A 1153433-nucleotide genomic window follows, 5' to 3' on the forward strand; every position below is an offset into this window, starting at 1 on the left:
GCAGCCTGTCTCACCTGCACCATACCCAGCAGAGAGCCCTCAACATTTGCAACCACAGAGCCTCCCACCTCCACGACTCAGCACTGGTGGCATTTGCCTACCTAGTTTTGTCCTACGGTCAATCTTGCAGCGAGAGAGGAGCTGCAGGGTTGGTCTGACCCCACGACATGTATGGGAATAACAACAGCTAGGACACGAATGAGATACTCATCGCATTCCAAAAACAGTCTCAAGCATCTAGCATATGCCAACCACCATAATAGGATCAGAGCAACTGGTTCCCACACAGTCACGACAGGGCTGAGGGGCACCCATGATCAGACTCGTTCCTGCTGAGTCAGCATCTTAGCTCCTCCTCCTCCTCCTTCTCCCCCACCCCGCCCCGCCCCACCTTCGTGCCTTTCCATCCACTGGTGGAACTGGCCCCAGCTGCTGTCCACTCCAGCATGTCGTTCCCCAAGTGACAAAGAGGGAGAACACGTGGAATGGTCGTGCAAGCTGAAATTCTGGCCGCGACCTGCAGTCTCAGAGTGGACCCTGGGACCTTGTGTCCGCTGTAAGATAAACAGATTGCAGGGACTATAGCCTCCCTGGAAGGGCTCCCCCAGCTCCATGCCAGGGCTGGGGGAGCAGACACCAGGTCTGGGCTCATCAGGGCAAGCAGGTGAAATGGCCTTTCCACACCACATTTCAAAGAAGCCTCTGCGGAACAAACATGACTTTGCTGCATGTGGAACATGGTGGCACACAGACCCCTGAGCGAGCCCTCAGACTGGGACACTGCTGCTTCTAGATTTAATCATCTTCAAAGGCTCGATGTGGCATGTTCTCCATCTCAGACACAGTGTAAAGTTTAACACAAGTATAACTTGGCAAACGTAAGAAGTGTGAAGAAAATGCCAACGGACCCTCTTCAAGCCGGTGCCCGAGAACAGCAGATGCTTGGATGGTGGTAACACTCAGGCTGAAGGCTTTCCTAGCTGGCGATCTCTCTGATACCATCCACCCCTCAGCCCTGTGATTCCCTGCTACACACGCATACACACACACACCCTAGGCCTAGTGTGATTTGCTCTGGAAGCCATGGAAAAAATCACCACGATGTACTTATCCAAATGGGACACCTCCCAAACTGTTGGTTCTCTAGCTACTAAAACACTAACTCCCTCGCCAGAGAATCCAAGTACTTGAAAAATACTGTGCCGAATTAATGCTTTGACATACAAACGTAAGTGTTGTGGGGTTTTCACTTTCCTTAATTAAAGATCTCCATGGAGGAATAAACAAATACTTTTCTATTCAACACCATTTAGATAAGAGGTTGGGAATGCATCGCCGTTTGAGGTAAACGTCGGGAGGTGTGTGATTAACTTGAGTAATCCGAGGTCTTCCTGGGTGATCTCAAGCAAGTTTCCATGCCGCAGTTGACTTTTCCAATCTATAAAATCTTGCAGGGATATAAAGATCAGTCAAAGAATGCCTATAAAGCGCTTTGAACTCCTCGAGTTAGACATTAAATAAATACCCTGTGTTATTAGAACTCCATTGGGGCAATAGAATGTTCGAAATGGGACTTTATTATAAATACTCCCTGAAGTTTGCCAAGAATAAATTGAATGGGCAAAGCCAACATACTTGGCTGTAACTTAATCCACACTTGGCATATTTGCCCAAACTTGGCATCATGATTCATGAATAGGGAACTCCACAGTAAACATGAAAGGGTTCTATTATTTCGAGCCAACTGTTCAGCTGAATTTCCATACCATTCACTTATTTTTTTTCTATCCTTTAAATTTCTGTGGTATAGAGGAAAGCAAAAGTACAAAATATAAATAAAAGTTCCATAAGCCTGTTTGCGTTATCCTACAACTCATGCACCTGGACGTAAATTGGTATAAATATCACACAATCAACCCCCACATTGATTGACGAGGATGGATAAAAACCAAGATCCCCTTTCTTAAGTTCCCACAGCAAGAGCGACAGCAGCACAAAACTGCCTTTGCATGGTAATAACTGTGTTCTCTGGGCTGATCAGGAGAAAGCTATGTGTACAATCAAATTAGATGTATTTTAATGTCTAACATCTTACAAAGAAATCATGATTTTCCGCGAGTTGGAAGGAGGGTTAGAATTGCAAATTCAAACCTTTTGCATCGCCTGAAAGTGTGCTTTATGATTTTGGAGTCTTCTTAAAGATACACAATATGAGGCGATCACCATTACTAAGAAGCAGCGTATTCAGTCTCTTTCAGGAGATCCATCAGGGGAGATAGCGGGGTGCCCAGAAAACCCCGACCGATCTTGGAGTTTCATGAACTAATTCTGTGGGAGTCAAGTCCTGCCCGACACCGCCCTGCCCTTAGAGGCAAAATGGCAATGCAGATCCAACCTCCCCTCTTCTCTCCATGGCATTCTGAGTGGGGATGGGGCAGAGGGACTCGTTCCAGGAGGAATCAGCCCCAGAGTGATGTTCAAACCCTCATCACACCCGAGAATAAAGGTGCAGGAACAACATTCTTTCATCAAACCCAATGTCTAAATGTTTCCTCCCTCCCCTACTCACTGGAAGAAGAAAATGATTTCACGTTCATTCCATGCTGTTGGCACTTTGAGCAGCAGACCCCAGAGCCTGTGTGTCCCCATGTTTTAATTCAGCAAGTATTTTAATTCTTGCATCCACATAAGTACTCAGAGGTATGTTTCCAAATATGCTTGGCAGGGGATGGCATTCCCCCTGTAACGGATCGCAGGGGTGGCCTAGGAAAGACCTCTGGATTGAAAATACAAGTCGCATGGCTTCTGGGCAGATACATGGGGGAACATACCAGGTCCAGGAGATGAGTCCACAAAGCCACACACTCAGGGTTTCCGTCCTGAACACAAGCTTGCAGCAAATGAGAAGGCCCTCTGAATGCTCTAAGTGATCTTCAGATGGAAAATAAACGCCTGCCAGTATGGCCTTCGGCAAACTACAGAATTGGAGTCAAACAGGCAACCAACCCCACACTATATCTGCCCATCTCCCCCACGGAGCCCCCCTACACCAAACCCTGAGAGAGTGGATGGGACCCCGTGAGTCTGAGCTCTGCTTGGGGTCTGAGCGTGGGCTGGCTGAAGTCTGCAGGCCTGCACCAACTTCAAGAGAAAACAGACACAAGCGATGGAGTTTGGGACGTACCTGGCTCACCAGGAGGAGATCAGAAGGCAGTACCCTCCTGCATGAGAGGAGGTGAAAGATGTCTGCATCCCAGCCCGGGGCCTGATGACAAAGAGGGAGTCACACCCAACTCTGCTGGCCCCCAGGGTCCTGGACCCAAAGCCGCCCCAGCAGCTCATTAAACACAGCCTCACTGTGAGGACTGAAGGCAGTCTTGCACCAAGGCGCTCAGTACCGGGCTATAAGGAGCCGTGGGCACTTGTTGCCTACTTCTCTCACAAAAGATGCAGATTCCCACACCCTTGGTGGTCACACCCCCGACCCGAATATGGTGCATCATTGCATCAGGCTTCCCGGATTTGCACGAGGCAGCAGCTGCAAAACCATCTGGGAGTCCTGTCTGCTTAAGCCCATCATACCCACCAAGGTTTACCATTAAATGATCAACCCCGGTTCTTTCCCAGCACTTTGCCCTGATACAGTAAGCAATAACAGTTCCCAAATAGGAGGGGGAAATTGTTATTCGGCCTCGTTTCCCGGCGTGAACGAAGGTTTCCCGAGAGCATCCTGTCCTCCCGATGTTCCCCGGCTGCCAGAGGAAATGTAGAACATTCACTTCATTGTTCCAGCCATCCCGCCGGTGGGCTAATCTTAGCGTAAATACCGCTCATCCCCTTTTCCACATCCGTGCCCAGAAAGGTCAGAGCTGACTCGTGTCAAAGCCAAGGCCTGGCGGTCTCTAGCCCCTGTGTGAACTTCGGAGGAATGTGAGAGAATAAAATCGGGAATGTTCTTGTGGCATGGTGGGGAGAGATGAGAGAAGTTCACACCAGCGCACACGCACGCCCACATGCACCATCACATATGCACACGTTCACATTCAGGCAGACACTCACACATAGGCACACACGGTTGTGCACACCCAAGTGCTCACACACTCGTGCACACAATCAGATGCAGATGCCCACACTTGCAAGCACTCACACACATGCACACTCAGGCAAAGGCGTACCCACACATGCAAACACCAACTCCCCCTCACATGCACAGCCTAGACCACCACACGCTGATACCCCAGGGGCACTGCCCAAATCCCTGTACCAGGGACGTGGCTCTCCGAGCCTGTGGAACCCTCAGGCCACAGAGGAGGTTACCTGTGGATGCCCTTTGTCAACAACGTAGGGGTTCATTGGGCAAGAAATCATCTGCGGCAGGCCACTGGCAGGGAGGCCTGGTATCCCTGTTGTTGGAGAGCGTGACCCCAACTGAGCCCTCGGATCTCAGGACCTGGGGCCCCGCCCAGCAGAGTGCAGGACCTGCATGTACCTGCACACGTATGCCTGCGTGTGCACACACATCCACACACATGTGCCTACACACACACACACACACACACACACACACACACACACAAAGGGTTCTCAACGACAATTGTACAAGTCCCAGGCCTGGAACTTGGCCTTGGTTTGCAGAGTTTCAGCTGCATCTGGAAACTTCCTTGAGTGCCAGTCACTTGGAGGAGGTTCAAGCTCACTGATGTTCAGTGAACCTCCTTTTTTTCCTCAAAGATAAAACTTGGCAGCACAGTAAACATCTTGTACTTGTACTTTTATTATCTATGGTAGACTGACATTTCAATTTCAAACCTGCATCCTAAACTTTTAGGCAGCAGATTTTTAACATGTCCACGATGAAATGAATTCCATGGTACTGACTCTAACACGCCATCAGCTTACTCTGGGTCAAACAGCAAGACTCGCCCCAAGATGGACTGTCTCAGCCAGATCACACATTGTGTCCATGATGGTGGCTTCTCCCTCTCCTGCTGGCCCAGCTGGCAGGCCTGGGGCTCCATTCGTTGCCAGGGTCCCATTGCAGAGCCACCATCCTCGGTCCCTCCATGTCAGCCAGCGCAGGCATCAGAACCTCTGTGTCCTGCCTGGTCCCGAAGTGGGGCTCCCACAGAAAGACCAGCCAGAACACAAACCTGTCCACACTGGCCACCAAGTGTGGCCACTGCCCAGAGGCCCCACTGTGTGCAGTAGAGACCCATCTGTCCTCCACCATGCTGGCTCAGGATGACGGGTGCAAAGAGAAGGCGACCCACAGCCTTGTACTTCCGTGCTGACCGCCGCCTCTGACAGGAGCTCTGGTGGAGGGAGGCGGGGACACATGGTGCCCACAGAGGGGTTAGGAGGAGCTGTGGAGAGCAGGGGCATGTGAGTGGGTCCTAGAGAAGGAGCAAAGGTTCACACCCTGCTCACACAGGCGTGGAGATGCTCTCGTGGGATTATCTATCATAACAAACACACATGACAAGGTCTGCATTCCTTTGCTAGGATTGCTAGAACAAAGTCCCACAGACTGAAGTCCTTAAAGCAACAGAACCTCATTGTCTTTCAGCTCTGGGGGCCAGAAGTCCAGGGTCAAGGTGTCGGCCGGGCTGGTTCTCTCTGAGGCTGTGAGTCCCAGCAGTCCCAGGCTGTCCCAGGCCTCTCTCCTTGGCGTGTAGACAGCCACCATCTCCCCATGTCTTCACATGGTCCCCACTCAATGTCTACCTCTCTCTGTGTCCAAATATTCCCTGATATAAGGACGCCAGTCATTGGGTTTAGGGCCCACCTGGATAACCTCATTTTCACTGGATTACCAGGTAAAGACCCTGTCTCCAAATAAGGTCACATTCTAGGGGTTGCGATACCAACATATGAATCTGGGGAGACACCACCTAACCCATCCCAATGCCTAATGACTTGTAATGACTAATCAAATAGGGGTAAATTATAAGCCATTAAAAGGTGGTGAAGGACACTCAGGGTCGTTGTGCGTGGGCTGTGATGTGAAATGATACACAGGAGAAGAGACCTGAGAGCAGTGCGGGGGCCGGGGCCAGACATTCATCAGAGAGCCTGGCCTTGAGCTGCCGTCCAGGTGTTAATTCGTGGGGCCCCACCACAGTTCCCACTGTGCTGGACACCAGAGCTCCAGTCTCTGCCCTGCACTGTGAACAGGTGTCAGGCCTACCCAAACATTCTTCTCGGCTCTCAAGAGGCTGCAAACACCACCGGAAGTCCATGGGGCCCCGGGCACAGCAAATGCCTCAGGCCTGGTCAGGATCCCCACCTCCAGTCTGGAGAGGAGCTGGGATGGTGGATGTGGTGGGTCTCCCTGCAACCCCGGCTCCTGTGCAAGGAGATCCGGTATGTCTCCATGCTGCTGCCGGGGAGCCTGCATCCCTGGCCCAGAGACAGGACGTCCGTCCTCGGGCTGTGGAGTAGAATGTGCTGAGGGAACGGGGAGTGAAACTGATCACTCTTTCTCCAGCCTGGTGGCATCCTGTGTCACGAAAAAAATCCAGGCGCTCCAGGGGGTCGCTAGCTGGTGTGAGGGACAGGGAGTGGTGCACCTGCCTGGCGTGACAGAAGCCTGGCTGGTCAGGGGACCCCAGCCTGCTGCCCTCCGAGGATGGAACATTGACATGACTCAGGGAGGGGGACCCCAGGCTCAGATCTGCGACCCAGGCACGGAGATTGCCAGCACAGGAGCCGGGAGCACGCTGCTCAGAGGCAGTCTGAGTACCCGGCTTCAGAAGCCCTTACAAGCTGCAAAGGGAGTGACGCTGTGTACAGTGTCAGGACAGCCCTGCCGCTCCGGCGGGTCATTTGGCTTCATCTTTGGAGACAGATTGCCACTCTGTTTTGGGAAAAGTGATGAGAAAACACTCTCACTGTGCAAGGGGAAGCCGGAGTCCTCCCGGGGTAGCAGCGCTGGAGAGACCCAGGAGCCAGACTGCTGTGTGCTGGAAGAATGTCAAAGCTGCCTTTGTTGTTGGCACATTTGTAACAGGGAAGACATGGTGACAGGGGCCCCAGTGGGACCGAGGGGGTGGGGATAATGCTGTCCCTCGAAGTGCTTGAGAGTGCGGACTCCGGGAAGGGAGGGCATGGTCCGGGAGGTGGGAGGTACAACAATGGCGGGAGAGCTCAGGGCAGAGGGAGCCCGTGGGGCCCTAAAGTCCCTGCTACAGTGACTTTCCTGCATCAATCTCCCTGCTGGCCCAGTCTACAGTCAAGTTGCATGTGCCGTGACAGCACCATGTTTGCTGTGCTTTGCGTAATTAATAGAAGGTTCCTTGGAATTCCAGTAGGGACTAGGGAGAAGCCAGGTGCTCATGGGGGTGAGCCGCCTATGAGAAGCCAGTCTCAAGACGTTCAGACAGACCCTGAAGAGGCGATGAGCCCAGGCTCAGGGAGACCAGCAGCTCCCTACAAGAGATGACCAGGTCGGTCTTGAATCTTGCATCACCAGGGACCACCAGAATTGTGACCACCAGAACACAGTAGATGTCCATCTGTGACCAGAATTGGTCTGGTCCTCACACCTGACTCTGGCTCACCTGCTCACCTTCCTTTTCCACTTTGAAGACCCTTGTGATTACACCAGGGCCATCAGGATGATCTCCCTATGTTCACATCAACTAATTAGCAACCTTAATTCTCCTTTGCCACGTAACCTAACGCCTTCGCCAGTTCCAGGGATGAGGAAGGGACGTCCCTAGGGGTGGCACTTTTCACGCCCAACTCAGGCACCTCCCCGGGAAGTGACGAGATGACATGGAAGTTCTGCTTGCTGGATTTTCCTTTTAGTGAAGCTCTCTCCTGAGCAGATGTGCTCACAGCTTTTGTCAAGCCAGGACAGCCAAGGTCAGTCTTCAAGGGCACATGGGATGCAGTGGGTGCCCTTCCAAGGCCCCTTACCAGGTGTTATGACAGGGGCTCAGGGTAAGAGGAGAAGAAGAGTGCAGGCGCCTGAAGAGAGCGTGAGGGCCACCGGGAAAGCCGTGGGGAGCACCACCTTCCGGGCGCTGTGTCTGCGCAAATCATTTCACCTCCTTAAAACTTCATGTACTCAGCAGCAGAATGGAGTTGAGAATGGCCTCCTCATAGGGGTGTGGCGAGGAGAGAGAGATGGGGCACACGTGTGCCTCGCCGTCCCCTGTTTCAGGTACATTGTGCCCTCGTGAGAGCAATTTGTCTTACCGCCCAGGGCTTGCTTCCCTGCTTCCATCCTGCAGAGGAACAAACCATTCCCCATACCACTGCTCAAGATCCATCTCTTAGCTTTAAAGGAAGCGAAAAGTGGCCTTCCTTACAAAACCACCTGAGACCGGTCTTCCAGCCCTGAAGAATCTGTCCTTCTCTCTGAGATCAGCACTGCTGCGGGGAACAGACCGCTCAAGCCTGCTTCAGCCATTAGCTAGCTGTGTGACCTCAGACCACTCGCATAACGTCTCTGATCCTCTCCTATAACACCAGGCACTGGACACATCCATTCATCTTGGTCCTTACTCACTCCGTGTACAACCCGTGTGGGACCTGGTGCTTTTCCAGTTCACACCAAGGCTTGGCTTCCTTGAAGCTCAGCTGAAACCCTTGTTTCTACCCCATCCCAGATCAATATCCCGTTGCTGTGTGTGGTCAAAAACCCCCCATGATTCACCCAGAAACTACGCTCAATGATAGACAAATTAAACTGTTAAAACTTGTTCTCATTACTTAACAAAGCTTGTAGGATGCTTCAAACCCAACTGGATGAAAGCAACATTATTAATGTAAAACATTATTGTTACAGCAACACACACCGTGATGCCAAAAGTCCCGAGCCCCACCCCTGGGAAAAGAGTATTGAGCGATGCCCTTGGTATCCGGCCACCGTGCAAACAAACATCCTCCCCGGATGGTGGGACACCTGCCCAAACCAGGTGGGTACGAGAGGGAACGGGAAGCGGCTTTCCGAAGGGACAGTATTCCTGAGTCTCTGTTCCGTGACAGTCTAGGCAGGCTTGCTAAAATATCAGCCACGTGCCTCAGTGATTAGGGCTGTGGTTTGGGCAGCCTTTCAAAGACGCCCCCAGGAGACACTCCAGGCCCTTCTCAGCCCCAAGCAGGATGCTCCGTGTTTTTATTGCAGGGTGATCCAGAGTTTCTGGGAGAGTGAGTGATATCCTCTAAGCCATGCACGCACACTCATTCCCCACTTGTGTCCTAAACTTCACAGTAATGGTTTGCCTTTTCTTCTCCCCTTGCTGGCAAGCTTCATAGGTTTGGCCGTGAGAGCCAGGAGGCCGTTCCAGCGGGAGGAGAGCCAGGGAGACGGCGCTCCTGGCCTTGAAGCGTCCCGCAGGTCTGCTCCTGGAATTTCAACCCTCACTGTCCCCGCTCGTCTCCCAGCCCAGCGTGAACGCCGCTGGGGCCAAAAAATCAACGGCACAGGAACAGCATGGAGTGGGGGCTAGGGCAGAAGTAAACAAAGTGCATGGAGGAAACCTCCGGATTTTCTTCACTGTGAACTTAGGGGCTTGCATGAACCCTGCCTCAGTGAGAGCTAGTGTTCGTCCTCAGAGAGCCATATCTGACCCTGCCACAACTTCCACGTCCCTGTTCTATACCTGCCTTTGCAACCACCTCTCTTTTAATAAATGTGTGTATGCACTTCTGTGCACGGAAGACAGCCACCACATACCTGGGGTTCCCCTGCACATCTTGAGCCCCCAGGGGCCTCCTGGTCCCATCTGCTCTTGCCATGGTCATCAGCTCATTACAGCATGGGTGGGTCTAGGGTAGGAGGTGCTTCTCCTGGGCACAGTTTCTTGAGCAGCTCTGTCCCTGGAGCTGTCCACTCTGAGACTAGAAAGGGTTCTTTCACTAGGTAGACACTAGCATGTTTCAGCCTCGGCTTTAAGGATGTTCTGGGCTGGATCATTCTTTATGGGGGAGGAGGGGCAGGCTGTGCCCTGTAAGGTGTGTAGCAGCCTCATGACCTCTACCCACCAGATTCCAGCAGCACTTCCTCCCCGCAGTGACCAGTCACCCAACCAACCATGTCTGCAGACACTGCTAATGTCCCTCGGGGGAAAAAGTCACCTGATTGAGAACCACTGGGGCAGAATATTGTTTGGGATCCTTTACCTGCAAGGTCCTAACCTTAATGATTCCATGAATTTCCTACCTTTTCCCTGATCATCTGCTCAGTTCAGACTGTGAAATTACTAAGAGCATAAGACTAACTTAACCAGGACAGCAACAATGAGAACAAACAAACGTGGTATTTGGAATATCCTCGATGAATAGTACATCACCTCGATGATGGTGAAGATGAAGGGATCAAGACACCCAGTTCCCAGGCAATGCAGGAGCAAGGGGTGGTGAGCTGGGCAGAAGGGAGGCCGCAGAAACAGGGCTCCTTTGGGATGTCCTTTGGAGTCAAGCACACACAAAGCGGACAGCTTCATAAGTGAAATTCATGGAGTGTTCTTTCCACCTGGAGATGATGGTTTCCGTCCGTCCAGTCGGAGGAAGGGGGAGGAGCTAAAAGAGTCCACATTCAGATGAAACAGGTTAACTGGTGCTTAGACCTCATCAAACAAATGGCTGGCAGGCTGAAGCAAGGGACGGATTTTACAACTTGAGAGCCAGCCTTCAGACTCCTCACTGCTGCTGGCTGTAGGATGGCCAGAACTGCAGACTGGTTTAAGGATGCCCGGGAAAACCTGACCCAAGAACTCAGAGCATCTGGTTCTGGTTTGCAGAGAACTCAGAAATCCACAGGAAGAACGTCCCTGCCTCCCAGGTCTCCTGTGTCATGGAATTTCATCATCAGAGCCCTGAACGTGGGATATAAAGCCAAGGACATGATTCCTGCCCCTCGCTGCCTGAGACTTCTCAGAAACATCTTTTTAGCTTGACTTCTTCAATAGGGGTAAGATTGGTGGCTTGGATTGGAATGAGTGCTTTAAAAGAAGTTCCTACACTGTTTTTATTCCTAAAACAGATGTACCTGGACATTGTCCATGACAGCCAGCCACACAGGTGAAGGAATCAAGACTGAGTGCCAGGCCTGGCCTCCCCAACTGCTGCTCCTTGGGACTGCCTGCTGTCCCAGGAGCTCACCTGCCTCCATTTAAATGCTTGGTCTGTCTGTGCACAGACAGCAAGAAACCTCTCTGTTCCCAGAACTCAGCGGAGTCAGAGTGCGAGTGAGAGAATCCCAGCCGTGAAGGCTACTCATAACCCAGACCCCCAGTCCTAGACCGGCCGTCCCCACCCCCCGCCCCCGAGCCTCCGTGTATTCCTGAGCATCTGAGACATGACCCACTTTGCCATCAGAGTCACTAGTGGTGGAGAAAGGCTCTGCACCCAGATTGTGGTTTATTCCAGAAGAAGCAGTGGTCTAGGGACATATGCTAATAACCTCAAGGGTGGTTGGTGTGAAGAGCCCCCACTGGCGCTCTTGCCAAATGAATAATCCCACCACAGTCAATTTCCAGCGACCCACGTGAAATCAGCCAGCTCTCCCAATGGCTGAAAACTAAGCCTCCAGCCCTTGCAAGCCAGGGTGAGCAGCCTTGGGCACGACGCTCGGTCTGGGGTTCTTCTTCCCCTGCAACACCACCTCCCTTAATGCCCCAACGTATCTTATTTACTCTTGCCTCGTAAAGGCTGAAGGATTAAAAACATTTTTCAGGAAGAGAACCAGACAATCCGGCTCTGGAAAAGACAAAGGAGGGTTTGAGCAAATTCGAGTTTCTTTTTTTAACATGTATATAAAAGATATAGTTGCTGCAAAAGAGGGCAAGAAACTTTAATGCTCTCAACCACGAGCCCTAAAGAACACACGCTGTACCCAACATCAAACGCTGAAGAGGGAAAGGCGATTTTTATCTCCCAGAAGAGGGAAGGGCGATTTATGTTTCTTCAACTCTTCTCAACTAGGGAGTAGCCTGCCTCATAAAATGAGGCTAATCTTTATTATATATCAGAGTTGCTTTTACCCAGTCATTTTTTATTATGGTTGAATATTGATAGTGTCTCCAAAAACAATGGACTCTACTTCACTTGCCTTCATCAACTTATTTTACAATTTCAGATTTCTCTTTAGTAGTTTCATTGGTTGACCTGTAGTGTTGGGTCATTGCTTCCTTATTTAAAAATAACTGACCACTTCTGATGAAATGATGAACACAGGATTACAAGATACACTCCGCTAGAACTCCCCAGGGCAAGGAGAGCATCTGAGCAAATGAAGACCCCAAGATCAACCATCAGGAAGAGAAATCGCTTTATAAACAGAAAAGAAAGGCAGTAACAACCTAGAAAGGTTAGGGAGAGAACTTTACCATAACACATCAGAAAATTTCGTATAAACATCCTAAGCCACCTGAAACCCCCTTCTAACTCATGTTGCTCCTTCATGTTTATTCCAAATGACAAACAGCTGGGAAGAGTTGGGGAGAAAAACAATGGCCATTCATTCTTCAGGATTTCTGAGGAGACAAGGTGCACTATTTGATCTTGATGGCCCTTCTAGCTGGGTTAATTTGTAATCCCATCACTTAACCCAGGGCCAGGGTAGGGGGTAGGTGAGGGGCGGGCAATGGGAGATGAGAATGACTTCAGAGCTAATTGCTGGGCTCCTTCTTAAGCAAACTCACTGAGAACTCATAACTTGGAACCAGTTCAGGCCACTCTAATTTGCTAGACATTATCCATACTTTAATGTACAAAGGCAACACAAGAGCCAAAACGGCAAGGTGGTGCCAAGACTCAATCACCATTAATGTGCATATTAAAGGTCAGCAGGCTGCACAGTTCAGTTACACCGTGCGGTAATCCGTCATGTCTAGTGGAACCCAAGGACTCCTTGAAACAGCCCATAAAGCCATCTAAATTTGACTGTTTATGAAGGTTAACCCAAGAGCACTGATTACAGCCACAGAGTTGACACACATAATTAGGTTAGAAAAGCTCTCTAAGTGAAACCGTAGACAGAATCTTATAGAAACAGATGTTTATCCAACTGATGCTGTTGGGTGAGTGCCATGTGGTCCTGGCCGTGAGATGCTCGAGTCTGGAACATCCTCTTACTCTTTCACCTAATTGTAACTCAGAGGTTTCTGTTTAATGGCAGACAGTTGCTCTGCCCTGGGACCTGCCAAATGTGGCACGAGAGGTCATGCCTGCCTGCTCTCCTCTTCCCCATACCTGTTTTGCAGCCTTGGACTTAGACCAGGTGAAAGATAGACCGGCGTCTCCCACAGAAAGAACCTGGCAGAGACCGTAAAGTCCCAGGGACAAGAGAAGCAGCCATCCCGATATCAAAGCAACATGGCGATCAGTCCATAACTCCAGCCAAAATGCCACTTTCTCCCACACAATTAGAAGAGGTGCAAGTCACAGGGGAGGATCCCTAAGCTGGGGAGATGGGATAAGACAGAGGACACAAACATCAGTGGGCCTCTTATCTTCTCACCCTGGGAGGGAAAAGGAAGGGAGTGGTGACTGATAACCAAGATAGACCTGAGAGGGCAACACCTCTCTCCCACTCTCCCACCACAGGCCGAGGGGGTTTCTTTCTGCGCCAGAAGTGGGAGAATCTCTAGCCACAACTCTGCAGAGAAGAAACACTCTCCCTCACCAAGGGACACACACTGGTAACAAGAGCAACTTGACAAGCAGCACTAGTCTGTGCATGTGTCCCTGACGTCCTTGAGGAATGCAAACCCCCTTCACATTCTGATTCATTGTCTTCCTCCCCCCACAATTTCACAGATAAGAGAAGTCTAGTATATTACCATAAAGTACCACGCCATGGTTGCTCGTCCCCTTCTATCGCCAGACTCCCTCTTGTACTCGATTCCTTGTACTGGCCATCCATCAGATAATCTCCCCATTGCCACACCACCACTAATTCCTATCAGTTCTACTTCCAAAATTGCCTTAAATCTGTCCTCCTTTGCCATTCTCCTCTGTGGCACCTGCTCCAGACCTCTGCTCTGGTCTCACGCTCAGTGTCCCTCCCCCCATGCCTGCCCACTGCACTCCATTCCCCATGTGACAACCAGAATGATCCGTTTAAATCCTTATTCAATCAGGTCATCTCCCTGCCAAAACCTTTTTATGGCTTCCTACTGCCATTTGGATAACATCCAAAGCCCCTTTCATGTCTAAAAGCATGATGGAACATAATGAAAAGTAGTACAATTAGAAACGATCTTAAAGAAGCAGAAGGGCTGGATGTCTCAATACCCTGATATGAGCTTATTATAACAAGTTAACATTAAATTGAGCCTTTAAGTTTCCTAAAAGCCAGTCAAAAGTAGAACGCTTTGGGCATAATTGGCATTTTTAAAACAAAAGGTGCCATGAAAATACATCTGGAGAAAGTTCCTAATTCTAAAATGAAGGAGTTAACTCAATCTTTGTCTAATGATGGGAAATCCATTCATCACGACTGGTGTGATAACGAACCTCTCTGCAAGTCCACGGGGCACAACATTGACTAATACATGGCTCAAACAAGACACTGTTGTACATGAAAGTGCTTTGTAAACTACAAAGGGAATTAACCAATCTTAGTCTAAGCTGGGAGCTGTATTCCATTTCCACGATGGTTGTATTGCCCCTCCGCTCTCATTACTGAATGGAAGTGTTTCTGTGGGGGATAACTGAGGTCATGTGGTCAAGGTATTTTGCTTCTCAATGACCTTAAAGTGTTTGAAAGTTTGCTTATTAGTTAAAAAAAAAAAAAAGACTAGACAAAATTTGTCTCCCAAATATTGAATTTCTTAGACAAAGCTGAGGTCAGAGGAGACACTGCAGATCATAGGAGCATGAGCTGTAGGTTTTACAGGAGATGTGAAAGTGGGGCAGCATCCTTCTGTCATGAGATTTAATATGGAGATTTATGAATTTAGTTCTTTAGGAATGGCGAATCATTCATCCTTCCATCAATTCAGAAGAGACATCCAAGTAATGATCAAGTGTCTATTTATTGCTTTTGGCCGTGAACACAAATCAAGAGTATTTTCAATAGAAAATGGCCAATGGCGTAATGAACCCAAGGAAAGGATTTTGTTTCAATGTTGTTGGAAAGTGATGGTGTGAGCTCCTTAATCCAACCCTCCCTTCCTTTGCTACCTGACTCTCCTTCACCCTTCTCAGTTCCCTGTCTCCCGCATCCCGCAAGTAGCCATGAGGGTCTCTACCCCTCACCTCCCCAAAGCAGGTGCCCAAGGGCACTCTCATTAGAGACATTAGAAACTTTACAACACTGATGCACAGGGAGGTATTCTGTCCCAGGAATACCTGTGTGATCATGCAAGTCTGTCCAGTGCACATTCCAGTGAACACCTTGTTATGATGAGTGATTTTCTGCTCTACCCTGGACATCTGAATAGTGCATTAGGCAATCTGGATCTTCTATGAATCTCCTATTTTAACAGCCATCTCCTATTTTAACAGTCTATATTTAGTGCACAGGTCCTGGCCTTTGTGCATGGACTGTAGTTCCAGTGACAATCCGGATTGGAGCCCTTGTAGTGCTATTCTGGTCTACTTTGTACACTGCTCAGAGGCCGTGTCCAGTTCTCAAACCTTCTGGTATGTTTATTAAGGGCGGTTTCATGTTTGAGCGGTTAGATGTCTGCCCAGGACTTCTTAAGCAGGTTTTAAAAAATCACTTTCTGCAGTCCCCTCCCATCTGAAATTCTCCTTTCAGTCTCTAAGTTGGGAGGAGGGGTGGACACCAGCTGCCGTGAGAGAGGAAACCTAGAGTCTCCTGTTTGCTTTCATTGACACTAAAACAGTGAGGAAAGGGAATGTCTCTCCAAGTCCTCAGTGGCTGCCCAGAGTGGGGACCAGGAGTGGGTATCTGCCCTTTGCGCTCAGGCTCTGCTGACATCACCTTGGGGTGGAAGGTGGGGGGCATCCATGCTATTCGGTTGGGGCACAGGGATGTTGCCAAAAAATGTTCTGTCCTGCTGGGAAGTCTGTTTCCTGGTCTTTTGGCCAGAAAGACCAAGATTGTCTTAGTGTTTCTGTTGTCTATTTCTCCTGGCATTTCTGAATTTCAGGCTCCCCTAGCATGTAGCCTGGGATATATGGGACATGAAGAAAAATTGTTTTTAAATTAAAAAATTTTGAAACCCAGAGAATACATCAACTTGTTATTCCTCAATCCCTGAGGGTCATAGTCAATCTTTTTCTTTTTTTTCTTGTTGTTTTAAGGGTAGATCAAGAGATTCTTATGATGAAACTGTTCTGTATCTTTTTTTTTTTAATTTTATTTATTTCTTTATTTACTTACTTATTTATTTTAGAGAGAGAGCTAGCACAAATGGGGGAAGGAGCAGAAGGATCACGGAGTCTGAGATAGGACTGGATCTCCTGACCCTGAAATCATGACCTGAGTGAAAAAAACCAACAGTCCGACCCTTAACTGATTGAGCCAGCCAGGCCCCCAACTAGTCAGTCCTTTCCTTTTGATATTCAGAGTCACCTTAGGGTCAATTGTCTATTGCCTTTGTCCAGGGTTTTGCTGTGCTTAGCAGGAACAGCAGAGAGATGAGCCTACACCATCTTTTCTGGGCTCAAAAGTCTAACAAATTTTAATTTGGGAATAATTTTAGATTTATAGGAAATTTGCAAAGACAGTACAGAGAGTTCCTGTATACCTTTTTCCCAGTTTCTGCAAACATTAACATCTTACATGACCAGGGCACATTTGTCTAAACTAAGAAATTAACATTGGTGCATTACTCTCAATTAAATTCCAGGTTTTATTGGGTTTCACCAGTATTTCCACTAATACCCTTTTCCTAAATGCATTTAGTCAATCATGTCTCCTCAGTCTTCTCTGGTCTGTGATGTTCTTTCCGTACATCTTTCCTTTCTGTGATCTCATAGACTGGAAGAGTGTTGGTAGGGCATTTTGCAGGGCCCCTTAATTTGGGTTTGTCTAGTAGTTTCTCATGATGAGACTGGGGTCATGGATTTGGGGAAAGAATACATGGAGATGCAGTGAACTTATTCCATCAAAAGGGACATGGTATCAGTGTGACTTATCACTGGAGGTCCTACCCTTGATCACTTACTTAAGGTGTATCTGCAAGGCCTCTTCACTGTAGTGTTAGGACCTTTCCCTTCCATACTTTATTTTTTGGGAGCCAGCCATTATGTCTGCCCACTTGAGGGAGAGAGGATTTTCAGTTCCTCTTCTGGGAAAGGGAGTTATATATCTCTGATTTTGAATTCTTCTGCAAGGAAGATTTGTTTCTTCTCTCTCATATCTTTATTCAATTTTTTATTTATACCATCATGGAGTCATGTGTGATTACTTTACATTGTATGTTATAATCCAATATTACATTATCTATTTTGTTGCCAAAATTGTTCTAGCTTCGGGCACTGGGGCCTCTTTTGGGTCATTCTTCCTCAGTTCTAAGGGTGAAACTGAGGAGCAAAATACAAAGCTTTTGTAGGATCCCCCATAACCCCAACCACACCTCTCTCTACATATACCCTACCATTCATAATGAATACAGAAGGAGGGATCTTTGGCCATATTCAAAGTTTCCAAAACTATATTTTAAAATCAAATTTTGTTTAGTTATCTTATAACTAGAGTAAATTCTTCCCTTGGTAAACAGAAATCACTTTGAGTTTCAAATACCTCCAAACACGAGAAAGCTCACATGAAATTCCCAATACACTACACTGCTATGAGCTTTGTTGAACAGCAAGTGAAGTACTCCCCTTACACAGGTTAGATGAGAAAGAGACAGTGCACTTGGGAAATTCACTTTTAAATAAGCTACATTCATAAAACATGATCCTAGGGGGTGCTGGGTGACTCAGTGCTTAACTCAGTCAGTTAAGCAAATGACTCTTGGTTACAGCTCAGGTCATGATCTCAGGGTTATGAGATCAAGCCACACATCTGATTCCGTGCTTAGCAGTCTGCTTGGGAACCTCTCCCCCTCTCCTTCTGCCTCTCCCCCCCGTCTCTAAAATAAATAAATAAATATTTAAAGCATAAAATAAAAAATTATCCTAAGAACTAGAATTCTACTAAGCTTCCATTTGAGCACTTATATAATCACTTAACTACAGCATCAAAGTCAAACAAGACAAATGCAACATTACTTTCGAAGGGAGACAAAACTTTACTCTTTCTGGATCAATAGAAGATATTGTTAAATAGCAGTAAGAAAAACACTTTTGTACCATCTACAAATAAGATAGGATAGAAACAACTGACTAATAAGATTCACGCTTGTATAATATATATTTATAAAACACCATCCTAGAAATTGTGAATCAAATCTCCATTTGAGATGTTATATAGTTACTTAACAACAGTGAAACCAAAATAAAACAAATTTCAAAATTATGCTATTCAAAATAAAATTCTTGCCATGTTTTTGGATGATTTTAGTGGACTTGTTAACAACAGTAAAGATACTCTAATTGCACTATCTTCAAATAGAATAAAATGGAATCAAGTAATTTATGAGTCACATATAAGTAATCTCCACTTATAAAACATTATCTAAAAATAACAAAATCCTATCAAGTTTCCTTTTGGGCCAATAAAAACTAACAGCAGTTCAACTAAAAAGAAAAAAAACAAAAATTATTTTGGTAGAGAGAAAAGTGCCTTACTGTGGTTCTGGATCTTCAGACGCAGCCTCATTAAAGGTGGAGACAACTCAGAAGCCACGCATTTCTGCTTTCATGCTGTATGGACAGTGCCTGGTGTAGATCTATTTCTCTGCACCTCAGGAGAAGATATACTGGGCGAGGTGGGTTCCTAAGTGGGGAAGAACCCTAGGCATTTTTTTTTTCTTCTGGTCTACAATCTGGGGAAGAACAGAGTCCTCCTCCCAGAGGTTGCCCCCCACCCCAGGGCTCCTGGAATCTGTGCCATCTGAGAAAGGAAGATGGAGCCCAGGCCAACCACCCTCTGTTCTCTGGCAAGGTTGGATCAAAGCCAGCCCCTCCTTCTCATGTTCAGTGAACAGCTTCCATGTGGAGATAGGACAGACCTAGTGGAGGCTCTTGCCCCAGGACCTTGAACCCTGGACCCCCATCAGCCACAGCCCCAGTGTTCCTGCTTTCTCAGGTCTGCCAAATACCCCATCAGCAACAGCAGGGACAGACAGATACTTTAGAAAGCTTTAAAATTCTTCCTCAGTATTTTTGGTCTCAGATAAGAACTCTCATTTTTTAAGTTGTATGGGGGTCTCTCAGCCAAAAGAGCACTCAATGCATTATCTTGACCTTTTTCTCTTGGAAAATAAGCTGCCTTGGATAATAGCCAGTGAATCCTTAAAATTTTTCCAAAAGAACTTTGGCTTGTATTTTGTAGGTGTCATATGTTCACACCTTCATGTGTGACTGCTCTTATCATATGCCTTGGAAGACACTACTGTACCCTGACGGGGAAGCTCCCTCCAAATCAGGTAATTGGTGAACATTCTTTCTTTTCGGCAGCACAGTTCAGGAGGACACAGCCTCTGCCTTCAGACTGTGATTTTCTAACTTTCAAAGTTTTCTAATTTTCAAAGCTTTCACAGGGTAGTGACCTCTTGTGTGATCTTTAAGGACATTGATTGTTTTATCTGCTTCAGTTAATCTAATACACATTTGGTTTCTTTTTTCCTCAAGAGTTTTTGTTTTTGTTTTTGTTTTTGTTTTTAATCAGAGAGAGAGAGAGAGAGCGAGAGCGAGCACAGGCAGACAGAGTAGAAGGCAGAGTCAGAGGGAGAAGCAGGCTCCCCGCGGAGCAAGGAGCCCGATGCGGGACTCGATCCCAGGACGCTGGGATCATGACCTGAGCCGAAGGCAGCTGCTTAACCAACTGAGCCACCCAGGCGTCCCTCCTCAAGAGTTTTTATATAGGTATTTAATTTGGCCACATCAATTCATGTCTTTAGAATCCTTTGATTCACCCAAGACACAGTCAAATCCCTATTAATGGCTCGGAGGAGACTTGCTCAGTGAACCCTCCCACCTTTTTCCCTCAGTCCCAGAATCCAGCTCGGTACAAGGATTAGAACCCTGGAATCAGAGTTTTCCACAAGGTACAGCCCAGTTTCCCAAACTAGTTTCCTAGTTTCCACCCTTGCCTGCCTCAACATCCCATGACTCTGATTAACATCTCCCAAAAACAGCATTTCAGGGTACACATTGGGAATGGTAAGATGTGGTGAGATGCAACCACTGTAGATGTTTAACAAGGCATGTGAACTGATTTTGAGTGTCCTGTAGATGCTCCCAGGCTTCTTAGGAAAAGATTCCAGAGATCTTGTCTATGACAGGGAATGACTCCAGGCCTTCTTGAACCCTTTGGATCTGACTAGAACCAGGTTTCTCTGACAGGCAGTTAATGGCTTTCCACTTGTGACCTTACTTTCTCTGTGAGCCTCACAACCAGGAAGCTGAGAAGGAAACTCCAACATGACTTTGCTGGACTTCTGGTGTTAGCTGGACATGTAAAGAGCTTAGCATTCCATCCTTTCAATAAGAAAAGCAGGATGAACTGAATATTGGTTGCTTTTCTTGGACCATTCAGAGAACCAAGGTCTGGGGGAAAACCACCACCCTGACATCTGAAATAATAGGTGCCCTGAGGAGATGGAGGACCTTCAATTGACTAACTTGGAGCAGAAATTACCAGATGCCATAAGACAATAGGAACATTAAGATAGGGAATTTTGAGGAACAGCTGGACTCTGAGTGTGGGATCCTGAGTGAGAAGCTCCTGAGGGCACAATTTTAGAGACATACCCACACTTCTTCAGGTTTTTCCTCCAGGAACTCCAATCAGCTTTTACAGAAAGGATTGGGTGAATTCAAAGGGAGTAACCCTGATAGTTCTCATGGTCCTTATAGGAGGAAGGAAGGAGTGTCTAATCCAACTAAAACTTTCTCCTTACAGAACAAAGCCTTCATCTTGGGAATGACATTTCCAAATAACAGCAGTGACATCCCATCCAGTGTGTGATGCAATCCCCTCCCCCATTCCCTAAACCACCTGGTTAAGACTCCATCCACAATACTAGTAGACAATAGCTGAGTTACTGTCAGAGACAGACTCTGAGGAGAAGCACAAAGGGAGATAAGAACAATTGAGCTCAGTGATGCCAGCTCCCCAACAACACTCTTCTACGTTCAGCTCCCACAGCACATTAACTATGAGGAATTGCATAAAGCACAGGCTTCACCACTGGCTCTGCAGACCCTGACATAAATAATGACATACATCACATCAGCCACCAACTCATCATTTCTTCCAGAATCTATGGTGGATGATCACTCTTTTACCCATTGCTTCATGGATAGCAAAGTTGTCTATTTCTGTTGTCTCTTTTTGTTCCATTGATAAAACCATGCAGTATTTACAAAGAATGGATAATCAATTTTTTAGGATTTTACTTATGTATTTGAGAGAGAAAGAGTGATGGGAGAGAAAGCATGAGTGGGGAGAGAGGCAGACAGTGAGGGAGAAGCAGTCTCCCCACTGAGCAGGGGGCCCAATGTGGGGCTTTATTCCAGCACCCTAGGATCATGACCTGAGCCAAAGGCAGACACTTAACCAACTGAGCCACCAATACGCCCAAGAATGGATAATCAAAAGAGGAAATTGGCCAATGTACATGAGAGTGCATGAAATAAGTGAGAAGTAATTTGTTCAGGAAAAACTCAAGTGGAACATGAATGGATTTATAGAAGAAGTAGATGACCACAGCAATGCTGGTACTGCTGTCATGAAGGAGCTCCACATGCGAACCATGAAGTTAGTGAGGCACACGTGCAATGCACGTGAGGACAGTGGTTCCCACAAAGACGATGAGGATTTCCCAGTGTTATGGTGCTGGATCAACACCCAGAGATATGTCATGACATATAAAAGCAAAGGAGAAAATGTTGGAGGCTGATCAAAATGGCAACCTGCTAAAGCACAAAGAAGATCTCAGAACCTACAGAAGTTGTAAGTGAGAAGAAGGCAAGCACTATTCACATACTTAATAGTTTTTGACAAAGAATGAAACACTTTAATTCTCAATGTTTCTAATGTTTTACATTATGGTACTCTAAGTAACTATTAGTTTTACTATTTTTTTCATTTTCCTATATATTGGTAACCAACTATATGAGAGTTTTTAACATTTTGACAAAATAGTTTTAGAGTTCATGGAACCACCATATTTTTTACATTGATGATTGAGATCATTCCGTGTGGTCTCAGCTTCCATGATCATTTCTACAGCTCTACACAACTATACAAAGCGAGGATGCCTGTATATGAACAATCACTTTTATTTATTTATTTATTTATTTATTTATTTATTTATTTATTTTTTAAGTAGGCTGCATTCCCAGCACAGAACCCAATGCAGGGCTTGAACTCATGACCCTGAGATCAAGACCTGAGCTGAAATCAAGATTCAGACATTTAACCAACTGAACCATCCATGTACCCCTTAATTATCACTTTAAATGCAAATGGTCCAAACACAACAAATAAAAGAGACTGTCAAAGTAAATTAAAAGAAAATAAAAGGATTCAGCTTTATGCTAGCCATAAGAAACATTTTAAATATAAAAACTCAAATATAAGAGTGCCTGGGTGGCTCAGTTGGTTAAGCAAACGACTCTTGATTTTGGCTCAGATCATGAACTCAAGGTCATGAGAAGAGCCCCAAGTTCAGCTCTGCGCTCAGCAGGAAATCTGCTTGTGATTCTCTTTCTACCTCTCTCTCTGCCCTTCCCCCCCACTCATGCAGACACACATGCCTTCTCCCTCTCATTCCCTCAAATAAATAAATAAACAAATATTTTTAAAAAATACTCGGGCAGTGCTGGGTGGATCAGTTGGTTAAGCATCTCCTTTCAGCTCAAGTTATGATACCGGGGTCCTGGGATCGAGTCCTGCACCAGTCTCCCTGCTCAGCCAAGAGTCTGCTTCTGCTTCTTACTCTGCTGTTCCCCCTGCTTGTGCTCTCTCTCTCTCTCTCTCTCCCCCTCACTCTCTGTCTGTCAAATAAATAAATAGAGTCTTAAAAAGTAAATAGATAAAATAATAAGGAAAGATTCAAAAGCATTGGGTGTTAAAGAATGAAGAAAGATATACCATAGATATAATCTAGGACATGCTAGAGTAGCCACATTAGCTTCCGCAAAGCCAAATTCAAGACAAGGAAGATTATCAGGAACAAAGAGGGACACTATATAGTGATAAGTGGTCAATTCTTACGGAAGACAGCAATCCTAAGCATGTATACACATAATTAATAGGATGGAAAAATACACAAAGCAAAACCTTATCGAACTGAAAGGTGAAATTGATAAATTCACAAAGTTGGAGACTTCAACATCCTCCTCTCAGTAATCAACAGACAGAGAGGATAGAAAATAAGAAGGAAGTAAATGACCTGACCAGCACTATCAATCAACCCGGCCTAACTGACATCCAACAACATTAGAGTATACATTCCTTTCAAGAACACACAGAACTTTCACTAAGATAGACTACATTCTGGGGCATAAAGTACACCTTAACAAATTTTAAAAGATAGAAATCATACAAAGTACATTCTCAGACTATAATAAAATTAAGCTGAAAATCAGTAACAGATAGAATACTGGAAAATTCCCAAATATTTGGAAATTATACAATAGCCTTCTAAATAACTAATGAGTCAAAGAAGCCTCAAAGAAGTCATAAAAAACATTTTTGAACTAGGAGAAAATGAAAATAAAACAAAAATGTGTTTGATGCAATGAGAAATCATACTTAGAGGAAAATTTATAGCATTACATGTATATTTTAGAGAAATATATTTAAAACCATTAATCTAAATTTTCACCTTAGTAAAACAAAGGAAGAAGAATGAATTAAACCTAAATGCAGATAAAGGAAGGAAATAATAAAAATCAGAACAGAAATCAGTGAAATTTACAATAGAAAAAAACAGTGGACAAAAATAAATTTTAAAGTTCATTCTTTAGAAAGACCAATAAAGTTAATAAAACCTCTAGCCAGACTAATAAAGAAAAAAGAGAGAGAAGATACAAATTATTAATACCAAGAATTAAAGAAGGGTAAAAATAAATAGACATCGTAGATCTATGGAACAGAAGAGAGAGCTTAGAAATAGGCCCTCATGAATATGGTCAATTGATTTTCAACAAATGTGAAAAAGCAATTCAAGGAAGAAAGGATACTCTTCAGCAAATAGTGCTGGAAAAATGTAACATACATATGCAAAAAATAAGCCTTGATCTACATCTGCCACCTCATATAGAACTTAAGTCAGTGGGTCATAGACATAAACGTAACATGTAAACTATAAAGTGGTTAGAAAAAACACAGGGAAAAAAATCTGTGACCATGTGTTAGGCAAAGAGGTCTTTGTTAGGATAATGAAAGCACAATTCATAAAAGAAAAAGGGGGAAAACTGGACATCATGCAAATTCCAAAACATCTGTCTTATGGCAGAGAAAGAGAAGACAAGCCACTTACTGAGAGGAAATATTTGTGAGTCATGTAACTGAGCATGAACCTGTTTCAAGAATATATAAACAACTCTCAAAATTCAACCAAACAGTTTTTTTCTAAATGGACAAAATTTAAACAGACACTTTACCAAAGAAGATATGCAGGTGGAAAATAAACACATGAAAAGATATTCAACATCATTCCTCCTTAAGAAAATACATATTGAAGCCACAATGAGATACCACTGAATGCTTACCAGAATGATTACAATTTTTTTTGAATGGACAATATCAAGTGCTTGCATGGTTAAGGAACAAGTGGAAGTCTCACACATTGCTTGTAGGAATCAAAATCAGACAGCTTTCCAAAGCAATTTCAATTTCCAATAAAGTTAAACAGAGTCTTCCTACAACTCAACTATCCACTTTGAATTTCTTACCCAAGAGAAATGAAACATGTGTCCACAAAGAGCCAAGATGTCCTTCAACAGATGAATGGATGAAGAAGATGTGGTGATGTATACAATGGAGTATCCCTCCATCGGAAAGGATGAATACCCAACTTTTGTATCAACATGGATGGGACTGGAAGAGAGTATGCTGAGTGAAATAAGTCAAGCAGAGAGAGTCAAGTATCATATGGTTTCACCTACTTGTCGAACATAAGGAATAACATGGAGGACGTTGGGAGATGGAGAGGAGAAGTGAGTTGGGGGAAATTGGAGAGGGAGAAGAACCATGAGAGACTGTGGACTCTGAGGAACAAACTGAGGGTTTTGGAGGGACTGGTGGTGAGGGTTGGGTGAGCCTGGTGGTGGGTATTATGGAGGGCACATATTGCATGGAGCACTGGGTGTGGTGCATAAACAATGAATCTTGGAACACTGAAAAAGTAAAATTAAATTAAGGGAAAAAATGAACAAAACAAGACAAAAAAAAAAAAAACCCTGTACAAGAGTGTTTATAACAGCTTTATTTCTAATTGGCAAAAGCTGAACACATTCAAAGTTTCCCTCAGTGGGCAAATGAGTGAACAAACTGATCCACCCATACAACAGAATATTGATCCTCAATGAAAGGACCAGGCTACTGATATATACAATATATGTATCAATGAATCGCTATTGTTCTGTACTAAGTGAAAGAAGCCAGACTCAAACAACTACCCATAGCATTATTCTATGTATTTGATCTTTTGGCAAAACCTAACTAACTGTAATGGCAGAGAACAGATCAGGGTGACTATGAAGAGCAGCTGGGGGGACTTGGGGCTGGAGTGGAGCAGCTCTCTATCCTGATTGCAGTGGTGGTTCCATGATGATGCATTTGCCAAAATACTAGAATTGCACCCCAGAAAGAATGAATTGTAGTTTTTATAAATTTTTAGACAACCTTAAGAAGTCAAGGTCCACTCATTCATGCACTTGGTGTTTACTAAGTGATTATTTTATGCTGCAGATTTGGCTGAATTCTGTGCGGTGGTAAGCAAGAAAGATATGGTCTCCACTCTCTAAACTCACTGTCTAATTTATTTATGAGTTGGCAAACTACAGCCCAGGGGCCAAGTCTAGCTACCCCTTATTCTTGTAAATTAAGTTTTATTGGAACACAAGCATGTCCATTTATCTGTGTTTTGCTATGGTAGAGTTTAGCTGTTACCGGGACCTATGACTCACAAAACCTAAAACATTTACTATCTAGGCCTTTAAAGAAAATATTTGCCAACTCCTGATATAGGGGGTCTCAAAATGAATATTGACATAGTATCTTTTTGGAGCCTGTTAAACTCAAGTTCTATACAGAAAATTTCCAGTTGAGGAGGTTTGGAGCAAACCCAAACATCTACAGATTTCTAGATGATTCGAAAGCAAGTGGTTCTGGACCTCACTTGGGAAAAGCTATTTCGGAAATATGGACATGAAGAAAAGGATGGCAATTGAGTGAATCATATTTGCAGGGTTCAACTACAATTCATACATTAAACTCAAGCTTGACAGCCTGGCCCTTCTAGAAGTTGTTTCAACTATTTGAAGGTGGCACCCTCTGGGTAAAACAATATTTTGAAAACAGATGTTTCAGAAGAATTATGGACATGGGGTTATTTTACTCACCTTATCTCCCATTATGAATACATATAACTGTTCAAGAATTTGGTAATAAAACCACACATTATTTTTTGTTTCAGTCGCAGTCCTGCCCAGCCAGGGTTCATCAGCGAGACAAGACGGCCCCTCTGCAGGGAGAGCAATAGCTGTCTCCATGTGTAATCCTGGGAGCAGAGGGGTTGAGGTGGGGGGTGGGAGGCTGGGGCAAGGGTCATGGGGGTGCTGTGGGAGTGGGGAATGCATGTTGGAAGAACCAGACGCACTTTGGGAGAGGTGTGCCTACAATGCTCACTGCACAACTACCCCATTTCTAGAACTTTCCACAGTAGCTCAGTCTGCTGAAGCTCCTTGTCCCCGCTTGGCTTGCTTCACCCCTTTATCAGAACATGAAGGCCAGTTCCTAGCTGGGCCCTGGTGTCCCCACACTGTTGAAGAACATCACATAAAATGTAAGATCAAAGCAGAAGAGAGACCATCCTCAAGAAGCAGAGAATATGGGTGTGAAATTATCAACGTTCGTGAAGAGTAAACTTGTCTCTGAGTTTCCTAAAAGCAGGAGTGAAAAACTGAATAAACAAACTACAAATACTCTTTAGCAAAACACCTTGGCCATGGGTGGTAGCAAGTCATAAAATGGGGGAAGGTTCTGGAGCAGAGGTAGCATCTGTCTTTCTGGATGTGCCCATTAGCCTGTCTCCAACAGGAGCCCCAGGGGACCCGCCATTAATTGATGTCTGTTTGTTTCAAAGGACAAGTTTGGTGGTTGATTTCAGGACTCTGCAGTCAGCCCAAAGTAATGCAGTGAATTCCGTTGGCTTTAAGGCTCTAAGAATAACTATTTGAGAGCATTGCAAGATGGGAATATAATTGCTTTTATTAGTAATTAAATGACATCACGGCTGGGAAGACTTTATTTTAAGAGTGAAGCTACCCATGATGAAAGATAAAATTATTTTTGGTCTCTCATAGCATCTCCTTGATGGCTTATAATTCTGAAGTCTCAGAGAACATATGAACTATGTCCAACCTGTAAACATAAACTTTTTTAATACTACTTACTTCGCAAATATACTTCTCTTGAACTCTGCATCTGAAGCCAAGATGGCCTTCCTCTATAATTAGTAATGAATTCCTGTCTGTCTTCTTTCAATTATTTTCTTTCTGGTTATTATTTGACAAAGTAGTATGTCCAACAGGTGTCCCATCTGACCTTTCTCCTCAGATCCCATGACTGGAGCATTCCACCATGATGGATGGGGAAGGAGATGAAGGGAATGCATTTAGTGCATGCAGAAAATCAGAAGATAAATTTCAGACTGGAATGAAAAGAATCCCCATTGCTGTGAACAGGAGGGCCATAGTGAGGCTAACAGTGGTCAATCCCAACTAAAACAAGTCTTCCTATGCCCTCATAAAGGAGAAAAAACAATCAGAACTCCAGGATACTCTTCTCAATTAATAGCCATGGTAGGAGCTGACATGAAACAGAAAAGAGATAGTTATGGTTCACCTGGCCCCTTGTGAAGTCATGACTCACTTATCTCTCTAGTTTTCTTTAGAGTATTTCTTCTAGGGGCCCCTGGGTGGCTCAGTCGGTTAAGCATCTGACTTCAGCTCAGGTCGTGATCCTGGGGTCCTGGGATGGAGCCCAAGCTGGGCTCCCTGCTTAGTGGAATGTCTGCAATCCCTTTCCCTCTGCCTGTTCCCCCACCCAACTTGTGTTCTCTCACGCTCTCTCTCTCTCCCTCAAATAAATTTTAAAAAATAATTTTTTTAAAAAAAGAAGTATTTGTTCTAACTAGAACTGTCTTATCAAAAGCTGTATTAAAAGAAAATACCCTTTCAGAGAATGTCAAACGCTAAAGGCTGGGAGATAAAATAGTGACAAAATGCATGATCTCCAGGTATTATATCTGTTTTCTAGATATAATAGTCATGGTAAATTTAGGGTTTATTACCCTCAGAACAACATTCAGAACATAATAATAGCTGTAATAATGTGCTGAAAACCTTCACGCTTTCAGTCTCAGGAAGGAAACATTGACATCCCCTAATACCTAAAAGTGAATAAGAAAAATCATCAAGACTCTTCATCAAAATCCAAAATGGCTCAAGTCATCCTTAAAATCCAAATGATAAAGGATGGAGACACAGAACATATTTCAAGGAGGGGAAAAAAAGGCTCAGAGGATAGCTGTGGGACAGGGACATGTAGTCCGTGAGACATCAGGGGCCACTCGGGGCAGCCTGGGGTCCTCAAAGGCAGACATGACAGGAGGGCTGAGCTGGTTCCAGAAGGAGAAAGTCCCTGGAACCACAGGACAGTGACCCCCCCCTCAGGGAGTGGCCTAGGGGTCAGGGCGATGGACCTCAGACCAGCCAGCTGAGTCCCTTTAGCTGTGGGGGTGTGCCGAGGCAGAGAACTGAGGGCAGGATGTGACGTTCCTGGGCAGCAACCTGGAGACTGAGGCTGACAAGTGGGCATCTGCTGGGCAGAATGCAGGGCCTGGGTGGTAGGGAGGTATAGGCTCCAAGAGGAGATGGTCCAGGTGTCTGCTGAACCCTCCATCCTAGCTGCCCTCTGGCTCCCATCAAGAGTCCAGGTCTTGTGTGTGTAGCACGCTCACCAGGGTGTGTGTGTGTGTGCGTGTGCGTGTGCATGTGTGTGCACACACCCATTGTTTTCATTTCCTGGGGCTGCCATAACAAATTACTACAAATGGAGTGACTTCAAACAACGGAAATTCTCACAGTTCTGGAGGCCAGAGCGTGAGGTGAAGCTGGCAGCAGAGCCACATACATGGGCTCTGGGAGAGGGCCCCTCCTGCCTCGCCCAGCTTCTGGTGGCCCCAGGCATCCCTTGGCGTGTGGTCACCTCACTCCAGTCTGCCTTTTGGGCGTCCCTACAAGCACACTTCTCACTGCATTTAGGACTTATCAGACAAACTGATAATCTCTTCACCTCAAAGACTCTCCTTAAATTTTATATATTTTACTTAAACTCCATTTTTTTATTAAAGTAACATTCCCAGATACTTGTCATCAGGGTGTGGATGTACCTTTCAGCGGTCACCATCTAACCTGTACACCTGCTCGGTCCGTATTTTAATGAAACCTTTGGCGCTGCTTTCTCACCGATATCAACAGAAGCTACAGACTCCTGTTCAGAGGGACCGAATCTCGAAAGGTAAGGTGGAAAGACATTGCTTGGTAGGCCCAGGTGGGTCTGGAGGTGTCATTCAGGAGAGCAAGTAGCTGCAGAGACCATGGACACGTCAGGACACTGGACCCCAGGCGGGTCTCCAGTCCCCCCACGTGATCATCAGTGATCTTCCCTTGGGCTTCTCAGAGAAGGGCCCAGGTGTTTGCCTGAGATACCAGGCAGGGAGCAACTAGGAGCTTGATAAATGTTTTCCAGGGCAGCTAACTGTTTGGGCTACTGTATTCCAAAGTAATAGAATCAGAGAAAAAAAAATGAGGTCCAAAATCTCCAAGGGATTCTTAGGAAACCCGCCCATAACACTTTCAAGACTGTTTTCTCTCATATTTTGAACAATTCATCTTTGTGTTTAACACACCAAAAAAGCACGTTGCTAGGCCAGGCTTGGGCTTTTTCTTGGAATGGGCCTGATGCAAGTGAACCCCGAGGCTGATTGTGAAACAGTGCTGAGCCAGCGGTGGGTCGTGACTCAGCACTCGGAGGCAAAGCCTGCCCGGGAAGCCTGCCCTCCCCTGTCTGCAAACACACTTCTTTGAAATCAAGCCCATTTTTCATCCCCTCTGCTATTTTTCTTTAACAGTCCTACTCAGGCTCAAATGACCCCTTGGAAGGCCCAGGGCCGGCCAGCGAACATGAAAACATCCCCCCCGCCCCACTGCCCAGTGGAGGAGGTGTCACGCGTCTGGGGGAACAGCAGATGGGAGTGCAGAGCAGGGGCTCTGGGGTGGCTCAGCCTCACTCGGGAAGAATGTGCATGACCCAAGCACTGAGTCACTCCTTCACTGCTGTTTTTCCAAGCCTTAGAAACGTTTTGGAAGTCACTTACCAGCCCCTCCCCTGGAAAGAGCTCTGTTGGACGTCATTCTGGTCTGGTGGCTCTCCAACAGACACATGTGTCAGAAGACCCTGTGAACTTTCTAAAAAGTACATGCCTGCAGGCCCCACCCAGACCTGCCGGACAAGAGCCCCCAGGATCTGGAGCCAGCCACGTGTTCGGTGGTGTTGACGTTCCTTTGCTGTTCATTGTCCACAGGTAACTCCGGTGTTTGCCACGGAGCCACAAAGAGGCACCAAGTCCACTGACCCAAGGTGACCAACCACAGAGCCCAAGGATACACAACTAGCTCACGAAGACCCCAATCCCTAACTCCTCCAGTATGGACTCCTTTCACATGCCTGCGATGGCCCTTTCGGGGAGAATCAACCCCATAATGTCTGGGAATTCAGAATCCCTGCCTCATCCTGGCACATTGATCCAACCCTCCATGGAGGAAGTGAGGAAACAAGCCTGTTTGGAAAAGTGAAAAGTATGACCAGCTTACACGTGAAGGCATTTTATGAGGCAGAAACCCACCCATTGAAAAAAAGGTTGTGGCCTGGCTGGAAGGACTTGGCTACACCAGTAAAATCTTCTTCTGTAGATTCCAGGGATCTGGAGGGTGGGTTATGGGATGATAGAATAAAGCAGATCCAGAGCTGGAGCAGGAGCAGGGGAATGACCTGGTCCCCCCCAATGAGGCAGGACTATAGGGAAGGTCAGATCCAGATCATAACTTGATGTCTCCCTGTGGAAAGATGGTTTCAGCAAGACAAAAAGGAGAAGGGGTCCCCTAAATTCCAAGCAGCAGGGTTTGTTGCAGGCTCAGAAGCTGTCCAGATAGCTGCCAGAAATGAGTAGAGGCGTTTCGTGGGCTATGCCAGAGTCATGGTCTTACTTAACCTATCAATCAATGCATAGGGTACAGTGTGTATCAAGTACCAAGTCAGTTCCACAAATCAGAATGTTAAGGTAGGATTGCACACACATATGGCCTGTGACTGGCAAAATGACACTTCACTTATAAAACCAGCCTTGAACTCAAGAGCAGGGATTCTCAACTTGAGTATCTGTGAACCATCTGAAATCCCTTGCAAAATGTATGCTTGGATTTTCGTGGAGGGAGTAGGCAGAGTTTTCATCAGGTTTTGAAAGGAGTTTGTGACTCAATACATTTTAGAAGTTAAGAAACAAGGATGTGGGGACCAGTAAACTAATGGCTGAGCAGATGGCTGTGGTCATGGAGTTGATTGTAGGTAGCCAGTGCAATCAGGGAGAATGACCTTCCTGGGCTTCATCTGTTATAACCATGGGTGCTCTTTGCCAACATTATCTCATGCATCCTTATAACAGTGCTTTTAATTAGCCCTGTCCCAGAGGGATCAATAACAACCCCAAGGCTATGACATTGGCAAGTGATAAAGCTGGGATTTGAGCCCACACCTGCCTTATTCCAGAGGTCACATGCTGAAGCCAGCATCAGATGTCTTCTCACCAGTATGGCCTTGGCCGACACATCTAGTCCTTACTAGATGGACCTTACTTACAGACCAAGTGGGAACACTGTCAGAGAAGAGTGGCCACCTGGTGTGAATGCTCACAACCTCATCACTGCAAAGACCAATCAGATGTTCTTTCAGACTCACCTGTCCTCATTACCCCAGCCAGCCAAGCCCCCTGCAGCCTCCCCCTGCCAGCACTCATATTACGGGACTTCTTCGTGCTGAGGAGGCTGCTCTGTCCTCAGCCCACCTGGCCCCAGGTGGGCAGCTCTGCCATAGCTCTGCTCTGGCCAGCTCCAGCTTGTGGGGCCAAGTCACCACCTTTAGCCACCTCAGGAATCTGGGTCCCCATGTAGATCTGCATTCTGCTTCCCTTGCTCTCTGCCCAAGCCACCCAACTGGACTGACTCCTGCCTGCTGGTTCAGTCCCAGGAAGCTCCAGCTTCTCCATCTGCTGGCCTGAATTTGCACCCTGGTCTAGAGTCTTGCCACTATACACACACCCTCGCCAGCATTGACTCCACCAGACCCCGCTGCCCTCTGGACACATCATGCTTCCTTCCAGATGGAGTTCCTCCCAGAGCCTCCAGCTGGCTCTGCTGTTCTCACCAGCACCTGCAGGTTAGAAACATCATGTCCTTAAAGTTCGTGAAATGAGCTCTTCGTACAGAAATGCATCATGTTAGCAATCAAGAAATTAATGCCAAAAGCTGAATTAGGCTTTATTATTATTTTTAAGTTCATTCTAAAAACCTTGTGTCATAGGCCTACATTGTTAAAAGCCCTCCATCCTGCAGAGGAGAGAGTGGCATATCCGTGCACTGCAGGACTGCCCAGCGCACCCAGAGCTCCTTGCTGATGTCAGTAGGAAATATCGATACTGAGGTGCCCAGTGGGAATACATCTGATAGCAAATGGAAAGAATCCACTTATTTGAAATTATAGCAAAATGTTGTAATTCCACTTTCATTGGACTGCATTTTTCTTGACATTGGTTTTTTTCCATGGCTTTTCTCTGGAGGGAAGTTAGGAATATTTTCCAATATTTAATAAGGAATCATCCCCTTCTTAGAGACATCCTTGTGTTTCAAATCTGGTGTTTGTCCTCAATTGAACAGATGGGATTTTCCATTAGATCCTGTAGAGAAAACTTGGAATCCGTGTGTCTATAATGAGTCTTGAAATCCTACCTCTCCTGATAACACCGTCACTCAGCTAGGTGGTTAGCAAACACATTTATAGCCTTGAGCATGCCCCAGGCATGGTTCTAAACACTGTAAATAGTAAATCCTACATCCCTATATACAGAGGCATGGTTCCATAGAGTTAAGTCTGTGAAGATGGGGTTCTACGTGTCCTTTAAAATTTTCTAGAACTAAAATTTTCTTAATTTTATGCTATCTCAAGGAAAAAAAAAAAAGATGTGTACAATGCTATGGTGAGAAGTTAACAGGATAGGAAAGGGGGAGTGACAAGTGACAGCTAATGACTTTCTTTTGGCAGACCACAAATGAGAACATTTTGGAGTCAGAGTGGTGACATTTGCACAGCTTGGTGAATATTATAAAAATGCACACACAATTGATTTGTATAGTTGGAAAGGGTACTTTTTCTAGAATGTGAATTTTATCTCGATTTAAAAAAAAAAAAAAAACAGGATAAGAAGAGAAGGAAAACACCAGTTGCCCTCCTTTTCATGGTTCTCATTGCTCACACTCCAAACTGGCCATGAGTTCTTCCCCTCTTGTCTCAGACTCAGATGGAGAGGGAAGAAATGATAATTGAAGAAAGAGAAAAAAGAAGGTATGACAATGTTGCAAGAGTAACCAGAACGACCGTCACCTCTTGGACTTGGGGAACATTTGAGGAGAATGTGAGCATCCGGGTCCCTCTGCCTGGCCCCAAGCCCTGCCTTGCAGATTTTGCATTCAGCAGCCTTCACCAAGTCGCCGCCAAGCCGGGCTGATGGATCTGCCTGGGTGCTAGAGTTGAGGCAGTGAGGACAGGCAAGAGACAAGCAGATAAACAGAACAGTGTCCACAACCTGAGATGCATGACCTTCAGGAAGAGAAAAGTGGGGAGGGAGGAGCCCAATACAGGAGACACTGCCGAGACAGAGGCCGAGCTCAGAGTGGAAGGACCAATGGGTTCTGCTGGGGACTCAGGAAATCTTTCCAAACCAGGTGCATTTGAGCAGGGTCTTGAAGGATGATTAGAAGTCCACCAGAGGAGGACAGATGGACCCAGGCAGAGGGCGCACTGGAGAACAGGGGTCAGAAATGACGGTATAAGTAGAACATCAATGCACGATGGTGGAGGAGGTTGGAAAGGACCAGCCGAGATGGACTCGTGCACCATGCTGGGAAGGGGATCCAATTGAAGGCTTTCAGAAGGTTGGTCTGAGAATAACCACACTGGAGATGGCACAGATACTGGTCCAAGGACGAGAGAACAAGATGCCAAGGGAGAAGACTCAGTCCGGGTCACTGCTGGGACTTCTGTCTTCACGACAGGAATCCCTTTTTGGAAACGCTGAGTTCCCCATGGCCATGGAGACATCCTGAGTCATGTGTGGGACTGGAGCTCAGGTAACAGGAAAGCCTGCTCAGAAACAGTGGGGTTCAGCCTTCCTGGAGAACAGAGGCTGTGGTAAGGAGAGTGGGAAGAGGGCTCAGGACGGACCCCTGGGGGATGGAGAGAAGAGGACAGTCCACAAAGGAACTGAGAACAGGAGAAGGAACATACCCAGGCAATGAGGACAGGTAGAGAAGTGGTGGGAGGGAAGACCCTGAAAGTGGTCATCCAGAAAGGCAGAGCTCCAAGAAGGTCACATCAAATGTGATGGCGAGGTGCTCTTGTCTAGGCTGAATGCTGTCCCCAGTGCTAAGACCAGCTCTCATCCTGCGTGCTTCCAAATACACTATGACTCCTCCTAGAAAAAGAGCTCAGCCTCAACTTCCTCAGGCGAAAGGATGAGGCCCAGACAGATTCCTCACCTGTCAAACATGGGCCCTGAGCCATGGACGGACGCCGCACTCCCCCCCACCCCCACACGCTTGCTCTCTTCCTTCTGCTCACCTTGCCCAGAGTCTATGTTCTTGAGCCAAGCTTGTGCTCCTGACTCCAGCTGTGGAGGACACCCCGGAACGGAGAGCTGCCATGCCAAGTGGCTCATGGCCACAGAGAAGGCTCTTACAGATAGCATTCTTCATGGGCCTGAGCGGCCTCCCCAGCACACTCACAGAAAATGCTTTCTGGGGGCCTTTTGTGAATACAGGATTTTCTGCATCTGGCAAAGGATCTGTTGATCTAAAAAAAAAAAAAAAAAAAAAAATGAGCCATCGCATGAGAATGAGAAGTGTATGTGGTTACGTGATATGGATAATGTAGCCATCACATGCACACACGCACGCGAGCCGTGACCCTCCAGCTACTCCTTGCTAAGCTCCAGCGGCGGACTCTGCAGCTCTGGCCTGGATTCTTACTCTTCAAGGCTCCCAGGATCCCAGGCCATCTGAGCCAAAATCATTCCGTATTTAAAGCCTCATTTACTATTTGAACAAATTGGTTAGACTTCATTCTGAAGCTTTAATCAGATCCCCCACTTAAATGCATTCTTTATCTGAAGATTTCTACAAGGCTCAAATCTGCCAGAGAACTTTCCAAAATGGAGGTCTCCCGCCTGCCCTGTGGGCTCAGGAGCGATGGGTGGTTGGAAGGACCAGCACCCTTGCAGCTCCTTTCTCTGGGTGTTTGCCATGCAAAAGGGGAGGCAGCTCCAGTCCCCCTTGAGAGCCTCCACTGAACCAGCTTCTTTAGGCGAGCAGACCGTGGACACTGGTCCCTGGTTCTAGGGAGCTCCTGTGACCTGAGCATGGGTGATCAACTTCACCTAGGCTACCCCAGGAGCTCTCAAAGACTCCCAGCAGGCATGTGACATCCAGAAGATTCTGACTCAGTTCGTCTGGTGGAATTCTGGAGACCAGTTTTATTTTTAAATAAATGGCCCATTTGTCCATCCAGGTGATACTCTGATACAAGGTGTCCAGGAAAAGTGGTTGCGACCCAAGCCATGACCGCTGGCCTTGTCTGGGGCCCCAGCACCTCCTCTATCACATCAGCAAGACAGAAGGTGACATCAGGGTGCCCGTGTAAATCACAGTTTCCAGCCACCTGCCAGTCTGGGGGCTGATTCCATTACAGTGGGAATCCACACACCCCACAAAAGAGCTGACATGACTTGTCCAACACCCCCAAAGTGTTTACAATGAAATAGTAAAATAGTGAAATCATTGAAAATAATTTTCTCCTTCCTGGCTCAGAAGGTCAGCGGCCTGGTGGAAATTCCTGAGATTATGAGAAAGCTACATCCAGAAGCAAAAACCAGAAGGGGGGCCCCAGCGGCGCCATGAAGCCCCAGGCAGGTGGCAAACCACTTCCTTGGGAGCAGAGCTCTGAACAGACTGGGTGGATTCACACAACAGCTATTTTTTTCTCATTCAGTTCTGGAGGCCAGAAGTCCAAAATCAGGTGTTGGCAGGGTCATGCTCTCTAGGGTCACGGGGACAATCCTCCATGTGTCTTCTTGACCTGGGGAGGCTCCGGCCATTCCCTGGCTTGTAGCTGCCTCCCTCCTACCTCTCCACATGGTCTTCTTCTCTGCACATCCATTTGTTCTCTCCTTTTCCCATAAAGACACCAGTCCTAGGGTTTAGGGCCCACCCTCATGAGGGATAACCTCTTCTCAAGTTCCTGAAGTAATCGTGTCTGCAAACAACCTAATTTCAAATAAGGCCAGCTTCCCTGGCACCAGGGGTTGGGATACGGGTGCATTTTTTGGCAGGGTGGGGCAGAGGCACTATCCAACCAGCTGTCGGGGCGGTGCAGGGGATGACCATGCTACCCCTATTTTAGAGATGAAGACATAAGAAGAAAAGCTCAGTAGCTGATACAAGCACACATCTGGCAAGAAGCAAGCTCAGAGCAGTGGTGTGTGCGAGTGTGAGGGTGTGTGATTTCTGGAGAAAGAGAGAGATGGCTTTGATTTCTGATTCTACCCCAGAGCAAAACGGAATACCCAGAAATGGCCATGGTGTTGAGGCTTCTAGAACCGGGGTGCTTGGGTCTTAACTGTCTATCCCTAGCCATAGAGTGGCCCACGGTAGGCAGCTGCCCACCCAACCCCAGTCTGTGCCGCTGGCATGAGAGACAGCCACCGTGCCATGGAAGGACACGGTTTCAACAAACACGCTCGCTGGCTTTTCACCCTGAGTGAGCAAGGACGCTTCCCATGCTAATTAACAAAGACTCACTGGCAAGGGTCTCACCTGGGGCTCACGAGGCAGCCTTAATTTATGAGGATTGATCATAAATCCTGATTTAATGGGACTCATTCCTCAGCTTGTGGGGAATATGTCAGCTGCCATGAGCCTCAGGGGGCTCCGCGCTCCTCCTCCGGTGAGTCGAGCCGGATGCTCGGCGAGGAGGAGCCTGAATCAACCTCTGGAAAAAATTACAGAAATCCAGGAAGAGACATCTGTGATTCCAGACCATTGATCCAAGACTGAAGGAATGACAGCCGAAAACATGGCTGGGACAGGACGCTGCCTCAGCTGACGCTTGCCCCTGACTTAGAGGAAGAGGGAGGCGGCGGGGAGAGGACAATACGGAATGTTAATTAACCTGCCAAGTGGATAATCCGTCACCTGCGTTTCAGAGCCTAGCAGAGAATGGCGCGGGGACAAAGGAGAGGGGTCCCTAGAGCCGAGAGCACGTAGAAGCCGTCCCCGGGACGTAGGAACTCGAGACCTGAGAAATCAGGAGGCCAGCTAGAGGTCCAGCTCCCGACGACCCAGCTCAGCCCATCATGCCAGAAAAAAAGGCTTCCCATTTTGTGAGCTGCAGAGATGCCCCCGTGACTATGACCAACACCAACTAGGACTGTTTTTTTCCACCAGGTGGGTGGGCTCAGATTGCCATAGCAAGGGGGTCAGGGAAAGTTGGTCGGGCAGAGGGGTGTCAAATAGGACCTAGGGGTCAATGAAAGGGGTACAGTTTCTTCTGCCAAGACACCCAAGCACGAGGAAGCAAAGGGCCCAGAAACTGGTTTATAATGCATTAGAGCTAGCGTCTAATCCTACTACATGAATGTTCCAGAAATGTAAACACACTGGAATGATATTTACCTGCAACATCTAATATTGTTGGTGTGGTTGCCTATTTGTAGAGCTTCTCAGCTGGCCAACACGCAGGCCCCAGGGAACCCGCATCTGACCGGCTCCTATGGGTGTGTCCTAGGACCGTCTCTCCCGGCCCCTCACTCAGCTCCCCAACCACACACAGACAGATGACCCACAGAGTCTAATCTCCACCCCAGATCTGGCCGCACGTGTCTGACTCTGTAGATGGAGCTGATCCTCTTCTGCTTCCTGTCACCTGGAAACATGTCCCGGCGGTCTCTGGCAGGGCAAGCAGACCTACCTTCTGTCCAGCCCCAGGGAAGGGACCACCACTGCCCCTCAGGTCTCAGGCTGGCCCCGTCTCCACTTAATCCCATTTGTCTTCCCTTCTTAATGTCTTGACTCATTTGATCCTTTTCTCCCAATTGCCCTGTCCCAGCTAAGGTCCTCCCCTGCCTCTGGTGGAGCCTGAGACAATCAGCTCCTCCCTTCCCTCTCACACTGGCTTCCACCAGGGCCAGCCACGCAGCTCCCTGAGCCCCCTCCACCACCTCTCAGCCTACGCAAGGAGGCCCAAGTCCTGGCATGACCTGCCGGCCTTCCACAGTCCCACGTCTCCACCGTCTCCACCACCACATCAACACTATGCCCTAGAAATGCAAAGCCAGCCCAGTTCCGGTCCAGTGCCCACCCCTGTGCTGAGTCCCCAGGCCACACCCCTCCTCACCACGAGCCTGACCATCCTTTAAAAACCCTTTCCAACAAGGTGTCCATATAGCCTCCTCTGACAGCTCCCACCTCACAGGGTCAGTTCATTCCCGCCGCTCTCTGCCCTTCGTGCCCCTCCCCCTCTCAAGCCTGTCACGGGCCATGCCCCGCCCCACCATAGCTGTCTGCATGCCTCTGTCCCTTCCATACCACGGCTGGGAGCTCCTCGAGGGGCACCTGTCTCATACCTTTCCAAATCCCAGAGCCCACTGCTCTGCTTGTCATGGGTGTGTGGGTCACAGCCCCCGTCCCGCCTCAGAAACACGTCGTGCCGACAGTACTGACCTTAAACATGATGTGACAAGAAGGGTGTTTCAGCTCTGTAGGCTCCCTCCAAACCCCACAACCCCGGTCAAGCCATGAGAACAGACCAACCCAAAGTGACAAATGGATGAGTCACAATCCCCACCCCCCTGCCACCCAGGCAGAAGTCAACAACACGGAGACAATGTCCACGGTGAGCCTGGACTCTTGGTCTGTGGCCACGAGGGATTTCTGTACTTTGGGACGAGCTGACGATGAGGACTCTCAGGCTCAGGGTAGAGGCCATGAAGGCGCAGCCACCCTCCACCCCCTGCCCGGGCCCCACCAGTCTGCAGCCCAAAGGCACGTGGCCGGTTCAGGAGTGACTCCTGGAAAGCCACTCCCTACCTAAAATCACCCTGTGCTCCCCTCTGTCCTTAGGAAGAAACCCAGAGTCTGCGCTCAGTCTGGAAGACTGGTTGGTGTGGCCCCTCTCTGCTCCACCGTCCTCACCGCGGGCAGCCACGCTGCACCCCTTCTGCCCCTCCACCACCCCCTTCTCTGCTTCGTTGGCCTGCCCTCGCCCAGGCCCACGTGTCCTCTTGGACTCTTGAGGCTTCTTCTTGAATCCTCCTCGGAGCAGCCGCCCTGGCCCCCAGGAAACGAGCGTCCCTCCAGTGGGGGCTTCGTCACAACACCAATGGTCATCCCCAGTTATGAGGTCTTGCCTGTGGACCGCCGCGCCCATTGAACCCCGAGCCCTGGGCAGACAGGGGTCGCAGGCAGTCCAGGCAGATCCAGGGCCCAGCAGCCCCTCACTGAGAGAATGGAGGCAGGAGCCTGCCTGTGGCTCAGCGTCTCGGAGAGACCGTGTAGACTCTGATGCCCCATACACAGGGATCTGAGGCAGGTCTTCGTGAAAGCCCATTGACAGACAGCAGAGCCTCCGTCCCCGTCAATCTGCCGATAAAGACACCCCCTGGGAAGGCCATCAGGATCCCACAAGACAGCACGTTGGAGGAGCCAAGGGCCTTGTGTGGCACAGAGTAGGCTGCTCATTATCCCTCATGTTTTAAAGATATGGGCCAGCCGGCAGTGGGTGTTGTTCAAATCCCTTCCCAACCCAATTTCATTGCTGTCCCTCTCCCGCCCCCATGAGAGGGCTTCGTGTTTTATCTCCACCTGAGGCTGCCGGAAACAGTCCATTTAAAAAAAAAAAAAAATGTTAACCTTCTACTTTTCCCACACATCCTGAGTTCCAAAAAAATATCATAACAATACGTTTGGAAGCTAATGTTTCTTTTTCCGCCGTTAGAAAATACAAGGTAAATGGTAAAACTACCCCGAGGTGAAGGACGCCCCTTTGGGGACGTTGCCCGGGGAAGGCGGTGGTCAGAGGAAGGAGCACAAGAGGAAGTGGATCAGAACAGACAATAGAAGGGGAGAAAATAAAACCACGAAGATCAGCCCTCCATCCCGCCTTTGTCTTTTTTTTTTTTTTTTTTTTTTTTTTTTTTTTTTTTGTCAGAGAGATCACAAGTAGGCAGAGAGAGAAGGAGAAGCAGACTCCCCACTGAGTAGGGAGCCTGATGCTGGGCTCGATCCCAGGACCCTGAGATCATGACCTGAGCTGAAGGCAGAGGCTTAACCCACTGAGCCACCCAGACACCCCATACCTTTGCTTTTAAACTTACCCTGGTCAGGGACTCCTGGGTGGCTCAGTTGTTAAGCATCTGCCTTTGACCCAAGTCATAAGCCCAGGGTCCTGGGACCAAGTTCCACATCCCGCTCCATGCTCAGCGGGGAGCCCGCTTCTCCCTCTGCCTGCCGCTTCCCCTGCTTATATTCATTCTCTCTCCAACAAACAAATCTTTTTTTAAAAAAGAAAAATTGAAAAAAATAAACGTACCCTGGTCAAATTATAAACAGACAAAAATCCTTTCCTTCGTGATAATGATTGATAATGACGTGAAATGATGGGAAAGGCATGCTTCACTGTAGCGAAGACAAATGCTCATCAGGGAAAACAACGTGCAGAAAGGCCAAGAGACTGAGATCCCCCGAAACAATGAGCAACAGAGGCGAGGCCTTGAAGAGGGACCCCGGGGCCTGGCACCACCTTGCCCAGCAAGGAAGGTAGAGTCACACAGCAGTTTGCGCCAGAAAAGGATGCAGAAAGTGGAGAGAACAGAGCTGTGCGAGGGAGACGTGTCACGGCTCTGTGTTGGGGTGCTGGAGAGTTCGGGATGGATTGTTGGGATGTGAGGGGGCGTTGTGATAGCGATAAAGAAACATCTGGCGACCTCCCTCTCTATAAGGGTCAGAACCGCCCTGCTATGCAGTGTGAGCTGACCTGCCCATGGCACTCTGTGGGTTCATTGCCATGACCAGCCACTAATCCAAGCCAGGCCTGAACCTGTTTTTTCTGAGCAGAGTCGGGGTGCAGATCATGGGAGCAGAAGGAACATTGGGGTCCTTGCTTCTAACCCCAAGGTTAGGGAGCTCAGGGTCAGAGTCTCGGGCCCCCAAGCACACTGGGCCAGGGCCCCGCAGACAGACCCCGCTGCCTGACTTCTGAACTCAGAGGGTCAAAGAAGGAATCACTCTACTTGCTCTGCCCAGAGCCACTGGCTTAGCAAAATACCTAAGAGAGGGTTTTCACCATCAAGTCCACCACAAAGCCTATCCCAGATTCCAGAAAAACAGCTTTCTGTCAGGTCTGGGTCCCCAATGCACCACTGCCAAGCTGAAGGTCAGGCTGAGGACCCCAGCCCCTGGACTCTGGAGAAGGCAGGCAGGACCACGGGGGACATGGATACACCCAGCTCCATAGGTGGTTAGAACAAGCTCTCATTTTGGGCAAGCTCAGCAGAGCAGACCCTGATCTAGCCAGAACACCCCAACTTCTCTGTGAGGCTGAGTGTTGTAGGTCGAATGGTGGCCCCCCAAACACTGTGTCTACATGCTGTAATCAGAATGAGACCGAATTTGGGAAAGGGGTCTTTGCAGCTTCCCTGGCGCCCTGTTCCTGCAGACACTGATTCCCTTCACCTCCTGCTCGCAGGGAGACCCCCTCAGCTACACCCAGACGCTGGGGGTTTGAAGCCTCCCTACCCACTCCAGATTGGAGACTACCAACATCCCAGCCAGCCCGAGGCTGCGGGGGGTGGGGGTCCCGGGACACAAGGACATAAGGGTTCAGCACTGAACCGAGCAAGCAAACCGAGACACTCTTCACCCTCCCTGCACCATTCGTAGGAGGTCCAGACTCCCAGTGTCTGAGAGAAAGTCTGCCCAGAGAGTCACCTGCTCTGGGTCACCCAGACAACCTGATCCACAAGACATAAGCCCTCACTGGGGGTCACCCGCTGCTGTCTCCCCGGCACCCACACCCCATAACTAGCATTGGTGGCATCAAGAGGACAGAGGTAAAAAAAAAAAAAAAAAAAAAAAAGGGCAGCCAGCATTTCCTCTGCACTCATCTGGAGACTTCTGTTTTCTGGGGTCCCGCCCAACACCGTTATCTTCTTATTGACATTGGCTCTTGGTAGCCACCAGCTGCCAGTCAGCACAGGGAAAGCCCTGGACACAGCTGCTGCTCCCAATGACTTTCCCACCAATGTCCCCTGAATGTGGCATTGGGGAAAAGACCAGCACCTGCTTTGCACAATCCTGCCTCCTTCACAGGGGAGTGGGCAGACCCGCTCTAAGGGTGGAGAGTTACAGACATGTAGGTGTGGGGAGCGTACAGGGAGGGCCACACCCGGAGGGACCACAGGCCAAAGAAGGTCTGAACCATCCCTTCCTCTGATCCCAGCACTGTAAGCCTGTCCCCAGGGTGGCTTGCCTCAATTCCCATCATATGACACCAGTTCCCTCTCCTCAACAAATGAGCACACACTTCTTTTAGCCTGGCCACACCCCTCAAGCTAAGGGTTTACCTCCTTGGACCTTCCATGGAGATAGGATCTACACCTTTAGTCACCCCTTGGCCTCCAGGGTTCCTTAGCAAGGATGGACCCCAACAGTCACTTCTCCCTGGATTTGTGGCTGGAGGTCCCTGTCTTTCTGGAGAAGTGCCGTTAGCCCCTCCTAAGGCAGCTTTTGGGTCTGAACATGGAACCTCACGTTAGGCTGGAGAAACCCTTGCCCTGTGCCCCTGCTGACTGAGACCCCCAGGCCACCCTAAGGGACAAAGAGGACAGAATGGGGACTCAAAGTGCATCCAGGTAAATGCTCAAGTTCTACAGCCAGGAAAACAGAGTGAAAACTGATAGGTGCCCTTCGTGTCAAGTAGCCCAGTCACTCTACTCTCAAACGTGTCACCCCGTTGAGGAATAACTTAGGATCCTTGGCATTTGTGGGTTTCAAGGTCGAGGTTTGACCAGCCTACACAAGAAGGAATCTGTCACCTTGCCAAGCATCCATCCGCCCCTGGCAGTGGGGGCTGGTGGCCAAGGTCCTCCCTCAGCGGGCAATGGGTCTGATCTCAGGTGACTGTGGCCCCAGGGTGGCTTAGTCCCCTCCTGTCTCACAGGCTGTGGCCCTGGGGGAGCAGGCGTGGTTCCTGGGATGCTCCTGGGGAGCACAGGAGACATCAGAGCACTGGGGACAGACGTCATGTCTCGCAAGTGCAGAACATCAGCCCCACTCTCACACCCATTTTGCAGATGAGAAAGCTTGAGACTCAAAGGTGTGAAATCACTTTATCAAGTTTTATCACCCAGTAGGGTGACTTGGGTGTCCTGACTCCTATTCCAGAACTTGCTCGATGATCTAACAAATGTTCTTCCCAAGCAGATGTGAGCCAGGCCCAGGTTCCGGCGTAGGGGGGCACGACAATGAGCAAGAGGAGGGGAAGCTCCTGCCCTTGGAGGCTGCTGTCTCAGTCGGGAGGAGGGGCACTGACTGGACATGAGACAGCAGGTCGGGCAGGGGTAACAAGACATTGGGCAGGTGCAGGATATCCAGGAAGATGCCTCATCTGCAACCTGGAAGGTCTCAAACATTCCTTAAGCTGAGAGAAGCTTGCACTGACCCCCCAAAAATCTGACATAGGATTGCAAAAAGTAGAACTAATCTAAACAGCTCTCTAGCTGAAATAGGAGAATGGTGCTGTCGGTGCCCCTTCCTTGTCCTCCAGCCCATCCCTCACCCCCAGCCTCTGAGGCCCATCTGGGGAACACGACGATATGTGGACCCTAGAGGGAGATTCAGTCCCATGGCTGGGACTCTTCTCAGCTTGGGCTCTGGTTCCTCCACAGCACCCCCAACACCAGCTGCTCACTGAGAGCCTGGCCAGGCGGAACTGGAAGGCCAGTGGTGCCTGAGACCCTACACCATGCAGGCCAGCCTTCAGGTGCTGGCCAGATTCCCTAAGTGAGACCATCAGGGCTGCCCCCCTCCCACCTTTTCACCCACTCCAGGTGCTTCTGTGTTAGGAGCTGAGATCCTGGCACCCCGAGGGAAGGGGGCCACCTCCAGGGTGCTTTCCTGGAAACTGATGGTGGTGACAAATGGCCCTCAGTCTAGAAGGCTCCACTGCCCATAATGGTGAGCACCCAGGCCAGGCCACATTAGCAGGGTCCTGAGAAGGGGGACTGCCCAGACCGCCTCCCCCAGCCTCTATTCACATACTCAATACTTTCCTGCCGTGGAGACAGAGCCAGACAAGGGACAACAGGGTAGGCAGGGATGGTTTCTGAGCAATGGGGAGCAGGGTCCCTCGGGACACACAGGAAGCCTTGGATTCTGCATTCGCTGGAAGGGCCCCGAGAGCTCCCCCCGCTCTGTCTTCCCCACAGGTATCCACCACCAAGAAGAAGCCCACCCTCCCTGAGGGCCCGCCCTGCCCGCTTCTGCTCATAGGTTTGTGTAAACGTCCCTAACCCATGGGGCTGGCTTCTCTCACCTCCTCTGCCCTCCTGCCTCCAGGCTGTACTATTCAGTTCCGGCTCCTTTCTGGGCTCTCACGAAGTGCTCTCTTGAGAATGGGCGCTGAATTGGATTAAGAAGCTGGAAACAGTTACAGGGAAATCAGCATCAGGAAGCCTGGTCCCAACCGCACTGCTTTCCAGCTACAAACAAAAGGGGAGGCTGCCGTCGACAGCCCCAGGGCTAGGGAGGCAGAAAGCCAAGCAAGGCACCCGTGTCTCTGCCTGCACAGGGGATGCTCATGCCGGGCCCCCAGCTGCCTGGTTGGCCTTGTTTTCCCTGATGGGATGGGATGTCGCCCCTCTCGGTGACCCCACTCACCCAGGCTCACAGCCCACTTCCTGCCGCACACCCCCAATTCCAGCGACTGGGACCTCCACGTGGCATGATTCCGGGGCACCTTTCGTGTCATGGGGTGAATGGTGGCACCTGAGAGTGGGTCTGTATTTGCCTCCCCATGATGCCCCAACCACCCCCCACCTGGGCCCCGTAAGGGCAAGAATCTCATCTCATTCACCTTGTGCCCCAATACCTACCTGTGCTTGGCACGCAGTGGGAGCTCAGCAGGGCTCACCCTGGACCCCTGGCACCCAACATTTCTATTGTGGAACTCCTCTGACTTCTACCAGGAGCCACCAGCCCCAGGCTGCATCCTCTGAGAACTTATGGGTCTCCCTGAGGACAGAGGGCGGTGGTTGCCTTCACGCTGCACTTAAAAGCTCCGTCAGAGTCTGGGACAGTGAGCTGTGGAATAGCGTAGCAACATCCTAGGGGCACGTCAAGCCCTAGACTCCCCGTCCTGAGCTCAGCACCCACAAATCCACCACAGTCCCTCCTCACCCCCTACATACAGTAGCTAATAAGGCAAAGTCACCAAATGGAATAAAAAAAAATATATATATTAAAATAGGAACGTATCTGAGGCCAAAACCACCCAGAGGAAGTTTAAGATAAAGCTGGAGAGCATGTCCGAGGTTTCCAGTTCTGGCAGACAGAATTGCCACGGGTCAAGAAGGTTCAACTTTAGACACGAGGAGGCAACCAGCACACGGTGCCCTCATCCACCCCTGTCTCCTCCTCCCCAGCAGGCCCCCGGGTGGTTTCCAAGTTTTCAGCCTCCCACTTCTTCTCCAGAACCTGCTCCCCAACCCACACCAGGCAGGCCAGTAGCAGCCTCCAGGGCAGTATTCCCAAGGTTCCCCACATCCACGGGATGTGGAGTGACTGACTCTCAAGGCTGGGAGCTCAACCCCATGTCAAGCACATCTCTGCACAGTCCAAGATAGTGGGTGAACACCTCCTCTTGGATGCCCCTTTTGACTGGGACGTCATCACCACTAATTCACATTAGCTACTGATGACCCAGGACCTCTCTACACTGAGCCAGCCTCCGGCTTCCCGCCCTGGACCCCTTCATCTGGGAGCACACAGAATGAGTCGAACCCACGTACAGACGTACTGCCTCCAGGCTGCCCTCTCATTCCCTGACCAGTGCTGCCCATCCAGCTTGGCACGCTGGGCCTGTCCCCTGCCCTCTTCACGTCCAGCCTAGGACCCAGGGCCACCTTGCAGATGCGATCTAAACCGCACACGGCTCCAGGGAGTCCATGCCTTGACGTGATGGGCTATTTCCGTCTGGAGGCCTGGGGACATCGGAGCAGCCACTCCGATGTCCTGACTTGCTCTATATTTACCACCTGGTGCCCCCCACATCACTTTCAGATGAGCAGCTTGGAAACCAGCTCTCCCAGCTGTCCTTACCCAGCTGGGCTTTTCTGTGCCTTAGCCTAAGACTTTGAAATAACCCCTGCTGCCTATTTCTCAAGATATCCGAGTATCTTATCCTGAAGACACACGCAGACCAAACGGAGAAGCTGGCCATGTCTAAAGGAAAGACACCGCCAATCCCTCCAACTCCTGGAAATGAGATCCTCAGTACATTTGAGCAAGCTTTTGCACAGAGCCTTCTAGAAGACTGTGCAAGAAAAAGAAGCATGACAGGTTTCCTCTGACAGCTAAAAGGAGGCCTCGTGGGCCTTGAGTCAGGACCCACTTTTTTGTGGCAGGAATTTGGAGAAAAGTCTGTGTCACCTATCTGCTGATGTGAGCACCATTAGGTCACATCATGGGGGAAATCGGTTACAGCGGGGCTCTCCATGGTGGCTCTTCTCCTAATCAGACGAGGGGAGGAGAAGCCGTCTGGCGCTCACGCTGGGATGCAGAGGCAGCCCCCACGAAGCTACATTTCAGCAGTTCAGAGCACTGTGTGGTCCAGCCAGCCGGGATGTTCTGGACCCGGAGACACTTCCAGCAAACTGAACGCCCAAAACAGCCCGTGTCATGGGAGAGGGTACACAGGCGGTTGCTGGAATTTGCACCTTGTGACGCCGACAGCAGGTTGGAGGAGAGGGGAATGGGGCAGGGTCAGAGGGTACCATGTGCGTGACTTGGACCAGAAGATGCGGGCTCTGCGCCCCAGCCGGAGCAGCCTCCCACTGCGGGGCATCTCTGCAGCCAAGCACAAAGCCCACCCTGTGGAGGGTGAGCCACAGGGACAGAGAGGTGCCTCAAGGGGCCAGGGAGGGAGACCCAGGTGCCTGTCCCACACTGGGAACTGGCCGCCGCTGAGCACACAGGCTCCAGGCCAGCCCTGCACCCCACCAGGCGGAGGCGTCTGGGCCCACGAATACCCCTCAGACCGCGTTGAAAAATGGATTCGATCCTAGCTCATCGGAGACACCCGTTTCCAACCTTTCTGCCTGGCTTCCACTGCCTCAGTCACAGTTTTCCTTTCTAGTTTGATTCTCATTTGCTTTTCTGAGTATCATTTCCTACTTATTTGTATTGTTTTTAGCCCTAGCTTACAAGTAATGTAAACAGGAAGCAGGGTGAGGAACGTCTCCACACTCAGCCCCTGGGCAGCCTTCCGTCCCCCTCCTCCCAGGATAAAGCCTCCAGCACCTCCCAGGGTGGGACCCCATGACCCTGAACTGCCCTTCTAGACCCGCCATGACTCCACTCCGTGAGAGGACATGGGTCCGGCCGGGGCTCGGGCACTTCCCGTCCCTGATCCTCAGTCCCCCAGTCTCTGAGAGGGACCCAGGTTTCACCTGGTGTCCGCCTGTGAGCTCAGGGACATGGGTCAGTCCTCATGGAAGCCTCCAGCCGCAGCTGCCGGCGGCCCCTATGGCTGAACCTGCCCTCACACCGAACCATCTCCCAGCCTCATCCATGCATAGGCGCACCTGCTGGGCGCTGAGCAGCACAAGGCAGAAAGAGCATGCATTTCGGACTTGGATTCTCAAAGCAGCACACCGCCTTCGGCCGCCTCCCCTTGTGCTCTCAGGCAATACCACTGTCTGAACCCCACTCCCCATCTGTGGTTGGAGGTGCCATCTGTTCCCCCTCGCAGCAGAACGAGATCCACCTGTGAACGTCCTGCCACAAGCCCTCTCGGGCTACATGCAGGAGGGGACACCCATCTTCACAACTGGATATCTAAAACAGGCTGCTTCCCATCCCTGCTGAGGGTGCCCTCCTGGGGTAGCCGATGAGACCCCGGGGGAAAGAGCTCAACCGGATGCACAGGAAAACAGAGGACACTTCCCCGCTCTTCCTGACCAGCGATGGCCGTAACCTCCTAGGGGCTCTAGGGGCTGTTCTTGCCCAGGCCTCTGAGCTCCGGCAGTGGGTGGGTGAGGGGCACCGTGTCCCTGGGAGGAGCTGTGAGGATGTAGGGAAGTGCGAAGGTCACAAAATCCAGGCCTGAAATATAAAGGCCATAGGACTATCAGAATGAAACTACGGCTGGTCAGAAGAGAAGGGAAAGATTCAAGAGAGGCCTTGGCCTCCGTGTCGGGTAGAAGAGAGGACAGAGAGGCCAGAAGTGGGGGGTGTGGAGCCCAGAATCATCAAGTCCCCGCGAGGCAAGCAGAGGCCCATTTCATATGGCCGGGGCCAACACCTTGGCCCACCTTTGGACCTTCAGACCTCTTACCGCTCTCTCTTCTTCCTTCAGAGAAGGGGAGTGCTCCCACCAGCCTCACTTGGTCACCTCTCTGCCCATCTTCAGAGGGTCCCATCAGTCCCCTGGTAAGACCCGCGGCTGTGCTGTCCCCTGTGGCCCCCTCCACCCCACCCCTCCTGCCAGCCCCGAGGTTATTGGCGCCGCTCCAGTCTCCCGCATGACTCCCTGCCCTCTGCAGCCCCTTCCTCTGGACCCCCGCCCACCCCATCGCAGCCTCTTGGAGTGCTCCTCCGAGCTTACACCAGATCCTTCCCCCCTCAACCCTGCTCCTCTCCTGTGTCCCTGAGATGATGGCAAAGCTCTCCACCTGTCTCAGAAATCATGGTGCACAAGCAAGACCCACGTCTAGCCCTCCCTCCTTGTGATGCTTGTCAGTGGCCACCACAACCAAGAGCCACAGTAGGCGTCAACATTAGGCATGACAGTTCCCTCAGTCCAGGGGGCTGAGTGTCCCAGCACCAGAGTGCTAGGGGGCATAGGTTTCCCCGGAAGCTCTGAGGCTTGCAGGGACCATCTTCCCTCTGCGACTGTGCCCTAATCTCCTCCTCTTACAAGGACTCTAGGCAGGTTCAATCAGGACCCACACCAAAGACCTCACTGTTGTACCTTCATGACCTCATTAAGGTCAGCAAAGACACTCACATTCTAAGGTTCTGGGGGTTATGGCTTCAACATCCAAACGAAGGGGAGTCACAGTGCAGCCCAGATCATACCCTCTAAATAGACATCTCCAGAGGCCGTCCTCTCCCTCCTCCCTCTGCTGAATGGCAATCCTCCAAGCACTGCCCAACGGTGGGAGCACCGCTCTGTGGACCTCCCAACCTCCAGCCTCCCTTGTCCCTAATTCACCGGTCAAGCTGCCCCCAGCCAGTCCACTGTTTAAATACCTTTGCTACTACTCTCTCACTTGCAGGAAGCAAACACTTACAGCTCTTCCCCATCTGCCCCAGCTGCCTTTCCCCTCACCCTGCCCACCGGGTGCCCTAAATGGACACGTGACCAGACTTTGGGGCTGGGGCAGGGGCAGCCCCGGACTTCCCACTGGGCCCAAGGCTCCCCTCGTCACTTACTTCTTTTTGTTGTTGTTGTTGCTGTTTTGTTTTGTTTTGCCTTGTTTTGTTTTTAATTTATTTTTTATTTATTTTCGGCATAACAGTATTCATTATTTTTTCACCACACCCAGTGCTCCATGCAATCCGTGCCCTCTATTATACCCACCACCTGGTACCCCAACCTCCCACCCCCCGCCCCTTCAAACCCCTCAGATTGTTTTTTAGTCGCTTACTTCTTTCCTGGAAAAACCAATCGCCTCCCTTCCTTTAAAGACCCCACCAAATGCCCCTCCGCCTGAGGCCTCCTGCCCTTCCCAGGGCTGATGGTCCCCCCATGCTCGGTGCGCCCAAGGCACTTTACACAGACCTCATCCCCCATGGAGCCCAAGCGAGGCAGTTTGCAGGCTCCTCCCCCAGCAGCTTGGCCAACAGAGGCCAGGCTCAGTTCATCTTAGTGCCGGCCCACGGTGGACACCCCAGGGGCTGGGTCAGCGAATGAAGGACGGATTCAGTGAGCAGACCTGCCGCCCGGGGTCCCTCCTGTTATAGAGTAAACAGAGTCTTACACAGAGCTTATTTTGCACTAACTTGCAGGGGCCGAAAAATAAACAACTTGCTCAGAAGTCTAAGAAATCCAATCTCAAAGCCCTTCACGGGGGAGGGAACACGTGCATGTGACCGACCGCGCACTGGAATTTCAGGAGCCCCGGGTTTCACAGCACCCGCTCCTGTGGGAGCCCGAAGCCCCCACAGCCTTCTGCAGCGACAACGCTGCCATTCGTCGCTCTCAGCCTGCCTCAGGATCGGCTTCGGCTGGACGTCTCACTCCGCATTTACTTTGCAAGCAAACGTAATTAAATGTGAAGGCCTCCATCAGCTCCAGTGAATCATCGGTCTGCTGGACGAGGGAGCAGGAAAGACAGTGCGGAACACTGCTGGCCCCGCAAGGGCCCGGGTCGGCCCTTCCATCCACTGCGAGTCTGGAGTTAGAGCCGGAACGCAGGGCCATTCTGGGTCTGTCTCAGAAGCAGGAAAGCCTCCAAGAGGGGGAATGGTTTCTGAATAATAAAGAGTCTGCTGGTTGGCGTGGAATCTGTTCCTTGGTTTACGGGAAGGAATGCTTGGGGCTGAGTCTCTCGTCTTTTCCTGCAGAAAGTGGGACAGAACCCAAAGCCTTCAACCTCGCGGGCTTCTCCCCTCTGCCTGCCAAATCCCCATCCAGTATTCACTCCACGGGTTTCACCTTTTCTCTGGGTGCAGTGCAACCTTGCACAAAGCCCGTGCTCCAAAGGCGGCCCTAAGCCTCTGAAAAAGAGCAGGTGGAAGGGCCAGCCTCTCTTGGGGCCCAGTTCCCATTTCTGGCACAGGTCAGGCCCAGCCCGTCCCAGATTCCCACGGGGATTTACAGAGCCCACTCAGGGACGACGAGGACCCAGGGGCACCAGCACTGCACCTTCTCTCATAAGGAAGATTCTTTTCATGTATTCCTTCATTAAAAAAATACTTGAGGACCTACTTGGCACCAGGCACTGTATCCATAGTCTGAGGCACCAAGCGTACCCCAGTGGACAAGTCAGGCCAAACCCTGAGCTTTCTCCAGCCTTGCCACCTCCTTCCCCTTCTGATACCCACCCCAGCCCTGGTCTGCTGGTCTCCATGTGATCAGGGACTCTCTGATTCCACGGCTTCTTTCCTCCACCTCCCCCACTAGCTCAGTTTCTCCAAACACAAAGGGCCTCCAATAATGCATTCCCAACCTCACCGTCTCCTGCCTGCCAGCAAGCTGGTAACATACCACCACCCCACCCAAACCCACCGCCGGGGAAATCAGCCACGTCCTACTCCCTGTAATCCGTGACCATCCCTCGAGATGGAGGGATTCTCCCAGATTGTCTGGGTGGGCCTTCAATCTCCAGTCAAGATGGGGAGGGGATCAGGTCACGAGGGGGAAGCGCCTGGGAGTGGGACCAGTGCCCTGGTGGGCGGTGGCCCACAAGCTAGACCAGAATTGTTGCAAATAGATGTGTGATGACCACACAACTGCCGGTATTACTTATAGCCCCTGGAAGACCTCTGGTGACCTCACAGGGAGAGAGGAGACACACAGACACCCGGGGGTTGGCGGGGGGCTTCCGTGCGACAAGGGAGGCTGGCATCTCCAAGCTGACAAGCTCCAAGGGTGGCCGGCAGCCCCCAGAAGCTGAAGGACGCATGCAGGCTTCTGCCCTGCAGGTTTCAGGAACCATGGGCCCCGTGACACCTGGGTCCAGACTTCTGGCCTCCAGACTGTGGACATGTTTTCTTGTGCGAAGGTGCCCAGCCCATGCCTCACTGTTGCTGCAGCCCTCGGGGACCCACCTGTGGTCCTTCCTTCCCCCGTCCTTCCCTCCTCAGGTGGTGAAGGCGGGAACCCAGGCTACACAAGTCTTCGTCTTGTGAGCTCGGCACTCACATACCCCTCGGGAGCCGGGAGCAGCCCCAGAGCCAGCCACGTGATCTGTGGAGCCCAACGCAAAACCAGCTCACGGGTTCATTTGTCCAAAAGTGTTCTCTTTGCCTCTTCCCTCTCTCTCAACCTACCCCGGTGGGCTTTACTTGCTATTTATGTCCCTCTCACTTGGGCACAGGGATACGTGTTGGGGGACTGCAGGCTTGCACGGGCATCGGGCCCAGCCGCACGCCCACCCAGGCCTCGGCCGGGGGTGCAGCTTCGTGGAGGTGCCTGAGCCGGATGGGTGGGGAATGACCTATGACCTGTGACGGGGTGGGTGCCATCCCTGATTACACCAACCCAAGGCCACTCAGAAGGACAGGAACATCTAAGGAACCTGTTGTGAGCCCAGCTCAGCAACTTAAAACCCGTATCTCCCATTTTTGCCAGACCCTGGAGTAACTATTCCTTTTCCCAGATGAGCATGGTGAGGGCCCCAGCAGTGAAGTTACGGCAAACCCTCCCCAGAAGCTGGCATTGTCTTTCCTTAAATGCTCGGTTCCCGTGACAGCCAAGCCACCGACCAGCCCGCACAGTGATGGAAAAGAAAGTGACTTATTTCCAGAGAAGGTTTGGGGCAATTTACACCAAGAAAGATGCAATAAATCCAAAAACCACTGAAGCATAAAATAAAAGACAGCCAAGGAATAAGGTGGAGAGGCAAATATTCTCACCGGAAAACCTCGGCAGAAGGGGAAGACCCCGGTGGCTACAGAGAGCTCGGCTCCAGGGTGCTCGGCTCCCCTGCACCTCCAGGACATGAGGATCCCCCAGCCCTCGTTTTCTGGGAAAGGCCCATCCGCCAAGACAGAGAACGTTTCTCTTACGGCAGAGGCCCGGGGAGAACGTGCCGCCTGCGTATCCGTGGCATGGGCACAGAACAGTGGGATGGATTTCTAGAACTGGGGGACAGCAGTTTCCCAGAAACATGGAGAAGCTCCCGGTTTGGCCATTTCATAAAATCTAGGCCTCGGGGGGCCCTTTGGGAGGACTCGGGAGACTGCCCTGCATGTTCCTTGTCGGTGGGGACGAGATGGAGACGCCAGGAGCCATCATGGGCTGAGTGATGACCCCCGTGGACAGGGCATGCCCCTTCTCCCCACTGCTCCCAATACCTCCAGACCCCAAAACCACAATACCTCCAGACCCCAAAAATCTATTTTCAGCACACCAAATGGTTTTAAAATCCCCCCAATAATATTCCCTTCTTTGAAAAGACGGTGGGTTTTGTTGCTGTTGCAATAAGGGTGTGTTGCTGACATAATTCCTTTTTTTTTTTTTTTTTTTTTTGGCCAGGTAAAATGCAGCAGGAGGGCAGGAGATGTTCATTTGGTGGCCTTGGCAAATGCCAACCTTGGAGAGGCTCCTAGAGAAGAAAACCACCCCAGCAGATGGTGTGAAGGACTCATATATTGCAGGCAAGCGTGGAGAAGTGAAGGGACAGCTGCAGCGGGTTGGGTCAGGAGAGCCTGTGGCCTCCCTCCAGGCTTGAAGCACTCTGGGTGGCCAGAGCAAGAGACCGGCAGGCCCGGCAGGAACTGCACATACACCCGGATCCCTGACACGACCCCTCCCTGTGCCCACAGACCAGCGGGGCACCCACACACAAGCCCAGCCTCCTCGTCTGTAGATCAGACTGGAATGGTTAGAAGGTTCTGAGAATAAGCATCAGGTAGCCCACCCAGAGCTGGAAACACATCCTCTTGGCTATGCCTTCCCTCCTTGCCCAGTTCAATTTGCCTACCACCACACACCCGCCAGCACGCACCCCGCAAGGCAGACAGAGCCCTGGATACACTTTCAAGGAGGCATCGAGGCAACAAGAAGCCCTTTGCAGGTGCATCTCAGCCCAGGGTCTCCTGACTCCTTCACAGGACTGTCCCTGGTCCCTGCAGGGAGAAACTGCTGACCTCCTTAGTCTTAGCAATCAGCTCAGAAGACAAGTAAGGAACCTTGACCCACTAGAAAACGTGACTGTGGGTCTTGCTGCTTTTCCTTGAATCTCACTGTGCCATGAGCACGGGCAGAGATGGTGAAGGGCCTCACCTTATGGGCAAGGGCTGGGCAGGTCTACTTCTGACAGAGGCACATTTGGACACACAGCCCAGGTTCCGTGTCCTGTGGCGCTCCTGTGAGGACGGCAGTGCCAAGAAGAGGCTGCCCCTTTGGAGAGCTGGGACAGAGTTCCATCAGGCAAAACAAGCTCTTTCTTGCTCTACAACCCAGGGGAAGGGAGAGTTAGAAGGCCAGGGCACAGTTGTTCGGAAGTGTGGAATAAGGGGTCTCTGTGGGTTCCAGGACCCCAGGCCTCTGATCCAGGTATGGGGAGCAGAGGGCAGAGACCAGGAGGGGCGAGCAGAAGGCAGCACCCCACTTGCATCATGCTGAATAAGGCCAGCTGGAGGTCAAGAAGGAGCCCTGGGGTGAACGGCACTGAAGATTCGGGCCACCTAAGGACTTCCTGCGGGAGCCACTTGTGGACACAGCACTAAACCTCCCTGAGGGCAAGGGGAGGCACGGAGGCAACAATTGGGGTTTTTTTTTTGTTTTTGTTTTTGTTTCAATCTATGTAACTGTTCCACGAGCCTGGGAGCCTCTGGGTATGCTTCGAGAGATCTGGACCCTTCCAGGTCCCACAAAACCTTATTTGCAGACTTGCTCCATGCTGGTCTAGGTCCCTTGCAGAAAGGCGGCAGGTGAGCCATCCCTGAGTTCCTGTGCGCAAGGCCACTCACAGTTGTGAGCCCCAAAACTGTCCTTCCAAAAGATTAAAAAAATAAATAAATAAAACTGGAACTTGAGTAAAGAAAGACCATTGGCGACTTTCCTTTGAGTAAACTGCTCACCTCATCTCTATGGGGCCTCCCGTTCCAGGCCAGCCCCTTAGTACGCATGACTGAGAACCCCATGCCATGTCCAGGTGCTGGGGCCAGTGAAGAGAGGAATGGGGTTCCAGCCTGCCCCCAAGGAGCCCACAATCTAACACGGCAGGAGAACCACAGCTGGTGGCCGTCACAGTCAGACCCTGGGTTAAGTAGCAGTGAGCTCAATCCTATGTGTGTCGAAGGCCAGATATGAACACGATTAGCAGGCAACAGCCAAGCTGTCTGGTCCCCTGTCTCCGCCTCCACGTGACCCAATAGGAGGCTCCCCACAAATTTCCATCTTCCTTAGTGCTGGACCCCTTGACCTAGGTGGCTGACAAGTTTCTCCTTCAGGGCCAAGCCCAGCTGATCAGCAGAGCGACAGCGGTCACTGTGTTAGAAGGATTTGAAGCCAAGCCTGCAGGTCTCCCTGCAGGAGGGAAGCCGGGTGGGTGAGCCACGCCCACCGCCAAAGGTGGAGGAATCGTTCATCTCCCACTTTCAGATACTTCACTTCCCCAGCTCCACCCAAAAAAGAGCTCCTCTAACTCGACACCGCCATGCCCTTGAGAGCAGGTTAGCCTGATTCATCCCTCCCGACTCTCCTCTGGGTCTGAGTGTGCAAGAGAGGCCCGGGGTACTGCTCGCCCCAGACCATCAGCAAAATACATTTGGACATAATTAGTTCGCTCAAGCCGTCCACCACCAAGAAACAGGCTAGAAGGTTTGCACTGATGCCTAATTGTTGCTGACACTGAAGGTAATTAGCACGTAACGTTGAGCGGCTGGACTGGGACTCGGCTGAGCTGACGACACAAGACCAAAGCATCAGGAAAGGTTATTTCCAAAGGGCTGGTAGGTGTCACTGAACTTGCACGGCCTCTCACCTGCGTTTGAACCAAGTCCAGTACCAAAAGCTCACGATCAACTTGATGTTGTTTTATTAAAGCCTTTGTGGGACCACAGCACCAGAGGACTGCTCTGTTGAGAAACCCTAACGCTGATTCTGGGACAGAGAACACCAGCGTCTGAGGGTATACATCCCCCACTGTCCCTCCAGTGAGAGTCTCTGATTGCCGCTGGTCTGGCTCCTCTCTGCCAAAAGCACGGCTTTCCTCCTTGTCTCTTTCCTGTCAAGATGGACGTGTCCATGGAACCCTACTTTCCATGCACTGCTGTAGCTGCCAGCAGCTTGTATCTCAGTGGTCTGAAGAAAACCCCGGGACCTCGTCTTTCTAAATCTTCCCCTTTAAGACCACAGGTGGCCCATGCCTTCCACTCACATACCTTCTGGGTGCGTTCTGTTTGTAAGAACATGACATTTACTCTGGGGCACTAATTTCCAGAATAAGTGTGTATGCTAGAGGGCTAACTCTCATATTCCCGAATAACCTCAGACAGGCACCGTGAAGAGGGCAAGCTACCATGCTGTGTTCTCACATGTCATGGACCAGTAAAAGTGGGGCCACCACAGGAGAAGCCGGCCCCTCTCCCATGTGACATCGTGCATGTTAATACATAAAGCATGTGGGAAAATGCCTGCCCATAAGCGCCCTGTAAGTCCTTACCTTCACTAGCTAGCGGCAAACCTCTCTTTCTGATTCATCCTAAACCATATCCAAAAGGTAACCCAGCCCACTCTACCAGAAAGAAAAGAAGGTCTTGGAATGAAGCAGCCCCATGCTCCGAGGCTAACTGCATCACCCCAGGTACGCTGGCAGAAGCAATCAGAGGCATGCCATCTTGCAGAGTGGCCAAGAGCCTGCAGCACGATGAATGAGAAGCCCTCGTCACCCCGTGGGCACCCTGTGAGCTAGAGCTATTATCCTCAGGGGACTGGTGGCACCAAAGGAACAGGACCTTCTCCCACGGATCTTTCCCATCTGCAGTCAGGGCCCCGTTCTTGTTTAGTAACATCTCATTAAGGAGCCGTCATCGAAAACCTTCATTTTATTTCTATAATCAGCATTATATAAACAAATGGGGGAGGGGTGATGGCTTTCCTTTCCTTTGTTTTTCTCATTTTTCCATGTCTTTCTCTCTTCTAAAATATTTTATTTATTTAGAGAGAGAGAGAGAGGGAAAGTGAGAGGGAAGGCCCAGGGGCAGAGGGAGAGGGAGAAGCAGACCCCACGCAGAGCGGGGAGCCCAATTTGGGGCTTGATCCCAGGACCCGGAGATCAGGACCTGAGCTGAAGGCAGACGCTTAACCGACTGAGCCACCCAGGTGCCCCTTGGGTGCTTTTGTTATCATAAGATCTGAGCTTGTATTATATCAGCCAAAATCACACAATGCAGGCAGACCCAGCATTCTTCTCATAGGACTTGACAGAAAATGGAGATGTTCGATCATTTCAGAGTATTTCAGAAAACTAAATGCAAAATAAACAAGCCTAAGGAGAAGCACGGCCCTTGGGTTCTGTTGGACTCTCAGAGGCCTTTCATTTCTGCTAGACTTGCTAAATAATGTCAAGATCCGAAAATGTCAGTGACACCTATTACCGGAGACTATGATTTCGTTTTTAATGGTCAAAACCTGGGCTGTTATCTCCTGTTCGGCTTGCGGAAATGTCAGGAGGTGCACCCGTGAGACCCAGCCGGCCTGACGCACATCTAGGACAGGCTCGCGGTCCTGGTACTTCGGATCTCTCATCTGGAATTCATTAAGTGGTAATACTATTAAGCTCCCAGTCAAACGGAAAAAAGAACTGTATTCATTGGAAATGTGAAGGTATTTGAATGTCAGCAACCAGGCCCTACCTCTAGGGACAAGGTTTTCTTGAAAGAAGTGTTACTATGGCAACAAGTCTGTTTTCCTGGTGATTTCACCATCTCCACGTTTTTGTCACCAAACCTCACTGTCCAAAATGATGTGGAATATGTTACAATGTTTCGTGTGGATGGGGTACCTTCCCCCACCATGAGCCAGCCTCCGTTCGGGGTACCCCAGCCCCAAGGCAGGAGCAGGGCATCTCTTGGGAGGTCAGACAGGTAAATGGACGTGGCTGAGATCACCAGATGACAGCGTTGGTTCTAGAACGCTGCTCCTTGGTCTCCTAGCTCCACGTACCACCTAGGGTACCCTTCCACAACATCTGAGTCCCAGATGCCTCTGCTGCACGCCCAGCTGGACTCCCCAAAATTCACATATTGCAAACCTGATCCCCGATGGGACTGTATTTGGAGGCAAGGCTTCTAGGGAGGTCATTGAAGTTAAATGAGGTCACAAGTGCAGCCCCGGATGGGATAGGGCTGTGGCCCCATAAGCAGAGATGATCTCTCCCTCTCACCTCCCACCCCATGCCCATAAAAGAAGGGCCATGTATGGATACAAAAGTGGTCATCTACAAACCAGCCCGTGGGATTTTACCAGAAACCATGTTTGCCAGCACCTTGATCTTAGACTCCTGGCTCCCAGAACCGTGAGAGAAATAATGACTGCTTGGTAGACGAGCTGTTGTCCCTCCTCTTCCAGCCAGTGCCAGGAGGAGTGTCTCAACTCCTGGGGCTGGGAGCAGGGGAAGGAAAGAAAGTTGGTGTGGGCAGCCTGCTTTGCTCGAGTTCCTGAGAAGACACCATGAAGTGTCCAGAGTGGGTAGGAACACGGATCTGGGTCTCAGATGGCGGGTGGGGACTGGACACACAGAGCAAGGTGTCCACTGACTCACAGAGGAATTTGGAACCAACCTGTGATAAGATCTGTTGCAGGTGAATGGTACCTGCACCCCAGTCTGTCTGTGGAAGCCCTCACCCCCATGTCTCAGAAGGTAGCCACATTTGCAGATTGGGCCCTTAAGGAGGCACATAACTTAAAGCATTAAGACAAGGCCCTGTTCCAGTCTGGCTAGTGTCCTTATGAGAACTGTGGCCACACCAAAGGACGGCCAGGAATGGGGTCTCATGGAGGAAACACCAGGCAAGAACTCCACGAGAAGACAGACATCTGCACGACAAGGAGTACGATCTCCGCAGGAACCAACCCCCGCAGCACCCTAATCTCGGACTTCCCGCCTCCAGAACTGGGAGAAAGTTTCTGTCCTTGGAGCCCCATCCGTGGTACGTTGTTACAGCAGCCCTGGGCAGAGGAGCACGTACCCCACAGACAAGCAAGGGATTCTGCAGGGAGACGACGCAGGTGAGTTGGAGAAGACCAGCAAGGGGTGAGGACCACTGTAAAGATCGAGGGGAGCAGCGGGCAGCCTCCTGTCCCCCGTACCCACCGCGAGCACGCATTCCCTGGCAAGGCCATTTACCTGCTGAAAGCAGAGGCTGCTTCCAGGAGCAGGAGGGACAAAGCTAGGGCTATACTGAATGCAGTCAGGCAGAGGGCCGGCCGTGGACCCAGCAAGAGGAAAGACATTTCAGGAGGCTTGGGGTGAAGGGCAGACCGGATGGGGCAGCAGCCTCGGGGGACCAGGCATCCAGGGAAGATTTGACAATATCGTCTTCTTTTCGTTTCGGGTAAAGAGCATGTCTGCCATGTGAGAAACTCAAGACTTTTTGCAGAAGAAGGGGAAGTAGTGCGTAGCTGGGATAGGACCCATCCTACAAGATCTCACAGAAAACGTTCAGCACCCTCACCTGGGATCGTGGACGGAATTTAATATGGAGAGGACGGTGAGCAGCATTAAAGGAACAAGAAGGTATGCTGCGACACCCAAGGACGGTCATTAAACACTCAGACCCCCAAATGGAAGAGAGCAAGAAATAGTGATGCCCCCATCAGGCAAGAATGGGAACCGCGTAGGGAAGACGCCCTGCATTAGAGGGGCGCGTGGGTGGCTCCGCTTAGCCTGGAGCCTGCTTGGTACTCTCACTCTCCTTCCGCCCCTCCTCCCTGCTTTCTCTCTCTTTCTCTCTCAAATAAACAAATAAATCCTGGTGGGGGGAAAAGGAGAAATTGTGCATTAGAGGACATTTGTCTCAAAGCTACAGCATCGACACAGGGAGGGATGGAAGGAAAACCCTGATGTCTGTCTCTGCTCACCTCTGATCTCCCAGAGGCTCCTGCAGACAAAGCCATCCAAAGACCGAGGACAAAACTGCACAGCGAAGGAGCCAAGCCACAGGGGTCACACCCTGGGGCACAGAGCAGAGGGGGCCACAAACCTGGGGGATGTGATGGGTGGATCGATCATGCCTGCTTCCAAAAGATACGGTGAGGTCCTATCCCCCAGTTCCTCAAACTGTGACCACTCTAGAAATGGGCTTGCGGCAGATGTTCTTGGTTGAAATGAGGTCACACTGGAGTAAGTAGGCCCTTGTCCAGCAGGACTGGTGTCCTCAGGACAAGACAGCTGCATGGAGCCAGAAGCACAGGGAGAACACTGCGTGAAGACAGAGGATTAGAAGGATGAATCCGCAAGCCCAGAAGGTCAAGGACAGCTGCCAAGGATTGAAACGGAGAGAAAGGCAGGGGCAGAATCCCCCCGACACTCTTCAGGGAACACATGGCCCTGCTGGCACCTTGACTTTGGACTTTCAGCCTCCAGAACTTTGGAACAATAAATCTCTTTTGTTCTCCAAGGGGCAATTTGTGGTACTTGGTGAGGGCAGCCCTGGGAGACGGCTACAGGGGCACATTTGGGAAAGGGCCATGAGCAAAGCCCCTGATGGTACTCCTGGGTCAGGAGCAGAAGCTGTAAGTGAGCCTCCTGGGAAGAAGGAAGGGCAGGGCAGTTGGGGCGGGGGTGGACATTCCAAAGCAGATTAAGGGCAAGCCCTTTCTTCTCCAGGGTGGAACAGGCAAGGTCATCTGCCCAGACACAGGGCTGGGGGCTGGAGTAGGAATAGGAAGGGAGAGGGAGGTTTCTGAAGGACAGAACTGTAAGGGTCTGGGGTACCCACCTGCATTAAGAGGCATCCGTATGATTGGCCATATGTTCTTGGGATTTTTCTCCAGCAGTAACTATTCTGGGATGGGACCCAATGGGGACGTGTGTATCAACCCCAGGCTGGGGACCTTCAGTATGGACCCTGGGGAGAAGCACGACCCAGTAGGACTTTCTGTGATCCAGGAAATGTTCTTTATTTTCTTTAATTTTAATTAAATTCAATTAATTAATATAGGTATTATTAGTTTTAGAGGTAGAGCTCAGGGATTCATCAGTTGCATATAACACCAAGTGCTTGTTCCATCCCACGGGCCTCCTGAATGCCCATCCCCCAATTACCCCGTCCCCACATTCCCACCTCCCTCCCCTCCAGCAGCCCTCAGTCTGTTTCCTATGATAAAGAGTCTCTTACGGTTTGCCTCCCTCTCTGGTTTTGTCTTATTTTATTTTTCCCTCCCTTCCCCTATGCTCCTCTGTTTTATTTCTTATATTCCACATGAGTAAAATTATATGATCATTGTCTTTCTCTGACTGACTGACTTCGCTCAGCCTAACACCCTCCAGTTCCATCCACATTGTTGTGAATGCTAAGATTTCTTTTTTTGATGGCTGAGAAATCTGCCCTGTCCAGTGAGAGAGCTAGGAACCACACACGGCAACTGAATGCTTTAATACAGGCTGCCACAACCGACCAGCTGCATTTGTTTTATTCTCGTTAATGTAAATGGAAATAAAATCAGGGAGCTCTCAGCTATCAGATTGGACCCAACATGCCATAGAGCAGAAGGCAAGGAAGGGCAAGGCTGGTTTGAGACAAGGAATGCGCTCAGGTAGCTGGGACCACAAGGTCGGAGGCCTAGCTGAAGGCTCATTCAGGCAAAAGAACAGTCTGGAATCATTGGATTCTTTATTTAGCTTCTGAAGGAGGAAATCGGTGCTGGTCTAGAAGTTGGTGGGCAATGCCTTAGACATTTTTAGGGTTGACAATTGTATTGAGACATGAATCCTAGAAATTATGATTATTCTCCAGCACCATAGTTCTTTTCACCATTGACATAGGCCACTGTGTCCTCCAAGTATCCTGGGCCTCTTACGTGTGAGCAGCTTTCTGAAATGTTTAAAAGCTTCCCAGATGAGCCAAGGAGATGTGTACTAGAGAAGTTGCAGGCATGATATTTTCATGGTGCTTCACTGTACCATTGGACACTTCCCCTAGTGTTTTAAAGAAATTCCTTGGGTTGAGGGGGAGGGATAAGATGCCTTTTGATTAATTAAACCATGTAATAAGTTATTTGCCCTCTCCTGAGTCTTATTAAGTTATTCCATAAAGGAGTCCATAAAGGAACTATAATGTCTGGAGAAAAATATTTAACCACCTGGAATCATCTGCTAAATTTCTCACTGGTTTTCTTGAGGACAAAAAGCATTTTTGGAAACTTGGCAGTCCCCTTTGCTCACCACCCCCCCCCCATAAATTCTTGGATCCTTAAATGGGGGAGCCATGCTCCCAGGCATATTCCAGAAAAGCAAGCTGGGACAGGGTCTCTGGGCAGAAACCCAACCCAGACCTCCATACTCTCAATTCAGACCTCTTCCACTAGGTAGGAAATGTCACTTCCTGTGCACCACTGACCCTGAGCAATGCAAAAATAGCTTCAATTTCACTCCTCTTCTCAAAATTCCATAAACTCTCCACCAAGGTATTTGCTCAGACACCAGAGGAAAAAAGTACTGTCTTATAAACAATGATACAAAAAAATTCTAAGCGCAGAAGAAAAGTAAGTGTTGGGAAATCTATACTCGTGCCAGTAATGGAAATATGTGCTCGCTGATTGATTTGAGAACGACTGATAAACTGTCCCTTTAAGAGAGTAGGAAGCGTAGCCAAGGGGCGGGCACTCACACAGCTCTGGGGGATGGATGCTCTGTGCCCCGGGTGCCAGGGACTGGTCATCATAAATCTCCAAGTGTGAAAAGCCGCAGGGGGGTAGCCAGATGTTTACAATGATAAAATTCACAAGATGAATGAAAACTCACCTTAGCCAACATTTTTCCCCGATTGACAAAAGAGACCTGCTAACCCTTTGTGGAGGCCAGCTCTGGTCTCTGCTAGTGCCCACTCTGGGGTGCTGCTCTCAGAGCCCCACAGCTACACGCCCCCCCAACAACCCCATGCTCCCGTGCCCCCTGCACCCCCGTGTCACCCTGTGACCCCACGCCCCTGCCCCCACAGCTGCAAAGGACCCCTTTGTGGACAGCTACTTCCCTGGTCTGTGGATTTTCATACCTAACCCCTCAGTGCTCTATTTCTGCTTTCCCCCGCTTGTTCAAACATAATTGAATGAAAAAAATCATTCAGACAACCTTCATTAAATACTGTGGTTTTTATTCTAACATAGGGCTTAAACAATGTTATTTCAGGACTTCTAAAAAACAACCTTTCCCCCCCCCAAAATCTGTGAGGTTGGCCTCATGTCTTGAAAGGCTGGGTGTTATCTCAGTAAAATGAGTGTCCCCAGGCGAAGTTTTCAGAGGGAACAGTCTGGTCAACCCGTACACAGGTGACCAAAACGGCAATATTTCTCTTTAGCCAAACAGCCCATGAGGTCTCTCTTACTGAAGGAACATCCAAAGCTCGCCTTTGGCTCCTGCTGGTAAAGATCAATTTTAGCGCCAGGACGGACAGCACGGTTTACTGATTAATGGAGTCATTCTAGATAAATTGTTTGGTAGTATAGCTAACGTCTTTCATGAGCTACAGAGCTAAACAAAAGGAACTCACTCTGATTTTTGTTCTCAGCAGGAAAACGGAACCATTCAAAATAATATTTTGTGTGTCTCTTCTGAGAGTTACCTGCCAGGTGCTGGGATGGAGGTGGGCGTGGGAGGCAGCCTGAGGTCGGTTCGAAGGTTTCCCGTCTTCCATCTGGATCACACCACACTCCCAGGACGCAGGAAGGCACAGGTTCCCTCGTGACGACTGGTATCATCTGTGGATTTGGCCGGTGCTTGGCGTCCACACCCGCCGAGGCTGCTCCCCGCAGACACACTGCAGGTAATCAGAGAGAAGCCTGATTTCCCGGGGCTGTCGCTGGTGAGTCCTGGCACGGGTTATGTTGTTTGGTTTTCATTAGGGAACCTGCGGATAGTTGCTTTCAGAAACGCAGCCGCCCTGAGGCTGAATGTGGGAAGTCTTGGCCAAATTTCTGAGAGCTTTGTTGAAGTGCATAAATCAGTCTGCTGTGCCCAAATGAGTGACAGCTTTGTTCTCTCAAAGGGCACGGGTCTCATTCATTCATTCCTTATCCCCGCGGTACACTTAACTCCTCTGAATGCTGGGCACATTTGAGAACCCGGAGACGTCAAGGTGAACGGGAGTGTCTCCTGTACAATGGCTCTGCTGCCCTCCTCCCAATGCCTTTTAGGTGAAAACTACAGCACCAGTTAGAGAACCCACAAGTGAAACAAAACCCAGACCCATTCTCTTCTCAGTCAGGTGCTCCCAGGTGGGTGTGGTGCCTGACAGCAAAGGTGTTTTTGGCTGTCCCTTCTCTGCCACCCCTGAGATCACCTCAAGACGGAGCACTGAAGGCGCTGGGGGCTCAAGGACGAGTAGAGTCAACAGCTACCTTGAAAAACATGTAGGGTAAATTCTAACGAAGCTCCCTCGAAGAATTCCACCTCCTCCAGGAAGCCCTCGAGGGCCTGTGGGGCAAGCTGGAGCCCCATCGCTTTGCCTGGCTGGTGATGTGCCACAGACCGAATTAGCTGACCTCAGGGAATGCTGCCTGCTGACCACGATGTACTCAGGGCCCGGCTAAGACCGAGAGTAACATCAATTGAGTCATCATAGGTGGGGTCAAGAATTTGTTTTTTATTTTCCCCACTGTTAGCAATTTTTGGAAATATGTGAATTCCTCAAATATTCTACACGTAACCACAGGGTGGGGTTTTAAAAACTAATCGCAAGGGGCTGTTAAAATGGGAAAAGAACTTGACGTTTGAAATATAAGAACAAACCCCCTCCAGTAAATCGGTATTAAAGAGAGTGATGATACAGAAAGAATTCTTCTTTGAGGGGACCATGAAGGGTGCACAGCAATCCGTGGCGTCCAGATAAAGTTAAACCTGCCAAGTGTCCTGATGGGCGAATGGAGCTAATCCAGGATTCTTGCGATAGCCTCCGCGCCCCGCCTACAGGCGCAGGCGTTCCCAACAGCGTCCAGGCCTGCCCATCTCAGGCTTCCCCATACATCCTCCAAGCTATGTCGTGAGGAGAATGCCACACCCTGCAGCAAGAGAGCGAGAAGAGGCAGACAGGCGAGGGGGTCGGGGAGGGGCCGCTGATGGACACGTGCGAGGTGCTGGACTGTCGCAGAGCTGTCTAGATGACCTCTCACCACACACTTTGAGGTGGATACCAGAGTGGAGTCCATATCCTAGAGGAGAGGGTCAAAGCTCAGAGGGGCGGAATAAGATAGGTTTGATTCCTGAGCTCTGATGCCATCTCTGAACCAGAACATGCTAGAAAGACAGCAACAAGCAGTTGGCAGACAGAAACCGCCAGCTTTGGGGGATGGGCGGCACTTGCTTCTCAGAGCCCAGCTGTGAGCTTGGTGGTCCATTCCACAGAAATCCGAAACGAAAGCCTGACTCGTTGAGCTCCTGGCTTCAAAGACTTAAGCTGGAGGAATCCCGTGAGGACTGGTCTCCTGCGGTCATCTGGCCCACCCGAAAGCCAGGGACATTTGGAGACCCGCAGCCCAAAGTGGAGTGAAGCACACTTCATCTGGCCCGAAATCACACCACCTGACCCCCACGATTGTCATCCCCTCAGTCTTGGCCAGCTTCTCGGAGCTGCATTAAAATCCAAATGGGAGCATTTGGGCCGCATGTTCCCCAACCGAAGGAAGTGCTGCCAGAAAGAGCAGTCACTCCCTTGTCTATGGAGTCAGTGTGCTTCTGTGAGGCCACCTGTGTTGCCAGGCACCATGGGAGACCCCTGAGCTGTGGAGGTGCTGAGGCCGCCCCCCCGCAGCGAGGTCGGCTCTCCGAATAGGATTGAATGAGAAGCCACAAAGCAGAAAAACGTGCAAACATTCAGCTTGCTGACCATCGGAATGTCTGGGTGTTTTCTGGATCAAGTAACCAAAAGTAGACACTGCCCATGAATGAATAGCTCATTACAGAAATGCTTATTGAAACAAGGATCAGAAATGCAGCAAAAAGCCTGGCCCTTCTCTCTAAAGGATCTTCACCGAATAGTGCAGCCTCTGATTGGCCTCCCCGAAGAACAGTATCCAGTTTCAGACATTTCAGGATTTTACACCAAAAAATAAGCCACGTGGTTTGGGGTTTCCGCCTTCATCGCCTACCCTATCTTTCTGGCAGCAATCCAGCGTCTAAGAACAAACTTTCCATCCATATGGCGATCAATATTACTTTTCTACATTGTCAGGAAAAAGAATGAATTGCCCGTTTAGCAACCTCAGAGTAAACTTAGAAGACCAAATCCAGCTATAGGAGTGAAAGGAAGGGAAAATGAACCCCCAAATAGAAATGGATGAACTTTGCTTAGTTTTAAACCTACTTCTTCATCGGTCCTTCCTTCTGAGTAGAACCCCCAAAGGTCCAGTTAACTATCTTCAAAGACTACTCCTGGATGGCAATCTTGTTTGGCCTTTGGATAACCTCTGACTTCAGCAAATTCTGTAAAATAAACGTGTATTTCATCAGGGTATCTGCTCTTATAAATGAAGAATCAAAGACTTATGCTCAAATCCATAGCTCGGAGGGGAGGAAAGAGAAGAAAAAGAAAATTCTTTTGTAAATTGGGTTTGGGTCCCTGGCAGTGCCAGGATTTGCTCTGGGCAGCTGGGCTGGCCAGCTCAGAATGCCCTCTGGATCCCTGACACAGTCTGCGGAGACCGAGTCCATCCGGGGGCAGTCTAAGGGACTGCCTCAGAACCCGTCAGGCTTAGGTTCCATTTACCCTCTTCGGGCCAGTCCCTCGATGCATGTAATAGGGCGATAGAAACATCTCCCTCCAAAGCCCGGGTGGAGATCAGGTGATAGGCTCAGCCCAGCGTTGATCATCCACACTAGAGTTTCCTCTCCCCACCTGCTGCCACGGGTGCCCACACCCCCATCTCCAGTGGTTGCGCCCGTGGCATTCTCTGCTGGAGCTTCCAAAACACCCCAAGCTTGAGCAAAACTGCCAGAAATTCCTGCTTTTATACACTCAGAAAACAGGAGTGTTTTTCCTTTTGTTTTGTTTTGTTTTGTTTTTCAGTTGCATGGGGCTCACACTACTGGATAAGTCAAAACACACGGAGATACTTCTTGTGACTGTGCAAAGGAAAGAAAGTCCATATACAGCTTAGTATCTTGGTTTCCAGGTCTCTGAGCAACAAGCCACTGGACATTATGGGAAGGCCAAGTCCAGGGCCACCTCCTGTCAGATGAGCATCTGTGGACTCGGGTGCCCCATCTGCTCACTTCTGAAGGTTGCCACAGATCAATGTGCAGGAGACCATCCTTGAACCCACTGATCATGTCCCTGCTTCCACTGCATCTGTTATCAGCGCATTGCCTCTGTAGGCAATATCATGGAGGGCAAGCTCAGGGTACCGTTCATCCATTTGTCTGTTCAACAGCTCCACACTGAGCCAGCAGCCAAGAGCCAGGCTCTGTGCAGGGCATTGTCTGAGCAGAGACGATTTCCCGGTCCGGTCCCCCCATGTCTCACTGGGGAGACAGGGAGCGAAGGCAGACAGAACAAAGCTCGTGGGAAGCCCGAGGAAGAAGTAACGTCTGCTGGCAGCACCTGCCCTATCGCGAGGGCATACCTCTATCGGGCAGGGTGCCATGCAGCTTATACAATTCCTTGGATTTCATCCTCAAAACAAGCCCGTGAAGAAGATCCCTCCAGCATCCCCGTATTATGGTCCCAGAAATTGTAGCTCTGAGAACTTAGGTAACCTTCCCAAAGTCACACAGAGATAAGTGGGGAGTAAAACCCAGATCGACAAGAACGAAGTCAGAGTTCGTGATAATTCTCAAACCTGTTGTTTGTTTCACCTGTGACCTCTGAGTTGACAACCACACATTTCTCTGGGGGGTCTGCTCCTCAAAACCCCTGAGGCACCTTGGTGGTGGAGGGTAGGAGGTAAAAAAAAAATATATATATATATATATATATATATATATATATATGTACATATATGTGTGTGTGTGTATATATATATAGCATTATTAATAAACCCCTGAGTTTTATGTACAAGAAAGTATTGGGGGACCAAAGCACAATTGGGTGCCTTAAACAACCCTGAAACATAATTTAAGGATGAGACATGGTCACTTATTAAGCATAACTTATTCAACCGCTTTTCAGATTCTTGTGTGCAGCCAAGCTGAACCACACAAGGTTGGAAAGGGTGGCATGGAGCCCTGCCCGGCCTGGTTCTAGCTCATCTCAGGGTCCACTCGGCAGGGTGTTTCTGGTTCTACTGGAATCACCACTGCCTGGAGCTCTGTCCTACACAGAGACCACATTCGTGACTTTTGATTTGGTGGCCAGGCCCACTGCTCAAGGGCCCCTCTGTGAGGGTTTGCAACGCCTAATTGCCTTCCCGGTTACTAAGAGGTACTTTGCGGTTCCGTTCTAATCCATTGCCTTGGGCTCTTCCTAAAGTAGTTTTACATGGGTCCACATACTTCTCAGATGTCTCCCACGACTTGATTTTTCCATGTTATTTAGAGCACAGAACACATTTCCCTGGGCTGGGAGGAAATGTGCTATAAGCGTTGGCCTGAATGCTGGGCGAGCCAGGGATGAGTAGATTCACGGAGGAGACAATTTCCTCCTGCTGCTTCCCGAAGGGAGGACTGCTAATTCCGCAGTCCAGGGCAGTGACTCTTGGGGAGGATGTTCCTGCCACTCAGCACCGGGGCAAGCCCCCGTGGTAAAGTTACCTGCCCCCACAGCCATCTTCCCCAGCCCTTGAAAGGCATGACCGCTCTATCAATGTCTATCCTGAGACGACATTTTCCAGGATGCTTACCCGTGGGGTGAGGCTGACAACGGACATGGGCCACCCCTGACTTCCCTCTCCCGTTCACCTCTGGGATGCTCAGACTTACATCAAAACAAAAGAACAACTCAACTGTTGGGCTCTGTGGTCCCTAAAATGCTTCCATAGGCATAGTGAATCCAAATTCTGACCTGAAGGATGATCAGAATCACCTGGAAAAATTTTACAGAGTGTGGGTTGTAGGGTGAACCCTGGAGCCCTTAAACCAAACCAGCCGCAGGCAGACTCTGGGAATCACTTTTGTTTCAAAACCTTCCCAGTGGGAAGCCCCGTTCCCAAGCTCGAAACCCCTGCAAGGTTCAATATTAGCACTGCAGGCTAACCCAGCTCCGTGGGCCAGAAATACAAGTTCCGTAAGGATGAGGCTCCATGCACCCAACAAAGCTGAGGTTTCTTTACTCAGGGACATCTCGAGCATCAGCTTTTGCCCAAGTACAAAACCTGTCTGACCACGGGGACCTCTTTCTCAAGGAAGGCTCCGGGACTCTGCCAGGGCTGGACACCCTTGGAGAAACATCGCCAGGACACAAAGGAGCAGGCATCCGCTTCATTCGTCATCCTCAGCGTGAGTATTTGCGTCCTTGGAGCCTATGCTGCTCAGAGCTAAACTTCTCTGGAATGCGTTCCTCTAAAACCAATCCCAGTGATCTCGCTGGCTGACCTCAACCAGAACCCTTGTACTTGCTGGGTCTGTTTCTTCCCCATAAGACGGAGCTGCCTGAACCCTGTGGGCTCCCATCTGAGAAGACAGAGTCTCCCCTGTGACCATGCAGCCTGAACATTCAGGTCTGGTTCTGAAGCCAGACAACGACCAGGCACAGTCAGTGGAGACTGAGTAGCCCAGAGATGACACATGGATTGAGTCAGCCTCGAGGCCAACCAACAGTGACCACACCTAATTACTCACTGGCCACTGCTGGAATTCCATAGCCTGGTTCAGGCCGCGGGGGTGTGCTTCCTTCTCTAGCACGTGTGGCAGGCAGCTGCCCAAGACCACCAGCGCTTTCTGTTGGCCTTTAGTCACCCTCAGGGAGATGTGACCCCCTGAGGGCTAACTAGGAGGCATTTGGGGTTGCAGGAGTCTCCATGGGCAGCATCCGAAATAATGTGAAGTTTGACCCATGGTGTGACAAGTATTGGAACTGACTCCAAAGAAAACAGACAAGGAAAATGTTGAGTGCAAAGGGAGAGGGAATGGTGAGTGAGAGTCAAGGGTGCTCCCACACTCACCCTGTCTTTGACAGGAGACTTGGTCGGGTTCGGGGAAGGACTCACGAACTCATTGGATTCAGCCAGGAACAAGGAGACCACACCAGCCACTGAGGGAAAGAATGTAGCCTGGGGGACTTCATAAAAGTTTCTGAGAGCCCTGAGAAGACATTTGAGGACAATGAGGCAACCCAGCCATCAGTGTCAGGGAGGGGACACCACCTCTAGGGCCCGTGGGACCCTAGAAGAGGTGAGTTACCCGAGCCAAAAGGTCGAGGCCACCTGACAGAAGATTCCCCATGGCCAGGCCCCATGGGTGCACAGGAGGACTACAGAGGAGGGAACCACAGCAGGGACGGAGGAGAAAATTGCCCTGGTGTCTCCCTCCTGCCCCCACCCACCTGCTGGGACCACCTACCCACCCAGAGTGACCAAAAGCCTGTGGCCAGGGGTCCCCAGAGTGCAGGGCACCAGAGAGAACGAGTCTGACCCTCAGATGAAGGATGTGTCGGTTGGACAGAGATAAGGTAGGGGAACAACCAACATGTGAGACTGAGCTGAGAGCCCTGGTAGGAGTGACTGGGGGATGCCAATGCCGTGGGGACAGCAAACCCATCAGACACTCGCAGGCACTGACTTACCCCATGGGTCTGGATCAGTCAGCCCAATCAGGAGAAGAAATCAGAACGGAGAAATTTAATAGAAAGGATTATAAACAATAGCAAGGAATTACTGGCGTATCTTCCAAAACCCTCACCACAACGTTCGTGGAGAAAATTCAAATGAACACACAAAGACACGTGTATCATCTTTGACTCACTATCTTCCAAACCCAGAATGAAATCTGAAGTCCTGCATAGAGAGAAACCAATAAGAAACACATTTATTTATGCCTCGAAGTCCAGAAAGCCTCAGAAATTTGAGTGGTCAGGTGCCCAAGAGAGGGCAGGACGTGGCCCCATGGCAGGGGCCCTTGGTCACGCTTCTAGAACTTCTGTGAGTCAGGTACTAAGCACAGCCATTATTAAAACTAATTATGTAAACTTCAAAATAAATGTGTGAAAAATAAAGGTAATCAGTACTCAAAACGCATCACTTCTGGTTCTTCTGTTCCATTTCACTCCTCTCTGTGCTATTCCAGTGACTGGCAGGGTTGCCTCCCTCTGCTGGAAAGGCCACCGAAGGCATGCCACAGACCCACTCGCCTCTACTTTGCCTTTGGGGACATCACTCGGGGAGTGGGAAATCGGCCACGGTGGGAATATTTACTCCAAAAGAATCAAAGGACACTAGAAATCAGGACTTTTTCTTTCCATCAGCGAGCCAGGTAAAGAACATTTAGCCAAGACACCCCTGGGAGGCTCTAAAAACACTTCCATCTTCGACCCTCATGCCCCGCCCCTACTCCGTAGTCGGGAGACCAGCCTCCCCTCTCCACCCTGAACTAGGTGACTCCCAGGGAGAAATTGAATCAGAGTCTGGGCTCTGGAGCCTCAGGCAGAGCAGCCAGCTGTGAGAAGCTGTGGCTAGAATTGTTGCAATTAAGCCAAAGTCACGTGGCTGGGACACTCCCCCCCACCCCGCCCACTTCCCCATCCCCTTCTCTTTCTTCCCTTCTGGAATGCCCTGTCTCAGGGTTACACCTCCCAGACGGAAGGACGGAAGGATCTGGGGAAAGAGGCCAGCCTAGGAAGAGAGGCCCCGAGGCACAGATGCTCAGGTGTCTGTGGTGAAGCCTCTCGTTCTGGCCAAGTAGTCCTCCTGCGAGGTTCATGGCCACCAGGGCCCTCCTTACCACACAGCGCTCCTGGTGACTCTTTTAGCATCCGCTGTGACCCCTGAGTAGATCGCCAAACGTCAGTAGCTGCTTGAGAAAAACCCCGATGGGAAAGACAGAACCCCAAATGAGCAAACAGGAAGACAGGAGGAGAAAGGTTTAGCTGGAGCCCAGTTGACACAAGCCTCATGCATGCAGGGCTGGGCTGGGAACAAGGGGCATACCTGTCTGACTACTGGGTGCGTGGGCAGGAACACCCCTGTGGGGGCTCACTAGTATACCCTACATAACATATCCACCCAGAGCGTGAATGTGGACTGATCAGAGGACCATCTTTGCAGATATAATTAAATGTCCTCCATCCAATGACAGGTGTCCTCGTGAGAAAGGAGGAAAACCAGAGATGCAGAGAAAGGAAACCACGTGAAGCCAGAGGCCGACAGGAGTCACTTATCCCCAAGCCAGTGAAGACCTGGAGCCCCCAGACGCTGGGAGGGCAGGAAGCGATGATCCCTCAGATTCATCCAGAGGAGCCAACCCTGCCAACGCCCTGATGTCTGACTTCAGGCCTCTGTGGCCATAATCCCCCCAGTTTGTTCCACAGCAACCCTAGAAACCAGTCTTCCCATAGTCCCACAGGAAGCCGTGTGCACAGGTGGTCCTATATGGGACGGTAAATACTCAGATTCCAGATCCACGGCTGGACGGGCAGGCTGGGGGAGCCCCCACCAGCCCCTGCCTCCCCCAGTCCCAGGCTTCCATTCTCCAAAAAGGGAAGACATGCTCATCAGCGTGCCAGCCCCAGATGGCAGGGAGGGGGCATGGTGGCACATGAGAGGGTCTTTCCATTTCTTCAACTAAACTTTGAGAAGGCCCATGAGGGGCCGGGTGCACTGTTAGTGCTCCATAAATGCTCCTGTTTCATTTACTACACCCTGTCTGCTATGGGCTGGATATGGGTGCCCCCTCCCTCCACAAAAATTATATGTTGAAGCCCCAACCTCTCCCCCTTCCCCAGGTGGTTGTATTTGAAGACAGGGCCTCTAGGGAAGTAGTTAAGATTAAATGAAGTCATAAGGATGGAGCCCTGGTCCTGAGAGATGCCAAGAGCTTGCTCCCTCCGCCATGTGCTCAAAAAAGTCATGTGAGCACGTAGTGAGATGGCAGCTACCCACAAGCCAGGAGAAGCCTTGGGATGAAGCCTTCCTGGTCAGCACCAGTCCATAGTATTTTGTCCCCACAGCTCTCTCCACTGAGCGCTGATGCCCCAGGGAGGGAGTGGGGAAGCAGGAAGGAGAAGGGAAGCAGCCAATGGAGGTGAAGCCAATGGAAGGAGAATTGGGGTAACAACTAACACCCTGAGTTTGCCCTCCCAAAATAGCAGGGCTGGAGCCTGACACTCCCACATTCCCAGGCATTGGCTACGGGACATTTCCAGTCTTGGTTACAGACTCAGAGCCCCAGGGCCCAGGATGGAGTTTGAAGGTGCATGTCAAGGGCACAGACCAGGTAAGAAAGGCAAGGGCAGCTGGGCACATGGGACGCGCACTCTTCCTGACCCTCTCTTGTGGGGCCCCAAGTATGTTTTATGCGTGGCCGTGAACCAGACTCGCAGCCTAAAGACCCTGTGTGAGATGGGAGGAGAAAAGGCAATGGAAACACTGAGTTTCGACGGCAAGAGGCCCGCACTTACAAAGTGGTCTCCGTTCCCTCCACAAGCCTCGGCAAAGACCTGGCAGGCGTCTGTCACCCGCAGCAGGTGCCACCAAGCAGGACACGGAGAGAAGTCGAGCTCACAGAGAACTGCCCATTCCTTTTGGAACCAGGGCTGGAAATGTGCCTTCCAGAGCAGGTGAGAACAGAGTGCAGATTCTCCCCCAACGTTTCTCTCACCATTCCTCCGAAGTTCTTGTGCTAAAGCCTTATTTTTCCAACCTCAGGGTGGGGGGTGGCCATTAAGACCTTTAATCCCCACTTTGAAATGAGCTCCTATCACACAGGGATGAATGATGTCAGCAATCATTAACTTCTGGCCACCCCTCGGATGTCGTCACTTTTCCATAACCCATTGCTTTTAACAGTGCCCACATCCCAGTGACTCTCCCAATGGCTGCCGTCCCACGCCGTGTCCCCCAGGCCTGCCTGTTGGTGTCTGGCCGTCCTTGGGCTGGGATAGGAAGACCCTTCTTTGTAAGCGTCCCTGACTCCTTCTGTAAAGGTTCACTCCCTCCCGTCAGCTCTGAATATTTCCAGAAAAAGGCCACCAGGATCCTTCTCACCATGCTGCCCTATAACGATTTCTCTCCATCTCATCGTCCATCTCCCCTTCCAGGCTGGGAGCCTATCAAAAGGGAAAACAAAGCCCCGGCCGTCTCTGACATTTTAAAGACAAGCACAGTGCCTGGCACACGGTGGGCACTACACAAAGCTCGTCGGATCCGAGACTGAATGAACCAGTGCACGGATGGATGAATACATTAACGGAAACAAGTGTGGAATAAATTGCGGAGAAAGACATCCATCGGTGGCACAGCTGGGCCACTGACGACTTTTCATTTACACTTCAGGCTCCACACGAAATTCAAATTCTCATTACGGGACCGCATAAAACACAATCCACACTTTCAACAACGACCCTGAGAAATGCGGCGGCGGGAAAACCTTTAATGCGTTCTTCCTATTGATTACAGCGCTGCAAAAGGGAATGAAAAGATTAGCTTCAAACGCTTTCATGTGAAAGGCTAAAAGGAAGCAAATCCAGCATGGTCTCGGGGAGCCCGGGGCTCTTTCAGACGGGCGGCGGCCACCGCCACGTCGTGTTTGCGCTCGCCCCATGATAGGTTGCCGTGCCAACATACATTCTGAGTCACCCAAGCAGATTTAATGCCATTGCCACAATGACGCTCTCTTTGCTCTTTCTTCTGAAACTTGTTAAAGGGAAGATTCCGACCTACCTAGGAAATGATTTCAATCAGTTTAGTTCCGGAAATAACTGTGGAAATCCAGATCTTTCCATTCCATGGCGTTCGGCACATTGTCTTGTGACAAACGCCTGATGATTCCCGCGTGTCCCACAACACGTCGGGAGAAATGACATCTGATTGGCAGCCCTTCTGAATCTTGCATGGAAAGGCCTGAGGGAATAAGCATATGAAAAGCCAACAAAAACGAAGCTTTTGAAAAATAAAAAAAAAAATGCCAAAATTGCCCATCACTCTTCCCATCCCATACAGAGGACCACCCCCTCCTTCAGTAAGAATCCTCCCCGTGGTCATTTATCTCGGTCCTTGGGAAGCAGGGCCCTGAGGAATCTGGACAGAAGCCGTGGGTATGGCAAGGTACATCCACACACAGGTGAACAGAAACCCACTCACACCCATCCAACAAGCCCGGCAAGTGCGAGCGTGCACCAGAGGTCAGATACACATGTCTTCCCAGCTTAGGATGGGTTATAGCCCAAAAAACTGAAGAATGGTTGCGAATGCGAACTGCCTACAAGAAGTCAGTCAGTTTCCTATCATGCTTTACCCAAACTGCTATAATTCTGTATCAAGGGTTGTTGGGATCAACATTTGGTGTTGCTTGTAGGCACTGTGTATCCATGCACCATCCCGACGTAAGGAGCTGGGAGTTCTGGTCCTGGGACGTGGGGTGGGAAGGGCTTTATGACACTGGCAGATCTTCTCAAGCATTTAACCCCCCAGAAACCATCAGCCAGGAAGGACTGAAATGTCAGGGGCATGCCTCCACCCAGAGACAAGCCTGCAGTTCAAGACTGAAGTCCAAACCTCAAGGAGGGGACTCCAGGGATCTTCCTGCACTCATCAGCCCTTGCGCTCAATCCTACCAGGTGCACATCCACAGCTCCCCACGGGTCCCCAGGTTCTGAGATCCCCAGGTGGATAGAAAGTCACCTGGACCCAGGGAGAAGAAGCCCAGTGAGGCAGAATTTCCAGGTGCCTCATAAATAGGCCACATCCTCGAGCTGCTGCCTCCAGACCTCCAGAATTTCTTGTGACCCAGTAAGAGAAAACACAAGTGTCCACGGGGGTCCCATGCCAGTTTGCCCTGAGTCTACTGGGAGGACTGAAATTCATCATCCAGGGACCATCCAGATTTATTCCTTGATGGCCGTGGGATATTACATGTGGTGTTTTCAGTTGCAATACTTTTCTTCTTCACTTACAGGGACAGAGGAAGCTGTGTACACGTTGCCGCATGTGGAAAGCATTCACTAGGGACTCCCTGATGCACACTGCCATCAGGTCGCAGGGACAGAGGGAGGCGGGAGAGCAAGGAAGACTCCCCCTCTCTCCAGTGGGGATGGGGCTCCAGGTCGATTTTCTCTCCATCCCACACCATACCCTCTGCTGGAGCTCCAGTCACCCCTCCTGGGGTCCAGATACCATCATGCATGAAATTACTAACAGCTTCACTACCATCTCGCAAGGCTGGCATTTTCAAAGCTCTTCCCATCAGAAAGGATGCCAGATGAATGAACCTCAAAAGGGAGAAATGTCAGCATCGGGTTCTCTGGACAATGAACTTGAGGAGAGCCCGGAGCTACTGCCCCAGCCTTCTTCGCACTAGATCCCAACTCCTATCCAAAACCTGACACACAGCTCCTTCTCCCAACTCCACATCTACATCCACAAGGGTGGAATGGAATTCTTCTAATAAACTGATTATCCACCCCCCTAACCCCCACCCCCCAGAGTTCTGTAGCCCTTGACCTGTGTCTCCATGCTCCACCCACAATGCCACAGTCCAGAGCACCTGGGAAGGCTTTTACAGCCAGAGATCAAAGGGAGGGCTTTGGAGCCTGGATAACCGGGATGAACCAGAGCAAGTCCTCAAGCCCCAGGCAGGGCAGAGAAGAGGATTTCTAAGAGCAGAGAGAGTTTAGTCACTGTAGCATTGCTGAGACGGAGCTTGCACACCAGGGACCCCACGGAAGTCTGAAGGCAGCCGGGGTATCCTGGGGCCTGGGCGGGGGGGGGGGGGAGTTGGGGGGGAGATGGGAATCCACAGAGCAAGAAGTGCTGTATGGTTTGTCTGCAATCAGTTCAGCATCTGAGCACCCTCCCTCCACCCCTCAGGGCAAAGGGGGCAGGTGGGTGATTCTTATGGGTGAAGGGTGGTCAGAAACCAGAAGAGGGCCAGGACAGTCCACCAAGTATCCCATGACCCAAAACGGGGTTGGGGAGCAACAGGGGAGACCCTGCGATATGACGACATGGATAAGACCTGCGTAAGGACAAAGCAGGAACAGACAGTGAGGACCACGCCTTACCACCCTATATCACCACCTCCCCCAGAGCTTGCCCCAAATCCCAGGGTAACTGGGCAGGGGTGGGGAACATCTCTGAACTGACAGAGCTGGGTCCTCAGAATAGAAATTCGGTGGAATTACTTTTTACATCCCACCTGCCGCACGGCAGAGGTTACGGCTTATGCCCCACCTTGCATTTTCTACTTGGTGAGAAGGTTTCTGCCTGGACTTAGACCCCTAGGGAGCTCAGAGAAAACCACAACCCTTTCCTATTGCCACGAACACGTGTCTGGGGCAGGATTCTTGGAATGTCTGTGCCATCTACTCTTGCTTGCCCTGGCTCCCAGGATCCTGGTCTGTAGTTAAGCTATTGTCCCACTAGCTACACTACTGTTACCCCACCGGAATCCTGTCTGGAACAAGGCAAGGCGCATATGCACCTGAGACTGTGTGTGTGTATCAGGCTCATATTTAGAGTAATTTATAACCCTGGTTTGAGAACTCTCAACCGTAAGCCTTTGAAGACACAGGAGCCCTCGTGCAGCAGTTTCCATCTCAGCCCTCCTGAGAGGTTGGGCTGTTGGGAGGAGTTGAGACAAGGCGCACAAAGGTAGGGTAGCAGCCCCCAAGCTCACAGGTAAGAGCAGAGCTCCCAGCCAGGGTCCATTCTTGTCTTGGCAAATAGCTCCCATGCAAATCAATCCCATCAGAGGTGGAGGTGGTAAGGGCAGCTTAGGGTGCCGGGTCCTCCCCCCAGGTCCTGCCCAGATGCACCCACCTGCTAAGGCCTCCACCATTCTGTCTCGTGGACCCCCAGGTCATCCGTGAGGGCACAGCAGAACAGACCATTCCGACCACACTTCTTCCAAGCCTCTTGTAAAGTGGATTTCTTTGGTAATGCACAGGCTGATAATTTGCTCTTTGCTTGGCCTCAAGAAAAGGGACACTAATGGGTGTTATCTTTTAAATTAAGAATTTGTCCTGTACACAGAAAGAGTAAACAGGCCTTAAACCATAGAACCATAGCAGGGAAGCATCAAGGGGTCGTGACATGTGGCCCTGGGGACACACAAGGGCATAAACAACAAATGACCCCAGTCCTGGGCCCCAATCAGCTCTGGGCCAACAGCAGCCGAGAGAGCCATCCTACCCCAGGGTGACCTTGAAAACCACACCTACCGCAAATACGCTGCATGACAGTTTTTTTTGTCTTTTTTTTTAGAAAAACCAAAACCCTCAATATGCTCGAATATTTTTCCTTTTATGTCATTGCATCCGTTAACCCCTTGGGTTTTGCTTTTACAGTAGCGCTCTTTCCTTAAGCATATTAGGTCAAGCTGACATGCAGTATAGATTTGTACTATTCTTATCACACACGCTACCTGAATGCCAAACATGGTTTTAACATAGACACTCGGATGCCTTTTTAGGAAAAACAAATCTTTATTTAAAAAAAATAATAATAACTTACAAATTGAGAGAATTCTCCAAAATGAGACTGTTCATTTTGTGCACAGTGTTGCAGCCTGGAACAGGTCTGCCCCGTTTTGCTTTTTTAAGGTAACTTTACAAAACTATGAATATCACAAACTGTTTTTACAGAGTCTTTCCTGTTCTGTATCCCATACCAGTACAGAGCACCACACAGATAGAAAACTATCGTAAATAAAACATTTTAGCCAGGACTGGCATATTATAGATTTATATATATATATATATAAAATTTCAAAACAGCTAACAATTAATGTCATCCTTAGTCAAAACTGAAATCAAACTAGCCTTAAAACTACAACACTCTGGATACATGTCCGCGTTATAGCTCCCGTACAATATTTAAAATATATTTAAACTTTCAAATACATTTATAAGGTACACCGATAATGAGAAAATAAAGTCTTAAGATTTAAATACAAATCACCATATAAAACCTCCAGGGAACACAGAACGTCTTATTGTACAGAAGTGCAGGCTAGCCTGTCCTGCGGCAGACTTGGACACGTGATGGGCCTTGCACACGGCAGGACGCACGCACAGAGCCGTGACAGCCACCGCGACCGCCCGAGAAAAAGGGGAAGGATGCTCGGTGGCACACGCTCCCCTCTCCTCATGACTCCAGCCTCAAGCCCCAAAGCCACCTTGCTTTACTCTGGGGAACGATGCAAGCCAGTGCCGTGGAGAAAGCAACACACTTGTCCCCGAGACCCCACAGAGCGTGTCACTTGGTATTCTGCTCCAAGGCAGAGTACTCTGTTTCTGACACCCTAGAGGCATCAATGAGCTTGGTGAGGCCTGTCTTGGCCGAGTACTTGAAGATGAAGGCCTTCATCAGCTCGTACCTGTAGTTACGATTGATAAAGCTGTAGAGCACAGGATTGACACAGCAGTGCACCAGCGACAGGCACTGAGTGACGTGCAGAGCGGTGAAGAGGAAGTTCTCCAGCTGGCAGGTGAAGGGGATGTAGTGGAGGATGGAGAAGATGTCCAGGAGTACCACCACGTGGTACGGCAGCCAGCACACGAGGAAGACCACCACGTAGGAAAAGATGATCTTGCGGCTGGTCTGCCTCTCCTGGTCACTGGAAGCGGTGAGGGCACGGGCCAGCAGGCAGTAGAAGATGGCAATGATGCAGAAGGGGATAGCGAAGCCCAAGACCACAGAGACCAGCTCCATGCTAATGAGCCACTCCTTGACACTGTGCTCGGGGTAGAAGGAGCGGCAGTAGGTCTCGTTGTTAGACGCCGACGTGACGGTCTTCAAGTAGTAGGTGTCTGGCAGGGACACGCAGAAAGCCAGGAGCCACACCAGCACGCAGACAACACGGCGGACCACCTTCTTCCTGCGGCTTGAGGTGTTGGCGAAGTAGGTGATAGAGAGGTAGCGGTCCACGCTCATGCACGTGAGGAAGAAAATGCTGCCGAACAGGTTGATGGAGAAGATGAGGTGGGTGACCTTGCACGTGAGCTCTCCCATGGGCCACTGGTTATGCTGCACGAGGCTGACCACCCAGACAGGGATGGTGACCACCACCCACAGGTCGGCGATGGCCAGGTTGAGGATGTAGCAGTGTGTGTCGTAGCCAGTGGTCTTGGCCTGGATGTTCACCCAGACCACCACAGAGTTGGCGATCATGCCGATCACGAAGATGAAGATGTAGATGAAGGACAGCGTGTACAGTAGCACCCCTTTGTTGGGCATGTTGGGACACAGCACCGTGTCGACGACAATGCAGTCACTGCTGTTGCACGGCCAGCTCATGTCGGAGAAGTTCCCTGGCTCTGAGTAGTCAAAGAGGTGCAGGTCCATGGCGCTGCGGGCAGCAAGCAAACGGCCTGCGCAAAGATCAAACAGAGAGAATGCAATGGAAAAGTGGCTTCATTAGGACACACCGGAGCCCGGTCAAGGCGCTTTTTCAGCGCTCCGCATATTCGGTGGTGTCTTCCCAACAAAAGAAAAGGGAACAGCCAAGCAGAGCTCTGCACAACAAAAAACAGGCCCGGTATCTAAGTTTGCATGGTGCCTAAGCGAGAAGAGCGCCTGCTTTCTCTGTCGTTGTATGGCAGTGTTCCCCAGGCATCACCAGCCTGGCTAGACCCACAGTGTGAGATCGGCATGCTCCGGGGGCCCGAGAAACATCTGACAGCCACGGGGACACTGGCCACTCGCTCAGTCTTAGTAGAGGACAGTGGCGCCATTCTCCCCCATGTCCCAAAGGACAGCAGAGTCCACTGTTCCTAGCACTGCTGTATTATAAGTATCCTGCTCTGGTGTCCTAATGAATACGCTTGAGATTCCCTTCCCAGTGTGCATCAAAAATGGGACTTGGTGCATTTTCCCTTCTGCAGAATGCACATGGAAACCTGGGTCTTGGGCCACCTTCAGTGTGCAGCCATGAAGACCACAGGTGTGTGACACCCACAGCTTGATTACACCCCAAACCTGCAGAGATCTCGGGTTTTCAACGAAGGGCAGCCACCCAGCTGTCCAGCGCCTACTTTCCCCTTCTAAAGAAGTAGTTTATCCAACTACTTCAAGAGCAACTTGGGCCAAGACCCAGGGCACAAAAGTCACCACCTGCTGCACTTCTGGGGTGGGGGGGAGCAATTTCTCAACTTTCTTTCCTGCTGACTTGACCTAAGGCCAACACTTTGAACTGACACCGTTTTATTGTCCACAGAGATTTCAGCTCCAAAGTACCACCACAGCATCTAGAAATGATGATTTCCCCTCAAACGCCCCAGCTAGAAGAGTTCCCGGGAGGGTTTTCTACTGATGCCCCACCCATTCGAGGGCCTTGAAATCCCTGCAGGACATGGTCCTGGGTCGGCTGCCCACTGGGTGACCCTGGGAACATGGGTATCCTGCTAGGAGTGACCTCACATGGGAAGATGGTTGTCCTTCCTTTTCATGGGTCATAGCTAATGACTGACCCCAGTCGAGCTTCTGTGCTAAGTTCATCCAAAGTGGACCCCAGGTCACACAGGAAGATGGGTGATCCTGGTCCATGGGTCAGCACACAGGTGGCTACGCTAACAGTATGCAGACACGTAGCTGGGAAAAGCACCCATTCTGAGACTAGACCTTCCTGGGTAGGAATTCTGATTCCTTCCACATTGCTGTTTAACTTGACTTGCTAACCTATCTTGGGCTGCATTCTTGAGAGACCAACACCATCTCACAGAGGCACCCAAGAACAAAGGGACCCACTCCAAAATCTAGCGCATAGCAGATGCTCTGTAAGTCGCAACCCCACCCCTCCCCCATCCTTTTGGCAAAATGCACAGCCCCCCTTTTCACTCCACATTGAAACCACCTCTTACTGCCTAAGGAATACATGTCCCTTCCTGGAGGGAGACGCAGGAGTGAGCAGAGACAGGCAGCTTGATAGCTTTACCTTCAGAATAAATGAACAGCATCCCTGAGGGGTTAGACATCCCTGCTGCCTCCCAGGACCCACTCCTCAGTTTCAAAACTAACAGCAGGTGACCTCATCTTAAATCTCAGTTAGCAGAGACCACCTTCAGGCTTCTGTCCCTCTCCCGGTGATCTAAGCAGGTTCCCGTGTCCCTACTGCCGAGGGGAGAACGCTGGGCAGCCCAGGAGGAGCTGGCAGAGGCAAGGGCCACAGCCAGAGAGCCTGGTGGTCCTCGGAGCACCCCAGCAGGAAGATTCCTATGCCCTATGACCAGCAACTTGGGCCAGATCAGACAGACCACACAAGCACAGGGAGCACCCAGGGAGACTCAGCACGACCATGTTTAGGACAAAATCCTCACATTATGAGACTTTGGACCACTCTGTCCTAAGAGGCAGCTTGAGGTCCCTAAAGGACATGGGGACAAGGGGCAACAGAGAACACCTTTGAGGAGCCAGGACTCCCCAACCCACTGGACTGGCCTCAGGGTGCTGTGCTTGGAAGTCACAGAGCCCAGGGTCCAGGCAGTCCATGGGGCCATCCACGGGGCTGTCCACAGGGCCAGAAAGGAAGAAATGAGCCCCAGCCCTGGTTAGCCTGACTGGGTCCAAGTACACCCAGCTCTTTGCTCACCACAAGGAGTTAGTGACCGAGCTCAGGCCTCCTATGCCATTCATTCAGCGAACAGACCCTGGGCACTGTTCAGTGTGGACAGTCAGACCCACGCAGAGGCAGGGGTCTACGAGAAGTCCCCTGCCTCTCACCTTTTTGGAAATTACTCCACCTTTTTGGAAATTACAAGGTCAAGGTGTCGGGACCCACTCTCTCGGGCTGCCAACTGTCGCTATTCCCGGAGCTCCAGCCATGGTGGGAGAGGGCTCGGCTCCATCCTTGGTTTCCACCTCTGCCCTCTGGGCAATGAAAACCCAACTCAGCGATCAGTGGTCCTTTGAGCCAGAAGCATTTCTTGCTCGCAGGGCAAGGCTCCCCTCCAGCAGTCCTCTCCCCTCCCTTGGGGGGCCCAGTGAGACTCTTCCAGCCAGGGCTGAAGTGGAGAGCAGAGGCTCCAAAGCTCCTGGCTCGAGCATGAAAGCCAGCTGGGCCCCGATCACTTATCTCCTACCAACCATCAGCCCAGAAGCTGAAGCCCGAGGCCTGTGCCCGGACCACCACCTCCCCCAGAGGGACCCCCTGGTTCCCCTTCCTCCCAGGGCAGGAGGCCTTAGTGGTCAAGAGAAGGAAGGAGGCACAGAGAGGAGATGAAACAAATTGTGGTCCTCAAACTCCCTGCAAATCCCAACAGGGGACTAAAGAGGGAAACGGGACTCACAACAGCTTAGCCCCCTGTCCTTTTGTATTTTTCCCGCATTTGGTTTTGGAAACAATCCAGGGCTGTTTCCAGGAAAGACTATGACTTGACAAAGACAGTCTGCATGGATGCTGCATGTGGCCTGCAGCAGAAGCCTGTCTGCCTGAGCCTGGGTCCAAGAGGGCGGCTGCATCGGTCCACTTTATGCCATTCCAGCGACAGCAAGTGGCCACCACTGGAAAGAGGAATCTTCCTCAGTCACTGGCTGAGATCCTCACAAGGGCTCCTACAGAGCCATCAGTATGGCAAGCTATAGAGTGTCTACCCAGATCACAGGTTTCCAAAGGCCTGGTGACAAAGCTCACTTTGTCATGGGAAACCTCTCTTCCTGTCCTGGTGGAGGGAGGGGGTGGCCCAGTGGACCACAGGGGCCACTTTAACTCCCTGAGCATCCTGCACCAGCACTCTGGCTGCCCTCCAGCAAAAGCAGGAGATGGCCTCTGCCGGTACACAGACAGTCCCCCCACGTTCTGCATCCATCCAGAAGGATCCACACTCCCGTCTAAGTGGCCAGGCCTCTGGGCCAGGGTGCTGGTGTGTTCATCCTGAGAGGCAACAGTGGTCTGCCCCGGACCTGGAGGAGACCCTTCTTCCCAGTGGGACCAACCTCTCTCTGCTGGAATAAGCCAGCACCTCCACTCCCGCCAGCCTGGGGCCAGAGCTCAGGAACGCCTTTCAGAGTCAACACTGCCTGCCTTCCAAGGGCTCGGAGCCGCCCCCGACCAAGGCAGGCAGGAGGATGAGACCCTCTTGCAACTAAGTGGTAAGGCATCTGCCTAAAAGGTCCTGACAGAAGGAAAAAAACAGGGCTTTGAATTTTCTAACGCTTTTTGATTTTACAAGTTCACACATTTCACCTCTCTAAAGATTCCTGTGTCCCCAACTGTCCCCAACTATCCCCGCAGGTATGTTTACTGGAGGCAACTTCGATGTCCATCAGGAGAGGGATGGTTTGATCAAGTAGGGTATAGCCACTGTAGCCGTAAGAAGATGGGGGCATCTGCTTTTGTGAAGACAGAACGTTTGAGCATACCTGAAGGGAGAGGCCAGAGGCAGATACACAGACCGAGAATGACCTCAGGGACAGAAAAACCAGAGCCAAAGGAGGAGCAGCTTTATATAAATACACATGCACTGAGGCATAGCAAAAAGACCTTCAAGAAGGAGAAAGCTTTGGACAGGCAGGGTCGGGTGGAGGCCCAAGAGGGGACTGTAAATTTCACCCCATAAACTTCTGTATTATTTGAAATCTGACATCAAGAATTAAGTACATTGTGATGGAGGGATGTTTCACAAGACATGGGTGGTGTGAGTTCCATTGTGCTAGAGCCCAGACACCCAACTGAGGGCAGAGAACTGGACCTGTCCCCGTCTGCTCCCTTCTCCCCGGCACTCCCCGTGCTCTCTCTGACCCCCTCCCTACAGTAGCCACGTGCTCTGGACCTTTTCCCACCCCCGTATGCAGGGAGCATCCCACTTCCACCAGGACAGGAAGGGACATTTCCTATGGCCTACAGCGGACCCAGCATCTGGCCGTCCTCCCCACCGGCCTGCTGTCTGTCTGCAAAGGGATTCGTCCACCACCCAAATTCCCAATGGCAGAAGGCCATTGGGGAATCAATGGGAGAACTTTTCTGGGAGATGAGCCTCCCACTTCTCAGCCTCCTTATTCATCAACCGAGTATCCCCACGAGGGAACTACAGCAACTGGCAGGCAACATGTCACTGCTCCAAATGGTGGCCTGAGCTCACCCAGGGAGCTGGCAGTCAGGCCAGATTTAGACGTCCCCAAGCTTGGTCTGCACGGGGTGGCAGTCGGCCTGCAGAGAACAGGCCCTCTCTCTGGCCCAGAGTCAGTCCCTCCGTGACGGAGCCTGCCAAGTGTTCAAGCATCTGGCTGCTCTCCCCAAAACGGCCTTCAGCGTGTTTGCAAATCCCCATCACAGACCGGGAAGAGTCTTCTCGACCAAGACCAAGATCAAGGGTCTTCTCGACCCTTTAGCCGCTCCTTTCCCAGTGAAAGTGTCCCGTTTCTCCCACCCCGGCCCCAACCAGGACCCACATCTCCAGGCTGTGTCGCGCCACATTCTTCCTGCCCAAGCTCCTCACCCCAACATCTTCATCCTTGGGCCCCCACAGCCAGCCCAAGGCGGGTGTTTGGGGCACTCCCAGTCAGCAGTGATATCAGGCTCCACCAAGACCAAGGGGTCTGAGGCCATCCCAGGAGCAGGAGTCCAGAAGACACTTTTCTGCACCCTCATCAAGCCGAGACAGACATCAGCCTTTTCATGCCCCCGAATGTTTGTGGAACCTCCTCTGTGAGGAGGCTCCAAGGCTAATAGACAGGGATCACCGTGGCCCATCCCCCAAGAACTCACCAGCCAACTGACAAGGGCAAGAAGGCAGCAGGGTGGTGGTGAGTGGCCCCCAGAGCGGGAGGGTGAGGGATTTCCACTCAAGTGGCTTATGGAGGCCTTCAAGGAGAAATGGATGGGTGAGATGATCAATGAAATACCGTAAAGGGGTCACTGAATCGGGCTGAAGCCAAGCTCCCCACAAAGGAAAGCTGGTGACCAGAGTCAGAGGGAGGGGTGGGGGGAGCGGGGCAGTCAGGCTGGGCCTGCCCACGCAGGAGGCAGGAGATATTATGAGCAAGGAAGCAGCTTGCAACAGAAAAGGCTCGGGGGCAGGGGGGGGGGGTGGTCAGAGGTGACACAAACCAAGTCAAAGGCAGGGAGTTAAAGACCAGCTGTGGTGACAGGGTGCAAACAGGCTGGAGGAAGGTGCTCCTGCCCAGGCCCCAGTGGTGCAGATGAAGTTACACCCACCAGGTCGAGGCTGAGCACCAGCTTGGACAGTTAGGAGTCCTCTAGCCGCTGGGGCTCCTTAGGATCTCTGCCTCCAGGTGACCTTTTTTTGTTTTGTTTTGTTTTTTCCAGGTGACCTTTTTTTATTGGTTTTCTGCAATTTGGGATCTATGTCCTTCCAGGAGGGAATTTCTCAGAACCATTCAGTGCTGTTCAGACCAGATCACTCATCTGGCTTCTCACTGCTGCGACCTTCAGAGCAAGCCCAGGCCAGGAGAAGAGACGCGCTCATCTTGGTCTGTGGCACACAGCTGCTCTCCGCACTTTCCCCACTTCTCCAGGGGCTTCCCCCAGGGGAGGCACGCTCTGGCCTCCTTGCCAGAGTCCCACACCTTCCACGCTAGCTGGCATGCGGTTCAGGTGAGGAGAACCCACACTACATCTAAAAAATCATCAGGTGATTGTACAATATTGGGTTCAGGGTTTTGTGGGGGGCAGGGGTTGGTTTTTATGTGTGTGTTTGTTGTTGCTGTTTGTTTTTGTTGTTTTTTTTTTACCGATGCTGCATTATATCTACAGGAAAGACCAGAGAAGCTTCAGCTTCAGCAGACTCCCTGCAGCCATCTGCTAGGGCTGTCAGCAGATCGGGGACTAGTCTGTCCCCCAGTGCCAAGCAAACAGAAACAAGGCTGTCTTGAGAGCAACTTATTTTACACAAGTAGGGAACTGCTCTAATTCATTAGAAAACTCAAAAATAATAGAGAGTCAAAGAGAAAAACAAAAACTCCCTATCCTGATTCAGAAGGAGGTCACCTATCGCTAGGGCTCTCAATGTACTTCCCGTTAACGCACGGGTTGGGGCATCCTCGCCCACTTTGAAGTATTTGGGGGAGAAATCGAACCCCACGTGCAGAAACCCAATCTGGTCTATTGTGCTCAGCTGCCCACGGGAAAGCAATGCTGTGCCCAGAAAGGCAGAGCCAGAGATCTACGTCACAAAGCTGCCGGCTGGGTTAGCCCCCTGTAACCAGAGCCCTCATTCCCACCCAGCTCAGGACCTGGATGAGGCAGTGGGAGGTCAGCCAGGCTCTGGGCCAGACACAATAGGGCTCCCAGGAGAAGGCTACTCCATCTTGGCCTCTTCTCATAGAACTCAGGGATGATCCCCACAAAGGTATCTGTTACCATAAGAAAATTCAAAGATGCTGGCTATCCCGATGTACATACAGTCCTTTAGCTGTCTCTTAGCGAACGGTGGTCTAAAGCCACCTGAGTCACTTTTTAGTCCCTCCACCCTGGGAGCGCTTAGAACAAAACCGAGTCAGCTCCCAAACCTACCTGTGGTTCAGCAAAACATTCACCATAAAAATATGCAATCCCCTCATTACTTTAACAAGGAAAGCACCTACTTTTTTTTTCCCAATTCTAAATTAGTCGATCCTTAGGTTAAAAAAAAAAAAAAAATCAAATATGCCCTGCAGAAAACCATCAAGTATTCAAAATCAGATAATCCCCCCTTTTCCCTTTTCTTGTCTTCTCTCCCTCTCCTTTCTCTCTCTCTCTCTCTCTCTTGCTTGTTTGTTTTGACTTTAATAGAAAATGTGTGTCCCAGGGCTATAATTTTCTGGACTTGAAAAACACTTGATGTGAGTCAGCCTTGGGTTTCTTTCTAAACTCTACCTACATGCATGGAACTCAACTAGCAAGGCGTTCTAACACTGTTCTTGTTCCTAAAAGTAAAGCTAAGTTTTTTTAGTTCCAAATTCCTGTGTGCCTGGCAAAAGCCACTGAGAAAAATCTAAAAGCCTGAAGTCTTGGTGGTTTTTCTCCTCCGTCGTTTACTCTTAGGCTTTCTAGAATGACGGTCGGTTGGTCTCAGGTCTGAGTAACTTCAGCCAGCTCCCTCACACCTCCCCGAAAACAGGAGCCCCTCTCCCTAGATGATCGCACAAAAAGCCACTGTTCCTGATGAAGGAGGTTTTTTTTGTTTGGATTTTTTTTTTTTTTTCATCCAGAAAGCCTATACTCTGCCTATTCTGGGTCTGATTAGAAACCATAATACCTTCTCAATTCTCCCAGGACTTGCTGTGAATAAGGGAAAAACTCACCTCCAAAGTCCTGACTTAGTTAAGCCCCGGCATGCTGCCCTGGCTATACTCTCTGGAACTTTTTTAAAACTATGATTGCAATGCGTGCCCCTTTTTAAAAATGGACAGGCAGCAAAATACAGGCATTTCTCAATTTTCTTTTGCTCTTCCACACGCCCCCCCTCCTCCAATCCCCAGGAGGCTGTGCGCACATTCAAGTGTTTATGGCAGAGAAGGGGGAAAAAGAGCAAATTGTTTCCAAGCTAAAGCTCCCCTGTGCAACTTTGCTTTAGAGAAAGGCTTTGCATCTGGGGAAACTCGTGCTGATGTGAGGAAGGACAGGCAGTTTATCCATTTAAAAGCTACAGAAAGTAAAGGACAGACTGGGGCAGCCTCCACTTTCTTTTCTAGGCAAGCCTATTTGATCTCCGCATTTTCCTGGAATAAATAAAAGGACACAAAGGCAGCATCTGCGTTTAAAGAGAAAAGAAAAAGTTACCACATTGAGATTCTGCAGAATGAAGTTTCAGGGCATGTCAGCACACCAAAGAGCTTCAAAGAGCTATAAACCATGTCAGGGGACCCGCTTCCACTTCTGGAAAACCTAATGACCCTGTTGTGAGCAAGTGAATTGAGAGAGAGAGAGAGAGAGAGAGAAAAGGAAAAAGGAAAGGGAAGAAGAGAGGAGAGAAGAGAAAGGAAGAGAGACAGAAAAGAAGGAGGGAGAGAGGCAGGGAGACAGCTAGTCTGACTTTTACAACTTCTCATTCTCCCTGGAAGTTACTAGTCTTGGCTAACCACCCACCCCTGACCTCACTCCAAAGCTCTGTCAGTCACCCCTTGAATCTTTATGCTTGCTAACAGAACTGAACAAAAGTCATGCTTTACCTGAAGGGTATATTTTAAATTACAAAATCCTGGACTTGTGTGTGTGCTTTTTTGGGTTTTGTTTTTTTTTTTTTTCCTAACTGAAGTTGGACTTACCTTCCAAGAGCACAATAAATACTCAGATTAGCAAGGATGCAGTCAAAGCCACAAACACGGAGCTGAATTAACATTCGCCCTTCCAGCTTCTGGGTTTACAGGAGCCGGGAATCCCGCAAAGCCCCGAATTCCAATACATTCTGGACTCACAAAAGATTCACAGCACAGTTCCCTGCTTCACTCAAGGATGCCCCCTCCTAAAGTTCACATCGTTCTGCAATTGCTTATTTCCTGGCAAGTCCATCTATGTCCTGACTGATCTCCCCGTAAAAGAGGTCAGCCGTGGTGCCAGGCGGTTCCCTATGCCAACTGGGAGCAAGCAGAACCGACAGTCTGCATTCTTGCTGAGTCCTCCCCCTTACCCGAGCTTCAACGCCCACAGCAACAAATAAACACCGATTCCTACAGCCAGCAGGCACACACGGAGCGTCCCTTCCACCAGTGACTCAAGGAAACCTGCCTTTTTACTTGCTGCCGCAGAAAGGGGCAGCCCCCAAGTTAGCAGACAGGCTTTGCAAAGCAGCCATGCAGCCTGCAGCCCCGGCTTTCAGACACCAGACCTGCGAACTCTCAGCAACCATCAGGGCGATTCAGAAAGAGGCCTCTGAAAAAGAGCGCTTAGCTGAGAACAGAAACCCTGCCCGCCTTCCTCGCCTTCCTTTGCAGGCAGGGCTGCGGGGAGCCGTTTCCTTACCTCCGGGGCTGGGCTCGGGCTCAGGGCTCCCTGCGCGGCTGCGACGCTCACCGCCTCGGGGCTGAGCAGTTTGCAGGACTGAGCTCTCGGGCGGCGGACCCGCGTTATATACACTGCAGGAATACGCCTCTAGGTGGCAGCTGTGGAACCTGCATCGCCCTAGCTCCCGGCCCGCGCCGCCCCCCCCATACACATACGTGCAGCCGCGCGCGCGCGCGCGCGCGCACACACACACACACACACACATACACACACGCGCGCACGCGCGCTCATGCACGCACACCCCTTTCGTAAACCCCGGTCTGTCTTTTCCCGCGCAGCTCTGCACCCCACAACGCACTCTCTGGAAACCCCGGCCGCCCTTGACTTGCAAGGTCTAATGAAGCCACGAAGTCCGGACCCCACTGGGGGAACGTGTGTCAGCAGAAGAAAACCGGCAGAGAAACCCTAGAGCTTTGCAGAATCATCAAATATTTATCTGGTCTCAGGTATATCTTTAATAATCCCATTACCACCAAGAGTTCCTTTGAATGCCTCTTAGCTCAAGGGAAGACTTTGTTCCCAAGACAAATTGCTCTGACCTTCTGAACTTCGGTGTTGATTTATTTGGCCTGGGTTTTCTTTGTTAATTCCTCCAAAACAGAAGTAACAGTTTTGGTAGGAGCAATTAATCGGCGCCGTTTTATATACCCCAAGAGTGGGGGAAAGGGCTTTAGAAATAGATTGTAAGATTTTATTTGAATACTTTTATCTGTAAAGGATTCAGGCCCAAAGTCCTTGAAAATCTGAACAATTTGGTGTTCTGAAATGCCTACCCAAGACCAGGCACACATTAGGGGTATAATAAATGTCTTCTGATACAGTCTTTTTTTTTTTTTTTGAGGTGAATTTGGCAAATGCTTTATTATTACTAATTGCTATTATTACTGAAATCTACATTCTCATCCAGAAGTGTATAGCTGAAGTTCTGTCCACAAGAATGTGTTCCAAAGGCTAGTCACCTTGAATATCCTATTTAGAAAAATCGACCATGAAACAAATGACCTAAACTTTCACTTTTAAAACGCGTGCTCACTGAGCTTTTTCCCCTACACTAACGTGCCACGTTTTGGCTTTTGGCTTGCTTTCTGCTTCTCCCGGCGTTCCCCAAGGACGCATACTCGTGGAGGCGCCCGCATGTTACCACTTTCTCCCCAGCTAAAACTTTCTGAGATTCTTTTTCTACTTGCTGAAAATAACAGGAGACAGCCCAACGCCAAGCCCAGAGGGTTTGAGGGTCAAACTCTCCTGTGGCTAGAAGGTCCTGGCGCGGAGAAAGCCCTTAACAAAAGAAACACTCTTTTGAGATCAAAGCTGCCCGTTTTTCTCCCGCAGCGGAACACCAAATGCGAGCGCTAGGCGCACACCTGCTCCGCTTCCCCTCCGCCCCCCACCCCTGGCTCGCGGAGGGGGTTCTGCCCCCACGGCCCTGGCCGGGGCCCCCCACGGGTCCCCCTGTCGCTGCGCACCCGAACTCCACCTCCAGGCGCCTGGCGAGAAATCTTGCTAAAGAGAAACCGCCGGCAGCCGTGTGCGCACGCCCAGGGTTTAGGGCAAGAATGCTTTTTCACAACTTTCTGGTCCCGGTTTCTTCTTATGCGTGACCCTGTGTCTGAGCCCTATGGACAGGGACGCGCCGGCTGGAGAGCACACGCTTCGCTTTCTCTTCCCATGAACTTGACAATCTCTTCTTTGGAAAACGCGTTTCTCCCTTGGCAAGCTCGGACGCCGGGGTGAAGCGCTGGACCCCGGCTGGAATCCGCTCTGAATTAAGCCTGCTGTCTCTTAAAACACGCCTGGGCCAGAAACGTGCTACAAGATGCAGTCACCCAGGAAGAAGAAGGAACACCCGGCGTAGTTGTAAAAAAAAAAAAAAAAAAAAAAAAAAAAAATCATATTTAGGCCGTGGGGCCAGCACTCCCCACCGGGATTTCGGAGCCCAGGGGCGGCGAGCAAGGCAGACCCCGCCCCCGCCCCCGCCTCCGCCCCCGCCCCGGGTGCCAGCGCGGAGCCCTGGGGAAAATGAGAGGCCTGCGAGTACTCCTGTAAGGGGACTGGGTTGCAAAACCCCAGGCCCTCAGAAGGCTCTTGGCACATTTGCGGGGCTGCCCCAGCTTTGCGAAAGGACAGCGTCACGCACAAGGGTTAGCTTGGCAGGAATGAGTTTGGTTACCCCCACTAGGAAAGTCCGAGAAGGCAGGATTGGGCAGCTGTCGCTTGAATTGTCCCAGCTGACTCAGGACTGAGTCCTCGCTTTGTTTTCTCCCCCAGGGTGCTTAGTGGAACGCGCAGTGGTGAGGTTTTTGGCCAAGCCCACACTCCTTCCCTGTGTCCAAACTGCTCCTGGGATTCTAATTCCACAGAACAGACTTTCCCCATTGATGTGATCTGCCTGCAGACAAAACATGATAATAGAACCCTCTATTCTTGCGGGGCTCTGGCACCCCAAGTGGGCCTGCGGACTGAAACCTCACCCTACTTTAAAAGCTTTGTTGTCCTGGGCACTCTGAGTCTGGGCTCCTAGTGAGCACGGTCAGAATGGAGCCAGCATGGACTCTGGCGGCTGTAGCTGTGGCCCCTGAGACGCACAAGGGCACCATCGGCCTGAAGACATCAGGCTAACTTTGCACCACCTTGCGTCTTCACTCCAACCTCAGGAGTATCACATTCCAGATTCGAACTTATTCCCCGGGAAATAGCCGCAGCACCTAGTGCCTGGGCCCAGTGGGAGTGGTCTCGGCTAGCACTGGACATTCCTCTGAAGAGCAGACACAAGCCCCTTCTCTGGAGGAAGGACCTAGAAGTAAAGACAGAGCCCAACCCCCCAAGGAGATCGGGATCCCAGCTTGGGCTCCCTCCAGACAGGTGTAACTTGGAGCTCTAACTTACACACCATGTCTCCTTAGGCAGCTTAGCCTTTCTGATTAGGAAATTCCTATCTTTAAAATAATTATAATAGGGGCAGCTGGGTGGCTCAGTTGGTTAAGCCTCCCACTCTTGATTTTGGCTTAGATCGTGATCTCAATGAGGTCATGGGATAGAGCCTGGCACTGGGCTCAAGGCTCCATGCAAAGTCAGCGTAAGATTCTCTCTCTCCCTCCCTATCCCGCTCTCTCTCAAATAAATAAATTAATTAAATATTTTTTAAAAATAATAATTATTATAAAACCTTCTATTCTTGCCAGGTGCGTCTCAGGATTCAGTGAAAGGATGTATATCAGAGACACCTCACCGGTGCTTTCCTTGTCCCACCCTGGCCTGAGGCAAATTCCAGCGACACAGTGTGTTTTTTTAAGGACTAAAACAGGTATCTAACCCAAGGCTTGCAAGTTTTTATGAACCCTTTGGTAAAGCCTGGACAGGTTTCATAATAAGAGCGTTTAGCACTTTGCTGATCTAAGTGTTTTGCCTACATTCTTTCATTTACTCTTTATGGTGACCCAAAGCTGGCACTATTTTTGTCCCACTTTTGTAAATGAGGAAGCTAAAGCCCAGAGAGAGTGGTTAACCTGTCCAAGCTAGTGAATGGAGGGGATTCAAATCTAGATTTGTCTGACTTCACAGCACCGGCTGTCATCTGATGCCACAGAAGACATACTCTTGAAAGAAAAAAAGAAAACCCATTGCAAAATATAGATCAGGCGGTCCTAAGTTGGACTTCCTAAAAGCAGAACCCTGGATGAGAATTCGGGGCAACCCGTTTATTATAGAAGTGCTCCAGAAGAAACTAGCAAGGGAAGGAGAAAACCCAACCAAAGCTATGATCTTGGCCAGGTCTCAGCTGCAGCCTGACACCCTTCATGAGCCTCCAGAGCCTGCAGTCCACCCTGACTTCACCCCAGCCAACTGCAGACAAGGATGCTGGCTTTCATACTCGCACACCCTTCAAACCCTGGATCGGGGCTGCCTGGTGGGAAGGTGGGGAACATAGCCTCCCCCTTCCTCCTGTTCCCACTCAGAGTCAGCAAAGCAGCTCCAGGAACCTGAGGTCAGTCTCTCAAAGATACATCCCAATCACAGGCCTGGGCAGGAAACCCATGTTATGTGGACACACAGACATACAAGGAAGTCAAAGGGGTCTGGGAACATGCCACCCATACCCACTGTACTAGGTATCAATGGTACCACTTAGGTCAGTCTTGACCCAAATCAGAATACTCACTCATTAATACTCAGACCTACTTATTTCTACCTCAGGACCTTTGTACCTCACATTTTCTCTTCCTGGAGAGCTCTTCCCAATGACTGTTGTATGATTATGTCCTTCCTGTTATTCTAATGTTGTCTTCAATATTTTTTCCAGAAAAACCTTTCACTGCTCTGGTCTATTCCTATTATTCTGTCATTATCCTATATTGTTCATAGAATTTACTGCCACCCAAAATTTCCAGTTTAGTATTTGTCTTCTCCCCACCAGAGTATAAATTCCTCAAGGGTAAGAATGTTGCTATTTTGTTCACTGCTCTATCCCCATTGTCACACAGGGTGTTTGGCCCACAGTAGGAGTTCCTAAATATTAACCAAATGAATAAATTCAAAAGAATCTCACTTTTGAGTTAGGTTCTTGCCCTCCCCATATTTCACTCACCCTTTGCATCATAGAAATGGTTGAGGGGTCAGTTAGGACAGATCTCCAAAAAATGTTTTAGGAAGACTTAAAATATATATTTTGAAAATAGGGGAAAATGTGAATATATACTTCACACCAAGTTGTGACCCCCTACAAATATGAAAAGTATGCAACTTCCTTAGACATTGGAAAAATACAAATTAGAACACAGTACCATTACAACTGGACACTCCCTGAAAGGCTAACATGAAAATTAGGGATATTAACAAGGATGTAGAACCACCAGAACGCTCCCACATCAGTGCTTCTCAGACTAAAAGGTGAAGAACAAATGTGTTCTTTTTTGCGGGGGGGGGGGGGCGGTTATTGTTGGTTTCTGTTTTTCGTTGTTGTTTTTTTTTAATTGTGTTAGGTTAGTCACCCTACAGTACATCATTAGTTTTTGATGTGGTGTTCCAAGATTCATTGTTTACATATAACACCCAGTGGCCCATGCAATGCATTTTTTTCCTTTTTTTTTTTTAGATATCCTATGCAGTGCACACCAAGACATGTCCCACTGAGCGTGACTAGGGAGGAGCTCCCACCACTGTGCGTCATCATGCAAGTGTAACATATGAATTGTCTATGCAGCAGCCTGTCACACAAGGCTGCTGACCATGTTTTCGTATGTCACAGGAATCTCACATTTCTTTAAACCTTCCTGAATGGTTCCTCACTCTCGGTTTCTAACCTTACTTCTTTACAGACTAGTAGCAAACAGCTCACAGCCCACACTTTAAGGAACATGTCTGTATCTCAATGGTGGAGGTATAAACTGGTACAATCATTTTGACCGTATTTACTGAAGTCAAATGTATACATATATATGACCAAGGAATTTCATCGCAAGGTATAACTTAAAGATGTATACACTGCATCAAATGAAATACACAAGAATGTTTATAGTAGGACTATTTATAAGAACTCCCCAAACCAGAAATAACCCAACATGAGCAGAAAAGAATATAATAAATCAATATCCCTCATGAATGTTTAGATAAAGATCCTTAAAAAAAAAAAAAAAGCAAATATAGTATTATACCATGACTAGGTGGGGCTCTTTCTGGAAATGCAAGATTGGTTTAACATTTGAAAATCAATATAATTCACTAAGTTAACAAAATAAAGCATTTGCAAAATTCAAAATCAATTTGTGATGACAACCTTCAGCAATCTAAAAATAGAATGGTTTTGACTTGATTTAATTCTTCAATTTTATACAGGAATACGTATGAATTTGATGCAGGACATGTATGAAAAGTTAAAACTATCATACTTAATGGTGAAAAATTGAACACTCTACTTCCATTTTCATCACTTCTTTTCAGCAATATACTGGTGGTCTTAGCTATTGCCAATAAGGAAGATTTTTAAAAATAAAGACATATGAATTAGAAAGATGTAAAATTGCCTTTATTAGCAGCTGATATGGTTATTTACACAGAAAATCCTGAAAATCCTGAAAAATCTACAAAACAACTTCAAGAACTAAGTAGTAACTTTAGAAAGGCCTCTGAGTATCATGTCAGTATACAAAAGTCAGTTACATATCTGTATATCAGCAGCAAACAATTAGAAAACAAAATTGTAAAATTCCTTTATAACAGCACCATAAAATATCTAGGAATAAATTTAACAAAAAACACATGAGATCTCTACAACAACAGCCCTGAGAGAAAGAAGAGCAAAACAAATGGAGAGATATACCATGTTCATGGGTTGGGGGATTCAATATTGTTAATATGCAAATTCTCCCCAAATTGATCTATTGAGTCTATGTCATTCGAATCAAAATCCCAGAGGATTCTTTTGTTGAAATTGGCAAGTTAATTTTTAAATTTTTATGGAAATTCAACAGACTTCAAAATAGCTCAATCTGTCCCAGAATGGAAGAATGTTGGGAGGACTCACTTTGTGATTTCATGACTTACTATAAAGCCATGGCAAGCAATCTAGGGTAGAATTGGCATGATAGGCACATAAAGCAAGGGAACAAGATAGAGTCCAAAAAAAAGACTTGCATGCACAGGCAATTGCTGTTCGACAAAGGCACCATAGCAATTAGCAAAATTTCAGAACGATTATATTACTACTATCATAGTGGAATTCATAAAATAAATGTTGTTATAGGGGTGGGGATTAACAGAAAGGGAATTTTCTGGGATGATGGCAATGTTCTATATATTCATTGGGTCAGTGGTCACATTGGGTATATATATTGATCATGTCTTATCACCTGTATGTACACTTAAGATCTGTGCTTTTCCTGAAATTTTCCTCAATTTTTAAAAAGGTTGCCCAATGTAACCATGAAGTGACACCATTTATTTAAAGTTTCAAGGCATTCACAGAAAAGTACACATTATTTATAGAACTATGCAAAAAGCCTACCTAGAAGTAAGAAAGGCTGTACACCAACTTGGAGACAATGGTTACCTCGGAGGAGGGAGACAGAAAAAAAGAATGGAGTGTATACCCAGGAGTATCTGAGATTTCTACAGCATTTTTATTTCTTTAGGCAAAATATTCACATTTGTTGGATCTTATTGGTTGAGTGCACAGGTATACTTTACATTACTTGCTGTTCTCTGTGTTTGAAATTTTTCATTTTAGCTTTTAAATTTTAAGAAAACGGGAAAAAACTTGAATTGAAAGTTCTGAGTGAAGACTGGATTTCTCTCCACTTCGTTGTGAAGTTTGACACAGAGAAGAATGTTTTCTGATCTCTGAGTGAGTCCAGGAAACTTCTGCCAGGAAAGCATATCAAAGCATGGAGCTCCTAATGAGATACCAGGCAAGTCGGGTCAAACCTAAGCCTCATTTTTCTGAAACTTTGGCAACATTCTAAAGTACTGTGATTTCACATTCTTCAAACTTCAATATATAGATTTTAGCTTCAAAGCCTAAAAATGATTCAGCCCAAAAATATCTAACCTGAAGATAAAGAAGAAATATCTGAGTATAGCTAATAAAATTATTTCAGCTGATTTGAGTTTTTGAGATTGCAAATTTCCTATATATGAAGAGTGACACTTTTTCAATTCCACCTATGTTTGAAAATACCTCTAAAGACCTTACGACCATGGGATGTCAAAATAGCAAGGGAGACTTCCTTCCCATCTTCTTTCTTTCCTTCCTTCCTATTTTTATTTTTGTTTTTTAAAGACTTATTTATTTTAGAGAAAGAGCATGAGGGGAGGGGCAGAGGGAGAAGGAGAGACAGAATCTCAAGCAGATTCCCCACTGGGCATGGAGCCCCACGTGGGGCTCGATCCCAGGACTCTGAGATCATGACCTGAGCTGAAATCAAGAGTCAGACAAGAATAAAAACTCGTTTATTTCCCTGAACCACCTGAGAGTAAGTTATTGACATAATGCCTTATCATCCCCGCAATACTTACGTGTGCGACTCTCACAAACAGAGATATCCTCTTTCTTTATCTAAATGCAACCATCAAAATCAGGAAGTTAACACCGTTATATTCCTACCTCCAAGGGCACAGATCCCATTCGAGTTTTGCCAATTATCCCAATAATACCTTTTGCAGAGAATCGGGTGTTGCCTTTGAGCAGCTACCTCTCTTCCATTTAGTTCAGTCCGGCACACTTTCTCAGACTTCGTTTGACAATTGTAACATGGAACTGCTTGAAAATAACAACCTGGTTATTTTACGGATTATCCTTCCATCTGAGTTTTATCTGATGGTTCCTTTTGATTAGGCTCAAGTTACAAGTTTTGGGTGAGAATTTCACAGAAGTGAAGGTGTGTTTTCATTGCAGCCCGTGAAATGGTGAACAACATCAATTTGTTCCATTACAAATGGGGTTCACTCTGATCTCTTGATTCAGAACTGTCTGTCAGGCTTTTCCACTGTAGTTACTCTTTTCTATGTGATTCTGAGAGTAGATAGCTTGAATCTGTACAAATATGTCATTCTTCCTCAAACTTTCCATTTATTCATTTATTTATGTGTATCTGTACAAACTCATAGTTTCCTGTCTCGGTGAGTTATAATCCATTACTCTCAGTATTTATTCTGCAGCTCAGAATTTTCCCTGATCTGGCCAGTGAGAACTGGCATCCGTGTCCTTTTAATATACCTCCACCATTTTTTTTGGAACTTCCTTTGTTTCCTAGCACAAGATGATGACCCAGGTTCATCTTGCACTCTCCCTAACCCAGTTTGGACTCAGCCTTCTAAGGAGCCTTAGTAGACAGTGGAATTTAGAAGTCAAGATCTGGGTGCAAAATGTGCTCACAGCTAATGTTTATTCCAACTCCCTTCTCAATGACGGTCTTGGCTTCCATCATCCTTACGGCAATTCATCTGATCACTCCCCTTGTTATTACTTTCCTGTTGCTGCTGTAACAAATCACCTTTTCTTACATTTTTGGACATCATAAGCTTAAAAGCATTGTTCCAGTGGAGATTCTTCCCTTCTGGAGGCTTCAGAGAAGACACTTTCCTGCTTTTTCCAACCTCTAGAGGCCACCAGCAGGCCCTGACTTGGCCCATTTCCCACATCACTCCAATCTTGTGTCCTGTCCTCGCATCTCTTACTCCTGATTCTGATCTCCCGCCTCCCTTCTGTAGGGACCTGTGATGACATTGGACCTACTTGGATAATCCAGATAAACTCCCCGTCTCAAGATCCTTAGTTAATCACAACTTGCCATCCAGGTAATATCCATAGGTTTGGAGGAACCAAAAATGTGTTCGGGGATCAAAGATGTGGACATCTTTGGGAGAACTCGTCGTCCTTCTTCCCCGTCTGTGAATGCCCTCCTCACTCCCTTTGGGCCTCAACACCCACCACCTGTGAGAGTGCCCTGCTTATCCCATCCTGAGTCTCTCTGGCTTCCCACTGTGGGAAGGACTTAATTGCTTTAGGACTAAATTGCTTATAAAGAAAAGGGAAGAGACAGTGGGGAGCAAGGTCTTATTTTCTAGATACACTTTTTCTAAAAATCATTAATAACAAATTCCCAGAGTTACTATTTAAAATTATATCAGCTTCTACAGAAACCCTGTATCAAAGAAGTGAGACAATGACACCCTTGCCCTTTTTTTTTTCTTTTAATGTTAAGAAAGGTGGAGTTGGTGTTCTTTGTTGGTGATTGCCAGAAACCCAACTTGAACTAGTTTAGGAAAAAGAAAAAAAAATAATTTATTGGCTCCTATAACTAAACCAAGGCAAAGAGGTACTGGGCCTGGTCTCACAGATGATGGTGGACACGGGGGACTCTAGTGGCATCAGGTGCTTTCTCTCTGTCTGCCATCTCTACATCCCTCTCAACTTGGATGCATTCTCTTTGGCTATAGTCAGGCCTGGAGGCAGCTTTTGGTTTTTTAAGATCTTACCTTCATCATTGGCTGTGAAAAGAGACTTCTCTTTCCTACCGCCATTTTGAAAAGCACCATTTCTGACATAGATCAGGAGTCGCTACTTAGATCAATCCCTGTGGCCAAAAAGACAGATCACTTACAAGTGCTCTATTTTGTACAATCAGAGCACATTGGAACAGGTTTGGGGGGTGGATATGACCAAGTCTTGGATTGAGACCCAAATTCATGGAAGTACCTTCACCACCATGCTTGGTAGAATGAAAAGGCTCTGAATTGTTATAGAGGTCATAAGACGGGTAGCTTACAAAAGACAGAAGCTTTGGGGAAGAAGCAAAGCAGAAGGACCAGGTTCATATATTTGAAGAGCTTACATCATGTCAGGTGGCAGACGTGAGGTAAATCAGACCCAAAACCAGAGACAGATGGGGGCTCAGGGTGAGGAGGAGCTGTCTGACCATCCCAGGTGGTGGTAGGCACCTTGCTGTGGATGTCTCGCAAGCTTGACAACCACTCAGTGGGGATGTGAGGATTGGGATACAATATGGCTTTGAGAGTCCCTCTTCAACTTGACATTCGGTGAAACCCTGCTTTATGCTTACTGACTTAGTGCCTCTCAGCAGCAAATTCACACTTTTTACTGTTCTGTAATGGGTATGAGCCCCTTAAATGTTGTTACTGTATGCGTGGGCATGACGTGGAGTTTTGTCAATGGAGGGAGCCGCAGGGGCGTGGCTTCCTAATGTGGGTGCGTTAGTTATGGAGTTCCCAATGGACATGGCAGACAGCAACAGCCAGCAGCTTCCCACAACACCCAACATGGTTTTGTAGCAGAAACGCGGGCGGTGTTTTTGTACAAAATCTGGGTTGCCTTGTCATGAAATGTCGCCTCGAGAACTGCTCTCCCCATTGCGCTAGAGGACAGAGTTCTGATGAGTCCTGGCAGTGAGTCACCATAGCAACATCTCAGGCATCCAGGAAGCCCCGACCATACCCTGTGCTGTGAGGCCTGGGTCTCAGCAGAGGTGTGGGTCACCCCAGGGCTGCTCTTCTATCTGCCAGTCCTATCTTCCTGAGAGTTCTCTCTACTTCTTGCTGGCCATTCTCTCCTTACTTGAATATTCTGTGAGAGTTTAGAGTGCTTTACATTAAACCCTCTCCGTTCAGGCTACTGTGTGGTTTCTCTCCTGTTTGGACCCCAATGGAGGCACCTGCCTTGTTCCTCAGGATGCTTTTCCTCTCCCTCCCATTCAGAGTGTATCACCGCCTTGTGGATCCAGGGACCCCTCCTGTAGATCTGTGGGCACAGGCCTTAATCATAAATCGTATTATTTATATAGAATGTAAGGATTAATAATGCCTTGAAGGTAAGGGAATGTGTCTTAATCACTTATTTTCCCAGAAAGGGAGATGGGGCAGGTATCAGAATCACCTGGAAGCCTTTCCAAACTACGCTTTCCCACTGAAGAGGAGTCCAGCTCAGACTCCCAGCTGTGTCTTGGAGTTGCTCCTTAAGACACTGTGTCCTGTCCCTCAGAAACAAAAACAGCTTGTGAGCTTTTGTCCTGGGCCCTGTCTAGCGATGGTGCAGAGAGCAAGCGTGCAGGAATTTTCGGAACAAAGACCTACATAAACAGAATAACAATTCAGGACAAATCTCCCACAGCGACTGCAACAAGTTGAGATGAAATAATTAAAATATCTCCAAAAAGAACGCTTCTTTTTTTTTTTTTTTTTTTTCCCGGAAGGTCCTATTTTTCTGAGGCCCCTTTCCACTCCCCTTACTGTTATAGATGCTTACAAACCAAACCACCTAACGCCAGAAGCCCAGTACTGGCTCATTCAAAACAGCTCTGAATACAGGCCTCTCAGGGCCCCCATGGTGCACAGCCAGTCCCCCAGGCCTCTGACCATCAGTGTCTCATGTGCTGCCTACGGACGAGGAGTTTCCTTATCCATCTCAGATTTTCACCAGGAGCTTCTCTATCTGTGCCTTATTTCACTGGACGTGTGATTCTGTTCAGAGCAACTGGGTCATATTCCAGTTTAGCTAGTATTGTTCTTGACTGAGAGCATTCTGGAATCTGTCTTCTCTGTTCTGGCTCTTCTTCATTGGCTTCTCCAGATCCTGGACTTTTCCACCTCTAGCAGAGCTCTCTTTAAAGGATCACAAGCATAAAATGCACTAATGTCACTAGTGGCTATCTTTACATGGGGGAATACGTGGGGTGTCAATGAGCTTCATTTGCCCTTTAGATCCACACCCGGTCCTCCTCCACCTGCTCCCCACCCGGGAGGCTGAGCCAGCAGGCTGAGCCAGTGGACACATCCACAGGCTCCAGGGCACCCTGGCCTCTGGTGGGACCAGGCAGCAGATAGCAGGGGACCATCACCCTGCTCTCCACCCTCATGCCGGTGTGCCTCGCTGAGCCACCAACTCCGCGCAACCTTGTTTCTTCCTTAACGGTGGATCCAGGTGCTGTGGGACTGACACAACTTGGGTGGTTCTCTTTCAGAAAAAGAATGCAAAATTATAAATAGAAAACACCTAGGCCACTGTCAACCCCCAAGTGCAGGGGAAGAAGTATGTGCCAAAGGGAACTTGAAGTCAGAATGGGAAGAGAAATGTGTTTACCCAGTGGCCGTTAAAATGGGTTATTTCTAGGGGCGCCTGGGTGGCTCAGTGGGTTAAAGCCGCTGCCTTTGGCTCAGGTCATGATCTCAGGGTTCTGGGATCAAGTCCTGCACTGGGCTCTCTGCTCAGCAGGGAGCCTGCTTCCTCCTCTCTTCTCTGCCTGCCACTCTGCCTACTTGTGATCTCTCTCTCTCTCTCTCTATCAAATAAGTAAGTCAAAAAAAAAAAAAAATGGGTTCTTTCTACAAATGTTCCAAACGATGGGATAATGGGAGCAACCAGGAGACTCTGTCCTCTTCTGGGGCCCAGGAAGGGGCCTGGGAATAGGCTGGCAGGAGGCGTCCCTGAGTGTGCCACAACCCCCTGCTTCCGGCCCTAGGGACTGCTTGGCATTGCACAGTCTGTGTCACCTACCGTCTTGCTATGTACATGCTTTGTAGACACACATGATTCCGATTTCCCTATTCTGATAGTGTCATCACCATCCATGTTTTCTAATTATTTCTTTCATTGGGATATGTTTTCTTAATTTTTTATTTAAATTAAATTCACATCTACTGTATTATTAGTTTCAGGGGTCGAAACCAGGGATTCGTCAGTTGCATATGACACCCAGTGCTCATTCCATCACGTGCCCTCCTTAATGCCCATCCCCCAGCTGCCCCATCCCCCCACTCCCCCCCTCCAGCAACCCTCAGTTTTAAGAGTTGAGAATCTCTTACCTAATTTTTTGACAAGAGCAGACATTTACAGATTTTTTTTCCCAACTTTTTTTTTTAATTTTTTATTTTTTATAAACATATATTTTTATCCCCAGGGGTACAGGTCTGTGAATCACCAGGTTTACACATTTCACAGCACTCACCATAGCACATACCCTCCCCAATGTCCATAACCCCACCCCCCTTCTCCCAAGCCCCCTCCCCCCAGCAACCCTCAGTTTGTTTTGTGAGATTAAGAGTCACTTATGGTTTGTCTCCCTCCCAATCCCATCTTGTTTCATTGATTCTTCTCCTACCCACTTAAGCCCCATGTTGTATCACCACTTCCTCATATCAGGGAGATCATATGATAGTTGTCTTTCTCTGCTTGACTTATTTCGCTAAGCATGATACGCTCTAGTTCCATCCATGTTGTCGCAAATGGCAAGATTTCATTTCTTTTGAAGGCTGCATAGTATTCCATTGTGTATATATACCACATCTTCTTGAACCATTCATCTGTTGATGGACATCTAGGTTCTTTCCATAGTTTGGCTATTGTGGATATTGCTGCTATAAACATTCGGGTGCACGTGCCCCTTTGGATCACTACGTTTGTAGCTTTTTTCCAAACACAGCGATCCCTCCACCACCAAAACAGATATTGCTTTGGGTCCCTACAGCCCATAGCAATCACTACTCTCAAAGAATAAAACAGAGGAGGAAAAGCCTGGGAAAAACACACCAAAACTCCCAAGGTGGTTTTCTTTGGGTGGTGGGGTCAATGTTGACATTCACTTACTTCTGATTTTACTAATCTCCTCAATTGTTCACCATGGGAAATAGAAAGAAATGAACAAGACCAATGACAGGCAGGTGGGAAGAGATCCTGCCTCTCCCTGCCTCTGTCCCTCACTACCACCTCCTGCACACCCAAGGGCAAGGTCAGAGTCACCTACTAGGAAGCGCTCCCTCCCTCCTCACACCTCCTCCCGGGGTTTCACTAAGCACATACAGGTCTTAGAAGATAATCACTACTTGCTCTGGGAAATCCCCCCTGGCTCTGCCACAAAAATATAAATACTCTGAATCAGGGTATTGGGCAGGAAACCCAGCAGAAAGTCCCATCAGGGGAAGAGACCCATTTCAATTGGTAACATGGTGATAGAAAGAAGAGTTTGATAATAAGAATCAAGGACGGGCTCCGAATACTGGTACCTGAGTCCCAAGGCAGGTGAGACCCATGGCCTCCAACCCACAGCCTGGGACAGGGCAGGCTGGTACAGAGACAGAGTGAGGACAGGCCTCCCTTTGGGCTTCAGCTACAAGAATCTGAGACCCCAGGCCCAGGATCAGGCATACGTAGGTCTTGGGGTTCCATGCTCAAATACAAACCAGTGCTGGTAGATGCTGAAAATGAAGGCAAACAGCCCAAGGCACATTTTCCTGTTTGCAAATACTCCGTTTTGCCTCCTGGAAGCCATCATTCTGTGGGTTAAGGTGGGGGAGGAAGAGCAGGTGACAGTCCCAACACAATCTGTCCTGAGGTAGGGGGTCAGTTAGTACAGGCATTGGCAGGTACCTGGATCCCACTGTCTTACAGAGAGAGGGTGCTTGGGGACATAAGCTCCCAAGACAGCCCCTGAATGCCAGTCACAACAGTGTGCCAGCCACGGTGTGCCTCCGAGTTTCACGGGGAAATTTTTTCTGAGTTCCTCCTTGGGGGCCAAGAGGGCAGAAGAACACCTCCCATCCTGCAGCCATAAGGCTGGCCTCAGGAGCAGCCACCTTCAACTCAATGTCACCAGCGGGATCCCCAGACACCAGAGCAAGGGACTTCACCTGGCCAGGCAGGAAGGGCTCTGGAGTTTGAGGGGTGAAGGAGAAGCCGGGAGCTGGTCATACAGCCCCACATCAGCTTACCCAGGGTCCTCTGGGACCAGCTCTCAGGTGGAATGTGAAATGCAGCAGCGGGTGCCCCCACTCCCACCCCCATAGCAAGAGAAAGATGGGGACAGGCCAGTGCACCATGAGGGGAGCCCCTGGGGATGGAGGAGGAGGAACACAAGGTACCAGGAGTCACCCTACTGGCAGGTGCAGAGGACACTCAGAAGGGTGGCTGGGTGGGGACCCATAAAGAATTATGGGCAGCCTTATTGAGACCAACCAGAGACTGCAAAGCAGTCCAGGGGCCAGCAAAAGTGAAAGCACCCCCTTTGCTCAGCCACCTCAGGCCTGAAGAATAGGGACAGGGGTGAGAGAAGAGCCTGAGCCCAACCGAGCTAAACCCACAGGAAAAGCTTGCTCCATGGAAATTATGGGCTCAGACAAAGCCCCATCAGACAGGGAGAGAGTGGAGGCAGAAGTGTTTCAACCTTTGGAAACACCTCAACTCAATCTTACTGGATAAGAGAAGAGCTTACCTCCTTTAATTTTATTTTATTTTATTTTATTTGAGATAGAGGGAATGAGAGAGAACACAAGCATGGGGGCAGAGGGAGTGGGAGAAGGAGACTCCTTACTGAGCAGGGAGCCTGACGTGGGGCTGAATACCAGGACCCCAGGATCATGACCTGAGCTGAAGGCAGATGCTTAACTGACTGAGCCAGCCAGGGGTTCCCTCATTTTAGAGAAACAAAATTTATCATTCTGTCATGGGTTTTTAGTAACTCACTAAAGCAGTCTCAAATTCTCCCAAAGTTGAACGAAGATAACTAAGGTTCTATATTTAATTAAATGATGATAATGTTTAACCAAAAGCTGCTTAAGTTAAAGTTTTTAAGAGTAGCATAAATGTGTGGGCCCTTGTTGTTTGTTTAGGAAATATATTCCAGAATGATAAAATATGACCTCTATAGATACATGTAAATGAGCTTTTAATAAGCTACTTGGCAAGAAACTCACCCAGTGTATAAATTACAATTAAATAAATACTACACTGTGTTGATGGGAGTTTTTATTGGCTGTTATGTCAGAAAAAGCTGATGTCTGTGATTGTCTTCAATAACGCTCCCTGATCTTCGCATTCTTGCATCGCACAGGGCCCGCTTTCCAAGCTGAGCAATTGCTTCTGTCCAGAGGTTGGCAATGTCCACTCTCTGTCCTCTAGATGGATTGATTTGCTCATGAAGATGGGACAAAGGACAGAGATGAGAGGTTAGATCAGGGTCCTCCATACACACTGCCACACTCTCTGGCAGACGATTAATAAAGATGGTGAAAGGGGCACCTGGTGGATGTCTCAGTCCATTAAACATCTGACTCTTGATTTCAGCTCAGGTCATGATCTCAGTGTCATGCAATGGAGCCCCACATTGGACTTCCCACTGGGTGTGAAGCCTCCTTAAGATTCTCTCTCTTCCCTTCCCTCTGCCCCTCCCACCCATGTTCGTGTGTATGAGTGCATTTTGGCTCTCTTTTTAAAACAAAAAGGAAAAGAAAGGAAAGAAAAGATGAAGAATCTCAGTCCTTGTTAGGGAGAAAAGGATAAAAATTCATAAAAACAGTCCAGACCTTATGCACATTTGTGGCCTAATTTCTCCCACTTTTGTGGTCCAAATATATCTTGACTGAGAATTTGGTAAGAAATGGACTTTCCTGCAGCAGGCAGACTAAAGCAAACACAAATGCTCCCTGGAAGAATGCACTCTCAAGCCAGGCCTCAGATCTCCTTGAGATGAAGAGCATTGGTCTTGAGTTCACAAGCGAAATAAACCTAGAAGGGCGCCTGGGTAGCTCAGTCAGTTAAGAGTCTGACTTCAGCTCAGGTCATGATCCTGGAGTTCTGGGATTGAGCCCTGTGTTGGGCTCCAAGCTCAGTGGAGATCCTGCTTCTCCCTCTGCCCTCACCCCACTCACCTTCTCCCTCTCTCTCTCTCTCAAATAATAAATAATAAAATTTAACATGAAATTTAAAAGATAGGGGCCTTGGGTGGCTCAGTTGGTTAAGCATCTGCCTTCAGCTCAGGTGATGATCTCAGGGTCCTGGGATGCAACCCCACATTGGGCTCCCTGCTCAGCCAAGAGCCTTTTTCTCTCTCTCCCTTTGCCTGCTACTCTGCCTACTTGTGCTCTCTCTCTCTCTCTCTCTCTGTCAAATAAATAAATAAAATCTTTAAAAGTAAATAATTAGATAAATAATAAAAAATAAACTTAGAAAAATCACAAAGCTCATGAGGAAACAAGGTACCATGAACATGGAGTCAGCAGACAAGACAAATGGCAAATCCAAACCTGCGAAGACACAGACACTTGGACTTATTGGACACGGACTTGGAAATAGGAATGTGGAAAACTGCAGACATGGAAATAGGAATGAAGAAGGAAAGATAGAAAGGGCCAGTAGAAATGCCTGTTATATGTCTAATGGAAGATCCAGGACAGACAGAGGAGAAAGAGGATGACACAGTAATTGGGGGAAACAGTCCTGAATTTTCCAGAACTGATGAAAGACACAAACCCACAGGCTCAGGAAGCACAAGAACCCTCGAGCAGAATACACGTGAAACACTCAACACACGGATGCATTACAAAGACGTTTCAGAGCGCTGAAGTCAAAAGTGAAGATCATCAGAGCAACCTCAGAGAAAAGAAAGACTCTCAAAAAGCAATGGCAATCAGCCTGAAATCTGACTTGTCAGACACCAGAAGAATAGAAGCCAGAAGTCAGGGGAATACGAACTTTAACATGATGACAGACAGTAGCTGTTAATCTAGAACTGTCAACCCAGGATGATTATCTATTAAGAGTGAAAGCAGAATAGGGCACCTGGGTGGCTCAGTCAGTGAGGAGTCTGCCTTGGCCTCAGGTCATGACCTCAGGGTCCTAGGATTGAGCCCCACATCAGGCTCCCAGCTCAGTGGGGAATCTGTTTCTCCCTCTCCCTCCACCACTCCTCCCCTGCTCATGCTCTCTCTCTCTCTCTCTCTCTCTCTGGCTCCCAATCTGCACTCTCACTCTCTCAAATAAATAAATACAATCTTAAAAAAAAAAGAATAAGTACAAGTCAATAAACAAAATAAGTAAATAAGTAAAATAAAACTTGCTATACTTGCATTCAGTTCATCTGTTTATGTGTACAATTCAGTGATCTCTAATACATTTATAAAGCTTAGAAACCATCACCAAAATCAAATTTTAGAACACTTCCATCATCCCAAAAGATGTGCTTCAGTTTAAAAATTAGTTTCAAGTATTCATTTTCCAAAGACCATTTTTATGATAACGTATCACACATACATACTATCAAAAATATCTTTGGGGTTATCAAAAACTGAGATTTTTACCAAACAAACCTTTCTCAAAGGAAGAAATAAAATTATCCCAGAAAAAAAAAGTCTGATATGTAAGAAGAAAAGATGATCAAAGAAAATAAAATACTTATGGGTGAACAATTCAGATTCTGATTATGTATTTGGGGAGTTTATCCTTTTTGAATAAGGAATATACATTCTTTTCTATATACAAATGGGCTCCCTTCAGAGCATCTCTCATTTAGGGCCAGAACTTTAGTTAACTTGTATTTATATTTTTATAGTATGATTAGAAATATGTTAAAGGGGGGGAAAGTATAATTTTTTAAAAGATTTTATTTATTTATTTGACAGATAGAGATCACAAGCAGGCAGAGAGAGAGGAGGAAGCAGGATCCCCCACTGAGCAGAGCCCGATGCGGGGCTCGATCCCAGGACCCTGGAACCATGACCTGAGCCGAAGGCAGAGGCTTTAACCCGCTGAGCCACTCAGGCACCCCAAAAGTATAATATTTTTTAAGTGTCATTTTCTTGGTGTGGAGATGCTCTGGGCAATTATTTCTTTACTTACATTTTAATAGTTTTTCTGCATTTTGTAGAGTCCTCATTGCTGAGGTTGGAAATGACGAAAGGAGACATTCCATGTCGTCCACAAAAGTGTGCGCAAAGGATTTTCCATGAGGGAGGTGGAGCAACATGTCCTCACCAACCCCCAGCTTCCCATGTCCCCCCGGGCTGACCAATGTCCCCTCTTCCTTGAGTGCCTCACCCTCACTCAGGAGGGTGGCCACACTGGCAGACAGGGGTGCCCACTCCAGGGTGAACAGTGTCCATCCAGCCTTGCACTTTTCAGCTTAGATCTCAGAGGACACCCTTGTCCCCTTAAATCTAGGTTCTCACTGTGACCACCCAGCACTGATATATTTTATTAAATTTGTAGTGGAAAAGTAGCTATGTGTCAAAGTAACAAGTGGAAGAGCCTTACCTTTGCCCACAGAGACTAAGAGACAGAGAGGAGATCTGTGGCCCCTGAAGTCAAGGAGACATCCTTCCAGAATGAGCCTGACCCAGGCTGATCCCCCTTGTGGGCATGCCGGTCATCAAAGGACCCATTTTACCAAGGACTCCGTTCAGAAATATGGTCTTCATCTCACAAGTTCAACACAGTTCACCAGATACATGGTTTCTCGTGAGACCACATGAATTCTGTGTTGATTTTAAATAATAAATATAACATAAACAATAAAATGTTTCACCATTCACAAAGGGCGCCATGCGTTTTCTCCAGCCACACACGTATTGCGTCTCTGAAAAGGAAGCAAAACTCTTGTGGTCAAAGTACAGCTCCCTCCTTTGTAGTCATACTAAAAAATAATGCAGAGAACAGCTGGTCCTGAGCTTCATTTCCTTTCCCACATGCTGTAAACTCGAGGCTTTGCAGTTCTCATCACACCATGGGCTGGAGGCATGTGAAATTCACCAGGGATGGCCTGCACCATGCAAATCACTTCATAAATAAACATGACTTCTCTTTCTAGTAATCCACAAGTATTTGGCTTGGAGAACATGATGAAGTTGCCCCCAGAAGATCTATAAGATATATTCCCAGGGGTTCTTGTTTCTATCCCCAGAGAAAGGAGATCCCACGTGACATGCCATCAAATCTGCCTGTTTCAGAGCTTTCAAAAGTGGCTGTCTGGAGACCAGAGTCCATCCGGAATGCCCCCATCCCCTGCGTGCTGGTGAAGTCAAGTGTTGGTGGGGGAAGGGGAAGTAGAACCTCAGGCCCCAGTGAACTTCCTGGCCTTTGTTGGTGTGAACCACACTCAGAAGAGAAGTGTTTTGTTTCGGCTTGCCACTGATTCCTCTTACGGACAATTTGCATGGATTCCTAATATTCTGTCCATCCTGACTACCATATCTTGACCATCATTATCAAATATTTATCATATGGCTACGGCATCCTGGCTTTGGGAGTGTGGGGTGTCAAAGGTATGAAGTAGCATCTTCCTCTTTAACTATGATGCTGATGGAGGGTTCCAAGGACCTACGACAGGGGCAACATTTTAAAGTGACATCACATGGAGACACTGAGTATGGCTACAACTTCAAGATGACGCATAAAGTGGAAAACATGGCAGTTGTATTTCTGGGAAGGGTGACTGAGGGGGAAGCAGTGAACGCCCAGCATGGTGGGCATTCAGAGTTGCGAACAATACTACCCTAGCTTATGAGAGTGGCCAAGCCCCCGAAAGTCAGAGTGCTTCTTTTATATCCTTCAGTTTCAAGAAACAGAGGCTCTCTCAGCCTCACTTAAGTTTCCATCCATAAAGAATGGGTAGAAAAGACCCAGAGCATCCCCCGGAATTCAGAGGAAGCAAAGACCTGCATCCTGAGGGACTGCAGTGAACAAGAAACACGGGCCTCTGAGGTGCTAGGCTTCCCGGAGGTCCTATGTCTGTCCCCCAACCCCAGCTCTGGTGGCTTGCCACCATCTGTAGACCAGATTCCTCTTCTTTAGGGTGAAAACCAGTGGCCCTGTTCCCCTATAAATACGTCCAAATGTCTCCAATTAAAAGAAAACAAAATCCACATTGTGTCTTGTAGATTTCTGCCATAATTTCCAAGTTCCCTAAAATAATTGCCTACACTCTGCGTCTCTACTTTCTTCCAAATGCAGCCCAGGTCTCCTTCCTGAGCATCAAACCTGCATGTACCCCTTTCTTGCTATGCTTGAAATTTTTGGTTAAGCCAAAATCTCCCCCTGTAAAATCTGCTTCTCCTCTCCTGATCCCCCAGCTCAGTCTTAAGCCCATAATCCATCCAAGTGGACAACCTACACACTGGGGGTCACCTTCACATGTCCCCTTCACAGTCACCCTCTGAGCAGGCCCTCTTCCCATCCATCCGGCCTTCCCCCATGTCTCTCTTGTCTTCCCTCAGCTCTACACTCCCAGGGACAACTGCTCCAGACTTGGATCTACCCCCGGGACAGCCTCCCTACCCACAAAGGAAGCCATGGCAATGACAAAGCTCTCGTGATGGCCCATGACCCGGCTGAGTGGCCTTCAGTGACCACAACAGCAGTGAAAACCTCTCTGCATTCTGAGCCCCTCTGAATCTGTATGAATCTAGAGACCCCTCTCCCAGAGGACAAAAATCATACATGCGCTGCAGATCTGTAACCATGACATTAATGAGCATAAGCTATAGATAGAATAATTCAGTAATCCTATTTATTTTATTCGGGGGGCGGGGCACTGTGCATTCAGATTTACTCTGAAAGGCCAATTCTTGCCCTGCCCTTGGATGGAATTTAGGTCATAAAAATTTAGGACCATCACCATTCCGGTCACATCCAACCAATAATAGCTCCCAAACCCGTCCGTAATTAACATGACTGGTGTGGTGATTTAATCAAGATGTGAGATTTCATTTAAAGTGACTCCTCCTTGCCAGGCTGGGTCCAATCCTGGCTGGGCACCCACTTAGGAGGTTGGGGGCATCCCTGTCTTTCCACGCCGTGTGTATTTACCCATCCAGTCCCTGGCGATGGGGTTAGGATACACAATGCATTAATAACCCCAACGTCTTCTCTTCATCTCCAACCCCTTTTCTGCAGCTTCAGTGTGGCTGAAGAGTTAAGAGAAGTAAGACAGCTTTTGTCCTCACCAGCTCCTCCATGGTGACTGCAAATCCCCCTTTCAAAATATGGCACCCATATGGGGGTCATAGTTGAACCTGAAACAAAGAGGTTCCCTCCTTCTCCTAGGGTCCATACCACGTGAGCCCTGTCCTCCCCGATGGGAACCTGCCTCTGCCCGCACATGCTGAGCTCTGGTGAGATCCCCAAAGGCACAAGTCTCTTCCTGTGCACTTTCTCTCCCCTGTACTGGAGCAGCTTCCCTTTCCTACCCACTAGGATAACCCTACTCATCATCATATACTCCAAACAGTGCGTCATCCAGAAAGATTTCCTGATTTCTTTGTTGCTTTGGTAAAGCCTATAATCACACTAGACTGTAATTGTTTCCTTTCTCTCTCTCCCTCAAAAGACTTGTACTCCTGGAGGCCAAAAACCATCTTCTTTGTAGCTGCGGTGGTCTTCACAGGGTATTAGACAAGTCGTTTCCATTAGAGAACGGAAGCCATGGCCAAGAGCGCAAAGAGGCGGGAGCTGCTCCGAGTTTTTATAGGAATCTCTCAGAACGCGGGGGAGGAATTTCACATCAGTCGCTCGTGCACAAGTGCCCTCGCAGATCGGTACTGCTTTTCTTTCGGGTTTGTGCCGCATCTAAGAAATGTCGTATACCTTTCTCATTTACATTTTAACTCCAACTGAAATGGGACTTCTCTGGAAACACCACGATGCTGCTCAGCACAAAATCTGTGCCACTCCTTTCTAACCCGAAGTCCCCTCTGCACACTGGCTTCAAGGTTGTGCTGGGGCTAGATCCCATCAACAGCCACTCTGCAAGCTGGTGGAAACGAATACAGTGCACTCTATTAATTCAGAGTGCTCAGGCAACTCTGTCACCAGTGGTAAGACATCTGTCCCTAAGACAGCTGTCCACGGTGGTGTAAGCCTTTCTGCCCCCTTGTACAAAACCTCTGTGTGAAAACTCAGTCTCTGCTTGTCTCCCCACCAGCAGGAAGGTGGAACCCAGGGACGTGCTGCTAAATGTTTGCCCACTCTGGGGAGAAAGTCCCCCCAGAGTTGTGGCCCTGGCCAGTTTCCTTGGTGTAAACGTGTGCATCACTGCAGTTTGCAAGCTGCCAACACGAGGTTGTGGAGTATGGCCCTGGAAAGAATGAGGACAAGGACCATGAGCCAGCTGCACGGCTGCACAACACTTGCTGGGCCCTTGGTGCTCATCACCAAGAGGTGTCGTGGGCTGACCTGTCCCTCACCTGTGTCCTTGACAAGCATTAAGCCCTTGGTGGGTATGTGATCCTACTCAGTCTCACAGAAGCAAAGCCACAGATCTTCACGGGGGGTTGAGACCCAAGCAATCTCTTACTCTCAGTAAAGTATCGAGATTTTCAAGCATTGACCATAGAAAACTTAATGGACTTTTCTCTATCATAGGCGAGTCCACTGTTCTCATTCAGATGCACGTTCTGAGCAGGAGAAACCAGGAGGGGCCCTTACAGGCTGCAGAAGAGTGCTCTGAAGGCCGACAGAAGTATGTCAGCATGTCAGACATGGGATGCTTCCTGCTCCACTGGCCATGAGCTCTGAGACAGCAGCCAAAGGCTGACACCTGTGGGGATGGACATGGAACACCGGCATTTGTCTATTGTGGTGAGGTTTTTGCAGCAAAAGAGAGAGAAACCTGGAAGGTAGGAGAAGTTAAAAATGCCAAGTGTGTTTTACTGGTCAGAACTTTCAACAAAGTTTATTTTTATATCATAGAAGGAGAAACCATTTCTTGCAGGGAGGAAGGACAAAGAAGTAAGCATTCTGGAGTGACCTTCCTAAAGATGGCCAGAGTCAGTGCTTGTTACCTAGCAGCCCAAGATAACTGCAGGACAAGATGTGGGTTTCCATAAAGGTGTAGACGAAGCCATAGGTTGGCATTAATAAGGAAGTATGCCGGGAGGTTTCCACCCCATTGATCTTGCCTTGGGTTCCCCCAGAAGGCAGAGTCATCTGTGATCAGCACTTGGGCACGGGGATCTCCAGACTTACCGTAAAGCCCCAGTAACCAGGACAGGATGGCATCACTATAAAGATAGACCCAGGAAGCAATGGAGCAGAACATGCTAGAAACACACACATGCTCCATTAATTTTCAACCAAGACAGGGGAAAAGAAAGCCTTTTCAATGAAGCACTGGGGACAGGAGGAAGTTCCCCCTTACCCGCCCCTTCCTTTACACCGTACACAAAAATTAATTCGAAATTGCTCACAGGCCTAAATATCAAGACCGAGGTCTGCAGGGCTGGTCTAACCCCCAGTCATTTCTCAGAGAAGGGGAGAGAAAAACTCATGTGCCCTAGACCCCCTCCAGCATGCAGAACCCCATCCCTGCTATGTGGCTTTGCCCTGGATTTCTCAAAAGTTTTAGGGGTGCAAAGCTTGCTGTGTTTACAAGCCTCAGGTGGGGGACCCACACCCCAGGAGGACAGAGCCCACTCTCTGGCTTGAATGGATCCCTTGGACCACTCTGTCGTTATTGCCCATTGCGACAGTGTGTCATTACAGTGCGCTGCTTTATGTGGGTTATTTGCCTCAGTTCTGCTTTTCCTTTCCTGAGATGTCTAAAGCTCCTGTGCATTTGCAGAACACGCTCAATCACAGTTCATCAAAGAGGGGATTACAGCACACAAGATTTTTAGCCAGTTTCCAAGAAGTCAAATAGCAGGTGTGACAGCTCGGATATTTACTGCATCCCACAAGCAAGGCCAGTCTGATCTGTTTATGCAGCCTTTCACACCAGTAACAAGGAGAATCCCTTCAAGGAAAGCTGTTTGAGGAATTATTTTTTAAAGAACATTTTTTTTTTTTTTAGAATGCCTACTTTGAACATAAACACTTTCTTAATAGTTTTTTTTTTTTTTTTCTTTCTAGCCTGGCAACCAAAAGAGGGTGTAATTTACAAGAGCTGATTCCCTGAAAGAAGCACATTCGCTTGCTGGAAAGAACATGAATATCTATCAGTGAGAGACACGAACTTTGACAAGAAAATTATACCTTTGGGGAAAGCATGGGAAATAATAAGATGGTGGAAGGGAACATTTGGAACATAAAATTAACATGCATTTCCCCCTCCCTGCTCTTCTCCATGAAAGCTTTCTAACCCTGGATCATAGATAACAGGTGCAAAAAGACAAAAAGGTGAAATTTGGAAGTGGGGTGCATTAACAAAGCAAAACGAGGAATCCCAGCTGTTGCAAAGGATGCACTGGATGGGTCTCACCATGTTCAGGGGTGCGCAGGGGGCCCTGCCCCTTTGGAAGTCACGCTGGGATGGCCCGACTAAAGGGACTGTAAGACGTTTGGGTCATGGATCATTAAGATCCTCGTACAAATCAGAAAACTGCTTCTTGGAGAGTGCATGTACACCCGTCTGAAACCCAGCCTTCCAGACCCCTGCAAGGGGTTCAGACACTGCCCCCACATTTCCTCCTAGAGCCCAGGTCAGGAATCCTTGCACTAAGCACCACCAATGTCTTTCCCACTCCCCGCCTCCCCCCCACTCCATGACCCCTGTGGCCTCTGGCCCTTGAAGCTGAGGGGGGCTGCAGGGGCCAGAACCTTGACCCGTCCATTCCCCCCGCAGCACCCAGCAGCCTGGGCAACCACCTGATTATTTCTAGTCTGAGCATGAATCCTAGGACACTTGACACGGTGTCACACAGCTGGCTGACACTGCATGGTGAGAGATTTGGGGCAAGAGACAGAGACAGGAGTGAGGAGAGCCCCGCTTGGCAAGGCCCTGGTCTCCCCCAGCTTCTGCAGCCTCATCTGTAACAGGGATGATGGTAGCACTCACCTCCGGGGCCGCAACGAAGACAGAATGACACTATGTATATAAAGTGTCAAGCATGGGGCAAGTGTTACAAGCAGTGTTGTTTCACACTTGAACAGTGATTTGCAACCTGCAAAGTGCCTCCCTTGGAAACTCACTGTGGATCATTGATTAGTATCTGAAAATACCCGTGAAGCAGGAACAGTCAAAATTACCACTCCCACTTCACAGGTGAGAACACTAGAGTCTCAGGTTTGGAGGGCTGCCTTTCTTCACTCACAAGCCTGGTGCGTGTGTCCAGGACCAGACCACCAGGCAGAAACCCAGGACGAAAGGTCACCAAGTTACCCTAGATACTAGGCACCGGCCACCCACATGCCACCAGCAAACTTCCCAACAGCCCCAGAGGCTGCTCAGTCCTGACAGCAAAGGCCTGGCTTAGGATCAGGTCCTGGGATCCCTGCACCTAAGACCGGCTCCCAAAGGCCCCTCCTTGAACCGCCCCCCTCCCGCCCCACCCCTGAACATCCTCCTCGCTGACATTCTCCTGCAACATTGTGGCTTCCTGCAGGGGCTCGCTCTCCTCACTTTGCTTCCACTGCCCCAAGACTGCTTTGTGCCTCTGACACCTGCCTGTCGCCCAGGCACAAAGGTTGGAAGGTTCAAGGCAGTGACGCCCTCGCAGTCTCCCCTGACGATGAGGAACAGGGCAGACCACCCTTAGAGGCAGACTCCTTGCAGCTCCTAAGGGGATCCCAGTGAATGGAACCCCACAGCCCACAGTGGTGGCCAGCCTGAGGAAGTACCTTCTATAACCTTGCCCATCTTCCCCATGTCAGTACCCCTCTCCCTGCATGGCTCCCCACTACTCTGCACCCACCTCCTTCCACTGCCCCAGCTAGGGGAGCCCCCTGGCCAGTGTGCAAAACCTGCTGTCAGAAAATCCACCATGATCAGGACTTAGAAGACTGCCCTCCAGAAGGCTTGGATTCCAACACTGAGATCCCATGGCTGGCTGCTGAAGAAGCTACCTACCGCCAGTCTCTCCTTCCCCTGGGATGCCCCCACTGAGACTGGGCTTTCCTCAGTCTTGGCCAGTCCAGCTCTGGGTGACAGAAGCTCTGCTTCTCAGCACCACCCCAGGGGCTCACAGCATGGTGGTCTGATCAGCTGGTACATGTCATAGGTGACACCAGGGGGTCTCACCAAGACGTCCTGCCGAGAACCTCACTGGACTGGGTGAATGGGTCAATGCCCAGTCAGCAAAGATGATCTCCTCCCTCTGTTCCTACCACCGCTCCCTGGTACTGCTGCTTGCTCTGAGCTCCGGCTGGGCACGGTTCGGGTGCTCATACACAAGGCATGAAGCTTACGTGATCACACGGAAATAGACACTAAAGAGGTTTAAAACCACATGTGACATCATTTCAGTGGATGATAATGGCAAAAAGATGAGTTAGGGAAAGTGGGTGGGGACGGAGGAGAATTGTCAGTTTCCAATTCATTTTTAGTGGCTCCCTATCTCCACTGAAGAACAGAGCAAAATCGTTCTAAACATCTCCTCTACCTCGACTATTTACATCAGACAAGAAGACCTATGCTGCTACTACCCTCATTAAAGAGAATCACCTGTAAGTACACACTGCCAAAGAGCTTTCAAACTTTATACTGATTTATGCTCTGACCAGCTCAGTGTACCAGCGATGTGTAGCTGAGCTGGTTCTCGAGAATCCTCACCAGATCTTGTGGTCTTTCCAATCGCGGAGACTTTGGAATTGACAATATTTCTGAAAACAATAACAGTAGTTTTAATTTACATTTCTTCCAACATGTGCTGATCTTGGCCCTTTGCCCTGTGCCCTTCCAGTGTGGTCTATACCTTCGTCTTTCACCCAAGACTCACACTGATGACCAAGAAGGTACCCAGAGCTGGCAGCGCCTCCCACCGCAGGTGCCTGTCCCTCCACCTGAGAGCTCCCTCTGTGCTGGGGACAGCACGGCAGGGTGGCCCCAGCTGGCAGATAACCAGCTCCTTGCACCATGAGCCGATGGCTGTGTGGTCAGCAGTAGTGAGTCCCTGTTGCCACAGTGGAAACCGCTGGAAAATGTGCCTTTGTTGGCTTCTTTCTCTTCTCCATCTTACTTCCCCACCCCCTCATTAGAGCTTTCCAGGATCACCACCCAAATCACGCACTTGCACTCCATTCCTTGTCACAGAGTTTGCTCTGGGGAACCCAGTCTGGGACAGCATACTAAAAACATTTACTAATTGCACTCTGGACCCATGATTCCTCCGTGAGGATAGAGCAGGTGCAGCTGACAACGGAAGAAGAGTGAACGGACTCCTGTTGCAAGGAGATCAGACCAGCAGATGGAATAGAGGGACTCTGGTGCCCTGGGCTGCGAAGCCCTCCCCTGAGAGTTGCCACATCTCAGGGTCTATCTTTGTGCCTCCCGACACATCCTGGCAGCTGTGACATCTGCTTACCTTAGATGCAATGCCTCGGGCACTGAGCCTGGGAAAGGGTCAAGTGGGGACATGCAAGGAAACACCATCCCTAGGCATTCAGGAGGTGATTTTTCTGTATCACCAAATTCCTCTGGTTCTAAGAGAACAAGGGGCAGCAGGCTGCCACAGACCCTGTCCACATCTGAAATCTAGACATCTGGATGTAGCGTTTTAGGGTTTAGGAAGGGAAAGGGGTAGCTGGGGAGAGCTCTTGGACTTCAAAGAAGAGAGACAGCAACCACGAGGAAGTGCGATAAGAAGCCCCATGTAGTTAGGGAGTGGGGACAGGTGACTTCTGGCCTCAGCGGGGGGCAGCAGCTGTCCCTACCTTTTGGTTGACACTCCCCATGCAGCCAGAGCTGCAGCACAGACACCTTCCCCAAGCAGATAAGACAGGAGGTGCGGGGAATTGCCCACAGAAGCCTTTCTTCCCAGTTCTATCCTTACAAGATGTGCATATACTGGTGGAATACTAATTATATTTTCTCTTATAAAAAAAGGACTTGGCCCATCCATTTTTGATGCGTGGGTTACATGTCCTATTCAATATTGATGACCAGTCCTTATTCCATGTACTAGAAATCCTATGTTAAGAAGATTCTATTCAAAAAATTTTGAGTAATGCAGATGGCAACGTATGTATGAAATTCAGTAGGAAGCACTGGGTGAGAAATAATTTTACCTTGTTGAAAAATGACTAGTGGTTTCCACTTAGTGTATAATAATTCCCCTTCCGTAATGCAGCCTTGTGCTCTTCTTCAGGACATAGTGCAGTAGAATGTACATTGTATTTTACCTTGCATGGACTTACTTGCAGAAAGTCTTAAAGTGTGACAAAAGAGAATGGAGTGAAGGACAGAACAGATCCGTGGAGGGAAACATCTCCATGGAGAACCTGAGCTAGAGAACAAAGCCAGCTGTCCTTGGTCCTGGCAGTTTTTCTGGAACTCTGGCCCTTATAAAGTCAAGCTAACTTTGGATTCTGGATATGTCCTTGAATCTTCTTAATGAATTCTCCTCTTTCTGTGTAAGTTAGTTGGAGTGGGATTATTTGGTTTTTACCATGTGGTTCCAGTGGGAACTTTACAAGACTTCCACAAATTCAATCTTTTGTCACATGAGCCTCTAGAACATGGAAGTCTTGGGGTAAGTAAGGGCTTGACTACTCACTTGCTGCCTGGATTTTACGAAGTTATATGACCTTCATTTTCATATTTACACAATAACAATAATAAAGCTGGCTTCATTATGGGGACTAAATGAGATATGTGTGTATGTGTGCATATATAGTGCTTATCAACTATAAAATACTACAAATAGCCATTTGACATTATTTTGTCCTCAAAACAACACTGAGTGTTTTGTAAGGGAAATATTGTCACAGCTATTTCTAGGATGAGGACCTGAGTGGCGAGGAGCAGAAAAGCACAGAAACCAGTCCCACCTTAGAGCTTGGTCCACTAAAGCGTGGACAGGTCTACTGGTGGGATTAGAAGGATAATGTATACAATGAGCATGTCTGAAGGAATTGGGAGCTTTTCCTTTCTGGGAAACACACAAATAAAACAGTAGGCTGTAACATGGCCCCAGATTGCCTCATCAGACTCTTCCAGGTGGAGATCCAAGGCATTTCAAGGCACTTCTAGCCTATTCCTGGCCAGGGGGTTTAGACAACTTGTGTTTAGCACGATTACTGATATGGTTGGCTTAGAATCTGCCATTTTGTTCTGTGTTTTCTATTTTCTCCATGCTGTCTCAGTCCCCCTTCTGTTCTTGGAAGGTCTACAGACCAAGAGCAGAATGGACTCCAACACAGAGGCTCCATCACCTCAAGAAGGGAAGACCAGGAAGTGGTGATGCACCCCCAGATTTTCAGGACTCCAAGAAAACACAGAACACCAACACTGAGCCCTTTGCCACGCAAACTAAGTCTATTTGATAAAGCAAAGAGGTATTTTTCACTTTACTAAAAAGAATGATTTTAATTATTCGAACTGTGCTGTCAGTTCTGTTTTTCTGGTTGCTTGGAAAAAATATGTTATTTTGGCAAATGCTCTGAAAATCATTCTATCAAACTAAATATTCATAAAAATTCAACGAAGTGAATTATTTCTTCCTTGTAAACTGGCCAAAGACAGGCAGTCTTCGCCACAGATCAGGTGTTAGGGTGCAAATACATGACAATACTACGTTTCTCGGGTTTTGAATAAACCCAACACCGGGGATTTTAAAACTCTAGCACAGCTCGTGTCTGCGCATTGCAGAGGGTTGGTGCTTTTTCCCAGTTTGTTGCTGTGCAGTCATCAACACTCACATTTGTTAAGGACACCTAACAGACATCACCATGCTTGTGAACAGGTGATGTTGGTCCCAGAAGATGCGTGAAGAACACTCCTGTTGCACTGAGTCAGCTCAGGAGGAGACTGGAGCCTCTCGGAGAAATGCAGCAATAATTTTAAAGGAAGGCATTTGCATTGATCACAAGTACTAAATTAGTATTGCTTTCAGTAAGTAGTAACAGAAATTATTTGTGGACTTCCTAGGGCCCAGAGAGATAGGAAGGGTACTCTAGTACTCAGACTTTCTAATCACACAGAGGGCAAGAGGTGTGTCTTCACACACAGACACGGATCAATAGTACGAAGAAAGTGATGTGGGGCACCTGGGTGGCTCAGTCCATTAAGTGTCTGCCTTCTGCTCCCGTCATGATCCTGGTCCTGGGATCGATTCCCGAGTCTGGTTCCCTGCTTAGCGTGGAGTCTGCTTCTCGCTCTGCCTCTGTCCCTAGACTTGTGCGCTCGCTCTCTCTCTCTCTCTCACTTTCTCTCTATCTCAAATAAATAAATAAAATATTAAAAGAAGGAGGAGGAGGAGGAGAATAAAGTGATCCAAAGGAAAATATTATGGGTCCTAGAATCCTCTAAATTATTTGATTCAGAAGGAAACACAGCTGCCAACACAGGCTGGGGAAGAGTCTTGCCCTGTGCCACCACATGGGAGCTGAGACACCAGCGTGTGGCAGCAAGAGGACAAACTCAGACCAGCTCTGTGTGAAAGCATCCTGGACTTCGACCCCCTCAGGTCTGCAAGTCAACAAACATCCCGTTTTGCTAAGCCAATTGGAGTTGGTAAGTGGTTTTCTGCCACTTACAAGCTAAACAAAATAAACAACAGCCCTGCAGAAGTTCAGAGCGGGGAAAGATGGCAGGACTGCACAGGTAGGAGAGGTCTGTGGCAGCCGTGGGGTTCAAGGGGTCCCCTACGAATGAGGTGAGAGCGGGCAGAGGGGCCTCAGTTCTTAGCTGCGAAACTGCAAGAGATCAGAGTTGGAGTTAGAACCTAAGTCACGACGAGGACGAAAAGCACAGCAGAGGGAGTATAGTCGATCATGTCGTAGTAACGTCGTATGGGGACAGATGGGCTACACTCCGTGTGACGAGCACCTGGTCACACACACAACTGTTGGTTCACTGTGTCAGGCGCCTGAAACTCATATAATACTATACGTCAACCATACTTCAACGAAAAAAATTCTAAAAAGTAAGAGGATAAACCCCAAGAAGCCATTTCTGACCTTCCTCGGGCATGTGCCACTTTGGAAAAAGTAGTTTTGCGAAGAAGAAACAGAATTAAAATTTTGTTTTCTGGGGGAGTCTGGGCGGGCTCCGTCAGCTCAGCTCAGGTCTTGATCTCGGGATCCTGGGTTTGAGCCCCGCCTTGGGCTCCAGGCTAGGCGTGGAGCCTACTTAAAAATTATTTTTGGTTTTTTTTTTTTCTAAGAAGAAGGCATCAGTGTTGAGAAAGAAGACGACGTGGTGGTTCTTGTGCATGTTTTGGCTAATCTTTCACTGAGGAGATTAGAAAAATCCCTAGTTTGACAAACAGCCTGAAATTCTGAAACTCACTACATGAGTTCATGGTGCAAACCTAGCCTTAATCATAGCATCAGAAAACTGGACCAAGCAGGGATTTTTAGTCTCTGCTGAGACGTGGCTGGCGATTGTTATTAAAAGCGTTCTGAGTGTGTTTACATTGAAGTAAAAGGTAACCCTCTCTGAGTCCCAAGAATGAAAAAAGCTATCAATAATGCCTCTTAACCTGTTACGAGTTCACAGCAGGTCAACCTGCCACTAATAATTCCTTCATCTCCTGATTTGTGGTGTTTATCAGATGCCATGAGCAATGAGCCTTCCTGCCCTCTCCTCCAGCCCGTGCAAGCAGCTTTTCTCTCCTGATGGTACCTGAACCCCACACCACTTGCCTCTGTCAAGAGATCATCACACCCCCAGATTTTCCTGCAAGCCAGGCTTCTCTCCAGGAGTGAGGCCAGCACTAAGAACGCACGCATGTCCCCCTAAAGACCACCGCTACTACTGCGAATTTTGAAAGGATGTGTTCTGCCAGTATCTTTTTTTCCCTTTCTCACTCTTAAGCCCACGTAGTGCAAAATGATATTTTGTACCATTATGAAAACCTCCCACGCTGCGACACAGGGTGCATTTGTTTTGTTTTGTTTTAACAGGGAAGTGTCTCTGGGAAGGCAGAAATCCTGGAGAGCAGCTTCACTTTGCAGACATTGTTCCTGCTTGACCCTGGGCACTCCGTAAACGCTTCCTAAAGGAACTTGGCCACATCTGCTGCAAAGGGCCTCCCAGACAGCGGCAGCCTGCCCCACTGCCTAAAGAATGCACGCTGCCTCAGAATGGGCTGCGTTTATGGTAGATTATACCCCACTTCATTTTGGGGGGACACCGAAGTGTATGCCAAAATGAACAGAGGGCAAACTCACTAGTTAGACAGTTTCTAAACTGGCGGGGAGCCACAATAAGGTGCAGAAGACATTACAAGACTAGTGGGAATGTGTTAATTTCCTAACGGAAGCCAAGGTGCCGTTGGGACAGGAAAGGGGGTTGGGTTCACCTCTAAATGCGGAAGAGGGAGGCATCTGATAAGGGATATTTTCCTGCACACACAGGCACCTGCCCACACGCATGCGTTCAACTCCCATGAGCAGTCCTGTAACAACCCCAAACAGGACACAGATTTCGTATCGTATCACCATATTTTGAAGCTGGAAAAAATTAGCAGCCATCAGTTAAGAGTTCTACCTCTCAAGTGATGGCTGCTATTTTTTTTCTATTAGCCAAAGTGTCGTTGTTTTGTTTTTTGTTTTGTTTGTTTGTTTGTTTGTTTGTTTTCTAACCACCTGATTTAATAACCTGTGGCAGGTAGAATTCTATCAGAAGGATCCGGAGATGCCCACAACCTCGGTGGATATGCCTGGATCACTCTTTCCCCTTGAATGTGGATGGATGCACAGGTGACATCCCTTGATCGGGATACAACCTCTAAGCTTGTCCATGGTAGCACACAGCGGAGTTCCCCTGCCAGCTTTGCAGAGGTGCTCAGTGTGGCTTCTAGGATCTGAGTTCCAAAGGGGCTTGGTCCCACACCACAGGGAAATGAATTCTGTCTGCAACCTGAGTGAGCTCGTAAGAGGAGGCAGAGCTCCCGAAAGGAATGCAGCCTAGCCAGCACTCAATTCCAGCCTTGGGAGACCCTGAGCAGAGAGCCCAGCTGAGCCATGCTGGGATTTCTGACCAGCAGAAACTTCTAGACACTGAAAGGCCCTGAGTTTATGATAATAAATTGTACAACAAGGGAAAAGTAAAACAGACTCATTGTCTATGGTTTTTACCTAATTCTCCTTTTTTGCCTTGTCTTCACCTCTGACCATTTATTTTCTCTACTCACCTCAGCCTGAATTCTGCACCCATTATATTATTTATTGGTAATACAGCCCCCAAGCTCCCTCAAAAAGGGAAAAAGGCCCTTAGTTCAGCTTCTTGCTAATATATCCAGGCCTTGACACAAGCAGAAATAAAAGTAATCCCACTCGTTCCACAGCAGGTGTACAAACAGGATTTGATTTGGCTCATGATCATCCCAAATTAGCACACCAGCCAGTGTGAGAGAGCGAGGACAAGGCCTTTGGGCTAGCCTCTGACCCTGAGGAAGGCAGGAACTCTTTCAGAGCCCAGAGACATCCAGCATCCAACCCCCAGCAGGGGAATGCGGTCTCTCGATTCATTTTAGTATCACGGAGAAAGGAACCACAGAGCAGGCCGTCTCCTGTCTCACCTCCTGTCCTGCAAGCTTCATCTTCAGGCTTGCAAGACATTTTATTTCCTTCTCATCTGTCCTAAGGTCTCTACAGGGGAATATGGATAATGACTCTACACTCAAGTCAAGGATGAACACTTTGGACATTCTTTTTTTTTTTTTAAGATTTTTATTTATTTATTTGATAGACAGAGAGAGAGAGAGATCACAAGTAGGCAGAGAGGCAGGCAGAGAAAGAGGGGGAAGCAGGCTCCCCGCTGAGCAGAAAGCCCAATGTGGGGCTCCATCCCAGGACCCTGAGATCATGACCTGAGCCGAAGGCAGAGGCCTAAACCACTGAGCCACCCAGGCGCCCCCACTTTGGACATTCTGATGCCAAATCTTCCTGCACTAGGAAACTAGAGTTGGATGCATGTTTCCAGTGATTTCTCTATCTGAAGTGGAGAATTGGAAGGAATACTCATGACCACTTATAATAATAAATGGAGAAAACATTTAAAAAGTTGAATAAAATAACTGAAAATCATTTTGGCTATACATCATTCATTTAAACCTTAGATTATAATGATTTTGTAGCATAGTACCTCATGCATGACCCACCATTTTTCTGATATGAATTTCTAATCCAAGCTCTTAGTCACAGGAAGGTTATCAGTACTTTGAATGCAGATGTTGCTGTTTCTTATCAATTTTATGTTAGTGCCTGTGTCATTAAATCTAGATGTAGGCAGGGCATGAAAAGAACAGATGTTGAGAAAATAGTCCTGAAGCGAACAGTATAAGGAAGAATATCTGTCAAGGAAATGATCTAGCAGTGTTTTGGAAGAGTAAGCCTAAAAGCTAAAGGCAGTTATTTATTAAGATAAAATAATCACAGTTCTGTCTAGCCCTGATGAATTAACTACTCCAGTGCCAGTCCTCCTGCTGTAAACAACAATTGGATGAAAGCTGTGTATTAACTGTTTTTCAAGTGTTTTAAACCACAAGTTGTATGGAACCCAAGAGAAGACAAAAACAGAAGGGATGCAGTCATTTCCAGGAATGGGTTGCAGACAGACTGGGGCTGCTGTCCTGCTCCCTGTCTCTCACTTGCTCACTCTGACTGAGTCCAGCTCCGATCTGTAAGCCGCCCAATGGAAAGGGTCATGTGGGAACGAGCTGAGGGGAAGCCTCCAGACAGCAGCCTACCCAGAGCGAATTTGCCAGTCCAACAACTCATGATAAACTTAGTTCTCCCGCCAACAGCCTCCCAGTTAAGCTGAACGCCACCCACACCGACCTCGTGACCAAGACATCGGATGAGACCACGACTCAGATGAGACCATGGCCCAGATGATCCCACAAGTGTGGCCTGTCAGGAGCCTGTGGGCAGAGGCGCCCTTGTGCTGTGAGCAGATTTCAGACCCACACAGGCACCGAAAGAATAAATGTGTATTGTTGTAAGCCACGGACTTTGGGGATAATTTGTTACACAGAGACAGATAGCTAATACAGAAGACAAATGATAAAGATATTTAATAACACTAAAGGTTGCCTTTTTTACTATATTAATACAAATAATGAAACCCTAGTAAGACTAATCAAGGGAAAGAAGAGAAAACACAAATCACACACATTAAGAATGACAAAAGGAATATCATCACCGATCGCACAGATATTAAAAGGACAGTGTAGAAATATGACAACCAATTTAATATCAAAATTCCACAAGTTACATGAAATGATCAAGTGGCCTGAAGCACACAACTTACCAAAACTAAGAAGAAATGGAAAATCCAAATAATACTTTATCTATTAGAGACATTGAATTCTTTTAAAAAAAAGAAAAGAAAATTTCCCACAAAGAAAATTTCAGGTCCAGATCACTTCTAGTAAACATTTCAGAAAGAAATAATAACTACTTTATGCAAACTCTTTTAAAAGTACAGGGGAAAAGGAACACTTCCCAATTTATTTTTGGAGCATAACGTCACCATGATAGCAAAAACTTCACACAAGATATCAGAAGAAAATCGAAGACTGATAACCTTCATGAATACAGATGCAAAACCCTCAACAATATCTTATATATATACTGTTGCAGTCTGTAATCAGAATAATCCACCAAGTGGGGCTCATCCCAGATGTACGTTCAAAAATCAAACAGTGTACTTCCCCACATTAACTGAATAAAGGGGAAATCATATGATCATCCCAAAGATTCGAAAAACACTCAAGGAACTTCAACACCCCCTCGGAAAGACATCCACACTGATACGGACCCTGGAATCATGAGAAAGGTGTCACAGCAGAGCGGGGAGGAAAGGTGGTCTTCTCATGAACAGTGCTAGTAGATTTGGACGTTCATACAGAAAAAAAAAAAAAAAACAAGATTTAATGTCTATGTCATACTCCATATAAAAACTAATTCTGAATAAATTCTCAATCCAAATGTGAAAAGATAAAACAATATAGTTTCTAGAAGAGAATGTAGAAGAACATTGCGTCACCTTGAAGCAGGCAAAGAAATTCTTAAACAGGTCCAGAAAAAGCACAAATCATAAAGACATACATGGATATATTAGGTTTTTATTAGAACTGGGAGATTCCATTCTTCAGAAGACATCATTAAGACAGAGAAAAGGCAAACCATGGGGTGGGAGGAGTTATTCTCAACAAATATATGAAGCATGGATTTGTGTCAGAATACATAAATGTCTTCTAAATATCAATAAGGAAAAGAAATTCTAAAAAAAATTGACCAATGATTTTCACTGGGGTTTCACAAAAATCAAACCAAAAAAGGGATATCCAAATGGCCAAAGAGACATATGAAAAGGTTCTCAGTACCGTTACTCATCAGGGAAATGCCAATCAAAACCACAAGATGTATAATACCACAATTCCAAAGAAAAAGAAAAAGAAAATTCCAAGTATTGGTAAGCATGTGGAACAAGAAAACCTGAAAAAAATGTTGGCGCAACCACACTGGGGAGCTGTTTGGGCAATATCTGCTGAAGTTGACCATGCGTGCACCCTGCGATCCAAGGAAGAGTATGCCTGTATACTAGAATACCCATGCAAGAATTATTCATGGGGCACATGGGGGCTCAGTCAGTTAAGCATCCAGCTCTTAGTTTCAGCTCAGGTCATGATCTCACCGTCGTGGTACTGAGCCCTACATCTGGCTGTGTGCTCAGCACTGTATCTGCTTGTCCCTCTTCCTCTGTTCCACCCCACGTCACTCGCACTCGCTCTCTCTCTCTCTCTCAAATAAATCAATAAAATCTTTTGACCAAAAAAATCATTGGTGATAAGCTCAGCCTGGGAGCAATCCTACTGTCCGTAAGCAGTAGAATGGATAGAGAAACTGTAGTCTGATCATGCAGTGGAATATTACACAGCAATGAAAACAACTTCCTCTACATGAAGCCATGTGGATACATCTCACATTCCCAAGTAGATCCAAGCCTTATCCAAAAGAATACACACTGGATAACTCCATTCACTCAAAATGTATACAGGAAGTCTTCCTTTATAAGGGAAAAAGTAATCTTTGGGGTCAGACAGGCAGTGGTTGGGAGAAAGACACAGGATGGGATTAGGAAGGTCACAGAGGAGCTCCCAGGAGTCTGCTCCTCGATATCTTGATCTCTGTACTTATTACATGAGTGTTTCCAGATGGAGAAAATTCACTGAGCTGTGTGCTTAAGAGCCGCACCCTGGTCTGCACTTGCTAAAATAAAAAGTATTTTAAAGGTTGTAGCTCTTACTACGTTTATCTGCATTTCACATGTGAGGACAGCTAAAAAGTTTGAAAGAGTGTCCTTAGCTTAGAAAAGCAGATGCAAACAACTCCCGGGATGGCTTTAATATTGCATTCAGCACATGGCATCAACAGGAGGCACTGGGTATGGTTGGGACAGATGACACCATCCTGGTGCCCTGCCCAGGTACAGGGTAACACCTCTTCTCAGATGTAGTGCACTTCCAGGGAGAAGATATAAATAGACAAGGACAAGCCGAGAGACAGCCAGAAGACCGACAGAGGATGAAATGTGCATGTAAAAAGCGTACTAGCCTTCTGCCTGATTTTTTTTTTAAACGGCGATTCTATTTCTATTAAGTCTAGCAGCAAACTGCGATAAATGAAGAGATTGACTAAATATTTTCTCTTCTGTTCAAACACATCTTACTGATGCAATTGGGGCCACTGGCAATTCAAGATTCTAAATGCCTCTCATTAACGTATCACTTTGTTTTACGAACAATGCAGCTGTTATTTGCAATTAGCTTTCCACCCTGGGCACCGAGAACTATTGTTTTATTAGAAGCATTGTGAAAATCGCACAAGAGGAGGGAAACGGTTTGAGAGTCAAACAGAAACAAAACAAAACCAATTGGACAGACACGTGCTACTTATTCAGAAGGATTAGCAAAATACAGGGAGACAGTCCTTTCTGAGGCGGTTTTAAGAACAAATTTATCAATGGCCTGTGGAAATCATGTTCATTTTAAAAGACAGCAGGTGTTCAAACAATGAGAAGTGACCTCCTTTGCACCTGGGTTACAAAAGCTGCCTCAGTGTTTGTGAGAAAAAAACAGGATAATAATAATAATAATATATAAATAAAAAACATCCTGTCTTTGGCTAGTTCCTTTCTATTTTTTTCTCACACTGGACAGTCTTATTTATAGATAATAAAATAGCTTATAAGAAACCCACACACACACACTCATTTCCCAGTGGAAGTGATGTTTATTTGACGTAAAAGAGCTTTGCTATTTGTATCGTCTATTATCTTTGGAATTCCATCCAGAATATAATGCTTGGATTACTAATATCCATTTTAAATCTGTTTACTAGCATGAGCTCAACACAATCCATCCAATAAGACTCATTTCCAGTCCGATATCCTTTGCTATGTTATTGTAATAGACTGGAGAGAAGCCAAGATTCACAGTCCACGGTTTTGCTGTTTGGGCAGGCAGACTTCAGCCGTTGGAGCCGAGTTTGTAACTAATCCTATCATGAAGGCAATATCTATGCTATGAAAGCTCCACCAGGCAACCTGTATGGGACAGATCTTTGACATCTGGGATTTCTCCCAAGATCACTGAATAACCTCCAGATTAGAAAAACTGCTAATTGAGATGTGGATTTCGAGCAGACACCTTGGCAACCCCAGGGGCTTAAGGGATTAGCTGCTACATAACAGCAGGTGGGTTCTAACTTGTGCCAAGTGCCCTACATCCATTATTCATTTAATCCTTACCATCATCCTTTGAGGCAGATAGAACTGCTATAGATGATAATATGTCACCAACACTGGAGCCTGCTCAGGAGGAGTCAAGAGTCTGAATGTGTTGGGCCTTGGGACACCAAGGGTCTGCCAGTGGTACTGTCATAACGACGAGTGAATGACATGAATGCTCTATTCATTTCCAGTTACACGTGTGAATGTGACAAGCTTAGCACGTCAGCATTTGCTTTTGTGCAAAGGGAACATCGGACATAAAAGGTGGTATGTCACAGCAGAAGTTTTCATAACTAACATTTAAAAATACACCTCTTGAGCAGAATGACATTTTATACATAGAAGCATTGGGAATGTTTATTACATGGAAGGGGAGAGAAGGCCTGCAAATTCAACTTGAACCTGACTCCTTCCCCTTTTAGCTGTGTTGCCTTCACGTTCTGCAGACCTGGGGGCTTACCTGGACACCTATGGGCACAGAGTCAGAGTCTGGGGGGTTCCTGTCCCAGAGCCGGGAAGTCCCATCAAACGGCAGCGGGCTCAGTCACATCAGACAGCCTCACTGGCAGCCTCCTCACAAGCCAGGTAAACTCATCTTTGGAGGACTTGACTCCTCTATGGCATCGCTGAGGAAGTGAGAAATGTCAACAATGTTCAAGCACTGAGTTTCCAGAAACGTTTCTGGAAAACATTTCATGAACTGGATCTCCTGAACGCTAAGTACACAGTAATGTACCACCCAGGTTTCTGGCACATGGCAATTTCATACCATTCCAGGAGTCACACCGTATGCTCTGAGTGATGGGCAGTGGGGAGGGAGGGTTGTGAAAAGCCTGATTCTGCAAATGGTCGAAGCCAAGAAGAGACACTCGTGCCCCTGGACACGTGTGCTGGGCAGGAAGCCAGGGATGGGCTGTCTTCCCTCAGATACTTGCCAAGACTCACCAAGAGTGTGCTTTGTGCCAGCTCCACCTGATCTGGTAAAGGCCAAATGCCACCACCCTGAGTCGCAGGTAGAGTCCCAATTGCTGTGAGAGCAGAGGGAGAGGACTGGAACCAGGAAAAGAAAGCAGGATGGGGGGGTTGAAGGGCTCATCATGCACAAGGGGTGGTTGGGGGTCAGCCACGTCTAGACCAGGCTTTAACAGTCCAGTGCATTTGGCTGAGGAGTACAACTTGCAGTTCTTCCTTTCCATGTACCCTAAAAATGAGCTCATCCCCCCTAACTCACAGCAGCTTCCGTGTCCCGGTATCCCTTTCGAGCTGCTCTCCCGTCTCCTCTTCCTCATGGAGCTTTGCCAGCCCTCCAACGTATATGCGATTTGAAGAGTGCTGTTCAGTAACATTAACTACATTCACAATGTTGTGTGACCATCAGCACAATTTCCAAAATTTTTCTTCACCCCAACAAGAACCTCCACACCCATTCGGCAATAACGCCCCATGCCCTCCTTCCCCAGCCCCCGGTAACCTCTCAAATCCACTGCTGTCTCTATAAATTTGCCTCAAGACATAGTTCATACTAAGTGACACCACACAGTATTTGTCCTTTGTTATCTGGTCTATTTCACTCAGCCTAAGGCCTTTCTAGTCTCTTCTGTGTTGTAGCAGGGGTCGGCACGTCATTCCTTCACATGCCTGAGAGTTATTCCACAATCCACAGTATGCTCACTCCCCATTCTGTGTATCCACACCCCTGGACTCCCTGTCTTTTAGGGTCTCTGTGTCCTGTGATCACGTCAGCTCTCCTGCTCAGCCAAACCTCGGCATCTCTGGCTGGGGGGTGGGGGAGCACGTACCCCTAGCCCCAGTCTGGGATGCCAAACCTGTTCCCAGGTCAGACAGAGGCATTGATTCTCCAATGAGTGTATCCCCACACTTTTGCTCTTATGCCTCTCCCCATGTTGAGTCCATTTCCTGGAATGTTCTCCTTCTATTTCCTCAGGCCACAGCCCCACTCATTCTCAGCATGGCCAGCTCAGCTCCCATCTACTGTGCAATACGTTTCCCTTTCCCAGGGGCCCCTTGGCCCTCACAGTTCCAAACTCACAGACAACTCGATGCTGTGGCATTGGGCCACCTCTAGCCTTGCTCTCCTCTGCTCTACTCCTTGAAGACAGAATTCATATCAGAATCATCTTTTTCTATTGCACAGTGTCGAGTGCTGGGCTTTGTATAGAACCCACATCAATAAACTTTTGCCCAAATGATTTCATACGTATTAAGACTGGTGGGAAGATGGACTTCCCCCAGAGACCCGACAGTCAGATTAGGAGACTGTGCAAAAAGACATTTACATCTAAAATGGAATAAAACATCAATTACTAGGACAAAACACAGTAACTCTGAAAAAGGTACCGATCGGTTTAGAAGAAATTACTGGAAAGTCAGTTTGAATAATGATTTGGACCTCAGATGTCTAGCAGAGCACAGAGTATGGTCACTAAACAAAATGAACGTAGTATTTTCAGAGTGGCCGGTGATTCTGGGAAGAAAAGAAGATCAGGTGCTGGTCCAGCAAGCCTCACATGGATCCAGAACAGACCATTAAAATGATCTGTGAGTTCTCAGAAAAGGAAGCAGAGACAAGGGTCATTTTGGGTTCTCTAAAAAACAAGGCAGAGTAGATGAGCCTAATCTTAAATTCCGTCACTAGCCTCCTACCTGGGGACGACGCTGTCCGTACCACAGGGCCTCCTACCAGCAACGCACTTGACCAAACCCTCATCTCCCGGGATTGCTGAGACACACCGGCCAGATGGCAACGGAGTGGGGCAGGTGTCTAACTTGTCAGCTGGTGGAAATTCAGACGCACTTCCCATGCTGTGCTAGGGCTCCCTGGCTTTCTTGTAGAGAACATTCCATCTGGGAACTGGGTGGCTCAGGGAACTCAGCAGGAGACAATGGAGCAAGAAAGAGAGTTCTGGTCGACCCACCTCAGCCAACAGTGTGATGTTGATAAAGGGGAGGTTCTGTTTCATGGGGTTAAGTCAGAAGGACACTGAGGATGGCGTGACCCCGGAGACCATGATGGCAGGGGAGCCTAAGGAACTTGAGGGAGCTTGCCCTGTAATCAGAGAGACCGGGGCAGGGATGCGGGGGCTTAAAAGTTTATGAGGCTGCTCTGCTAAAAGGTTGTTCTGCTGGGACTGGAGCCTTGATGTAAAAGGGTAACAGTGGGCTCTACAGAACCAGAATGGACTTTTGAGAGGGGCCAGGTGGTCCCAATCCCTGCCGGTGTGTGGGCAGCAAAGAGGCGCTCAAAGGATAGGAATGTCCTGGGGCTTGAAGCACCTGACCCGGTTGCATGGACGGTGTCTGAGGGCTCTTGCAGACCTCCCATTCCTCCAAGAAATGAGCCTCTGATAAGGAAGCCTGAGCTCCTCTGGACGGTTATCGCCCCTATTCCTTGCAGACAGAATGCAGCGAGATCCGTCATCTTTTTCGGCCACGCCGTGGGGACACTTGTGTTTTGCTCAGAACAAACATTAGCAAATATTTGCCTGAGCGACTGCATATGGGACAAGATACATTTTCCCATAGACCTGGCAGTCTGATCATGAAGCTGTGTAAATTATCGAATATTGAGGACGAAGTCACTTTCTATCTCCCTGATTAGGCAGCATTGATTTTTTTTTTCTTAAAGGAGAAATGATTTGAGAACCACTGTTTTTAATAGCATTCATCTCACAGAATGCAATTTTTAACAGATATTAAGATAGTTTTTACTCCCAACAAAATGATAATTGTCGGAGGTATAGTCTTCAAAGTGAGATAATCAGCCGGTTTGAATGCCAACTCCACTGTCTCCTGGAGTGTGGCCTTAGACATAGCCTCCCTCGATCTCAGCTTCCACATGTGTAAAATAGGGATGAAAATATTGCCCACCTCATAATGTTAACGGGCCAGCTTTGTGTATGAATATGCATCCAGTCCCACAGAGTCCCCAGCACAGAGTAAGTAGCCAATAAGTAGATCACCTTAGCACCTGCAAAGCTCATGGGACATAATCAGAGAAATCTCTATTTGTTCTCCTGCTCTGTAGACTTTGGGAGACCTTGCTGCACTGTCTTCCCACAACTGAGCGCTTGTTCATCCTTTGAACGTGACTTACATCTTTTGATTGCTAGATTGCACCTTCAATTCATTTATTTCCTTTTTTTAAGATTTTATTTATTTATTTGACAGAGATCACAAGTAGGCAGAGAGGCAGGCAGCGAGAGAGGGGTGGAAGCAGGCTCCCCACTGAGCAGGGAGCCTGAGATTGTGGACCCTGAGATCATGACCCCAGTGGAAGGCAAAGGCTTAACCCAGTAAGCCACTCAGGAGTCCCTGATTTATTTTCTAGAAGAGCTCGAGTTATGGCTTTTCCTGAATGTCCCCTACACAACCAGCCATATTTCCTGCTTCCAGGCTGGCAGAGCCCTGTTTTGGTTCTTTTATCCACTTCTCTCTCTCTCATAATGCAGGTAAACCCTGATTTCTCTAAGGCAATAATGGTGTTCACATTTCCCAGCTGGTCTTATGCTTTCTTGAGATATCCCAGAGCGAGGTTGTAATGTCTGGCATCACTGCAGACATTTTATGACCATGAGGGAAGTCATCCAACATCTTAAGGATGATAACACCAAAAGACCAAACGACCACCAAAGAAGGATGATGTCACTGAGCCATTGGAATAACCAGTCCAAAATTGTCTCACCTCTATTCTTGGGAGATTCTAAATCCTTATTGTTCAAGCCATCAGACATTGGGTTACTTGTGTTTGAAAATATGCCAATTTATGCATGAGTGCTGTATTTCCAGAGGGCTTTCATATTTGGGAATATTAACTTCAGTGAGCAGAAATATCTTGGGTCACATTTTTCTCCAAAACCTTTGTGAATGTTGCTATCATTTCATCTGATGTTGAAAGCTACCATGCAGACATCTGAGGCCACCAGATCCCCCTACCACTTCTTCCTGAAATTCAATCACACATCCAGGAGATCTTTGGTGTTGCTTGTTCTATACCAGTTTTTCCTGGAACACAGTGAGAACTTTTGATCTGCTGATTTGGTTCTCTTCTTTAAGAGGCATTTCCTTACAGCTTTGAAAAAAAATTAATATTAGAGGACTCTTTTTTTAAGGAATATCAACTAACCCTTCTAATTGCTCAAATTATGGAGTCTTTTTCCTGCACATTCAATGCAGTTGATCCAAGCTTTTCCTGTAAGTCAGTAATCCAGGTGAATTGTGCCCTAGTCTGCTTTTTGGTCTTTCTAATTTGGTTTCTCTATTGGCAATTTTTTTTTAATTTTCATTTGGTTGTCTTAGCTGTATCATCTCCCTCTTCTCATTGTGTTGTTTTATCTTTTCTCCCAACACTTAGTCTATTAGGTTGGTGTTCTTTTTAATTTATTCTATAACATGGGACATATGTGAAGAATTTTATTTTATTTGGTTACTTTTTTTCAAGACTAAGTTCTTCAACTGTCTCACCCATGCCATAATTTTTTTAATGTTATTTTATTTGATAGAGAGAGAGTGCATGCGCGAGCTTGGATAGGGAGGGACAGAAGCAGAGGGAGAAGCAGACTCCCCATGGGAGCCCAACTTGAGGCTCAATCCCAGGACCTGAGCCGAAGGCAGATGTTTAACTGAAGGCAGATGTTTAACTGACTGAGCCACCCGGCCATCTCTCTTTTGTTCTTGTTATTTGTTTTTCCCCCCTTACCTTGTTACTAACGTCTTAGATTTGGATAATGGATTTGTTGCTTCTATCTTATTTGTATCTAACATGGGTTGCTCTTTATGAATCTTCTGTTCAAACATAATGTGAGCAAATTCTCATTGACTCCTTTCTCACTATATCTGAATGAGTTTGAAAGTTGGAAGATGGCATTTTTATCTACTTTGCTGTGACCTGGATACACACTGAGCATTAGGACTGAGTCCCTGAATGTGTGCAGGCCCTGGGCTCTGCTTTCTCCAGAGATTCTGCTCAACTTCCCGACCCTTATGAGGAGCCCACCCTGTCTCTGTGACAACCGTCCTTGGACTTTGAATCTTTGCCTCTGTACAGTGCAGAGTCCTAGAAAGTGGCAAGTCCTAGTGATTTATCCTAGCTCTGGTCAAATCCTGTGGGCAGCAGGGGCTGTTTTCTACTAACGATTATTTTGTCTCACCTGGATTTCCCCAGGTAGCTTGCTTCTGTGCGCACATTCTCATTTCACTTTGCAGATTCATGTCTTCTTTGTATCAAAAAGCATTAGTGAGAAATCTTAGTATTTTTGTCTACTTGGTTTTCTTCCCTCACGGGGATTTTTGGGCAACGGGGATGAGATTCAGATCCCATTCTCCATGGCAGACATCTGTTTCACTGAGTACAGTTTTTTGAAGTTGATGGCGCAAAGTTGTACTTAATTTTTTTTGTTTGTTTAGTTGTTCTTTTCTCTTGTTGTTGTTATTCCCTATTTTTGCTCTTCTTTTGTTCATTTCATGTGTGAGAGAGGTTCTGTCATCCAGATCACCCTGTCATTTTTATGGGGATGCCTTTCCCATGCTCTTTCAACTGTATTGGTCCTGAATGTATTCCTGTAGGAATTGCAGGTTATAAAATTTGCAAATAAATCTCAATAGTTACTAAAGATGAAGAAAGAAGGGCAGTGAAAGCAGACACTCATAGCGACCTGCTAATAACTAGCATCCACATGGCATTTTTCCATGTACAACTCTCTAGCTCCTCATTTCATTTTCATTTTGCCCCAGAAGTCCAGGACTGCTTCCACCCTGTATCACCAGAACCTAAGTCTGCGCATGCCCCGGAGAGAAGCCCAATCAAGTTCTGAACAAATGAATGACTGCTATCCCATGTTACAGATGGGAAGATGGATGCTACAATCAAGGTCCTTGACCAAGGCCACATATCAGAAGGCAGATGACAAGGGGGCAAACAGGAAAGTGGGAATAAGGCATGGAGGACGGCGAGCCGGCGGAAGGGACCCAGGCTGTACCCCGGGGATTGGTGTCCGGGAGGGTCCACAGGGAGATCAGCCCCTCATCTTGGGAGCTCCTGCCCGCGGGAAGCAGTTCCTTTCCTCAAAACGTGAATCCCGCCGCGCAGCTCCTCGGTTGCCACGGAAACCAGCCTAGAGCGCAGGCGCGCGGAGCTCAGGGGGCGTGTCCCATGCTCGCGGCGAGCCGGCACTGCGCAGGCGTAGCGTCTCGGTTGCTAGGTTCCGCCTTGCGTCCAGCCTAGGGGCTACAGGAAGGTTTCAGAACCTATCTGTGCCTACACGCTATCGCATTTTCCTGCCCAGAGTGGAGGATAGCCCCCACCCCGACCCTGTCCTCCAGAAGGACCTCTCCGTGGACGCCCGTGGCTGTGTCCCTGTGTCCCGACGCCTGCTGCCGGCCGCCCTTCGGAGAGAGACGGAAGAGCTTCCAGGCGGGCGAGGGAAAGAGAGAAAGTAGTCAGCCATGTCGAACGCGTAAGTGATGGGCGGCCGGCTTATAGACCTAGGCCGGACGTCTTCAGGCGGAGAGATGGCTTGCTCTGCTTCTCTTCCTTCTTTTCTTCTCTCCTCTCCCCTCCTTTTCATGTGTTAGTAAATGAAGACGGGCCCAGGGTAGAGTATCAGGTTCTTGTGGACAAGGAACGCCATACGCCTGGGTCTCCATCCTCCCCGTCGCACTGCCTTCTTGCCCCGTGGACATGAGGTCCCAAGAGCCCGTGGCTTATGCCCTAGCTGCTGTCATTTTGAAACAGTAGCAACTTCAAGACATTCTGTACATCGTCTGCTTTTTTGTTCGCCTTTCTCAGTTATCTGTGGATTGCTTGGTAGAAACCTAGGTTCCGTATTAAATCAAGAAGGAGCTTGAGGAAGCTTTATGGTACCACTCTGCTTTTCTCAAGGAATTGCAGTCGGGTGGTAGGGGTACCGGGAAGAGTATGTGCCCAGCCCTGAGCTGCTCGCCCAGCACTTGTTCAGCAGCGTGTTTCTGTGGTCTTCATCAGGACATTTCCGACGCGTTACAGTGCTGAGTCTGCCAGCACTGTGCTGAGTGTGTGAAATATGGCAGGGCGTGGGATCCTCACAACACCCAGTAACTCAGGACCTGTATATGGTGTTATTCCCATTGCAGAGCAGAGGAATCAGGGATGAAGAGGCTAAAGGGTTCATTCCGGGCAAGCAGAGGGTGCCCTCCCAGGCATTCCACCTCCAGCATTAGGCATGCTCTTACTAACCATGTTTATGAGTGAAGAGATGAGGGCAGAGAGATCAAGGGCTTGCAGAGATGTTGCAGTGCAGAAGATCGGGATTTCAGGTTGGGGCATATTGAGTTTGATGTGCCTTTTGGAGATCAAGTAGGGAGTTGAATATTCGAGCCTTGAGTTCAGAAGAGAGGTCTGTGTATGAAATATAAACTCAACGTGTTGGTATGTAGATGGGCTTTATTGACACAGCATGAGTATAGACAAAGAGAGAAGGGGTCATCTGGTAGAGACTGGGGAGCAGACACCAGCTAAAGTATCGAAGGTAGCATCCATGAGGGGGAAGCAAAATCGTGGTGTTTAGATGAACAGGAAATAAGGTTTCTGGGAGGAGGGAGTGACAAACTCAAACACTGCTGAGACAGGTTAGAAGAGAACCAAAGTGGGCCATCCATTTAGCAAGGTAGGTTCCCATGGTTCCCTTGACCCTTGTGGGGGATCGAGTATAAAGGTTGCTGAGAATGGGCGGGAACAGGAGGACAGTGAGCATGGCCAACTTTTTAAAGGAGTTTTGCTAAACCTGATTTAGGGAAACAGGCCAGGAGACAGATTTTTTTTTTTTTTTTTTTAAGACAGGAGGCAATGGCATGTTACTTTGCTAAAGGAAAGGGTAAGGAAGAGGAGGGAGTAGTGGGGTTGCCAGTGGGGGCATGAGCCCCAGCAGGTAGCTGGAGGTCTTGGCTTCAAGGGAGGAGTTGTTTATCACAGGGAATTGAGGAGGGAGGAGTCTGTCCGTAAATACTATTCATGCGTAGACACCTTGTGAGGTCCTGGAAAGATGGTGCAGGGCATAGACGATGGTGACAGTGAGGGGCAATAGTGATGCCACCTGATTAAATGAGATACAAAGCTGAGGGGGGGCAGTCAGACTAATTGGGAAGTGGCAGTGAGGAGCAAGGACCTTGACCCCCCCATCCCTACAGCAGTCGGATGATTCTGGCAGAAAAGGAGCCTCTCCTGTGAGGGCTTCAGGGAAGGACAGGTGGGCCTCTCCCTTAAGCAAGAAGGCCAAGGAAATATTCTGGAAATAGGACAAACAGCTACATAGTACTGGAAGAATCTGAAGATTTATCCTGTATAAAATATCTTGGGGAGAATTCCCATTTTGCAAGATTTAGATTTTTCCTTTTTTTTTAAGATTTTTATTTATCTATTTGATAGAGATCACAAGTAGGCAGAAGGCAGGCATAGAGAGAGGGGGAAGCAGGCTCCCCGCTGAGCAGAGAGCCCAATGTGGGGCTCGATCCCAGGACCCTGAGATCATAACCTGAGCTGAAGGCAGAGGCTTAAACCACTGAGCCACCCAGGCGCCCCAAGATTTAGATTTTTCATCAAAGCACGTTGTATGTCTGAATACTCTAGTCTTCCCTTCCCCCACCCACCCAGCTACAGAAATCTGCCAAGCTATGTAAATAACAGTCTGGCCATTTTCAGCTGTCATATTTCATCTTCTCCACCCACAATCCTCCTGACTTCAAAATCTGTAACACTTCTTGTCATATGCCCAAGTCTGAAATCAATCGTGTACTTAAAAAATAATATTCTAAGTAGTCCCATGGATAAAATACCACTTTTTCTTTACAAAGTGCATTTAAAATTTCGAGAACACTTTCACATCGGTTATCCCATCCCATAGTAACCCCTTCAGGTGTCCAGAGGCGTGTCCCTGTCCAGATTTTCCCCGTGAGGAGGAAGTGAAAGTGCAGGGAGGCTGTGGCTAGCCTGAGACCCACTAGGTCAGGAGACAGCTTCTGATTCTAACCTTACGGCCCTTTGCCTTTAAAACCCTCCTGGCCAGACGAAAGGGAAATAAAAATAAAAACGCATGGATACTGGGGTCTCATTCACAAGGGCCAGGAGGCAGACGCGGCCCCCATGCGGGTCAGGGGCGTGCCTGGACCGCATCAAGAAGCAGCGAGGTCCCGGTGCCGGCCTCTGCACATGCGCACTCTGCAAACATTGTGCAGGCGCCACCAACTGTGTGAGTCCATTTATGTGAAATGTCCGCGGCAGTTACAGTAATGGTGACTGGGGGCTGGGTAGACAGTGGACAGGGGCTCCTTTCGGGAAGATGAAAATGTCCTCGAGTTAGATAGAGGCGGTCGTTGTGAATATACTAAAACCCATTGATGGGTGCCCTTTGAAAGGGTAAACTTATGGAACATGAATTATATCTCAGTGATGTTCTTATTTGGAAAGAAAATAAAAAAGCAAAAAACGTCCTGCGGCATCCCAGGTCTCACGTAATGTTCCCGGGCACCAGCTCCGCAGAAAGATGCAGGGACCGTGGGGCAGCGAGGCCGGGCTGGGACTGCATGCAGGGGGCGGTGGCGGGGTGGGGGTGGGGGGTGGTTCCAGGCTGGCCAGTGGCTGCTGGCAGTGAAGAGAGTGGTGGGGCTGTGGCCAGTGGGTGCCCAGGAAAGTAGGGAACCTGGAAGGCAAGAACGCCGAGGTCAGTGTCCAGAGGACAGGGTGATGATGCTGGTGGGCCGGCTCACGTGGCTGTCTCATGCTTCCTATCACCCAATGACCGGTGCCTGGTCTCTCCAGCAACGCTCTCCAGAAAAGGACCAGGTGAGGAAGGAAGACGCTGCGGCCCAAAGGCGGGGCCTGGAAGGCTCAGGCCGCCAGGAGAATCCTCAGCCCAGAGTTCCAGGGGTGGGTCAGCTCAGCCATGGTCCTGGAGGGGTTTCTGCTTCTTTGACCCTGGGTGGAAGCCAATGAGTGCACTGAGCTAGGGCAGCAAGGCTTTCTCAGGCTGGTCTGTCCCAGAGTGGAATCTGGGCATTCCTAAATTCTGGGCGGGCTCCCTCCATCAGTGTGGGTGTGATCGCCCCTGGTGGAAACATCCTCTACCCAACATCCCTTGCTTTCAATGGGTATGGGTCTTTGTAAGGTTCAGGTCACCCCACCTGCACCTCATGGGGCAGCTTCCCTAGGGTCTTGCACAACCTTAGTGCGTACTGGTGTGCTCAGTGCTTTGAAGTCTGATAAATGCCCCTTATTTTTCATTACTGACCTCACCCCCGTATTTGGAAGTTATGACTAGATTTATTTATTTGGGAATATTTTATATTCCCAAATTCTCAGTGATGTTAAATCTGCATGTCAATCTCAAGAGTCTGCTTTCTTTTCATCTTGTCTTTCCAGCCTTCTGCCTGGTCCAATCCTCTGCAACTAGCCTTCTAGAATTTTCTTCAGTTACCTCTTGTGTGGCTCCCACCATATTCATTCTTAGATGTTTAATCAGTACTGGGAAAGGGAGTTTGTTTTTCCTTTTTCGTATTTTTCCTCTGCGTTCAGTGTTTGTGGCTTTTATCGATGGCTTTCAAATTAGCTGTCCAGCTGACTTCTTATATTTTGTTATCGAGTTCCTTGGCTATTGCAGCTGTGTCATTTACAAGGAGTTTCTTAAATCTTTTGTATGAATCCCTTTTCTGTCTGCTTCATTCTTTTTCACTCCTGTCTTTTAGATTTCTAGTGTGTCTCCTGAAAATGTTTTTGGTCTCTGGCATTCAGCGTTTTTGAAGGGCTGACAGCATCTGTTCTTTGGGGTATCTGGATGGTCTTCTTAATCAGGCATATGCCATAAATTAAATTTATTGAGAATTTTCTTGGCATCCTGTGGAAATAATCTTCAGCTTTGTACTGTTCTGTTGCTGTATTTAGCTCAGCTTGTCTCCATGCTGAACTCTCGCAGATTCCTGGGATGACCCCTCCCCGGTCAGAGGGAACCATGCTTTTGATCGGGTGCTGAGTCCTGTTTGCTAAGTGGAATTTCAGATCCCAGTTCTAAACAAAATTAGCCTATAATTTTCTTCTGTAATGTTGTCCTGACAGGTTTCGGGCACAAAACAAACCACATGGTTTGCTGTTTTATGTAACATTGGTTGGGCAGCTGGTCAGGTCAGGGGACCCCTGGGTGTGCTGCCCCCCTCCGCTGCTCCAAGTCTGGGCTTTGGTCATCTAGGAATATGTTCTGCTTCTCGGCACCCTTCCCAGCTTTACCTCCCCCAGAGCAGGTATTTGATAAGGCAGCCTTCATTGTCCACTCAGTTTCTGCCTCCACCTCCCCTGTCCTGTTTGCCTCGTTTTTTAAGGCCATCTGATGCTGGGACCAGGCAGAAGCTGCTACAGTACTGTTCTGTGGTGGGGTTGTTTCTAATAAATTGTCATTTATTCTGCAAGGAGGGGCAAGTCCTGTGCTAAGTGGAATCGAACTGCCCCTGAAAATGTTCTCGCTTCCTAAAGCCATCTGGCAGAACGTTCTTTCATTAGCAATGGTTTTAAAGATGTCCAAGTTTGGAGATAATCTGACTCTCCGGGAGGCATGCCTGGGTCTGTATTCAGTATCCAAACTCAGGTGCGGGCTGCAGGGAAAAAGTGTATTTCCAACCGCAAATCTTGGCCCATCACAACTATGCCACCTGCTTTGTCACCCTCATTTGCCTTCATCCTGAAGAATGGGGGCCACAGAGGGGCTCAGACTATGAACTCTGGACGTGGGTCAGCTTTGCTGTGCCTCAGTTGGCTCGTCTGTAACCTGCAGTGATGGAAGCACCTGCCTGAGGGGGCTGTCAGCTTTATGTGAGCTGAGGCCTGTAAAGCATTTAGGACGGTGACCAGCATTATAAACTTCTGAACTCTACGTCATCATCGTCGTCATCGTCATCATCGTTGTCATCGTCTGAACCTGAAAGACTCTTCACACACCAAGATAAGCTTCTAATTTTTGGCCAAGAAGATGAGTCTCTCATCTCTGTTCCAAGAATATAAAAATGAGACATGTAAAAAAATTATTTCTTAATGTTTTATATAAAAATTTTATTTTTAGGGGCTCCTGGGTGGCTCAGTAGGTTAAGCATCCAACTCTGGATTTTGCCTCAGGTCATGATCTCAGTGTGCTGGGGTGGAGCCCTGTGTGGGGCTCTGAGCTCAGTGGGGAGTCTTCTTGTCACCCTCTCCCACTGTCCCTCCCCTTGCTGGCACACACACTCGCTGAAATAAATCTCTCTCTTTCTCTGAAATAAATAAATAAATCTTTTTTAAAAAGCTTCTATTTGTTCTTTTAAGTTTGTATTAATTGATAACATACTACTGTGTATTTGTTATACTTAAGAGTGGGATAGTACATTTTAAAATAAAATGAAAATATTCTAAATTTAAAAACTAAAGAATCAGAAATTTTTTAATGCAAGTTGAAACTCTCTGGACCAAGAACAGCATGGGAGCACACAGCAGTGAGCAGGCACGAGGAGGAGGCCTCGTCAGGCACTGGCACAGTGCTCTGCGATCGCTGCTCCTACGGGGCCTGGCCCCAAACCAGCCTGGAGGGCTGCAGCTGGACCCCTATGAATCCAAGTGGGATTGCCCTTCCCTGCAGGACAGAGGTGGAGGGTACGTGCCTACAGCCTGCCCTGGGCTGTGGGTGATAAGACAGCAGCTTCTCAGCTAGAAGGCAAGTTAAGGAATGCATAGACACTCAGTGTATTTAAAGAACCCCCATAAATGAGTAGAAAAACAATCCAGTGGAAAAACAAGCAAAATAAATGGATAAATAATTTGAGAACAGAACTTACGCACAACCCTTATGCAGGTGGTTCATCTCATCTGCAACCAGGTGAACGGACATTCAAATATTCACATTAAATTTCTCACCCATCATCATTTTTTCTCTTTTATTTCTTTTCAGTGTTCTGCCAGAATTCATTGTTTTGCAACACACCAGGGTTCCATGCAATACGTGCCCTCCATAATACTCACCAAGCTCACCCAACCTCCCACCCTCCTCCCCTCCAAAACCCTCAGTTTGTTTCTCAGAGTCCACAGTCTCTCATAGTTTGTCTCCCCCTCCAATTTTCCCCCAACTCACTTCTCTCCATCTCCCCATGTCCCCCGTGCTATTCCTTATGCTCCACAAGTAAGTGAAACCATATGATAATTGACTCTCTTCTTGACTTATTTCACTCAGCATAATTTCCTCCAGTCCTGTCCCTGTTGATACAAAAGTTGGGTGTTTATCCTTTCTGTTGGAGGATAATACTCCATATTATATATGGGCAATAACCTCCTTATCCATTCGTCAAGATGTCCAAGAAGGGCATTTTGGCTCTTTCCACAGTTTGGCGACTATGGCCATTGCTGCTATGAACATAGGGGTACAGATGGCCCTTCTTTTCACTGTATCTGTATCTTTGGGGTAAATACCCAGTAGTGCAATTGCAGCATCATAGGGAAGCTCTATTTTTAATTTCTTGAGGAATCTCCACACTGTTTTCCAAAGTGGCTGCACCAACTTGCATTCCCACCAACAGTGTAAGAGGGTTCCCCTTTCTCCACATCCTCTCCGACACATGTTGTTTACTGTCTTGTCAATTTTGGCCATTCTAGCTGGTATAAGGTGGGATCTCAATGTGGTTTTGATTTGAATCTCCCTGATGACTAATGAATGAACAATTTTGTATGTGTCTTGTAGCCATTTGTATGTCTTCATTGGAGAAGTGCCTGTTGCTATCTTCTGCCATTTTTTTTTAAGATTTTTAAAATTTATTTATTTGACAGACAGATCACAGAGAGAGAGGAGGAAGCAGGTTCCCTGCTGAGCAGAGAGCCCGATGCGAAGCTCAATCCCAAGACTCTGGGGTCATGACCTGAGCTGAAGGCAGAGGCTTAACCCACTGAGCCACCCAGGCGCCCCTCTTCTGCCCATTTTTTGACATGATTTGACATGTGTGTGTTGAGTTTGAGGCGGTCTTTATAGATCTTGGAGATCAGCCCTTTGTCTGTACTGTCATTTGTGAATATCTTCTCCCATTCCAAGGGTTGCTCTTTGTTTTGTTGACTGTTTCCTTTGCTGTGCAGAAGCTTTTGATTCCATCATCTTGGCAAGAGTTACAATTACGTATTTTCTGGTCATGGTGGTATTCTTTTATTTTTGGTCAAGGAAGAGGTGGTGGTACAGTGCTGCATAATGGTTCCAAGCTTAGAATCCCATAGACTGGGTTCAGACACTAGGGAACAGACCACCTCCTCCCACCTCAGTGAGAGTGACGGGAGCCCTATTCATGGAGTATGGCCAGGGTCACAGCGTGTGGTCAACTGCAGGAAATGATGTTGGCCATTTCTCAGAGCATGAGTAAGGAAGGGCAGGTAGTGGGACCAGAGCAAAGGACCTAGCAGAGATGCCTGCTAATGACCTTGGGAAGATCAGTGAGGGACTCACAGTAAAACACGGTGGATTGAATGAGCAATTTTCTTCCCTGTTCTTCCTGAATCACCTCCAACATGGCAACAGGAGATGTCAAAGGCTATAAATACATGAGGGCTAAGGGAATGTTAGAGCATTTTCCAGAAGATACCATGAAAATATCGAAGGAGGGAAAGCAGGTGAGATGAGGACGAGGGGGCAGGCCTGAGAATGTGGGACCTGAGGGCCAGCAGAGGGGGAGCGAGGAAAAGCCCACCTTCCAGCAGAACCCTGCGAAGAGAGGAGGCAAGGTCTGGTCCTTCTGAGGTGGGGCTAAAGGTGGTAGGTAGACTGCAGAGAGCAGGTGCCCAGCTGCCCCTGTGCTGGCAGAAGAGGCTTGTGCAGGCAGCCTGGCCCCGAGGATGCCACACACAGCTGAGCGTGGGGTTGGGAGGTCAGGGTGACCGCAAAGAGGAAGGGAGAATCCTCACTCCTGACCCAGTGTCTCCATTCAGGCAGAGAGTGAGCCCCCTGGCCAGCACGGGAAAGACCTAATGGGTTGTGGGTTTCCCCCTCATCCCAGGGAAAGGGCCAGGTTCTTCCCCACCTTCTTCCCCCTGGGAGAAATATTAAGCCTCTTCCCAGACACACTGAACTTTCCATTAGCTTTTCATCTGGTTCTTGGATACAAAGAGAGCAAAAAATTTCCCAAAATGTCAACCAAAAAAGTCTGCCTTGGATATATTTGTCAGGGTCCAGGCTGGAAAAGGATGGCACACTCAGCAGGATGGTTAAGAAAGGGACTGGCAGAAGAAATGGGGACAGAGTCTCGAGGAACCAACAAGGGTCCTGAGGCAAGCAATGCAGAGAGGCCACACTACCTTGAACCTTTGGTAGAAAGAGGCTCCCAACCATGTGCTAACTGGCCAGGGAGCAGTGGGAGAGGACATACCTGCATCCCATTCTCCTCCCACCCTCCAGCTTCCTGTCTGCTGCTCCCACTGACTCAAATGAGGACGAGGAGCCCGCTCAGGCAGTCCTGAGTCCCAGGGCAGCCGCCTCTCACTTCTTATGTCCCTCATTACGGGTCTCAAGTTCACAGTTGTTGCTTAGAGCTGTAAGTCATTCACTCTCCATCGCAGGGACTAGTCCACTGTGAATTCACTGCAGTTTATCTGTTCATTCTTTCATTTATAAACAGTTGGGTTATCTCCTTGTTTGAACTCTTATAAAGAAACGCTATTATGTTCATCCTCGATACAGATTTACAAGAGTTTCTCTGGGGAATGATTGTTTGTTCATAGGGGCTGCCTGTGTTTGACTTTATGAGGTGTTCCAGAATTCCTTTCCAACGTGGTCATTCCACCTCATAGCCCACCAGCTGTATGTATGGACAGGTCTGTGCAAAATTCAGACTCACAGCTTCTTCGTCTCTGTAATGGGTGTAATCATGCTGGTTTTGCAGGTACAGTGAGAAATGAGTCTTATCATTGAGGTGAAAGGATTTTTAAGCTATGCATTTGATAATGGTAACAGTGGTCATGTCCGAAAATCACTTGCACCTCGAAACAAGACATAAATGGTCTGAAGGGAACTACATGCCATGTTCCTGGTTCACGTTTGTTTTGTTATTCTGGATGCCCATTTCATATGTCTCACAAAGGAATTTTCACTTATTCTCTTGTCTTCCACCAGAATGTATAACAAGATGTGGCATCAGACCCAAGACACCCTCAATTCTTTGCTTGATAAAGAGTCTCAGCACATGATGGAATCCCAAAACAATCAAATCTTCATCTTCCAAATGTTAGCCACCTTCTACATAAAATACGTGCAGATCTTCAGAAACTTGGAGGACGTTTATGACCAGATTGTCCACCCGCAGAAGCGAATACTGATCCGAAAAATCCTGGATGGAGTGATGGGTCGCCTCCTGGAACTGAAGAATGAAATGGTTGAATTGGAATTAACAGAGTTTCATTATTTTGATGACATCCTACAGGATCTAAAGTTGGCTCCTGTAAGTACTCAGCTTCTTCTCTTATCTGTTTCTTGTTGCTTTAAATCAGCCATGTAGGCCTGTAACCAATTTTCTACAGGCTTTCTAGACATCTGTGCTGGTTGTTGTATGAAAAGTTGAAGCGTTGCCCCTCGGCTGGGCCATACCCACCCGGACAAGGATTGAGTTCCTGTAGCTTTGGGTACAGACAAATCTTCACACATTCCTTGGGTCCACTGGACACTGAAGTTGTTGTCTTCCTTGTCTCTGTGGGTCTGCCCAGGTCTGTTGGCTGGAGTAAGCCAACTCTTCCATAAATATCCTGAGACACAAACCCTCCCAATTTCCAGTCCCACTGCCCCTACTTCTGTTTCCAAAGGAGATCTCCCTCTGGCCTCTGTTTCCCATCATCTTCTTCAGGATGAACAGCCAATGGGTGGCCATTTCCTTCCTCCCAGGTGCTTGTGTCTCCTCCTTTGCTTTGGGTCTTTGGAGACTCGGGGATTTTTGGCAATAGGCCTTCAAGCCTCAGACAAGAAAGAAGGGCATCCTCCCTACCTCTGAAGCCCTGGAGCCATGAGCATTCTGCCTCCCTGCTGTCCTCCCAACCTTCACCACCAGACACCCACTGCCAGACTCCTTGGATGAGTCTGCCAGCAGTCAGTGGACAGAGAGCTCACTTCAGGACCACAGTCCTGTGAGCTCAATCTTCATTTTGAAAGGAACATTTCCCTAAAATAAAATTGAAAGGAGACAGTGTTCAATCTTCTACCTGGCATTTAATGCCCCTTTCTTTTGAAAATAGTCAAGAGTCTATAAAGGTTATGTTTGTTTCTGAAATAGACTTTCCTAGCATTACTACTGCACTTCATTGGATTGGACTCTAAAGAATAACTAGAACGACTGGAAATGTTGAAGTTCCCTCCGAAACTTTAATGTTTATTGCCATTCATTTATAAAGGCGTGGATTAAAGCAATTTTTCGATCAGGTGTACTTGACTCACCCGGGTGAGTCTACCAAGAACACCTGAGGATAAACATGAAATCAAGTCATTAAATCATATCCCTAAATTGAATTAATAAATCAGTATTAAATGTGTTAACTTAATGCCAAGAATATTAAATAATATTCTCGAAGCTGGAGAATAAGAAATTTATGAAACTTCTGTGGTGGGCTCCTTCAGATTTTCTGGTTCACCTGGTTCATCTTTTCAAAGACCATGAACACTGAAAGGGGTGACAAATGACGGACATTGTCCAGGAAGCCTTCCCAGTAGGAGACTCTCAACTGTGTTTCCCACCATTTCTGGAGGATGCATGGTGAGCCATGTGATGACATGGGGGTCCAGATGGTTAGGGGGCACGTCTAATAGCAGCAGCTTGGACCCCAGGAGCTAGTTCCAGGCCAGGAAGACACGTGTGCCATCTCTGGGAGCTCCTACGTGGCTCAGCTCTGCACCCCTGTGTATGGGCCCCCGTGCCCACCACCTGCACAACACACAGCTCTCCGTATAATATGACCCCCCCAGTCCAACCACAGTTGGTCATCTCAGGGATGGGTACTGGTGGTGGCGCCAGGCAAGCCTTCCCTCTGAGATTCTGAAACAGACAGAAAGACCAGTTTCTGTCTTGGAGTCTGAACCGGGGACTCCCAGGTTTCTGAGTAGTTGGAGCCTTCGTTCTCAGATGCTCAGAAGAATGAAGAAAGCTGCTCCTGAGCATAAAAGAGGGAGAGAGACGGAACAAAACAGACTTCACCAAGAGGAGCAGAAGGAAATGCCAAGTCCTGGAGGCTTCCTCATCCCCGGACACATCCCTGCTGCTGACAGACTCTCCACTGTGCTCCTGCCCTGCGTCCGAGAAGTCATTATTGTCCCCTGTGGCCAAACTAACCAGAAGAGTGTTTCTGCAACCTGCCACATGAGGAGCCTCTCTAACAGGTCCCTGATGTCGAGAGACGTCTCAGGGAGAGAGGGAGTTTCTCTGCCACAAGGAGTGTCCTTTATCCTGCCCTTTAGAGGAGGGGAAATCCCAGGGTATCTGAGATGGACGTTTGGGGTGTCATGGACGGAGGCCACTGATATGTGTCTCCCCTCTCTTCATTCTCAAAGGCTGTATTTCCTGCCCCTCAAAATCTTAACTAGTGGACAGGGGTGAGCTGTAGCACAAAAATGTTGTCTTAAAAGTTGGGAAAGTACAGCACTTAAACATACTTGATAATAAATAAAATCTCAACATTGAATAAAAGTGGAATATTTCTCCTCTGACTGCCCTCCATTCCCAGGTCTCACTCACTCAGTGAACCCCAGGACTCACCCCAAAACTCCATTAGTCTAAAAGGTTTGGTTTTCAAAAACGGTTGCCACCTGGTATGGATACCATCTCACCAAGTCCTAAAAAAGACACCCCTTTATGTTATAATGCTTCTTCAAGGGAAGGCCTATTCAAAATCCCCCGGATGAGAAGGTGTGGAGAGTCACCCCAGAATGGGAAGAAGGGAGCTGAACATGAGGACCAGAACCTTAGCTTTGCTGAGCCAACTGGTCTACCAGAGCGCACCCAGGAGTGTCTGAGAGTCTAGGACAGTATTTCTCGATGGGGATGGCCAAGGGCCCATCCCATACCCCTGAAAAGCTCTTCTGCACTCCTGATTGTTGAACTTGGGCTGGGAAATATTTGTGTGACCTCCACGAACTGAAATATTTGGTAATATGCATAAATGAGAAACAGGAGTTTATATTGATTGCATGAAAAAACAAGTTTCCTACTAAAGCAGATGAACTTTACCAGTAATTTTTATAATTTCAGGTAATGTAGACAAAAATAAAAACATTATTAGGAAAAAAATTGTGATCACTTACATGCAAATAATGATGCTAATGATAAATTATGAAGTTGAATTCAAAGGTCTCTGCATCACAATGCTTTGCTATCTTAATTTGCATTATTACTTTAGGTAGGCTGAGATGATATTATGTTTCTTTAAAGGCCTTCATTAAGTTATCATTAGTTAATTGAGAATTAACTAATGTGAGTTCTCAAGTTTTACTGTAATGATTAAAATAAGGGCCAAGGTGATGGTTTTTCCTTGTGATTCTGTGTCTCCTTAACAGTGATGAATTCTCTTGACACCATTGGCCTCATGACCTCTTAGATCAGGATGGGAGGTAAAGTGTGTCCCTTTAGTGTACAGTCCTTACTATACAGTTTAGACAGATTTAAGTTCTGGGATTGGGACAAAAGTGACAGTTGTGACTGATTGTGACAAAATTGTGCCCTTTGGCTTATTCTTTCTCTCCTCTAGCAACAATTAGATATTCCCATTCCCAAGTATTTTTTGAAAGAGAAGCTGGAAGTCATCAAAGGAAGAGAGAAAATCCTTGCTCAGATACTAGCTGACATTGGACTAGATATTCCCGATAAGGTTTGTACATCATTTTTATAAACATCCTTCCGTAATTGATAGAACCTTTTTCTGTGCATCCTGATTGTGTGGGAGACAGATTATTTCCAGTGGAAGGAAAGCAGCACCCGCTCCTCTTGCTATTCCATATGTGTAAGAAGCTGCTTCCCTTGGAGATGTATTTTCGATGACGCACGACCATTATTTTTCAAGAACTTAGAAATAGGGATTGAAACCTAACGCTTTGTTGGTTCAGTCAGCATCTCTGAGACAGAGTAGATTTATCAGCTCAGCTTGAGTTCTCATCTCAGACCCCTAACCTAAAGTCAGAAGTGGAATGTTATCTCGTGAAATCTTTAAGTGTTAAGATAACCTACCTGTCAGTCATTACCTTCCAGACTTTTCTGCTTGGCACTTTTATACCCAACTTGTGGCAAGTCCGCTGAGCATTTCGGTGGCCCTCGCTGCCTCCTGCACATCAGTGCTCCACGGCCTTGGTTGGTCATGGCTCATGCAGGGAGGTGGCAGTTGCTATCCAAGCTGGGACTATTCCGAGTGAAGCGGGCACTGTCAGTAACTCTCCGGTGCCCAGGGCAGAGCAGCACATGAGAGCTTCCTCTAGACAGGTCCTGCTGAGTGTTGTCAGCCTGGGTCCTGGTGCCAAGGAAAATTCCAAGCGCAACCAGAAGGACAGTGGGGCAGGAACAGGATGTGCCCTGTCTGCCTGCCGCAGGACACACGGGGGTGGGCTCACGGTATCCTGCGCTCTCTCAGCTGCGGGCATGCTTCATGCTGCATAGAGGGCTCGCTCTTCTCCCTACAGCCCAGCCTGTCGAAATGGTACTCATTCAGCAGAGCCCAACTTGATGCAACATCCCTCCAGCAACCTACACCGACCCAGCTAACTCAGGACCGTCTCTCCCTCCTCCACCTCTCCCCTAACAGACTGACCCTTCCCCTACATTCCATTCCTGAAGTTGGTCCGGGGCTGTTTTGAGAGGGGTCATCTCACCGTCCTGCACCTGCTGGTGCCTTCAGTCCACACATCATTCAGAAGGAGGCACTCAGCCCTTCACCCAGCTCCCCCAAGGAATCCCCTGGCACAGAACATTGACAAACAGGGCAGAATTTACAGCGGATTTTATAGGGGAAGTGGAGGAGGGAGATGACATTGTACACACTATGGTCAAACCCTAAAAATTCCTCTTGGCCGTTTCTTTATTCTGCTGTCCCTCTTTGCTGGGGCGGGGTCAGCGGCGGGGAACCTTCTTTCTCAGCAGGCAACGCTAGCTGGCCCCACTGGGTAGAGCCGTCCATCTCCCTCCCAGCCCCGACTTCTGGTGGGCCCAACGTCGGCAACACGCCGGACTCTGGGCAACAGCCCTTGACATCTGTGTGACTTTCTTATACCCTTCAGTGCCTCGTGACACCCCATTTTCACCTCAAGCTGCTTATTTCTTGAAGACATATGCAATATACAGCCCAAAAAGAATTTTGAGAGGCAACTATTACCATCCAGTCCTACATCTCTAGTGCTTAGTATTTACTCTTGGGCCTTCCATAAATGTTCAAAAATCTTTGTCGTATTAAGTAGACCACTCAAACCCTCAGAAGTCTTCAGTAAGGGCTGTAATGATTTTCAGAGTGACCTTGTCCGGTTCACTGCCACCATGATATCCATTCTGTTCTAACCCGCTGAGTGCATTTTTGGAAATGTGAGCTCACTGCAAATTTGAGGTGACAAGATCTCACCGAAAACCGAACTCTGAGGAAATGTTACTGAAACAGCCCCTTCAAAGGGAACCAGGCTTCCACACCGAGGATCCGTGGATGCTCTTTTGGGAAAAAGGTCAGTCTTGGCTCAGATTGGCTCCACCCCTTACTAACCATGGCAGCTCAGGTCAATTCTATTTCTTCGGTCAGCCTCAGTCTTATTAACTCTTGACTGGTCAGAAGAATACCGGCTTTGGGGTTGCTTTGTGCATTTGCCAAGAGGATCTATGAAAAGCCTTTGGCTTCTGTAGGGTCTCAGGAAATGCCCCTTCCCTCTCCCTGATCCTTTCTGGACACTGTCCCCCCACCCCCACCCCCACAGACAAGAGATCATCATGGCAAATAGGGGCTTTGGGGATGAACCAGAGCACCCCACACTTGGAGCCTCAGTGTCTGGCACCATGGCCTGATAAAGGGGCCACCCTTCACTCTGACACCTTGGCAAAGATTCATCCCATGATCAGGAGTTTTCTGATTCTGAAGACCTCTCTCTTCTGCCTCTGTCCCTGTATGAGGCTTCACCCAAGCCAAGCCATATCCCCAGCTTCTCCCTCACTCCAAGGGCCATAGAGGGCCCTCTGATCCCACTCAGAGCTCTCACAGGGCTCCAGATGCCCCAGAAACCTTGCTCTTGGCTCTCCTTGGGAAACCACACAGTCCCACACCTGGCTTTGTCTCCTCCTAGACCACCTGATTCCCCCAAGGCAGCATTTTACCACCCGAGCCCTGGTGTTTCTCCAATTATAATCTTCCTATCCCATTTGGATGTTTTGAAATACAAATTTGTAAGGACTAGAAGACATTTCACATGTAAATTGAATACTTCTAAAATGATTTTAATCTTACTCATGATTACTAAATCATCCTGTAATGGATTTTGATGTCAGCATTTTACTTCATATGATTTTTAAATTCTAAGTTCTCATATTAAAGATATGCTTTTTATTTATATGTTCCTACTACTAAGTTAATAAAACATAAAAATCAATTTTGAGGTTTATTGAATTCATTTTATTGGCATTCCTGGTATAATTTCCTGCCAACCTAGAATATTATGGAACTAATTGGTATTTTGTTCAGAATGGAAGAGGAACGCTTATGGGGTTCTTAAATAGGGAACCAGGGCCCGATAACCATGGCAGGTTATCAAAATTCACATAACTGATGAGTGAAATGGTTAGTATTAAATCCCCATCAGACTCTCGATCAACAGCTTGGGAACTCTTAGCAAGGTAGTGTTAGAAGTAAGCACATGATGTATCTGGGACCAACTGAGGGAGTTAACCTGTTTAAACATCGACTTAACTTTAAATTTTTCACAGAAATATACCACAAAAAGTATCCCTCTAGAAGAGGCTGTTAAACTAATCCAGATCGCTGAGCGGGCACGGCAAGGTCGCCTAAGAGCGATGTTCATGAAACAGATCTTCCTTCAAGAATACAGAGCGAAGCAAGCCAGGATGCTTGGCGAGAAAGTCATCGACATGGGAGCCGCTGCACTGCAGATTCAGAAGGTGTGCGTGGTGCTCAGGGAGCTGGGGACAGGTGTCTTGACACAGCCAGAGACCCACCCCAGGGTCAGGGGTGAGCTCGGAAAGCCCAAGTCACAAAATCCTACCTTTAATAGAGCTGGATTTTAAATTCCAAAGATTTTTTAATCTTGCCCTGGAGAAACCATTAACTAAGCTCGGTCATGTTTTTTTAGATTTTATTATAAATTGGTATAAAATGCAGGGCATCTCATTCAAATATTTTTAAAGGTCATTGATAATTGTGGGAAAGAATGTGGCAGAAAATTCATTGAGGGCTTATATCCTCAATGTGCATTCACACATAGATGCAATCACAGAAAGGGAGCAAGGGTCCACACCTGCTGGCCGGAGCTGGTGTGTGCTGTTCATAATGCCAGTGACCGTCACTAAGAACCAGGACATCGATGTTCTCTTTAGAAGTGGGCCTGAGGTTTCGTCCCCAAATGAGCACCATCGGTTTGCACCTTATCTCGTTCCAAATGGAGGCTAAGGTCGCTTGCAGGAAAATCTAGAAGCTGGCATATGGGACAAATGAGAATGAGAAAAGAGAGAAGGGGGGGTGCCTGGGTGGCTCAGAGAGTTAAGCCTCTGCTTTCAGTGCAGGTCATGATCTCAGGGTACTGGGATCGAGCCCCACATCGGGCTCTCTGCTCAGTGAGAGTCTGCTTCCTCCTCTCTCTCTCTGCCTGCCTCTCTGCCTGCCTCTCTGCCTACTTGTGATCTCTATCAAATAAATAAATAAAATCTTTAAAAAAAAAAAAAGAAAAGGAGAGAGAGAAGGAAGTCACCAGGAGATCATAGACCCCAGCCAGAGAGTCAGGACCCCATCCCTGATGGGGTCTGAATGGGGGTGCAGGGCAGGGAATGGAGGGACCCATAACAGACTTTCCTTTCAAGTTTCAATGAAGATAGGAAGTTGTAAACAAGCATCTGAATTCAGAGCTGGGCTGTTACCAGTCTTGGACATGACCATGTTCTATTTCCCCACATTTGAGTGAAAATTTTTCTTTTAAATCTATAAAGTGCCCCCCCCCCTTAGATCTAACCTGAAATCTGGAAGTTTCTCTTGAAGAAACCCAGGTAGGGGACTGTCCCTAACCAAAATTACAAGTTAGGGGTACCTGGGTGGCTCAGTGAGTTAAGCCTCTGTCTTTGGCTCAGGTCATGATCTCGGGGTCCTGGGATAGAGCCCTGCGGCAGGCTTTCTGCTCAGCAGGGAGCCTGCTTCCTCCTCTCTCTCTCTGCTTGCCTCTCTGCCTACTTGAGATCTCTGTCAAATAAAATCTTAAAAAACACAAAATTACAAGTCATTTCTTCTCTCACAGCCTCGTCCACCATTACTGACGTAAAACATTGCACACATTTGAGATGGTCAGCATCATGATTTGATAGACATATATATTACAAAGTAATGATCACCGTAAGCATAATTAAAACATCTCACATCACATACTTACCCATTTCTATAGTGAGAACACTCAAGGCCAGCTGTCTTAGCAGCTTTCAAGGACACAACATTGTGTTGGTTACAGTCACCCTGCTGTACACAGACCCCTAGAACTCATTCATCTGAAAACTGGAAGTTTATATCTTTTGGCCACTTTCACACATTTTCCTCACCCTTCAGCCCCTGGTGATCCCGAATCTACTCTATTTCTAGAATTCGGTATTTTAGATTCCATAGCTAAGGGAGAGGATGTAGTAGTTGTCATTCTCTACAACTTTTTTCACTTTTTTGCCCTCCAAATTCATGCATGTTGTCACATATGTCAGGACTTCCTTCCTTTTTTTTGGCTGAATGATATTCTCTTTGTATATATACCACATTTATTATCCATCAACTGACCCATTGTTCGCATGTCATTGCTATTGTCAGTAATGCTGAGATTAACGTGAAGGTGTAGATTATCTCTTCAAAACAGTGATTATACCATTTATTTCTTTGATGTATTAGACAAGTAACCATTTCTTTGCTTTCAGGTTTGGCGAGGTTTTAGTCAATGCCAGAAAACCAAGAAACAGAGAGAAGAGGAGATGATATTCCTGGGGATGGTAAGTCCTCCTGCAGACAGGATATGTGTAGAGGTTTCTTTGAGATGTGTGTCTTCCTCAGCATCTGTAGCCAAGAACATGGGTTTGCCATTTGTTGCCTTGTGACAGTATTACCACCATTTACCAGCTCACACACACTCATCACCTCAGCTGCTGTAGGTCAGGGATCTGGGCTTAGCAGAATGGTCTGCTCGGGATCTTGCAAGTCTGAGGGCCGGGTGTCACTGGAGGCCCAGCAGGGCAGAATCCACTCCCAGGCTTGTGTGCATGTTGGCAGGACTTAGCTCTTCGTGGGCTGCAGATTGAAGGCCTGTTTTTTGCTAGTTGCTCACTGGAGACGGATCCCAGCTCCATGTCAGGTGGGCCTTTCCATGTGGTCACTTGCTTCACCAGAGCTAGCAAGGGAGAGAGGGGATGCCTACAATCTCATGCAATGACCACAGAAGTAGTGTGCATCACCACTGGGTGATGGGTTAGAAGCAAGTGTGATGCACACCAGGAGGTGGGGGTCATTGGGGACTGGCTTAGAGTCTCCATCTGTGCAAAGGACTTTTCTACATTATCTGCATCATCAAGCCAAAGGCCTCTGAGGAGGTCTCATTTGTCTTCTGCCTGAGCCCCTCCTGAACGTAGAGCCCCTGCTTCCCAGGCCTGCCCATTCTGTTCCGTTCTAGAAGCTTCTTCCTTTCATTTACCTGAAGGCTGCTGGCTGATGGCTGCCACAGCTTGGCTGTGGTTCTGTCCCCTGTGGCAACTCAGAACATCTCTGCTTGCCCTGTCACCTGACGAGCCTTCAAGGATTTGAAGGCAGCTCTCGAACCCTCCATGCCAGCTCTTCTCAGAGCCAATTACCACCACAGATGGTGACCAATCTGGCGAGTTTTACTTCCTGACCTGCTCACTGTCCCTGAAAGGATATTACAATTTAAAGGAAAAGAAAGCCTGTTAACAGCATTGAGTTGGTGCACTGGAATGATCTACATTATTCGGGGCTCCCTGTTCCGTGCCAGGAGAAAAACACTGCAGTGATAATGTTGGTAAACACTGTAACCGAGTCTTTGAAAATGCTGATCAGGAACCGAGCTCTGGTGAGGCTAAAGAAGAAATAAAAACACAAATACACTCTATATAACCACAGATACCAATACATTAAAAAAAAAAAACTATTAGTATCATGAGTAACCATGGTCACAAATTAGAAAATACTGAACAGAGAAGATTATCCAGGGAAGTCTAATATCGAAATAGATCAAAGAGATAAAATACCTCAATAAAACGATCACCGCAGCAAATGCTGGAAAGGTCTCGTAAGCACCGGGGTTCGTTTCAGTCTGGTGAGAGCCAGGGGCCAGGAGGACTTGGACGCACAGGACAGTTACTGGGACAGAGAGGCAGGGGGAGCTCCGCGGGGACGCAGGGGTGACCAGACAGAAGTGAGGGAGAAGGGTGGGCGGGAAGAGCCAGCACAGCAACACATTTCCAAAACAGAGGCCAACACCATCCAAAACAGAGGCCAACACCATCTTTAAGTATCTATGCTAATGAAAGAATAATAAACAGGCATGGGGATGCCCAGTCTGGGAAAGGACCCAGGGATGAGGGCTGCATGGGGACCACTCACAGGTTTAAGTGCGCACTCACCCACTGGGGACGATTTGTTTCATCACACGCTTTAAAACACACCTGTTTGCTCAGAAATCCCTACCCTTTGCAACTTCTTTGCTGAAAAAAAAAAAAGAAGAAAGTGAGCAAAGTTTACAATATATAAATATTCATATTAGGGTAGTTTTACAGTCACAGACGGGTGTCCAGAAACAGTTCACACAGTTAAAACACCCCATTGTGTATGTTCAGGAGTGATGTTTAGGGTTTCTCTGTGTGGCGCAAAGTGTGTGTGAACACATGATCCTAAATTTATGCTTTTACTTATTTTTACATTTCTCTATCTTCAACATATATCTTATGTCTAAAAAATTACAGATAAAATATGTGTTCAGAATTTTGTCAGAGGGGAAAAAAGATAGGAATCATGGTTTAAGCAATTTGTAGCGCTTTTCACTGAAACTTCATGTAAGAGACGCTGAGCTCTAGGGAACAAACTGGCTGCTGGAGGGGGCATCCCTGGGTGACCGGCATTCAGGAGGGCACGGGAAGGAATGAGCATTGGGCGTTAGACGCAACTGATGAATCACTAAATTCTTCCCCAGAAACTAACTTTTAAAAAAACTTTAAAATTAAATAATAATTCATAATACCTTTTCCCAATTCTGTGTAGTTCTTATCAAATGTGTATCTCAATAGGACAAAAATCAGGATTTAAGATTTTCCTTTCTATTTGTAAGTTAATATGCACAGAATACTGTAAGTGAAAAAAAAATGTGATCTGTACTTTTTTAACCAATGGAGGGATGTGGGTTTTGTTATATTACTCTTCTCTTCCTCTGTGGGAGTTATATTTGCTCACACTGCACTCCCACGTCTCACTGTTAGAGGAGAGAAATCGAGGGTCACCGGTGTGTGACTGAGCAGGAGCAGGGAGGCAGGCAGCTCCACTGATCTGTGATCAGTAAACACGTCCGCTGATGCTGTGTTTCCATCAGGTCTTCGGGTATGAAATATTTAGATTTTCTGTTCTGAGATTTTAGATTTAATTACATTAGAAGATCTTCTCAGTGATACTGTTAAATATAGAAAAACTGTAATCCGGTCCCACATTCAGGATGCAACCGTGTAACTTGTGTCAGTTTGATGACGGCACGTTCTAAATTACAAATGGCGTGGTCAGTACGCTTCGTCTGGGAATGTCTTATGTCTCCCTCTGGCCCCACATCCTGGACCACCCCACCTCCAGCTGTGGCCTTTGTGCACCACCTCTGTTGTCAGCACAGAATTAAAATTGTGAATTATTTTGCTCGAGGAAGGAATTCAGCTCTGGGTTCCAGACATTCGGAAGAGCATAGTCTCCCCATGAAGGGGAATGGGACCACTGCATGTGCTTAGAAAGTCTCAGTTGTGACGTCCTGCCTTTATTGTCCAAAAAACTATGGTAAATCGTACCTGAGTATGCTTTACATGATTTGAGAAACACCTTGATCTTGATCACCTACATTTTTGAGTTCCCTTTTATCTTTGGATTTAAAAGATAAGTCAACGTTTATTTTTGGAATTGAGACCGCTGGGAACCACAACCCATCCTGTACCGTGCTGTTGCTGGGTCACGCTAGGAGAGCCATGTGGGCAAGCAGTCTCTGCCTGCTGTTGCAGATTTTATCTTTATATCTATATTTACATATTTATAAATGCATATAAATATAATAAATATTATACCTGTAAATATATATTTATATATTGCATATAAATATAAATAAATATTTGCATAGTATATAAATATAAATGTGTATTTGTGTATAAATATGTATATAAATATAAATCTATATATGCTTTTTTTTTTTTTAAGTAGGCTCCAAGCCCAGTACAAAGCCTAATGCAGGGCTTGAACTCATGACCCTGAGATCAAGACCTTAGCTGAAATCCAGAGTCGGATGCTTAACTGACTGAACCACCCAGGCGCCCTGGAGATTTGTAGGATTTAACACATTCGCTGGGTGGCATATTATTTAGTCATAAAAAGAAGGAAATCCTGGGGAGTCAGTTAAGTGTCTGCCTTCGGCTCAAGTCATAATCCCAGGGTCCTGGGATCAAGCCCAACTCGGGCTACCTGCTCCTTGGGAAGTTTGCTTCTCCTTCTCCCTCTGTATCTCCCTCCTGCTTCTGCACTCTCTCTCTCTCTCTGTCAAATAAGTAAAATCTCAAGAAAAAAAAAAAGAAAGAAAGAAAGAAATCCTGCCGCATGCTATAGCAGGGGCGAACTTTGAAGACATTATGTTAAGTAAAATAAGCACTCACAAAAAGAGAAATACTGTGTGATTTCACTTATCTGAGGCACCTAGTGTCGTCAGACTCAGAAACAGAATAGAGCAGTGGCTGCCAGGGGCTGAGGGAGGGAGAGGGAGCAAATGCCGCCCAGTGGGCATGGAGTTTCAGTTTTGCAAAATTTACAAGTTTTACAGACCTGTGCCCCAACAATGTGAATACCCTTAACACTACAGAACTCTATCTTCAAAAATGGCTACAGCGATAACATTGCATTATGGCCTTTTTATCACGATTTAAAAAAATTGTTTTAATTGACCAGGACATTGAAATGTATGCTGAAGTGGTTCTATAAGAATCATGAATCACTCGTGGTCCTAAAATACAAGTTAAAAATTACATGAGATACTGCATTTCCTTGAATCCTGATGTTATCAGTTGTAAGATGCATCATGATTTTTATGTACTTTTAAAGAAAGAAAATATTGTCGAATAAGCCAAAACACAACCTTGATGGTAGGTAAGACACATCCATCCCTGATTTGAGTTACGTTTAACCAGGAAAACTAGTTTCCTATGCAAAACTATGCATCTTAGAATTGGTGAGATAGGGTAAGTTCTTTCTATCTTATAAGCAAACAAAAAAAGTTTTTTCAAATTGTAATTATTGACAAGAGTAGGAGGAGACACTCTTTCTCCTACACCATGAATTACATCAACTCGGCCTTTCTAAAAGATCCTGAGCAAGGTGCCCCAAGTTCATTAACATATTTAAATCCCTTCGCCCCCATGCTCTATTTCTGAATGAAGGAAATCATCAGAAGTAGAGATTTATGTGCATGGAAGTCTCCTTAAAAAGTGTTCTTTTTAAGAATAATTTTTAATTAAATATAAATTTAATTTAAAAATTAGATTTTTAATTTATCTTTAAAATATTAAAATTTAAATATTAATTTCAATTTAATTGATAATAATGTAAAATTATAACAATAATTAATAATATAATAATTAAATAATAAAATAAATTTAATGGCTTGATTTAATTAAAATTAAATATTGAAAAGTGTCTTTTTAATAATGAAAAATTGGGAATAAAACCCATCAGAGTAGGGATGTAAGTCCCCAACTTCTGGTGGACCTACACTGATGCCATAGTATGTCACCATGGAAAAGCATGTTCGTGACTAATTTTTTATGACACGAAAATGCTCTAAGTGAAAATTCAAGGTGTAGAATTATACATAGAATATGATTTCAACTAAATATATTCACACATCTATGCACATGCAAAAGAAAGAAAAGATACCACATTCAAATAGCGCTCTTTTTTAAATGTAGAGACTTCAGAAGATTTTTTTCTGTCTGTATTTGTATTTTCCAATATGCTTAAATTTTACTGCAATAACTGGGGGAACATATACATTTAAAATGAAAGCATATGGCTGTAGAATCATATCATTTTTTTTTCTCCTGAGATCTCCACACCATTTGGTGCCTCTGGATGGGGAGATAGACAATGACACAAATGTGTTTCTCTGTCCCATCCTTCAGGGGCACACAGACTCAAGATGTCATGATCAACACAATGGTGAACTCCACCTTTCTACTTTCAACACTAAACTAGCAGTCAGAAGATTCTATCTAAGATCATCTAAGTTTGATACAAAATTTTACATTAGTAGTTTGATTCAAAAATTTCCTTTCAGGGGCACCTGGGTGGCTCAGCAGGTTGGGCCTCTGCCTTCAAATCAGGTCATGGTCTCGGGGTCTTGGAATCGAGTCCTATATCAGGCTCTCTGCTTGGCGGGGAGCCTGCTTCCCTCTCTCTCTCTGCCTGCTTGTGATATCTCTCTCTGTCAAATAAATAAATAAAATCTTTAAAACAATTTTTCCTTTCCATTTAATTCAGCATACATTTACTGAACATCTACTATACGTAGCATTCCAGAAACCTGAGAATGGCCCAGCACTCCTTTTCATCCTGAAGTCTTAATTGCTTACAATGATAGCACACAAAGATAGAATTACACATTTATTACTGTAATTTTTTCTGTTTTACTTTGGAGTTTGCATCTCCTCAGATCAAACCAAAGAAGTCTGTATAAATTTTTCAGCATTGTAGGGTTTTAGATACTATAAAGAGACCAACTTGTCTGTTTCGTGTTAAATGTGACTTTCTTCAGTTTGCCTTTCTTTTCAAGTACATCTCCTGCTAGTGTGTGTTCTACTGAAACCTTACATCATTGAGAAATATATGGATTCAATTCTTAAAAGAATGATATCTTCTGTTCTCTGGCTGATAACCATGAAAATCCATTATCCCAACTCCAAGAAATGTTTTCAATTGAATCTATTTCCCACTCTGTCACTAATGAAGATATTGTCCACTCATTTTAAAATTTCACTTTTCCATTATTTCATTTCGTTACATCACGCCAATGAATAAACCATTGACTTATCTGTTCAAAACCGTATTTGTATGTTTTGGGAAGCTTGGCCTGTTTCCAGGTATTTAGTTACTGAAACCAGAATTAGAACAAGAGATATCATTATGCCTTCCATTCCTGACCAAACGTTTCCTTTCCCATTGTCATACAAATTTTTTTTATATTGCCGTTTTAAATATTTATATTCTAAAATCTACAGAGAAAATAAATAGCGCTCTAAAAATTCATGTGCAGTTATTTTAATTGGCAGAGCCAATGGAGTGGATCGAGTGGAAGGAAACTTAATGAATGTAATACATTTCCTTCTGTGGATCTCTTCGAAATAATTTGTCCTACGGTCATGCCCATCATATATTTTATGTTACCCTGGAGCTAGCAGTGTTTTCATTATAAGAAAGAACACTGGGGGACACTTATTAAAGAGGAGGAACTGTCACTTTGAAATGAGTCCATGAAGGCCTCAAAGCACCATAAAACCCAGCTTACCTTCAGATTCTAAAATCAAACAAGCTATATTATTATTTTGGTCATTACGGTCTTTCTGATTAACAAATAACCCAAAGTTGGAGCTTGGGCACCCACAGAATTCTCAAAAGGCAGGTCAGTGAAGGATCTCCTTGGGAAGGCGGTACTTCTGGCGCCCTCCGCAGTCATGGACTCTTTGGGAACTATTGTCAAAGCCAAAATGCATGAAGGATCAAAGTGAAGGGCCCCTCACGGTCACACTTTAGTTTCAACCGAAACCCACGTCATCATCCCACATGGTCATGTCTATCATTCATTATAGTTGGCTTCAAATGATGTTTGTTTCTAGAAATAAATTTATTCCCCAAAACACGGATTTGGATAACACCCATTATATCTGGGGTTCTGTTTTAATTTGTTTTAGTTTTATTTTAATTTCTAAAGGCAAAAGAGCTATTCCCTAAGTGTCTTTTGGGGAGGCATCCTCTTAGAAATGAGTGCAAGTCTTCAGGCACCAGCTCTGAAGGGTTTGGTCCACCATGATGATGAAGACCCAAGCATATGGCATGGCCAGCTGGGAATGGGAACCCAGCTCTACAACGGGGCACGTGGGGGAGGGGGTTAGAGCAACATACTCACCCTCCCTCTGAACCTCAGTTTCTTCTTCTGTAAGAGCAGGATGCTGCTATCTATTTCACAAAGCTATTAGAAGTGCTTCAAGAGAGTTTAGAGGTAAAGGGCCTATCCAGGAGCTTGGAATACGATATGCCTTCAGGGAATCGTGGCCAACATTGATCCTCCTGGAAAATTATAGTACAGTGTCACAGTAACTGAATCACAAAAAAGTGTGATAACTATTATCTGTAACCGAACACAGTATGTTCCAAAATAAGTCGTTGCCTAAAAGAGACATGCCACCAATTCCCAAATATAAACTCTCTTGGCCTTTGTTATTTGCTGCTCAGATTTATGAAGCTGAAATTAGTCTGTTAAAAGTAGGATCTCAAAAAGCAGTGGAGTTGGGGCAGCCCACGGGGGTCTGAGTCTAATCCGCAGCCACCTCAGATAGCTGTGGGGGGAGAATTCTGAGGATCCCAAAAGACAGCAGGTGCCACCCACACACCACCCACACTATGTGTGTTGCCCCAGAAAAAAGTTCGCAAACCCGGAAAGGCAGTGACTTTAGTACGGGGTGGGGGGGTGCATGAAGGGCTCTTAGGCTGAGCAGGGAGATCAGAGCTTGAGGGAGGACACCATTTTCTATTAAATGGGATTTTACAGTCTAGCTACTTGGGCACTTTTAGTTTGATGTTGTTACTGTTGTGATTCTGCTTTACTCTTGTCCTGGGTCCCCAGATCATCAGAAGTTACAAGAATCCTCTTCTTACCCTCCCTTTGTCACCTGATCCCAAGGTTTCTTTACCTACATCCTGGGGTAGGACATTCGTCCTCATCTATCTTAGATTAGGGCCCATTACGCAGTCTGCTAATGCAGCAGGTAAAGAGGTTAGGGCCATGAATGCTGGAGCCCTCCTGCCCGCGTTCAGATCCTGGTTCTCCTCTCTCCTAGATGGGGGAATTTGGGTGGTGACTTGACTTCTGGGTGCCGCGGTTTCCACATGCATGAAATGGAGATGGCTGTGGCACCTGACTCCTAGATAGGTGTTCATTCCTAAAGAAATTGCTATCTGTCAAGCATTTAAAATAGCCTCTGACACATTCACAGTGAGTGCCAAGGGACCGTTAGCGGTTGCTTTTCTTCAAATGGTTTAATATCATGGGTTTAGAGTTTCACATCATCCATGATTCAAAAATGCTTACAAATTGCCAATTTTTTTAAACCTATTTAAGTTAGCTAAGACCGAAAAAGTTAATGTCACCATGTTGGCAAAAAATGGAAAGACAGGCTCTGTCCTACACTGTTGCGGGGAGAGAAAATCCTCTAACATCTTTGCAGGGCAGATCAGCAATCTAACAAAATTACAATGCGTGGTTTCTAAAATGTATGGTCTATATTATCCCAAAAAAACCATTTTCAGACAAAAGTGGCTTAAGGCAGAAGAAACCTATCAATGGAGCTTAGAGGGTCAGAGCAGAGATGCCAGAAATAAACCTGGAGGGCCAAAGCCCCAGTCTGCCCTGTAGGGCTATGTGACACGGGCAAGGTCACAGGACTGTGTGACCCTCCAGTACTTCCACTTCCTTCCCTATGAAATGAAGATAAGAAAGAATGCTACCTACTTAAAAAAAAGCCATTAGGAGGAATAAATTAGTTAATATTTGTCAATCACTTAAAATTGGGCCTCCTGACCTAGAAGGGCCATCATCCAAGTGTTTATTTAAAAAAATATTTCAAGAGAGTAAGACACAAAAGTAGCCGATTCTATCTAAGGGTTCTATCACTAATCAAAAATAAACTCAACTTACCCATTCTGGCCCTGCTCCTCACTTAGCAGATCTTCAAATGACTAAATTTTTAGAAGCTAGCTTGTGGGAGTATATATATATATATATATATATATATATATATATATATAATATTAAACTATTAAAGTTTATATATGTAAAATATATATAATAATAAAATAATATATATTAAAGTTATATATATAAACTATTATATAATACATATATATGTATTATTTAATAGTTTTGCACCCACTTAAATTGTGGCATCCTAAAATAAGGACCCACCATCATCACCAGGAGCAGAGAGCCCAAGAAAATCACTGGCGGGGGCTCTGCATATGGTTTTTTCCCAGTTCTCCTGCCAGGTTCATCTTTATAAGTAGGTGTATTTGTATAAATGCAGACACATTAAATATAGATGTGTTCCTCTAAATGAAATAATGGAACAAAATGGCATATTTTCATGAACTGAGGAACACCACACGCACCATCTTGCAATGGACCAGCCGAAGAGCAGCCCCCCTCCGCAGCGTGACACATGCATTCCATGAGCAAAATTAGAGCAGGAAGCGTGTGGCGGGAGTCGGGGGCCCCCTGAGCCTGCCTCTCGCGGCTTCCTAATGAACAGCAGCACACGCTGTGTTCGGGAGACGCTGGAGCTAATTAATCTGTGCATAGATTTCCCGGGATGGCCACTTGCTTGGAATAGACGCTTCCCCTTCCCCTCCCTGCTCCAACTTGGCCACCATGAGGTATCAAAAGCCACCAAGACAATGAGCTTCTGGAGAACAATGCCAGCCTTAAATCCCTCTTCTGCAAGTGTATCTGTGACTGATAAATTGAACGGATTTTCATGTGGACAAATGTCCATTTTATCTGACTAATTTGAACAAGGATTTTTAAAGACAAAGCCCATCAAACATTAGATAAGCATTTTAAGGTAATGGACCATGGCGTCCTATTTCCCCACAAACCCAGGAAGCATCATCAGACGTCCTATTTTTACAGCAACATCAATTATTAATATGTATATTTTTGCTGACAGAGGACCTTGCTATAAACATAGGTTTCGCTATCCCGTTCTGGGTCATTAACTATGGAAAGCTTGTAAATATAATGGTTTATTCACATGGGAAGCCTTCATTAAGATGCATTATTCTACAGCTGATGTATTTCAATGTATAGTGTATTATCATGTTCTCTATTTCCCTTTAATATCCGTAATTTATTTTTAAATGAGTTGCTGTTTATGCGGTGAGTTAACAAATTTGAATTCTGTATGACCAAAGTTCCTAACGAGGAAAAGATGTTTTAGCCCAAAGGAAAAGCTGCTCATTAACATAGGACCTAAATATATTATAACCTTTAAATTCAGAAGCAAGTAGAGAAAGAAGCTACAAATGACCCCAAATGTATTTTTGTCAGAGACAGTCTATATCAAGAAACATGCATGAATACACACATATTAACGGCACAGCATGGTGTAATAGGAGAGAAACAGAACGGAAGGAATCAGGGAACCTTACTGCTAGCTTCTTCATTAATGTAGAAAGACTTGGAAGAGCCACTTAGGCACGATCCTCAGTGTCCTCATCTGTTCAATGGGATAGTCATGTCCTCATTTCTACCTCCAAAATGGATGGAACATCAGTAAGGAAATGCAGAGTAAGAATGCAGAGGACAGAGCACACGCCACTGGGGTTCTTATAAAATCTAGTGAGAGCTGAGAGATTTCTCTGCTTGTCTCGCTGGGTGCTAGGAAGCACTAGGAAGTGTTAGGAAGTTGGTAGGATGCTCCATCATGTTATAGAGCTATTGCCAAGACCCAAATCAGGGTCACCTACACATTGCTTCATTTTCAGGGGACAAAAGGGAGAAAGACCGGCTACAATGTAGTTTGTACGTGTCCATCTATGAAAGAAATCTGCTGTAAATTACCATAAAAACAATGCTGTTAGGGGTAAAGCAATACCATATGATTGATTGATAGAGTAGAGAATCAGAACATTAATGCAAGATTCCAAAACAATTTTGCACATTCATCACAGACAAAGAGATTTGGGTCATTTGTAGTAGAGAGCCATTTTAACATCTTCATGAAAACAATGAACTTTAAAATAGTTATTGCAGAGATCAGATAAAAATTCCTCCGTGATTACAAACTCCCACTTCATACAGTTAAAATGTAAACACTAGGAATAAAAAAAAAATCACCTGAAAGATATCAGAATTAGGTACTTTTTTAAATGATTAAATAAAGGAAATTTCTATTTTGGCACAAGATATATAATACAGTCATGCCTTGAGCAACTGCGTAGAGAGGGAATTTAGATCACTTGTTGTGAACGTTGTTCTTTAAAGTCATCCTGTTATTTTCATTCTAGATTCACTTCTGAAGCGGCTTTAGCATTTTTTTTTCTGCCATAAAAGTTGTATATTTTCATTATACTAAACTCAGGCAACTGGATTAGTTCTTTAGACTTTCTAATGCATATATAATTTTTTCATCTTTTTCACAGACTTCGTGTTGTTAAGTGGGTGCTATGTTCTAATGGCATCTCGATTGCAGTTTCTAGTTGAGAAATCACTCCCAGAGGGTTATAGGTAGCTCTTAGAGATTGTGTGGGGGTGTGGGGCTGTACATGCATACTTGTTGGAATTACCCATTTCATTCATTTTGAATTTATTTTAGTTTATGGTGTCAATTGAGTCTTTAAGAATATCTTTTTTCCTGCTAATTGGTTTAAATGTATGATTTTGTTAATATCCTTTGTAAATGAGGCAAAATTTTGTCCTATACTTGAATTTTGTCTTGGATTTGTTTCAGAGCGTTTGAGATGAACTTTAAAGTTCTTCTCTTATCCCTGAAATTTTCCTTGAATAGTCACTCTTAGCACTCCTGGGTTTACATGCTTAGACGTTGGTGCAGCTGACATTGTGGTGACAGTCGTCATAAGAGCAGGAAATGCACAGAAGGGTCACTCAGTGACAGGCTCTGTAGCAGGACCTCACAAAGAGGGTTCCCCTCAGTCTTCACAGTCTGCTGCTGTACCCATTAAAGAGGAGGAAACTGAGCCTCACCAGTGTCGATGCCTTTTGCAAAATCACCCAAAATTGTAAAATTGGGTGATTTTATAGAATCACCTGAGCCCCAGCTCGCACCCAGGCTGTTGTCCCAACCCCGGAGCAGCCTGGCTTTGAGTCAGATAAAGCTGGGGTTGTTTCCTGCCTCTTCCATTTTCCAGCTGTGTGAATTTGGAAAGGCTAATTAGCCTTTCTGGTTAATTTCTTTGTCTTCTACAAATGCCTGCCTGGCCGGATTATTGTAAAGATTGAAGGATTACTTCCATAGAGTGAGTGTGCACTCAGAAGCGAGGGATTCCTGCATCTTCTGTGATTTTTCTGTGAAACAGCCCCTCCTCCTCTGTCTCCTCCTCCTCTCTGCTCTCCCTCTCCGGCTCCCCTCCCCACTCCCCTTCTCCCTCTCCCCCTTCTCCTTAGTTGTCAATCTCTGCCACAACTATTCAACATTGTCCTTGGAGTGTGAAAGCAGTCACAGACAGTATGCAAATGAATCGGCTTGGCCATGATCCAATATAACTTTATTTACAAAAACATGCATGTGGGTCAGGTGTGACCTATGGGCTACAAGTTACTAAACCCTACCCTGGATAATTACCAGAATCACCTGAAGGATTTTTCCAAAACTACTAGTTTCTTCCTGCTTCCTCACTGCCAGGATGAAACTCGGAATCTGTTTTTTAAGCCCTCCAGAATTTTGAGGGGGAGGGGAGAATTTGGAAAAAATTATTCACCAGTGTATTTGAGAGTAAGTTGCCTCTTAAAAAAAAAAAAAAAAAAATTCCCCAAACAAAATGACTACTAAAAACAAGAAGAGAACAAAAATAAAATAAGAAAGAATTCTGGGAAAATAAAAAACATGCCCCCAAAGGCAAAACAATAACCCCTCCTAAAATGTTAAATAAATGCAAATAATAAATGGACATCACTGAAAACCAAATGAGTTCTGGAAGATAAAGTTCAAGAACCTCCTATAACATAGTGCAATAGATCAAGGGGAGAAGGATCATAGATGAGGAAAGTCAGAGCTGCGGGGAGATTAATCCGGTGGCCTGCCATTTTAGCTAATATTTGTTGCAGAGAGAGAAATGGGGGGGGGGGGCATAACAGAAAAGACATTTTCAGAATTGAAGACATCATTTTCTGTATTGAGTGGACCCACCAAAGGGAGACTAGGGTGAGTGAGGACCTGCCCACAGCTAGTCGGATTTCAATCAACATTCAGAACTCCGAGTATAAAGCAGAAGGGAGAAGAGCTTATCCACAAGGAACAACAGTGTCCAACAAACTGGTCCCTGCAGGCTCTGCTTCCTAGAAGTCTCCTCCAGGGAAGCTGCCACACTGCCATTCAGGTGGGAGGGGCCCAAGGCAACACCTCGGAAGGGCAAGCACTTGGAAGGTTCACCGCTGCATCTGCGGTGAAATGCATGTGCAAAATGAAAACGGAACACAAGAAAGACAGAGTAAACAGAGAAATCAGAACAACTTAGGGTTAAATTTAAATAGCATTTGCTAATTTCCATGGCGTAAATATTCCCATTGTAGCCCATTCAAGCTACTAGCAGTTGGGAAGATACACATTCTGGCATACCATTATATAGTATTTTCACCATAGAGATACAGCGGACATCAATAACATCAAGAACATAGATGATACAGTAATACCCAGCAAAATAATTAGGAAGCAATGAGTTTTGAGTATTGGGAACTTTGTATTATAATTTGCTTCAGAAGTTACTACAATTACACATTTTAGACTGACCGTATTTAACAACCAGATTGCCATATTCTAGAAAGTGTGTCATTTGGCTCTCATGAGCTATCATGGGCTGGTGGGAGCAGTGACTATGTTCTTTATTTGCTGGATGGCCCAGGCTGACTTTGAACTGCTCAGAGTTCAAATCCTTTATCCGTGAAGGAAACAGACCTTCATCTTGCTGAGGGAGGATACCAGGTACCTCTGTTCTGTACCTGTTTTCCTTCTCCAAGTCTGTTTTAGTTTGAAATTTACATCCAAACCCATGCTGGAAGGTCTAGGTTATCTGACATTGTTTGCCACTATGTTTTATGTTACTCTTCTCTTGCCAACTCCAGTTCTTTAGAAATTCTAGAGAACAAGAATTATGTCTCAAAATGATTAGGGTGGTTTTGTTTTGTTTTGTTGTTTTTTGTTTTTTGTTTTTTGTTTTAAGTAGGGCCTCCACCCAATGTGGGATTTGAACTCACGACCCTGAGATCAGGAATCATACGCTAGACCAACTTAGCCAGCCAGGCGCCCCTCAAAGTGATTTTGTATTTTCTCTTCAGATGGTAGATGACATAGACCAGCACTGAGCGTTTGATTGGTGCTTAATAGCCAGACTTCTGTTGACTTGCTAATCAGCAGATTTTGAAGTAGAACATTGTAAAAAAAAAAAAAAAAGATATAATATCAGGGTGAATGTCTGGAGTCAGCTGAGAATTTCCTACTTGGGAGGTCTTTAACAATAGAACAGATGTTTGCCGAGTCGATTTGGGGATAGTTTTTCTTGAAATCAGAGTACCCAAACTTTTCACCAGTCTTGCTTCAGGTTCTTTCTTCCTCTATATGCTTTGTTTTCCCATGAACCTAGAAGATTTGGAAACACTTTCAGGAGTTTGAACTGTATTTTCTTATTCTTTTCTTAGTTACGCCTTTTTCAAGCTAACTTCAACCCCCCAGATTCGGGAAATGGTATAAAGTGATCTCCATCTTTCCTTTCTGTAGTGGTGAATCATTTCTTCAGATTTTCCTGCCACACTTGATTCTTTCGTTCCATGTATTTCTCATAGGCCTTGATAAGACAGCATCAAAGATATTGACATACTTCGTTAACATCTGATGCCCTTCATCAGCACAATAACCTTTAAGATCACAAACCTTTTTGCTTGTGTTTTCAGGATCCACCTCCTCTGTTTAACGAAGTCAGTGCTACAATAATCCAGGCTGAGAAGGTGAGCTCCCTGAGGAATGAGACACAGGTAAAGCATGAGGAGAACTACAGGAAAGCCTTGGTTACAATCAAGAATGACCTGAAATTAATAGAGGGTCCAGACATCAAGGAGAACCTTCAAGACCAGATCCGACATTGGTTCATTGAATGCAGGTAAATGTGAGCCACACAGACATATATCCTGATGGCTCTTCTGCAGGGGTTGAGGCTGTGGGATGTTTTCAAGTACAAAAATACGTCCATATAGATTCATGGAATTTTGGGCTTCCTTTTGAGGAGTAAAATGTCAAGGCTAAGAATTCAGGAGCTAATCTTTTTATTATTATTTCTTTTCAGCGTAACAGTATTCATTGTTTTTGCACCACACCCAGTGCTCCATGCAATCTGTGCCCTCCCTAATACCCACCACTTGGTTCCCCCAACTTCCCACCCGCCCCCCACGCCTTCAAAACCCTCAGGTTGTTTTTCAGAGTCCATAGTCTTTCATGGTTCACCTCCCCTTCCAATTTCCCTCAACTCCCTTCTCCTCTCCATCTCCCCATGTCCTCCATGTTATTTGTTAGCTCCACAAATAAGTGAAGCCATATGAAAAATTTTTTTAATAAGATTGCTTTTAGTGCTGGTGCTTGCTTTTTTAAAATAAGGTCCTTATAATGGGGCACCTGGGTGGCTCAGTCAGTTAAGCATCTGACTCTTGATTTCAGCTACGGTCATGATGTTGGGGTCATGGGATTGAGCTCTGTGTTGGGCTTCACAGTGGGCATGGCCTGCTGTAGATTCCCTTTCTTCCTCTCCCTCTACCCCTCGCACCCCCACTTGCACATATATGCTCTCTTTCTCTTCCTAATATATATGTGTGTGTGCATATATATATATATATATATATATAAGATTGAAATATATATATTTATATATATAAATGTTATTTTCAATATAAAATATATTGAAAATATTCATTTAAATAAATGAACAAATAATAAGGTCCATATAATGCTCCTATAATCACATGGACTTGAACATCACAGGTGGATTTCATGGGCCAGATCTGTCTGGAAGTCAAGGAGTCCAGGCACAAGTAGATTCTGCTGTCCTGCCCTCCAGGGTCTGTCCAGCCTCTCTACTTGGGTGACCCTTGAGATTCTCAATCACAGCTCAACTCTGTCAGAATTCTCTGAGACAGCTGCTTAACCTGTGAACTAATAGGGAGGCCCTGCGCCTCCTTGAAATGGGTGGGTGGATGGGTGGGTGGGTAGCAGTTCAGGGGACAGGGCCCCAGGCCTCCCTGCAGGAAGTGTCTTCTTGATTGAAATGTTATATGCTTTAAAGGTATTAGTTTTAAGAGAAGCACACACAGCAGCACAGACACCTGTGGAACATGGAAGTCTCTACATAGTGGAACAAACACTTTGTAGAAAACCTAGTTAAAGCAGTTTTAAAATCTATTTTATTTCAAGAGGGGGAGAAAATGAGGTGAGGTTGTAGTGATCAGTCCCGGGAGTCATGGAGGACAGACTTGGCCATCTGTTTCCTTTAATGGGCACTGTGCTGCTTCCCGTTGGGTCCAAGATGCTCAGACCCTCGCTTCAGTTAGTTCATCAGAACCAGAGAATTGAGCTGTCTGCAGCAGAAAATCAAACTTCGTCTCAAAAAATGACATTACAAGATATTCATATCCATGGTAAACAGCCTAAGAGATGACCTCTGGTAACCTCACCCTTTGCTTCTCATAATGTCCTCCCCTTGAGTGGAATCTGGACCTAAAACTTTCCTTCTGAAGGAAAAGCAATGGCAGAAGGGATGGAGATGGAGTGTCACTGCCTTCTTTCCTGCCTCTCTAGCCCTCTCTCTTGCTCTGTTTCTCACTGCTCTGAGAAAAATCAGTTATGAGTTGACCAGGGGAGAGGCCCATCAGGGAAGGAAACAAAGGCCTCACTCTAGGAGCCTGGGAGACTTCTGCTCACAGCCATGGGTGACCTTGGATGTAGATTCTCCCCCAGGCGAGCCTTCAGATGAGACTGGAACCCGGCTAATGCTTGGTCTGCAGCCTGGTGGGAGATCTTGAGTTAGGGACCCCCAGCACAGCCACACCTGGTCTCTCCCCATAGAAACAGTGACCACATAAACGTTTGCTGTTTCCAACATGAAGTTCTGATGTAACGTGTTAGGCAGTGATAGATAATATGTATCAGTTACTTTTATAATGATTTAGAGACATTTCAGCCATCATAAATCCTCTTGTAGTAACTTTGTATGGGATCCCAATAATACTGAAGTTTTATAACAAACTTGATGAATGTTTGATATAGCAATTAATTGCTTTCAATTGGGGAGTTCTGTCCTTTGTTGTACAAATACAATTTTAAAATACTGATGATTTTTTAAAATTCAAAATTGCTTAAACTGCTGAGCTTTTCTTCTGGTATCTTATTTGTCAAGGATATGTTATAGCAAAATGGGACATTTTCAGTAAAAAGATACTTATAGTGAAAAGTGAATTAAGCTATTAACAGAGAGGGAGGCATATATGTCCACATACATCCTTCTTTTTCCATCACATTCCTTCCTCTCCCCATTCTGGTGGTGGTTTCATGTGTATAGGGAGTCAGAACTTACCAATCTGTACACTTCATGTGTCTATATATCAATTATACATCAATGAAGCTGTTAAAAATGTAATGGCGTTGTATCAGCAAGGATATCTGTGTTTTTAGCTCTTAAAAGGAGCATGTTTTTCTGTTATCCAAAAGTCAAAACCCAGTCTTCCCTTCGATAACCTTGTCCTTGGACTACCCACTCTCCTGCTCACAATCTAAGGAAAACTTAGCTTTGTCCATTGTAACTCAGTGTCTTCTGGTTTGAAATAGTCTCTTTCAGGTGAACTGTCTATTTTGAATATATTCGGAGTCCATTCAAATGCCTATCAGGAATGTTGGGCCACTTTTCTTCCCCTTATGGCATCTGACAACAAAGGGAGGTTAAATCCTAACTTCACCAGTTGGGGGCTGGACCAAGAGTGAATGACGTCTGAGCACATGCTGTTGTCCCTGCCTTGGCCAGTCATGCAGGCGTGAAGTTAGTTATTTGGTCCAACACAGGGTGGCCCACCTGGTCCTTGGGGGGCTTCCTTCCACAGCCTGTGATTTCTGCCACATGCCCCTAGTCACTGGGCACCCACAATCCTGGCCTCTTAATTCTGAGCACACACACCTTCACTGAGATGCCAGTTCCCTCAGAAACCCCACATCCCCCAGGAACTCCACATCCCCCAGGAGCACAGCCTCAGGGCATGAACAGGCTCCTTCAGACCCTCATCCACCAATACTGCCATCAGAACCCCACCATCTCCGTCCAGCAAGTTGCACACCCAGGAAGACAAGCACGACCCAGATGTTCCTAGATCTTCTTCAGCCATTCTGGGGTTTCAACTGGGATCTCAGCATTCACCCCCTCCTTCATCAAGACCCCTACAGGGTGAGGCTCAAGGACACCGTTGGTGTCCCCACTCATCCACCTTCTTTGGCTTCCTCCCACCCCCTTCTGCCTCACTAACTTCTTGTTCAAGTTGAGACTCTTTAGGGTCCTTGAGGAGTCTCCCTCCAGAATTCCTCCCTGTCTCGTGCTTAAGTTCTGACTAGCCCTGCGCCCACCATTCCTGCCCCTGGAAGTTTGCATAATGATTAAGAGCAGAGGCTGGAGATCGCTGTGTAGCCTTGGGCAAGTTGTGTGGCTTCTCTGGGGGTCAGTTTCCCCATCTGTGCTGTGAGGACCAGACTCGCCCCTACTCCATGGGGTTGCTAAGAAACACAGGATACTGAGACTTGTACACCAGGCCATGACTGTTTCTACTGGCCAGTAGCCACCTGCTCGCTCAAGTGCCCCTCCCCCAGTCACACGGCAAGCCCCAGGAATGAGCCTGGTGCTGAGAAGTGTGTGAATTCCATGAGTAAGCAGTTCTTCATGCAAGCCACGGTTCTGCAGCATTCCACTCTTATCCAATTACCTGATTGTGTCCAGAGGAAATATACCTGGGGCGATTTTGTACAATCATGGACATTTAGGTAGAAAGGCATAGTTTCAAAAGAATGGAGTCTTCTGATGAAATCACATAGGTTTATAATAAAATTCATTTTTACAGTGAGAAGGCTATGCCCCACGCTCCGTACCCTCAGTTACCAGGACCTTCCCTCCCCTCCTCTCAGGACTGTGGGGAATAAGTCTCCACAAATACGTCTACTATAAATGAAATGATGCTTTATGTTTTAAAGTCCAATTTACTGCTAGGCGACAAAACCAAGTTGAAAGCACTGTGTACAATTATAATCCCAAATAAGCTGAAATCTATAAAATTACATACATACACACATACATTCATACACATATTTAACTCATTAAGTGTATGGATGGAAAATTTCTGGAATGATAACACTGGAAACTGTTAGCATGGCTACATCTAGGGACTAGCGTGGTAATGTTACTTTTTATTTTATATTCTGTGCTATTGGAAGTATTTTTTAACAAATATTAGTTTCATGATAAAAAACCTCATGAAAAATATACTAAAAAGCAAAGAAAGAGAGCAATCAATTTGGGATAATTCAAAATAAATATTGAGAATTTTAAAACCCTAATTTTCAAAAAGTAGGTTAATGCAATGCTTGCATAATACTCTTGGAAATCACCCTTTGATAAAAGAATTGGGAGACATGAGGCTGGCAGGAAATGTAAGTTGTGTTCCAGAAGGTTCATGGAGGACTTGGCAGGCCCTGGTGTCGTCCTAGGAGGGGAACTTCCATTGTTCCAGGAGTTGTGGGCTCCTCTGGAGACCCAGCCCTCACTGGCTGGTCCCTTGAGAATTTTTCATCCTGATGCCACTGGCCTGATGGTTTGGAGGCTGGATTAGAGCAGCTCCCACGGGCGTGCTGGGCATCATTCACAAAAACATAAAGATTCCTCTTTTTTTAAGTGATGTAAGGTCAAGGGCAAATTTATTTTCATAATTGGGTCACACTTATCCGATTGATAAAAATCCTTTTCCTTGTTTTTTTTAAATCAAAGACAAATAAAAAGCAAATACCGTCTTTTGAAACCTGAAACATGATTAGTCCTTGGGCTAAATTCCAATAGGACACAGGATGACAACTCGGAAAAGTTGCCAGAAGTAACAATTAATATAGGCTCCCACAATTTAGAATATGTATGCTGAGCTTGTTTAATCAGTCCTTACAGCTGCCAAATTGTACTCGGATTTGTTTTGTAAGTCGATTTTTAATTTACTTTAAAGGAATCCTGGTTTGCCAACATTAAAAGTAGCACTTGCTTATGTAGAAAATGCACAAAACAGGGAAGAGTATGGAGAGGAAAATTAAAATCATTCCTGACCTCAACATGCTGAAGTTGCTACTGTAGAAGTTCTTGGTAAATTTCCTCCTTTTTTCTCTCACATATGTATTTCATTCCACTTTTATGACTTTTTAAAATTTTTCTAAAGTTAACCCTGGGTTCTCCCATGTCCTTAAAATATTTTCCAGAAGATGTTTTTTAGTGATTGCTTAACATTCTACAGCGTGGGTTTACTAGTGACTGAATTAATTACTTACTTTTTAATCTTTTGTCAAGTTGACAAAAGAAAAATGTTCTTGGTAATCTTTCCATTTACACCTGTCTTCTTATGGGGGGAGGGGCGTTTGGGGACCGTGAAACTCTTTTTTGGGTTTTGTCAGTCTGGCATCTCTTCTGTGAACCACCCTGCCCTGTATGTTTCGCTCTGTGATGTCATCTTTTTAAGTGGAGTCATTTTTCTAAGTCATCTTTTTAAGTCATCTTTCTAAAGTGGAGTCATCTATGTTACTGATACTAAAGCTGTTTGGGACATATTATTATAATAATGACTTCTCAGTTATCATTTGCCTTTGATTTTTTAGCTGACCGCTAAGAAAACTAGAAAGAGAGAGGAAGAAAGACACAGAAGGAGAGAAATCACATAGCCTTTAAGAACCCAGTGCCCACTTTCTGTGCCCTGGGAGCCTCTGAGCCCCACCCTGGCCACCTGGACCAGGAAGTCACCACACCTGCCACCTGCGGTTGCTGAGGGTGGCTAATGAGATGATGCAGATGAAACACCTGGGCCCCATCAGTTTCTCTTTGAGGTTATGAATTTCATAGGTATTTTCCTATTTTAAATGAGATTTTCTCCAAATATCATTTCCTGTTATTATCTGTTGTATATTTTACTTATATTTTTTATTATAGAGGTATAGTTGACATAAAATGTCATATCAGTTTCAGTTGTGCAACATAGGGACTCGACAAGTTGGTACATTACACAACACTCATCATGACTGTAGTCCCCACCTGTCTCCACCCGTCCCCATCTGACGTTATTGCAATACTACTGTGTTCTCCGGGCTGTGAGTTCTAATCTTATTTTTTTTTTTACTTTTATATTATATATATATATATATATATATATATATATATATATACACCATCAGCTAAGTGAACTCTCAGGTTATTTCTAATAGTCCTTTAGTTGATTCCTTTGGATTTTCTTGAATATGCAGTCATGATAAAAATGTGGCTGATTCTCTCTCCCTGTCCCTGGAGTTACTCTTCTGGCTCCTTCCCTCTGGGGAGGCTCCAGGCTGACACTTCCTCCTGTGGTGTGTTTCCCTTCACTTCACACTTTATTCACACCAGTGGCCAAGAATCTTCTGGATAATGAGGCAGTTGTGTTTCTTGGTCCTTTGTAGAGGCTAAACTATTCAGAATAGCTGTTTTTGTCAAATATTGCAATCTTGGAAACATGATTTCAGCTGGTGGGCGCTTCACTTGTTCATCGGAAGCACCAGCTCCCTCCACCCAACCTTCCATCCCTCCTCACACCCTTGGGACCCTGCTCAAAGGCGGGTGCCCGCTGCCCAAACTCACCACTGGCCTCCGTTGTAGTTAGAAACACTTGCTGACTGGATACATTTGGTGTGTATTCATCTAAAACAATAACAATAAAAATAACGGAGACTAACATTTATTGAGTGTTCATTCAGTCCCAGGAATTCCAAGTGCTTTACACATTAATTTAAACTATGCACTAATTTGCTATTGCTCCTATAACAAATGACACAAACTTAGTGGTTTCAAACCAATAGAAATTTATTTTCCCCCAGTTCTGGAAGTTGGAAATGTGTAGTCAAGGGCGGTTCCCCCACCCCCACCCCCGCACCCTCTCCCATCAGCTCTAAGGGAGAGTCTGTTTCTCACCTCTTGCAGCTTCCAGAAGCGGCTGGCATCCCTTGGCTCATGGTTGCGTCCCTTCAGTCTCCACTCTTCTATGTGTCCCTAATCTCTCTGTGCTCCTCTCTTGGGGGGGACTCCTATGATTGCTTTTAGTGACCACCCAGATAACCCAGGATAATCCCCCTGTCTCGTGATCCTGAATTTAACCCCATTTACAAAGACCCTATTTCCATGTAAGAGAACATTTACAGGCTCCAGGGGTCAGGACCCAGCGCTTCCGGGAGCCACTATTCAGCAGACCACACGGCTCAACAGCTCTGAGATACGCACTCTCCTCCTTTTCACAGTAGCATTCTCGATGAAGGACAGAACCACACAGCTTTGTTCTAGAATAGTGCTTTACTCTAGACCTGCGCTTTCCCGTCAGCCTTTCTATTTTGTCCAGCAGAGTAGCCTAAGCCACATGGGGCTTTTGAACACTTGCAAGGTAATTAGGGAGGGTCTGAATGGTTAATCTTATTTTATTCTAATAAATTTAGATTGAAGTTGAGATAGCCACAAGTCACAAGTGACTACCATGTTGGAGAGCACTATCATGGGGACAGTTGTCTTCAGAAAATATCTTGCTAAAATTGCTATGTCTCCTGGCTTGGGATCCATCATAAACTGTCATTGATGTTTCAAAATCCTTCAGTAAGCTTTATTTTAAAGTGTCATCAAGGGTCTCAGAAGAGTCCCCTCCAGCGTCTCAGGGTTATGAGAATGCTGAACCCCAGGGAGGCTGCCTGCTCACAGCCAGCCCTCAAGGGGGACTGTGGGCTCCGACCACCGAAGAACCGGCCCTCAGGCCACCTGAAAACCAGGGCTGACCACAGCCTTCGGGTCTTTGCAAATTGCAGATTGTCCTGTGACGGAGCATTGCCACTTCCTCCATATGTGGCAACTAGGCCCAAAGTGCAGCTCACCCCTCAGTACAGAGCGTAACACCCCAGATAGAGGGCTAGCTCTAGGATTGGCCCAGTGGTGCTTCTCAGATTTTAGCCAACTCCTTTTAATTCACACAGTCTTAAGGAATCTGCAAGAGATGTAAATTAAGTAGCCTTATTCCATTTTTTAAGCCAACATACAGTCCAGAGGGATGGTCAAGAGGAAAGGCTTGGGATGATTTTGGTCAGTGGGGTGGACATAGCTGGGAATGTAATGGACAGAGCCACTGTCTCTAATCTTACTGTGTGATCATATTCATGATGAACATATACTTTATAAATCAAACACACACAAGGGAGGTAGAGGTTGTGGACCCAGGCAACGTGGTTTCAACTCCCAGCTCTGGGACTTATGGGATGTGTGACCTTGAGCCAGTTACTTAACCTCTCTGGGCCTCCATTTCCTCATCTTAAAAAGAGAATCTTAATAACACCTAACTCACAGGTAGGATAAAATCGATTAGTTCATATAAAATCCTTGGAGACATATGTGTGTCACGTGTTACACCCTCCATAATTATGTCAAGCATTGAGAAAGGCCATCATTTTCTAGACACAAAATTTGCAGTTTCCATTCCCGGGTGTGGGAAATTTATAATCCCAGCTGTGAGCATCTTTTTGAAATGCTGCATTGGAAATCTCCGAAAGAGAGACTGGCTGGTGGTGGAGCAGGGAGAGGCAGGACTGTCAGGGCTGGGGGTAGGGAAAAAAGTTGAGGGGATAATAACAGGGCAGACAAACAAGAATTAGACAGCACGGAATGTGCTTCAGATCCCCAGGGCAGAGCAGTGACATGTCTACAGATCACCAGCAAATGTGCATTCTTTCTGGAAGAGGTCTTGGAATGCTTTGTTTGGGCGGCAGGAGCTTTGTTTGTTTGCTTGTTTCATTTTTAAAGTTAAGATATCATTGAAATGCAGTAAAATTTGTCCTTTTGTGCACCGTTTTGCAAGTTAAGCTTTGTCACTTTAAGGTGTGTGGACCCAAGGAGACTCTTCTCTTGCTCTCCCAGTTTATGGCAATCTGAGCTTCAGGAACTCACACTGGAGGAGATCCTAAAACTGGGGTGACCATGCTCACTGGCCAGCAGAGCCCCGGGCCATGAGCAGAAATTCGCTGAGGTTGTGTGGTTTGGATGGAAGCAGAAAGCCCATTCCCTGTTGGCATGGGAAAGTGGAGGGCTGTCCGGGTCTCGCCCCGATCTAGTCTTTAGTGGTCCCCTTCTGGATGTCCTAAACCCTCGGGGCCACACCAGCTTCCACCATGATTCATTCCTTCAGACGCGGGTCCATTTGTCTCGGCCTCTGTGGCTCTCCACTCTCCTACAGAAGAAACTGCACTAGGAGCTTCCCATGGGTGCTCTTCTGGGATCCCAGGGCTTAGAAAGTCTGCACCAGTGGCGCTCTCAGGGCCCGTGGCTCAGGAGAGGCAGGGCTGGAATTCACACTCAGGTCTCTGGATTTCAAAAACCACGATGGCCCCACACCCCTAAGTGTGTTTCCTTGCTCTGAGCCTTCCAGAAGCAGAAACCTTGTCCTGCGTGCAGTGTCATCCTGCAGGAAGAGCTAGGAGTTATGGGAGTCCACGGGGCTCATTCCATACCACCTGGAAACCCAGGGCTCTCCTTTCTGATTCCTTCTCTTTCCCCTCCTCCTAGACATCTGCACAGTGAGCATGGCAATGGTCCTGTGTAGGGAGAAGGCGGGAGAGGCACCGTGGGATTCTGGGGACCTGCCGTGCCCCAGTTATCTTAGAGATTTCAGAGTGGGTTCAGAGAAGCAAGAAGTTGGCTAAAACCTAGGTATTTACTTGCAGAACTGAAACCCGGCGGTGTGAAGACTTGCAGAAACACAAACTTCTTATAAAACCAGAACTGGTTTCAGGGCAGGGTTCAGAACTGGGGCCTCTGAGGATTTTTCAAGACGTCAAGAAGAAATCACTAGAAAGTACATGGCAGACACCGTCTGGGTAGTAGGGCCCACAGCTGGTTCTTTCCTTTATACCCCTCCCCGGAGTTTCCCGCATGAAGCAGGAATAACTTCCAGAAGGGAATATAGAAGGGAAAGGGTTGGTCACACCCAGGGAGGTGAGTGAGGAGCTCTTTATTTCAAATTCTATCATCAGCAAAACAGCACAGCTGAGGTCTAGAGAGGAGACGGGAACACATGTAGGTTGCTCAGACCAGGAGGTGAATAACATTTCTGCCATCTGTTTTGGTGGAAAGTACATCCGGGTGAGCACAGGACGTAAGAAGAGGTGGGACGAGAAATTAAGTGCGCGGCTCGACCAATCGAGGCCTGGGGGACAGATGCACCCCCTGCGTGAAATCACGTGCATTGTGCCAGCCGTCATGCTAAATCAGCCAGGGGCTCTCGAGCTCTCATGCTCTGTCCAGGTGCCAAGTCCTGTTAAAAGACAGGCCCTGAGGCTCTTTTGTGAATGCAGCAGACAGACACCCTTTCTGTGGGCTGGGGACGACTCCGGCTTATAGACCCAGCTCCCACTGCACTCTCCACTCTGCGATGCTTCTGTGTCTGTTCCGTGAGACCACAAGCTTTGGGGGTGGGGGGACAGTGATGTCTTGCTCTGGTCCTTTCCCAGCCAAGCACAGGGCCTGGGATTCAGCAGATGGAATACGTGAATCAAGCTGAGCTCAGGGGCAGGGAATACCCAAATGTCTAACTAAATATTGTCACTAATATGGGTCCAGACTGCGGGGCGGGGGGTGGGGCTCATACTGGAGGCTGCGTCAGAATTAGCTGGAAAGCCTGTTGGAACACAGGTTGCTGGACCTCATCTCCAGAAGGACTTGGGTGGGAACTGAGAGCCTGCATTTTCTTTTTTAATTTTAATCACCTCCTAGTCTTTTTACTTTATTACTGTGTGTGTGTGTGTGTGTGCGCGCGCGCGCGCGCCCTTGCGCGCCCGCGCACATGCACCCACACCACTAAAAACTCTTAAGATAGAATCTACCGTCTTAGCTAACCTTTAAGTATACAATGCGGCATTGTTAACCGTAAGCATACAGCTAGACCTACAAGAAGTGCTGGTCTATAGACCCAAACTTTGTACCCTTTGACTAATAGCCACCCCGCTCCTCCCTAACCCCTCCCCTGACAACCACCATTCAACGCTCACAGGAATTCCCTTCACCTGTGACACCAGCTGTGTGCATTTTCCACACGTGGAGCACTTTTCCTCACCACCAGCCAGGTTCCCCATAACTCAGCATAGCTTAGACCCAACCCAAAGACCACACCGGACCCCAAAGACCGAGGGCCAGGTCCTACAAGACCGCTTCTGCTGCAGATGTCTGTCACGGGTCTCGGGCTGTCCCCTTTACTTCTGATTGATTAGCTCTAAGTTGGGGTTCCCACGACTCCCGCCTTGGGTTCAATGATCTGCTAAAAGGGCTCACAGAACTCAGGGAAATGCATGTCTATAATGAAAGGAGACAGGTGACCATTGAATGGAAGAGATGCAGAGGGTGAGGTGTGGGGAAGGGGAGTCCCCCAGCCCCCAAGCGTGTTCACCAACCTGGAATATCTCCAAACCCCATGCTTTGGGGATGTTCACGGAGACTTCATCATGCAGGCATGACTGATCATTAACTCAGTTTCCATCCTTTCTCTGCTTTCTGGGGAGCAGAGAGTGGGACTGAAAGTTCCAAGCTTCGCATGGCTCCATCTTCCTCAGGGTGAGCCCCCTATTCAGCTACCCACCAGACATCGTTTCAGTGGAACAAAAGATGCTCCTATCACCCAGGGATTTACGAGCCCCTGTGTGAGGAAGTGGGGTCAAAGAATAATTACTAGAAAAAAGGATGGTCCTGGTGCTCCGATCACTCAGGAAATGACAAGGGTTTTAGGAGTCTGTGCAAGGAACTAAGGGCAGAGACATATATATATTTCTATTACTTTAGCGTGCCCCCCACACACATTGGACCTTAGTATATCCTTGTTTGAGAAATGTCTTTTCAGTTCCTTTGCCCATTTTTTAATCAGGTTTTTTTTTTTTTTATATTGGGTTTTTGGAGTTCCTCATATATTTTAGATGTCAACCCTTTGTCAGATATATAGCTCGCAAATATTTTCTCCCATTTTATCGGTTGCATTTTCATGTTGTTGACTCTTCCCTTTGCTATACAAAAGCTTTTTAGTTTAATACAATCCCACTTGTCTAGTTTTGCTTTTGTTGCCTGCGTTTTTGGTGTAGACTTTGAGTTTCTAACGAGCTCTGGGTGATGTTGAAGTCCCTGCCCTGGGACTATACTTGGAGTAGCCCTGGGCCCGAATTATGGCCACACTGGTCACCCCGTCTAGAGAAGGGAACTATGTAGGAAATCACCTGAAGGAGGGGCAGAGCACTACTGAAAAAATTAAAACCAGTATTATCCCTGGAAAGTAAAAGCCCGCAAGTCTACCGACTGAGGTCACTAACTTCGAAAGCCAGATGACTTTGGAGCCATCCACTTTCCAGTGCTTACTCACCATAACCAAGGACAGACTGAGTGTTCCTTGGATAGAGCGCCCTTTGGTTTGATTTAGCTCACTTTTACTTTCTATGTCCTATGGTGACATGTGTCAACATGTATGTGTTGTTTCAGATGGAAATCATCCTGACTTTGTGCTTCAAAAATCCGTATTTGCCACTTAACCAAGCAAGGTCAGAGAATCTTCAGAATTAACCTTCATGCCCTAACGCTGCCCTTTTCTAGAATTTGTTCTGCTGCGGTCTGTAACCGATTACTTATTTTTAAAAAGTGGCACCTAAGAAATGAGTTGAGAGCATACGCATCTGTTCTGCTAACTTACACTTTTGCTCCTACAACTACCCTCCGAGGCTTCCTGGAGTCTTGGGATAGACAAGAGAATGCCTGACTCCTTAAACGAGGAAGGGTTGGCGGGTGAACAACGCTGGGGTTCTGAAGTAGGAGTACGTGGACAGAAACTGGTGACTGCCTATTTGAATGGGAAATCTTGGCTTTCCTTCCTAGAGTGCTTTGCTCGTGCCTAGGTAACCATTTCTCTTTACAAAAAAATATTTAAGCCAGAAAAGTGAAAATAAGCTGTATATGTCATCTTCTCAACTGAAGAGTAATCAAAATAGTAAATTACGTGATCACTAATATATTGTTTCTTTTGCTCAAATAAGAATGGACAGAGGGGGACGCATGGGTGGCTTAGATGGTTAAGCGGCTGCCTTTGGCTCAGGTCGTGATCTCAGGGTCCTGGGATTGAGTCCAGCACCGGGCTCCTTGCTCAGCAGGGAGTCTGCTTCTCTCTCTGCCTCTGCCTGCCACTTTGCCTGCTTGTGCTTTCTCTCTCTCTCTCTCTCTGACAAATAAATAAATTTAAAAAAAAAAAAAAAAGAATGGGCAGGGGGTAGGGCAGGGAGCTTCCCATAGGATTCAAGCATGAGCAAAGGTATTACTTTCGAATCAAGAAGGAAGTTTCCATCTTGAGTGATAACTGCTTATAATATCCCACTAATAAGTAGAAACATCAATGAATAAATCAGATTCTGTGATGTGCCACTATGAAACTGCCTTGCTTTGCACACTCCTTTTTCCTCCTCTCCTTTGAGAAATGGTGAACCCCTCAGTTTCCCAAGGAGGGCGATGGTAATTAAGTCCATGTGCAGCCAATTGCCTTTATTGAGTGTAAGTGAATTTATAGGCAGCAAGTGACACTTCTGGAGGCTTCTGTGCAGTGGCACAAGCTGCCTTCTTTAGAACACGGGAGAAATTTATGAGCCTGCTGACATTAATGGAGGTAGCTGGATGACTTGGGGGGGTGGGCGGCCGGAAGCCCCTTCATCCATATATTTTTCATACTTGATGAAACACAGATAAATCTCTGTCCTGGGAGTCTGAAATGGTGGGACCCACTGAAGCCCAGTGTCAGACCTCAAGGGAAATATTTATCATTTTAGTAGTTCTGCTTTCTAAATCACTGCAAACTCTGGGGCTGGTCATTTTCATGTTTGTGCAAGACTTTTTGACAATATGCATAAATTTTTAATAGGCCTTCACTTTACCAAGGGTTCTGTACCTCACATTCGCTAACTGGAAGATATAATAAGGCACGGGTGTTTTTCTCCTTAAGTTTTCTCCATAAAAGCATACAAAGTCAGATGGCTACATCAAATATATTTTTCTAAGAAAGTAACATTAATCATGGAGTAGATTCTGTAAGAAACGAACATTGCCTTTCCTTTCCCACTTCCGTCACAAATAAATTATAGAGTTTCTAAAGCTGAAAGGAACTTTAGAAATGGTCTAAGAGGCACACCATACTTATTTTATAACAACTGAAGTCATAAACCTAGTTCAGCTACACCGTGTGGCTGAGGAAAGAGAAGAGGTCCTACCATGATGGAGTGCATTGCTGGGCCTCACAGCTAACGGGCACAGCAGCCTGGCTTCCTTCATTTCCAGGAAACTATCTTTGCCATGCCTCTAGCCACCAGATGCTGCTTTACTGTGTCTAAAGCTTTATTTTACGTTTTTATTACTGGAACCTCAACCGACTGTTGCTTCCTGTCACCATCAGCTCAGTCCACATGGGTCCCGAAGGTTCTGGAGTTGCTCTGGGTCGGATTCTTCGTGGGCAAGTCCCTGAAACTTGCCAAGTCCCAGTTTTCTCTGAAAACCACTGACAAAAAATAAGAGTACCTACCTTGTAGGACCGTTGGAAGCAGTACACAGACGATGGTATCAAGTTCCAGGCACGTAAGTGTTAATGACTACACTACTATGGAAGGTTCTTTACAACTCATTTCACTACTTTTACCAGATCCGGTTACCCAGAAATGACACTGCATTTTCAATGACTAGAGGTTTTCACCTATAGTGAAAGATTAGGGTACAGGGATGATTAGCAGCAGCCAACATGGGGCATGGACCTGTCAGCTGGGGGCCAAGGACATCGCCCTTTCCCGCTGGAAAGGCCATCAAACTTGAAGTAGTCTCCTCTGGTTCCATGAAATCATCAGCTTTGCCCAGCACATGCCCCATCTTGAGGCTGACTTTGGTTACATCATAGAGTGCAATCATCTGAAACAAGAGGGGGAAAAAAATCCTGGACAGGAAGAGCTGATAGAAGCTACCCCAGCGGGCTCCCTGCCCCCCTGTTCTATCCCACCTCAACAGCCGGAGTCACAGGACCCAGGCCTGCCTTCCCAAACCTTCTGTCTCCCTGGCAATCTCATCTGGGCACATGGTTTCCATCCCATCCAGGCTTCATTGACTCACAAATGTGAGTCCTCAGCCCCAAAAGACATGGAGATACAGGTATCCAGGCGACTTCCTAGGCTCCACATGTCCAGACCCTCATTCCCTCAAAGCTTCGCCCACACAGCCTTCCCCATCCCAGCAGATGGAGAACCCACCCTGCCAGTCTCTTAGCTGTGACTGGGACACCTCTCCTCTCTGCCCAACTTCTAGTCCATCAGAAAATTCCGTTGGCTTTGCCTTCAGAATATGCCCCAAACCCACCCCCTTTTCAGCCTCCATCTTCGCTGCCACTGGGTCTGGTGTATGTCACACCAGCCCCAACCTAGACTGCATGGCCTCCTAACTCATCCCTGCAATCCCCCTTGCCCCCCAAGATCTGTTTCAGCATGACAGCATTCACTGTCTACTGCTGCTAACGGATTACTCCTGCTCACAAACTTAGAGGCTGGAAACCACACCCATTGAGGGGCTCACCACCATAATGGATCAGGAGTCTGGGCTTGGCTGGAGCCTCTGTTCAGGGGCCCAACAAGGCTGCAGACAAGGTGTTCAAGCCCTGTGGCTGCCGGCAGCGCGCATTTCCTCGTGGGCCACCATTCCAAGAGCCTCAGTGCTCCCTGGACATTGGCTGGAGTCACCCCCAGGTCCTGGCCAGGTGCGCCTCCTGGTCTGGCAGCGGGCCCCATCAATGCCAGCAAGGGAGAGAATCTGGGAGCAAGGTAGCAATTAAAACCGCATAGAACAATCAGAGAACAATCAGAGAAGTGACATCCGGTCACTGTGCTTGCTGTGTTCTGTTGGTTACAAGCCAGCCACCAAGTCCCACCCACACTCAAGGGGAAGGAAACACACAGTGGCATGAACACAGGCATTGCATACAGTCTGTTCACCACAGAGAGGAAGAAACATCCTTTAAAACCCTCAGGAGGGTCATGACCCAACAGCAGCTTCCTTCGCACTCCTGGCCTCACTGTCCTGCGGCATTGACCCCGACCTGCAGCTCCCAGATGCCCAGATCAGACCACAGACACCTCCCTCCCCAGAGCAGGTGCTGTGAGGACTCCATGGGAGCCCCCGCCCCAGGAATTCTCGCTCCCAGACCTGTCCCAGCAGGATCTGGGAGAAAGGAAATTAGAGGCATGCAATTATGGTGCTGATGCCTCATTCTGTAGGATTTTTTTAAAAATCACAAGTCATGATTTTCTTGTTGTCCATTTTCAACCTGTTTGTGTTTTGACTTTTGTCTCTGGCTCAGTTGTTATTTCAAAGAGTACTTTTAGATTTCTAAGTGGCTTGAAATCAGACCGCAAGTGTTTATTCCCACAAACAAAAAATTAAGTGGTAGGAAAATTCAATATTATGTATACCCATAAAAGCAATATGATCATCTCAGCTCATTCAGAGAAACCATTTCATAGCATCAATACCTACTTCTGATTTTAAAATTTAAAAATGGAAGGGCAAGGACAAATTCCTGGCATAATGAAGTGTAGGCTGAATAAAAACAAAGACCTTTGTATCTTCTGTTTGTTGTTTTCTCCCAGTGCCTAGAACAGTGTCTGGCACATAGTAGATCCTCAATAAATAAGCTCCAAATCGGTGAATAAATAAGTAAATGAATGAATGAAACATCCAGTATTCTTTAAAACAAAAGAATGAAGAAACACTGTAGGCTTTCCCATGAAAGGAAAGGACCATATGGATGACTTTTGCCCCTAATAATAATCTGTGCCATCCTAGAAATTGTTTTCAGTAGGATAACATGAGAAAGAAATGAGAATAAATATTTTTTAAAAGTAACAAAATGTATTTTTTTAAATTGATGATAGACTAAAGATGAAAGAAAAATCTGTGAAAATTTAAGAAGTCCATAAATGTTAAAAGGAGGGAATGAAATGAGACTTGAATAAATGGCCAAATAGGCCACTTTCCTGGTTAAATGGAAAGAGGACACGACTGCTCTAGGTAATTTATAGAGAGACTGCTATTCCAATTAAAATCTAACAGGATTATTTATTGAACTTGAAAACATAATTATTGAAACCATTAGGATTAACACAGGAAGAGAAGAAGAACAGGAAGGACAAATGGCATTGTGTTTCCAAGTATATTATAAAGAAAAATAAGATAAATGTATTATACTGATATGAAAGCATAAAAACATAGATTAGTAGAGCCAAGCCGAGAGCCCAGGCATTGACAGACAGATGGAAATAAATAGTGTATGATAAGTTAAGTAAAAAGTCATGGGAATACAAACAACATAGTTGCAATAATTGGATTGATTTAACTATTAAGGTCAAAAAGGAATAGAAAGCAGGATGGAGAATTTAGCCCTCCTAGACACAGGTCACAATTTTCTAACAGAAACAAAAATATTGTCAGAGAAAATTGGACTGACAATTCACAAAGACAGACAATTCACAAAGTCTGTATAAATCTACCCCCAAAATAAGACATAAAAGGAAACCAACCAAATATGACATTTGTTTTTATTGGAATTTATTTTAGCTTATTATTTTATTTAATTATCAACATAATTCCCATATACTATAGCAAGGAGTAGAATACTAAAACAAACAGGGAAGAGCTTCTTGGCCTTCCTCCCTCCAACCCCACAGCTGTGGGTGACTCCAGCTCACCACACTGTGTCTCTGTTGACTGGTCTCCACACACCTGCAGACAGAAACACACACCCATGAGGCTCTCTTCCTCCCTCTTCCTTCTATAACACATACCGCTTCCCAGCCTGTTCTTTCTCCTTGATATTCTACCATTAACATCCCCGCTATTCCTATAGAGCAGATTCGTCTTTGCAAGGGCTGAATTTATTCATCCATACAAGTGTTTACGAAGTGCCCGCAGTGAACAGGTAAAGAAGAACAGATGAAGTCAGGTCCAGAAGCTGAGTCCCACCGCGAGGCTTTACCATGGTTATAGATCAGTTCCCCAGTGGGTGATAATTTGTGGGATTTTATTACAGATTTCATTATTTACAGTTTTTGCTAGTACAAATGGCACATCACAGAGTACCTCTGCTTTCATTTCTGTGAAGAGTCATCACAGAGGAACTGTTGGGGCAAACAACGTGGGAAGTGTTTAGAGCACACATGACAGCAATAGTAGTAGGAATCCCTTATCTAAGGGATCATTCAAACACAGTGAGTGATTGTGATGAGCAGGGGCACCCTGGGCATCCAGGCAGAAGTCCAAGCTGGAATCCAGGCTCTTCCCGTAAGGAACCATTTGCCTTAGGATAAATCACTTAAACCCTCGAGTGTCCAAATGTCCTCCTTTGCAAAATGGAGAGAAATGCTCATCTCGCAGAATTTCTTTAAGGATAAAATGAGAAGGTACCTTGGGAAAGGCATGTGTGAAAATGCGTTGTAAACATTCGTGCAACAAGCATATGAGCTGTTAGAATTTCTGCTACATTGAGTGGATCCAAGAAATGAGGAGACACACATGCACGGGGTGCGGAGCAAAGTGTCAACCTCACTAGCAGCCAAAGAAACTCAAATCCACATCTGGCTTCTGTTTTACACTCCCAACGGGTCACAACCCATCAAGGCAATATGATGAAGGCATCAGAGGAAGGAGAGAGCTAACCTATTGGCGCAACCGTTGAACGGTTCTCCAGAGAAGCTGGTTGGAGACGGGGCTTCCCCACGGGAGGAGCGGCCAGAGTCAGGGTCGGGTCTCTTTTCTCGGCTCTTCACCCAGGGCTTTCGATCAGCAGCAGCTCTCTGGAGATCTTCAGGAGAACCAACATACAGCCAGGAGGGGAGCGTGCCCCATGCCCTGGGGTAATCTCATGGATAAAATTTAGCATGAGGAAATACTTAAAAGAATATTTGTAAGATCTGTCAGTACACATTCTGTGGTTATTTCAGGTATGGAAATAATCACCCCAATGTCCTGGAACAGAAACTGAGACAACAGCTCATTGATCACATTTTCTCAACACACTGGGCTCCCGGCTGACAGATCTTTTTTCCTTTTTTCATTTCCTGGTGCGGGAAGAGGGAGCCACATGGCATGTTTGGGTGTGAATTCTCTTCTTTTGGGGGGTGACCAGGGGGCTTTTCCCAGTGCACTGCCATCACCCCTGTCCTCCCCGCTGCCATCATACTGCTTGCTCGCCAGGGGCGGGGGGTTATACCGAATTGTAACTCTTCCATTGAAGATAAGGAAACACGGGCATCCTGTGGGAAACCTCTGACTTTCCCAAACAGGTGGGTGCAGTTAGCAGGAGATGCCCAAGTGAAACGTGAACTTGGGTGACCTGAACTTGGTCAGATCAGGGCATGGGAACTCCAGACAGGCCAGGTTGGCCCGTCAGCATCCAAGACGCAGTTCTGTGCCCCAGTTCCAGCCCCTGCCTCCAGACTTTGGTGCCCTGGTGGAAACAAATTTCAGGCACAATAAGGAAAGGACAATACCATTGCCTCAGCCATCCAGATATCGGGCAAATGCTATTTGTACAAAGTGAAATATAGGCTACTTCCCACCTCCCACTGTGGAGATGGAGAGTGGGCAGGAAGGGCCACTGGTCTCTGGGGAGAATGGCAGCTTGGGTTTCATGTGCCTCAGGCTGGAGTTCCTCTTAGCCGTATCTGTAGGGCCCCAGACAGGGACTGGAAGAGAAATCACCAACCAAGGATTTGGGTGGGAGTGGGGGAGAACCAAGTGAGAATAGGTTAGGACCAAACAGTGGGATCGTTTGACACCTATGAAACCTACACGGAAGCTCAGTCAGGGGTGAGCAGGTGTGATGGGTGCAGACCTCACTTAGGATCCAAGAGGTTGGAGGCCGTTACCCTAAATAACTCTGATCATGCAGTAGAGAGTCAAGAACCAGATTGACAGAAGAAACTGGAAGGAAGGTCAGACCACCACAGCTGTCCAACTCTGGAACAACTAGAATGTATCATCCCCCAGAAGATTAATTCTCTGGCAGGGATGGGGACCTGGTGGCTCCTCAGCTTCCTTCTTTTGTACTATTCCTGGAGTAGTCCAGATTGAGCTATGCAGGTGTCATTTGTTTTTGAAAACTGTAAGACAGTCCCTAGAGTTTGATCCATAATATATTCACCTCCAATGTTGGTGTTCAAATCTTTCTAAGTACTTTTAAGGAGAAGATTCAATATACCAGCTTAAAAAAAAAAAAAAAAAGACTGTCTTTTGGAAATCATATTTAATTTAATACAAATTAAATTTTGTCCCAAAAAGCTGAATTCTTACTTTAAAATAAATGTGACCCCCATGGAATGTGCCGGTATTTGCCAGTGGGTGACTCGATGCTAAGACTCAGAAATATCTGATGAATCCAATCTTCTCAAGCTCTGTATCCGGTTCTCAAGCTTCATGTTCTCGGACAGTGTCCCCCTTTCTTGCTTCTCCTTTTCCGTCTTGCTCTATAGACTTGGTGAACCGAGGCAGACGTCCCATGCACCGTCCAGGCCATCCTTCATGCCGCCATGGGCCAAGTTCCATTTTCTGCATCGCTTGCTCTATTAGGTGGTCTGGAGCCGGTTGGAAGCCCCCACTTTTACCTTGCCTGTTGCAGCAACTGGAGGACAAATGTTGGGGTGGGTGTGGGGTGTCTGGGAAGGGCAAGCCATGCATTAACTTGGCATGTCATCATTCTGAAATGATGAAATTTCAGAATAATCAAATGCTTTTGGGATCAAGGTTCAAAGTATAATTGAGGGAAAGCCATGATTTCCATAATGATGCACAGAGACAGCATGTCTAACACAATGCTTTTGCAGAGACTGTTGTGTTAACATTTAAGGAGAGAACATCCCCGCGTCTATTAAAGGAATTTCCAAACTGCAAAGAGAAACCAGAGTAATTACCCGAAAATGTCACTGTTCTTCTCCACCCCAGATAGACCTACCTCAGCAAGGCCTTCGGCTATCAGATGGGAGGACACATATTTTATTTGGCCAAAAACTTTATTTTATGCAAGAGAGTCAGGAAAGGGGCACCTGGGTGGCTCAGTGGGCTAAAGCCTCTGCCTTAGGCTCAGGTCATGAACCCAGGGTCCTGGGATCGAGCCCCGCATCGGGCTCTCTGCTCAGCAGGAGCCTGCTTCCCCCTCTCTCTCTGCCTGCCTCTCTGCCTACTTGTGATCTCTGTCTGTCAAATAAATAAATATTTTTTAAAAGAGAGAGAGAGAGTCAGCAAAGACCTCAGATAGGATGACATGGGAGTGTGTGCTGTCTCTGCGGGCGAGCATGTCTCTGAGGAGGGAGAATCCAGGTAGACCGAGGAGAGGCTAGAAGTAGGAGAAAGGTGTTGGGAGGTCCATCCAGGGAGATGGCAGGGGACTCTTACAGAGGCCATTGCAAATGGAGGAACCATGTCATTTAATGCCCAAAACAGAACACTTAAGAAGGAAAGGGGGTGCATTGTTAATTGCATAATGAATGAGACCTGTAAGCAGGGACAGAGGATAATCTAATTATACGGACATTGGTTTCACTTTGAGCGGGAGAATTGGCAGACTTGTGAGCAGAAACAGAGAATGACAGGGCTTCTGTTTTCAAAGGATTGCTCCGGCTGCTTTGAGGAGTATGTTGGGACCTGGAGCTGTGGGGGCTTCCTATTGGGATCCAGTACTTTGTAGGAAGGCATTAGAGGTGGTGGTGGAAGGACCAGCACAAGGAGTAAGAGGTGGTCAGGCAGCAGGTGTGATCAGAAGGTGGAGCCAGCAGGGTGGGCAGATGGGTTGGACAGATATCTATGTCTGTGAAAGAGGAGAGCACGTGAGCAGGAGTCTAGGCTCTTCCCTCTAGAACAACTAGAAGAGTTCCCATTTTCTTAAACAGGGAAATGTGAGAGGAGGAGGAGGTTGGGGGGACAAAATGAGAACAAGGGTTGAGTCTGGGCCATCGGAGCCTGAAGAACTCACTGCCTTTTGGAGGGGGTACTGGGCAGGCAGCTGAATGTAGGTCTGTGGCCCAGGAGACAGACAAGCAGGAGACTGGGCATTGGGAGAGGTGAAGCCCGCAGTGCTGTTTGAAGCCACGAAACCAGATGAGACCCTGATGGGTGTGCACAGAAAAGAGCCTAAGGATGGAGTCCTGGGCCTCAACACCTACAAGTGGGAAGACGAGGAGGCCCTGGCCCAGCAGGCTAGGGAGGTGGTCAGCGGGGGCAGGAGAGCATGGAGGGAATCCAATTAGCACTTCATTTCAGAAAGAAGGGACAGTGGAGGGCTCAAATATTAATTATAGGTCGTCCAATCTAAGCTCCTCCTGTGTGAGGCAGAGGAAGGGTTGCCTAAAAAGCCAGAGGAGGGATGAGAGAGGTAGGAGGAAGCCAAGAAAGAAAACCTTCCAGAAAAGAGAATTAGGCCATATAAGAGATCCAGAGAGAGTGGAATGGAATTTGTAAAACATTCGCAGAAGTCAGCCGCAGCAAACTCATTGCCAAACTCATGGATTAGCCTCCTAGGGTGACGGTAATAAGGACCATAGCCTGGGCTATTGAAACAGTGGGAATTCCCTCCCTTCCAGGCTGGGGCTCCAAGTCCAACATCTCCATGGTGACAGCCAGGTTATTCCTTGCACGAGCTATGAGGGAAAACTGTTCCAGGCCTCTCTCCTTGGTGTATGGATAGCTGTCTTCTCCCTGTGTCCTCACACGTCCTCCCTCTGTATGTGTCTGCCCTGGGGTCCAGATTTCCCCGTTTTATAAAGACACTAGTCATACTGGATTTCAGTCCACCCTACTCCATCCAGTATGACCTCCTCTCAACTACTGCTATCCACAATGGTCTGATTTCCAAGTAAGGCCACATTCTGAGGTCCTGAGAGTTAGGACCAGTCTGGCCCATCTTGGAGAGCAATGGTTCTGTCCCCCAGTGAAGAGAGGGGACCAGCCATCTCTGTCTGATGGCATGTCCCCACTCTCCTCTGCCCAGGACACGTTTAAGCAATCAGGAACAGAGTCCTAGGGAGGGGTGGGCAGGAGAATTTTCCATCATTTTGCAATTCCAGTTGTTTGAATAAGTCAGTGTTCCCACCCTGTGTCAGCCCTACACACAGGGGCAGGATTTCCAGACAGGGACCTGGATGGGCACCAGTGGTGTCCAGACCCTGTGGGTGGTGGGCATACACCATGTCTGTGCCCAACTGAATGGACCGCTGCCACCCTGGTGATGCAGGGACTGTGAAGAAGGTGAAGACAGGAATAACATGCCTGTAGGGGGAGCGGAGTCCAGCAGAAACCAGATATATTGTCTCCACTTGTAATCTTTCCTGACACCATGTCATTGGAACTCCTCAGTTACTCCCCCAGGAGTCCCCAGATGGGCCTGTCACCTGCAGCTAATGCTGTCAGCCCCCAGCTGTTTCTGCCAGGAACATGGTGGGAGCCAAAATTATATTCTCTTCCATCGTCCCCAAGTCAAAGCTGTCTGTCTGCCCCAGCTCCCAGGGCGCTGAGCCCAGAATGCTGAACACTCCTCACCTCCCAGCTTTCCTGATGGTGATCAATGGGACAGAGCGAACATGTCCAGCTCTGAGCACCCTGACTCTGGAGAGGGAAGACACATCCTCATCTCTGCCATTGCACGCAACCAAAAATGTGAAGGTGAAACCCAGCAGCCAAGGAAACATAAAACAAAACTCAAGACCTGTGTTCTCATGGCATGCTCTACGTGACCAGGTCACGGGGACAGGGCTAAGGAGAGAAGCCCAGTCAGGGCAAACCTGGGGTGCACTTGGGATCTCCCAAAGCAGGGAAGCAACAACAGCTCTGGGGACAGAGGTCTCCTCGCTGAAGTTGGGAGACCATGGGGTGGAGTGAGCACAGGGAAGCATGTATGTGTGTGTGTGCATGTGTGCATGTGCATGTGTGTGCGTGCATAACTGTGTGTGTGTGCAAGTATGCATGCACACATATGTGTGCACATGTGGGGGAGTGAGACAAACCTATCAGGCTAAACTGTCATTTCTAGATAAGAATTTTAAATCTCTTTCAATACATATAAATATATGTCTTAAATGTGTGCCCTACAACAGTTTTTGTGTTATTTAAGGTCAAGACATCCAATTTCAGATTATCAGAAACTATTTAATGAGGCTTTAAAACTAAGTATGTTCTTTTATCTGTTAAGAATAAATATAGGGGTGTCTGAGTGGCTCAGTGGGTTAAGCTGTTGCCTTTGGCTCAGGTCATGATCCCAGGGTCCTAGGATCGAGTCCCACATTGGGCTCTTGCTCAGTGGGGAGCCTGCTTCTCTCTCTGCCTCTTCCTGCCACTCTGCCTGCTTGTGTGTGCTCTCTCTCTTTGACAAACAAATAAATAAAAATCTTTTTTAAAATTTAAAAAAAGAATAAATATAGTTAATACTATTTTTGCCAAAAAAGTACTATGAACAATGTAATATTTTTAAATCTTACTATGACAATGGATGTGTAATATCATTAAAAATTCTACTTTAGGGAACTTAAGGATATGGGATAGAGAAGCATCTTTCATGCCAGTGGGCCTCAAAAGAGAGCTGGGATAGCAATTCTCATATCAGATAAATTAGATTTTAAACTAAAGACTGGTGAATCATGACAGACTATGGACCCTGAAGTGGCGGGGGTGGTGGGAGGTTAGGGTACCAGGTGGTGGGTACTATAGAGGTACTATAGAGGGCACAGATTGCATGGAGCACTGGGTGTGGTGAAAAAATAATGAATACTGTTATGCTGAAAATTAATTATTTTTTTTAAAAAAAGACTGTAGTCAGAGATAAAGAAGGACACTGCATCATTCTTAAAGGGTCTATCCACCAGGAGATTTAACAATTGTATATATTTATGCCCCCAATACGGGAGCAGCCAACTACATAAGACAAATGTTAATCAAGATAAAGAGTCATATTGATATGAATACGTTGATAATAGGGGATCTTAACACACCACTCTCAGTAATAGACAGATCATCCAAGAGAAAATCAATAAAGAAGAGCATTGAATGACACATTGGACCAGATGGACCTCATAGATATATACAGAACACTCCACCCTAAAACGACAGAATACTCATTCTTCTTGAGTGCACATGGAACTTTCTCCAGAATAGACCACATACTGGGTCACATCAGGGCTCAATCAATACCAAAAGACTGAGATTATTCCCTGTATATTCTCAGACCACGATGCTTTGAAACTGGAACTCAACCACAAGAAAAAGTTCGGAAGGAATTCAAACACCTGGAAGCTAAAGGCCACCTTACTTAAAAATGTTTGGCTCAACCAGGAAATCAAAAAAGAACTTAAACAATTCATGGAAATCAATGAGAATGAAGACACTTTGGTCCAAAACCTATGGTATACAGCTAAAAAACTGAAAAATCCAGAATACACACAGCTCTCTTTACACCTTAAAGAACTGGAGAATCAACAACAAATTAAGCTAACCCCAAACACAAGAAGGGAAATAATAAAGATTAGAGCAGAGATCAATGAGATAGAAACTAGAGTTACAGTAGAACACATCAATGAAACTAGAAGCTGTTTTTTTTAAAGAATCAATAATATCAATAAACCATTGGCCAAACTAATCCAAAAGAGAAGAGGACCCAAATTAATAAAATAATGAATGAAAAGGGAGAGATCATGACTAACACCAAGGAAATAGGAACAATAATCAGAAATTATTATCAACGTTATAAGCTAATAAGTTAAGCAACCTAGACAAAATGGATGCATTCCTGGAAAGCTATAAACTTCCAAAAACTGAGTCAGGAAGAAATTGACAACCTGAATATACCAATATCTATTAACGAGATTGAAGCAGTGATCAAAAATCTCCCAAGAGACAAGAGCCCAGGACCTGATGGATTCCCTGGAGAATTCTACTAAACATTCAAAGAAGAAATAATACCTATTCTCCTGAAGCTGTTTCAGAAAATAAAAACAGAAGGAAAACTTCCAGACTTTTTATGAAGCCGACATTACTCTGATTCCCAAACTAGGCAAAGACCCCACCAAAAAGGAGAATTTCTGGCCAATATCCCTGATGAATATGCATGCTAAGATTCTCAACAAGATCCTAGCTAATAGGATCCAACAGTTCATTAAAAAGATTATCCACCATGACCAGGTGGGATTTATCCATGGGATGCAAGGGTGGTTCAACAGCTGCAAATCAATGTGATAGAACAAGTCAATAAGAGAAGAAAGAAGAACCACATGGTCCTCTCAATTGATGCAGAAAAAGCATTTGACAAGATACAGCATCCATTCCTGATTAAAATGATTCATAGTATAGGGATAGAGGGAATATTCCTCAACTTCATAAAATCTATCTATGAAAAACCTCAGCAAATATCATCCTCAATGGGGAAAAGCTGACAGCCTTCCCATTGAGATCAGGAACATGACAAGGATGCCCACTCCCACTACTATGTTCGACATAGTACTAGAAGTCCTAGCAACAGCAATCAGACAACAAAAAGAAATAAAAAGTATTCAATGGTATTGGTAATGAAGAAAGCAAATGCTTTGTCTTCACAGATGACATGATACTTTATATGGAAAACCCAAAGTCTCCACCCCTAAACTACTAGAACTCATACAGCAATTCAATAATGTGGCAGGATACAAAATCAGTGTATAGAAATCGGTTGCCTTCTTATACACTAACAATGAAAATACAGAAAGGGAAATTAGAGAATCGATTCCACTTACTGTAGCAACCACGAGATATCTGGGAATAAACCTAACCAAAGACGTAAAGGATCAGTACTCAAAGAACTACAGAACACTTATGAAAGAAATTGAAGAAGACACAAAAAGATGGAAGACCATTCCGTGCTCATGGATTGGAAGAATAAGCCTTGTTAAAATGTCTATACTACGTAGAGCAGTCCATACTTTCAATGCCATCCTGATCAAAATTCCACTGGCGTTTTTCAAAGAGCTGGAACAAGCAATCCTAAAATGTGTATGGAACCAGAAGAGACTCCACATTGCTAAGGAAGTGTTAAAAAAGAAAAACAAAACTGGGGGCATCACGTTGCCTGATTTCAAGCTTTAATACAAAGCTGTGATCACCAAGACAGCATGGTACTGGCAGAAAAACAGACACATGGATCAGTGGAACAGAGTAGAGGGCCCAGATATGGACCCTCAACTCTATGGCAAATAAAATTCAACAAAGCAGGAAAAAATACACAGTGGAAAAAAGACAGTCTCTTCAATAAATGGTGCTGGGGAAATTGGACAGCTACATGGAGAAGAATGAAACTCGACCATTCTCTTACACCATACACAAAGACAAACTCGAAATGAATAAGAAACCTCAATGTGAGGCAGGAATCTATCAAAATCCTAGGGGAGAACATAGGCAGTAACCTTTTCGACATCAGCCACAGCAACTTCTTTCAAGATATGTCTCCAAAGGCAAAGGAAACAAAAGCAAAAATGAACTTTTGGGACTTCATCAAGATCAAAAGCTTCTGCACAGCAAAGGAAACAGTCAACAAAACAAAGAGGCAACCCACAGAATGGGAGAAGATATTCGCAAGTGACACTACAGACAAAGGGCTGATATCCAGAATCTATAAAGAACTCCTCAAACTCAACACACACAAAACAGATAATCTTGTCAAAAAATAGGCAGAAGACATGAACAGACACTTCTCCAATAAAGACATACAAATGGCTAACAGACACATGAAAAAAATGTTCTTCATCATTAGCCATCAGGGAAATTCAAATCAAAACCATATTGAGATAACACCTTACACCAGTTAGAATGGCAAAAATTGACAAGACAGTAAACAACATGTGTTGGAGAGGATGTGGAGAAAGGGGAACCCTCTTACACGGTTGGTGGGATGCAAGTTGGTGCAGCCACTTTGGAAAACAGTGTGGAGATTCCTTGAGAAATTAAAAGCAGAGCTTCCCTATGACCCTGCAATTGCACTACTGGGTATTTAACCCAAAGATACTGATGTAGTGAAAATAAGGGCCACCTGTACCCCAATGTTCATAGCAGCAATGGCCACAGTCACCAAAATTTGGAATGAACCAAGACGCCCTTCAATGGATGAATGGATAAGGAAGATGTGGTCCGTATATACTGTGGAGTATTATGCCTCCATCAGAAAGGATGAATACCCAACTTTTGTATCAACATGGATGGGACTGGAAGAGATTATGCTGAGTGAAATAAGTCAAGAAGAGAGTCAATTATCATATGGTTTCGCTTATTTGTGGAATAACACGGAGGACATGGGGAGCTGGAGAGTAGAAGGGAGTTGGGGGAAATTGGAGGGGGAGATGAACCATGAGAGACTGTGGACTCTGAGAAACAATCTGAGGGTTTGGGAGGGAAGGAGGAGTGGGAGGTTGGGTGAGCCTGGTGGTGGGTATTATGGAGGGCACATATTGCATGGAGCCCTGGGTGTGGTGCATGAAACAATGAATGATGGAACACTAAAAAGAAATAAGATAATATTAAATGAAAAAAAAAAAGAATTCTATTTTAGAGGCGCTCAGTCATTAAGTGTCTGCCTTCAGCTCAGGTCATGATGCCAGGGTCCTGGGATCAAGTCCCACATCAGGCTCCCTGCTCAGCAGGGAGTCTGCTTCTCCCTCTCCCACTCCCCCTGCTTGTGTTTCCTCTCTCGCTGTGTCTCTCTGTCAAATAAATAAATAAATCTTTTTTTAAAATGTTAAAAAAATTTTTTTAGATATAAAAAAATTTTAAAAAGAAATCTGCTTTAAAAATGGCACATGTAAATTCTTTTGGGCTCTCGTTTATATAAGTTTCTAGGTTTGTTCTGTGTCCTCAAGAACACTCAAGCTTTAATGTGTGGAAATAAAAGATGACCATGTAAAGGTGACCATCAGGGGAATGATCAAGTGGGTGCACAGAACAGAGAATGCTAGAGCTTTTAGTCAAGGTGTATTCACAGTTCTTATCCAAGACCCATCAAGGCCAAGTGATACACAGAACAAGACAGATGGTGGTCAGGCAGTTTAATAGGCTTTGAGATTTGAGTCTTGTGGACAAGAAGTGTCTGAGGTCAACTACACATTCCAGCCATGTGATGGTGGAAGGTGAGGGTATCCAGGCAAGGGTTGACATTTTAATATCTTCAGATCACTCTTTCCCATCACTACATCCAGAATCTAGTTGGTACTAATCAGGTGTTTGTTGATTAACTATATGAAGGGAGGAAGCATGGATGGATGGATGGATGGATGGATGGTTGGATGGACAGAGGTGGATGGTAAATGAGTGCATGAGGCCACCAAAGTACCTCCAATGATGGCAACTCCATTGACAGAATTACACATTTAGTGTGTGATCTCCTCTGTCATCCTTGTCCTTACATTTCTCCACACATGCCCCCATTGTGTTCAGTTCCTTTCAAAGCAAAGCTGAGGTGCTGAGTCATGTTCCTACTGAATGAGCCCACAGGAAAGGTTCCAGAGACCTGAAATATTTTGTCCAGACAATGATGTGACTATTTTAAAAAGTTTTCAGGGTAATTCCACAGGAACAATGGGGCCCCAGAAGCAGAGCATGCTTCTCAGCATGAATCAAGCTGTGACCCCTACTTAGAATCATTGTGGTCCTCACTATTAGGCATCTGCTTTAAAAAAACAGTTTCATTTAGCAATATCCTTGAGGACACAGTAAAAAATAATTGTAGTAAGACTTGAACCTTGACTACACAGCTTTTTCATATGCTATGTAACGAAATTGGGCGTGCAGTCTTGGGAAGCTCGTGGAAATACGGTGGCCACAAGGAAGCCAACCTGTGAAGTCATCTGCCTGCAGCTGAAGCAGCCACTATCCACTGAACATCATTTTTAATCTAGAAAACAACAACAAACTTTGACTTTTGAGAGGCATTTTCTCAAAAATGAACAAAATGAGCCTGAAAGCAAAGCTCTGACCTAAGAAAAATTAAAATTTTGGAAATCTCGTAATCACCTCTGTGAGCCTGAGAGCTTCCCGTTACTTAGAGTTTTGGTTTTGAGACCAGTGGAGTTATGGATGAGTGTGATTTTGATATGAGAAGATGTGTCAAATGTGAGAACAGATTTTCTTCTCAAACTTCAACCAAAACAGAACAGGCGGCAGAATGGATACAGAAGCACGTATGAGCACATGCCTACCCTCCATCAAGCCAGACATTGAAAAGATTTCAAATTGGCAGAACAGGAACACTCTTCTCACTAATTTTTTTGTTGTTGTTTTGGAACATATACTAAAAATGTCACTTATGTGAACATATAATGAGTTTATTATTGTTATTGTTGAGTGACTTTAAAATGTGTATTTTAGAAATTTCCTGGTTTTAATATTTATTACAGTAAATATCAATAACTATAACTCATATAAACAAAAGCTCCTTGAGATATTCAAAAATTGTCAAGAATATAAAGGGCTCCAAAAGTCATAAGTTTGAGAACTTATAAGCATGGTTGTCTCCTCTAATCCTTAGATTTTCTACTTCAGTGGATTGGTGGAACTTAGAAATTGTAACTACACATGCCTCCTGAAATTCCTCAATATTAAATTGCAATGTATGCTTTTTAAAAGGTAGAAATTGTATGGTGACACACAAAAAATTACTATCTGGAACTCACACAAAATGAAGCCTTAGCCTTATGGAAACCTAAAGCTTGTCTGTGTATTTCATGCATTATTACTAAATTTATCATCTGAACAACCCCATCCTTCTGTTTAGTTTCAAAATCCTGTGTTTATCCTAAAATTTAAACAGGAAGAAGTGATTTGTGCTTCTGTCTTCATTCCTAATTCAAGCACAGAGTACCTCAATAATTTAAAAAAAGAAGGAGGAGGAGGAGGAGGAGAAAAGTACAATCTGTTCTAAAGAGAGGTGTGTCATAGATAAAATCAAAATGGATAAAAGATCTTAACCTGAGGCAGGAATCCATCAGAATCCTAGAGGAGAACATAGGCAGTAACCTCTTTGACATCAGCCACAGCAACGTCTTTCAAGATATGTCTCCAAAGGCAAAGGAAACAAAAGCAAAAATGAACTTTTGGGACTTCATCAAGATCAAAAGCTTCTGCACAGCAAAGGAAACAGTCAACAAAACAAAGAGGCAACCCACAGAATGGGAGAAGATATTCGCAAGTGACACTACAGACAAAGGGCTGATATCCAGAATCTATAAAGAACTCATCAAACTCAACACACACAAAAAACAGATAATCATGTCAAAAAATGGGCAGAAGACATGAACAGACACTTCTCCAATAAAGACATACAAATGGCTAACAGACACATGAAAAAAATGTTCTTCATCATTAGCCATCAGGGAAATTCAAATCAAAACTATATTGAGATAGCACCTTACACCAGTTAGAATGGCAAAAATTGACAAGACAGTAAACAACATGTGTTGGAGAGGATGTGGAGAAAGGGGAACCCTCTTACACGGTTGGTGGGATGCAAGTTGGTGCAGCCACTTTGGAAAACAGTGTGGAGATTCCTTGAGAAATTAAAAGCAGAGCTTCCCTATGACCCTGCAATTGCACTACTGGGTATTTAACCCAAAGATACTGATGTAGTGAAAATAAGGGCCACCTGTACCCCAATGTTCATAGCAGCAATGGCCACAGTCACCAAAATTTGGAATGAACCAAGACGCCCTTCAATGGATGAATGGATAAGGAAGATGTGGTCCGTATATACTGTGGAGTATTATGCCTCCATCAGAAAGGATGAATACCCAACTTTTGTATCAACATGGATGGGACTGGAAGAGATTATGCTGAGTGAAATAAGTCAAGAAGAGAGTCAATTATCATATGGTTTTGCTTATTTGTGGAATAACACGGAGGACATGGGGAGCTGGAGAGTAGAAGGGAGTTGGGGGAAATTGGAGGGGGAGATGAACCATGAGAGACTGTGGACTCTGAGAAACAATCTGAGAGTTTTGGAAGGAAGGAGGAGTGAGAGATTGGGTGAGCCTGGTGGTGGGTATTATGGAGGGCACATATTGCATGGAGCACTGGGTGTGGTGCATAAACAATGAATTCTGGAACACTGAAAAGAAATTTTTAAAAAATTAAAAATAGAGAGAGAGAGGTGTGTCTATTTCAGAACAACAATTACCTGGAAGAAGCCGACCTCCAGGGATATGGCCAGGTCTGCTATTCCTTTGAGGCAGAGTATCTGGCTGCAAGGGTCAGGGAGCTTCCATCCTAAGAACTGTCCCCCATTTCAGTGAGCAGAGCTAACCAGTGGGAAGTATAACAGAGAGTATGGGGTTCATTCCTACTTAATTTCCCTCTTTTTCTTCCTCAGGAACTTAACTGGCACATTTCCTGAATACCCTAATGTGGAAGAAGGAGGGTCAGCCATTATCTTTTCCAACAAGACCCCACAACAGGTACAGAGATGCTTGAGAAAGAAAACACAAATCCATTTTAACCCCATTTCTTTAAACTGTAACCTGAATGGGTTCATAGTGCTATTAGGTTTGGGTTATTTTCCTGCAAATATTTACATGGAAATATCTCAATGTTTCATCAATTGTGGACTGCTAAATGTATTTCGAAATGAAATCACTCTTCCTACTATCTTACCTTTGAAAGAGACATGACAACACACCGCGCTTACTTTCTTGGTAAGTTCTGAGCAGCTTGATTTCAAGGGCCCTTTATGTTCTGGTCCCTGCTTGCCTCCTGGTGTCATCTGCTGTCCCCTCATCCCCATCGTCCTGCCATGAGGCCCAGTGGTCCACTGGCCCACCCTCCCTGTGCCCTGTGTCACTGCACCTTCAGTGCCTTTCTGCACATCATGCTCTCTCCTCATCCCAGATTGGCCTTCTGCCCTTTGTCCCCCGCTTCACTCCTGCTCACTTGTCAAGAGTCAACTCTTTACCATATTGATGCTCTTCCAGAGAAACATCTCTGCAGATGCATTTGTGGCATGAAATTGACATGTAAGTCTGTTTTAGAAAAGCCTCAATAAGCTAGAAATAGGAAAACTGTTCTTAACCTCAGGGTATTTATCATGGAAACCAAGAGAAAGTTGGCATCGTGCTCAGCAGCAGAGCACTAGAAGCATTGCTGTTAAAAGTGAAACTCACTCATATACTCAAGCTAATATACTGGACCACATACAACTCAAATGGCAAAAAATATCATAACTGGAATTAAAATCATATGATAAAGTGGAGAAAATATTTGCAATGTAGATGATAATGGCTATCTTTCATATATAAAGAGTTCTTATGAAAGAAGAAAAATCTAAACACCTCAATAGAAAAGAAAGCAAAAAAATGTGAACTTATTTTTCAAAACTTGAAAACTCACAATCAAAGAAACTCAAATATAAAATAATATTACTATATCTCTTTTCACCTATAGGATTGGTAAAAATTTTAAATCATGATAATCACAGGAGTTGGTGAACATGTGGAAAAAGGTCACTCCCATACATTGTGGCTGGATACATAAATACATAAATTAGCATAACCTTTTTGAAGGACATGGACCAAGTATACTTCATCAGATGTTTAATGTGTCTACTCTTTGACCCATAAATGCTTTTTAAGGAATTTATAGGAAGCAAATAATAAGACAAGTTGCCATAGACCGGAGACAATAAATTTTTTTCCATAGGGGGCCAAATAGTAAATATTTGAGGCAGTGGAACACACATTCTCTGGCACAACTACTCAACTCTGCTATTCTAGCATGAAAGTGGACACAGACAAGAGGTAATTAATGGATATGGCTGTGTTCCAATAAAGCTTTATTTAGAAATTGGCCAACGGGCCAGATTTGGCCTATGCAATATGATTTGCTGACCTGTGCCATAAACAGAAACAGCTGTTTGTGGCCACACCATTTATCACACAGACGCAGAGAGCAGCTACTGTTCATAAGGAGGGAACTAGTTAGGGGGCATAAAGCATTCCACAATCAGGGTTTTTCCACCTCAGCACTACTGTCCCCACAGTCAGCCTCCCATCCCCCTGTACTCCCCCAAGGGAGCCGTTAGTGTCAGAGGGTCATGCTCTTCCCCCACCTCCTGTCAGAAGCTGACACCAGCTCCTCAGCCCTCATTCCAGCCTCTGACAGACTCCTGTCCTCCTCAGAAGTCAAGTGACCACTCTACACCCTACTGTTTGGGGGTTCATCAAGTCCTGCCTTGAGGGACTAACCTTTTCACCTAGTGTTATTTCCCTTTGTTACCTGGTGAGGTCTTGCCCCCATAGCTAAATTGTCAGGCCCAAGTCGTATCTTGAAATCCCACAGCCAGGGACCAAATGTGGTTCGTGTTAGTTTAGAAAGGTAATGATTACAGGATTAAACATATTGATGCAATGTCTACATTGTATACAAGAAACATTCAAAAGGAGGGTTCATATAGACTAAAAACAAAAGAAGATGAAGACATCTGGTTAATATGTTAAGATAAGACAAAGAAGGCCCAAAATCATGAATTGTAAAGACAGGAGAAGAAGAGTTGGGACAGGGTAGAGGTGATGGACCATAGTCCCACCACCTGCTGGGTCTGCAGTCTCAGGGGGCTCCTCCCCCATGTGCCTCCCTCCCTGGGCTGATGTAACAATTAGGTGAGGTCACCCATGAAGTGTACCTGCAGCTGGACACATGGACATCTCCACAGGAGCTCGTTTTAATCATCACCGAGCAGAGATGAAGGATGAAGAAACAGACAAAGCATAATCATTAGAGCGTGTGCATGAAGAGTCCACTTTGTATTTGTAAAAAAAAAAAAAAAATCAAGCAATACAAACACTTTCTGCAAAGCGAGCATAATCACATTGACACCAATGCTCCCAAAGAAGACCAAATACAGAGTCGCAGATGAGTCTTCCTTACAAGTGTTAATGCAATAATTCAAACTGAAATATTAGCACACCACAACCAGCAGCACATCAAGGAAGCAGAACACCACAATCAAGTGGCGTCTATTCCAGAATGCAAGAATGGCTGCTGTTGAGGATGTCTGCGAATACACTGCATCCTATAAAGAGATTCAAAATGGAAAACCCTGAGTGCATCTCTGTGGAGGCTGATGGAGCCTTTTGCAGATTCAACATCCATTCTTGATTTTAAAAAGTAAAGCAAAAAAATAAATAAATTAGAATATAGGGGTACTTCTTTAATTAGGTAAAGTAGTTCTTAGTTCAAGATCTAATATTATGCTTAATGATATGCACTAGAAACAATTCCACCAATGTCATGAAAGGCACAATCATGGTCATGAAAAGTCCACCAATGTCATGAAAGTCACAAGGATGGCCATGGAAAGTCCACCAATGTCATGTAAAGTGCAAGGATTTCCCTAGGATCTGTTGAACACCGCTGAACACGAAAAAGAATGTAGAGATATAGAAATTGGAACAGAAGAGGCAAAATGATCACTTTTCAGGTATGCCCTACACTTAGAAAAGCAAAGAGAATAAATTGAAAATTAAACAGTGTGAGAAGGAATACAGGGAGTTACAGAGAGCAAAAGCTTTGGTGTGTACAAACAGCAGCTCGATAGAAAATACTACAAAACTGTCCATTTACAACAGCACCAACAACACGAAGATAAAGCAGCCAGGAGCAAACTTAACAATAAAGGTGTGTTCTCTGTGAAGAAAAGTTTTTAAAAGTATGAGGGATGCAAATGGAAAGAGGGAAAAGCATACTGTGTCCTTGGGTAGGGATCCTCCACATTATAGTACATCACTTCTCCCAAACATCATCACACTTGTGATATGATCTAAACAAAATACCAATGGCATTATGTTTCAGGGCAGGGGCAGGCCATGCAGAAGGTGAGCAGCCTAATTCTAAACTTGAGGTGAAAGTAAATAGCCAAGAATAACCAGTAAAATTCCAAATGTAATTACACAATGTAAGGAGAAGTGAGTAGTATGGAGCCTTGCTATTAAGATCCCATTGGCTCCAGGCAAATAAATAGAAAGACACATCAATGGAAAAGAATAGAAAGTCAAGAAATATACCCAAATACATAGGCCAGTTTAGTACATAATAAAGATGGCATCACGCCTTTCTTGAGTAAGAGGGAAATTTTAACAAATGGGATTAGAATAACCAGGTTCTCGTCTGGAAAAAAGAAAATTAAATCTCCATTTCTTTATCCTTCACGCGAGAATGATTCCAGATGGACCAAAGATTTAAATGCCAAACAAAACAAAAACACAAAAGAATTCGAAGAGGCCAAGGAAGAAATGTTGGGAAAGACGTTTCTACCTCTGTTGCACAACCCAGGGGTGGTAGAAGAAAAAAAAAATGAAATTTTAAATGACACACACACAAAATTTTCTAACCTGCATGGCAAAACAGACCCCAAGTGAAGTCAAATGACAGATGACACGTAGGATAATTACTTGTAATGAGGACCATACATAAGAGATCATTTTTCTCATATATAAAGATCCCCTACAGCTCTATTTTAAAAAGATCAATAACCCAATATTTTAAAAAGCCAAAGGATATGAACAGACATTTCTCAGTAAAGAAAATGTAAATGGATTTGAAACATAATAAAGGGTGTTCAACATATAAAGAGATGATCAACCTCACATATATAACGGAAATGAAACAGACAAAATTGATAAATTGAACCTCATCAAAATTAAAAACTTTTGCACTTCAAAAGATGCCGTCAAGAAAATGCAAAGACAAAAGCATACTGGGGGAAGATATTGGAAAACAAATACCTGATAAGGGGTTTGTATCCAGGATAAACAAAAAACTCTTGCATCTCAGTAAGAAGACAATTCAATCAAAAAATGGACAAAAGTCTTGAATAGATAATTCACAAAGGATCATATATGAATAGCTAATTAGCACATGAAAAGATGCTTGACATCATTAGTCTTAGGGAAATAAAACTTAAAACTTCAGTGAGACCATTTTATTCCCACTAGGATGGCCATAATCAAGAAGATAGACAGTAACAAAATTTGAGGGTATAGAGGAAAAGGAACACTCCTGTGGTGCTGGAAGGAATGTAAAATGGTACAGCTGCTTTGGGAAATGCTTGTCCATTTCTTAAAAGTTAAATCTGAACATTCCAAATGAGCCATCAGTCCACTATTGATACTCTATCCAAGAGAAATGAAAATAGGTCCACACGAAGAAGTTTGTATGAGACTATAGGAGCATTGCTCATAATAGCCAAAAATTTGGAACAGCCTAAATATCAGGTGATGACTGGATAGGCAAACTGTGGTGTGTATGGCAATAGAATGTTATTTAGATTTCCTACAAAAAAAGGAAACACCAATCAAGATTCGCTACAACAGACTCAATTGTGATGCAGAGGGAAAGGAACCAGACCCAAGAGACCACACATTATACAGTTCCATTCACAGAAAACGTCCAAACAAAATGAATAGAGGTGGGGAGGAGATTAGCAGGGGCCTGGCAAAGAAAGAAGGAAAAGGAAAGAGACTGAGAATGGACATGAGAGGTCACCCTAGGGTGATGGAGATGTTCCAAAGCTGACTATGGTGATGGTTGCACGACTAGGTAAGTGTACTTAAAATGATTGACACGGACCCTTGGAATGGATGGACGTAGGCCATGTAAAATATGCCTCAATAAAATTATAATATATTATATTATTATAAAACAAAATGCATCTGGTCTTCAGACCTCCCAGTATGCCAAAAATATGATGGCTTACTTAATAGGGCAATAAGTGCTCTTCTCACTTTGGGAGATTTTGCTGTAGCTAAAGTACATGAGCAAAATAAATTCAGCACTGGCCATCTTAAAAAAAAAAAAAAAAAAAAAAAACCAACGACAACGGCAGACCATTTCTTCAGCCATTCAGTTGGCAAACATAACACACTGTGTCACACTGTGTCAGAGCATATGGGGAAACCGGCACCCACCCGCATGGCTGGCAGAGGTGTGAATTGGCACAGCCCGATGGAGGCAGTTGGACAGTATTACAAATATACATACATATCCTTGATCCAGCACTTCTACTTTTAGCAATTTATCCTGCCAATATGCTCATACACCTGCAAAATGGTATTTCCAGGCATTTATGTATGCAGCATTACTAGTAACAGCAGATGATTGGAAACAGCCTAATTCCATCAGCAGGGGAAGGGCCAGATCATCTACAGAACACCCGTAAAAACAGAGCAAGGAAGCTCTTTATGTACCACTAAGAAAGCTAGGGACATGAATAGGAGGAAAACATACAACAAGGACTGTGTGTACGAGACACTGACATTGGAACAAAATGACCCATCTATATTTACAGTGTGTATCTGGGTGTATATATGTACATATTTGTGTACTTTGGAAGATTTTGCTTGAGTTGAAAATCAAGAGCAAAACAATTTCAACATTGGCTAAAAAAGAGACAAATTCCAATCACACACCATTTTCAAGCGTGTGATGGGGAACATAACACAACAGTGTGTGTGTGTGTGTGTGTGTGTGTGTACACGTGTATTTGCATATAGCTATGTAAAATGTCTCTGGAAGCAGATCCTGCTGACTGGCTCACAGCATGGGAATGGAAGGTTTCCGGACTTGATCTTTTGTAAGTTTTGAATTGTGGGCCTTGTGAATGTACTTATCAAAGTATTAAATTAATAAACTGAGGAGATAGAGGAAGTAAATAGTACAATGGAGAAGGATTTACAAGAGACACTGAATTGTGTGTTCCACAAATAAGGATTCCTCCTCCTTGTAGCTGCTCAGTTTATACATCAGGTCATTTTTCAAAAACTGTCTGTACATTTTCTGAAAGCTTCCAAACTTCCAAGGACCAAAAAATGCTCATGCTTCCTAAGTGCTCCAAACATATAAGTCCTGTGCAGCCACGATTTGGCTCCATGCATTAAAGTGAGCCTGATCCCCAAGGATAACAATGCCACTTGGACAAAGGACTTTTAATTCCACCTAAAGACACGCTTTTTATCACCAAATAATGTGCACAACACATACGTCACCTCTTACGCTCGCCAGCACCATTATCCTGAGTCTCATCCCACCGAGAGCTTCATGGGAGCCTAGGGGATAAGTTGGCCTCTGGATAGTGGGAAGGGGGCACATGTCCAATGACTGTAGTGGTGGTGTGTTTTTTAAGTCCAGGTGGGACCAGAATATCCTGATTTGTTCATGGTAAACTGTCTTTTATACTCTTTAAAATGTGAACTAAACTCCTAAGAATAGCATAGGTATAAATATCAAAAACATAATACCAGAAAATAAACTTCAGCACTGTAGTAAATCATTAATAAGGCATAAAACAAGTGACTGGATCCCAGGAGGATGGTTTAGTACAACCCAGTAGAAGTGAAGGATACTAGTCCTTCTGTTTAATTGCATACCTTGCTCTCCAGAGGTAACCACTGCACTGTATTTGGTGTTTGTCATTCCCTTGTATTTATTTGTACTTTGCCTATGTGCATATATATCCCGAAACTGTAGGGTGTTATTCTTTTGTTTAACCGTGTGCATTTTGTACAATAGAATAAACTTATGTATGTTGTTCAGCATCTTGCCTCTTTTCTTTCTACGTTGTGAAATTCATCCTGGTTAGCCTCTGTTTGAATCCCAGCTCAGCACTCACCTGCTGTATGCCCTTGGCCATGAGACTGACCTCTTTGTGGCCTGTTCTCTTATCGATAAAACAGGCTGGTAACAGCTCGCATCCCTAGGCTGCATTTAGCAGTAAACGAGTTCATCTTTGTGCAGCTCTTAGAACCGTGCTTGGCTTATCATAAGACCAATGGTTGGAAATACGGACCTGATTTTAGAAAATGAAAATAGGATACTAAGTCCCAGAGATGTTACGCCACTTACCTTGGTCCCATGACCAGCAATGTGTCCTAGGGTCTACACAGCCTCGTGTCTCCCAGAAGTCGCTCTTTGGGAGACCTCAGCAAGCGGGACCTCCGCAAACATCTGTTGTATAGAATGGATTGTATCGTTTTTTACAAACCCTTACTAATTCTCCAATGATGCTAATCCGAGATGAACTGATAAGTGGGATTTTGTCACTGTAGGAAATACAAATTAAATCACAGAGGAAAGAAACCAACCCTGAGAAGAGAGGCATGATCATTTATGGGAAAGCAAAGTGACTGCAAGAGCAATTGTCAGGCAGAGTTCGGACAGGAAACTCAGGGTGTCCTGAGCTCCACTGGGGAAGAGGTGTGGGGGTGGGGCCTGGCCTCCTGGCTGCGGCAGAGATCCTGAGGAAGCCGTCACCTCCCTCATGTTCATGAGAGGGAAAGCAGTCCTTGTCTTGATCAGGCTCCATGAAATCATGATGCTTATTTTTTGTTTCTTGCCAGGTTACTGAAGATATTATTGCAAACCAAGAAGAAGAAGAGAAAAATAAAAAGAAGAAAAAGAATAAGAAGGCCAAGAAACCCAAGAAACCTAAAAAAGAAAAGGAAAAGAAGGGAGCAAAGGAAAAAAACAAGGTAAGGAATTTGGAATTTTAAAAGAAATTTTCCGGGCGCCTGGGTGGCTCAGTGGGTTAAGCCGCTGCCTTCGGCTCAGGCCATGATCTCAGGGTCCTGGGATCGAGTCCCGCGTGGGACTCTCTGCTCAACAGGGAGCCTGCTTCCATCTCTCTCTCTCTCTCTGCCTGCCTCTCCATCTACTTGTGATCTCTATCAAATAAATAAATAAAATCTTTAAAAAAATAAAAAAATAAAAGAAATTTTCCTTAAAGTGGCTTTTTTGCTTTGAACCAGTGACATGATCTCCAATCTCCTGAGACTGCAGTAGTTCATTTCCTAGGAAACCGTTCTACCAACTATTTTTCAATATTTTTTTATGTTGTTTGATCACCAGTCATCATCCTCCCTATGACTTATAATAAATACCTATTAGGATAAAGGTGGTTTCAGTGACTTTGATACTTTGTGTTATTCACATATGTTATAGCTTTGAATTTTTATTCCTCAAAATAAATGATCCGCCTGGTCTTTCCTCAAGGTAGAAACCAGGCGAGACTGCAAAGTCAAAATAATCCCTACTTTAACCAAAGTGTGTTTGTTCAAACTTTTTACTTCAGGTTGACATAGTGGATGCATTTTATTGGAAGTTTTCATTTCTTACTACCCAAAAGAAATCAGATTTCAAACAGTGTCACTTTGGGCCATTTCTCGTATTCCAGGAGGTGAGTTCATGACAGAAATAGGACAGGCTACATCATCAAGGACAAGTGATGGGATCAAGGAGTCAGAAATTGTGAGGAGGAAGGAAAGGAGGACGGTGGATACACAATGACAATACCCAAATTCCAGACCTTACAGGAAAAGAGAGTGATATTGTGGGCTTTTCATAGATTGCTTTTATGATATTGAGGTATATTCCCTCTATCTCTACCCTGTGGAGAGTTTTAATCAAGAAAGGATGCTATACCTTCTCAAATGCTTTTTCTACATCTGTTGAGAGGATTATATGGTCCTTGTCCTTTGTTTTATTTATGTGATGTATCACAATGATTGGTCTGCAAATGTTGAACCACCCTTGTATCCCAGGAATAAATCCCACTTGGTCGTGGTGAATAATCCTTCTAATGTACCATTGGATCATATTGACCAGTATCTTGGTGAGAATTTTGGCGTCCATGTTCATCAGGGATATTGGTCTGTAATTCTCCTTTTTTGGTGGGCTCTTTGTCTGCCTCACAGAACAAGTTTGGAAGTTTTTCTTCCATTTCTGTTTTTTGAAATAACTTCAGAAAAATAAGTATTATTTCTCTAAATGTTTGGTAGAATTCCCTCTGGGAAGCCATCTGGCCATGGTCTCTTGTCTGTTCGAAGATTTTTTTTTGTAAGATTTTATTTATTCTTTTTTTTTTAAGATTTTATGTATTTATTTGACAGTCAAGTAGGCAGAGAGGCAGGCAGAGAGAGAGAGGAGGAGGCAGGCTCCCCGCTGAGCAGAGAGCCTGATTCAGGGCTCAATCCCAGGACCCTGGGATCATGACCTGAACCAAAGGCAGAGGCTTTAACCCACTGAGCCCCCCAGCGACCCTTGTTGGGAAATTTTTGACAACTGCTTCAGTTTCCTTGTTGATTATGGGTCTGTTCAGGTTTTCCATTTCTTTCTGTTTCAGTTTTGGTCATTTACAAGTTTCTGGGAATGCATCCATTTCTTCCAGATTGCCTCATCTGTTGGCATATAGTTGCTCATAATATGTTCTTAAAATTATTTGTGTTTCCTTGGTGTTGGTTGTGATCTCTCTTCTTTCATTCGTGATTTTATTAATTTGGGTCTTTTCTCTTTTGTTTTTGGTAAATCTGGCTGGAAGTTTTTTGATATTGTTATTTCAAAGAACCAGCTCCTAGTTTCATTAATCTGTTCTACTGTTCTTTTCGTTTCTATTTTATTGATTTCTACTCTAATCATTATTTCTCTTTTCCTGCTTGGCGTAGGCTTTATTTGCTGTTCTTTCTCCAGGTCCTTTAGGTGTAAGCTTAGTTTGTGTATTTGAGACTTTTCTAATTTTTTAAGAAAGGCTTATATTGCTATGTGCTTCCTTCTTAGGGCCCCTTTTGTGGCATCCCAATGGTATTGAACAGTTGTGTCTTCATTTTCATTTGTTTCCATGAATTTTTTAGTTCTTCAATTTCCTTGTTGATCCATTCATTCTTTAGTAAGATGCTCTTTATCTTCCAAGTATTTGAGTTCCTTCCAAATTTCCCCTTGTGACTGAGTTCAAGTTTCAAAGCATTGTAGTCTGAAAATATGCATGGAACAATCCCAGTCTTTTGGTACTATTTGAGACCTAATTTGTGCCAGTATGTGATCTACTCTGGAGAATGTTCCATGTACACTTGAGAAGAATGTGTATTCTATTGCTTTAGGATGGAATACTCTGTATATATCTGAAGTCCATCTGGTCCAGTGTGTCATTCAAAGCCCGTGTTTCCTTGTTGATCTTCTGCTTAGATGATCTATCCATTGCTGTAAGCAAGGTGTTAAAGTCCCCTATTATTATTATTTTATTATCAATATGTTTCTTTAATTCTGTTATTAATTGGTTTATATATTTGGCTGACCCCAAGTTAGGAGCATAAATATTTATAACTGTTAGATCTTCTTGTTGAATAGACTCTTTAAGTATGATATAGTGTGTCCCTCTATATCCCTTACTAAATTCTTTGATTTAAAATCTAATATTCTGATATAAGTGTTGCTACCTCAACTTTCTTTTGATGTCCATTAACAAGATAAATGATTCTTCACCCCCTCACTTTCAATCTGGAAGTGTGTTTGGGTCTAAAATGAATCACTTATCCATCAACAGATGAATGGTAAAGATGTGGAGATATATATATATATATATATATATATATATATATATATATATGGTGGAATATTACTCAGCTATCAGAAAGGATGAACACTTACCATTTACATCAATAAGGATGGAACTAGAGAGTATTATGCTAAGCAAAATAAGTCAATCAGAGAAAGACAGTTATCATATAGTTTCACGTATATGTGGAATATGAGAAACACTGCAGAGGATCAAAGGGGAAGGGAGGGAAAACTGAATGGGAAGTCAGCAGGCAGGGAGAAAAACCATGAGAGACTCTTAACTATAGGAAACAAACTGAGGGTTGCTGGAGGGAAAAGTTAGGGGGATGAGGTCAGTGGGTGATGGGCATTGAGGAGAGCATGTGATGTGATGAGCATTGGGTGTTACAGGCAACTGATGAGTTATTGAACACTACACCTGAAACTTATGTTGTACTATAGATTGGCTAATTGAATTTAAAATTTTAAAAAATAGCCAAACTCCACATAAATGCAACATTTTGCATTTATGAAAGACAACATTTTGTTAAAAATTCCTTGCATGACTGCAGCCACCCAGCTGGAGGCAATTGACCCTTTTGCAAGGCTCATATTCTGCACCATGATCAGCAGAAATCATCCAACTGCCCCCATCTGTCTTTGTCCCTCTCCTTCACCATGTTCCATTGCTGTGAACAAAAGAAGAGAGACCTCTCACTGCTCACAACCCACTCCACTGTAGTCCCCAACTTAGTCCCCCGCCACTCAGTATTTTGTGCTGACTCCTCACCTAATTCCTCCCCAGGAATTTTTCCAAGTGTAAAGGAGCTGCTCCATGCAAAGTCACACTACCCACCCAGGCAGCTGCATCCAAGGATAGCCATGTTTGGGTACAAAGACCCAGCCCCCACACTGGGACATCTCTGAAGCATTCTCCTAGCTCCTGGGCTCCCTGTAAGGTCAGCTGACATCTCACATCCAATTGCATCAGAGCTCACTTGCATCAGCTTCTCTGTCCATTGCTGCTTCTCTCCCTCCATCCTTGTGGGTGGTGTTCCCACAGGGAACCTGCACAGCCTCCATCTGAGTGTTTCCATGGAACCCAACCCACAAGGCCACCTGTTGCCCTACTGCTCTGCTTGTGCCCCAAATCTTCTAACTTGTTGCAGAAAAAAATAAGAAGAGAGCTTACTTCTTAATTTTAAAAGCCCTCCTCTCACTCTGCAAGATAATTTTGAAGCCGTGCCAAAGAATAAGGACAATTGGAAGAATTTCAATTTTATTCTAAGCATTCTCTTCCTCTAAATATGCATTAGGGAGTTTGACACTTGCTAATTAAAAATTCACTGTTAATGAAGCTTGTTCCATAAAAATTCTGAAATTATCAGCTATACAATCTGGTCTTTGTTGAGTGAAGGTATTTTATTAACTAGCTATTAAAGAGTCATTTAATGATGAACAGTTTGAGACAAAAAGAGAAGTTTGAGTACATCAGCATTTATGAAGTAGTTGCAAATGAAGGGCAAAATCCTTCACAGTTCCTTAGAACTGAATTTATTCTTGATAGGTATATGTTTACACAGTAACAATGTGATCATAAATGGTAATCTCTAATGAAATCAATATATTTACATTATATTGCTACTCATATTTGAGGTCAGATTATCTCTTTTATTAACTTTTAAAAATCTTATTTTAGAATCAATCCCAAGGCATCTAGAAGCATTCTTGAGACAAGCTACTCAAAATCTTTGTATGAGAATTGGTATTTTGACCTGTAGAAAAAGCATCTATTATTCATCCTGGGTAAAGGGTAAGGCAGAGGAGAGAGGAAACTAGTTTTGTTCAACTTACGTAACTGACTCACCCCTACTGTTTCACTGTAGCACAGCTGTGGGATTATCCTTCAGGTTTTTTTATAAATTTGGTCATTTCTCAATTGCTAGTCCATATATACTCAGAAAACTTGGTAAAGACCTCCTATTAAAAACAAAAAACTGAGGATTATCTGAATATTTCCACTCACCTCGATAAATGAAAAATAGTCTCTTGTCAAAATATCATAGGAATACAACTTTTGTCAGTCCATAAGATGGCTACAAATGAGCCTAAGGGGCCCCAGAGGGGCTGTTGACATGCGTCTGGTGGTGGGTAAATCTGAAGGCTGGATAAGGACCAGGAACTACAGGAAGGATTCCAGGCAGTTGCTGAACCAGAGAACCAGAAGGCAACTTCAGAGCAAGGATGACAGACTCTAGGGAGAGGATGTGATATAGAGCTGGGAAAGCTTGGAACAGCCATGGTTGTTAGGGCAGAACCTGCTGGAGGAGACAAGAGTCATCCCTGGGATAGTGACGTGAGCAAACCTGAGTTGTGTGAGTTGTAGTCTAAGGTTTGTGGTTTGTGGCTATGGTTGGGATGGCCTGTGGGTGAGGGTGTAACCAAGACAAGGAAACCAGTAGGTCCAGGCTTAGACGAGAAGCAGGGTTAGTACAAGTCCATGTCTCACCAAAGGACAAGTGTGGGCCAGCAGCCATAGCCCCTCAGAAGTTTGCATCCATACACATGGGAGGATGCATTTAAAGCCAAATGTCATTCACGAGGTTGAGAGCAAAGCAAGTGAGTTCTAATCACCTCGTTGATTTTTTCTGAAAATAATGAAGAAGGAAAGGTGCATCCAGCTGGTGGTATGAACATCTGGGCTCATAGGGAGCAGCAGAGTAACACTCTTCTCTAATCACAAAGACCCATGGTCATGCTTTTATGACTTCACCTCCCACCTCAACCCCTTCCTAGGGTCACCTCCATCTGAATAAATGTGTCTTGGAGTGATCTGCCCAAAACCTCTCTCCCTCTGATCCTAGTGCAGCAGAAGAGAGCTCCCATTAGATACTCTGTTATTCAGGACTCAGGATTAGTGAGTGTCCCTATAGAATCTTAAGACACTTGAGCCTGAAGGTAACTAGAAGGAAGTTTAAAGGTGAGAATTTGTAGGCTTCAGTGTCCCTGCTTGGATTTACAATTTACTGTGGGGCTAACAGTAGGAGAAAAGAGAGGGTCGAAGTAAAATAAAATAAAGTATAGTAAAATAACTATGGGGCGCCTGGGTGGCTCAGTCAGCTGGGCATCTGACTCTTGATTTCAGCTCAGGTTATAATCTCAAGGTCACAAAATCGAGCTCCGGGTCAGGCTCTGCACTCAGGGGGAAGTCTGCTTAAGATCCTCTTTCTCCCTCTCTCACTACCCCCCTTCTCTTCCACCCAGCTCACATGCATTTTCTCTCTCTGTACAAAAATTAAAATAAAATAACAGTGGCTGGTAATCTTACATTCATTTGACCATTTCAACGAAAAACTTTGCAAGCAATTTAACATTGGAAGCATGAAGTCTTCAATTTCATGTCTAGATCCATCCAGTGACCCTGTATACTGAGATGCTGAAGGACAGAAGCTAAGAGATTAGTTTAGGGGTTTTCACCCTCAGAGCTAGTAAAGGGAATACATAAAAGCACCATATACATCTTCAAAGATGGGCTTTACAAGAGTTAATCTTTTCACCCCTAGACAAGAAAAGGAATGTCTATCTTGTACCTTATTCAAAAATTAACTCAACAAGGATTATGGACTCACATGTAAAACCATAAAACCTTCAGGTAAAAAGAGGAGGAAAAATATCTTCAGGATCTAGGGCTCTGCACACAGTTCAGCTTGACAACCAAAAGTGTCCATAGAAGTGAAAGATTGATAAATTGGACATCATTTTAATAAAAAGTTAAAAAAAATACTTTAGCTCTGGGAAGAGGATAAAAAGACAATCTACAAACTGGGAGAAAATGTTTGCAAGTTATAGATCTTGCAAAGGGACTTACATCCAGAATATATAAAGAATTCTTAAAATTCAACAGCAAAAAAAAAATTGTCTTTCTTTTGGATCTTTGGTTTGCTAACCATCTCTAAAAGTGTTAAGGATCACAGGTAAGGAGATCTGTGTTAAGACTTCGTGATAGAGGGGAATGCTAGTGTCAGGAGGACATTCTCTGCAAACCAATAGCCATCTTTACAAATGTGCTTTCAGTATCAAAGTTACACCATTAGCCTAACAAGTCAGCTATGTGGACCTCTCTTTGGCTTCAGGAGCCAGAAAAGGAGCACTGTGCAATCCATCCTTACAATCCTTTTCTCTTTGTTATTTTTCAAGCTATATGTTAAACCATTTGGAACTATTTTAAATGTATTTTACCTGACCAGAACACAGGATCATGTGAATACAGAAGAGTCCTCTACATTCTAACTTCATGCTGAATCCTGGGAAGAGCCTAGCACCCGCATACAGCACCCATTAGCTTTAAAAGTTTCTGTTTGTCCAAGGGGCTACCCAGCCTTTCTGTGATCCCAGTGCCCCTTCTCCAGCAGCCTGGCCCAAGGAGGTGCTCCAGACTGAACCACTGAGCCAACCACATTCTTATGGTATTTTAGGGGACTTCAAACAAAACTTTGTACTAATTCACAAAGATGGAGACATGAATGTTGTGAATTTCCAGAGGCTGTTATCAGGAATAAGGATGTCATCATGGAAACATCCATTCTGAGCATGTTCTGTGTCCACTGAGGGGCAGTGAGAGGGGAAGATAAGAGGAAGTGAGAAGCTGCTGATCTCCAGAGGAAACAGACACCCTTAACCTAGGAAACAGAGACCCCAAGGATAGACTGCCTGAAATTGTATGTAAAGTTTTATGTGAAAATGCATTCCTCTGAGAAGAAATTATGTGAGTTTTCTTTATGTTTCCTTCTGTCTGAAATGCTCAAAAACCACTACTTCCAGAAAGGAGCAGCACTCCAAATCCCAAAAAGGCATGAGTAACTTTTTTTTTTTTTTTTTTTTTAGTAGCTTTGATTCTTAATCTCAATGAATGGAGAGAAAAGTGTGAGCAGAGAAGTAAAATGACATTCTAAATGCAAGCTTGAAAATAGGAGGTTATGTTTGTTTTTTGCAACGAACTATCACTTTTTTTGATGCATTTTTATTTTAAAATATAGTTAATAGTAATGAGAGCTCCTGGGCCAGTTTCTACTTCTGGATCTGGAATTGATGTATAATTTCACTCCTAGTTGAGTGGGAAATGATCAGCCTCTTCCAAATCACAGTAACCCCACCCCCACCCCAAGGACACAGACCCCAAGGGAACCATTAGATTATCTGAAAGCCACTGAGTAACCAGTCTGACATTTGAACCTGCAAGCTGCTGGAGGGCGGCGGAAGGACTCAGGCTGGGAATCCGTTTTCAGAGCAAAGAAGGAACCAGAACATCAGACAACAGACCAGACTCAGGGCTTGGAGTACCCCAGGAGAGGTGACTGAAATAGGGGCACCTCAGTGAGCCTGCAGGTGGAGCTAAGTTTCTAGAACCATCCATGCCCTGGTTGGTGGACACCACACTCCCTGCTCAGACTGGCCAGCAGGGAAACTTCCCAGGGGGGTAGGCAAGTTCATAAACCAGGAAAGAGCCTGTGTGCCTTATGATAGCCCTGTCGTCAGGATGTTCACCGGGTACTGTCTCATCCAGATAGGTACGGCAGCTCTGTAATTAACAGAAATCTCATTCTTCTTCAACAGGAAGAAGATGAGGGCTGGAAAATGTCACCAAGTGTTTTCCTTCCCACGATGCAAGAAGGAAATAACGTGTACAAAGGTTAGTTTAGGAGACCATGCGGGCCCCCCGGGAGTTGCCCGGCCCACCCAGCATGACCCCTGGCCCCGCACCCACCCCGTGAGGGCCATAATTAGGCGCTCAGTAGGGAGAGGCTGAAAACACGCAGCTCATGGCCCAGACCTTCCGTCCATCTCTATTTTAAAATTCCTTCCAGACGCCTAAAGGCATAGGGTCGGTAAAAGACCAAATATGAATAGTACGAGAACACAATCGAACCCTCCATTCTGTTTTCAAACTGTAGGACGTCAGCTGAACATTCTCTTGCTGGAATGAAAGGGATCGGCCTAGATTGTTTAAATTAAGAAAATCAATACCAGATGTACAATAAGATATTCTAATCCTGTCGGACAAAGACAGGTGCCTGCAGACCGACACAGAGTTCTTTTGTCCATTGTTCAGCGTAATTAGCATAGTAGCTAGAATATGAGGGGAGCTGCAAGTGTAGGAATTAGTCTTTCAGACATTTCTATTACAGTTTACTGGAACAATTACCCAGCTCCTTTGGCTTCACTCCTCTCTCAGGATGAATCTCAACCCTGAATGAGGGGCCACGATGACCCTGGGCATTGGTCCTCTTTGGTAATTGCTAAAAAATGCAATAGGGACATGGAGTAGAATATTTCCAAACGTCAGTCACACATGGGCTTCCTCCCTGACTCTGGTCTTATCTGGACAGCACTGGTACTGTTAATCACTTAACATACTTTTTCATCGACTCATGGCTTTTACCCCCAATAAACTGAGCTTCACCCTTAGCCGCAAGATCCATGTCGTTTCAGGTCTGAGTTGCTAGTTGTATGAAAGAAAAAATCCGTGCTCCACCCGAAATTCTTTGACTTTCCACTAATGGCAAGGGTCCCACCCTGCACATGGTGCTGAACCAGGACAGGGGGGACAGGGGACATCACCAGGACTAGCCGCTGTTTTAATTGGGGAGGACGGAGGTCAAGGCAGTAACCTCACGTTATTAGATGCCCAAAGCACGCAAGCCTCTGTGTTTTCCATGTTCGTCTCATTTGATCTTCACGACAATGGCAAGAAGTGACCCAGCGACCCCTCTATTGGCAGGTACTGTTAGAACACATGCTGCCACTCAAGTCTCAAAGTCACATCTTTTTTTAACATTTTATTTAAATTCAAGTTAGTTAGCATATATTGTATTATTAATTTCGGGGACAGAGTTTAGGGATTCATTAGTTGCATATTAACACCCTTGCTCATCACATCACGTGTCCTCCTTCATACCCATCCCCCAGTGACTCCATCTCTCCGTCCACCTCCCCTCTAGCCACCCTCAGGTTGTTCTCTGTGGTTAAGAGTCTCTTATGGTTCTTCTCCTTCTCTGGTTCCGTCTTATTTTATTTTTCCTTCCTTTCCCCTATGTTCATCTGTTTTGTTTCTTAAATTCCACATGTGAGTGAGATCATGTCGTATTTGTCTTTCTCCAACTGACTTATTCTGCTCAGCATAACACCCTCTAATTCCATCCACATTACTGCCAATGGTAACATTTCATCCTGCCTGATGGCTGATTAATACTCCATCATATATCTATACTACATCTTTATCCATTTGATGGACATTGGGCTCTTTTCATAGCTTGGCTACTGTGGACCTTGCTGCTATAAACATTGGGGTACAGGGGCCTCAAATCATTATAAAGCAATCACTATCAAGACACATTCATACCCTTATGTCTTCGTCTTCATTCAACAACCTCTGTGTCCAGTGTGCCAGGTGAAAGGCAACCGTGGAGATACAAAAATGGTGCCCACCATCAACCTACTCACAACATACAGGGTGTGGCAGAGATGGATGGGACGGGCCAGGGGCACAAGTTGAGTGGCTTGTGCAAATTAGGCGGGCGGCAACAACACCCAAGGGTCAGCTAGGAGCTGCATGCATCCCATGGCAAGGTCACCGGTGTGCTGTGGATGCCACAGGAACCCAGGTGTGTTTGCAACATGACCAACTTCTTGTTCACACGCTTTGTGCCACATTTCTTTTGCTCTTTATAGACCCCTCATAGCTTCATATGCTACACATCGATCACCAACCTCCAAGGTCATTGTTTGCACCTTCTAACACATCGGGTCACTGACCCGCTCAATGTTCTGCTGAAGTCCTCTTTCAGGCAACAGTTTCCCTCAGTGTGTGGAGGGCCTAGCTCCCTCTGAAATTACTATCAGGAGAGAGTAAGGGGAAAGACAGGAAGGTGAGAGACAGCCAAGCCTTCCTCTGCCATTACAGGAAGTCAGGGGCTCCCATCTCAAATTCAAAAATCAAGAAGTAGCAGTGACATAGCTCGAAATAGAGACATAGCTCGAAAAGTTCTTGGGAAGCTAGACCACTTCACACTGGCTTCACACCCTCCTCTCGTGGGCTCCATGCTCTTCCACCAGCAAGCTAGTCGGTTCCACCTCAGAGACCTGATGTTGTCCATTCCCCTTGCCTGGAATGCTGTCCCTGCAGGCCTTCCCCAAGACCTTTGTGGGCTGTCTCCAGCCTCACCCTGTGCCCACCCTATTTTACTCACCTCCATCTACGGGGATGGGGGTGTTCCTTGCTTCCCCATGGGGGGACGTGGTCCCAGACCACAAGGCCCCCCACGGTCTGCCTACTCTGAGAACAGTGCCTGCTCCACAATCAAGCTCCATCAAGTAATGAATTAAACTTATGCATATATCAGATTTGCAGATAAATCTGAAATTATTCCTCACAATCTTAAACGAATGAATGAATGAAAACAGGAATGAATGCCATTGGGCAATTTCTCTGGAAGGCAGAATTAGACTGTTTTTTGTTATAATCCCTTCCATCTTATCAGACTCAGTCTAAAACAATGTGCCTATATTAATTTGATAAAAGCAAAAATTAACTTGGGGGAAATCTGACGTTCCCGTGGGAAACCAAGGCTTGGGACCTGCTGACCCACTCGGGAAAGCTCTTGAGACTTTCCACACCGTTTGTGTAATATGTTTCCATTATGCTGTTTGTAGAATATCTGTTTCCATTAAGGCTAAGAAAGAAAAAAAAAAAAAACAGGCAGTGGTCACTTGGGAGCAGGAAATGTGAAGGACCATTTTCCTAGTTGGGTTTGTGGCGTTTCCTGTGCTATCTGCCAGGTCTCTGGTCTTTTAAAGAAATTAAATGTCTCCATCTTAGAAATCTTTTCTCAAAAATCAAAGGTTTTCCTTTTCAAATAAGACATTAGCATTTTAATCACCCCCCTACGTGAGAAACTGCCCTGGCCAGCTTTTCACACTCTGGGGATGAAAGCTCCTGGGGCAGTTGTTAGTGCTTTGAGGACCCTGAAAAGCTTCCTGCATTTGTAAATGTCCATGAAATTCTTGAAGGGATTGAGAGGTGCCCTGTGCCGAAGTGTCATGAGAAAAGCAAAATTTCCTCGCAAAACCAGGACCATTCAAAGGGCGGTGGAGGTGAAATCAGCAAAGGCCACTAAGTTCCGCTTTATTCGTGAGACACAGTTACAACCGCAGAATGAGAATTTGCTGCGAGGTGCTTTTACATAAATAATCGCCTCGTGTTCCTTCCTGTTCAATAGTCTGTGTCCCTTTCTTTAGGAAATGCACCGCTTCCAGATTTTAGCAAGTCTGTCTAGTGAGAAAGCAAAGTAGCTACCTCGCCTCAGCAAAGCGATTTTGCTTTAAAAATATCTTAATAGAAACAGGTGAGCTTTGCTGTGGGAGATTTAATGATCGTGTAAGGGGGACATCTGGTAAACAACAGTTACTGGTAAATAGCATGTTTTAACACGTTTAAACCCTTCATAGTGTTTTCAAGGGGGAAGACCTTACAATTTCAAACATGGAAGAAAAATCATAATTGTCACACATTTTAAAGTTTTCCACAATTTAAGTTCATGTGCATTTCAGAAAAAGCACTCTGAAAGGACAGTTACCTTCAAATAAGGGACATGTAAACTACTTAGTTCTTCCGTAAGTGAACATGCACCTTACAGACCAACCACAAAATCCACCTGCTAGGGGGTTCGGGGCCAAGAATAAACTCAATTAATGACTTAAAACATGTTTTACATGAATGGGCTGACATACGCAATTTATGCAATGCAGTATTTTTCATTACCTGGCTGTAAAACACAGGATGGGCTTCTCTGGCTGGCACTCAGTCACAGGAGTGATTATTTAAAATAATAAAAATTCAGCTCCTAGCTTTCTAGCAATTTCCTGTGTGCCCACTCCTGTCAAAAGTGGCCTCCATCCCATCTGTTTTGGGTCGTCTCCTTCTTGGTCTTCATGGAGATGTGAACTCTGTTCCAAGCTGGTCACCTGCCCCTCCCAGGTGATGATATCCTCATCTCTGGGGTCATCCACAGACAGGCAGCCATCTAGGAGACAGGTGCCAAACCCAATCCCAACCCCATCATCCCTTGCCATCATCTCTGCCACAAAGACAGGGCCACCTGTCACGTGGCCACCCCAATGGGGAAAGACACATGGGTGAATAGACTTTATGAAATCTGTACCATGTTTGTCACTTAGTTCCTGTCTATTTCTTGTATGTCTACAGTAGCCACCCCAGAAGAAACTAGGTCCTTTCATCATCCTCGTTTTCCAAAATCTGTCCCCCTAGATTTGCATCACCATAGGCTGTGACCATGGCAGAGACCCTGACTAGTGCAGCAACTGGCAGAGCCCTGCCCAGCCACCACCCCCCACCCCACCCTTGATTCTCTGACAGGAAGCCGAGGGAGGCTGAGAGCCCTCGCTGGACCCAAATTCCAAATAGGCTCCTTTCTGGCCAACACTATGTTACACAGATGGCTGGGAGTGATGTGGGCCTGCCTGACCTGTGTGTGGCAATACCCTGTGGTGACCATTTCCACTTCTGGAAATTTCCATGCCAACCACCAGGAGCATTGTAGGGTCTTCAGCCTGGGGCTTCCACACTTTTGGAGAACTGGAGCTGCTTTCCAAATCCCATCTTCCTATAGTTTTCCTGTCCACAGGGTCCTGACTGATGACCTTGAGATGACACACTCACTGGTCCTCAGGTACCCTTTGCCTCCTTTTTGCTGACAAGAAAGTGTCTGCTCTGGGCACAGATGTCCTGCAGAGCCTCCTCCCCCCTCAGGAGGTAGGAATTTTCAACCAGGAGGGTGAAGACCATAAGACCAACAGCAGATAACCAGTAGGACAGAGGTTCCACCTGACCCCAAGTGTGGGCTGCATCCCTGGGCAGGTATCAGATAGCCAAAGCCCTTGGGGCAATTCTTTGTGCCCATCGGCCAAGTTTGAGTTGTGCATCAGAATCTCCTTGCTATGCTGACCTTCTCTCCAGAATCTGCAACTTTTCCTGGGTCACACCACATCTTGTCCTTTCTCTTGTCTCTGGTCTCTTTTGCTGACCCCGGACCCCTGTGACAGATTTGCAGATCTGACCCTCCCTACTCATTTGTTTGCCCAGGTATCTCTCTACATACCTTCTCCATTCTGTCTTCATGGTTGACACCGCTTGCTCTCCACAGCACCCAGACATCTGTTTCCGTCTGTTACTGTGACTGTCCCTCCCTTCTCAGTCAGCTGCTTCAGGGGGACACACTCCCGGCCACTCTCGGGATGCCCCTTCTGTGCCCATAGGGAAAGTCATGATTGAGAAACCTTTGCCCGTTCATTCACATGCTCAATGCCATCCAGCCCTGCACTGTCCCCCTTCTTCCCAAGTGGAGCCATCATCGGACAGATTGGGGGAGGCCTCTGCCCGGTCCCTGTGACCCTCCATTGCCTCCCCAACTTGAAGAGCATCATTGTCCCAAGGATGAGCTCCCAGTGGTGTAGCCAAGCTGGGTGGTGATTGCAGGTTGGGTTCTGGCAAGCTTCCATCACATTCTGAACATAGATTCTGGGAAACGTTCTCCTTTCCCAGACTGACAAGTCTCTTTTTCCATAGGACACCACCCATGTCCCAGTGCCAGGATCCAGCTGAGCTGTACCTTGGCACACATTTGGAATTCCCCCCCTGAGAAATGAGCTATAGTTCAATTTTTTCCAGTGATACAAAATTATCCTTATTTCCTCTAAGGTCATATTTGTCTAACCATCCTCTTCACTGCCAGGGCCAGGCAAAAGGGAAATGCAAAACATGTATGATTTCAAACACATCCAAAAAGTAATTTAAAAATATAGCTGTCTGGGGAAAGTCATGGGTGCTTGTATGTTCAGTGTTGTCTTTTAACAAGGGGTTGGGGTCAGTTGCTGGTGGATTCAGCTAGCAATAAAATCTTCCACATTTAGTGAATTGTTTGAAAACTGAAAGTAATATAAAACATATCACAAAAATAGTCATCTCACCTTTGTCTAATTATATAATCCCAAGATTAATGTATTTTTTGAAAGATTTTTTATTTATTTGACAGAGAGAGAGAAATCACAAGTAGGCAGAGAGGCAGGCAGAGAGAGAGTGGAGGAAGCAGGTTCCCCGAGGAGCAGACAGCCCGACGCTGGGCTTGATCCCAGGACCCTGGGATCATGACCTGAACCGAAGGCAGAGGCTTTAACCCACTGAACCACCCAGGCGCCCCTAATGTATTATTTTTTACATGGATCTTGTCGTTTACATGGGTCTCGTCGCTCTGCCATCAATAATCGCTTGAGTATTTTATTTGAACTTGTATTCCATGCAATAGAATAGAAAATTAGACTTGTGTTTTTTATTGCAATCATAGTTTCTGTTCATTCTCATGTTGAAAAAAAAAAAATCATTTTCCTTTTCCTGATCCTTCCGGACCACAGACCTGTGGAAGAATAAAGACGAGTCATGGAATTTCCCCCAGAACTATGACCCGGAACTGATCAAACAGGAGAAACGGAAGGAACTGGAGTCGGAGATCAGAGTGCAGGTAACACCACACTTTGCACAAAGACAGTCATCAGCGGCCACCGTTGGGCTTCTTTACCATTTCCCATCCACGACCGACCCAGAGCTTAAGCTATTTTTAAACTTCACAGAGAAAACACGAGACACACAAAGCCACTCAAAAGTGGTGTGTTTTGTACTCATATAGGTGGATGAGCTAATGCGACAGGAACTAAAAAACTTGAAACTGGCTGTGGACAGAGAAAAGGAGTATCCCGTCAAAGCAGGAAAGAAGAAAGGAGGTAAAAAGGTGAGGAGCAAGTAAGCATGGGAGGGATGAGGGAGACGCAGATTTGAATCACCAGCAGGAGCGCCACCTGGGGTCCCGGTGCTGAGTCCGGGTTGCTGCCTGGCACACCGGCCGACCCAGGCTGCTGCGCAGGGAAACGCCTTCCTTGGAGGGATGTGCCTTGTTCTACCATGCAGTCCTCAGGGACATGGGTTCATAAATGGGAGACATCCAACAGTCTGAGAGTGACCTGCCCCACACGTCCTCACTGCGGATTCGCATTACCCAGGTCCCGCAGATAGGATGAGGACCATCAGGGGAGCAAGTGATGTGCCCAAATGTCCGCCCCTTTCTCCCTCTGGGAAGATCTGTAAGGGCCGCCCATGGCAATGAGCAAGTTCTTTGTGAGTAATGGTTCAGATGAATTTTAAATTGCCACCAATCCATCTCACAGTGTTTTGGAGTAGCCAATTAGATCCTAATATTCAAAGTTCATTTACTGGGCCCTGTGAGAGAATAGAAAATATATAGATCCCTGCCTCCAGTTCCTGGCACAGAGCTCCCGAATCTCTTGTAAATCCTTACGTCATGATAGCACTTGGAGCATATCTGGGTGGGCTCCTGGATGGCTCTTGTCTAGGGCCCAGTCACCAGGAAGACCAAAGCATGATTATTAGAAGCTTAGAATTTTCAGCCCTACTCCTCATCCTCTAGCAAGGGGAGAAGGGCTGGAAAGGGGGTTAATAACTGATTGTGCCTGTGTGAGGAAGCCTCCATGAAATCCCGATAATGTCAGGAGGGTGAACACAGGCATGAACAAGGAGGCAGATTGCCCCAACTCCATGGGGACAGAAGCTCCTGCACTCAGGACTCTCCCAGAACTCGCCCAAAGTACCACTCTGTCTGGCTGTTGTCTGTAACCTTCACATCCTTTAATAAACTGGTAAACATGAAGTGTTTCCCTCAGTTCTGTGAAATACTGTAACAAAGTAATTGACCTCAAAGAAGGGGTCATGGGAACCTCAGGTTTACAACCACTGGGTCAGAAACACAGGTGACAACACGGACTTGTGACTGGTGCCTGACGTGGGGAATGTGGGAGTAGTCATGTGGGATGGACCTTCAGCCTGTCGGATCTGGTGCTATTTCTAAGTAGGTGGTATCAGAATGGAGTCAAATTGTAGGACAGTCAATGTTGCTTGGTGGGGGAAACCCACCCATGCACATCTGGTGTCAGAAGTGTTGTGTATGTGGTAGTCAGTGGGAGCAAAGGAGAGACACAGGAGAGACACAGGAGAGACACTTTTCCTACCCTAGACCCCTATTTCCACTTTCATTCCAGATCCAGCCCTGCCACTGGGGCCAGAATCCTCCAAGGAGAGGCCAGACTTCTCCTCTCTGGCAGTGTTAGCAGGTGGAGAGGCGATCTTTGCCCCTTTGATGGCTTTCTTATGGATCCATGGCTGATCAACCCTTCTTGCAGTTCTGTACTCTCTTAGAGCTTTTCGTATATCCAACTACATGAGTGTCTATTCAGCCAATCCCCTTAGGATGGCGCTATCCCGATCCATTTTGTATTGAGTTTAACTCTGACTTTTCGGTTCAATACCTGAGTGTCTTTGATAGCCCTCCTTGAGGATACATCACTGAAGGTTAATGAGGGTGATCTGTAGGTTATTCTCTCACACCAGTAGGTGAGGACACTTATTGATGACACCATTGACTCTATTAATGTCTGCACATCTACATGAAAACATGATGTTTTGATGATTGATCATGGTAGTTAAGCTAAACAAAATGGGAAATGAAGGGAAGAAGTGGATGTACTTCTCTGGCTGAAAATAGTCTTTCTCCTTTTACCCAGCAAGTATCATCATGCAGGCCTAACATCAGACTGGACTTCCTCACCCTCTTACATGACTGCCACCTCTCATTCCTTGTAGTCTGGTGTATGCTTGTTCCATGTCATGACTCAGGATGTCACAGGGAGGGATCACTGTGAATTTCCTTCTTGGAATTAAGCTGGTTTAACATGCAGTGGGTGTGCCTATGCACACCCCAATAGATTGATGGTAATTGTGTAACTATGGAGTTTTGAGTGTCCCAAATTCCAATCCAATAACATAAACTTTGGAGACATAATGTGGTTTATTTTGTTAACTGAAACATAATTAACTATACCAAATCCCATCCTCAGAAAGACCATTAGCAGAAGGGGAGTAGTTTACCCTATACGTAGAAGAGGAGGGAAAGAACTCAGAGGGATAGAGTTAGGCAGTATTAACCCATCATCTTCCAGAGAAAGTGACTTAATCAGAAATTTTACAGCAGCCTGAGTCTTCCTTTCAAAATACAAATCTGATCTTATCATTCCATGCTAACCCTGTTCTATGGCATTTTAATCCTCTGAGAACAAAGATGACAGTCTTCAGCCAGGCTTACAAGGGCATATCTAACCTGGCCAGTGCCTTCTTCCCCAAGCTCTTCACCCATTCTCCCTTACCAGTTACACTTTAGCACCCTGACCTTCCTCTTTATTCTCCAAACCCACTGTGCTCCTTCCCACCACAGGGCCTTTGCACATACTGTTCTCCCTCAAGAACTATCTTTACTCCCGTGCCCCTAATCCCTAGCTTTGTTAACTCCTACTCATCCCTTAGGTCTCAGTCCAAGCCTTTCTTCCTAGGGAAGCCTTCTGAGCCATCCATAGTAGGTCTGCTTTCTTTGTATATACATGGCATGTTTACTAGGTCTTCCTGATGCTTTATCAGAGTTTTAGTGTTATATTTACTAGTGAGATCATTTTATTGGTATCTTCTTTCCCGAACCTACTGGAGGACTATAAGTGCAGGCACTGTATGATTTTTTTTGCTTATTCACCATTGTACCCCTTTCTGACACAAAGCAAGTCCTTAATACATATATCAAGTAAATTAGTCAAATCTAGTTCCCATGAAGATTGATCCCTATAAGCTAAATATATGCCTCAGAATATCACATTATAGCATCAGCAGCAATTCACGATATCCAGCCACCTCCCTTGTTGATTCCTTATTCATCAAGCAACCTTCGTATGAGTTATTATATTTTCATTTTGATTTTTCTATAAGATGGAGATGTCCAGGGTCTGATTCTCTTAGCAATTGTATGTCTCATTCTAAATTCATAAATTTATATCACAGTCTATCCCACATTCTCCTGCAATTCGTAGATCCAAAATTAGGCTTGGGAGACAGACTATCTGTATTAATTTTTTTTCATTCAACAAGTATTTATTCAGCACTGTATGCCAGGTATATTTCAAGGCATTCAGAGTACAGAAGAGAACAAGACAAGTCAAAGCTTCTGTACTGGCAAAGGCAAGTTTCCAGATCTGCAGGGCTAGATCATTCTGGATGTGCTGTCGTTCCCCTGATCACATCACTGGGTGAGGTCCTACCTCTCAGAGGCCCTCTGTTTCCTAAGTTCCTCTCCTGCCATAATCACAGAAGTTTTAAGGATATAGGAGTTCTTGAAGAAGCTAGGAATTTCCTTAAGTGTAAAATCCTTGGCTGACTCTTTTTTGCATTCCCAAGTGCTAGCATTTATAGTAGGAAAGGGTAGAATGCCATATTTAAAAATAAATTAAAAATCTACTTTTAAAAGAAACAAATGAACATTCTACAACTGAAAATTCTAACAGAAATTGAAAACTCCCTGAACTGGTTAACAATAGCATGGACATGCAGAATACAGGTTGAGTTTAAAGACCAACCAAAAGGAAATCTAAACTGAAGCATAAAAAGAAGAAGAATATAAAGAACAGAAGGAGAATAAGAGACATTTGAGACATGGTCAATAGTTGCACTATATGTCTACTTGCAGTCCCCCAGAAAAGAGGAATGGGAAAGGAGCAATATATGAAAAAGTAATGTCCATGAATTTTCCCAATCAGATGAAATACATGAAGCCACAAATTCAGGAGCCTTAGTGAGGTCTAATAGGGTGAAACAAAGAAAACCACATCTCAACACATCATAGTCAAAATGCTAAAAGTCAAAGATAAAAGGCAAAATCTTACGAGTTTTTGTTTTGTTTTGGTTTGCTTTAAGACACATTTCTGGGATGCCTGGGTGGCTCAGTCGGTTAGGCCACTGCCTTCAGCTCAGGTAATGATCCCAGGATCCTGGGATCAAGTCCCATATCAGTCTCCTTGCTTGGCAGGGAGCCTGCTTCCCTTCCTCTCTCTATGCCTGCCTCTCTGCCTCCTTGTGCACTCACTTGCTCTCTCTGTCTCTGACAAATAAATAAATAAATAAAATCTTTAGAAAAAGAAAATAAAAACACATTTCCTTCAAGGAAACAAAAATAAAAATAAGAATTACTGCTGACTTTCCCAACAGAAACTATGGAGCCATAAGGCAATGAATGACTTCTTAAGAGATTGGAAAAAATTAGCTATCAACCTAGAACTCTGGACCCAGAGAAAATATCCTCCAAAAATGGAATGAAATAGAGATGCTCCTAGACAAACAAAATCTTAGAGAACTTATCAGTGGCAGATCCACAATATGAAAATAGTAAAAGGATATTTTTCAGGTTAAAGGAAAATGATCCCAAATGGAAACAAAGAAACATAAGAAGGAATGATCAGCTATTGAAAATATAAAAGACTACTTTTAGAATATTCTGTTTTTTTAAGGCAGGAATAGTAACAAAGCCTTATGTATTTATAACATAGAAATAAAATATGTGACAACAGCAATCGATAAGGTAAGTAGGGGTGAATGTACTTGTAAGGTTATTGTGTCATTTGGGGCACCATAAAGTGCTAACTTAAGGAAAACTGTAATAAGTTAGTAATATATTTTGTAATTCTCTAAATAGTACTAAAGTATATATCAAAAAGTAATAGTGAACATAAAGTGAGAAAATAAAAAATAGTTGATTGATCAGAAAGAATACAGGAAAGGAAAAGGAAAAGAAAAAAAGAACAGATTGCACAAATAGAAAAAGATATGGCAATGATAGAATTAAACTTAACTATTGGTACAGGATTAGATGCATAGATCAAAAGAAAAAAGAACACACAACCCAGAAGTAAGCCAACACGAATATTCCTGACTGACTTTTGATAGAAGTACAAAAATTCAAGGAAGAATAACCTTTATAATACATGGGGTTGGAACAATTAGATATCCCCAAACAGAAAAATGAACCTTTACCTAAGTCTCATACATTGTACAAAACTAACTCAAACCAGATCATACACTTAAACGGAAAATGTGTTATTAAAATATAGAAGAACATCTTTGGGATCTAAGACAAGGCAAAGTTCTTAGGAAAAATCACCAAAAGCAGAATTCATAGAAGGAAAATTTGGACTTGATCAAAATTAGAAACTTCTCCATGAAAGATTCTATCGAGAGCATAAGAAGACAAACTAGAGACTAGGAGAAAATATTTGCAAACAACATTATCTGAGGAAGAGCTAGTAACATAGAGCATACAAAGAACTCTCAAAACTCTGTAGTTAAAAAAAACAATTGATTAGATCTGGGAACCAAATCTGGGAGGGATGCTAACAGGGCATGCGATTGGGTGTCAAAGACCAGCACAGCCTGATGGCCTGGGCACATGGTGCTCTCATCCTTTGTAATTGAGAGCCTGCAAGAAGAGAGCCAGGATGCTCAGTGCCTGTTGGCAGTCAGGCCCCGTGCAGGCTTCACGGGGATGACCTCACTCTCTACTCGCTCAGGGACATGCCCACATAAGCAACCTGCTGTTTCCCAGGGCAAGCCCTCCATCCACTAAAATGTGGCTGTCACACGTCCAGTGTGCACAATGGACATTCCCATCCCATTCCTTGACACCATTACCAAAAACAGCTGCCCTACCGAAATCTAGAGCTTATTTGCTTACTTGTTTTTACTAAATTGTTGGCTATTTCCATTTTTTTTTTCCAGAAAAAGAAAGGGAAGAAAGGAAAAAAAGGAAAAAGAGGAAAGAAGGACAAAGACCTGACAGCGGACAGGTGAGGTGTGTTCTAGACTTTTGCTGCACATGGAGGGCTCCCCCCACCTCCAGAGCAGAGGGTAGGTCACAGCCGAAGTGTTCGGCCCCAGCCTGGGAATAGCACCCCTCTCTGCCCACCACACCTCCTCCACCCTGGGGGTGCTGGGCCGCTCTGCAGTCCTGTATAAAGAGTGGCCTCCTAGCCTGCAAAGATGCGTGCCAAAGGATGAACACTGGAGTCACCTCTGAAATCATGTGACTTTTTTTAAGTTTTAAAATTCGTGGGGTTCTTTTTTTTTTTAATATTTTATTTATTTATTGAGAGAAAGAGAGAATTCTCAAGCACAGGGAGGGGCAGAGGGAGAGAGAGAGAGAGAATCCCAAGCAGACTCTGTGCCAAGCGTGGAGCCCAATGTGGGGCTCAATCCCATGACCCTGAAATCATAATCTAAGCTGAAATCAAGAGTTGGATGTTTACCTGACCACACCACCCAAGCACCCCCAAATTTGTGGACAGTCTTAAGAAGGTGTTCAAGAAACAGCAACCTGATCCAACTTTGGAGGAGTACAGACCCTCCTGGAGGGCAGAGATGGTTCCCATTTTCTGCCCTGCCCTGGCACTTCACAAGTGCTCTTTGAAAGGAAGGATGGGGTTTTGCCTCATTGAGGGGCATTTCCATTGCTTGAGCTCCACTGGCCAAACTCTGATACTCATGAATCATTTTCAGTGCTCATTTTTAAGCTAAAATGGCCCTTCCATGCTTTAACATTGGAAATAAATAGGACCCAGGTTTTCAAATATTTTCAAGGAATGTATTAGGATCTAAAAAACAAAATAAACAAAACAAAACAGGTGCAGGAAACAAGCTAGTGGTCACCAGCTGCGGGAGCCCTGGGGAACAGGTGAAATAGGGGAAGGGGATCAAAACACAGAAACTTCTTATAAAATAAGTAAGTCATGGGGATGTAATATACAGCACAGGGAATATAGTCAATAATATTGTAATGACTTCATATTGTGACAGATGGGGACTAGACATCATGGGGATCAGTCTGTAATGTATAAAAATATTGAATCATTATGATACACATCTGAAACTGATAAGATATTGTATGTCAATTATACTTCAATTAAATAGATAAATAAGAATAAAATAAAATACAGTCTTTGGGGTGCCTGGGTGGTTCAGAGGGTTAAAGCCTCTGCCTTCAGCTCAGGTCATGATCCTGGGGTCCTGGGATCGAGTCCCGCATCGGGCTCTCTGCTCTGCGGGGAGCCTGCTTTCTCCTCTCTCTCTGCCTGCCTCTCTGCCTACCTGTGATCTCTGTCTGTCAAATAAATAAATAAAATCTTAAAAAAAAATACAGTCTCTAATAAGTGAATGTCAGAAATCATTCTGAAGGTATACCTTTCTTCCCATGGGTTTTGTTAATGGAGACCACGTATTGTGCACCTGTTCGGGGGTATTTCCTAGTCATCCCCTGGCTAGCAGGGGTACATTCCCAAACTGTGCTTGAGAGTTGTATGCATATATTGTATGTTTATATTAAATCAGTATTCTAGTTAGAAACCTACAGTTGGTACTTTCTTGCCGGTCAGATACTGTTATCCCAAATCCCATTACAATTAAAACCTCCTTAATTCGCTGCAGAATTTTAAATGCTATTAATTTAAACACTATTTTAAACATATTTGAAAGAATACAATTCCAGTCAATCAAAGACTGGGGTCATTTAATTAACATTTATCTCAATGGTATCTGGCTTAAATATAACTGGTATTCTTGATCCTACTAACCTGGATCACAGAACAAAGAACTGGTTAAATAGTTATTTTTACAATCCTTCATTCTAAAGACTAGGGTAGAACTAAAGCATAAGGCCCCTAGCAATGAAAAGGGAATAGACAAAACATCTCAAAGAATTAAACTCAATATTTGAGCTTGACCTATCTATATTCCTACAAGCCAAGCCCCAGTTAATTTCACTGGGAGTTTCATTCATTAAGTGGGATACTGTCTTGATTTTTTCCTCAATTAGTATAAATTACCAGTGTGCTGGCTGTATGCCCAAGGCTCCCTTAGGGGAGTGGTTTGGACATCTGTAAACACTATGGAAATGTATAACATCTTCCAGAAAAATCATCACACTCACTGTGTTAGACATTTTGTCTTTCGTAGTAGAATTAGTTCCCCTTTATAGATATTTCTTCTAAACTACTATGCTATTGGGTTAAAAGGAAACATCAATTCACAAAGGATTAATGATCTACTACGGCTTGCAGATGCTAACTGAATATATAATCGTGAGCCCATTGCGCTGCTATAACTGGGCAATTTCTAATTCATATCAGTGCCATCACAAAGACTAATGAAAGGGCAGGCTGTAGGAGCTATACCTGGTCTCAGATGCCCAGGAATATAATTCTTATTAATGGGAAACGTCAGACGTACACGTGGATGAGCAAAAGTATTGTTTTTAAAGCCGAGAATGTCCCCCAAATGGTAGAAAAGCTTCAAAAAATCAACTTATTTGCATACATACCAACGTGCTTAGAAATAGATCTGGTGGAAGTTCTTTGCGTATGTGGCGATTAACGGAAGTGCTGGTTTTATGTGTCTGCTCATGGAATAGATGGTCTGCTTTATCACCAGGACCATTGAGTCTCTGTATAAGGAACTGGTGGAAGAAGGGCTGCTGATCCAGGCTCTGAAAGTTAACCTCTCTGATTACATCGGTAAGGCTCACCAAAATTAACACATGTATGTCCCGCCTATGTCACTCCTTGGGTTTTGTAGTCCCAACAGCTGGAAAGAGGTTTCATTTGTGTTGTTGTCCAAAGCCAAACCTGGCCCATAGTGGCTCGTAGTAGATTTTTGTTGGACTGAATGGATTTGAATTCAGTCTGTGCCGTGAACTCACAGGTCCGGCTTTCTCCCCGAATGTGGTAAAGGCAGGGTTTTGAGCCTATTAGCCATGTTCCTGGGGGCATTCTGTCTGGCATAAGTTAAATTGAGGAAATGAAGAAGTGTTCATACTTTCAGGTTTAAACAAATGCCCCAAGGGAGCAGCCCCTGGAACTTGAACAACACACAGTTCTCACAAGAGAAATTCCCTCCAGAAAGGGTCACCACAGAAGTAGCTGGGAGGAAGGGGGGGGGGGGGACATAGGCTGTCATTATCTCCAACAAATGTTTTCTCTCAATTTTTAAAAAACAAATGATGACCTGAAAACACACTCAAAGCTTAAAACTCTTAATCCCAGCACCCCAATGCAGGTATAATGTTCGCTTTCTCACATCAGCCATGAGCCAAGACATTCTCCCACATAACCACAAAAGAATAATCACACACATTACTACAATGTTCTTACTTAATACCTAGTAAGCAATCAACTGCCCCAATTGTCCTAATAATGTTCTTTATACAATTTTGTCTTTCTGAATCCAAAATCCAGTCAAGGACCTTGGCTATGGTGTTCAAATCTGTTTAGTCGTCTTTCATACCTTTAATCTAGAACAACTTCCAACCCAACGTCTTTCCCCCCATTGACATTGTCAGAGCCCGAGCTGTCCCACAGACTGCCCTTCTCAGAAGTGGTTTGACAATTTGCTCTTAACTTGATTCAGGTTAAATGTTTCTGAAAGTAGACTATATAGCTGATGTTATGTCCTTCTCAGTATTTAACACTGGGGTCACGTGTGCCCCATCACTGGGGATGCTAAGTACCATCACTAGCTAAGGTGCTATTCCCCAGACTTCTCCACTGTTAAGCTTCACTCTCTGCTTCCTAGTTAATGAAAAACCGGGGGTTGGGGTGAATTATTCCAGGTTCTGGAGATTCCATTCCCAGCTGGCTTGAAGGTTATATCCTCCATTGAGGCTCTTTGCCTGCATCGATTCCTACTAGGGTAGCTGTGAAATGGGGGGATCTATTTCTATCATCCCTTCTATGTCTAGTAGGTGCCATTTTTCTAGAAGGAAGTGTCCTCCCCACCCTCTTTTTAATGTGCTGTGGTATGTGTGTAGAAACATGGAATCTTTCTTTTTCATAGTATTATATTACACACTGACCTAATTTTGGCCTATAGGAACAGGAAGGCATTTCCCTCTGATCAAAAAATAGTTATTTTAATGCCTTTGAAATAGATCCATAGTTCCTTAGGGCCTTGGGAGCATTTGTATTTCCTAACAGTATAAGAATTTTACCAGGACATATACTGGAATGTATATTGGGTTTCTATTTATTTAATGTGCTTCTTGTTCAACTACCAGAGAGTTTTCTCCTGGATTCCCTTGATTTAGCTCTGTTAATTCTGTTCTTATGAAAACATGACATCGTTAACAGAACACTGCTCCTTTCCTTGTGGTTGGGATCTCTGACTTCTCCTTGTCTGTCTTTTCCTTTGATATCCTGTATTTTTGCTTATCACTGAATTCCTAGTGTTTAGACGTGCCTGGCACAAGATGGAGTCTCCAAAAATAAACTGATGGATATATTTCTCATCTTCTGTTTGATTTCTCACCCATCTTGGACTTTGCATCAATCTGTCAGTTTCCAGGCAGCATCTTCATGATGCTAAGGCCAAAGTGAATGCAATCAGACCTCACATGAAAATAACCCAGTCGTGGGGTGCCTGGGTGGCTCAGTGGGCTAAAAGCCTCTGCCTCATGTCATGATCCCAGGGTCCTGGGATGGAGCCCCACATCGGACTTTCTGCTCATCAGGGAGCCTGCTTCCCCCCTACCCCCGCCTGCCTGTCTGTCTACTTGTGATCTCTCTGTGTCAAATAAATAAATAAAATCTTTTAAAAAAAAATAAAAGAAAGAAAATAAAATGACCCAGTCGAATGAATAGACATTTCTCTGAAGAAGACATCCAGATGGCCAACAGACACATGAAAAGATGTTCAACATCACTTATCATCAGGGAAATGCAAATCACAACCATGATGAGATACCACCTCACACCTGTCAGAATAGCTAAGATTAACAACACAAGAAACAACAGATGGTGATGAAGATGTGAAAAAAGGGAAACCCTTTTGCACTGTGGCTGGGAATGCAAACTGATGCAGCCACTCTGGAAAAGAGTATGAGGCTTCCTCTAAAGTTAAAAATAGAACTACCCTACAACCCAGCAATTACACTACTAGGTGTTTACCCAAAGGCTACAAAAATATAGATCTGGAGGGTCTGTATACATGCACCCTGATGTTTATAACAGCTTATCAGCATTAGCCAAACTATAGAAAGAGCCCAAGTTCCATCAACTGATGAATGGACAAAGATGTAGTCTATATACAGTGGAATATTACTCAGCCATCAAAAAGAAATTGTCATTTGCAATGACATGGATAGAGCTAGAGAGTATTATGCTAAGTGAAGTAAGTCAGAGAAGGACAAATACTGTATGATTTCACTCATACATATTTAAAAAGCAGAACAAATGAACAGATGGAAGCAGGGAGAAAAGGAAAAAGAGAGAAAGAGACTCTCAAGATACAGAACAAACTGAGGGTTGCTGGAGGAGAGGTGGGTGAAGGAAGGGCTAGATGGGAGATGGGAGAGCATTTGATGTCATAAGCGCTGGGTGTTGTATGTAAGCGAGGAATCACCAAATTCTATTCCAGAAATCAATATTGCCCTGCATTTTAATTAACTAGAACTTAAATTTAAAAATCGAAAAAAAAGAAAACGACCCAGTCTAAAACAAAATCAGTCAAACTGCCATGAGGGCGTTTCCATGTTTTCCTTATTTTTTTCCCAGTTAAGTTCCTTAGCTTGAAAGATGACAGTGGATTGCCCCAAATCCCTACATAAAAACTGGCAGAGCAGCCAGAGAGCAAAACCAGAAATCTACGGACAACATTTAAACCAAAACTAAATGACAGGGTCTCCCCTGAAATCCCAAAGTACAAGCCACTGGGGACACAGAGCAAAGGAACACCAAAATGACCAGCAGGCGTTCACAGGGAGGTAGACCAGACCAAGACAGCAGCGGCAGCCAGAACTAGGAGAGGCATGACCACCTCAGAAAAGCACACCATTGCGCTTTTAATTCATCTGGAAACGACAGAAGAGGGGGCTCTGTGACATTTAAAAAGCTACCCTGTGCCAAGCCTTCTTCTAAAAGTAGAGAAATACTGTCTCACATGAAATGAAGCAATGGAAACATCCAAGATCAAAGCCCACACAACGTTTCTATCAAAAAGAAAGAATAAGGAACAAATTAACATCACAAAAAGATGGAACCCACTCGTTCAAGCAAGCTAACATAACATACGAGAATTATAGAAGAAATGAAAGAATACATAGAATGGAAATTAGAAAAACTCAGAAATGAGTGGACAAAACTCAAGGAATATTAGAAATAAAAAGAAAAATCACTTTGGAAAATAAATTATAATGAATCAAAGAATGAGTAAATAACACCTTAAGAGAAATAAAATGTGAAAGGCAAAATGTCCCCTCTCCCACCCCTCACCTTCTGAAGGAGGCTTGTCCTTTATGTGATCCTTCTGTGCCTCAGTTTCCACAATTAGGGGAACAGTCACAGCACCCGCCTCATTAAATCACTGGAAATAGTGAGGTAGGAGATCGGGCATCCGGAACATATACCGCCATTGCTGGTGGTGGCATTCTTGCCTATGCTTTGGCAGGCTGGGGGGGTGAGGGGAGGGAGAGGGACTGCAAACCGGAGGGCTTGAGACTTCGTGGTATCTCTAGGGGCCTCCCCCACCAATCCACATTACGGAAGCATGAGTGCGGGGCCACTGCCTAAGGCCAAAATACAGAGAGAACAGACACAAATTAATATTCTGCTAAACTATCCGGCTCCACCCATGTTTCAGTCCCTGTGCCTTTGGGGGAACACTGACCTGAGGCCAGAGCTGGTGTTTCCCACACTCCCCTTGGTGTTCAGAGCCTGCTCTACAGAGGATAAAACTCATTATCTTAGATGGTATGACTTACACGTCTGCACACATGAAACCCCCAGAGCTTCGGAATAGCTGATACCTGGCACGTCGACCTAGAGCAGTTTCTCTGGCTGACCTCGTCCTGGAAGCCAGGCGGCCAGCATCCAACATACAGTTTATGAACCAGTCCGTACTCCTGACCCATCACCGTGTAACACGCGTGCCCATCCTCGCTGTTGGGAGACGGTGCGTGTACAGCCCTGTTGGAGTAAGGGTGGCAGGACATCCTTGCACTTGGCGGCGAGGGGTCGGGAGAAGCAAACACCGATCAGTAACATCTGCCCTTGGACCTCGCCCCTGGTCCCCGAGGAACGTGTTTGAGAAGTTAGGACTTATTATACAGTGCTCACCATACTCTCTTTAATGCTGTGTCGGGGGTAGAATGGAACATTAGAGGCTGATCCCATCCTTATTTCTCAAATGTTTTTTTTTAATTTCTCTCTTTTTTTTTTAACTGCTTTGATGTCCCCATGGTCTTCCATTATTTTACTCCTTCTGTACTAGTTTGCTAGGGCTGCTGGAACAGGTGTCACAAACATTCCCTCACAGTCCGGGGGCCAGAAGTCCAAAATCGAAGTGTCGGCAAGGTGGTCTCTTCTGAGAGCCTGAAGGAGAAGCTGTTGCCTTGCCCTAGCCTCTCTGCACATGCCCCTCCCGAGTCTCTCTTGCTCCGACTGCCAGCCCTCCTGCATGGCTACCCTGCTGTCCCTGCGCTCCTACGACCTCATCATTTCACCCCTTGTCCTGTCCCCTGGAGGTTTGCTGCAGCCTCTGGCGTTCTGCTAGGTCTCCTTGTCCCTGTGCCCATCTTCACACCTGTGTGCACATGGCCCTTTTTATAAAGGACACTAGTCATATTGCACTGGGACTTACCCTAATGACCTCACCTTCACTAGTCATATCTGCAACGGCCCTATTTCCAAACAAGGTCACACACTGTGATATTGGTGATCTGCCTTTCACATTAGAATTGTAAGGAAACCCAGTCTGACCAGTAAGACATTCCTTGTTCCTTTTCCATCCACTATTGTAGGCTTTCTTGCCCCTGTTCATGCTTTGTACTTAAATGCCTTTTCATCCATCGTCGCCTTCTTCCCTCTCTGGCAGAAGACCTGGGATCTGTGCGGGAAATCCTGAAGTTTCTAAGCTCTGCCTGAGCACGTGGGAAGGGTTTAGGGCATCCACACCAGGAATAGCAAAGCACAGCAGCATGCTTTCAGGATGAGTCCCAAAGCCTGGCAAGGGACTGGTGGTGTCCTTCGCTCCATCAGAAGCAACACCCACTAATTCAATTTAATATGATGTGTCTAAATGAAATCTGTTAGGTTCTAGAAAATATGGTGCATCAGGGTATTAATATGGATTTATTTAAGCAGGAAAATTGGGGTCACTTTCAGACCACCTCTAATGTCATGTTTATAGCAATAAGCACTGGATTTAATGGTGGCTACAGGATCTCTTCCTGCTCTAGTGAAGGCGAAATTAACCACTCTCCTATTTATGACCTGCTCATTAAAAAGCACGGGGATCGGAAGCCGCAATGGAAGCTTTCACTATCACTCACTCTCTCCACCAATACCCATTGTCCTTGCCAAGGACTTTTTTTTTTTTTTCACATGGAAGCTTTGAAAGCCTGCCCTCCACAACAAAACAGCAAGCATTATCTGATCTCTAATTCTAATTTTCTCAGCATTCGAAAATGCTTTAAAGCTTTTCTCAGTTCACGTACACATAAGAGCATTCTGTCGGACATATGTATAGAACATCGAAATTCTGCAAGACCCATACTTCTTATAGAAAGAAAAAGTTTTAAAAAAATGATCAAGATTCCATGACTCGGGCATTGAATATTTTCCCTTCAGATTCCGGTACAAATCAAGAGAGAACTGTCTGAGCATATAAAGGGTCCGTCCTTGTGAGAAATGGAGACAGCCAAACTAATTTTCTTGGTGACCTTATCTAAATTAGTTAGAAAATAACATTTCAGATTTATGACTAGTTACAATTAAGACCTTTGATGCCTTCTAATTAAACCTGTAAAGATTTATTTCTATATTATTCCTTTGGTAATCCTTTGAAAATGATAAAAATGTAAATGAATATGACCCGCAAAAGGAGATGTTTCTATTTATTCTAAATTAGACTCATATCCTTCCTTTCAAATGATTGTATTTTAGGTTCAGATTTACCCTGCTCCGGTACAAATTCCACATTGATCTTACATAATTTGTACTTAAAGTTTATGCCCATGTTAGATATCATCGCTTGGAATAGAAATATAAATGAAATAAAGCCTACCATAGCTTAGTCTACTCTATACGTCCTTCATTTTAAAACTTTGTTCCGCTTCGTGTATTCTAGAGTCCAAGGCCAATTTTGGAAATCCTAGGAGGTTAGTGTCCTACTCAACAGAATGTACCGTTACAGTAGCCTGGAGAGCGGAGAGTTCAGGAATGGGTGGGTCTTCTAAGGCCTTGGTCTGAGAGAAGAGGTGTTCTCCGTGTCTCCCGGCAACACCGTTGTATTTGCTCAGACATGTTGACTGTGTATTCTGTGTTAGTTTCACAGGTACCAAGATCATGCCGCTCAGACCAGCACAGTCTCCACTGACTTACCCTCTGGTTGTGTTCCCCCAGGAGAGTACAGTTACCTGGGGACCACACTTCGCCAGGTATCCATAGAACCCATGCCTTCCCTCCTGGACGTCAGACAGCTCATCGCCCTCTATGGGGTCTTGCCACTAGGTAAAGAGACCACACACCCTGTTGTGCATTTCCTTTTTTTTTTTTTTTTTTAGATTTTATTTATTTGACAGAGAGAGACACAGCAAGAGGGAACACAGGCAAGAGGAGTGGAAAAGGGAGAAGCAGGAAACCCTAGGCAGAGCTCAATCCCAGGACCCTGGGATCATGACCTGAACCAAAGGCAGACACTTAAGGACTGAGCCACCCAGGCACCCCCGTTGCACGTCTCCTAGAGGCAGCGGTGAACTGCTTGCTACATTGGCAGCATCTTCCTGTTTGATCTTTTCATGCAGACCACTCTGAGGAAGGGTAGTTCTATTGTGACCCTGATCCCAGAGAGCACAAGAAGGTCCTGCACGGGGGACATGTGTGCACCACTTCTGAGCGCCTGCTTAACATTCTGGGCTGAAGGTCCCGTCAGCAATCAAGCACCTGCGATTAAAATTAATCAAATTAGACAAAGGGCTAATGTTAGGCTTGCCTTTTACACACAGACTTCTGTTACTAGGTCCTTAACAAAGCTGGCCTTTCATGAACCAGTGAAAGTGTGTTTCATGAATCTAAAGGATTAAGGCTCTGCCAGTTTTCACTGATATCCACTCTAACTGCTAAGTGAGATGCGGTCGTGATTGTTCAGACCAACAGACCAGCGTTCTGCAGTGTGGCGACAGGTGCAGGAAGGGCGGGGCCCTCTGTCACAGAGCTCTCTGCTGCTCTCCTTCTCTCTTATCATTTTAACAACCTTTTTATGGGTATGACCTCGGTCATCTGGGCTGGGCTCTGTTGACAATTCTGAAAGAGAAATCATGCTTTATTTGCTTAACTGGCTTTAAAATAATATGAGAATAGTTTGGGCACTTACAATATTGTTCCACTTTGACTTAGACCTACAGGCCAGAAATGGTCCCTTCCTCTTTTAATTTCATGTCAGAAGTAATAAGTGCAATTGGGGGTCAACATCAATTTTATATATATGGAACATATCATATATATAAGTATATGATACTTCAGGGGTCCACAAAATAAATATGCAATATTTATGAGGCCCATGCAAATGAAACAATGAGCCCTCAACCCTCATCACAGTGAGATGGAAAACAGTCGAGCTGAAAGCCTCAAGACCTAGCATGTTGTTACGGGAACTCCTAAGACGTCCTCGACAAGGGCAGTATGTTTGATCCTTGACTCCAAGAAACAAAATGTTGGATGTCATTTCCAAGCTGGCTTAAAAGCCTCAGAAGAAGGATACTCAGGGAACATCCCACCTAAATCCTTCTCTTGTCGATGAGGAACCTGAAGTCCCTACAGGCTGCAGACCTCCCTGGGTCCCAGAGCCAACAGGCATTTCTTCTCGGGACCTGTGTGTGTGTTTGTGTGTGTGTGTGTGTATGCAAGGCACAAACCAGCCAGACAGACAAGGACATTCACAGATCTGCCTTCAGGTGCTTCCTTTAAATTTCATAAATCTAAAATCATATCCAATGACAACAGGAACTGTGTTTGCTGGCACTGTGTTCAGGTCCCAGCCAACCTAGCCACTCTGCAGAGGGCCCCAAGGACACTCTGTGTGGCCATTCTGTACCCTGGCCAGGCAGCAGAAGCATCCACTGGCCTCCAGAACCCCAAGAACCTCAACCAGGGCTCCCAGGACAAAGCATGAGCTTTCCGAGCCCACCGGGCAGATAAGGGAGCACCCAGGGTGCATCTGGTCAGCGTTCACCCGCACACGCTCCCAGAAATGTGACTGCCTCCCGGAATGTGGAGGGAGAAGAAGGAGGAAGGCAAGCCCGCCCCCTTGGCAAATCTGCAATGCCAGCTGCCTTCCAGGGACCCCTAAAGCCGGCATCAGTCTACATCCCCAGCCCCTTGCTGTCCCCCTGCTATATCACTAGCAAGAATTATCTGCCACTCCCCAGCACCCGTCTGACCTCCCTCTCCAGGCCCACAGTCACTGTGCGTCCTCACCCAGCATCTTCTCAAGGGTCCCTGTGTCTACAAGGTCCAGTTCTGCTGCTTCCAAGGCCAGTTCAGGTGCCATGCTCTCCCAGAAGTCCTGCCTGAGACCCCCATCCCCCGACCTGGGAAAAGGTTCTTCTCTGAACCCTCCGCGGCTTGCACAGATCTCAGCACTATTTGCCTCCTGTTCTGGTCACGTCTGCTCAGGTTCAGCTCCCGTCCTAGCCATAAACTCTCGACAATAAGCCCTGAGTTTTCCCCACCAGCCCCTCGCCAGGGCCATGAATGCACCAGCCCCCAATACCTGTGCTGCACGGACCACCCAGTGAATGGCGTCCCTCTCCGATTGTGAGCAACAGAATAACCTTTATCGTATTACATTACTGTGCTCCTCACTGACCACAAATAAAGCCCGTCTGTGTCATTGCATTTTTTTTAAGATTTTATTTATTTGACAGAGAGAAATCACAAGTGGACAGAGAGGCAAGCAGAGAGAGAGAGGAGGAAGCAGGCTCACTGCAGAGCAGAGAGCCCGATGTGGGACTCTATCCCAGGACCCTGAGATCATGACCTGAGCTGAAGGCAGAGGCTTAACACACTGAGCCACCCAGGTGCCCCCTGTGTCATTGCATTTTAAACAGAACTTGCTCAAAACCGGCTTCCAAGATTATGTTATGTAACCATAAAAATTATTCCTGATTATTTGATAAATTCATTGTATCTTTTCACTTACCCAAGAAGAAAAAGCACAATAATAATCGTAATTTGGATATATATATTCCAGTTCATCAAAAAGTGCCCAGTGGCTGCCCAAAGCAAAGTCACATGATAGGAGATGTTTTGATCACAGCACTTTCCAGGACTTCATATCATAATTACTTCACGCCAGTGTGCACTCCACTTGTGTTCGGGATGGCAGAAGATGCTGGAGGCCAAGTCCCGCTCGGGCTGGAGGAAATGGACAGTGTGACTGACCTCCGAGTGTCCGCGTGGTAACTCCAGGCTCTTCATCAACAGGCTGGAACCGAGGGCAGATCAAGGAAGTCTGGCCACTACACCTGCCTCTTTCGTTTCCCTTTTCTCTCCTGAGAACCACTAAGGAACATTCCCAGCCCCCCTCTCCGGCTGTGGCTTCATGTCCGCATTCCTTTTCCTAAGCTTTCAAAGACTGCAGCTAGCAGAGAAACCGCCCCCCAACCCCCGCCTGGAAAAAAAAAAAAAAAAAAACCGCCAGAGGTTAGTTATTGTAGGAATGCTCTTTAGAATGATGAGTTTGGGAAAAATTCTAGGGAAAGGGGCAGCAGGGAAGGCATGTGCAGAATAAGCAGGATGGTTCGTGGCCCCCACCTCTAGCCCTGACATACAAAATCAAAGGTGTCACCACCCAGCTCAGACCAGGGATGTGCCTCCAGTTAGAAATGCTTTGGACACATTCATCACTGTTGCAGAAAGTGGGGTCACACGCTGGAGGAACAGCCTTGAGGGATGCTCTTTCCAGTGCCACTTAGCTTCTCTGCACAATTTTAGAGCCTCTGCCTCTACGTCTTATAGGTTCTGCAACAGTGCACGAGAAGGCTCCTTTGGTGAAATCCCTGCTGCTGGCAGGGCCATCGGGGGTAGGGAAGAAAATGCTGGTCCACGCCATCTGCACCGAAACGGGAGCCAACCTCTTCAACCTGTCCGCAGCCAACATTGCGGGGAAGTACCCTGGCAAAAACGGCCTGCAGATGATGCTGCACGTGGTGGTCAAGGTACTGCTTGCATTTCTTGTTCAGATTACATGTTCAGATCCTGCTGTTAACCCCCTTACACCCATGAGCGCCGACCCTTGCAGATGATTCCCGAAGGCTGACACGCCCATCTCTCCTGTACCCCCCATCGCATCCTGCTATAAATCACTTTAACTGTGCAGCTGGCTGAGCATGCAACGGGCAGAAACAGCACCTTCCTTTACATAAATAACCCCTACTGTCCTGTCCAGATCAGCCTCCTCCCGCCGCAGGAATCCTCCCTGAAATGCCCCCACATGTCTCCGAAATCGAAAGCCACAATTTCTACCTCCAGCCCCCCTTCCTTTGGTAACAGTGTCAGCCACTTGCTAGGGCAGGGGTTGGGGGGCAGTTGTTCTTTCACACATGGCATGAGTCTCCAAGGTATGTAGTTCCTTGGGCATGTCTGCTCCTCACACAGATGATCCCAAGGAGCCTGCAGGAAGCTAAGCTGACCACAGGGGGTTCCATGCTCCATGATCTCTGGGCTGGAAGACAGGATACCCTAAAAGATCCATATACTACGCAGTCCCAAGATCTTAGAAGAGTTCATCACTTCCCTGCATCTCTGTCTTATGCCAGCAAAATGAAGCAGTAAGACCTAATGATACTGTCATCCCTAAAAGCAAAGATTCTCTGATATCATTTAGAAATGGGTAATGACGGTAATAGACAGGTGTGGATAGGTAGATGGGGAGATGATATATTCACAAATGGATTACCAAGTTTTCAAGCATTTTATAACAGAATATTCATATTTAATGTTAAAACTGGACAGATTTAATTTTTATTTCATTGAGTAACGGAAGGTTGTCTCTATGCTGTTCAATTCACTTTTAGTTGCTAGAATGCCGAATCAGCCAGCTTTTATGGCCTAGCAAGGACACCCCACATCTGGGGCACGGTGTCACCTGTGCATCAGCTCTCGGGGGGCTCTGGGGCTTATATGCAAGCAGTTGCCCATAGAAATCCTTCCTTTTCCACATGATGTTGACCCCTGGAGTGAGGCTGTGATGGCAATGGGATTTTGTTCTCTTAGCCTCATGGTCCCTACCCTTGTGGCGGGTCGGGACATTTCCCATTCTCCTTTCCCCACTGCTCACCCTGCAGGAATCCCTAGAGAGAGAATCTTGAAGACCTGGGAGGTGGGAGGGGAGGAAGGTGGGCAGGGAGTAAAGACCACCGAGCTGTTTAATAGAGCCCTCCCCTCGTAGGGACCACCTGTGTCACCTCTTTACGGGGCTGTTGCATGTTCGCAGCCGGCCCGTGAAGAGCCCATCCTCATCCCATTTACAGATAAAGACAATCGGGCTCTGACAGGTTCAGTAACTTGACCAAGGCCATGAAGAGCATGTGGCTGAGCTGGGGTTGAAACCCAGCTCCTCCTCCTCCTCTTCGTCCTCCTGCACCATTTTTATCAAGGCAAAACTTATACAAGGAGAAATGCATAGATCTTAAGGATGCATCTTAAGTGCAAGCTTTGAAAAATGTACACAACTGTGTGGGCACCATTTTCATGGGTTTTTTGGTCCTCGTTTAACTTCTTTGAAATATGTGTTCAAGTCATTTGCCTACTTTTTACTGCCTCGTTGGTCTTGTGATTTGCAAGCGTTCTTTGTATATTTTTGTTACAAGATCTTTGCCAGACGTACATATTGCAAATATTGTGTCTTGTTCTGTGACCTGCTTGTTCATTTTCTAATTTTTTTAAGTTTCAATAATTTTTTATTATATTATGAGTCACCATACAGCACATCATTAGTTTTTGATGTAGTGTCCCATGATTCATTGTTATGATTCATTGTTTGCGTACAACACCCAGTGCTCCATGCAATCCATGCCCTCCTTAATACCCACCACTGGGCTCACCCATCACCCCATCACCCTCTCCTCTAAAACCCTCAGTTTGTTAACCGAAGGGAAAAAATGAAGGGGAGGATGGAATCAGAGGGGGAGATGAACCATTTTCTAATTTTTTTGTCATTTACTTGTCCTACCTCTTAGTGCCAAAGGGTGTGGAAACCTCCCACTGTGATCATAGAATTCCAAATTTCTCCCTCTCATTCTGTCAGTTTGTACTTCACAGATGTCGAAGCACCGTTAAGAGATATGTCCACATTTTGGATTGGTGTGACCTCCTGTTTGGTTATTTTATCGTTAGGAAATGACCCTTTTTGTCTCTGGCAATACTTCTCGTCCTGAGGTCCACTTCACTGAATACTAATGGAGCTCTCTTGATAACTCTTCTATTTTCAATGTCTTTAGAGTTAAAATGCATTTCTTGTAGGCAGCATGTAGTTGAGTCTTGCTTTCTTCTTCAGCCTGACAACACAGGCCATTTAATTGAGCCTTTGCTCCATTTACACTAAATGCAGTCATCATCTGGTGGTGTTAGTTCCGCCATTTTGCCGTTTGTTCTCCGTTGCCCCATCTCTTCTTTTATTCTTCTGTTTGTCCTTTCCTGTCTTCTACTGGGTTAACTCAGTACTTTTTATTACTTTATTTGGATTCCTTTATTGTCTTTTTAGCAGTGCCTCTTTCTTCCTTTCCAGGGATTGCTCTATGGACTACAATAGTCATTTTTAACTTAGCACTGTGTATGCGCAGTTCATATTGTACTATTTTATATAAAATGAGAGAACAATATAAGCCATTTGTCATCCAGCGTCCTTCATGTTTTTATCATACATTTTACATCTAGAAATGTTATAAACACAGTAGAGTGGTACCATTTCTGCACTATTTATATTAAATAGTCATGTGTCTTTTAAAGAAATTAAATGGCGGGGGGGTGCGGTTTTATACTCATCTCCATATTTACTCTTTTTAGTGATCTTTGTTCCCTTCCACCCATCCAGGTTCCCACATGGTGTCATTTCCCCTGTAGCCGAAGGACTTCAGCATTTTTTTCAGTGCTGGTCTGGTGGCAACAAGTATTTTTTAGCTTTCTTTTGATTTATTTTTAAATGCCTTTATACCACTTCCATTTGTAAAGTCATGTTTCACTGGATATAGAATTCCAGGTTATATTTTTCTTTAAGCACTTTAAAGATGTGATTCCATCTATCTTCTTACCTCTGTATTTCTGATAAAAAGTTATCAGAAATTTGAACTGTTCATCTCGTGTGTGCATGTGTCATTATTCTCCCGACATCATAAGTATTTTTCTTTATTTTGGTTTTCCTCAGCTTGACTATGAGGTACTTGGAGTTTTTTGTTTTTTCTCTGGGCTTAAACTGCTTGTGGCTCACTGTGATAATTGAATCCATAAATACATGTTTTATACCAAATTTTGGATACTTGGGACACCACTTCCTCAAATATTCTTTCTGCCCCATTCTCGGTCCTCTCCTTTGGGTGCTCTCATCACACGTGTATTTGACTGCTTGGTGTTGTTCCACAAGTCCTTCACGTCTTGTTCTCTCTAGTTTCCACATCAGGTAATTACTGTTCGTCTGTACTCAAGTCTGTACTCTGCATTTTCTTCTACCATTGCCAATCTGATATTAAGCCTATCTTGTGGATTTCTTTTGTATTTCTGACATTTTGCTTTTCAGTTATGGAATTTAACTTTGCTTATTTTTATAGATTTTTATTTCTCTCTTGCAATTCTCCATCTATTCATTCAATATGACTATCTTTTCCTTTAAGTCAACTTAAGAGTTGCTTTACAGTTCTAGTCTGCAAATTCCAACACTGGGTCATCTTGGAGTCGCTCTCTGTTTGACTGTTTTCCTTGACTGTGGGTCCCATTTTCCTGTTTATTCATATCGTTAATTACTCTTATTTGCATATTAGACATTGTGGATGATATGTTGTTGATACTCTGGGCATGCTGAGCTTTGTTCTGACAGGCAGTTATATTACTAGCTGATCAGCTTGAGCTTTTGCAAAGGTTTTGTTTTCCAGTTTGTTATTGTGGGTCTATTTCGGTTTTGCCCTTAGTCTAAGGTGAATCTCTTAGTCCTAGAACATCATCTTCACTTTAATGAAACTTAAATAGAAAGCCTGAGGAGTTTAACAAATGCCTTTAACTTGGCAAAGGCTAAGGTGTGTGCTTAGTTCTTCTAACTTTCTGGCTGTTGCTCTCCACTGAGCTTCTCGGAATCTTCCAGCGTGCAAGCACATTTCTGAGGCTAGCCAAGGATTTGAACATGAGTTGGAATTTAAAGCCCAGTAGCCTGGCTTATGACCTCATGGGCTCACCCACCAAACCCCAAGCACTAAGTGCTTCAGAGGAAAGGTTAAAGAAACCTACCCTCTTGCTTCCCCCTGCCACCCCGAATAAACACCTAATTTTGTTGACATTGTCAAGTAACAGACAGAAGCACATAAATATTAAAATATTGGCATTTCATAAGCATCCATATATACCTGATCCTGTTCTAGCACGTCTCTGTGTAAATTAACTCATTCTGTCCTCACAACAACCTTAGGAGGGAAGCACTGTCATTATCCCCATTTTACTGATGAGGAAACTGAAGCACTGAAGAAGTTTTCCCTGGCCAGCAGTGCTGCAATGTGAGCCCACACAATCGGGGTCCAGAGCCACTGGGTGTCATCACTACACTATTCTGCCTCTGATTGAAGTAGGACTAGTTGAAGTGAGCCTCTTCTCCCTACTACTACATGGCTCCCTTGCTCCTGGTATGACCCCAGGACAGAGCCAATAGCGTGATCATGATGTGCTTTCTCTCAAGAAGTTATTGTTTCCACTGCTGAGAATTCATCTTGATATCAAGTAAGCTATCTTTGCATTTATTAGAACCATTGCATTCTGACATCATGTGGGCCCCAAAATGCTGAACATCCAATTTTCAAAATGTGGAAGAGTGTCTTTATCCACTGAGGCCCCTCCATGTCTGAGTGCCTGACACCTGCCTCATTAAGCCTCACGTTCACCGTGTGTATAACCAATAAATGAAAGACGTAAAGGTCTCCGGAGTGGGTGTCATTCAATTAGAAGCCACATGCGGTGGGCCACTGTGTCCTGGCATAATTGACAGAACCGCTATCTGCATTGCAAAAAAAAGTATTTGCTTTCAATTAACCACAGAAAAGTAGGAAGTGATGCCTGTGCCGGAAAATCAAGGGCAGGAAGCCATAGTGCATTCCTGTGTTGTGTGAACCGTGGAGCGGGCTGCGCCTGGCACGCAGCAGAATCCGGTCTTCGGCATTTGCAGGAGAAGGTGAACTATAACAGAAGGGCCTGCTACTCATCACACCTCCTTAAAAAGAATTCCTATCTCTGAATTAATCTCCAGGAAGATAAGAATGCAACTCTTAGGAAACCGCTCCTAATCACCCTTCTGGCGAGTGGCACCTCAGGCTTCACCTGGCACACTCTGCTCACCGGGAAACACCGTGGAAATAAGCCTCAGATTTGTTTCCATGGCCTACAATTCAAGTCCATTCTCTGATCATTATTTTTGGTGGGTTCCTTTGCTTTACACACAATAATGCTAATAGATTAACAGTTTGGGTAAGGGAGTTCCCTGAAGAAACAAGTTTACTATACAAATAAGCAACTATTGTCTCAAACTCCCTCTTATACTAAAAGTGTACGTGGAAAAGAATACACATCTATCTAGCGGGGAAATATTAGAAATATATCTAACAATTAAGAAATGTGATAAAAATTTAGTATTGAATACATATTTGGTAGAAAGTTATTGAGGAGGGGGGCGCCTGAGTGGCACCATTTGTTAAGCATCCAACTCTTGGTTTCAGTTCAGGTCGTGAACTCAGGGTTGTGAGATCAAGCCCTGCACTGGGATCCACGCTCCGCGTGGGCTCTGCTTAAGATTCACTCTCCCGGAACACCTCAGTGGTTCAGTCAGTTAAACATCAGCCTTCAGCTCAGGTCATGGTCCCAGAGTCTTGGGATCGAGCCCCACACTGAGCTTCTTTCTTGCAAGGAGCCTGCTTCTCCCTCATCCCTCCCTCTCTCCTTCTCCCTGCTTGTGCTCTCTCTCTCTGTGAAATAAATAATAAAATCTTTAAAAAAAAAACAAAAAGATTCACTCCTCCTCTCCCTCTGCCCTTCTCCCCTGCACTCTTGTTCTCCTTCTAAAAGAAATAAATCTTAAAAAGAAAGAAGTTATGAAAGCAAGGCACCAGCCTCCTTGGGTCTTCATGACGGTAAATCAGGATGGAAGAGCAGGAAGGATTCTCATCTCGCCTGGAGTCTGACACATGAGAAGGAGTTTTATACACACTTTCCTTTTCAACCACACCAATCCCAGATGAGGCGGGAATTAAAGTCTCCATTTTGCAGACAAGAAAAGTGAGGCTCAGAGTGCTTAATTTGACCAAAACTACAAAAGAACAAAGAGGCTGGCATCTAGACGTTAGCCCACATCTGACCCCAGAGCTGTCACCTGGCTCCCGACGGGCTGCTGGGGAAAGGAAGCCTCCGTCGTGCCCAGCCTGTGGCTGCCGTGCCCTCACAGTGAGTGACCCAAGGGCAAGGATATTCTTGGGTCGAAGTGTCAGCTGGGCACACTTCAGCATAAGAAGGTGAGGAACGGGAAGCTCCCACATGCTGTTGGCCCCCTGGTGGATTTCCATGACTTCTGGATTCCCTCTTGTCCAGCAAACTCTTCTCCTGAACTTCTAGTCCTCCCACAAGAAGGCCGAGAGGAGGCCCGCAGAGCCAGGAAGGCAGACCAGGCAGAGAACTCCTGTCTCGTGCTCCTGGTCTTGAGAGAGAGATTTTCTTCTCCCTGTGGTCCTTGAGCCCTCCCTTTCCTCCAGCGATAGCCAGACCTAGAGAGAGGATACCCCCCACACCCAGTGGTGATGGGTCTAGACCACGTGGCCCATTCTGGCCTACACATCTGGACAAAAAGAAGTTATGATGCTATTCGTGCCTTGGCATCACCCACCAGGGGCTCCTCATTGGGCTCACAGCCAACCGCCTGCGGCCACGTGCCAATAGATCTTGCCCAGATGTGCTGGTACAAACAGCTGGTCCAGGAGTCAGGTGATGGAGAGCCCAGCCAATTATGTTTCTATAGCTCATGGAAACCTATACTCCCAGTTAATAACCCAAACAGAGACATTGTGGTTGTTTGTGGGTGGTTTTTTGCAAACACACAGATGTGTAATAAATACAATAATTATGGCAGTCACCTTCACAAGATGGAATTCAATTAGGATAAAGCAAACACATACCACATCTGACCCCAAACCACAGAGCTGCTCCTGTGAAAGAAGGGAGGAGTGGGGGAGACGGGACGGACACAGAATTTAGGAGCTCTGGTGAAGCACCGGGGATGAAAATAAGAGAAGAGAGGGACTGGTGACCCCAAGTCCCAGATGGGTTTGCCGTCAGAGGCCAGCTCACTGTTCACTGTGTCATGGATATGGTTTCAGGTTGAGGAAGGGAACGCCCATGGACTTCAGAATGGGTTTTTTTGGATTGGGCGAGTGGGGGGTTGTTTTGTTTTTTCCCATCTTTTTTTAGCACAGACTTTATATTTTAGAGCACTGTTAGGTTCACAGCCAAACTGAGCGGAAGCTACAGAACATTTCCACTTGCTTATGGAGGGCTGAGTGGACTCCGCGGGGGGGGGGGCGGGCCCTGGACCGTGGGTGCCCCAAGCGTTGTCTGTGAGCAAGGATGTGCAGATATTCTGTGGGCTATAAATCACCGTAAATACCGTGTCCATCTGTTCTTGTTCCCTGGAACGCTAATGGGGGTGGGCTAGGACCAGGGTCAATCCACAGGTATTAAAGGATTGTTAACCAATTTGGAAACACCAAAAGCAGGGAAGGCCTTGGGTGTGGCTAGATTGTGCCATGGGAAGTTGAGGATGGCCGTGCGCACAGGCGTTAACCCCTTTGCTGCTCAGAGTCAGCTCAGAAGGCGGTTTCCTGTGACGCCATTAGCCCCAGTATGGCTGAGAGCGAGCTGGGGAGGAGAAGGGCTCCAAAGGGAAGTCCAGGTGATTTGTAAGCCTGGTGCCTGCCAGCATTCAGACACCTACCGCTTGAATACAGCCGAACAATCAGCAATGACGTCAATGTCTTTCTGTGGCCAGCACAAACCCGATTCCCCATATGGCGTCTGCCACAGTCTATCAACTGGACCTGTATGTTGGCTCCCTCCTGGTCCTCTCCTCTGCCTCAATTTACCTTCCTTTCCATGCAGGATCAGCCCACCTGGGCTCCTGACTCTTTAGCACACCTCTGCACTTCTTTTGAGTATCATTTATGGTTTTCCCAGCTGACACCCAGTGAAGACTTGAAGTAATTTCTGCAATCTCATAAAAGTTAATGCAAGGAAATTGAAATATTAAATATTTTTAAATAGTGGAAATACAGAACAAAATGTGCTCACATTTTCAGTACTTAAATGGAATCCAAGTGACTCCAGTCTGGGAACATGAGCCTCCCCTCTCCCCAAGTAACCCACGCCTCTCTAACTCCTCCCCAGCATGGCAGCAGCTCACGGCTGGCTGCCTCCTTGTGCCCAGCACCGCCCATTCAGACAGAGAAACTACACGTTCTATGAAGGCAGGGACCATGTCTCTCGGTCCCCAGACGCTCCTGTCTCCCAACACTGAGCCTGATACATCACAGCTTGATCTCACCACAGCAAATGGTTGGATGGATGGATGGTTGGATGGATTAATATGTGGGTAGATGTGTGGATGATACAGGGGTAGATAAATGTATGGATAGACAAAGGAAGGGTAAACAGATAGAAGGGTGGGTGAATAGATGGATGGTTGGATGGTTGAGCGGGTGGTCCTTTTCGGTTTGGTAAACTGAGACTCAACAATTGGAGGGGGAAATAAATGGTTTTTCATCAGTTTCTCTAAGGCAAGCAAAGTAGGACATTTTCAGAGAGAACTTTCAAAGCTTCCAGGAGTCTTTTGGACAAATCATATTGGTAATTCAAGCATGCCAAACACAAACAATTTTCATTGTGGAGCCATCATATGGTAACCCAAGAGAATCTCATTCTGACGGTGAATGTTTGACAGTGTTTCTTTAGAGATTGCAAAAGATCAAAGCCATCAAACTCATGTAGAAGGAGAAGTCTTTAATTGATCACTAGAGCTCCCCAAAATTTGAAAAAAAAAAAACACTCGTTGGTGGAAGTCCCATCTTCATTCCAGAACGGACAGAAAACTGAAACCCTGAAGTTAAATGTGATAGGACTAAAGAGCCCTCTACTGGCAGCTGAATCAAACTGCCCGGTGGAACTTCTAAAAAGTTCAATTATGAATTAATTACATCTAATTACCCAGGACCTCAAACTATCTGTGGGTAATTTAAATGAAGGCTTTTCATTGCTAAATGAAAATCAAAAGAGCAAGGGATACCATTTTTCATTAACAAATTGGCAAAGAGGTTTTTATTTTTAATACATTGTTAAGGAGAGGCGTGTAGAAAAACAGATCCGCTTCTCCACGGCTGGAGAGGGTGTAAGCAGAGACTCTCCAGGAAGACAGGTTGGCAATGCAGGTGAAAACGTAAACATAAACAACACAAGCCTTGAGACCCAGCAGCTACGGGTGTGGCCTCGTTCTACGGAAAGCAACCATCATGTGTCCCCCAAACTCATCGAACCACTGTTTAATTTCATAAGAAGGCAGAAACCGCCCAAAGGTTCAAAAACAGGAGGGCCAATCAATAAATTACGGGACTTCATGTTAAAATGATGTTGGAGAAATAAATTTCACACTGGGTAAGCCAGAAGGTAATGCAGGAACAGTGTGAGGAACAATCTGATTTGATTGAGGAACGATCTCATTTTGGCAAATACGCACATCGAAGACGGTCTGTAAAGACGGGAAATGTTTGATGAGTGACTTGAATGGAGGAGGCAAAGAGTGCTGTCTCTGCGTCTGAATATGTATTCTGAAAATTTTGTTAATGAATACTGCTCTTGCAATAACAATAAGAAAGAACCAAAATTCTACCAATTTCCATGTTTTCAAAGCTTAGTCTGTCCACCCTTTGTATTTCTTGCTGTCTGTTGTCTCATAGACGTGCAGCCTGCACCAGTAACCACCCATCCCTCCTGCTCCCTGGAGGAGGAGGACAGCCCTTCTCCTTCTGAGGTCATCCTCTCCTGATTCCCCTCCCATTCCGTGCCACCCCTGGTCTCCATGTACCACCCCCTTCCCTGTCTCAGTCTCTGACCATTCACATCTTAGCCCTCATCACCCAGCTTCTGTCCCTTCCATGCCCTGCCAATGCCAGCAGTGACCTCCAGAATGCCAGAGCTTCAGGGCAATGCTGGCCATGTTTGCCCATTCTGCCTGCCTGGATCTCTGACCTCCCTGGGCTCAGGGGAAAGTTCTCTCTTCTGTGCCCTTTGTTCTCTCTGGTGCTGCTCTTACCCCCTAGCCTGAGCCCTCCTGCTCCGTCGGTGTCTTCACCCCGACCCCATTCCATAGCCCACACTCGGCTTCTCCACTCTCATCCTTCACTTGTGAGTTCCTGCCATCCAGTCCCACATGCCCACCAACCACATTCCCAGTTCCCCAGGAACAGCTGTCCAGACTATCATGCCTTACACACCCGCCAGAGGGGTTTTTCTAGAACACGACTAGGATCAAAGTTCTTGATTCAAGTCCCTTACAGACCCTCCACAGCTTCCAGGATAAAAGCAAGCAAGCTCCATAGCATGGTGACAGCCTCTGTGATGCCTTTGTGACCCCATGCATCCCCACGAGGGCACACTTAGCCCTGTGCCCTGGCTCCTGTCTCCAGCATGGCCAGTACGTCCCCCTCTTCACCTCTGTGACTTTCTAGAGACCACTAGACATTCAGTCTGCTCTAAACTTTATCTGCAATCTCCATTCCTGGTGGCCTGCCTGACCCACTTTTCCATCTTTCTGTCATTAGTGGCCCTTGCTGACACCCCATTTTCCTTGGGCCCCCTCACAAGCTTCCCTCCCTGCCCACGGACAGGGCCTTGAGGGCAGGGACCCCAGCACCAAGCACCGTACCTAGCACATCAGAGCTCCTCCAGAGGCACTAATGAAGGAACATGTGAGAACAGCTCTTCTTCCACATCCAGAGCCAAAAACAGTAAAGCCAATCTATCCCTCCCACGACAACCCGTCGACTATTTGAAAACAGCTCCCTTGCTGCTTTGAGTCTTCTTTTCTCCAAGGAAAAGTCTCTTCCCTTAGATGGTTCCTGGTGGGAGAGGCTGTCCGCATGGGAGGACCCAGGTTCTGTTCTCCCTTCTCAGTCCAGAGCTAAGCGCCATCACCAGGTGTCCTCAGGCCAGCTCGCCACTGTGGAAGGTCAGGAAAATGGAAAATGCACACCCGGCAGGACAAGACAATAATGGTTTTTAGAGTTCTTCTATCTGGAATGGCAGGGGACAGAGAAGGAAATGGGTTAATGAGATGCTTTTGACCAGACATCTTGTCTACCATGGTGACATGGCAATGTGACCCCTGGTTAATAGAAGGGCCTGGGGACGTCAGGCTGAGCCAGGTCTGACTTCAGGTTCCAACATTTCTCCAGTGCTGATGAGCATGTTACCCCCCACTCAGTGACCTCGTGTATAAGGGGGGGGTGGTGCTAGGACGTGCTTGGCACAGGATGGGGCACATGGCGAGTGAGGATAGCAGTGAAGTCGTGGAGATCAAGGCTCTTTGCCCTCAATTATTCCTTGTATTGTCATTGTCAAACACTCACTGGGGAAATGTCTTCTTCATTTGATAAGTACTGAGCCCTGCCAAACCACGTCACCACCAAGGTCCTTTATGCAGCCCCGTGGGCCCCAAAGCAGGTGAATGGTCCCGTCAAAGCCATTCCTTCACAGATGCAGGTGCACGCTTACAGGAAGTACGGAATTCCCCCACCAGCCCAACGGCGCAGACAAGTTCACAGGACAATTGTGGGCGGGCCCGTTCAATGCAATGCCGTGAACAGAACAATTTTAAACCAGGTACTGGAAGTGAGACTGCTGGTCTCAAAATTGTCCCAGCTAAGAAGACTCCTGAATTTCGGGACCATTGAGGTGGCTTACTTCATTAGAGGCAGAAGGAGAAAAGTCCCACAGCAATTCTCGGTGCTCACATCTGCAATTGCCATTAAGAAAAGTGGGCTGTGGAAAAGCTGTCGCTTGCCAGGTGGACACGGGAGTGGGGAGGCCCGCTGCCCCAGCGAGCGCAAGATTTAGCCAAAGACAGGAGACGACAGTTTATGCGGAAACTGTTCCGCTGCAGCTTTCTGTTCCAAAGCTACGATTTTTCCAAGGGAGTGAAAAGAATAAGGTTTTGCCTTTGTCATTATAAAGTGTCTCTTTTCTAAGAAGCTTAAAACCCAGCATCTCATTTTCTTATTTTCTTTGGGGGCTGGAAGTAGGGAAGCTTTGGACTTAAAATAGCTTTTAGCAGAACAATGCTTCTGTAGGCCCCACCCTCTGCAGCAGGCCAGGGGCACTGTAAAGTAGAGGGGCGAGGAGCCCAAAGAATGGACAGCTGGGGAGGGGGCCCCAGGGTCTGGCTTGGGTACAGAGGGAACCCGTGGACATGGCCGTGCTTCCAGCCAACTCTGCAGCCTGCTTCTGCCACTCTCCAGCTGTGTGAACTTGGACAAGGTCCCCTTGCGTCTTTCAGCTAAGTTTCGCCATTTGTAAAATCTGGATGAGCGGAGAGGCACCTGCCTCCTAGGGCATGGCGTGAAAGAGTTGTCATGAGCGTGAAAGAGCGGCCAGGGTGTGGACTCATGCCGCGTCAGTGCTGGCCCCAACGGTGCGTGTGCTGCCATGGGTGACACATGTGGCCCCGGCCAGGCCCAGGGCTTCTCACTGACTCACCGTGAAGGTCACACCCACCACACCCCCCAGGAGCTGGGATTACAATGTGCAATTCTGGATTCTTAAACTCTGTGGCTCTGTGTCTAAAAATTAAGGCCTACCAAACAGGGGCCGGCTGGTTTGCTTCTGTCCAAAAGTGCTGATGAGCATGGGGCTGTGAAGGCTCATGGCCCAGGACTCATACTGGCCCCAGGATCAGGTTCCATGCACTCCTGTCTTTACACAGGCATGATCTGCTCACCGTGGCTCCTGATGCTGTGGGAAGAGACATGGCCACGTGCACCTCGTGACTTTCCCATCATTTACTAAATGCCCGTCTTGGTTACAACTCACGCCAGCTGCCTTAATGATGTTTTAAGATATATAAAAATAGGAGTACATAAGGCTCTATTTGCCGTGGCTGGAGACAGCTTTTATCTGGTCACGGTTTTGCACAAAGCACAGATTGTTGCAAAAATACCCAAACTTTGCTTTCGTGGGGGCGCTTTGAAGAGATTGTTCAGTGAGTGGCAATTATTCCCAGGCCCACGGTAAGTAAGGCCCAGCGCTGGCGCGAAGCCCTGCCCGCCATGGAGGGGCTCAGAGCCACCTTCCAGGCAAAACGTCGGGCACAAAAGCACAGCCGCGCAGCAGCGAACAAATGGCATCACAGGGGCCCCTTGTGCTGAAACAGCTTTTCTCACGACGAGCGCGTCTGAATGAACCTGGGAGCAGCAAGTAGGCTGTCATTAAACCTGAGGCCCAAATGCCCGTTGGTTTGCCGCAGAACACGACCGGCTGATTTCAAGCCGAACCGATTCAAGGCTCCGGGTCCTAGGGAAGAACGGACAGTGCCGGCAGGTGGTGCCCCATCCTGCTGTGCAGGAGGGGTGCGGTCCTGCCCCGGAGCCCTTCTGGGCACCCCTACCCCCGAGAGCCCTGTTGGGGAGCCATCGGGTCCTGCTGTCCATCAGGGTCCACGAGAGAAATGCATTTACAGCCAAGCCCCTTCTTCTCCTTGCAGGTGGCTCGGGAGCTCCAGCCCTCCGTGGTGTGGATAGGAGACACAGAAAAAACCTTCTACAAGAGAGTCCCCAGCGCAGAAAGGATGGTGAGGGGTTCTCGATCTTTCTCCATTTGGCCTTCTCTTTCCCCTCCCCTCAGGGGACCCTTACCAAGGACTGTCTCCACTTTTCAAGAACGTCTTCTTTAAGGGAGGAAGGGCATGAAGGGGCAGCTGTCTTTCTCTGCCCTCTACATGTCTGTACTTGAAAAACTTCAGTGGTCTGATTTTATGAGGCGTGATTAGGGGAAAACATGAAGGAAAGTATGGAAGGAAGGGGGAGGAGGAGCTTTGGACCCAAACATGGGACTCAGAGGTAAGAAACAATTCAGAGAATTTTCCTTGGTTAAAGCAAATGGTACACATAGGAGTTATTATTAGGATTTCCTATTGTTCATAATAATAAATAGCAAAGGCTTGACATTTAGGAACAAAGACCTTCGACAGGACTGCTAAGTGCCGGCGGTGGGGGCCCCCGGGGAGCGCCCTCTCAACTGCTTCCTTCCTTCCTTTCTCTCCTTCAGATGCTCCCCCTCCCCCGAACCTCCCCCCACAAATCACCAGCAAATTTCCCACAAGTTAAAAAAAATTTGCAGATACACATGATTGTTATTCCACATCAATTTGCACCAAAGCAAATAGTGGTTAACTGTGAATTTCTGATTAAATTCATAAGGATTTTAATCACTTTCAATCCTTATGTATTATACATCATTTTTAGCAGGTAGAGATGATTTGGATAAAGAATGAAAGCTCCATCTTTTCTTCCCCAAATGAGCCTTGATTGCCCTGTCATTTCAGAAACTCTTAAGAGGACTCATTCATTATTAAATCCGGGAATCTGAGATTTCACTCCCTCTGCTGGCCAAGTTGCTGCATTGACGAAAGTCCCTCCCCACCCACCCCACAGGAACACGTGAAGGCGGGCGTTACTATGAGCCCGATCAGAAATCTAAAGAGACAAAGAGACCTCCCGGGCGTGTATAATACAACGTGCCCCACACCCAACATCATCAGAAACCTTGCCTGGGGAGTAGGAGACGTGGTTTCCGGGCTCTCTGTGTTGTTCACCTGAGCTGACTGTGTGTCTGAGCAAGTAACTTAACCTCTCTGAGCATCCACTTCCTTAATGACTTAATTAACGGTTTCCAGAGAGCACAGCCTCCAGCTCAGAACTCCCCCCCCATTCTCTGCCATGCCTGCCCACAGGCTCTGGCTGCTCGTCTGCACCCCGGAGTCTGTGGGGACCAAGATGAATCCAAAATGCTCATTTGTAAGAGAGCCAGAGGAGCCCTAAGGGAAGGGCTGATGGTGGGAAATGAAATGCCTCAGGGTCAGCAGACATCTCCCACAGAGGGAGCCCTGTTGCAGGGCAGGATGCCGGCAAAGGAGAGACAAGCAGGGTGTCTCCAGGCCTCCCACCTAAACCAGCCCCACTGTTGCTGATCTCAGGAGACTCAGCCCAAGCTCTGATTCCCACAAACATAGCCACGGGCTAATGTTATTCCAGTAAGAAATGAAGGCCTTTGGTGCCAGAGTCTTTGCAGGGGACCAGTCGGACCTTTATTCTCTCCAGCTCTGCATTGCAACAGTCTGCCATCCCTCAAGGGAATTAACGGTGCTGAGGGGCATGAATCACACCCCTAGGTAATTCCTAGGACACCTGACAGGCAACAAACTGAAGTGGTCCTTGGGTTCCCAAATGTCCTGAGCCATCCCAGGTGCAGACAGAGCTGTAGGAGGCATGAATACCCCATCTGGCAGGAGAGCATGGCAGCGGGGGTGGTGGGGTGGGAATCACTGTGTGCGTCCTCCAGCTCTACATGGGAGCAGGTATCCCCACTCACCTCTAAGTCCTGGACCTGCCCCTCAGGCGGCCCCTGCTTCCTTCCTGGAGAGATGGGGCCAGGCCTGGGCCACTTCAGCTCTCTGTCCCCACACCCAGCCTCTGACTTAGGCTCTTACCAAGTCCCCCAGTCACCAGGGCTGGAGCTGTTGGAGCATTGTCCAGCTGCCTTCTGAAGCTGGCCACCAAAAGCCAAGGGCATCCACAGGTGACAGGAACCCAGGAGACATCACAACCAGCTTCTCATTGCTTACTCAACTACCCCTGGGCAAAGCCTACAGCCTTCCTTCTGCCATGGTCCATCCTTTGTCCCAAAGGCTCCACGATCCCAAAGATACTGAGGCATAGAGAAGGAAGTCCACCTGCAAAGAAATCAGGAGGCTGCCAAGCCCACCAACAAAAACTACAACAGACAGCCCGCTAGAGACTGCCACCTGGATCAGAGGCATTCCAGAATCTCCCCTTGAAAAAAAAGTCTCGCTCACCACAGTGACTCACTGCCCCCTTGATGCCTCAACATTTGGATTAAGTCTCCCAAGGTCATGAAATGTATGAGGAGCACCCCGTTTTGAGCAGCAAAGCAAGGAAGAAGCCCAGCCTGGGCACGATGGCTACTGAGCCTGGCGCAGCCTGGGAAGCTGAGCTCTCTGGGGCAGGGACCGCAGGCCCAACACCTAGGACAGCTGTGAACAAGAAGAAGAGGTTCCCAGGGGCACAACTCCTATGTCAGGGAGGCTTCCAGCAACGCTGGGAAGGAAGCGGTCTTCTCCTGTTTTACATAAGAGGACAAAGGTCTCCAACGGAGCCACAGCAGATTGGGGATAGTGCTGGCACCCAGAAACACGTTTGTCTGAACGCAAAGGACAGGCCTTTCTCCCCGTCTGGACAGTGCTCCCAGCTGGGATGCCACTGAGTGCCAGGCATTCTCCCCTCCCTAATGTTTCCGCCTACCATGTGGACACCCAGGTCCATTCTCCACATCTCCCCAGCCCACAGGCCACTCCAGACCACAGCCTGAAAACTGCCTGTGGGGTCCTCTGGTCTTAGAGACCAGGTACCCTGCTCCAGAGTTCCAGCACTCCTGCCCACACCCTCGTCCTCCCCCGTTGTCCTCAACAGCCCAGAAGGTCCTTCACCTCTAGACTTTCTCGAAGGTCTGAGCTCCCAGCATGTCCCTCCCTCCCCACCACGAGCAGCCCCCTTCTCTTCTCCTCCTCCTGCGAGCAGAGTCCTCCTCTCCACTGGGTGCAGCTCACACTGCCAGGCAGTTGTTTGTGGACGAGGGGAAGGCAGTAAAGAATGAGACCAGACAGGCTGCAGCTGCATTTTCCGCACCATTACCCTTCGTCCCCCATCTAGCAGGAGCCTTCCTGACATCACGGTAGGCCTCCGCGAGGGAAGCTCGTGCTTTGTTAGAGCCGGCTGCAGTGGGGTTTTGGGGAGCGGACTACAGAACGGCAAATGGAAATTGCCGTGTGGATGCTAAGCAATAATTTGAAACTGCCCATGGGATTGTGGCCATGCGGGGGCTGGCAGGACCGGACATAGAGGCCGTGGCCGTGGATGTTGCCAGGTGACTGTGGGGACTTTGGCTGGTGTGATGGATAGGCGCCAGGGTCTCGTGCATAATGGACAGGCCTCTGAACTGGAACAGGGGTGGCCCGGGTGCAGGGGAGTGCTGATTAAATGGACTCGCCTTTCATTTGCACCCCCTCTGAATGGGACTACACGGCACTGTCAGCAAGGGTGTCACTCCGCTGCAGCCCAGGATCAACATTTGTTATCGGAAACAGGCTAATGAAGTTCAGGGGTCCCTGCCATTTCCGGATGTGCATGTAGCAAGATCCTCTGCCTCCGAACAGGCAGCCAGCCCCACCATCACCATGGCAACCAAACTGCTGGGGATGGGCTCAGACCACACAAGCAAGTCTCTCACCACACGAAGTGCAGTCTCCAGCTTCATTGGGGCCCTGAGGTCCAGTCTCCAGCTTCATTGGGGCCCTGAGGTCCAGTCTCCAGCTTCATGGGGGCCCTGAGGTCTGTTCTCCTTCCACCAGCCTTTGGGCAGCTGCCATGTGCACCTGGCACATCCCTGTCACCCCTGCCACCTGCTTTATTCTCCATCAAGCTTCTTAAAAGACCAGTCTGTTCTCACATCCCCACTCACCCCTCAACCCATCACTATCTGTTTTTTGCTTTCCAACTCCATAGAAACTGCTCTCTGAAAGTTTTTCTTGGACATCCATTTTGCCAACAAACACTTCGGTTCCATTGCTCTTTTTGCCATGTTTGAGGTGGTTGAATTTCACCATTTTGTAAAACTCTGTCTTCCCTTAACTTCCACAACCCTGGCTTCCTAATACCCCACCAACACTTTTTTCTGTGTCTCCTCCTTCTGTGTCTTCTGTCTCCTCAAGTTTCCATCCCAGGCCCCTGGCCTATTTCTCTCACCTTGTCTTTCTTGGGCACCATCTCATGGCTTGAAAAATCACCCCCAAACCAATGACAGCCCCACCCCATCCCCAGCCCAGTGTTCTCCCCTGAGGCTCAGGTCCAAGCATCCATGGGAAACCGCCCATGGAGTCTACAAAGCCTGCCCAAACCCGCCTCCCTCATGACTGCTGCTGCTTTTGCATTTTCAAAAGGTTGGTTTTATTTAAAACAACCATGCTTCAGGGGTGCCTGGGTGGCTCAGGGGGTTAAAATAATCATGCTTCATAAGAGGGCTTTGGATTCGCACTGGTAAAATGAACCCTGAATATCACCAAACTCGCCGAGCCTCATAGATGTGCAGTGGATTATTTCCTGGCACAGGTATAGATATTCTCATGAGGTCTCTTCTTCCAGAATCTCAGCAGAGGGCTTTCTTCAGCAATATGGGGCCCAAAGGCAGTTTCTCAGAACTAGGTAAATGAAAAATTATCATTTAATATAACAGAAACTGATGGGAACTTTTTACGCAGTCATTGTGCACTCTGTTGGCAAATTGCTAGTTTCCTCCAAATTGCAAAGCCTCCAGTTTTTCTGTCTCTGTCCTTTAAACACCTTACTCTTCAGTAGAGAAGACTAGGCATTGGTTTCACCCACACGCGTATTTCAGAATAAGACACAATTATCCCTTAATAAGCACTTCATCAGACAGACACATTAGGCCATGCAATCCTCACAACACCCCAATAAGATGGGCACTGTGACTACCCCATTTCTCAGATTTAGGGACTAAGGCTCAGAGAAGTTGAGTCATCTGCTCAAGGTCACACAGCTGTTAAGAGCAGAGACAAGACTGTAACCAAATATGTCTGAATCAAAAGCTGTGCATTTAACTATTTGCCGTATCATCTGCCTATTATTATGGAGTTTCTTCCTTGGGTGTTTGTTTCTTTGTTTGCATTTAGTGGAGAGGGGAGGGAGTTTGCACATAGCCTGGCCCCCAAGTTAAGTTCAGCATCAAAGTTAACCCCAGCAAACACCCCTCCCTGTCTCAGGACAGCCCAGAGGCTGGGTCTGAGTGATGGCAGGTTTCTGCAGAGACCTGGCGTGGGGATTAAGGAGCAGCCCCTTCATGAGCAGATCCTGATTCTCATTGTCAGAGCTGTCCACTTCTAGGATTCCAGGAAGTCTCATTCCATCATCCCTCTCTTGTGCTTTCCCCTTTTAAGCTCTTCTGTTCTCCTGGGTAGAATCATGCAGGGCCATTGCTTCCTCCTGGTGGGGCTGGAGCAGGCTCTGGATTCCTGTGGGTGCAGGCGGAGATGATAGGAAGATGCCTGGTGGTCTGGCCTCAGGCCCAGCCTCCAGGATTTATTTTGCTGGAAAAATTCCTCTCTTTCTCTGCTATGTTTTACATTATAAAAAGTCTCCTCTAAACTGAATCCAACAACATAAAAAAAGGATTATACACCATGACCAAGTGGGATTTACCCTCGGTTTAACATCCAAAAATCAATTAATGTAATATACTATTATATCATTGGAAGAAAAGACAAAAACCATATCATCTCAATATGTGCAGAAAAAGCACTTGACAAAATCCAGCAACCCTTCATAATAGAAAATCAATGACATAGGGAAAAAAAAAGAACTTCCTCCACCCGATAAAGGGCAACTACAAAAAATCCACAGCTAACATCATATTGAATGGCAAAAGACTGTATGCTTTTCCCTTAACATAACCTTTTCTCCCCAGTATTATATTGGAGGGTCTCACCTGGGCAATTAGGGGGAAAAATGAAATAAAAGGTATCCACATTAGAAAAGAAGAGGTAAAACTATTTCTATTTGTAGATGGCATGACCTTATATATAGAAAATCTTAAGGAATCCACTAAAAACCATTAGGACTAATAAACAAGTTCAGCAAGTTTGCAAGACACAAGATCCATACACAAAAAGCAACTTATTTCTATACATGTGCAATGAAAAATCAAAAATTAAAATTAAGAAATAATTTATAATAACATCAAAAAATAAAATATTAGGAATAAATTTAACAAAGGAAGTACAAGATTTCAACCCTGAAAACTACATAAACGTTGAAAAAGTTAAAAGCTAGATAAATGGAAAGATATATCAATTTCATGGACTGAAAACCTTAATATTGTTAAACAGCAAGAATTCCCAAACTGACCTGCACATTCAGTGCAATTCCCATCACAGTGCCATCTGACTTACGGGAAGAAATTGACAAGCTGATCCTAAAATCCATATGGAAATTCAAGGGACCTTCAAAAGCCAAAACAATCTTGAAGAACAGAGTTGGAGTGCTGACACTTCCCAGTGTCAAAACTTACCACAAAGCTGTACCAAGCAGGACAGTGTGGTGCTGACATTAGAAGAGACATATAGATCAGCAGGATAGAATTCAGAGTCCAAAAATAAACCCTTATATTTACAATCAATTGACTTTTTGAACAAGGTGCCAAGACAATTCAATGGAGGGAGTATAGTTTTTCAAGAAATGGTGCTGGGACAATTCCATAGCCATGTGCAAAAGAATAAAGTTGGATCCCTACCTCACACAATATTCAAAAATCAAACCCTAATGCATCGAAGACCTACAAGGAAGAGCTAAAACTCTAAAACCTGTAGAAGAATATAGAAGCATAAATCTCTGTGACCTTAAAGCAATGATACCTTAGATATGACACTGAAAATATGAACAACAGAAGAAAAAAAGTTACATCTCATCAAAGCTAAAAACATTTTTTGCTGTAATGGACATCATCAAGAAAGTGGAAAGGCGACCCACAGCATGGAAGAAAGTACTTGAAAATCATTGATCTGACAAGGTACTTGTGTCTAGAACATATAAAGAACTCTTACAACTCAATAATAAAAAGACAAATGACCCGATTTTTTAAAAAGTGGACAAAAGAGTTGAAGAAGTCAAGAAATGGCTGATAAACGCATGAAAAGATGCTCAACGTCATCAGCCATCAGAAAGACACAAATTGAAATCCCAATGAGATACCCCTTTACATCTGTAAGGGTAGTTAAATTTTTTTAAAAAGGGAAAAGAAAGAGAACAGAAGAACACATAATAACAAGTGTTCATAGGATGTAGGGAGATGTAAACCTCAGCCACTTAGGAAAGAAGTCTGACATCTCCTCAAAAGGTTAAACATAAAATAACTATATGATCTAGCAACTCAATTCCTGTGTGTCTGAGCCCAAGTAAAATGTTCATAGCAGCATGATTCACAAGAGCCCAAAGGTAGAAACAACCCAGACACCCAACAACTGATGGTGGGATGCATAAAATATGGCCTATCTGGACAATGGCTGTCACGCAGCAAGTAATGAATGCTGCCACAATATGGGAGAATCCCGAAGATACTACACAAAGTGAAGGAAGCCACAGACATGCACGCACACCATATACCGGGTGATCTCATTTCTCTGAAATATCCAGAATATACAAATCTGTAAAGACACAGGGTGAAGAACTGGCTGCCTCAGTCTGGAGGAAGGGGTTAGGGTGGAAGCTTTCAGTGACTGCTACAGGGCGGTCTTTTGGGAATGATGAAAATATTCTAAAATGGACTGTGGCAACGTTTGCACAACTCTGAATATACTAAAAAAAAAACACTCAAATTATACAGTTTAAATAGATGAATCATATAGTATGTGAATTCTACCTCAATAAAGCTGATATGGATACATCATAATAATATATATCTAATAAGAAAATATGACATAACACACTACAATAATAATAAACACATACTTTATTTCTCCTTTGTAACCCTCCACTGAGAGAGGCCCTGACCCAGGAAGAGGAATGGGGGTGGGGAGGTGGGGGACACGCAAGTCCCTGGCAATCCCCTCTGAGAGGGAGGGGACCCCAGCAAAGCAGAAGGAGGAGCATGAGTCTGGGAGTCATCTTGCTCATCTACTCTGGGACTGGAGACATCACTCAGCCTCTCTGGGCCCAAGGTTTTCATGTCTGAGTGAGGGGAGGACTGTTCCCTCTGGGGGAGGTCCTGAGGACTCAGTGGGAAGTCCATGTTGTGGAGAGAGAAGTACCTGGAACCCAGTAGGCCCTCGCCAGCTCCTATTTACTAGGATTATTAAGCTGGAAGTCGCATAAACAGCCTGGACATAAGAAGTGGCAAGTGCGTGGTCGACATCGGAGAGGTCTAGCTTCCTACCTGGTCCTTGGACACCAACAGAAGTCCCCAGGTCTGCCGGGGCCAGACCTCCCCATGTTTCTGCAGCTTCCCATCAGGCTCTCCTCCTAACATCCCTGCAAGCTCCAGGCGCCTGTTCTTTCCCACCTGACCTCCCTCCTGCACCTTCTCAATCCAGATGTGGAATGGGGCCTTCTTACTGGTCAAAAGGAAGGAAAAAGAAGAATGCCAACCACCACTACAAGCAGGCACAGCCAACAGTCTAATGATGAGGAACAGTCACCCCAGGGCTGTGCAGCTCCCCTGGGGTGCCCCTGACCTCCTGAGTGCTCAGTCACACCTGACTCCCCCCTCCACTGTGCAGGACAGTTGGTGGGCCCAGCTGTGACTCCCAGCTCTGCTCAGGGCCTCCCATGGAACAGGGTATCACAGCAAGTGAGCATCCCTGTCTCAGGGACCCTGCAAACTGTCCCCAGCACTGTCACTGCACCCACCAACTATGGCCCCAATACACTACCATTCACTGTTATTCCTGAGCGCAGGTCTTATCAAACACCTGCTCTCCCCCAGGGTCACAGGCCCTTCCTGCCTGCAGGGCTGTCCCTGGGCTGGGCTGTGCAGGGACACACAGGGAAACCCGGACTGGGCAACAGGGGCCAGTCCCTGCAGGGTGGTCACAGCAAGATCAGGCCTTCTGTGCTCTGGGAAAGCCATGCACTGGCTTCTGTCACTCCTGCTCAACACTCAGATTCTAATTGGCTCAATCACCCCCAAGCCAAGTGGGACCAAAAACAGCCGAGTCTGCTCGGGGCTCCTCTGCAGAGGCTCTCTCCATCACACCAACCGTCCTCCTCCTCCCCACACTTCCTCCTCATGCGGCTAATTGAAAGCTGGTGCGTCGCCATGGCAACCTGGCCAAATCTGACCCCCATGGCCTGGAACTCATCCTCCCTGGGGTCCCTCGCATCTTGCTCCTCTCCCTCGTTAGTGTTGAGACTTTACTAAAATAATACAGGTTCAAACTCTTTCCAAACTGCTTCAGAGACAGAAGCATCACACTCTTTTGTAAGCAGGTGCTTTCCAGACAGGAGATCCAGACCTTCGGAGGCTCGCAGTCAGGGCTGGCAGCAAAGGCAGCTTTGGGGTCACCCTCAGAATGGTTCAGAGGAACGCAGATTGCCACGGCCGAGCCCCTCACTCTAGCCAGCTTCCTTCCACTGGGAAACCTGCCCAGCTTCCCATTCCGAGGGCCAAGGTGCTAAAAAGATCAGTCAGGTGCTTCCTTCTTCCTTCCCCTTTTCCAAATCCGAATGCTGGCGGTGGAGGAAAGGAAGGGACTGCAATTGGAACCACCCAGACCAGGATGAACTCTGAGAATCATGCCTGTCCGGGCTTTGAGGTTCACTCGGACAAATGCGTGCCCCGGAGCATTCCGAGAGTAAGTGTTCTTCCGTCCTGAATTTTTTTTTCTGCATGTGAGCTCATGTTCCCCTTCCCCCTCTTTCTCCCAGATGGAACCTAAACGCCTCAAAAAACAGCTTCCAAAAATCCTGAGACTTCTGAAACCGGACGACAGGATTCTGATTGTGGGGACGACACAGCGCCCTTTTGATGCTGAACTTCAATCTTTTTGCAAAGTTTACCAAAAAATTATTTTGGTTCCCAGACCAGACTATGCTTCAAGATTCGGCAAGTACCCCAGCCCTTTCCCGTGTGGGGTGGTGGAGGGTGGGCCGGGCGGTGTCAGGCATGTGGCACCAGCGCGAGATCCCCAGGAACACAGCCCTGACCGGACAGTGGTGGAGGAAGAGCCCGTGTGCTGGAGGGGGCTCCGGGACAGGGGCAGAACCTGGGCCATAAATATGAACAATCAGGTCGTGAGAGCAAACAGTGTCTGTCCTGTTACCCAGGACAGAAGGAAACTGGACAGGGATTACTATTTGGGGCCCTGAAGGTGACGAGAGTTGCAGGCTGCGGGTGCCGATTTTTCTTGCGACAGGTGCCTTGGACCCACGGTGATGGTGTCTCCCTCAGAGAGCACCTCTCTTTCCACAGGATGATTCGTTTTAGTTTCCCAGTCTCAAAGTATTCATCCAGGAGCGCGTTGTCTTACTTAAAATAACCATGAACAGTAACAACGTGCCTCTGGAGTTTTTGCCCCTTGAACAGACCATTCAAAATCTCCTTCTTTTGAAATGTATTTTTAAGTGGAACTGTCACTAAAAAAGTGATTTTGGAGGTGGTGCAATGAAGCCGTAGAGAGCCACAAGGTATGAGCCCTAAGGAGACATAATTCTGAATCCAGGCTCTGCCCGGGATGGCGGGACAACCTGGACAGCTCAGTGGACCTTCTGAGCCTCCACTGCTTGCTCCGTACAGAGGACCCCTTAGTCCCCAGGGCTGTCATGACCCTTATGTGAGGTTGGCAGCAGAACACTCAGCGTCATACCGGCCCCCTGGAGAGCCCAGGGGTGCTGCACAGGGAAGAAGCCAAGATGGCAGCCATGGTTATAGAGAAGGAGAGTGTGACCGGGCCATGAGTGGCCACCGTGTTGCAGGAGTGGTTTCTATTACCTGTGTCTGTCAAGCAAACCACCTCAGTGGCTTCAAACAACTGATTATTCCACCCCATGGTTCAGAGGGCTCACAGACTCAACTGGCAAGTTCTCCTTCATGTTCCTTAGGATGTTGCTGTCAGGGGTCTGTTTGGGCTTCATCTGAAGACTCAACAGGGCCGGACATACGTGGTTATTCACACCCACAACTGGAGTTGATGCTAGATGCTCAGCTGGGACTCACAGCCAGACAGCCTACACCTGGTCTCTCCATGTGGCTTTGCCCTGCACAGCGGTTGGGTCTCACAAGAGAGCATCCTGAGAGCAAACGTTTCAAAAGGTTCAGGCAGAAGCTGGAGAGATTCCTGTGACCCAGCCTCAGACATCACACAAAATCCCTTTCACCAAACCCCATGGGTCAAGAGCAAGTCCCAGGCCAGCCCAGATTCAAGGGCAATGGACCAAACAAGGGTCTGAATACTACAGGGCAGCTCAGGGAGGGGTCATCTTTACCTCTTGTGGTGGTGATGGCAGATTTGGTATAGAGACAGTGATGGTGGATTCAGTGTGGCAAAGGGCAGTGATGGTGGTGGCAGCCTGGTGCCAGGGAACAGGAAGGTGGTCGCATGGGCAGCAGTGGGGGCAGCAGTGTGGTATGGACAAGAAGGTGCCCCCGGTGGAGTAGGGATGGAGGTGAGTCAGCCTATGGTAGCAGTTAACATGAATAAGATAATGAAAATGACCAGGTCAGACTCGGTTTCTAGGCAGCCTTCTCCAGTCACAACAGCACCCCCAAAACCCTTTCTGCTTCATCTTAAGCTCCTGGCCCATGTTATCTGCTAGAGAACCACCAGCCACTCCATGTGTTGTACAAGCTCCTTTCTCTCTTGATAAGCTGTGATCCTGGCTTCACAAATCCATGTCATACACAAAGTACAGGAGGACGTCATTCTCAATTATTCCTCCTTCATTCTAGTGGCTTCTTCATCCCCTGGAGCCTCTGGGACATCCACTAGGTCCTTTGTAATCAGCCAGCATCAAAGGAAAAGAAAGAAGACAGGAGAGAGTATCTGCCTCACAGGAGGTTTCAGGGGCAAGACCCAGAAGGGCCAACTGTTGTTTCACTCCTGTTGCCTTGGCCAGAATGACTCCCATGGCCTCACTGGAGTTCAAGGCAGCAGGGCTGTGCAGTCCCACCAAGGAAAGGCTCGGCACGGAGCTCAGTGGATGCCAGCCATCCCCCTCTCCTCCTGGAGTCCACACAGAGCATCCCCCTCTCCCGGCTTTCTCTCTCTCATTTCTGTTGGTAGATTTCCTCTCAGGATCCCAGGGTTTGATTTTGTTTGGGGTTTTTTGTGGTAGATATGTATTTTGAGCTCTTTTAATGGAATAAGTTATGGTGTTATTAATTTGGGGGGAACAGAGCATTATTCTTGACTTTGGATTGAATAGTTTCTATTATTTGACAAAACCACAGGCCCTTTAAAAATTAAGCTATTGTTGCATAACAAGGACAGTTGTGTTGTTTTGCTAAAATGACAGGCATCCGTAAGGACACAGATCATATTACAGATTCCAACCTGAATCTCCCTGTGGCAGCATCACAGGGGAGGAAGGAGAAAGCATCCCCTCACCCGCGGGCAGATGATAAACCTGCAGGCAGGGGTTTGCTTGGGCCCAAGGCTCTGCCCACTACACCACAGGCTTCTCACATATGTCTTCCATGGTGGCTGATTTGTTCAGGTCGCCATTCTTGCTGACGTCACAATGCTGCTGTCCGGCATTTCCTCCAGTGACCTTTGAAGTTTTCATAGCCACGGTGGCTAGGACATCCGTCTTAAAGAAAGACTGTTCCTGTCTTTGCCGTGATCAAAAATGGTCTCTTCCAGCCCATAAAGCATGGGCTGCAAATCCATAACCTGGGCCTCTGCCTGGCCATCTATCTACCAGCAGCAGAGTGAGGGAGGTGTTGGGGAACATTCACCTTCCCGCGTCTCAAATCCCTCCAGGCAGGGTGGGGGAGTAACAGCTGAGAAGGAAAGGGTGGGTCAGAACGAGGAAGCACAATCCTTAAGGTTTACCAAATAGAATTCAATATCTACCTTCTTTCCCCAAATCAAGCTGTTTCCTTCAAAATGTCTGCAAAGAAAATCCACCCGCAAGGTTGATTAATGCCTCGTCTAGTCCCCAGAAGTCCCTCTGGGCCTCCTCTCCCCACATTCCTAATGCTTCCTGCTCTCGCCTCTCTTCCTGGGGGTCTGTTTCACTAATAACCCAATTTATCATAGACCTCCACCCCAGACCCAGTGTCTGGTCGGATGAGTTCAGTCCACATCTTCCGATTTTTCTAGAATTCTGGTCTTCAGAGGCCAGAAGCTCGTCCAAATCCTATTATCACTTCCTGGGCTTTTGTAAAATCACAAATAACAAATGAATTTTAAGATACTACGTCATCTCAAGAACACAGTTGGGAGCCAGGACAGAATCCATTTGGAACATCAAAAGCAGAAAAGGAGATTCAAAGACCAGGTTCTTTTCAGTCTAAAGAAGGGAAAGAGAATGCAGATCAGTCTGAAGAGGTGAGGAGTCTGTGCACTTGGTCTGGAGCCCCTCCGCTCCCTTTACCACACTCCATTCACCGATCCCACCACCCCCAACACCCTCACAGCCAGCCCCTATTCTGCTGTGCTCTCTCTCGTCCTCTCCACCTGCCCTGCCGGGCAAAGACTGGGCAGCTTGTGCTCCAGAGCTCACTGTGGGCTTCCCACATCCACGGTCCCCACCCCAGGCTGTGACTCACTCTGCTCCTCACCCCCATCCTAACCCCACCGCGGGTGGATTTTTAGAAGCAGTAGAAGCTGTTCTTTTAAAGGAAGTCTAGTTCATCATACGAGAAGTCAAAGTGATTCTCTTCCTCATTCTCTGGATCTTGAGGAGACTGTGGGCAAGTGGCCCAGCCCCCCTGTAGCGGTGGCCACTTCCACGTTTTCCCTTACTGCGCCTCCATTAACAAACGGTGAGCTTCGGGGGGAAATCAATGATGTGTGTATTATGAGGACCCTTGGCCAAAACTCCACTTAAGCATCAAGTACCATACATTTTAAAGAATCAACAGTGTGTTCCCACATACTTGCTAAACCAGAGTAATTATAGTTTTTTGCTCTGCTTCTAAAGAATCTTTACTTACAGAGAGACCTCTTGTGTTGGGAGGCTGGGTGGCTGTGACTGTTGCAGCTTAGCAGAGAGGCAGGAATGGGAGCTGGGTATTGGTTTCTGGGAGCCCTCACCCTTCCTGTTTGCTTACCCACTGGTTCACGTCCACACCATTGGGAAGAAGTTTGCCTGGATGCCCAGGTCAGAAGCTCTCAGAGTTCCCAGCCTGGGAAAATAATTGGGTCCTCAGCTGGGGGAACTGTGCCCTGTGCTTCAGCATTAAGCATGCTCTCTTCTCAGCTTCCAGAGTCACCATGCAGACCTGGACATACTGTTTTTCAGGGTTATAAGTCTGGGCTGGGGCACATTAGATCCCAAGGGATAATGCTGCCTGGTCATTTTTCTTATTTTTCCCATGGATTATATTTTCTAATTTCTGATTCAACCTCAGTTATGTCTAGGCTGTACAGATATATTCTTAGACATGTTCTGTATTTATGCTTTAATGAGAATTGGGAAATTTGATACAAAATGGAATTACTAATGATAATTTACAAGAACAACAGTGACACAGCTACAAGAAAGTAAGCTGCCCGCCGTATGCTAGGTCAATGCTCTTCCGATCCCTTTCTCTGCCTTCTTGTATTTATTTGTCACAGCAGCCTGAGGAACAGATCTTTCTACTCACATTTTATAGGGAACCCTAAGAGGAATTCAAGCTCAAACACACCCACCAAGAAAGTAACAGAGTAGATGTGGGGGGTTAGATGTGTCCGTTTGGTGGCCCACGTGGCCCTTGATACATAACCTTACACATAGACATAGTATGGCCCAGAGTAATATGCCTGCCAGCAACTCGGCTCACCACAAGGCCAAGGACCACCACCCCCATCACTCTGGTGGAGGTGGATTGTTAAAATGACTCATGACCCAAAATCTCACTCTGTGATGTGGCTCATAGACACATGGAGGTCATCCTATTCCTTTTCATTTTATCAAGTATTTGTGGATCAATGTATTTGGATGAGCTAGTCATTTAACAAATTCAACAGTGCCAGATTATATAGTAATGGTCATTTAAAAAAAAAAAAAACTGTTTCAAATATCCCTCGAAGAAGGTCAAAATGCTTGAGAAACATTTGACCAGATCCTCCCAGCACTCCAGCACTGAGAACAGCTAGGAGACAGGCGGCCTTGGCAAAGTCTCACCTTTCTTACTGTCTAGATACAATGAAACAAGCCACTGTGACTCTCACGTACTTCCCTCTCTGTGCAATGCCTGCAATTCCCTGAGTTTAATATTATTACAAATGCTGTGTGAGAGTCCGTTCTCTCTCTTAAGTTCAGTAATTCCAAAATTCATTTTCACAACATCCCTGTGTTCTAAGAGAAATCTCTCTGTCATCCCAGGTCCCACTAACCCGGAGAACCACTGAGCACCCACCCATGGGATTTCAGTAGACCGCTGCCTATTTACAATTACTGGGGGGCAAGGGGAGAATAAGGGTCAAATGGCACCTGAAGGGAACTGAGCCCAGTGATGATGAATGGAAATTAGAATCTGAATTCCAATCCCACATATAAAAATAATGCACAAAATATTTACAAGTTTAAAAAAAGGTCAAAGTCCTACTCAAAAATAATTTGCAAAATATAATTTTGCAGAGTATTTGAGAACTTTGCAGAGATCCCATATGTACCCTATCTGAATTTCCAATCTTGAAAGATTTTGAACATCTCTGAAGATACCACACTAAAACTATATTGAATGTGGTTTCATTTTTTTTTCTTGTTTTGTGGGTCTAGGACCTCAGGGCCAACAATATGCAGGTCTTAGGGTTGAAATCATTCAGAGGGAAAAAAGTGTTCAGTTCTGTGGCTTTCTGATCATTTGAATTACAATTAAACTGGAGTATTCCCCCTGCACATTGCTTTCTTGATGACCTGCAGCTTTGTACCAAGAATGAGACAATATTGCTTTCCCTGTGGTGACCCTTGTTCTCTGTGTCTTTTCCACCATCTTGGATGCAACAGTTTTGTGGAAACAGATCATTCAACGCAACGGAGGCATCATTACCAATGCCTTGAATATAAGTTGCCTGGCAAAGATCACCGACGGTTTCACCCAGGGACACATAGTCGAGGTGGTTAAAGGCGTGCTCACAGACCGCAGAATCCGGCAGCAAAATTACAAACCACTCATGGCAGCAGAGTTTATCGCAATGCTAACCAGCATGAGTCCCGTGTACCAGGAAGAAGAGGAGAGCTTTAAGGTACACAGAACACCTATGTGGTCAGTTCTTCGCCACAGACACTTGTCACATAACCTCCTCCCTCTGGTTCCTGAATTTCATGAATTTGTCATATACAATGAATTTTGGAAACCTGAAATTTTATATCACAAATTCGTGCCAGCCTTGCTGGTAAAACATGTCTTCCAAGATTTAGGAAACTGCAGAATTAAATAGTAGTTTTGAGGGGTGCCTGGGTGGCTCAGTGGGTTAAACCTCTGCCTTCAACTCAGGTCATGATCCCAGAGTCCTGGGATCGAGCCCCACATCGGGCTCTCTGCTCAGCAGGAAGCCTGCTTCCCCCAACCCTCTGCCTGCCTCTCTGCCTACTTGTGATCTCTGTCTGTCAAATAAATAAATAAAATATTTAAAATAAATAAATAGTAGTTTTGAAACCACTGGATTCAAACACACACACAAGCACACACATACACACACACACACACACACACACACACCATACATACATGTATGCACACCTTCCCCTTGGGTCACTGGATTTTACTTCATATTTCATGTCATGGAACAAGTTGTGCAGAAAGAAAACCATTCTCTAAATAGTGCATTTCAAGCCCATGATGGTTTTGTCCCAGATTTGCTGTGGCATGCTTCATTTTTCAGTGCATTTGCAATAGGGAATCACAAGAGGACTCACCAAAATTTGATTTTCTAATTTTTTTATTATAATCTGTGATGTTCAGAGAATTTTTTAGATCTAGAGGAAACTGAGAACCAGCTCTTCCAAATCCCTCTTTTACAGGAGGAAAAGAAGTTGCAGAAAGCTATGTGCCTTATTCAAGCAAATCACCATGAAAACCTAGATGCCCAGGCCAACAGGCACACCTCACACTCCTTTTAATCAAAATGAATACGACGGTGTTCACTTTCTGGACCTGGAGGCAGTTTCCTTGTCCAACTGAGAAAACAAGAGGAAAATTATATCCATGCAATTATACCCACCACAACATTGGCCATGCAATCATCAGGAAAAGTATCAGAATTCTCATCTAAGCCTTGTGCATCTGGAAGCCTGCTTAAGATTAGGAAAATTTCCCGCTGCAATATATCACTTTCCACCAACTCTAAAAACCATGTTTCCCTCCTGCTTTGCTGCTGATGTTTCAGTACAAGTTGGAAAAGAGTCACAATACTGATCTCCCACAAAAATTAGCATAAGAACTGACAAACTTTTCTACAAAGGGCCAGAGAGCAAATATTTTCTGCTTTGAGAGCTCTGCAGTCTCTGTTACAACTATTCAATGTTGTATCATAGTACAAAAGCATTCATACGCAGTATGTAAATGAATGGGCATGGCTGTGTTCTGATAAAACTTTATTTGCAAAAACAGCCAGCAGGCCAGATATGGACCATCAGCTATAGTTTTGCTTAAAAGGGTCTAGGAAAACAGCAAAGAAATATTTCCAACTCCAAGCTGGAGTTTTTGCCAAGGATTTGAATTAATGTTCTTGTTAACTATTTAAGCCTTGTTAGAATTAATTGCAAATATTTACCCTCTTCTTGTTATATAACCTATTCTTTTCCTATTTTTTTTTTCTTTTGTAAAATAATCATTTTCCTACTCATTCTGAGGAGCTGGGTTTGGGGTAGTAAAACCCATGCTTTCTCTTAGCTGGGTTTTTAACTTTCCGAAGTGATTTGTGTAAGTTTTTCTGTTCTAGGTACTGGAGGTCCAGTAACTAACTGATCACACTATTCAAGAGAAGGAAATGCTACCATGGTATAATCTGAGATGAGAACACACATGCTTCTCACTTCCATTCTTGGCCTATTTGATTACTTTATTCTTTTTTTTTTTTTTTAAGCAAACTAAATCATTTTTCCACCATCACTGCCAGTCCCCTCCCCCATCAATTTCTGCTTCTTATGTAGCTGAGGAGCTTGGTACAGCACTCGGCCCCAAATAGATGTTCAATAAACATTTTTAGTGGCAAATTTATAGAGCAGATGGATAGATGGGCTGACACTTGATGCTGGTGAATAATGTGATACTGTGGCTGAAGTTGCTTGTGCTCATTCCAATCATTTCTTCTCTGAGAAATTGGACCTAACTGTGCTTCTGACAATGTGCAGACTAGGATCTTGCAGATTCTCCAAATACATAGTACCCTGCTTCATGGACATGATGGAGAAAATATTTAAGGATAATGATGGTAAAAATCATAATGATGTTAGCTAATACTTATTGACTACTTCTCTGCCAGGTGCTGTTGTAACTCATTTAGACCTTATAATCTTCCATTTTACAAATGGAAACAGAGACAGGTATGGCAGGCAGAATAATGGCCCTCCAATGATGTCTACATCCCAGTCCCTAGAATCTATAAATATGTTTGGTCACATGGCAAAAGGAGTTAAGGTTACAGATGGAGTAAATGTGTTAATCCACTGAACCTAAAATAGATTATCCTTATTTATACTGGTGAGTCCAACATAACGATAAAAAGTAGAAGAGGGAATCAGAAGAGAGAACCAGAAAGTTAGCAACATGGGAAGGACCCATTTGTACCCCAAGTAGCCCCGTGTTGCTAGCTTGAAGGTGGAGGGGCCACAAGCCAGGAGAGCTGGTGGTCTCAGGAAAGTGTAAAAGATGAGGGAGTGGATTGTCCTCTGGAGTTCCAGAAAGGATGACAGCATGCAGACACCAAGATTTTAGCCCAGTGATATCCATTTTGGACTTTCAAACTTCAGGACCAAAGAACAATGAATGGTTTTGGGGTTTTTTTTTACGTTGGTAATTTGCTACAGCAGGAAAAACAGTGGGAGGCAAAGTGACTTCTCCTAGTCACACAGCTAAAAGCGAACAGAGCTGAAATTCAAGCCATCCTCCTAAGGCAATTTTATTACCCATATTTTATACTGTGTCTCAATAAATTAGGAGTTCATCATCTTACATTGAAAACAGAGCCAAAGGGAAAAGAAAGATGAGAATAATCCCCAAGTGCCAGAAACAAAGATAAATCCCAAACACTGGGACAACCATGTGCCTGGCCTGCAGCATAGAGAAAAGTCAAGACTAGGAAACAAGAAAGAGATTAGGGCCATAGAGGATGAAGAGGCAATACCTGCTGCTGTTGTGAATAGTTCTGTGGTATGTCAACATCACCAAGGAGCATTAACTTCAAAGCATCACTACAAGATGTGCTTCTGCATCTGGCTTTAGAGGACTGTTGAAGCAGTACCAAGGGACAGACAAATAATGAGAAAGATAAAGAAAAAAACAGAGCCTCCTACTCAAAAGGAACCTGAAAATAAAAACTCCAAAACATGTTAGGAAATCGAGTGCCTAGTACAGCCTGACAAAGATGTTTAAATTAATATAATTCATTCAGATGTTGGAAGAAATAAATGAAGGTGTCCTTTCCAATAGAGATGTACACTAAGTGTTGAAACATTCCATTCCAGAAATGGAATAAGAAGAAATAATTATGGGAAAAATCACAAAAGAAAGCTTAGAAATAAAAAATACAATAATTTGAAATAGCAAAAATAAAAGCAGTATGAACTCTAGACTAGGCATTGTCAAAGAGCAAATTTATGGACTGGAGGATACTCCCTCTGGAGACAGTACAGAAAAACCAAAAAGATAAAATCCATAAACTGCAATTAAGAACCTTTGAAGACATTGACACCTAACTTATGGAAGCTCTAGAAGAAAATAATAAAAGAAATGTCAAAGGAGCAATTATTTGAAGAAAGATTTGCTGAAAATTTTCTTGAATTAAAGACATGCGTTCTTAGATTAAAAATGAACTTTAAGTGACCAGCAGAAAAAAATTTTAAAAATCCACACAAACATATATTACTGTGAATCTTTGAATAAGATAACAAGCTAGTCTTCAAACATGCCAGATGGCCTACAAAGAAACAATGGGGAGGTCCTGCAGTTTTTTGACAGAGATCTGTTCCAGAAGACAACACAATCATTTCTGCAAGGTGCTGAGGAACAGTAACTGTGTGCCTAACATTTATCCCCAGCTAAACTAGCACCCAAGAGACAGGAGACAATAAAGACACTTTAAGACTTAAAAAGACTGAGCTAGCCTTCCACTCAGAGCAATTTAGAAATACCAGTAAAACTAAAGAAGCTCAGGGCAACTGGGTGGCTCAGTGGGCTAAAGCCTCTGCCTTCCACTCAGGTCATGATCCTAGCATCCTGGGATTGAGCCCCACTTTGGGCTCTCTGCTCAGCAGGGAGCCTGCTTCTCCCTCTCTCTCTGCCTGCCTCTCTGACTACTTGTGATCTCTGTCTGTCAAATAAATAAATAAAATCTTAAAAAAAAAAAACCTGAAGAAGCTCATGTCCTACCCCACCCCCAGGAATTCCATTTCTATGTATATGTCATAGAGAAGTTTCCTCTAAGTATACAAGGAGATACATACAAATTCCTAACAAAAAGTTGGAAATGGCCTATATGTCCATTAATAGGAGAATTGATAAACAACTTGTAGTGCAGTCATTCAGTGAAATATTTTACTACTATAAAGTTTATAAACTAAAATGTTTCTCAGCTTTCAAATGAAAAGTGAAGGTTGAGGAAAATGCATTCACAGGGCCAGTTGGAACCACGAGGTGCTCTGTTGGTATATCAGCTCCAGTATTTCTGCCATGTTTTCAAAAGTCCCCCTCCCAGTGTTTGTGTGGCCTCCCATGGCTCCCACTTGGCCACCAATCCAACTTCTGATGCCCACGTGTGAACCACAGAGGGTCATTCACATTACCAAGAAAGCCCATGCCCTCAGGACAGAATAGGATCCCCAGAAAGACAGGTAATGTTGAAAGGAAGAACCTGCTCATTAGATGTGGACTGTGATTCTCTCAAACTGTTAACTCCTTGAGGTGGAAATTTCAAGTTGTGTCAAAATACGGGTTGGAAAACTCCCTGAAAAAAGAATTTGTGTTAAATATACATTAAATGTCCAAAGTTTGATGGCTGCTTGCCCCTTCCTTCTTAGCAAGCTTTTCTTTATTTTTAAGAATATTCCAGTGAATGCATGCCATTTTTTAAAATTTTATTTTTTCAGTGTTCCAAGATTCATTGTTTATGCACCACACCCAGTGCTCCATGCAATACATGCCCTCCTTAATACCCACCACCAATCTCACCTAATTCCCCACCCCCCCTCCCCTCCAAAACACTCAGTTTGTTTCTCAGTATCCACAGTCTCTCATGGTTTGTCTCACCTTCCAATTTTTGCCCAGTTCACTTTTCCTTTCTTTCTCCTGAATATGTGCCATTTTGATATTTTCCTAAACATCTGTTCTGTTTCAGGACTGGTATGCCAAAACCCCCATGGGTAAAAAGCGAGCTTTGGCACTAATGGGAGGGAACACTGAAAAAGAAAAGGACAAAGGGAAAAAGAAGGAGAAGAAGGGAAAAAAGGAGAAGAAGAAAAAGTAATGCCCTTCTGAGGAACCATCCTTGAGTGTCTCAGGGATGGAGGTGGACCTGACCTGCCGGGGAGAAGGCTCACCATTGCCTGTCTGAAGAAGACCCTGGCCGATGCCCCGAGCTCATCTGCCCCTGCGTTCACTCACGTCTGTAGGAGGCTGCACACCAAGTGTGATGTCCATCACAATTGTTTCTAGAGCTCTTGTTTCTCAGTTTGTGTGAAATTTGTGTGTAATCGAAATCCACTCTACACACAGTCTTTCCACTTCATCAGTACTAGTTGACAAATTTACAATATGATAGTTAGAAAATACTCTAATTTGACAACTATAAGTAATTTGAGTCTGTCACCAGCACTCCGGCTTTTTATTAATCCATATATACTGTGTATGATCTTACACATATTTTAATACATTAATTCTTTGCTCTATTAATCTATTTCGTATAATGGAATAAAAACTGTTGTCTTTGAACTGACTCAGTAATTTGGTTGTTGGAGCCAAAAAAGATGTTTAAAATTGGTGAGTTTAGGGGCACCTGGGTGGCCTTGTCAGTTGAGCATCCAACACTTGATCTCAGTTCAGGTTCTGACCTCAGGTTTGTGAGTTCAAGCCCCATGGTTGGCTCCACACTGGGCGTAATGAATGACTGACTTTGAAGATGGAGGAACCTAAGTCCAGGGTCACACAGTGGACATATGGGACAGCGGGACTAAAATCATCCTCCCTCCCAGACTGGTGCTCTTGAGAAGTGCAGGAACATGAGCAGGCCAATGGCTAGAGGAAAAGTACTACATAAACATAGGGTAGATGTGGAAATGAGGAAGCCTGAATGAAGAAGCAAGAAACGTTAAATAAGAACAAAACTAAAGAACAGAAAAATAATGGTCAAAAGATAAATTTAAATTTTATATGAAGATGAAAGTTTGTTTGGTGGAAGATGGTAAGTAACCTGTTTCTAAGTTGCAGTGGGAATGCCGGCAGAAGAAGCAGACTGCATTTATTTGAAATTTAATTTATTTAAAGATGTATTTATTCATTTTAGAGAGAAAGCAAGTTGGCACAAGCAGGGAGAGGGGGAGAGGGAGAATCTCAAGCAGACTCCACACTGAGCTCAGAGCCTGACATGGGGCTGATCCCACGACCTTGAGATCATGACCTGAGCTGAAACCAAGACTCAGAGACTACAGCACCTAGTTGCCCTAGACTTTAACTGAATTTCATCTGGAATTTAGGAATACCCTATCTGAAAGTTTTGGTCATAGCATAGAAACTTGGAAAATCTCCTTCTCTAAAGACCAAGCTATCTCTCTAAGTTTTTCCTGGTTCCTAGTAGGTTACCTCTTCAGTGCCCTGTATTTCTGGGAGTCTTCTGGTCCCCAGCACGTCCCCCCTGCCACAGTTGGTGTCTGCATGGGAGACAGGCCCAGATTAGGACAGAGACAGCCACAGGTCTGTGTGTTGGGGATTGCTTTGTATACACCATAAGGCAGTCTCCTGAGTCTGCATTCATAAATGACCTCGGCTTTCCAACTGGCCTGCTGCAGATTTGCCTCCTCTTCCAGAAGGAACTGTGGTTTCCACAGATGGCTGGCCTGCCCCACACTACCCACTTCAGACTGCATCTGGCCAAGGCCCGAAGTGGCTTGACAGATGGGCAGACTTTCCACCCCAACCTCAGAGAGCAGTTCAACTTCCATGTGTCCTAGACAGTGGCACCAAGACCCTTCGTGTCACCTAGCATGGGAACCAGATTATTGGCTATGAACCAGATTGTTGGTTATGACCCAAGAAGGGACTTGAAGGCTCTAGCATTTGAAGCTCATTACAAGAGTAGGATCTGTCTGCACCATCACAAAGGGAAAATCATGAGAACGGTAAAGAAATAGTGCTAACATTTTATGAGTAGACAAGACCACAAACTTGATCTTTGACGACAAGCCCATTTGTCCAGAACTCCTGCAAATTTGTGTTGATAAGGCTTAATAAACAATAGTTAAATGGCAAAAGTGTAACACATACACATGCGTTCCAGCAGCCCCTGTCCAGGAGAACAGTCCACAAGGATCAAAATAGGGGTCCAGGTCTGCACTCTCCCACAGCAGTAGCCAACAGTCTCACACAGCTACAAAACACTCAAAATGTAGCTGGTCCAACTGAGGAACCGGATTTCTTCTCTCACGCTGATTTAAAACATGGCTAGGGTGATTACGTATTCAACAGTCCAGCTTTAGAATAATTGGTAAGGATAGCCTGACTACCTCCCCGGTGTCCCCTGCTCTTCCTCATGGCATACTCACACTGAGATGGGATCTTTTGTGGTCACACGGTCTCCTCCCAAACTATGGCCTCCTGCCTCTCACAGCGCTAGATTTTCCCTTGATTTCCCCATGGCTTGATCCAGGCAGCTCCACCTCCAGGTTCCCAAGAACAAGGCTATCTCCCACCCCAGCAAGGTCCGCCCCACTCATAGAAGCCCCCCGCTCTGCACAAGTGGCCCCCCGTGGGAGCCTGGCATGCCATAGCCCAGCACAGATGGTATCCACACCACGCCTCCTGCTTCGGATGCGAGGCAAGAAATGTGTACATGTGTGTGGTATGCTCACGCCTACGTATACCGCACTGTTTTTACCCACACAATTATGTATCACAGATATATTGTTTTACACCCCCCCCCCGCTCCTTTCACTGAATAATATACCTTGGGTATTGTTTTATATCTGCACATGCAGAGTGGCTTCATTTTATGTCAGTTACATACTGCCCCGCTTTATGGACACAGCAAAATTTAGATGGATGAATAGATCAAATATAACAATTATTTATTTATACAGCATTACCAGTCTCCGATAGACATTTAGATTATATCCACCCTTTTGCTGTTCCATCAGTACCTAATGAATACATTTATACATTCTTCTTTCTCGGTGTGTATGGGAGAAGAAAATCCATAGGATAAATTTTTAGAAGCAATATTACCAAACCAAATTACCTGCACGTTTAAATTTGAGTAGCTCTCGCCAGATTGCCCTCGGAAGAGGTGCCCAGGGGTGCCTGGGTGGCTCAGTTGGTTAAGCGTCTACCTTCAGCTCAGGTCACGATCAAGCCCCATGTCAGGCTCCCTGTTCAGCAGGGACCTGCTTCTCCCTCTGCTTCTGTCCCGCCCCATGCTTGTGTTTGTTCTCTCTCTCTCTCTCTCTCTCTCTTTCTCTCTCTCAAATAAATAAAATCGAAAGGAAGGAATGGAGGGAGGGAGGGGAGAGGGGAGGGAAGAAGGGAGAAAGATCAAAAGAAAAAGAAAAAGGTACCCAGCGCACCTGTCCCGCAGGAGAGTGCCAATTATGTTATCATCCATGGGGCAGGTTCCAAAACTGGGCACCTGCCCAGTGGATAACAAGCTATGACCCTGCCAGTGGTCAGTGTAAAACTCCCAAGTTTCTGGGAAAGGTGATGCAGCAATAAGCAACCTCCTATTTCTAACCAACAGAGACATGGGAGAAATGACGTGAGGAAAGAGAAATAGGAGGTGTGTGCAGTGGAGGGCGGAGGGGCTGGCAGAAAGAAGAGCCGTAGGCTCTTCTAGGGAGTTCTGCTGGGGCCTGAGCTATTCCTGGGCCATTATGTGACATTTAGCTCCTCTTGAGCGTGTTCTTAAGTGAAGGGGACAGTAATTAATGTCATTAACCCTCATTACAGGAGCGTTCTATGGAATAGGATCTGATTAAAGTGGAATGAAATCTCTTGGTGGCTCTGCACTCAGCCTGCCCCGATGAAGGAGCAGGTTTCAGGTTCAGAAGCCTGATTACACGACGTTCCCTAAAAGGCGTCCCCAAGACCATTGGGGCTTACACAAACACCTCCATCTGGAACTAGCAAGTTTAGAACCCTCTCATGCTGTTTGGAGGCTCTTAAGCCCACGTCCACATGGAACACAAGGGCAGTCATGGAGGTAGGCGTCACAGGGCTATTTTACAAAAGTGACACTATTTTCAGCCACTAATGACACTAGGGGACCCAAACCTCTGAGAGAAGTGGCTTCCGATGTCCTTGAAAGTCCAGACTTGAAGAGATGCATGGGGTGATGCTAACAACAGCGGAGGAAATAAGAGACGCTGGACTTGGAACGAAGCGAGCAGCCACCTGGGCAGTGAGATTTGGAAAACCAAAAGGACCTTGGCCTGGAGCAGTGGCTCCCAGCCCCCAAAATCCCTCCATTAGAATCACCTGTGGATGCACAGTCCTGGAACAATTCCGTTTCATTAGAATTCACAGCCGCAGCAAAGCGCTTCTTTGCTCAACTTCCAAGTCTTGCACTAAGCACCTGCTATGTGCAGCACCGGGATACAACCCGAATGAGCTGCTTTGCAGTTGAGTGGGGGAAGAGACTGAGTAAAATGGGTGTGCAATGAACGTGCAAGGCCAGATCGCACAATGCAGGTGCATGACCAAGAACCGGGGCACACCTCCGGGATCAGGCTTCATCCCTGCAGGGACCCCTCTCGGATGGAGAATCTGAGACTCCAGGTGGAAGTGGCAGGTCTGTCTGATGCTTTAACTCTTCCCAGCTGCTTTCCCTCTGTGGCTATGTAATTACCTAAGACAGTGTGTTTCGGGGTCTTGGCACATAGGATGCACTCATTAGGGTTTGCTGCTCTGTAGCTGTTCAGGAGTCAGCTTCTCCCAATGAACTTTGGGGAGGGAAATGGGAGTCCAGGGGTCGGGGTGGGGGGGTGCATTCTGGCCTCCCCCACACTCTGATTTGTTGTCAGATTGCCATCTTCTTGCCTGAAGCAACAAGCCTAGTTCCTCCATGTGGCAGCCAGGCCCAGTCCCACTCCTTCTTTCGGCCTAGGGATTACAGTCTTAGAAGTCAGATCCCTGCAGTTAATTCTAGTGGTTTAAAGCAAAGACCCTGGCAGACCCCACGGCAAGGGCAGAGTCTCATCCCAGCTCTCTACTGGCCATGCACTCTCCGAGTTCCCCGTGGGCATGCATTCAGTTTCTGCCTCACTGGGCTGCTGGGAGAGGAAACCCAGCTGTGCCTGATGCACCTGCCAGGGGCCCGGGCACCACCTGTGTTCTCAGTGAATATCACCTGCTTTTTGGTTGCTTCAGATGCCCCAGATAGAGCCCACCCAGCAGAGCAGGTGCTCTAACGGAGGTCTCTCTCTACCTTCGTGAGATGATAGTGCCGTGCTGTGACAAAAGAGAGCTAGGGAAGGGAAACCCCTACCTTCTCAGGGCCAGTGTGAAATAAAGGGTCAGGTGAGAAGCCTGGAACTCTCTGTAGCGTCCCCCCACTACCCTCCATCTCCAAGCCTTTCATGCAACCTTGTTTTCCTTATTGGGGGCTAGTTTGGGGGTCCGGTAGACCTCCGTGCTTTGCCTCCTGGATACCCCAGCTCCATCTCCAGAGTCCTTGGCCAGCCTTGCTTTATCCAACCTTTCCTCAGGCTCCCCTCAGCCTGCCGGGGAAGGGGTGTGGCTTCTTGGGAAGCAGCACAGGCTGGGCTGGGCTGGGTTGTGTCCAAATTCACAAACAAGCTGAGTGACCTTGGACCAAGCCAGCCACACACATACTTACATATACACAGCACATGTACACACTACATGCAAACACACGACACACAAACACACACAGCTCATGACACACAGACATTTGAACATAAACACACATAGAGACATAAACACACATATCAACACATACACACAAATATGCACATACTCCCCACAAACCACATACAGATCCCCATGCACATGCACATACACACTACACACACACCTCCCACAAGCACGCATTTCCTCCACTGGGCTGAGGGCACCACACCTCCCAGATCCTCACGCTTCACCCTGGGCTGCAGCAGGGACCGGAAGCAGCAAATGGGGAGCTCCCCAGGCAGGTGGTACTGGCCCCAGAGGGGTGGGGGTGGTGAGCTTACACCGAGTGAGTCTGCCATGAAAACATCCGCTTCCTACTCTTCACAACAGGAAAGGCTGAGCAGACCTCCCACAGCTCCCACTCAGCTGCACCTGGAGCAGGGAGCGACAGTAAGGTTCCGTGGCTACAGGCATGGTCGGTCACCTGCCGGAAGGGCACCTCCACCAAAAACCAGAACCAGTCATCCCCACTTCACCAGCAGGGCTCAGAGAGGTTAATAGTCTTCCCAAAGTCACAGAGCTCCTCCCCAATACCACAAGACCAAGGTTGAGACTCAGAGAAGTAGGATGGTAACTGAATACAGGGTGATCTGGGACCCATCCTGTGGGCCCCTGGGTGCCATGTGTGTTTCCTTATACATAAAAGACTGGGATTGGGAGGGAGACAAACCATAAGTGACTCTTAATCTCACAAAACAAACTGAGGGTTGCCGGGGGGAGGGGGTTTGGGAGAAGGGGGTGGGATTATGGACATTGGGGAGGGTATGTGATTTGGTGAGTGCTGTGAAGTGTGTAAACCTGGTGATTCACAGACCTGTACCCCTGGGGATAAAAATATATGTTTATAAAAAATAAAAAATTAAAAAAAAATAAAAATAAAAATAAAAATATCTGGTTGAACCAGAACTTGAAAGAAAAAAAAAAAAAAAAAAAGACAAGGGTGAGCTCCATAAGAGATAAGGATCCTTCTAGCTCTAAGTTCCTACTGCCCTTAGGACAGAAGCAGCCCAGAGACAGAGATCTGTAAAACCTTCACCTGTGAGAGTCATCAGGGACACCTGAGATAAAAGACCCATGGCCCAGTTCACCACACCTCCTCCAGATGCATCCTGAGAAGGCACCCAAAATATCACAGCACAATGTCCTTGGCATATATACAGTAAACATCACCAGAGTGCCAAGGTTTTTATCCTAAGAGATGCAAGACCCAGTGCTTATGAATTAGGTAAACAGTTAGAGCTCAGAGCTGCTTGCCCCAGAGCATCCTCAGGTGTAGAAAGCCGTCTTGATCTCCCCATGCCACTCCACAACCTTCCCAAACATGGTGTGGCCAGCCCTTTGGGTCATCCCCCCTCTGGAGTGGGTATCATGGCACCAAACAGTGGCTTTACCTTCCTTATCCCTGCTCACTGTCAAGGTTGCTCACCTTCTCATATGTTTAGGAACCCATCGGGATCTACTCTTTTGTGCAATGCCTGATAAGTCTCTTGCCTGTTTCTCTGCTGAGTTGTCTATCTTTTCTTTAACCAGCTTTAGAGTTCTTTCTATGTTCTGGAAAGAAGCTGTTTGCAGGTACGTGGGCTGCAAATATCATCTTCCACTCTCCATTAACCCTTTCACTGCCTTCATGGGGTCTTGATGAACAGTTCTTAATGTGAATGTAATTAAACGTATCAATTTTTTCTTTGTGGTTACACATTTTTGTGTCCTATGCAACAGCTAGTTGATTCTATGTGTTCTATGCAATAGCTAGTTGATTCTTTGTGTCTTATGCAACAGCTAGTTGATTCTTCGCATACTTTGCTACAGTCTTTCTGTCCATTTATGTCTCATTGCCACCATATTATAATTTACTTGTTCTGACACACGTGTAGTAACTCACATTTTGAGAGTTAAACCAGCCTTTCATTGTCAAGTAAAAGGTTGCATTTGAAGTGTGTTTTTATAATAATTGTATTATCTTTGTTAATATTTCGCATAGAATATTTCCAGCTATGTTCTTAAATAAAACTGCTCTATAATTTTCTTCTCTCACAATGTTCTTGTTGCCTTTTCATATCAAGACCTCTTTAAATCAGTAGGAAAGAATTCTTTCTTTTTCTATCTGTAAGAATTTGTGCAAAATTACCTTTATATCTTCTTTAAAAAGTTTTGGTAGCATTACAGGCAAATTGAGTTTCCTTGTGGGAAGGATTTCAGTTTCCAACTTAACTTCTTAAAGTATTATAAAGCAATTCAGAATCTATTTCTTCTTGTGTCAGTCTGGTAAGTTGTATATTTTAAGGAATTCACTTAATTTATCTAAACATTCACATTTATTGGCAGAGAGTTGTTCCCAGTGCCCTCCAACAATACTTAAGTCTGTAGGACCTGATGTAGAAAACTGATGTTGGTTATTTATGCCTTTTCTCCTTTTCCTTGGCTTTTCTCTTCAGGACTTCATCATTTCCAAGGAGTCAGCTTCTGTAATGTTTTAATTATACTAATTTTTGAGTTTATCTTTACCACTTCTTCCTTTCCACACTTCTTAGGGGTTAATTTGCTCTTCTTTTTCTAATTAAGACAACTATCTCATTGATTTTTAGCTTCCTTTAAATATAAACTTGTAGAGCTACAAATTTCCCTCTGAAAATCTCCCTTGGTATTTGCCATGTTAAAAAAAAAAAACAGCTCCAAGGATGAACTATGATCAGGGTGATGCATTTTAGGGTGCCTGCACATACACAAAGAATGAGATAAGCAGGGGCCTCCAGGAAGTGGGGTACACAAATGCTTATTTTCCCATTTACTGCATACCACAGTTAATTAACTAATGCATTTGCAGTTAATTAACTAATGCATTTGCAATTAGTATAAAATATTTTTTAAAACACTAGGATAAGCAAGTGTAAATTAAAATAAATGAGATCAAAATCTAAAACTGGAGGCTCGGACCTCTATCTTGCTCTGTGTGAAAGCAGGCTAGAAAGAAAATGCCATACATTTAGAAGATTTAATAAAGCAGATTCTATACCATCTCTACCCTGTTGTCAACTTTAGTTACAATTTTTGTGCTAAAAACCTTATCTCTGTGTATGTCCTTAGGGAGCTCACCTGGAATCCTATGGTATGTTTTTAAAAAGCAGATAACAGGGACGTCTGGGTGGCACAGCTGGTTCAGCATTAGACCCTTGGTTTCTGCTCAGGTCTGACACAGGGTCTTAGGATCAAGCCCCACATCGAGCCCCATACAGGGCTCTAAGCTCAGTGGGGAGTCTGCTTGGTTATTCTCTCTCTCCCTCTCCCTTTGCCCCTCCTCCCACACTCTCTCTTGCTCCGAAATAAATTAATTAATCTCTTAAAATAAATAAAAATCAGATCCCAGTGAACAACACAAAATGTGAGTTTTAAGGAATTGACTGATAATGAAAAATAAAATGGGAAATAAGCATGCTTTACCCAGCTACTTAGAGGCCCAGGAAGAAAGGGGGCAGAAGCACCTTACAATATCCACAGAGTAGAAATTCTAGAAGAGAAGAAATAGACACCGAGAGGCTACATAGTTTACTGGTGACCCTCACCTGCATCCCCACTGTCCCCTCCAGACCTGGCTTGGCATTATGTCGTGCCCTAAGACCTGTGGTTGGGTGTCCAAGCATGAGTTGGCCTCCAAGAAGAGACCCGGGGAGCCAAAGCGGATCATCAGTAACCATCCCCATACACACATCTCCACCCACCTGCCAGCCCTGCAGTCCCGCTGGTCTTCCTCACACCTTTTCTCCTCTGTGCTCTCTTGACTCTCAGTCCAGTAGCCTTATATCAGCTAAATTGTGGCCACTGTCACCTGACACAGCAGCCCTTGGGCCTCGAGGACCCCTAGAAAAGTGGGAATATTGGATCGAAGCAGAACCAACTCAGTCCTGGTCTGGAGAAATGTGAATGACGTGGGGGAGACGGAGAACAAGCCATCCCTGACAAGACGGCTGGGAGGGAGGGCCAGCCGGGAGGCCGGTGCAAGGCACCCGCTCTGAGCGCTCCAACCTGGGACAGGGAGAAACTGAGGAGCAACACTTCACCCTAGGTAGGAAGTAGCATGGGCCACTTCCAACCCATCCTCCGTGGGATGTGGCGCTTTCCCCTCCCCCCAGCCAGGCTCCAGTGTTTATGAGGCTCAGAGGGTGGGGAGCTCTCATTATGCTGCAGTCTGACAGCTCCAGGCCTGTGCAGAAGCTGATACCAGCCCAACACCTAGATCTCCCCGCGGTACACAGCGGGTAGGGGTAGGGGACGATGCTCAGCAGCCCAGACCCACAGGAGGCCTGAGGGACTCCCAGGGCCCTCTGAACACAGTACATCATCCTTACAGGTGAGTCAGTGCTTAATTAAACATCCAAAAAAAGGATGACATCCTCCTTCTTGAAAGGCAGATTTTACTCCACATGGGAATTAATTGATCCCGCATGAATTCTGCAACTGGTAGATCAGCTGATGGGGACGTTACCTTTATATAAAACAGTCAGTCTCCCACTTCAAAGTGTTCTATAAGGTAAATGCAATTACATCCTCCCCAACAAGACATCCAAAATACCCACGTTTAGCTTTTGTGTGTGTATTTATTCTAAGCACAATGCCCACGTCCTGTGACATTAGTATTTCTCCTCACATCATTGAAAATATGAGTACCTTGGAACTAGTTGGAACAAATTATAATGCACCCAGCCAGGGCCTTTTGTTACACAGCTCTTCAAAGGGGGGTTTGCATGCACCTCTGAAAGCTGTGGGTCCACTGGAGTTCATTTGAGAACACTCTTACCCAAGTCGGCCTTGCAAATTATTTCTGCCCTATGCAGAGTTTTTATGTTCCTCGTGGCATCAAGTGACTTTGGATCTTGCATAATACATATGCACACATACACAAGGGGAGGATTATGGTACCATCAGATGAAATAATGCTTATGGAAATGAGGAAAATGAAATGACTGAGGTTTTGTGTTTGGCCCTGGAGTGTGGGGATGTCATGGTCAGTGGGTGGAGAACTTCAGGACTGTCAGGGCACAGTTTGCTCCTCGAGAGGCTGGCCTATGCCATCTTCCAAATGCTCACAATCTGAATATGGACTCCATTTGGTCTTGGTGAAGCCTATCCCTCGTTTCTATCCTCTTTCCAGGAAGGGAAGGAATGATAGGTCTTCTTGAGCTCAAATGATACAGAGATGACCCCAGGAAGACAGGATTCTACTGCTACTTCGGGCCTGGCTTCCTAGGCTGGGCTCTCCACCCAGGCCCTCAGTCCTGTGAGGAAGATAACCCAGGCTCTTTCCCACCAATCACAGATTAACCTGGAACAGCCACCCCTGCACTGGCAGCACCAGAAAGCTGACCACCCCTGCAGAGATGGGACCACCTCTTCTCACTCACGTGGCTCCCCAGTGACCAAGGACATCCAATGTTGTCTCTATGCAGAGACAATGGGCATGCCAGTCACCTGCCTCAAGGTCTCCATGCTTGAGGAAAATGGAAATGTTCTCATTTCTCAACCAGCACACTGAGAGGTTGAGGAAGAGGTAGACCAGTTGGTCACCAGCCCAAGGGCCCAGTTGAAGGGGACACTGAAGCAATACTGTGATCACAGTGCCCTCAAGTGGAGATCTGTAAGCACTGCCCTAGCTCAAGGGACAAGAGGCTTGCACTAACCAGCCGCCTCCTTTATCCCTCCCCACTCCTCGAATGGTGCTCTACCTTCCCACAAGCAGTTATGACTGGTGCAGCATAGGGTAGAGAGGGGATGCCAGAGATGGGTGCTCAGAGTGGTTCTTCTTGGGATAGATGAAGCAGGAAATCCTTAGCACCAAGAATCCAGGATGAGATGAATCATCTTAATGTCCTCTCTTGAGTCCTGAACACCCTAAGGGACCACATGATACATGTAGGCAGTACTGCATGCCCAAGGCAGGAGGAGGACAAGACTCACCTCTGAAAACCAACACTTCTGATGGTCAAGGTCAGTCCCCCATCTCCATAAAGATGGGCCACTTTAACCCACTGAGCCACTCAGGCGGCCCTAAGATGGGCCACTTTATTAGAGGGGCATGTCTCATAATGGTGGAGAGAATGGGGTGCCGGTTGAGACGGGACTATGCTGTGAAGAAGGGGGTATTGCTATTTCACCATCTATGATAATTTACACACAGAGTCACAGTCACAATTAGTTAAGTTAATATCTCCCAATATTTCAAGAGATGAATATTAACAAGACAGGTTTAATATTCAAACAGATTTAGAAGGAATACAGAAGAAAAGAAAACTTGGCATCTGCTCCTTCTCCTCTCTCCTTATCAGACCTAGGATTGGATGGGACTTCTTCAGAACCAAATAACTGTGTTCGCCCATGATTTTCTTTTTGTCTGGGCCATTAGATTGGAATATGACCCATGCATTTACCTTCTCACACCACTGTCACTGCCAAATGCAGACACGTGTGCACACATCTCAGCTGACATATATAATTTGGAAGTGCTAAATCCTAGTGATTTCCATCAGGTATGGAGGGAAGAGCTAAGGCACCTATAACAGGAACATTTGTCAGAGCCTTCCTCCAGGTTGCCTTGATGAATCCCTACAAAATGGAGGTTGTCTTGGTGATAAGAAGGAAGCCAAACCAGGAGAGTGGAAAAGATATTAGTACACTGGGGCCAATAAAACCTTCTTAAAAGTCAGCTACTTGGAGACACATTGGGGACCCCACAGTGCTTTCACCCACAGTGCGACACCCAGTGTCATGCTGGCATTATTAGGACAATAAACTCTCCTGAGATTTCTACCCGCACATCATCCCTGGAGCCCAGGGACTGCCTTCTGTGAAGGGAGACCTGGTGGGTGCTGGCAGCTGAAACTAGAGGCTGGTGTCTTATGGCTGCCTCCAGGGTGCCTTAGGGTGGCTGGAGGTCAACAAAGTGTCCTCAGATCCTCCCCACCAGATCCCATCTCTTCCTAGCATCCCTGGGATTTTAGGGAACACAGATAGTAAGGTGGGGAGAAGGTCCACTGCACAAAACAGATGCCTGTTAAGAAGGAAGGGTTCGTAGTGGACTGTGTTTATGCAATAGGAAGCAGACCCCCAGGGAGGGGAAGAGAAGGGAAGGATGGGGGTCATCAAAGTCACCCAAAAGGTAGAGGAGGAATGATCCAGGTTGGTCTTAAGGGACTTGCACAACATCAGTGCATGAGAGGGTTCCCAGCGTAACCCAGTGCAGCTGCTGTCTGTACATGGTCACTGGCAGCCAGGGCCTCCCACAATGGCCTGCACCATTGCGTTTCGGAACAGAACCTCTTCATGCTGAATGCGCACTTGAGTTTCCTGTGAATCTGGTAGATATGCAGATTCTTTACCTGCAGGTCAGGAATGGGGTCCGAGATTCTGCATCTATGATGAACTCTCAGATGATGCCGATACAATTTGTCTCCAAAAACGATATTAGAAATACATCATCTGAAAAACAATCTGAGGGTTTTGAAGGGGTGGGGGTGGGAGGTTGGGGGAACGAGGTGGTGGGTATCAGAGAGGGCACGGATTGCATGGAGCACTGGGTATGGTGCTAAAACAATGAATACTGTTACGCTGAAAAAAATTTTTTTAAAAAATGCAAAAAAAAAAAAAGAAAGAAAGAAATACATCATCTCGGGCTCCACCCCAGACCTAGTAAATCAAAATCTGCAATTTTTTACATCCCAGGTGACTCAAAGGCACATGAAGTTTTCAGTGTTAGTAGATAATGCCAAACAGTTTTCCAAAGTGGTGATTCAAATTTACACTTGACCAGCAAAGTATCTGAGTTTCGTGTGCTCCCTACTCTTACCTCCACTAGGATTGTGTGTGTGTGTGTGTGTGTTGTTGTTGTTGTTGTTGTTGTCATTGTTTTGAGCCATTCTGATGCCTTGCTATTTGCCATATTCTTTTTTTTATTTTTTTAACCTTGTTTTCATCCATCTGGGCTGTTACAACAAAGATACCATAGATTCGTGGCTTATAAACAACACCCTTATGAACTAAGGCCCCATCTCCCAATACCATCACTCTGCAGGGGGGGGGGCAGGTGTAGATTTCAACATAGGAATTCTGGGGGGGACACAGACTTACAGTCTATGGCCAACCCCAGTTGGTAGATTATTATAAACAACTTCACCAAGAACACGAAACGATCTCCAAGGTTCTCCAAGATCTTCTTCTGCATTAATTGAGGCCATCACAGGGCCTTCTAAGTAAGTGGACAAAAGGGCTCCAGCCCCTGCAGGACTGATAAATACACAGCCCTCAGAAACCTCTGCTCTGGCTCCAAGTCTGTTTATGGACAGTTTCCCCGCTTTGCAGAGAACAACAGTAAGGACAACACCCACTCTACCGTCTCATATTCTTTCTCTAATGTATTCTCCACCTTATGTGTCCCCCTTCTGCAATCTCTCTTTTGCTCAGGTAACCAGATACGTGTTAGAGCTTTGACTGCAAACACAACTGCATGGCTCCACTTTCAAATTAAAATTTGAACACATGCTTGCAGACAGTTGTGTTTTTCTCTTTCTCCCTAAACATCTGCAAATCTCATAGAGAAAAGATCCAGTTCATAGAAGGTTTGCCCATTGGTACAACCTCCCAGAAGTGTTTCCTCATCTACTAAGTCAAATGCTGATGCTGACCAGGCTTGTCCCAGGTCCTTGGTGACTTTACAGGCACCATGAGCATCAGGATGGGTGGGGACCACCCTTGGATGGACCAAATGTCCATCCTTAAAGGAGTAAATGAAGTCTGGCAGCTCAGCCCTCTCTTTTTATTAGCCTTTCTACTTTGAGATAATTGTAGATTCACGTGTACTTGTGATAAACAATAGACAGATCCTGTACAACCTCCACCAGGTCTCCCCCGGTGGTAACGTCCTGTAAAATGACAGTACAATGCACCAAGTCACAACAAGAACACTGACAAAGGCACGTTCTACTGTTCTGATTCAGATTTCTCCAGCTTCACTTGTAGTTGTGTGTGTGTGTGTGGTTCTATGCAATTTTTTTCATATCCATGTTGCTGCACCCATCACCACACTCAGGTTTTGGTGTGAACATACGTTTTCACTTCTCTGGAATAAACACCCCAGGAATGACACCTCTGGGTCTGTGGAAATGTCATGTTTAGTTTTATAGGAAATTGTCATTCTGTTTCCCAGAGGGGCTGCAGCGTATTAAATTCTCAGCAGCGATGGCCCAGGGATCCAGCTTCTCTGCAGCCCCGCCAGCATTTGATGTTGTCACTATTTCTTACTTGAGCCCTCCTGATACACGAGCAGCGATATCGCATGGTCATTATAATTTGCCTTTCCCTGATGGCTAACGATGTTGAACCTCTTTTGCTGGGCTGATTGGCCATCTGCATCTCCTCTTCAGGGAAATGTCTGTTCGCGTCTTTTGCCCACTTTCCCTCCTTTTAACTAAATTTAATTAACTAAAAAACTCAGTGCTGCTTTTAGAGGAATAGAAATCACGCATCTCTGCCGGGGGTGAGGGGCGGAAACAGGAGATGTGCATCCTCAAACATTCACAGAAAGACCAGCAGAAACAGCCTTTAGAATAAGCTACACTTATTGGAAAACTATTGTCAAGAAGAGCATCCAGACACACAGGCCAAAACCTCAGCTGTTTCTGCCAGATTTCTGAAGGCTCTGAAAGACTATTTCTATACAAAGCTCTTCAACAGATTAATGTCTGTACTTATCTGTAGGGGGGTGGGTGTGTGCATAACATGACTAATGTGTCTTGGTGGCTCCATTAGGATGTGGTCCTAATCCTAATACCCAGCGCTGACTCCAACACACGGTGCTATCAGCAGCTATTAAGACTCTATTTTGCTAGAAATGGACATTCAGGAATTCCTGGCTTACAATTTCCCAGACCACACTCATCTCTTCTCTGCTCTGTTGCAGCATTTTGGAAGACACCTGGGTGTTTGAGAAAGTAAACAGATTGGAATTTCTTTGAGAGAAGCCCCAGCTCCAGGGAGAGGAACTTCTGCAGCTGCTCTGAGCAGGGGTAAGAGCCCACAGTGAGAAGAAGGAACAAGACAGGCTCCTGGCATGTCCACACCCGTGTTCACAATATTCAGGAGATACTCATGGTATTCATGAGAGTTGAGTGATGGAAGTAACCCAAGTGTCCACCAACAGATAAGTGGATAAACAAAATGCAGTCTATCTATACAGTGGAATATTACTCAGACTTACAAAGGAAGGAAATTCTGTCCCGTGCTACAATATGGATGAGGCTTGGGGACCTTATACTAAGTGAAATAAGCAATCACAAACAAGCAAATACGATTCCACTCATATAAGATCCTAGCACAGTGAAAGTCACATAGACAGAAAGTAGGGAGGTGGTCATCAGGGACTGGGGATGGGGGGAAGAGGGAGCTAGGGTTTACTGGGTACAGAGCTTCTGTCTAGGAGGATGTAAGAAGTTCTGGAAAGGGATGGTGGAGAGGGTTGCAGAACAGTGAGAATATACTGAAACCCACTGAACCATACACTTCAAATTAGTTAAAATGGCAAATTTTATACTATGTATATTTTACCATATTTTTTAAATGGGCTATTTCCTTTCAGACATACTTTAATCTGCTCTTCTTGGTCACAGCCTTATGTCGATTCCCCAAACCTCCAGGAAAGAGCGAAGTGTAACAATCTGGCAACCACATCTCATTACCTTGCAAAGCAAAGACTATCGTCCTATTTGCCAGCACCTGGGTCCAGCTCCACTTGGCAACACTCCTCTGGACTCCGGAGCAGCAAGAAAAGCTGGCTTTGGAGCAGGGATTTGACAGAAATCCAGGGCTTATTGCCAGAGTAGATGTTCACTGATTGTTTTATCTTAACCAGACCTGGTGGACACTGTGTTGGGGGGTGTGAAGTAGGAACCTTGCTCAGACATCAAGGGGATTCCAGACCACATTGGACCCTAGAGATGATTTCAACCAAGCCCACCTGGGGAAGCAGACCACATATCATACCAGGAAGGGACGGACCCAGGCCACCACCCCATGTCCTACAGCCAAACTTGGATATTTTGGGCTGTTTGATACACCGTCCTCCCCAACCCCAGCGAGGTTGTCACTAAAGTCCAAGAACCCTGGGAGGACAGCGCCTGAACATCTAACCCATGGCCGCCCAGGGATAAGGGATAAGTACGGAGCACTTTCGTGCACATGAGCTATGAGCTAAGTAGATACCCTCTCCCCTGCAAGGAAGGGGAGAGGCTCCCATGCTCCCAAAGGTTCCGATACACCCACTGTACACAGACGGTGCCACCTTCATGCCTCACTGAACAATGTTCACAGAATCATAAAGGAACATTCACTTTGCCCTTGTCATGGGCCAGCGCTGTTCACACGTATCAGAACCAGAAAGCACTACATTCCTCCCATTTTACGGAGGAGATAACGAAGGCACAGAAAAATCAGTTAACTGCCCAAGGCACATGGCTGGTAAACTGTGAACCTGGACTGGCTCCAAAGACTAAGATGGCAAGGGGGTTCGGCCCCGTCTCAAGCTGACTGATTTAAATCCCAGGTCCTTGGGGTTCCAGCTTTATAGCCAACCCCACTCCTCCCTCAGACAGACAGACAGCATCCTGCTGGCTGTGCCCCATCACCACCCCAAAAGCCTCTCCTGCCAGGCTTTGGTGCTGAACGTTCTGAGCCTGGGTGTTAGACGCCGTCGGCCAGTAACTCGCCAGTTAGAAGACTGACCGCTGGCCACTGCTGCCCCCTGCTGGGAAGCCTGGGCTCAGCAGCCACGTCCCTGCAGCTGTGGGCAGGTGGCCGGGTGGCCAGGGATAGAGGGTCATCTGTCCCCACTGTTGGCCCAAGGCCTGCCAGGAAATGGGTGAAGGAGCTGTGAATGGATCACAAAGCACCCTGAAGACATCCTCCCCGGCTGCCTACTGAGGCCTGCCCCCCTCAGGGACCCTGGACAGGAACTCTCATTCATCCTAGGGAAGGGTTTCCACCCCACGTCTCCTCCATCTTCCACATCTACCCAGACCCCCAGTTCCTGCCCTCTCCTCCACTGCAAATGCTCCGGTCCACGCCATCGACTCCCCTCTGAAATGCTGCAGTGAGTTCCCACCTGCGTGCTGGGTTCTACCCTCGGTCCCTACAGCCGGCCCTGCGCTCAGCTGGGAGGCAGGGAGTCGCCGCCCTGCGCCAGACGTTCCAGGCACCTCCCATCCCTCTCAGCAAAGCAGTCCACAGCCTTACAATGACCATCAAGCCCTTCCGGGACTTAGTCTCCATTCTGTCTCTCCCGACCCTGCTCCTCGCACACACCTGGCATGTTCCTTGCTCAGGGACCTTCGCACCTGCTGTTCCGCTGGCCTGGGACGCTCTCCCCTCCGCTGTCTGCAAGGCTCTCTCTCCCCCCACACTCCCTCTGCATTGCTCAATGTCACTTCATCAGAGGAGCTCTCCTAACCACCCACAGCAAACAGAAACCATCCTCGACACCCATGCTTCCTGCCCTGTGATTTTCCTCCAGGACACTCTGCACCTGTGGTCTCCCGGACGGTGGACACTCAGCGAGGGTTGGGACCTTGCTGCTTTGGTTGGTGGCTATGGCCCCATGCCCAGGGCTGGGCCAGAGGATCACTGGTGGAATTAATGAATTGATCAGTCAGTCCTGATCATTTCTTTACCCTCCACCTTGGCCCTGCTGCTACCCCAGTGTCCCGACCACAAAGCCCTCCCCTCCCTCTCTCCAAACCATGCTCTGCTCACTCACACCTCCTCCAGGAAGTCCTCAGAATAGATCCAAAAATCACATGAACCTTTCTTCCTATGAATTCCTTCACTTACATATCTCTTCCCACTTTCCCTTTGGCATAGTCCACGAAAAACATTCTCTAGATTTAGGACTAGTTGTCTAACTGTCCTGCCAACATGTTGTAAAACCCAGGGAGGAGAAACTGTGTGGTTTTATGGTCCCCACCCTCTTCAAGGGTCAGGAACAGAGAAGGCATTGAGCGCAGACTCTTGCAAGCTGACAACTCTTTATTTTGTGCTGACCTTGACCTCCACACGTGAGTGGTCCCAAACTCAGAGGTGATGGACTCCCACTCAGGGAGAGCTATCCTCAGCAACCAGTGGTCCAGATCCCTGCAACCCCAGATCATCTGGCAAGACACCCAGGGAGAGAGCGCCCTCTTCTTTCCCGGCACACACTTCTCCCCACAGTGGTAGAACCGGTGAGACAATGGAATTCCCACTGCATGACGGATTAACCCTCTGGCCCATCAGTCTGCTGGGAAAAGCAACAAATGGGCAGAGCCGCAAGTTCTTGCATGCACCTTTATATGAAACCGGTGTCTCCTCCGTTCTGTGTTCGCTCTCTGATCCCACCCAACTTTCCCTTCAGGGAGTCATAAGCATCCATAGAAGTTCAATGGTGCTGCTCATCGAACCCCACCCCCCATCCCCCCACCCCCGCCACGCTGGGTGTGGACGTCCCCTCCCTGATGGAAAGATGTCCTAGATGAGCTTCACTGGTGCCTGAAAATTCTTCTTGATGATCCTGGGCTTCTAATTTCCTCTGGACATGGAGACCCCAGACCCTTCTGTACCACACTCTGGCCGGACTGTGCCATGCTCTCCTCCAGCACCCTCGCCAGCTGCAGATGTCAGAGGAGTGGAGAGAGAGGGCCGCTAAGAACACAGTCCACATCCTGGAATGGCAACCTTTCAGAGAAGGTCGAAATCAGCCAGGATGGCAAAGGGTGAGCCCAATTTAGAAGATTAAGATACCTGGGGAATGGCTGTAAACCTTCAGGACTCTATGGTGGGAAGTACAGATAATTCTGGATTGTTGACGTGTGCTCACTTCCCCTCTGCCCTCCTCCCCTCTCGCCACCAACGGAGAGGGGGCTTCAAGCCAGAATACATTTGAATGGCAAAATAATTTATGCTTAATTAGGGTGCTGGATTTAAAATTAGAAGTTTAAATGCATAATCACATGGATTGTTTAATCTCATTGTTTTGCCACTCATTAGCTACTCTTTTTAGATGTCTCTGACACCGGGGCCTGCCCCCTCTTCCGAGGCTCCCCTTCCTCTCCTTCTTACAAACTATGCCAAATTAACCTGCCCAAAGCCCCACTCTGGTCATTTAAATACTTAAAGAGCTGCTCATTAACAGCCAATCCTTGGCACTTAAGACCCTGCATGCTGACCGGTGTCCTTTTCCTGTGACACCATACCCACACACACTTCCACCCCTGCCGGCCTGGTCTACACACCTAGTCGTCCCTCCACATCCCTTTGCTCACTCTCCTCCTGCACAGATCTGGCTATCTACCAAAAGCCTCCCCGTTTCATAGGAATCCATTCAAATGCCACCTGCCTGTAGGTTCTGATGATTACAGCAAGAAGTCATCTCCCCACCATTACCGGTCAGGCTAATCAAGTTCCATATCATGCCTTCTATCTAGCTGGTCCCAGAACCAGCATCCTTGCTCTACAAGCCTTTCTGTAGCCTAAAATAGGGGTTCCCTGAGCCACTGATTTTGGACTAAAGATTACTGAAAGAGAGATCATGTCTCTCCTTAACCCATCCTGACAGATGAGAGAAGCATAAGACGTGACGAGCTCAAGCAGTCTACTTCCTTCCCTGGTGCAGCCACTTTGGAAAACAGTGTGGAGTTTCCTTAAGAAATTAAAAATAGAGCTTCCCTATGACCCTGCAATTGCACTACTGGGTATTTACCCCAAAGATACAGATGGAGTGAAAAGAAGGGCCATCTGTACCCCAATGCTCATGGCAGCAATGGCCTCGGTCGCCAAACTGTGGAAAGAACCAAGATGCTCTTCAACGGACAAATGGATAAGGAAGATGTGGTCCATATACACTATGGAGTATTATGCCTCCATCAGAAAGGACGAGTACCCAACTTTTGTATCTACATGGACGGGACTGGAAGAGATTATGCTGAGTGAAATAAGTCAAGCAGAGAGAGTCAATTATCATATAGTTTCACTTATTTGTGGAGCATAAGAAATAACACAGAGGATATGGGGAGATGGAGAGGAGAAGGGAGTTGAGGGAAATTGGAGGGGGAGATGAACCATGAGAAACTATGGACTCTGAAAAAACTATCTGAGGGTTTTGAAGAGGCGGGGGGGTGGGAAGGTGGGTGAGCCCGGCGGCGGGTATTATGGAGGGCATGTATTTCATGGAGCCCTGGGTGTGGTGCATAAACAATGAATTCTGGAACACTGAAAAGAAATTTTAAAAATTAAAAATTAAAAAAAAAAAACTAAAAGACAACCTAAAAAAAAAAAAATCACGGGCAATGCCAACCACCAACTTTGTCTTTGCAACTGATCAACCTCTTCCATAACCCCAGCCGATAATTTCTAATTTCCACTGCTGTGTCCACACTCCCTCCCCCATCTCTCGTCCCTCTCTCCGGCACAGACGCTCTTCATTCACCCAAAGACAAGACACCATTAGATCTCCTCCCATAAAAATCCGGACTCTGGGCACAAACCCACTCGTCTCTGGGGCATCTATCCTATCCTCCTCCCCCGCATCAGGAATTTCCTGCCGTTCTGCAGCAGAGTCTTACAGCACTCCCGTCACCGGCCCCAACTCAGGCCCCTTACCAGCCCCTCCGCTCTGTCCCCAGTCCTGACTCATTCTGGTCACTTACTTTCCCTTCCCAGAGAATTTTCAATATTCCTTTCTATATAAGGTATTATCTGTTAGAATATAAAATGCTCAAATCTCTGCATCTCACAATTACAGGTCCATCCCTGGGAAGGTTAATTTTATGTGTCAGCTGGTTTGGGCCCAGATATCTGGTGAAATATCACTCCCGGCTGTGTCTCTGATGTTGTTTTCAGACAAGATCAGCACTGGAATCCAAAGACTGGGCAAAGACTGCGCTCCACAGTGTGGGTGGGCTTCACCCACTCCATCGAAGACCCCATAAAGCACAAAGGCTCTAAAGGGAGAAGGTATTGTCTCTGCCGGAGTGCTGAGCTGGGATGTTGACCTTCCCCCACCATCAATCTGGAATTTGCCACAATGGTTCTCCTGGCTTTGGGGCCTTCAAACAGACTGTAAACACCCCACCAGCCTTCCTGGGTCTCCAGTTTGCCAACACAGATTGTGGGTCTTTTCAGTCTCCATAATCATGCAAGTCAATGCAAGCCAAATCCCTGTACCAAATCTAGAGGGCTAGTGGGATGACTGGAATGTGTCATGGTATGAGGCTAGGTGCCCTCAAGCTTCCATCTTGAAAAGTAGATGGACTGGCCTGTGGGTCTTTCTATTTGGGGTCCAGGGGCCAGAGGTCTTCTCCCCTGAGCAGGACTTGGTGGTAGCATTTTCCTTTTGTCTTCTGTTGATCAACCCCCTTCTAACTGACTCCTTCTTGGATGTATGGATTCATCCAGTCATTTCAGAGCTGAATCTTGTTAACCAGAAAACCATTCTCCCTTTTTACATTTTTATATAAACTCTATTGTGTGTTCTCTTCTGAAGGAAATAGATCCTCATTATACAAAAAAAAAAAAAAAAGGAATTAAGTGAGCAGAATAAAATACGTTCTTTAACTAAATGTGTGTTTTTGTAAATATTGGTCCGCCATGTGCATTGTTTTGAAACAAGATTTTCACTAACAATAAACTGTGAAAAAATTTCCATGCCATTGAATATTCTACCACCATAGCATTGTTCTGGCTCTGTACAATGCCACTGAATCAAGTGCCATAATTTACTCAGCCAATTCCCTATTGCTGGATATTTGGGTTGTTTCCAGTTTGCAGAGATTCACCAAGTAGACCCTCCCAAAGAGAAATCCCACTGCAGAAATGCTTGCAATCCTCCCAGTGACAGTATTTCAGCTTCAACAATTTTGAGATCTAATATCCACTAAGGACCCTTTCTCCACCATTTCCCCCACTCCGTTGGTCTGTTAATTCCCACACTGCCCCATGCTTCCTTTTTTTTTTTTTTTAAGATTTTATTTATTTATTTGGCAGAGACACAGCGAGAGAGGGAACACAGCAGAGGGAGTAGGAGAGGGAGAAGCAGGCCTCCTGTGGAGCAGGGAGCCTGATGTGGGGCTCAATCCCAGGACCCCCGGACCATGACCTGAGCCAAAAGCAGACGTTTAAGGACTGAGCCACCCAGGCGCCCCTGCCCCACACTTCTAATCACTGTCCCTGTGTACCTTCTGAGGAAGTTCTTGTCTTTCCCTTGCTCCTCAAAGTGTCCTAAACTAGCACACGTGTGTATTCTTTCCTCTAAAAAAAAAAAAAAAGGCTTTTTCAGCATGATTACGAAAGTAATCATTTCATTGCGGAAAACAGAAAATACAGATGAAAATCTAAAATGCTCATTTAAAGAGAACCACTGTTAGTATTTGAAATCTGTCCTTTCACTCTTTCCCTAAGCATAATATCATAAAGACTTTACCAAAAGTAGAATCACACTATACATTCTGACCTCCAGAAATTTTATACCCACCAGAAGTGTTTATAAATGCTCCTTTTCTTATAGTCACCTCAACACACAAATAAACGTTTTTGAAACTTTGTCAGTTTAATATCTTGTTTTAATTGGCATTGTTCTGAATGTTTGTGAAGTTTAACATTACTTTAAGCAATTTGTTGGCATGTTAACTTATTTTTTGTGAAAAATCCATAAATATTCTTTACCCTTTTTTTGCCATTGGAGATTTGGAGTTGTGCTTATTGACTACTAAGAAGTCATTTACATACGAAGGATTGATCATCTTTCATATTTTTCACAAGTGCTCTGCCTATTTGCTTTTAGGGCTTTTGATATTTGAAAGCTTAAACTTGTTTGGGCAAATCTGTCTTCTTTCAGATTCTGCCCTTATTTTAATATTTAGAGAGATCTTTTTCATCCCCAAGTAATGGAAGTATGCATCTATAGTCTCCTTTAATGGTTAGATGGTTTTATTTTCCTTATTTAAATTTTAGGAGCACCTGGGTGGCCCAATCAGTAAAGCGTCTGCCTTTGGCTCAGGTCATGATCCTGGGGTCCTGGGATCAAGCTCCACACTGGGTTCCCTGCTCAGCTGGGATTCTGCTTCTCCCTCTTCTCCCTGTTCATGCTCTCTCTCTCTCTCTCTCTCTCTAGGCCTCTCTCTCTCAAACAAATAAATAAAATCTTTTTTAAAATAAATAAATAAAGTTTTAAATTATCTGGGATTTCTTTTGGTGTATAATATGACAAATTTGATATTTTATTTTTATCCAATTATCTCAGCTCTATTTATTGAAACCTTTCCTTGCCAGTGACTTAAATGCCTGATTTCATATTCTAAACCTTTCCGGTATTCTCTTCCATTGATCTTCCTTCCTTCTTCTGCCACAACCACGCTTTACAAATCACTGTAGCTTCTTGGACATTGGAGTAAATTTATTTTTCCAGGATTCCCTCCTCCATACCTTGCCCAATTTTCTAACTTTGCCAGAATATATAAATAAGCTATTTTTTAATGTTTTTATTTTTAATTTTTTTTATTTCTTTTCAGTGTTCCAGAATTCATTGTTTATGCACCACACCCAGTGCTGCATGCAATCCGTGCCCTCCTTAATACCCACCACCAGACTCACCCAACCTCCCACCCCCCACCCCTTCAAAACCCTCAGATTATTAATTTTTTCATTTGGGGAGGGAAATTGGCCAGCTTACTGAACATTTTTGGAAGTTCAAATGAATATATTTGTCAGTTGGTTCACTTGGGTTTTCCAAAGAGCTGCATCATGTGCAGATAATAATTGATCATTCTGATTTATCTAAAGATACTTATTGCTCTTATTTCTTTTTCTGTTCATCACACTGGCTAAAATGTCACGAGGAGTACAGAATACCAAGGTCCCCTTGGCTTCATGCTTCCACATGCAAAACTTGATCTTCTATCTCGCTCCTGGCCGCCCTCTCATCTCCTGTCTTTTCCCTTGGGAACGCTTTATTATATCTTTAGGAAAAAGATGGCTCTATGGCTCAGCCCTTTCTGGATTCTCTATGGGTCTGCCCATCTGAGAGGGTTCGCTCTGATCTCTCTGCTTCCTGGGAAGGGTCAGTCCTAGTCGGGTGTGGGTGGGGAAAGGAGTGTCAGAGCTGCCAGTGACTGTGCATCTCGCCTAATTCATGGATTGCTAGCCAGCTTCTCTGGCTTCAGATCTGAAGCCACCTTCTTCAGTTGGCTTTATCGTAATGAGGCTGACATTTTGAGCTGCATCTGTTTGATGCCTCCTTTCGATTGATCCCAAACTGAGACAGGGAAGAAGGGATGATAGTGAGCTTTCCTGTTTTGTTCTTGATCTTAGTAAAAAATATCTCTGTTTCGGCTTTAAATATGAGGTTAGTTGTTACTTTTAGAAAGATAACTTCTATCATGTAAGAGAACATCCTTTAATTCTAGCTTACTGGATGTTTTAATAAGAAATAAGAAATAAATATGTGGTACCTGGCTGTCTCAGTCAATAGAGCATGTGACTCTTGATGTCAGGGTCCTGACTTCAAGCCCAACACTGGGAGTACAGATTACTTAAAATAAATAAATAAATAAAGGGATTTTTTTTTTAAAGAAATGGGTGTTAGATGCCATTGAATGTTATTTTAGCATCTAGTGAGATAACTATATTGTTTCTCTTTTGACATATTGTGAGATAAAACATACTAGTAGGTTTTTTAAAGTTAAATTTTGCAATCCTACAATAAACACTACGTGGTCACGTGTATTATTCTTTCATCAGACTGGTGGATTTGATTTGTCAATATTTTACATGGCATTTTTATAAATGTATTTGTAATTGATGTTGGTCTACCTCTGTAATTGATGTTGGTCTACCTCTGTTTGTTGTTTCTACCTATGTTTGTTGTGTTTTATTGGAGCCTTTTATGAATATTTCTTTGGCAGAATTTTTTAGTTTCATCAACAAAATTGATGTACTTTGGTTTTCTGCCTTTTCCTTATTTCATTTTTATTTCTTTTCATTTTCCTGAAAAATCATTCATTTCATTAAGACTTTCAGATGAGTCGGGGAACCTGGGTGGTGGCTCAGTGGGCTGAGTCTCTGCCTTCGGCCCAGGTCATGATCTCAGGGTCCTGGGATTGAGCCCCACATCAGGCTCTCTGCTCAGCAGGGAGCCTGCTTTCCCCCTCTCCCTGCCTGCCTCTCTGCCTGCTTGTGATCTCTCTCTCTCTCTGTCAAATAAATAAAATCTTTTTTAAAAATGTGAAAAATACCACTAAAAAAAAAAGACTTTTAGATGAGTTAAAATATATTTTTCCTGAAGATTGAAAACTATGTCCTTTATTTAGAGATAGATTTTTTTCCCTAAGATTATGTATTTGTGCTTGTTCACTTATTATTTTATTAATCTTGCTAGAGGTTTTTTTAATATATTTTCTTTTCAAAATATTGTTGAGTTCTTAAATTATCTTGACTATTTTTCTATCTCCTCCTTCTATCTAAATCTATTAGTCCTACATTCTTGCTTTCTTGGTTTTACCTTTATATTGCTGTTTAGGTGAATGCCTAGTTCCTCTATTTCCCTTCTTTCTTGTTTCATAATAAAGACACTGAAGGCTGGGATGCCTGGGTGGCTCAGGGGGTTAAAGCCTCTGCATTCAGCTCAGGTCATGATCCCAGGGTCCTGGGATCAAGCCCCGCATTGGGCTCTCTGCTTGGCAGGGAGCCTGCTTCCTCCTCTCTCTCTGCCTCCCACTCTTCCTACTTGTGATCTCTGTCTGTCAAATAAATAAATAAAATCTTAAAAAAAAAAACACACACACACACACACTGAAGGCTATGAATGTTCTTCTGAGGATGGCTTTGGCCACCTCTGGTAAATTTTGCTATACCTTGCCCTTGTTGTCATTCCTCTGAAACAATTTCTTATCATTGATTTATCTTATAACATCTAAGCTCCTCATTTAAAAAAATGTTTTGTTTGTTTTTAATACCCAAGTGCTTTGATGATCTTTGTTTGTCCAAAAGATATTGATAAGTTCTCAATTTATATATTTGTGGTCAGAGAATATAAATACATTTCTCTGGAAATTTATTAATACTTTCCACATGGCTTTGAATATAAACAAATATCTGTGTATCAATAAACATTGCAGGGACATTTGGAAAGACTATGCTTGTCCATTTGCATACTGCAAAATGCAACATGTATTTATTTGTTATGTAATAGTGGACCACCCCAGGACATTGGGCAGTGTTCTACTGGTTACTGTCCAGTCTCATCTTGGATCAGAAGTGTTTATCTTCACACCACAATTCCTTCACAAGTCTCTTCTCCACTTTTCCACTAGGCTGCCTACCTTTTTCTAATTGATTTACAGGGGCTCTCTTTTCAGTAGGATTTTGAGCATTCAGACTACTTAAAGTGAGTTTCCCACAAGTGATAAGTCAATAAGAGGGAGAGGAAAAAACTGGACAATCTTGGAAACACCAAATATCATCCAAACCAGATGTTGATTAGCTGACAAGTTGACCTTTGAAACACTATGTCTAGAAGATCAACTAAGGAACCCCTCAGCCCTGAATCAGTCCCCATGGAGCTTCCGGGTATTTGTAATGGAAAGTCCAGTTCTTCATCTGTCCTGGGATGGGGGGGGGGGGTTGGATACTGTCAACCATACTCCACCTCTCCTGGGCCATTAATATTTTGGTTTCAAAATATGAAGAAACTCTCAAAAAAAAGCTCTTCAGAATATTTCTGTCTTGTATCTATTTCAGCTGCCTTTTTCTTTGAAACATTCTATAACTATCTTTTTTATATTATGAAGTACAAGATGCATACAGAAAAGTTCACACAGAGACAACATAACGGTCCGATGAATTATCCCAAACACCCCTGTAACCATCAAGCAGTTCAAGAAGTAAATTACTGCCTGAAATTCCTCTATGTCCCCTCCTGCTCACTACCTCCTCTTTCTCTTGAAAAAGTCATCAGTGTCTTGACTTCCATCCCTACAGTTTACTTTTGCCTGTTTTTAAATTTTAGGCAAATTGTGTCCTATGGCATTTATTCTTTTGTGTCTGGCAGCTTCATTTATTCAACATTGTATTTGTGAGAGTCAAGCCCTTATCGCAAGTAACTGCGGTATATTCCTCCTCGTTACTCTATCTTTACCCCCTGTGGGAATATACCACAGTTTATCTATCCATTCTACTGTTGATGACATTTGGATTGTTCCTAGTTTGAAATGGCCAATATGGGACCCCTTTCTGAAACACACATGACTGTCCTGCTGAGAAGCCAATGGGTCCCCTGCCTGCATCAGAAATAGAATGTGACATGAGATGCTGGTGTTCTGGACACACGTGATTCTCAGGGCCCCTTTCTGAACCTGCTGAGGAGGCAAGATCAGTCCCATACTCATCCCAGGGCTCCGCTCTGCATTTCCTTTCAGTCATGCCCACAGTGAGCTGGTCAGCCCTTTCTCAATCTTGCTTGCTCTATTCCTCAGAGGAATTGCTCAGAATTTTTGTCATGGTGATGCAGTCTGCTCTAAGTTCAACCACGGACATACATTTTCTCCATTTTTCTCCTTTTCCTTTATTGCTAAGATTATCTGAATTAGGAGGAGTTAAAATTTGAAAGCAGATTGCTGCCCTCAAACTGTTCGTCTGCACCCCCAAAGTGACTGCACTGTCTGCTTTCCATCATGTTGATTTCCACGTTTACTTTTCAGAAGGCAAACTCCTCACCTCCCATCATCGTGCTTGATGGATGCATCACTGTCATTCGGTCAATGGCAGTGATACACGTAATTAGCTGTTAATACTCTTAAGAAGCCATGACCCTGGTGGTCCAGTCTCAACGGAACACCATCCAGCAACCAAAGATTCCTTCTTTCTTTATCCACTTCCTACATACGCGACAGTTGCTCATAGACCTTTTTCTCCCAAAGTTCCCCAAATACTCTCAGTGCATGCCTTGCCCTTGTGTCTTTCTCCTTCCTCCCACTGTTTCCTCATCTTTTCTCACAAGACTCCATCTCAAAAAAGACAAAATAACAGAAAGGAAGGATGAGGAAGCAACAGACTACAGGAGAGCAGAGTGGGATCTTCAGGGAGGAATCAGACAGCTGAGAAGCTCGACCTGGAGTTTTAAAGGGCACACTTAGACTGTACTTATTTGCATCTTGTCTTTGCCACTTAGCAGTAGTCTGACTTTGTCACTTAGCAGCTTTGCCACTTAGAAAGCAAATTGTTTCACTTACTCAGTTTCTCCCTCTGCCCAGTGGCAATAATGATAGCACCACTTTGCAAGATTGTTACCAGGAGAAAACGAGTTTATGTATGCAATGCCTTTAGAAGAGTGCCTGGTTTGTGTCACAAACCATATAATCAGTACATAGTATATCATATCTTGTGCTCCCAGCACATGGAGAAGAGCCTGCCATACACTAGGACTCAAAACGTATTCATTGAATGAAACTCATTTGTTATTTTGTCTTTGAGGGCTTCATTAATGGAAATGTCTGCGTCTCCAGTTGTACAACTCCATCCTTGTGCCATCACAAATCATCCCCCAATAGAAGAAAAAAAAGAAAAAGAAAAACCTTGCAAAAGTTGTAAATGGCTTTCATCACATTTCATTTGTGCCCACATCCCATCGCGTTGTTTCAAGCCTCCAAAAATACAAAGGGAATGAAAGGGGCTTCTGTTTTCTCCTTGCACAAAGAGCTGCCCATAAAGACCACATCACAATGCCACTTCACAAAGTGGCTCCCCATGGCCTAGGAGATTGATGGGCAAGTCAGTCCAGCCACACAACGGTAAATACATTCTACACAAATGTCCTGGTTGAAACCATCAGGCCTGAAAGCCTATGAGAGACCCATTAAAAAGGGATTTAGAGGAAACTTCAGCCAAATTAAAAAGCTTCTGACCACAGGGAGAAGCATCTGTGTCCTGGAGCAGGGAAATGGTAGACTCTGGAAACCGGGCTGCAGGATCCAGAGAGAGGACAGAATGGTGAGAGAGAGGGAGTACGGCCTGGGAAGGGAACCCCAGGACAACCCTGAGCTGGGAAGGCCCATGGCTGGATTCAAAGGTGAGGTATGCGCCACTGGGGCCTCCTAGTGGGAACCTATAGGTCAAAGGAGTAGTTCTCTAGAACCTCAGGAAATAGCAGGGGCATTTCAGGCTCAAAGAAGAAATCAGAAATGGATTCACTTCATGGTCACTTCAAGTTAATCTGGATATGCCCAGGGCTTGCCCCTTACCCTGAGGTCACAATGGGGCCTGAGTATTTGGGACTGGCCATTTCTCCCACACCATGACCCTCTGTTGGCAACTGACTCGCACTGATGGTGCCAAAACTAAATTAGAACCACACTGTACTCTTTTATTCAATAAGCTTTGTTATTTTGCCCCAAAATAATTCAAAACCAAAAATACTGATTCATTTTTTTTTAAAAGCTCTGTGTCTGGCAGTGTCTGAAGGCATGCCAGTGGGCTCTGCACAGCTCCATCAACTTCTGTACCAGACTGACCTAATTTGGATGCAAGCTCAAATGACATAAAAAAATAAAACCCTCTAGATAATGTTTGTGCTTTTCTGTGAGGATCTGTGTTATTAGTTCTCAACTAAACACATTTGTAAACAAATTGACATAAGTCACATACAATATATCACTGAAAATATGTGAATTATGGTACCCTCTGATGATTATTTAAACATTAAGGTAGAACAGTGAAACAACCTTTATCTCATTCAGAGAAAGCCAGTATCTGTCTACCGTTGATTGCTTAAATACGTTCTGCACCTTTCAAGGACAATCACTGAAGGAGATAGTCATATATAAGATTTCCAAGAAGTTGGGGGGAGTGTTAATGCTGGGCTCTCCTTTCTCTTCAAATAATAGTCAGGTTGCTGGGCACTGAGGCAGGGTGGACAGTAGAGGGGGTGGTTCACATAGGCTAATCAAAAAAAGGAAAGATAAAGAAATAGAGATTAAAAGATTTCACACTGAAATAAAGAAATTCATGTTGCCTTAAATATAATTTGTGTTAGTTACATTTCAATTCCTAATTTATACATAGCAGGGTTGATAAAGAATTACATTATAACAAAATTAGCCAGAATAATTAGCATAGTATATGTGCTACTGATTAAACACCCAGCAGATAGCTTGGTAATTAAGATCAGTGAGTGCCATATTTTGAGGCTTTGTCATCTTATTATCTGCCTAACAAGTGCTTCATCTTTACCTCCCTTCTGATTTGAAGTTTGATAGCAATCTCAATAATTCTCGGGTTTTTTCTTCAAATTACCTTACCAAATTCCGATAATTTTCCTTTGGCCACTACCCTCCCTCTCTTTGCATTTACACAAATGGTGCTTGTGTTGTTATGTTTCTTTCTAAACATAAGGTATTTGATACTGCCAAGCATTTGGACCTGGAAATTCAGGTTCAAAAATCTCTCCTGTCAAAATTCACAATTCTTTGGCCAAAGGAAGAATCAAAGGGCAACTACCCTCTCAACAAGTTGGTCAGACATCTGAACTGAAGACTGATCCATTGAGTTAAGATCTCAAAAACCCATTTCCAGGCCACCTGGTGGCTCAGTGGGTTAAGCCTCTGCCTTTGGCTCAGGTCATGATCTCAGGGTCCTGGGATTGAGCCCCACATCAGACTCTGCTTGGCAGGGAGCCTACTTCCCCTTCTCTCTCTGCCTGCCTCTCTGCCTACTTGCGATCTCTCTCTGTCAAATGAATAAACAAAAGTCTTTAATAAACAAAAAATTTTTTTAAACCCATTTCCAAGATTCCCAGAATGTCTCCAGCAAGGTCCATTTTCAGTTCCTGTGACACTGGAAGGCAGTCCCTTAAGGGGTACTGGCCACTTGCTCATTGATGACCCCAGCCCACCATGCCACTGCTCCTTCCTCAAAGACTCTGGGGTTGGCTGCTGTCCAAGCAACATATAGTAGGATTTTATCATGGAAGGCAAGAGTTCAAGGGCCAGAGACCAGAAGGCTTGGGGAGATCATCCACATTATTTACGACATTCTTGTGCTGCATCTCTAGACTAAACCAGGACATTGCCATGATTTTAAAGGTAGACTGAATACATCAACCAGAAACACTATGAGGTGCAAGTCAACAAAAACTCGTGAATAGTGCTTAAGGAATAAAGACAGGAAGTCTGGTGGTTGGCGGCCCAGAGCTAAAGCAAAGGTCCAGAAATGCCATTGAGAAGCCATCTCTTCCCCTCCTTCTATTCCATTCTCCTCAGTATGTTGATCCTTCACTCTTGACTGTCACCTCATGGCTATAATATGGTTGCCACATCTCCACACATCATGTCAATGTTCAAGGAAGGAAGGAAAGTGGACCACTGGGTAATACTTCCCCTTTCAATCAGTTTCACGAAAAGATCTCACTTTTGCTGAAAGAGGGCATTGCTCAACAGTACCTATGAGAGTTCTCTTTTAAAATTCTATCCCCTTATCTTCTTCCTCCACTTACCAACATGTCTACTGCCCCATCCCTAGAATAATCTTAACCAGAGACCTTCAGGAAGCTTGATTCCCATGGCCCTGTGAAGAAAAGGGCTGCCAGCCAGTGGCCCTCCCCAGCAGCTGAAACGCGAGCTGGGTTTGTTCTATTTAAAGCAACGCCCACAGTGCCCTGCGCACCACAGCTGCTACCTTTGGACTCCGTTGGGAAGTTTGGTCGATGCACAAACAGCATGACGATGTCCAACTCTGATCGCCTTCCGGATTACCCGCTCCACTCGGATTTAGTGAGGAGATTAAAGTCTGCCCTGGACGCCAAGGATGAGGAGAGGGTGAGCCACTTGATCTGCACGGAAGTGAGGCACGTGGACGCCATCATAGAACTGGACAATGATGACTGGATGAAGGACCCCGCGGCTCAGCTGCCCGTTGGCGCGCTCGTAGGTAACCAGCGTGTGTCTGACATCAAATTTCCCATCATGGGGGGTGGGCTGTTCCTGGAGGTGGAAGGGTGAATGGGTGAAAACGGCACATGCTGGAGGTTTGTCCGTCTGGTTCTTGTTTATATATACGTACACACTTGGCTGCATGCACCGTGTGTGTTGCTATGCAACCCCCAGTACCTGCTACAAACAATTTAAACAGAGGACAAGCACTCCTGGGGCCCCTGGCCTCCCACACACCTGTTTCCATTTCTCCACTTTTTCTGCATGTGTAGATTTCCCCCCTCCCTTATAGCCATGTCCGCGATGTAATTTTGTGTTCTGCTCTGTTGAGTTAATATATCTAAAGTATTTTCCATGACGTTACATAGTCTTACTAATTTCAGTCACCTATTGAGGTGATTAATCACAAAATACTTAAACCGAATGCCAACAAGAAAGGAATATTTGTTTACATTTTTACTACCATAATTAACGCCATAATTAGCATCTTTATCAGCCTTCGTATGGTGGGTTTTTTTTTTTCCTATTCAGGTAATATCCTTTTTTAATAATTTTTTTATTGTGTTATGTTAGTCACCATACATCATTAGAGTTTGATGTAGTGTTCCATGATTCATTGTTTACCTGTAACATGTCAAGTTATAGTCTTAAAATAAATTCCTAGGAGCAGAATTACAAGGACAAGAAAACAAGGACAGAAAAGTTAACAAACTGCCTTCTAAAAGGGTTTCTATTTCCTCCAACAGTGCGAGCGTGTGCCTCACCATATCCTGAACATTGCTGGTGGTGAATATTAATCCTTGAGCCAGCAACGGAAAAAGCATGCACTGGCCCTTGTCCTCTGCCTGCCCACCATCCTTCTGGTATAGCTCAGGACAAAGTCTTAGCCACAGGGCTTTCTTTTTCTTTGTAGACCTGTACACATGGGATGTGTCTATTCAGGGAGGCAATCTCTTCCCACTTCTTTTTTTTTTTTTTTTTTTTGTCATTTTACAGAACTTCTTTGTATAAAAAATGGAACTATTTGCCTTGGTGCAATATTTCCTTTCTTTTTTTATTGTGTCATGTGAGTCACCGTACAGTACGTCATGAGTTTTTGATGTAGTGTTCCATAATTCATTGTTTACGTATGACACCCAGCCCAGTGCTCCATGCAATCTGTGCCCTTCTTAATACCCACCACGGGGCTCACCCATCATTCTACCCCTCTCCCCTCAAAAATCCTCAGTTTGTTTCTCAAAGTCCACAGTCTCATGGTTTGTCTCCCCTTGGATTCCCCCACTTCAGTTTTCCCTTCATTCTCCTAATGTCCTCCATGCTATTCCTTATGCTGCACACACGAGGGCTGTGTTCTAGCTTGTCAGAGGTGCTTGGCCCCTACAAGGTGTACAGGGGGCTCTTGTCAACCCACTAGACTGAGTCCTGTCATCCACGCCTGCATGCACACACATGTATACCTGCGCACGTGCATGCGCACACACACACACACACACACACTCACACATATACACATGCTCCCACAAGCAGAAAATATATCAAAAAGGAGTGTGCACGGGACATTGGTGCTAGCCAGTGGGGCTTTCATGTGATGAAGAGGGAGAACCAGATCAGTCTGGATGGGGGTGACAATCCCTCTGCTCCCTCACGGCATGGGTGTACCCCCTTGGCTGCCTTTCACTGGGGAGTTAAGCAAGCTGCATTAGGCTATAGGGAGAAAGCATCTCCCGCTTCTTCTTTTCCTTGGTTTTCCTAGTATCTGTGGCCATGATCAGGGTGAGGGTCCAGGAGCCACAAGCCCAAAGAACAACACACCTCTGTTCTGATCTTAGCTTCACATAGACAGGCACTGCAGTCTCACCAAGCCAGTACCGGGGATGCTGCCCAGTGCAGGAGATTGCCCTGGCGTATGAGGAGGGAACTTAGCCATCATAAACTGCAGTTTCGCCTGGAGCACTGAGCTCTATGTTTTGCTTTTGCCACCCTCCCTACCTCACCCTGCCTGCCCTGTGCCCGTCTATGAAGCTGACCTTCTGAACTGCATCACCTGCCTCATGCACTCTGACCCCTGTTGGATGCAGCAGATGGCTTCATCCTTGTGCCAAAAGCTCAGCTCCTGGCTGACAGCTCTCACCTCCCATCTTGCCCCTTCAGACACAGGGACGAGGGCTCCCCCTTTGTCTGTGCCACGCCTGGTTGCCTCCCTGAACCCCGCCTACATTTGTTACACCCCATGGTCATGCCCTCTGTCTTCTGCTAAGCTTAAAAGCAAGTCCCCCCTCGACATCCCCTTTTACAAAGCCATCAATGCTGGTTGGGGATGGGTGTATTTGGAATCCGCAATTTAAAATATCATTCTTTTCACATTCCTAATTGCCCTGCCCCACCTTCACTGTCCCCCAACCACCACAACTCTGCTGGACCCTTGAAAGCAGTGACATTTGTTTTAAGAGAGTTTCATTCCTTCCCACGATGAACCCATTACATCCTAAATCATATATGTATATACTTCTCCCTGCTGAAGTGCACCATTTAGAAAGGCAAGAACAATTCATTGCTGATGACATGTTTTAAGGGCTTGGGTTCCTTCAGGGTTGTTTTCATTTCAGGGTGATCATACCCTGAATGATTAAGGCACATCTTGTTACCAGTGACTCTATTATAGGGAAAGAGGGCTGGCCTTGAATCCAAGGCAGAGCGTGCAGTGTGCTCGGTCTTGTGTTCTGGGCATGCTGCTCTGGACATAATGTGAAAACAGTATTTGAAGGAAACAAGAAAGGGAAGGAGAGCCTAATTAGAAGGTGACCAAAAACAGTTTCTAGGTGAGAGATGACAAGAGTCTCAACCAAGAGAGCAGGATAAATACAAAGGTCAGTGACAAAGATGAGAACTGCATGGGTGGGCCCATGGGAAGGTCTTGGTGACAAGTAGAGGCTGGTGCTACCAGTGGAGACCAAAAACAGAGGGACCTAATTGTGACAGTGTGCTGAGCCCCTACTGTGTGCCTGGCAACAGGGAGAGTGGAGAACATAAACAAGAGTGATATGAGGGGGGCGCCTGGGTGGCTCAGTGGATTAAGCTGCTGCCTTCGGCTTGGGTCATGATCTCAGGGTCTTGGGATCGAGTCCCGCATCGGGCTCTCTGCTCAGCAGGGAGCCTGCTACCCTCTCTCTCTCTCTCTGCCTGCCTCTCCATCTACTTGTGATTTCTCTCTGTCAGATAAATAAATAAAATCTTTAAAAAAAAAAAAAAAGAGTGATATGAGGGATGACTCCCAGGCTCACAGCCCAGGCACATCAGCCCCGAGCGGTCACCAGGGGGCTGGAGAAGCTCCCGCCGTGGAGTGGGATATTCAAGAAGGGAACTTGGGCTCTGCCACCAATGAGCTGTGTGACCTTAGGAACGTCTCTTTCCCTTTCTGGGCCAGTGACATGAGATTCAATGAGGGCTTCCCAAACAGAGGTCCATGATGGAATGAACTTGGGAGATGCTTCTGCAGAATCATGCGCTTGGAGTTTGGCACGATGGTATATTAAAGGCTTGGTGTGGTTTCGTCACCAGGGGAATTGGTAGTTTGTAGGTGCTTCCTGGGAAACGCCGGCTTGCATCAATGTTGAGGTCCCATCATCTCTGTGCTTCTCTGAGGCGATGATCCCAAAGATTCATTGTCACAGCCTGCAGTGAAGCATGAGTTCCTTTTTGCGGATTTGTGAGAGCAAATGAGCTCTTTCTCAAAGCAACTTTGAGTCCTTGAGGACTATCCTTGTCAGGAACAAGAGCTGTTTGGATTTAAATATACATGTGAGGTCTTTAGAATGCTTGAAGAGTGGTTAGAACTTACAGCAATATGCTGAAATACAGCTCATACTGGAAATGGATACTGTGAAGAACTTATTCTCCTCCGGGGAAGAAATATGAAGATGGGGTATGGGGCTGGGCCAGCGAGGACCAGCACCTGGAATGCCTACTTAGGCCAGGAGAGGAAAGAGCCAAGATGCATGTTGGCAAATGCATTTAGGGGAGAGGAGGAAAGTTTCCATCCCAAGAACAACCCTGGTTACAGGTTTTTGAGTCTAGTTCCAAAGACAACGATCTGCAAAAATAAGAAAAAGAAAAGTAACCATTCTCTCTCATGTGCTTGTCACTATGAACACACAAGGACCTTATCTGTCAGTGAACTCCCCATGTTCATTGCACTAGGAACTTACTATTCAACCAAAGGGAACACAAAACAATAATAATAATTTATTCCAATGTATCATGTTAGCATCACAATAAAAGCATGAGAAAAGGAGGCACCAGCTGAGAAAATGGTGGGAGGAGCTTTTTCTGGAGAAGTCTCCCCAGGTGTAGATGCCCCCCACCTTGATGAGGGCTGAGGTCAGAGGAACTTGAAATTTTAGCCCTAACAGATCAGGGGACAAAGTGCAGCATGTGCCTTCCATACACAGTTGGCAGACAGGCAGGGGAACGGTCATTGGCTGGGATTTCCCTAAAGACACTATTCACATGTCCCCTGCAAGGATGGACTGGGATGGACCAGGAATGGGGCATTCCCCCCTCCCGTGTGTGTGTGTGTGTGTGTGTGTGAGAGAGAGAGAGAGAGAGAGAGGGAGAGGGAGAGAAGGTGAACAGGACCAAGCACATAGCTGTCCAATAATCAACTCCCCCATCTATGCCATCCACCCCATTCCAATAGGAACCTCCCCACCAGGGCTGCACCCAAATTCTGAGGCACGTGAGGACCTCCTCTGCTCACCTAGGCCACTCCTTCCTTCCAGAGCCTGCTCAGCAGATGGCCTCCACTAGAGGACCATCCCTGGTCACCTGGCCCACAGACTCTCCTCCTCCATAAAGACACAATGGCCTCAGTCTCCATTAGTTACGGAAACACATGGCCTTGCTGGGCTAATTGCTATACCCACCAGATATTTAAAACTTAAAAACAACTCCTTGAAGGTGAGAACCTTACTGAACACATATTGGTACCCAGAGCCTAGCACAAGGTCTTTGCTCTGAGAAGGAGCTCAAAGTCTGTGTGTGCTGCCTAGCACAGATAGTCTAAGCTCTTTTGCTGACATGATGGATTGCCTTCCCATGGATACTACTGGGGTTAGCCTTTCTGTAAAGAAATATTTAATTCTATTTTTGGATAATATTTTAATATTAGTGATGATTGCATCGTTTGTCCTCGCATCCTTCAATGCCTATCAGTTCACTAACCACCAAGAACATGGAAAGGGAGAAAGGATGGCTGGGGGAGGGGTGGCGAGACCCTTCTTGCCCCCAAATGCATCAACTGTACAATTTGGTAACTGGTGTAATCAAACTACTTAAGAAACAACTGATTACTAATTGCTATTATTAAGGATGTCAGCATTCCATGATTTTGCTGCTGATATATTATATACAAGTCAAGATGCTACTTGAATTCTTGATTGAAACAGAAAACTAGAGACATTATGTTGTGTTTGGGGTAATGGTATTTAAGCATCTGGAGGCAAGTTAAAGAAATACTAATTGGGTTTTTATTAAGAGATCGTACCCAGCAGCATGTATACACTTGGGGAGTGATTGTGGGGAATGTGTGATAGGCATATGCATACACATCAAAGTGGGGTCTGTTTGTGCAGTGCAACTTCTCACCCAGCCAACACCCCGGTAGACTTGACACTGAGGCCACCATCACTTTGGGCCACATCTGCCACCCCTTCCCTGTGCATAGAGGAGAACATCACCCAGGACAAACCCAACAGTCAAATGTCAGTGAAATGAGCACAGCCCCTCCCTTGTAGGAGTCATATTTGAACTAATGACAGAATCATGTATGTTGCTGGGGGCTCTGAGAATGGTGTACTGGGGACGGCAAGAAACTAACAGTGAGATGACCCAGTTCTTCCCTTGGCTCTACCACTGCCTCCGTGGCCTTGAACTTGTCAGTCCATCTCTCTGAACCTTAATATCCTCACTTTAAAAACATGGGGTTGGTTGGCTCATCTCTCAGGGTCTTTATAAATTGTGCTAAGGTTTTGAGACCAATGACTTGTGTTTGTGGAGGCCATTAACAAAACCCTGTTGCCTTCAGAATTCTGGAACATCCAAACAGAGCCCTGTGTAGACCCCGCCCCACATGCAAAGGAATGGCTAACTCCACAACAATGGGAGAAAGAAGGTATCTCCTGGAGGGTGGTGTAGACTGATTTATGAACTTGAATGCACCAAATAAGCAGTGGCTTGGCACAAGGCCAGTCTGTTCTAATCTTTAAGGAGAATACATCCCCAAACCAGAACATGTTAGAACTGGAACCAACCCTAAGTGGAGGCAAAGAGAGAGGACTTACAGGTATCAAGGAACTTCATTAAGTCCCTATTCCCCAAGAGCTATTGCCTTTCCTGCTTACCCAGCTGAGGAAAATGGGGCTCAAAGAGGGTATGTTACACCCCTGAGGCCTCACAGCTGGTGGAAAGTATAAATCCAACACTCTTCCCAGAATTCCATGATACCTGTAGTTCACACATCTTACAGCTGCATTTTACAGATGGAGACACTGAGGCTCACATTTGTTCCTCCATTGGTCAACAGCCAGTTAGCAGCATTGTATAAACAAGGTATGTTTCCTAAGTTTTAGTGAAGGGCTCTTGATACGCACCCAGACACATTTTTCAGGAAGATCCATGAACAAATTTCCCCCAATGAAGCTGCATACAGCCCTTTTACTTTACCTTACACACATACTCGTGCCCACACACATCAATAGCATGGAGTCTCTGGCTTCAAATAATTCAAGTAAGAGTATTAAGAAAAAACATGGATGAATAAATGGGGTCCATGGCTGCCGAATAAAACAGAAATGGAAAGCAGGAGGTCAGCAGTGACAGGGAAGGATAGAGAGGGAAGCTCTCCACCATCTCGGCTGCACACCCTGAGCAGACGATGTGGGGGCAGGGAGACCCTGCTCGAAGCAAAATGAAATTAAACCTTTCTAAGTACTTATAAATCAGCACCTAATGACACTATCCCACCACCAGCCGGAGCATTGCTCTTATTACTTTGATTCACAAGCCAGGAAAAGATCCGGAATTATGCACAAATTATTGTCCCATCTTCTTAATTAACACTGATTGCAAAATTCTTGCTAAAGTCCTTGCTAACAGACTCAATTATGCGCTGCCTGAATTGATTCACCCAGATCAAGTGGAATTTATTAGAAATACACTTTCCTACAATAACATCAGATTATCTTTGAATATAGTTAAATTATTTAGGAATAAAATGGCTCTAGCCTTTGCTTTAGATACAGAAAAATATCTCCCACCACCTAGAATAAAGATATTTCTTTGCTTTCAACCAGATACACACCCTAGGCTCTCTTCTTCCCCAGAAGCAGGTTGAGTCACTGTGATGAGATGAGATGCATGCCTTAGAGCTAATGGTCCAGCTTCAGATCATATGGGGCAGGAAGAAAAATCCTAAGGGTCACGTCTCAGCTCCCCCCAGTATGAATTGTCACTGCCTGTGGAACACGGTGAAATTGCAATTAGACTAAATCAGGATATTTTCAGAATCAAAATTGAGAAACAGGCTAATAAAGAAATAATGTATGCTGATGACATACTTCTATTAGCATCACTCCCAAGCACACTGGAGAGTTTTGAAAGAACAAAAAGAAATGAGGATGATAGCAAAGAGGCTTTTCTCCTTCCCAGGAGGATGGCAGTTCCTGCAATGGTGAGCTCTGTTCAGGAAAAACATTCCTAAGGCACTAATTGGAAGTGGCAAATGACTACCTGTAGCTTGGCTCTACTTCTCCATCTCATTGCCCATTATCTTCCAATACTGAATTCAGCAACTGGATATGAACGGGGACTGGGTTTGTCCTATTCACCATATTCTGGCACACAGTAGGTACATAATAAATATTAACAGGCCACATAACATATGGGGGACACTAAAACTCTCTTGGGCTGGTCCTTGATAGATGGCTGTGATCAAAAGCAAGGGAATCCAAATAGAGGGAGTAGATTGAGAAAAAGTGAAGCATGCTGGGGCACAACACCCTGTGCAATGAAGAGGGACCTGCCTGGAAATGAGGCTGTGTAATTCAGAGTAGGGGGAGAAAAGTTGAGGCAAGTAAGTTGGGATAGATAGCACAACATGAGACCACAAATTCTAGATGAGGGTTTACACTTATCTTGGAAAGGCAGTGAGGATCCATTCAGCAATGGAATGAGATCTTCTAATAGGAAGGATGGCAGTGGAGAGACTGGAACCAAGGAGGTGCTTCCTTCTCTATTAATTGAGTCCTTAAGGCAATACAGCTCACCCACCGCTCTTGAAGTTAGAGTTGGCTTTGTTGTAGGCAATAATGGGCTTAACAGAAGAGGGTCTATGAATTTGAAAATAGATCAACGGAAAGTATCCAACCTGAAGAACAGCAAGTAAAATGATAGAAAAGAAAATGAACAGAGACTGTGGGACAATTTAGAAGATCTAATATAGCCAAATGGAGTCCAAGAAAGAGAGAAGGAAGATAATGGAACAGAAGAAATATTTTAAGAAATAGATTCCAATCATGTCCCAAATTTGATGAAAGACATAAATTTACAGATTCAAGAAGTTCAGCAAACCAGAAGAGAGATATAAGTGAGGAAAATATGTCAAATGTGTGCCAGGGTACCTGGATGCTCTGCTGAGTGTTGTTGAGTTGAGCTTGCCTTGAGAAGAGAGAGCAGGTTCACTCAAGTGAGGAGTGGGAAAGGCACACAGAGAGAAGGATGCAATGACTGTTTCCTATTTGAAGGTGCTTGTCTCTCCCCTTCCCACAAACCTGCAGTGGCTCCCTACTGCCTACAGCAAAGGTCAACAAATTATTATCCCAGTCCTGGCTGCCAGTTTTTACAAGTAAGGTTTGATTGGCCAAGCTCATTCATTTACATATTATCAATGACTACTTTCATTCTATCATGGCAGAGCTGAAGTTGCCTCAGGGGCCATACGACTTACAAACCTAAAATGTTTGCTTTCTGGCACTTTGCAGAAAAAGTCTAGTGACCTCTGTCCAATACCTTCTAGTTCAAATTTTATAGCAAGTGTTCAAGGGCCTGAAAGATGTGCCAGGAGCTAACTTACCCGTAAGCACTTCTGCCAGCATCCTTTTACCAGCCCTGTACCCCGGTGAGTGATGGAAAATAGCACTAGTCAGAGCACAGTGAGAGGCAGATGACACTCTGCCAAGTGTTTGCCGTGGAAATTGACAGTAAGCTTTTAAAAATATTGACAGCAACTTAACAATTAATATGACAGTGTGTGATTACTGGACTTTTTTCTATTATATTTTTTCTTGTAATTACTTTTAATTGTACTTTTAAAAAGAATCAACCCATGGCAAATTGAGACAAAAAAAAAAAAAAATCCCAGGTGCTTAACTAGTTGCTTAACTAGATGGTTAAAACCATCCCCTAGAGGATCCTGGGTGGCTCAGCCAATGAAGTGCCTGCCTTTGGCTCAGGTCATGATCCTGGGGGCCTGGGATCGAACCCACATCAGGCTCCTTGATCAGCAGGAAGCCTGCTTCTCCCCTGCCTGCTGTCCCCCCTGCTAGTGCTTGCTCTCTGTCTCTCTCACTCACTCGCTCTCTCTGTGTCAAATAAATCAATAAAATCTTTTGAAAAAAATACCCCAATGACACTATCAATCCCTTACACCCTTCTTGGCTCTTGAGCAGGCCATCTCTCTGCTCTCCTGTCTTCACCTGCTCTAACAACACACACCCACCCCCCCAACCTTCTAGGTGGTCCAAGAGACTCTGGGGCTCACAGTCTGATGCTGAGTAGAGTTTGCCTCACAGGATATTTGCAGGGCATGAACACCTGTGAAGAGAGGGAGAAAATCAGACTGGCAGAGGAGAAGTTGATCTGTGACACAGAAGGCACAGTGCCATGTGTAGCCAACCCTAGGGGAGCTCTGGAGCAGAGTCCCTTCTCACAGTTTTCCCACATCTGGTCAAGATGTCAGGACCTCTCCACACACCAAAGTGGTTATGGGATCTGGCTGCCTTGAGAGGTGTATTCTGGAGTAAGGCAGCTCTCTAGAGCTGAGACAAACCCTGAAGGAGTTGCATCAGGGTAACAAGTCCTCCCTAAGAGTAGGGTCTGGGTGACCCCTCTCCATGTCCACCAAAGGTCTAGTCCCTGCCACTCACTTATGTTCTGACCCCCTGGGCCTGCTGGATGCTGCTTTTCTTTACTACCCACAACCCTTCCTTTGCCTGACCCCCCTTCCAGACGGCACTCATGGCCCCATGCAATGCAGTTCTGAGGCTACACCTTGCCTCTTGCTCAGCCAAAAATAATAGGGTACAGTTGCTCATCCTCACTATAGGTTAAGGAAAGGAAACAGACACCCTCCCAGGGACATGAGCTAGCCTTGTACCTCAACCTCCTCTGTGCTTTGCTCAGATGCCTCCTGTGGAGAAAGTCTGTCCCATCCCTACTTCCCATCACTATAATGCTCTGTTTGTTGCATTCTCCCCATCAGACCCACACCTGTCATTGGCAGTGATCTCATCCCGCTCACTAGTTACTGGTTGCCTCATCTATCTCTTCACAAAGTGCAACACTTCCTACAGGCAAGGGCTTCTACTCTTTGCCTCTGTAGGCTGCTAGGCTGCTAGCACCTGGAAAATCCTCCATATGTATCAGCTCAACATAGAATATTTCCAAATTGCACAGAAATGTACCCTTCTACCTGCAAATTAAGAAGCATCAGTTTTGTCGAAGTTTTCCAAAATATGACTTTAAAAAAAAATCTTATTTTAACTTGCCTCTGAAATTAGTAAAATTATATATTATATATGTCTGTAATAGTCATTTTCATTTCTTTTAATGCTTTTTTCCTATCTTTCTATTGGAAGCCCAAAGTTCTCATTTTTTACCAACTAAAAAATGAGTGAAGCCAACTTTAAATCCATCAGACAAAACTGGCCCACTCTGCTCCATGCCGAGCTGCAAAGCACCCAAGCAAGCCCACCAGGAGCCCCCTTCTTCAACCGCAGGATCAGCCAAGTTCTCGTATCTAGAAGGGATATGAAGGGTGACAGGACATAACGATCAGATCAAAGCAACTTCAAGAGAGAAGTATTTCGCTCTCAGTGTGAGATTCATAAAAAACAATCAGTCTTAGCATGCAATTTGTCTCAAGAGGCAGGAGCTGCAATTTTATCATGTAATTAAATCCCCATGACAGTCGTAAAGAAACGTTGTCACCTTTATCAGGGAAAGCTTCGATAATATGTTTTCCAGCAACGTCCCCTGAGTCTATAAATGTCCTTCCAGGGCTATTTACTCTTGGCTGTGCGTGTTCAGGATCTGGCGGCCTGTTTCACACTCTACCACAGTGGATATGCAGCCCTCAAGGGCACCTTTGGTTCGGAGCTTCCAAAAAAGCTCTCTTGGGCTCTAGATGAAAGCAGCACTTGACCTTTGGATAAGATTGCATTCATAATGAGAAGGGACTCTGTTGTTTTGCATGATCCGAGTTGGGCTGGGTAGCCATGTCGGCAAAATAGGTTAGCGAGGTGTTCCCACCGCAAACCGCCACCCCCCCTCCATATTGTGTTCTTCCACATGATGGGAATGAGATTTCTTAATAATGTGAAATCAGTACAGACAATTTAAGTCATTATTAATAGATACACTTGATCTGAGGAAGTAAAATGTTTTAATGTTTTGTTAAATGAGGTGTGCTGTGCTAACACTGTTATTCAGAGAAAAGGTTGAGATATTTTAACATTTTTTATATTAATGTCTGTGTGACTAACTCTGGTACATGGGTGAATGTGTCCTGGAGCTCTTGAAAGCAGAGCCTTATACACCCGCCTACCTTATAATTCTAAAAATTTTTATTATTATTATTTGAAAAAGCTACTGGGAGTGGGGATGAAGGAGGAGTGGCCCTTAGAAATTAAATGGGACAGAGGGGACCAAAACAAGATAAAATGATTTACGGTGAAAGTGGATTCACAGTAAGACCTTAGCTCTTGGCCAAGTGGTAGTAATGTGAACATCTAGGGTCTGATCGAATTTCATACACGGCCATTTAGAGAAACGATTCGTGTAGGAAGTATGAACTGACCAGGCTAACAATACATATTCACATATTTGAGAAAGTGCTCAGAATCTCACAACGTCCGCCTGGGGAATGACTTGCTGTCTTAACTTAACCATTTACTTGGACATTTGACCCCAGAAGGAAGCAGACATTTGTCCAATGGCCCAGGAAAGAATCCACACATTTGGCTTTCTCCAAGAATACAAAGAAATGGCAGGGAGCGAAAATCTACTTCGTGGCCTGAACACATGGAAAGTCTCTGTCCTGGAGAAAAAACAGTCTGACCCTGTAATAAAACTCACATTTCAAGCTCAACTATATTTTTCCACTGAGTACTAGCAGAGCTCATCCTCAGACACTTCTGAGCAAAAGAAAATCATTCATCAGTTCAATGGCAGAATACAAAGATCCTGACATCACTTGAGAATAAGAACTACCATTCATTCAAACGGTACCATTTGTATATCTCATAATTTTAAGGCAGATTTTTACTTTTTCATCTTATCGGATCCCGAGACCAAAACTCCCTCTCATGAGCTACCGGCCCTTCAGTTTTTGTGTGGATAAAACGTGTTTATAATTCAAATCCAAAATATAGTCTTTGCAAAATTATATTCAAGTCCAGTTAACTACATGGGCAATTACTAGAGAGATTTAGTCCATTCACTGAGTTGTCCAGATAGAAGCTGGGTATCCACCCCATTTGGATTTTTGTCCTTCTTTTCCCAAGATTACTCCAATAAAAGGCCGCCACAGTCAAATCTGTGTAGTACTCTGAAATGGTCCACAGATACAAATGAAGTTCTTCCATCAGATAAGTACCATTTGATAGTTCCTCTGAAGAACCAAAACTATTAAGCATGCTGATTTGGAGAAGGTTCTTTTCATCAGAGTCCCCCTCTTTCAAGAAGGACACGGTATTTGTTCAGAAGAATTTCCTGGACCAGATCTCTGGAGGAGAAGCTGGAACTGACAGGAACCCCAATTAAGGGGAAAGGAGGGGAGGAGGGACTTCAGTGGCTGCAACAGAGACAGGAAGTGCAGATGGAGAAGAGAGGTGGGGTAAGACTGCACATGGTGCCGGACCCTTCATAACTTCAGGATAGTCGCCAAACTCCCTACATGATGTTGGTAGTGGATGTTAAGCAAACAAACCAGACAAAAAAAACTCAAAAGCCAATGCTGTGCCCCAGTGTGGGGGCAGGGCAGAGCATACACAGTCTGAGCAGACAGGAAAGTCAGGAAAAACATGAGGAGGCAAAGCAGAGGTGCTGCCAGGGTCCCAGGAAGGAAGGGAACTCAAACTGACCCTGACTGACACAAGTTACTCTGGACCAAAATGCTCTCTGAATGATTTAAAATACTGTCAGATAATCTGCAGTGTTTATGTCACCTAGCACCATTAACCTCTGACCCTAAAATCAAGAAAAAGAAAATTCTGGTACCACAAATGGGAGCCCCCAGCAGCAGGAACCGGTCTCAGCCACGTGACCCAGAGGACAATGGGATCCTATGTGGGTGAGGCTTTAAGGTCACCTTGGGGCATCAATGGAATCAGCCCATTGCTCTGGCCTGTTGAGATCTTTGGCGATTGTGGTTGTCATGATCCATGTCACTCATCAATTGGATATCCACCTTTCCATATGCCATGTAAATCATCCATAAGCGTATTGCACAGGATCAGAGGAAAACCTTGTCTACACATTAGAAGTCCCTGTGGTGGTGGGGGTGGGGGGTATCTAACAGACCTGATGCCCAGGCTGCATTGCCCATCCTGTGACACCAGGACCTGTCAGGTGAGATCCAGACATCCATATCTTTTTAACGCTCCCCAGGTGGTTCCGTTTGACAGCCAAGATTTGAACCCCTGCTCTGCACATGCCATGTGTATTACTTCTCAAGCTGGAGTTTTTAGCAAGACTTTCCTAAAAGAAGACCCATATTTTTTTTCCACTTTCTCAAAGGTTTCCAGGAAACTTTCCACTGCAGGTGGAACTATACCCCATGCCTACATCCCGTCTACATATTAATGAATGACTCCATGTCACAAAGGAAAATTCTTTTATCCACCATGACTTGTTCCTAGGGACCTACAAAGCTCCAAGTATCCCCACTCTCTTTTCTAAATGTTCCCAAACCATCCTTTTCATCCTTTTTAGGGATTTTGCCCAGCACTGATGTCAATTCAGACTTTGAAGGATCAAATTCTTTACTTATTTGAAAACTAAAACTCTGGTCGTTCTGGTCCTTCTGTTTTATCATAATTCTTCAAGGATTTTAATAATTGCTCAGCAGCATCATATACAAATTCACTCTTGGAATAAGTTGTTTTCATATGGACGGAAATAGGCAGAGAAGATAAGGTTTGAGTTGTATCTTAAAGCTTACACATTGGCTCTGACTCAGCTGAGAAGGGCGAAGACAATAAAAATAAAATTAAAATGGCCCAACCCAAGCAAGGTATGGATAGAAAGAACTGTTGTACAATGGGCAAGAAGGAGCCCAGTGTTGGATCAGGGATCAGTGCTGTTCACCTGTCACCAAAGGACATCATTCAGCTGGTGGGAAGGAGGACTAAAAAACTCCTCTATGTTAGGGTCCTGTGGTCACTGCTCTTTCTTGTGTGATCCTTGGGGGCAGGATTCTTGTATTTTTTGTCTCTCTATCCCCCAAACCTAACCACACACCCTAGAGCATAATATCCCATGAATGCTTCTTGAATGAATAGTGGAACGACTAGATTTGTTTTTAAGTGTTTGTAGAGTTTTTTTTATTTTGTTTTTTAATGTAATAACCACATATGGCTATTGCTGCTCTTTTAAAAAAACAAAAACAAAAACAAGACGCCTCCGTCATGCTCCTGAAGTAATCTACATGTCCTACTTATAAAACCAATGCTGTCTTCTGTGGGCTATTTTTAAAGCTCACAAAGAACCATGTCTGTTTCTGGACTGCTACTCTCTACCTGCTGAAATCAAGCTTGGATATTTAGGGTGCCGTTGACAAATATAATGCATGGAAAGCTAAATTTATCGCAGAACACAGGCCAGAATGGCTCTTATGCCAGGACGCACCTCCAATTTTCCCACCCCTTCTAAAAATAACCCATGACAAAATACATCAGGAACAAAGGAATTCTCTGGTTTAAAGTGAAGTCCGAGTTGGATCATATTGTAGTTGTGTATATTATAGTTTTTTATGAATAAGTCCTTCTGAAATGAATCAAATCACAATTAGTCTGAGAAAAATAACATGGCAAAATGGCTAAGCTTATAGAAATGAAAAATCCAAAGAACAAATAGAGTAACTGCCTAGTATATGAATGAAGTGTGGAGAGTGGTTGGCTTTATGCTAGTGTACAGCTGACACAGGATATGGTCTATGTAGTGTTGCCTTTTGTCATTTTCTGTATGCACAAGCCTCTTATGTCTGATGGAGGCTGTGAGTTCCTTGCAAATGTGGTTATATTCTTTACCACTACCCTGTCCATAGCAACGAGCAGTGTTTCAGGCACACAGGAGCAGTCTTGAAAAAAATCTCAGTTCTTCCACTGATGACACTGATTCTCTCTTTGCCACTGCTGATGGAGACAAGGGAGGTAAAGTTTAGAACATGTGAAATGACATTCTAAAGGACCCTCATGGATCCATTTTCATGGATTGGGAGAAAAAATATTGTTAAAAATGTCCATACCACCCAAAGCAATTTATAGATTGAATGCAATTCCTATACCAACATTATTTACAGAACTAAAAAAAAAAAAAAAATAGCCAAAGCAGTCTTAAAAAGAAGAACAAAGCTGAAGTGAAGGTATCACAATCCCAGATTTCAAGATACACTAAAAAACTGTAGTAATCAAAACAGTAGGGTGGTGGCACAAAAATAGACACATAGTTCAATAGGATGAAATAGAGTCCAAAAATAAACCCATGCTTGTATGGTTGATTGATCTATTAATATCCAGTGGGAAAGAGACATTCTCTACCAAAAGGTGCTGGTAAAACTGGAAGCAACATGCAGAAGAAGGAAAATGGACCATCTTCTTATACCATACACAAAAATAAACTCAGAATGAAATAAAGACCTAAATGTGCCAGGCCCCTGAGATCATGACCTGAGCCGAAGGCAGTGGCTTAACCCACTGAGCCACCCAGGTGCCCCTACCCCTTTATATTTGAATACCTCTCCTATCTTTGTTCCCTGGCAACCTTAATGCAGTCTGTCCATTTCTGTAGTTTTGTCAATTTTTTTTTATCATGGAAGAAATACATGTGAACTGCTGGCAGTGATAGAAATACATAAAGATTAGAGGAATTAAATAAACACTTGGAACTACTCAGAAAAAAAAAAAAAGACCTAAATGTGAGACCTGAACCATAAAATTCCTAGAAGAAAACATAAGCAATAATTTCTCTGATATCAACCGTAGAAACATTTTCCTAGATATGTCTCTTTTGGCAAGGGAAACCAAAGCAAGATTAAACTATTGAGATTACACCGAAATAAAAAGCTTCTGCACAGCAAAGGAAATCATCAACAAATGAAAGGGCAGCCTACTGAAATGGAGAAGATATTTGCAAATGATATATCCGATGAGGGGTAAATATCCAAAATATATAAAGAACTTCTATAACTCAACACCAAAATGACAATAATAATAATCCAATTAAAAATGAGCAGAGGACCTGAATAGACTTTTTTTCAAAGAAGACATACAGATGGCCACCAAAAACATGAAAAGATGCTCAACAAGTATGCTTGCCATGATGAGCACTGAGAAATTTATAGAATTATTGAATCATTCTATTGTACCCTGGAAACTAATATAATGCCATGTGCTAATTATAGTGGAATATGAAAATAAAGAGACTCCAGGAAGCATTCAATAGACAGTCCTATGAAATTTGGTGAAGCATTTTGACATGTGGGGAAAGGTAGGGTGTACACTGAATCTCACAGATCTGAGGCAGAACCCCTAGCCCCAGCATCTGAGTCCCTGTCCTTGGCCAGCCATGGGGCTAGTTTACCACCTAAATTCCCTAAGGGAAAAAGGTAGCAGATGGCCAAGAACAAGAGGAATTTCAGAGCACTTGAGCAAATTTCAAAGAAATCAATCCATTTGTTCTTTTGCCGTCTCCACTGAGGACCAGTTGAGGACCACAGTGACAACACTGTGCTAAGTACTAAGAAACCTTGTGCAGATGAAGAAACAGATGCTCATGGTCCAGTGGGGGGCAGAGACAAGAGCAGCAATCAACAGTGAGCCAGGTACCATGGACAGAGTGCCAGAACAGACAACAGGACTAGCTACGGAAGTGAAGGGAATCTAAGCTGAGCATTGAAGAATGGGGCCAGCCAGCTGACAAGGGGACCACCAGAATGCCAGGTACAGGGGACAGCATGTACATACATTTGGAGGCCTGACACACCATACACCACCAGAGGACTACCAATCCCTGTGCTAAAATGTGTCATGGTCAACGGCAGCAGTGAGGGCTAGGTAGGAAGTCCCTGTGCTCACAGTCAGGTGTTCGGGTGCTGACCATCTCAGGATCGAGAAGCCTTGAGCAAGTTACCTGGACCTTGGAGTCCTGGTTTCCTCTTCTGCAAATGTCATCAAGGCTGCCCACCTATGGGGTCCCCGACAGAAAGCTACTTGCTGGGGATATTTGGGTGGAAAGAGCCTCCTCCTGCAATTCACCCTGAGCCCTGAGAGCTAAACTCCGTGGATCCTTCGGCACCATCTGTACTGAGCCTCGGCCCAGACATCAGACAATCACAGTGAGGATCATTAACCTGCAGCCCCTTGGCAGCTGGCTCAGGCTGTGACCAAGTCTCTCCTGCCTGCACACTGTGTGTCACCAATGAGAGCCCTTCAGCTATGGGGACACCATCAACACTGTTTATCTGCCTGCATGAAAGCATCACAGTGACCAGACAGATGAGCACATCTCCCTCTTCCCAGCAACCCCACAGCCCTCTTCAGCAGAGGAGATCTGAGTTCTACCACGTGAGGGAAACTCCAGGCCTTGGGTCAGTCCATGCATGTGCATTTATGCCTGCAAATCAGCTCTATAACCAGGGTAGAACCATATCTGTATTAAATGATAAATGCAGGTGATTTGGCCTTCACCCTTTACCTCTTCTAAGGAAGATCAAGGGTACTCTGCTGGGCCTGCTGTTGTTGTGGAAAGTCTTGGTGAATTACTGTTCAAAACAAAGAGCCAACACAGACAGCCTGCTGAGGCTGGGGGGCGGCAGAGGGCGTGCTTAGAAGAACAGAAGGAGTCAAGGGGCGCTTTGAGGTACAAAGATCAAGAGACAGGAACACGGGGGAAGAGGGTGCTTAAGAAGTTTGGCTCTGACCAAGCCTGTGCTTTCCCTACGACCCCGATTCCTTGAGTTCAAGTCTTTCTTCCTGTCATCTCTGTCATTTCTTTGACTGCAACGCCATAGAGCAACAGGATCCCACGGGGGTGTGTCTGATCCCATGGATGCGCGTACAACACTGGAGCCGCATGAATGGTGGCTGTTGTTCTTTCCCCTCCCTCAGCATCTCTGTGCATCAGTGTCCCAGGCACGTGCTCCACCATGTCTCCTTTGGCCCATCCAAGCAGCACCCTCCCTGAGCCTCCGTCCGCCCTCTAGCCTCTCTTTTGTCATCACTGACACGGACATGGCAAAGAATGCTATAGCCCAACCAAGGTGGCCCATTCCAACTTCCTAGTGGGAGAAAAACAAGAAAAAAAGATGTAAGAATGTGTATTACCCATATTATGAGAAAAAAATTATTTTATTAATTTTTAGACAATAAAATAAAGCCCTGCACTAAACTGTAGCAAATAACTAGTAAGTTGCTAATAAAAAGCTGTTCCCATTTGTTTCGGAAACAGAGATTGTGGCATTTCTATGGGCCTTTGGGGATGAGTTCTCAACAACTGAAAGAAATTCACAAGCCACCAGGAACCCAAGATGATGCCTTTGGGAATCCGTGGTCTGCCCTATGGAGCCTCCCACCCAGGGACACTTAGAGACAGCCTGGTCATTTGCAGCATCCAGCTGGGACTCCTTATACATGCTCAGGGCTCCACAGCCCTCAGAACACACGTCTGCCCACCCTTATCCACAGCAGCAAAGAAAGCGATAGGCCAACAAAAAGACGATACCCTACAGAGCAGGAAAAGGAGCCCTACCCAAAAGAGCAGGAAAAGGAGCCCTGCCCATCGTCGGGTGCCTGCCCTCCTGTGGAGAGCTGTTTTGGAGATAAACAGATGTATCTGTCTCTGGAAGTCAAATCTATATAATCACAAGGGGGTGGCTGAGCACTCAGGCATGTCAGTGGTCACACGACGCTGGTCATATCAAGTAACCATGATCACATCGGAGCCCACAGGAGTTATAAATACACCAGCACCGAGCCCTGTCTGGATGACAATTGAGTAATGACAATAGAAATAGCTCACGCTCCATAAGACCATCTTTCGCCTTCCTGGAGAGCTTTTCTGAAACCAAGGGCATTTCAATGGAGAGATGGCCAGAGCCAGTTAGAAAACTTCAAATCTTTCACAAGATGGAAAGAGAGCCTCAAGCGAGAGCTGGGTCCCCAGTGCTTCAGTACCATGCTGCCTTGGTCACGGGAGATCTGAGTCGTCTGCAGCAACTCATGAACCGCTCCTTCCACGATGCCAACGTGGTGTTTGAGATCAAGAAGGATGAGATGGAGTGGCAGGTGACATCCCCAGCCACATTTGGACTGTCAGGTACGCTTTCTCCTTTAAAGCTCAGCTGTGTACGTTTAAGGAGCTACTAACTCTCCTCCAGATGAGGAACTCTGGGGTACAGACTGCTCACTTTGGTGCTGCATTTAACACACACGAGCAAGGGACATCTATAAATGAAATTTGGTCAGCACAATGTCTTAGATGATGAGATGGGACAAATCAAATTGGAAAGGCCAAAATGTGTGAGAAGTACCCATCTGGTGCTGGAAGGTGCCTCTCGTCTTTAAAAGACAGCCTTGGTTTCGGAGCTGATCTGCCAGTGCCTGGGTCTGGCAGCCGGGGAAGCAGGTCCCCTGGCATGCAGCTCTGCTCCAGGTCCTTCTATGAACCTGTGAACACCACAGCTACAGTGGGGTGGCTGGGGCACAGCCAGCATCAACAAAGGGAGAGCCCTCAGCAGGTGCTTCTCCCAGAACCCAGGGGAGCCTGAGAATAGGGGAGGGAGAGAAAGAAATCAGAGGTCCCTAAGTCATATATCTGAGGGCATTCTTGCAGCCTGAACACCACAATGTGCAAGAGACTCCCCCAAGGAGAGAAACACCCTCCATTTACCCACCCGGTCTGAGGAGACTTGCTGACCAGCAGGCTTCAGCCAGGGTATTCTCAGCTGGCACTCTGCATTGAGCATCCTTCCCCTCCTGCCCCAGGGTCTCCAGACACAAGACATTTACCAAAAGGGTTCATGTGTTGGAAGCCACTGCAGCACAGCCAGACCAAAAGGATGTGAGACTCTGTGGTCACTGGGTCAATGGCCACTGTCCCATGTCCCATGTCCCATGTGCTTTACTTGCGGGTTCAGGCAGGCAAAGAATGCAAAAGATCAGCTTCCAAAGAACAGAGTACCATTCCGTTTATTCCCCACCCAGGGAGAAGGAAATAAACCCCAAACTGTCAAAGGGCTAAGCAGCTCGGTACAAACAGAGGTGGCATGGGCTTTAGGGAAGACAAAGGCAGCTGCAGTCTGGGTCACACCACCCCCCAGCTCAGGGGGTCCTGGAATCCTTCCGGGCCTCCCCTCCTTCATCTGCCCCAGACAGGGGCAACGCATTCCTCCCAGGAGCTGGGTGGTGATTCGGCCAAGAATGCCAACTGCTTGCACACTCAATCAATGTCTTTTTTTTTTTTTTTAAATCCCATGCCTCCCAGTCCTGGACACACCCACCCACCCCCAAATGTTGCAATTTCAAATAAGCATTACTGTTAATCCATGGTCTGAATCTAAGGGCTCCTTCCTTTTCTCTGCCTTACTCTTTCCACCCCGTGAGTTCTGCTGGTTTTCTACAGCACACCGGAACCACAGAAACTTAGGGCATCCCAGCCACCAAGGCGATAAACTGTTGCAGTGGAAGGGGCTGCCCTGAGAGCCAGGGCTGGTCTCTGGCCTCATGTGGACTGCAAAGAGAGGGTGGGTGGCCCTGGGGACGGCTGCACTCCCTGCTCTTTTCCGATTACCCACTCCGCTTTCCCCGAAGCTCACCCAAGCCTCAGAAATGACCAAACATGGCTTGGGAACAGCGCCCTCTCTCATATGAGGACTTGCTGATGGCCAGTTACTGCTCCCCATGAAGGGGGTCATGGGCAAGGGGGTAACACTAGCCGCTCACAGTGCTTGTCCCCCAGCACCTCAGTGCACCCAGGATGGAACGCAATCCAAGGAGAGTGTTGGCTTGAGGAGGGATGAACTACCTGGGGAGAAACCTATGTCCTTGTTCCTCCTGGTGCCAGAACCGGGACCAGGGAGTGGGAGTGGAGATCACAGGCACCGGATGCAAGCTTTCTGATCTAAACAGCGGCCTCAGAAGTCAGGTTTTCCTGAAGGCCTTGTGGAAGATTATCACCATCTCCCAGGACCTGGACAGGGGTGCTGACCCGACACTGAGCCCAAAGGTCCACCCGAGACCCATTCCATCAGTCCACAGGAAGTCCCAGGAATCCAGGGTGAGTGAGCAGGGCTGCCAGGGTGGGCAGAGTTGGTCTGGGAGAATGGAGTACCCCCTTCCTAGACGCCCACCAACCCACCCAGTGAGTAGACTTCCTAGCTCAGGAAAATTAGTACAATCAAAACCAGGAGCTGGCCTCTGGCCACTATCACCCACTGCCAAGACAATAGGCCCCACATCCCCCGGTGAGTGGGCAACAGCCCGCAGGCTGGGCCTTGGGGACCCAGAGCAGGCTGGAACTCCGCACTACATACAGGTAGGTAATTATGAGTGGTCTTTCAAAACCGGCTCAGCATGGGTCCCAGGAAGGAGGTGGCCTCTGAAAAGGGTCTCCTCTGCAGCTCATTACAGCCATGATATCGATTCTTCCATCATTATCAGAAGGCATCCCTGCCATGTGAAATCCTGTCCCTTGAAGTGCATTCACCGGGGACCGCTTCCCCCATTTCCACGAGCGCTCCTGGCCGCTAACAACCTTCCACGGGCCTTTTGAAAGCCCAAAGTTTTCAGACAAGTACAATGTATAGCACCCGCTTCATTCATCCACCAAGAAAGAGCAACCCTATACACACGCACACACACACACACAACCCTAAAGAGCGCAAAGAAACAAACCAGAATTGTGCTGAATGTGGACACCACATCAAAGGGAGCCTCTGAAACCCAGCACTTCCAAGAGGACTAAACTTTGTAAGGCCTTTCCTTGAGCAACCTTGGCTCGGCAGGTCAGTTTGTTCTGTCTGCTGTCTTCTCCTGTTAATGACAAAGGGATAAGTTTGGGGTTCGGTGAGAGAGAGCTGGATTCCAGAAAAATCCACAGCTCACTCTCCTGCTTCAAGCTGTCCCAAATTCAGAGCCTGGAAAATGTGAATTCCTGGCTTACAGCCTCCCACCAGCCACCCACTGGGTCAGCCCTTCACTCCTCAAATCCTAGCCCAGGCCCCCGGCTCCCCGTATTTGGCAAGACCCTCTTGCTTCTCGATACCCTCCATTCCTTCTGGCTCGGTTGTGGCCCTATCCGTCTCTATTTTATTCCACCTTCCTCGGCATCACCTCTCCTGGGCCTCGAGACTCTCCTTCCAACTTTCCTGCGTTGGTTTTCCCTCAAGAGTTCTCTCTGCCCCCGTCTGCCTTTGTCTTCCCACCTCCGTTTCCCTAGGGTAGGAGATAGCCACCCCATCCCAGCTCTCTGGGTCTTTATATGCCCCTCTTTGGTCTATATGTATCTTTCTTTATCTACACGCCCTCGTGGTGGCTAATTCTAAGAGATGGTTCCACCCTCCATCGTCCTTAGTGGACACTGCCCCCCTCTCCGCTCCCTCATTCACTTTACTTCTCCTCTCCCACAGGCCTCTGGACCCTAGAGTACAAGCGCGAGCTCACCACCCCGCTGTGCATCGCGGCGGCCCGCGGCCACACCGCCTGCGTGCGCCACCTGCTCAGCCGCCGTGCAGACCCCGACGCCAGCCCGGGCGGCCAGGGAGCCCTGCACGAGGCCTGCCTGGGAGGCCACACGGCCTGCGTCCAGCTGCTGCTGCAGCACGGCGCCGACCCCGACCTGCTCAGCGCCGAGGGCCTGACGCCCCTGCACCTCTGCCGCACCGCCGCCTCGCTCGGGTAAGGACGCGCGGCCGGGCAGGGCCCCAGACCGCGGCCGCAGACCTGGAGCCGACCTGGGCCGGGCTTCCAGAAGCCCGCCACGTCCCTCCGCCCCCGGCCCCGCCTCCGAGCTCCCGCCGCCCCTAGACCGGGTCCCCCCACCTAGCCTCAGCCCATGCTCCATGACCCCGGCACACCCCGCGTCCTCAACCAACCTGGAATTGGGACCCGGGCCGCTGTAACCGCTCCGGGGCCCAGCTAGCCACCCCCACCTCCGGACTCCGCCCCCAGACCCTCTGCCCCCTTCCCCCACACCGCAGCAGAACCCAGCTGGTCCCGGGCCGGGCCACCGGCCTCAGACACCCCCTGCGCTCTGACCCCAGACCGCGGCCCGCCCTTGGTCCCTACCCTTGCCCCCACCACCCTACCCAGACCCTGAACCCCAGACCCCAGACCCCTCACCGACCTGAGCTCCTACCCCAGCCCTGCCTCGCGACTCAGACGGAACCCCCAAGACCCCAGACCCAGACCCTGCCACGCCCCAGAGAGTACTGGATTCTCTCCTCCGGGCCCAGGGCCCGGGACCCCGGACCCCGATCCCCCGGCCCCCGGTCCCCGGCCCCCGGGCGGGTATAATTAGCGCTTGATTGCGAGCGCGAGGCGGGAGGCCCCACACCGAGGTAATGAGCGCCGTGATCACAGGCCTGCAGACGCCGGCGCTGAAGAATGCTAAAAGGCCACTGGCGGGGTTGGAAGCTGAAAAATTAGGGTTTTTAATGATAATTTTATGCAGAATAATTGTCACAGTGTGACACAAATGGTTAGCTCCTCGGGCGGGGCTTCGGAGTCCCACAGGAAGCCGAGCTGTGCTCGGCATTTGCAGGGGCACCGCCGCCCGGAGCTCACCGCCCGCCCAGGCGCCGGGGTTCGGCGAGTCCCGCAGCTGCCCGTCGGGCCCCGCGGCTGAGGCTGCAGGGTGTCCGTCCCCGCGGGGCCCGCGAGGGCCCGGGAGAGGCGGCGGGGGGCCACAGCGTCGGAGCGCAGGAATTAGGCTTGGGTTTCTCAGCTTGCATTTTGTCATCTTGACACTTCTTTAGTCAAAACGTTCTCATCCCTGCCCTCGGGCTTCTCATTTCTTCTCTCATTTCTTCTCTCGCCGAGGTGAGGATTGAATAAAATCACCGCGGTCAGAGCAGGCGCGGAGGGCTATGACCGAAGCAGGGGCACCACCTCCCAGGATCACTGGAGAGGAGAACAGGGACTCAGAGAGGCACAAGGACCGCCGGGTCTTCCGAGCGGCTGAAGGAAGCCATATTCCAACAACACATTTTTTTAAGTAGCTTGACTCAGGTGTGGTCAGCATACAGTAAACTGCGATAAATGTGCCATCTGCCACATGCGGACCTACATATGCATCCGTGGAACCGTCCCCACAATCAAGATAGCGCACGCACCCGTCGCCATCCCAAGGTTCCCTGTCCCCTGCGATCTCTTCCATCGCCCCCACTGATCTGCTTTCGGTCACTATAATTTAGTCTGAATTTGCCAGACTTTTGTATTTTGTCCCATCTCTTTCATGCGACGTAATTACCTCGAGATTCATCATGCGGTTTCACGGATCCATGATTCACTCCTGTTCCTAGCTCAGTTGGTGTTCCACGGTATGGGAACACCACCATGTGTTTATCCATTCCTACACTGAAAGACACTGGATTGCTTCCAGTCTGGGGCTATTACAAATACAGCCGCTATGAACACTTGTGTGTCAGCCTTTGTACAGGCGCATGCTTTCCTTTCTTCTGGCTGTAGACTTGGGATTCGAAGGTCTGGCCCCTCTGCTATGATGTGATTAAAAGGTAACCTTTTAAGAAACGGCCAAACTGGTTTCCAAAGTGGCTGTGCCACGTTGCATTCCCACCAACGGTGTCCTGGTTGTTTCACACTCTCACTGGTCCTTGGTATGGTCACCCTTTAATTGTAGACATCCTAAAAGGTGTGTCTAAGTATACTATTAGTTTTGATTTGGAATTCCCTAATGACAAGTGATCTGAGCATCTTTTCATGTGCCTATTTGAGTTCCATAGATCTGCTTTAATGAGGCACCTGCTGACCCCTTGTGCCCATGTTTTTAAATTAGGTTGTCTTCTTAAATTTTGAGATTTCTTTGTATATGCTGGCTGCAAGTTCCTCACCAGACATGTAATTGGTTAATCTTATCTTCTGATCCATGGGTTATATTTTCTTCTCTTAAAATTGTGTTTTGAAGAACAGCAGTTCACAATGTTGGTGGAATCCAGCTTATCAATTTTTTTCTTTTAGGGATTATTTTAGGTTATTATATATATATTTAAAAAAAAAAAAAAAAAAACCTTTGCCTAACCCAGGGTCACAAACATTTCCTCTTGCATTTTCCTCTACAAATGTAACGATTGTATATTTTACACTTAAGTCCACAACCCATGTTTAGTTAATTTCTGGATATGGTGTGAGGTATGGGTCGAAGCTTTTTTCTCTGCATGTGGATGTCCAATTGTTCCAGCACCATTCGGCAAAAAGCCTTTCCTTTCTCCACTGAACTGCCTTTGTACTTTCATCTAAAAGCAACTGACTATACATAGGTGTGGGTTTCTTTCTGGACTCTCTTGTCACGTGCACACAGGACAGGATGAGGTCTGACTGTTTCAGTTGGTAAAGACCTAAAGAGTCACCCTTAAATTCAGACCATTTATCACTTAATAGAAACAGTGAAGAGAGGAATAGCCAAAAGTGCCAGCGCCTCCTCCTACATATCAGGAGGGACAACACCTAAAGGAAAGGAGGCAGATAATTAGCAGTCTGAGTTATAGGATATCCGTTTGCTGAAGAGCCAACTGTAGACTTCAGCTGAATGGTGCTATAGTCTAAAGCTTTGTTCTCAGGAGGCAAGGCAGGAAGTCCCAAAACTCGCCAGAACCCAAAAGATAATGAAAAACTCTCATGATAGTGAAGCACGTGGACACTGGCCCTACAGCAGCACTTTAAAGCTTCCCATCCATAAAGATCACTGAGTGTCCTGCCAAGACTTACATCAGCAGTGGGTCAAGACTTCTGCTTCCATGGCTGTATGGATACATGCAAGGTTCCCAGGGCTTCACAGCGGAGCCTTTCTTATATTCATATTATATTTCATTGATCTACTTGTCAGTGTCAACACCAATACCCCATTGTATTGAATATTATAGCTCTAGAAGATCTTGAAGTCACATAGTAGAAGTTCTTAGGCACTGTTCATTTTCAGAGTTGTTTGGCTACCCTAGCTCTTTGCATTTCCATACAAATTTTATTTTATTTTATTTAAGTTATTTATTTATTTGACAGAGTGAGAGCGGGAACACAGCAGGGGGAGTAGGAGAGGGAGAAACAGGCTCTCCCCACCTGATCCCCACGGCACCCCCAACCCCCCTGCCCCACCCCAAAGCCCCCCCAACCCCCAGGCCCCCAAGCAGAGAGCCGGATATGGAGCTCTTCCCAGGACCCTGGGATCATGACCTGAGCCCAAGGCAGATGCTTAACGGCTGAGCACCCAGGTGCCTGTCCATATAAATTTTAAAACTAGTTTGTCAATTTGTATAAAAAAGGCTTCAGGGTTTTCACTGGGATTGTTATGAATCTATGGATCAATCTATGAATTTGGGGAGAATTGATATAACAAACATAATAAATCTTCCCATTTCCTTCTCTAAGATTTTATTTATTCATTCATTTATTATTTTATTTATTTATTTATTTGACAGACAGAAATCACAAGTAGGCAGAGAGGCAGGCAGAGAAGGGGTGGGGGGAAGCAGGCTCCCCGCTGAGCAGAGAGCCCATGCAAGGCTTGATCCCAGGACCCTAAGATCATGACCTGAGGCTCAACCCACTGAGCCACCCAGGTGCCCCAAGCTCTCCATTTCTTTAGTTCTTTAATTTCTCTCTGCTGTTTCTTAGTTTTCAGCATATGCCACATTTTTGTCAGATTTCTCCTTAAATTTTTTTTTATTTTTTGGTGCTTCATAAATATTATTTTTTAATTTAAATTTTTATCATACATAGCTATCATATAAAAATAATAATTTGTTTTTTGTATATTGATCTTCTATCTTGCAACCTTGCTAAACTCACTAATTGTTCTTGTAACTCATTGGAAATTCCATAAGATTTTTATGTGGGCAGCCATGTGATCTTTGAATGAACAGAGCTTTATTTCTTTTTCTGTTGATGCATTTTATTCCTTTTTCTGGTTTTATAGCATTGTCTAAAACCTCCAGTGCAATGATGAATAGAAGTGGTAAAGAGCAGAAAATTTTTCTTATTCCTGATCTTAGAGGAAAGCATTAAGTCTTTCCCTATTAAGTATGATATTAGATGTTGAATTTTGTAGATGAACCTTTTCAGATAACAGAGTTCCCTTCTATTCCTAGCTTTCTGAGCATTTTTATTATGAATGGATATTGGATTTTTTTAATGCCTTTTCTGCACATTTAGAGATGATTATATGGTGTGTTTTTTCAGTCTGTTAATAGGATGATTAACAATGATTGTTTTCCAAATGTTAAACCAACCTTGCCTTCTTGAGATAAACTACACTCAATCATGAGTGTTATCCTTTTTAATAAATTCTTTGGTTTGATCAAATGGAAAAAAAACTTAATCTGTATCTATGTTCATGAAAGATATTTGTCTGTAATTTTCTTTTCTGGTAATCTGTTTATCTGGTCTTTGTGTCAGAGTGATGCTGGCCTCAAAAATGAGTTGAAAAGTGTCTCTTCCTTATCTTTTTTCTTAAAAAGCTTGATATAAAATTGTTACTTCTTTCTTAAATGTTTAATGGAATTCATCAGTGAAGTTACCTGGGCCTGAGTTTTTTCTTTGTACGTTTTCTTTCTTTTTTTTTTTTTTAAGATTTTACTTATTTATTTGAGAGACAGGCAGTGAGAGAGAGCATGAGCAAGGAGAAGGTCAGAGGGAGAAGCAGACTCCCTGTGTAGCTGGGAGCCCAATGTGGGACTCGATCCTGAGACTCCAGGACCATGACCTGAGCAGAAAGCTGTCGTCCAACCAACTGAGCCACCCAGGCATCCCTGTACGTTTTCTTTTTAACTATTAATTCAATTTGTCTTATAGCTATAGTGTTACTCAAAATATTTCTTTCCTTTTGAGTGAGCTTTGATAGCTTGTATATTTCAAGAGATTTAGCCCTTTCGTCAACATTGCTGAATTTATTGGCATAAGTTGTTCCTTACTATCCTCTTAATCTATAGAAGCTATAGTAATAGCATCACTCTCATTAATGATATTGGAATTCATTATATTGTTTCTTTTATTTTCCACCCTGATCAGTCTTGCTTTTGATTTCATTGGTTGGTAAGTTGGTTTTACTGTTTTCTATTTCACTAACTTTTCCTATGGTCTTTATTACCCTCCATTCTTTAATTATCTTGAATTTCATTTGCTCTCCTTTTTTTAATTGCTGAAAATAGAAACTAATGTCATTGATGTGACAATTTTTTTTAAATTTTCTAATATAGGCTTTTGGTGCTATCCATGTCCCCATATGTATTACTTTAGCTAAATCCCACGAATTTTAATATCATATTTTCACTTTCAATTAGTCTTAAATTCTTTCTAATTTCTCTTCTTTTTTCTTTGAATCATAATTATTTAGAAGTGTGTTATTTGGTTTTCAATTATTTGGGTATTTTCCAGATATCTATAGTATTGATTTCTAATTTAATTCCATGTTATTAAAGAACTTACTTTGTATCACTTTAGTACTTTTAAATTTGAGTCTTCTTTTATTATCCAAAATATATTTGGTCTTAGCAAATGTTCCAGGTACACCAGAAAGGAATTTGTATTCCGCAGTTTGTGAGGAAGTATTCTATAAATGTCAACTGAGTCAAGTTTCTGAATAGTATTAAGTCTTCCATATCCTTACTGATATTCTGCTCCTTTCTTTTATATGGAATAAAGAGGTGTTGATATGGAAAAAGGTGAAGATATGGAAAAAGAGGTGTTGAAATCTCTGACTACAACCATGGATTTGTCTATTTCTCTCTACAGTTCTATCAGCTTTTGCTTCAAATCTTTTGAAACTTTGTTATTAGGTTCACGGATATTTAGCAGTTATGTCCTCTTAAAGAAATGACCTCTATCATTATGAAAAGATACCTTTTTTTTAAGATTTTATTTAAATTCAAGTTAGTTAACATATAGTGTATTATTGGGTTCAGCGGTAATATGTAGTGATTCATCAGTTGCATATGGCATGTAATATTCTTTGCTCTAAAATCTACTTAGTCCTGGGGTTCCTGGGAGGCTCTGTGGGTTAAGCATCCAACTCATCAGCTCAGTTATGATCTCAGCACTGTGAAATCAAGCCCCATGTCGGGTCCTGCCCTTGGTGTGGACTCTGCTTGAGATTCTCTCTCCTTCTCCCTTTGTCCCTCCCCACCCTGTGCTCTCTCACTTTCTCCCTCTCAAATAAATAACCTTTTAAAAATAAAATAAAGCAACTAAAAAATAAAGTCTACTTAGTTTCATATTAAAATATCTAGTTTGATGTTAATATAGATTGCTTCTGAACAGTGTTTTCATTAGTATATCTTTTAACATCTGCATTAGTTCTCTACTGCTCCATAACAGATCACCACAGGGGCACCTGAGTGGTTCAAACATTTAAGCCCCCAACTCTTGATTTCAGCTCAGGTCTTAATCTCAAGGTCATGAGGTCAAGCCCCATGCTGGGCTTGGATACTAATTAAAAAAAAAAAATCGGGACCTGGGTGGCTCAGTGGGTTAAGCCTCTGCCTTCGGCTCAGGTCATGATCTCAGGGTCCTGGGATCGAGTCCCGCATCGGGGCTCTCTGCTCAGCAGGGAGCCTACTTCCCTCTCACTTTCTCTGCCTGCCTCTCTGCCTACTTGTGATCTCTGTCAAATAAATAAATAAAATCTTTTTTTAAAAAATCACCACAAACTTAAAAACAACTTGAAACAATACACATTTATTATCTCAAAATTTCTATGGGTGAAAAGTTTGGGAATGGCTGTGCTGGGTTCTGTACTTCACAGTCACAAGACTCCAGTCAAGATGTCATCAAGGCCCAGGGTCTCATCTGGAGAATCAACTGGACAAGAATCTGTTGCCAAACTCATAAGGTCATCAGCAGAATTCAGTTCCTCAGGGACTGTAGAATGAAGGCCTCGGGGGTCTTTTTAAAGCTTTATTTATTTATTTTAGAGAATGGTTGGGGTGGGGGATTAAGGGAGAGGGAGAAAGAAATTTAAGCAGATTCCACACTGAGCAAGGAGCCTAACACCAGGCTCCATCTCATAATCCCCATCGCAACCTGAGAAAAAAACAAAAGTCCAGTGCTTAACCGACTGTGCACCCCCAGGCGCCCCTGAAGGTCTTAGTTTCTTGCTGAGAGTTGATTGGAGGCCAAACTCAGGTTGTGTCTTTATTTTTAAAGTGGATTTCTTACAGGCAGCTTATAGTTGGATCTTTCTTTAAATCTGGTCTGATAGTCTCTGCCTTTTAATTGGATGCTTAAATCATTTACATCTAATGTGATTTTGACATGGCTAGGTTCAAATCAAACATCTTGCTATTTTTTTCTATCCATTCTTTGTTCCCTTTATCTTCTTTTTTTCTACCTTCTTCCGTATTAATTGAGGATTTGGGGGGTGGGGGCACCTGAGTGGCTCAGTGAGTTAAGCATCTTTTTCTCAGGTCATCATCGTGGGGTCCTGGGATGGAGTCCCACATTGGACTCCCTGCTTAGTGTGGAGTCTGCTTCTCCCTCTGCCTTCTGTCTCTCTTTCCTGCTCATGCTCTCTCTCTTTCTCTCTCTCAAATAAATAAATAAATAAATAAATATTGAAATAATAGGAAAAAAGTGTTTATGCTTACCCAGAGAGTTCCTATTTCCAGTTTCCTTCATCCTTTTGTATAGATCAAAGGTTTCATCTGGTATCATTTTCTTTCTGCCTGAAGGACTTTTTAAAAATATTTTTTGAGGGAAGATATGCTGGTGATGAATCATTTCAGTGTCTGTGTGTTTGAAAACATCTTTATTTCACCTGAGTGTTTGAAAGATACTTTCTTAGGTAATGAATTCTGATTTGGCAGAGTTCTTTTCCTTCAGTGTTTTAGACAGCTCCATTATCTTTAAACTTGCATTTTTCAATGAGAAATCTGTCTTCTTTATCTTTATTCTTCTGTAATAATGTCCTTTTCCCTAGCTTGAATCTTTTCTCCTTATCACTGATTTAAGAAATTTGATAATAATGTGTTTTGATGTTTATGTTTCTTATCCTTAAGATTCAGTGACTTTCTTGGATCTATGGGCTTATACTTTTCATCAAATTTGGAAAAATTTTGTCAATTATTTCTTTACATTTTTTCTATATGATCTCCTCCTCCCTTTCAGGGACTCCAATTACAGGTATGTGACACCATTTGAGATTGCACAGCTTACCCATGCTTTGTTCACTTTTTTCTTCTGTACTTATCTTTTGTTCTAAAATACATGATCTACCATTATTCCCATCCAGTGTATTTTTCATCTCAGTCATGGTTTTCAACTTTAGAAGTCCAGTGTTAGGTTTCTTTTATTATCTTCCCCCACATTTAATTAATATGCTTTGTCCTTCTTCTAGCTTCTCAAATATATGGTAACCATTGTAGTAACTGTTTTACCTATCTACTAAGTCTATCATCTAGGTCAGTTTTAATTGACTGAGTTTTTTTTTCCTTTCTTTCCTTTCCTTTTTTTTTTCCCCCTTTTATTTCACTGGGTGCTGGATATTTTTGTATCTCTATCAATATTCTTGATCTCTGCTCTGGAATGTAAAGTTACTTGGAAATACTTTATAACATTTTGGGGTCTTGACCACAGCAGTATTTAGTCTAAGGTTAATTTTTCCCCACTACTGAGACAACACCCTGCTAAGCACTCCAATCCACGCCCCATTATTTATGAGATTTTATGCTCTGGTTGTTGAGAACAGGCACTATTCCTGAACCCATACATGCTATGGGCACAATTTCCTCTAACCCTTTCGGGGAGGGGTGCTATTTCCCCAGTCATGAGCAGTTCCCTCACACACATACACTAACCAGTAATCGAACGCATTTTCAAGGGGACCCTCTACAAAGTTTTTTTCTCTGTGAAGACACCCCTGCCCAGTACTTTGCCTTGCAAATGCCACCTGCCTTGGCCTCCCCAGACTCCTAGATCCCACTCCTCAATTCAGAGAGTCCCTTGCTCTCTGCCTAGGATCTCTTCACGGAGATCCTAGGAGCCCAGAGGTCCTTTGAGAGGTCAAGCAGTTCAGTGTTTGCCAGTCATGTTGGTAAGTTCAGACCTTGTCATCCATTTCTGTCCTCAGCTGTAGGCATTCTCCATTTGCTAGTTCAACTTTAGGGGAAGCTGGGTGAGAGGCATTTGGAAATTATCTGTGCTACCTTTGCAACTCTTTTATAAATCTAAAATAGTTTTAAACTAAAAAGAGTTTTTAAAACCAAGTTGGCTTCACACCCTGGGCTCCAACCTCCCATTTTACAATATTAGAAAAATACTGCTCTTTACTAAGAAAGGAGATAGAAACACCTACTCAGAGTACAAATTATTGTGAATCCCTTCAACAGCTCTTCCAATAAGCCAACAAGCTCACATTTGGATATCGTAAAGAGCTGAGATGTATGCAGACCACCAGAGCACTGTGTGATAGAAACTAATTTCCTGGCTTGAGCTGGTTTTTTAGGAATCATACAGGTCCAGAACATGGTTTAATAAGGACTTTTTAAAATGCTTTTGAATTAATGGGGAGATTTTTAAATCTCCTTTCTTTTGTCTTCATTTCTCCTCCTTTTCTTCTTCTCATTTGTCTTCTGCCTCTACGTGTCTCTCAATGTGAATCTTTCCCCCTGGTGCTTTCATTTGACAGTCTTGACTTATTTAAATCCTGGTTAGTGGGGGAACGTTTGAGATAAGTGATGAATATCCCAGAAGTTCAGGCTGAACTATGCAACAGCTGACTTAGAATCCCTTCAATATCCATGATTATAATGGGAAATGCTGGTGGATTCCATTGAACACCTCTACAATAACATAGCCAACTACCTTGAAGGATAAAAAGGTAGTAGATGTCAGAAAGGGCTTGGGGTTTCGACCACAGCTTTTCAGCTCTAAAGAGTTCCCCTAAAGTTAGACTCCGAGGAGGTCTGTCTTCAGGTAGTATAAACATATTATCACTTTGACAAGAAAGAGCTACTTTCTCCAGAATCTTTTATACATAGTAGATTTTAGGTCATCCTTAATTTTTTTACCTTACAGGAGAGAGGGGGTCGTTGACCTACATACAGAGCCATTTCATTTTCTTACTCTTGATGACAATGGTCTCCACACCTAGGGACCCACTTCTGCTCCAACCCCTTTTAGTCAGCAATTCACCATGGGTGCAAGACTTTAAAACCTTTGAGTCTCTGAGTTCCTGGGATTAAAAAAGAAAAATTATCTGTGCTTCCTTCCAACCAGCAAGCTTCAGAATTCAGAATTCAACACACAAAAAGGGATATCGAAGCTTTAATCTAGGAGCCTTTTGAAGAGATTTTCCCAAAAAGAAAAGTTCCAGTAAAGTTACTCTCTTCACGTTAGTAGCCTGCATGTCAGCCTCGCCCTATTTATTATCAGGCTCTTCTCCTTGACCCTTTTTAAAATTCTGAAATAATTAAAATGAGAAAAAGAATTAGTAGAGTCCTGATTCTTTTTTGCATGTAAAGTTATCTGGACTTAAATGGAAGTGAGGAGGACTCTCTTCCTTCATGAACATACTAGTAAAAAGCATGCATGTTAACTTTTTTTGTCCCAGCTGGATTAATTTGACTTAATAAAATATAATTCATAAGCCAGAATTAGACCTCTGAAAGTAGCTAATTACCTTAAAAATCACTGAAGAAAATCACTGGACAATGCTTTTCTGGTTCAGACCAGACAGGCTGAAATCCAAGCAGAGAGAAAGACGGTATTAGGTTTCCTGAGGCAAGAAAGGCACTCTCTGGTCAGGTTCAAGCATGGATAACTGTTGAAAGTCCCCACACCAACCCCAACGTTTCCACCAAATAACAGAAGAGTTACTTGCCTAAGGAGCCAGGCTCTCGGGCACTGATACATAATCCAGAAAACTGTCCACACCTTCCACATCCTAAATGAATGAGTTATTTTTTTTGAGGGGAGAAAACATGGCCTGATCCAACAGGTGTTTGAGGCATCAGAAGGGTATTAAAGAGCAAGGTGTCAGGGAGGGGCTGGCCCTGTCAGGTGATTTGATTATTTGCAGAACTTCACACATTCCTGAGCACTTGCAAGGGTCTTAATTCCCATAGTCCTCTAGCAGACCAGCAAGGCATGGTTATCCCCAGTCTGCAGATCAGGAAACTGAGCCTCTTCAAGGACCCATGTTTTGCTAGTAAGGTGGCACATGGTAGAAATTCCCAAAAGCCAAGTATTGTAAGATAGGCCAATGCTGAAAGATCACCTCTCCCTTGTTCACCTAAGTTCTTTTCAAAAAACTCTGTATCTAGTCACCACCTTTCAGACATGAACTATCCCAGGTTTACACCCCTTCCCACCAACCCTGGATGGCCTCTCAGGCAGATTTGTCAGCTTTCTGGTCACTTGCCAAGTCCTATTTGAACATCTATAACTCATCATCAGGAAGGAAAAGAGGTAATGCAGCCAAATCAAACCTTTACCCTCAGGGCACAAGCCTTGATCAGACACTTCCAGAAAGTTATATAAATGTCCAATAAGTCAGTGAAAAGGTGCTCAACATCATTAGCCATCTGGGAAATGCAAATTGAGGCCACGAGGAAAAATTCACTCTTTCACACCCATTAGAATGGCTAAGATCAAAAACACTGAGAAATAATGAACATCAGGAAAAATTCAGAACAACCACAGCTCATGTACACTGTTGTTGGGAGTGTGTAATAATGTAATCACTTCCAAAAATGTTGGCCATTTATATACATTAAATATATATTAAATATCAACTACACACCTGCCAGCAATTCTACTTCTAGATATTTCCCCAAGAGAAATCAGAAAATATGCCCTCAAGAAGACTAACACAAAGATGTTTATAGCAGGGCGTTGATTAGGCATCTGCCTTCAGCTCAGGTTATGATCCCAAGGTCCTGGGATCAAGTCCTGCATTGGGCTCCCTGCTCTGTGGGGAGCCTGCTTCCCCCCTCCCTCTGCTACTCCCCCTGCTCATGCTCTCTCTCAAATAGATAAATTAAGTCTTTAAAAAATAAATGTTCATAGCAGCTTTATTCATAATAGACAAAAAAAAAAAAAACAGAAAAACTCAAATGTCCATACTCTCAATAGAAGAAGGAATTTGAAAAGTGTGGCATATCCATACAATTAAATATGACTCTGAAATAAAAATGAATGTGACTCATGCATGCAACAATAGGGATGAACGCCGCAGACATTACACCGAGCAAAAGACGTCAGACACCAAAAAGGAGAAAATTCTAGAAAAGACAAAACTAAATCATGAGAGAAATCAGAAGAGTGGTTGTCTATGGGGGTGATGACTGACACATAACAAACACAAGGGAATTTCTTGGGTGATAGAAACATTTGACATCTTGATTTGGATGTTACTTACACAAGTGTATTCCTTTGTCAAAATTTATACAACAGTAATCTTAAGACCAGTGCATTCCTCTGTCTGCAAAATTTCCCTCACCTTAAAAATACATACATACATGCATTCAAGCATGCATACATACATAAAACTTTTCTCTCATCCAATTCAAAGCCCCCCCCCACCTTATCCCTACACCTGCTTTAAAAGGGAGTCAAGTCTTGCTTTCTTCTTTTTTTCATTCTTCATTTTGCTCATCATTCTGATGATTCTGGGTCTTCCTCTTCATCCAGTGTATTGGGAGGAGAAAGGGGTTGTCTATTTCTTGTTGAGGAAGGGACACTAGTGAAGCTTCTAGAAAGTCAGGTACTACTTCAGGGGCAAGCGAAGCAGAATTCTCAGTTTGTTCCTTAAATTATTTCCCAGTTTGCCAAAATGCAGGGTTTCACTTGCAATCTGGGGAGACTCTGCCCAAAATATCATCACCAGCCACAACCATTGATCACTTCAGAAAAAAATGTAAGTGATGGCCATTGCTCCGAGAGAAACCATAAGGATGGAAATGGCCGGCCGATTTCTCTCTCAATCTTGCCCCTACCCTGACAGATTTGTCCATGCACATCAGTCATTTCAACTGTAAACATGTATGCTTGTTTAGTCTCACAGTTTAGCATCCCTGAAGAAAGAGAAAGAGAAGAAACCACAGAACAGAAAGGGGCGGGTGGCAGGTCCCCAAAAGAGAGCCTCAGCAGAAGATCCAGGGAAATAAAGTGGAACTGCTCCTCCATCAAAGTCTCAGGGCAGTGACTTCCCCGTCCTTCATTCAGAGCCAGCTGGGGAGTCTATCCACAGGAGGGAAACTTCTCGCAATAGCTTCATTAGAAAACACGGCTGTATTTTCCTCTCAGTCACTCCCCCCATGTCCCCTGCCTCCCACAGGCTGGCACTTGCCCAGGGCTCAAATGGTGGCGTCCAGCCCCCACCCAGGGACCCAGACTTGGAGCTCCAGCCACCTTGCCCCAGGGACCCGTCCCCAGCCCATCACCAGGCATATCAGCTCTGAAAAGGAAACATAGTAGCAACGATGATCCAACAAGTCTGGTTCATAACACTCACTATGCACATCAACCAGTGTGAAACCCCTTCTGCCTGTCAGGGGGACTGGACAACAGTCATGGAAGGAGAATGGGGAAGGGCAGTCAGGATTATCCAAGGACCCTGGCGACCTCCGGCCACAGGAAACACTGCTCAGGAGACAGATGATTAACATGCGAACATAGGAGCTGTGTCTGTTTCCCCACGAGAAAGATTAAGTGAGGTTTCTGGACCTTAAGTTTCATTTGATTTTGAACAGTTTCTTCTCCCTATTGGTTGCATTGCTCTCTCGGTACCGGTTTTTGGTGGTTGCTGGGTCATGCTGTTATCCAGGGATAGCTGGGGCTCCCTCCCCAAGCATGATGTACTGGCTGTGGGTTCACTATCATCTCCCATGTAACCCTTGAGATCCTTGCCCAAACCTCGAAAACTGAGTCCAGCTGGTAAGAATGAGATCTTGCGTGCAGAGCTGCTGGCACAACTGGGTGAGAAGCAGGTTGCTCTCACCTGCCTCGTAGCACCAAGTCCCCAAGGCTGGTGGCCTCCCCTGCTTTGTCCTGCCTTCTGGGTCCACGAGTCTTCCCAGAAATTCTTGTGACGTGCTTGAACAAGACACACTTCTCCCTGCTTTGAGGGCCGTTCTGAACAAAGCACAGACGGTGCTCCCCGCTTACTGAATGAATGAGCGAATGCACAAACCACTGGCAGAAAAGTCCAGAAATAACTTATGGAAAATGCCTTGCACTCCTGGCTCGGAGTAACAGACGATACCAGTGGGAAGAGGCAGCAGGTGGGCAAAGTGACTGAGAGCTTTGGAGCCAGAGGAGGAAGTCCTTGACTGTATGGCCTGATGCAAGTCACTGGTCTTTTAAGCCTCAGTTTTCCCACCTGCAAATTCCGTCCACAGTGTAGATTTGTTGCAAAACCGCAGACATTTTTTAAAAATAAATCTAAAAATCAAGTACTGGGGACCTCTCAGCTCAGGTCCAGAGGCTTTGAAATCCCATTGTTGAGGACTTTGTGGAAACCAAGTAATGAGGAGGAAAGAAGGAAAGCCTTGAGCAGGCATGGTCTCACAGGATGCAGGGAGGCTTGGCAGGTGGTGTCAAGGGAGTGAGGAAACAGCAGAAAAGCCCGGGGTGAAGGATTGGTGTGGGCTTCCGCACCTGAGAGGGAACCAGGCAGGGCCTCGGGAAGATGCTGGAAGGTTGATGGGAGCCATGTGTGGGATATGGGCTCAGAACCCTACTTCCCCACTTAGAAATTAGTTAAAATGACATTGATTCAATAGCCCTTGATGGGCTCATCTCTATTAACTCCTGCTTTTTGGCTCAAGTAACTTTTTCTGTGTACTATGAACCTCGGGCCCTTGTAACAGCCTGTCACCACGATCACTATCAAGGATGGCGAAGAGGCATGGGGGCTGTTAGTGTTCACCCCAGCTGCTTTGGATCAGAGGCTGTTCAGACACACAGTGTCTCCTTAATCCCTGCAAGCCAGAGACAAGTCATTCTGACATGCTTACATGGAAATGTAGTCTTGGTCCCTGACAGTGACCGTTGGACACTGGCCCCAGGCCTTCCTGACTTGCCTGCCTATCAGGATAGCAGGAAACCTACTCATAAAACCTGCCTCCGAGGAAAGGACTCGGCCAAAGCTGAGTTGCCCACACAGTTGTGCAAAAACTTGGGTGGGGCTTTCCTCCCTGGGCTATTTCTTCTTCCGCTGGAGAACTTGACACCTATAAGGTCAGGTCTAGGAGGTCCCCAAGACAGTTATCACTTACCACTCTGCTTATCACCACCCCTGCCCAACTTCAGGCTCACCTTCTCGGGGGGTACTGCCATACATACTTTCTATGAAGCGTAGCTTGGACAGAGTCATGGAAACTTTGAGCTCATTCTGGGAACCTGGAAAGCTCAGCTGACATTCTTAGAATCCAGGAATGTCGCAACAGCCGGCAGGGGACGGGTCTGTTATTATCAGCCTCTCTTGCTCCCTTCTCGAACTGTAACTCTGATTCATTATGCAAATTTTGAAAATATAGGCAAGCAAAAAGGAAATCAGAACACCCCTCACCCCATCAGCCATAGGTAAATACACATCAGCCTACTTCCAGGCTTGCTTGCTATCGATGCCTATACATCTCTGCTTTAAAACACAAAAACAAAACAAAACACACACACACAAGACTGCTCAGTGCTGTTTTGTACCTCATCTTTTCACATAACCACTGCAAATAGCTTTCCGTGTCATTAAACAGGCTCCCACACCTTCATTTTTGATGACTGCCCAGTGTGCGCCGGCTAGATCTGCCTCAGTCAATTGTTTGTGTTGTTTCTCTCATGCCTGTGGTCTGCAAGTTACATCATTACCTGCTCGAAGGAAGTGCCAAGGTTTGGCCAATTAGAAGCTCTTCATTAAAAATGAAAAAGGGCACCTGCAGCCCTCCAGAGGGTGGGCCGGTGTCCTCGTTCTTCTGAAGGGTATCCTTGTTGCGAACAGCAACCTGGCCCTCCGCCGGTGAAGCCCTGGATGGGGGAAAGAGACCCGGCTCTATTTCCCCATGGACCTCTTTGGAAAAGCTAGGCAGCTTTTAAAAAAAAGAAAATGTTTTGTGATTGTTTGTGAGCACACACAGGCTCCGCGACAAAATGAGACAGAACCCTTGATTTCTCACCTCCTGCTGCACTGTTCAAAATGTTCAAAATGCCTCCCAGAGAGGCAAGGAGGAAGCAAATGCAAAACACTGATTGTGAAATTCGCATCCTCTCTTAGCTGGTTATTGTCCCGAAGGACATTTCACATCAAACTGTATTTGTTTATAAAGATTCTTCCCCCCAAGACAAACCACTTCTCCAGATACTGCTGTCGGGAGGCTAGAGAACTAGAGAGACAGAATTAAAAAATGCTGAGGGACCCGGGGTAGAGACATGAATGGGACGGAAGGACAGAAGCCACTTCCAGCCTGGAAACCCTCGATGGGGGATCTCGTTCGGAACCCCAGCCAGGTAAATAACAGGAAAAAGAGCCGCCACAGAAAGGAGAGCTGAAAAGCAGTCATTAAGCAGATGCGTTGGTGCGACATGTTGAATTTCAGGGAATACCCACAGCGGGCTAGCTCTGCTGTGGGCACTGAGGCACAGACACCAATAAAACCCCATTTCTACACTCAGGGAGCCACCCGTCTTAAGAGAGGAGTCAGACGTGCTAATGCACATTTGAAACGTGGTGTGATAAATGCAATTCCCCGGGCACTTCATGTATGTGGTATATGATGACAACACAGGGGGGTAACCCTCTGTCGGTGGCACTGGGAAGGCATCGCAGATGAAGAGGAGGGGACGTGGGGAATGTGTGCACCACCCCCAGGAAGGAGCCGCAGGCAGAAGGCATGAGGGCACGACACAGCAGGTGTGTTCCAAGAACTGCACCTGGCCAGGCAGGGTTGAGACACAGGCTGGAGCTCCAGGAATTAAAGCCGCAAGGCCAGTGGGAGCTGGGTCAGACCGCGTCCTGTGTCTGAGGGGGAAACGAGCATGGGCTCCATGCAGCGGGCAGGAGGAGCCCTCGGGGTTTCATCGGGCACATGGCTGAGTCACACTGGAGAGGCTCTTTCTGGGTGGTATGGAGCTTGCTCGATTAGAGCAGGGGGCAGAGTAGGAGTCCGCGGCTAAAGCTCAGGCTAGAAATGATGTGGGCCTCCACACAGGGCGGTGGCGGTGGGAGCGGAAGGAGGAAGCGTTTCCGGTGATGATGAACGACTAGGAGTCCACGGGGCCAAGTGACCAGTTGAAATGCAGGGCAGCCGGGTGACAAGAAAAAGGCAAAGAGCCAATAACTTACAGAACAAGACAGGGAGGCAGAAGAGGGTTAAATCTGGGGCAGATGATGGAGGGGGGGGGGGACTCCCTTCCCCAGGCACATGCGGAAAGGACGGAGCAGTCGTTGCAGAAACAAATCCCAGTGGCAGTCGGGATGGACTCGTGGGCAGAAAGCAGGATGGGCAGCCACTCCTGAGAGAGCCAGAGCTCAGAATAAAGCAGGACCAGAGGGCGGACGGGGAGGACACAAGAAACCGAGAGGGAGCAGAGGCTCACGAGCCACATTTGGCGTGGGGGATGGCCACGTCCCCTCAGTTCCAGGGGCTGGGATGCTGAGAAGAGTGACCACAGTGCCACTCAGGAAGGAAGAAGGCCAGGACGGGCTGAGAGATGAGGGGCCTACAACCCACGTCTGAGCAGGGCGGAGATGAGAAGGGGACTGACAGGCATGGACGAGCTAGAGAGGCCGAAAGCTCCGTGAGCAAGGCAAACACATTCACAGCTTGTCCAGACGGTGACCCAGGAGCACGGGTTCGCAGTGGGGCTGGTGTTTTAGGAGTGCCCACAGGGGACAAGGGCCAGCCCCGTGGTGGAGGGAGGGGCTGTGCGACTGGCCTCCTGCTTTCAGCCGAGAGTTTCCCACTGGGGTCTGAGGCCCAAGGCTCAGCATGACCCTGGCCCAGTCAGCAGCCTGCCATCTGTCCTTAGGTAGGCGTGTGGTGTTCTCCCAGGTGCCAAGAGGCTCTGAAGAAGCCACTGTCCTGAGAGGCACTGGTGTTTGAGGAAGAGGACACTTTGGGATCAGCTGGTGGACTGGGAGGCAGCAGAGAACTCCCACCTCTGAGGGAGACCACAGTGTCCCATAGGAATCTAGGACACCCCCCCCCCCAGGAGACCACTGGGGTCTGTACCCAGATGGGCCCAGCCAAGATTCACAGTCTCCAAGGAAAGTCCGATTGAAACAAAGGGATCCCCCTAGTTAGGGATGGCTATGTGCTCTACTCCTTCTTCCAGCCCTGTCTGAGGACACCCCAGGACCAATCCGTGTCATTGCCTTGAAGGATGCATTCAGCCCCTCTGTGGGAGCAAGGCAAGCCTTGCCTCACACCATCACCAAAGATGAACAGTTTACAGCAGAGACTGAGAAAGAGCCTGATGGTCTAAAGGACCCTCGGTAGAACCAGGACTCCCAGGCCCTCTGTGATTGGCAACTATGACAAAGAGCCCAGGTAATTAGTGCTTCGAGCGCTGCCATTTGAACCACATTACCTTCCCAAGGATCACCAAGCAGCTACAAATTCCTCGTAAGGTCCTACTCTGCACATGGCGCCTTCGGAAACCTTCCAGCTACCTCCACCACTTGTAAGCCCCAGGGTCGTCCAGACTCTCACTTCCGCCCCTCAGCTCAGGCTGACCTCCCAGAGCCTGGGTAGGGAAATGCTGAGCTCAGAGCCGCCCCCGCCTTCCACGGAGCCGACGTGCCCCAGGAGTAGAATGGAGGGGTGGAGGGGTGGCAGCGGCGATCAGGGGCCATAGGGGGGGTCGCGCACCCCGACCTCGCAATGACCCGCCTTGGCCTTCCCACAGGTGTGCGCAAGCGCTGCTGGAGCACGGCGCCTCGGTGCACTGCGCGGGCGGCGCGGGCGGGGACACACCGCTGCACGTCGCGGCGCAGCGCGGCCTGGACGAGCACGCGTGCCTCTACCTGGGTTGCGGCGCGCGCGTGGACTCGAGGAACGGGCGCGGCGAGACGCCCCTGAGCGCGGCGTGCGGCGCGGCGCGGTGGCCCGACGAGCACGCGCGCCGCCTGCGCCTGTGCGCGCTCCTGCTGCGGCGCGGGGCGGCGGCGGACGCGCGCGACGAGGACGAGCGCAGCCCGCTGCACAAGGCCTGCGGCCACGCGTGCCCGGGGCTGGCGCTCCTCCTGCTGCGACACGGCGCTGACGCGGGCGCGCTCGACTACGGCGGGGCCTCGCCGCTGGCCCGCGCGCTGCAGACGGCCGCCTGCGCTCCTGAGCCCGGCCCGCAGCGCACGGTGCAGGCGCTGCTCAACCACGGCTCCCCCGCCGTGTGGCCCGACGCCTTCCCCAAGGTAAGAGGGACCGGCCTGCAGCTGGGGGCTCGCTGCGCCTGCGAACTTGTCGGGATTGCAGCTTCTGATTCCCCGGGTGCGGGAGGTGGGGGAATATAGCTCTCCCTGGTGAGGCGGTGGCTGCTGAACTTGGGGCCACACTTGGAAGGGCAGGTGTCCCTGGGCCAGTCCCTAGAAAATTCAGTTGGCTGGGCGCCTGGCTTGCTCCTTGGGTGGAACCTGCAACTCTTAATCCCCGGGTTGTGAGTTCAAGCGTCACGTTGGATGCAGAGCCAACTTAAATATAGTTGTTTTTAAATAAACTGGGGACACAGGACACTTAGTTGGACGGCGCCCTCATGGCTCAAAATGTTTTGGCAGCTTATCTAATTGGTAAACAATGAAAGTCCATCCAGTGTTTGATATAAAATGAAATACCCAACCTGGCTACCTACCTTAGTCATTACTTGAATGAAAGCACTTGACACGTCCGCAAGTATCTGACATTCAGTCCACACCACACTCCTACAAAAGACACCGGGCACGTGACCCAGGCCCATGAGGTTCTCCCACCTGGGTTTCAGCCAGGTGAAATGCCTCGTTCAGGGTTAGGACTGTGTTGGGGTCTCAGCCCCAAGTTGCAGACTTGACTCTGAAGCAGCATGTCACTTTTTCCACGTATCAGATCTGCCCTGAAATGACAAAGATAAAGGGTAAGGATTGCCCATTAGAGAAAGCACTTAGAAGATGGAAAATATTTCCAAAACGAAGGTCCCCCAAATATTGGTTGGAATAAGGGTTTGTCCTCCTAAAAAGACTCCATTGAAAGGAAGTCATGCCATTAGGTATAAACTGAGAGTGTTCGACTTAAAAATTATCCCCAGACTCAGTGATCATATGCAGGAGACACACTTTGGCTGGGTATGTTTTGAACAAATAGCTGAAAAGCTTCTACTTTAAAAGGACATCACTCTAGATGGTCTGAAATAGTGAAATCCACACACTTCTCTCAAATGCCAACTTTGCCTTGTAGATGCATTCAGAGTAACACTTGTGTCTATTAAAACATAGGTCAAAGAGGGGCAATTCTACCCACATAACTCCCTCGGTGTGTCCTTACCTCACCAGCACTGTGACAAGGTTCTTCCCCTACCTCTCACAGTATCTTTGAATTGTTCTCCATGGCACTCCACTAATGCAGAATTTCAATATGGCAGGCTCTTGAAAGGGAGCACCAGCATTTCCATATTCTGTACCACTTACCTTTCATAGTCATCATTTACATTGCAATGTGTCCCCGTATTAGCGATCTTGGTTTATCAGCCAAGGGAACAGGACATCCCTGCTGCCCCTCCGGCCATGTTTGCATTAAACCAAGAAGCTCACTTCACCCTTCCTGGCATGGAACCGCATAAAGAAGGACCGAGAAACAAACAGAACAAAATAAATGTCCTTACGCATAGGCCAAAAGTGAAAAATATTTGGGGCAAGTTCTTTAAAAGAGAAAAAAGTCAATATAGTTCAGTAGTGACGAGTCGTAATCCTTTGTTAGCCTGGGAGTCATGCGATCTGAGTGATCTCTGTAGGTTTCCAAGTCCTGGGCACAGCCTCATGGACATCATCCCTGGGGGCAGGACCTCCAGCACCTGAACTCTGTCTTCAGAGCTCTAAGAATTATCCTATCTTTGCTTCGAGATGCAGGAGAAGGCACAATGTCTCCCGCCTGGGCCCCCAAGGGCCCCCTCCTGGAATTCCCCCATGCTTCGCCAGCCACATGAGACTAGAGCATGGCCACTCAGGGGGGGCAGGGAGCTTCAGGTAGGTTTGAACTCAGAGGCCGTTATACAGCAATGACCAAGAAGCCATGAGAAGCGCTTGGCTCCTAAAAGTGACAATGGATCTCTCAGCCATTTCACACCATCTGGGAAGGGATTGGAGCTTTCTTGAGAAAGCTTAATACCTGGAGGTGTTCACAAAAAAGCATTGCCACCTTGTCTCCTCCACCACAGTAAGCACAGTGCCGCAGGGCAATTCCTCCATCAGTGTTTGCTGAATGAATGAAGTGAGCTCCAACAACTCCAGGGCCAGTGCCCCAAGGGTTAGATCTTTGGAAACCGGGATGAGACTTCTTTGCGCCGAGATCCCCCATACCTCTACCTCTACCTCTACCCCACCGAGGAGTGCCGATGGGGTCCACAGCCACCAGCCCCTGGCGCTCAGGTCTGGAGTGGGTTTCAAAGGGGAACACACTGACCGCCACCCTGGGAATCCTGTAAACAGAGGCAGGCGGCTGCGTTTGTTCTAGCCTTGCCCAGGACAAACACAGCGAACTCTGGAAATCAGGCAGCAGCCCGTCCCTCCCCCCAGGCCCCTGCAAGTGGTCCACCAGGGAAGGGGTCTAATCACCACGCAGGGCATCAAAGGGACAGACCCGACTGCTCAGCAGACTCGTGGAGTGCGCAGCAAACACTGAACCGAGCCACAAAGACGCTCTGCCGGCAAGACTCAGCGCCGTGGCGGGGCGTACACAGAGGCACCGGGGAATGTCACAGAGCACGCCGTCCGTGGGCAACAGCCGTGCTTTAAATAGATGTAAAGAGACACCCACGGAGCTCAGAATTACTGAGGCAAAGGTTTCACAGCGAGCTTATGACATAAATCACAGCTCCCCCATGCCCAGACAAAGGCACCGTCGCCGCGGCAGGCGGACTCGGAGCATCCATCGGAGCCGTGCGCAGTGCTCTGCCCCGAAAATCAAAGTGGTGTCACAGCTTGGGAAGCAAGCATGTTGACAGTGCCAGGCCTTTCTGCCCGGCTGCCCGCTAGTTAACACCGGAGTCAGACGTTGGGGCGCGAGGGCAGGCGCAGGCGCGGTGGCAGGCTGCTGCCGGGTTTGAATCCTGGAAGCTGTCCGCCTGGGCGGGCGCCGGCCTGCAGGAGAGCAGGCGGGAGGGTGGGGTGACACACACCAGCAGATCCAAATTTGTTTTGCAATTGTCACTAGTGGATAGTGGGTCAGATGCTTGGTCTGCAATGTGGGTTTTGCTCACATCTCCTGCCCCTTGTTCCTCTGTGCTGGGCCATCTAAATCATCCAGACTGGCCCAGGAGTGCTGGCTGTGCAGGGACTGCAGCAGCAATGAGCCATCTCCACCAAGCCGCACTCACAGGCTGTTTCCCCCTGGCACTTGCTTACTCCTTCAGCAGACGTTTCTCAGAACGCCTGTGCTCAGTGCTGGAGTTCGTGTTGGACGGCAGTTCGCGTGTGTCCCGCCCTAGTGGAGCTGCCAGTCACCTGAGTGGAGGACAGCCTTGACTCAAACCACTACATGTTCAGTGCGAAGTTGCCGTGGTCGGAGAGCTTGCTCAAACAAGGCCCTGTGTGGCTCGAAAGTGCCAAATGGGGGCCTGAGCTGGCTGACGCAGAGGGCAGGGTGAGAGACTTCCCTGGGCGCGTGGGGAGTGAGCCCAGACCTGAAGGTGGAAGACTTGGCTGCGTGAAGAAAGGAAGGGCCATTCCCGGCAGCATAGGCAAGAATCTTGGAGCAGAAAGAGCACTGTAGTAGGGGCAGTTGAAAGATGACCCAGGAGCTAGAAGGAAGCAGTAAGAGGGAGCAAGAGGCAGAGGTTTCAGGGATTAAGAGTCTTAGCCTTTGTCTTAAGAGCAGTGGGAATGTATTACATCATTTGAAGCAGAAGTGACATAATCAAATGAGCATGGGGTTGATTTTTCTGCAGAAGAATGGAGAAAATGCGCGGGCAGGGGATGAGTGGGAAAGCACATGCTGCTGTGGCAATCCAGGTGAGGCCTGCAGATAGCTTCCGCCAGGGGAAACGAAGATTGGCGGTGAGAATGACAGATTCTAGAAACGTCTGCAGAGCTCTGGTCTTGCCTTACCTTCCCAGCACTGACCATGCTGAAAGGATGGGGCCCAAGTTTTTACATTTGCATTTTACCTAAGTACAGAACAAGGTGAAGTGACTTCACGGTTCTCCAACCTCCCAAGCTTTTCAGGGGGAGAATCCCGGGGTGGTAGTAGTCACAAACCAGATTCCATTTCCCTCCGGTCTCCAGTGAGCGAGTGGCGTATGCGCCCCTCCCCCTGGGAGGACGGAGGTGAGCTCCCCTAAATGGCGCACCTCTGTTTCTCTTGCTCTTGTTTTATTTCTCCATCTGCATATAGAGTAAGGCGCCTGTGTGGTTTTTTCCCCTTAATTTTCTTTCTGCCGCCTCATTAGCCGAGGAGAGTGCGCGTGGACCCTAATGACACCAAGATGTCAGAGGAGTGTAACTGCCGCGTCTCCGCAGACAGCACGGAGGCGGCGGAGATCTTTAAACTGTGTTGGCATAAAAATAATGGAAGCAGCCAGCTGCCTGGCAAACGTGAGGGGGCACAGTGCCGGGGGATGGGGGAGGGCCGGGGAGCCCCAGAGAGGTGGAACTGAGGAGAGACAGGAAATGAATTCCCAGAGACAGGCAATAAGACTTGGTCACAGTCTGTGACCCAGGGAGGAGGGGCCCCAGGGAGGGGGGGGCGCGTCTGCTGAGGGAGGGCAGCTCTTGGGGGGAGGGGGGCAGTGTGGGAGAGGCCTTTCCTGTCACGTGCAGTCCCTGGGGACCATTTAACAGTTTGCAGAGACAAGGGAGAGGGCCAAGGGCAGGGGCAGTGGCTGGGTGAGGGTATCCGGGGAAAGTCCGAAGAAGCAGGAATGGCTTGGGAGACTAGATCTGAAGGGATCCAGTATGAACCGCTCCTCTTCATGGTGTGGTTTCCTCCCAGTGCAGAAGGGAGACCATTGAAATCAGAGACCGCCACGCCCCAGAAAATAGCACATTAGTGGTGACTCGTGAAAGCCGGAAATAGCCACACGTTGGGGGCATCCTGTGCGGTGGTGAAGGGATAAGACTGGGCGAGGCTCAGGTGGGAAGATGCTTGCCTGCCTGGCTCTCCCTCTGTCTCTCTCCTACTCTAAAGCCCGTTTATGTTGGACTTTGAAACAGGAAGGGATTGGGACAAAAAAACAAGTTTCGAGTAGGGAGGCACCCAGAGATGATGGTTCTTCCAGCAGTAAGGTGATTAGGGGCTTTTGAAGGGCAGCCGTTCTTGTCTTCGTACTGACATAGCTGCAAAGACAGGCAAGAGGAGGTAAGGAAGACAGGAAGGGAGGGGGCCGCAAAGCAGATCCGAGGCCCCAACACGATGACCTCATGTCTGAGTCAGGGAGCTCCCGCTCCTGCGCTGCACCACCCCGAGTTTTCAGGCAATCAGGCAGTTGCTACAAAAATATTCTAGAGGTCAAAAAGGCATTAGGGGATGTCTTTGGAGATGCAGTGCATTCTAGGAGATGCAGGGAAGTGCAGAGGTGGAAACCAAGGAACCCGGGTTGCATAGCAACCTGAGAGCTCTGCTGGGAAGAGGGTAAGAGAGGAGGCCTCCCAGTGGGGGTGGGGCGCAGTCACCAGGTGAATATGGAAGCAGAGGGAGGCTGGGCACCATCCTCATGAGCCTACCTCTGCTCAGGCCCTCCACAGGCCCCCCTGGTGGAATGAGACTGGCACCACAGACTTCCCCTGCATGTTAACAGACCTCGTGTCTGATCTTCCCTTAACTGATGCTGAATAGGGAGATAAATAAATAGATCCATGACGGGGAAAGGGAGCAGAAAAACAAAAAATGGGGACAGCATCCACAGAATAGAAAGGCGACCTATACCCCTCATCAGAAGATCCAGAAGAAAGTCTGAGAAACTGTGTGCCATGGATGCTCTCACCTACAGAGTGCAAGAAGACATAGCCTCTACATCCCTAAAAACAGAGCCCGTGATGGGGACAAGGCAGCAGAATGATGTGAAAAGGAAGATGGAGGAGACAAGGTCATATGGGGGAGGGTGGCGAGTATATGAAGCAAGGCAGAAAACAGAACAGATTCATAAAAGGAACAGAGTCTGTGATTTAAGTAAGGGAGCTGGGCTGGTGGCACCTGTGGCTTCAGATCCCTTCCCTGGTGTCCCCTGGGGTCTACTCGACTTGTTGAAGGGGTGAGGGCAGCACAGCTAGAACTTTCAAGCTGAGCTCAGAGTCCCAGGCCAGCTGGTTTCTGACTGGCTTCAGCAAAAGGTGACACCATGGAAAACTAGGCATGGAGGGAAAAAGAAGCCAGGGTGTTTCTCCTCTTTCTCTGCCTTGGTAGGTTCACCAGCAGTACCTGCATCCCCAAGGTTCTGGGACCCCAACGACTCCTCCTTATGGTCACAGCCCCCACTGGGCAGCCGCTGACTTGGTTCCAGACTCCACTGTATCTCATATAACAAGAAATGTAGAAGTAAGGCAGGCTTTTGGACTGGTTGTTTCTGTGTCCTCACGAAGCTATCAAGGAATCAGGTTTGTCCAACCTCAGTGAGTCAGCTTTGTCCTCAAAATAGCTTTTGTGATAAGATGGCATCCAGCAACAACTGGGCCAGCCAGCTTCATATCCAATTGCTTTTCTCTGGAAGCCCTGAGGAGATCTTCCCATGTTTCACTGGCTCAGGCTGACTTAAACATGCACTTTCCCAAACCAGTGATGACAAGTAGAATGGAGTTACTGTGACTGAATCACACTAATCCTTTGGACTGTTGGAAAATCAACCACTGTGTGTTCACTACTAATATTAAAACCTCTTCCTAAGTGCAAAAAAAAAAAAAAAAAAAAAAAAAAAAAAAAAGAAGAAGAAGAAATAGAAGAAAAAGTGGTCATGAAGAGCAGAGTGAAGTGAGCCAACCTACAGAAAAGTGATATTACTGAAGAAAAGCCTAGAGCAAATGGATCAGAAATAGTAATCAAAGACATAATAGAAGAAAACTTAGCTGCACTAGAAGTCTTAAAGTCTTAACTCCTAGAAGTTGAATGGATACTCTATGCAAATCAGTGATGGGAGACACACTCCTTTTATTTTTAATTTCTTCTCTTTTCTTTAGGATTTTAATTTTAAGTAATCTCTATGCCCAACATGGGACTTGAATTTACAACCCTGAGATCAAGAGTCTCATGCTCTACCGGCAGAGCCAGCAAGGCGTCCTTGGAGACACATTCCTATATACATTCTAGCAGAAGTATTCATAAAAAGCATGAAAAATATCTTGCCAAGTATGTGAGCAGAAAAGCTATTCATAAAGGAATCAAACTCAGGCTGGACTCTGATTTCTCTGCTGCTATAGTATCATGAGACAAGAAAATATCATTTTCAGACTTTTAAAGAAAAAGTTTGGATGTGTACCCCTGGGGATAAAAATACATTATATGTTTATAAAAAATTAATAAATTAATTTTTAAAAATTTGATTATGCTAATATGGATAAGTAGTAGTAATGAAGGTTTCGGTATACTTGTCATTAGATTTTAATCATATGGACTCATTTTACTTGCTCTCCAAATAAATCCTCTAATGGAAAAAAAAAGTTTGGATGCTAGAATTTTAGACTCATCCTAGATGGTTTTCATTTTGATGGCAAAAGTAAAACGCTTTTAGATATCATGGGCTCATAAGATATGCCTTCGTAATGCATCAAAAAAATACTTCTATTTATTTGATTATTTAGCCAAAAAATATTTATTGAGCACCAGCCACGTGTCAGCAACATATTTAGGTGTTTTGGATATATGAGTAGATAGTTCAAGGGGGAAGACGTATTCTTGCCTTCGTGGGGCTAACAGTCTAATGGGAAGACAGTCTTTAAACCACAAGCATAATGAACGGGCCAATAAAATGATAAGGACCAGAAAGAGAGAAAGTAAGGGAAAAGGTGAGCAGTTGCAGTTGTACGTGCAGTAGCTAGGATGGGTGGCTTTGAGTCAACACTTGAGAGAGGTGAGGACATGTGCATTTCAAGTATTATAGGGGAAGGGGCCAGCCAACCAGCAGCCAATATGCAGTCTGAGATTAGAGTGGGCCTGACCTGAGAATGAGGTGACTAGTGTGGCTGATGGTGGAGAGAACCAGTGACAGTAGGAGATGAGACCAGAGGGAGAGGAGAGGCTCAAATAGTATGGGGCACTTATAGGGCATTGTCATGACTTTAGCCATGGAGGGCTTTGAGCAGAGTGGCAGGACCTGCTAACATTTGATGGGGACCCTCTGCTCTCTGTGCTGAGGAAATACGTCAGGAGGAAGAGTGCAGAAAGTGGAGGGACAAGTTGGGGGGCTACGTGAGGATCCATGTGAGGAGTGCTGGGGGCAAGTGGGAGGGAGGCACTCTGATGCTGGCTGTATTTTGGAGGTGAAGCCACCAGGGTATCTTGGTGGATTGAATGTGCAATGTGAGAGAAAGAGAGGGGTCAAAGATGACCTCTAAGGCATTCAGCCCAAGAGACTGGTTAGATGGGTTTGCCATCAGCTGAAGTGGGAAGATTGTGGGTATAGTAATTAACAGAATTCAGGGTTGTTTTGATACCAAGGAAGCAGTTGGCTGTTCCAGTCCGGGGCTTGAGGGAAGGATTTGACTGACCTAGAAATACAACTTTTGAGTGCCAATGGCATGTGAGTGGAATTTATTTATTTTTAGTCAAGTATAATCAACACCTAGTGTTATATCAGTCTCAGGTATACGATACAGTGAATCCACAATTCTGTACATTCCTCAGTGCTCATCATGATGAATGAGTACACTCTTAGTGCCCTTCACCTACTTCCCTCATCCCCCTTCACAGCCCCTATGGTAACCACCAGTTTGTTCTCTATAATTAAGAGTCTGGGGTTTTTTGGTTTGTCTCTTTTCTTCTTTCTTTCCTTCTTTCTTTGTTTCTTCAATTTCACATATAAGTGGGATCATAGGTCATGTGTCCCTCTCTGACTGACTTATTTTACTTAGCATCATACTCTCTAGCCCCTTGTCATTGCAAAGTGCAAGACTTCAGTCTTTTTTTTTTTTAAGATTTTATTTATTTATTTGACAGAGAGAAATCACAAGTAGATGGAGAGGCAGGCAGAGAGAGAGAGAGGGAAGCAGGCTCCCCGCCGAGCAGAGAGCCCGACGCGGGACTCGATCCCAGGACTCTGAGATCATGACCTGAGCCAAAGGCAGCGGCTTAACCCACTGAGCTACCCAGGCGCCCCTACTTCAGTCGTTTTTATGGCTGAGTGACATTCCATTATGTGTACGTACTACACCTTCTCTACATACGCATGGGATTTAAAGCCAGGAAACTGGATGGGATCACCAGGAAGTGAGAATGCACAGAAGAAGAAGAGAAACAAGGGCTGAATGCAGAGACATTCCAACATCAAGAAGAAGGAGAAATGAGAAGACAGCCAAGGAAAAAGGAGGGGCCAATGAGGCTTCCTGGAAACCAGCTAAAGAACGTATTATAGAGGAGGACCTGAATGACTGTGTCAGACGTGGTCGACACAGCACAAGGCGAGGTAGAGCACTGGCCACAGGATGCAGCAGCCCCCGCCCATCAATACGCTTAACAAGGGTAGGTTGTCTCAAGTGTCCAGGGCTGAAGGTCCGTGGGGTGAAATACACCAGTTGTCAAAGAGATGAGGTGACAGGGAGCGCCTGAGTGGCTCAGTTGTTAAGCTTCTGCCTTCAGCTCGGGTTGTGATCCCAGGGTCCTGGGATGGAGTCCCACATCGGGATCTCAGCTCTATGGGGAGTCTGCTTCTCCTTCTGCCCCTCCACTCATTCTCTCAATCCCTCTCTCTCTCTTTCTCTCTCTCTCTCAAATAAATAAATAAAATCTTTTAAAAATTGTTGTCCTATTTAAAAAAAGAGAGACAGATGAGGTGAAAGACTATCTCAGGGTTGGGAAACTCAAGTTCGTAGATTCCCACAACTCCACCTCCTAACCGTCTCTCAGGATCGTCCTGTTCTCTCCATCCTGACTCATACCAACTGAGTTTGGGCCACCACCATCTCTCCTAGCCTGTGGAAATGTCCCCTAAGCTGCACTCCGACCCTTCAATATGGCCCCGGGAAACTGTTCTTCACTTTGTAGCCATGGTGATGCTTGTGAAATTAAAATCTGATCCTGTCACCCCCCAACTTGCAGTTCCCCATGCCTCCCTTGTGTCCTCAGGGTCATGTCCAGCCTCATCACAGTGGTTGCGCTCCTCCTGCCCATGCCCTGCCTTCATCCCCAGGCTCTGGCTCACACTCCCCACATCATGCTCCGCACCTGGCCAACATTTTAAGCTCCTCCTCACCTCCCAGGTTTGGTCCCTGTTTTCTCTACCTGGAACAATCTTGTCCTCAGGACTCTCCATACTTTTGTAATTCCTCCTCCTTAGCAGGTCTTAACTGACCAACCAAATCACCACCCACAGCAAATCCAGGTCTCACCTAGGTACCATGTCTAGTACCTTGTGATTCCCCTCTGTGGTACTGTGGCACCTGTTTTCTATTGTTGCTGTGCTTTTTCTTTTATTTGAGATTATAAAAGTCTGTGAGGGCAGATCTTGCCACTGTATCATGCAGACATAACACAATCCCCAGCTTCTAGCAGGAGCTTGGTAAGTATCTAGGACAAATGGCTTCATGGACAGGAGGTGAACATACAACCCAGTGAAAGAGAAACAACTTCAGTAATTGAAACGCAGGTTATAAAACTAAACACTAATACCAAAAATCATTTCTGGAAGATACACATAACATAAAATATGATCTTGTAATAACCATAATCTGAGACTAAAACTCCAGATCTTATTAAGAAAGGAGAAGAATTGGGGCACCTGGATGGCTCAGTCAGTTAAGTGTCTGCCTTCGGCTCAGGTCATGATTCCAGGGTCCTGGGATTGAGCCCTGCATTGGACTCTCTGCTCCGTGGAGAGGCTGCTTCTTCCCCTCTCTGCCTGCCTCCCTACCTACTTGTGATCTCTCTCTCTGTCAAATAAGTAAGTAAAATCTTTTTAAAAAAATAAATAAATAAAGTCATAATACAACAGGCCAGAAAATTAATACCAAACAGCTAATTTTTAAAAAATAACCTTTTGAAAATTGCAGGATAAACCTCTAAATAACCACTACATCAATAGTTACATCATTGCAGAATATTTAAGAAAGTAGTACACTGTGCCTCAAAAGTTATGGCTATGACCACACCTATGTTCAAAGGAAAATCTGTACTATTTTGAAAGTTGCCTATATTATGTCTCAAGGGGAAAAATGTTACTAAACTAGCTGAGTGATCAGTCCAAGGAGTCAGAAAGAAACAGACAAAGGAATTAATAACAATAAACACAATAACTGATGGGTTAGAGTATTTTAAAAGAGAATGGGTCAACAAAAGCCAATAGGGGATTCCCTGAAAAAAAAAAAAATTAGCAAAATTCCAGTAAGACTAAATAAGGAATGACACTGGAAATACAATTATTTCATCACTATATGAATACATATATATATTTATTTCAAATGAAGAAGGATGCTTATTTCTAGATGTAGTGGGGTTATCTCCCATCCAGGTTTTCTCCCCACATGCACAGACACATTGACAAGGCTTTGGGCCCTCTGCCTTCCTGGGTTTCACCAGTACAATCTCCCAGCAGACAGACAGAGGAGGGTGAGGTCAGAGGATGTCTCTGATTGGACCCCCTTCTGCCATAGGCTGGATGCATGTCCCCAATCCAAGACCACTACTCCTTTTTTTTTTTTTAAGATTTTTTTGTTTATTTATTTGACAAGAGAGAGAGATCACAAGCAGGCAGGCAGAGAAAGAGGGGGAAGCAGGCTCCCTGCCAAGCAGAGAGCCCCATGCAGCGCTCAATCCCAGGACCCTGAGATTGTGACCTGAGCTGAAGGCAAAGGCTTAACCCTCTGAGCCACCCAGGCACCCCAGGACCACTACTCCTGATACACAGCCCACCTGATTCTGTACTCTTCAGGCCCAGAGGCAGAAAGGGCTGTGTTTCCAACTCCACATTAGAGCGCTGTCCCTTGACTTCCCCTGTATTCAAATGGTGCTAAATAGCTGCTATACCAATAAAATTAAACAATAAAATAAAAATTTTAAAAACTCCTCCCAGAAAGATCCTGTATCAACATGCCGTCTATTTCCTATATACATGCAATGCTAAATTTCTTTAAAATGAAGATTGTTGGGTGCCTGGGTGGCTCAGTTGGTTAAGCAACTGCCTTCGGCTCAGGTAATGATCCCGGAGTCCCGGGATCGAGTCCGGCATTGAGCTCCATGGGGAGTCTGCTTCTCCCTCTGACCTCCTCTCTCGTGCTCTCACTCTCTCTCAAATAAATAAATAAAATCTCTTTTAAAAATAAATGAAATAAAATGAAGATTGTTCATTTGCAACAACATGGATGGAGCTAGAGAGTAAAATGCTAAGGGAAATAAGTCAGAGAAAGACATACCATATGATCTCACTTATATGTGGACTTTAAGAAACAAGACAAATGAACAAAGAAGAAAAGAGACAAAAACAAACAAACTCTTAACTATAAAGAGCGAACTGCTGGTTACTAGAAGAGAGGTGGGGGGGATGGGTGAAGTAGGTGAAGGGGACCAAGAGTGCACTCATCGTGATGAGCACTGAGTATAGAATTGTTGACTCATCACACTGTATACCTGAACTAATATAACACTGTATGTTAACTACGCTGGAATTAATTTTTTAAAAAATAAATAAAATGAAACGATTGTTTCCCAGGAAAGTATACATTAACAAATGATTCAAGAAAAAAGCAAGGAGCACCTGGCTGGCTCAGTCATGGGAGCATGCAACTGTTGATCTTGGGGTTGTGAGTTCAAACCCCATGTTGAGTACAGAGATTACTTAAAAATCAAATTGAAGAAGGAGGAGGAGGGGGAGGGGGAGGGGAAATAATAATAATCAAAACAAAGTATACCAATAACCATGGAAGAGAAAATGATAAAAACTTGATATCACCTGCAGCTTAAGGCTAGGCTTAGACAATGTTAAATACAAGATCTGTTATGCCTTCTTAATTCCAATAATACGTACTTTAAAAATCTTCTAGGAGTTAAAAAGATAGAAATTTTCTAAATTGACTAAGTTGGCATAAACTCACATCAAAATCTGACAAAAGAAGCTAAAAAAGCTGAAATGACAAACCATATTTAGTTCTTAAATACAGAAATCTTAGCAAATTGAATCTGCCATTTTATGCAGAATAGCCAAACACGGTCTATTCCATGAAGACAAAAATGGGTCAGTATTGGAAAATCTTGTATCGACTTGGTCAGAAAAAGGCAAAAAATACATCCTTAAATGTGTAGTAATTTAGAAATAGAGAGCTACTTCCTTCACTGAGAACAGATTATCTAATACTAATAGCCAAGGTTATTATAGTGAAACTTTAGGGATAATCTTGTTAAAATTTGGAATAAGATAATGATGCATCAGTATTATTATTTTACATTGAACTTTAGGGGCACCTAGGTGGCTCATTTGGTTAAGCATCCAACTCTTGGTTTTGGCTCAGATCATGATCTCAGGGTTGTGAGATGGAACCCCTGGTCAGGCTCCAAGCTCAGCGGGGAATCTGTTTAAAGATTCTCTCCCACTGCCCCTCTTCCTATCCACACAAACCTCTCTCTCTCTCATAAATAAATAAATAAGTCTTTAACACTGAACTTTAAAACTCTGGTCAATGTAATAAGACAAGAAAAATAAATGTGAAATATTTATACCGAGAGGAGAAAATACTATTATTTGCAAAAATGAATGACTAAGATATAACCTTAATAAAGTGTATATACAAATCAATGCGGAAAATTAACATACTATAGAAAAACTGAGCAAAAGACATAACTTAGCAATTTATAAAGGAAGAGAAATGGTCAACCAAAATGTAAATATGCCATACTTTTTCTATCAAATTTAAATAATTAATGAGATGACTTGGGTAGGGGAGAAAGAGACTCTCATACTCATTTCTTCAAAAAGTGTGATAATTTACACACTTACAATTAGACAGTAAGTGCTAAAACCTCTAAAATGTACATACTCCTTGATCCCACATTTCTACTTCTAGGAATTCAGTGTCAGAAGGGAACAGACTTATCTTGTTATCTAAATAAGAATGGTTGGAGGGGGCGCCTGGGTGGCTCAGTGGGTTAAGCCGCTGCCTTCGGCTCAGGTCATGATCTCAGGGTCCTGGAATCGAGGCCCGCATCGGGCTCTCTGCTCAGTGGGGAGCCTGCTTCCCTCTCTCTCTCTCTGCCTGCCTCTCTGTCTACTTGTGATCTCTCTCTGTAAAAAAAAAAAAAAAAAAAAAAAAAAAAAAAAAAAAAGAATGGTTGGAGGCAGAAAGAGAAAGAATGATATTCAAGAGTGTTCATTGTTTATAACATCCATTTACAATAATCACCTCATTGAATATATTACAATACATTCATAAAATATATGGCCCCTGAAATGATGTTGAAGTGCTTATTTATAATTTCTGAATTGTTCACAATTGATGTTGAGTAGACAAAAATCAAGTTTCAAAATAATAGGCACAGTATTACTCCACTTTTACTGTATATCTTAATTTTTTGTCTAAATGCATAAAACATTAATATATACAAAATGCTAATAGTGCCTATCTCTAAACAAAAAGATATTAATTTCCTGTTTTGTTTTAATATATTTAAAAGGGGTTTCATATGTGAAGGAAGTTCAGCAAGTTGTGAATGAAGCAACCATACTGAGTGATTCAGGTCTGTCTTCTATTTGACCTTGTTCACAGAGCCCCAGTGAGCTCAGCTACTGGCCCTGCCTGTTAATTGTCTGCTGTAGATATTTGGTGCCTGATTATAAGAAAATTGCTTAACTTCAGTTTTCTCAGTGAAGAAATACTAATTTTACAACACTTAGTAGATCGTAAACCTCAAAAACAGAGGAGTATGAAGTTGCCTTACCCCTCCCCAAAATCAAATCTGAATTTGATCAATCTTCCCAACCCAACTACGCATTTACAAAAAGCAGATGAAGAGCTTTATGTTCCCAAACTCTACACGAATACCAGGAACAAAATTCAAACACTGAGAAACCCTGCTAGACAGATAACCCAGTTTCTTCAACAAATAAGTAACATGACACAAAAATGGGAGATCTGATAACACAGCATATCAACCAATCTTAATCCTGTTGGGTTCTTTATTTATTCTTTATTTATCTGGGTTCTAATTCAAACAATTTTTTTTTCATACAATGGCATTTAAGAGAAATTTGTGAATTTAAACACTGGCCATATATTTGAAGATGCTAAGAAACTTATTAACTTCTCAGGTCTTATAATGATGCTGTATTTCTCCTACAGTGTCCTATAGGAGTCACACTGAAATATTTACAGATGAAAATACAGGATCCATTGCAATGGCTTTAAAATAATACTGGGGGAGATGACGGGCGTGTGGATGGGGGGGGATGAGGCATGGGTTGATGGTGGGTACATGAGGTCATCATACCACTGGGTCTACTTTTGTGCTCACTGACATTCACCATCACAAGAAATGTATTTTTTAAAAAAGCAAACAGTGTTCTCATCTTCATGATGAAACTGATGAACCTGAATTGTAAAATTTGCTAATAAGAAAAGAGGAATCCTTTGCCAGTGGGGACGGAAAATAAAATAGAAAGGCCAAGTCAGGAGGAAATTCAACAACAAAGCCATTCTTCTCCCTCATTGTCCTGACATATAAGAAAATTGAGATAAGAAATTACGAACACCATCCTTGAACCACACTCCTCCCACCGCCCCCAGCAGAACCTCCCTCCTCTGCTCTGAGCAACAATGTAGAGGTCAGGAGAGCCCACGGAGCCATGGGCATGCTGCTCTTGGGCACGAGGATGAGCAAGCCATTCCCAAGCCCAGACTTGGGACATGTAGCTCTCCTAGCGCTAAGACAGCACCCCTGCCCTCCCACACTGCCCCGGCCAGAACGCTGCCTTGGGCTTGTTGGGAACCCTGCTGTCCTCTTACCATGAGGGCTCTTGTTCCTCATGTGGCTAAGGCATAATGAGGTCCCACGGCCAGGAAGTGACAGAAGGGAGACCCCAAACACACCTCCCTATCAGCCGGCCCTGTCCCCCACCTGGACCCAAAACCCAGTCAACGTGAACTTGGTCTCCCACCACTTCCAACAGGTGCTGAAGACCTGTGCGCCAGCCCCCAGGGTCATTGAGACTCTTTTCAATGCCTACCCTCAGCTCCGTGTGTCAGAGTCCTGGAGGGAAGTGATTCCTGAGGAAGTATTTCAGGTAAGGCAGCAGCCCTTCCTTCCCCCTCAGTACAAGAGCCCCGAGCTTCAGCTCCCTCCCCGCACCATGTGCACTTGGGCACTTACCCATTGAGATGTAAGGCATCTGAAGAAGGATGGAGAAAGGGAGAGTGTGAAAGCATAGCTGAGCATTGCTGGTTTTCTTTGGGAGGAATCATGCAGCCAAGAGCTGTTATTATATTTGGGGTGCTGTTGGCTGCAAGGAGCAGAAACCCAACACACCCAGCTGGACTTGAGTAACCACCCCTCCCCCCAGAGAAGAGGGGCATGCAGAGCCACCTGAATCCACGGGCTCTACTCTGTGTGTCCTCCTTCTCCCTGTGAGAGCTTAGATATGGCCTAGGCAGTGGCAGGCACCACATATGTACCCAACAGAGTCCACAGTCACTGTCGCTGAAGAAAGAGTGAGGGTGGGTTTTTTTTTCCCCAGAAGCCTCTAGAAGACATCCCCTCATGTCTCATTGACTTGAGTTCCATCCACATGGCTCAACAGCCAATGCACTGTGCAGGGGGCGGGGGTGGAGGGAGTAGAGCAGGATGTGAGGAGACTATCTGTGTTACCCATTCTACCACCCAAAACAGACATCCTCGGACCCCCTGGGGAACCGCACCTCCAAAATGTGCATACACCCTCTTGGTGGAGGGCATGGCAACCATGGGGCCTTCTGGCTTTTGGGTCCATGCACTCAGGTTTATGTTCCATCTGCCTTCCTTCCAGATGCACCAGGCTTTCTACCAGTCCCTCTTGGCCTTGGCCCACAAGCCACGCTGTCTGCAGCATCTTTGCCGCTGTGCCATTCGGAAATTATTTGGCAAAAAGTGCTTTCACCTTGTGCCCCTGTTACCCTTGCCAAAGTCCCTGCAAGATTACCTCCTTCTGGAACCAGAGGGTGTTTTGCACTGAAAACCAGAGTGTTGGGACTGAGGCTGTAGTTAGCACCACTGCCCTCAGTGGAGGCCGTATGTTGAGGACAGCGCCGCGGGGAAGGGGGCAGACCCGGGTGGCACTACCCATGTCCCCACCTTGTGGATGCACTGGCCTCCCTGAGCTTCATGCTCACTTGGAAATGGAATGGGTCCTAAAAGGCCTTTCTGCCTCTCAGGGTTGCTTGTGAGGATCAAGATTGCAAATATCATAGTATTTGTATCAGAAAGTACTTCTCAACAGAAGTTGAACTAAAAAGTATACACACATCCCCTGCAGAGGGTTAACAGACTGTCTGCCTCACAGGGGCGTCCCACCCCTCCTGGAGCCTGGCCACCTAGAAAAGCTCTGTCCCCAACACATGACAGGTGTATCTACTGAGAGAGGACACCTGTTGCCGTAACAAGAGTGCCCTTCTGGAGCCCACCGGTGCTTCCCAGCACATTACAGCCCAGAACTCCCTAAAGGACGTCGGAGGGGTGGCAAGCCCAACATTGTGATCCCATGTGAGTCTTCCGACGCCCTTGCCAAACCCCAGTGGCCAACAGCCCAGGAAGCCAGATGCCAGGGACAGACAGGTTGCTAAAGATAGCCATCAGCCCGGCCTGAGCGTCGCCTAGCAAGAGAGATGTTCTAAGGGTCAAGGACTATATGAACCATCTCTTTCATTTTCTGTATTCTGGTGCTTTGATATCCAGGGCCTTGGCTGACCTTGGAGGGACTGCTCCTCCCAGAGTCAGCCAATTCCAGAGACAGCATACAACTTACCCCGAGCATGCTTTCCAAATGCAAACCGACCAGTCCAGAGCTCACATACACACCCCCAACCACCCCTTCTACTGGGCTGTCACACTCTGGGCTACCTTCCACCCGTCCTAACTATCCGAGGGCCAGGTGCCAGAGAGATAGGGACAGCCTGCTGAAACTATTCAGACCTGCTGGTCCTAAGCCTGTCTACCCTGCCTGGCCTGTTCCATCCATGAAAACCACGACAAAGGCTTCTGTCCGCATCCCCTCCGCCAACTGCCTGAACAAGCCTAGTGTGTGCCCTTGTGACCGCCCCCCACCATGGTATGATGTGCCCCTTCTCTTGGGAATGATGAGTAATAAACTATCTTTTCAATGGCAATTGTCTCTTGATCTCTTGGCCTTACTAGATCTCAAATTTTCTATTAATATGCCATATTTTTTAGAGAGAGAATGAGTAGGGGAGGGGAAGAGGGAGAGAGAGAATCTTAACCAGGCCCCACTTTCAGTGCAGAGCCCAGCACAAGGCTCTATCGCATGACCCTGAGACTATGACCTAAGCTGAAACCAAGAGTCAGATGCTTAACTGCCTGAGCCACCCGGGCGCCCTGCCCACATCCCTAAGACAGACAACTCAACGAACCCAGAAAAGGCCTATGTGTGCCTTGACTTCAGGACTCCTCACACAGTGCCCCCTACGCAGGCCGGTGGCAGCGTGCAGGAAGGTATGGGACATGCAGGAGGACCAGAGAGCCGTCTTCCTCCTGGAGGGGAAGGTCCCCATGCTTCGACCACTAGAAGAAGAAAGAGCTGGACAGCATTGGGGCAGACCGGGAGGACCTTGGCTTCCAGACCAGGGATTCTGAACTAGAGAAGCCACGGGGATCCACGGAGCAGGTGAGCAGATGTGGTCACAGTGGGACTCTGGGGAGATGGCTTTGCTCTGGAAAGACAGGCAGCACACTGTGGGACGGGTGGGAGCCCTCAGTGACCACCCCAGAATTGGGGCTGTCCCACCGGAGCAGGTAGAGTTACTTAACCGAAACCAGATGTGATTTGCTCAGCTGGAGGTGTATCTGCATCCTTCTTGCTGGGTCGGGATTCCATGACAGAACTGCAGCAAGGCTGGGCTTCTCCAGCTCTGGAAGGATGTTGTCGAATTGCAGATCCTAACTATGGAGGTCTGGGCAGTGAGGGGGCGTGGAGGGGTTGGGGGAGGTGGTGTGGAGTGTGGATCACCAGCGTGGTTGACAACCCTGCTCTTGGTGGCTGTCCCCACTGACTGCAGAGAGCACAAAGCCCCAAGTCCAGAGCCGGCTGAGAGTAGAAATTCAATAAATGTTTCCTTCTGTTATTATGATTGCATTATTTTTAGCAGAAAATGGCCCAAGAAAGGGATAAAAAGGGAAAAGGCGAAGTCTTGTTATTTATAAGAACAAGCAGAAAGGACAAGAGTACAGGGTAAGAAACACAACCACTGCACCGCCCCACCCCCCAAGCCCTGTCCTCATCAGATTGACAAATGAGAAGCTGAGCAAACACGCTGTCCTTGCAGGACAGGATCTCCAGCCACCCTCTCCATACTGCCCATCATAGAAAACAATCCGGTCGTATTTCTGAAATGCACTAACATTTACGGAGTTTTTAGAGTCCTGAAACAAAGCAGAACCCCTTCAAACATACTGACCTTACATTTCTAAACTGATAAATGAGGATCAGTTATTAGGTTTCCCCAAATTACAGCTTCGAATGACAGTAAGATTCACAGAAGGAACCCCGGATGGCTCTCCATAGCTGCCTGGAGGGAATACTTCCTTCTTCACTGTTTTCTCCTCCAAGAACTTCTTTGAACATGTAGATGTTCCCAAAAGAGCTAATCCCTAAAGTTCCTGGGGTTTAATTTTTGAGGGGTGGGGGGCACCTGGATGGTTCAGTCATTTAAGCGTCTGCCGTTGGCTCAGATCATGATCCCAGGGTCCTGGGATCGAGCCCCGCATGGAGCTCCCTGCTCAGCAGGGAGCCTGCTTCTGTCTCTCTGCCTGCCGCTCCGCCTGCTCATGCTCTCTCTCTCTCTCTCTCTCTCTCTCTCAATAAATAAATACAATCTTTTAAGGAAAAAAAAAAAGTCCTTGGGTTTAATCACTCACCAATTGAGTCCTTTGCTCATTGCTTTAACCCATCCTGACTGAGCCTGCCCACCTTGGGGCTGAGGGCCCATCCTCAACAACACAGGCTCAAAGGCTCCTCCTCCTCCTTGGACAGCTCAGAGCCAAGCAAAGAAGACCCACTCATCAGCCAGGCTGCTGGACAGAACTGGCACGTGGTGGGGTGGGCTGTGGAGAGGAAGGGTCCTCTTCTCGGCCACCCTCCCTCTGGCTTTGGCTCTGCAGCACATGAGAGATGCCGACGTATTCCCAGGGCAGGTGGGTGTTCAGGCATCTCCCCATCCCTCCCTCTCCCCACTGTGCCCTACACACCATCATGGAACTTCCACGAGAAGCACCCTCACCCCACTCCACCAGCCAGTCCCATTCTAGGTCAACCCACGCCCATGCACAACAGGAACCTAGCGACGCTCTCCCAAGTTCTCCAGCTCATCAGGAACCTGACATCACGAGAAAAGGCAGAAAATTAACTGGTCCTAGAAATTCATTCAAATCCCCTGGGTTTCAGCAGCCGTCCACAAGTGCTAAATGCCTCTCCCAAAGGATGGTCATGGCTGTATGAGACAAAGAAGCCTCATGTGATTGGGGCTACCTTAATCATCAGATGGCATGAAAGTGACTTACAGTGTTGCAGAATGCAATTACTGCTAGCAATTTGCTTCGTTTGGCCAAAAATAAAATACCTGTCAGAAATGTGTTGTTGGCAGACACCCGGGTGGCTCAGTCGGTTAAGTGTCTGTCTTTGGCTCCAGTCATGATCCCTGGGGACTGAGTCCCGCATCCGATCCCTGCTCATGGTTCAGGAGGGAGCCTGCTTCCCCCTCTGCCTGCGGCTCCCCTTGCTTGTGCTGTCTCTCTCCAACAAATAAATAAAAACTGTATTTAAAAAAAAAAAAACTTGTTTTGATGACCCTCTAGTATGAGCCACAAGTATTTGGAAGTTGTGGAGTCAACGAGACTTGCGTAATTCTAGATAGAAAAGAAAGAGAAATGGAGGAGAGGGCGGACAGGCTGAAGAGGAGGAGGGTGGGAGAGAGATCAACTAGCTGAAATAAATATCCAAAAAGTCATTCTACGTTACTTTTTAAAAATTTTTTTAAAGTAATCTCTACACCCAACAATGGGGCTCAAACGCATGACCCCAAGATCAAGAGTCACATGCTCGCCTGACCGAGCCAGCCAGGCGCCCCAAGACATTCTACTTTAAAGCTAGAATTATCCTGGCTGACTTCTCTTCCAGTGAACAAAATGTACCCTGGTATTTTTTTTTTTATTAAAGGATCTAAAAATGTTTTCCATTCTTAAGCGGTTCCTATGGACATCATTACTTTTCTCTTTGAGTATATTACATAAACTCAATTCCATAAGATCTAAATTGTTTTTTTTTTAACTTCATATTTAGCTTTTAATGATGGATTCACATGGTTCAAAAATCAGATGGTAACAAAAGACTAAATGCTGTTTCCACTAAAAAAAGATAACAGAGGAATAGTTTCCTTCCGCTTTTATTGAGTGTCTTTGGCAGTACTACTTGTCATCCAAACCCTGAGAAATCAAAAATACACAAGTGAGGTTCTCCAGCAGCGGTGGTCCTGAGGAGGTCCGCCTCCCTGCGTCCCTGGCCGTGTCCTGCCCAGGGCAAACCATCCACTGCACAGTGGGGCCGTTAGACACCATCCACAGTCCATGGGCGATCAGTACATGGACACAGCACCCTGGGACGTGTTATGCCTAAAATTCTGAGCACGACATTGGGCTGGTCTTTGACTGTCTTTGTGTCTGCTTAATTTTAAGTTACATGATAATCATCAATGTAGCATGTTTTCAAGAAAATCAACACCACTGACTCCTTACGAAGAAGCATTTGCTAATTCCAGTAACTATATATAATTGCCACATTTCCAATCTCTGAAATAACCCTTTAGACACACATTGATGGAGAAGGCTGTTGAACTTTTGCAAATGACACTTAACCCTCTACAAAAATGGTATAAAATATAGGCTTGGAGAATGAGCTGGTCTGCTCCAGTGACCGGTCCTGATGCGGGCCAGCTGAGGGGAAGCTTAATCACTGTAATCGTAGATATTATTAGCTTGCCAAGTGCTTTACATCTCTTAAGGGCTGCCCAAGGACCAAGTGATAAACCAGGAATATTGCACCTTTTATCCCATTATTTCAAGAATGAATCATTCCTTACTCAAATTTTTGATGTCCCCTTGGGGATAGTCAGAAACCCCAAATTATCAACTGTGATCAATACCGCACCTTACTTGAGGATTTAAGTCTTCTTTTCAGACCCCAGGATTTTGTCTTCAAACTGTCAACATCGTTCTATTTTAAAACAAAAACTAATTTCACTGAATTGCTAAAACAAGCCTGGGGTTACATTGCTAGAGACCTGCAGAGGGTTGCAAGGATTGAAACGCATTTTCATAGAATCCTGCAGGTGGCGCCATAAGCAAACGGTCTTACCCACGTCCACCAACCCGCTCTCCCCAGAATTAAAAACAAGAAAACGAGATTTTAGCTCACAGGAAAAAGGGGAGGAGAATATAGAAAAGCTACAGAATTGTGACGTATCATATAGAATTGCGCTACTATCATAAAAATTCAGTAATTAAAATATTGATTATGGAATTGCTACTTCCTTTGTATTAACTATGCACGTTTTATAGGCACTGTGTTTATAAATAAATATATTTTAAGATGACTCTTTTATGATGCCATAATGACAGACAGTCCTCATTTGTGTGTTAAACGTGTTCTTTAACAAAATTATACATTCACCATGGCAATGGGACTAGCCCGGCTTCCAGCCTCCATCTAATCTAACAGAATGGTATTTCTGCAGTCCTAACACTCTGCTTAATCACGCCAATAAAAAGAGTAGATTTCTTTGTAATGCAATTTGTAAGCAATAAACATGATTGAGAATGCAGTATTTGCTGTCGACTATGTTTAATGCAGGGTTTTAATTTGGTGTGTAATTATTCATTTAGTAGGCACTTTTTCCATTCACATGTCTTTGCCCTGTTCTAGAGAAAGTTGGTAAGTTTGCAGAACATTGGGGATGCAGGATTTCCACGTACACTATGCAAACCAGGGTTGGATGCAGATGTTATAGAAAAAGAATAATTTTTTTTATCTGCTAAAGACAGGAGGTCACATTAACTGGTAATACAGACACATAAAAATGTGATTATGGGTTCTAAACAGAACGCAGTAGGCTCCTAGTTAACACAATGAGATTTCTAGGAAGTGATGCATAAATTCTTCAAAAATGACACATTTCTCACGTTTCATTCCAATTAAATTACTGAGGCAGCTAACAGCGATGAGCGCAAAGTACGGGGGTAAAATGAGGGTTTCTTCTTGTAACTGTATCACTGTGGAAGTATATTTTTATGAGAAGCAGTTAATATTAAGCTATTATTTTTCAACTGTGCTGGAAGGGATGTCTCGAGCCTTCCTTGCCGAGCGCTCCCCAGAAGAGTCTGCTCCTTTGTTTCTTGAGTGCACTAATAGGAAGAGAGAATTGCTGGGGCCCGCCCCCGCCCTCCTCTGTGGAGTCAAAGGGGCCAGCCAGGAAAGGGGTCCCGGGTGTCCGTCCCCAGGGTCGGGCCCAACCGCCGCCCCGAGGCCTGCGGTCACGAGACTCCAAGGTGCGCCCACTTGCTCCCCGCGGCGCCGGGCTGGGGGCGAGCAGCAGGGCCGGGCACCCGCCCGAGATCCGCCAGCGCTTGGGGCTTTACCCCCCGCGGGCCGCTCCTGTCTCCGGGGTCCCGAGCGTCCCGCGGCCGCGCGGGGGGGGGGGGAGGTTGTCGCCCAGCGTTGGGGGTCTCGAAGGCGGGCCTGGGAGCGCGGAGGTCCAGCTGAAGGGGCGGTGGGGTTCGGGGACCGCTCCCCCGTGAAGGAGAACAGAGGGGCGCGGGGACGCCCAGGGGAGGAGGAGGCGGGAGGCGACGTCGGAAGACAAAAGGATGTGCAGCTTTGAATTCAAAAAGATGTTTTTGAAAGCCTCGTCCTGGGGTTTGAAAGGCGCACCGAGGACAGCCATAGAGCGATCCCAATCAGAAATGCGATTTGAAGTCCTAATGAACTTGATTGCGTGAACATTTATAATCCCCCATGGCCCTAAATGAAATCAGATATAATCAGAAGATACGGGGAAGGGAGTGTTTACAGCCGACGCCGGGCGGCTGCGGGACGGGGAGATGCGGCCCCGGTATTGATGTCGAAAATGATGGATAACGCGGGAATGGCAAATATACTATTTGTCTAATGGCTCGGCAATTAAATTCCCCTGTAAATGACCCATGCCTCATTTCATCCTAATCTATGGAATTTTGATTGAATTCGTCAGCTCTAATTGAAAAATACTGCACTTTAATGTCTGCATTGCAGTTTCAGGACGAGAGTGGTTTTAATGAGACAGTGCCCCCCTGACCCGGGAATATTTGAGACTTTTATTCGGAATTTAAAGCCAGAAGATTGCTCAACTGAGCGCTGCGATTTCCTTTCCTGTATCCACGTCCATCTATCTCCAGACGCGATTTAATAAACGCACTTGGGGATAAATGCGCCCGCGACCCTCGCGCCCCTGTGGCATCCAAGGAGAGGCCCCTCCCTGGGACGCGAGCAAGCGGGGACCGGGGGCCAAACGGAGGCCGCAGGCGCGGAGGGGGGCGCTCAGAGGAGGGGCTGCTCTCTGGGGGGTGGGGAGGGGGAAGGTGCCCCGCCCCGGCTGCTGCTCTGGTCCCCGGGCTCAATCGCGGACCCAGGCCTCCGCCTTCCCAGGCCAAACCCAGGCGTCACCCCGGGAGGAGGTGGCCCAGCTGCCTGAGACCTGGGCACCCCAAGAGGGGGCCGGCCCCCGACGCGCTTTATATGCAAATGGAGAGGCGAAGCCATCCCTGAGAAATTAGCTACTTGCTGAAGCATATTTACTAGATTGAAATGAGTTAAAGAGAAACATTTTAAGTCGTTTAAAGGAGATAATTGGGCCACATTAAAACTGGAGATGTTTGCTCCTTCCAAAAAAAAAAAAAAAAAAAAAAGCCGAGGGGGTGGGGCGGTAAAAGCGCCCCCAGCTCACACATCCGAAACAAGGACTCGGGGCGACTGCTGCTCAGAGACCAGAAGTGCGGGAGTGCGCGGGATCCCAGCCTGCCGGGACCTTGGCCAGGCGCCCCTCCAGACCAAGTAACCACAGCAGGCCTCCCCGGCTCCGAGGGACCGATCCCGACCGCGGCCCGCAGGGGGAGCCCTCGAGCCAGGGTCCTGAGGCGAAAACGGAGCCCGGAGAGGAAAGGGGCGGTCAGACCTTGGTCCAGGTCGCGCACCTGCGTCCGTTCCCTCAGCTTCGTCCATCCTAGTACCCCAGCTACGTTCAAAACTCTGACGGTGGGATCGCGATGGGAGCCCTGGGGACATGGAGTTTGGGGGGAAGCAAGAGGGCAAAGTGCAAGGGTTGCCTATCCCTTCCCCCAAAGAGTTGGGGATCTAGGGTTTGTTTATTACGTTAACAGAATTTACAGAGCTTTTATTCAAAATAAAATAATCTAAAATGACATAGAGGCCATCTTCCCAGGAAGATAGTGCCTTATGCCCTTCTGATGCTCAATTTGGTGACAAGGGCCCACTGCCAGGAAAGCTCCCAGGGCCAGGAACTGCCTCTGCGCCGGTTGCAGTGCATGTTGCAGTGCATGCAGAGGGGCTGACACTGAACCGACCTGGGGGCGGTGCTTTGGGACCTCCAATCCACCCCTCATCCCCCAGTAGTCGCGCATGTTCAGTACTACACTGCAGCCTGTTCCATGGGTGGCCTATGGTTTGTCTTTAAATGCTCGAGAGTCTTGTGATCAGAGGCTGCCCTCAAACCGATACTCTCCCTCTGAGAGCGCAGGCCTGCGCCCCACGCTGCCCCACATCCATACAGCACTCTGCAACGCCTCTGGCGCAATGCAGCTACCCTACCAGGCCACCATTCCGGGCCAGGCCCCCTGCCAAGGAATGCCACGCGATCTAATTCAGTTCCGCTACAAACCGTGGCGGAAGCGCTGTATTAATGACCCCCGTTTTAGAAACGCAGTCGGGCCGCTGGTGGGAGAGAGCCAGAGTCCCCCGCCCATTATGCAGGTGGGGCAACAGAGGCCACGGTGTGCTGGGCGGTGCGTGCATGCGGGTCAGGCCCAGATGTCAGAAGGTTTCTTATCCAGCCACTTCCTGGATGAGGCTGCTCAGGATGAGTCAGAGTCAGGAAAATTGGGGTTGTAAAGACAGCCGAGGTGGGGTTCCTATTATCACATCTCAAATCGGATCATACTTCCTAGCACTGTGTGTGTCTGAATTTTCCCCCTCATTTGTGACAAAGGCTTCTCTTGTGCTCTAGATGTTTATAATGAAAAGAAAAGAAAGAAAAATGCATTTTTTCTTATGCAGTTGTAGGCATGGAACAAAAAAATAGACGTCTCAGTCCTTCTTATCCCCTGAGAAGGGGAGTCGGGGATCCACTAACTCCCCCGGCTCAGCGGAACCCAGGCTCCAAAGCAGATGCCATTACTTCCATGGCCCATAGGGGGCGATGTGGATCCCTGAGCGCTCTGCACACCCGCGTCGCTTTTCAGGCTGTTACTCCTTTGGAAATTGTGAAACCTCAAATAAAAATGTTTCCTGTCATTCCCTCATTAATTTATTAAGATACATAATAACACATTTGAGCTCTGTTTACAGATAGGAAATAGCCCTGTTACTTCATTAAATTGAAAATGTGTAATGTGAAATTTGTGTTGCAAAATACAAGTATTCAGTTCATTACATTTTAAAGTATAAATTTCCAAATAACATTCAATAAAACGAATGAACTGAATTGGAATGTTTTTTGGGTTAGAATGAAGTTAAACTTTTAAGTCTCTCATTTCTTAAGTTTCCTGAGGTTTTTCTTGGGTTTTGGTGGTGGTGGTGGTGGGTGTTTGTTGCAATTTATTTTTTAAAGGTTTTATTTATTTACTAAACAGAGATCACAAGTAGGCAGTTGGAGAGAGAGAGAGAGAGAGAGAGAGAGAGAACAGAGATCACATCCTATGAACAGAGATCACAAGTAGGCAGAGAGAGAGAGAGAGAGGAGGCAGCAGGCTCCCCACTGAGCAGAGAGCCCGATGTGGGGCTCAATCCCAGACCCCTGGGATCATGACCTGAGCCAAAGGCAGAGGCTTTTACCCACTGAGCCACACAGGTGCCCCTGTTTGTTGCAATTTAAGTGGGTCTGAGAGAAACTCAGAACAGGGGGGAATTATAAAAAGCAAAAGATAAGCTAGGAGTATCACATCACAATAACAGAAATTTAAAATAGTCATCTTCTCAAAAACAAAATATAATGACTAGAAGGAGAGGGCATGGTGAGCAAGGGCAGGGGAGGGGAAGTCCCTGAACTCAGAGGATGCATCAGATTGGTCACATGAAGTCAATCACCCTCCCTCTCTGAGCTACCATGATCAATTTCTGCTGGTTCTGAAGCTTACCGTTCATTATTGTCCCAGATTATGGAGAACAGAAGGTTTGTCCGGGTGGAGATGAGCCGGATTGCTTCTGGCTTTGGCTCACTTCCCAGCAGAACCTAGTTTTTCACACATTCCCCAGGGGGAAGAAGAGCCTGAGGCAGAGGGCTGCAGGAGGCCCGCTCCCCCCCACCCTGTCCCTGCCCCACTGTCATTTCCGTCGCCACTCTGGACGGCCGCTCTGCTGCGGGCTGGCTTGAGCAGGCCTCAGATACCTATAAGGGCCTCCAGAAGCAGCCTCCGAAGCCCTCTCTTGGTTGTCCGTGGCAATGTCCTTGCAGGCTGCCGTCACCCTCAGGGTGGACATTCACGTGAATAACTTCCCTTCGAAGGGTGTTTCAAAATCACTGCACAGAATAAACAGTAGATAGTGAGGTATGAACAACAGGCCTTCTTTAACTCCCTGCTGGAAGGAAGGAGGAAAGGGGGGGAAGGAAAGAAATGAGGAAGGAAAGAAAGAAAGAGGGAGGAAAGTGTGCTACACACACACACACACACACACAGGCAACATGCCCCACAGAAAGAAATGTTTTCATTTCCTGCAAAACCCAGACGTGTCCCCTAGGACAGTATGGGGACAGCATTTGAGTTTTTCTTGATTTTTTCTTCTGGGCCTGAAGGAGCTCCTCTTTCCTCGGTTCTAGCAGGTCGGGCCCGGCCGAAAATACTTCAGGATGTTGGCCTTTGCTCTCTGTCCTTGCTCTTGGCTCCTTCTTTCCCTAAAGTTCTGGGACTTCAGGACACACCCACAAGGGAGATCACTGTTGGCAGCAGAGTCAGGCAGTTCAGCTCCCCTGTGTTTTCTCAGAGGACAAGTGAGGGAAATTCCAAGATTCTTCTGTCTCCGAGGTCTAGCAGGTGAGTATCTCCAATTATTTCTGCCATCGCCACCACCAAGGGGCTGTATATTTAGGGAACCGGAGGCAGCGGGGACAAGCGAGAGGCCTACAAACAAGGGCGCTCTCCTTCCTCTAGCGCCGCAAGCTTCTCCCGGCAGTAGCGGAGGGAAGCAAGACAGTGAGTGTGTCTATGTAACAAGGAAATGGTGTTCGTTTGTCCCGGCCTGGCAAATACAGGTGCCTGCTGACATTTTAACTTCTCAAGCCTCGCTGAAGGAAATCGGCTCTCTCTCTTTTGGCCAGTGGCCTACAGCTAACCTCAGGTCAGCGAGCAAGAGCAAAGGGGACAGGTGAGTCAAAGAGCGTGGAGAGGAGTGTTAAGTCCCGTGGCCAGTCTCCAATGACTCTGGTGCTCAATGTCTTTTTCACCCCTCAAATGAGAGTCAAAGATCTACACTGGGCTCTTCGTCCAATGTGGAATGTAATGATCCCAGTGGCTTTGGAGCAAGCACATTTCTTTTCCCTGGTTCTTCTGTAAGCTGGGTGTTCTGTTGTAAGCCAAGTGCTTTTTTTTTTTTTTTTTTTTTTTTTTTTAGAAGGGGTTGGCATCTATTGTGAGCTCCCTCCAATTGTGGGCTAATAGGGGGGCTCTTCCCAGCGCCCAACAGCACAGGTTCCTTCCACCCTCTCCTTGGGAAAGCCTGACATTTAAGGTGGCCCTCCTTGAGTTGCTGACCCTACTAATCACAACTGTCCTTCTGGGAAACCTCAGAGGAGCTAGGTTGGTCAGGTACACATGCAGTCACCTGGAGTTTTTCCAGATGAGGTTAAAGCGAAGTGCAATTTTACAAAGACATCAACCCCCCACCTCCCGCAGAAATCCACAAGAGGAACAGAGGCCATTCTCATGCTCCCTCCCGAGTTAGCCAATTTCTCTCCCCTGCGTTTACACCCAAGGCCTCATCCTAGTCTGGTGACCTCCTCTCTAGGTGCAGTTTTCCAATCGGAAGGGGCGGGAACGAAAGCAAGCGCGGGCTCCGCTTTGCAAGTAGTTCTCGAAGGAGGGCAAATCGAGTTCCGCCTCCCAGCGATGGCCGCTTTTTGTTCGGTCCCCCAGAAGTTAGAGTTGCAGCACAGCCCCTGATGTGCGTAACTGTTGACCCAAACCTTCTGGTTGCCTCTAGGGTGGTTTCGAAAGGGTTAAATGGATAAAGTAGAGGTAAACCGCGTCTTTTTAAAAAAGACATGCCACCTCCAGGGGTGTCTGGGCTGTCGTGGGGAGACGGCAGGGGCCCTGCTTCGCGAGAACCTGGGGGGTCTCCCGATCGCCAGCCATGGGGTGACGCGCGCGAGTCCTTGGCCGGCTTCACCTCGACACGCGGTCCCCCTCTCCCGAGCTGGGAGCTCGCGGGGTGCACCGCTGAGCCCGACGCTTCCGACTTCAGCATCCATCGGACACCAGCCGTGTCCAGCCCCGGACCTTCCAGGGTAAAGCGGACGGGTCGGGCCGCGGGCACCGCAGCGGCCCCTGGCGTCCCAGGAGGCCTGCTCGCCAGGCGGTCCCCGATTCCCCAGTCCCGCCTGCGCCCCTCCTCACCCCTCTGTGCCCTCCGCCCGCCTCCCAGGCCGTCCGGTTCGCGGCCCCTGGATTAGCATATCTGTGAAGTCCCGCAAACAATGCCCGCTGTGCGGGGAGATGAAAGTCGGGCGCCCGGTGGCTGGGGGTCGTTTGAAGTCCCCGAAGGTGGAGCCGCGGGAATCCGAGGGGACTGATGGGAGGAGATAGAGCCAGGTGAGAAACGCCGCGCGGCCATGCGCCAACCTCCCCAGCGACCCAGGGCCAGGGTCTCGGAGACCGCACAGCCTCCCGGGCCCCCCCAGCAGCCAGCCCCGGACCCCACCCAAGTGGACGCTCGTCCTGTGCGGCCCCGCACGAGCACTCGCAGTCCTTGCCGTCCGCGCGTCAGTTTCCGTCCCCCAACTGCAGCCCTCGGACCGGGTTCGCCCCGGCCTCAGCCCGACGCTGGGAACCCCGGGGCGGCGGGCCTCAACCCCCGCTAAGGATCCTCGTTCCCCCACCCCACCCCCAGGACTGTGTGCTCGCGAGGCGATTAATGTTGTGCGCGGGCGCGGGGATTCCCGCGCCATCCAGTACCCCCAGTGGTCACGCACTCCCCACTCCAACCTGTGGGGCTATTCCCAAAAGCAACTAGGACCTCCGCCTGCGCCCTGGGACGCCTAGGCCCGGTGTCTGAAGCCGAGCCCAGGATGGAGTGACAGGTCAGCGCGTCCCGGCCCGCAGATCCCAGGCTCCCGGGCGGTGCAGAACCCTCCTCATCCCCGCCGCTAGATCCTATGAGGGCACGGCTCACAGACCACGAGCCGGTGGCTCCGTCTGTTACTGCGCACCGGGGTGGGGAGGGCGGCACAGGTGTTAAGGGTCAGGTTCCCCGGCCTTCGGGCCTGCGGGGAACACTTTCCAAGTCCCCCAAGAAAACACACACACACACACACACACACACACACACACACACAGTCTCCTCCCTTTTACGTTTCTGATTTGCGGGTTTGTTTCTGCTACTTTGAGGGTGGGGGACAAAAAGCAAAACTTTCTACATAAGAATGTCTCAGCACACACAGTCCCGCAAAGTGTTTCTTCTTCAGGGCGCTTTAGAAAAACCCCCTGTCCTGCTTTCTGCATGGTCAAGGAGGAGAATAATGAAACCAAAGACTTTCATTTTATAAACCACTTGATCTTTGCTTGGGAAACTCTATTAATTGAATGGGTTTGCCTTTTTTGCCAGTCCCCTTTATCATTATTTATGGGCTTTAAATTGTTTAAAGTTCCCTTGACGTTCAATTTACAAGTTTGGGGACTTTTTTTGTTCTGCCTTTTGTCCTGGAGAAAGACATCGTGTTGGAAGCGCTTTGAAAAGCCAAACAGGAGAGGTTGGCAATGAAAGGGAAGCAGGCGAGATCCCTTTTAATTCCGTCCTGTTAGTGAATGGCTCTTTTACATAATTGCAGGAGCTATTTCAAAGCCAGCCAAGGGCTGACTTCACTTAGAACCACATGGAGTCTATTTTGGGCTTTCAGATTTAAAAAAAAAAAAAAAAAAAAAAGGCTGAATAAAATAGTTAAAAAAGATGAGGCTTCAATGCTTTCTGCTACTTGCAAATTGGTGTGTCTGATGGGGAATTTTACACAAGCACCCCTTTGTAAGTGCGTCTTGGGCTTGGGAGGGACTGTTGTGGGTTTGCTGGGTGTGAATCCCAATTGCCCTTCCATAAATAAAACCCATCCCAAGCTATTTCCCAACGATTGCCAGGAGCAAGAGCCGCTGCCATGACCGAATGATCAGGCCACTCAAAGTCTCTATAAATAAAAACAACACGGTTGCCAGAGAAACCAGCCTCTCTCCCGGGACTGGGTGGCGGGCGGGAGCACCCGGCCCGCTGGGTCTGCGGGTGTCTCCGCACCCACGGAGACCTAGGGCGCCCACGGAGCCCCTTCTCCTCCACCGCCCGCGACCTCCACCCTGACCGCGGTTGTAAAAGGCGCGGTTCGCCGTGCTTCCTCCTCTGGGCTGGACTCCACGGGCCGACGCAACTTTGCTACATGAATATTCATGTACTTGTGCGTTTAGCATTTTATACTCAGCCTCCATACACCTGCACGCGAACGTTGACTGGGACAGCCCCGAAGCGTGGAGACAACTTAATTACCATCACTTTTACCGACGTCTGAGGTTTTAAGTGGCTTAATACGGTCTTGACACCAGCTTGGCATCGGCCGAGGAAAGTGCGTAAGGGGTGGGCCAGCTTCATCCCCGCGGGAGTCTTCCTGAGAGGGGAAAAAAAAAGTTCTCGGAAGTTAACTAGAGTTGGAGCACCCAGATGTGCTGGAGGTTGTGTCCTTCCTTTTTCCGAACCCGAGGGAGCGCGCGCGGTGGGGGCTGGGGGGGAAGGGGGGTACCTCTGAAGGCAAAGTTGCAAAGATCTGTGCCAGGTGGTTTTCCTGCGGAGCTTGGGCCGAGCCGAGTCACCCCAAGGGTTCTGCAGTTTGAGGCAGGTCCGAGGTAAGCAGGTAGGAATCCGAAGGATGGATAAGCCCTGTACCTGTCGCTCGCTACCCATAAATCTCTCGGAGGAGAAAAGGAAGAACTCTAGGGGCTTTTATTTTCCGCAGTCCCCGCGCTCTGAACGCTTTGCAGGTAGCTGAGGTGCCCCGAATGAATCTTGTTAATCACCGGCGAAACACAAGAATCCTTTTATGATGCGAACAGTCGTTTTCTGAGCAGTTAAGCATTAGATGAGAAAATATGACCGCATTGCATTCGAGAAAAAGCACACTAGTAAATAAAATTCATATTGATGAGAATTCTCTGAACTCACTAATAAAAGAAGATTAGTATTATAACCCCCGCAGTCAATACTTTCCACAGCAATTTATGGATGCAAATAATATGCCATCAAATTATTTCAAGTGTAGCTATAATTCAGCGGACCTAAATCTTCTTGCTGAACTTTAAATGTAGAATTATCACCAAAATAATCAAAGGAATCCCTGTCTCTCGGAGGGTAATCAGGCGACGGAAGTCCCTAGAACAATATTTTTACTGCGAAATAGCAAAGTGGATGGCAAATCTGCTTGGGTAAAATGAGTAACAGCTTACACACACACGCCAGTGTCAAGCCGCGAAGAGACCCGGCTGTAGCAACGTAAATCAAGCAAGAAGTCGAACATTTTTTTCTTAGTATTCAAAAAACAAGGTAACCATACCAGAGACTCTGTGCCTGTAACTATCCCATAATGAGAGGGAGTATTTATTATGCTCATAAAGAAATCAGCCTTTTGCCCTGGGCTTCGATCCCCCCCCCTTCCTTTTCTTCTTTTTCTTCTTTTGTAGGAGTGGAGAAAGAGGGATAGAGCTTAAAGACCCCACAGACACCTCCTGCCCCGCGGATTCCACCGATTCCCCCTCACGCCGCCTAAGCCACCTCGGGGTCTGGGCGTGAAGGGAGTGCAGGCGGTACAGTCAGCGGCGTCCTAATGAATTCCTTTCAAACCGCCTGCCGCCGGAGCCATCTATTACTGCCGCCTGGAGTGGGGAAACGCGCTCGAGACGTCTTTGTCCGGGTGGCGGTGGGGCGGGGGGGAGGAGGCAAGCGGGAGGAGGGCGGCTGGCTGCGGGGACGGCGAGTTTTCCCAGCACTCGGGGGCGCCGGGATGCACCCTCCTCTCTTTCCTCCAGGGCCCTTTGGGTGGGCAGTGGGTTCCTGGCCAGACCCACGGCTTTAGAGGTGCTCTCGAATTAAGACGTCCCCCTGGGGGCCTTGGAATTAGAGCGGGAGAAAGAAGAGCGAGAAAGAAGAGCTTCAAGGAATAGGGTCGATAAATTCATAAAGATCGATTTATCTTTATCTCCCAATTAAATGTGCTTGTAAGTGATACATAACACACGTCCAACACGGGCCAACTCCCCAACCACTAGGTCCTCGGCGTGAGCTGATTTTTAATGACTGGAATAACAATGCCCTTCTCTCCTCTCCTCGCGAACCAGGTGCTCCTCGGCCGCTCCGGGTGAGCGTCTAGACCCGGGAAGTTGGAGCCGAGGTCCTGCGGGCGCGTGGAAGCCCCGCGCGCACTGACGCGCACTGCACGGGCAGCCCTGGCCACTAACGATTCCGTTTTTTAAGAGAAATTCGAGCACTGCAAGTTTCTGGTTTTGTCATAGAGAAGGAGATAAGCACCTCACTAGCCCCCACTCTCTCCCCGCCAGTTCCCTTATTCCCAAATTCTGGGATTTTACCATTGTCGAGGCAGGGGAAACATCTTGAGGGAATCCGCTCCATCCTGCAGTAGGCAAAGGGGAACCGCGCGCCCTCGAGTCCTCGCTCAGGAAACCGGGTGGCGGCGCCGGGGTGAGCGCTCCCTCGGTTCTCAACGTGCTTAATTAGCGCCTATTTACAAAACGCAGCTTTTATTTGAGCAAACATCATAAAGCTTTCATCAGGATAATCTCACGTTATACAATCTGGAGGCACAGCAACTCCCCCTTCCTCCCCGAGGATGGAGCAGATAAAGGACTCGCTTTATTATCATAATTATCGTGGCTGTTATTTTGGTGCGCGCAGGCAAAGTGTGTAAATAGGTGCGATGATTAAGAATGTCATGAAAAATGAGAAGGGATCGCTCACAGGAGGGCCCAGGTCGGGATGGGGGGACCAGCAGCCTCCCCGCCCCGCCCGGGAGCGTGGGGGGGGGGGCGCAGTGAGGTGGCTGGGGCCTTCCAGCTCCCGATCAGAGCCCTGGGGGCGGATGTGAAGGGGCAGGACCTTGCTCCCAACTCTGGGGACCTCTTCTGGAGCACGGGCGCAGCAGCGGCACCCAACGCTAGGGAGAGCCGCGGACAGGTTTGTTCCAGGGCATTTGAGGGAGAAATAGAACGCCCCTGGCCCAGCCGCGGTAGGTCCCAACCCCGGAAGATGCCCTGGGAGGCGGCTTCGACTAGGACGTCGGGCCGCAGGGTTCGAGCCTTGGAGCTTTGGAGCCCACAGCCCTTTTCAAGTTTGCGCGGCGCGGGCCCGGCGCGCAGGTCCCGGCTCTCGGGCCCGCGCGCTTGGCCGGTGGCTCCCGCGGCCGGCTCCCGGCCAGCCCTGGTAGAAGGGGCGGAGCCCCGTTTTCGCTCCGCCCCCTCCCGGCGCAGCCAATAGGCGGTGGTGCCTGGCCCCACGTGAGGTAAGCCCGGCCGGGCAGCAGGCAAAATGTGAATGAGAAAGAGGAGCGCGATTTAAAGGTGCTGGCGGCGCCCGCCGAAGACAAGTGCGCCAGCTTCGCGCGCTCCCCAGCGGCCCGCGGGAGGCGACGGACTGCGGATCCGACAGACGGACGCACCGACGGCTGAGAGCCGGGGCAGAGGGTGGCAGACGAGACTCGCGCGGGCTCCGACGGGCAAGCGGCGGGCAGCTGCTCCAGCGAGCCCGCGGGGCCCGGGTGCCCTCTCCACTCCGGGGCGCACGGCCTCACCCGGCGTACCGTCCGCACGCGCTCCCGCCGGGCATGCAACCCGCTCAGGACTGAGGGTCGGCGGCGCCTGCTTTCAGGGTTCCGCTCGGCCCCTGCTCAGCGCACCCGGCTGTGCTCCCAGCGCCCGGGGGGCTTCCTGGCGGCGGCGCGGCGCGGGGACTTTTCGCCTCTCGCTGGCCTCTCCCGAGCGCGTCTATGAGCGCAGCGTTCCCGCCGTCGCTGATGATGATGCAGCGCCCGCTGGGGAGTAGTACCGCCTTCAGCATAGACTCGCTGATCGGCAGCCCGCCGCAGCCCAGCCCCGGCCATTTCGTCTACACCGGCTATCCCATGTTTATGCCCTACCGGCCGGTGGTGCTGCCGCCGCCGCCGCCGCCGCCACCCGCGCTGCCCCAGGCCGCGCTGCAGCCCGCGCTGCCGCCCGCGCACCCTCACCACCAGATCCCCAGCCTGCCCACCGGTTTCTGCTCCAGCTTGGCGCAGGGCATGGCGCTCACCTCCACGCTCATGGCTACGCTGCCTGGAGGCTTCTCTGCGTCTCCCCAGCACCAGGAGGCGGCGGCCGCCCGCAAGTTCGCGCCGCAGCCGCTGCCGGGTGGCGGCAACTTCGACAAGGCGGAGGCGCTGCAAGCCGACACTGAGGACGGCAAAGGCTTCCTGGCCAAGGAGGGCTCGTTGCTTGCCTTCTCCGCGGCCGAGGCTGTGCAGGCGTCGCTCGGTGAGTCGGCGGCGCGCGCGACCCCGGGCGCGGGGGCGGGAGGGGGCGGGGGCGAGCCAGCTCCGGGTTCCCGCTGGGGCCGAGGGGGCGAGGCCGAGCCCCCTCCCGACACCCCGCCCCGGCTTCCCCCTCCTGAGCGGCAGGAGGACGCGGCCAAGCTGTGCCGAGAGGCCTCCGGGGGGCATTTAGAGCCGAGCAACAAGCTAGGGGGTGGGGTGGCATTTAGCTCCCGGGGCCAGCTGCTGCGCGGGGCGGTTGACCTATCTGGCGGCGAGTTTGGAGGAGTCTAACCATCCCCTCCTGCGAGCCGTGACCTGGGGCCCCGGATAGGTTTCAGCCTTTAGGGGTGGCGGGTTGGGCTATGTGTCTCAGTAGTGCGTGTGCTGGTGGGTGGGTGGGTGGGTGGGGGGGGCGCCGGGTTTGGACTCCCCCAAACCTATTAAACCCCTTTACTGGGCTTGCCCGGGAGAAGCAGATTCCTGGGAGGCTGTGCGTCTGCGGGTGTTTTGTGGTGTCTGGTGGGAAGTTCTCCTAAGGCTTCAAAACTTCCCTTTTGCCAACATTATCTGTCAAAAAAAAAAAAAGAAATAAATAAATAAAAAAGACACTGAGACACTGTCCGGGATCTATACCTCCCTGTGTCCCCACTTTGACTGCGATGTAATTGAGGCTCACTAAATTTACACTGCGGGGGTGGGGGGCAAGATGGATCATGAATTTCCTCTTCCGTCCTCACCCAGCCCCCACCCTGGGGACAAAGAGGATGCTCTCTTGGGCCACAGGCCTCCTGTTACTTCTGCCTTAAGCTGCTGGAGGCTGGGAGGGTGCAGACGTGGCCTGGGGCCCCTTGAGTGATGGTTCTGGGCAAAGGGCCGTCGTCTGTACTGTCTTCTTTCCTCCTTTGAGCTTTCTCACGCCCCCCCCCCTCTGCCCCTCAAAGGCCAGGAAATCACAATGTGTTAATGTCATAGAAAGACAATCCGCTAAGGGGGGAAAAGGCCCAAGTGACGGTGGGAAGGGGAAAGGAAGGCCAGTGTGCGAAATGTAATAAAACGCCGTTTGGTTTTGCTTTCAGTCGGGGCTGTCAGAGGGCAAGGGAAAGACGAGTCAAAGCTGGAAGACGACCCGAAGGGCAAGGAGGAGAGTTTCTCACTGGAGAGTGATCTGGACTACAGCTCGGATGACAATCTGACTGGCCAGGCGGCTCACAAGGAAGAAGACCCCGGCCATGCGCTGGAGGAGACCCCGCCGAGCGGCGGCGCGGCGGGCAGCACCACGTCCACGGGCAAGAACCGGCGGCGGCGGACTGCCTTCACCAGTGAGCAGCTGCTCGAGCTGGAGAAGGAGTTCCACTGCAAAAAGTACCTCTCGTTGACCGAGCGCTCGCAGATCGCCCACGCCCTCAAACTCAGCGAGGTGCAAGTGAAAATCTGGTTCCAGAACCGCCGGGCCAAGTGGAAACGCGTCAAGGCTGGCAATGCCAATTCCAAGACAGGGGAGCCCTCCAGGAACCCCAAGATCGTCGTCCCCATCCCCGTCCACGTCAGCAGGTTCGCCATCAGAAGTCAGCATCAGCAGCTGGAGCAGGCCCGGCCCTGAGGATCCAGGGAGAACCCGGGGCCTGGACCACCGCGGAGAAGCCACAGCTCTGGAGGGAACCGCGGTGGCTTCTGCCATGTTTGAAGCAAAACTCAAAGTCACCCCCACCCAACTTTGGACACCCCAAGCAAATTGAGAGTATATTCATTAAAAAGGCTTAAATGACTGCTTTTGAAGGGGCTACAGCTACACCTGAAGACACACTAAATATTTATTATACTATCCTACTTTGTACATAGATATCTATATAAACTGGATCTCAGCCGCAGTATTTTGAAAGTTATAGGACCAAACTACCCAGTAATATTCTCCACTCACATTCCAGAAGAAAACAAACCCTCTGCTGTAATCTTCCACGCATAGCAGCCTCCTTTCCATACTTTTCCAAAGGTAAACACAACACTCCAGAACAAACCATGGGGTTTACGCTCATTTTTGGTTCCATCTTCGTTTTGGGTTTTTTGTTGTTGTTGTTGTTTATTTGGTTTTTTGTGGGGTTCTTTTTTTTTTTTTTTTTTTTTTTTTTTTTTTTTTTTTTTTTTTTTTTTTAGTTGACTGAAAAGCAGATGTTTTGGGGGCAGCCGGGAGATTTGCTTTGATTTGGTTTTGCCTGGCTTTCTTTCCTGGGGTTGCACATCCTATCTGAGCCATGTTTGAAGCACGTCTCCGTTGTGTTTAATTTATTTCAATGTAGCTTCTTTTCTTATAAGTTATGACATTTAAACAATCGCAGTCTTGTGAATAATAAAAAGGAGAGAGAGAGAGAGAAGGGGGGAAAAAAGACCAATCTCTGGGTCTCATAAGTGTGTCCAGATTTGACTGTTTCGAGGGCACTGCCAGGCTATGGCCAGGTAGCTGGTCTGGGGCCCGTACTGGATAAAAGTCCCCTGTCCTGGTCTCTGCAGGCTGGCTGGACACCAGCCACCTTGCACCTTACTACTAGGTTTTTAAGTGGAGAGCGAGAGCTCTAGTTGGGTTTTTAATTTAAGGGAGCCTCTTTTTCATCCTAGAAAACTGACTTCTTCCCTTTTGCCTGCTCTAATCAATACCTAGGAGGCTGGCAAACTTCGGCCAGAGGAGGCAGCGGGCTCCCGGAGGAGGGAAAGCGAGCGCGGGTATTGGTGGCTTTTCACAGACTCCTGATGCTCTAAACCGACCACTGCCAGGGAGGAAAATCGTTTTCTTACCAACATCCCCGGTCGGAAAAGGAGCGGTGCTTGCGCCCCAAGCTGGGCCAAGCGGCCCATAAATCAGGCTCCGGGCGTTATCTGGTGACGGGAGCAGAAACCCACCCAACCGAGCTGGGCTTCCCGGCAGCGCCCAGCTCCAAGGGCCGGGCGTGCGAAGAGCGTCGGCAGCCCGCGCACCTCCCTCTCCAGGCGGGGTCGGAGGGGCGGGCCCCGACCACCGCCCCACCCCGAGGGCTCTGGGGCGGTCGGCAGCACAAAAAGGGTCGCGGAGAAGGGCGCACACGGGGTGGCGGCTGGTCCGCAGGGGTACTTGAGAGCTGGGCAGCTCCCCGCCTGGGCCGGGCGGCTCACAGGGCGCGGGAAGGGCCCCCGAGGCCCACCACCCCCAGCCCTGGGCACCGCGCACCCGAGCCTAGCCCTGGACGCACGCTCCCTTCCCGACCCCGAAGCGCCAGGCCAGGACCCCTGGAGACTCTCTCGAACAGGCCCGGGTCTCTCCAGGGGCTTGGAGCGGGTGAGCGAGAGGGAGCGCGGCCCCCTGACCTGTGGCCTCTCAAGGGCGAAGAGAAAGAAGCCAGAGGCTTCACCAACCTCGGCCTTCGGCGTGGGGAGCAGGCTCCCAAGCAACCGCGCGGTACCCACCACGGATCGCAACCCTGGGAGGGCAGACACGGCGCCCTCGGCCAATACTAGTATTGGCCTAAAGTACTCCGCTTACAACCCGTCACCTCCCCGCCGCGGAGGGCCGTGGGGACTGCGGCCTAAGTCGACACTTAAGGCACAAGGTGAGGGACGGAAGCGACCGAGTCAGCGTTTCCCGCCGTGTTCCCAAGATTTCCAGGCGTGGAAAATGGCCCAGACTTGGTTTTCGAGCACAATACAGCGGAGCGGCCGGTCCTCCGAAGGCCTCAGCGGGCTCTGCCGGGCGCGTGGAGCTTAGGGGATTCTTGCTGTCCCCCCCACCCCCGCCCCGTCCTGCCCCACCAAGAGCCCTGAGGCCCGCGGTGGAGGCTGCGCCGGGGTCCTTCCCTGCCCCCGCGCCCGGTCAGCCAGGCCCGGCCGCTCCCCCTGATCTTGCCAGCGACCAGCTGGTGCGCCACCCGGATCACCCGCTGGCGTCACCTGCTCAGGCAGGTTTCCCCCGGCCACACGCCTCCCCGCGCATGAGGCCAGAGGAGACGCCGCTCCCACCATGTCCCATTCCTCCACCCCCACCCCGCACACCTGAGCCAGTCAGTCCGGGGGCGGGATGGATAGGCGCCCCCGGCGGAACAGTGGCGAGTGGTGCAGAGTCCCAGCCTAAGGAGCGGCGGCCTCCCGGGCGGGGGCGCCCCCACTTGGCACTCTGGGCCTGCGGGAAGAACCCTGGGTATCGAGAGCTGGGTGCCCAGGTCAGATTCTGGAGCGCCCCCGCTTCCCCTACACCTTTACACCCTAACAGGTGTAACTCCCACCCATCTTCTCTGAAAGTCCGTGGTAGGTGCAGAAAGCACAGAGGGACCCAGAGCCTTGGCTACGCGAACCTCTCGGGAATGAAGCTCCCTAGAAACTGGGGGCCACCTCCGGGAATCCCCACCCCCGTGGGGTGGGGGGGAAATGCTGCCTGGCCCTTCCCAGCTGTGAGACCCTCGCCCTTCGGAAGCACGAGGAGAGGGGCCGGAGCTCCCCCAGCCTGGGGACGTGGAGCCCGTTTATTCTCTTGGGAAGCTGCGCCCCTCCTCCCAACCCCCAATGCCGGGGCGCCCCCGAGAGCCTGGTGCGGAGGCCGAGGCCCGAGAGACAGGCCGAGGGGAGGAAGATAAACAAGCAGCGCTTGATGGCCGCTGTCATCATGGCCGTCATCATGGCTTTCATTTGGCTGCCTAATGAGTCACATCACAGGCAGAGAGAAAAATTGTCAATCGCCTGGGCCCTAATGAATTTTTTTGCAAATTGTAATCAAGCCAGGCCGTCTCAGCTGGCTGATTAATGAGACCCACGAGGCTCGGCCAGCACCTCAGCTTTTTATTCCATCCCGTCCTCCCTGCACTAAATTAACAGCAACTTGTCTGAGCTTCAAATTAACTCCCAATGATTAATTCTGATGGGGGGGCCTGAAGAATAGCTTGTTCTAATAGGCTCTGGCCTGAGATGCTGTTGGAAATTAATACACTTCCCCTTTGGCTGCCGGCTTTAATCCAAGGTTGGGTTTTGACATCACTATATTTGTTGTTACAATAAATTCCACTTACATCTGCAGATCAAATAATTACGCTTGGGAGCTCCCGGCCCGGCGCCCCCAGCCATCCGCTAGAGGCCCTGGGGGCTGCCGGCCCCCCTTGTGCACCAAGCTGGACAAGGGTAGTGGGGAGGGTGAGGGAGCATCAACCCTATCAGGGACCCTCTGCCCTAGATCTCCGGAGAGTTGGGCAACCCCCCCCCCTCTTTTGGAGAACCAAGCATCCTTTGAAAACACATCTACACTTCCTTGAACAGAGCCCTCATGGGACTGGTCTTGCCCCCAAGCAACCTCTCCCACTTTCCCTGCAGGGGCTGGGGATATCCTTGGGGCCGCCTGGGCCACGAGCGCTTGGATCCTCCCCCACCCCGTCCACGAGGGAATTCTTGAGAGTTAGCACGTGCCTCCACATTCAGCATTTGCCTCCTAGTCCTCAGCCCCCCTGGGTCGTCCTTTCACAGGAGACTTGCAGCTAACTGAGGGTGGCGGACCTCCAGGTCTGGTGTGCCTCCCAAGATCATCCAGAGTCTCTGGCTGAGCCTGTGGCTGGCCTGAGCACCTGCATTTTCAAGGCTGCGGTTTCTCTCAGGGTCAAAGCCCGTTTAGCCTAGTGTCTGTTTGTTTGAGCTTAATTGGCTTAATCATTTCAGCTGTGCCTGCCTACCCTAGCAGAGGGCTCCTGCGACTGCTCCCTCTCCCCGGTCCTGTCCCAAGTGGAGTCCTCCACTGTCCTCCTCCTGGCAGGGGCATCTGCATACGCTGGAAGTCAGGAGGCTCACTCCAGTGGACCTCAGATCTGGTCACCACCTTCGCTGATCCTGGGCCTTCCCAGATCTCATCCGCTTCCCTGGGGAAAGCTGGAGGAGGCTTCCTGAGGCCCAGCCATGGAATCCACCTCGACTGGCTCTCCTCTCGCCTGCAGGATAGTGGAGTGACCACGCAGCCAAGTAGCCTGCCCACACCCAGCCATGGCCTCCCTGGGAAGGAGGCTCCTGTAGGCGCATGCCTGCTTCTTTCCCCGGGAACACCCCCCACCCCTGCCTTCTCTCCAGTGGGCAGTCTGAGCAGGAGGCCTGCTTGGGCCCTCTGCAAGGCAGGGCTTCCTGGAAGGCCCTCATGCCAGGGACAGGGCCTCTTTCTTCTGAAGCTCGGCGCCGGGGCTGTCGGGGAGCCAGGCTTTGGGGTCGAGGGGGAAGCTGCGGTCTGGGGTCTACCAGAAGCGGCCCGGGCGAAGGGAGGAGGCATTAATCTTCATTTTGGGCCCTTATGGTGTAAACAGGAGAAATATGATCCTGGCAACCTAACATGAATGCAAATCACACCGTCAGAGTAATAAAGCACCTGAAACCCCGACACACAAAAGCAACACCATATGTATGAAGACAACCTGCATAAATTATAAATTACATCATAAAATTGATTGCCTATTTGAATAGTTCAGAAGTGAGAGACCTAAGCTGACTTCCGCCCTCCATGGCTTTGGAAGAAGGTCAGGGAGAGCACTCCCCCCGACTGGCCTCAGACCTGGGTCACAGCACCCAGAGTCTCCTGCCAGCGCTGTGGCCCAACCTGGTGGAGCCAGGGGTGGGAAGCACACTTTACACTCGGTGCGCATTGCCAGCTCCGGGCCACAAGGAGGGGACAGGCCCACAACCATGGGCGCCCTGCTAGGGGTGGGTCATGGGCCAGTCTGGGTCCCAGAAACCTGGGGCACATGCTGCTGCTGCTACCTTCCCTGATGCTGCTCAGATTTCTAGCTCAGACCCAAAGGTCCCTGCAAAGGCCTCCCTCCCCACAGAGTGAGCTCTGGGGCAAGCACGGGTGTGAGTGCATGGAGTTGTGGGATTCCCTGCTATGTCTCAACCTGCCTTGCCATGATTTTCTGTCTTCCTGGATCCCCAACGGCCAAGAGACCCCAGCCCACTGGAGGAACCAAAAACACCATTCAGAGATGCCTATGGAAGTTGAGAGCCCACTGTGCACTCAAGTCTGGCCTCCGCATTTCTCCAACTCGTCAACCCTACCTTCCACTGCCAGAAGCCCTTTCGACGGCCTGGGCCTCTGTGCTCCATCCTGTTTCTACCCCACTGCCTGTTTCTACCCCACTGCCAGAATCTGCCCCAGGCCAGAATCTGGTCTCTGGCCCCCACCCTCCACCCCCATACTCCATGTCCCCTCATCGCCTTTGGCCTCTGCGATCTCCCCACACAGCCCAGACCTCCACGATGCAGGCATCACCCCAACTTCTAGTCTCTGGGATGCCCCGCCCCCCTCCCCAGGTCCATATCCAGCCCCACCAGACCCCATCTGGCCTTTGAGCTATCTCCGAGTGTGGACTCTGGGCTGTTGCCTCCTTCGCGATCCCACAGTCCACCACCAACACTCCCACCTCCACCAGTGCGCGGGCCCTGGCCTACCCCTGCCCACCGCGCTCTTCCTGGAACAGGCCCCCATCGACATCCACGTGTCCACCGCGGAGCTGCGCAATGCGCAGGGGTAGGGAAGGGAAAGCGGAGGCCGAGGCCGGGGTAGCTCAGGGCGAGGTCCTCAGACGGTGAGGAGAGCCTGTTCTGTCCGAAACCATCGTGCGCCCCCTGGGCCCCAAAGGGGAGAGGAGCAGATCTGGGCGCCCCGCAGCTCAGAGCTCCATGGAGGCAAGGAGGCTACTGGTGGGCGCGGTAGCTCATCCCGCGCGCGATTCTCACTCTCGACCCTAACAGACTTTTCTGGGGTAACTCTCCTGGGCCCAGCGCCCAGTATAGCGAGCCCTGCCTAAAGGCCCCCCCCCCCCAAGGCTAGAGGCAGCGGCCTGGTGTGCAGGCTAAGGCCTGCGGCAGGGCCTGGTCTCGGAGGCAGACGTCATGCCGGGCGCCTCCCTCCCGCCTCCACCCGCCTCCATCTCCTGATTTCCCGCCACCGGATCCCTTGGGGCCTTTGTCGTGCTGGTCTGTCTCTGGTGTGGCCGCGCGTCCTCTTAAAGGGCCCGGCCCCCCAGCTCGGTCCCCGTGGCCGCCAAACGACAAAGGCTGAAATGGGATTACACCAAGCCAATCCCATTAAGCCTCCCTCCCCCACCCTCACCCCCCCACCCCGCAACCCGGCCCTCCCGCGGGACTCCGGGCCGGCTCAGATCCCCTGCCCGTTCCTTCTTTCCCCGCCCCCAGCCCGACTTCTACCCAAGCACCTGGCCTGGCGACCCAAGTGGGCTGAGCGCCTGTGGGGTTTGGAAGTGGCCGCTTGACCCCAGGGTGGGAGCTTGGCCCTCTCTTTGAATGACAAAGACCGAGCCCGGCCACACCTCGGAAGGAAACAAGTGGTGGAGGGGGGTGACCCCATCAGGCCTTGGACTGGCCTCTCTCAGGCAGGGTCAGTCCAGCGCAGGTGTCTGAACCCAAGCTGGGTGGTTCAGCCTGGAAGCTTCCAGGACACCCCTCCCACCGCACCAGCCAAGGTAGCTGAGGCCTGGAGTGCAAGTAGAGTCGGAAGGGCAGTAGCTGTACTCAGCCCTTAACTCCTTCCAGGGCGCTCTGATCTCACAGCAGCTGGGGGAGGCAGCCCTGGCTGCAGAGGCAGTGGCTAGACCACTAGAAGAGCCTCCAGCTGGGTGGTCTATCCTGGACCACTGCCACACCTGATCTCTGTGTCTGCACAAGCCTTGGGTGCTGAGGACCAGACCACCTCCGCCCCCCCACCCCCACCCCCACCCCCACCCCATCCTGGGGAGGCAGAGCCATGGGCCTGCTGGGGAAGAGGGCGCTGGAGGGAAAGGGATTCTAGACAGCACTCCTGCTGGTGGATCTGGGGTGGCGGGCGGGTTCTGGGGGCGCTTTGGGCCTGTTTCAAGTTTTCCTTTCTCTTCACAGAGTCCAGCGTCTGGAATTGGCTAGATCTTGGGGGAGAGGGAGCAGAGAACATGGCAAAGGGCCTAGGAAGTGGAGGGGAGGGGCTGATCCTTGTAGAGACTCTAGCTAGAGCTAGACCAGTTCAGCCATCTGAACCACTGTTTCTTCGCCGGATGACCTGCACAGAGTGGAAACTTCAAGATGTCTTGCTTTCTGGGAGGTTGATGATGTAACACAGAGGAGGGGAACAGTAACGTCTGGCCATGGCAGCAGCCCACAGAAGGCCTTGAACACAGTTTCAAACTCATACTGCCTTGCGCTCCAGTGCTTGGGCAGTGAACTCTCAGACCTCAGCAGGCTGCCTCCTCTGTTAACTGGTGAAGACCATCTCAACCCCTGTGGGGATGCCTTAGCCCCCCACCCAAGTCCCTAAGGAGGGGGCAGTGTGGCTGTCCACGGGAGTCCTGCTCTGGCTCATTCTTAGTCTTCAGCAGGACGTTGGCAGGGGAGGTCTCAGTGGTTGTGTAAATCAAGACTAATGACATGAAGTCTCCTTTCAGAAGGGCCTTCATCATTCCTAATATTTGCAGTTACTCATTTGCACAGAAACCCATCTCCCTCCAGAGGTGTCTGGAGGGATTATTTAGAAAGCTGGTAGGAGCCTGAGCATTGACAAAGGCAGAATGCAAACACAGAGGTGACATGATCCTAGGTCAGCAAATCTCCGGGTTGTGTATCCTCTGGCTAGACTCAGTTTCCAGTAATGTGGGACTCTGTACCGTCCAGAGTGCTGACCTTCATGGGGTCATCTGAAACATACGAAGCAGTGCTTCCATAATAGGCTTGTGATTTTTGCTCTTAGACTTTAGAGGATGGATCATTCTTTAAAATGTTTATCCGTAGTTTTGAAGTGGGTTCCTATTTTCCACGAACATGGCTAGCATTTGCTTGCCAATAATTTCCATATTTCAGCATTTTGAAAGCTACAAATTGCCAGAAAAGAATGATAATCGCCCATCTTTAAATGAGAAATTGTTAATTTGGGATTTATAAAGGACTTTCCTTAATGAATAACAGTGAAGACAGATTTGTCTTCCTGCCTCATTTTGCAAAGTCACATTTGTAAAGTCAGGAGATTTCCATTCTTTCCCCTAATTACTCTCTCCCTCCAGAAGGCAGTTCTGCCATGAAGAGGAGGCCATCTGGGGATGAGATGAGGGGACCCTAGTAGTGGCCTGGGTTCCTGAGAGCGCCACGGGAGGCTTCCCTCTCCCTGCACTGGCACCACCTGTATGCAGAGCCCCTCCCCCACCAATGGTCTGGCGTTGGTGGCACAACAGTCCTTGTGGTGGTGTAGGACTGTCCCACGAACTCAAAGGTGTGACCCACTATGTGACCACCAAAAATTCTCTCAAGGAGAGGGGAACTGTCCCTGGTTGAGAACACTTCTGTTGGCACTGGGCTAGGCATGGAAGACTGGACAAGACATTGCTAGACACACCCTTGGGCCCTCAGAGCCACGGTAAGACAGCAACTTTGATCGTGGGAGACCAGTGGGCCCTGAGGCTAAAGGCAAGGCCCTCATCCCCAGAGAGCACAGACAAGAAGGGGACACAGGCTCGGGGAGCCTGAGCAGAGGCCATGGGGAGAGAGGGCATTCACCCCAGCCCCTCTCTCAGCTCCCCGGGCTGTGAGTCTGTGCAGGGCACCCCCAGAATCCGTACAGCAGGGCTTGCGTCCAAGCCTCTCCCAGACTCGCTGCCTAGAACTCGGTGCCCTCAGGGGTCACCCAGTTCCTCCACACAGATGTCCCCTGGGCTCCAGCGTCCCTGCTCCAGATAAGTCATGACCTGCTTCGGAAGCTGTAGCAGTGATGTCCCCCCACCCCCACCCCAGCTGAGTAGCTGGGCTGGCTACTGTGGAAACACAGCTCTCAGGGCCCCTGGGCTATGAGCTGACAATGAACCCATCTGGGGAGGAGTCTCTCTCTTTTCAGAGACAACTCCCACTCTGCCAAAGGTTGAGATGCACCTCCTCGATTCAGCATCCCACTTCCTTGGGCTTAGGACCACAATGCCCTTGGTGTGTCTTGGGGACACGAAGGCCTCTGTGGTGTCACTGGGTCTTTGGAAAGCTTTCTCAAAATAAATGAACAATACCAAGACCAACAGTAATACTAACGATAATGGTCCTTCCACTGCATGTTACCCCGCTCCAGCCACCTGACAGGCAGGTAAATGGTGGGGTTTACAGCCCAAGTTGGAGACGTTTAACCAAGACCTTCGTGAGGTCAGAGCCCACAGATTCTGAGCAATTCAGCCCATGAGACCTGGAGTTGGCCAACCTCCCCCAGCATCTGCACAGCCTCCGCTGGAGGAATTGAGTGGTGCTTTCAGGAAATGTTCTCATTGACGTGATTTCTTCCTGACAGGGCCGCCTTGGTCTTGAAATAAAGATTTAGTAAAAGGTGACCCCATGTGTCCCCCACCCCAGCCCTTAGGTCAGATCTACCCTCCCCTACCCCCAGACTCTCCCTCCAGGCAGGAGAATCCCCAGATGCTTTACCCTGCTCCTCCCTCAACTCTGCGCAGAAACATTGGGAGGATGCTGGAGTCCGTTGGAGACCAGCCTGTGAGCTGGGAGAGGATGGAATTTCAAAGCCGCCAGGACTCCTCAGGTGAATTGATTACCTCGGTACAGTCCCAACCAGAGTCCCAGAAGACTTCTCTGAAAGTGAGCCAATGATTCCAAAATACATAATGAGGAGGGCATTTGCTCTAATAAGAGCCAACAACTGACGTCCATGGGTGATGGGCCCTCCTCTGAGCACCTGAAATTCGTTAATTACTGGGACGCCTGGGTGGCTCAGTTGGTTAAGCAGCTGCCTTCGGCTCAGGTCATGATCCCAGCGTCCTGGGATCGAGTCCCACATCGGGCTCCTTGTCCCGCAGGGAGCCTGCCTCTCCCTCTGACTCTGCCTGCCTCTCTGCCTGTGCTCTCTCTCTCTGACAAATAAATAAATAAAATCTTTTTTTAAAAAATTCGTTAATTACTTGAATCCTCACAGCAACCCAATGAGGTAGGTATTATGTTTAACCATAAGAAATGGCTGGTAATGGCTAGCCTCTTGGACCTACGAAGGGGCAATTTTGTATTATTGTCACCCACATTTTGAAGATGGCAAAGCCATGGCACAGAGAGGTTAAGTATGGTCCCAAGTTCACGCAACTATCAATCAGTAGATTGAGAAATTATATCCAGACAGACTGGATGCAGGGTTAGTGCTCCTGGATTACATTATATAATTGACAGACTAGCTACTCAGAAATAGACTCAAATATATGAAGATTGAATCTGTGATAAAGAAAGCTCCACAAATCTGTGGAAAATGAAGAATTATTGCATATGTGGTATTTGCTAAAACTGGCTAATTGGGGAAAAAGAAAAGATCCTCACCTCCCACCTTACTGTGGATCAATTACAGATGGATTACAGAATTCAGTGGATAAAAGGAAACCTTCAGAACCTAGAAAAGAGGATTAGCTAAATAATTATCTGCTGAGTGGGGAGGACACAAGGAAAGAAGAGCAAAGCTGTCTACGTAAAAAACGGAAGCTCCTGTTCATTAAAAAGATCATAAAAAATGTTAAAATATCAGGAGCAACTGGGAAAAATACTTGTCAAAAACATGTTTCCACATTAATGACTAGAATAAAAGGGAAAGGAAGGTGGGAAGGGGCATGGACGGGCCTTTCATGGAAGGTGAAAAGCAAACCCATTGATCCCACAAATATTTATGGGGACACGTTACTTGTCAAACACTGTTCTGGTCTTGGGATGTAGCTGGCATTCCAGGGGGTGAGAGTGACATTAAACACACCAATGAACGAATGTCATATAATACCAGGCACTACACAGACAAATAGGTGATAGGAAGGAAAACAAGGCTAGATAAAGAGGCAAGGGGTGAGAGGAGCTATTTTAGATAAGAAGGTCAGGACAACCTTGTTGATAAGGTGACAGTGGGTAGCTCCCTGAAAGCAGAAGGGAGCAAGAAATGCACAGATCTGGGGGGAGAACATTCCAGGCAGAGGGACCAGCAATGAGACAACTGTGCCTGGAGCAGACTGGTGAGGAGAGCGGTGGGTGGGACCCTTGGGGTCACAAAGGTAGTAGTCAAGCATCCTGATGATGGAAGGCTTTGGAGATTCTGGAAAGAAGTTTGGATTTTCTGTCAAGTGATGCAGGAAGCCACTGGAGGGCCTTGGGCAGAACAATGCGTACTTTTTTTCTTTAATTGCTAATAAATGTATAAAATTGGCCAAAATCAGGCATGTCTGGGTGGCTCTGTTGGTTAAGCATCTGCCTTTGGCTCAGGTCATGATCTCAGGGTCCTGGGATCAAGCCCCACACTGGGCTCCCTGCTCAACAGGTAGTCTGCTTCTCCCTCTCCCTCTGCCTCTACCCTCCACCCACGGCTTGTGTTGTCTCTCTCAAATAAATAAATAAATAAATAAATAAAATCTTTAAAAAAATAAAATAAAATTGGTCAACTCAAGGAAATATAAATTAAGACCAAAATGAAATAACACTTTAATCCTTTAACAAAGTTTGTAATATAAAAATAATATAAGAATTTATGATATAAAAAGTTAGTAAGACCAGATACATGGGGTGTATCAGACACTGACACAGTGAAGTGGCCCTCATTCATGGCTGGAGGAAGCGCATCCATTCAATAACTAATGACTGAGCTGTCACCATAAACCAGTCTTCAAGGAGCCAGAGAGGTGGTTGTGGACAAGAGGGCAAAGGAGGCAGGGCAAAATTTTCTCTCAGTCTATTTTAAATTTGTTTAGCAATAAACTTTGCTATCAAAAAATGAATAAGAAAACCACTATTACTACTTTTAGTCGGCATTGTATCTAGAGGTCCTAACCAAAGCAGTAAGATAAGAAAAATTAAAAGGTGTAAGAATAAAGAGGGGGAAATAAAAGTATACATTTAAAAACAAAATATAAGGTAATTGGGAAAATTACAAAATTTTTTTGAGAGACATTAAGGAATATAAAAATAAATGGAGAGAGGCACGATGATTATGAATGGAAAGATTCAGTGTCATAAATGTGTCGATTATTCCCAAACCAGTTCATAAGATTCAAAATCATTCCTATCAAAACTGTAGGACGGGTGTCCTGGGTGGCTCAGTGGGTTAAAGCCTCTGCTTTCAGCTCAGGTCATGATCCCAGGGTCCTGGGATGGAGCCCCACATCGGGCTCTCTGCTCTGCAGGAAGCCTGCTTCCTCCCCTCTCTCTCTCTCTGCTTGCTTCTCTGCCTACTTGTGATTTCTCTCTATATATCAAATAAATAAAATCTTTAAAAAAAAAAAGATTTTTAAATTTATTTGACAGAGAGAGATAGCCAGAGAGGGAAGACAAGCAGAGGGAGTGAGAGAGGGAGATGCAGACCTCCTGCTGAGCACGGAGGCTGATGTGGGCCTCAATCCCAGGACCCAGGGTATGACCTGAGCCAAAGGCAGATGCTTCACTGAGTGAGCCATGCAGGCGCCCCATCACAGATTTTTAAATAAATAGTGTTGAAGCAATTGATTATCTCTCCAGAAAAAAATGTTCCTTCATGCACCACACACACATTAAAAATAGTTTGAAGATACTGATGTAAAAGACAAAATTAAAAAAAAAATTAGAATAGGGGCACCTAGGTGGCTCAGTCAGTTAAGCATCTGACTCTTGATCTCCACTCAGGTCTTAATCTCAGAGTCATGAGTTCAAGTCCCACTTTGTTTATTTTTCTAAGATTTTATTTATTTGTCAGAGACAGACAGAGAGCACAAGCAGGGGGAGCAGAAGGCAAAAGGAGAGGGGAAGCAGGCTCCCCACTGAGCAAGGACCCCCCCACCTCCAATGTGGACCTTGATTCCAGGACCCTGGGATCACAACCTGAGCTGAAGGCAGACGCTTAATTGACAGAGCCACCCAGGTGTCCCTCAAGATCCACTTAAAAAAAAAAAAAAAGAAAAGAAACAAATACGGAAGAATTGCTGTTTTCTAAAAGATTTCAACAGGTTTCAAAATGCACTGCTCATCAAATGAGAGCATTTTTTAAAAGCCATTAACTAGAAGAAAATCTTTGTATGGAACTGGTATAAAGAACAATAAAAGAGCTGCTACTAGTGAAAAAGGAACAGATTAATCAGTAAGAAATATGAAAAGTACATATTTCATAGATGAGAAATATGATTGGCAAGTACATTTATATTATATGCTCAATCTAATTTGTAACCAGAGAAATTTAATTAAGGCCACTATGAAATATCATTTGTCATCTATCCAATTGCAAAAATTTAAAAACCTGATGATACCAAGTGGTCGCAAAGGTGTGGAGACCTGGAACCCTCCTCTACAGATGGTGGGAATGTAAATTCATACAACCATGTTGGAAAATGATTTGTCTCTCATACTGTGAAGTCAAACACACACACAGTCACATGGTGATTTTACTTCTAGGTATTTATTCTAGAACACTGATGCATATGAAGACTTTCCAAGGAGTAATGAGAAACTGATGGTTTTGAGGGAACCTATTTAATCACATTTCCAAATGTCCTCCTTTCTATCCATTCTGCTCTCACCACGACACCCTCTTCCACTCTCCCTCCACTATGCCTAATCTTTGGTGCATCACCCCAGGTTGTAAAGAATATTCTAGACTGTCAGCCAGAGGTGCAATGAGAGATTCTGATGTCAACGTTGTAAAAGAGAATGACTAGTGATTGTCTAATAAACTTCCTGCAAGTCGTTTCAATTTATTGTCTTCATAGACACGGAGGAGAACCAATCCAGTGATTAGCTGGTACATTATTAAAAATAATGTTTAACAAGTAGAGAAATAGGGTCATGGGAAGTTAAAATAAATTAAAAATTCGTGTTATAAACATATCTGCATGGCAGAGACGTGCAATAAGGTGACCAGTGAATTATCTTTTAGGATACAAGTATTAGGATTACATTTTGTGGGGAGGATGACTAGAAGGACAACTTCAAGGGAAAAGGGGGGAGCAAGCTGAGATTTCTGAGCTTCAAAGACCTTAGTCATGTAATTTTAAATGGAATGGTGAGTGATGGAAAATTGCTATGGTGTTTGCACTCTGCTGGACACAGTTCTAGTTATTGAAGTATAATTAGAATACACTGTTACATTAGTTTCCGATGTATAATACAGCAGTTCTACTCCACAGTTCTATGCATTCCTCAGTTCTTGCCAGCATAGTCACCACTTGCACCGGGAAGAATTTTTTTTTTTTTGGACAGATTTTTTTTTAAGTGGTTTAGCTTGAAAAGCTGGAAGAGCTAACTCCAAAATGAGACAAAGAACAATGTATTTATTAGCCATTCACCATCAGATTAGATATATTCCTTCTTTGTCTCTTTGACAAAATTCCTTATTTTTGCTATTTTCCTTATACAATAGTAATGATGTTCAGGATAATGCACTTGGAACACAATGAAATAAAACTACTTTATCTAAAGAATACTGTCATTATTTTAAAATGTTAATATTTGAGATATACCCAAGTTATATCCTTTCCAACTCTGAAACTTACGATAAAAAGTTGACATTTCAACTTTAAAAAGTGGAAGAGGCAGAGTGCCTGGGTGGCTTCGTGGGTTAAGCATCTGCCTTTGCCTCAGGTTATGATCTCGGGGTCCTGGGATTGAGCCCCGAGTCAGGCTCCCTGCTAGGCCAGGACTCTGCTTCTCCCTCTCCCTCTGTCCCTTTCCACCACTCATGCTCACTCTCTCTCTCCCAAGTAAATAAAATCTTAAAAAAGAAATGGAAGAGAATACGTAATTCTTCAAATTCTTTTAGAGTAAGGGAGGGAAAACTTGGAGACCACAAACCTGCAGGAACTCCCAAACATCTGTGCTGGAGAAGTGCATGAAAACATTCTTTTTTTTTTTTTTTAAGATACTTTTTATTTAATTGACAGACAGAGATCACAAGTAGACAGAGAGGCAGGCAGAGAGAGAGAGGCGAAGCAGGCTGCCTGCTGAGCAGAGAACCTAATGCTATGTGGGGCTCAATCCCAGAACCCTGGGATCATGACCTGTCTGCATGAAAACATTCTTGGCAGCCTGCTTGGTGACGGCAAAAACCGGAACCTCAAATCAGGAGGAGAATGAATAAACAAATTGTGGTTCATTCACATGCTGGAACAGTACAAATGGATGAACTTCAGCGACACACAGCCTAGATAAATCTTAGAAAATCAGTTGAGTGGAAAAAAATAGGATTTCAGATTTATAAAGCTCAGAAACGAACAAAACCAACGTGCTATATGACTTAAAGTATTTTTTTAAAGCAAGGGAGAGATTGGCACAAAATTCAAGATAGTGATTATCTCCGTTGGAGGCACTGGGATGGTGGGTTTCTTTATTACTCGCTTTCATAACTGATTAACATCTACTCCATTTCATTATCACACCTTGTCTAACTACAAATGTTCCCCAATTTTTCCTTTGAAAATCTTCAAACATAGAGAAAAGTTAAAAGAACAGCAAGTGAAGATCTATATACCCTTTGCCTACACTATATAATGGTTAATTTATTTTTATTATTTATGGCTGTTGAATCACTCTAAACCTCTGTGCATATTCTGAGAATAAAGACACTGGCCCCCTTGACTCAAACCATCACTGGCCTGAGAAGACTCACGGAATTCTCCAACAGTATCTAATGTTCAGCCTGTGTTTGGATTTCCTCAACCATCTCACTTTTTTTTTTTTTTTTTAAGATTTTATTTGTTTATTTGAGAGAGAGCACCAGGACCCTTGACCATCACTTGAGCCAACAGCAGACACCCAATCTACGGAGTCACCCAGGCGTCCCCTTCTCACATTAGATAGCTTTGTGAAAGACCAGCATCTGGTCAATTTCATAAACTGTACCTGGTTGTTACAGATTTTGGTCTCTCTTACCCTATAATTACACACCTGACACTGACTTTTTTTTGGAAATGATTTATTTATTTACTTGAGAGAGAGACAGAGAGCACAAATGTGAGGGGCAGAGGGAGAAGGAGGGAGAATCTCAAGCAGGTTCCGTGCAAGCACAGAGCCCGACATGGGGCTTGATCTCACCACCCTGAGCCAAAATCCAGTCAGATGCTCGACTGACTGAGCCACCCAGGCACACCCTGACGTTGACTTTTTGAAAGGCTTCAGGTGAATATTGTTACAAAATGCCTTCCTACCTAGAATTGTCCAAGTAGTGTTTCTTTCTCTGTCCTATGTGTTTCCTCTAGGTAATTAAAGTCCTTAGGGCGCGAGATGGCTCTAAGAAAAGAAAAACAATGCATTTTATTATATAAGAGTTTTTCATTTTTATGTATCAAATCTGTCCACTTTTCTAAGCTTTTGGTTTCTATATATCAGTGAGACAAGGCTTTTCCAGGATGATAAAAATATTCCATACATTTCTAGTATTCTTTTAACTTCCGTGTTTACATTTTGCTTCAATCTATTTGGGATTTATTTTTGCACATGGGGAGGTAAGAGTTGAAGTATACTTGCCCCTAAAAGCATAGCCAGTTGTCCCTCCTCATTTGTTAAGTGGTTCATATTTTCCACTGATGCAAAGTGCTACTTTTATCATATGCTAAATTCCCATCTGCTTCTGATCCATTTCCTAGAACCTGGATATAACTCTGATCTCTTTGTTACAGGACAAGGAACAGAAGAGGAGAGGGAACAGCACGTGTAAAGATGGGAAGGCCATCAAATGGCATACTCTGAGAAAGAGCGACGCTGTGGGAGGGCAGCTTGTGGAGGACAGGTCGGAGGAGGAGAGGGGCAGGATCACATGGGACTTTTGCAGGACAAGGTGAGCAACCGGATTTTTATCCTAGGGTCGCTAGAAGCCATCCGCATGGAGAGCACAAGTTTCAGGAACTGACTTACATTTTAAAAGGGTTATTTTGGCTTCTGATGGAGATTCAACAAAGGGGACAGGAGAAGAAGCAGGAAGAGCAGCTTGGGGCTGTGGGAGTAACCTGGCACTTGGATTCGGGTGCAGAGCTGGAGAGAATGAGAGGTAGTCAGTGCTAGGGCGTATCTTTGGAGATGACAGATCAGACTGATACATAGAGAGGTCCCTGATGGTTCCTGTGCATATGGGCAAGAGGTACTGGCATAAGTGAGATGCTACTTATTCACAAAAATGAGATTCACAACAATGAGATGCTACTTACAACACAGGTCAGATGTGGGAGGGCTCTATTGGGAAGGAATACTGTTTTGTTTGGGGAAGTGTACCTGAGGTGACTGTTGGGTATCAGAGGCACTATTGTTGCCCAGCCCAACACCTATTCCTCTATTTTCTCATTCCCACCCACAGAACGGAGGCTGGAAAAGAGAGGTACCATATTTGCTCTTGCAATGTCTCTGCATATGGCCAATGAGACTGCCATAAAAGGAAAATTAGCTGGAGGATGGTGGAAAATCTGGAAATGTCTTTGTTTTCCTGATCAAAAGGACAGATGTGGATTTTGCCATGGATGTGACTGCAGTGTCTGGAGTTGTGGCAGCCATATTGCTAACAATAATAGCATGAAAGAACTTGATTTTTTTTTTCAAGATTTTATTTATTTATTTGACAGAGTGAGAGAGGGAACACAAGCAGAGGGAGAGGGAGAGGGAAAAGCAGGATTCCTGGTGAGCAGGGAGCCTGGTGTGGGGCTTGATTCCTGGACCCTGGGATCATGACCTGAGCCGAAGGCAGACACTTAATGACTGAGCCACCGAGGTGCCCCTTGATTTATTTTATTTTTTATAGCATTGCTGAGCCACAGCACCAGCCCTAGACTGTCTGCCAGAAATATTTTATGTGATACAATTAAACCTCTTGTAATGTTTAAGGGGTAGTGTCCTTAAGCCTCTGTTACTATTATTTGTAGCCCAAAGCATTCCTAACTATACACCATCCAAGTATCTACTTAGCATTGGATAGACAAGTCTAGAACTCAGGAGAGAGGGAAGGATAGAGGTAAATTTGGAAGTCAGGGGCAAATATTGAAAACCTTGGGCCTAGATAAGATCATTTAGGGAGGTTGTGTAGGTACAGGATGGCTCAAGACCTGAGTCCTGGGACTCCCAATATTTGGAAGTGAAAAAAGGAGGAGGAGCGGGCAGCAAAGACGACCAAGAGGGACCAGAGAGTGTCTCGTGTGTGTGTATGTGTGTACACACACGCATACACCTATGCTTTGGGAGTCACATGTGACACTTATGTGCACTGCTCTGCAGCATGAATTTTTGCTCAGCATATATCCTAGAGATCTTCCCTTGTCAGGACCTGTCTACCTTATTCTTTTTTAAAAAAATATTTTATTTATTTATTTAACAGAGAGATAGAGAGACAGACAGAGAGACAGAGAGAGAGATCACAAGTAGGCAGAGAGAGGGGGAAGCAGGCTCCCTGACCCTTGAGGGGTCCTCCATGACCCTTGAGGACCGATGTGGAGCACCATCCCAGGTTCCTGGAATCATGACTTGAGCTAAAGGCAGAGGTTTAACCCACTGAGCCACCCAGGTGCCCCTACCTTATTCTTTTATCAGCCAATGATTAGTCTATTACATGGAAATTCTGTAATTTACATGTCATTCATTTAATAAGGATCCCTCCTATTGTTTATACATGTAATTTGTAAAAGAATAAATAATGGAATTGGTATGATTAGCTAACTAATTGGAGAAAAATACAACGTTCACAAACGGAAGAGGGATGAAAAGTTGAACTGTAACGAAGTACCAGAAAACGACAGGAGTGTACTAGAAGAGAAATGGGGGTGAGGAAGGACTTTTTAAGGGAAGCACTAAGGCCAAGAATCATGAAAGTAAATGCTGATTTGAGGTCACAAGTGTCAAAATTCGGCACCCTGAAAATTTGCAAAGTTCAAAAAGGAAACAATGAGAAACATTATATAACATATGACCTGTAGCTGGTAATGCCCTCCACGTTCACATGTCATTAGGAGAAAGATAAATGCTCCAAAAGAAAAGTGAGGAGAGAACACTTGGGGGGAACACCAAAATACCAGGAGTCATTAAACGTAAAAAAATCGCAACCCAGTAGTCTTGAAATGCAGAAAAACCAAGAGATCCTCATTTTTGCCTTTAAAACGGAAAAACTTAAATAAAATGTTCGTCCTGGTGTTGGTGAAGCGCCAGGAACCACGCAGCCTCCTTCCTGGCTGGTGAGTGTTTAAATCATATTAGCTATTTTTTTTTTTGACATGAAAAGTTGTTCATGCTCATTTAAGTTTAAAGAAGTAGGTTATCGTGACAATTAAGGGCTCTGTGTGATTATTGATTGGATCTTGGATGAGAGGAAAATCAGCTATAAAAGACATTATTGGGACAATTGAAGAGATTTGAATATGGACTGCATATTATATCATATCAATGGGAACTATCTGGGGAGTGATAATGGTCTTGTAGTTACGACAGGGAAAGTCCTTGTGCTTATTTATTTAAGGGTGAAAAATCATGATGTTGGTAATTTACTTTCAAGTGGCTCCGCCTAGTGTGTGTGCTCATTGTCATCCGTATGTCGTCTGTATCGTCTGTGCGTCATCGATCTGAAGAGCCCCACGATGTGAAAATGTGAGTAACTGGTGACTGCAGATGAGGTTTCTCAGAGTGTTTTCTGGAATACTCCATTGTTTCACTTTTCTGTTGGCTTGAAACCTTCAAAACCAACATTTGAAGGACAGAAGGGAAGAGTAGATAGTTTGAAGTAATAGTTTGAAGAACGTTATTTTATGTTTTGGAGATTAATTTGTTTGAGAGAGGTGGGGAGAGGCAGAGGGAGGGAGGCAGAATCTTAAGTGGGCTCCACGCACAGCACGGGGTCTGGTGTGGGACTCGATCTCATGACCCTGAGATTATGACCTGAGTCGAAATCCAGAGTCGGGGATGCCTGGGTGGCTCAGTTGGTTGAGCGGCTGCCTTCAGCTCAGGTCATGATCCCAGCATCCTGGGATCGAGTCCCACATCGGGCTCCTTGCTCAGCAGGGAGCCTGCTTCTCCCTCTGCCTGCCATTCTGTCTGCCTGTGCTTGCTCTCTCCCCCCCCCTCCGATAAATAAATAAAATCTTAAAAAAAAAAAAAAAAGAAATCCAAAGTCGGATGCTCAACTGACTGAGCCACGCAGCCACCCCTATTTTATGTTTTTTTTTTTAACCCTTTTTAAAGGTTTTACTTATTTATTTGACAGAGAGAGAAAGAGAGATCACAAGAAGGTAGAGAGGCAGTGGGGAGAGAGAGGGGAAAGCAGGCTCCCTGCTGAGCAGAGAGCCCGATTCGGGGCTCGATCCCAGGACCCTGAAATCATGACCTGAGCAGAAGGCAGAGGCTTAACCCCTGAGCCACCCAGGTCCCTCCCTATTTTATGTTTTAAATAAAAGTACACATATATACGAATTTAGAAGGCTGAAAGATACACATTCAAGTTGGGAGTGACTATCCGGGGTGGGCGGGTCCTAATTGTTCATTTCATTTTCTTTATTTTAAAAATAGTTACAGGAGTAACTATTCAATGTTCAGATGAATCAGAAAATTCAAACAGGCAGAGAACAAGTTAAAATCAAGATTAATCTCCACGAGAACTCCCGGCAGCACTTCCTGCGTGTTCTTCTGAAGGGTCTCTGTGTATATATGTTTATTTTGTTTATTTCTTCTTTTTATCCCTTTGTTTTTTTTTCTTTTATTATTTTTGTTGTTTTTAAATATATATGTTTACAGATATGTAACTCGACATATTTTCCTGCCAAGAAAGGGCTCCCGCTATCCGTGCTGTCTGATAACTGTCAGATAACTTGCTTCTCCCTCTGCTGTAGAAACATCTTTCCGTCTCAGATAACATCTTTTTGCCTGTATATGGATTAGGGGGAATTTTAATGTTATGTACGATGTTGCTTATTTGGATGTTCCAAATTTTCTGTGACAATATTGATGAGTTTTAATACTTGCTATGAGCTTCTTGAGGACCAAGCATGGTTCTCAGTTCTTTCCACGTATTGTTAACCCATTAAGTCTTCACAAATTACACCCATTTCACAGATGAGCGCTCGGAAGGCCTTGAAGCCCAGGTTGTCTGGGAGCACAGCCCCCACCTTCACCAGCCCAGTACATGGCCGTGGCGATGAGTGTGGCATTCTCCCGTTCAAAGGTCACGTTACCTCTTCCACACCAAATGGCTCAGGTGCTGGGAGGAGCGGCAGCCCCCAGTCTCTGGGGAACTCCACGTCCAGCCAATCATTTGTTTACAGGAAGTCGTTTCCCTGAGCGAGGCTGGGTAAAGTCAAGATGAATGCCACAGAACGGAAGTGACCAAATCTCTGTGCATTTTGAAAGTCCACATAACCAGGGCACAGGTCCTGGGCCAGTTGCCCCAGCCTGGTGCAGAGTCACCTGGACAGACCGCCGGGAGCCGGCAGCCGCTCTGGGGCCTGATCTGTTGAGTGTTTCATGAGAGAAAGCCCTGCCCACACATGCATCACCCACTTCCTCAGCCAACAGCAGGGCGATGCCAAGTTCCATCGTCCCTGCTAGTGTGTCTGTGTGCGTGCATGTGTGCACGTGAATGTGTGTTCTCTGTATGCATGTGGGTCTCTGGTGTGTAATGTGGGGGTGTGTAGTGTGTGGTGTGTATTTGTGTGCATGGTGTGTATGTATGAAGGTATGTATGTCTGATGTGTATGTGGTGTGTACATGCGGTATATGCAGTTGTATGTGTAGTGTGTGTGTGTGATGTGTGTGTGGTGTGTGTGTGTGGTGTGTGCGGTGTGTATGTGGTGTGTGTGTGTCAAGATGTGTGTGTATCTGTGATATGTTGTGTGTCTGGGGTGTGTGTGTCTGTGGAATGTGTGTGGGTTTGTGTCTGGTATATAGTGTGTGTTTCTACAATGTTTGTGGTGTGTGTCTGGTGTGTGTGTGGGGGGTGGTATGTGTCTCAAGGGGGTGTGTGTGTGTGTATCTGGTGTGTGTCTCTCCATCTGTGAGGTGTGTTTGTATGTCTGGGGTGTATGTGTGTGTGTTTGTGTGTCTGTCCATCTGTAGGGTGTGGTGGTGTATATGTGTGTGTCTGTCTGTGGGTGTGTTTGTGTGTCCAGTGTGCATGTGTGTGTGTGTGTGTGTGTGTGTGTGTCTGGGGTGCGTGGCAAATGGGTGTGTGTGGGTACTGTGCTGTCTCATGCAGTAATGAGGTGCGTGTCCCTCCAGCTTTGCAAATAAACAGATCGTGAACGTGTGCGGAGCTAGCAAGTGGCCAGTGCCACATGCAGATAAATAAGAGCTAATTGCCCACAGTGTCTCTGGGTGTCAGGCGCGGTTATTGGGCCACATTTATGGGCCAATTAGGCGCCTTACTGGACACGTGTGGTGATAAATTGTGGCTCAGCGGCTTCTGGGAACGTGCTGGGGACGTGGGGCCACTGGAGCTCTGTCTCACCACTGGCATGACTGGCAAGCGAGGCTTTTGTCCCCATTCGGGCCAAGGCAGGGGACAGACTGGGACCCATCGGGGCGTCTCTGGGGTCGCGAGCTCTGGACATCAACCCCCAGAGGGGGCCCACCTGCCATGACGGAGTCCCACCCGAGGGCCTTGGGACGGCTGTGGGGCTGCGACGGCCTGGTAGGGATCGTCCTGACAGGCCCCGGGCGTCCAGCGAGGACACTGCTCAGACATTTCATGGTGACGACGAGGCTCGGTTCCTAAAAGGAACACTGTTGGTGCAAGTGGACCCTGGGTGCCTCAGTGCCCTGGGCCATGTAGGCCACGGGGGGCTGGAGTTTGTCCTTGCCACGCCTTGGGTCAGTGGTATTTGGTGGGGCCGCTATCCCAGACCCAGGCAGACTCAGGGCCCTGGAACCGAGGGAGGCACAGAAGCGGGCTGACCTTTCCCACAGAGAAATGCACTGTGAAGGTCAGGGAGGGTGCCAAGAGCCAGTGCAGGGAGGCCTGACTGAGCTGGGGGTAGCGTGGGGAGACGTCTCTCAGAGGGACGTTTCATCGGAGACCCCAAAGATGAGAAGGAGCTAGCCACAAACAGCGGGGTCTTCCCAGGGGGAGGCACAGGTGGATAAAGGTCTGGAGCAGGAGAGGCCAGGACACAGGGTGTGGCTGGAGCTGACCACGAGGGGCAGAGGGGCAGGAGAAGGCAGGGGAGGGACAGGAGGGCGGAGCAAGCAGACGGCAGGGACCACCTTTAGGACTGCGGACTTGCTGTCGGGAGCAGGGGGACACCTGGATGGCTCAGTTGGTTAAGCATTGATTGAACTCTTAATTTTGGCTTAGGTCATGATCTCAAGGTCATGGGATCCAGTCCCACATCGGGTTCCATGCTCAGGCATCTATTTAATCAATTAACCAACCATTTCTCCGATTTTAGTATGAACAAGAAATGTGGACAGGAACTCCCCAGGGAGGCAGCACTGCAAACATTTTGGATTTTTCCCCCCTCAATATGAAATAAGGATAAAAAATAACTTTCAAGACAGCTTATATAAATTCTTTATTAATAGAATTTATGTATATTCTGTATCCTAATTTTTAATTTCCATGCTATCACTTTCCTATGAGATAAACACATTTGAACTGACTCCACTTTCCGTTTATGGAGGTACATGGATTTATTTCACTATTGCCTTCCTGTTAGACTTTGGGCTTGTTCCCCAAACTTTGTTGTTATAAATACTGTAGTTGTGAACATCTCTCACACAAATGCTCACGTAGCCACATTACTCCTCGGGCAGATTCCGAGCATCAAATTCATTCATGTCACCAACGTATGTTTACGGGATGGAGGTGGTCTAGGCCCTGGGCTCCTGGGCCAAAGGGAAGGTTCTCAGGGCATTCTCCACGATTCCACAGGGCTTTGCAGAAACGCTGGTTGACTTCGTTTCCCCTAGTGGCGCGTTCTTGTCAGTCCCCCCAGAGCCGGGCCAGCACTGAGTACAGTCGCTTTCCAAGATCTCAGCTGTAAAATCTGAAGCTTCCGTCTTGCCTTTGGTACCTGTCCGGTCCGACAAAGTGCTTCTGGGCCTGGATGGACCCTCTGAGATCGAGTGGGGAGCGCTGGACGGAAGGTGGGGCCAGTCATGGGTGGGGCTGACAGCCCACTGGACATGTCTCCGGGGGAGCCGCTGTTCTGGGTTATTGACGGAGGGCGTTTTGGGGACCCACACAGTGGATGGGCTGAGACCGCATGCCGCCTGACACCCACTCTCCCCCTCTTCCCTACCACCAGACCCTCCCTGCCTCGAGCTGCCATGTCCCCCAGTCTCCTTTGCAGCCCTAAGTGACCTCATCCAGTGTGGCCACGGATGGGGGCTGTCAATGGAGCCGCGACACTGGATGGGAGAGGCCTGCCCGCTGCCTCTCCCCTTGCCTTTCCTCTCCCTGCATGGGATGCTGAAGCCGGTGGTGGAGAACCTCACACGGGTGCCAGGAGGTAACACACCCACGGACCGCGGTTGACCAGCTGGCTGGAGGAGCCTGGGCCCGGGAGGCCCTCCAGGTGTCCGTGCCTGCCCTGGCTTACTGCCCAGTCCCTTACGTCATTTAAGGCACACGTTACCAGATCCAAGAGAACCAACATGTGTGTAAATGGAACGGGTTCCTCCTCAAGCCCTTTCTTTGTCCTCCTTTTGCTGAGTCCCCGTAAGACAAGGAGCCTTCATCACATTTTGCTTGCGGCCTGCTGGCTGCTGTGGCCCCCCGGGCCGTGAGACAATCTCCGCAGCCAGTGTCAGTACGGACATGGCGTGGGATCGTAGGGCTTTATGTTTACTGCCCTGCAAGTGACGAGGGAGCGGACATCCGCCCGTCTGCAGACAGAAGCATCTGGAAGGTGTCACCAAACTGCTAACTGGTGATGTCTGGGTGGTGGCAGTTGGGTGCTTTAATTTTCTGAGTGGGAGGGTAAAGATACTGTGTATTTTGTGTGAGAAAAATGTGATGCTGCTCATAAGGAGAGAGTATTGATAAAGGCATTCTGGAAGGGTTTTCTTTCCTAGTCCTCATCACACATCTGGGGCAGTGTGGTCCAGCGCAAAGACACTTGACAAGCCTCTGTAACTTCCGGACCCAGCCAATCCCCAGCTGGAGCCACAGCCCCTTGCAGTGTCTTGGGGATGAACAAGTGGGGAGATGCTCCTCATGGTCCCGATGCCGTGACCACAGCACGCGTGCGCCCGTTTCCTTCCACAGGAGGGAGGTGGCCAGAGCCCAGTGCCTCCCTTCTCTAAGCACCTCTCCTCTCTGATTGACCTCGCCTGAGCACACATATCCAATTAGTCCTGACGAATGGCCAACACGCCCTGCCCCCCAAGTCCCCACAAAACCTCCACAGAAGCAGTGTAGACATATTTTCATTTCTTTATTAGAAAGAGGTCTCTACACCATAGCCACCTCTCTCCTGTACTTTACACATTTTTCTTTTTCTCTCCCTCCCCCCCTTAGAATACTGTACAGCTGACACAAAAAATCCCAATGCAGGAAAATACAAACTGGCATATTTAATCAAAACAAAATCATATGAGATAACAAGCAAAGTGAAATGTCTGTCAATGGTTTTAATTACAGTACAAACAACATAAATAAAGCATCATTGAGTCATTGTGAAACAAACTTGCTGAATGAGGTAATAGAAAGACAACCAAAAAAAAAAAAAAAAAACCCAAACAAAAAAACCCGAAGAAACCAAACCCATCTCTGGATAAACGCCGGGCCGCTCTTCCATCTTCTATACATCACTATTTACAGAAAACAGAAAAATGTGCTGAGAGGTGGGCAGAGAGACTCGGCCTTCCCTGTTCCCTGCAAGAGATGCCTCTTGGTAGCCACCTTTGACCCGCTCAGTCTCCTGTTCAGAAACACATGTGTGGCCCTATAAGAACCCCATTCAAGGTCATGAGCAGGAGTGGGGGACTGTCTGGGAGCAGGAAGCACTCTCAGAACCCAAGTGGCCGTGCCTGGGCCTGGAGTGGCCAACTCCTCCAGTCCTTCCTGGGGCAGCCAGCTCAGCGGTCCCAAGGCTTTGTGCAGTGCCCTTGGTCAAGGCCACACGGCATCCTCCCCAGCACGTGGGTGCTCAGACCGGGACAGGGGTTGCAACCTCAAGAGTTTGATATATTTTAGACAAAAGCCCAGCTGGAGAATGGAAACCGAGATGTTTTTCAGGGTTTGGAGAAGGCATGACTTCTAACTTCAAGATGTGTGATGTGCCATAAAGCAGTTTCTAAACATACCCATCACCCATGCACCTTGGAACAGCCTGATTCCCACTCAGGTCCGCCCCTGCGCCCTGGGGCAGGACGGGAAGGGCGTGCTGTGCTCTTGTGAGTGGTCAGTGAGGACTCACTCCCCGCTCTGGCTCCAGCTCACGCACCCTTGGTCCCCTCTGTCCTCCGACCCTCAAGGACCCCAGGTGGGATGAACCTTCCCCCAGGCCACTCAGTGGAATGTCAGCTGATGAGCTGGGTGCAGTGGTCATCAGCTGGGCTGCCCCAGGGTCTTTGAAAGAGGCCTGTCACTCAGGCTTTCGACATCTGGGTGCTAGACCAGGGGTGGAAAGCCCCGCGACATCCTCCATCAAGCCTGGACACTCCCCATCTTACTCGTGGGATCACAGACGGTGTGGGGTTCTGTTACTGTTACTCGTGTTTGGGCCAGCTCAGATATTTGCTTCCCAGGCCATCGTGGACACTGCCTGGGGAGATCAGGGCACACTCTGGTTTGGGGGCAGCTGCTCCTCTAACAACTCGTTGTTCGTTTGGAAGATCCCCGAAAGCTCTTACATGTAGTATCGCTTTCTTTCACCTGTGTCTCAAGATGAAGGACAGACACGGGATCCCCACTGATGGTGAATTCTAGATTAGACCTCACTGGACTTTGACAGCAAGTCTCTGTCATATGGCTCCATCCTGACCCTCAGGGGCGTTCTCTGCAGAAGCCACACACCAGGTCCAAATAAAACACAGGCCCTGAGCTGACCTCGTGCACCCCGACGAAGGCAGCTTGCCCTGCACAGACCCCGCAGCTTCTGGGAGCCGGGGAGACACCCAGACAGACCCTAGTTTGTCTGCTTGGCAGGAACGGCTCATGGCGGGTCGATGCTGGGCACACCTGCCTCTGGGCACCAATGGCCCTTTAGGTGGGATGAGGGCCTCGGACGAGGGCGTTTTTACCAAGCAGGAACAAGCTCCAGCACAGACGCGACCATCCACGAGCAGAAGCAGCCCCCCCCACCCAGAAATGAAATGCGGGAAGGAGAGGCTTTCATATCTGCCACCCTGAGCCCTTGCCCTGGGAAGCTCTTCCCCACACTGGTGAAACGGAATGATTTTTAGAACTTGGGTGCTTTAAAAATCGCAAACTGAAAACCAGACTTTGTGGTCTTTGCGGAGCCCCATGCTGAGGAGATGTCCTCCGCTTCCTACTCTTGACCCACACGGAGAAGCTGGAACCGGAAAGAAGCGTCAGTCTGTGCTCAAAAAGCAGCAGACATCCAAAACGAAATGGAGAATCCATTAACAAGGACAACCTTTCTTCTAGAAGGGGAAGAACACCCATGTTTTTGAAATAGGAGTTCTAAGCTGTCACTTCCGGCTTCCAAGGGTCACTTCGGGTTGCAGTGGAAATAAAAGCCTGACGCCATTCCTGTGTACTTGAGGGACAAACCCACTCCCCCTTCTCTCTCCTGCGTAACTGGAAGCAATTCAACAATTTGACTGAAACGTGACCTAAGATGCTTGAATCAGGAAAGGCCCACCAGGGTGCAGGGTACAGAGCAGCGTGGGGGCCAATCCCCCCACCTCAGGCCAGGTGGGGAGCCAGACCCCTGCCCGTGTGAGCCACACACATGGTGGGCCTGGCCAGGACGCAGCACGGACGGGGCCCACACCGAAGCCTCAATGACCACAGGGCTTCCAGAAGAAAGCCACTTAGGAATTCAAGAAAAAGCAACATTGTTGATAATGGCCCAAAGTGAAAAATCCAAGTCTGGATGCCAAAGGCCCTTATTTAGCTTTTTGGTGAAAGATGAGGGTGAAAATCACTTGAAGACAGGACTTCACAATGTGTGAAGCCCATGTTCGAGGAGGCAGTTAGAAATAAATTATATTTCCTGGGAAAGAAAGATGTGTATCTTCAGCACATTTCTATTTGAATTCCTTCCTGACTGCTTTTCAATTTGTTTGCTTGAAGGACATAAATACAATCCAGGGGAGTTCTAGAAAGTCATGCCGACCTTGTGGGGCGCGTGAGGGATGGAAATAGAGCAGGTGGGGGAGGGGCAAAGAGCCCATGGAGGGGTAATGGATTTGCTTTCCAATTATCTTTGCCTTTTGAGAAGTTCTGGAGCCCGGATCATACTTACTCGTAGAGCCTCTACATTGCTGCAAGGCTTCTGAACCTCCCTAGGTGGGAATGTGGATTTCTTATTTCCAGAACATTCTAAATGCCAGGAGGAAGGGATGGCAGAACTGGAGCCGTGGTGACCTGGGTCACCCTGGAGCACAGCTCGGGCTGAGGTCCGGGTGGGACCCAAGGCCGCCCTCGAGGGGAAGTTACATTCACCAGCTGCAGGCACAAGATCAGCCGAACGCCAGCCTCAAGAGGGAGAGCAGCTCTGGTGAGGTGCCTGCTCACTGTACAAGTGTCTAAGCGACGCACGAGAGGCCCCAAGGCCTCGACCTCTGCCAGCCAGGGTGCTCTTTGGCAAGCTCTGAGGGCCAAGAGTGAACAGCAGCCTCCTGGTGGCTTCTGAATGGTGGGAGGCCTGTCTGAGCCAATGACACAGCACGGCGTCAGAGAGAAGGGGTCACCTTGGGCCTCAAGGGATCTTGGAGAATGCTTGAGAGTTAAGACTCAACCTTTACTTTGCCTCTGGAAAAGCAAAATCAGACCACGAAGATGGGAGGATCAACATCAGGAAGTGAGCACTGGAGCTCACCCCTTGGGGCAGGGGCTCACCGAGAGCCTCGCTCATCCTCTGGCTCGGCCTAGCGAGCATGCTAGGCTCCCCAGGGCGCGGCTGGAGAAAGCAAGCACCTCCAGCCTGGGGACCCTCTCTATGTGGGTGCGCAGGCTTTGATGCCATCAGCAACTCTGTTCTTCCCGAACACTCCCATTTCCTGAGCTTCCAGCCCCTGGCCGGGTGTCTGGCTGGCAGTGATCACAATGCTTGGAAACCAATGGGTCACTGGATCCTGCAAGGCCACCCCGCCCTACCCCTCAGTTTCACAGCTAAGGAAAGAGCGCCCCAAAGCTGAGGACCTGGCCAGGGTCACCCAGGAGGGGCAGCAAAGCCGGGTGAAGCTGGGTCTGCTCAGCCCTATGGCTGTCCTTCTCATCACTGGACCCTGTTCTCCCCTCATGAAGGTCAGTGACTGCACCCTTGCAGATGGAGAGGATGACTCTGGAAGGGTGCAGAGGTTACAAAACTGGGGAAGACTGGTCCCGAGGCCCGATGGCAGAGGCTGGGTAGGTGGCAAAGGCTAGACAAAACTTCAGAAGACAGGCAGAAGAGCAAGGCCCTGCCTCGGTGCCTGGGGTCATGGGTAGAGAATGGGCTCCTTTTAGGATTCCGGTCAAGATTAATCCGCAAGAGCTCTTGACAGCCCTGGGATCGGCAAGGACCCCCTGCCTTCCCCTGCTCTCCGGGATAATCACAAACAGCGTGCTCTTCCTGGGAGACATAGAACTGTGCCAGCTCATGGGGCCAGAGACTTAAGAACATGTTACTCACCCTCGAGCTGCTCATCTCCTGGGACAACAGGAGACAGAGGGGCCAGGGCCCCATGACTAGGGCTCTGGGCTTGGCGAGCCATCCTCCTACTCAGTTCTGGAAGTCCACTCTCAAGGGATCAGAATCGAGGCTCCTTCCTCTGCAGAGTTTCTGGCCAGATGGAGAAGCTACCCTCCCCGGTGACCACATGCACCTGTGCCTACCCCAGCACGTGGTTTCAAGTTCGGGGAAACTTACTTCTGGCTAGAACATGCTATGGGGATGATGCGGTGCTGTCTTCTCATCACTGTCACTTCACAAAACTTCCATGGGACTAGAAAGTGACAACTCGACCCCCTTGCCGAACTGGTCATTTCTAACACCAGCCCTTGTGGCTTTTTGCTCCCCTCCTCAGTGTTAGCCAGGGTTTGAGATGAGCATGAGAGCACTGTCAGTGAAGAAAGGCCTTTTGGCGTGACACGGAAATACAAGCAGATTAGCCACCAGCCACCTTCTTTTTTTCAAGGAAAACCCCTGAAGCCCACCACTGCCTCCCCTCTGCTGCCAAAACTCAGGTTCAGGAAAGCTGGCTGCCTCCCAGCGCAGATCAACATTGCTCAGAATAGCAGAAGAGGGGTCAAGTTTTCTGAGAAGGGATCAGTGAAGTCCCTGTGTCTGAGAGAGGGAAGGACGCAAAAAACAAACCAAACCAAACCAATGTGGCATTCAGGTCGTGAAAGGCTAAGTTAAAAAAGAAGTCATCTGGGAAAATATTATATTATAAACACATATAATCATATGTACACGCTCATATATATCTCAAAGGGAAGCCTGACAAGGAATTCCGTTTCTTTTCAAAACAAGGCTTCGCTATATGAATAGAGCATTCCTATAGTGGGCGTTAACGACAATGAAATAATTTAAGAATTTCATTTGTGCTGTATCTGCGTTCACTACATCAAGTCTACGCTAGAAGCCAGGCTGTGCAGAGGCAAACGTGTACAGCTGCATCAGAACAGTGATGCGTTCTTCAAAAATAGGCAATGACATTTTTTTTTCTATTCACATTTAAAATAACTACACAGTGATGAAACACAGAATTAAAAACTGTGGGGGTGGGGTGGGGATGGGAGTAGGATTAGGGACCTGTTGTCAAGGTTCGCAGCTTCTTGGCTTTCGCACCTGCTGTTCCCGGAGCCCGCTGGCTTCCACGCAATGGAATCAAGGTTACACATATCCATGAAACACTGACCCACATATAAATTCTGTGTAAAGCTTTATTTTTTCCCCCACCTACTTAAATTTTTTTTCTTAAAAGGTGAAAGAAGAGAAAAAACTCTTACAAAATAGGTTCATCACAGAAGAGCAAGAGACCTGCCTGGAGGCTGCGGGCAGATGTGGCTGGGCGGACGTGGCCCTGCTCCTGGGTGACAGCGGACCCAGGGTCACCTGCCAGGGAGACAGCCAGCCCTCTTCTCACTCGGACTTGCTAAAGGGTTCCAGGCACAGCACACCCTTTTAACCTAAGGTGTCGTGATCGGATTTTTTACTCTGTTTGGCCATCACACTGAAGGCAGCTAAGTCCGAAGTCATCCCACACCTCGGAGATGGCAGGTTAGGTGCCAAAATAAAGGAAATGGAGGGTCTGGCCACCCAGTGAAGTGCCAGCAGTGCCCACGAGTCAGCCGGTCATGGCCTGCCTCTGCCCAGCACCCGGGGCGGGGACTCAGAAACTCATCCCTGGCCTGCCCCACGGCCCCCTCCTCTGGGTCGGCAGAAGTGGTATCAGATCTAAACAATGAGAAATCACATGTCTCCCCCTCCTTTCTCTCATAGGCATCTTTTTTTTTTCTTTCTCGATTTTAATAAGCAAATTGTACCACCATCATCTTCTGATAGTTTCCTTTTTAAAAGCTGTCGATCACATTAATGGAAGTGTTTGCTGCTGGGAGTGCTTTCCATGTACAACGATCTGTAACTCTCTTATCTCAACTAGTTGCACGTTATTAGTTCACATCCAGTTCAATTTATAAATTAACAGAGGTGCCATTTATCTGAACAAAAATCAATGCATATTTATGAACTTCTTTTATTCAAATAGATTTTCACAATCTTAGCTACAGACATGACACAGAAGCCTGTGTGACACTCAGGAGTGGCCCGGCAGTGACTCAGACCCATGACATCCACCTTGGCAAAAGGAAGTAAAATCTCTTAGATTTACAAAAAGAAGCCTTTTGTGCCTTTACCAAGTTTACTACATGGCCTCGAAATGTTATTATTAGCTTGAATTCGTGATTTCCTTTCAAATTTCCGACTTAATCTTATTTATTTTTTCCATTTTGTTTTTGCACCAAGGAGACTCCAGTCAAATAATACTCAGCAACCGATTTCCTCTCTTTGGACTGAAAAATTAAACAGATACTAAATTATGACAGTGAATTTAGAAAGGAGGGCTCCAAGGGCTCGAAAGAACATGTCTGGGATAATACGATGCTTCTGAGAAGTATTGCAATCACATCGTGGCAATCATCGAAGCGTGCTGCGTAACTACCTCCCCAGCTAATATGCTTTCTTCTCGGTGATGACTAATCATGTTCTATTAAACAGCGGTAATGCTGGAAGAACCCAACTATGCAAGTGTAATGAAGCCAGTATTCTCCCTGGACAGATTAGCTACAACTGATTTGACACATACCATCATAGGGGCTTCAAACCTGACAAACTCTGCTTGCTTCTGATTTATGCCGTCAAGCTCCTCGGAGAGGAGATGAAATCCGAGTGTTCCGTTTGGTAGAGGTGAAGTGTACTGATGTGCTTAACTGCCGGTTAAGGAGAGTTACCCTTCTCCTTTCTCCTTGCCTCCCCTCCCCCTCTCGTCCCTGTCCCTTGTGCCGCGCTCCAGGTCTCCAGACAGGGGCTTGGGGGGGGGGGTCCCTTGCTGTGTGCTATCCTCAATAAACCGAGGCCCGCCGGTAGCTCCTGCTTGTCGCTAGGGGAGTTTATGAAAAGGACTCCGTTCGGCAGCCTCCTGGCCTCCTCTTCGCCCCGCAAGGACGGTCAGGTATTGTGATTTCGCGTGGGGTGAGGGCAGGTGGGCAGGTGGCAGGCGACCAGCGGGAACAGAGTGGGGACGTGATGGGACTCACGTGTCGTGACTTCCGAGAGAGGGCACAAGGCTGCAGGCGCCCGGGTGCGGCGGGCAGGGGGCGCGCAGTCCTCAGATGATGGTGGGCACCCTCCCGCTGCTGCTGTTCCGGTTATTGTTCTTCCGGGACAGGTTGGGGGTGGCCATGAGCACGAAGCGCTCGTCGGGGCAGCCATACTGCAGCAGGACGTCGATGCACTCCTGGCTGGAGGCCTGGCGCGCGTAGGCCAGTGCTGTGTTCCCGTGGGCGTCCCGGGCCATGACGTCCACCCCGTACTGTAGAGGCAACAGAGGACTGTTAGGTCACCAGAGGGAGCACAGCTCAGCTCGTGCAGGGACACGGACCCCTGGGATGGGCTACACATGAGCTGGAGGGGAGCCGCATGGCCAGGTGCCACACCTTGCCCCTCTGCGTGCTCTTTGAAAGAAGGTACTTTTTGGGGCGCCTGGGGGCTCAGTAGGTGAAGCACCAGCCTTTGGCTCAGGTAATGATCCCAGGGTCCTAGGATGGAGCCCTGAGTCAGACTCCCTGCTCAGCGGGGAGTCTGCTTCTCCCTCTGCCTCTGCCTGCTGCTCCCTCTTGCTTGTATGCATGCTCTTTCTCTAATAAATATAATCTTTAAAAAAAAATGTGCTATTTATTTTTAAGATTTTATTTGTCAGAGAGTGAGGAAGAGCGAATGAGCACAAACAGGGAGAGAGCAGTGGGCAGAGGGAGATGCAGGCTTCCCGCTGAGCAAGGAACCTGATGTGGGGCTCGATCCCAGGACCCTGGGATCATGAACTGAACCGAAGGCAGAGGCTTCACCAACTGAGCCACCCAGATACCCTAATAATGTGCTTTTTACAAGGACAAAAGCACATTGTGTGGCAGACCAAAAATCATTCTCATGTTGCTATTTCTATTCTGACTCTGCAACTGTAAAAACAAAAATAATCACTTCTTGATCTTGGAGGTGATTCCTTTCCATTGTAGGAAACACATATGTAATACACAAGAGCACAGAAAGTCAGCTCCTACCGCACTGCACACTTCAGTCTATTCAGTGGGCAAGTGTTTTCCTCCACGCCGGCCAGGGACCTCTCAGTAGCAGTCTTCCACGGGACCCACAATGGCCAAGCCCGAAGAAAGCTGCCCCTATGGGATGTGGGCTTCTTGGAAGCAGCACCCCGCCCCGTGGCCCAGGCACTGCCCTGCTATGCATGTTGTCCCATCCCTGTCCCCATTCAGACTTTATGGCAAATGCTTCCATTGATATTTAAAAAATAATAGATATTTTAAAAATATTTAGATATTTAAAAATAAAATATAAAAATATAAATAAAATAAAACAAAATAAATTTAGATATTTAAAAAATAGTAGAAGTTAGCCAGAACAGTCCAGAAGAAGCACTTGGCTAAAGTCCTACTGTATTAAACACCAAACTTTGGGTCCAGTATTTTTGTGTCTGGAAAAGGGAAAACCACATAAACTAGCTATGTCCTTGCTTTCTACCCTGCTCTGAAGTAAAGATGCCAGGAGTCTGTCATAAAAGGAACAAGAGGGACACCTCCAGCCACGCTCTACCCAGAGGGGTCACGAGAAACGCGAACTCTGCAGACACCCTGACCCATGGCAGGTGGAGCGTGTCCCGCTCACCTCCTCCCTTTGCTCCCTCAGTCCTCTAGGGGTGTCCTCACGCAAGGGAGCCTGAGAGCCGGGGGCCTCCACACCGAAATCCCCCGTGCCTTGTCCACACTGCTTCCCACCTTGAGACCTGTGACCTTCTGCCCCAACCATGCCTGTAGAGCAGAACATGGTGCCCCCTTCGCGGCACCCAGGCGACCTACCCAAATCAGGAGCTGTGCCAGGACCACGTTCCCCTTCCGGCACGCCAGGTGTAGTGCTGTGCGGCCATCCCCCTCTCCGCAGGTCTCATTCACCTCCTCCCGGGAGCCGTGGGCCAGCAGCAGGATGACGGCCCGCAGGTCTTCGTCGGCGGTGGCCCGCAGCAGGTGCTGGCCCAGGGACAGCTCCGTGCAGGGTAGCGGCGCCAGGAAGAGCTTCTGCTCGTACTTGGCTCGGATCCACCGCTCTTTTTCTTCCCTGCAAGAGCCACCACACGGGTGCGGTCACTGCCAGGAAGGACAACCAAGGCTGAAATGCCTATCTGCTCCAGCACCTAGGTGGTCTGGTGGCCTCAGGGTGGAAGTGCAATAGCAGGAGACAAGTGCCTCCACGGAGCCACAAGAAAGCCCTTGGAGGGACAGGCCTCTGTTTCCCAGACGGGTCCCCCCCCAAGCAGCATCAGCACCACCTGGAAATGTGCTAGAAATGCAGATCCCCAGGCTCTGCCCCAGGCCTCCTTGAATCAGAACCTCTGGGGAAGGGAGTTCTGATGCCTGCAGGTATGCACAGAGGCCCATGGCCTTGAGCTCTCACGTGATTTCTTTTGGTTTTAGCCCAGAAGCCTGAGGAACCACCTTCCTGCCCAAGACTCCACACATGGCAAGGCAGCCTGGAGGCCCCCTCTACTGTAAGCAATGACAGCTTTTAGTTGGGATTAGAGGACCCAGCTGGAGTTCAGGGCCAGGGGACAGGATGGCCAGGGGGCTACCTGACCCGGTGTGATCTTGAACTCTTAGCCCCTAACTTGGAGCCTGGGAAGGGAGTGTGTGAACTCCCTGGGGGTCTCCCGGTGCTTCGGTTAAGGAACATCTTGTTAGAGACCCACGTGTAAAACCACAGAGACCCCAATGGAGAGGTCTGAAGTGGAGAGTGTCAAGGTGTTAGAGGGCCCAGCCCGGGAGACAAGGCAGGGGGCCCAAGGCCAGAGCTGAGCTAGGGGTGCAGGAGGGGATGATACAAGGAGGAGAGGGGAAGGGCCTGGGGTCACAGATGCAACGAGCTGCAGGGGAGTCCCTCCCCCAGGAGCTCTGGTCTTCTGGGAACTTGGTTGTGGGGGGTGGGGAGCTGGGATCCAAATACGACAGGATGCTGCCTGTGACATCTGGAAGGAGGGCTGAGCATAAGAGGGCGGGGGGAGAATGGGAAGAGAAAGTAGAGAGAAAAAGGAAGAAACCAACTGCAAGGTGTGTACATGGGTCTTGGTTTCTCAAAACAGGGTGCGAGAGACACTTTTCAGCGTCACGACCCTGCAGCCTTGCCTGGGGCGAAGAGGAAATGCTGGAGACTAAAGGGGGATTTCACAAGCAGCTCTGGAGGTGGGGGAGTCTGGGGGGGGGTGCCAGTCTTGGGGGGTGGCGAGCATGCAGGGTGGGCGCAGCCAGGGTGCAGCTAGCTGGACAGATGCTTTTCTATGAGGACGATGAGAGATGAAAGGACAGCCGTGCAGAGCAGAGTGACTTAACACACTGCTTCACCGCTGCCCCCTCCTACAACCCAGCATTTCCTCCCAGAGAAGGATCAGGGTACATAGCTACACACCACACAGAGAATGACTTAGGACCTCCGTGATACTCTAGAAAGAAAACTCATTAACCCTGACATTTTTTCTCCCGAAGTACAGAAGAAAGGCCTTGTGTACACCTTTTACCCATGTTTACATTGCTCCTAGTGATCTAGTGTCGGGTTAGCCCTAATCTGTTTTTAAATACTTAGGCAAACAAATTCTTCCAGGAGTAAATCTGGATTAGTTTTGCTTCACTTCCTGGTACATGTGAGTGACCCCAGAGTGACCCCCGACCCTTTTCATGCGGAGATTTCCAGGACAAACACTCGGCTACAGCTGAAAACCCACCACACACCCCACCCGGGATGCAGCCTGGAACCCAGTCCCTACTTGGGACAAAATACAAGCACAAAAAGCTCTGGGCAGGAGAAAGAAAGAAGGCTGCAAACAAATCATGTCTCTCATGGTATTAAAAAAAACCCTTATTTAAAAATGTATTTAACATACGTTGGTGCATTTCATAAATCACCAAAGAAAAGAACCAAACGTGAATGCAATGAAAAGGGACAGTGGTGAAGGATGTGTCCAGATTTTCAAGCTTCAATTTGCTAACTCTCGTTTTTGGGGGTAGGCATTAAAATCAGAGCTGTTTTATTCTGCTCTGGTGGATTTTAATGCACATTGCCAAATCACCCAGGGATAAAACAGAGAACTGAACACGGTAACTATCATCCTCACTATAATTATCCAATTCTCTTTTTAATATTCGGATGCCCCAGGCGAAGATTGAGGATAGCCTGCAGCTTCTGAGTCCTGTCCAGCAGCCAGCACGTTCTCCCGGGGAAGTGAGGGTGACTTTCTGGTTGGGGGTCGGGTCACCCCCACAAACAGGTTTTTCTGGGTTCACGGAAATCAACATGTGTGTCAACAACTGACCTGTTTATTAAACTGTTCCTTACATTTCAAAGTCGGTGCTCTTCATGTCACAAACGTGGGTCCAGATTTTAGGGGGCTGAACAGTATTTTGGGAGCTTCTTCAGGAGAAAGACTGTAATGTTATGATATGAAATTAGGAACAAGGTCTTGGAGAGGGTTCCTGCAAGGGAAGGCCCAAGGCCTGAGCTCTTCTCAGCTGGTCCACCTGCAACCCTGCAGAGCTGGAGGGAGGTGACTGATCCCAACAGGGCTTCTGAACCTCCACCAACTCAGAGACAGAGAACAGGCTTGCTACGGGGGCTGTCCCCAAAGGACTACTGCAAGGACTTCGTGGGGACTGCCTCTTCTAGCAACACTCCACCTGGTGTCCCTAGAGCTGTCTTAACGTGTGGCTTTTGTCGTGGGGGGACCTAGGGCTCTTCACCAAGACTTCTTTCCATGCTGGCTCCTGCACCCTAAGGACCGCAGGGTGTCAGTGTTCTAATTCCAGGAGGGGCCAGAAAGCTAAGGGAGGCCACTGGGCTTCATGCTTGCCCCAGGCGCACACATTCCAGCTGGTAGGAGCAGAGAGCACTGACAAGGGCACGTGGGTCTTGCTAATTCAAGAAGCCCTATTCATGCGCAAGCACTTGCCTTTATCCTGAACCCATGTCCCCTGGTCACCACGCACCCTGGCAACCGAGGGGGTAACCTTCACCCTTTGTGCTTTCCATAGTGGTCAAGGGCAGGAAGAAAGAACTGCCGAGGGCTACAAGACCCTGGTTTTTGGCCATGGAGACATGGCATCTGTGTGCCTGCTTGGTTCCTCCTCCTTGTGGTGTCGACTGCCACACCTTCAGGGACCCCTTGGGCCCTGTCTTCCTCATCTTCAAAGTGGGCACAGTGACATCTACAGCAGGCAGGGTAGTCTCGGGGTCAAGGTGACCATGTTTGGAGGGCGGGCTGGCCATGGGCACTGTCATGATGGAATCGAATGGCGTCTCTAATGACGCACCACTGCTCTCGAGCACCTGTGACCTCACCTGTGGGGGTGACGTGTGGGACAAAGAGGGGTCCATGGCACAGGGGTTCATGGAGGTCAAACGCCTGCTGGATGCTTTAGGTTTCTAAGTCCAGGCTGTCAATGCCCTGGGGAGGGCAAGGTGAGGGCCCTAGGCCAGGGGCCCTGACAAACCCACTGACACCCACTGACACCCTGTGGATCCCCCCATACCCTAACATGGGGCAGAGGGGCTCGGGACACTGGGCGAGGGGTGCCTGGCTAGTACGAAGGACGCTGTGGCTGTCATCTGGGGCCAAGTGAGGTTAGCCCCAGCCCATAGCCCTGAGATGTCTGACGTCTTCCCGGGTGCTACGGCCTGAACTGTGTGCCCCCAAATGCATATACTGAAGTCCTAACCCAGATGTGTCTGCATTTGGAGACCAGGCCTCTAAGGAGGTCACTGGGGTTCAGTAAGATCATACTCCCCTACTCCAGTGGGGCTGGTGTCCTTTAAAGATGAGGAAGAGACACAAGGAAGAGCTCTCACCGGAAAACAACCCTGGCCATCCTGACCTTGACTTTGCGGCCCCCCGAGCTGTGAGAAAATACATCTCTGTTGTTATAGCCACCTGCTCTGTGGCCTTCTGTTCAGGCAGCCCAGGCTAACGCCCTGGATGACCATGGCCTCCATCACTGTCATCTGGCTCCTGTGCCCACAGTTACCACGTGAAAGATGGACACTCTGCTAATGACTCCTTTGCTACAAGAATATTCTGTCTAAAACCATTTATCCCAAGAAACCAGGACGCCAAAGCACAAATACGCTAATTGTTACTCTGATGTCCCAATCTTACTTTTGGGATCCCCCGCTTGTCTTGGCCAAGCCTTTCATTCTCCCCAAGGAAGGCCAGTTCAAGAGCAACGTAGCTGGCAGTAGATCACTTCACCTCATTCCAATCCCCCGGAGGCCCGCGGCTCACAGTCTCCGTTAGCTAATGAGCTAAAAAATGACTTATTGGCATGGCCGGCCGTCAGCAGAAAGAAGGAGGCCCAGCTCCTCATTTGAGCCCCGTGCTGACACACCTTTAAATAAATCAACTGCACAGGAGTGAGAGAAAATGAGAGAACGGGCAACTCATCAGAAGAGAGACACTAACCCAATCCCCAAAAATAAAAAGAAAAGATACAACTGGAGGTGTAACACTTTCCTCTCTTCCTGCCTGAAATGAAACCCCTTTCTGAGGGGGCCTGCTAGTCCTCCTGTCTGGGGGCCACGAAACTGCCCGGTACACGAGCGCAGCCGTGGGCAGGCCAGGTACTGAGCCCAGGATCTGGGGATCAGAGGACAGGGGGAGCCATGGTCCCCAGAGCCATGTGGGGTCTGCCAGGCTAAATCAGGATGGGCTCTGGTCCGGTGGCCCAACAGACAAGGTATTGCCATACTTGACCTTGATGTGGCCAAGGTTCCAGGTGCCTCTCTAAAGATGTCCCCAGGACACGTTGCCCCTGCAGCCTGCCTCTGTAGTGCCTGGTGGACGGAAACAGCCGCCCACACCAGTGAGGGCTACCGGGCGCAGCAGAAAAGGGACCGCCCCCAAGTCCCGGGAGCACTGGTGCGGTGAGGGTAAGGGTGAGGATGAGGATGATGACGACAGAAACCGGCTTTCTGGAGAATTCCCAGTCATGCCAGGCTCATGTTACATGTTTTCACAAAAGAGCTACATATCAAACACTGAGCAAAATGCACATGTGATGGCAGAGTCATTTTGAGAAATCATGACAAAAAGGAAAGGCTGTTTCCTGAAAAGCTTCGGGGAAAAATGAGATGGGTCAGTTTTGTCCCAAGTTTCAGAAGAGGGGGAAGGGTGGCTGGGCTGTGAAGACCCAGGGAGCCCAGAGTCATCCCGGCAGGACAGGCTGTGGCAAGGCTCCCACACCAGGCCAGGCCTTCAAGATGGGCTTGAGGCACCCGCTCGGGCCGGGACCTTGGTTGGGACGTAGCCCATCTCTGTGGCCTGGACAGGGACCGGGTGCAGCGGGCAGAAGGGCTTTCCAGCCTGCACGGGCCTGTGAGCGTGCCAGATGCTTGTGCCATCTCACTAGTGTGGCACCAGTCACTCCTGGGACCTGTGAATAAATGCTGGGTGACGTACAGGCGGCCACGGGGGCAGCTATCTCGGTGGATGACAGAATCCAGGCCAGAGTCAAGAAAAGATGGCCAACAAGGGGGCAGGGCAAGGGACAGAAATAAGCACTTAGGCTTGCGGAACAAAACGCGGAGGGTCAGGGCAGTGGGGTCTGCGGTCAGGACCCAGGGCTGGGGACACTCAACATGTGTGGGCTACACTAGGCTCCATCTGGGGTTATGGGATCCAGTCGTGGAGTGAGGGCCACTGTGCCAGGTGCTGGCAGACCCCTGCATTGTTCAGCTCTGGGGCAGACAACGAAGGTCACTGACAAGCCAGAGGAGAGTGGGATGGAAGTGTCTAGAAGCGAAGAAGGCTGGCAGGGCAAGACACGGATGGTGCTGTTGAGTATGATAAGAAAGACATCGACTGTGAAGGTCACCCGTCCTTGGTAACGGCAGGGGTGTCCTTGGAAGGGCTGGGTATCCCCAGCACCCGGAGTCACCCAGTACCAGGCTGGCACCTTTTCAGCCCCGTGAGTAGAAGTGCTGCTGTGGGGGGCGTCCTGTCTGAATCCCCTGGGGTGCCTCCCTCCACTACCGTGCAACAAGCCCTGAGCCCCTCACCGTCTCTCTACCATTGTTTACAAGCCTGCGTGAGCCAGGCTTTCGGCAATTGGCCTATGCACACGTGATTGTACACCAGGCAAGAATCACAACTCAAATGGCTTGACTCTGTCATCCAGACCAGGAGTGCGACCGTGCAGGTCACAGCTGCTGTGTGCTATAAGTACCTCTGATGTGTCAGCCGTTGGGTTGAGCTTTACATAAATTATCTGGTTTCACTTTGATGACACCTGGTGACGTACGTGGGTCTTACCTTGTTTTAAAAGGGAAAAAGGTGAGCCACAGAGCAGTGAAGACAGCTGCTCTGGGTCCCCCACCTGTGAGGGCCAAGCAGCTGACCCAGGGGTCACTGCCTGAGCGCCTCCTCCGGGCCCCGCTGCCTCTCAAATGAGGAAAACTGACCCCAGGTCAGTGCCTGGGCAGCAGGCTTCCGGCTGGGCCTCTCTTTGGCCATCTCAACACCCACTCCCTCTCCTCAGGGAAGGGGTAGGTAACAAGTCATGTCACCCAACGGGGCAGCGTGAGCCACACGCTGGTGTCTAAGTGTCATTGAAGTAAACGGTGAGTTCTGCTCAGCTCCTCTAGACGCCCCACACCTAGGCCCGGTGTGCAGCTGCCACATGCAGCAGGCGGCTGTGGCCCTGGACGGTCGGTGCACATGATCTAGAACATTCTCTCTGCTGCTTGCGAAGTGCCCTTCTAGACAAGCTGTCCTTTCTTTCCTCCCATTTTTTTCCTGTACCAAAACTATTTGCCATTAAAAATTTAGAACGAAGAGAAAGGAAACCACAGAGAGGTGAGAAGAGTGAGTGCAAAGCCAACATCACAGACACCAGGACCCATGAGAGAAGTGCGGTGAGGTGAGCAACACTGGGCGGCAGGGCCCCCAGCAGCTGTGTCCCAGAGGGGTCGTCGGTCACCGTCAGCGAGGAGCAGAGTGCAGAGCAGGTCTCACAGGCCCGTGGGGGGACCCGGAGAGCGAGGAAGAGCCAGGCTAGCCACCGTCCTCAGAGAGCGTTCTCTTGAGGCGGTGCCCCTGTCTCTGATCCTGACGCAGCCACATGTAACTGCCATCAGCTGCACTTTAAGTCTGGCAGGGGGGGCTCAGTAGGCTGCCAAGGGGGAATGAGGTTAATGGGTTGGATTCCCAGAAAAGGCAGTTTTTAGCAAATAACGTCGAAGCTTCTGATTGGCTCTCGGCACTGTTCTGCGGCACTCCAGGAGGCGAGTCACGTGGGGCACAGACACCTGCGCGGTGACCAGCTTACCGTGTTGGGTCCTTGAGGACCCGTGACCCTTGGAGGATCTGGCCCCAGCCTTCCATTCCGTATGAGTGAGACTTTCCCTGGACGCCTCCATGTGACGCGGACCAGCAGTGGCCTTTCCCGAAAGTCACCTCCATGTCAAGTCTAATGTGTTCATTTTTATGGGAACCCCTCCCCCCAAACGTTAAAAGGCCAATAACTTTTTTGGGGGGCCTGTCACTTGTCACATTGTTCTTTTCGGAAACATCTCTCTTCCACCTTCATGGGCTGGGAGAGGATTTGTCAACACTGATTTTAAAGAAGATTCTGGAGCAGAGAATATGGGAGTGAAGGGCTATCCTTAGCGGCGAGGAGGAGACGCGCTCGGCTTCCGCGGAGTCAGTGACAGTGACGGGAGAGGGAAGACAGGGCTAGCTAGCAGCAAGGAATTTCCAAAGTGTCTTTCTGCCTCAAGCAAAGCAGGAACTGGGAGGGAGGCACGGAAGGGGGGCTGGAACAATATGTTAGGAAAACAGGGGGCTTCCTCTCTCTGCAGGGGCAGACCCCGGCCCGCTGCAGGCCGAGCACTGAGCACTTGGCTGCCCCTGGCATGCATGCCTTCTCCCCCAGCTGCGTTGCTAAGGGAGGGCGGCCAACAAAGACCGATGGATATTTATTCCTTAATTACCGAAAGCTTTTAAGAAACTGGCCACTGTAAATTCCGCATGCAGAGAGCAGGAGGCAACGGACAAGGATTTATGCTCATGGGGCAAAGACAAAATAAATATCCCTCCTGACTTCTGATCAATATTATGAGTGTTTTTGCCAACCTGCAGGGTGTTTTATGAGCTTGCAGGAACAGAACAGAATCATTATTAATTAAATAAAGTCAACTGTATTAGGCTTATTACTTCTGTGAGTCCTAGGTAAGTGTGCCCAGCTGCAGGTGTTGGAGGTGAGTGGCTGGTGGGGGGATGCAGGTGCAACCCTGGGCAGCCCAGGAGGGGTACTGCTTGCCCGGTGCACACTGGGTCCCACCCCCTTCCACCCAGAAGGCAGTGGATGAGAGCGCCAGTCACCACAAGCAGAGGGACAGCAGAGGGGGTCCCACACCCACATCTCAGTCTGGGGTTCAGGCTGAGTCCTGGGGCCCTGGTAGCTTTGCTGTCATTAGTACTGGGCACCTCCCAGCACCTGTCTGTTTGGAACCTGGCCAGGCTGAGCAGAAGTATGCTCTGGGCTACAAGCAACAGAGCATATACAACACCATTCCTCTCAAGTTTTGGGATAACCTGCAGGGATCCTCCTTGAAAATTTCAAAGTAGACATAAAGGAGATGTCAGGCTGGGTCACAAGCTCAAGTTGACCTGGGGAGGGGAAAACATTCTGCTGATTCCGGACCAGACCCAGGTCAATCCTCAACAACCCAGGAGGATTGTCTACGACACAACCCTGGTTGTCTACGACAGGCCAGACAGTCACAAAGAACAGACCTGGGCATCTCTGGGAGGGCGTCTTTCACCAGGCAGCCACCCTCTCTTGGGCCTCCATTCCCCCTCTGGAGAGGCTGGGTGATTTAAAGACCTACTGACTCTGAAGTTGAAGGTCCCATGGGAACATTGGCTTGAAAAGACAAAGGCGGGTATTAACCTCACTGTGCTGGGAGAGCCCTGCACCGCTGGGCCAGACGTCCACCCAGGCCTTCCTCCTCCCGCTGGGTCCACTGGAAGGCAGGCCTCACCTGGCTTCCCATTTGGACAACACATGGCACCCGCGCAGCCACTCCCTTGGAGCTTTTAACCATCCATCTGAGACCCAGCACACTCCCATTCCCTTGTAGCAGCCGCTTTGAGGCCTCTCTGGGTCCACAACCTGCAGATGCCATGTTGCTGGCAGTGAAGGTGGAATCCCTGGCCCAGGCTGTGGCCCTCCAAGAGTGGCCTGAACTGCCTTCTCAGGCTTCATACGTGGGAAATTAATCCCAGAATGGGAGAATCTGCTCATGTTTACTTTCTGGGCCCTGGAATCACAGCATGGACCCCAGGGCCCACCCCTCTCCACCCTTTAAGTGCCCACTTAAAAGGCGACCAGTTAGAGAGGTAGGAGTAACTGGAAGGGGAGGCGGGCCTGTCTTCCCAGAGCCCTGGACAGAGCTGGGGCCAGTTGGCTGGGGCTGGTCCTGGAGAGGGGAGAGCAGGCACGGGGGCAGGTAGTGGGGTGTGGGGGGGTGGGCACTGAGGGCAGCTCAGAGCACATGTGACTTTCAAGAAAATCCTTCTGAAAACCTGGAATATTATGAGAGAAAGTCAGAATGACCAGACTATTCCAGAAGCAGTCACACTATTTTTATTTTCAGGATTTCCCTCCATTTTCTCATCTATTATAAAACAACCCATCAAAACGTGGGAAGTTAAAGGAAAAACCACCTCAACTTGCAAACTCTTACTGTCACTGCTCCTGTGCCATGCTCCACTCCCAGACATATTCTCTTGTTGGAGTTTTAGCAGACACCTTTATTATTCTGTGCAAAGCTAGTTTGACAAATTCAGTTTGTGAATTAATTTGCACATTGAGCGCATGTTTTCACATTGTAATCATGGCTCAGCAACGGTAGCCATGCACACAACGGACGTTTTCCGTACTTCAACATGAGAAAAAATGTGAAAAACTGTTTTAGAGCATAAATCCCAATACATCTGTGCCAAGTGAGAGGGAGCCTGAGCCAGTCAGGTGAGGCGGTCCTCGATCCTGCGTAATGTGGCATGAAACGGGATGCGCCTCGGCAGCCTCTGCGGCAGCCCTGGTGGTAGGACCCCCATCACAGCGAATTAAGTTCACCATAACAGTGGCTGATGAGATCTGCTTTGGAACATATCGCATCATAAACAGATAAGGGAAGAGAAATGGCCCTTTTCCTCCGCTCGGAATACTGTGAAATGGATAGAAGCCTCTGCTGTGTGTGCCCCAGTGCCCTTTAAACACCAGGGAGCAAAAATTCTGGGGCTGTTCGTAAATGCAAAACCAAGGGACAGGATGGAGTGATTGCATAGGGCCAAGCATGACCTGGTGGCTTCCCCAAGACCTGTCCGCTAAGTGGTCGTTAACCACAAAGAGAGGCAGGCCACAGGTTACAGGCTTGAGACACACTGGCCACATGTGCCGAGCTCTGAGGTTTCCGGTAAAAATGGTCAAGTGGCTTTAAGAATGGCAGCCTCTTAAAGACCTAAGACTAATGATTTTGAACAATGAAGAGTCTTCTTAATGTAGTTTTCCTCTTAAATTGGGCGCGGGGGTGGGGGAGGTGGGGATTGTAATAGTCATGTGTTTTCTCAATGACCACACAAACAAAACAATAATAACAAGAACAGAACAGATTTTACAAGGGAAAATGAAGCCCAGAGGGTATGTAAATGGAAATGGCATGCAAGATGAGTTTGCATGTTAATTTTCTTCAAAATACAGAAACATAAAAACATGCTGAAAGATCCAAACTGGATCAGCTGCCAGCTTGACTGACAGAGTCAGGACAGTGGGGCTGGTCTGCCAGAGACCCTTCACACCAGACAACATGGACTCCATGCCAGTGTCACTGGCAACTCAAAATCTGTTGAAGACTAGATGTCCCTCTCAGAGAAAACCCAACAGATGAGTAATGGCTGTTTTTTCTTTCTCAACTGATCTTAAATACTGCAAATATTAGACCCAATCTATGTCCCCACTAGGTACTATTTTTTTCTGAGTTTGGTCACGTGTGAGTGTAGAGGTGATCTTGGGAATGAGTCACTGCAGTATATACGTGAATTCTCTAGTGTAAGGAAAACATGATCCTTTAACAAGCTAAAGTTAATTCTTTCATGAAAATCACCAAACATCTATCTACCTAATTGGATCAGGAAGCAGAAACTGGTCAGATGTTTTATTTTCCACAACTGACACAGTGTTTAACATGCCCAATGTCATTGTCTTTGATGATGCAACAGGAAAATTCTTCCTGCTTTTTCTTGGAAAACGAATCCTGGAACAGTGGTACAGAGATGTCAGGGCTTTCCTAGCCCAGGCTGACTTCGTGGGGGTGCAAATCTGCAGACACATGGGCCCTTGTCCCAGAAGGGGTCCATGCCTGGTTTAACATTACGCTGTTTTGAAATTTCTGACGGTACCTGAACACAAGGCCCTGCAAATTCTCTAGTTGCTCCTAGATAGTCTAGTTGCTTTAGATTGATTGACTTCAGAGAGAGAAAGAGAGAGAGAGAGAGAGAGAGAAAACAGGGAGAGGGAGAGAGAATCTGAAGCAAACTATGCACAGAGCAGATCCAGCATGGGACTCGATCCCACGATCACGAGATCATGACCTGAGTAGAAACCAAGAGCTGGACACTTAACTGACTGAGCCACCCGGGTGCCCCCTGGATAGTCCAGTAGCCTTAAAGAATCAGCTGGTGAGGCAGCTGGGTGGCTAGGTTGGTTAAGTGTCTGCCTTCAGCTCATGGTCCCAGGGTCCCTGCTCACTGGGGAGTCTGCTTCTCCCTCTCCCTCTGCCCCTTGCCCTGCTCGTACGCTATCTCAAGTAAATAAATAAAGCCTTAAAAAAAATAAAGTATCAGTTGGCGGCAAAGCTATCTCCAGTCCACCGAGAAGTGGCAAAACATGAACCACGTAATGGAGCTTGAATAAAGCTAAACTCATGCATTTATAGGGCACTTCCTTTTCTGAGGTTACATCCTTCCTATCTTCTGGATGTTAACGTCCTTTTATAAAATGATGGTAACAACAACCAATTTATTATGTGTCTTTAATATGACAAAGGTAGGAACCAGATACCCTGCATCTTAACTGGAGAGCCCTGGTCTGCCAGCCTCTCTGCAGAGAGCCTTGGCCAAGGAGGGCCCGCTCACTGACGCCACAGTGGAGAACGGGGAGCCCTGTGCTCCTGTGAGCATGCCCTCTCGCTCTGTAGGATGCAGTAGGATGTCGGAGGCCTCTAGGAAAAAGGAGTTCTATGAGACAGCCAACACTCACTATTTAAATGAGTCAACAATCTAGAATCTGGGAAAATAGCAAGGCAGTTCTTCAAAAGGTTCAAGACAGTATAACCACATGACCCAGCAAGGCCACTTCTGGGTATATTGGCAGAAAAACTGAAAGAGGGACACTGAAGAGTTATTTGAACACCCATGTTCACAACAGCATTGTTCACAACAGTCAAAATATGGAAGCAACCTGAGTGTCCATCACCAGATGAATGAATAAGCATGATGGGGTCTATCCATACAATGGAATATCATTCAGCCATAAAAAAGGATGGATTCTGTCCCACACTACAGCACTGATGAACGCGAAGGACACTGTGCTGAGCAAAAGAAGACTGTCACAGAAAGGCAAAGACCACATGAGTCCTGGAGGAGTCAAACTCAGAAACAAAAGGTGGAATGGTGGCAACGGGGTTGGGGGAGGGGGGTGGGGAGTTCATGTTTAATGGGGTCAGAGTTTTAGTTTGGGAAGATGTGAAACTTCTGGAGATGATGGGGATGATGGCTGTACAACAATGTGGACATGCTTAATGCCACCAAAGTGGACACTAAAAATTGATTAAAATGGTAAATTTTATGTTATATCTATTTTGTTTCAATTAAAAAATATTCCAGGGGACGCCTGGGTGGCTCAGTTGGTTAAGCAGCTGCCTTCGGCTCAGGTCATGATCCCAGCGTCCTGGGATCGAGTCCCACATCGGGCTCCTTGCTCAGCAGGGAGCCTGCTTCTCCCTCTGCCTGCCATTCTGTCTGCCTGTGCTTGCTCTCTCCCCCTCTCTCTCTCTCTGATAAATAAATAAAATTAAAAAAAAAAATATTCCAGAACCTGAATGCTGTCTTGTGTCCCCCAGGTACCACTGTGTGAGACTCAGCTTACGTCCCTGTATCATGACGGCTCCCCGCCATTCGACCCAAGCACTTCATATCCACGTAACGTTATTACTGACAGTAATCAGTCCATACTCCGTTTCCCCCAGTAATCCCCAACACCCGCGAGAGCCAAATGTTTCCTCTAGCCAGAAGTCATTCCATGAGGCTGCATCTGATCCCTACCCTCCTCATCTCCTTTACTCTGTCCTCCCGAACTCTGCACCCCCTCTGGTCTTTCATTACATGGGGATTCTTGAGGAGTCCAAGCAGTTTGGATTGTACACTGTCCCCCAATCTCATTCTGTCTGATTCGATCCGGGTCACTTGTGATGAGGACACTAGACACATGCTCACTGCCCCCCCCATCACATCAGGAGGAAAAGACCGGGGAGTGCTGCAACTACTGAGTCTGGGCACAGGTGAAAACAGTGGTCCCCAGACTTGTCCTCTGTCCAGAACCTTTCCCTCTTTATAACTAACAAGTGGCCTGGACCTGACCCCTCAAGACGTTGTACCTCTGGTTCCTCAAGATGTTTCCCCAAAGCTCTGATGCCCGCAGAATCTGCTGGTACATCCTTGAAGGCAAGACAGAGACTTTCCAGCTCTGTCAGTCCCTCTCTAATTATTAGTTGGCATTTTCTGTAAAGAAGAGTCACCCCCCCAAACATCTCCTTTTGGGGGTATCACAGACCCACAGGCTTTAAAAAAGTCCCTGTGTTCTAGGATTTCCTACTGCCATTATTCTGATGCTTACATGCTGCTCCAGGGCTGGCCACAGGGCACCTTCCGGAGCTGTCCCTGTTCTGTACAACAGACCCTGAGAACATCGTGCTGCCCAGCATGGCAGCGTGTCCCAGGCCGACTTGCACTCCCCCACATCAGGGATGAGAGATTTCCCTAAGGAATCCTCATCCTGTTACTGAAGCCGCCATTTATTTTGCTGTATTTACTTTACTTACATGTTGAGATTCAAATGTAGTTTAAGGGCATAATGTAGGGAGACCCCGTATGTCTGAGCTAGCATCCTCCCACGTTACCATCTTGGGAAACTACAGTCCAGTCTAACAACAGGACACATCTTGGCAGTGATACCATCCAGCCATCTGGTTGGGGTCGCCCCAGTTTTGTGTGGTGTCATCTGTGTCTGTGGTGTGTCTGCTTAGTTCCAGGCCATCCTATCCGATTCCTGTGACACATTGCTGCACCCCTCACGGTCAAGGCAGACAACATTCCCACTGCTGGCGTTCCTCTCACAGACCCTTCTAAAACCGCACCCCCCCCCATTCTCTCCCTCCCTCCCTCCCCCTCTGACAACCACTAATCTGCTCTCTAACTCCACCATTTCCGGAATGCTCCATAAATGGACTCATACAGCATGTAATCTCTGGGGATGTGCTGTTTTTACTCAGCGTAACTCTGGAGTCCCCTCTGGGCTCTTGTGTGCATCAATGGTCCACACCTTCTGGCTGCTGAACTGCATTCCGTGGTGTGGATGGACCACAGTGTGTACAACCATCCCACTGAGGGACATCTGCACCATGACAAATAAAGCTGCCATGAGTATTAGGAAAAGGTTTTTGTGTGAACTTAAGTTTTTATTTCTCTGGGATAAATGCCAAAGAGCACTGTGGCTAGGTTGTATGGGACTTGCGTGCTTAGTTTTGTAAGAAGCCGCCAAACTGTTTTCCAGAGCAGGAGCTACAAGTTTTTTGCCTTTTCTTTTTTTTTTAATATTTTATTTATTTATTTGTTAGAGAGAGATTGGGAGCATGAGCAGGGGGAGTAGCAGGCAGAGGCAGAGGGGGAGAAGCAGGCTCCCCACCGAGCAAGGAGCCCGATGTGGGGCTTGTATCCCAGGACCCTGGAACCACGACCCGAGCTAAAGGCAGACGAGCTAAAGGTGACCAAGCCACCCAGGTGTCCCACAGAAGCTATAAGTTTTTAAAAACATTATTTGATAAAACTAAATTCCATTATGAGAAAGGAATGGAGAGAGCCCTTGTGACTGAAAGGAATGCAGCATTGCCTGCGTGTGAATGAGAGCACGGCCTACTGGGTGATCTGGGGTCACTGTCACCTCGGTCCTCATTCCTCCAAAATTCCTGGACACAAAGGCACAGACGACTCCAAGACCGAGTGCAGATACGCAACTGTGTGTGTGCGTGTGTGTGGAAGGCGTGGCTAAAGACACAGGGTACAGGGGCAGGAACCGTGTTTATAACGCACTCACACGTGAGGACTGCCGTTTACAAGTCAGGCTGGCACAGACGTGGGCAACCCCATCGCTGCTGGGTTTTGACAGGAAAAAAAGTGATGAACACAAAACCTGGACAACTGAAAACAGAAGGGCCTCCCACACCTCACTGTCCTGCAGTTGTGGCCAAAACAGGGGCCTCGCGCCGGCCTTCCAAAGCCGTGTTTGCTTTTCTACACCTTTATTCCGTTCCTCCCTCTGTCTCTTCAGGGCACATTTGGAAATTATTTAAGAAGATAAAATGCCTCTAATCTGTTACCAATTAGAAGACACATGTGAATATTATTTTCTAATTTGTGACTCTCGAGTGTGTGTCTGAAACACCAGAGAGAAGTAATTGAAATAATTATGTCTGCTCCTGAATATTTCTATTATGTTCCTGAAATAAGAGGGTAGATGTGTCCTCTTTGCATGATGTGCCCGAGGGTTGAATGTATCAATAAGAACATCAAAGCCCTGGATGTGAACGACCACAAAACTGCAATTTCCAGCCAGCCCATCGGTGGCCTGAGCAGCTGGAGCAGTGGGGGTGTTGGGGGGGCAGAGGGGGGCTGGTAAACAGGTCAGCAGACAGCTCCAGCCAGCCGTCTTTGTGGACAGCTCGAGAGGAGCGCAAGTCTGCAGAGAGGCGGTGGGCTTCCTTGTGAGCACGGGCTCTTCCCTGCAACTCCACTGGTCCCAAACTTCCCTAACCCAGTGATAATTGGCAGCCGGAGGGCTGTGCTGTACGAGGCATAAGCCTGATTTATAACATGAGCGGTGTGCACTTTTTTTTTTTTTTAAACCAGTTATAGTGCGACTTGAGTGACTAACTCCTGAAAATTGGTAATTTCTTGGTGGTTAACAGTAGAAAGTCCACCAATGACAGGCGAGGCCCGCTAATAAATTTATAGGGCGTTCTATGCCAATTAGACCTCGTCAGCCATTCAAAAGGCAGGGATGCCAATCAGGTCATCATTCCACAAATGCACTCTTTATTGCTGACATTCTTGCAATTCAATCCCCCATTTATATGTTTGAAAAGCGGCATATTAATGCTGACTGTACAGGAATCTGTAATTTCCAGAGAGCTTTTCTGGTTAAACCACCTCCCTCTTCTTCTGTGCAAACTTCTCTTTGTTCTAGGGAGGTAAACAGGGACCTGAGAGGGCCACAAGATCCAAACAGAACAAGATTCCACACTTTGGGTTTCCTCATCAGGCACCGGCCAGCAAGGAACCTTGTGGATTACTGGTACAGCTACCTTCAGTGAGGCACCATGTCCTCCTCTGCCAGGCCCTGAGGCCCGGGATGTGCTCATCTCCGTCACAGAGCCAGAAGAAAGCATCTTGGCCTGAGCAGAGCCGGCGTCCTGGCAGCAGTGAGACCCAGAGGCGCAGAGGTAGTATCCCCCTTTCTGGAGAAGACGCACAGACATTGACTGAGGAGAAGCACAGACCTGCCCAGTGAAAGAGTGGTCATTTGCTCTCTGCACTAAAGCAACTGACTAGAAGAAATTTAATTTTCTATGTTTTCTTTGGGGAAAAAAATCACAAAAGAAGTACATGATCTTTAAGAAAAAGTCAACTGAAGAATGGGGCAATGTGGACTTGGGCGTGAGTGGTCTGCCTTCCTCCCTTGCCTGCTGGCACTTCTGGCTCTACACCGTACCCCGAGTGCGGTCCCCATCCCCCTGCTTTGCATCCATTTTTCCAACGGACGGATGTCGACATCCCTTCCACCTCTGTACTTCGAAACATATAATTCTTTCTTTCTCTTAGTTGGGAGTTCTTTGAATTTGATTTGATTACCACCATCATCCAATGCCCTATTAAGCATTCATTCTTTCAAGAAATATCAATTGAATGCTCACTAGGAGTTAGGTTCTGGGCTACAGGGTGAACAGAGGCCGATGGATAAGTAAATACAGCACAATGGGGAGAGAGCGGTCCTGGCCGTAGCTGCTGCTCTAATTTCACGGGAACAAAACAAACGGAGGGAGACAGAGAATCCTTCTCCTTTGGGTTTTTATTACACAGACAGCCCAGGATCTAGTTTACAAAATTTCAAGTGTAGCCAACCCAGATGAGAAAACCATACTATTTCCTGTAGATTAAGAACACATAATGGGGGTGCCTGGCTGGCTCAGTTGGTGGAGTGTGCAACTCCTGATTTCAGGGCTGTGAGTTCGAGCCCTAGCCTGGGGGTAGAGATTACTTAAAACTAAAACCTTAAACACACACACACACACAGAGTATGCACTGGTCAGTGTTGGCGCATCTCCAATTTTCAGGCAAAATGACTACAACAAATATTTAAGTTCATAGAGGCATCAACCTCAAGATACACTGACCATCCATTAATTTAAGAGCACCAGGCAGACTTTATGGAAATGCCAGCCAACCGACAGGGGTACGAGAGCGTCTCATGTTTCAGGATGGTGGTCACAAGGAGGCGGTACCAGACCCAAACCCGACAAGTAGGCCCTTGCATTTTCAGCAGAGCTGGAGTTTTGTACCTATTCTTCAGGGTGCATGGAAACTCCTTCAGAACATGGCAGGAGAAAACTCCTTCTTTGCTAATTCAAAGGGAAAGTGCTTAAGGACTCTCGACAAGGTTAATAAAGGACACCACTGTCCAAGGACAGGCGATATCCTGTGTGGGAACCAAGATGGGCAACACAGGCACAAGGACCATTCTGAGAACCCACAAATGCAGGAAGACTTCTCTGACCCACTCTTACCTGCCTACAAACAGGTCTTCCATCACAGAGAACTCAGCTGTGGGAGATCTCTGTCCCAAGAGGTGTATCCACCAGGGAAGGTGAACCCTTAGCCCCAAAGAGGCCGGAAGTCGGCCCTGCACCCAAACTCTGTCCCGGGCTCTCAGGTCTCCCACTATTTTCCTAAGGGTCCCCTGATCCTTTTTACACATCAGCGGCTCTCCCAGGAGCGGCCTTTCTCCCCTTCCCCTCCCCTGTGAAGACAGCATATAACCTCTCAAACCTGCACATCCCTTCGGTATTCACTTCTCTGATGGCTCCCCATGCGTTAAAACTAAAAATCAATAAGCTCGTGGGGTGCCTGGATGGCTTGGTCAGTTAAGCATCTGATTCTTTTTTTTCTTAAAGACAAGTTTTTATTACTTTGTCCTGCATATAGAATCTATGAGGCGTCTGATTCTTGATTTCAGCTCAGGTGATCTCAGGGTCCTGAGATCTAGCCCCGTGTCTGGCTTTACATTAGGCATGGAGTCTGTTTAGGATTCTCTCCCCCTCCCTGTGCCCCTCCTCCCTCTGTCTCTCTCTCTCAAAAAAAAAAAAAAAAAAAATCAGTAAACTTGTATGGTTTTTCTCCTCTTTATCTGTTGACAATCTAATTCACAGCACTCCCCCATCCCCCACCCCCCAGCCACTAGGCCTAGGAGGGTGGAAAAGTACCCCCATCCCCCACCCTTGGCCCCATGTTTAGTGGAGCGGCGCTCTCAGAGACCTGGCAAGGTTGGGACTGGGACCCAGGAGAGGGAATACTGCTGGAGGTCCACGAGTGACCAACAGGGTTGAGGTTTAAAATGAAAGGACAGTAGCAACGCTCCCCAGCTTTCTGGAAATGACCATCATGGAGTCTCTCCTGCCCCGGCAGGGAGTCTTGTCAGCCCAGTACATCAACAAATTGGACAACCAGGCCTTTGTGACCTGTCCCTCAGGCCAGGGACACTAGGCATGTCGATTTGCCTTCCCTAACCCTGGCCTGTGTTTGCTGCTGACATTGAATCTGACTTGCTGTGTCAGGTGACCCTCCTTATGGGAATGCTGACCAGCTCAAGGTCTCCCCACGCTTCTGATCACACAGGGGTCTCGAGCACAGAAGATGCTTGTCATGCCCTTCCAGGGCCCATTCTAGAGTCCTGGATAACGATTAATCCATCTCACTTAACTGAGGCCAATTTGCCCTCAGTATGGCCCAGTGTGGGCAAAGAAAGCAACCGTCTCTGGTAGTCTAGCAGGTCTGCCTCTGTAACACACAGCAACACACACACACACACACACAGAGAAAGGCTTTTTAAAAAGCCCATGATCGTTATCAACAACCTCCAGGAGGACCCTTATCCCTAACATCAAACTGGTCCAGGTGGGTCCAGGCCATAAGGCGGCCAAATCCTGGAGACCCATGCTCTGCCATCTTGCCTGGTACTGCAACCAGCGCTTGCAGCAGGTTCTCTCAGGAAAGACTCGAAGGAAGATTCTGGTAGACTTCTGACGGTGGCAAGCAGGATGTGCTAAGACAGGAAAGGGACGAGCTCCTGAAAGATGTGGTTCTCCTTCCTTGGGGAGGGGAAGGGGATGCAGGACTCTTTCAGTGAACACAGGACGACCCCCACCTGGGGCCAGGGCTCCCTGGCTCCCACCCTGGCCCCTCACAGCACTGAATGCCCCGCCCCCTGATGGGTTCCATAATGAGAAGTGCTGTCAATCACAGCTCCATTAGCCTGGACAGACTTTCACTTCCTGAAACAATTTATTGGATCCCCAGAAGCAAACGGGCCTTCTTCCTTTTCAGCTCTGCTTTTAGGGAGCTATTCAGAGGGGGTGTGTGTCCCTTCTGTTCCTGCTGAGCGGCCTTTGTTTTCCTTCATTTACTCATGAAAACAGTTTCCTGACTTTACCCTGCCTCCTCTCTCCCGGTTTCCGAGTGTTTGCCAAAACTGTGTCCCCCCACTGCTCGGCTGCTGCACAAAACCCACCAGCTGTTTCCAGCTACTGAACCAGGGAGGGAACGGCGGATTTTATTTGCAGATGTTTGCAGGGAGGCAGGCTGGGAGGCGGAGGAGGGGAGGGGAGAGGCACACACTTGGAGAAATTGAATTCAGGTGTAGAAATACAGAAATGGGGCAGAAGGGTGATGGGCCAAGATGCCCTCTTTGGAGCAAGTCCGGGGTCTGGCCTTTCCTGCAGTCCCCCCTTTCCGGCCAAGAATTTAATCAGCTCTACAGAAAATCCTTAAAGACACCCCAGCTAAAAGGCATTTTCAGCTTCTCTAAGATTCTTTGGATGGTCTTCACATTTATAAGATCTATGGAATGAGCTCATGATTTAACTGTGATATAGTCTCAACTATTTGGAAAACCCCATGCAACTGATAAGAGATGTGCAGGCCAACACGCTTTAGGGTCTGCATATCTTTTAGCATCTGAATAGAAAAAGATTATCCAAAATTACATAAAATAATATTTTCCTCTCCAGCTCTTCTTAGCGAATAACACACCCCGTGCAACCACACTTGAGCAATAAGGCAATACCCTTTAAGCATAAATCAGTTTAACTCTTAACCTGGGAAAACAGACTGAAGAAGGGAGAGTTATGTCTCGCCTTCTGAGAATTTCACATCAATAGCAAATGGGGGCTGGGTGGGGGGGACTGACGTTAGGGCCTCCGAGATCTGAGCAGGGGAAAATTATGCAGCCACGTAAGAAATAATATCTATTAGGCTAATTTAATCACCGAATACTTTACAGATGAATTAGAATTTAGAATCCAATTATTTCCAACATTCAGACTGTCAGAGCCTGTTTTTAAGCAGGAGGGAAAAGGGGGAAGATTAGGGCAGATTTTCAAGACTCAGCGAATGGAATGGACGCTCTCCGGCTCCAAGGCTGTGATGAGAGCAGAGAAATGACAACAGTGATCAGGGTTTTTGCCATCACCCCGCCCCACTGGGCCCAGTGAACCCAAGGGCAGGACATGGGATTTGTTACCCCTGACGGACAGCCATTGTCCCTGCCAGGAGCCCTCCTTGAGGGCTGGCAGGCCTTCACAAAGGAAGGAGGCTAGGCTACATCCTAAGGTGGCCCATGGAGCAGGCCCACACTGAGTCCTGGAAAACCACAGGGTGCCCTCAGGGGCCACAGCAGGGCCCTCGTCACGGCCTGGGCCTGCCTACCCCTCCTCCAGCAGCTTCCCCTTGGCTCTCTTTACGGAAGCAATTCTCTTCAGGGGCAGTAAAGGCTGCCAGGGTAGAAGGCCCTCCAGATAAGAAGGAAACAGTCAATGTAAAGCCTTTCGGGCCTCTCGGCTCTACAAGAGCTGGTTCTCCTACCTGGGATGGGGTCTGCTGTTCCATGTGTAGGAAACTGAGGCCTGAGGTTAGCATTACAGACCCTGCAGCCAGTGTGTGTAAGCAGCCCTGTACAGCATTCCACTGCAAAGAGATCCACCTACCAGCTTGGAGGTGGTGGCGGGAGTTCCTAGAGGAATACAAGAGTTTTCCAATTTGTACTTCAGTGTTCCGAAAGGAAAGAATCAGGTGTTTCTGCCTTCCTTCCATTCCTAGGGCTGGTTCAGGCAGGAGTGGAATTGGACAAACAACAATTCTTATGATGGATATCTGAATTAGTGCTAGGACTAAGACAGATTTGGTCCAGGGTTTGCAATTACTTGAATCCAAAGAGGTTCCTCTAGAAAAAAAATGAATCAAAAATAATTTTTTTTTTTTTTGAAGAGAGAAATTTGCAGAAGACCTTTGCATTATGGCTGTTTTGCAATTCTCAAGAATTACAAAATTCTCCTATATTCCCAGTAGCAGAGTGGGAACATTAGGGAGGAACCTCCGCTTATAATTCATTCCAGAACAATCTTTACAGTGTGAAATGAATGCATGTACTGTGCATTTAAATTTTAATATGCCAGAGGGTCACGGGGCTGGCCGTCAGGACGGAACACACTTGTTTAAGGACTGTGTGGACCCCGCCTACTCAGGAAGGCACGACTAAAGCCACTGTTGGAGCCATTACCCACTGGGGCCTCCCCAGCCCCATTCCCTGGCAGGAGGGAAATTTGGTGTTTACAGGCCATGGGGGTTTTATGATGGGGGTGCTTCCTGTCCGGCTGAACAGACAGGTCCAACCCTATAGACTTTGTGAGTTCTCCTGCACATTTTCTTCCACCTGGCACACAATGGGTCCTTATTATCCCTTTAATTACTGAGCTGGACCGCCCTGCTCCCTCCCGACTAGAACCTTTGTGTGTGCTGTGTGTGTGTGCGTGCACGCATTCACATTTGTCTCTTTGATTCATTTAATTGAGGGCAGGGCATTTGATAGGATCTTAGAAGAGACATTCCTTGTTCTAGGATGATTTATTACAGCTCTTGAAAACACCTGTTCATCAATTTATCCTTCTATACAAAACTCAGACTTACTAACCAGTTGCTTAAAAAAGATCTTCCTACGTAATATATTAAGTTAAAAAAAACCATAATTATAAGAAAAGGAAGTCTATTAAAGAATAAGCATAAGAAAGCCTCCCACATCTGGGGGACTGTTTCTCTATATATATACACACACACACACGATAATGTGGAATTCCAGAGACTACTTCTTAGTAATGGGTTTTCTTATGTAGGAAAAGTTAAGCTGGAAACTGCTTGAAAATTAACAGGCTCTCCAAAGCAATGGGAGAATCACCTGCATCACAGAGGCATCCATTTCGATGGGTACAGACCAAAAAAAGTCACTTCCTTAGGATATAACCAAAATGACCCTTTCCTCTTGCTTCCAGGGCAAAAGTCAGCTCCCAAGTCACAGGATTGATGTCACGAGCCTGTAAGGAAACCGACACTTCTGTGTCATGGACTCAGCTTTTCACAGTGATATCTGCATTATTGGCAGCTCGCCGCCATATCGAAACACTGGAGACCAGAAGTGATCATCAGTGCTGCCTGCCTCCCCTGGTCCCCAGGCCGGTCTAAACGGAGAGTGAGGTCCAGGCTGCTTTTACTCCGAGAGCTTCCCAAGCCAGACACCACTGTGGGTCAGCTCTCTGCCCGCACAGGTCCTTTAGGAGATGTCTTCTTTTTGGGAGGGGATGGAGCAATGTTTTTCCCACCCCTAATCCTGCCTGGATGCTTAGGAAGGGCTCTCCCTCCCGGAGAGATCACTTGGGCAGCAGCCTGGAAGCAGGACCTGGTCGGTGAGCTACCGCCACACGCCTAATTAATGACCCTGCTGGTCGCAGCTGGAAGAGCTGAGCTGGGGGTGATTAATTAAATTAGCTGGCAGAGGAAATTACAGTGGAAAAGCCAAAGTTTGATTGCTCCATAATTAACCGCAGTGCAAATAATATCTGCATCTATAACTTCCAGCGATGAGATCAGAAGCCAATTGAATTTGGCACTGATTGAAGCTGTAAATATCCTGTGGCGAGAAATGATAGGTTTGTTCTAGAGGGAAAACTTACAGAAATGGACATCTAGCAAATGTGATCAGGGGAAAAGGGCACCAGCAGAAACTGCAGGAATGAAGCCTTACCTTTCAAGCTGCCTCTTTCCAACATGAAAACAACCCACTTTTTCTGTATCTCTTTTGGATTAGTGACGAGGTATGCTACCCTATACATCCCGTCTCTACATTTAGGATTTGACTTCCCATGCGTGGAACCCAGCTTAGGGTTCCATTTCCCTGCCTTCTTCTGGGGATTAAAACACAATTCTACAGTAATTTCATAGGCCGATATATGGGGACGACTTTCATCTCTCCTAGAAGAGGAATATTCTGTGTAGACCATCAAATGTGAGAGCTAATGCTGCTTTTCTGGATAATGACATTTTTTTCTTCTTTGTAAAAATCTCATGTTCAAAATATGGTTTCATTAGCAATAGGATTCTACTTAAAAAAAAAAAAAGTATTTTGTACAGATAATTGCCTGGCAAAACCCTGCAGAACTTCAGGCAGATGGAAACATTATGTTTTCTACTAATCACATATTTTTAAGTAAGTTATTCCAACGTGGAAGGCATGCATCTCTACTAAAGAGGCTTTGACTAATGGCTTGGTGGCTTTTGACCAAGAGTTATGGCATCTGCCTGGCAACTGGTCAACATTTTATCCCAATCTAGATACCCAAAAGCTTGCAGTTAAATGGAGGGAACAGAGCAAGTGGCAACATTTTCAATACAGTATAGTTCAGAGAGCTATCCCTGGGCATTTTTCATTTGAGCTTCATAACCACCTAGTGGGTAAATAGGTCAAGTAGTGTTGTTGTTGTTATTTTTTTAAGAGACCACCCATGCACAAGTAGTGGAGAGGCAGAGGGAGAGAGAATCTTAAGCAGGCTCCACAAATAGCCTGATGGGATGGATCTTACAATTCTGACATTGTGACCTGAGCCAAAATCAAGAGTCAGACCCTTAACCAACTGAGCCACCCAAGTGTCCCTCACTTTTTTTTTTTTTTTTTAAAGAAGAAAGTCAAGGTAGTCAACAGTATGGAAGAATTTGACCCAGCTCTCCTGCCTGATGCCTTTGTTTAGCCTAAGATGCTCCTTGTCCTGATTCTGCATGGTCTTCCCTGCAACGATGGTTCCCTCTGTACCCCAGACAGAGATATGTCCACACGCACCACATCTGGGTGGAGAAAAACATGCAGAGGGCCATGTCTGTGGTGGGGAACTGATGATGTGGGCTGCAACACCTCGAGAGGACAGGAGAATGTGGCAGACAAAGTCTCCCCAAAGACGTCCATATCTTCATTCCCATGAATACACCAGCCCACATGGTGATCCCACTGGGAGGCAGGGGGATCACAGAGGACAGGGATATCAGGGCCACAAGGCAGGGGGCGGGGGTGGCCTCCAAAAGCAAATGGACTCCCCGGGAGCCTCTACAAGACACAGAGCCATGTCGACCCATGGACTTCTGGCTTCCAGTCTTGCAAGATAATAAATCTGTTACTTTAAGCCACTGAGCTTGTGGTAATTTATCCCAGCAGTGGTGGGAATCTGATTCGCACACTGTTAGGAGGAGAGGGCATGGATGAACCATGTAGAGAGTGCAGGCTGGCTGGCCTCAGCAAGCTCGCTCAGAGTGCGGCCCATTGGACTTGACGTTGGGCAGCAGGAGGCCTCGTGAAACCCTCTGCCTTTGACCTGGGAATTCCACAGGCCCCCAACCTTGTCCGGCCACAAGCTGCCCTCAATTGCCCCCTGCTACCCCTCCTGCCCGATTAAGGAGGGTTCTGGACCCTCACAGAGTCTAGATTGGAGACGTGATGAGAGAGGTGGTGTGACCCTGTCTCCCTGCCTCTTGTCGGGAAACCGGTCTTTAGAGGTGGCTCTCGTCTCTGTTTGTCTTCCCAGCAGAGGCTCAACTGTCTTTGTTTCCAATTCTTCTTCCAAGAATGTTTGCGGAGGGGGCTCCTTGCACCACAGAATGTCCCCCTCAGAGCCCAGGCCAGTGTGCTCTCTGTCCATCACTGTGTTGAGATCAGGGCTCAGCTCTGGCATGCCCAGATGTCCCCCGCCCCGTCCCATCACCCTATGGGGACCAGGCAGGGAGGGCTGGGGAAGCATACAGGTGCTGGTATTTCAGCTACAGATTTTGCTAAGCTTTTGCCTCGGACACATGAGTTTTATGTGTTTGATGGGCTCTATGGAGTGGACTTGCCCTAGTTTGAACAATTTCAGACCCAAAGCACTCTATCTCCAGCTACTCCCTGCCCTGGATGCTAGTCTTCAGCAACTGGGAAACCCACGTTTGTGTGTCCCACTCGGCCTCTCTTCCATACTGCTGCATAGTTGCTCCCTATCCCACCAGCTTTCTGTCTACCGTTCCCTGCTTTCCTTGGTGAGGCCTCCCTGGACTTTTCCATTCCCCTCTGCCTGCTTCAGTGTTTCCATGCATCATATCATCAAACAATGGTTTTAAGGAGAAAGATGCAGAAGGAGAGGGAGAGAAAGAATCTTCAGTTGGCTTGACATCCAGTGCAGAGCTGCATGTGGGGCTCGATCCCACCACCCTGAGACCATGACCTGAGCCGAAACTGAGTTGGATGCTCAGCTGACTGAGCACCCCCTGCACCCCTCATCAAACAATTTTGAGTGTGTCTGTCTCCCTTCTGGGCTGTCAGACTCTGGAGGACTGGCATGGTGTGCCTGGGTGGGGAGTAGAGATCAGGCTGCTGCCGTGTCATCCCCTCATGAGGACAGGACTGGAACCTCACTGCTCAAGCCCTGGGGTCACTGTATGCAGTCAGACCTCCCACTGGAAAGAAGTGCAGGGCTGGGGGTGAGGAAGGAAAGGCTGGGGGTGTTGTCACTCATTTGAGCACACAGGATGAGGGGTGCCCCAGGTGGAGAGAAGGACATAATCAGGCCAAGGGCAGGAGACGGGGCTAGAGCCTCTACAGCCTGGCTAAGTACACAGCTCCACAGTGACAAGGGGGGCAGGCGGGCTGAATGCATCTAGTCCATAAAAGCACCAAGTCACAGGAACCAAAACGTAGGCACCTGTCTGGTATCAGGCGAGGCCATGAAGTTGTTCAAGGTGTCATGCAGTGATCACACTTCTCCAGAGAGGTTATCCTTGGAAAGGTGAAAGGGCCCAATAAAAAGCACTGCCCCAGGATAGAGAGCGTGTGGCTTCTGCTTCAATGGAATCCTCTGGCCAGCTGGAGCCATGGCAAGTCTCAAGCTCAATTTCATGTGTCAAGGTGTCCACGCTGTGGCACCCACGATTTCATCGACCACCTGCCTACGAGTTGCCTTGAACAGTTAACATCATCTCTAACCAGCAGCTGTTAAGTAGCGGAGATGATCCTCAACAGGGGCCCCATCCACCGGGCCTCAGGCTTGGGGGCAAACACCTGCAGTTTTCTGGAGAGACAACTGTGCCCCATGCCCCGGGCATTAACGTGTGCTTGAGTTTCCAGCCTGTGGGCCTGCCCTATGGCTTTGCCAGCTCTCCTAACTATAGGAGCCAACTCCTTACAACAGAGCTTTCTTTCTGTTTCTCTCTTTCTCTTTGCACAGGCACACGCACTGGGAGCTCCGTGTCTGGCTGACCGACAGAACAGGTCAGTGAGCCCAAGAGCAGCCTGGCCAGAGTGCAGCTATAGAATCACGAGCCTGGAGGCAGTATGTGGACCGGCTTCAGGAGATGAGCGGCATCAGGCGAATGGGCGGCAAGGATGGATGCTTGGTGCCCAGGCACCCTCTTCCTGGAGGTCGAAGCAGTGACCCTGTTCCGTCCCCCGACAGGTGCACAGCCCAGAGCCAGACTCCTCCTAGATGGGTCCTCCTAGGAAGCCATAGGGGAGGACCAGTCACAAGCCTCGGAGGTGCAGACACAGGGCGCGCCCCAAGCCAAGTGACAGGGTCCTCCTTTTCTCTGAATACACATCAGATTCTTTTTTTTTTTTTTTTTAAAGTTCATTTTTTTTTTCAGTAATCCCAGCATGGGGCTCATGCTCATGACCCCAAGATCAAGAGTCGTGTGTTCCGACGGCGCCAGCCAAGTGCCCCGATACATTTCGGATCCTGAACCACTCACCCTGATATGAGCTTTCAAGCCTAGAGCCCACGGTGGCATCTCATGATGCATCGGACATTTGCACGGCTGCTCCTGGGGGTCAAGGCCCTGCCAGGAGCTGTCAGAGATAGAGGTGCTTCTTCGAGGCAGGGGAGAGCCTGTGACAGGCCTGCCGCATGGCCTGAGGACAGGACCTCAGGCCATTTCCAGTCCTGGAGAGGCCCCCAGCAGGTCCCACATTGACCGGAAAGGCTTTGAAAACCAGGGATAAGAGGTCCCGCCGCCTCCTTGCAGGCGGGAATACGAATATGGTCACTGTTCTGTCTGCAGCAGGGGACCGCTTTGTGGCCTCACCCTCATTGATGCTGCCTCTTTGTCTTGTGTTTTCTTAATAAGCCGGGTGCCCCCTGGGGTGGGGGAGGGTACCAAGTCTTTTGTTTCCCTCACAGCTTTATTGAGGTATAGTTTACATACCATTACATTCACCTGTTTTAAGGATACAATTCAACTATTGTTAGAAAACCTAGAGAGCTGTGTGACTAGCCCTGCTCTTCAGTTTGAGAACATCTCTGTTTCCCCCAGAAGATGCTTCACATCCCCCTGCAGCCAGTCCTCCATCCCATACCCTGGACCCACGCCACCTCTCATCCGCCTTCCGTCTCTGCAGCCTTGCTTCTTCTGAGTGTCTCACAGAAATGGAATCATGTGCTACGTAGGTCTTTTCTCTCTGGCTTCTTCCGTGAGGACTCATCTTTAAGTTCATTCCACAGAGGACAGTAAATAAAAATAGGAATTGCAAATGGAAAACACAGCTGAGAAAATGGGTTGCATCGAAGTCATTTGTGGTCACTGCTCAACTAATTTACATTTCATAAACCTTATACAGGTGTATTTTGGCTCCGTGTGTTTCAGAAACACCTACTGCATTTAGGGGCTGGGTCTGGTGTAGGCTGTTGTTTAGTATGAGCAAATGGACTCTTTTGATATTTAAAATGAATCCCCAAGTTTAAGCTTTTGGAAATTAGGAATAGCCTGTGTGGTGCCAGAAAGAAACTGATCGTGAACGTTCCAGAGTGCAGGAAGGGAAGGAACACCTCAGTGTCTTTACATGTGAACCCCCTGAGGCAGTTGTCCCATTCCGAGGTATTAGTGGATTCCATGGAGAATTAGGAAGTCATTCCTGTACCGCATCTTAGTCTACACTAACTCACACCAGAGAAATGTCCAAGCCTTCTGTAGCTGATTACAAATGGGGAAGGGGAGAAGACAGGTCCACAGACTCTCCAAGCTAGAGGGGCTCCTTGGTGGTCTTCTGCTCAACACCCCCCTTTGCAGAGTGACACAGAATGAACTGACCTGCACTGATCTGCGCCCAAGTGGACCAAGAATCTGCAGATTCTCACCAGAAGTTTCCACGCTGTCCAGCAGCTCCCTCTCATCAGCTGGTATGGGAGTCGTGGTTTGGAAGGACTTACTATCAAGGACATTAGGGCAAACCTCTAATGAAAACTGTCACTAGATCTTTAATGAGAAGGAGGGTCGTCTATTCTAAAGGACTGTCTGGAAGTCAAAAATCATGGGTTCTCTGTTCCCAGGGAAGTCTATAACCTTCTCCATAATCTCTCTCTGCCTTTCTCGAGCATGGCCCCAAGTTACTCTGGGAAACTGGTGGCTCTGATTTTCCTGGAATTCAGTCAGCGGGTACTTGCAACACCTGTTCAGCACTGGGGCTATGGAGCCAAGTGTGTGTTTGGGAAAAGGGCCGGGGTTTGGCGCTGAGGGTCCTCAGGGGCAAATAGGAGGGAGGGAGGCTCTGCCGGCCCAGGAGAGCTGTGGCCACATAGGCTTCACATCTGGGCAGGTGGCGTTGACATAGGTCTTGAAAGAGGCTGCGGTGTTGACATACATACACACTGCTTATTGGCCCAGGTCAAACGAAGGGGTTTCACACACTCCTAGAACACACACGTTCTCCTCCCTGGAGTATATTCAAGGACACAAGGTTGGGGAAGGCTGACAGACTTGTCCAAAGCCACACAGTTTGTGAGCGTAGGAGGCAGCACTCTGATCCAGGCACTCTGCAGAGGCAGAATTCTGGCTAACCCTTGCCCTCATTGCACCGCTCCCATCGATTTATCCAGAGAGAGCAGTTACAGCTGCTAAGAAATTTCAGATGTGACAGAACTCACACTGTACATCTGGATCGTGCAGGCAGAGATGTGGTGATGGTGAGAAATTTGAGGGGAAAACGATGAGACGGTTCTTGGAGAGAAAAAACCAGTCTATGGGCAATGGAAAATGACAGGTTATAGATTTTTTTTTTCCTCTTGTGGGTAGGTATTCATTCCCTCCTAGAGATGGCCAAGGACACCCATGTGAAGGAGAATCATCACGGCCATGAGCACCGACATTTAGGGACATTTCTCAGCTCTCAACAACAATGGAGAATTCCAAACTGTGGCTTGGCTTTTTGAGCTGAGAACTCCGACTGTATACTCACCTCACAGAGCCGTAACCCCCAGGCCTTCTCCGTGGAGAGCTTGGGGTAGACCCCACAGGGCCGGCAGCAAAGAGCTCTGCCGTGACGTTCAGATCCATGGCCCCCATCCCTTGTCAGTTTTTCTTCCTAATTTTGCTATTAACACTCTCACCTTTAATTGATCTCTTTCAGACTAATAAGCTGGTGTGGCCTCATGAGGCCGTGAGAAGTCATTCAGAAGCAGGCGAGGGGGCGTGTCCTGTTTTGTGCGCACTGGCTCACAAGCTCCCTGGCCCACTGCAGAGCCCCATATGTTTGCTGAGCTGGTGTTCCCCGTGCAAATAGGACTCACGCTGGGGTTTGGATTACACGACTCCGGTGCGGGTCTGGGAGGCCACTGCTAAACCACCCTGGGACGTACACACCCATGTGGTCAGGCCCGGCCATCCCGGCCTTACGCACGGCTGGGCCAGCAAAGTCCCGCAGGCAGGCTCAGCCTGTCCTTGTGCAGGGACAGTCCCTCCTGCAGAGGCCAGGGTGGGAGGGGCTCAGCGAGCAGCCGCATGGACACACGTTTGGGTTCTGACTAGTGCATGCCCGTGTGGGGAAGCATGGGCCCCTCCTGCAGTCCCAAGTCAAACCCTGGGGGATACTTGAGAAATCCCGCATGTTGACCTTGAGTGACTCTCCCATCTTCTGGACACATTCTGTGGGGAGAAGGCCACTGAGGTCAAAGGAGGAAGCCGTGCTGCCTCGAGCCAGATGGCTGGGGTGACCCTGCCTGGTCTTCCCCATGCGGGCAATGCCTTGTGCTCTGCAAACGCTTACTATTTACCGTGGAAACGTGATTTTTTCCAGCTTCACTTAAAACTTGAGAGCCTGCTGCCTTTTCTTCTTTTTGCCACTTAAAGCGGATGATGTTTTTTTTTTTTTTAATCTCACAGCTTTATTGAGATACAGTCCCTATACCATGCCGATTCACTCATTAAAAGTGTACAATTCAATGTTTTTCACATTTTCACAGTTGTGTGACCACCAGCACAATCAAGTTTGGCCCACTGTCATCACCTCAAAAAGTGATCGCACTCCTGTCAGCAGGACTGCCCATCTCCCTCGGCATTCCCTTGGACCTGGCCCTGGCCACTAACTACCCACTGACTGTCTCTACAGAGCTGTCTTATTCTGGGTGTTCCATACAGACAGAAGCTAACAATATTCCACTTAGCATAGTGTTTTCAAGGTCATTTGTGCTATAGCGAGAATCAGTACATTGCTCTTTTTAGGGCTGAGAAACAACCCATTGTGTGGACAGTCCACACGGTTCCTCGGCTGATGGACGTTTGGTTTGTGTCCACTTCTGAAACACTGTGAACAATGCTGCTGTGAACACTGGCGAACAAGTTTTTGTGTGGATGCATGTTTTCGTTTCTCTTGTGTATATGCCTAGGGGTGATAGTCCTCGGTCCTGTGGGAACTCCATGTTTACACTGAACCTTTTGAGGCACTCATAATGCTCCTGACACCCCCCACCTGCCAACAGTCCTTCAGAATCAGTCTGTGTAAATATGGCTCATTCTCATGATTAATCATGCGGGTGGCAAACTTGGTGCTCTGGATACCACCCCTCACTGTCCGCTCTGCCCCCCCAAACGCAGCCCATGGCAACAAAAAGAGAACAGCCAGGTTCTTCTATAAGAATGGAAACAGAGACCTAGGGAGGGCCAACTTCATGGCTGCGCAGCTCAAATCCAAGTATCACACGACCCCCCCCACCCAAGTTTCACGCTCCCCCAGCTTTACCATTCCTAGCATCGAGCACAGCCAGGGATGCCAGGGCCCCACAGGCAGGGGAGACAGCTATCTGAGGTGCTACCTAGACAGCTGATAGCATGATACCCTGCTCACACCCAGAAACTGGACATTTAGAGAAGGACCTGAGCTTAGGATGCCCGTCCCAAGTTCCTGCTTGGCTCTTTCCCCGCACCTTTTAAAATAACCACTTAGAGTTGACCACGAGCAAAGTTAGCGACGTCAGCCCCGCTTTTTTAACAGCTTTCATAACAGGTGCATGCTACCCTGCTGTCTATCTCCCGCTGCCTTGCGACCTGGGTCAGAAAACGGCCCTTCCACTGGCTCACCGCCACTGCCTCCCTCCCCCATTCCTAGGCTCTATAAGTAACAATACATCCTAGGCTCTACTTCCTTTGTTGGGGTACACTGGAACTGTACCTTCAATCAAAATGACCTAAGGTTTTCATTTCCCCAAAATGGAAGCTGGGATGCTGAGGGAACCACCTACCGATTCTGTGTGAGGGTCTCATGCCTCCTTACTCAGCAAGCCATAATCTGCACATTCCTAATTTAGTACGCCAGCTACGGGCCTTTGGACAGAGCAGGCAAGTGCACCTTTGGGTAGTAACAATCTCACACCGTCTGAGAAGCATGGTCATCTACATGATGCCCATGCTAATAATGTAACCCCAGTCCTTCTAATAAGGCTTCAGTCTTTTATAAGAAAGTCAAAATTAGCAATCTGGGGTACATTCTAATCTATAAGCTGTTTTTAATTTAACATGGTGTGACTACCCCTCTGTGTGACTATATTTTTAGTGGCATCATTTTTAAAGACTTCAAAATGCTTCATGGTATATACTCTGTACTATAATCATATATGCATTTTATATAATTGATACCTTATCTGTATACAAAATAAATAATGTAATCACCTATTTGGAATCCTGCTTTATTTAAAATTTTTAACTTTGCAACAATGATGCAATGAATACCTTTGCAATGAAATCTTTTCTTAGAGCCTCATCATTTAGAATAAATGCTAGAAGTACTGCTAGGTCAAAAAGCATGTGGTTTTGAAGGCTGTTTATACATATTGCTAAGTTCCTTCCAGGAAGATTTTGGTAATTTTGCCAATTTTTACTGCCACCAGTGTGTGTGGGGGGGGGGCGGGGGGGTGGCAGGGATGGACATGGGCACATTTCCAGGAAACGCTGGATAACATTAAGCATTATTATTTAAAAAAAAAAAGTAATTATCTTTTTTACATGTTAAGTTGTCACACATGGATTTGAAGCTAATTATTTGATTTCGGTGAGAGCCACCCATCTTAAAGGACCGCATGCAACCTGCCCTTCCCTTTGCTGGCCCAGCCAGCCTTAGACCAGTGACTATGATCTGGGACATCCATGCCCTGGGGGTGGTCCCTGCTTCTCTGGCTTCTGTGACCACACCGGAACATCTCTCGCAGTTCCTGAGTCTCGTCTCAAAAGTTCGGAACACGCAGGCTGCAAAGGATGAGGAGGACGTCTCTCTCTAAGGGACAGAAGGACGTCTCTCTAAGGGACAAGGCTGCCTCCCCAGAACCAGAGAGGAAATGTCACTTTATTCTCTTCTTCAGATATGTGGCCACTTGTAGTCTTAGCCACAGAACTGAGCACACGGTAACATTATGTCATAATAATCAAACTGTCTTTTCAGAAATATTCTTCTTGTCTATCTCAAAGGGGTTGGGTCAGGACTGGGTATTATAATAGTTGCAGATGTAATGTGTTTATGACTCATTCAGGATGCTGCAGTAAACAGGAAGTGTGTATTACTATCATCTTTAAATAAGCTCGTTGAACCAGATCCCAACATATCTGAACTCCTAGAAATGTTTTCCCCTTTCCTAACAAGAGCTAATAGGTGACAATTACCTAGAATTCTGACCTTTATTTAGAAGTTTCGGTATTACATATATTTCTCCTTACTTCTCAAAATCTTCCCTTGGGGCAGGTATTGTAATTATCCCTACTTTGCAGACAGGGTGACTGAGACACAAACAGCCCAGGATACACAACAAGTCAGTATAAACTAAGAGTCTGACCTGAGTCTGTCCTTGAACCTCGGCACCAGAACCAGGTCCATTTACAGTGCACCTGACATACACTTAGCTCTTAGGTCATAGTGATTCAAAATTCATAAAATGGGAAAAACAATGGTTGATGAGAAACTATATTCTAGATACTTCTTTGAAAAAATAAAGGAGTGCAAAAAAATATACCAGTGATAGAACCATAACACTTTTCAATACTTTTGAGGGACAGAAGTCAGTCAGAAAAACAGGACATACCATATAATACTATTTATGTAAATTTCTAGAAGAGGCAAAACTAATGTGTCCTGACAGAGATCAAACCCATGACTGCCTAATATAGAGATTAGCTGAAGGAGAATGAGTGAACTTCCTGGGATGACAGAGGGATACCAACAGGAGTGTGAGTTACACAGGTGTGTGTGCTTGTTAAAACTGGTGAGACTGCATTTATGCTCAGCAGAGATACTGGCCTGTCTTCTCCCTGTGGTGTCTTTATCTGGTTTGGGGATCAGGGTGATATTGGCCTCATGAAATGAATTCGGAAGTTTCCTTCCTCTTTTATTTTTTGGAATAGTTTGAGAAGAACAGGTACTGACTTGTCTTTAAATGTCTGCCCGAATTTGCCTGTGAAGCCGTCTGGTCCTGGACTTTTGTTTGTTGGGGGTTTTTGATTACTGCTTCAATCTCCTTGCTGGTTATGGGTCTGTTCAAATTTTTTACTTCTCCCTGCTTCAGTTTTGGTAGTTTATGTGTCTAGGAATTTATCCATTTCTTCTAGGTTGTTCCAATTTGTTGGTAACATAATAGGTTTAGAGAGAATATACCTCAACATCATGAAGATCATATATGAAAAACCCACAGTGAACATCATAATCAAAGGGGAGAAACGGAGAGCTTTTCCCTCTAAGGTCAGAAACAAGACAAACATGTTCACGTTCACCACTTCTATTCAACAGTACTGGAGGTCCCAGTCACAGCAATCAGATAACAAGAAATAAAAGGCATTCAAATTGGTAAAGAAAGTGTAAAGCTGTATTTGCCGATGACAGGATATTAGATATATAGAAAGCCATAAGGACTCCATCAAAAAACTGCTAGAACTGGTGAATTCAGTAAAGCTGCAGAATAGAAAATCAATATGCAGACATCTGTTGCATTCCTATCCACTAATAAAGCTGCAGAAAGTGAAATTAAGAAAACAATCCCATCTATAATTGCATCAAACCAAAAATATCTAGGAATCAGCTTAACCAGAGAGGTGAAAGATCCACACTCTGAAAACTATAAAACACTGATGAAATAAATTCAAGATGATGTAAAGAAATGGAAAGACATTCCATGCTCATTGGTTGGAAGAACAAGTATCGTTAAAATGTCTATACTACCCAAAGCGATCTATAGATTTAATGCAATCCCTATCAAAAAACTAACAGCATTTTTCACAGAACTAGAGCAAACAATCCTAAAACTTTCATGGAACCACAAAAGATCCCGAATAGCCAAAGCAATCTTGAAAAAGAAAAACAAAGCTAAAGGCATCAAGATTCTGGACTTCAAGCAGTATTATAAAGCTGTAGAGATCAAGACAGTATGGTACTGGTAAAAACAGACACAGATCAATGGAACAGAACAGAAAGCCCAGAAATAAACTCACAATTACATGGTTAATTATCTTTGACAAAGCAGGGAAGAATATCCAAGGGAAAAATGTCTCTTCAACAAATGGTTTGGGAAAACTGGACAGCTACATGCAGAAGATGAAACTGGACCATTTCCTTACACCATATACAAAAATAAACTCAAAATGGATTAGATCTAAAGGTGAGACCTGAAACCATAAAAATCCTAGAGGAGAGCATAGGCAGAAATGTCTCTGACATTGGCTATAGCAACATTTTTCTAGATATGTTTCCTGAGGCAAGGGACACAAAAGCAAAAACAAACTATTGTGATTTCATCAAAATAAAAAGCTTCTGCACAGCAAAGGAAACAATCAACCCAACTAAAAGGCAACCTACTGAATGTCTGTATTCAGTAGTTTGTTTTGCAGGAGGAAATGTTTGCAAATACCTTAACAGATTAAGGGGTTAATATCCAAAATATATAAAGAACTTACACAACACAATAAAACCAAATAGCCTAATTAAGAATAAACAGACAGTTCTCCAAAGAAGTCATCCAGATGACCAACAGACACATGAGAAGATGCTCATTCATCATCAGAGAAATGCAAATCACAGCCACGATGAGCTATCACCTTACACTTGGCAGCATGGTTAAAATCCTCAACACAAAAAACACGTGTTGGCAAAGACGTGTAGAAAAAAGAACTCTTTCTTGTGCACTGCTGGTGGGAATGCAAATGGGTGCAGACTCAGTGGAAAAGGACCCTCCAGGTCCTCAAAATGTTAGAATTAGAGCTACCCTATGATCCAGTAATGGCATTATTGGGTGTTTACTGCAAAAATACGAAAACACTAATTCAAAGGAATGCGTGCACCCCCCTGTTTACTACAGTATTATTTACAATAGCCAAGGTATGAAGGCAGACCAAGTGTCCACTGATAGACGAATGGGGATAAAAAAGATGTGGTAGGTGTACACACACACACACACCCACACACACCCAGGAATAGTATTCAGCCATGAAAAAGAATAAAATTTTGCCATTTGCTAGAACAGGGATGGAGCTAAAATATATTATGCTAAGTAAAATGAATTAGTCAGAGAAAGACATATATCAGATGATTTCACTCATGTGGAATTTAAGAAACAGAAGCACATAGTAAAAAAAGAGAGAGAGAGAGAGAGAGAGAGGGTGTCAGATCAAGAAACAGACTCAACTCTAGAGAACACACTGATGGTGACCGGAGTGGAGGGGGGAAACAGGTGATGGTGATGAAGGAGGACACCTGTCCTGATGAGCACCGGGTGATGTATGGAGCGGCCGAATCACTCTATCGCACACCTGAAACTTATCTAGCACTGTATGGAATTTAAAGTAATTTTACAAACGAAAAAAACCCAGTGGGACTGATTACATACCCAAGATGTGTCCAATGCACTGTGTGTAAGGTTTACCTCAAAATAAATTTTTAAAAATTACCTCTCACTGCCTTACTAAATAAATAATCTAACAATTCCAGGAGTTCATAATTCACCTCAACAACTGCCAAAGGAGTCTTCTTGGGGAGTCTCTGGTTTCTATTCGGGACTTTTAGAATAAGGCACTCATAATTCTGGCCTTTGCATGCTCGCATCAGCCCACACGTCAAAGCTTCTTGCAGTCCCTACTTTAGTGAATGGATCTGCACTGTGGTCGGCCTCCATGAGCTTGGGAGGGTAGTTATACGATGGTGATGAAGAAGGCAGAGAGAACCCCCTGCCCCAGGGGAGAATGCGACCCCAAGACCTCAAGTCCTTCCTTGGATCAAGGAAACAACCAAGGAGAGTGGGGTTTTTCAAGACACACAGCCAAGCCATGCCCCTCCACCCCTACCCGAGGCGCCGAACAGTGACATGGAAGTTGCTGGACACAAACCCACCACAGGTCAGCCATTCCACAGAATCTCAGCAGAAGACACACGGGGAAAAGCCCCAGGAACTTAAAGTTCGTATTTAAGGGCAAAAAGGAGTAATGCCACTGATGAGTTCGAGGGACAGTTTCAGGGCTTTGGAGGGCTAGTCCCACTGCTGGGACGGGAGCCCCAGGGCTCTCGATAAACAGGCACCCCAGCTGCTCATGGCAGGGCTCTCAAACTCAACCCGAGGCAACTGTCAAAGATCCCCGTTCTAGAAGGATTAGTGAGACGAACTGTTCCAGCAACAATTGGACCCACTGCCTGCCCTGGGGAACAGGACTTCACTGTCAATATGGACGTTAAAAGGGCTCCTTTTCTACTCATTCTGCAGCCCCTGCGGGCCTCCCTTCGCTAACTACCCAGCGGCCCACGGGCTGGCCAGACACCGTTCCCATTCTTGAGAGCCCGCCTGCGCGTGAGCAACATGTCAGCAAAGGTTTCCAGGCTGTCGGCGAACAGAACATTTAGGGTAGTTTCCTTTGATGGCTGCTTAACAGTCAGATGAAAACCAGCCGCGAGGGGAGTGCACTTCAGAAATAAAGCTCAGCCAGTGGATGGCAGGGTAACAAGCAGGCGCAACAATAGGGTGGCCGGCGCCGGAGGCAGTGAGCTGAGGCTCCTAACTCAAATCCCACGCGTGCGCTCCCTGCGCCCAGATGAGCGATTCAGCCTCACCCAGTTCGACGATTTCCAAACTACACGTGCAGACATCAGGACAGAGCCTTTCCAACACCGCCAAACCCAGGAGCTTTTCCGGAAGCCTGTGATTAAGTCGGAATGTCTGCGTCTGTCTCACCCACACGTTACCTGCCTGGATGGGGGTAGACTGCCTGATGGTGGGTCTGCAAAGGGCGCCACTGAGGCACAGCAAAGCGCTGCAGGCTTTACCTGTGGGCCTCTGGATGAGGGCTGGTGCTCGGGCTGGAGCCGCTTCTGCTCCCTGTGTTGAGTGAGCTCCCTGGCCACCCCGAGGGACACATGGGGGTCGCCGCTCGGCTGGCTCTCAGGCCCTCCTCATGGAGACCCGCTCAGTGGGTTTTAGGTGAGGGTAAGTGTCTGAAGGGATGCTGGGAGTTTTAGGAACAGGTGTAATTAGCATTCACAGATGAGGGCAGGCAGGCCCAGGACTGGGGTCCAGCTGTCCCGTTCTGTAGCTGTACGCATACCCCTTCACCCACATGAGCTTCCCCTGGGCTTGGGGAGAGCCAGGAAAAGCAGCCCAGCAGCCCTCCACCAGCAGCTGCCTCTCAGGGCTCTGCACGGGCCAGGCTCACAGCAGCATGGAAGATGGGTCAGGGCCTCTGTGGTCCCCTGGCATCTTCCTGCCCCGGGAAGCCGCGACGAAGTTCCCAGCTCACAGATGCCAAGCCTGAGCTTTTCACAAAGCTACATACTGCTCCCGTCCTCTTTCAAGCTGCTGATGAAAGCTTCGACAACAGAGGAGAAAAGCCATTATGCTTGTTAACTTGGTATTATCTTTAAAATAAGATTCAGAAAGCACCTTTCCTGAACAAGAGACACTGAGAGACTGCCCTGTTGGGAATTGATGCTCCTCAAAGCACAGCAACAATACCGTCTGGGCCCTGGGAGTTGACGTGTTGCCTTCCAGAAGCTTCTCCTGGGAGCTGACATATCGCCTTCCAGAAGCTTCTCCTGGGAGCTGACATATCGCCTTCCAGAAATTTCTCCTGGCATCCAGAAGGGCCTCCCGGCTTTCCCTTAACTCCAACCCCCCAGGAGGCTTTTTCACTTAAGGATCTGCTGCCCAAAAGACAGTCATGCACGCCGGGGTGCACATCAGAGCAAAATCACTATTTCCAATAAGTATCACAAAATACTCCTCTTTTCTTCTCTTTGCTCCTACAAAGTGCTCAACGGACCGGTACCCCCTGCCCTAAAGCAGACATGGCATCCAAGCAACAGGCAGGGTGAAAGCTTCCTAAAGCCGACCTGTGGTTCTTCACCCTGAGGAAGGTGGGTACGACCCACCATGCTTGGGGGGTGGGGATCAAAACCCAGTGTACTGAGAAGTCGACTTTTGAGAGAATCCGGCTGTGTCTCAGTGTTTGCTACGCCTGAAAAATGAAATACAAATTTCAGATACTGTGTTTCTGGGCCTGCATTCTCCATGGCACTCAGATGGCATTATGGTCACCAAGCCCGGAAAAGCTGTGCCATATGGCAGTGCAGGCATGGGAAGTGACGAGCCCCCTGGCTCGAGCTGCCTGCTCCATACGGGTGGGGTGAGAGGCACAGGCAGTGATACGCTGCCTCTGATGTCCCACGTCCTGCAGACCCTGCCAGCTGCTGCGCCACATCTCACTGCTGTCCAGCATTATATGCAACAGCCTTCAGTTGCCGGCTCAGGATCCCAGCAGCAAAGCACTGAGGTGTAGAGCACAGGCTGTAGGTTCCCCGGGCCTGGACTCCATGTCACCAAGTACCTGCTGTGTGACCTTCATATCCTCAGCCGTACCATGGGGACAGAGCCTGCCCACCTTCCAAGAGCTGTTAGAGACCTCAGCAGGGGCCCCCAAAGTGTGCAGGCTGTGGGTGGTCTGCACATGTGGCCTTTGTAGCATCAGTGGATCTCCCTATTCCTGGAGGCTGCAGGTTGTGTAGGGAATGCCTGGATTGTCCACCTACTTGGGCAAGTTCTCCTGGCGGCCCCAGGCCTTTGGGACCTTTTCGGCTTATTTCTGGCCTTGATGTCTTCAGTGTGCTGGACATGAGAGGGTGGTGTCAGAGGCCAAGGGGGAATCAAGCCCATCCTTGAAGTCACCTTGCTTTGGGTCACAGGATATTCCATTGGGAAGACCTCACATAAGCCCAGTGACCATGGAAGAAGCAGTGGCCTTCATGAATCACCACACATCCGTGGCCATCGCCAAACATGTGGGCTGACAGGGAGCACTTTAGATCTTCTTCCAACTGTAGAACATCATATGACTTCACAGAACATTCTGGCCCTTCCTGACTTATGTCTTTTCTGCTCAGCTCTTGGTGCCTTGCCATCGTGGAAATAGTTTTCTCAGTGTAACCACAATTACATTTCAATCCCTTACTGCTCCCTTCCTAGTGCCAGAGATGTGTATCCCCTTAGCAATGATGTCACCTGGAAAGGGTGCTCTGCTTTGTCCCAACTGAGTCTAAGAAGAAGCACCCTCACTTTGTATGGGCGCAGCCGTCGCCTTTACCATGATGGCTGGTGACGTCATCCTCAGATGCTGCCTCACGATATGGCCCAGCCACTGGCTTTTGTCGCACTTTGGAAAACAGGGTCAATCCCAGGAGATGAAGAAAAGCTCACACATGCTTTGCAAGATGAAACATGATTGTTAAAGAATAGTCTTGGACAGGAACGTAACAAAGGAATGAGAACTTTGAAATCAAGAGTAATTTTATGGAGCTATATGGTTACTTATGACAGAAAATGACATAATATCCCACCTTTCTTCCTGACGCAAAGTTTACTCCTGATTATGCATTTAGGCAACTGTACTGTTTATCTGTACTCACACTGCAGTACCCTTCAGTCTTGCGTTATGGTAGCCCCGAGGGGTGTGCAGTTCCCACTAGATTAGAGCTCCTGGACGGGGCCTTGATCCCAGTCCCAGAAACACTGCTTCATCCGCAAGTCTCAAGATACCCTATACCTTACACCTCTCTAAGCTGTCTCCTAGCTTTTAAATGAGTTTGCATTCTACACAGCTCTAAGTTGCTGGGGCACATGACTCTGCTTTGTCACCTTCTCCAAGTACTGGCGTTCACACTATTTTGCATATATCTTCCATCAGACAGATACTCCCTGGGGCCAGTGGTCAGCCATTTACTTCCTTTTTAGTGATCATGTGTCATAGCCCTAACTTTAGTTTTTTGGGGAAGAAAACCCACAGGTTCTCAAATATTTATTGAGCATCTACTGTGGTTCCTTTGGAACTTTATGGAGTATACAATTATCCTCGTTTCGTCTAATGCATTTACAAAGGTACAGTTTGGCATTCTAGAATGAAAACGTGTTTCTCTTTCTGAGTTCATCCACTGCCCACACCAAGAAGGAACCTCCTGCGAGAGGTCCTGGCTCCCCAGAGGCCTCTGCTGGAGTCTGGAAGCGTGTAGGCAGCCCGTGAATGGAGGGCTGGTTCTGTTCGTCAGAGCAGCACGGGTTTACTTCATGGTTTGCTCTACCGTGTACTTCCGTCAGGGCGCTACAGTCCCTCTGGGCAAAGCGACTTCTCCTTCCTGGGCACAGGCATCCCAGGCCTCCAGTCCCATAACCTACCCCACGGTCTATTCCAAAGGTCTCCCAGCTGAAAACCACTGGAGTGGTGGAAAGGCATGGCTCAAGACTGTGGTCATTTGTTGACAGAATTCCACACTTGTAAGTCATGTACCCAACTTTTCTTAGGGGCCCCAAATGGGAAGTCCATGAGCTAACTCTGCTCCAAGTCTGGGTTAGATTACATGCAAGACATTTTGCCTGCCTGGGGGTCCTCTTCTCTGATTCCAGATCAGTATCTTCCAAGCTCATTGAGATCATGAGGATCCATGTGAAAACACACAAGGTGGCACTTGGGGGTCGTCAAGGATAAAGTCATGAGTAAGTAATCATGATTATGTATTTGCCACCCAGGGTCATTTGTATTAAATCATGCACATTAGAGATGCTTTCCGTATGAGTCGGTCCCTAAGACTGAGTGCTGTGTACTCCAGTAATGTTCGTCTTCTGGATCTCAGGTCGATGAAAGTGTGTATAAGTTACAAATGAACATTTAGTTATTTGAGGCTTTACTAGCACTGCCCCTGCTGCTCCTACTCTCTGGGACCACAGCCAGTTTCTTAGGGAAATCAGGGCTCTGCAGCGGGGGAGGCTCGCTCTGTCTGCTGGTTTTGGAGGGTGTGGCCCAGAGATCCTGCTCTGAAGCCACAAGAGGACGGCCACGGCTGGGCCAAGGCCATGCTGGGCAGGCTGTGCCACTACTCTGCCCTCTTCCTGTGCAACTTTTACCTTTACTATCATGATATCGATCCATCAGGGGCTTGTGACTTGTTACCTTGTTTGTTCTGCTTGTCAGTTAATGGCCTTGGCAATTGTCCCATGGCCCAGGAAAGGACACTCTGAAGGACGTCGGTTTGTTGTGTGGATTCTGTGCCACAATGGCGGGCTGTGCCTGGGGCCTCGTTCAGGTTCCCCGAAGGCCCTGGTAGGGATGATCACCAATTCAGACTCGATCAGCATGACCTTCTTCCTGGTCTCATCCTTGTCTGGTCTATCCTTCCAAGTACAGGGAGCTCTGGCTAGAGTGGAACCACCGGTCAAAGCATCACACTGGAAAAACTCCTCCACTGTCTCCCCATGCCGGACGAGGGCCAGAAGGGCTGGCCAGGCCAACCTTTCCCCACCACACATGCCTCTGCACCTTTGTCCAGAATGTTCTCTTTTTGCAGAATGTCTTGCCTCATCTTTCTCCTTGGAATTTCCTCCTTTTTATTTTAATTGACATAATTTATATGCCATAAAATCCACCCTTTAAATGTGTACAATTCAGTGGTGTTTAGGATATTTACAAAGTTGTACAGCCATTCCCACCATGGAAATCCAGGTCTTTTTCAGTATCCCCAAAAGAAAGCCAGTCCCTAGGCCTCACTGCCCTGCCTCACCCAGCTCCCAGCAGGCACTCGTCTACTTTGTCTCTGTGGATTTGCCTATTCTGGACATTCTGTATAAACAGAATTGTACAACGTGTGGCCTCTTGTGTCTGGCTCCTTCCACTCAGCATTTTGTTCTCAAGGTTCACACAAATTGCAGCATACGTGATACTTTATTCCTTTTTATGTCTGAATAACATTCCATTGTATGGACAGACCCTATTTTATGTATCGATTCATCAGCTGATGGGTGTTTTGCTTTCACTTTTTGGCTATTAAGAATAGTGCTTCTGTGAACACGTAAGTGTAAATTTTTGTACGGGCATGTGTTTTCATTTCTCTTAAGTATATACCTAGGAGGAAAATTGCTTGGTCACATGGTTACTCTATGTTTCACTTTTTGAGAAACTGCCAGGCTGTTTTCCAAGGCGCTCTGTGACTTACTATTCCTACCAACAGTGTAGGAACGTTCTAGTTTCTCCACATCCTTGCCAACACCCACCACTGTCCATCTTCTGGATTACAGCCATGCTAGTGGTGTAAAGTAGTCTCTCAATATGGGCTTTATTTCCATTTCCCTAGTACGTAATGATGCTTGGCATCTTTTTGTGTGTTTGCATCTTGCTTAGAAAAAATGTCTTTTCACAGTCTCTGCACATTTAAAACCTGGGTTATTTGTCTTCTTATTGTTGAGCTGTGAACGTCGTTTATATGATCTGGATACTAGATTATTAAATGTACTGTTTTTATATATTATCGCCCATTCTGTGTGGTCTTTTTTTTTATAGTTTTGTTTTTAAAGATTTTGTCAGAGAGAGAAAGAGTGCATGCATGCACAAGCAGGGGGAGTGGCAGACAGAGGGATAAGCAGGTTCCTTGCTCAGCAGGACTTAATTCCAGGGCCCTGGGATCATGACCTGAGCTAAAGGCAGATGCTTAACCAACTGAGCCACCCAGGTGTCCCTTGTGTGTTGCCTTTGCACTTGCTTGGTATTGTCCTTTGAAGCAATGAGATTTTTAATTTCCATGAAGTCCAATCTGTTTTTCCTTACGTTGCTTGTGCTCTAGATATTGTATCTAGGAAGCCATTGCCAAATTTAAGGTTGCAAAGATTTATCCACGTTTTCTTCTAAAAGTATTATAATAAAGTTCTAGTCTTTATACTTAGATCTTTAATTCCTTTGGAGCTAACTTATATATGGCATATAAAGAGAGGGGTCCAACTTCATTCTTTTGCATCTGGATACCTGTTGAAAAGAGTGTTCCCCCCATACCCACTGAATTGTCTTGTCATCATTGTTGAAAATCAACTGATCAAGGATGTATGGGGTATTACATAACTCTTAACTCTGTTCTGTTGATCTCTAAGTCTATTCTTATGCCAATATTACACAGCCTTAGATTATTATACTCTTATAGTTAGTTTTATGTGTGGGTCCTCCAACTTTGTTATTCTTTTTCAAGATTGTTTTGCCTGTCTGGGGGGGGGGGTCTCTTACATTTCCATATATGCTAGAAGCTCAGCTTGTCCATTTCTGCAAAACAAGAAAAAAAGCAGCTGAGATTGTGAAAGACCAACTTTGTGTTCAATCTGTGTCAATTTAAGAAGTACTGACATCTTTACAGTATTAAGTCTTCTAGTCCATGAACATGGGATGTCCTGTCAATTATTTAGGTCTTCTTCAATCTCTTCCAATGATGTTTTGTGGTTGTCAGTACACAGGTTAATGTATTTCTAAGCATATTATTTTTGATGGTATACTAAATGGAATTTTGTTCTTAAATTTTATTTTGGATTGTTCACTGCAAGTATATAGAAATACAATTGAGTTTTGTACCTGATTCTGTACCCTTCAATTTTGCTGAACTCATTTATTAGCTCTAATAATTAATTGTGGATTCTGGCAGACTTCTGATATACAGATCATGTCATCTGCCAAGAGATAGTTTAACTTCTGATTTGGATAATTTTCGTTTCTTTTTCTGGCCTAATTCCTTGGCTTGAACCTCCAGTACAATGTTGAACAGAAGTGATGACAGCAGACATCCTTGCTTTTTGTTCCTGATCTTAGAGAGAGAGCCTTTGGTATGTTACCATTCAGCAGGTGTTAGCTGTGGGCTTTTCTAAGATGGAGGCTGAGTATCCTTTTAATCCCAGTTTGCTGAGTGTTTGTATCATGAAAGGGTGCTGAATTTTGTCAGATTTATTTTCTGCATTTCCTGAGATGTTTGTGTACTTTGTGTCCTTTATTCTATTAATGTAGTGTTTTATATGGACTAATTTTGGGGTGTTGAACCAACCTTGCATTTATGGGGACAATGACATTTGATCATAGCGTATAATCCTCTTGTACTGGGGCAAGACAAAGAGATGTCCTCTGTGGATGGCAGCACCTGCTGGGTTGGCATCCTGGATATGTCAGGCCAGACAACTGTCTGGGAAACAAAGAGGACAGACACCTGCATCTCAAGAAATGAGGAATGAAGTCCAGGGACTTAGGCTGAGATAGGGAGTGGACTTCAGGAAGGGCTGTGAACCTTTGTCTATGCTGTATGGTGTGAACCAGGGCTTCTCAAATTCTAATAAGCGTTAAGAATCACACAGAAGGTTAAAGCATATTGCTGGGCCCCGCTCTAGAAATGCCAACCAGGTAGATGTGGGGTAGGGCCAAAAACATATACCTCTAGGTGATGCTGATGCTGTAGTAAAACCACTTAACAAGTATAAAGGGAAATAAACAAAACCCCACATCATCCACATCAGTAGACCTTTGCCAGCACCTGAGATGGCACAGACCACTTGTCTGCCTCTCTCACTGTTAGCCTGCAGGACCTAGGTATTCAGCTGATTCTGTCTTCCAGATAAAAAGGAGCCCAGGACAGGTGCCTGAATGGCTCAGTCAGTTGACAGTCTGAATCCTGATTTTGGCTCAGGTCATGATCTCAGGGTCCTCAGATTGAGCATCATGTTGGGGTACATGCTCAGTGGGGCATCTGCTTGAGATCTCCCTCTTACCCTCTCCATCTGCCTGTACCCCCCCCAAATAAATAAATCTTAAAAAAAAAAAAAAAAAGAACCCAGGAAACTTCATAAATATTGTTTCAACATTAAATCTACATGATCAATTGGGTGGAAATAATGGGTAGTTTCCTATTAAAAAAGAGAACATACCCTGTTTTTTGTTTTAAATAAAAAATTTCAGAAAATGGTGGTCATGGAACCCAAACTAGAAATCTTCTAGCCTGCCTGTGCATTTCATCATGCAGATAATAAATGTGATTGTAAGGCTTTCTGGAAATGGAAGCTGAATGTTTTCAACACACAATGCTGTGTCAGGGTCATGGACAGAGGGAGCCTCAGGCAGAAGGATGTAGTTACATGAAATGTCGGGGCTCGATCCACACATCTGTGGTGGTTGATCCAGATACGTAAAGCTTTCAAGATTAGCACCAACTGCAGAAAATGAAGACTTTAGAATCATGACTGAATGACTTAAAAGATCAGGTTTGCCCCATGAATGCAAACGGAAATGAATGATGCTTTATCATACTTCAGTAACTATGAGTGAGGCCACTGGATTTCACAAGTGTAGAGATATGGTGGCTATGTGATCTTATATATTATCTCTTTACACTGGTAATATATATACACAGAGACGCCATGCTAATGAGAGTGTGAGCTGGGGCCTTGGGGAGGAGAGGAAAGGGACACTGCATCTCTAAATGCCACAGGATTTAGCCACATGGATTTAGCTACTGGATTTAGCCACAAGAGGCTGAGTGGCCAAGAACAGGAGCAGTAGAAGGACCAAGACTAGGTTCCAGGGGTCTGATCCTGAATTCACGTGATCCAGCCCACAGTACTGTGTGGGATCCCAGAGAAATGACACAAGGACCTTAGGTCCTCACTCCTCTTGCTTGGAAAATGGGGATCACCCTGTGTCACAGGACAGCTCCGTGCTAAGGAAAAGCTCACAGCACCAAGCAGAAAGTTCCCCAGAAAAGAGATAGTTTCTGGTGCAAAAGACTCAAAACAACACCGGAAGAAAACACACTTTGGAAAATGTTCTACCATCATAGGAATAAAAACAGAGGCAGCTGTTGTAGAAAGAATTCATGGGCCCATTGTTTTGAATGTCTTCCATGATAGGTACTTCAAGCCCCAAGAGGTTAATCTTAGCATGATGTTCCCTTATATACACTCACAACGAGCCAGAGGCCCAGGCATGCCCAGGACCCCCAGAGGCTGCCAGCACTGGCCACTGGCTTGCATTTACATCTACCGGTGGCAATAAAAATTCTTAGAAATAAAAAAAACTCCTTAATTGTCTCCATTGCTCCATTTCAGAGAGTAAACGAGAGGGATTTTCAACTCAAGACAGCTCCCCGGTAGCCACACTGGCTCCCAGGACACATTCAGTCTCCTGCAGGATCAAACAAACCCTGGGGTTTGTGGGCAGCAGGCGGCCACAATACACCAGAGCACTACATTGTCCGTCTGGTTCAAAGGCAAATGGAAGGTACAGTTCTCTTGTAAAAAGCAGATCCCATTTTACTGAACCGTAAGGAGAGAATCTTCTTAAATCCGCTTTCTTACAATTGGAGCGAGTCTGTTAACGAGCGCTTAATCGGAGACCACTACAGCTGAGCATAAATTCCCACCAAGCTCCCTGACCGCGGTTTACCAGATGAACCACCGAATCTGTTGTCGACTGTAATCTACTGGCATTATTTCTGAGCCAGTGTTAATATACTTCTCATTTGTACATTTTTCTAATTGGCTTCATATTTATAGTGGACTATTTCTGATCTGGGAAGAGCCCCGGTAAACCAAGCATATTTCACCATGTACTGGGGAGGACCAGCCGGTCATGGGGGGGCGCTCAGTGAGTTATGGTTTCTGCAGTCTGGTTCCAAGCCAGCCTGCGAGGAGACGTCGCTGAAATATCTGAAGTAGAATCTGAGGTCCCCAAGCAGCTGTTGGGTCTGCAGGGCCGCAGCCGTGTAAACTTTATCGTCAGTAAACGTCAGTCCTGCACACAGACGGCGTGCCTGTAAGCCCACAGCTCTGCCTCTGTCCCCATGCGCTCGGGAGTCGGTCCCCGCCTGGACGGGGAGGGTGGCCGCTGTGCCGGCTAGGGCCGGAGCACGCCCGCTGACAGGCACACCATGATGACAGAAATTCACTCTGAGTTGCAATTAGTGGCACTGTCATTTTCGGGGGCTCCTGCCAATTAATTAAGCCTGTCAAACAGAAAAACCACAGCGCTCACATGATAATTTATATTGGAAGAGACCAGCGGCTTCCTCCACACACAGGATTCTCCCTCAGAGCGCTGAAATAAACGACAGAAAATAAAAAAAATAAAACAACAATAAAGCGTGTGTATGTGTGCGCGCGTGCGTGTATGTGTGTGTGTGTGGGTGCTCTGCATGGGGAAGAACAAAGTTAAGCTGTCCTTGTTGTAATTGTTAACTCTGATCGCCAGAGTAGGAGACAGGCTGATTAAAACTCCAAGCGAGCCCCCAGCTCCTGAACCCTCTGCGTCCGTCCGGGATGATAGAATCAGAGGAGTTTATTCATACCATTAAGCCCCAGAGAACTTAATTGAAAGAAGAGCACAGCCCGGACCTTGACAAGCGGGAGGTCACAGTAATTGCTGCCGGACATATTTAACATTAAGATAATCAGGCCATTAATTACCCTTTGGATCATTAAATCAGCCAGTTGCAAAATGAAATTTCTGCCTCTATTACTCACTTGAGAGACCACAGGGGTGGCCTTTAATTTATCAGTGAGCTTGAGATACAAAGGCTGGGGCTGGGGGAGGGCACGCGGGGAGGGGGCTGCGCGGTGGCGGTGGCGGCGGGGGCAGGGCATCAATCCGCCATGCTTGGTGATCGTGGCAAATTAACTAGGTAAGATAACCTCCGCTTCCAAAGGCAGAAGCTGGGGGTATGTAAATAGATGAGGGCAGACAGGGAGATCAGAGTCTGCACACCACTTAGCAGGATAATAAAGGAAATCATCCTTGATTATCAGTGCTAATTTGGACACTGCCGGTAGCTTGTTATGCGTGTTCTGAGTAGCATTTAATTAATTCAATTGCTTGTTAATGAGGGAAGTGACATGTGGGGAGCAGATGCCACCCAACTGCAGATGGGCTCTGGTCATCAGTGCAAAGTCCTTCCCCATCCCCCCCACCCCCGATTCCTCCCCCTGCCCATTTTTTTTTTTTTTTTAAAGAAAGAAAATAGGAAAAGGTGTCAAGCATAGAGGAACACTCAAAAGAGACAAAACACTGACCTCAGCGGGCCAAGAACTGTTGAAAAATAATAAGATGAGATAATCCTGGGGCTGTGTGGGTACTCATGTTCCCTGAGGCCACATTTGGAACAGTGCATCTTTATGCCAGAAATTTGAGCCCGAGATTACTATATTGTGATCTTATGATCAAACCTAACGAGACAAAGACGTGGCCAAGTGGTACTGCTTTTAATATCTCAGAGTTAACGGTAGGGATCCAATTATTTTCAGTTTGGATACATTTCCCCTTTATCAATATCTCCATGTGCATAAATAAGATGAAAGTGGCGATCCCAAATCAAAAAGGACCGGAACTCGTGTCACTGGGCAGACTTGCTCCATCTGGAAGTGCGCGGCCAGTCTCTCCCACGCAGATTTCTGACGTCCGGCCCCAAATCTTCCTCCCGAAGGTGGCATCTTTTTATAGGTTAAAGACAAGAGGGGAGTTTGGATGTGCAGGTGACAATGACAGAAAGAAAAAGAATGCTCAAAGAGGCAGAAGAGTGTATCCTAAATCAGCAACTCGGCTCCCTTCCAAGTGGGATCAGAAGGAAGGGGGATTTCGGTGGGGTTTAGAGCTCCTCCCAAGGGCTCTTTGACAGAATGGAAAACACACGTCCACGTTCCTTTGATTTCTGAGACCAAATCAGCTGGCTCCCAGACCACTGTGTAAATAGGCTACCTGCCCTGAAACGCCAGCCGCGAGGGATCCCTGCAGACCCTATGGACCCGATGCTTATACATGGAGACCTAAAGGTAGGAGAGGGGAAGACGAAGTAGGTGGCTGAGTATGGTCTGGCTTCTGCCAAGAGGAACACGGACCAGAGGGCTCCGCTCGGTCCTGGAAGGAAATTAGGGTCACCACAGGCAATCCTAAAAGATTCCGAAGTGAAACAGCGACAGGAATGGAGAACAATGCATCACAGTGACACAGAGAGTAGCCCTCCAAACACCCTCACCGGGCCAAGGAGGGAAAGAGGTCTGAGGTTTGCCCAGACGACTTCATGGTGTGCTGCAAACACGCAGCCCCGATTTCATGCACGAACAAGCGAGCAACCCCCGGCCCTGAGGCAGCAGGAGCACCTGGCATGTAGGTTCCACGCGGCCTCATTCCCGTGTCCCCCCATCCGCTCGCTCATTTGTTCATTCGCTCAAGAAACATGCTCTTCACAGTTTGGCTGTTGCTGCCTCCGAGTGCACTACTCCTTGATGTGAAAGGGGCCACAGCGAGCTCCGGGACTTGGCCCGACGGTTCCACGTGTCCTAATGTGGGAGCCAGGGCCCTGCCTGGTTGCTCCAGGCCCCACGTCCAAGTGCAGACAACACATTGCACAGAGCGACCCACACACTCGCGTGCTACGTGTCATGAAGCCCCTGCACACTCATGTGCTATGTATCATGAAGCTCTTGGCCCCCCCACCCCCCACACACAGCCCACTGCCCCTGCGTTAGCCCCTAGGACCTAGCAAATCCTGTCCGCTGTCACCACGGCTCTCCTGCTTCAGCATCCCCATTTAAAATCAATATTTTAAGTGTGTGCTTAAATGGCATCAATAGCAATTAGAGAGGGGGATTCTGATTCCACCCCAGCTGTAGTTAACTGTTGTACCATCGATATCCTCTACCGGGCTCCTTTCTCTGAATTAAACCTCCATCACTGATGGGGGATGAAGGGCATCCTCTCCCCTCCTGCGACAATAAATTTAATATCGAATGCACTGGAAAAAAATGGCAGTTGTTGCAGAATCCATCCAAAAAGATTTTTTTTTTCTTCCTGGGAGTAATTAAAAGATGCTTTTCTTGACTAATGATTCCCCGGTTTAGGAATGGGAAGTCAATACTGCTTCACTGCCGTCAGCTTCGATTGATCATGACGCTGCTCAAGTTTGAACGGCAGTTCTCAGGGCAGCTGAGAATCACTGGAACCAATTATGAGCCGTCCGAAGCTGCCCTAATCAGGGGTGCAGGGACAACAAGCAGAAGGCCAGCCAGTTGGTCAAAGGCGCCTGTTTTCCTAACTCACCCGCGGGCCTGGGGGACACCAATGAGAGGTGGTTTCAGGGGACTGGATATTTCTTTGGAGGAAGATTGCTGTGTTGAACCTCTCCATGGTCATGTGTGTGTGTTTGGGGGAGGAACGGCACATTTCTAATTATATTCCACTGTCAGAATGAATCTCCTGCACAAGATGGAATGGACCGAGCTTCTTAGGAAAACAGCTGGGCCCTTTTCCAAAGAATTAGCCTGGAATTATTGCACTTGGCCCTTCCTTGGATAGAAATAAAAATTTATTAAAATATTTCTTTTTAGTATTGCCTTAGGGCCACATTAAAAGACCCCTCCAGCTGTTTGTACTAACAATCCTAGACTCTGCAGAGAGACCAGAGGGAATGGTTGGGAGGGGGGCGTCTGTCCCTGTCTCAGAGAGACAGGATCCAGGCTGCCTGTCCATTCTCACGTTGCAGACTGAATTCCACATGAAAATTCTAGCCCAAACTTTGGAGTTCTTCATTTCTGTTCGAGGAGACTGCATGAGGTAGTGAAGATGGTGGGTGTCTGAATTATTGCTGTGCTATTACGCTGAGTTGTTTCTTTATATTTTTGACAGAGCATTTATGGCTTTCACAGGATCCACCAGGACCACAGCCTTCCAACGGGCCTCCCTGCCTCATCTCATCCCTTCCAGCAATGCCGCTGGCTGCCTCCAGTCCTCTTGGGAACAGGTGGATCACACGTGAACACACAAACCCCAGAGTCACTGTTATAATACACCCCTGGCTCAAAGGCTCAGCCAGGCCTTTCCTCTCTTTTGGCCTTACCAGCCCCTACCCCTCCTCATTTACCTGAAGGTCCCACCCCATGGCTGGTGACTGCCCAGTTTCTACACTCTCCTGTGGGCCGGACTTGGCCTGGGCCACGCCCACACCTGCACACCACACTACCCTGGCCTAGACATCACCCTACATTTTCAAGTCCAGCTCAGACATTGTTTGGCCAGTGACACCTCCCTGGAGCACAGTGGTTGTAAGAACTTCCCATGCGTGAATTCTCCAGAGTCCCGGCACCCTCAGCTGTGGCCCTGAGAACATTCATCAACATTCATCAGTCGCCGTGGGGCAATAATCACCACGTATCACTTCTTTTCTATGAGGAAGTGCTCAGTGACTATTTGCTGAATATTAATTTAAAAATGAAACTGCCAGACAGAATAACTAAAGGCACAAGGAAACATTCAGTTCTCAAAGAGGTTCATGTTCTTTGGAACTGCCGTGTAACCCAGCATCACTGTCACTACAGACTTTGTGGGGGGTGGTGGTGGGGTGGGGTGGGGGAGCACTGTCACTTGAGACAGCCCCTTAGGACAGTAAATGGGACCCACGGAGAGCTGGGACTTTGCTGCAATCACCCCATTTGTGGGAAAGGAAGCCCCTGATAATGATGGAGAGAAGAGAACATACACTCAAGAGCTCAGATCAAATACACAGGTTAGAGGAGTCAAGTGCCTGCATGTACAAAACCCTCACTTAGGAATGAAGATGAGATTCTTATAAAATATTTACCAGTTAAAAATATCAACCTGTCTTGGTTGCCTAAACACTCTAAATGGTGGCTAATTATGACAGATGGAAAAACAAACTTTTGCCCAATTCTGGAAACTAAAAATAATAATACAGGAAGATGCAGGAGTAATTGTTTTTCCTAACAATTTCAAAGTTCTCTGCACTCCTACATGAAACTCGATCCAATTTCTAATCTTATTTCATTGTTAGGCCTACATGTCCTCCGAGGAAACTACATCTATGAAAAAACAGATATTAATGTGCAAATTCGTCTTTTAAGAATGCTCCTCACTGATGGTTAATTCCTACGTTCTTGATCAAGATCAAGAGTTTAAAGGAGCCTATCGTTCCTTCAGTTTGCAGGAAAGCTGCCTACATGGGTACTGCGTGGTCGAGCTCGCCCAGCAAATGGAGGCGATGCCAGGCTGGCTCTGGGCGCTCCTGCTCCCCTCGCCCCTGCCCCACAGGACACTGTACGAGAAGAATAGGTTCGTAACACACCAACTTCATTCTCTAAAGTGAACCGAAGGTGGCACCACAAATTCATTTTTCAGCATTCATGAAAAAAAATCCACCGACTCCTCGCACAGGATCATGGCTTAGTGGACGAAACCGACTTCTTAGGCATCACATGGGGCCCGACCGCAGATGGCTGTGTGGACTCTCATGCTGTCTCATCACCAGCAAAACAAGCCAGAGGAATTTAAAAAGTGCTAATGACCTTCTCTCCCTTCACCTCTCCACACACACACACACACACACACACACACACAGGAGAAGTAAAAGCGTAAAGTGAGTACTGCCCACCCCCCAGAGAAAGTGGGGGATGCGACCATGAGCGCCTCCTCCTGGGGGCAGCTGCAGGGACCTGATGGCCCACTCTGCCTCTGTGAAGCAGGCTTTCTTGGAAGACATGCCATTTTATCACCTCTTAGGTACATTAAATATGTATGTGTACTCAAAAACGGTTTATAATAGCTGTAAATGAAAAATGAGAAAATAAATGGGCTCAAAATAAATGCGTTTTTTACACTGGGTAACAATTAACGTTAATGAGGAGTCACCATACGTTACGCCATACTTGGCTGATTAACTGTGTTGGAAATATATTTTAGAAAATAAAATATATTGTGTTACTGTAAACTGGCTTGCTATGGGTCTGTGGGGGTGAGAAGGGAAACCAACTGAGGAGATGCTTATCAAAGACAGAAGAATCACAAAATTAAAGAATCAAAAATTCATAATTAGTGTTCACAGCACAGCTTACTCCTATTAGAAATGTATTAATTAAAGTGATATATTCATAAGGTTGGAAGCTTAATATATTTCTAAGAGGGGGAGAGGAATCCCCAAGGTCTAAAAACAAACATAAAAAATTAAGGAGTCTGAATTATCCATGCCTGCTGAAAACCAATTTTAAAAACAGACGTTTCCGTGGCCCGGCCCCTCAGCATTCCTACAGGTCACCAGGGTGGCTGTGGGGGGGCTGTCATGAAGGTCACTTCCCCAGGCTGAACTGCCGGCAGAAGGACCCAGAGCCACACAGCTGCCCATGTCCCTACCTTGTGGAGTCCATTGAGGGCTTCGTCCGCCCCTGGCTGCTCTCTTCCCAGACGCTGTTGGCCAGCTCATTCCCAATGGATGACATCACCTTAATAAGCTCGATGGGCCAGTCATCGAGGTCCAGAGACCGGACTCGAGAAAGGTGGGTGCCCAAGTTCCGGTGGATCCCTGAGCACTCGATGCACATGAGGGCTCCCAAGTTCAAACTGGCCCAGTTCGGATCTGTGGGAAGAGGACCGTCAGACCATCATTACTCATCCCAACTGCCCTCAGCATCTCAGGAACAAAAAGGCCTGTTACCGGACTTCACATCCGGTGTGAAGGGATGTTCACATCCCTCCCTAGAATCATGGAGCCCATGCCAGTCCTCCATGCTGATTCAGGCATTTTGAAAGGTTTGACATGTTGGGGATGCCTTTAAAAAAACCTGGCTTCAGCCAAAGTGTAGGATTTCCCACATGACGAACAGGTGCAGGCACTGGGTTGGACACAGAGATGTATGTTCTAACACCTCCAGAGCAACCCCCTCAAGAGCACCAATGCACATGGGAAAGAACTGTATGTGACCTGGCATCCACGGGGGACAGCTGCTCACAGAGGGAGAGTGAGGGAATGCTCAAGAGGACTTCCAAAGCTACAGTGTCCTTCGTAACCAGCCATTCCTGCAACTCTAGGCACATCGGAGTTTTCATTAGCCATATGATGGACATGTTTGCAACTTTCAAAGAAAAAGGCAGGCATGCTACCATGAAGACATGGTTTTCAGTGATCTTACGTAAGGTCAACCATTGGAAGAATCTATCAAGGCTGGTAAGATGGCGGACAGGGTCCGCTGGTTAGGTCATGACCCAGCTTGATCAACCCTGACCTGCAGAATGAATGGTGATGCTTTAGGCTGTGATAACACACCAACAAGAACAAATAAGGTTTAGAGAACACCACCGGATTCCTTGAGATGGATCATTCCCTGTGTGAAAGTGGCTGGCAGCTCTGAAGATGTTGGACTCAAGCCCAAGGTTGGCTTCGTGCTGGAATCTGCAGCTGATTGTGAAGACAGGGCTCACCAGGACAGTCAATGGCTTGAACTACCAACAGATGCAAGGAAGGCTTAAATCATCCAGGGACAATCAAGATTTACTCCAGGTACATCTGAGTCAACAAAAAACCAGGAATGGCCTTGTGCTACTTCATCAGAAATCAGCCAGCCATTTATATCTAATACAAACTCTGGGAGGTGGGGATGGATACCATGGGGGGATACAGGAGAAGAGAGGTCTGTGCCTTAGAGATGTTCTGGCTGGGAAAAGGAGACATATGTCCCAAATAATAATAATAAAATAAACGGAATAAGGAAATGCAGACTACATGCTGAAGAGTAGAATTGGAGGAATAAATGCACAGGAGGCATGGAAGGAAGAGGTTGACCGTAGCAGGTGCCGGAGGGTAGGCTACACGGTGGAGGGCTGGCCTGGGCCCTATAGGGTGGTGAGAGAAGAGGGTGGGGTGGTGAACAGTTGCGGAACACCCCCGCTGTGCCCCTTCATAGTCCAACTCCTGCACTGGCCACCTCTGAGTCTACACCTCTCAATCCCAGCCTGGCCCCCCACCCCCAACTTCCCCTTGGAGCCGGGCAGCCAATGTCATCAGGGTGGGCAAGATCAGGACGGTGTTCAGTCATCATTTTACTTGACCTCTGGAAACTTCTTATAACACTGCCTTTAGATGGCTTTTTGGTCAATGCCATCTCTGGATTTTTCCAGCACCTGTCTGGCTCCCCAACTTGATTTCCTTCCCAATTCTTCCTCCTGAACCTGTCCCTTATTTCAGGGGGCTCTGCAGGCTCATCTCTTGATTTTACATGCTCTTCCAAGCAAACTCTACCTAACCTGTGGATCCCAGTACGATCCAACTGCTAACAACTATCCACAGACACCGCCCACCTCAGGAGTGAACATGGATATGCTTCTCTCTCAAATAGAACCTGTAATGCTCACCACACATTTGCACTTGGAAATCTTGCAAGTACCTCCCCGTCGACATTTTGCCCTTGAACATTGTCTCCTCCAAGGGACAGCTCCATCCCAGCCAATGGCACAGATTCATCCAGTTATTCAAGCTGGAATTCTGGGAATTGAGCCTGATCTTTCCATCACCCCCTAGCCTATCACCAAGTCCTTCAGTCTTGATGTTCATCTCCTCCTTGTCTCCACCGCTCCTGCCCTGGTGCATGCCACCATCACCACCAGGACGCAGCGGCCTCCCATCTGGGGTCTTGCCTTCCAATGCCCCACAGCCTGTGTTCTATATGGTGGCCTGTGGCCTCCTTGGTACATCTGACCATATCCTGCCCCTTCTCAACTGGCCTTCTGGATCCGACCTTTGGATCCGACCCACAATCCTGACCAGCAGGTTCAGAAGTGAGCCTGTCTTTGTGTGTGTGTCTCTCAGGAGCCCTTCAGTTCGCTGACTCCCACACACTGCGCCCTCTGCGTGGCCACCATCTCTTCCTGCTGGCCTCAGCACACAGCTCGCTTCCTCATGGGAGCCTTCCAGCTGCTCCTGGGAGACCTTCACACACATGTGCCTCATGCTGCAAAACCCACCCTGTGTCAGGCAGAGCTGGGGGCACCAAACTCTTCGCGTTCATGACTCTGCAGAGCCCGCCTCAGGGAGCCACTTTCAGGCAAAGGAAAGAATGGCCCAACTAGAGCAAAGGCCCCCTCCCCAGGGCTGGCGGGAGGTGGGGCCCACACACTAGGATGCCACGAGGCCCAGGTGCCCACCCCCACCCATCATGGTGCACAGTGGGTGAAAGCTCTACATGCTGTCCCCGCTGCCCCCGTGCCACTTACTTGGACTGTGGAAAGATCCCCTCAGTAGGTGCCAAGCTCCACCGACCTCCGCAACCATTCTGAGTTACCCCATGGGCATAGGACCCCAATGACCCCCCTGGTTTGGAACTCCATATAGTGCTGCCTCGGCCCCTCCCCCTCCAAGCTTCGGAGACCAGCCTGGTGCAGCATCCCCTGGAGGAGGATGGCACACGCAGGACACATTTCAAAGACTGCATGCAGATCTCCATGGAAATCAGAATACCGAGAGTGGTTGGGGGGAGCTGGTGTGGGGAGGTGAAGCGTTGCTGTGACCTTCCATCACCTCAGGAAGACCAGTGGCTACAGGGACATGTCCACTGGGGCCGCAGGGGGTGGAGGGGGATAGCTTCACTTCTGCCCCAATAGGTGAGAAGGTGTTGACAGCTGTCAGCATCCCCACATTGCCAAGGACACTGCTGAGTCACACACCTCACTCCCACCAGGATGCCTTGGGGCGCTGCAGCCTGGGCTGCCACATCAGGCCTACAGGCGAGTCCAGCATGGTCTTTAAGCCCTGGATTATCTCCAGTGTCTCAGGGCAGTGACCCCACCAGCCTGCCCACCTGCCCCTTGAAGTGTCTTCTGCGCTGTAGGCCTTGCTTAGGAAATGAGGCTAATGATGCTCATTCCTCGTGGGGCCTGTCCTGAGGGTTAAGTGGAGGGCTTCGATTCCATGGGGCAGACCAACAGGGAAGACAGGAAAAACATACCAGGTGTCAGGGAAGTGTGTGTTATGAGAAAACCCGGCTAGGGAAAGAGTGAGATGGACCCATGTGTGGGTCCCTCCAGTGATGGCTGGGGAAGGCTTCTCTGAGGGAACATGTGGGCAAAGCCCCAAGGATGTCTTTACAGATATAACTACATAATTCGTTTGTAATTTAAAAATATATAGTTATATAATTTGCAGTTTCTTTATATGCCTATTGGAAAAAGCAAGCAACAGAAGTGAGAGGCTGATGTGCTCCCACTACGGGTTTTGCTGGGACATCTAGAGACTGGGGAAAGAGAGGGGAGTAGAGTCTCCCCTCCTGTGTGCAGGTCCGGGGTCCATAAAGATACCTAAGACAGGATCCCAGACGTCCAGTGGGACACCAGCAAAGCTACTCCCAACATCACTATAACATGGTGGGAGGAGTTCACGCCCCTATTTTCTATCCAGGGCAGCGGGGACCAGCCAGGAGAGAGGGATCAGCTCTGCCCAGGAAGAGAAGGAGGGCATCATGGACGAGGGGTCTTGGGAGTTGTGGAAAGGCTGCATCGCCTCTACCGGTCTGTCCATGCAGGTCAGGCCTACTGGCAACCAACGTGCCAGGGCTCCAAGCTCTTGGGTTGTCAAGGGCTCTGGAGGATGGACTTCCCCGAACATGTTCCTGGTGGAGAGTTGGCAGCAGGTGCCCTGAACGAAGACTCCCACTGTCTGATCAGTCTGGGCCATGTTCCTTATCTTTATGGGAGGACTTCCCAGAAGCACGGATGGCTGAAGGCTGCAGCTCCTCGAGGGACAGCTGCTATGGTTTTCCAAACTCACTGCAGCACTGCCTCCCTCCACCGATGGACCCCCTGAACTAAGGAAGCTAACAGCCTGGTCTGGGGTTTACCAGGTGTAGACAGGCAGCTGCCGACAGTCTAGCACATTCGCAGGAAGAATGATGGGTGGGTAGCGGGGGGTCCAACAGCTCCCAATCCCACATGTCATGGAAATGGTCAAGCCCTACTCCCCTCAGCTCCAAGAGAACACAACTGAACTGGGAGGGGGGTGTTCACAAGCCAGTGGAATCATCCAGAGAGGCGTCTGTGGCACCTGGAGCCCAGGGTTCCTCCCACATGATCCCCAGACATAGGACCATGAAGCAAAGGGCCCTGCTCTCAGGTGGACAGAAAGCCAATGGGGCGGCCACACCTTCAAGTCCCCCTCAAGCCTCTCTAAAGATCCCTTTAAAATGATAACAGTAATGGGCTCATTTAAAGACAGGTGTCAAGTACAAAGGACAAGGAAAGAAAATCTTTGGAACTACGACCCACTTCGATCACAGTCAACTTATTTTTTATCTGTGCATATTTACATGGAAGAAATGCACAAGACTCTCTCTTGCTTCTGTTCATTGAACAATCTACCTATGCACTTTCTATGAAAAATAACTCTTGGGGTTGGAACGCTTCCTTTATTGGTTAATTCCCTGAATGGCTGGAGCTGGAGCCATCCGCTGCTTCTGTCCCCAGCAATGCTATGGAGGACAGGAGTGTCTTTTGTTCTACTAGCATGCTGCCCATCATGGCCGATAGAGCAGCCACTCTCCCCTAACTTGATCCTCTCTTCACAGAGACCACCAAGCTAACTGGGACTCCAAAAAGTCATCTTCTTATTCCCAATGTCTCTTTTCTCAAAAAACCAAACCAAACCAAACCAAAACAAAACCAGAAAACAAATAAAAAAGAAAGACCTTTAATCAGTAAGAAGGACCAAACACTGGACCCAGTTCCCAGGACCTGCAGGCAGAGGGCAGGACACAGTTTCCTGTGTTTTGGCTTTAGCAGCAAAGCAGGGAAGCCTCGATCCCACTGGAACCCAAGGAAGTATCCCGCACGTTTGTGGCCTGGCAGGCCCACCCCCCTCCTGCCAGAACCCTCTAGAAGCATGAGGGATGATGCTAAGTAGGTTAGAGGTGAGGATGCATATCTGCTTAGGAGCCTCCCTTCCCCACTGCTCCTAGCTGTGATGCTGGGGGCTGCAGAAGTGTCCTGTGCCCTCCCTGAGAAGATGCAGGCAGGACCAGGTTAAGCCCTCTCCAGGGCTCTGCAGAAAGCAGCAACCTCTTCTTGACCCCGTTTCTTCTTCAACACCCAGAAGCCAGAGCCTCTCCTTACATTTAATGTTTGACCATTTCATGTTTGACCAATGTAAATGGCCTTACATTTAAAGTTTGACACACTGACAAATGTGTGTGTGTACTTGCACACACCGAAATACAGGCTACTCAACATCCAATTTCCTAAGACACAGGTGCCCATTCTACAACAATTAGATGACCCACATCACCATACTCTACCACTTCCAGAAAGAGGTGGGGTCCACGTTCTGGAGTGCAACCTTACAGATCTTTTCTGCCTAAATTCCTGAAATGATTCGCTAGGGTCTTCTTGACTTACTGCCCAAGTTCTTTGTCGTTTCCAATGCATTATAAAGTTTCTCCATCTCAATTAATATGTATTTTTTTTTTTACATAACGTTATTAATTTTTACCATCACTCTTTAAGGTTGCACATGTTACTGCACTGAGCAGACGCCACCATTAATGGTTCTTCAAGTCTCGCACTTTGGGGGTGCTCTGGTTCTTTACTCTGCCAACAGCACAGTGATGGATACCTATGAAGCGACATTTCTACGCCTTTTTGCGCATTTGCATGGGCTTGGTCCCCAGAGGACACCGCTGGAGTGCAGGGCATCCACCTGCCTGAGGCTTGTTAGGTACATTGCCTAAGTGCTCAGGGAGCTTTTACAGGTCATCAACAGTGTGTGGGTGGGGCCCTTACCAGCACTTTCTCCAAAACTGGGTATCTTGATTTAAAAACAAAAAGCCTTTGCTAAAGTGTCTCCTTCTGGTGTCCTTGATCTCTGTCCCCCCATCTTATTCTCTGAAAAAATACAGCAGGGAGGCAAGGAGCTCCGCTTACTCTTTCTCGTGGCACAGAATATAGAACTCGATACATAACTCCCCCCTCAGACTCCCGTCTCCTCCCCTGTAACTGGGGCTGACTGCAGCACCAACATTCACAGTCATAAGAACTGAAAGAGTGCAATGGCGGGTTTGGCACAGGCCTGAAGGAGACAAAGTGTTTAAGGAATGGGAGCTCGTGATCTCTTTTTTCTCTGGGCTTGTCACCTTTGGCCTCTCCCCGCTCCCTTCATCCCTGCATATCTGCTTAGGAGCCTCCCTTCCCCACTGCTCCACGCCCCCGACCCCACACCTCAGCACTCGAGCAACCCACCTGCTCCCAGAAGGGACTCTTGACCTCCAGTGTGGCTCATACCACGAAGCCTGTGAGTCACGGAATCGTCCCTAAGGGACTTCGGCTGTATGGTGGAAACAGTTGTAGCTGCTTCTAATGGAGGCTCTAACAGCTTTAAAAATTCTTACTTTAACAACTTTGTGATAAAAACACATTTAATAAGTACTCTCTTATAACTTCTTTCACAGTACATTATAAAAGTAAATTTCAAAACTTTAAACAAAAGAAGATACTTTAGAGAAGTTTGTTAAGACACCTGAAGAAGAGACCCATTCTCTCCCCTGGGCACCACAGACATGGGCCTGGTGACCCTTCCTGTTCCTGCCCTGCAGCACAGTGGCTTCTCAGAGGGGTTCCCCACTTCCCTTTCATCTAACAACCTGAGTTAGTGCCTACCTCCTCCTGTTTACGTGACCATCCCCGAGAGCGGCCTCCTCCTCCCTTTACTGCTCTGTTCCAATCTACAGGAGATGGGACGGCCAGGCCAATCTCCCTGAGCACAGCTCAGAATTCATCTCACTCCTGCTCTGAAACTCAAAGGAGTTCCCAGTGTTTACAGATGAAGATAAAGGCTCTAATGTTCTCCACTTAGCATCCTCACCTCCCCCCACTCCAGCATCCTCACCTCCCCACCACTTAGTACCTACACCTCCCCCCACTCCAGCATCCTCACCTCCCTGCCACTTAGCAACCTCACCTCCCCCAACTTAACATCCTCACCTCTAACCTACTTAGCATCCTCACCTCCCCCCACTTGGCATCATCACCTCCAACCCACTTAGCATCCTTACCTTCAACACACTTAGCATCCTCACCCTCCACCCACTCCATTATCCTCACCTTTCTTGGCTCCAACCAGCCTCTAACCTGAGCAGCAGGTACATGTCCTACTGCTTCCCTGATACCAGGACCCCTCCAGCCACCTGTTCATATCCCATGAGTTTCCAATGCCCCTGGAAACACTAACTTCTGCAGAAAGTCTGCCTGAGTTGCTGTGTGCCCTGTAACAGCCCTTCTCCATGGTGGCAGGTTCTGTGGTCTCTGGGTCCTGCCTCGCCCACTGGGCTTGGGCTCCAGGACAGCCAGGACCACATTACATGCCTCTGATTCCCAAGTGACACTGAGCCTGGGGCCCGTGACTTTCACCTGGTCTCAACTGGATCTCCCTCTTGTCAAAACTTTGTATTCTGTGCTGGATAGCAGGAAGCACAAAGTGAAACTGGGTCACTCCAAGGCACAAAGCAATCAAAATAAAGTCTATCAGTTTAATCAGAGGCTTTAGTGTACAATAACTTTCACATTAAAAAAATAAACACCTTTGATGCCAAAATCCAGAACATATGATTTTGAAATTAAGAAAAACTGACCCCAGAAATCTCTGGGCAGGAATTAACCATTGTGCTGCATTTTTATGAAAAAGCAAACAAGCATATAATCACTGATGAAGCAAAAGGTTAATTTCTGGATATGGCACCGAATCTGGGAGCACAGCCGAACCCCTGGCTGGCCTGACCACTGATCATCAGGAAGCCTGAGGCAGAAGGCAAACCTAGGCTTGAGTGCAGGGTACTGTGTTCAAATAAAATCCAAACATGAATATTTCAGTTCTTTAAAAGTCATCACATCATGTCATAAACCTTATTTGCCAAAGGACTGACATGGGTCCACTGTGCCCTGGGTGTCACCAGACTGCCCCGCCTCCTGTGTGCCTTCCCCCGCCCAGACTTACTCTGGGTCTCGCAGTCCACGCAGTGGGAGTTCCCGCGGATGTTTCGTATCGACTGCAAGGCCATGGCCTCACTCTGGCTCGTCAGTCGGGACTGGGCATAGAGGGAAAAAAGGCAAGAGGTGAGAAGCCCGGGAGACACTGGCACAGCCCCTGGCAACATCGGGGCAAAGCCAAACTGTGTGTCAGCAGATTTAGGATGAGGACGATCTGAAGCAGCCGCTCCTCTTCTTAGGTCTTTGGGGGAAAAGCATGACCACCAGAGAAAGCTGTGTGCCCTGCGTTAAGACCTGTCAGGCGAAGGGACTCTGCTAGGAATGAGGACAGAGTTAAGTTCTGGATCATTCGTGAGTGAACACAGACCAACCGCCACCTGGGGGATGGAAGTGGTTAGCATGCCCTGTCGGGTCTGCTTGCTCTGAAGATGGAAGAAGGGGAAAGAATCTGCTTATGAGCCATGGGTCAGGGCTTAATCAGCACCACGAGACACATCTCATGATTCCTCAGCAGGAAACCACGTCCATACCACACTTCATGCCTTAGAGATGCACTTTTCACATTAAGAGTATCTCAGTTGCTCTAGCAACAAAGTCACTAAGGAGGGTGGAGGGCAAGGAGGGGCACTGATTCTTAAACTGATACTTAAGCCTCTTCTCTCTACAAGTTAAAGAAATACCCAAGGGAGAAAAGAACAACTTAAGAATTTACAAGCTTTGATGTGATCATCCATGCTTCGTTTTAGCAACATTATGGTATCTATTCTTCTAACCTGTTTTCAAAAACACACCTGTATGCATACACGTACTTTAAAAAAAAGGCCAGCCTGTATTGCTTTGGAACCTGTGCTTTAGCCTAAAGACATGGGGTCACTTCTCAATGCCACCTTGCATTTTCCCATGTCATCATTTTGAGCGGCTGGATCTCATGCCACTTATAAGAATTTCTTTCTGAAGTTTTCTTTGGTGGACATTTAGGTGGTTTCCAATTTTTCTCCACTGTAAATAGTGCTGTAAAGAACTCATTGCTAAAATTTAGCCTACATTCGTTATTACTTACTGATGGCAAAGTTTTGGAAGCAGAGGTGCTAGGTACAAGGGTATGTACTATTTTTAAGCTAACTTTATTATTATTATTTTTAAAGTAAACCCATGCCCAATATGGGGCTTGAACTCATGACCCCAAGGTCAAAAGCTGCAGGTTCTACTGACTGAGCCAGCCAGGCATCCCAGGACAGGTACTGTTTCTAAAGGTTAACAATGTATATATTTAATAATGGTTAAACATAACAAGTATCAGAGAATACTTAAAATAAGCTGGATTTTTATATCAGAAATCACAAATTGAATCATCACATGTCAAACTGATGTGGAACAATCGACTGTTTACTAACATAAATTATAATTTATTTGTATCTATTATCTAATCAGCATAACTGCATTATTAAGATTTTTTTTTTCCCTTTGGCTGGATACCCCAGTATCCAAAGTGTACTTAACAACTTATGTTGGCTTCTGGAGTATGTGCACACAAAGGGATGTGTCTGTCTGTCTGTCTGCCTGTTTGACTTCTACAGCATATGTATGCCCATGCCTGCATTATCCACAAGCAGCCAAAATTCCTTAGACTTCATACTCATTTGAGTCTGTATTTTCCCTGCAGCTTTTCCTTGGATGGAACTTCCATGCTGCAGACTTTGACACCTACTCAGCAAACACCCAGGGGAACAGGTATGAGTCTGTCTTCCCTGGTGCTCATGAGTCCTTCAAGGGAGAGCGCTGGTAGACAGAGTGAAAGGGAACAGCATTGTAGGCAGTTGTTTGTGTCATGCCCAGAGTGATGCTGTCTGTTCTCCCAAAGAGCTGGGAAGAGTCCGGCAAGGGCGTGACATGGATTTAAGTCTGACGTAAAATACCATGATCGTGTCTAAGATTTGGAGGATGTGTTTGTTTGTTTGACCATATGCTCTCCCTACTCCTGTTCTGAAACTAGAGTCCCATGCTTTGTGTGGGATATGTGTCGTCAATCCCTGTCCATGAGGAGATCCAGAAACTTCCTTGCATTTGCTTCAGAAGCCCCATCTGTGGATGTGAGTCAGTAAAGCCAAGGTTCTTGGAAAGGAAAGGCAGTGATCCTCCCACCCTGGTATAAAACATCTTTAAAGAAGAGAAGCAAATTACATTATAATAACAATGACTGTGGTCTGGTTTATCCTGGTTAAAGAGGGTAATAAGGTAAGACACTCCACCTTTCTGAAAGACAGACTCCCTTCTTAAGCTGAGCAGGGATCGTGCAGAGGTTTCTTCAAATGGTCACAAACGGAGGCGGCAGATTGGTGGGCAATGCTCTTTCTCTCCTTTTCTGGTTGATCATAGTTTAAAAAATCAAAACGTTCTTCGAGACTTTACAATGTCCCAGAAAAGGGGTTGAAAACACCTACCCTACTGAAGCAATGACTGAGAAAAAAGCCATAATGGGAATATCCCCAGCAGTGGTCTAGGAAACGCAGCTTACAGTTTCTTGTTCTGTTTTGTTTTTCTGGCTAAACAACTGCAAAGAATCACCTCTGCTGACTGAATAAAGCACACAGCGGGCTTCATCAGCAGAGTTTACAGAATGGACGCTGTCCGCCACCGCCCACCTCCCGCCTGATGCCCTGCAGACTCATCCATGCGCCTTTCGTTTTCCTTTACTTCTGTAGCAAGAGTCAGTGTTCTAACTTGACATGGGTTTGAATTTTGTGCATTTGTGAGAAGAGAACAGTGCATCTTTTAAGTCTCCCTCTCCTGAGTGTATTCTGCCTAAAACAAAGTAAATGTCGATGCATAAGCTACAAGAGTTTAAAAGATCTCATCACCCACCATGAAAAGGTCAATGCTTTCTTTTGGGGATTAGTTGAGAGAGTCAAGATGTAAAATGGGATGTTCTGCCACAGGAACATGGTTAGGCTAGGATACTCATACTTGATACGTATCGACACAAAGTGTTTTTTCATTCTTTTCAATTATTTAGCTTTTCACTCTGGAAGAATAAGTGGCTTCTGTCAGTCACACACATCATATGATGCTTCCCCTCCCTTGGGCATTCCTCCGGGCCTCCACTTCCCTTTAACGATCAGTGGCTCTTGATTTCGGGGGGCAGCCTGCTAAGGGTCTTACCTTATTCTTGCTGCTCTCACATGACTGTAAGCTGGCTAGGATCTGGCTCTCGATGGCTTGGACCCACGCATCTCGCTCTTCATATGTGGTGGCTTCAAAGTGCCACGTCTGGCCAGTGAGGGACACAATGATAAACTCAAAGTTTTCTTCTTGTTCTGAAACACAGAGTGGTGGGGATGAAGAGTTTAGCTTTCATGAGATCGCAGCCCCTCTGCCCGTCCTCGGTCATAAAAGTGCCTTTGGGTTCAATCGTGCCTGCATGGGGCTGGCGGCACACACAGGACGGCCCGACTACACAGCGGAGATCTGAATCCACAGACCTCCAAACACGCAAGATTTGGTTCCTAAAGCCAGCATGGTTTAGCTGGGTTTCAATCAGTGCTCGGGGGATGAGGAAAAATGAAAATCAGTGTGTGATGTCCGTGTCTCTGTGTTGGGCACAGAGGAAGCCACTCAGGAAAATAACACGGTCACTCACTGCACCATTGAGATCTGTGGGGGTGAAAATTCAGTTAATGGCATTAATCTCAGGGTAGAGTCTTGATTTCTCTCAGGCACCTGTGTGAAGATCCACAGACTGACCAAAGGCAAACGGGGACACCTGGGGGTTTCTGCTCTTTATCGGCAGGAGACCCGTTTCAGTGAGGAAGGCTTTCATTCCATTGTCTTCTGCCTGGAAAGTGAGTGGGACTCCAGGTGATTTGAGGCGACATCACGGCTGCGACTGGGGTGACCATCTGCACAGGGAAGGGTGGGACCTGCAATCAAATCATGCTCTACCACTTGCCATGGTGGGGTCTTTGGACAGATTCTTGACTCCTCCGAGGCTCACTTCCGTACCCTTAACCTGGGGGGAAAGGCCGCCCACTCCACAGTGTTACATATTGGCTTAGTGACATGTGCCATTGAGGCTGACACAGCCTGGGCCACGGGAGACCCTCTGTTTCTGTCTAGCCCCGCTACTGCCACGGAGACAGAAGGGGCACCACATAAAAGCAGCATGATGAGTTACCAACAACCATGGAGAGATCTCGAGCTCGAGTTTTAGTCACAACATCTCATTTGAGCTGTAGTTTGCAGGCACTGGACTGTGAAGCAGCTGCGTTACAATTGCCCTGTGAGCAGCTGTTAGTCATACTAAGAACCACTGAGACCTGCCAAGCAGACCACTGCCTAGGTGACCACTGTCACCCACATGTAGGCACATCTACCACACCAAGCCCTGATCTTCCACACTCTCGGCTCTGGAGCAGCCCTCCCAGCCCCTGACCTTTGCCCAGTTCCCTGCTGCGCAGGTCAGTCCTGCCCTTTTCGAGGCTGTTCTCCCAGAACCCTGCCTCCCCGGAATCCTTCAGCCCCGAGATGAGGAGGCTATCCTGCACATCAGGTCCTTACCTGCTTCCCTGTCTCAGGAGAGGAGCAGCCTCGACCACTGTGATGGATGGACCCCTCCCATCCGACCCAGGAACCAGAACGTTCTTAATGCACAGCCAGCTCTGGGCAACCACTTCCCTAAAGGAGCTTGATTGAACTGCCTTGGAAACAAGGCTACGCCACAGTTACACAGCATCTATACGCATTCTGATGATAACGGTATTGTGCTCCATGTAAAGTCACTATTTTAGAACTTAGTCCCCCAGGGAGCTGGAACCAACTCTGAATAGCACTGGAAGGAGAGTAGGTGGGTATGTCCACAGGCCAAACCACTGCTGAAGGCCTTCTACAAATGCACCTGGTCTCAGGTAATGTGACTGACATCTGTCTGACAAGAGGGTCCAGTGCTCCCACCGGCTTCTCAAAGGTCTATGACAATGCTGGCATTGTTCAAAGCTCCTGTGATGCAGTGCACTGTGGGATGCAGGTGCCAAGTGCTGGTCAGGCATGGCCCTGGCTGAACTGAAGGCCCTCCCACCAGAAGGGGCCAAAAGCTGGGTTTCCTGTGGAGAAGACTGGCAGAGCTCGGAGAAAGGGCTGAAGGGTATGCCCCTTCAGGGGCAAGGGCAAGGGCAGGGCCTCTGGAAGGCATCGCAGGACGCAGGGGTCCGGGTGGGGGGGTGTCTTACGCTTGCCTGTGGGGTAGGTGAGCATGCCACACTTCCTAACTCTCTATGACTTGAGTTCTGGAGAGACGGTGATTAAGAGTTCAGAAGTGAGGGGGCATCAGAAATTCTACCCCAATCTACCATGCTCTTGAGCTGGAGAACAAATGACCCCTGTGTTCACACAGAAGAGAGAAGTGATCTGCTATGGAACAGGGTGGAGGGGGAGGAAGGCAGGGGGTGGGGTCTGCTCCCCCTCCACCCCGGATGCCCTTGGACACTTACGGCCTTGTTGGGATTTTCATCTTAAAAACTAGCTGTTTTTAAGGCACCTGGGTAGTTCAGTTGGCTGAGTGTCCAACTCTTCATTTGGGCTGGGGTCATGATCTCAGGGTCCTGGGATCGAGCCCCATGTCAGGCCTGGCTCAGTGTGGAGTCTGTTTGGGATTCTCTCTCTGCCTCTCCCTCTCTCTAAATGAGTAACTAAAATCTTAAAACAACAACAACAAAAAACCCAAAACCTCGCTGTGACTTTCAAATAGGTCTTCCATGACTGACCCACAACTGTACCTTGCAATTATTTGCTGAGATACTACATCTGTGGATTCTTAAAGGTCTAGCTTCTTGATCCACAGGGTTTAATGTCCTAACACTATAAATACAATCTCTTCTATACTGAATTCTGTAAGATAGTACCCTGAATTCATGTACTTTATGCAAAACCACCCCAGTGAACTGGTAGGGGAGATAAGAAGAACAACTGAAGTCATAGTCAGGCCACTGGGAAAAGCTTGCTAATTCACAGTGCAATGTGACAATTGTTGATTACATCTACCCAATAGGCTCACACTTGTCTTAATCTGTGAAATTCAAATGTACCACACAAGTTCCCCTGATCAGGATTTTTTGAACCTATCAGGGGAAAAAAATATTATAACCATTAGTTTCTCAGTTAAATTCATGCATCACTGGTCTGCCACAAAGCTTTCTAGCCAGAATCACTGGCTACCTCCCCTGGAACTAAGGCAAAGAACTGAGCTTGCTTTCCACTGATGACAGCTCAGGTGTGTGACTGCAGGGCTACGCGAGGGGGGCAAGGATTCAGACACACAGGAGACATCATCTAGGGGGCACCGGTGCACGCATAACCTCAGATGATTCAGCACAAAGCAGTGAGAACACTGATGGGGGCCTGTGGCACCAGGAAACACGCTAATCGGGGCCTGTGGCGCAGGGGCACACACTGATGGGGGTCTGTGGTGCGGGAACACTAATACTTTTTGTTTGGTTCTAGCTGTTATGAAGAGTTCTCCACCGAAACACTCGTCATAGCTCACGCAAAGACTAGACTTCCAGATTCAACTGCTGGAGTAGAGTCTGGCTTTGTCCCATTAATTATGTAAACAGAACTTACCTGTGTATGCCAAATCTACTTGTGGGAATAAACATAATTAAGCAGTTACAGGAATATCGGACTTCATTTCTTGCAAATCTCCAAATGGAACTCTTGCTACATCTCCTCTGGAACTTTTCCATCACTTCCAAAGTCAATCCCACCATTTGTCTTCTCCAGCTACTTATACTGGACACAAGTTTCCTTTTCTAGCATATTCTATACCACCCAACATTCCTGTTTGTACTTGCAGAAGATTCTCTCCCTGTCGGAGCTATTTGCAGATGAACAACCAACTTTGGGACATCATACCCTTGAGAAGTTAATCCCCTGTTGTGTGTCCTCTTCAGAGGGAGCCTGGAGGAAATTCAGCTTCTCAGAGATGACCGGTAGGCCCTCTCTACTCACTACGGGAGGGACACAGGATAGTTTTTCAACTTTTTTGTAACACATGGCTTTGAGCAGCAGCCAGGCCTCTGTGTGGAGGGTCCCAAGGCTGGCTTCAGGCTTCTGGAGAATGAGTGCTACGCTCAACTAGCAATGTCTGCCCTAGGGGAAGCGGGGACTGCAGCTCAGCACTCTGGCCATTGCTTTGCCAGGCTCAGAATTTTCTTTCTAGCTTATAAATCACAGCTTCTTCTTCTCCTACCCAGCCCTCCTTTGCCGACCACCGGTGAATATATACCCCAGGTTTAGTTCATGGCTCCCCACCCCACCACTTCTGAGGGTTCATTTCCTTCCAAAACATAGACAGTCACTTCTGATATATGTGGACAATTCTCAGATCTGTAGCTCCGACCCCCAGATCTAATCATTTGTGGAATTTTAAAAATGTCCACAGATACTCTTTAAATATTGTGTCCTCACATCAAATTACCATGCATGAAACCAAACTGCCATAACCCTTCAAAATCACCCAGATCCCACCTTCTCCTTTCTTCCCACGGCCATCTCCTTAGTTACAGCATTGTTTACCGAACTCCCTGCTCTGCAGGGTTCTCTGCATCCCCTACTTCTGGCCCTCAGCTGACTGCTTCCCTGGCTCTGGCTTGGAGTTTACCATGTGATGACTGTGTGCCACATTCCTCCCAGGGGAGCACGAGCCTGAGCGTGGCTTCCACACACTCTGCTAACCATACTGCCCTGCAATATGGTGGACAGACATATGCAGGGCTTCTCCACAAAACATACTTGTTACTGTACCGACGGCCCAATCTCCCAGCCTACCGTCTCTCCCCGTCCCCGAGGCCCCAGGAATTCAGACACCAGAACAGTGAGCACTGAGAGCTAAATGCCTATAAGTAAGCACCACCCTAAGGGGCAAACACCTTTGGTGGCATAACAAACAAGGTGGTCATAATAAGGTGGGAGAGAGAGAGAACCTTGAGTGACTCCCCCCCCCCCCCGCAACCAAGCAATCAGGATGAGAAGGGGACATGGGCCCTGTCTTTGTAGAGCCTCCTTGGCTCCTGGCATGTCCTTGCAAGGAAAGCATTCCACAAAAATTGACCACATGTGAACTCAATACCAAAGACACTAAACACAAAGAAAACAGGACAGTAAATTTAGATCCAAAGGATTACAGATACCTAATTTAAAGTAACTATGCTTGAAATGTATAAACACAAAAAATGGAACCCTAAATTTTCAGGCAAAAGGAGACCATGAAAATTGATCAGGTAGAGCAGAAAAAAGGATAGTTCTTTTGGAAATTCGAATGATACTGTTAACAACCCCCCCACCCCCGACAGGATGAAGGAGGAGCTGCAAGGGGGTGGGGTGGGGGAGTGAAGAGCCGGAGGACAGAGGGACTAAAAGAGGACACAGTGAGGCCGCTGTGGAAGAGAAATGATGGGGCATGTGGAAAGTGGGACGCATACCTGACCACCGGGTAAATGGTGGGTGCCTCAGGGGACTGTGAATGATAGGGGGCTCTAAACCAGGGAAAACAGCATCAACCAGGAAGGATCGCAGCCATGAAGAACCACACCAGAAGCTTATGAAACCATGGAAAACTAGACAAAAAAGGGTCCATAATAACACAAAGAAAGAGAAGGCAGACTGCTCTTAAAAAAATGGCAGTGGAATGGATGACAGATTATCTCAAGAGCAACAACCAAAACTTCAAGACAGAGGGATAATACTCTCGAGTCCTGGAAGAAAATAATGTCGGTCAAGGCATGGGAGCCTGGAAAACCTTCTCTGAAGAAGAAGAGTGGAACATATTTTATGTGGAAAACAAAAACAAAAACAAAACAAAACAGTAGAAAGAGTCTATTACCAAGACTCGCTGAAGGAGCTGCTAACAAATATGCTCTTCAGAAGTGTCTAGAAAACAAGCCAGCACCAGGGAAGGACTGGTGAACAGCTGAACAGATAGAGATGTAGATGCATTAAGCAAAACCTGTGTCACATACTACTTTTGAGAATAAAGTCTCATTTCAAAGTACCCGAGACAGGCTGGCAGAGAGACACTGGAACCAATGTGTTATCAGGTGGCCTACTCATCTGTAAGGGCGTGAAGGACGAGCATTAGGCACATATGATAGAGTACCAGGGTCAGTCTCTACAAAAATAGAAGTAAAAGATGCACCTTCCAAATCAGAAGGGGGAAACACTTAAATAAGAAAAAGATATATGACCAAAATCTATAATCAAACCAGGACTAGAAGGGAACCCCGTTAGTTGGACAAAAAGTACCTATCAAACCCGTAGCATCATTATTCTTAATGATGAACAGAAGCAATCACTTCTTATAGTTAAAGGGTACTCAAAGCAAAGATGCTCACTGTAACAGCATTTGTTCAACCCTGGGGCCAAGATATACCAGAGAACAGAAGACCTAAACACTGGAAAGAAAAAAAAATCATGGATTGCAGGACTGTTTACATAGGACACCACAAGTAATTTAGATTTATGAAAAATAAGAACAACCGTTAGTAAATGGACGGTATGTAAGACTAATATAAAGAAATATCAGTTGCATTTCTGTACATTAGAAAAAACAAATCATATGTAAATATATCTGTTTACAAATATATATTTCCTTCCATCTGTGATAGGGAAGGATACGAAGAACTGTGAATAAGCCAATTTGACTTTGTTGTTAAAGTAACTACACAAAGGATCACTGGAACCTGCAGTCACTGCTAACAGGTGGTGAAGGGCAGAGCCCACCCTGCATTTCGAGGTGATGGACAAACCAGAGTATGCAAGCAGCCAGAGAGGGTTTCACGCCTCGTCTCCTGGGAGCTGAGACCCTTGCTGGGTCTGCTAACTGTAATGAAACACCAATAAGAATCAGCAAAGCACAGAACAAATGGATGCAAGACATCCTGTGACCCAGCCTGGTGGATATGGGCTCTCGAGGAGAGGTGTGAGACTGGCAAGGTTACCGGAAGTGTCTAGAAAACAAGGGTCGCCCCAACAACCCTGGAAAGCACAAGTTTCATGACCCAACGAAGAACCACCGGTGCAAACGCACAAGACTCCAATTCATCTGGGACACTGTGCTTTGCCCAGGGGAAGGCCTGGGGGTGACTGCCAACCCGGAAAGGCACACAGTCACGGAAATAATGAAGCCACGAATGAGGACAAAGTGTGGTGTCATAGTAAGTGTGGTCACTGTGACATCTGTGTGTATGTGCTGTTTCTAAGGTGCCTGGAAGCGTGCACTGAGGCCCAGCGGTCACAGGACAGGTGGGAGCGTCAGGACTGGTCTCCGACAGGACTCACTCTAAGCCGAAGCTCAATATGCTGTCAAACACTGACAGAACTTCTTTGGGGGAAGTTTTCTCTTTTACCCCAACTGCTGGGCCTTGATGTGGCAGAAGATGGGCCCTCCAGTCTTGCCCATAGGGCCCCAGTAACAGCTCCCGACAAATGCTGCTGCCTTTGGCGCTGGGCTGGCCTTAGCCAGGTGGGCCACACTTATGGGGCTCCTTGCTGGACTGCCAACGGAAACCTTGGGGATAGTTGGAGGAGAGGGGTCCAGCTTGTGTGGAGAAGGTGGATGGAACTCTGGCACTGTCCCAGGAAAGAGGCATCCCCAGTGGGGGTGAGCCTTCTTTTGGATTCTGGGCTCTGGTGAAGATGTCTTTATAAGGAGCTGGGCAGCAGGGATACCTCACTCCCCAAATAAGGGGTTGAGACTCCAAATAAGGGATCTACTTGCTATCCTCACAGGGGTCCCAGCTGATGCTTACGGCATAACATGCTTTCCCAGATACTAATGTCTTTATGTGGCTTTATTTTTGGTGGTGGTGGTGGGGTAATATATTAACAGAGATACAGTTAGAATTTCAGAACTGAATTATATCTGCCGTATGGCTTTTCTCTGCCTCCCTAGATTAAAACAAAATAAGAACAAGGATTACAGAGCAACTGCATTTTTAATCACACTACATATAATTTCCATGAAGGGATACTTTGTTTCTTTGCAATGAAACTGCGTGGAATAATAAATACAAAATAAATACTGTCAGGCTCTAGTTCTGTGTTAGGAAAAATACAAAAAGACCTATCGTCATCATCTCATTACCTTTAATTATTCTTCTTTCTTTAAAGTGGCTAGTAGTGCTCTTTGCTTTTTGAAAACAAACATTTAAAGGAAAGGAACTCTTAGTGGGTGTCTAGTGGGAGCTGGAAGTGTCTCTCCTCTTCCCAGTGACCTTTCTGTTATTTTTCCTTGTTACCTATGTCAGACAAGCAAGGTGTGCGAACTTTTAAAAAGGAGTTTCCCTAAAATCTCTACCCAGCTTGTCACTAGTGTCGATTCTTTTAAGCTCGTCCAGTTGGAGAATGCCAGGGGAACGGGATGACAGACATCCGCAGAGCTGTTGTCACGGCTCCTGGGACGTGATGCCCTTGGGTGTGTCTGTCATAAGCTGGGGACTGTCCAGCTGCCATCGTCAGTGATCAGTTAGCACCAGGAGGAGGACAGTCCCATCTATACCAGGATCATCAGAGCAAGTGACAGTCTTGGCTGCTGTGCTCTGTTCTGGGGGTGGGTGGCACGTGTCAAGTTTCCTTCTCCAGGTTTTCATAACTGGGCTGGGGCCACAGATCTCTTTCCTCTCTTACTGGGGACCTGTCACGCTATGTCCCACAAATGCAGGTACCTTGGCCCCTCCACGCCGAGACCTACCCCCACCCCACCCAGGGGAGGTAAGACGGCTGCCGACCGGCAAAGTGGAGTGATGGGATGTGCCGGATGCCCTCCAGGTTCCCCTCTAGCCAGCTGCAGCCACCTGTTTCAAACTCCATCCTGATTCATCCCGGGGACAGAAGACTTGGGACAGACTAACCAGGCATCCTACTAGGGTCAACGCTTAGTAAATCTCTTGATTTAATCCTTGCTTAATAGCAGTGACTGTTTACATTCATTCATAGCAGATTTTTGGACATTTTCCCTTCTTCTTTACAGATGAACATGAATTTCTTTTTGGTGATATGGCCTTATTCAAATCACCAATGGACGAGCAGGATTCCATCCCATAATGAAGTGGCACAGTGATATTTTAGTTATATGCAACTACATAAAAAATGATAAAAACAGTAATTGGCAGCGTGAGGCCAATCAGTCAGAAAGACAGACTGAACATTACTCTTCACTGTCACCCTCATTTAAAATGTGAAGAGTGTGCACGTGGACCCCAGGAACATACACTTGCTATTATTCCTTTCACTAATACAAACTCGTGACAACTACAGCGGCTTATATTTAATTTATCCTGTAGAAATAGAACTCAGGTTGCCAGAAGGCCTGCTGGCGCAGACGTCACGAGTGGGCTTCTCCGTGTCAGACGCACACGTCACCAGTAATCTTTGGTCCACGGCCCTTGGGCGGGGATATCAGAGCGCCGCATATCCACGGCTGGGGATGAAGAACTGTGTTGTCTCGCGACGTGACATTCCAGGGCTGAGCTGCTAAATAAAGTTTTGTGATTGGGCTCGCAGGGATTTGAACAGTTTTCCGTGTTTAACAGTTAGCTGCGGAGAGGTCCACTATAATAGTATTTTAGCGCCATGAACCTGTCGAAATCAACCTGCCCAATTATTCCAAACGACATTAATAACACCGGATATTACACTAATTGCGTCCAGTTTCTATGCAGACGAGGCCCCGTGGGGCTAATTTTGCCTCCTCAGGGGCAAGCAACTCAGCCATCAGACTGATTTCACGAGGAATCCCTCCTCATTACACAAGTCTGGCCTGTCAAACTTTTTTTTTTTTTAAAGGTTAATGGGCTAATCAGTCATCAATTATTTTTGCGGACTCCTAGCAGACAAAGGGTTAAAGGACTTAAAGCAGCTGCAACTGTTCTACATTTGGAAGCTGTTTCCAACAGGAGACTGCCTGGACCAGGGATGCGTTTTGGGCAAGTGGGTGGAAGGGGAGAAGAACCAGACAGATGTGAGCCTGTCTCCAGGGGTAGGTCTGAGCAACAGAGAAACTGCACTGTGTTCTTACAAAGGCCCAGGCAACCTGGTCCCCTATGCCCAGGGGACACACAACTGCTTGAAACTGAGATGCAGGTTTGACACGAGCAAGGACTCTCTTCTGAGTTTAGAAGGGGTCAGCGTGTCTGTCGCTGTCTTCACTGGCAGGATGGGACACCTGAGTCCATTCTCCTGAGCGCCTCTACTAAGCTGGAACCCAGCCTCCCATGCTCAGTGCTATCTGTGAGGCTAAGCGTCCTTCCTGACATAGGTCATGACAAACCCATGATGAGAATGTGTTCTCTCAACTCTGCAGGGATGAGCTGCTCTGCGCCGAGGCACAGGTCTCCTTGAAGAGGGGGCCAAGGGAGGAGTCCAGGAGCCACAGAACCTGAGGGTTCCCAGCTGCTCACCATTTAAAAGTGATCTGACTGTGAAATAGCCAAGCCCTGCAGTCAGACAGTGGTCTTCTCCACTCCAGACTTCTGTTGATCAAGAATTAGGACTTTTGTTTTAGGATCTATCACAGTACCTGGATTAACAGGTTAATAGTCACTTCAACGTTTGGCTCATTTTTTTTTTCTCATTACCAAGTGAGCATAGCAATCGGTTTCTCGCAATTTTTGCCTGAAACTCCACATTGTCTTTTCTTCACGTCCTTCCAATTTTGTGGTACTCTCTGGGAATGAGCTTCCCTCTTCTGCCCTTCCTGCTCTGCCACCTGCCAACTGGGAGCCCATCCCACCCTTTGATCTCAGCTTCAAGCATGAGGGAGGCCCAAGGCTGGCCTGGGATGACAGAGGCGTGCTGTCCCTCCCTTTCTTTTGCCAGAAAAGACATCCATAATGGATCCTGAAGAGCCTGATGCAGCCTCAGAATCCTTCCTAACGCCAACTCTGCACACAGCCATTGTCAGCTGGTCCAAGTCGGAAACAGGGAGGGGACAGAACAGGGAGGGGAACAGCATTTGCTGTTCTGCCCCCTCTTCGGGTCTACCACAATCTACACACGGCGAGATCACTCGTGGTTATGTCGTACGCAGCCCCAGGCTTTTATGTTAATTTTTTGAGCCACGCATTTTGTAAAATACTGAGATACTTCCGCTTTCAAAGCATATATCACATAGGCACGTGGTCTAGATCTTTTACTTCATTACGAAAACCACATGTTTAAGGTTTCAGCCAAACCCACCATAATACAAAAAGTTAGTTTCTACTTATTTTCAGTAATTCTCCCATTTTCATAGAACACAATAAATGTGAAGGAAAACCTAAAGAATATGGTCTAGGGTTTTGCAGAACCAAGACCTATGGGCACTAAATAATACATAGAAAAACACTCCCTCCTCCTGCTCCAGAAGTTAATTTTAAGCAGAAAAGGAAAAAAAAAAAACACCATTATTTCTGCTCATTATGAACACACTCAGTTTGTGGTATTTAGGTAAATATTTTTGCAAACTCTGAATTAGGTAAATATCTTTGTTTAGCCCAGAGTCCAACAGAGGTGTTGTACTGTGGCTTAATTTAGGGCATGAGCAGAATTAATTCTGTGAAGAAGCGAGTCCCCAGGGGGAGGTCACAAAGTTAGGGATGTTAATCGCTGTTGTCATGGGAAGATTCTCTTATTTTCCAAACACATTAGAAAGAGCCGGGAGAGCAGTCTGAGAGCTGGGCACCACGAAACTCTGTTATATCAGCTTTGGCTTCCAAAGCCATGGGGTGCCAGGCATTTCTTAAATTAGGGAAAGTACCTAAGACAAATCTCCTGAAAAAATATAAACAGATCCAAAACTGCGACACTTCAGGATGGAGAAGACAGATGTTTGAGCAACTTCCTGGCATCTGTTTATGGCCAAGGCACTGCAGGAAAGCCTGAGGCCCAAGCTCTTGGTTTAGAAAGAGAAAACGAGCCCAGAACATCTGTTTTGATTTATGTGGTTCCTAAGCAGTGCTCTGCGCATTTATCATTTGTTACTCATTCTAGTTGATGTTCGTTACTTTCCAGGGTCCCCAGTCTCCTGGTGGAAGGTGTGTGTGGGCTCTGCTGCTGGGCGGGCCCTGTATTGCCCCTGGGGCTGCCCCTAGCTACTGCTGGCTGTGGGATTGGTTGACAGTGTCTTGGTTACCCTTTGAAAAGCTGATGGCTGGAAAGACAAGTACCCTCACTTTTCTCCCCTAAAAGTCGATTCTGGAGTTACTTTCCATGAAAGGGTCTCCAATCTTAATTGATCTGCAGGAGTTCATAATCTGTGCCATTCATCACTGACCAGCGTCTACCTTGGCCGATTTTGCCCTCAACTAATACACTCAACAGGCCTAGAAAATAGTGCCATGGATACTCTCCACAGACTGTGTTCTTGGAGTGATCTGCCTATTAAATAAGTCTAAGAATTTCACTGTGACCCCTGTGGTCATCCTGACCGTGGGCCCAGCTCTGCTGTCAAGTCATTTCTTCTCCAGTCATCCTTCCAAGTAGGCTTCATCGTGTTCATTCTGGGGGAAGAAAACAAGGCAGGGGGAGGACAGACCTAGCAAGGCATCGTAACCCACACAGTTGGGAAGTGGCAGAACTGGGATCTGCTCAGGCACGTCTGTTTCCAAAGCCAAATTTCTGTGTTTGATGACTGCTTTGAGGATGACAGTGAAGGGAGAGGGGTAGCTTTCAAGGTCTGGAAAAAAACGAGGTTTGATTTTAAGTCCCCCCTCACACTTTCAGGGAAACATCTCTTGCTGAATCTCTGCTCCTTGCCATGTCCACGTTTCTCAAGCTCTGAGTTTTCCTTGATGACGGAACCGGCGGTGCTCTGGCACAAGACATGGACAATAGCAGCAGGTGTGGATGCTGAGCGACCTTCCTCTGGATATGTTAGTGTGCCGTCTCCACAGCCTGCAGACGGGGGACCGAGGTGCCGTGGACACTCCAGAACTGGACCCCCATCTGGCTCAGGAGTTGGGGCTGAATAAGCGCCGTCTACACCACTGCTCACAAATACGCGGTGTGCAGAACCTCTGATCGAGCAGGTGTCCGAAGGACTCACAGTGGGTCTGCAGGTGTCCGAAGGACTCACAGTGGCAAGCCCTGTGTCCAGGTGTCGAAGGCAGCCTCAGGAGATGAGCCCGGAGGTCAGGGCTGGATGCAGACACCAAAGGACACAACAGGTCACATCCACAGTGGCAGAGCAGCCTTGTTCCCCTCCCTGTGGTGAGGGCCGTCCATGGAGGTCACAGCCCGAGCAGGGAGTCTGTGCCTCTCTGCTCGAGCCTCCACCTGCCCAACACCTGTTATGGAGCCCACGGGTTCAGGCTGTGGCTCTGACCTCAGTGGCCACCTGTGAGGGTGCATTCTGGAGGCACGTGACCGCTCCTCCCCACACCTCAGTTTCTCCTTTTGGGAAATGTGGAGGATATGAGCCTCCCCCTTGGGCTTCCTGGGAATCCCAGGGCAGGATGCCAGGAAAATGCTCAGTGCTGCAGTCCGTTGTGGCTCCTGTTGAATCCCGGAGACAGTGAAGCCTTTCCTGACCCCCTCCACCATGTCGAGCTTCACTCTCCACTAACCCGCAGGGCACACCATGCCTCCTCTGGAACGAATATTCCCTCACTCCATGCCAGAGTCTTCGTCCAACATCCCTTGTCTGACTGCAAGCCCTTCTCCCTTCCCTCTGCCCCAGACCTGCGCAGGTTAGGGACCTGAGACCTGGCAAGCTCGTCACTATCTCAGCCGCGAGTGCATAAGCATCATCTGTTTGCTTCGACCTGAAGGAGAAAGATATTTCAGCACCACGACCGGGGGCATCAGGTGCTGGACAGGGACTGTGCTGGCCCTCTGGTGCAGGAGGGACACAGATGGAGGTCCGAGGCAAGGAGCCGTGCTGGCTGGTGCTCTCCAAATGGCTTGTATCCCTCTATGTGGGGCCTGTTTGTGACCACGTGCTAGGGACCTTAGGGTCCCTCCGTTTGGCTCGCTGTGGCATGGGGAAGCCGTGCAAACAGGTTTCACAGACCCGTCTCTGGGCAAGTCCCAGATCCACAGAAATGTACCCCGAGACGGGACTGAACTGAGACTCAGGCTAATATTGAACCTGGCTGGGACCTGGGTGTGAGCATCACCTATACCTCAAAGTGGCTTGTTCAGCTCACAAAATGAGGGTGGGCCTGGCACCCCAAGAAACACCCCTTGTGCCCCACCACATTTCTCCTTTACCCATTTATGCTTTATCATGTCCTGGAAGAGTCCTTCTGTTCTGTCTTGCAGGGGAAGATAATCCCACCTGTCTCTGGGTGGGCGGAGGAAGACAGTGCAGGGACCCTGTGTGGCCCTATTCTGGGGTGCTGCTGCTCACACACATCCCACAGGCCTTCCTTCTACATCCCCTTGACACAGCGCCCACTTTCTGCTCAGCCCTCTCTATTCTTCCTCCGAAAGACGCTGACCTCGGATCTGAACATTCCCAAGTCTGGCTTCAGCCGCCTGATGCAGACGTGGTTCTCCCTTGGGCTCAGAGGCAGCGATGAACTGGAGAATCCCACCATCAACAGATCTTCCATCCCATTTCACAAACCTCTGAGATGGCAAAATGAAAGCTCGTTCTTGTTGAAGGAACTGAAATTTCACCAACCTTGGCAGAGTTGAATTTTTATAAAGTAACAGAGATGTAAAAATTAGTCTAATATACATATACAGAAACATCAGGTTTCCATTTCGGTTTCTGAGGTAACTAACCCCAATGGACAGAAAAAAGTAGAAAAGAGCACATTTTTGTTTGTTTTCTCGTCTTGGGCATTTCCGTCATCAGTCCTGGGTAATCTGTCTTATCTCCTCCCACCATTGACCCATCTATTGACCTGTTCCATGAGGATCCAGGAGTAGGTCCTGGAGTTGAGCTCTCTGGGCATGCATTCTACCTCTAGAACTCCAATTTCCCATCTCCAACAGGATACCTACCAGCAGGGTACCATGTGGATTTGCTGAAATAATGCAGGCCAGGAATGAGTGTACACAGGAGAAAAAGGGTTTTAGAGTGAAACTACCAGGTCCAAATTCCAGTCCTGCCTGTCTCCCGCCAACCTGAGTCTCCAGGCAAGCCCAAAACACCTGAGCTGCACTCCCTGGATCTGGAAAGGGGGATGCAGGTGCCCCGTTCCAGGTCATGCTGAGGCCGGCTCAGAGGTGTGGACGCGCTCCTCGTATGGTGCCTGGCTCATAGCGTGTGCCCCTCCCTAACTCCCGAAACTTGTTGGGAGTTGGAAACTGAGTTGGGAACTCAGTTGATCTTGGGATCAACTCTCCTTCTGGTGTTTTGGAGGGTACGTCTGAATACACTATACAAAGAGACCAGTTTAAAAAATACTCAGTCTGAGGAAGGTACATTTAGCAGATCACCCAAGGCCTCAGGTGATAACCAACCTTGGAATGTTCAGGGTATGAATTTTCATAAAGGATCATCTTATAGAGAATACATGATGACATCACACAGCAAAAGACTGGAGGTCAGAAAGGCATTTTGAGAATTTATATAATTACACGAATTCAGGAAAACATGACTAAAAGCGGTATGAAATGAGATGGTGTGCTTACAGAATTACCAAACAAAGTAAAGGAAGAACAGTCATGTCACTTAATTGAAGATTCACAGATGTAACTCAACGCTGAATGGAAATGAGAGAAAATGGGAGGGAGGATTGGCTTGGTGGTCATTATCTACTCCAGTTCCCCTGGGACTGCCTGCAGCGGCTGCTGGCAGTCGACTGAGGGCCTGGAGATGCAGCCTCATCTGGTGTTTGGACTCCTAGGAGCTGCACACATCACTGTCCGACCCCAGCCAGGACAGCCGGGCAGGGCAGACGCCACAGATTACCTGGCCGGTCAAGGTGAGAAGCTCCTACTTCTGCACATCACCACACCTGTCGGGGGCGACAGCCTACCAGTGTCTCCAGGAAGGGCTGTCAGCAAGTCCCAGGGGGAACTGTCTGTCCACCTCCTCACTGTCTCCCAACTTTATATATGACCACATGGAAAACCAGATGTGCCTTTTTTTTTTTTTTTGAAGGCCAGGAGTCAATAAACAAATTTGTCATGACAAATGCATACACACACGAAAGAAAAACAAATCTGATAAGGACACAGGGAAAAGAAATGATATGCAGCCTAAGTTGAAAAACTAACACTAAAAAAACAGTGAAAGAGTATATTTAACACCCTTAAAAATAAGACAAAAAATCATACTGTGTGTGACTGCTCGTAAAATTCTATTATTTTTCCCTCTCATTTTGTCTTTCTTGAATGAATGCTTTGAAAGAAGATACCAAGTGGGGGGGGTCAAGCCCCACTGGTACCTTAACAGATGACAATTTCCCCTTGAGGAATGAAAAAAAAATTATGATTAAAAAAATAGGTCTTTAACAAGCCATCGTGAAAATGTAGTTTTGTTTTCCAGATTCATTTTTTTTTTTTTTCTGGCTGAGAGCAGGGCTTTCAGCAGCAAGACAGGAGTAATTGTGGAAGGAAGAAAAAGAGGATGGTGATATAAATCAGCAAAGGTTAATGATCGGGATGTGAAGAGAGGGACTTGTTTACAGAAATAGCGTGCAATTTAAAATTTACAAGAGATTTAATGCCACTGCTTGGCAATCGCTAAAATCAACAGCCCAGAAAACAGTGACATTAAGAAAAATATTACAGTTATAATCATCCCCAAATAAGTCAATTAGTGTTAGGGCACGAGCTTACGATTACTTGACCCATTTGGCTTGCACTTAAGTGAAAAAAAATGTCCCCCTATTATACCAAGATCGCTGGATTGTGACCTATTTTGCATCGTACACATCGTACACCACCCTCCCGCACAAGCGCTTGGGCGGACGGTGGTTTTCCTTTGCCTGGCATCAAAATAATTCTGACCCTTGACATTTGTAATCATAAAAAAAAAAGGCAATTTATAATTGTGTTGTTCAAATGAAGGTGGGAAAAATTCAATCTGCTATTATACAAAAGCAGTGGCGGCTGTCTCCAGTGGAGAAAGCAACGCAAGTCAATTTGTGAACTTTGGCACCAGACGACCTTTAGAAACACAACAATATACTGAATTTACAAGCAATAGCAGCCCATGCAAATGACCCGGGCCGGGCCGCCTCTGGATTAGAGCCTCACAGAGCATTATGGAGTATGCGTCCACAAAACAAATTAAGACTGTGACTTAAATGTCACGGCACACTATTGTATTTGGCTACAGATCATTACACCTGATACTCACACTTTTAAAAACTGTAATAACTGGGGAAATATTACATTGAGTGCCCGCATGTATAAAGGGAAAGAAAAAAGAGAAGAAAATAGGTTTCTGAAGTAATTTAAACATCGCTACTCGAGGACTGAAGCGAAAGGTCAAAATTTAAGTAAGCTGAAAGGAACACGAATGGCAAAACCAGGCACACGGACGGGAGATGGAGAGACGGCGGGGATGAGTCCGCGAACACAACGAGGGGGCATGCGGCTCCGGGCGGCGCGTGGCGTTACCTTCAGTGTTGGTGCTGCTGCTGCTGTAAATATTTCGCAGGCTACCAACACGGTTTAGTTTCCAAGCCTTGCGTTTGGCTGCATCCCGAGTGCAAGGGGAGGGAGGGGGGGAAAGAGAGGAAACAAAAAGGAAAAGAAAACAAATGAAAAGGGGAGAAAAGAAATGTCAAAGCAGCTTGTGACGTCAGCCCTGAGCTGGCGCATCCTGGGAGGCAGGTGGGCATTGGGCCTCATACCCCCCATTCACCCCTGCTGTGCCCCCCTCCCCTGCAGAGCTCAGGAGCAGGCAGGGGTGGGCTATCCAGTGTCATTAGATTTGTACAAAATCAAACAACCAGGCAAGGAAGTCCGTGCATCCTTTTCACCCTGCTGGGCTGGACACGTGGCTCCTCCAAATGGTGCCACGCTGGCCTTCTCCTTGGCGACGGATGGCGTCTCTTGAAGGAGCTATGAAGCCAGCAGTCCTTTTATCTGGCAAAACACTGGGAGCATGTCTAACCAAGAGCCCCTGGCAGTTAGCAGTTCGCATGTATGCTGCAGAAGGGAGGTCTACAGCACCCAGAGCTATCCACAGAGAAGTGGTCTCTCCCCACTCCTATTTTGATCTGGACAGTAGCCTGCACCAGCAAAACCGCTAGCATCTTGCTGTCATCAAAGGGTGAAGTCCCTTCTCCTTCCTATGGGGGCTGCTGGAGGCTCTGAGTGGAGCACCAAGGAACCCCAAAAAGCATGAGCCTCAAGCTCTCAGCTCGCCCAGGAAAGCATCCTGGGTTGGGGGGGGGTTAGACAAATAGTGAGTTACCCACAGAAAAATCCTGGGTTTGGGAGGGAAATGCAGAACAAATTTAACAATGTGTGCGGTGTCCTGGGAGGTAGGTGGGAGGGGTCCCTAGCCTTCTCAGACACTCTTTTCCAGGGACACATTCTCAACTCATCAACCCCCTGGCCTACCAACCATATATTTGGGCCAGCAGACACCTGTGGTAAGAGGCTGGTTCCCGCCAGCCCTTCAGAGGAGACAGTTCACAAACTTCGAGAAGTTCCCAAAGTAGGGCACACTGGACCGGCCTTCTCTCTCCACCGCCAGAGCCAGGAAAAGAAAGTGGTCCAACCTGCTGGTAGGGCCTCTTCTGGAAAACCGTTCACTGTGGGTAGGGAAGAAGCGCTCGTTCATCTCGGAAGGCAGGTGTTTGCATTGCCACAGGGTGTCTGCAGCACACTGCAGGAAACCAGGCCAACCCCGAGACCACGGCAGGCTGGCCGGGAGTCCCTCACACCCCACTGCATTCCTGACTTAGAACAGGTGGGCTCTTCTGGCCCGCTGTCAGGTCCATGGCTCAATCTCAAAGGGTGCATGCAGTTCTGGTGGCCAGCACGTGACCCATAGTGATGACCAGGTCCTCACGAGTAGCTGCACCGCGGACCTGAATCTCCAGCACTTCTGTGCGTATTCGACTTATTTGGAGAGCGCAAAGTAAGCTACGTGTAAGAAACAGGGATGTTTCAGGAAGCAAGTGCAACTCTGAAACACATACTGTATATTTAGGATGCAAATTCTGTGTTCCTGATGAAAACAAAAACCGAGCTCTAACTTAGCTGTCACCCGATCTAAAACGAGAAAAGAGTAAGCCATAACTAAACCTCAGAATGACTTCGCAGCTTGAAAACTGACAATTAACAAGAACTGTAATCTCCAGAGTCGTGGTGACCCGGACTACCTCCTGCAACAGATGGTCTGGATGTAATCTTATGTGCCTGGAGGAGCTCCCCTTGTCTCCGCACCCCCAAGGCTATCAACTACCTACAAGGGGTCTGTCCCAGGGGTGAACACACCTGGCAAAGAGAGCTAGCCACTGCCACATGGCAGCACAAATGCCCTGACTTCTGGACCAAGCCAGTCACAGATTTCCGATGTTTACTTTAGAAGTGTTCAATGAATGTTTATCCGCTTCCTCAGGTAGAGCGGGTGCTTTTGTAGAATTAATTGTGTGTTTAATTATTTCAACAGACGAAGTTGTGTTGTCTTGGCCCATGTTTCACAAGTTCCAGAAAGTAGTAATTGCAAAAGAGGCTACACTCCTCAGTGTAAAACCTACCTCTGTCTCAAACATTTACATATAAATAGGCCTAGTCTGGGCTGGGCACCCCTCTGGAAGGGAGGGATGCTCAGCGCAAACCTCTTCCCTCTTCTGCTTTATACCCTGCATTTCTCATGCTCCCATCTCCCATTATCATACGGATGTAGAAGCAGGAAGTGAGTTCGCAGTCTGGTTTTCTATTAACCTATTGATGAAATAATCAATTTTAATGTGTAAAATGTCATGCCTTTTTCTTCCCCTTAAACAAATGGACTTTTTCTGGACGATACCAAGGTCCTGATCCGTGCATTTGTCTCCTGGGGCATTGAATGCTCTGGGTCCACTTGTTTCGAAGCTTCTCAAAGAGAAAATACAATCAGATTATCATTGATAAAAATCTCCAGGTGTGCACACTGCTGCTGCCTGGGCTCCCTTCTTAAGGAAATGGAGACACTGCCCTGAGCAGATGCAGGAGCACAGCAGCGCACCTGCTGCTGGCTGGGCGCGCTGTACTGTGCCACCCTGTACCATGCCACCCCATGCCGTGCCGTGCCACTGCACACCATGCCACCCCACGCCATGCTACAACCACACCCTCTGGGGGATACTTGAGGGGTTCCTGTGGACTAGTTCAAATCTCTGAATGTTCTGGGTTATCTTTATTTTAATGAGCAAATTTATTCTTTTTAAAAAAAATTTTCAGGTGTACAGTTTCTTCTACTTAAACACAGGCTAACTTACTTTGATTTTGTCACTCGTGTTCCTTCTCACAACACTACTGTTTTAGTGTCAGAGTCTCACATTACTGGACAGAAGAGTGGCAGGGTGTGAGCTACTGTGGGTATTTCCATTCTGCTGCTGGGTTTACTGGATATGCAAGTTTCTTCTCTAAAGGATTTTCAGTGCCTCTTGTGGCTGTTTAAACAGCACGATGTCCCTGCACAGTCTTAAATGTCAAGAACACAAATGCAAACCTCAAAGGATACACAACCCTCCAACATGTAATTTCAGAAATAATGCAAACCAACGGTCAGCCTGAATGTAGATAGTAAGACTGACCTCTTCTCAGTTTAGCCTGCAAATTAAATGGGACGTTCTGAACCCCAGCTTGGGTCAGCAGGAAGAGTCAGCAGGGCCTGGGGAAAGGACGCCAATGTCTCCCCACAATGGCATCAAAACGTGAACTATGAGCTCACGATGAATACCAGATTGTTACATGAATGCCACATCAAGAGGCGATACGTGGGACACATGGCTGATGGGTTAAGAATTATGATAGAGAAGGTCATAGAACTCATCATTATATGGGTTGGAATGTGTTTCCTAAGGTTGAAAAGATCAAAATTTTAAAAAAGACATGGTAAGAGAGTAGGGACTCATCCTCTGAACTCTAAGACAGAAAGCTTCCTGCCTTTTAGTAACAGTGGCATTGTCATTGTCCCCCTATGATGAACGAAGAGCCCCCTGGCTGAAGAAGCACTGATTCACATTAGCAGAGTGAATTTATAAGGTAATCTTCAAATTATAAAGAAGGACAAAGAGAGGTGACCTGCAGGATCTTATGGTACCCAAGTCCTAAGGCTGACAAGTGTATAAGCATATGCGCCCTGGTTGTTGAGGAACATGGCCTTTCCAGAAAGCTGCCCCACAGAGATCCACATTTGGAGTGACTGGTCTTCTTCAGCAGCATGTGCCACATTGCCAGGTGGGGTGGCTGTGACCCAGCTCATCTGGGTCTCAAATGCTCCTTATCTTGAGTCCTACATCTAAAGAAGGGAGGCGGGCATTAACTTCAGTACACAGAATATTTCTTTAAGGTAAGGTCTGAGAGTTATAAATGAAGAATTCTGTGTCCAGAAGTCCAAAATGAGATATGACACAATACACTCAACTCATAATTACTAACAGACAGTCACAATCTTTTCAAAGGAGAGCGAGCGAGGGCGAAAATGTGCAAATTAGGGCTTTCTACTAAGTTAGAGTAGCTGGAATCATTTAGAGTTAACAACTCCCAGTTATGACACATCTCCTGGTTTTTGCAAGATATACCTTTTCATAGGAGTTCACACAATGATCATGAGGGACTTACAAATTTTATTTTAAAGAAAAAATTGTTATTTTGTTTCTGTAAGCAAAGAAAAAAAAAATTCCTTTTTTTTTTTTTTGAACTACAGCATGTGAACAAAAACCCGAGAACTGATCACATGCAGATTTCTAGCAGGAGAATTTGGGACTGGCTCTTTACACGGGGAATAAAAATACTCCTTAGTCTGTTGGCATGCTCAAATGAGCAGGGTTTTCTCCTAAAGTCTTCCTCCATCATTGTACCAGGAGACCACAGACTTATATTAATGTCACCTATGGTCTCCTTCTGACAGCGTTCTTTGCTGATTAGATAAATATTCCTCAGATAGCTGATTAAAAAATGATGCAGCCGTGAGCTTGTATGTCCAAGCCCTGTCAGCCATGTTGGATGTCCAAGTGCACATGAATTACATCCCTGGCGTGAACCGAACAGGGCCGGCTAAATGAGGCACGCTGTAGCCCTCAGAATCAATTATGAGAACGAATAGGATCTTTTTACCTACACAGAGGATGGGGCTGGGACGGAGAAGGTGTGTCACTCATTTCTAAGAATGTCTTGTCTCCAAACGAAACAAATAACCCCCTGCATTCATACGAAGGACTGTAAGCTTGTAGCTCTTACAGAAGCCAAATGATAACCTTGTCAGACAGCACCGCTCCCAGTCCACACCAGACGTGTATTTATTTATTTTTAAAGAGGCCATCGGTATAAATGCCACTTGTGCAGAGGGGAGTGCCTCTGCTCCTCAGAGCCTTCAGGGACCAGGACGCTGGATAAAGAGCATCCCCCAGGAGCCCCCGCGGGCAGCTGTGGGTTCTGTGTCACTTCCAGTTTCGCGTGCCCAGCACCCTGTGATCTTTTGTTGGTGGCGATTTCATTGTGAGGTTAGAGATTGTAGATTTCTTTTGTCCTGGCCATTTAAATGTTCATTTGCTCAACAAGAATGTAAATGTTCTGTTCTCTTATAAAAAGGCAGTTTTTTTTTTTTTTTTTTACCCTTACAAGATGCAACCCGAAGATTCCTACGCACTGGAAACTCACTCCTTGAGCTGTGAAGGGGCTTGACATAACGGTCGCTTCCTAGAGGCTGCCACACAGAGAAGTAGTCATGTTGAAACGTCCATTAAAAGGGCTTTGAGAGGATTAAACAAAACCGGAGGCCAAGCAAATATAGGACGTCCATTCAGGAAGCAAAAGAACTTCACCGTTGCCAGTTTCTAGCAAGACGAGAGCTAGCTAATCAGAAGCTCCAGAACGCAGAAGATAAAACACCCAACTAAAGAAAAACCTGAAATTAAGTCACTGACCCTTAATTATAAAATTTTAATTCAATTTCCAATAACTCCTAATGGCTTTCTTTACAGCAAATACAATTTCCGTAGCGGTGGCTTCTTTAATGCTGCTAGGAGAGGCAAGCTGCCGAGGGCTTCTGCATAGTGGTTAATGCAGATGCACACAGAAAATACCATTAACCCCAGAAAACAGCGAAAATAAAAACTAAGCGAAAGCTCCGGGATACACCATAAAACCAGAAGTTCCAATTAGGTGGAGAGCCAGCTTTCCTCATGGCCTAGAAACACACTGCGTCGCAGGGTAAGGGTTCAAGGGTACCCAAAATTAATTGGGTTTTTCAGTATGATGCCAAGAGGATGACTTTTAACAGGGACTAGAATAAAATAAGAGCTGAAGTTGAGCACAATTTCATGATAAATCTGGGTGTAGATCTTGGGTTTGGCACAGTCTCAGAGGGAGAGTGGAAACACATCAGTACATGGTATTAACTTCTTTCCCTGTCTTCATGGAGCAGCTATTCATTTTGAAAAGGAAAGGTTTTTTTGCGGGGGGAGATTGGGGACGACTTGTAAGGATCATATGGACAACGGAGCCCCGCTTCACTCTCCTGTGGATGATTGTCGAGCTAATGCGTAGTGATGGGTCTTCAGCTTTCTCTAGGGCTAGTTACTCTGGGAATGGTATTTCGTGTTACGGGGCTGGATACCTGGCATTCCAAACAGGAACAAGATGCAAACCAAATTCTCACTTAGGACAAAATGAGGTGCAAATGAGTTTTGCCAAGATGAATGATGTGTGTATGGAATACACCTTTTGTGAGATGGCTTCAACTGTGTTCACGCAGTTAAGTGTGATGGGGCAAGGGTTCTGCCCAGCTGCATCTCCCAGCCCCTTTCAAGGGCCAGCCCCAGAGGGCCAGCTCAGGGCTTGGGGAAGTGGGTGGCAGGAAAAGGGCCAGCCACACTGCGGGGGGGGGGGGGGGGCTGGGCAGCAGGCTGCCTGAGGGGCTTACCAAGGGAAGGAGTGATAATGGGAAACATTCATCCCCCCCACCTCCCACCCCTGCTTTCCTTTCTTCTTCATTTTTTCTTCCCAGTCTCCTCCAAGAGAATGTACTGCAGGCTTTTCTTTGGATTTTTTTTTTTAACATAAATTCTTTCTCAACAATTCCAGAAAAAATAGTTTTTTAATAAAACCTTGAATTGCACTATCGTATTTCAAAGGCGATGACCAGTTAAAGCAACTAATCAAAGGCGTAATTATTTGATGACGGCTGCCTGCGCCCCTTGCAGGGCTATAATTGAGGGGCTGTGATCACTGGACCACCAGCTTCCACCATGGCGGATGCCGCATTTGATCTGCCATCTTTGTAGCTGACTTCCTACACCTGTCTGAGTGAAACAGGACACTTCTTCAGGGCTATTTCGCCCGTCACAGTCCCCACAGACATGGCTATGTGAATCCGAGAAGACTAGCAAAAATATCTTCTCGGAAACATTTGTAACCTTTGGCATTTCAGGAGAATTTCCCTGGAAATTTCTAACAGAATTCTGATCTGTAGCTTCAGAAACCACGGAAGCTGTGAGATAGGCGGGTACGTGTTTAGTCCATAGGGTACAAAGAGCAGAGTGACAGAGCGAAGATTTCTAAACTTTTGATTCTTCTTGCTACCATGGACATGCATGCCTTGAAACACTAACATGTTGCTTTCTGCAAAACTGCTTTGGCCACACAGAACTCTGCAGCTCTGCAGCTTGCCCCCTGGCTACTGTGAGTGAACAAACAAGGTCACAGTTATCTCAGGAGGGCCCAGGAGAGAGCTGCACTCACACAGCAGAGTAACAATAAAGGTCTCATTGCTTTCTGTAAGAATGATCTAAATACACCCACTTTATTCAGCCTCAAGCAAGAACATACGGGAACACTGCTTCAATATTATTGCAGGAGCAAAGTTAGCTTCACAGCAGTTTAATAAAAAGAATAAACCATGAGCTATCTCACTGTCCTCTTCAAAGTTCTTATCCATATGTATGCATAATTACCCCACTTACAGGTATGACTTCTACAGAGACCTGTATTACTTTTGAATGCAAGGTGTTAGGTTACCAGAGTTTTCAAAATCATTCTTTTTAACAGCTGCATCATGGAGTCAGCATGGCATAGTCGCAGCTGTTCCTTATCGTTAAGTATTTAGTTACTTCCAGCTTCATGTTACTAAAAACATTATCTTCTCTTTGACTTAATATGGATAGAGATGGTCACATATAGAATTATTTACAGATATGGGTACAGACGTGGTAGGACACACACACTGGTCTCTCTTCTCTGCCATGCTGAGGACAGAGCCAAGGAGAAATGACACCAGTCACAACAAGCAAATCTAGCCCACGGATCTCTGTCTCCAATGCTATTCTCCAACAAAAAGAACTAGGGCTCCTCAGAGAAGTGGCTCATTCTAGCACTGGGTCAGGAAATGCACAAATGAGCCCAGGGCGTTGTATGGTCCTAGGAAGCTAAGGAAGGGCTAAGGCAAACAAGCGTAATTGTTGGGGTGTGGGGCAGGTGACAAGAGGCACAGGAGCCAACAGGAAGGACTTCCAGTGGCCAGAGCTGGAACAGTTTGAGCACAAAATAAGCAAAGTGGTACTGGATTATAACCTAAAGTATAAAAGAAATAGCCAAGAGTTGATGCAAATATAAAGAAGTAACTGAATAAATAAATGGGGGAGAAGAGATAAAGCTTCCATGTAGAAGAATCCCAAATAATTTATGTTGTTACCAAACCCTAGAGGAAGAAGAGCCTAACTTCCCAATTCTCAGGGACAGCTGACCAAGAGGCTTCCTCCCCAGGAGCACAGTGTGGAAGTGGGAGGGTGGGGCGGGTAACTTCACAGAGTGGCAGCCGACAAACAACCTCAAGCCAGCGATCAAGGTCATGACCCTTGAGAAGGGCATGACAAATACAGCCCCCCCCACAAAGATCCTATTTACTTATTTTGAGAGAGAGAGAGGAAGAGGAACAGAGAGGGAGGGAGAGGACAAGGAGACTCTGTACCAAGTACAAAGCCCGATGCAGGGCTCACTGTCATGACCAGAGATCACAACCTGAGCAAAAATCAAGAGTGGGATGCTTAACCAACTGAGTCACCCAGGTGCCACCCCCACCAAACAGCACTTTACCTCTGTGGTCTTCCTCCTCAAAACCACCGCCCCAGACTAATCCTAACAAAAACATTAGATGAATTCCAGCAGTAGGAGATCCTACAGTATGCCTGACCAGCACTCCACAAAACTGTCAAGGTCATCCACAACAAGAAGTCTGAGAAAATGTCGCAGCCCCATGTGTCATGTGGTATCCTGGCAGGCATCTTGGAGCAGAGATCGCGAGTAAAAATCTTGGAAATCCAAAAAAAGTACAGACTTCAGTTAATAAGAATGTACCAATGTTGGCTCATGAATATGCCATACTAATTAAAGATGTGAATAACGAGGGAACTCATGTGTACACATGTGTATGTGTGGAGGTCATTTGGGAATTACTTGCAGTAGCTCCTCAATTTTTCTAGAAGTCTTCTCTAGAAACTAAAACTTTTCTAGAAAATAAAGTCTATTAAAAATACTATAATAAGCATCTTTGGGCAGGAGTATGGTTATTTTTCTCCTGATCATTTTAATTGTTTCTTCGGAAGGAAAGGCCAAGAGTAACATTACCCAGGGAAAGGATTACTCTACTGCTTGGAGTATGTACAGAGGAAACTATTATCTCATTGTCAGGTATCACTTATTCTCACTAAACCAATGTTTACAAATTAAAGACACTTTGAAATCTTTGTGTGGCATGACCAGTACGTGTCACACATGCTCTGGAAATTCTTCTCCTCCTCCTCCTCCTTCTTCTTCTTCTTTTTTTTTTTTTTTTTAAGATTTTATTTATTTGAGGAGAGGGGAGAGAGAGTACATGCAAGGGGAGCAGCAGAGGGAGAAGCAGGCTGCCTGTTGAGCAGGGAGCCCAACTCAGGGTTCGATCCCAGGACCCCAGGATCATGACCTGAGCTAAAGGCAGTCGCTTAACACACTGAGCCACCCAGAAGCCCCCACTCTGGAAACTCTTAACAACTTGAAAGCCTGCTCCACCCAGTGGTTGTGCCGAGATGGGCTGTTTAATTTCTGATCATGAACATGAGTTTCAGGGTACGTTTGTGAACTAATGCTCTCTAGAGGCAGCAATTCAATAAGGCCAGCTCTTATGGATAATAAAGCTGTCTCCTTGTATGTCATCTGGCATTACAGACCTTGAAATTATGTTTTTTCCCCTTTAGTGAATTACAACATATATTTAACAAAAGTGTACCAAGTCTGAACAATCCTCCAATCAATCTTTAGAATTAACTTGCAAGAATCAGAAAATGAGTTCGACCCACTGAGAGAAAATGTTTGCTCCCATGCTGAATTTAGATCTTTGCTTGTAATCAGCACAAGAAACTCACCTTTTTAACTAAAAGTGGAAGAGATTAATGAAATTAAAGACCAGAGTCATGCTAAGTTGGTTTTGTGAAATTCAGGAAGGCACAGCTGTGGGAAGTTATCTGCTCTGGAAGGTCTGAGCTCAGATTCCCAAGTGTCAGGGGACCAAATCAGCCCCTTTTCTTACACAGAGAAATACTGATAAAGTTAGGTAGGCAAAACAAGTGTGCAATCACAAGTGCATCTACAAAGTATTGTCCCAAATAGATATATTTCATTTGGGTACAAGATATGAAGTACAATCGGCCATTCTCACTGAGGGGCATTTCATATAGAAAAACCCCAAACTGTAAGATAAAGGAATCCTAGAGTGGCTCATTCCATACAAGTACTAAGCTTGTGGCCTTATGGTTTTTGACCATCAGTTTCATGAATGAGTATACAACACAGGAATCTGTATCACATATGCATTATTTGAGGGTTTTCTTTTATTATTTATTTTTTTTCTAATTCTTTCAGGGAAGAAAAGTGGTATTTTACAGAGCATGTAGGACATGCAAACTGCCCAGAAAATAGTATCAGGATGGCAATGGACTGCTCCCTTCATAGAGGAGATACAGTCACAGGCTGTGGTGGGATTCAGTGGGTCAGTGGCCCAACCAGCTGGCATAGTGAATGTGTGTCTCTCCTCAGGGGTGCAGGGGCAAGGCAAGGTAATGTACAACAGAGAACGGGAGTGAGGTAGGAAAGCTGATGCTCAGGCCACCCCATCTGGCAGAGGCACAGGGTGGCCAAAGGGTGACTCAGAGCAGAGTGCCACAGTCCCCTTCCTCCTCCATCCCAGGCCTGCCACAAGACATGAAGGGGACATGGCACCAAGAGGGGCACAAAGTCTGCCTCGGTGCATGCCGCCATCCTCCCCTTACTGCGTGCACAAGATCGAGACCACGCAAAGTGTAAGATGCACAGAAAGAAAAGCTCAAACAGCATGACAGACACGAGGGAGGGAAACACTGGTTGGAGTGTTATCTGAATAATTCCTGGTGACCTTCTGTATTAGTTCTCAGAGCCTCCACTATTTTCTCCTGGTGAGCCACTCATCCAGGGAGGACAGGAGGATGTATGGAGTTCTGTTCTCAAAGGTGAAGGAGAAAAAGATGAAACTCTTTTTCCCCAAGAAACTCTTTAACAAGAGCAAGGAACTCCCTCGTGGTGGTGGGGGCGGGTGTGCACGCACCGTGTCTCACACACATGTTGAGGAAGATGGCAAGGAAGGGCGGCAGAAAGGGATCTCAGCAGATGGGACAGGACTGCTACAATCCACGGGGAGACCAGAACCTTCTCACTGAGTGGGGCTGGGAGTGTTCCAGTTACAAAGTACAGAGGTTTTTACTAGTTATCTTGGAAAATGACTACACTGGGGAAGCTGGAAAAGTTCTCCAAATTACTTCTTCTTAAACAATAAATTGGACAACTTAATGGTATCAGCATGTGACAAACCACTAACCACATACTGTATGACGTTATCTTGATGTTGATATACAGGAACTGAAGGAACAAGACACAGTCACATCCCTCACAAAAATGTACCACCAAGGAAAAAAATACAGATTAGTCTTAAGATGGTATGGAAGTATTTTTGAAAGTTGTAAAAATATAATTCAGAATATTTCTAAAATTATAGTATTTTTAAAAGTCTTGGGGCACCTGTGTAGCTCAACTGGTTAAACACCCAACTCTTGGTTTTGGCTCAGGTCTCAGTCTCAGGTCTGTGACACTGGATCCCCACGTGAGGCTGTGCTCAGCGTGGAGTCTGCTTAAGATTTTCTCTCTGTCCCTCTGCCCTTCTCTCATGTGTTCTCTAACATAAATAAATAAATAAATCTTTAAAAAAAAAATAGTCTTCACTAGGAGCGCCTGGGTGGCTCAGTCAGTTCAGGGTCCAACTGTTGATTTTGGCTCAGGTCTTTATTTCAGGGTTGTGGGCTCGAGCCCAGCATCAGGCTCTGCACTGGGTATGGAACCTGCTTGGGGCTCTTTCTCTCCCTCTCCCCACCCCCAACTCATGCTCTTTTTCTCTCTTACAAAAAAAGTCTGCCCTAAAGTCTTCACATATACGTGCATGTGTGTACACACACACACACACACACACATATACTTCTCCACTCCTGGCTGAGGAGAGCTCCAACAGAATAACCAAGTACGGTCTCAATGATACATAAATAAACTAAGTGATTTTTCCCTCTTCCACATTTAGCTAGTGGTAGAAATATATTTTCTGATAGACTAAACGTGAATGAAAAAGCGAAAAAAAAAAAGGCAAAGATCTCTATTAGTAGCCCCCACATTTTACAAAATTTGCAGGCCTTTCTGATGGCCATGATCTGTCAACATTCCAGAACGACTCTGTTTTCAATGAACCACAGTATCACTGGGCTCTAGAGCGGGCAGCCAAAGGGCTCCATCACCCATTCACCCCGACATCAAGGACTTAGGTGTGACCAAGAATACTGCCACCTCATTTCTCTAATCAAGATGGCAGACATTTAAATTAAAAGGCAAAAATATCTTAAATAAAACACCTACCAGGAGGCAAAAGAAAAATGCCCCCCCCCCAACCAATCTCACAGCTGCAGCAGAAAGGAACCGTGTGTCAAAGCCTAGCTTTAGGAAATCAGGAGAGGAACACCAGAAACCTACCTACCGCTTGTCTATTTAGTGGCGGGGACCAGCAAGAGGACAGGTGGGAGGAAGGGGCCTGTGAGCTGCTCAGCTGGCAGCAGCCGGAGCTGTGCGCAGCGGATGACTGAGCGAGGATGGCTGGCTGCTAATCGTTGATTGAATAATGAAACTGAAACAACTGATAAAAGGTTTCAATCTTGAGAAAAATGATTTATCGTTTTTCAGTTTACTGGCACCGCTATTTGTGTGACAAACGGCTGGAAAGCCCCCAGTTAATCTCCGCACCCCGCCAAGCCCGCCGCGGCGGCAGCTTCAGCTCGCGCAGCCAGATAATCAGCAAGAGCTAATGACACCGCCACGCGGAGGCTGCGAGGGCGACACGCCAGTGTTTTATCAAGGCCCATCTCCGAGTCCATTTGCAGAATGGAGTTTTTGGGTGAGGGGCAAGGGAGAGAAGAGAAAAGGGAGAGAAAGAGCGAAGCACAACGTGAACAAAGATGAATAAGCCACGCGGAGAGAGCAGGGTCCTGACACAGAATCCTGGGCAGCAGGAGAGCAGAAGGGCTTCCCATTGGCTCAGGACAGCTTACATTTTTGCTCAACAGTAACATCTGACCAGCAGCATCCGAGTGCCCTATGGAGGCTTGTGCCCTCCTAGGGTGCTGGGCTGTGGCACAGGCCTCCCGTCCAAGATGCACAGAGCCTGCAGTTTCTTGAAGCAGATCTTCTGTCCTTGCCCCCCAACCCTGCCCCCACCGTGGGAGGGTGGTGGTTAGCATGCCTTTTAGGTAAATTAAAGATTTTACTGAGAAACAACATTGAAAATAATATACTTATTTCTATGGCACCATATGCTGAGTATTATTTTGATTCTGAGTATCATTTAGTTTTGATTAAAATCAAATCCATTCAATATACTCTCTCTCCCCAGGAAATTCACAGAACGTGGAAACCAACACAACTTGGTCTTTTGAACCCTCTACTCTTGCTTAATGCCTGTCTCATCAGGTCGGGGTGGGGGAAAGTCGGGATTAACGAAGATAATGCACAGAATGCAATTAGTGTATAGTTTGGCAAAGAGTAAATAATAAATATTAAATGTAATGAAGATGATTTATTTTTCAAGTTTCAACATGGAAAGAAGCAAGCCTCCATGGAGTATATGCGTCTGTCCATCAGGAAGTTCCAGATGAATATAAGCACCTGCACAGAAAGACAACATTATCTCCTTCCACTATCACACGGCAATGAAAAAGTCAGGAACATCCCTATGTGTAACTAGCTTGCAGGAATACATATGCTAAATGCAAAGGATTAAAGCAGGGGTAAGCATTCTCTAAGGTGCCTTGAAAGGATAAAATGAAAGCACACAGTTATTAAAAAAGACACATAAGGAAAGTGTGCTGTCTGATTTCAGGTGATCTGTAATGTGAGCTATAATTCTGGCCTGGAGCTCTTTGGGAATTAGGGGCCAGGGACCATGAGGCAGACGTCTGCCCCAGAGCAGTCCTGGGACTGCAGCTTTCCAGAGCTGAACAAACACTCAAGACCTCTGTGACCCTAGGAATGTTCTGGGTTTTCACATGGGTGAAATCCCACGTGCTCACTCAGTCTTTCCCAAATTAGCAGTGAGGAGGCTTCAGGACATCCCACACACTGTCGGATAAGCAATTAAAATGCTTACTCCCAAGGTGCCTGGCTGGCTCAGTTGGTGGAGCAAGACTCTTGATCTTGAGGTTGTGAGTTCAAGGTCCATGGTGGGTGCAGAGATTATTTAAAAAGATCTTAAAAACAAACAAACAAACAAACAAAAAAACCACCAAACCCGACACTGTCTTCTTTGGTTTGAACATTTCCCAAAATGTGTTCCAGAACAGAATAATGGTCCTGAGGACTAACTACGGTTTAGATGGGTGTGGCCACACCCACCTGGTATCACCGTTTAAATAAGTTAAATGAAGACTCTGTTTCCGAGCACATCTGTCGACTAAAATTCCCAACAGGAAAACAGACTACATGATGTTTTCGCAACTTTTTCCTTCAGAGCATCTTGCTGGATTCATTATCCAAAATACAAACTTTTGGGTTTATATCACATAAAACCAACTTGTACGGAAGAAATACTTTGGAAAACCTTCTGGTATGTCCATGTGGGCCCACGGAGGTACCCTTCCTCTTCTTCCACTGTATCAGCATACATTAGGAGCACCCCACACGCGTACACAGTGCCGGGCTTTTGGGGACACCAGCAAGTATGCAGGGGCACAGGACACAGGACAAGCAGCCCCAGTCAATTCAGCAGCGTAGCAAAAGGAGGAAAAGCAATGCGTTGCTCTGTCCTCGCCACAAAGAGTCGGCCTTCTCAGTTGCACAGCTCTGATGTGGGAGCGTCCTAGACCCATTGCTGCCAATGCTGAGGGAAAACAACACCACTGGGGTCTTGAAGGTGCAGAGTCTATGTTAAAGTCATTGATAGGCCATAATATAAAAACCCATGCCTCAATATTAAGTTGTTTTTCTTCATCTTTAATGCACTTTTACCACTATCTTAATTAGGGAATTTCCAATTTAAAAAAAAAAAAAATCTGTTTTTTGTGGGTTCTTTTGGGGGGGGGGTGGTTTCCAATGTTAATGGCAGTCACGACAGTACAGGATCTCCAGTTCACCTCTGTGGCTGGGTAGGCTCCCTGGAGGAGGCAGAGGAAGGCGTATGGCCTTCATTTGGAGATCAGCTGTGAGAGACTGGGAGGAGTCCATGCAGTGGGGTGCTGTGGCAACCTGCCACTTCCGCCTGGAAACAATTTGTGTTCCCGCTCATGCGGCAGTGAGAGGGGCCACTCTCTTTTGCTGCCCACCACGCGAGGGAAGAATGGTAGCAGGCAGGAGGTCTGGATGTTGAAGAAGTAGCTTCAACATTTTGGTCAATGCTCTTTCAAGGATGATCTCTGATTGCTACTGTCCATGACACTGAAAGTAGCACAATTTAACGAATGACCCCTTACGTCAGAACAACAGGGCCCCTGGGCCCTTTCTTGGGTGAGTCAGCATCATCTTCAGACACGCGGGGAGTACTCCGGCTCCCGAGAGTAATACTGTGGTATGCACGAACCAGCTCCCGAGAAGGAATGAGGGGCAGGTTCTGTCCTGTGGACTCAGGATAGAGCTCCATGACTCGGACAGCAAGGGCATGGCACGGTCCCCTCATTTCACAGCTGAGAGCACTGCCATGGGAGGGACAAGGAGCTCACCCAGGTCATCCCGCCAGCAAGAGGTAGAGCCTAATTCAAACCCAGCACGCATGGTTCCTGAGCCCGAATTCCTAAATGGCTTCTATCTGCCTGGTCCCACGACTTTCACCCTCCCCAGCCTCTCTTCATGCACAGCCACCTGCCTACCCGGATCCACCATGTCCTTGGCAAAGAAACCAAACGCCACAGGTGAGCAAAGTGTAGCTACAGCTGAAGGAGAAGAGAGGGAACTGGATGCTTGCCATGTTGCTTGTTTTGCTTTTGTGGGCAGTGAGATTCTAAGCATTTTTTAAAAAGTTTGATTCTGTGGAGAATCTTTACTTTTTTTTTCCTCCTGACTCACAGTCCAATAAGACATTATAGGGGACAATCACAAGTAAAAGGAACACTTTGCAAAATCGGAGCAATGAGCAGAAATAAAGCCCTTGTAAGAAATAATTCAGCAAAAGAGAAATTTCTTCTTCTTCATTAGAATAAGGGATCACAGAGTGAAATGCCTTAATTACCCATGAAGCAAGATAACCTTATGTGATTGCCTTCATCTTAAGAGCACTAGAAAGGAGAATATTCACTATTAAGGGCTCATGTCTTCCTCCCACTGTTGGAAAACTCCCAATGCCATTCTCCCAACTCTGAAAATAATTCTACACAGAATAAAATACTCAAGAACTTCTGTATTTCTTCTTCTTTAGCATGTAGAAAAATGATCATTTTTCTCAAGCATCCCTTTGTATTCAGTGGGTCTCTGGAGCACCTTTAAAGGCAGTACAAGTTCTAGATGCCCAGTGCTGCTTGGAAAGGGCAAATCCCATAATACTGGAGTACAAATGTATGTGGGGAAGAGGCTAGAGGATACTGAAATATTTTTATATTGACTCTTCTACTAAGAAATGGAGAAATAAACATATAACAACTCTAAAAATAAAATGAAATGATTTTTCCTGTTATTTAACCACTAAAAAAATCACGATACTGAAATCAAGGTAAAAGTCAGCAATACAGCAGAACATAAATATGCACAGAGGTCACTAGACTGACCAGGGACAAGTGCTGAGTTTGTTGAGGCCCCCGTAACTCCAATGGGAATGCGACCCCTCTGCCAGGAACATGCGGACCCCAGCGGACCACCTGCTCCCAGCCTCGCCTCCTCCGCCAGGTCTCTGCTCCTAGGTCTCCTCAGGGAGCCTTCCTGGCCCCTTCGCCCACCTCAGAAAATAACCTTGCCCTCCCCCGGGGACTGTGAGTCCTCCTGCTCCACGTCATCTTGTTCCACTGCACTGACCACAACCTGACATAGCATGTATTTATTTACTACCCGTGGCGATTTTTCCTTAATGGGAGCAGCAATGTTTGAGGTTCACACACTCTTCTAGAACCTTGCCACACTCCAAGCAAGAGACAGAGCCTACTTCCCTACCTGGAACCTAGGTGGGACTCTGTGACCATGTTGACAGTTTATAGGAGAAGTGACATTGTGTGTCCCCTGAGGCTTAGGCGCAGAGGGAAACATGGCTTTCTCTTGGCTACATGGCTCTCCTATGGTGCTTGGCCATTGTGTCAGGAGGAAGCCCTGGCCATGTGGAGAGCTCATGTGCAGATGTTTTGGCTGACAGACCCTGTGAAGGTCCTCACAGGCACCCATAAGTAGCTGAGAACCATTCCAGAGACTTCCAGCCTCTGGACTTGGTCTTCTAAGTGAGGCCCTAGACACTGTGGAGCAGAGACAAGCCATCCTAGTGGGCCCCGTCCTAATGCCTGAGCCACAGAGGCTGCCCTGGGGGGCTGGCACTGCACCTGCTGGCCTGGGTAGCTGGAAGAAGGGGCAGGCAGAGTGGAGAGGGAGGGACAAGGGTTTGACTTGTCCTGAAAACAGCAGCTTCTATTCTGATACTAACTTTGGTTCACAGAACAGATAGCAGTATTTGAGCTTTTACAGAGAGAAACATACAACCATGGAGCCCATAGCAATCGGCTGCATTCCTTCATGAGCCAGGCTGGAAGTTTTTAACGACATGCAGGCAAAATGCACAGGAATTAGGAGGGCGCCAGTGCTCAGACCCACGTTGTCTTGAAAATGAAGTGACGGGTACCAGAGACCAGAACTTGAGTCCTGGGAAGTGCTGTGAGGAGGACAGGGCAGTGGAGGCCGGGACACCTGACCCAGCACATGGGTTCTGCTGCAGCGGGATGACGGGCAAAGGCGAACGGCTGAGGTCACTAATTCGGAAGGGAAGTGGAAAAGCTCATCTTGGTCAAAGTAGTCGGCAGAAGTGAGGAATAATCATCTCTTGTCTTTAAGGTTTCATGAACCCACCCGGTTGCTCACTACTAGGAAGTTGCAGAGGGGCATGTTGGGGTCTGAGCAACCATAGTGAGAAATGCCTGTGCGTAGGACAGGCAGGTGTGTGGACACAGGAGCACACCCCCTGGGGACGCCAGCCTGCGGCTCTGAGTCTGTGTGGTCAGGGGGAGCCCGTGGGCTCAGGATGCTGGGTGGTGTGATCCACTCAAGCAGCAGATGTGGGGAGTCCATCAACACTCCCAAACCAATGAAAGGAGCTTTGAACTAAAAAACATTTAGAGCTTTTTAAAAAGGAAAACGGAAAAGATTCAAACACATCTTCAAGTCATATATATTTAGCTTTGTAATTAAGAGGGAGACAAAAATTGATTCATTCAACTGTGGGAGGTCCTTCAAGTCCATAGTACAGATGAGGAAAGAAAGGAAAGGCAGAGAGCAATGTAAGGAACAAGGGAATCCGGACACTCTTCAAAAAGTTAAATGCACTCTTCCATAAATGCTATAAAAAAAAAGTGAGAAAAAGGACCAGCTATTTTATGCCAATGTTCACTGCGACATTACGCAACAGCCTAAAGTGGAAACAGTTCAAGTGTCCATCAGCAGGTTATCATGTAAGCCAAACGTGGTCTGTGCACACAATGGAATATGACTCGATATTAAAAAGGAAGAGAGCACTGACACATGTGTGCATGGTGAGCCCTGGAGATAGGCAGAGTGTGAGGAGCCGGTCACGAAGGACAAACGCTAAATGATCCCATTTACAGACCGTATCCAGCACGGGCAGATCCACAGAGCCGAAAAGTAGGCTAGAGGTCACCCTGGGCCAGAGAAAGGGGCGACAATAAAGATCTGAAAATCAGCAGCGGTGATGGTTAGGCGACACTTTGACCGATGTCAATGAACCCTAAGCTTCCAGGGGCAGATTTTATGTTATGTATTTCCTCATGATACACAGAAAGTTAAAAAATTAGCAAAACACAAGGAAAGAAAATAAGAAAGTAAAGGAAAAAAAGATGCCTATTGAGGTATAGATCAGAAAAAATGGAAAGAGAAAATAAGAAAAAAAGCAAGAAAAGTCCCAGATAAAGGAAGTTCGAGAAAGAAAGAGTAAAATGAGAACAGAAGCAAGAACGAGGAAAATGGGGGGAGGAGCTGCAAGCAAAGGATGGAGCCCAACCTCACCTGCCAAAAGACAGAGTAGCCCTGCCTGGATGGAGTCCTTTCCAGCCCTGGCCCCCTGGCAGCATCTCAGCTGCAGGTCCAGCTTCCCCCTGCGGCCCCTAGGTCCCACCCCCATGTGGCCCCAGCATCCCCAGAGCCCCAAGTCTCTCCTAATGCATACTTCCTTTCCCAGCTTGCTTCCCTGGAAATTGCCTGCAAATGGCCTTGCAGGGGTAAATGCCCTTCCTTGATGCAGACCTTGATCGCTTATGGAATGTTTCATCCCAGTCACACAATGTACTCATTGATTTTGACAGTGTGGAGGGGGGAATCAGAATACTTTGAGGTTTGGGAAAAAAGTGACACCAAGAACTAGATTTGGCTTATAAATGAATGGCTTCAAATCATGTCTTAGAGTTCTTTAAGAAAGGAACTTGGGACAAAGAATCCTCTTGGGTGAACTAATCTGATCTGTTGTGATCAGAAATAGAAGGTAACAAGTTACTCTGACACCAGCAACATATTCATCTTCAAATGTTCAAAATTTAAGAAGACCAGTGGCTCTTTACCACCATTCTGGAACCATGCATAGTTTGGAGGAGATGATGGCTGTGGGCTGGCTTCATTTCCTCCCCCTCCATGAGTGCTCATGGTGGTGGGGTGGGGGTGAGGGGTTCTATGCTGCTCAAAACAAAACAGCCAAACCATGTCCGTGTCCCTTCCCATTCCCGCTGGCAGAACTGGGAAGGATGCTGTCAATACTGTCTTTAGCACTCCTTGAGAGCCAACGACAGACAATACAACTTACATTCACTGTTACGAGTTAAGAAAATGGTCCCAAACCACCAACCACTAGATGAATCCTTCCCTCCCTCCTTCTGGTATCCTAGTTTTAAGAGACTGATCTCCCAACACTGTGAGGAACCAATGTTTGTCAGGAGGGTGGGGCAGATTTCAAGAAAGCAGTTGGTCTTTAATTGTTTACATCAATTGATTGGCCTGTTCAGGGTAAATTACAGGTTAATTACAAGAGCTATTCTGCATTCATAGATGAAACTGTATGAGTTTATTGACTCTTTTGCTTTAAATGCAAACACTAGACTCACTTTTTCAGGTAAAATTACAGGCTGAAAGGAGATCATCATACTGTATGCCCTGCTCTTCTAAAGTTATGGCCTTTAAAACTTGCATTATTAGCTAACTGCGGATTTGGCATGTTCCAGTTGTTATAAAAACACATTTTATCAACCTGTTGAAATGCAGCAATGGGTAAGATGACAAAAGTCTTTAAGGGCTTGAATAGGAACTTATCAAAATCAAGGAATATCCTTTTGAAAACCTATTATAAAATCCTTTATTTTACATGAACTTATGCCTTAGGAAAGGTCCTAGATACGCCACAGTATGGAGTGTGGATGTGAATAAGAGATTCCCATGGGGCTGAGAGGCCACAAAGAAGGCTGCACTGCCCACACCATGCAAAGGTCAACAATCGGGGGCAATTCTGGCCATCAGTGATGGTCAACTTTGGTTTTCTGTTTTGAGGTTTTCTCTTTTCAAGAATCATCACTCAATGTGCACTGAGAGAAAATAATTTTATTTTCACGAGACTGAGAAAGGAAAAAAACCCTCTGTTTGTGCACGTGCACAGAGAACATGGAGTTAGGGATTCTGGTAAGTTCTCCTAGGGCTGTTTAGTAACCTTGCTACAGAGATGCATGGCTTCTGCAGAGAGCCACTGAAGAGGAAAATTATTCCCACCTGCAGAAAGCAAGAAAGCTCTAAATGAAAACCAAGAAAAAAGAACAAAGCTACCTATTTACTCAATTAAGAAGAGTCAAGTCAGGTTACTGAGGGACCCCGTGGCAAAATGGCATAGTTCCCATTTCCAGTGTCAGTTATGTCAATGGCTAGAGGTAGGCTCAGGACAGATTTCTAGAAACATCTACTAACAACTCCCCCCTTCCCCTCCACTGGGTTTTGGTATGTCTAACTCCTTGGTCTCACACACACACTTAAAAAGAACTTTGATGTTTTCCTATCTGATGATTCTGAGACCATCTACACACTAAGAACCAGAATTCTGAGGGTAACACAGGGAAGAAAAAATCCTGGTTCATAACTGTGGTCTCTTAGGCATATTATCATTTGCTTAACTGTGTTAGCTTCATAATGGACAATATCAAGTGATCATTCTGGTAGGAAAAATCTCATCCTTTCAAATATCACTAGGCTTTGAGATCAATAATGGGAAGTACACAACTGCATAAGCCCCAAGCTAACAGCTCTCTTAGGCATCAACCAGCAGAGCGTGCCACAGTGACCTATGACGAGGTGGTCAACTGCAGGACAAACCCACCATCTATTTTCTTGCAGACACAGATCTCTCTAGGTAATTAATGCCTTCTGACCAGGATGGAAGCTCACTGGCGGAGACCCCCTCAGAGTCTGGAGCCGCATCCCCCAGACTGTCCTGGAGGCCCCCAATGGTGGCCATGCACTCCAACCTGCCCTCCACGCTCAACATGTGTGCTTGGCGGCAAAGGACGTGGAATATCTTAAATATTACCAAACGTCATATCATTAAACAGAAATTAGACAGAAACAAGGGAAGCCCAAGGATTGCCTGGGAGTTCAGATGCTCTAAATGGCTAATACGTCCATTTTTCACCTGAAGCCCTCTCCAAATGCAGTTTTGCTATTAAGCAAAACCCAAAGAAAGGTAATCAATTCCAACTAAAAAGCACTTATCCTGGGATGATGGTGTGCAAGGCACTTCAAACCCCTGGCTGCCTGCCAAAACCCAGACAACAGCCATCAATGTTTCTGACTCTCCGAGAGCGCAGGGGCCATGCATAATTGACTAGAAGATGGGCTAAAACTGTGCCCAATCAGTGTGTGATCAAAAACGCGTGGAATATTCAGCACCACTTGATTACACGGAGGCCTGTCCTTTCTCTCTCCTCATGAAATCTCTTCAAGGTCCAGAGTACTGTAATAAGATCATTACTGTCAAGCGCTACGAATCGCAGGCAATGAGTCTTGGGATAGGAAGTCATACTTCACAAGCTCCCCTGGTCTCCCTCTCTCTCTCTTTTTGTATTTTCCTGCGCGCAGGGACGGCACGGCGACGAGGTGGCGGATAATGATCACATCACTGTGTGGCAACTAGAAAGGCACTTTTAAGGCAAAAGCAGAGAGAAATCAGCTTAAGAGAAACTAAAACATTTTCCCTTTTGCTTTTTCCCCCTTAAAAAAATTAAATAGAATTAAACTGTGTGCAGCTGTCGCTCTTCATGAACTCTGATGTAATGTCATTGAATTTAACCATTTGAGAGATTTTCATATTGCAGCCGAGCCCATTACCCCACAGACATATGGCCAATTTCCTCCATGTCCTGAGTACAAAGGAAGCCCTTGGTAAGTTGTGTGTGTGTGTGAGTGGCGATGCCTGCTGTGGGGCTCATGGGGCCTCCCTCTTTCATGGGTGATGACACCCTGGGCTTGGAGCCTGGAGCCTACGGCATGACTCCGATGGAAAGGGATGCCGCTGGAAAGCAGAAGGGCACTGGCAAAGCTTCCTCAAGCAATAGTTTACCTCAAGACCACACCTGCTCTGGAGCCTCTCTAACATGATCCAATGACACGGGAGTGTGCCATGATCACCCCACAAGCACGTGAGGCAGACCTCTGATGAATACCTGAATCCAGCAAGGTGGGGTTCAGGCAATTGGTGGGGGGGCTTCGTCCAGGGTTTCTCTCTGCCCTCCATCTTCAAACTGTGTCACTCCCCCTATCCCCCACAAAAAGGTATCATCCTCAGAAGGAACACAAAAACAGGGATTTGTTGTGTCCGTGTTAGGTAGTTAAACATCCTTAAGTTTTAGAAAGTTTCAAGACTGATCTCCCCTTGTCACAGACAGGAGACAGCCTGTCTTCGAGTTCTGCATGTTCCAACTATTTGCAGAGTGGCTGAAGCAGTGACTCCCAAATTTCCCTGGAAGGTACCAGAGTGTGCATGTACACGTGAGAGAGTGTTTGCTAAAAAGCTGTGCCACCACGGAGGTCCTGAGGAAAGATGTTGAGGTCAAGAGTGGCAAAGGAATCACTGCTTCTGAGTTTTTTTTAAAGTTTTTTTTTTTTTTTTTTTAAATTTTAGAGAAAGCACATGCACACGAGTAGGAGGAGGGGCAGAATGAATGGGGGTGGGGTGAAGCCAACCCCCCAGTGAATGCAGAGCCCAACGTGGGGCTTGATCCCAGGACCCTAAGATCTTGGCCTGAGCCAATACCAAGAGTCAGGCTTAACCAACTGAGCCACCAGGCACCCTGCTGCTTCTGAGTTCTTAAAAGGCCACAGTGGGGAGTGGCAGGCATGGCCCTGCCTTGAGCTCCTCCTCATGCCAAGCCCTTGAGGTCCTTGCCAGGTGGACCTGGTGCAGGTGAACAGCATGAGGTCTGGAGGCCAGAGGCAGACCTCAGATTCACATCATCTGCAGATCTTGGCCAATTACCTCCCTGAACCTCGTCCTTCACCCGTGAAAACGGGAGACAACCTTCTCCCCGACGCACTCCCCCTAAGACCACCACATTGTCTACAGGCTGCAATGAGGGCACACACTCCAGAGTGGGCACTGAATCAATCCTGGCTTCCTTCCCTTACACTTCGTGACATATCCTAGCAAGGGACCTAAGGCCCTGGGGAGGAAGATGTGGGGAGAACAGGCTTGGTTTGCGTGATTGAGTCCACAGAGTGTCTTCTTCCTTCAGTGGCACAGGAGGGCACACGGCAGCCCACAAAAACAGGAATTCACCAGGTTGTATGGCCTTAATGTTTATGTCCTTCCAAAATTCATCCATTGAAGCCTATGGTGCTGGAGATGGAGAAGGCGGGAGGTGACCAGGGTTGGTATGGAGAGGGCGGGGCTCTCACGGTGCACTTCGTGGTCTCACAAGAAGAGGCAGCGAGCACATGTAGGAAAGGCCATGCGGACATGTGGGAGGGCGGCTTCTGCAAGCTGGGAATCTAATCCTTGCTGAGAACCAGAAAGACCTCGCCCTGCTCGTGGACTTGCAGCCCCCAGAACTGGGAGAAATGGATTTCCACCATCTAAACTGCCCATCTGTGGGTCTGTCATGGCCCCAGCTGCCTGAGACATAAGGTGTATGCGGATTTGATTTTACTTTCCATTTATCAAGTTGTTTCTACATAGACCCAGTTCTGCATCTGGTCACCATCTTTATTATGTTGTTTTACATCCTTAGGAACGAAGGCCCCTCGACCTGCGTGTTTCATGCCCGCCTGCGCTGCAAGGGAGCTACGGCATCTTCGGCTAGAACCTCCCAGGGGCCAGTCTGCCCTGGAATCATCCAGGTGGAAGCATCTGAGGCCCCTGGGAGGCCGAGGCAGATTCAGACACAACATCACATGTTTCTTCTGAGCATTACAGTGTCAGTTTTCCTCTGGTACTTTTTGTGACAAAAGTCATGCAGCAAAGTAGAAGTATAAAAAGTGGCCATGCAACTGGAATGGCCAGGAAGGCCCCAGCGGAATGGCACTGGCTCTGCCCCTCCCAGCTCGGGGGCCCTGGTCAAGCACAACGCTCACAGCTGGCGGGGGTGGGGGGGCGGTCTCTGTGTTGTCGCAGAGTTAAGCAATAACCAAGGATCCTGACAGCTTGGACTTTCTGAGAACGTCAAGAAAAAGACTCTGAGGGATAAACTTCAGGTGACTCAGTGTCCCAGATGAGGCAGCATTCCAGGAGGAAACATGCCGCCTCACAGTCTGTCAGTGAACCCTGGAGGCTGTGGGCAGCTCTTGCCAACCAAGCCCCACTGCAGAACAGTACCCCTAACTTGAGGGAAAACAAGGGCCATTGAGGTCTGTTCCATTCCCTGTCCTTTGGGAATGGCACCTTCAAAGGAGTCCACATTTCTCACGGGTGAGCCTATGCCTGCTCGCTCGTGGACGGCAAGAGACCCTGGGGCCCCCAAGCTGCCTTAGAATAAGATTCCCTTGTTCTAACACCATTCCCCCTGACTTTCTATAGCACCAGAGACTTCCTTCTCCACGTAACAGGCCATGAACGAGCAGCTCAGCTCCTCTGCGCCTCCTGCGGGGGCCCCAAGGGCCCGAGGGGCCTTGCTCGGTGGCCGCAGCCTGTTTACGGATGTGGGCACTGCACCAGATGGTGGGCATCCTGAAGGCAGGGGTTGTCTCCGTCACTGTGACAGCCAAACAGGTGACCAATGCACTTCCAGGGAACTCAATCTAACTCTCTAGTTTGTGTGTACTTGAAAAAAAAGATAATATCAAAAACCCTTCTGTTGTTGTCAGTGCCTGATGACTGAGAGCCTCTGTTCTGGCTCCTCCTGCTGTGGTCGACTCATCTTTGTTTATTTCTCACCCGCCGATTCCTACAAAGGAGCTGTGGGCACCTGCAGCTCGAGCATGCTGGGAGGATGGGACCCTGCAGGACAGCTTTGGAGTCCACGGTGCCCCATCTATCATGTCCACGTCTAGAGTAAACCCTGAGCTGCATAAATCCAGCAAGTCCGTTCTCGTGGGAGCTGGGGTTACAACCTGAGAACTCGCTTTGGAAAAAAGACCTGGTTGGTGGGGAGTAGTGAGTCCATCTGAAAACGTGGTATCTCCTCTGACTTCCAGATCAAGGGTGAAGAAACCCAGCCCCCCGGCTCCCTTCTCTGAGTGGCTATACTCGAGGAATATCTTCCAGGAAAAGCTTGAATTACTGGTTTTCCAATTCACTCTGATTAACTGCTCAAAGATTCAGATGCACTAACTAGTTTAATAATGAGGGAGTTCAATTATGAAGTCCTTATTGTTACAAAACATGGCTGGTGATTATGGAGGCTTCTTGTTTCCTCTCTTTTGACGCAAGGCAGCTGCCAAAATTAGAACAAGAAGCAGACCCGAGGGATGCTGCTGGAATGTTCTTGAAGATTAAAAGGAGGGAATCCAAGGTGATGTGTGCTAGTAATGCTTGCACGGGTTTCATAAACCTTCCCCCCTCCCTCTCCAGCCACCTCCAAATATGAAATTAAATGAGAAAACCACACAGACAGGAAACAAACCGTGAAGGCAGTTCCTTGGCCCTGACCCCATGCTGGCCTCATACGTCATCATGAGCAACACAGCGTGTTACCTGGTGTGTCAGCTGTGGCCAAGGAGAGAGGAAGGACAACAACATCATGGTGGTATGACACTTCCATAACAAATGAAACAAACTGCCCCCCCCCCACCCAATCTTCATATGGAAAATCCCCCAATGACCCAGTGATGCCCAAACTGCATGACAGTCAACACAACCCAATGGACACCGAGGAACAGAGCTTCAATGCCCCCAGGTCTCGCCTTCTTGTAACCCTAAGTGCAGGAACAAGACTGGACGATGCATGTGCATGGTTATTTCCTCGCCAGACTACCTTTCCAAACCTCACCTCACGTATAAAACATTTTTTTCCTGAGGTAAAAGATTCACTGACTGGGCAGAGCAACCACCGTTGTGTTAGTCGGAGCTAAGCGAAGGTGAAGACGAAACTTCATTTTCGCCAAATTCAGTCCCCAGCACTGGTGTTTTAAGGTATAAATGGAGGTCGTCTCTTGTGTGTGTCTTGGCTCCAAGTTAAGGCTCTAACAGCCTCTCGGGGGAGAGAGAAGCGGAGCCTTAATTTCTCATATCTTCCCCGGAGCCAAACGAGTGGTCCTTCCTTTGTGCAGGATGCTTGATACTTGAGAGGATAAAATGATGTGCCATGTCAGGTTCTTCGGGGTGAGAGGGGAGGAAAGCTCCATCCAGGCTGACCCCTGCAACTTGGACTTAATGGAATTTGGAAACAGGCTGAGCCCTTTCCTCTGATTGCTTACTGAGTGCAGCTGGGTTGGGCAATTCTTTTCTTTTTCTCTTATCCTAATGGAGAGAGGCCGTTTGTGACTTTCCTCCACAAGGTAATATTTCAATATCCATCCAGGATCAACCATTCAATGGTTCTATAAAGACCCAGAGTGAACAACCAAGGGATCAGAATGAGAAGGATAAAACAAATTCCCTTCTGAGACCTTTGGAACAAAGCACTGTGAACCCAAGGTGGCAGGGGGTGGGGGGAACACAACAGGATTTCTGCATACCCTCTCCTATAATAAGACTCGGTAAATCCAGACTGGCTCTGCATTTTTAAAGAAAGATCTTTGCTACACAACTTCTAGATGTTATGATCCATATAAAAGTCAGTATCTTTACATAGAATCTGAGAAATATCAAGGAAGCTACTCTGTCTGCCCCACTCCTAGATTCAAAAGCCGCTCCACATACCTCAAAGACTTGCTTTTTGCCTGGTGGAAAGAGTTTGAGGCAGAGAATCAAGAGAAAGTTCTGTCACCTACCAGCAACCTGACCCTGGACAAGAAAGCCACTTAACCTCTCTCTACTTCCACCTTTTCACTGGGGAAACAGGGAAATTAACACTCGATGCAAACTTGCATGAATGTTGTCGAACTAACGAGAACCACCAGAGTTAGGACCACAGAGAATGCAGGGCTCTTTGTTTCATTTCTGCAGCGGTAAGCTCACTACTGGACCCTGAGTAAGAAGATGCCCAGAGACTATGGCAATTCAGAGACAATGCCAAAACACAGCAAGTCCTGAAAGACCTGCATTATTCCTACTGCCCAGGAGTTTCCAGGCACACGCCCTTCAACTCGGTTCTGGAAACAAATCCAGGGCCCTGAGTGTCAGCACCCTTCCAGAGCCAAACTCCCCTCCAGCCAGTGCTGTGACCACCACAGGGGACAAGGTGCCCTGCCTCTTACAAAGTTTGCATTCTAATATCTGAACCCAAACCCATCTCCTTGAAGTGTCCATCCATTGGTCCCAAAGAAACCCACCTAGGCCACCCAGGAGAGGTGAGTTCACATGCCACCAGGCTCCTCCTATCCTTCCCTACAGCTCTTCTAGGTACTTCAAAGATTCCCTCCATGTCATGGGCTTCAGTTCCCATGCCTGTGCTTCTTGCCCCCATCTGAATTCATCTTCACTGGTCTATCATCATCAAAGAATACAGAGCCCAGATCTGAACATATGACATTTTCCTAAATGCAATTCATCCTGAACAAATCAGATCCAATTTTAAAAATCAAGATCACCGATATTTTAATATCCAATATTCTCAAGGGTCTATTAAGTAGGAGTACAAGTAGAAATGGGATTTGCAAATTTCTTTTTTTTTTTTTTTAAAAATGTAATGACCACCTGCACCTTTTTTATGGTACAGCTAGAAGATGGTGGCTTCTATGAGGCTTGTTCTGCTTAAAGTTAAACTCAGTGAGAAAGTGTCTACTCTTGCCCAAAGTTAGCAGCCTCAGATCTGAGCCCTGGGAGCAACGAGGCATCCATTACCTTGCTGGGGCACTCTGCTTTCAACGATACATGAGGTCACTCTCACAAAGTCAGAGCTCGCAGCCCCAGCTTGTACCTCACACCTCCTGTACAGCACAAGGACAGGGTTGGATTATTTTAAATTTCCGACTCTCCCCCCCACCTTTACAGGTTCTTTCTTTATTTTAGACACACACAGAGAGAGAGAGAGAATATGCAAGCAAGTGGGGGGAGAGGCAGAAGGAGAGAGAGATTCTGAAGCAGACTCCCCACTAAGCGTAGAGCCCAACTCAGGGCTCGATCAGAGGACTCTGAGATCATGACCTGAGCTGCAATCAAGAGTTGGCTGCTTAACCAACTGAGCCACCCAGGCGCCCCTAGTTTTTGACTCTGTAAGTGATACTAATAGTTCCAGATAAGTCCAGTGACTGGCTTGATCATCCAAACACCTCCAGCGCTTACACATATATGCACACACCTGATCAAGTTACGACGTCAGAACTCAAAATGTTTATAAAGTTAAGGAATTATTTTACGTTATATGTATAAAGATCACAGTCTCTGCTTCTATAATTTACTAGATTCACTCCATTCATTTTAAGTTATACATATAAGAAGATGACTGTTCAGCTTAAGTTAGGTCATAGCGCATTCTTCCATCGGGTGTAGAGTTTATCACCGCTCTGCAGCATCAGAGAACTGGGACAATGACTGTGAATGCTGGTCCAGTGACAAACTTGTTGGTTGGGATGCCCTTATTTCTGTCAGGTGCACCAAGAGCCCCCATGTGGACAGTGTTTCTGGCTTTTGCGGCAGCACAGATCCTGAGAATATTATACTGTTAGCTCGTACTTTCTGGACAAACATGGTACCAAGGTAAGAAATACCTGGCACCAGAATCTTGGTGCTTGGCTGAGCGTCTAGGGCCCCTGTGTGGGGCACCTGGCTGAGGAATGGTTCAGAGGTGCACTCAGGAAGCTCTGACCATGCCCCTCAGCTGGGCTTGGGCCGGGCGCCCAGAAAACAATGGTGGCTAGCACACACCTCTGCCCTCTTGCAGGGCTTCTGGCCCAGTGCACTTAGTCAAGGGTCAGAGGCACAGACTTCCCCAGGGATTTCTGAGAGACACAATCAAAGGCATGAGCACTGCCTTGCTTCTGCTGCTTCATCTCTACCTTCTTGCCGTCTCTGCCTTGGAGGTGGACCCATGTGGCTGGTGCCCTTGGCTTCTGCTAGGATTTAGTCAAAAGAAGGGGTCAGGCAGAATCAGAGTCAGGGAAGGGAATGAAGTTAGGGCAGTCCCCCTGGGTCCCTTACCCTCCACGTCACCACAGACTAACATAGGTCCTTCTGTTGAAGGTCATAGCTCCTAACCTTGCCCAAACAGCTCTCTGTCTGGGTCCTGATAACTGACCCCTCTGTTGTCTGTTACACTCCTGGGGTTCAGCACCATCCCACAGCTCTTCCCACACCTCTGCAGGCAGACCCATTGAGGGTCAACTCCCCTCAATGACCCAGCTTGAGGGTGCTATGTTTTCTCCCAGGACCCTGACTAAAGTAGCTTTCAGTGGAATTTTATTTGTCTTATACTCTGAAGACCTTTGAATCTAGTCATTTGTTCCAGCAGGTTATGTCAAAAACGATATAATTCAACTACTTTTTAAACACCTTGTAGAGAACGTTTGATATCTACAATTTCAACTTTTCACTATGAGGTCAGTCAACAAAGAATACAGTGGAAACAACCAGTCATAGAACTGGTTGATGAACATATAGAACAGGAAAGAGAAACAAATATTTTCTTATAATTAAAATTAAACAATATCCTCTAAAAATAAAACATATACAACTAGCTTTAATTTCAAGAACAGATGTTTAGACAGTTTATGCTCTTGACTTAAAGGAGCTAATAGCTGTTAAGACTATTACAAAACATTTTGTATCATTAAATCTAAAATGACCTCAATTCTCAATTGTAGGTTGCCTTATGACTTTAGAGATGTTAAAACACGAAAAAAAAAGCGTACTTCGGAAATAATGAAATATAGGGCCTCTCACAAAAATGACTCATTTACCATCTTGTATGTAACCTTTCCTAGGAAAAATGATACCTTTTCTTTTTTTCTTTTAATAGAGAATCTGTTGCCTTATTTCCTACTGGAAAGATGTCATGGCCGTTGGTATTACAGACTCAGTAACTGTGAACTAGGAAGTGAGGGGCAGCTTCCCTTCTGATCACTGGTGTTGAATTTCTGAACACACGTCAACCATTACTCATCATCCATGCTTGAGATATTGTGGCGATTTCTAATCTGGGTATTTCTATGGTGCCTGGGAGTCCATCTTTCTGTCTGCGTCACCATCGCAGCAGTTAGGCCCTTTAATGAAAGGGTCCAAGGTTGTTTTTACGTTGAGGATCTTTCTCAGCCTTATTATACACTATTGCTCAGCATAGGATATGATCCCAGTAACTCAGGAAATGGGCTGGGAGCTTCTCAGGTGTCCACCAAATTCACCGACACATCTAAAACCTCTCTTGAGTCATGCCTGGCTGACCGGGATGCTGGTTTGAAGCCGTGATCCTATTAAACACGCAACCACTGATTTACCTGAAGGCTGTATCTTACTGACACAGTTGTCACTCCATCAGGAGGTGGGTAGAATATAAGCAGAAAGTGTAAAATATGTGTAATGGTGTCATGTACTTAAAGGTGGACCTGATCATCAGTTTCTACCAAGTGGTGTTTCTGAAAAAAGTTGTCCAACAGAAACACGACATACCCAGTAAGATGGTTATCTGTGATACGGATAGGAGGCCTTTTCCTACAGCAAACCTTCTTCTCCCCTGGGGTACATGGGGTAAATGTCACCCAGACTGATGAGGCTCCAGGCTTCTTCCTGGTTTTACCTCCAACCTCCCATTTGGGTAGGGCATGGCCACCGGTGCACCTCTACAGCCGGATGCTCTTTGTTAAAGCAGTGTTTGAAAGTCTCAGCAACGCTGGGCATCTGTAGCTCATTCTTTTCAACTGGGAAGGTCAGAAATGTCTAGGTGGGCGCTCTGATCCATAATCATTATTTTTCACCACTCCTGATATAATAGAATCATCCTTATTTATTATAATGGGAGAAAATCAGTTTTTACTAGCTAAACTTGTTGACAGGCAGCCTAAGGGGGGCAATAGGGTAAGAGATGTGAAGAAGTGCTCTCAGACTCTTCCCTGCTCGCCACCATGAGAACCCTGGCAAGCCACTGGAAACTCTGAACTCCCGAGTTCTCAGATGCGTGAAACATGCCACAACTCAACTCACAGAATCATGTGAACAACAAACCCCCTGCACACACCATCAACTCCATTCCTTCCTTGCTAATGTACACATTGTGGGTTTCCAGGCACATGGCTGGATACTAGGAGGGAAGAAGGCACTTTTTCCAACATTGCAAATTGTAGTTCTGAACAATCAAGTAGAGGATTCGGGAAAAGCATAGCAGAAACAGAGGAAGAGAAAGCGTATAAAGTTATAAAAGTATTTCCGATGCCTGTGTGGAATGTGTGTCGAAAACAGACTCTTACTATTGATGGTGTCACAGACAACTATTCATGTTAAACAATGACGCTACGAAATTTTTATCTTCCTTTGACATATTTCTTCAGCTTATTGACTACAACTGCATTAATTTCACTCTCATAATGTGTGTGTGTGTGTACACATGCGCATCTCCACTTTGCATCTGTGAAATAAAAAAATGTAAATCCATCTGAAGGAGTGACTTCAGAAAGATCACATCTGGCCATCATTGAGAATAAAAACTAAGGGCTCAACAAGTAAAAGGAGAACCAAGACAAGCCATGACAAACTGTGACAACTGGAATATTAATAGAGTCCACAAAACAAAAAGAATAGACAGACACTCATAGAAGAAGCATTTACCATAATGTGTTGCTGAAAGCCAGGATTGGAGTAGCTGTCTTATAAGAATTAAGACCAGCCAATACTAGAAAACACTTCTAGAATAGGAAAGGGAACTGTCTTTGTTAGAATAAAACAATATGGCGCCCCTCCCAGTTGGCGTACAGGGTGCAGAGGCTGGGTCAGACCCAGAACCTGACCAGGCGGGTGACAGGGAAACCAGGTTTACCGTCTACCAGATGATGACTGCTAGAGGGGAAGAGAGTTGATCTGGTGGAATGATCTCGAGACTCAGTCAGTGACGAGGCAGCTCCAAGGGCCCCTCTGGGGCAGCCTGGCACACAGAATGCACGTGTGGTGACCAGCAGCGCTATGCATGTGCAGTCCAAAGGATATGGGACCTCCCCAGCTTGAGAAATAAAAACTAATTTCCAGGAATGCAGACTCTCACCCTGAGCTCCCCGGGAAACCTTACCTTCAGCGGTGCCGGAGAGCCCGTCAGCTTTGAAGTTGCTGGTACTTTTCTTCCTTCGGTGCTTCTTTCTGTTCGCGTGAGGGGAAGGGGGCGGGTCGAGCTTGGGGCTGGTGGTGCTGGAGATACTTGGGCTGGAGCACACGGAGTCGCCCAGCCCTGTGTCTGCCATGGGACCAGAAAAGACAAAAGAATGCAAAAGTTAACACTTATAAAGCTAGCTTTGCAGAAATACGAAAGCAATGTTCCTCCAATAGCCTACCAGGTCCCACAAGTACTATTTTTTAGGTGAGCTCACTGGACTGAAGGCCCCAAAGCATGCAGTATTAAAAGTTCATGGGGCTGTTTCCTCTAATGTAACACCTCCCATTTAAAAAGAAAAAAAAAGAAAAAAAGACTTCATTTCTGGATCACTGTAGGCTATGAATTTAAAATCCTCCACTTTGCATGGCTGGGGTTCTGGAAAAGCAAAGTGAGAAGTCCATGCTTTTTACTAGTTTATTTTTCTCATCCCATAATTACCCTGATCCATTAGGAAAGAAATCAAGATGTCTGCGGACGCATACGAAGGTGTCCTGGGGGTGGCTCGGCCTCTGTGCATGCACACAGAGGAGAGGGAGTCCCAATTAGCTCACTTCCACCCTCAATGTCACATACAACTGCAGCATAGGTTTATTATTAGTGAAAAACAGCATGCTGTCTCTCTCCCCATAGCAGACCTGCCAAGTTTTGATTCTCTGACTCTTCGGGACCTACCCTGTGTCAGGCACATTGACAGGCAATGGAACTGTCCCAATTTCCCAATGACCATTCCTCCATCCCTACCCTTGAGGAGCTGAAGCCTCACCATGGAGGCAGATGAGGAGAACAGGCAAGGACGACTGGTCTCTGCCATGGCAGGGCTGGCCTTTTGCTCCTTCACTCTGCCCCTTGGGCAACCACTTAATTCAAGGCACCACTTTCATTCCCAACTGTGCACCCTAATTCTTTGGTCACTCCACAGCTATACTGCTGTCTCCCAGATGAATGTTTCTCATCCCTGCACTCGGAGGTCTGCCAGTTGTCTGGCTCTAACCAGCATGCCTGTCCCCCGGCGCAGCTGTAGATGCCCTTTCCTCCGTTTGATGCTGAGCACGGAGTGTCGACACCATTCCCAGCAAGCTTCCCCAGGTCCCTCCCATCACCTGGTACTTCTTCTTAAGGCACACACTCATGTTTCTTTGCAAGATGTTAAGAACATACACTAGAGTCACATGTGGTCAAGTAACAGCTGCCATCACATGGGGTGGCTCTATGTCTGCGCCCTCTAAGTCCCTTCTGAGACTCTTTCCCTCTGTCTGCCCTGTAACAGCACACGGCCTTGAATGCAACGGCCAAGGAGTCCTGGTGCCTCATGTGGCTGGCACATCCCCCTGCACGTTGTTGATCCTTCACCACTGCCTTGCCTGCTCGTGCTGAGCACACAACCTGGTACCTCCACCTACATGTCACCAGGGAACACATTAACCTGAGAGGAGTCCAAACAAAGCCCCAGCTTGCAGACGCAGCAACACTGAGCTGGAAGCGCTGGTGAGCACTGGTGCGACAAGACCGGGGGACATCATGTTGTGCGTGTCCCGCTCACAGATCTTCGGACTTACCCAGGAAGAAAGTGCTGAATGCTCTCGTCAAGCACCTCATTGAAGGCCTACACGGCTGCCCCACTGACACATATTCTTGACAATTTTTGAATAATAAAGGGAAATCCACTTCATGTTTTCTCTCCTTAATAAGCTACCTTGTTTAGTCTACACACACACAAAGCAATTCTCCAACAGCCTAATTCAGGATCCACCTGGAAGGTCACTTCAACTCCCTGAAATACTAGTCATGATTTACCCTCCTGGGGAACAAAATGTATGTGTTGTTGTCCAGGAACCTCCCTCCATTCCAGATGCAGAAAACTGTTCCTAAAGTCACTAACAGGGACTTGGTGATTTCATTCCCAAGTTTTCTGGGCATCTTGGAATATTTGTAATTCAGGGAGAAATCTCTGATTCTCCTGAAGGAAGTGGCTGAGGGGCCTCCTCCTGAAGGAAGTGGCTGAGGGGCATCCTGGGGCAGCAGTGACACCTGCCTTCCCCCGAGGGACCCTGAGCAGTCTCTCCAGCCTTCTTCTTCACGGGCACCTTCCACACCAGCACATCCTTCCACCTGTGGCTCTGGCATTCCACTGCACCACTGGCTCCCAACTGGAAACCCCTGCCCAGGGACACCTGGTCATGTCCACAGATGTTTCTGGTTATCAGACTGAGACAAGGTGGAGGTGTATGGGCATAGAGCAGGTAGAAGCCAGAGATGCTAAAAAATGTCCCAGGACACACAGAACAGCTCCCACCACTAAAAACTGACTGGTCTAAAATGGCAACAGGGAGAGACCTGCAGGATCTGAATTGCTCTGTTCCTCGTCACCGGCTCAGTCTCCTGATCTGTCCGTGCGAACCCCCTCACGACAATGAACCTCTTGGAACACTCGCTTTACCTGCTTTGAGTTGGCCCCCCCACCCAGGTGATGGCATTGGCGTTCCACCCCCAGGAAGCTCACAGATGGGGGCAGGTATCCTTCCTCACTAGGCACTGCTTGCAGACCACTCCCCCTCCAGCCCCACCCCATGAAGCAATCCCCCCATGCCCCCTCCCTGAGCCTGCTCACACCCACTGACCCCTGGCATCTGCTCCTTCTTCGCTCCCTGTTTTAGCAGCAGCTCACCCCACCCTCACTTAGGAGTGACAATGTCCAGCTCCTCCTAGGCGCTCATTTCAGCATCCTGGCCTCTTAGGCCTCTGCCTCGTTAAGCTCCCTCCTTCCCTCTCGCCCTCATGGTCCTGACTCAAGACCGCCACAGGAAACCAGCTTCACTGGGTCTCATTTGTTGGTCTCCCAGGCCACTTACACCAGGACCCACACTCTGAGGGTTTATCCAGCAGCACTCTTCACCCTCTACCCTTCCTTTATTTATTTATTTTTTTTAAAGATTTTATTTATTTATTTGACAGAGAGAAATTACAAGTACACTGAGAGGCAGGCAGAGAGAGAGAGAAAGAAGCAGGCTCCCTGCTGAGCAGAGAGCCCGATGCGGGACTCAATCCCAGGACCCTGAGATCATGACCTGAGCCGAAGGTAGCGGCTTAACCCACTGAGCCACCCAGGCGCCCCCCTCTACCCTTCCTGATCACTCATCCAACTTGACTGCTAACTTCCACCCCCACCTGCTTGGTGCCTGCGCTCAGGCCCTGCTGGAGAGACACCCTCATTCCCACTGGGGCTGGGCCACTGGGCCTGCCCTTCCATCTATTATGCTCCCGGAGTAAAGCTGCTTCCTGCTCTCCAATAGGCTGTATCACACTCCCTCCATTCTCCCCAAATGCCCCACACCTCACTCCATCCCCCATAAAGACATCACCTTTCATTTTGCTGAAGACAGAAACAAAACAAAACAAACAAAAAAACCCCAACCAAACCGAAAAAGCAACAATCAGAAGAGAGCATCCTCCTTCCTGTCCCTGGTTCTCATAGACCCGGGGCCTCCTCGCTCTGGGAGCTGGCTCCCATCCCATTTTGCTCCTGGAGTGACTTTGCCCCAGCCTTTCATACCCTCTCTGGCCTGCATCAAACGTGCTGTATCACTGCACTGCCTCCTGTTTCTAACAAAAACCTCCGTGACCCCGTGCCCTTGCCCAGCCACCACCTGATTTCTGATCCTCTTTAAAGCAGAGCCCCCTGAGCCTCTCTCCTCTTTGCTGCTTGTGTTTGGTCAAGGCTGACCCCATTCCCATCAAGCTTGCCCCACCAGCCGCTGCCCTGCCTTCACGGTGGCCACCAGCACTATCACAGCCCCATCAGTGGACAAGCCCCAGTGGGCTTGCGTGGGTCTTGGCAACACCCCACACAGCTCACAGCCCCCACCTTTGTGGACAAGCCGGAGTGAACTGGACGCCTGTCAGATCACAGGGAAACTAGGAAGGTGTGGGTTTTAGAACCCAAAGGAGAGGCCCCCAGAGAACCACTGTCCACGGCTGCCTGGCATCCAGTCCAACTGCCTCACGTGGCAGGTGGTGTTCCCTATGTGGAATACTCCGTCACCACGGAGGGCACACTTGTGTCCTTGGTGACGAACACCTTCTTGTGATGTGAACCTTATGGAGGCAGGGACTTGCTTCGGCCTCTTCACCAGGATGCCGCCTGGTACAGATTTGGGATGAAAATGGGAGTTGCATGCATATTTGTGGCATTAAGTTTTATAAGGAGTTGAGGTCCCTTTGAGGGGCACTCACACAGGTGGATGGTGTTTTCTGCTGTGTAACAGAGAAGCACTTGGTGACTTCCTGGTAAAATACGGGCACGCAAGTTTCCAGCCATCCGGGACCTGTTTGAAGGTGAGCTTCTAACTCTGTGAATGAGTCTACTCACACTGAGAATAAGGAAGCCTTAAATACACCACGTAGACTGCATGAGTATGGAGTGCTGCATGAGCCAACTCTGGCCAGGCACCTGAGGTTCAGCACCAAGAAAAGGGCAAAAGGGGCGCCTGGGTGGCTCAGAGGATTAAGCCCCTGTTTTTGGCTTGGGTCATGATCCTGGGGTCCTGGGATCGAGCCCCACATCAGGTTCTCTGCGCGGCGGGAAGCCCGCTTCCCACTCTCTCTGTGCCTGCCTCTCTGCTTACTTGTGATCTCTGTCAAGTAAATAAATAAAATCTTAAAAAAAAAAAAAAAAGAAAGAAAAGGACAAAACCCCTGCACCACAGAGCCGATTTCTATGAGTGAAGGAATGGCTATCTAATTTCTTGCTCAATGTCTTCACGAAGAACTCTTTTTCTGGGGCCATGATAACGGAACAGAGAGTGAAGGGGGGGCTCATGCGTGCAGTGGGCACGCCAGCTGCACGCAGGTCACTGCATGCTCACGCAAGCGACCCCGCACGCAGATGGAAGTAAGGTGAGGCGCCATCTGTATGCCCACCTTCCTGGGTGGAACAGGCCAACCGGCTGGCCCTGTAGGTCCCCTTGAGAAACAGAAATGTGACTTGGGACAACTGGTTGGTCCATGAGGACTCAGAGAATGAGTGTGTGAGGGTGACAGGGAGACGAAGTACCACTGAGTTAGAAGGCCCTGGGGCAGGGTGGGGCTGGGGACAAACAGAACACAGGAGCCCTGGCCACTGGAGGGAGAGAAGGAGATAAGCTTTTAAGATGACACAGGGTTGTCATAATGAAAACAGAAAAGCAGGATCAGCATTTGTAAGCCCCATAAATTCTATTTCAGACAAGAAGGAAGATGAATAAAGTAACCGATGGGCACAAAACACTTTGGAATCCAGGAGTACTTCCCACCTGCTGCCTGATTGGTAGTGCACCAGGTAGTGGGCCCAGGTCCCACAGAGAGGACCATCCTTGCCTGGGTTTAGAGGTGACGAGCTGGGGCAGTGACTCTCGAGGCCACTCTGCAGGTGAAGGTGGAGTCCATCTTTCTTGTCTCCTCCTGGTCCCATGTCTGTGTGTCTGTGCCCCAACACCTCTGCACCGCCCCCCCCCCCCCCCGCCTCCCCTCAGCAATTTACTTCCACAGGCAGCAGCACTGTGGCCACCTAGAGGCTGAAAGTCTACAGTGGAGGGGCTGAGGCGGGAGATGGAGTGGGATGGGAACACAAGTATCTGGAAAAACCAGATGCTCCAGGCCTCGGTCAGTGGGAGTAGGGAGAGCTTAGGAGTGCATGGCGGGGCGAGCGGGCTGTGTGTACAGGGACCGGGTGGTCTGGCTGTGGGAGGGGCCTGCTATGGCATAGGGGAACCCAGCTCTCGAGGGAGCCTCAAGACCCTTGGTTGGGGGCCGGTCAGGGGGGCTGTGGCAGGAGACACGACTCTGGCCAGCAGGGCTATTCTGGAGGCTGGGGTGGGTGGGGCAGAGAGAGCTACATTTGGAGTTAGTTGGGTCCTAAGCTGCTGTATTAATGCCCCTGGCTTCCAGATTTTGAGAACCCCCTTTTCAGAGGAGTTGTTTAAATTCCTCTGGTTTAAAATATGAGCAATCAAAATGTACTAGGCTTCCATGCTGTGCTTTTCCATTTCCGACGACTCCTCTTGCCTGACAAGGTATCCCTCAAAGTGAAGAGGCCCGGAAAGCCCAGCCCCAGACGCAGTAAATGAGCTCCAGCCGCAGCCCACGGGACGCAATCCGCTCCTCCTGACTGAATACAAATAATGCATTTTATTTTGTATCAATTACGGGGCGCTGGGATAGCCGGCGACCATCGACAGAGCTAAGTACGGGAGGGTGGACGCGAAGAGAAGAAAGGCATGCCAAATTAAAAAAGCAAGCGCCTCATTACTCCACATCGAACCCGACTTTGACGGAGGGACTTGGAGTCCCCTGGGTGTGCGACGCCGAGCCAGCATGGGCTGGTCCGCTGCCGTCCCGTGTGCTCAGTGTCAACCATTAGTTCTTCCCAATCGGGCATCAATGTTCAACGCACACCCCAAAAAATATATAATATGAGCAATAATGATAACAATCTGCAGTCTCTCCAGGCTCCGGTACGTGAAGTATGAGTCAAAGACGCGCCTCACTTTTCACTCGGAGAGCTGACAAGCATGACCAGAGGGGAATAAAATAACATTCCGCTCGCATAAATATCAAGCAGCCTGCTTGAGACGGATGGCCAGGAATGTATTCTTAGCTATCATTCCGGCAGACAGGCCCAAGGACACTCATAACTTATTTTACAATCATTTAGTTTCAGCTCAAGTGGAAAACGTGACAACTTATCTCTGCTGACAAGATGCCATATCGAAACCTTACAATTAACTCTCCTCCGATTATCTGCCCAGCCGATCATTAGCTGGGCCATTTCTGATGAACTGTTGCAGGGAGCTTGCCTTGGCGGGAGCCATCACTGCCAGGTGTGTAGATAGGTTTTTGATATCCTGGCTGATATTCAAATACTCGGGGCTCTATGCATGTGGCTCTTATGGCTCGACTACTTCCAAGTCTCTGGAAACGCGTCTGCTGGGGGAGGCATCCTTCAGCTCCACTCTGGAAAGGGGTGGTGACCCCCACCCTGCCCCCCACAACCGTATGTACTGCTCTTCCTGCGGTGGCGCCTGGGCTGGCTGTCCCTGCACACATCCCCAGTCCCCACCAGGTCAGAGGTCAGGCCCTTCCCAGGCACTGGAAGGAGCTTGACCTCCCACCACTCTTCTTTAGTGGGCTTGGTTTGGAGAGAGGGGACATCAAGAAGTTGCTGCTGGAAGCCGCCCACATGACCAGAGGAGCTGCTAATGGTCCCCAGGGCTGGCTGGCTGTTAATTTCCAGTGTGTCAAAGACAGATACAAAAACCTTCAAATGCATGCTCATAGGAAGTACACATCTATACAAAAACAAAGGAAGCAGGAAAAAGGAGAAGGACAGGTGTGTGCACACCAGCCTTCCCTGTCTCCTTTCACACACTCCCTACCTTACTCATTTGGCAGTATGAAGTAGCATATATTCCTAAAAATCCTTTTTTGGGGGGGGGTTATTGAAAGAATACAAAATGATCAAAGACAGAGCTATTTGTCCGTGCTGGGTTGGGGGCAGGGGGCATCAGTTGATGGCTAAGACCTTCTAAAAACCCAAGATGAGGTCACGTAGGAGCCAGTGAATTAAAACACATTTCCTTCGAGACAAGGCCAACCATATAAAGCTCATTTGGATCTTTAAGAAGGGCTCTGTTCTTTCTGAAGCTCAGAGAGATGTGCGGGCTGGTAAATAAAGAACAGGCCACCTCTGCCATCCAAGGAAATCACAACATCCCGGCCTCTGTTAAAAGGTGAGTGTGAAGTGAAGTTCAAAACCTCGCCCCTTCTCATAGTCCTTTTGACGGGAGCTTTCAACAGGAGGAGGTTTACTTGAATCCCAATCTCTGAAGATGTTTCAGAGACTGGTATATTGTCCGGTTCCCTTTGCCGCTCACGGCGCTCACACAGAGGTACACGGTGTCAGAAGAAGGGGCAGCAGGGACACGATGGGGGTTCGAGGAAGATGACAGGTGTTGGGGGAAGGAAGAGACACCACAGTGTTAGACTCAGTTACAAAGTGGGGAGGAAAGGAATACAATAGGAGGGGCCAGAATGGAGAGAAAATGTAGGGGAGAACCATCTCCTACCCGGGCCACGTTCAATCGCACCAAGATGTCTCTGTAAATAAAACTAAAGTACTGGAATTGATCTTCATTTATGTGAAGCCCTTACTGAAACACATCTGTAACAGCCTTAAAAATAGTGGCACAAATGCTGATCAGTAATCAGGGTGCAGGATTTTTTTTTTTAGGTGACGGAAATGCTCTAAAGAGGACTGTGGTGATGGTTGCACATCCCTGTGAATCCACTAAAACTCCCGAATTGTATACTTTGAGTGAATGAAGCATATTGCTATGTGAGTTTTATCTCAATGAAGCTGTTAAAAAGAAAAAAGAGAGAGAAAAGGGGGGGGGATGGTCATTGTGTTAAATGCTACGAAGCAATCAAACAAGGAAGATCAAGTCAACGTCATAGTCTAACAAGATGCAGGGAGGGTATCAGAGTGACGGTCAGGAAGGGACCGGGGGATCTATGGGGCTGATGGTCTGGTCCTCCAGCCATGTGCCAGGACCTGGCTGTATGCTTTGAGTGAATGGCAGATCCCGGAATGTTCCATCCTTCTCTGAGGGAGCTGTCCCAGTCTCCCCCACCTCCTGCAGAGCACAGCATATGACTGCAGCCAGAACGGCCTTGTTCCTCTCAGGTCTCTCTAGTTTTCCCTCAAGCTGGATGGCCAGCTTGCATTGAAAACCTTGATCTGATCTCAGGGGATAAAAGGTAGAACGTGTTGTGGTCCAGTGAGGCCGACAGCCTGAGGAAGTCAATGTGGGAACATGCTGGGAAGGAACATATCAGGGAATGCAAGTCAGTATTTTACACTTGAGGATCAAAAATCAAATTGTTCTCTAGTTGATTTTTAGCTGAATTAATCCAGCATACGCGGAAAAATGCAAAGGTGCTTGGAGCAAGGCTGTTAAGTAGAAATGAAATCATTTCAAGAGATGTCTGTTTCTTTCCAGCCTTCTTTATTTTTACATAATCAGCCACAACCATTTGTCAAGTTTGGTGCTTATAAGTAGTAACTGACAAAGAGATCCTGGTTCACATGGGAGGCTCCACTGGCTGGGCAGGCTGGGGAAGGACTGAGCATGTCTGAGAAGAAAACTCAATTAGAGAAGTTAATTAAATGCCTGTTCCCTCTCTGATAATGTAAATTTCCCATTTTAGGAATTTAGCTGTTTCTATTAAAAGTCACATGGAGTCAAATTATCAACTGCTATACAAGAAAGCATCCTGTCTGACGCAGGAATAGCTAGTTTCTAGGTAAGCGGGGTGCCTCTGTCCAGGGTCCTGAACACATTCAACCAGAGCATTCTGGTTCACCACAATAAATAAGGCTGCTTCTTCATGACACATACCTGTTCTTAACCTGCTGACATGTGATTTGAAGAAATAGGGAGCTGGTGTCCTCAGCTTTAAGAAAATTTGATACACAGACACCCAGACTGAAAAAAACAGGTCATTTGGCTGTGACATATCCTACTGCTCCAGGGTCAATTACAGGTTACAAACAAATAAAAAACATCAGAAAGAACAGAATATGTATCTCACTTTGCTTAATTATTTCTCCTGCTAGGATGGATTTCAAAATTTTGACCAATGCCAACACTTCTGCATACATTTTTGAATATTTAGAATTATGGCATTAGGACAATTTTCGAGGTGTTGGTTGAAGAAAGTAAGTATTTGTGGGGCTCTGGATACATGTTGCTCAACCACTTTTGGAAGCTCTGTGCCTGTCTCGCCAGCAGAGTGTGAGGTCATCCAACTAACCAAGTTCTTGAAGCCTGCATACTGACCGCTGGCCAAATTTGCACTTCAGCTCCTCCCTTGCCCGTTTCCACGAAGCAGCCCCTGGTCCTCTGAATGGCCTACATCACACGGCATAAGATGGAAACACTGAGGGCAGGGAAAGAACCATGATGTGTTCCATAAAGAGGAACCAGCCCAGCTGTACAATCAGAAAGGCTGTTCAAAATCCTAGCTGGCCACTTGGGGGAATTCACGTCTGTTAGTCTCAATTTCTTCACAGGTAAACTGGGCAAAACAGCTGTCCTGAACACCCACTCTTGGCCTGCCATGCCTCAACGTGCTCCTTTCCCCATCTTGGCCGACAGCAACGGCACCCTCCTGCTGCTCAGACCGGTGGCCCTGGGCTGCCTGACTCCCCGCTTCCTCTCACATCTACCTCTATCCATGAGGACAGAGACGCCTATGGCTTCAGCCGTTTGCTCAGTGTGGTGGCAGGCCAGCTGCCAGACAGACATGCAGAATGACTCACCAGCATCCAGCTCTCTTCTAGAGTTGGAACAATCCAAGTACGCAAAACACAGCTCCTGTCCTAAACAGTTTACATCCTAATGCAAAAATATTACCAGCAGACATATAAAACACACAGGCATTCACAGCACTGGAGGAAGGACGGTGCAAGCTATAGACAGACACAAAGCACCAAGGGCAGAGTGCGGATCTTGAACACTGTAAACACAAGTCCACAAAGGGTGGTCAAGTTTTCTAAAATAATAATCATCCAGTATGTCAAAACTGAGGATTCGCAACACCAAAATTCACACATGACTGATACCATAACATTAGAAACATAGAGGGAAATTTTGGTAACTATTAGAATGGATCCTGGGAGACTGACTTTGAGATATGTCTCCACTACAGCTAGACAGACCACAGTGCTGTTGACAGGCTGCTTGAGGGCTCCTCAGCAGTGGGACTGCGTGCACCAGATGACCTTCACCATAACCTCCCAGCCCCTCTTTGCACTTCCTCTCAACACAGGGCTCCTATCACTGCCTTCCTTCTCATTGCTGTGATTTTGTCTGTGGGTGTTTCTCTTACACGGTAGTGTCCCTCCAGTAGGCACCAATCAGCAAAAATCGGTGCTCAATAAAAAGGTCTTTGAAAAACAAAGGGTCGCAAAGACTTAACTGGCAGCACAAAGAACATAAACATGAGTAATTTTTTTTTTTTTAAATGCCAGGGGAAACAAACATCCAATATATCTAGAATTGTATGTTTAAGACCCGGAGACTTTAAATATTATTTAAACGCCAGCTGAAAAATCTGTAATAAATATCCACACAGTTTTGAGCACTTTGCAAAATAAATTATTATCACACAAAGATGATAAATTTTTTTTTTTTTTTTAAATCTCAATTTCCCCCAGGCATCCCATGTAACATTTTGTTGTTTCAAGTCAATGGTGTATATTTTTGTTTTGAATGAAATCAAATGCTAATTTGCAAAGTCAGAGAAATGTCATTAAAAATAGTATTTGAAAAACTTATTGTTCCATGTGATTTCACTATTTTCTCCTAAGCTGCGGGACAGGCAGCTTGATTATGAAAAGGGACCCTTGAGCTTCCCAAGTCTTTATTGCTGGTGGGTGGCATGCCCCCATCACAGGAGCTAGAGAGAGTGCTGTGGTGTCAGGTGCCTCAAACAAAAGGCCAGGCCACTTGAAAGAGGCCCCGCCAGCCTCTGAAACTCCATTCGCTTCCGCCACACCTGGGCCCTAACAATAGCCCCAGTCAGTGGGCTTGAGGTTGCTGAGTGGGACTCCCTCGCTCCCTGAGCCACTTGGCCAGTGAGGGAAACTCCAAACGGTTGGGATCCATGGGTAACCCACCCATAGAAAACCCTGGAGCTGATGGAGGGCAACCTGCAACCACTGGGGACACAGGTGATGTGGCTCAGTGTGGAGAGGAGCAAGACCTTGACCACCTATTCAGGGAGCAAGTGCATGGATGTGTGTAGACAAGAGGTATTCACCGATTCAACAAACTACTACCCAGGGCCTGCTTTGCGGGGTGTACTGTTCCAGGCCCTGGGGAAAGAACAGTGAAGAAAACAGAAAAGTATGGTGGTGCAGTTAACAGTGCAGAGCCCTAATAGACTAATCCAACTGTAATCCCATGTGGCTAAGAACTGATTTGCACGGATGCTGAAGGTACCTAAATTTGCATCACGAGGTGCCTTGCGTACCTGCTCTGTAACTGAATAACCTTTTAACAAAATAAACATTTGGGGGAAAAATACAGAAACACCCCTCCCCTAATATTCAAATGCGAGGATCTGAGCCATGAATTTTTTTTTTTTTTTTAATAAGGGTGAAATGACTCCTTTAACAGCTACTGAAAAGAGAGTATTTCTCTTTCCTGCTGTTCCAGAATTTTGCTAACCTGCTGCTAATGACTAATGACTGCGCTACATATTTTATGTAGATTCCAAGGCTGGGGTTGACCTCTAACTCTTCTGTCGGCAAACCAGATATTATCAACCCACTCATGTTTCTAACTAGTGGCATGTGAGCAGTGACCACACACTCATTTAAATAAGGAAGTTGAGACAGTAAGGTCATCTGTTCACTGAGCACTGGAATCAATCTGGTGTGACATTAATGAGAAGATGAGGTTAATGACTTCTTACTTTTGACACACTATTAAAACACTGTATTTAAAATATTTACCGGGTCACAAATAGGTAGCAGGTCCAGATGGCAAACAAGTAGATCAGAGTGGGCTCTCTGGTTTTCATCCAAGATTTGTAGTCAGGATTCCTCCTTGTTGCAAAGGAGCCTGATGGTTTCCTGCATTTGGCAAGCTTTAAGTTCTAGGGGTGCAAACACAGCCCAATCCACGAAGGGGCTAGTGGGCTGGTGAAGTGTAATGCATCTCCAGGCCAGGATTCTGATCATGTAACGGAAGATGATACCATGGGTTTGGGGCTAGCATAAAACCAGTGATTCCCATGAGTACTACCCGTGAGAAATCAAGGCTGCCCCAAGCTTAACTAGGGTGACATTCATCCTGCTTTGCTTGGGACAATCCCCGTTTACACCAGTTTCCCACCATAAGTATTAACACATGGACACCTCAATCTTTTTAAAGATTTTATGTATTTATTTATTTACTTGAGTGAGAGAGAGGGAGAGTACACACACTCATGAGCAGGGGAAGAGTGGGGGGGGGGTGAAGAACCTCAAGTGGACTCTGTGCTTAGTCTGGAGCATGGTGTGGGGCTCGATCCCATGACCCTGAGATCGTGACCTGAGCCGTCCATGGGCACCCCAATCTTAATCCCACTCTGCGATCCTTTCCAAGAATGAGAAAAAGAAGAAAGCTCAAGAAAATCTAATGATTATGATGATTAAGAATTGGGTATGTAAGAGGTTGTGTGAAAATGGGACAGCCCCTCTGCAAACCTGCCCTTTATTTCTGTGTTCCATGCAGCTGGGAATCATGACAACCTTGCGTCAATCTCAAATCAAGAATCCCCCTGGACTGCTAAGTACAGGAAAAGTTCGTAACATGACAGATCATTTTAACCTGACTGAAAATCTGTCAAATTTTATACTCAGGATAACTGTCTCTGCCAATAACCCCATGGATAAAGATACCACGAGTAATATCTTCGTTCAGAACCGCAGCCAAGACATCATTTCATTTCTGAAGCACAGTTTAAAGTACAGCCTTTTTCAATAGATGATAATATTGGTCAAGTGAGTGGCTCTTATTTTGTCTTCTCTACAAAAATGACAAATTGCTGTCATCTCTAAAATTAATGATGGTGTGTAAAAACTAAGATTAAGCTTGCTTCTGACAAGAAGCAGTTAATAATGCAGCATTAAGTCTGGAACATTCTTTTAAAGAAAAAAACAGATGTCACTGATACTACAATGGTTTTATCGTGTTACTTCCAGCACTGCCTTAGAACTTGGGCTCTCTCCTGGCAAAAATAAAATAAAATGCAACACGATAAAATAAAGTGTTTTGAGATTCTGAGTGGAATCTGCTTTGAGTTTAAAGCATTTTCTTTATTGTGGCTAAAAATTTTGTCAATATGGTTCAATCAGACACTATGGTTGATCTTTGGGGAAATTGCTGTAAAATAAAATGAAAGATAAGATTGTGTTCCCAAACATAATAACTGACATTTTTCTCCTTTTCCTTAAGCAGAAGGCCAGCCCCCTGTGGCCGATGGAAGGGTCAGTGGAGGGTGCAGCAGCCCCAGCTAGAGAAGTGGAATCTGCCGCCTGCTATTCATCAAAGAATCGCTCATTCCCATTCTTCCCTACTGCTGCCTTTTATCCCCTGGGGTGAGGTTAAAAGAAACAACACGGGCGCCTGGGTGGCTCAGTGGGTTGGGCCGCTGCTTTCGGCTCAGGTCATGATCTCAGAGTCCTGGGATCGAGTCCCGCATCGGGCTCTCAGCAGGGAGCCTGCTTCCCTCTCTCTCTCTCTCTGCCTGCCTCTCTATCTACTTGTGATTTCTCTCTGTCAAATAAATAAATAAAATCTTAAAAAAAAAAAAAAAAGATTTTAAAAAAAAAAAAAAAAAAAAAAAAAAAAAAAAAAAAAAAAAAAAAAAAAAAAAAAAGAAACAACTACCCACCAGCCTCCCCAACCAGGATGTGGGCCTCCTCCCTGCCTCCAAGGCTCTGCCCGCCCCTTTCCTGAGGAATACATTTTTTTCCTCTTCTCCCCCCATTTCTACAGAAGGTTCCAGGCGATCCACAATTTTCTCCTGAATACACTCTTACCAGTTGCCCCTGCCCATACACCCTGGCACAGTCTGCCGTCCAGCAGTGGCCGGGACCAGCTGTCTCTAATCTTTGAGATTCTATGGCTCACAGGCTTCAGGAGACTCTGAGTGGCCCCAGGAAGTGGGGACTTCCAGGTTGTCTGGGAAAGGGTCTCTCAATCCACATGTATGCAGACCCCAGCATCCTCCCCACTTCCATAGTCTCAAACGCTGGCCCCGACTGGCTTTTATCAGTAAACACTCCCCTCTCCATTCACAGTGGCCAAGGGCTCTCAGGAGTGGCCCCATTGCTACTTCTGGTGCCTCTGACTCCCTGGTTCTGGGCATAGAAAAGGAAGAATGGATCTATGTATTTTCTTCTTTGAAATTTGAATTCGTTTGCTCATTCTAGATCCAGGGGCACTTCTTCACAGGGGAAATGGTCTCCTTCTATCCAGCACACCTTGTCATTCAGCTCCAGCTGAGACCCTGACCTTTGGAGGCATGGCTACCTGAAGGACAAGGATACCCCACAGACCTGGAGGGAGAGCCTGGCTGGGGCTATGCATGCAGCTAGGGTGACTACAGAGATTTTGCTCTGATTTTATGAGACTGAGAGAGAAACAGAAAAAAGGAGATGCTGGTATTAGTGAAGAGAGCACGCACGTACAAGCTTCATGCAAAATGGGCACAAAAATGGAATTCACTAGGCACGCTCAAAGTAACAAGTCTAGATAGCCTTGGCTACGTGGGGGATTTAAGCGGAGCTGCTCAGTTGTGAAGAAAGAGAACAAAATGATGACATGGAGACAGCATGCAGAAGAAGAGGCTGAGATGAGGCGTAATTAGGACTCTCACAGTATTTTCTAGCTCCTCTGGGAAAGCATGGCCCTTTGTGAAGTGTTACAGCTATGATTCTTACAAATCCAACTTCAGTACACATTTGCAGGAAGAAATTGAAAAGTGAGATCACACACTGAAGTCGGAGTCTGATTCTATCTGACTTCACATCTGGTACTTCTCAGAACAGGCCTACTTGTTCAAGGCGTGCTTTCTGGCCGAGAAAGGACGGGGCCGGCAAGAGCAGGATTCAGAGCCTTGCCCTCTGTCCAGGCAGCCAAAGACATTCACGGACTATGAAACCCTGTAATTTCCTCAATATAATTAAACTCGAGGCCAAGGCACATCCTACTGAAGCCAATCCATGTTTGCAAACAATTCAGCTTATTGCTGCAACTACGTCTGCCCTCCAGGGGACGGGGCAGGCTCTGCACAGCGTCACCAGGACTGGACCAGTTGTTCTGCATTTGGTTGGGTCTTTCTGTATCTCTAATTTTCTTTGCTGTGCGGCAAGGGGCAGGATGGGGGCAAGGACGTAGGTGTCTTGGCTCTCCCACAGCTGCCACCCAGGGCCCCAAATGCCTACCTCCAGCTCTTCTGCCCTCCATAGCCAGGCAAGGACCACTTTCTATTACCACATAGAAAGACTCACTGCTCTTGGTTTTTGGATAAATTATGGTTTCGAACTGACTATACCTACTGACAAGTAGAAAGATTTGCAAATGTTTACCTCCTACTTTGTGTTTTCTAACTATAGAATTCCTAGTTGAAATAATTTTATTTAACATATTTTTCCATAAATAGTATGTATTTATTGCTGAAGGATGAAAAGAGAAAAGGGAAAAGCATTTACGATCTTGGAGATGTCTGTACTCTCCATCCAGCTGGTTTTTTTACACACATGCATGCAGCTGGGCACACAGGTGGGTACGCAGTCGGCCCCACCCACAGCTCGGGTTTCCACCTGTGTGTCACACCTGCATCACACATGACCCCTCCAAGCTGTGTGACCCTGGGAAAATTATTCAAAGTCTCTAAGACTGTGTTTTCTCATTTAAAAACAGAGATAACAACACGACCTCACAGAGCTGTACAGTAAATTTAATGAGCAATATAAAAAAATCACCCAATCCAGGACAACCACATGGCAAATAATAACATTTGGCTGTTCATTCCATTACATAAAACCTGAGTGGAAGTTCACTGGGTGGATACGGACTGAGGCGGCCTGGGAAACAAACCTGTGAACTTGGCAGAGTCCTTCCCCTCACATTCTGGTGGTGGAAGATAACAAATTAAGCAGTAAAGGAAGAAATCACAAAGGTGATTAGGGGTACAGAGAAAGTAAGGCAGGGAAGTGGAATGGGGGCACTTTTAGGTGGGGGTCACCAGGGCCTCATGGATAAAATGGTCTCTGCTGGGACATGAAAGGTACAGCTGGGGTGAACTGCATGGGAGCAAGGCTCAACCACCTCCATAGGACAAGGACACCTAGGAATGTCTGTCCAGAGAGAGTGACCTTTTCATGGCCGTGCAGTATCTCCTCGCAGGGGCTTACCATGATTTCTTTATCCAGTCCCTCACTGCTGGTCATAGAGGTTGTTTTAAATTTATGAACTGTTCTTAGACAAAATGGAAAGTTAACGTATTTACAGCTAAAGTCACTTATAATATAATCCAACTTTGGAAATAAAGAAGAACATATACATAACTAGAAGGGTGTATACCCTCAAACTGAAAACTTACTGTAAGGAGTTTGTTTTTAAAGCAAAAGCTTCTCTGCCTTTTCAATATTTCTCAATATGATGTTTTATACTGAAGGAAAAATACAGTTATTATTGTAAAAATTAATGAAGGGAAATGCTAGTTAGCCACTTGCCAGAATGAAGTGACGTGGTAGTTAGCCATGTGCCAGAGGGAAGGCAGCAGGCTTCCCAGAATGGGGTGACAGGTGCATAACTGACACCAGCGTGTCACCGTGTTCTAGCCACAGGACAGATGTCACATCCATTTACTGGTAGCGCTTTCATACTAGTGCATCTAGTATCTATTTATCTAGAAATCAAAGAATCTTTTAAACAAGAAACAGACTATTGGTAACACAATTTTAAGGAAAAAAAGGACTAGTGTATGAAATAATTTCTTTTTTAAAATAATTACTTGTTCAGGAACTGGTATTAATGTGATCTGATTGCTAACACTGTGGATTACAGCTTGCTTGTGCCCCCAGAAGAAAGCCGTGTATAAAAACCAGGTGCTGGCTCAGGTAATAACCTACACCTTGACTTCTGTAGATGGTATCATATGATGATAATTTTTCTAGAATGCATGCTCTGGATGGATGCTGTTGCCGTACAAATCTCATCTGGGGGCCTGACCTGCGTGTCTGGTGGGCGCTGCCACTGTCTTCTGATTGATTGGGGCTGACGTGCCCCCAGACTTCAATTTCCCTCTGCACCCCCACCATAAAAGCATCTTGCGTGGAGATGCTCAGGTGCTGAGGTAGTGTTTCTAGACACAGGATTTCCTGGACATTTTGATGTCAAAGGAAAACAGTTACAAGATTTCTGTGGGCTGGTTTTGGGGAGCAGAGATGCTTAGTTGACTTATCACACTAATGCAAAGCTGGATATGAAATAAGAGTCAACAGCTGGTTGAAAGCTGAGTTTCTGATCTTGTAAAAACAAGCTCGACGTTTTGAAGTACATTAGGTAATTGTTTCTCATTACACTATACACAGAAAATACTTCTAAAGTAGTAATGATTATCTCAGTTACGATTCGAGATTTGATTATGAGTCTAGCTGGGGACTCCTTATTTACAAACACTGTGAGAAAGGGAGGGTCCATCTGAAAACTGACAAGGCTGTGGGCTCAACCACAGGCTGCAGACCAGCCAGCACATGAGAGGAGAACTCCCAAACCATGCCAGATGGCAAGCTGGGGTGGGGTAATCGCATGCCACGTTCATTGACGATGTCTGCCCCCACACTAGATCTCAAATACAATTACAATTATTTTCCTGTAAATAAGATACATTTTAAGAAACTCTGCAATAAACAGAAACATTTCCCTGCAACTGTAGTAAGATTTAAAAAACCCCACTGCAGAAATAATGTAGCAATTAAAATAGCATTTATAACTACGTATGTTTAAAATGTTTCTTCATATAAAAGAATAAAATTTTAGGTCATTTAAAATAACCATCTGTTTCCTCATGATATAAAATTTTTAGTATCATTGTATAATTAATATTCATATCACTTTCTGTTAATAATCTTTTCTGTCAGATAATAAAGCAAAGATGTAACAAAAGATATATATTCATTGAAAGAAGTTTAAGAATGAAAACCACAGCAATATACAAAACCTAAAGGTGGAAATACAGAGGGTTTAAGGATGGCACTGATCAACCACTACACAGCGGCCAACTGTATCTATCAACCTATCTACCATCTATCTCCCTATTCACTACCTACTCCTCTCATCCTTCTGCCCTTCCACTCAATCTATCCTCTGTCTGTCTATCTCTCTGTCCCTCTATCTATCTGTCATCACCCTGTCTACCTATCTCATCCATCCACCCACCCATCTGCCCACCAGGCCATCCGTCCATCTGTCTGTCCATCCATCCATCCATCCATCCACTCTATCTACCTGATCCATCTCCTTCCAAACAACTCACAATTACTTATATTTTTATAGTCACTCCTTCTCCACTCTTATTTCCACTCCTTTTTTTCTTCTTGGTACCTAAAATGTTTTGAGCCCTTTAGGTCTTTCCATTTTTGCATGTCCTTATACATTCTATAGTAAAGAACATGGAAGACACTGAAAAAGATCTGATCAAGTTTTATTCTAATAATGAACAAAGTCATCAGGAAGACAGTATTACTGACATTTCTTAAACTACCTGATTCACAGGATGAGAACCTGAGCAAAACACAGAAATACAAAATGAGTATTTTCCTGGCTCAAGGGTGATAAAAAAAAACCATGAAAAGCAGTCCTAGACTACTTAAAAACATACAGTAGAAAATCAGATGTTTTAATGTGGCAAACAAAAGATCACTCAAAGTTTTCTTTCTATTTGGAGTAACAGCATATATATTTGACTGATCTTTTTATACTGCTCTATCTATAGATGATTGGATATTGGGGTAGTAAATGATTCTATCTTTAAAAACAAAACAAAACAAAAACTCTAAAATTGAAAGTTGGCAATTAAAACTGCAGGGACCAATAAACAAAAATATTAAAACACTAAATAATTTCACAGAATTTTAGACTTCTATATTTTAGGAAGCTTTAAAAGTTTAACAACACATTGTCACAGGGTTAAGGCCAATGTGAAATGATGTTACTAAAAATACCCAGGGGATGAGAAGTGCAAGTCTCAGTGTAAATTCCAGCAGAGACTTCTAGACTTCCCGGAGAATCGTGACCTGCCTGGACTTGGGTGTCCCCTCTCCTAACACACCTCTGCCCAACCTCTCCATATGTGAGATGAGGACCCCTGCTGGCTAGACAGGCAGCTTGTAAAGTCACATCACTCTCCTGAAAATCACAGGGGCACCCAGCTGTTCAGGGTCAATGCTGAACCTTCTAGGATTCTTGCTCTTATCCTTCATGACAGAACTTGAACTCTCCTTCCAACCTCCATGCCTCATACCCCGCTCTTCCCCTTTGTCATTCAATAGTGCTCCATGATGTCTTGTACCGCCTTAGCCTTTGCACACACTCTTCCTTCTGCACTGGGTGCACATACGTCCTCCAGACTACCGATTCTTACCAGCATTTAAGGTCCAATGAATCAATCTGCCTTCCTTGGGGCCACCTTCAAATACAAATAGGGCACTGACCTACATGGTAAAATGCTGGTGTGTATTTGCTCAAAGAATGAATGAACAAATGCATAATTTGCTTTCACAGTTTCTGTTGGAAAAATACTTAGTAATTTATACATTTACTCCAGACCTGATTTCGGAATCAAACACGCATGTCTTAGCCACCCTCTACCCTCAATCTACTTCTCACCACTTGACGAAGCCTATTTCAATGTGTTCACTCAATGATACCCCGTCTCTTTTCCCTTTCCCTCCACAGACCAGGAATTTTGTGTGGATCCCTGAGCTCCTACCAGGGAGCATGGGAAGCAGCCGGAGCATGGTAAGTTGTCAATAAGTATTTGTGAAATACATGAAATTAAATAGAAAATTTAATAATTGCTGTGAAGTGCACCTAATCTAGATTATTCCTCCTTAATTTAGCACTGACTCTGCTTGTGATTCCAGAAAGGGTTGAGATAATTAAAGGCAGGAAATTCAGTTGTGAACTCTAACCGGTAACTAACTCTGAAAACATGCACAATGTGCTTCCGACAGCCCGCTGTGAACGTCCCCTGCTGGCACATGGTAAGTCCTGGCAACATACTCTGTCCTAGCTGAGGGACACCAGCTCTGCTAGTAAATAGTTTTTGGAGCACCATGCCAAGCATTTTGTTTAAGAGAAATCTTAAAAACTCAATGAATTTTATCATGGGATGGGCAGAGGCCTTAGCCAGCCCACCATGCCGCCGCGTCACATGGGGCATGTACTTTCCTGGTGTGTTCTGGTGCCTGTCCACGTGTGCTCATTCAAGGATCATGAGCGAGACCAGCAGTCTGGGGAGAAGACACTGGGACAGTGTGCAGGGCGTGGCCTCTGGCACTCAAGGATGGAGACAGTAAGACTCTGAAGACCCTCTCCTTGTGTAGTTACTTTCTTGCAAGATAAGACAAATAAGAAAACAAGAAGGGATGACTTCACACAATCCCACACAGTTACTGGCTAGAAAGTGGCTGGGGCAGGGAAACAGACAGGCAGGCACATGGTGTAAGCTAGGTCCCACCAAGAGGAGAAGGCAATATGGGCAGGCTTGGAGGGGAAACAGAGGAGCCACTGGGGGTGACACGGACACACAGAAGCTCAACCAGCTCTGAGCAGAGCAGCAGGCAGGAGCCAAGGACAGGGAGACGGGAGGGGCAGGTGGGACATGGGATAAAGAAACATCAGGGGCCAGACCAGCTGGGGCCTTGTCAGCCAGAAATAAAACATCAGGAACACAGCCCGTGCGCAGCGAGGAAGCCACCACAGTGTCATGCGGGGGGCGTGGCAAGCTGATTCATGTTTGTTTTTTTTTAGAAGACGAGTCTGGCCAACCTCTCGGAAGCAACAACACACGGTAGGGGAAGAAACAGGGCTGACAAGACAGAGCTGTGGTGGGAACCATGGGCAAGAGAGGCAGATTGGCGGGCAACCAGGTGTGCACTCAGGAGGAGAGTGCAAAGAACCAGCCGTATGAGTTCATTCAGTGAGGTAAGGATATGAGAAACTGTGTGTGGCTTGATCTCCTGGGAGGAGATGGTGGATGGCAGACTGAAGTCTGGAGTCCCCTTTGGAAATGCTAAGTGTGAGTGCGTCAACAGTCCTTCAAGTAGGTGGCTGATTACACGTGCTCAACGGAACAGAGCGTGGTCCAGTGGGGTGTAAGAACTCGGGTGTCCTCTGTGTCTAGATAGATGGCTAGGACCACTCGGAGGAAGGGGGGTGGTGTGTAAGGTGCGGAGAGAAGACTATGTTTGGAGCAACATCAAGGATCTGAGGTCTGAAAGAGAAGGCGATGATTCTGAGACATAGCCAAGAAAATAGCAGGAAAACACAGAGAATGTGTCATGGGGGAAGCCAAGAAAAGAGCTTCCAGCAAGGAGATTATGAAGGAAACCAAGGAGTTGGCAGGGGGAAGGTCTGGCCACGGGTGAGAACAGTGTTTCAGAAGGGCTGGGAGAGAGGACGAATGGGACAGGTCAGAGAGGAAGTGGCCGGGGAGTAACTGGGGACAGGGAGTATGGAAAGCTGCCTCAGGCAGGTGTGCTCAGAAGGAGAGCGGACCAAGGCCTGGGAACTGCTGAGGCCTCCTCCTGGCCAGCACCAGGAGGAGAGCTGTCAGGGCAGGTGTGCAGGCTCCTAGGCAGGATGGCAGGATCTGATGACTGGGGAAAGCTGGGGGCACAGGAAGGAGACAGGATAAACCTAGGAACAGAGTCATTTGGACGTGGAGAGCTGATGGGTACAGAGGTGGAAGGAAGGACGCTGGCCAAGGGCAGGGACAGCTTATCCCTTGTGCAAGCAGGAAGCGGAGCGGCCGTGGGCACCGTAGGTAAAGCGGGGATGGGCAGGTGCAGCAGGGGTGGGTCTGAGCATAGGGAGTGAGTGAGCACCTCCCCCTATTTCCTAGGTAAAAGTAAAAGAGAGTCATCAGGTGAATAAGAAAGAAGAAGATTCAAGAAGAAAAAGTTGGAGCCAATCATTTCGCAGTATGCTATGTCTGGTTATCTGTTGCTATTTGTGTCAAAACCGTCACAACAATCCTTCCTGCACCGTGGAGTCAGTGCCCTGAGATCAACAGGCTCATCTACAGAATAAGGCTCATGTTTCTTATCAGAGCCATGGTTCATGCACACTTCACAACCCCTTGAAGAGTGGATCTCAACCTTGGATGCACGTTCGAAACACCTGGGGAACATTCTGGTGCTCAGGTTCAGCCCTGGCCAGAGGAACTGTGGTGCCAGCCCTCAACCCTGGGAACTGGGATTTCTAAAAAGCATCCTGAAGCCTAAGATGTGCAGCCAGGTTTATGAGGTTCCCATTCTCCCAGTTCTCAGTCCCTATCTGATGTAGGTTTCTGGAGAGGGGTCCCCACGACAGAACCTGAGGGGAGGTGAGCACAGAAGGTGGTCCGAGGCCTCCCATTCTCTCAGGACAAAGCTATGTCAGTGAGCACCGTTTAGGACTAGCCGCCCCACTGCAGCCCTGTACAGTTGGCTCACTGAACAGAATTTGGGCCATCAGCCCTCTGTTTCACTCTGTGGTCTCTAGATTGGAAGGGGACCAATGTGATGCCTGCGATGTTGTCCACACATCCTCACACAGGCGGCACACAGGACTGCCAACAGCCAAGGCCATCCCATGCTTGCTGGGGCCTTCCCTCCCCTGCACTGCGCTCTGGGCACCTGAGACTCAGTCCAGCCCTGGTCTGCTGGGTGGGGATCATTCTAGGTCCTCATCTTGGGGGGCCCTTATGCCCAGCAAGCAGCAAGTGTTTGCTGGATGCCAGGGAACATTTGAGCTGATGAGGGCAAAAGACTGAGTAGAAGCGACAACCTCCGGCTTCTGCCTGGGGGTAAGCTCAAAGTCTCAAAGTCAAAGTCCCTCAAAGTCAAAGGGACGAGACACTTCCTGGGGCTGGCTGCAGGAATTCCCTCCAGAAAGGAGGCATCCAAGCTTCCCTCTCTTCAGGAAGGATTATTTAATTCACGAGGGACCGATGGCTGGAAAAAAGGACCAGAGACCTGAAGTTGTCTTGTCTAGATTAGGGTTTGTCAACCTTGGTATTAATGACATTTTTAGGTGGGATCACTTCTTGCGTCGGGTGGGCTATCCTGTGGCGCTGAATTTAGCAGCTTCTCTGCTACTAGAAATCAGAAGCACACCCCTCTGATCCTTAGCTGCGACAACCCCAAATGTCTCCAGACATGGCCAAATACCTCCAGGAGAGGGGAAAAATTACTCCTTGTTGAGAACCAGTGGTCCAGAAGAAGATACCAAGGGCCAGAGAGGGCTAAGAAACTCGCGGCAGGTATTAACAGCAACTGACAAGAGTATCTCTCTCTGCCATCCGTTTAAAATGATTTCTAGACTTCTGCTAGGCAAAATGAGAGCTGCTGGCCTTCAAGCATGAAATCCACGGCTCCCTGTTCTAATATTGGGGGCAATGTTTTCTCTGGTCAGCACCTGCTGCTAGAAATAGCTGGCAGGAAGGAACTAAGAAGATAAAGTACAAAGTAACAGCGTTTTGATTGAGAGAAGAAAAAAAATACACCTTTTCCCCCCTGTGGCCAGTTACCCCAGGAAGCTTCTGCTTTCTCCTTGGCCACATGCAGAGAAAGGAAAGCAGGCTCTGAGCACAGAGGGAACTGGGGTCATCCCTTTAATTAGGCCGACCAGCCCAATGAGGGGAGCAGACCTCAGCCGCTGAGACGGGGTGTCCAGCTTTGAGAGATGAGAGCCCACGGGCCCTTTAACACTGCACTGAGCTGAAGGTTGATGACAAACCCCAGGGAATGGTTTTTGAATGCCAGCCAGGATCGGGGAGGAACTGATGATAAAGGGAAAAGTTCAGGAGAAACCAGAGAAGGGAAAACGTTATTTTCTTTAAAAGCAAGCTTTATAAAGATAAACAACTTTCATGATACAATGTTTTAATATTAAGCATTCACGTTCCCTTTTAAAAAAAGGCAAAGGGGCAAACTGTAAGCTTCTGCATCAGAAAGACCTGGGTTTGAATTTTGGCTAATTATTAAGAGTCTTGGGTTTCTCAGCCTTTTTGAACCTCAGTTATCAAATAGCAACAGTGATTCTCAGAAAATGAACATTAGATGTCAAGCTCTGGACACAGAGCGGCCGCTGACTACAAAGGCAGTTCCCACCTTAACCTTCTCCTTTCCTCCCTCGCAAAAACCCTCCTACAAATGAAGCCTCATGGTCGGAGTGGCTGTGTCACACTACCACCACCTGCTGGCAACACGCCCAAATTGTCAGCATACTATCCAGGGAGAGGAAAAAAGTGCTCAGACTGTAAACATCCCGGCACCCAGTCCCAGCACCCTCTCTGACCATCCCTGGACCAGCCCTGGACCAGCCCCCTGGGAAGGGAAAGACAGAGGGAAGTGTGGGGCACACAACCAGCGGGACTGAAACTTGTGTGTCTAGCCTCTATCATTAAAATAGCCACAGAAAAAAACCAGTTCAAACTATTTAAAGGTTTAAAAAGCTTAAAGGCTTCAGATTCAAGATCAGTGGTCCAATAGCAGATTCTGGTAGATTCCAACAGGAGGACGCAGGATTAAACTGTTGGAAGGGGATGCACAAGCGCACATGCATACACACACGGACTTTCACGACGAAAGCTGAGCACGGTGTGTGCACAATGACAAGGCTGTCTGCTGGCTGGGTGTAGAGGCAGGCTGAAGAAGGGTCGAAGAGAAATGCTTTAGAATCACTGAAAGCAATGCAGTATTCACAGTGATGGCCAGCCAGGGCAGCAAAGATGAACTGTTGGAATGGAGCAATCGGGGTGGGGGGGATGGGGTAGAGCCAGCAGAACCACCTGACAGCCGAGGGTGGGGGGCAGGGCTGTCGTGGTGACACCAACAGTTGAGGCCCAAAGCTGGCACTGGTGGGAGACACGGTGGCAGGCCTGCCTGGCCTGAACACACTCAGACACACACGTGGGGGGTCCACTGGCATAGGTGTGATGCATCTCAAAATGCATTTAGCCTCAGAGCAAGATATGACAAGAAAGTGTGTACAAACGACCCCCTGGTGTCCCCTGCTACACCCTCAGTAATGCAAACTCTAGGATAAGGCTTCTAGAGAAAACGACCTATAAAGAAAATGATTAATAAAAAAAAAAAAAATCACAGGCTCCCGATAAGACTCACGAAAACTCTCAGCCAATAGTTGTTGCAGAGATAATTGTCCTGAATCTATCAATAAAGCTAAGCTGCCCCTTCATTGACTGCAAACAACAATTTCTTTCACCCAGGATTATAAGTTGGTGTTCACAGGCTCACTGCTGCCATTACGGTGATAAACAGTTTAAACCACAACAGGGTCTGACATGTAGATCAATTCTGGGTCCATAAAGAATCTACACAAGAGGTTGCAGGACAGGAATTTACAGCCACCAGTTTTTATTCCCTCTTGCTGCAAAAATTACTTCTGTCAAACACTTAGGAGAGTGAGGAAAAATGTAAAAAAATTAATTTTTCATGTACTACGGGAACAGCCTCTTCCAATGCTGAAGCTGAAGATGAATATGTTTCTGCATTTAAAAAATTATGCCGAGCAGCATGTGGCACTTCGCCTAAGAGGGACCCAATCCTCCGTGCTGCTCGAGAGCCAGCAGACAGCAATTTGAAACCCCGAACTGAGCTGTCTGGATTTCCTCTAAGGGCAGATGCGGGTCTCATGTTAGCAACGCCAAATTATATTAGACATTTAATTTTAAACCTCAGGTACTTAATGTAAAACCTTACAACAGTAATAGTCATAAAGCAGTGGGGCATTCCATTTCACAGAATGGATTCTTCTTCTCCTCCCCCCTTAATTTAACCAGAACCTCCTGTTTGGTAGTTTTGCACACTACAAAGTAATCTATCTAATTAGGAGTTGCTCACAGCTGCTTAAAAGAGAGAAACCCCTCAGGGTACCTGTGCATAGAGAGGGGTTGCCTTTCAAAAGTTCTCCGGAGCCAAAGTCTTAATTTAGTTGTGGACGAGGGGGCAGAGAAAAATTGAGTCCTGATGTTGTTATTATTACGTTTTATAATAAAGTGTATGACAATGGGAAGGCAAATTCACCAATTCAGGGGCATTTGGATTCAAAAGCAGCTTAGCTTTCCCTGTCCCTGCTGCTAGCGCTGTGTAAGCTTTTATGATTCTGACATCCAAACCAGATACCTGGGCCAGGCAGGGGGGAATAAAATGATTAAAAAAAAGATAGTGGGATTTGTATCAACTGTAACTTGAAAAGAAAAAAGTATGACAGAAAGCTATTAATTATATTTGTTTCTTTGGTGATTATTTTCCAACACGGCAGGGAATGTTGATGCCCAAGTTGAAGTCTGGAAATCCATTCATAAACATGTTTCCTTGGAAGTCGCCTGTCAGACCTGATGCCCTGATGTTCATTAAAAATTGCTCAGGGTCTGGGGACCTGATGGATCACGGAAGGCAGGGATGGTGCTAAGCAGCAAGAAGCCAGGATGTTACTCTCACCGCAGGTGGGTACAGGGCTTCTTAATGCCCAGGTGGACCAGAGTACCCAGGGATCCCAGGAACATGAGGCTGCCACTGGGCGGGTCTTGGCGGAGCCATCCAGGCTCTGACTCTCAAACTCCCAGGCACTGCCTGATCCCAGAGCCATGGTTCTCAAACGTCAGCATGCAACACGGTTCCATGGAGGGTTTGTTAACACACAGGTTGCTGGGGCCCAGCCCTGAGCCTCGGAGTCAGTGGGTCTGGGAAGAGACTAGGAATGTGCACCTGTAACCAATTTCCAGGGGCGGTGACTGCTACTGTTTGTCTGGGAAGCACATCTCAAAAAGCACCGACGTGTTCTCAGGTTTGCATCCCGGCCCCTCTCAGAGGGTGAATTTGAACAAGCAATACGGTCCCACATCTCCCTACCCACCAAGTAGAGCTAACATCATTGTCTATTCCCTGAAGATCAAATGAGATCAGCCACATGAAGACCTCCATAAATATAATCTCTCATTATTATTACCACTGTTGTTTCCCTTTTCAACTATATGTTGGTTGTGACATGCCATCAACCCTCAGAAAATAGAAGAAGCAGGAAGGATCGAGGAAAACTGCAAGAATCCTCCTTCTGTGCAGTGCTCTGCTGCCTTTCCAGATCTTTGCTATATAAGTGATGCCAGCTCTAAGCCTTAAAATTAAGATGCTAATTAATGTTGCCATTCTGACCTCTTCTTGTCCAGTCTGCACCCATCTCCCCTTGCACACTCCCAACAGCCCCTTCATGTCACGTCCACTCCCTGGTGGTTGCATTTCCCTTTTTCCTTCTCCCTGAGCCCTTGTCCAAACTGCCTCAATGCTTATAATAACTTCCTCTTGTGGTTTGGCACCAAAAAACCCCCCATCTGGGTCTGTAAGCATTGTTCAAGTTGGATTCTCTTTCAGTTTTCCTTGATGGACTGTCCATCCCTCAACTACCTGCACAATCTCAGCCCAGGCTTTCCTACAGGTTCTCTGTGTCCCATGGCACAGGGCTCACAAAGGGCGGGACTGGAGCTCCTTCTGTGTCATGTTTGGGGCTCAGGCCCTGTGGCGTCAGGGAGTCTAAAGAGTTTTACCAAGCGTGCTACATGAAGAATGGACACTCGAGGGTGTCAACAGATGAGAAATCACTTTGTAAATATAAAAACACCATTTGTATGTAGGCAAGCACCGTCTCTTACATGAACTTTATAAATGTGTGTGTAGAGACCAATGCCATCTCTTTCCATGCAATGCCACTTCCAACCAAACTGATGGTCTGGAAATAACAGAGTCCCAAGCTTTGGTGCTGGGGAGTGCCTGTGGCACACACGCCTAGCTGGGCGCAAAGAGCTATGATGTGGGGTGGGGGCACAGTGACCTAGTGAGTCTTTATCAAAGACCTAAGTGTGCAGCAGGAAGGCTTACACAGAACAGATTTAGACAATATGCCACTTTCCATGCCTTTTCTAGAAAACATTCTTTTTTTTTAAAGTAGGCTCCACCCCCAGCATGGAGCCCAATGCAGGGCTGGCACTCATGAGCCTGAGATCAAGACCTAAGATGAGATCAAAAGTCAGACGCTTAACCCACTGAGCCAGCCAGGCGCCCCTATAAAACATTCTGAGTAGAGGGGAGGCAAAGACTGGGGGTGAGGTCTTTCTTAAGAACCTGCTCTTTTGTCCCCCCCTCTTCCCAAATATAACTCCCATAGAACATAAGGAGAACTCCAATGCTGTTGCCCTCCTCAGGCCCTGGTAGTGGATCCATAGTGAACTGGGAGGAGGAAAGTTCTAAGAGGTCCCCATTTGACCAGGAGGAACCAAGGCAGTGTGCACAGCAGGCTCCGGAAACATCTGTGCAGAAAGGCGGCCACAGGCCAACCGTGGCTGGCCAGCGATACTGAAAGAGCACCTTGATGATGCAGTAATTATGTGAACTGCTTGCTCACTGTAATGACAGCAGCAGACACTCGGCGACAGAAGCCACCCCGGACCAGGTGCTGTGTTCACACCCAAACCACACAAGGAGGGAAGCACACCCATGCTTCGGACCAGACAGGCTTGTGGCCACCATGTGGGCGGTTCAGGTGCTGACCCAGCACAGGCCCTTCCAAGGGCAGGCAACAGAGGTGAACACTCAAATGTCACTTTCCAAGGGACCAAACTCCAGGTGCTTTGTCTCAGTGAGTCAGAACCCGCTTTCCTGGGGTCCTTGGGCATCGCAGGACCTGAGACAATGGGCGTAAAGCCCTAAAGAGGCAGAAGGGGACACCGATTGCCAAAGCATCCTCCTCTGGGTGGGGAAGGGGGCCCAGAGGCAGGTGCGTGCCGGGCACAGGGGCCATGCTCTGTTCACACATGCCATGCCACCCGCCCTTCCAGACCCACACTGTCATGGCACCCCTGGGTGTGGCCTTGATGGACTCCACTTCTCCTCAGCAACCAGTCTGGAGCTGTCCTTACCGCAAGCCCTCACTCGGCAGGGCGGGCCACAGAGATGGAAGCAACTAGAAGTAAGGACGATGTTTACCCACAGCAAACGTCCTGCTACAGCAGCTGGTGGGTCTACAGGGAAGACCTGATGCTGAATCTTTTAATTAGAACAAATTATGATAAAATTGCTTTACACCCCTGTCTGATAGACGACATACAACAGTGGGAATCCCGTTAAATACCGGTGAGCGGGCCGTAGATAGAACGCCACAGGCAAAGTGCGCTGCTGCAAAGCCAGGCGGCCTCGATAGCACATCAGTTACGATTCCGCCCAGACATCAGGGCGGCTTCTGACGTCCACACCCGTCTCCCAAAAGGCTGCCCACACTCATCAAAAAAAAAGGTGACAGGGAACTCTCCAAATTTAGAAGGTGCATCAGGAATTTTGGAAAACTAATAGGGAGAACGAATTCTGTGTTTTCCTTTGATGAAAAAAGCAAACACACCCCACATCCGACAATGGAACATCAGCAGTGCTACTCGAAGTATGGGTGTGGGGTCTCAGGGAAAGTGTGACTGGGATACTGGCTATAATTATTTCTCGCCTCCTTGTCATGGGACCGTGTGTGTGCAGCCTTGCTTTCCAAACCTGGCAGGCAATCTGCTCCTCCCTGATAGGACCACATGGGAGGATGTGAGTGAAACCTTTGTCAAGGACCAAATGCTCTGCAGATGAAAGGTGACACACACCCAGCTCATGAAGCTGCCCCATAGGGCCTGCACACAGAGTGAGCACGGATGACCAGGGAGCCACATCCGGCCCCTGGCTCACACCGAGGACCGTGAGGGGGGCGCGGGTCCGGGGGCCTGCGCCCTCTCTTACCACTGCTGATGGCTGAGTTTGCAATGACCGTAGCCTCACTCCACTGGTCGGCACTGGAGACAGAGTAGGAGCGCTGCTGCATACCGTCCGGCCGGCTGCCGAAGGAGCCCAGGCTGATGCCGCTGGCCATCTGAGACCCAGATGCACTAGTGACATTCCCTAGGAATAAACAAGTCAGGTGAACACCACCTCGGACTGCAGACCCCAGAAGCCAGCACGAGTCAGTAGAGACGCCCACGTGGTTGCGCATGGTGGACCTCGGTACCGAGAGCAGCTGGCATCCTGCCTACGTGAAAGATGGATGCATCCTACAGAACAATATTCAAGAGGAAAACAAGGGTGGAACAGATCCTAGGGAGCCTGCTGGCACACTGCCAAGGAACCTAACCACGCAACACAATCCTAAACAAAAAGACGCCGACGCGACACCATCTCTAGGTGGGGGCAGAGGTGAAGATGGAAAACCCACTTTTGGGCAAAGCCTCAGTCCCAGCAAGACGAACCCTACAGGAGCCCCCACTGTGTCCACGTATTGATGGAAGGGAAAATGATCACAAATGGCAGCCAACTTTTACAGTGAAGCTCTACTTTATGGTCAACACGAATTGAAGCTCCTAGACAAGACACTGGAGGACATGCACTCTTAACCCAGGTTAGCTCACTCTTACCCCGAAGAGGCCCAGTAGAGGAAAGACAGCCTTCGCCACTGCTCAGCACATGGGGCGGTTATGGAACAGTCCCAATGTGTGTGGAATGACAGCGATCAGGAGCCCAACATCAGAACGAGTGATCTCCTGGTCATATCAACTATAAACTCAAAATCATGACTCAGAGCCTTTCTCTAAAGTGCGGCCATCCTACCGTCTGTGAGTAAATTCATGTATTCGATGCAGATCTTCAGAGAGATCAGGTTTGTTTTGTTTTAGACTTTCCTGCTTATGTTAGTTTAGATCCAATCAAGTTCAAATTGTTTTAATAGAAGGCTCTCATAGCACAAGATTTTAAGTGCATAGATTGGGTTCGTAGTTCCCAAATATGGCCAATTACCAGAACTGCCCATGGAACTTTTAAAAAACAAAGGCTTCAGAATATTTGTATTTTGATTCCGAAGGCCTGGGGCTGGGGCTGGGGCTGGAGAGAATGCACATTTCCCACAGAACTCTGGTGGTCCCGGTGAGCCATCAAGATGTGGGAACTGGGGCTCTGCTACCAACAACCAACTGGACTGCGATCCCAAGATCATCTACTGAAACGCCTACGTGAGCCATGCAACAAACAAGTGGTCCACAGAGATGAGATGCTTCAAAAAATATATTTCTACTTTAAAAGGGGATACCGATTTTATGCTGTTATCTGAACCGGGAATACTTTGAATGTCACAGAGGAAAACTATTCCCAGGCAGCTCTACCCACTTCCAGAAAAAAGCTGAAAGCAACACTTCAGGACCTGGAGCATGGGCGGACCCAGACCCTCCTGAGTGCGGTTCTCAGACCAGTGCTCGGCCAGGAGCTCGTTAGGAACGCAGACCCGCAGGCCCTGCCCTAGCTCCTGCTGTTTCAGACCCTCCTTCGGAAACGTGGGCACACACGACATCCTGGGGGCACCTGCTGAAGCTCGGATACCCAGAAATCACTACGAACACGATACCGACAACTGGAGCTCTTTGCCACCTCAGACGCCTGCTGTCAAAGGTGTCCTCAGACAGCATGCAGGACTGCAGGTCAGGAGCCCGCTCCTGGTTCCGTCTGGCTGCAGGGTCTGAGCCAGTTTAGCTATTTCCCTCCTACCATGGAGGTGCTGATTTTTGGGCCCACTCAGGCCCTCCAATCCTGTAAGCACACATTGTGACTGATGCTGCTGGCTAGGATTCCTGCACCCACTCGGGGGCTGATCCCCATGGCAGACTGGGGAGAAAGGCCGGGCATCTGGCAGCTCAGACACAGAGGAGCAGCTCATGCTCATTGGGGGTGGCAATCAGGGACAGACCACATGCTCCTTCGGGGCTCAGACCCACAGCAGGGCACCATCTGGGGGTGCGGACGAGGTACTCCCAGTGGGCAGTGCAGTGTGGTTCTCCCCCTGCAGCCTATGTCCATATAGGTGTCTGCTGGCCACCTTCCCACCATCCCTTTCCCCTGCCCTGCTCTCCTAGGAGGGCACCCATTTAGGCTACAACCACTGGCTTCCTGTTAGGCTCAACCAGTGGGGAGAGGGATGAGATGGGCGGTCACCTGGGGCTGGCTGTCCCTGAGACTTTCTGGGGCACCCCTCCCCTTGCCCCAGTGATGTCTGTGGCACTTCCACCAGCCCCGGTGCCCACACCTTCAGACCCTGGGCCTGCTCTTCCCTGGGAGGATCCTCATCTCACACACCTACACTCAGAGCCACATTCAAGACAAACCCCACTTACCCTAAGACCTCAAAACCATTTCTACTTTTATCACATGAATTCTCGGCAGATAGGGGCCCAAGGACACTGCTAATACTTTTATGGTAGGGCAAAGAAAAAAGCTGGAAAGAGGACAGAGAGGACCACGAGAAGATCCACACAAGCTGTGACCTCACCGCTGAACCAGCAACCCCCAGCCCCAAAGCCTAACTGCCTGTGGGCACACCTGCCGTTTGGCAAAAAGGGTGAGGAGATGATTCTTTCCTCTCTGTGAGGGCCAATCACACCGGTGACGAGTCATGATCAAGCGTGCACTCTGTCCACAAAACCTCTTCTTACACCAGCCTGAGGCACACAAGGGCAAGGCTCACAAGTACCCAAACACCTTCACTGTCTGTCTTCGAGCCAATGATGCCAGGACGACACTTAAGCCCACAGTGTGGCTTCCCTTCCGGGGAGTGGCTCCCAGACGACAACCAGCCTAAAAACCTCCTGACACACTTCCCTTGAAAGGCAGAGTTTCCCAAGTGTACCTGTCCCTGACTACACATAGCAGAAGCCCTAGGATATCCACTTGCACACAGTGCAGCCTGCTCAGTCTGAACTTGGGACAGGAACACGTGCAGTGTCCTAATGGGGGTATCCGACAAAGAGCTCGTCTTAGGTCAACAAACTCTTCATGTCCAGGCCAAATAGCCACTGTGGAAGGAGAGGAGTAGGTTTCTTGAAATGAACACACTGTAGGAAACCTATGTGACAGAGTTGGCCATGTGTCTGCAGCGGGTCCCCTAGTCCTCAAGCTTCCAGGTGTTTGTCAAGTGAACTTTCAAGCATAGCACGTTCAATGTATAAAGCTGCTGGGGAGCATCTCTGGGGTTTGGCTCCTGAGGGGATCCTCAAGGAACCCCACTGGGGCCTGTGAAGAAACTTCTGGCAAGACTGTGTGCTCCTGGTGTGTGACTGCCGACTCAGCGCAAGACCCAAAGCAGGTGGGCAGAGCTCTTCAGGAAGCCCAACCTCAGGGCCCTGCAGTGCGTGAGGCTCTCCTTCTTGCAATCACACCAAACCCCCCACTGTGGACTCAAGATACACTACATGACCGAGTTCTGGCCACATGAATATGGGTAAGACTTGTGGCCTAGAGTCTGGGTTGAGCTCATAGATGATTTTTCCTGAGTACATAATGATTTCTTTTTAAAGGCAGAATCTGGGAGATATCTTTTAAAAATCTGTGGTTTCTGGCATTATTTGAAAAAATGAAGAGCATCTGGCAGCAGCGGGCTTGTGCCTGTGCTCTCCAAATGGCCAGTGCAGCAGCCAGAGAACACACCTGCCTGCCCAGTCCTCATCTTTGCTAACCGCGAGTCACAAAATCTTTCAAAAATTGGCTGAAGAACAATCTTGTTTCAGAAGTAAAACGTTTCTGATTTTCTCCCAAGAAAGCGAATCTCTCGTATATACTCAATTTTAAATGTCAGTTAAAATTTTTCTAAACACCAAACAATAAAAGATCAACTAACTAGTATGTAAGAAAAAAATTATGAAGGGCTAAAAATCCCGTTTTTGCCATAAATATATAGCTTGGGGATCAACACAGACATGCCCTCGCCTTTAAAGGTAAACACATGAAGACACAGGTTTTAACTTTGACGCAAACCAGTGCTCCATGGCCCCATGGAAGTAGTCTCAGTGGCTCACTGTGGCCTGTGGAGCATCTCACTCCCCGCGGGAGCAGTCCTGGGCCAGTGGTTACCCTCTGAGGCATTTCGACTTGCTCTGAGTGAAACCATAAGTCAAAGAAACCAGCTACCCCCAAATGTTTCATGAATTATCTTAAATAACTCTACAGATCTAATTATGGTATTTTATGTCAATTTCTGATGCTTATTTTTACACACACACACACACACACACACACATATACACCCCTCATCCAAAAAAGGCTAATGAATAATTTCATTTGTATTTCTGAAAAAATGTCACGAATTGGCACCAGTCAAGCAACACCAGCCTCTGCTTCTAGACTGTACACATGCACACCCAGCAGAGTCTGCCCTACGTGTGACCACACTGCGATCTTCTCACCACTTCTGAAAATGCTTCTAAAGCAAGTAAGAGAGGTGCTAAGCTTAAACTCACTTTATTTCCTAAGTTCTCTAGGCCTACATCTTCAAGTGAATGGTAATTCATTTCACATTAACATATTATTAATTAAGGCTGAGGATCTGGGGTTCTCATCTGTGAAAGAAGCCCACAGCTGATCTATTCCTGGCAGTCAAGCATGGAAGACCAAGACCATAGAGATACACGGGAGGACCTGGACACTATTCTCAACGTAGTCGGGGTTAGCCTCAAATGTGGAGCAGCTCTGAGCGGCTGTGTCTAGGCCGAGGGGCCTCTCTGGGCCGTCAGACTGAATGGCTCCAGCAGGTCCTCATCCGAACACACATCCATCTTGCTACAGAATTTCACTCGTGTGGCTGAGAACCAAGATATGACACTCAAGTCTATCTGACTGGACAAGCCCGTGTGTGCCCAAAACACAAGGCCGAGGAATATAGGAGCCATAGGAAGGTCTGAGGGGCAGGAAGAACAGCCCCTGGAAGGGTGTGGGAGAGACTTTATGAAACGTTGCAGATTTATTTTAGATTTTGGAAATGGAGACCACCCCCCTCCAGAAAAGTGTGGAAAGAGGGATCTCACGCAATCCTGGGACTACCCAAATGCTCTTCTGACTCACCTGATGTCCAATAAGAGCCTCTCTCCCCAGATTCCTGTTTCCCTTTTCACCTCAGTCTGATGGAAGTCACACACTCAGTCCAATGTTAGTCCCACAAGTGCCTAACACTTGTGCCAGAAATCCTGTACAAGAATATTCGCAGTGGTGTTCCTCGGAACAGCCCCGAACCAGCAAAGGAGGACATCTCCCCACCACAGGCACCCTGTGGTATGCCCATATGGTGGAACACCACAAGCAGGAAGGACGGATGCTGACATGGCCACGACAGGACGAACTTCACAGACAGGATGTGTGGAGAAGACCAACTCGAGCACCAATGGCTGTGACCCCACCCAACAGTTCACCATCCACAAGCAACCAGTCCTAGGAGAGAGCAATGGGATAGCAACCACCCTCAGACGCGTGTGTATAGGCACGGGCTGGCGGCCACCTGCTGCTTCCCAACCTGAGGACGGGCCACCTACACACTTAGCTACCAGGATTTTGCACTTTCTCTGTGTGTGTTCTATTGATATAATATATCTCACCCTCCCAAAAAAGCTAAAAATGGGTCATCTGAAGAGTTTGTGGATACAGAGGTCAGGTCAGCAAGTGTGAGAGACAGAGTTGGGGTGGGGGAGAGGAGACAGGGGCACCAATATGAAGTCTCAAAGAGGAGCCCAGCCCTTCACAGTAGGAGCTACTGCTTCCACAGCAAGGGAGTCATGAAAAGACCTATTTGTTGTTTGTCTCAGTATCTTTTCCCCAAATATCGGGATATACACAGTCGACTACCTGGCTCATTCTGAACTCAGACAGAGTGCTTCCTCCAACACCCCATCTCCGGATCAGCTGGCTGCTGGCCTTGATTAGCAGGGGGCAGCTACATTACCATGCTAATCCATGGAGTCTCAGCGCCATCTCCTTGATATGGATATGTGTGTGCTTATGGGCCGCCCTGATTAGCCCAGCTTCCATGTGTCAAAAGCGCCAGATTCTTCCCAAAGAATAATTTTAGCTTTACTTCTATCCCTAAAGTGTAAGAGTTGATTTGAAAAGGTACTTACCTCCACCATATGCTATTTTTCTTAAAACAATTTGCATTTCAAAGTGACTATGGCATTTATATCTGAATGAATATCAGTATGTTGCCTGAACTGATCTCAAACGAGCATGAAAAAGATGCTGGTTTTCTATTGAACACGACTGTTTTCATCCACCAAATGCCATCAAAGACAGAATGCCTCTTTTAAGCTATAGGCTTATTACATAAAAAATAGCTTGCTCTGATTTTTAAAAATATACTCTGAAATAAGGCTTTTCATAGCATTCAAATAAAGGTTCATCAACAATTATGTCTTGTAAAATACAAAATTTTGCTCACTGCACTTTCCGTTTTAGTTCATCTTCACAAACACAGCTTGGCCTTCTCAAAGGCTTAAAGTGGAAAAGGAATATTTGGCATTTGAATTACTGGTAAAGTAGCTTGTAGAAGAGCAGCAGTGCTTGCCAGTAGGTTAGAGACCTGTGCCTTGCATGAGGGGAGCACGACGCAGAGAGGGGTCTACAAAGGCCCCAGTACAATGCAGACATTGGTATCTACTGTGGGATTTTATACCTTTTTAAAAACAAATCGTAATTACAGCATAGTATTGATAGGAGCTTTCCCTGATCCTCGGAGGCCTCACACTGAGAAACAGATTGGTTTTGGGGGTGGATTCTCATTCCTACCTGGCCTCCAATGTGAGAGGAGTCTGGGGTATGAGGCCGCCTTGCAAACCTCCGAAGCATAGCCCCCACTGAGCACGAGCAAGACGGCCAGTTTGCTGGAATTGGAGCAGGGCGACTGAGGCTACTATAATGGCCACACCACTTCAAAATAGGCCTTTGCCATCTGTTCGTCCTCCAATTATAAACCCAAAAAGAAATATAATTCACAACACTACCATAAAAAGTGAGATACGGATGATTTAAGTGCCTATGAGCAGGGCCGTTCGCTGCACTATTTGCATTGGAAATCTGCCCTCCTTTTTGGCATCCAGGACTTGAGGCTAAGAGGATTTTTTCCAAGGACACATTCAGTATCTTAAAGACATAGGCGTCCGGGATTCTGCATTGTTATAAACTGACACTTGTTTTGTTAGAGTGCGTTCAACACGTCCACTACTGAGATGGGAATCGCGGTGCACCTCTTCACTGGGATATAAGCCCATATGTGCTGACCAGAGAGGAGAGAATGTATGGAGCCCAGACCCGGTGGTCACAGTGGATGTATTTGCTACTACCTACAACAGTGTGGCCACACTCAGGACTACAGTCCTGGGACCAGTTCCCACCTATTTCCTAAAAAGCAGAAATAGTTCATTTTGCTTGGATTTCTCCTTGTTCTGATTATGATGTCCAAGGAAAAAAAACACCGAATCATTCTTGTTGTATCAATGTCTTTAAAACTTACCTTGCACGAATGCTGTCAATTAGAAGACTTCCAGAATCTCATGTAACAGATCAACTCATTATTGAACATGAGCATCGATTCTTCTTTGTAATGGCCATAGGAATGATGTAATTTTATATCACACTTCTTTCTTATGGCTTCTAATCCTTTTCATGTGTTCCATTATTTTCATCATAATTTTAGATATATGACATCTTGCTGATTTAAGGCAGACAATTCATACTGCTATTTTCTTACTTCTGGATAGCTTCATTTCCAATTTCTCATTGGAGTAAACAAAACTGCAAAGGACATCTTCTATTAAGACTCTTCCTTAGGATAAAATCTTGGAAGAATCATTACTCAGTCCAATAGCATTAATGTCTTTTTGACTTGTGGCATATATTGCTGATTTTCTGAGGCCACTGGCCAAAAGATGATGGAACCTGGACATCTTGAAAACAATTCAGTTCATGATTTGTAAAATGGATATAACATTAATGATGATGACAATAATATGCCCCATGTGGCTGATTTATATAAACATCAAATTGTATAAAGCACTTTGTAAACCACAAAGCCTCTGTGGATATAAGCTGTTATTAATTTCACCAATGGTGAGTTTTCCTTTTCTCTCTAGTTTATTTTTTACTAAAAGCTTAAAATGCCAATAATGCTAATTTTGTTTGCCTTTAAAATCTAAAAGGTATGAATGTCATCCTTACATCTTTCTTGTGCTGGGGTCTCCTCATGTGTCCCTTGCTCACACCTGCTTCGGCTATTACAGTCGTCCTCACAATGCATGAGCCAACATGCATGCTCTCAAAGGCATCCTGAGCATCTGCTGTATGGACCTGGGCAGTGCTTAGTGCTGGGACAGCGTGACAACACTCCTACCACTCCAGGTCTTCCAGAATTTCCAAAGGATTGCAACCAGGTCCATCCAAGCCATCAGAGGCACAATTTATAAAGGGAAAGAAGAAATGAAACCATGGGCCTGGGACATGGTGCTAACAGTGGATGAATAGTACAACCAGATGTGCAGAAAGAAAGAGGAGCTGGAAAAGCCCTGGGCCTGCTCACGTGCCACAGCCGGGCCACCACTGCATCCTGGAGATGGATATAAATCTGGTGTTCGGGACAATTCAAGATGAAAATATTAAGCACATGAGAAGGGAGGCGCTCACTTTAAGGGATTATATCCAGAAATCAGTCCAAATATATTTACTCCAAAGACAAAGTCTATGTCTTCCCAGTTCTCCGGCGCCACACTCATCACTGTGAAAACAATGCCCGCGCTTTCTTGCCCACTTTTATCAGGGGCAGGAACACCTGTTACTACAGACTCTGAGGTGTTTACTCACATAGTACATACATCGGGCTTGCCTGCCTACTGCCCATTACTTGTCTGGGCTACATGAATGAGTTTATAGCAATGCAGTGATAACAAAGTATAAGCAACATTGCACAAAAGGAAAATAAAACTAAGGATTTTCTTTTAAGGGATGCCTAGGGGGCTCAGTCGGTGAAGCATCTGCCTTCGGCTCAGGTCACGATCTCAAGGTGTTGGGATCGAGTCCTGTGTCGGGCTCCCTGCTCAGCAAGGAGTCTGCTTCTCCCTCTCCCTCTGCAGCTCCCCAGGCTTGCCCTCTCTCTCCTTCTCTGACACATAAATAAATAAAATCTAAGTAACAAAATATGATTACCATGTTCACATAGTCATGTTTTGTAACACATAAAGCCCAAGATGCCTGTGTCTTCTCCTCTATTTTTGTAATTTGGTACTATACTCCTAACAACTACATCCAACATTGAGTTTCTTCTTTTGCACTTGATGACAGTTCTGTCTTGAAAATGTTCTTTCTCCTTTATTGTGATATACACAATAGGTGTTTTACCCAAAATCCATTTTGAGAACAGGTTTCTCTGGCTGTCAGTACATTCATTATCCTCTTCAGGAAGGAGACTGTGGCAGTCATGTAGGCTTATGCTCAGAAGTGCTCACTTCTTTCCCTCTATTCCGGTCCTACGAGGTCAGCTCTTATAAAGAAATCATGGCTGTGGTGTGGAGGTGGGCCTTTTACCACTCCCCAGAATATTCCAGAAAGACAAATGTTCTCTTAATAAGCGGTAACTACCAAACACCAGGCCCACCTGGTTTGGATATGGTGAACGTCATGACTACTCTGAAAACACCCCTGCCTGAGTGGGAGCAGGCATGCAGCAAGGAAGCCAGTCATGGGCTTGGCTCGATCACAGAATGGCTCTTTCCCCGGGCCCCAGACAGCACTCAGCCACCCTCCTGAAGGACGAGGTCCTTCTCAGGGACCCTCTTTCCTCCAGCTCTTCCCATGCAGACCATTTGCTGGTGCTGAAAGCATCACGGGAACAGCCAAAACATTATTCTTCACCAAACGTGCACTTTTCTGAAAGGGGGAACAAAGTTTCTAAAGCAACTTTTATTTACTTACGGGAATATCTGTCCCCAGAGTGAAAGATAGCTCAGTATCCCGAGTATTTTAAATGGAAATCATCAAGATCAAGGTGCTTTTGTCATCTTCTCAGAAGAGACCACCCCACTTAGGGTTCAAATAATTGAAGGAGGTTTCCTTAAACTGGAAAGCATGCTTCTGATTTATCCCTGAATTCCTCCCCAACGGTTCTGCCCATGGAGTGCTGCATCGAAAGAAAGCAAACAGTGCTTAGCCTCAATGATCATCCCTTATAGTTCTCCTGGGCAGAGATGCTTAATGATAAAATAACTGTGAGGTCACGAAACTAGGAGAGGGTAACAAAGAAAAGGATGCAATGGTCTCCATCTCAAAGAGCTTACAGTTTCAGGATGGAAACAACAGAACAGAAATCTGCCTAAACCTCAGTGGTAGAAACATCTAAACACAGAAACAGCTAGCAATAAGAATGTGTTTCTCACAAAAGCTGAAGATGGTGCAACTCTTCTGAAGAGTAGTAACTTTAGTGTCTCTTTTAGTTACAGAGTTAGCACACTTCCTGATGTTTTGGGTCTGAAAGAAATGCCCCCAAATATTTCTTCCTTTCCCTAAAAATAATGAGTTATTAAAAAGCCATCAAATCTACTCCAAGTAAACCCTGGTTTGTGGAAGGAGATTATCATTATTATTTTTTTTAGCAAAAAATCAATTTTTTGGCTAAAATTTATTTATTATTTTTTAGCAAAATAATTCTCAACCAGTAAGGCTTTTATTTGCAAGCGTTCTACCAAGTGGCTAGATGGGTGTTTAGGAAAAGGACCCGATTTATGAATCAGACTAACGTGGCAAACAAAGTCCAAAGTGTGCGACAGGCAGGGGTGACTGAGGCAGAAACACAGCGAAAAGCAGTTGGGATAGGGGGGTGGTCCCCTCCCTTGTGGGAGGCCCACGACCCAGAAGACACACATGAGCCATGCGGTTCCCTCTGTGCCCAGAGCAGACTCTGGAGTTATTAAAATGTTTTCTAGACCATTTGAAACTAAACAAAGAAAAACTTTGTTTCTAGGAGACAACGGATCTAATTCTGATGTTGCGTTATTTATTTATTTATTTTTTCATAGCTATTACGACTGTAACAGCAGCTTAGCGGCTCAGCGTCTGCAGTGTGAGCAGTTTTGATAAACAGCCTCTGCGGGCCACACAACGGGGATAATGTATCCTTAAGTACCGCCAATGAGCTGCCATTCTGCACAGCCAATTACTTCTGTGCGTCTGTCACTCAAAGGAAAAATGGCTGAGCCCATTAGATCAAACCTTTGTCACTGTTCCTAATGCACTCTTAGGCCTCATTAATCTCCGGGAGCAGCAACAGAGCCGCCGGTGTCTCATTGCCTCCCCCGAACAGGCCCACGTGAAGCCTCTCATCTCTCCCCCAAGTGCACCGCGTTAATCAAGCTCTCCTTATTACCCCAGTCCCTGTCACGGCGGAGAGCGCGCTCCCTCTTAAATGCTCTCATTATGACCCATCTTTAGAGCCGGCTAAGTGGAAAAAAAGAGAGAGGGAGAGAGGGAGAAAGAGGACGGGAGAGAAAGAGGAGAGGAAAAAGCAAGTCCGATCACATTAATATTCATGACAATAATTAGTATTCTAGGTCACTGAATATTCATGCTATTAGTTTGGTTTTTTATGGGTTTGCTGGATGTCCTGATTACTGAAGTGTGGAGGAAAACAGCATGGTTGAGACTTTAGATGTCAACGGCAGTTCAATACTCAAAACACATCGAGATCCCCGCCCCCAACCCCGAAAAATCAGCCTCAACCCTCCCGGAGGCTTTAATATTTTGAAACCGCTGGGGGCCTGAAGCGCAGGGAGGGAGGGAAGAGGAGGGGGCAAGGTTTCCTGCGACAAAGGCCTACACATTGCTCTGCTGAGGATAAAAACACAGTCACCATGCCAAATACCCAACAAAGACACGCTTTTGGGACAGGGAGGTATCTGGCATCTCGGACCAAAATGGGGCAGTGTGGGAATAAAGAGTCGGGGGGACATGGCCTAGGAGCCCGGTGCCCACGGAGATCCGGCTGGTCCCGCAGAGCTCCGCTCCCACCACAACAGAGGGAATGCTGTTGGGGGTCGGGCATGGGTTTAGTGTGTCTGACCCATGAGGGCTGCACACAGGTGACAGAAACAATAGTGCCCGGCATGGAAAAAATCCATGCAAAATTTCTGTCCCCTTGCTTCCTTTTCTTCACCAGTGACAAGTACAACAAATATGATGGATTCCTGATGGAATCTAGAGACTGGCCCTGGACTGCTGGACTTTGCAAAGGTGCACTCCCAAGAGCGAAGTAGGTACACTGCCCACGGCAGCAATGAAAAACCCGGTGTTCATCTGCATAAGGTCCTAAGATGGGGAAGGTGATATTCAATGTAGGGTTTCTGCCTCTCAAGGCCCTTTTGTGGACCATTACGTTTTCCTGTTGTTACTTCACTGTCAGAATAACATCCAGACCTGACACAACTCAGTATTCCACTGTAGGTGGATACGATTCTACAAAACCAGCCTGGCTGACAACTCCTGTCAGAAGATACTGTGGGACATCTGACTGTCTTCTCTGGAAGTATGCCTGAAATTACAGTTGGATGGATTCACTAAAATGTGGCTTCTGACTAGAATGGTGACGTGGGTTCCAAGCCAAAAAGCACCAGGAAAGGCAGATACTGTCATGGACATCCTGAGTGAGTGACCTTGGAAGAAGGGGGAGATGTGATGAGGAAGGGGAAATTTAACCAGGCCTGAATAAATATCTCCTGGATTCTTCTTCTTCCTCCTCTTTCTTGCTGGAGTAGATGCTTAAGTAATTTTTCAAAAAGTAATTTGTTTCTGTATCCACGTATATCTAAAAAATTTTTTCTTCCTCCATACTTGATTGATAGTGGTTTGGCCCTTCATAGACTTCTAGGTTCAAAATGATTTGTCCTTAGAAAGGAATTCTTCCATTGTCTTTTAGCATATGGTGTTTGCTCCGAAGTCCCTAGGCCGGAATAGTTCCCTCTCAATAGGTAAGCATGCTCTCTTCCTGCCTGGGATGCTTTCTGGGAATCTGTCTGTGTTTGCAGAGTCTCCTCTCCCCTGAACTTGACACTCAGCTCTTCAGATGGAAGACACTAACATGTCCTTCACCTCTAGTGTGCTTTCTGCTATCACAGGTACAATCACCAACAGTATCCTTGGCCATGATCTTTACAGCACTGAACCTATCTACTGAATTTAAAATTTAAAAAAAAAATTTTTCTTTTTGTAATCAATTTTTCTTTAATTTTCAAGGACTCTTTATCCCCAGGTTTTTCATGTAAACTTTGTTTCATTTTACGAAGACAATAATAATTAGCCTCTTAAGTCTTCCTTCTTCCCCACCTCTCACTCTCTTATAGGATCAGTTGCAGTTTATCTTGGTTTCTCTCATTTTTAGTGTTGGTTTCCACAAATGTGTTGGTTTCCACAAATGCAACGTATTTGTGAACGTGTGCCCGCCAGTCCATCAGGTAGAGGCAGGGGCTGGCCCTGCAGCCTTTGGAAGGTGTGTGGCCCAAGCTGACTGGGAGGTTCATTTTAGATCAACTGCACAGGGCTCGTGGGCAGGCTGGTGTGCATCAGTGACGTCCCTCACGGCAAGACTGCCTTTCCTTGTCATTTCTTTCTGTCTCTGTGTGTGGATGTCTGAGCTCCCTAAGCCACTCCCTTCTCTTTCAAGCATCAGTGTCCCCATCGGATTGGAGGTGGGGGACACCTATGGCAGGCTCCTCTGGAATGTGTCCCTCTACCCGCCATGCCTGCCCTCCGCAGCTGCCCCACAGAGTGTGGGGCCTCCCCACCTTCACTGCAGTTCTTCTGCTCTGCGTAACTTGTGGGCCCCAAAGGGAGACCCAGGCTCAGTTATCAGTACACAAGGCAGCTACTTGGATGTGTTTTTCCTCCCCTTCCCTAAGCCCTGGTCAAAATATGATATGAAGATCATCACAGTTCCAGCATTTTGATGTCTGAAATGCAATCAACATTCCAAGACTGATGAAGCATTTCCCAATACTAGGAATAACATAAGACCACCACCACAACCAGTGATTTTCTATCCAGTTGCCCCCTTCATCCCTTGAGCATTGATCACCAACTTCAATGGTCTTATCTGTTTATCTTCTGATTCCTCCGCCCCCACCAGAGTGCAAGGCCTCTGAAGGGAAGATCTCATACTGCCCATGAAACCTCCAAAGCACTATTCGGGGCTGGGCATACATGCAGCCGACCCAGTAATGATGGTACACGAGCAGTACAGGAAGAAAAGCAGTAAGGTATTCCAAAGTCAACATAGACATACAATTAGGCATTATCATATCTGAAATGTGAGATGCATTAAGATCATATACTAGAAAATCAAGAGAAACATTTGAATAAATATTCCCACTAACATAGAGTTCAATATAATGACTGGATATAAAAAACATAAAGACTATGAGCTTTCTTATTTCTATTTTTTAAAAAAAATATTTTATTTATTTATTTGACAGACAGAGATCACAAGTAGGCAGAGAGGCAGGCAGAGAGAGGTGGGGGAGAAGCACGCTCCCTGTTTAAGCAGAGAGCCCAATGTGGGACTTGATCCCAGAACTCTGGGATCATAACCTGAGCCGAAAACGGAGGCTCTAACCCACTGAGCTACCCAGGCACCCCGAGCTTTCTTATTTCTTGCAAAGTAGATGAGATAACAGACAGCCCCCTCCTCTTCCAACCCCTCTCCCCCAAAACACTAGCTTCACATTTCATCAAAAATTATAAACTAACAGAACGGATAGACATGATACATCTAAATGAAGAAAAGTGTTAACATTTTACTGAGGGATATATATTAGATTTGAATAAATCGGGCAAGGCTTGTGTTCCATGACAAGAAGCTCAATAGAGTAAAGATATCAGTTCCTCCCCAATTAACTGATAGATTAAAAGCACTGTCAATGAGTCACAATGTGATTATTTTTCGGGGAAAGGAGAAGGTTTCAAGTTACTCTTAAGTTTATTGGAAAAAATAAATGAGTGGCAATAGTCAAGAACACCAGTAAAATCAGAGTAATATTACTGCCAGATATAAATTGAATCATAAACCTAAGAAACTGTGGTAAATCCAGACATGGTAACACAATGGTAACAATAGGTCAACTGAAAGATTCCCAAGCCCAGAAGCACAGTGATTTTGATTAAATGAGTTAGTTGTATAATAAAGGTGACACACACAGTTATAAGTAAACAGTTTGACAGAGAAAGGACAATTAGTTATCTATTTGAAAAAGGAGTTTAATTAGATTTCCTATTGTGTATAATTGATGCAAACAAATTAAAGGTGGATTCAGGGCTAAATATTCTTAAGAAAGAAACAAAAAGAAAACTGCAAAACTCAGAAATATATATTTATGAATTGTGATCTGTTTTCAGGATTATTACTAAAGGGTTTCTAAATATCTAAAGCAGAAATTGCAGAACTAAGACTTATAATTTGATTATATGTATATATTCTTGATTATACATTAAAAAAGGGAAAACCTCTATATGTAAATTAGACCATAAAATTTAAAAAGCAAATAATAAACTGAAGAAATACCTATAGAACATATTATACAGCATTAATATCCTTAACATGTAAAGAAGACAAACACCAAATACAAAAATGGGAAAAGATACATCTAAACAATTGTGACGTAAGAAATATCTGTATCAACAGGCATGCAATGGTCAACTTTAGTGTTAACTGAAGAAATCCAAATAAACAAAGCATGAGATATTTTTAGTATAGATTCCAAAATGATAACAGCAATGCTAGTAAGCATGTGTGGGTGAAATGGATACTCACTTTAGAGATGGAAGGGTACTTGTGTAACAAAACCTTTCCAGAAATTACTTTGGAAATGCATACCACTATCTTGGTATCTAACCACTGACTGAGTCACTTCACTTAGGGACATTTGTCCTAAGACAGTAACAAATGGTATACACAAGGATTTGGGTACATGCATATTATCACGTCTACACAAGTGATAAAGTTACAAGAAGGGAAGGCACAAAACATTGCTCTATTCCGGTAATTGAGATAAGAAAACAAATAAAAAGGAAAAGCATAAAAAGAAACAAACATCTCCATGTTAACTCGAACCTCTAGAACAAAACAGCAGAAATCAAATGAGTTGAGAAAGAAGAATACAGTTAAGTAGCATGTTAAGTTCTTTGGCAAACAGCCCTAAAATAGCTGAAATAGTACCTATTTTTAGGTCAAAGTCTGCCACTTAAAATAACATCAACATACTTCAAGTTAAAATTGTTCTTCACGTGAGAGAGTACATGTGAACAAGGGGACAGAGGGTCACCAGCTGATGCGGTCACCTGCATGCAGAGACAAGGAAGCTACGTCCCTGAGCACCATTGTGACCACGAGGCACTGTCTTTCCCCAAAGTGGTATTGTGCTCCTATGATGTCACAGCCCCACTTAACATGTCCTTACTTGTGATCCGAGGAAGAGTACACATTAACCAGGTTCCCTTTAAGAGGAATTAACTTGGCTAAGGGTTGGAAGAACGTGCTGTCATCAGTTGAAAGTGGGAGCAGGGAAAGGGATTCTGTGCAAAAGAATCCCAAACCCCCCTATCCACACAATGCCAGGGCATTCGAGAGAAAGGAGGTGCTAAAGGAATGCTCCTTTAGCCAAGGCACAGGACATGAGCCACTCCACGCATATGATAAGGTTACAGAGCATTTTGTATTTTGTTTACCAAACATTATGTTTTTCTTTTTTTTTCTTTCTTTCTTTTTTTTTTTTAAAGATTTTATTTCTTTATTTGACAGAGATCACAAGTAGGCAGAGAGGCAGGCAGAGAGAGAGAGAGAGGGAAGCAGGCTCCCTGCTGAGCAGAGAGCCCGATGCGGGACTCGATCCCAGGACCCTGAGATCATGACCTGAGCCGAAGGCAGCGGCTTAACCCACTGAGCCACCCAGGCGCCCCACATTACATTTTTCTGAGGAAAACAAGGGGCAGTTCAGCACCAAAGAACACAAGTCTCAAGATTAAAAAAACTCTAAATTCCAAACATTATGTATTTAAAACTCCTTCAAATCACTGAGGCTCTTCCCTCATCCTTGTGCCTGGCAGATTCCCATCCATCCTTTCTTTACACTCTGCACAGGCACCCTCCAAGCCCTGAGCCTTGGTCCACCTTCTCGGGTAAACTGGACCCATCACCCCTAGACCTTCAGGCCTCTGTGTACTTGTACCGTGGCCTGCCTCAGAGCCCTGCCTTTACCTGTCTGCTGGTCTTTCTTCCCCACCAGAGCCCAAGATTCTCAACAGCAGAAATGAGTCTTAATCTTCTGTGTTCCCAGAGCCCAGCACCATGCCTGGCATCCATCAGATATGCCATAAATGTTTGTTCACGTGACTAAAATGGGTGGGTTTGGCATGGTGGGTTAGAAGAAGTGGAAAATGAGCTCGTTTTAAGGTGATGGCCTCAGGTGTAAGTTCTGGAGACTGGGGTCTCCACACCCATAGCATACACAGTTCCTGGCGTAGGACAGGCGCTCACTAAATATTTTTTGAAAAAGCTAATAAATACAAAGCAGTGAAGATATCAGCTTTTCATTTAATACAGAATCCCTCCTTCCACCATGGGTACTTATTTTCTCTCTTCTTATCCCAGAGTTAGCACACCATCCAGAAAAGGGAAATTTCAGGTATGTCTCAGAAGGAAGGTCAGCAAGTCATAAGAGACCTTACCACCATTTTGGAATGAACTGATGTCTCCCTAGCAGAAAGCCCTACTTCTTTGGATTTTTAATAGCAGCTGATGTTTGAATTGTACTTTACAAGTTTCCCAAAACTTTCCTATGTATTATCTTACCTGCAATCACATTTCTGTGGTGCACACAGGCCAGGCGAGATGGACCTAATATGGTGGTAAAACTTTACCGAGTTAGCGGTCCAACGCCACTTGGTATCACACAGTAGAGCCCCAATGGACCCCAGTTCTGGCCCCTTTCTAGTACCTTGCTTTCACCAACCAACACTGTGTATACCACAGAACTGTGGGGTCAGCATGATCTGTCTTTCAAAGCACCTGACACCTCAGAAGGAGAAAAATGCAGCAGAGTCTATGCCAGAAAGTCCCAAAGAACAGTTAATTCGTTTTTAAAAGACTGGATGTATGTCAAAGAGAAAAAAGGGACTTCTTGCTCGAGAAAACAAACCTGTGTGTTAAAGTGTGTTAGAAGGAGGACTCAGGCCTTTTCTCTGATAAGTAATCACTGGAAGGTCAAAGCCGGAAGGCAACCATTTGCAAAGACTCACAAAATGAACCACGACATTCTGAATGGCCTGCAACTGCACACAATGGCCAGGAATTTCTAAACACATCTAGATTTGAGAAACACTTCCTCTGATCCTGAATTAAAGACCAAATCTCCTTTCAAAAGAGAATAAAGAAAATTAAAGTTGTGTAAAAGAATGACATAAAAGTTAACAATATGAAGCCAAGAGAATTGAAAGTTGAGGTCCAATAGTTTCCTTTCAATCTTGTTCCAAATAGCTCTTCCACTTTCATCCACTTAGTCACTACAAATACACACCAGCCCTTGATAGTTTCACAGCTCATTTACATACTTTAGAAGACCCTTAAATCCTCAATCATATGCAAAACTCTACTTCCAACTACACATCTCTGGGAAAACCTCGTGGTTTGGTTTGTGAGACTGTGACTCAAGATGGTGCCATGTGCTGGCTGGCAGCCCCGGAACCACAGGTGTAGGGAAGATGACCATCCACAGAAGAGAAGAGGTTTCTAAACCTTAAAGTACAATGTTTATGGTTCTAACCTCACTTCATCTCCAAGGCTCCACACTGTCCTGCGACCAGCAGCACCTACCACTGGGTTCTTGTGTGGGTCTGCCATGAGCTTACCTGAATTTGGTGAGATGTGTAAACTGCTCATGTCCTTGGACAGGCCGTTGGTTTTAGGGCTGGAGATGGGCGCGCAGGCCGACGTGGCTCGGGGTGGCCTCTTCCCTGGGACTTTCACAGTGGTTCTCAGAAGATCAATCTCTTTACCATGAACATTCTGCATGTAATCCTGTTCAAAATGTTAAACATCCAAGAGAGATTAAAAAGAAGACCTCGTACAATCTAGGACACAAGGTTCTATCAGACACCATAAGTTATAATCCTATGACCCCTTCCACTGAGGCAGGCACTTTAAAAATAATGAGGTTTTGATCCGTCTAGTATGGTAGCATCATCATTATACTGAAATCACAGCCTCTGTGTCCTGAACTAACCCAGACCCTGGAAATACAAGGAGACACAGGAAATGCTTCCACTTGGTGGAGGACAGGCCAGCTGGAGAAAATAAGTATCCATGTGAAATCATGTTTTTTAAATTGCTGCTTATTACATGGCACACTAGGACCCCAGACTCTGTCTAAGTTTCAGGTAAAATTCCATGCAGTAGGAAACTGCTTTGTAACAACTGTTCAGTCTCAGATAGCAACACCACTAAGCGCCTAGACAAGAATGAAGCTCTCTGGTGGGAGCTCAGGAGAAAACTAAGTAAAAGGTCAAGGATTTCACTAAGGACCAGGACAATGTCTGAGAGGTTGGTGGTATGGTGCTGAGAAAACACAGAGCTTATGGATGGATGTGTAATAGCTGGATGTTGAAAAAGAAAGAATACTGAGTAAGTCTGGTACTCAAGCATTGTGTTTCTCCAAGTGATTCAATGTATCCAGAAAAAGTTATCTTGCCATTCTTTCCATGCTGGAGGTGAATGACCAGGAGCTAACAGAACCAGGAGGAAGTCTAGGTGGATAGTGATGGTCTCTGTGGAGGTCACCTGACAACATTTCAGTGTAAAGTACCACCGAAGAACTGGTTGCTGGGTGGGGGAATGGGAGAGGAAAATGAGAGCCAGAGTGAGGGGCTTACTGGTGAATTAGGAATTACTGGACCTCCACGTGCGAAGAATGTTCAAAAGGCTACACAAGGCTGGAACCAGGAGGAATATGGGAGCAAAGACCAGCAGAGAAAGGATCCGGAGCTGCACCAAGGGGGTCAGAAACAGACCAGCTCTTCAATGGGAGTGGGGAGGCTAGGCCTCTGTCAGCAGTCACCACCCAGAGAGATATAGTGGGATCCACAGAGCTGCTGTCAGCCATGGGAGCCAGGAGCAGAGGCCCTGATGCAACCTGCCCCTGCAGGACAGGCTGGTTGGCGTTCGCCTCCGCCATCTTGACAGACCCAAGACTCCACCTGAAAGTCAAGATGCTTGGGAAACTCCCCAAAATATAATTAACCATGAAAGAGCTATGTTTTGAAAGGATGTGGACCAAAGACAGAAGGCTGTTACCATTAAATTAGATAGAAGGATAAGACAGACTGGAAAAAATACATGGAACCTCATGAATGAGCTCAGGGTGTTGAGGATGGTGAACAAAAAGCAGAAGGGAAGTGATCCTTGGTTAGTCTAGGACTGAGGGTCAAGGTCATCCACCAAAAAAAAAAAAAAAAAAAAAAAAAAACGTTGTTCTTAAACATCTTTAACTTACTTCCATTAATAGCCACTGAAAATAGGCCAACCTAAGCTTCAACACCAAAGTTAAGGCTTGTACATAATGAATTCATTCTTGCATAGTTACTCTTTCAAAAATATCAACTTGCTATAACTTTCTTCTTTAATGCCAATTCTTAACAAATTAAAATACAATAACAGGAGTGTAATTGAGCATTTATTGCTTATGGGCTCTAAAATGAGGCTAATCAGATAGTGACTAAAGCCTCAGCATGGGTTCTTTTAATAGGCATGTTTTAACATACAATAACCATGATATTTTATTTAAAATTATTATAGAAATGTACCAAGTGTCTGCTTTTTGGATTACAATGCAGCAAGGGAACACATTTATCTTTGGCTCAGCATGGGCCAGGGAATCTGTTTTCTCGCTTGAGTTAGGCACCAAAACTTCAGAGGAGCTAGATCTAAAAAAAACAAACCAGGATATAAACTTGGCAATTCTTATAGTGCAAGCCACTAACAGTTTTACAAACCTTACAAAATGCACTTCCTAATCCACAAAAGCCCTTTACTATGGTGCTTCGGAAACAGGTGGAATGCAAAGGCACGTGTCTGTGGCTTCAAGTTTCCCCCAAGAGAAACGACACTGAGTTTTCTGTTTTTGAAAGAACCCAGCCTTTTCATCTTGCCCCAGCTTGGTACTTGAGGAATTAAAGCTAGGACCACTAACCAATGTCGCCTCCTCAGAAGTGGGACACGCGGCCCTACAGGTTTGAGGTAGGGGCCTCACTGGGTGAAGTAAAGACAGCAAGCTTGATTTTGATATGCAAATGTTACAGATACTACCCTTCTCCTGTTCCTTGTAGAAAATGCTGATCGATGATAAAAGGGGAAAAAACCCTTTAACAAGGCATGAGGGTAATTCAAAGCCAAGTACTTTTAAACAGCACTTAACAAGTCCCTAGGGCCCACTCAAGAGCCAGGCCCCCCAGAGGTGCTATCTCCTGCCCCTCAACAGCTTGAAAAAGTAGTAATTGCAAACCTATTTGCATTTTTCTTCTCAAGTTGTCCATGCTCATCGTGCGGATTATTTTCTCCAAGCAGGCGCTGGAGCAAAGGGACCCGTTGCCGAACGTGCGGTGAGCTCAGGAACGGAGCACTGCGGCCCCCCGCAAGCCCACTCCTGCACCTTTGCCATCCCTTGTTTTTTACCTCTCGCTCCTAATTATGTTGCATCTATTGCCGTACACTTAATTAGCTGCATTAATGTGATTTCTTTTCACATAGTCAAGCAATTAAGAGCTATGATTGAGTTTCATTCAATTAGCCTCAACAAACATGCTAATTGATGTCCCAGATGCAAATGAGGTGCAATGAGAGAAACCTGCTAGCAATTGAGAGCCGTGTCAGAGACCCACAGCTTCCAGCTTGCTGACAGAAGCACGGTTTAACGCGGCTCCAGCCTTCTGGGGGGCTGCCTTCAGAGAGGGCCGTGGAGTCATTAGTGCCGTGGTGAACGGCATCTCTCCGGACTTGGAGAATTAATTGATTTGCGGCTGACAGTCTTGTCCTCCAGTCTCATGGTCATGCGTTACCAGGACCTCGAGGTCATCAACTGGCTAATGCGGTACTCTGGCAGGGAGAGTAAGCCCTCACCCAAACACAGCATGAGGCTGCTGGAACCCAGGCGTTTTCCCCAAAACCGCAGAGGGAAAGGTGTGGAGGTCTTGGCCTGGCGATCTCAGAGCCCTCTCCGTGCGTGATGGACTATACGGTACTCAGTAAATGGTGAGTTCATCTTAGTCAGCTCTGGGGCATCTGGCGTTGGACTTAAGCTCAAAATACAGCAATCCATCAATAGTCCCTAAAAATACTCTTACTATATTGATTCTCACTGCCTCCCATCCCGACGTTACCTTTGGCTGTCTGCTAAAAGATGGGTTTGCTTGATGTGTTCATGGGGTTACCAAAAGCAGTTAACAAGATCTTAAAGCCAACTCCAAATGTAGAAATGGTATGACTGGCATCTCAGAACGAGAGCATCTGAATCAAACACACGGCTTTGAGACTATCTTCAAGGACAGATAATGCAATTAACACCACTGTGATTTTAACACAGATTTTTTATACAGTATGGAGACCCTTCATCTTCACAAATGTGAAAAAAAATCACAGAAACTTTGTTCCCATGATGTTTTCCCAATAAGTTCTGGTTTCTAATTATACATAAATGCCTAGAAATTTAATATATTAACATGTAATACAGCTTGTCTAGGTGAGATAATTGTTAGCACAAACTAATACTTGCTGTGGCCAATATATTGAATTTTTCCTCTTTGCATGACCTAGCTTGGCAGTCCTCAAAGTGTGGTCCCTGATACACTATCCGGGGGTTCACAGGTTCAGACTACCTTTAAAATATCCCAAGACACTGTTCGCCTCTTCCAGAGCTGAAATTTGTTTTTCTGGTGACTAAAATTGCTGGTTCTAGACCATAAACCCAGGCAGCAGAACCAAACTGCACTAGTCCCTCTTGTCAGTATTCATTGCCATGTTCTCTAAATAAAAACAAACAGAAAGTTTCACTTAAGAATGTTCTTGAGGCACCTGGGTGGCTCAGTGGGTTAAGCATCTGCCTTTGGCTTAGGTCATAATCCTGGGGTCCTGGGATCAAGCCCAGTATCAGTCTCCCTCTCTCTGCCGCTCCCCCTACTGCTGTTGCTTCTCTCTCTGTGTCAAATTAAAAAAAAAAAAGGGCAACTATTGATTCTTAAACATTTCAACCCTGAAGTACATACATATCTTCTTAATTTTGGGGGGTAATGACAGGGCAAGCGTGTGTGAGCGTTGGTGCCACACATGGAAGGGGACGGGTGTCCCACAGAAACATACTTCTGCAGTTGTCTGAGGTTCGAGCTGAACTAGCTGCTTTTTTGGTGGGACCTATTTTTACTTGAAAGAATGATATGTCAGACGTTATATGACTATTCAACCTTGGGCTTTTGGCAGCTATTTTCTTGAAATGAACAGCATGACCACTGCAGGGAAAAGAGTGGACAGTATCTGTGGCTGGTGTAGAACCCGAGTTTCCAGTGAGGATGAGAATCTTGGCAACTTGCATCTCTCACCGTGAGCTTCACACTTTCCAAAACTGACACTCTTTCCCAACAAGACAGATGGTGATATAAATCCAAACAGTTTCTGGATATTATATGATGGAAAGTGTCTCCATTTGGAAAGCTGCATATCTCAGTTAAACAATTTTTTTTCAATTACTTATTTGAGAGAGAGAGAGAGAGAATGCACACACACATACACACACACAGCAGGAGATGCAGAGGGAGAGGGTGAGGGAGAAGGAAAGGAGAGAATCTCAAGCACACTCCCTTCTGAGCATGGGACTCTCGATCTCATAAACCTGAGATCAAGACCTAAGGTGCATCAAGAGTCGGATGTTTAACTGAATGAGCCACCCAGGCATCCCTAAGCAATGTTTTTGAAATGACCCATGCATGGTGTCACACAGAAGGTCATTCAACCAGCAAGACAGTTCAATGGAAACAGTAAGACTGTCCTACTGTTCTCAAGATTTCCTTTTGTTGTGGAAAATGTGTTTTCCATAAAAATGTTATTTATGTAATAATATATCACAGAAGGGTGGTTTATTATTCTTTTAAATAAATTATATGAGTATTTTAAAATTTTCTTAGTTTTGATTTTTAACATGCTTAGTATCAATTAGGTATAATCCACAGATGCAGTGCCTGGCTGGTTCAGTGGGAGGTGTGTGTGATTCTTGGTCTCATGATCGTGAGTTCGAGCCCTCACTCTGGGTGTAGAAATGACTTAAATAAAAAAAAACTTGAAAAAAAAAAAAGATATAACCCTCAGAAACAAAAGGCCTTTAGGATTCCTCAGTTATTTTTAATAAAGTAAAGGGGTCTTGAGGCCCAAAGGTTAAGAACCACTGGCCCAGTTCAATATTCACAAAACAGCCAAGAGCTACGAGTGTGCAACAGCTTCACACACACAACTGGGGGAAGAGAATGAGAGCTGGGCTTCTGCAGAGATGCCAGAAATGTTCTTCAGATTTGTTTGTCTTTTCCTGGAGGAAAGGATTGACTCATTCTTCCAATTTTCACTGTACTTCATGAATGTCCAGGTTCAAAGAGGAACTATAGTTTGTATAAGTTCTATTTTTAAAAAATCCTTACTTCAGGGCTCAGAAAAAAAAAAGTATGTAAGAGAAGCCATTGTTAAATGCACTGCTATTCCCAACTCCATTTAATACTATTTTCAAAGGAAACTAATCTATAAAGACACACATAATACCATCCATTCAAAGAGACCCAAGCAAATGTTCAAGTCCAACATTTCTGAATAATAAACAATAGGCTCATATACAGTCACAGGAGCGCACGAAACCGATACCCTAAAAATACTATGAAAATATCGTAAAACTAGGAGGAATCTTCTGGCCATGTCCTTTCAGATCATATAACTCAAAGAAGACAATTTCTCCTTCTCTCCAAAGGGCCAGTCACAATAGCAAGGTAGGAGGCAGCTTCAAAGTGGAAAACCCTAGGAGAGATGATTTTTGTTTCCCCAGACAGCCAACAGAATTGCAGGGTTTCGCTTTTGGACCTGCCTTTGAAAGGACCCCTCGACCAACGTTGGCTTGTAAGTACACGCCAACGTGACGCGTGGCCACCCCAGGAAGAAGGTATCTGGTGCCCGGGACAAATGCAACAGTTACGACAGCAGATTCTTTAGTGGGCCCCGTGATCATGGAAGACCCAGCAGAAGGGAAGGCTGGGGAAGTGTCACGGGGGGGGCGGGGGTCAGGGGCAGCACGCTTCATGCACCATGGACAGCTCCCACACACAGCCAGGGCCAACCTCTAGAGGCCCCTCCGCCAGCGAGCATCTGACACATGTGGGCTGAAGTCCAACGTCAGCCCTGGGGGATAGGTTATTATAATATAAATCAAAACAGCAGAAAACTCCAAATTGAATTATGAATACACCTATTGCTTCCTGATTGTATCTGTCTTGATTGACCTAGCATATTGAGCTTTACACTGCAAGAAAGATTTTCCTCATTTTAGGTTCAAATTGAATATTACCCAGTTGTAACCCATGCGTGCTCAAACCCAGCCCACACAAAATGAATGTGTCGGGTATGAAAATGGCTTCCTGTCTTCCCAGTCACTGTAGGCCTCTTCCGAAGGCAAGCATGAGTGAAATTTCACTGCAATGAACTTCAAGGAGCTGGCACTGTTCCTTGGCTATGTGAGTACTTTAATAATTAATTATGGCTTGAAACAACTGGACCAGCAGTTATATCTGGGAAGTTTTTAGTGAGATAGGAATGTTCAGCATAGCGATATTAGATCTGAAGCTCTTTAAAACTTCAGACTTCTTGGGGTGAATTTGCTAGAACACATAGCTCTTCAAAAAGCAGATTTTTAAGACAGAGAGCACACACAGTCTGTCCTCAGGGGGGGCGCTAATGATCACTACACCTTTTCTTCTGCCATTTAACCCAGTGCAGGACAGAAATTTCCCACATTCACTGTTGCCTACCAGAACACTGAAGGATTTCTCCCCATACTGAACGCTCACCACACCTGTGTTTTCTTCTGACACATTGCTTTTCTAGGAATAATTCTGTTCCCCTGATGCTACTGCTTCATGTCCGTTAACATTCTAATTTCCTCAACTAAAGAAGTCTGCAGAGGACAAAGTCAGCTTCCTTCGGGCCTCTGGAACCAGCCTGGGATCCAGCCTTGGGGTCTGGGGAGTTTTGCACTTGGGGCACACTACTTAATCATTCCTGGTCCCCATTTCCACATCTTTAAGATAGGGAGATGAATAGTTCCCGCCTCATGGGACAGTTCTAAGGATGGACGAAGATCATTTGCAAACTGTTTAAGAGAATGCCAGAGCCCTCCCCAAACGACAGCTCTCCTTACTGCTGTCCAGTCAACATACTGAAATCTTTGCCCTCCGATCTGACATGATCATTCCCTGAGCTCAAGGTGTTGTTACTACTTGAGGTAGTAATCCTGACATGATAAGCCATGAGGGGTGACCTGCCAAGCGACTTTTCATTTCTGAGCTCAGAAAAAAAAACTCTGTCATCCTCAGACATCTGCTATGTTCTACTTTTTATTTTTCTCCCCCTCCACTTTCCTTTCTTTCTTTTCTCTTCTCTCTCTCTCTCTCTCTTTTTTTTTTGTGGGGGAGGCATGTATATGGTAGTCAGACATTTTTATTGCAAAATGCCGTCTGGAAAAGATGCAAAACAAAACTGCTAAAATGCAAGGGAGAAAAACACGGGGGGGAAAACAAAAGGCCCCCTTCCCTTTGCTTATTGAGTTCAAAGGCATAACATGCAGCACCCTGCAGCAAATGGGAAGCTACACTAATTTTAAAGCCATAAAACGCTACCCAGTGCCCCGCGGGGCAGGCCTACGCTGGAGCTAGTGGCACCTAAATAAGACACGGTTCATTTACTCCGCAGCTTAGCCTAATGTAATCATCAGCGGATTTTCGCCTAGAGTTGTAACAGGCAGAGAGCCGATGCGGCCGAGGTGGCACTCCCAGCCATCGAGGGGGCCGCCGCTAGATTGCTGTTGATTAGAAAATTTTTCAGTTTTGACAAGCACTTAATGAACATAAATCGCCACCTTGATTGGTTTCCATTTGGGGCCACAGGCACACCTGAGAAGAGGCAGGCCTTCCATCCTTCTCTTCCTTGCAAGACCTTCGCAACAAGCCAGTAACCGGGTTATGAGCTACAGAAGAAAATATTTATAAAATATCGTAATGGAATTCAATCTCTTGGTAGAAGAGGAAGAATATTTCTTGTGACCCCCCACGTCCATCCTCTACCATAGAGAGTTCTCCTCTGTAGTGACTTACTGCCAGAGAAAAAAACCAATGGGTTTGACTTATTTACCTTTTTGCAAGAATTCTAGCTACGGTTAGGAACACTAAAAAGACCAAAAATGGAAAACAAAATGATACGGACTGGGTCAAGAGATGAACTACCATGCTGCGTCCCCATAAGACAATGTCCTATTGACTCTAAAAGCTTGAAGACTCAAATCTGCAAGCTACCGGTTAAATCTGCATATTTACAGAAACACACAAATATGCATATATTATTATTTTTTTAATTTAGAAAAGAAGGCAGATGGATTTTTCTCAATGTAGAAAAAATAGGTTAGGTAGAATCTAGAATATTTGGTGGTTTAGTTTTTACAGAAACATGAAGACTTTTCTTGGTCTGGTCACGCCCTACTTACACACTGTGTGATCAACATGAAGATAACTTGAACTTGTCCCACGCGAGCAGGCATTCTGGCCATTTTATTTGAAAATCTAAACCCTTTACAAACCCCGAGCGTTCTATAAGATAAGTAAGAGTTTCCTCAGGCAGAAATAAGACTTTGAAAAAGCATCTAACCTTTTTTGTGTATATGTAAAAGGTATGAGTTTTTCAGTAGTCATTCTTTCTAACAAAAATTGTAATTATTTCTCCGAAAGTATTTATACTAATTTTGGCAGGATCATTCCATGGGTCTGACAACACTGATATTCACCACACTGCCTGAAACTGGGTGAATGTCAGAGATAGGTCCTGGGCTGCCCCAAGCACAGACAGGGCAGCCTCCCCAGTGCTCCAAGGGCTTGTGACAAGGCCAGGGGCAGCCCATAGGAACAGGGCTGGGTGGCTGCTCTCATACCACCTGGGTTCCTCCAGGACTCGTTCTGCTCAGGACTGCACCCAGCCAATTCCCCAGTGGGCCCTGCTTAAGGATGGATATCTCTACAGTTCTCGAATGTTGTAGCTTAGACAACAAAGCTTCCAAGCAGCATCTGCACGCCCACATCTGCAGTAGCATGAGTCACAGCAGCCAAGAGGAGGAAGCGATTCACAAGTCCATCCACAGGGGAATGGATAAACTAACTGTGGTAAAAACACAGAACAGAGTATGATTCAACCCATGCTACAACGTGGGCAGACCTCAAGGACATTACGCTGAATGAAATAAGTAAGTCACAAAAAGACAAACACTATGTGATTCCACTAATATGAGGAACTTAGAGTAGACAAATTCACAGGGACAGAAAGTACAATGATGCTGCCCAGGGGTTGCAGGGAAGGGGATGGGGACTTAGTGTATAATGGGGACAATCCCAGTTCTGCCAGATGAAAAGCTTCTGGAGACTGGCTGCCGGCAGTGAGAATACACTTCAGGCCACTGAAATGTACACTTAAAAAAGGTTAAGATGGTCAGTCTTAGGTTGTGTGTGTTTTACCACAGTTAGAAAGACAAAACCGAAATCCTGTGCTCCTCTCCCACCCTGGACTTTTCCTGCAGTCTTCTCTTTGAGTGGAACCTCAATACAGCTGGGACATATTTCTGTGTTAAAGTGTAAGGAGGTGGCTTCCTCTGCTCATGATTTTGGGAACTACAGGCCTGCTGGTATGAGGACAGCCCAAGCACATGGACAAATCGTGCCTCACTCTTTGTTCAGCAAGACTACGCTGATGGGAAGGACATGCAGCTGACAGGACCCTGGAGGTCTCTGCCCAAGCCTGTGGGAGATGCAGGCTGCAGGATACACTGGAACAACAGAGCACCAATGGACACAGCAAGGGAAGGGCATGCACGGCAGGTATACCCCAAGAGGACAGGCCGAGGAAATCCCACAGAGACATGCCATTCTCGAGACTGCGGGGGAAGGATGAGCACAGTTGGTGTGGCAAGGAGGAGGAATAGGAGAGGGTGTTCCTGGTGGAGCGATTGCATGTGTTTGGGCCTGGAGGCCAGAGAACACGGCAGTGCGAGCAGCTGGAAGGAAAGTCCGGCCCGGAGGGACATGGTGGGTCAGAGGCAGTATGCGGTGCAACACTCAGAAAGACCTGGCGGGTCCTGTGAAAAGATGAGGGCTCCATCTTAAGCAGAGTGGGGATCTTCTTCATCACTGACGCATTTAAAAGAATCAAGTGGAGAGAAGTAACAAGACTATGAGAAGTACATGGTGAAGGGGGAGAACTGCCCTTCTCTGTACCGCAGACAGCGGCTGACTTTTGAAAAACCTGATGCAGGGTGCTCTGGTGGCTAACGGAGCAGACAAGCAGGCCTGAGGTCTGGGAGAGGGGGGTTTGAGCATATCACCTCTGCCAATGGGACTTCCATTCTGAGGCCCTGCTGGATGAGTTCCCAGGGAGGACAGAAGGTGGAGACCAAAGCTAGGGCAGAAGATGAGAAGCCCACAGAGTAACCAGAGTCACAGACCTGAAAGGGGCTCGGTGATCCCCAAAGTGGACCGCCGAGTCCTGGCATGCCACGGGGCTCCATCCCAGCCACCATGGTGCAGAAGGGCCCTGCCAGGCCCTAAGTCATGAGTGCGGACCCCCCTGTGCATCAGAAGGAATCAGCACAGGATGCTGATGGAATCTGTCAGACATGAAGGAAGGAAGGAATTTTAAGGACAGAGGTAAGGATGTGCGAACCATGGAGATCCACAGTGACTTCTTTCTCTACCTAAGACAAAGGAGATGGGAGTTCTGTACATGTGTGCATGGATGGCCTATGTTCTCACATGACTATGCAGGGGCATGTTCTTAATTTACTCTCACGTCCATGGTTTGTGGCAAGCTGCCTGAATGCCTCTCCTGGGAAGGGGCAGAGCATCAAGTGCAACTAGAAGCAAGCAAGATCAATGGATGTGGGGCTCCTGGAGGGACTGCTCCCACCATGGGCCCAGGAAACCACTCTGGTGGGACAACCAGACAGCGGTTATTCCCGGGGCAGGCCGAGGAGACGCTCAGACTCAGGAATACAACTTCTACCCCAACCTCAGCAAAGCCCCCCACATCCCCCTATACAGTCCCCATCCCAGCAAACTCAGGGTTCTTCTGCTGCCCCATGGATAAAGCCGGCCACTCTAAGAACTCCCATGGTTTTCAAACCCATTTCCACCCACCTGTAACAGAACAGAAAGGTTCACTTGTAGCCAGAGTTCCAGATCTCTGTTCCTCAGTATTGACATATTTTCCTGATCTACTTTAAAGGGGATTATTTGTGGGTTTCAGCAGTGTTTTAAGATTTTATGGCCTTCGTATAAGACTGTGTATGTGTGTGTTCTCCCCCACCCAATGCAAGCACTCAGGGAGGTCTAGAGGAAATAAACCTCTACCCCAGTCCCACTGGAATTTTCAAAGTAGAGGCAGGATCGTCCCCTGTGAGGATCCCAGCCCAGGAAGGAGCCCATGACTTGACTGCATGTGACCCACAGGAGCTGGCCAGGGTGCCCTAGCCTATGCTAGTCCTGAGCAAACAGTGGGAAACAGGGCAAGGTCCTTGCTAGACAGGGTGGTACAGAGATACTGGAAGGCACCAGGAGAAGAAGTGGTCTGCCAAGTGATCAGGGAGAACTTCTTGTGGAGGAAGGCCATGCAGGTCTACCAGCAGGATGGACTGCAGACTGGAATTAGAAGCAGCCCGGCTGGAAAAGAACATATAGAGCAGAGAAGGAGAGCCTGCAACACTGTGGCTTATACAGGGGAAGCAAGATCAAATAACTGTTCATCATAAAACTAATTATGCTCCTGCAGTAGCATGTTAGACAGGACATGTCTGACATTATTCTGCTCAGTAAGAAGGGGGTCCTGAAACCTCAGGGTCCTCTGTCATCCCATGACTCAAAATATTTGACATCTAGAAATCTGGGCTTTGAAGTAGCTGCGTAGTCATCTAGATTCAAGCTAGTCCGACTTCTGCAATGTTTTGGGGAAACCAATGAAGAGTTTCTCTGGGTATAACTCAGTAATCACCACCTGAAGAAATTTGAGGTCTACCTTAGCAGGTGTGCAAAACTCACTGAAGGAACTGATCACGGATTCATAGTGAATCATCACAGAAAAGTTCCTGATCTTATGTGAAGACTGTGTGTACCTTAAATGATGATTACCAGCAGTGGGTATGGGCAAGAGTTGTTCTCCCAGTAGAAGTATCTTCCTTTCTTTCCTGATGTTATTATTATTATTATTTTTTTAGATAAATACCCACTCAGGGCATCATCCCAGATCTTTTCTTCATTTTTGCATTGGTAGAGGGGTGGATTTTTTGATTTTGCACCTGAAAATTGACGGAAATCAGCATTCTGATAGCAAGGTTCAGAGAGCCCAAGTTTGACTCTACCAGCTTGGGAGAAGACAAGCAAATGCCAGTGGCACCCAGAGCACAACTGCTCTGCATAGGGAGCTTCTCCGTCACCCAGGAAGGAGGTGCCGTGGGAAGGAGGAGTCCAGCTCTGCAGGTCAGGGAAGGACAGAGCCACGGCTGCTTCCAAGTCAGGCCATATGCACTGAAAGGGAATGAAATCCAAGAACGAGGTTTTCTACAATGTGAGCAATCCGAGCCCATGCCAGGCAGGTGGGCTGTGCCCAACCGTCCTGCATCCTCATGAGGATGCCAGGAAAGGCCTCTTGGCCAGGGCCCCATGAAGTCACTGGCCCAACCGTACGGCCACGAGCTCCCACTGAGGAAGCCCAGCACACACACCTGTTAGCCATGCCCTCGATGGTGCTCTCTCGACACAAAGATGAATAGGTGGGGACACTGGACTGTGAAGCCCCCAGGTCCGAGTTCTTTCTCATTATCCCCTCCATTTTTCCATCAAGGTGCTCCCTGCGGCTCAGAGTTAAGTCCAAAGAACACGCCGCCCTCCACCCCCTGACAGTGACCCAGTGAGGTGTCATCAATGAAACACTCAGACCTACCTCCCCCAAGAACGTGACGCAGGGAGGGCTTTTTAAAGGTCGTCTAAATGTACAAATTCTCTGAGAAACAGAAACCCGGACCACAGAGCAGCCTCAGAAGTCTGCCCACATACTTTGATCATGCTAGGGCTGTGTTTACAGAATGCCAAGTGGAGATGGAGGAGGCGCTCAGCTGGTCAGCACCGGAGTGCGGGTGACCCGCTTATCCCTGGAGCCCTGGGCCTCGCGGATGTTGGCACTGACAGGTCCTGTGTCCTGGGCTAACCAGTGCAACCAGCCACCAGAGCAGCCCCAAACCCAAAGCAGCTTCATTATGTTGCCTGACACTGCCACCTATTACCTAAACTGGGTTACAGGTTTACCTTACTTATGAACAGCATCTTGAGAAACAGGCAGCAAGTGAACTGGGTTACCCTGGACCCCAGGTTTCACCGTCCCATGTGACTAATGACCCTGCCCAGCAGCCCCAATCTGAGGAGAGGCTTTTCCTCACAAGTCCAACGGACTCCATCAGCCTCTGTTTTACAGAGGTGCAGGAGAAGCCTCTGAAGTGAACACGTGATCCTCAGACCTCTCAACCGAAGGATTCTTCCAGATATCCAGAGTGGACACCGTCGAGCCCATTGCTCAGTGTCCACTGTTAAGATGCATTCCCTAGAAGGAATGCTGCAGACTGCGGATGTGTGCTGGTGCATGGGTTCCAGCTTGTGTTTAAAAGGCGGGATGGCCCCCAGGCCTACAGTGGAGCAGCTGCTGTCATGCTCAGGTAGCGTGCATTCTCTCAGCGGCTCCCACATCCTGGCCGGTGCCTCTCTACCGCTACCCAGCCGCCCTGCTGGCAGCCAGTGTGGTGACCACCCATCCTGAGGAACAGTTAGGGCTGAGACTGTCACTTCTTCCTCCTGTTCCCCTGCGACAGTGTGGGGTAGGCGGGGACCTATCTGCGGGAGGCCGGCCCTGCTGGCGTCTCCTGAGCCTCTAAGGACGGGCTGACACGGGCAAGGAGCACACAGGGAGGACATCTGGGGTCGGGAGGCACTGCCACCATCAACATTCAGGAAACTCTCATTCTGGGTTAGGGTGGTCAGTCTCTTCCCTCTTTCCTCCTGGTTTCCAGAGAGACTGTCTCTTCCTATGATCTGCCACACATAGGCAGTTCCACCCCTGCTTACAGACAGCCATTCTCTCCTCCCTGAGAAAAACGTGTAAGGGTTCCAATAGTAGGAGGCATGGCCAGGGTGACAGGCTTTCTCTCAAGTGCAGGGAGAGCTTGAATCTACTGACAACAGAGCAAGGCCAAGCTGCGTGTCACAGCCACTGAGGACAGCTGGTCCCTAACTCATCTGCGCCTGTGCTTCTGCGCTTGGGTCTCAGGATGAACTACGGATGCTGCTGGGGATGAAGCCACCAACCTGGGAAGAATGAAGCCTCAGAAGAAGATGGGGCTGGGAAAAGATGGGAGGGAAGGAAGAGGGATCGGGAGCAACAGGACCAGTGGGAACTGACACCCTGGGGCCATCATCCAGCAGAGGTCCTCCAAGTTTGGAGAGGCGGGCTGTCCTCAGAGGCCAGCTTTGGGAGTGTCCCTGGCAGCCAACCCATTCCAAGCATGTGGCGAGCCTGCCAGCCTCACGCCAACCCTACTGTGTGCTGCAAAGCCGGGTCCCCCAGCTCACGCCCAGCAGCCTGATTCTGAAGCCGCCATTTCAAAGTGCGTGGCACTCCCCTGGGAGCCCGGAGCCCAGCCCGCCGCTGGGGCCACGAACCAACAGTCTGGGTTGTCAAGAGGCTTTTTTCAATCACAGCTATGTACACAAAACTTATGCTTGGGATTGAAATTTGGGGTGTCTGAAGGACGATCATTTACACAAACATGGCCATGGACACCTGTGTAATAAGAAAAACGTACTGGTCTCTTAAAGGATCATAATTCATTTCTCCAGGAGACCTTCTTTACTTTGAGCGCATCCAAGGAAGACATTTAAAAACTTCCAAGATTTTTTTGGTGGTGGCAAATTTAGGAAATGGTCAGTCTTCTGCTTCCACAGCACCCAAGGTAAGCTAAAGCCGGAATCTGCTGCTGCTCCAGCATCTTTTCCAAGCAAAGGTCTCAGGAGATCTGCATTGCCCGGGGGCTGCAGGAGCCAAGGCACTGATTCAGCAAGAGTGGGGAAGGGAGAGGCTTGTGGGGGCAGCAAGCTCTATACCTGTTCTGACACCCTCTTGCCCAGGCCTGTCTGTCTGGCAGCTCTTGCTGGGGAGCTCAGCCAGGAATCCCATTTGGCTAATGAACACCAGAGGCATCTGGATCAGCTTCCTGGACGGGGCCCTCCAATACCGGTGGCATTCTACTAGTGGCCGATATGGCCAGGCAATCTCAACTTTGAATGAAATTATTAAGGGCCCTCATAATGCCAGCCTATTTTCCCTCTAAACTTGATTCGATCCCTTACTCTGCCCTATGTGCAAGAACCGGGCTGAGCTCCCTGGGTTCAGCATGATCACCAAGCTAAAGGTGGCTAGTGGTGGAATCAGGGTCCAGCCTGAGGGGGACCATAGGCAGCACACACGTGCACAAGGAATTCACATTTGTGCTCATGATGAGGGCCGTGTGGCCACACTGGCTTGGAAGGGGCTGCTGTGTGGCTCTGTTTAGTATCTGTTCCATTCCTACGTGTTTCGTGTTTCTCAAGCACTGCGTGCTCAATCCTGCAGCGCTCACCCTGTTACAGAATCATTACACTATTAGACTCCCATCCTCAGAAAAGCACACCATGATCCTTTTTGGTAAATACACTATCTAATCATTGAAAATTAGTGGTAGGCGCCAGCAGCTGGCCCCGTTACTCCATTACTGAGATACAGTTAGTCTTTGTGGAAAACTATCTACAAATAACAGATTATTTAGCCAGGTTTATTTCCCTTCACTCCCTGGAGAGACATGGGCTGTAGGCTATGCTATTTTGGATCACCACAGATGGCCATTAACAGTGATGACCCACAGTAATGAAACCCAAAGCCACTAACCTGGCGGATTTCCCCAGTATTTAAGCACTCACAACAGATGCACCCTCATGGACTTCCAGCCATAACACAGCCCAGAGACCACCAGGAAGTGGGTGACACAGTGCAATCAGTTTAACTGATATCACTGGGTTCTATCACCATTTGAAATTTCCTGGACTAAAATAATTAGGACAGTCTTCATGGTGTAGAATTTTAAGACATAAATTTGCAACAAATTTGCATGCTTCTGGATTTATCGCTAAAACAAATCTGGACTCTGCCATGGGCATCCCTTTGACAAGTCTTCTCATTTTGAGCCAAAGAATGCCAGACTAACTCTGTAGTTGGGGATCTGTAGCTCTCTATCTTGGAAGAGAACATGTATTTGGACCTCACTTCTCCGAACTTCCAACCAAAGCTTGGTTGTGGAAATAAAACCAAAGTAGGATTACAGTGAAGGTCATGCCACCTCTCCGTGCTCTGGTAATTAAAATCTATCTCTAGACTACACCATTTCCTTTGCGGGGTGGGGGGGCATGTATCTGCTTCAATAATTTTAGTTCCCAGTTGACTGACATTCACTGAACTGCACTTTACAATGATATTAGCTCTTGCCTGCCATATAATTATATAGCAAAGCCCCACTATGCTCCTTTTTCTGTGCTCTGATGATGTCCATGCATGTCCATGCAAACACACGTGTGTGTGTAAAGGAACTGGGAAGCACTGAGGGGCATCACAAGAAGAAACTCATGTGGGACAATTTTTGAAGAACTGATTGTGATTCTATTAATTGAGGGGCTGGGACAGGAAGTAAGTAGGCATTATCTTTCCTACAGGAACTTTCTGGGACATACTGATGTTCATGCCTTTTCCCCTTGGCAAGAAGAAGCAGATGTCCCTCCAATCAAGCCTGGGCTTAACAGATGAGTGTAAGGTGGCCCGAAATGCTCATCAGTTGGACCCCACTTTTTCCTGATCAGTGAGTCTTAGAGCATGAAGAGTATTTTGATTACACTTCTCTCTCTAAATAACACAAAGCAAGTGGGTCAATAATTTGACCTGTGCTCCCTGACATGGTCTTAAGAGGAAGAGGACACGAACCAGTGAGACGGCAGCTGACGGGGCAGCGCTGGGAAGAGAACACAGCGATGAGCCCACACTGCTTTGGTGTTCTGACAGAGGCTAAGAGTGGGCTGCAGGTGACGCAGGAACAGCCACACACAGGCTTCTTAGAGAAGTGACCGGACTCTATTCCCAAATCAGCCAAAATAAATCAAGCACAGAGGAGTTTCCTCAGTACAATAAGTACTGACATCTCAGGAGTCTACTTACTGGTAAAGCATGGGAGGCATTCCCATCAATGTCAGAATAAGTCAGGGACACTTAACGAAACACCTGTTTCGTAACATGGTTCTAAAGGGGAAAGCCACTGTTGGACGACTTGGAGAAGAATGGAAATTCACCCCAGGAAGCAAACGAAACAGTAAGGGTACCACTTGTTACCTATTATATTGAAAAATGACATATATGTTATTCTGAAGTGAATGTTCATGGGAATATAGGTATAAGCCCTCTGGTATGCTGCTGGTGGAGAAAAACTGATACACTCTTTCCAAGAATCCAGCAACATATACCCAAAGCCATGAGAGCATCAGCACTCTTCAACTCCAGAAGTGACTGCTAGGAAACGGTCCCAGGGAAATGGATAAGGGCACAGGGATGTCAATAGAGGACAATGATTAGTACTTAAAACATTAAAAATAATTCAAAGTAAATTTATTTGCCAAACGTCCATTTTGGAGACCTCGTTACACCAATCAGGACATATCTGCACCATGACTATCAAGTCACTATCAATAATGGCAGCATATAAGAGTATTCGCGGGCACAGGCAGGGCATGTGATCTGTCATCATCTACGGAAGTGGGCACAGACAAAGTGTACAGGGTAACTACGTGCTCATGGGAGGAAAAAGCACCGATGCTCAGAAATGGCTGGGAGCACATGCTCCAAAATGCCAGCAGTCCTGTTCCCCAGGTGGTACTGTGGGAACGATTTTAATTTTTTTTAGTATTCTTGTGTGTAACTTCTTGTTCGTAACTGTAATTTTTGAAGTATTTCGACATCTTTAGGGGCACCTGGGTGGCTCAGTGGGTTAAAGCCTCTGCCTTTGGCTCGGGTCACAATCCCAGGATCCTGGGATCGAGCCCTGCATTGGGCTCTCTGCTCAGCAGGGAGCCTGCTTCCTCCTCTCTCTCTGCCTACTTGTGATCTCTGTCAAATAAATAAATAAAATCTTTAAAAAAATATTTAGACATCTTTAAATTAAAATCTTACCATAGTGATACAATTAGCTGAGCAGCTACCACTATATATTCTGATCTACACATCTATCTACATTAAGACCTATAAATACCAAAGACTCACGTAATATGTTGTTAGAGAACTGTCATTACACCCCATTTTCAGATTTTATCAGGCTTCCTAAGACAACTTAGGATGAGGAGAATGTCCTCCACATTTTCCCCCTAAAATAAAATTAATTCTGCCTTTTAATCTATCTTCTATAAATCACCAACATATCTCATTTTATTAACACATGCAGAAAAGCTCTTACCTTATAGACAGATTTGTGGTTCTTATCTGAGGATAAAACCTGAGTCATGAACTACATTTAACTTTCCGGTTTTTCTCAGCTGCTCAGAGCAGAGTACTGGGTTCTGAACCAATTGTTCAGATTTTGTTCTAGATTCTCAGGTGTATGCTCGCTTTTTTCTCTCTCCTGCTACCTGCTCTTATCTTTTCACTTTCACTGAAATTTTTACTTTATTTTTACTTTACTTTATCTGTCCCCTTTGTTGTAAGTCCTTGCAGAATTAGAGAACCAGAGCTGGGTGACGGGGAGGGGAAGGGAGAGACACATGGTCTGATGGAGAGTGAGGAACGTATGATTTACTTCATGATGGAGCAGGAGACCCAAGACTACTTTAACTTCAGAGACAAGAGTCCTGATGCTTAGGAGCCCCCCCCCCCCCACGGTATGCAAGCTGAACTCCAGGCCTGCCACCTGCGCCAAGGGGCCACACTCACATGTAAACTTGGATGGTAGGTCAGAACGCCGTTGTCACACAGGGTGACGTATTTCTTTTTCCACTCCTTGTTCAGCGATTTGCCACTCCGCTTCAATAACATGCCCTAGAAGGAAAATATTCATTCATAAACACAAATTATAAAGTCTGGCATAAGTTTTTTAAAAAAAAGTAGGCACTAATTTAAGAAATTTTAAACATTCATTTTTCTCTTGTCATCATAAAATGGAAATGACACTTATTTTTAGCTTGGTAATTCAGCTTTTCTCCTCTACTTTGTGAATGACATGTATGTTCAACCAATTTCCCTGTGTGTATGTAGATCTTAACTGTGTGACGCTACTGGGGGCTGATGTGCTGCTGGTTCAACAAATGCGATTTGCCAACTGCCACGAAGCACTGTGCACCTTTCCTTTACCTAAGCAAGCATCCTGGAACCAAAGGTATAATGCTTTAAAAAAGGAAACCCAAATTTCTCTTTCTGAAATCAGACATTAACTGAATTCTGAAACTTCTGGTATTTACAAATAAGAGCATTTTACTTTACAGTTTTTCATTCCAGATTTTTAATTTACTAAACATGAAATTCAATTTGTAAATTTAGTACAGCATCTAAAAGATTTTTTTTTTTTATTTCTTCCTGTAACAGAGAGAGAGATCACAAGTAGGCAGAAAGGCAGGCAGAGAGAGGAGGAAGCAGACTCCCTGCTGAGCAGAGAGCCCGATGTGGGGCTCGATCCTAGGACCCTGAGATCATGACCAGAGCGGAAGGCAGAGGATTAACCCACTGAGCCACCCAGGCGCCCCTAGTACAGCATCTAATAGACACACCATGGCTAACATAATCCATCTTGAATGGAACCATATTAGGGCCTCTTGAAAACCACCCAGCATTTGAAGCCAGGCCTCCCTTGACAACTGATGGGAGCTCACTCCTGCTTGAACTCCCCATTCCCAGCAAACCTCCCACGTGGCCTCCAGGCTTTTCTGGGGTGAAAACCCATGGCCAGTACTGAGCTCAGCCTTGACTTGGGGGGTTTATTCCCTGGGGCAGCTCCACACCCTCTCAGGTCAGATGATCTCAGCTTGAGCTACTGCCTCTGAAATCTTCAGCCCCTGACCTCGTGGAATAAGGGAAAGCCAAGCATCTCCAGGCTTGCTCTTACTCTCAATGCCCATTTAGAAACTCACAGCATGGTAAGGGTGACTAAGAAGGCATAAGAAGAATGCTAGTTGGTGTACCCAGGCCGAGGCCAAAGCGAAATTCTGAGTGTGAGAAAGAGTCTTCCAGAAGAAGAGGTGCCCATGAGTGTCCTTGCAAATGTGTACCAGCTTTGCCCGACCTCCTAATTCTGCTGTCCCCCATGAACCACAAATACAAGGTAAGATCAAGGAAGCACTTTTATAGGATAATTAGGTTCAAATTCCAACAATACTGCTTTCTACACCAATTTTCACAAGTATAATGGATGACGAGCCAGCTGGGAAGCCTGACTACCCCTAAAACATTGTTTCTGGGGGAAAATATTTCTAAGTTTGAAGAAACTCACAAGTAAACCTTCAGAAGGTCATCCCTCTGCATGTTCTTATTATTTGAAGAAAACACACAGCATCGCTCTGCTCAACATAGATTTAAGAAAAACCAATCTAAACCAAATATGGTGCAGAGACCAACAAAGAGAGGCAGGCCCCAAGGAAAATGCTGGTTACAAACCCAGATGTTTCGAGGTCACCCTGCAGAGTAAGAATTAGGGAGAGGGGCAGTCACTGCTAGTGATTCGATAGTAAATAAGCATTCACTTAAAATCTTTACATTTCCCTCTCTGGCAGATTTCTAAGATTTTTAAACTTAGCTTAACAAAACTTCACAGACGTTCTCCTGTGGGCTCCCATTTTTCCACCATCCGTTTCAGATGGAATTCCAACAATACCAGGGGCCGGGGGTCACCTCAGTGTCACTGGTAGCAGGAAGCTGCTCCAGGCTTCAGAAAGCTTTGTCCATCTGCACTCAGACAAAAATGCAGGCTGCACCGCCCCCCCCCCCAAACCCCAGGGCTCCGTGCAGATGGATCTACACAGCTCCTGGCTAGATTACGGGTACTTTCACGGAGCAAATCCTATATGCACAATTATCCTCTCCCCAGTGGGGGCTGCCAGGACTTACTCCTAAGGGGATAGAGGGGAACAGTCCCACTAGGAGGCAACGAGAAGAGATGACATTGTCAGGAAACTAAATTAGGCTGACTTATCTTGGTGCTGGGAAAGGTGAATGTCCAAATCTTGACAATCTTAAATAAATCTTATGGTTCACCTTGCAGGATAATCTCTGATAACAACCAAATGCTGTACAAGTCAGCAGGGCTGAAGAACACCCCAGCGTCCTAGAGGCCATGCCTCCACCCTCTGGGCCAGGCCCCCGGTGGGTTCATGACCCGACCCCCAAGATTTCTGTGCTGTTAGAGCTGTTCGGTTGCCCTGCTCCCTGCCTCGGTGAAGCACCCAAGCTGGGGCCCGCCAGCCGCACCCGCCACTCTGTGACTGATAGCAAGAGCCCACCCTGAGAGGCGTCATGAGGAGACGCGTGCTGCCCTGATGAGCAGCAGAGGCAGCTGCAAGGTGAAGTTCTGTAATCAGAGGCTCAATCAGATGACGAATGACAAGACTCAGCAAATAGCTTCTGCAGACTGAAAATATGTTCTCTTTTAGTTTCTTTTTCTTTTTTTTGCTAAAGTTCACTCCAAACACTGATTTTTCATAGTATTTGTATGAAGTGGGAATCAGGGAGTTTCAGAGTCTAAAAAGACCCCAGAGTTTAAACCACTCAGCCCCGAATCTGAGACCAGTATTTATTTTACAATTCGTGTCCAGGGTCCCCTAGTCCTGCCTGGGCAGCCGTGTGCCAGGGAGCCCATGGGTCCAGATGGCCAGAACTGCGGGAGCAATGCTCTGCTGTCTGAGGGGGGTTGGATAATCCTGGTTCTTAATTCTGGAGTCACATGGAAAGAGGAGGCCCCCTCCAAAGTGCCCTCACTTGGAGGAACCGCAGAGCCACCGCAAAGCCCCAGTGAGACATCCCGTCACATGGCTACATACCAGGAGCCCCTTCTTAGTCCCAGACTCTTCCAGAAGCATAATGTTCCAATTGCTCTGCCACGGTGGGGCCCCCCTCTGAACAGAGTGTCCCCCAACATGTCCAGAAGGAGAGCAAACGCACTGTGCCCCTTTGGGACAGACTTTTATCAGTGCAGTGAGAAGCCTAGGGTCCTGGCAGCCCCTCCCTGCATCAGACCGAGCCCCTGTACTTCAACTACAATGCTCCTGGCATCCTGAACTTATACATTGTCTACTTAAGTACCAAGAAAATGGAAAATCTAAAACCAGTTCATATTCAACTTTTAAAGGACATGAAGTCATGAGGATGAAGAGGCCGGAAGGCTCTCTGCTAGAGACACACATGGGCGGGCAGTTCCCATCAGCGGGTGCAAATGGCCCTTATGATTCTAAGTCTCTTTGATTCTGTGTTACCCAGGGCAAAACTGTGCGGGAGTATGTCACAGCACATACTTGGTCTATCTTTCAGATGCCACTTCTGTATACTCGAAAACAATCTCTTGCATAAGACTGCTTCTCACTGACCTGCTATCAGTGTGGACATCACTGCTGTTAGTGTTTTCTTTAACTCTTATGTGGCTTATGCATCTATTTACAAATTTTACTACTGCAAAACAATATTGCTCTAAAACAATATTGTCACTGCTCTAAAAGCATGACACATATTAACCCAGAGAAATCTCACAACCCAATGTAAGTTACTATGATTATCCCCATTTTACAGATGAGGCCACTGAGTATTATGCTTCCATCAGAAATGATGAATACCGAACTTCTGTAGCAACATGGACGGGACCGGAAGAGATTATGTTGAGTGAAATAAGTCAAGCAGAGAGAGTCAATTATCATATGGTTTCACTTATTTGTGGAGCATAACAAATAGCATAGAGGACAAGGGGAGTTAAGAGAAGAGAAGGGAGTTGGGAGAAATTGTAAGGGGAGGTGAACCATGAGAGACTATGGACTCTGAAAAACAATCTGAGGGATTTGAAGGGGCGGGGGGGGGTGGGAGGTTGGGGGAACCAGGTGATGGGTATAAGAGAGGGCACAGATTGCATGGAGCACTGGGTGTGGTACAAAAACAATGAATACTGTTATGCTGAAAAAAAAAAAGAGAAAGAAATCTTGGCAGGTTCTGTGCTTTGGGGAGGGCTGAGAGAGAAGCCACACTGTGCTCTGTCTGTGGTCCTGAAATCACTAAGTCTTGTGGTAGGTTGTAGGCAATGATAGATAAGAAAACAGAATCCGCACGTAATGCTTCTGTAGTAAAATCCATAAACATGTGCCCATGGCTTGGCACCAGGCAGCTCGCCGAGGCTGCAGGAATGGAACAGCTGTCTGTGGACGCAGGCAAGAAGGACAGGGAGGAAGACGCTACCTGAGTATGGAAAAAGGGTGGCCCAGCCGGGCAGCGGCACAGCCATCCACCAACCTGCTGTCTGCAGGAACGTGAGGCATAGTCAGCTGGCCTGGGAAGCCCGGGACCTGGAGGGGAGATTTTCGAGCAGAAGGCTCACCATGCTACTGGCTCCGATGAGCTGAGCGGGGGGAGTCAAGGGTGTTCAGTCTTCAGCAGGATTAGAGAAAATATTGCCAATTTAAACACCAACATGAGAAAAGCCGTTTCTCATTCCTAGCTTCTCCTGCCAGCAGAAAACTCAAGGTAAGAACTGGCCTCAGAACAAAGATCTAATCCAGGGAGTCCAGGGGATGTGATCTCAGAATGAAGACCCAGCAAGGTTGTGGCAGTTGGACCCTCATCTTGAGAACACAAAGATTTAAGGCAGGGCCTCACAGACCCTTCCAATTAGAGAGCACACGTGGACCACAGACAAGGACCTGTGGGGTGGCTTTTGTCTAATGGAATAAATTACAATCTGATACAAAGGATACCCACAAGGGTTTTAAAGGAATTGTACCGTGCTGGACTAAAAGGCACAGCGCAAGTCTAAAATGAAAAGAGGCCCCTGACCCTCCAACTACGACCAGCAGGAAGCAGGAAGAGAGCCACACAGCTGCAAAACCAGGCCATTTCTTAAGGAAAAGGAAGGTTGGCTGAGACAGCAGAGCTTGGGGCCCAAAAGGGTGTCCCTGGGAAGAGAACAACCCCTCCCACCATGCCCTGGGCAGGATGATTAGCAACAGGTACCTGGCTGGGTTTGGAGCTGCTGTGGACCACTAACTGTTACAGGCCCCTTCTTTCTCCTCCTTTTGGGCTGAAGAGTTTTGCCTTGTGTGTGCAAGTGTGTGTGTTGGGTGAATTGTCTCCTCCTGGTCTTCAGATGGCAAGGACCACACCCAAACGTACCCAATACAGATGACAGTCTCAGACTTCAAGCCTGAACTGGATGCCACCAGGCCATGAGATTTTGAGAATCTGAGGCCGGGGGGGGGGTGCTTTGCACGCTGGGAGGGCAGATCAAAGTAGCTAGTCTCTTAAGATTACCCTCAAAAAAACCTCCTATGTGGTCCTCAGGGGACTTCTCGATTTGCCCACAGAATGTGGCAGAAATGATGCTGGGCCTGCTCTAGCTGAGGCCTCAAGAGTCTGGCCACTCCTGTTTTTATGCCCCTGGGAGCCCTGAGTGGCCTCGTGAGAATTCCATCTCTCCAACTGGGGAGACTGTGAAGAGAAAGACCCCAACGCTATGTGGAGGATAGCCCCGGTGCCAGCTACAGGATGGCCACTGAGCTGCTGGCTCGATGCCCAGGCATCTGAACCATGTCTGCTGAGGCACCAAAGATGGTAGTGAAGGAAGGATCCCGGCTGCCCCAGCCCTAAAAGGCCTCTGTGGGGCAGAGATGATCATGTCCCCATGATGCCTGGCAGAAATGCCTGACCCTGAGACCTAGGAGAAATAATGCAATGTTTATGGTTTTAAACCACTGTGATTTGGGGTAGTTGCCAGCAACAGGTAAGCCATGCAGCAGGAAGAGCCAGGGGCAACAGTCTATACCTGTAACCCCAACACCAGGCTGCCTCCCCGTGAATCAGTTTGCCCTCCAGACTTATTTTAAAGCTTTGATGTCTGTCACCTGTTTGCATAGTAAGAAACAGAAGGGCTTTGTGACCTCTCCAGTGCTCCTCTGATCTTACTTGGAAATGGCACATGTTGATCTAATTGCTACCACCTAGTTAATTTACTGGCGCATCAGAAAGACTGTGATTTTAATGATCTACAACCAGAAGACCAGAATTTCAAGCAGGCACTTCCTGCTTTTTTTGCTCAAGGAACTTTCCCTGTGGTGGAGCAAAGGGTAGAATTGTCTTTTGGCTGCAATCTCTTTATTAGTCGTGTGCATTCGTGTGCCGAGTCCCAAGAGGTCATGGAAAGCCAAAAGCAATGTTAAGTGTACAAGCTTTAAATAACTCACAAAGTTAATGTAACGAATGTAAGTGCTGTCTGAACTTCATCACTCAGTGCTTGCTGCAGCCCCAAGCTGTGATGAAACACCACTCATAAATTTATATTAAAACTCTGCTCGATCGCAATTATTTACCAACAAAGATTTACTGACTGCATTAGAGACTGGGGGTCTTAACCAGGCCCATCAGTCTTTGTTTTGGGTTTGAGGGACGGAACGGCGATGTTGCCTGTCAGCACGGAGTCCACTGCAACACAGGGGGACGTTTAATGGCCTCTGCAGCAAGGGGGCACCAGCCAGCGGCAGGCTGCTCCATGTGAAGATCAGACCACCTTGGCTCCCCAGAGAGTATTTCTCATTGGCTTGGACGGAGGCTGGGGGCTGGGCGTGCATGGGAGTGGACAGAAGGGGGAGCACATGCCGAATCTCACGGTGACAGCCATTGAATGGCCCCGCTGCCCTGGCAGTGGTGCCAACAGCTTCCTTGTTACCAAGTTTAAGAACACAAGTGTCCTATGTTTTTAAACATATCTATACTAGCTCAGAAAGGTTCAATGTGTCTAAACTTTTTTCTTTTTTTTTTAAAGTGAAGTCTGAGTACTTCTTTGGTTCCTGTAATAAAACACCTGCTATGGTTCCTCCATGTTTTATGATTCACATTCTTCAGTTTGTAACAAATTCTCTTTATGGCAGTTAAAGATTTCTATGTTTCTCTAAAGCATTGCAGAGAAATGCTGGCATCACTTTTTTTTCATTTTAAAGAATTTATTTATTTATTTGACAGACAGAGATCACAAGTAGGCAGAGAGGCAGGCAGAGAGATAGAGGGGGAAGCAGGCTCCCCACCGAGCAGAGAGCTTGCTGCGGGGCTCGATCCCAGGACCCCGGGATCATGACTCGAGCCGAAGGCAGGGGCTTTAACCCACTAAGCCACCCAGGCACCACCTCCCTTTTAAAAGATTTTATTTATTTAAATGCTGGCATCTTTAACAGAGATCCAAGGAGTATAAACTCCAATCAGTCTTCACATTTATATTTATTACTTATTCTAATCAAGATTTTTCCTAGGACATGTATTAAACTTTTGGTTTACTTAAAATAATCGTAATCAGCATCATCATCCACCTAGAGGGGTGCCTGGCTGGCTCAGCTGGTAGAGCATGCAACTCTAGATCTTGGGGTCGTGAGATCAAGCCCTCCATGAGGGTGTTGACAAAAGCAAACAAACAAACAAAAAAATCCCAAAACAAAAAAGCACCTAAAAAAACATGTTTATGTGGGTGTTAGGTGACAGAATCTCATCATCAGAAATTGGGGAACACAAAGGGGTGGTACCAGGAGCAGGGACAATCTTTTCCTATGTCACAGGCTCCCTGCCATCCCTAACGATATTCAGCTCTTCTAAAATGAAAACTTACCCATCCTGCCCCTGTTCTCCCCTCATGCTAAGCCCTCCCTTGCAAATAACAAATGCACGTTTCTCAAGAGTGCACCTGGACTCAGATGAGCGGTAAGCGACACACTGCAACACCTCCTATGGGGGTCAAATCTGCACAGGCCTCTCCACCACGGTCCTTCATTGTTGACACATGATGTCCCATCCAGTGCACTTGAATCTGGACTTTTGGTGCTGGGAATCCCACCGGACCGGGGCTGGCCAAGTCTGGTCTAAGGGCCAAATCTAACCTTTTGTCCATTTGCCTCTTGTAAGTAAGGTCTAATGGGAACACAGCTACTCTCGCGCATCAGTGCTACTGCCTTCACCCTGCACTGGCTGAGCTCAGTAGTTGCTGGAAAGCTCAAAGCACTTGCTACCTGGCCCTTTACAGAAAACGGGTGTGGAGCCAGCTCCAGGATACGGAACCGTGCAAAACCAGCCAGCAGTCATCAGTTTTACTTAAAAGTGCAAATTCTGTTCTTTCTCGCTGGAGCCATCCTGGTGAACAGCCCCTACCCTTTAGCCCTGAGCCTCAGGGTAATGGGTTGTGGGCTTCCATAACCTCTCCTGAAACAAGCATCATCCAGACCTTTAGATACTGGCTGTCAGGAGCTGAATTATGTCCTCCTCAAATTCGAATGTGGAAATCCTGACCCCCATGCCTCAAAGTATGACTGCATGTGCAGACACGTCTTCAAAGAGGTAAGTAAGGTTAAATGGGGCTGTGAGACAGGCCCTCTTCCAATCTGACTGTCCTTGTGAGAAGGGGGAATGAGGACACAGACAAGCACAGAGACAAGGCTATGGGGAGACAAAGAGAAGGCATGATCCCCACGCCAAGGAGACAGACCTTCGAAGAAAACCGCCCTAAGGACACCTTGATCTCGGATTCTGGTCTCCAGAACTGTGAGGAAATAAAGTTGCTGTCTGAGGCACCCGGGCCATGACACCTTGTCTTGGCAGCCCTGGTAGGTGAATAAGGTGGCATGTGAGCATGTGCCCAGGCTGGGAGCTGCTGCAGGACAGAGAAGTGCTCTTCCCCATCAGAAGGCACAGTGCCCCGAAGGTCCCTGGTCACACCCGTCCCTACAGCGGTTACCTCCCCACTCAGGGAGTGTCGCTTCTCAGTCCCAACTGGATGTCCTTCCCCGAGGATCTATCAGGCACCTCAAATGCCCAGTCCCCAAGTGGACACATGGGTTATCTCCCTCTGTGACTGGGAATTCTGCGGGAGACTGGGTTATCCATGCTGGCATGGGCTCCCAGATTCTCTTGTCAGTTCCTTGTACACAGTTAGTCTCGATAATAATTATTCCATCACTCCGTTCCTCATTCTAAAATATCTCCAAATATACAAGTGATCCATCAAAAACCTAAAACATGTGGAAAGAGTAACATCTTGCACTCAATTAAATGCCACTGAGTCAAATCTGGATGAGTGAACCCCACGTTACATGGTTTAAGAGAAAAAAAAAAACCAAGTGTGACAAAAATGACAAGACTACAGACACACCGTGGGGTCAGAACAGCTTGTCGTTCAAGGTTCACAAAATGCTCTTAAGTGAAAGCAGTAAATCAATAACATAAACATTCACCGTGTGCAAGAAAATAATCCCAATTAACTGGTTTCCCCAGATCCTCCTCAAACGGAAAACTTGCCGCAAATTCACCAACGTGATGCCTGGATATAAGCTTTAGCAGAAGGAGCCGGACCAATTTGAGCTCAGCACATGTGAGCTCGGCCGCAATTATACCATCTTAACTTTCTTCCCAGTTTAAAGTGTTTCCATAGAAACAACAGGGAGCCCGCACGTGCCCCCCCCCCAATAACTGAATTCCTTTTTTTTTTTTTTTTAAAGTAATATTTGTCTCTGTCTCCCTCCTCCAGAGGATCTATTATACCACAAATGGAGGCTTTTCTCCCAGCTTGTTCTGTGCTGGGAGGGAGTGGGGGAGGGGGTCGAGGAGCCAATTCTGGATCTTTAACCAGCTCCCTCGTGGCCCCCTCCCCTTGCTGGTTAGTAATATTTCTGTTATTCTGCCAGGCTGTAGGGTACAAAGGGTTACACTTTAATTGAGCTGTCAGCATCTCCGACAATCCTAGAAAGCCCCGATTATGCACGGCAGGGTTAGTGCCACACTTGTTATTGTGGATGCCCTATTTGCGAAACCCAAACCTGCGCCACACACAGGTCAGCTCACCCGCGTGACCTTGCTGTCATTAGCTGCGTCTATTCCTACCTCACTGCTGAGAAAATCACACGGCGCGGGCTTCAAAGCGCCGGCCGGGACTGGATTCGACCAGGAGCTAATCACCCACAAATCCAGCTCAAATGGCAATAATTGGCTAAACCGGTCCCCTCTCCAGAGCTCAGCAGTAATTTGGGATAATAAAGAAAGGAATTATTCAGCTAACTGCCCCGAAATGTATGCTTTGTGACCGACACACTTCACATTTTAATAATGATGGACACAGAATCCGATTTAACACCGTGTCCACTGAGTAACAAGACCAAGAACAATGACAGCGAAGGGAGAAAAGTTTGTTGGGTTTCTCTCCCCTTTAGGCACCATGTTGGCAGGGAGGAAGGCCACGGAGATTTCCACTTCATGTTGGGTCTGACTGGAATTATTAAGTCCCAACAAGAACATACAAATTCTAAACCCGCGTGGAAAAAACCCACTGAAGCCGCTCTGTGTTGCACCAATTACGAGAAAACACCTCCTTTGGCCAAACACAAGCAGAGGATGCTAAGAAAGAAATGTTTCCCACCTGGACCGACAAATCTCATCTTGATTTTTCTAGTTAATATTATCTCTTCATCACCTCGTTTTTTTCTTGCCTTTCATTCTACCCCTTCCTGTCACTGGGTTTTCAGCAGCAGGGGTGACAACACTCCTGCAGGCGAGCCCTGACACAGACTGGGGTGTGGGCTCCTCCTTGGCGGTGGCCTCTCCTCCTGCCCTGGCCAGCCCTGGGGGCCAGCATGCCACTATCTGCAAAGGGCTCTGCGAGCTGGGAGAGTCCTCCTTTAGCTTTAGCTACATGAAATAAACCTGAACTCAATCGCTTGCCCAGGGAGCCAGCGTGTCCCAATGTCCAGGCAGTCAGAGAGAGGCCGGGGGTGGAGGGGCCCCATCCCCTCCTGCTAGGGCGGGCAGGCACTGCACAGAACTGGGCACCTACAACGTGACACAGGGACAACGCAGAGAGGAACTCCTGTATAAGCAATAATAAGAAACCTGTGGCTGCTTCTTTGTTTAGGTAAATGACCCTTGAGCCCACAGTCACTGCAAACACCACACGGCCCCCCACCCACTGTTCACTAAAGTGCCTCTGGGCACCATGCTTGTGCACTCAAGTGGGCTTGAGTAAGAGTCCAAAATTCAAGTAAGCTATGGAGAAGATTTCATGCCTACAGAAGCTATTTGGAAGTCCTCTGCACAGAAGCCCTGTCTTTTCTCCCCCACCAACACCTGGAAATATGTTCTCCTTGGGAATGCACCTGTTCTCACTCCTGTTTCTGGCCCTTGCTCACCCACTTCACTCTCTAAGGCTGCCACCCTTGGAGCTTATTTCTCTACCAGTTACACTCCTGCCCTAGAAAATCTCACTACACTGTGACAGCACTGGCTGGTGCCCCACAGGGAGAGTGATCTCAACCTGCTGACACCTTGAGCCCAGAGCTCCCCATCGGCACACTCTCCCATGTGCCCAAGTGCCCCCCTGAGCCCAGAGCACCTGCCTCATGCTGCCTCCCCACCTCCTCTTTGGTGCTGCCCCAGCCACTTCTGTGCCCCCAAAAGCCCCACATGACACCTGCAGATGCCACCTGGGGTCAGTTCTGACATGTGCTGCCCTGAGGGTAACTATACGCCCACTTCGGAAAGCTCAGGAAGAGGAAGACTTCTTATGTTGGTTACATGTTGAGATGAATATATTTCGCATACTTGCTGACATAACAAATTAAAATTAATTTCACTTTTCTTCCCCTTATGTGGCTACCAAAAGAAAATTAGAGTTGAAACTGAACCGGTGGATCCCATTCTGTTTTTGTTTGATGATGCCGTGCATGCTGTACCAAGCTCCTGCCCCATGTGGCTCCCTAGCCTCCACCTCACCAGCTGAGCAACGGCAGAGACCATTCTTATCTTGCTTGTTTCTGTTTCCTATAACCTGGCAAAGAATAAATGATCCCCAAATGCCTGCTGAATGAATGAACGAAGCAGCGGAGCAGTTACAACCACGGCCATGAATGAGAAAGGCTTCCACAGAGAGTAAGTAACTAAGCTAGGCAACAAGATCAGTGGGGAGCGAAACCCAACTCTGATCTGTGTCATCTGGAGGGCTCCAGTCCTATTGTAACCATACGTGTGTGCCTCATGCTATGTGTTAAAACTGATTTGAATGATGCTCATACAGAGATCTCAGCAGAGACCAAATCAATACAAACAGTCTTACTGCACACATTGTAAATGCAAACCGCTACTCTGGATATGGGGGGACATTTACAGAGAAACGCTACCTAGGACCTGGCCCTCAGGATTCCTCTCTCTTACAAAAATGAGGATGTGGGCAGAGAAAGGCAGTTCAAGCCTCGAATAGTTTCTACTGGAGAAATCCAAGGAGGGAACCATCACTCACCGTCACCCTGGTTAGGACAAGAAAAAGGTTGGTGCAAATAGTCAAGTTTCAACGTGAGGCCAGTATTTAAACAGGCATGGCAAACACCTGGCAGATGGGCTCCCACTCCCCTCCCCTGAACTGACAGCAGAGAGAACTTGCTGTGAAGAGCCTCAGAAGTTTTCTCAACACAGCCCACAGCTAGCCTCCACTATACACGAGAGCCGGCACAGAAAATGAGTCCCAAGGCAGTCCCTGATCTGCAAACATACCACAGGCATCTGAGCAGCACAAAGCCTTCCTTCTGTTGGCACTACTGACCCAGGGATGATAGCGATGACTACCACTACTGCCACTTCATTTCTTGGAAACTGAATGCCATCACACACTCATTTAAAAAAAAGAGAGTCTGTGCTTCTGGAAAAACAAAGCAGATCTAGTCAGTGTCCTGTTTTGGGGCTGTGTGTACATGGGGGCTGTCACCGAACACCCAGGATACCAGAGTCTCTGGTGGTCTAAAGACACTACAGCCATTTCTTTCTTCTATTTTCTCTCTCTTTAAAGATTTTATTTATTTATTTATTTATTTTTTTTTTTTGAGAGAGTGTGTGCAAGCGGTTGGGAGGGGCAAAGGGAGAGAGAGAATCTCAAGCGACTCCCCGCTGAGAGTAGAGGCCAATACGGGGCTCAATCCCAATCATGACCTGAGCCAAAGTCAAGAGTCAGATGCTTAACTGACTGAGTCATCCAGGTGCTCTGTAGTCTGGGATGAAGGGGGAACCCGTGCTTTTGGTCTTTGACCTGAAGGGCTAAGTTCAAACAAAGATTAGGGCAAGGTTCCCAACAGTCCTTTGCCTTGCAAAAGGTGCGTTTTAAGTTGCGTTATGGCAAAGATGTCACGTAGAACTTTTCTATGGATTCCAGTGTTTCCCCCCACCATTTTCATTTGAGGAAATGTCAGGTTACTGGAAATTGTGATAAAATGGATATGGACACATGTGCTTATGAATACAGATATGCATAAAGAAGGTAAAGGGTCATCCTTAGAATCATTCCCTTCGTGAATAAGAACTGGTGTTCCTACCAGTCCACCAGTTGCCCCCAGGGGACACCAGTGGGTCTTTTTACAGATAACAACCAGCTGGTATGTCTACATATATCTGGAACCAAGGAGGGAGAAGACAGCCATCAGCTCGAATGCCCCAAGTCATAGGCAGAGGTTACCCTGCCCATTATACACAGTATATGTGGGTGACAGATGTGATGCTAAATGTGGGAAAGCTTAGATGTGTTTTCTAGCTAACATCTTCCACGACCGTCTTCTCTTCAACTTAGAGACCCTGAGAAAGACAAGACTGTTGTTGCCATCAACAAGGAACACATTCCCAGATTATGGAGTAAAATCAAATGATGCCTACGACATCTTATCGCTATAAAATGTCTGGATAAAACTTCTCAGCAGTGGTCAAACATGCAGCTATGGAAATGAGCACATAAAATGAATGACACCTTATTTCACTCAAGTCCTCAAATGTGAAAATTTAAAATAAAAAAGGGGATGAAGTTGTGTTCAACAGATCTGATTCATCACATTAAAAAAAATTACTGGTCCCACTATAGAAGTTGATTGTTAATCAGGACAATTTAATGATGAAACACTGCAAACATTGTGTCAGCAAGTTAAAAATGGCCTTGTTGTTTCAATATAAGAATCACTTAGTATATACTATATATAAAGTGTTGTATTTCATGCCCCATTTACTGTAACATATTAGTGGGTTCAGTCATCAAGTAACAATTGTTTCCTTGAAGGGTTCAGATATTGGGGAGGGGGTCTGCAGTGGGAGAAGAGCCATTGGAGCTGCAGATAGCTACACACATGGACAGGGATTTGGTACTGTTCCTTTCGTAGGCCCATCAACAATATTAAATAATCGCACATCTACATTTTAGCAAATAATACAATCTTTAGTGAATACTTTTTTTTAAGTGCAACTAATTGAAACGCTATGTTGATTTTCATTTAATTTTTAAGATTATTCAAAAAGAAGATGGGCTAGCCAAGCCTTCCTGCAATTACCTGATTGATTTGCTTCACTATTAAAATGTTGCAAATATTTATTAGAAAAAAACAGATTGCAACAAGCATCACCTCTCTGCAAAGCAAAAACACGTCCAGTCTTTAATTATAAACTGTCTGGACTACTAGTCACTTCTTAGGTTAAAAAAGAAAATCCAAAATCAGGAATAAGACGGATACTTTGCCTGTTGGGATTCTCATTTATTTAACACTACCCTAGATATTGCTAATATTAATCTATGGTGGGAGATAAGGTACAAGGAGACAGTAGGGACTAGACATCTGTACAATCAGAAAATACTAACTCTTATATATTTCTCCTTGAGGTAAGGGGAAATAAAGTAATTGCAATCCATGCTTTCAAGTCAGTTAAGACGAGGTTATGGGAATGCGTCTACAGAGGCATTGACTTCCAGCACAGCTCAGAACTCTGCTTTCCTTTTTGCCTCCAGTGCCAGGACGCTCAGAGATCAGATGTTAGTTTCTGAGTGCAGGTTTTCTGGCATAATGCCTTTTCCTTTGTTGTCTGGCACTTAACTCTCCATTGTTTTAATTAGTATCTGGGTTTCTTTTAGTATAAGGGACCAACTCAAAGGAGGAAGAGGAGGCGGAGAAGAAAAACAATGCAGACGCAGGCTGAGCCCCTCAGCTGAGCATGACTCAGGGTCTGAGAAAGCAATTAGGATGCTGGTTGGAGAGGGGAAGCTGACCTGTGTGGCTGGTGATTCTAGCCCAGTGCCTTCCTGAGAGCCGTCCACAGCAGCCACACGACCTCTGCTCAGTGGTGGTGGACGGCGTCAGTGCGCAGGCAAGACCTGTGCTGTCCTAGAACCTGAGCTGTTTGTGACTTCTTGCTGCCCAAAGAGGCAACGCTCCGGGGCGGAGGCATTTCAGGCCTTTGAACTGCTTACAGGGCTGTGAAGGGCAGCAACAGCTTTTCAGACAATAGTTGAGAACTTGTTCAGCAAAGCTTGGTTTTTTCTCCTTCAAAGGTTGAAATTTGTTCTACAGATAAAAGTAATGCCTTTGGGGAAAATAACTCTAAGGCATTTGTGACAAATGCAAGTCTCTCCAAGCGTCAACCTACTATTGTGTCAGGGTACAGTCAGCTATGGAAATAGAGTGGAAATGGGAAGCCCAACTTTAAAAAAAAAAAAAAAAAAAAAAAAAAAAAAAAACTGCTCAGAAAAAAAAAAATCAGAAACTAGAATAGGCTGTTTCTATCTGAAAGCTTGGCAGACCCCAAGAAGTTTGTATTTCCAGGTCATGTGTTCCCACTTTAAAAGAGGGGGGAACAAAAAAGAGGGGGTTTATAGATTTCAGGATGCAGGCTCTAATAGAAAAGGTAACAGCCATTCTTCCTCAGGAACACAGAATGGTTCCCTGGCCTTGGCAAATAATTCCTCCTGTTTAACTTCTTTTAAAACTTCTCATGGGTGGACAGGGAGTTAATAAAAGAAACAATATGTATAAGAAAATGCAAGGTGCCCAGAGTACGGCTAATGGAATTTGATGCTGGCTTTAATTTTAATGAAGAAAGTTGCCAGTAGCAACAAAACTGTCAGCAGCCGCCGAGCACCATTAATAAAGACAGAGACGACATTAGTGCCCGGCATCAGTACAAAAGGTTCCCCTCGCTTCATGCTGTGCTAAATTGGCTGCCCAATTTTTCTTAAGTGTCCATTCTATTTAGAAGACAATTTATTAATTTTTGCCATTCATTGTCAGTTGACAGGCCATCATTTTGTAGCCCGAATTTTAGATGAAAACTAATTGAAAAGACTGGCAGTATTTATGAGGGGTATTATTTGTCAATTACAGCGGCAAATACTCCTTGCTACCACCAACTTTGATGCCCCTGTTCTCTGGGTGTGAGCACTGTTGCTGTTGGCATTAAAATATGAGTAAGTCTCTCCCGGCTCATCAGCTCATCAATTTCATAGGCATGGAAGGAAACCACCTTCCATGTTATATGGACCTTTCATGGTAGATGGATACATTATAACATTTGACAAAGGGGAAGTACACATCCTGTAATGAGCACATATAATTGTGAACACAAAATATAATTCATTGTGAAATAATTTCTATTCGTTACTTGGTAGCACCTCTGGGGTAGGAGTCTTAAGAACTCCTTGAAAGGTCCATTTTCTAAATTTTGTATAGTTTTAAAATAATTTCCTTCTAAATTACTCTATCTCAAATAAAATCAAGAAAATGGATATATTCTGAGTGTCATTCTACCAACTTGAGGGCTCGATGTTTTTAGAAAAAGACACAACAAGTCTTATCTTTTAGAAGTAAAAACACTTTTTTGTTGCTGAAAAGCCCTCTAGAGCTTTGCAGCTATAAAGTTAGATAAACAGGTTTCACCGAAAATGTTATGTTCATCTTCTACAGCAGTATCTTTCCATTTCTGAACTGCTACCAAAACGCTGGATGACGTATTTGAACCAATGAATAGTTATATGCTTACCAGCTGAAGAAAGAGTCAATGAATTATAATCTTTTCTGCCCACTAAGTTTCCTTTCCGTAGTCATGTTGATGATAGAATTTATTTAAAGTTTCAACGTATACAAAGTTAAAGGTCTTAGCAATGAAGAGACACACTTGTCCAAAATGGCAAAGCTAGAGGAAATGCCTGGACAGCTATGGTGCCTTGTCAGTGAAGATTCCGAGATCACTCAGGCAGCAGTGGCAACCGCAGCTACACTCACCTAATGCATTCAAACAGTCTAACAAAAAACATGCACAGGGGCACAGATCAAAAGGCATGTTTTAGGAGTAACTTCGGCACTTCTGGGTTTTTCAGTGCTTTTAACTGGAAAACCTGTCTTTATACTCAATTGATTCCCAAATGACTTCTGTGCTGAATTCCTGGAATTCAGTTACAGACATACATAGAAAACGCTTGTCTATTCATCTTTCCTTATCACTAACTGACCTTGTGTTTGCTACTAGCTGAAAGCTGGCTGGCAAACCGAGATTGTGCTCTTCTGTGTCCTTCTTGTGTGGTGCACACATGGAGAAACGCAAGGTCTGTATGTGCTGTGTAACACACTCAAGTGTTTGTGTGTGTCTACTCTTGTTGTTTCTGGTTTAAAAGAAATGTCTTTAAGAAGGATGCATGGTCCTCAGTGAATGTGCTCCGGGCAACCTAGGAGGGTGGGGGACAGATGGGAGAAGGACACTGTGTCTTAAGGTCTCCTTGTGATGTTCGGGAAGGCTCTAAAGAGCAGCAACCCAGGAATGTAGCACCTCTAACGTGAGCTACTGAGTGATGAGTCAGAGTCTGGGGAGCTCCCAACGAGGGCACACCACTGAGAATACCTGGCTCCCACATACACCTGGGCCCATTAAATAAGGTACAGCTGAGCTTGGGTATCTGTTTATTTACAGCCATGTCCTCTCAGGCACTGCCATCTCTGAGGATATGCCCTACCAGACTGCAGAAACCAAGTGGATTCTCAGATGCCAGAGCTCACAGAATGAGCCGACCCTTTGCAAACGGTCTTTAGGGTTCAGGTGCAAGCAAGCAGCATTACTTGATGATTTGAGGTTTTAATGGTAACTCTGGGCAGGGGACATTTTTTGGTGGCTGTCCTGCACCCTACCCTGAATTCACATGGCTGTAGGTATCCAACTCTGCATGGGAACTTAACCTTTTCTTACCTTGGCCTCTGTACTCTGGGCCAACATAAGGCCTTACATCAAGGTCTTCACCTTACCACTGCCCATTTCATCCCCAAAGTCAATAGAGACTGGGTCAGCATTAGACTGCAAGGTGGTCCATGTGGGGCTTTCACAACTAGAGTTATTTCTGGAACTTCTGCTTGGGTCTACTGCTGGCTTAGATGTGGAAAGGGTATAAAACCACAGATGCCCGGGTTTCACACACGGAGTATGTGCAGGGCCCAAACCCAAAAAGATCAGAGAGCCAAGAGGTGCCTTGTGTTGCCATTATTTGGGGTTGGCCTTCCACATCACTGAGTCAGTAAACCTCTTCCTTGTGGACACTAGGTAAGATGCATTTTCTTAGACACATAATCCAAATAATTCTGGGTGAGCCAATGGGGAGCCAAACAAACCTAAGAGGAGCTACAGCCTTAGGAAGGCTAACTTAAGATGAAAATTTTCAATGTCTTTGGTACTTCTGAGATAAGGACGACTTCCTGGGAATAAGCAGCCTCTAACCACCAAGAGACCCCCAAAGGGTAAAGAACTCCATGTCTCCCTCTATGGCATGACGATCAAGAAGTCTCCTCCCTACCCAGATGCCTGATCGCCCATTTACAACACCATATCTCCAGTTCAACTGAGACCTGAATTGAGAGAGAAGGCTCAACTCTCCCAGTGGCCCCAGTGCTTTGGAGGCAAGAGAATGGGGTACAAGTACTCACAATACAGAAACTTGCAGTTCAGGGCAATGAATCTAAAGGAAAAGAAAACTGAGACTCTATTTATATCTAAATCCAGAATCACTCTATTTTTAATTTAGTATAACTCAACTTAAAGGCTTCAAAAACATACCTAAGATAAAATAAGCTTAGAATTAGGTTTGAAAACTGATAAATCCATAACTGATTTAATAACTATGTCTAAAAAATACTGTGCTGCTTAAATAAAGAGTAGGAAAGAGAATTTAGAATTTCAGGTGATATCTACTTTTGAATCAAACATATTAACGACTGAAACTGAAATGCCTGCTACACTACCCTTAATCCCTTGACACATCCAAGCCACTGTTTTGCCGGAAGACCTTTTGCAACCTGTCTGCAAGCTGGCCAGACCTCCCATTGTCTCTCCCTCGTGCCATCCCAACAAAGAGCCACATGAGCGTCAAGCATATCAACTATCCACGTGGCTGGCCTGAGAACATCACAAAGGACAACCTTCATCTTTTCTTCCTTTAAAGACCTTTCTGCTTTTCCTTCTCATGGTTGGAAAGGTTTCATTAGTCACCCTAGTTTAAAAAAAGGAAGGTTGAGATTTTGGAAGTGATGACCATGGAAAGCAAAGATCGAAAGGCAGGACCTCCTCTGAGCCACCCGATCCCACTGGGAGAAATGACCACCAGGGCTCCTGCCTTGGAAGTGACCCATACTCTCAGGGATGCTTCACAGAATACTGGCTCCAAAAATAAGGATGTCTGAAGAACTGTTTCTTGTCATTTGTTTCATTAACTTATAGATGAGGAAAAAAGGGGGGAAAAGTAGAGCAGGGGGGAAACCAGCCATTTTTGAGACCCTACCACGAGACTGCCCATCATTCCACCAGGTCAACAGAGGACGCAGATGAAGCTCGGACAGGGGATGAGACTTCCCTAAATCATGGCCACCAGGTGGAAGCGGCAGGACCAGGCGCCAGGCTGGCAGGTTCAAAGCCCTTGTTGCCACCAGTCTCTAGGCCACACTACATCCCAGTTGGCTGGCCAAGGAGCCTGTCACCCTGCACAGACTACAGCAGTTTAAGGCAAAAGAAGGAGTCAGTTGGTTAGTCTCTGTGAGGATGGGTGGAGCAGCTAGCTGGGAGGTGACATCCCTAGGGCGGCCCAGCTGACCCCACTGGGAACAGGCCTCACATGCCACGAGGGGATGCGAGCGGGGCAAGATGTGCAGGAGCTCTGCTTTGCACCATGCAGTCTGCATGGGGCCACCAGAAGGACCATGGCTGGGCCCCTATACACAGTGTTCTTGATCTGTTAGGAGCAAGGAACTGGGTCTACACTGTCCCAGCGGTGACAGGAGCTGACAGAGCTGGCCACTGTTTTTCACACTGGGTGTCCTGGAGGGGACCCCAAGTACTCTGGTCAATAAGGCAGCGCCACTTTCTCCAGCTGAGCAATCTGGATTCCACATCTCGGTATTCACCATTCCACAAGTACACACCAAACGCCTTTTGCTTCTTCCAGAGAATGCCCAGAACTGACAAATTCACTGTTACCTGCTTCCCTTAAAAGATGGGTCATGAGGTGTGGCTCCAGGAGAGCAGGCAGCATCTCTATACCAGGAGCTGATGAACAGAGTCTGTGTTTACCAGGAAACATCTGCTGAGAATGGTGTTTCCCAAACGAATTCTGCGGAAAGTCTGTATTTCTAACCAAACCCAACAGGAACCACCTACCATCTTCTCCCCATTGAATTAACCATGCATCAGTCTGTGGGTTTCTCGTCTTCCTCCCCACAAAAGGGAACTCGTTTGTTCTATAAATTTCAGCACTTGTAAATGCACTTATCATACTTTACTCCCTAAATGAGGCTGAATAATATATTCAATCTGATTAAATTTTCATTAACGTTCAAAATCATTACTCAGTCATATTGTCTGGTAAAACATTCTGGCTTCTCAGTCCCCAAATAACTGCCACATGGTCTCAAGAAGTGATACCTGGTTCTGCTAACAGGTAAAAACTGCCTTGTTGCCTTCATCATCTACAAGGGACAGCAAGTGCACATGGAAAGAAGGGTCATACCCTCACACCTGCCACATCCCTGGGATGTCGGGGAACTTACCTGTACCTGCCTGGGGATCAATCAGAAAGAAACTATAATCACAAGAAAGCTGGTACTGTAAGCCCTGAGTTTATCCAACTCAGTTTATCATCAGCAGTAAGGGGGTCGCAGTCTTGTTGCATGAAAAATTCCTCACTTAACCTGTCCAAACCCAAGATTTCTAATCTTCAAACAGAGGAGGCAGAGGTATCCTTCTCTGCGCAGTCTGCAGAATGCAGTGAAGACAAGACAGATTCCCTTCCAGTCTCTGATTTGAATGCCTTCCGTGTTTACTGCTGCTTGGACCCCAAACGCACAAAGTTCCAATAAATGGGATTAAAAAAAAAAGGGCTCCTCAAAGAAAGAGGGCAAATTCTCATTGATTTCCTTCCTTTGTGGCATGAATTGCCGGGCTATAGAAATTAAGGGGTCTTTTGTAAGTTGCCCAACTTTCTGGCGAGCGCTCCATTCTTCCAGGTCTACCTTCTTTAACCTCTTTGTTGGGAGGTGTCAAAGGTCTATCAGAGATGCGCCCAAGTCGGCAGAGCGGCTGCAGCCTGCGAGCTATCAGCCGATCTGGAGGCCACCTCCGCCGGCCTCCCCCCCGCTAATTCATCATGGCCGGGACAGCTGGGCTGATTGCGGCCCCGCCAGCACAATGCAGCCTGCTGGCCACCCGCGGCCCCCGGCCGGGGGAGGGCGGGCGGCGCGGGCGGCCGCGGGCCCGAGATAAGTGCGGGCTGTCTGTGCAAGGACAAAGAAGGGCAGGCCCTGGGGAGAGAAAGGAGATAAAAAAAAATATTCCTCACAACTCCTTTATCTGATGAGGGTTATGGCTAATTAATTATAAACTCAATTACCTAACCCTTACTTCAGCAGTCTCTACTCATTAAGAGATAAAACTTGACTGACGGCTAACTTTGGCTTGCACACAGTCATGCGCGGCAGCCCTGCACCCATGGGCACCCCCACCAGCGCCCTGCTCCCCACCGGCACCGCCCAAGGCACCCACCCCTGCCCCTGCATGTGGGTGGCTGCCCCAATGTTGGGGGGGGCCCTTTCTGGCGCTGCACCCTGGCAGGACACAGCGGCCCCAGACACACAGACAAGACCCGGTGGAGGTGAGGCACGTGTCTTGTCGCAGCTCCCCGGGGCCCCACGGCATTTTGAGCAGATCCTTCCATGTGGATGCAAAGGAACAGGCTGCAGGGGGGCCGGCCTCTTCCCGGCGCCAGCTCCCCACGGGAGGAGGGGAGGAAGGAGCACGCGGGCAGGGAATATTTTTAAATACAAATTTCCATTTCCCCTCGAAATTCTGGACAGGCCTGACCTCCTTTCTCAGTTCCTAGCACCTTGTTGCAGAGCCAGCAGCAGCCCACAGGACTGTCTCATCAATAGGCTCTATTCAGCGGAGGCTGTTAATCTCTCTCACCCTCTCCGCTTTGCCCCTTTAATGTATTTTCATGTCTATAAGTTCTTTTAATAAGCTGGGAGGGTCTGGGAGAGAAATACTCCAGGTTTCCTTACTGCTCGTCGCCAAAACTGCCTCTGGCGTAGTACAGGCGAGATGTGCCGGGTGTGCGTCCAAACACCCGGCTTCCTCCTCGTCCAACTGGGAGGCCGCCGGGACCCCCAGCTTGCATCTCAGTACAATTATTTTTATGCAGCACTCAGGAAACGCCTCCCATCCCCGCCTTCCTCTGGTCACGTGCTCCTACACTTGGCCTTCCCTGGGCAGCCTCCCAGGTGGCTCCTGGCATAGGCACTGGCACGGACTGTCTGGGTTCAGAGCTCCATGCACGGAGAAGAACCAGGGCCCATCCAGCCAACACAGCCTGGGCGCCCCTAGGTCAGCTGTGTCAGGGAGGAGAGGGACACAGCGGCCGGTGAAGGAGGCTGTGTGGAGCAGAAGACCCCAGGTCAGGATCCAGCACCACCAGCAAGCCGCTAAACACCCCCAGGCAGGTTGGTCACCCCTGCCCACTGCAGACCACGAGCCCCCATCCAGACGCAGACCTGCAAGACTCATGGAGCCTCAGGAATGGGCCTGACAGGAGTGGCTGGGGAGGGCGCGACCTGGCAGTACCTCGGAGTGTGGCCGGTGCAGGATGGCAGGGGACCCACCGTGTAGGGAGAGCAAGGTGAGGGTGTCACGGACAAGCATACTCAGCCATGCTGTCACGGTGGCTATCCTGACCTGCCCCAAAGGGCTTCTTTGCCAAACCCTCCCTGCCCACAGCCTCCAGTAAAGGAAAACCTCACCATCATTTTTCAAATGAGGTCTCTGGAATGAAAGCTGCCTGGAACGAGTCCCCTGCCTGTGCTGATGTGTAATGTGGGCAGGTGTACATGGAGCCCACAAAGCACAGGTGTTGGAGGCCCATGGAAGCAGGCCACCGCTCCCAGGCAGGTGATTACTTTTAGAACGTAAGAAATGTCACTCATTTGTAAGTGTGATTACAAGACAGGCAGCAGTGAACAACTCATGGCTGTTGATGTTTCTATAGTACTTAAATAAAATGCAGAATTTCTCACGTCTGTGTCTGAATTGCTTTCTGTGCTGGTGAGAAGGCGTGGCTCTTCCTCTGCTGAGTCTCCACTCCTTTGGCTCACATGCAGCCACTGGTGTTTTCCCTGGGGTCATTATACTCCCACCATGCTTGTGTCCTCTGCATCCCGATGAGGGGCAGCAGATGGCAGGAGACCCTACAGGCCAGGGCTGTGGTGGCAGGGAAGCCTGGGTGTTCTCAGGGCATTAGCTTGTCTTCCTTTCTCCTCCAAGCCCTCTACTAAAGGGGACCATAGGGAGAAGTGAAGGCAGGGCAGGAAAGGTGCACACGAGCAGGTGACTGGGTACACTGGGTGCCAAGAATACATCTTCTCCCCCTACCTGAGGAGCAGGGAGTGGGCTGGAGTGAGAGGCAGGAAAGACCACCTGTCCAAGAGGAGAGTGGTGGGGAGGGATCGGGTAGGGGTGGATGCTCCAAGCCCAAGAGCTAACAAGCTACAGCCGTTGGGCCCCATCCCCACCCCACCAAGCCTGGAACAGACCACGCAAAGGAAGGCTTCATTTCAGGATATTCACGGAAATATCCACCTTCACGTGTCGAAAACCTGCTGCCCACAGTGATGGCATGTGCAGACCTATGTCATAGGAGAAAACCCATTAATGCAAAACGTAATATCAGCTTGTTTACATCATCAATGCCACTCCAATGGAGGAATCACTTTTAAATCTGACTGGAAACGATGAATACTTAGAGAGACAGTCAGAAAAAAAAATCAGTTAATTATAGTCGTGTGTGTGGTCATAATTGGCCCTTGTTGGCCAATAGAAGGAAGACATTTGCAACTTTTCCCAGGAAATTATATTCTAAATCCTTCACGAGGTGGACCTCGTCCTTTTTCTGAGAAAACTTGATGGCAGTCTTTAGTATTCACTGGCATAATTAGGACTGCAGTTAATTTCATTAAATTCTCTTGCTGCTAAATGAAGCAGATTATGAGACATCTTTTACTGCAAGGCGTGAAATTACGGCCTGTCAGCTGCCAATGGTGGGGTGAAACTAATGAATTACAGGGTAAATAACACCAGAATTAACCAGCCAATTTAACATAGCGCCATGGAACAAAGTCATTTTTACTTAGAGCTTTAAGGAACAACATGGCCAGGGTACCCCTAAACCACACACATGAATGAGGGGTTTCGGTCCATGAAGACCCCAAGCCCTAAGGGGCAGCTGAGGGACGCGGAGAAATCAACCACCCACACAACTAAAAATCCTCTCCAAAACCAGAAAAGCATTAAGAGAGAAATGCTTCCAAATATTTACAAGAAGGGACGAAAAGTGCAATCAATTACCAAGACGCAACTGTGAGTTCCTACTCTGTCAGAAGAGCGGTGAAACTTTATCTGCTCTCGGTGTGTGATCGTGTGTCTGTACACACAGTTGGGTCAGAGGTGTAAGAGCTTTGAGAAGAGACCTTAGAAGTGGACTACACTATCAGTATTAAGATCTCATCGTGGTCATCACAATCAATGGACAATTACGTCCACTATGAATGACTTTTCCCTTTTGCTAAATCCAAATCTTTGTTGAGACAATGATTATTTTCCTCCTTTTCTTAACCACATTCTGCTGTGGCACAGGCAGGCTACCAGCTTCAGGATAAGAATGCAGCTATGTACTAGGAGTAGGACTTTGCCCACCATTCATCTACAAAGTGCAGACTCTGTCCCTGGTGTGGTGCTGGGGGGATGGGGTGGACATACAGCAACAGCCACTCTGAGAGGTGAACACACAGTACTGATCTTACAGTACTGGCCAGAAATTATTTTAGGTCAAAGGTTTTAACACTCCCTCCCCACTGCACTGACCATACTATGAAACTGTAAGACCTTACTATCCTGGCATGAGAATTAGCTTTCGAGGCTCCTGGTGAAGTCCAACTTCTTATACTGACCAGTAAAACATATGCTGGGAACAAAGTGACTTTGCGGGATTTTGCCCTACTTGGTAGAAGAAACACAAGGCAGAGCCCCAGGGAGGCATGGCTCAGCCTGCCCTCGAGATGAGGCACCATGGGGCAGGCAGTGTTCCAGGGTCACCTGTCTTGACCAACAACCCAGAATGGCACATCTCGGGATCTGGAAACAGAACTGCAATGGTAAAAATGGTTCCTTTAACGGGCTAGCTGTGCTACTTCAGTTCGGAGTAGTCAAAAATATTAAAAATGGTTTTTGTTTGATAAAATAGCAAATTAAGCTGCTATGGTTAGAATAGTTTTACGGTAAATCTGATTCACTTAAACCCTGCCGCATCTCTTCAGAGATGCAAGGTGCCATGGAGAGTGGACTTTAAGCTAATGTAGGAAGAGGCTCATGCCGCGTATGAGCTTAAGACAGCAACGCGCACATGTAAACCACCTCCACTGTGACCCTCTGTCCTTCTGGAAAAAATTGAAAGCCTGAGTTATGTGAATGGAAAGAGGGCTCTGAATTTTGGGATTGTGTAAAGAACCAGAACGGCACCTCTGAAAGCAAACAAAAGATGATCATGTTTTTTGGTTCCAGCTTCTTTTCAAAAGCATTTATTTTTTTTCTGAATGGAATCCTCTTTTCACTCAGTTTCAGCCAAAACCAAAGGCTGAGAAGCTATTTGAACTCTCTTTTCTTCTCTGGTTTCCAATTCTGTGAACAGAACCACATCACCCTTCTGGGCACCTGGTCTCACAAGATGCTCCTTATTTCCACACAAGACTCATGGTGTCGCTGAGTTCTGGGGCACTGGTTGGCCTGATGGGTCTGCCGCCTACAGGACAGTCTCCTCTCATTTGGCTCCACATGGTCAGCTTGGGGAATACCAACCGGTCTGTGGTTCTTGGTTCTGGGGAGGCCTGAGCCCACTGGGAAGCAGTGAGATTCCAAGAAAGAGATACATCAACTCCTATGTTCCATCTGGATTTCAGGGGATCTATGCACTTCAGGCTAAGAACCTACAAATGGCTGCCTTCAAAACCTTTTCCCTCTGAGGTCTAGACCCAAATCTCCAACCATCCAATAAAGTGTTTAAGAGGATTCCTCTTTAAACTCAGCCAGAAACTCGTCTGTCTACCTATCTATCTATGCTCAATAAAACATGGTTAAGTGTGAAGGAAAGTTGAGGTTGAGCATATAGTAAAATGAAGGTTTCTGGCAAAGAGGAGGGGACATCTAGTCTTAACAGAGCTGGTATGCTAAGGTTCCCCCAGGGGGTTGACGGCTCACTAAGAGGACTGCCAGGACTGTGGCGGTGGTTTATTACAGGGCAAAGATGCAAAGCAATCAGCAAAGGGAGAAGGAGCACAGGGAGACATCCAAGGGAAACAGGCACAAGCTTGCAGGTATCCCGGAGCACCCTGAATTTTTCCAGCAACAGTCTGTGAGGACGTGTGTGAAATCTGTCTACCAGGGACGCTCGTCAGACACTCAGCACCAGGGACCTTGCTGGGGGCTGGTCCTGTAGGCATCCTCTGCCTGGCATGTACCCGAATTCCAGCTTCCCAGGAGGAGAGCAGAAGTTCAGCCTCAACCATGCTGTATGCACACGGTGTAGGCAGAGTGAGCCACTCTTGTCAGTCCTGAGGATGCTGGGAAGCTGCCAAAGCACCCAGACCACAGCCAAGGGCCACCTCCCAAGCAGGCTTTCCCAAGGGTTAGCAGTCAGATTGGAAAGTGGGCCGGACATGCTGACCATCCAGGAATGAGTGGGGAAGGACAACATGAAACTCCAAGATCCTAGGTTCCTGACTTGGGCGAATCCATGGATGTTGCTGATAGGAAAGATACAAAGATGAGCAAGCTCAGGAACAGAGGCATGAGAAGAGAAGGTCCATGGTAGATCAGCAGGGCCAGAGATAACCCACGGCTAAGAACAGGGCACCCTTGGCAAGCTCCCTGAGCTTCTCCCACATGCCATTTTCCTATTTACAAGTGTCAGGCATAGCCTGATTTTCTGCATCCATGTCTATAAACACGTGCATTCAGAAGTGGGCACCGAGCCTGTTTTGGCTTCAGGTGAATACATCCTAAATGTGGCCTGAGCTGCACTGATGACAGAACTAGTAGCCTCATGGCCTGATCTAACTCAGGATGTGGCTGGGGTCTGGGGGAGGATCTCCCTGCTGGCCCCCTTCCCAAGATCTGGGGACAGCCTCACTCTTAATCCCCAACATGCCTGGTTCTTGGGCTGAAGCTTTAACCTGATGCACATTTCTTTTCCTGGTCTGGTAACTTGCCTGGCATAAAGCAAGGCCCATGGCGTGAAAGTTTCTTGTTCATCATTCAGTAACAGAGCCTAGCTGCCAGGCTGGGTCCCCACTAGGTCCTGGGGACACCCCGAACAGTATGCTGTAATTGGTATCCAAACAAGAAGCACAGTCTGGAGGTAGACGCAGGAAGACCAGGAGCTGTCAACACGCAGTGTGACAAGTGCTATGGTGTTTGTGTGCAGAGGGCCACCTAGGGAATTGAGGGATGGGGCACAAAAAAGGGCTTCTCCCTGGTCCACGGAGAAGCAGGCTGGGTAGAGGAGAGGTGGTCAGTGCTGAGGCAGCACACAGGATGGGACGGAGCCGGGGCCAGAAGGCAGAGACAGGACAAGCGGTCTCATGCTGTGTTAGAGACACCAGATCCTTGGGAAGGTGGGGAGGACCTGCAGATGAGAAAGCTTGGGGGCTGTTTCCACCCTACAGCAGTGTTTCCATTAGCCCCTACAAGTGCTTACCATCTCTTGGAATAGTTGCCAACATTTGAAAAGGACAAGATTTAATATGTCAACCCAGATTCCTGGCTTCCCTTAAACACTAGGGCCATCTGGAAAAATGGATCACAAAATAGGGGGTGTGAGAGTGACTGCTGCTCCCACAGTAGGAGCTGCCCTCCCCATGAACCAAATGCCCAAGCCTACCCCCAGAATGTACTCAGCCAAAGTGCATCTGACCCTTGTAAAGTACTGTGGCCCCTATAAAGTACTGTGTTTACAACTCCTACATTAAATAGTTTTATTTGTTGGACCACAGACAACCCAAGTTCAAGCTGTCCACTAACATCCTCAGGTCAAGTGGAAAAGTCGTGTAGGAAACAAAATTTATGGGATCAGGAAGAGCTCCAAAGGCTGTGGATCCTGGAGCAGGCAGGCTTAAAACAGAGGTATCCAATTCAGGCAGACAGGTGCCAAGGGCTGGGCCAGCGATGATGGGGTGCACTGGGTAAGACAGAGCACCCAGAGATGGGCAGCACAGGCTCTGGGAGGGATTTGGACAGGGAGGAGGAGCAATCCCAGGGCAGAGAGCCACAGGAGGAGGAGAGCTGATGCCGCTGTCACATGCTGGAGATGTCAGGCCTTAGGAGGAAGGAGAACAAGCATCCTTTTCTGGTAAGGGGACTGTCACCCACTGGCCCCGGCAATTCCACTTCCACGTAGGAGAGTGGGGAGTGAGCAGCATTTCTGAAATATTCTCAAGGAGAGGTCAGGAGAGACAATCTGGGGAGGGATGGGAGATAAGGGGCAGGGATAGGCTGGGAGGGGCGGGCCAACGCTGGACCCACCCCTTGGACTCTGAAGGGCTCCATGGGGAAAAGTGAGAAAGGGCAGAACAGGATAGCGAACACCTCCATTTAGCTTTGAACACACTCATCCCTGATTTTACATGAAACTTTATATGTAAGATGAAAACATTTTCAGTTTACTGAATTGACAGGGTAAGAAAACCCTGAGCCACTGGTAGGCGTGCTCCCAGAAGACTGAGTCTTCATAGATTCTTCCTGAAGGATCTCTTAAAAAGAGCATCTTTAAATCCACTGGAATACAAAAGGACCAACTAAACTTAAACACAGTAACCCAAATATAAAAACATACCTGTGATAGGTAAACAACACAGCCCTTCAATAACACTTTCAGAGCTGGCGGCTGACCTGCCAATCTGCCAAAGACTGAGAGTACCAGGGACCCAGTCAAACTATCTGTGATAGCTATAGGTCCGTGGGGATCAATCACAGGCTCTGCTCTCACTACCGTGGGTCGCCGCCAACATCTGAATGAAACGCTAATTTCCTCAGAGCCTGGCAGACGTAAGGATGAATCTTCCCTTTCCCCCACCCATACTGTCGGGTCCCCGAAAACTACCTGCAGAGCACTCATTAAGAACTCGGGCTCCTGAGCACCCAGTGTGTGCTCTGCAACTAAGCAATCATTCCAAGCACTATTGGGCTGCAGCAGCCGGTGAGGAGGCAGACTTCCTTGCTCTCTCACAGGCAGGCTCTGCTCTTGAACTCTGACGTAAAGAACAGAAAGGAAGGGCCGCCTCGTGGCTCAGGCTATACATCCGACTCCTGGGTTCCTGCTCAGGTCATGACCTTGGTGCCATGGGATCAGGGCTCATGTCAGAGTCCACACTCAGCAGAGTCTGCTTGAGATTCCCTCTCTCTTTGGCCCATTCCCTGCCTGTGTGCATGGTCTACAAACAAAACCTTAAAAAACAAAAAATCCAGAAGGAAAGCCAAAACCTGGAGACAGTGGAGGAGGCCCAACCATCAGGCAGGCTCCTGCTTCCAGAGAGAGGAACCCCTCCCTGTGAGGGGCACCTTGTAGAAGTAGGTACACCTTATCCACCATCCTTGTGGAACAAGGACTGCAAGATTTGCTTTAAATATGGAGACGCTTCCTAACACAGGGCTAGAAGTTCCTCATCTCATTGATGGGAGCACAGGTGAGACCACAGGTAAGGGCACCTGGGGCTCTGGGGGAAGGGAAAGGGCCGTGCATATACGAACGGGGACGGGACACAGCGAGGGGTGAGGAATGACCAGGGTGAGGCTGGGAGAAGGGATGCATGCCTGAAATAATTTATTCTTTCAGCAATGAAAGAAGTCAACAGAAATTCACAGCTGTGAGGGAGACACTGGCCACCATACCCCGACGCCTCACGTGGTGAGTGCTTCATACACACTGGTAATTATTCGTCAACCACTAAATGGTATGTGAGGAACTACTTAAAGACCCACACATGTCTATTCAAGAGATTCAGAATGAGACTGCTGGTAACTCTTCTGAGCAGAAATGCATGGCAGTTCAATACTGCATTACTGTCATGTGTTCATCAAGAACTTCTAGACTTCTTTTCCTCTTCTTCACCAGTCGGGCGGCTTTAAAGTGTTGTCTACCCTCGCTGTCCTGCACCTTCCCTCCTGCTCTCTATTCAACAGCCTGTAAGCTAGCTTCCTCTCATTGCGTCATGGATGGCACCAATGACCTCGTCACCCACCTCAACAGACAGCTTCCTGTCCCCGCCCTATTCTCCCCGTCTGCAAAAGCCAAGTTCTGTTTTCCTTTGACCACACAGCTGCTTAGATTTTCTCCCACTTCTCTGCTCCTGTTTCTCAGTTTGGGCTTTCCCTCACTTGCCCGTTCTTACAACCCTCATGTTTCTCAGATGCCACCCCAGCCCTCTACTCTCGTTCTGTGTGATCCCTCCAAATGGTATCCTCTCATGTCTACAATCACGACGTCTATACTAATGGTCCCCAAACATGAACCTTCAGCCCAGGATTCCCCCGGCTGTAAGAACATCACCAAAAGGCTTGTTGGGCTGTTCTGCAGGCCCTTCAGACCCAGGATGTCTAAACCACGTGACACTCAGGACTTCTTTTGGGGTCCCATCTCAGTCTGTGACTGGACATCTTCTCTGACGCTAATCAAGCCAGAAATCTCAACACCATCCTCCTCCTTCTCTCTCATCTTCACACCTATCAACCGCTGCCATAAAGGCTCCCAGATTCGTCCCCTTCCCTCCACACCTGCAGCCACCGCCTTCAGGAGCCTTCTCTAGGGTCCACCACTTACCTGGATCACTGCTCTGCCTGCTTTCTACCTGGGCTCCTGCTCCCTCTGAACAGCCTCCAACCTGCAGCTAGAAGGGCACTGCTGAAGGACATCATGCTGGAATATGGCTAGTGAAACCCAGGCCCATGAATGCTGAGTTCTGACCCATCATTTGCAAGGCTTCTAAAGAAAGGAGTTAAAAAAGGAGTCAAGAGGGAGGCCAGAAAAGAGAGGGGGAGGCTTCCAACTCTTTCCAAGGGGAAGGAGGGGGGAAGACCAGCAATGTTTTCTCCCTCCCTGCATAAATGTCACTGTGCTTACCTCTCTAAACCATTTCTTTTCTTAAATGGATGCACAATGGCTGAAGCCAGTGGACAGCGGCATATCATCATAGAAGACTGACCATCAACAGGTGAGTTACCCTACTCTCAGGGGAGTATGGGGAGTCTGTTCCATGCTTCTCTAGCTGTAAATCCACAAGGAGAAAGACTGACCCCAAGGGCTGCAGGGAGATCATGAATTCCCCAGAGATCACAATGTAGTCTGATTCTAAATATTCCTCTCAAATGTTTTGAGTAAACAGCTAATATACTCTTAGCTGGAAAATTATTTTGCTCATAAATTATTTCAGATTTTAATTTTCCCCTTTTCTGGTTATGCCGCCTCCCTTCATTGACTTTCTCATTTTAAAAAGAAGTTCATAATTCTTTCTAAGTTTCTCTCATCCTGTGTTGGTGACATCTATTTCCGAGTGGAAATCAAGCTACAAAAATGTCTTTCAAATGATGATAATCTGCAAATAAGGAACGATTTCATGTGTGAAAGCACAAATACCCCTTTCGCTAGGAACCCCAGAGAGGAGGCACCAAGCAGCCTTCAGGTTTCCCTGAAGTGGTTCTTAATGGGGTAGGATGGCTGTGAAAACTGATTAGCAACAAACCTCCTCCCCACAAGCCCCCTCACAAAGCCCAGGCATTGTACTGATGGAGTGTACCGTGTGTCTGTATGTACACAGAGCCACACACAGATATATCTCCAAGATCGAAAACCACCGGTCCAAGCGCTTTCCCAAGTCCCTTGTGCACTATTTAAATGGAAAAGAACTACGGTGTGTTCTCACTTTATTCCAAACTCATCCTATGGTTTGTAAGCTTTTTCTACACAAGATTGCTTCATGCTAAGTGTAGATTAAGGTCCTTGGGGAGAGGAATACCCATGTGGACATCTTTTGGAAACTAGACCAGTATCACGTTAAATACCCAGCACTGGGAATTTGTTCATTAAGAACCGTCAACAACGTGGCGTGTTGTTGTTGTGGGTAAATCCCATATTCACCAGAGGCAGTTTCAAGATCCCTTTCTATTTCAAAAGTACATTTCAAAATTTACCCAGAAAGTCTTAGAAACTGGATTTCTACTATAAATCCAAAAAATGGTATCTATTTCAATTTATGCTTTAAAAACCAAGTCTTTAATCAATTAAGTTCCAAGAGAAAAGGCTTTCTGTTCATGAACTGTCATCTGCAGTGAACACTGGAAAGCTAAGGACAGTGCATGTCAAATACAGAAGCAGAGTGAATGTTCCCTTCTGGGTTCCCCGGGACTTCCTATTATAGCAGCAGGGAGAGTCAGATACAGGCCACAGTGACCAAGACAAACTGTCTTTCCTGCTAGGTTGTAAGTTTGAGTCCCCTTTTTGGTAACTAGTGATGGTAGCTAACACACACAACCAGAAAATGCCACCTGAAATTATCTGGTAGTTCACGCAATCATTTCATAATATTTTGGAGCCAACTATTTTGAATTAAGTTTTCAAAGCTTAACTTCTCCATGGGAAAATTCCATGGGAAGAAATGCAAGAATTTCTTCAGAAAGCAGGACTCCTATTCCTCCTCCTAATATACTGAAATGTTGCAGCAAGCAGTTTTTCACTTTTAACAAAATTACTTTGTAGGTGTAATTGTGACCAGTGGCAACCTATTCTTTTGTCAGTGGTACCATTTAAAGATACTCATCAAATGTCTCGGCTATCCATGAAATACATTTACAGCTTTGTAAAATAACTTTGCCCCTCTATCCTACCCCTCCCCTGAAGCTTGTACTTCTCAGCTTCCATCCTTATGCTCGCTTAAAGTTTTTTCATTTCAAATTAAAAGCAATAAATTCACTGTGTAGAAAGAAGACTCTCCTCGCCCACGTAACTACTATACTCTACTAAAGTTGAGTATATAGTGTTTACACGTATTTACTTTTATATGAATGCAGAGATGACAAGAATGGCTAACTGTTCTTTCCAGATCTATCACTCGGGCTACCTGCTGTACACAGATTACTTATTCTCTTTCTAACATATCCAACAACCCTGCAAGGGGGGTTATCCTGTCATTCCCATTCTACAGAGGAGTTAACTCTGTAGGTTCAGAAGAGGGTGGGGGTTGTCTGCCTGAGGAGCTGGGGTACAGGGTCTCCCTGCAAGCCCGGATCTTGGCACCTCCAGAGCGACAGTGTCAAGGCTCATGCCAGCATTGTGTACTTTAATTCTTTGTACTGAATATTCTCACTCTGCAAACTCTTACTAGGGCTGCTGCTCCCTCTTCTTCTTTTTTTAATGTAATGCTGTTATCGTATTTAACCTGAGCTATTCTCAAAACCCTTGAACCCACTTTCCATCCACCTGCCTGGTTCACGACCTCCAGCTTTACACCAGCATTCTGAAATACTGGCAGAGGTAACCTTGAAAATAAATGGTCAGTGGTACAACATATTTCTTCCCTTGTTTTTCTGCTCACAAACTCTCTTGCCTTGGTTCTATTTTTCTGTCCCTTAACTCTAACCAAGGAGGTAACTGCAGAGAAAACCCCAAGGGGCTAGATTCTTCTGGAGCTGTTAGGATGCAAACAGGCCCGACATCCCAGCGAGGCAGGGGGCTGCCTTCATCCTCTCCCTGTAAAGTCGATGAGCCCTGAACTGCTAGAGTCAGCCATCTAAACTGGTTAATTTTAAATGCCTGCTCTTAAAAACATGCTGTGCATCTGTGGAGTCTGAAACTGGGAAAAATGCAAGGAAGGGGGAAAAAATGTGATGGACAACAGATTTCAAATTTCTGGCCAGGCACCTTGCTGCCTGTGAGCTACACATCTACTCTGCTACTCTGACACAAAGTATCACCGGTTTTGATATGAGTTTTCTGAGGGACCACTTCTGTGGGACTCCTCCCCTGTGGCATCCCCACTGGTATCCCCCAGGTCCCCGTCCCTTTGGGCCCCTCTGCTGTGCAGCACCAATATACTGATGACTCAAGAAGTGCGCTTTTGGTCACCCTTTACCAAAGAATTAAGGTAACAGGAAATTTACAATCAAGTCCGTAGCATCAAAAGTTTGCTTCGTTGGGAAAGCGGCTGAAGGGCTTTAGAGGCTTGCTGTTCAGTTTACTCTTTTGATGGCTTTGCCGCTATGTAAATCAATTTGTTAATGTTCCTTACAAAATGCATGAGCCAGTTATACTGACAAACACACAAAGCTCATTCGTAATTAGCAGTTAATTAGTAAGAAGGAACAGATGCTGTTAGAGTTTCAGCAGGCGAACAGGTTCTGTAAACAATGCTTATAAATCTAAATGAATTTATTAACCACAATACAACTGTCAACATTTTGTTGGCAACCATACAAAATATGGCGGAATCCCCAAAATGTCTTTACAATGTATTAATAATCATGGTGACAGCCAGGGCCTCTCCAGTCACTGGCTGGCTCGTCTCAGCCACTCTTCCTTTGTCTCCCTGAAATGCGGTGGCTCAGTCATTCCTTTCCACCTTAATCGTCTATACGCGCTGATGAATAAACCACATGAACACTGTATGTGGTGTAAACTTTCTGCATTTTCGACATGCCAGCAGCAGCAGCAGCAGCAGCAGAAGCCAACGACCCACGGTCCTCAGGGAACTCCCTGTCAGGAGAGCCTGATATGCACTCTCCATGGTCTCCCCAAGAGAAAGCTGATCCAATGCACCAGGCAACTTAATAAAGGAACAAAGTGCTAAGAGGAATGGGGTGAGAGTGAGTGGGGGTATCCACTCTTCAGATAAACATGGAAGGTTTCAAAGGAGAGGGGATTTATGGGAGGCATCTTACAGATGCCAAGTTTAGCGACGGAGAAAGGCAAAGGGGGAGCCATGCTACGAGCTCAAGACCCTCTCTGTGGAAGGTGGAGAGGCCTGCCTGAAACCAGATCAAGGCTGGGTGGTGGAGAGGAGCTCTGGACACCTTGGAGCACGCAGGGAGGAGACACAGAAGATTCTAAGCTAACTGGTGACAGGATCAAATTGGCATTTTCTGAAAGCAAGCTTTGGCTTCAGTGTGGGACTCCAGTGCAGTGGGGGACATGGTGGTCAGGGTGATCCCCCAGGGAGTCTGTCCTGCAAGCTGGGGGGATAGAGCAGAGCAAATGGGGAGAAGGTAGGGAGGCCGCATGAAGCATTCCCTATTGATGCGTTAAGAAAGGTCAAGAGTGTGGGGCCACAGTGACACCACGATCTTAAGTGATCTTCTCCATGGAGCTTCTTGGAGTTTGGCCACAGTGAATGAATCAAAGGCTCTCATGCAATTATGTAAACGGTTTTGAAAGTGTTGTGACTCAGGAGTCTGTCCTGCTTGCTTCAGGTGATTTCCATGGAGCGCCTTATAGAGACACAGCACCCTGTCCTGTGGCAGAACCTCAGCTACTGCTAAGGAGCTCCTTCCCCAAGAGCGAAGCCTCCCCACCAGCCTGTTTGCTCGGCCAGTGCCTGTCTGATTTCAGAGCCTTCCCTTCTCAGGGGACCTTTTCATTATATTTTCTTTCCTATCCTCTCATGGAGACCTCCTTCATAATAGTCTGCTAAAGGCAGAACTGGTGAAAATGAATTTCAACCCCAGCAGACAGTGCCCTCCCGAACTGACACTCCACGTAAGGCAGGTGTGGAATTAAGAGTTGTTGTGATGGTGTGGCCTGGGAGAAATGTAGGAACACCGCAGTGCTCTCTGGCTGAGTGCCGCTCAACTAGGTCAACCAGCCCTGCAATTAGGAGGGTGAAATCGGAAGTCAACACCAAGTGTGGATTCAACATGCAAAGACCTCACCACGCTTACCAGGCCATTAGGATGGTGTTTGCAAAAAAATGTGAGTTATGCCAAAAGAGGGTCATGAAACCACTGTTGTGAGCTGCTACCAGTCCTTTTCATAAAGCAGGACAGAAGGGAACAAACTCAAGTACAATGTACCTAAAACCATTATTTCACAAAACTTTCACTTATACATACATGTGTGCATATATATCCTGATACAGTCACACAGAAGATCTGTTTCTTTGTAGGTGTTGCGGTCAACGAAGTCTGAAACATCTGGTAAAAAGAGGGCTAGCTTTGTGGTGGCTTTTGTAACTATACGAACATAGGAACATGTCCAAAATGAGCTTATACAGTTACCTGCTCTAATTATATTCTGGAATGTTGAATGCACATAAAAATGTGATACAGATGTAGTGAAAAGAAGGGCCATCTGTACCCCAATGTTTATAGCAGCAATGGCCACGGTCGCCAAACTGTGGAAAGAACCAAGATGCCCTTCAACGGATGAATGGATAAGGAAGATGTGGTTCATATACACTATGGAATATTATGCCGCCAACAGAAAGGATGAACACCCAACTTTTGTAGCAAGATGGACGGGACTGGAAGAGATTATGCTGAGTGAAATAAGTCAAGCAGAGAGAGTCAATTATCATATGGTTTCACTTATTTGTAGAGCATAACAAATAGCATGGAGGACAAGGGGAGATGGAGAGGAGAAGGGAGTTGAGGGAAATTGGAAGGGGAGGTGAACCATGAGAGACTATGGACTCTGAAAAACAATCTGAGGGTTTTAAAGGGGCGGGGGGTGGGAGGTTGGGGGAACCAGGTGGTGGGTATTAGAGAGGACACAGATTGCATGGAGCACTGGGTGTGGTGCAAAAACAATGAATACTGTTATGCTGAAAATAAATTAAAAAAAAAAAGTGATGTGAGAATCAAGTCACAAATTCCCTCTGAGAGGGAACTTATTTGACAAAATAAAGGAATGTGGTGCCAGCAGGGTCCCTTCCATAGCTCCTCCAGCACCAGCCTCCCCAGGAAACCTGGCCACCAATCAGCTCTGGCACACCATGGTGCTCGGCCTTCAGGGCTGTAGCCCTAGCTCTTGAGACCACAGGCCTTTCTGCCTAGCCCCTGAGACAAAGCCTTCATGGGACATGGGGCACAGGCAGTCACCTCCTTATGGAAGGCCAATCTCCCCTCTGCCTAGACACTCCTATGTTTGTTCAGCCACCAGACTCCTAGAGACCAGGTTTCTGCGGACTCTGCCCAAATATTACTTCAGCCAAGGTGTGGAGACTCTGGAAGGCCAAAGCCATAGGGGAGCTGTGTCTGGACCCTGACCCCAAGAGGGACCCAGAAGACCCCAGCTTCACATATCCCTGTCATCTTGGCCATTTCGCACAGCGTAAGCCCACAATGCTGACTCAGCACTTATGACCTGGGAGACTTTGGGCAAGTGACATTGCCTAGTACAGGTACCTCAGGGCTCTATAATACCTCGGGGTTCTATAAAACCACATGACAGAAGTAAACTGGCTCCAGCACCAGGCCTACAGCAAGTTCTCCATAAGCACTGGTAAGGAGTGCGACCCCTAGCTTTCTCACTTTTTCCTCGTTTTAGCCCCTTGCAAACTGACCACCTTCCTCATCACTGGCACCTCCCAGTCCTTGGGACAGAAGGAAGGGACAGGGCAGTACTGGCTTGACTCCCTAAGGTCACCCACAAACCATTCCTCCTCCATTCCCCTAGAAGAGCCGTTCTCCTGCCAGATTTTGAAGCTTAGTTCAAAACCTGCAGAAGTAACCTGAGGGAGTACGGCACGGATCCCGCCAATGGGACAGAAGACAAAGTTCCTGAGGCACTGAAAGTTTCCAGAACATGAAAAAGATGACATTCGGTTCATCAGAAAATGGCTCAACTTCTCAATTGATGAAAGCTTAAGTAGCTGAAAGCATCAAGCAGCCCAACAGTAAAAGGATGCAGTTCTAGAACTTGGGGTGAGAGAAAACATTTAAAACATAATTAATAAAGGAGGAAAAAAATTTAAGAGGGTCTGACTCTAAAATTTTGGAAAAACTTGTCCATGTCAAAAATTACTGTAAATAAAACTGAAGCGAAAAGGTAAATGAGGAAAATGTGTAATGTATCTAGAGCAAATGGCTAATGTGCCTACTGAATAGTGAATTAACAGGCCAATGATGAGAACACCAGTAAAAAAATGAGCTAACAATTGAACAGGTACTTCACACACAAACAATACAAGTAGCCAATAAAAATGATTTTTAGAACTAATAATAAAGGAAGTGCGTATTTTTTAAATAGGAAAATGTAATTCTAAAAAACTCCATAAAACTCATTAAGATTTAAAAACACATACATAAAATACCCAAATGTAGAAAAGAGTATGTAGAAACAATGCTTGCAAAAGAGTGATTTTTTTTTCTTCTGGAGAACAATTTGGAAATGTATCTAAAAGATTTAAAATTCTTATGCCCTTTGGCTAAGCAAGACTGTGGTTGGAGATTTATGCTAGGGAAGTTGGAGAGAAAGTAGGAATGAACCAGGGGTGTGAATGGGATCTAAGGAGAATGTGCCTCAGAGATGCCTCCGGGGCTCAAAGGCTGGAAACCAGAAGCAGGTTCCAAATGGCACATACAGCGTGCTCTCATTTTATAAATATACTTACAGACACATCAGTTACTCTTCCAACTATTCATTCAAGAAATGTTTATTGAGCATCTACTATGGTTTTAACCATCACCGAGAGTCAAGATTCCTTCCCTCATGGGGCCCAGAGCAGATGTGACCAACCAGGGTGACACAGGTGGTCTGTGGGGGCCAGGTGACAGGAGGGAATCTGCAGAAGCATGGGGGATGGGGAGCAAGAGGACCTTTGGGGATTAGGGTGGGCAGGAAGGAAAAAGGTTCCAGAGACCATGAACTAGATAGAACGGAGTCCGAAATAATGTGGTAATCACTGTTAGCACAAGACTTAGCATCATGGGTGACTGTTTTTCCTTTTGTCCATGCATATTTTCTAATTTTGATACAATGAGCATGTACTACTTTCGGGGTTTTTTGTGGTTTGCTAAACAATTCCATCCAGTCCCATCTTAGCCATCTGTGGCTCCTCCCCATGTTCAGGGGAGCCTCTTCTACCTCCCTCCCCAGGCATCAGGTCTTCCTTGTAGCTCCAAGTCCTGACCTGCAACCCCCCCCAACACTTCCTGGCCTCCCTCACTCTTGCAGGCTTACACAGTGCTCCTGCTGACACCCCCACCCTGGCTGCAGGCCAAGGGTCCTTCTACAGCGCTGCCCTAGCTGAGACTCTCTGTACTCAGCAGCCTGCCTACTAAATGCAGCAATTCTTCCACCTACTCTCCAAAGACACCTGCTCTTAGCTCTCTTGTTCCTTTCCACTCAGTTCCTCAGTCCGCCAGCACCCCAGCCTCATGACCTTGCAACCACATCCATGCCTCAAGAATGGGATGTAACACTGTTTCAGCCCAAGAAGATCCTGCCTTTTGGGGAGGGGCAACTTCCCATACTACGCCCATGAGAAAGTAGGGAGACACAGCTTCCCCAAGGCTCAGATAGACTTGTTCTGCACATGGTTACTCTAGACAATGAAGACAGAAGCCAAGTGGCAACTGGTTACTCCCCCAGCTGTTAGTTACCGATGTTGACAGTAACACAAGACAGGGAGAATTATTACTCATAAGAACTTCTGCACATTCCTAAATGCTTATTAATTAGAATTAAGTTTAGAATGTCTACAATATATAACTTATAAAATGTTTCACCTATTCTAAACATAGCACGATAAAGTACTTGTAAGAAATAGCCATGCTTCTGAGCAATTATGTAATCAAGAGTTGATGATTTTGAGGGTGCATTTACATACAGTGTATATTGGCTGAAATGTATGCAAGAATTCTAACCTCTAAAGAAAAGACCAACAAAACGCTACCAGCAAACCAAACAAGTCCAACATTCCAGTGAAAGGGGCACCTCGATACTGACGGCCAGGAACACTTCAGGGTAATTATTAGAAAGGAGAGTAGAAGTGATCAAGAGAATGAGAAGGCAAGCCACAGGCTGGAAGAAAGTACTCTATGTCAGACAATGTCATCTAAAATGTAAAAAAAAAATTTAAATTAACAATAAAAAAACAACCCAAATGAAAAGTGAGATCTGAACAGAAACCTCACCAAGACAAACAGATGGCAAATGAGCATAAGAAAGGGTGCCTGGCATCATGAGTCACTAAGGAATTGCAAATTAAAACAATGAGACATCGCTCCACACTTACCAGAACGGCCCAAATCTGAAACACTGCCAACACCAAATGCTGGCGAGGATGTGGAGCCACAGGAACTCTCACTGATGGCTGGTGGGGCTGCAGTGTGGTACGGGCATGTGGGAAGGCCAGCGAAGTTTCTGACTAAACTACAATTATTCTTTCCATGCAATCTATCAACCACACCCTGGTATTGACTCAAATGAGTGACAACTTACATCCACACCCCAGGCTGCACACAAATGCTTATCAAATCAGCTTTACTCAAGGTGCCAAAACTTGGAAGCAACCACAATGTCCTTCAATAGATGAATGGATAATCAGACTGTGTTATGTCCAGGCAATGCAATAGTATTTGGCACTAAAAAGAAATGAGCTTTCAAGCCATAAAGACCTAGAGGAACCTTAAATGTGTATTACTAAGTGAAAGAAGCAACTTTGAAAAAGCAACATACTTTATGATTCCAACTATATGATACATAGTTCTGGAAAAGGCAAAAAATATAGTCACTATAAAAAGGTCAGTGGTGTCCAGCGGTGGAGAAGGAGAGATGAGCTGACAGAGCACAGAGGATTTTCAGGGCAGTGAAACCACTCAGTAGGATCCCGTAACAACATACACGTCACCATACACTTGTCCAAACTCAAAGAATGTGCACATGAAGGGAGACCCTAACAGAAACTGTGAGCTGTGGGTGGTAACGGTGGGCCAGCTAGTACAGGTGTGCACTGCTGTGGCAGGACTTTCTGTCCTTTCTGCTTATCCTGCTGCGAATCTAAAACCATTCTATAAGTGTATTGGTAATGATGAAGAATTGGAAGCGGAGGAGGAGGAAGGGAAGGAGGCCAGGGCCAATCAAGTTAAAGCTGGGCTGTGAGCCCCCACCAGGTCAAATCAGCACGATGAGCATCCAAGAGGTACCAGCACCTCCATGAGTCCTGCAGCAGGTCCCTGGGCCTCAACACATCCTGTCATTGCATGCGACGCCAGCCTCACACAAATGCTTTGGGACTCACCTGCTGGGGACACCTGGCTGGTGCCATTATCACTCCCCACTGACATCTCAATGAGTCCCCAGGCCTGTGGGGTTGCGGATAGGGACTGAGAGTAAGAGCTGCCCACTGGATTCATGGAGGGGTGTGTCTGTAATCCTACAGCTGGCAAACGATGAAAACGCCCAAGGAAGAAATGATCTGTGGACACATTGCTGAACTGCTGTGAGGTGAGTGGTGCAGGACAGCTTGTGAACACAGGGGCAACACCCGCAGGCTTGCCTGGGACCTCACCCCGGCCCAACATAGTTCCCCAGAAGGAAGCCCCAGTTCCTCTGACTTCCAAAGCATCCGGGGAAGAATTCCATCTTCCTGAACAGTCACCTTCCCTGGTCTGTGCCACCCTGAGGAGAGGAGACTGTTGTAGGGTTTCCAAATTACAGGACGTTCACTGAAAGGAATCCTTTGAGAGGAAGACAACGAGCATGTCTGCTGTCTTGATGCCCTTCCAGGCAGAGGTCTCCTGGCCTCGCTCTGACTGGGCCTGACGGCATGTGTTTCCCCACAGGGATTACTCACATGCAGAGAAAAGTCAATGCACTAAAGAATTAAGCGGCCTGCAAAATTAGCAATACAGGAAACAACATGTGTTGGAGAGGTTGTGGACAAAGGGGAACCCTCTTACACTGTTGGTGGGAATGCAAGTTGGTGCAGCCACTTTGGAGAACAGTGTGGAGATTCTTCAAGAAATTAAAAATAGAATTTCCCTATGACCCTGCCATTGCACTCCTGGGTATTTACCCCAAAGCTACAGAGGTAGTGAAAAGAAGGGCCATCTGTACCCCAATGTTTATAGCAGCAATGGCCACGGTCGCCAAACTGTGGAAAGAACCAAGATGCCCTTCAACGGACGAATGGATAAGGAAGATGTGGTCCGTATACACTATGGAGTATTATGCCTCCATCAGAAAGGATGAATACCCAACTTTTGTAGCAAGATGGACGGGACTGGAAGAGATTATGCTGAGTGAAATAAGTCAAGCAGAGAGAGTCAATTATCATATGGTTTCACTTATTTGTAGAGCATAACAAATAGCATGGAGGACAAGGGGGAGATGGAGAGGAGAAGGGAGTTGAGGAAAATTGGAAGGGGAGGTGAACCATGAGAGACTATGTACTCTGAAAAACAACCTGAGGGTCCTGAAGGGGCGGGGAGGGGGGAGGTTGGAGTAACAAGGTGGTGGGTATTAGGGAGGTCACTACTGCATGGAGCACTGGGTGTGGTGCAAAAACAATGAATACTGTTACACTGAAAAGAAACAAAGAAAAAAAAAGAATTAAGTGGCCTGGATTGATAGGACTCGTTTACTGAGCAAACCAAACCACCCAGGCCACCAAAATGGCCCAGTCCAGCCCCACCCACCTGACATTATCACGGAAAGCTCCAAAGCTGAGGTCTCTTCTGTCCGCATCTTCCATGGGCCTCCGCACTCGGTTCTCTCTGCTCTCTCCTGGGTGGAGCCATGATGTCCTTTCTTTGGAAATTCCTGCCTTGGCTCCCTGCCTCTGTCTTCAGCAATGGTGCTCTGCCTGCTGTCCAGACTGTGTATTACCCACTCTGAGCCCTTCCTGCTGTTTCCAGAGAGTGTCCAGGTAGCAGTCTGTCACCATAAACTTGTCATTTCCCACATCCCCTTCCGCCTCCCCCAGAACACAATTCCTCTCCACTACATGATGTTCACGCTGCCCCTCCCTTCACTCCCCTCCCAGCAGAGCGGGTCCCAGCCCTCTTGTCACATGTCCCACACCCTCAGGTCCTCCTATCTACTGCATTGCAAACTCTGGAGGCCCAAAGGAGCCTCCTGTCCATCTTGCACCTGCTGTACAGCCCAGCACCAACAGCTACCCAGCAAGGCAAGGACAGAAGTCATCATCATGCTCCAGCACCAAACCCTCATGTGGTTGGATTTCCCCCAAAGAAAAGGAGGCCCGAATTACATACAGGGTCTGAAAAATTAAAAAGCATTTATCATCAACATTAAAAAAAATCTCTTTATGATAAATAAAGCTAATGTCATGATTCATCTTTGAGGAAGGGTAGGAAAACCACTGTTCCAGCCCGCCTGGAACATGAACAAGTTCTCGTGAGCAATCAAGGACTTGCTCGGCTAACAAGAGATCAGATGTCCGGTCAGGGCCCTTTCCTGCTCAGAGTTCTTATTCGAATTAGAACTTGGTTAAACATAGCACAGTATCTTCGTCCTAAAAAGACTTCTGCCTTTCGAAATCAAGGTGACAGACTGCCCATGCTGCCTGTGATACAAAGGACATGAAGAAAATTAATCCTTGACCAATAAAATGGAATTCTGATAAAGGTCACAAGTGGCCCAGCTCCCCCCACTTCAGGAAATAAAATGCACAATAGCCAGGCTAGGAGCAGGGGTGACAGACAGTGGTCCTCCCCAGGTCCTACAGACAATACTGGCCAAGGATGGCCAGGCTCTGGGGGGCAAGCCCTGTGGCACAACGAGCCCAGGCACCAGAGAATGTCCTGACGCCACCCCCCACACCCCACTCCCTGTCCCAGACATTGAAACACTATGGGAACAAAAGAAAGACTGTCTTACATTGGCCTCTTCACACCAGTCCATGAGACTGCCTCTGGAAACACTGACATCTGATTTCAAAACTGAGGATCAGGGCCTTGGAGTAATGGAGTCCCAAGAGATGTGTCTTGCAAATGAGGACACGTGCTCCACCATTTCTTGGAGGCTCCAGTGCCAGGAAGAACAGCAAAGGTATTGAGTCCTGAAAAAAGGTACCTGTTATCCTGGCCTGGCCCAGCCCTGGTCAGCTGTTCCTCACCCGGTTACAGCCATGAAACAAGTGGACCTGACAGTCCTGGGATGCTCTTTGGGAAACCTGCTTAGGGTGAGCAGAAGCTCCCAGAATTCTCTCCTTGACCTTTCACCACTCCACTCTTAAGGCAACATGTGCCAAAGGAAACTCACCCCTGAATCTTACCTTGAATCATACCCACCAGCTCCAGATGTGTTATCAGCTAAGGCACACACTCCACTGAGCCTCCGGGGTCCTTCCAGAACATACCTGACTCCTGGGAAGTCACACAATGCCTAAGCCCAAGTAACACCATTTCCAAACACTGGAATATGACACTAAGTAAGTGGCTTCACTCTTCTGAGCACTCGTTCTATTTATAAAATGGGAATTATGCTATCATTCTTATAAGGTGGTTGTAAGAATGGAGATTTTTTTGCCCACTCAATAAATATTTACCAAGTACCTACTAGTCTAGAGACTTGGAATTCCTGACCATGTGATGCTGACGTTGCACTGGGCCACCCACCAGCGGGTAAGCCCCCGGGCCTGACATAGGGAACAGCACCAGCAGGTTCTTATCTCATCATTCTCAAAGTGTTTCCATTTCTGACAAATCTGGTGCCTGAGAAGGTACCTGAGTTATGCCCATTGCTTTCCAGAACCCCAAGAGCAAACTAGAAAACACTTGTCTCCCAAAAAGCAAAATTCAGGAAGGTTATCCGCACTGACCTTTCTTTAGGATATTTGTCACAATCCTGCCAAAACGCCCCACACCCTATCATCGGGACCCACAGCGGCCCAGGCAAGCATCGGTCCTGGGGAGGCCTCCTGCCCTCAGCAGGAATCTCCCAGAGCCTACCTGCTCCAAACCTCCAGCATTTTCAACTCCTGAAGCTTCTCCTTATGGACTCTCCTTCCACACACACTAGCAGTCCCCCAGCTGGCCCTCTCCTGGCGCAGGACACAGCCACTGCTGAATACCCCCCAACCGTTCCTGAGGCTTACTCTTCTCGAGGATTCGGACATACCTTTTAGTACATAGGCAAATGATTTTTAAGGGAAATACTCCATGACAAACCGTGGAAGGGTAATTCAGCACCTCTGACACAATGTAGTGATGGACTTATTCTCAAAGCCGGCAGCTGGTATGACACCCACTCTTTATAGCTCACAGAGAGCATAGCCAGGGGGTCATGACTCTGGATACTCCATTCTCACCCTTCCTTTGGGGGGACTGTGGTAAAGCATCATGGCAAACTAGAGAACTTTTAAAAGTCATTGATAAGACTTATTAATGTATCAAAATGTCACCTACTCGGTGTGAACCATTAAAAATTATTAGTACAAGTATTAGTAGAAATAGTCATTAAAGTGCAGAAATATCATGGAGAAATATTCATCACCTTGGAGCTTCACTGCCAGCCCTCACTTCCTGCTTCCAAACTCTCAGTCCTGCATAGCAGGAGATGCAGCCTATGGTCTACACCTGGGGCGCTCAGGTCAGGGCCCCAGTAAACAAGAAAGGCAAGCTTCAGTGGAACACCAACTTGGCTCCAATATTTGGAGACAATCAGCAATTTAACTACCAGAAGACATATTCCAGCATAAGATACCCTTATGAAGCAGAAAATAAATAAAAAATACAAAATAAAATATATAGAGCTATGTCCTTCCAATCTCTCAAGGGGATGCATTTCCTCTCCTCTGCAATTTGGGGAGAAGCACAACTCAAAACTACAAAGTTGCCCAGGGCTGTGACCCACCCCCCCCCCCCAATGGCCCACTTTAGGGTCAGCGATGGGACCTGGTGCTGAATTCTCCAGCAAGGGAACCAAACATCCATACCACTTGAAAACTGAAAGCAGGCTGATTTAACTCCATCAAGGCTGGGGGCGTTGGGGAAGGAGGGTTAGAAAACCATTGCTTCTGGGGTTAAGCTAAATTTGGGTCATTTTTAAATAATCAGTAGAGGAAAGTGACACAGACAGGTACCTTCCCAGGAGCCTTTGCGAAGTAACTTGCAAGCTAATTCTATGAGAAAAACCTTTAAAATAAGGTAGACGGGAGCGAAGCAATGGGTAGGGAATTAGAACTAAAACCACAGTGTACAAGGATGAGGCTGGGAATGCACCTGTTAGCCTTGGTCAAGTACCATGTGTGCCCAAGCAGCATCTGCTGGAGAGACAACACTGTGTCTTATGGGCTCTGACTAAACCATGAGAATGAGGAAAATGCCAGCCACCCCATTTTGGCACTGAGAAGGAATGGAATGCTCTAGAGCACAGAGCACACAGAGTATTCCTTCTCTGTCCACTGAAATCAACAACTAGCCAGATAGCTCTTTCATCAAAGGGTCTGCTCGACGGGAGCCCCATTTCGCATGTGTCTTCTGTTCCCGTGTGAAGCTAAATTTGGGATGCCCTTTATTTCAGGATAAACATGGCTTTTTACTGTCATAACTTTGTACTTTTTAATAGAGATAAGGCTAAATGCAAACATTTTCCACTTTTCCTAACTGAATATAAATTTTTATTGCACATTTTTAAGAGCAGACACTGAAATGAATCAACTACTTTGAATTTAGCAAGAGCATAATAATATTTATACAGGTAGGGGATGGGGGGGCAACAGAAAATATAAGAGACTGGCCTAAAACTGAGGTCATGACGTTTCCAAAAAGTCTTCGAGGTTCCTGCTTGGGCCACAAGCACAGCCGAAAGATGAGAAATGTGTTCTTCACCATGAGAATGGGGCCAGCGTGCTGGTAGCTGTCCAAATGGGAGTCAGTTCCTTCTTTCAAAAATCCAAAAGGACAACGGTTTCTGCCTCCTCACAGAAGCAGCAGAAATATGTGTGTGAATCCCAACGTTCTTTCCCGTCTGTCAGCCAGCAGCAGGGGAGGGGCCAACCCCACGCAGGGAGTGGTCCCTGAGGCTCCCCCTGCCAGCCTGGGATTCACAGTGCTCCTTTCGGACCCACACTCAATCTCAACAGGAGAAACAGGTCTCATTCTCTTCTAATATCATTTCTAGGAGCAATCCTTGCTTCTCTACAAATGGTCTTTTGTATGGTTATTCTTGCTGAATTGCAAACAATAAGACTTTCATAAATCAAGCCTGCCAAATCTGCTCCACTGTTGATAATAAAATGAGGGCTTCCATTAGGAAAAAGAAAAAAAAAAATCAGAGAAACCTCCTCAAACACAAGACATAAAAACACACTTCCTTGTTGCTGAAATTATCCAGTCCCACGAACGAACGCACTGGTTACCTTGATGAGTGCACATAAAACAACAATATGCTGGTTGTAGTTAAGGCAGATATTTTTTGGTTCTGCAAATATGAATGTTAGCAGTCTGATGTAAGGACGTATCTAATCTAAGTGTGAAAAATATTTTTATTGCTCTGGGAACAGTCACTGTTAACTGAATGCAACAACAAAAAGGGGGAAAAAAAGAGCATGCAGACCCAAGGGAATTACCAAATCAATTAACAAGTAATTCAGGAACTAATTTCTATATTGCCTCTTAGCACAAAATTGTATCTTTAATTTCTCCTGCAATAAGCATCTCTATGATGGTCCTAACACACACTGCCGCTGTAAATGAGTTTACAAGGATCTCTTTTTGATTGGCTATACAACATTATTTCTTCACAGTTCAATGCTACTGTAGCCAAGTGCTCTGAAATATTTAATTATACTGGTAGCTACCAGTTACCAATTTGCGAGACCCACAGTGAGTACAGTACATTTTAAAGAACTAGTAATCAACTAATTAAAACCACAGTGAATTCCAGATACTCCAATTACAAACAACCGCTGTGGAATACACTTAGAGGGTTTCTGAAACGGGGGAAGGAGCTCTGGCGGGGGAGGCCCGGCTGTGCCGTAGAGCACGGGTGCCACCAACCGAAGACCCCTCAGCGTGGGCATTGTTTGCAGCAGTGTCTGGGTGTTGCCCACGCCTGAATTTTTACTATAACCGGGAAGTCATGTTGGAGGCTCAGTGGCAGCATGTTCTGGAAAGAGGCAAACATGGGTTTGAATCCTGTCTTTGCCTCTTCCTGGTTTTATGAAATCATGTGTCTGAGCCCCAGCTTTCTCATCTGTAAAATGTAAAAGAGAGCACACAGAGTCTCAGGGGGTTGATGTGGCCTCAGTGAGGCCATGGGATAGAGAAATGCCCCCCAAATGATTTATCCACCCCTAGGAACCAGATCCTTGCAAATGTAGTAATTTTTATTCTCTTCCTCACTTTTATAATAGCTGGATCAAACAGTATGAAGCTTAGAGGTTCCACTTAGGAAAAAATGGCCACTCACATTACAACCAAGATAGATGTATACATTATTTCTATGTATTTTTTAAGCCCAAGGGAAAAGAAAATACCCAGGATATGGGTGTGAATAGTGAAAGGCGCACTGGAGTGAGCATCAGAGAAGATGGGACCTGGATCCCATCACATCAGGTGCAAGCCTGGGCAAGACACATCACCTTCCCAGGGTTCAGTTTCTCCATGTGCAAAATGTGGATCTCCTCCAGCTTTAGAAATAGCGCATTTGCTATGCCAGGGCTGCCTCAAGTTCAGCCCAAGCACCAGCAGAGTATGGTGTTTGGGCAAAAACGGGACGCTCGGAGAGAAAAACAACAAAACAAAACCCTCTTATGGTTAATTCACGAAATTCCTATATATTAACGTATCACATACATACACATACAAGTATATAATACATACGTACAGGTGTACCCATGTACCTATTCTCCATTTTCTAAGATAAATTATTTAAAAAACAGGTGAAATCTTAAGCAGAACTTCAATTTTCATTTAAAAAAAATAACTGAGACCAAACCCAAGAGACCCTGGTTTGCAAACGAATCTCTGTGAAGCTTCCCTCCTGCTTTACACCAATGTGACACTGCACCCAGGCCACAGCAGTGCCCTGAGCATTCATTGCTCTTAGGGTCTGCCAAGAACCTACAATGTGCCTACCCTTCAAGGCTCACAGCCTCTGGTTCCCCCTGAGTTTGCAAACTGCCTCTCCATTCTCACCAGGTGCACTCACACTCCCAATGCTCCAGCTCCTCTGTACCCCTGGGGCTCCTCCTCAAATCTCCCATCCCTGCCTCAGGGCTCCTCCCCACCCCCCTTTAGATGTTGCCTCATCTCCAACCCCCTCTAACACCACTCAGGCCTCCTCCCCACACCCCAACCAGGCTCCTCCTCCCCTCCTCTACCTACCCAGACCCTTCAGCTCCTCCTCAAAGGCCTAGTAAGTTCCAAATTATCCTCACTTTCCCGTTCCCTCCAACACTGGAGGGAGGAAAGAAGCACTCACTTGACTGTTCTTAGATGGTAAATCAATGTTTTAAGATTAAAAAAAGAAATACAATTGCTAGAGGGGAGGGGGGTCGGGGGATGGGGTAACTGGGTGACTGGGCATTAAGGAGGGCACTTGATGCAAATGAGCATAGGGTGTTGTATGCAACTGAGGAACCACAGCATCTACCCCTGAAACTAATAATATACTATATGTTAGCTAAATCCAATTTAAATAAAAATTTTAAAAATAGAAATTAAGAAAGAAAAAAAGAACACTGGGACAATATTAGTGGTCCTTTCAGGCTGTAAAATATTTTTGCATTGTAGATACTACTAAAAGGCCAATAAGTATTTAAAAGTACTAGCACACATGTAACTATTGCTCTTGAAATTTCCTTGAATAGGAGAGGCATTTCGTGGTATTTAGACTTCTAATTCACTCAGTATAAAGGAAGGGAAATTTAGCTTTGCTATACCTACACACACACACACACACATACACACTCACAGATGTGCACACGGCACCCAGGGCATTTTATTCAAGACAATGCACATTTATCAGAAGGAAATTGTCTTCATTTTTTAAAACCTACTTATCGAATACAATTTATATCATTAAAAATATTTTTACAGACTATCAGCATAGTTTCTAAGTATTTCCCCCAAGGTATTCATCAATTCATTGTCATCAAAGGGAAAAATAATCCCTTCCAACAGAGGAAACCAGGCAGACCCCCCATGTGAACCAAATGGCCACAGTCAAAGCTACCAAGGATAAGATACACCACCACCATGTGCCCCCCTGCTGAGGGCACCAAGAAGAACAAAACAGCCCTGTGGTTCTCCAGCCCCAAATGCATCACCTCAACCGAGGAACCAACAGCAGGCAGTGTACACTGAGGGGCACTCCGTTCTGCAGGGTTCCTGCAGCATTCCTCAAACAGCATTAAAGTCAGGGTAAGACAGACCACAGAGCAGTCTCAGGGTGGAGGTGACCAAGGGGGACGAAGTGACCCCCACGCATGCAGGGACCCTGGGCTGAACTGGGAGATGGAGTTGGAATGAGGTTTATGGCTGAGGTGTTGTGGCTGCCATCGCTGCACTGAGCTCGAGAGAGCAGCTGGTGTTGCGAGGGAGCTGGGCATGGGGCACGTGGAGCTCTCGCTGGCTCTGTAGCTTTTGCAAAATTATTTCACAAGAAATATTAAAGAGAGTCAAAAGTATTAAAGCTCTTCTTTAAGCCTTACCTCATATCTTGTGTTCCTGTTCATCCAATTTTAAACCAAATATACAATTATTTTCATGTACTGATTATAGTTTTATGCTTTCTCTGTTTTATAAACACTTTTCACACCTCTAAATAGTCTCCAAAATGAAAGTTCTAGAGGTTACCGATCCTAGCACTATTTAATGACCATCACTAATTTAATTCCTTGCTTGTTGGACATCAGTAGTTTTCAGGATTTTGATATTATAAATAATTCTGCTATGAACATTTCTGTATACTTAAAAATTTTGTCTTGTTAATTATTCCTTTGGGGTAAATTTCTAGCAGAGAGATTAATGGGGAAAAGTGAGTAAAATTTTTTATACCCTCCAAGAACACCAGGCCAACTTTTAGTGACATAGCAATCCATTTCTAGAACTTTCTTTTTAAACTAACTTTTGCCAAAAGGATTCTATCATGCTTTGTGAGTTACAAACCTAAGTATAAAATGATTTCTAATTGTTTTAAGTTTCCAAAGCTTTTTAGACACTCACAAGAAAAACCAAATACCCACCCATGCTTATTTGCTTCCTGTAGTTTTTCATTTCCAAACCTTCTCTTCTAGGTCACTTATAGCCCCAGCAATATAATATCTATGTAGCAGATAGATTTATAAATTTCCATAAAATTTAATGTATATTAAAAACAGTATCAATCATTTTTCCAAAATAACTTTGAGAACACACATACTCCTGTTTTTAGCACTAATCACAATCACAAAGGCTCTGGCTGATACAGAATGAAGAATGGGGTAAAAATCTGGCAATTATAAAAATAGCCCACTGTTTCTAAAATTTGTAGGTTTGACATGAAACAATTCTTATAAACAAAGTTACATAGTGAAGATATTTACTTAAATGTAATTTCTAATGTACAAATATTGAAAAGTAGAGAAGTTTTAGAAGAAACCAGTTTTCACAAATGATTTTGGTCACGGACGACGGTTTGATTCTTTGACAGTTAAAAAATGTACCTCTTCTCTTTTACCTAAATACAGTATTCTATGTACATGAAATAGAGTTCAGTGTAAAGAACACCGAATTAAAATTTATTCCATTTTTCAAAATATAACACTACTTCATCTATGACCACTGCTTGCCTCCCTACTTGACACAGCAGGGGAGGAGCTCTGCCAGCGAGCATCCCTCCAGGAGCGTGAGAGCACATGGCAGTGGGGATGTGGATGCACGAAGGACGCACGTGCTGATGAGCGTCAGACAAGATGGCAGCAGGATCCCAAGACTTGATGGAATGTCCTGGGAAGGGAGAAGGGGAAAGACACCACACCTATTTGAGGACAAGGTAAGATTTTTCTGGAACAGAAGGCATTTGACTTGGGCCCCAAAGACAGGAAGATTATGACAAGCACAGATTAAAGGGACCAGTATCAGCCAGAGCTAGGAGCCACACATGCCCCATGTGGCTAGTTCAGGTCAAAATCTCTCATGAGACAGCTCTGGCTGTCTGGTCAATCTCTGGGCTGTGAGGACACTGCCACGTTGGTACTACGGTCAGTCCGGGTGCCAGACAGCACAGGGCTGTTGAGGATGGCCCCACAGGGCACATGGAACCCCACAAGGAGAAGACACCATTTACATGATTTTTGATGTGGTGTGGAAAAGATGGCCATTGTAAGCATGGATAAAATCGGGGAATGGGGCATGGAAGACTTTTCTAGAAACACACTAAGACTCTTCCATTTGAATCCCAGCTCTGACACTGGTTAGTGTGGGAACCTCATCTGCTGGAGGACTTAATCCCACTGAACCCTGGATTTCCCGTCTCCCATTGGCAGACGTTGTGCCCTAGCTTGGCAGAGAATTAAATAAGGTTGTAGGATTGAAGCATCTAATAGTAACCAATGCACAACAGGCACCAAGGAAAGAGGGGCCAGCACTGCTATGATAAATACAACACAATCACCATCTGGTTCATTGTGCAGACTTTTTAAGCAGATGGAAATGTGAGCAAGTAAGTACAGTGGGGTGTAGGTCTCCCTGAACTGGGGAAGACAAGGTTTGGGAAGGCCCTGAGGAGTTAGTAGTATTTTTTCTTTTAAATGTGTCTCTTTTCCCAGTCTATAAACATACTTATGCTATTAGGTACTTCATAAAAGGGTCTAACTAGGAACATACTTCCCATGCCCGAGCCCTTCCCATGCCCATTTTATATAATTTCACCAAATATCTACATGTTATAATAGCATCAGCTTTGATACCAAAAATTTGAAGACCTGGCCATCAGTAAGTCAGTTGGAAATAAGTCCCCTTGTGAGATGCTGGAAGGAAAGGATGTTTTTGCTACTCAAAATTATCTGATAAAAGCATCACTGTCTGGGGGCACCTGGGTGGCTCAGTTGGTTAAATGACTGCCTTCAGCTCACGTCATGATCCCAGGGTCCTGGGACTGAGACCTGCATCAGGCTCCCTGCTCATCAGGGAGCCTGCTTCTCCCTCTGCTGCTCCCCCTGCTTGTGCTCTCTCTTTCTCTCTCAAATAAAATCTTAAAACAACAACAACAACAACAACAAAAAGACCCAAAGCATCATGGTCTGATGTCTTTCCTGAAACAGGGACTTGAAAGACTCACAAAGTCATCTTCTCTAGAACTCTGGGCTAAAGGCTCTGGAGCAAGCACCAGGTACAAGCCCGCTGAGGGCAGAGGGCCTACACAGGGGCCAAAGAGCACCCGGGATGCCTGGGGCACAAGTAAAGCTGGTTAAGCTGGGGGCCCATCTCCATTTTTTGGAAAAGGGTCCGTTCCAGCAGCCAAACGCCCCCAGAGTTCCACTGCTGCTGTTTTTAACAGCCAGTGTGATTCTTCCTGCAGGAGGAGAGGCGCTCACTCATTTTCTAAACTTCCTATAAACAAAGGACAAAAGCCAGCTTGGGAGAGGTCCTAATCCATGTTCTATGTTCTTACACATGGAAAAAGAAGAGTCCTCCATTGGGAACAGCTTGATGGAGCAGAAGTGAAATGAGGTTGTGATGTGCTATGATTTTCTCAGGCGTCTTGGTAGACTTTGGTTTGTAGGTAGTATCTGCAAACCTGTGGCCCATGAGTGCAGCCTTATGGCCCCTCATCACCTTCATGGTGAGGTCCCTGTGCTCCTGCCACATCTCTCCTTCAATTATGACATGTATTCTCTGGATGTCTTCTCCTCTACCTGCAATAAACTGATAAAACACTGCACTGTGCCTTTACCACAGTGACAGGTTAAGTAATTTGTGGACACAATGGATTTTTTTTTTGCTTTTGCTTTTCTGGAAGGCTAGAAGGGAAGACATGTACAGGATGAACCCCAGGACTGTAGGCACTTGCTGAATAAACATGCTTTTCCTGGCCATTCCAGCTATAGGCCTGACACGTGCCCACAGTCCTGAGGAGCCACCTTTGCATGGGAAAGGGCCCACTGAAATCATAGATTATTGCAGCTTTTCATTTTAGAACTGACCTAAAGGGTCTCCACTGCCCTAACTTATAAAATGTGCTGCACAGAGAGGATGCTCCAGGCTTCGTGAAAGGATGTGTTCCCACAGGCTTACTTCAAATTCTCGATTTATTGCAACTTAGGAGGATTTAGGTCAAAACCTTCAAATCAGAATATTTTGACTATTGCATGTTTATTAACCAGTACATGGAGTTTTTTCAAACTCCCAAAGTAGGTTCTTTCAATTCTCAAACATGTGCACAGGAACACAGTGGTCTTAACTTGTAATGTCCAGAAGGCCTAAGGCAGAAGACTGTTACAGGAGAGACAGCAGCAGGTGTCCCTTATGGTCACACACACACTCAACCTTGTGCCCCAGCTCTGTTATTAATCAGTCCCACATTACAGGCTGAATTACGTGCCCCCCAAATCCAGATGCTGGAGCCCTCACTCCCAGTGTGACCATACTTGGAGACAGGGCTCTTAAAGAAGTAACTAAGGTGAACTGAGGTCAGAAGGGCAGGGCCCTCCTCCAAGATGACTGGTGGTGGGGAAGAGAGGAATAGATGCCAGGACCCATTCCACTGAGAAGCCATGTGAGGGCAGAGTGGGAAGGCAGCCACACCAAGCCAGGGGGAGTCCTCATCGGAAACTGCTCCTGCTAATGTCTTGAGCCTAGACTTCCAGTCTCTAGAAACCAATGTTGCCGAAGGCCCTGGTCTGCGGTTGTTAGGACAGCTCTCGCCATGGATGTGCTGTGTGACGCTGGGCAAGCGGCCTTCTCCTTGAACCCTCCCTTCCTCATCTGCTAAATGCGAGACAATCTCTGGTGCATAAACAGGAAGTGTTGGCAACTGCTGATACTCTGAGGGATTGTAATTACCCCTAGGGGATAAAGCAGCAGGAGGGAAGAAACCCTCTGATTAGGGAGAACAGTGGCCAAGGGCTGCTCTCCAAAGGAAAGGCTCCTCTGGTCCTCAGAGACACTGCCCTGAAGCAGGCACTGTCCCTTGGGGAGCTGGTGCCCCTAGCTCTAGACTGTCCTCAGTCTCATAACCCCAAACTGCCAAGTTGTGGAGACATGGCATGGCGCACCCCCTCACCCCCGAATGACTCTGGGAAACCAACTACCTTCCCAACACCCACTCAAGGCCGACCAGACCCTTTGGCCATGGGACACCCCAGCCTTTCCAGGCTGCCCTCCTCACACCCTCTTTCAGCACCGGTCCTTCCCACCTGCCTCCGGCAGCCGCTTCCGCCTGTCCCCCACCTCCACTTCCCTTTCCCTGCTCACCCCACACCTTTCCAGCTCAGGAGAATCTACTGTTCCTTAGCTCCTGGGGCTCCCAGGACCCCTGCCACACAGCTCTATTCCAACATTTGTCCTCCCCAGTCCTGGAGGACACAGGGTGGGGTCTGGGCCCTGGCTGGCTCGTAGACTCTTCTGAGCCCTAGCAGGGTTCCCAGAGCACAGCTGTGCAGGAAGAGCACACGACTGTTCCAAGCTGATCGTGTCTGATAGGAAATAACACCGGGAAAAAAACCCTCTTCATTCATCTGGACAAAAATAAACTCTGGTGATTCATGCCAGTGCTGGCTTTGGGGAACTTTCCTCTATTTGTGCATGAACTTGCACTGCTGAGCTCGTGGGGAATTGGGCTTCACCATCACTGCTGAACTTTTCAAGAAAATAAACAACATTTTACTGAAATGAATCACTTAGTCAGTTATTATCCCAGCTCCTGGATTATGGATCCACAGAGGACACATCATGTCTGCACGGCAGTTTACGGTGTACCAAGCACCTGAGTGCACACACTGCTCTGTGTCACCCCCTGCAGCCCCCGGTACTAAGGGGAGTCACATTTTAAATTAATTTGCATATTTATATTTAAATGATGGGTTCTGTATTTCAGTTAACATAACCTTTTTAGGCATTTTTGTTTAGACCACTCTGTCGTCCACCCGTACAGCCAAAGGGGTCTGGGGGTGGTGGGGTGTGTGTCCTCGTTGGTCCAAGATGGATGGTGGTCAATTCCTACCCAGGCATCCAGAGAGTCGGAGTGGTTTTTCCAATGACAGTCTGGTATTTGAGGAGTCAAATTAAAAGCATGTGATGCACCCACCTGACCCATTAAATTAATAATTGTAATTGGCTGAGTCTGTCGTGAACCAGGCCAGATGCAACACTCTCAGGGAGTTGTTCACCCAAGTGAGGTAAATTAGCTTTCAGGGCACTGGGGTCCACGTCAGTAAATTATCTGCTTCTGGGGAACTAAATGGGCCCCCGATGCCCGGGCAGAGCTGATTTGCCACATGGGTGAACAGCAGATTCTCAGGGCCGCCTCTTGCTCACCTTGGTCCCTCTGTGGTCAGGCCTGACAGATAGGAGCCGCAGCACTGACGCCTTGCAGACGCCACACATGTGGCGGGATGGACCTGGGTGGCTTCTGCTGCACTCCCGGGAGGAAGAGTACGGCCACTCTCTCTCTCTTCCAAACCCCCCAGAAGTTTCAGCCCACTCTTCAATTTTGCTTCCTGCACAAGAGCACTGGCCGGCAGCTGATCGACCAACTGTGACTGGTGTCAAACTTGGAGAAGTTAAAGTGAGCATCATTAGGTGGCTTTTATTCTGCCAGCACCACACAATCCACCCCCTCAGGCCGATCCCAGGTACCAGACAACACGGGTCAGTGGCCTGCAGCAGGCTGGCCAAAAGGATTAACTCCAGAGGTGCCTTTCACTTAATTGACAATTGCTTCTTTCTACTCAGCTGAGAATCAAAACCACACAGGGCTTCAAACGGTTCCCAGGCCCTGTGGCAGAGTGCTACCAGAAAGTTCCATGCAGGTCGGCCCTTCCACGAGAGCTTGGGGAGGGTTTCCTGGTGGCTTCAGGTGGCTGTTGAAAAGTGCTCTCCTCCCGAGGGGACCATGATATCCAGCTTCAAGGTCAAAATTAAGATTTAAAGTCAGGTGTTTGGAGGACAATTCATGGCTTCGATGTATCCCTGGGGCACCCATCCCAAACCTGTGCTGATCTCGGCCTATGGCGCTATCTCGCAGGCCCACACACCAGGGAAAGTGCTCAGCTGGACTCACAGAGCGAGGACCAATGGCCTGGCAACTCCTGTGTGAGCAGGACAGCGGCTGCCAGGCACAGGCTGCCCACACATGCCTCTCTGCCTGCCTCTCTTCAAAGTCCACAGAGACCAGTTTCTCTCAAAAAATCCAGTTGATGAGACAGATTAAAAAAAAAAAAAAACAATAACTCCAACTTCTGAAAGCAGGAAGTAGATGTTTTGCCCATAAATCTCTAAAAGTTCATGGTGAGGCCTGATGGCACTTGGAGCTTAAAAACGCAAACCAGCAGGCAAGGGACCCCAAGAGATGACTGAGACAGGCCTGAGGGGGCCCGCCCGAGGGATCTGCACTGATCGGCAGGGGCACTGATCTGCCGCAGCCTGACCTTAAGGATGCCCATCCACCTCCAGAGCCTCTCGTTCCTGACCAGCCCCACGAGGCCCGCTGCCCCCCAGGCCCACAGCACACATGCAAAGGTGGGTAATGCTGGGTAGACACCACTGGCCTGTCTCAGGGGGAACACCAGACTCCCATATGGAAGTATGATGAAACAAAGACAGTGTTTCTTACTCTCATTCTTCGAAGTCCTGCAGGAGACAATATACTCTCTCCAAGCTCGCATGTTTGCCTCACCAAGTGAAATATGTATTCTCAATGACGGAAGCATGATAAGACAAGCGGACCAAGATTTCAAAGATTCAAAAACACCCCAGTGCTTGTTAGGAAGCGGGAGGTGAGGTGAGGCCATCAGGTCTGTTTCTGCACAGTGAGCGCGGCAGGGGTGGGAAGAGGCCAGGCTCTGGCCTGGAGTCTGCCGGGAGGGGGAGAGGCCAGGGCTGAGGCTGTGTATCCGTACTATAATATAGAGATTAAAAAATGCCAAAGGGAAAGAAAGAAAGGAGAGCACACAGCTGCCGTCCCCCAAACAGACCTCCCATCTGCCACCCACGATTTGCATGTCACCTTCTCCGGGCTCATTTGTACTTCATTAACTGCCATTGACTTAACAAGATTTATGCAAATGACACCATAGGAGCTCCCTAACTCCCACTGCAATCAAGTGATTATGTATGTACAACTCTCCACAGCAATGAAAAATTAATACGTGACAAGCCCACTCGCCGCTGAGCCGGGCCTCTGGCTTTTTTTTTATTTTTCTTGCTTTGCTTTTTAATTTTTATTCGAACAGACCTTATCTTATTAGTTAAAAAAAAAAAAAAAAAAAAAAAAAAAAACAAGGAAAACTAGGACCCCTCTGACCCAATTCTCCTCTTCTCCTCTAAGGTCCCAGAAAGGACAAAAAAAAGAAATGGGTGCAGGTTCGAAAAATGAAGTTATTTTGCAGAAAATCAGTCATACTCTTGATGAAGAATCTTTAACTGGGGGGAAAGGGGAAGAGATGAAATCCTTGTCCAGCATGCTCCAGCTAGCTCCCACACTGGGGGAAGAGGCCTCTGTTCTCAAAATGAACGAGCTGTAGAATGTGAGCAAAGTGTGATTAAAATTATCCACTGGAACACAATCTGGACAAATGCGAGTCTAGTGGCATAGCGTGGTGAAGACCACCTTGCTCGTACCCTAAACCAGCTGCTACAAGATTCCTGTATGGAGTTTTTTTATAAAAAAAAAAAAAAAAACAACTAGCTGGTCCTAAACCCGTCACCATCACCAGCCCCATGGCGGTCACCGAGATTCCAGGACGGTTTCTTTGCCATGGGGTGACTGGCCTACAAGCCGGGATATGGGGCTCCCATGCCCAGACCAAGTCTTGAACATGGCTGTGTGGCAAGGCCAAGGGCCTGCACTGGGGAGAAGGGTGGGAGAGCAAATGAAACCATGGCAGGGGAAAGGGAGACATTCCATGCCTGGAGCACGTGGTGGTGTAGTCCCCAGACAAATGTGGGGACCGTCTTGGACGTTTCTTCTACATAGGTGGAAGGTATTTGTCTGAGGTCAGGGCTCACCTGTTTTACTTAAAACACATAACTTTGCTTTCTGAGCTTTCCGAAGGCTTTCCCCCAACCAGCCATGGAGAAAGCACAAGCACAGGGGCGAGGGGCTGGTGTCTGGATCCTGGCCCCATCACTTCTCTAAGTGGCCTGGTCGGGAGTGCTCACCCTGCCCGGGGTTTCATTTAAAGCAAGGATAGTACAGCCACACCTGTGGCGGTGTGGGGGGTTCAAGGGGACACTATATGAGCACTTAACCAATATTAAGGACTCATCTAACTGTTCGTTCCCTCGACAAGAGGTCTGGCGAGCACCTATAAAGAACATGCCAGCACCTGGCTCCTTCCTCTGCAGTCTTGCTCCTCATTTCTGCTTGCTGAAGTCATTGTGCAGGAAGGGTTAGGAATTCAGACAGTCTCTAATGATCTCGAATCCTTTACAAACACAGCACACACAGGCATGTGAGATAAATCTGTAGGACCAGCTATAAACCCACATCAGTCCCTGTGACCTAAAGACAGGCTCCAACAAAGGTGCCCTGAGCATGACTAACTGGAAAATCCAGTTTTGCTGGAATTTTAAAAAATTCTCTCTGGAATCTCCACATCCTGGTGTTTTAAGGGGCTCTGATTATCATCCAGGGCCCATTTCACAGAAGAGAAATCTGAGGCCTGGAAGGTTCTGCCACAGGGGGACTCTGATCTGACAGGTGTGTACTTCTAGGAAGGAGCTGCCCTGGGCAGCCATGAGGGACAAGGATCTGTGCACGCTCTTGAACCATGACTCATCGGGAAATCAGACCATGATTTAGATTTCGACGACATTATTTAGAACATTCACAACTGAAAGGCTTCCAAAGACTAGATAATACTCATTTTACGCTTGATGGTCAACTCCAATCGGCACACAGATTGAAAATCTAGTCTGTACGGCGGGCCCCCTCTGCAGTTGAGCAGGGTACAAATTGAGTGAAGGTTCCAATTACGCCAGGGGCCTGCCCAGCCCGTGTGGAGGACGGCACCCCCCAACAGACAAGAAGCGTGAATCAAGGAAATGGTTGAGAATTAAGTTTTAATATTCCCAAAAGGAAAAGTCTCAGGACTCATTTTTTAAATGAGAGAAAAGGAGTTAAATGATATGAAAAGGAGTTTCATAATCCTACTTGGAACAAAATCAACAGAAAAATCACGCATTAAAATCACCTCCTGTAGACAGCTCAGTGTCTAAATAAAAGCATACAAAGAAAAGAATGAGCAACGACGAGTGTGGACCTCGACAGTAACAAAACCATTTTAGAGCGTGAAGAAGACACTGCCCGCCAGCAAAGGGGAGGGAAGAGGATTCTTCTCAATGGTGCCCAGAGTCTGGCCACACATTCGTGGCCTGGGTACTGAATGTTTCCAGAGTCCCGGCTCAGGCCCCAACCGACCTGTTTTCACCTGTCTACGCTGAGGCTGCCTGGCCCCCAGCTAACGCGGCCTTCCTGCTTGTTTCAGATGGTAAAGTTGTATTTGTGCACTGACTTCTGCCCTCTGGAGGGGTGGCCGGAGCCAACCGGAGTTGTGGAAGGGCACAGGAAATGGAGTGCCCGTGGAAGAGGCTGGCAAAGAGCAATCCCCCAGAGGAACAAAGTGGTTACAGCCATGTTCATAAGAGGAAGAGCTATTATCCTGCCTGCAGATTTTTTTCCCCCTCTCTCAAGCAGAATGCACTCTAAATCAATTGGACTTCTTTCACAAAGTAAAAGATGCTATTACCAGGAGCCACAGTGCTGGGTCGAAGTCTTTATTTTTATTTTCTCTGGAACTATAATAGCAAAATATGTCACGTGAATTTCCATTTTACTTGAGACATAAAGTAATTTGGTACCCGGTTTCTGGGCTAATGAAAACCTATTCCAGGCTAGCGACATAGGCCAAAACAAATGCTTGAATTCAAGTCCTGTTGTGTAATGAGGAAGTTTAATTAAGGCCCCACATTACAGCTGTAAATGTTCCTTTATATAATAAGGTCTAAATGAAACTGAACCTAATCAAAGTTACAATTCCTTCATTAGCAAATTACAAACAAGAGCGCGCAGCTGACACACCGGCTATGATTATCACAACTAATTGCCTCGTTGTTACAAACCAGCCTGAAACAGTGTTCAGATGTCCGTCTGCGAGAGCAAATTAGGGCCACATCGGGCTATTCCTGTGATCACAAGGGGCTCTTGTACGGCGATCTGATTTACCCCTGTCGACTGGCGGCCCGCGGCCCAATCAAAGCCGAGCTACAAAGGCAGCCTTTGAAGCCAGCTCAGCCTCGAAACACACTCCATATGCAGCGGGCAGACTGCACTTCATTAGATCTGTTGTCACATTTTTCCCTCTTCTTATTCTAATGATCCTATTTTAATACACACAGGAACCTCTTCTAATTGATGTCAAGTGAGTGACTTCTACATTCATCAACAGAGCACATCAAACAAACCTTGGCGCACGAGCCGGCATCATAGCAAGGAGAGCCGAGGTGTGTCTCCAGCTCCAGGAAGGGAAAAAGGGGGAAGCGGCGTACCTGTTTAATTGGGATGGCTCGACCGCTCCCGATGCTGTCCGCGCGGCTCTCCAGGCCTTTTTTCTCTTTGTCTGGGTCACTCCCTTTCCGAGACTGCAAAGCAAAAATAAAGTTAGCATCTGGGTAAGGGCTGTGGCTCGTGGATCTGCAGGCCTGCCCTTCCCCGGACGGTTTCTTCGCTCCCACACCCAGAAGCCGTGGACAACGCAGGCGCAAGCACACACAAGCCCAAACAGCGGGCTGTTGAATACTTCGCTCCCACCAACCCATCATTTTACAGAGAATTCTCCAAACTTTGCCCCCTACTTTTCCTCCGCCAAATTCCCTTTTAATTCTTTTTTTACAGAGCTCAAAATTCAATCAGTAGAAACCAACGGACCATATAGGAAAGTAACGCCCAACAGGAAAGCGCTTTCTGGGGCTGCAGCTAATCCAGCCGAGGAGAAAAGGCCTCCTTGCGGCTTGTTGGGGGAACCTACCACGTGAATGTGTATGTTGAGTTAATGTCTGAAGGAGGATTTTGAAATTCTACGAACGACAGAGCAGAGCAATTTAATAGTGCACTCTTCATTCATATCAAGGTGCCGTGAACTTCTTTTTTTTAACTGCTTCTGGACAGTTAGAAAGCAGCAAAGTCTAACTACTGTTACCACACCACACCACAAAAAATAACAAAGGGGAAACAAAGTTGAAGACCTCTTTTTTGACAACACATCAGTGCTTGGGGAAAAATGAGCAGTTCTGTCTGCTAAGTTTGCAGAACCGTCTCCTGGGCGGCATTGCTGACACTGTGTGACCAGCTTGGGATTGGGCAGGTGGCCCCGTGCCGCTCAGGGAAGCCACAACCCTGAGTGCAGGCGACTTCGGCAAGTGGAAGGAGCACCACAGCTCAGCCTCCATCTCCGGATGGCATGAGGAAGTGTGAGCACAATGATTTTCTGACAGATTTATTTTATTATGAGAGAAAGATCTGAAACTCGTCCTCCTTAATAACTGTGCTGACAAGTGACAACTTCACTCCATTACTTTTCAATGGGAACATTACTCACGCAATATTGAAAATGGAGAAATATTTTCATGTGCTTTTCAAATCTGAGATGATATATGAAATGAACAGACTTCGTGGTGTCCGGTGTGCAGCGAAGAGCTAATGAAATCCAGTTTCAAAGGGGTGTGAGAGCAGCCAGGTTTTTTTTTCTAATATTAAAAGGGGCAGTGTCACCGGGTGTGAGAAAACTCCCTAGGATGTAAACTCAGATGTGGCACTTTGAAGAGCACGTGTGCTCATTAGGAAACAGGACCCTTTGATGACTGTGGAAGCCGACATTTACTGAAAACCTACTATGTGCTAGGCACTGTGTGCTTTTTTTCTTTAAGGTCGTAGAAAAGCCTGGAATGAGGTAACGGGAAGTGAAAAAGCAACAAATCGAAAGTTGCAGAAAAACTAAGACAGAGTTTGTCCATTTGGGCCGGGAGGAAATAGGAAATACTGATTCCTTGTCATGAATTTCAGCTACAGGCTAGGGGCTCACTTTTCTCTTTAATTAATTCTTTAATTAGTAATGTTCAGTTAGAGCTATGAAATGACTCTCGAGTCTCCTTTTGCTGTATCTTTATTCTTAGTCCACAGGCAGGTTGGCACTTGAGGTTTCCATTTGTAAAAGAAGATTCAAAGCTCCCGATGATAATATTTAAAAAAAAAAATTTTTTTTTTAAATCAACAGAGCTCATTCAAATTTCCAAATTTGAAAATCCACCTTCATTATTCTCTGTTAACCAGAATAATTAACAAAACAAACATAAAAAAAATTAACATCTTCCTCAAGGCAGCACATCTGTCCCCCTAGTCCCTCTGTGCTCCAAGCCGGATGCCCAGATTCCAGGGGAGCAGGCTGCCAGAAAACCCATCTCTGTCCGATCACGCACGCTGCTATGAATGACCCCGGAAGTTAGGAAGACTTCACCACCAAAATGGCACAGAGAATCCCGATTACTCTAAGGCTCTGACCAGCTGCTGGGCAGAAGGGTCTGCTGCAGCCCCGCCCCACGATTACTTCCCCCCGCCCCCAGGCTGTGTGGCTGCCAAAGCAATGGGCACCCAACAACTGTGCGGAGACAGACGCCTGGGCACACAAGCATCTGCAGGGAGCTCTCCCGAGTCTTCTGCTGGCCCGGAGACTGCATGGCCACAACACACCCTTCTGCTCGCGCTGAAACTGCTCCGTGAAATCCTCCCGTACAAAGAGGCTCTGGGCACCAGCTGCGCGTATCACAAGTAACAGTGTGCAGGGCCCAGCCAGACACGCACAACCGGAAGCTAACAAGGGTCAACCATGCTCGGCACAGGGGTCAGCGGCGAGCCCTTGGAGAGGCCGTCATCCTTGCCAGCCCCGAATGTGAAGAAAGAAAGGCTAAAGATAGTCTCGTCATCACCTCCCTCTTTGCACCAATATTCACCTTTCCTCATGTGATGCAAGAAGCCACGGAGGGACACCCCATCAACTATCTGCATCCAGGGACAGGAAGCAATGCTGCCAGGAGCCCACGCTATCACACAGAAGCCTGCTTTCCCCCTTCCAACCCACAGTGAGCCTTTTGACTAGGACACATTGTGACAGGACCCACGCTCCCCTCCACAGCAGACAAAACACACATGCTGCTGTTTGCACCATCAACTTCAATGCCTCATTTTTACAGTGGGTTTCTAGGGGTCTTTTCACAGTATGCTTCGTGGGTATGCTGGGCACCGTTAACTGGTGTCGGCGGGCAGGATGGGGAGCTTTTAGAAGGATCGTGTAAGGACACTGTTATTTTAAATACGAAAAGCAGCAAGGCAGTGCCAGTGATGGACATGTACTAGAGTGAATTTAAGATGTGCAGATGGATGATAAACACCAAATTCAAGATGATGCTGATCCTCCAGCAGGGAACTGGGCAGGCGTATATTTAGGAGGCACACCTGCAGGGCTTCAACTTTTACCCAAGATGTGCTATTTCTTAAAGTCCTGGCAGGCGCAGCAAAATGTGTGCATTTGATGAGCCCCACGTAAGTACATGCCTATGTTTTTTACTCCTACCTCTGCATAAAAATATTTTCTAATAAAACATTTTAACCACATGTACATTAGAACAACTACACTAAATTAATTGTCCTAAGAACCCACTTTGGTTTTGGTTACAAAACCAAAAATGGAATGGACATAGTCTTTTAAAATTTTTCTTAAAACAATGATTTTTTTCAAAGAAAAGAGCAAAGTAAGATATAACTAAGCTTTTGATTAATTCCTACTACAAATATAACAATTTGCTACTAGGGGAGCAATGTGAAGTTTACTATAATTTGTTCAGAGTGCATATGATTTCTGTCTAAAAACCTGTGTATATGCAAATAAACATCTGGGACTGCAAAATCTGAGCTCAGAGTGGTACATTACAGGTCTACTTTATAAAATTTATAAGCGTGGTATTTGAAAAATGATGTGTGTACTACTTAATTAACTCTGGCCTCTTTATGACGGTCTAATAAATAAGGTGGATAGCGCTCCTTCACTGGGGTGGTACAGCCGCAGTCTGCATGGAATTTTACTCACTAAGATTGTTCGGCCGAGGGCACATGTGTCCTCCTACTAGATGCTTTTGAATAAATACACGTTTCCCCAATTTAAGCCAATAATTACAAACAACTGCCAGAGATGAAGAGTCTATGAATTTTACATATTTAAGAGTAGATGCAAACTGGTAATAATGAGAATTTAGTTTCTTAATTGCTACAATTTCAAAACTAATTTGCCTCTTCTCATTCCTTGGATGACACTGACATCTAGTGGAGTTCCTATTTCTAAGATCTTGAACTTAAAAATACCCACAAGTCACCATCACCAGCACCATCACCATTTTGTTCAACATCAACACCTGGGTCACGCCCTGGGATTTTAACCTTTTTCCTTAAATGCCATGATGTAAATCCATTGCAGTGTTTGCTTCCTTCACAACCCCAAATTTCTGTTCCCTTTAAGAACTGCTGCATGGCTAGACTGAAATTTCTAAAATGGTTTACTCCAGCTGTTTTCCAACATTGAAAGGGAAAGAGAGTAAGGAGTGATTATGTACAGGTTCACAGGGAGGCTTTTCCACTATTAGACACATTAATTACGACATAATTAATGGAGATTTTCAGAAACCGTAAGGATGAGTTTTTATTGGCTCCGCACCCGCCCAGCCCAGTCTGGGCTGCTGGGGGGCCCTCGTCTCTTCTTGGACGCCGCATGCTGCATGCACACTTGTGCTTGGCCTGGAGAAGGAGGGGAAGGCCTCATGCCTCACTTCTGTTCTTCTCCGGCCCCTCCTTCTTCTCCAAAAACACTTTGTCTTGAATGTGGGTTGACTCTGGCAAGAAATATTCCTGACAGACAGAAAAACCAGTCTCCGCAGACAGTAGTGGGAAAGGAAGTATATATTAACAGAGTTCTTAATATTTTTGATTCCACCTGCCTTAAAGTTTCTCCTTTGTATGCAACCTGGGTTGTCATGATTACCTAGTAGGCAGGGTCCAGGATAATGTTTTCTGGTACATTCCAATTCCAGAGCTACTCTTTAAAGAGTAGGAATGGGTATATGCTACAGCTGTCTTTCCAAACAGCCCTATTTTTAAAGAGACTTCCTGGCTTCTCACCTCTTCCTTAGAATGGAAACCAAAGCTGATGACCAGTACATGCAGCCCCTGGAAAGTGCGGTGAGCCTGCATATTCTTTCTCCCCTGGCCTGGGTGATGCCAAGTGCTGCCAGTATTGGGCGCACTGGGAACTGCTGTTAATTCTTGGCGTGTGAAACATTTCATAAGAAAGCCTCTTATATCACAGAGGAGTTTATAACCAAATCATGCATTCCCCTGCATATTGTAGAAGGCTGAACACCACCCTCCCAGTGGGTCACACAGTCCTACAACTGCTTTTGCTTATTAGCACTGTCATAATTCTTTTCACAGCTGCAAGGGTAGAGACACAAAATTGAAATCCATGCCACTAAGACCCCTCACCCCTCGGGAGATTCTTCCAGCAGCACGACTCACAGAGAATGCTGCCACTTCCGGCCCAGGGGGGCTAAGCAGAGACCCCAGGAGGCTGGGGTCTGGGTCTGGTCTGTCTGCTCCTTACCCTGCACTCACAGCAACAGCGTCCGTCAGAACTGACGTGGCAGAGGGTAGGCAGCAAAGGAAAGGGGACGGTCTGTCGAAAGCAGATCTTGGCAATTACAACTCTCCAATAGGAAGACTGCCTCAAACATGGTAGGAAAGGCATGGGTGTCTACCAGGCTTGGCAGCTGCATGCAACATCAGAAATGCTGTCTCTGAATAAGGCAACAGGTCAGCTGAGGCTCCCAGCCACCCCTGCAGAGCCCCCCTTAGTTCAAGACATGAAATCCTGGACTCATATGCATCTAAGTCAGCGGTAATCACCCAAAATGAGAAGTCCAATGGTTTAAAACAGGGCACCACATGACTGTGTGCTGTACTGCTGACCTGGGCTTGTACAATACTTAGCAGCAACCTCAGGTGCTACCCATGACTCCACCTGGCTCCCAGTTGTAACAACTCAGAATTTCTCCAGAAACTGCCAGGTGTCCCCAGGGAGCAAAAGCACTGGCTGAAATGATATACTTATGATGCACACACCTGGTCTCGGGAGGGAAAACGTTCTTCTGAGGTCAAACGACTCCAGTCACAAGCCAGCAGTTCTGCCTGCAGCTCTAGGGTCAGCTGCAGAGCCTCTCACGATTGACTGGATATGTCTGCTGGGTGCACAGGAAGGGATGTGGTGGGAGTGCTTTTGCCTCCTCGCTGATTTAGGGGTTTTCTCTGTGTCCCCATTGCCCAAGGGAGCTTTTAAAAACTGCACATGCCTGGGGCTCACCTACAGATTCTGAGTTCATAAACCTAAGCCCATGGAGATGATCCTCAGGTTTAAAATGCTCCACAAATAACTCTGAAGAAAAGTCCAATGAAGAGCCTCCTGGGGATGAAGCCACCCCCACCCCTCCACCCCCGTGATAAATCCTCAGAAGCCCCAGCCCGAGAAGGGACGGTTCCGTACACCAAAGTCGCTGATGCATCCCACAGGGAAGGTTAGAGGCCCACGTCTGGGGATTCTGGCACAGTTTTGTCATCTCATACCCAGAGTGACAAGTCTGTCGCTAGAGACTGGGACAACCACGAGATAATAAATACCCTTGTACAGCCCCTCACTCTTCATTTTGACACATGTATCTGAACTCCTTGCACACAGAGAAATTCACATTTTCCTCAGTGCCCAAACCCTTGCTTCTTGTAATTTTGTTAGACCTTCAAAGAAATCAGTGCTAGTCTCATTAACTAAGTCTGGATTCTACAAGTAACACTAAACCATCCAGCAGCTAATCGATGCATAGTGATTGACGTTCTTCACTCAAGCTTCTGGGGCAGACACTCACGGTGAAGAGATTGGAGCGGCGCTTGGACTGCTTCCGGACAGGTGTTGGTGTGTTAGCAGTGGGAGGGACGTCGATTCGCAGTTCCTTCTGGCTGGTGCTTGGCGTCGACGGGACGGAGGAAGAGTAGTCGCTTAAACTCCCGCCTCCGTTACTTGTCTGAAACAATGGAAAACGAAGGTTTTACTAATGACACGCTCCAGGAACCTAATGTCACCACCTTTGCAGGGTCGTAAGCCACAAGTTAGCAAGTTACACTGAAGAGAGGCCTGCATGACAGGTGGGATAGCTTCTCTGACCCAGCTAGTTGATTGGCATCGAGTAGAACATGGCCTCATTGTAGACTATACCAGTCATCTCATAAAGTACCTTTTCCTAAGAAAAGTGACTTGAGAAAGAGAGGTCTCTGTTATTTGATTTGAAAATGGGAAGGGGGATTAAAATGTAATTATGTTCTATTTCCTCTGAAAGATCAGGGGTTGGCTGAACTAAATGGGCCCTAAGACTCCATGGCTCTAGACCAGATGCAGAAAAAATGCTGTTTGTCTTGAAAGAACCCAATGCACACTATGAAAATTCGAATACTTTCAAAGACATTTAAAGATTCACAGAAAATGAGATGCCTACAGTGGAGACATCCACATCCTTGAGTCTACCTTCATAGGCCCTTACCGTAAATCCATCACTTACTGACTTCCCCAAGGAAAATGGAAGTGGCATACCAAACCCTGTAGCCTTTTAAAAAAGTCCAAATATAACACCTGCCCAAGAAATATTAGTTAAAAACACACACAGGCAAACCAAGTCAATGGTTTCCTTAGCAGACTATGGGTTTGGTTCTTCAAAGTGAAAATTACTTTGTTTGCTTTCAAGTAATTAATTTGCCAGAATATTACTCTGGAAAGATGTAACCAAGGGAGATGGTAATTATAGTTGAGGTGTGCTACCAAATTTAAGCATATAGTGGGATTAGCCACTGAGGTTTACCCGCAGTTGTTCAACCCATGAGCACACCAGAACCAGGACCAACGCAGGGTAATTTAAATCAAAAGCAAAGAGCACAACGCACACCTGGAGCCTCTGCCCATACCAGCATGCCTCACAACACAGACAGCACGAAGATGGAAACACTGAAGAATGATTCCCATAAAATCCACTTGGCCACAGCAGTTTCTCAAGGAAATGTGCAGTGAATTACCAACATGCTGTTATTTATAAAGTGGAAAAGGAAAAAAAAAGATATCTAGCATAGAAATGGCTAAGAGTACCCTTGGGACCGGCTTGCTCCCCGGTTCTGCTGTGCCTTTCCACCCCACGTACCTGGCTTATGTGAACAGCGGACACCTGTGCCGAACAGACGGACGAGTGGCTGGGGGAGTTGGGCAGCGACTTGCAGGGCCCGATGGACAGCTGCTGCTTCTTCCTCGTGGCCACAATCTTCTGAGCAACTAGTGGATGGGAGACAAGAGGAATTCATTTGAGGCTGGTTTCCAAATATAGGGAATGTGGCAGAGACCACCAGCTGTCCCCACAATCCACTACTTCCTTCCTCTGCAGTAATAGAGCTCCCACCTCTGGGCTGGGCACAGGACCACTAGAATAAAGATAGCATTTCCCAGAGCCTTCTCCTCCTTGTTCTCCTGCAACCTCGCTAAGTGCGGCCACATAGGCAAGTGCTGGCAGGGGGATGACTCTTGAGAGGGCTCATGCAGCAGCTTCCAGGAATTTTCCTTGAAAGGGCTGCCCTTGGCCCATTTCTTCCTTCCACCTTTTCCTTTCTTGCTGCTGAAAATACAGATGTAAGCTGTAGCCTCTGCAGCCATATTAGGGACAGAAGCCACATGTAGTGGGGCACAAGACAGAGGGAGCTGGCCCTCCAGCTCCAGCCTTGGTAGCCCTGCCCAGACCACCTCAGCAGCCTTGACCATCAAACAAAACAATAAAAAATACACACCTGTCCTATTGAAATTATTCTAATGTTATGAATTTTTTCCTGTTACTTGCAGCAAAAATAATCCTAAATGAGACAAGGTTATTTGACTAACCTCTCCCCCTTGAAAATCAAAAATCTATTTTTTGCATAGCCTAAAGAATCACTCTTAACTTTATAAGCTACTGCATAGAATTATAGCCAAGGACATGTAATTATATCAAAGACTTTATTTAAATACATTACTACACACATTGGAAGTTTATCTTAATCAATACAAATCTAAATTCAACCAGCCATAACTTCTCTTGGCAAATGGGCTCGCTGATAAAGCATGCTGCCTTTAATTGGAAAGGAAGTCCACAATAAGAAAACTCTTCCCACACCAATAGGTGTCACTGCAGAAGAACTGCAGCTTTTGTTTGAATAGATGTGTGTCTTTGGGGACAAGCTGTAATGAAGTTCAGTGGTGTTCAATCCTTGTCTCAGTCCCGAGAGCTGCTATTTTTAAAGATGCCTGTGCCAAGGAACACACCGTCATCCCCAGCGATAGGCTGTTAACACTAAAGGAGCACACACAGTGTCCGTGGTTTCTTTTCCAAATGAACAAAATTTTAATAGGGAACTGGTCTGTCCACAGCTTATGGCTTTCCTATAAATGAATGATCATGTAAATATGATGAAGCGAAAATGCAGGGTGTAAAAAATGGCTCTCAGAGATGAAGCAGCAGCTTCATTAGTTACATCCCGCCTCCAATGGGCCTCTTATCCCGAAAGGATGATATCAATTAATTTATCTTCCCGCAGTGTATTGATCACAAGCTTCATCAGCTAATCATGTTTAAATTACAGAGGAATATCGCAGCATTCTGTCATTTCAAAACCATTGGCGTATCGATCTGGGGTCTTTGAAGACGTATATCAGAACATTTTAAAAATCATTATGTGAACTCGGAAATAAAATCTAAGCTCAGCTTCCAAAAGCTGCAAAACATGGGTCATGCAGGTGAAGTGAAATCCAAAGACCAAAAGTCACGACTGTCAGGGTGACTGCCAAAGTACTTCTTTTTTTTTTTTTTTCTGAGGAGGTAATGAAAGGGGGTTTTGATGAGCAGTGCAGAGGCATTTTTGTTTTACTCCCAGCCTCAGAGTCACTGTACCACAGGATGACCACGCAGGCTAGAATCTTTAAGCCTGCAGAGAGCACGCAGAGCCCGAACGGAATGCAGCTAAGCTGTCCAGAGAGCTCTGTGTAAGCGTTTTCTACAGTTGTTTTCTACACGAAGGGAAGATCTGAGAAACTTTCCAAGACAAGCCAAATGTGTTATAAAATCCTCATTTTGGGGTGCCTGGATGGCTCAGTTGGTTAAGTGTCTGCCTTTGACTCAGGCCATGATCTCAGGGTCCTGGGATCAAGCCCTGCATCAGGCTCTTTGCTCAGTGGGGAGCCTGCTTCCCCCTCTCTCTCTGCCTGCCTGCCTCTCTGCCTACTTGAGATCTCTCTGTGTAAAATAAATAAAATCTTTTAAAAAATAAGATAAAATCCTCATTTTATGAAACTCCAAGTGCAAATGAGCATTCCATTCCACCTCTTCTGGTTGGAGGCTGGAGGGAGTGAGCTCATGGCCAAAAATAACGTTTTTACACCGAGGCTTCTCCCCAAGTGACAGCTGTATGAAGCATATGGTGCCTGTTAAGTACTAAAATTTTTCTAATTGTTCTACCACATTATTTACATAAACCAAAGTGAGAACTTCTGTTGCATCTTTTACTTTACTAGAACTTTTACTCATATTCATTCCATTTTCCCATCTCCCCCATAACTTTTGTCTTCCTGCCTCGATAAACAATTGGCAAAAGGAAATGATTTATAGATATTGTGTTGTAAAATATATAGACGGCTGGGCTCCGTGCTGGGCATGGAGTCTGCTTAAGATGCTCTCCCTCGGGACGCCTGGGTGGCTCAGTTGGTTAAGCAGCTGCCTTCGGCTCAGGTCATGATCCCAGCGTCCTGGGATCGAGTCCCACATCGGGCTCCTTGCTGAGCAGGGAGTCTGCTTCTCCCTCTGCCTGCCATTCTGTCTGCCTGTGCTCGCTCTCTCCCCACCCTCTCTCTGATAAATAAATAAAAAATCTTTATTTAAAAAAAAAAAAAAAAAAAGATGCTCTCCCTCGCCCTCTGCCACTCCCCTGGACAAGTTCCCTCTCTCAAATAAAAGATATAAATAATCTTCAAAACAAATGAACAAAAAAATTAGACTGCTTTAGAGCCGTAGGATAACCCATAAAAGTTAGGAAAACCTAATGATGAGCAATGAAAGCATGTGACTCAAGAATAAGAAGAGAAAGACAGGAAAGAGAAGGCAAAGTGACTGTCTGGTAAGGTGTGGCCATCCTCCCCGCCAAAGTGAAAACCAGTGTCTCCCCTCTGGTTAAGTGTCACCGTTGTTACTTGCTGAATGCCCCAACAATGTGACCTGAGAGGTGGAGTCTCTGTGTACTTCACGTCAACACCTTCCAAGGTGAATCGTTCGGGTGTGCAAAGGCTAGCGTGACTACTGCCTGCTGAGATACTGTCATGGTCCGTCCCTCGGATGACTTTGCTAAAGCAAGTGAACTTACAGGAGCCAGCCCCAGGGTAGCTGGAATGGAGGGAGGGAGGGAAGGAAAGGAGAGACAGAGGAAGGGAGGAATGGAGGGAGGGAGAGAGGGATGGACAGATGGTGGGACAGATGGATGAATCTCCCTCCCCAACAACTCACAGGCAGTGGGATGCCAGAGGGAGGAACTGTTCTCCTGAGTTACAATCATTAACTACTCATGATGTTTATAACACTGGAATGTTAACAGACTTAAAACATCAGTATTACCCCAGATTATAGGGGCTGGGCAGTTTTTAACTATCAAGTTTTTGTCTACATTTGCTCATTCAACAAGTGAAGTATCTTACATGTCTTTTTTTTTTTAAGATTTTATTTACTTATTTGACAGAGATCACAAGTAGGCAGAGAGAGAGGGGGAAGCAGGCTCTCCGCAGAGCAGAAAGCCCGATACGGGGCTCGATCCCAGGGCTCTGGGATCATGACCTGAGCTGAAGGCAGAGGCTTTAACCCACTGGGCCACCCAGGTGCCCCTCTTACATGTCTTAAAAAATACATGGATGTGAATAAATGAATAACACAAACCCAATCACTTGAGCTAAGAATCTGGAATCGTTATCATTGGGAGGTGCTGTTTTCTCAGTGTTGGTGACATGAACTACACCTAAGTCCTAAATGCTGTCATCACCACATACGGAAATGTTTGCTCTTTTACCCAACACTGCTAAACAATTTCATTAGTGTCCGTATATTTTGTACTAATGCTCCATGCTGTTTTAAAAGGTACTTCCTCCATAATTGGGAAATTTATTTGGATAACAGATAAAAGATCTATCTATAATCAGGGCATAAGGGACTTCTAGGGGGCTGGTGGTGCCCTTACTTGATGTAAGTGATGACTTTGAGATGATTTTTTTAAACCACACTCAATTATACTTTCATATACTTATTTCCATCCTTTCATTAAAAAGAAGTTTATTATTTGCTTATTTATTTTTAAAGATCTTATTTATTTATTTGACAGAGAGAAAAGAGACAGTGAGAGAGGGAATACAAATGGGAATGGGAGAGGGAGAAGCAGGCTTCCTGCTGAGCAGGAAGCCTGACACAGGGGCTCAATCCCAGGACCCTGGGATCATGACCTGAGCCAAAGGCAGATGCTTAAAATCTGAGCACACCAGGTGTCCCTAAAAAGAAGTTTATTCAAAAACTTCAGCAACAAGGAAAGTGAGTTGTATATTTCCTTGCTCTACAAACAAGATTTCCTATTGTAAACAGCCCCCTTTAATTAGTGATAAAAATAAGATCCTCTCATCATTCCCAAATAAGACTTCATTAAACCCTGGTGTGATGCCCAATTTCTGCTCTGACCTTATTTTTTAATTCATTTGCACTGAACAAGGGAAAGAACACGTCTGGTGACAGTGGGAGTCAGGCCTGCCTCTCCTGCCTCCCCCGAGTCTGTACCCTCCTTGTTGTTGTGGCTTACATCTGGGCCACACAGTCCCATCTAGCAACTCACTTCACCCGCACAGCTCCCGGTGCCACAGACGAGGTCGACAGAGCAGACGGGGCACTGGGGGCAGAAGTAGGATTCAGGTGCCATCAGTGTGGCTCTGCCATGGGGGCAACAATGCCATGTGGCAACAGAATAGATTTTCCCATTTGCCTCCCCATAAGATTCTACCTCTTCCAGAACAGGGACTATGTATCCTTTTGCTTTGTACCCTAACTTTCTCTATAATCTTCACATTCTATCTGGGTAATGGGTAAGAGAGGCAGCTTGGTGACTGGCACCCAGGAGATGCTCAGCCGACCCTGGTACCATCCAACTGTTGGCCAACCTCTGTTTCCAGTCAGCCCTCTACCAGCAGGGGACTCTCTGGACTGTTCCTCTGTTCTTCTGACCATGGCACTCCTGACCATCGCCACCCCCAGGGTGGAGCCTGCCACTGCCAAGGCCACTGGTGACTGACTAGAGGCCATCATCTCACTTGACCTCTGGGCAGCATTTGCCATGGCTGATGGTTCCCTCCTTTCCTGACTCATTTTTGCTTCCCTGACACTGACTTCCAGTTGCCTCCTCTAGCCGGAACGTCTGGTGCTCAGCCCCCTGCACTGGCTCTTCATGCCTGGGTGCTTCCAAACAGCCCTCCTCAGCTTCCCTTTACCTCCGTGCACCGCCCCCCCCCCCCCCCCCCCCCCCCCGGCAGTGTCATCCACCTCGATGCCAATGGCTCCCAGATCTATAGGACAACCTTGCTCTGAACCCTTCTGCATTCCAGAACCACATATCTCCCCTGGGATGTACTTCAGAGTCTATGTGGCCCAAGTGAGCCTCACCCTCCTGCCACCTAACTCCATGACGGGAGACCCCCCACCCCCAACAGGGATGGACACAGGGGACATCCTATTACCAGAATCTCAAATTTATCTGCATGGCCACTGCCTTGGTCCAAGACCTCACCCTCCGTGGCTGGTTCCTGAACTGGCTTCCAAAGCAGTCCTGTCCACCGCGGCCCCCAAAGCCCATTCTGCTGCAGGCCAGTCCCCCCACAGCGCCGTTCTGCTCACAGTTCTTTCGCGGCTCCCAGCAGACACACATCACACCTGAAGCTCCGCAGCGAAATGGACCGTCCACTCCTGGAATCTCCTTCCACACAGAGACTCCCACCGTCCGAGCACTCGTGGCCTCTTTACCAGCGTCCCCATAAAGGCGCCAGACCACACGGGGAGACCTGTCCTGCAACAGGCTATCCCTTCTCAACCCTGCAGTGGGAACCGGCATGCTTGGAGCTTGGGGGGCGGCGGGGGGGGCACTGCCTGGAACCTGGGGGCGAGGCTGTCTGACTTTGGTTTCCAAGGGGGAAACCCAGCCCAGCTTCAGTTCGCAGCACAGCTTTACCGACAGAAAGCAGGAATTCGGTCTTCCAGGGGCCCAAGTCCCTCGTCTTATTTTTGAATCGGTTCAGAACCCCGGAGAGGGCAGGGATCCCTTCCCAACCCCACGCTGCGGGCCCCCAACCTCGCGGCCCGGCCACGGCCAGCCTGCCGTACAGGTCACGTGGCGCGGTCGTTCTGAAGCCCGGAGCGTGGGGTCACCGAGGCCCAGAGCACGGCCCTGTCGCCCTCCCACCCTGTCCCGGAAGCCACGCCCGGAGCCTCAGGGGAGGCCCCGCACCCTGGTTCCCGCAGCTGCCGAGTGGCTACCGCGGAGCCTCACGCCGCACGCCGCACGCACACGCTCGTACACGCACGCGCTCGGGGCCCCTGTGGAAAGGCCGCGGTTCGGGGTTCCCATAGCGCCCGGCGTGCAGTCACTCAAGAGACGACGACGTACTCAACACCCCCAAGCCCGACGTATGACGGTTCGTGGCGGCCCGGCCTCCTGCCAGGGGCGGAGGGCTGCCTCTGAGCGGCTGTTTGCAAGGCGCTGCCTGGCTTCCGCAACATCTGAAATTAAGCTTTTTGGTTTCATTAAGGATTATGACATTTTTGGCATAGTACAATAAACATTAGTAAATTCAATCAGCGAAGTATCTTCTCTGGTTTAAATGATTTGCTTGAATTAATCAGTTAGCGAGAACTTTTGACGTGGCATCTGTGAGGCAGCAGAGGCAGGGCCAGAGGCAGGAGAGGAGAGAAGGATGACCTGGTCAAGGAGCTCGCACCCCCAGAGCGCCGGCTTGTCCACCAGAGACCAAGGGGCCACTGCTGGAACTGCTCAAAGGCTCCCTGGGCAGCCCTCCTCCCCTCGTGATTTGCTCACACGCCCCACACAGGTCCCAGGCGACCAGGCTCCAAGGTGGCCTGTCCCTTCACCTCCCCTCACCCCCACCCCCTGCACAGTGCAAGAGAGGTAACTAACGGACAGATTGTGCAATGTCTTGCTATTCAGTATTCCACATGATTACATCCTTTACAATGTCAACTTCTACCGTAGCACAACTGTGTACACGGACAGCCTCTTCCAGGGTAAGCGGGGCTCTGGGGGGAGACCCGCACACTCAGCCTGTGCTGGGGAGCAGAGGGCTGGCAGGGATCGGGGAGAAGCCAAGGTCAGCACTCCAAGAGCACATCGATCTGACACTGAAGAGCCACAATTAGATGCCAAGTGGACGTTTAGTGTGAACGGAGTCAAATCTGAGGAAGATGATTTTTTAGCTACTGCAGAAAACTGTACGCAGCACGTGGAGGCCAAGAATGTGGGGTGGGGGAGGAATGAAAGGATGGAAAGCCCAGACCGTAAGTAATGTGAGACAGGAATTTAAGTATGAATAAATCTAATAAAATAGTATTTAACATGTTTATAACAGACATACTTGTAAAAATCAACTAGCGTTGAGACTAATTTTACTCCTCAGAGGTATCTTAAAAGCACCAACAGAGGACAAGGCCATGCGTGCATCACCTGTCTTTGGTGCTGCCCCCGAAGGTGCCGTCTGGGGCGCCTCTCACCCAACGGCTCCTCCACTGGAACCATGGGGAGAACTCCCATAAATAACGGAAGCCACCAGGGGTTGTAAATCTTCCAGTAACAAATAAAAGATCTTCTAATGTCTCAACTCAGTTTTAAATTACAGTTCAGTGATCATTAAACTATCTTATTAATTAAGAAGAAATTAATTACCAAATTATCTATGTAGTTCTGAATTTGTGACTTCGTTAGGAATGACAAGCAATCTGAGGTGGGATTTTCCTCACCGCAAGTATCTCAGTGAGCCTATGTGAAAGGAGGCATATTCGGCACTGCTGGAACCCCAAGCCCCATCTATTAGATTTGTTTTTATATTATCAGTTTTGGGTATAGAGGGAACAATGCCAGAAAAACAGGTAAAGAGAGAGAGTCAGTGAGGAGAGATGTGTTCATAAAGGTCTCTCAGGTTGTCTGATGCTTGATGACATTAGTGAACCAGAGGGATCCATGGCCTGGCCTGGGACCTACACACCTGTGGAGATCCTGCCAACTGGAAAGTACGGTTTGCTCACCTTCTGGGACAATGGGTCAACTCCGCGGAGCTCTAAACCATTCTGGAAATGCTGGATGCCAAACTTCATTTACCTTCCTAGAACTGCTGTGTGCCTGACACACAGCCAGTCCTGGGCAGGTGGGCACACAAGTGAACAGATGAAGCCGCAGAGCAGATAGGGAGGTTAGGAGAGGAGGAAGTGGGAGAGGCAGCTTAAAATGGCAACTGGAAACACATTTTTAAGGTTCTCGTATGCAAAGAGGGGCAGCCAGTGTGGGCTTGATCCTTGAGGCAATGGGGGCGGACAAAACCACTCACAGACTGGTGTGACAGGACCTCAGCTTTGGAAGGACACCTGGTGTGGAATGGGAGCTGCAGGTCCTCTCCATCCGGATGGGGAGAGAGTGTGGGGCGGGGGTGCAGGCAGTGAGGGGCTGTACTGGAGCCGCCGTGGCCTTGATGCTGGAGCCAGGTACTTATGGCTTATAGAAGCAATTGGACCTTCTCTTTTGAGGCTTGTCTCTAGAACTGTCCCTCTTCCTTTGTGCTTGATGAATACTCCTATAGGGGATAGAATTCTGGGCTGACCATGCATCATTTTACAGTTCAAAGCTACCAGAAGGCGTTCTTCTGAAGTGATCGAGCCTCAGTGATGGATTCAGGTAAAAGTCCACAGTTTAAAAAATGTTCCAAGCAGATTTGGAACTTGAACCAGGCTAAGCCAAAAGTTCCCAAAACCTGAGTATGTTGATCCTCTTAAGAGAGACAGTCTGGACCCGGTTCCTGTTCTCTGAAGTACATTAGATCTTCCCAGGAGCACAGTGACTCACAAGGGGAAGCTCCTTATCCTGGATCTAGTGAGATTCTCACCCTCTCTGCCACGACCTGTGACCTCACCCTGCTGCTGTCCAAAGCGGACATCCCAGCCCCACCGTTGCCACCAATGCTACGTTTATCGTTCTATAAACAGGCCTGGCTCGTTTTCACACTTCTACGAAACAAACCATAAACCACCCGTACAGTTTCCTAATTATGACAAATATTAATAAAAAAGGACAGGTACCCTGTAACTTAAAAGATCATAATGATAACTTAGGGGTGAGTACAAAGGCAATGTTCTTCTATGCATCTGCTTTCTGCAGAAAACCGGACGAACTTTGGACAAAAATCGAGGGACTCCTCCGAAGAGAGGGTTGGGGGGCACATGAGATCCTTTGATGATTTACCTTATGTGTACCTAAGCACAAACTATAATATTTCTATTATATTAAAACAACAACAACAACAACAAAAAAAAACACCTCAAATCCAAAACAGGCCCTGGTTGAAAAGCCAAGCTAGCTTTCGTCTCTTCTGGGGATGCTCTCAAGTTTTCCACAAACTAATGAAGTCTGAATTCTTAATTTGAGATTCAGTGCTTGTCTGTATTCTTTTTATCTCGTTGTATTAAAACAAATTTATCTTCATTTATGTCGCAATTACCTATTAGGGTTGTTAATTTGCTGGAAATGAAGCTATTGTTTAATTGCTCCTATTAATCGGGGGATTTAAATGCCGACTGTAATAAACAGTTACCTTCAGGACGGAGCAAAGTCATGGCTGCCGACATTAATTTCAGAACGAGGGGAAATTTCTACCATGTCCAAGGCAGCTGGATTTCCCATTTCACAGAAAGTGAAAGAACATAAAATTTAGAGAAACCCATGCTGAAATAAATGTGGTCTATTTGGTGTTTTTATACACACTCCTAATTTTCACATAAAGTTAGTATCTGTGACCAATAGGGACAGCAGCGGGGTGAGGTCACAGGTCGTTAGGGACGTTAAATTCCCCTGGAGGAAATGCACGCTCTACCCTTGTCTTGTCACAATTGCCCCTTAAAGTCGAGTCCCAAGTGCAGTTGCCAACAGGAACATGGGTCCCACAGTCACTATGGACGCTGGGCTAGTGGGTGTAGGGAACCACAGTGCTGACCACTTGCTGGTTCTAGGCTCCAAAGGGCACAAGGTCCCCAGGTCCAGAGAACTGCATACATTCATGTCTCTGAAAAATAAGGGTCAATATATCCCAATATCATATCATCAAGTGTTCTTTGGCTGGTACTGCCCACAGCCTGTGTGAGCGTGGGGCTGCTGGGGCTCAAAGCTGCTTTTATCAGCATCTCTCCCCCAGGAGAAAGGAAGGCACTGCAAACAGCACGGCCTGGTGTCCCCCCGCAGGACTGCATCTCAGGCTCCGGACTGCCCCCTGTGCCAACAGGACAGGATGGTCACTCCCTGACCTTCTGGAAGACCCTCCAGCTGCTCTGCCTTCTCCTCGCCATGCACCATCTGGTCTTCCCTTGGCTCCACACTTGCAGCCACGTTCTCTCCAACTGGCAGACCCTACCGGCACCCTGTCGGAGACCTTCACCGAGTCATCCCTCCTGACTGTGCCGGTTTTCCTCTCTGTGTACGTTCCCAGTTTAAATATTCTCCAGGTCTGCACTACGCTCGGGGATACGATATGTATACATCCAAGTCCCTCTCCAGCTGGAAGGACCTCTTCTGTGTCTCTGACTGCTGGTCAGGACATGAGGCTTAGAAAGGACATCATCACACCCAGGACTGGTGCGTGCCCAGAGAAGCAGGGCACCAGGCTGGGCCAGGCTCGGGCTCCTGAAAGCCCCAACCACCCACAGTATACTTGTGCCTGCCATGCTGCCTAGCTCATAAGGGTCCCCTGGCTCTCCAAACAGGAACGGACACCAAGAACCTGAGTGGGGACTCTCATGAGGAAAGAGAAGGGAGGAAGGAGGCATCCCAGCTCTGCCTCCCACTTTCCCCACCACAGGTGAGGGTGGGATAAAACCCACGAGATATGTGTGACCCAGAGGGTGCAACAGGGACACCAAGGGCCCCCAAAACACTCCTGGTCATGCCCGAGTGCTGCTCACTCTATGTCCACTACATGGGGTTGGCCGCTTTTACTGTCCGTGTGTTGGGGAAGCGTCCTCATCAGGCACCCCTACTCACTCCCTGCTTATTCTTTCATGACGTCATGGAGTGGCTGGTGTGGGCCAGGCAAGCCATTGAACAAGGGGAGAGCGTGAGAAGCTGCTGTCCCCACCACTGCAGATGGTGAGCCAGCAGCCAGGACACCCAGCACAGATTCTGCTCTCTGTCAGAGTGTCCCATGGAGGAGACAAGTCAGGCCACTTCCCATGACATTTTATTAGGGTGTCAAGAAGCCATGCTCATCAGTCTTGGCCTAGAGCCCCCAAGCTCCTCCTCACTCCTCATCAGAATCCATCCAGCAAGATGTCTGGGAACCAGTACACCAGGTCTGTGACCAGCTGTGGGAACACGAATAGCTTCAAAGAAAGGCACGTGTTTATGGGGGAATCGTAAGTTGGGATAATTCTCAAAGGGAAATACTGAGAAATTACAAATCTTGGGGGAACACTGAAGAAGCCTTAAAAATGGGAAGCACTTGGAAAAGATGGCCAGAAACGCATGAAACATAAGAGTGTCGTGCCCGTGGAGTGGGCGGTCAGCAGTACACAATGAGCACACCTTCCAACGCACCCGAGTCTGGCTGTGTTGGTCTCTGGGGTCTCCGCTCAGCTCTAAGCCAGGAGAAGGTGGGTGGTCCGAGCGTGTACAAGCTGGGGGCAGCGGGATGCTGGGTGGCAGGAGCTGGTCCCTCTGGCAGGTGTGGAGACCAAGGTGGGGGCTGGGATGCCGGCTGGTCCCCTAGACCTGGACACAGGATGTCTCGTTCAGGAGCTCGCTGGCTCAGAAGTCAGAACACTGTACTCTTGTCTTAACAGACTGCCGTACGCTGATGAGCTGATGAGGCCGGACAGCCGTGTACTCGGGGTCTACCTAGCATTCAGTACTATTATTCCATGTAACTGAATAAATACTCAGTAGCTGGGAGAGCTAAAAAGGAGCTACTGCAGGTTACGTTAATCTGAAAGGGAGACAAGATGTGCAGAAAGCAGAAATTAAAAACCTTGCAAAGAGGGACAATTTCTGTACTGGGTCCCTAGTCTATTCCCAGGAAGACCTGGGTTAACATGGAGCTGGATACAGACCCTGAGTAGCAAATGGTCCAAATGCTGCAATTAAACCCCAGGCACATCCGTTCAAAAGGCCAAGAGATGATTAACTTTCTCCCTCACTTCTTCTCAAGTTGGATGCAAATCAGCGTCTTTCAAGACGAGGCACGTGACTATCCCAATAAATGGGCAACACAACTAGAATGGCAGGCGGGATCTGCAAGATGAATGGCTTAAACAAAGAGGGGAAAAATGAGCCTGTCACTTCTTCTCAACTCATCAAGCTGTCTTGCGGAGAAAGCTGATGATTCCAGAGCAGAAATGTCTCTGACACCCCCTGAAGGTGAAAGCTCATCCTGCCTGGATTCTTCCCCATGCCTGGCGAGGCTCTGCGCCCTTCCTGCCATGCCCCAGGACTCGACCTCTGCATTGCTTTTGCTTAGAAGGTGAATCACAGATGGTGGAACCTGCGAACCAGGCTCATGGGTGGGGTGACAGACGCTCCAGGTGAGTGTGCGGATGCGCGGGGACACCACAGGACGCATGGTCCCACAAACACAGAACTGACGAAGGATCTTCAAACATGGAAATGGGGAAGGCACCTCGAAGAAATGACAGATGCATAAAACTGATTATGCTAAGTTATTCAGACCAAAGAAATTGCACAAAAATTTAAGGTAGGAAGAGATGGGACCAGCAAGGAACAGACAGAAAGGGCCCCAAACAAGAGGATGGGTGAGCTGTCAGGTTCTGGAACCAGGGCACCTGACACAGATTTGGTGAGGGGTCTCACTGGGTTTCCTTTTCTCTCTCTTTTTTTTTTTTAATAGACTTTGATTAATAATTGGTTAAGCCCAATTCATTGGGTCTAAATTGCTTCCTATTTGAAGATACACTTTAAGGAAAAAAGGAGCTTAGACATTTCTCTAATCTCCCCATTTGCCACAAGCACATTCTCCTTCAGAGATCTTTTAACTTTTGAGAAAAATGGACTTATCTATCACAACTGAAGCTGTTTTCCTATTTCCAGAAATAATTATCCTTACAACAATCTCCATAAAAAAGACATTTCCCTCTTAAAGTGGGAGAGAAGATGTCTTGGCTGGGACTGGAGAAAATTATTCCTCTCCCCCGGCTCCGTTAATAATGAGCCAGTGGTGGTGGCCCCAGTGTGAGAGGCCTTCAAACAAGTGACAGTGACACACAGGCTGAATTATACAATGTAGTGTGATGCAATTAGGAAGAAGGATGACATGACAAAACAGATTTCCACTTGGTCTTCAACGGGGCTCCGTGCATTAAGTCATTGTAACGCTCTCCCCGCCACCCATCAATTATTATTATGTAACCAGTAACATCCAGAAAGCCACCCTTTCAAACATGCAAGGTTCCTCTGGGCAGGTCTTGCCTTGTGGGGTATTACGGCACTATAAGGCATTGTGGTTCTGTGCACTCGAGGGCCCGAGTAAAGAAATGATGTAATAATTCCATTTCATCAACACCGAAATCTGGAGAATTTTTTTCCATAGACTGTGGTTACTGAAGAGTTAAGTATATTGTGTGGAGAAACTTTCTGTAAGCTTTTTTTTTTTTCTTTAACAAGAAATGAAGTTTATCAATTGCCATTGTAATTACTCACAGCACCTCAGGTAATTAAAAAGGATCTAAATCTAATTTTATTTACATTTAGAATACCGGAGGTCATCGCCAATCAAGATTTCACGTTTGTGACTAATAACGTTTAAGTGTTAATTAGAGTCCAGCGGAGAATACGGATTGATTTTGAATTTGTAATCTGCTGTGATTTAGTGACGGTGGGGAAGTCAAGCTCCCCGATCTGTTATTGCCAGTTTCTACGAATTATGGAAATTATTAAAAGAATCGTGCGTGCATTTTAATTCAAGAAGGCCACATCTAAAAAAAAAAAAATTAGAGCTCCCAATAATAGTACACACTTTCACCTGTGAGTGGGAAAGTACTTGACGTGACTTAGTTTCCCTGTATCCATTTTAATGTAAAATATCCACAAAAAGATTTTAAATGGAAGAACTGTTTTGATTTTTCCTCCTAAGTTTTTATAATGGAAATTTTTAAACCTGTGCAAAAAGTTGCAAGAATGAGTCAGTACCCATTGACACACCACTAGGTCTCCCGACAACATATTGTTGCTAGAGCGGCTTTATCACATACCCATCCCTCCACCCATCCATCTTATCTTCTGATCCATTTCTAACCCACTGCAGACGTGGGTTCCCTTCACCTGATACATTTCAGCATGCGCATAATTAACTCATTAACTGTTCAAGGGTCTTTTTGAGATTAAATGTACATACCATAAAATGCAAAAGTCTTAGCTGTACCGTTCTGCTGGGAGTTTTGACAAGTCATGGAACCCGTATCACCATGAAGATTCTGAAGTTTCCATCCCCACAAGGGAGCTCCCTTGTGCCCCCCACCTTAAGCAGTCCTTCACTCTTCTCTAAATCCACCCTTCCGGGTTTCTTGGCCATCAGTTAGTTCTGCCTTTCGTAGAATTGATGTAAACGGAATCCTCGACTTCCTGGCTCTTCACTCAGTCCTGTCTTGTAGATACGTCCGCAATCACAAGTCTGCAAACTAACTTCATCACTGGTGCACCACAATCCTAGAGTTCTAAGGGAGGGACATTACCAACTCTTCTTCTCATCCTAGTGGAACACAACAGTCCTTCACTGCCTTCCACAGATTCCCAGAGAAGACGGGGATCTCCTACCACAGAGAACATGACACCTAATTATCATCAACTTCTCTGGTCCTGCCAGGAATGAGAAAGGGACTCAGTACCCATTATTTTTAAAAAAGCCAATCTATTTCTAAATCTGTTTGACCCGGGGTATAAGCATTAGCTACGACAAAAGGTTATGAAATGACCCTTTAGATCGTAAGTTCAAAGCCCTTTCTCCTTTATTCAAAAGTACTGTGTTAGCCCACCCTCAGAACACATCATCTTTCACTCACAAAAACCGGAGGCGTGCTGTCCTAGATACATCACGGCTCAAACTCACCAAGGAAAATGGCGTCAGAAAAACCCACGGTGGACACATCGGAAGACAAGTCAGAGAATCACAGACTCCGCTCTCAGCAACCGGCAGGTCACAAAAAGTTATCATCTGTATCCCAAAAGTCTAAGAGAGAGATTGCCAACTCACACGAGTGACCGGCAGTCCCGGCTGAGCACAGTCCCCTCCCATCTGTTTGACGGCAGCGGGAGGCACGGAACCCACCCTGAGGAATGGAAGCAAAAGGCTCCCCTACTTCGTAGCCCGGCACCAGGTTTATCTTAGGGTCAAAAAACTATGAAAATGAAATCTGCAACACTGCTGCTTCCGTACCACTTGAAGAGAAAGGAAGTGACTGTGACTTCTAGTTACTAAGGAAGGTCGATTCTCCTCCGGGGTCTCAAGTTCCTCCACAGATCCTGCTACACCTCACATTTTATCTGATAACAAGAAATCTGTTTACAGACAAGCTTTTTGAGTGAAGCTCTTGGGAATTCAGTCTCAGGGGGGAAAAAAACCCAACATGGATAGATAAAAAGAACTCAAACATGTATGAGTTAATAAATCATTAATACCCATCTCAGGAATTAAGGACATTAATTTAAAAGGAATGTTCTCTCTTCGCTGCAGACACTCAAAATACACCTGTGAACGAGACACCCGGTAAAAGACAAATTTCTCCCCAGGAGATTTACTATGCTAAATTAACACGTGAAAGGAAGTTGAGAAAATCTGGGTATTTAGTACCTTCCTCCAAAAACATATAATGCAAATGAGAAAAGATATTAGCATCGTCTTTAAAACAGATTTCTCTTTTGATGTGCAATAATACATCAAAAAAGAGGAGGGAAAATATAAGATGTATAGTAGCTACAAAAAGCTACCCTGCCAATGTATCACAGGTGCACCCAACAGCGGCTTTGATTCACATGCACATGAAACAGAAGGGGACACTCTCACGGCTCTGCACCTTGACCTGGTGTCTGTCCACGAGGCCACCCTGCCCACCCCTGGGGCTCTCCTGGGCTTCAGCTGGGCCCTAAAGAGAGAGCCAGTCCGGCAGTCCAGTCACGTGCCTTCCAACGTCAAATCCACACATGACAGTCCAAGGAATCTCATCGCATCCCTGGGAGATGAGAAAGTAAGGAGAGCATCGCAGTGGCCACGATTCACAAACAGGTAGCTGGCGGCCTCCTTGATTGTGCAAAAGAAAGGCCAGAAGGCATCATAAATTAAAGGCATTCCGTCAGAGAAAGAGACATCTGATAAGATTAATTTACATCCCACGAGCAAACTGGTGACGGGAACAATAATTTGCTGTTCTTTTATTTTCAAAGCCGTTGCCATTGGCTGTGCAGTGGATTCCAAGGGGCACTGTGTGCTACCTGTCCTAAGCAAGCTGGCAGGTGTCTGAGCACCACTAACTAACTAATGCAGGAACTAACAAGTGTCCACCAGAAAGATGTCTGCATTCAGAAAGCATGATTTAGTCTCCTGTAAAGACTCAACTCTGCATTTGAGACTTTCTGGCCTTTCTATGCATTTAGCTGTCATAACATCTATAACTCAGCCCAGAAAAGGCATCATAGAGCGTTTATTATAAATCTTAGAGAACATATAAGGCCCCTTTGCACTTTAATCATTTGCTAACAGTTACAATAAGATTGTATTAAAAATTTAAACTGCCCTACTTAAGCAATTTACCTTCAAATGGCCATTTCCAGGGAATGAATCCAAGGGATATGAATGTCGAACCCTTGGTCAGATTTATTGCGCCAAAGAATATTTCTCCTGATACAGCTCTGATGAGTGAAGGCTAATGACTTTAGTTTTATTACTTTTTAAGCACTTAATGGGAAAATTTAGACATTTTCACAAGACTGAGCTTAAACAAGAATGGTGCATTTAAAAGTGGCAGGCAGGGAAGCTCTGTGAGATTACTTTGGACATCCCCAGATTTAATATAATCAGAGGAAATTTTAAGGCAATGACTAATAGCACAGACTTGCCTCTACCATTATTAGTATGGGCCTTTTTTTTTCTCCCTACCATCTTAAATATTTCAGAGAATATTTAGCAAAGAGTTAGCCATAGAGAATTTTATTATTATACATGTAAAATTTTAAAGCCATTTAAAAAACACCACAGTATTTAATTTTTTTTTTCCACACTTATAACCACCTACACCATAGGGAGGTCACAAAGGAAATGCCATAATTATCTCTGTGTAATTACCCACGCCCTGGCAAGGAGCAACTGTTTCTACCACCAACCATACTGTCAGCAGGAAAATTATCTTTAAAATGTTCAGATGCATAGCTAAAAGTTTTCCTTTACTTGAAGTAATTTTTCCTCCTAACTTAAGCCCACAGCTGTGATCCCTCAGATTTCAATTAATGCTGAAGCAGTAATCCTATCAATCACCAAGGACTATAAATTTCTTATCTTTCTCATTAGCTACACCGTTGCACAGCTTAAATATAAACATACCTTGCCATAGGACTGTAAATTATTCGGTGCGAGCAACTCTCCCCACCGTCAGAAAGGGTAGGAATGATTTGAGCAAATCCGCGGTGTACTTGCTATACTAAAGCTGATTTACACTTCTCAAAAAAATAAAAAACCACCAAGAGTCACACCGACAGCGGATCTCTTTGAGTTTGCTTATTTGGCTTAAAACTGGTAATGACCTGTCTTTATTAGTATTACTAAGTTTTATGTGCAAAATCCAATTTTCTGTGGAAATATATTTTTTGCTGCATCTGCCAATAATATCTTTTGCGGTTACCTATAGCTATTAATTTTTGTAGGCCTAAATTCTTCAACTTACTTTGAAAGCTGTTTAAAAAAAACCACACACACACACCACCACCACCAACTATCTTCTTGAAATAAAATCGAGCACAACTGTACCAAGACACGGCAGGCGAGGGGGTTGGGACAGACAATCCCTAGAGGCACCTGCTACCTTCTTTCTCTCAACATCTTTATTCTGAGCCTCAGGGGAACAGCTGTATCAAGTTTTCCCTAACAAGACTGTGCAGTCCAATCCTTTAATGAAATACCGATGATGCAAGTATTTTTCCATAACGGTGGGAACTTTATGAACCATACGCTCAGAGCAGAGTTGGTGAGGATATCGCCCCAGAGGCGAAGCAGAATGGAGGTCGACACTCCGGTAGCTGACTGCGCCTCGGCCCTGGGCTTCCAGCTTCCTATCACGTCCACTTTATGCCTAATCGAATTAATTGTATCTTTCAAACTAAAATTGATGTGGCACATTAACTCCCCACCTTCCGACTGCAAGGCTCCCAGGCAGATCGCCTCACCTGGAGGAAGCCCCCCGCGGGCGCTCTGGCCGGGCCGGTGCTGCCACCTAGCGGCCCCCGAGCAGCTCCGGCTCAGGCGCACTAGAGAACCACAGGAAGCCGCAGAGTTCTGACAGGGTCAAGGGCAGCCGATAATGCTCCTTAAAGAGCTACAGGAGAACAAGCTAGGAGGAGGAATATTTATCTCATGCGGCACAAAGAGTAAACCGTATTAATCAGCTTTCAGATTACAAATACCCCAAAGGAAGCTGTGGCAAAAAGCGAAGCCAAAAACGAAAACCCCAACTCTGACAGGCAGCTCTGCCGGCGGGCGCATTACATTTCAGCTAAGCCGTTACTCAAAAAACCCGGCTGCTCGATGTTTCTGTAAGGACTTCCTCTTCTGACAATTTACCAAGTTCCTGAGGACTCTTTGCTAATGACTCCATTTGGATTCTCGAATTTATTGATCCCTTAACAAAGGTGGTGAGAGCAACAGGGAGGGACACAGGTGTCCAGACACCTCAGTCCCCAACTCCGCTCTGCAACTGATGGCCTGGACCGCTGGAGCCAGACTGAGCCATTCTGTGACTCAGTTTCCTCATCTGTATATGCCACATCAGAAAGACCACCATGGTGCCAGGGAAGACGGTGTGGGGCTGGGGCCATGGATTCGAGTCTGGACACGGTTCCCACTCCCATGGGGATGTCACTCAGAACATGATCACCACTAAGCTTGCTGAGCCCCTAATCCCCTTGTCAGGATCTGCTCTAGGCATAACCAACTGACAGCAGGTGCCCTGTTGTCCCCTCATTTACTGAGGACACTGCACCTTGCCCAGCTCCAGGGTGGTGAGGTGGGGCAGTGGGCAGGCCTCCTGTGTTTGGGGTTTCCAGCTAAGAGCTGAACAAGGGAGGAAAGAGCCCTTTCTGAGAAAGTGGCACTGGAGCTGAGGGAAAGCAAGGGTCCCAGGGAAGGAGAGGAGCCCGGATGCAGACTCTACACAGACAGACTGGGGTCTCCATGTCCAGCACAATGGGGAGTCTGAAAAGACACCAGGAGGGCCTCTAATTACACATGAATTTAAAAAGCCCCTCTGGGGGCACCTGGGTGGCTCAGTCGGTGAAGCAACTGCCTTTGGTTCAGGTCATGATCCTGGACTCCCAGGATCAAATCCCACATCAGGCTCCCTGCTCAGTGAGGAGTCTGCTTCTCTTTTTGACCTTCCCTGGCTCATGCTCTCTCTCTCTCTCTAATTAAAAAAAAAAATAAATTAATTAAAAAATCCCCCTGGCCACACTGGGAGGACTGGGGGACAGACACCTGCGAAGTATACAGACTGGTGGGAGCCCTGGTGCAGGGTGGATGGGGCCACTTGGGACATGTGACCACACAGCCACGCAGTTATACCAACACACTTTGACGACCGGAGTGCACAGGGAGGAAGGCAGAGAGGGGAGTCAGAACATGCCCCAGCTGTCTGAGCATCAGGGTACATGGAAGGGCCACATGCTGAGCCAGAAGCGCCTCAGATACCCACGGGATGCCAAGTGGACAGAGGACGAGTGAGTGTCAAGCTCAGCTGGCAGGGACCTAGATGCATGTCACACAGCCACGCGATGCTGGCCGGGTCAGTGCGGACAGAGGACAGAGCCAGGAGCGTCTGTGGAAAACCCTGCCCCTAAGCCCCTGCTGTGCTAGGAACATTTTTAAGCATAGGGTAAAATGTAGTAATACAAATGAACAGCCAAGCTACATGAGCACCACTGACATCCGACACACGCAAGTATTTCACCTTATTTGTTTTAACTGAATGAACTAAGTCAGAGATGTCACTTCCCCCAGCCCTGAACATTCCAACATGTACCTTCTCAAAAGGACAGGTGTCTACACAGCCATGACGCCGCTGGCGACCTTCCGCAGTTGCACGTGGGAGTGGCTTGGGCCGGCAAAGTGACCTGCGGCAGAGCAGCCCTGCTGGCCACTACAGAAGGGGAGCTACGACAGAGCAGCCACGGTAGGGCAGCCATGGAAGGGGAACGACAGAGCAACCATGGCAGGGCAGCCACAGCAGGGAAAAAATAAACGACAGAGCAGCCACAGCAGAGCAGGCACAGCAGGGTGCGGTCAGGGGTTGGAGCCAGCGGCTGAGGAACCACCAGCTCAGGGCACAGTGGAGCGGGAGGAGGACACTGGGGAGCGTCCCGTCTGAAACAGTGGCTTCTGTGTGTCCCCAAAGATGGGAGCAAGGGTATCTGTTGATGAGGAAGAGGGGGCTCGGGGCTCAAGGGTGGGCAGAACTCTCACAGCAGTGTTTCTGGATTGTTCCACCTGCCTTCTCCCATGTGAAGAGCTCAGGAAATCTGTCTTCTCTTCCTTGTTTCTCTGCAGGGTCCGGGCCATCCTACCCTCCCAGAGAGCAGCTCACCGTCACAACCAGTCACAGCCAGGCGTGGAGACCACCGTAGGAGGTGCCAGCAACTCGCCTAGGCCTCTGAGCAGGAAACAGTCATTATCTGAGTGCTGATCTAGGCCATAGAGAGACTGGGAGTAGGATGGCCTGCCTGGATTCAGAAGGCGGGTTGGAAGCAAGCCATGGGGTTTACAAACCAGCCTCTCTGTTAGTTCCCTTCTTCACCAAATCATATTTGTGCAGAAGTCATCATATGCCAAATGCTGTGACCCAGATTTGGAAACAGATCCACTCCCTGCTCCTGCAGAGCTTATGAAAGTGAAATCAGCTCTAAGGAGGATCTCGAGTCCCGTACGTGCTCAAAACAAAACGAAACCCAGTCTCCTGAGGGTCCAGAGCCCCGTGTTCATACTTTTCCAAGTAACTCAGAAAACACCATAGGAGAACCTTTAAGGACCAGAGTTAGCAGACGCACGCAGCAATCCCAGGCACTGGGAAACCTGAAAGCCTGAAGAGGATCAAGAGGCGGTCTTCAAATTGAGTCGTACGTCTGTATGACACGGAAGGACAGGCAGCACCTCCTTGAAGAAAATTAATGTCCCAAATTCCTAAAATTCATTTCTAAAAGTCTTCTGTCTTTGAGATACCTCCAGGAGACTAATTTCTTGATTCATCATACCAATGTACAATTTCAGCCCAAACCATGGTTCACCCATCATCCCAGGTCCCCAGGGAAATCCGGGATGCACCAAGTGCAGCCAGTGGGTTGGAAATCTGGCTGGAGCAGACCGCCTTGAACTCTTGCTCTTGGAAAGCAAGGTGACGAAGCCCTGCTGGATCGGGAACTAGGAAGCACTTGCCCCTTGGAGGACGGAGGAACCCGGGTGCTGGTGACGGATGGAGGATAGCCTTCCTGAACTTTCCATGGTGGCTTATTCTGTCCTGAAGATGCTGCTTTTCTTGTTCCAGAGTAAAGAATGTCAGGACACCCATGGTTTTTAAAGAATGGTCTTCCCCCAGTAAAACTGTATCTTTGTTGGATTAAAATGCACTCATGACTATTAATGTCAGTCATCAGGACACCAAACGAAGGGGACATGGATGCCAATCTCCTCCCACTGAGGGTGACCGGGCAGCTCCATGCCTGGTGGCGGAGGACGACGACTGGGGCGCGGGTATCTGTGTGTGGGCTCCCGCACCCTGCTGACCCTCGTTTGTCCCACGAGGCTGTGGGCAGAGGACACAGCCTCCTCTGCCACCCTCCACAGCACTAACATAGGACCATCGCATCCCCACTATCTGAACCTCCCCTCTGCCTTTCCCAGAATTAAATTTAATTCCTTTAATGAAAGGAATCCTTTCCATGAGAAAACCAGTTAGGCTCTCGGAAGCTCTGCATCTTCCCACACGTGAACCGTGGCCTCCTCCGGGTGCTGGTGGCTTTGCTCCCAGGGCCCAAGGACCAGCCAGGAGACAAGAGGAAGTGGCACGAAGGACTGTCCCACGGCTCCGTCACCTCCCGGACTTCTCTCCTGCAGCACCCACATCTCATGCGTCTTGCTTTTCCACAGGATGAAAAATGGTTATAATTACTTTCGAGCTACATCTGTTTTCTACGGTGAAACTTCACTGAAAACACCAGCAGAAGCGCACGACTGGAATGAAAGCACCGCCGCAAAGATAAAGGCGGCCGCCGCAGCAAAGGGAATTAGGAGCAGCCTAGCAGCTACTTTAATTACTGCATTTTAAAGCGGCGCTACCTCAGAGCAGTGGCATTATTTCCACTTTCAATGCTTCGTTTCTCAGTCCTCGGTGGCTCCACCATCAGCGGCTCTCAGGCTGTAGACCTCACGGCTCTGAGTTGGGTTCCTATGTTCTCCCTGGCCTACGTGTCGTGCGCAGATCGGGTGCAGCGTTGGAGCAACATGGGAGTGGGGGGTGGGGGTGGGGGCCCATCCCACACACGCTGCCCCTGTCTGCAGCACCACTCACCCTGGACCTGCCTGTCCCCATCTCTCCAAGCACCCCGGCCCTCTCCCCAGTGGTGGTGGCGGCGGGCGGGGGGAAGGAGAGGCGGGGTAACACCACAGACTGTCAGAATGGCTGCATTTCTGTTCTATGGGTTTTTCAGACGTGGGTTCCTCATTAGACATATGCCATATTCTGCGGGGGGTGGAAGGGACACACGGGCATGGTATCTCCAGAAAAGCTAGCTATTCTTTTAATTTTCTTCTTGAGACTTAACGCAGTAAGTTCACGGACTTGGATACTTCATGGCAAGTTCGTCTATCAGCATGAGCCAGGCAAAGGACATCAGGTTTTGCTCGAGGACTAACCGGTTAACTAGGCTGTCAACGCTGCTTATTTTTGCTAAGAGCCCCTGGAAACAGAGCTTGGTGGAACTGACCAGCAGGTGAGATAAATATTTATCTTCAAGCAGGGAAAAAAAACACCTCTCTGCGGCATTTTGGTAATATTTTCAGGACACTTTGGGGGGGGTTGCAGATACAAGAAAAGAAACCAGGGTCAGTACTCATTTAGTATCCGGCCATCTCAGGGAATGGCACTGGGGAGCACGGGATGCGCGATCCATTTTCCGGGTCTTGGGGAGCTGTTCTGAATGTGGCAGTCAGGCTGGAGTTGACACCCGGGTTAATCTGCTTCCGGAACACAAGGGGGAAAGCTGGTTACAAACAGTGCTTTCTGTCCTACCTCCGCCCTTGGTGTGGAGCTGACCGAGGGCGGCTTCTGCCCGTCTGCTCCCAGCTCCGCCTTCAGTCTCTGCCAAGCAGAATGGATCTCCTGATGAACAGGCCTCTGCTCAGAATCATGCCACCTTTCCAGGCCTTCCGCTACTTTATGACAGGCTGGGACAGCTGTATTTCGGTTCTTATGGGCATCCCTAGAAGAAGTGAAAGGGGGAAGGCATCCCGATTTCACAGCTGGGACAACTGAGGAAGTGAGCTGCTGACTAAGCTAAGCTCCAGATGGAGCCCCTGCCGCTGCCCCTACCTTTGTCCACGGGCACCTGGGGCGATGGCTTCTTGGGGACTGACTCAGCAATAAATGAGATTTTGTTCCCATGTCCGCTGACTTCATGTGCCTTGGGGCAGGCTGCTACTCCTACTCCTACTCGTAACAGCGGTCTCTCCAGAATTAAAATAGGAAGTTCCTTAAGAGGAAATGAAGTTTCTCAGTGAGTCACGTGCTTAGCAATGGCTCAGCTTGTCTTGTCACTGGCAAAGTTACAAGAAACATCTGCGCCTTGGGACGGTCACTGACTTCAACTACCTTCTCTATACAACAGCTGAATAATCCCACCTGAGCTTCGTAGTTTGTCTTTGACACCTTGGATATGGGCTTCATCTGCCACGGCCCTGGTTTTGAAACCGGGAAGGCCGAATGATAAAATACAAAACAGAGTAAAGCTCAAACGGGAAGGTGTTCTGACTCTAGGACTCACATGCGGATGTTTTCCTAATTGTCCACAGAGCCTGCCACACCAGCTGCACTAATTTAAACATGTTTTTTCTGATCTGAAAAGACTAGCTAGGGCAGAGTCTCGGGCTAGGCGCTGGGGAGGCTGCTGGGCAGCATACCGCTGGTCCTTGCTCGAGCTGGTCAGTGCCAGGTAGACCCGGGCACAGGACAGGAATCCGGTATCATGTGGCAAGCAGGCCGATGGACACACCGTACTCAGCAACACCTGCCGTGGGGCTCAGCCTGACCCCCGCTTCTTGCTGCTGCATGGCAGAAACCCCCGTTTCTTGACCCTTAATTACATCTCCCATGTCACCGACATGAATCTGGATCCCGTCTGGAGCTGCTGCCAAGGGACGTGATGGCCTGGGACCAGGTCTCAGTGAAGGGCATCACGGAGAGGCTGCACAGAGAAGAAACCCAGGGAACAGCAGGCGCCCTGAGTCATGAAATGAAAACAGGTGGGTCCAGAGTCCCAGGATGAAAGGGTGCGTGTGAGTCCAGGCCACCAGGTGAAGGCAGCATGGCAACTGAACTTGGCCTCTGGATTCAGGAAGAAAGGTCACTGAAGAGCATGAGGAGATGGGAGGGTAGAGTGGCGTGATTAGTGGGGGGCAGGGGCCACGGAGACCCCTGGCCACACAAGGGGTGACAGACCCAGATGAGGGTACTGGGGCTGCAGTGAACAGCCAGCGGGTGGGCTGCCCATGTCCCTGACCTCTCGTCCCACCTCCCTGTTGTCAGTGAGCACACAGCCATCTGCTCCCTTGGGTCGAGGGCAGCTGCCTAGGAAAGCCGCTCATGTGGTCATGTGACTGTGGTCACCCAGGCTGCGGTCATAGGGCCAGCCCGTGGGCTCCTGGTGATGCACCTGCTACAGGTGTGCACAGGTACAGCTGGGGGGGGTCAGCTCCTGGAGCCTAGGGCAGCCATGCGGCCCCTCAAGCCCACACCTTGGACTGAGCAAGATGCATTTCTCCCTCTGAGCTTTCACCTATTCCTTCCCGGGTCACCTTGCCTCCTTCCATGTGTGGTAGTAGCTTCAGGGGGCTGCTGGAGCCAGGTCCCACAGGCTGGAGGAGACATTCTGGCCTGGGGCTGGGGACCAAGTCCAGACTTGGATCGCTGGCTGATATCGAGGTGCTAGCAAGGCTGTGCTCCCTACAGATGCTTGAGGCGAGAACCTACTGCCGCCTCACCCGGTTTCTGGGGGCCAGGGCACCCCAATCCTCACGTCCCCACCTTCACAGGGTGCTCTCTCTGTAGACGGCCACATCTCTGCCTCCCTCCTGCAAGGCCCAGCCCGGTAATCCAGGGCCACCCCCTCATCGGAAGGCCCTTAACCACATCTGCAAGTCCCTGGTTCTTCCAGGGATGAAGCTGTGCTAGTTGCGAGGGGGCGGGGGGGGGGGATGCATGACTTATCCAGCCCCCCACACCACTTCAGGCCACAGCTCCAACACGAATATCCTCACACTGATTGACAACCTACCAAAGCTGTTTTTTTAAACCAAACCTACCAACTTTTCTAAGTAGTTTTAATATAAATCTGAAATGATTCTGAGCGTTTTAAGATCTGCCCTTCAATTTAAGCCTCAATTTTAATTTTAAATCTTATATTTTAAAGGACTTTATATTTGGACAAATGAATACATGAGATTTAGAAATGGATCTTTACAGAATCTGGCCTAGTTCTGTTCATCTGCCAGAAAAGGGCGTGGGGCAAAAAGGGCCGATCTGGTCCGTTGTAAATTTTGTCTAATATACATATTTAATGGAATCAATTCTTTCTTTCCCATGAGGAATCTACACCAAAGAGATGGACCCCTGAGGTCTTCAGGCCAGTGACTTCTGGTGGTCAAGTCTACCAGAGCCGGCCTGTAGCCCCCAGCTCACTGGTGACGAGGGATAGGAGAGGTGGCCTGTGCACATGGTGGGGAGAGACAGAGGCCTACCCAGGAGTGTGTCCCCGTGCACCAGGGGCTCTGGTTGGGAAGGTGCCAGCGGACCACACCTGATCCAAAAGGTATGTGTCTAAGATGGTCTCAGCAGGAAGTGAGCATTTCTGCCAACCCCACAGGCACTCAAGGGTTACTTACAGAACAGATCTGGGGAAGGGGAGTCTCAGGACCAGCCTTCTGGCTCTGGGACTGGTAAATCCAGGCTAGCACATACAAGTTTCCAAAAGGAATGCAGTGAGGTCATAAAAACACAGGCTTTAGAGGAAATGAAATAACACAGTAACTATTCTTAGGTCTTTTTAAAGCAGGCTATTTAAAAGGACATAGAATAAAGTCCCAATTCCATTTGAAAAGTATTGAAAGTCGACTCAACATTCAATAAAATGTTTACTCCTAGGTAGTGGGATCACAGTTGATTTTAATTGGCTCCTTTGTGGTTTTCTGTATTTTTTAAAAGATTTTATTTATTTTAAAGAAAAAAAGAAAGTGCGCTCATGTGTGTGCGAGTGGAGGGAGGGGCAGAGGGAGAGAGATCCCGGGCAGACTCCCCACTGAGCGCGCAGAGCCCATCGCCGGGCTCCATCTCAGGACCCTGAGATCACACATGACCCAAGCTGAAATCAAGAGTCGGACACTTAACCCATTGTGCCACCCAGGCACCCTAGTTTTCTGTATTTTTATAAACAGGTGTTACTCTGATGAGAAAAACTAAACACCTTTAAGTACACGTAAATAGATAACGTATAAAATATACATCAATGTGTATTTTAACAGAAACAGATACGAAACATAATTCTGAAAAGCAAAATCCATGCCGGATGTGATGCTATTTTAGTGGCCGAGGGCAATGCCCTCCTGCCTCTCCGGGCTGATTCCCCGCTGTGGCAAACAAGCTCCCTCCCCACCTCCGTCCCTGACCAGTTCAGGAAGCCTGGGAACAGACCTTCTGCTTGAGCTTCCGCACCGTCACCTGACCCGGGGAGCAGTGGCACATGGAGCTGCCCGTATTCATCTGATCGGTCTTTCTCAACTGTCCCTCCCTCCAGAGCCATTGGATTTTTACAGCAGTCATGTTCACTGTGTATTATGCTGAAAGATTTCCTTTACATATCAGTTCATTTCAAGGGCTTCCTAATTGTTTCCATGCTGCACAGGCTCGTGAGCTGGGAGAACTACCTGCTTGCGTTTCTTTAATCACCATTTGGGAACACAGCCTGTCTAGGAGAAAGCACAAAACAAAGGCATGGAGCCCCCCCAGCCTCCCCCTAACACCAACCCTAAGGGACCAGCAGGAGCAGCCCAAGGAGCCTGGGGAAGGGGAATGCCCAGCAACAGACCCATCACCAGCAAGTTCTGATTTCCTGGGAATTTTCCCTCACCCTTTGACTGACTAGATTCGTGGGGCTATGTGCTGAGGTCTGTGATCAGGAACATATTTAGGAGAGCAATGGTTTTCAAACTGGACTGCAGGAGCAGGCTTTCCCTGTTCTTAAAAAAAGAAAAATCCATCCTGCAGCCCTGGTGAGTAAGGGCTCCCCCACAGCGGTGGGCAGCCGCCTCACTTCGGCGCTGGGCTCCCTTCCCGCGGGTCCCGAGCACCCACCGCCGTGGAAGGGCTGAATGCAGACTCCACCAAGCGCAGCCAAAGCACCCAGAACCCGGGCCAGTGCTCCACCTACGTGTGCCCCCAGCATTCGCATCTTCAGGGGCCGGGCAAACACTTTTCTCACAATCTGTGAGAGCAACCCCCCAGCGGCGGACGCTGCTCTTCACCCGATGGAATCGCCCTGCAGGCCGCAGTCCTCTCGGTGCTCATGGGGTTCTGCCCGTGCTGACACCATTCCCAGGGCTGGAAAACTGGAGCGCTCCTGAACTAGATGTTACTTCCTTGCTGATTCTGAACGCTCCAGCTGTATGTAATCCGAAAAAAGAAACCATCTGTACGGAAAGACTGTGACTTGACAGGCTCCTCACCTGAGACACCAGAAGTGGAGTAAGGCCCCCTAGCCACATCAAGAAACTGAAAATGTCATGATCTGAGGTTCAGTCACTGGCACATGGGACTCTCAATCTCGCGGGGTGTGTGTGTGTGTGTGTGTAAGTTTCATCCCCGTGTTCGGTGTAGAAATTACTTAAAATCTTAAAAAAAAAAGTCATGATCTGAAATGTTGTAATTTCTACTAGAATTTATGTAGTGGGAGAAAATAAAGGGTAAAAGCAAAAAATAAATCAATGGAAAACAGTAGAAAAGCCCTCAACCTTAGGAAAACAGAGGAGGAGAAAAAAACCCCAAACTCCCACAATGGGACTCTTCTCTCTACATGCCCCGAGCCCAGTGCTTCTGCACCCTCTGCAGGGCAGCACTCCCAGGCCCACAGCTGGCCTCTATAAGATTTCTACATTTCCTCAAACTGATCAACTCCCTTCCCTCTGCCCAGGGGCATCAGCCTGATTTCACCACTGACCTCCACATCAACACCTGACTACAGGAAGAACCCTCAGTGTCCCTGCAGGGAGAGGTGAGGGTCAGGCAGAGACGCTGATGGCAGAGGCTCCGCCCCAGCCGTGTATGGCCACCTGCTCAGCCCCGGCATCAGAGACACCCTGGCTGTCAACAGGTCTGCAAAACTTGGTGAATTCTATGAAAAAGAGTAGGATGTACTAAGTAATAAGTCTGTTTATTACTATATGCTAGCTTAAAAAAGCATATCTTTTGTCACTTTATCTTTGAATCTTCTCTAAAGTTACACACAAGGTAAAAAGCAAGAAGGGATGTGAGTCCCTACAACCACAGAATGTATCATTTCATCTTTGTTTTGTTCCTCCCCATGCCCATGAATGAAACTTTACTTCTGTGTTCTTGTACTGCTGATCCAGTAACTTCACACGCTTTATGGAGTGTATCTTATTACAGGTCTAAATGATCTCTTAAACCACTATGTTAGTTTTACTATGTCTATTCTCCACAGTGACAGCAAAAGGGAAAAATAGGCCGGCCAGAATCACCCTCACGCGCTCTTTTGATGCCCCCTAGTGGCTTCTCACTAAATTACAAAACCAAGTGGTTGAAAGCCAACGTTTCCTTTAGGCCGTATTTCCGCTGAATCTGAGAGGCCCTTAGAGAGCCAACATCCCAACTCCCACATACTCTACTCCTGGAAGAAGAACAGGTGCGCAGATAAGCGTTTAGTCCACAGCTAATCGGAAATAATTCACATGTTGAATACAGCGTCACATTTAACCCCAAACCCCTCAGCGGCGGCCTGGCTTAATTTTATGAAGAGAACTCTAACTTAAAGGAGCATTTTCACTCACTACTGGATTTTAAAATGCAGTCCATGGCTTTCAACATTTCCAAAGGTGCGACCGTGCGGCTCCTGCTTTGTGACTAAGCGTGCTCTCTGGCGGGCTGGCCTGGGCTGGAAAGCAAACCCCGAGCTAGCCGGGGTCTCACACCCTTCCACCCTCACACATTCCACAAGGTTGGAGTTCAGCCCCGAAAGGGACACCCCGGTGGGTCCTTCAGTAGAGATCTTTGTGCAGGAACTAGCATCCCAAGTGACTGCAACACCGCTGTTCTTATGGCTCACGCACAAAGTAAAATGGGAGGAAGCTTCCTGAAATTCCAAAAGTCACCTGAAGAAATGCCCCTCGAACCGCGCGAACCGCGGCCGCTCCCGCAGCTCCGCGGAGGGAGATGAATCACAGCGCCCCCTGCAGGCGCATCGCACACAAGGGAGCGCCACCTCCCAGCCCGGGGAAGGGACGCTGGGGTGCTGTCCACCCAGTGCCTCTCGCGGCCCCAGGCCTGATCATGCAGCAGCCAGCCAGACGTCCCCCACCGAACTCTTTTCCGGTTCTCTTTTCTTTTAGACAGGACTGCCCCCCCCCCCACCCGGGGCTGTGGCTGAACGCAGCCTGGAAAAACATGGCCACCACGCCGTTACTGACGCTGGGGCCCCACCTTCCTGGGCAGAGACCCCTGTGCCTGAGAGCCCAACAGGACATGCGGGTGGGGGTGGGGGGTGGGGGGAGGGGAATGCACGCCTGTGCTTTACATCTTCGATTTTCAGAGACTTTGTGTGCTTCCCAGATTCTGACAGTCCAAACAGGAAATAAATGCAATAGGATTTTTATATCCACCAAAGGGGTCACATGCGTTGAGCGTCAGGACCCCACTGCAGAGGGACAGTCTCCAGCCGCAGCAGAAGCCCCGTGACCAGGGCAGGGGGTGGGGCGGGGAGTGGGTCACGGCCCCTCTCTGGAACTGCTTCTGTTTCCAGAGTCCCTTGAGCCCTCTCGAGCACCGACATGACCTGGAGCTCTGGGAAGGTCCAAATGCCAGGAGCTGCCGCTTCCCACCCACTGCAGGGGTCTGCCTCGGAGGCGACACAAGGCAGCATGCTGGTGGCACCATGGGTCAGAAGGGATGGATGAAGTGCAAAAAACCCCAGTTCAAGGTCACGGCTACACATAGAACTGGGGAGGTCTCTGGGCTGTTGACCTATGGCAAGCTGGGGTGTTCCAGCTGTGCAGAACCTACCAGAAGCACCAAGGCCACATCTGCAAGAGCAGCGAGGCCCACCTGCTCCCATGTGCCACCCAAAACGCCAGACCTTGGCCCACCCAAGGCACTGACTGCTATCTCTTAACAAAATGCCTGACTGTGGACAATGAGCTTATTTTTATATTAACAGGTAGAAAATCATACTTGAGACAAATTTAAGAATTGTGATTATTTTCTCTTTATACATGATGAAAGTTTTTAAACTGAAAATATCCAGTGTGACCAGGGTACAGAAAAAGGACACCCGCTGGAGAACTGAGGGCAGGAATGACCCCAAAGAATGCCTACAGGTCAAGAACCAAAATCCGTGAGGCCACATGGGCCATGGAGCCTGCAGTCTCCCCTCCAGGGCTGTCTACTGAAGAAAGAATTAAGGATGGAAACAAATATTTAGGTAAAGAGCCATCTACTCAGGCACTGAACCTAAAACAAATACATAAGTAGGGGGATCCCCTCAATGTCTAATAGAGGATTGGGCCAAAAAAGTATTTCTAGTCACTCAAGAGAACACAATGCAAAAATGAGGAAATATATGGTAGAGAAAGTACTGATGTGAAAAAGCGGTTGTGCCATGTCACAAGGGCGGATAATGGACACAGCCACACAGCCCACACCTTAACGGTAACAGCCAGTAGGGGGGGTGGTGTGATGGGTGGTTTCTACCTCCGTATTTCACATCCATCCTTTAAAAGTCCTCTCTTTAGGGGCGCTGCTCCGTTGGTTAGGTGTCCAACTCCTGGTTTCAGCTCAGGTTGTGATCTCAGGGTCCTGGGATCGAGCCCTGCATCAGGCTCTGTACTCAGCAGGGACTCTGCTTGGGGCTCTCTTTCCCTCTCCCCACTCCCCGCCCTTCCCACCTCAGGTGCGTTCTCTCTCTCAAATTAGTAAACTTCTTTTCTTCTTTAAACTTCTTTAAAGTAAACTTCTTTAAGCCTATCTCACACAATCCCATTTCGTCATCAGCAGTTTCTACAGGCTCTTTTTCTTCAGACAAACAAGTGTGCGATCCACATCCCTCACAGCTGCCTTCTCCCTAAATCAGGGAAGATCCATCCAGCCGTTCAGGGGTCATCTTCTCTTCAGAGAACTTCCAGTGACTGCAATAACCCTACAAGCCGACGCCAGATCTCAGAGCCTATCTCCAGGGACGCCCAGTGTCTGCTCCGAGCTGGACCCTCACACACTCCTGGCCAGCCCCCAGCTGCTGAGAAGCACTCAAAAACATCAGTATTCATAAGGAAAAGCTATGCTTTCTGGTGCTAAGGACTTTCACGACTTCCCTCCTTGGAGGGTTACTCTTCCTTGTCTCTCATGAACTGAACTTAATGGTGCTGCTAACCCCCATCAATGGCAGACAGTTCTTGGGGAGGGGGAAGCCCTACGAATCTGGCCATGTCTGTATTCTCTAGGGGGAAAATGTTATAAACAGAAGACTTCAAACTGGGCTGAAAACAACAGCCATGACAACAACAATTTCTGACGATCCTATGTAAGGAATATTTTCATATTGTGTTGGTCAGAGGCTGAGGAGGGTTAAGTAGGTCAAAAAGTACATCAGCATTTAATCATTTTAAAACCACTAAGAAGAGCAGAGTGGCGTGGCATTATGAACAGATTATGAACAAAAATAAGAGCCATTTGTATGCATTAATGATACATCAAGCTAATTCAAGCTGGCTCAAGTCATTAACAGAATCCGGGGGCAGGCCTGGCTATAATGCCACAGCACAGGAAAGTATAAGCACATCGTCTTCTGTGTCACTGATAACATTAATTCTATGAGCAGAAGACAGGAGTGTTCACATGAAAATCAGAACAGAGCATAGTGTGTTTACTGATCTCATGTCAGTGGGGTGGGCGTTAGAGCAGCATCTACAGGAACAGGCCAGCCGTGGTGCCTGCCCATGGTCGCAGTAAGGGAAGCGTGGCAGGAAACCTTTCCGACGCGGGGTAAGAAACTTCCAGAGACAGTCACAGTCTCTCCTTCCAGACCCGTCTACAAAACTGTGAAACGGAAGACTATTCACTGTCCCCTGTTGTTTGTGATAACAAGCAACCTTGGTATCAGGATTTTAAGATGACATCTTTGGATGTTATTCTGGAAAGAGTAAAAAATGTCAGGGTCCTCTCTGCCCCACCAGAAACTAGTTTAAGAATTACCCAGTTTCGGGGGCACCTGGGTGGCTCAGTGGGTTAAAGCCTCTGCCTTCAGCTTGGGTCATGATCCAAGGGTCCTGGGATCGAGCCCCACATAGGGCTCTCTGCTCAGCAGGGAGCCTGCTTCCTCCTCTCTCTGACTGCCTTTCTGCCTGCTTGTGATCTCTGACTGTCAAATAAATAAATAAAATCTTAAAAAAAAAAAAAAAAAAAAGAATTACCCAGTTTCACACCTGAATCTGAGTTGTCAGGGCCAGGAGCTGCAGTCTCGAAGTCTCACCCACCACTGAGATACCTCTAGCCGAATGCTTTCACCTGTGTCAGTGATGGTAAGAAGATCGGCTCACATCCAAAGGAGTTAGACCCCCATAAACGTCCAGCTTTGGGGACCACTGAACAGTTCAATGGATGAGAGAGAAACTCTAAAAAGGGGAAATTTCTGCACAGAGAGACTCCAAACAAGAAACAAACTGATTTGTCCAATTCATAATAATATCTTAAGACACTTGGATTATGTCAGGGTCATCACTTTCAACAAATTCTCACATGAATCTTGACAATGTTCATGTACAGCCTGGCTGTCAGCCCCACCTCAGCACGTCCCCCATTTGTCAACTGTGCTTGAGAACACTGGGCGGCAGGGCGGCCACCAGGGGGCTGGCTCATCTGTAAGATGCTTTCAACTCCAAACAACTTTTTTTTTTTTTCCCCTAAAAATATCAATTCAAGAGGGTTTTTTGTTTTTCTTTTGGTTTTGGTTTTGGTTCTGAGCCTCTGAAAATATGGCGTATTATAGCCAATGCTGATATTTTAGCTTTGGTATTAATTCACTATTTCATTTTGTGATCTAACCCTGCTCATACAGAAAGTTTCTCCGGTTTAAGAAGTTCACTGAGTTTAAAGATGCACACACAAAGCACACCGGCAACATCATGTTTTATAAAAACAACCAAGGCGAACCACGCGCGCACTCTCCCAGCGACACACAAACGGGCTACAGGGCACAGAAAGACCCGCCCAGACCCCGGCCTTCTTGCTCCCGCACGCACTCCCTCCTCCCCACCCACAGGCTCAACCCGAAGTCTACTTAACGTCAACACCGGATACGTATCTTTTCAATTTAATGAGAGGCGACAAACAATGGGACAGACTTGGTTCTTTTGGAGGCGACATGCAGATTCTAATTTCGGCAGGAACCGACCAGGTTAGAAGCCGCCCGGCCGTGACAGCCACTGACACTGGTGTTTAATGACAACCGCGGGGCGGCCGACAAACGGGGCCAAGCCCGTCTTATACGACTCACCAACAGCGGTCCAAGGAGCCTTTCTCCTACTTCTGCCACATGGAGGCAACTTGCTTGTGTCATCCTTGTTCTTAGAAGTTTTAAAATATTAACCAAATAAAGTGTAATTTAAGCATAATAAAGTCTGTTTGCCCCGTCATAACATAAACTACCCATCTGCCCATGAAATCTTGAATGTACAACCTTTCGGTGCTACGAGGAGCGGGGGAGTGAGCACACGCCACGCCAAAGGGGGGGGGCGCGGGGACATGGGGATGGTGACGGGCACAGGCATGTGGAGAAAACCGTGCACAGAAAGGACGCGCAGGCTGGACGCTGGCTGTAAAGAGGGCCTATTAAGATCTACCATCGTCCATTAGAAACCCTTAAACTGTGACATAAATATTAGTCATTATTACAAATGATAAAAAATATACATACATATGTACATACATATATACAAATGATAAAAAAATATAAATTGACAGATACTAAATGACTCTGTTGGCTATATCTTTCATATATATATATATATATATATATATATATATGGTGCCCAATGTACACATATATATGGATTGCTTTTCAACACGAAAAATCTTATTTTTGAAAGAACTCCTTTGAAGAAAGAATTACACAAACATAAAAACAAATGACAGGCTCCAGTCTCCTCCCTAACACAATAAAGAGAAAAAAAGCAGCACAAAACAAATAATAAAATAGGCCACCCCAACAATGAAAATTAAGCGGTTCCGAGAAAGCACAGAAGAGGCCTAATTGCCGTATCCTTTAACAGCACAAACAAAGACCGCGGCGTCAGCAAAACGGAAAGGAACAGGGTGACGCAGCACTCAGGGCCAAAACCCCTAGAGACTGCTCCCACTTAATGATGCTCTAACACAAGCAATTAGGTTGTACAAACCGGGCTCATTAATACAGCTACTCTTGTGCGGGACGTGGCCATAATTAGGACCAAGCAGCTGCAGAATTTAATGTGAAATAGGATGCTTTGTACATTAGGGTATCAGCCCTTGCAAGAGAAGGACAGAAAGCAAACTGAGGCTCCCCCACGGACCACAGAGCCCTGGGGCACTCACGCAGCCTCTCCAGGCTCAGCCCTGACAGCACAGGGCATCCACACGTAGGTGAGCCATCGCAGGTTGGGGGACACTAGGCATCGCTTCTACGCAGGTGCTTTCCAGAATGTGAACCACAACACGCATTTAAAGAGCTGGTATGGCCATGCTAAGAGACTGCCGTGGATCCTCCTTGAACGGGCCCATACCGGCACTGCAGGACACTGCACCAAGTACGTGATCACCAGGAAGCCCAGCCAGCCAGCCACCAGTGCACAGAACCCTGCTGAGGCGACCGGCCAGCCTCCCCACCCTCATGCACCTCTAACTGAACTGTCTCTTTTTAATGGAAGTAATGCAGAACATCTACCCTATCGTGAGCGGTCTTCCACGGGAGATCACTCAACAACCCAGGTACTCTCAATAACACAGAACAGACCCAGCCGTCTCGGGGAGGGTCAGGGAGACAGACAGTGACATGTAATTGATTTACATCTTGCTTATACGGATCTTGACTGGGTCTGAACAATTACTGTCAGAGCGAAATGCTATATACAGTGTTCCTACCATCCTATGAAAACAAGCTTAAGACAAGAAGTTAAAGCTTTACAGGGCAGCATGCTCTAATGTCTAATAGGGTGTTTTCAGTTCAGATTTAACAAGTGATGACAGTTTCAGAGTTTACATGTAAAAGTATTACATTCTGTTAAAAAAAAAAAAACAGCTGACATTAGGATGCATAACAGGAATGACCTGTATATAAAACACTGCTGTTTTACAATACAAGTATTTATCCACTCATTTTAGGAGAGGGAGGGAGGGCTAGAGAAAAAAGTCATAAAGGAGCTTGGATAAGGGAAAATTTAAATATTTTGTACCACCATCAGGGTTTACTCATTCCACATGAAAGGAAAACTGCTTTTCTTTATATATCAGATATCTTTAAAATATCACACACCAGTCAGATAATGTAATATTTAAAAATTATAAAATATACCTCCCCAAACACTTAGGGGTCTATTGGTTCTACTTCACAAAACATCAAAACACACTGAAAACTGCTTCTACATCATGCGGAGTTTGAAAAAGAGAACTGCACTATGACCGAAATCACTGCACGCCTCGTACACCCACTGTACGATCACTGCCATCAAAACAAAACAGGCCATAACCAGGGACAATCTGTGTAGGCTGAGAAATCTAAGTGTGTTTGGAAAGAGAGGAGAATTCATCATTTCCAGAACCCAACCTCAAGGAACTAAAACTCCAAATGTTCCCTTCGGAACATGGGGAGTCAGTGTCCCCTTTCTTCTCTCAAGATGGCACACACAAATGGCCCAAGGGGCCCTCCAACCACTTCTACACGTGGCTCTTCACTGCCTTTCAGCACGGGTTGGTCTAGGGGAAGGATTTATTCCTGTCACTAAGTTATATTCATTTTAGGTTGTCCCTATCTTGGTTGAAACATCCCATCACCAACATGACCTGCCTTTCCCTACCCAGATACTGAACTAAAGTGGCAGGAAACATGTGCTCACGGCAAGAGATTCTCCCACTTGGCTGGTTCCTTCAGAGAGCGAGAGGACCTTCTCTTGAATAAAAATCTTAGCACCAGACAGTATCTGCAGAGAGTGAACATCATTTTTCTGTAATCCTGGCCTTCAGGAATCCAGGCCAAGAGAACAAATAACCAGGGACTTTTGAAAAATTTCATGCCAAGCACGGACATCACTATTATAACGTTAAAACTACAAAAGCCTGAAGCTAATCTTGTAGACACGGCCGGCGGTGACCAGAGCTGCACAGAACTGGACAGACAGAGAGACACGGCAGGTGGGGGGCCATACGCAGCTCTGGCTGCCTCAATCCCCTGGTCCAGCGTGTGGGGCCCCGTGCTCCCTGCAGTGCTCTTCTGCGAATCCAGACAGAGAGACAGACAGACAGACAGATGGGTAACCACGCCCATGTGAGGACCGGTAGCCCAGATGCAGGAGAACTGGGGAGTATGTGATTTCTCAGCAGGTGAATCTTATTTACAGGAACCCCCTTGTGGAGGCCAGACATTCTGCTCTCCAAGCCACACAGACATAGCTAGGAGCAGGATCAACGATGATCCAGCATCACTGTGGTCAAGGCAGCCAGGTCCTTCACAACCTGCCTTCCACCCTTGGGGAAGGCGCAAGCTTCCATCTCTGGGCACTAGCCCTCCACTTCGCCAAGGCAGGGGCCCTCCCTCCGTACCATCCCCTCTTCTCGACCCCGAACCAGAGACTCAGTGTGAGCAAGGCCTCTGCTTGGGTGAGGGCATCCACCCGCCGAACAGCCTCTGGACACCCCCAGGGCTGACGGAGTCCCTGTGTCCTGGACTCCTTCCCAAGAGCTGTGTGAGAACTACACCCTGTAGAAAAAAGTAGGCATTCTCTTTCTCCATTAATTTCACAATTTGTCTTCAGTTTCAGGATACTAAGAATTCCCGAGTTAAAGAAGCAAAGACTATAGTCCCTGGCATCTTAAAAAATAAACTCAAGGGGCGCCTGGGTGGCTCAGTGGGTTGAGCCGCTGCCTTCAGCTCAGGTCATGATCTCGGAGTCCTGGGATCGAGTCCCACATCGGGCTCTCTGCTCGGCGGGGAGCCTGCTTCCTCCTCTCTCTCTCTCTGCCTGACTCTCCGCCTACTTGTGATCTCTCTCTGTCAAATAAATAAATAAAATCTTTAAAAACAAACAAACAAAAAACTCAGGGAGCCAGTCAACCAGTAAGTCTGGTGGGCGGGGGCAGGGGCAGCGGGGCATCTGGCCGGTCTAGGACGCAGGCCTGCATCTTCCTTTCAGGAGTCAGTTAAATGTCCCGTAGAAACCACATGCTCGTTCTTTCTCTCTGATAAGAAGTTACAAAAAGCACATACATAAAAGCAAGTCCTAAGGCGTAAAGGAAGCCAGAAAAGTCCACCGAGAAATCTGAGTGACCTGAGTCTGTGAGTGGGTGGGGAGCCCGCTGGGCACCCTTGTCCAGACTCCCCCAGGGGACCAGGCAGGACCCACATCCGTGCGGCAGAACGGTAAGGCTCTGGGCTCCTGGTCCCAAGACAGGCATCCCATCCAGACCCAATGCCTCTGGTTAAGTTCCATAATTTTTCTAAGCCTTGATTTCTTTAAACTCTAAACACTATGAGGTTTCTTTTCTCCTTAAGGACTAAAACGGACTGTTACTGTTCATGGCTTCTAAATACTGAGCATAGTCCCAACTTGGTCAGCAACGACTTTTATCACAGATAAAACAACTACACAAAAAGATATAATCCTCCTACAGAACACGCAGAGTAAGCCCTAATTTTATTTTTAAAACTGATCCTCGTATAAATAGAAATATTTTAAAGACAAAATCATAATAGTCATAGAAACCATAGTACCATGAGTATTATTTTCTTTTCTGATTCTATACAGTTCAAATATTTAACAGCAATGCATTATTTCTAAAATAAGAAGTAACAAAATGTATTGGAAATCTCCTGAGCCTATGAAAACTCAGGTGCTTTGTCAAATCACAGCAGGAGAAGCCCTGGGAGAGGATACAGTAACGCTGTTTGGAAAGGTCCTCCCTCTTTTCCCCTGGCTGGTGATCCCCCTCACAGTCAGCGGGGTCAGGGCAGGGAAGCACGGGACCTGGGCATCCCCTAGTGTGGACCAACTCTTACAATTATTACGTATGAGCTCATTTATTGATGAACAATTCATGTCTGCGATAAACGCACATGTAAAGCAATTACTATGGAGAATTAGCTCATTCACGGGATAAAATTCCTAAAACTGCCAGCAGGGGCGGGCACGCCGCTGCAGAGGGCCAGCCAGAGAGGAGCTATTTCGGTCGGGCCTGGCAGGGCGACGTGCACAGGCCTCTGTGGCAACCAGAGCAGCCCACCCACGCGCCCCAGGGGACACAGACACAGGTGGTTGGCCAGCAGCGGCCCGTGCGCCCCAGACTGGCGACCATCACCTGCGGTAACCCCACAAGGTTTGGGCTGCCTGCCCCGCAGGGTGCCCCCTCCCCACCCCCGGAACCCCCTGTGCCTCCACGCACTGCTCTTCACATAAGTAGGGGCGCCCATGGGCCATCACAGGCTCCAGCAGGGAGGGGGATGGCGAGGGGGCTTGTAAATGTGTGCCAAAAGAGGAAGGCCCTCGTGCTGTTCCTCAGCAGGACGCCGCTGTTTCAGAACAGGCGCTGGGGAGGCAGGGAGGACCCAGAGGGCACACGGGCTGAGAAGGGGGAGGACCGGCCACGGTGCAGGGAAGGAGGCTGTGAGTTGAGAACGGGACCAGCTCTTGTGGAAAAGGGAAGAAAATGCAAGGTTTGGAGAGGACCCAATCTATGAAATGTCCTAAAATGGTCCAAATGTGGGATTTCTCCAATTCCATCTGAAAACTCATCTGGACATTTAGAAGATGAGCATATATTGCCCCGTTTGGGGAGGTCGGAGACGCAGGCATGTAATTACTGCTTGCCCTGGCAGAAACAGGTCTTTGTTGGGGTCTGGGCCGGCAAGACCGGATGACCCACGGCTCGGGTGGTCTCCTCTGCAACCACAGAGGTCAGCCAGATGGAGGGGCAAGGGGGGACGGCCTGGCAGTGACTACCCACAACTCCCCGTGGACATCAAGACCCTCTGCAGGGAGTACTGTCCCTTCAGGCCTAGGGACTCTCCTTCCCCCAGACTTTCCCGAGCCCTCCAGACCAGAGACCAGCCCTCCCTCCCACCTCTTCATCCACCCCTTCCACTTCCCAGCCCGCCACTCTGATCTTGTACAAGACTGTCTCTGCCCCGTAAAAGCCCCGTGCAAAGGCCCCGTGCTTCTCCAGGAGGGCTTCCAGTCTGCTGCCTGGCTGTTCTGGGGGTGGGTGATCACTGATGAATTCAGCAACAAAGAAACAATTCCTAAATTGTGGTGCTGGCTCTCAGCCATTAGTCTTAATGTGCGGTTGGTGTTGGGTTTTTCGTTTGTTTGGGTTTTTTTTTGGCCCAAACTTGACTAAAAGCAAATATTTCAGACTGTTTTTACAGATGGGCTGGGGTTAAGAATGAGCAGCTATGGTGGATAAGAAATGGCAAATGCGTACATGTGACCCATCACATGCAGAAGTAAGTGTGGGCGGTGTCGCACCCTGTGCACAGAAGTCCCATCACAAGCGTGCCACATAGGATTCCCTGTGGACTGCTGCATGCCGCTGAGCACCACCTCAGTACAGAGGGGCCCCCGGATTCCCACCAAGGCCCACGTACCCGCCGACGGGACCCCGCGCCGTGGGAAGGGGACCCGGCTGCGCCAGGAGCACTCACCATCCTGAAAGACCCGCTCCACATTCAGCCCATATGTGGCACACGTCTCATAGTAGGTACAGCGCTTCAGGTCGCTGGACAGCTTCCGTGCCCTGGCATCGTCAATGACGCGTGGGTTAGTGGAACTTATGGCATCTGGAACAGACAGTAACATGGTGACCGTAAGCAGCCCCGCTTACTTCCTGCCACTTCAAGTCTCCAAGTAGCTCAAAACCTGTGCCCTGCTCCCAGGGAAGTAACATGTTTAAGAACTGGAGTTTTTAGAACCTGCTTTGTCCTCCAGGTAATGATCTCAAACATTCAGCAGAGTCATCATTTGTAAACACGTGTTTCAGAGGATCCCGCTTCTGTTCCAGGCTCAGGGATGCCCAGTGAGTGAGACAAAACTCGGCTCTCCCACAGAGGGGCTACCAGGTCGGCCGGGGGAGAGGCAGAGAACAAGACAGGGACGTGAACAGCTGTGAATGCAGTGTGGCCGCAAGACCCGAGTCAGGCAGGCAGGACACTCGACGGTCAGTGGGCTCAGTGTGGATGTTCAGGGCAGCCCCACCTGTAGGAAGGAGGTAAAGACCAACCAGCCGCTACCTGGGGCGAGGTGGGGTTGGGGGGGAAAGGGGGGAGAGCCTGGGGCAGGGGGCAACCAAGCACCTGGTGTGTTTACGGGAGACAGAGACAGGAATATAAGTGAAGGGGCGGGTAGAGGGCCCCAAGCACTGGGCTGCAAACCACCTGAGGTTTTAACAGAGCCAGGCCGGGGTGTACCCATTTCCTGCAGGATCTGTACACAGACGGGGATGTCTGAGTAGCAAATAGGTGTGGGCCATCTGCCACCAGGCCCCTAAACAAAGAAAAACCAGGCTTCTTTAGCTCAAGTGTCCAAGATGCCTCGATCCCATCCCATCATGCGTTCTGGTGCCTGGCACACGCCAACAGAGAAAGGTCAAGATGTTAGGACCAAGGTATGAGACAACAGTCACTTTTCAGGGACTTTTTTGTCCTATGACATTTTCTTCATAGGCTTGAGGCTCCTGCACCACGGAAAATGCCAATGGCTCTTGAAACAAAGATCCACCGACAGGCTTTTCTCCACTAGTCAAAGGAAGAGCAGCAGCACAGCAGAAATCATGGAGATGGCAACGACTTTTTAAATTGTTTGGGGCGCCTGGGTGGCTCAGTGGGTGAAACCTCTGCTTTCGACTCAGGTCATGGTCTCAGGGTCCTGTGATCAAGCCCCGCATCGGGCTCTCTGCTCAGCAGGGAGACTGCTTCCCTTCCTCTCTCTCTGCCTGCCTCTCTGCCTGCTTGTGATCTCTATCAAATAAATAAATAAGATCTTTAAAAATAAATAAATACATAAATACATAAATAAATTGTGTTTGTTTTTGGGCTCAGGACATGCATGTGACATTTAATTTTGTAAGTATGAAAAAGTGGCATCTTGAGGGAATAATTTATTCATTTTTTCCCCCATTTTTCTCTTGCTTCCTGTTTTATTTTTATCTCATGGGATATGCCTGACCTGACAGTTTCCCATAGAGAAATCAAGACTAACTCTGATTCAGGCCTCTTTCTCTGACAATGGCCTGTGCCACCTCAATAATGTTCTAGAATACTCCCTGGTAAGGTCCCCTACAGGGATTTCTTCAAATACCACCCCATCCTGTCTTCTTGTCTTCCAAACTAATAAATCTGACCTGGATTTCACAACACTTAAGGAAAAGAAGTATTTTTTAAAGGTGCATACATTTCTTTTTTAAGATTTTATTTATTTGGGGCACCTGGGTGGCTCAGTGGGTTAAGCCGCTGCCTTCGGCTCAGGTCATGATCTCAGGGTCCTGGGATCGAGTCCCGCATCGGGCTCTCTGCTCAGCAGGGAGCCTGCTTCCTTCTCTCTCTCTGCCTGCCTCTCAGTGTATTTGTGATTTCTCTCTGTCAAATAAATAAATAAAATCTTTAATAAAAAAAAAAAAGATTTTATTTATTTGACAGAGATCACAAGTAGGCAGAGAGGCAGGCAGAGAGAGGGGGAAGCAGGCTCCCTGCCGAGCAGAGAGCCTGATGCAGGGCTCGATCCCAGGACCCTGGGATCATGACCTGAGCCGAAGGCAGAGGCTTTAACCCACTGAGCCATCCAGGCGCCCCAGTGCATGCATCTTTTAAGAAAACGGTAGTTTTCAGGTCAAAATCTGTAATTTTTCAATGCTCTGGTGTAATGTGGAAAACACATGCCATAGAGTAAATCCAGCTTATCGTGACCTGGGGTCCCCAACAATCCCAGAGCCCACCTTCCTCAGCAAGAGGCCTGCTGCACTGTCTCATCTGGACTTCCCAGGGGCAGCAACACATCTCCTCTGTGGCCATGTTGTACCCACAGCACACACCAGAGAGGGCTATACCAGCCCCATCTCTCATTCCACCTGTAACCCTGCATCTGTTCATAGCTTGTACCCCTCCTCCCTTAAACTGGTATCATCTGAAGCCTTTAAAACAGAATGAGCTTAACAAACATCATGTAACTGCCTCATTCACAAGTGTCCTGTCCACTTGCAGACCCTCGCACAGTTCCCTGACTGTACCCGGAGAGAACACACAGTCTCGCAGAGACACTCCTCCCGCCCTTAGATAAGGCCTCCAACCCCAAACACCTAGCGTGGGGGAAAGCTCAGGGTCCTCCATCTATGACCTCACCCACCTTTTACCTCCAGCATCCCATGAAGCCCAAGCAAAAGCACCAGGCATACGCAGGCTTCACAGAAAGCAAGTCTGCAAGCAGTGAACCTAAGAGCAGAACCTTCTAGAAGCCTACACTCACTCTACCCTCTTGCCACAGGGATTTCTAGGGCACTCTGGAAATGAGAGGTCTGACCAAGAGGACCCCTCAGGTGAGGAATGTCCCTACTTGGTAACATGTCCTGTTCATTTGGGATTCGTCAGTGCTGACGTATGAACAAAGCCCCACAGACAAATGTGAACATGAGGAGACTGCCAGCAACCCCCCTCCACCCAGGCTCCCTGGCTCAGGTGCTCACTCGCCTGAGGCCTTTCCACACAAATGCTAAGAAGACCAGCACGAAGAGAAAGGGGTGGGTTCTTCCCCTTGGGGACCACACTGGGGCTTCCACAGAGTCTTATGGAGCCTTCTGCAGGCTTCCTCTATAAACACGTGGGCCATCCTGGGGGGAGGCATGGTTCTGCCTTCCCGCAAATGTGGTAGGACACAGAGGACAACGCTCATCTCCAGGGAAGGGAACAGAGAGGCGTGCTTCTGGAGCCCCAGCCGGGCCCTAGTAAAGCTGTCTGTCGGCATCTAACAAAGAGAACGAAATGACGGCTTGTCGTACATTCACATGCCCGCGGGTGCTTCAGGGGCCTCACGGGAGCTCCTGCACTGTACCCCAGCCAGAGTCCGGGCAGGCAGCAGTCCAGGTCATGGCGCCAGGATGCTCTGATGCCAGGGCTGGCCAGCCCCACACCCAGAACCAGCCACTCCACCCTCTACTACCAAAACCACAGTTGTCTAAGACGACAAGACCCCAAGTGGATCACGTATCGCCTCCCTGCCCAGACCGAGGAAGTCCCTGAGCCCAGCACAGTGAGTCCACAGAGAAAAGGCCTTGTGCGTCAAAGATACAAAGCCCTGAACTCAGCCGCCGAGGGGACGGTTGCACCCAGGGTCTGACTTTGCTCAGAAATGCCCTGGGCTGGCCCGCAGGGAAAGCTGCCCGCAGGATTCGCTCTAGCCTCAGGGCATCTCTCAGCAGACCGGCTGGAGATCCTGCCACCCACCACAAAACACAGAATTTTCAGGAGGCCCCATTCCAATAGGCCGGTTCGGTGAGTTAGAGCAAGAACCCAGGGCTTCCCAAGGGCCCGCCCTGGTTTCCCGGAGACCACTAGAGGGCGCCCTGGGCACAAAGAACCTCTTTCCCATCTGGTTGTAGGTGGAGTCTACCCACCACTAGCTCCCAGGCTTAAGTCTTGAGACCCCTGGCCATTACACGTTCCCTAAAAGAGGGTGGGGGTGCTCCCCACGATAACCCGACTCGAACATTTTCTATCTAGCACACGGAGATGATGCTTTCCGTGGATCCCATGCCACTTCCGTTACTTCCGTTCTCATGAGACACACCCACCCCCGCTGGGGCTGGCCCACGCAGCTCCGTGGCAGGGCAGCTGCTTCCCTACCTGAGCTCCCTCTTGGCACACGAGACCCCATACCATGCACACAGCTGGCCTTCTGTCCCTGCTGCCACACAGCCCGTTTCTCGTTTAGAAAAGTCTCACATCAGGGCACAGAAAGGCAAACCAGATGTGGACGCTCTAAAGGAATTAACACACATAGCACATGAACAGCAACAACAACAAAATGAAGGCATAATCCAGTTTGTCTTGACATGATCATTTGTAAGTTACCCGTACTGCTGACAAAGCAGCTTTAAAGTCAACCTGCATCTGATTTTTAAAAACATTCTATGTGGCCTTAAGACACAGACGGTGGACATCCGCCCATCAGTGAATCTGATCCAGAACAAGGACACTTCAGGGCTGTCACTTTGCAAGAGGCCAAGTGTTAAGTGGCCTAGCGGAAGACAAGAAATGCACTCTTACAGGTAATACCAGACACTGAGGTACCTGCCAGGTGAAAAATTACACAAAGATCATAACACATTAACAAAGAGAGCAACATAAAACAAAACTCTGCTGCATATAAGAAATCAGTAGTATTTTAAAGATGTACCAAAAGTTAAAATCAATACGCTTTTAAATTGCTTATCAACTATCTGACATACCCAAAAGAATTAAGAGGTCCCATGACAGGAAGAGAAAATAGATTTTGTTTTCTCGAGAGCACTTGGAAAGGATTTTGCTCTTTGAAGGTGCTGACCGAGTGATTTCTCCATAGAATCAAATCAGGAAATGGGAAAATTTCAGTTTCCTGGATTCTCACAGAAAAAGCCTTCAGGAGGAAATTATTTCTTCTTCACACCATTTTCAAATTCCTCCATGCCAAAACCACAGGCCCTGGGTCCACTCACTGTTCAACTGCCGGGGTCCTTCACCCCCAAGCTGCGCGCGGGCGGCACTCACCCTGGGTCCCCACCAGAACCAGAGGGATCTCGCTCGTGTTCCGATAGTTGGCCATCCGACTGTAGTAGTGGTAAACGGTCTGGAAGCTTATCTCATCCTCTAAGCTGAAGACAAATATCACAGCGTCCACCCACATGGCAAACTAGGGAGAAAAGAGGGCAGAGAGAAGGGAAGCTGAGTGACAAGGCTGTCTGTCGGAGAGGAAGGGTGGGGACAGTGTCTTCCTGGGGACAGGGTGCGTGGCGGGCAGTCCCGTCACGCAGGCCAAGTCCAGTGGATGCCTGACTTCGGCTGTAACACGTGGCTCTGGTGTCACTAACATCCACCTTGTGACACATCTGGAAGTGGACCTTCGCCACCTTCCCACCCAGGCCACCCCGGACTCCCAGAAACACAACCTGCATATGCTTGCCCATGGGCACGTCTACCCTCTGCCCCCGATCGAGCCGGCCACAGTCCCACAAACCCAAAGCAAACCCAGGCTCACAGAAGAAACTTCCCTACATCGGAAGACAGGTGCTGACAGTGATGCTGGAGCTTTGTTTCACACCAACTCCCTTCCGCAGGACCCCCAGGAGCCTGGCTGGACCCCTCTGAGATGGGGGCGGGGGCTCCTCTCCGGGCTCCAGTGGCCTCTCAGAAATCCTCTACCCAGGCTGTGGCCCACTCCCTTCTCACAAGAAGAGGTCTTTCTACTGAAAATATCAGCTGCCACTGAATCCTTTTTTTTTTTTTTTTTAAAGTAATCTCTATCCCCAACATGGGGCTCAAACTCACAACCCCAAGATCAAGAGTCGTGTGTTCCACCAAATGAGCCAGCCAGGCACCCCTGCCTGTGAATTCTGAAAGCCCCCCTGAGGATATGATAAACCATGGTTAGAGAAATACACAAAGCTAATCAACAAAATGAGCAAAAATCAGAGAAAAACATTAAAATCCCACAACAGCCTGACTCTTGCTATTTTGTTCCTGTTTTACCTGCATCCAGGTGAAGCCTCCATCACTTCTACTTGGGGCAAGTGACTACAGCCAGGCATGTACTGGCCCACTCAGTACTTAAACCACTCGTAAGGCTGGAGCCTAGTGAATGGGAACCCTGGAGGCTCAGCCCCCCAGCATCACACATGGTTCCAACAGCAGAATCCAGAGCAGGCCAATTTGCCACCTAAGACCCTGCTCTTTCCACATGAAAATGAAAAATAATATTAGTCCTGTTTACTTTCTCTGCGAAGCCACAGTTCCTAGGTAAGCTTTTACCAGTCTAGGCATCAGCTCTGATATAACTGGGGGAATTTTTTTGTGGGGTAAGCTCTGACTTGTGACAGAAAAGTGATTCAGTTATAAGTCAAAATTCTATATGATAAAATTTAAATAAAGACAAAGTCCAAATGCTAACAGCAGAATTAAATGAGCCCAAAATCTTGTTAAGAATGAATCCTGGGACAGGCCTGATGCCCCTACAAAGGGCCCAAGACCCAGGGGGCCAGGGGCTTCTCCTTTCCCCTTTCACCACCTCCAGGTATGTTCTCCCTTTCTCTTCCGAGAAGTGCAGTGAAGCTTCCCCACATGCACGAGCACAAGCACCCGGAGAGCTCTTGTGGTCCTCCAGGACTGGAGCAAGGCTGTGTGAGCCCCTGTGCAGAGGAAAAGCAAGCCACACCCCGCACTCCTGTGGTCATGGCCGGGCTACCCCAGCACCTAGCAGGTGGTGAGCACTCCAAAACCAGCCCTCACCCATCCCAATGGCTGCTCCCACCAACTGCCACACACAAAAAGCCGGTGAACCGGCAGGTTTTCCACAAACCTAAGAGGACACTAGTAGCCACAAAGAAGCCTTACAATCCTGTTCATGAAGCTGTTCTCTTAGGTGAGGTGCATGAACTGTTCTGGAACAATGAAAACAAAGATCAGGCTTCCATGTGCCTGAAAAGGGTAATAGGAAAACAGATATGCCCCCAGGCCCAGATATTCAAACACACTCTGCCTAATTTTGTACAAAATCCTGTCCCTAATTTTGAAAGGTTTTTTGCTGATATCCCCCCACGGTAGAAATATTTAACTAGGGTACACTTCTGGGCTAAAGAAGGCTTCTGAGCTAAAGAAGGCTCCTGAACAAAGTACAGCTAGAAGAAAGGACTGGTCAACACAGTCTCATGGCCAGAGGCCAAGACAGAGATCTCCAGGGGGTTCTTGTTCCATCCCCTGGTCTGTGCCCCTCCACCATGTCCACCCCGGCCAAGACGTCATGGCATCAGGGTCCTCCGTGAAGACAGGATTCCCAAGAGCATGCTCCCCGGGGTCGTCTCAAGGATGACAGGAGCGAACCCACACCACAGCAGCAGGCATTCGCTCGCTGCTGACTGGATTCAGACGTAATATGTGCTTGGCTAGTCAATTATTACATAAGTAAAATAATAAACTGGAGATTGAGTAAACCAAGGCAAAGCTTTCCACATCTAAGCTTTTTGATCTCCAGGACGCCCAGCCTTGAGGGAACCTCTAAGGAAACCACACCATACCGTACACTGGTTTTCAGGAGGGTTAACCTGCACCAAGAAGGCCAGAAAGCAGCTCGGCAGCCCCCAATGGATTTCCGGACTTTAGACCAGCAACTTTCTCAATCATCCTGCTGCTCTAGGGAATAAACTGCAGACAGAGAATGGTAGAGGACTATGGACATTTCCAGATGTCACATCAACAGTCGACAAATCAGTGCACGTTCTGCTGTTCCTTCCATCTTAAAAACACAAAGTGAAAACCAGCCACACAGACCTAACTTCCCTCCAGGACTGTGTCTGAAGGAGCAACAGAATGTTTATTAGACAGAATGTGTTCATGGGGGCTCTAGTTACCTTTCTTGCACACACCTGACAGATTTCTAGAATCACCTATTGACCCAAAACCTTAACAAGGGAGCAAAGGTAAGAGGCTGCTTTCCATTTTTTTGCTTGTAGTACTCACCTGCGCCTCTGGGGGGCCCCCTTCATCTCTAATCAGCAGCAGGTAGCTCTGTCCATCAACAACGATCTCTTTCTTGAACCTGCCACCTGCCACACACAAAACATCTCGTTACAGAAGAAAGACAGGGTGTGAGGAGGGCAAACAGACGTGGGCTTCGCTTGTGGAAAAATACACCCTAGGCTGTCGCCCGGGAGGCAACTCTCAGTATTTAGGACCAGCAACCACTGGATTTTAAAAGAAGTACTGAACTCAGATTTTAAGTATTTGTCATTAAGGACCTGTGTCCACAGCCTCCCAGGCAATGCCGGGGTCACCTACGGCTGAGAAGGGAAGCATTTGATCACAGCCTTTGTTTGTAAATTCGGGAATTCGCTCTCCCTGGGAACACATTGATGCAGAGTTCAGAAACAGCACAGGAATTAGCATTCTCTTGTTGGGTTCGCAAAACTGAAACGAATTTTTCATGTTCAACAGGTGCCTAATCTACAACATTTTGAGAAATTCAAGGGCTGAGAACCTGTATTCTCCTCAAGAGAAACCCAGTTTTTGAAAGGAAAACACAGAACATCATGGGAATGGTGTTTCCGTATTCACGGGGCACGAGCACGGGGAGGACGCTCGACTAGCACACACGTGTTAGACAGAACTACAGATGGCCTCTCGCACAAGTCGAGACAGAGCGGGGCAGCTGGCTGGCGGGGGTGGGGGGTTAGAGAGCACGCCATGTTAGCGAGAAACCACCAGGGACCCTGCTGGGCTGCTGTGTGTGTGTGTGCACACGGGAAGGGGGGCTGGCCCTCCTCATCTCGGCCCTGCACACGCCTAGCTGGGGAGGGACACGCAACTGTCCTGTGCACCTCCTTGTAGCACCCCAGACCACCCCACCAGGCTTCTCCTGGACATGGGAAGGATGTCCACTTCTGGTTCCCTCAGCCACCTCAAAGACAAAGCACTTTGGAGATCCTGGGCTTTGAGTCCTCACCAGGATTCTGAATTGTTTCTGAGAAAGAAATGCATCAGCACCTGCTCTCATTCTGTCCTCGGCACAGGTGCCTTCCAGAAACACCACCTGAGCCCCGGACGACCACTTCCCAGAGAACCACACGGGCAGAGCGTCCCCACCAGCCCTGGAGGATGCAAGTGGGCTCTCTGTCTCCCAGGCCTTCCCGACAGCTCCGGACGGGCACCTGCTATGTGCACAGTGGCAGGCCAGCAGGGGGACCAACCTTTTGAAGCAGGCCCCCATCTGCACATACAGAGATGCACGCCCCCACTTTCTTCTCCTTCCTGGGCCCACAAAACACACGTGCTCTATCTGCTGTTCAGTCTGCTCAGTAACAAAAACCAAAGACAATTCTCCAACGTTCCAACAGCACAGACTGATGCTCCTTCTGCTCCCCCTCCCACCGCAAGGCCACCATCAAAGACTGCAGGCAGAGCACAGAGACCGGCATTTTGCTCGCTGGATCTGGACAAGCTCAGCCCACTTTCTGCACTTGTAGGAAGACGGGCAGATGACCTATGGTCCCCAAATCACAGACTCTGTGTAAGGAGAAAAGTATAGCACCCTGTCCCTGCTGGGCTGCCGAGATTGTAAAATGAGCTAGGAAACCTTAGGCACCCAGCAGAGTCCCCATGTCCCCATGGGCACGCAGCCACAAGACTCCAAGGCCAGGCCAGCACTATGTGCGGATCCCAGGGCCACAACACGCCACCCCAGGGACTTCACTGTCCTTATTCAACTCTCTCTACCCCAGTGTCCCCCTCTATAAAATGGGGCCCCTGCCCCACGCGAAGGGCAGCAACCACTCACAAGGATTACTAGTGCCATTCAAAATTTCTGCCAAGAGTTATCACTTGCTTTTATAAAAGATACACTTAATGTGTAAGCCTTCTTATATTGCTATTGCAACAGCAATCAGGATCACTTCCGCATTTTTAAAAACCTTTAAAAAAGAGAGATGCTTGGGGCTCCTGGGTGGCTCAGTGGGTTAAGCCTCTGCCTTCGGCTCAGGTCATGGTCCCAGGGTCCTGGGATCGAGCCCCACATCGGGCTCTCTGCTCAGCAGGGAGCCTGCTTCCTGCCTGCCTCTCTGCCTACTTGTGATCTCAAATAAATAAAATCTTCAAAAGAGAGAGAGAGATGCTGGAAACCTTCTATGTCTTGGTGAGAATAAATCGAATTCAACTTCTCATGAAAAACCAATGTCAGATAGGAATGTCTATACTTTGGGAAAAACCTTTCCCCTCACATCCTATTTGTAGAGATCTGACGGGGACAAGGGAAAAGCCACGGGAATCTGTGTACAAGCTCACGATTCCTCCCTCTGACTCCCAGTGGGTCGATCTTAGTGCCTGAGTTAGGGAGATACCACTACAGAGAAGCCGAGTGAGCACAGCACTTCAGATCATGTCTGTCTAGAGATCTGAGGCAGAAGTTAGAGCTCTCACGTCGCAGGAAATACTGGTGCTCTGAGTGATTTCAAGGCAGTTCACATGTCACATCCGCTGGGCCAGGGACTGGTCTGGGTAGCACCTCACAAATGTCCTTTCAGCAACACAGTCCTGCCTGTGCTCGGGAGAACGAAGGGAAGGGCTGAGGTCTGGGGCCCTCAGGAGGCTGTGGGAACCCTGTTGTTCCAGCAGGTATTTAAAAAAACCCAGTAATCATTAAGTGCTCCTCAATCTGTTAAGTTGCTAATTATCACATCCTAAAAGAGCAACGTTAATTTCATGCAGTGGCCCACCATTACCTCTGTTATAGGCGGAACTGGGTCCCCTCCCCTCCAAATTCATATGCTGAGGTCCTCACGCCCAAAACATCAGAAAAGGATCTTATGTGCTAATAAATTCACTGCAGATGTGATTGTTAAGATGAGCTCATACTAGCGTAGGATGGGCCCCTTATCCAGGGACTGGAGTCCCTGGACAAAGGAAATTTTGGTGAAGATGGATGCAGGAGCTTTATACGCCAAGAAACACCGAAGATGCCCCCAAACCACAAGAAGCCTGAGACAGGCCTGGAACAGATCCACCCCCACAGGCTCAGGGGGAATCAACCCTACCCACACTGTGACCTCTGATTTCTGGCCTTGGGAATGGTGGGAGAATCAATCTGCGTTGTTTGGAGCGCCCCCTGTTGGTAGCCCTCAGGTACAGCAGCCCGAGCAAACTAATACACTGATGCCGTCTTGGTCCTCAAGACCCTCCTAGAGTGAGCTCACATGCGCACGAACACACACACACACACGCACTTTCTCTCTCTCCACCTAGCTTATCCCCAGAACATTTTGAAACCCCCTTTACTCTCTCCATCCTGACTGTCTGTATCTGTTAAATCATCCAGGCTTCTGCAGGAGTTTCCTGGCAGCCTCACACCCACCCTTGGCCGCAGGCCCACCCCCACGGCAATCCACAGTCTGTAAGTTCTGCACCACGTGCAGGTCTGACTCAGAACCCCTGCCCTTCTTCGTCTCCCTGGGACCCTGGGTCCCTGCCAGCTGGCCCAGCAGCTCCCTGATGCACCAGCACTGGAGGGCACACAAACCTGCCCTGGGCACAATGGCCACACACGTGGCCTCCAAGCAGGAGGCAAGCAATGGAGCCTGTCCCTGGGGCCACCCGATCTCCCCCATCCCCCTCCAGGGAGCAAGAGCCCAGTGGGCAGGCGTCAGCACCCAGCCTTCCAGGAACGGGATGGCATAGGGCTCAGCACCTCCACCTCGCATGTCCTACCCACAGACCCTGCTGGATGAATTTAACCACCATTCCTTCACTTTCTTCCTTTCCAGCATATTTGTGGAGCCTTACTGGCAAGTTCTGCTTCCAGATGGTTCCATCACAGTATTCAACTCAAGGAAGGTTAGCAACGACCTCTTTTCTTACTCCTCTACAATATCCAGCTCTGTAACCTCAGCAAAGGGTCCAGACCTAATTTACATCATCTCTAAAAGGAGGGGTGATCCTTTCTCCCACCGCTAAAGGCCCCTCCCAATTTTAAAATCACTTAACGTTTCCCCTCAAGGTATATAATTAGCATGTTTTTTCAGTAACTTACAATTACTAATATTAGACACCTATAATTGGCTTATGTGATTTTTCTGGCACTATACACACAACAGGTAAAAAATTAAATACACCTATGGATTTGCCAAGAACCCCAAAGATTTAATAATTAAATAAAATTCGGCCAGATACTGAAGCATCCAGGGTGTGAGAACAAAGAAAGAGATTAAGAAGACTTATATATAAATAAACTCCCACTGACCACCAGTGGGCTCCCCTGGAATGGGGCTGCTGGGTCCTGAAGAAACACGGTCTGGCACGTAAATAAAATTCAACTTTAAAATTCGTTTTCTGCAGTTTAGAAATGCAAAGAGGAGAGCCTCAGGAGGACAGCCTGTGAAGCGCCAAGCTGGCCTGGCTTCAGTGGGGGCCATGGCTCAGGACTTCAAAGCAAGCGTCCAGTCCATCCCGAGCATTAGGTCTTTGCCTACCTTAGATTTAAGAGGACACCCCCAAATTCTGCATCCAACTGCACTTTTCATGTAGTGTTTTTTTGATGCCTATTTTATAATCCAATTTCCAATGGTTTTCCTGCAGGTCTATTCTCCCCGACTTTGTGTTCCTAGCCCACAGTGCCCAGTCTTCCCCGTGGCCAACATGTAAATTTGTTACATGATTGGCGTTCAACCTTCTCTGCCAGCTATTATTACATAATATTAAATTACTACTGGAATGATTTTACTTTTAGAAAGTGTCCCCATACCTGACCTCATCTTGGAAACTGTCAGCGCTGGCTGGCCCAGCACACCTGTGTACAGGGGTGCGGTGGGCACAGCAGGCAGGGGTGTGCCGACCCCAGGGCCATGGGGCCCCCATGCAGTTGCAAGCCTGCTGGCTCGACCCTAGCACCAGGACCCAGAGCCCGGGATGACATCCCTGTGGGAATGGAAAACGGATGTCCCTCTCAGCTCATGTGAGTTCCTTCCAAAGACACGCTGCGGCCAGCAGAGGGGAACAGCATCACACTCGGCGCTCAGCAGACAGACAGACAGATAGGCTGCTCTGCTGACTGAACTCAGCCTCATGTGCATCTTCTAGTTCAGCCAAAGGCAAGTTTTCTGGCTTCCCAGGAAACTCCCCTGTTGACCTTTGTGTGTACTTGAGCTTGCATTCTGAAGGGAGTCGAAGTCTTCATTTCTCCCCCAAAAACAGGTAAAAGGCAGACCTGGTGGACCTGGGTGTGCCTAATGAGAACAGGGACGCTGACTTGCAGGTGTTGTGAACGGCACACCTGGGAAGAAGGCAGTTCTGGTTTCTAAGGAGCTTCCAGAAAGACTGGAGAATGTCTCTGACCACCCAACCACAATCAGACACTCTAAAGGTGTCGAGGTTACTATACTGAGTCTCGGTCTCACTCCTGGGAACCAGTTCTAAAGTCAAGATGCTGGGTTAAGTAGAATAAGTGCGTTCCTTGTCATGGCTCACAGTCAGTGGGATTGACCCACTGTGGACGGTGATCCCCACACGGAGGGCTAAGCACTCATCTGTGTTGTCGTTCTGCTTTAAGGGGGAAAAAAGCAAATTAATTTTCCTTTGAAAAAAGCTTTCTTGGGAGTGAGCACTGCAACAGATGTTTGACATTTCTGTTTTTATCGTTTTGGTGAATAGGACTGAAAGCTACTAATATATCGTTAACATTTCTCTGAGCAAGAGAAGACAAAGCCAATAACAGACCTAGAACCCTTGAGAGCTCACAAAGCGCTGTTCTCCCCACATGCTCTCTGCTGTTGCTCACGATACCGGGTGAGGCAAACATCGTCACCGACATCCCCATCTCCTGGGGAGGAAGAGAAGGTCAGGCGCTGACCGCAACCCCCTCACCAGCACGCTGCAGGAAGGAGACACAAACCCAGAGGTGCCCATGGATCCCTGCCCTCTTTCTCCCGAGGGGACTCTGCTGGGACGGGTGCACGTGATGCCGCCCTGTCCACAGATGAGCCTCACAGCCTTCGGGGAAGTTCTCAGCACCCACGGGGCCGACTGAGAACCCAGCCTCTTCCTTGCTCTGCTCACAGCTCCAAAATCATCACTAAAAAGAAACCTGCTTATCATTTTGTTTCCTTTTTTTTTTTTAAACTGTGGACTTTCATCTTTACTTTTTCATGCTCTGGCAAAGGATGAAAATTATTTCTGAGTTTCAATTTGCATTTGTAGAGCATATTATTTCCTTTTTCTGTAAGAGGGGAGGGGCACTGTCCTAGCAGCTGATGGAGCTGTGGCTGGGCCCACTGCTTCCCGTGGGGGCAAGCTGGCCTCGGGACTGGGCAGCAATCACGAGCCGTGGCTCAGGCGGGGACATCCATCAGGGACTGGGCCTCCTACACTCCCTGCGCAATGCTGGCCATGAGAACCCTTCTAACATTTGCCCAAAATGATGTTCTCCACATAACCACTAGATAAAACGGAGTATCTGCAAATGTTATTGTTTCCTAATTATTTAAGGCAAATGGAATGAGAGGGATACATTGAATAAAAACTATGAATTCATTTTTCCCTAGGAGAATATAAAAAAATTAATTGTGAATGTGCCAGAAACTTTTAAATTTTGCCCTTTTAAGTCTGACAAAAATACCAAAGTTGATAACTTATTAATAAAGAGGTTTTGGAGAAGTTCTCTATTGTGACATTTAAAAGGAATTTTGGACCACATGCTATTTTTTTCACTGGGAAAAAAAGTCTCATCGGTAATGTATTAGTTTACAAAATTTAACAGAGTCAGACTTCATCTCCTTTGCCAATTTTTTTTAAACTTACATTGTTTAAAAAAAAAAAAAAAACAAACACCCAACCGGAACAGTAACAACTGTAAGACTGTACCAGCAAAGAGGATTAATGTGCAGCGACCTCGAAGTGCTCCCAAGGGTGAAGCACTCAGGGTTATGACTCGGTGAGATGAGGGTTCAACATGCTATTTTCTCCAGCAGCCCGAGGACTCTAATGAGTTCACTTCACCCAGATCTAAGTAAAATAACAAAGATCGAGAGAGAAGTCAAAGTTCCAGGTTAAGATGGCAGAAATGAACTTCACTATCATTCAATTTCCTTTCCTTTATTCCTAATAAAACAAAGGAGGGAAAGTAAACAGCAGGAGGAAGAAAACTGATCATCCACTGAGAAAAGGAATTAAGCTTCACCGACTAAATCCTCAAACACAGTGGGCTCTGCATAAAAAGAAGACTCCAGGACTGGACGGGGGCCCCTAATCACATCCCCTGGGGTTAACAACGGCCCCCAAAGGGTGGAGGGAAAGAGGGTAGAGGGTAGAGGCAGCAGAGCCTTATCCTCGACCCTCTGGAGGCAAAGAAAATGCCAGAATGGGGAATGACAGTCTGTATTCCAACCCCCACCCCATAAATGAAGGGAACCCCATACTTGGGCATTCTCAAATTCACAGGAGAAACAGAGCCCAGCCTGTGACAAAAAGCAGATCCCTGTGGTTGGGGGGCGGTTCCCTCAGGGGACAGAGGACAGGGATGGGTAGGGCATGATGATGCATTTGGACTGTCATTCTCCAGGAAAAGAACATCCAGCCTGGTCCTGTGGCCCAAGCACATCCCTGCAGGGAATCTGCGTGCATGACGGGGGCCTGGAGAACAGCAGTGTGAGCGGAGCGGTCCAGCCCTCTGCTCCAGGACACTCAAGACTGGGGCTATCGTCTCCTGCAGGAAACCAGATGGCAGGGGGCTCTCCACAGTCTCTACCGGACTCAGGAGGAGCGAGAGGAGCCTCCTTGGTGGCCCCAGCTAGTGTTGGTGGCCGACCCCGGAGGGACCCCAGAGCACAGTCAAGACAGCAGCAGTCTTGTCAGAGAGAAGGTGTGGGCAGATGCCCACAGAGGAGGTATGCTGCAGAGAAATGGTAAGGACACCGCGTGCTGATGCAGCGGTAAGAGGCAAGAAGGGAGAGAGGAAGGGAGCACACGAAGAACACAGGAGCCAACGGAGAAGAAAACTAAACTCAAAAAGCAGAAGGAAATCCCTTACAAGCGCTTTCCTCTCTAATGCAATTTAAGAACAGGCTTTCCAAACAACAAGAATGCCAGCGATGAGAATCTCAGATAGGAGATGAAGTGCAAACCCCGAGAAAGGAGAAACACAGCGACCTTCTGGAACAAATGAGTAAAATTTGAAAAACAGGAACGGAAGAGACAATGCTCCAAGCCGAGAGTCTGACACAGAGGGGACGGCTTGAAATAAACAGCTGGTGAGATCAGAAAGATGGAGACAAACCTGAGGCAGGAGTTAGTGGACAGGACGACAGATGAAGCTGACGGGGTGGGAGGGAAACAGGGTCGCTGACAACAAACTCCCCCAAAGAAAGACAAGCCTCTTGAGAGAGAAAATACAAAGGAGTTTTCCAGAAATGCAGAGAGATCTGAATCTGCAGATCAAAAGACTACACGATGTTCCAGGAAACAGTGACACACACTCTCAACCACTTTAAAGGAGAGAAAACAGAGACCCTGGTGGAAACAGCTCCCGCCACCAACAGTGGGGTTTCTTATCAGGCAGCAGGGTTTCGAAGCTACTCAAAAGAACTTTCCTCCAGCGAGGCCTCAATGCTTTTAAAAATGGTTGATTCGAGCATTTTTAAATACAGATAACTGGTTTGGTGAGTGAATCATAGGTGACAATGAACCAAGTCAGTGATGCACTGAATGAGACCCAGAACACGTGGATTTGGCTGTGTCAGGTAAACTCCTACGTAAACGCAGAAACCCACCTTCTGGAATATTAGCAGAAAGGTGGCTTTGAACTTGACTTTTGAAAACCCTTGTCTTGTGAGCGTCTACACCTGAAATCCAGCCACAATCTATGCAGACAAGTACCTGGCTACAGGACATGCCCCATGTTCTCAAGGCCAACAAGCCAGGCACGTGTATGGGGGCAGTTTTCTGTGTGTCGGTCAGTGGGGCAACAGTAATTGGTTCACATGCTAACCTCGGGATGTCATGGTGCGTTGAGTGCTTACCACAACTCGGAGGGCCCCTGTCTGAACAATTCCATGAAAGGACAACAGCTCTTCCATTAACACAACACGAAATTATGAAAGTCCAGCCACTCCTTTTACTTCCACACTTGTGGACCTACTTCGTGGAAGGGTACCTTGAAATAGTAAACAGGCTGATTATATATATATATATAATGTATTTTTTTTTAAAAGTGTCATTCACGCAGTTCAGATTTCCTGACATCCAGCCAACAAAACCCAAAACCAGCTGGACAGAAAGGCAGACATAACACTGGAACACTGGAACCCAAGAGCCTCAGGCCCTGTTCCCAAAAGAGCTTTGGGGCTGCCCCTCCGGAGCACTGAGCATGGCCCGTGGAAAGCACTGTGATGTCCCAGAGGCCTGCAGGAGGAAACTGCTGCTCCAACAGAAGCTGGAAAACGAAACAGCGGAGGAAGTGGCTTGTTGCTCAATAGTCAGGATTTCTTCACATCTTACTGAGGAATATACAAACCAGCAGTTTAATACATAAATCCTACTGAGAGTTCTCTCCTCCAAATCATTTTTTTAATTAAATATTTTATTTGTTTGAGAGACAGAGAGAGAGAACATGCGTGCACACGCAGGCAGAGTGGAAGGCAGAGGGGGAAGTGGCTTCCCACTGAGCAGGGAGCCCGATGCGGGACTCGATCCATCATGACCTGAGTCCAAGGAAGGCGCTTAACCTTCTAAGTTACCCAGGTGCCCTCAAATCATCTCTTTTTAAGACTAAAATAAATCCAGCAACTCTGGGCAAGTACGTAGACTGATTTATCCAAGCCAATCTCCAATTTTCAACATCCACTGATAGACCCAATATCATTCTCATTAAGTTTCATGAGTTTCCCCCACCCCCCAAAATTGCTTCAAATACTATTATCCCCCCCCCCCAAATTATCTTTAATAGAGCAACTGCAAAGAATAACACATCCTCTGTGTTGTCATCAACGCCAGAAGGTAGGCTGGCAAGGAGGCCACAGAGCCCAAAGGTGTCCAGGGGTTCCCCCTGAAATAAGGGGAACGCCGTCCAGAAAGAGACCTCTGCATGCGAATGGCTTCCCACCCAGGCCTCTCAGTGTGGGTCCCACCTCTGGGATCAGGAGCCAAGGCTTCCTCATGCTTCCATACACTCAGAATTTTCCTGTTAACACTGTTCTGCGAAGCTAGAACCCAAAGCCTCAAAGCTCACTTATACTTTCCCGCAGAACTCAGTATTCTCCCAAATAACTTGGCAGCTGTACCAGGGCTCAAGACCCCCACAGTCAGCAGCAGAGCCCAGCACGCAGACCGCATGACCGCCCAAGGTCCTTCCAAGTGCTGGAGCCCAGCTGATGATCCGTCAAGTTGTAACTCTGGGTGGTGGTACTTCCAGGCAGCAGTGAAGGGGAAGAGACACAGCCCTGCCGGCCAAGGGTAAGTCCTGGGCTCACACCCACCAACGTCAACCCTGGGTTCACACCTACCAACGTGAACCCCTGGCCCAAACCTCAATGGTACCTGTGCCTCCTGGTGCATTCATTTCCTCATGTGAAAACTCAGGTAATCACAGCACCTGACTCAAGTGACCAAGGTGAGCAGGCAGGAGCTGGCCCACATCAGCTCCCCATCGGGTCCTTAAACATCACAAGTGCCTGGCAGAAATCAGCTAGAGACTGCTCCGTTACAAGGACAATTTTGCGATTTCCAAATGCAAACTCACACTTAGCGGGAGAGTTTCCACTTGCAAAGGCAGTGACATGGGAGCACATCCAGGAGGATGCAACCAGAAGGCAAAAAACACTGCTCCCATTCCTACATGAAAACCAAGAGTTTGCCTAACATTTGGTCCTAATTCCCCATGTTCTGGAAGATCTAGGAGACCAGGTCAAAACAACTCATGAGATAGCAAGGCTTCCACAGTGCTTCTTAAACCGCTCCAAGGAGAAGGTTCTCCAGTCTCTGCTAACAGCCTCTCCACACTTACCCAAGCCCGAGGCGTGCTCCTCACCACCAGCTGGGCTTCCACACCAGTAAAGGGTAGAATGTATCTGATCTGCACTCCGGTGACACCATCTGGCTCTTCCCAGCACAGGCAAGAGAGTTGCTACCTGTGAGCCTTTCCCAAGTGCTTCCTGCCAATTTGGCACTGGGGTCTGCCTAACCGTGGCCTTCCGAACCACCAATCACGTGTTTGGCAAGCCCTGCCCCGTGCCACGCAGAGTGCTGGTGCTGGGAACAGAGGGAAAGGGGCAGAAGCTCTGCCAGAATGCAGCTTGTTTTCAAGGGCGGTGGGCAGGAGGAGAAGAGCCAGGCCTGGTGTCGGATGGGGCGGGGGGGATAGGGAGGGTACCGAGAGTAGGTACAGAACCTGCCCCCAGAATCCACTGAGTGGATGGGGGGAGGGGGGCAGTCCCAGAACTGCATTCTCGAGGCCCCTGCTCAGTAAAATCTGATTCATAACCAAATCAGTGAACTGTTTATTGAAAACATTCCAGTGCCCACGGCGGTGGCTGGACTTGAACATTCCAGCACCTACCGCCATCCCTGAAATAACTTGTGTGGTGAACTTAATGAAATATACTTAGTCTCGTACTAGTTTCTTTGGGGGAAAAGAACACACTTAAGGTTGTTTTATTTAGTATTCTGCACATTTATTTTAAGCACCAAAAAAGGTAAACTTGCGAAGAGCTTTGCAAACTGGGGTCCAAGAACCTGGCTCATGCAGAATAGTGAAACAAGGCTTCCTCGACCAGTGACACTACCTGTGGCCTGACCCAGGTGTCGGGGCCAGAGCCCCAGAATGGTAGTGGGCGCGTGACCACAAGCTCCAAACTGAAGCCGGACGCTGGGTTACGCAGCTACTGGCATGCTGGCGAGTGGTCCCTCAGTCCCCAGATTCATGGGGACTCAACTAGCGCAATCCATGTGAAAGTAACTTTCCATTAAAAAAATAATCTGTTGGGGCACCTGGGTGGCTCAGTGGGTTAAGCCGCTGCCTTCGGCTCAGGTCATGATCTCAGGGTCCTGGGATCGAGTCCCACATCAGGCTCTCTGCTCAGTGGGGAGTCTGCTTCCTCCTCTCTCTCTCTGCCTGCCTCTCTGCCTACTTGTGATCTCTGTCAAATAAATAAATAAAATCCTAATAAATAAATAAATAAATAAAAAATAATCTGTTGCACAAACTCTATTTTTAAATACGCAAACCTAGAATCAAATATGGAAAAGTAATGGCTTTCAGAACTGCTCACTCATGGGGTGCCTGGGTGGCTCAGCCGGCTAAGTGTACAGCTCTTGATTTCAGCTTAGTCATGAACTCGGCCTCACCGGATAGAGCCCCACATCAGGCTCCACGCTGAGCAGGTAACCCTGCTTGAGGTTTGCTCTCCCCCTCTGCTTCTCTGCCCAACTCATTCTCACTCACTCTCTCTCAAAAAATAAATAAATAAATAACTGCTCACTCACTATTCCCTGAGTGTAAATCAGGTATCTGCTTCAAGAAATTAAAAAAGACTGCTCACTGTTAGATCCAACCCTACGGAGAAACCAAAAAATCCTATCCATTTTAACGAGTTGATGCCATTTCTACACACTGTAGCGTGGGGTCTGTAAACTGTCACTAAAGGACCAAGTAATAAATAGTTTAGGCACCATGGGCCATATTCTTCTTTCCCCCTGGGTGCCTCTTGGTTGGTTTATTTACTTTTACAAATGTTTCAAAATGCAGTGACTCTTCCAGCTCATGGACAGTCACAGCTCGAGCGGGGCAGGCGCTGCTGGACCCAGTCTCCCCTTTGACATTTCTCATGCCAATGCCCGCACATTACAGTTTTCCGCCTTCCCTCTAGAGACTCGCTGTAACTGTTCCAGTCCTGTGGAAACAGTGTATTTACTTTACTGGAAGGAATCCGGGTTTTGTCTCTAGGTCTCTGTCCCCATCCTAGAGGGAGCTTTGGTCGGCGAGCACACCTGAGGAGAGTGCAGAGCATGAGCTGCACAGCTCCGAGCCTGCAAAGTGTGGGCAGGAGACAGACTGCCCCTGGGGTGTCCTCACGGGTGTGTGTGTGTGTGTGTGAGTGTGTGTGTGTGGTATGTGTGCATGCACACGCATGCATGCCTGTGTGTCACTGCCTCTCCAGCTAAACCTGACTCTGCACATGGCACAGGAAGCTCCTGCATCTGGAACATTCTGGAACAAGATCAACTTGCATTGCTCCCTGGTGCATGGCGGGCGCCTGCCCAAGCTGGAGGGCACTCCAGGGCACAGGGCCCAGCGCCCAGACAGCACAAACACACTCTGTGGCCAGTGTTTCTCAGAACTAACGAGCAGCCAGAACCCCTGACAGGCTGTAGAGGGCGTGGAGGTCAACAGGTTCCTGCAGTTCCTTCTGTCGGGATGTGAATCCATTCCAACCTCCAGAGGTTGTCCAAGGACTCCTCCCTGTCCCCACATCCTGTCAGAGGCCGGACCCCCAACTCCTGTCAGAGCATGTCTACAGTAGCCATCCCCCTGCCCCAACAAGGCCTCTTTCTTCCCTGGACTGCACGGAAGACGCACAGAGCAGCTGACCCGCACCCCTGCCAGGCTACGTGGTTACAGGGCACGTGGTTTTGGACAGTTCGCCCACATGCCCCCCACGCTCCCCACACCAGTCCAGGCCCGCTCCCCGCCCCCCCACCCTGGGGAGAGACAAGAGCATGCTGCGAGCCAGTCGGGTCTGTGCACCAAGCCCCCCTCCCCCGCTCTCTCCACACCATCCACTACTCAAGCAGCCCTCAAAGAGCAAGTGCTGTTTTCTTCTTTTGTCCCTGATGTTATTTTTTAAAAATAAGTAAAACAACTTTGAAAAAATGGGTCTTGGGAAAAGGGTAACAAATGCCGGCCACACATGCTGCTCCACGGGGCCGTGTGAGCAGAACACAGGCCTCTGCTGCCTACTCATCACACTTCATATTCTGCCCAGACTAGACCCTCCCTCAGAGTCTCCCAACACACTGCCTCCAGGAAGCCACCCAGGATGCACAGAACACGACACTGAAGTCGACTCTGGCTTTTACTTCTGGCCTGGGTCAGTCACCAGAGAATTCACGTGGATGCTATGAAACCGTCATCCGCAGGATCAGTGGTAGATCTGCATGGTCTACCCATGTGCAAGCACGCACACGCACATACAGGATTGGGCGAGCCTTCTCATCCGGTGAGACTGGAACAGCTAGTACCTGAGGACGTCCTGCCCCCAGGCTGGAGATAGGGGACTCCCACACGGTCACATGATCTCTGCCCCTAGGCTGGAGACAGGGGACTCCTGCACAGTCACAGACATGGGCACTCTCATTTGACCACAGATTCTCCCATGTAGTTTTGCCACTTGGCCTATTTCACTTCTGCTAACTTTGACCTCCCTCATCACCAAGTCCTGGTCCTCCGAGTCCATGACCCTAAAGGAGAGTTGGCACTTAGGAGTTCTCGGTCCAGTAAGCATGGTCTCCCAGGAGGTAACATTTTCTGCAGACAATGTCAACCGCTGCATCTCTCATCAGCCATACCTGCCAGGTGAGCTCCATCCATTCAAATGATACCCAGCCTCCTCCGGAATGTCAGTCTCTCCACCTTGACCCACAGGGAGTTTCTCCTAACCCACGCATTCCTCCCTGCACCCTCCCCTCTGCACCAGGCATGGTGTGCCCCTCACCTTCTCCTCTCTTCACCCCAAGGCTGGTCTCAGCCCAGTATTTCTTCCTTTCTGTGCTGCCTTCCACAGAAAACCTCTCACCTAGCGAAGGCATGGTCAGACATCTGAGGTCTCCCACTTCCTAGAACCAGTAAAGCAGCCTGAGCAGGAGGAAGGGGTGGTGAGTTAAGACAACAGTGGGGAGGGAGATACAGAAAAAGTTTTGTGAGCTGATACTTTCAGATCCAAACAAATGCATAACATTCTGGAGTTTGCTGTCCTTGAAAATCAAGAAGGAAAACATGCCTAAGAAGCCCAAGGTCCACAGCCAAAGCAGGGCTGTGGAAGCCAGAACGATTTGGCAGCAACAGCACAGGGGTGAGTTCAAACGGTACCCGGGGCACTGCCAGGGCGGGTCCTCAGGGCGTAAGGCCAGACAGCGGGTCCGAGTGTCACGGAAGAGCTCTGCATTACGAGCCCCCATCAGTGACGATACAGAAGAGCACAGAACTGCAGCCAGGCAACCAGACGGATGTCTGATCTTCTGCTGGAGCTACAGAAATAGCCAACTCTCCTCCCCATTTCCCGGGAACACTAAGGATCACCAATGAAATGCCTGCCACCAAGTGGGGAGACCTTGCTGAGCAGAAAGCCCACTGAGGCAAGAAATGGGACAGATCATTCCTCGGGAGCTTACGTGGCTCAGCGAGGTCTCCTAGACGAAATCCTTCCTCTTAGCCGCTCCCCACACACGAGTTACATAAATCCCTGCTTTTCTACGCAAACTCCTTGAAGGTGGTCACCTACAGTCTAGGCTGACACACTGCATGTGTACCCTGTGACTTCCAGATCAGAAGCCAGATCCGAGCAGGCCGCTGCAGGGCCAGTGGTAACGGCTCTACTGCCATTCAGACTGCCTGAGACGGGAGCCGGCTGCCAACAAGATGACAGAATCAAGGCCAGACACAGGGACAGATGCAGCAACGGACCAGGGGACTCTCCAATGACCACTTTTCCATTTGCAATACAGAGGTCGCACAATTGAAGCTCTAAAACACACCTTTGGTATTAAAACTTCTCCAGGAAAAAGTGACCTATAATTGCAAAGGTGAAACTTTCTGGACCCTCATCTCCTTTTTCCTATTAAAGAAATGGTTTTGTAGCAACGTGTGATGTCCCGAGAGGTCTTGGGAAAGCAACAGCTGTGTCAACAGTGTGCACCGTGCTATTTGGGGGCTCTGCATCACATGGCCAGAGGGAGCAGTTGTGGGCTGCAGGGGGAAGCTGGCGCTCTTCCGGGCAGAAGCCAGCAAGCCCTCCTCTGAGTGCTCACTGTCTTCTTTGGCCAGGTGTGAATCACGGCCTTGAACTTGAGTTAATTCAACAGAAGGTTCTTCTCTTTTCTGGAAGGTACCCGGCTCACAGTACGCCCTTGGTTTCTTGTTGACCTAATTGTAACAACATGGGAAGATGTGTTCTGAGTTCCAAACGACCAACTCAAAAACACATTTTGTCCTGCCAGCTCTGTCAATGCCAAAAACATGACGACCTCCTCATTCTTACTTTACAGCCTTCTTTTCCTTGTTCAAAACAAAGCAGAACGTGCTCTTTCATGATTTCTTTGTGGCTCTAGGGATAATTTCAGGATCCCTCCCCTATTCTGGGCAGTATCACCTGGCCCTCTACGTGGCTTATGTCTGAGAGGACAGAGTGAAGAGCAGGGGGAAGGAAGTGAGAGGTCAGTGACGTTCCATGGCCAGGGACGGATTTGAAAGGATCAGAGAACGTGAAAAAGACCGGACTTGTGCCTGATCTATTAAAACAAACTACCAGCAGGCTGCTCGTAACCTCAAGGTTTACAGATAATCCTCATTAAAAAATTGTCATGTACTCATAATCACTCAGTTACAAGTAACATGGCAAAATTGTGTTAAAACACTTAAAAGGCTGGATTTCAAAACTACTCAACTTTTATTAGAGTTTACAGATTTTTTTTCATCAGGACTTTAAACAGCACAAGAGGACATGTTTAGAAGTAAGCCCTAACATCTGTTGAGCAGTGGTAGCTGACAAAAAATTTTTTTAAGTTTATTTGATTTGGAAAGGGTTTCAGGGGCTGACAGCTCAAATGCAGTTCATGTGTCCCAAAAAATATGGCTAAGTGTTTACCACATGGTTTGTTTCTAAGCAACTAAGCAAACATTCATTTAAAAAAATATTTCAGACCCATGTGCTCCTGAGAACCACCTCCCACCCCAAGACAGACGTATCTGCTGAGAAACAGCTGCTGGCGGTGCCGATGGCAAGACCAGGGGAGGATAGCCAGCCTGCAGGGACCTCACTGCCAGCAGGCCCTTTCTCCTGCCAGGAGCCATGACCACAGAGCTCTCCACCCACATGGGACAGGGGCAGCCAGGAACGGGGCAGCCCGGCACCTTTCTCCCCATTTTGTTCCCACAGTTCCTTGGAAAATTAGCTAAGAGCAGTTAGTTTTATAAACACAGGAGAAAGGGTCTGTGGACATTAAGCTCACCTCTGCAGACTGTAAAATCTTCCCCTCAACCCACGGGACAGTGGAGTCTCATCCTGGGAAGCTCCTAGGGCCTTGCCCTGCACTACCACCATGGCAGCTAGCCGGTGTGAGCTCCTCCAGGCTCTAGATTCTTCCACCCAAGCTCTCTGCACAGTTTAGCAAGGCCCACGGCACAAGAGAGAAGAGGAAGAACACAGGGATGTCACAGAGACAGGGTCTCGGGGCACTGACCCCATTCTAAAGCTCGAAGTCTCTCGACATCACCACAGTCCACCACCTCCCAGTCCTCAAGGGGCACCACGGCTCAGGGAAGGTGTCCTTCATGTTCCTGTAGAGACTGGACATCCGTGTTTCCTTTCTTTTCTCTTTCTTGATTTTGAGGGGGACAGAGTGAAAACCCAAGAGGAGGTCTGAGGTTGAAGGGGCATGGTGGGAGGGAGCACCATGAACGTGAAGCATGGACGTGAGGTGGACACTCAGACAACATGGCCAAAATCGTTCACAATTCTAATAAGCGCCAATAACAAGGCACGGATCACACTGCTTCTCCTTACAGACAGTGAGTGAGAGCTGTGAAACCCCATCAAAGGTGTGATGGTCACAGGCAAGCTCATCTCCTCTCTGCAGAGTTCCAGGACACCAGCAGTGAGCACCTCCAGCGACAGCAGGGCAGCTCACGGTCTGTCCCCACCCCCCCACCGCAGGGAGTGGACAACCATGCCAGGTGCAGCTTCTGCTTCAAAACCAGGTGTGCATCACACATGGAGCAGCGCTGGTGGGGGGATTCCCTCCCGTGACAGAGAAGCTTGAGTCCTCGCCCCTAATATCCGTGATGTGACCTCATCTGGTAACAGGGTCTTTGCAGAGGTGACAAAGATGAGGTCAGACGAGACCAGGGTGGGCCCTACATCCAGGGACCACCAGCCCCATGAGAAGAGTGCCATCGCACGCAGACAAGGCCATTGGAAGAACACCGCGTGAGAACAGACCAGTGGTCAGAGCCTCCAAGAGGAATGCACCTGGTCAACACCATCCTGTCGGGCTTCAGGTCTCCGGCATGGCGACAGTATGCCATCTGTGGTCACTTGCTATGACAGCCCTAGAACTGACACGCATGCACACACACACACACAGCTGAATGGGTATTTACACAGAAATTTCATTCCTCAGATGACTTGGACGGAACCACTGGCTCCCCTCTGAGTTACCCACTTTTGCACTGCTCATTTACTCATTAAAAAACACACATAATATTTAAATCTATCCCTCATTTAAACTGCACCTTTAAAATCATTGAAATCGCGTTTGTCAACCCTCTGCTACAGGAGTATCCGTGAGAACCTATCAGCCATTTCAAACACAGCAGCTGTTCTCCTCGGAGACCCAGCTACAACCCATCTGACGAAAAGTACATTCGGCCAAAAGTCCGGGTCATCCTGCACCGGTTTCTGCAGAAGAGAGAACTCTCCTGCAAAGAGAAAGCTGTCCCCACCGAAAAAGGCCAGCAATGTGAAGGTCTCATGGCGGCGGGTCAGAGTGGCACTAAGGGACATTTGCATGCTAAGGAAATCAAGAAACAACCCTGAGAGGACAGGAGAGCTCCAGCGAGCCATGCACACTGGCCGATTTCACGGCCACCGGCAGCAGCAAGCTGGTGCCTGAAGTCACTGCCACGCGCGGCCGGGGGCAGCCAGCTGGTCACTCCAACAGCTGCAGGAGGGAAGAAGGATGAGTTAGAAGAAGTGAAGGGCCGCACAGCTTGCAGGACGTGCCCTCCCCCCAGGGTGGCACTGGAGATATCCATCCTCAGCTTGCTGCCCCCTAACCTGACCCTCTGTCTCGCAGATACTCACAGGTGGGGCTGAGCTGTGATCAGCTTCTCGTGCCGCCCGCATGGGCACACAAACCTGGGCAGAAATTTGGTATACTCCAAATCCGGAACATTCTGGATGGAAGGCTTCTCAATGAAGTAAGCATATCTAATACGTCAATGTCATTCACATTCAACAACAACCAAGATCACTTTTTCCAGCTGCAGGGTCCCTGGCAGAGTTCCAGTTCCAGAAAGAACTCCAGTGTGGCCAGACAGTGAGAAAGCGAGGCTTCCGTCATTCACGCCCTTTCTGAAACAAACGGATTCTCCTGCTGCTACGAGACTCGCCCAGGCCAGGGGACGGGAAGTGGGAGTCAGTGCCCCGGCCTCCCCACGAGGCAAGGACGTGGCCACCTGCCTGGTTCCAGGAAGGCGGGAGTGGACAGCCCCTGGGAAGCAAAGATTGTAGGGGAGGAGGTATGGGTTTCCCAAACACACAGCGGCACCTGCCCAGTTCCTTCTGCAGCCAGAGGCCCCAATGCACGTCTACTCAGGCTCACCTGGGGGCCCTACCCTGACCTGAGTCACACATGAGAGGACAGGCAGGTGGCCTGTCCTTGAAAGTAGAGAGAAAGGATCATGGATGGTCTTTCCCCGATCCAAGACACATTGGGCACAAGCCTCACTGTGGGGAATGAGACTTTGCAGATGAGGAAAGGGATGTCCTTTGGTGTGCTCATGCATGCTTCTACCCTGTAAAATGGTGTATTTTTAAAACCGTATGCACTGCCATGACATTTCAATAGAGTAAAATGTGTTAAACAATCAAAGAAGGGGGGTTCATCAGAGACCACCGTTTGAGTCATTCCACTAAGTATAATTTTTATCTGAAGTATAAACATTCAAGAAAAATGCCTTCATGCTCATCAAAATATAAGGGTCCCTTGAAAAGAAACCACAGCCCCAAATGTGATGGAACAGACCAAAAACAGCACATGGGAAAACAGCAAAAGCCACATAACAACAGCACAGCACTGCGTGGGGAAGAACCAGCATCCATGACTTGGGGGCGCCCACGCTGACTACACTGGACGCCGAACTGAGCGCAGGAGGAGCCCAAGCACTGGCAGAAAACCAGGGGCCCAGACCCTGTCACCAGCGACCCCCGAGAATGCGTGCAGATTCACTCCATGAGGCGATCGTGGGAGGTCAGGTTAGCCTGTCCCTCAACAGCTGGCCTCATCAATCGTCCCTAACCCCAACAAAGATGCAGAAAGCCCAAGAAAAGAGCTCAGGCCTCCTCAGTGGAATCCAAAGGACTATGGCTAAAATCCACGCTCAGACACCGAGGAACAGACGCAACACCAGCACAGCCCAGGCACAGGTCCCAGGGAAGACGTCAGAAAGACCCAGGACCACCTCTCCCCCAACCCCTGTCCAGATGGTACTTTTCCTAGCATCTGTATACATTCTCCATCCATCAGATACACGGGCTTCTCTTCAACTCCCAGCTAGAAGCCTGTGTGTCTGAACTCCCTACACCTTCATGTCCATGTGGATAACGAAAAAGCGGACCTTTCCCTGAGGTGACCACCACGAGGCTTTGAGGACAGGGTTGCAAGACCCTGCAGAATGACGGCCAAGCCCCCAGAGAGCCCCAGAACGCCAGCCTTCCGTGCTCTTCGGAATGGTTACACGGTCTCCAGGACAAGAGTTAAATACTAGAACAGGTGTTACAGGGAACATGAGAAGCTACTCAGGACTGCTTCTAAGAACACATCTAAGGGACAAAACAGGGTGAAATGTGTAACTTAAACAAAAGGATAAAATGAAACAGAATCAATGGCACACAGAACGAGGAGGGAGGGAACACTACAGTGCGAAGTCGAGCCTGTCCTCTCTCTTCAAACAAGACAAGCGCTGCCATGAAGGAAACGTATAGTTACCTGCATCCATATCTGCAAAGAATGGAACAGCCAGTAAGAAAAAGAAGGAACCAGAAATTCAGTGTCTCAGAGTTGGATTGTAAAAGGTTACATGGAGAGAAAATATCATTCAGAAAGCCGCCTGTGAACTCTACATTGATTAAAGACACAGGGACTGCGTGGCTTCCTACTGCTACCATAATTTCACTTAAAGCAAAAAATAAAATATGAATATGTTAACTGAAGAAGCAAAACCCTAATGGCAAAAGAAATCTCTTACTCTCATGCAAAATGATTCTTACATGTTCATAATACAATATGTGGGGGGATGTACTCAAACATGTGGTGGTCATGTGAGAGGCTCTGATCCAGGACCACGTAACAGTACATACAAGTTACGGAAAAACTCAATACCCAGATCAGAGGAATGTCCGAGCAGTATTTAAAGGGGGCGACACCGGACTGACATTTGAAACGCCAGGACTATTACATAAGAAATAAATTCAACAGCATTTCAAGACTCTACTCTACCACTCTAAATGCCAAAGTAAGTATAATCGGTTAGCTAAAAACACTATAGAAGAAACAACATACCTAAGGATCTTTACTGCTTGGCATTTTACTCTTTTTCGACATGTGATGATGCATCATCGTCACGATTCAGAGTATGCTATGGGAAAATCTAATAAACTAAACGCTCTGGAGCTTGAGACAGCCTGGCAGACAGCATACCTTCGGGAGACTCCTCCTGGACGTACGTGCCGGTCAGATACCGGTGCACCAGGGCCGACTTGCCGCTGGCCAAATTACCCACGATGCCCTGAAACACAGAATTGGACGACCGTTCATTATCATTCTGTCACTCTACTCGTCAATCTGCAAACAGAGAGAGGTGAGCATGTATAGTAAGTCAAAGCCTGATCACACCCAAGCATCCACAGGAAGTACCAAACCTGGCTCGTCAAACTCTCCTGAAGTCAAAGGGCTTCCTGAGCCCAGCTGCCCGTCTCCTGTCCTCACCAGTCTCGCAGGCTCTGAGCACGTCAGCGCCGTCTGAGCACACGCTGGTTGTGGTCGTGCTGGCACCGTGGGCAGTGGCACCACCAGCAGTGCGCACAGTGAGTCAGCCCATCCACACTGACCGCACACCCTCACCATCCTGAGCGAGGTCCATGGGGGTTCCATGGGGCCTGGCGCAGTCTGGACTCATATAGGAATGAGAAGGGTGTTCTGATATGTTCCACCAAGACTACGGCATTGGTCCCAGAGCCCAGAGAGAGATCAACTAAAAAGAGCCACATGGAGGATGAACCATGGGGGCTGCAGGGGCTGAAAGGGGGGCTGGGAGCAGGGCGCGGAGAACAGGGAGAAGCCTTCTTCTCTGGAGCATGGGTCCGGGCGGCGGGACCAGGACACAGGGCAGAGAGGGGCCCGCAGTGAAGGCGGCAAAGGTGTCTGGACTGGGTTAAAATGCCCATCCAGAGCGAGGAGGACCAAGGCTCCAGCCAGAACCAGCTGCGTCTTACTCCCAGTGGGCAGTGTCCCCTGTGCAGCGCCTTCTTCAGGAAAAGCTCTCTTACCACAGCGCTGACACATGGACCTGAGGGCGGCTGGACCCTCCCTGCGGGGGACCCTTGAAAACCTTCCTTCGCCTATGCCAGGAACCTCACTTCCTCCACCTCCTCTGCAAGCCGCCCAGGGAGAACCTCCTTCTGTATATTTACCTTTCCCTTCCCCACCAGAACTTTCCTCTCTGCATTCAAGATGCCCAAATCAATTCTGTAAGAAAAACAAAACAAGAGCCCTGCCTCTGGACGCAAGTCCCCTCCTATGAAAGCCAGGTCCCCTTCCCAGCAGAGCCAGGCTCTCAGCCATGCTCGTGCCCTCCCAGGCCTGTCCTCGACCCCTAAGATCTCAAGTGTTGAGCCGAGGGCTGCAAGGACGCTGCCCCTGAGGTCAGCAAGGGCTATGCTTCTCGGAGCACTGGCCTTTCTCTTGCTCCTGACCCAGCCCACCACCAGAAGCTGGAGGTGAGCTATGCTTTCTTCAAACTTTCTGCTCCGGGCTTCCTCCCTGAACGTCCTCTTGGCCTACACAGGATCCTTGCAGATCTCCTAGCTTCTTCTAGATGCTTGACCCCCAGTGTGCCTGGCCACATCCCTCCTACCCCCAGTAAGCTACTGATCCCAAATCTCATTCTCCAGCCGCCACCAGGAGAACCACTAAGTTCTCTGCATGCACCCCACACCATCCCTGCTGGTACTCAGACCCCACCATGCCCAGACTTCATCACTTCCCCCAGTTTGTTCATCCATCTCTGTGGCCACACCCCACCCTGCCTCTCAAACCAGAAACATGGAAGTCATCCCAGATTCTCACCCTTTCCGGCCATGGAGCCCCTGTACTTGGGAGTACTTTCCTCGTACTCCCTGGGAGTACTCCTGGGGCAGGTCTGCTGTCCACTGGATCACAAGGGCAGATGTTAGCTGGCCTCTCTGTCTACAGGCTCCCCTCCTCACCCCTGGAGTACCAGAGAGACTCCTGGAAACTGCCTTGTCCTGAGAGGCCTTGCTGTCTCCAGACACCTGGACTTTCTCACATCCATCACTTCCTGAAATGCTGCTCCTGCTCACGGGTCAGCAAGCAGTTCAGATGTCACCTCCTCTGAGAAGCCTTCCTAACGCACAACCTCAACTGGGCACCTCTCTTCAAACCCCGTTTCGTGCCCTCCTCATGACGCTGTCCCTTGACCTTTACCTTACCAGTATCGCTGTATGGGTCTGACCAGTGATGCTGACGAGTCTCAATGGGCAGGCTCGGGGTCACCTTGTCTCTGGGTCCCAGTGTCACCCCAGCAAGGACAGCCTCCCACCAGCCCTGGCCGCACTAACGAGCCAACACGTGAACAACCAAGCACAAGTACAAACAGAGGCTTTGCTGCGGAGGCACAAAGCCAGGCGACATGGACAGATCCTAAATAAAGCTGTCTCCCTTCCCGGGGGGACTCATGTCTTCCTTTTACCTGCGGCCTCTATAATCTGAGTTTCTACCTATTAATTATTCTTTTGCTCCAGGGCACCTGCTGTTTGTCAGCTTCATGCTGAGAAAATCCAAACCAGTATGCCACAGAATTAAATTTTTAATTAAGATTAGAGCTTCTCTTTCCTGAGGAGGAAAATGCTCAGACTCCAGCACTGCTTGGCCTGTATGTCTGCATGGGCAGCGTCCATTCCGCACACACCAATGCTCTGTGGAGAAGCGGGCCTTCAGGAGGAGAGAATCCGTCAGTCCTGAGGGTAGCAGGGGAAGGCCTGAGCTCCGGTCTGCACGGCCGCCTCATAGACCGTCTTACATTCAGCCCCACAGGCCTTATGCTAATCTCAAAGACTGGCAGAAACTACCAGCCAGCTGGAAGGAGGAATAAAATAAGGCATGGAAATGCTCTTCAGGCTGTAAAGCTCCACTGGGACCCGTGAGAGCTACTGGGAATAAAAAGGAGAGAATGGAACCAGCCCATCCATCGTCTACCAGCTTCGTGGGAGGCTGACGTGGGAGCAGAGTTGGGAAAATCACACATGGGCCCGCCAACGTTTGGTGGCCAGAGGCAGTCACGGTCCCCGGATTGCAGACCGTGTCCTCGGGGTGAGGCCAAGAAGCATCAGAGCTCCTGCTCGCATCCTCACGCCACACGGGGGAAAGGAGTGCTCTCTCTTTTCGGACTGCTTTCCCGGTCGTCCTCACCTCACCACTTACCTGCTATGCGTGCAGTCTGCTGAAAAGGAAGCCAAGGCTGTCTGTAAAAATCCCAGTGAACTCAGTGAAAACCCACACGTGGGCTGTGACCCGAGGCTCCCCCTACAGGCAGGACGTGGAGGGTGGCTCTTCTCGCCCAGACACCAGCACCAAGCACCCGCCGCCCAAGAGTGGTGCCCTGGTCCAAGAGCCACTGGTCACCGATGATCTCATCACGGCATGCCTTCAGAAAACATAAGGCATGGTCCCACCACTCTTGAAAGAACATGAACGCTAAGATTTCTCCTCTGACAGATTCCAGAAGATTTATCGCAAACATAAAGAGTCCACTTGAGTCTTGGGATTATGTCATGCACCCACTGCATTTGCGACAGAGTCAGGGATTCCGAAGGCACTGACCTAAGGGGCCACCTGTCTCGGGGATGGGGTGTCAAACAATGGCAGCTCACAGGCTGCCTCGGAACAAAGGAGCACTTTTGCAGAAGCTGAGAAGTCCTCGGCGCAGAAGGGGGACCTGCTGGGGCAGCCAGGGAGGAAGAGCCGCCCGCCCTTCCGCAGTCGGGGAGTCCATCCATCCACACTCAGGTCAGAGCCACGACACACAGCTTCCTCCGCGCAAAGCGTGCCGAACCACATTTCTGCATCAATGGGGCGTGGCCGACCCTTCGGCACATGTGCAAACCTCAAGACCGTTCCGTTTGGGAACACAAATCCAAGCCACCTCTTCATGGACTCACCTCCCACCCCTCTGAGCATTCCTCCAAAAAATGACACGCTTCTGAAATACCCGCAGAAGACCAGTGTTTAGTAGTGAGCATCTTCAGTCATGGCTGGTCGGCACATGTGGCTGGTGGCGGAACCCCTGACAAACTACCAAGCTTGGGTCCGAATCACAGGGTTGGATACTCAACCGTCACAGACTGGAACACCGTCAGAAGGGGAGCCCCTGGTCTCCTGGGGCTCATTCAAATTCAGTTCATTAAACTTAAATGAAAGTTTCATACTCAGCTCCTCGGCCGCACTGGCCGCCCTTCAAGCGCTCGGCGGCTGCGTGGGGCCAGCAGCTGGCGGCCTGGGCGGCGAGACAGAGGAGGTTCCCCGGGAGCAGGAAGCTCCGCCAGCAGTGCTGACGCAGGAACGCCAGGCACAGGTTCAAGTCCCAGCTCTGCCGCTCGCTGACTGTGGCTTGCGGGGGAGTTCCCAGGACGCTGAGGGTACTTCCTCCTCCTGAAATGGGGGTAACAGCAGGACGTGGTTCACAGGCAGTGGAAGTGAGGTGCTCCTGTGACACAATCACAACCCGCCATGCACAGTGGCCGTGGTTCGCGGCCTCACCACAACGCTGCGCCCACTGTTGTGCTCTGACTGCAGGACAGAAAGATGCCTCAGCGGTTTGAGGCCGTACCTGCAACCAATAAATCTTCCCACAAAGCTCCTAGTAACAGTGTTGCCAACTCTGTAGCATTCATTCCACAGGCGTTTCCTTTTTTTTTTTTTTTAATTATGACACCATACAGTACAGAATTAGTTTTTGATGTAGTATTCCGTGATTCATTGTCTGCATATAACACCCAGTGCTCCATGAAATCGTGCTCTCCGTAATACCCATCACCAGACTCACCCAAACCCTCCCCTCTGAAACCCTCAGTGTGTTTCCTGGAGTTCAGAGTCTCTCATGCGTCGTCTCTCCCTCCAATTTCTCCCTCTTCCTTTTTCCCTTCCTTCTCCCAACGTCCTTCATGCTATTTCTTAGGCTGCACAAGTAAGTGAAACCATAGGATAATGGACTTTCTCTGCTTGACTTATTTCACTCAGCATAATCTCCTCCAAGCCATCCATGTTGATGCAAAAGCTGGGTATTCATTCTTTCTGATGGCTGAGTAATATTTCATTGCGTGTATGGACCACATCTTCATTATCCCTTCTCAACAGGCGTTTCCTGAAGGTGCCCACCTGACAGAATCATTCCTGTGCCAGGACAGCACAAAACACGAAGGAAAGAAGTGGCTGTCTCGAGGCCAGTCGTGCAGATGCTGGCTTCGGGCAGGGCCACAAGACCAGAAGACCCCATATCTCCCATGAGGAACAGAGCCTCCTGCAATGCTGCAGGGAAAGGTCAGGGTTCTGGCAGAGAAAGGTCAGGGTTCTGGCAGGAAGGGCGAGGAGAAATGGGAAGGAGGCCCCGACAAGACACGCGGTGAGGGCAGCGGGATGGGCACGTCAGACAGGACAGGAGGGCCTGATGACCACACCTGCAGATCCCAGAGTCCCTTCCCACGTCATCCTTTATTTCTTAGGTTTAAAAACGTGTTTTTTCTAGTGACCAAAGTCATATACATTCTCTTCAAAGCTGGACGTTCCTTGTGGCTCCATCTCTTCTCAGAGGTGAGAAACCTGAAGTCTGGCCCCTACCCCGGGTCACCCACAAAACACCACGGAGGCTGCAGCTGGGGGTGGGGACGGGGAGGGCTACTGGCAGACGTGCCAGAGAGACTAACAGCTACACTCGGGAGAAGGGGCTCATGCAGGGGAAAGGCTGTGTATGCACAGAGATAGGCAGGGGGCTGGGAAGAACCGAGCAGGCCTGTGTGCAAGTCACTGGCGGAAGGAAACAAGGGCGGCCTGTCTGCCTGCGTCCTACGGTCCTACACGCCACTGGAGCAGCCCAACACACACACACACACGCCACACACAAGTATACATACAAATATGCACACACATGCACACAATGTACACACATGTATACACACAATCACACACCCCACAAATATGTACATGCACATGCACACACATATACAAACAATGCACACACGCCACACACAAGTGTACACACACATATACAGATGCCACACATAGATGCACACGTGTAAGCACGTGTACACACATATGTATGCACACCACACACAACTATACACACCACAGAAATACACACATATACACACATGAATATATATACGTATGTACCACACACACACACCATATACAAGCACACCTACACAGACATAAATATACACACCACAAATATACACTCACGTATGTGCATCATACATGTATATATGTAAGCATACACACACCATAAATACATACCTACTTATGCATATAAATGCACACATGTGTAGGCACACATATGCACACACCATAAATATGCATATACACATACACACATATACATGTAAACACATACATCAAATATACACATTTTGCATATAAATATGCACACATATATGCATAGTACACGTATACATATAAGCATATACATCGCACACAGATGCACGCATAAATGCACACACACATGTAAATGTGTGCATACATATGCATGTAAATACACACACACACACTTCTCCCAAATGTCACTGACATCATGACAAAGAACACACTTACTTAAAAGTCATACTGGTCCCTTCCTTCCACCCTAAGCCAGCAGACATGCAGTGGAGATGTGCTCAGGGGTGTGGTTGCAATAGACCCAAGTAATTTTTTTATGTAAGGCAATTTGATGCATTAAATAATCTCACTGGAAGAGTATTTAAACTTTTTAATAAAAACAAAATCTTTTATGTTATTACTATGTACCATGCTAAGTGACCAGTCACGTTTTTAAAATGATGAATTCCAAGGCGTGACAGCTCATCACAGAAACCTTCCATGGCATCCCGGCAAAGGATAAAGGCAGACACATCTGTGCGTGTATGTGTGACTCTGTCTCTCTCTCACACAAGCGCACAGACACAAGAGAGAAAATGGCGGACGGACCCTGCCTGGCATGAACAGGGCCATGCTGGTGGGCTGGCTGGCATGGCCATCCTGGGCATACTCGGGGCTCCGGTCCCAAACTGTCAGCTACACCTGGTCCTTCCCAGGCATACACCCACATCAAGGCCCCAGGGACAGCCAGGCCCTCTCGAATGCAGGCCTGGGCATGCACGCAGGCCACCTCCCACCCCGTACAGAGGCCCACCTCCTGCAGGGCAGGAACCACAACCACAGAGGCCAGAAGAACCACTTACCACTTTGAGCTCTGGCACAGATCGACTTAACGTCCATTCCTGGCTATTCACAAAGGCATCTGTAAAACAGGACGTAAAGCAAAGTCAGACACCACAACTCACTTCAGTGCAGTCAGAATGCCCCAGAGTGCCACTTTCCAGACCAGGAAAACACCAAGGATGGTGGAGACCCCCCCCATCCTCATGTTCCTCCTACCCCATTCCTATCCCAAGTCTGGGTCTGTCTCCTAAACCAGGACGTACACTCCATCCAGCAACACCAAGGGGCCTCGGGAACTCCATGTCCCTACCTCAGACATCCCCGCCTGAGCCCCACCAGCCCGCGTTGTCCAGGGGGTGAGCTAGGAGCCTCGTGATCCTGCACATTTGCAGGCAGGATGATCAAGGAGGCCCCTGGCTTCCTGGGAACTGACCCCGTAGCTGTCAGTCAACTTCTGGTTTCTCAGTTTGTTGCTAAGAGAGTCTTATCTGAAATTCCACCAACAAAGTCACAGAGGGAATGAGTTTTGAAAATCCCAATGTTCCCCATACAACAGCCACTTATGGTTCAGGAGACTTAGTGGAGCTCTGATGCTCACACACACATGGTACACTGAAGATGCGGTCAGGACTGGAAGACCTGCCAGAAAGATGGGGGAGGGGGGGCCCAGCCACCTTGAGGTGCTCTGCAGAGCCCAGCCCCATCCCAGCCAGCAGGCTCGTGGTACCCGCCCTTCCCGGACGGCCGTCTCTGCCGCTCATCTCATATGTGTGGGTCAGGTGGACCCACCGAATTCAGATGACCCCACGACCCAACACCCCACACCTCCCGCTCATCCCTTCTCATCAGGGAGACCCCACAACACCGCCAGTACTAGGCACTTAGGAACAGTTGGAGCCGAGCTCACAAAGACGTGGTCACCTGCTCCCACCACAACCAGCCCAGGGCCAACACTTCTCATTCCAAATGGGATTCCCTTTCTATCTCTTACCCACAAATTCAGAAATTTCATCACTCCGCGTTATGTCCAAGAAGAAGTGAAGTGATTCACAGAAGTCAAGGAATGCCCATCATTTACAAAGAAATACATGATGTTCTAGATCACAGGGGCAGGAATGGAAGCAAAGGGCATGACCGTGCAGTTCCACTGGGGCCATCCCGTGGAAGGACGAATAACATATCTGAAGGAAGCAAGGCGAGCACGATCCACGGGGACGCAGAAATGAGCTCCTGGGCCCTGTAGAGGGGCATGGGAGGTGCCCAGCACAGAGGACTCACTGCTTAGGATGGGTCAGGGGTTTGGGAGGAGACAGAAGGCTGTTAGCAGCCGGGGCAGAGGCACAGCTGATGCGGACATGTCTGGTCACCTCGAAACCTTGGCTGCAGAAGAGACTGGTGCTGAATGTCAAAGAGTCTGTGCTCTGGGGCGCTGAGGGGCTGGCTGGCGGGTGGAGCTGGTGAGCAGAGGAGCGTCGGCAGGAACGCAGGAAGAAAGACCTTCATGAAAGTAAAGACTGAGAGCAGCTTTTGCCCCCCACTGAAGCCAGCAGGCTGGGGGCTGTCGGGTGCACCCGCTCTTCAGTGAGCCCAGCAGCCCCTGCTTTGCCACAGATAAGATGTCACCTGTAAACAGTAAACAGGGACGCTGTGAGCAGGGAGCCTGAGCCCCGGTAGGAACAGGGCAATGGTAACAAACATCCTTCCTAGTGAACGGCACTGCGAATTAAGTCGCCAAAACACTTATTTTCTGTCACCAACGGCTCTCTTGGAGAAAAAATGGGAACGTGGCCTTATATGATCTGCAGGGTGACCCAAGTGACCCAGGAAAGTCAGACCCTGCGTCGCTTCCACCACGAATTTTGGGTTTTGGCTTCCCTGTATTTTTTTTAAAGATTTTACTTACTCATTTGTCAGACAGAGAGAGCATGCGAGCACAAGCAGGGGGAGAAGCAGGCAGAGGTAGAGTGAGAAGCAGGCTTCCCGCTGAGCAGGGAGCCCAATACGGGACTCCATCCCAAGACCACGGGATCATGACCTGAGCCAAAGCCAGACGCTTAACCCACAGAGCTCCCCAGGCGTCCCAAAACTGTATTTTTTCCCAATCAACTGTCATCAGTTCTAACAGTCTCTTTAGGCAATAAAATAAAAGAAAGGGGGTCTGTGGCCAGACTGTTTTCCCAAGATGGGGGCGGTGGCTTGAGACTTGTGCATACAGATACTACTACTGAGGTTCATTCCCATCTGGGTCTCCCGCACTCCTGCTGAATATAGAGGTCACTGAATGGTCAGTGTGTCCATGGACAGTGGCTTCGGGGCTGGAGAATGGAAAATGCTGGTCCTGGCACTGCCTGGGTGCCTGCGATCTGCCTGGTTCCCTCATGGGGAGCAGTGCCTGTAGCACTGTGGTCAGCCCTCCTCGGTACCCCTAAACTCCTGCTCATCCTTCTGAGGGCGAGCAGGACTCCGGACTTTCCAGCTGAGCCCACACTGCTGGTGTGGTGGAACCTGGGGATCACACAGACACTGAGTTGAAAGTCCCCTGCCTCCCCCCTCCTCCTGGGAGGACCCCCCTCCTTTAAGGAGAGCGCACAGAGGCCAGCGCTGTCCTAGGACCTGCGTCCATCTACCTGCCTCCTCCTGGGTACTGGGCTGGCTCACCAGGTCTGCAGGCTGAGTCCAACTCCAGCTCAGACAACGTTGAAATGTAAACAAGAGGCTCCACCCACATGGCAGAGAAGGGAACCCTCATTTGTAGCTGCCCCGCTCTCCTGGTCCCAACAGCAGCTTGCCTCGATGGCCTGACTGCAGCCCCGGATTACAGCACAACAGCACACACCCCACTGGGGCTGAAACACCCAGACAGACGGACCCTCTCCAGGGGATGCACAAAGACCCTCAGTGGGTCTCAGGGGAGCATCCTCAGCAGTTGCCCAAAGTCCTTCCTTGTTCTTTTAGAAGAGACACAGCTACAGAAAACTCAATCTCAGAGAAAAGTTCCTCTTCCCAGAGTACAAGCTGCTTTTCTAAGAAAAACAATAGAGAAAAGCAAAGAGACAGGGAGGCTGTTTTTCTAGAACCCTCCCTTCCAGGGCCACCCCCGGCCACACACTGAGACAAGACTCTGGACCCCAAGGAATGCAAACACCCACTAATGCTGACAGGTAGGAGGACGGACCTAAGGTCGGGGCCTGGGAGCACAGGAAGAAACAAGAAGAAAACAAAAGCGAGTCTATCCAATTTAATTTTATTTTTACTCTAAGAGAAGAATGGTATTGTTTCCCTTGCCTGTGTGTTCCTGAAATTCGTTGTGACTCCTAATTCCCTTTATTCTCCACTTGCTACTAACACTAATTGAGGAACTTGGCTCTAGGTTTGCCCTCAAAAATATTCATGTGTGAACCACAAGGGTACCCAGGAAATTTAAGGCCCTCATTACACGACACACAAAAAACACGCTCGAGCCTGTAAGCCAGAAATGTTCCTCTTTGGCAACCCCCCACCTCCGCCACGTGCCAAAGAGCAGAAGTGGAGGCATGACGGGACACGGACGGGTCGATGGGGGTGCACCGATCATCTGCCTCCCAGCGGTGGGAACACACATGAAGACAGGCCCAGCAAACACACAGATGTCAGAAAACCTGTTTCTGCCTCCGTGCCCTTGTATTCTCTATCATTCCAGCACGACTCGTCCACGCTCTTGATGTATTAAAGGCAGAAATTCAAGTCTTGAAGCTGGCAGAATTTTGCAAACTAGCTGAAAATTACACCTTGTCCTTCAGCATTAACCTCCGAGTTAATTTAAATGCAGGGTATGAGCATTAACCTCTTGGTTCCAGCAACAACCAGGAACGCCAGGGGTAAGATCGACCAATGAAAGGACCTCTTCATTATGTCCCCTTTCTGCCCGGCCTGCACCAACCACGTATACTTTGACATCAGAAAAGCATCAAGGGGTACCTGTGTGGCTCAGTGGGTTAAAGCCTCTGCCTTGGGCTCAGGTCATGATTCCAGGACCCTGGATGGAGCCCCACATCGGGCTCTCTGCTCAGCAGGGAGCCTGCTTCCCCCTCTCTCTGCCTGCCTCTCTGCCTACTTGTGATCTCTGTCTGCCAAATAAATAAATAAATAAATCTTAAAAAAGAAAGAAAGAAAAGCATTAAAAAAAAAAAAGAAAAGAAAAGCATTGAGCTGGAGAGTAACTTCCTCCTGAAAATAAGCGCTCTCTAAGAATAAACACTCAAATCCACTGACATAACAGTAAATCTCAGTTAAAATAATTGAGGATAATCTTATTAGCATATCCGGTCGGGGAAGCTAAAGTTAGAAAGCGATGTATTTTGTCTTCTCCTGGTCCTCTTACCCCCTCACCTCAAACACCTGTGGGAAGGACTTTCCCAGGAGCACAGAAATTATGAGTACAAACACATGTCTTCTTTACAAAATGCAATTAAATTTCTTTGCTATCCAGGCAAACAGTGCAATTTTTCCATCACAACTAATTTGGTTTGGAGACAAATAATTTCAGTAATTTAAAAAAAAAAAAAAAGAACGAGAGAAAGAAAAGAAAGAAAATTGCCCAGAGTACATGTGACTTCAGCATCGTCTGTTTAATGAGCAGAAATAAGTCCATACATACATACCGAATGGAGCACACAGAGAAAACAGAGGAGAGAGCTGCACTCGTGTTTTGTGACTGAGCACGTGACCCTGAAGATGGTCTCCAGAGCATGCACAACCCCTGTGCTTGGTAAACACTACAGCAGTTGGTGGCTGGGTTTTCCCTGCTCCTGGGAGCACCAAGCAAATGTCACATCTACACCAGCAGATTCTAAATCCCTCCCTCTTTCTTTTCTGTGCTCCTCCAAGTTTACTCCCCACCACACTTTGTCTCAGACCCCTCAGCCCAGACTAATCCTAGAAATTCAGGATCTTGACAAGAAATACAAGTTGGTGAGGATGTGGAGAAAGGGGAACCGTTCAGGCACTGTTGCTGGGAAAATGCACTGATGCAGCTACTGTGGAAAACAGTACGAAGGTTGCTCGAAAAATCAAAAATCAAAATACTGTATGATCCAGTAATTCCACTACAGGTTATTTCCCTAAAGAAAATGAAAACACTAATTCAAAATGACACATGCACCCCTATGGTTACTGTGGCATTATTTACAAGACCCAAGGCAGGGACACAACCCAGGTCGTGAGGAACTCAGTGCCAGAGCCTCAGAGTCCTAGCTGGTGGTGTCCTCAACCTTGGGTGACTTTGTGAGTCTGACCCTCAGTGTCCTCACCGATAAAATGGAAGTATTTCCCTCCCACGGATTCCACGCGGACCTGCAGCCGTGACGGAGACTGTGCCTGGCGACAGGCCGGACTACCTGCAGCGGGACCCCCCCAGCTGCCTTTGGAGGTGTGATGAAGAACATTCGGGTGTCCCCTTTCTGGGGTAGACACAGGCTACTGCCCTGGGCCCACAAGGGACAGTGAGCCATAGGGGAGCCCGAAGTGACATGTGGCTAAAAAAGCACTGGGCAAGCAACCACACCCCAGTTCTCCTAGGGCAAAGAAACCCGTAAGGCTCAAGTGAGTAAAACCAGCTAAAAGTATCGTCAGTTGGTTTCAATCTCAGTTTATATTATGTTTAACCAGGTGTAACTGATGTTTTGTAGGTCAAAGGTGGCTGAAAGATGACAGTTTCCTAAGGTTCAACCTATAGCACATGAGAATGCAAAGGCAAAAATCATATCCACATGGAGTGATTACTGATAGAGAGCAGGAATGCTGCAGAATTCTAAAATCCTGAAAATACCCCTAATCAAAGGAACAGAGCAAGAGAACTAATAAGCTTAAACCAAGAAGAGCTCTTCCAGGGGACTAGAAAGGCAACAAAGCCCCACCTCCTGGATCCCCACCTCCCCAGATTCTGGCTACCCAAGGACCAGGGAGGCCAGCCCAGCTTCCACAGAGGCTCCAGTTCCTCTCCTGGCCCCGAGCCCTTCCTTGGGGAGCAGAGCCTGCAACCACAGGCTCACCAGCGATCTCATTAGACAGCCGCATCTCACTCCCTCATCTCTCACTACATTAAACCCCCATCCTTTGGCTGGTGGGCTCAATCCCCAGCAGAGCCATGGACTCTGATTTCTTCTTCCTAATTGCCAACCAGAAGCACAGCATGCGGCCACAATTAGAACGACTTTACAGTCTCGCCTCCCCTCTGCGATCCCATTTGGCTCCAGTGACCACAAATAGAGGTTCTAAGCAAAACTCGTGAAATTATATACAAGGGTTTAAAAAAAGGAACCTGAAATTGCAGGTGAAAATTTTAAAACAATGTATTATCTCATGGACTGAGATGCTAATTTAAAAACCTTAAATTTCACAAGGATTTTATTAAAAAAACAAAACAACTATTCTTTTTAGCAAGAGAGAAGTGAAGGAGCATGCACACATAATCCCAAAATATAAACGGAAGCAATGGGGAAAAGCAAGCGCACCCACAGGAACAGGCAACATGGCTCCTACTGCAGCCTCATTTCTGTGCTGAGAAAGGAAATGCACATCTTTAATAAAATAAGGAAATCCATTTCAACTCAGCAGGAGAGAGCCCCACTGCAAACTGGTTAATACGTTGATGAGTCACAAAAGGAGTACTTAAGCTCACGGGCACCACCTGCCACCGTGTGACTTCATTTCTCATTAGGAAATCTTTGGATCTCAATAATAAATGGAATAAAGCATAAGCCGCCGGGATACCAGACTCATGTCAGGGGTCCCTGGAAGTCCACGTTGCTTCTCAGTGGCCTCAAAAATCCGCACACAAGACAGTCCCCCCCCACCCCCGCCACCCTCCCCATTCCTAAGCCCCTCCCAATGCAAATGACAACAGGGCCATCAAGATGCCCCAATCCCACCACCAGACTCATGCCAGCATTGCAACCTCCAGCATGCCCCCCGAGGGACCCCAACAGGACCCAGAACCCTTCGCTGCACTGCTCGGAGTGAGTTGGACCCTTTCCTCTCTCCCCTAAGGAGCCCCCAAGGCAAAATGCTGCCTGCCCAGATGAACTCTGGGGAATCCGCAAGGTTCTCACTTTCCAGAGGATGATGGCTCCCTTCCCTACACTGTCCTCAATGATGTTCCTGAGTGGCTGCCGCGCACCTGGTTCCCAAACCCCGAGAACACCAGTGCCATGGCACGAGTGGGAACAACGGCTTGGAACACTGTGTTCGACGGTCAGAAAAGGAGAGGCTGTGGGGATCTGGGGATATGAAAGCAGAGAAAGAAGTCTACTTTCCTTCTTCTGACAGGAAAAGAGATGGCCACCTAGAGCCTCAAGGACAGCAGGAGAACCAGCTAGGAAGGGCTCCTTGGTGTGGCTCCAGGCCTTTGAAGACCTGCGTTTCCTTCCGAAGGACACCCGTTTCTGTGCTCCGGCCACCTCCCATGGTTTATTTGTGAACAAGAGCAGGTGTCTTTTCTGGGACAGCACTGGGCCCCCAGCTCTTGTTAACCTGAGACACAGAACACAAGAATGCCACACACGCAGAAACGGGCCCAAGCCTCTCAACACAGACGTCCCCAGAACAACCACCTGCGCACAGGCCCCGGAAATACCTACGGCTGCTCCCTTGCCTTTTTTTTTTTTTTTTTTTTTTTTTAAGATTCCATTTATTTATTTGACAGAGAGAGAGATCACAAGTAGGCATAGAGGCAGGCAGAGAGAGAGAGAGGAGGAAGCAGGCTCCCTGCTGAGCAGAGTGCCCGATGCGGGACTCGATCCCAGGACCCTGAGATCATGACCTGAGCTGAAGGCAGCGGCTTAACCCACTGAGCCACCCAGGTGCCTGCTCCCTTGCTTTTTCTGGAAAAACATCACACTCTGGGTTTGCTGACTTCACCAGGGTCTCAAGTACAGCTCTAACTCCCCAACCCCGACAGTGTCAGGGCAAGTTTAGACAGCATCACTGGGAGCGAGATGTTTGCAGGACAAGCAGGCCTCACAAGGCCTTGTCTGTTCCCCTGTCCGCAGAGAAGGAAGGGTGTTCCTTGCGGGTGGTTAAGGCACTGTCCAGAAAACAGAAACCGCTTCCAAAGCTGGGCTCTGAATTATGCCAACCCCTGTGGTAGCAGAATGCAATCAGGACGTGGCTGTCCACCTTCCAGAGCCTATTTCGCAGCTGTAAAGAGGAAATTCTGGCCAGGAGATGCTCCAGGGGTTTTAAAAAGGAGAGACTCAACTAAGTATTTGGGGATCCTCTTTAACCAGTGGGAATTCAAAAGGGTCACAAAACTTTCAGGAAAAAAAAAAATACCTCCAACTTCCAGTATCTAATCAGGCAGGAAGCCAAACTGTTATGAAAAGTCAGCCTCTATCTCCCCAGCTACACCAGCCGCTGCCACCCCAAACCTTCTCTTCCACTTCAGGCTTTCTACACCGAGACAACCCCAAACCAAAGACTCTGCCCAAGTCTGTAGGAGGTCTCCTGGTCTTGCTTGCCCTGGGCCCCAACCCATTGGACTCTGCCTGTCCCCCTCCCGGGCAGTAAAACCACAGGCCTAGGAGACCTCCAGTTTGAGTGCGGGGCTCTCTGGGACACCTTGTCAAACCAGACTTTTTTTCTTGTTTCATTCCCACGCGAACCAGGGGTCAGAGCCTGTCGGATGCCCACAGGGTCCAGGCTGCCAACATCTGCCGCACAGCCCCCAGACCAGCCGCAGGCACAGGCCTCCCTCCAACTCCTCTCTATGGCCATGGCCACCCCAGGATCTCAGCACAGGGAGGCTCCAAACGGGCCTTCAGGAGGACTGGTGGCTGCCTGGGCCTCAGGGAACAGCTTCTGTTATGTGGAAGATTAACAAGGACTTGAAGAGTTTACAAAGAGGAAACCCTGCGCAGTGGGTTGCGGCAGGAAGAATCCCTGACAGAGGGACCGTAGGGACCCCCGGGCCCTGGCAAATGTGCCAGCCACCGCCAAGGACACACAGTCTCGCGCAGGGGCAACTGGTACTTCTAAGCAGCAGCAGCACCTCGTCTCTCAGACTAGTGAGGACCTCAGATTTTATGAGACTTAAAACTATGAAAAACTCTTTTAAGGATTCTTTAAAACATTTTAACACCTAAAATGAACCTGCAGGGTCCTTGAAAAGGAAGATGTTGAAATAAGGACATTTTTAAAAAATATTCTCTTTTAAAGATTTCTCATTTATTTGACAGACAGAGATCACCAGTAGGCAGAGAGGCAGGCAGAGAGAGAGGGGGAAGCAGGCTCCCTGATGAGCCGAGAGCCCGATGCGGGGCTCGATCCCAGGACCCTGGGATCATGACCTGAGCTGAAGGCAGCTGCTCAACGACTGAGCCACCCAGGCGCCCTGAAATAAGGATATTTTATGAAATGGTAGGAGTCAGAAATTACGAGATAAAACAGAATTGGTAGGTTACATTCACAGCCATTTTTCTGAGATCGTTCACAGCTGTTTGTCTTACGGAGGTTTCTGCTGTGGACCCAAGTATGACAAGGGACTCTCCACGCACGGCTTAGGTGCCGAGGGTGGCAACAACCATGGTCTGTGGAAGTTAAGACAAAGCTGAAATAAGCAAAGCTGCCCCTGGTTAAATCAAATGCTGAGGAAACAGGAGGACAGGCCCCAAGACTGTTAACTCGTATGCAGAATTCTTACACCAAGTGGTCTGAATTCGGTAAAGAATTGTACACAGTAACATTTTAAAATTCATGGTGCACGTGATATTTATGACAAGGGACAGCTTGATGACAGAGGACAATGAACCCAGAAGATAACAGAGGAGGAGCCGTCAGACTTCACCAGCCAGGGGACTGCCAGCAGCAGAGCAGGGGGCCTGGGGTCCTGCTGCCCCAGATCAGGGAGAAAGATGCAGAGAGGCCACCCCGTCTGTCACCACTGCTCGCAGAGAAACATCACTCCCTCTGGGGCTGCGAGGAATCCCAGGGGTTGGCCTGCCTCTGCGGCAGCTCCGTGGGGACAAACTCCTGGAGTGGGGCTGGGGGATGGCTGAGCTGCGGGGATGCTCTGCACCCGAGAGCTGGGCAATTTCAGCAAGTCATTTCAGTTCTTTGGGCCTCGATCCCATTGCCAGGGGCCCCCGGCTGTCACACCCTGAAGTCTTCTCTTCCAGGAACAGCATCCATGTGGGCACACAGCCATGCATGCTCGGGGCTGTCCCCAGCTGCTCTCACCGACACAGGCCCTCACTGAACCCCAGGGACGCTTCACGGACCCCCGATCCTTCACGCGGCCTCATCATGGCCTTTGGCTAAAATAACCTTCGACTTAATTTTGATAAAACCAAGTCAAAACAAACTGAGAAGAAGAAAAAAAAAGGAAGTATCACTTTGTAGGGTGGGGACAGGGCTCATCTGGAGAGTTCGCCTGACTGATTCCTCCCCCAACAGGGACTCCACCTGTAGCCCACATACAGGGAATGCACAGCAAGATCCCAGTGTCACGACCAAGTCTGTGGCTGTGCTACACGTCAGCTCATGATGCCCGCCAATGGGACTGGGGTCCCAGCAGCACGTGGGCTGTGCCGGCAGCAAGCATGGGTCCACCACTCCTCTCCGCGGGCCTTGTCCCGGCCTCTCATCCAGGACCACGCCGGCAGCCACAGAACATGGAAGCCCGAGGGTTACCCCCCTCGTCATGCTCAATGCCCACCGAGCAGCCCACGACCCTGTGGGACTCCTAGGACCCCCTCAGTCACTGACGATCGGGGTCAGTACAGGTCATGGGCCAGAATTATAAACAGGAAAGCAAAACAAGTGTGCCAACTCCCTCCTCATTGTCACGGGAGTGCTCACCACTGCACTGCCCATCCTGGGCCCCAGGGCACACTCCTTCTCGACCCCCCTCAGTTCTCAGCAGAAAGTGACAAGAGCACAAAGTCCACACAGAGGGGATGGTGACAGTCACGGGCATCATCGGCATCTCAGGCTGATGATGCCATGTGGCGTCTACAAGCGTCCACCTCACTCCACTAGGAAGCCCCCTGGGAAGGACAGTCGCTACCCTGCTTTTTGGCTTAGTCCCCAGGCTCCATGCTCACACTGTCCCATGCACACAGGCGCTCACCTGGGGCCATCTGCTCGAGTCACGGCCCACCTCTTACCTCCTTCCCCCAGCACGGTGCCCCCACCACACCTGACCTGGCGCCCCACACAGTTCCCCGGTCATTGCTCTAATGGCTTCACCCCCACAAACCACCACACCCTGGACCCACCCTGGCTGTGCATGGAGAAGTCCCACGACAGATTAAGTAGAACACACCAAGCATAAAAACTGGCCTGCAGAACACGTAACCTGAGCCCATGGACGATCACCAGGTCCTTAACGAGCTGGATGGCAGGCAAACAGCCCCAAGGAAGGCTCCCTGGAGTTCTAGCCAGAGACCTTACAGCAGGGGTCTCTATGAGGGACAGGGGCAAGGGAGACAGGCGTAATCTCGCTCAATGGTTTGGGTCCTTTTCATTCTCACCGAGGGCACGTATTACTTCTGTAGTAAGAAAAGGCAGAAATACCTTCTCCCGAGAACCTCCTTTGTATGCCTCCAAGAACTACAGTGTCAGACATCAACCCTCTTGCTGATCAAGGAGGCAAACCAGGGAGGCTTCAAAGGTCAGCCTGAGTGTCCAGGCATCACAGAGCATAATTAAGAACAGAACATATGGAGAAGGTCCCCGTTGTTTCTGTGATTCTTAGCCCTCAGACTATGGATGTCAGAGATTCTTACCTGGTTATGAAGTCAAAAGGTCCACACCATGCAGGTGAAACTGGGAATAAGGAACGTGTCCCCATGCTTCCCGGTGCTGACGAACTCCTAGTAATGTGTCCCAAGTCTGAGATGTGTCTGCTGTCTAATCACACCAGGATCCAAGCAGGTGCACAGAACTGGGCTGCCTAATCTTTGTGTTCCTTATACTTTACACTACTGACCTTAAAGCTAAACAGACAGTTACCTATACTCCAATATCAGACAGCGATCTGATCTCTTCCACCTCTGATGAAAGGTTCGATATGTTTTTGCAAAATAAGCAGACATCCAAACTCTCATGTTTTCCAAAAGGAAAAGCCATTAATTACCACCTGCTAGGGAGCAACTCACAGGACCTGCTCTTACTGGAAAGGAACCAAGAATATTCCTAGACAATCTGATATGTGTGAGTAAAAAACCTAATTAAGGGACGTCTATGTGGCTCAGTAGGTTAAGCATCTGCCTTCAGCTCGGGTCAAGATCTCAGGGTTCTGGGGTCAAGCCCTGCATTGGGCTCCCTGCTCAGCAGGGACTCTGTTTCTCCCTCTGCCCCTCCTCCTGCTCATGTTTTCTCTCTCTCTCTCTCTATCTCACATGCTCACTCTCTAATAAATAAAATCTTTAAAAAAAAAAAAAAAAAAAGCTAAACTACAACTGACTCTCAGCTTGGGAGGAAAGCAAATACTACTTCTAATGGGATTTTAAGAAGTGTTCAGCAGTATCTTTTCATGACCACATGGGCGCTGCCCTGTCCTTCCATCCCCCTCAGCACCTGGCTGTCCATGAAGTGCTGGAGGCTGGCCACTCCAACTTGAGACCCCTCCAGGAACTGTCCAGGAGTGAAGAGAGTGGTGGAGCCCTAGGATGTGACCCATGAAGGGCACCCAGATTAGTCATGGGTATAAATGCATGGTCCCTAACTAGGGACAACTCTAAGAACTGTCCCAGCTCCAGGGTCCCACTCTGCCCACCTCCTCAAAGTGCCAGAACCCCTCTGATAGCTGCATTGTAGCCCAACACTACCGTCCTCCCAAGAGCGGGACTCAGGAAACATCCTGCATGCCGCTCTCCTTCCCAAGCCAGTTTCCAGAGCAGCTGACCTCCCACAAGGGCTGTATCCCATGGGGAACGCTGCAAATCGTACACAGAGCTCCCACCAGGAAGGTCCTCACACCAAGAAGGGAGAAGATGAGTCTGACAGTTAACGGCGCCTCCCTGGATCACAGCACCCTGCTGGCTTCCTGATGTAGCTGTCCACGACTCGCACGATGCCCTTCCTGGCTCATTCATTCACCCGGGGTTCTGGCAGGCAGGCCCCATGCCAAGAATTAGGGAGGTACCCAAGACCAGCTCCAAGCTGATGCCACCCTTGGGGAGCATCAGGCCAGAGTGGATGACCAACAAGGCCACAAAGAAGTCTGGGAGGACAGACCACAAGGACGCCAGGCAGGAATACAAGAGACCCTGCGAAAGGGTACGTTGGGAGAGGCTGGCTGAGGGTGGGCTGGTCATAAAGGCTTCTCCGAGGGGCCGGCACACTCAGGAGGGCAGTGAGGCGGGTGATGAAGGGGAACAGGATGAAGAGCAGATTGATATTACATGGTTGGTGTAGAGAGATTAGATTGTACCACCGTGGCAGTGGAAGTCACCTGATGGCTTTAAAGTCAGAAGATGACATAAGCCACACATTCTGGCTGATGAGCAAGACCTGGCCACAGCGGGCAGGCTGGAAGGCCCATGCTCCCGCGGACCCAGGGGGTGGAGGTATGGAAAGAGGAAAGCAGACAGGAGAGAAGGGGGAGAGCGTGGGGGGCTGGGGAAGGGAAGGGGTAGGAGAAGATCAGCTCTCCCAGAGCCACAGGGGCCTGGGCGGGGGGCACTGAGGGACCAGATAAGAGAGAAGGCCCAGCTGATGGACTAGAGTGAAGGTAGACACAGTAGAGGGAAGGAGGCACAGTAGTGGGGTGAGGGGGATCTAGCTGCGGGTCTCTCTTACAACTGGCATCACGATGGCATGCAAGTCTCTGAGAAGCTTCCTAAGACGATGTGTGTTTGTTTGTAGTAGGAAATTGATTTTTGCATCCCCGCCTTGCCTCGAGCCTCCTGGAGGTCATCAGCCACTGTCCCTAAGCCTGGTGAGCGCTTCATCCCCAAGGGTGAATGGGGGGCAGGGTAGGGAAGGGGCCCCAGGGTGGCCACAGAGAGAAGGGGGAGGAAGGGGACTCTGCACTGGGGATCCCAAAGCAACAGGTAACTGTTTCTGAGTCTTCCCCTGGCAACTACTGTGTAGCACCTGCCCACAACTGACCGTGATGATCTGACCATTTTAAACCCAATGTTGCTCTATAGTGGGGGGAAGGGGGGAAGGAGGGGAACCAACGCCAGCTACAGACTCCCCCATGTCTCAACAGAATGCTGATACATCTCGAATGATGATCTTTAATTTGAGGTTGTAATCAGATTTTCAAGATGTGCTCAATTTACTCTTGTCTACTGTAATGGAAATGGGTAGAAATTCCTGCCTTGGGTGTCAGTCATGGGCCAGCGCTGGCCTTTGAAAAGGCGTACTTCTCTCCTCCTTGGATTAGCAGCAGCCATACCCATCTGCCGAGACCCTGGCCCTTCCCCGGGGGGTCGGGGGGGTGGGGTGGTGGTGCAGCAGAGCAGCCCACAGCCTGGCCCCTTCAGAAAGTTGAACACTCACTTGGACCCTGCCTGGTCCGGGCAGTGGGATCTGGGGTGGGGGAGGATCTTCTAATTTGTTTATTAGAAGTTAGAACCCCAGGGCTCTAACTCTCCAATCTGAGCCCCCTGAGATCCCAAGCTCACAGCCTAATCAGAGGAAAGCCAGCAGCAAGTGATTTCCAAGAAGGCTTCTGGCATATTTAAAATAGCAGCCTCGACTCCAAGCCAAACCCTCGGCTCAGACTCAGAAGTGTTTACATGGCCGAATTTAGAACTCTCAAAATAAAACCATCAGTTTGGACTTCTCAGACCCAATCTCACTACTGGACTAAAGGGAAGGGCTTCAGTCAGCAGCTAAGAATACACCACACTTTGCTTTTTGGTTATCACTTTTATTTTCCACTAAGCCTGCGCCTAAAATGTCCCAAGAGAGTACTATCAAATGTTCCGATTTCGGTTCTGCCTCTGGAACAAAACAAGCCTGAGGCTGAGAAGGAGGGAGGGGAGGGCATGTGGGACAGGCCCCCTCCTGCACCTGCCTGCAGCCCAGGAGGCCACAGGGAAGGGGTCTTTAAAAGCCAGGTACTGCTTTTTCTTTCAAATGGGTAGGGATTAAGGTTGGGAAGTGGGAGGGTCAAGGTTCCTTCCAGTTTTAACTTTCCAGGCATGGGCATTGAAGTCCCCTGAGCAGGAAAAGTGTAGCCACCGCATTGGCTCCAGATGTGGGTTGGGCAGCAAGACACCTCCTCACCCAAGGACGAGATAAAAGAAGCACCTTGGGGCCCATCAGTGACGGGGAGAAGGGATGCATGTTGCGTGTCAATACTGCCGGAAAGCCAGTAAGGAAGGAAACCAAGGGGTCTCCTGTCACCCACACATTGACGATGTCATCATACTCCTCAAACACATGCAGCACGAGATCCATCCACCATCACATAAAAGTAGTCCAAGGGAAATGAGCAGAAGCAGCATTTTTAAAAACACGGTATACCAAATAAAATACCTAAAAAAAAATTCACCAAGGAGATGAAAGACCTGTATTCTGAAATTTATGACATTGATGAAAGAAACTGAAGACGAAACAATAAGCAGAAAGATATTCCGTGCTCATGGACTGGAAGAATCAGTGTTTTGAAAACATCCATACTACCAAAGCAATCTACAGATTGAATGCAATCCTATCAAAATGCCAACAGTGTTTTTCACAGAAATAGAACAATAACCCTAAAATTTAACCACAGCAAACATTCCAAATAGCCAAAGCCATCCTGAGAAAGAAGGAGGAAACCTGAAGTGCCACAATCCTCAATCAAGTCCAAGGTGTGCTACAAAGCTACAGTCATCAAAACGGTATGTACTGGCACAAAAGCAGACACACAGACCAGTGGGACAGAACAGACAGCCCAGAAATAAACCCAAGCCTATATGGTCAATTACCATACGACACAAAGACATGATCACATGGCAGGGAAAAGACAGTCTCTCTCCAGTACACGGTGCTGGGAAAACTGGACAGCTATGCACGAAAGCATAAAACCGGACCACTTTCTTACACCACATGCAAAAATAAATTCAAAATGGTTTAAAGACCTAAATGTGAGACCTGAAACCGTAAGAACCTTAAAAGACAACACAGGCAATAATCTCTTGGACATTGACCTTAGCAAGGTATTTATGGCTGTGTCTCCTCAGGCAAAGAAAACAAAAGCAAAAAAAGACTACTGGGATTATACCAACATAAAAAGCTTTGCACAGGGAAGGAAACCATCAACAAAACTAAAAGGCAACCTCCTGAAAGGAAGAAGGTATTTGCAAATGACATATGCAGTAAGGAGTGAGTATACAGAACATACAAAGAACTTACACAACTGACACCAGAAAAACAAATAACCTGATTAAAAATGGGCAGAGGACCTGAATAAATATTTCCCCAAAGAAGACATACAGAAATGGCCACCAGACATGTGGAAAAATGCTCCACCTCACTCATCAGAGAAATGCAAGTCAAAGCCACAGTGAGGTATCATCTCACACCTGTCAGAATGGCTAGAATCAACAACACCAGAAACAACACGTGTTGGCAAGCACATGGGGAAATCAGCCTTCACACCCTGGTGGTGGGGATGGACACTGGGGCAGCCACTGTGGAAACAATATGCAGGTTCTCAAAAAATTAAAAATAGAAATGCCATATGATCCAGTAATTGCACTACTGGGTTATTTCCCCAAAGAAAATGAAAACGCTAATTCAAAAGGACACACACACCCCTCTGTCTATGGCACAGTTATTTACAATAGCCAAGACATGGATGCAACCCAAGTCCACACGTCTGTATTCTTTCTCTCTTGCTCTCTCTCTCTCTCTCTCTCTCTCTCTCACACACACACACACACACACACACACACACACACACACTGGAATATTACTCAACCACAAAAAAAGAATGAGATACTGCTATCTGCTTCAATATGGATGGACCCTGGAACGGTTTTACAAATCATAAAAAACAAATACCATATGACTTCACTTAGCTGTGGAATCTAAAAAAAAAAAAACAGACAGGGTCACCTGGGTGGCTCAGTCAGTTGAGTGTCTGACTCTTAATTTTGGTTCAGGTCATGACCTCAGGGTTGTGAGACGGAGTCCCGTGTTGGGCTCCATGTCGCAATTTTCTCTCTCCCTCTCCCTCTGCTCCTCGCCACCCATGGGCACACACTTGATTGTTCATGCTCTCTCTCAAACTCTCAAATAAAATCTTTAGAAAATGAACACAAAGTAAAAACAGACTCACAAGCACAGAGAACTGGCGGTGGCCAGAGGGGACAGAGGTAGTGGGATGGATGGAGGGAAAAGGATTAAGAGGTACAAACTTCTAGGTATAAGCCACAGGTGAAAAGTATAGCACAGGGAACACAGTCAGTAAGTGTGACGATGCCACACAGTCACAGGGTAACTACACTCATCGTGGCGAGTTCTGAGTAACGTAGAGACTTCTCCAACCCCTATGTTGTAAGCCTGAAACTAACAACACTGTACATCAATCCTACTTTAACAAAAAACCAAACACTGTAAGTACCACTTCATGTCCATAAGTGTTCAGGAACAGTCCGGAAAGCACAGTATCCAGCCTGATAGTCCCCGCTCCAAGAACCCCTGGCAGGGAGTGCAACGGGTAAGCTCACAGCCCACCTGCTCGGACCGCAGTGGCCCAGCCCGCCAGCCCCGTCTCCAGCGGCGCCCATGGCCACGCGGGACGACCTTTGGCTATCTGCATAAGGCTTTCAGATTCTGTTGCATGTGATTCTCCGCTTCGGGGGGAAAAAAAAAAAGATTTATTTGTTCATTTTGAGAGGCGAAGTATGGTGGGAAGGGTAAGAGGGACAGAGAGAATCTCAAGCAGACTCCATGCTGAGCACCAAGGCCAACATGGGGCTTGATCTCATGACCCTAAGATCATGACCTGAGCTGGCATCCAGAGTTGGACGCTCACCCACTGGGCCACCCCGGCGCCCCCTGACATTCACTCCTGTGCCATAAACGCGAGATCTTAGTTTAAGAATGGATAGGCAAAGCCTTCAAACTTGAACAGGTCTACGAAAAGACAAACGCCCTCCTGAGTGGCTCTCCATGTCTGTATGTGCATGTGCCTGGCTGTGTCAGAAGTGGGTGGGCAAGGCCGTCAGCTGCAGTGGGGCAGAAACAAGCTGGGGACCACAGCACGGGATTGGAACCAGGTCCTACCAGTGCATGCTCTCCACCTGCAGCAAAACCCAGATGGCCAGAGTGAGTGTGAAAGGAGCACGGACTCACCCAGGCAGCGGACCGCACAGCTGTGAGGAGAAGGTGAGTGTGTGGCCACCGAGTCCCAGACCGCAGTCAAGGGAGCTGGTCACCTTTCCTGGTGCCATGGCCCCAGGTCAGCCTGGCAGGTGGTAGACAGGTGGTACCTCTGGAGCCTGACGCAGAAGGTGATGGAGAAGGGCTCTTAGCAAAGACTCTGGGGCTCCGCAGCCTCTCTTCCCACTTGCCCACCTTTCTCAGCAAGGCCTGAAGGGGACACTCTGTAGAAGAACTATCAGAACAAATGCTCCCAATGAGGGAGGACAAGGGACAGAGTGCTACCAGAAGACACACTGGGCACCAGAACCAGTCTAAACGGACGTCACCTGTTGCCACACAAAGACAAGGCCCGGGGGAGGCCAGACTTTGTCCTCAGTGCCTGAGGACTGGATGAGGCCACCTGGGTCCCTTTGCCCCAGCCTGTGAAGGGCCAGAGACATGCCTGGGAGCAGCCATCACACATCATGAGGTGAATAGGCTCCAGGACCCCTCCAGAGCTACAGCTTCCAGAGCGGCTCCCAGACCCCTGACCCTCCACACACTGGCACTCAGGCTCGGACCCCCATGCCAGCCCATCACCCCCGGGCTCAGCCTGAACTCCTCCCTCACAGCCCCACCAAAGCTGCCCAGTTTCCTAACATTTGAGCCCCTGTCCACTGACGGTGAACATGTTCTCCATCTTATGCATGTATCTCTTGACCTCTCTTCAGTCCTGAAGGGTGAGGGAGCAGCCACGGCTTCTGCTCCCTGTTCTGTTCCTGTTCAACCCCAAGGACCTCTCGCTAGGGTTTCTTGCGGGCACAAGTGATGGGCGTTTTACGTCATAGTCAACAGTCAAGCTCAGTGCACCGAACGGACAGTCCCCAAGGCACGGGGCTGCGGAAACCCGTGTGGTCAGCAGAGACCGTGCTTGCTAGTGACGTGCGGCCCAATCCCCTCTCGGGGGCAGGCCAGCTGTGGCTCCCAGGCAGCGAGCGATCACGGGGTCAACAGCCAACCCACTCACAAGAGCTCTGTGTCCGCAGACCCAGTGTCTGTCACGCGCAGCACAGTGCTCACCGCACTGCATCCAACAGCACTTCATCACACAACAGGCTTTGTGTCCAATGGGTCTGCCCAGCTGTGGCCTCACAGGCCTGTCCTGAGCATGCTGGAGGTGGGCAGGGCTGAGCTATGATGCCCAGTAAGTTAGGTCTGTCAAAGGCATTTTCGACTTCTGTCGTTTTCAACTTACAATGGGTTTATCAGCATCTCACCCCATGCTAAGCCCAGGAAGTTCTGTCCACAGAGTCAGAATGCTGGCTTGGGAGCAACGTGGGTCCAGTGACACCACCTGGGTCATGAGACTGGAAAACCTAAATACTATTAGGTAAGTAGAATGCTCCAGATGATCTTTATTACAAACTACTCCACTCAACACGCCTGGTAACACCTCCTACCAGTGCTTACTACTCTGAAGGCTAGTCACTGCCAAGAGCATGATCAGCCACTGACATGGATGGCGGCTTCTTCCTTCAGGGAAGGAAGGTGCCGCAGCCGACGCGCTCCAGGGAGCACAGTAAGGGAAGGCACTGCTAGGGACAGCTTTCTAGAATCAGCACGTCCTCGGCTTGGATCAGGAACTCCATGAACCCATATGTTGCGAAGAACAGTGAACCTTCTAGTGACATGAATAAGGAAGGGGAGGCAGGAGATGACGCCCAAGACAAACGAGGACTGCTCTCCCGGATTAGGGTTTGAGGGTCTGATGGTCAGTAACTTAAAAAGCAGCAGTTAAAACTGCAGATCATGAGAAATACAGGGTCACTTACTGAAAACGAACTGCAAGGGGGACTTACACTCGCGCTAGTGCGGGGAGGCCACCTGTCCCACCAGGGCAGAGGCACACCTCCCAGCCCACATAAATCCAAGCACAGCCGCTACTTGGTTATTTTCTATCCCTGGAGCTTCTGCAAAAGCTCTCAGAGGCAGCGACTGTAAAGCAAAGCTGACACGGCTGAGCTGCACGGCTCAGGGGGTGTCCTCACTCCCCTCCGGCCTTCCTGAGAACCAGCCAGGTGGGGAGCGAACCCCTCACGTGCATGAGGGAGACAGAGCTCAGGCCGTCACGTGACACGTCGGGGCTCGGCGTGAGCCTGAGTGCTGCAGCCAAAATGAAACCTCGCCCACCAACTCACGCTGCTGTCCCCACACAGCACCTTAGTATCTCCCACCATGCGCAGAACATTCCTTCCCGCCAGCGTCATGGCATCACTCACACCCCGAGTCGGAGCACCAGGAGGAAGCGAGCAAGAAGGAAACACCACGATGTCACGCTCGGACATCCCCCACCGCCCTGGTGCCAATGGCATCCGTACCTCGGGGGCTCTATAGGCCCAACACGAGCTTGGGAAGCACTAACTAGAGGGGAACTTGGAGGGGGGCAACGGATGGGGAGACAGAGGAGGTGGGGGAAGCAGACTACTTCTGGCTGGCAGGCAGAACTCTTACCCCAACCCAGATAAACCAGCAGAACAAAGTGGGAGCCACACTGGGGGCCAGGTGAGGGCCGGGCAAGAGGACCAAGAAAATACAGACAAATCTCCCTTGGAGTTTGGGAGGAACCACTTTCTGAGAGAACACCAGATACAAAATCATCAAAATCCTACAGCCTGAAGGGAACTCCTGACCTTAAAACTGGGCGGAGGCTTTTAGGACCATCCACTCTAAGCCCCCAGACAACAAACAAAGCACCCCTTCCAACATTCCCAGACTCACCTGGGCTTGGACACCTCCAGTCACAGGAACTTTGCACATAAGAAGGCAGCCTGTTCCACGGTGTGAGGGCTTCTGAGAAGTGACTGCCTACTTTTGAGGCGAAATCCCTTTCCCTAGGAGTTTCCCTCATCGGTGCTAACTGCTGGGCCCTTCTTATGTCTGCTTCTCAAATACTGGCAGACAAGTCTCCAGGCTCCTGAGCTTCTCTTTCAAACTAAAAATTTCCAGTGTCTTTAATGAACTCGGCTTCCAGAATCTTCCATGAATCAGATCAAGAAAGCAGATTCAGCAGCTGCTCTTGAATGCAAGAGAGATCAGACTCTCCGAAGGTGGGGATTCTAGTTTGGGAACTAAACGAATCAGAAGAACAAGCCCCAAGTCCCAGGGAGCCATCAAGGAGCTTGCTGCATGGTGCGGAAGGAGACGGAAGCAGCCTCGCTCCAGGTCTCCCACACAGCAGGAACTGTGTCCATCTTAAAGGTAGTGGGACGTAAGCGGCAGGAAAGCAAGTCACAGGTAAGCATCCCTAAGTCCAGAATCCTGTTTCACATAATTCACAGGTCTCTGGTTGTTTTAAAGCCCTTGCTAAGCTAAGTGAGCAGGAAGGTACAAAGTGAATAAATGCCGCTGTTCCCCACCCCCATCCAAGGAAGAAGCGGCGTCTGAGGGATTCTGATATGGGGTAGGAACTGGAGAGAATGTGAGCTGCCCCAGAAAGGCTGGCGGCATTGTCCAGGGACTTCTCTCTCTGGAGTGGGTCAGCAGGATCTCGGAAAGCAGCCCGGCCAATGACAGGCACAGAGGGAGCACAAGACTCCCTTTGACTACCAACCAGCTCAAACAAGTGAGCATCCACTCAATGAATGTGTGTCCCATGGGTCCCACTCAAAGACAACCTACTGAACAAGGGGAACAGGCCCCCAGAGACGCCTGGCTCACTGGGTCATGCGAAGTCTTGGACCTGCTATCACACCAGAAATAGATTTTGCGTTCAGTATGATCACCAACAAGGGACTGTGTAGGAAAGTGACCCTCACTTTCCCTTTCACTCCTGCCAATTGAAATGCACCTCTCAAAATTATCTGCATTTGTTAGACAAGGACAAGCCAAAGGATCCCTTCACAAGCCTCCCACTGGGGCGGCCCCATTCGGAATGAGTGAACATGAATCCACCTTCCAACCCAGGAAAGCTGATTTCTCCATAAGCTCTGAGCCTATAGATCCACCGATGCTGTTAGGACGGAAAGCCAACTACCAAAACGTTAGTTAACAAGAGATTATGAGAAAACCAACCAAATGAATGGGGACTAAAATATGTTTAATTGTAGAGGCCTCTACGTTAATTCCTACTTAATGGGAGAAAAGAAAACTGGCGTGAATGCCTCCATCAACTGAAAAACCTAAAGAGAAACAGAATTTCAAGCCATCACCTACAAACAAGCACAGCCGACTGGGATTTGAGCTGAACAAAACCCAGAGCAAAACGATGGCGGGCAGATGGTCCTTCTCTCAAAATGATGCAAAGACAATAATCTCCCTTCTTTTTGCTAATCTGTTGACCTTAATCCCAATTCTGTTCGTCACCTGGGGAGAGACCCCAGCTGGATGTACTTTGTCTCAATCGCTGTCCTTAATAAATAAAACCTTTACTTTTCATTATTTTACTCATTGTGATGTCATTTTAAATTAATGATTTTCAAATCATTACAGAGAAAAATAACAGCCTAAAGGAGATTTCCTATCAAAAACAAACAACTTATGCTAAAAATAAAACAAAATAAACCAACTCATTGTGGAAGCTGTAACATCCTTTTTCTTATGCTTGAGGCTGGTGCTAATCATACAGATTAGAGGAAGGAATGACTTCTTAGATGTTAACTACAGAAATCCCAACCAGCTTGCTGAAATCTTCTCTTCTCCAGTTGTCAAACTCTTAGTGACCCTGCAACACCCGAATCATTTTATCCCTCTGTGAGGTCTTCATTAATTCCTTCTCCTGCTCAAGGACATCTGCTCCCTTTTTTGTGTCCCCAGTCCTCTCATTAATTCCTCCCACAAACATTTATTAAAAGTCCAAGAGCCAAGAACAGCACTCTGAACTCTGTACTAAGAAGAGGACTAATACAGGCTTCATGCCCAGGAGGGAGAAGTGGCAAGTATGTAGACGAGGTTATTGTTACATATTGGGATTAGCAGTGCTCTAAGGGAGGTATGTTGTAGAGAGAAATATAGTCGTACCTTCCCCCTAAACAGTGATTCCTTGGAACTTTCCCATCCTCCAAAAGACTATGGGGCCTCCAAAGACAGGCATGATACCTGACTTAGCTCTAGCTCCCTGCTCCTGCTCAGAACACACCACAGAAACTCCATAAATATCTGTCCATGAACAGGAAAACAAACTTAAAAAAGGGTTAAATATTATCAGTGCTTTATAGTTGAGTTTCGTTTCCAAACAAAGGTATTTGTTAACTGTATAACTGACCAGATTTTGCTGCAATGGGCCAGACTAGGCTTAAACTGTTGAGGCCTCTTTGGCAGACAGACATACTTGAGAACATGCCTGTGATAGCATGATATTCAGGGTCCCGGCTGACATAAAGGAAGGTGCTAACAGGTGAGTCTGCTGACACTGGGGTCTCCACATTGAGAACATCAACATAGCAAGACACAGTCCAAGCCTTCAGCAGTTGCCTAGAGCGTCCCCAGCTGACCTTCATGGGGGCAGCTCTGCCTGGATGCCAAGTGGATTGCTTGTTCTCCAGGAAAGCAATTCGACCTTATAACAAAAACAGTGAAGGTTCTCCTAAACCACTATCTTGATTCATTTCTAAAAAGCAGGTGATTTCCCAAATACGGAGTACATAATTAGTTTAAAATGTTTCAAACGAGCAACTGAATTATACTGCTCCTTTAAAACCATGTATGTCCTTTTCAGCAACAAATCAAGTGAAAAAATTTTCAGTTTTATTTCATTTAATTACTGTTTCCTCTCTTTCTCCACTGAAGGCTTGTTTTGTTTTGTTTTGTTTTTTAACTATAAAACAGTCTATCAAGCTGCACAAATTGAGTGATACACATCAAGGGAATCAGGAATTAAAGAACAAAGCCACTCATAAAAACAATGCTGTCAGAAATCAGTTGTAAATTACTAATCTGAAAAGCTAACCTCAGCCAGGGCTGTCCGTGATCACTTTATTGCGGTCATCAATCCTCGTGGACAGCAACAGAACACCCCAAAGACACTGGCAGCCCAGCCCAGCGCGGGCACTGCCTGCAGCTGCTTGCAGGGAGGACCAGCCAGCAGCAGAGGGCCAGCAGCAGGGGGCAAGACGCAAAAAGAGCATGCGCCAGGAAGGGACACCCTACAGTGCAATTCATCACTTATTATTCGATCTTTTTTTGCATTAAATTATACTTATGTCAACAGACTCTGCCCTGGTATGGGGCTGGCAGGTATAGGAAACTTCCCTTAATCTCACACAGGGTCACTCTGAAACCTTCTCGGGGTTCCTGATGGTTATGAACCTAAGAGAGAAGAATCAGCCATGGGTCTCTGGGAGGCAGGTGTGCAACAGTCACAGGAAGAGAAAAGCCACAATAGGGATTACAAAGTACAAGAGAACCATCCTACAAAAGTAGCTGCTCCAATCCTTTCATCCTAATGCCTTAAGAATACAAGAAAACCATAGGCACGGGATGTGTGAGCCTGTGTGTGTGTTTCAGAAGACCAACCATCTGCCTTCCCTGCCACTAGCCTAGGTGCCTTGTCTAAGAGGAAGAAGATTTCTAAGTTAACTTAAGGAACCTAAGAGTTACTTTGTCTTTTAAAGTTATTTTCCCAGAGCCAAATGACAACCTAATAGCTGAGTCTAACAAAAGGAAAACGTGCCCTGATGACAAAGGTCCTCTAATTTCCTTCATACTTGAAAGGGCTTCAAATTTTAATACACTGTGGCCCAAGATTTAAAGAAAGCTAGAGATGATGCTCATGATGTGTACTACATTTCAGTTCCAGGTTCATTTATCCGTAGTCCTGAAATCCAAAAAGGGCTAAAGATGGAAGCTTTACTCACAAAAGCTTAGCAGACTCTAATGGTAAACATATTTATCACACCGAATGGGAGTGTCTCCAGCTCTTGGGCCATTGTTAGTGTCTGAATGCAGTACGCCTTCTCTATACACGCTACACGCGGTGTTCTGTAACACACGGCATTTGACCTTCCTAAAATCCAAATGTTCTAAGTCTTACCGACCTCCCTGGCCCCAGGGTTTCAGCAAGGCTCTGTGCACCTGTCATCAGACACTTCCAGGAAAATGGAGCCAGGGTTCCACTGCATCGGAATGTTACCTCAGAGCATTTTACCCTAAATTCAAAACCTCATTTACATCAGAAGCAGCAAATATGTATAAAGTAGAACGGCATAATAAAGGGGCTGCACCTTTACCATAAGATCCACTGACCTTACCAAACCAAACCTCAAGAACACAGACACTGCTCCAGGCCTTTTAGCCGAAGGCAGGTGAGAACTGTGGCTTTTTTCTGTGATTACCTCTAACTTCAGAGTCAAGTGAGAACCTGGGTTTGGGACTATGCGTGCTGTGACCTAGCTCATTCACAGTCTGCTCTTCCATACAGCCCACGGTGCTGGCTGATGTCTCAGCCCAAAGTAATTCCACCCTGAGAAGGGTTGGCCATGAGAAACAAACAAACCAAGCGTTACTGTAATTGTTACTGTTTTAATCTTATACTGCCCTACAGGGAAAAATTCCAACACACTTTACACCTCTTCTTTCCAAAGGCATTGATCTCTCTGACCGGATCACCAAGACCCAAACCCCAATACTTTTAACTGGAATCAATAGACACCACAAGGAAATGCATTCATTCTAAATGGAGTGTTCATTTCTACTCCCCTCCCCACCAACCATGGGTACTTGTCTGGAACCCAGGCAGCTAATTACTATTTTCAGCAAGCCCAGGAGAACAAAGATGCAAGCCTGCTATTACAGGTAGAACTTGACCCTACAGATTTGAACCTCCACTGAATGCAAGTAAGGGCAAGAGCAACTTCAGAGCAACCAACTTAAACAAAATAGCTCACACCATTTTTTAGAATCTGAAGAGCTCGCAGGAAGGGATGGGATAGTGGCCAGAGTCAAACACAGTCCCTTCTAGAATATTCCAGGGCAGGTTAGCCATAGGATGTGCACAGCAAGTTCAACTAACACAAGCCTGGCAACAGATAACTTTATGTTACAACCTCACCTATAAAAAGAAAATTCAGATTTACTCTACTGCATATGCAAGTGCTTAATTTCAACTATTCTCTATTGCATTTTTAGGGTCATCAGAAGCATCTTACAACATGACATCACTGATCTTCAGTTTCCCTTGAAGATACTTGAGCTAGGTCAGGGATGTCTTTGCGCTGGCTGTTTGCACACTTACCCCAGGCAGTCAGCTGACCTGTGAAGTCCACTAGGGAGGACTATTCTCTCCAAGGGGGTTGAGTTACCAGCTGACACTCTCCAATTAAAAATCCACACTGCAGAGCCTCAACTCCCTTCATCTCCACCAGCAGCAGTGTTTGGGAATCAGCACCAAGGATGTTACTAATGATTTCTTGGTGGTGAAGTATCTTTACTTGGTGGGGACAGTATCTTTAGCCATCCCCCTCCACCTCCAATGCAAGCACAGTGTAACAACCCAGCCCCTCCACTCACCCCGCTCTCTTCCCTTTAGGGTGATGACCCCACATGGGGATCTAGATTTTCTAACTTCTGGAGGAGCCTAATCTCCAAACACCAGCAGATTACCTAATTCTTGCAAGACAATACTGTCACATCTGCCTCCAAAACCTTCCCTGTGAGGTCCCTATAGGGAGGTTACAAGGCAACAGGGAAGTAAAGTTTCTGAACTGGCTGTCTGAGGGGGGTGGGGGGTTATTTTCCTACCGGTATGGTACAATACATCATTAGCAAACAGAATCCTGACCCAGACTTGCTCTCCCGCTAAAATTCCAAAAGCTGTGGGGAGAGGCCCGCCTTCCTGCCCACTGGGATGAAGCATCCTTAGCAGGAACGCAATAGGTGAGAGTTGCCAAGTCAGGGAGGCCACACCACAGCAATGGCAGATGGCAGCGCCCACAGGAAGACCAGGCATAGGGCGGGGGGTGGAGATTAACCAAAACAAACGCTGCTGCTCCTGGCCAGGCAGCACCACCTGTGCGGCAGCCCACAGGTTCCCCAGTCTCCCTGCTCCGCACAAGGAGAAACATGCAGCATGGCAAGGTGATCTGTCCCCAGACAGGCTCTCGGTGGCTGAGGAGACAGACTCCGAAGGGCACCACCAGACACAGCTGGAGGCAGGGCAGCCAAGAACCTCCGGACTGCAGTAGCAAGTTCACATCTGGCGTGGCCACCTGCCGACTGGTGGCCCATGAAGGCAGGTCCCTTGGCTACTTCCAAGTCCCAAGGGACTCTGCTAAGCAGCCACTGCGGAACCAGGCCAGTTCCCAACACTGCCCTCACCTCCCTCGACGCGCTGCCCACCTCTGCGCGGGGACCCGTCAATGCTCTCAGCGCTGGACGAGTGCGCCTCGGCTGGGGCCCGCCGCAGGCTGCTGAAGTAGCCGCGGGGTCGCGAGGAGCCGCTCCGGGGAGAGGGCCCGCTGCCAGGCGCGCCATCCCTGCGCGCGAAGATGCCGCTGAAGAAGCGCAGCAGCCGGTGCTCGGAAGCGGCGCCGGAGCTCGCGGCCGCCGCCCGCGCACGCTCCAGCCGCTGCAGGTCGCTGTTGTCCAGCGTGCGGTTCTTGCTCTTACTGCGCTCCCAGCGCTCAAGGTCCGAGAGCGCGTCGTTCTTGCTAAGCACCTCGCCCACGTCCAGGGTGTTGCGCTTTTCCGAGGCGGGCTGCGCGGGGGCCGCGGGCTCCACCGCTGTCAACGGGTCGGCCGTGGCCTCGCCACCCGGTGCCCAGGCCAGACTCCCAGAGCTGCTGTGGCGCCTCCCTCGGCCCAGGGCTCGACTCTGCGACGCCTCGGGACAGCTCCAGTGCCTGAAGCTGAGGCTCCGCCGTAGGGGCGCGGCCCGAAACCCCTCCACATCGGGGCTGCCGGGCGTGGGCAAGCCGGGCCCCTCATCCATGGCTGGGGGGCCACCGGACAGGTCCGCGGGCTCGAGGCCGCGTGCGCAAGGCCGGAGACGCCCGAGCTCCAGCTGCCCGGTGCTGCGGGTGCGGAAAGTGCGGAAGTCCCAGGCGCACGGCCGGCGGCCCTCGGGGTCCTCAGCGCTCGCAGCCTCCTCCTCCGCCTCCTCCACCAGCCTCCCGGGCCCGTCCGGGGAGCGCGTGGGCCGGGGCCTCCGAGGCGGCCGCGGGTCGGGACCGCCGGGGACCGGAGCGGCCAGCTGGTCCTTCCTGACCATGGTCACGGAGATACGGTAGACGGTCTTCCTGGGGGGGGTCCCGCGCGGCATCGCATCTGCGGGCGGAGACGCGGGCTCGCCGCTGCCGTCCAGCAGGTACATGTCGCCCGGGGCCGCAGCCACCGCGCCGCCCACCGGGGCCCCGCCGCATCCAGCGGGCCGCGGGCCGGGACGCGCTGTCGGGAGGTCGCGGGGCGAGGCGGGAGAACCGGCACACCCGCAGTGGGCCCACGCCCCCCGCTGGCCGTGAGGGATATGCTCAGGCTGCGGGGACGGCACCGCTGGCGCCCGCCGGCCAGCGCGCGGCGCGGCCCGTGTGCGGGGGTCCGGGCCTGGGGCGCCGAGCCATGGTCCTGCCGGGCGGGTGGGCGGAGCGGCGGGCGATCAGGCGTGGAGATGGTCTCGCCGGCAGGTGCGGCCGCGGCGCGCGGAGCTTGGGGCGGGCGGCAGCGCCCGCGGCTTCATTGTCTACGGCGCGGGGCCCGCTTGCATCTTCAGGCCTTTTCTGCACAGTTCGGCAGCTCCGCAGCCTCCGCCACTCCCTGAGCTGGGGATCACCGGCAGCTGTGCCTGCCACGGCCGAGGGGCTGGCGGACGGCGGTTTAAAATGGAAATGCGCGCCGGGGCGGGGCGGGGCGGGCGGGGGCCCGACGTGCAGCGACCGCGGGCCGCGCGCCCAGCCTGGCGGCCGAGTCCCGGGAGCGCGGCGGCGGGAGCGCGGCCTGGCGCGCAGGCAGAAGCGCCGGGCTGGATTCCGCCGCGCGGACCGGAGCCTCCGGGGGCCAGCCTGGCACCTGGCCTGAACCCTTCAATCCAAGGCTTGGCCTGCAAAACTAAATCTGGGCCATGTCTCACATATTTATTTGGAGCTCTGAAGAGGATGCAACTCAAACAATGACTTCTTTAAAAAGCAAGGTGTCTCAGATACTTGTTACCCCCTCACAAGTGTACTCAGTACTACACTTGTGCTTGGGAGGGATGAGGATGGCAGCTTCCCTGTGACGGTGCTGCTCACACCACCGCCCTCCAGCAAAGGACAGGCAGTTCCACTCCTAAAATGCTGTTTGGGGAGTATTATCCCTAGGTGTGGGAAAAGGCCCCTGATAGTAACAGACAGGAGAACACAGTGGTTCAGAGCAGGAAGAAGGAAGACTTGCCTGTCCAAGCCTGTCCACTTCCGTCTCAGATTTTACACCTGGAAGATGGCGGTGGAGAAAATTGGACCCAAACTCTGAGTAGAGGACTGAAACAGCTAAGATACCATGTGCCATACTGAGTTTGTCTTCCATCAAATTTCCCCCATCCACTACCCCTTGGATCTCCAGATCCTGTTTCTTGATAGGATCTGTTGTGGCACAATATTCTCACATAGTTGATCAACCTGTTAGGTTTTTTTTTGTTTTTCTGTGCTTTTTTAAGATTTTATTTATTTGACAGAGAGAGAGAGAGAGTGAAAGAAGGAACACAAGCAGGAGAAGTGGGAGAGGAAGAAGCAGGCTTCCTGCAGAGCAGGGAGCCCAATGCAGGGCTTGATCCCAGGACCCTGGGACCACGACCTGAGCGGAAGGCAGATGCTAATGACTGAGCTACTGAGGCGCCCCATCAACCTGTTAGTTCTTGATGATGTCCTGAACATAGCGGTTTCCGTTTGGTGGCTTAGAAGCTTCCATAAGAAAGTGTCATAAATAGCATGAATCAACTGTGTAATCAAGCTGGATGCTCATACGGGCTTCTCTGGGCCTGGAAATGCCAAAGACGCATGAGAAGCTGTTTAGAGGGAAAGCATCATTCTGGGATTCTGTGACTGTTCGCAAGTCCTCTTTTCCCCTCCTTTCAGCAAATAGCATGCTCACAGCACAGAAGGGGACACAAAGATGAATGGCGAGGTGTCTGAAGGAGGACGTTACCTTGAAGGGAAATTTTTTACCTGGATTTTTACCTTGAAGGGAAATTAAGTATTCAGATTTAATGGGACAGATCAGAAAGCTTCCTAGGTGAAGCCATTTCTTTCTTTCTTTTAAAGATTTTATTTATTTAACAGACAGAGATCACAAGTAGGCAGAGAGGCATGCAGAGAGAGGAAGGGAAGCAGCCTCCCCACCAAGTAGAGAGCCTGATGAGGGGCTCGATCCCAGGACCCTGAGATCATGACCTGAGGCTGAAGGCAGAGGTTTTAACCCACTGAGCCACCCAGCTGCCCCGATGCCATTTCTTTTTAAGATGATACTTTAACGCAGAGGATTTTCAGAGCAGGGAACCCGTCTAAATGGCACCATAATGGTGGACATGTGTCTTTATACATCTGCCCAGACACACAGAATGTACAACACCAAGCGTGAACCCTACAGGAAATTCTGGACTCTGGGTGATAACAATGCCAACATCGATCTATCGACCATAACAAATGTACCACTCTGGAGGGAATGTGGGTAGTGGACGGTAATGGAGGATTCTATGCGTGTGTAGAAGCAGGAGGTATAGGGAAACCATCTGTACCTTCTGCTCAATACTGCCGTTCACCTAAAACTGCTCTAAAAAATAAAGTCCATTAAAAAAAAAAAAAAGTTTAAAACGCATTTGACCACCCCCAGTGGCTGCACCTGGATATGACTGCCATAATCATGGGGTCATGTGTCCACCTACTCCTGGCCCTCAAGGGTTCAAGAGCAGTGCCTCTAATGTGTCCTCAAGTGCAATGTTAGGGAACCCCAGAATGGATCAGTCTTACCTTCAGTTTGGATAAAAAGCCCACTTGGATAAGACCCAAGAACCAGCAGCTTCCAGAGAGGGAAATGGAGAGTAATGAGCTTTCAGAATGAGGTTCATTTGTTCATTTACTCTTCAAATCTATGTTGCATGCCTACTGCACAGCACTCAGTGAGAAGGCAGAGTCTCTGGCCTCAAAGAACTCACAAAGTTGTGAAACAATGGTGTTTTCAAGGCCTGTGATTTACCATAAAGAAGGGGAGGGAGGTGAGAGGACCTGTCTGTCTGTCTACAGGGTGAGCACCAGAAGCACTGGGCAGGGTCTATGGTTTCATCCCTGCAGCTGTGTGGACAGAAAGGTCAAGCTGGCTTCAAGTGGAGACAAGGGACTCCGCCATGCAGAGTGGCATCAGAACCAAGAGCTCATAAATTAGCCTGGGATCCACTCTCACTTTTTAAGACAAAGGCAACCCTCAAATATTGTGATGAAGTTTACTATGAAATTAGTCAGCCATGATTAAGACATAGATCTTGCTTGTTATCTGAGTCAAAGGTATAAAAAAAACATAGCATTCCTTAAGGGCTGGAATCTTGAACTGCTGGCATCTTCCCACTCCTGCCGGTTGGGTTGTCTGGAATCCAGCCCAGGGTTTGCACTTTGCCGTGGGAGGATTCAGGCTGCAGAGTAGAAGATTCCATTTGATCCACCTTAGATGCCTCGGAATCTCAGATGGTGTTGAATGAGGGAAACTCTTCCAGCCACAGCGGAGAGGTTCACTACCCCTCAGTGCTTTCCCCTCCCAAGCACGCATATCTTTTCCACACCGAGATCGCAATGCTCCAACGCTGGGCCTTACAGTTTAGGCTGAAAGACCGGGAGAGGACTCTCCCCGCTGCCCTGGATACATGGGCTCTTCCAGAGCACAGAATCAGAGGCTCAGACAGATCTTGTCACTCCAAAATCAAAATCCCCTTTCACACAGCGGGACCTGCCTTTTAAAAATAGAAGTCATACTATATACGTTCAGGTGCACTATGCTTTTTCTGCTGCTTTTGAAACTGACCCCTCTTGATAATCATTTCTTAAATTTTTCTGTGCCTTCGAATATATCACCATTTTGGCTTATTAAAAAAAAAAAAAAAAAAGCAAGTCTGTGGTTGATCTCACTGCTCCATCAAAAGCAAATTAACAGGGAGGCAGGAAAAGGCTCAGCAATGCAGGGGCTCCAGTGCTGACTGGAAGGGCTGCAGAGAGGTCCAGGAGTGGGGGACAGCCCTACCTACCCCTCCATTCCATTGCCTCCTGCAGCTAGCTTTCCTCACCCATTCTGGATTTATGGGATCATCTGGCCACCCTCCTGAGCGACTTCCCTGTCCTGGGCCATTTCTAGCTATCTATAAATTACACATCCTCCATGAGAATACTATTTCTCAAGAGTGTTACTAGAGCTGGTAAGCCCTATTGAAAGGAAATCTCTGGTAGTCAGCAGAGCCATCTGCTACACAAGGAGACTTTCCCAGGAACACAACTTGCCTGCCAGTGATCACATTTACAGGACCTTCGCGGAACCGTGGGGGGGGGGCCACCGCCACAGGCCAACCACTGAACCTGCAAGGTTCTGCACACCTTCCTGGGGGGCAACAAAGCACCTCCCCCAGTGCATGGGGCCCTTAAAAGGCTATTTTCTGACAGCGGGTTGACTGAAAGATACAGACAGAAGCAAAAATAATGGCATTTGTGCTAAACCAACATTGTCCTGGATTTACCTTTCAGCATGAGACTCCAGTCCGATCACTACAGGAATGATGCTATCTGATCTAAGACCCACCAGGATGCCCAGTTTCTGCACAGATGACTCTGTGACCAACCCGGCCTGGGCTGAACTCATTAGGGACCCCGTTTCCCTCAGTTTATAAGCTGAAAGTTAAAAGAGGAGCCATGAAAGAGATAAAGACTTGATGAGTCACAGAGGGAGCAGTACGCTGGGGCCCTAAGGCCAAGACATTTCTGACCCAAGAGAGAGAAAGAAGTCCCCTGAGCACCTAAGCACCTATATTCTCCCTCGAGGACCAGTAATGCCCCCACTGCCAAGAGAACCTTTCACATTCCTACATGTCTGTACACACGGACATTGTAGGGCAGCACCTGGGCTCCAGACTCCTCAATTTTAAAAGGAGGCCCCACTGTTTTCTCAATGGGCAACAGCAGCAGGCCCCAGACAGAAGGAGTCAGAGGAAAAAGGTCAGCAACTACTTATCAAAACCAATTTTGGTGAGACTTTGCATGAAGGGAAGGGCTTTTTTAGTCCATGTCCCATCTAAAGGCATCCCCTGATCAGAGAATCAGGAGGTTTTGTATAAGGAGGCCAGGAGTGGGCACCTCTGTGGGAAGGGGGGGCAGAGGAGGCATGAGAGAACACTCCCCCAACCCCTGAACCATGATGCCCCAAGCCCAGCTTAGTGTCCTGCCAACAAAGGGCTTCTCCAGGCAGCCCCCTGCCGATTCTGGATGACAGAGGAGTAGAACAAGCAGCGCAAGCACACCTGTGTGGGGCTGTGGCCCAGAGCCTGGCCCTCAGCTTGCTGAGGAGTCTGCGAGGCGTGTCAGAAACGTGGGCCCTGGCAGTTGGGGGCCTCAAAAGGACAGCAAGAGCCCCCGCTTCTCACCCACTTTCCACCCTCCAGCAGGCATCAGCAGTGAGGAGCACCCCGACTGTGCCCAGAGCGCTCGGCCCAGGGATGGGGTGATGGGGAGCTGAGGAGCCTGACAAGTGTCCTAGATGACCAATGTCCAGCAGAAAGCGTTACATGTGAGGGGAAGGAGGGGGGAAAGAAGAAGGCGGAAGATGATTATTTCTAGGGGAAAGATTAAAGAAAAAAAAAAAGCTTCAAGAAGGAGGTGAAAATGGGTTTTTGGCCCGGGAGGGTGGGCAGCCCCAGCGCCACAGATGCTCTGGGCTGGGTTTTCCTTTGCGGACTGTCCGTCCCGCTCATCGGACGATGTTGAGCAGTACCCCAGGGCCTCTCCCTAGCAGTGCCAGAATGTCCCTCCGTAAGTCAGGACCACCCAAACAGCAGGCAAATGTTGCCTCGGGTCTCCTGCAGAGCAGAATGTCACCAGCAGAGAACCAGGACAGGCAGGTGCACAGTAAGAAGGAAGGAGTGGCTCCTGTGTCCTGGCAACTTTTCATTTTATTATTTCATTGATGCAACCACACTCTCTAGCCTCTACATGTAAAACTAAAAAGCTCTAGAAGGTCCCTCTATAACAAAAAGAAGCGATCATTTCCAGTAACCCTTCCAAAATTGGAAAAACAGCAATAGTTCCAGATGAGGCCACTACCAGTCGTCATTCTGTGAAAGCCAAGCCATCCATTACAGTTAGTTTAAATCAGTGAGTATCAAAGACATGACTAAAATTCTGGAAAGAGGAAAAAAAACCCTCAGTTTTGCCAATGTTAAGTCTTTAAAATCTCAAACAATGCTGTGTTGTTTTCATCCTAAGCACGGTGCTTGAAGACTTTGGGTCTTAAGAAGCATGCAGAGAAGGCAGGCCGGCCCTGACCAGGTCCCCCCAGAGCACCTGAACTCTATGATCTCAGGGAAGCTCACTGGCTGGCCCTCCAGGGAGCTCCCACCATGAGCCCCTGCCCACCCGTGTGCACAGGGCTGGAGCTGCCTTAGGACACTGTCCCCTCCCCTCCCTTGCTCCCTCTGCACTGGGTCAGGCTGGCGTTATTCACACACAGACTGCATCTTCGGAAAATGAGAACTCATTTATATTACCACGAGCCAGGACGAGAAGAAACCTTAATCCAACCCATTTTTCAAATAAAGACGTCTACTCCATGGGGAACGGGGGAGAAATTCCTCCCCACACTCTGGTACTGTGAGCCAAGAGGGAGCGTATGAAACGAAGCTGAAAACTCACATCCACTTACATAGGCCAAGGAGAAAAAGTCCTGATTTTTAGAAATATGCCAGTAAGACTCCCTTGCGAATAGATTCTCACTCCCATACAAAAGAAAAGATCAGACATTTCTTGGTGGTCTTTCTTGCTAAATGCCAGGCAAAGGTGACTTCAGATAAAATTAAAACCAAATGTGTTAAGCGTCACTTTGCAGAAACAAATGCGAACACCACACTTCGTGGTCTGTGGCACAACCACGGCCTCTGCAAGTGACGGTCACCCTTGAGGTGACGGGCACGGGCCGAGCCCAGAGCTCCCCGGGGGACGTTCCAGCTTTCCTCTCTGGCCTTCAGCACTCTGGGGAGACACAGCTGAGGAATGAGAAGGACTTAATCAAGGGTAAAACACAACTGTGCAGCTGTCCCTTGGACAGCTGCAGAGAAGCTCCGGAATTTGTGAGGAGAAGAACCAAGGAATTCCTACTGATTACCTAATCTTCCCCGTCTCCGAGGGTGCACGGGACCAGGCCTGTCCAGTAGCATTTTCCTCTGAGGCTCCACTGGCAGACATTCTCCTAATACTATGATCAGCACTAGCATCTTCCTACAAACCTTACAACCAAAACACAGGGAACCATCTGATACGGACCTCACCCCTCACCCCTGAACGGCCCCCCAGAGTTCAAATACCACGAGCTGTCAAAGGACAGAGTCCTCAGTCTGTCTGACACTTGAGAATGTTTACCGAATCTGTCTTTAGCTGTACTGACAACCCCCACCCCCAACAAGGAGGATTCGTGAAGCCCACGACTTCATGAAAACAAAATAACCCATCTGCAAATCACGCCCTGGGAACTTCTGGCCACACCATTAAAGGCTCAAGAAGAGCCTATTTGGGCAGTTATCACTTCTGTGTCCCATTTGGGATTTGTCTGCTGAGATCTTTTCTCTGTGCCTGGGAGACCCGAAGGCTTGATGTATTTCTCTCTAAATGTGGAAAACAACATGGCTAAGAAGCCTGCTCATAGCCCAGACACACTCCCCCTGGTCAGCAGCGGGAGCCACATGACCACCCTCCTGCCTCTATTAGCCAGTATGTCCCCGGCTCGGCCTTCCCGGGGGCAGAGGACAAACACACCACTTGGGGCGGAAGTGGTGGCGGCCCCCTTGCTAGTTACAATTTGCATAAGAGCTCCTGAGAAAGCGGAGAAGTGGGTCACGGGGACCCGTTCTGACATTGTAAGATGAAATAAAGCATCCGTGTCCTCTCATCTGCTTGCCACGCACGGCTCATTGGCAAGCGGCCTGTGGGGAGCAGGGGTGAGGAGGTCCTGTGCCAGGAAGACGCTGGCATGGGGGCCAGAGAGCCCAGGCTGCCCTGGAGCTACCTCCCTGGGCTAAGATGCATGCCATGCTAGGCGCACATCCTTGAAATCACCACCTGCTCCAGAATCTTCCATGAGACAAAGAGGAGGGATGAGAAACAACACTGCCACAATCAAACAATTCGTAGGGCTCCAGCATCGTCTCTGCTCTTGGGAGTGCTCCTGAAGATGGTGATGTGGCTGGTTACCAATACAAAACTTGTCGAATCTGTAAAAGGAGGTTCACCCAGCTACTGACCTGAGTGTGAGTGGATCAAAGGCAACCCCCAAAAGACTCCAAACTACAAAGTCCTAGCGTCAGCTAAGACATCGCCAGGTGGCCTGGCAGGGAGTGCATACACAGAATGGGGATGTCGATGCCATGCCCCAGGGCCTCTTTTCTTCTGTTACTACCTCCCGGATACCCCAAAAAAGGTGCCTAGGGGGACGCCTGGGTGGCTCAGTTGGTTAAGCGGCTGCCTTCGGCTCAGGTCATGATCCCAGTGTCCTGGGATCGAGTCCCACATCGGGCTCCTTGCTCGGCAGGGAGCCTGCTTCTCCCTCTGCCTCTAGCCTGCCACTCTGTCTGCCTGTGCTTGCGCTCTGTATCTCTCTCTCTCTCTAACAAATAAATAAAAAAAAAATCTTAAAAAAATAAAAAAAATAAAAAAAATAAAAAAAGGTGCCTAGGGGTACAGCATCCCTGTGGAGAGCCAGGCCACACTGTCTCCTGAATGCACGTGGTCTTTCTCTTCACTAGCTCCTGGGGCCTCCTCCCAAGGTTATGCCCTTGAATTACCTAGGTCTGTGACAACCCACAATCTTAGCCTCCAAATGTCTCCTACCGGGCCACAAGCCTCCAAACAGCTGTTCTCTTTCCAGCGCGTCCACTCCTGCTCTCTGCAGGCTCGCGTGACACGTCCAGTCCTTTCCAATCTGTAGGCCCTACTCTATCCAGCCAAGACCAAGGCACACCCCTTGCCCTCACCCCCCGCTGCTCTGCTGGCCCCTGATGCCTCTGAGAACCCCACCTAGGCCCACCCCAAAGGTGGCTCCATCCAAACTCAAGCCCGCTGGACCCATGCTCAAGTGTGGGAGTGTTGAGTCTGCATCTCGGGGCCCCACTAGGCAGATGCTCACACGACGGGGGGTGGGGGCGCAGGCTGGGCGCCAGCACCCCGCAGGCCCTCCCGGCAGCACTGGTCCCCCCACAAGCCCATCCCAACTCTCCTAGCCGGGCAGCCTGCTCTGAGAACCTGGGGGGACCACACCGCAGAACTGCCACACTCTGGGCCTCCCACCCACGCTCACCTCTCCTGCTCAGAGCTGGCAAACAGACCGTGGCCATCCATCACATTCATCCAGCCAGCACGGAAAATACTGAATTATCTCCCACTTAATAACAGACAGAAACAAAAGCCTATCCTCCCTCTGTGTGCCCTCTGGCCCCCTCCTAAACTCCTCCTACCTCCTGAAGAGCGCACTCTCCTTCCTCCCTTTATACCCTCCTCACCCCTCACCGGAGTCGCAGAGCTAGCAGACAGCAGCCTCTCCACCGCCCTGATGGAATCTGTGGGCCACCGTTCCGCTCAGAGACTCCCTGTCACCTGCAGAACAGAATGTCCACTCATACCCCGCACGCCAGGCCCTGGATGGCCCCCGCCACCCCTGCTGTGCAGAGCAGCTAAGGGGCTGAGCTCTGAGGCCAGAATGATGCAAAGCCTGTGTGACTTCGGGAAAGGGATCTCAAGTCTCTGAGCCAGCTTCACTTGGCAGTAAGGCTGTGATGACAGGGTAGATGTGACAATCAAACGTGACTATATATATGAAGCATGTGTCCCAGTGCTTAACAAACATGCGCTGCCTGCTGCCTCCCAAGACCCTTCATTCCAAAAGAGCCAACTCCTGTCCAGTCCTGACCACACCATACCCCATCTCCCCACAGCCTCCCGCTGGGGCTGGTATGGTAGGTCCTACTCACAGCCTGGGCCTCCCCCCTCCCGCAGAGGCACACCTGGGCCACCCCTTCTGGGTATCAGTCCCAACACAGGACCAGCATCTTTATCTCCCAGCCCCAGGCATTATCAGTGTTCTGCTTAATAAATGCTGCCAGGTGGTTAACTTTACCAATCCAGGCAACTGATTCAAGGTTAATTCTGGAAGGGAGCAGTTGCACCTTGCTCATGTTGCAAGTAATAGCAGAGGTCGGCTGACGCCCCCGTTTACACTGCTACACCACACAGCAGCCCCCCACCCCCGAGAAGTTTATCTACAAGGTCTCTAGTGGTTAGGGAAAGACACAGAGAGGAGGGCGATTCACTTCTTCCCCTGGCCACAAAAATCCTGCAGTGCAGCTGATCCTGGGTGGCCGCCCCCCCCCCCCCCGCAAGATCGTGCCCCTCCTTCCAGGACTCAAAGCCATGCTTGGGGGCGGGGAGTTTCCAGACTGTGACTACCTAGGGAAGCAGCGGCTTCACTTGGGAACTGGTCAGAAGGGAAGGGTTTGGATCCTCCAAGGAGCCCTCCAAGGCCCCCCTCCTCCCCCTCAAGTCTGGGCCATGATAACTGTGCAAAAGCAGCAGCCGTCCCAGGATGAGGAAGGCCAGCAGGTTGGCCAAGGTTTAGCTAGCCAGAGCTACCCGCAGGGTACTGGGCCTTTACTGACATAGAAGGAAATGCAAGCCATTGATCTCAGTGCTCAGATACTCACTGAAAACCAGAACACTAGAGGGGCGCCTGCTGGGCTCAGTGGTTCAGTCGGCTAAGTGTCAGCCTTCAGCTCAGGTGATGATCCCAGGATCATGGGATTGGGCCCTGCATCAGGCTCCCTGCTCAGAGGGGAGACTGCTTGTCCCTCCCCCTGTTCATGTGAGCGCCCTCTCCCTCTCTCAAATAAATAAAAACCTTCAAAAGGGGGAAAAAAAAAAAAAGAACCAGAACACTTGAAATAACTTAGAACTACTGAAAAGGAAGACGATCGTGGGCCTACCCAGAGTCAATGCAAAGACCTAAGGGCCTGGTCCCTGGCATGTGGCACTTGAGAAGTTTTCAAAATCCTGGCTTTCGTGTTTCCAAGGGCACCTTCAGGGAAGCTGTCGGGAGCTGCAGTGGGACCCTGTGCAGGGCATGCACTCTGGGAAGTCACCCGCAAGGGTGGCCACATTTGTGTGTGCAAACACTACCACACTGGATCGACTGTCCAAGAATTTCCAGAGAAGCGACAGCAGGCACTGGATGCTTCTGGGTGGGGATAAAGTGATACTGGCCAACAGGATGTTTGCACAAAAGGACTTTTCCTCCAGAAGAATGCTCCAGGAAGTCAGGAGTTCGTATGCAAGGAAATGTAACGCTTGAGATGGCCGTTTACCCAAGCAAGCTGCCGAGACTCCCCACTGCTGCACACCACGGCTCTAGAATGTTCCACCATCCACAGGATGCCGCTGAATGCCAAGGCAAGGGGATAAATATGGAGCCTGAGCTGCTCACACCTCCTGCGCACCATGCAGGTCACGTGGGTCCACACTTGGCCAGCCCGGCTAGAGGCAACCTCCCTCCTGAGAAACAATGTACAAAGTGGCCACGCTTTGCCAGCCAGGCACGCAGCACACCTTCAACTCTCCTACGAGCTTAGGAGCGAAATAGAACAGAAGTGATTTACACTGACTGAGGACTCGAAGGCCCAAAAAAGCCTAGCTGTGCAGGGCTACTGCCGACCAGAGAGGGCTGGCCTTGGCTTAAAGGGCACCAGGCCATCAGCAGCCCCACCATGACCCCAGAACTTCTAGCACTTCTGTTAGACTCCCCAGGAGCTTGCTCGTCCTGACCCTCCCTCTGCAGCCCAGGGTCCCCCCTTGGTGGGCCTCAAGGCTCAGCCAGACCAACCCTCAGCTCCCCCTTTCCTGCCCTGGCCAAGGCCAGGCCTGAGGAGGGCATGCCAAAGGCCAGGCTCAGCTGAAGGGCCTTCAGGGATTAATTCATTTAATTCAGTTTCTATTCTCCAGTGTTCCTATAAGGTAGGTATTATTATTAGACATCTTTTACAGATACAGAAACTTTTCATCACAGACAGTAGAAAAGGCATCCTGGACCTCAGGGTAAGGCCTAGAGCTAGACTGGAGCCCAGCGCTACCCGGGGACGCTCAGAAAAGCACCAAGTCCATGCAAGGGGAATGGCTGACAGCAGCCCCCCGACCCCGCTCCCCAGGCCTCCGACCCACAGTCCCCCATGTGGCCTGCCTCCAAGGAGGGCCCAGCCAGGTTTCTGGATCTGCAGAGCGAGGCCACAGAAGCAGAGTGCCAGGAATAAAACTGTGAAAGAGCTTTGCTGGAGAATGTCGGGGGCATGTCCTTCCGCTCTGCTTGGGGGGGGGGCGGGACAGAAGGGGGAAGGCAAAGGAGAGCAAAGTGTAAAATGTTTTGGGACCAGGCAGGCACACAAGCCCCTCACCCTGCTTCCGAAGGATAGGGCACTAGAAGCTCAAGACATACCAGACCAGGCTAAAACAGGCTCCTTGTTTATTTGGATCTCAAGGACAGCTACCAGTCCTGAGGTTAGTATTATCCCCAAATCCCACCCTGGAAAAATGAGTAAACCCTCAGCTTTCCCCTCAGCCCTTATCCCTGGCTCTAACTTGGCTTCTGCTTCCCCCGCCAGCGGAGACTCTAGGGCAGCCCTGGCAGAAACACCGGTGTGGGCTCCAAATCACAACGTCTCCTTCCCAGCCCATCTGCTGGGCCCGTCTCTGCCTGCGAGCCCTCTCCAGGTTCCCCTACCCAGTGCCCCCAGCGCCCTCTCAACCCTCCTCCTCCTGCCCTTGCTCCTGACCCTGGAAGGTCGCAGGGAAGTCTGCCAACTGTGGATCTCTCCTCCCTAAAGCGGAAATACTCACTTATAAGTAAGCCATAAATTCTCACCATCAGACACATTCCGGATATAATTAGATCAGTCCAAAGGCCAGGGTCCTTGGAAAACTGAGCATTGCTCAGCAGACATGCAGACCTTAGGAGGTCTGTCAACTCAGTACCTCCACATGTAGCATCAGCAGCATTCTTTCTTTTCTTTCTCTTTTTTTTTTTTTTTAAGATTTTATTTATTTATTTGACAGAGAGAGAGAGAGATCACAAGTAGGCAGGGAGGCAGGCAGAGAGAGGAGGAAGCCGGCTCTCCGAGGAGCAGAAAGCCCGATGCAGGGCTCGATCCCAGGGCCCTGGGATCATGACCTGAGCCAAAGGCAGAGGCTTTAACCCATTGAGCCACCCAGCCGCCCCAGCAGCATTATTTCTAAAGCAAAACCTCATCACTTCTAGTACCAAAAGACATTCTGCTAATAGACAAGTTGTGCACAAACAAGCAAAAACATTTTTCAAAGGGGTTAAAAGTGTAAAGGAGAAATTTCCATAAATGTTTGATTGGCCACCAAGGTTTTAATGAACTTGACTATCAAGACAAATATTTCAAAGTTCTTTCAAAGTCTGCTCTCGTTGCTGTAACAAAGTCTCACAGACTGGGGGTGTAAGCAACAGGCATTTATTTTCTCCAAGCTCTAGGGGGTAGAAGTCTGAAGTCAAGGTGTCAGAGAGCTGACTTCTTCCGAGGTCTCTCTCTAGCTTGTAGACGGTGTCTCCCCCATGTCTTCACATGGTGGTGCCTTCGTGCCTGTGTCCTAATGTCCTCTTATAAGGACACCAGTCAGGTGTGTCTTCTAGATCAGGGCCCATCCAAGTGACTTGATCTAACTTCCTGACTTCTTTAAAGATCCTGTCTCCAAACAGTCTCTGACGTGCTGTTGGGGAGGGGCTAGGCCTCATTGGACATATGGATTCTGGGTAAACACCATTCAGCTCATGAAAGCACCTTCATGATTAGCAAACAGCAATTCTTAAAGAGGAGCATTTGGTGTGTAACAGTCACATCTGGATCTACAAAAGGCCCCTCCCCCCCCCCAGTAGATCTCAAAGCTGCCCCATCATCAACAGGCCTTACAAGGTGCAGCTCAACTCCAGGGCTGCCCAGCACCGCAACTGAAAGAACAGTTACTAGACGTGAGAAGCTCAGGACTGGGAGGCCAGCTCTGCTCCTGGGGTGCCAATGACCAAGTACGGCCCCTCCAACTGACAGCAGCAGGTACGCCTCTGCTCAGCCTCCCTGCCACCCTCTCATAGAAACCAGGAATCAACCGCACACGTGAGAGGTGGGGTCAGTTTGGGTTTCCGCTTTTCACTGGAATACCTTACTGGATTCACCTAAAACCAGGTGTGTCTTGTGCAACCATTAAACCGTCATCCTCGTATGTTGTCAGCAATGTTGACTGGAGGGCTCTAGCAGAAGCTGAACCCGACGCTCCCATTTCCTTAATGCCATTACAATAAACCACATTATTAACATACACAAGTCAGGATTTTAGGCTTGAAACTCTCTTGTTTTTTCTTTTTCTTTCTCTTAAATGGAGCTCTAGAAACAAGGATATGATGACAGCCCTACAAAGAAGGTGTGTCTTCTTCAGACCTGAATGTCCGTTTCCATGGTGGTAATAAGACACCCAGATAAATGAAAGCAATATTCTGTCCTGCGTGGTATCCTTACTAGCAGTCATTAGCAGGAGCATCCCCCCAGGCCAGTGGGAACAGGGGCTGCAGTCTTGGGACGACTGAAGGATGAAGAACGACTCCTTCATCTTTGCAGGGAAGGAAAAGACATGCCAGGCACCTGCCTTCCTGGAACAGGATGCTTTCTTCACTTGCCCAGCAAAGTGTGTACAGCCCTGCTGGTCACTTACTGGAAGTATCCAAGCTCCAAGGGCCTTGTCTCATTCTGCATTGGCCCCACCCCCTTCCTTAAATTTCCAGATCAAAGACTAGGATCTTTTCCCAACAGAGATACCCCCATGGCCTATAGGACAGAGCCTCCTCACTGGGGCAGGAAAAAAAAGCTTAGAAATTTCCACTGAACAAACTCAAGCATGAATAAAGCATACTTTTTGAAATGTATCACAAATACACACACAAGTATGTACTCATACATACGCGTATAAGTATGTATACTTATATGTATATATGATACATGATAATGTATATTACCATATGTACATATGATATGACACACATACGTCCATATGATAATGTAGATGACTTTGCCACAAACTAAGGAATTCTGCTCCAAGGAGACTGCCAGGAACAACAACACAAGAACCACGTGCTCTGGCTTCTCAGGCCACTCTGCCGAGCACCAGATGCACACACAGTCCCGCCCTGAGAAACACGCTAGCTGTTACTAGTTGATCAGATAAAAGCACTCAGGACTGTTCCATTACCTCCACCAACCTTCCCTTTGGAAACTGGGGGTGGGGAGTCTGATAGTGGTGAAATAAAGGGAAAAGGACAAAAGTAACAGAGAAGTGAGACATCAAGGCTGGGAGAGATATGATGCCATGATTCCCCAAGAGATCCCCGGGCATCGTTAGGATTACCATTCCTAGAAACAAATTCAGGGCACGTCACTTTCCGGTCTTCTGTCTGTCATGGTTTCCACCTACAGGTTATTAATACACACCATGAAGAAACCATACACCACGCATGACAGCCAAGTATGATCTCCCAGTGGAATAAAGCGCTTTACAGAACAAAAATGGAGGCAGTGACCCTTCTATCTTCCAGCTTCTGTACACTTAATTAATTCCATGTTCGCGATTCCAGCATGAATAAATTTTCAAAGCGTATGTCTGCTTTTAAATCTATGCTGACCTTGTATGGAAGGCACAAATGTTTCTGCTAACACAAAACTAAAAAAAAACAACAACAAAAAAAAAACCAAAACAAAAACCTGGGGATCACTCCGGATACCATAATTAATATTCCTTATTCATGAAATAGCTTTGTTTGAAATTATATGATTCAATCAGAAAGTCATTTTCTTTCCAAGTTTGCTGGGCTTCCTATATGAATACAAATCACAGTGACAAAGACACAACATAAGGACTGAAAACGCACTGCTCACTCCTTATAAATGTTTCAACTAGCTCCCGATAAAGCGGCGAGCAGCAGCTCGGAAACTCAGAATATGCTGGATATTTTTATTCTAATTTCCTTAAGACCATTTGCTGCCGTGAAAATATAGCAGAGACCCATGATGGACTTTTCAGAGGAAATTACCATCAAGCACTGTCCTGTTGAAAGGAGAAGGGAAGGTCCTCAGAAAGCCCGGGGGGTTAAGATGAGAGCACATCACCTTCAGAACTGGCCGGGGGCAAGACTGACTACCAATATCCAGCTCCTGTCACTTGTTACGTGTCACTGTCCTGAGATCACTCCCTCTCTGCTAAACCCACACATGGAGGCCCAAGGATGACCTTCAGTTGGATGAACCCGGTCTCCACACTGGGACAGTGACGCACCTATTAAAATCCTTCTTCTCATCACATCAGCAGCAGTGTCCGTGATGTGGTTTATGGTATCCCTTTTCAATCGTCATGTATTAAAATATTCAATTGGAAAATCTGTTTCCTTCATCTTACCATGTAGCTACAAAGTTAAGCAACCCCAGCTGTCCAGGAAATGCCACCGCAATGATCACATTATTGGGCAGAGAAGAATCATTTGGGGCTCCTGTCAACCATTTCATATGCTACACACAGAGGCCCAGGGAAGAAGCAGCAGCAGCAGAAGGAAGAAGAGCTCACATGACATTAAATATACGTTATGAATAAAAGCCATCCTCGCAGTCCAGACTGAAATTTGCAGCTAGAGAATACGGATTCTACCTTCCTCCGAGTAACTGTTAGGACTTGTCTTCTTCATTCTTGCTCTGTATTTTCTAATTCGACTTGTGTTGCTGAGGTGCCCAAGGTGGCTCAATCAGTTAGGTGTCTGACTCAATCAGTTAGGTGTCAAGAGTTCAAGCCCCGTCCTGGGCTCCATGATAAAAATTAAAAAAGAAAACTGACTTACATTGTTTTTTACAAGGAAGGTTATTTTTAATTTTTAAAACTTGGATTTAGGCTGGCTTTTCAACAATTCTGTTTATGCTCTGAACACAATATAAATGACTTAAAAAGCTTTCTTTCTGTTCTGCTCATAGTGACCACCTTTCAAATTCTTCTTGGAAAGTTTCTCCTTTACTACTGAATCCATCCAATAACATGCAAAGTTGGAACGGATCACATAGAAGAAACCAGTGAATCTACACCCCTTTTCTTTACATAACAAAGCAAGAGGGTGACCCATGCAGCAACTGGGTCCGATTTCCTTTTTGCAGAGGAGGGAAGGGCTTCAAGAGGTCAAGGAGTCGCCCAGGGCCAGAGAGCTCGTACGTGGATGGTGAGGGAGATGGACCCAGGCTCTGCTCCTCCTCAGTGCTGTGCTACCATCCCACACTTGTTATGGGTGGAGGAATTGGGGTCTTTCCTGCTCTGATTCATCCCTGGTGTCCCATGAGGCCTATGAAATGCCACTGGGGATCTCTGGCATTGCCATCAGTGCCCCTCCCCCAACCCCAGGTAGAACACTGTTCCCTTCAGTTATGATCGGTGTTGTCACCCCACAGACACCTGATCAGCTCATTTGCTGATGGCAGTACTTCAAGATTGGGTGAGAGTAGGGGACAGGGAGTCTCAGGGACACAGGGACTCAGGGGAGGGCCTGAGGCTGGGAGGCAGAACCTCAGTCTGGAGTAGACAGAGGCTGGAGTGTGACCACATGGCCTGGGTGGTGCCCTTGATAACCGTGGAAGCAGGGCCCAGCCACAGGGGTCAGGTGTGCTGCTTCCAGGAGGCAAGCTTGAAGCGCGTCTATCTGGGGACTCACCAAGACCCTTTCCTCTGCCATCTGGAAAGCAGGTCAGCGAGTCTCTTGCCCAGTCAAGGTGTGAAGGTCAGCCGACCGCCTTCAGTATGGGGTACAGTTAGCATCACTCTGTATCTCTTTCCCAGTTAAATAACCATAAAAAATCAAGTTCAAAAAATAAACATGGTATGCTAAACCTTAATCATTTCATCCTAGAAGACACCTGGTGTGATGTAAGACTGATTTTTGTCAAAGTAAGACATTTTCAGAAACAGTATCTTGCCTTTAAACACCCGCCCATCCCTGTAGGCTGTTTTATATCCTCTCTGGAACAAGAAGGGGAAAAATATAAACCAACCCATCAATCACTGTGAAAATCTCTATTTATTTAGCCTAGATTCCTAGAAGCATAATTCCCAGGTCACAGTGTAGGAACCTTTCATTGATTCAACATTTCCAAACTGCTTTCTAGAAAAGGTAAATGATTTCAACTCCATCACTGGGAGCGTGGGGGTTCAACGCTTCCCACCCCTGCACCCTTGCCCACCAAGCATCTTCTGGTAACAGCCCATCTGACGCCCACATAGAAATGGGTGTTTCTATGTCATTGTCATCAGTGATTTTAATATTTGCTTATTTGCTCAAATAACATCTCAGACTAGCTGGGTTTTGTGCATTCCATTCATCTATAACATTCACTGCAAATAGTTGTCCTTAATTTGTCAAAATGGGGATCAGAGTCCATCAAAAAGAAAGAATTTTAAGAAAATTGCTGATATGAAGAACCAGGGCACAGTATTCTCAGTGGTAGCAAATCTCTCTCCTTGTTGGCGTTACCCATCTAATGGTTTCCATCTTGTGTTGGCTGGGGCACAAGCTAAAATCAAGTTTTTCTAGACTTTTAGATGCAGCTGAAGCTAAGCTCACAGATTTGCAATTTGTAGAAACCATGCTTTTTTCTACTTTGAAAATTGGTACTTGTTTTCACATAGAGTTTTCCATGTGCTATTTGCCAGGTGTTCCTCAGAGCAGCAGGGTGGAGGGGTGGAGGGCAATTGCACTTGCAAGAACCCCCAGGAACTCAGAAGGCACCGCTGGCTGCGTGCTTCAGTATGAGTGCACAGAGTTTACGTTCCTTCTCCTCTGGTGCATCGTCAGTGCCTGGAGCTGCCATGGAAAACAGCTAACTGGGGATGGATGGATGGATGGATGGATGGATGGGCGGGCCAGCCAATGGGACATGGGGAAAGAGCAGTGGAGGTGTTGGGGGGGGGAAATGAGTGAATGAATGAATGAACACACAAACCCACCCAGTTCCCAGGGCAGCAAGGGACTCCCTCCGAATGTTTCACTCCCCCAAGATCTGATCCATGCTTATTTTCAGCTTTTTCATCCAAAGATCATGCTCTAATCAAAAAGACATTTTTCTGATTGCCTATCACCACGGTCATCCACTTTGATTTACTGAATTCTGTTGCTTCAGAAACTCCATAAATTAACCCAAGCTCGAAATTAAAAAGCCACTACTTTGATATAAGAGGTACTCCAGAATAAATAACAAGAGAAGCTAGCCCATGATCTAATGGAAGGGCTGAAGTATTTCTAATTGATTTCCTTTTCATCAACCCATGATGCCTAGTGACACATGATATATTGCATGGTACCCTTTGAAATCATGGAAGGTCTAGGCAGTGTTCTTCGGCATGTGGTCCCCGGACCAGGGGCGTCTGCAAATACATGGCACCAATGTTAGAAATGCAGAGTCTTCGGCACCTGGGTGGCTCAGTTGGTTGAGTGTCCAGCTGTTAGGTTTTGGCTCAGGTCATGATCTCAGGATCCAGAGATCAAGCCCCGCATCAGACTCTGAGCTCAGAGGGGAGTCTGTTTTAAGATTCTCTCTCCCTGCCCCTCCCCCGACTCTTGTGCCCAGGCACTCTCCCTTTTTCTCAAATAAAATAAATCTTTTAAAAAAAATTTTTAAGAAATGCAAAGTCTCGGGCCCCACCCCAGACTCCCTGAGTCAGAATCTCTGAGGGCAGAACCCAGAAATCTGCTTCAAAAAGCCTCCCCCAGATTCCTCTCACGCATCTCTACACAAGTGCGCAAAAGCACCACATTAGGGCACAGAGTGTTGGTATCTTTTCCGACATTAAAGATGTAACAGATTACATTTTAGATAAACAATCGACTCAAATGTCTTAAAATGACTGATTTAGTAAAAAGCCAAATGTTCTCTTTTCCCCTCCCTCCCTCCCTCATTTCCCTCATTTTTGGAAGAAAGGCACACCATTTGAAGGATCATTAAAATGACACATTTTAAAAAGACATATAAAAGTGTAAGAGGCTTTTAAAGTGTGATAAAGTCAAGGATGGAATAATGGAAAAATTAGAACTTTGGAAGCAGAGACAGAAGGTCACTGGGACTTAGTTTGTCATAGAAAAATAACTTCTCTGCTAGACTCACTCTCCAGTTTAGGAAAAACTGACACTCCTCTATGCCCCACCAAGTCCTCCAGGAGCTCCCTGCCCAGTGACCACACTTACCTCCTCCCGGGGTAGGAGGCCACCTCCTCCAGGGAGCCCTCTGCCCATCTCCCTAAACAACAATACAACTAAATTCCAATACATAACCAGCACAGGAGTTTTAAGTAAACCTTCTAAAAATGTTTCACTACCCTCCTTTGGAACTCTCACAAAAGGCACACTGTCCCGTGTGTCCTCTAAGACCCTATCAGAGGGGCCACTGCACTGACCTGGTGTCAGCATGGTGACCAGGGCTGGGACCAACAGTAACACCAGAGAAACTCAGGCACAGGCCGTGTACCTGTTACACCCGCTAGCATTCAGTCCCTGGCAATAGAGTGGGTACCTCTACCCTCTAACTTTTTCAGACAACCGACTAGAGGCTTAGAAGGGGTCACTCAAATTGCACAGCGAAGCAGGAGGGGAGGGACAGAAATCTGAACTCAGGTTAGACTGGCTACAAACCCCTGGTTCCTGATGGAGGCAATGGAAAACACGAACCAGGGTTGGGGGGGGGGGTGGCTACAGGCACAGGCCAGCATGTCCCTCCCCGACCTCAGCTTCTTAGGCTGTGGATGAGTTCACAATGCAAATGGAAAACTGTCTTTCCCAGGGAGGAACCTCACCACCAAGGGAGGGAGTAGGAACCACACCCATGGAGCTTGCAGCATCACTTAAGGCACTTTAATTCAGGCAAATTTCAAACCATCCTCCAAGACTCTCCATGGGTCCTGCCTCTACGCATCTCCCTGTGAAGAGGGACAGGGCCACCCACTGATGGCCCATCCCCTAGGGGGACACTAGCACAGTTTCAGGACCCACCCTAGACAAAAAACAGAGCAAAAGGAAAGAAAACAATGTGAAGATCACCGCCCTGGGACAGGGGCCTGCAGAGCAGGTGGAGAGGCAGGTGGCTGGGGGTGACCCCGAAGTTGCAGGAAGATAGAAACAGATGGAAGTGGTGGACACCACGGACACACGGCCAAAAAGCCTCCCCGATACTGGCCCACGACCGTGAGGGATTTTCAAAGCATAATGTGGGAGCAGTTGTCTTCAAGATAAGAAGTCATCTGGGTCAATCTCAGTCACCCCAGTACTCCTGAGCTTTTTTGCTCATACTGGGTGGGGGGCATTAACTGAATGGCAACAATCTGCTCTACTCCAGACTGAGGGGGCCTGAGGGGGAAGTGAGTGGCCGTGTGGTCCACGATGGGGGGCAGGGAGATGCCAGCCGCTCACGGCCACACTGTCAGGTCCTGGACCACAAAACAATGATGAGATCAGACGGAGCCCTGGAAGAATTTCATTCCAGATGTCAGAGTCCACCCCACGAACAGCAGGATCTCTTTTGCAGACCACTATGACGGGATTCCTCCACCGAGGAGCTCCATAAAGCAGGTTCCAAGGCCTCCCGTGACAGCGGATACATCCCCATCACTCAGGTGGCCTCAGGTAGTTATTTGCTCCCTGCTCAGCAAGTCACTTAGACACTTTAATGGCAGACAGACTGCAAAGAATTGTCAAGGTAATAATTATTCTCATTCACAGGCAGTTGTGACCAAACCATCAGCCAGTGCCTCAAAACGCAAACACACATCCACCCTTCATGCTGCCAGGTGACTTGCACCATGCAATGCCGGCCTTGGGTTGACCGTCCAGGACAGATAGACTCACGCCCCGCAGCTTCTCGTATGTTAGCTGAATCTTTCTCGCTGAGCATCTCGGCACAGTTTTGTGAGCCCGCCTTTAATTTTATGCACAGCTCACGGTATTCATTTTTAACGCTACTGTGCAGGGCTGGCAGCAGTGCGCCCGTCTCAGATGGGGAGTCCCGCCCTGGCCAGCGGCACCCCCCCCCCACATCAGTTTGCTCTGCCAAAGTCCCTCTGCGAAGACAGAACAATGATGCACTATCAAGAAAGGATCCCCATGCAAGTCAGTCCATCTGAAACCTCAATCGACAGGTCCAGGGGCACCACCAACGGGTGCGACAGCACGTGGCAGGACCTCGGCAACCCAGTCTGCCGAGCTGTGTTTCGGATCATGGGTCAAACCCCGGGGCCCCTTCAGCCAACTTCTTCTCCGAGATTGCCTCGCGCGCTAGGGGTCTGACCCAGCTTCGCCTCACGCTCATTCATGGACAGCTGAATGACTCCCTCCCAGGGGAGAGACTACTGCCGGTCCCCAGCTCAGGGGGTTCAGGCTCTGTGAGCAGCCCGTGAATTCTAGCGCCGAGAGTCGCTCTTCTGTGCCTGCAGGGTGTAGACTCCTTGGAGCCACCTGAGTAAGCACCAGCATGTCCAAGAGATGAACATCAACAGCCAATGCTCAGAAGTCCCCAGGGGCACACACACACACACACATCCATGAGCATGCCACATGCCCGTGCAAGGGAAAGAGAACGCACTGGCCGCGTGCTGTGTCCTCGTCCCGCTCCTCCTCGGTATTATCTCATCCGGAAGAAATCTAACTGGGTTCCAGGATTTCTGCTCCCAGCCTCTCATCTTGCTTCCAAGGACTCCCTCCAGTCCTCCCCAACCACCTGCAGTGGAAGCAGCTCAAAGAGAACCGGGACGCCTGCAAGGCCCACTCTGTACAACTTAACAGGCTCCCCATTTCCAGAACGTGAACCCTGCTCTGCAGCTCGGCACCCCCACTTTGTGGCCAGGAAGCAGCGTCCCTGCCCTTTCCACACCTCCTGTAGCACAGGCACGAAACCAGGCAGCACACCCCGGGGCTCTGTCTTCTGCCAGCTCTGATTAGATGATGGGCTCTCCCTCAGGGGAGGATCACAGGGCGCAGAAGGGCCGAATGCGCAGCTGGCTCTGCTACCAGGGACCCTACTCAAGAGACAGTATGGGGGGAGAGAAGCCATGTTTGCCCAAGTCTATGTCTAAAATATGCTTCAATGGTGTGCTTCTCACTTTCTGGCTTTCTGTCCAAAGTCAGGGAAATAGGATTGTGCTCAGACAATCCACATGATGACCTGATCTCCTGGGGCCCCTGCAGATGGAGACAGTCGATTACCAGCGCACCCCCAGGGAAGATGTTTTGGGTCTTACTCGGTAACCCCAAACAGGTAGATTTCCTTTACACCACCCACAGAGTTAGCTTCTTCCATTTCTTCCATGTCACGATGATCACTTTTCCCTGAATTAAAAGACAGTTCAGAGAAAATCAAGAATGTCCTCTATACTTTCCGAGACCCCGTGTGTTCACGGGCATCCTCTCCCCGGGCCTCCGTTCTCTCCCCTGCAGCTGGAAGGCAGAGGAAGAAGACGGTTACTGAGATCGCTCCCCTGCCCTCCTGAGGGAATCTGCTACAAAGCCAAACTGATCCCCAACTCACATTTTCTTCCTTCTAAAAGCAAGAATTACGTTTGTGCTTCCTCATAAACCCAGCTCTCCACCGCCGTGTGACTTCTGAAGCCAAAGGAACAATGATTCACCTCCCAGTGAATCAGCGGAGCGGAGGCCAGGGCTCTCTTGCCCTCACCGGCGGGCCTGCCTTCAGACAGCTGGCCCCTGGGGACACCTTTGCCAGCAGCTGCTGGGACACATGGAGGGTGGGGAGGGCAAGTTCAAGCACGACTGTGCACTGAATTCCTGGAAAAACCAAGGCTCGAATCCCGACACAGATGCCTCCGGGGTGTGCCAAGGCTCTCCTGGAGAACCCCGGGGACGGTCCCTCCAGCAAAACGCAGAAGGCTCTTCTGATCTCGAAGCCAGGCTTTCCCTCCTAGGCCAGAATCTCTTCCGTGATGCCAGCGGTCACAGCCCCGGGAAGGCACATGCAGAAAGGCCCCAGCCACGTTTCCTTGTAAATCCTCCCCACCAAATGCCCCGGACCTCAGGGAAGAAAGAAACGCACACCTGAGAAAGAGATCCCACCGTAACAAGCAGCCAGCAGGTTCTGGAACGGGAGTCCCTGGTGCTGGGATGGCTGAGCTGGGTGGGGAGACGCGCACCTCAGACACGGGTGCTCTGGGACCCTCTGGGAAGCAATGTGGAAACACAAGGCAGTGGATGATGGCAGAAACAGCCAGTCAGTAGTGAGCAACCCACTGCTCGTGCAAAGGAAGGGAAGACAGAAACGCAGGCAGAAGCAAGGCAGAGAGGACCCTGGGCCACCACGGAGATACTGAGCCTGAAGGCTAAGTGGCCCAGAAGAATACACTAGCCATCGTTTCTAAGCAGCATTATTAGAGCTATCTCTGCACCCAGATCCAGGTCAGAGCAGGATGTGAAGGGAAGAAAGGAACACAGGTAAACCATGAGACTGGTGAGATCAGACTAGGTGGTGGTGGGGGGGGATCTTCTTTACTGATTACTTCTTAGACGGTGGTAATGTAGCAAAGCTGTTTGCGGAATAAAATGTGTATTTTTTACACAGAGAAGAGGATGTCACTCAAAGGCTGAGTGAGAAAAGTGAAGGCTCTAGACAGAGGACAAGCAGTTCTCTGAGGGACGCCACCTGGCCGGCAGCCCCATGGGGAGGAAAGGAGACCCACGACACACCCGGAGAAACACCAACACAGCAGCTCAGCACCTTGACTTTCTGACATTTACCACGAGCTGCTGGAAGGAAAAGGAAGGAATTCTGTGCACACACACATGCACACATGCGCACACACAGGGTTTCTTGTCTAATTTTAAGTTTCCCTAAAATATAACCACAACACATTTTAAAAAAATGCACATTTTGGGGACATACCCATACTTATGTATAGTTTGACTTGTCTACATTTGAGGGCAAGATTAGAGACTATTTTTTAAAGTTCAGAAGTGCCGTGATACATTGTTTTGGGTAATGTACAGGTCTGCCCCAGTGCATTCTGTAATTGGCTGGTGGGCAAGGACATGTGCTCTGGCTGATTTATGGGAAATGCCTTCCAATCGTGACCCGAATGAAACTCCCAGGGAGAAAAGCAGTCTTGCAGGCGCAGGCAACAGGCTCATCAATACACAAATGCCAGGCCCAAGACCGTGTGATCAGACCCAAGAACAAGCAGAGGTAGACGGGGAGGCTTCATCACCTGTCTTGACCCCCAGAAGAACAGCCCAGGACTCCTCTCTCCTGTCTCCCAGTGCACCAAACTTCTGGCCAGTTCACCTTCCTTGGGAAAGGAAAGAATGCGCCTCCCCCCACTCCTTCTCAGGCCAGCTGACCAAAGGGAAGTTCAAAGAGCATGCCCCGTAAGGTCTTTAGAATTTACCCCCAAGCCATTCTCCAGAGGTGACAGGGGACAGACATGGTGGCTGGTACCAGAGCCTGCCAGTTCCCAGCTTCCTCTGCAGTCCTGCCCAATTAGACAGCTTAATTACAGACCCACCCTGCTTATGGACTAGAGCCGTGGGCAGATGACCGGGGGGAAACGCGATTCCTTACTGGCCTCTAATTAGGCTGAGCCTGTCAGTCCATGGGTTGGGAAAATGGTACTTGGGAGTTTTAGGATTTCTTTCTTCTGGGCCCTGAGATGGTGACTTGCGATCTGGGAGGTAACACCCGGTGCATTCCTTTTCTGGAAGACAATCCTTCTGCCTGGGCAGGGCTGGCCTCTCCCGACCCTTGAACTTCTGAGGGGAGGAATACTACCTTCCCTTCTGGCCTGGGGCCATAATGGCCATTAGGCACCATTTTTCCTTATTAACTGCACAGTAAACCAGTCAGAATCCTGGGAGATGGGCCAGCTTGGACCAAACAGAAGGCAGGAAATGTGACAGATATCTCAGGCTCACACAGCACAGTGTCCATGTTTCACGTGGGAATCCAGCAGAGACAGCAGGGCCCTGAGAGGTATAGCTGTCCACAATCGGCCACCTCAGTCAGGGGGACGGCACCAGTCAGTGACGGTGTTGGCACACCTCGAGAGGAAAGAGGGAAGCGCCTGTGAATGGGGAACCGGAAGTTCGTGGCCCTAGAGGCTGACGACCACATCCCATGGGGACACCAAACACCCGAAGAGATCCTCATGTCAAGGAAAACCGCAAGTGATTTTTGAGCAACCCTGGGTCCCTGAACCTGGTAAGGGACCCATCACAGCTACACAGATGCCAGTTTCCTGAAAGGGAAACTCTCTATTCCTGACATTACCAGGTCCTGAATATTTCAACACCCGACAAATGATCCAAACAAAAAAGAAAAAGTCCTAGAACAGTTTAAACTGCCCTGAAAGCAATTTGGTTTTGTTCTGTTATCTTCCACAGCTCTGATCAGCAGCAATGAACAGACCCGCAACAGGGGTCAAACACACTATTTTGGGCTTGGGAGACACAGCGGCACAACAGGCTCCACTCCGTCATGCCCTGAAAGGGAGAGAGACTCTCTCAGGTTCCTCCTCAAATGACAAACATCTCCTATCTGCCCAAACACACAGACGGCGGAACCAGGAAAGGCCGGGAGCACTGCGGGGATGGGGGCACACCCACCGCACGTGAGGTCATCCCACCACCCTGCCACATCTGCCCTGGGGCCTCAGCCTCACCGCCCAGCGGTTGCTGAGCAACAGGTCCAGCCAGGGAAACAAATTCCTCCCTCAGCCTCCTCGTCCCCTGACCACTCTGGAAACTCTGGGATTCCCCCCTGCCCACCCTGGAAATTCTGGGATTCCCCGGGGCTCCATCTCAAGCCCACTTCTCAGGCTACACAATCCTCCTGGAGGACTTCATCCACCCCCAAGGCTTGCCCCAGTCCCGAGATAACCTCAGAATGCTCCTGCTCAGATCTGAGCCTTGGACGGCCCCTGACCCAACAGCCTTCTGGAACAAACCCACTGAGCCACCCCCACAGGCACTCCACACTCAACAATGGCATGGCCAAAGCAGAACACACCCCACACCCACCCCCCAAACCTGAGAGCCACTCCCAGCCCAAATCCTAACAACCACCATGGCCCCAGGCCAGGAGGGAAGGTGCTGTTCCTCCAACCTCCCTCTGATCTCTCCAGACTGACCCCCTTCCTTCACCTCCAAGGCTCTTCGTAGGACAATGGTTTCCTAACAAGCCATTCTTCCCCACAGGAGCCACTGGACTGGACTGCCTAGAGATGTGTTTGGTTGTCACCACTGAGGAGAGGTTCCTGCTGGCCTCTGGATGGGTCTCGCGGCCAGGAGGCTGCCACATATCCCAGCAAGACACAGAACAGTCTCCTCAACAAAGAATTGTCCTGCTCAAAATGTCTATTGCACCCACGTCGAGAAAACCCGTTTTAGGCCAACATCACCCCTCTCTTGGATTATGAGCTTCCTGGCTGGTCTCCCCCCGACCCCCTCGGTCTCTCCTTCCCCCCAGCCTGTGCTCTACAGGGGAGCCAGGATACACATCTGACTCCAAGACCCACACAATCACCAGGTTCTTCTTCCCCCAATCCCGGAGAGTAAAGCCAATGACTTGCGAGCTCCCCATCACTGACAGCTACTATCAATACTGTGCTCCTTTTCTCTTCCATCTTTTATCTGTGTATGCATAGACCATTTTTTTATTTGTAATTTTTTTAACCAAACTGAGATAATAATTAACCTATCATCTTATAACTCGTTTTCCAATTTAACAAAGTGATGTTACATTTTCCCACATCATTCTGATGTTTATCTCTACATTCTTCACAATTTTTTCCTGGGGACATGCTCCAGTTTTCTTCTCGGTTGGAGCCAATGTTTATGAGACACCTAACATGTGCAGGGCATCAGACCAGACTAAGACAGGACCCTCCAGGGGCTCCCATTCCCAGGGCCACAACCGTGACAGTGTCACACTCACCTGCCAAGGTCGCAACATCTTGGGGCTGAACACGGTTATCTAGTCTAACTTCCTGTTTTACAGCCAAGGACACCTGGACCAGGGAAGCAGGAGGGACACAACCAGGCCATAGCGCCAGTGTGTGACACCACCAGCTGCATCTGTACTTCCTGGCCACACCTCTATAACATGGCACTACTTCACCTTCCCAGCTGTAAAGGTCTGAAAGTGCTGCCTGCTGGCCCAGAGCACCTGGCTTCCCGTTCCTTCGAAATATAGTTACATTCTGACAGACCAGGAGGTGCTGGGCACCTTCCAACCGTATCAGGCAGGTCTAACCCTCAGTGTACAGATAAAGAAACGGAGGTCAAGGACAACTGCCAAACAACATGGGCACACAGTAAATCAAGTGGTGTTTTAGCTCCCAGCCCCAGCCTGGTAGTGGAAGCCACAGAAATCCCTAGTCTAAGAGTCCTGGAGGCTGGAAGTCCCAGACCAAGGTGTGCACAGCGTCAGTTTCTTCTGAAGCTGCGAGGGTGACTCTGGTGGCCTGCTGGCCATCTTTGGGCTCCTCTGCCTTTATCATCACATGGTGTTCTCCCAGGGGCATGTTTGTCTCCAAATTAGGACCCACCCAACTCCAGTATCACCTCATCTCAACTAACGATGTCTGCAATGAAGCCTCTTCTACAAAAGATCACATTCTGAGGTTGTGGGGGTCAGAACTTAACAGCATATGGATTCCATGGGGACACAACTCAGCCCACCACAAGTAGTGTGACAAGGATTCAGTGAGGCTGACTCACCACTAAGCCAGCAGAGTTCTGGGATTCTGATGTGGAGGGTCCCACAGGCTAGAGGAGGGGGCAGTTGGGCCTCCAGAAGGGGAAAGTCTGAACATGCCTCTTGGTTCTGCGCAAGTCCTCTTACATCCCCAACACTTACCCAGAGGGCTCACAACTGCCCATCCACTGCCTTTCCCACAGCCATGACCATGTCCTCAATCAACGAGCTTTCCCTTCCTCTTCCTTCTCTGAGTCCAGCAGCCCCACATCAACTCAGTGAGGACTATGTTTATCTTTTACTAGTCACCGCCAAAGGCACGGGACACTACCCTGTTCCCTGCAAGAGGCCAAAGTCCTGGAAAGAGGCCCACAAGATGCATTCACTGAAGGAAAGAAAACCACAGCTGAGGGGGACAGAGTCTGGAAGACCAGCCTCATTCCCCAGAATCCTGTTCTCTGGAAGGTGCGATTTTAAAGCATGGAAAGGAAAAAAAACGTCCTACCCAGAACAACATCCTTCAACTATCCCCACCTCACACAAGCCCACGTCCCCCAGGGCGGTGGCTCCCAGGGCACAGCTCTGGTGGAGGGAGGGGCAGAGTTCTGCAAAAGGCCCTGCGGACAACGCTGTCACTTGGACAAAAAAGTCACTGATCTAGTTGATTCTTTCCAAAACTAAAATCAAAGTGCATCCTTTCTTCGATCTTCTTGTTTCTCTGAGCCTTAAACCATCTTTGCCAAAGAATTTAAATAACCTCAGAAACGGGCATTTTCTGAATGACAGATGAAAGAATTCATCGACCTTACAAACCTGAGGACTACCAAATATTCAGGGCAACCTGTTCTTCCAGGTGGGTCTACAGGCAAATCCCACAAAGCAGAGAAAAGGAGAAACGGAACGGATACCAGCAGCGTGCTCCGGGAGCTTGTGTGAGCACAGCGCATTCACAGAAGTGTGTCACTTCCTTCCCAGAATCACTTTGGGTAGGTATTTGGGTAGCTACCGTCTTTCCTTTCACAGACAAGGAGGCAGAGGTTCAGAAAGGTGTAACAACTCACCTAATGCCACACAGCTGGGCTACGAGGTCAAGGATCAAACTCTGGACACCGTTACTTACAACTCAGGTGCCTCTTGACCAGCAGGTCCTGGGGCAGAAGGTTGTACAAGGTTCCCTGGCAGGGAACAAACGTTCACACTTCTGAGGGCAAGCTGGTCCCCGAGCTGAGGAAGGGCCACAGAAAAACCACGCAGGTCTGAGTTCATACAGCTGACCGCCACCAGACAGTTCAAACGGTCAAACAATTCCAACACTACCAAAGGATGATATTATTTTGGTGCACACAAAAACCAGCATTCTATGCTTCCGCTGCACAAGTGAAAGTGGGAGTGTGTGGGAATCAGAGAGGAAAGCCTCACTCTGAGCAAGCTTGCTGAGGAAGGGCTTGCTGACACTTGCAAACATACCAGAAAGATGCCCTGCCTCCCCCCCACCCCCCCGCCAACCCACCCCAGAAGATTCGGCCTTCCTCTGACCATCCGCAGTGTCACGGACACAGCTGGTCACAGCACAAGGCGGTGCAACTGGTCAGGGACGGGACGAGGTCACAGCCTGAGATGCTCAACTTTGACACAAGACCGAACTTTCTGATGGACCATGTCTGTGCTCTGGTTCCCGTGGGAAGCCGGGAAGTCGCTGTTTCTGGAGAGATCAAGACAGCTGAGGATGCCCTGGGGAACTTCCCAAGGCTGAGCTCTATTGTTTCTGCAGCACCACGGGGGGGGGGGGGGGGGGGGGGGGGGGTCCACAATTACTATGGTGGTGGTATTGCTGCTGCTATGGTTAAAACTCCCAAGGCTGGGGAGGGGAAATGGGACCCTACAGGACAGTGACCCTGTCTGGCATGGAGCTGGCTTGAAGCGGTGCGCCTGTGCCAACTCAGGCATGCATTGGCAAACAGAGACAATAAATTATTACCAGCGCCGAAAAGAAGAAATTCGAGAGATCCACGATTGTGGGACAAGGCAGTGAAAAGCCCTACCATCTGTCTGAAAGCCACAGCTGCTGCCTTCCGTCAGCATCTAGCCCACGCGCGAGGGTCCCCCCTGCTCGAGGATTCCGGAAACTCAGGGAACCTGGCTGCACCTCTGTGGGGCAGGGGGGAGGGGCGCTCAGGCAAAGCGACACTCGGGAGACCCCCCCAAGCTCCCCCACTGTGAGGGGCTAAGACGCCACAGCGGGCTCTGGTTTTGCAGGACACTGGGCTGTCCATCTGCACAGTAAGGGCCAGTCAGGTCGGCCACTGCAGCCCTTTCCACTTTCCAGCCACTAAGCTCCTACACCGAGCGCTAAGACAACCATCAATCTCAAGAGGAACAGCAAGGTGACAGGGCATATGTTATAAACCACACACCAATGTGCCATCAGGCTCTGCCTGTGTGTATCCCGACTGACCGGGCATTGTTCCAACAGAGGAGAGAGCCTCGACCCCCTAGAGAGAAGCCCAAGGTGACAAGGAAGGTTCTCGGCTGCAAGCACCTGCCCAATTCCAGCTCAGGAAACCAGCTGGGTGACACGTGACACGTGGTGGACCCCTGGGGTGTCCCTGGCCGGCCAGCACCCCACCCAGAGTTCCCAGGGCTGCAGGTAGCACGAGGAGCAGAGGGAATCCTGGGGGCTCCAGAGTCCACAGGTCTCTGCTCTGACCATTCCCCCTCAGCTGCAGCATGGCCAGTGGGCGCCGGGGCAGCGGCCACGCAGTCTCCCCGGAATGCGGCTCCAGAGAGAAGAGCCAGCATCTGAAAGCCGCTATGTTAATTCACCTGATGACACGAGGCTTAGCTCTCAGCTGGCAGCAACAGTCTCAGCCTGCGTAGGAATCAATGTGGCCTTCAACCGTCCGCGACAGAGAACCCTCAACCATCAGTGGCTTCAGCAAGACTGAGAGGTATTTCTCCGTCATGTCTCCAGGGGGGCTGTCCCACATGGCTGGTGGCTCCGAAAGCCCAGACCTGTCTCCAGGCAGATGTGACTGTCACTGTTGTGGTCCAATACACACACAGGCAACAGAGGGGAAAAAATGGGGGAGGGGGCAAAGGGACCCACCCAGTCTTTTGTAATGAGATTTACCAAAAACGGCCACATAGTAACTCTACACCTACCAGCACGAGAGGCTTATTCTGGACAACCGAGAGGCTTATTCTGGACAACCGAGCGGAGGACCAGCCCTGACAACGACCGACACCTCATTAGCATTTCCCATGTGCTACCTGCACGTCCAAGCATTTGCCCATGCACCCCTGAACTTCCAGGACAACCATGTTTCATAGATATGCCCTCCCCACCGCCGCTCCAGTGGAGGACACCAAGGGAGAGGCTGCGTCACCTCACCAGGCCCCTGCAGAAACCAGCACAGGGAGGCTGGCACAGGGGGGCTTACGGTAAGCCGGGGAAGACGGCTGCCCTTCTTGGGAGGAAGAGGCATGGGGGGATGCTTCCCCAAGAGGGGTGCTCTGTGAGCCGGGCAGGGCACACCAGCCACAACCAAGACCCCATGGCTTGCTCCTGAGGCACAGGCCCCTTCTTCACCAACAGTTTCCCTGGGGGGTGAACCCCCCCACCGCGGCTCCCCCTTCACCCAGCCTCAGTGTGGCTACTTCCCACAGCCTGGCTCATCCGCCATCCCTCCTCATGCCAGCCTCCAGGCGTGGCTTCTCCCTTCACACCCTCAGGGAACCTTTCTGCAGCCCCAGGACCCGGCAGCGCCGGCATCACCCAGCTGGCGGTTTACATGTTAGAGGGAAAACATTCAGAGGGGGTTTCCGCGTGTTTATCCGCAGGAGCAGTGAACCCTGACGATGGGGCCACCCTTTGGTGGACGACTCCTCCAGCGAGGGGGGCACCCCCCAGCTCGGCACTGCCAACACATTTGCATATGAAGGAGTGAGGCTAGAGGGCCCTGTCAAAATATTTCTTGACAGGCCAGAGACGCGTTTTATGACACGATTCTCAGTTAGCAGGGAATGTGTTCACAATATGTTTCCGCAATCTGCCGGTCTCTCTGCGGCGGGCTCTTTGTTTTGATCAGGCTGTGTGCGGGCTGTCACCCTGTCACTCGGGCTCATCCATTATGCAGACCCTGCACCGGGCTGGGGCGGCACACGGGCCCTGGTCCCAGCCGTCGGAGAAGGACAGACATGCAGGCGGTGCAGGGGGGGGGGGGGCACAGCATTGTCATGGCGGCGGCAAAGGAAGGTGGCCACATGGGAGGAAGGACAAATGCGCCCCCGCCTAAATAAGGCCCCGCCAACACCAGACAAGCACCATTACCAGACCTGGGGACGGAGGAAGCCCATGCATCCCACTCACTCTCCGTCAACTTCAGACCATGCAGAGGACGGTTTGCTGGACCACACGGCTCTGGACACTCAGGCGGCCAGGCTCCCAAACCCCCTCTCAAACATCAATCAATCAATCAATCGAGAAAAATGTTTAGGAGAAATTTCACCAAAATATTAACGAGGATGTACGACAAGACTCCAAGTTTTCAAAGAAGTAATTTTCTTTCAGTTTTATTTGGCACAAAACCCTTCTATACTTCTCTGTTTTAAAATTTTGCATTAATGTATTACAACACTAATGGGACAAACAGGTGCAATGAAATATTCCACATGAAGTGACAAAATGGTGAATGCTTCAGAAGATGATACCTTGATCAATGGAGTGTTGTTAACAATCCTCCCAGGGTCATTTTCTGCCTTCCATGATGTCCCTTGTGTCTGTTATCAGTGAGGATCACCTCGCTGGACACTTGGTCCCCATGCCTGGAGACACTCTCCCTGCATGTCTGTCCCATCCTCCTTCTCCTCCTGGTCTAGGAGGTCCGGCCATGGCCAAAGCATCCAAACTGGCCTTACCCTCCCGGCTCCCCAAGTCAGGTCACACTCCACCTCACCTGAGAGCCGTTCCTCCAGTGCCTTCTTCCCGCCTTCCCTCGGACGCCCTGCCCTTGAAGGCCTCTGGGCCCATTCACCTGCAGGCCGATCCAGGAGTCCATGCATAGTACTCCCCCTTTCCGCCCCTGCCGTGAACCCCTGAGGCTGCTTCCCTGGAGTGCTTTCCTCCGTCCACCCCAAAGAACTCACCCAGCTCAGTCCGGGCCCTGACTCACTCACATGGGTCCTGTGCTCCCCACCCCTCCAGACACATTCCTGCCTGGTGCCGGGGGAGACTCACCCACAAGTGAGTGGGGGGTGAGGCCACTGTCCTGAGCCATTCAAGGACATGAGGTACCTCCCTGGCTCACCTCCTCCCTCTTCTCCAGCAAAGCACGCCATTCCTTTCCCAAGTTCACTACCAGTGACCCTCCTCTTCCCCCACTGGAGGAGATTCCGGGACATACATTTCTAGTTCCAAACGCATTCTCATCTCCATTTGGCCAGAATTTAAAAAAAAAAAAAAAAAAGGTAACTAACTTCATGTATATAAGTAATAGGTGTTCACTGAGGAAAAGTATATATATTTGATTTAAAAAAATTTAAAAAGGGAAAAAGACCCATAAAACCTACCATCACTACCACTCATATTCTGGTGTACGTTCTTCTGGATTTTTTATATGCGCGCAAGATGCTTTTTATTTTTTTATTTTTTTTTTAATTTTATTTATTTATTTGACAGACGGAGATCACAAGCAGGCAGAGAGAGAGGAGGAAGCCGACTCCCCGCTGAGCAGAGAGCCCCGATACGGGACTCGATCCCAGGACCCTGAGATCATGACCTGAGCCGAAAGCAGCGGCTTAACCCACTGAGCCACCCAGGCGCCCCCACAAGATGCTTTTTAAAAAGAATGGCAACGGGGCGCTTGGGTGGCTTAGTCGGGTAAGCGGCCGACTCTCGGTTTCCACTCAGGTCAGGGTCTTAGGGTTGTGGGATCAGCCCCATGTCAGACCCTGTGCTCAGCAGGGAGTCTGCTTGAGAGTCTCTTCCTCTCCCTCTGCCCCTCCCCAGCACATGCGCTCACTGTCTCTCTCTCTAATAAAATAAATAAAATCTTAAAAAAAAAAAAAAAAAAAGATGGCTCTCACCAAGTGCCAGACACGACAGCACAGGTCCTACCTGGGTCTCCCCGCGGAGCCACCAAACAAACCTCCAAGGGAGTACGTGCACGCTGTACTCAGTCACTTCTGCCCGCCGCATGAAAGAAAGACATCTGCCCACACACATTTTCCCAAGTTTCCACTCTTATAAAATGCAGCAAAAGACACCTGTGCTTTCTGCTGACAACTATCTTGGCCAGTGTTCTGCTTTGCTTTAGCACCTCTCTCCATGCAGTTTCTCGGTCAAACATGTGAACATTTCTGAAACACAGGTCACAGGCTGTCCCAGGGCCTCCCAGATGGGCTGGCCAACACCTACACCTACCAACAGTGTGACCGTGTCTCAAGTTATTTTATTTCAATCTTCTGTTAGACACCACGTTAAACCACGATCACAACAGAAAGTCCTATGGAAACTAACCACAACCAATCTGTCTTTGAGATCCCACTTTCTGCTGCTGGTCTAACACGTCACAGCCAACCTGGTGTTTGGCAAGTTGTGTGAAGGAGGACTCAACACTCACGTACCCTGATTTACATAGTCAGTTCATAATCCCCTGATCAGCGGACACTTTTAACTAATTAAAATCTGGTGATTTGGAATTGCAAAAATAGCTATTCCATTGGGTTAATAACAGTGCCTTTTCCAAGCACAGTTTTTATCTCTCTTTCAGACAATCAGGCTTACAATTCCCCTTCTCCCAGATACACAGAGCCAGCCCTGACCCCAGGCACACGGGACACCTGCAACTTTCCTCCGGCTGCCCCAGCTAGGTTCTAAACCACCTCGGTACACAGGTCATCACACAATGCACCCTGTGCTCCCTGCTGCGAGAGAAGCACCTGTACCAGAGCCTGAGACCTGAGCTGTCTGGACAGTATCCCGACAGGCAGCCCAGGTCTCTGAGGTTTGCTGCTACATTCAGAGATCTCAAGGTGATGGAGGAAGAGAGTGGCACCCCAAGTCTCGACCAAGCACCTGGAGCAATTCTCAGAGCCCTCCCATCAAATATGCCCACAACGGTCGTGGGGGTTACAGCCTAATCTGTTGGGCAGGATGTGGGTCCCCCTCGGCAACTCTCAACATACCGACACAAGCAATCACGATTCTTTTTTTTTTTTAAAGATTTTATTTATTTATTAGACAGAGAGAGATCACAAGTAGGCAGAGAGGCAGGCAGAGAGAGAAGGAAGCGGGCTCTCTGCTCAGAGATGCAGGACTCGATCCTAGGACCCTGAGATCATGACCTGAGCTGAAGGCAGCAGCTTAACCCACTGAGCCACCAGGTGCCCAGCAATCATGATTCGAACGCAGGAGCACACACACAGGCTTCACAGCATAAGCATACACAGCAAGGAAGTATTTTTAAATACGTAAAATAAAACTTTTAAACCTTTAAAGAGATATTTAGCTATGAAATAATTAAGGTTCTAAATGGAATACTCTATAGTGGATAAAATTTAAAAAAAAACAATATGCAATAACACAGTTTCTTTCATTCAAAGTGCAAAAGGGCATCTTCAGCATGTTACGTCTGTAGGGTCTTACGTCCCGTGTGCACAGAATACCAGATGCTGTTTGAGGTCAAATGCATCACAGTTTGAAGAGATGTAGGTGGTAGGGACACAGCCACCATCAACAGTGTGGCAGACCAGCGATGGCCCTTCCAGTATCCGTAACTTCAGAAACATAAACACACACCCTTTGCATAGAAAGCAAAGATGGTAAAATCTGAAATCAGGGAAATACACAATAACACTCACCACGGTCTCCTCTCTGGATTTGAGTATTTCAATCATTTAACACTTTTTTTTTAAAGATTTTATTTATTTATGAGAGAGAGAGAGCATATGTGCTATGAGCACAAGCAGGGAGAGCAGCAGAGGCAGAGGGAGAAGTAGGCTCCCTGCTGAGAAGAGAGCCCGATGCAGGACTCGATCCCAGGACCCTGAGATCATGACCTGAGCTGAAGGCAGACATTTATTCCACTGAGCCACCCAGGTGACCCGCCTTTAACATTTTCAAAAATGACAACATGAGACTCTCTCAACAGTGAAAAAGTTTCTTTTCAGCGAAGCCTCACTTGGGACGCAGGCTGCAGAGGGGCTGGCCGTATTTCGGTGCTCTTCTGTTAGTAATTAGTGGTCAGAGATTCCCCCCGAGGCCCTGCTTAAGGACACACTCGGTGTGATCTAACTTATCCATGAGGCAGCTTGCACTGGAATCATCTTTAAAACGGAAACAAAATTTTCCTCTTGGGTACAATACCTTATTAAATATGACCTTTTGTCTTATTACAAATGCTAAGTGATTCACAAATATTGAGAAACACTACAATACTAAAAAGAATAAAAAAAAAAAAAAAAAAGGAACAGGAAAAGAAAGAATGACCCAGGCTGTCAGAAAGCAGAGATGTGTCATTCATTCAGAGAAAATGTCTTGAGTTATTGGGGGCGGCAGGGGAAAAAAGCCCAAAGTCAGAAAATACACCCTAGATATGTGGTTGAGAGGCAACCAGAAGTACAAGCTCATAGCCCTCCAATACTGCATCCTAGCCTTCCATTTGTGCGCAGCCGTGCTGGGAGGCCCACGTGCACCAGTGTGGGAGCCGGCAGCACATGGACGGGAGCACAAAGTGCACTGACCAAAGGGCAAGAAGACAAAGGTCTTGACTCAGGACAGCTCCCCACACCCTGAAAGCCTGAAACAGCAACTTTCAATGCCACCATGTGCAGAACAAATGGAGTCTAATAACCCACCATTTCCAAATTAGCTCATGTTCTGTCCCCAAAACATATTTTGCTAATGTTTACACAAGTTGGCATGAAGCAAAGCAAATCTTGCTCCAGAAGCTGCCACCCATAGATTTCTGGGTCGTGCACAGACCACTGAACAAAGCATCTATCCGTGGAGTGGTCCATCAGCGTGGACACACCATTTCTGCAGCTCAGTGGAAGTTCCAGCGGAAAGGAGAGGCCCACATGCGTGAAAACATCAGAGCTGTGGCGGCCTGGAGAATACAGGGCAATCAACAGGAAAATGAGCGCAGCCCTAGAATACATTCACATAACCGACAGCAGCATCACTGTTCACACCCTATTCCCCCATCCCGTCCCTCCAGGGTGCAGGTGGGGGTGGGAGGTGCCAGGATCATGAGTCCCAGCCTACCAAGACCTACGCCCTCCCAGGTCCTATATCCCCTGACCAGCAGAACAGACTAAAAACATAACAGTTTACGGACTACGAGGATGGGCCAGTGTGTGTATGTGTGTAAGAGATGTGTGCATTTGCTGAAAGCTTACCATACAACAGGGGCTGGCCCATGTAAAGTGCTCAATAAACACTATGGTCCAATTGACTCATGAGACCTGTGTGAGTGGCTTGCTTCTGTCCTGGCCAGGGGCTCCTGGGGTTACAGGACTGTTTTTCAAAACTGACACTGACCTTAAGTCCATGAATCAGAGCAACTAGACTACCAGAGTTCAGTTAAAGAAAGCAGGGCAAGGACCAACACTGCCCTCTCCTACAACTGTCTTCAGATCACACTCACCGGGCTTTGTACCATGAGTCCACAGGAACAAGGCATGTGGGGGCACACAGATGTGAGGAGAGGTCCCACCTCACGAGGCTCGGGGGCCCCTGGCGGAGGAGGATGCCACAGACCACTGACTGGACAGAAAGTACAAGAGATCCTTTACTAGCTCACGCCAGAGTCTAAACCACAGCCAACACTCCAGAAAGCCAGCAAGAGGGCCAGGTTGGCCTGCAGACACTGACCATTCCAGAAAGTTCCTTTCTCAAGGCTGGGAAGATAATGAAAAGAAATCCCAGCTATTAACCAGGGCTCTTTTACTAAATCTTATTTTGTGCAGCAAGACAAAACAAAACAAAACAAAACCAACAACACAACAACCACCAAGAATGTCTAATCATTCTGGATGGCCATCTATGGGTGACCTATTCACCACACACCAAGGGAAGGTGAAGGCATTCTAGGGTGGTAAACAGGATTTAATGCTGGACAGCAGCAGGCTCAACACTCGATAGGATGTGTAGTTATTTTTTAAAGATTTTCTTTATTTGAGAAAGAAAGTGCGTGCGTGTGCGCGTGCGATAGAACATGAGCAGGGGTGGGGGAGAGGGAGACTGAAGGTGCCCCGCTGAGCAGAGAGCCTGACGGGGGACTCAATCCCAGCACCTGGAGATCATGACCTGAGCCGAAGGCAGATACTTTGCTGACTGAGCCACCCAGGCACCCCAGGACGTGTAGTTTAAATTATGCTTCATCTGCTGCAAGAAAAGGGGCAGAGTCTGTAAGAGGCACAGGGAATGTCCCCAGAGCAGACCGCCATTCCTAGGGGTGGACGGCACATGTGTGCAGCACCCTCCCTACCCACATGGTGCCAGCTGTCCCTGGTGGTCCCAGCCGTGCTCCCTCTTCCTACACCGGGACAGCTCGGAAGGAACAGCTTCCATCTTTGGATACTTGGACCACAAGCCCATGGCAAAGAGCAAGCACTCCGCTTCCAAACACAGACATAGGGAATGACCCGCCCTCCTGTCAGAGACCAGAGGGGTCACAGGTATGAAGTCAGAGACGCCTCGAAAAGCACAAAGGGCAGGAGGCCTTCCCTGGTTTCCAGGAAACCGCACCAGATACATGATGGATCCCTAAGGAATCGATGGGCTCCCCGGATGCAGACATAAGAATCTGGGGTGCCCAAAGTCAGGATGGCAAGAAAGACTGCAGTGACGGTTTTCACTCGCTGCGTACCTGGCACTGCTCTACGCACTCATGTCACTGATTCTCCCCCACCCTCACTGTGAGAAGGAAGGACTAGAACATGCCTGTTTTACTGACAGAGGAACAAACTGAGGCACAAAGAAATTAAGCAACTTTCTAAAGTCGCCCAGCCAATTAGGGAATCCAGCGGAGATTCAAATGGGGCCTCTGGGCTCCAGAACTCACAATGACTCCCACACCTCTTCACCTCTCCATCAGTGAGGAGGAGTACCAACAACTTGTCACCCATAAAGGTCGAAGAGCTACGGTTCAAGAATCACCTACCACCAGGGAGAGGACAGTGGAGAAAATGCAAGCTTCGTTCACCTGCACACCTAGCAAACATGGACAAAACACCTGCTGGGGGCTGGCCCCTCACCTGGGGGCTGGGGCCGCAGCCCTGCACAACCCCAGTGCTCTCAGACTCCATGCAGTGAGCAGAGAGGGCAACGCCTGCAGCAGGGGGTTGCTGCTACACTCCATGGAGAGACATGAGACAGGTGAGGGAGAAGGGCTGTGGCTGGGGCATTGGCCCTGAGGCCTCTCCAGTGAGCCCTGAGTAAAGCCTGAAGGTACTGGGTGGAGGCCGTCCAGTAAAAAGTAACAGTACACAACACTAATGGGCAGAAGAGTGACTCTGCGTGTTGAAGAACAGCAGGACGACCAGCAAGGCCAAGAGCAGCAGATGGGGGCAGGGGAGCCAGAGAGCTGGGGGTGGGGGCAGGGGAGCCAGAGAGCTGGGGGTGGGGCAGGAGAGCCAGAGGGCTATGTGGGCACCTCGACTCCAGGAAGAGGTTCTGTTCAGAGGTGATCACACCTGACTTGGGTTCTGAGGACCGTCTCCCCAGTCCTGGCTGCTGTGTGAAGCCCAGTGTCCGGGGAGGGGTTGGGGGGGCAGGGGAAGAGGCCAGAAGGTGTAGCTAGGACCTGCTGGGGCAACACTGCCGTCCAGGGCCGGGACTTCAAGAGCGGGTTCCCGGAAGGTGAGGGTTCCCGGAAGGTGAGGGATCTCTGTGTGAAGCGTGGCACGGCTTCAGATGGGGTGAAGGAGGTCTCCAGGTGGCTAAGGGCAGGCGCTACAGAGGCGCAAGAAGGCAGCACCCCTCAGGGAGTGCAAATACAACACAGTTCTCCTGGACACATGTCACCAAAGGCAGCCAGGCCACATCAGAAGGGCCCGGCAGGCACCCAGGCTCAGGAAAAACAAGGCCCGCACTCAGGGCACACATTCTAGACAGAGCCACACATAGCACAATAGCACAGGGGGCTTGCCCATGTCCAAATGCTGACCGGGGACATGGGTTAAGGGTACACCAAGCAAGATGCCTGAGGACAAGTCCCCATGCGGACGGCGTCTCTCTCCTGTCGCTGCTGGAACACTCATCACCAACCAGCAGCTCACAACACGGATGTCCTATCTCACTCCCACAATCAGTTGTGCCTAAAATCACTGGATCCACAGGGCTGTGCTCCTTCTGGAGGTTCTAGGGAGAAGCCATTTCCCTGTCATTTCCAGCTTCCAGGGAAGAAGCTGATTCCTTGGCTCCTGGCTCTACCCCTCAGCCCAGCTTCTCCCCCACATCACCTCCTGAGAACTCGGATGCTCAGGCCTCCCTCTTACAAAGTCCCTTGTGATGACACAGGGCCCACGTGGCTAAGCCAGGCTAATCTCCCACCCAAAGGGCCATTTCATCACATCTGCAAAGTCTTTTAACCATGCAGGTCACGTATTCGCAGGGTTCGGGGAGGGGATCAGGACGGGGACATCCTTGGGGGCCATTTTTCTACCATATTTATACCCCCAGGTTTGGGTTTTTGGTTTTGTTTTGGTGAATAGTAAATGAAATTACACGCCATTTAACCACAGCCTGATAAAATGTACGTATTACTATCTAGAGCTTAATAATAGTAATTAATAGACACTATCAAAATTAAGTCTTCCAATGTTACACATTTACGGTATGTTGTCTAAATATAAGCTTAATGATGGATCTTTTTAATGAAAACAAAGAAAAAATAATTAAAGCCCTTTTACTCCTTAAATCCTAACCCTGAAGCTTGTTAATTTGTGCCTGAATCATGCCTCCAAATTTTTGCAGCAATGTAAAATGGGTCTATAGGAAATTCGAAGTTAAAAAAGGAAAGGCGCTTCAGGGAGCCAATTAAGCTGGACAGATCGGGCGGGAATTTTAAGAACAGACCAGGTGCCCCACAACAATGTGTCGGCTCCCCAGAGTAGGGGTGGGACCCACAAAAGCCAGTGCTCTGGATAATCACACACAAAAACCTACTGAAAATTGTCAGCCCCTGCGGCTCAGTAGCGATGACAAAGAAACCCTCAGTATCCTATCAGTCTGGAGCTCTGGGTCCCAACCAGAACACAGTCAAAAGCCACAGATACTGATACATACAGTGGGTTTACAAATCGAAACTGCGGTAACAAAGAAACAAAAAACAAAACAAAAAAGGTAGGGGCAAAACCTGCAGGCATCCTGAAGACTGAATTCAAACAACCCTTCAAAATGCATACGTGTAATCAAAACTGTGAGCCTTCCAAATGCTGGTTTTCTCAGTTAGACAAGTCACACGTGCTGGATGCTCCATGAAATGTTAGTTACTTAATCCAGGGAACGGGACTCCCTCTGCCCACCTGCTGCCTACACCCCCTCCAGAGACCCAGGCTCCCAAATCAGTTTAGTGCTTCTACCCAAAAGGAAGTTCATGCATATCCTAAAACCAGTGGCTGTGTTCACTTAGATAATTAAAAAAAAAAAAAAAGAAATCTGGTTTGCGAGAGTTTAAAAAATAAGCAAACCCCTTGAAGGTAAAGTATGTTTCTACCCAAAACCTTGAGCCAGGTCACGAGTTGGAGATGATCACCCAAGAGCAAATGTTCTGAACAACTAAGCAGCAGCAGCCAGCAGCACACTCCAGATTCACAATTTCAACCACTATCCTACCTTCCTCTGCAAATCCAGTGCCACAAAACTGTACAAAGAATAACTTGCTGTGCTCTGGACAGAACAAAATTGAATTCTCCGGACATTTGAACCTTGTTTTTACAAATCACTGTTTTGACTGCCCTTGCTCATTTACTCCCCCGTATCTGTTCTGGGTTTTAGGAATATTTTTTCCTCCACATTATAATTAATCCTTAAAATTAAAAGTCACAATCCCCTGGTAAGACCACTTCAGCATGCCAAAAAAGAAAGCAAATGTTTCCCTTTTGCACTGCAAATTCATAAAATGTGAGTCCTGCCCAATCCCTGGAGAACTTGTGCGACTTTGACTTTTTAATTCACTTGAAGTTAAAAAAAAAAAAATTACACATTCACATTTGTTCATTTTACAATTATCTCTAGGGAAGTTAATGGCATTTAAAAATTACACAACATATCCCCCCTCACTTCCAAGATGCAACAAAAAGGGCATCTTTCCCAAGCTTTTGTTAAACTGCAAAGTGGATTTTTTTTAATTGTATATTTCAAAAAAAAATTTTTTTTCTTTACTGTTAATCTTACAATCTGTTCTGGGCAAGCACATTTCTTAAAGGTCTCCACAGAGTGATGTCACACTGACCACAGCTGGGCAGGATGAGACCCCACGTGGGGCTGGGGCCATAAACGGATGAGGTCTGCTATACACTCAACACCACGTGTTTTATTTAATGGGCTGAACGAATCCAGGGTTAAGGACTGGCAGGCAGAAGTGGAACCTGCTAGGTCAAAGGCTACATACACTTTAAAGGCTTTCATTACATGGTGTCAAATGTAATATAAAGGGACTATGCCAATTTACATTCCTTCCACTTATTTGAAAGGTGAATGGTATGGCCTGAATGTGTGTCCCCAAAATCTGTCAGCTGAAAACTAACCTATTAGGTGTTCTTAGGAGGTGGGGACTTTGGGAGATGATGAGGTCATGACAGCAGACCCTCATGAACAGGATTAATGCCCTTCTAAGACCGGTCCAAGTGTCCCTCTTACCTCCTTCTGCCATGTGAAACACAGCAAGCTGTCGGCTACCTAGGAGATGGCCTTCACCAGACCACGCCGGTGCCATGACCTCCACTTCCAGTCTCCACAACCCTGAGATCTGAACTTCTATTGTTTTTAACCACCCAGACAGTGGGGTTTTGTCATCACCACCTAAACAGACCAGACAGAGACCCAGGTCCATATGCCGTTGCCGACACAGAGTCTTTCCCTAATTTAATATTCTACTTTGGGTTTAAAAAAAAAAAAAATCACCTCATCATTTAAATTGCTCCTTAGTAAAGCTAATAAATATGCTTACATACTATTTGTTCCTTGATTTATTTTGATGAATCTGTGCCCATTCCTTTTGTTGGGGAACTTCTTTTTCTTATTGCTTTATAAGAACTCTTTACATATAAAAGACAACCCTTCACCACATGTTGTAAATATTTTGTTTCTTATTTGCCTTTTAATTTTGGCTAAAGTGTCTCTATCCTGTTCAGACAACACTCGCTTGCTCAGATGCTGTCAAAGCAAACTGCTTTTATTTTCTGCCGTTGACGGCCATCCCAAGCATATCGGACTTTCAAGCCTTGTTTTTGAGGAAAGGATTCTGTCTTTGGAATAGTAATAGGCAAAAAGAGAAAAACAATAATTTGACCTAGTTTCACAATAACCCGGCTCCCCAAGAGAGGCAGAATGCATAGTTATTCTGTGAAGTCAGGAGACCACAGCACAGCTGACCCTGCTGCCTGAGAATACTTTCTCTTGGCATAAAAAATAGGGCCACAATGGCTCAGGGAAGAGAGTAATGCCAAATGTACATCTGATCCACGTTTATGGATAAATTTAGGAAAAATGTAATAAATTCTCGGCCTAGAAACACTAGAGAGATAATCCTTTGAAAAAATATCTTGGGCTGTGAGTAAAGAATGGGATCCCTCCAGTTTTAGGTCATTTTCGATCATTCCAATTTTAACAGTCTGACAGGCTTCTCTGTGGGGTCAGCTACAAGACAGTCCAAGGGAGAGCAGAAAGAGGCAGATGCTGTTGTCAGATGCCCTGCAGAGACTGCTTCTTTGACTCCCAGTCATGTGGCCCTGCACAAGCAGAGCCCGGTCACCACTGCCCACAGCTGGACTGCGGAGGGACCACACCTGACGCTGACCAAATGAAGCCGCAGAAGCTCCATGTCACCCCCTCATCACCTTCACACAAGACGCCACCGTCATTTGCATTTTACCAAACAACCCACAGAAAACCATTCATCTTGCACAGCACTGTTTGTCTGAGCACACAACCCACAGGCAGATGCTGACTTGGCCTTGGTTGTTTGGAGGTTGTTCCTAGGGTTACGGAGGCTGAGGGCCTGAATGTGTTGTAAGACTATCACATGTGGCATGTGCTCTAAGTAGAGAAAACATCTCAGCTAAACAATGAACAGCCACAAAATCAAATTTATTCCTAAGAGGCAGAGAAAATGGAAAAAGCACCTCGTAGTACCCAATGTTTTGTTGTATTTTGCAAAGAACCCGTGGTGAGTACTAAAGCAGCAGATCCAGCCTCCTCCCCAACCATGTGGATGCTTATGTCTGCCTGCGTCTGCCCCTGTGCCTGGCACGTCCCAAATCCTATGCCAGGCTGCACAGGGGTCGGGTGGGAGGCCTAGGCTCCTGCAGGGACCCTCAGCACTCCCAAAGGGAAGCTGATGGAACACCTTGCACCAGAAACCCTTCGGTATCAAGACTTCTCTCTGCTCACAGACTTTGTAAGTGCCTAAGACCACACTTCATGCTTCTTGCATTCCCTATCCACAGAGCAGCTGCAACAGACCCCTTCCATGTCCTCAAATCCATCCATTCCACCACAGGACCTTTGCACACCCTGCCCCCTTTGGGATGACACACACTCCTCCCCCAACTAAGACCTCAGAAAAGAGCAGCAGCTCACTAAGGTCTCCCATGTCTGCAGAAGCCCATCCTAATCCCACTTCTGGCACACGTACCCCACACTAGCCACCTCCCATCTGAGCAGCACTGACCATACTGTTAACTTTTTGGTTACTAGGGTGACTATGGCCAGTGCTGCCTTCCCCTCTAGACTCCAAGGACCCCCAAGGCTGAAGACCCTGTTTGCTTGCTTGCCAGCACCACCAGGGTGTCTACCCAGTATGTCTACAGGTGTTCAACACATACCTAAAGAAAGAATAAAGGAGCTGACATCAATGAAGGAAATCTGGGGGCTTTTTACAACCATCTGGGCAGAACACACAACCATGTGTGTTTGGGTGTAAATCTACACGTACATTTTTTTTTAACTGTAGGAAGAAAATCCTTGCACAGATTTTGATTCAACCATAAATTCCCAAATGACAAAGAACTCGTGTGGGCCACTGCTGGCCAGGTGTCACCTCAGCTCCCTGCACAGCAGATGGGAAAGAATACCTGCGGACTGCCCAGCCTGGCGATATGCTAATTACCGCTAATTACTGCCTCTCCTCACCACTGCCAGAGGAGCGACTGTCCTATGGGGAGGGATGTGCCAATTAGGCACATTCACAAAGGAATATTCTTAAATGATTGCCAGTTTATTTTAAATACTTCTTTTAACTTATCGGTAGATCACCTGGAGTAATAAGCAATAAAGTGGCTCCCTTCACCTCTGATGTATTTTCATTTTTCCTTTTCCTTCATTTAGTGGTTTTTAAGGGAGAGCAGGAGAAAAGGGAATGTCCAACCAGCAAGAATGTTTTAAGGTTTGGCTAAAAATTCTTTCTCTAGCTTTTCTTCTCCTGCAGAGGAACGTGGTGATGTTAGTTTCTGAATCCCCAGTTTCTATTCAAATAGATGTAACACTTCTCGTTAAAGGAAGCAGAAAGGTTTGGGGGACGGCACTTCTAATATACGCACTGAACGGAAACAGGTTGAGGTTACAAGGCAAGACCCATTTTCTTGTAAGCTGCCAAATTACAAAGCGCTTGTATTCCTTAGGCTGTCTGCCCCAGACTTTCAGGTGAACGAGCAGTAAACGTAAAGCTATTTCAAAACCACCGTAGTTTACCTGCTCACAGCGCCTTGGGAAACAAAGCCCCAGCTCCACAGAATGGCCCAACAAGAAAAGCACCCCTAGTCGGGCAGAGAGCACAGAACACTGGGAAGGTGAAGACCACGGAGCCCTGAGCTAGCACTATCGCGTGGGGGCAGAAACTGGAATCCAGACACTGGTTTATCCATCCACAGGAGCACAGAGCTGGGGGGCAGGACAAGCCCAAGGAAGTGGCGGGTAGGTGCTGTTGGGGTTGCATCCGGGGAGAATCACCAGGCTGGACCCCCAACCCCCACTGCCTCTAGCCCACCACCCCTTCACCCCACCAAGTGCCCCTGGATATGGTGGCTGAGAACTCCCAAATTCTGTCCACAGGTGCCCACAACTCTTCCTATACTGGTTCAGAAGATGGCAGGTTCTCAAGAGTCGGAGGGAAAACCACACAGAGTTGTTCTCGTTTCCCTTAGCCCTGAATGTGATTAGTTCTTAAGTGTGTATTTGTCAGTTTGAATAAGCACAAAGGCAAAGACCAATTCATAGATCATCTGGAGGGGTCTGGGCACTCAAGACATTGCCCCTGAGATCTCATTACTAGAGGCAGGAGCCCCGGCTGACATGAATTATTCACTGCAGCTCTGGCCCTCTGATTATGCACAGGCATTGCCCACAAAAAGGTGCATCTGAGCCCCACTTTAAACAGGCTACTGTCCAGAGGCACCAGCTCCGAGAGGAGGGAAAGGTGCAATCAATTAACACGCACACTGAAGTCCCACAGAGATGAGAAGCGAGGACTGGGATTCAATTCTCCCAAGCCTCCCTCCCAGCACAGCGAACCCGCCCAACGCCGCTCCCGCAGGCGCGGAAGGCTTCACTGCACCAAGGGAAAGTAGAAAACAATAAGCAATTTGGGAAACAAAATCCTGAAATTACGCTCAGATTATGATTATAATTAGAAAGTCAAGCATGTCTGATGGTTCTCCAGTGAGTCGGCAGGCTGCAGAGCAGAATAATTTTACATAATTATCAACATCAACACTGACGGAGGGCAAGGGAGGTCCCCGGTACTGGGGTTTCTGACCAGCAGGCCTAAAACGCAGCCCCAGACCCTGAAGGACAGACCCACAGGCACCTAAACACGTTACAGAACAGCAACTGTGTGTTCCAAAGCTGGCACAGAAGAGGGAAGAGCTTCTTTGTTCACTGTGTATACATAGTTATGTGAAAACTCTTATAAAGGTACAAAATTCAAATCACATTTATAATTGATGAATGCTCTTACTTTTTTTTTTTTTTAAGGTTTCATTTATTTGACACAGAGAGAGAGCACAAGCAGGGGGAGCAGGAGAGGGAGAAGCACACTCCACCCTGAGCAGGGAGCCCGACACGGGGCTCGATCCCAGGACCCCAGGATCATGACCTGAGCTGAAGGCTGACGCTTAACCGACTGAGCCACCCAGGCATCTCTGATGAATGCTATTTAAAGAAATGAAGACAGGGGTGCATGGTGGCTCAGTGGTTTAGGCGTCTGTCTTCGGCTCAGGTCATGATCTTAGAGTCCTAGGACTGAGCCCCAAGTCAGGCTCCCTTTTCAGCGGGGAGTCTGCTTCTCCCTCTCCCTGCTTGTGTCTCTCTCTCACACACTCTATATCAAATAAATAATAAAATAAAAAAGTAAGACCTTCATACCAAATCACGATTCTAGCAAGAACTCAGACTGTATCTTTTAGTCTCACTGTCATTTCTACAGCGTTGCTCTTTACCACAGGCTCAAGCCCCTGTTCATCAGCACGGTGACCCAACAAGCTTGGGACCCCCATCCAGAGACCACAGAGAGGGATTCTGCAGCCGATCTGTATTCCAGGCCTGAGCACCCCAGTCATGCACACACACAGGCATGGTAAGTCTTGGCTTCGAACCTGCCACCCACGCCCCCACACCAACAAAGAAAACCAACAAAAATAAGACAAGAAAGAAGGACAAGAAACCACCAAGCCTTCTGTAATAAGCACCCTTCAAAGTGACCAAGCTCTGTGCTATGTTACTTCTATACCCAGTGTGACCACTGTTTCCTGCCTCTGGGGTCTCCTGAAGCTATTCTTACTATGTTATATACAATTATATTACTAGTATTGTTACTACTTCTACTTCTATTACTACTACTAATACTATTATATCACTACTACTTCTATTATTATTACTACTAGTACTAGTACTACTATGTGAGTAACGAGGGGTTGGGGAGAGGGGCAAGGGGGTTACCTGGAAAGTAGAGAAAGCTGAGACTGGATATCCCAGAGTGGGTTCTGCCAGATCAAACCTTCCCTTACATTCTAGCATCCCCTTCAGTCGTGTCCCTCGCCTCCTCCAGACCTCCGAAAGACTGACTTCCAGGTGTCCTATAAGTTACAGCTCATGGAAAATTGCTCTTGGTCTGTGACCATGGAGGAGTCATCTAACCATGTAACCTCTCTGAGCATGGCGGCCCCCCACGTCCTCCCCACTGATCAGAGGGCAGGGCCAGCCCCCCGGGGGAGGGCAGTGGGAGGCCCAGCCCCACTGCGGGGGTCGGGAGTGCCTGCTGTGTGGGGCAGCGGCTACTGCTGCTGCAGACCCAGGGCCAGGCCACCTCTCCCAGAGCATCCCTGGGGCCCTGGCCTGAGACAGCTCCTCCATCTGAGGACCACACCCAGCGCAAGCCTTGCCAGGCCCTCCCAGCTGGGAACTCCGATCAGCAGCTCTGTTTCCAGAGCCAGATTACACAGGGAAAAAACACACACCATGGAATTTTACAGAATAAGGCCAGCGAGCTCTGGGTCCGAAGGTCCCCAGCATGCCTGGCCAGTGCTCCTTTCCCCAGCACAATGTGGAGGCACCAGAGGTGCACCAGGCAGAAGAGTAGCACTGGGGCTCCACAGGGGATGTTCCCAACCTGGTAGCCAGGACATCCAAAGTGCACGCAAGCAGGGGCACCTCAGTGGCGCGGTCAGCTAACCGGCCGACTCTGACTTCAGCTCATCCTGAGATCAAGCCCCAAGTCTGGCTCTGCACTCAGCTGGGAGTCTGCCTGAGATTCTCTCTCCCTTTCCTTACCCCTGCCCCCTATGCTCACACTCTCTGAAATAAATCCGTAACTCAAAAACAAACAAAACAAACATAGTACAAGTGGGAAAACTGAGAGCTACACAGACCAGGGGCAGGATTCCAGGCCTAACCCACCCGCCCACCCTGTAGGCCAGGGCATCCCTCAGACTACAGGCCCGGCCAGCTCTTCTCGGCTCCCCTGCATCTGGGACACAGCAGCATTCATGCAACACATTTCTACATCAGGCTGAGAAGATGTGGGTGCACTTTTGGTCTAATATATTTTCAACAGATCAGTAATTATCTTGGTGGGACATGACATGCAGATATTATCTATCCTTTTAAAACTCTAAGATGCTAATAAAAACTCAAAGAACGTTCCCAGGACAGTGTCTCAGGGCTTGAGGCCCCAAACCTCCAGCTACACAGCCATCTCCTCTCCCTGCTGCTCCCCCATCTCCAGGAAGACACCTTGGAGCTGGATCTTCCGAGTTCTGAGGGGGCCCAAATCGACCCCGGATGGTGTGCCAGCTGAAAGAAGCCTCTGCGTCCAACCCTTTGGGTGGCAGGGGGAGCAAAGGCTGAGAGGAGCCCTAAGTCATCCTCATTTTCCCCCGACATCCAGCAGGCCCTCCTCCTGCCCTGGGTGCTACGTGCTGTTCCTGCAGGAGCACTGAAAGGAGACCGCACAGGACAGCAGCAAGACCACTGCACAGCTAGCCACGTGGCGTGAGTGAGCAGGAGCTGGTGAAGCAAGCGCTGGGGATCTGCTGGAGTAACTGGAAGCCAAGTGTCGACTGGCTTCATCATGCACTGGCCTTCTATACAGTCTCCCACCTCCCCCACCTAGAACCCTCCCCTGCGTGGTTTGGGGACAGCCCAGGGTCTGGGGAGAGTTGGTTCCGGGCTTGGAGCCATGGGAACTCACTTTGGTGCCAGATCTGCAATTGGAGGACCTGGGAAAGCCCCTCACCCACCTGACCCATTTTCTCATCCACAGAATGTAAACAGGATTTCATACCCACTCTTCCTTCCTTCCAGCCTCAGTGGACAAATGAGATAATGCATGTGAAACGGGCTTGTAAACAATGATCATCTGGGGTCAGAAGTGCTGCTCCTCATGCACAAGCTCCATGGACCAGGGACTGACTGCTTCTGCCGTTATTCCCCAAGGACGGTTCGTGCGGCCCCTCTGGTGATACGTAGGAGTCAGGGTGATTTTTTTTTTTTAAACAGCTCATTCTGGATGCAATACTAGGCATCAGGAAGCTGAGCCCCACTGATGACTTGATCAAAGTAGGTCTTGGTCTCTGAACTACATACTGAGAGTCACTCTCTAGATCCCGGAGAGGATGGACAGCTACCAGGTGAACTGTGTTCGTCTGGGGCAAACCACTTTTGCTTTTGTTGAAAAATGACACACTACCAAGTTCTGAGCCTCCGGCAGCCTGCTCTCTCCTGCCTCCTGCACCAGTTTCACCAAGAGGCTGAAGGAGGCCATGAGTAGAACAGCGGTAAATACATCTGGATAACACCGAGCCTGACAGACACAGCAAGTAAGCAACTGGCCCCAGTTGACCTTGGGGAGCACTCATCAATATTTACTAGCTTCCAAAGAATCCTCTGCATACATAGACACGTATCTGCTTGTTTTGTTTTCACCACAAAATGCATGCTTATGAAAGTCTATAAAATGCTCAAAACTAGAAGAAAAAAAATCTAATTGGAGGAGGCAAACTCATTTTGTGTCTGCAGAGCTCTTGATGGGCCAACCCAGAGACCAACTGAGCAGCAGGAGGATATGGGTGCCCGTTACCATGGCAACTCAGGGCACAGAGGGTGTGTGCTGCCTCCAGGAACTCTTCAGATCCACAGCAGAAATTCTGGAGTCATCAACTAATTGCCGGTTGGGAAGAAATGTTGCACAACAAAAATGTGCCGACCAGGCAGAGCTGGCCATTTTTGGAAAGCAGTGTCTTCAGACACTTCCAATTTCTGATGTAGAGACTAAAATTTTGAAATTTCTGTAAATGTGCTTCCATTTCTTAAAGACTGCTTCCCTTATGTTCTCTCTTGGGGTGTCCTGTTTTACTTGTTAGGTGTCCGTATTTCACAACACGACAAGGAGAAAATTGCTGATATTGATAAAAATGATAGAACGCTCAATAATGCAGTGCTACCTTTAAAAAGGTTAAAAACAGATACTAAGATAAGACCACGTGTGGTGAAATTCAGTGCCCACGGGTGTGAGCTAGAGCCTGGCCATTCCCATCTGACAAAACAGGAATGGTGATAATACCAGTATTCTTTAAAAGATTTTATTTATTTGAGAGAAAAAGAGAGAGCACAAGCAGGGGGAGCAGCAGATAGATGGAGAGGGAAAAGCAGACTCCCCACTGAGCAGGGAGCCCAATGTGGGGCTGGATCCAAACACCCTGGGATCATGACCTGAGCTGACGGCAGGTACTTAACAGGCTAAGCCACCCAGGTGTCCCTGATAATACCCACACAATTAAAGGCAATGTATGTGAAACGCATATAGCACAGAACATGGAAAGCACTTGATGTTAGCCCTGCCTATTAAGTTTTATTGTTATCATAGTTTTAAATATCATTTGCCAGAGGAAATAAAAATGTGCAACTGATACAAAAAAATAGCATAAAGTGACAATATTCCTTTTACATACACAACTAGAGAATGAATGGCAAATCTGAACAAAAACATTTTTTAATTCCATTACACATGCCAAATTACAGCTATGGAGGTCGCCTCAATTCTGAGGGTAATGATTCTATGTATCTTAAGGGAAAAAAGTGAGCAAATGAAATGCATAGCTATGGTGCTTTTAACAAGACGCACCTGACATGTAAGTTTTGTAATCTACATTTTTAGATTAGGGATCCACTAATAGTAAACCTTCCAAAGCAACAGAAAAAGCAAGATGGGGAACGAGCACTGGAAGGGGGCGGTGATCTCATGAATGCCAGAAGAAACCAGAGTAATACCTGCCCACAGATGGGTGTACGTGCATGCACGCGCGCTACTCCGACGCGCGCGCACACCACCACGTGCACGCGCGCACTACCACACTCCCCACGAGCAACCGCGTCTCATTCCGAGATGGGAAACCAACGCAATGCATCTCTTTCTGACAAAATGGGATTAAACTAAACTGATTCACTATCTTGCAAGAATCCTAGTGCTCAAATCCCCTGTGAAATCCTTTACAGCCGAGGCCCCTGCAAGCTGGACTTTGCGGATACGGGATCACACTTCACATGCATGCAGACACACTGTGGGTAGGAAAAGAGACTTTAGTTCTTAAAAACAAAAAAAATCACTGCAAGTTTCATACGTATATAATCTAACGTGTTTTTATCCGCGCGTGGCGGTATCTGGGGGAAAACTGCCTTCCCTGGGGTAGACTATGAGGCCAGTCTGGAAGCCTTCCATCTATGCCTCACACACCAACCCAAGCCCCCACAGTGCTTGATCTTTACTCCACGCGGTACATTACCCAGCGCATTCGGCCAGAGCCCCATGAAGCAGGGCTTGGGATACACTGGGGCCCAAAGAGACGAAGACCCCGTCCTCAGGAGCGTACAGTCCTCCAGCGGAAAACAGCTCAAAAACAACGTAATAATGCACACGTTCAATGTTGGTGACTGCTCGGGAAAGGAAGAAGAGAAGAAAAGCCGTGGGGGAGGACCCAAGACTCGTCACAGCAGTGCACGGGGGCCAGCCCAGCAAGCACTGGAAGGAAGTGAAAACCAGAGAGAAAGGGCACAGCGGTCCGTTGGAGAAACAGCTCACGTTCTCCAAGGATGACTAGGTATTAGCTCTGGGGCCTAACTGGAAAAATGCAGGCACTGCCCACGGAGATGGGAAAAGCTGAGACCAGACTGGTGGGGCCGAACTGAGGTGGGGAGGGGTCGAGGCGGGAGGGGCGGGCCCGAGGCAGGTGGGGCGGGGCTGAGTCAAGGAGGGGTGGGGGCAGGTGGGGCGGGGCAGGGCGGGGCAAGGTGGGGCAGGAGGAAGGGGACTCGGGCTTCATTCAGGCTGCTGCGGCGGCAGATCACCAGGAGCAGAGCGGCATTAAGACTGGAAAAAAGTGACTCGGTGCAGTCCCTCACAGGCAGCCCCTGGAGTCGCACACATTGAGAGTTGCACGGGGAAGCATGGCGATGTTCGCCTCAGGGGGGATAAAGAGAAGCCACAACCACCCACCTTATTAGGTCCTCACCACTGGCTCTGCTGCCAACTGACCTACAAAACAGTCCCATTCTCACCAGTTTCTGCACATAGGACAAGCGACTTGACTCCACATTTGGTGAATGAATAATCACTAAGGGCCCGGGAGCTCCCTGAAGGCTGTTTAGATTCAGGTTACAACAGTTTATTGCAGCTGCGATATGCACCTAATCCCTATTCATCCTTAAAGAAAACTGTCCTACTTTCAAAGGACAGTTTAACTTCCACCTGGAAACGGGAGCTTCCTCGAGTCAGTTACACAGAATGATCATTCTCACTGTCACAGCCCACCATGGCCTCTGCAGCCTCCATGCCCTGGGTACAGGCACTGCCTTGCCCAAGATCCCTAAGCACCTTCCCAGACTGACCACAAGCAGGTGTGAGTGCACAGGTTCTGCCAGTCACCAGCCAGGTGCTCTCTCTGAACATCCTCAACATTGGTCCCTTTCCACACAGAGGAAGAGCTCCTAAGTGTTCTGGCCCAAGCAGACACAGGGGTCATTAAAGGGAGAAATGCAAGAGTAGGTTCACAAGGAACCCTCAGGTTTCCCCCTCTATTCTGGTTTCACGGAGATAAAATTGACATGTAACAAAAGTTTAAGGTTTATAACGTGATGATCAGAGACACATATACACTGAGAAATGACCCCGACCATGAGCTTAGATAACAACTTCACTCCCTCACATGATACCTTTTTTGTGCTTAGAATATTTTAGATCTACACTCTTAACAACTTTCAAGTATACAATAGAGTGCTATTAATTACAGTCACCATGGGGCACATTAGATCCTCAGAACTTACTCATCTCATCAGTGAGTGCCTATACCCTTTGATCCACAGCTCCCTGTCCCCACCCCCAAACACCAGCAGCCACCACTTTTCTTTTTCTACAAGTCTGGTTTTTGAATCCACACATCAGTGGAATCAGTATTTGTCTCTCTCTGACTTATTTCACTTAGCACAATGCCCTCAAAGTCCACCCATGTTTTCACATAAGGCAGAACTTCCTTGTTTTTTTATGGCTGGATAATATTCCATTGTGTGTACATATATGCCCATTTCCTTTCATCTGCCCATGGACATTCAGGTTGTTTCTATATGTTGACTACTGTAAATAATGCTGCAGTGCACATGGGGATCCTGTTTTCATTTCCTTTAGGTATATATTCAGAAATAGGATTGCTGGATCATATGGTAGTTCTGTTTTTTTAATTTTTTGAGGAACCTCCACACCGGTTTCCATAATGGCTGCACCATCTACAAAACTAGGACAGAAGAAGAAAACACAGGGTAACTTACTCCAGCCCACACACCCTTGGCAGCTAAAAATATATACCTGCACGGGCTCTGTCAGCATATGCGCAAGGGATCAGCTGCAGTAAACCAGGATGTCTTCTAGAAGCAGCTAGCAGTTTCCATCTTGGCTTCAAGTAAGTTTTCCACAAATAAAAGCAGAGGAAGAATTTCAAACGGATTTAGGACAAGTAGCCAAAGGCATCTAAGTAAATGCACTTTTACCTGCTCAGAGAAAACAATGAGCTCATCTGTATATACAACCACACAGGGAAATATCAACAAAAGGAAGACAGACTCCCGGCTCACTGCACCAGCCAAATATTTAAAGCAGCTGAGCCCATCCACAGCCCCAAATATTTGGATCACTGAACCAAGAATTCATTTTTCACATGCTTTTAAAATAAAGGCACTTAATCTGGTGCACACAGCAAGTGAGAAGACATTGGGGACCTCGTTCATCCCTCTGCTCACAAATGAGAAATGACCAATTACTCCTCTCTCCTCAGGGATTTGGGGCTCATAAGTGAGGAACAACTCTCTAGGAACAATGAGGGTCCTCTGATCAGTCTCTCCCATCCACTCTGGACCACTGGACCCACCTGCCTCAAGCACTGCATAATTCCGGGTGAGGCAGAGGACTCCTGCTCTCGTGACTGCAATGGTGACACCTTCTTAAAGCCCCCACTATCTGCCTGGGCCTCTGACCGAATTACCAGGGGTGTGCCTCCCATATCTTTACTGATGGATTCACCTGTGCAAGGTGCTTTCTGCTCAAAAGCAAGGTCCCCGGCTGCCCAATCTGAGTTTCCTCCAACTCTGCTTTTTAAACATGGTGCCTTGATCTTAATGGACAATGCATGGGAACTGAAGACTGATCGATATTCTCTGAGAAGCACCCAAATGGGGCAGCCTAAAAGGTCTGCAGCAGACTCAGCCTCAGCAACCTTCAGGGGTTATGTGCATTTTCACTTGGAGTAAATATCTTAAAGAACTAAAGGCTGTGCTGTGGGCACAGCAGAGGCATCTGGAAACTAAGACACCCCAAACACAGAGCCTGGGCCTCCCTCTGACTACCGCGCGAATCACACCCAGAGGCTGGCTTAGTTGTGCAAAAGCACCTCATCTGTTACATTTGAATTAAAGTGGTTCCTTAGGTTATTGCCTGTGGTTTAGTCATTGTGAACTTGTAGTTGGATTATGCAAGAGTGATGAGTGTAAGAAGGTAAGATCTCATCCTGCACACTATGTTAAGTAACCATAAAACAACAGTACCAGCCCAGGATGGGATCTTTCCTGTTTATATGTCTCACTCCCTCCATCTACTGGTGGCTGCTGAAAAGGAGTCCCCAAAAAGTCCAGGCTTAAGTTTTAAAATAATGGGCACTGACAAATCCACAAAGCATTGCTTCACTTAGTTACAAGAGACAGCACAATTTGGAGTGCTATGCTTACTTTACAAAACTGAAACCATATGAGTAAATTAAGGCAACAGTGGTCCCATGTGTAGGAGCAAGCTGAATTCTAGACTTTGGTAATATGTCCTGAGAATGTACTGCAGTATTCACATAGGGCATGGGGCGCCATGGGTTAATATCCCCATGCTAGCTGACCCCCACTCTACCCTCCCTACCAAGAAATCTCTGGTTTCCCATTCACTTCCTGCTTCCTTCCCCTGGGTACAAGGCTGCCCTTTTGCCCCTCTTCCAAGCACTTCTTCGAGGGTGCCCCTCATTCTCTGAGACTCCTTTTCTGAGAATATCCGAGTGAGCTCTCCTCTGGGCTCCACACGCATCTCACTGGGGCCATCCCTTACCCCCCCAAGAACTTCGGGCAAATAGGTGTGCCTCTTCCTCCTTGTAAGTGCTCCAAAGCTGGGGTCCTGCTTCCAGCCACCTCCTTTGGGCAGAGTGAGACGAAATTTCTTTAAAATTATTTTAATGGGACATCTGGGTGGCTCAGATGACTGGTTGGGCATCTGCCTTCGGCTCAGGCCATGATCTCCAGTCCCAGGATGGACTGGGCCCCCGGGTGGCTCAGCACGGACCCTGCTTCTCCTTCTCCCTCTGCCTCTCCCCCTACATATGTGCTCTGTCTCTGTCTCTCTCTCTCTCTCTCAAATCAATAAATAAAATCTTTTAAAAAAATTATTTTAATGCTCTTATAATTGTGTTTATATCATAAGAAATAATGATCTGGTAAACTACACACCATATTCCCAAGTCTTTACAAAAACAAAAGTGCTGTATCTCCTGGGATGCCAATAATGGTGCCTGGCCCACAGAGGTGCTCCACATGTCAGCTAAAGGAAGAAGTAACATGGGAGTGAAAAAATACAATCATTTTAGAAATCGGGATGGTAGACAGACCAAAAAGTTATTCCCAGGTCTCATGGAGCAGGAGACTGCCCAAGACAGAGGAAAACAGACCATGGCTGATTCCAGGGTTACTCTTGATTCCATGGCTTTTTCAGGTTTACTCATAAAAATAATATTCAAATAGCAAGAACATCGGAATGCAATTTTGCTGAGAACAGCCAGTATCCGAGTGAGCGTCATCACCAGAAGGGGGCAGCATCTTAAAGACAATGGAGAAGCTTGCTCTCCGGGCTCTCTGGCAAGAAGCTCAGATATTAAAAGCCCCTTTGAGAACTAAAATTACACCAGATTGCATTTAAGTATCTCAATCTCCAAATCTCCACTTCCCTTATATTACCTGCAAAAGAAAAAATTTCTTACCGCACGTGAACCTACCATTAAAATAAAATTGTAATTAACATAACACGTGTATCTATGATATAAACTGACCTAGTGGCTCACCCTTTACCTTATGTAACAGTAGCACTCTCTTATGTTACTTGAATACACATTTTTTTGAAAACCTCAGAGCCAAAACACCGTGTCTATATATATTTAAGCATATGTCTGTATGTACAGAAAAATGTTTGCTTAGAGACAGTTTAAAAGTCTCCAAAATGTTTCTTAGCAAAGTTCATCAGAAACATGTAAAATGTAAACCAAGAAGGAAAAATGTGATCAAAAACAAACATACTTCTCCCCCTGCACTCAGAGAAGTTTAATAAACTCATTCTACTTCAAATCTGTCGCTCTCCGTGTGGTCAGTCTCGTATCAGGGCCTCTTTAGAGGAACTTGTAGGGAACAAGGTCCATCCCTGCACAAGGAGGGTCCACGTTCACCCACCCATCGCTTCCATCAGCTGCACAATAGAATCTTCCGGAAGGCTCTATGAACATAGCTGGCCTGACAGTGCTCGAGAAACACAGGTAACCCCGAGTCACCCACGGGTTGGGGGTGGCTGACGTCAGTACAGAACTACAGACCTACAACCTGCACCCACCGCCTGTCAGGTATCACATACCTGCCCAGGTGAAGAGGCACCTGAAACTCATTCTAGAAGCTCAGTGGCCCTGGAGGTCACCCCCCTCACCTCCTCACCCCCTGCTGGCCACAGTCCCAGACCTTTTCATCTGTTCATTCACTGACTGACAGACAGCCTGCTTTTCCTTATACTGAGTGACCATGTGCTTTCTTGGGATCCCAGTACCCCCGGGAGAGTACAGGAGTTAGAACCCCTTCCATTTCCCAGCTGGTCCCCTCTTCTTGAGGAAAAGAGCCTACCTAGTACCTTCAGCCCTGAGAGGCCATGGCTTTCTAGCAACTACCTCCCTAAACAACCTCCACCAAATTCAGCCTTCTCATTGTATTCCTGAAAGGTACCAAGGCTTGCATGTCCCTGACTCAGCTCTGCAATGATGACCGGGGTTCGGCATCCTTCCTGGGCATGAAATACCCATAAACTAGAGGCCTGCTGGCAATCACTTGCACCCAACAGGGGGCAGGGCCTTGCACAGGTTCCTTCTGGAGCCCTGCACCACCAGCCATAAACTCACCATGGTCCTTGTTCTGAAACAGCCTCTGCTAGAGCCCAGCCCTCCAAAGGCACGGGAAGACAGTGTCTTCAGAGCAAAGGCCCTCACAGTCAGTGAAGAGGTTTCAAGGCCTCTCCCCCATTGTGCTCATTCTAGAAGCGATGGTCTATCTCCTGGTCTTCAGGAGTGCCGTGTGCAGGTTAAATGCCCCATCCCAATTGTCAGAGCTGTGCAGGATAAATGTTCGCTCCTTTGCTGCAGGACGGGAATGACACACACGGCTCCCAGCCACCTCAATGACCCTCCCTGGACACAGCAACCTGTCCTGCTTGGCTTGGGCTCCTTGGGACCACAAATGTTCCACTGAAACTCACCTCCGACTTGCGACTTGAAGCTGTGTATGTGGCACAGTAAACGGGGCACAGCAAATAGGGCATACCACTCCTCTGGAGCCACATCCACCAAGAAAAGGAGGAACTCTCTGAGCCCAGACCCATCAGCCTTTAGTGCACTGCTGTGGCCAAGATGACGTGCTATTTCCTATCAGCTCCATCACACAGTCACTCTTTCAATCTCTTGCAGAATTCTAGGAAACTGCCTAATTCTACCAGAAAGGAGTCCCCTGGACAGGCTGTGGCTGGGGATGGAAGAGAAGTGTGGTGGTGACCTAAGGGGGACGCCTCCCTCAGGCCTGGCCGCCTCTCCCACCTGCCTTCCCAGGGGCCTGAGCAGAAATGACAGCCCTGGTGGGGAGGTGGTCTGCCCCCTTTGCATCTCATCCCAAAATACAGATAAAATGTGTTTCCCAAATTCACTTTTGGCTTCATGGCCAGGCTCAGCTTTGCTGGCGCTCCTCTCCTTGCCCACCAGTCTCATCTTTCCACCAGCAGCCTCTGCCCATCTTGCCCACGGCCCTTCATCACTGGCTTCAGCACCCGATCCACCCTCCAGGGACTCGGGGCTCCTCCTTTATCACCAGGATGTGCAAATGCCCAGGGAACGCCAGACCCTGGAGACACTGCATTCAGGAAAGCATGAAGGATGACCACCAGGGGGTTAATAATCTCTCTTGGTGCAGAGAGATTACAGTTGCTTTCTGTTTATGTTTTTATGATAAGAAAAATTAAAATAACTAGTTTTAAAAATTCAAACCTTTAAAAAGTTCCCTTGAGTAAAACGTGGGGGAGCACAGCACATTAGAGAGAAAGAAAAGATGCTTCCTAATCCCCATCCCCCAACAAATCCCTAGGGCCACACCTCTTTCTTCACCTGGATTCCCCAGAATTCAGTAGTCCCTCCTTAGAAGCGTGCCACCTGGACCCGACCTCTCCTTCCTGGCCATATGGAGCAGCACAACCACCAAGATGACCTTCCCTTCCTCCCATCATTTTCACTCCAGAAAAATATGAAATATAAAGACAGCTTTCCCAAAGGGCATATGACACCATCAGCTGGCCTAGTCCTCGTACCTGTGAAGAGCCAAGAGCTACCCTCTGAAAACTCAAGCTGGGGGATACCTGGGTGGCTCAGTCGGTTAAGCCGCTGCCTTCAGCCCAGGTCATGATCCCAGGGTCCTGGGATCAAGTCCCGCATCTGGCTCCTTGCTCAGCAGGGAGCCTGCTTCTCTCTCTGCCTCTGCCTGCCACTTTGCCTGCTTGTGCTCTCTCTCTCTCTCTCGCCCTGACAAAAAATAAATAAAATCTTTTTTAAAAAAAAAATTGAGCTGGAGTGAGAATTTGAAACTCAGCCGTTGAAAGAAAGGTGTCTCTCAAAGTCTCAACACGTCCATCACCCTTCCAGAGGCCTTGAGGGCTCCACCCAAGAGGGGCTGGGAAAGGGCATTTCCCAGGCCTCTTGGAGAAAGGGGCCCTTGGAAAATCTGGCAGAGATATTACTGTGGACTGAATGTGTCCCACACAAAACTCCTACGTTGGAAATCAAACCCCCAGGGCAATGGTGTTAGGAGGTAAGGCCTGTAGGGGGCGATCACGTACCACATGGGGAGCCCTGGTGACGAATCAGAGACCCAAGAAGACTCCTGGCCTTTGTGCCCTGTGAGGGCACAGTGAGAAAGCAGTCACCTGTGAGCCAGGAAGCCGACCCTTACCAGACCCCACACCTGCCGGTACCTTCCTCTCGGCCTCCAGAACCGTTTGAAATGTTCTATAAGCCGCCCAGTGTGGTATTTGTACGACGGCAACCCTGATCCACTGAGACAAATATACCCAAGGTAAGGGAAACACAGCCATATTTCAGTGAAGAACAGCAAGAAATCCAAACTGCTGATTACCTAGAGGCTAGTTAAAATTCTGAAATAAGCTAGGAAAATGGGTCACGGAGGACCCTCCTGCTGGAAGAGTCTTTCGAGGGTCCCATCAGTAATGACAATCCCCAGCAGCTCTGTTCAGGGAGCCCAGCTGCATTCACAGAGCCTGTCAATAGCCTCAACTTGGTAATGACATGGTGGGCTTGATCTATAATTCACACTAACGACCTCCGAGGAAAAGGTGGGTTAAAAAAGAAACAGAAAAATAACACCTTATGTCACTCTCTGAATTTAAGGAAATCCGGAAATTTTCCCAGGGAGGACTTTAGGTATTTGAATGAACAGGGTATAACCTAATATATTCCAGCAACCTGGCTGCTGCAATTGAATAATTTCTGAGCTCTACTACAAGCCAATGATTATTTTCACTAGGATTTCACTCCCCCGGAGGCCAGGCATGACTGACCACATGTGTTGGGAGGAGTGAGCCACGGGTTCTACCATGGCCGAGGTTCCCGCCTGTCAGCACTGAGGACTGAGAAGGGGCAGAGTGGCAGAGTGAAGGGTAGGGGGCCGCATTACATGAAGGATGGGGTACAAGGGCCTGAATTGTAGGGAAATGCCGCAAGGGAAGAAAGCCTGGGTTTTCCCTTCATTCGGTATTTCATCCACAAGGAATTCTGAGCACTACCCCCATAATCACTTGCACTTGTCGCTAGATAAAATCCTCTGAGCAGGACACTGGGCTCCAAACACTGGGCAGCTGCAGGGCGAGCGGCTAGACCTGGTGTAAATGGCCACAAAGGCCTCGGGCGGGTTCCTGTACTTTCCGCAGCCTCCAGCCCTCTCTTCTCTTCCGTGACACCGTCTTGGGGAGTTAGGACTGCCAGACAAAGGAAATGACACCCTTCTAGTCCTCTGAAGAACATCCGGCAGTGGTGAGCTCAGAACCTCAGCTGTGTTTACACCTATGATCATTCCAACAAAGACGCAGCACGGAAAGAAAGCTTCTGTCCCTCATTTTCTTCACCTCTGGCTGCTGGTGATGGGCATGTTTCCTCCTTTCCCACCTGCTGGTGCCTTGTAGATGGCTCTGTGCATACCGAGGAGGTAAGAGGTGTCTGCTCACTTTAACAAGCGAAAAACGCACTCCTATTATTACCCCCAGGTTTCTATTTGGGTAGAACCTTCTCCCTACAAATTGCTCAGAAATTATTCAAGCCACTGACTCATCCATCCATTCACAAAAGCATCTAGTGAGCATTTGCTCATTAAACTGTGTGAGAATTAACGGATGCCGGAGCCCGGCTGAGTCCATGCATCTGTTTTCCCAGAACTACCCCACCCCGACCTCCCCACGCCGGTCGTTCTCTGGTCTTGATCCGACCACTGCTCACACACACGTGAGCTCTGTCATGGGAGGCCTCCAAGCTGCACAGGGTGACAAAGGGCGTCATATGGGAACACAGCCACAAAGCACGTGCCCCAGAACCCCCTGGAAGCCTGGGCCTCTGGCCAAGCCCCCGGCCCCCCTTTCCTACTGGGGACAGGGAGGACAGGGTAAGCCAGTCTCGCCTCCTAGAGGTCTGTTGTGTTCATGGAACAAAACTGAACCCTGCGGAACGAGAGTGTCGCAGGGGGGTCTTCACAGGGACAACATGAATCCTAACAGCTATGAGGCCGGGACTCGGGGGGGCACTCGGTTCTCACCAAGAGGCCTCTGCAGGGAAGGGCCGGTGTGTGGCAGAGTTTGGGTCCAGCCCGTCATCCACACACTTCACGGCGGACCCCAACCTGGGCGCCACACAGCAGCAGCCCTCTGCCGCCTCCCCCAACAGCCGGCCCTCGGTGTCCCCCAGCACAGCACAGCCTCACCACCTCCTCTCCTGCCCCAGGCCAGCACCCAAAGGGCTCCGCAGCTGGGCCTGCCAGCCAGGGTCTGCCTGCCCCCTTCCCGACACAAGTCCACACACATCCGTGGGTCGGCCTGGCACGTGCTAAGCCCCGTGACTGTCCGTCTCTCTTTCAGGTGACATGCCTGTAAGGTGGCCTGAGGGCTCGGCGCACTCCAGCTTGTGGGGCGTGTCTGTGCGAGGCACCCACACCAGCACGCTGACTCAGACGGCGCCCCTAGTCCGCTAAAATCCCTGCATGCGCTGTTCTCCTGGGGTTTCTGCTCAGCCCACCCTTGCCCGACAGGTGTGTGCCCAGCAGCTGAGACTAGCTACGACTGCAAGCCCCCCACCCCAGCCCCATGTCTCATCTGTGCACCGGGAGCTGCCCTGCGAGAAGCACAGATTAGCCAACTCTTCCACACAGCTGAGGGGTCTGCACCCCATGTGCACAGGTCTCCAGACGTCTCCAAGGAAACAGGAATTGGGGCGGTGGCTTTGTTTCAGGCACACACACACAGGGACTGATCCCGCAGCATAAATTCCAACCTGGGGGGTGGGGGATGCCAACAAGCAGAAACTGTGTGTGTGACAGACCTGCACATGGCTGAGCTTCTAGAAAGGAAATCATGTATTTAGTAAAAATGGATTCGCATTTCTGTGGGATCTTTCCAGGTCTGTCCTCCAAACCCACCTATGACCATTAACATAGTTCTATGAATCTCACACCCCATCCATTAAAAACACGGACGACCTCCCTGCTTCGTGACCCAGTTCTGTGTAACTCTCGGGTCAGTGCCTAAGGCTTAGATCCCAGCACCTGTGCGCACCCCAAGTCCAATCTCACTGAGCGCCAGCTTCTTAAGAAAACCTTCCATACCCACAGGGTGGTCATCAGGATCGGATCACGGAACAGTGTGTGCAAACCTGCTGTGTGAACTGGCACATATGGAAACACAAGTTACATGTAGGGCTGTTTGCCCAAACCGCGTGGGGCCATGCTCTCCCATCCAGGGCAAAGGACCTGCTGCTCAGAGAGATGCTGCCTTGCACCCGGAGGCCGATGCAAGGGTTCTCTCCTGATTTCTTCCCTTGTCCCCACAGGTGAGTTGTTTGGTTTTCTTCACTGCTACCACTGCTGGCACTTAATGAAAGACCACTGGCAAAACAGCAGAGGCCAGAGGGGCCAAGAAGAAGGGACCACAAAGACAAAAGAAAGCTATCAATTAGCAAAGCCATCCTAGACAAATGACCCACCCAAATGATACTCATACTTGAAGACGCCTGGACATGTGGCCACACAAATCCCTTTACAAAACAAGTATCACATAGTCTGAGAGTGAAGGACCCTTGGGTTCATGTGTTTGCATTTCCGTTCCAGCACAGTTCAGTGTTCTACTAGTTCAGGCGTACAAGGTGGTAATCCAAGACTTTCACACAGCACCCCGAGGCCTCTGGGCTCGTCCGACGCTGCCTCAGAAACCCCCAGACGGTGAGGAAATCCACCTGTTGTCTCCAGGGGGACCAACACAGAAGCCACCATGACGGAGGTAAAACAAAATAAGGGAACAGCTCAACCCAACAGAAGCAAGTGGCCCGGATTTCTATATTCTCACTACTGATTTAAAAAAAAAAAGAAAGAAAGAAAGAATGGGGAAAAGTTTAGGGGCACCTCCAAGAGTTAAACATAGACTTCCCACAGGGACAGGGACTCGGCGCCAATGCATACATCGGAAAGAGAGGAGAACAGACAACGCGAGGACACACGCAAGCTCATGTGCACAGCAGCACGCGTCCTAACAGCCAGAGAGCACCCGAACATCCAACAGCAGACTAGGGGGAAAGACCGAGCACATGCAGGCACAGGGTAGTGTCAGGACTCGGCCCTGAAAAGGAGCAGAAGAGTCCCAACACACGACACACGCAAGGACATGGAGGGACCTGGGAACCTCGGAAACATCAAGCCAAGAGAAAGCAGATAGACCCACGTCCATGTGCAGGAGGACTGCATTCCCGTGAAACGTCCAGAATGGGTAAGGCCGGGGAGATAGGCGGTTGCCAGGGCCAGGGGCGGGGGGAGGGGGTGAGAGCTAACAGCTGATGGGTGCAGGGTTTCCAGGGGGGGCTGGAGTTGCTCTGGGGCAACACGTGCACTCCGGTGGACCCACTGCCCCTGAAGCGCTCACTTTAAAATGGCGAATCTGACATCCTACCAGTCCTGCATCCATCGTTTACCGGATGGCGACAACAGAAGGGCCGCCCCAGCCACCGCGAGGCCGCCCCGGGCCGGACTGGGTCCCCAGAGCACTGTGCCAGACGAAGGCTCTTCACGGGAAGAGGTTCACAGCCACGGGGCGCCGGGGTGCAAGGTCCTCCCACAGGAGGCACCAGCCTAGAAGCCAGCCTCCCAGTGTGAACAATGGCTGCTTCAGGACCGCGGCCCCACGGCCCCAGAACACTCCTGTGTGGCCGCACAGTAAGACCTTCAGATGCTTCTCGCACACAGAAAACAGAGCCCAGCTCGCCGGAAGCCAGCTGGCCCTAACAGAGGACGCCCTTCACGGCTGAGGCCCTCGCGGCACACAGGGGCCCGGGCGGGGGATGGGGGAGGCGGCACTGAGGTTGTTCCCCTCGGTCAACGAGCCGGGAGCAGAAGCACATCACTGTGACAAGAGGGGGGAGAGCTGCTTCATGGTGACAATCTCACAAGATTATTAAACTGAATACCTTTTAACTTCGGCCAGTACTAATACAGCCCCTCTAACACTCTCACTGTCCAAGGAAGCAGAAATAAATTACGTATCTGTACCTACACAGAGAGGCATTACAGAAACAGCTGTTAGAGACACAGAAACAAATACACAGTAAGTGTATAATTCTGACCCTAGACACTGAAAACTGACTGGGCTTTAACACAAGTACTTTTAAAAATACAGGACTAGCCTCCTTTAACCAGGGGGAAAAATACAGGGAACATGGCGTCTGCCATTCTAACCGTTTTTAAGCGTGCAGTGGCAGTAAGTACATTCACGTGTTGTGCTCACTATCCTCAATCCCACCACTGACTTCTCACCCAAACACCAGAAGTAGTAAGGGGCAAGGGCCTGAGTGTTCCTGGGCTAGAGGATGCAGGCAAAGGGCGGTCCCAGGACCGGGGCTCCTCGTGCTGGAGCCCTTGGAGCTCCAGTCCAGACAACAGGGATGACCAACCTGAAGTCCCCACTACGGCAGCAGCTGGGACGGCCTCAGGTGCAGGCCAGGTGTCCCTGCAGACACTACCTGCCCCTTCCTCTGCCCCAGGAGCCTCCCCTCAACAGCCCTATTCATACCAGGCCTGTGTTTGGTTTTTTCAATCAGCACAAAGGCAATCTATCAGGTCCCAAGCCCGTAGACATGAGGCTTTTGTGCAGGGCTGAAAGAGGGATTACATTTCAGGAATAGCTAACCTCCTCTCCCTCCTGGAGGAGGCAGCCGACACGTCTGTGTTGAATGCACTTTTTGTTTCTGGCTCAATCAGCGAGCAGAACGTCCCGAGTTAACGGGCCCCACAAAAACAACTGGGGTTGGGGGTATGGGGGTGGCAAATCTCCTGCCTGCCCACCAGCCACACTCTGGGCAGCAAGGACTCGGGCCACCACTGAGCCCAGCCAGCAGTGTGGGAGCCAAGGACTTCCCTACTAACACAGGAGTCTGCTGACACTCAGCAATGGGCTGAATACCTGCATAGCTTCTGCCAAAGGCTCTGGGCAGAGGGACACAAGAACAGGACCAAATCAAAACTCCAGGACCACACTGTGCGACACAGAGGCTACCAGCCACAGGTGGCTCCTGGGCAAATGCGGTATGTCTGCTGCAAACCGGGGCAGACGTGTGGTGAGCAAGCCACGTGCACTGTATGCCAGAGGCTCAGGACCAAAAGCAAATATAACACAACTCCTTAATACATTCCATACACTCGCCAAGCAGAAGGGTCACCAATACAGCAGATATGCTGGCTTAAACAGAATGTATTGGTAAAATTAATTTCACTGGTTTCTTTTACATCTTTATGTGGCTCCTGGAGAATTTTATAGGGCTCATATGGCTCACATTCTATTTCCACTGGATAGCTCTACGAAGTGACCTCAAGAAAGTCCCAACTCTGACAATACTGTATCTTTCCTTGGGAAAGATGTGGAAGTGGAGCCTGACATTCAGGCCAGAGTTGGGAGATGGGAGCCAGTGGAAGGAAGGAAGGCAGGAAGCAGGACTGACCAGAGGGAGAGCCCAAGGGACAGCCCCGCCCCACAGGGAGTCCTGGAGTGCTGTGCTGGTGGGAGCCCCTCCGTGAGCATCCCCCAAGATGGGCCGAGATGGCGGGACCTTCAGGCCTGCGTGGCACGTGCATGTGACAGAGGGTGGGACAGAAGGCTCACTTCTGTGGGAGTCCTCTAAAGGAATATCGGTGAAATGGAAAAAACTCAATTTTCCCCTCCTTCTATGTAGGAAATAATGCAGATTTTCCCTACTATGTCTTTCTTCCCTGTGTGTCTCCTTTACCTTCACAGAGAAGACTTCAATTCTGACACTTCTCGTCACCAAACATGTGGAGGTTTTTCCCCATACCAAGTAATTCTCTGATACCAGCTGGGTGTCTACAGTTTAACTCAATTCTGATCTACCTAGAGACAGCATCAGATCCCAAGTTAAGGGCTCAGTCCCCCCAGAATGTCTTCCTGCGCACGTACACACACACACACACACACACACACACACACAATACCACACACATACCCAGAACCATGCATACAACTGTGCACACACAACACCCACCATTCACACACACACAACCATGCATGCACACACACAAACCACATGCACCATGAACACACATGCACACAGGCGCGCACACATACTTCAGACACCAGCAGTGAGCCCATGCTGTCACCTGGGCTTCTGACCAACCTGACAGAGATCAGAGGCCCCCACCACCCCTCCTCAGGTTTGATTAATTTGCTAGAGTGGCTCACAGAACTCAGAGAAACACTTACCTTTTCCAGTTTATTAAAGGATGTGACAAAGGATACACATGAACAGCCAGACAACAGACACACAAGGCAAGGTCACGGAGGGTCTGGAGCACAGGAGCTTCTGTCTCAGTGGAGCTAAGGGGACGGTGTCACCCTCCTGGTGTGTCTATATATTCACGAGCCTGGAAGCTCTCTGTACCTTGCACTACTGGGATTTTATGGAGGGTTTGTTACAAAAGCACGATTGATTAATACATTGACCACTAGCGACTGATCCAACCTCCAAGCCCCTCTCCCCTCTCCAGAGGTGGCGTAGAGGGGACTGGAAGTTCTAACCCTCCAGTCGTAGCTGGTTCTCCTGGCAAGCTAATGAGATACCTATTTCCAGTCATCTGAATGACCATGTGCATATTTCTTACAAATCTCAGTGTCGCAGTCAGACTCACAGGAGCTGCCGCTGGGCACCTCTTTACGGGAAAGGTGGGAGGAACAGTGACAAGGGGTACAACCCGAAATGTCAGCTTTCCCCAGCCACCAGAGAGGAAAGAAACAGGGAAAGAGGTGAAGTGAAACACGTCACAAGTGTCCGTCCTTCCCGCTGACGGCTCCTGCCTGAGCAGTGAGGTAGGCCCAGGCTGTGCATGCGGCTGCTGACCTTCCAGATCACTCTTCCAAACCTCACGTTTCCTGCATCCAATGGAGCCGGCATAGGCAGGCTGTGAGCCCCCAGATGGTGCACAGGAGGAATGAGCAAGCCTTCTGGCCTCCTTCAGCCTCTTCCTCTTTTGCAAGCCTTTGCTGGTTTTCCATGGGCTTTGCTTTACACAATCCTTGTCCTAAACCATTTTGCACCTAAGCACCCAGCCACACTCCCATGTGGCCTGCAACCCTGCCCTGCTGAGCCCCTCCTAACCCTCTTCCTGGGACCTAGCTCATTGCCAGCATCGGCCAGCAGGCTCATTCTCCAGGACGGCTTCTTGTGGATCCCCAGGACAGTGTCCCCCTGGCCAAGTGCCCAGTCCCTCCCCCTGGCATCACTGTCAACAAGAGCCACAGCCCGAGGCAAGAGCAGGGAAGCTAGATCCCCGAGGCCCCAGCGGCTGCCCAGACAACTGCCTCTGGGGAGACACTTCCCCCACCCCTGGTCTCAGCCACCACAGGAGCCAGCATGGGCTAAGAGTAACAGCCAGAGAGTTGGGGTCCCTTGGACAAAGGAAGGACATCCAAGAAAGCCATGTGCCTCATAAAAAAATGCCACCATTCCACAGCTGCTTCTCTTTCGAAGACAACAGAAAGAAGGGAGTTTTATCTGATGTGGACAGGGGATCACTCAAGAGACAGACTTCCCCCACGATCTCAGGAGCGAGGTAGCTGGTATTTAATAGAAAGAAAAAGGACACGAAGGACACCAGAAACAGAAAGACACTTAAGATAACATACATGTGGAAAGGAAAAGTAGAAAAAGACCTTTGCAATGAAGAAAACTTCCATAACAGTAAATATGCAGCCTGCGCATTTCCACGTCTCCCGACGGCGGCTCCATCTGGCAGGGCAGAGGGACACAGCCAAGGCCCGGCAGGACAGGTCTAAGGACCACAAGGGTTGAGAACCTCAGCATCTGCCGCACAGAGCATGCTGCTTGCCAACAGAGAGGTGACAGTGACAACGCAGCGAACTGACTGTTTATCATCAGATTGGTCCTTAAAAGGCTTGACTATGCTTCCTTGGGTTTGCCTCCCAACCTCAGGCATCATCTCCCACCTTCGTGATTCCTGCCACCGCCAAGCTCCACCTGTTACGCACCCACTCTTTCAGGGACTTTAAATCTTTCACACCTGAGATCTATCCCAAGTACTAAATCACTCACAAACTCCAACGTTGATGTCTTTCTAACATGCATGACAATACAAACACAGATCGTCGGCGAGCACCGCGCGTAACACCAGCATAGGGAACAATGATACCATGCTACATCTTATTCATCTCCTGAGCAGAACAGCTCAGAAGTGGAGATCCTACACCAAAGATCTCAGAAATATTCAAAATCAGTCATCCAATCTTGTTTGATTTCACTCTTCCTTCTTGTTGCTCCTTCCCTCCAGACAGGACTCCTCAGAAAGCTACAGACCTTCCCTCACTCAAGCCACGTGCACGGGCCTTCGGGAAGCATCGTGCCGAAACAGTCCTAACAGGAGAATTCTTCACCTTCTCAAAAGCCTGATGAGAACTTTCAAATGCAGAAAACCACAGTGTTCAGTGGTAGGAAGTTCTAAGGAGATCTGAAGGCATCACCTGATAACGACTATTAGAAGGAGAAACCACGCTGTCACAGAGGTTCTTTAGAAGGGGCTGTCATTTATTTTCTCTATCAGATGATGCATCTTAACTAATTATATTTTGTGAAACGGTTTATGTGTTTAGCAAAGCAAAAAAAACAAAACAAAACTGCACGATACATACAATTAAGTCTGTCCATTCATGTCATTCCATTGAGGGAAAGGAACATGTCTGATTTTTCTAATGCCCAGTGAAGAGGTGTTTTGAGAATGACTCCCCAGTGGCAGAGCTGGCAGTCACGTTCCAGAAGAACAGGAAAGAGTCCATGCAGCCCTGAATTCTTTAGGTCTGGGAGTACATTCATGCGAACGCTGACCCCAGCTTGGACTAAGTGCCACTAAGCAGACTGCAACTTGGAAGGGACGTCCCTGCAAACACCAGACCTCTGAGGCCAAGCCCAGGGCCACGTGCGAATCAGTGTGCAGGACCCCAAGCTACTCGTGCCCTCTCTTCATGAGGAGCTGACAGACATCTGGGACTTGGTGAAGCCAGGGGCTCCTGGCCAACACGGGAAGGGTCGAGCTAGGAGGAGAGGTGGTGCCAGGAGTGGGGGAAAGCAGAACAGAGTACCAAGCAGCCAGATGACCCTGCCCAGAGCCCAGCCTCCAGCCTCTGGGCTGGTCCGTCCCAGCGATGAGGCACAGGGAGAACGGGATTGTGGAAACTCACATTCCATGTGTCCACAGCGATCTTGACCAGCCATGCCAACCTGACTCTAGCGATTCACTGAAGCCCTTTCCTCCTAAAACCCCCGCCAAGCCCACCCATGCCAAGGCTGCCCACACCCTTCCACAACCACCTGTGGAGACTGTGGTCCTCAAGAGCCTCACTGTTGTCTCCAAACCTCCGTATCCCCACTGTACTTGTAACTGTAATTACATCACTTAATTAAATATTACACACATCAATGCAATGGACGTTTTAATAAGAGTAAGTATAATTACATCATTTGATTAAACATTACACAGACTGATTATAAGAATTTAAGTAAGAGGGTTTTTTCCTATGAAAATTAAGTTGAATGTTTTAGGAAGACTTGAAGACAAACTGCTTTATAAAGGAAGAAAGGAAGGAAGGTTTAAGTAAGTACGAGCAAGACAACCTGCAGGACAGGAGGGGGGTGAGGCAAAGGTCTAGCAGCGGCTGGCACAAGGTTTCTTCTTCATTTGCACGTATCTGTTCCTGTTCCAAAAGGAGGGCAGCTGGAATGTCTGCTCACGGCTCTTAACACCCAGTCTGGGAGGCACTGCAGGGCCAGGTTTGGGTCTGGTGTGCTTCTAGCACATATTCAGCACACAGTAGGCCCTTGTTCACAGGACTAACGCCAATAATGACACCTGTGACAGTCTGGCTCTGGAGAGGAAGCTGTGTAGCACTTTGAAGGCTGAGAGATGACTTGTGGCCAAGGGGATGGGGAAAGATGTCAGTCACTGTTTCAGTGAGATTGGGCTGCAGTGAGGTACAGACAAGGGGGCATGAGGCAAACATGGGAGGGAAGACAGCAGCACGTTCCGGGGTGCTGGGACCGTGGGGCCAACGGTGCAGAGCAGGGAGGGAAGTCAGAAGGCAGGAAAGGGTCTGCTGATGGGCATCACCCCAGTCTCTGGGGGAACTGCCACAGCCTGCGTGCAGCAAGCAGGACCCAGGTCCTGGGGTCACACAGCCACACATGTGGCACTGTAATGGAGATGCTGACACCTGCAGGGGAAGCCTCAGGGCCACTGTCCCCACAGGTGCCATGGGGCTGCACGGTCAGGGGCACACACCTGGGGATGCTAAGCCAAAGCGATTTATAGACGATGTCTCGAAGGCTGCTCCAAAAATGGAGGAACTATGAAAGGCTGAGTCTCCCCACACACCCGGCTGCAGGCAGCTGTGAGGAAGGGCCAGGTGACACCAGGAGGAGGAGGCAGAACCTGGACCCGCAGGGAAAGCAGAGAAGCATCCAAGCACGACCTCCCCCACCCCCAAGCCAGCGGTTCTCAGGGATGCTGTGTGGTTCACGTCTTTTCCCTGCAGCTGTTGAACAAAGTGCAGTGAAGTTCAAAGGCAAACAGAGGCTGAGCCCACATCAGCGTCAGCGCAGAGAGTAGACCACGGACCTCTGGGCTGCCAGGCCTCAAGGAGAGGTCATTTTTCCTTTACCAAGTGCTGACACCACCCCAGGGCCCTGTTTGCCTCTTGAAGCCAACCCAGCCTTCTATCTTCTAAAAAAGCTCTTTAGAACAAAAATTCACAACTCCCTGTGACACAAAAAGGGTTGTTCCAAGTAAAATAAATACTGGAGAAGAGCCCCAGAAATTGGCTTATATACAAAGAAAGTTCAGGTAGCTGATACTTTAACCTGAGTCAGACAAACACTGGTCAACAGAGCTCTGCAATGCCAGCCATGTCCCTTATCCACACGGTCCAACGTGGCAGCCACCAGCAACACTTGGCCACGGGACAGTAAAAATGTGGCCACTGCCACTGAGGAACTCAAGTTCTCATTCACTTCATATTTAAAGAGTTCCATGTGGCCAGTGGTCACCATACTGGAGCATGCAGAGCTAGTTAGAGACATATTTTAAAATATGTTACCATAAACATAAGACACGTAAGATTTCCTTAGTAATGCTGCTTTGCCAGGTACTGTCCTAACCATCGACAAGCATTTTCACACTTAATCCTGATAAATATGTTATCAGAGCACTGCCCTTATCCCCACTTTAGCAAAGAAGAATCCAAGGTTCAGTGAAGCTGGAAACAATCTCTGAACTTAAGAGAACTATGAGACACCCCAACAAAAGTAACCCTGAAAACTAGTGTCTTAACATAACGACCAGAAATCAGCACTTTATAATCAGTGGCCATAAAACCACCACCAAACTCACCTAGAAAATTATCAAAAGAATTTCAGTTAGTGAGTCACTTCTTTCTCTACATCTTTGCAAGGTAATAATGATAGGGTGTGCTACATAGAATGTGCTTCTTAAGGCACAAAAAGGACCCCCCAAGTTTGTGTGGTAAGACTTTGTCTTTCTCAGGAAGAGGCTTTCTCAGACACTCTTAAAAGGATAGTCTGACTTTGACATTCCTCTTGACCAGGAAGAGGAAGACCAGCCTTAATGGAGAGGCTCTGCCTTGGGAAAAAAGTCCCATCCCCACCCAGGCGGCTTTCAAATGGGCCTGGGGCTGGTAAGCCTGACAGCTGCCTGTTGGGAGCATGCACCTTCTCCACCAGGATGAACCTCGCGGATCACTTCCCAGGACAAACAATGGACAAGCATCACCCCTCCCCCACCAGGAGCAGCACTGTGCGAACAGCACCCATCACTCCCCAGGACAAGCACTGGACGAACAGCACCCACCATTCCCCAAAGATGAGCACTTGGCGAACAGCACAGATCATCCCCCAGGACAAGCAATGGACAGACGACACCAATCTTACCCTCCCCAGGACGAGGACTGGACAGATGGCACCAATCACCCCCCAGGACACACACTGGAAGAAACTGCTCCCGGAAGAACACAAATACCACTAACCCTTCTACTCAGGCTCAGCCTCGCAATAAAGCAAAGGCTCAGTGGAAGGGGAGTCTGCAGACTCATTCTGGACAAAATGAAAATGGATCCCCATTGGCTTTCTCTTCAAAAACCGAAACACTTCCAAGACCTGGAAACAAGGAAGGGGAGAGACAAAGCCCTGAAAGAGACGAGGGGAGGAGGACCAGTTCTCTCCGTATCTCCGGTTGTGGGCGGGCACACCACTTCTCCCTGAGATACGCAGTTCTGGTTTTAATATTTAATTCTACAAGCTCCTTAAATCTACACTTACTAGATTAAGGAGGCACAGGTCTTAGAGATGATTGTATCCATTTGGGGGTATTGATTGGCCGTGCGAATTCCGGACACAGGCAGCCCAAGCAGTAAGTGCTGTACGTGACTCACTCTCTGAACCAGCGCCAAGAGAAGACCAGCACCTTCTGTGACCCGCAAGCCGGGGGGAGCCTCCCCCAGGTGGGAGTGTGGGCCCAGCACACACCTGCTGCCCACGTCCAACCCTCCCGCACCCTCCCTTGTCTCAGTCACCTGAATCTGTGCACCCAGGTCGCTCCCAGACTGTTCTCATGCAGGGGAAAGGCAGAACTTTGGGTTCAGAAGCCTGACACACCAGCTTCTCTTTCCATCTGTCCTTATTGCATGGGGCACCAACAGTCGAGTTTCCCTACCGGAAAAGCTGAGTAACAAGCCTACTTTGCAAGGCTGCTGTGCAGCACACATAAAGGGATGCCTGGCCCCCTGCAAGTATCCAGAAGCGGCTGTGTTAGGGCTCTAAGAGCCTTTGTCACAGCACAAGGTTAAACGGGCCCCAGAAACGTCCAGCTCCTAGTCCCTGGAACGTCTGGGTATGTCACTTCACGTGGCAAAGGGACTTCGCAGGTCTGATTAAGTATCTTCAACTCAGTCTGGGTTATCCAGGTGGGCCCAACGTTATCGCCAGCGTCCCTACTCAAGAACAGCAGGAGAGCCCGGGTCAAAGAAAGGGCTGTGGGACCACAGAGAGACAAAGATGGACTGGAAGGCATGACACAGCTGGCTCTGAAGGCGGAGGAAGGGGCCCAGGAGCTTCCTGGAAAAGACAAGGGAACAACAACCCCGTTGGAGCCTCTAGAAGAAATGCAGCCTTGAGGACACATTTAAAAACTTCCAACCTCAAGAACTCCTCAAGAATAAACATGAGTGGTTTGAAGTCACCGTGTACCATAACTGGGTACAGCAGCCATCGGAAACGCACGCACAATGGTCTTCCTCTCATGCTCTGTTCAGCGATGGGGGGACCCACATCCTCTCTGAGCCCAGCACACACACACAGAACATCTCTATCCTGTGTCAGAGCCACAGCTCTGCCCTAGATAACACTCAAGCACCACAGACTCACTGGTGCCCATCACGTGCCAAGTTCTAGCGGCTTTGGACGCACCTTAGCCTTGCCAGTGAGCCTCAGCCTCCTTCTCAACAGGAAGAGTGCTACTGCGATGGGTTCCTGTGTCCATGGACCTGGAGGATGGGGGATGAATGCTAAGCATGCCGCCAGCCACCTGCTTGGAGTCCAAAACATGTGGGCTGCCTGTGGATCTGTCTCCGCCGCTCTGCCCTCACCCTTGACAAAGGCCCACTCAGGGATGAATGCCACACGGGCCCCAGCCTGACAACATGCTGCCTGCAGGCAGCCTTCTCAGGACGCCATTGGGGGCCCTGCTGGCACCAGAGCCATCATAATGAGGTCCTTACGGGCGCCCGCAGACTCAGGGCACCACAGAAGGAACAGCACTGGTGAGGTCATCCACCCCATCTGCCCACACGCCGCGGGACAACCTCCCAGAGGGCATCTACCTGGCCCTCCTTGAACGTCAGCGAGCATGCTGACCCTGAAGCAACCTTCCAGAGATTTCTCCACTCTGGCCTGCGGCTCCCTTCTCACCAGCCCCCAGATGTCTGGTGAGACTTTAAATAGTTTGACACTCCCACAACATGGTGTTGGGCTTTTCAGCAAGCAGGTGACAGACAGTATCTCTGAGAGCCCCCCGGGGGTCTGCCGGCCAAGGACCTCCACCCTCCACACACAAGACTCAGGAGCAGAGCGAGTGGGCACCAGACGGGCAACCACCTGAACGGGAGACGCAGAGACAGGGAGCCCAGCGCATGCCCACTGACAAGCCTGCCCACTCTTCCCTGCAACGAAGAGCTCACCAACCTTCATCCAATGGCACACACAGGATCTGTGCGCTTCTCTGATCATCAAGGTTCTTCTCAAAAGAAGGATCCGGTAACCAATACTGAGCTCAAGTTACGCTCGCCGCCCCCCCAATGCTTGAGCGATCCATTCCAAAGTCTGCAATGGCCCTGAAGTGCACCCCAAAGACCCTGGGGCGGGGGGTCTGCACGGTCAGCTGTGCACTGCAGGATCCACATAGTAGGCAGACCAGCAGTTGCTGTGAAATCCTTTCTGTTTCTCTGTATTTGAAAAAATTAATAATAAAACACTGCAATAAATAGTTCATCATAGAACATCCTTTGAAAGTTTATAAATAGCAGAAACATGAAAAGCTTTGGTATTTATAGCTCCCGATGGCCTTTTAAGAACATTTTCATCAGAAATAACTAAGAAAAGTGTGTAATAACATTCGAATACCCAACTGCCTGGTTAGCTCCTTCGAAGAATCGTCTTCCGCAGGTCACACGGCTGAGCCCGCGGGGTGGCAGGAGCTCTGCACCTGCGGGCACAACACTGTGGGAAACGGCGAAACACATGGGCCTTTTCAAAGGATCCCCTTCATTCCCTTTAACCAAATCCCCCCCCCAGCCCCCCCAGCAAAGCCCAGCAGGGCTCCTCCACCCTGGCTTAAAAGACCAGCAGGGGGCTGAGGCCAGGCCCCTGGAAAGGACCCAGGCAGACACCTGCTCTCAAGGCTGCTCACAATAGGCAGGCCCTTGCCGTGTCACATGCGTGACCAGTGCATGAACCTGAAGTTTAGGAGTGGCCCCTGAAGAGAAGGCATTCTCAAAAGTACCAACACTTGCACAGAATTTGCAGAAACCTGGTCTCAGGTACTGGATCTGAGCAAATGGATGAAAATCCTCCCCCACCAGAGGCACTAGGAGGCCTCCCTGGCCTACTGTATGTCAGGCAAGATCAATTTCTGTGGAAAACAAAGCTCCATAATAATAACAGCATCCCCCAGAGTCTGACAACTCCAAAGCAATGCTCAAGACTGTAACTGAAACATGATTCATCCGTCCAAGGAAAGCATCACATGAGGTCACATCTTGGTCATTAGTAGCTGGACCACTTTAAGATTCAATGAATACAGGCCAGGGTCAAGATCATAAATAGATTTTAAAAGGTTGTGTGGGTTGAAAAAGCATGCAGGATGAAAGGTAATTGCCAAGAGGAAGACCTACTGACTTCTCCAGAGGTCATTTCCTCCCAGCAGAGACCTACAGACCAATAGCAACACACACTTTCTCCCGTGAAGACGCGTGGGCTTGGAAACCAGAGAGTCCTACTGATCTCCCAGCTTCTCTTTCTGGCCACGGGACCTAAGCAAGATGCCAGCCGACCTCAGCCTCAGTTTCCTGATCTGTGACAGGAACACTACCACCTCCTTCCCAGGGGCTATAATAAGGACACTGACACTGAAGCAGCTGGCCCCGTGCTCAACACACAGCAGACACTTGATGCTGGCCTCCTGCTCTCTCTCTCTCTCTACCTTCCCAACCCACGGCAAAATAAATTAAAATGAAGAGAATATGACAAAGTCCTCAAATTTGCCAAGAAATCAGAAAAAAAAAAAAAAAACCCACCAAGAACAGGATAATTTTACTATAACATTCCAAGTTCCCAGGGATCTAATGGATACAGAGTATCCTAAAACTACAGCTTCCTGTCTGATTGTAAAAATAGAGCAGTGTTTGCAGAAGACCCTGGATCCAATTAACGCACCAATTTCCTCCCCAGAAGGAGCTGGCGCATCTGAGCTTGTGGCCTTGCAGAGGAAACCGGGGCTGATCAGCAGGACTCAGGAAGCTGGGCTGTGGGTGCGGGGCACTGCCGTCGCCGGAGGGGGAGTTGAGGCAAGTGTGGGCTGCAGTCACAGCCCAAAGCTGAGGGCACCACGGCCAATTCACGACGGGGCATCGGGGAAGGCAACAGACCCAGACACAGAAGAAAAGGGACAGGACACGGCTGGGATGAGTGGCTCTATGGCCGTCAGGGTCAGGGGCCAGCGCCCAGCAGCCGAGGGCAGTTGGCAGAGGGCCGGTTGGGGGCCCCGGGGCCTCCATGTGGGAAGTACGCTGGAGGTGTGAGGCAGGCCCCATACCACACGCACTTACGTATCTCCACGGCAGCCCCAGAGGGGAGCACCTGCTCTGCTGCCGTCCCCATTTCACAGATGGGGGCGCCGTGCACCGGGATGGCTCAAGGTCAGCAGGCTGCAGAGCAGCAGAGCCAGGACGAGAATCCAAGTGGTCTGGCTCCTGAGGCTTCACTCTTGGTTAAGGACTGAGGATCTTCACAACCGAAGCTACAGGGAGCTTCTCTGGGAGGAGGGTTTTAAGGAAAAGGGGATGAAAGACAGCCCGGGTCGGACGATGAGAAGGCCCCTGGAAAGCTCCAGGCACACGGAGGGAAGGCAGATGGCTGGGAGCTGCAGGGTGGATTTCAGGGTTTAAGGGTGGGGTACAGCTAGAAGCCCACATAGAGACATGTGGTGGGGCGGGGGGAGGCAGCAGGAACAGCACCCCTTGCTCCAGAAGGCACAAAAAGAGGCAGCCTTAACCCCCTCAACCCCCATTAGTGATCAGCAGTACAACAAATGCCTAGCATCTCTTCCTCATTCCTCAACCCCAGAGCAGCAAAAAATACACTCGTACCCTATAATCACTTGATTACAGGCCATAATATGTTATGCTTTGACTACACTGCTTGCTTATTATGGTATGAGAGAAGAAAAGAATCGTTTACATGATGCCTAATGTAACAGACGAATAAAGGAATCGCTTTCACTCATGGGGAATGGCCTTAAAAGTTAACTACCCATTCCCTTCAAGATCACTGAAGACCATCCTTTACGTGCAAAACATAACACCACACACACCTCAATCTCTAAGCTCAAACATTTCTCATCTTTTGTTGAGAGTTCTGTATGTTCAACCCTTTCGACCATGTCCCGGTATTACCTAGTTTGTTTAGGAAAGAAAAGCCCTCAAGCTAGGCCAGGAAGGAGCCATAAACGTGAGCTACAATTAAAAGCCTTGTGTTTTACAAGACACGACAAAAGTCAAACTTCAGAGGACACAGAGGAAGTTATGTTTCAACTTGACTGAAGTCGGTTGCTTTCCTCTGCAAACAGAAGCAGCTTAGGTTCAAATCTGTCAACAGTTTTTAAATCAAAGGCCTGTTTCTGTCTTAAATGCTAAGTCAATTACAGTTCTAATCCAAAAAAGGTATCTAATGAGCCTCTATTTAAACTCAGATATTTTTTCCAAATACTGAATTAGATACTTAATCCTCTCAACATCCCCACCACAGAGGCAGAAGGCTGCAGCCTGGAGAAGACTGGCCTGGGGCTGGGACGAGGTAGGCCCATCACCCGGGTGGGGCCAGGCAGGCCCGTCCAGGCTCTGCACCCCCAGCTTAGTAGCCAGAGGAAGCACAAGGAAAGGAGCACCTGGTTACACACCTGAACCATCTGGGAGGGATTCCGGAAAATTCCAACATGTTAGGGAAACGCTCTAGCTGCCATGACTGCCCTAGCCCCCAAAGCAGCAGAAGGGCTCTGTAAACCCTCCCTGTCCTCCTGCACATGGCCTGGCCACTCTCCAACGGCACAGCTTCTAAAGGTCACCGGTTTGTCGGTGGTTTGGGATTCAGGGTACACAGCACTGGCAACGGTGGCCAGGTCCACGGCCAGCCCACTGAGGCCCCTGTGGCCCTTGATGAGGCAGGAACTCTGCTCATGCAAAGAGAACAGACTTGCAGAGGCAGTGTCACGGCAAGACCAGTAAGTGTAGCACAACACAATGGCTCCAGATCCAGACACAGGGGTGCCGGCTCCTGGCTCCCCACTCCCAGTTGCGGGGCCACCCCCTCCTCCTGTGAGCCTTCTCCACATGGCCCAGATGTCACGGCGGCAGCATGCACACTTTCCCTGGCGCTCAAGCCTGGGTCTGCGCAGACAGAGCTGTCTGCTTTTCGTAATGACCTCTCAACAGAACACAAGGCCTCGGACAGTGCGCAGAGCGCCTAACAGCACCCCGACCCTGCAGGAGTGTCACCTGGTCTAGCCGAGAACACACACCTGAAATCTGAAGCACCTGAGAAGCCACATGTGTTCACTACCCACTGCTCCTAAACTCAGAGGCTTAAAACAACAACTTAGGATCTATCTTTCACTTCTGGAGGTCAGAAGTCCAATGGGGGAGGGACGGCTGCATTCCCTTCTGAAGGCTTCAGGGGGATGACACACTCCTTGGCTTTTCCAACAGCTTGTAGGGGCCACACAAACTCTGGCTCATAGCCCCTTCTCCAAAGCCAGCAGCATCATATCTGATGTGATCATTCTTCCAAAGTTACATCTCTCCCTTAGATTCTCCTCTTCTACAATTAAGGACCCTTGTGATAATACTGGGCCCATGAGATAATCCAAGATAATCCCCCCAACTCAAGGTTCTTAACCATAATCACGCCTACACAGTCCCTTGTGCCGTGTAAGGTAACAGAATCCCAGGTTCTGGGGATCGGGCCATGGACATCTTTGGAGGTCACTATTTTGCCTACCACAATAGTGCAAGATGGGGCTGATCAAAAAATGCATTTCAGGGGCGCCTGGGCAGCACAGTCGGTTGAGTGTCCAACTCTTGGTTTTGGCCAGGTTGTGATCTTAGGGTTGTGGGATCGAGCCCCACATGGGGCTCCAAGCTCAGCAGGGAATCTACCTGGGATTCTCTCTCCCTATCCCCCCTTCCTCTCCCACCATGCTCTCTCTCTCTAAAGAATAAATAAATCTTTTAAAAATAAACAAATAAAAATGTATTTTAACATACATGCAAGGAGAGTCCCTATGTCACTGCTCACAAGTGGAGAAAATGGAGAAGCCAAGCACTGAACAGAAGTCCCGGTAAACACATGACTGCACAGCCATACAAGGGAATGACCCAGGCCCTCTTAAAAGGAGAAATCTGAACACACTGATGTAGAGAAACATCCAAACACACTGGGAAGGGAAAATGTGAAGAATTACCCTGTATCTCACACCACATACAAAAAATTAACTCAAAACAGATTGACGACCTAAGTGTAACAGGAGAGGCTTACAAGAAAACAGGAATAAACCTTCATGACCTGAAATTGGGCAGTGATTTCTCAAACAGGACACCAAGAGTCCAACAACCAAATAAAAAACCGGTAAACTGGACTTCCTTAAACACTTCTGTACATCAAAGAACACCCTGTGAGAAGACAAGCCATGGAATGGGAGAATATATTTGCAAATCGTATGTCTCCTAAGAGTCTCATAATCCAGAATACATAAAGAACTTTTACAGCTCAATAAAAAGACAAATAATCCAATTAAAATATGGGCAAAAGATCTAAATAGGCATTTCTCCTAAGAAGGTATATAAGTGGCCACTAAGTACATGAAAAAATGCTCAACACTACTAGACATCAGGGAAACAAAACTCAAAACCACAATGAGATACCACTTCACACCCACTAAGACAGCTGTAATCAAAAAGATAATAACAAGTATTAGCAAGGATGTAGAGAAATGTGGACCCTTAAACACGGCTGTGAGAACTGATTTCCAACACCAAAATGTGGAAACAACCCAACATCCATCCTTGAATGACTGTTTTAACAAATGTGAGCTCCCCGCCTTTTCCCCACGCTCTATGTGAATTTGGTCTTAAGAAGGGACTGACAGGCTATACCACAGACGAACCTTGAACACGCATTGCTACGTGAAAGAAGCCGGCCACAACAGCCCACATACTCTATGGTTCTATTTATAGAAATGTCCAGAATAAGCAAATTCACAGAGACAGATATTAAATTAAAGGCTGCTGGGGCCTGAGAGGAGGGAGAAACTGAGAGCATCTGCTAACGGGTACAGAGCTCTCTTTGGGGTGACAAAAATGATCTGGAATTAGATGGTGGTGTTGAATCTCAAGAGCTCAAGCATACATTTTAAGGAGCCCATTTTATGGTATCCAAATTTTATTTCAATAAAAATTGTTTTAAAATAATTGTATATTAAATTCCACGGGCGCAAAGAATTTGCACAACAACCTCCAAGAAACATCACGCTGCTTCCCCCTGGGGACTGGGATGAGTTCTGTCCTTCACTACTCCATCATCTGTGTTTTCTGGTTTTCTCTGCAGTGATTTAAAACCCTCTCAGAGAGCAGTGCTTAGAGCAAGAGGCACTCCCAGCATCCTCATCAAGCCACCAGCACACAGCCTGCGCCCACTGGTCCAAGGTCGTGCTCACTGCAAAGCCTGTATTTGTGACCACAGAGAAGCACAAGACGCAAACTAAGACAAAACCCCTTCCAGACGGTCTGAGGACACTCACAAACCCCCATAATGGTACTCTCATGAATTCTAAGCTGGCAAATAATTAGAAGAAACCTCAATGAAATGTGTAATAAACTTTTTTCCTAATTACAAACAGACCCATCTGAGGCTACGGTAATGATTTCCCAGAGTCCATCTGCATATACTCGACTTCTACCCACAGCACCTTGGGGCCCCTCAAAAAGTCAATTTGTATAGTATATTTATGGTCGAGAGCATAACTGCATTATTATAAATTACAGCAGTTCAAAGTTGTTGCATCTTTCCAATCATATCTTTCAAGGCTACGTCCTCTGTGAGGAATGTGGTCCTGATCCCATCATCACATTGTTCCTGTGGGAAAACCAGCGGAAGCTTCCTGGAACTCAGTGCGAGGGAAATTGGGCTGGAATCTCCAGGGTGCTCTTATTTCTCCTGAGGGCAAAGGCTGGAGGGTAGCTGGGTTACAGCAGAAAGAGAAAGGAAGTTGGTGGAGATGTGAGAACATTCTGGAAGGGCTTTGAGTAGTTTTAAAGGCTTGAGAAGCTGGATTTCAACATATATAATTTTCCTGGGCATGCTTCATTCTCAGAACCCACCACATGCATTAGAAGTACCACGCGAGGGAAACTGAGGCAGAGACGCACAGAGGCTGACAGAGAACAAAAGCCCATCAGAGATAAACAGTAGGCATGTTTTCGTGGTTAACAAGGAAAAGGTGACAGAAAGGATTTTCAGGGAGAAAAAGTGGTTTAAAAGAAGGAGAAAAGTAGTGGCTAAAGTCACTGTACACAGATACGCAACGAAGACAACACAGAATCAGATGAGAAAGAAGTCATGAAATAGGGGAATAAAGCAATGTGCGTGTGAAAGAGCCCATGTACACAAAAGTGTGGTGCTTCCCACGACAGGAGGCCACAGCATGGGAGGGGGGTCCATCTCCCGGGGGCATCGCTCCACACAGACCCCCAGGCTCTTTCACAAACACACACACACAGAGGGTCACACACAAGCTCACACACACACACAGACACACACTCAGGCTCTCTCTCTCACACACACACACGGGCTCTTGCTCACACACGGGCTCTCACAGACACACACACACACACATCCACACACAGGCCCCACAGCCCTCAAGGACCTGAGTAATGACCACTGTGCACATTTACCACATGACCTCCGTGGGCAGAGCCACGCCCTGTCTGTGCAGGGAAGGACGCACCCCTCCACACACAGCTGCTGCGGGCTCTACCATTCTCCCGCTTGGAGGCTCATGAGCACAGAGCCCATGGATAGACAGGCGACATGGGGACTTGGCCCAGCAGCTCGGCCTCCACAGCACAGCCCCGTCCACACCCAAACCACCACCTTATAAGCAGGTGAGCTCATGACTGAATGCTCGCTCACACGAGGAAGGGCCCACGGAAGCACCAACGTAGACCTCAGATCTCAGTGTGGCATCAATGGTTAGCTGCACATCACAAGTCCCACACCCGCAGCCCCAGGGCACGCGCGCGCGGACACACACAGACACACACACACACGCATGCACGCACATGGCCTCACAGCTGCTTTGGGGATGGGGCAGGGCATGCACTCCAGTCTCCCTAATGGAACTGCAGTACTGTGCGAGTCTGAGAAGCTTCCGTGCCTCAGTTTCTCCATCTGGGCAGCAGGGAACGTTCCGGCATGGGGGAGTCGTAGGCACCTTCTGGTAGAGCCCTTAGTGCTCCTGTCACAGAGGAAAGGCCAATGAGGAATGGGGCACACGGACCCCACCACTAGCCCCAACACTTCTTGGTTCTCACTTTCGTTGGTTCTCACAAGCCAGAGTCTCTGGAATGAGGTCAGATTCACTCCTTTCCCAAATCAAAACGGCCCTAAGCCTCCACCTATACCCCGTCCTGCTGAATCTCTTGCTCTCGGAGCTCCCTCATGGGCCTTGCCAACTGCAGTACAGGAGCAAGGCTGTGCAGCTCAGCAGCAAGGAGGGAGGGAGCCCAGAGCCTCCAAGAGGGTTCAGTGGGAGGAGGCTCCACCTCCATGTGTGCTGGTGTGTGTTTCAGTAAACGAACCTATAAACGAGCACGACGAGGATGCTGATGGACCCAGCTGCCTTAGGAAGTGCAATGAGCAAATCTGGACTCCCTCCCTCCCCAGGCAGGGGTCACTCAGGGCCTGGGCACCCAGGGGCAGTCTGAGCAGGGAAAGGGTGCAGGATTTGGCATCCGTGGCCTCACCACTAAACCCCCTCCCCCTCTGTCACCCCAGACTCCCACGTGGCCTATCCACAGGAGGGATAAGCCACTGCCTGAGCCATGGCCCACCCTGCAAGGCCCAGGTGCGGGTGACGGGGCCCCGCTGGCTTGGGCTGTGGAGGCTGCACCCCTCCTGTCTCATCTGGGGCCGCTGGAGCAGCAGCTGAGTCCTCAAATGCAGAAGGCAGGTGCGAGCCAAGGACAGGGGGACCTTAGGCATCACAGCTCCTGTGACACCAGCCTCACAGGGGATAGCTCTGAGAAAGGGGCAGCTCCTCTGCTGATCAGCAGGCAGGATGCAGGTGTGGTCCCCAGTGGGCACCCCGCACCACACACACTTCAGTCTCCATCCCCTGTCTCCTCTCGGGGCAACTCTGCAGCCTCTCCCCCAACTCCACAGCTCCCCAACCAGCAGCTCCCAGCGGGTGCACAACTGAACCAGAGGACAGAGGGAGGCAGGCCTGGGAGGCCTATTCTCAGTCTCCGTGGCCTTACGTAACCACATGGTACACCCACAGAGCGGGTGCCCAAACACCCAACAACCAAGTCATCATCCAACCAATCCTACATCCTGACGGAAGCCACAGGAGCATCGGTCACCAGCCACAAGCCTCAGGCAACCAGCATGCTAGGTGGGGACCCCGGTTCTCTTCCCCCAGCACCTTGGCCAACTGTGGCTTTACTCAGGAGTGAGGCTGCCAAGATCAACGCAGAAGTTCACACGTTTGGGTCGCTCCCTCCTATCTGGCCAAAAGCAATCTGATGAAAAGGCCCCAGGACAGACCTGCCTGTACACAGCCCAGCCTCTGAACACAGCTATCCCTCCTGCTATCCAGCTGGGAGTGCAGGGGGCGGCAGGCACTGTGCAGAAACCTCCTTCACTTGCAGAGGCAAGCCCCCTGCCCCTGTCCCACCTGGGACACCCCTATATAGCATGTGGTCCTGACACTCAGCAGACCCAGGACACCACAAGCGGAGGTCTCCCCGAGCATGTAGCCGAGCTTCAGACACTGAAGTGGGGATTGCTTTTACTCAGAGACTGGAAATGCAGACCAATGGGCACAAGTGGACAGCCAGCTGGGTCCTCAGGGCTGTGTCACCGACGATTCTCAGCTGACAGACCCACAGTCTGTGGGGAGACCCACGGAGCAGGACAACTGGCAGTCTGTGTCACTAAGGCTTGGGCATAGGCAAAAGAGTGCTAGTACAGAGCAGGTGAGACCCTGGCTCCTTTAAGGAGAAATACTTTCCTCATTAACCCAGATTCTTAAAGAAATGATCCATCTGAGAAAAGAATCCCAGAGCCCTGGAAGTTCTGCCTAGGGGCACCAGACCTTCCCCCCACCCCTACCCTAGCCCCCAGACTAGCCCAGGGCTACCCCGGGGTTCTAAAATGCTAAGACACCTAGTGCTCACACCACGGGAAACCACCTCCCTGGACCTCCCTACAACATTATCGGCCAGAAAGAAAGTTTGTTTGGCAAAATCAAAAAATGGTTCCAAATGACATCAAGACTTTTATGAGGCCCTGGGAACCTCCAACCAGAGGCGTGTCAGTGGAACTCTCTTCCTCCTTCCCGGAAACTGGAGGCCCCCCTGGTGGTCTCCTGAGAGGCACGGGGAACACAGCGGGCTATGATGGGCAGCCTGGTCCTTCCAGTTTGCTTTCCTTACCAGGAAGGTCCACATGCTCCCCAGGCACTCCCGGGACTGTGCCCCTCTCCCACCCCAGAGGATGTAATCAGGAGCCCTGGTTGCAAGCAGACTTCCCACATAAGAAACCCAAACACACCACGAGGAGCAGCTAAGCAGGCCACACTCTGCTTTGGTATATACACACAGGCAGACCCACACTAATTAAAACGAGATGCTCAAGTTCAGGGTTCCTAATCACCTGACAGATTGACGTACTGTCTTACAGGCTCCTTGTCTTCCTCCTCCCGCAAAGCCTACCTTGCTATCTACCTTTCTACTTTTAGAAAATTGCTTTCCTTGGAGCCCTTCTGGAGGTCTCCTGCAGTGACTGGACTGAATGTTTGCTACCAGGAAGCTTCCATGAATTCCTGGACAGAGGTATCAAGAGGAAAAAAAGCCTTTTTGTCCACCCAGTAACAGGCCCCCAGGGCAAGTGGGACTGGGCTACAGGAGTGACGGTAGCTCTCTGATCCCCAAGTTGCGCTTCTTTCTCACATCCAGTGACCACAGTTGAGACATTTTCAAGGCGATTCTCCTACAGAGCACAGGGCGAGCCAGGTAGGAACATCGAACATGCTGACAGGTGCCCTGGAAGGCTCTGCCTCCTGCAGTCCCCACCACACCTGCTGGAGGTCCTTCCAGATCCAAAGCCCTGGGAAGCATCCTAGTGTGGCTCCAGATATAAACTGCTGGCCGCCATCTCACACACAGATCCCACTGCCACCAAATGACCCCGCCAAACAGGGCAGGGAGATGTGCTCATACACCAAGGCTCAACCAGTCCTTTTAAAGCCAATGACAATGACAATGATGACAAAGATGGTGACTGTAACAGCGGTAATCATTTATGAACTACTTGCCACGTACCAGCGTTCTAGAATCTGTTTCTCTTAACCAATCCTAGTAACACCACAAGATGAGCATTAATGCTACATGCTGATACAATTTAACTGGGGGCTCAGAGAAACTACACATCTGGGGATGTCACACTCACGCCCATAAAAACTCTGTGTGTCTGTGTGTGTGCGCATGTGCACACTTAGGAGCAAAGTGGGCCCTGCCGCTCCATACTACCACCTGTGTCCGCAGAAGGGCCCTCGCTGAGAAGCTGGCTCACGGCCCCTCACTTCGGGCACTACATTCTGCAGCTGCGTTCCTGCAACTCCACTTCCCGGACTGCAGACACTGCTCTCTCCAGCTGCCCCACCACCACGAACCTCCTTGTCTCCTCTGCCCCCATTCTCAGGGCCCAAGCCTCCCTGCACCCACAGCAGCTCTGCCTGCCTCAGCCACACCTGTCTCCGACCTCCGGCAGGTGCCAGCCCCGGCTCACCACCCCTGCAGCTGGAGGAGCTGCTCCCACCCCGCATCCCCGCTGCCTGGCAAACACGAGCTGCTCTGCTGATGCTTCTGATGTGCGAATGACTCACCAAATGAAGGAGCAGTGGAACCATGCCACACTTTCCAGAAAGCCCACTCCACAGGGTTCTGCACTGTCTCCAAGGAACCAATGGTTCTACTTGACCAGGCGACTCCACTGGTCTTTGGGCCTCCAACAACAGCAAGCATTAAACACACAATGAAATCCCATTTGCATTATAAGTACACCAGGGAAGCATTCCAAGCCTGGTTTCCTAAACTATTTCCAGTTATAAAATGTCCCTTGATAAATTTCTTGGCTCCAACTTCTCTCTTCTCTCTGCAGTAACTGTGTTTCTCAGTGCCAGCAACATGCAGAACTTCAAGTGGGTCTAAGTGGAGCCTCCCAGATGTGTGTGGCCAGAAGGGAGGTTAAAAGCCACACAGACGGTCCTCAAACTCACCCCTGTCACGCGTCCCCAAGTCCTGCTCAAGTGGGTATCAGTAGCCAGATTTAAACCAGGCTATTTGCCATACCTCCATACTAGGTTCTCCAGAAAGACTTGCAGACTTCCTGTACCTTTGTAGAAGCTGGAAGAATAAACCAGGAGAGGAGTGCACGAGAGGCCTCCCCCTTCCCAAAGCCCGCACTCAGGGCTGGAGGAAGGGCAGCAGCTACCCGGCTCTCTGCATCACCCCAAGTGCAGGGTGCCTCTATGAGTCCTGATCGGAGGACCCGCCCCCTCCCCTCCAGGACCTACTGGCCAAGGGAAGAGCAGAAGTGAGCCCCCTCCATATTGGAGAGAAAACTCTCAGGGTTTGACCTTCTCTCCCTCCTGAAATGCCCCACTCAGTAACCACTGGCAAATGCCCTCCAAGACTGTGCCTAGGAAAGAAAATCAGTCTCACATGGGGGCTCCAGAAGCTGTCTGGCTCCTCTCCCTTCAGCTGCTCAAAATCAGCGGGGAGATGGGAGGTCTGGAAGCTTCATTCCCAGGAGGCAGGAAAGAAGGAAATAGGGCTCCTGAGAGAGAGAAGGCAGGACAGGGGCCTGACCCCACCAAGCGGTCTCAGCTGCCCTGGAGGGGCTAGTGGGGCACGAGACTGTCAGGCCCGTGCGTGGAGCACCAGCTGCCAAGTCCCGTCCCGCTGAGCCTGCCCCTTCCCTCTGACATATGCTCACTTTTAGGAAGCACTGTTTTATCAGCAGACTCAAAGAGCTCACACTTCAGATCCACGAAGGGATCAAGGTTCTCCCTCCCGTTGCAGCATCCTGTCTACAGCTCCCACTGCTCAGGCGCAGGACCCAGGGTGGTGGGTCCTAGAGCCCTGCGGAGCCCGCAACAGCACCAAGGCAGACACACAGGGCACTCACTGAGCTGGTGGCCGGGGCCCGCGGGTGGGGGAGCCCATGCACTGGCATTCCCCGCAGCTCCCACCGGCGCCCACGGAGAGGCAGAGCTCCATGAGAAGCAGAGAAGCCACTTGGCCCTCTCAGCTGACCTTTGCGGGACGGATGATGGGGGAGAAGCTTCAGGCAGCAAAGGGCTTCAGTTTTACAGAGGGCTCCAAGAGAAAAGCAGGGAAGAACACAGGGGAGACTCCGCTTCAGGTGGGAACATGAGCACAGAACCTGACCGGGCAGGGCTGCCTGGAGCACGGTGAGCACCAAGAGCCTTGGGCCAACCTTCCACTTGCACAGCCGGCTGTGGGCACAGGCTGGGAGTGTGCAGGCCTGCAGGGGTGATACTGGCCCCCCTCCTTGCCCAGGCCCCAGCCGCTCCCTGCCGGCACCCCCGAAGACCCTCAGCTCTCACGCCTACCCACAGGTGGACATGGAGCAGGTCACTAGAGCACCAATGCCACCAGAGGCCCCGAAAAATTCACCTGACACCACGAGGGCACAGACAGGACATTCGTCATTTCACACAGAATAGATCACAGAAGAGTGAGCCAAGTCCACAGGAGTCCACAACAGTCGAGTGCCAATCCTCCTGCATAGTGGAGGACCTACATTGCCGAAGAGGTCAGCTCTGGTCATCTGAGATACCGACAGCCCTGCAGGGCCTGCACCTAGGCAACATCAGCCTGGAACATCCTGTTCCAGGGCTGTTTGAGAGCCTTAGAAGCTATAGCCAAGGAGAGATGCCACTGCGGGAGCCACCACACCCAGGTGACTTCATGAGGCTAAGCTCGCCACCAAAGTACTGTATACAGTGACTGCAGAGCACTGTCGGCACAGAGGCTCCAAGACATGGCCCTAGCACACGTCCAGGGTTGACAACAGGCTTTCTCCAGAGGGTGGCCGCAGGTCTCCCCAGCAGGTGGCAGCCCAGGTTGCAGTCGGGAATCCCTCTGATGAGGCAGCTGGGCAGAAGGGAGGGTCTTGGCCGCAGGTGGAGAACAAGTGGCCCGTTGCTGGGCCCACAAAGGCCCTCTGTCTCACATAACCAGTCTACAATGCTGGGCAGGATGGCGCCCCTCCCTGCCTTCCAGCACAGGTGACGCCGCACCTGTGGGGTGACTGCCCCAAGGACTGGACTGCTACTGCCTGTTTTCCTGACTCCTCCACCCAGTGGGAGCCACGTATGGAGCAGGAGGAGGACGGATTGGGGGGCAGCCCAGAACTTCTCAACTATAACATGTCCACCATTCATGTGCGGATCCAAAGGCACTTAGGACTGGGGCACACATCCCCCATCCCCAACATGCTCCCAGGGGACAGGGGTCTTTCACTGACACTGAGTGGCTGAGAGGGTGTTATCCATATATCCTACCTTGTTTCTGGAATCTAACAATTCAGAGTGGCTTAAACGGGGCTTCCACATAGAATAGACTGCTCAGGGCGCGCACCAAACAGACTCAACGTGAGTGCCCAGATACATCAATACTGTCGCTATGATACCCAGGTGCTAAAATGTGAACAGTATTAGGCTCATTTTTTAAAAATTAGGTGGTGGAAAAGGGCTTTTAAAAAATAATAATTTAAAGGGAGCAAAAGCTGCCCACAAGGCACACAGAAAATTAACAGACAAAATCAACTTGTACCAGGAAAGCTAGGACAGGCTGGCAGAGCTAAAAATAGAAGCTGAATGGAGAGCCTTTCACGCAGGCTGGTGAATGCCCTGCCTCTCCTCTGAGCCTCTTCGGCAGCTCTACAAACAAGTGGCTGGAGGTACAGCTGATCTCAAGCCTGAGGCTTGTGCAGACTGCAAACCCAGATGCTGTCCTTCCTGAGCGAGGTGGCTGGCAAATGGACCTCCCGCCAGGCAGCGCTCACTGATTTCCCCCAACTGCCTTGGTCTTCTCCAGCCCTCCCCACCTGACTGCCCACACAGGCCTATGCCAGGATCTGGAGAACTTCATTTCTTTAGCATTCCACCCTCCAAGAACCGTGAGGGACACAATGTCAGAGGAACAGGGAAGCTGTGAAACACTCAGTCACCTGGGTGAGTGCCACATGCCTAGAGGCTGTTTCTCCCTTTCTGCCCAAGCCCCAGAATGCAGCAAGTTCAGTCTGTACTGAACACCCCTGCAAACACCCAGGTGTCCCTCTAGCGTGGGGGGAGGGGGGTCAAGGCACCTCTGCAGGGGGCCAGATGCCAAAGCAGCCAGAGGCAATGCACACACAGAAGGGTGTGCCTGTTTCAAAAAAAACTTTATTTTCAAAAACAGGGATGGCGGGCTGGACTCAGCCTGAGGGTGTTTGCTGACCCCAGCAGCAGAGTACCCCTAGTTGGACAGGTAGAAAATGTGGGAGTGAAATATGGGTCCTTTCATCTGCATAAATAGAACCAGCCTCCCAGCTAGACAAACTAGGCTTTGCTCCAAACTGAGGAACTTCTGGCCTTCTGCACACTCCAGTGTTTCTGAAAGTAAGCTGCGGGAAAGGGGAAAGAAATCTTTAAGTCAAGGAGTTGAGCCCCCCAGCACCACCCTGCAGGGCTTCACCACCACAATCTCACAACTGGAACACAGAGGCAGAGCAGGTGAGCGCCCCCAGACCCGGAAAAGGGTCACCACCGTGATTACCAGGATAACAGGAGCCCCTTGTCTTGAGTACCGAATCAGTGCCCAAAGCACTGGACTTTGCTCTCTGCCCCAGAATTAGCAGGAGCCTCAGAGCATTCACTCTGTCTTCTCGCACTAAAATGGATATAACTACGTCTCCTGACCTTTGGACAGAAATGGCAACAAGAGACTAACCTCCCCCAAGGTCCGGCTGACAGGAATTCATTATACCTGTTGCTGGTGTGTATGCATTTCCATAAAACAGTTTCTAGAACAAAGTGTTACACACAGATCAGTGCAGAATTTTACCAGGGTCTTTTCTTTTCGGAGCACAGACACCCAAGCATCTGCCTGTTGCCTCCACTCCCAAGCCTACCCCCACACCCACAAATATAGCTTCTCCACAGGAACCACATGAAATAAGTCCATCCTCATGGCTGAAAGGACTCACACAAGCTGAGGTTATCTGGGAGGTTGGCACCATAGGGATTTGAGTATTTCCTAGGAGAAACAGACTCCTTTCCAAATCGAACACAAAAGGTACATGTTCTCCATGGCATCGCTTCAGGTAAGCCCTGTGTTGAATCTCAAGCACACCATACACATCCTGTAAAAAAAAGGGGGGGGAGGGGTAGGACCTAGAAATCATATTAACACAGACAAAGGGAACCCCAGCAGACAGGAACACCGGAGGCCCACTCATCTTCAATCGGGTGTGCTCCTGGGGTTCGCTAATCTTGTGTTAATGGATCTCACAGCACCGGTAGGTTCTGCCTGTGCTGGGCTGATAATGTGACCTCACAAGTCTGTGATCTCACTCATCTGTATTTAGTTTTATTGGGGCAGCTGATGGAAAACACTGGAAGAACGGGACTTGTTTCTCATACTGTGTTATACATGCTCCAAGAAGCAAAGCAGTGTTCACAGAACCAGGACTAGGAGCCTTGCGGTGAGTCCAAAATCATTCTCTTGAGCTTCTAAGACTTTGGGAAAACAGTCAAGAAGTCACTAAAAGCAGCATGTAGCTCCCTGGAGTTTTATTCAAGTACTGGGGAGGAAAAAAACAAAGATTTCCTCAAAGAGTTCTAAAAGTGTTCTAGAAGCACAAGCAAAAGTACAGAACTTGGGCAGAGGGTACCAAATGGCTAAGCTAGCTAGCTCCCTGAGGCTGACCACGTGGGGTTCGATTCCCATGCCTGCTGCCTCCATAACTTCTCTGTTGTCCACTGGAGGGTAAAGACCATCCCTCCACAGTGCCATCTTACACAACAATCTCAAAAATGTATGTTTTCTGTGAGCTGGCAACAGGCTCCTAGAGATGAGGTGCCCTTTCTCCTTCAGGGGTCCCCCTCTGCACAGCCTCACGGCTAACGGGGCAGCAGCAGGCGGACCATGGGCTGACGACTACAGATGACCCACCTTCTCACTCTACTTCCGCAAACTGCTTGCTTTCCTTCCACTGACAGGATTTTCCATAACTTTCTTTAATCTGTTTCGAGATTCACAGCAGCATCTAAATAAAACTCTCATTCTGCCAAGGAACTGAAGAACACACGGGCAGAAGCAAGCTCCTGGGTGAGGTGGAACACAGCAGGAGGTCTCCAGCCAGCAAGACGTCCTTTGGGTCTCCATGAGAGCCCTCTCGCGGGGTGGGAGCCAAGGACCAGTTGGGGAAGGGGGCAAGCTGTCACCATCACCCCCAAGGATCACCCTCCAATCCCCACATAAGCTCCCACCCCATCATCACCATAGCTACTAAATAACCCCAGTCTTGGACAGAAACCAAAGTCATCTTGGAAGGGCCCCAGCCCTGTTTCCCAACAGAGCCCCGGGACAGATGTGCAGACCCCAGGCATGCTTCTGGAACCACGATTCCTTCTCCTGATAGAATGCCAAGCATCACCAGGAGTTCAAGCTGGCTAAGTGAAACCCAGGTTACTTCCAGAATGCAGTCTCCACTTTGCTTGTCCCCTCTGACCCTGAAAAAGAGATTTTTAAGCATCTCATTTCCATTTCACAGGATAATAAGGCCCTAAAGAAGCAAGATGGCTCCCATCAGGGTGGGGTGTGGGCCTGCTGGGCACTCAGCCGGGGCGTTCCCTGCAGCCCCAAGCTTGGCTCAGGATAAAATTCACACACGATGGCAAGAAGTCAGCTGAGGTCTGGGAGACAGCTGTCCCCACGCCTCCAGATTCCTGCCCTTTGGGCCCCTCTGTCACAGACAGACCATTAGAGCCCAGTGTGGAAATCACCACGGAGAGAAAGTGAAGACTGTGCTGAATCTTCAAGAATGAGGAGGGTCTGGCCAAGACCTTGTGGGTGGGGGGAGGGGTGGCCATCCAGGTGAACAGGACCCCAGGAACAAAGGCCTGGAGGTAAGAACCACACTTAGCATAGAGCAGTGTTTCTAAACCTGTGTCTCATTATTACACAACCCAAAAACCTTTTCAGAATTCTTCTCATCATCCCCCCTGTGAAACTTGAGCAGCAGAGACACACTGAACACCTGTTTGTGTCCTAAGGCTTTTGAGGGCCAGACACCCTTGCAGCATTTGGGATTTCTTCCCCTCTCAGGAATGGACTTTCACCCCTACTGAGAAGGCTGGGTGTAAAGGGGTTACAAACAGCTTCAAGCAGGGGACGTGCTCTGCCAACTGGGGGACACCTGCCATCTGCAGCCTACCCTGTCTTCCAGAGTCAGGAGGTGTCCCCCAGGCCCTGCCCTGCAGCAGAAGCCCCACCTCTCCCAGGCTCTGTGTCCGACAAGGAGGCAGCAAGTGCCAACCAATGCTCGGTGCTGTGGTAGATAACAGGGTGTGTCAATGAGGGTCCCCAGCCTCAAGGGCTGTGGACACCAACAGAGCAGAAACAGCTCAACACTGTCCATCTTAGAGCGATCTCGTGACAAGGCCAGGAGAAGAGTTGATCATGGCAGGATCCATCAGGGCCAGCGTCCCAGGGGGCCTGGAACTGGCATGCACTGCATCCCCCCAACAGAATCCGCACGCATGGTTGAGGAGGGCAGACTGTAGCTGACGACAGGGACGCACCCCCACTACAGCCCAACACCCCCCACCTTCGGGAGTAAATGGCCTCAGGACGCAGTTACTGGGTCTGACTCAGTCTAATCAGGTGCTGGGAGCAGAAGCAGAACACCCCATCTCCTACTGCCCCTGCTTCATTATCCGTGGTTGCAAGAGACCAAGACAGGTTTCAATTCTGTCCCCAGTTTCCTCTAAATAAACGTTGAACTCAGAATCCCTGCGCTCGCCCTGTGACACAGTCACCAGGATGGAGTGTTTCTCCCAAACCTCAGCCTTGCGACTATCATCCCTTCCTTGCAAAAGCAAAATGCTCAGACTTGCTGTGTGGTCGAACGAAACTGTGCGCACGGACGCCGTTCTCAAATGTGTGCACTATTCTCGACGCGGGAAGGAGGAGAGAGTCAAAATGACCTTAACCGACAGCACTGTGACCTATAAGCCCTTTGAACCTGGGTGGGTCAGTGGGGTCAGGTTTGGGAGTGCCCACATCACGCAGAACACAGAATCATAATCCCCCTAATAAACGGTGATCTACACAACAAAATGGCAATAACCCAAGGAAGAGAGGAAATGGTCTGATTCAACTCCATGGGGTGCAAAAGATCCGTTCGTATGTTGAAGTGACTGCTTGTGTCATTAGAATATCGTTTAACTCAAGCCAAAATTTAAAAACTGAACTACAAAGAACTTCCATCCACAGAATACAGGGCCATTGAGGAGAAGGTAACGTGACCCTGGCTGAGCCAGTCTTACCCACAGGAAAGAGAGCGATTCTGAAACCTGACACGAAAGGTTTATAAAGTCGACCTTCCAACAGGAAGACAGATTTTCCCCTTTAATCAACTGGAAATTCAAGTTTGACAGTTACAGCATGGAGGGCCTTTAGCAAAAGTCTTCACGTCATAAAGAGCTCCAGGCATCTTAATGGGGGTGGGTTCAGCAGGCCCCCCACTTTCCCCAGGCCAGGCACACACCACCCCACCCCGGTGGCCAATAGGACGAAACTCACAGGGAAAGGGCTCACGTGCTCACCCTCAGCTTTGAGAGCTTGACTTCCAGTGAACAAAAGCGTATTTCCAGCCACAATGACTCTGGGAAGGATCCTATTTCTCCCCCTCAGAAGCCGGTCAAGACCCAGAGAGCATCCTTTCCTTCTGAGCTTACATAATAGAAACTACACACAGATTCATCTAGAGAGGAAACAGTTTCTGTGGAACCCAGGACCCATTAAGCCCCACAGGGTAGCACAAAGCCCCTCAGGTTTGGGGACATTTTTCACAAAAGCAAACTGCAGCTTCCTAGGTCCCTCTGGCAGCTTCCCTATGTCCTGCCCACCATGCCTGATGGGCCACTGGGCAGATAGCTGGCCTGCAGACCTCTGCCACTCACTCCCGTCACTTTCCTGGGACAGGCGGAACCCACATCTGAGCAGTCAGTCATCACTCATACAGATGGCCATTGAAGGTCAAATGTTTGGTAAGCACTGAGCACACTGGAGGGTAAGCCTCATCAAAAGCCACCCCCAGCCACCAGGCATTCAAACGCTCTTCCTGGAACGGGGGAGAGGGAAGCAACAGGGCAGCCAGCGCACAAGGAAAGGGCATGACCAGAGCCAGAGGCAGATACATGAACAGTCGCATCTGTGGCAGCAGGCAAAAGCAGATGCCAGGCCCTGGTGGGACGTCACCTGAGATCCATCCCACGATGTTCTTCCTGAGCCGGTGTTTCTGGAGGGCACACACCATCACTGGATATCCCGAAGTGCACCCTGCTAGCACAGGTGAGGGCTCGGAGGGGCTTTCCCGAACACCACCCAGCTCCTGCCACGGCTCCCATCAAGAAGTGAAGCCTGAGCTCACTACCAGTGCTCCAGGCTGAGGTCCCAGCTGTGAATGCTCTGTCAGGGCTGTCAAGCAAGAAAATGAATTAACAGGAACTGGAAAAGGAACTAGAGAAGCCTGATAGTATCTAATCAGAAAAATAGCTCTCTGCCTTCACCGGAGAATTCTTTCTTTTCCCAGGAGTATCCATCCACCTGAAAAGAGCTCTAGAAACTCCTAGAAAAAGATCCAGAAAAGGGAGTCCCTATCTTCTCTTGCTCAATCTATTTGGAAACAAGATGTCAAATTGTACTAACTGAGCCTCCACCCAAGAGGAAGCCCCTCCCAGGGCAGGGGGGTGGGTGTGGGGGTAGATCCAGGTGCACCCAGAGCCCAGTCTTGGAGCAGAGACTGGCCCTGACTCCCCCGGGACGGCCATGTTCTGTGCCTTCTACTGTAACATGGTCTGCACCCTCTGGAGCTGGCTAGTAGTTAAGACATAGATACTTTGTTTCTAAAGCAGGAAAAATGACCTTTCCAAGCAGGGATGCTCCAGGAAGCCTCCCCAGGTGGGGGGGCGGGGGAGTGGTGGGGGCAAAAGCCAGGGAGGCACTTCAGACTTGAAGGACAGAGGGTAAACTTGAAAGGGAAACCAACAGGAGGGGCAGCCTAGGGCCAGGCCAGCCCTGGAGAAGCTTCCTGCTGGCAGGGTGTGACTTCACCCCAGACTTAACCTGCCGGGCAGAGCTCCTGCAGACACAGAGATCCCCGAGGGACAGAGCTGCTCGTGCCTTCAATCTGTCAGACCCCAGGGCGCAGCTCCAGGTCTGGGTGAGAGGCCCTGAAAACAATCCCAGGCAGCTACAGTCTGAAGCTCAGATCAACAATCTTCCTCCAACTTCTCCCCTAGACGCCCTAGGGGCCCTTCATTGCCTGGTTAAGATGCAAAGCCAATAATCCTTCCCAGGCTCAGGGACAGGGAATGTCGCCAGGCCGACTGAACAATGTCCTATTGAGCATGCTCTGCAAGAGTGGACACTTAATAGCAATGAGCAGAAACCTTCTATCCTACAGAGTAGCTACACTGTAATTAGCCCAGCTCAGTCACTTCCCCACTCGGAACCTGCAGGCGACACTGAGCCCCTTTGGCTGCAATGACAGCCAGCCCTCCTTCTCAGGGCCCAGCCTACCCCTGGTACTTGCCACAGACTCACTCCATGTGGGAAGGGGCCAGACGATCCCCAGAGAAGGACAGTACCACCACTCACTCATCCGTCCCAAAGAAAACCCAGCCTTCAGTCAACAGGGGCACAGCTCCAAATCCCAAAACTGAAGGACAAAACCCCAGCTGCAGTTTGGTGCCCCCTATTCTGGTGGTCCAGCTCCCAGAGGTAAATAAAAATTCAGAGTTTCCAGAAGGCTACGAGGGCCATTCATAGGACAACTGGGAGCCGTAAACACGGCCGGAGAAGTAGGGGTGGTACTGGCAGAATGCTCCACGCCCCGCGGTTAAGTATTCTTTCCTTGTTTCTCAGGACACAGGCAGCAGCATCTGGTGCCAAAGTACCCTAAAGCAGCCTCCAATGGCTCAGTGAGACAGACTAGATAGACATTCACGAAGACAAAGGCAGGTAAGGTGAATCCAACAAACTTGGTTTTTCCAAAAGCCTGAAAGAAAATCAACCTTCTTTTTAGGATCATCTCATGTAAAACATATACGTTTTATCATCATTTCTAACAACGTGCATGGACATATTAAACTCCTGTGTTAGTTACTACCAGGGAGGGGGGGGGGTTCAAGGATCAGTGTCTCTTCCGACATCGTGTGACTGTTTTCAACAGTGAAAGACGAGATTTTACTCTTCAGGGATGGAGGCTGGGGACTGCTAGTCTCTTCTGATCTGAGAGAGAAGCTGCCTGAAACCGCAGGAGGAAATGAGCTGTACAGATTGCTTCCTCTTCATCTACAGACTCACTTGTGCTCCCCATGTCCACACAAGGAAGACTCCCTGAAGGCCAAGGCCGCGACCTGGGCCTGGCACTGGGCCTTGTGCTCAGGATGGGTCCCTGCGCTCTGGCTTCAAGTGCCTGACCTCAGGATCCCTGACAAGCAGCCCACAGGGCCCTGCTGTTTGAACTGCTCTCCACTCCCTGAGTCCCGCTCTATAGACCAGTTGTGTGTGAATGTGAAAGACACAGAGAGAGCTCGCCCACAGCCGAAGCTCGAAGAGCAGTCACCCTTGCGCCACGGAGAACAGCAACCTCCTCCCTGGGACAGAACGGTGGCTCCCGGTCTCTGTCCTTTATCCACCCGAAATGCCACAGGGCATCCAGCGTCAGCAAGAAAAAAACGATGCATCCATTAGAAAGAGGAAGACAGTTGGTCACGCTGCTCAATGCACAGAATGGACTTCTCCATGACAGAGTGGGAATGAAGGAGCCGCAGCTGCCCGCTACCGCAACCCGGGGAACAAACGTAATGGCTGCGGCACCACATGCACATAAATCCCGTTTACATAAAGCTTACAAGGACAGACACCACCAACAACACGCTATTTTAGGCTACATCTATTACACGGTAACACTTGCAACGAATGACAGGAACAGCGAAGAGAATGCTGAGGACAGAAGTTACTGGGGGAAGAGGGAGGACCACGGGTCAGTGGAGACGGGGGCGTGTGTTTCCTCAAGGCAGTGGGAGTGCAGGCGTCCGTGTGAGCGGCCCTCAAGCAGAGGGGCTTCGTGTCCATCCGTGTTTGCGTGAGGTCGGTCTGGACTGACCCGATGCAGGACCCTGTCCCACAGTTACTGTTAAACATGGTAACTGTGCTCAACTGTTTAAGTGCGAGATTCAGAAAAAATATTTCCAGAATATTCCAAAGAAAAATTACCTATAATTACTTTTGGTATCTATACTCCTTAAAACAATAAACAAAAAACAATATCCATGAGTATGTATTACTTTTTTTTTTTTTAATTAATACTCTTCAAACCTATGTCCATCTAGACTGTTCAAGGAGCTCAGTAATCCCATAGTCATGCTGGGTTAAAAACAAACAAACAAACAAACAAAAGAAGGCGACAAACACCCTTCCAGGTCTGCAACTTTTTTATTCCATCTTTCCGAAATACCAGAAGTCGTTTCTTTCTCCATGCGGTTGTGTGGCCGCCCGAGCTGCCTCCTCACTTATGCCGCCCCAGTCCTGGGACAGGCGGAGATAAATGCCCTTTCTCTAAGAGCAGCTCCCGTTTCTCCCATACGTTTAATCCCTTCATAATGGTCTCTGCATCCCATTTTAATTCATTGCAGATTTGCTTACTGTCTACTCTCTTAGACACTGTAAGAAGATTTTGTAGAGATTTTCTCCCATCTTCTCTTTCCCTCCAAAGAGAAGCTTTCTGAAGTCTTTAAACACATCATTTGCTTTCTTGATAACCAGTCTCTTTTCTTTTTGAGCTTATTTAATAAAAATAACACTCTCTCCTCAACACAGATGTAGAGAAGAACTAGGATGAGAACCAGTGTCCCTGCTCCCCCCAGCTGCCAATCACCTGGCGCACCCCACTCCCGAGGATGCTATGTGAGGAAGCAGGACCCACCCAGGGCCCGGCAGCCTGAGCGGAGACCCAGGAGGCCGAGGTGGATCCCCCAGGTGCAGGCACTAGCTGCTTCCCTGTCCCAGACCAAAAAAGGGCTTCGTTTCTGATGCCCAAAACCCTGGCAGAAAGGAAACCTACGTTCCCCTAGTAGTTGTTCATTCTCCTTCCACATCCACAGTCTCTCACAGCCCCAACACGGGCCTCCATTCTAACACATTTGCCCCGGGGGCCGTCCCGCAATCCCTCACACCAGCATTTGGCAGGGTCTCTCCTCAGAAACAAATGAGGAGTGTCTTCCGGGAGCAGGGAAGATGGGATGCATCCCCTTGGCTTCTGCCCCCTAGTGCGGGCCCCGGGGCTCTAACCTGGGCCACCTCACGCCCAGGTCCCCTCCCACGCAACGGGAAAACTCAGGAAGGAGGATAGAGAGAAAACCTACAAAAGTAGGAGCAACATGAGAAATAACCACTCATGGCAGCACGGCACCCTAAAAAGGACCAAGAACAGGAGGCAGGAGAGACCAGCATCCTTTACTTGAATTGGGCCAGGAGCCCCTCGACAGGTAGCCCCAGGGAGGGATGAGATCCATCTCCCATCCCCACAGCCCAAGAATTAGCATGGGGTTAAATATAGAAATCCCTAAAAATCAGCTCCTGACCCAGCTGAAGAAGATTCCAAAGCACTGCTCCTGCTCTGAGCCCTTCAAGTCATCTCCCACACAGACGGTTCAATGCAGCCCCAATCTCAGCCCCAGAAGGGAACATTCCCAACTCTAGGAGAAGGTGCACACAGAGTGCGCTACTCGATGCGGTCAGATGTTTGCACCCCAAGCACTGCCGTGCTACAGGCGTCCTTCCAGACCCACAGGGATCCCCACTGGCCAGCGGGGAAAGCAGGGGCACACACCAGTTTGCTGTGCTCTCTTACAGTGTCCGCAACTCTGTGTGTAAAAAACACAGATGATGCTTTGCTGCCAACAAAAAAATAAACCATTTAAAATTTGCATTTTAAAAAGTGGCTGAGACAAGACAAGGTTTTCTTTCTGCCACCCACCCAGGAAAAAATGGTTTAAAGTGCTCTAATAAAGTAATAGTAACAGTTTTCTACTTATTTTAATGGTGTTAAAACACTACAATCAACTAATGAAAAATTTAAAAGGGGCGCCTGGGTGGCTCGGTCAGTAAAGCACCTGCCTTCAGCTCAGGTCATGATCTCAGGGCCCTGGGACTGAGCCCCGCGTTGGCTTTGTGCTGAGCACGGCTTCTCCCTCTTCTGCCCCACCCCCTCATGTTTGCACACGTGCATTCTCTCTCCCTCTCTCAAATAAATATAATCTTTTTTAAAAAATTAATTAAATGAATAAATAAAAACATCTTCCCCTCATTTTTTCCCAGGGTAATCCAATTCTTCCCCATGGATATTTCAGGCCCTCCTCCAGAGCACCAAATCCTATGCTGGACGACAGACTTCAAAACTGTCCTCAAAGAGGAAAAGGCATCCAGAGGAGGGAACTCTGAGGAGAAGGTGGGAAGGGGAGCCCTAGGAGGAGGATGAAGGCCCTGAGATGGCTCAGGGTGGACCCAGAGGCAGGGATGGCCCCTGCCGTGAGAGAGGCCTCCAGTGATAGACAACCTGCTCCGTGCGTCCGACAAGAAGGCAACAAGGCGTGGGAAACCCTTGCACAGAGAAGGTTCCAGGAGACCCCCCATCCTCTGCAGAGAGGTTCGTGCAAGCACGCGTACATACACAATGGCTGAGTCTTCCTCCTAAACCGGGGCAGAGGTGGGGGGTGCAGTGCATCCTCAACAATCGGAATATAATCTAACAGACTCTGGGACCAAATAATGCTAATCATAAAAGACGCTCATTTTTTTTTCTTTTTTTTTTTTCTTTTTTAAAGATTTTAGACAGAGCAGGAGCACAGAAGAAGGGGGAGTGACAGAGGGAGAGAGAGAAGCAGGCTCTTCACTGAGCAAAGAGTTCAATGTGGGGCTCGATCCCAGGACCCTGAGATCATGACCTGAGCCGAAAACAGAGGCTTAACCCACTGAGCTCCGCAGGCACCCCAGATGCTCCTTTTTCTTCAACAGCACCACCATGGCGCAATATGCCTCAGCCGAAAACTGAGCCTGCCCCTGCCTCGGGAACTCGAGATTTTACATCATCCGTCAGTAACACCCATCTGTATCACCACGAACACTCAAAGCCTCCAAATAAACCTCTAACCCTATTTTCTTTTCAACAACATGACAATATGGATTAGACTTCACAGTTGTTCTCTGAATTTATCCCCAGAAAAGCAGGGCATACACGGAGATTTCACATGCATTTTGAATATGCAACAATTATGAGCACACCAGGCATATTAGCTGCTGCAGAAAATATGAATGGAGAGTTGACATGAAGCCACTTACTGTGGCTGGTACAAAATATTAGAAGAAAGGCTTCAAACCTGGTCTTTAGGGAAAAGCATGACAGCTTTACTGATGACAGAAGCCCAAAGTCTAAAATGAGGCTGACTTAATACTGCACCAAAAAAAAATGGAGGGCAGGAGAAAAACAAAAAAATGCAAGTGACTTCCAGCGTGCGTCCCCCCAGATCACTCACTGACTCGGGCCTTAAAACACCCCCAACCTGCTGCCAAAATACCCCAATTGTTGAGATAACTACTGGACAGGATTCAGAGCTCAATCATCTAAACTTGAAAGCTCCTATAGGTTTGACAATAGTCATCTTTAAAGTGATCATTAGAATCAAAGTGACAGTTTTCATTCAGAGAGCTGCAAGCCCCTAAGACTGCTATTGGGCGTGGGGCGGGAGGGGGGGGGGGTCTGCAGAACCAGCAGGGGCCATGACTGGCTCAGTAGTAGCTACCAATGGCCACTGCAGGCCGCCCACCCACGGCCTGCTGCTCGCTCTTTATCCAACTCACGTTGCTCTCAGAACATGCACAGCTCTCTCTGGCTCCTAAAATGGTCCTAAAATGCTTCAAGGCCCCTCCTTCTCAGGACTCTGCCCAGAGCTCCCACCACCCCTGCTGGAGGTCTCCATCCTCCCCTCCTCCCCTCCTCCAGGTCTGTGGTCAGACGTGCTCTCTCAGCCACACTTCCTTCCGGGACTCCACTGCACCCTCACGCCATCCACTGCAGACCTACATTCCTCCCACTATTCCCTGCTGCGTTCCGGTCCTTATCCTGGAAATTGCACTATAATGCACTCATCTCAGTCTCTCATCTATCTCCTCCACCTAGTCCAAATGGGACTGGCTCCAGGAACGCCAGTTGGTACCTGTCCCCTTCACAGCTAGATCCCCAGTGCCAGGCACGGGGTCAGCACAGGGAGCAACTCGACAGGGACCTGCTAAACTGTGAAGGAGTGAGTGAGTACACAAATACACAAAGGAATCATTTGGGGTCCCAAAGCTGCCCACCTGTCAAAAAAGCAAGGCGCTATGCAGAGGCTGGGGGGAAGGACAACAGGGAGGAAAACAAAGTCACTACAACCTAAGAAAAGCGACACGCTGTCTAAACCAGGCCCCCAGTTAAAAATACGTCTATGTGGGGGCGCCTGGGCGGCTTGGTTTAGGCATCGACCCTCCCTTTCAGCTCAGGCCATGATCTCAGGGAGATGGAGCCCTGCATCAGGCTCTGGGCTCCACGGGGAGTCTACCTGGGATTCTCTCTCTGCCATTCTCCCCACCCGTGTGCACGCTCTCTCCAAAACACATAAATCAATCTTTATATATATTTATCTGTGAAACTTGGGTGAGACTCTCCTCCCAGATGGAGCTCCACCCATGCTGTTCACATGTGCCACCAATCTACACAGTGCAAGGGACCAAGAGGACCAGACACAGTGCCAGTACCTGCAGGACACGTACTCACACACCCACACCCACGTGCATGCACACTCACACAAGCACAGCTATGCACACACAAACATGCCCATGTGCGTTAACATTCACACACACACAGAGCTATGCACAAACATACCCACATGCACACACAAACATGCTCACGTGCATGCACATTCACACACGCACACAGCTATACACACACAAACACGCCCATATGCACGCACATTCACACATGCACACAGCTACGCACAAACACACCCAAGTGCATGCACATTCACACATGCACACAACTATGCACACACAAACATGCCCACATGCATGCACATTCACACACGCACACAGCTATGCACAAATATGACCACGTGCGTGCACACTCACACATGTACAGCTATGCACACACACCCATGCCCACAGGCATACACATTCACACACACACACAGCTATGCACCTGAACACAAGCTGCACAGCAGAAGCATGTACAGGTACACATACACACACACGCACTCTGGGCTCCATGTAATCATGCTGCAAGGAGAGAGGGCCACAAAGAAGGCAGATACTCACTCCCATGGGAAGCTAAAGGGAGACAGTTTTCACGGAAAAACTGGACATCTGGATGCATTGATCTGTCCTTGAAAGATTATCGGACTTCCACTAATGGAAATGGAAATTTTTTGTTCTTGATGAAAAAAACACCAGAGCAAGGGGAAATGCAATGAAATTTAGCAATATAAGCTCTAAAAGATGAAGCACTTTCAGGGACAAGCAAGTAACAAGCAAGGGTTAGAAGCCAACTCCTAAGTCCTACACAGCAAGCCAGAATGGCCTCTATGGCCAGACCCTGGAGGGCTCAAAAGACCAGCCAGCCAGCCAGGGCCCTGAGCTCCAAACACATGTGCCCCAATCAGAGAAAGTTCTGGAAAGTGGACCACTGCCTGTGGGAGCATGCAAGGGCCAGCCAGGGCCCCACCATGCTGGCCTCACACTGGACTGTCCGAGCTCAGAGCTCACTGTGCACACAAGCTCACTAATCAGGCAGACCAACCTTTGCTAAAGGTTGCAGACATTCAAGCCCCAGAGAGGGCAGCCTTTGCATGGGCCATCCCCAGGGCTGCTCTGCGCCTGGGCCCCACATGGAAGGCTGCAGAGCTCTGACTGCCTTTGTAGTGACAGCTTAGAGACCTGGGACCTCCACTCACACACAGTTCCATCTATTCCTGACCATACTTCTCCCTGAAAGTTCCTCCCAAGCATGATCTGGGGATAGGGAGTTGCACTGAGGGTGTCCGCCCAACCCCCCTATGGGGTGTTTCTGCAGGGACCAGGCATGAAAGCAGGAGGCGTAGCTCCAGGAGGCAGGGACGTTCACCAGGGGGTGGGTCCTTCTCCATCTGCAGACACACCAGCAGAATTACATGGGAGGAGGTGGGGAACCAGACAGAAGGCATCTGCCGGAAACAAGCATCCCAATGTTCATTGCTCAAGAATAGGGTTTGCTTCCCACTGTTGCCAGGGTTTCTCCACACTATTTTGGAGAAAAGGTCAATGCTGTGAACGATAACTCATCCAAGGAACCCTGAACAGGGCAGAATGAGGTTGAAAGCAAATGCCCAACCATTTGAGAGAGAGAGAAAGCTGCCACCTTCCTGGGCACTGATCTACAAAGGCTTCCCAGGGATTACTATGCTGATACTTCCCAACACAGCTCAAGACACACTACCACTATCCCAGTGTCACTGGACCAAGAAACTGAGCCACGGGGTGTCACTGAGATATAAGGAAACTCTCTGTAGTAGACATACATTACGATGAACCCGAGTAAAAAATTATACATGAATGTATGTGTATAAATAAACTACTCATTTGGTTAAGTTTCATTCATCCAAAAAGGTAAACTTGGGTTATGGAGACAAAAACCTCAGCCCAACAAGGAACGGAGGGGGAGTGACTGAGGGGGAAGGAGCAGACAGGCAGATCTCACAGTTCCCACCAGGGAGAAAAACCCCAACCGATTTTGCACTGGCCTCCCAATGCCATTTTCCCAGCGTTCCTTTTCATTAGCACAAAGGACAAAAGAACAAAGACCCAAAAAATAGAATAAAGCCTGGCTGATGATTTCAAAAATTGGAATAGGATGCCTGCCATGTGTTTAATCTGAGCCCGAGTGTAATTCTGCTCGACATTCCAAGCAAAATCTTTGTTTTGACCCTTAGCACAAAATGCCACCCAGTTTCTAATTATCTGACATGCTTCTATACAATTTTAATTATCATATAGTAAACTAATGAGTAATGGATGTACACATTTCCCTAAGACTGTTCTCCACTTGTCTAATCCAGAAAAAAATTAGTCATTAAGCCTCCTTACATAATTTCCTATAAAATCTGCTTGATTTCCTGCCTACCACAAACATCTGGATCTTCATTAATTCTAAAAAGCAAAAAGTCAAAACCTCTTTCATCAGGTAGCTGACTGTGGTTTTTAATAAACTTGACCATATTTTATTTTTAATGGACTACCAGTAGATTGCAAAAACTTTTTTGGAACAAAATATCCACAGCAGGGCCCATAATCCTACATACCTCTGATGCTCATGAACCTGGTCATGGTTTGCTCTGCAGCCCTTCACTCTTACCAGACTGGCACCATACATAAGGTTTGGAGGGAGGGGTGTCCCTTTCTACGCTCAGGAGCAAAGCAAACCATGCCCAGTCAGAAGCACCAGAGGAGACAGACCAAAGAGCAAACCGTGTGCTTGCCAACTTAGAAGAGCCGCCCAGTGGAAGAGAGCCCACAGCCACCAATCACCTGCTCCCGGAGGGAACAGACAGCACATGGGCCACGCCTCACACGGTAAGAGACAGGGGGTACTGAGGGAAGGGTATTTGGTTTCCTTCTTACCTGTTTTAAAACAAATAAAACATAAACTGCTGTCCTTTTTTTTTTTTTTTTAACTTGAAGCACTCAAAAAGTTCTAAAAAGAAATTTAGTTTGGGGGGGCTGCCTGGGTGGCTCAGTGGGTTAGGCAGCTGCCTTCACCACAGGTCATGCTCCAGGATCCTGGGATAGAGCCTCCTATCAGGCTCCCTGCTCAGCAAGGAGCCCGCTTCTCCCTCTCCCTCTGCCCACTGCTCCCCTTGCTTATGCTCGCTTGCTCTCTATCAAATAAATAAATAAAATCTTTAAAAAAAAAAAGAAAGAAAGAAAGAAAGAAAAGACAAGAAAAGAAATCTAGTTTGGGATGAGTCCATTCCAATCCATCCATGATTAAATCTCACACACAGCCGTAGGATACATAATCAATTAGAAGGTGAGGATGGGAAAATGTCAGTGTAACAAAGATGACATAGCAAAAAAATCGGAAACACCACTGAGCACGCCACACATGTGAACCTTCGCAGAACAGAAAGGTGAGAAAAGAGGACCCGCCACCGCCCCACGTAACCACGGTTGCCTACAGACGGATTAATTACAGGCAATTTTTCCCCCTCATTACACTGCCCCATATTTTCTGTATCGAGCAGGTAATAGGTTAGTGACCAGAACAAGAGTCGAACGTATTCCCGGCAAATGCCACTTCTTGGGATCAACTCTACCATTTCTCCTGTCTTCTCTTTTTCCTGTTTAAAATCTAAAGCCTAAACAGGCATCTGCCAGTTGTCCAGGCTAGTGGGGGCACCCATCCTGTAGGGCTGCGGGTCCTGCCTGCAGTGTAGGAGCAAAGCCGGACAGAGAACCCCAGTCTCCCAATCCCCTCATCCCCCAAGGGACGCTACATGAAGAAGGCACAAGTCATGACTGCATTTCCAGGCAGACAGTGGCAGGTGACATGGGACAGGGTGAGTCACAAGTCAAGGGATTCACAAAGAGTATCCAAGGGATAGGACAGGCCACACCAGGGCCAAAAGGCAGATTGTGTCCCCACCAGCAAGGAGTGGGACAGGAGCAGCCGGTGGTTGGAATGCCATGCAGGGGAGAAGCAGCAAGGCTCCTCGGTGGCAGTGAGCAGGGGCAAGGCTGGCTGCACAAGGGGCGGGGAGTCCGGCCATGAAGGATGCCCACAGACAGCAGTCTGGACCAGAAGAATGGGCTGGGTTTCCAAACTCAGCGTTCCTGTACTGAGTCAAGATCTCTGGTGCCCACACATCAGTCAGCCTGTGCCAAGTGCCCCAAATCATTACCCAGGTCCTCACAGTCTAACTGTACTTTCTAAACTGTAGCCTAAGTTAGTAGATGGCACCGGACAGCCCGGGACTCAGCAGGGCCCCCGCCCCAGCCTGAGGGGAAGGCTGAGCCCCAGTGACAATAAGCACGCCCCCTACTCTGCCGGGTGGAAGTGTGACTCACAGGAGCTTCAGAAACAGAGTGAGGGGACTGTTGTGATCCCCAGAAAAAAGGCCCCCTCCCAGCAGAGACGATCACATCAGAATCCCCAGATCCTGTGACTGTTACCATGACCCAGGGGGCTACGCAGGTGTGAGTTAAGGATCTTGTTCTAGAGTGTCCAGATGGGCCCAAGGCAACCATAATGGTCCTAACAATTTGGCAAAGGGAAGCAGAGGAGAGAGGTGGCATGTGGATGGAAGAAGAGGTCAGAGAGAGCCTGGGGGAAGGCCACCCTGCTGCCCTTGAGGCCGGTGGACAGGGGTGTACCAGGAATGGCAAGGGGAGGCGGGGGGGTGGGTTCCCTCCCATGGCGTCTCCAGAAGGAGCACAGCCCTGCAAACACCTTCACTTTAGAACACGTGCCCTCCAGAGAGGGCCGCAAGAGAATACATGCGTGCCCCAAGTTGGGGGCAGTTTGCTACAGCAGCAGCAGGGAACTGACACCAAGGTCACGGCAACCTGGTGCAGGCCCGGGGAACTACCTGCTGCAGGAAGTCAGAGCACAATCTAATGGCAGATTTCATATGGCAGGAGCCAAACCAACAGCACAAGGACACCCTCACTAAGGGACACTGACAGGCCAAGACCTGGCAGCATTCACTCATTCAGGAACCTGCTGGCCCGAATCTCATGTACCTGCCTCTTGTGGGTCCCTTGTGGCACTGCAGTCATGCAGGCACTTGGCTAGCACCCGTTCTTCAACAGAAACTTCGGGCTTCCAGCTCTGTCCCCTTCCGTGGTCAGTGTCTGCACACAGGGGCGGGGCACCCTGGGCCTTCTCTGCGCCCGGGCACCAAGTGCTGCCTCCCCACCCCTGGGATCCCAAAGCCACACTGAGACTTAAGACTCGGCAAGGACCTAATACACCCCACCTCGACTCCCCTAGCCCTGGAAGACAAGCATTCTGGACCCAGATGCCGCGCTGTCATAGCAGCCAGCCCTCCGCAAAGGCTCAGGAGGGCAGGCAGACCCGGGCCCAGTGCTGCCCGCCCTGCTCCCATCTCCTCCACGGCCCCACCTCCCACCCGAAGCTGCCAACAGCCCCGACTCCCGGGCCAGGCTGCGGGAAGGAAAGGATGATGGTCCCAAAGGTTCCTGTGCATGTGTGTATGCCTTACAACGTCCTGAGGGGACCTGCCCAGCTGGGGACAGATTAACATAGGAACAAAAACACGCAGGACGCAGATGTCTGCTACTCCCATGCGCTCTCAGGCTCCGTAGGACAGGAGCTGAGTTCCTCTAGCCCAAGCCCTGCGGCTTCTGTACCAGCTCCCTGAAGCTGTCCCGTCCAAGGCTGGCTGTGCACCTCCCTCCCTTGCCTCAAGGACACCAGCAGCTCCTGCCCATTCAATCTCTACCCATAGGCTCTGGGGTCAGGGAGCCTGGAAACCTGGACACCAACCTGGCCTTCTCCACCCCCCTGGAAGGACCCCACAAGAGGTTTGTACTGAGTTTCTTAATCCCTACAATGACATGATAATGTGGATTTTGTGGCTTATTCATAGAGGTAGCCAAATTACACGGAACTCTTGGTACTCAGGAGATGCCCACCCACTAACCACAGCCACGACCACCATCAGCACAGAACCACCTCTGGCACACACTACACCAGTACCAGCTCCCTGCAGAGGACTCAAAACAAGCACTTCCCACAACAGAAGGAATCTGTGCTCTGGCTATGACAAGGCAACACAGGGGCTTTCTGGCAGTGCGGCCTGATATGCCACCAGCAGGAGAGGAGGGGCCTGGAGCCACTGCCCACATGGAGTTCAGACTCCTGGCCTAGATTACTCGGTGTGGCGCAGCCCTCGGCCAAAATGGCCCTGCAGACGAGGAAGGAAAGAGAAAGTCACACGCCACAGCCAGACGGTGATGGGAAGCCTTCATCTCACCCAAGCACGCTGCACACCCACGCTCCCCAAGAAGGGTGGCCATGCGCATCTTTCCAAAGCCGCCACGTGGAAGACGCCAGCCAGGCCGCAGGTGCTGGGAAGCCCGTCTCTTCCGCCAACTGCCTCGGCCATCGCTCCTCGGCAGCCTCTGGGGAAGGTTCCCCTTACCCAGAGTTGTGGGCATGTCCCTACCTCACCCTCCAATGCCACACCTGAAGTCAGCCACAAGTCCATAATCCATATTCCTTTTTTTTTAAAAACACTTTATTCAGCTATTTATTTATCAGAGAGAGAGAGAGTGCATGTGCACACAGGAGAAGGGGGAGGAGGAGGGAGAGAGAATCTGAAGCAGACGCCACACTGAGCGCAGAGCCTAACACAGGGCTCCATCCCACAGCCGTGAGATCCTGACCTAAGCAGAAACGAAGAGGCGGACACTTAACCGACTGAGCCCCGCTCCGTCCCCCTCATGATCAGTATTCTTATGAAGTTTAAGAAACTGAAGGCTGGGCTGGAGGGGGAGAGGGAGGCAGGGTGAGGGACCCCGAGTGTGTGATGGAGGTCCGCCCCCCACCCTGGGGCTTGCGGGGTGGAAGGACTAACTCCCCCTGCAGCCACCACCTACCCCTCAATGCGATGCCTGGCGGGTGGAGGGGTAAATTGGTACCAACTTTCCAGAGTCCACACAACATTATTTTTATTGAAGAAAATTTTGGCAGAACAGCTACCCATCTAGGGCAACATCACAAAGAAGTATTCAACGCAGTTATTATGAAAACATCCTGTATTGTGTTGTTCAGAATACTGAAAAGCCAGAAGGAGCTTCAATGTCTAACAAAGTGGCCATCTATGAAATATCCACATGCTAGCAAGGATGACAGAAGCAATTTGGTGAAGACGCGCCAGAAGGACCACCACATCTGAAAAATGTCCTCAGAGCCTCAGTCCAAAGATGTGACTAGAAGCAAGCAAACCATACCCAAAATGACAAACGCAAAACCTATACACGGCATCTTACAGTGCTAGGTTTGGGGTTTTTCTGTTTCTACTTGAATAATCCTACAATAAACACACAAATGTCTAATCATAATATCTAATCATAAATGTCTAAGAGTCTGTTTAAAAGTAACAGGATGGCTATTTTTCAGGCATTTTCCTGCTTATTAATAATGTCCTCTTTGAGGTCCACTTGGACACACAAACCACACGTCCACACTGGGACCAATGCCCAGCCAGTGGCCTGCTCGACAAGCCGAGTCCTGCTGTGGCCACACGCCGCTGCCCAGGTGCCACTTCCCCCTTCTCAGCCACAGCCCATCCCTGCCCATCACTGTGGCACGCAGAACAAAACACGAAGCCGACACAGAAGAATTACTGTTTCACTTTCACGAGATGCAGTCTCAGGAAGACTCCAGGTCTGACTGTTATTTCCACTCCAGGAAGGAAACAAGAGACCACCCCCGGCGCACAAGAGAGCTACGGCCCAGAAGGAGCCAGCCACCACGGCAGCCCCGCTGTCCCACTCCATCAACAGAAGTCTGCCTGCGTAATGTTTTAGACAAACGCTGCCAGCACTCACCCACTTTCACCTACGATTGAGAGAAAAAACAGTGTTTCTTTAACGTTTAGGCTCATTATGCATCAAAACTATTCTCAACCTAAAGAAACAACACGTGCCTCAGATTTCCAACCTGAGGATGGTGACGGCCTTTCCCACTCATTTCTACTGTTCACACCCACTTCTGCACCTGCTTCTGATTTTCATTTATGCACAACAATCTCAAAAAGGTCCTACTGCTTTTTTATTTTTAGGGTTTTTTTTCTTTGTATTAATTCATTCCTTATTACCCCCACTTACCCACAAGAGGCTTTCCTTAACGTAAACCATTTTGTTTAAGAGGATTACAAGAGGAATGTTCTATATTTTCAAATGATTTTCTTGCTGAAAAAATTAAAATCTAACTCACAGTCTCCAAGTAAACAGAGATGGATTATCAGCAAAGGCAAGAGCCATGCCGGGGCCTGCCCTGGGAGGAGGCATCTGAACCACACCGAATGCCTTCCCACAGGGCTGCTCCGGGGGCCCTCATTGTAGCTGGTCCACAGGTTTGCATCAACCATAAGAAACCACACGTGCCTGGATTCATCCGGCTGAGTAGCCCTGCCTTTGAAAAACAGCCATGTGAACATATGCTCTCACTCCGTCTACCCACTTCATAAACCAGTCCTCTCTGTCTTGTTCTGGAGATGTTTGCTTCCGATCACATCAGCATCTCAAGCTTCAAAGGAGGCATGGACATAAAACACAAATTTAACATGAAACAATCACCTACCAAACGGGGGAAAGTAAACTTAAGTGATCAATCTCAATTTTCTTTGCTCAATTTCAAGGCTGTCCCACTCACTCACCTTAAGAAATTTAGCCCTGACATTTTAGGGTGATATTCACATTCTGCAGACTCAGGAGAAACAAAAGATGCATTTTAAAGCTCCTATTTTTTTAATGAAAAATCCTACTTTGCAACAGAGACATTGTACCCAGAATCTGTACGCAGCACCAGCTTATCCAGAACTTAATATCTAGTTTGCCAGCTGATCCTTACATAACGCCTCCCCCCATTCTGTGGGGTCCAAGGAGGTTGCTAAGTAAAGGGAAAGGCAACATGCAGCCCACTGCCTTGTTCCCTCTGATCCATGTTACCTCCTGTGCTCAGGGAGCAGGAACCTCTCCAATTACAACCTTCCGTTTTCCTACTTTATGTACCAAGAACACTTACGGGAAAGTGAAGTGTGTACTGTCAACCCATCCCTTGGGAGGGGCCTCTGGAACCGAGTGGGGGAGGGGGGCGGGATGGGCACGTCCACTGGGACCTGGTTAGAACCACAGTGGCACTGGCTTCTAAAACAAAGAGGTTTGGAGCAACTGTCCACCCGTACCCTCTCCTGTCTTGATTCTCAGCTGGAAGGTTCAAAACTTTCCACCAGGTCGGAGCCTCCTACAAACGTATACTTTCACTCCCACGCACACAACACTGCAGCTTCCTCACACACTGTATGTGTGCTGTCACACCCAACAGCCAGGCAGGGTGTTTGGGGCCCGAGCCAGCCCCCACCTCATCTCAGTGCAGCCCACTGGCTCCAGGCGGCACCTGCAATCAGACCCAGTGTCAGTGGGTATTGCTGGGTTCAGGGTCTGCTGCATGTGCTGCAGGGACCCGAGTCCAGACAGATGCCACGTGACAAAGGGGCCCCCACAATGACTGGGGGAACGAGGCGAAGCGGGAAGGACACACTACATGGCATCTCCATGGTGCAGAGCCCCATGCTTGGAGGTGGTTCCCTCTCAGAGCTTTTCACCCCCTTTAACACTCACCACACAACGCAGAGGACATGGGCAGCATCATCCCCGCTGGACAGAGGGGAAGCAGAGCCCAGCCCAATCCCACAATCTGCTGAGGTCATTAAGTGGCCAGTGGGGCATTCAAACCACCATCTCCCCATCTCAACCGGCAGCTCCTTCCTTGCGGACACCCAGTCCAGCGGACTCTGTGACCAGATAAACACTGGCTGTTACCTCCATGGACGGCATGAAACACATCTCAAAACTGGCTTCACAGGGAATAGGACTAGAGATGGAGCAAGGGAACACAGCAGAGAGCTCCCATCCTTGAGTGGGAACCAGGCCACCTCTCCCAGGAGCCGGCTACAGCAAGGGGTATCCGCCATGGGTCTGGGTCTTGTCCTCTGCAGGGATCCATCTGGCTTAGAGGAAAATGCTCCCTTCCCCTGAAATGCCCCAGAGGTGGGCAAGGCCTAGACCAGCATAAAGAAAGCTTTTCTCCCTGAGAGTTTCCCAACAAGCAAACAGAATGAATGACAGAGTCACAAACTACCATTCTGCAACCTCTGAGCATTACCGGATCTGGGCCGGGCCCACCGGCAGCAGTTACCATCAATAGTAAGACAACCAGAAGGTCCATTCCTCCTGATGAAGCCCAGCCACCACCCAGGAAATAGTCTACCAAGCAAACCAGAAGGGACACCAAAATAAACCATCAATTTATGGGGAAACAGAGAAGGCAAGGGAGCGTATAAGTGACTCCAAGTGGATGCAGTTAAATAAATAAATAAATAAATAAAGTCCAGATTAAGGAAACACCACAAAACACACAACTCAGCTTTGCAAACATATCACATGGGAACAAAGAAAAGCTGGCCATGGGACCCACACATTAAGAGACCTAGAAGATCAGCCCAGTTGCACTGGGTAGAAATTTAATGGATCCTGATTCAAACAAGGTGAAAGACAAAAATCATGGTACTCCAATTTCCAACTGAACATGAATGGGATTTTCGGTGATATTAAGGAACTTTTTTTTTTTTTGTAGATTTATTTATCTATCCGAGGGGGACAGAGAGAGAAAGGCAGACAGACTCCCTACTGAGCGCAGAGCCTGACACGGGGCTCAATCCCAGGACCCTGAGATCATGACCTGAGCCATCACCAAGCGTCGGATGCTTAACTGACTGAGCCAGTCAGGCACCCAGGAACTGTTCCTTTGTTAAGCGTAACAGTGGTAATATGGTTATTATGTATGCACACGCGAGTGTGTATGTTTTAAGTTCTCAACTTTAGAGACAAGTACTGAAACATTTATGGGTGAAATGACAGGGTGTCTTGGACTTGCTTGAAAATAACATTAATCGGTGGCAGGGCATACAGAGGAAGTGAGACCAGCCATGGGCTGGTAATTACTGAAGCTCCCTGAGGGTACCCAGGAGGTGATTACAGGAGTCTACGCATTCTTCATACGTTTGAATTGTCTCATAAGTTTTAGAAAATAACACCTCAAGGGCACCTGACCAGCTGAGTCTGTTAAGCTTCTGACTCTTGATTTCAGCTCAGGTCTTGATCTCAGGGCTGCGCGTTCAAGCCCCAGCAAGGAACTTAAAATACATACATACATATATAAAATAAAACCGCAAACGGTTCATTTTAGACTTTTTTCGAACTTCATTCATACATACATAACACAAAACACACACACACACAAATTCTGTATTTTCTATGCGTATCATTAACACCTTCAGGAGGTGGTGAATTATCATTCGATACCCTTGGTCTCAAGGTTCCACATCTATAAACTGGCAATTATATCTGTCTCTGAGTTGCTGTGAGGATTAGACCAATTAATAAATATAAGCTGATTAACATGATTCATGTCACATAATCTGCAAATTGTACTCATTAACAGTGCCAGTTTCCAACACATCAAGGTTTTGGCTCTGACGATCCCGCCGCCCTAAACAGGGTGGGGCCCCGTGTCTCCACACTGGACAAGACCCAGGGCGGAGGACCCCTCACTGCAGGAGCAGCGTGCACGAAGAAGGGCTATCGCACCAGCCTGGAAACCAAGTTAACCTGAGGATTATGGTTACGCTGGCTCTGCCAGCGTCTGCCAAGACTAAAGTTTTATTGTTTTGAGGTTTTAAAAACTGAATAATCACTCATCTTTTTTCTTGGTTTGGTGTAGGTTGAAGGCTGTTTTACTACTCAACACTGGAAACCTTATGCGCTCTTCTCTTTGCACAACAGCAGAAAATGCCAGCCTGAGATGTTCTAGAAGTTTGGTGTTCCTCCCAAAGGCTGACTGTGGGGACAGCTGACACGGGCTGACCTGCACCTTCCACCTTCACATCTGTGTCGGGACTCGGAGATCAAAGTCAATTCCGGGGAGCCAGTGCCAGCGGGGCGGACTCACAAGGAGTCTTCAGAATGTAACTGAACGGGCATGGGACGTGGGCAGATAGCCAATTTTATTTCTGCCATCTTTAAAGCTCCTGATCAAAACCCCTTCTGTAAAACCACTCAAAGATCACCGTCAACTCTGTCTGCTCAAAGCTGTGGAGATGCGAGACTATATTCAATCAATCACCTGATGACCACCATTCCCGCCTGGATGATGGAACACGGCCACAGAAGAAACTGACCATGGTAACAGAATGTGGCAGGGCAGTGGTCTTCAGGCAGAGGAAGATGGCCAACCCTCCCCTTTGCATCTGGATATTGTTTCTGGGCCACGTGTGAGACTGGAGCCGCAGGGTCGGGGCCACACTTGGAACCAGGAGCAGGGAGCGGGGAGCGGGGAGCCGGGAGCCAGGAGCCGAGGCCTGGTTGAGCCCACAGCAGCTCCCCTCCCAACCGGGCAGCGCAGCTCCTGTGACAGGTGCCCTGAAATCAGGCTTCACCCCAGACTACTCCACTTCCACTTTTCTGTAAGACAAATTTCCTAATTTTTTCACAATTTGTTTTATATTTTTAAAACATTGTTCTGATCTAAACACACATTCTTTCAAATTTTCAGAACGTAATACCCTAATGTCTCTCATGCTTTCCCAGTAAAAATGAAATCTCTACAACTTCAATTAAAATAAGATTATAATAAATATAGAAAATACAGACATCGGATAAATACAATTAAATATATGAAGTAAACAAAGATATTATAAAACAAATAAAGATATCATAAGAAGAAATCACAATAAAGATGGAAAGTAAGTAGTTTGGTTCAGGTCCAGAAATTCACTGTTGCCTGGTTCCACTCACTTTGGAAGTCTGCACCTGAATGACCCACCAGCGTGGGCAGGGCAGAACAGGACACAGCCTGCAGCCCCAGCCCGATCCGCATGAATAATGACCACCTGTCAGCCTGTGTCACCACGTGACCTGGGGAAGGCGGAGGCAGGGAAGGACACTGTTATGGACTAAACTATGCACAGACACCACCCCCACCCCCAATTCCTATGTTGAAGCCCAAACCAACAGTGTGGTTGTACCTGCAGGCAATGCCTTCAAGGAGGCAGCCAAGGCTAAGCAAAGTCATAAGGGTCCTAAGTATAAGGCTCTAACCTAGTAGAACCGGTATCCTCCTAAGAGGAGACAGTCACCAGGCATGCACACACAGAGGAGAGGTCACAAGGGGACACAAGAAGGAGTCTGTCCACAGGTCAAGGAGAGAGACCTCAGAAGAATCCAAACCAGTCACCACCTCAATCTCAGACTTCCAGCCTCTAGGACTGAGACAGTCAACATCTGTTGCTTGGGCCGGCCAGTCTGCGACAGGACAGCCTGCAGACAGATCTAGACCCCAAGCCCTTCCCACACCCCACAGCAACCCCAGCCAGTCAGATCTCACCCCGCAGGTTGCTGGATGCATCTGCCGGCAACTGCCCATCACAGCACCTGCCTGGCCAACTGCTGGGTCAATTACATTAGAGGGCGAATCCCACCATGGAGACCCAGCTGGTGGAGGGCCTCCCTGCTCAGTGCCCTCCCTCAGGCTGAGCGTCCACACTGCCGATCCCCAGTAGAGGTGAGCTGAAGTCTCCCAGGGAAGCCAAACGAATGCACACCCACCAGACAGACATCCATGCATGCCCGGATATGGCAGGAGGCCAGTTGGAGGAGGACCGGTCAGGGAGGGCCACAGCATGGGCCGTGCACCCGGGTGCCAAGCACTTACACTCACGTCCTCTGAAGAAAGCAGGAAGCACTGAGGCTCGGGAATTAAAAAGACTGCCCCAAGGCGCACAGCTAGAAAGCAGCAGCAGCAGCATACTTCCTGAGACCTGCCCTTCAACCCTGCACGGACTGCCCCTCCACCAGCAGTTATGAGACAGGGAAGCAGAAAACAGCATAAGGAAGGTTCAAACAACAGACTCCCAAGCTTGGGAGCTGAAAAGGGCACACAGCATCTCTGGTTTGTGCGGGGAGCAGAGACCACCACTCAGGAAAGGGCTTCCTTCCACGGGACATTCAGTGCTGCTCAGCATGCCCAGAAACAGGGGGGCCCTGAGGGACAGTAAGACAGGTGGCGATAGCAGTGATGTCTAGAGAGGAAGAAAGCACGGCCAAGTGTGCACCCATGGAAACCTCACAGTCGTCCCAAGCAGCAGCACAAACCATGCTCCATCACCTGTCACAGTCCACAGGACCCCTGGTCCACGAAGCCCACACGCAGCCCAGCAACATCTCCCCACGTCCCGCAGGCACCTCCGCTCTCAAAAGTACCCCACATCCACTAAGGTTTAAAAGGCGACGCAGTCCACCGCGTCTTCCCAGTTCCCTGTAGGTTTAATGTCTGTCCTTCAGATGTGCATGGAGTCACTCGAAATGTCTGAAGCTGCTGGTATGTTTGCCTGTGATGTCCGTACATCTTAAAGATGAGCACCTGTGTCAGAAGTCACCAACGAACCCATCACATTCTCTTTTGAAGCCACAAAGTGTCCAGCTCAACAGAGCTTCTCAAACGGAAGTACAAGGAAGTGGTGGACTTCAGCAGAGACCTGAAACCACACTTGAGACGTGTGACTAGCATCTCGTCACTGACAGCCTGTGCCCATTCTCCCAGCTCTTGGAGACAGCTTCCCCACAGACCATCGGGACCAGGCCCTCCTCTCTGCTACCATCCCTGTGGGGCTGTCACTCCAGGTGGCCAAGGGGTGGCTAAAGCTCTCCAGGAACAAGTGGTCCGGGTGGTGGCCAAGAAGAAAATAGCAGTGTCTCCATGACACGGGACTTGTGCCTCCTCCCTGGACCCCATCGGTGGGCTTGGCTCAGTCCAGCCCCAGGGCTGGCCTCCCACGTGGATGCACCCCCCACAGCCTTCTGGGAAACGTCACATGTGCCTGCAGGACCTACAATGGGATTCTGATGTTTTCAACCACGGACCAGAAGGGACTAACTTAGCATTCACCACCCCCCCGCCCCTGCCAGTTTAAAGAATAAGCAATTTCTATTCTAAAAAGCAAAGATTATCTGCTTAGGGCAAAGACTACTGAAATTTAAGAACTTTTTTTTTTTTAGTGCCCTAAATTCTGCGATTCTCAAAATGGCAGCCACAGCCACCTCAAATTCCCACCTCACCAACTCATTACCATGACAGGGGCCTCTTTTCTGGGATAACCAGATGCCAGGACATACATGACACACAGCAGGCACGCAACTTGCTGCTACCTTGCTGCTTTCCCTCTGCTACAGAAGGAAAGGCCTCTGAGGTCCTTCTGTTGGCAGGCGGTCAGGCTGGAGCTCCCGCCACCCAGTAGGCCCTGGATGACCACAGGTCCAGGCCCGAGGAGCACAATCCCAGAGCTTTCTGAGCCCACGCTGGGGAAGGACAGGTGATCCCACAATTAGACAAAGTGCAAAGGCCACACGTGGGCACTGGGTCAGGGACCTTCTGAATGACCTCGGGGGAGCAGCGACACAGGATCTGAGGGGTGCAGGACGTGGACTGCCAGTGAGTCTGAGGAGGATGGGGTGGCCCCAGGGAACTGCTAAGGAGCAGGACCAGGCAGGCCTGTGGCAAAGGGCCCTGGGGGCTAAACAAAGTAACTCCTTTTTCTTTATTTACCCCATGACTTGCTCTCAGCAGGGTTAGGGGTGAGGTCAAGGAATCTTGACTTCCTTCTGATCGCCTGCTGAACCATTAAAGGCTTTTAAGCAGGGCAGGGCCTGGCCAGATTTGTTTTGGAACCTATTTCTGGGTGAGCCAAGCTGTCAAACGCGAATTACCACATCAACATCCTTGGACATCGAGCACAGATGCACAGACAAGCCGGCACGCACGGAGGGGAGACTTGATGGGACAGCCTGCGCTTACTCACGTCAACAGAGACCCACGTTTGTCACACACACACACACACACACACACACACACACCATGCAGGGGAAAGCACATGTTGGGCTGACCATAAAACATCTCAGCAGAATCCCAGGGGTGACCACACTGCCAAACTTGGGAAGCCTGTAAGATCATTATTCGGTTGGAAGAGCCCGACATTCTCTAGAAGGCTGACCGTGGTGGGGCTGCACACTGTGGGAGCTTTTGGCTTTTTAAGGAAGAAAGGCCCGAAGACTGGCCCCTCCAGGACTGGCCCCTCCAGGATGGCGCGTGTGTGCCGTGGAGACGGCAAGGGGAGGGCTGACAGGCCAGCATACCGCAGGTCAGCAGCACCCCCCTCCACCTGACACAGCGAAGGGAACATGGGGAGGGAGAAAACAACACCCCACACACCTCCAAACTACACGAGCTCTGGCTGTCTGGGGTCGGGAAGATGCCAGGAGCAAAGCCACATCTGGACTAGAGAAGCATCGATGGGCCCAGTAAACCGCAGACAACCAAACCCGATGGCAGCTGGCCAGAGGAGCGTCCCCAAGCGGGACCAGGAGCGCCCACCTCGACCACCGCGGCCAACAAGTCCCTCAGCAGAGGGACCCAGGCCGGCCAGGACCCCTCATTCCTACTAACAGGATAGCACGTTCTTCTTAGAACATCCAAAAGCACTTCCTAATGTTCTCACTCATGTATGTTCATTTCCTGGAAAGGGAGGCAAAGGGCAGGCTCTCTGGCTGGCCTGGAAATTTGCGGCTCTCCGAAGACATGGAAGCTGCTGAGCACGGCAGGTAGGACCTCCGTGAGGCCAGCGATGGCCCTGTCTGGAGGTCTGTTCTGCAGTGAGCACCACAGAAAGCAAGGTGGGAATGCAGAAGGACGTGCGTGGAATATATTCTTTTTCTATGTCCAGAAAACCACTTCTCATCCTCGGGATGCACCTCCAAAAGTTAAAAACAGACACCCCAGAACCCCAGCTGAGATAATATCTGCCTCTCCAGTGTTCTGTTGATGTGGCATCAGAGCAGGAAGTGATGTGGACACCCCACCATCTCCCCTCCCCACTGTGAACCCCGCCATGAGCACTTGCGTAAAACTCCGCAGGAGCAAATCCACTCTTTGAGGAAATCACTCAGGGTTTTCTCCCCACCCCGTAAATAAAGGAACTAAGCTCTCCAGAAGGTGGAGTTGTCAAAAAGACTTCCAAATAAAGGTTTCCAGGTCTACTCTTGGCCAGAGAAAAAGTGAGCGATTTCCCTGAGCCAGGCAAAGGTTAATAATCAGAGAGGTTCATTAAGACTGTCCTGGGGGGCGCCTGGGTGGTTCAGTGGGTTGAGCTTCTGCCTTTGGATCACGTCATGATCCCAGGGTCCTGGGATCGAGCCCCGCATCGGGCTCTCTGCTGGGCAGGGAGCCTGCTTCTCCCTCTCTCTCTCTCTGCCTGCCTCTCAGCTTACTTGTGATCTCGTCTGTTAAATAAATAAATTTAAAAAAAAAAAAAATGACTATCCTGGGCTCAGGCTGCCAGACACTTAGTCATAAAGAGCAGGGTGGAATTTGCCTACTCCAGCACTGGAGGCGGGATGGGAGAGAGACATCCCCACAGGGAGTCAGTTTCCTAGAAAACTCTGGGGAGAAGGAGCCAACGGAGGCTCCCATTTACTTCCCATTCCCCTGTCAGCCCTTCTCATTGAGAAGTCCTTGATCCCGGTGAGAACCGGTGAGCACACAGGTACACACACCTGCAGCTGTCCCCCGAGAAAGGCATGTGCCAGGTAAGGCTTAGTCAGCGCAGGGCCCTGCACGCAGAGCAGAAGCTGGAGGGAACCACAGAGGGGTAGCAGACCAGGCTGCAGGACAGCCACCAGATGCCAAAGTCGTGACAATTAAAAATTTCCCCGAACACTGCAAAACTGCCCCATCCCCCCATTAAAAACCACCGATCTTGGCCAAACACTTGGAATTACAGGCAGGGAAACTGAGGCCAGGGGTCACAAAGCAATGCAGAGGATGGAGGCCTGACTACCGATGTCTGCCTACCACCTTCTGCCCACCTCATCTCAGTGCCTGCGCCTAGTGCCCGCTGTGGAGGTCCTGAGGCAGCTCTTCACGTTACCCAGACGGTTCCAGAAGCACCCAAATGGGTCTGGTTTTTACACACACAACCGTGTGTGACCACAGCCTCTCTCCCTTGGGCCTCTTCACCCAGTTCCCACTTCACCTCTAGTCCCACCTCGGCCTCACCCCCACACCCCCCGTTAGTACAAGACAGCTCACAGCCCATGACACACAGATGGCACATGCTCTTTTTAGAAGACTTCATTTATTTATTAGAGAGAGAGAGAGCACAAGAGGAGGGAGCAACAGGCAGAGAAGCAGGCTCACTGCTGAGCCGGGAGCCCAATGCGCGACTTGATCCCAGAACCCTGGGATCATGACCTGAGTCAAAGGCAGATGCTTCACCAAATGAGCCCCCCAGGCGCCCTCCTCCTTCTGCAGGATGGGTGCCACCCCGAAACCGTCCCTGCCAGGAGCCTGCAGAGCCTCGGCCCCAAGCGGAGACTCTCACACTGCTGGCAAGAGCGAAAAACCAAACGGTTGACTTGGAAAAGTTGGGCAGCTCTCTAAAAGTCAGATACACACCCACCCCATGTCCCGGGCACCTCACTCCTAGGTATTTACCAAAAGAGCACGTGGCCGCATGAAGAACCACATGCTCATGGCACTTTATCTGCACAAACGAAACCCATGAACTCGGCAATCAGTGTCCATCGACAGGATTAACCGTGGTAGAGCCACACAATAGAACACTAGTCAGCAGTGAAAAAGAACTCACTGCCAATACACCCAGCAAGCAGAATGAGCCTCAGAATCACCACAGGGAGTGGATGAAGCTAGAAAAGAAGGGGGCTTTGCTGCACTATTTCATTTCTAATAAATTCCAGAAAACACAAACTAACTCACGGTGACAGAAAGCACATCAGTGCAAGCAGATGGAGGGCAGCAGGAGGGCTGGAGAGAGAGCAAGAGCGCATGTGCAAGGGCAGAGGGCGACAGAAGCACAAGCAGATGCCCTGCTGAGCATGGGAGCCTGCTTGGGGCTTGATCTCACAGCCCCGAGATCCTGACCTGAACCAAAGTCGAGGGTGGAACACTTACCCAACTGAGCCACCCAGGCACCCACCAGATTTAACTTTAACAGGAACTGCCCACAGCATCCCCTCACACGAGGGCACGGGCCATGTGGACGGCGCTGACATCGCGGATGGTGCAGGTGGGAACTCCCAGTTAGCAGCGCCGCACGCCTGCTAACCATGACAATGCCAGCAAGGAAAGGGGGGCCCTGAGGCTGCAGCCCCAGGCGGGGCACTGTGGTCATTTCCCCGCGGTCAGCTCCCTGCATAGGACGGGGTCAGGACCAGAACAGGGTTAAGAATCCAGACCATCACCAAAGGCTGATGGTAGGAATGCTGTGGCCAGAGCCCCGGACGGGCATCAGGGAACCCCATTCCAGAAAGCCAACCACTGCACAACCCGAGAGAGTCTGGGCTGGCCCTCCAGCCCAGGCCCCGGTGGGAAAGAGGGGCCATGCCCAGGACCCAGCCAGCCCACAACCTGTGGTGAAAAGTAAACCCTGTGCCAAGCTTCCCAAATGGAAAACTGGCTCCGCTCCCCCATGAATGCAGCACCAGGAGAGCACCTCGATTCGACCTCCCGGCTCAGCGCCTCACTTTGCGTGACCTCGGGCAAATCCCTTGATTCCCAGGGTATCAATTTCTCCCTATTATGCTAATTATAGGCCAGAGGAAAAGTAACTTCTATTTATATGTGTTAAAAATTAACTGCTTGCTAGCATCTCCATTATTAAAATGTCACATAATTCATGTGGCTTCGGTTTAAGAGCAGTACTTCCAACCAACTCAGATTAAAGGTGCTGCAGACTTTCTGAACTTGGGCGTCTTTTCAATGGCACACCATCTGGAAGTTGTCCCTGTCCCAGACCACAGACCTGCCACTGCAAGCAGCGAGCCTGCCACCGTGTCTCCTCCTTGTGCAACCAAAACCAGCACTCAGCATCCCAACATCACCAAACCTCAGCGACACAGTCAATATGATCTGCAGCTTTTCTTTTCTTTAAAACTTCAGCAATAGGTAAAACACTGGGTGTGGGTATGAGCTTCCAATCACCAACTAGAACCTGCAGGCCTTGGTCTGATGAGAGAGGCTTCCTCTCTGTTTCACTAAAACATCATGACTGTGACTCCCGAGTCTAAACCCTAAATTTGCCAGCTCCAAGGTGTGGGTGGATTCAGGCAAGGGCTCAAACCCTGGCTCTCAGGCTCCAGACCTGTAAAATGAGGGTCCTACCACATCTGTCCTAGGGAAACCTGGATAAAAGGACAGAAAGCATGTTTAAGCGCTCACCACGGGGTCCCACGCACAGCACACACTCAGGAAACAGCTGGAGCGGTTATGGGTTGTACCAAGTGAAGAAAAGGAAGAAACTGGGAGGGAGGGAGGGTGTTCCTGAAATGTTTCATAGAAATTTCTGGAATCCAGAGCAGGAGCAGCTGTCAGAGACGCCTCCAGGCAACAAACGGTGTCATTTACAAGGCAAACCTGCTGCCTGCCTGGCATCGGGAGCAGAACTATACCCCAGGCCCAAGAGGGACATCCCTGCATCAGCCTCTCCCTGGAGGTCTGCACCGCACAGGGCAATCTCAGGGAGCCGTTTCTGTCTTCTCTTCCTCAAAATGAACTCGTAGCTAAGGTCTGGGATGGAGCAACCGGGGAGGAGAGCGTGGAGGCCCCTGGGCCAGTTGGCTGCAGCGCTGGGCCTGGAACACGGGAGCACTCCAAACCCGCCCGACAGACTCCCAGCAGCTGTTCCCTCTGGGGCTTTCCAGGTACAGAAGCTCAGCATGGAAAAGGTCACAACTGATCACAAACAAATTCCCCAATGAAAGAGAGTCAGCCCAGCCCAAGTAGGACCTGGCCACCTGGGGCTTTAGAGAGAAAGAATCAGCAAGGGGCTGTTCCAGCTCCAGCTTCCCTCAGGCTCAGGGAAAAGGCCAGAAGCTGGCCTGAGATCACAGTGCTCGTAGAAAAACCATCAGAAGACATACTCTAGTCAACTGCATAAGCAGACGGCTAGGGTCTCGGTCTAACATGCTGTCCCTTCAGCCCCTTGCCCACCAGCCCTGCCTCCCCATCCCTGCAGAGTGTGGAGGGAGGAATGCAGCATGGACGTGGGTCAGCCTAAGCGTGAGGCCAACAGTAGTGGCCTGGAGGCTGGGTGGCCCTTCTCCTGGGGACGCAGCCTCTGACAGCCCCTCGTCAGGAGTGGTCCCAGCAGCATATTTTCAAACCAACAAAGAAACTCTTGGTCAAATAAACTCAGGTTTCTGATTACAATTCCTGTGTTTATGTCCAGAAAGCCCCAAAAAGGCAATACCATAGTCACTGTAGTTGAAGTCATGTTTTTCAAATATTGGAACCCAAGCTCCCAAAACCCCCGTATCTAACAGGAGTTATGTAACAAGAGCCAAGGTAACAGTAACCATGGAACATGGATCTTCCAAACACACGTTTCTGGAAAAGTTCACTGCAATTAGCTCTTACACGGTATCTTCCTACAGAATTCTTAGGCAGGGACTGTTTTCAGAAGCCACAGGTGGGTGCAGCAGGGTGAGGAACTGTTGTTCTCTGGTGTGAGAAGGTGCAGACGCCCCCCGCCCTCCACCATGCAGATGGTCCACGCATGTCTCCACTGCCCACCCTTCTGGGAACAAATCACGGCCAAGGCTGCCAGGCTGCTTTTGGGATAAACCGGGGGAAAGACATCCCCATGTGTCCACAAACACACACACCAGAGACAGAAAGAGAAGGGAGAGGGATGTCTGGGCGTCTGGAGAGGCCGACGGCCCTGGATCCCCGGGAAGCAGCATTTAAGATAAGGCCTCAGAAACAAGAGGCCTTTCAGTACTCAGGGGGAGCCAAGCTATAAGGAGAATTTGGGTTGCCTGTTACGGAAATGACCAGATGAACTGTACAGGCCAGTCTCTGGGGAACGCCCTCCTCCATGATAGCTCATGAACGAGGCTGGATCGCACTTTCATAAACTGCTGGAAGGGCCAAAGCATCGTGTCCCACCACAGAGGACACGTTCAAAAGCTAAGCTTTCCCACTTGGGGGGGGGGGTAGCTTTCCCACATCGTGAGAAAGGAAGGAGTGGGGAGAGAGGGAGGGGCATCGAGCCACCAACCTTTTCTTCAGAAACTCAACCCCTCACCGAGTGACAAAGAGGTGACAACCGAGACACATTCTGCCATAAATTCCCCTTAGCTCAAAGCCTGCTTGCCGTGAAGACAGGACTGCGACCAAATGGAAATTAAAGCCCGAGCTCTGCTAGAGATTTTGGACACACAGACCCATTCAAACTGAAATCTGGCAAAGAAACGAAGGTAGGTCCCTGAGCAAAGATGCTGGAAGTCCTGGGAAGGGGAGAGGAGAGTCCGACCGGCCAGCAGAAGCGGAGCCCACCCGGAGAGGACTCTGTGTGTAGAAGACCTGAGAGAGGATCCGGGAAGGAATCTGCTGACTCAGTAACACCCCCCACCCCCCAGGCCTTCCGGTCCAGCCAGCTCTGGGCAGGATGCGGGGAGCACTGCAGGGGGCAGATGAGGAGGAGGCTGGGGACTCTACCAGCCCACTGTGAAGTCACTGCTGGCTCAAGGACAACCCGGAAGACATGCCCCATTTGGGCCCAGTCTGGAGAACAGGAATTTGGGGCCAATCGGGTTCTATAATTAACACTGTGATTAACACTGCAGAGACAAGAATCACACTGTAATTCAGCTCCCCATTCAGGGCCACGATGACTGCCATTCTGGAGGCTGCTCCCTCAAACTCGTGAACCAGCGAGGTGACTGAGAGCTTAATTAGACTTCTAGGATCTGCCTTAAAACCTGCCATATAAGTCATACACATAACAGACGTGTTCATCACACCGGCTGCTTTCAACACATGCCCATTACAATGACAATGACACACCATCACCAGGTTAGACAGCTGCACACCTGCTGTTTACTGTCTCTAAGTCTGGGGGACCAGAGTACTGCAGAGAGCTGGAGATTATCATCCACGAGGTTCTTCAGCACACACCTGCCCACGCTCAGGTGTCAGAAGGAAGCCTTCAAGAGATGCACCCATGTCGGTGCTACTTTTTCCATGGACCACATGGGTTACACACACACACACGCAATATGTTTCCTTCCCTTGACTGGACACTGCTCTACTGAGTGAGATTTCACTCTGTGACTTTGTTGGCGGAGGAGAATTATGGATAGAAACAATTCAACACAAGGCCCTAGGGCAATCGGGCCTCATCTGACCATCTCCTCCTCCCCCCACCCATCCCCACCTCTGCCAGACTTGGTCATTTTGGAGAATGAGGAGCAATGAAAGGGGCAGTTGTGGTGGTCACTTCAGAGACGGGGGAACCCTGAGATCAAAGTTCAACCCCTTCTAAATTGAAGGACCAAAGGGACATGTGTGTCCCAAGAATGCCATGGCAAGTCACGAGGCAGGACCCTGCCTCGGATCCCCAAGCAAGAGGTATCTGTCTGCTAGAGGCCACACAGAGTCACCATGGCTGTCAGCCTCCAGGACATCATTCCCCTTCCAGGAAACGATCACAATGTAACTTATTAAATAAGAAAATGCCTGTCTTCCATATCAACACATGGGCTCCTCCTAAAACCAAAGCCCTCTGTGCCATCCCATCCCCAAAACTACCAAGGACCGAAGAGGGGCTGCCCTCCCAAATACACCCCCTGAAATGGGGAATTCAAGTCAGAATTCAGTTCAAGTTTCCTTCTGGGTTCACATCTGAACTAAATCAACAGTAACAACAAAATGCTGTCCTTCCAGACCCCAAATTAAACCAACTCCCTGCAGAATGAGACCCCCTCACAAGCACCCACACTCAGCCCGTGCGTTGCCCCTCTCTGCCGGCACTGCACCTCGAACCAGATGCCCTAACACCCTGCCTAGCACCATTTCCAGTAATCCTTTGGATTCCAAGTCAAAATCAGATGAGCCTTGGAAAACTCTGAAATCTAGAGAAAATGCTAGATAACAATCCTCTGGCTGGATGGGGAGATACGCCGCAATGACAAGGAGAGAAGCAAGGCAAAGGGAACAGAACAGTTCCTCTAAACATTCTTTTAACTCTTCTGTGTGTTTGACAATTTTCATCACAAAACGCTGAAGAAAAGAAAGCCTCCTCAAGCTCAAGCTGGAGTTAATCTGCAAATTTTGTCTCTTAGTCACAAAATGCCTTGTTTGTATGGCTCCCAGGCCCTAGAATAGTACACTGCTCCCTCCCTAAGCAGACCCAGAAGGAGGTGCCTGAGACCCACAGGTGGGTGAGGGCTCTGTCCACTCAGATGCGCAATTGCCTCTTACCACACTCTGCTCAACACAACACACCCCAGCATCAATGCTAGCAAGTGGAGGGGTGCCGATCTCCCCAGACGAGAGTACAGCTGTACCACTCTATGTCTTTTATCTCTAAGCAGGCAATCTGCAAAACTCTCAGTGCACAGCAACCTGCGTCCCATCAGAAGGAGAAGGTGGAATTCTAGAAGAACACAGGCTCTTAATTGGAACTCTGGAATTCTGAAGCACTTTCAGGACAAGTTGCCCTCCCAGCACCTCCAGGCCTCACCTGGCATGGGGGCAGGGCTGGGGGGGGGGGGAGGCAACAAACCACATGCCACTGCGCATGATTTTAGCAGCACTCTGGTGATGTCTCCTAGCCAGCTGGGAACTTAGGGAAAGAGTGTAGGATTTGGGGAGTCTAAAGCAGGGGGGAGTGGGGGGCGGGGAGGAAAAGAAAAAACCTGTAGATTCAGACTGTGGATGAAAAGAGACAAGTAACTCTTTTATTCCCCAGCATGAGATGACCAGAAACGCAAACACAGACTGAGAAACCCCAGTAAAACTGTAATTTTCTAAGTGAAAAAATGGAAACTGACTTCTCTGCGTGAACACAGTGAGACATCTTTGGGCAAAGATGAGTTTTCCAAGGCCTCCTGATAGATGACAGAGTCCCCTGTCGACAACCCCCCACGACATTAGCTTTCTGCCTTTTGGGGCTCAAACAAGGCATCTTCCAGGAGCCCCCGGGCCTCTTCATGGCACCCTCGCTACCCCCCAGCTCACTACACACCTGGCCCAAAGCACAAACCTGTCTTGTTCACACCTGGCAAATGGCCCATTCACCTCTGTACTCCCAGCACTTGGCTCTACAAGTCTATGGATTCAAGCCATTAAGTGGAAACTACACACACCTAATAGACAGGAACAGCCACAGACTTGGGTAGAGAGCCCGACGTAAAGATGTAAGTTCAGGTTTAGCTCCAGACCGATACATCAGTCAAGCATCCCGGGGCATGCCCTCGGCACTGCTCTGAAAAAGGAACAGCTGGCCAAAAGACTGGTTGGACAAGCTAGACTTCAGGGGCCACCACAGTCCAGGGGCTATGAGCAACAACTCAATCATGTAAGCCCCTACCTGGGGCAGATTCAGCTCCTGGACAGATACACACCAGCCAGACTCCGGAGCAACTCTCGTCCACACACCTCGGACACCCATTTAAAGTCTGCAGGGTAGGAAGAGGCCACAATACATCCCGGATGCCTGCCTCTTGGCCTGCTCCAGAGACAGGGTGATTCCCTGATCTACATATGCAAATCAGCCCCACAGGACAGGGCCCTCTTCCACAAATCCCAGGTAACTGTCGCACATGGCCCCGTACACCCCCTGCCCAAACCCCCAGGGCATCCATAGTTGGAATCCCTTCAACAAACCTCAAGGATCAAACCTCAGTCTCTCTTCTCCCCCACTCCATCCTGAGGCTCACAGGCCACATTGGTGGCCTGCACCTCCCTGACCATCTCCTGGGGCCTGTCTGTGCTCCCACCTCCCCCCATAACAGCCTGGATGATGGTCCCGGTTTTGAGCCCTCCCCACCAGTCCCCATGATTGCAGCCACCAAGACCCCCTCTAGCCTGCAGGGCCACAGCTGAGCATCACAGTGCTCCCCTCCCCAAATGGAAATCCATAATCAATAGTTTCCTGCTCCCCAATAAAAGTGCTCCTGACCTGCTCTCTGGGAGAGCAGAGGCTCTTCTCCATCACCCAGGACTCCTTGAGTCTCTGTATGCTGAGGATCCATCCTGTTTGTTACCCACTAGCCGGAAAACCCTCCACTGGGAGTCCCACCCACCCTCCAAACTGGGTTAATCCCATTCCCTGCAAGGCAGCCCTGGCTTTCTCATGTAGCCTTGGAACTACTGTGGCCCCTTATCTCAGTTTGTATTCCTGTGGCCTCCTGAGCTAGATCTAAGGTGTGCTGGCAGAAGGCCTCGGGTCCCGCACATCTGCCTGCCCTCCCCCACCCCAGATTTTAAAAACTGCCCTTTGCCCCACTGTAGGTGCTTCATAAAACCTTGCCTATTGATTCTCACACTAGCTACTTCCATGCTAAGCTGGGACAATAAACACAGCCCTCCCACCCCCATCCCTCAAAATAAACATTTTCTTGTGTGAAGCCACTGGAGAAGCTCTCCCGCACGCACACACCCTCCCACCCTCATGAGCTCCCAGGTTTGGTCCCGGTCAGTGTGGCCTTTGTCGAGAGGATGGGCAGCTCCAGATCACCACAGAAGGAACAAAGAAAATAACCCCTTGAGAGTAACAGAGTTGGCAACACTTAGCTTTTTTTCTTTCCTGTCTTGCACATAATTGCTACAAACAACAGAAACTGAGGAGTGCTAATATGTAACTATAAGACCACAGAACAGCTTAGGCCCAGAGTAGAAAATGAGTTTCCATTCAAATGCCAACACAGATCCAAAGGTTACCTAACACCCAGGATGGGTGTGGTGAGATGGATCCTGGACTGGGCTGGGATCCTCCAGAATGAGTACCCCAACTGATTATTGATTTGCCAAGAGCCAGGGAGAGCCCAAAGGGGCCCATGCCGGCCTCAGGGGAACTGTGCCATCCACATTTTAAAGGAAAGTACTTCCTGGTGAAGGATTTCACTCACACAGCTTCTCTTTACAGAGCTGTAATTATTCATCTAACAAGGATTTAACAGTGCATAGAAAAATCCTAAAATCTAAGACAGTGCCGGAAATTTATTAGCCACTTAAATATTTGTTTATGAACAAACAAGGCAGAGAATTAAAATCAAAAGCAGAAGGCAGTCCCTAAGCCCCATGAACTAAACACTGAACAGCAATGAAAGGTCTCTTCAGACTGGTGCTGCCTACCGACCAGACAGACTGGTTTCATGGTTGGTTGTGTCCACACAGGTAACATCACACAGCTTCCCACTCCTAGGTACCTGATAGGAACCAAAAGACCAGTACGAGAATGTTCTCAGTGGCGCTGTTCGTAGCAGCCAGAAACAGGAAACCATGCAAATGCCCATCAGTGGGAGAACGCACCAATAAACCAAGGCAACCTCCTATAACTAAACTCAACCCAGAGCCCAGACGGGTCCTGGCTGTGCCGGCTGCCTTGTCTGTTCAACTGAATGCCGGTGACATACATGTGCTCAGTCCGTGAAAACCTCCTCCCTGATGACTCGGGCATCTTTCTGTAATAATGCTCTAGGTGAAAAAAGAGCTCAGACAAATTCAGGAGCTTAAAGTGGTCCCAGTCCCAGCAATCCCAAACTCAAAATAGTAACACATGGACAAGCAGAGACCCAGACCTGGTTGTTGAGCCTACAACTGAAACAATGCTCTTGTCCGTCTGAAATCAGGCTTACCAGCCTGCACTAATGGCAGCCGGGTCAGAACGGGAGAGGGAACCACACGTGACTGCGGCACCCCAGGTCCTCAAGAACCACCACGAAGGGTGGGTTGGCAGGCTTCAGCCAAGCACCCTCCCTGGAAGATAGGCCTGCTCTCCCCTCACGGAAAAGAACAACTGGAAACAAACAGCTGAATCTCAGGGCCATCAGCTCTCTCCAAATCAATTTCGTTTTCATTACAGAAACCAGGAAGTAACCAGCTCACCTGCAAGACCAAATCTTGCTAACGGCCACCATCCGTCCTCACGCAGAGGGCACGCTTCTGGTCTTGCACTTCAGAGGTAAAAACTCTGCCAGGAACCTAAAATGGGTCTTGTTTTATCGCAGGCATTGATTAAAAAAAAAAAAATTTCTAATTTCTTCCTTTCATCATTATTGTTGGTATGTCCCTGTCAACTAAAACTCTTCAAACTCAAACTAAATTGACTTCCAAAAGACACTCTTCTCCCTTGAAGACTATTATCTGGGAACATGGGAACAGTGGCTTCGGTGAGGCTGTGTCCTAAGCTGGAAATCAACATGGTTCTATTTGCGGGAGCCTGTTGAATGTTGACATTTCTAAGACCAAACATAAATCAAAAGTGAACATGGCCAGTAATTATTTGAATTCTTCTCCCAGGACCATGAAAAGTGTTTCCCACCCTTAAAAAATGAAAAATAAAAAGCTGCTTCTAAACCACGATGCTAATGACAAGCAGACGGCATGAGCAGCTTTAAAGATGAGACAGTTGCTTGTGTAGAAACACTGTACAAATACTCCAACACTGCAGCCCAAAAAAAGACAATCCCCACCAAACAGCGGGAGAAGTGTGAAATTTGCAAATGAGGCCCTGGTTAAACAAAAACACCAATCTGTTCCCAGACAGCTCAGGGTGGCCACCTGTTCCGGGCTGGTGGCAAGTTCTGATTACCAGTGGAAGAAACAATATCTGAGGCCTGACACCCCCCTCTTGGGCCCGGGTCCCCACCCTGGAGCCTATATTTAGCCTGCTCTTTATGGAAAATGTTCCGACCTCGCACACAAACTATTTGGCTGGTTATTCAAAGGGTCCATTAACAACCTCTTCTGTGGGGGTGGCACTGTTCTCTTTCCCTCGCAACCCCCAGAGGCAACCAAGACACCACTTTCCGGCCTCAGGCAGTTGAGAGCTGGGGCCCAGGGAGGCTGGAGGGACCAGACTGGAACAACCCTGCTCCTGGGTGGGTCATCAGTGCATCTCGGGAAAGTCACTTCACTCGCAGCCCTGCATACGGGCTTCCCACTCCATAAAGCAAGAACCCACAATCCCTCTCAGCCCCTCAGAAGCACAGAACTCCTGGAAGAGGGGCCCACGGCGGCACATACAAAGCCTTGCCCTCATCCCCAGTCCCAAAATAACAGATGCTGCAGAGACTGCGGCTTAATTTCTGCAGAGGGCCTCCTCCTCAGAGAGAGGCACTTAACAAAGGGAAGGAATTATGCAGCTAAGCACCAGATCAGAACTCCGAACCCTGGATTTTAAAAATAACTAAGCCTGATCCGCTTTGCCAAACTCAATCACTTAAGCAAAGGACTCAGAGGATCTGCAGCGTAGAGAAGGGGGGTGGGAGGTGGGGGAACGGGTTTGTTTGAATGTTGAGAAACACGAGACAAGACCAAATCAGTAGTTAAAACAAGCCGGAGCGAGACTCACAAACTATAAACACCTGCAGGGTACACAGGGGGTAAAAAAAAAAAACAAGAAGAAGAAGAAGAAGAAGAAGAAGAAGAAGAGGGATGCAAACTAAGGGATTTTAGTCTTAACCAAATAAAGTCTGGTTTGGAAAAACAAAACAAAACAACAACAACAAAAACAGAGGTGGCAGTGACAGGGCCCCAGAATTTGCTATGAAGTATCCTGCAGCTGCTCTAGTGGCTTCTCGGCTCTGAGTCACGTCCTTCGGGCTCCCCGTCGGCCCTCCCAGGCTGCTCATGACACGCAGCTCGCCTCCTTCACTGAAAGCCTCTTCCAGCTCCACACCGGCGATAACAAAACGTTATCCTCTGACGAATCACCCCGCCAACTGAAGTTTGACGAGCCCCTTCTAAATGCACAGGGGACTCCAAGAAGCTGCAAAAATCTCCAGAAGACTGAAAGGAAAGCAAACATCACAGCAGAGGGGCCTTTAAGCGGGAGCAGCTCCCTACAGGCTCCCCCAATCATGTCCACCCCCGTGTGACTGCCTCCCTCACGGGCACTCAGCATCATGGATGTAGCCTCAACAGTGACGTGAACCTGTTCGGACCTGGATTTAGATCCCTTCTCCATGATGCCTAAGTTGTGTGGCCTTAATGAACTCCCCAGCGACCAGCCCTCACCTGTCACCTGCACGTAAGAATGCGTGCCCACCAGCGGGCCCAGAGAGGTCCTGCCCGCAGGAGCTCCTCCACCCACAGCAACACTTCTCAGAGAGTGGTCCCTGGACCAGCAGCTCTGGCAGCCTCTGGAAACTCATTCGAAAAACACATTCTTGGACCCCACTCCGGACCTACAGAGCTAGGAACTTGGGAGTTGGGGGCCAGCAGTCTGCTTCCCTCCATGTCATCCAACTGCACTTGAACTTGGGGAACCACGGCTCTCAGTGTTACAGTGAAGATACATCACGTCAGTCTTCGCTGGAAAGTCAATCACACCCAACATAAAGGAACACCCTCTCTGTGCAAAGCGCCTGGTGGAAAAGGGCTCTCAGATTCATCAAGCAGTCTTCCCTTCTCCTACACCCGCTAAAGAAGCCTCATTTCCACCCCAAACACATGGTGTTTAGTTTCCACCCAGGCTGAAACCCATCAGATCCAAAAGGTGCCCAGCCCTAACATCTGTACCCTCCTAACAAGTTTCAAAACGCCCTCAACTTCTGCCAGGGGATAAACGCTATTTATATTACCAATGAGAAGCAAAGAGACTCAAACTCCAGAGAAAAGGTTAGTCCCTCTGGCAAGTGAGCCGGTCAACAAACAATTCCTGGGCCTCCTCCAAGGGCCAGACATGTCACACTGAATCGCTGAGGACATTTAAAAAAATGAACAGATCCTTATTTCTGTCCTCAGAAAGCTCCCAGTCCTGCAGGCTAGAGAGGAGTCGAAGGACACGGAGCGGGCAGGCCGAAACTGTGCCTGGGAGAGGTATGGGAAGATGCTGCCGTCAGCCAGGCCAGAAGGGACGTCTCGACGGGAAGGTATGAACTTTAACCTGGAAGCAAGGAACGGCCAACTGAGAATTACTTCCAAGGAAGAAAGTGCAACATTTGTATCAATAACTAGAAGGCCCCATAACTGCACCTTCCAATTAAACCTGAAATATATAAATGCAGGCGATACTGGCAAAGAAAAATCATGCTCATCCATGGCAGGAAGAAGGTACTTGTTCCCTAGACACATACACAGGCAACAACCAGATTGAATAATGTCCTATATGAAAACCAACTCTTACAAGCTCGCCACGGTGAGCAGCTTTACAGAAAAACAACACCCGCAGCTACCAGCAGCACTGTCAGACCCTTCCTGGCAGGGGAAAGGCAGGCTGTGCTGGGGACCGCGGCGCTTCCAGCCTGCGGAGACTATGAATGACCAGGAGCTCTGCTCTGGCTCGTAAGGAGCTGCGGAGCCAGCACCCAGGTCAGTCCAGCCCGCGGCCAGCTCTGACAAGTCTCCTCCATGTTCAGGACCTCAGCGGTGGCATCAAGATCCTAGGATCACCGCAGGATGAACTCAGACGATGCAGGGTAAGCACTTAGCACTCCACTGTCCGCAGATGCTCCACAGTGCAGCTGGATCACAGCATTTAAGTGGCCCCTTACCCCACCTTCCCAGGTCCCCTGGTGCAGGGGCTCAGCCCAAGCACCCCTCCTCCCCACTCCATCGAAGTGCCCTTTCCAGAGACTGCCAGGCAGAGCTCTCTGGCTGAGGACTGCGACTGCGCTCTCCTGCCTTTCTCTCCAGAGGAAGCTGCACAAACCACCAGTGGGGCTGGCAGGAAGCCTGATGGGCCACCTGGGAAAGGGGGGGTGGTGTGGAGGCCTAAAAGCTGGTTGGGGGCTCAGCCATCACCCCAGCAAGTGAGCCCTCTGTGCTGCTATTCCCACCACAGTGCGACTGCTGGCAAACTGAATTACACTGTGCAGTCGCCAACAGAGACATGAGCCCTAAGAGAAGAGCAAGTTTATTTAACAAGAAAGGCAGCTGACTTCGTTTACCTCAGACCCATCCACCCCAGACAGATTTTTTTTTTTAAAGAGAACCAAAGGGGGGAACCCAGACAAGCTCTCCACACCAGAAGCAGCGGATCCTGCCCTTGTGTCTGGGTCTGGAGAACATCCGTGCCACCCAGCTACATTTCAGAGCTTGCCACACCCCTGTGGGACACCCCAGAAATCTGACCAGGACAATCTGAAAACAGTAGGCAATGCTTCCTTAGAATCCAGAGATTTAGGAGAAAAAAATGAATCTCTCAAAGTCTAAAATAAAAATTTGAAAAATAAAAAACTTTTTGACAAGTTATTATTTTAAAACAAAAACAAAATCACATTTCCCATGCCTGCGAACAGGGTCCACAGACCCATTCTTATTTGGAACTCTCAGTGAACTCTTTCAAATAAGATAGACACAATTCAGCCCATCACCAAGAGATTTTCCAATCCAGACCCACTTACAATCACTTTGAAATGAGCTTTGAAAAGATGTTGGCCAAACAAGGCCACTCCTCACACCAACAGTAAAAACTCTTGAAAACACCAAAAAATAGAAAAATTTTAAATAAATTATGGCAGAGCCAAATGCCGGATTATTATGCCAAAATAAGAAATTATATCTCCAAAATTGTCTATATCACTGAAAAGTACTCACAATATGTTAACCGAGAAACTCTGTAAATAGGAATCCAACTTTGTACATGTACTCACAGAAGCAGGGGAAGACGAGCTAGATAGCCTCTGAAATGCAGACTGTTTTCTGTTTGGTGGGACAAATGATTTTTAAACAACTATCTGCCCTGATGTGCACAGGCTTTCCTGATAGCAGATGGTTCTGTTTTAAAATTCAGAAAGACTTCTACTTGGCCGCTGTGTCATCCTGACTTGCAAGGTGCTAATACTCTAGGCAGATGCCCACGTCCAGCCCTGGGCTCCTCCAAATGACGCCTGCAGCTTCCGGGCCCCACGGCCACACTCTTGGGCTCCGTATACGTGAATAACCCACGCACTACACAATCACGCAAAATTGCTTCTGCACAGTGTTCTTTTCGTAGCAAAAATGTCCCCCTGCCACAATCGAGCAATCCTCTCAATTTCCAAAACATCAACAATACAGACATAAATCACAGCCATATCTTAAAATCAGCACAGAGGGAGAGGACATTTCATTATCATGGATGAACTTACCTTTCGTTGGAAGGGGCAGTGTAAGGTGCTTTAGACTTGACCCTCTGCTTTAGACCAGACTTGGAATGACCTCAGTCAAATGTTCAGGAGGTCATTATCCCTCCCTGAACTGCCATTCTTCACGACAGGAAGATAATGAATCTGGCCCACATTCTCACAGGGCTGGTACAGACACACAATGAGATGATGAATGCAAGAGTATTTCTGCTAAAGTTCTATACAAATGAAAGGAGATATGACTGCTCACAGTAAAGCGAAGAACAGAAACATATGAGAATGGTTCTTAAGCTTCATTAACAACCACACACAACACAGACATTCCTTTTTCTAACAGAAAAATAATAGCATCAAAGTCCCAAATAGGATTCATATTCAGTGATTCTGAGTCTTATTAAAAATGACAAGGATTCCAGCCAAGAAAGGGCTTAACTTGTCACACGGTAAAGGCAGACATCAAGCTACCAAAAACCTTCACCTAGAAACCATATAACATCTTTTTTTAAGAGAGAAAGAAAAGAAAAGAAAAATGTAACCACAGCCTCTTGCTAGAAAGTCAGACTGCTTTGCTGGAAGTGCGTGAGACCCCAGAGCTGGGCTTCCCAAATGAGAAATGAGAACGAGGCGTCAGGAACCACACTCAACGAGAGGTCCCTGCACGGCCACGAGGGGCTCTCAGCCAAGGCAACCAACACTTGCCACTAGCTTTTCAAGTGTTTCATCAGACTTCTATGGATACAACCAGAGAGCTGCAAAGAGACAAGGGAAGCAGGCACAGCGTCCCTCTCACTCTGACCACAACCAAGCCGATGCCCAGGCCCTGGAGGAACCTTCGTGCAACATCACACGGCCATCAGCAGATGCGTGCAGCTCCCACGGCCTCCCACAGGTCTCATCAGAGGTACACGGGGACTCTCCAGCTCTCAAGGAATCTGGAAGCATCTTAAATTGCCAACAAGGCAGCCACGTGCTCTGACAGCCAGGTCCCACACAGGCTGGAGCTCTGCTCCGATCCTCCCAGGGAATCAGCAGGTCCCCTGTGGATGCAGTCGGCCAATCGGCAGGCAGCCGGGCCGGGACATGGTTCAAGTCCATCGCGCTGCCAAATGCCAAGAGGATCAGCACCACAGCACCCACCCTCCCCACCTAAACTGGCTAAGTGTCAAACCAAGACGCTCTGGGGTTAGTAGTTCGGACTGCATGATGCCAAAGCAAAGCCTTCCTGTGGCCGATGCCGTCACAGATGGAGGGGAGCTGGGTGACTGCCTGTACCCAGGCTTTTGGACAAACTCCTGCCAGGCCTTGGAACATTCTCAATGTTCCTCAACAGCGGCCCCAGTGGCGTCTGGTTAGGACAGTTGTAGCATGGCCCACCCACAGGCCTTGTACCACCTCTGGTCAACAGAGAGGAAAAACTGCTGACTGAGTGTTGGCTGGAGTCGAACACCACAGCCCATACTGACATCCCACCTTGTCCCCGCAGCGGATCTCGGTGGGGCCAAATGGAAGGACCAAGGAGACAACCAGAAACCCACTAGCAGAGAGGTAAGAGCCACTCATAATCCCAAGAGAATACAGGCCCAAGAGAGGCGAACTCTGAAGCACCTCTCCAGCAGGGTCACAGCCGCGCTGGACAAACTGGAAGGGGGTGGCCTCTGGCCTGTGAAAATGAGACCCTGAGGCTGAGGGACCCCCTCCTCTCCTGGTAGGAAAGACTCTACTTCTAATCTGGCCCCAGACTTTTGGTAGAAAACACTCTAGGGAGACGAGCCTTTGCACTGAGGCAGGTGGACAGGCACGAGGACACGACACAGCCTGCAGCCCCGGCTGGCTGTCTGCACGGGCTCCGTGAAGCTGTCTCCACCGGGCTCCCTGAATTGGGCAAAGACGAGAAGGGGGTGGCCCTGCCCCACCTAAGCACTCTGGTCAGGGCCCCCAGCCCAGCAGCTGCACTTCCCCAAACCTCTTCAACATCTAGCAAGACGCCCAGCCCTGGCCTGGTAACCTGTCACGGGTCCGGTGGCACCAACCCTGCCAGCAGTCCCCGGAGATCGGCTCGGTCCGGTCAGTAGGGCGGCCCGGGACGCGGCAGCATCGAGCCACCTTCGCACAGGAGAGACTCCACTGCCCATGATCAAATTAACGCTGCCCGCCCATCTTCCCCCGGAGAGCTGGCGGCGCCCTCGGCCTCCCCCTCCGCCGTCGCCCGGCCTTGCAGGACATGAAGCACCGCAAAGCTCCCTCCGCGGGGCAGCCGCGTGCCACGGCCCCGCGCGTGTGTACACACGCACGCACAGACACGCGCGCGCGCGCACCCCGCCGCGCCGGGGGCGCCCGCTCCCCCGCGCTTTCCAGAAGCCCCGCGGCGGCCCGGCCCTCACCTTCGATGGCGATGACGTGCTCCCGGATCTGGTTCTGCAGCACCGGCTCCTCCACGCGCTCCAGCAGCTCGTAGATGGAGTAGATGTTGGGGTGGACCGACTCGAAGCGCTGGATCTCGGCCCGGATGGCAGCCGAGTTGGCCAGCTGCTGCTGGTAGTTCATGGTGCAGGCGCCGCGCCCGGAGCCGCGCGCCCCCCGCCGCCGCCGCCGCCCCGCGCCCCGGGGCCCGCGGGCCGCCGAGCCCGGGGCGCCGCAGCCCCCGGGGAGCCGGGCCCGCCGGCGGCGGGCGGAGGAGGCGCGAGAAGAAAGGAGCGGGCGGAGCAGGCGCGGGGCCGGCCCGCAGACTCAGTTCATGGCCGGGACGCGCGGCCGGCGAGCGAGCGGGCCCCGGCGCCCCGGGTCAGCGGGCCCCCATGGAGCGCGCCGCGGCAGGCGCGGCCGGCCCCGGAGGAGGCTCGCTCGGGCGCCTTCCTGCGCCTCAGCCCCTTCCACCCCTAGGCGCTGCCCGGCCGAGCAGCCATTAAAGCCAGACAGCCGCCGCGCTCCGAGCGCCGGGGCCGAGGGCCGGCCCCGGGGCAGTGGCCGCAATGCTCTGGGCGCCCGGCTGCGGCGTGGGTCCGCTCTCTGCGTGCTGCGCTGCCCGGCGCGCCGGGGCCCCCAAGCCGCGCCTGCCGTGCGCCGCCCGCCGAGCCGGGACCGAGCCGCAGGCGCCGCGCAAGCCGCGGAGCCCGCTCCGAGCGCCGCCCGCCGCCTGCCCGGCCGGCCCCCTCCCCGGCACGCAGGGCTCCGGCCCACGTCGGCCCCGCCTCCGCCCGCGCCCCGCCCGCCCGCCCGCGCGCTCGCCGCCCTCCGGCCGCCGCCGCTGCGTCCTCCGCGGCGCTTCCCTGCGCGCCGGATCCCGGGGAATTGCGCCAGGCTCCGCCCGCGCCCGCCTCTGGGCTTCCTGGGACTTGTAGTCCGCGCCGCGTCGCGGCCCGCCCCGCCCGGGACCACGGGGAGGGGGCGCACGGCCCAGGTCAAGGCGCCGAGGGCGCGGGACAATCTCGCATCCCACGCAGCCTTCCCCGTGGGCCCTGGAGCTGCCCCTGTGCCCCCGCGCCCCGGGACCGGGAGGCGGGGAGCGACCTCCCCCCCCCCGTGTTTTTGTTTGTTTCCCCAGGGCCGACTGCAGGAGGCTCTGCGACTCGCCAGTGCCCCACGACCACACTTGGTCGGCCTCCCCCAACCCGCATTTTTAAACTTTTCGCCTCTTCCGAAAGTGACGTGAGTGCTTCCTCTTAAATGAAATTACCTCGCGAAGGCGAAAAGCCTCCTTAGCCGTGGGGGCGTGGAGTTCACACTCCACGAGTGAACTGAAGTTTAGACGGGGAAGCGAGGGGCGTTGGACTACCACGGAGACTTCCTAGGTACCCTTTCCCTTTAAAATCAAAAGGTTGAGGTGTGAATCAGACAGCTCATACACCGCCCGCTCAGAGGGGGCTTGCAGCCCCTTGCCTGCCAGCCCCCAGCCCCGCGTAAGCTCAGCCTCCCGACCCCGCGGAGCTGGACCGCACTGCAGCATTGGCCTCCGCACGCAGACCGCTCTCCCCGCGGGTTCTAAGCAAGTGGATTGTTGCAGATGTGTGGAACACCAGGACCAATGGGCGGCCCCGAAGGGCTTGGTTTGTGCGCTGGCCGAGTCCCTGCCCCCACACTTCCGAAGGGTCTTTCGGAAACAGAGATCCGCTGCCTAGGCATGCCTGAGCAAAGCCAGCTGAGCCTTCACCGGTTCACCTGCAGCCCGCGTATTGTACCCTGATATCTAGCCTCGCTGCGTTACCCTCCCTGGGCTCACAATTCCCCCAGACAAACGTGCCGACCGTCTTCAGCATTCTGAGCCTTTGCTCATGCCCTCCTCCCCATCCCCAAGCCCCAGCAGGGTTCTTGACACACTTAGAGTTCATTGCTCCATCTGTGATATGCCTCTGGCTTTACACTTATTGTAAGTAACTATAATAACTGAGATGCCGGCATGTGGCCTCATTTTACTTAACCTATCAGCAGGCCTTGGTCACTCCCTCTCCTGGAAACCCCTTCTTCTCCTGGCTGCTGGGATAACCTGCTCATCAGGCTTCCCTACTATCTTCCTGGCTTCTCAGTCCCTTTTGTGATTTCTGCTTACTTCCCTAACCTCTTAAATATGGAAGGTGGGAGTGGGGAATGTTCATTCTTGGGCCTCTTCTGTTTTCTATATGCAGTGATCTCGGTCTTTAGGCTTTGAATATCGTATATGGTTAATGAACTTCAAATTTGTTTCTCCAGACCAGACCTCACCCCTGAATAATGAATTTATATCCAAATGCCTCAACATCTGTTGGATGCCCCCTGGCAATTTAAATCCAACATCCTCAAGCTGAACTCTTGCTATCCCCTCCCCCGGCTCCCCCTGAAATCATCTCCATCCCAGTTATGGGCAACTTCTGGCTTCTGTCTGCTCAAGCTAACAACTTGACACCTCTCCTCTCATACCCGGAAGAGTGTCAGCTTCACCTCCAACGGATCCAGAATCCCACTACTCACACCGCTCTACCACCACTACTGAGCCCTGATCATCTTGCCTCTGGGTTATTGGTAGGTCATTGACCTGACCATTGATCTTCTGCTTCTTACGGCATATTCTCAATAAGGCAGCTTTGGTGAACCTTTATAAAACCTAAGATCATGTGACACCTCAGCTCAAAACCCTCCGGTGACTCCCATCCCACTCAGAGTGAAATCTAACTTACTCTGGCCTCTGAAGCCATATAGGCACCAGTTCAGGGTCTGAGCATTCCCACTACTTCTAAGCTAACAAGTTAGCCTGCTGTAAGTTCACAGATGCTGCCAGAAGACATGAGACTCCTGGGTCAGAAACAAAGGACTTTATCCTTGACAGCAATAGCAGTAGGTAGAATATCAGCATTTTCATGCACCAGATCAATGAGCCCCATTTCCACAGGACCATGAGGTCAGACCTCATGGACACATAGTGGGCTGCCCTACAGGAGAGGAATCCTGAGCTTAGAGAACCCCAACCTTTTATATGGGAAGGGTTCTTTCAGGAGGAAACCCTATCTTAATTATCATGGACAGTAAGCATATTTGCACTTAACTGTGAACAGGAAACACTATCTCCATCTCCCTAGGCTGTTGCCCTACAAAGGGTCTTAAAGAGATGGTTCAGAGCAGGGCACCTGCATGGCTCAGTGGGTTAGGCACCTGGCTCTTGATTTTGGCTCAGGTTGTATTAAGGGTCCTAGGATCAGGACTGAGTCCCATGTTGGGCTCCACACTTGGTGAGCCCTGTCCTTGGGATTCTCTCTTTCCTTCTCCCTCTGCTCCTCCCCTGATTCATATGCCCACATAGACTATCTTGCTCTCTCTCTAAAATGAATAAATAAATCTTAAAAAAAAAGGATGGTTCAGAGCAAAGACAGTCCATGTCTCTGCCCACAGATGTTCAGAGATGAGAGACCAATGAAAGATGGTTTCTCCTCTTTAGTCACACTGCAGAGCCTCCCATGCTGTCATGCCAGGCACAGCCCCCCTCTGGTGTTATACTTGGTGCTTCCTCCGCCAGGAATGTGCTTCCCCAGCAACCGTGCCCACCAATTCTGCCATTTCCTTCACATATTGATTCCAAATCCATCTTCTCAGGAAGGCCTTCCTGGACACCCTAAGATGGCATCCCTCCTGGGCACCTGGGTGTCTCAGTTGGTTAAGCATTTGACTCTTGATTTTGGCTCAGGTCATGATCTCAGGGCCATGAGATCGAGCCCCAGGTGGGCTCTGCACTGGGTGTGGAGTCTGCTTAAGATTCTCACTCTTTCCCTCTCCCTCTGCCCCCCTCCCCCACAACACCTGCTTGTGCATGTATTTGTGTGCTCCCCCTCTCTCTCTCCAAAAAGTAAAATAAAATGACATCCCTCTTCATCAATATCTCATGTTTCACTTCCTTGCTGTGGCAAGAAGAAGGTACCCCCATCCAAACCCCTAAAATCTGTAAATATGTTCCCTTACATGACAAAGGGCTTTCCAGATGTCATCAATTTAAGGACACTCAGAGGAGGAAATGTTCCTGTACCATCTATGGGCATCCCATGTAATCACAAGCGTCCTCATAAGATGGAAGCAAGGAGGTCAGTGTCAGAGAAGGAGATGGGAAGACAGATGTGGGAGTCAGACAGAGAGAGAGAGAGGTTGGTAATTCCTATGCATCATTGTCTTTGAAGATGGAGGAAAGGGCTATGAGCCAAGGAATGTAGGTGGCCTCTAGAAGCTAGAAAGGCCAAGAAAATGGATCTTCTTCTAGATAGTTTGAAGGAACACAGCCTTATTGACCTGTTTCTGACTTGTAACCTCCAGAACTATAAGATCCTAAATTTGTGTTTATACCACTAAGTTCTAACAGCAGTAGGAAAAAAACCACACTTGCTTTGTTTTCTTCTTAGCACTTCTCTCTAAGACAATACTTACTTTCCTGGTTTATCTTATGTATAGTCTGTGTCCTCCTCTAGAATATAAGCTCCACAGAGGCCAGGATTTTTGTCTGTTTTGTTCCCTATTCTACTTGAAGCTCATATAAGAAGTGCTTGACATAATAGATACCCAGTCAATGCTTGGGTAATGAATGGCTTCCCAATTAAATTGTAATTTCCATGAAGACAGGACCATCTTTCTTCTGCACAGTGCTTGATCATTGTAGGGGCAAGAAATATTCAATAAATTAATAAGTGAACAAACATCTCTCAAATAGTAAGACTTTTCTCTTGCCACACCATGCACGTAGTAGGTATTCAATAAATGTTAGCTGCTTTGAAATTAAAGTTTTTCTACCAACATGAGACTCAGTGGCACTGCCGAGAAGGTTACTATAGGTTCATCTTAGGTGAATACAGCCAAGAATTCTGGCCATTTTTGATACGGCTAGTCCTTCTAAGGATTTCAACGTGTGAGTGAAAACCTCACTTTGAGAGCAAGCTGGCCCTCCAAGTAGTTTCTCCCATCAGCCGAACAGTCAAGGAAAGATCTAAGGGTCATCCCATTCGTTCATTCATTAATTCTCTCATTTATTCATTCAACAAATTTTTGTTTTGGTTATCTACTCTATCCCGGCAGGGTGCTACATTCTAGGAACACAAAGATGAAAAAGATGATACCAACCTTTCGTGAGCTTTTGTTCCAGGGGGTTATTTGTAAAAGAGGGACTGCTTTTAGGGTTCAGTATCTGAATCCAAGTCTGAGATCATGAACAGAGAGTGAGAATCGCTACAGATGAAGCCAGACTCGAAGACACACACATGTGGACACAGGGGTCCCACACGAACACATTCAGCAGCTGAGTTAGAGTTGGGTAAATAATTCTGATAATGTTTAATTAAAAGTGTGAATTAAGGGCAGTTCTGCTAGTGCATAGCCATAGATAGACATGTTCTCCTGTGGCACGGCAGTGTGAATTATGTGGTCTGTAGGAATAATTTCACAGCCATAACCTTAAACATCAAAATGCTCCCCATCCCCCAAACCTACAGAACTGCCCGTATGCATAGCTACATAGCTATTCCACCTAAATTATCTCTAAGAAGTGTTGTAGAAAATTCATGAAGCAGGGGTGCCTGGGTGGCTCCATCGTTTAAGCATCCTACTCTTGGTTTCAGTTTAGGTCATGATCACGGGGTCCTGGGATTGAGCCCCACGTCAGGCTCCCCACTCATTGGTGAGTCTGCTAATCTCCCTCTCCCTCTACCCCTATCCCTGTTCACATGCTTTCTCTCTCTCTTTCTCTCAAATAAGTAAATAAGAAAATTCATGAAGCATTATGTGTCTTTGGATTTTTTGTGTACTCTATCCATTTGCCATTTGATTTCATTAGATTACACCCATGTTTAAAGAGCTCTGAGATTTTTGTTAGACATGTGTATGGGTGGTAATATGACAGAGGTCAGTTCATCTCATAGGGTCATCTGCAGAAGGCAGTAGGTAGTTTTGAAGAATCAGTGTCTCCTAAAGACTTTGGGTTCCTGGTGGAGGTGGGGAAGGGTCATACGGGGTAGGAGAGAAGAGCAGGGACCAGGAGGAGGGGGAATTTGGAAAGTTACCAAAATTAAATGTCCTTATCTTGCATTTGCCCCTGGGTGGACTTTCCCTTCTGGGAAATGACTTGACTGGGCTCTCCATGGCCGTTGACCTTTACCCCATTGTAGTTCTCATTCTCCACCTGGCACTGTGGGCTAGATCAGGCATGTACATTTCTTAGTGATGGTGGTGGTTCATGAGAACTATCCCCAGTGGGCAAGTATATTTCAAGCATCTGCACTCCACATCTGCAGACATCCCTGTGGTCAAAGTAAATCACAAAACTGAGGAGAGAGTAAGGGGAAGGAAGAGCTGCTCCTCGTAGTGGGATGGTCCTAGGAAGTTGCTGGTCAGGTATGGGTAAATAACCCAGCTGCTGGGAGGTAGCATATAGTTGACTCCTACCCTGGTCTGTCATTCCATCCTTGGCCATGCAACCAAGCCAATCTCCCGAGTTTGTGTTCGCTGTTCAGTTTTTGGTTCCAGGAAGAAAGCAGCGACATGTCACAGGTGGTCATAAACATCGAACAAAATGTGTGTCTGATGCTTTGTCAATGGAGGAAGGATATCTTTAAGCCTTGGTTTTCTTATCTGTAAAGATCAGTTATATAACCTAAAACACAACTTTCCCAAGTTCATATGGCTACTAAAAGTGATAGAATCTAAATCTGTTTTACTCCACTTCTCTAAAGGAAGCATAGAGGGACGGCATCCCTGTTTTCTCTATGTGCAACTTCCCAGCCATCCAAACAGCAAAAGCAGTGATACAGGATGTCTGAGGGTGAGTCATGTAAAGCAAGACCACTTCTGCTTGTTTTTTCTTCCTCTTCAACCCGCTTCCTACTCCTTCCACTTGTCCTTGGCCACCATGTTGGGAGGAAGCCTAAGCCACATGGAGAGGTCACATGTGAATAAAAGATCCTTCAGAAGATGCCTGCTCCCCACTTTCAGGTCTTACTGCTGAGGCCCCAGATACGGTTCAGTGAGAAAACCCATCCCTTCTGTGCTTTGTCTGAATCCCTGACTCACAGAAACTGGGAAAGATAATAAATGATGATTGCTCCTCAAGCCACTAATTTGTACTGTAGTAATAGGTACTGATGGAGAGACGATCCCTACACCCTGTGAAAATGCCTGAGAACTGTGGCATGTCTGTGAGAGCACATGTGTAAGACATTTTTGTTTCTTGGTTCATCATTCATTGAGCCTTTGCCCCGAATAAGGGACCCCTTGAAGGAGAGCCCAGTCCCCGCATTAGTTCTGCTTATCTACTCTCCACAGCTCTTACCTGATGGCCATGACCCCTCTTCTGAAGCAACATTATTAGTTTTCTACTGCACCACAAACTTAGGGGCTTACACAACACAAATGTACCACCCTCCAGTTCTGCAGGTCTAAAGCCCGCCACGCGTCTCACCACACTAAAACTGAGATGTCAGTGGCTGCGTTCATGTCTGTAGGATCTGTGTGGGGTCCTTTCTTGCCTTTCCAGCCTCTCCAGGCCGCCTGCACACTCCCCGGGCTTGTGGCCCTTTTCTGTATCCGCTTCAGAGCCAGCAACGGGGAGCTGAGTTTTTCTCTTGTCACATTGCCTGACCCCCTCTTTTGCTGCTTTCTCTTGGTTTTTGGAACACATGTGATTCTACTGATCCCACTTGAATAATCCAGGATAATTTCCCCATTACAAGGTCATCTTATTTGTAACCTCAATTCCCCCTGCAGTCTTCATACCTCACTGACATGTTAGGTAACATATCCACAAGGTCTGGGCATTAGGATATGGACAGCTTTGGAAAGGGGGTTGTTCATTATCCTGCCTATAACACGTTAATAAACTCTGCCATAGTCCAGTATGCAATGTGTAACATGGTGGTTTACTATTTGGCGCTGTCATATGTAGTAGCTGTTGCATTTGAACCTACACCTATGAGTAACCAGGAGAGCTTTCAAAAGGAATCCTCAGTTGTCAGAATCAGCCTTGCGCCCACCCACACTACTCAATGCCAGGTATCTTTCTGGAGCTCATGAGATTTGTGTAAGCTGGTGAGTCACCACCTGCTACTAACATATTCAGAATCCTACCACAGGAACCCGTGACCCCCAAGCCAAGGTGATGGAAAACAAAATAAAGATGAACATAACATTTTTTAAAAGAATGGATTTATTGATATTAGAGTGAGAAAGAGAGAGATTGGGGACGGGGGCTGAGGGAGAGGGAGAGAGAGACTCCAGCAGACTCTCCGTTGGGTATGGAGCCCAACGTAGGGCCTGATCCATTACTCTGAGATTATGATCTGAGCCAAAGAGCTGGACACCCAACCAACTGAGCCATCCTGGTGCCCCCAGATGAATACCACTTTTAAGAACTCACATCTTTATTTCTCTTACCCTGACATATTTAGGTCAGTGTGTAGTGATTCATCGGGTTAGAAGAATATCTACCTTGAGGCTCCTGGTTGGCTCAGTCAGTGGAGCGTGTGACTCTTGATCTTGGGGTTTTGAGTGTGAGCCCCACACTAGGCATGGAGCCTATTTAATAAATAAAGGAAGTTATTTTTAGAGAAGAGCATTAGAGGAATGTCTCCCTCTTGTGAAAAGTAAACAAAGTGAGTGGCAGTATTACTTCCCTGAGGGTCATTAAAAAAAGATGTTCACGTGTAATGGAGAGCCCTAAAATTAATTTAATGAATGATATATGGATTTTATCCAGACTTTAAAAATCACCCTGAAAGTGCAAATAGTTCCTCCTTGAAATCCAAGTTTTATTGCTCCTGTGTCACTAAAATAAGGGTATGGCTGTTAAGGACTCTTAGAAAGCTTTAGGGATAATAATGTGGGCAGGGGTAAATCAGAGTTCAAGGTGATGGGACAAATTAAAACTGTACACTGTACATTACTTTTCTCAGAACTTCCTTGATCGTAGCAATCAGGATCCCTCACCGTTGACCTTTCCCCTCAGGACCCTCCCTTGTCATGGGGATCATTGCCCCTCTCCTCAGCCATCTTGAATTGTCAGAATGGAATTTTCCCTGAGCCGTGATACTTTATGGTACTTGCTTTACCTCTTGCATAAAGACCAAAGGCACAAAAAAAAAAAAAAAAAAAGTCCATCACTCTTATTTTCCCAAATTAAGGAGTAATTGTCACTCAGAGAAGATTCCTATGGCTCATGATTTTTCAATAGGTTGAGAAATCAGTTCTATTGATGAAGAATAGGAGAGAACAGAACAGAATGTTGGTATATCACAGGTAGTGGGGCTGAGTACTCTTTGGGGGTAATGATTATTCTGCAAACTTTTGTTATTGTGTAAAGGCAGAGAATAAGTAGCGTGTCTCAGAGGACAAGCATGTAAGCAAAACTCTCACCCTGCCTTCCCCTTGGATGTCTTTGCTAAGCACAACTATGCTGGAGTCCCTGTGTTGAGGCATCTTCCCATGGTGGCTGTAACACAGTACCACCAACATGGTAGTGTAAGAAAGCATCCATTTATTCTCTTACAGTTCTGAAAGACAGAACTCTGGAAGAGGCCTCACCAGCTAAAACCCAGGTGTCAGCCAGGCTGTGTTCCTTCTGAAGGCTTCTGGGAAGAATCTGTTTCCTTGCCTTTTCCAGCTGCAAGAGGCCTCCTGCCTTCCTTGGCTCCTGGCCCCTTCCTCTCTCTCCCAAGCCAGCAGTGTGGAGTGTCTTCTAACCCCCTTCTGACTCTCCTGTGTCCCTCTTACAAGGACTGTGTGATTACACTGGGCCCACTGGGGTGATCCAGGATAATCTCCCCAGCTCAGGATCCTTAATTTAGCCACACCTCCAAAATCCCTTCTGTCACTGGAGGCAGTCTTCACAGGTGCCGGGCATTGGGACACGGGGATCGCTGGGGCCTTTTTTTGCTGACCTCTTAGCTGAAAATGCATGGAAAGAGACACGGGCTTTGCACATTTCACTGAAATAATCATGGGATGGCCCTTGGATGTATGGACATCAACACATAATTAGTGACACACTAATAAAAAGCCAACCTCTCTGGGGGAAACTGAAGCATTGTCAGCTTTCCTCATTTTCACCTAAAATTTAATTTGATGTTTTAAAATTTGTTCAATAAAATACATAAACTTGTGAAAGAAACCAGTTACACTGACATACAGTTAACAAGATATTTAACAGTTTATAGGAATATATGTACTTCTTTATAAACACACTAATTAACAAGATAAAGCAGCCAGTCTAGTAACTACTATAACTTTGAATTACTGATAAACTTAAAGAATATTTTAAGATATTTGTATTATTTGAATGCTATAGGAAAATATCTGATTTCCCTTGGTGGCAAAATTTCAGATACTGCTAATTCTTCTGTGATTTTTTAGTTTATGTTCACGATGGAAGGTGATACTATATTTCACTTAGAGTTTAGTGAAATTAAGGATGTCGGTGCTTTCCTGTCCAAATTCACAGACCTCCCCTCTTCCTGCTTTCAGGACAGGACAGAGCGGGCAAGCCAGGGTGTCCAGCCTTGGAAGAGGGTTAAGTTTTCTTAGGCAAGACCTTTATTTTATATTGTATTTGTTTATTTTACTTTACAGTTTACTTTATTATTTTATTTTCTGAGACAGGGTGGGTGAGGAGGGATGGAGGGAGAGGGAGAGAGAGACTCCCATGCAGGGTGCAGGGTGACCCCGAGATCATGACAGGAGCCAAAATCAAGAATCAGTCACTCAACTGACTGAGCTACCCAGGCGTGCCTTTATTTTATTGTTTTTAAATTGTGGCCAAAAAAAAAAAATCACGAAAAACTTAACATCTTAACCATTTCTAAGTGTATAGTTGAGTGACATTAAGTGTAATCATATAGCTGTGCACCCAATCTACAGAACTTTCTCGTTTTGTAAACTGGAATAAAATACCCACTAAACAACACTTCCCACTCCCCCACCCGAGCCCCCAGCGACCACCTTTCGACTTTCCATCTGTATGAATTGGACTGCTCTAAGTGGGATCATGCAGTACACGCCTTTCTGTGTCTGGCTTATTTCACCGAGCATGATGTCCCCCAAGTCTGCGCATGTGGCGGCACATGGCAGCCTTTCCTTCCTTTTTAAGGCTAAGGAACATTCCATTTTATTTATACATATAAATTAATATATATAAATTATTGATATAAATTTATATCAATATATTATTCATATTTATAATTTATGTCAAGCCTGTTTAGATCACAGTTGTTTATTCATTTCATCCCTTGACAGACAAAGGTTGTTTCTATCCTTTGACCGCTGCGAATAATGACGCTATGAACTGGGGGGCACGAACATCTCCTGGAGACCCTCACCCTCATTTCCTTTGGGTGTATTCATCCAGAAGCGGGATTGGTGGCCAAGCCAAGTCCTTGTAACAGCATGTCGAGGCAAAACTCAAGCCCGCTTCCCAGGGGTTACAAAAGAAGTAATTGACAGTCAGTCTGCAGGCTGAAGTGTCACACAATCGAGCTGTGCATGGGATCTCAGAGTCCCTTTCACGCACAGAGGAGAAAGCCCGAATGGGTGAAGTCAATCCCCAAACTTCACTGCTTGTTAGACGTGGACCTAGGAGCAGCACTGAGCCCAGGAAACCCTCCAGATCCCAGCCTTACACAGGGATGGGGATCAACAGGGCTGCAGACCCAGCAGGCTTTTGGAATCAGAGATCCCAGAGCAGAGAGGGGTGCTGGCCCTAGGGCAGAAGTCGCTGCTCAGTAGAAAGGCCCCTGCCCCTTCCCTGACAGCCACGCAGCCACACGCCAGTTGTCCTGGACGGGTTCCATGGCCCCAGCTGCTATGACTGCTTTCTGTTTCCCAGATGAAGGTAATAGGCAAAGATGCCTTATTCTCCTAGCAACGCCTTCAAGCCATCTTCCGTATGCCGCAGAAACACTGGTCTGTGTTCATGTTGGTTACCGGGGGTGTGAAAATCTGCACTTTGCCCACTGACTTTAGATTTGCAGTGGTTTTTAAAGTGGGTGTTTATGGAGACCATGCTCACACAATCGTGTAAAGGATCTCTTCTGGGTATCATGTGCGCAATGCGTGGTAATTTAGAGTGTATGAATTTTTCTCTCATAAAACGGAAGATTAATTTGCTTATACACATTCTGTGCACAGATTAAATAGCTGGTTTTATACACATGGCTTTGGCTGATGAACAAATGAGACATTGAGAAATCAGATGCAAATGAGTAGTTTACAGACACTTTTGAAATTATATAATCGTCTCCCAGATCATGTGAAAACCGAGTAATGATTTAGAATGGATCTACTGAGGCAGCTAAAAGGACGGATTCTGCGATGTTTACCAACTGTATCTTTCTCATCATGCTCACCGTGCATATTTGAAAACATCTTCACGCTTTTGGTTTGATAGATGACCTGCTACAATATCTTCGGGGGTTTTGGGAAACTTAGGATCTCATACATTGGGTCATCTGTTCCTCTCCGTGTGCCCTCTGAATGTATGTAAAACGACATCGACCAAAAAAGGATTGCTTTTCTGTTCTTCGATTTTCACTTAGTTTCCAAGTATAAGTTGCGTTTAAATATTTATCGAATCGCCACTAAGTACTTGGCACGTTTGGGTGTTATCTCATTTAACCTTCTCAGACCTTGAGGGCTGGGTCTGGGGGCCGTGACACACCCGGTGTTAAAGACCCGATTTTCTGTGTTCTGAGTGTGAGCCTGTGTGTCTTCCTTCCTCACCGCAGCGTCGGTGCGGATAAAACACAGCAGAGTTCTCACCAGCATGATCACAGAGACATTTTCTGCAGGAGGGAAGACGAGCCCGTTACAAAACCTGTCTGGACGGACAGGCACAGTTAGGAGGTTTTTCTCGCTCTGACCTTGCTCTCTCATCTCACCGGTCATGTTGGGGGCCTGTGAGCTGCGGCTTTCCTAAGTCGCGCGCCACCTAGCTCAGCGAGCGGGCTGCGAGGATCCCTTCCCACTGGGTCCCTGTGTGCCCTCTGTCACGCTGCCCAGAGTGTGAGCACACACTACAGAGGAGGGGCCGGCCTGTGCCCGGCTGGGGTCCAGGGCACACCTGGTGTGCAGCACGCCAGCCAACTTTCCGTGTGACTCCCGAGATCATAGGACTGACTTTGGAAAGGAACAGCAGCCATTTGCTTGACTCCCCTCCTCCTTCTCCGAGACCAGCGGTTGTCGAACGGTGTTCCTTGGGACCCCCTGAGGAAGTCCGCTGGCAGGGGTGGGAGGATGGTCTGAGTGCACTGAATGCACTGAATGCACCCCTCCATCCCCAATTCTGGTTCCCTCCACAGAAAAGCTCCACTTTATCTTCATAGATGAGGTTCCCCACTAGATTCACTTTGGGGGAGAGCTTAAGAAGCGAGATGCACCAGTGCAGGGCACCAACATGCTTTCTAAGGATTTAAATATTTTCTGTGTCATTGACACCTCTTCGTTATCATCTGCAAGTGTCACCTGCTCGGGGCATTTTTGCTCTGCTCATCATGGAAGGAGAAGGCAAAGGGAAGACGTGGGCAGAAGCGAATTGCTGAAGAACACTCCCCTTCACTTCTCTTTTGAACATCACCCTCAGATTCTACTTTCTTTCCACCGTTCCCTCCACCGACAGCAGAGACGTGCTGATGCAACACTAGGCTTCGGGTCTGCAGACTCTAGCCTATGGACGAGACCCTAGCCACAGCCGGTTTCTGTGGGGCCTAGAAGGTAAGAATCATGTTTATGTGTTAATGGCTTTTAAAAAGTCAAAAAGAAGACTATTCCATAAAGCATGCAGAAGTTATATAAATTTAAATTTCGAGTATCTGAATAAAGTTTTATTAGAACACATCCATAGCCATTCATTCACTTGCTATCTATGGCCACTTTCACACTCCAGGGGGGAAGAGCTATGACAGGGACCTAAGGCCTGCAAAACCTATTTACGGTAGGGCCCTCTGCAGAAAGCGTTTGTGGACTCCCATATCACTTTTGGAGGGTTCTGCCTGGTTTTAGAGGGGTCTCCAGAAGGTATTCCCTTAACAGCAAACTTCTAATGGTAACAGGACAGAAAATCACAGAAAGGGTCTGGAGTGGAAGTCAGGGAGTCATTAATCTGCACTCACTTGGAGATTTGGATATTTCTATGGGGGAGCCTATGGATACCTAAGGAAGGGCCAGCTGGGTAAGTACAGAACTTTTGTTTTGATGCTGTTGTGAATACACAGAGATTTCATGAGTCTGCTAATAGCATACAGCAAACTTGGGCAAGCTCATTTCTGAATTTTAGTAGCTATGTGCTACGAACCAGGTCTTTGAAGCAGTTGTATAACCAAGAGCATCATGCAAAGCTGGACAGAGCTTGATGGTGACCTTGAATCCATCCAAACCAACATTCACTGAACGGTTAATGTATACAGATGCATAGCTTCTGCGCTTCCCAGAGAGATAAAGAAAAAGGTACCATGGGGATATCATGAGCCAAACCTTATCTCCATTCTCCACAGCTGTTCAGCTCTGCCCCAAACCCACATCACCTATTCAGCAAAAAATATTCAGTTCTGGAAAGTACTAGAAATCACCCTCCATAGAAAGCAGTGCGCCAACTGTCTGACTGTCTTTGGGCTTCTCAAGGCAGTCCAGTGGGACTCCTTCAGGAGCTGACCCAGAGATGAGGATGTGAGCCCAAGGAGTTGGTCTGAGAGGTGACCCCAGGAAGCTCCAGGGTGGGGGGTGCTGGGAAGCGAGATGGGGAAGAGGAAGAAGCCAGTGTAGACTGTGTTCCTAAGAAGGATGCTGCTATAGGCAACTGGGGTTCAGTCTACCTGGGTCCTCTGGAGGACTGCATTGGGTCACCCCAAAGGATGAGGAAGCTGGGATAGTTGTTCACCAATCCACGGACTAGGGGTTGTTCTCTGAGGCCTTGGTTCCCTGACATTTCAAACTTAGCACACTCCTGTGATCACAGAAACCCCTTGGGTTCCCATGGGGAAAAGCCACCCGCGTGTTTTTGGTGGTGAGCCTAGGGGTGAAGGGGAAGGCACCAGTTACATTCTCCCTATCCCTCTCCACGCACTGGGTAAGGATCCTGGGAATTCCCACCTTGGTTCGTTTGCAGTGGTGTTTTGGGTCCCTCTCAGTCTGCTGCTCAAGGAGGCACCCCGCTGGTCCCACCTCCATCCTTGTCGGGGCTCCTGGAAGGGGGAGACAGTCTCACAACCAGGAGGAGGTCCTGGGGCACAGGAAGTGGCAGCGATCCTGCCTCAGCCAGGGGTGAGAGGTGAGGGGCTCCCTGAGCATAGCCACCAACTTCCTGTCACCAAGTAAGTGACTTCCTCACCTGTGCTTCTGTTTCCCAACTTGAAAAACCTGGGATGGATAGAAGACCTGACGGCCCATGGTTCTGAGACTTCTGTGTGCTCACAGACCACCGGGAACCTGAAATCCAGGTTCTGACTTAGTAGGCTTAGATAAGTCCTCAGATTCGTTACTAGAAGCCACTGGGCTCATCTGCCCATCTCATGTGGAATAGCTAGGCTTTGTCCACCAAAAGTCTCTGGTGAACCAGCATGGTGTGGGGACAGGATCCGACAATGTATACAGCTCTTAGTGGGAACATATCTGTTGCTGCTCTTCCGATTCTTGTCATTGAATGTCTCTCTATAATGTTTTAGACCACAGCTCTGTTTTAGGAAAGTTACAGTATTTTTGAAAACCAAAGCACCTTCTAGAAGTTTCTTAGCAATGAATTCAATCTGTGAGTCTTCTCATAGGGCATTTCTCTGGGACTCCAGACATCCTCCTTGTGTCATTATCCCAAGCCACCTGCCTGGTTATTGAAAGCATCAAGTCGCTCCCAGTTTTATAGCGTAGAATGCCCTGATTGGAGTGAGGTGGGCATTCGAGCCAATTCTCCCCCTCCCCCAATCTCACCCCCACCAGAGCTGGAATAGAACTTTTCAGTCCTTGACTTCTGGCAGCAACACTGGCCCGGGGCAGGTCAGCCGCCTCCGACTCAACAGCAGACTGGATCCTGGCCTGGCTCACTCTCGGCCAAACTGCTCTTCCTGGAGGTGGTAATCGGCTCCACCAGTCTTGTGCTCATGATTTCGGCAGGCCAGACCTGGGCACAGCACCTCCAGATGGCTCTTATTTATGGATGAGAAAACAGTGGCTTAAAGCTAACCTCCGGTCACCCGAAGGTCAATGGCAGAGATAGCAGTCGGACAAAATGTCTGGTCCAGGACGCTCTCCAGACAACCCCCAAACTGACCACAAACAGAACTTTGCATAGGTCAGCCCTCTTGGTTCAAGATCTTGCCCTGCCATTGTTCACTGTGTGACTCCGGCGAACTTACTGTCGTCTTCAGGCCTTGGTTCCCTCATCTGTAAAACGGAACTACTAACATACCTACCTCATAGGATATTAGCATTCCCTTTCCGGGAATTGGGCCTTTTAAAAAAGATTTTATTTATTCATAAGAGAGAAAGAGAGCACACAGGCAGAGGGAGAAGCAGACTCCCCTGCTGAGCTGGGAGCTGGACATGGGGCTCAATCCCAGGACCCTGAGATCATGACCTGAACCAAAGGAAGATGTTCAATGATCTGAGCCACCCAGGCACCCCTGGAAGTTGACTTTACCTGCAATCTTATTAGAAACAGCAGTTGCTAATTTAAGGTACACATGTGAAATTACAACAATTTCTTATATTCTCAAACTCAGCGTGTGTCTAACTGAGCTTAGGTTAAATATGCCATCTGCAATTTTATTTTATTTTTGGGGATTTACACATTCATAAGCTCGGCTGGGGTAGCATAAAAATGGGGCCAATCAGCCAGTCAACAAATATTTATTGAGTACCCACTCTGTGGGAGGCAGTGGGCTGCGGACTTGGGACACTGTGGTTAACAAAACAGTCACTTCCTTCCCAGAGCTGTCCAGGTGGAAGGTAACTAAATACTGACTTGTGGCTGTTTAGCTCATTTCAAGTATGTGCTCTGGTGGACCTGCGGTAAGTGACACTTCCCATCGGCTTCAGTGTCTGTGGATCCAAGGTTGGGCCAGATTTCCATTTTCCTTTCTCCAGCTTCATGTGCTTATTACCCTGTAGCTCCTGAACTGGTCTTTGACCTTGGCCTTAATGGCCAATATGAGCTGAAGCCCCAGGGACAGGCTCGAGGAGCAGAATCTGGTCGAGTTTTGGCAAATGATAGCGTTGTTTATTGTGAAGAGAGAGTAAATGTTTGCACAAGAATAGAGCTGAAGAGTCTCAGACAATGGAAGGTCATTTTTTGAGGTTCTGTGGAAGAGAGGGGGAGGCGGGAAGAGGCCCAGTGATGGGCAGTCTGGTTAAAAAGATAGAGAAGAACAGGACTAATAGGGACGTCTCGTTAAATTTTATTATAAGATGTTATTTTTAAAAATATGGCATTCTTTTCTTTCCATGGAAAATCAGTAAAATCTACATTACTTGCACATGTGTTAGACCCAGATAAGGAGTTTTTATTTAGGATGGAAGGAGCAATGAGTCTGAGTGGGGAAGTGGCGGCAATACTTGAAGTTTGCCCCCAGGCAGAGGGTGTGATAGGGTAAGAACAGGGGTTCTTAGTCCTGCCATGCGTGCTCTGCAGCCTTGGTCACTAGCTCTTTTCTTTCCAGAAAAATCCTTATGACCCAAGCTTTAATCCATATGGGCTGTCCAGTGCTGACACCCATAACGTGTCAGAGGCCCAGCAGAGGACAAGAGGTAGCAAATGGCACATTTGCAGGCACACTTCCCCATTTTATCTTGAAAGGAACAGGCCCTTCTGTGGGATGACGGGAGGAGAGGGACTGAAGTGGGCGTGGGCTGGGCAAGGCGATGCAATGTGGATTCATCTCTGTGATGCTTAGTCTTTGACCTCAGCCTGAGCTCGTGCACCACCTGTTTCCAGGGTGCTGGTGGTGTCCAGAGGCCACACATGTTTTTAGTGGTCCTCTAAAGCAAATACACCTGTCTTCATGAAGCTACCCCAGCATGCCGGGGACACTGAGAAGGTCCTGGTGGTGGTATCCGGTCAAAGTAAGGTCCCAAAAGATTGGCAGTGGGAGAACCTGAGAGCAGACGGTTTCTGGGCAGGTTCAGGTCTAGAATGTAATAGCCTCATTCCCAATTCACTGCAGCTGAGCTCATATTCAATGATTATCATAGATTATAAACAAAAAAGTGGAATGACTTTCCAGGTCTCGCTATGGAAATTGGAAAGCCTTCCCTTCTCCCCTGTTTTGTTGACTTTACCCCAGACTCTTGTAAGGTCGGAGCTCACATTCTGCTTCCACATGCCACACCCTGGCTTTTCTCCAGAGAAGTGGCTGGTGTAACCACCTATCTCTGGTTGGAACTGGGCTCAGATGGTCCAGCAGCTCCCCTAGAGACAGGGCTACTCTTGCCAACGGAATTGCATTCCCCCTAAACTCGTATATTGAAGCCCTAACGTCTAGGGTAACTGTATTTGGAGTTAGGGTTTTTAGAAGGTAATTAAGGTTAAATGCGATTATAAGGATGGGGTCCTCATGCAATAGGATTGGTGGCCTTATATGAAGAGGAAGTGTTCTATTTCTCTCTCTCCACCATGTGAGGACACAGTAGGAGGGTGGCCATCTGTGAACCAACAAGATAGCTCTCACCAGAACCCAACCACCCTGCCCCCCGATCTCAGACTTCCAGTTTCCAGAACTGGCAGAAATCGCTTTCTGTTTTCGTTAGCCATTCACCTGTGGTATTTTGGTATAGAAGCCCAGCTGACAAGGATTGCTAAGGCCTTCCTGGCTTTGTGCTTCTACCGTTTTGTCCCATCTGGAAAGCAATGTGGCGACACGTCTAAAACGTGTTTCTGTCTGGGCACTTGGGTGACTGTCATTAAGCATCTGCCTTTGGCTCAGGTCATGATCCAAGGGTCCTGGGATGGAGCCCCGCATCAGGTTCTCTGCTCAGTGGGGAGCCTGCTTCTCCCTCCCCCACTCCTCCTGCTTGTGTTCCCTCTCTTGCTGTCTCTGTCTTTAAAAAAAAAAAAAAAAATTTATCTTTCGTGCTGTGATTTCAGTCCTGAGCACTTTTAGGAAGTAATTTGATAGAAGGAAAGCACTGGATACGCTGGAGATGCTCATTGGAGTCTCATCTTTCGGGTTACCAAATAAGAAATATCCGGCAACGTGTCACCACCCAAAAGAGGAACAGGAACAGGGTGTCAGCTCAGTGAAGTAAGGGACTTTCAGTCCACTGAAACTATAAGTAGGAGTGTTATGCAGAGATGTGGAAAATACATTTAACATTAAATGACTTAAAATGGCAAAATGGGGGGCACCTCGGTGCTCTGTCGGTTCAGTGTCTGCCTACAGCTCGGGTCACCATCTCAGGGTCCTGGGACGGAGCTGCGAGTTGGACTCGCTGCTCAGCAGGGAACCTGCTTCTCCCTCTTCCTCTGCCCCTCTGCTTGCTGCTGCTTGCTCTCAGGTCACTCTTGCTTGTTCTCACTCACTCTCCCTCTCTCTCTCAAATAAATAAATAAACCCTTAAAAAATAAAATGGGAAAATGTTATTTTGGGGGTTATGTTTTAATGAGAACTGTGAAAAATATGTATCCAAGGCGGGGGGGGGGGGGAGATAGGAAGAGAGTCTGTCCAAATAAAAGGAGTGAACTCGGTGTGGTGGGATGTTAGAGAATGTGAGACATTTGAACACTTCCCCACGTCGTGGAAGCTCCATTGTTCCTACAGAGAACAAAACAAGGCTTCTACTTGTCAGCTGACATCCCCAGCAGGGCCTGCCGCCAGCCTGTCTCCTCCAGGCTGCCATTCCAGACCCACGAGAGGCCTTCCGAGCCTCAGTCCCAGGGGCGCTGTGCGCTGCCAGCGACACCCGCTTGTCCCCGAACCGGGTCCTCCACTGCAATGTGAACGGTCACGGCCGTCCCCAACAGCCCTCTCTGCGCCTCTGCATTAACCGGGCCGCTGGGTTCACCTCCGGGGAACAGAAAATCCTCCGGGCAGCCCGGAGCCAGGACCAACTTCCATTTTCCAAGGATTTCCACGGGCCGGCTGGTTCTCTTCCTGGGTTGTCGCATGATTTGCTCTTGAGGACCACATTCCCTGGAACCAGATCCTTCCCTGAGTCAGAGCTGGATCCTCTCACCGGGTATCAGGTAGCTGGAGTTAGGTGATACCTGGCCTGGCACGTTGGCGCGGAGACCTCAGGAAGGGCGTCCCTTCGCTTCCATGGTGACGGACTGCAGCCGCTCCCGCACTCAGCGCATGCGCGACCCTGTACTCAGTCTCCAAACTCACTTCAGTCCCTTTGTCTACATGACCTGCGGGGATACCTGCCCAAGGGAATTAAATTTAGGCAAGATGTTGATGGCTGTTTTCCATTTATACAGTGCCTTGAGCATTTTTTGAAACTAAATCCTTTCTAATATAAACAAATGAATGCTTAAGGTAAAAAAAAAAAAAAAAAAAAAAAAAAAAAAAAAAAACTCCAAAGGAAAACAAAACAAAATAAAAAACTCCAAAGCATGAAAAGATCTAAAGAGAGAAAAAAAAAAAAAAACAAAATGATGCCTCTCCCCCACCCCAGTTCTATTCTTTGGGAGAAATCATGAGCAGGCTCCTGCGTCCCCTTGTGTCTGTGCCTATTTGTGTGTATGCAGAATCTGTGTGTATATTCTGTATACCTGAAAATAGAAAAAAATCCCAGTTAGGATCATACCATGCACTGTTCTTGCCTTGCATTTTTCACTTAATTATGTATCTCGGGGATCTTAACTTATCAGCCCATATATTTTTTAGTGGGTGCCTGTTATCTCTCTATACAACTGTAGCATGATTTATTGAAATAGACCATTTAACAGACATTCGGATTTTTGTTTTGTTGTAACAAATAACACTGCAAGTGACCATTTTGTGAACATAACTTTGTACGCATCTCCAAGTTTATTTGCAGAGTAAATTCTTAATGATGGAAATATGGGGCCAAGGGGAACGTGCATTTGAAATTTAGATTTCTGCTGGCAAACTGCCTCCCAAGAGGTTTTTCTAGTTTTTTCTTCTACCGACCATGTATGAACCCACCAGATATTCCACATTCTGGCTCATGATACGTGCAAACTTTTTAAAACTTTTTAAAATTTTACTGAGTTTTAATGGACACACATCACTGTGTAAGTCTAATGTGGACCACATAGGGGTTTAAATTACATGATTTGTGAAATGATTGCCACAGCAACTTTTAGTTACCACATGTCATCTCATGTAGATAGAATAAAAAGAAGAAAAAAAAAAAAACAAAAAGAAGGAAAGAAAAAAGATTCTCCTTGTGATGAGAGCTTTTAGGACCTACTCCCTCTGCAGCTTTCCTGTCTATGGGAGGACATCCATTGCTGGCCGCCATCATCATGGTGTGTATTACATCCCTAGGCCCCATTTATCTTGTATCTGGAAGTATACCTCTTTGGACCACCTTCCTTCAGTTCCCCTGTTCCTCCCTCCCCAACCCCGGCAACCACAGATATGATCTCTTTTTCCATGACTTCGGTTGTTTCAGATTCCACATTTGAGTGAGATCATAAAATATTTGTCTTCCTCTGTCTGACTTATCTCACTTAGCATACTGCCCTCAAGGTCCACCCATGTTGTCACAAATGGCTGGATTTCCTTGTTTTTCATGACTGAATAACATCATAGCTTCTTTACCCATTCATCTGTTAGTGGACGCCTAATTTTGTTTTGCCATCTTGGCTGTTGTAGATGATGCTGCAAGGAATGTGGAGGTGCAGCTATCTTTCCAAGTTAGCGTTTCCTTTCCTTTGGGGACAGTCTCAGAAGTGGAATTGCTGGATCGTATTGTAGCTCTGTTTTTAATTTTTTGAGGACCCTCCATACTGTTTTCCAGAGTGGCTGTACCAGTGTGCATTCCCACCAACAGCGCACAAAGGTTCATTTTCTTCCACAACCTTCCCAACACCTGTTATTTCTTGTCTTTTATTTTAGCCATTCTGACAGGTAGGAGGTGTTACCTTTTTGTGGTTTTTGCAAACTTTTACATTTTTATCAGTGATAGTTATAAAGTGGCCTCTTCCGTTATTTATCAACAGATGGTGTCATCATTATTTAATTTGGATTTCCTTAACTGTAAGTGAGGTTAAGCATCTTTTCATATATTCTTTGGCCATTTACATGCCTGGCCCCTGGCAAGTTTTTCTGTTGGTATTTTTCTTATGATTTGATTAAGAAGATTAGCTCTTTATCTGCTTATGAGTTATAATCTTCCCCTGGTTTTTCACACTGTGAAACTGAGGCTATCTTTCATACAGAGAAAATGTTAACTCTTTACTTATGGATTTGAACCATTTTTATCTGGTATCTACCTTTTTGAACCATTTTGAGACCCTCCTTCATTCCAATATTTTAAAATTTATATTTATTTTTCTTCTAGTGCTTTAATAAGGTAAGTTGTAATGTTTAAACGTTTGAATCATCTAGACAACCTTGTTCAATGGTACTTTCTGCGGTGACAGCTATGTTCTATGCTGTCTAGTCTGGTGGTCACCAGTCCCCTGCGGTTCTTCACCACTTTAAATGTGTCTAATGTGAGAGAATAAATGAGTCCTTACTTTTACTCAATTTCAAAAATATATATATATATTTATTTATTTTAGACAGAGCAAGTTTGTGGGCAGCGGAAGGTGCAGAGGGAGGAGAGAATCTCAAGCAGACTCCCTGCTGAGTACCGAGCCCAATATGGGGCTCAAACCCAGGACCCTGAGATCATGATCCAAGCCAAGTTGGATGTTTAACCGACTGGGTCACCCAGGTGCCCCCAATTTTAATTAGTTTAGATTTAAATAGCCACACATGGCCAGTGGCTACTGTTACAAACCATACATCTTGACTTTGGTGTTAAGATTGCTGTAAGGGGGGGCACCTGGGTGGCTCAGTGGGTTAAAGCCTCTGCCTTCAGCTCAGGTCATGATCCCAGATTCCTGGGATCGAGCCCCACATCGAGCCCTCTCTGCTCGGCAGGGAGCCTGCTTCCCTACCTCTCTCTGCCTGCCTTTCTGCCTACTTGTGGTCTCTGTCTGTCAAATAAATAAATAAAATCTTAAAAAAAAAAAAAAAGATTGCTGTAAGGGGGCACCTGGGTGGCTCAGAGGGTTAAGCCTCTGCCTTTGGCTGGGGTCGTGATCTCAGGGTCCTGGGATCAAGCCACGCATCGGGCTCTCTGCTCGGCAGGGAGCCTGCTTCCCCCCTCTCTTTGCCTGCCTCTCTGCCTACTTGTGATCTCTGTCTGTCAAATACATAAATAAAACGTTTAAAAAAAAAAAAAAAAGATTGTCATAAGGATCGCTCCCCATCTCCCCCTAATGCCTAACCAGTTGTCCCTAATATCATCTACTGAACCTACCTTTTCTCCTCGATTTGAGATGTCGCCCTTATCATATGGTGGATTCCTGCGTGTATTGGAGTCTATTTTGGGACACTCCGCTGGCTCCATTGATTATACCGAACCTCTGTATCTGCAAAGAACTTTCAGAGAGCTTCTCTCCTTACAGTATCTCAGAGTGTAGGCTCACTCAGCAGAAGCATATATGTCCCAGCCTGAGCACAGTAGATGGCAATTCATTCCTTGGTATTTCCTACACTTTTATATCCCATTTCCATCTAGTTTCACCCTAATAGTTAACATCTAATAGCTATGCTAATGGTGATGGCGGAGACCATAGCAAAAGAGTTGAAAGACTGCTGTGTCCTTTTAAGAAATAGAGTCCACATACCCACAAGTGCACACACAGCTAGTCCCAAGTTCTCATGGGAAGCCAGCTCAGTACAAATGGTGATGGTTGGAGGGTTAGCTTCTGCATGTCAGCTCTACATCTGGGGGCCCTCCCACCCCAAACAGCAGTCATTCCTTACCCATCTTGAGCCTCTCCCAAAGCTCTTGGTCATGACGAGGGTCTGAATGCTGGCTCTCTTGTTGCATCCAAGGCATCAAGGCATTAGCTCTTTCGAAGGCCTGCACTCTGGCTCTTGCCCCAGTGGTCCACCTCACAGCCTCTTACCCCTGAGGTCACCATGACCTCAAAGGCTGCCTTCTTGGGTGGGTTCCCATAAAGTCAGCTATATCAGGCTACCACTTGGCCCAAAGAAAACTGATGAATTTGTACCACCTCAATGTTGAGGGTCTGTGCAACTATATAGTAGGTAGCCTCTCTCTTAGTCTGCCATTATAAGTGTTCTAGTTAGCTCCCCACATCAGGGCCCTCCCATAGGGATCAGGTCACAGTTCTCCCAAGCCCAGCCCTCTAAGCTCCAGCCCAGGGCAGCAGGGTGGCCATGGGTTTCTGTGGCTCAGTCCCCATCCAGGTGGGAGAAAGACACAGCAGCAATACTATAAGGAAGATTCTCTTGGAGCTTCTTAAGGTTGGAGGTTAGCAATCCCTGATTCCCACAGTTCAACTGTTCTCTATTCCCACAATTACCTCCCATATGCTCTAGTCTTTGCCTAGAGAGCCTGCTCATGGTATCAGGTTTAAGGAGCAGAGCCTATGTGGTCAACTCAGGATAAGTCCCATGGGCATATGTCTTGAAGGTCTATGTGAAAACCTGAGGTTACCGCTGCCCTCAGGAATGGGACCCTCCCTGAAATTCTAAGACAACAGTAAAGAAACAAGTCATATATGATGGCATGGGAACACCTCCTTTCACAGTTTTGGATCTTCCTTGATTTCCCTTCCCTTCTCTCCCTCTTCCTTTTAACGTGTCCTAGCTCTCTTCTCAGAGCTCCTTCTAATCCTGTAGAGCCAAGTTCAAGGACAACAGTTAGGGGAGCAAAAAGAGAAATATAAAAGGTTGGCAGGTACTACAACACACCATGTGGTTCTTCTGGGTTTGGGTGCTGTTGGGGAGGTCTGTTCCCTCTCTGGCAGAAGCCAACCTCACACCGTGCACCCCAGCAGGAGCCCTACCTGGCTGGCAGGTGCAGCTGGGCGAGTGCCAGCTGTGGAGGGCAGGTGTGGGTGGCAGATATGCTGCCGTGCTTAGCACTGCCGTAAGGTACCCCCATGGGAACAGGCAGAAATGGTGTCGCATTCAGATAAGAGGTATCTAATTAATAAGAATTTAAAGAAGACCAATTTGTGCTCCACAGCACACAAATTCCACAGACCTGTGGCTACGTAGGGACCACACAGCCATCACGGGCCTAATTGTCCTTTATTGAAAAACCATAGAGCACAGTTGAGAGGCAGAAAAAAGGGCTTTGGAAAAGAGGTATCTTCTGGTTCCACGTTTGTTTTCCTCGATAGCTTGAGAACAGAGAAATGGTCCTCACGCATGAAAAACAAAGGCTTATTTTCCTCTCTGCCAATATTGAATTTTGAAAATCAGGTTGGAGGGCTTTTAGGCTTGTATTGAACTACCGGGACTACAAATCTATAACAGGAGCCGGGCTGCTCTCTTTGTTGGTGCTGGACTCCCTGCTCCTGGTTCCATTTTAACCTTTGTATATGTTTCAGCGTCCTCTCTCTTGGGGGGAACAATTGTTTTGTTTCCCCCACACCCCTGAGGAGTATGATAATGAGCTCCCAGACGAGTAGAGCCAGGTGGAGGGAAGAGCATCAGGAGGGGGGTGGTTTCCAATTCCAGCCCTGGGTGCACCTTTGAGCCCTTTTGTGTTGGTTTCCTCCAGCTACTGAGACAAAGAACCCCTAACTGGTGATGTAAGACAATCGAGATTCTTTGTCTCACAGTAGGGAGGCAAGAAGTCCCAAATCAAAGGTGTCAGCGGGGTTGTTTCCTCCTGGCAACTCAAAGGTCAAAGCTTCTGTGCCCCTCCTGAGCTCTGCCAGCAATCCTTGGCGTTCCTTGGCTTGTGGACATATCCCTCCCCCCACTTCTGTGTACAGGTGATCTTTTCCCCTGTGTATATCTCTGTGCCTCTTGTCCTCTTCTTGTAAGGACACTGGTCATGCTGGGTAAAGGATCTACCTACTCCAGTGTGAACTTAACCTAACTTACGTCTTAATAATGTCTTCGAAGATCCCTTTTGCAAACAAAGTCACATTCACAGGTAACCGAGGGTAAGGACTTCAACCTATCTTTTGCGGTAGTGGTGCTGGGGCCACAGTTCAACCCTCAACACGCTTTAACCCTGGCTCCCACTGTCTGGATATTTACTGTGAGCATCATGAGGATGATTTCGTGCTAGGGGTGGCCATTAATGGCAGACCGATAGTTGTAGTGAGTGTTTTTCATTTGGTCACAAAACCCCCACACTGATGCATGAAAAACTAATGCAAAAGGCCACAGCTGGTAATGGAACTAGTAAGAAGCTGGTAATGGAACTAGTAAGATCAATTTTTACCTCTTATCCACATACCATCAGTTCTTTCTAACCACTGGCCTTTGGGCTCATGAATGGTAGTACATGGGTCTATTTAGCTCCTGTGAGATATGAAATGAGTTTCCCTGTGAACACACACCCTCACCATGTTTGTTCTGAATTCTGGTTGCTGAAAGGGCTTTGTCACCAATACCATGCTGTTTCCTGTGCCAACACACCAACGGCTTTGTTCTTATCTTCGTTCCCTGGCAGCACTGACTCTGGGCTGTGTCCCCAGATAGGGTGTAATTTCCACCCATGTTTATGGAACATTCCGTTGATCCTGTCTCCTCCATTTGGCTCTCACTGTGTTCAGTTTGGGAACCTCAAACTGGCCAATCCTGGTGGTCACCCACGAGGGACACACGAGCCAGTAGCCTTACCTCCAAGGTCACCTCTTTGTTCTGTTTGCACAACAGGGTCACAATCTTCCCACCTGGCTAACCTCTTTCAATGGCTGGATGTTTCATTGAAAATTGCTGATGTTGGGGCGCCTGGGTGGCTCAGTGTGTTAAGCCTCTGCTTTAAGCTTGGGTCGTGATCTCAGGGTCCTGGGATCGAGCCCCATGTCAGGCTCTCTGCTCGACAGGAAGCCTGCTTCTCCCTCTCTCTCTGCCTGCCTCTCTCTCTACTTGTGATCTCTCTCTCTGTCAAATAAATAAATAAAATCTTTAAAAGAAAAAAAAAAAAAGGAAAATTGCTGATGTTGAAGTCTTTAGGTCCTTTCCCGAGGAGATGCCACTGGCATTCTGCCAGGAGGGGAGGTCCTGCAGCCCCTGCCCGGGAGCTGTTAGAAGAGGGGGCGCAGGGTGTCAGCATCCAGAACATAAACACCTTAGCCTTCCTGTCTTCAGAGGCAGCCCTGCCCTCGAGCAAGCCTGCGGTGACCAGTCTAGAGGCCAGCGGCCTCATTTCCTGTTGAGGGTCTACTTCCAGTTCGTGCAGGGGTGGGGAAGGCGCATTCCTCTCCTTGGTGTAGCTCTAGATCACCCCCACTGACCTCACTACTGGATGTATCCTGTGCCTCAATTCCTAGACGTTCCAGGGACGCTGCTTCTTAGTTCTCAGCTCTCACTGCTTGAAGGTGTCTCAGCCTTGCTAGGTGCTGGTCACCCTTTGGTCTGCTTCCCAGTTCCAAATCTTACTGCTGTCCCTGAGACTTCCCTTACCTTTCCAAATATCTTTCCAGTGTTGCTTGACTCTATTTCCTTAAAGATTTTATTTAGTTTTCAGAGAGAGAGAGAGAGAGAGCAGGGGGAAAGGCAGAGGCAGAGTGAGAGAATCTCAAGCAGACTCTGCACCAAGTGGGGAGCCCAACGTGGGGTTCAATCCCACAACCTGGAGATCATAACCTGAGCCAAAATCAAGAGTAAGATGCTTAATTGCCTGGGCCACCCAGGTGCCCCTGCATGACTTTATTGTAATATAATTAATCGACATTTATTTTGGATATTCAAATTATTTCCATTTTGTTGTTAAAAAGAAGCTGCTTTGAACAGCCTTATACATATGCGCTTATATAGCTCTTTGACTCTTTCTTAGAATAGATTCTTGTAAGAGAAATTGCTGGATACGCGTATTTGCTATATATAATACATACATATCAAAAATTATGTGTCTATATGTTCATATACATACTCATAAGCTCATATGTGAGTGTATATATATTCATAAGTATCATGCCCAAATGATATCCATATGTATTAAATACATACCCACGTGTATTTTCTATATTTATATACGATCTAATATAGGTTATATGATATATAATGCCAGAAAAGGTTTTGGCACTATCTAGGTTTGCTTTTGTCTCATTAACTTTAGGGTTTGGGGATCAGACTGCTTGCCTTCAGATCTCAGCTCTTCTACTCCTAGCCTGTGCAATCTCACCCAGCCTCTCTGTGCTTCAGTATCCTCATCTGTGAAATGGGACAATAGGTAGTCTTCCTTCTAGAGCAGTAGGGAAAACTCCCTATGGAAATACGGTAACATTCCTGTAGGGTCTGGACATAGACCCCAGCATAGGGCCAGGCCTCTGTAAGGGCCGGTGGCCTTTGCTTTCAGGGTCAGCCAAAGGCTCTCCCCTCCCTCCTGATTTCTGACGAATGGTAAAGTCAGACAATCAGCAGGCAGAGACCTTAATGTCACCTTTACTACTGACAAGGCCATGTTCAAGATATGGCCTGCTGGTGTCCTGCTGACAGGTGAGCCTGGGCACAGGCTGCAGAGGGAGAGAGCAAACCCACGCTCAGTTGATACACTTTGCCCAGGTCTGGGTAGGGAGAGGGAGGAAAAGATAGACTCTTGGGGGCACAGACCCAGCAATGAAGACCACAGAAATCTTTCCCTATTGTAGTGGGGTGGGCCAGGGGCCTGGAGTGTTCTGGGGACACCCCTCTCGAAGGGCTGGGGGGGGTGGCTTCCCTACTCCCAGCTTTGTATCTTTATTACCCACAGGACTTGCCTGGTGGGGCCGTGGTCCTCCAGGCCCCACATCTCCAAGGAGGGCACCAGCCGTGTATCGGGCCAGGCCTGCGTCCCGCTCCCCATAGAACCAGGCTCTGCTCTTTAACGGATTGTCTTAGGGACTTGCAGCATAGTACCCTCCGCTCCCACATAGCTCAGAACTCAGTGGGAACGCTGCTGGAGTTCAACCAGCTCAAGGTCACTGTTTTCCCCACGGCCGCACACTCACTCCGTCTTCCGGTGCCCTGTCGCATCCTGTCCAGCCATGCTTTTTGACGTGGCCTGTCAGAGCATCTGCGGTATAACCAAGGGACAGCCTAAAGATTCTCCAAAAATCCTCCTATGTGACTACAAACCCTGTCTTTGTTAGCAAGTTTCTGGAGATAAAATGAAACGAGAAGATGAGGTCCTCTTGCCTGTGAAACTTCAAAGAAGTGGGAATCCAAAGGAATAAAACTTGGAATTAAAAAATTTTCTCCCTTGTCGGTTAAAAGTCAAAGAAGTTAAAGGCCAGAAATTAATCTCCTGTTCCTAATTCCTCTCTGGCTCAGCCAGACACAGTCTGGATGGGAAGCACCGCGGATGGAGGCGTCTCCGTGCAGCGGCGCTCTCTTCCATTGGAAAGGGCAAGAGTGGCCGATGTGGGGACGTGGGACAGTCACCTGGTGCATTAGCTTTTTTGGGGCTGCTGTATCAAAATGCTACAAATTGAGGGACTTGAAACCGCAGAAATCTATTCTTTCACAGTGTTCAGGCTAGACCTTCAGAATCAAGATGTTGTCAGGGTTGGTTCCTTCTGCGAACTTGAAGGAGAAACCTTCCTGTGCCTCTCCTAGCTCCTGGCAGTTGCTGGGAATCCTTGGCCTTCCTTGATCTGTAAACCCTTCCTCCCTCCCACCTCTGCCTCCATCTTCACATCGACTTCTCCGGGCTCTGCATGTCCCACCTGTCTCTTGAAACGACCCTGTCATTGGATTTAGGGCACACCCTGATGATTTTTAACTAAAGATATCCACAAAAACCCTATTTCCAAATAAGGCGACATTCTGAGTTCTGGGTGTCCTGTTATACCTGGAGGGTCCATACAGCTCCCACACCTGCCCACTCAGAATCTCTGGGGTGAGATCCAGGCTTCAGTGCTTTCTCAGGGCTGCTCAGGTGATTCCAACATGCAGAAGGTTGCCCAAGTCTCTTGTGTGTTCCTCTTTTAAATAATCCAAGAGCTAGGAGGACAGGACAGGAACAACGGAGCACGCATGTCACACCTACTGCCCAGCCTTGCATTGACCTGGGCATGTGAACAGACGGTGTGGAAGGAGACAATCTTGCTTTCACCCCTTCCCCCTACAGGTGCCCATCAGGCTGTGTTGGTTGGCTCAAATCCTTGACCTCTGAGTTAACTTCGGAGAAATATGTCATGGAAACATTCTTATGTCAGTGCCATGTTCATCTCATCTGGGAAGAATCCACCTGCTCACATGTGACACGACACAGCTGCCTCCTTGCAGGACTTAGAACTTTGTAGTCCGTAGTCCTTAGACATCCCTCGTCCCATAGAGACCCATTCCTGGTCTTGTTGGATGCTCATCCCCATTCTGCGTGAGGAGAACTCTGGGCTTGGTTGGTACTTTGAGCTCATGCTCTGAGCTTCTCCACTGGGAGTACTCCCTTTCCAGGGCCTGATGGTGAAGTGTCAGGTACTCTGGGTGTCCCACTCTTCAGGGGCCCCTTGAGTTTCCAGCAACTTCAGCCGTGTGCTGACTGGCTCCCTGTCCTTGGCTCAGGGGTCCTGGGTTACGACTGGTTGCTTAGTCTGAGTGTCTTTTCTTCTTCCTTTTCCTTGTGGCCTTTATTTTTCAAACATATGCCTCCACACAGACTTGCGAGGCTGTCAGAGTAAGAAGAAGGAAAGAAAAACAACCGTTGTAGGTCTGTGGCAACCCCCCCCTGCCCACCTCCTTACAACTCGCTCCCTGAGCTGGATCGTTCTGCCATGAGGCAAGCATCTCAGCCCGGCCTGGACTCCACCTTCACGGTCCTGGCTCAGGGCGTTGGCATCCCTGTTCCTGAGGCTTGTCCTCTCAGGGTAGGATGCACGGGGACCCCACCAACCATGTCACCCTGAAGTGCACCCGAGGAGGCCGCCTTGATGTTCCACACTGGTCTGAGTGACTGTCTCTCAAAGCTGTTCAGATTTTCTCCAACCACCTGGAATGCACTCCTGCTGGTTTCCGGTTGATTTTACTGTTGACTCTGATGCTCTAAATATCTTCTTCCTTACCTCCTCCAGGAGGCCCGCCTGGCATAGCTCTTGAGAGGACAGTTCTGCCAGATTTCACTGGACTCCATCACCATTTCTTTGTATTTATTTATTTAGTTAGTTAATTTTATTTATTTATTTGACAGAGAGAGAGAGAGATCGCAAGTAGGCAGAGAGGCAGGCAGAGAGAGAGAGAGGGAAGCAGGCTCCCTGCTGAGCAGAGAGCCCGATGCGGGGTTCAATCCCAGGACCCTGAGATCATGACCTAAGCCTAAGGCAGAGGCTTAACCCACTGAGCCCCCCAGGTGCCCCTCATCACTGTTTCTGATCTGAGAGCAACCAAACTGCTCTCACTATTTCCCTGTGAGAGCAGTTAGCTCTTTCCTGTTTATATCTGTCTCTCCTGGCCTTAGATCTCCGATACTTATTTCTTCAGTATGGTTTTGGACAGCTGCCCTTTCTCCTGCCTCTTAAAGAAAGCTCTCTCTCTGGTTTAATCCTCCCAGTCTGCCTTATTTTATTTTGATTTTTCCAGGGCTACTGTTCTGACTATAAGCCTAAAGCTTTTTTTTCTTTTAAATGTCATTCTGATTTCCACTTGATTTTCTGAGCAAATGTGTTTCTTAGAGGCACCGGCATTTCTAGCTTTTGGGTTTCTAGCAACGGTTTCACTGAACTGGGTTTCTCCCTTAACCCAAAATGACAGCTTTTGTTTCATGAGAGACTCCTATTTCTTTTTATTTGTTTTTAACTAAAAATCCACACGTCTTGCAGGTGAGTCTGCTTGGGTCCCTGAAGTCTAAAACCCAGAGCGGGCTTTTGTAATGAACCTGTCTGGAGCCAACTCGGGGCCCAGTGAGGAACCATATGATTAAAGATTCGTCCCTCCAGCTGCCTCCTCAGCCATGCTTATGGGACGGAATCGGGCTGCCAGTCTCTCGTGGCCCGTCTCCCCAGGCTTGCCACCCACATAAAAGCTAGACCTAACTCCCTGCAGAACTCAGCTGCCTCTCAGCTTTAAAAGCAGAAAATGTTCTGCCTGCCGAAGTCAAGGTCAAGGTCGAGCCTTAGCCTCACCTGTGACACTGGCATGCATGTTTAAATGTCAGCTGTGTCTGCATAGCTCAAGGTCAAGCCGTAGCAGCTGGCACCCTGTAGCCTCCCACGCAGCTCATGTTTGGCTGACACACCTACTCGGTCCCAGCGGCACCTGCCTTTGCTGAGGCCTGTGCTCTGCAGCCTCCTACCACCGCCCCACCCCCTGAGTTGGCTGAGGCTGGGAGCGTTTGTGAAGGTGTGGGTAGCTTGTGCCTGGCCAAGGTCAGGGCCTGCTGTCCTTCCTTTTGAAAAACAGAACTGCCCCAAACTGCAGTAACTCACTAAGATCAAATCTCACTAGGGTGGTCTTGAGTCTGCTTGGAACTGTTAATATTCAAAATCTGCAAGGCCTGTCCTCCCTCTGGCCTCAAGTGACCTGCGACTTGCAACCCAAAAGGAACTCTTGGACCAGATCATGGCTTAGGCTGTGGAACAGCACCAGGCTGACACTGCCCTGCTGAACCACAGGCAGAGACAAAGAATCATCCCTCGACCTATGTGGCCTTGGCCTTGGGACTGGGAGGAGCAAACCGAGTCTCTCCTTTTTGCTGTCAGAAGGAGGATGGGCTGGCTGTGCATGGCTGTTCTCCTTTCCTGACCTCCCAATCCACTCCTGGACCCCAGCTTCCTTGAGAAAAGTGGGAGGTAGGACAAGGAGCCAGAATTATATACTTTGGAAATTCCTCTTGTGGAAACCAGTGTAGCAAGAGACAAACTTCTGCATCCTATTCCTATTATATTAACAAGAAGGGCTTGGATGCCGTTGGGAGTATTAGCGCTACGTTAGGGTCATTGCTGGTAAGTCTTGTGTTAGCTCGCATTACCCAGCACGCATCATGCCCCATGAGCTCCGAAACCCCATGACGTCAGTCACCCTTACTGAAGTGTTCACTCAAATTATACGCAGCTCTGTTACCTGAAATGCAATGACTTGTTGTGGACAGTGGAGTTCCAACATCAACAAAGTATAATTTTAAAGATAAAATCAGCAGGATACAAGCATCTTAATTTATCTGAATATTTGCCAGTCATAACATTTGGAGAACTGGCAATTGGAATTAGGTCATTTTAATTTTATTTTGTGTTCTTGGCTTTATGAAGGGCAAAGGTGATTTACTTATTCACAGTGGATGTGAGCTCTTATGTCTGTTTGAAATCATGGCAGCATGGGGGGAGCTCGAATAATGCATACCCCTGAGAAGTATCCATGAGACCCCATGGATACGGGATGGATCGCGGGTTTCTGGAGGATTGGTTATGCTGCCATTTTGGTGCCACTAGTTCCCTCTCCCATGTATTTATCTAAAGAAGGTGCTGAACTGGGATCAGAGGTATTAGTAGAAACTTATTATTTTCTAGAGGTAGGTAGACAAAGACAGATAAAGAAATACAGATACAGACATACACACGTGTTACTATATTTCCATAAAATTTTTTAAAGTTTTAATTTTAATTCCAGTTAGTTAACATATAGTGCTGTATTACTTTCGGGTATATAATACAGTGATTCATCACTTCCATTCAACACCCAATGCTCATGACGACAGGTGCACTCCTCTCTGCCCACCCCCCCCCCCGTAACCATCATTTTTTTCTCTATAGTTAAGAGTCTGTTTCTTGATTTCTCTCTCTCTCTCTTATTTTTTTCCATTTGATTGTTTTGTTTCTTAAATTCCACATGTGAGTGAAATCATAGGACATTTGTTTGATTTGATTTGATTTATTTTGCTTAGGATTATACTCTCCAGCTCCATCCATGTCTTTGCAAATGGCAAGATTTCATTCTTTTTGTGGCTGAGCAATATTCCTCTGTGTGTGTGTGTGTGTGTGTGTGTGTGTACCCCACATCTTCTTTAACTGTTCATCAATCGATGGACACTTGGCTGCTTCCATATCTTGGCTCTGGTGAGCAATGCTGCTGAAGACATTGGGGGGCATGTACCACAGATATTCTTTGGGTAAATATCCAGTAATGTGACTGCTGGATCATAGAATAGTTCTGTTTTTCACTTTTTTTTGAGGAACGTCCATACTATTTTCCACAGTGGCTGCATCGATTTGCATTCCCACCAATAAGGCATGAAGGGTTCCCCTTTCTCTGCATCCTTGTGAACACCTGTTGTTTCTTGTGTTTTTGATTTTGGCCATTCTGACAGATGTGAGGTGATACCTCATTGTAGTTTTGATTTGCATTTCCCTGTTGATAAGTGATGGTGAGCATCTGTTCACATGTCTGTTGGCCATCTGGATGTCTTCTTTGGAGAAGTTCATATCTTTTGCCATATTTTTTAGTTGGATTATTTAGGGGTTTTTTGGTGTTGAGTTGTATCCGTTCTTTGTATATGTTGGATACTAACTCTTTATCCGATATGTCCTTTGCAAATATCTTCTCCCATTCAGTAGGTTGTATGATCATATACTCCTTAGCTCTGTCTTCTGAGAGAGCCTGGAAACAGCGACACCCCAGTAACAATGGGTACACCTGCTGCCCATATCTTGGTCTCTAATAAAGGGAACCAAGGGGAAGTGGTTGATCTCAGTGCTGGGGAAGGGAAAATGCAAGATGAACCTAGAACATATTGTGGTGCCCCAAAGTAAGGAAATACTCAAAAAAAGATGACAACCTGTCAAAAGAACACAGGAGTTGACCTGAAGGAACCCAGAGTGGCCAAAGCTCAAACATTTGAGCAACAAAATAAATGATGATAGTATTGAATTCTAACATATAGAACAAAATAAAAAGCCACCATTATCTCGTACTGGTATATATAAATAATTGAACAATAACTAAGTAAATGGGGGGAGAAGAGACAGCGCTTCCTCAAAATAGAATTTCGATTGCTAAAAAAAGACCAAAAAAAAAAAAAAGAGGGAAATAAAAAATGATCATGAAGCAAACACCTCAGTAATAATTGTCTCAGACAAGATCCTTGATACTAAAGTTAGAAGGAGAAAGCTTGAGAAGTAGGGTCTGCAGAGTCTCAAAGCATCTCCCCTGAGATTCTTATCTACTACCAAGAAGGGAAAGTTAGCAAATTTATGATGGAGAAACCCAGCAGACACCAACTTAACCAAAATGATCAAGGGAACTGCCATAATTAATAACATATGTTGGCCTCATGAACTTCTCCAGGAGTTGCACTGAAAGGATATAAAGTCCTTTTTGCCCTATTCTTGCTAAACATGCACCTCCTTGCTCCAACCCTAAGGAAACATTGGAGAAACCTTAACTGAGGCACAGTGTACAAAATTACTGAGCAGCCTTCCAAAGTGTTAGAGTCATGAGGGATGGAAGACTAAGGAACTGTCTTAGACTGGAGACACTAACTGGAACCAATCGCTAAATGCAGTGTGCAATCGCAGATGGGACCTTGGACCAGAAAAGGGGCATTAGAGGAAAAATCAGTGAGATTCTCATAAGGTCTACAGTTTAGTTCATTTCCTGTTCTTGATTCAACTAAGGTTGTGTTAACAGGAGCTAGAAGCAGGGTATCCTATTTTCACAATTTCATTTTACATCTGAAATGAACTCAGTGAGTTTAAAAGGAAAACCTTTCTCTCCCCCTGAGTTCAGGCAGGGACAGATCCAGCTTTTGTGGAGCCCGTGGCTTATATGATTTCGGAGGACCTCATTAAGAAGAAGAATACAAAATTATGACTGTAAAATTAGATGCAAAAATGAGTGTTTATAAAGAGTAAAGAAAGTGCAGTCGATTTTTGATTGCACATAATTTTGTAATTGAGCTGCCCTCATCCCACAAATGCTGACTTACCGAAAAGTGCTGCTTTCAGTGAGACCTGGTTCACTTAGGCCATTTTGCTGTGTGGACAGCAACTCTGCACTGCCGTTTCACCGAGAACCCTCAGACTTTGTAAGGAGTTGATCCATCAGATACACGAAAACAGGATCCAGGATTTGGGGCAGATAAAATATCTATCTTTATACCCAGATGTGCCTACTGTTTCTACTACAGCTGCAGGTTAGTGCAACTTACATGGGAACTCTGATAAATTCTATTTACACAATTCTGTGCTAAAGAAAAAGCTGCCGCGAGGCACAGCTGTCTGTGAGGCTTTGTAGATCTACTCCTGATGGGAGGGAGAGGGCTCCCCTATTAGCAAGGCATCCATGAGAACTGAATTCTCAGCTTGTAATTTTATATACATAATGTTGGAAGGATGTAGCAGTCTAGCTCCTGCTTCTTATTTTAAACCTAGTGTTGCTCCTTTAGATACATCCTTGCGATGCTAAGAACCAAAGGATACCTTCATGCAAGGAAGCAGTCCCTGGGGCAGTGCAACAGGGGAGTCACAGAGATGGGAAGAGCATTATTCCTGACAGCCGTTCCCATGCTGGGATGGCTAGAATTATAACTATGCACAAAAGTAACCACAAACCAGATAAATAGATCCACAAAAACCCCAACTAAAATATTTTAGGAACTTCGCTCTAACACCCCCGACAGGAGGTAAAGGTGTTGGAGGGGAAGGAGGGAAAGAGAATCATAAGGAACTGTGGTTAAAACATCTTGCTTTTGCAAAGTTTTCAAAACATACATGATTGTGTCAATGTATCACTTGGCCCTGCCCGGGGTCTTAGAAGGAGCCCCTGCAAACCAATGGCCCCAAAGCATAAACTCGTGGACTTCAGCTGAGTCAGCCTCTGGCTGGCCCCCTCAGCAGACTATGGCTTTCTCCCACATTCCACTCTCATTCCCAAAGCAGCCTCTCCCAGGCGCTTGGCCAGCAAGGCTTTTCTGCCTCTGTTTCCCATCTCTTACTTTGCTAGTCCCACATGATGTGGACCACCTTCTACTCTTTGGCCTCTTTTGTTCTTCTTTGCAAGACACCACGAACAAGAATCCTTTCCCCATGGGAGCCAGAGACAGGGAGGAGACCGAGGGTGACCCTGCGGTAGGATTGCTTCTCTCCATTCGACACTGATAATTTAGTGTCAGTTATGGCCATAAGTTATTACTTGTGGTTAGTGTGTACAGGGTACCGGGGGATTCCTGTGCGTCATCCCAAATATCCCTGGTGACTCTGGGAGACAGGCAAGAGTGCCGTTGAAATTACTCAACTGTTTTTTTTTTTTAATTTAAAGATTTTATTTATTTATTTGACAGACAGAGATCACAGGTAGGCAGAGAGGCAGGCAGAGAGAGAGGAGGAAGCAGGCTCCCTGCTGAGCAGAGGGCCCGATGCGGGGCTCGATCCCAGGACCCTGAGATCATGACCTGAGCCGAAGGCAGAGGCTTTAACCCTCTGAGCCACTCAGGTGCCCCGAAATTATTCAACTTTGTTAGGGCATGAGTGACGGTCGATCAAAAACAAACTCGGCTGTGGTGATAAAGCGGGGAGGCCCACTGATGAGCCAGGTATGAACCCTTTAGTGGTGGGGGAACGGGGGGGTGGGAGCCTGGGAGGATGGGCAGGAAGAGCTGACACGCAGAGTTCAGGCACATGGATGAGGACAGGGGCTAGTCACCCACGGGGACAGGAGTGGTTCAGCATCTTATGGCCTTCCTTATGCCAATAGCCATGGAGATACCAGCCCTGGAGATAGGAGCTGACATTGGCATTCTTTTACTGAGGAGAGAGAGGTTGAGAGAGGTCAAGTAACCTGTTCCCGCTCACACGATGGAAGGTGGAAGGAGTCTGCTGAATCTCTTGGCACTGGCCCCGGAGACTCGAAATGAAGGGTCCTCTGCTGAGTCATTTATTCTATCCCTTTAGGTTGCTGCTCATGGACCTAGGAACAGCTGGAGGGCTAATCCCATGACTTCGAGGAGATGAAATACAGTGGGTGCCTCTTCCTGAGAACCATCTGGACCCAGGAATGGACTCATGGCATCTGGAGGGACTTTCTCACCAGAGGGACACTCCCCATAACTCCTCAGCTTCTGGGTCACTGAAGGCCAAACTAGACTTTATGTTATTGTTAACAAACAAACAACAACAACAACAAAAACTGCAGATATTCTAAGTGTGCCTGACAAAATTACCAAGGAGAACCTCTTCAAGATGATTCCCGTCAGTCTGAGAACACCTTCCCCCAAAGGCTCACCAGCACCAGTTACCTTCCCATTGTTCAGTCTTCGGTGATTAGGTGGGTGAGAAATGGAACTGCACTGTTGCTGTGACTAACCTTTATTTACGAGTGATTTGAACATTTTTAGAGTAAATTGCAGGAAGGTAATTTGTTTATGTTTCTCAAAACTCTAAATGCTTGTACTCTTTTCCACATGAATTTCACTTACAGAAATGCATTGTTTATTCTTGCAAAAGAACACAGAAATTTAGAATAATAATAATATTCAGCAATTGCTGAATGTTTGCAACATGCCAGGAACCCTTCTCTGCGCTTTATGTTATGATCTCATTTTATCCTCTCAATAGATGGCTGGGAGGTACTATTTTTATTTCCATTACACAGATGAGAATATTTTTTTTTAAAGATTTTATTTATTTATTTGACAGAGAGAGATCACAAGTAGGCAGAGAGGCAGGCAGAGAGAGAGAGGAGGAAGCAGGCTCCCCGCTGAGCAGAGAGCCCGACGTGGGACTCGATCGCAGGACCCCGAGACCATGACCCGAGCCGAAGGCAGCGGCTCAACCCACTGAGCCACCCAGGTGCCCACAGATGAGAATATTGAGATAGAGTTGAATTATCTTGCCCGCAAAACACAAAGCTAATTTATTGCAGCATGCACACAATCACAACATCGAGACACAACTTGCATAGCTCACAATTAGGGAACTGGATAAATAAATTTTAGAGCAGTCACTCAAGGCAATACTGAACAGATGCTTGGAATATTAACATAGATGCTTATTTACCTACTGATAAGGAAAGATATTTAAGATATATACATTTCTATAGATACAGATATATATATCTATATAGAGGGATAGATGTGTTTACTATATATAAATACATAATACATATATATACTTGGTGCAAAAAATCAGGTGGCAAATAGTGTCAGCCCACAGAGACAGAAAAAAGTTTTACTATAAATGTATCCTGTAGGAGTCTGCTTCTGTATGTATAGGCATTTACTACAAAGATACATAAGAATCCTGTATAAGACACACACCCTACTTGTGGTTACTAATAGAGCCTAAGTGTTGGGATGAAGGATGGAAGCCTTATTTTTCACTTCTTATGCTTCCATAAAGTGTGATTTTATGGGGCTCCTGGGTGGCTCAGTGGGTTAAGCCTCTGCCTTCAGCTCAGGTTGTGATCTCAGGGTCCTGGAACTGAGCCCTGCATCAGGCTCCCTGCTCAGCAGGGAGTCTGCTTCTCCCTCTCCCTCTGCCCCACCTCCTGCTGGTGCTCTCTTGCTCTTCCGCAAAAAAATTAAATAAATAAATAAATAAATAAAATCTTAAAGAAAAAGAAAAAAGTTTGATTCTAAGAAACAAAACCACGAGTACTACTTCAGAAATTTAAAAAACTACAAAATTATGTTTTTTAAAAAATATATTTTATTTATTTTTAATCCCAAGCAGACTCCATGCCCAGTCCAGAGCCTGGTGTGGGCGGAGCTGGATCCCATGACCCCAAGATCATGACCTGAGCTGAAACCAAGACTTGGCTGAGCCAACTTAACCAGCTGAGCCAACTTAACGGACTGAGCCACCAAAATCCCCCCAGATTATGTTTAAATGGATATAATGGTCTCTCATCTCATGGCACTATCCTAAGAATTAAATGGGATGGTAATAAAGGAGTGCAGCCTGTGCCCGACTCAGGGCTGGGTCTCATGACTGCTAGTCCTGAATCTGATAGGACGCCTGGCACAGGGTGCACAGCGCATCAAAACTGATTGGAGAGAGGGGTTCCAGAGCCAGCCTTGTGCTGGAAGGCTCCATTCTGTTCTTTGAACAAGGACCCTAACTGTTCGAAAACGAAGCTTCTTTTTAATTAAAATGACAGAAGAACAACAGCATCTGGACTGCTACAAGAGTAAGCATGTCAAAGAAAGATAATCATAGATTTGGCCCTGACAGCCAGGTTAACGCTCTGCGGCTCACGGTCGGTCGTGTGAGTCCAGAGACCAAGCACGAGTCTCGGGTTACTGCGAAGGTCATTAGGTAATGCACCCCCGAAAGGATGCCTATTGTGAATTGTAAAACACTGCTCAAAAATTCCAGGGCTTCGTTTGATGTACGTAAAAGTATCACACAAAACAAAGCACTCAACCCCTGCAGTGTTGTTACATGTATCAAAACCAAAACAAAATAAACTCAAAATAAACCTAATCCTTTTAACCACTTGGATTCTTTGCAGAAAGAGGTGGGGAGGACTTCCGATTCTGCATAGGGCACTGGAAGGTGGAGAGAGGGTTGCACACTAAGAGCAAGAGAGGTGGCCACTGGCCTGGAAACTAGGGGGACTCTGGTGGCTCCACGGGCAGCTGGGTACCAGGTCCAGCTTATTGGGGGCACAGAGCATGAGAAAGACGGGGTCCGCCTCCAAGCAGCTGCAAGATTCCACCCAAACTTTTAATGAATTGTCAAGGCTGAATGTGGGCGCTTCTGAGAGCCCAGAAGCCTGGGGAGCGGCAGACACCAGGGGAGTTGGCACCCACGCCTGGCTCTGCTCCACGGACCTCAGCGATGTCTGGAGCACAGGAAAGACTGGGGTGCGGAGGGGTAGGGTAAAAAACCTTCCTAAGGACGTGGGCCTGGGAGGGCGGCCGCAGCGGCCTTGACAGGAGACCCAGAGGCCCACCCAGGACCTGCTCATGTGGGAAACAGGAGTCTCAGGCTGTTTGGGTAGGGGTAGCAAACCTTGTTGCTTCCCAGGGCAGAATTCAAGACCCACTATATCTGGAGGAAGGGAACAGGAGAAAAACGCCTTCTATGCCTGCGTCAAGAAGCCCTCCTAGACTCAGAACCTAAGACATCTCCAGGGGGTTGGGGACACCTGAGTGGCTCAGTTGGTTAACTGTTTGCCTCTGGCTCAGGTCATGATCCCGGAGTCCTGGGGTGGAGTCCTGCTTCGGGTTTCTTGCTCAGCAAGGCAGCTGGCTTCTCCCTCCACCTGCTGTTCCCCCTACTTGGCCTCTCTTTCTCTCTCTGGCAAATAAATAAAATCTTAAGATAGGAAGGAAGGAAGGAAGGAAGAGGGAAGGTGAGGAAAAGAAGGAAGAAAGAAAGAAAGGGAAAAAAAAGAAAGAAAGAAGGAAAGAAAGAAATCTATCTATCTCTGGGGAAAAAATAGGCCAGATCCCTCAGAAGGCTGCACCCTCAGGGACCCAGGGACCCAGGGACCCGAGGCCTTCCTGAGTGTGAGGAAGAGAGAGGACAACCCAGCACAGGCCTCCCCCTCCCAGGCTCAGAAGTACTATGGAGGAATATATGCAGTCCTCACCGGGAGGGGCAGGACAGAGGAGAGACCCCCCTCTGTGCTCACCTCCCCCAGAAAGCTTATCGCTGCAACCCTGAGAAACACTCTCTGGCCCCGTGGGGACTTTGGAGTCTGGGCAGAGGGACTCCTGTGGCCAGCCCTCCCCACCCATGGGGAGTTTAGACTTGTCCCCAACATACAGCAAGCTCTGTCATTTGTCCCCAAACGTCAACATCTCTCTCTCCCTCTCAAATATAACCTGCATGTGCTTATGTAATGTGAATGGGCTATTTTGATGAAAGCTTTTGATAGAACAACCCAGCCAAGTCTCCTTTGCCAACAGGAATAGAAGTGACAGACTCTGATATTTCAAACCCTTTAGGGAAGAGGCCTGCGGCGGGCGGCTCCAGCCTCATGCCCTGTGCTGGCAGCCAACGAGCTTTCGGCAAACAAACGTCCTGAATGAAATTAGAAAAGGCGCCCATGACCTTGAACCGTCATGTTTGCTTGTTTCATGTCAAGCTGGAAGGAAAGATCTTCTTTTTGCCCTTCTGCTGCCATTTTGTAACTCAGGGCTCCGCCAGCCATGCCTCGGAAGCTACAGAGTGTTGGAGGTGATCTTGGGGGGCTCTGAGGGCCGGCCCTAGGAGGCGTGAAGTGCGGCCTGGGTCCACTGGTCACGGAACTTGTCCTCCACCTCAGCTGTGGCTTGAGCCTGAAAAAGAGTGAGCGAGCAAGAGGGTGAGAGAGAGAGGGATTCCCCAGCACACGAGACATGCTTTACCCTCAGGGGAAACGGGTTTTTTTCGTCCTTCCGGGGCCCAAGCTTTCTCTACCTTCCTCATTTTTCCTTACCTTGACATCTACAGACTTTTAAGAACTTTACTACTATTATTATTTAAAAATCAGGGGCGCCTGGGTGGCTCAGTGGGTTAAAGCCTCTGCCTTTGGCTCAGGTCATGATCTCAGGGTCCTGGGATCGAGCCCCGCATCAGGCTCTCTGCTCAGCGGGGAGTCTGCTTCCTCCTCTCTCTGCCTGCCTCTCTGCCTGCCTGTGATCTCTGTCTGTCAAATAAATAAATAAAATATTTAAAAAAAAATAAAAAAAAAATAAAAATCATGCTGGATCCTTCCTAACCACCTGGCAGGCTCAGAGGTCATGCTCAGCTCTTCTGGGTCTTTCTGTCTTTACTTTAACATGTCAGTTCTTCGGCAAACAGAAAAGTGAGCAGCGGGTTTTCCCATCAATAAGGCCATGGAGAAAAAAGGTGCCAGTGCTAATTTCTGACCTATATGTTGAAACGACATTTTCCACACTGTTTCGTGGAACACTGGGAGGCGTTCACGGCTAGTCCACAGGCAGAGCACCCGGTCGTAAGACAACAACAACAAAACTGGAGGAAAAAATCATGAATATTGGTGATTCATTCAGAATGAATGAATGTATCTACATGCAAGTTTTGCCATAAAGAAATCTGTTTAACATTGTTACATGAAGAGTTTTCCAAACTTATTTGACTCTAGGAAGAATCATCTTTAAAAATTCCCATTCGGTTTGAAAAACTCTGACTTGCTTTGAATAAATAGAAATAAATTTTTATGTGGGTGTACTCCGTTTCGAGCAGTATAGACACAAGCTTGAATTGGGCTAAAGAAGAAATTCCAAGTGTCCATTCAGAGGTTTCCTAATGGCTCCCCCTTTTCTTCTAACGTGTCATTTGTCCTTTGGGCCTTAGATAATTTGTTCCTTTGTTAGTTCATTGATTCACTCACTTGTTCACTCATTCATTCATTCATCAATGGGCTAAGTAGTTAGGGAATCCAAAGGTTTCCCTTAGAGTCTTTGCCCTTGAGAAGCTATAATCTAGAGATGAAGGATGCGACAAATGGCTCCACTAAAAAGCAGAATAATACAAATGGAATTAATTCATCAGTTAATTAACCCAATGATGAGGTAAGTATTTACTGAGGGCCTACCACGTTCCTTCAGATGGAGGCACTGGGGAAATGTCAGTGGGCAAAGTCCCTGCTCTCATGGAACGAACACTCCGGCAGGGAGACAGAAAACAAGCAAGTAAGACATAGGTATGTCAGGCGACAGGTGTCGTGGAGAAAAGTAAAGTAGGGACAGGAATGCCAGGTCAGGAGGGTGCGAGATTTGGGGTGGTCAGAAGAGGCTGCCCTGGGAGGTGACATGGGGCAGACATGCAAAGGAGGAAAGGAAGGAGTGGTTTGCTCACGTGAAGATGTCCTAGTCAACATTAAAAAACTCTGAAGCCCCTCACTCATTTGCAGGGAGTGAAAAGAGGGTGTTCCTCTTTTAGGGACTTTGTCCTTGTCACAGCTCTTGAGCTGAGATCAGCTGTGGACCAGGCTTTGCACAAAATCCCCCTCCTTGACAATCATGAACCCCAAGATGGCCTGTATCCCAATTCCAAGCGTGTCCACTCATCAGCTCTTCTTTGTTGCTTAGCCTCTTAGTAGGATGTCAGTTCTTACAGTTTCAGCTACCTTCTCAGCAATGAACTTGTTGTTAAAATAGAATTTCCAGATGCTTTACTTTTAGCCAAATGCGACATCCAATGGACACCACGCTCTTTCCTGTATCTCAAGCCACATTTGTTTTTGGTGACATATTGTTGTTGTTGGATGACTTAGGTGTAGGACCCATCCTCTGAAAGGCCACACCCCCTGCCATTCAGGATGTTAGTCCCAGGTGTTCAATCTTCTCTTTCCCTCCTCCCTTCCCCAGATTAGCTCCCAATTCTTTAGAGAGACATCTGGCTCCTCCAAATCCTGCCTAACTTAGCCAACAGTGTTTAAAGCAAGTTTAGAACTGCTCCCCTTGGGTTGGAAGAATGAGAATTCTTAATTAAATGGTGGTGGGCTGTTTAGGGCTAAACTTAAACCTTTTTTTTTTTTTTTTTGACAATTACACAACTATTTCCCCTATAAACATTGAAACCTGCAAAAGGGTCATGAATGTACAAGGAAGCACTTCAAAGTCATGGTGGAAATTACTTTCTGGGTTGTGGTTTGATTTTCATTTGGGAATAGGACACACAGCTGAAGTAATGTCCCTTCTAACTTTGGAAGTTATTTTTATAAGTTCCAGGAAAGTCTTAGCGGGTCCTGGGCAAGTTCTACTTTTCTCAGTTGCATTCTCTACCAGGGGAGAGAGCCTGCTTCCTTGGGAAAAAGCCTGCCTCTTTGGATCGAGTCCCATCCTGTGAAGTCGGAGTGGCGTGAGTGTTGCTCTTGGCAAAGTCCAGCTTTTGTGCCCTTAACCACCGTGGTCTTTCCCTTGGGCCCCTTCCAACAGGATGGTGTGGGCATGCGGGTGCCAAATGACCCAGAAGCAGGCGGCGAGTGGCGTACAGAATGGAAAACTAGCTTATATCCTGACATCCACCCAAACAGCGCTGCTCCACAGGCACAGGGCTTGAAGAATGGCACAGGAAGAAAACCTGCTTACGTTCAGATCACGAACAGTGTGAATTCATTCTCACAGTTGGATTTTCTATATTTAGGCTCTTCCTTCATCACGGGAAACACCTGTGGGTCATTCATGCTCTGTCTCAAGGTGCTGATCTCTTTTTCCTCCAGAAATCAACACATCTAGGGGTTGATAGGCTATAATGGCCTAAAAATAGTCTGACACTTGCAATCGTTAAAATATGCTAACGGGGTATAGAGGAGTTGCATTTGAGAGTTGGCACGTTAGTACATCATTTTCTACTGAATAAAAGCCCCTTCTGGAAATTTAGTATTTCTTTATTGTATAAGTAATATATGCTCACTGCTGAACTCTCCGAAGACACACATAAACCAAGAAAAAAAGTGGGAAAAAGACTTGTTATTGCAACAGTAACAACACTTAATGATTCATGGCACATTCTTTTTTATTAAAAAAAATTATTCATTTATTTTAGAAAGAGAGAGCACATGAGCAATGGAGGGATGGAGGGAGAGGGAAAGAATCTCAAGCAGACTCCATGCTCAGCGTGGAGCCTGCTGTGGGGCTCGATCTCATGACCTTGAGATCATGACCTGAGCCAAAAATCAAGAGTTGGCAGCTTACCTGACTGAGCCACGCAGGTGCCCCTATTTGCTACACAATCTTCTGGAATGTTCTCTATTTCACGTATGAATCAATTGTATGTACTATTTTATAATCTGCCTTCTTATGAGTCAGTGCATCAAGAATAACTTTCTATACTGATTAATTAATTTCTGCAATTCTGATTCTGATTCCAGTTCCAGCGTGTAGATTTTTTTCCTCCTCATATCCAAGCAACTCTCTTAGACCAGCCGGCTGTCCTACAGTTTAATTCAGTTCCGGTACTCTTCACCTGGAGATAGCTTCCGATCTCAGATCTCACAGGTTAATGGCTCAGTGCCACAAGACTGCCCGCCTCCCCAGCCCTCTTCAGATGCCAGTCGTGAGTCCAAGTTGTGAACCTGTGCTTCTGATGGACTGGCTCCAGGGAGAAATGAACTTGCTCGAGCAGCTCACAGAACTCAGGGAAGCATCTCACTTATAATTCTACTGGTTTATTATGAAAGAATATAACTGAGGAACAGCCAGGCGGAAGAGATACACAAGGCAGGGTGAACAGGAGCCTCTCTGTGCTCCGAGTGCGCCAGTCTCCCTGTATCTCTGCTAGTTCCTGGCCAGAAGCTCTCCTAACCCCATCCTTCACGGTTCTGTGGAGGGCTTCATTACACGGACACGACTGATTGAATCATTGGCTATTGGTGATTGAACTCCATCTCAAGCTCTCTTTCTTCCCAGGAGTGGGGAGGGGGGTATTAAATATTCCAAGCCTCTAATCTCAAGGTTTGTTCCCCTGGCAACCAGCCCCCATCCTAGGTGCTCTCCAAAAGCCACTTCATTAACATAATAAAAGACATCTTTCCAGCTCTCCTTAGAGGAAATTCCAAGGGTTTTAGGTGTTTTGTGCCAGGAACTGGATGCAGACCAAGCACATACCTCTTAGAAATCATAATCTCACAGGGCTGTGTACTTTTTAATGGCTGCATATCATTTCATCATATGCATGTACCATAATTTATTTGATAGGTCTTAATTCCTGAATGATTAAGTAGCTTCTGGTCTCTCACAATTATTTCTGTGCAACAGCTAGGCATGCTCATAATTTTCTTGCTTGTTTTGCATTTTAGGTGCACAGACTTGGATTGCTCCTGATCTCCAGCTCAGGGCACTGTGTCTTCATTAATCCATTAGAAAAATTTTGTATTGTTTTATTTCCTTCTTCATTCCGTCCCAAATTTCGTTCTACTGCTCCTTCACAGATCTTACTTTTGAGTAATTTGTGTGTCCTTCTGATCTATTTTCTAGACTTTTAGTTACACATATACGTAATTTGGGGAAGCATATATTATCCTGGGTGTTTTAAAACTTGCATTTTTTTAAAAGATTTTATTTATTGAGGTGCCTGGGTGGCTCAGTGGGTTAAAACCTCTGCCCTCGGCTCAGGTCAAGATCCCAGGGTCCTGAGATGGAGCTTCACCTCGGGCTCTCTGCTCAGCAAGGAGCCTGTTTCCCTGGCTCTCTCTCTGCCTGCCTCTCTGCCTACTTGTGATCTCTGTCTGTCAATAAATAAATAAAATAAAATTTAAAAGATTTTATTTATTTATTTGACAGAGAGGGAGAGAGATCACAAGTAGGCAGAGAGGCAGGCAGAGAGAGAGGAAGAACCAGGCTCCCTGCTGAGCAGAGAGCCTGATGCGGGGCTCCAACCCAGGACCCTGGGATCATGACCTGAGCCAAAGGCAGAGGCTTTAACCCACTGAGCCACCTAAGCGCCCCAAACTTGCATTTCTTAATTTTCATTTAGCATTGCATTTGAGCTTTTCCCCCTGCTGATGTGCACAGCTTTTTCTCCTCCCTTTCCATGTCTTGAGTCTTGTGCGTGCACCAAGATGATGCATGCAATCGTGTCTTTCCTGAGAGTCCTGGGAAAAATCCTGAGGGGGGCTTGGCTTACTGGCTTGCTTCTCATACTATCTGTGGGAATGAGGAGAAATGGCTCCTTGATTTGAAGCCACACAGAAATTCCTCAGAGAAGAAGTGGTTGCCCAGAAGAGGACATGAGGGACAGATAAACGTATGTCCATATTTTTAATTTTTCAGTTCATCAGAGATTTCAGAATGGTGAATCACTTTGCGTTCTTAGAAACAGTCACGAGTGTCTATTTCTTGGCATGCTTCCTAAGAGTAAGTATTATCATTTTAAAGGATTTTACAAGTTTAATAGGCAAAAGATGACTTCATTTTTTATTCCATTTGAATTTGTGTGATTACTACAGGCGTTAAGCTTATGTTCATAGATATATTGGTCACCTGCTCTGGCAGGATATGGCCGGGTGGAATCAGTTCCTTGTCTTTCCCAGGACATTATACCTGCTGGATGGAGGGGAAGCTGGCCAGTTCTTTGGTTGGGACACCTAAATCTGAGCCTGGGGGTAGAAACTAGGGCCAGTCTGTATCTCTTGAAGCAAAGGGGCATCTGTTCAGATGGTGTCTGGGGATCCTCTTCCTAATCTCTTTTCAGTTTTCTGATGGCCAGTGCCAACTCTTCCCAGATCCCGGCGATCGCTCATGTCGTCATTTGGGAGTCGCTCTGAGTTTCTGTAGCCTCCATCTTCACGCAGACTGAGGGCTTTTGTGCCGGCACCATTTGAACTAGAGGCTGGGTGTTTTTAGATTTCAGAATCTGAGGACATTCTCCTTCCTGCTCAGTCCCACTGGGTCTCAGGGGGACACCTGTGGCTTAGAAGCATCCCACCTGAGACCCTGGGCCCTCCTTGCCCCTCGACAACCCCCTGATATCACCTGCCACATGCGTCCTGGAGACTTCTTACTGCTTTCCTTTAGGCAAACTCTTGGACCGGCTTTTCTCCCTGTACACTAGCCATCTCCTCTGCCATTGCTAGCCACCCACATGTCTGCTTCTGCTCCAGCTAGGACGTGCGTGGCCCCTCTGGCGAGGTCCAGCTGGGCACGTGCCCATTCCATCTTCCCTTTCTGCCTAGGGTCATCTTTCTTACCTGGGACAGATGGTCCTTACCTGCAGCATGGAGGGACACGGGAACAGTCACCTTCTTTGCACTCATTGTTTCAAAATGTGTTGCTTTCGGGGCACTGGGTTGTATAGCCCATTAGGTGGCCGACTCTGGATTTCGGCTCAGGTCGTGATCTCAGGGTCCTGGGATCAAGCCCCCTATAGGACTCTGCTCTCAAGGCAGAGTCTACTTGAGACTTTCTCCCTCTTGCTCTGCCCCTCCCTCCACCGTCTCCTTAAAATAAATAAATAAATAAAATCTTAAAAAAAAATAAGATGCATTGTCTTCAAGTGCATCGAAATCATAATTTTCATTGAAGTCTTTCAGAGCTATGTCTTTTTTCTTTTTAAGAGACTTAGTTGAGGGGCGCCTGGGTAGCTCAGTTGGTTAAGTGTCCAACTCTTGATCTCAGCTCAGCTCTTGATCTTGGGGTTGTGAGTTCAAGCCCTGCCTTGGTCAGAGAGACAGTTGGCCCATGCCAATATTGAAAGCAACACATAGGACCTACCGAACAATGACAACAAAAATAGAAAACATTGCTTTATTTATGTCCCTGTGAACATTACTCTTGGGTTGGTAAAGAATTATAACACGTGGTCCCTTTGCTCAGGGAGCACACACCTTCGGTGAGTTGGGAACCACAAACAGTTGAAATTCACCCAGTCAAGCAAGTTGGTGTGAGTCAGGTGCATGGTACCAGAGGCAGAATCCTCACCCCTCACCTGGGAGTTTCCACAGAGCTGGAGGAACGTCACTCACATTAGCTCTGCACATTCCTGTGGACCAGACTCAGCTCTCCTCCTGATCCTGCTCCAGTCCTGTGGACCAGATGTGTTTGCCGGGCAGGTAAGCCGGCCCCCGCCACGGAGGACAGAGCCCTCAACCTCGTGGCATTGGCAAGCATCCCCCTGTTGCCCTGCTTCCCTCCTACGCCCTGGGGTGAGTGCTTCCCTCTGAGCATCAGAATCATCAGGGATGGTCCATCCTCTCTGCCTTCACCGGAGACTTTCACTGCGATGGCTGCCTTCCCAGCACCGACAGCTTCTCCCCTCTTCACATCCTGCCCTTAGCACCAAACAGAGGAAGCGGAGCTGCGTTTGTTCTAAACGGACTCCTCCCCGACCCCGAAAGTGGAGTCCAGGCAGGCTGGGCTCCCTGACAGCTGTGCTCTCCCTTCCCCCAACTGCCAGGACATCCAGAGATGCTAAAGGAGGCATCTGCCATGTGGGGTCCCTGGGGGAGTGGAAGGCCAGTCATCACCCCGGAGTCTTAGGCTTGGCTGATCCATGCTCTGACTTAGGGCTGGGTTAGCTTCTAGATCACAAGACTGATTCTGGGGGAGTAAGCCGAAAATTCTGGGGAGTAAAGGAGGAGCCCAGACTGTAAATGCAGCTTAATGTATAACTTGCCAGGATTCAAACTTGGAGGGGTGTGGCTTTCTATTTGTGCTGTGTGTCTACTAATATAAGGTGATTGCTGGGTACAATCCACATGCTCTCTGACTGTATGGACATGGGACACCCATGCCAGCCTTCACTGGGATCCAGGCTTGTTAGCTGCAGACAGAGCCAAGGGCCTGCTGTGGTTGCCGGATGGCCGGGCTGCACCTGTCCAGGGAGTGATGGCCGGAAGGAGCCTGCTGGGGAGAGAAAGTCCCGCTGGAGAGCTGGTCCCTGGGCCTCAGGGCATGCAGGGCAGAGCAGACAGCCTTCCATGAGACAGAAGGTGGGCACTTGCCAGGCTGCCCAGAGGAGCTCACAACTGGGGAACAGGCATCAAGGCGCAGGATGGACCAGAGGAGCTAGGAGAGAGCTCACAGCAAACCATCTGCTTGCTCTGCTGGGCAGGAGACAGGCAAGGCACAGGGAGTGACCAAGGTTTGTCACACATGATGGACGCTTCCAGGTGTGTGCGTGGCCTGAAACGCCACCCTCGTGTTCCTGATACAGCAGGAGGCGTGGGTACCGCGGTGATTCTCAAATGTGGTTTGTGAACCTTGGATATTGAGCAGGTCCAACGGGGGGACCTCGGATGGGTCCCCACAGGCAAGTTACTATTTGTGTCTCACAGGCCAAGGAACCCACATCCTATTTCGTGTATGACCTCACGTCCTTACTAACGAGGTACTGGCAGCTTCTAAGATGAGCATTTATCAGCTAAATCTCCTGTGTTACCAGCATGTGCTGAGATTCCTCTTGCTGGCGGAGAGAAAAACTGGCAGCCACAGGGTATCAGAAATTTCTACCAGACCCGTGTACGTGTGGGTTATCAAGATTCTTATGTGGGGGACAGCCATTCTGTTTTCTTCTTAAAATATTCTTATCAGTACCTTCAGCCAAGCATAGTGATTAATTTTAGCTATTTTTTAAAAATCAGCTTTAAGCCTAATTTACATATGGCACAATGCTGTCTATTTTCTACTGTGCAATTTGATGAATTTTGGTAAGTGCTTTATCGGCACAACCACCTTCCCAATCACGATATAAGATCTTTTTTTCTTTTTTTAAAGATTTTTTATTTATTTGAGAGAGAGAGAGAGAGAGAGAGAGAGAGCAAGAGCTGGGGGACAGGGAGAAGGAGAGGCAGGCTCCCTACTGAGCAGGGAGCCGGATGCAGGACTCGCCCAGGACCCAGGGATCATGAGCTGAGCCGATGGCAGATGCTTAACTGATTGCGCCCCTCAGGCGCCCCCCACAATATGAGATCCATCCATCATTCCAGCAGGTCCCGCCGTACCCCCCTGCAGTCGATCTCCGCACCAACCCTCACAGCTCCAGGTGACCCCTGGTCTGATGTCCATCACCCCTGGTTAGTTTCAGCGACTCTGGATTTCATATGAAGGGTATCCTCCAGCCCACAGTGGGGTGGTCCAGCTCCTGGTGCTCAGCTCAGGCTCTTCTGCCTCTCAGAAGTTTATTCTCTGGTTGCTCTAACAGCCATTGTCACTTTTTAATTATACATTGCAGTTATCCTAGCGCTCTCCTAATACCTTTGGAAAGCTGCAGTCTGGGTGGGGAGGCTCTCTGTGCGCTGATACAATTTCCTCAGTTCTTCTTTTGCATTGTCCAGCGATTTTAAACATGCCTGCCTTGTGAGAAGCGTAGCTCACCCCTACCCCCCATTGCTAAGGCAGACATGGTAATATTCCACAGGTGTTGATGCAATTGCAAGGTTAAAATAATTTGTAATTCATCGGGTGAGCATTCTAGAACGTTTCGGTTGTTCTCATTTACAGGCTATTATTTTATACTGGAACGTTGCATCAGAGTATACATATAGTGTTCTCTCGTATGGGAATAATTGACTTTTCTCTCACTTTCTGCATAGGTGGAAATGCTGCCGGAGTCCCTGTCCCCCCTGGGTGTTAGACTGGCCCTCCTTCCCAGCCCCCGAGAGCCTCCGCGTGGTGAGGTCGGGCAGCCCCGCAGCCCCTTTCCTCTGCTTTCACTTGGCCTCTGATCATTTGCTCTCCTGACACAGGAGGTTCCCGATGGAGGCTTAGACCTCTGTTTTTCATACTACGGGTCATGACTCTCCAGGGGGTCATGAAATCAATTTGGAGGGTTATGGTCTGCATTTTATTTATTTATTTATTTTTAAAGATTTTATTTCTTTATTTGAGAGAGAGTGAGAGAAAGAGAGAGCAGGGGTGGGCTGGGGAGGGGCAAAAGGAGAGGGAAAAGCAGACTCCCCGCTCCCAGGGTCCTGGGATGATCTGAATTTTAATACAATGAAACAGATTAGAGGAAATATCAGAGTACATTGTCCTAAGTAATAATAAATCCTGTTTTATGTGTGAGTCGGGATGGAATCTGTGAACAGGAGGGCATTCGAGGCCCGTCTCAATGTGGCCTGGACACCTCGGTGGGGGGACAAATCGCTATGCTGGCAAGAGTGCCGTGGGCCTGGTGAGCTGGCGGGCCTCTGGGCCCCATTCTGGCCTCCAGCCCCTCAGAGCAGGACAGGAAGAACTTCTCGGTCTTCTCCTCTGCTCAGAGCTCCCTTCCTCCTCTGAACATCCTCCCCAGGCCTCTGTGAGGCACCCGTCTCCTCCTGCTGGTTGTTCAGACTTGGATGGTCTGAACCTAATTCCAGGGATCAAAGCTGAGCTCCAAACTCCTTCTGGGCCCCCTTCATGGACTTCAGAATCTCCCATGCAAACAAGGCTTCAGGACATCCCAGAGTCCCTGAATCTGACCCCAAAGGAGAGTCCCAAGTTATACCCAGACCACAGTCACCATGGAATGTTGGGGGGGGGAGGGTGCGGCCCGTGAGTGGCCCCGGGGAATGTGGATTCTGCGTGATCCGGGCCTGGTAGCCTCATCCTGCTGTCCGTAGACAAGGGGCCCACCCTGCAGACGGAATACAGGCGCTGCCCCTGGTCTTGCAGGAGAACACCTCCCGCCACCCATTAACAAGCACATTGTGTTTGGAGACACGTTTTCTTCCTGTTCAAAACTACGCACTCTCTGAGGCCAGAGATGCTGCCCCTTTACCTTTCGTTTCCTGACCTGCTCGCAGCCGGTGCTGTCGGATGGATCTGGAAAGTCAATGTGAAATGTCCTTCTGTCCCACGCTGGACCATTCTGTTCTCGCTCGAAATCTCCCTGAAGACTGACACTGCGATCGCCTGCAAGAACCTGAGTCTGTGTGAGCTTCTGCTCTTCCGGATGCTGTGAAAACACTCTTGTTTTTTTGTTTTTTTTTCCTTTTTTTTAAACACAGCTGCACCTCCTATTTTGAAACTTGCCTTCCTATGGGGAAAACAGTTCACATTTGTGCAACAATCCCTTGCTGGAGAGGTGGGTGTTGAGTGGAGCCTCAGGAGGGAGGAGATGTTAAAACACTTGGGGGGAGGGTGGAACTGGATGCCTAGACAAAAATGAGGTGGCTGGGTCTTCCCGCTTAATTAGGTGACTAAGAGCACTGGCTTCATGCAGCCCCAGTGCTCGGCCGTGGTGGGAACACAACGGGAGCATGAGGGCCCGACATGGAGGGCACCTGACGGCAGCCACTCTCCTGTGCAGGCGCGAAGGGGACGAGGCAGTCACCATGAGGTCGCTAGAGGTGGGGAAAGGGCCTGGATGTCCACAGAGTAGGAGGCAGCCTGCCTTCAGCTTCTGACTCACTGAATGACCTCGGCAGGTCCTGTCAGATCTCTGCAATCCAATATCCTCACCCATAAAAGGGTTGGAGGAGTGACCCCAGAGGTCATGGCCTCCTCCGCTTCTGAGGCAGAACAGTAAGGAACAAGGCACAGACTCAGGGGTTCGGTAGAGTTGGCTAAGGCTCGGCCGCGGCTCGGGTCAGGGGGGCGTTGCTGCAATTTTCCGGGCACAGTGCAGGGGCACGAACAGGGGTCTGACCTGTCCCTAGGCATCCTCAAATTCTCAAGCCATCAGAACAGTTAATATTACAGTTTTTCCAGTTCTCCCACAACTTAGTCAGTGAGGACATTTCTGAAAAGTCTCCTGAAGTGGGAGCAGCTAGGCCAAAGACTGTTCTACTGAGGTTCGACACGACACATCTCACATATAGTCCTCAAAGCAGCCGTGCCTCGGAAAAGTGACAAGCAACTTGACCGTGGCCTGAGGAAGTGGCATGTTATCAAGAATGGAGCCAAAGAGAAGTATATTCAATATGGGAAAGTGATATCATTCACAGTCCAATGATATGCAAGGCCCGTGGGAAAATATTTACGTCAATACAGCTTCTCAGGGCACACCTGGTCCCACCACCCTCTCTCCCACCTGATGTTCCAATTTTCTCCACAAGGGGTGAGCTAAGCTGGTCTCCAGCTCCTCATTCCTCAGACCTGCTGGGCAGGAGACTCACCAGGGAACCGTTTTCTTTTTTTAAAGACACTCATCAGAAGCGAATGCTATTTGGAAAAATGCATGTCCCAAACTAGAAAATCAATACAGCATTTTGGATGTTAGTCTGAAGTTGAAAGATGGTGAGACGAAATGTATTAAATGTTGACATAGTCTCACACAGGAGTAAGGACAAGCACAGGGCTTCACGGAGTAAGAGCTTCAAAGGTTATAAGGCATCTGTTTCCTTCAGTAATTTAGGAGCCCTGGAAGATTCCAGAAGCAAGGAGCCATACAGATCATGTGAAATCACCTCACCGAGGGCCATGGTCTCAGGAAATGTCTTTACTGTGAGGTCCCTGGGCTTCTTAGAAAACACCTGAAAAAAAAAAAAGGAACTGTTGCTTTAAAAGCCCATAAACTATACAGAGAAAAACAGGTGCTTTTGCACAATTGCAATGGGGCTACTTGAAGAGCTTCGCCCAGAAGTAAACATATTGGTATATATGTTGTCTTAACGGGGGCCACCATAATGGAACAACACAGACAGCGCAGCTTAAAACGACAGAAATTTCTCATGGTTCTGGAGGCTGGAAGTCCAAGGTCAAGGTGCCGGCAAAGTGGGTTCCAATCTGAAGGCTCTTCTCTTAGATTTTGGGTAGCTGCCATCTTGCTGTAGGTTCATGGGACCTCTTCCCTGTGCAGAAGTGGGGAGAGATCCAGAACTCTGGTACCTGACATTGCAACCTGGGGACCCCCACCCTACCGGCCTCCTACAGACCCCTTTTCCAAATACCATCCCACTGGAGGGTAGGGCTTCCGTATATGAATTTCAAGAGGGGGACACAAATGTTCAGGACGTAACATATTTTGTGTGTGTGTGTGTGTGTGTGTGTGTGTGTGGTATAAATATACAGACTTGCATACACATTTCCTCTGAAGATAGTCATCTTTAGACTGTTGCCTTGAAAGTTGGCAGCCAGAAAAGCCAGAAACACCCAGCCAGTGTCCAGGCGCTGCCAGAGAGGAGCTGAATGGACCGGAAGGGACAGATCCCAGCAGGGAGCCTCCCCTGGCCTGGTTGTGGGAATTGGCAGGCACCGTCTCCACGACGAGCTATGTGGGGATCTAGGGGGGCAGGGGTTGATAGTACTGGCAAGACGATGCTCTTTCCATTTGTCCATGAGTTGACTATGGATGAGAACAGTCACCCAAACCATGAGACAGCCCCCCGGGAGAGCGCTGACAATCACATTTAAACAACCAGAGCCATATATGGTAGCACAGGAGGAATTCGGGGAGGCTGTTTCTCACATGTGAATTCTGCTCAACCAAAGTCTTGCTCACTTCCTCCCCAACCCCGAGATACTTTGCCAGCCTCGGCGTGGCTTGCCTATCAGTTTCCCTTCAGAGGGAAAGAAGCGGCCTCCTCTTTAACCACCCAATTCTTCCTCCTCTTCCCAGCCTTGGCTCCAGGAACAACGTCTCCATGACCTTCCCAGAAAACTCAGCCTTCCAGGAATCCGTTGACAGAGCACACAGCTTGTCTTCCCTGTACTGTCCAAACCACCTTGCCAATTCCCTCCAAACCACACTGAGATGCTGAGGTCTTGAAGGTGAGGGGGAAATATAATTAGATCCTTCTCAGAGTCTGCTCAGCTGTGGAGAACACAGCCTTGTTTACTGACTGCATCAGGCCCTGGGTCTCAGCCTTTACCAAACAACCAAGCCAATGCAGTGGAAAAGTCCTTTCCTATGTCCGGGGGCATTCTATAGTTGTGAAAATCCACAGTATGAAATTCACGGCGATGTGCGATTACAAAGTGTCCCCAGTCAAGTATTAGAAGGAGGAGAAAGAAACCAAAATTTATTGACCATAAAGTGATAGGTTTCTTTTAATATATTTTTTAATTTTCACAATAAGCTGTGAATTAGGTATTTGTTTTCCCATATTACAGGCAAGGAAGCTGAGCCTTACAGAGATTATGTAAATTGCCCAAAGCCACACAATGAAAGCATAGGGAATAAAACTTAGGTTTGTCTAGGGGGCACCTGGCTGGCTCAGTCATTGGGCATCTGCCTTTGGCACAGGTCATGATCCCATGCATAGGATCAGGACCTGCATCAGACTCCTTACTCAGTGGGAAGCCTGCTTCTCCCTCTCCAACCCCCTGCTGCCTGTATTTCCTCTCTCCTGTATCTCTCTCTCTTAAATAAATAAATAAATAAATAAATAAATAAAATCTTAAAAAAAAAAACAAAACTTAGGTTTGCCTGACTTCTCTATTTTTCATATATTAAAGAGCCTTCCAACACATTGTACAGATCCAACTATATTTAATCATGATGAATCTCAGATGATAACATCCTCTTTGATACCAGGACTTAAACAGATTAATGGGGTCTCAGAGCTCCCCTCCTTCACACTGTGCAGTGGGTCCTTACCCAGCTTGAGAGCTGTGACCGATGTCTGTGCTCCTCCATGGTCCAGCGATCTTTACCTACCCAATCTGAAGTGATGTCCCTGGTTCCTTCCCATTACTTCTTAAGCCAAGAATTCAGGCATTTAGTGAGCTTTAAGAAAGAACTTTAAAAAAGAAAAAAAGAGCACTTGAAAAGATCAATATCTTTAGTCGTTGGGGAAATACAAACCAAAACCACAATGTGGTACAATGTCACACCTACTAAGATGGCTTTGATCAAAAACACAGAAAATAATAAGTATTAGCAAATATACAGAGATATTAGAACCTGTATACACTGTTGGTAGGAATGTGAAATAGTGCATCTACCTTAGAAAGTAGTCTGGGGACTCCTCAAAATGTTAAACATTGGGGTGCCTGGGTGGCTCAGGTGTTAAGCATCTGCCTTCATCTCAGGTCATGATCCCAGAGTTCTGGGATCGAGCCCCCTTCAGTGGAAAGCCTGTTTCTCCCTCTCCCACTCCCCCTGCTTGTGTTCCCTCTATCGCTATCTCTCTCTGTCAAATAAATAAATAAAATCTTAAAGCAAAACAAAACAAAACAAAGTTAAACGTAGAGTGACCACGGGCCCCAGCAATTCCACTCCTAGGTACGTACTCAAGAGAAATAAAAACACACGTCCACACACAACCTGTATGTGAATGTTCACAGGAGTTGAACTCACAGTAGCCAAAAAGTGAAAATAAACTAAACATTCATCAGTGGGTACACGAAATGCACTCTATCCATACACAGGAATGTTATTTGGCAGTAAAAGAGAATGAAGTGCTGACCCGTGCTGGTCCCCGGGTAACCCTGGAAGACGGGATGCTCAGTGAGAATAGTTGGTCACAGAAGATGCCATGTTGCATTATTCCATTTACACGAAATGTCTGATACACGTAAATCTACAGAGACAGGAACTGGATTAGCAGTTCCAGGGGTTGGGGGAGGGGAAGGGACTGCTGAGCACAGAATGTCTGTTTCGGGTGATGGATTATTTTAACATTAGATGGTGGAGATGGTTGCATGACATCATGCATGTACTTACAGCCATTGAATTGTACACTTGAATAGGTGATTTGTATGGCATGGGAAATATACACACACACACACACACATATCTGTTATTAAACAAAACAAAAACAAAAAAAGTGGAAAGAAGTAAGGAAGAAACAAAGATCAAAGGGCATTTCTACTTCCTGTACTTAAGGGCATGGATGGGGTCTGGTTCACTCAGGGAACTAGCCTACTAGCAGTTTCTGGAGGCTTCCAAGTGCCTTTTCGACACCATGTTTCTACTCGTCCTTCTGTCCTTCCTGGAGTACTCTTCCCACTCCTGCTTGGCAGACCATCCAGTCCATCCAGCCCTGCCCCTCCACGCCCACACTTCTCTGTGGTTTCCCTGAATGGGCCTGGCATCTTGCCTCACTCTGTTCTCTGAGTGCCTAAAGGCTGTGCTCCTTTTGGACTGGTCACATGGCATCGTGGTTCCTGGCTACCTGTCCTTCTTCCTGATGACCCTGTGAGCCTCCTGGAGGGCTGAGACACCATCCCAGTTTTCTCTGAGTGCCCAGCAGTAGGCACAGGGCCGGGCAGACAGCAGGAATGGGGTTGATGTGTATGGTGGGGGCACTGTGCATGCCCACACAGATACAAGTGGAATTCACTGAATTTCTTTTTAGCCAATTTCCTCCTTCCTGCTATATTCTGGACAAGCGATCAGGTATACTTGTTCCTATCATGGTTGAAAAAACAAACAAAACAAAAACCAGGCTTAAAATTTAGGCAACTGGAGACACAGTCACCCCAAGGTAGAGAAAGACTGGCACATTTTGCAAGAAATTCAGAATGCCAAAAGGCCAAAGGCTATTACCGTAAAAACAGCAACCTCCCTCGTGCAATCAGTCTGTGGTGGCTTGTGTATAATAAACAAAATAGATTAAATTTACTAATTTGCCAATGCTGAGAAAGCTAGGTCAGAGTAGTAAATAATTTCAAGGAAGATAAATACCTGTTGCCTTGCTTCCAAATTAATTTGTTCACAATTTAGACGTATTTTATAGAAGTTATTGAAAGTATTGATGGGAAATTCTGATTGCTAATTGATCAATGCTGGTCTTTCTCAATTACACCTTGTATTACTGAGGAATTTTGGCTGCAGAGCCCAGATAGTTGCATGAGCTGCTTAGGCAACAAAGGAAATTCACTTATAAGACACACACACACACACACACACACACACACACACACACACCAACTTGGTAAATTTTTGGATTAAAAGCATCCTTTTTAACAACAGGAATGAAGTATACTCATAGGTCCTCAAGGTCTTTCTCCCCACACTTACCTCTTTAGCCTGCCTTGCATCAGCCTCGCAGGGTCATAAGCTATGAACTTGGATTCTTGCAGAGGGGCCATGCAGATGGACAACATGGGGATGGGTAGTCCCAGCAGAAGGAAGGGATCAGGGCTCAGGGCTCCAGCTTCTCCTTAACAGGGTTCATAGTCCCTCCTAAACACACAATGATGTTTTTTCCCTCAGCTCTGTGTCCTTAAGATCTGTGTCCTTTGCTTCCCTAGAAATTTACAAATCCTTGCATTGCACTAAGGATTATTTTATGGGCAAAACTTGGAAAAGTAGAGGTTCCATGAGACGCTGGAGGTTCAGGGTCTAGCTGGTGGGAATTGAGACCTCGGAACTGCTCACAATATCTGAAGTTGGCCTGTCCCTCCCATGGTGGATTCATGCTGGAGTCAGGGGTTGGGAGGGATTCCTAGTCAGTAAGACAGAAGGAGAAGAAGGAAGACAGTTGACTGGCTCCGATGTGTCTGGGGCTGGATTCTTGGAACCTTGGGCTCTGAAGGGATCGGAAGGAATCAGGAGCTGTGCTCTCCTCTGAGGCCATCAGAGGAGGTAAGACATTGCTCCCGGAGCTGGAATTTGGAGGAGTGTGGGGCTAGAGAGTGCAAGGCTTGGCCTTCAGCCTGTCCAGAGATGAGTAAGTGGTAGCGGCTGGCGGGAAATAGATCGGCAGATCTCTATAGGCTCTCAGGACCCGAGACCAGATGGAACTCAGACATGGGCCCAGGACCCAGCAGGAAACTTGAGTTTGAATCAGGAAACCAGGGTGCTAAAGGGGTGGAGGAGAGGTCTCCTGGGAGAGTGACAACGGCGCTGGCCCCCTCCGCCTGGTAGGGCGAGGTTGCACGGGTCCCTACTGGGACTGGCTCCGAAATGGAGGGCCCAGGGGTGCCCAGCTGCTTGCAAGCTGGGCAGCTGTTTCCTTCTGTGGCTTCTGAGGTGGGTTATGGCAGAGGAAGAGAGAACGGGAGATCTGCTGGGAGCTGGTAGATGCAAGGTGACTGGTGATGGCAGAGGCTGGTGGCTCAGAGTGGCAGAGAGCACTCAGACTCAGGGTCTAGAGACACGGGATCTCTGGACAGCTCTGTCCTGGGCACTCTCTGATCTGGAAGAGCAGCCCACCTTTGAGTGTGTGTCCTCACCTGTCAAATGGGAGAAACACTGATACCTGTGAGACTCAAAGTCCCATCCATCGAGCCCGGCCACAGAGCACTTGGCACATGATATAGGCTTCTTTGATGCTGAACAAGCTATTCATCTGGTTGTCTCATAAAAGGGGGAAGGGGACCATCCCTTTCTTCTTCCCAGGGACATTGTCAGGTATCAGTATCTCAATAAACATTAGGGTGCCTGGGCTATGACTATCTGTGACGGCCCCACATTCCTTTTCTCTGCCTTTCCCCATCTCCCTTGAAGTTAGGTTGTGGCTGGGATTCCAGCTTGTGGGATGTGGACCAAAGTTACAGGAGCCACCTGCAAGCCTGGGGTTCAGAACTTCTTTCTAGATTCTCCACTTCTGTCTCTTCCCTAGCCATGACCGCCTGCGAAGCCACCCAAATAAGTGGGCTGCCCGACCAGCATTGGAAGAAATTGACCTTTACTGAGGGTGTATTTGTTACTGAAGCATAGCTGAGACGATCCTGATGAATTCATGTATTTCGAAATTCCTTAAGGGTTACCCTATTTCTTACCCCCAAGTCCTCCTCCAAATAAGACATCACCTACTATAAAATGAAGACTTGAGAAAAGGAAAGGAGGTGAGAGCAGAAAAGGGAGCAGAGGAAAATCGTGGAGTGACTTTTAGTACACACACACACACACACACACACAGCCTCCGGGTTCTAGGATAGGAGTCCTGGAAGTGTCGAGACAGAGATTCTAAGTCGTGCACAGCCCAGGAGTGTGAACTTCCTGCCTGAGAACGAAAAAGACTAACTAGCTTGAAGATGAGAAACCAAGAACCAGCGGATCCTTCTCAAAATCCCAGTTTATTATTTCAGAGGGGATCTGCTGGTAATTCTTAGGTTGCTGCTGGCCGGACGTGAAAGACAGGATGGGGAGAAAAAGGCCAGGGCTGGATGTCTGCACTGAGGCTGTCCCCTCGGTGTGGGAGAGCGCCGTAGGTACTTTCAGAAGGAAGATGGGCCAAGCCTGAAGATGGGGCTCGCATGGATCCTACTGGTCAAATAAGAACTTGGGAGACCATGAAATGTGTCACCAGGCAGGACCGTTGGCAGGTGGCATGGCGCCTGTCCTTGCAAGCGGAGAACTCCTCACCATGTGTGCATCTTTCTGGGGAAGCAGCTCTGACCCCCGAAGGAAGGTTGCTGCGTGGAGGTCCCAGGGGGCCCCCTGCAATTTAAGGAAGGCTCTCTGGGGGCCTGAGGAAGAAACTGGCTTAACGGTGATGGTGAAGATAGTACACGGTGGGAACTATGCATGGAGAGGATGCAGATGATGTGAGACCTAAGTCAAAGCCAGGAGGCGGAGAATTTCTTGCAGTCATCTCCTTACCAAAGAGGGATCTGCTGTGGAGACTCGATACTCCTGTAGCCCAAGAACATCTGGATGCCAGGGGCCAGTCCTCTGCACTGTCCCTGAAACACTAACAGGAAGCCATTTGAGAGGCCCTTCCCTGAGTTTGAAGGCCAAAGGATAGTGGCCTCGTTTTTACAAACAAGACCACAAGACCTCCTCCTCTAAGTCTTCGGATTCAGCTTAGCTTCGTGTAGATTTGAAATTAGTCTTTTCATTGAATAAAAGCAGCACGGAAAAAATTAAAATAAAACGAAGCCTTGAAACCCTTCCTATAATATGTCATTGATGTGACCTCGGAGGGCTCAAGGCCCCTGTCCAAAGGCTCGGTTTTTGTGGCCTGGCCAGCTTGGCATTTGGACAACACTGAAGTGGCTTCTTGCTTACAGAGAACCCTTTGAGCGAGCCTGGCATGTCGGGAGGCTGTACAGCATCCTGACTTTCAGTGGATATCTCTCTACGATTTAATGTTCCAGGCTACAGATGAAACAATTGTTTCATACTTGTTTTCACATTTAAAAATTAAAACCTTTAAATAAAATAAATCAGAGCAAACAAGCGTGTAACTTGAAAAGGAGAAGTCCCTCTCCCTGTCTTAAACAGAGTTCTATTCCTGACACAGCTTTCCTTACAGAACTTCTCTTTAAGTACAAGCGCTGAATAAAAAAGACCGCCATCAGGATTACTGGTCATATTCTTTAACAATCTGCCTTTTCAATTTGAAACTAGATTTTGAATCTGTTACATGAAGGTATAGTTAAAAAGTTACCACATAGTATCCCATCAGGTGAATGCATGTGGGAAGATACTGAATATCCTATTACTTAAACACATGGTTTCCAGAATTTTCCAGTTGCAACTGCTTAGTACTGCTGTAGACACTCATGTTGGCATCTTCCCCCACTTGCGGGCTTTATCGACAGGACACATTTCTGGGAGGAGAATTTCTGAGTCAAAGGCTGTGTGCTCTAAAAGTGCTTAGAGATTTTGCTAAATTGTATTTCTAAAACAGAACACCAATTTATACCCCGGAGAAGGGCATGTCAAATGCAATTTCTGTATTCGTTCATCCAGGCAGGCACTCAGTCAATCAAATAATCAATCAGTGAGTCAACAAGGTATTTATGGAGTTGCCTCTTATTGCTGGATGGTCTGTGGATACCACTCTGAGGGAAACAGGTGACTTCTGCTTGGATGCGGCCACACTGTGGTGGGGAGAGAGATGGGAATCATCTTACTTACTTTGGTGGATGGAACTAGAGAAAGTGTGGGGGACCACAAATGCACAGAGTCATTGGTAGCATCTCTGTTATGGGCGACCACTTTTTCATCACTTGTAGGAACCGCTGTCTGGCATTTAGGATCTTGATCTTTCGAATGCTAACGAAGAAACTCTCCACCGTCTGCTCCCCCCACCCCCCCCACCGCTTTTTTTTTTTTGCTTTGGTTTGTATTTAACCCTTCTGTTCTTTATCACTAGGCACCACTTAGCCTTTCATGTTTCTGCTTCTCCTTCTTTATTAAATAGGACCAACAGTTGATGACCTGTGTTCTCTTTTACTGTAAATCATGGTGCTTTTTTAGACTTTAGCTTTAAAAAAAAAAAAAAACCATTGTTATTCAAAGAATTTAATTGTAGTAAAATATACGTAACATTAAATGCACCATCTTGAGCATTTTTACGTGTCTTGTTCAACGGCGCTGAGTGGATTCACGTTGCTGTGCAACATCTCCAGGACGCTTCATCTCCCCAAACTGAAACTCCACCCTCACCAAGCAACGACGCCCCATTCCCTGTCCTCCTGCAACTATTCTACTTCCTGTCCCTCTAAGTGCCACTCTTCTATGTCCCTCCATAGAGCGATGTCACACAGAATTTGTCTTTGCGTGACAGGCTTGTTTCATCTACCATAATGTCTTCAAAGGTCATCCGTGTTATAGTGTGGGATGGGGTTTCCTTCTTGGTTAAGATGGAATAATACGGGCGCCTGGGGGGCTCAGTGGGTTGGGCCGCTGCCTTCAGCTCAGGTCATGATCTCAGGGTCCTGGGATCGAGTCCCGCATCGGGCTCTCTGCTCAGCAGGGAGCCTGCTTCCCTCTCTCTCTCTGCCTGCCTCTCTGCCTACTTGTGATCTCTCTCTGTCAAATAAATAAATAAAATCTTAAAAAAAAAAAAAGATGGAATAATACTACATCATTCCCTCACTGTCCATGGACACTTGGGTTTCTTCTACATTTTGCTTATTGGGAATAGGGCTGTTGTGAACACAGATGTACAAATAAATACCTTTTGGAGACCCCGCTTTCTGTTCTTTCGGGGGAATGCCCAGAAGTGGGGTTGCTGGTTCATTTGGAAAGTCTATGTTTCATTCCTGAAGGAGACATGATATTCTTTTCTGTAGTGGTGGCACCACTTTACATTCCCAATGACAGTGCACAGGGATTCCAATTTCTCCACATCCTTGCCAATATTTTTTCTTTTATGCTTTTTTTTTTTTTTTTTTTGATAGTGGCCTTCCTAGTGGGCATGAGGTGGTCTCTCATTGTGGTTTTGATTTGCATTTCCCTAATGGGGATGTTCAGTATCTTCCCACGTGCTTGTTGGCCGTTAGTATGTCTTTGGAGAGAGTTTAACTCAAGACATTTGTCCATTTTTAAATTGGGTTCTTTGGGTTTTTTTTGTTGTGGCTTTTATTCCTTTTTAAGATAAGAATATGCAGGAACAAGTAGATGAATTTCGAAAGATGCCGTTGGAGCTTTTATTCTGAAATGATAGTCTTGACTCCAGGCCTTGGGCAACATTCGCAAATTCAGAAGAGTCATTTCTCCTACTCAAAGTTCAAGGAATTCAACACCCACAGAGTTGTTTTCAGATCGCTGGCCATAGGCCAAAAGGGCCAGCGGCATGTTCCTCCGAGGGGTTTATAGATAGATGATGCCTCCTGCAGGGTGTCCTCCTGGTTGGGAGGCTGGGGGGAGACCACTGGGCCTGCCTGCTTGGGCTGGAGGGCAAGTAATTCCGGGAAAGGGACTCCTGATAAAGTGCTCCTTTGCTCCCCGGCTCCCCCTTCTCCTGACACCCTCCTTCACAGCCCTGCTCCCTAATGTTCCCTGGCCTCATCTTCTCCCTCCTGCCCTTCTCAGGAGTCCTCGAGGGCAGTTTCTGCAAGGACTTCGAGGCCCCACACAGTGGTGTCCCTGAGCCTTGCTGTTCCCCCCCCCCCCTTCCATGTCAGGGAGCTACCAGGGACGGGACCTGGTTTGACCGCTGTGTTCCCTTGGTGGCAACCAGAGCAGCTAGGCTTCTCAGTTTTCACTGGGGACCCTCTGGGTGTGATCTAAATCTGGAGAGGCATGGAGCTTTAGTTCATTATGAGAAAGGAACCTGATGACCAGCTGACCATGGGCACTCGGGGAGGGGCTGAGAGTGGGGACTGGATCTCTGCTTGGACTCCGGCCTGCCAACCCTGCCGATCCCCTCGACCCCCCAAGTCTGTGCTGCACCTCTCTACCTACGCTTTCCTGTTTTTTTCCTCTCTGTTCCTGCTGCCTCCCTGTTTGGTTCTCCAGGCTCGTGGGTCCCCAGAGGAGCCCTCACATCCTTTAGGTTCTATAGCCAGAAATATTAGGGCAAGCAGCCCCTTTCCCTACAATTATTGGCCAGTGCTCTCAGCATAACTTTAAAGTCTTGAGTTAGGCCAAGAAGATTTCTGTTCTGTTCTGATACCCCATTCTGGCTGGGCTGTTGGCGGACTGCGGGGCCCAGCAAAGCTTCCCCTCTGCTGCTCTCATAATCATATATCGTATTTAAATCGCCCTTCCGAGAGAGTACTTCACACACCTCACCCCAACCCTGCGGCTCCGGGAGGGGCAGGTTGTCTTTCTCATCTTACAGTTGAAGAAACTGGGACCCAATGAGATTAAGGGAGTTGCTGGCGCCAAATATAAAATGGGGGCCAGAGCCAGGATTTGAGACAAACGTCCTATCTGTTCTGTTCAGTACGGGGGCTTTCCAAACTCATCTTTCCTTCCCCCTGAGGGCATTTGTACGGATGAGAGTTTTGAACTTTGTCTTTAAGATCCAAAGGAAAGAATCTCAGAGATGGAACATTCCAGGCCCGAGACAGGTGGATGTTACCTGCGGGGCCGGCTCAGACCTCCGGTTCCCCAGGGTGTCCGCCAGGCACCCCTCATCTGGTGCTGTCATTAAAGGCAGTCATTTGGCCCATTAAGATGACTTATTCAGGGCCGACCCTGTGTGGATTCTCAGACCAAGATTCCAGTCCCCCTTCTAAACGGCTGATTGAATAGAAGCACACTTTTGGAGCAGAGCTGGAGGACGGCTTTTCCAGAGCTTGGCTCCCGTTCTGGTAAGTCCTGACATTTGCAAAGCCGTGTTGCTTTTCCGTAGGCTTGGTGAGGCGACGAGCTGTTCCAATCTGGGTGGTGCTGTGGGGTTCCCGGAATGCGGCGCGTTTAGTACAGAAGCTGGCAAATGGGTCGGGTTGGTCAGCCTGTGACAGAAACACAGCTCAAACCCAGAGGCTCCTCACTTCCAAGACCCTGTTTTTCAGGGTCTGGGGTCCTTCGGAGAATTAGCTGACTTTAAACGGATCACAGTGGCGCCTTACTCTGGAAGTATTTCTGTGTGAGAGAAATGTTTCCAATCAAACAAAGAACCGACCAAAAATAGATCGCAAGCTTGCTTGACTGTGAAGTTCAGATGGCAATTTGAAAAATGCTCCCTTCTAAAGGTTACAAAATGTTATGTGGTAGAACACGGCTCTCCCAAATTAATGTCCACTGGAACCTGTGAGTGTGACCTTCTTTGGAAATAGTCTTTGCTGATGTAACTGAGCTAAGATGAGTTTCTACCAGAAGAGCGAGTGCAGACCCTAAACCCAACAGGAATGTTGTCCTCAACAGCAGGGAGGTTCGGACACAGAAAGCCAGCAGAGACGGACACTGTCTGAAGTGTACAAGCCAGGGACCACCAGGACTGCCAGCACCACCGGAAACCGGAAGAGGTGAGGAATGACCCTCCCCTAGAGCCTTTGGAGAGGGCGTGGCCCTGCTGACACCTTGTCTTTGGGCTTCCCCCCTCCTGAACTGTGAGAGCATGCATTCCTCCTGCTCTAAGTCACTCAGTGTGTGGTCATTTGTTATAGCGGCTGTGGGAAACTAACACAGATGAAGTCTTTTTTTTTTTTTTTAAGTGAAAAATTGCTTTGTGGGTAATTTGAAGAGGGATTTGTCCCACATTTCCTAATAAGAAAATGTTCCTTGACATATTTGAGGTTTTCACATTCTCTTAGTGTATGCTTTCCTTTAGGATACACTCCTCACCCTCACAGATGCTCTCCTTGACCGTGGCATGCACTTCGTGGGACTAATAGTTGTTTCCTTGTCTCTTCTTATTAATCATGGCATCTTCAAAGCCTAGCAACGGGTCTGGTCAAGGATTTTTTTTTCTTTTGTTTTGCAAGATTCACACACACATTATTCTCACACATCTGGGTGGCAGGCTTCACATAAAAATTTACACTTAGTAATATTTCTTGAATATATCAATGGCTGTCAGAATGCAGGTTTTTTTCTTTCTCTTGAGCAATCTATGATCACAGAAGCATTATTTTAATCTTGTCTATGCCACGGAGAATAAATGACCTTATTTTAGGATACTGACTTACTTTGGATGCAGAAAATTGGAATTAGGATGCTAAGCTTTTCTAAAGACAGAGCCCAGACCCTAATATAATACACATATTTCTGCAGTGCCAGTTTGTATGAAATCCTGCTGGCTCAGACTTCCCACAGTTAGAAAAAGAACAACTTTGAACCATTTAGGATGTACATGAGGTCAAGATCACTTTTCCTTTATAAAGCACCTTGGTTATTTTCATGCTCAGAAGTTTCTGGCTTATCTTATTGGTGTGATTGCTACTCAATAACCACCTCCTCTTTTTCCTTCACATTAATTATTTCCATGTCTATACTTCACACTATAACCCAATTTATTGGGTTGGCTGAACTTCTACTCAGTGTCTTTCAGCGGAGTCTGTGCTTTCCTCAATCTCTTCCTGGTTTATCCTCATTCGATATAGTAGCTAGAAAGATGAAATCCAGGATAAAGCAAACTTTTATTGTTTAGGAATGAAAGGGAAACAATGCAGAACTAGTGGTAACTTCCTTAAAAAGAAAGGCAAGTCTCTTTTTATGTTGACACCTAGACAGAGTTTTGTTACTTATTGCCCACGAAAGTAACTTGAACTCTGTTTGAAAACAATAACCAACCAACCTTGTTTAATAATGTTTCTTAGGAGATGTTCTTGGCAGGGGACAGGGGGCAGGGATGGGAGTGGTACCAGCCAGGAATTCCTACTTTTATATCTGTATATTGCTTGAATTTTCTAAAGCAAGTCTATATTACTTTTGTGATCAGGAAAAGCAATAAAGAGAAATTATTTCCTTGAGGGTAAAAATGTTGGGAGGGAATGAATCCTTTTAGAAAACAATTTCTGGAAAGCTTTATGAAATTTCAGGTGAGCTTTTGTTGCTAGGGAGTTGCTAAGGAATGTCAAGTTTCTAATAGAAATCTACTGAGCAGTGATCCATGGGTGGAAGAAAATGCCATACTCCTTTCATGGGTAGAAGACCATTCTTTCCTTCTGATTGGAGATGACCTGGGCAAAGTTCACAGTTATTGCACCAGGAGAGAATGTCTACTTTGCCCTTCGGAAGGCCAGTGAGACGGGTTAGTGCCAATGGAGTGGGGGAATAAACCAGAACTCATATGGGAGCACATTCTGCAGAGCTTGATGCAACGCAGACACTCGCCTATCTCCCAGCTCACCACCAAAATGGAAAATTGTTCTGGGGTGGCTTCTGATAAGGATGGGAGGGGTAGGGATGCAGAAATGAACCAAAATATTCATACTCTACCAGCATAAGCTTTTTGTCAGTGATCAGTTCTGATGTCACAAAGCCAGGTGTTGCCTTGGGGCACTGGATTCAGGAAACAGAATTACAGAGATACATTTTACACAGATACATATTAATCTATCTCTGCATAATAGGGTTGGAGTTGGTTCATGACAGTTGAAGGGCACTGATGAAATACCAAGTTAAAATGAGACATTTTTATAATTTCAGTCATTGTTGGAGAGGGAAAAAAAACTAGACTATTTTGAATTTGGGGAAAATTTTCCTCAATTTTTCTGAGGGTTTCAGAAACTGAGGTCATGGCCAATATCTACATCGAAGCCCACCTCTTACTTCATTTTGTGGGAGGGTCAGGCTTGCCTGACTAGGACACTAGTGAAGCCAGGAGGACAGGGAATTGTGCTGGGGAAGCAGAGAGATTCTCACTTGAGGCATCACTGGAGAAAGCCAAGAATCAGATGGTGCGGTGGCCAAGGACTTAAACTCCATTCATAAATATTGAAAGACAGTATTGAACTTGGGACAGTGACATCAAGAGTATATAAGGGTTCAGCATGAGATCAGGTCATAAAGAACAAGAAAGTAAGTCAGGGGGAGTGTCAGGATCTTCTTAGGATGCTCCTAGTTTTCCTGTTTTTGGCTGGTGTTTGTGTCTTTTATGAGCTGAGCAGACTTAATGTAAAAATAGAAGGAAGGAATAACTCAGTACTTCCTAACTGGGGCTTGGCTACCGGTTATGTGGAACAGCTCTATGGGAAGGTCTTAAATTTACAAGATTTTGTGCACATGCGCCTTCCTCTTTCTTTTTCCATTCTGCTGCGGCCCCTACCCATTGGCTGCTTCTCCAGGGAGACCACCTACCTCCCTTAGCTGATGGTTTCCATCATGGTAAGAGACATACCAATGCACAGGCTTCCACCTTGGATGTGTCCGATGAGGATGGTCCTTCATGTGCCAAGGGTAGAAGGGGGAAGAAAACGAAGGTGAGGAGAAGGGCCTTGCCCCACATTTCAGCACCAGCTCTGTCAGGTGGTCCCTTGATGCGCAGAGGCTCATGGGGCTGTTTCCTGAAAGCAACACCATCAACTCCCAGTCCAAATCCTCCAAACATAGGGGCTCAAGCCTCTTCAAAGGGCATGGGCCACAGACAGGAGCACAGACCCTATTACTCTTCCTGCTCTCTTATCTGCTTCTCCCCAAGCCAAAATCTTCCCTACAAACCCATTACTTCATGTGTTAGTTTCCTGGTGCTGGTGTAACTGGTAATCGCAAACTCAGTGGTGTGAAACAACACACGCTCTTTATTGGACAGTTCTACAGGTCAGAAATCCAAAATGGGTCTCCCTGGCTACAACTGAGGTGTTGGCAGAGGCTGTGATCCTTCTGAGGGCTCCAGGGGAGATCCATCTTCTTGCCCCCTTCCAGCTCCCAGAGGCCCCACCCCCTTGCCTTGCCAGGTCCTCACCTGTCCCCAAAGCCGGAAATGTCCCATCACTCCTTGTTCAGGTGGCATCACCCTGGCCCGGACTCTCCTGCCTCCCTCTTTCATATTTAAGGATCCTGGTGATTACACTGGACGTACTGAGATAATCCAGAATCATCTTCCCATTTTAAGGTCAGCTGATGAGCAATGTGAATTCCCCTTTTCGGTGTAATGTAGCAATCCCAGGCACGAGGGATAAGATGTGGACATCTTCAGGGATGGTAATTCTGCCCACCACAGTGTACAAAAGCCTCCAGGCATAATTCCAGATGCCGACAATTCCAGTGAAAAGCACTACTGTCCACCCTCAGAACCTGCCCCACCTTAGCCAACCAATATTCCCTATTCCGCTCATGGCTATGCTTGTTATTATTACATAAAGTGTGCCGTTCCTTCTGTCCACTTCTCTGCTGTGACAGCATTTCCTTTCCAGTGTGTGGTGGACTTGAGTTCTCGGAGTTAGGAAAGTCAGGGTCAAGAGCTAACAAACATGATTCATAGACCCAGAATGCTGGGAGAAACTGAACCAAGGAGTCTGTCTCTGCTAGCAGGGAACCCAAGATAACCAGTGCGCTAGGTGCTGGCCTCCGTGTCTCCAGCCACGGGGGAAAGCCGCCCAGGATGAGAGGGCATGAGGCTGGGCAGCAGACACACTGAGATGACAAACATATGACCCATGAACCTTGGTTCTGGTGATTTCAGCTGTGCCCCACCTTTCCTACACTCGGACTGAACAGCCCCTCCTCCGATGACTCAAAACCATCACTCTTCCCCAGGTACTCCCTTCGGCTGAAGCTAGTAGGTGTGCCCAGATCACAAGTACACTAATCTTCAGTAATACCACTGAGATGTAGAATTAAAGACTAAGGGTGTAAAAGGGGTGCGGGCTGGGTTTGCAGCCGAGAGAAACACACCAGCCGGCGGTCTCAGGTTGTCTCAGGTTGTCTGTGTGTCCGAAATCCTCCAACCAGTAATGTCTTCTGTCTCCCTTTCTTTCCAAATTCCAACCCCTGGCTTTCAGTTCATAAAGAACAATTCCAAACCTAGATAGCAGTTATGTGCCAGAGGGAAAGGGAGCTGTACCAGATGGCATTGACCTACCCGGGCTGCCCCAAATGTGACTTCAGAAAAATCCTCATTATGGGGCTCATCCCCCAAGTTGAGCAGGTTCTGTAGGACGAAGGTGTCCCATATGGGACACTGCATGTGAGGACCTAGCCCAGGTGTGGTGGTATCTTGATGGCCATCTTTGGAATCATTGAACTGGAAAATATCAAAATGAGGGAAATCAAGCAAGTCATGGGACAGTGGTAGGATGGGTGTTGGTTGTAGGAGAGCTTAGTGGAGTGAAAGCAGAGCTTTTATTAAGGGGCTGGAGGAAGGGTGCAGGGCCAGGAGATCACAGGGCCTCAGATATGTCCTTACCCCAGCTTGAGGCAGGGTGGGTGTAGATGGGTGTAGGTGGGCAAAAGGGGAACCTTTCCATGTTTCTTGCTCACACGATCCTCTAGCTGGTGGTGTTCATTGACCAAAAGTTTATTAATGTCTCTGACCCCTTGCCAAGTGGTGTGCAGGTGTTCCTAAAAATAAAGGCGTCTCCCCAGTCTCTGGTTCATGCCTGACCTCATGACAACGCCTCATAGCAGGGAAGGTGTGGGGGTGGGGAGGCAATGTTCTGAGTAAAAGTGTGGTGCCACCAGGTCAGGTTCAAGAGCTGGCTGAGGGACAGGGCAGCAAGTGATAAAGCTGAAAAGTATTTGCATGAAAGCAGTTTGGAAGAAAGCAAAGGGGGAGTCAACACGGCCATTTGGTCGAGACAGCAGTTTTGTTGATAGTGAAAGCCTACAATGTTTTGAGTGTTGGTAATTTTGTTCACCACAAAGATGGTTTTGCAACAGTTTCTTGGTTAATTTTTTCCAGACTTCTTTCCACATTCTATTTCCTTAACATTTCTAATTCACTTCCAGTGACTTCTTCTGGGCAGATTAGCTGGAGCTGGGGGAACACAAGGGATCTCGACCTTTTGCTTCAAGGAGTGGTAGCACCTGGAACTGGGGAGAAGACAAATTCACTTGGCAAAGAGGATGGGGTTGACATGCTGAGTTGGGAGCAAAGCGCCAAGAGGGTCTCTGAGAGCTGGCAGTAGAGATCGAGAACCCCAGAGCGCAGGTCATCACAGGCTGGGTCTGAAGGTTAAATGGTCAAGGTTGTGTCTTTCCAAAATCATGGCTTTTGGAGATGTTCAGTTCTGCCCCCATGGGGAGCATCCCTGAGTCATAATGTGGTGGAAAGGGTGCCTTGACCACTTCCAGATCCCAGGCTAGTGCAGGCTCACAGAGGTTTTCTCTGCTTTCTTTCTGCTTTCTGGGAAAAAGGCAGACAGGGGTTGATGAAAACCAAAAGGCATCCACCAGTGGAGGTTTCCGGTAAATAGGAAGACCTGGCAATGGCCATGCTGTCCACAGCAATGTCCTCTCCTGCAAAGAGAAATATCCATTATCCCCATCAGCTGATTGGAGGACCCTGCACCCTGTCTGGATGGCATCAGTCACTGGTGTGAGTTAATCATGCCAAATGCCGGTCAGGGCATGCAGAGGGGGACCTTCTTCGGATATTTTAGAGCCTTTCGGTTTTATTTACTTTGATTCTATGAGTTCTAAGCAAACCTATTCCTTATACCTTCCCCAGGGTTGAGTGATATGTGCAAACACATCGGGGATACTCTGCAAACCATTTTGTGGCAAAGAACTTCTCATCGCAAAACAGGACCAGAACTTGTAGAATGGTTGGACCCCTTAGGACAGTGGTTTTTAATTTAAAAAGGTACACATGCATGAGTCAAGGGTTTAGACAGAACTGAAGGATACGTAGTAAAGATAGAATTCTTCTTCCTAGCCCAAGACTTCAATTTTCCTTCCTAGGGGGAATTCCTATTATTCCCCAGGGAGTAGTACACTGTTGTCTGTATGTTCTTCCAGAAATTTCCTTGCACGTGTTCATTTTTGAACTAACAACAGACGCCTTTCAGACAATTGTTGCTATTCTCCCCTTGAAACCTGGCCATGGTACCAGGAGAGGGTCAGGGACCCCTTCACTGCCATGACAAGGAAAGAGATGTCCCCCCACCAGAGCCAGTCAAGGGGGTGACTTCTCACAAAGACAGCAGCCCCAAGCTAAGAGCCGGAGGGTTCACGGCTGAGTGTCTGCAAACAGTAGAAGCCTGGCTTCCCTTCTGCTCTCTGAACGCATTGCAGTATTTTCATTTGCTGCCAGTGGCTGTCTCTTTCTGTTCAAAGGTATTATTAGATGATCAGCCAGATTGAAAGAGCGCTGTGCTAGAGACCGTCAGCTGCCACTGCCGTATCTGGGACACAAGCTGAGAGGCTTCCTCTCCCTCCATGTCCCCGGGGAGGCTCGGGCTCTCAGCAGAGTCTTCCTCGCGGGCTCATGGACACGGTGCTATATGTCTGTCTCCTCAATGAATTTATGGCTTGGAAGGAGAGAAGGCTTCTGTGAGAGTGCATTGTGTTCCCCAAGCTTTCTTATTTTTATGACAGCTGTTCATGTAAAGATTAAAATCCAAGAAAGTTTGAAGAACCCCTCCCCCACCCCAATCAGGCCAGACCGAATGCTAGAATATGCTCTTATTTGTTGATTTTCCTCTTAACTCTGTGCAAGTCAGCTATGAATTATGTGTGCTGAGGGAAGCCCTGTTGATATATTTATACATATTGGTGCCTGGAAAGCCACGTCTTCACGGTATTTTATATATTTACAGAAAACAAACATATGGCTTGGCGGCGGTTGAATATAGATCATATCTCTATATTTCTACTTTATGTCTGTAGCTCGAACCATAGATTATTAAAATTGAAATAAATGGGGATACGACCCTTCACCTAGTAGACTCCAGTTCTCTGGTTCATTTTTAGGTGAGGGAAACAAAAACCAGAGCTGGTGAGTGACTTGCGGGAAAGCTGGTTCTCCCTGGTTCTCTCCTTCCACCCACCCTAGCAAGATCCGCTCTCAGCTTTTCTCTGCCCTCTCTGTGCCCCCAGAGACTAACTCCCATGACTGCATCTCCAGGGGTCCCTTCTGGTTGGCTTTGATCACTGGCATAAGATGAATGGGCAGGAAGAGAGACGAGTTGGGGTACTTCTTGCCACCCACCCACTGTCTACTTTGACACCTCATCTCTGATCGTAGCTCTGACTTTTTGTGATGACAGCTCCCACCTCTGTGGTTCCAAGTCTCACCTGGTTCCCTTGTCCCTGGGGATGGTAGCACTGGCCATTGTAACAGGGCTCTGGGTTCCCCATCATCCCTTGGGTGGTCCCTTAACCCTGCCCACACCTCTGGACAAGGCAGGGAGCTTTTCACTGGAGTCTCTTCATTTGAACTGTGTTTCCTGCCATCTTCAGAATTGAAGGTGTCCTGAATAGTGATGAGTCCTTACGTGATCTAGTGTCATCATTACCATCATCTATCTTTTTATAGATGAGGTATCCAGGCAACAGGAAACAGGTGTCCTGAATCCCCATTTTTTTTTTTCTTACTTCCACATGTTGACTTAGGAGCATCCTTGCAAAGTAGCACAGTGCTTGGCACACAGATGTTAGTAAATATCTGTGGAATGAATGAATGGATGCATACCCAATCTGATTAATTTCTGAAGAAAAAGTGAGAAATTCTGAAAAATGCAATGTTGCCGAATATTTGAGCAAAATGAGTTCATTTTGGTTTTCCTAAAATTGGAAAATAATGCTGATGAGCTGAAGTTTTGAGAGAGAGAGTTGTTCTAAGAAAGAGGAGGAGAAAAGCTATGATCTAACAGATATGTAACCTCATTCGTGCTCCAAGCTAGGGGAGCATGGCCAGCAGGTGACAGGTATACATGAAGCAAACCAGAAATTGCTCTTCTGAGCAGGCTAACCACGAGCCACAGCGGGAGAGAGTCTGCAAGGGTCTTAGGAATCTTTTTGTTCTACTTCCTCATTTTATAGAAAGGAAGATGCAATCTAGGGGAGTTAAGTGAACATTGGGGGCTGAATACGCTCCCAAAGAGGTCTCTTCTTAATCCCTGGAACCTGTGAATGTCACCTTACCTGGCAAAAGGCCCTTTGCAGATAGGATTGAGTTAAGGATCTAGGGATGGTAATAGTATCCTGAAGTACTTGAGCGGGCTCAAGGTCATCATGAGGTCCTTATACAAGGAAAGCAGGACATCGGAGTCGGGAGAAGGAGATGTGAGGACAGAGCATGAGAGGCTGGAGCAGCATGAGGAAGGGCCATGAGCCAGGGAGTACAGGTGGCCCCTAGGAGCTGCAAGAGACAAGGAGATGGCTTCCCCTTGGAAGCTTCCAGAAGGAATGCAGCTCTGCTGAAACCCAGTAAAACCTTGATTTCGGCCCTCCAGAACTGCAACATAGTACCATTGTGTTGTTTTCAGCCACTAAGTTTGCAGCAATTTGTTATAATATTGCCAAGGGCAGAATCCTGTCTCCTCCAGATTCGCATGTTAAAGAGTAAGACCTCCAGTGTGACTGTATTTGGAGATGCAATTTTTAGGAAGTAATTTAGGTTAAATGAGATCATAAAGGAGGGGCCCTGATCTGACAGGATGTGTCCTTATAACAAGACACACCAGTGCACTCTTTCCCTCTCTCCCTCCTCCCCTCTCCATGCACCGGAGGACAAAGTGGCCATCCACAAGTCAAGCAGAGGGTTCTCACCAGAAACCAAACTCTGCTGGACCTTACTCTTGGACTTCCAACCTCTGGAATGGTGAGAAGTCAAGGTCTATTGTTTAAGCCCCTGGGGTGTCTTGTCATGGTGGTCCTAGCAGACCAATGCAGTTATGTAGTGTAGGTGAGAAAGCTGGGGTCTTTCCTAAGCTCTACCCACCACTCATGAGCTCTGGGGTCACAGGCAATCACATACCACCTCTGCACTCAGTTTCTCCACCTTTAAAATGGGGAAAATTACAATACAGGGCTTTGACTATTTCACCAGAAGACACTAAGGGTTTAGTGCAATAAGTACACGTTCTTTTAAAATTGTATTGTATGGAGCACTGTGTGTTATAGGCAAACAATGAATCATGGAACACGACATCAAAAACTAATAACGTGCTGTATGGTGATTAATAAACATAATAAAATCAAATTGTATACAGTGATACAGTTGTAAAGTGTAACATTTTCTTAATCTTGAGGCTTGGGTGGTATGTTATCCTCAGCTGTCCAGCCAGGTACATCCTAGCACCTGGATACTGCATCCATAAAAAGACAGATGGTGCTAGACCACACAGGGATGCATCACTATCCAGACTGTATATACGCAGCCCTGCTTCTCTGATATCCACACCAGGTGGGGACACTCAGGGCCCCCAGGAAAAGCGTGGTTTCAGGCTCATTGGAGGAGGGCATGAACCTTTGTGACATGAAACCAGAGCTGCCATCTTAAGGCGCTGGTTCACTGAGTCATGCTTTATGTAAGTCCCTAAACCATGACTTAGGACCCCAGCTATCTGAAGACAGATTTGGCAAACTAAAACAACTGGTCCCGTCAAAAGGGTTCTTGGTAGGAGAGCATTAGCCATAAAGTCATAGCAATTTCTCCTTGGTTATATTATGGGATACCTAGAAAACTGGAGGGCACCAATGATCCAAGTCCTACAGGAACTCCAATGCAAATCAACACAGAGGTGCAGATCGAGAAGAGGAGAAACGTTCCACAAATGGATCACAGACCATATGTAAGGCAAAACTCAAACAAAATAAGCCTGTTGTGATTACCTCAAAGTAATGGTTTATCCTTTTGGTCCAAAAAGTACACTGAACTTGCACAACTCGACAATTAAAAGATAAACCAGGTTGAAAATGGACAGTGGATCTGAATAGACATTTCTCCAACGAAGATATACACATGGTCAGGAGCACACGACAAGATGCTCAGCGCCGTCGGTGGAGATAGTGCTCCACCCCACCAGGATGGCTGTAATAGAGGAGACGGCTACAACAAATGTGGGCAAGATGTGAAGAAATGGGGATGTTCATATATGGCTGGTGGGAATGTAAAATGGCGCAGCTACCATGGAAGGCAGTTTTGCAGTTCCTGAAAATGTAATATGTAGAGTCACCATATGATTCCACTCTTAAAGTAAATAGCCAAGAGAAGGAAACACATGTCCACACAAAATTCTGTAAGCACAAATGTTCACAACAGCATCATTCGTAATAACCACTAAGTGGAAACAACTCCAAATGTCCATCAACTGATGAATGGATAAGCAGAACGCGGTCTAGCCATACCCATTGTTTGGTAATAAAGAACAAAGTACTGACACACATTTTAAGACAAATGAACCTTGAAAACATGATGCTAAGTGAAAGAAGCCAGACACAAAAGACCACATGTTGTAGGATTCCATTTATATGAAATATCCAGAGTGGGCAAATCTATGGAGATGGAAAGGATATCAGCAGTTGCTTAAGGGCTGGGTGCTTCGGGGGTGGGGGTAGTGGGGAGAATTGTTAGTGGATACATGGCTTCTTTGGGGGATAATGGAAATGTTATTAAAATTGATTGTGGTGACGGTTGCGCAACTATGAATACACTGAAGACCATTGAATGACACAATTTAATTGTACAATATGTGATTTGTATCTCAGTTAAGTTGTTTACAAAAAAGTACACCATTGAGAACAGATTGGCGATTGCCAGAGGCAGGGGTGGGGGTGGGCAGAAGGGGTGAAGGAAGTCAAAAAGTACAAACTGTCGGTTATAAAATAAATATGTCATGAGATGTAGCATACAGCATGGTGACCGCAGTTATTGATACTATACTGTATTTTTGAAAGTGGCTCAGAGAGTAGATCTTAAAAGTCCTTCACAAAGAAGAGTCTTTTTTAACAATGTATAGTGATGGATGTTAGCCAGACTTATTGTGGTGATCACTTTGCAATACACACATGTATTGAATCACTATGTTACACACCTGAAATTAATGTGATATGTCAATTATACCTCAACAGAAACATTTAAAAATACGTAATGAGAAAGGTGCATCATAAATTGAGAAAAATATGTAAAAGTGAGATAAGAAGTTTGTAATGTTGGAGCACCTGGGTGGCTCAGTCAGTTAATCATGCCTTCAGCTCAGGTCTTGATCCCAGAGTCCTGGGATTAGATCCCACATTGGACTCCCCTGCTCAGTGGGGAGACTGCTTCTCCCTCTCCTCCCTGCTTATACTTTCTGTTGCTATCCCTGTCTCTCTCTCTCAGTCAAATAAATAAATAAAATCTTGAAAAAAATGCAAATTCAAACTATAGTGAGTCTTTACTTTAAATCTACGAGACCAGCAAAAATTAGGAAAGTAGAAGCAGGATGACGTTAACTCTGGAACATGGGGTGTGTGGGCCCTTGCGCATTGGTGGTGGGAGTGTAGATGGACGTATCCTTGGTGGGGGGCCATCTGGCGGATTCAGCTGATGGACTCCAGGTCTGTCATCAGTTCAGGGTTCATCAATTGATGAACCTGGGTTATTCCCAGTATGACCAAGGAATCCTGCTTCTGGGCATGCACACACACACACACATACACACAGAGTCACACACGAACTGTATGTGTTTCTGTGTATGCATGTGCGTGTGCATGTGCATGTGTGTCTATATGTATGTGTGTCTGTATCTGCTGGGTGTGGGGGGGATGGAAGCATCTGGAACTCCCAACCCTTCGGGGATAGAGGTACAACCGGAGGGACACACACACACCACGGAGCTCTGAGCAGTGCTTGGAAACAGTGGAGATGCTCGCTAAGCAGCATGGGTTTATCTCAAGCACTCGGAGCAGCAGGAGCAACAGAAGAGGCAGTTGGTCAAGGCAACCTTGTGTATAGAAATCAAAATAGCAGTACGCACCAAGAAATATGCACTTTTCAAAGATACATTTAAATTCAAAGATGCATAGTCACCCATGGGCAAGGCTGCCTTGATGGGGTGGTTGGAACAGGAATATAAAGGGAACAAATTAAATAAGTAAAATGAGACAAGGACATACTTTTAAAATAGTTAATAGGGGTGCTCGCTTCGGCAGCACATATACTAAAATAGTTAATAGGGTTCTGTTCTCCCCACACCCCAGAAAAAGCTGGTGAAGCTGTTGTAAGGGCCACGTGTGGGTTCTAATTTCATGAGCTCAAGTGGTGCCTCAGGAGTTCTTCCCACAATGAAGGTTCCAGAACTTTGGAGGGTTCCCCCTCCCCCTGATTGGTTTGGGAAACCAGGATTTGGAACTAACAGATTCACTTTGTGATGGCCCCAGCTCGAGTTGAGAAACTGAGTGAGACCACCTCAGACTCCCAGGTTTGGACCTTCCCTTTCCTTGACAGCTGCTGTGGGGTTTGGCCCTTGGTTTGGCCGGCCGATTCTCAGTCGGCGGATTCTCAGCCACTCTCACTCCGCTGGGATGGGCAGCGCACTTTGTGCCCCCAAGACCTGGCCTGGCCCTGACTCTGGCTTTGTCTGGCGGGCGTGGCGTGAGCCCCCAGCCCCTGTCCTGATGGTTTCATCATGACCACGATCCCGGCTTTGTGCTCACAGCTCCCGTGGCGGCCTCTGCGGGAGCCAAGACAGGGTGACCTCTCTTGTCGTCTGGGCTTAGATTAAGAGCCTCTGCAGGCCTTGAGAGCCTCTAGGAGGTCCTCTGCCCCAGCGGATCTCCTGGCCTCTTGGTTCGTAAGGCCTGGAGGAAGGTGCAAATCGGGGCTCCTCTAAGCCAGTGGCTCACACCATCTTGGCAGAAGAGCGACGGCCCACCGTTCGGGCACGCAGCCACGCAGCCACGCAGCCGATAGGAAAGCAAAAGGGAACTCACAGAGCACGAAATGCAGTGTCCCCTCTCAGGGCTGCCAGGGCAGATGATGTGTTCCTAACAGTCCCCACTTCATTTCTGAAGATGGAGCAGCATAACGCACGTCCCGGAATCGAGCCCCATCACCCCGAGAAACAGAGGCCTTTTCTTTCGCAGGCTGGTGACTTCATTATACATTCCCGGACGCCAGGAAGCCTCGGGGAAGCCTCTCTTCCGCCCAGCCTGGAACAATGGCTGGGAAATCAGAAAAGCCGTGTGAGCGGGCCCTGGACCAGATCAGGCCAGGGAATTAGGTGGGAGAGGGGGAGTCACATGTCAAAGCCCTGATTGCCACCCTGGTCATGTCCAGCCTTGACAGGGCACAAAAATGCCCTCTGTGTGCCCGACACAGCTGGGCTGGGGGCTGGTTCCCCTCGGCAGCTCCCCAGGGGAGAGGCTGAGAAAGAAACAGCAGGCTGGGCCCAGCAAGGTAGAGAGGTGGGGGTGGGCTTCTATGGGCCCTGGAGTTTAGGTGACCTCATTCTGGAAACTCTCAGAGACTCCCATCGTAAGAGGAGACCAGAGCATGCCCCGTGTGGGATGGCTTATGGGGTTAGATCATGTCAAGGGCTCACTAGTCCTTACTAAAATCAAAGTTAGGCATTAACAGACTTATGCCAAGTGCCCTGCTCTGCAGACTGGGGGGTGGTCAGAAAATTAGGCCTTAACACAGTGGACACAATGTAACCATTGTTTATAAATCCAGTCCCTAGGGGCACCTGGGTGGCTCAGTCAGTTAAGCCTCTGCCTTAGGCTCAGGTCATGATCCCAGAGTCCTGGGATTGAGCCCCTCATCCGGCTCCTGCTCAGCAGGGAACCTGCTTTCCCCTCTCCCTCTGTATGTCGTTCTGCCTCTTTGTGCTCTCTCTCTCTGGCAAATACATAAATAAAATCTTAAAAAAAACCAAAAACACCAAAATAGTCCCTAATATCCGTGTAACACTGCTGTCTCATGTTTGGTCCACCTTCAGATTCCACCAGTTGTCCCAGTAAGTCCTCCCAGTTTTTTTTTTTTTTTTTTTTTTTTTTTCTGATTCAGGGTCTGGTGTAGGGTCTCTCATCTCACCTGGCTGTCCTGCCTCCGTGAAGCCTTGAATCTGGAGCTGCCCCTCATCATTTGCGGGTGTTTCACGACACTCACGTGTGGCGAGGCGTGCAGGCCAGGTGTTCTGTAGAATGTCCCTTCGGCTGAGTTTGTCCTGGCACTAGGGCCCGGTCCCTCATGTGGGCAAGAGTGCTCTTAAGCAATGATTCACATCAGGGAGCCCCTGGTACCAGGTTCTTCAGCCCAGTGACATTTGCTCCAGTGGCTTTCACATTATGACGCCACCCCTCCCTCCCTGGATGGGCTTTTTGGTGGTTCCTGGTGTCCGGCTAGAGAAAGCAATGCTGCAGTGACTGTGACAAGGAGCATGTTCCACGTCACAGTGGTCAGAAAGAATGTGATCAAGGAACGAGAGAGAAGAACAATGCGGGTCGGAGGGGGCTGAGTGAAGGGGACCTAGGAGTGAAGCCTGGAGGACAGGCAGGTGGCCAACGTGGGGAGTGGACAGTGCTGGTGACATGTACGATTGCTGTGGCGGCGCTGGGGAAAATGGGTTGGGGAGGCAGGGAGGTCGTTTCAGACAGTGGAGGGCGTGGCGTGTTCAGGCGCCCTGGGAAAGAGAGATGGACGCCCTGAAGTAAAGCATTGGTGCAGGCAATGGAAAGAAATGCAAAGATTAATAAAAATGTAGGGGAAGGACTGATGCATGCTATGGCTAGGATGAACCCTGACAGCCTGATGCTAAGCGAAAGGAGCCAGACACAAAAGGCTCCGACTGCTATGGCCCGTCCAGAACAGGCGAATCCATGGAGACAGGACACGGATTCGAGGTTACCAGTGGCTGGGGGGAGGGCAGAATGGGGAGTGAGTCCTTAATGGGTACAGATTGTTTTTTCGGTGTGATGAAATGTTGAGAACTAGAGGGGTGGGGGTTGGTTGTACAAGGCTGTGAATATACTAAGTGCCCCTGAATGGTACGCATCAAAATGGTTATGTGAATTTCACCTCCATAAAAAAATGTGGGTGATATAAAACATCAGGACACAGAACTCGATGGACCCTGCAGAGCGAGGCAAAGAAGAGAGAACTGGCTGTCTCCCCAGCTTTCTGGTTCAAGGTCCATGGGGGGAAGGGGATGCCATCATTGCAATAAGGCTTTCAAGAGAAGGAGCAGCTCAGAATAGAAGAAAATGATGTATCAGGATGTTTAAAAATCTTTGAGATGGTAAAATGTCACATACACACAAAATCACGCAGAGGAAGGTGATGAAACCTTGTGCCTGTTAACCAAATTCAACAATGACCAGTCATGGCCAACAAAGCTGTTCCTGTACTTCCGTCTACCTCTCACTCTCATATAATTTTGAAATAGATTCCAGACATTGTATCCCATCCTCCACTAACAGCTCAGTAAGTCTCTCTAAAAGATGAAAAATTAAAAAAAATCAAAATATGAATATTACAGTAAAAAAAATCACAATGGTTCCTTAATATGATTATAGTCAGCTACTGATCGAATTTCTGTTTCCTTATTTTTAAAGTGTTATTTATTTGTTTTTTAAAGATTTGTTTCTATGAGAGAGAGAATGAGTGGGAGGGGCAGAAGGAGAGGGAGAGAGAGTCTCAAGCCGATTCCATGCTGACCACAAAGCCTGACGTGGGGCTCGATCTCAAGACCCCAAGATCACGACCTGAGCCAAAACCAAGAATCAGACATTCAGCTGACTCTGCCACCCAGGTGTGGCTCCTTATTATTTTTTAATGTTTTCTTTGAGTCAGGATCCACACAGGATCCGTACGTTGTGATTGAATACTGAGTCTGTCACATCTGTTTTTACTTATAGCTGTTTCTCACATCTCTCTCTCTCCCAGTCTCTGTTTCTCTTTTCTTTACAATTTACATTTAGAAAACTAGACTGTTTGTCACACAGCATCTCCTGTGGTCTGCAATTTGCTGACTGTTTCCCTATGATGTCCCTATGATGTTCTTTTGTCTTCTGTATATTTATTATAAATTAATTGGTAGTTGGGTCAAGTTTTGATTAAATGGGAGTTCAGTTCTTTAACAGGTGATGATATATTCTTCCATCAGGAGTTGCATAATACCCAACTCTGTGTGTGTGTGTGTGTGTGTGTGCGCGTAATGTTAATAGCTTTTGAGGATTAATGTCTAGTTAACATGGACAGCCTGCTCCCCAATTTCTTTCTTTCTTTTTTTTAATATTTTATTTATTTATTTGACAGACAGAGATCACAAGTAGGCAGAGAGGCTGGCAGAGAGAGAGGAGGAAGCAGGATCCCTGCTGAGCAGAGAGCCCAATGCGGGGCTCAATCCCAGGACCTTGGGATCATGACCTGAGCTGAAGGCAGAGGCCTTAACCCACTGAGCCACCCAGGTGCCCCTCCCCAATTTCTGACCCTCAGAAACGATAAGAAAATAGAGATGCCTGGGCGGGGGGTCAGTTGGTTGAGCATTCTACTCTTTGTTCAGCTCAGGTCGTGATCTCATGGTGACGACATTGAGCCCTCATTGGGCTCCATGCTCAGCAAGGAGTCTACTTGAGAATTTCTTCCTCTGCCCCTCTCCGTGCCATCCCCCATACTCACATGCATGCTCTCCCGCTCTCTTTCTCTCTCAAATAAATAAATCTTTAAAAAGAAGAAACTATGAGAAAATATGTGTTCATTATTATTTTAAGCCATTAAGTTCTGGGATGATTTGTTACCACCAATAATAATTCAACAAATACAGTGAGGTTTGAGTCCATATTAAGAAACCCATTAATATAATCCATTATGTTAATAGAAATAAGGGTAAAAGTGTAAAAGTCATCTCCAAAGATGTCATAAAACAAAGAGTTTGACAAAAGACAATATCTACTTAATAAAATCGGACTTCATGGATACTTTCTTAATAAAAATATTATATCTCAGGCCCCAGACTAGCACCTTCCTTAATCAGAAAACATGTGAGGATTTCCCATTAAAGGGAACAATAAGACAAGTATGCCCTCTGTTTTCACTGTTATTTAACGACACTGCAATGACCAGTCCATGCATTTCAACAAGGGAAAACAATAAAAGGCATTTGTATTAGAAGGAAAAACTGAAACATTCTCTATTTGTAAAGGATATGCTTATATATCTGGAAAACATGAAATAGTTGATGGAAAAGCCATAAAAAAGAGAACTTAGTTAAGTAGCCACTTATGAAATGAAAGTATATATATATATATAGTATATATTGTATGTATCAATGTATACATTGTTTATATATATTATAGTTTTCCTCAATGTATATATTGATATCTATCTATCTTAATCCCTTTATATACAAGTAATACAAATGATATAACAGGAGAGAAAATCCAGCACGAGAGCAAAGAGGAAAATACAACAGCTAAAAAAACTCAAGAAATGCCTCAAACCTGCCTGGAGAAAACTATAAGAGCTAAAACAGGAGCACAACTCAAACACATGGAGAGACACACACGTGCTTGAACAGAAAATGATTTTACCTGTTAGGTTATACAGGTCACATAATCTCAGCAAACATACCCACCGTTTTTAGTTTGTTTCTTTTACAGGAGTTGAGCTGTTTGATCATAAAATTCATCGGGAAGAACAACGCAGCAAGAGCAGTGAGAACAGGCTTTTCCAGGAAAAACGTTGAGTCGTGGGTTGAGGCCCCAGGAAAGGCTGGCATTCGAGAGGCTGGTGCAGGTGAGAGGTAGGGGATGAGGCCAGGGAGCTGGAGGGGAGGGCTGGGGGAGGTGGAGGAGGCCATGCTGGGAGGAAGGAGAGAACCTGAAGGAAACAAGGGTGTAGAGCATGAGTTCGCTAAAGGAGGTGACAAGATGCCGCTGCTGAGGTTCTGGACGTAGGATTTATCTGGGTTTGGCAGGTGGGTGTGACCAGCAGCTTGAAACCTGCATGCGGGAGGAGGAGGTGTGAATGAGATCACCAGAAGGCACTCACTCAGATGTGCTGGTGACTTTCCTGCTGGATGTCGCCGAGCACACATAGCGTCGATGCACGCACATTGCAGAGCATTTGACTGCAAACAAAGGCGATCTTACTAAGCACAGGGTTCTATCATCTACTTTTCCACTCAGCAATAGATTGTGAAACTCATGAAGTCATGCCGTAGTCATCGTTCCAAGTCTGACTTAACACGATAAGCATGTGAGTGAAGTGGACGGACTTAAATAGATTCATTCATTCATTCATCTAAATATTTAAGGAATGTTTCTGATGTGGCAGGCATTACTCTGGACGCTTGGGGTACACAGTGAACCAAACAAAGACCCCTCCTTTGTGGATGTTCCATTCTAGACAGACAACAGACACTGAACACGGCGATCAGGTGAGTAGGTAGAAGGTGGCTGGTGTTATGGGAAGAGAAAGCTGCGGGGGAAGGGCGGTGGGGAGAGGGGTGAGGTGGGTGACGGGGGTATTCTTGGGAACAGGGATGGGCAGGACTCATGGGAATGGGAGGTGTGAGCAGAACCTAGAAGGAAGGGCAGAGTGGGGGTGCTATTCATGGAGAGAGGTCATGATGGAGCTGGGGGGACAGAGTAGGGCTGGGGGGAGACACAAAGGTGACATTATTTTCACGTGTGGAGTCCAGGTCCCTGAGAGATATCAAAAAAGGGGATATCTTGTGTGTGTGTGTGTGTGTGGGTTAGTGTGTGGATCTAGAGCTCACAAGCAATGGTTGACCCGGAGAGAATGATTTGAACATTTTCACAAGATGATGCAAAGCAATGGTCCCCAAGCTTCAGCCATGAGGGCCCCAACCCCAGAAAGTCTGACTTGGTAGGTCTGGGGTGGGGTCCTAGAACTGGCATTACTAACAGGCTCCTGGTTGATGCTGTTGCTCCAGGGGCCACGCTTTGGGAATGACTAGGGTAGAGCAAAGGAAGCTGAGCTTGAAATTCTTAGGAGAAAGGCAAGTGGATGAAGAGGGCCTTCAAAGAGAAGGACAACGCTTCTGCTAGGCTGAGTGGTTTAGGCACGTGTTCTTTAGTGACAATTGCTGTAGCTGCTGGAAGGGACGCTCGAGGGGAACCTGCCTGTAAAGCAGGAGCCAGTTTTTCATTTTGTAGGATGATAGTTTCCTCTGAGCACCAACTGCTTCCTATATCATCACAAAAAAAATCGATGCCCTGGAAACAGCCCTTTAAGAACAGATTCAATCAGTATTTAATTACACTACATACAGATAGAACATAAAATATGAGGCAACGTAGCAGGAGCTGTTAAATACATAGCAGATTAAATATGTAATTCAGCAATGAGATACGACCACCCAAAGCAGAAATCATAAAAGCCAAATATTGGTAGGTTTTACTCTGCAGAAGATGACTTCAGTATCCCATCCCCAAACACATCCTATTCAAAAATAAAAGGTGACCAAGAAATTAAGAGAATTTCCAATCTATATATTTCCTATATATAATGAAGGGTCAATATTTTTAAAAGATTAAAAAATTCTTTGAAGTCAGTAAGAAAAAGGCAAACACTACAGTAGACAAAAGACAAGTAAGATTCTCAAAAGAAGACTTAAAAATTGCCAATAAATATATGTTTATAAAGATTTTATTTATTTATTCATTTGAGTGAGAGAGAGAGTGCAAGCAAGCAGGGGGAGGGGCAGAGGAAGAGGAACAGAGAGAGAATCTCAAGCAGACTCCCCACTGAGCATGGAGCCTGATGTGGGGCTCGATCTTAGGACCCCGAGATCATGACCTGAGCTGATACCAAAAATCAGATGCTCAACAGACTGAGCCACCCAGGAGCCCCGCCAATAAATTTTGCTTTTACCTTGTGTTAAATGTTTTACATTTTATTTTTTTAAGTTTATTTTTTTAACTTAAATTCAATTAATTAACATATAATGTATAATTTGTTTCAGGGGTACTGGTCTTATGTAATACCCAGTGCTCATTATAACACACCCAATATTTTTTAAAGTACTTCTTTATTAATATTTTTAGGTATAGAATTAAAATAATAATCTTGGGCACCTGGGTGGCTCAGTTGGTGAAGCCGCTGCCTTGGGCTCAGGTTATGATCCCAGGGTCCTGGGATCGAGTCCGGCATCGGGCTCCTGCATTGAAGAATCTGCTTCTCCCTCTCCCTCTGCCTGCTGCTCCCCCTGCGTGTGTTCTCTCTCTATCAAATAAATAAAACTTTTTTGGGAAAAAAAAGTAGTAATCAAATTTTCACCTTTAAAAATTGACACAAGGTTTTTTTGTTGCTGTTGTTTTGTTTGTTTTGTTTTTGTTTCAAACCCAGTATTCTGACAGGGGAATTGGATGTTGTGGAATTTTCCTGAGGGAAACATTTTTAATTCTTCAAGGCTGCCATATGTTTACAATAGGAAAAAAACTGGAAGTAAACTACATGTGCAGTAACGGGAGATTGATTTTTATAAATTATGGCACAGCCTTAAAATGGCCATGCTTGTAATCCTGGAAAAGGATGGTATAGAAGAAAACAGGTTGGGGTGATGGATGACCCCTCTCTTACCTGTTTGGTCTGCTGGTCCTGCAAGATGCAGCTCTGGGCAGTCACCTTTGACTTTCAGGAAGGATTAGCCTCTCCTTTGCTCTGATGGGAACTTGGACACTCATTTTAAGGGAGACCTGTTCACAGCGGACAACAATGATTTATTCATATTTCTGTTATTTGTAATGGACAGTGAACTTTCTCATTCTAGAGCGCATGTCTTCTTAATTTCTCATAAATCCCCTCTCCCAGCCCCTCTGTACCCAGCACAGCCCTTGGTCCTAGGAAATTACTCAAGACATATGTGTTGAAGAACAAAGGAAGGAGGTCATGCTGCATTTTTGTAGCACAGAACATGGAAGCTGGGATCCCCAGGGTGGCCAGGGCTCACAGGCTCCACTCGAGGTCAGAATTAGCTGGATGCTTCCAAAAGGAATGATTCCCAAGCTCCACCTCATATGAAGTAGGGGCCAAGAAATCTGCATTTCTAAACTCCTCATGCAGGTGTGGGTGATGATGCCAAACCAATTCAGGGACAAGAGCTGCCTCAGGGAAGCCCTGGGCAGAGCAGGCGCTGAGCTGAGCTGGCTGGAGATGGGAGAAGCCAAAGCAAGCGTTCGAAGGTGCATTGGGCGGCTGTTTGGATCTGCAGGAGGGGTACAGGTGGGCTTCTGGTAGATTCCGGCTGGGGGCTGCCTGCCCCATGACTCTAGAAGGAGCGTTTCCAGGGAGGCAGGACTGTGAAAGCCAATTGGGATTTCTGCTAGAGCTGAGACATTGATGGGAGGTGGCGGGGTGGGGGCGGGGTCTGTCCATTTAGCCTCATGAATGAGCATGAGTGAGACAAGAGGAAACTGGTTTGTTTGGAAGCTGCAGGACCCAGAGTCAGGGTGGTAGACAGAAGGTCTGCCTGGTGGCACTTACATTACTCCACACATGTCCCACCTCACAGTGACCACTGTGCCTAATGTGCCTTGGGTTTGCCTTTGGATTTCACGTATGTGCCCATTTTATTTTTATTTTTATTTATTTTTTTAAAGATTTTATTTATTTATTTGACAGAGAGAGATATCACAAGTAGGCGGAGAGGCAGGCAGAGAGAGAGAGAGAGAAGGAAGCAGGCTCTCCACGGAGCAGAGAGCCCGACGCGGGGCTCGATCCCAGGACCCTGGGACCATGACCTGAGCTGAAGGCAGAGGCTTTAACCCACTGAGCCACCCAGGCGCCCTGTATGTGCCCATTTTAAAGACAGCAATTGCAAAGCTGACCTGGAACAATCTCGGAATAATTAGTTCTACTTTACTGGATAATTTTGATCCAGTATCATGGGTTCGTCTGGTATAATCAAACAATTTGCTGCTGCAGAAGGTAAGTCACTTCTGGTCACTTCTGGTAGTGGCTGTTCCCATCCCAGGGGCCCTGCTGCAGCCTCGCGTCCTGAGATATTAGGAGGAGCACAGGATGCCACCAGCTGGGCCCACACTTTCGTGTGAGTGTGCCCTTCCTGGAGAGGGTGAGGGCCCGCCATGACTTTCCTTTATGCCTGACACCTAGACGTAAAAATGTCCAATGATGTGGTCAAGCCTTGAAATAGGATGACTTACCATCTTTGGAGGAGAGAAGAGGATTTGTGCTCAGTTTGAGTCTTGCCTAAGAAACCGCTGCATGCCCCTGAGCTGGGCTCTGGGGGAGCCCAGAAATGTGGCAATGAGAGCATTGCCAGAAAATGGGCTTTCTGGAGTCTCTGGGTCTTGCTTCCTTAGGAGAACAGCTCTGTGATGCTCAGTCTGTGATAGGAGCTGCCGACAAATGAGGCCTGTAGACTCTGAATCAAGTTCAAATCCTAATAGAATGCCATTCAAGACCTCTTCTGCCCTGGCCTGGCCTTGCTCTAGAACCCTTCCTCCTCCTTCTCTCTCTCTCTGTGCCTTACACTACCCAGCAGGCGGGCCAGACAACCACTTTTCCCTTAGTGTGCTTTTCTACCCCTGGCCTTTGCACATGCTGGTCTGGCTCCCAGGGAACCCCTCTTCCACTCTGGCATTCCCAACCATTCACGACCCTATCCAAACATCAGCTCCTCCAAGCCATCAGCCTGTATCCTGGTGGCTGAACACAACCTCCCCATCCATCAGCCTGTATCCTGGTGGCTGAACACAACCTCCCCATCCTCCAAACCCCTTTCTGAATTCTGTTCCTCTTTCTCACCCCACTCTGCCAGAAGGAGCAGGAGCTGTCCTGCCTTTACTCTGGGACCGAGATGTGCTCTCTGATGGCAGGGGCTCTGGAGAAGCTCCCCCAAAGCCTGATGGGAAAAGGAACCACCATTTGTAAGATGGCGACACAGGACAAAGGGCAGGATGGCGAAGGGGTGGGCTTTGGTAAGACTGGGCTCTTGAAAGGAAGGTTTGGAAATGCTTCCCGATTTTTACCAGCCCAACTATGAGACCTTGGGGATTGGTCTCCTGAGCTCCGCCCACATAGGGAAGGACACGACTAGATCTTATTTCCCCTTTTTTATTTATAAACTTCTGAGCAGAGAGACACACTGTTCATTCTAAACTCTTCACACATTTATCAGCTTCCCTCTACTTCCCACTGGTGATGACTCTTGAAAATGTGATAATTTGCTTTGCTGGGAGCCCACATTTTGAGCTCAGGATGTGTTTAAACTGTGATACTGGAGCTCTCCGTGGTAACACTCTCTTCCTTGCTCATGAAATGAGCAAGAACCTACATACATTAGTGAAATTCATTTTCTCTCGCTTCCATGCAGATTCTTACAGATTGCGTTTGCTGCTCCTTTTCTTTGCAAAAACGAAAGCCTACAACGGATGGTGAAGCCTTACATGTGCATCTGTTGCAGAGCTCCCCAGGTCGCAACAGTAGCTTCTGCTTCAACTCTTACCGTGCGTATTGACAGATGCTTATCCTTGTGGTGCTTCTAGATTTTTCTCTGCCACGTGATAAAGCATGTTTTCCTTAGGCACTTTCCTTATTCTAGATCACTTCATAAATGGTCAACACATAAGAATACCATTATGAACACGTCAGCCTTCTTGGCCGGCCTCACTTTCCAGAAGACGCACAAAGAGGAAGATGGTCCCTGGTGGGCCTGCTTGTTTCCTCCCTTACCGCAACCTTACTGGGACACCTCAGTGGCTGTCCTAAGGACAAGCACCCACATGTGTCCATTCCTTGTCATGGTGTCATCACCAGCACACCAAGCTGAAACTTAGACATCCTTTGGTCCTTCTGTATGTCCTCTGTTGTCCAGGTTCCCTGGAACTTTTTGGATGGACAGGACATGGGCATGGACGCATCACAAGTCTGGGGCAGGCCAGGGTGTTTCTGACTGTTGTACTAATGGTGGGGTGACAGTTGCTCACATTCTGGATACATTTGAAGGTGGGCTGACAAGATTTTCTGGTGGATTGGATGAGAGGAGGGAGAGGAAAGAGGAATCAAGGGGGAGATGATTGCCTTGGCCTGATCCAGCTGGTGGAAAGTTTGGCCCTCACGGCTGTGGACTAGCTGGGGGAGCCATGGGGATGAAGCCCTCGAATGAGTTCAGTGTGGATAGGCAAGCTTGAGGTGCTTCAGAGACAACCACACAGAGATGAGGAGAAGGCTGTTTGGTCTATGTAGAAGGTGTATGCTCCAGGGATGAGACTGGGGCAGGACAAACACACTTAGGAGCCAGCTGGCCATTGGAATTGGCAATGGGAGGTCATCAGTGACCTTGACTAGGGTGAATTTGGTGGAGTGGTAAAGAGAAGATGTTGGTGGTATGGGGTGCAGAGAACATGGCAGGTGCAGGCCAGGAGGCCTATCATGGACAACTCTTCCTGAGAACTTTGCTGCAAAGAGCAGGAAAATGGGTCTGGGGGTGGGGGGAGATGGGAGGTGGAGAGGTCTTTGGACGTGTTTGGATGATTTCTAGCATTTTGGCTCCTGACCCTGCCCTGCCTGCTGCTGTTCCCTCCAGTGCCCCAGAATGGCTGGTGCCCACGGAAGCTCGACCCTGGACAGGTTTAATGTGTATCCTTAGACTTAATGAGGCACCTCATTAAAGCTGACACAGCCAACCGTAATGATGCCTTGCGTCACAATTCAAAAATAACAACACTGCAGAACCCTTACCCAGTGCTTTGTCAGCTAATGAGCTCATCCTTAATGTGCCCCTTAATGGTGGACTTACACACCTTCTTCGTGAGGCAAGCACCTAGTTGAGGAAACACTGACATCGGGTGACATGGAGGGGTCCCAGGTTTGCAAAGCCAGTTCCTGGCCTTCCGTTCCCAACTGCTGATGCCTCCTCAGGCCACGGAGTGGCCCCTGTTGCTGTTCTGCTTCTGGCTGTGTAGTTGAGAAGTTGTCCTCCTGGGGGCGGGAGTGGGGATGAGAAGGAGCTTCAACAGTCTGGGTGCACGCAGTTGTGGGAGCTAGAGCCTGGGGCATGGTTGGAGCACATGAGGATTCTGGAAGACTTCTTCCAGTGTGTGTTTGAGGGGGCAGAGTTGCAGTGCAATTCCGGGGTGTGAAATCTTTGCATATTCTTGTCCTGCGCCCCCCCCCTCCCCCACCCCATGCTTTCACACTTCCGCCCCAGCCAACACTTCCTAATGAGACCAAAGGACGAGCTTCGGTGCTGGTTTTAAACATCCACATTTTCATTATTTGGTTTTTAAGCAAAGTGCTTTAAAGAACGTCTCTGGGTGTTGGGGCTGTGAAGGGCAAGGCGCACCTGCCCTTCGGACCACCAAGCCCCTCTGTACTGTCATTCTCCGTAGCTCGGGCCACAAGGCTGGGGTTCAAGAGGAATATGCCACTGCTTCCAGTGAGCCAAGAGCTCACTGCTCTCATGGACAGCTCACTGGCTGCTGGACGGCAAGAGAAGGGGACGTTTGTGGAAGAAAGCGGATTCTTTCCCTTTTCTGCTGGGAGAACTCTTCCCTGAGCTAAGGAGAACTTGACTACTATTACTATCCTCCAGGTGCATCGTTAATGGCAAGTAATTACAGTCATACTTGTCTTGAAGATAGAGCTGAAAAACCCTTCTATTATAAGTGAAAAGGGGCCTCCACCACTCCCCGTGTTGTCCACAAGCCTTGAGGCTCCCTTCACCAAGAGGCCAGTGCTGCTTCAAAAAGTTCCCTGGAGAGGGAAGCTGAGACTCTCTGCTCTTGGAGCAGACCCTGGCTTTGGCTGTCAGCACTTGCTGACACCCTGTGCAGCTGGAGTGGGGGTAGGGGGGGCTGCCTCCCCTGGTGTGTCTGGCCGGGCTGCAAGGCGGCCGTTGGCTCTCCCAGCTTCCCTGCCCTGCTTGGCAGGGCCGGCTTGCTGTATTGTCTATTTCCATGCTCTGATCTTAGGGCTGGAGTGGGGACACCTTCCAGCATTGGCTCTTCCCTGCCAGGTAGCGCTGGGAACCTCGCCTGCCGGTGAGCCTTGGGGGTGGTAAGGGAGCTCCTCAGCAGAGCCCTGGGGCATATATTTTCACCTTCTGAACAGACAGGGGAGACTAATGCATCAAGAACATCATTCTTAAGCAAGTAATGTCAAGCTTGCTACGCTCTTTCAGACTTTATGCTAAAAAAAATCCCAACCAAGGTCAAACAAGGTCATCCCAGAAATGAAGTGATTCAAGCAGGAAAATTTATCAAAAATCCTGCTTCCCTCCCTCCCTCTGTCCTGTCCTGCCTCCCTTCTTCTCACTCTTCCTCCTTTTCTTCCTTCCTTCCTCTTACATGGATATCTCCATGGACAGGTTATATAGAAAATTATCTTTTGCATCCCAAAGACAGAAGAAGGAAGTTACAAGCAGACTTCTACCATCCTTGTAGCTTTTGTTCCAGAGTCTGGTAGAAAGCTTTAAGAAGCTCCCCCACCCACGTACTGGAATAGATCTTGGGAAGTCTCTTGGAGGTCCCTGCAGGGCTCCCGGCTGGGTCACCTATGAGGCCTTGGCTCATTCATTCCCAGCCACCCAGTAATACTCTTTGTGACCCTCTGAGACACTCTGGGTCTCAGGCTTCTCCCTGCACTGAAGGTGCTTCAGGCAGACGTTGGGTGGTGTGACAGCTTCAGCATAGAGTGTGAAGTTGCTCCTGACAGGGGATGGCGGGCAGAGAAAATCCTTTTACTGGTTTCTGTCCGTGATGCTGAGAAAGGTCTGTCTCACTGCACTGAGCACCATCAGTGTGACGGGGGTTCCGGAGAAGCGGCAGGGCCTGGTTGGGCAGATGGACTATGTGAGCATGTCGGGAGGAAACAAAATGGGACATTTTAAGACACTAAAGAGAGTCCTGCTGCTGCTTTCCCAAGGCCATGCCTAAGGAGAGGCCACTCAAGTGATTCTCCCAGGACACAGAAGTCACTCCAGGTGACCGAGGTGGTCACTGTCCCCAGGCCAGAGAAGCATCCGTTGATGCTAATGGCAGGCCCCTTGCCATTCTTTTCAAGCCCCCTCCCACAACCAGGACCCCACTGAAAAGATGCTGAAGACAGGAATATAGCCAACTTCTTACCGTCAGTTGACAATTGGACAGAGACAAACCACCGACATCGCAGAGCCTTGGCCTCTGAAGGCAAATAGGAGTTTGCTAATTGAGTGGAAATATTCACAGTTATAAGTCCTGGAACCAAACAGGTGGAAAGCAGAGTATTTAAGTCTTATTATTCTCACTCCCTTCCCTAAGGAATTTTCTGGCCCGTGGAAAACAGACTGTGATGAAGATACGAAGATGATTTAGTCGGTGACTGATGAGATCAGGCATCCGTCCCTCCATCAATCCTTCTGCAGCCGTTAGGTCTGATCCTGAGCATCAGTGACCTGGAACAGGGACATTCCGTCTCCTCTGCAGCTTTCCCATGGAGCCTCATAAATTCCGCATGGGGCGTTTCACGCCATATCTCCGGCTTCTCCTGCTGCTAAGGGCTCGTGTCCCCCATGGTCGCATGGTGAGGCAATCTTAGCATCGGTCCCCTGGAACATTCGTTCTGTGGGGTGGGAAAGGGCAGGATGGAAGCCTACAATTATGGGAGTGCTGGGTTGGAAGGCTTCTCATTACATGACTATGCAGGGTCCTCTGTGTGAATGTGTACCTTCAAGGGAGGGAGGTCCTAGAGGGTGCGTCTCAAACTTAGTTGCCTAAGTCAAGGAAATCTTTTGGTGTAGAACACCCCTGGGACTCGCCTTCTCAGGTACATATTCTAGGAAACGTTGCCGTCAATGGAATGATTCTTAGTATCTTCCAGGCCAGCACTGTCCAAATAGCAGCATAATGTGAACCACAAAGACAAGCCACAGCTATGATTTTAATTTTTCAGGAGTCACATTAAAAAGTAACACGAACTGGGTGAAATTAACTTTAATAATCTACTCTATGCTATGTTATAAAATATGAAATCATGTATAAAAATATAAAACTCTTATGTGTATGTAACACATATACAATGACATATGACATATGACATATGTAACTCATATCAAGAATATTATCATTTCAAGGCATAATCAATATGAAAGTAGTGATGTTTACATTTTTTTTTCTATCAAGCCATTAAAATCTTGTATGCATATGAAGCTTGCAGCACCCAGCACCTTTCAAAGGCTCTGTAGCCCAATGGGGCTGGATGTTGCCACATTGGATAGTGGAGCTCTACTCCCAACAGTGACACTGTGGATACTCGGGTTCTCAGGTCCCACCCAGACCCAGATGCCCCCAAACCGGAAACTCCATGTCTGGCAACCGGTAAGCTGTGGTTGAATAAGCTTCCCTAGCTTGCACCATCCTGCGTGGCGGCCGCTAGCCTTACGGTGGCAAGTGAACATTTGACAGGTGAATACTCGGCTGGTGAGGTACACTCGACCTCGCCACCTGATGTGAGGAAGGCATGTGGAAGGCCGCATTCAATTTTTTTTTTTTTTTACTATGATACAACATATAATTTGTATCATGAGATTCCTTATGCTGTTGTAAAACCAGGCTAGCATCTAAATTGATTGCATGTGCTCAGCTTATAAAAGGGAAAAGAGTGTTGCAGTAATAATAATAATAATAACTAAACTCATTTGAATTGTAGGAAGACTTGAAAAAGAAATTCCAATAATTCTATTTCTGATAACTTATGATACATATAAACTTGCAAAAGCATTTCACCTTTGGAAGGCAGATGCTCCCACTTCCCCCAACTAACTGTATCTTCCTCCCAGTGCACACTGGTCAGCTTCTACCTGCTGGCAAAGGGATTTCTTGAACACTTTTTTTTCCTTTTATTTATTTTCAGCATAACAGTATTCATTATTTTTGCACCACACCCAGTGCTCCATGCAATCCGTGCCCTCTTTAATACCCACCACTTGGTTCCCGCAACCTCCCACTCCCGCCATGCTGTCTCTACACCTTAAAGAACTGGAGAATCAACAACAAATCAAACCAACTCCACACATAAGAAGGGAAATAATCAAGATTAGAGCTGAGATCAATGAGGTAGAAACCAGAGATAGAGTAGAACGTATCAATGAAACTAGAAGCTGGTTTTTTGAAAGAATCAGTAAGATCGATAAACCATTGGCCACACTAATCCAAAAGAAAAGAGAGAAAGTCCAAAATAATGAAATTATGAATGAAAAGGGAGAGATCACAACTAATGCATTCAATTTTTTAATTGAATTTTTATTTCGACATATGGAGTTAACTAAATTGTATTATTATTAACATCAATCTTATCTGCTTCCTTTTACCTTTTTTTTTAAAGCGTGGCTTCTAGAAAATTTAAAACCACCTAAGTGTGTGGTTCTAGGTGATTCTGATGCACGTTGTCATATGAGGACAGGTGCCCTAAAGCTTAGGGCTTGGAGAAACTTGAGAGATGGGAGAAAATCATTTCTAGGAGAAGAGGGCCACGTGCCACAGGCCAGGAAAACAAACTGATTACCTGCAGGGACCAGAAGCAGGAGAGATGGGAGTGTGACCTTTCCATTTGAAATGCTCTGGTATCGACTTTCTGTCCTTATGCTCCTACAAAGCTAAATAAAACTAACCCAGACCAAAGAAATAGCCCTCGCTCCTCAAAGCCTCCAACCAACCAACCAACCAACCAACCAACCCACCCACCAACAATTCTTAAATCCAGTTAACCAAAAAGAGCAAAAAGATCTGAAGCAGAGGATTCCAGGTCTGGGGATGGATGTCTGTCGCACTTCGTTCAAAGAGGAGAGGACCGAAAAAAGCTGCTTTCCTCTCTGCATTCTACAGGCTCCAAATACTCGGGAGCCGACCTACCTGCAGGGACCACGGTCAGGCTTCTGCTATGCAAATCGTTCCTCTTGCTTTGGAACAAATCCCGTTGGTGCCTATGTGGGATCAGGGCAACTTGGGGCAGTCTGATCCTTCCTGCCGGTCCATCATCACAGCCCCAAGCTTGACCGGAGCAGCTCTGTTTGTTGTGTGCTTTTTATTTTTTCTTTCCGGCATTGGTGAGTGAAGGAAGTGAGGAGGATGGTCCACTGAATGCACGCACGGCGGAGGGAGGCAATCGTCCTCCAGGATGAGTTAAGTGTAGGAAATGGACAGATGGGATCGGATGCAGAAGGAAGCAGTCAACACTTGAGACCCGTGTTTTTGCCTCTACATGGTTCTCTCTGTCAGACGCAGACATGTCAAGAGCAAGTCTTTCAAGCTTTGGAAGAAAGAAACCCAGACTTCCGTAGCTGTGAACGTGTTCGGTGTACATCCGCCAAAGTCCTAAATGGAGGTGCAGAGGCCCGGCCAGCCCAGGACAACTTACCTATTTACTTATTTATTTATAAAAGATCTTATTTATTTATTTACCTGAGAGAGAGACAGAGAGAGTGCACACATGAGTGGGGTAGGAGCAGGGAGCAAGGGAGAAAGGAGACTCCATACCGCGCTCCGAGCCTGGAGTCTTATGAGGGGCTCAATCCCACCACTCTGGGATCATGACCTGAGCCAAATTCAAGGGTCAAACACCCAGCAGTCTGGGCCACCCAGGCGCCCCAATGGCTGCCTATTTAGACCCAATGTTGTACCATCTTCTGGCTACCAACATTACATTGTCAAAGGATAGTAGATGGGCCAAGCAGGCCCACCGTAGACCAGTTGTCCAAGTGTGGGTTCTGCATCTAGAAAGCTCAGTGGTAGGACAGACGTTCCTGGCTAAGCTCACCTGCACTATGGCAGGGCCTTCTTGCTTTGTGTTGTCTCAAACCACATATATTAGAGTTTTCCAGAGAAAGAGACCCAGTAGGATGTGTATTTATAAATTTATAAATCTATTTTAAGGAATTCGCTCATGTGATGATGGAGCCTGACAAGTCCACAATCCTCGGGGTGGGCCGTCAGGCGGAGGCTCAGAGCAGACATTGACATTCAAGTCCAGAGGCCTTCTAGTGCAGAACTCCCTCTTACGTCTGGGAGGCCCACCTTTCTGTTCTATTCTGGCTTGCAGGGGATTGGAGGAGACCTGCCCAGTTTATGCAGGGCTGTCATCTTTGCTCAAAGTCCACCGATTAAATGTAAATCTCACCCCCAAACCCCAGAAACACCCAGGATCATGTTTGACTGAGTATCTGCGTGCCCGGAGGCCCGGCCAAGTTGCCATACAAACTTAACCACCACAGCATATGAGCTGGTGTAACACGAGAGGGACTTTCCATACGGTGTCTGGTTTAATCCCTTGTGCTGGAGTGAAGGAGATTGGGAAGCGTTAAGATCCTGGCCTAAGGGCCCTTAGCTTGACCTCCCACGGCTAGTGTTCTGTCTGTATAGGGAGGGTGCCTCCGGCGACCCAGCTCTCCTGACAAATATGGAATACCAGGGGAAGGTCATCCCCAGCTTTGCTTCCAAGCTGGGCTGAGGGCTTCTGTTGCAGAAGAAACAGTGAGAACCTTCTCCCACTTTCCAGAAAGCATGACGACCTTGGACCCTACTTTTTCAATCGTAAACATTTCTCTACTTTAACACTGTGTCACCCTTTGGTGTCTGCCTCTGTTGCTGTTTGCTGGGGCCAGCTGGCCATGCGGGCCATCCTGCAGAACGGGGTGAGAAGCCTCTAGAACTGGTGAGCCACTTCCTCTGGAGCCAGCACCTGGTGACCCCGGGCAAGTTACCAAACCTTGCTGTGCCTCTCTCTCCTTGCACAAAAATGTACCCCTTCGGAGGGCTGGGTTGGGAGGAATCCCTTCCTTCCTACCTCGCTCAGTGTGGGAGCTCCTCTTGTTCTTGCCTTTGCCTCACCTTCTGGCCAAGGGCCCAGCACTGGCTGAAGTTGAGAGTCAGGTGGTAAGAAACACCCACAATCCCAGCTCCCCCTGGTCCCTCAGGTGGTGGCAGCTGTGGTCTCATAGCTCCTCTCCTCAGGGCTTGTGTCCTAGCCCTGGTTCTACTATTACCCCTGGGAGGGGAGAGATTCGACCGGACCCACTAGGTACCCATGCATGCCCAGCCCGGTAGAGGCCCCGTGTAGAGGGGTGGGTCAGAAGGCTCCTGGAGGCTGACATATTAGGATGGATTTGCCTTGTGGGACCTGAGGGTTCAGAGGGCAAGAGGGTGTTCCCCTTATTCAATAGAGAGGAAACACACCAGGAAGGGTCTACTGGCATCTCTAGGGGTTTGGAGGTGGGTTCACCCAGAGAGGCTCCCATAGAAGTGGGGTGCATAGAGTGAGATGGGGTCTTGGACACTTAACTGGTAGAGACATGTGAAGATAAATTCAATGACAGCTACCAAGGCCATGATGACAAGCAGGAGGCATTGGCTATGGGGGGACCTGTGCCTGTAATGACTTGATGGATGAAGTTTTATTACAGGAGAATGAGATGGGCAGCCTACCAGGTGCTTGATTTCTATGATAAAACGTTGGGGGGTACACTTGTGTCCCCCAGAAAGACATGCCGGACTCCCTGTATGGTCACCTGGGAATGTCACCTTATTTGAAAGTAGAGTCTTTGTAGGTAAAATCAAGTTAAGATGAGGTGGTACTGATTTGGGGGCACCCCAAATCCAATGCCTGGTGTCCTAAGAGGTAGTAATTTGGACACAGAGACATGGGGGGGGGGTTATGGTCCCAGGGAGGAAGGCCACGTGATGACCGAGGGAGAGATCACAGGGATGCTGCTAGCAGCCCAGGGCTGCTGATAACCACTAGGAGCCGGAGAGGTAAAGGAGAATTCCCTCAAGAGCCTTCCAAGGGAGTATGGCCCTGCCAACACCTTAGCTTTGGATTTCCAGCCTCCAGAGCTGGGAGAAAAGAGACTCCTGTAGTTGCAAGCCAACCAGTTTGTGGCCATTGTTAGGGCCTGAAGGAAACCGAAGCCAAGTCAGGAGCTGGTAGCCAAAAACAGCTGTCTGCAGCTACATGGAGCAGAGCACCCTTGGAAGTTTCCAAATCCAAGTGTGCTTACAGTGGGTGTGGGGGTGTGGGTGTGCAAAGTACCCTGTTGTTACTTCCCCTGTCCCCTAATCCAGACGTGGAAGAGACAGGCCTGAGAGCTGTCCGATTGCTGAGAAGAGCTGTGCCTGGAGGACAGTAGAAGGAGACCTGCGGGAGCACCCACTCCGTCACTGGGACAGGTTGGGGTTCAGGTCTTGCCACAGAGCCTCACTGCCACCGTGGTGGGCTGCCGGTGGCTGCTTCTGGTTCCACTTTCTGCTGGCATGCAAGACTCCAGGCAAGACCCTTGCCTCCCATTGGTGGCCCAGGGGTGTCATGCTACAGGCCTCTCAGGGCCAGTCAGGGAAGGCAATGCCCCACTGATGAATCCCATCAATGGAAGATGAGGCCAGGAGGCACACTTTCGTCCCCTCTCCAGCTGGGACAGGCACTTGTGTCTAGAAAGTTGTCCACAACATGGAATGGGTTTTGGAAAGGCCTTGGCCTGGGGCCAGTTCCCTTCCCCTCCACATCCCTGCTCAGTCTGTGCAGGAGGCCAGCTCTCTGAGGCCCATGAGTGCAATTTTCTGGCAGTTCCCATTCCCTGGGGTGGTTGGGGGGCAGGGAGGTGTGGCGGGATACACCTGTGAGGCCTCTTCTGTGGAGTCTTTGCAGGATGGACACACCATAGCTCTTCCCCCTCCTCCCTTGGGGATTCTCGTCCTCTTGCGTAGGGAGTGATGAGCCCTTCTGCGCTTCCCTTCCCCACACGCTCTTAGCCCTGGAAGGCGGTACCACAGAAAAGCATTAAGTTAAAGTAAACTGGTCTCCTGCATTTGAAAATTAGGAATCTCACTAGCAGCTCTTCGGTCTTCTAAGATTGTCCACATCCCCCATGATCAACGAAGACATCATGGCCAGTCTTCTCACCATCCCGATGCCCTGCTCTCTCCTCCGCTCACATCACAAGTTCCTGATGTAAGGTGTCAGTCAGCCAGCGACTCGGCTGTACCTGAGTCTCTGTGAGGAACCACAAAGCTTCGGTGCCTGCGTGCATTATCTCAGGGGGAGATCTCACTCCAGCAAACACTCTTCCACTCTCTGTCTTGGTTGGTGTTCGATGCACCTGGGTGTTGTTCAAGGGGACGCCTCATGGGACCTCATTACAGGTCTTTGTGAGAGAGAGCCCACCTTTGGTGAAACCAAGGCCATGGAAAATAAGTCACCTAAATCAAGCTTACTGGAGACTCAGTACTCGTCTCAACGATGCCAAAGGAAATAATTGCTTTTGTTCCTCTGTTCCTGTTATGTTCTACTGTCGACAGTATCAAAAGACAAAAACCAAACACAATCTACAAACCTAAGAAAAACATCCTCAAACCACCAGATGTGGGGGCTAACCCTTAGCGTCCAGACAATGGGGCTTAGCTGCTATACTGGTGGCAAGATGGGCAAAGAGAAGCATTTTTTAATGGCTGAAGATTCTCTTAATATTTTGTTACATTCTTTATAGTTTGGGGAAGCAGGAGCTTTTACAGAGACCCACCTTTTCAACATACAAGGCAATCATAACGTAAAAATCAACTCTGACTTTATATCTACATGAATTTAGTTTTCCATTTATTATGGAAGTAATAAAAGACTCCGAAAAAATCAAGCTTGACATTTGATTAGAACATCATCCAATTTCTTTAACCAGTACTCTACGTACTACGTGAGTCTACGTTTTTACTAATGCTTCAGAGAACTTCATTGGCCAGCTCCCATAGCCTTCTTCCTTCCAATACACTCAAGGTACCAGTCTTGGGGAAATGTTGGCATTCAGAGGGCAGAATCATCTCTGCTTCCAGCATGAGATGACATGATGTGGATGTTGAAAACGCAGAAGGTCTATATAAAATTTCTGTGCAGTTGTGTGGCGAGGTTAAAAAAAAAAAACAACTAAGGTTTGCCAGCTTCTCATTTTCCCCCTCACATTGAACCTCTGCTTTGCCAACGTGATAGTGTCGAGGTAGAAAAGAATAAAAGATGAGTAGGTCATGCTGCCGACTCCACCATTGGTGAATGCATCATTTGTTGGCATGTTTCCTCAGGAGACTGATGCATTGGCTTTGATCTTTCCATGTTATCTGGCTTCTTCTCTTTGGATCAAAGTTTCTTTCTTTTGGCACTTTTGACATTTTGGACTGTGTGATTCCATGTGATGGGGTGGTGCAGTGCATGACAGGAAGGTTAGCAGCATCCCCAACCTCGACTCCTGATGCACCTGTTAGCACCTCTCCTCCCCTCATGGAGATAACCAAAAGTGTCCCAGATGTTGCCAGATGTCCTCAGCCAGGGGAGAAGAGTCATGAACCACTGCTTTGGACTGTCATAGCTCACCTGCTCTTGGAAGACATGTTCCGGTACCCTCCTCTGAGAAAGTATGTTTCAAGGTCCATAAGGTCAATTTAATGGCTCCCTTTTTGTAGGATTTTCATGGAAGAAATGGGGAGGAAGAACCAAGGGTAGAAGGGTGGTATAATTCTCCTTTCCCCTTTGCTCACTAGTCAGAACAGACATGACAAGACCCTTCTTGGGTGAAGCTCCTTTCTGTCTTCTGAAAGGTCTAGGTGTCTTCTGAAAGGTTTCTGTCTACTGAAACGTCAAGGTGAAGCCAAGGTTGGAGAGGTAGGACATGGGAAGAGGAGAAAGGGAGCCATGTTTTATTTCATGTCTGTAGCACCCCATAGTTTTTTGCACATGGCGGGTGGTCAGTGATTGGTCCATCCAATGAGCTTGAGTGGAAGTTGGTTAAGTTTCATCTGGAAGTCTTTCCCATGCAGCAGCAATGATGTCCCTCCTGACCACTCACCATGGCGTCCATCCTCATTGTGAGCAGAGAGGACTAGAGACATTGGGTTAAAATCATCGAGCAGGATTATGTCATTGATATAATTTGATAAAAATGTTCCATTCTCGCTTCTCTTCCTTCCCACTTACAGATGTTTCCATCATTCTCTTTGTTAATAATCACTGATGGCCTGATGGTTGGGTTCAATGATTGGCTGGCTCACTGAAATCCACTGAGTTGTGTCCCGGACATTGCTGAGTACCCACTGGGCCCTCTTCCTCATGGCATCGCAGCTCTGAGTGTCAGTCAACGATGCTGTTCAGGTGGGTGGGCTGCAGCTGTCCCTCCTGCAGTGAGATGATGCTGTGGCATTTAAAGCATTATACTTAGCACAGAATTATTTTTTGTAAATATGCAGTAATTATCCAATTCAAGGGAGATTGCAAATGACTTCTTTGTGTATACTATGTTTGTGCATAGTAAGTATATACTACACTGTGATGAAGAGAACACAGTCACATAATGCTGCAAAATGCACATTCTTGATCTGGGCCAGGTGTGTGTCTGCTCACATTTGTCTTTAGATGGAGACTGTATGTATACATCTCCACTGTAGACCTCTCTTCCGAGTTTCAGCCTTCAAACTTGACACCAGAATGGCCAACAGACATTTCCAACCTCTTATGTTTAAAACTGACTTCAGGATGCACTCCTCCAACTTCCTCCTGTCTTGGCCTATGGCAACTTCAGACTCCCAGCTTCCCTGCCAGAAGACTGGGAAATCTTCCCTCCTCTCTTTTTGTTGCCCCCCACATCAAGGCATGAGGAATCGTATTGGCACTGGGTTGGCTTCAGAATTTCTACAGAACCCGACTCCCTCCCGGCACCCCTCCTCTACTGCCCTGTTTTATGCTGTTGCTGTCTTTCTCCATCACGGGACTGGTCTCCCTGATCCTATCCCTGTGTCCCTATTTCCTCCCTGGTCCCTAATCTTTTCTCAATGCAGTAGACAGAGTGATCCTCTTAAAATTAAATATGAACAGGTTACTCTGCTCAAAAGCAATTTCCCTGGGATGGTTTCCCACCCAGGGGTGCCTGGGTGGCTCAGTGGGTTAAGCCTCTGCCTTCAGCTTAGGTCATGATCCCAGGGTCCTGGGATGGAGGCCTGCATCAGGCTCTCTGCTCAGCGGGGAGCCTGCTTCCCCTTCTCTCTGCCTGCTACTCTGCCTACTTGTGATCTCTCTCTCTCTGTAAATAAGTAAATAAAATCTTAAAAAAAAAAAAAAAGAATAGAAGCCCAAACTTTCCCAGTGGCCTCCAAAACTTGCCATTACCTCCTGGTCTCATCGGTCCCATCCTCCCCAGCCTCCCCGTCAAAGCCTCCTGGGTGCCTGCTGTTCCTTGGCCATGCTTGGGTCCTCTGCACTCGTTCCTCTGCCTGAGATGCTCCTTCCCCGGTAACCCCACTCTAGAATCAGCCCTGCAGTCTTTGTTCAATTTGGCCCAGATAGTCACCCGATAGATACCTAAAACTGCCAGTCCCCATACCTGCCCTGTGTTCCCCTGTTCCATAGTATTCAGTGTCTCCTAATGTGGTTGCAGCTTCTGTTCAAGGTCCGTCTGTCCCCTAGAATGTGAGCCCCTCAATGGCAGGGATCTTCCTTCCTTCTGCTTCCTGACAGTTCACAGCACCAGCCCAGTCTGGTAGACAGCAGGTGCCCAAAAGTGGTCGTTACATGAATGTATGTGATTGAATTACTCTCGCATTTCTCCTTTCTCAGTTCCCATCTTTTCTTTTCCCTTATAGTTCTGGAAGCATTTCTCTATCTGTTCTTTTAGGTTACCATTTGTTTTATGCAACTCACAATCTACTGTTTTCCATCCCTGCTAAGTGAAAATATGCAGTCATCTTATTCTCCACGTAGGCCTCTTTTTGATTTGAGAGGGTTCTTTTTTTTTTTTTCTTTCTTTCAAGATAGCCTGCTTTGATTTTAAGGATGTAAAGTCCTTTTGAGTCATACTGAGAATATGGCCGAGTTTAAAATTGTGTGTGCTCCTACTCGCAGTAACTCTATCCCTGGGCTTAAGTCTCATTGACTTACTCTGCCCTTTGGAACTGGCAAATCTGTTTAGCCTCCCATTTTCTCCAGTCTGCTCCGGTGGTGCTGGAGTTCTTCTCTTTTTCTCCACCTCCCTGCCGAGGCTGCGGTTTAGATCTTCAGTGCTTCTCTCCTGGGTAGTTGTGAAGCACCAAGGCTTCTGTTTGACGTCCCCAAATCATAGCTCAGATCTTGTTCTTTCCTCTGCTTGAAACTTTCTTGGCAGTAAAATGAAACTCATATTCCCCAGTTTGGTGGGCACCTGAGGGGGGGTTTGCTTATTTGAAGTCCTTTTGGGGTGTTCTGCTCTGTACATGCTGCCTCTTGTTGAGCTGGGAGCTTGGTGGATCCCTCTGCACACCCCCACTGTTGCTCCGTGTCCCCTCTTTCTGGGCTGCCTGGCGTCCTGCCTCTACATGCGTCTACCCTGCCTCCTCTGTTCCTGTCTCCTGCTCACCTTCTCAGTTCACCCGTGACTTCCTGATCTGCACACTTACCACACACTCCCTTTGTTCAGGTGTTTATGCACGTGTCTTTTTGCTCCAAGACTGGTTCTTAGCTCACTGTCTTCATGTGCGTGGTACATTGCACAGCCCAGGACTCAAAGATTTGTCAAGTGAATGGTGCTCACATAACCCCTATAGCCCTATAGGACACTTGATGCCCATGGGGACGTCGTCTTCTGAGGGGCTCAGAGCTGTGGTTACGAGCGTGACTTTTACAGTTAGATGGGTGTACCAGTGGTGTCACAAGCTGTGTGATCTTCTAAGAGTTACTTAACCTCTCTGAGCATCAGCTGCCTAAAAACAACCACTGTCTCCCAGAGTTCTTGTGATTTGAGGCAGGAAGGTCCTTAACTCAGCAACCTGACATGTGGCAAGTGCTCTGTGATGGTTAATGTTAATGTTACAATATTGCCCTTCCTTCTAAGCACAAGAAAGGTCCAAGGCAATTGCCCCTGAGACCTGCTGCTTCCATGGAGAACAGAGGACAAAGTACAGCCAAGAGGCGGGCACCAGGCCACCTGCCAGGTTTCCTTACTGGCCCAGGGACCTCCCTGCCCTGGCTCTGCATGGTGCACCGTCCTTGCCCGGAAGACCACCTCTTCACCTGGCCTGGATCTATGAAGCCCCTCTGGAGCATCTGAAACTGAGGAGGGCAAACCCTGCCAGGCTGGGCACTCATGCGGGTGCCTCATTGGGGAGCAGACCAGCCCCCCCAACCCCCTTCTGCTCTCCCAGGGTCCTGGCGGGCTGCAGCCGCTGCCCCATGGGATGGGCTTGGAAGCTCCGTGTCTGCTCTCATTTGTCCCAGAGTCTCCTGATGACTCCACGTAGCCAGGAGCCCAGGCCAGCTCTGGAGATTTCTGTCTCTTCTGTGGTCATCTACAGTACATTGCTGCCTTCTCAGAGGTCCCTTAAAGAAGCAAGTTTGCTCTCCTAAGACCAGGCATTGATTCACCAATAATATTACAATAAATCAAAGCAGGCTGTGGTCATGGTAACAAAACTAGAAACAATTGTTCTTTTTATCTTATTTTTAGATGTTCTTAAATGCAGCAGCATCCCTAATAAAAAGAAAAGCATTTACTTGAAATCAAACTCATAATGACTATTTGGAATGGGTAAAGTGCTCATAGAAATGATAGTCTGTTTCCCAAACTGTAATGCAGGTCTCATTTCCTGTTCTGGAGCAAGCCCTCTGCTCTCGCCTAGAACCCATGGACCGGAGAGTTTCTCTTCTCTGTCCTTCACGCAGGATCTCCACTGGCCCTTTGCAAGCTGGATGCCCATTGCTTGGGAGCTGCCTGCCTGGTGTTTCTGAGTCACAGAACTTGGTGAGGTTTGAAGGATCAGTGACTCACCATCTTCGAGAACACAGCTTGATCGAGTTTCCTAACAGATGAAGGGAAGAGTGACAGTTTGTTGAAGGATGGCTGAAGCTTGGTGATCAAGACTAAGATTAGGGAAAATGCTAGAAGGTGTGGGCAGGCCTTGAAGGGGGACACTTAGACTTGGGTCGCTGTGCGCAGGTCGGGGTGGGGGTGGCTTTTGTCCATGCATGGAGATGCACTGCTCCGGAAGCCTCGGCGGGGCATCTGGGAGACCCACTCTCTTGTCCTATCTGGGGGCTCCAGGGGACGAGGAACACCCCGGGCGGGGTTACCACCAAAGCAGTATCCTTAATGGGGAGCCTAGAGGTGGCAGGAGCATTCTGTGAGGGTGTAGTGAGGTTGGGGTGTGTGCTTTCAAAGGAATGAACGTTCCAGAAGGCAGAACGGAGAGGTCCTGAAGGAGGAGGAAGGTTGAGGGGGCAAGGACAGCGCAGAAAAGGGATGGAACTCGGGGCGGAGCTGGCTGGAGATGTCAGTGTTGGGGTGGTGGCGGCCAGGCTGGGCGGTGTGGCACACAGGCTGCTGGGAGCTCGTTCATGGGGTGCAGGCTCAGCCTGCTTTCCCTGGAGCTTGGATAGGATGGGAATTGAAATGTGGAGAAATGAGAGAGGAGGTCTGTACGACCTGAGTGTATGGTGGGCGGGGTGGGGAGGTCCTGGCAGATTGGGTGGGGCAAGGGGAGTTTGGTGAAGAGCCATTTACAGAGGTGTGGGAAGGACGGAGGGAGAGTGCCAGGGGGAGGGGCACCACCCCTGGACAGGTGCTAGTCAGAGAGCTGCTATCGGTCCCAGGACCAAAGGACAGAGGATGGGAGTGGAATGGGAGCCCTTGCATGAGCTCAGCTCTTGGGTCATCCGGGGAGGTGGGCCGCCAGCCCAGGCTGACTCATCCAAGGGAGCAGGGAGACTACCCCAGGCTCACTCTGCTCCTCCTTCCCACCTCCTGCCTGGGCTCCCCTTTGGCCCAGCACCCTGGAATCCAAATGCCAATGCCCCCTGCCCCCAGGGGGCCCATGCCTGCCAGCCTCCTGCGCCTGAGGGTAGGGCGAGGAAAGGAGAATGGATGGGGGAACACGCTGGGGCTCGGCTGGCTGTTCTGGGGGTGGCCGTCGTCAGCCATCCTGGGCCACATCCCCGGGTGTTTTGCTCAGGGACAGCTCTGCTTTACACCAGGGTCAGCCCTGCCTCCAGCTGCCTCGGCCCCCGCTGCTCTGCCCAGAGGGGAGTTGGTGGGAGGTGCCACTCAGGAGGACAGTGCTGGAGGCCCCACGGTCCCAGGGTCTGGCCTTCTATCCTCTGTGTCTGCCTAGTGGGCCAAGTGCCTCACGGCCCCAGGACACCAAACACATTCATTTCTCTGCTCCATTTCTGGGCTTCCCTTTGCAAAGGAAAATGTGAACGTGAGCCTCGGAAGATGAGACTGACAGGACAACCAACGCTTGTTTGGGAGAAGGACAGTCTGCGTGGGCTGTGTGACCCGCGGGTGGGAAGGGCTGGAGGAGCAGAGTGTCCGTGTTCACGGCGTGCCTCGCCGGCCCACGTCCCGAATTCCTCCCCTCCAGGAAAGGAGAGGAGCTTCTTACCGGGCAGGCAGCTATTCTGATATTTCTCTCTTTTTCTTTTCTTAATTAAAAAAGATTTCATTTATTTGTTTTTATTTACATTAATTTATTTATTTCATTTATTTGCCAGAGAGAGAGGCAGAGAGAGAGATAAAGCGCACAAGCAGGGGGAACAGTAGGCAGAGGCAGAGGGAGAAGCAGGCTCCCCGTTGAACAAGGAGCCCGATGCAGGGGTGGATCCCAGGACCCCAGGATCATGACCTGAGCCAAGGGCAGATGCTTAATGACTGAGCCACCCAGGTGTCCCTGGTATTTCAAAATCTAATGTGTTCCTAGAAAAGTGATGAAAAATTTTGCACTTTGATCTGCTTTTAAATTGTGTTTGCTAAGGTTGCTCAGAAGTGCATTGATTAGATATAGATAATTTCTATTTCCAGAGAAGAAATTCATCTTCAAGTCAGGCCCAAACCTGGGAGAAATGACATTCAGAAAGAAAACTCGGAAAAAAAATCAGAAAACCGGGCATGTGGGTGGCTCAGTCTGTCAAGCGTCTGCCTTCGCTCAGGTCATGCCCCCCGAGTCCCGAGATCGAGTCTTGCATTGGGCTTCCAGCTCCATGGGGAGTCTGCTTCTCCCTCTGACCTTCTCCCCTCTCATGTTCTTTCTCACTCTCTCTTTCTCTCAAATAAATAAATCTTTTAAAAAATTGGAAAACCTGGGAAATAGGGTTTTAGGGAGAAATTTGCTTCTCTGTCATTGAGATGCTTCTTGGGGTGTTGTCTGCACGTGTATACACACAGTCGCACACACCCAGACCATGCTGCACACACCATACCCTGCCACACTGCAACAGACACACACCCCTACACCATATCATGCACACCACACCACACCGCACATACCAAAACACACAAACACATGCCACACCACAACACACACACTCTCCACACACATACCGTCACCCCCATACATACATCACACTGTACACACACCTAAACTGTCCCACACACATCAATAATACCACACCACAGCATACAGACACAACACAGCCCATCCCCACACACATACCGCCAGCACCCCTCATCTCCACACCACAACACTTACATACCCCTACACTGCAGCACACATATCACAACACACCAACACACACTGTACCATAACACACACACCACACTACACACACACACAGACACACACACATACATGCCGTATGCCATACACACCACGCCACATGCACACACACTCCTCAATCCGGACACATAACACACACCCTGCACACCGCCCGGTGGGGCACTTGAACAACCACCTCTCCCAGCCTCCCCTCCTCCCTTGAGTCAGACTGCTTGACAGGAAAAGAGATTTTCAACAGAGAGGGGAATGATTTTCTCTTGTAGAGCGAAGATGATCACAGAGGAGGCTGGACGAGCTGGCCACCGATTAGACCCTCGCAGTCGTCCCCACGACCCCGCCTAGATGATCCGTGGTAACAAAAGTATGAGCTGGTGCTGTACTTGCTGAAGCTCGGTGACAGCTTCCCCTTCCCTTCGTCCTCAGGTTCTGCAGCTGTGAGTGTGTGTGTGTGTGTGTGAACATGTGTGAGAATGCGAGCAAGGGTGTGTACACATGTGTGTTTGAGTGGGAACATGTATGAGCATGAGAGTGAGGGTGTGCACATATGTATCTGTGGGAACATGTGTGAGCGTACAAGTGAGAGTGCGTATACATGGTTTGTGTGGGAACAGCTGTGAGTATGAGCACTGTTTGTGTGGGGACACATGTGAGTGTGCTAGTGAGTGTGTGTACACGTGTGTTTGTGTGGGTTGCATGAGTGTGTGAGTGAGAGTGTGTACATATGCATGTTCATGTGAGGACACGTGTGAGTGTGTGAGTGAGCGTGTGTACACATGTGTGTTTGTGTGGGAATGTGTAGCCCGATGGCGGGGGTGGGGAGAAGCAGGAATCACACATGTGGGAGGGGAGCTGGGTAGAGTCAGGTCATAAATGATCTAGTTAAACTGCTTTCCAGGGATATGTTTGAGTAAATTGCCTCAACCACATTCCTTTGAAAATCTGGGTTTCAAGACTAAGAAGCAGCCTGATATCATTTCCACACTTAGAATCTTCCTGCGCCCTCCAGCCCACACCAGGGTCTCTCCTGTTGTGACTCTTTGCTTCTCTGTTGGGCGCGAGAGCCACAAAGCCCCAGCTACAAATCGTTCTTGTGGCCACAGGCATGCGGCACCATAGGAATTTCCAGTGGTTGCTGCTGGGAGTTTCAGGGGAAGAGCAAAGGGCTCAACACCCACACGCCCACGGCTTTTTCTGCCTCTTGAGCTGGACTGGTGTGACAGACTTAAGGAGAGCCTCCTCCGGGGATCCTGAGTGACGAGAGCAGGGTAGGAGTCAGAAGAAAGGAAGGAGGGAGGGGCAGGCTGGATGGGCATTTTACCAAGCAGATTGCCTGAGCCATTTCAAGGATGTGCTAATACAGAATTTCCAGAAGTGGACCCCTGCACAGGTATTTCCAAGCAGTTCCCCAAGGGATAGTGAGGCAAACATTAAGCTGTCTTGAAGTTTTGCTGGGTTTAATCCAGCTCACCAGGGGAGGGAAGTGGGGATTTGGGGCAAGAACACCATCTTGAGGGGCGCCTGGGTGGCTCAGTGGGTTAAGCCGCTGCCTTTGGCTCAGGTCATGATCTCAGGGTCCTGGGATGGAGTCCCGCATGGGGCTCTCTGCTCAGCAGGGAGCCTGTTTCCCTCTCTCTCTCTGCCTGCCTCTCCGTCTACTTGTGATTTCTCTCTGTCAAATAAATAAATAAAATCTTAAAAAAAAAAAAAAAAAAGAACACCATCTTGAAAGATGGGATTTTGTTGGCTTGTGTCCTGTTTCTTTGGTCCTGGTGTGAGATATTCCTTCCACTCTTTGCCTCATTATGCCTATTCATTCTTTAGGTCCCATTTTATGCTTTCTTTCGCCCCATTACCTGGGCCAGGCGTCCCTTCTGTTTAGTCCCATAACAGCCTGATGTTCTTCTATCATAGTCTGTAACCTACAGAGTTGTTATTTCTTGTTAACTTATCAGTGGTTCTCATTAGAGAATAAGAGGGCAAGGATAATGTTTTGTTTGCATTATATCCCTAGAACCTGGCAGACCAGTATTCAGTGAAGAATTTTCTGACAGGAAACCCTCTCTCCCCCCAGGGACAGAGCACTAGAAAGGAAGCAGATACAAGGAAACCAAGCGGGACAGGAAATATGATTGACACCTGAAAGTCTTCCCTTATATCCAGGCTTTGACCCACAATAACATCACCGTGATGTGTTATCAGTCAACTATTTCTATAATAATAAAATAATATAATTTTATAATATATACAATTCAGCTATTTCTATAATACAGTGTAAAGGACACCTGAATGGCTCAGTCAGTTAGGCATCGGCCTTCTGCTCAGGTCATGATCCCAGGGTCCTGCGATCGAGTACTACATTGAGCTCCTTGCTCAGTGGGGAGACTGCTTCTTTAAAAAAAATGCTGTGTAAGAAAGCAAACAGCAATCATTTACTCTTATGCTCAAGGGTTCACTGCAGTGTGGCTGGGTCTCAGATTCAAGTCAGTTCTACATGTCTCATTCTGGCTCCCCAGTTGAATGGGTATTGGCTATCGGGGGTGTTCTCCCCTCGTAGATCAGAAGCCTCTAGAGACCATGCCAGTCTAGGAAAGAACATCTAAAGCCATTGCTAGCATCATGTACCCTGAAATTCCATTGGCCAAACCCAATCTCAGTGAAGTAGGGCAGTATATTCCAACCACAACGTGAAGGGGAAGAATGATCATTTCCTAAATAACGGTGCCAACTACCAAATAACTTCATTCTTCCTATCTTAAGAGTTTTATAATTTCCTGGTGAGTAGGGATAACAGTAACAACATCTAACATTTTTTGAGTCCTTATTAATTGTCAAACATAGTTCTGCGGATACCATATACATTTTCTCAGTAAATCCTCATAAAAATCCTCATTAAAAAAAAAAAAAGACAATGTATGTGTAGCTTGCCTGAAACACACCACGGGAAGAAGTATGAACCCAACTTTCCAAGCCCCATGCCCACCCATAGTCTCCTCTTCTTTCTTTTTCAAGTATGAGGTTGGGTAAAGCTTTCTTTTGTTGCCAGTGCTTTCATCTTGGGGCATATGATCGGGCGGAGGTTATGGTGGGAATGAAGGAGAAGGAAGTTCTAAGGGGAGACCTGGGGAGTCACTGAAGCACAGACAAAACTCAGAGACAGAGACAGGCTCTCCTGTTTCCTTACCTGTTCTTGAGCTAACCCAGAACCAACACACATGTTTCCAAATCAACTAATGGCCAGTTACCAAGAATGTAGGATGTGACAGATGGCAGGTACTGGGATGTTTAGTCCAACCTCCTCGTTTTACAGAGGAGGAACTGGAGTCTGAGCAAGAGGAAGTAACATGCCCGGGACATATGGCTCATTAATGGCAGGCCTAGATGGAAACTAGATTTGTAATTCCAAATGGAGTGCTTTGTTTTCCTCCTTGCTCTGTAGGAGCCACAAAGGTAGTATTGAGTACCACTGGCCTGGGAGGGTTTTCTGGTTAATTGATGATGACAGAACATTCAGTTGATCCTAAAGAACCAGTCAAAGCACTTGCATAGTTAAGTCCAACAAAGCAAACAGACTGAAAATTTCAATTTACGGCCGCTTGCTTGGCATCCTGTAGGCACTGGCTTGATGAGTTTTACATAACACGCAGCCACCTGGCATTTGTATATTCCCACAAATTACTCAGTGGCAGGGATATAAATATTAACTGTCAGTTGATCTGTTCTAGTTAACAGTGAAGAAATGGTTTACAGGGGGGAAGTTATCTAGAAATGGGGCCCTCTTAATATTTTTACATATATCACATTTGTTCTTTTCAGTAGCTGCCTGTATTTACGGAGAGTGAGACTGTTGGGTTGCTTTGTGTTTTTGTTTTAACGATTTATTTGAGAGAGAGAGAGTGAGCACATGCATGAGTGGGAGGTGGAAAAGAGGGAGAAACCCTAACAGATAGCCCCTCCCCCGCTGAACAGAGAGCCCTATGCAGGACTCAATCTCATGACCCTGAGATCATGACCTGAGCCAAAACCAAGAGTCGGATGCTCAACGAACTGAGCCATCCAGGTGCTCCTGCTTTAATTGTGCTTTTTAAGGGCAAAGGAGGTATAGGGAAAATAAAGGGAGAAAGTATCTACAGTTTTATACAGGTGGCAAGATTAAGGTTGCAGAAAAAAAATAGATGGTTAGAAAAGAAACTTTTAAAAATGGCATTGAAATCATGTTAAAAAATGACTTCTAGCACAAATCAGTTTTATTAGATTAATAAAAACTTGTCCTGGAAAGATGCCGTTCTTCCTACTGTTTCCAGCTGTTCTGGAAACACTAGTGTGGTATTCCTGATATTCTGGTCTAGAGTTCTGAACTGAATCCTGAGCAATGGGCAGCGGGCCTGGTACAGAATAATTTACCACCATACGTTTGTTAAATGGGAGTTTCTTTTTCAGCTTAAAATGCAAAGATCACAACAGGGCATCGCTTGCACCATAAAAGCTAGAAAAAAACTAAATGAAGTAAAAAATAGTGTATTTTTAAAGACCATCAAAGAGCTGTGATGCAAAGAAATCCAAAAATTGAAGATAAAGACAAGTCGTTCCTAAGGGAAGTGAGATCAGCAGACTCTCCTTTCTGAGGCAATTGCCAAGTCTGGGCAAGAGCAGACAGAGAAAATTTTCTGGGCTAAGAAGAAATCAGAGACATTTTAATGACCGTGTGGATTGGTCATATGAATGGAAATCAGAAGACCCGAATCAGCAGGCTAATTCTCTTTGCCCACTTCTTACTCTCATGGGATTGCTGAGTGCGTGGTCTGCAGAAAGCTAAAGGGGTGAGCTGGAAAGCAGTGAGTAGGTGGAGTGGGAGGGAATGAGGAGGAGCAACACCACCTCCCCAAGAGAGGAGATAAGGTAGAAAAGTTTTGAAAAAATACTTAGTTAACCCAAAGAATATAGGACAAGAAAAACAAAGGGATAGAATAGAAGGGACAACTAGAAAACAAGATGATAAACAAGATGATAAAACAAGATGATAAACACAGTCATATCCATACTTGTACTAAATACATATAAATGAAATAATCTCAATGAAAGATAGAGATTGTCAGATTGGAGCAAAATCAAGATCCACTTACATATACATTTTTAATTCACACTTAAGATATGGTCAGAGCTACACTGAAAAATAAAGATGGGAAAAGATGTACCATGTAATCACTAAGCATAAGAAAGCTAGAGTGACTATATGAATATTAAAGTCAATTTCAAGATCGTATCACCAGAACTAAAGAACATCATACAAGGATAAAAGGGACAATTTACTGGAAAGACATACTATTAAAAATGTGTGTTCTCTTAATAACAGCTACAAAATACATAAAACAAAAATTGACATAACTGTAAGGAAAAATAGATAAATCTTCAAAGATAGTTAAAGCTGTTAAAACATCACTCTTAGTAACTGATGGAAGTAGAAAAGTAGAAAAAGTCATTATGGATATAAAAGATTTGAACAACTCTATTAACCAACCTGACCTGGTTGACATTTACAGAATGCCACTTTTGACAACTTCAGAATAATCATTCTTTTCAAATACAGATGCAACTCTCACCAAAATAAACTGTATACTTAAACCACAAAGTAAGTTTCCATAAATATTTAAGGACTGAAGTAGGACAGAATGTTCTCTGATAAAAGTGGAATTTAACTAGTTATTAATAATAAAAATAACTAAGATTCTTCTAAATATTTGGAAATTCATCAATACGCTATCAAATTCATCAATACCGATGGGCTAAAAAAATTACCATGGAAATTAAAAACATAAATTTATTTTCAAAAGAATAATAACATAAATACATAACAATTTATGGAACGCAACTAGAGAAGGATTAGAGGGAAATTTATAGCTTTAAATGTAAGGAAGAGGAAGTTTAAAAATCAAATTTTAAGCATCATCTCCAGAAAGATTAGAAGTAGAAGCATTTTAAAACCAAAAAGAAAGAGAGCAACAAAAATAACAGAATAAAGACAGAAATCGGTGAAAGAGAAGACAGACTTGTGGTGGAGAAAACAAGTAGAATGTCAGCTCTTTGAAAATATTCATCCATTGATATACTTGTGGCAAGATTGAGCATGATCATAATGATCATGATTAGGAATGGAAAGGGAAAATTAGTACCAATCCTGACATTTAATGGATAATAAGATATGATACTATATTTTTATGGATTTTATAAATAGTAAATTTGACAGATTTAGGTGAAGTGGGAAAATTACTGAAAAGTATAATTTATCCAACCTGAGACAGAAAATACTGATTAGATGAATGAATGTTTAATGATATGCAGATGGGAGTTTTTCCAGAGTTTTGAACTAGCCCTTAGTGGTATAAAGCCCAATGATTTTGATACTTGATTTTCTCATGTTTTCACATTCTTCATCAAAAGGCTTATTTCATACTCCAGCCTCCCTAGTACCAGTTGTAGACCTGCAGACTACATGTTTTTGAGCCTGGTCTTTATCCATACATTGCACAGTTTGGACATTGTCATATCTTCTTTCTGCATTATTCCATAGATATGACCTGGTGGTTTATGTGAGATGCAGTGGGACTGCTTGAGGTTCTGCAATATTCTTGATCTGTAGTTTGCAATCTTTCATTATTTTTGGAAAATTCTCAACTATTTTCTCCTCAAATATAGTTTTTGCCTTGTTTTTCTTTTTTTACCCTTCTAGGATAGCAATTTTATATATATATATAATGCTACGTGATAAACTCCCACAATTCTTCAATGCTCTGTTGCTTTTATTTTCTTAGCTTTTTCCCTCTGTGTGTCAGTTGGGTATTTTCTATTGTCCTGCCTTCAAATTTACTGATTCTTTCCTCAGCCTTATTATTATAAGGTGTTGGTAGACCTCAGCCAAGTTAGGTCTACTGATCAGCTTGATGAAGACAATTTCTTCATTTCTATTACCAGGCTTTTTCTCTCCTGTTTTCTAATATTTTAGTTTGCCTTTTATAGTTTTCATTTTTCTATTGAAATTCTCCATCTGTTCATACATGTCATCCACATTTTCTGCTAGAGCTTTGACTTACTAATCATATTTATTTTAAATTTCCTGTCTCATAGGACTGGTCATCTTTGAGTCTGATTTTGTTGATTTCTTTGTCTTTTGGAATAAGCTTACTTCTTGCTTTTGTTTGTTTGTTTCAGAAATTTTTTTATTAGTGTTAGACATCATGTGTGAAAGGGTAGAGATTGAAGTAAATGATATTATGTCTAAAGTGGACACTTTCTTCTACACTGTCAGTGTGAGTTACTCTCGTCAGGAACAGAGCTGGGTTTGGGTTTTCTTGCTGTTGTGACTATGTCCATTGCACCACCATCCTCACTGAATTACTCTAGCATTACCTTATACTTATAGAGGGACCTGGGGTGTTGGAGGGCTTTTCTCAGTTTCTCAGCTCCTTATTTAGCTTTCGGTTTTGTCTTTGTGTGATGTGATTACAGACAGGGTTCTCTGTTTATATTCCCACTCCTTTCCCTGTGGGAAACTCTTGTTCTTATTTCTTGGTGCTTGTTAGCCTGGTGATTGGGGAGATTGGGTTCTTTGTTAACCTGGTCAAGCCATAGGCTTAGGACAGACTTGTGCCAGTGTCTTTAGTCTGGTGCTTTCTAAGTGATGCTGACACCATCCCTGTGGTGGTCACTCTCTGCCTTGTGTCTTGGTAGGAAGGGCCTTCAGTGATATTTGAGTAGGACCCTGGGCCCAGCACCGTTTGCTTCCCCAGCCCAGGAGTATAGAGTTTTTATTTTTACTCTCTCTTAACCCCAAGTGCGTCTTCTTCTTTTTTCTAATTTTTTACATTAACATATAATGTATTATTTGTTTCAGGGGTACAGATCTGTGATTCATCAGTCTTGCACAATTCACAGCACTCACCATAGCACATACCTTCTCCAATGTCCATCAACCAGCCACCCCATCCCTTTTACCCCCTTCCACTCCAGCAATCCTCAGTTTGTTTCCTGAGACCAAGAATCTCTTAAATTTTGTCTCCCTCTCTGGTTTCATCTTGTTTCATTTTTCCCTCCCTTCCCCTATGATCCTCTGTCTTGTTTCTCAAATTCCTCATATAATTGTCCCTCTCTGACTGTCTTATTTTGGCAAGCATAATACTCTCTAGTTCCATCCAAGTGGGTCTTCTCTTATGCTCTGTAGGACATAGATTTGCTGTCCCTCTCCCAGAGGCTTAAGAATTTTGTTTCCAGTCCGGTAAGGTTCACAGAGGACTGCATGTCTTTCCTGCATCTGTGACTGCTCCATTCTTCCAGCTCCGCATCACTAAGGAAGCTATTTCCTGTCTCCTCCTCAATCCCTGATCATTTTTGGTAAACATTTGCTGCAAATCCGTGGAAAACAGCCTACCGGTGTGTGCAAATCCCCATGTGTCTGCTGGGGTCCTACATTCTCATCCCAGCCCATGTTCAACCTTTTGCTCTTCCTTATTGCTATAGCTGCATTTGTCTTGGCTGTTTGTAGGACTCAGCATCTCCTCCTCTCCTGCTGTGCTTCATACATGAGCGGGTGATTGCACCCCACCTTTGACCTACCTTCATTTCTTTGGATTTTAGGATACTTGGTTGCCCTGCAACTTCAGATCTCTGATAGGTGAAAGCATGTTATGGTTTTGCAATTTATCTTTCTTTCTCTCATAATTAAAGTAGGAACGATGCTTTTTCCAGCTTTCTACATCCCAGATGGCAGCAGAACACCACTTCATTTTTCTCTATTCAACTTTAGTCTTCTTTTGGGATTTCTCTCTAAATATTTCTGAAGAAAATTTTGATTTCTTCCCAAATGTGATGCTTGGGGCTAATGGAGCTTCCAGAAGCAGCTTTAGTTTTGCAGGCCCTCTGAGTCTCTATGACGAGAGGCCCCAGTGATTGAATTTAATTTCAAATTTTGAATTTGTAGCACATTTAACCTTATAATTAAAGGCCTTAGGATAACCTTAAATTTCTTTTATCCATAGGCCTGACCTATTTTATTGCCTCATTGTGACAAGATATGATTATCAGGTAACTGAAATTATCTTCTTTTCTGCCATTCCCCATATCATACAAATAGTCCTACTTTTCTTTTCTAAGTATGTCCTGGAAATATAGATATTCAGGGAAACCTAGATCGAAATTAAGTACCCAGAAATCACAATCCAATGAGGCCTCATTGACTTAGGTACTCTAGAATTTCAAACCTATGGTTCATGTTCCTCAAGAGAAAGCTGCTGCTTCTCCTTGCGATTTTCTCTGTGTGATGTTTTCTCTGTTGTTATAGCACGGATTACCTCACTGTGTCGTCCAGCTGGGAGTACAAGGGGGGACACTGCCCAAGCACTCTTGTGAGCTTATGGCAGTCGCAAATCTCCTGATGCTTTCATAAACAGACTTTGATGAGCTTCACTGAAGTCTGCATTTAATAGCCACCGAGTCATTTCCAGAACTGACTATTTGGGGTGGCAATTAATTTGTGGTTAATTAACTTTGGTGTTAAGCTTAGTCTTGGCAATGACACTTGAAGTTTAAAGGGGGTTGGGAGGAAGAGGAGGAGGGCTTACCCAGGCAAATGACAAAAACATAACTGGAAGACTCACAAAAGTAAATATGAAGAATTTATGTGGGAGTATTTTATACCACTACTTCTGTGCTAGAATGCTTCATTTAAGTTAATGCCCACAGTTAGAATAAAGTGGCAAAATAAGCTTCTTTTGTTTGACTAAGTGTATTGGCTTTAATTAGCAGTATTATTAGAGCCAAGCAGTGTTCTTCATTAGGCAGCAAGAACCGCTAATAACATCACTCATTGTTCTAGGTCCTCCGGTGTGGGAAGGGGGAGGGGGATGGACTTTTCAGTGCATGCATTCTCATCTGCATGGCTCACGGAGACCCCGCAATGGCCTGGTAGTGCTAGACCAGAGATATGATCCAGGCACAAAGAGGAATGTGCAGATCTCACCCCTAGCTCCAGCAGTGTGCAGAGGGAAAGGAGCCAGCTTGCAGACTTGATAAGATGATAGCCAAGCCATTTAAGACTCAGAGGTCCCTCTACTCCCTCATCTGACACGGTGGGAAGTGAAGAGCTCCACAGTAGGAATGTTTTAGATGGTGGTTATAAAACTATGCCAGAGGCCAAATTGGGACTGTTACCAGGTTTTAGAAATAAAGTTTTATTGGAACACAGCCATGCCCTTCTGCTTAGTGTTATTGATAGAGATTATTATCACTAGAGAGATTATATAGCACACAAAGAAAAAGTCTGCCGATTCCTATCCTAGATGACTGAGACACTAACACGTTGTGGTACAAACCCACCCAGAATGCAATGTATATGTTGTCTTTGTCTTTAAGATGAGAATGTGTGGGTCATAGGGCAGTTCTATTTTCAACATTTTGAGAAAGACAACTATCATATGATCTCCCTGATATGAGGAAGTGGTGATGCAACATGGGGGCTTAAGTGGGTAGAAGAAGAATAAATGAAACAAGATGGGATTGGGAGGGAGACAAACCATAAGTGACTCTTAATCTCACAAAACAAACTGAGGGTTGCCGGGGGGAGGGGGTTTGGGAGAAGGGGTTGGGATTATGGACATTGGGGAGGGCATGTGATTTGGTGAGTGCTGTGAAGTGTGTAAACCTGGTGATTCACAGACCTGTACCCCTGGGGATAAAAATATATGTTTATAAAAAATAAAAAATTAAAAAAAAATAAATAATAATAAAAAAAGATGAGAATGTGTGGACAATAATTTGACTTTCAAGAAAAATGGCATCTACTGGCCATTTCCTGTAGGGATGAGTGTCTTCACCCCACCCAGAGCCCTGAGGTCACCATGTTTGCAGTGTTTCCAGTGATGATATTAAGCCATCAGGAAAATCAAGGAAAAAAAGTTGCCTTTTTCTTTCTTGTTTTAAGAATTTTTTTTCTGACAGGCTATTTGTTTTGATTCTTGGGGCTCTCCCTTATACTTGCCTCTAAATGTCCTAATCCCTCTGTTAGAGGGCTAATTTGATCTTTTAAGAAAAAGAAAATAATCCTATGGGGATTGTGTGTGAAGTAAGTGTGAAAGGTCCGCTTTTAGCTCCTTTTTTCCAGGGCCCAGAGTGAGGGCCAATGGGCCCATTCTCTCATACAGCCAGTACTGATGGAGGGACACTCTGCTTTTGTCCCTGTTCTCACTGCCTTGTGAGGGCCTTGTTATTTACCTGCTGCCTGGGTGTTTGATACAGACTCCGGAGCAGGCTCTGACAGCATGGAGCCTGGATCTGACCTGAGCATGTAAGTGAGGAGTCTGAATTTACCTGGAGGGCTTCTGTGGGGAAGGAGGAGTTGAAGTCCCTGAGACTCCATGGCCTATGTTGGAGGTGACCCCTAGTCACCTGACCTTCCTTGCCAGCACTCAGAGCCCAAGAGAAGCCAGCAGGATGGTACCAACCCTTCATTCTGGCCTCAAATATGTCAGTGACCCATTGTATAAAACAAAGACTACCACAAGTCTGAGACCCACTCTGTCCCCATCCCCAAAACTCTTGAGGCTACAAGATTCTCAGGCTGGGCCAGGTTTGCTTAATCCTAGGAAGAACTCAGTAATGACCCAGAAGTCAGGTTGACCCAACTCCTCACAGGCCACATACCATAGACCTTCTCTATCAGTCTCCTTTAGGCCTGCCTGGATCCTTAAATCGTTACCACTTTCTGGTTTTGGGAAAGCAAACAAACAAAACCTCCGGATCACATTGTTGGTGTTGCATTTCCAAGAACACAGGGGATAAGTTAGAGGAGCATTACTTGAGCATCACCAGTCTGGCTATCTGGACAGTTCCAGAAAGTGGCATCATCGTGGCCCTTTCTGTAATGTCCAGGCTCTGGTTCTCAATTCTGCATCTTCAGAAACTCCATCTTGCCCATGCACTGAGGCTGAGGTTTCCCAGGGCCACAGGTCTGCTTGTCTCCCTGAGGTGGATGCTCATGTCTACCTGCAGCTATGGTCATGGGCTGCAGATGCTAGTTGGTACGTGTGCTGATACATACATACACCTGCAGATAGGTGTCAAGACCCTTCCTGGTCCATCACCTTTCTGGAGAAATGTGCTTGTGGAGTAAATGCTTGAAAAACCCAACCTCAAGGGAAGGTGGTTTCCTGGGGGTACAGAGTCAACACAAAGGAATCTGGTCGATCTTAGGAAGGTGGCCTGAGTCACTGTCACTCAGGGGTGGCCTGCTGGAGAAGTCATTATGGTCTGATCTAGTGCAAGCTTAGGCCCAGCAGGGATATTGTTTTGATCCAGCTGCTGTAAGAAAGGATGACAGACCGAGTGGCTTACACAACAGAAATTTATTTTCTCACTGTTCTAGAGGCCAGAAGACTGAGATCAAGGTGTCTGCAGGGTCAGTTACCTCTGAGGCCTCTCTCCTTGGCATGTAGATGACCATCTCCTCTCTGTGTCTTTGTGTGGTTGTCCCTCTGTGTGTGTCTGTGCCCTGATCACCCCTTAAAGGGTATCTTGTGTGGGATTGGGACCCACCCGAATGACCTTATTTTAATTTCATTACCTCGTTAAAGACCCTGGTTCCGTGTATAGTCACATTCTGAGATACTGGGAGTTAGGACTTCAACATATGAATTTTGAAGGGACACAGTTTAGCCTATCCAATGATCAAATCTAGGAGGCCAGTAATGTTTGCTTCTAAGAGTCTATTTTTGCTTTTTTGTTATTGATTGGTTGATTGATTTTACAGAGGGAGAGAGGGAAGGTAGGGTTAGAGGGAGAGAGAGAGTCTCAAGCAGGCTCCTTGCCCAGCACAGAGTCCAACACAGGACTTGATCTCAAAACACTGAGATCATGACGTGAGCCAAAACCAGGAGTTTTAACCGAATGAACTAGCCGGGTGTCCTGCTTTTTTGTTTTTTTGTTTTTCAATATTTCCACTACTGGCCAACCCTTTCTTTATACAAACAGTCTATGATACAAATTAGCATATTTCTGCTTGTTATGTGCCAGTCATGACCCAATCCCGCCTTCCTGAGATTTCTCTTGGTTATTTCTTGGATGTGCTCAAACTTTGCTGTCGCACACTAGTAACCTCTCAGTTCCTTCCTACACATGGCTAATCACACCCACCATGTGACAGTTTTATTACCTGAGCTTGGAGACAGGGTTTATGCCCAAGTTCTTTGGGGTTTCTATCCTCTCCCTCAATCACCTTTCCTAAACTGCCAACAGATATGAGTATATTCCAGAAAGTAAGACAAGGAACATAAAGAGTTATTGGGCTAGGGCCATGAGAATTACAGAAAGAAAAATCGGAACAAAGAAAACATCCACTTCCTGGGTGATAGTACAGGGAGAAATCCAAAAATATCTTTGACAGCTTGGAGTGGTGGCCTGACTCTAAGATGAAGATTGATGGGGGATAATCGTGCAGCCTGGAACTTGCATTAGGATGAGTCTGTGGTAAAACATACAAAGAAGAGACATGGCTTCACAGAAGGGAGGTGACACGTAGACTTTGGTTGGTGTTGTGTTTGCCATGAGCCAACCGTGGGTCAGCTTCCGAGAGTCAGTGTAAGCAAAGCCTGTGGGAGGTAGTGCCTTGTCTAAGGGAAGGAGGAGACAGTCTCATTTTTCTTGGGACCTATCAGATTACTCTCAGGCTCACTTTTTCCAACGTGGGCACCACACTGCAAAAGGGTGATAGCAAAATGGAATAATGCTTCTTGAAACTCTCTATGTCCTGGGAGCAAGGGTGAAGGAACAAGGATGGTATAGAGAGAAGAATCGGGAAGGGACGAGCATGTCATACACATCAGAGATTTGCAGTTCTGGCTCATTGGACATGGATGGGACTCCTTCTGTGTGGATACAACATAAACACCACTGGGTGGAACTTAAAGGGTATTTTGTGTTCTCCAGTATAGTATCTAGCAGATACATCAGGTTGGAGATGGTTAAGCAGAAACTGGGCTTAGAGAGAGATTTGGAAGAGGCATCATAGAGGAGATTCAATTATTGAGAATGAAAGTAAAGTCAAGGCTTAAAAAACAGGAAACAATATGGAAGACTTAAGTCCAAAATAACAATAACCACAACAAACATGAATGCATGAGTGCAACCATTAAAAAAGGTACAATTTGGGGCACCGGGTGGCTCAGTGGGTTAAAATCTCTGCCTTCGGCTCAGGTCATGATCTCAGAGTCCTGGGATCGAGCCCCGCATCGGGGTCTCTGCTCAGCGGGGAGCCTGCTTCCTCCTCTCTCTCTCTGCCTTCTTCTCTGCCTACTTGTGATCTCTGTCTGTCAAATAAATAAAAATAAAATAAAATAAAATAAAAAATAAAAAATAAAATCTTTAAAAGAGGTACAATTCAAATATATGTTGTTTACAAAAGTAAAACATGGGCTGACACAAAAAAACTGAAATTAAAGAGGTAGAAAGATACACCACAGAAAGAAAACACTGCTTATAGCTAGAAAGTAACAATATTAATATAGAAGTATATATATAATTTAAAATTACATTGATTTCTCTATTTTAATTTTCTGTGCAACATTTGTCATTACCTGGTATTTTCTCTCCCCCTCTGCCCCATGCTAGACTATCAATCCCATGAGAATAGGGACCTTGTTTATTCTATTCATTGCTGAATCTTGAGTGCCTGGAATGCTCTTAGATTACAGAAGATATTCAATTAACATCTGTTGAATGAAGCAATGACTTCTAAGACTTTTTTGAATACTGACATTCTAGAATGGAGGAGGTGAAAATGCCCCTTGCCCTGGTTGCTTCTTAGCAAACCACCCAACGCTTAGCAGTTGAAACAACAACTCATTATTAATATCGACTTTGGTTCTGTGGGTTGACAGGGCTCAGCTGAGAAATTCTCAAACAGGCTCTTTCATGCACTTGCAGCCTGCATGGCTGGAGCTGGAACCCTTTAAAGGCTCAGCTCTACTGGAAATCCAAGATGGTGCACTCACATGGCAAGTCTTGATGCTGATTGTCAGCATCAGGCTCGCTGGGGCTCTCCACCAGAATGTCCCTGTGTGGCCTCACCCTGTGGCTCAGGCTTCTTAGAGCGAGGTGCCTGGAATCCATAAGAGGCAGGAAGTGGAGGCTGCCAGTCTCTTAAGATCTGAGCCCCCAAAAACTACACAACGCCATTTCTGTCATGATCAGTCAAGCAGTCACAGAGCTGCCTAGATTCAAGGGAGGGCATATGGATCTCCATCTCGAGCGCCTTCTCAATGGGATACATGTCAGGAATTTGTGGTCATCTTTGATCTACCACAGATATCCCACTGAGGCAGACTTTGTTTTCATCTCTAGGAATGTCAGTACTTGATAGATATGATTTGCTGGATCTGAGGCATATCTCTTCCCAGGGATGGAAAATTCCATCATGGAAAAAGAGGGCTATTCTAGAATCTCTGCAGGATGTGTGGGCTGGACGAGATGCCCTCTAGGACCTTTTTCCAGTGCTGACATTCTCAGATGGAAAGTTCAATGAACAGACCCAGGGAGGAAGTCACAGTGACTCAGTTAAACATCAGAGGGCTGCAGGGTTCCCTGAGGGAGAGAGATTGAGGTTTGTCCCTAAGGATGACACACTTCCTTTTTCTCTCCCTTCACACTAGTTAAGCACTTTTGTCTAGAGTTGCCCATCTGGAATTTAATGTCAAGGACAGTACTCTAAGCGACATGACACCTGTGCTGAGGACTGTAACACTTCAGAGAGGCACAAAGTACACTGGGTGAATGCTGGTCCTCTGATAGCCCTCTGTGGACAGAGCTGCCCTCCTGACTCATGGTATTTTCCCCCTCAAAAGCAACTGTAAAAAAAAAAAAAAGTAATAATGGTCTTCCCAATGCTTTGGGAGATGGTTAATTTGTAGATATAGGACCCATTTTGAAAATGGCTAGTTAATTTCTCTAACCACCTCTCAGAATTACTAGCGATGTGTCCTTAGGGAAGGAACTTGACATCTCCATGCCTTATTCTCACATCTGAAAAGAAAGGAATTCTAGTATATACCTCCTAAGGTTGTGGGAATTCAACGAGCTGATAAAAATATGCTAGGTACTTCTTTAAGGAAATTTCAAGGTGGTGCTTAAAAAACTCAAATTATTACAGTTTTTCTTTTAACACGCATCTTAAGGATTGCATAATAACTCACAACATGAATGTTCTATAAACTATTTTACCCATCTGTGAATTTTGTGCTCTTACGTCTTTGCCACTGTAAAAATGACATAAGGAATATCTTTATAGGTGATAGGTAGGTGCCTACCACTTACACAAAATTACTAGGAGTGGAATTTTGGGAGCACACTTTTTTACTGTACAATGAGGTTGAGATGAAGTTCAAACTGATCAAGCCTGTGGGTGTTTGAGTCCAACAGAATTGGTGCCTCGATGTACATAGAAAAATCTATTCTTCACTATCAACAAAACAGAAGTTACTGTGATTCCCTGGAAACCCAGCTGCCTCCTCCGTGCCACATGTGGGCTCCCTTCTTCCAGGCCCCGGGCACAGCTGGGGTTCGGGCTCTGCATGGCAGCCTTCCAGTTGCCTGGACCCCACCAAGCATTTACATGTCTCTCTGGCTCTCATGACACACCAAGTTAGCACATTCCCTAGGCTTTCTAGGGGCTTTCCCTCTGCCCACCCCCCTGCCAAATTTCTTGTGATTCTGGAGGGTGGGAGCATTTCCTTGCCTTTTCCAGCTCGTGCCCCCCTAAAATTCACTCACAGGATATGATCCATTCTCTTGCCCCAACCTCCCTCCCTTCTCCACCTCCCATCCTGATCAGACTTTCCCTGGTGGTGGGAGGGGGCAGGCGCTGCATTATTGCACGGAGAGGTCAGTGGTCTCTTCCTATTCTCCCCAGAGGCTTACTCTCTGCCATGCCGTGGCTTCCTGTGATGCCAAATCCTATTTCCCCAGAAGCTTGTCTGTTGTGGGTTTTGCTTTCCAGAGACCCGGGAGCTCGCTCAGCTGTGGAGCTGCATCTGGGCTTCTGATCCATTTTCAGACTATGTTGCTGCCAGCAGTTGCCCGGAATGGTTGATCAGTGGGGAGTCCAGGGAAGGCGAGCAGTTAAGATCACCTGGTCAGCCTGAAGGGGGGCTGGCAGGGGCTGAGCTGCTCACCTCCGGATCTTCTCTGTTTGTGTAATAAAAACAGCGACAAGAGACCTGACTGTATGCTTAGGTTGCTGTTTGTATTAAAAATAACAAAATCTATCAGTTTGTGGACATGAAACCCAATAAGAAAAACAGTGAGAGTATGTGTGCTTGCTTCAGGGAAATCTGTAATAGGAAAGGGTAGATCATGGTTGTCTTTGGTGACAAGCAGGGCAGGGTGAAGAGCATCTGTGTCTTTTCTTCATAATCCCTACCATGTTCAACCTATGAAGTCATTTACTTCTCCTCCTCCTCCTCCTTCTTTTTTTAAGATTTTATTAATTTGACAGAGAGAGAGAGAGAGTGAGAGAGAGCACACAGCAAGGGAGCAGCAGGCAGAGGGAGAGGGAGAGGGAGAAGCAGGCTCCCCGCCAAGGAGGGAGCCCCATGAGGGGCTCCGTCCCAAGACCCTGGGATCGTGACCTGAGCCGAAGGCAGATGCTCAATTGACTGAGCCACCCAAATGCCTCTTCCTCTTCTTTTCCTCCTCCCCTTCCTCCCCACTTACCCCTCATCCACCTTCTTCTTCTCCATCTTCTTCTTCCCCTTCCTCCCTGTCCCTCCTCCTCCTCCTCTTATTCTTCTTTCCCTTCCCCTCATTCCTTTCCCCCTTTCCTTTTCTGCTTCTTCTCCCTCCCTCCTCTCCTCCCTCTCCTCCTCCTTCCCTTCTCTTCCTCCTTCTCTTCCTCCTCCTCCTCCTTCTTCTCCTCCTCCTCCTTCTTCTTCTACTTCTTCTTCTTCAACTACTTCTCCTTCTTCTTCTTCTTCTTCTTCTTTTCTTCTTCTTCTTCTTCTTCTTCTTCTTCTTCTTCTTCTCTTCTTCTTCTTCTTCTCCTTCTTCTTCTTCTCCTTCTTCTCCTTCTTCTTCTTCTTCTTCTTCTTCTTCTTCTTCTTCTTCTTCTTCTTCTTCTTCTTCCTTCTTCCTCCTCCTTCTCCTTCTCCTCCTCCTCCCCCTCCTCCCCCCTTCCTCCTCCTCCTTCTTTCTCTCATAAATGCAAGCTCCTTAAGGCCAGAATATTTCCCCCATGAGTTTATCCTGAGGACTTGAAAGAATAGACGGTATATGGTGGATACTCAAGCAATACTTGCAGAATGAATACATGTTGGGGGTGAGTTTCTAGGAAACCATCAAGTGCTGTTGATTAAAAGGCAACCAAACCCTCACCACCTGTCTGATCCACTGAAGGCGTGACTGACTCGAGAAAAAAGTGGGACAGGAATGCCAGGAAGTAAGTCTGTAGAGGAACCCTGATAAAAAAAAAAAAAAAATCGCCCCTACACAGCTTTACACGATTGGTTGCCCTACTGCATGAACTAAGCAAGCCATATTCCCCCAGAGAGGGTCTTCTCCTGCGCAGAGGCGGCGTGCAATGCACAGTTCCTCAAGTGTGGAGGAAGGCTTGACTTCTGCATCGTTGTTCTTGACCCCACAGGAAGGAATCCTCTGGATATTGTTAGATTATTTCGGTGGGAGGGTCAGACGGCTCCTAACTTTGACTTGGTATACCTGGCTCTGAACTCAAACTCTGCTGGACTGAATCTCTTTTTAGAACTCTTCTGTGGAGTTTCGTTTTTCGGTAAGTATAACTTTAGAATTGTACTAGCCAATTTATTTTTTTTCAAAGCTGTCCTTCCGTATTCACTCCTGCTCTTTTCTTGCAATCGTCATCTGTCTTGCTGCTTTAGTGCCCGCGTCTGATGCGGGGTTTTTGATGCCCGTCTGCTGGGTTTCCCTTATGGCCGATTGCTCTGTTCGTTTTTCGATTTCCAGCTCATTTTCAGTGTCCTCCTACCTGCTCGTGGAATCGTAGGGTTTTCTATTTAACCCACCAGTGTCTCAACTGTGTTACTGTCCCTCCTCAATGTTTTTGTTTTTTCCACTAACTTCAGAGCTTGGAGATGCCTGGAACTATGAAACCAAACATCAAACTGGCAGGAGGCAACGGGAAACATTTCTCCCCATCTAGAGTCTAAAGAGCTATCCATTCCTTGCCCTTTCCCGGGGCTGGCTGGCAGATTTTATCCTCACCCCCACGTTCAGAGCCCTGACTTATGCATGGCCCTCAATTTCTACTTTACTCTTGGAAAGATTCTTCAAAGCTTGTCCTCTGCTTCCAGGTTTGTGTTAGGGCCACTCCTGCTACAGGGCTGTGCAGGGCAGTCTGCTCACCCACCACTATGATGCCCGGGCTAGCCATGCGTGGCTAGTTTTCATACAGCCACTGTGTTTTGTTAACATAGGGCATGGTAGGAACCCCTTTTGATGTACCAGATTGCCTATCGTCTCTGTCCTGTGTCCCAGCTACTCTAAACCCCGGTGGGCCCATCACCCATAAGGTGACCTCTGTCTCCTGACAACATACTGACACAGTGACATCTATCAGTTTTGTGCTTTATGTATGCTTAAGAACTTCCATAGTAAGACTTAAAAAAAAAAAAAAAAAAAGAAGTCCGCCAGACATTCTCTACTCAGTTCTCAGCAGCCTAACGATAATCAGCTGAGGTCTCCAACATGGGATAGAACCTCCACTGGGTTTAATTCCCAGCAGCATGAGGTCACATTCTCATGCTCCAGGTTCAGGAGCAGAAGGAGCATCCCGGCTGGAATCTGCAGGCGCTGAGTCTGGGTACCATCTGGTTCCAGGAGCAGGTGCACACCTGAGTGGTAGCTGGGTGAGGTCGGTTTCAGTGAAACTGACGGCTGCCTTCCTCCACCTTCCCTGGCTGCAGGCTCCAAGTGGGACGAGGATTCCGGCCCCAGGCATTTACTTGGGAGCTAATCCTAGTGAGCACTGGTGGAAAATAGAAAAATAAGCCAGGGACGGGAGGAGACCCAATAAAGAATGCATTATTCTTACCACGTGGAATCCTGGCCCGTTAAATGCTGGGGAGCTCTGGGTGACCCGTGGACTCGACTCAGCCATCCCGAGACAAGGACTCAGCATCCTTGGGTGCTGGGGTATTTACACACCAACTGTCAGTCTTTTGTTGAGAGCTGCCCCCCTGGGGGCTTGAATTCAGATGCAGCTGCTGGGTGGGAGGCCAGCAGGAGGCTCAAGAGCCGGGGAGGGGGCCCAGGCAGCACCAGCTACCAGGATGGCATGAACCACACAGGACACTTAGCTGTCATGCGCTCCCACCACCCTCGGGGACTACAGTGAACCCTGCATGTCCTTGCAGTGTTCACATGGACCTTCGCCTCTTTCCCGGGAGAAGGAATCTCCTGGTGTCAGTAGCCTCTCCCTCCAACCACACCTCTTCTTTCAAGGGCATCCTGTAGATTCCCAGAGAAGCGATACTGAAAATGGAAGAAAATACAATGCCATCTTCGGAGCTGGCCCAAACATCCACTGTGCAATCTGCCTCAGTGAAAGGCAACAGAAGCGACTCATACTTTCAAGCCTAAAAAGTCTGTTATAACCTCTGGCCTCAACCACGCTAATTTCTGAGAAGTATGATCTCCTGGGAGCACCACCTTCTTGGGTTTTCCTGCAGCCTGAGAAAGCCATTAGAACTGTACGTCTGGGGGCACCTGGGTGGCTCAGTGGGTTAAAGCCTTTGCCTTTGGCTCAGGTCATGATCCCAGGGTCCTGGGATCGAGCCCCGCATCGGGCTCTCTGTTCCGTGGAGAGCCTGCTTCTCCCTCTCTATCTGCCTACCTCTCTGCCTCCTTGTGATCTCTGTCTGTCAAATAAATAAATAAAATCTTTAAAAAAAAAAAAAAAGAACTGTACATCTGGTCTCCTGGTAGCCAAGGGATGACCTGGCCCCATGCTGATGAATGTTTAACCACTGGCTCTAAGCGGGGAAAGAGCCAGAGCCTGGATTTTTACCGTGTGACCATTTCTGGGGTGTCAATGGCCCTATCGCAGACAACTGATTTCAAGACACCACTGCTTGAACAACTGGCTTGCAAAATTCTGAACACTTGACTAATTGGCTCTTGTGAGCTTTCACCAGCTGGCTCTGGCTTATTAGTGCCACCGAGGACCACTCTTCTGCCCAACCATTGGAGTTCAAAGCCAGTCTCTGCAAATCCTGTCGGTAGCTCCAACAGCGCCAAGAGGAGCAGCCCCGCAGAGCCAGGGGGGTAATGGCGCCTGAGGCACACTCTCCGCTCAGGGAACCAGAGCCTTGTAGCAACCCCACAGAGACCCTTGCCGGCTCTGAAAACTGAGAAAGGGGAGACCGCGAAAGCCGGAAAGACACCTGTCACTGACCAACAAAGACAACAATGCAGGAGTCGCAACCACAGAGACGACTCTCATTAGGCCAGCAGGGAGGGTCATTGTGTGGACTGTTCTGCATTTATCCTTGGGGATGACATAGTCCCGCACAAAGAGGTGACTGAGCCTCGCTTTACTACTTCCGCTGAGTGTCATAATCAAACCTGCCCTCTCCATGGGTCACCTTTTGCTTAACATAAGCGAAGTTAGTTTATTGAGCATCGCTCAGAGCCCAGCATTTGAGGGGACAGCTAGCAGAGCTGAAGATGAATGTCTGTCTGCCAATGAGGGTGGGCTTTTGGAACCTAGAAAACCAGTAAATTCAAATTCTTGAGAACGTCCCCTTCGACCTAAATTTAACCACAGGATTTTAGTTGAATGAGCTGGCTAATTATATTTAAATAAGTTGACTGTCTAAATTGATGTTTTGCTCGAACTCTAGGAAAATGAAGGTTGAAGGGGACTCCGAATTTGGAGATTTTTTTAAAAATACCTAAATTTAGGATAATTTGAGAAATCATTTTTGGAGATTAACCAGAAAAATGTTACAATTAAAGAGCATTTTGTTTGTGGGAACTCAGGTGTTCATGCTACAAGACCGCATTTCTCCTTCATGTTAAACGGACATGTCAGAGTACTGTGTGTTTCTGTCATGTACAGAAAGAGCCTAGCGTCAGGCAGAACTCTTTTAAAAGCACAGTAGTTCCTAGTTCTGGGCTGATGAAAGATCTCGACCAATGAAGCAGACTTTCCCCCGTTGTTTTACTACTGCAGAGCTGAGGGATTATGGTTTTATTAGCAGGTTTCCACGCCAGGAACGAAAAGAATGAGCAAGTAGTCCTGTTCATTTGTTTATCTATGGTATGATATCTGTGTTTCAGACCGGAACAAAATAATATGGGACAATAAAGAGAAAGAAATAAATCCTCTTCACTTAGCCTACAAAATCCCCAGAGATGACAGTTGTGCTGTTGATAGCAAATGACACACAGACAAAGGGCATCGTATGCAAATTTAGCTTGGGGTCTCCCTTAAATTGATCTATTTTTAAGTTGATTTTAAATGCATAAAGCATCCCTTAAAAACACACGTCCCTCTTGCCTATGTGGTCCGCCTCATCAACTATCGCTAACAAATGGAACCTGCTGTAGAAGATTCAAAACAGTTAAAATCTTCTCTTAGAAAGCTCTGGAGCCTGCCTTCAAATATATGTGTATTTGCTTTCAGCAGACTATTGAGAAGGAGGGAGGATGGGGTGGGGGATGGGGAGGTATATGGAGATGGGAGATGAAAGAAACTGAGTTATCGCAGGTTCGAGAAACAGATGCCCTGGGCATCTTGGAGGAAGGGTGCTCGGCAGTGGCATGCAGTGGGCTGCTGGTGGCCGTGTACGCAGGACAGCCTGGTAGGGAGGAATCAACTCTCTGAAACCAGATTCTGCTCCCAGGTATTCTCTCTCCTCCCTCTCTCACTCTCCACCGTCTTTCTCTCCCACCCTCTCTCTTTCTTTCAGCAAGTGTGGGACAAGGAGAAGGTCATGGTGAGATACGTTTTAAAGGAAAAGTGAAGGGGTGTGGGGAGGAGAAGGGACAGAGGCCAGAATTTCCACACAGCCTCACCGCTGGATGAGACCTGCTATCCCTGGTTGTCGCTGGACCCCTGCCCTGGCTTGTGACTGGTACCCTGCTGCCATGCTTGCCCACTGTGGTCCTCTTGCACACAGTGGCCAGAGGGAGCTGAAAACCCAGGGGACCCCTATCGTTGCCCGTCCGGAGGGCTTTCCTGTTCTAGTTGGATGAGCTTGCGTGAGGTCCGTCCTGGCCCCCACCTTCATCTCACCGTACTCTCCTTGTAGTCACGGGGCCTTTTCTCTCCCAAGGCAGCTACAGCCGTTGGTCTACCACCAAGTCCACGGCACCCAGCATGGGGTCTGGCACCCAGCAGGCATCAGGGTTATTTGCAGAATGATTTATTGAATGGAGACTGGGTTTCTACAGAGCAGAGCACCAGGTAGGGTCTAGTTTGAAGGGAAAGACACCGATGCCAATCTTGAGCAAAGCATTGGCCTTGGCCTTCAATTTTCACCCAAGCCAGCAAGGAAGGCCTCATCATCCCCACTACCATGCAGGGAAAGGAGGCTCAGAGAGACCTAGGGCTGCCTGAGCTTCTTGGTAAGTGTGTGATACAGTCAAACTTCCTGCAGGGCAGACTTATCTCCTAATCTGAACTTGTTTCCACTCTACCTAACTCACACTGAGTTTGGGGTAACTAAGGACTGCCCAAGTTCAAGTGTAGGTCAGGCAGTATGGAGGGTAAGGATCCAGGTTTCAGGTCAACTGGCGGTGGCTGAACCTGGGGGAGTTAATGAGAACACTGGGGGAGGGAGGACATGGACTGGAAAAGGTTGTTTGCTGCACTCCTGATCCAACCTTCAAGACTCTTCCAGTTGTGACATGGGATGGGCTGCCTCCACAACCTGTTTTCAGTGGGTCCCCTGGCTTGCAGAACAAAGTTTCAATGGATGGGGTGAAATCCAAGGTAAGATCAGTTTTAGCTCTTTCCAGAAAATAGCCATTTGAAATCTCTCTCCTGTTACGAGTCACTTTGAGAATCTGATGAAAGCTAAGAACTTCCTAGAGAAATCCACATAACCTTTCACACATAACACTAGCAGGTTCCAAGGATCACCATCCTGAAATCTCCTGGAGGCCAAAGATTCAGACAGAGAACTCCCACCCTAGAAGGTTTTTTCCAGCAAGATAGGAGATGGGCTTATGCGTGGAAACCTCTCCATCAGGGCTTCCTCCCAAGGGGGCCCAAAAGATAAATTGCAAATAGTGTTAAGCTTGAAACAATTTCAATTTCTAGAGCAGAATTCGGAGCAGCATTGAACATGTTTTCCCACTTTGGGAATGTACCACTTGGCTGCTAACCCAGAGATGGTGGTGGTGATCAGAGATGCAGAATGAACGTGGGTTATGTGCCTTCGGGCGGTAACCGGAACATTACGAACTGCGTGGTCTGGTCCATGTGGAACAGCACCAAAAGTGCCCCACTGGTGCCAATTTCTGAGTGTATCCTTTGAAGTCGTTCCTTTCACTGATTTTGTGAATTCCTTCATTCCATCGTTTGTGACCTCTGCCAGACTTGTGTCTCCAGGTGACTGCAAAGAGTCAGGGGAAGGAGAAAGGGACCTGGTGGCAGAGCCCACTTCTTGGGGCCCTCTAGTTGTCATTCACAATGGAGGTATTATTTTCAAGAGGTATCTCAGCCTTAATTTTCCATGTAGTGCCTATTTCGTAGTTTATACAGAGATGCCCTAGTAGGAGAAGTTTTGGGGAAATAGCCTCTTTTAAGGTAGTTATATAAATACAACTACTTATAGTTAAGGGGATGGAGGAACTCAAGTTTTGTGGTTATAGCTGAGGAGGAGAGGAAAAGGAGGCAGGAGTTCTGTTCACCCAGCGTGATCTCTGTCCATTTTGGGGAACTTTGTTCATCTGTCTTCCATTCCATTTCTTGCTCCCCATGGAAGCCACCATGACAATGCTGTGTGACCCATCGCTGGCTGCGGTGGATGGGTCTTAGGTGTGCACCTGACTGAACATAGGCAAGAGAGCTTTGTGAGGTTTTGGATTTTCAATTAAAAAAAAAAAAATGAAGTCAGCCTCCTTTGGGGGCCCAAAGTTTAGACCTGCTGGGGTGGGTTTCGGCCATGTGGGCTAAAGAAGCAAAGGAAGCTGAACAGGGAGATGGGGGATGAAAGACCCCCAAGACTGCTGTCCCCACCCCAGACTCATTTGCTTCTGAAGTCTTGATGGATTCTTACTATTGAGCTCTTGAGACACTCCAGGATTTTCTAAATATTCCCACCCCAACCTTTTTCTTTTATTTGCAACCCGAAGAGTTCTCACTGTTGAAATCTCAAGAGATCCAGAGGCAGGTCCATCCAGGGAGTAACCCCAGCCCAAGTGGGGGGTACTGCTGCTCAGTCAGGGCTCAAGGCAGAGGTCAGGCCTCCAAATCATTGAGGGTGGGATAGGAAAATTGGAGATGAAGTATCCCACAGAGGATGCAAAAAGCAATGGAGCTGCCATCTTGCTTGGAAAGGAGGTTAGAAATCCTATCCCACGTGTCTTGTCAGTGAGAGGAGCTTCAGCCCAGAGCACAGCCCACAGACTCCCGTGTTTCTGCTTTGGTTAGAAGAATGTCCAATTAGACACATTTCTTTTGTGAATCAACACGTCCTTGTGTGATCTATATACCAGGAATCACATTGCTAGACATAAAGAATGGATGCAAAACCTTGGGCTAAAGTGTCTTCAATGAGTGCCTTTTGGATTCGTGGGGTTAGTTAAGGACTTGTTAATAGAACCAGGGTTGATGATCACCTGAAAGACTTAGCTATGAAGATTGAAGGGTTAAGAATGTTGAGTGGGCATGAGTTATAGGAGCAAATTCAAGCTCACATCAGGAAAAAGGAAAAGCAGTTTCAAAGCATGGAAATATTTGTGGTCTCAGAAAAAAATGTAAAGTATGTCCAGCATCTGGCCATACCTAGTGGTCTTTTTCCTACAGGCATCATAGCCTTCCTTTCTCACAAGTTTATTTGAATGAGACCCAGAAATGATATGACAGGGACAGGCTGCTCTTCAGGGGAAAATGACAGCTTTGTACATGCCCATCATTTCCCTTCCTCCAAAGGGCACGTTCATTTTGGACATATAAAACTCGTAAGCTTGGAGAGAACTAAGAGGTCATCCAGCATTCTTCAGCAAGGACTCCAGAATGGGTTTCCTTTGTTCTACAGTCCCCCCAAAGCTGTACATAAATGTTGTGTATTATATTTATCTTGGAGAAGGTCCATAGTTTTCAACTGGTTGTCCTAGGACATGTGACCCCAAATGTGTGACCCCAAAGATCCACCATTCAAACCGCTCTTTACAGATGAAGAGATGGAGGCCTAGGGAATGGAGAGTTTGGTGATGATCCTGTGGGTAGGAGAGAGCAAAGCCTGGATGAGCAGTGAAACCTCCCAGGTCCCAGAACTGTCTCCCCCATTATTGTGCTTTGTAAAGAATCAATCCTAGGTTCTTAAGGACACTTAATTTGCTTCAAGGAAATGTGACATCTGTAAACCATGCTTTCCTTAACTGAGAATTAATGAATGAATAAGAGCTCTGCATCTTCCAGAACATAAGAGGTTATTATAATTCTTCTGGTTATGACTTATATTAAAAAAAATACTACCCACCAATGTTCTTCAAAGGTCTGTGTAAATATTAACTCATTAATCTTCATATTGGCTTCACAAGGCAGGATTTTTTTTTTTACTTGAGAATTACACTTTTTTTACTCCCATCAGATTTAAGGTTATCTTGAGTTAAAACTCATAAAGCAAAACAATATACCTATAAATGAATTTAAAAATCTATCTAATAGGAGGGAAAGAATCTTAGATGAATTATTTTCTACAATGGGGCATTGCATTTGGCATTAAGATTCCCAGTCACAAAGGCACAAAGGAAACATAGCTTTCATTTTTCATTCATGTGCCCAAGACAAACTAGTATTGATTCCATTTTGCCATCAAGGAAACACAGGAGCTTATTTAACATGTGTTCTCAGGTGACTATCTTGGCCTTGTTTTACCCGTTTACTGAACCAGGGCAGTAAAGGGGGATGTCCACTTCCCAGAGAAAGCAGGATGCAATGTGATGAGAATATAGGAGACTTCAGTAGCCCAGTACCATGCAGATGAGCCCTCCAGAAAAGAGAGGGCAAGTGAGAAGGTTTGGAAAGATTGTTTTCAGCACCTCATATTGTTTCCATCTTTTGAAGTCTCCTGCAGAAATTGTCCTTCATCTGACTTCAGTTCCTCATGAACGCAGCTCCATTGATGTGCTCACACTTTTAGATTCATATCTTGTCATGGTAGATGAATCCTCACTGAGATGACTTCTGGGTCTCCCCAGTTCTGTTGCCCAAATACCATGACCACCACTGCAACCCTATCATATGTCTGTCATGGCATGGGAAGTCAAAGCAGGGTGCCTGATGGGCCATTGTGAAGGCTTCATGATGAAATAATTTAACAGCCAGGCTACTGATCAGGGAATTGGTACCCAACTACTTCCTTACTCCCTTTAATCTGTCATCCATTCTTGCAACTCTGCCTTTTCCAAGGTCACCAATGACCACAAGGTATGGTGGGGAAAGTGCCCAATTGAGCAATTAATTTTTACACAATTCGTCTATGGTTTTTTGTGAATGTAAACATCATAAAGTTCTTTGAAAATATGTGAAAAATATAAAAAGAATACAGATAATTCTGAAGTCACCTTTCATCACATTATAGGTGTAACAACCATGGAGATATGTTGCTTCAATTTTCTTTCAAGAATGAACTTGCCATGTAACAGTTTTTTATCTTGATGAAGTCCCAAAAGTTCATTTTCACTTTTGTTTCCCTTGCTTTTGGAGAAGTGTCTTGAAAGAAGTTGGTGTGACCGATGTCATAGATGTTACTGCCTATGTTGTCCTCTAGGATTTGGATGGATTTCTGTCTCACATTGAGGTCTTTCATCCATTTCAAGTTTATCTTTGTGTATGGTATAAAAGAATGGTCAAGTTTCATTTGTCTGTAAATAGCTTTCCAATTTTCCCAGCATCCCACGGAATGGGAGAAGATATTTGCAAAGGGCACTATAGACAAAGGGCTGATATCCAAAAATTATAAGGAACTTCTCAAACTCATCACCCAAAAAACAGATAATCAAGTCAGAAAATGGGCAGATGACATGAACAGACATGTCTCCAATGAAGATATACAAATGGCTAGCAGACATATGAAAATACGTTCATCATCATTAACCATCATGGAAATTCAAATCAAAACCACACTGAAATACCACCTTATACCAGTTAGAATGGCAAAAATTAGCAAAGCAAGAAACAACAAATGTTGGTGAGGATGTGGAGAAAGGGGAATCCTCTTGCACTGTTGGTGGGAACGGAAGTTGGTGCAGCCACTTTGGAAAACAGTGTGGAGTCTCCTCAAAAAATTAAAATAGAGCTACCCTAAGACCTGCCCATTGCACTACTGGGTCTTTACCCCAAAGATACAGATGAAGTGAAAAGAAGGGACATATGCACCCTAATGTTGATAGCAGCAATGTCCACAATAGTCAAACTGTGGAAAGGGCCAAGATGCCCTTCGACAGATGAATGGATAAAGACGATGTGGTCTATATACACAATGGAATATTACTCAGCCATCAGAAAGGATGAATGCCCAACTTTTGCATCAACATGGATGGGGCTAGAGGAGATTATGCTAAATGAATTAAGTTAACCAGGGAAAGTCAATTATCATATGGTTTCACTTCCTTGTGAACATAAGCAATAACATGGAGGACATTAGTAGAAGGAATGGAAAAGTGAAATGGGGGAAACTGGAGGGGGAGATGAACCCTGTGGACTCTGAGAAACAAACTGAGGGTTTTGAAGGGGAGGCAGCTGGTGGTATGGTCGAACCTGGTGATGGGTATTAAAGGGAGCATGTATTGCATGGAGCACTGGGTGTTACACGTAAACAATGAATCTTTGAACACTAAGTAAAAAAAAAAAAAAAATGAATGAACTTGCCATTCAGCTACAAGAAGCATAGTTAGCTCCTGGCCTCCAGTGATTAGTGCCCTTAAGAAGAGGCCATTCCCTTTTTGGGTAGCCCTTTGCTAATGAGAAAGCAGGTCAGAATATTAGAACTTGGTAATTCCTCCTCAGTAAGACTCTTCTAATGGGCAGTCGTCACTCCAGAGCTCCCTTCTTGGTTGGCAGAGACCAGAAAACTCTCTCAAATGTTGTTTTCCATGTTCCACAGGAAGGCCTGGGGACACCCTTTTCACACACTTTCAGACCGGTTTCAAGGCCAACTAGAATGTGCTGATAAGAGGAACACCAGCATCATCAAGAAGTTTGAAGGAGGCTCTCCCACTTTGGCCCCATTCCAGTACGTCCACTCCCCTGAGCCTTTCAGTCCCTTCTTCCACCATCTGCCACGACAATCCAGGCATATCCTCTTTGTTCCCCTTGGGCTGTTGGTTTCTCCTCGGAGCTGCCTTGGGCTGGGGCTAATTGTCAGAGAGACTGTCACACAATCTGGCTCATTGACAGTGAGGTTTCGGGACTTTGGAGATCCTAAAGCAACAGATACCATGGGCAGCACCAGACCACCAGAAGCCAGAGGGTCACAATGATCAAAACAACTGGCAAAATTGGATTGACAGTGAGGGGTGTGAGTTGTGACGATAATTTAATAAATGGTGGTATTCCAGGAGGAAAACAGATGAGCCTCCAACAGTGGTATTTCATATGTAAATTCAAAAGCAACTGAGAATGGATGAGCCAGAAGCTGAGGGTAGTCATTCCAAATAAAGTCACTACTGTTGCCCGGGGTCCTAGACCCAAGTCAGGTTTCAGGCTGGAAACCCATTGGATTGAAAAACTCCCCAGATTCCCAGAACTAAAGGCCCCCCAACATTGTCCTAACTATATACAATGACGATACCCTCAGTCTCTCCCGAGAGGGACTATGGTCATTTACTCAAGTGCCTAGACACTGTGGAAAGGAGAATTCCAGGACTTTTTGAGGACTAGTATTAAAAGAATCAGTGTTGACCTCGTTAGTCAGAGACCCAAAGTGTCCTGTGGTCCCCTACTGGAGTGAGGGCATTTGGAGACCAGGTAAGTGGTATCCTGGTCAGAGGACACCCTAGCATGTGTCAGGTGGTTTGGTGAATCCATCTGGTGACCATGTCCTTAGCCCCCCATTATATAGTTAGGATCAATATATCTTATAGGTGGAAGAAGCCCCATATAGGTTCATTGGTTCATGAAAGGAGAGCTATCATAGGGGAGGTGGTTAAGTGGAAACTCTGAAACTGCCCCCTCCCCCACCAAAGATAACAAATAAAAAATAAGATTACAGGGGCACCTGGGTGGCTTAGTTAAGTGCCTGACTTCGACTCAGGTCATGATCCCAGGGTCCTGGGATTGGGTCCCACGTTGGGCTCTGCACTCAGCAAGGAATCTGCTTGTCTCTCTCCCTCTGCCCCTCCCCCTGCTTATGTGCTCTCTCTCTTTCAAATAAATAAGATCTTTTTTAAAAAACTGTAAGATTACAGCTTATGAAGGGAAGTAAGGAACAGTAGTGTATCATCAAAGATAAAAAATGCAGGGTTTTGGTCCCAACTATAATCACATTTAATTTGCCAGCTTGGCTCCTGCAGAGAGCAGGTAGATCTGAAGGGGAAGTCTGGCCCACTGCAGTTTCAGACAAGTAGAAGTCCCATGGCAGCAGCCATGTGGACGCTGGGATAGGAGAATTTATCACCGATTTGGTGACTGTATTCTAGCTCACTCAGGGAAGAGGCTCAGAAACCATTTATATTCACCTTTAATGGACAATAACACACACTCACAGATCTTCCAGGAGCTCTATCGGCCAGAGAGCTTTGGCTTCCTCTGAGCATCCTGGACGACATCACTTTAACCCACTACATCAGTGACAGTGTGTGCAACAATGAGCGAGAGGTGGCTGGTATGCTGGAGGCCTTGGCAAGGCGCATGTGCTCTGCATGGTAACTGCTGCGAAGGTTGAGGGGCCTGTTACTTCAGGACAGGAGCTCAGTGGTCGGGGATCTGTTCACAATGCCTCCCCAAATAGAAGGCAAATTGCTACATGCCGTATCCTTTTCTGATAAGAAAGAAAAGAAAGGAGGGAGGAGGGAAGAAGGAAAGAAAGAATGCATCTATTAAGTTTCTTTTTGCTCTGGAGGCACCATATTCCACACCTAGAAACATTGCATTGGTTTGTTTGCCTGGTGACACAGAAGGCTGTCAGCTTTGAGGAGCCTCAGAGCAGTCAGGAGAGGTACCTCCCACCACCTCCATAATCTCCACTACCTGGGTCCTTCAGAAGTGCCTGATCCACAAGCCTGACATTTTGCACAACATAACATTTGCCCAGAAGGGTAGAAGGAAGGTGAGCACTGAGCCCATGAGGATGAGTCTTGAGTGCTGAGATGGCCCTCTGAGGGTGGGTGCCATCCCCCAGGATGTAGTAGAATCAGACTCTGGCCTAACAGTAAGAGGACTGTGTTCTGGAACCTAGGGCAAAGCAGGAATGCCCCTTCTTACCCTAATTTCCAATGACCCACTGGAGATGTAGTGATCCCTCTCCCTATAATTCTGGGCTCTACAGGGTAAGCTGTTCTGGCCCCTAGATGGTTCACACTCTTGCCTGGGGACACAGTGAGAGCCCCACTGAACCACAAGGGGTCCCTCCTACTTTGAATTCCTTGTATCCACAGGTCAACAAGCAAGAAGAGTCTTTTTTTTTTTTTTTTTTTAAGAGATTAACTTATTTATTTGAGAAAGAATTTCACTCTCTTTGGAAGAGAGGCAGAAGGAGAGAGAGAGAATCTCAAGCAGACTCTGTGCTGAGCAGGGAACCTGATGCGGGGCTTGATCTCATGACCCTGAGATCAGGACCTGAGCCAAAATCAAGAGACGCTTAACCGACGGAGCCCCCTAGGTGCCCCAAGAGGAGGGTTTATGTTGGCAGGAGCCATCACCCCGGACACATGGGGGGAGAGGGCGGAGGAGGGACATGTGTGGAACCCAATGATTTACCGAGACATCTTTTGGTGGTTCCTCAGAGTAAAAAAATCTTATCTTCCAGTAAAGTTAACTTCTAAATGGATTAAAGAGTTTTTAAAAAATCAGACATAAAAAAAAACCTGTAAGAAATTGAAATGGATGACTGTAGAGAAGAAATAACTTTCTAAACTTAAAAGTGATAAAAGCAATCAACACATGTGTATAAATAAAAATGGGAAATTGTGAACGCAAGAAAAATGCAAAAATAAAAAGACCAACAGCAGGCTGAGGCAAATAGCTCTAACAAATACTAAACATTCATTTCCTCATGTTGAGGTTGCAGGTAATATTTTATATTTTCCGTGTTTTCTCTGGTGTGGCTATGTAATCCTTCCAAGAGGTCCATACATTTGTCTTAAAAAGAGAGGGAGAAAAACACAGCATTTTTTTTTTCCTTTTCTGAAATATATAACACTTGGAGAACAGGCAGTTTAAAGGACTCTTGAGATAAAGGACTTCAGAAAGGTATGCATACACCTTTGAACTACATTAATGTTAAAGAATGCAGTGGCGCCTGGGTGGCTCAGTTGGTTAAGTGTCTGCCTTTGGCTCAGGTCATGATCTTGGGGTCCTGGGATCAAGCACGCTATTAGGCTTTGAGCTCAGTGGGGAGCCTGCTTCTCCTTCTGACCCTCCCCCTGCTTGTACTCTCTCTAAAGCAAATAAAATCTTTAAAAAAAAAAAAGGAGAAAAACTTAAAAACATTAAAGAGCCCAAAATTCAAGTTTTGAGGACTTTCTACTGTCCAGAAAGAAAGCACTGTGGTCATGCACACACATCATGTCCAGGTTTCCCTCCCCTCTAAAAAAAAAAAAAAAAAAAAAAAAAAATGCAGAGAAAACTCTGGATGGAGAAGCTGGGACATAAGAGTTTCAAAAACTAATGTGGGATTAGGATCTTCGTAGCCCTATGGCTAAACAGATGTTAACGAGCTATCAGGCAGAAAGTAGAAATTTTGGTTTTGACAGTCGAACCCAAACAAAACCCCCATCCTTCCTTGCAGGGACAGCTCTGCGGCTTGTGAGACACCAAGGTTGTGGAGCAGAACTTACAATTTCCATTTCTGTTTTCCCAGTAGTAATGAAGGGAGCAAGCTATTCCTCAAGGGTGCCTCATTAATCGAATTCCCTACTAGGCTGACTTCAGGACGTGGGAAGCCCAGAGCTGGGATTAGCAGCCGGGTGGCGTATGGTGTACGTGATTAAAATGATCCAGTCAGATCTGGAAGAATGTCATTATTCTCCTTAGTGTCACTCCGAGAAGGGGAGGGTAACCATATGGTGCCCACCCCAGGACTGTCTTGATAGGTTCCGTCTGAACGATGACAAGGAACATCCAACGTAATAAAAATGTTGAAACTCACAGGAGACCCCGCAGGGCTCAGAGCCTTCGAGCTGAGAGCTGTGATTGCACGCTTCTTGAAAAAGCAAGTCTGCTGGTGCTAATGATCCCAAGGGCTGTCTCCAAGGAAGGGAAGAATCTGCAGACTGCTGAAGCCCCGCCAACCCACTGGCTTGCAGAGGAAGACCACTTTCCTCCCCGTCAACTTGCTTCTGAGGCTTACGGCGGCAAAGGGATTCTGCCAGTCTAGCAGCTCCTACTAAGTGTATGCCTGCCTTTCTCAGACCTGGGCTGGTGTCCTGCTTGATGTGGTTAACAGGGAGGGGGCTGAAGGGAAACCGAATGCCCAGGGAACAAACAAATATCTTGTTCCCTGATCAGCCTAAACTAAATCCCGATCTGCATTCTCGCAAGTGACCAGTCTGCTTGGTCAGGTACCTCTCTGGAAGTCATCATCTCTCTTAGGTTAGGCAGTGCTCTGGTCCCATCATGATGACCGCATGCGGTTATCAAGGTTGCTGGTCACATTCCAAATCAGTATTTATTACGATGGTCTCTGAATGGAGATTTTTTCCGATTTCATGTTTTCTCTGCACGTATCAGCTGGCACTGTACTTTTAGGAAATTTGTCTCTTCTCCCTTTGTTTACGTCTGTCAGTATTTTGTCATTATTTGTTTTGATACTTGAATTGTCCCGGATTTGGCCAGCTGTGTGCCTTCAAGGTGCTCCTGTGTCCATTGACATGTGGCCATAATTCTCGGAGCTATCCTTATCTTCAGGTGCAACAGTGTTTCACATTCTTCTTCAAGGTCTTTTCCATCTTCAGACCCCAAACCAACCATTTCTTCAAGAAACGCTGGTTCTCTTTATTGGGGAATGGTTTTTAGAAACCAAGATCGAAGTGATAGGTGCTTATTACCATTTGGTATCATTGATTCTATGACCTCTCAGAAGACAAAGAAAAAGAAATATGTCAATATCTATTCCTCTGTTTATCTGTCTATCCATCATCTATCTATTTCCTTTCCTCCTCACTCCTTCCCTCCCTCCCGTCTTTAAAGTCTTGTGTTTCATACTGTGATCTCCAATACATCACTTTGGGATCACTCTAATCTTTATTCTTCCCATATTTTAAAAATATTTAATTTATTTATTTGAGAGAAAGAGAGCAGGGAGGGAGGGACAGAGGGAGAGGGAGACAGACAGAATCTCAGGCAGAGTCCCCGCTGAGCATGGAGCCCAGCGCAGAGCTCAATTTCATGACCCTGAGATCAGGACCTGAGCCACAATCAAGAGTCAGATGCATACCTAACTGAACCATTCAGGTGCCCCTTCTTTCCATATTTTTAATTTCCTTCTTGGATGAGATATCTGGCTCCCCTGATCCACAGTACACTTGCTTATTTCCTTAAAGCTAGAATACATAGTTTCAGATATGCTAACCTAGACTACTAAGAAAACCAAACCTTATAGTTAGAGTTCAATTTCTGTTTATTGTTCTTTCTGTCTCTGGCATAAGGCACAGAGTCAAAATATCATTTTTAAATGTTACTTGGGTTTGTTCTCTCTCCTGATCCTTCAGTGTGGTTATGCCACATCATAAAGTTCATCTGTAAGTTAAGTTCCCTGTGCCCTTCACCACTCGCGCTGGTCTCGTTCTTACTGATTTTGAGTCTAGGAGACATTAGTGTGCTTCCAAAAGTCAGCACTAGACTCACGGGGACTCGTCCTCCCTCATCCTTTCACCCCATTATCTTGGGGTGACCGGTGCCATCAGCTTCTGGTTTATCTTTTTGCACAAGTGAACAGAAATATACACAAATATTTTCTTATTCTTCCCTTTTTCCTACACAGGCAGTAGCGTACCTTAGTCCTCTTTTGCACTTGGCCTTTCTGTTTTTAACTTAATGCCTCCTGGAAATCCTCCATACCATTTGAGCTTTACCATCATTTGGGCAGCTGTACAGCACTCTAGGCACCATGAGGATGCCCCATGGTTGTTCGTCCACTGCCTTAGGTGAGAATGACTGGATAGCCTCTGATTCTAACTGTCGCTGCAGTGAATCACCTTGTCTTCATAGGTCAGATTACTAGATCACAGGACAAACACACATGCAGTGCTGCCAGATGTTGCCAAATGCCTCTTGAAAAGGGTTGTATTGACTCGTGTTCTCACTAGCAACACAGGAGAAAGCTTCACTGACAGAAAGTGTTGTCATGCTTGAATTTTTGCCAATCTGATAAGTGAGAAATGGAACCTCTCTGTTGTTTTACTTTACATTTCTCTTATTAGGAGTGAGATGGAAGATGTTTTCATGTTTCTTGGCCATTTTTATATCTTTTTGTGAATTGCTTGTATCTTTTGCCCATTTTTCTATTGTTTTTTTTTGTTATTTTCCTCTCCATTTTAAAGAAATCTTTATATTGAAGATATTACCCTAAATCCCTAATAAGAATTTTGAATACATCCCCCAGATGTCACTATCTTTTAGCTTTCCTTACGATGATTTTTTTTTCCTGTACAAAAGCTTTTTAAAATATATATTTATAGAGTCAAGTTGATCACGCCTTACTTTTATTGTTTTTCCCTTTGGGATCATAGCCACAAGCCTTTCCTACCCTCAGGTTAAAGAGAATTCACCCCTGTTTGCGCAGAGCATGTACACACCTGCACGTTTCCTCATTCAGACCCCAGGCGCCCTTGGACTTGATTTTTGCATATGGTGGGAGGTGTGGATCTAATTCTATCTTTTCCCAAATGGTTATCTAGTTGGCCTTGTGCCATTTATTGAAACATCTGTCTCCACTCTGATGATTTGAAATAATATCTTTACTATATACTAAGTTTCCATATGTACTTGGGTCTATTTTGGGATTTTTAAAATTCTATTCCACCTGCCTATCAATTCACTGCTTTCCTTCTGGAGGCCTTCTAGGATGTTTTCCTGACAAGAAAAGCTGGATCTCATCCTACATTTCCCTCCTCGGTCTCCCTTGCGTTCTTTGGTGTTTCATTTTCCACAGGGACATCAGCATCAACTTCTTAACCTCACAAAACTACTTGTCGATATTTGTATTGGCATTTTGATGAATTCATAAATGGATGGGGTGAGAACTGAGGTCTTGGGGTTGAGTCACCTACTCTAACCTCATCTTCCCTTGCTATCTCAGATACCCTGTGTCCGACTGCGTGGATCAGGTCCTTGGAAGGCAGACACCGAGACAGATGAGGAGCGCTCGGGGATCATGGTGGCACCACATCTGTGAAGGCGACTAAAAGTGGGGACGTAGTGTTATCAGACGCAGGGGAGTCGGAGTGTCGGTGTACCAAGACACGTCATAACAGATCACCCACAGCAGTTTACCGGGGGATAAATCAGAACTGAATGGTAGACACGTCGTATTTAGACACAAGGAAGAACCACTGGACAAGAGGAATGGAAAGTTGAATGCTGCTGTGTCCGGAGCAAGAGCCGGTGGGAAAGGAGTGGAGCCGGCTTGGCTGCCTTTCACGAGCACTCTTCCGAATTATTTCTCTTGTCTGGACCATAAGTGGGTTTTATTTTACTCAACAACAAATCAATGAATGACATAAATTCCAGATTACTGACAGTCCTCAGCAAACCCATCATCGAGAACCCTACCAAGGCCTAAATTGCAGCTTGTTGGGACTCAGGTCCAAAAAAAAAAAAAAAAAAAAAAAAGCAACGGAAAGCAGATGCTGACAAAGAGGACAGATGAAGGCGACGGTCTAATTCAGAGGCAGGCTCAAACGCCAGGAATGAGACTTATTCCGTGCATCAGCCTTCTACAGCGAGAGGGGGGTTTGTCAGCCCGCATCAGCTGGCTCCTTAATTATATCCTTGTCCATCCAAGACCCATGGAGGTGTCAATCACCCTCGTCCAGGACATCATTCTGAGCCCAGAAAAACCTGTTCTTTTCTGGGAAGGCTCTTTCCAGAGTCGTCAGTGGACAAAACAAGCTGTTGAAGGGGGAAACAAACCATAGTCGTTCAAGCAGCTGTTTTATTTATAATTGTTCTTCTCATTATGTTTTGAAGCAGATGGATTATCTTGATGTCAGGTAGCTGTGGCCTCAGCATCCCTGAGGGGCTGGAAGTCAAGCAGTGTTGGTGGAGCTTGGCAGCTGCAGCTGGTGCCGTGGGAATCAGATGGTCCCAGCTGGGGCGGCCACCATCAGGCAGGGTTCTGAGTAACGCAGAAAGACACCATGCTGGCCACAAGGGCTGTTTAATCACCATCTTCTGTCCTGGTAAGCGTCCATCTCCTTACAGCTGACCCCAGGAAGAATCAACATCCAAGAGTTCATGCTGAACAGAGGGTGCCGATCGGGGGAACTCACCTGTCTCTACCTTCCCAATGTGCACCGTAGGTTTATTTCGAGCACCTGCATCCCTCAATTTGCCCTGACCTCCCAGAAGGCAGTTTGGAAAGCATTTGGCTTATTTTACTTAGCATGATGTCCTCCAGGTTCATCCATATTGTGGCAAATGCCAGGACTTCCTCATTTGATGTTTTTAAAGGAAGTCACATACATTTGAAGTGTATGTGATTTGGTAAAGCCGTACATAGTGAAACACTCGCTAGAGTCAAGCTAATTAACATCATTTTCTCCTAGAGTTACTGGTTATTTCCCGTATGTGGTGGGATCATCTGAAATCTACTCTCTTAGCAAATTTCTGGTATTCAATACCATATTAGCAACTTCAGTCGTATGTTGTACATTCATCCTACGTATCTGTCACTTTGAACCCATTAACCAAGGATTTGTCTTTTTTTTAAAAAAAGATTTTAGTTGTTTATTTGAGAGAGAGAGAGAGTGCCAGAGTACGGGGAGGAACTGAGGGAGCGAAAGAGAGGGAGAGAGAGAGAACCTCAAGCAGACTTTGTGCTGAGACCCAGCCTGTCTCAGGGCTTGATCCCACAACACTGAGACCACAACCAGAGCCAAAACCGAGAGTCAGAGGTTTAACCGACTGAGCCACACAGGCACCCCTGGAGATTTCCATCTTTTTAAAGCCTGAGTAATATTATCCCCTAGAAAGAAATGTTTACATTAACAAAAGATACAAACCAAAAACAAATGTCATGTACCTTTATGGACCAAACACAGTTGTCTAATATAGAAAGTGTCTGATAATCAAAGGAGTATTTCACAAAAACTATACTGGAGAACACATATCGTTTTCATGATTCAACAGATCAAACAGGAATAATGATACAAGACATGAGTAATACATTAGCAATAATTAGTAAGCGTACAAATACATAATGGGCTTTAATGAGTTACCTTTATTAGGTTTTGCTGAACACCTGTTTTTGCTCTATATTGAGAAATTAACAATGACTAAGACAAATGTTTCTAGCTCGCAGGGAGCTCCATTCGGCAAATCGGCAGGGCTGGCCATCTCTAAACCACAAGTGAGGCTGGGAATAGAGTTTGAGGCACTAATGGCCAGGGCCAGCTACATCATCCCGCGCCACATGAACATCCAAGACCTCTGTTCAAAGCACGAGAGAAAAGCTTTTCCTTTCTTTTGTGGGTTTTCTCTCTACCTGCCTTGGTGGTTTTTATTTGCTATTTAATGTCGGAAATGCAGATGGACACTCCCCAGGTTTCTCAGCTCTGCCCCTAGGCTCAGTGCCTTGGTACACCTGCTGTCTACTCCCACCCATGCCCAGGTCCCCAGTTATAGTTGCTGTTGTTGGTGAAGAAGGTGACTGAAAATGGGTGGTGGGTAGAGGAGAGGTAGAGGGGGTTGGGGCTGAGCTGAGGCTCTAGGATCCCAGTGTATATTCCATTGTCCCACGGCACATCACTCATAAAACACAAATTCAAAGAGAATACTATTAAGAATTCTAAGACATTGGCCACAGAGACTTCAAGTCCAGGTGGGGCCTCCTTCTGAGGGGCACAGAGCCTAGGGGCCCAAGGTATCGGGCTGTTTCTGAAAAGGCAGTGTTAGCAATTCTTTAACACTAACTTGGTATTTTCAACCCTAGTTGTTTTATTTGCGAATACAATGGAGAGGCAGGTGAAAGAGTAATTTCACCTAGAATATTTAATAGGAAATATGAATATGAGCATAATAGGCCCTTCCTATCTATGTCACATTTGGAAGACTTTTGCATCATTAAAAATGTATTACCGCTGATCTAAGAACGATTTTTAAGGAAAATTAATGTGTATTAATCCATACTTTCAACATCCCTGAAAATAACTTGAGCTAGCTAATTCCCTCCTACAATTCTGTGATTCCAGGATTCCAGAATTTTTTTTTTTAATCTCATTTCTTTTCCTGCCATTGTATCCCCAGTACCTAGAGAAGAACAGTGTTGGTATACAGTGTTGGTAACTGTTTGTTGAGTGACTGCATGAATGTATTCGGAATGATCACTCGGGTTTTGTGAGGTAACTTAATATTCCTTATAAGTAAAATCAACACAGAAGGGCTGATGCCTCATAATCCTCATTAGAGGGGTTTCCTCCCCCGTCATTTTGTAATGGATGAATAGAATTTGTTCTTCAAGTTGTTTAAACATGGAATTTATTAGGAACTCTTGTTTATTTCCTTTCTAGGTTGGGCTGAAAATGATACTTTAAATAAAAAAGATTTCATTTATTTATTTGACAGAGAGCGATCACAAGTAGGCAGAGAGGCAGGCGAGGCAGGGGGATGCAGGCTCCCTGCTGAGCAGAGAGCCCGATGTGGGGTTTGATCCCAGGACCCTGAGATCATGACCTAAGCCGAAGGCAGAGGCTTCACACAATGAGCCACCCAGACGTCCCTGAAAATGATACTTTTAACGGAAGTTATGAAGAGCATCAAGTGTCTCAGATGCTTATTCTGAAAGTCCCATCTGGGCTGAAGCTGAGACAGAGTTTAGAACTGGAGTCTACAGCCCAAGTACTTCCACATGAGCACCCAAATAGTGCTTCTTTGGGAGGCTGGTGAACAGTTGGCGTGGAAGAAATTGACCACATGCCCTCCTAGCATGGAGTCAGAGATCGATATAAACAAGAGACTGAGCTCCATTGGGAAGCCTGGAGATCTAACTATTAGACAAAAGCCAAAGAATGCCATTGTAACCAATATGTCCAGTTTCCAAAAGCTTGGGGGTATAAAGTCACCCTTATAGTGAAACCCCAGAGGCCATGCCTGGGGTCTACTGTCCCTGTTGGGGCTAGTAAAGGGATCTTTCATCCTGAGGTCAGGTTAGTACTTTCAGACCTGCATCAATGGAGCCGGAATTTGGATATGCCCTTTGGCCAGAGTCCTCCCCAGCTCCTGACCAGGATGCTAGTTATTCCAGAGTTGCCCTTTCTCTCTTCATGGCTCACTGAAGATTATGTACCTGAAAGTGAGAGGAATGAGTCTGGTACAGTCATTGTAGTTGGGACAGAGAGATGCCCAAAGTTACCACAGAGTGAGGAGGACATGGCTCCTTCTGGGCCTATTTTGTTAAGGGTGTTGACAGTGGGGGGGGGGCACTCAAGATCCTGAGACCCTCAGTCCAACAACCTGTAAGGAATTGATTCCTGCCAATGGTCACATGAGCATAGAAGGAGATCCTTCCCAACTGGAGCTTTCTGATGAAACCCTGGCTCACACCATGGCAGCCTTATTAGACACTCAGCAGAAGACCCAGCTAAGCAGAATCCTGACCTACAGAAACTGTGAATATAGTAAGTACATATGGTTTTAGGCTGTTGAATGAAGGATAATTTGTTACACAGTAATGGATAACAGAGGGCTTTAGTCCATCCTTGACCAAAAGCATCTAAATCCTGAATTCCCTGTATATATTGGGAGAAGATTCCCGGGTGCCTTCCACCTTAAAAATGTGAGGCCATGCCCGATTCTAACAAGCACTTTTTAAATACAACATAGAGTTAATCATTGACTATATAAGTAAGTATTCAGAGCAAAAATCCTTGTTATCTTACTGGTGTTTCAGGAGCAAATGCAAAATATGACCGGGAAAAATCCTAAGATGCTGTTAATCAGTCAACCTTGGCGTGTGTTCAAGTAAGGAAGAAAGCCTGCTCCAAAGGCCAAGTGTGTGGACAAGAAGCACAGTCCCTATTTGTCAACAAAGCTGAAGAAATAAAGCAGGTTAGACTCTTAGAGGCTCCTGGCATCTGGACAACTCTGTGCTGTTTTTGGTTTTTTGATTTTTGGTTTTTGATTGTTGTTGTGTTTTTTTGTTTGTTTGTTTGTTTTGTTTTGTGGAGCCCAACAAGGGGCTTGAACTCACAAATCTAAGATCAAGACCTGAGCTGAGATCAAGCATCAGACACTAAACTCACTGAGCCACCCGGGCGCCCCCTGTACCATGGTTTTATCCTAAGTATATACCTTTGCCTAGAAAATTGTTCATCCCTTCTCCGAAATGTGTACATTCCCCAGAAAAGCCTGGCTTCCCAAAGATCTTTTAAAGAGATTAAAACACTACAATTTTCATGAAACATCCCAGATTAAAAAAAAAAATCTGTAACCCAGTTCCTAAAAATAACTTCTGATTTCGACATCAGAACTGTCATCTCTCATTTTAGCAGGAATTAAAAATGAGAAAAGGTGAGCTCAGAACACCAAAACTTGGTTCTAGAAAAAAGCGGGATATAATATGCATGGGGTAGCACTGGACGAGTGTTGTATAATGAACAGGCACTTCACAGCGGAAACACACACAAACGACTACAATTCCTCTACCAAAGAAGAACTTAATTGGTCCCAAATTTCTTTCTTACATACAGAAAAAGCCCTGAAAATAATCTGGAGCCCTTCCCGTGGTTCCATCAAATGCTCTCGCTCTCCACACCGTTTGCATGGGTTCTTGTCATTATGAATGGTCTGTGAGGAGGGGATTAGATCATTTATCTATAAGTCCAAGAAGGCAATAGAGGCAAATGTGGAAGCGTCAAGAACCCCTGTGAATATCTGAGGGGGCCACAGACACTGTCTCCAAAGGCACACTCACGTAGGCTCGTGTTTTGCGATGATTTTTTCACAAGTCCTCGGTCATTGTGACCTATGGAGTATGGGAGTCTCAGAACAGGAAAACGTCAAATTAGGGAAAGTCTTGCTCCTGGTTCACATCCACTCTCTGGGGTGGAAGTTTTGGGCTCTTAGGTTTATCGTAAGACCTGGGAACACGTGCCCTTCCAATAGCATGAGGCTTTTTTGGGTTTGGGCTAAAGAGCTACAGACTGGCTGGGGCTTGGCTTGTCAAGGCTGCAGCTAGGGGAGGACCTCCAGATTTTCCCAGACACCAGGCCCACCCCCCACCCCTCGCCTCCCCTTTCCCCTGCCCCTTTCCTCCCGCCACGCCTCCCTTCAATCCTGCACCACTTCGGCTACTTTCCTTCCTTCGTTCCTTCCTGTTCCAACGCATTTATTATGCAGATCAGCCTAAAAAGAGAAAATGCTGTTGTTTGTTTCATGATGGATGACACCATTCCATTTAATAACTATCATCATTGTAAATGAATAAATACACATCATGACCTCACAGATCACCTCCCATGTCACAGTTTGGCTTCTTACATTTAGGTCTGTGATTCATTCTGGTGGAAGGTCTGTGTCTAGATTCATTATTTCGCCTGTGAGGTCCAGTTGTTCCAGCTTCCTGGGTTGAAAAGACGAGCCTTTCTCCTCTGAACTTCTTTTGCTCCTTTGTCGGAGATCAGTTGGTGACATGTATGTGGGTCTATCTCTGGGCATTCTGTTCTGCTCCAATGACCTATCTGTCTTTTCTTCCACCAATGCCACACCGTCTTGATTACCATAGCTTTACAGTAAACTTTGAAGTCAGGTAGTATCAGTCCTCCAACTTGGTTCTTCTTCTTCAGGACTGTGTTGGTTATTCTGAGTCTTTTGAATTTCAATATAAACTTTAGAACCTGTTTGTCTATTGTCCACAGAATATTTTGCCCTTTATCAAAAATTTTGCCTATCCCTTATTGACTCTTTTCTCATCCAGTCCTTACCAAGATATTGGCAAAATGATGATTTTTTTTTTTTTCAACCCACCTCTCCCTCACAGCTACCAGCTAGGTCTCAGCCTTTCACTATGAGCAAGACACCTCCTACCCATCTCCCTTCGAGGATCCATGTGGGATACCATATTGTGTTTTCTTATATGTCTCCTTAAGAGCCTCTTGGCTGACACATGGATAGTTCTGAGGAGTATTAGTCAAACAGTTACCACGAGTGGTCCATGCTTACGGAATAGGGGGTTTGTGCCTGCCCTCCCACCCCCTCCTTGACAGAATATTTACACAACTATTTGGAACTCCTCTCCATGGGAGATTTGTCTATTCTCTCCCATTCGTTTATTTAATGAACCATTTATTTCCATCAGTATGGACTCATGGATATTTATTTTATATTGGGTTATAACCCAAGAGTACTATGTTTGATTGCTCAAATTATGCCAGCTGTGCTCAATGGGAGTGTTTAGAATTCTCATGGAAGAATTCAGGCTTTCTCAACAAGCCCATGTCAGTAAGCTAAGACAAAGGGATCTAAAGGATTGGGAATGAAGAAAAGAAAATGCCTCTTATGTACTTCATTCTTCTAGAATTTTAAGAAAAATGCATAAACAGATCATTGAATTTCCCATGCACTCAAAAGAGAATAATGATTTTGGACAATGACTCACAGGCCCAAAGAATATTTGCTTCTTTGTAGATGCAACACTTCCTTACGGCAACTTGTGATAACAAGTTCGCCGTGGTAACCTATAACCAAAACCTAACTTCCTCCAAGATTCTTTGTGTTTCTGTGGCTGGCCACTGAGGTTGTATTGGGGTTGCGGCCACCCACGGTTTTTGCTTTGTAGTTACTCTGGTGCACCAGGTTATGGCACAATACCTGCAGAATTTAATACTCATTGCTCAACCCACATTCTTTCCATCACCCAGGATTTTTAACATGAACCAAAGAATTCAAAGACACCTAAGAGGAAATTTTCCTAATAAATACCCAGCTGTACCAAAGTTAAGGAAGAAGTACGACCTTAGGTAGTGTTCAGTGACACGAATGAAGAAAATGCTAGTAAAATAATATCAGTATTCAATGTTGGTTTGCTTTTTCTGATCCTACCCACAGGCTCATCTGAGGGCCCCTCCTTCACATCTCTTGTGAGGTAGGGGACACAGAAGGCTTTCCTTCCTCATTGCAAGAATGAGGAAAGAGTTGGTACAGATGGAGTAAGAATCTCTGCCCCAGATAACTCACTGAGTAAGGAAACCAGGTGTACATATTCTGGTTAGGGCTTCCTCCATCTTGCAAGGCAACACAAAAGGGAATGGAGTGGTTGAAATAGAAAACTAGGGGACAGGAATAGTGTTTTGGTCCAGTGGGATATCACCCAAGTCATATCATCTCTTTGGGTCTCAGTTTTTTAATTTTTTTCAAGAGTGAGAAAATATAGGGTACCTGGGTGGCTCAGTCAGTTAAGTGTCTGCCTTCGGCTTAGGTCATGATCCTAGGATTCTGGAATTGAGCCCGTATTGGGCTCCCTGCTCATCAGAGAGCCAACTTCTCCCTCTGCCTGATGCTCCCCCTGCTTGTGCTCTGCTATCTCTCTGTCAAATAAATAAATAAAATCTTAAAAAAAAAAAAAAAGAATGAGAAGATACAGACCTTAGGATTCTATAAAATGAAGGTCCAGGCTCACATCTACAGAGGAATAGGATCATTCTTATTCTACCATGCCATTCATTCATTCATTCATTCATTCACTTAGTACATTTTGACTGTCAAAACTGGATTACAAGTCATTGGCATGCATGCGTAGACCTACGTTGGATGGTATGAAGACATACTCCTGTTGTAGCTGGTAGTAGAAGATATACTGTTTGTGAACTTGGTATCATATCCCCCTAACTGCCACATCAGGGAGTCACAGAATTATTCAAGTCCTGAGCAAAACTCCCAGGGGCTTAATTTTCAGGACTCTGGTTTCGCCTTGTTGATTTACCCAGTCCTGCCAAGAGATTTCCATTTCCAAGCTGAGTTTTTCCATTGTTATTTTAATACTTTTTTCATGCTCTTTATTTTTTTATTTATAAAGGCTTTTATTTTAAGTTACAAACTGGAGTAGATAAGGGACCAGATAATAACCACTTTGCTTTCATTTTCTTTGCATCAAAGCAATTTACTGATGGGCTCATGTTCTTTCTGAAGGAAAAGTAAGGTGCTACATTCCTTAGAAAGTTGACAGTAATTGACCATAAAAGCAGAGTGGATTATGGACAGACCTCATGGCAAAGAAAGACATCAGTTTATTTGGAGCATGAGGCATCTCACAGACTACTAGAACCCCAGGCTTGACAGAGCCTTGGCAGTCCTCTAGCACAAAATTCCACTGGAGACATGGATCATCATTCCCTTTTATACCATCTTAAAGGTGAGTCTTTCGTGAATGCCATTGGAAAGACCAGGTGGTCATTTAGCAGGTGTGTCCATTTACCAATGGCCAAAATTGGATTTGCATATGTAAGAAGACAAATTCTGCAGCCCTTCTGGGTAGGACATTTAAGCAGAAGTGTATTGAATGAATGAAGCTCTTATGAGCCCAGGCAGAATGGATTTATTGCAAGGTGGCAGTAAGATTGAATACATCAAATGGATAATGAGACTCTGAGAAGCGGACAGACTTCATATATAGTTCCATTCACTGGTTAAGGGAGGAAGAGAAATTGTTATTTGTAAAATGATATTTTGATTTTTCTCAAAGTACTCTGTCCCTTTAAAGTAAATGGAAAACAAAAGCAGAAGGTTGGAGAAAACAGGGCGAAAATGAAAAAAAAAAAAGTACGGTTGAAAAGAAGTCTTAAAGTAATGTTTAACTGGTTGAAAAAAATCTCATTTCTCAGTTTATAAAAGCAGAAAAGGAGATGGGCATAAGTAATGATGATAAATATAAATCTGCTAAGTGAAAATATGTTAATTATGGAAATATATTTAGCCAAGAGAAGAAGAAAACTGAAAACAGAAAAGTCACCTTAAAAATAGTAGATGGAAGTGGGAAAGCAAAAATCAACTAGAAGATACGTCTGTAACCCTTCAGGGACTTCTAAGTAGGCAAGACGTTTCAGCATCCAACATTTTATAAAAAGACATGAAAATAATGCTTATATTTCCTTTTCAGACCCAGAATGTAAACACAGGTTTATTACCATAATAAAGATTAGTAACTTCCCTCTGAGCCTTCACGGTCCTGGGCCAGAAGCTCAGAGATGCTCATGGGGGTCCTATTATGGTTGGCAACCAAGAAATCAGGAGAAGCTTGTGTCATGCCAACTGTTGTTACCATTACCATGAACACTAACTCCTCTTTGTGAAATTTCAGGCAGGGCTCCCAGCTGCAAATACAGAGAAGTCTCCTGCAGAGACTTCCATTACCTGAGCATCCAATTTGTGCCATTCACTGTGCTGAACATTTAGCCCACATTATCTCATTGAATCCTTACCTACGTCCTAATGGATGGCACTCATCACCTACCTTTGGAAGATGTGGTATTTGAAGTTCAGGGAGGATTAAGAAATTTGCCCAAGGGTATGCAATTTGAACGTGGCAGATGGGGTCTTTCAGGGGCTAATGAAGTTACAATTGAGGCCACTAGAAGGGGTCTTAACACAATCTGACTGGAGTCCTTACAAGAAGAGGACGACGTTTGGACACACAGAGATGCTGGGATGCCCATGCATAGAGGAAAGGCCATATGGGGACATGGCGAGAAGGTGCCCAACTACATGCCAAGGGGAGAGGCTTCAGGAGAGCTGCCGGTACCTTGATCTTGGACTTTAGCCTCCAGAACTGTGAGGAAGTAAGTGTCTGTTGTTGAAGCTCGAGCAAGCTCATGCAATATCTGATGTAAAAGATGCTATCAACAGCTGTTATTCAGGGTTCTATGGCTATTGACTGAAAATGACTGGCAAACGGTTGCAACTCTTGATCTTGGGGTTGTGAGATTGAGCCCCACGTTGGGTGTAGAGATTACAAATAAATAAACATTAAAAAAAAAAAAAAGACACAAATGGTAACCAGCTAGTGCTCCATGAGACAAATGGATCTGCAGAGATCAAGGCTGTCCCAGGGTTGGAGAGAGACCGGGCATGATAAAATGCCCCTTGCCCCATCCCTTCCCATTCCTAGCTTCAACGATGGCCTCTTATTTCATGGTGATCCTAACTAGGAGAGAAACGTGCTCTAAAAAATGTTACATTACCTTAAGGTTCTGAGATCTGGAATGTGTTCATGCCAAGTTGGGAATATTTTTAATATTAAATTCAGTTGTTTGAAATAAAATATACTGATTCCATGGGATAAGATGAATCTACCTTGATTTGCAAATACGTGTCTTCATATGATGGTATTTGGACACATAGAGGTGATGAAGGGGAAGTAACTGTGTGGTTTTGGTGGTGAGAGGAAGTGAGAGTCGGGGTGGAGATGGGAGAAGGTTCTGTGAGGACTGCACGTAGTTTGGGACGAAGCAGAGGCTGGAAGGGAGAGAGCTTCAGCCATCGCGCCTTCCCGCCCCTGATTTTCTGCCAATGGGATGGACCCAGCATGAAGACACCTGTCTTGCCTATCTTTGTTGCATGGAGGGACCTCGAGTCCCGAAGAGCGTGGAGTTGTGGGAAACGCGGGCAGCCCCGGGGCAGGGAGGGTGGCACTTTGCGCATGGGAATGTCGGCATTGGAGACTGGATTCTGTTTTGAGGCATTACACCAAGACCGGAATAGAGAAAAACTATGCATTTTGTAAATGTGAGATCTCTGTTTTTAATAAGACTGCACACTGATTTAAAATGAGACTAAGTGAAGCCGTTTCCAGCCCATGAGTCTCATAAGAGATGAGAGCAGAAGACACTGACTGATGCCGGTGGGATTCAGCCGCAGAGACTGCCAGATCCGTGGGTCCTCGCCCGGGAGAGGATGTCGCTGATGGTCTGTCATCCCATAGGCTCAGGCTTGGGGTTTCTTTTCTAATAATTCTGACAGGCTACACTGATTCATCTTAAAGTGTCCGCTTACTCACTTACCAAATATAAATAGATTGTCTACTGTGTGAGTCACTGTGGTTTGTGCTAGGGCTTCAGCAGAAAGCAGGACAGCCAAGGAGACCACGTGACAAAGGATACAAAGGGACACTGATGATTGCGAAATCTGTTTGTAGTATGAAGGTGTTATGACCTGGTGAGAATGCGGAATTCGTCTTTGCAGAAAATTGCTTTGTTTAGGCAAAGAACGAACATGGCCACATAAAGTGAGGGTCCCTTTGGTTAGTTAGCCTCAGTGTGAAAGGTTTGGACAAAGAAGGGTGCAGATAATCTGCATTTGGGGACACTGGGGTTCACAGGCAGGAGGAGTGGCCCTAGGTGGACACAGGAAAGTTGAGGGACAAGGAAGGAGGTGGTCACCCCAATAACACAACAGGACCTGGCTGTGGGAAATTTCCTTCTGTGGAAGATGGGTTTTGTGCAGTGTTGGAGGAAGGAAGGAGGGAGGGGGAGGGAGGGGGGAGGGAGGGGGAGGGAGGGGGGTGGAACGGCAGACGCGAACTCGGTGGAGCTGGAGGTGGGTCTGTGTGGAGATGGAGGGACAGCGCTCTGTGAAAAGTGGGAGGCCATTTGGGGAAGACCAGGAAAGGCTGGAGCTCACGAGGAGACAGGGTGATCGCAGGTCAGTAGGTCAAGGTCCCGGTTAACCCGGCCATGGCACGGAATAGGGACTGGAGGGCTAAGTCTCTGGTACTCTCCACCCAATTCCTGGTAGTGCCACCGCCAGCTCTGAATTTGGCTCCGGCGGAGGCTTGGCAGGCGGGTCCCGCGGAGGCGGGAAGGATGTTGTGCTGGTCCAATTGAAGAGGGTACAATCCAGGTCTCAACTCGAAGAGAAGGGGCCACTGAGACATTAACCGCCACTGCTTGGCGTGGCTGCATTGACCTCGGGCGGAAGAGGACAGCCAGTCACGGGAAGCCATGTGGGGACGTGCTGATGATGAGCCTTCGGGCCGTGTGGACCTGAGCTGGTCTCGGAGCCCAGGATGCAGAGGGTACAGGGGAAAGGCTGAGCAGATGAAAACTACAGGTGCTCAGTGAGGGGCGAGAAATGACAGGAACCATAAGCTAAAGTGCGGAACAGACACTAAAGTCGGGACTCTGAGTGCTCGAGAAGCTGGTGTGGGAACGGATTAGCCTGAAGCTCTCCTGCCGGCAGAGGGGCGCCCCGTCCCAGGGATGTATGCTCCTGCCTGTCCTTTCCCTGAGGCCTCCGTGGAGGAGGGCTGAGGAAGGTCCCCAACATCTCGCCCTGCTCCAGTGTGGAGAGGCCCAAGCTGGTGGGGAGGGGTCACGAGGACGAGGGACATGTCCCAGATGCTGTTTCTGACTTAAATTTGGTGTGAGCACCGATGTGCCCCAGGGGCTTTCTTACCTGCCAGCAAGCCCGGAACTGGCTACTACCAGTCTCTCTTCCCCGGACAGGTCCGCGTTTCGGCTGAGCCTCTCAACCACGTGTCGGGTGGACACTGCCCGCCTTACCAACGAGGAAGATGAGGCTGGGTGGTCACACGGGTGGCCCCATGCTGCTGTGCTCCAAACTTGCTCTCCTCCCCTGTCTCCTTCCACGCCCTTCTGTGCCCCGCCCCCTCCCAGACTCCGCACAGGGGTCTCTCCCGTGCCATGAAGTCTATGCATTGCCTTCGCCTGGTTCCTCTCCCAGCTATCTGGGACACGGGTGGCTTCACCCCCAGGGGCAGTTTGTCACTCATTCATTCTGTGCTCTACACCCACTGGGGGGGGGGGTGGTGGTGGCAGGGCAGAGGTAGGCACTAAGTGGTAATTTCAAAAGGGACCAGCAAAGAGAGCCTGCCGGAAGCTTGTTTACAAGGAGTGGGCAGCGTTCCAGGAAAGCGGCAAGGTGGGAGCTCCCTGGGGCTGGGGGAGGGATCGATGCCAAGAACTGGCCGTGGCTGTGGAGTGACCATCTGGGAGGAGCTGTGGTCTTGGCAAGGGAGCCGCGGCCACGCCCACCTACAGCCCGGCAGGGTGTGGCCAAGAGAGCTGACACCCTGTCCTCTCTCCGCTCTCACCCTTTGAACTCCTGCCAGTGCCTCCCGTGGGCCAAGCCACCAGCCAGGGAGGGCAAGCCCACTCAGCCCGCTAGAGCGCCGTGCAGGACGGAGTCCAGGGTTGCCCCTGTCGGGGCCGTCGGAGAGTGCCAACGCATGCCGCAAGGCCATAACATCTATCTCGTTATTACACGGCTTTAGTTAACCTCCCCAGTTAATCATGCATTTCGTCCTATGGCTACAGAGTTTTACTCATAGCCTTACCAACATTACACATTGAACACTCTGTCTGCATATTTGAGGATTTCATAAAAGCATCTATTCCATCCTGAAGGTGCCTCCTTCTGCAATTTTCTCTTCTTATGGGGCATAACCTCCCCAGCCTTGGAACAGTCTGGTGGTAGTTACAATACCACCAATAGCACAGTTACTGCCTTCCGAAGTTTATCTGTCTGTTACTGGTAGTGACTGGCTTCGGGCGTTTATCTGTCTAGTCCAGTTTGTCCAGTAGAGATGGAATGTGGGCCTCAAATGGAGCCCACATACGTAGTGTAAAATGTATTCGTAGCCACAGGAAAACTGTAAAAGAAACATGTGATGGTACTCTTAAATTCTATTCTATTTCACCCAGCGTATCCCACATATTGTCATTTCGGCATGTGGTCAATGGCAAGGAGATGTTTGGCATTCTCTGCCATACCCCGTGTTGGAAACCTGCCGTGTCCGTGACAAGGATGGCACAGCCCGCCCTGGGCTCGGAGCCCGCCACATGCTCAGCATCCCCAATTGGCCAGTAGTCTACACTCTGGTGGAGACAACCCAGGTCTTTACCTCGCCTACTATCCTGTCTCCAGTGGTCACATTCCGGTCCTTATCTTGTCTCTGCTTAGGCTGTTTCCCCGGAGGCCTCAGTCCCACCTGCTGCACAAAACTTGAACACAACCTATTTGGAAACTTGCAGGCGCAGCTTTGGCGTCCCTGGAACAACGATCTGAGCGGCTGAGCCAGGGGAAAATAGGGATTCTTCCCTCCCTGCAGAGGGACAGCTGGTTTCCCTGCTCTCCATTGGGGGGCACTGGAAGGCACAGCTGGGTTCCAGTCCTGCCCCATCATCTGTGAGTGTGACGATCCTGGGCAAGTCACTTCCCCTCTCTTGAGTTGCAGTGTCTTAATCTGTAAAGTATAAAAACATATCCACTCATTATGGGTTTGGGGATGATTAATTGAATGGATATATTGAAAATGCCACACGGTGGTTCCAACTCAGCAAGCGGGGATGGCTGGTCTACTTTAGCGAGAAGCTGATCAGAGAATAAAAAAGGGAAAGTGCCGATGAGACCCATCGCCTTCCTCTTCCGAGAAGTGCAGATCCTCCAGGTTAAGGTGTCAGATAGGCGGGTCGGACAAAGAGAAGTTTCCGGGTTCAACATGGTGGAGCTACGTGGGAGAGCTGGCTTTGCGCCCTGATGGCTCACCAGCCTCATGACAGCTCTGGGGGTGTGATTACGAGCAGGAGCTATGAGCCAGATCTGGAGGCTCTGCTCCCAGAACGACAGGCCCCGAGGATGCCGCAGCAGAAGCCAGGAGAGAAAGTTGCAGGAACTGAGTCAGAAGCCCCCCGGGGTGGACTAGTTGTCTGTTCCATCAGACGCGTGCAGCCCTGAAACCTTGCTTCCAGTAATGCGACTCCTGCTGTATTCTGGAGCCCACCAGAACGGCGCTCCAGAAGCTCGAGGTTGCCTTTCTGTGTCCCTCACTCAGCTAGACATAGGCCACATGACTTGTTAAAAAAAAAAAAAGGAAAGGACAACCATCTTTAAAACCAATCACCATTTATAAGAAGTCAACTGTGTGTGACTGGAATGGTAGTTGTGATGACATCATGCATTCTGCTTTTCACAATAAGGCAAAGAGACATGAAATGTGGTTGGAAAGCACCTGTCAAGTAGTGACTTGCCCCCCCCACCCCCAGCCTGGTGCAGCAAAGGACACCAGGGGCCCCAGGGGTGGGGGAGGGGGAGGAAAGAGAGAGAGAGAATCGCAAAGATCCTCTAAGCCAATGGTGCTTTGTTCTTTCTCAAGGGGCAGGAATCCAACTTGAATTTACTTAAGTAAAGAAACATATTCTTTTAAGTGCACTTACGGGGAGTCTGAAAGTCAGCTGACTTCAGAGGCTCAACCCTGCTGTCAGGCTGAGCTGGTTTCCTCTCTCTTTCTCCCTCTCCCATCTCTTGGCTCCGTTTCCTTTGGCGATGGCGTCATTCCCAGGCCCGAGGTGGCCGATAGCACTGCCAGACAGAACAAGAATGGCTCTCCTTCCCAGGCTCCCTCTTGTGCCCTAGAGGACTTTGCCCCCCTGGCCTGATTACTGAGGCAGGAGAGGGAGGCCAGGGCCTTGAGGGGACCCAGAGGATCAGATGCCCCGTGCTACGCTGGCAGCATGGCAGCAAATCTGTTTAGTGGAAGCATGTGACAGAATAAGGGAGAAACACCTCTGTAACCAAAGGTGTGGTTGCCACAGGAAGAAAGGGAGGAGTGACGGCACCCCAGCTGCGCCCCAGCTCGGAGGCCCGGCCCCTGAATCCTTAGGGTCCCCAGGGGGAGGTGAGGGGAAGCACAGATTGAAAACCAGCCAAGAGCTCCCCTGCTTCCTCCTCCCCTGATATATTTTGCAAATAAGAAAACTGAGACCAAAGAAGAGAAACAAAATACAGACAATTCTTATTATTTGAAGATGGCGATTTGCAAATTTGTCTACCTGGGAAAATTCCATTTGAAACCCCCAAATAAGTGCTCCTGGTGCTTTTGTGGTCATGTGCAGACAGCAACAGTGCCTTGAGAAGTCTGAGTCACTCTGCTACCCATCTGCTCACAGGTAAGCTGGCACCAGGTGCTACTCTGCCGTCCTGCTTCCACTCACACTGGAGAAAAGTGACCTCTTCATGCTCCATGAAGAGACACGTTTTCCAGTTTTGTACTTTTTGTTGGTGGTTTTGCTATTGAAAGTGGCCCCAATGTGCAGCGCTAGCTGCTGTCTGGTCCTTGCTCTGGTGCAAGGAAGCTGCCATGCACCTTACAGAGAACATAAGAGCACAGCTCAGTGTGGGTCAGGCTGGAGTTACGGTGCTGTTCAACGCTAATGAAGCCACGTGTATATTAAATAAGGTGTCTTTAAACATAAATGTGCCTAGGGTGCCTGGGTGGTTCAGTGGGTTAAGCCTCTGCCTTCGGCTCAGGTCACAATCTCAGGGTCCTGGGATTGAGTCCCGCACGGCGGGGGGGGGGTCTCTGCTCAGCAGGGAGCCTGCTTCCCCCTCTCTCTCTGCCTGCTTCTCTGCCTACTTGTGATCTCTGTCCCTCTGTCAAATGAATAAATAAAATCTTTAAAAAAAATAAATAAGTACACCTAAAACAAGGTCATGTATTGACTGGTTGATGAAAATGTTGGAAAATGTAACCAGAGGCCAGCAGGAGCCTAACCATCTATTTCCCTAGGGGCAATGATATGGTCTTCACTGATCGTGCATCTGCGGCGACTTTGTAGACGGTGAGTACTGTGAAGATTGAGAACGGACTGGCATCTCTCCAGGCCACCGAGAGTCACCACGTAAGCCAGTCCACTGCCTTCTCGTTCTGCCATATGCAATGGGTAGAACTAGATACAGAGGGGAGGAGAAGATGAAGTCAACATTCGAGAAAATTGGAAAAGAGAGAAGTTGAATAAGCAAAATTACTGTCTGAGAAGTGAAGTTGTAGGTTCCAAAGCACACTGGGCTTGTCAGCCCAAACACTTCCAATGGCCCTGAATCAGATGTGTGTCTGGGACCAAGACTCTTGTTAGCCCCAAATACCATAATTGAGCCTTGTCTAAAAGTTGTGTGAGCCAGCTCCAGTCTCAATAGGACTTAGTGACAAGTTCCTTATGATATGTTTACAAAAACACTTTCAAGAATGTGAAGCCTCTGGTTTGCAACACGGCCTGGTCTAGGAAATTAAGAGGGCAGAGAGGACGTAAAGACAAACCATAAAATGTCAGCTAAATATGCATTTCTTCTCTATCTTTAAAAATACATTCCTGGGGGGCATCTGGGTGCTGAATCTTCAAGCATCCGCCTTTGGCTCACATCATGATCCCAGGGTCCTGGGATCACGCCCCGCATCTGCCTCCCTGCTCAGCGGGAAGCCTGCTTCTCTCTCTCCCTCTCCCCCTGCTTGTATTCCCTCTCTCGCGGTCTCTCTCTCTCTGTCAAATAAATAAAATCTTAAAAAAAAAAAAATAGATTTCTGAGTCTGCTTAATAAAAGAGGCCAGGAACTTTCTTTCCTGTGGCATTCTGAGGTTTTGCATTAGTGCTTATCCTTGAGTGAGAGCTGCTTGGTAAACTCAAGTGGGGGTAGGAGTTGTACAGAAACTGGGTTTGCTACTATGCCTGGTGCGGAGAACTGCATTTATTAAATTCCAGTTGTAAATTCCGCGTGTCACAGCAGACTGAATTTACTCCCAAGCTGTCGCTGTGATTAAATCACAGATTTCACCTTCACCGATTCTGCCCCATGTGACCCAGGAGTACATCAAACCTTCCATAAAAACCTCCCTGGGAGACTTCTTTTGACACGTAAATAAGTGAGTGATACTAGCAGACTAATATTGAGATAAAATTTACATGTTCAAAGCACTTTTCTTTCACACATATTCCACTGAATTCTCAGCTCTTTGAGACTATGACTCTGAGTTTGAATTTCAGTATCTTATAAACTCTCCTTTCTTTACCCCAAGAAGATTGTCTGCTTTTATTTTGAAACTTCAAAATTCGTTTTTTAAAACAGAAGTTCATTGACTTTGTTTTCTCAAGGAGTTCTGAGAGATTTGAATATGTGTGAATGGAAAAATTAGGAATTTAAAAGGCCTTCTGTGGCCTTAGCATCATCTAGTGATTGGTGGATAGATTTATAATTTCCTGTTCACATACGTGCAACGTCTGACGACCTTCACCGTGACTGCTGGTGAGTTTGTCCTTTGGGATTCACACCTGCTTCCCCTGAAGATGCTTGCAGGTTATCTCTGGAATTAGTGTCTAGTTCAATTCATCAGCCTCTTTCTTCCAAAGCAAATCTTGGTTTTTTTCCTATGATGGTCTCAGACTGACAAGCATTTGGAAAAATGCTGATGTTGCTGTTTTTAGCATTCAAGAGCAGGATTATGGAAGAGCCTCCAGCATCCCCCATGCGCTCATGGTGAAGATCATAAGGCTGGAGAGAGCATCTTGCCAGCACTGTTGGCTGGTGGCTCGGTGATATTTCTTCTTTTATTTATATTTCTCTGTATTGTCAAACTTTTGTAAAATATGCAGATTTACTTTAAACATGAGAAATACATGTGCTTTGCTTTCTTTTTGGAATCTGTACCAGGAATGTCAGCAACTCCTGCTTCTTCTGCCAGCCCCTGTCTTCCCCTCTTGTGGGCTTTCTGCTTGTACTCCTGTCCACACACCTGTTTGGAGCTCCGGAGGACCTCTGGCTCATGGGTGGCTGCCCTCCCCTAGGGGTTGGCACCCTGACACCAGTGTGTTCACCTCTCCAATGGCTGTTGCAGTCCTGCTTTGTTTCGAGCATCACCCACCCACATCCCAACCAGGTGCCTTGCCCATATGAGTGCACCATATTTGTTGGCCGGGATAACCTTCCAGAACATTCCAGAACAATTAACATATCTATTATCTCATTTAAGTTACGTGTGTGTGTGTGTGTGTGTGTGTGTGTAAAGCTATTTTGACTTAGCAAATTTCAGGGACACAAGACATTATTGTTACTTGTTGTCACAATGTTGCACCTTAGATCTCCCAAACTTACTCATCTTGCATAACTAAAACTTAGCACCACTTGACCAACATCTCCCCATCTCCTACCCTCTACTCCCTGGAAACCACCACCCTACTCTCTGTACGAGTTTGGCAATTTCAGATTCCATGTATAAGTAAGCTCATGTCAGTGAATGTTTATGAAGTGAATACACACGTGATAAGTACCAGGTCAATAAGAACATTTCTTGACCCCAGAGCTCCTCTTGTGGACCCTCTCAAATGCTATTCCCTTCTTAATTCTCAAAGATAACTACTATCCTGATTTCTTAAACCATAGATTTAGTTTGCCTATTTTTGCATTTCATAGAAATGAAATCACAAACATCTTATGTGTCTGCTGTCTTTTAATCAATGATATTTCTTTTTTTTAAAAGATTTTATTTACTTATTTGAGAGAGAGAGCGAGCAAGCATGAGTGGGGGAGAGGGATAGGGAGAAACGGACTTCCTGTTGAGCAATGAGCCCAATGTGGGGCTCAATCCCAGGACCCTGGGATCAGGACCTGAGCTGAAGGCAGATGTCCAACTGACTGAGCCATCCAGGTGCCCCTCAAAGATGTGTTCCTGAGACCATTCATTCCAGTGCACCCAGGTCAGTTTGTTTTTATCACCGTATACTATTTCATTGTATCGTTACACTGTAATTTATTTAACTAGTCTATGTTTAATGGACATTTGGATTGTTACCAGTTTGTGACAATTGTGAGTAACACTGTCAGAGAGATTCTTGAATATGTCTGTCTATGCACATATATATGCATTGTGTTGATTTTAAATCTAGGGAAGGAAGTGCTAGATATGTTTAGGATTGCTAGATACAGCCAAAGAGATTTTCAAAGCGGTTGTAGAATTTCTATTTCTTTCTAGCAATATATCAGAGTTCCTACCATTTCACATCCTGCTGTCACCAGCCTTGTCAATCTTTTTAATTTTACCTGTCCTGTGATAGCTCACTAAGGACTTCATTTATTTCCCTGATGACTAATGAGAATAAACACTTATTTATGTTTATTGGTTACTTGGAGAATTTGTTTTGTTAAGGGCTTGTTAAAATTCTTGCCATCTTTCTTTTGGTTTGTCTGTCTTTTTCGTATTCATTTGTAGGAATACTTTCTGTTTTCTGAGATATAAGGCCTTTGTCACTTACGTGTCTCGCAAATGTTTTGTTTCACTCTTTAAACCTCAGAACAATGTCGCTTGTCGAATAAAAGCTCCTAATTAATATATAGTATGATTTATCAACCTTTGCCTTTATGATGAATACTTCTTGGATCTTGTTTGATACATCTTTGCAGTCTCAAGATTATGAAGATATTTCTTCTGGAAGTTTTATTGCTCATCTTTAATCCTTGAGACTGAAGTTGTGGTGGAGGAATGAGATTCACTTTACTCCCTCTGAACAGCTAACTGACCCAGCACACTCAGTGAAGGACCCGAATTTCCCAATTGCCCAATAGTGCTCTTTGCCACAAATCAGGTATCTTTTTATGTGTTTGTTTTCAGACTCTATGTGGTTCCATTTTCCTATATTACTTTGACCCCATACTGGCTAGTAGTATTTATCTTCCAACTTTGTCCTCAATCTTCAAGATTATCTTGTCTAGTCTTGGGCCTTGATAGTTACATATATGTTTAAGAATACACTTGCCAATTTACACACATGTGCACACACACATGCACTTATTAGACCTGTACATTGGACGGCATCAAATCTAAAGATCGACTTGATGTAAACCAACATCATTATAACATTGACCCTTTTATCTTTATTTTTATTTTTAAAAGATTTTATTTATTTGACAGACAGAGATCCCAAGTAGGCAGAAAAAGAGAGAGAGAGAGAGAGTGGAGGAAGCAGGCTCCCCGCTGAGCAGAGAGCCCAATGTGGGACTCGATCCCAGAATCCTGACCTGAGCCGAAAGCAGAGGCTTTGACCCACTGAGCCACGCAGGCGCCCCTAACATTGAGTTTTTTTAATAAATGGACATAGTCTATCTCTCCATTGATTCAGGTTTTATTCCATTTTTCTCATCACTATTAACAACTCGCTTTTTAAAGGCTTCACACATCTTTGATAAGATCCATTCCCAGGTATTGGATAATTTTTTATGTTATTGAAAACATTTTTTAGATTTAGTTTTCTAACTGTTGTTGACATGAAGAAATAAAACTGGCTGATAAAGATTGACCTTTTCTCAGTGACTCTGATGTATTTGCTCATGAACCGTGACATTTAACCTAGCTTTTCTAAATAACATCATGTTGTCAGCAAGCAAGGAAAGGTTTTTATCTTCCTTTCCAATCCTTATGTCTTTTTGTTTCTCTAATTAGCTGCCCTGGTTGGGACGGCTAGCATGAAGTCACCAGAAGAGATGCTAGTGGGGTGCCTGGATGGTTCAGTCAGTTAAGCTTCTGATTTTTGGTTTTGGTGCAGGTCATGATCACAGGGTCGTGGGATCAAGCCCCATGTTGGGCGGCTCCATGCTCAGCAGGGAGTTTGCTTGAAATTCTCTCTTCTTCTCCCTTTGTCCCTACCCCTGCTCATTCTCTCTCTCTCTCTCTCTCTCTCCTTTTCTCTCTTTCTCAAAAAATAAATTTTTAAAAAAGAAGGGATGCTAGCTGGCATCCTTATCTTGTTCCTGGTCCAAAGGAGAAGCTTTCAACAATTTACATTGAACCATGAAGCTGAGAACTGTTGTTTCCTTTTCTTTTCCTCTCTTGTGGGTAATCTTTTTCAAGTAAAGAAGGTTCCCTTCATTGTCAGGTTGGCACCAACCTCTAACATAAGGAGCGTTGAATTTTGTCAAACGCTCCTGCCGCATCTTTCAAGATGGTCGTTTGGTGGTGCTCTTTTCTCCTGTTGATGCAGTAAAATACTGTGATGTATTTTAAAATGCGCTCCGTGAATAAATTTAACTCGATTATGACATATCAATCTTTTGAAAACCACTAGATCTGTTATGAAAAGAAAACATTTTTAAAGTGTTTTTCTATCTGTGCACTTGAGTAGGGCAGATCTGTAACATTCATTCTTTATCATGTCCTTGTCAGGCTTTGATATCAAGGGTAGGCTGGACCCAAAGGTGACTTTTCCTATTTTCTGGAAGATTCTGTAAAACAGCAGTATTATTTCTTTGGGAATATGGGAGATGTTTGGAAGAATTCACTGGTGACACTGTCTGAGAATAAGTTTTCTTTGTGGTTGGAACAAAGAACTAGTTATATTTTCTGTATCTTCTCTTGATTTGGGTAGTTCCTTTCTCTCTAGAAATTTTGGTGTCTTTCAAAACTCTAAAACAAATTGACACAAAGAAAAAACAAGACTCTTAGTCAGCAGAAATGATAACATCCAGGGAACAATGGATTAGTTTGAAAGCAGAGATGGGATAACTAGCAACCTGGTATTCTAAGCACATGGCTTAAGGGCAGATTAGATACTGCAAGGAAGGAATTAGCCCACAGATGATATATGATCAAAAACATGAAAAAAAAGTTCTAAGAAATACAAAGGACACAGTATAAAGGTCGTGCGCAAGTGTCGTCTCTTCAAATATGATAAACACCCCTTCAAAGCGAAGGCAAAGATATTTTCAGACCAACAAAATCTGAGAGAAAAGACGGTAGGCAGCCGTGCACTAAGGGAGAGATCAAAGGCATCCTTATACTATTAATGAAGTAAAGAGTTTACTCTCCTAATAGACAGGTTTTTTCGGTTTGTTGCTTCTAGAAGTAGCTGCATGTCACCTCCCCTGATGGCAGTGGAGGACGGTTCATTGCTGGCTGGCTGTCCTGGTGGGGGCTGGTCCTTTTCCTGTTCAGTTTTCCTGCTGGGGTGCAGTCTTCAGAGTCCCATTGAAAGCTTGGTGTGTGTCTAAGGCCGTCCCTGCTATTGGGTCCAGAACACCAATTTTATCCTCCAGATAAAGGCAGGAGAGATGGCTGGAAGCTTGTACTGAAGAGGAGATCCCCCAGTCTGTCCTCTTGGAAAAGAGCAAATGTGCCCTGAATGCCGGTGTCACCTTTTTCAGTTTCATTCTTCTTTTGGATCTTCCTTCACAGAAATATTTTCTGGATTTTGTCCAACTTCCTTTAGTCTTACTAAGCGAGATGCTTGGCCTAAGACTATCTCATCAGAGTACGACTGAAGATGAACTCTGCAAGTTCAATCTATTTACAAATAGGTAATTGGTATGTAATGTATGTGACTCTAATACATGTAAGTTTTCATATATGTAAAATATCATAGGTGATAGAGTAAATATATGAAGTTCATATACATTACATTGTGTTTCTTATTTTTCACTGTTACTAAGATGCACCCTTAATAGTAAATATTCTCCTTGATGCATAATATGCCAGAGAACACATACACCATGCTTTTCCTATTCTCTGCTGACAATGGGCCCTTGAATGCCTCCAGCTCACTACCCCCATAAATAATGCCATGATGAAATCTTCCTGCATGCTTCCTAATGCACCTAGGGATGGATTTCTTTGGGGGTAATGTACACAGGCACAGGATTTCTGCCTCAGAGGGTATGCCGTTGTCGAACTGGGCTGCATAATGTCCCATCATTTGGAATGGTTGGTCTATCTTCCTTGTAGCGATATTTAAGGGAATCATCTGACTCCATAATTGTAGCATTTAGTTTGTGCTCATCTACAGTGGTAATTTCTTGAAGCTGTTTTAATTTGCATTTTTTAAAGAATTTATTTATTTATTTATTTGAGAGAGAGTGAGAGCAAGCACAAGCAAAGGGAGTGGCAGGCAGAGGGAGAGGGAGAAGCAGGCTCCCCACTGAACAGGGAGTTCTACATGGGGCTCGATCCCAGGACCCTGAGATCATGACCCGAGCCGAAGGAAGATGCTTAACCGACTGAGCCACCCATGTATCCCTAATTTGAATTTTTCTGATTTGAACTAATGAATGTGAGCAATCATTGTATGTGCTTGTTAAGTTTTGAATGTTCCCCTAGTTTGCTTGTTCATACCCTTTTGCCATTCTGTTGGTTTTTCCCCCATTTTCCTGGTAGATTTGTAAGAATTCCTTGTATGTTCTACACGTCCATCCCTGTCATTTTTAGATAGTTGCAATTCTGTGATCTATTAACATTGTCCAGTGTATCCTTCTTTGAGTAGAAATCCTTAATTTTAGTGTGCACAAATTTATTAATTTTGCCCTGTAACCTTGCTCTTGGAGTTTAGTTTCATATATACTTCCCTAAGCCTAGTCCCCAAAATGTTCCACAATATTTTTTTCTAGTTACTTTACAAGTTTACTTGCCACAGTTGGTTTTTAGCTTAAGTAGAGTTCACTTTCAGATATGGTTTAGTGTAAGCATCCAATCTGATTTTTCTTCATAGAGTGAGCCTGTTTTCCTGAGAAATCTGCTCACTGATTTGCCCATTCTTCTTGGGGCATGTGCGTTAAGGTGCCATAAATCCCACAACACCCTGTTTCCTGAGCTCTCCCTGCCTTACTCCTCCGTTCGATTCTTCTAGGGGATCATGCCACATTCCTATGACCTTGCAGTGCGTCTTAATACCTGGTAAGGGAAATCCCATTTTTTTTTTGGTAAGGTTTACTTACATATTAGTGGACTTTTATTTTTTCACATAATTTTTAATAAGCTTCTGAGTTTCTTAAAAAAAAAAAAGGACTGGAGTTGTTTTATTTTATTTTTTAAGATTTATTTATTTATTTGACAGAGAGAGACATAGGGAAAGAGGGAACATAAACAGGGGGAGTGGGAGAGAGAGAAGCAGGCTTCCCTCTGAGCAGGGAGCCCGATGCAGGGCTTGATCTCAGGACCCTGGGATCATGACCTGAGCTGAAGGCATTTGCTTAACACCTGAGTCACCCGGGTGCCCCAGGGCTGGAGTTTTGATTGGGTTGTATTAAATCTTGTACTAGCTGGGAGATCATTGGCGTCTTCTTCATAATATTCAATCATCTCTCCCCAAAGTAGGCAGCATTTCCGCTTACCCAGATCATCTAGGATGCTTGTCATGATTTGGAAATTTCACGACAGAAACTTTGCATGTTACTGGTTAAGCTCATTTCTAAATTAAGCTATTACCTGAATTTCTAAATATGTAAGAAGGTGTTTTACAATAATTTTTGTTGTTATTGCTGATGCAGAGCACTGACATTGAAGGTGGATCATATCACCCAGAACTTGATGAATAATTGTGTTTTTTTAAGATTTTATTTATTTATTTGATAGAGATCACAAGTAGGCAGAGAGGCAGACAGAGAGAGAGAGGAGGAAGCAGGCTTTTCGCTGAGCAGAGAGCCCGACGTGGGACTCGATCCCAGGACCCTGAGACCATGACCCAAGCCAAAGGCAGAGGCCTAACCACTGAGCCACCCAGGCACCCCTTAATGAATAATTGTTTTGAGCTTTAATACTTTGTGGTGCTGATCAGCTTTTCCAGGTAAATGATTGTTCAGTCTATAACTGATGACACTTTTATTTCTTCCTCTTCAATCCTTATAGCCTTAATTCATTTTCTTTTCTTTTGCCATTGGCCAGGACCTCTGACCGCATATTCCACAACCCCAGTAATAATGGGCATTCTTGTCTTGTAACTAATCTTAAAAGGAATGTGTTTTAAGATTTCTCCATCAGGAGGAGAAGAATGGCTGCATGTGATTGGTATAAAGTTTTATCACATTATGGAAGTTCACCTTTTCCCCCAGTTTGCTAAGAGATTTTTTTTTTCATTAATAGCTGTTGAGTATTACAAAATACTTCTCCTCGATCAGTTGAGATAATCACATGCTTTTTCTTCTTTAATCTATTATCTTTCTATGTTACCGTCTGAAGCTCAACCCACAGCTATGTTGAATGGCTGAGTTTGGCCGAGTTCTTCCCCCAACAGAGACTTAGACATGCAGTTTGGTGAACCAGTCTAAACTGTTTTTATTTTATCGTTTCCAAGGTTACCACATTCAGCCTGTGCTCAGAAGAGTGCTCTCTGGGATGAGTTTTTGGTCCGACCCCGATATAATGCTCTTGAAATTCTCTTAACTATGGTCATTTTTTAAAAAGCGGTGTCATTATCTTTATCTCCCAGAGCATTTTAACAATTCTACTTACCACTGATCAGCAGGGGAAAAAGAAAAATCAAAGAGGGAAATGATGAAGAGTGCCCATGCAAACTCCTTTTGTCACAGTGTTGCTTCCAAAAGATGTGGTTCCCGGAGTGAATCTTCATGTTTATTTCTCATTTATCTGAGCCTGCTTTACAAACCATTTCAAAACACCCTCACTGGTGTTACTCAGCCACTGAGACTAAAATGTGGGGTTCCTTTCTTCACAGTAGCTAAGATCTCAGTGCGATTATACCCAAAACCAAACCCATATGGAGCTAGAAGTAAATTCGTGGCTTCTGAGATATGTTAAATCTCCTACAAGACTAAATTTACATCTAAAGAGTCATGAAAAGAAACTCTCTGTTTGGTTTTTAGTACCCAGGCCACTTCTTGTCATGTGTCTGTTGTCAGAGCTCTGTGCCGTTTTCATTATATTTCACTGCGTTCCCATTTTTAATTATCCTTTGTTGCAGGGTCTCATAAATACTGAGTCGTATTATTACACAGACTGAAGGCTGGCAGGTCACCCCATTTGTCTCTTGGAAAATGAGTGTATTTTGTGACCGTGGGAACAGCCTGTTCTCCAGAGAGATATCCTTCACTTCCGGCTGGAGGGTCGGTCTCTGTCTCTGTTGTGAAAGAAGGAGTCTCGTCCCCCCACCAGCCCACATTTGGCGGGAAGCCTTCTTCTGTCACATTTGTTCCTGCTGTGGTTTTTGTGGTTTTTCAAAGAGAGCAGAAATGTTCAGGCATCCTGCTTTCCTCTTTTTCTGAAAACCCACTATTATCTCCTCGAGGACTGGCATTTTGTGAAATGTGTCTTTGAAAAGCACTCCGTGTTGTGAAATGCTTATACCCACTTCTGGAAAGATCCTTCTGTAACTTCTGCCATTAGGCACCAGGGAAAGTTGCTGTTCATTCCATTGGCAAGAGCCCCTTGCTGCTGCTCCTCACCAGTGGGCATGCAGAGAGCTCTAGGGTTGCCTGGGAGCTCCCTCCCAATGGCTGGTGGATGGAAGCAGGGCCCTCCGTGGACCCACCAGCCTGGAGAGATCATTTCATTTTCCAGGCTCTTGACTTCATCCATAACAGGAAACTGGTCTTGGTGAAATCCAAGGATCCTCCAGCTCTCAGCTTTCTAACTTTGTTTCTTTCTTCTCGCTGTTGCTTTGTTGGCTGTGGGATGCGTTGTCTCATGGAGGAGGCAGACTGTCCACACAGTGCCTGTGACGGGCATCTCATGGTCACCCCTAAAGGGAGACGCTGGAGCTCTGGGGAACGGGGTTTAGGTCAACAGCAGTGGGTCCTGTTTAAATCCTTCTCTCTGGAGGCCACCCTGAGGAGATCCCAAGAAAATTCCAGAAGAGCATTCTGTAATGGGGCAGAACAGCTTTTTGAGATAAATATTAAGGCTTTCCTCTCTCCCATATTTGCCCATTCAAGGCAAAGTCCACTGTTCAGTGTGCAGGCCTCAGACCATGTTTGGGGCCGGGTGTCCCGGGGCTGGTTTCCAAACACCTTGATGGTCATGGAAATTGGGGTAGGTGTCCTCACAAGAAGTCATACCATGTGCCTCTGGGGAAATGTGGAGAGAGGACTATCCAGACCAAAGGCAATTCCAGGAGCCTGGGGAGAGAGGACTGAGTTGTCCAGATGTGGCTGACTCCAGAGGGTGGGCCACTAGGGGACACAGGGCATGGGTGCTGAGCCAGAGTTGGGCAGAGAAGACCCCTCAGGCTTGGGGAGCTGTAGGACATAGTGAGGCTGACTGCTATGACCTCAGCCTCCATGGTGCTGGGGTCCTGAGGCCCCTTACATGGCCCCTGCCTACTTGAAAGTGTGGCCTGCCCCCTGTTTTGTCCACAGCTATTTCCATCAGCCTGGTGGATGAGCACTGGTTTATTTTAGCAAATGCCATGGAAAATTCTGAGGCTAGGAAGTGCGGGGAGAGGCAGGGGCATGTGTGATCCACAAACACAGTGGCGAAGATGGGAGATGGGGGGAGAGGGAAGAGACATCAGAAAGGCAGGGAAGGAGGAGGCAATACAGTGTCCTCTTAAGACATGACTCTTAGGACGGGTGGAACCCGGAAGTGCCCCCAAAGGAGATGCTGAGCTTCTTCCAGAGGAGTTCCTGCAAGTTCCCCACCACCCCACAGCCTGAAGGCATCCCTCAACAGCAGGACTGAGGGGAAGACAGGGCTGTGGGTTGAGAGCAGGAGGGTGGAGAGACCCCCAGGGAGGCTGTCATCCTTCACCAGCGCATCTCTGCTGGTGTGAGGAGGGAGCCATGGTCTCAGCAGAAGCACAGCAGACGGTGTATTTAAGTCAGGTGTGTGACAGGTGGTGAAGCAGGCAGTAGAGTGTGGACCACGGAACCAGACTACCTGGGCTAAGACAGCATCCCCATCTCACCAGGGGCTGGTAACTCAGCTTCTCCATGGCTCAGCTTCCTCACTGTAGGAAAGGAAGTGATGATTCAGGGCGCCTGGGTGGCTCAGTTGGTTAAGGTTCTGACTTTTGCTTTTGGCTCAGGTCTTGATCTCAGGGTTGTGAGATCAAGCCCTTTTTGGGCTCTGTGCTCATCAGGGAGTCTGTTTGATAGTCTCTCCATGTTTCCTTCACCCTGCCCTTCCCTATCCTCTCTCTCTCTCTCTCTCAAATAAATAAATAAATAAATAAATAAATAAATAAATAAATAAATAAAATCTTAAGAAAAAGAAGCAGTGAAGATTCATATAGTCATGATGGTTAATTTTACACGTCAACCTGGCTGGGCTGTCATGCTCAGAGATTTGGTCAAACATTATTCTGGATGTTTTTGTGAGGGTGTTTTTTAGATGAACTTTACTTTTAAGTTGGTGGGTTTTGAATAAATCAGATTGTCATCCATAATGCAGGTGAGCCTTTTCCAATCAGTTGAAGGCCTTCATAGAGCAGAGACTGATTCTGCCAGTAGATGGCCTTGGGACTTAAGCTGCAGCTCTATCCTGAGTTAGCCTGCTCCAACCACCCTATCAGAATGGAGACACACCAAGCCACCACAACTGCGTGAACCAATTCTTTAAAATAGAACTCTCTCAGGACACCTGGGTGGGTCCGTCAGTTAAGCATCTGAGTTCAGCTTGGGTCATGATCCCAAGTTTATGGGATTGAGTCCCACAACAGGCTCCAGGCTCAGCAGGGATCCTGCTTCTCCCTCTGCCTGCTACTCTCCTTGCTTGTGGTGTCTCTCTCTCTCTGACAAATAAATAAATAAATAAAATTTAACCAAAAATTAAAAAAAATAAAATAGAACTCTCTCTCCTCATATATATACATCCTGTTGGTTTGGTTTATCTGGAGATATCTGGAGAGTACTGATGAATGCAATAGTATCACTCGTCTCCTAGAGGGCTATCTCATACACTTGGGTGAAGAGTATAGTGATGGGTTGGAGTAAGCTCAGTATACTTAAAAAAATCCTCAAAGAACAAAGACCTAAACTGGTGGTTTCAGGGCTGGGGAGGGGGGAGGGGGAGAAACTGTACTGTTTGATGGGTACAGAGTTTCCTTCTGTGGTCATGACAATGCTTTGGAACTAGAGAGAGGTGGTAGTTTTACAACATCATGAATGCATAAAATGTCACTGAATTTTTCACGTTAAATGGTTAATTTCATGTTTTGTGAATTTCACTCCAACGTCAGAAAAACTATTCAGTGCTTTGGGAAAAACAAAACAAAACAAAACAAAACAAAACAATAGCCTAGTTTTAAAAAGCCAAAACCCTAGCCAAGTATGGCTTATGTCAGAAAAATAATATTTGTGTTAGAACTTGTAATCGGGTGAATCATGTCCCCAAAATAGATGTTGAAGTCCCAACCCCCAGCACCTGTGACCAGGAACTTAGTTGGAAATAGGGTCTTTGCAGATGGGCAATTTACAATGAGGTCATTAGGGTGGGTGCTACTGGTGGCTGTGTTTTTACAAAAAGGGGAAATGTAGACCCAGAGACAGATGTGCACAAAGGATAGGTGACTTGAACGTATCTAAGTCAAGGATTCCTGAGGCCATGAGAGGCTCAGAGAGTCCTGGATCAGGTCCCCCCTCACAGCCCCAGAAGCAACCAGCCCTATCAACACCATGATCTTGGACTTCGGGGCTCAGAACTGTGAGACATGATGTTTCTTCTGTGAAGCCACCCAGCTGCAATGTTTTGTTAGGGAGACCCTGGACACTTACACAGCACCAGCAGCCTCTTGATGGCCTCTGTTGGTACCATCGAAGGTCTCTCACTCTCCAGGAGACTCCACGTCTGAAAGGGCAGACAAACAGATCATCTTCCACCCCCTGGGGGCTGTGTGAGGAGCCTTGCTTCTGACCAGTAGGATGTGGCAAAGGGGAGGGGCTGTCATTTTCATAATTAGGTTACATAAAACTGTAGCTTCTGTTCTGCTAGCAGACCCCTTTCCAGGCTGCCCATGCTGATGTTGAGTGCTGCATGTCAGAGGAGTCCCATGGGAGGTAAGGGCCACCTCCCTGGGACCGCCGGCAAGGAACTGAATCCCTCCCACAACCACATGCACTTGGAAGCTGACCCTTCCCCAGTCTGCTGTCCGTTGCTCATGCCTCACTGATGCCCAGATTCTTGCCTGTCAGATGCCCAGGGAAGAAGACAGAGGACCCAGCACAGCTTCACTCAGCTTTCTGACTCAAAGAAATCAGGATACATGAGTTGTCTCACACCATTAAGCTTCGGGGAAATTTGTTATGCGGCAATAGGTAGCTGATACATACTCCCTAGATCCCACTGACTTTCCTCCCCCAAAATCCGTGGGGTTCTGTCTTTCTAATCTCCCCCAATATGTAATTGTGATTCAGGGGATGGCACAGCTCTCAGATTTCTCTCTTCTGTCCTGGAAACCTGCCTTCCCACCACTTGTCATCAAGCAAGACATGACTGTGTCCTCTGTGCGAAGAAGACCCTGGAGTTCAGAACTCATAAAAGAAGCACAACATTTCAGAATTAGAAGGAATTAAAGCTCCTCTAGCCCCACTTCCTTGTTGTATAAGGAGACACAAACAGGGAAAACGGATTTTTCCCATCGTGTTGGCTAATTGTTGTGCTGGTATAGAAGGCCAGGTCTCTGGATTCTGGTCCAGCCTGCCTTGAATTGTTAAGTAGAATAAGAGGAAGGTTTTTCAGGGCAAGGTCTAATTTGAAAGCCCATGTGGGGGCTTAGGCTGGGGTGGCAGTAGGGCAGAAGGCTGGCAGAATAGGTCTTGTCCTGCACTGTGCTCACTTAATCTTGTCAGCCCAAGAAGCCTGAACAACTGCATTACGGGACAGGCTGTCACCATTGTTCCCACCCACCTTTCCTGGACAGGCTGCTGGTTCAAGAGACTCCAGCTCAGAGACAGTGTTCAGCTACCCAAAGGCCCATCGCTGCAAGTGGCAGTTTTTCTCCATCCTCGATATCCATAGCTTTGTTTATTTTATGGCTTTTACTGAAGGCTCCTAACGCTTGCACAAGTACCAACTTTCCCACACCCCATGGATTGTGTTTCCTTTTACTGTGATCCTACCACGTTATACAGCCAAGGTCATTGGTGACAAGTCCAAGAAGGGACCAGAGGCAGGTGACCTAAGTCTGCCTTGCACAGGACTCTGAATATCAGAAACTAAAGATCAGTAAGTGTGTAAGGGATGGCATTAATTACCCCTGTGTTTCTGGTCTTAGAGTTATTCCTAGTGAAAGCCTGGCTTAGTGTGCCTTCAGTTTTGGGTTATAGGTCAGCGTGGCCCCAAACACTCTTTGTGGAGGAGTTTTGAGACACTCCAGCTTGACCAGTCTGTAAAGTCGGTTCATATGGGGCTCCTGATGTTGCCAAAACTGGAATGTCTTCAAGCCCCCATGTGCCCATGCACTCGTTTGTTCACTGAGAAAATACTTATTGAGTAGAACAGATAGATGCAACAATGCACACAATCAGACACGTTTTCAGGCCTCATGAACTTACAGGGAACTGGGAAGACAGACATTAAGCATACTACAACATGCTGCAAACACAGGCCCAGGGGCTGCAGGAAACAGCAGTGGGAGGCACATGTGCAAAGGCCCTGTGGGAGGATGAGAGGTAGCTGTTTTTTTAGGGAGAAGAGGGAGAATGTCCGGACACACATCTGGGATACAAGAGGACTCTATTGGGAAATCCCGTACATGTTTTTGGTTAGAAGTGACAGGCTTAACACATGCACTGAGTGACCCTTCTTCCTGAAATACTACTGAATCAATTAAAAATAGGAGATTAAAGAAAGATACCAGCCGGCAGAGATAGTGTGAAAGAGCAGATGAGACTGTACCAGGGAGAGCAGGGGAGCAATCCCAGTTACGCTGCTGCCCAGGAGGCGCCACAGCGAGGTCTGCATACAGGATGCCCACACTCCATGATTACTGCCCACCTGACCCCTGGCACCTCCCTGGAGGGGATCAGGAGAACTTACTTTGGGGGCTCTGACCAGCCCAAGATGCCCCCCCCTACCGCTCATCTCAGGGCTCCAGCTCTTGGAGTATGAACACAGAGTCTCCCCAATGATGTGGCCCAGGCGGTCACCCGACAGAGGGGACTGACCCCTACGGTAACCCCACACATGCTCCCTGCCCCCACACACCCTGCTTCCAGTATGTGTTTTAGGGCCTGGCCCTGGAATATAAACTTATTGCCAGAGATCATAGGATAGTCTGTGGAAACAGCTGTCTGGCATCTGGGGACTTTTTAACAAAGGCAGCGCCTGGCACTACCCCCAGACTCCGACTTAATTGTCCTGGGGCGGGGTGGACATGATGTTTTATTTGTTTCTGTTGTTAACGCGTTGCTTTTAAACTCTCCAAATGATCCAATGTTCAGGAGGGCTTGAGAACAGCTGGTAGAAGATGGAATTAAGTGTCAGGACACCTGGATTTGAGTCCTCATCCCACCAGCTAACAGTCACGTGTATGGACGTGATCACACATGTGCATTTGTGTGTGTGTTTACATATATACACACAGAAGGATGAGAGCATTCAGATCACCCAGGGCTGGCAAAAACACCAACAGCTAGCCTCCGCCCCAGAGACTCGAATGCAGAATCCAGAATCCAGAGAATCCCAAGAATCTTCCTTTTTGACAGGTCCCAAACAGGCTGCGGCTGCTGGTCTGGGGACCGCAGTTTGAGAATTGCTGCCATTAAGCTAAAGGTGCCAGTTGTGGGTTCAGGAGCAGAACTGCTGAGGTTTCCCGGGTTTTCTTGGTTTTCCATTCACTGGCTATGCAATCACAGTAGTAGTATTTAAATCCTCTCACCTTCATTTCCTGTGGTATATAGTTAGTATCCCAAGGCACCTGCTCCTCCAAAGGCATCTGGAGATGAGAGGAGAGAGGTCGCAGGTGAGCTGAGAGCGGGCCCCGGGAAGGCTCCACACTCTTGGTGCACGCGCCTCTCCAGCTCTCGGCTTCATGAGGGCCCATCAAATAAGGCGCATGCGGCCCCAAACTTCACAGGGTGGGAAGAGAAAGTGAGCTGATATCTTCAGAGCTTGGAAAATGACACCTTGCCGTGCAAATGTGAGCCCCCACTGATCTTGTTACTATGGACCCAAAGCTGGGGCCATCTCAGTATTGCACTGAACGCACTTGGAGTGCTTCTCCTGGGGGTTTGTTCACAGTGCGTCCTCAAGGGGGTGGACTTGTGTTAGCTGGACGACTGTGGGCAAATACGCCCCATGGCCACTCCGCCCAGCAGAGGTAAACAGGACAAATGAAGACCCCCCTTCCTAGGCCCGTGGCAAAGATCATGCCAGTTCTCGTCCAAGTCTTTTTACGGTGAAATTTACTATCCAGAAAAATGTGCGGGTTTTAAAACATTGTTATTACAGTGGAGCTCTTGGAATGAAAACTAAAAATTAATTAGAAAAGCAGATATTGTCCCACATTCCTTTTTCTGTTTGAAAGATTACCTAGCATTCCTCCCATGTACGGTGGTCCGGAATGTCTACCTTACAATGGGAAATTCTGGGTCAAAATTTACAGTGTTCTCAGAGGGAAAGTTTGCATTTTCTGATGAATGTGATGAAGCTATTGGAACTTCCTCTGCAGTACCTAGACATCTGAGTTCTTCAACAGATATACCCCAGGCCAGGTTCGATGGCAGGAGCTGGGGCTACCTAACCTCACCCTCTGGGGTCTGGGAGCCAGCCTCGTCAGGACCCAGAGAAGTCGGCACAAGGGAAGTGAGGAGGTTCAAGGATGAGGCATGGGGAGCCACCAGGAGTGGAAGGGCAGGGATTTCCTCGCTGTGCCCCAGTTAGCCCTGCCAGAAGCCAGGGTGCTGTATCTGGGGCAAGACCAATGCCATCACCTGACACTGTGTGACAATTTACAGACACTTCCATTGTTCTCACCCTCTGGGTACCCTTCCTGTGCTAGTCTATGTGCACACATGTTTTCCATCACTGCAAACATTCGTGTGCCTGCAACTGATGTTCTTTTCACTTACCCTATCTTTCCAGTAGCTCAGAGTTGGTTTAATTACAAATTTAATGACAGCGTCTGTTCTTCAGTGCATAGAGGTTATTTCGGCATTGCCACATTGTTGGATGCCTCTGTGTCCTAACTGTGGTACATCATTCTGCCTCCACACCTTCACTCATGCATCTTCTGTTCCCTTGACCTTGCTGAGGTAGTGACCAAGAGGGATTATACCCTGCGCTCAAATCTTGGCTTTGCCACATCCTGGCAGAGTGCCTCTGGGTGAGCCATTCCACTTCCCCAGGATTCATTTCTCCATCCATAAAGTGAGAACAACAGCACTATCTACTGTACAGCATGGTGGCAAATGAAATTGATTAATAGGTCACTGCTTAGGAACATGCCCCCCATATAGGAAAACTAGATGGGTATTTAATTATGTGTTCTTGTTTATCTTTCCATCTACTATGCACAAGTTCATAATGAAGGATGCACTGTGGGTTAAAACCCTTTGTCTACTTACCTGCTGGACCTTTAATTTTTTTTTCTTTCATTTCCATGAGCTTTTTATGGAGTCTGGATATTTTCTGGCAGTATTATCTCAGCCTCCCTCATTCTTATGATTTAAACTTTTTTTCTTATTACCAAATCTCTTTTAAAGATTTATTTATTTTTTATTTTAGAGAGAGAGGGCAGGTGTGTGAGTGGGGGGAGGGGTGAAGGAAGAGGGAGAGAGAATCCCAAGTGGGCTCCTTACTGAGTGCAGAGCCAGAGGTGGGGCTGGACCTCAGGACCCTGAGACCATGACCTGAGCCGAGACCAAGAATCAGCTGCTCAACCAACGAAGCCAAGCCACCCAGGTGCCCCTATTACCACACCTTTCCAATGTCTGTTTTGTGATTTTTTTCAAATTACATCAGAGCTCATAAACTAATCCTGCATTCAAAATCTAATATTAAAGTATGTCATTTAAGGCATGGTTTGATTTATTATTATAATTTATAATTTGATTTCAATATATAATGTTTATTTTCCAAATCAGTTACTATTGCATTCTTTATTTCATTTGTTATATGTAAGTACTATTCGGGAGAACACTTAAAAATGTTAGAGGGGATGGATTTTCTCTGATTTAAATATAAATGGCTAATATTAAATATTATATTGGGACCATAAACATGGATTGCAAGATTTCTTTAAGATTTATTGAGAATCTCTTTATGACCTTGGAAAAAATGTAATCACTTCCCATAAATATTATTTTGCTTCTTGAAAATAACTAACACTGTTATGTTGTGTTATGGTTTACAGAACCCTTCAGTATCTCTCATGATCCCCCAGACAACAACTTGAGGTGGTCGCTATTGTCTGAGTTTGGACAAAGGTGAGTTACAATCTCATTTGATAGTTACATTTCTGTCTACTTCCTTTGAATGTCTAATAAATTTTCCTTTGCATATTTTGTTGCCATGCTGTTCAGCAACATGAAATGAAATGTATTGAGCAACTACTTAGGCACATTATTGCATGAGTGATACACAGCTCATCTCATCCCATTCCACAGCTACTCCAAGAGGTTGCGGCTGGTATTTCTACCATTAGGACAAAGAAAATGACTCAGAAAGAGACTGGTGTCTTCAGGCTTCTCTAACAGCAAGTCAGTGTAGAAGTCTGAGGATGTCCTATAATTCATTCATTAACAATGATAAGGTTTTGGGGCGCCTGGGTGGCTCAGTGGGTTAAAGCCTCTGCCTTTGGCTCAGGTCATGATCCCAGGGTTTTGGGATCGAGCCCCACATTGGATTCTCTGCTTAGCGGGGAGCCTGCTTCCTCCTCTCTCTCTCTGCCTGTCTCTCTGCCTGCTTGTGATCTCTGTCTGTCAAATAAATAAATAAAATCTTCAAAAAAATTTTTTTAAATGATAAGATTTTGGGGGGCACCTGGGAGGCTCAGTTGTTTAAGCATCCAACTATTGATTTTGGCTTAGGTTCGTGATCTCAGGGTCATGAGATGGAGACCCACGTCAGGCTCCATGCTCAGCTGGGAGTCTGCTTGAGATTCTCTCTCTCTCCCTCTGCCCATGACCACCCCTCCAAAAGGCATGTGCTCTCTAAAATAAATAAAATCTTTAAAAAAAAACTCTAATAAAATCTCTCTAAAATAAAATCTTTTTAAAAAATGACAAGGTTTTTCAGAATGTATTTTCGTTTTTTTTTTTTAAAGATTTTATTTTCCCAGGACCCTGAGATCATGACCTGAGCCGAAGGTAAATGCTTAAACCACTGAGTCACCCAGGTGCTCCCAGAATGTATTTTCTTAATAAATCTCCACTTTGTCCTGTGTCAATATTAGATGTCTGCCTTCTCTTTGCTTTCCTGCTTTCTCTTTCCCATCACCTCTGGTCATTTTCTTGTGGGTCTTTCAGGGTTTTTTGTTGTTGTTGTTGTTTATTTGTTTCTTTGCTTTTAATCTAATCTTATTAGAACATTTCTTTTTAATATGGAGATCTAGATTCATGGCTATACACATTTTTATTTTAGTACACAAATGCGTTCTAGAATAAAGCAGAATGCAGATTTCCAGGGCCTGGAAGAGGAGTGGGGAACAGAAGATGCTGCTCAAAGGGTGTGAAGTTCCAGTTAGAAGGTGAGTAAGTTCTGGGATCAAAAGTGCAGCACAGTGATTGCAGTGAACAATACCAGATACGTACTTGAAAGTTGTCACGAGAGTAGTTCTTAAATGTTCTCTCTCTCTCTCTCTCTCTCACACACACACACACACAATTATGTGAGGTGTTATATGTGTTAACTGAACTTACATGGTAGCATTTTCAAATATTTGTATGTGTATCAAATCACATTATACACTCTGTGCTTATATGATTAATGTTATATGTCATATATATCTCCATAAAGCTGGGGAAAAGAAATAAAAATAAATACATAAAGTAAAAGACACCCTACAGAATTTTGTAGATTTTCACAACATCTCATTGTAAAGATTTTGGAAAATACTATAAACCACCAATGAGCTTTCTAGCCAGACAGAATCATTCTAACACTTTGGTGTTAGTGACTTATATGTATATAATTATAAATATGTATTAAATACATAAAACATAAATATACATAATTTATATGCTGAATATAGTTTTCTCTTTTTTTCTCCCACTTAACATTACCTCATGAGCAATTTCAGTGCCGTTGAAAACAGATTTTGATGACAGCACAAAGGGATGAATTATCATTTCTCAATCATTCCCACCCTCTGACTTATTTATGTTTCCAATTTCTGCTTTTATAGATAAAGCTGAAATAAACAACTCTGAGTTTGAAGCTTTTATTGTATCTGTGATTGAGTCCCCCTGACAGATTCCTGGAAGCCAATCAGGAATATTCTCAAGGCTCTCATAGCATATTACCGAATCACTTCTCATAAGAAATGCACCACTTTATGATCCCATTCTCTGTGCATGAGGAAGCACCCCACCCCGGAATCCCCTCCAACCCTGCCCCATCCCCCCCCCACCCCCCGGCCCACAATGTATGAAAATATCCTAATTGTTTACTGCAAAATGGCGCTAAGTTCCAAACCAGGGAAGCCCAAGATCCCGGATCAACGCTGCTTCTGCTGCTTCAAACCTGTGAGGCACCTAACCTCTCAGAGCTTCATTCTCATGATGGGCATATTTAACAGCCAAGCAAAAAAAAATTAAAAAAAATTTTAAAAATTAAGAAATTGCTGTTTCCCTCCCTGAGGAAGAGCAGATGGAGGGAAGATTTAAGATCTATCTGGTTGTAGTTAGGCTACACAGATCTGGTTAACTCTTTGCAGAAGGCACTCTTCACCGGGTCCCACAGATATGGGGAGAACACGAGCAGACTTTTGGGGGGGAGGTTCATGAAGATTGCAAAATCTTGAAAACTACCTTTGTAAAATGCAGTCACGTTACAGGATAAAAATGCTGTTTCTTTCCAAACAATATTAGATGGTTGAGAGGCTACTGTGCATAGAAAACGGTGGGGACCTCCTCAGGACAGGAGCCCCGGCCACTAAGCCCCACTGCGCAGGAGCCATGGGCTCCTTCCTCTCTTCTTTCACGACCATCCTGGGAGGACGTTCTGGAGACCCAGACGCCAAGGCCCAGCCTCCGCGGCATAAGTGACCCTGTGTTGCTCCTAGCAAGGTGCGTGTGAGTAATCCTCTGCAGGGGCAGGGTCGGGTCAGCTGGGGCAGCTCTAGCTGACTGAGGGGGCGCAGAGCTCAGGGACAGGCAAGGGGGCAGCCCCCAGGAGGGTGGTGGGAAACAGGCTGCAAGGGACGGTGGGCTGCTCCGGGACCACAGCCACCATCTGCACACCATGTGGGCTGGCGACCACCCCACATGGGGCGGCCGTGGCCACCCAGGGCCTCGATGCAGCTGACGCCCATTGCTACAACAAGGGTCCACATCCCTGCTTCCTGTGTCACCAATGCCCAAGTCCACGGAGGAGATACACGCCCGATTGGTGGAGGCTGGTCACATGACCATGCCCTACTGCAAGGGATGCTGGGAAAGAGAGGATGCAAGGGATGCTGGGGAAGAAGGAGCTGGCATTTCCAGGTCAGTTTCCCACTAAAGATTCTCAAGGTGCAGCCTTCCTGAAAGGGAGATCTGGGTTTGGGAGTCTAGGAACCAAGAAGAAATGACCAATATTTAATTTTCTGACAAAATTAAAGAACACCTGATGAGTATCCTTATATGATAGAATGATATGAATACATCATCCAGTGTGAGCCGAAATATGCAGGGGGACTTAAAGTCTTCAACTTTCGAATGATCTAGAAATGAGAGACAGATTGAGAGAAAGAGACACAGACAGAGGGTTGTGCACGCAGACACTGTGCGTTCTCTGCAACAGATCGAGTTCATTTGGCCCGGCCTTCAAGTCCGGGACGACTAACGTCTCCATCCTTTACGAATCTAGATCAGTGAATATTTAATTTGTAACGTGCTACCCAGATCCAGTTCAAAACGGACTCCAGTTTTCCCAAAGCTGCCGGTTTGTCCGAAGGTCATAACTACCCTTTTAGACACAATGTTCATCCCTTCATAAGGTAAAAATCATAATGGAGACAAAACGTTTAGTGCTTTAGAAAGCTGGGGTTTGGGAAATAGTTTACAGTAGTTTACAGTTCACAGGAGTGTCCTGTCCTCCGAGCCCAGACAGCAGATCTGTGAGTGAGGGCCGTGGGGGAAGGGTAGTGGGAAAAAAAAATGGAGAGAAAATAATACACAGATCTTGGGATTCTGGGCCACTTCCCTGCTCATTAGTGCTCGTCGTGCCTTCTAGCTTGAATTGCTTCACATTTAGAGCGGCGAGAAAGGAAAACGGTTCCGAATGGGACTGTCCCTGGGGAATCTTGGACGGGGCTCCCCACCCAACCCAGCTCCCTGCAAAAGGCTCCCTTTTCCCTCTGTAGACTTCATTGTCCCCTGGGAGCTGATTGCACAAAGGGGAATAGTTTCCTAAATATGTCTTAGAACATTTTGTGAAACAGCCTCTAGCTGGGTTTTTGACAGACAGTGGCTGTTTCTTCGGACAATGTGAGTGCCCAAATGTCTTGGAGAGTCCTAGCCATCTTTGTAAAAGCAGGAGCACAACGAGAAGATGGAAATGGCTACCTCTTCTCCAACGCGAGCTGCAGAGTCTTTCCATGTCACAGTGGTGGCAGCCGATTGGCTCCTGGGGCCCTCCTTCATTGCTACCGAACACATAATTGCTATACAATTAAAATGTAATTATGCTGTCAAAGAATAATCCCCCAGTTACTCTAGCACACTGCTTTACGAAACTGGAGATGTATTTTTAAAAGAATCGTGAAAAGTTCCTTTTCACACGGCATTGCTAAATCCTGTAATAATTGGTGTCTTTCTGGGCATCTCTCCAAGAGCTTCTTAGCTGTCACATTTTTAAGGTCAACTGTACAAATATTAGCTTATCATCTACTCAGGGCTTCTGAAAACACGATATTAGTTATCTGGAGTGATCTGATTATTGCTTTGTTTGGAAAATAGATAATAAACTCTTTGTACTTCTGAGACATTGCACATACCAAGAGCTCTAAACCTTGTCATAATTCTTGAAGGATGAAGAATGACCAACTTTGCCTTTGGGCTCTGAAGAAAGAGAAATAGGAAGGAAGGATGGAAAGGAGGGAGAGAAACCGGTTTTGCTTTCCAGGCTCCAGGGAGAGCTGGGACGTCCTGGAAGTGTTGAGAGCCTCCTGGGAGATGCGCGCTTCCTCTCTGCTCCCCCCACCCCCCACTGGCCCCTTCTGTCTTCTCACCCGCCCCGCCTCCCATTCTAGTCTTCAGTCTTCCCTTTTCTTCCTTTGCATTTCTCTTTTCCTTCCACATGGCCTCCCATTAACGCTATTTGGAGAGCAGATGCCAGGCTGAGCTGGGAGTAGCCTCACATTTCAGAATGCCTAGTAAAGCCGCCGGACACAGAATGCCCTTCTTTATCAGTTTCCTCGGACCTGCATCCCGGATGCGCATCAGCACAGAGTGAAAAGCTGGCATCGTGAGCAGAGGTGATCTCCACGGTGGACAGCGAGCGTTCTCCGCACCACACAGTCTGCCTGGGCTGGGCCCTGCTGTCTGGGATTTGACCTCAAGCTGGCCCCTCCTAGAGGAGATGCCTGGCTCCTCCCTCCCTGTCACCCCGACCTAGACAGTGGATAGCAGGAATAGCCATAGGAGGGAGGAGTGATTATATTTCCATGGCCTGGTTTTATTGTTGTTTTAAAGTAAAGTGCATATTCCCCAGAAAATTACATAGCATAAGAATGACTTGGATAATGATTAAAAATTTACGTTCTTGTGTTCTTGTTTGTGCCTTCCCTATAGATAAAAAAACAAAAGGTAGGGGAAATCACCAGGGTAGGTGGAGCCTCTTTGCCCGCCTGAACACACCCAAGCGGCACTTCCTCTTGTCCTCCCCTGACAGCCTTCCCCACCCCAGACTCAGCTTCAGGTCTGTGCCTTAGGGTATTTTCAGTCAGATCATTCTAGAACATTAGATGTTGTGCATCTAGTTGTGCATAATTAGAAGTGCTTCACTCACATGAAAAAGCAGGGTTTGCTTTGGTTTATTTTGTTGTATTTGCCAGGGAGCAGTGTCCCCTGAACATCTATTTTTCTTTCATAATGATCATTTCTTAAGCGTCAGGCATCGATAATTTTGTGCCAGAGAGAAATGAGGAATAATGAGTTTGAGCGCTTTGCTGTGATATATCCTCAGTGGACACGGAATTTGCTAAACCCCACTTCTTTGTCACACCCTCCAAGATTCCTTATCCTCCAAATGCTATCTAAAAAAATCTTCATTGAATATCTTGAGGTTTGAGCCTTCAAATCCTCTGGAACTAGCAGATTTTCCTTGCTCAGATTCTTATATTGCAAGCAACAGACATAAAATGAACGTAGGTTCAGGGGAAATGTGAGATTCTCTGATTATAAGCAGGAGAAGTGACATTGGATGGATTAAAAGAAAGTGGGCTCCAGGATATGGGTCTGAGGGCAGAGGGAGGAGGTGCAGGATTGTCTCCTCTGCTGTGCCCTGTCCCCTCTAGGGTCCCGCCTTTCTCTTTGCTGACTGCTCTCCTTTGTCTCCCTGCTCACCGATGGAGTGCAGGCTCCTCTCACAGCTTTCCAAGGCACCTTGCCCAATAGTCTCTCACCCACCATACCGAGTTTCCCTTCAAATCCCCCAGGTGAAAATCTGGCCCAGCTGAGGTCCAGTGTCTGTCCTAGAGCCATGGGGGGATGACCAGGAGTGGGGAGTCGGTAGAGCAGAGAGGGTGTGCCATGTTGGGAAGGAAGGGCCCAGGGCTGCCATGCAGGGAAGGAAGAATCCTGGTGAACGGAAAGTCAGCCACAGCATCACGTGCATGGCATCTTGACCGAGCCCAGTGGTGTTGAAACAGCCCAACCAAATCCTCCCCTTCCCAGCGCACAGCCCTCCCCAGTGCCTGGCCCTTCTCCCTTCCTTTCTTTGTGGGCCCATGAGATCGAAACTGTCCTGTTTATTTCAGAGAGGCTCAAGGGAATTATACCCATAAAACTCTAAAACAAATAGGTGATGGCTTTGTTTCATGGATCTGAAAACATCCATGTGTTTCTCTAGGGAGGAAAATGATTGCCAGGGGCAGCTGCGGTGTACCAGGGGCACGAGGATGGGGTGGGGGGTGGTTGGCCATCATATTAAATGTGGCCAGGAACCAGTGGAGTCTGCTGGTCATGCGCAGCGAGCATTCAGGACCAGACACGAGCCTCGAATACCAGTGTGAGGAATAATTCATAGTAGTTTTCATTTAAAGAATGTGAACACTGAGTGGTAACACTGAGACAACCAAATTCGACTTCTCATAGAGAGAAAACTTAGCTCCATATAGATCAGAATATATTGACTCTTTAAATTCTGGTTAAAAAAATATCTTTACATCATATTTAAAAAGCTGTAATAAATGTTTACAATCTTCTTTCAAAGATATGATAATATTTATAATCATCTCAGCCAAGTACTATACTATGCGCCAAGTACTATGCTATGTGTTTTTCTTATGCTATCCTGAATTTAATTCTCAAAAGAGCTCAAGACATAATCAAGGCCATCTTGATTTTGCTGTCAAGGAAATCCACGAATCATGGATCTCAGAGTAAGCAGGTGAAAACTCACACTCGGGGCTCACCATCTAATCAAGTAGAACAGCTGTCCAAACCGGCACAGGCATTGGGCATCTCGGTGCCTCCGTTGGCTGAGTGATTGCCTTCAGCTCAGGTCATGATTCTGGAGTCCTGGGATGGAGCCTCGTGACAGGCTCCCCGCTCAGCAGGGATCCTCCTCCCCTGTTTGTGCTCTCTCTGTGTCAAATAAATAAATAAAATCTTTTAAAAAAATTAAATAAAGCACACAGGCAAGAATCAGTGCAGCCAAATGCTGGACGATCTGTGCTTCTAAGGATGTTTTCTTATAATGAACCTACACGTAATAGACAAGACAGGGCCAAATTCTTTTGGAAATATTCTTACCTTGGAAGGAAACATTTGCTATGAAATGGGAGCTGAAAGCATCCCTGATTTACTGACTTTGCAAAAAGGAAACCAGAAGGACAGCAGAGGTCAGCATGGGTTTCTGGAAGGATGGCTTTGCTAACGCCAAGAACTGGACATTTGCTCAGAGATGGGACTAATGGTCCTTTCTGGTGTGCTCTGAATGGAGAAGGGGGCTTCACTGAGACCCATCAGCCTAGAGACAAGAAACCCCTGAGCTCAGTGTGAAGTTCAGGGTCTGTGTTTTCAGGGATTGCTAAAGGGCTTGCTGGTCGCAGGAGGCCATGTTCTACTGAGTCTCTGAGGACAGGGTCTGCTTAATTACATTGGCCAATGAGTTCATTAAGTCTAGGACCACAGGTTTGAGGTTTGTCCCTGGGGGATCTCTAGTTGATCAAGGACAAAGTGCCTTTGACTCTGAACACACAGCAAAGCCCAGTGGACAAATTCAAAAGCTGGAGAGCCCACTGCAGGGCGAGGGGGCTGCTGAGACCTCCCCTCTTTGCTGCTCTGTGAGCTTGCTCCTGCCACTGTCACCTGCCCTCACCTGCCGTGACTTCTTCTCTCAGCTGCCCTCCTCCCCAAAGCTTTCACCTAATGCTTTCTAATCCTTCACATCTCAGGTTATGTCTCCCCAGGAGGCCTTGGCAGCCCCTCTGAGTAAACCTCCACTCACACACAAGCAGGCTTCCTGCTTACGCGCCTCATATTATCCTGGTGACTACTTAGGGGATGATCTTGACCTTAGAGCATAACTTTTTCTAGGAATTACGTCCTCTATCTTTGCTGCCTGTCCTGCAACCAGCATAGTACCTGGCCCAGAGTAACTGTTCAAGAAGTTTGTTGAATTGTATGAAGCCTCAGTAGCAGAGAGAGCGACTGGAGGGATAGGGTGGAAGGAAGCCTTTTGGGAAAAGCAGGCACTCCTGAAGCTGTGGGATCTTTAGGGTTTGCAGAGTGCCCTGGAGGACCTGCTTGCCCCTCCCACCACCCCCCTCAGGAATTCAGGCGTGCCAGCCCACCTGTGGACATAGCGCCACCAGGCGACAAGGGCAGGAACACGTTTCCAAAGTCTTCAGCTTGCTTGCCTTAGGATGGTGTTGATTCCTGATGTTTTGACTTTCAGGAATTGAATTATTTTATTTATTTTTCATCTAGTTAAAATGCATCGATTTAAAGTCAACCAGAAAAAGACAATTATCATGTGATCTCTCTGATATGAGGAATTTGAGAGGCGGGGTAGTGGGTTGTATGGGGTAGGGAAGGAAAAAATGAAACAAGATGGGATCGGGATGGAGAAAAACGTGAGACTCTTAATCTCATAAAGCAAACTGAGGGTTGCTGGGGGGTGGTGGGGTAGGGATAGGATGGTTGGGTTATGGACGTTGGGGAGGGTATAGGCTGTGGTGAACACTGTGCACTGTATAAACCTAAAGATTCACAGACTTGACCTCTGGGGCGAATAATACATTATATGTTAATAAAAATAATTTTTTAAAATGCATCGATTTAAAAATATTATGCTATTTCAAATTTGCATCATTTAAATTCACAGATGTGGTGTTATATTGGATTGTAAGCATAACCCCTGAGGTGGTCTGAGAGCCCTTGACACCTGTGCTGGACTGGGTAGCAGGGAGGGCCCCCTGCAGCTGGACTGCAGGTCCTTCCCAGGGTCTGTCTGCCTGCACCTGCATTGGCCTTTGGGCTTTCATACCCGGGGGTGGCCACTTGCCCCCTGGACACAGATTTCCGCTCACAGTCGAGCAGTGGTAGTTCTGTCCGAAAAATGCTGAATTTATGCTACAGCCAAGAAGCAGGACACCTCATGTGTCTCAGCTTTCCCTTGGCTCTTCCTCGAAGCAGTTCAGTCCGGTTGGCATTAGCTAGAGATGGCTAATAACATGATCCGTCCATCCATTCAACCGCAGCCTCTGGGGGGAACTGGCCAGGAAAGATGACGATCAGAGCTCTCCAGGGTTGTGGCAAATACCAAAAGGGAAGCAGTCTCTCCTCGGGACAAGCTCTATCCACAACGTTGCTCTCTGGTGTCTGAACCCAAGACAGATCCAAGCCCAAGCATACTCTCCCCTTGGACTAAACACAGAGATGCTTGAGAACTGGAACTTTGTGAGTTTAAGGAGGCAGGACTTTACACCGAGGTGTTCCTAGGCTAGAATTTTGAGGATGGAGAAAAGGGTGTTAGAGGTTGTTCAGGCTGAAACGGCATGTTTCTGGGTCAAATAAATAGAAGTTGGTCACACTGTCAGCAGCCCTGTAGCGCGGTAGCAGAAAGTCGGTGGCAGCTCTGAACAAAGCTACACGATGAGCCTTCAGGAGACTGAGGACAAGATGTGGTTGGAACTTCAGATCCCTATCCTGGTTTTTAGTCAGTTCCCAAGCACTGAACCTCTGAGTTCCATTTTCAGTGCCTGTAGAACGGGAATAACAATAGCAATCTTCTTTGTGGGGTATTTTTATATGAGAAATGATTGATAAGAATAATTCAGCTGGGTCAGACATGTAAAAGAATCGAATCTAGAATGCTTTGAAAATCTCATCAAGAGGGCAGAAGAGGCAAACTCCTCCACAGAGCTCTGAAAGATTTCAAAAAGAAAAAAAAATACAAATAACCCAATAGAATAATGGGCAGTAAATAGGAACAGGCAACTAACAGAAGTAATGCAAATGGCCTTTCGGTTGCAGTAGATATTGTACAGTCTGCTGAGTGTTGTCAACAACACTGTGTTGTGTGTTTGCAAGTTGCTAAGAGAGTACATCTTAAAGGTTCTCCTTACCAGGAGAAAACCAATTGTAACTGTGTGAGGTGATTTACATTAATTGATTTTATTGTGGTGATTGCTTTGTAATATTTATATATATCAAATCCTTATGTTGTACACCTTAAACTTATACAATATGATATGTCAATTATGTCTCCATAAAACTGGAAAAATAAATAAACAAATTTAGGAAAATTGTAAAACTTACTAACGACTAAAGAAATGCAAATTACAGGGTTGAAACATTTGTTCTGCCAGGTCGAAAAGATCTGAGACTGATACTGGTGTGACAAGGACAATGGGCGAACAGGCTTTGCTCGACACCAAATTGTGTGGATTGGGACCAGCTTTGCAAAGAGCAATATCAGATTGCATATTAAAATCTTAAGTTTCTCATCCTTTGATGTGAGAGTTCTACTTATAGGAGTTAATGTTAAGGAATGGTAGCATAAGCACATACAGGTATAGATAGATAGATAGATAGATATTTAAAATAATATTTTGCCAGAAAGATGTCAAGAGGGAAAAAAAAAATCCCTCGTACTGCTTCTCCAAATTCCATGAGTTATCAACCCCGAAATATGGGCGTGCATGAACTCAGGACTGGGAAATGTGTTTAAACTTCTTCCCTATTACAATAAGGTAAACTTTATTTAGCAAGGCAAAATGTGAATTATAGCTTAACTTGACATCACTTTGAAAATCCCACAAACTGTGGTAGAGTTTTTCATCTTTACAGTAAATTTTTTGGGATGAAATAGAGCAAGTTTTGCCAAGAGTAGAAACTTGGTCTGGGTACAAATTAGCCCCTACTTGTTTTGTTATGGTGACCCCATGATTTAAGAAATCATAAACTCATACCTTGGGAGAGCTAATGAGCTCCATGAAATGGCTGGATTACATTCAGGGAAAAAGATACTGGCTGAATTTCTGAGAATATCAGTAAAATTACTGAGCAAACGGATTTCTGTGCACTCTGTGGTCTGGCCAAATTTGGTGGTTAAAGAGATTCCATAAGAGGCAGGAAAGTGGTTCCATAGCCCACTCTATAAATGAAGAAGTAATGCAGCTCTTGGGTGCTTATTTTCTACTCTATAAGAATGCTTTGGGATGTGTAAAGTCGTGAGTGTGTTTGATGTACAAACAGCATCGCACTGAAATACATAAAGTGCAAATCCCTAGAATTGCTAAAAGAAATGATCAAGACACAATAATAATGGAAGACATTAAGGCACCAACTCAGACTTGGCCAGATGGAGACAAGAATTAAAATAAGGAAGGAAGAGGACCGCACATTACAATTAACATTTATTTTAATAGACACATATTGAATTTTGTATCCGGCAAATAGACACAAAGTTTCTTCCCCCCAAATAACCATGGAATATTTACCAAAGTTAGTTATATATAGGCTAAAGGAAAACTTGATTACATACTCCAAAGTCAAAATTACATAGGTCAGATTATTTAACCAAAAGGCATTAAATGTAGAAACAAACCACAAATAAAAAATGAAAAATGAAACTTAAGTACTAGGACATTCTGAAAGTACTCTTTCAAATAGTTTTGAGCCAAAGAGCAAATTAATTCATGTCAAAGTGGATTTACAAATGAATTAGAATGAATAATGACAATAAAATTCAGATTAAACTTGTATGTTGTCAATTTAAAGTCATAGCTCTATAATCCTTTCTACTGGAGAAGAAAGATTAAAGAATTTAAACTAAGTATTCAACTCAAGAAGTTACAGAAAAATAAGCACCCCCCAATCAGGTATTCATTATGACAAGGGAACATGATAAGGTAGAAATAAAATGGGTAGACATAATAAATAGAGCCAAGATCAGATTCTTTGAAAAGACAAGCAAAATAGAAGCTTTCAAGAAGTGTGACCAAGGGGAAAAAAGAAAGAAATGAAAACCTGTAGACTTTGGATTTCAAAAAAGAGAATATACCCACAGAGATAAAACAAACTAAAACTTTTAAGACAAATAACATGATTTTTGTCCCCATAGAAGAAATCTTCTTAATGGTGACAAATAAGTAAATGTCTCTTAATAGGATTCACCAAATGTGTTATAACAATTCCCCATCCTACTGTGCTGCCATGAAAAAAAAATGAGACAAGATTTTATGTTCTAACCTGGAAAAACTGTGTGTATATAGAAATTTTTAATTGGCCTAAAAAAATGGTGGATATGCTTTGTCTTTGCTCCCATGTGTATTAAAGGTTCTGGAAGAATGCATCAGAAACTGATGAACGGGAAGTGTGTTGGATGTCCTGCATGGTGAGGACTAATCAGATGGAGACAGAGGATGGAGATCTTTACCATATACAATTTGATACTTTTAGCTCTTCAAAGTGAATGTATTACCTATTCAGCAAATTAGATAAGTAATATCACATGCATAATTTAAGCTCATAAATTTAGGAATCTGCATGTGGTCCATGTCTTTCCAATATATTTATAAGTTGCCAAAATTGATCTGAGAAGAGGTATCAAACCCAAAGCGGCTGACATCTCAACCTCCTCTAGTGATGTATCCTTTTTACCCACTGCATCTACTTATAGACAGTGTTGTGCAAGTTCTCTCTTGGAAGACGTTTCCAAAGCCTTCCCTTCTTCTTTACCCCATGCCACTGCTCTAGGCTATGGCACAGAACACTCCAGAACAGCCCTCTGACTAGGCTTCCCATGTCAGCTGCTCACCCTAGTCATGGTTTGGTGTTATTGCTAAGACCGGTGACTCCAGACACTGAAGAGACGGGAGTTGCCTTACTGCCTCCGAGTCAATGTTACCTTTCTGGGCCTCCATTCTTCATCCAGAAAATTGGAATAATTATAATAGTACCATCATTCCATCCTGCTCTGGGGGTTGGATGATATAATCCAGGTAACGTGTTTCCAAGAGAGCATATCGCGCACTCGATAAATGTTAACTCTTACTTCTGGAGCACTTGACTCCTTACTGTTGCAGACAAGGAGGTACATCACTGAGTCTCACCTTCTAGAACAGGGTGGGGTGCTAATGGCCTCCCTCTTTTGGCTCCTTCAGAGGACCCCTCAGCTTCTGTGCCCAGTCCCACTCTTCTCGGGGATGTCCCGGACAACCACTGGTCATGTCTGTCCTCATGGGTCTCCTTTCGTGGGCAGCCCCTGTGGGTGGCATGGGTCCAGTCTGTTCTGTACTGCAACGAGTTTCCCCACCCAGTTCTATGTCCTCTCTTTTCCGTTCACAGATGTCACTCCTCAACAAACCTCTTAATCCTGTCCTCGTAACTTGCTCTCAGCATCTGCTTCTGGAAGAACCCAACCCGAAGGCGTGCCAGTTCACTTTATCAGACCCCTCATGATTGCAACATAAAGTTCAAAATTCAAAGGTTTGGTGTGAGGCCACTGCCTCATTGCTTCCTCTACACGTTCCACTCAACCTTCAGGAGAAATATCTCTTACTGAAGTCTTCCCTGAGGCCTCGAACAAACACCTCCCTCCAAGCCCTCGGATCCCTCCATTGTTCCTAGGGTTGCCTGGGTGACAGGTAAATATGGGACTGTCAGGAGCCATGGGGACACCCACCCATTGCCGTGGTGTAAATTCTGTGACACTCATTTGCCTTATTTTTCCCCAGGTCCTCTACATCCCCAGCAATAGTGATGGAATTGTTGAATTTAAATGAGAAGTTTCATGAGATAAATTTCCCTCCTCTTTTAAAAACAGAATTATCCATTTAATAGAATAATAAATATATCAGTCAATACATTTCCCCACGTGACTGTAATAAATGGAACCATCCACATCCTTTAAATGCTCCCTTATGCTGGGAGTGGGGTGGAGTGGGCATGTGTTTTCTTTTACATAGCCTATTGATTAAAAAAAAAATCTGACATGAATCAGAATTCCCTCTTATAAATACTGGTAATTATATTCACGAGGTCATCATATACAGCTCAAGGGAAAGCATGTAGGGATCATAGCCACACGTCAGTGTCAAGGCTGTCATTTCCAGGCTAATTAACACAGCTGAACGCTGGGAAAGACACTTGGATTTCCAGTGTGTGAACAACATGGTAGGGAATGTCCGGAGGGAGGATCATATCGATCAAGTATGAAGGCAGAAATCAATGCGTACTCTGTGGCATGGCTTTAGCTGGATGATGGATGGGTTTTCCCTTAATCGAATCTCTCTCTACAGACCTCTGAACTGAAAGGAGGGTGAGGAAGCAGAGTGATGTAATGAGACCAGCACCTGGCTCCACCTGTCTTGCTCTCCCAGCCGGCAAGCCTGACATCCTCACCTGTGACAAGCAGACTCAAGATCACCCACTTTGGTGGGTCCTTCAGAGGGTAAATGAGGCCATGGCATCTGGAAGGCGTGTGGAGGAAGGCTGAGTCACAAGCCTAGGATTTGGGAATTGGATGGGTCTTGAACATCATAAACTTCAAGCTCCTGAGGTTGTAGGCGAGGGGGCTGAACCCCAGATATGGCAAGAACTTTCCTAGCTGTTTCTGGAAGTGTAAGATTTAGGATTCATGTCTTCAAACTTCTGTTCCTGAGCCTTCCATCCCTCTCTTCCTCATTAATGAGACCTCGAATGACAACAGTAAGAACTGACTTTGTCACTGTTTATCCTGTGCCACATGATTTTCACTCATTACCCTCATTAATTCTGCCAACAACCCTATGGCGCTGGTATTATTATTACCCTTTTATAGATGAGGAGACCCAGGATCAGAGAGTTTGGAAGCTTGCCTAAACTTGCAGCTAGTACATGGTCCTGTAAACCCAGGACCCAGCAGTCGTGCCCAGAAGGCTGTCCATGTCCATGACCCAGTCCCACCTCCCCACTATTTCCCCCAGGGGGCTCTGTGCGCCAGCCAACCCTTAGAAGTAATGGGAACTCTGTCTCATTCTCCCAAGTACTCGGTATAGTAGAGTTCATGCATAGAAATAAGAACAAATGGATTATGTCTCCAGAGAATGCATTTAAAAAGTGAATGCAACCAAATGTGTCTCTTTCAAATATGTTCTTCTTTTATGTTAATAGTTTTCCTAGTTTTATGGCCCCGAAAAGAAAACAGAAGAATTAAAGATGTTATCCATACACATACCCACACACGTCTATGTTTTCCTCCTCACTCCTTTTTCTACTTTAAAAACATCGAACTTGTTCTGTCTTCAAAATATTTATGCTTTAATTAAAATGCCCTAAGGCGAAGTTGATTTTCATGGGACATCACTCTTCACTAATCTTCAATTATACGTAGTTGCTATAGTTACATCTGAATTAAGCAAGATCCATGATACGTAACTTTGCAATATACAATCTCTCCCCGACATGTGTGCACCCTCCCCCCATCTGTGGGGAAGGTTCTAAGGCTTTTCAGGGCTCCCTCGCTCAGCTTCAAGAAAAGTTACTTTGTAAAATTTTGTAAAGCTATTGTAATAAACATGAGCAAAGCAAAGGAGTAGGTTGGAAGGGAAGATTTGGTCATGATAGTGGTCCTGTACTCCTGTGGTTATCACTGTGTCTTTGCGGAAGGTGTTGAATAAAAACAGTGACTCTGTAACAAAATCTATGAATGAGTCACTTCATTGGGATCAACAAAAAATTTTTGCCAAGGCTGAAGCCGGAGGGTCTTTCCCACTGTGTGACTTGGAACCTCTGTGAGGGGCATCTTTATAGTGTGAATGAGGATAAGACCACAAACAATTTTTAATTCTATAGAGTGAGCAGTCATAAAGACAACAAACGCATGTCATATTGGCTTCTATATTAAAAAAGAAAAACAATTCCCCCTTGACTTTTTTTTTTTTATCAGAGTAGACAATAATTATATGGAGAATATTGAAACACAAACCTTAAAAAGGAGGATTTCTCAAATATTGAAAAACATTAATCGTAAGTTAGAATCAAAGGTATAGCTATTTTTCTTTTATGCTTAGAGCATATTTGTATTTTTAAATAAATATTCAGTAACAGAAATATTTGGAATATGTGTGTTTACAGTTCGTTTTCTAAATATGTCTTGGGAGATTCTTAAGGATTTTCCCTGTAAAGTAATAGATTTTTTTTTTAAGATTTATTTATTTATTTTACTGGGGACTAGGGAGAGAGACAAAACCATAAGACACTGTTAATCTCAGAAAACAAACTGAGATTTTCTGGGGGTGGGGGGGGTAAGGATAGGGTGGCTGGGTGATGGACATTGGGGAGGGTATGTACTATGGTGAGTGCTGTGAACTGTGTAAGACTGAAGAATCATAGACCTGTACCCCTGAAACAAATCATAAATTATATGTTAAAAAAAAAAGAAAAATGCATTTATTTATTTGAGAAAGAGAGATAGTGGAAGAGTGCACACGTGAGGGGGGAGGGGCAGAGGAGGGGTGAGAGAGGGAACCTGAAGCAGACTCCTTGCTGAGCGAGGAGCCTGATGTAGGGCTCAATCCCAGGACTCTGAGCTTGTGACCTGAGCTGAAATCAAAAGTCAGTGCCCCTAAAAATCACAGATCTTGAGTGGGTCTGGATCTCATATAGTCCCTGCCCCACAGCTTTTCCTTCCACACAGAAAACTGGAGAGAAGAATGAACTAGGATTGAGGAGTGCCATCTGCCCCAGCTCCCCGTTGGGTCATGTTCAGAATACTCCAAAAGGCAGGCTTCCTGGCCCTTGCTGGGATCAGGAAGTCAAGCTCCCCAGAGGTCAGGATTTGTAGGAAGGTGGGTGCTGCTACTCAGAGTTGGAGGGTCTTCAGACAAAGCCCACCTCTTCCCCCCAGCCCCCCGGGGACATGTGTCCTTCCCCTTATGAAGCATAGTGGTGACCTCAAGTTTCCTGTGGTGCACTGCTTTTATCCTTCTGTCCTAGAGATGCACACATGCAAACATTTTGAGAGAGAAATCGGGTCTCTGCCACACATCTGATTTGGATGATCAGTCAGACTTGTAAATATGTGTTTGTTTTGCAGCATTTTTCCTTTTGTGTTGCCCCAATTTCCTAATCTTTATGTCACTCCATTTCTGTCATTCTCTCAAATGCTATTACTGTTATTAACTACAGATCATTTTGAAATGTATTCAACTCTTCTCTCCCTTTGAGCTGTGTTTCCACCCCGTATGAGCTCTGTCAATACTCATTGGTAATCGATGGTCAGGAGTCTAGACCCCTCAACAGGTCCTGACCATGTGTTTTTCTCTCACATTATCTGCTACGCAGGTGGACAATGACTAACCTTATTAACAGAATATAAATCCCATTTTTTAAAAGAATTATTTATTTGAGAGAAAGAGAGAAAGGGAGAACACAAGCAGGGGGAGGGGCAAAGGGAGAGGGAGAGTGAACCTCAAGCAGACTCCCTGCTGAGCAGAGAGCCCTATGTGGGCCTCCACCCCAGAACCCTGAGATCATGGCCTGAGCTGAAACCAGATTTGGAGGCTCAACCAACTGAGACACCAGGTGCCCCTAAACCCCATTTCTTGATTTGTTACTTCTCTCTAAACCACATCTAACCCCTTTAGGAAGCAAATTGTCTTTGTGCCCTTGAATTATCAGCCCAGTGACAAAGCTATGCTTCCCAACATCCCTAAAGCCCTGGCCCAGTCAGCAGCCCAAGAGGGGAGCTCCCTGGGACAAAATGTTCTCAAGGTTCTTGACCTCCCTACCATTCCACAGGAAACTGTATCAAGTGTGGCCAGGGGGACTGAGACAGATGTCTTCTGCTGTTCCTCCCAGATCCTACCTTCTGTTTGGGGTCTGGGCACCAATAGATAGAAGCTCCTCCAGGCAATTTTATAACAGTGATGTCCTAAAAGAGATCCATGGTGGATATCCATTCTCCTTTCATCTGTTCCAGTGGCACTTCCAACAAAATTGGGAAAGAGGTCATGTGTGTCTTTTGCCCTGCTTGCCTTCCCACTTCCACTCAAGATCCCTAGCCACGGTGCTCCCCCACCATCCTGGCTTCTCATACCCCAATCAATCCATCCCTCACCTAACCACTTACTTCGGAGCTCAGACCCAGCAAAAGTCCCTTCCTTAGGATTTACACAGGGAGTAATGAAAGTGCTTTACAACAGCACAGAGAAGAAAGGGCAATAGCCCCGACTCCCCCAGGGCTCATGCTCAAGCTCTCCTCTGTTTGTTCAGTAAAGAAGACACTGTTGAAGAAGGAGACCTGAGGACAGGAAATGACGGGACCTTCTCTGGGATCCAGGCATGGTTGTAACTGCTTCAGTTCTGAAATCCAGCTGAATCTTGCTAACTCCTGGTACCCTGGAGAGTGAGAGGGAGCTACAATAACCATGCTGGGATATCAGGTAGAAAGGAGAATAGTAAGCAGAGGAAGTGGGTCTTGAACTTGGGCAGCTTGGCATCAACAGTGATGTTCTTAATGGTATAGACCCTTCCACTGCCCAGTCTGCTGTCATCATTTCAGGGCCAGAAAAACAGGATCAGGCCCCTAGCAAGAGGCCAGGGTATGTGGGGAATGTCCTGGGTTGAGCACCCTGAGATGCTCTGGTATCCGCTGGGCCTTGGAGGCTTGCTACACACCAGCATGGCCAAGCGCTCATACAAGGCTGTGAAGTGCTCCCCTCTGGAAAAGATTTGGAAGCACAGCCATAGCAACAACACCTGGGTGGTCCTGCACCACGAGGAGTATGATTTGACCACGATTTTTGGAAAAGCATCCTGGGGGTGAAGTCTTAATGAGGACAAGCTGAAGGTGATGCCACTGAAAACTCAGAGCATGTCAGGAGCCCTAAAGACATCAAAGAATTGTCCCAAACGTATATCCCCGACCAAAACTTATGTCATTGTCTGAAACAAATGTCATCCCCAATGTATTCATGCAGGTGACAAAGCGAAGACAATCTAGCCTTAGGAAACTCTTATTTCTGCTCTTGGCTCTGATTCCAGTTGGTGGACCAATGGGTGACCTCTACCATCTTGGCGCAGATGGTCGGGATCAGATTGGAACCCTGATGCTTTGCCTCCATGTGGCAGAAGACAGAATACATCCTCAGAAGCTTGAGGGGAGAAGAAACTGCTTGGAACAAGGGAAAAAGAAAGCCAACCTTAACTACTTTGACCAACAGAGAACGTCACCCGAAAAAAATAATTTTTATGTGTCGACATCTCTTTCCTCCTACACAGAAACAAACCAACGCCAAAAGAACTGCTGTGTTCTTTCCACTCTTGTGACTACCACAAGAAGTCCTCAAATTCATGACTACGATGTCCAGCCTGCCTTCTGATCTGCTGCACTGTCTTCTCCTTGCAGATAGGCCACTGAGCCTAAGTGCTTTGTTCTTAACCTGTGCTGAACAAAAGTGGTCTCCAAGCCTCAGAAATTTCTTAAGGGAATATACAATAAACTGGAAAAAATAATCCATCTTTATCATCCTAGCCTGAGTGGCTGGGCTTGGTCCTTGCTTGGGTTTCTGCTGGGGCTGACTGACACCTTGAAGGACAGGGTTTAATGAGAACTCGGAATAAATGAAGCTGCTAAATCAAATATTCATCCTAAAGACTGTCAGGAAGTACTCAGTGCTTTTCTTCCAGTGTCTGCAATTCACTTGGCATGAGGAAGAATGGGACAGCTGAATGAGCTGGGATTGGGGGGGGGGCAGGAAGGAGAGGGGTTTTCTCCATTTAGTTTATTCTCTGTGACCAAAGACAGTACAGCCTAGAGCCCATGACATTCACATGGGCCTCTGAGAAGAGCTTTAACAAGCGGACCCTTTCCAACCACCTGTATGAAAGTCATTTTTGAGGCAATTAGGGGCATTCCAATATGAAAGGGGTATGGGCTGATATCAAAGAATGGAGATTAATTATGTTAGTTTTGTGATTATGTAACAAAAGGCTCATATTTTAAAAAGAAATGTAGATTGAAGAGGGTAAGGGAGAAAGGATCTGATATGTAGAATTTGTGTTAAAATATTTCAGAAAGAAGGAAGGGAAGGAGAGAAACACAAATGATGTGGCAATTTCTAGCTAATACTTGAATCTGGGTGGTGGGTATATGGGGTCTTTGGAGAAATACTTTAGTCATGGTTGATAATTTTCCTTATAAAGACAAGCAGGCCTTCAATATTCCTAAACTACAAGAATAAAAGAAAATGTGTCAGTTTTAAGAACGAGGCAAGCATAGAATAACAAGAAACAGGGATCTGGGATGAACATTTAGAATATAACAGATCATTGTTGTAACAACCAAGAGGGAAGTCTTTACCCTGAAATAAATTAATTTCCTTGAACAAAGGGAAGATTGATCAAGGGGAGGTTTTCTATACTTAAAGAGATTTTTTAAAAGGTGCATGATCTTTTAAACAAAAGCAGGATGGGGCAGAGGGTGAATAAGATTTATAATAAACCAAACACCATCATTGTTGGAAGAAATTAAAAAAAAAAAAAAGAAATAGCACTTCAGGAGGCTGAACTAGCAACAGGGAAAACAAAAATGGAGAATATCTTAAAAAATGGTGCATTTATTAAGAAATAAGAAGAACATGGATAAAAACAACAGCACATTTTTTTCTCATTAGATTTCATGTTTTGACCTTGACCGCCAAGGCATCAGAAATGAGCGCACCAGTCTGGAGCCTGTGAATGTCCGGTTGGCATGATCTGTCCTCACGTGGTCAAGGCCAGTGGCTCTCCGGGCTGACAGGATGCCATCCCAGCCCTCCCTGGTGGGTATCCCGCTGAGGTCTGCCTCGGGCTCCCACTCAGTCCTTAGCCGGGGTGTCTGGCCCTGTGTCATTTTGCCCACCCCCCAGCCACTATTCTGGGAAACTTCCCAGCCAAACAGCAGTGAACTCTGTGTACCCCCACTGGTATGGACAGAAATTTCTTTTTCTTTTTCTTTTTTAAGATTTATTAATTTATTTGAGAGAGAGAGAGAGACAGAGAGAGTACAAGCTTGGGGAGAGGCAGAGGGAGAGGGAGAAGCAAACTCCCCAGTGAGCTGGGAGCCCGTCATGGGGCTTGACTGCAGGACCTGGAGATCATGACCTGAGCCGAACTCAGATGTTTAACCATCTACGCCCTGAACAGAAATTTCTACCTAACCTCCATAGCTGGGCGGGGGGGGGGGGGGCGGCCCAGGGCACTGTGGATCTCTTCCTGACCATGCATTTTCCTCCCCACGTCCTTAAGCGGGGTGTGACATAAAAGTCCCGAAGTTTTCATTATGTTTTAATGAAAAACTTACTAAAAAATGAAAAAAGGAACCCAATGCAGAGGGTCTTGTAGGCATAGAGGGTGCTAATTAATCATCGGCCCTAAATCACCTCTGAGTTGAGAACTTGGTGAGAAATAAGACTCTGAAGCCATAGCAATTGGGCTTTAAAACCAACAGAAGGACTTTCGTTGGAGAAATAAACTTCTGTTGAAGAGCTCTGTTTGGACTTAAGGCCCCCACTGGGCTTTTTGGCAGCTTCTCTTCCAGAGTGACTCACACCAAGTAGAGTTGAGGTCTGCAGAGCAGGGAGACTCATGGTGCCTGCCATATTACCCACTGGTGGCCCAGCCCCCTGCCCGGGGACCTGGAGCGTTGGGTGGCCTGACCTGCACCTGACCTCCGTGTGCTTATGGCAGCAGAGGGGAGCTGAATTCATCTACTGATCAACCACTGTGCCTGTCGCTAGTCTTACCAGTCAGAAAAGTGTGTGGAAGGTGGGAGTGAATGAGCATGAGGATGGACTCTCCCTTCTGGAGAGAGAACTGACAATCCTTCCCACAGTGGTCCCCAGGACTATTCCTAACATTCTGATTCTCTCCTTCCTGGGCGCATGGGAGGACTGCACTTCCCCACCACGTGCAGGGCTGTCTTAGACCAAGGAGGTGGGAGCGGTGTGTGGCTTTTGGCTGGAAGCCTTTGAGAGTGGAAGTCTCACCATGTGATGGGGAGCTCCTCACTCAGGGGAGTCTAGTCCAGTATCCTGGGTCCCTGAGGAAGTGCGGGGTGGAGCAGAACAGCCTGCAGCCTGTGATGATCACACAGAGAGTGAGCCAGACATAAACCCTGGTGGTTTTCAGCCTTGAGATCGTGTGCTTGTTTGTTACTCAGTGTCATCCAGCTCATGCTGACAGATACAATCTTCCTTCCATGAAAATGGTAGATGTGAAGGCTCAGGCTCACCCCATGCTTTGTGCTGTCAGCCTGCTGGACTCAACTGTCAGGCTTATGGTCAGCTGGGGGTTTGTGGCTGGACCCTTCAGTAGAGAAGAGCTAGCAGTGCCCTCCATCTTCACGAGGCCCCTTCCTCTAATTTCACTCCCTGCTCCTTTCTGTATCCTCCAGGGATCCAGGGACCACTGGTGAGCTGTTCAGCCCCTTCCCCAGGATGGTTCTGAAATGTGCAGCACAGAACATTAATCAGATTTGCCTCATGCCATATTGCGCCTGGGGCTGAAAATATACTCTCTGTTCCAGTAATTGTCTTACATGACGTCCAGCCAGTTGTACGATACAGCTCACCAGAGGCTTTGCGATGTGATCAAAAGACTGTACAAAGTCTGCATCAAGATACTCCCAGGCGCAAAGCCAGCCCCATTTCCAAAACCATCCTAGGGACTTGTATATCTAAAAGAAAGAGAGGCAGACAGAGGCAACATGAGAGAAAGTTCTTGATTTCACTCTTGCTGGGAGCATTGCCTATAACCATAATCTAGAGCTCTACACTTTTTTGAGAGCAATCTCCCATCAGGAAAGCTGTCAGTTGGAAGATGGGTCCTTTACCCATCTCTGTAATATGTCCAGATTTTTCCCCATGTGACTTTGTAATGCCTCCCAGTGGAATGTATGGGTAATAATCTATATCTGCAGTTGATTTAGAGCTTGGTCTCATGACTTGCTTTTCCTGGCCAGTGAGCATGCAGGATGCTGACAGAGGCCTCAAGGGTGCCAGCATGGCTTGGGTTGATTCCTGCACATCTGCCATGAAAGGCCCAGGCCTACTGGCCACTTTCTCTAAGGACAACAAGGAGGTGAATCAGCAAGCCGGAGCTAAGTCCCCAGCCTGGAATCCAGCCCAGCCCGGCCCAGCAGAGCCACAGCTTGCACACAAACACAGGAATGAGAAATATGATGTGGAGTTCTGGGCTTGTTTGTTAAGCAGCACTATTGCAGCAATAGCTGCTTGATACAAAGAAAAGAAGTCCAATCCCCATTTTCTTGCATCTCCTAACATGTAAGGAGTATAGAATATATATAAGAATATATCCCATATTCTCGAACACTGTAGGATACTGACTGATGACACTCCAATCTCCAGGTCTTAGATTTGGGTTTCTTTTTGCACATTCCAAGTATAGAAAGACTTTGTTTTTAAGATTATATATTTTTAGAAAGAGAGAGAGAGCATATGTGAGCACACGGGAGCAGGGGAGGAGCAGAAGGAGAGAGAGAATTTGAAGCAGACTCCAATGTGAGCACAGAGCCCGACTCAGGGCTCTATCCTAGAACCCAGAGATCATGACCTGAGCCGAGATCAAGAGTCACATGCCCAACTGACTGAGCCACCCAGGTGCCCCTGGGTATAGCATAGCATAAAAGTATAGAAAGACTTTTAATTTCCATTTCCCTCTGAGCCCCAAGCTGACCCTGGGCACCGCACTGAGGATGAGCTGTTGAGTGACAATGTCTTGGTCACCCTGGCTGCTACTACTGCATCTTGCTGTGGAATTGCTCTAGCCAGTAACATCTAACTCCTACTGGTTAATTTACTTCTCCTTTTCAGCATTTATTTTGTCAGGACAACCCTCAGCGGATTTCTGAATAGTTGGTGCCATTGATGATTCTGATGTTCCTAATGGCCTGGTGGGATCAATGTTTCTGCTCCCCCAAAACCTATTTCTGCTCAGCTTTTAGCTCTGTGGACGGGAGGCCCAGTGTGGGAGCAGGTTGTGTCTGGACTTGCCTTTGCTCAGTTCCATTGCTTCCAGAAACTTCTCTAACTGCTGCCTTAGGTCTCAGCATGGCCCATGTATTGGAAAAAACTCTGGTCTTTTCTTTTTGTGTGTATCATTTGCTTTCACACAGAATACTTCACTTCCAACCCTTCTGGTCATCAAGGGGATGGGATTTTTTTTTTCCCCCTTACCGAGCAATTCTGTGATATCAACTCTGTGCCTAGAATTTATCTCCATTCTGATGCTCTGCTATGGGAGATAACCTCAGACCCTGCCAGTTCTGTCAGACTCACCTACTTCAGGTACCACGGCAAGTAGTAGGTCCCCAAGTTACCCACAGCCTCTGTCTGATCTGGCTACAGGTTGGAGTTTCCCATGACCTCCTCTCCTCATGGATTAGACTGTTCGTTAGAAAAACTCGTGGAACTCAGAAAAACAGGTTTACCAATTTACTAAAGGATGCAGCAAAGATGAACAGACACACAGAGCAAGGTCGGGGAGGTCCCTGAGCTCAGGATCTTCTATCCCTGTCAAGTTGGAGAGCCTTACCTCTTGGTATAGATGCATCCGCCAACTTGGAAGCTCTCTGAATTCCATACTATTGGGATTTTCCGGAGGCTTCTTCAGCGAGGCCTGCTGGATCATAAATTCCATTTCCAGCCCCTCTTCCTTCTCTGGAGAATAAGAGGTAAGGCTGAAAATCCTAAGCTTCTCAGCATGGCTTGGTCTCTCTGGTGACCAGCCCCCATGCGGGAGCCCACCCAGAGTCACCTTATTAGAGCAAAGTCACCCCATCACTCGGGAAATGACAAGGGATTGAGGAGCTCAGTGTCGGGAACCAAAGTCAAAGACCAGATTTCAGAACAAAAGACACTCCCGGTGCTCTTATCGCTTTGGAAATTACAAGAGTTATCGCAGCTCTGTGCCAAGAATGGGGAGGTGGAGGTCACGATCTATTTTCTAGATCCCAGTCTGGGACATTCCTTCAGATGCTCCTGCTGTGAGGCTCACATCAGGCTTATTTTGCCCTTCAGATTTATGTTAATGTCCTTCAAGCTGACTTCTGTTTTGCTCTCCCACACTGGTCTTTGCGCAGTTTCCTCTTTTGAAAGACCCTCTGTGCCTGGTGTGTAAAGTCATCTCTGATTTCCCAGATCCAGAGTCCCACAGTCACATTTCTGGATCTCCAGAGCTCCAAGAGGTTAATTTATTTCTCTGGGGGTGGGGAGACAACACTATGGCTGGCTAAATCGGCCTTGACCTTAGATAAAGGTCCTACATGATGAAGAGGAAAATAACAAATCTGTCTGAGTATAAACCCCGGCCTGGCTATAGAACTGGAGAAAACCAAAAATAAGCCCTTCTCTCTGAGCAGCCTGTGCCTGGCTTCTCTCCTTGGCTGGGGCTGCAAAGACTCACCCTTGGTCTGCAGTCCCTGCTGTGACCCAGCTGGCCCTGGTGAGTCGGGTCAAGGTGACTGCAGAGCTCTGGGCCTGCCTCTCCTCACTCCCTGGCCACTTCCTTGCCAGCTCTGCCCCTCGGCACACCGGGCTTCCTGAGACTTCAAGCCGCTGCCCGGTCCTAGCCAAGATCTTCCCTCTCCCCACACGTGAATTCTGGCCCCCAAACGCCATTCCTTTCCAGACACCTCTCCGATTTATCTGACTCCCAGATCCCAGACTACCTGAAGGTCAGACACAGGATTCAGGCAGATAGACAGAATAAATGAGCTTTTGTACTGGGAAAGCAGGGTGGGCCACGAATCAGCACCCTTGAGATAATTGCACCTAGAAGGGTTTGGGTCTGCAGAGCAGACTGACTTAACCAAGACTTCCAGTCGGCAAGATAGGGCCTGAGTCCACGTGCTGAGCACAGGGACACAAGGACACAGGGACACAGGGGAAGACCACTGTACGGGCACAGAGAGGGAGACGAGAGCATCCAGAAGGGCTGAGCCTCCCACGAAGGCTCTGGGAGAGAAGAGCCTTTGCAGATGAAGTCACTTAAGATGAGGTCATCCTGGAGGCCCTTCATCCAAGGTGACCAGTGTCCTTACAAGAAGAGAAAAGACAGAGAGGAGCTTGAGAGAGCAGCTGGCGACGAGGAGACGGAGGTGGGAGGGATGTGTCTCCAAGCCAAGCAGTGCCAAGGACTGTTGGCAGCACCAGAAGCTAAGAGAAGGGCCTGGAACAGATTCTCCCCGAGAGCCTTTGGAGAGCGCTTGGCCCTGCCGACATCCTCGTTTCAGACTTCTGGCCTCCAGATTTGGGCGAGAAGACATTTCTGTTGTTTTAAACCACCCAGGTTTGGATGCTTTGTTATGGCAGGCTTGGAAACGGAGACACGCATGTCAACCTTCACGGCTTAAACCCATCACAAGTAGCTTAGCTCATCCCACTCAGGGAGGCATTGAACAAGAAGAGGCGGGGATGTCACTTGTCCAGTGGGATATTCATCTGTGCCTTAAAAGCACTAGCGGTTTCTATTGTTCTAGGAGAGTCTGATGGATCTGGGGAACCAAGCGGAGAGCTCACACACTCGGGCATAGTGACACATGGAGGGTTGGATGGATGCTCACGGCGGTCCCTGGCGGGACGTCAGGCTGCAGCTGCCTGCGTGAGTCTGCTACTGCCATGACTCTCTGGTTAGATGCATTCGCGCATCAGCGAACCCCTGAAGCCTCGATGCCTCTTCTACACGCTGGGATGATAAGAGTATCTGTGTTGGTGTTGGTGGTGTGAATTAGAGGAGATACTCAGATCCAGTGGTTAGCAGGGTGTCCAGCGCATAAGAAGGATGCAGCCACGAAACTCAGTGGCTGAGCCACCGCTGGGCATTAACTGTGGTCCTGGGAAAGTAACAGAACAGGTGCACCATGTATAGCAGAGAAGAGTATGTAAGCATATGATATCTGATGAAAGTGACATTTTGACTCACTAAAGAAGGGAGGTAATGTTCAAACAACTGTTGGGGGAAAACTAGGTGGTGATTTGGAATTTTGAAACTATTTATACTTAACTTTAAACCCTATGTTAGAACAAATTCTAGAACAATTCAAAATTTAAATATAAAAATTCAGACAAAGCAAACCTATTACTTGAGATTACAGGGTAAAAAAGGATTTTTTTAAAAAGGTCCATTTGACTACTTAAAAAAAAAAACCTGCCTAAAAAACTGAAAGAAATATCCTAAATTGGGGAACACATCTAAGACATTATTGGCAAGCAAACAGCTAGTAATTACGTTAAATTCTCATATAAAGCAATTAAATACCGTAATACCTACCGAGGAGTGGGCAAAAGGCAGGAAGAATTATGTGGTGACCATGGAAATGCGCCTCTCAGATCTCCAACTGCAGGGACCCTGATCACCAAGGGCCTGGCTGGCGCTCAAACCTGTCACCACATTCACACCTCCGCCATCTTCCTGTGGGCTGCTCCCAGCCAGGCACCAAGGGCAGCAGGGTTATAAGAAGGCCATTCTTGGGGGAGGTGGGCTGCACTTAGCTGAAGATCTCTTCCAGAACCATCCTTCCTTCCCGCTCTCCTTCACGTGGGGTCAAACACTCACCATGGTCTGCCAGCTTCCCTTACCCGGCGCCCTAGCCAGCTTCCCGCGCAGGCCAGTGTCCTCGTAAGTCTCTGTCAAGGCCAGTCTTATCTTGGCGCCCACCAGTCCGAAGATGCTCACGACCAATTTTTTAAAACCACGACTGGTGGGGCACCTGGGTGGCTCAGTGGCTCAGTGGGTTAAAGCCTCTGCCTTCGGCTCAGGTCATGATCTCAGGGTCCTGGGATCGAGCCCCGCTTCAGACTCTCCGCTCAGAGGGAAGCCTGCTTCCTCCTCTCTCTGTGCTTGCCTCTCTGCCTACTTGTGATCTCTATCTGTCAAGTAAATAAATAAATAAATAAATAGCACGACTGGTTTGACTACCATTACAAAAAATGTCCAACCCCCCGCAGCCCTCAAAGATCCCATTCTATTCGGAATAAATAAAGAAATAGCAGGATGAAAGGGTTGGGTTTTGTTTGTTTGTTTGTTTGTTTGTTTTTTCCTTTTAACTAGACCTCCCTAAGCTGGCCTTTTTCAAGGAGCAAGCACACTAGTATACTGCTGGGTGAAAAACAATGGTTCAGAATTAGCACCGCGTACCAAGAATCTTAGAAAGAATCACCCTTTTGGCCCTGGACCTCCATTTTGAGAAAACTCTCTTAAGGGATATAAATAATTATAAAGAGATACTTAAAATATTCAACCTGTTTTACTCAACCTAAAGAAACTAAGCAGCCATTCAACGATGTTGGCAATAAAATCGAAACCGATCAGGTGAGAATGCTCAGTGTGGGGGTCCTGGAGGCGCCCGTGCCCTCCTGCTTGCAGGCTCCAGCTCCAGGCAGCTGTGAAGGTGAGAGCGGGCTTCCTGGGGAATGGGCCTCCCCCCTGCAGCACCTCCCCCTACCCACCTCCCCCTCGCACAGGAATCTCGTGCATACGCCTCGCCTGCGGGAAGGCGGTCTTAACCGACACTTCTAATGGTGACTTGGGTTCCAGGGGTCTGGGGCTCTTCCGGCCCCGGCCCCGCTTCTCTCTCCCTCCCTCGCAGGTGTCTGCTCTGCCAGAGCTCAGGCTCTTCCTACACCCGCGCTCTCCCCCTTTCTGCTCACAGTGCTTCTCCGGGAAGCTCTTGCGCATCTACTCCCATCTTGGCATCCGCTCCTCAGAGGACCTGAGCGGGCACACCATCCTTCCAGAGAACTCCACGGGAGACTTGTACTGCACGCCAGGGCTCTCCAGGGCTTCTGGCTTCTGGAGGAGATACTCTGCTCCTGGGGGAAACAGCCAGGCCTCTACAAAGCCAAGTACTGGCCAACGCTGCTTCCAGAGCTCTGGGGCCCTTGCACCCGGGCCTCAGCAGGCAAAAGAGGAGTCCCCATCTTGGTAGGGGTCATTGGATCTTGTCACCAAGAGGGGCAAGAGTTGATTTGACAGAGTTGGTGGGGCTGGGGAGGGGGGAGTCCACGTGGAAGACAAGGGACCCCCTCCAAGCATCTTGGTGCCCCGCAGTGACTATGATGAGTCGCGTGAGGTAACCTGAGCCTGAGAAGAAGATGCTAACCAGGGCATCAGTCTGCTGGAGAGAGAGTTCAGGTCAGGGCACCAGGTCAGTCCCCAGCCCCGCTGAGCTGATACCCGAAGGGAAGGGGAGCTTATCACAGACAGCAGAGGAGGGAGAAGGGGGGCCTCAGTGGCAGCCTCCCCAGCAAGAGCTGCACTGGAAGCCGGCTGGGCCACTTCTGGGTGATGCACGCTGAGGCGGACGCCCTGTGCAGGGGGGTCACGAGGTGGGGGGGACTGCTGCCTCTCCCTGCAATGGAGACAGGCAGTGAGCGACTCTCCTCCAGCTGTCAGTGGCCTCAGACTCTACCTCGCTTCTGGAAGAGACCGCAGGCCTTCAGGACTGCCCCATACAGAGAAGGTGCGGAGGATGCTGAGTCTGGATGCTTCTGCGTAGTTCCAGGACCCCTCCAGCTTGGTGGCTGAGACCTTATCCGGGCTGCTTGGCCGTCTGAAGGCGCTCGTGCCCAATCCCACTCCTTCCCTCCTCCCTCTTCCCTAGAGCCTGGTTCCAGTACTCTTCCCGTATTCCGGACCCCATCAGGAGTCTGCCTCTTGCAGGACCCGAGCGGCGCATGATGTAAGATCAATGAAGGATGGAACAAATGAAGGACAAAGCCGGCACGCCAGACTGGGGACAGGCACTGTCTGCAGTATTTATCAAATTTCTGTGATGGAGAAAACAAACTTAAAAAAAAAAAAGAAAGAAAAAAAGAAAACCCGCAACCCCTAACATTCCTGGCACCAGGCATTATCCTGAGTGCTTTATATGAATTAACCCATTCGTTTCCACACCATCTGTACAAGGCAGGTACTGTTGTCATTCCCATTTACAGATGGGAAGACACTGCTTTCAGAAGCTTCCGCCACGTGTCCAGAGTCACGGAACTGACTTTCCCGAGCACCTGCCGTGTGCTCTCCCCATGCAGTCATGACTCCGGCCCCACTCCGAGGTGGTAGCTCCAGGCTTGGCAAGTGTCATCTGGAAAGGGCCAGTTTGAAAGCATTTCAGGCTGTGTGGGTCACACGTGATCCCTGTCACCTGTTCTTACCATTTTTTTTTTTAAGACCCTTTAAAAACATTAAAAAACAAACATTCTTAGCTTGTGGGCCATACAAAACCAGTCTGGGGAGCAGATCTGGCCTGTGCTCCATGGTTTACCAACATCCGATTTAGCTTATATTTTTCTAGAAATGGACTTTTAAAATGAATTTTATTTATTTATTCTCTTTCTTCTTTAGTCTTCTCCTAAGCAATCATATCTGTGCGGTCGCAGGTTGGACACGCTGATTGTATATATTTTCAACACACACCCAAATAAATAAATGCATCTGAATATAACAATATTCAGGACCCCCTGGAAACCTCCTCTGCCCCCTGTTTGCGCACCCCCTCGCTTTGGATGACAATCTGATTGCTCTACCACCTGGCTGATGTAGGTGTTCCCCCTGCTTGCGGACCTAGAGCTGGGGAAAAGGCTTTATGCAGCAAAGGGAGTTTTGTGATTGATATGTATCTTGGTTAAAAATGTAGGCCTTTTGGAGAGGCTTAACAGATGTATCCTTGACCAGCACGTGGTTATTTGGCAACAGGAGGAGTCCAACTTCTAATCATGAACTGGTGGCCTGATGGTCAGTGGGGGTCCTGATACCATGATCTACTCACCATGGTTTCAGCACCAAGATAACTGACACTCAGCCTCCTGCAGGCCACAAGTATGTTTGTGCACGCACCACGTCCCAGATATTTGGTTAGTGCTGGGAACACAATGGTCGAACAGCAGGTGTGGCTGTGGCTCTGTCTTCATGAAGCAGGTAACCACAGGGAAACAGATATTTATCACTATTCTATAAGAAACTGGGGAAAGTCTCACTAATCGGTTGATGAAGCATGGAGTCATACATACTCATGAAATGGGGCGTTTACTTAAAGCGATGGGGATGCATTCTTGGGGAAGTGACATGTGTCCAAAGATCTGAGGGTAAGCAGGACTCAGTCAAGGAAGGAGGGAGGGAAGGGGGTCTATGCAGAAGGGGTGGTCTGTGCAAAGGTCCTGGGGGGGACAGCCAAGGTGAGACGTAAGGATGAAAGTCAGAGGTGGTGGCAGAGAGGGTGCAGCAGCAGGGTGGACGTGGCCAGGGAGGCTGACAGGTCCAACCACACAGAGTCAGAGGCCACGTCCAAGGTGTGTGCTTTTAGTCTGAAGGTGGGATACTATAGAAGTAATTCAAGTAGAGAAGGGACACAAGCATAGTTGTGTTTTCCAAGGATCCCTGGGAGAATTATGGTGGGTTAAGTGTGACAGTGGGCAGGTGGTGATGGTGTGACTTCGTAATAACATTGTAATTGTCCACAGAAGGCCTAATGGAGGGCTGGAGAGAGGCAGATTCGAGAGCTACTGGGCTAGGGGGAGGGGCATAAAATTGGTAGAACTGGATGAAAGATGGACACAGAGCTCGAGGGAGTGAGGAGAGGGTCCCTAACAATCCTCAGGTGCCTGAGGGACATGCATTGAGAGGGGAACTTTTGGAAAGAAAAATTAAGAATTTAATTAATTAATTTAATTTAGGTTTTAATTTAGTTTAATTAAGGTTTTCTTAAATGGAGAGCCAAGCCTCAAACACCCCAGCCCTCCTTTGTGGCTTTCCTGGTCTTGCTCCAGCTGTGGCTCTATCTTTGGTCTCAGATGAGAATCTTTTCCTAGTCCAGATCCCTGCCCCAGCCCTGGAGTTGTTTGCTGCCCAGGACACATTTTCCATAATCAGCCCGCACATCCCTGCTGAGGTCCAAGGTACAGTCTGGTCCCTGGTGCTCAACTCAGCCCAGACATGCAGTCACAGAGCTGTGTCTACCACTCTGTGGCCCTCAGAGATGTGGGCCCACATTCACTGGGCCCCCCAGCTAAAATTTCAGTGTGAGGGAGGGTGATTTTCACCCATGGTCAATGTCTTCATGAGAGAAGATACCCTCGGTGGTGGGGATGCTAAAACATATTAACAGGTGCTTGCTTTCAGGACCTGGTTTATCTCCAGGCATAGATCCTTGAGGATTAGACCGTCAGTATATATCAAGCAGCAGCTAATGGTGGGAGCAGTTGTTACAGTTGGCAGCAACACACTCACGCACACACACTGCTGTGTGTGATAACTTATCTGGCAACCAGACAGAGCATGTCCATTTGCCAAGGATCATTGCAATGGCCTGGGAAGCAATGCTTTTGTGCCTGTGTTTGTGGTGCTTCTCCCAGAGGAATTGATGGTCCTTATGAGAAGGGCATGATGCCAAAGCACCACTAATCTTCCCGTGTGACCTCAGTGTCTTTGCTTTGCACATGTGAGCTAGGACACCAGCACCAAGTGACAGAATATTAATTCTATGGAGGGGCTAGACGTGGGATGCTTGTGAACCTTACTGTAAATCCTAGTAGGCACTTTATCGTGCGTGGTGTCCCATCCCTCATCGGGCCACTGGAAAAGTCTCTGTGGATAGAATATGAAGTTTGATTCAGGAGCACCTGCTTCAGCACCTGGTGTTCCGGTGGCCTCAAGCAAGATCCTCATCCACTCTGAGTCTGCATCGCCATCTGTCAGATGGGCCTCAGGCCACCTGCTTTGTAGCTTATTGGAAAGACTAGAAACTCGGTTGGTGGAGACTCTTACATTTCCTGCAGACTCATGACTGGTAGGTGGTGTGTGGGTCAGGGACAATCTTGGATGAACTAAAGAAGAAACTGGAATATACTTTGGTGTGCGTGCACATGCACGTGTGTGTGTGTGTGTGTGTGTCTTCAGGAGGGTTGTGTTAGAGCAGTAGGTGTCAAGAACTGTAAGTTCTTCAGAAATGAGTGTTTGTTCTTAGAATGAGTATCTCAGGATAGGTACAAATGTCTTAATAAAAAGTGACTCTGCTAGTTTTATGAACTTTTGGAGGAGGAGGAGATACGTGAAGTAATCGAAGGTCATTGCTGCTCTACACCTGATCTTCAGAAATTGATTTTCCCCCAAAAGACCATATGTGGCTTGGCTGATGCCTGGGCACCCAGGAATTGGCTCTCCTGTTTTCTGAGTCTATTTCCTCCCTTCCGTTACACACAATGCCACTGACCTCTGGCTTCACCAAGAGACAAAATGTACAAGCCAGAAACAGCAGCTGGTCCCACGTGCCTGGAAGCCCTGTTATGTAACCTGACTTGCTTTCATCATTGCTTCAAATAGGAAAGATGCCCAAGTGGCATCTTGAAAGCGAACAAATATAGAACAAATTAGAATGAAGTAGCACATCATTAATTAAAGCGAACAGACTGGACTCTTGGAGATCAAAGTGCATGCAGCAGCTTTGAAATGGAAGAACCAGGAAGAATGAGCACAGCTGTGTCCAATCCACAGGGTTAACTTTGAAAAGCAATGGTGTTGGGGCACCTGGGTGGCTCAGTGGGTTAAAGCCTCTGCCTTTGGTTCAGGTCATGATCTCAGGGTCCTGGGATCGAGCCCCGCATCAGGCTCTCTGCTCAGCGGGGAGCCTGCTTCCCCCTCTCTCTCTGCCTGCCTCTCTGCCTACTTGTTCTCTCAAATAAGTAAAGATAAATCTTAAAAAAGAAGAAGAAGAAAAGCAAAGCCATGGTGTTTATACCCCAGCCTCCCTCCTTGGGCTGCTGTGGTTCAGCTTGAGGGTCTGTTGCCGGAGTCTGGGCAGGATGGCTGGAGGGTCGCAGCCAGAGAGGGGGTTGGAAATGCAGCAGAGGAGAGAGAGGGCACGGTGGGGTGGAGAGGGGCCCCTTTCTTTCTAGTTCGTCTTTTTATTTTCCCTCGAAAGGGACTGAAAACCAGTAACAGTAACATTCATGTGCAGTGGATATGACAATAAGCCTTGTTTATTTTTTCAACATCTTTATTGAGAAAGTTACATCCCAAGGATAGTGCTCAGTTATCATCAGACTCTCCGATTGGAGGGGTCAGAAATGTGAGGGTCAGACAAACTGCCAGGGCTGGCAGGTAACCAGCGGACCAGGAGGCATCCTACAGCAAGCCAGAAGGGGTCAAACATGAGGTGGGTAGGGGCAGGAGTTTGGACAAAGGTAGTCATGGAGGTTTTTTGACACTTAAGTTTTTTATGTGTCATTTTGGCTTGGCTACAATGTCCACTTGTTTGGCCAAATACTAGTCTAGATATTGCTGTGAATGGGGTTTTGTAGACGTGATTAAATTTTAAAATGAGTAGACTTTAAGCAAAGGCGATTACCCTCGTAACATGGGTGGGCCTGATCCAATCACTTGAAGGTCTTAAGAGCAAAAACTTTTCTCATAGGAAGAATTTTGTCTCAAGACTGTATTATCAAGATGCCTCTGTGGCTCAGTCAGTTAAGCCTTTGTCTCAGGTTATGATCCCAGAGCCCTGGGATCAAGTCCCATATTGGGCTCCTTGCTCAGCGGGGAGCCTGCTTCTCCCTCTGCCTGCTGCTCCTTCTGCTTGTGTTCTCTTTCTCTCTGACAAGTAAATAAAATGCTAAAAAAAAAAAAAAAAGACTATTATTAAAAGCCCTGCACATCCAGCCCTCT

At 47.6% G+C, this 1153433-nt stretch overlaps 5 protein-coding genes and 4 long non-coding RNA genes across 24 annotated transcripts; 6 read left to right on the forward strand and 3 right to left on the reverse strand.

Moving 5' to 3' along the window:
- Positions 1 to 31130: 31130 nt before the first annotated feature.
- LOC123387993 lies at positions 31131 to 66667 on the reverse strand. Of its 3 annotated transcripts, XR_006602518.1 has the most exons (4): positions 64396 to 66667; positions 35228 to 35458; positions 32653 to 32764; positions 31131 to 31395 (listed from the first exon to the last, which is right to left on the reverse strand). It is a non-coding gene; the product is annotated as an uncharacterized LOC123387993 (long non-coding RNA). The 3 variants fall into 3 exon arrangements; XR_006602517.1 differs by lacking the exon at positions 31131 to 31395 and having other exon boundaries at positions 31404 to 32764; positions 64396 to 66665; XR_006602519.1 differs by lacking the exons at positions 31131 to 31395; positions 64396 to 66667 and adding an exon at positions 39382 to 39454 and having other exon boundaries at positions 31404 to 32764.
- A 12644-nt stretch (positions 66668 to 79311) lies between these two features.
- On the reverse strand, positions 79312 to 90863 carry ACKR3 (atypical chemokine receptor 3). 2 transcript variants are annotated; one of them, XM_004777560.3, is made up of 2 exons: positions 90747 to 90863; positions 79312 to 81222 (listed from the first exon to the last, which is right to left on the reverse strand). In XM_004777560.3, the coding sequence occupies exon 2, from the start codon at positions 81194 to 81196 to the stop codon at positions 80108 to 80110; it is 1089 nt and encodes a 362-aa protein (XP_004777617.1). In that variant the 5' UTR covers positions 81197 to 81222; positions 90747 to 90863; the 3' UTR covers positions 79312 to 80107. The 2 variants fall into 2 exon arrangements, with proteins under 2 accessions (XP_004777617.1, XP_044922659.1); XM_045066724.1 differs by lacking the exon at positions 90747 to 90863 and adding an exon at positions 83605 to 88433.
- A 119-nt stretch (positions 90864 to 90982) lies between these two features.
- Positions 90983 to 98384, forward strand: LOC101680470. The gene is made up of 4 exons (XR_201163.3): positions 90983 to 91234; positions 93971 to 94092; positions 95881 to 95946; positions 98011 to 98384. It is a non-coding gene; the product is annotated as an uncharacterized LOC101680470 (long non-coding RNA).
- A 39501-nt stretch (positions 98385 to 137885) lies between these two features.
- Positions 137886 to 284351, forward strand: IQCA1 (IQ motif containing with AAA domain 1). 2 transcript variants are annotated; one of them, XM_004777557.3, is made up of 19 exons: positions 137887 to 138147; positions 147814 to 148138; positions 151422 to 151541; positions 154616 to 154807; positions 156806 to 156877; positions 172072 to 172277; positions 204892 to 204976; positions 212906 to 213037; positions 221487 to 221562; positions 228357 to 228463; positions 228629 to 228730; positions 234655 to 234722; positions 237358 to 237440; positions 244320 to 244427; positions 247935 to 248134; positions 261955 to 262041; positions 271979 to 272156; positions 278210 to 278448; positions 283759 to 284351. In XM_004777557.3, the coding sequence occupies exons 1-19, from the start codon at positions 138137 to 138139 to the stop codon at positions 283885 to 283887; spliced, it is 2520 nt and encodes an 839-aa protein (XP_004777614.1). In that variant the 5' UTR covers positions 137887 to 138136; the 3' UTR covers positions 283888 to 284351. The 2 variants fall into 2 exon arrangements, with proteins under 2 accessions (XP_012903927.1, XP_004777614.1); XM_013048473.2 differs by lacking the exon at positions 244320 to 244427 and having other exon boundaries at positions 137886 to 138147.
- Positions 284352 to 316262: 31911 nt separating this feature from the next.
- Positions 316263 to 377887, forward strand: ASB18 (ankyrin repeat and SOCS box containing 18). The gene is made up of 7 exons (XM_045066806.1): positions 316263 to 316514; positions 323376 to 323378; positions 336263 to 336382; positions 339693 to 339960; positions 359134 to 359638; positions 375700 to 375813; positions 376552 to 377887. Exons 1-7 carry the CDS (start codon positions 316304 to 316306, stop codon positions 376735 to 376737), a joined length of 1407 nt encoding a protein of 468 aa, XP_044922741.1. The 5' UTR covers positions 316263 to 316303; the 3' UTR covers positions 376738 to 377887.
- A 16972-nt stretch (positions 377888 to 394859) lies between these two features.
- Positions 394860 to 397906, forward strand: GBX2 (gastrulation brain homeobox 2). Its single transcript, XM_045066725.1, has 2 exons — positions 394860 to 395813; positions 396889 to 397906. Exons 1-2 carry the CDS (start codon positions 395291 to 395293, stop codon positions 397410 to 397412), a joined length of 1047 nt encoding a protein of 348 aa, XP_044922660.1. The 5' UTR covers positions 394860 to 395290; the 3' UTR covers positions 397413 to 397906.
- Positions 397907 to 428732: 30826 nt separating this feature from the next.
- AGAP1 (ArfGAP with GTPase domain, ankyrin repeat and PH domain 1) lies at positions 428733 to 935827 on the reverse strand. 9 transcript variants are annotated; one of them, XM_013048468.2, is made up of 20 exons: positions 935121 to 935827; positions 766560 to 766618; positions 759532 to 759619; positions 758821 to 758832; positions 737827 to 737912; positions 734866 to 735007; positions 729778 to 729912; positions 688938 to 689065; positions 687621 to 687776; positions 681156 to 681248; positions 618834 to 618938; positions 599327 to 599495; positions 580343 to 580501; positions 549616 to 549777; positions 516521 to 516598; positions 499133 to 499287; positions 495981 to 496071; positions 487370 to 487592; positions 432453 to 432708; positions 428733 to 430897 (listed from the first exon to the last, which is right to left on the reverse strand). In XM_013048468.2, the coding sequence occupies exons 1-20, from the start codon at positions 935281 to 935283 to the stop codon at positions 430694 to 430696; spliced, it is 2664 nt and encodes an 887-aa protein (XP_012903922.2). In that variant the 5' UTR covers positions 935284 to 935827; the 3' UTR covers positions 428733 to 430693. The 9 variants fall into 9 exon arrangements, with proteins under 9 accessions (XP_012903922.2, XP_004777611.1, XP_004777609.1 ...); XM_004777554.3 differs by lacking the exon at positions 935121 to 935827 and adding an exon at positions 794158 to 795721; XM_004777552.3 differs by lacking the exon at positions 935121 to 935827 and adding an exon at positions 794137 to 795721.
- Positions 571352 to 577722, forward strand: LOC123387999. Its single transcript, XR_006602529.1, has 3 exons — positions 571352 to 571499; positions 576843 to 577026; positions 577225 to 577722. It is a non-coding gene; the product is annotated as an uncharacterized LOC123387999 (long non-coding RNA).
- Positions 935828 to 1020623: 84796 nt separating the features above from the next.
- LOC106004201 lies at positions 1020624 to 1030319 on the forward strand. Of its 4 annotated transcripts, none has more exons than XR_006602537.1 (3): positions 1020624 to 1020810; positions 1025734 to 1025866; positions 1029659 to 1030319. It is a non-coding gene; the product is annotated as an uncharacterized LOC106004201 (long non-coding RNA). The 4 variants fall into 4 exon arrangements; XR_006602536.1 differs by lacking the exon at positions 1020624 to 1020810 and adding an exon at positions 1024114 to 1024325; XR_001177115.2 differs by lacking the exons at positions 1020624 to 1020810; positions 1029659 to 1030319 and adding exons at positions 1024114 to 1024325; positions 1027751 to 1027962.
- Positions 1030320 to 1153433: the final 123114 nt, after the last annotated feature.

This window comes from Mustela putorius, unplaced genomic scaffold, assembly GCF_011764305.1.
Source record: "Mustela putorius furo isolate JIRA1106 unplaced genomic scaffold, ASM1176430v1.1 tig00003869_pilon_pilon_pilon, whole genome shotgun sequence".
In the NCBI taxonomy this organism is placed as follows: domain Eukaryota; kingdom Metazoa; phylum Chordata; class Mammalia; order Carnivora; family Mustelidae; genus Mustela; species Mustela putorius.

What these genes read in the sequence shown, in the direction of transcription:
- GBX2 (XM_045066725.1), top strand. Translation starts at nt 395,291, where the DNA reads ATGAGCGCAGCGTTCCCGCCGTCGCTGATGATGATGCAGCGCCCGCTG. An exon ending in GGCTGTGCAGGCGTCGCTCG is followed by an intron (nt 395,814 to 396,888) that starts GTGAGTCGGCGG and finishes TTTTGCTTTCAG; the next exon opens with TCGGGGCTGTCAGAGGGCAA.
- IQCA1 (XM_004777557.3), top strand. An exon ending in AGGATCTAAAGTTGGCTCCT is followed by an intron (nt 148,139 to 151,421) that starts GTAAGTACTCAG and finishes TCTCTCCTCTAG; the next exon opens with CAACAATTAGATATTCCCAT. An exon ending in AGATGATATTCCTGGGGATG is followed by an intron (nt 156,878 to 172,071) that starts GTAAGTCCTCCT and finishes TTGTGTTTTCAG; the next exon opens with GATCCACCTCCTCTGTTTAA.
- ACKR3 (XM_004777560.3), bottom strand. Translation starts at nt 81,196, where the DNA reads ATGGACCTGCACCTCTTTGACTACTCAGAGCCAGGGAACTTCTCCGAC.
- AGAP1 (XM_004777552.3), bottom strand. Translation starts at nt 795,130, where the DNA reads ATGTACCTGCTGGACGGCAGCGGCGAGCCCGCGTCTCCGCCCGCAGAT. An exon ending in CAGCAGCACCAACACTGAAG is followed by an intron (nt 499,288 to 516,520) that starts GTAACGCCACGC and finishes TCTGTGTTTCAG; the next exon opens with AACAAGAAGAAAACTTTGAG. An exon ending in TGGCACAGCTCCTGATTTGG is followed by an intron (nt 430,898 to 432,452) that starts GTAGGTCGCCTG and finishes TTGCCTCTACAG; the next exon opens with TACGGGGTGGACGTCATGGC.
- ASB18 (XM_045066806.1), top strand. Translation starts at nt 316,304, where the DNA reads ATGACGATGTCCAACTCTGATCGCCTTCCGGATTACCCGCTCCACTCG. An exon ending in AGCCACATTTGGACTGTCAG is followed by an intron (nt 336,383 to 339,692) that starts GTACGCTTTCTC and finishes CCTCTCCCACAG; the next exon opens with GCCTCTGGACCCTAGAGTAC. An exon ending in TTCCTGAGGAAGTATTTCAG is followed by an intron (nt 375,814 to 376,551) that starts GTAAGGCAGCAG and finishes CCTTCCTTCCAG; the next exon opens with ATGCACCAGGCTTTCTACCA.